This window comes from Struthio camelus, chromosome 6 (genome assembly GCF_040807025.1).
Source record: "Struthio camelus isolate bStrCam1 chromosome 6, bStrCam1.hap1, whole genome shotgun sequence".
Lineage (NCBI taxonomy): Eukaryota > Metazoa > Chordata > Aves > Struthioniformes > Struthionidae > Struthio > Struthio camelus.
The window spans coordinates 34,350,642-35,498,716 of record NC_090947.1 but is presented as its reverse complement, the minus strand read 5'-3'; the positions used below and the strand labels follow the sequence as shown (position 1 = coordinate 35,498,716).

The following is a 1,148,075-nucleotide window of genomic DNA, read 5'->3' as shown; positions in this document are numbered from 1 at the left end:
GTAATGTAGATAATTAAACAGTACTTGCAGAATTCACACTTGCACCCATTGTATTCAGAGAGGTAGATACTTTTGCTGAATTGCAGAAGACTGCGCAGGCTCCTTGGGCGTTAACTGGATGTGATGTGTAGCAGTTCTCTCTTAGATGGAAAACACTCCTTTCTCCAAAAAATAGTACAGGCCCTTAAAGCTGAAGGCTCCAGATATGGAGATTTGAATCCTGGACGGGGCCGGGCAGATTCTTTCATTAGTCAAGAAAACCAACTTGGTGGAAACTGGGTAGTTTGTAATTGTAGCGGTGATGCCTGGTGTGGCACTTGGCTTCTCCCCATGCTGGGAAAGGGCTGTGAGCTGCAGCACAGGCACGGTGCAGGCTCAGGGCCTCCTGCGAGTCCCCTGTGTCAATGTGAACCGTAATCAGTGCAATGTAGGCATTGCTTAAGGCCGTATTTCTTAAGGGAGGTGGTGTGACATAAAGTAAGAGTTTGAACCTGCTAATCTCTTAGCAGAACCATAAATGTGAGGCAGTTTATTAGTGCCCCACCTGACCACTCCCCCTGCGTTGGAGCTGGAATTGCTCGCTTTGGGCTTTCATTACCTTTGATTGAGGAAGTTAGTTTTCTAATCATGCTGAAAAATGCTGACAGAATTCCCTGTGCTCGAAAGTCTGGTATGTGCTAAATAAGGTATCGGTCAAGAATCTAAAATGAATAAACTTAATCGGGGAGCCCTGTTGTGAATGCATATGATCTGTTACCTGTACATGGATGAGAGGACTGAATTCTGACATCTGTCACGCTAGGGCATTTCAGCAAAGTTAAGAGGTTACTGGTACTGGTCTGAATTTCCAGAGTGTGATTAACTACTTTCTGTGAGAAGCTGCCTCCTCTCTCAGTTGCTCCATAACCATGAGAAGCTGTAGCCCCTTTGCAATGTGCAGAGTGCCCTGGTATTTATGTGCCCGTTCCTTTGTATTGCAAATACTTAGGAAAGCAAAGACGGAGCAGAAACCTGCAGTACCCGACTCTGTACAAGCAGTGAGCAAAAGATACTTTCTGGCCAAATGAGCAAAGGTCACAGGAAGAAGAGTAGGAAGGGACCCCACTCCATCAGCAGCCTAATGGTAGCCAAGGGTGTTTTGTTGATGACACAGGGATCTGAAAGAAAGTACTGAAGGTGCTTTGGAGGTTTTAGGCTATTCTGCCCGAGAGGGGAGCATGGCAGCGCCTATGCGTAACCGCAGTACAGGGAGCCGCTTCCCTGGTTGAGGCGGCGGCAGGACGCTCAGCAGCAGCGGCCACAGCGGGGACGTGCGCCGCGGGGCAGCGGCGGCCCTGCTGGCTGCGGGCGGCCGCGCCGGGGAAGCCCCGGGGCAGAGGCCACCCCGCCCCGCGCTGCGCCCCGGGAAACGAAAGCGAAAGGCGGCGGGGAGCCAGGGGCCGGGGCCGGAGGGCGGCGGAGCGGAGCGGCGCGGCCATGGCGGAGCAGCGGCCGGGCGCCTTGCCGCTGCTGGTGCGCGGCGACTGGGGCGCCGCCGAGCCGCCGGGCGCCCTGCGGAAGAAGCTGCTCTGCTACTTCCAGAGCCAGAAGCGCTCGGGCGGCGGCGAGTGCGAGCTGCGAGCGGGGCCGGCGCCCGGGCACCTCCTCGTCTGCTTCGCCCACCGCGACGGTGAGCGGCCGGGGGGCGCGGCGCCCCGGCCCGGCCGGGACCCGCCGGCACTTAAGTATAAGTTAATCTATATTAGGCTGTAACTTTTGTATTAGCTTTCTGCAAACTAAAATATATTAGCTTAGTTATACATAATGTAATACGTGTCAGACAGTATCGTATAGTATGTATGATATGCTGATACATACATCCTATACTATACAGCATAGAACACGTAGTATATATATTAACTTACATCTATATAAACTTAATTTCTATGCTCCGTACTGTTCTCTAGATTGAATTTTGAATAAGAAAATTCACAGGAACGTACATCAGTGTGTATAGTGTATTGTGTTTCGTGCATTGTCTATTAGCTTACATATATCAACTTAATTTCGAGGCTCAGAACTATTCTCTAGATTGAATTTTGAATGATACAACTTACCAGAACGTAAGGCAATGTATATTGTATATTAAGATGCATATTAATTTTGATGCACAGTAGTAGTCTCTGGATTGCACTTTGATAAAACGTATTAGAATGGAAGTTAAAATACGTATCCTGCACTGTATGTTACGTTGTATGTATCACATCATCTGTCATAATTATATACTAACTTGCAGAAAGGTAGAAAGCATTCAACTGCGATTGTTTTATAACTATATATGTTCTCTATATTATATGTATGCAATATATAAAGCATATGTTTACAGCATATTATGTATTTGTATTATGTATTTGCTTGTGTGTAAATATATATATTTTATATATACATATATATGTTCCCCTTCCACCCCCACCCCTTATCATGCCTTCCAGTCTCTGACCGCGCAGCTGGGCAGATAAGAAGTGCTGCCCCGAGCCTCTGCTGCGGCATTGCCTGGAAGAGGGCCTGCGAACTGGCGTCCTTTGCCCGGTCCTTCTCAGGAGGAAACCTTCGCGCACGTCACGTAGCATCACAAGTTTACAGCTCTTTCATTTCCTGGGACAAGTGCATGTGTCCTAATGTAATGGAAGAAAAGTGCTGAGTGGTTTAAAACTAGTATTTCTCTTTAGACTGTTCCTGTTTTCTTTGTTTCTATTTAGTGAGGCAGCGAGTTCTTCAGAGACAGACTCATGAGCTGGATTTGGGAGAAAAGAGGAAATTGAAGTTGCTTGTCACAGAGCCTGAAACAGCAGTGGCCACTGAAAAGGAGGCATCTGAGGAAAAATTAGTTCCTACAAAGGTGAACAGAAAATGTAATCCTAACCAGAGCTTTGAAATATTGGTGAGAGTGTCGAATCATTCACGGATGTTTTTCTTTAAATTTATTTTAGGATCTTGGTGCCGCGAGCAAACTTCAAAAACAAGGTGAAGTGTTACCCGTCACTCTGTGTATAAGAGACCAGAACAATTTGTCATAAAATGAAAGCGTTGGTGCTCTTTTTCTGCACAGTTCTCCATTTCTGTAGGGAGTTGTGCTGAAAATGTCTCTCTGAGTTTGGCAACCCGACTTAGTGTTACATGGAAAGATAACCAGCCGTGAACACTTCAGATGTCATCACCAAGGATGGAGCTCATCTTGCCTTAGACCACACACCTGGTTTTAGCTTCTAATGTAGCTGTTTTAAGGAGAGGAGTATCTCCAGAGAGGGATTTATTTTCCTTATCCTGGATACCTATTCTAAAATGAGATATACGTATAAACACGTGTACTGAAATTCTTAATCCTAGGCTGAGTGTCTTTTGTATTCCCTACGGTTAGGAGATTCTGCGAAGAATGGGGATGCATCTCCCTAATTCATTAATGAGTTTGGTTAGATCCTCTTTCAGCAATATTCTAGTAAGGTTTATGAGTCAAAATGCAATCTGGAAAATAGTATTGCATGTAGAAATCTGCATTGGTGAAAAGTAAATACTCAGTCCTCAAGACTGAGTCAAGAAAGACCAGTTAATCAGGAAGTTCTTCAAGGATTACTCCCATATATTTTTCTTTCTGTTTGAAATCCTGTTTAATGATATGTTTGGTATGTTTTTCCTCCTTTTAAAATTAGGTACTCAAAGTTATCATATACTTTTTTAGTTTATACTAGAGAGGAACCTGAAAGTAATGCTAATTATCGCAAAACATCTCCAGATGCTACTTCTAATACTTTTGTTGCATCGACCTAGTTTCCATTTTTGTTGCACCAACCCAGTTTTTCCATTTCCATGTCTTACTGGACATGGTGGAGCAGCTGATCCCTGCAAGTGAACTAGAAGCTAACAAAAACACAGTAGCATATGTAGAGCAATCCTCTGCAATTCTTTCTTTTTTTCCTCTGTAGAAGGAAAGGAGAGAAATACCTGGAGAGATAGAGACAAGACGAACATTCAGAAAATAAAAAGAGACTGGAAAGTAAAATATGTTTATTCCAGGAAATGTGTGTCGTTACATAACATAGCTTATCTGTGTTGACGATGATGCAGGGGAAGCCTTGCAGGCGACAGGGAGTTTTGTGGCAAATACTGAACTGCGGGAGAAGTCGTGCTCCATGGAGAACATTGCAGAGCGCTGCGTAGGGATCTCGCCTTCGGTGGCCCTCGAAAACGTACAGCACTTCAATGCAAAATGCTTATGTATGCTGCTGGAGAATGTCAGTGGCTTAATAGCTCATGATGACTTCCGTGTGGAAATGATACCTGAAATAAATGCTGCTGTGGCCACCTTCACAGAAAGTACTGGTAAGACAGAATGAGCACGGTCAGTTATTGCCATGTATGTGTATGAATAACAGTTTTCAGAGCTCGAGTCTGCTCCCGTTAGAGATTCGAACAGTAAAAAAAAAAAAAAAAAAAAAATTCAGTGTACCTGGACTGTAGTCTCTCAGTAAAAATGCAAGTCTTATTTTATACCGTTTCCTGAAAACGTCTGTCTGACCCAAACGTTACAGTGAAAAAAAGATAATTGTGCCATCTTCATGACTGAAATTGGACAACAATGTTTCATTGCCTTTACCTTATTTTGGGATCAATAAAGAAGAATTAGAAGCAGGCTGAGTATGGAAATGGACTGTGCGAATCCCTAAAGCAAATGAGGTCTCCATTTGACAAGACAGAAAAATGACAAGAAGTACTTGTTTATACCAGAGTGGAACGGGGCAGGGGACCAGGCAGAGGCATAGAGGTGGTGAACAGCACAGAGGAACGTGGCTGCTCCCATTTTCCCCTCTTTTATTATAACACAGAGGAAAATTTACTCGGCAGCAAAGACAGTTTAGCTCCAAATACAGAGAGAAGCAGACTCAGCTCATGTCTATGCCATAAGCCATAGCCAGGACTGATAATCATGCAGAAAACATACTCAGTTACTACTGCTTTTCTGTTTGCAGATGCTGAAGAATTTGTCAAAAAATGTGCAGAAAACAAGAGAATTAAGAAATTTAAAATTACCGCCAGGCTTCTTGAAGTGACCCACAGCATCAAGGCTGAAAACATACCAGCTAGCGTTTCTATGGACTATATCACTGTTTATTTTGAGAGCACGCGCAATGGAGGTGGGCCCGTGTCGGACATCCAGCTCCTGCCTGAGGAGCACTCGGCCATCATTACTTTCTGTGATCCCAAAGGTAATGCTGCCTCGCTCTGTTGCCTGACCTGAACAGGCTGCTCCCAGGCAGAGGGCCTGGAAGAAAATGACGGAAATGCCCAGCGTGCACCGCCCTGTGCCTGAGAAGGGCTCTGCCCTTCTGCAGCTTCTGCTCAGCACCTGGCCTTCAGCATCACCTGCTGGTTCGAGCATCTTTCTGAGCTTGTCCCAGTGGACAAGTTTTGACTAAGCGTTAAGTAGGCTCTGACTAAGATCTTAGGATTTAGAGGTATTGCTATGTGTCTAGGATTTCAGCACCTCTCCGTCTAGGGCATGCAGTTCTCTGCTACCAATGGTTCATTTTAAGACCTGCTTTACAAGTGGGTTGTTGCTGCTGATGGTGTTCCCCCTTCACAGAAGTTTTTATCTGTGATCTGATGTTACAGCTTAGTTGTATTTGGGGGCAGAGGTAGCAGGATCTGTTAATGGCTTTGGCTTTGATAGCTAGCTTCCAAAAACTAACTGAGGTCAAATTTCTTCAGTATCTGGGAGGGATACAGCTAAATAACAATCTTATTATTATTGTAAGTTTGGAGTCTCTGCCCCGTTTTGAAGTCAGGACAACCTCCAGCAAATATCTCTTGTATTTGGAGACTCATGGCTTAATAAATTCCATTACTTTTAATTAAAGATATCTGCCAGGTGACTGTTTCTCTTCTCCTAACACACCCGTCTTATTTGCTTAAGAATATTTTGGGTATTAAGTTCTTACATAATTTGGCTCATTGTAATGTGTTTTTAAGTGCCTGTCAACTGTATTATTACTTTCCTTTGCCCATCCCAGTTGAAATGGCACAGAAAACATTTAAAAGAATGCACTAGAACCTCAAGTTCTGCTTTAAGTTGAGAATAAGAAACATTTCATACTTAAAAACTTCATATGGCCCTGCACTAGGCCAGTGTTTCCTTAGGAAATGAGAGCAAGCTAAAGCTGTACAGGTAAATACGGCTACAAGCACACTTACCAAACTAGCTGGAGTCAAGCCTCCCATCTTGTCCCCCACAGAGTGGCTGGGAAACGACAAGGACATAAAAATAGCTCTTTCAAATGTAAAACCAAGTTATTTTATTCAATGTAATAATTCTAAGAACAAATGCATTTGCTTGATTTGAAGCTAATGATACGTGTGTGTGTGTGTGTGTATACATATATACATGTGTGTATATATATATATATATGTAGATATCTATGTTTTAAATTTTAGATATAAGCACTATCTTGGAAAAGCAGCATTTACTTGAACGGACGCCAATTTCTGTGCATCCATATTACCATTCCCTGGGAACAGCTCTCTATGGAGAGGAAAGACCAACTGTCAAGATGCCGGACCCCATTGGGGTGCCACTAGATCCATATATCTGGCGGTTTTTACAAAGGCGGGATAAACTGATCCAAGAAATAAACCAGGAAATGGCAGTTTGCCATTGTGATCTGAAATGGCCGCAGACCGATTGTGCACAACCGGAGATTATGTTGTGTCCCTCATCCTCCCTCTCTGAGCAGAAAAAGCTGATGACTCAGTTGATCAAAACATGGAAGCAAGATGCTTCTGCAGAGCTCTCACGCATCATGTCCCGGTACACAGCCATCAAGTGTCAAGTAAATTCAGCGGATTGGGAAGATGTGAAAGCCAGACTGGTGAAAGATGTTGCTTTGATTGTAATGGATGCCTCTGAGGAGATGGTGGTGATAGCTGGCAACAGAGCAGCTGTGGACAGTGCAGAGAAAGAAGTGAGGGAATGCATGGAAAAAGCCATGAAAAAAAGTGAAAGGCAAAAACAGAGTATAGAAATTTCTGTATCAGTGATGTCAGGGAAGTATGCAGTTTTGCACAATGCTGGGCTGGAAGAGAATATTTACAAAGAATATCCATGCTTAAAGATCTTTTATGATGATACAAAAAAAACTATTCAGTTGTGTGGATTACCTGCAGAAGTGTATAAAGTCAAAGCTGACTTACTGGAAAAGGTACTGAACATGCCATACAAATCAGTTAACGTTGCTCCCCATGTTTTCCATTATCTACAACGTGTAGATAATAAAACAATGTCAGAGAGATTATTTACTTTGAAAAAAATTAAGGCTTTTTATGAGCTTGAGGATGATACTGTAGTGCTGTTTGGAGACTCTCCTAAAGATCTTCTAGATGCAGAAAAGCAAATAAAGACAGATTTAGACTACAAGTGCATTGATCTGGAGGACTCTGAAGTCATTAAAAAGCAAGATTGGAGAAGTCTCGTTGTCTTCTCGTGTAAGAAGTACAATTTTTCCCAGAAAACTGTAGTAATTGATGAACCTGCTGGAAAAGAAAATAAAGTGATCATTACCGGCTTTTCTAAAGCCGTAGCAGAAGTTTATCAGAACATGTTTGATTTTATAGATAGAAACACTCACATGGAAAAAGTAATCCCAGCTAAGTCAGTGGCAGTAGTGCAGTTCGTAGAGGAGGAAAAATCCAGTGTTTGTCTTGAACTGGGGAAGAAAGGTGTGACAGTATGTTTTGGCACCAAGGCACCATCTATTTCTCTGAGCGGACCAAGAGCAGAAGTGTCAAAGGCAGTCACCATATTTGAGCAAATTCTCTCCTCGCTGCACTGTGAAAATAGGGTAATTGATAAACCAGGAGCCAAAGAGTTTTTCACAGAGAGGAAAGATCTGTATGTTTTGGAGGCAAAGCAGAAATACAACTGTTTGATTAGGCTAGAAGTAGAACAAGAACAAACGAGTGAAAAAGTCGATAATAAAGAGAAAAGAGAGCTCCACTACAAGGAAACCCTGAAAGGTGGAGTTGTAATAGCGGTTTATAAAGGTGACTTGTATAATTATCCAGTGGATGTTGTGGTAAACATATTGAATGAAGATTCAAAACCTGTTGGTGGCCTTGCTGGGGCACTTCTACAAGCGGCTGGTCCAGACCTGCAAAGAGAGTATGAGCAGCTTCTGGAGAAGCACAAGTGCTTGAAGCCTGGATGTGCCATCATCACCGGCGCGGGGAAGCTCCCCTGCAAGCACGTGATTCATGCTGTTGGGCCCAGGTGGAGGAAAAAAGAGATAGGAAAATGTTTGCTCTTGGTAAGAAAGACAGTGAATAAATGTCTGCAGCTCGCCAAAACGTATAATCATCGCTCCATAGCTCTTCCCTGTATAAACCCTGGGATTTTTGGCTTCCCGCTGCAACTGTGTGCACATTCAATTGTATCGTCCATCAAGAAAACCTTGGCAGAATCCACAGGGGACAGCAGCTTGAAGGAAGTTCATCTTGTGGACAATGCAGACAAAACAGTTCAAGTTCTGAGTGAGACAGTAAAACAAGTGTTTACTGCTAAATCATCCTCCCAGACATCGCTGTCCCAGCCCTCTGAAAGCCAGAGCCCAAAGGAAACCCAGAAAGCCAAGAGAAAAGAGGATCTGCAGATGGTTACAACAAATGAAGGACTGTGCATCAGACTGGAGAAAAGAAATATCCAGGATGCCACGGTAGGCCTTCAACTTTCCAGGTCCTCTCTAACTTCATGTGATTGAAATTTAAGTAGACAATGAAGGATAGTAGGTTAAACTGTTTTACAAGATGGTTGCAACATAAAGAAACATAGGTTCTGTGCTAGCTAAGCAAGGAAGCAAAACTGAAAGGCTGATATCCAGATGGCATATTGGGATCTGTCATTCTGGAGTCCTTTCTAGTGGACAGCCATGAATCAAGTCAAGCTCTTTAGTTCCTACTTGTATTTTATTTGTCCCGGTCGAGGGTAAATGTGTAAAACATTTTCCTTTTTTTTTTTTTGTTTTAAGCGATGTATTTATGTGATCTAGGTATCTAGGTTGGATATGGAGGGAAATCGGAACCCACCTGGGCCATTGAGAGTCATGCTAATGGAGGATATAGCATATTTTTTACCTTCCTTCTCTTTGGATGGGTTATTGACATCATTGTTGTAGATATTACTGGGCTTTAGAAAAGCAACTCCACAGAAGAGGGCATGCCTAGCTTACTTTGATGAAGTCTAGACCTGATTCTGCTTTGATTTTTTTTTCTTTTTCTTTTTTCATTCTTTTTGCTAATGAAGTATTTTGCTGCTCCATCAAGACTCAGTTTACACCTCCAATTTTGTTTGTTTCTGTCACGATGTTTTCTTTACTGTAGTGATATGAAATGTATCGTGATAATTCTCTCTCTTTCAATTGATTTTTATAGTTGGGGAATTTAAAATCTTCTCCGTATCTCATCGCAGCTCCTTCCTGAAGTTGTTATTATTGTCCTGTTGTTTCAATATTAGTTGCTTTTCTTGTCATTTTGGTGTTTGTAAAGGCCTATTCCAACAGAAGAGCAATTTTCAGATGGAGGAAAGCTCAGCGTGACACTTGTCTTTAAAACAGCTCCCTATTTAGTGCGATAGTGGAACTGCAAAGCAAACAGTAGACTTGGGAGCTTTGCCCATTTTACTGCATGAAAGCACAGCAATCTTCACCTCTGTTTGCTGTGCAAGATGCTGCATTTCTGGTAAGGTGTATACAGCCCCACTTCAGTAAAAGGGAGGAAGGGAGCATTATACTTTATACATTACATGTACCTTATACGGTGCATATATTTTATACATATCCACCATTATCTCATGATGATGCTAGAGAAGACGGAGCAATACAACAGCAGTCCTTCACAGGGAAACGTAGACAAGGCTCGGGTGTGGGAAGCGAGGACAAAGCGGACTGCAGAGGCTGCATTCATTTCAACAGCTCCGTGTTTGCCGGGCACGGGCGACCTGCTCGAGTGCAGGACCTGCGTTGTGGATACGGCGGATGCGATGCCTCCTTCTGTGGGCTTCTGGCAAGTCCAGGAATTCTCAGTGTGCAGAATCTGTGCTGAAAACTGGGTCATTTCTCCATTGGCATCCTGTTGTTCTTACTGCATTTTGCTTTGATAGTCCTGGTGCATATTTTTACTTAAAATCTGGCTATAGATATTTTTCTTGTAATTTTGTTTCAGACGGATGTTATTGTCAACAGCGTTGGCCTGGATCTGCAGCTTGGCGTGGGACCTCTTTGCAAAGCCTTGCTGGAAAAGGCTGGACCGGGACTCCAGTTAGAGTTTGACAGGGAAAAGCAAGGACAGGTAGCTGGTCAAGGGACCGTGCTCTGCACTGGTGGATGTAATCTGTCCTGCAAGTCCGTGCTTCATGCTGTTCTTCCTGGGTGGGACAGAGGAAAAGGACAGGCTCTGAAGGTAGATTTTAATTATTTGAAAAGTCTTTGATTTTGAAAACTGATTTACTCTGAAGTTTCAGATTTAAAAATAGTAAATTTAGATGACTCAGCTCCATTTGCTCCTGTTTGAGTGACTTTCAAGATGTCTTGATGTGTGGGTGCCGCTGAGGGCTTTTCTCATACCAGTGTAGTCTCTATGGAATTAATAATAAATAATATAATATTCAAAAAGAAAACAAGGCACCTTTGCTGTCTTTTACAGACCCTAGAAGACATAGTCAATTGCTGCCTGCAGAAGACTGAAGCACTTGCACTGAATTCGATCACTTTCCCAGCAATTGGAACTGGAGGATTTGGATTTCCGAAATCCACCGTCGCTAAATTAATGTTCGATGTAGTGTTCAAGTTCAGTAGCAGTCACGCTCCGAAGACCCTTCGGGAAGTTCACTTTCTCTTGCACCCGAATGATACCGATAACATTCAGGTAGTTCTTCTCAGGGTAAAGCCATCCATGTGAAGTGCTATTTCAGTTATGCCTTACCAATATATTTTAGTTATATTGCTTTCTTAAGGAATACTTTAGCGCTTTCATACTGCGTTAGGTCAGTGAAAGCAGGCTGTCTCTCCAGTGTTTCATTGCCTCACCTGGGCACCTTTTTTCTCATCCTAGGCATTTACCAGTGAACTAGACTATAGGGTAGCTGAGAATCGCAGTGTTGCAGCACCACAGCAAAGTAAGTTTTCCAGGGGTGGGAGGGGGGACCCGGGGGAAAAGGTAAATATTTTAAAGCAATTTTATGCACACGCAGGTGACAGATGAAACGTCACCAAGACACGTTTTTTTTTTTCCTCCCAATGGACTGACATTCTTAAAAAAAATCTTAAAGGAGAAATTACATTATTGAGGGCATGCTCACCTCTTAGTGAGGCCAGTCATATTAGGCAGAAGAGGATAGATATCCTGATGGGATACCTTACAAAGCGGTGGCAGGGGGGAGGAATCTCCATTACTGATATTACTTAAATTGAAGTTGGATATTCTGTTTCATGTGGAGGTTAATTCAGGAAAGGCTGTTAACGCAGATGGTCCGATTGGATAACCACAACAGTCCTGTCTGAATTTGTAATACTTGAATCTACAGGAATAGAAATGGTTTCACTTTCACAGTACTTAAACAGGACGGAGTACTTGCCTGCTTTCAGCGATGGTGTAAAGAGAAGTAGGCAGAGGCTCTCTAGATGCTGTCAAGTTGGTTTCCCATTCCTCAAAAGGATTTGTTAAATTTAGCTGGCCGCTATTTATCTAATGTATAAAGTTTCCATAAATGGAAGAGAATAATAGCCAAAACTAGAACAGGACTGTTTTAAGGTATTTGTTCTTTTCCTTGCAGCTTTCATTGGGCCTGTTAGGACTAACGTGTTGGGAGTTCATGAAATGCAGATTGGTTCTATTACACTCCAAGTAATTATTGGAGATATTACTAAGGAAGACACAGATGTTATTGTAAACATATCAAATCCAACATTTCATGCCACATCAGGTATTGCATTGAATATATAGTTCTTTAATGGTAAATTTGTGCTAGCTTTTAGAAAGGAGAAGGGAAAGAATTGTCTGTATATGCAACTTTTTATGAAGTATTTTTCAGATAAGAGAGTGAGTGGGAGTGGTGATTTGTGAGATAATAGACCTCAAGCCATCTAGGGTTTTATATATGCCCTGAATATTCCATTTCATTAACCAAACTACTCAAACAGAAGACACCTGACCAGATTTTTGTTGCTTAAAAATAAAAACTCTTAACTAAAAGGGAACTTTTAGATCAAATATAACGCCATAAAAATGCTGTGGCCCTAAGGTATCCCTCTGTTAGCCAAAGCCCCGATTAAGAAAATTGACCCGTAAGAAGCTGAAAATTCTTCGGCGACAGTGTGAATTGTAAGAATGAAGGACAGCAAATGATACAACTGCAAGCAACCAGAGAGTTTGGTGAGGAGCATGCTCTTGCTGGTGGAGTGATGCAATTGGAGTTATTCTTCGTGATTTCTGATCAATAATGAAGGCAGTGCTCTCCTCGCAGCTCGTACAGTCCGTCACGGAGGGCATGTAGCTGGCAAGGTTTTATACTCTGCAGGAATTTGGGGTGTTCATAGACTATAGAATTTGGATAAAGTTTTGAGTAGAGATAGCTAAGGTGACTTATTAAATGTGTATGCTTTTCCTTGTCTCATTTAAGGGGTTTTCAAAGCAATTATGGATGCTGCTGGTTCCCAGGTAGAAGGAGAATGTGCTCAGTATGGTACGTCACAGCATCCTATTTAATTTGATTAGATTTTTCTGAAGATTAAACCTAATGTTGTTATTATGATTCTCTACTCTGATAGTATAATTACTGTATCAGAAAAAATAGCTTTCACTTTAAGGAATTTCGAAAAATCCTGTTGTCATGACACCCACTTTGAGAATTTCTACTCTCACAACTGAGTAGAAGTTGGGTACAGTTTTCTGATGCTAATGAGTGCTTGGAAATTATTGTAATTTTAGGTCTTGACCCCTGAGATTACTCAAGCATGTGCCTGACAGAAGTAGTCCAATTGACTTTAGCATAATTTTTCAGCTTACCTATTGTCAGCTATGGGGCAACTGAAGTTTTAAGACTAATGCCAATACTGAGGAAAAGTGGGATGTTTTCTGTTGGCCTGTGCATGACTTCCTAAGTTTCTTAAGAGCTAATAGGCAGTCCGGTCTTGTATTCACAGAGGCACAATTATTTTTAATTGAAATAACATAATTTTATTACCCTGATGAGTTTTTTCTGTAGTCTCTGCATTTGGCCAGACTACTACAGTAGTTAAATCATTGCTCATTGTGGGTGACCCCCAGGAGCACAAGGAGGAGGAGGAGGTTCTGGTCTGCAAAAACAAAATGTTGCTCCTCTGCGTCCAGGAATTAGCTTTCAAGAAGGAGTTTCTTGGGCATTTTTCTCCACTTTGGCTCTGCAATCTCTCCCTTCTTATAGCCTGGTCTCAGCACATACAGAGCATCCCTCAGTCAGTCATTACTTTTGTGACCAGTGAAGTGATTTCTATATTCATGAGTCCATCTGTCCTCACAAAATGACTCAATTTTTAGTTGCTTATAATCAAACACAAGTGCTCTGAAAAATGCAAAAGTCTTTTTAAAGATTCCTTGCCACAGTTCTTAGGTGAGTTGGTCATTATCTTAATGACATTATTTTAACTGTTCAGCTCTTCTGCAGAATAATCATTTGAGGCTTTAAGGTACAGGTGGCACAAGAAAGTATTTCTCCTATAAATGAATTGTCCATGTTCCATTGGCATGCTTTTAAATAACTGAGCTCGACAAAGTAAAAGTGTTTCAATTGAGCATAAATTGATATGTTGTACTCAAAAGGAACCTATTTCTTAACAGAGGTCCCAGATGTGTTTACCCTAACACAGAAAATTACAGTCAAGCAGAAAATACAGGCACTTGAGTTACTGTCTCAAAGAAATTCTGAAATCAAAAGATTTGCAGAGGAAACCTGAATCAACTAAAACCAAGATAACAGAGCACACAGTGGCTTTCTCTTCACTTTTTTCACCCATCCACTCTGTATTACTCCAGTGCACGCTAGTATCAATATAAGCAGCTGTGTTATCAGAAGGGGTGGCCACTTTGAAAAGGTTGTGTCTCCTTCTTATCTTCTCTCTTCCAGCTGGGCAGCTTCAAAGTGGCTTTGTTACTACACAAGGTGGAAAGCTGCTGTGCAGTAAAATCATCCACTTGATTCACAGTGCGGATGTGAAGAATCAGGTCGCCAAAGTGCTTCAGGAGTGTGAGCTTCGGATGTACACGTCCGTGGCCTTCCCAGCAATTGGAACAGGTTTGCATTTTCCTGGGAGAACGATTAGGGTTGTGATGGGGGTATTTCAGAAACTGAGACAATATTAACGCCTGCAATAGGGATAACAGATTTGTAGAAGAAACTGCATAAACTGTGACTTGTGAAAGTTCACTGGGATCAGTTCAAACACTACCAGCGCAGTGATACCAGTCTGTGTGAACTGGGATGTGCTGTTTTCTGGATGTTGCCTCGATTCAAATATTGTTCACTGACAGATGCGTGCTTTGTATTTTTGTTTAGGTCAGGCAGGACAGAGTCCAGCAAAGGTAGCTGATAATATGCTGGACGCTATAGTTGAGTTTGCAAGCAAAAAAGCAGTACAGCATTTGAAAACGATTAAAATAGTCATCTTCCAGACAAAGATGATCAGTGATTTTTATGCAAGCATGAAGAAAAGACAAGAGTTAGATGTCCATGATTCTGATACGGATGACTCTAAGTTCACATGTAAGTAGGTGAGCTTTCCATGTGCATGGGCACATAAAACTCAAAATTAGTTTTAAATAAAACTAATTATTACCATGTACTTTGTTACAGCATTTTTGTTGAGCAAAAATCAGTCCACTGAGAAGAAACAACCCTTGGTTTTGGAGAAGAAAGTTGAGTTAGTCACATTCCAGATTTGTGGAGAAAGTCAAAAAAATGTGGATGATGCTGCAACCTGGATAATGAATTTGATTTTAAAGGAACAGTGTGAAAACGTTATTTCAGATGAGCTAATTGAAAGTTTTGATCAGAGACAGATGAAGACTCTGGCAGATCTTCAGAGAACAAAACACGTTACCATTCAGCTTGAAATCAACCAGTCTTCCCCGCACATTAAAATTTCTGGTATTAGCCGCGATGTCTATTCTGTTTCTGTGGAAGTTCAAAATATGATCCAAAAACTCAAGGATACTCAGGAAGAACAATCTAAGGCAGAACTTGTTTATAACCTAGTCGAATGGAGGTATCCAGGAAGCAATGATACTTTTGTAGCTTTTGATAAGCTGACAAATATGCAGCTGGAAGATGCCAAAATAGCTAAAAAAACACATGTTACTGTCAAAATTAAGAATAAGGATTACAAAGTGGATCTGAACACTCTACACGCTAATGATGATCAAGGAACAACTATAAGGATTCAACGTGTGCCAAAGAATGAAGGTAAATTATGGCTTTGTTAATCAAAAAATGTGATGATGATTAGCGAATGATAATTCCGATAAATACAAACTTAGGTATTCCAAAGAAGTAAAGCTATTCCACAACTTTTTTTACTGTTTCTTTTTCTTTTTGCCAAGCATGCCACAGCCAGCAGTCTTTAGTTTCATAATTAGGGGCACGTATGACCAAACCCAGAACTTCATTTTTAAATACAAAACTCATCCATGCCTATGTGACTCGTGAGCACAGATTTCATGCGTAAGTCTGACAAAGGAAGGAAGCGGGGTAGCAAATAATGAGCACAATTCTTCTGTGGTTCTAAAACTTGTTTTAGCTGAGTTTTAGTACTGGGATGATCAGACGAGTGGCAAAATGTAAAATCTTATCAGTGCATGACAGAATTTGTGATTTATTGAAGTGAGAAAATATTATCGGAAAAAAATTATTGCATAAGGTATTGTCCCCTTAGCACTCTGTATCCAGTCCGTTGGGAAGAGCTGTGCCTGTAAAACCAAGCTAGCTGTCTGGAAGAATAATCCCACCCTTGTGTTGCAGAGAAGGAGTCGATAGAGCTGCCCACCAAGTGGGAAGACATGAAGGAGGAGCGGGTCAGGGTGGTGAACCTCCCGCCGGCGAGTCAGGAGTATCTGGATGTTAAGAAGGCGTTTCAGAAAACCTGTCCCAGCCACACCATAGAGAAGGTGAAGTCATACGACAAAAGTGAACTCTTTGGCTGAAAATGTCGACAGACGCTCTGCGTACTTGTTTGTAAAGTGTCTGCAACCTAATATACCTTCCACGTGGCAACCTCCCCAGCACTGCACAGTGCGGGTATAAACCAAATCGAATTTTCTACGGCTTGCATTGGCGTTTCTTCCTTGCCAGTAATGCAAAGCCAGTGGCTGCCAGGCTTCAGGCCGAGTTTGCGTTCAACGCATTCGGTACTCAGGATTTCCACTTAGGAAGTTCTGTACTGAAAAGGATTTAGAGATGGAAGCAGTGGTCAGGTCCGCTCCCTGCTGGGAGCTCTCTGCAGCCCTGGCCTCACAGGCTGGCCGTGAAGCTCTTTTACTGTTTCAGCACAGTGTTTCCAGGCTAGGTGTCGGTTTTAACCAAAATGTTGGCAGTTGCTTCTGTTTGTTGAAAAGTCTGCAAAGCGCTGTACAGAAAGATAATTGCCAAGGAGAACGTGGAATTATTTAGAAGCAAGGAGGGGCAATAAATATGTGAAAATAAGGTAGAAATAAGAGTGGAAACGTATTTGGAAAATTTTCTCCTATGATGAGACTCGCTGAGTGTGGTCACTAAGACATGAATAGAGGAAAATACTAGTGCAGAACGGGAAAGATCACGTAATGACATAATGTCTTTTCCGTTGAAAATGGAAAGCTCTGAGTCCTTTTTCTGCTGAAAATGGAAAGCTATTACAGCAATGCCTTTAAGATTATACTTTGATGCAAATATACTGTATTTCCCCCAAGCTATATTCAGATTGTTCGCATAAGGAGCCAGCAGCATCTGTCCTCCTACCAATTTATTTTTATATAGCAGTTTCTCACGGGCTGCTAAGCTACACAGTGAAGGGGTAATTTTGACTTTCAAGCTAAGATCTAGAAGAGAAACATTAAACATAATGCTACAGTCTAGCCTTTAGTGGGAAAGTCATCAGTAAAGATGATTAGGCTGCACAGAATAGCCATAGGGCAACAGCATTTTTGCAAAAACACCGGTGCATAGCTGCCATAATTGCCTATGTACCTGGTATATTAGGTAAGGCAGATGTATGACAAAAATTACCAAGGTCGAAAACATTTTTGTAAGCTAATACTTTGGTGTCTAATTTTGAAGAGGCTCAAATGCCCATTTTCACAACCCGAACCCCATGCTAACAGGGCAGAGTGGTAACTACTCTCATTCATTAAGCTTGGTTTTGTTTTAATGGTTTGCTGTCCTGATAAATACAGGTCCCTACCAGTATAAATACAGCTCTACTTTCTAACTTTGCAGATTGAAAGAATACAAAATCCCTTCCTCTGGCAGACCTACCAACTCAAAAAGAGATCTCTGGACATAAAGAACAAAAATCAGAATAATGAGAAGTTGCTGTTTCACGGGACAGCAGGATCCTCATTGAGCACCATCAATTACAATGGATTTAATCGTGGCTTTGCTGGAAAAAATGGTGAGTCGTGACCCAACGCAGGTAACTTCTCAAACACGTGTCTGATATTTAAGGGGATAACAGCATTGTAGTACTCTAGACACAACATGAGGGTTGAATAAAGTTGGAGAACAAAATAAGAGGCAACTCTAGAGCGTAACCTGCATGGACAGAGGCATTAACCTGATCCATGGCCTCTTTTTTATGAACCCGATCATCGAGAAGGTCTCGGAGAAAGCTCGTCTGCTCTGAAAGCAAACCCGAGTGGCCTTCAAGAAATGCTTGCTGGTACCTGCAAACAGAAGGGCACCAGGGCTGCTGCTCTGCATCCTCCTGTCTTGGGCAAAGCCAGCTGATGAGGTAGCAGTGCAGAGACTTCTCCTTCTGCCTCCAAAGATAAGGACAACACGAGCAATCGGAAGATCCCATTCCACTCACTTTTTTTTTTTTTTTACAGATTAAATCCATTTAAATTAATTAATTATTCCTTCCCCTTTAATAGTTGTGGGGGACAACTGTTAAACATTTAGCAGAAAGACTTTTTGTGTTAGTTCAAAGATTGTTTTTTTGGCTTTGTGTTTTTTTCCCCCCAGTTCCTCTAGCACGGTCATGCAATGGTTGAGTGTGAGGTCACATTCAACGTTGAGGAACAGGATCCAAACAGGTGGAATTTGTCCAGAATTTAGGTGCTGGTTGCTCTTGGAAGTCCTGCCACCTTACCCCAAAAGCACTTGCTTTTTGTCCGTAAGGGTTTCTGCCTTCAGGTATCTTTGTACACGCGTAGGACTGACTTCATCGTGAGAGAGCGGACAGCTTAATTCAAATCTAATGGACACTTTAGCCTGAGCTAGATCCAATCTGTCTCAAAGAACCGTGACTCCTCCAACTTATGACTGTGAAGTGTAACTGGAAAACTGTAATTACAATTACGTAGCCATTTTAAGATGAAAAGACTGCTGAAAATTTGCGGTTTAGTCGGTAGAAAATTGCACGAGGCTAAACAGAGAGAAGAGCCTTTTTCTCTGTAGGAAAGAAAACCTGGGCGATGACAGCTCAGCTCGTCTGTACCTGACACCCAAGTAGATTGAGGCTGGATTCTGGTCCAAACGATTATTTCTGGTCCAAAAGATTATTGAAAAAAAAAAAGGGGGGGGGGTGAGGGAGGAGCTTTAGGGATGCTTCAGCGAATGCGAACGCTAACTCTGTTTGGAAATGTTGTCTTTCCAAACAGCTGCCGCGATTGGAAACGGAACCTACTTTGCCGTTGGGGCGAATTATTCTGCTCAGGATACTTATTCCAGACCAGATACGAATGGCAAAAAACACATGTACTTGGCTCGGGTCCTCACCGGGCAATACTGCGCTGGGAGCGCAGGACTGATTACTCCCCCACCAAAAAACGCAGCAGATCCCACCGACCTGTACGACAGCGTGGTCGATAATGTGAATCTTCCAACAATGTTTGTCATATTCAACGACATTCAGGCCTACCCAGAGTACCTGATTACTTTCAGGACCTAGAATATTTTTAATATAAAGTGCCAAGGGGCTGCCTGCGAGGGCTTACTTAAAACACTTGCTCTCCGAGGCAGTAACCTTGCTCTCCGGGGCAGTTTTCTCAGGGCTCCACGGACCTTTGTAGCCGGCAGGAGTCCCAAAGGGCCTCTGCGAGCGTTGTCTCAGCCCTGCCCCGTGCCGTCGGGGCGCGCGCGGTGAGCTCCGGGGTACAAATTCCTCAATTTAGAGCCGTTCCTTAGGGGCGTTTGGCGCAGTTCCCTGCCTCACGGGAATCAGATCTTCTGCCTGCGGGATCTGGGCTTCTGGAATTTTAAATTTAAGATTAAAAAAAAAAACAAAAAACCACCACAACCTCTGCTTTCTTCCAGACGGCATTGCAGCATTAACCATTAAATCGGGTGGAACTGCCCAGAGGAGCCTATGGGCCGTTCTGGGTTAGCAAGCTCAGTTAAACACTGCGAATGTTGTAAGTTCTGTGAAAAACCAGCATCTACCCGGCTGAAACGTATCTTTACAAGCGGGCCGCACCACCACAGCCATAACTTCTTGCCCCGCCAACTGAAAGCCGTTTGGATTCGGTTTTAATTTAAAAAAAAAAAAAAAAAGTAATTTCAAAGAGCCGCGTTGCGCTCCGGAGTCGCTGTCGATAGGAACGAAGGCCAGAGCGCGCCCCCCCGCCGCCCCCGGCGGCAGCGCCCGCACTGCCTGCGCTGCGGGCAGCCGCTGCCCCCGGCACCCCGCCACGCTGCACCCTGCACCCTGCCGCAGGCAGCCGCTGCCCCCTGGCGCCTCGCACTGCAAACGCTGCCCCGCCCAATCCGGAGCGCCGACAGCCTCCGCCCCGCCTCCTCCCCCCCGCCCTCCGCGCTCCTCGCCTGCCTATTGGTGGCGGCCGCTGCCAGCCGCGCTGCCTCCATGGAGACGCGGCGGAAGGGCAGCCCAAGATGGCTGCCGAGCCGGGCGGCGGGCGCCGCTGTCTCCGGCCCCGGCCGCTCGCCGCCCTCACCGCCGCGCTGCTGCTGTTGCTGGGCTGCGGCCGCGCCGCCGCCTTCCCGCCCTCCTGCCAGCATCGCGTGCCCCGCGGCGGCGAGGTGCGGGTGGCGGCGGGTCTGCTCAGGGGGCCGGGGCCGGGCCGCGTCCCGCTGCCTCCCGGGTGCGGGGCCGTGGGGGGCGCCCGGCCGGCCGGGGCGGTGCGTGAGGCGGCTGCGGGCGAGAGCAGGCGGGCTAGAGGGGCTTTGGCGGCGGCGGAGGGAGCCGGGGGCCGGGGCTGGCGCCTCCCGCGGCCCGCCCGGGCGAGCGGCCTCACGCCGGCGTTTGTCCCTGTCTCGCTCAGGTTGTCTATCAAGTTCCGCTTCGGGAGAATCACGTCTGGAAGAGAAACGTGGACCAACAGCTAAGAATTAAGATTATGTATGACAGAAGCGTTGAGCAGTAAGTATGGTGTTACGGTCACTTCTTTTTTCCCTGTCTAAGAACACAACTCCTTTTGATTAAAACTTTTTTTTTTTAATATAGTTTGCTACCTGAGAAAAGACACCTTATAAAGGTATGTTATGTTTGCTTTGGTTTTTTGTTTGTGTGTGTTTTGTTACATGCGTGGCGTTAAGGTGTTGGCAGTTTAATTACAGGCTGTGAGCACCAGCTATTTCATATCCCTTTAATCGGGGAGACCAGGACTTTGTGTAGGGGTTACTCCTCTCTCCCCAAATACTGTTCTGTCAGTGCTGCATAACAGCTGCCTCCTCTCACCTGACATGCAAAGGTTTCAGTGAGCAATGTGTTTTTTTAATTTTTTTTAACCTTAGGAATAATTTGAGCATCTCTCCTTGCTCCTCTGAGATATTTGTGTCAGTAAAGCGTAAAAGAAAGTTCATCAGCCAAACTGTGGGCTGCAAAGAGGTAGGAGCTCCAGGGAGATTTGCGATGGACAGTTCCCAGTGACTAGTAAGTTCAGAAGGGAAATAGATTAAATATCTTTGAAGCTGTATATCCAAATCATGACTGGCTTCATTCTCATTCTGTCATTCCAGTAACAAAATATGGGAGCACTGAAAAAAACTTTTCTTATGTAAGTTGATAATAATTGAATTTCTTAAGAAGTCATTAGGAAGTCTAGATCTCTGCTGTTCTGCCATACTATGGCATCTAGGCAACTTCATGGAACTTGACTTACCTTACAAGCACTAACTGTTATGTTTGCGCTGGTACTAGGTGACCTTTATTTTTGTTCTGTTTAGAACAAACTTTTTCCACAAGCTATTTCTTATTTGGAGAAGACTTTTCAAGTGCGCAAATCTACGGGTACTATACTGCTAAGCAGGTATGTGAAAGTTTGAAAATCATTTTCTATATTTGATACTTAAGATTGTATTGCGTAGACTTTAAGAATAGAATAAGAGCATAAGAAATTCTTTCAGGGATCAGACCCATGGTCCGTCTGGCCCAGTATTCTCTTTCAGATACTGGCAGTAGGATATGCTGTTTAGGAAGAATGCACAAACCTGACCACCTTCTGTGGTCAGCAGCTATATTTGTTATGTCAGAGTTTTAAAAGGGTATGCACCCTGCCTCTTTCCTTTTGTATGTACTTCCATTTATGAACCTGTTCCTAATCTCTATTTGAACTGGTGGATACTCCTGTAACAACTGGAAACGTTGTGTCTTCTGGTACACCATGACTAAATGTTTCTCCCCCATGAAACTTACAATGCTACTGTATTAAATGTCTGTAGTACAGTGTTACCGGGTGCTGTAAAACTATTTTATGGTTCATTTTGAATTCAGAAATAACGCTGACTGTCTTTCGTGCTTGATTGAAGGCAGTGTGCAACAAACCAGTATTTAAGGAAGAAAGCTGACCCTCACAGATACTGCCGAGGAGCCTGTGCAGACCAAACAAGATGTGGGCCAGTTATAGTTCCTGAGAAACATCTCCAGGTAAGCTAAGCCATCTCAATGCTTTTTAACATTTGAAGAAGAATGGCTTGTGGGAATTACTGAAAAAGTTAATTCGCCAACTGTGCATGCCTCATTCATGGGAGATTACTAGGTTTGAGTGGCAGAACAGAACAACTTGATTTAGTGGGAGGTTCTTAGTTTGTGCTACTGACTCAAAAGTCAAATAAAACTTGACTGTTTACTGTCCTTTAAGCTTGCAGTATGACAAACTGTACAGAGATTATGAGATTCCAAACTGTTGTTGTTAAATATCATATCCACTTTTAAAGTATGACCAGCTACTTCATTATTCTCTTTGGTCAATGAGTCGTATTTTCATGGAACCAATCATAAGTTTAGGTTTTGAAACCTCAGGTAGAGAGATTATCCACTGAACCAGGAGCACAGCACAAGAAATACTTCTAACTAGTTTTCTGATACAAATTTTTGATTCAATAGAGCGTGCGACTACCAGTTCTCTAGCTTTCTCTTAGCTTGAAGTTTCAGTTTAAGTATTAAAAAAGTATCACGTTACAGGGTATATACGAGTTGCAATTGCATTTTATGTGTCTGCCAACCAAAATTTTTAGATTGATAAGAAACAGTTCCAATTTTGGGATAGCCAGCTTGACAAGCCCTTTTTTCAAAAGCTGCCCCCTTCCTAGCTTCTAATTTTTAGATCACCTGGGGACAGTAAGCTAACAACTTTCAAATGACTAGCTGTCTTGATTTGTTCTTTGGCTCTGGCTTTGTTTATTGTGCCCATAGGGAGTTCTCTCATCTTCAGGTGTCTTAAGATGGGATTTATTCTTGACTTTGAGCTAGAAATGTTGTATGACAAAATTCAGCTATCATAGCTAATATGTTTTAATTCTTCTGTGTGAATATTGTCAAAGCAATGCAGGGTATGCAATGAGAATGAATGGCACTGTGGACCCATTGGCTTACCTGACCAAGAAGGTGTTCGAGATGCTGACTTTGTGCTTTATGTTAGTGCTCTCACTACTGAAAGGTGTGGCCATGAAAATATCATTGCATATGCAGCCTATTGCCAACTGGAAGCTGAAATGGACAGGCAAGTATTCACTATACGCTTTTTTTTTAAAGACTTTTGAAGTTTTTTAGGTGTTCACATGTGTGTATTCTTTGCCTGTATTGTGTATAGCATACTAAAGTAAAGGTGTTACGAATGAAGTAAAACAATTTCTTCTTTGATGGTTAATTATGTAGTATATTTGAACTAAAGAAAAGCACTTTATTCTTGTAAACCCACAGAACAAATAAGGATGATCTTGCAAAGCTATGGCGTATACATAAGGCTAACACGCCCCTGTTTTTATCTAAACTTTGTGTCAAGATGCTGTTTCTGTTGAATGTCATATTTTCACAATTTAAAGAATGGAAATGGGCCCTACTTACCTGGCTTATGTTTCTAATTCAGTTGTAGTCATTGAAACAGACATCTTGTAACTGTATGATGTCCAACCTAAAATTCAGTTCTATACTGTTATCGCTAACTTTTGTGTGGAATATTGGAGATCTACAGCTAACGGGCATGTACTTATACATATATTGGGAGGTTCTCTTCCCCCCGCCCCCCAATCTCAGCAGTAAACTAGCAACAGTACTGTTAAATGATTTATAAATGATGGAGGAAACTCCTTTGGAAGGACTTGTTCCTACATCAGCCTTTTGTCTCCATTTTCTTTTAAATCGGGTAGGAGGGTTAAGTGTTGCTTTCTTCTTATTCAGATGAATAGGATTTGAATTGGGTAGTGTTTTACTGAAAATAATTTAACTCAAAAACTGTCTTCCAGGCCAATAGCAGGGTATGCTAACTTGTGTCCAAATATGATTTCAACTCAAGCTCAGGAATTTGTTGGCATGTTGTCTACAGTGAAACATGAGATTATCCATGCACTGGTAAGGCTTGATGTTATAAAATGCATTTGTGGAAATTTGTGTTCACTTCCTACGTTCCTCCAGCTCACTGCAATAAAGAAATGATGCAGGGGGTGGGGGGAAACTCTTGCTTACCTCCTTCAACTCATATGCTAATGGTCTTGAGGTGCACCTTTATAACTTATCAAAGGTTTCTGTTTGCTTGATTTTTAACTTCAAGGGTTTCTCTGCTGGGCTGTTTGCATTTTATCGTGATGATGATGGAAAACCTTTAACAGCAAGATCCATGGATGGACTCCCTCCTTTTAATGAAAGGTATCTTATTTATATATTTATTTATTGGACCCTCTCAATTCTCCCATTGTATTGAAGGATATTTTTCAACATGCTTTTTTAGAAGTATTTTTGCTGTCAGCGTGTTGAAAATCCCACCTGATTCCTTTATTGGAATGCTCTGCATTTGTTATGTTCAGTGTTGTTTTTATTTTCTTTTTAGTCTTTCACTGCATTAGTGTTAAGCATTTGTAATACCCACACATTAAAAAGTAAGGGAGGAATTTATTTATTAGGAGGCTAAATTAAGAATTAGAATAACCCACGCTCAAATTTCAGTGCTCCCCGGACACCTTAGTAAACTGAGGTGTTTTTTTTTTTTTTGTCGTCCATCTAATGTTAGTGTATTTGATTTTATTTAAGACATATATCATTGAAGCACTATGGAGAAGTGACAACATGTGTAGTCTGCTGCATGTTTTTTTTGACTTGTTATTCTGTAAACAAATTGCAGTGTTGGGGTTTTTGGTTTTTTGGTTTGGAGCTCCCCCCCCACACACACACTTAGCTGATACTGTTGCAAGGTTGTAGAAATGTTCGTTTAGGCTTTTTGAAGATGGACAGATACAGAGATTTTTGCTGTTTTCTTTTGTTCAGATTATTTTTTTCGTAAGAGGAATTTTCAGGGCTTTTTGATTCCTTCCTTACAGGTCTAATAACTGTAGCAAAGTCTTGAGTCTGCAGACTTTTTTGAGTAATTTTACTTGGTTTGGCTTATTGAATCAGAGCTGAGTATATAGGAAATGCGTATATTACGAAGGAGAAATGTTGCCTAATAAACTTCATGAAGAATGAGAAATACAAAGATTAAACTTGATTCTGTTTGGTTATGGAGATAAATTTCTGGCTCATTAGCCTATGTTTATAGGAAATAACTAAAACCAGTTACTAGTCTGCAACTAAAACATTCTTCTTACAGTCTAGGTTTGTATGAGTGGAGCAATAAGGTTATGCTTAAAGCTGTGAGGTTATGGGATATACGTGGTGGCAAAATGCTGCGCCATGCTGTGTATCTTCTGATAACACCTCGTGTAGTTGTAAGTATGGATTAACTTTTATACTTTGTGTGCTAAGATTACTGTAGCATTCTTAAGTCATAAATATTTCTTACTCTTTAAGAAGTAGTAACCTAACACTGGATACCTTTTTCTTAAAATATGACCCGAAGAACTTGCAATTAAGATGGTATGATTAGTTGAGAGGAGTACCTGAAGTAAGATGGAAAATGGTTGAAGGATGTTATAAGATAGATAAATTGACATAATACGAGACAAGGATAGGATTGGGAAGCAAACTGTAAGAGGTTAAGCAAAACTGATGTTAATGAACACATTCCTTAATCCTACCGTTCAGATGTTTTCCTACAGACTTGTTTGGAAACCTTAGGCACCTAGTACTCCTGTTGCCTTTACAGATAGTGTTGATACATTTCTGGTAAAACGTTAATCCTCTTTTTTCTTTTCTCATGCAAAAACACTATTTTCATATTCCTGTAACTTTATCCATTACAAAATAATGCAGTTAACATTTTGTCCCATCTAAAAGAAATGTCTCAAGTATGTCTTTCCTCCTACGTTTTTTAACACAAAAAACAACACCCACCCTTTAAGTATAGTAAGCTAGGACTGGAAATGATTTATAATACTAGTCATATTTGGTGACAAATAATCCTTTTTGGTTTAAAACTAACACTGTATATAGAGCAAACTTTGGTTAATTACCTGTATTTTTTGAAATATTGGTCATGCTGGCCAAACTGTTCAGAGTATTAAGGGTGCCCCTACATAGGGGCTACACTATGCTTTGGGCTCCCGGCCATAAAAGGAGAGCAATGCTGTGATGCCTCTTAAGATTTTCAAGTGCTCTGCGGAAAACGTTTTCCCATGCAAAACGGTAGTTGGCACATACTGCTTCCTAGCAGAAAAGTATTTGTCTCAAAATGTTCCATAGAAGCAGGGTTGTAAGTGTTCGTACACTGTTACTTTTTGATAATACTATTTAGTGTCTATGTTCTTTTTTTCAGATAATAAAGCAGCAACAGAATTATTTCCAGGAGACAAGTAGACGAATTGTCAGGCTTGCTGTTGTTGTGGGATTTGCTAGCTTAGTAGACCTGTCAGTAAAAGAAGTGTTTTTTTCATTCAGAGGAAAATAAAGCAGTTAAAAAGGAAATGCTGAAATACTTTTAAAAGATAACTCTTTAAGATGAGAAGTGTATACGTGAGTGTCTTTCCGTATTTTGAGAGATGTATTGAAATGTCTCCTTTGTAGGAGGAAGCTCGGAAACACTTTAATTGTCCAATCCTGGAGGGAATGGAGCTTGAAAATCAAGGTGGTATGGGTACTGAGCTCAATCACTGGGAGAAGAGATTGTTAGAGGTTAGTGCTAATATAAGAAATATGGGGGGATGTTGAAATACGCTCCACCACCCTTTATTTTTAGTTTTATAGTGGTTCCTATAGGAGCCTTGAAACCTGAGGTGTATCAAACCCCACTGAAATAAGTCATAAACCATACTAACTTACTAATACGCAAATCTCCAGTTCCTAGATAAATCTATTATTTTACCTCATTATTAATTCTCAGGATATGAGTTTGAAGTGAGTTGACTATTAAAAAGCTAAATATCTCTTAGTTTTTTCTGCTGTTTGCCCTTTTGAGAAGGTGTACCCCTTTTTTAGGGGAAAGGGGATATTCCTTTGAGTCAATTCAAATTTGTCATCCTCTTTCTCTTACACACTGAATCTTTGAACATTCTGTCTGTCCATTACCTTGACTTCATCTCTGTTCGTGTGCCCTCTTCCTGGTTAGTTATTGCCGTTGCCACTAGATCCTCATCTGATCAAGGAACTAATCATTTTCCTCCTGGTATTGAAATTTATTTTTACTTATAACTTTTGTTTCTTATTGCAGAACTGTGATATTTTTGGCTGAGGTACACTTTCTAATTATTGTGTACAGTGACCTAAACCATAAAGAAAATGCATCAAGCTAGAACTTTTCATGGAAATGAATTAGAAAAAATATGTATTTCTTGACCAAAACTGTTGATTTTTTTTTTCCTAATTTTTATTAAATTTTGGTGTGGAACTGAAGTTCATAGCCAACTGCCGTTAGAATGGGAATAATTTTAAGAACTGAAAATGGGGATAGTTTTAAGAACTGAAAAGGATTAGCTAAAGGGAGACTGGAAAGATGGAAAGGAGACTAGTAATAAAGAAAGCTCTTGTCTGGAAAGTTACCTACAGGATTTGGGTTTGGTCTTGAATGAACTCTCGGTAGATATTTCCATGATAGTGCCAAATTTGCTAATGAATTCTGCTGGTGATAACTCCTCACCACCACACTAGTGCAGAGGGAAGGCTGGAAGACTACATGGTGTGAAGAAATAACAGAAATGAGACAAAATTCAGTGACTGAAGTCTCAGAGTTACATAATTGGGAGTGGATGCCTTTGCTGTAAGCCTGAAGCTTATAAAGTGGAAATGACTGAGCAGGAGAAAGATGTGGTGTTAACAATTGTCAATTACAAGAAGGCTATGAAACTCCAAGGTGTTCAGAGTTGCTGTTTGAAGATGTCATGAGCATGCTTATTTTTAATAGAGATGGAGAATACTGTCACACTAATGAAGCCTCCTCTGGAGTGCTGTGTTTCTTTAATTGTGTTCTGTGCACCCCTTTCCTGAAAAGGGCTACTAGATATACTAGGAAAATTAAAATACAGTTTTACAAGAGGGAGCTAAATGAGCTTGACTTTCAGCCTGCCAAAAAAGAACTGGAAGGGTATATGGTTGCTACTGACAAATATGCCAGAGGAAGGCAGAGTTTTATTTTAACCCTAAATTAAAAAAGGGTACCAGTTGGTCATGAATAAAGTTAAGCTGGAATGTGGAATAAGGCTTTTGACTGTTGGGATACTGAAGCTTTGTATGGGTGGGATGGGGAAGGGAGTTGCAGTTTTGATTCCTTTATGAAAGATGTTGGGATTTGGTCATCTATGATAAGAGCCTGGAACTTCTTATTCCATGCCCTCCGAATGTCTGGCTCTGAAATAAAATGCTTTTTCAGAACAAGCGTTTTCTTACAGTAATGTTAACCATTTTTCAGGGGCTTACTAATAGTAATTGGTAACTTTCAGAATGAAGCGATGACTGGATCCCACACGCAGAATAGAGTCTTTTCCAGGATCACCTTAGCATTAATGGAAGACACTGGGTAAGAGCTAAGAAAAAGAATAATGTTTTTTTGTTTCAAGTATGTTTGTGTTTTTTATTGTACTTGATGTTATTTGGAACTTGTGTACCTGCAACATAGTAATAATTCGTATAATTAGCATTACATTAGACAAGAAGTTATACCAAGTATTTTTTTCACGTGTTTCAAAAACCATCCGTGCTTAATCTATCTATAAAGAACGTGCATTGCAATACTTAGTTCTCTTTGTGTGTTTACTTTTTTTCTTAATATAAATCTTTCTCAGTTCCGTGTGGCTCATACTGACTACTTATTCAGCTTTTCCTGCAGATAGAAAGCATTCATGGAAGAAAAGCAAGCCTGTCTAGCCTAAGATTTCATCTTTGTCTGAGTACAGAATTACTGTATTTATGTAAGCCCATTAGAAAAAAATATTTTTTGGTATGCTCTGCTCCTTTGCAGATGCGTTGCTGTTGAACAGATGAGCGGTAAGCTTTTCTTTTAGTTCATTGTGACTTGAAAAATAGTGCAATTATAAAGTAATTAATTATGGACTTAGAGAGCAACTGTCCTGTTTCTTCAACTGAAGACCTTATGGCATAGCATGAAGTTCTTTGACCTGCTGTCTTATTAATTAAAACACTTGTTTCTATGTAACTATCTTCTCATTTCAAAATACCTTTACAGCTGGTATAAAGCAAATTACAGCATGGCAGAGAAATTAGATTGGGGACGTAACAAAGGCTGTGATTTTGTAATGAAGAGCTGCAAATTCTGGATCGACCAAAAGAGACAAAAGTAAGAATTGTCTTTTTTTGTTTAAGAGAGAAAAAATTCTGATGCTTGCTTACGTTGGCCTTTTTTCCAAATGCAATTGAGTAAAAAGAAATCAAGGTAGATACAGATTAACAAGGAACGCTCTCACAAATACTTTCGGAATGCAGGCAAGAAGGACGCACACCAAATATGTTAAAAATAAAAATGTTCTACCCAATAACTACAAAACTAAACATCTTAGGACGTAGGACTTATTTACTCTGTGAGAGGACTCTGCTGAGGGAGGAGGGAAGTGCAGCTGTAGCGTGCTGCACTGCTGGATTGTACTTAAAGCAACAGTAGTAGATGATACCCATCTTCAAAATAAAGCCTGGCTTGTTTTTTTGTTACAATATTTGTAGACTTAAAGGACACGACTGCATAGCAGACACATCTTGTTGGGTTTGTAGATATTTTTTCTTTTTTTACCCTGAACTTTGTAAAGCAATATCATTAAAACAAAATGTGCAAGTCCGTTGTGATTTTTTTTTTCTGACTTGATATTCTTTCATACAGAAAGTCCATAACCAGGCAAATACTATTAATGAGCTTCCAGACAAGAAAGTAATGCTTTTTGTGACTGTCGACTCCCATTCTCCCACACGTTTGATCAGTCTTGACAAACTGTTTAGTTAAATTATGAAAAGCACTTAATGTGATCTAATGTGACTTTGTTTGCCTTTTAATGAAGGAGGCAATTAATCAGTCCATACTGTGACACTTTGAGGAGTAATCCTCTGCAGTTAACCTGCAGACAGGACCAAAGAGCAGTAGCAGTGTGCAACTTACAGAAGTTTCCAAAGCCATTACCTCAGGAATATCAGGTATAATGGATCTTGCTTTACCAAATAACTAAGTATTTGTGTTGTTGTGTTTTGCAGCCATGTGATTATATTTGGATGTTTTTTATTTTTTTCTTTTTTCTTCTGAACTGGTAGATGAATAGATTTTTGTGGAAAAATCTCCTCTTTTGAAAGAGAAGCACTAAGTTTATTGTAAGAAGTCTGGAGGCTTAAAAAAATTTCTACATGATCTTAATGAAACAGTAACAGTGTTGCTTGGATCTTTGACCAAATTCCTGATGAAGCAATTGCTTTTTTTTTTTTTTCTTTAGTCAAAGTCTCCCTGAAACGTTTTGTTTGAGGTGCCTCTTTACCTGATCTGCCACTTTGTGTTGCTGCGTACTAAGAAATTTGTAGGGTGTGGGGAATATTCAGATGTGAATCTATACATAGTTTCTTAAATACTTCGAGCTCATCTGGTTCATAGGTGTTGTAAGTTGCTGTTAATAGCATTCTTATAGTTATCACTGAGGTTACTGCAGCTGTAATGATTGATTTCTATAAAAACCAGCCGTATTCTTGTCTCTGCATAAACTGCTTCACTGCCTGTTTTATTTTGCAGTATTTTGACAATCTAAATGGAGTGCCAGCAGAAGACTTGCCCTACTATGGTGGCTCAGTAGAAATTGCTGATTATTGTCCTTTTAGTCAAGAATTTAGTTGGCACTTAAGTGGTGAATTTCAGCGCAGCTCAGACTGTAGAATACTGGAAAACCAACCAGGTCAGTTTTTAGAACTTCGGTATGGTATTTGAGAGACTACCCTTTTTTAAGTGTGAGGTTCAGAAAACAAGTTCTCTGTGCTCTTTAGTGCATTTGTTCTTTTGTGGTTGATCTGATCACTTTTATTTTGACTTCTCAGTGTCAACACTTTCTGTTAGCCTCCATTTTTCTTAATGTACGAAATCAAGTAGACTGAACTGGATCTTTTTTGATTCTCTTGTTGTATATGCAACTAATTGGATGTCAAATTAGTTTTAAACTACCAGCTGTGCAAAGGCTCTGCTGGGAGGAGAAGCACAGCACAACTATCTTGTGAGTGTTTGATTCTTAGATATACCTTTGACACAAGAATCACTTAAGAGCCAAACAGAAATTAACCCTAATTGACCCTGATGCAAGGCAGAAATGTGTTTTTTTTACTTGTTTTTTTTTTTAAATACACACACACACACACACACACACACACACACACATATATATATATATATATATATATATATATATATATATATATATATATATATATATATATTTTAATGTGGCTAGGAGGGGGGAGTGGTTTGCTTGCCGCCTTTTTTTTTTTTTTTTTAAATCTCTAAGAATAATTCCACTTTGCATCTTTGTAGGTTTTTGTTCAAGGCAAGGAGCTTGGGGAATTGCCAGAGCAGAAGCCTGTCTCCCAGGACAGTGCATTAACTTTCAATATTGCAGAGCTCCAGAATGCTGTTGGATATTAACAGTCTTTTAAAAAAACAACAAAGAAAGTCCACCAAAAAGACCTTGCAGCAACAACACAACCAGCCCTTCCCCCCTTCCCCCCCCCCCCCCAGCCATCTGGGCTGGCGTTTCCTGGGGGCAAATATAACCACATAGTCCTGATGGGTAGTGGCCCCTCCCTCGCCCTTCCCCCCCTGCCCGAGTTCCTTCTGACTTAATATATTTACTACAGTATGATTCTCAGATAGGACAATGTTCACAAGGTATGCAGATCTGATGAACAGTCTGAAGGGTCCCAGAAGTAAACCTGGAATTGCCTGTGAGACCATTCACTAATTATGATAAATTAAATTAATTTAGACTTTCTGTTCACTTAATAAATTGCAATTCAGTGTATTCTTTCTACCTTAGATCCTACCAAAAACTATGGTGCAGAGAAATATGGACCAAACTCTGTATGTCTTATTCAGAAATCTGCTTTTGTCATGGAACAGTGCAGGAGGAAACTCAGTTACCCTGACTGGGGTAGTGGATGTTATCAAGTAAGTATGTTACTACTGTTTTTGTTTGGTTGTGTTTTTTATTATTAAATAGCATAAAAGGAAAAAAAATCTGGTTTGAAATATAGCCTATGACTATTAGAACTTTGTATTTGGACGCCGTACATGATCTTCTCTGTCTTAAATCACTAGATTATATGACATGCTTTGGAAATAAATATTTTCCAATCATAAGCCTGTAATTTAGATCATGCATCAAATTAAGCACACGGCCACTGAAAAGATTTGTGTGTTACTTGACATGTTTTATCCCTGTGATACTTTCTCCATAGCTAAATGGAAATACTTGTACTGGAATCTTTTGCTGTTGAAATTTAACATTAATTAGTCATGCTATTTTGGGAGGGGATTTTCTGTTTTTTGTTTCCTTTTTCTTCCAGAGGAGAAAGCACTGCACGCACAGCATTTATTTTTTCGTTATCCTCTTCCTCTGGGCAACCTCACTTAGAGATATCACTCTTGAAGACAGCGCAGCTCTAAAAACATACATAGTCATTAGCAGAAACAGAATTTTATTTGTTCTCAAGTGGTTGTTACCATAATTGCATGAAAAAAGCACGGTCTGTGCGTTAAGCATCCTTGAGACAAATAGTTGATTTGAGTTCTTTTAATGTACTTCTAGTTAACCTGTGCTGTATGCAGGCTGTTTACTGAATGTAATATTTACTAATAGAAAGAACTCTAAAACTCTATATAATGTATTTTTGATAAATCTCAAAGCAGACCTGATCTTGTTTCTCTGTTTTTAAGGTGTCTTGTTCTCTGCAAGGGCTGCATGTTTGGGTCAAGGACACTGCATACTTGTGCAGTCACTCGGGTCAAGTATTAAGTGTTAGCATTCAGATGAATGGCTGGGTACATGTGGGGAACCTAATCTGTCCAGCCTGCTGGGACTTTTGTGATTTCTGTCCCCCTGAACGGGATCCTCCTGCTTCCAACTTAACAAGAGTTGCACCAATTGGTAGGTTGCCTTATGATTTGCAGAAGTGAAACTTAAGATAAAAAGTTTGAAAACACTGAAGGCTTGTGTAAGGGGTTGGAAAGTACTAAATAGTCCAGGAGCTTGCTAGTGGACTGCTGGGAATCACTAATAGTGTTACTTGTTAGTGATTCAGTGAATTAAGTTGCAAATGTATATATTGAGGGGGGGGGAGGAGACAATATATAAATTACTATTTATTTACTTATAAATCTTGGTATGAATCTCTGAGAATGGTGGGACAGCTCTGGCCGTCAAGGGAAGGAAAGGAGAGCCCTGGCCTTGCTATTCCAAGGTCCTGAAGATGTAGGAGTTAAATGAGGATGGGTGAATGTACCCTATTTTTTACTGTGTAGTTATACTTTTGTTTCTGGGATTAAGCAAGTGGCTTATTTACGAGAAACGTGTCTGAAATAAAACTACTTTTCTCTCATATTTTTCTCTGGTGATCCTAGAGATCTAGCTTTAGCCTGTGACCTTGCCAGCAAATCGGGTGTGTGTTTTGAAGGCTGTATGACTTTTATAACATCTAAATCCATCATCTCAGTGGAAAATTAGTGCTTGCTTGTATAATTTCCCATTGATAATATTAATGCAGGGATCCAAAGCATGAGTGTTGGGTGTCAGTTTGCTTTTTAACAGTGGGAGAGGGAAACTTAATTCACTGAGTACTAGTTAATATTTTATCAGAAACAGATCACCTCCTAAAATGACAATTCATAAGAGAACAGTCTTTACAGTATTTCACACTAGCGGGTTTTTTAAGCCTTTAAACAATTCTTTAATTGTTGAATGTGCTGTCTCAGTGCAGTTTTCTAGAGAAAATAAATGTGCTTAGTTTAGCGATATTTACGATTCTCTTTCAACCTCATATGCTTTGGTTTTCGTATACCATTTCATGTAGTTTTATTTTTGTCTCAGAAATGGTAGTATTTCAGTGGTTGGTGAAATGACTCCTATAGATTAGTTTTTAGCATGAAAAATCCATACAAACTAGGAGATATGAATTCAAACAGATGCTAGCACTCAGGTTCACACCTGGTGTAGTCTTTTTGGTTTTGTTTTTTTTCCCATATCTCTTTATCAATGCAGGTTTACATTTGTATCTGTCATTTTCTTAAGCCTTGCGGCTATGTAATTACCTACCGTGGGGACAAACTGTGTTTCATGTGTTGGTTTGTTCTTCCTTTTTTTTTTTTTTCCCCTCCTCCTCTCTATTCATCTTAGTGTTCTGTGGATTGAGTTTTTATGATTTACAGTCATACAGATCAAAAATATTCATAAAATGATCTTTCAAGAGTTTGATTTTGAAATGCAGCTTCTCCCCAATCATGCCATAGTAAAGTTCCCACTCTCTTCTTGCAATCGGGATGTTTTCTCATTTGTTTTCCTGTTTGTTCCTGAAGGAGCACAGAAATTTATTTAATTATAAGGGAATAATCATGTTGTTTGGTTATATTGAATTTCTAGCCTTGAAAGCTAGAACAAATCAGTGCAGATTATTACAAGTATGCTTTTTTCCTTTGTTTTTTTTTTTTTGTTAGTGTTCTATATGCTATTCTTTCTTGCCTCTACCTGTAAAATGTATTGCTTATATGCTGTTTTGTTTTTTGTTTAGATTTATGCTCATGCTCATCCGGTCTGGTGGTTACCCTCTGGCTATTGATGGCTAATTTAATTCCCCTGCTAACAGGATTTTTTCTCTGCGTGTGGAGCTAAGCATGGGGAAAGAAGGTGTTCCGAGATGGTACCATCATGCTGCACTTCTTAATGTGAAGCACTGCAAGAGCTTTTTGTCTCTACAGGCAGCTGTATTCTGCTGAACCTCTTCTCTCCTGGCAAGTAGCAGTGCTGATAGCTGCCAGAGTGGTACTGACGACAGCAGCCAGAGTTTGAGAGGAGGAAAACTTACATTGTCATCTCAATAAGTGCCAGTATTTTCCTGAATTACGACCTTTCATTTTGACACAGTAACCAGATCCACTGTGCTGACTGTGTTAGACTACCTGGCAACTCGGTAAAGGTTTGAAATGGGAACTTTTCTGTTACAAAACTTGGGTTTTTTTTTTTTTATTTGTATGTCCTCTGTGTGACTGGTAGCAAAGCATCCTCAAACTGGAAATATACCTCAGTGCTTTAGTCAAAAGCCATGTGAAAATCAGCTGTCATCACTGCTAATAACCCAGGCCAAAATTGGTGTGGTTGGTTTGTTTGTTTTTGTCAATTTTTAAAATTCATGGGGGGGGGGGGGGGGGAATGTAATGGGGTAGTAGACCAGTTGTTCAGAATTGCTTCCACAACTGGATTCCGAAGCCTAGCCTAGACTTCAGAAATCATAGTATTATATGGTTAAAATTTCTAATTCTTGGGGTTTATTTAAAACTTAATACATGCACAAAGTTGAATTTTATCCTAGTAACCAAGACAACTATCTACAAATCCCATTTTCATTTAGTATGTGCCAGTTGTGAAATTTAGTACATCTAATATTTGAATATTCTCCCACTAATTTGCCAGGCAAATGCATTTTAATCTTGATACAGTCTGTAAAATTGGGATAGGTTTTCTGATTTTGGTGTGTGTGGGTTCCCCCCCCCCGCCGATAGAGTGACCATAAATACAGCCATTTTCACTTTCTGTTGAGGGGGCAAACCAGTAGTTATGGCTGCTATAATCTTACAGGTACCTGTATTGATTTCTTTAGGTCAAAAGTAGATTGAATGTGTAAAGAAAACTCAGTAATCTGTTTTTTTTTTTCCCTCCCTTTCTTGAACATACAGTTGATAATCTGAATGATAGGGATTATCTGAGGCTTATAGTATGTTAGAGAATAATCAGATGTTTTAAACAAGGCACACCTTGCTACAACATTCATTGTTTAATGGACAAAATCTACTAGATTAAAGAAATGAGGAAAATCTGTCCTCCTTAAGGACAGATAGTCTTTAGGACAATTAAAAGGGTGATTTCCTTTGTTTCTGACCTTGTGTAAAGCATGACAAACAATTCTGTTCAGAGTATAAAATAGGCTCTTAAGTGGTGCAATCGATTGTCCTACTGGAATAGTTTTTGTTCTTGGGAAGGTGTTAAGCTTGAGAGAGCGGATGTGCCCAGTGCACTACAAAACGCAGGGATGGGAATAAAGATGATGTTTCTCTCCTCTGTAAACGTGCTGCAATGTTAGAATTGTGGGTGACTCGATCCCTCTCTAAAATGAAAGGTAGACAGAAGGGGCAGGAAATAAAATGTCTTTGGCTGCAATTAAACAACTAAAGTTAAATACAGTTAAATAATAGAACTTTCATTGTAGTTATAAGGACAGTGAAGAAAATCTCTGTGCCTGCTAGTTTGTTTTTGTAGAGAAACTCTTGTGACACTACTGAGGTGAGTAGACTTCAACCTATAACTGCCTGGAAGCATCACGACCGAGAGTACCTTGCACTGGGCTAGTCCCCTTCTTACTGCGGGTTATGCACACTTTGCTTTGAGTTATACAAGGCCTAGGTTAGCCTTAAGTAGGTGTTTCTGAGAAGCAATATGAATTGGGGATCAAATGCTTTAAACGTGCATAAGTTTGAATTAAGAAACACTCAGATTCATCAGCGAACACTGATTATTTTAATATATGCACAATCAACAGTTGGTATAAAGTGATTCCTTGAAAACTCAGAAAGGTTTGAGAATACATCGTAGGTCCCAGAGTATTGTATCTTTTTGTTTGTTGTGCAATAATACAATTTAAATGGTATCACTCAAAAATGATGCTTTTTATACTTGAAAGAAATCATTGGTTATTTTTTCTTACTGTGAAATATTTGCACTGTCTGAACTTTCTGGTTAACTTTATAACTGTTAAACTTTTTTACTGGTGTTTATTTATTGTGCTTGGTATTTGATGTGCTAGTCTCCTGTCTGTGTAAGTGTGAGATTTGTCGTATTTAAGTGAATGTTTTTATCTTCTACACGGTTGTTTATCTTGAGGGCTCTTTGCTTTCTTCTCTCTTCCTGAGAATTAACTGAAACCTGAAAGATGGCTTAAAAAGTCAATGCTTACCTACTTCTGAATTGTATACCATAATTAAGGAAAGAGGCTGCAGTGCATTGTACCTATAAGGAAAAGCTGCCTGCTCGTCAAAGCTTTTCTGGGCAGATTTAGCAGTACCTGCTGAGTAGCTGCATTAGTGAATCCAGTAAAGTAAAACGGTAACTGCCTTAATAATCTGAGATTTCAGTTGCAATTTCTCTGAAATGCAGCTTTAAAAACTGGCTGTAAATTGCAGAATTGGAAGTGTCTTTTGGGAGTCGGGAGGGAAAGTACTTTAGCAGGCAGAATCACACAGGGTGCACTCTGCTGGAGAGTTGGCAGTTGCAGCCTTTGCAGCTGCGGAGAAGTGTGTCTGGCACACTTTAAAGTGAGAATGAATTATCAGAAAGAATATTTAAGTAAAACTGACTACCTCAGTTCTGTTTGTCTTTGAGTTAAGCTTTTAGCCTCTTGTTAACTTCCAAGTCTTAAGATGACTTAAGTAAAAACATGTCTCAGGTTTTTAAGAGCAAAATCAATTCAGAAGGAAGCATAAGCCATTTCTGAGTGTAAAACATAAAGCTAAAAAGTGTAGCTTAGAACAATCACTTATGTAGCCTTAAGTAGAGTTTTCCCCAACAAAAGTCAGTGTTGGTTTTAAACAAATACAAAGTTTGCAGGCAGCTACTTTAGGTTTGGTGAACGTACTGTGGCAAGTCCATCATGCTGCATCTCTGACACGTAGGGGCTTTCAAATGTGGCTCAAATAAATCTCTGTGTTCACTAGACTAGATAGCATTATTTCCAGGGTTTTTGCTGCCCTGAAGGTAAATGAATTAGCTTCTCGTTAGCCAAAATATTTTGTGTGTATAATAGCCACAGTTTTAAGTTTTGTGAAAGCATTTCATGTTTGGTTATAGAAGTAAATTAGTCTTGCAGTGTCTTTTTAACCCAGCTGTTTAAATCTGTAACACTTTAATTAGAACCTGAGGCAAGTCATACTTTAGGAACACATTTTTTTTAGTGCTGTTTCAAAGATTTAAGAGGAAGAAGGATATCTTTTGGCTGGTTTAGTTTGTATGCAGTGAATAAAATTGCATAGGAGAGCAGGCGGTTCATGCCTCTTGAAAGGGCTGAGGTTTGGGGAGACTATCCTAGCTTAGATATAGGTTAGCTTACCGAAAGAGAATTTTGACCCCTGTTATTTGACTGTAGGTACAATGTAGCTCATTCTTTTCATTGTGCACTAGTAAACTGGGAAGACTGATATAATTTAAAAGCAGACATAGCAACAATCCCTTACTTACAAGGGACGGTTGCTTTAAAATCTTCCTGTCCTGCAAATTTCTCTGGCTGAATATATCTCAGTGGAGAGAGAGAGGCGTACGTCCTCTCTTTCTCATACTTCCTACTAATGACTTTTAGCTGAGCGGCTTTCCCTTGCAGAGTTCAACAGCCAGCTTTTGCTTGGTTAAAGGGGTGAGTGCTTGGGTGTTTCGCTCTTCAGGATTTGGGTCTATATTGTATATCAAATGATGTGATCTTACGGTATCAGACTTCCAAAGTGCAAATATTGCCTTTTTAAGCATAAAGCTTACCCTGGAGATAAGAACAATAGTTTTGAGAGAACTGGCTGACCTTGAACATGTTTCCTGTTTTGATATGGAATGTAAATATAGAACAAACTATTTTACGTAGATTTTGACTGGAATTGAGATATAAGGGCTAATTTTTGTTATTTATGGAGTAAAATTTCCTTATTTTACTGTGTAAAAGTTTGTCATCCAGAAGAAGAAATAGTTCTGTTCATCAATAAAAATGTCTGTAGAAAACTGACTCTTCTTGTCCTTTTCTCTGAGAACTGACGTTATCAATTGGAAGAATAAGCACAATAAAGGAGCATTATTACAACAGTCATTTATTTTATGAGAACTTGGAAAAATGAAATTACATCATGTCCCATTTATTGATCACTTGATTATTAAACTGATACTTGATACACTTTGAATGCAAAATGTTCTGTATTATTATTAGATCATAAATGACTTTTCAGAAGTTCAGCCTGATTGTGAACTAGAGAGGTTCCCAAATTCTCTTTCCCACCCTTGCGTTTTTAATATTTAACATTATCCAAATTTTTTCCACTTGAAATGGAAGATGCTACATGGGTGACTTTTTTGTTTTCCAGTGCTGTATAAAAAGATCTAACCACATGATTCCCATTCCAGCTGAAGGAACATCTACATTGCACCGTAGAGTCCTGATTTGTTGTCTGCAATCTGGCACAGGTAGGAGAGCCGTTCTCCTCCTCCAGCTTCGAGTCTTCACGTGGGCAACTTCTTTGCTGTTTCGGAGAGCTTGGTGATGCTATGAACATGTTTTCTGGTACCTGAGCTAGCTTTGTTAGCTCTAAGACTAAGATTTTAAAATATACATTCATATATATTACTCTGATAAATGTGAAAGATGTAACATTCCTCTAAAATGCAGAGTGGAAAAGATTCTATAAGCTACCTTTATTATTACTTTTCTTAAAATTTTTTTTTAATGTCAGTAAATGCATGGAGACTAAAAGAACTCGTGCCTTCCCCACTGGTGTTCTGGAAAATAGGGTAGGAGCAAAGCAAAAAACAGACTACTCTTACTTTTTGTTCCCTTCCTCTCTAAATATGAATCTTTCAAATGGGTATTAGAGCATACAAAATGTGCCATTGTTTTTCATAAATGGCTTTTAACTCTGAAAAACATCAGGTATGTAAAGTTACCCAAGTACAGGTATCAGATTTAAAAAGTTTTGTTTCTAAAATTAGTGCCATCAGTAGCAAAATTGAAAACTGGTATGTTAATCAGTTTGTGTCTAAAATTCAGAAGTAGACAGAGACCTCTCACTTCCGGAGTGTAGTGTGTGTGTGGTGCTTTGCTTCATCTACAGCAGGATCAAGGCATTAGTCTCTTGCAGTCCATGGAAAGATGGACTGGTTGCACTGGTTTCTGTCCAGTGGTTTTCTGGAGGAGTTTTAAAAAAAAAAAAAAAAAAAAAAGGCAGCCTAGTTTTGAATATAATTTTATAGGAGTTCTGTGTGTCTATAGCAGTCATTTTTGTGCATTTATAAAAAGTTAAGTATCACAGAGGCCTTTTCATTCACTTTTCACGTCCTCAAAATAACAGCGTTGCACAGGATGCAAGTCAAGTTGTGCCATAAATCCTCAGTTCTCCTGCCATTCAGTTCTCCTCTCTCAGCTAGTACTAATTAATGAATGCTACTTGCTAAGAAATTCATGCAGCAAGATAATGTATTTTGTTAGTCCAAAAAATTATCTGTGCTTCAAGGGAATAAATTATTTACATTTTATATATATATGTGTGTGTATATATATAAATATAAATGCAAATCAAATTACCACTGAAGATCCTAAGTGTCCTCTTAAAAAAAAAAAAAAAAAAGTCTTTCTTTCCCTTCCCCCCCCCCCCAAAATTGTTTCATTTTACTTCTGTTGAACATTTGTGTATGTCTGAGCACAATAACAATACCTCTTCTTTTCCAAAGAGGCTTACACTGGGAAACAAAATCGAGGGAGGACTAAATGTCACAAAATGCAAAATCTTATGCTGTTTGTGTCGGGGGAATTACAGAAACTCATGTTTGCCCACATACTTGCATCTTTTGCAGATTTTTTTAAACTAATTTTGATTTTTGTTTTGAGAAGTTCTTCAAACTTTCTGCATCTTGTGCTGTTTTTATAACAGTAATATTAGCAGGCAAAATGCTGAGCCTCGTGTGAGCAATATTGAACTTTGTTATGGGAAATAACATGGGGAACTGTTTTTAATCAACAAGACAGTAATTCTTGGCTAATGCCCAAATTACTAACCCAAATCAAATACAGTCAAATTCTCCATTCATTTCCTCTTCCTTGGATATAATGTTGAAATTCAAGGCAGGGTGTGTGTTTTTTTTTTTTTTTTTTTAAAAACCCCAGAATGAGGATACTGAAATACAGTCTATGTTGCTTTCACAGCAAGCATTGCCGCACAACCTGTTTGTCTACTTTATTTGCTGTGGAGTGGGTAGAAGTCCTGAAAAGATGAGTATACGACCAGATGAGTAGAGTATATTTCTAAATGTGTTGTGGGTGATTTTGCAGACACGAGATGAAATCCTGGACTGCTCTACCCTCGTAGCAGATCTGGTAGATGCTCCTGAATAATGGAAACCTAAAAGAAGCATGTAACAATAAAAATGCTTTTGAAAATTTACATCAATATTTCCAATACCTATATAATGGGGAAAAAAATATCTTTTTTTGTTACATTAAAAGGAAAGTTACATTATTTCTCCTTACAATGTAATTTAAACTTGGATATACTTTACCAGACATTCATAGCCTTCCAGTATAAGGAGGAAACAAAGTAGAAATGAAATTAGGGCAATTAGGAAGAATTAAGGCCAATTTGTTTTGGATGACAGCAGAGAAGAGCTGTTTTGGAGAGAAAATGACTATGCACAGTTTTCAATAACTGAACATTTGAATTTCATATCCTCCTTTTCTTCCTGTGTGCAAAATACATATTATTTGTATTCATTGCTGATATCTAAATGACTAAAAAGAACCAAAACTTCTAATGATTTTATTTTCATATAATTATGAAATATTATTTTCAAATAATATATATGATATTTTATCATATATATATGATTTAAAGGTTTATTTTTTACTTTTTTTTTTTAAGCACTTGTGTCAGCTCTGTTAATCTTCGTATGGTTTATAAATGAGATCACTGAATGACTTGGAACTGAGCGCACAACTAAGTGTAAATACAGGCATGCTTATTAGGTCAAGTTATGATTCAAGGTTCCAGTCCTGTCAAAATGAAGGAGGTTTTGTTTTTATTTTAAATATAATACCACCAGAAGCTTCTGTATTTGTTAAAATTCTAATAGAAAGTTTTTTTTAGAGAGTATTCATTTAGCAGCATGTGAACTCCAAGTACTGCTAACATAAGAGAGGAGATTTTTTTGTTTTTTTTTTTTTCTCTTATATAAGCTGGGACAAAGGCTTCAAACTATTAGTCTTAAATTACCCCAAACAAAGCACTAGCCCATTTTGTGGCACTAAAACACCGATATCGGTGCTTTATACCTATTCAGTGGGTATAAATTGTTTTGGTTGGGAGTATACTGAGTTTTGTACTGAGATAGTCCAGTTAATGTTCACACTGAAAGCAGTACTGATGCGAGCTGTGATGGCGATTTGGTAACAAGAAACGCCTTCACCCTTGGGTCGCCTTCACGGGCTGCTTCTGTGTATGCCCCCCAACCTTGCATAGGGGGAACTGGTAAGGTCTGGGTAGCCACTGCGGCGTTTTTTCATCTCGTGTATGTCTGCGGCTTGCTGCTTTTAACGATCTCTGGCCTTTGTCCCATTGTACTGATCATGGCAATGAGGAGTCTGGCCGAGCTGAGCTGCGGTGGTGTCTCAGCACGTAGAAAGCAGCTGATGCAGAAGTGAGCAGGACAGATGAACACAAGTACCATTAAGGATGTTATGAATCACTCATAATTTGTGGTCATGCCTGTCAATTCAGGTTTTTAAAATCAAAGCACTTACTTATCAAGCACGTTTTTCTGTTTCAGGATCTTGTAGACCTCTGCTGAAGTTTGAGGACCCTGTAGTTTTTGCCCATTCAGCATCTCATTTTCCAGTTGCTCAATGGACTAGAAGAAAGGAGATCGATTACTTGGATCAGAGGGAATGCTGCTGCGACACCAGCAGTTATCGAGAAGGTACACAGCTAACGATGCCTGTGTGAAACACAGAAGGATTTCTTTATGCTTTGGTTTAAAATATTTCAAAATCCTGCTTACTTTTCCGGTGCGAGCAAAGGCTTCAGCTACTTTTCTGTTGCGTCCCCCGTAGCAGGTAGTGATTAGATCAGCAATGCCACAGCTTTCCAGAAAAGTGGCTATTGATACTGGTCCCTTGCAGAACATCTTTGCAAAGGCCACCATTTCCATAAGGCCTAACCGTATAACTGCTGCCTTGGTATTATCGCCAAAATCCAGTCCATCGCAGAACCCAGCTCCTACTGCTACTATGTTCTAAAAAACAGTTTATTACAAAAATGCAGATAAGGAGATCATCAGATAAGACATGCAGTTCATCAACGCACACTGCTATTCAAGAAAAGTCCACAAATCTGTCTTTACCCAGTTCATCTGAACCATGTCCTAGGTTCAATTTCCAATAGGTGGGAGTTTATGTTAAAGAAGCTAAACGTCTAGCTGTGGTTAAACAACAGTAACTGGATTCCTAGAAGATTTTGTAAAAGCATCCATTATTATTGCTAGGGCAAAAATCAAAGCACCTTGTTTAATATTATAATCATGTAGCTTGCATGAAATTAATGTTTTGCTTTTCTGCCGCTTCCAAGTTGGGATGCGCTGACCTTTTTCTTTGAACTACGTTTGCATCCTGACCTGAGCCATGCCTTTCTCGGTCTTCTCTGCCTGTCTGTAATTTAAGCAGACATTGTTCTATATACTGATGCTGCAACAGATCGATTTTTCCCTGCATAATCGGTACTATTACTACTTTGCCTACTGAATAATCAGTGGATTTGGCCTTCTCTAGGATCCCTCGACACTTGTTTGGAACTTTAAACTTCTTCACAACTCCTCACCATCCTCCTGCTTGCCTCCCTCCCAGTTTTCAGGCCCTGAAGAAGCCGACCCTTCCGCCACAGAAATCCCATTTTGATGTAGAGGTGTTGTAGTTTACTTTATTTCAGTAATGTGTTACCTAACACTTCAACGGCAGTATTTCCCTCCAGACATGCACGCACCTCGGTGCTCTTTTTTAGCAAAGGCAATGCCAAAGAAATGGTTTTAAGGACAGCCAACATTTTCCACAAAACCCACCCCCCCACCCCCCCCCCCCACACAGTTTCAGTCTGTCTGGAAAAAAAAATCTTTGGATCTTTCTTTCTGTGTATAAATAAACTGCCTCTAGGTTAAACAGGGCCAATTTTTTCTAGGCAGTAACCCCCTCTTTCTCCAAGGAAAGGTGAATTGTGGAAGTACAACTGAACTGTAGCCTGGGGTCACCTTTGGTAGGTTTAAAAGCAAACTTTTAATCTCGTGGAAGTATCCCCTCAACGCAAACTTGACGGTTTTGGTGTTGCTTCTGATTCAGCTTGGCGGCTCTACGTGGGCACTGCTGAACGCTGAACAAAGGTGCTTGCAACAGGAGGAGACACAGACTGTCACCTCTGACACACGCTCTCTAGTGGGTTGCTACTTGAATGCTGGAAACAAGTTGCTAGTGATAGCTGCTGTACGCAACAAGAGTCTTTGTGCCATGCGCTTACAGTGTACGGACAAGATAATGTTGCGGACTAAGTTCTGCCCTCAAAAGCAGGGATGCCTCTGGTGAAACAGAAGTTAAATACGTTCATTTTGGAACCCTTTACCAGCAGTTTTGTTTTTAAGTACACTTTCCCATTTTTACAGATTGGAAAACTGGCGTATGCGTTGTCCAAGCTCACTCAGTCGCACAGTGGCAGGACTAAGATCAGACCGTGTCACTTCCAGATGACTCAGGTGAGGGCAGAATTTGGTCCTCATAAAAACAATTTGGCTTGAAATCACTAACTTTTAAGGCTCCACAGATCTCCACTGTATCACAGTCATCCACCACGGTAATCCTGAAATTGGGGGTCTGCAATAACTCTTTAAATATCTGCCCTTGTTTTTCATTTTTGCACCCTGTGGGAAGGAAAGGTGAAAGTTATACTGTTTTTGCAGATGTTTCAGGGTGAAAGTAATACGTACAGTCAACTGAAACTTGGAAGTAAGGGGCCAGGGACCACTTTAGGTTTGCGATCTGCATAGCTGGGCGTTAAAGACGACGTTTCTTACTTGACAGCAGATTATGCGGCTGGAAGCCAATGTAACCATATGCAAGTCCCAGTGCATTAACTAAGCACGGCCTAATAACGCTTTAAAGCACTTAAAGGTAGATGCGTGCCCCTCGCACAGATTTCTACCTGAGAAAGCTTGTATAACCACAAACCTTGTACGAGATTAAACTGAGACCAACCTAATTAAAAATGAGACTCCCCAGGGTATTTGCTCAAGCGTGCCTTCCCCTCGCGCAGCCCTGCCTTACAGCTGCGGTCCACTGAGCGCTGGGCGCGCGAAGCTCCCGCTGACTCACGCCTCAAGCGTGAGCAGGTCCGGTCAATCCGAGCACCACCCTGCTGCGAGGTTAACTGGGTAATATTTACAGATCGCTTTGTAGAGCGCAACAGTATAATTGCCGCTTTAAAAACGCGTAGTGGTATAATTGCTAAGTATTCATGCAGGGCGCAAATGCTTAATGGCAAATTAGTTTCTGGTTAGAGGGAGACCCACAGATAATGAAGTTCAACGTTTGCACTGCTGGAACGGTTTTGTTGCCAGTTCCCCCAAGCTCATGCATCGTGTCATTGCAACGCTATGCCCTAGGTATTGAGAAGAAGGGTAGAGTGCCCCGAGTGATAACGGGCCTGAGGTTTGCCTCTATCCAAAGGGTGCTTGACCAGTGGGGCAATGGCTTTTGAGTGGAGTTTCAGTTAGTTTTTATACAAGGTGGCTTTGGTTCCTTCAGCGCTCGGTAGCTGTAGCCGTTTCCAGTTGTTGCTCCTGGAGTGGTTCTGGCTCTTGGCATTTTGGGCAGTTACTCCTGGTCTACGTAAAGAGTTTTGCTAGCCTGGGCAGCAGCACCCTGGGAGCCATGGGGTTTCTGCCCTGTCTCACCAGAAACTCCATGTTTGCTCCTCTTCCTTTGCACGGGTCGATGTTTGGGGATACCCTGTCTCTCTGAGGTGATTGTTTCTGGGCTATGTGGCTTCCCTTATGGGAAACTCCTCTGAGGCACCCAAACCAAGGGGAAAACCTCTTTGCAGATTTATTATCACAGCATGGCTAAAAACTGCGTCAGCAGAGGTTAAACTCACCCCCAGGCAATGCCTATTGCCTAACTTTCCTAATCATGTCTAGTCCTGTTCAGGTCCGATCACTCTGCCAGCACCATCTGCCCAGCTGGTACGGTTTCACTATTATTATAACCTTTGCGTGGCAATGGAACAGCATTGCAACACGGATTCATTATGTCTTCACTGGCTATTGAGCGTAACTCAATTTCTGCTGATTTTTAAAATCGATGGGTTTTGTAAGCTACTGGATGAACTTTCTAAGTGAGGTCAGGCCCAGTTCTGGGACGGTCTGGGGCTGTGTCTTGGCAGCAGTCTGAAAGCGAGGGAAGAACAGAAAGTTTGTTTCTTTTACAGAGAAATCTGAAGATAAAGTGCAATCAGAAGCTTGCATGTGCTCGCCCTCCCCAAGGTGGATTTCTCCATCTGTCTAAACGGTCTGCTGTATCAGCTGCCCAAGAAGTCAGAACTGAGCTTTACGCACATTAGCAAATGTCTCTTGCTAAATCCTACAGGAATAGGATTACGCTGTAATTTTTTAATGGATGGACTTAGCTAACAGCTCTCAGCACTGGAATGTGCTGTCGTTTTGGATCTGATCATGCCAGTACTGAACTGCCCTGAAAGTTGTGCTGCCTCCCTGAACGAGTTCAGCACGTGCTGTACACACCATACCAATCAGCAGCCTCTCGGGACTTGCCACATCTAGGTAGCAGGTTGCATGCCACTGCTGTGTTTCCCACTATCCTGTTTCCCAGTCATAGGTGAGGTTAAATCACAGCTGGTGACTGTAATTTGCAATAATTACCGATGGTGGTTTCACAGAACTTCTCATCAGCCACTTCTTTGGCGATGTTGGCTCCCATAAGCACACTAATTTCTATTTTCAGTTTCTCTCGAATGATGTTAGAGATGAGCTTCAGGCCTTCAGGACCTTCATCAATCCCCTGAATAAGAGACGATCATCAAAATGAAGTTATTAGAATAGGAAAACAGCAACAGAGCCCTGGTAAAAACAGAACCTGTCCTATTGCCTGCAGCTCTCTGTTTCTAGTTGAAAGGATTTGCAGCTCCTATTCACTAGCGTTACCCACAGGTATGATGCAAGTGTAACCCTTAAATCAGCTCCCAGGCTTACTCTACGATGACACTACCAACAGAAGCACAACTGTGCTGCTGCATGCTATTAATACAAATACTCTGATTTTTTTACTTTGTTAACTACAAATCCAAGGCAAATTCAGGGAGAAGATAGCTACAATTGAGTTAATCCTGCAGTAGTGAAACAGGCCTAATTGAGTTAATCCTGCAGTAGTGAAACAGGCCTTATGTCCAGTGCTGCTGTCCTAGGATTCACTTTTATGCTGTATTTTTCCTTTGTGTTAAACTCCTGTAGTATGGAACCGTAATTATGAAATTAAGCCTAGAAGCAGTGGCTTTTTTTGCAAGATCTAAATATTAATCTATGTGCTTCCTTGCTATTAAAGAGCATACTGAACTGCTGCAGTTTTCCTGGAGCTGAAGAAAAGTCAATTTGCAGGAAACTCCTTCCTCCTCTCCCCCCCCCCTCCCACCACTGCTCTCAGTGTTCTGCTGCTCACAAGGTAATGTCTACAGAAAAAGAGGGAAGAGCGGGGGTACTGCAGTCTGAAAACTTGAATTAAATTTGTTTTACTTCAAGTTTTAATTGGATATTTCCTGTAATGCAATCAACGGAAGGAGCAGTAGACTATATGCTTGCACTTTGCCTCTAGCTTTTAGCTTGAGAGTCTCCTGAAATATTAATTCCTTTTAAGATTATGATAATCTAACCTGCAAAAAGAGATTACCCAATTCATTCTGAATGGAAATTGCTTTGGTTCTGCAAAATTATTAGTGCTGGCAGCTTGAATGCTGCCAGGAACAGCTTTCGAAGGAGCGTGCGCTTGGACTAGGCACCGAGAGCCAGAGCTTTTCCTGGACAGGAGCTAATGGAGGCTCTAGTCTGATGAATGTTTCTTCTGGTGGCAGCACCAGCTTATGAAGCCCTTTCTCTGCCCATTTTCACCTCTATCCTAGTCCAAATGGGAATGGATCCAGGCTAAAGATGGCTAAGGAAGATGGTTACTCCTAGCCCCTTTCACGGCATGGCCACAGGAGCAGCAGCAGGACAGGCAGAGGCGTCGTACGGCTTCGCAGCTGCAGAAAGAAATGCTCGTGTCTCTGCAGAGCACGCAGCTGAGAGCTGGAGTCCTACCCAGGCGCTGAACGTATGTATTTACTCCTTACAGACCGAGCCTTGTAGAGATGACAACTTACTTTGATCAGCGAAATCCCGAATGCTCCGGGTTTTATCCGACCTGCGATCTGGTCGCAGATTCGTCCAATGAATTGATGAGGTAAAACAAATACAAAAATGTCCGCCCCTTTCATTGCTTCAACCACATCCGGTACAGCCACCTAGACAAGAGCGACAATGGCAATGAGCCCTCTCACACCGGCTAAGAGCTCTCATGCCTTGCAAAATAACAGCATACCTAAGCCGTTGCAGATGGCACGGCAAATATACTTAATTTTAATTGAGGCTGTGACGTAACTGTTAGCCCTTCTCCTGAAATGGCCAAAGCAACCTAGCTTTTGGGGGGGTTTTGTTGTTTTTGTTTTGTTTTTTGAAGCTTGCTTCCCATAACCTGGGAGGATAATACGCTTTTTAAACTTGCACTATTCTCCAGGCAAGCCCCTTTGCTGGTACAGCTTTTAAGGCAGTGCTGGAAGATACTTAATGGATGGGAGCGCCAGGGAGCGAAGGACCAAAGCAGCGCGCTCAAACACAGCCTTTTCTTGAAGCCTTTATTCTCCACAGGTAACCTGCTGACAGTTACTGAGCAATAAATTGTATCAAAAGGCAGAGTTGATTGTTTATTGTCTGTCTTGTTCCCCCCCTCAAACATAGGGGGGAACAATATAGTGCCTCAATATAGTGACTTGACCAACAGTTACAAAAGCTCATGCCGCGTGCTTAGTAGATAGCAAGCTGTATCTTCCTCCAAATGCTAGTGTCACTGAGAAGAACAGTTAAACCTATGTTACAGGAAAAACAGCAGCTGCATTTAAGTCAGCTATCACTCTCGGTTCATAATCAGAGAAAATACTGCCTTTGGACGTGACCTTAGAGCACCTGTGATTCCTGGCAGCAGAATGAGACCTGCTACCAGCAAAGCTGTTTCTCCAGGAAAACAGCAAAACAGGACCAGAGCCGAGGGCTGCACTGACAGCACTGCACAGACAGAGCTGCTGTCTCGCCAGAACGGGGAGGAACAATGAGAAACTGTGAGGAAAAAAGGATTTTTTTTTTTCCTCAGTGGGAGGTGAAGATGTGGGAAGATGAGGGACCTCTCCAGGCTTTGCTGCAACTAGCTGAGTTTTGCTGGTAAAGTCTCAGATCCTTTGCTACAGATAGGATGAGGCCGCTCTAAAAAGAGCACGAGCTTGTTGACCTGTTAAAGCACTGTGAAAATAACAATGGCAATTCAGCTCTAACCCGGGAGAACTGCGTGCCAAGTTCAGACCGTGGGAGCGCAGCTATGCGATTGCAGCACTAAATGTAGGGCTAAATACAACCGCTCACCAAGCAAGACCACCGTCACGTGCAGCGTCTTAACTTCCTTTTGCAACTACAACTATTTGAGAAACGCAGTGCTGCTTTCTTTAATGCATAAACCGCTGCCAGCTGGCAAAAACTCGAGCAGAAGAAAAACTCACCTTCGTTGCTTCAGTAGCTGTAAATTATCTAAGCTGATTTAGGCAGTGATAAATAATATAGTATTTTAAATAGCTATGAAAATTAAATAGCTCTTATTGTTGGTGGAGGTTACAGCATTATTAATGATAGCAACATGTTGCTATCCTGAATCACCCACGAACCAGGAGCAATGCTGTTCACCTTGTTGTAAGCCAGGGCTGTTAGCTGTCCTGCGGGTTTCTCTCCTAGAAGAAGGGAGAGCAGTAGCTTGCTTCCCCCCCCCCCCCCAATAGATTCTCTGGGTTTGAAATATCTCAGCTCTGTCTAGACAGAGCTCTAGAAATGGCAGACAGACGTGCTGAGGTATGCCAGAAAATGGAGATGGTGTATTGTGTTACCAGTTGGATGTTTGAAGTTATAAGCTTGATATGAGACAAGTAAAAGTCATAGAAGTGAGTTATGTTCCAGCATACTTCAAAAAACTGGAGTGACTTAGGTGGCAAATCAGATGCAATGGATTGCTTCCTACTTAAATAATTAAGTACCTGGTATTAACAGGTAATAAGAGAGAGTATTTGTAATTCAAGCAGAGTTCAAGTAATCTGGAGTTCATAATCGAATCGTCAGAGAGAGCTGATACTCCCTCCACTCACAGTTTCTGCTGCTGGATTCACCTGAAATGTTCTTTTACAAAACAGGTAAATCAGTTTGTCAGAGGTTGCCTCCCCTATTAACTGTAAAAAAACAATAAACAATATTTCAGTGATTTAGTCAACTTACCACATTTTCAGGTATCTTGTAACCAGGAAGATATTTCACATTTGTGTGTTCACTGTTGATTATTTCCGAGAGTTTTCTTCCATTGATGATCTCTTCAAATACCCACATCTTGACGATGGGATCAAATCTGTTGGACTTCTGGACATTGTTGCCAATGATTTTTGCTATGGCTGATCCCCTTTAGAAAAAGGTGAAATAACTGATAGGAAACAAATGGCTTTATTGCCAGTTGGAAACACAAATTATTTTAAACATAGTAACTCAAAAAGGCCTGTGGTATAAAGCTGTTCATATGCTTGCTGAGTTTCTCAGAAACCTTTATCCACTACCCTCTATCAAGAAAATACTCAGTTTAACAGCACAGAAATGGAATCAGAGGAGACATAATTGTAATAAGGAATGTGAAGTTATATGAAAGATTATAGAGCAAAAGTGTGATGGAGCATCAACAGTGCTGAAAATACAGTATCCGGAACTAATGAAATGTCTCTTGCTCCTCAGATAAGTTTTTTTGGTCTTCAAAAAAAGCTAAAATGATCCAGGTAGCAAAGTACTGCTGAGTGATCTTGCTGTGACAAAGTCTTTATGTAGCTCATATAGAAGAGGTGCATCCCACTTTTCTACCAATAAGCCAACGGTTGCAGTAAGCGTTTTATGTGAGACACACATCCTAAGAGATTGTTCTTTTTTTAAAAAAAAAGGGTGTTCAAAAAGATGTTGTGACAGTTTCTCTTTATATATTGTTCTAAATTTCACTGCAGCGGGATCTGGAATGGCTGCAGCCTGGAAAAATTGTAGCCATGCAGTTCCTTTTTCTTCAGTCATGTTGTATGTTTGTTATCTCAGTTTAGACAATCTTATTTCCTCATCCACTACTGCAACCTTGCAAACTTCTTTTATTCTCCTGGCAGAAGATAATTAAAAATCTGCCTGACCTGCCGAAAGTATTGAAAGTATTGCTCAATGCACTTTAAATTATTTGTAGGGAGGGAATATTTTTACTCCTCTTTTCCCTCTTCAGTCTTTAAGGTACTAGCCTTCTTACTAAGGTGACTGAAGGAGAGAATCTAGTTGCACTGTTCTTGTCCTCTGACCCACTTGTCACACGCCTGCAGTTGTTTGGCTGTGGTATGTTTTCTGTAACTGATAAAAGTCTTAAGTGTATCCAAGATTAAGTCCAGATAGGTCTGCACTGGGAATGGTTCACAGGGAAACCATGTCATAACTGGCTTTCCTTAACTAATTTTTGATGTAACACATTTGCACAAGGATAATTGCTCAATAAGTAATAAAAGAATAAGGGCTTCGTCTTAATCTTTAACCGCAAAGAAATCCCACTGAGACCAAATTTCATTTTGCCAGAGCTGCTCTAATGCTTTCTTTCAAAAAAAAGTGATGATTTATTTTGATCCTTTACAAACGTGTAAAACATGTAGGTAACTGTTTTAGGGGAACATCTTCACTGTAAAGATAAGAGTTCTGCTTTTTCTGAAGGAAAGGCATATAGTCGTACCATACATTCATATCACCTGCAAAGTTATTTCCATTCCGGTTTTCTTCCCCTGCTGTCTAACAGAGAGCACAGGCAAGGTCTGGGCTGAGGATGAATTGTGGCCGAGTGCAGTAAGCGTGTATTAATAAGAAGATATTTTTGAGAAGATATTAGAAGATGTTTTTGTAGGTAAGCACTGGACTAGGACTTGAGATATAAATTCATTTTCCAGATTTTGCTACAGCCTTCCCTAATGACAAGTGATTTTCACCTATTTCTCATCTATAGAAGGATAATAACATTCCCCGCTTGCACCTACCATCATTTATGCACCTTTCTTTTTCCCTTGGGCTAAAACTTTTTGAAAGCAGACACTTCTTTTTACTATGTGTTTACAAGGCATTTAGTACAGGGGGAAAAAAGGGGGAGGGCTTCAGTCTCAGCAGGACCCCAAGGCTCTCTGTTATTCCAAAAAGATGAGGACAACCCTAAGGTGACTGCGATATAGAAACATTCCAGTGGCACTGATAACGTGCGTCAAGAGGGTTTTTTTTTTTTTTCCGGTAAGATTTGACCATACCAAGTTCATTTTATCTTTCTGTTGAAAGACACAGACTCCAGCCCTAACCTCTGAAATCCTGAACGGGACTGGCAATTCTCAATCAATAAATTTGATCTTCCAGCAGAGCTCTCATAATGGACGTGCTTGGATGTTGCCACCCAAGCGTTTTCCCATTGGCAAGATATCAATGAAGGCATCTCATGCATAAAGGTAGCTTCACAAAGCACAGTATTTTTGTTTGATTTCTCTTCCGGAGAACGGAAATTGTTGGGAGAAAGGGGTTAATTGTTTAAAAGACTTTTGATAGTCATCAGGGAAAATATCTCTCCGTGGAACAAACAGTCAAACGGTTCAAAACCTGATGCTCTGTTTTACTTAATCCATTTAAAATTCACAGTCACTACTAATCAGCCTTGGAAAGAAGAATTGCTTTGTCTGTGAAGCCAGTGTTCGGTAGACTACACAGGCTTAGCAGGGAAGGTCTGCTTATGCAAACAAAACCAAGGACGCTAGCACATAATGACTTTACCATGGTTTTTTTTCTCCAAAACTCAAATTAGTGATGATCAATAGAAGGCTGAGAACTCTGCCTAGATAATTTTTAAAGTCAGTAAGTGAAAACTGCCAATCTTTTTGCCAATCTTCCACCCCCCCACACCCAATTAGGTTAAATTGTGTTGGAAGTGATTTACATAAAGCTAAGAAAAAAATTTTTCTTTTTTGGAGATTTCCTATCAGTATCATTGGAAAACTTTTCCATGTAGAATAAGACCCATTATTTTACACACATGAATATGAAAAGGTTTGTGGCATACATCAGAACTGGAGAAAAATTGAGCTGAAAGGACCCCATGAAATCAGCTAGTCCTCTTCCCTGTCCAAGGGACAGTTGGCTGTACTTACACCATTTGTAACGGGGGTTTTTCAAAGGAGGTCTTTAAGTTTAAAGACCTCAGCTGTTGCAGGCATCTTCTGTTCCCTAAGCAGTCGATACCAGGGCTCTGCTATCCTTCACATTAGAAAGATTTTCCTCACATCTAACCTAAGTTTTTCTTTCTGCAATTTAAGCGCACCTCTCTTGTAGGAGAGCAGAATATTATTTTTCTCCTTTAGACACTTGCAGGCGAACATGGCTTCCTCCAGTTTCCTCCTTAGCCAACCACCCCAAATTCTTTAAGTTACAGAATCTCTCGGGTTGGAAGGGATCCTGGGAGGTCTCCGCTCCAGCCTCCTGCTCAAAGTGGGAACAGCACTGAGTTTGCATCAGATTGCACAGGGCTTTGTCCAGTCAAGTCTTGAAAAACCTCTAAGGCCAGAAATTCCACCTCCTCTCTGGGCTTTGTTATCCTCATAGGGATTTTTTTTTCTCTTTATATCCAGTTGGAGCCTTCAATTTATCACCTCTGTCACTTGTTCTCCTGCCATGCACCTCAGTGAAATGCCTGCCCATCTTTCCATGCTGGTCATTGCAGATAAGTACACCTAATTCAAGCTAAGTCTTCACTGGAGTCTGAATGAATCTAATAAGACGGGAAGAGCTTTCAGATTCTGAAGGTTCAGGTAGCAAAATAAGCCTATATTTTTTAAAATGGATAACTGAACCGTGATCAGCATAAACACAAACCCTCACGCACCTGGCTGGCAAAAACAAAATGCGGTGTAGCACTTATTTTACTTAACCGCATCAGCCATAAGGCTTCTGGCAATGTTGACTTAAGTCATTGTGACCTACTGACCTTCTGCAGCTAGCATGAGCTATTGCAACATGCTGCGCCACGTGTTAACTGTGTTTCTGAGCTGCAGAGAAGACTCACGTGCAGTTATCTGAACTGTCACCCAAATATTCAGGAGGGATATAAGAAAACACTGTTTGCCAAAGATAAACGTTATATTTCTATGTTGTGTTAAGATTATCTGTGCTGCCATAGAGGCTGTGAAGAGAGGTGATTTAAACACTCAGCACAAAATGTATCCCTTGCCAGAGATTTTACAGTCTACATATAAGGTAAGGAGCAACAGGCGGGCACGGGCAGAGAAGAAGTACAAGGAAGCAGATAGTACTGAGTGATCTGGCAGCCTGAGGTCGCAGTATCCACGGAGCATAACTCTTTCCAAGTGGCGTTGTGGGAAAAAAAAACTCTGACGTAGAGTGGAAGGAAGACAGTGCAGTGGCATTTTGAGGATGTTTATGGCAAGTGAACAGCCTGGGAAGAAGCATGATAGTTATTTGAAGATGCAGCCGGAGAAGTCTGTCATTGTGGGCTGATCAGGGGTAAAAGCTGACTCCTAGACACCCAGGAGTGTAACATGGTCAAAGCAACAGGGCAGGGAAACACTAGTTCAGAAAGCTGAGCAGAAACAGCCGAGGCAAGGCTGCCCCAGGCCAGACAAAAGGGTGCAGCAGTAATCAGGATGTGTGGTGATGAGTTCCTGGAGAAGACTTTTAGCTGTATGGATGCACATGAAAGACTGGGTATTAGAGATGCACAAAGAACATGCGATCCGGAAACATAGCATGAATATGAGGATGTAGACAGCAGTGAGCTGGTTTTGCAGGACAGGAAGACAAAGAGCCTTGTCCTGCCCTGTGCAACTTGCAAACAACCGCTCCCTCACGTACTGATTTTTTGGCATTAGTTTCCACTTAGCTGTCAAATATTTCAAAAATCTTAAGGAACCCATCCTCCTTCTACAAAAGCAATCAGAAGAATTACTTAGAGGCTGGGTTCACTGATCACAAACGCATGCACATACATGCTGTTCTGTTTGTTTATGTTCAGGTTACATAAACCGTGAGAAATGTAAGATGCATGGTCCAGGTAAAAAGGGTTTATTGATTTCAGTGGTGTCTCGGTCAAACCCAAAGAGCTTTGGAGAGCAGTGCTTTTCTCTGGACTAGAAAGGTCTGAGCAGTAACAGACGTATGCTTATGAATGGGGACTTTAATTAAAGCCCCCAGATAAACTGGGGACTTTAATACAGTGCTTGTACAAGGCCGCATCTGCACTAAGGTCCAAAACTACCTCCTGAGGATGATGGAAAATGAAAGGTACAAATAAGTCATGGCTTTAAACGAAGCCTGTGCTAGCACGTGTCCTGGTGCCTTCAAAGGAATACAAACAGGAGCTCTGCTCTCCTCGCTGCTTAATGTCAGGTCACCAAGAAACACCACAAAAGGTCCTCAGGATCCCCGAGGAACTCCCCTGGGTGCTTTATTTAGTACTTAAGGCATTTTCATTCAATAATGTTAAAGAACTATGCAAAGGTGAGTGAATATCTTTCCTCCTACTTGGGAAACTACAGGCACAGAAAAGCAAAGGGATTTGGCTGAAGGCTGGAATAAGTAGTAGCAGGACTGTGTCCCTGGGAGCTGCCACAGACAGGCACACAGCTAGAGGCAGAGGTCTAGCGCTCTCTGGGATCTCACTGTCCTGTCAGCGGGGGACCCGCTGCTGAGTCCTCGCTCCCACCATCCAGGTGTTGGCAAGGCCAGGAGCGAAGGAGCTGATGAGATGCCTGCTTTCTAATTCCACCCTTGACCGCTGGTGCTGTGTGAGAGCATGCTCCTGCCATTGCTGTACTTCCCTCCTGCTGTGATTTACTTTTGTATTAAATAGATTTAAAGATGATACCTGCCAGCCATGCAGAGCTCTGAAAGGTACACATGCTTAAAGGACATAGGAGCTCCAAGTTTTTCAAATTCTTATTGGCTCATGCGTCTTTTTCTGCTGTTCTTAGATGGGTTATTTGCCGGTCAGGAAAATTCTGACAATTCCCACTTAGATTACAAGGCAAAGGGACCACAGAGGTAAAGGTAAGAGGAACTTCTTGTCCTGGTTCCCGATTTTGCTACCATTCTCCATAGAGCAGTACGCTAACAGAGCAGGGAGGCTTTACAAACATGGAGTAAATGACCGTTCCTGCCCAAAGGGTTTACAGCGTGAGACAGGACAAAAAGAAATAGAAAAAAGAAGAGAGAGGTGAGGACTGGGGGCAACGGGCCCGGCCGCAGAACGAGCGCGATGCACGCCGCGCTCCGCCAGCCGAGGGCTGCGACTCCTCGCTCCTGCCGGGGAAGCTTTCAGGACCATGGAGATCTTTTTTTTTTAATTAAAAAAAAAAATAATAGCATCACCACCACCACCACCACTATGGCTTCCTACGGCGTTTATCCCCCCGCCCAGCTCCGCAGCCCGGGCCGGGGGTGCGCAGAACCTGTTGCGAGGCCCCCGCGGCGCTGCGGGCTGGCGGAGCGGGGCGCGGAGCGGGGCGGGGGGCGCGGAGCGGCCGCCCCTGCCCTCGGCCCGGCGGGCGGCAGCGGGCGGCGGCGCTGCAGGTGCGCCGGGGCAGGGAAGAGAGAAAACGGGGGAAGGGAGAATGAGAAAGGGAAAACGGGAATGGGAGGCAGGGACGGGCTCTGCCCTGCGCGGCATCCCCCCCTTCTCCCCCCACCTCCGGCACTCACCAGTTCCCCGAGCCGACGATGCAGACCCGGAGCGGCGACATGCTGCTGCCGTGCCCTCCCGCAGGGCGCTGCTGCCGGCGGCTCGGCTCGGCTCGGCTCGGCCCGGCCCGGCCCGGCCCGGCCCGCCTGCGAGCGCCGCCCCCGCCGGCCCGGCCCCCGGCGCCTGCGGGAGAGACGGGCGTGAGCGGGCGGCGGCGGCGCCGGGCCGGGGGGCGGGTGCCCCCTGCTCGGTTTGCGGCCCCGGCGGCTTCTCCCTGCCTCTGTCGCTGCCTGCAGGGGCTTGGCCCCGGCAGGCTGCCCCCGCCCCCGGCCGCTTGGTTTGGGCCGGGGGTGTTTTGCCTGCTCCTGGCTTGGCTCAGCCCCTTCTGCAAGGGAGCAAAGTCGGGAGAAGTTTTCCTTCAGCTGGCACAGGACCTCCTTTCCCCGAGGTGCTCTCTGCGGGGACGGCCCGCGGGGACAGGTCTGCCACCCACGCTGAGCGCTAGCTCCGTTTCCTCTCTGGTGGGAGCCTTGGCAGAGGCTGGCAGGACTCGGTGCCCTGCAGGGGGAAATGAGAAAATGATCCGCTCTGGTATTAAGGAGGGTGAGGACCTGCACGGAGAACCTGGGGCAGCCAGGTGCTTCTCGCTCCCTGCGCCTTCCTGCGTATTGAACTGCGTATCGGCAGTGATATGCGTGGTTTCTGTACGGCGCTGGCTGCATAAGGTGACAGAGTTTGCAAGAACCCTAGGGTCAATGATAAACATCTCTAGGTCCCACCTGTCCTGCCAGACAGATGGATAATGGCTTCAGTTCTGCCAAGAGAAGAGGATCTCACATACCAGAGAAAGGCTACGTGTGCATTTGCAAAGCCAAATTCAGCTGATAAATCATCAGTAAAGGACCCTATCACAGTTCTCAATGTGGGGGATGTCGAATCAAAGTCATCTGCAGGAATAAATGGGGCATCTTCTTTCTCTGTGTATGGTCTAACCATCTATGACTCCCTAAAAATGACCACATTTTATCACTCAGCCCATCTCTACCCTCTGTTTCCTCTTTCAAACACCTTTTCAGGCTTCCCTCTCAATTTTGGACCCACAGAGCAGCACTCGCTACCTTCTCAGGGCTGGCACTTGCACCTCCCTGCGTCCTGCTCGCTTCCTCAGCGGGGGGCTACAGGCGCAGCGTGTGACCACATATGCTGCCTTTGCACCAGGACCTGAGTCAGGGAGTTTCTGGCTCCATGTGACGAGGAGGCCTGACACAATGATTCATAGAAGGAGGCTGGCTGCCAACATTCGGCAAGCCTGTGGGTGTTTTTAGAAGTACGCATATGCTCAGCCCGCCTGCTGTCAGCTTCTTCATCAGCTCAGCTATCTGGTGTGTCCTGCAGACGATGAGGGCGGTTGGGGCCTCACACAAACTAGGGCAAAATGCCACACAATACCACCTTGCAAAATGGAGCAGGACAGGTCCCTGAAAACAGAGGCAGAGCAGGAACACGGACGTGTGTGAAGGCTGATGGGGAGCTCTGTGAGAAGAGACACTACCCATGGGCACAGTACGAGTACAGTCAAGGCACGCAGCCTTTCTCTTGTTCTAGGTGCATTTCTTCCTTTCTTCTCCTGCTTCTTCACCATAATTTGCTCTTCCCCTGCCTGTACAGCTCCTCTGTTCCTCTTAGCCTGCTTCCTTCCCCTTTATTTCCCTCTAACTTAACCCCTTCCTGTGAAAAAGATCTTCTGTGGAGGTGATGTTTGCAGCCAGCATCCTTCCTGCCCTATTCTCCCCCATTCTCCTCTATTTAGGCTGCAAGCTTTTCAGGCCTGCTGAGTCCCCAAGCCCTTGGCTGAGGACACAGTCACTGTAGCTCTGGCTTCTGGGTCTGGATTTGTGCAACAGAAGATGTCCCTGGTCAACGTAGCACTTAAGTATTGCAAACTGTAATGGATTCCTGTAAATTAATGTGGCAGTTTTTAATTACATTTGAAAATGGATACTGTATCAGTTCAGTAGCCTCCGGCTTGATTGATTTGTGTGGCCTCCGCGTTCAGTTTGCCATGCACTGGCCGTGTGGTTGCACGTAGAAGCTGGCAGGGGAGAGCTGGAGACACCGGCAAAGGCTGAGGAGGCAGATGGATATGGCAGCGCCTGGGATTGTGACCAGAGGCAGCAGCCTGGGATTGTGAGTACATGCATTAGCTTATATGCCTGTGACACTAACTATGCTCATGAACTGTCCTCTGGATTTCTGCAGTCACGGCTCCATGGAGACGGAAAGCAGAGCGTACACCCAAAAACCAACTGTTCCAGGCTGTGTGCAGGCAAGTTTACATGGGAGGTTGGGAAGTTCAGATTTCAAGGCTATCTCAGCAGCACTTTGCTGTGAGGACACACGAGTGCCGTGAGAAATGGGTCCTTTATCAGATTCTAGAGCCCTGGAGCCACAGGACAGCGGCAGATGCTGGCAAGGTGCAGGATCTTTTCTTCATTGACTTCACAATGAAGCAATGATGTTTTTCACATAAGCACAGGAGAACTAACCCTCAAGCCTGCGTCCTTAGCGCATAACAGATATATAAAAACTCAGTCTGCTTAATAGGGAGCATAAAGACAACCTTCTCAAGGCCACCCCACCCAACCTCACCTGATCTACTTTGGCACCTAATAGGTTGTGCACATGTCAATAGCCAGACTTTACAAAACCAAAGAGATCTTATCAATTTAACAGGTGCTGTAAAACAAACAAAAACCCCAGGCTCACTGTCAAATGACACAAAGCCAGGGCTGCCAACAGGCATTTTCTTAGCCACTGCGTGCTTTGTTTTCTCAGCCCCTGGTGGGTGACGTTTGGGCACCCTTTTGTATTGGGTGCACAGGGTAAACCCGGATAGAGCAGCCCTCTGCTCTGCTCCCCAGGGCAAGTCGGATTAAAGCCTGGAAGGACACTCCTAGGCCAGCTCTTGCTGCCAGTTCACAGGCTTATTAAGCTCTATCTTAAGCTCCAGTTTTTTGCCCCCTCTTCTCCTCCTGGGAAGCTGTTCTAGACCTTTACTCCTCTCACAGTTGGACCTCTTTCCTGAATTTCATATCAAGTTTATGCCCATTTTTTCTTGCACCAACATTGTCTTTAAGTTTGAACAACTCCTTTTCCCTGGAGCCTGTTCTCCCTCTCTGCCCCCCTTAAACCCCAAATGTTTTTACAGAGAGAAATCACATCCCTTCTCAGTGCTCATTTTGCCAAGCTCAGCAAGACATGCTCTGTAATCCCCTCCTGTGTGATAGCTTTTCCATCCCTCTGATGATCTGTGTGGCACTTCTTTGCACCTGTACCAGCATGAATTCAGGCTTTCTGAACACTGATAACCAAATTGGTACCATAAAATCTCAGTGGAATTTTACCTACTGTCTTGTTTGTATTTATGTATTGTTCCTGGAAATATTTGGCCTGCTACATGTAAGATTGCATTTATATTTTTAATAACTACAGCAGACATGTGGTTCTTCCTTTTTTTGGTTGCTCATAGCTGATGAATTTTAATTTACAGCAGAAACGTTATCAGTCTTTCAGTGCCTATCCTTGCATGTTATGCTGTTACATTTTATCCCATGTCTGTTACTAGGCCATAACAATCGTCTAATTCTTCCCGTAAGATTTTCTCTGTATAGAAAATGTCTCCCAACTTTGTCATTAGTCATTTGTTATTTTTTGCACCAAGATGACTAATGAAATTATTCAGTAAGACTGATTCCTCCAATCCCATAATTTTGCTAGCAGTACCATCAGTAGTTTTCATCTCCATACCAGATTCCTTCAGCATTGTATAGTGCTTACATTAATCCTTATCTTCTCCAGTTTAACTAATAATTTTCCACGTAATACCGAATCAAATGCTTTACCAAAGTCCAGGTTGATAAGATTTACTGGTTTTCCTTTGTCTGCAAATGCAATTATCTTATCGAAGAAAGATACTGGGTTAGTCTTTCATGATCTACATATAAAAAGCCTATCTTGCACTTTAACCCATTTTCTGTTTCCTTCCACGTCTTTTGTTACTCATTGCGAATATTTACTCGAGGGCCTGTGTGCTGTAAAGCCTATAGATTTTGGTGATGGAGAGTATTCAGTCTCAGAAGTGAAGGGCAGAGAGCTCTTGAATTTGCTGCCGTGTTGCATGGGGTAATTTCCATGTCCATGCCCTTAAGTCCATTAACCGTGCTGCCTCTGCCCTCTGGGGTTACTTTATCTTCCTTACCCAAACTGAAGCAAAATGAGATCCTTTAGCTTTTAAATATCTCCCCTACTCATTGATTACTGATCCTTTCCTTTGTAAACACGAAGCTGAAAACCTTTTGTTCCTGTTTCCCTTTCTTGTGCAGGGTCTAATTTGTTTTGATTTTGGGCAGTTGTGAGGCTATGCCTTTAGTTCTTGATGTTTGACGGACAGTTTCCTCTGCGTATCACTCCCTTCTGCCTTTTCTGCTAGGCTTTCTGTACTCCTAAGAGTACACAGTATTACAGTTCACATCCCATGTGGGCATATGCAGCTATGGCAATATTCTCCTTTATTTTGTGCAATCTCTCTGGAGAGAAATAAGAGTCAGGGAGCCTTTTCTGTCTTGTGACTACTTGGAAGCCAAGCACAATATGAATTTTGCACTCCCTTGGGTGGTCCGGGAGCATAATTGCTTGGCATCTCCATTAATACAGACTTCAGACTTCAGGGGAAGAAGAGTAGAAAACATATCTTTTTTGCAGGACCTTGTGGGCTTATGTCAGCAGGATTCAACAGTTAACATTTACTTTTGGTACCTGTGGTCCCATGGATAGGGTTACAACTGGGTAGGTTTGGAGGAAAGAATAGGGGTTTCCTACTTCAGTCTGGGTTTGTGAGAGCGGCCCTTCTGCTGTCAGTGTCCACAGAAATCCACCCTGGCCTAGGTCTGCGGACCGTATCACAATCGTTAATAAACCGAGCCCTTCGTCTCTACCCAAACTGTGAACACCACAGCTGACCCCCACCTCAGATTAAGCAACAGTCTGGTGGATACCATTAGCATCAAAATTACCTATCTATCATGGACCTATTTGTTTTTCAGAGGAAAATTTTTGCACTCCTTGAATTATAATTCTAAATGCAAGGTTTGCAGGGCTTTTAAATGCGTGTACATAAACTAGAAATGCATATACATAACCTAGATTGCTGTACACTTAATTACTTTTAATTATAGATATTTTAATTATAGGTATTAAATAGTAACCATTTATACTGAGTTAGCTTGTAATATCTCAAAGCAGCTCCTCCAGGATGTTGGGTACAACTACATAATGTCAGTTTGTATCTGTAAGAGCTCACAATCCAAACTACTCACAACTTTACAGCTTCCACGCTGATTTTTTGCTGTCTGATTTTATTGACTCATGGGATCTAGAAAGCAAATCAACAATGAAATTTTTATTCCACTGATTTTATTTAGACGAGTTCTCTGCTGCGGTTTCTGATCGGAATATATAGGAAAAATATTTTTTCACACTTAAATAAATTCTACAGAAAGGTAGTGAGGGGATAATGAGAACAGATTTTAGTCCTATAGAAGACTAGGCATATTTCCAGTAATTTTAAGGATTCCAGCAGAATGGACCTAGAGTTCAATTGTAAACAGTCTATGCTATTTAGCGCTTGTTGTAATCTAACGAAGAAGGTTTTCAGGAGAAGTAAAAATATTGCAGGACTACAGCAGAACTGAACAATGCATTTGCTGGGAGAAAGACTGTACTGGTAATTTACAGTCCTCAAAATAAATGCCAATCCCAAACAAAGGAAATCTGTTATCTCAGAAGATCTGTTCAGTTTGTATGTAAGTTATTTGACACGAGTAAACAACACGCAGGCAAACTCTGCTTTACTTAAAACAGACCTACAACGACTTCCCACATTCCAAACATATCTACCGTGTAGACAGCACAGGTTGCAATCAGAAGGAAAAATGTAAGCTGGAAATTATGAAGTGGATGCAGAACCGATTACAGCACGCAGATACAAGTAGGACATCTGGTAAGGAGAAGAGATCAATATCAGTCTCCTACAAGTAGAGTTTATACAGCAACAAAGCAGTCAAATTATGAAGGACAGGTTTGCCTACAAAAATTACTAAAGTGCTTTGGCTTGGTTTCCAAACTGATGGTGTTGTCATGATGCACCTGGAAACTGCATTTGGCTGAGATAACAAGGAGCTAAACACAATAATGGGGATCTACAGCAGATGGAGAGATACTCATGTTGCCATAGAAACCATGCAGCAAAAGTGTGTGGGAGTAAAGCAAGGCACAAAAAAGCTTCTGAAAGAAGGAGCTGGTAACTGAATCGAATTCACTCAGCAACTGTTAAGTTTAATCGGTATATTAATAAAAACACATTAGTTTTCAAGAGGATTGAGAAGCAGGGCAGAAAGGAGAACTAAGGGTGAGCTGCAGAACAGCAGAAGGCAGCAATGCTCTTTGTGCTTCCTCTGTGACTTGGGAAGACAATCCTGTAAAGCATGTTTGCCATAAGGGCAGGGCAGAAAAGGTCTTTAGAGAAAGGCTGCAGGTGGCCTTGACGTAGATGACAAAGCTGGGAAGCCCCTCAACCACAACACGTGCTCCCTGTCCGTGACCATGCACCATACCCACATGGTAATGAGGAGAAGATGTGCTCTTGGCCCCCTTTTCTCTGTCCATATGTGCTCAAGAGGTTACTCAGTCCTGCTCATTTGGTACCTGCTCACTTCCCCCGTGCAGAGAACCCACTGGCTGCTCCCTCAGTGCCAAAGGGATGATTTCTCATTGAAAGGCTCATGTATGGCTAGCTTTTCTGAAAGGAGAGTCAGGTCCTAAGCAGATGAACATGTGTTTTTGAAGGTACCTTCCTCACACAAAGGGCTTGAATATGCAACTGTTTTGTGAGGTTTTCTGTTACACTCTCTGATGGGGGGAACAACATGCAGGAAAAGATCCTCTGAACTCAGGGAGCACAATCATCCAGGAGCTATTGAGTGAAAGGCAGAAGGTAAGTTCTTCCATGGTGCAAAAGGACCAAATAAAAGTGATGTGCTTCAGCCGCGTTCACCCTTTGTGCTAGAACAGCTTGATGTCTGCCACAAAGGCGGATGAGGCAACGTCCTGATCTATCTGCTCACAAGTTGGAGAGAAAAGAGCAGAAGGGTGTCCATGTGTTAATTGAGCAAACAGAGGGCTGAAGAAAGAGGAAGAACTGTCATCCAGCTGTAAGCAGCAACTCCAGCAAACTGCCAATTCAAACTAGGCCTGCTTCCAGAAATCCTTCTGCTCCATGCTGAGCAACTTTGCTAGTACAGCAGAATGGATCAAGCTGAGGTTCTCCACTGTACTATGGCTCTGAAAATGTCTCGACCTCTGGTCACACCAGCTCAGATGTGAACTTGCCAGGAGCTGCAATGCAGGAGGTCCCTGAGTCTCCATAACCACTTTGTAGCTGTAGTTTCGCGGGAGCCTGAACTCCCTGCACATTCGGTGTCAGCTCTGTGGGACACAATAGGGTGGGGAGGTTCTTCTGGGCTGGGCAGAGGCAGAGAGCTGGCAGATAGTGTCCAGCTTGGTGAGTGCTGTGCACCCACTAGCTCTGCTGATGAGCTGTCCCTCTAACAGAGCGTCTAGGAGAGGCTTTAGTCTGTGCAAGGACTTGGATGTCTGTCAAGACTACGTGCAAGTGCTTTAACCATTTCCAGGCCACCGGGCTGAGTGGTGGGCAGAACTGTACACTGCAGAGGTCTAAAAGATAAAATGCAGCATGAGTGCGCTAATCACAATACCTTGATGTGGAAAGAGATGGGGGTTACTGAAGTCTCCGATCTGTAGTGACTGTAGAGCAACTTCACTCCTGCTACTTTTGCAACCCTGTGGCTACATGAAGAGGATGACTTTGTTTGACAGTAGCTCCATACAGAAGCACAGAAGAAAAAGAGCCCTAGCTGGGCTATGACTCTGAAGAAGCTGCTCTGGAGAGGAGCCCTTCAATACCGCCCTCGGTGAGCTCCCAGGGAGCAGTCCTTTTCCTCAGATAGTGCCTTACTCTGGGGAAAGCTGCTAGGATTGCGGAGTAGGCTGGCCTGGATTCCTGGCTTCCAGCTGGATGGAGCCTCCGTGGCTGGCACAGCTGGCCCCATTTACATTTTGGTGTCCGGATTGCGTTTGGGTGATGTAACGCTGGAGCCCAGAGAATGACTCTATGCAAAGTCACACTGACCAGAACTGGAAACGCTGCCAAGTGAGACTATGAAAGACGTGAATGGGTCTGTGGAAAGGGGAGGGAACTTTGTCAGCAGCATCAGCTGCTACTGTCTATGAATCTAATGGTTTCAGCTGTACATTTGAGAGTCAGTGGAGCTACTCTGGATTTGCATTACTGCAGAACATGATAGGGAAGAGTGAGGAAACTATGAGAAGATTGAACAACCCAAATGAAAGGCATTTTGACTTACTAAGACTATAGAAGGAATCAGGTAGAAGTAGTAAGTATTTATCTTCTGTGGACCAGCTACCAGAGGACACAAGTTTAACTGTATGTTAACCTTGATCTCATCCAAAGGTATTTTTTTAGGTCAGGGAAAAAAATCCCGTTCGACTGATAGGAAACTCATATCATACTTATTAAAAAAAATACAATTTTTTGGCACACAAGTAATGAAAAATACGCTAGATTTTAGATCTTTAGTCTTTGAACATGGGTGGGTCTTGGTGAAGTACAGCTGTTCTTGCGGATACTGATCTGAAGAAATGCTAAGCCTGTATGGAAAGAATAAGCTTTGGAGGAAATCAGCAAGAGGTACGTGTTTTTGATCAGATCCTGGACAATTTCCTAAATTTAACAGGATGATAAATTACAGGAAATTTGGCAAGTTTGCTTTAACATAGGTTATAATAAAATATGATCCACTTTAGCTTGTAGCCAGATTCAGGTCTACAAGGATTTGATTTGACAAATGTTGATACATGTGTTTGCTTCATGCTTTCCTGTAACTGAAGAGCTTTCTTTCCTGAAGAGCTGTAACTATCCCTGATTTTTTTTCACTGGACCTAGAGATTACAACAGTGGGTAAGGCTCAGCCACACTCGAGTTGGATTACTCCACTGCGGGCCTTCCAGCACTCCCCCTCTTCTGCTCTTGCTAGGTCCAGGGTGTGATTTTGGTCATTTTGAGTCACTCCATTGTAAGTGGAAGGTTCTGGGGCAGGAGACAGAGAGCTGTGAACTTGTCCAGAAGTTATAATTAGCAGCAAATATAAACCAAAGATAAAAGTCAGTTTTAACAGGAAATTCTTAGCAAAACTGGTTATGCTCTTGTTAGCCTTTCTATGATGTTAAGTATTTTTTCAATGCCACCTTACGACAGTTGCTGGTAGTGCGAGTGCAAGATTTAAAAAAAAAAAAGTATAGGGAAGCAAATCTGTATTTACCATCCTGTATTCTAGAGCCAGATCCTGAGAGGTTCTAGAAATATATGGGAAGAAACACTAGCCTGCGTATTGTGTCGGACAAGTTGCAGGTGATTGTCTGTGACGCTTACAAAAGGTCTAGTGGAAGCCCAAGAAAAATTATGTTTCTTTTGGAATCAGTTGTCATCAGATGGGTGAAATGAAAACAGGCAAATGGGCTTCTTGCCCTAGTTCCCTTTGCTTCAAGTTTTCCCACGAAAATTTTAGTGGGGTCAGCATCTGTTACTATGTAATACATTTACCTTTAACTCATAGTCAATTAAGCTTTGGCTTTGCAAAAGCCATGCCTGACCTGCAAGATTGTAAAAAAACATACTAACTTTTCCCAGCTAGCCCTGCTGTCATTCTGGGTAGGAAAAAAATGCTTAGCTGTTGTCCATATGCTGTAATCAGTGACAAAAGAAAAAATAAAGAAAAACATATTTTTCCTCTCAAGGTCTGGATAAGCTACGGTTTTGCTCTATGCATAAGGCTCTGGGGATTTCTGAATTAGGCCCTATGTTATGGGTCTCTGTTGAAGATGAATTTTTTGGAGATGCTGCTCTATTTGTATAGATTATCTGAGCTGCGGTGAACAGATGTGGGTGCTTGGACTACTTGATATCAGACTTGGAATCAAGACAAGTGTTTGATTTGAAATGAAATATTCTTCCATGAGGATTGTTCAGATTATTCACTAGAGGGCATCAGTCAGCCAAGAGTCCAGAGAAAACCTCTCTCCAGAAAAGTTTCCCAGTGTCTAAGACAGGTATTTTTACAAAAGCCCGCAGTTTGATGAGTCTTTGAGAGAAAACAATTTGGAAAGGGAGACCCTGAAAGAGACAACAGTAATGATATCCTGAGAGAGACACCCATCCTTTAAACTGAGACCTCTAAAAAAGCCCTGCCAGCTCTAAGTAATAACCACAACCAGTAAATAGATTGTTTTGGTGTCATTAAAAGCTCAGAGGTTTCTTTCTGATTCTTCTTTCCAGTTACAATGTGCTAAACCACACAGAGAAAGGCTGCTTTTCTCATAACTAATATTGGTAAACCTAAAAGAGCAATAACGCACAGCAAGACACCAGCTAACGGTTTTCACGTCGGTGCTTCTAACAGTCTGTATACAACATAGCTCGGATTCCTCCCTCTTCCTACCTCTCGGTTTTATGGGAAAACAATTTAATGCTTGTTGCCATAAATTTTAACTTATTGTAAAGGTTTGCTGTTCTTTTGAGGCTAAACGTTACTTCCTTGTAGTTGGAAGCAGCTTTGCACTTGCACTATTTTTGGTACCGCAGCCGTGTGCGCGTACAGCCCCCTCTCTAGCGGAGGTCAGGGCTCCACCGCGCAGTCGCTTTAGGGCTGCGTACTCCTACCGCAACACGGTGCCTGCCTGCGGGTTCACTCCGCCAGCGTTAAAAAAGTATATGCAAGGGTCGGGGCTTGTAAGTTGGAAAAACACAGGCTTGAGAACGTTTTTTAAGGCGCTGTACGGAAAGGGTAACTGTTGGGAATTTTTTCTTTCGTTATGGAAGTATAATTAAAATAACGTGCCAGGCCCGTGGCCGCGCAGGACTGTCGCCACACCACGCGGACGAGCCATCGGGGAGGGAGGCGAGCGGTGACAGGGTCTAGACCCGCCGCAGACGGACGCCGGGCCGTAGCCACCTCGACCGTCCAGTTGGGCACCCATCTCTTCGCCTGCGGCAGCCCGCTCGCCTCCGCCCTTACGGCGGAAACGGCTCCTGTGGTGCAACAGGCAGGCCGGAGGTGCTTCGCCCCCGCTGTCCCCAGGCCGCGGCGGGAGCAGCCAGCCAGCCGCCGGGCGCTCGCCTCGGCGCCACCGGAGCGTCACCCGCCGCTGCGGGCTGCGTGCGGCTTGTTATGTACGGGCGCTGCGGCATCACACGCTACAACAGGCGCTGCGCATGCACCCCTCCCGAAAAACAAGCTTCTGCTTGAAGCAGACCTCTCTTTAAGGAGGAGGAGGAGGAGGAGGAGGAGAACAGCGGCGGTTGTTGGGCTGCAACGCTGTCCTGCGCGCAGGTGACTGCGGCTGGCCAAGGTGGTTACACTGGTCACAGCCACGGGGGTTACGCTCTCCCTTCCCGCTGTGAGAGGCCTGTGTCCCGCCAGCCCGCTACTGGCCCGCCACCGCCGCCACCTCCTCCCGGAGGAGGCGCCCAACGCCCTGAGGTGGCGGCGGCGGCAGTGAGCGGGAAATGGCCGCCGCCCCCCGCCCCCTCCCCCCCCCCGCGCCCTTAACAAAGATGGCGGCGGCGACGCCTCCGGCGGGAGCTGGGCGGTGCTGACCCGGAAGGGGCGCGGAGGGCGGTGTTTCCCGCCGCCGCCGGGGTGTGAGGCGCGGAGCGGAGCGGAGAAGATAAGAGCGGGGGGCGCCGGCAGCTGCCGCCATCGCAGCCGGCATGGGGCGGGCGCGGCCGGGCCCCGGCACTGCCTGAGCGGGCCCCCGCGCTCGGCGTCGCCCTGCGGCGGGGTCGCCTGGGGCCGGGGGCGTCCCGAGGTGCCGCCGCCGCCATGCAGTGCGGGGAGCCGGTGGCCGCCATGAGGGGGCCGGAGGGCGAGGGCAGGCCCGAGCCGCTGCTGCCGGGGCAGAGCGGCGCCAGGAGCGGCGGCGGCCGCGGCGCCAAGGGCTGGCAGTACAGGTGGGCGCGGCGGCGGCGGTGGGGGGGCTCGGCCTTCCACCTCTGGGTGCTGCCAGAGGAATGTGCCTTTTCCCTCTTTTTTTTTTTTTTTTGTTGTTGTAACTTAAGGTGAGAGTCGCTTGAAGGAGGCGTTCTTCCTCTCTTCAGCCTTGTCAAAAGCCTGCGCCTTGCGCCCAGGCTCAGCTCTGCCCTCAGAACTTGTTCGAAGCGATCCGCTCCTGCCGGCGGCGCAGGTCTCCCTTGCCGGCGACCCGCTCGGTTTCCCATCTTGCCCAGCTTATTTTTTCAAGGCCGGTGGCGCTCAGCGTGAGCCCGAGCGGTTCGTCGGGCGCAGCAGAGGGATGGGAGAGCGGGCGAAGCCGAATCCTTGGTTGGAAGCGTGCGAAGGCCGCGTGCGAGCGACGGGGTCTCTGGTGCGCTCTCTGTGGTCGAAAGCGCTGTGGCTCGCGTAGGGTTAGCAGGGCTCCCTGAGGCCTGCTTTGAGGGCTTGCTTTCGGGGCTTCCCTCTCTTTGCCTGGAGTTCTGCCGTGTTTGCTCTCGATAATAATGCCGTTAGGCGAAGTTTGCACGCTTCGCCTTCAAACGGAGGCTCTCCAGAGTAGTCACCTGCCCGCCCAGATGGACTGGCTTCCTGCGCCTGGGGACCGAAAAAGCTAGCGCGGAGTACGTGTGCGTGCGAATGGCAGGAGAGCGGGTGGTTTAGAGGAAGGTACGCCTAGACTGGGCTGTGAACGTATTTAATGCCTGATGGTTTTAATAGGGTGTAAACAGCTCAGTAATCTTTGAGAATCTGGGTCATAACCAATTTACCTTTATGGTTGCTTGTACCATAAAGAAAATGAAAGACTTAAGAGCCAATTTTTCAAGCTGTTAAACAAAGGAAGTTTCCTGTCCGAACCAGCAGTAACTGGTTGTCTTAGCCATTGTTTCTTGTTGGTCACCTTTAAACTTTTTTTTCTTGAGTTCTGAACTATGGGTTTTTTTTAATGATATTGGGTGTTATTATTGTGATCAAGCACATGCTGTCCATATATTTCACATTAGTGAATTAGAAGGGTTAGTTTATCTAATTTGTACCTTTATTTAAGAATACTTTTTCATCAGAAGGTTTTGTTCTCCTTTTACAGAACATGAATCAGTATGACTGTTATAACTTGCTTATTTTGAATATTTTCTACAGTACGTCACCAATCAAAAGGAAAATATTTTGTATTTTTATGTGAAATTAGATTCAAGTATCTAATTGCTTTCACCTCCTTGTCTGAACCTCTTCTTTTTGTTATGCTGCGTTTGAGGTAGTGGTCACAGTTCAGTATTACACAATGAAATTCTGCTCTTTAAAGTTATTCATCCAACTGTTTTGTTTCTTCTTTCAGTGTTGTGGCTTGTAGGGCAGGAGTTGTATTGACCTTTTAAGTGTGTTCATGCCTGGATGGCTCTGTCACTAATTCAGAGCCCAGCAGTAAGTGGGAATTTACCTTGTTATTTCTGGCAACAATCAATTTTCAGTTAAATTTGCTTTAGGATTCCAGTGCAAATTGTTCTATTCACTTTTTTCCTAGATCACTGGGAGAAATTTAGTATAGTAATTACATTCTTGTGAATGCTTGAGGTGCCTCCCAGTTGCTCTCTGCTGTGTTGGGAATGAATTCTTTACTCCTATGTTTGTCTCTAGCTCTGTATCTAACTACTCACAAGACATCACCTTTCCTCCAGTCCCCCCCCCCCCCCCATCATTACTGGTGTGCTTTGTGGTCTCCTGGACAGGGTTCTATACCTTAGTTTTTTGCTTATTTGACTATTTTAGTCTGAAATATTTGACAGAAGACAGGCCCTTCTAATAGTAAATGGATGACTGTCTAAAATCCTGGGTTTAGAAATAGATTTGCTGAGCTTCCTTTGGTAGGATTTTCTAGTGTAAGTGGTGTCGTTAATGTGCATAGCGCAGAGCGTGAGCAATAAGCTGCATAGCCGCACGACAGGAGAAGGCTCCTGAAGCACGCTGTCCAGATAGACTATGTATCTGGCGCAGAAGTATAACTCCGCGGTGAAGCATCTTGTCAAAACAACTGTTGTGTAGTCATAAGACAAATGGGCCAGCAGGTACTTTATACTTCAGTGCTTCAGATGGGAAATGATGACCATGAAAACAAAATCTGAGTCATTGCTGGAACCTGAAGCAATGAAAACGGAACCTCTCTCAAAGAGGGGGGGAAGTCATGCATCCCCAGTGAAAACTGCATGCCTAGAAAATAAAAACTGAAGGAGAAAGTCTAGCTTTATATTTTTATAGGGGAATAATAGGGAGTGGGAGGTTTTTTTAAATAGCTATGATAAAGAGTTAGACCAGACATTCTTCATGGTGGAGAAGAGGAGACACCAGAGCCTGCCAGACCCTTCAAGTTATGTAGTAATACGGCTAAATCTTTTTGTGAACTTAGTACTTGTAGACTATATATGATGAGGGTAGACAGCCATTCCACGGTGCCCCCTTTGAAATCTCCAGGGGCTCAGATTCTTTAGAGTGAAGTAAGATACTCTTTGACCCTATAGTAGTTAAGAGTACTTGGGAAACTGCTGTTCTAGACATCTGGCATACTTATGTGAGTATATGATCAGGGTCAGAGTGTGCCTGAGAGCAACCAGTGCTGAGCTACCTTTTCCTGGTTAATGTCAGTAATAGTGTGGCTGTTACCTTGCAATGAAGTAGGGAAAAGGAGAGGCTGAGAGGGTGTGCTGCATGCTAAACTCTTCCCCTTCCCCCCCATATTGCCATTTAGAAAAGCAGTTAACGTGAGATGAGAATTCTGAATATCCTTAAACTATTAAAAGATTACTTATTTAGAAAATGTTATAGTTTTAAGGTAAAATACTTTACCAACTTATTTATTTACATCAGTAATCAAGTGAGGAAATAAGTATGGTACTGCCTTTATAAAGAATTATTTGAATTCAACAATTCTACTTTTAGCCTTAAGCATCCTCATTGACTCTTGCCTTGCTCTAGGTTACATGAACAGAGTGGTTTAGTAGTGGTGAGAGAATGGAGACAACCTTGACAGGTACTTCATTCAACTAGCATAAACATTTCAGAATCAGAAAGCAGAATCTGTATCCATGAGCTAAATAAAGAGTGGGTCCAAATGTGTGCCAGAGAAGCATAGGAAGTCCTCTCAGCCTGGCTTGAAGGGCTTTCAGATATTTTTGAGAGAAACTACTTACAATAACAGGTTCTCATTTCTCTACAAAATTAAAAGTTCAAAGCACTGTGATTGACTAGAGAAATGAGATTGTCCTCCCAGTTGGCGACATGCTAATGTGCCAGCCTCCTACATTCTTAGTGGCTCTGTTCTCAACTACATCAATCAATTCATGTTATTAAAAAGATTCCCAGCATTGTTTCCCTTGTCGATTTTAAAATATACGCAAAGTGTTCTTCAATTTGCGGATAATAGTTAATCTTAGGCTTTTAAATTCCATTGCAAAAACAATTTGCTTTTCTGTTCTTTGTGTGTTTTTACATGAAACTGCCTGTGTTTCTTGTTTCTTGTTTTTGTTATCTGTTCAGTGTGGATTTTGCCACACGTATTTGTAAAATGCTACAGATTTTTAAAATGCTAGTCTTTTGCTCTGTCTTTAAGGAAGCACGTTATCTTTTAGTTAGCTGTTCCTGTAAGTTTCTGTTACTCAGTGCTGCAGGGTTAGTCACAGTTGTGAATTATCACAGAAAAACATTTGGATGAAAGTAGTTTCTAAGGTAAGGAGTAAATTTCCTAGACCAATGATACTCTTTTTGTGTCAAGGGTGACAGTGGCAGATAAGAGTTCCTCATGCTGGGTAGATTGTACTTGGGATTGGGCTATCTGCATGGAAATTTGCTTGCAGTATTACTCTTGTGTACCTTTGGGCTGGAATAGGAGAAGCTGAGAGTAAGCAAATATAAACAGGTACAAAACCTTGTAGCTAGCAGAGGAGGATTTTGGTCAAAAAAGTAACAGTATAGCACTATAATTTGTCCTTTGTATCACATGGAAAAGATGAGAAAATTTTAAAACAAGTTAGATGGTTACCAGTTGTCTTTTAAAGGCTTTGGTTTTTTTGGAGTTGACATTGACACTATGTAACCAGTCTTCATAAAGGCAAAGAAAAAAGTGGGAGGGAGTAAGCAAGTACTGACCTTAATTTGGAGTCTTCTGTGTTTGAGCAGATCAGCATGCCATAAGGTAAGAGAAGAACTTGTAGCTGAAACACATGAGTATAGTTTAATTCTGCAGTTTGAAATGATCGTGGACTCTCCTTCATAAATTGATACTGTATGAAGTGTATTTTAAAGGAAATGCTTATTGCAGTTAAGAGTTGGATCCCAGTTAACTTAGTGACTGAAAATCCTTTGCGCTTCAAACAAGCGGAAGCAAAGTGTGCGAGACTGAGCTAGACTGTGGAAGGTATTTAATGATTTTTATTTATGCTATCTCGAAAACCAAATCTGGCTAGCAATAATAAAGGAAGAGTCTTGAAACTGATACAGTCCTTTTAAGCGGATGTTGATAAAATTCCTTTTTATTGAAGGTGGACTTTGTCGCAATTTTTGCTGCAAGAAGATAGATCGTATTTGGCCAATTTATCTCAGTCTTTGCTGCAAGAGGACATATGGGATTTGTGTAGTTTCTATGCGTTTTTGTTCATGTTCCAAAAATGTTTGATCCTGGAGGATAAATTGCATCTGACTGGCCTTTAAAGCTACAGGCTGACTCAGTAAACCCAGATTAATTAGGTAAAGGAAACGCGTTGTTTCCCAACGCTTCATATGGGGAGCCTCTCCCTTGCTGATCCTTCATTCTTGCCTCTGAACATCCATTTCTCATTAGAGTATTAATGTAAGCATCTAGATCTTGCTGAGCCTGCCGTGCAGTGTATTAGCTGACCTAATTAACTTTGGATTCCTGAGAGCAAGCTGGAATTTACATTAAAGTCCCTAGCATTTGATAAGTAGAAAAAAGAACCCCCCAAAACCTTAACATACGTGTTAGTGTAATCCTAGGGCAGTGCTTTATAATTCGCATTATCCTGTTACTTCCGCTTTTTTTTTCCCCTCCCCTCCCTTCCCCTTCTCCCTCTGTGATCTGTGTTTTCTCTCTGGTTAAAATAAGCAAACCAAACGTTCTTTGGGCTCCTACCTGGAAGTTTTGTACGATCACTTTAATGACTCTAAAACCCTTCGACTTTGCACACAACTACGGAAAGAGAGAGCGAGTGAGCCCCCATGCTGGTCTTTACCTGAGCAGTCTGGCAATGGCTGGAGCTGTTGTTACCAGCTGCTGCTGTTATGACATAGAAGCACGGCCACCAATGGCAGTCAGGTTCCCCCTTCCTCTGCTATTGCACCTCCTCTGATGTCATCGTAAGCTGCTTTCGGGTTGGCTGACGGCTCTGGCGCTCAGCTTTGGTCAAAGGGAGCAGTGATCCTGTGAAGATACCTTCCCGTTGCCTGACCCTCAGAAAGTCCTGGCTGCTTGCTTTCTGATTGATTGGTGGCCTTTAGGGCATGTTGAGTTCAGTACTGAAAAGATGAGTTTCTCAAAACGGTTGCTGTAAAACTCAGAACTTAATTTTTTGTGATTGTGTGTTGTAGTCCTTTTTATTATTAAAATCAAATAAGGGTGGCTGTCATGCATTCATGTGATCTGTAGAGGAAAATGGCTGAAAAACTTTATTTATCCTCGTTGAAGTCTTTACTCAAAGAATATACTGTGTTCATAAAACCAATTTAGAAATACTGCGCTTAACGTAATTTACTGGTTAGAATAGGCAGGGCTTCCACATTTACAGTGGTCAGCTGGTTGTATCAACCTCAGGATCTATTCTGTGCTGTTGAAATATTAAGGTTACTGTTCATCAAAGGTATTGACTTAGCACTTGCTGAAGCCCCAAGTCTTTTCCAAAAGGCACGTAAGCCTCTCATGTTCACACCTCTCTATACATTGGAGGAGAAGAGTTGGAGCGAATGGAAGCTTGCAGTGGGTTGTAAATTAAGAGAAGTAAATCTATGGCGGAGGGGGATAAGTGGACAGAATTGGGGAAACAGGTTTGGGTAATTTAAATAGGAGCTTCATCATGGCTGATGTTCTAGCAGGGAACCTGAACCCAGTTGCTTATTTAGGTCAGCAAGGTTAGGGTTCCCTTCTTGACCCCCGTGGCTGCTCTGAGAGTGGTTGTGAAGACTGTGGTCCCTCTCGGCTTCCCAGAGCATCACCGCATCGAACGAGTAGGCTGTAAAACTCGCTGGGTCGGGGGGACAAATGTGAATGTTGGTTCTGACATCACAGAATGTTTTTCTTAATGCCAACTCTAAATGGATATCCCAGTATTAAACTAAATGGAGGGGGCAGAGACTTTTAAGTGGCTTGTAAATATCAAATAATTTCTTTTCTCTCCATGGAATGGACTTCTGTAGGAGCTCATAGTCATTGCAAACGTCTGCATTTTTCGAAGTGCAAACCATGTTCTTTCAATATTTACTTGTTGTAATATAATCATGTAGTAGCGTGTTAATTAAAATTGCCTGCAATACTAACATTCTGCTCTGCCACATGTGTTCGCTCCTCAGAGAGAAGATGAAAAATAAACTGCATGTGGCTGACCTAATCACATTGCTTAATGCACTACCAGAAAGTGCCCAGCTGCTGCTGTTATGTTATTCTAGGCAGGTTCTTATAATGTACTCAAAATCCCGTGAAAATGAAGGCATGTGTGCAAGGACTCCTATTTACTTAAGGACATTGCCTTGACACCTTTTCCAATCCTCTGCCAGTGCTGATTAGTTTTCACTGGAGGGGCTCACTGCTCATAGTTAACACCATTGGACAGCTTTCTTTTTAGGATGCTTGCAAAGCTTGCACTGTTTCACATCTTTGTGTTCTGTGTCTGACAATGAAATGGGAGGGGAGGACGGGCTGAAGTAGGATAGGAAAAATGATGCTATGTTTTATGCATTAAACTGGAGAACTGATATTTGACAAGCTATAGTGCCTCTGTGCTTTGCAGCAGGAACTTCGATGTCATGGGGAAGACTTTTTGCCACAAATGTGCTTTTTTTTTTTTTTTGCTTTTTTCCTTCCCTGTGTAAATTCAGAAGAGTTTTTGATGAGGCTGAAAATCTTTAAAAACTTGACTAGTGTTTAGACATTGGCAATTAAGTTTCCTAAAGAGCTCAATTTGCATAGTGAAGTTAGTTGAGTTTGTTGCCATGGAAGTGCAATGAATGGTCTGCAACAGAAAAAAAAGTTTTATGGGTAAAACTGCAGGATGCTGTTTTAAGAAGCTATTTTCTGACCCTGACTCTGACTTTCTGTGCGGTAACAGTTGTGGTGCTTAAACTGTTTTCCCCCTGTAATCACTGTTCCTCTTTTTTTTTTTTTTTTTTTTTCTTGCCTCTGCCTCTCTGGATTTTGCAGGGGTATTACAGGGTCACGGTTGCAGCTGAAATCAGCAGAAACTGTGATTTGAACATATGAACTGCTATAATATGCTAGAAACTTAAAAATTGTGTCACAGTTGTCTTAAAGTTAGAGAAGCTGAAGAATCTGCTTTGCCTCAGTTCCCTATCTGTGAAATGGGATAATAATATCCTCTTCCTTTATTGTTCAGTACTAAATCCTTCATAAATATTAATGGCAAACACCAGAGAAGAAATCCGTTGGAAAACTTTGTTAGAGTGTGAGTGCCAAAGCAGTAAGACCTTTTGTTGTCCACTGCACAGTGAAGCAGAACAGTGTTGTAAGTCCTTGTCTCTGGGCATTACTGTCCACCTAAAGCACTGAATGAGAAAGTCATCCTGTTATTTTTACGTAGTGTTGTAATCATAGTTGGTTAAACTAAAATATGTGCAGTCTTCATTAGGGTGATTTATAACTTCTGAGTGCCTTATGTCTCAATTTCAGTGTAGGAATATTTATGTTCAGTTTTTGTGTTTAGTGGAATTACAGAATAATTTAAGTTGGAAGGGACCTCTGGAGGTCTCTAGTCCAAACCCCTTTCAAGGCAAAGATAATTGCAAAGTGAAGTCAGGTCACTGAGAGCCTTCTCCAGTGTAGTTTTGTGCATCCACAAGGATGGAGATCCCACAGCCTCTCTGGGCTCCTGTCCCAGTCCTTAACCCCTCTCCCTGTGAAGAATTTTTCCTTAGGTCCGACAAGGAATTTTTCTTGCTGCAACTTGCGACCATCAAGGCTTGATCTTTTCCGGGGTGCCTCTGAGAAGAGCCTCTCGACTCTCATTTGTTCTGTGACTGCTAATTAGACAGTGGAAGACAGCAGTTAGATCCCCTCAAACCTTCCCTTCTCCTGAAGGAGGTTAAAAATACCCAGCTCCCTCAGCCTTTTCTTGGATGTCGTGACACACCTGGCTTATACGGTGCATGGGTTACCCTGTCCCAGATAGATGACTTTGCACTGCCTTTGCTGAAGTTCAGGAGGTGCCTGTCAATCTGTTCTTCCAGGCAGGTGGGTTCCCCCGGGTGGCAGCCCACCCTCCTATGTCCTGCCTGCTCCCCTCAGTTTGGTGAGCTTTCTGAGGGTGCAGAGGGCATGTCCCATTGGCCACTTTATTAAAGGCATTAAATGCTATTGACCCCTGAAGAGCGCCACTTGTATCTGGCTGCCAGCTAGACTTCAAACCATTGGCGGCTGCCCTTGAGGCTGGTGGCCAAGAAAGTTTTTCACCTGTGTTGTAGTACTCTGGGCTTACGGTATTTCTTAATATTTAAAGACTGTAGTCTATTCAATGTGGCTTTTGCTTGCATGCAGGATGGTGATCACTTTTATCCTCTGCATTTAACCTGAAAGGTCTCAGAAATGGTTCAAAAATTAAAAAAAAAAAAGTGAGGGAGATTTGGAGTAGATGATCAGTGTATTTGCCTACATATAACTGCCACTCGCTTACTGAGGCAAAGTCCAGGATGGCAATGTGTAACTGTCTATATAACTTTTTGTTTCAGTCATAATCACACATTACTCCTACAATTAGAAGAGCTTATCTTTATATTTCTGGTAGGTCAAGAGCTACTAGCTTAGGAACAGACCAAAATGCCTCAGGAAGAAAAGTGTAGTAGTTGTTAAGCTAAAACATGTTGGGCTTTGCATAGAGTAACTGCATGATGCGGAAGTTTGGTCCACAGGTTTCTGTGGATAGTAATTATAGGGATCCACTACTTCAGAAGTGTTAGATTTCAGATGTTGCAGAATTTCAAAGATCGTTATCCATCGTGTGTTTGTCTGGATTACGTTGTGCCAGCAGCAGTTGCTGAGCAGAGCAGCTTAACTTATGTAGTGAACTTTCTGAAACTAGCCTTTGAAGGGAAGTTTTGTTTATTGGTAACAATAACTAGTACGTGAAGTTGTGTGTTGTGGTGCATTGCCAGACTTGCTGGTAATATATTAAAAGTGGTAAAGGAGCTGCAGGAACGCAGGCAACAGCAGTTGTGCTCCACACACATCAAGTGGAAAGCTCGTACCTTTTGAGTTGCTTGTTCTCGTATACCCCAGCTCTAAAACGTTGCTGTTAGCTGGATCTACAGTTACGTTACCAGTGATAGTTTGAACAGTAGTTGCTGTCACAGAATATTCAGCTGCAGGATTGGCTACTGACTGTTGGTCCAGCTTCCGTTCTAGTATATGGATGCAAATCCACAAATAAATTGTATGCGGGAAGAGTTCTTGCCAACCTGAGCTGTTTATATACACAGAAGAGACATTGCTCAACTGCAACGCTCTGCAGTTATTTTCCAGGCAGATATATTCTGAGAGCTAAAGAGCTCTTTTAATGATAAAGTAGTTAATCAGTTTTGCAGTAGTCCTATGAGAGTAGTATTTTGCTACTTATTCATTAAATACTGACTCTTCTCTTTTTTCTTCTGTTGCTGCCTTGCAACAGAGTTACAGTACAGTTTCATTTGTGTATAATTGACCTGTAGCATTAATTGCACAAAAGAGGAGAATCGGATGCAAGTTTAATTAGTGTGATATTAAAAAAACAAACCCTTTTAAGCTTGATTTGTCATTCTCCTTGAGAACTTAGTCTCAGGAAACATTTTAGGCGTAAATGCAAGTGCAGTGTTGATCCCGGAAGGGTCGTGGTGTTGTACAGCAGGACAGCCTCTGGCTGCCAGGGTAGGAAGCCTGCGTGGCATCACGAAGTGCTCGTGGACAGGTGGTGGATCACTTCAGCTTTGCTGTACGCTTCCTTTGTGGCAAATCTGCACTTCTCTTCCAGTGCGTACTTGTGCTCTCAAGGGTTTAGACGGATATGTTAAAGAAGTTCATACATCAGGCGAGGATTTGTTTGTTGCGAGCATGTTTGTATGCTTGCACCCTAGCAGTATTCTGAAGTGTTCCCGGGGTTTCCTGTCCGTGTTCTTGTTGTGTTGTTGGATCTTTCTTTCCTTATGGTTGTTTGTTGGTTTCTAAATTCATAACCAAATACAGAGTTCTGAGTTGAGGAACAGGATCTTCTGCTACCACTTTGCAGTTGACTATATGGCAGTATTGGTGAATTGCACAATGAGGTTCCTTTTTTTTTCTTTCTTCTTTTCTTCCTTCAAAAGCCGTTTAGAAGAACAAAGCTGATTTATTGATATAGATACCCTGTAAGCAATATGGGAACTTCTGCCTGCTTGGTATATTGGGTAGCCCACTGTTGTTCCAGCGTGTTGTGGAACTGGAGAAGGCCTAACGTGGTGGCAGTTTCTTGGGACCAAGTGATCTTTTTGGTTGCAAGCTTTCTCTGCTAGCATGGTGATGTAGGATTTTTTTTTTCCTTCCCTTTTCCCTCCCTGCCCCCTTCCCTTGTAAAGAAAAGGGGAATTAGTGCTTTGTAGATGAGCACTTTGCAGTGGTCTATGAGGAATAAGCAAGCTTTTACAGCCCGTGAGCCTGTGGTCAGTCGGAGATGAACAAGTTCAATGAAAACAGTTACTACTTTTCTTGAGCTAGAACTGCACAGCCAGAACCATTCACTGGTTTGGACTGACAGTCCTGATTTCTTTTTTTCTCTCCCCTTCTTTCCTTTGTTGCTTGCTTTTAGTCTGAAGGTAGTCCCTTTCAGTAGGATTTTGTACCTTTCTGTGAGCCCCATAGAACAGAGCTCTTTTTTCCTGGCAGGGGCCTGAAGGCTTTAGCACACCGTGGAGGCTGATCCCAGCTCAGGAGCCCTCCTCGACAGCTGCGTGGACTGCCGGCTCCTGATAGTACTTTTCTGCCGAAGCAAATCCATATATATTGAGCAGCTGCTTGAAGCAGGCCTCGCACAGACCCGTGGGGAAGTACTTGGCTGTGGTGTTTGCTGTTCAAACAGCTGCTTGGTCTTCAGAGAACTGGCTGCCTAAAGTATCCCGGGCGGTGCTGTTTGCGCCCGTTGAAATTATAATCACCAGAAGGGTGGTCTTGGAAGTTTTCCTTAAGCGCTTTTCAGATAGGTGAAATTTTATGTCACTGTTAGCAGTGATTTTGTGTGGGGCTTTCAGGGAGAGCTGCAATTTAAAGACGGGGGGGGAACAGAAAGTGGGGAGGCCTTCTGTGTGGTGTCTCCTTCATGGAGAACATGTTGGCCCAGCGCTGATCAGGTGTGGGCCTTGGCTGAAACTCCTGAAAGACGTCATTCTGGGATTGCTGTTCCCATGCATCCCTGCTCAAGGCTTGGGTGTTGCATGTAAACAGGATACAGAAGAAACTTGGCCCGATTATCACTGATTCTTATTCCTCCCCTGAAACAGGAAGTCAGGCTGCAAGGCTGTGACATCTGCTCCCAGTTAAGAGGCACAGTAGAAAAGGACAAACAAACTAACAGTAGTCAGTAGTGGATATTTTATTTATTTTGTCTTTTAGTAGTGCTTGGATATATGAAATCATGTGGCTTGTGGAAAGCTACTTTGAAGCTGGGGAGGAGTTGTTTTTTGAAGAGAATGCAAATTTTTTTTGTAACTTTTCATAGGCTTCTACTGTGGTCCTTTGCTTATAGGGACAGCTTCAGTCTACCTCGCTCTACTAATAACCTAATTATTAAACTGTGAAATGTGGGCAACCATGTTTAGTGGTATTCAACCTCTGAAGAATAGATTTTTTTTTTTTTCCTTGTTAATGTGCTGGGGTTAAGATGTTCTGCCACAAGTACCTGAGTAATATTTTCCTGGACGGCTATTGTGATTTGCAAGGTGTCCTTATTTCAGAGGTAAAGTGCTCTAGGAAAAGTCAAAATGAGATTATTTTACTTGTTCAAGGCAGTGACAGGTCTGTTGCAATGCTTGGGCTCATTTTTTTGTCCTCCTTTCAAAGGAGGACAAGTGAATTTATACCTGAATATGGACTTTACGGGTTGTTGACTGAGCTATTGTTATTCCTTTGACAATCTGGGGTTTCTGTGAGCAATTTAAATAGCAGCAACAGCATATTACTTGTGAAAAGATAGATGAAAATTTTAGATAAAAGTTTTCCTTTTGCCTCACTCATAAGTGTGTGTACATGCATGTAACTAGCAATCTTAGTGCAAAGATTTTTTTTTTACCCTGAAGTGAATGAAAGGCGTCACTGCAGCCAGGCCTCCTTGTGAGTGCTCTGCTAAGCTGCGCAGTGCTTTGACTCAAATTCACTTCTGAAATCTTTTTTTTTCCCCCCTAAAAACCCCAAACCCCAATGTATAAATGTGCTGCCATAGTGGGGAACCGTGGGGACTTGTGAAATATACAGGTTACTCTAAAACAGGTTTTAGTGTTGTTTCGTAGGAAACAATGGTGGTAAAGGCTTTAAGGAAGATCTCATTCAAATTTTGGTAACTGCATCCCACCGCTACGGTTATCTGTGAGCAGAGCCAGTGCCTGAACTTCTTGTCTCAGACCTGCCCTCTAAAAGCTTCCTGCAGCTCTCTGAAGTGAGCTGCACTGAATTCCCTACTGGGGAAATATGCCTGTTTCTTACAGTGCTCTTAGCTGCCTTACAGCACTGCTTTAGCTGATTTAACAACAGCGTTTTAGTTTTTTAACTCTTGCTGTGGAAGCCCTGATGTTAGAACTAGAGTATTTTTTTAAACATATCTTTAATTCCATTGATTGTTACTTATTTAAAAACAAGCCTTAGCTAAATTGTTGAACTAAGCGCAATTAATGCCTGTAAGGTCTGTGCTTTTTACTCTTTTTATTTGTGTATTTGTTTGCGCCTAGGCCCTTATATGTCAAGGAAATATTTTTAAAATCAGGCAGGTTTTTCTTGCTCTTCAAGCAGACTAATCCCCGGCTGGCATAGGTGCTAAAAATTTGCCCCATCTTTGTCAGGACGAAACCTAAATATAGTGGTTTTGGTTTTCACAGTTTCATTGCAAATGCCTGGAGTCAATTAAGCCTGAAAATGGTTTAGTCGATGCTGTCCAGCGTAGGTGAAAAGCAAAAGGGAAGAAAAAGCTGGTTTAGCAGGGACCTGTGGGATTTTTGGAGCGGAAACATTTGGAGCAGCTGCTGTTCAGTTGTGAGACTGGTCCGACGGAAATCGGAGCGCAGAGGAACACGCGGACAGAGGGCAGGCGGGACTTTTGAGAAAGGGGCCTGAGGCAGAGAGATGTAGCCAGGCGTGGAAGTACATTGCGTACAGAATTGAACTCCCTTCTGCAGCTCTTCTAAAGACAAGATCACTTGCCTCATCAGTCATACTTAAACGAAGCTATCTAATCCAAGAATGCTTCATTTCCCTTTGTTGTCAGACGAATGGACTTCCAAGGCCTTATGTGCATGCCTGATGTCTTCCTACTGACTTTCCTCAGTCTGAAGTTACTGTTCTGACTTTCTGGGCTTGTACTGTTAAATGTGCCTGTGATTTAGGCAGGGAGGCAATGGGAGAGTGCAGCAGCTCTAGTCTGAGTGTGCAGGGTTTTGTAGGGATGCACAGCTGAAAAGCAAGGATGAAGAATCAATAAACTAAATGAAAAACAACTAACTGACTAGAAACAGCTTTCAGATTATTAAAAAAACCAAACCTTATGCATTCTTATGAATATGCAATGTTGCAATTTTCAGCAAATTTCTGACAGCAAGTAAGCGTAAACTCTGTTTCCCTTTTACGCCCCTAGTAGCGAATGAGAGGTATCTGCAGAGGATGTGTGTGGTTCTGTCTCCTCAGCGGTTTTGTGCATTTAAAACATGATAGCCTGAATCCCCTCTATTCTCTTGGGTGTTATTTTTATCTGTGTAGTGCTGCTTAATGAACTATTACAGATTAAATTCCTAGGTAGCTCCTCTGATTGCACTTTGTTGCAACATACTACCCCAATACTGGCTGCTACAGGGTCCTTCTGCTTAATAATAACCAGAATATTTATTTTTTTAATGTTACATTTCAAAACAGAAAAGTAGCAGCTGCTACTTGTTTTTCTTCAAAAATAAGTTTTTTTTACATCTATCTGTAAGACAGTATTACTGCACATAAACTTCCCCTTATGGCAGTGATTTACTCTGAGGTTGTCTTCATTAGTGGCATCCTAAATAGCTTTGTTTAGGATGGAGCTTAGTCTAACGTTCAATTCAATTGAATTTTCAGATATCCATTTTATTCAGTGATACTAAGTGACACCATTTTAACTGAAATTTGCACTAATTTTTAGTCTAACAGCTGAAGCTGCTGTGAACACTTCATTTATGTTTGCAGCCAAAATCTGTAAATAAAGTTGATCCCTTGACTCTTGTAATTCTGTTTTTCCCAGCCTTTCCGCTCTTGCTAAAGTAGAAGTAATTCTACTCCTTAGTGACCAAGACTGCTCCTCCAATGGACTTGAATAAATTTTCACTTAATCTTCAAAATATTACAAGCTACTGGCATTTAAAATCTATTTTAAATGACTTAAAAATAGCTTTCTCTTGAATAGGAAATAGTTAGTCTCTGATACTTGGGTCCTGGTGTTTCAGTTCCTCATTGGAATAGTAGGAAACTTTCTCATGTAGAGCCTGAGTAGCTGTCTGAAAGCATATATTCTTCAAAGTGTGCGTGCTCCTCTAAGAGTAGAGGGATTATGGGATGTGCTCTATAAAATAGATCTTTAAACTGGGTTTATAAGATTAGTTTGTAGCCATTAAACTTGTAAGCCTTATTTTGAACAATTAATTTCCAGAAACGATAATATATTTTGTCTGTAGCGATGTTAAGCCTCGGTGCTAAATGCCTTACGCAGGTTCTTTTTTTGGTGTACGTTGCAAGTTTGGGCTTTGAAAGCAAGACTACTGGATTTTCCTGCCAAGCCTGAGAAGGAGATGTTTTGGCACTTGTTTTATATTTCTGAATATCTTGGTGTGACGTGCTCCTACACGTTGTGCTCTATAGAACGTCTTTGGGAGAGTATTTGGTGTAGTTAGGAATGATCCTGGAGTTAAGGATGAGTAGAAGAATCATATTAGTCTAGGAATACCTAGTCCTTGTTTTTGGTTAGTGACCCTGATCAAGATTGCTAAGAGTAAGATGGTGAATTCAGGAGTCCAAAAATACAAAGCTTGCCTAGAGGGAGAAGGAAGCAGAAGTATGGATACTAAGTCTGTAATTACTTAAAATTGTATAAATGTGTCCAGAAGTATCTGTTGCATAAATTTCAAGTACTGGTAAAACTAATTATGCTTGGAAATAGTCCAGTAAGTCTGGTTAAATTGCCTGTTTTATGAAATAGCTGTAGAGATGGGGCTGAAAAATCTGTTAACTGTTGGTAATTTTATGCAAATGGTAGCATCGTTCTAAAAAATGAAGTTTGAACAGTTTACTGAAATGAATTTGCAGAGAATAGAAAACGATGACCAAAAGCTGTGAAGATCTGCAGTATATTTGATATCGGCTGACTGTTTTTCTTCTTCATTTTTCTTCTTTGTAATAGTGATCACATGGAAAATATTTATGGCTATTTAATGAAATACACCAATCTCGTCACTGGTTGGCAGTATCGGTAAGTTTTTGGTTTTTTGTTTTGTTTTAACAAGGTTGATTATTGGCAACATCTAAACGAGCGTGCCTCAGACTGTTTGGTATTTAATGCAGTGATTTTTTTTTTTTTTCATTTCCTGTTAGATAAACTTTAAGCTGTATTTCAGAAAGCATAAGAAACTTTCTTAAACTAGTATGAAGATGAATAACAAGCCAGGGTTAGTAAAACAAATGTTCTGGAGCATGATTAAGAAGTTAGACGCTAGTTCCTCCTTAAAAAGGAAAATAACGAGCTGTTTTGTTTTGTGTGTTTGCTTTGTTACCATTGCAGGTTTTTCGTTTTAAACAATGACGCTGGCCTACTGGAGTACTTTGTGAATGAACAGTCTAGGCATCTAAAGCCCAGGGGTACCCTGCAGCTAGCTGGGGCTGTGATTTCACCCAGCGATGAAGACTCTCACACCTTCACAGTTAATGCTGCCAGTGGGGAGCAGTATAAACTAAGAGGTAGGACTTCAGTTACCAGACAGAGTGCTCCTCCACTAGAGGACGCTCCTGTCTGTCACCTGTGGCTTCAGTTCTGGGTTTGGTTGCGTGTCCATCTCTTATCCAAAGCAAAAGAGCTTGTTTGGCAGACTGCCACAATGAGAGCGCTATGCATGAAACTGTCATCCCACCCTTAGTTACGAGCCATCCTTTTCTTTGGATGGTTCTATAATCTTTGGGTTTGATTTTTTTCAGAAGACCGTGAACTTAATATGAATAGGATGGGGGGTTTACCTTCATATACAGTTGTCCTTAAATTGTACTGATTCAGAATTTTTCAAATTACTTTACATAACAGTACTGTGTTGATGCTTGTAGAGGGCTACACTAGTCCTAATGTTAACATACTAGCTTTTTCTTGTTGGTTGTAGAAGCCTGTTCTTTAGTTTCTTAGGACTACAGAAATCTAGGATGATATTTTTAGCATGTGTTCCCCTGAAGGCTTGCTGTCCTATTTTTCCTGTTCACGGTCCCTTATTTGTCTCCCAGGAAAAAATACATATCATGTAGTTGGGTTAAAAACTTGGTGGTGGTGGTGGTGGGGGGGGGGGGTTGAAGTTTTTGTGCCACAAAATGAATAAAATACATACCGTTTATGTTGAACTTGATTAAATGTTGTAGCTAATTACAGCTTATTTGAACAAGCTTTAGATAAGATATTCTGTAATTTTGAAGTCCTTTGTCTGTCTTAAAGAATGAAGCAGTCTTTTGTTCATATTGTGTCGTCTTTTACATAATCCTTTTGGTTTGCTTTTATTAGCCACTGATGCTAAAGAGCGGCAACACTGGGTTAGCAGGCTACAGATATGCACGCAACATCACACGGAAGCTATTGGCAAGGTATCATGTGACTGATATTTTCTTGGGCAAAAATTATTTAGGCTGGTGGTAAAAGCAGATCTAGGACAAGTACTGCCAAAGGAGAGTAGCTGGGCTTGAAATTCATGGCAAGAAACATCCCTCTGAGTAATCACCAAATTGTAATAAAATATGATTTAGTAATGAAACAAAGTGAAATCACTGTCGCTTCTGAAGAGCTGAATGGTTCTCCTGGATCAGGTACTCTTGAGGTGGTGTATAAAAAGCAGGCAGACCGAAAAAGATCAGAGTGCTAGTCTAGTGTGTTCCAGTGGTTTTGCATTTTCTTAACGGATAATGAAATAGTCTTTAGTGCTATTGAAGCCCTTCCTTTGGGCTGGGAACTTTACTTTTCTTTCACTAGACGTTAAAGCCATTCAAAAGCCTGCCAGTGCATTTAGGATGAATTCAGTTTTTAGTACTATTGCATCAAGGGCTAATCTTCAAATCAGATGAAGTGTTACATATTGGTCTGTCACGTTTCGCAGATTGCTTATAATCAAACTGTAAAGCAGGGCAACTGTCAACAGCTAGTGCAAAATATTTATTTAGCAGTTGCTAACAGTACATTCTGCTATATGGTTCAAATTAGAATATTTGTTGGGTATTAGGAGTTAATTGTAAATATTTCTTAATATGCTTATTTATTCACTAGAACAACCCTCCTCTGAAATCTCGCAGCTTCTCTCTTGCATCCCAAGGAAGTGGCAACTCTCCTGGTGTGCAAAGAAGACCCAGCCAAAATGCAATTTCATTTTTTAATGTTGGACATCACAGATGGTCAGCTGGTCAGCACAGACTGTCAAGAGTTCCTATCCTGCAGCCAGATCACCTTGTGGATGTTAGAGAGGTTTGTATGCCTTAAATGATCTTTTGAAAGAACTGTCGTATTGTTTTAGTATGGTGGAGAAACCTGCTACTCCTAGATGGTTTTACTGTTGTACACATCCTTCCACAGCTCTGCAATAATAATTTAGTACAAGTAACCTGCCCTAATTTGCTGTTAGAAGCATGCAGAGTATGTTCTTTGACTTTATGCTCTGCAATAATATCCTGACACTTGAGGCAGAATTTCGCATGTTTTGATCCTTGCAAGTCCTAGCACAGCTAACAACGGTATACCTTGTAGCAAAGTATAATCCTGTGTACTGTGATACTGTTATGTCATGTGCTACTCCCTCCCCATATCAAATAATAGAAAAATTGGCTAAGATCCTCTTGTACCCCATATGGCTAAGGGGATCTTGGTCATGGTTGATCCTGAAGAATATTAATATTACTTTCTGGTATGCTAATTCACGTGGCCAAGTTGTCAAGGGATGGATGTGATTGAGAAGAAAGGAAAATAAAATGAGCAATTCAGAAGCATATTTTCATTGACTATTCATTCAGATTTAGTGTCTTTTTGCAAAAGACAGAAATAATAACCTGCTCATCTTGATTGACGGTAATTGACTGACTGCTGATTGATTTTTAACTCGTGAATATTTACTCTGTAGATCATATAAATCTAAAGCTCCTACCAAAGTGTAACTTTTAAGTCACTGCTTTAAATAGTCATGCTGTGTCACCAAACTGAGTAACAATCAAAAGAGAACATGAATATTATTTTCTGCACTTCTTGCAATGCTAAGAAAAATCATTCCTCCTTACTTTGAAAAAACCCAAACAGTAAGAAACCTAATTACAGGACTCAAGGAATCCTCGGTAAAGGTAGCTTTTCCAAATTTTGAAGTTACTATGCTTAGCTTTTTGAAGCATATTTTTGCTTGTCATGTACAATGCCTTCAATTTTTTGGTTTTAATATACAATTAAAATATTTAAAATAACAAAGGGCAGGTGTATGACTGCTACACTTGAGCATTATACAGCTTGAATAAATGCAAACCTGGTTTGATTAGCTATGGAAAGAACCCTTCTCTTCCTAAGTGCCTGCTATGTGTTGATTCTCTTTTAATTTGCCCATGAATGCACTGTAGTTGGCTCTTTTGTCAGTCCCTTTCCCTTCTACTTCTTCCCCTTGTTCTTGACCACATATGTCTTGCTGCTGACTTGGAATTCTTGCAAAACAAGAGATCTAGGAGGATCTTTATGCCGACTTGCACTAATTACAGGCATGTACGTTTGCAAAACAGGAACTATGACCAGCGTACTCCAGACAGATTCAGAGTTTTCAGTTAGTTCTATTGGGGGAGGCCTCTCTCTCTCTTGTTTACAAGTCTGAGCACATACGAGGGGAAAAAGTGTGCCCTTTGGAAGGGGAGATATACCTATTTGAAACTGAATGTTGAATATAGCATTGCTGGTTCTATTGCCTTAAGAAAAGGGCATTGTTTGTGATGTGGTAACGTATCTTGTCACACTCTTCTGTACATCTGTGCAGTTGGACTTTATTTTCCCTTTTTGTAGGGATGCACCCAACTAGTCTCTGAGGCTAGACGCGGAGTTCCCCGTTACATTACATTAGTGTCATAATCTTTAGGGAGGCATTGTTGCTTTCCATGACTCTGCAGTGTCCTGTGAAGTGGTATCGATGCCGGAACGAGGTGCTTGGGTGCTACCACAGCATAAATACTAATAGCGAAGATCACCAGAAGAGCTGTGATGATTTGTCAACTAATCTTCTGTGGCATGCTTGCTTGCTTTTTTTTTTTTTGTTTCCCCCTTCATGCAGCAGAACTGCTCAAAGTATTGGAAAAAACTTTTACACAAGGATTTAAGTAATACATTCATGATTGGAAGAAGATATGACATATGTTCTGCTATTTACTGGTGTGTTTGCATAAGCGAGCCTATATAACAAAGTATTTTACTACCTTTCTGCATTGTCACCCTTAGGACATGCTAAAGGCTGACTGTGCCTGTTCGCTCCACTTTCAAAGAGCCACGTGCTCTGCAAATTCACACTTTAGCATGCTATTTAGCCAAGCCCTAAAATGTTCCAAATGCTGCATACTGTGAGGTTGAATGACTGTGTATTGTTTGAGTATTTATTGTATAAAACCTTAAAAGCAATTCCTGAAAGAGATTGCAGGCCAGGATGCTGAAGGAAAATAGACACTGCCAGAACTGGTAAATTAACAAACTGACCAGTATTGTAGCAGACGTGCATGTATGCATCCTGGATTCTTTTAAGACGTTCTCCTGCTCTGCTTCTTTGATCTGTTCTTAGGTTTAACTTAACTGCCAGAATGTATAATGATTGCAGAGCAGTGATACCCAGTTACGATAACACTGTTATATCTTCTCAGAAAAGTAGCTAGCAAGTATAGAAGCCTGTGCTCATCCCCATGATCCGAAGAAAATCGGGCAGTATTTTGCTTCTGTGAGTTCGAAGGAAAAAGCGTTTAGTTTTTTCAAAGACCTCAGTGTGCTTCTTGATGGCCAAGATGCTTTGGCACTGTATTTCTCAGGCAAGAAATTGTATTTCTCAGGCAAGAAATCTGTGCTGTTGCAAGTTCCATGATGTAGGCTTGAATAGCCTGGTTTGGAAGGAAGGAGAGAAGCAGCTTGGGGGAGAGCAGGAGGGAAAAATGACTGTCAGAAAGCTTTGATTTCAATACATCACAAAGGCAAAAATCCTGTGGTTTCTCTCTGCATGGTATACAGTGAAACAATCATCCTAAGCATGGTGGTAGTGCAGACAGTAAACAAGAATCCTGTATAGTTTGAACCAAACTGTGTGATACAGGTCTTGTCTGTTAAAGCACTGAATCCATCTTGTAAAGAGTGACAAGTTCTTGACACCTGTAGAAAGATCCTCATAGATTATCTCCTTCCAGGCTGTGCAGAGCACAGAGCTTAATTGGTCTTCATACACTCTTGTCTCTTTTTTTTATCTCCCCTCTTGTCCCTATCAGCCAAGCATGGAAGGTGCTTGATGTTTACTGCAGCATGTGCCGTGTTTGAATCCCTCTTCACCTTTTTTTGAAGGCGTCTTGATGCTCCTTGGCTTGTTAATATACTAGTGCCGTGTACTGCAGTGGGAATTTCATCATGCATTTCATGGAATTTTAGTGGCTGCATTAAGCACAATAACGTATGGTTAACTTTACCTGTGAAGTTAGCACATCTTATTACCTTGTTTTATTAATATTGTAACATCTCTTTCCGGACCCTTTGTGTTCACAACTCGACATCCATCACAACAGATTTCCATCGTCTTCTGATTAAAACTGTTTTGTTTGATAGATGATGTCTCAGGCCGAGGGCCAGCAGAGAGACTTGATCAGGAGCATAGAAAGCCTTCCTGCCTCCGGTCACCTTACATCCTTGGATCAAGACCTGTTAATGCTCAAAGCAACTTCCATGGCAACCATGAACTGCTTAAATGACTGCTTCCATATTCTCCAGTTACAACATGCTTCACAACAGAAGGGATCTTTGCCAGCAGGTGGGTATCAATGCTCACAAAGACCTGAATCTTGTAACAGCTATGAAGCCTGTACTACTTCACTTATGAAAATGCTTATTTTGCTAAATCCAATTTCTCATGGGCAGAGCAAACAGCTTAGTTTCTTGTTAGCTTTTTCAGAGTGGGACTTCCTGGTGGTCAGTTGAACTGCTGAACTTACAATTTTTCCTCATTTTCTCTATTTCCTCCCCCCACCCCACTTTAATACTTATGAAAAGCATTTACATATGTGTCGTTTTGATTTCTAGTTGAAACATTAGAATACAAAGCTCTAAATCTGCACAGGTTATTAGAAATGTTGTTTATACATCAGTATTTTTATTTTGGGTTAACATCCTGGTCTAAAATGTAGACTAAGGTGAGCTGTATTCCCTTCTGAGGCTGGAACAGCCTTGCAGGCAAATGCACAAATGCAAACTGACTGAAGGTAAACCTCTTTCTTTTTCCCTCTTTTATTTAAAAAAAAAAAAAGAAAGGAAAAAAAAAAAGAAAAGCTAGTTGAGTGAGATGCAATAAAGGACAAAAGTAATGATGATGATGAACAACGGACCTGTATAATAGGGCATACTTTTTCTCCCTTCATTTTAAAAGTTTTGTGGGTCTGGTAAAATTTCATTCAGAATGTGTTGGGTAAGTGCTTGTCGGGCTTAAAATGCAATGATTAAAAAAAAAAATACAAGATTGCAAATTTGCTATAAGTTATTAGAACGAAAAGTGGAAAAGTATAAAATACCCTAACTACATCAAGGTGTAACATAAATGGGACTTAGAGATGATTTGGATATTTGCAGCAGCTGACTTGAATTTAGGAAAGTTAGAAGCGAAACCATGTAATTGATTAGAAAGTACTTCGTCATCAAAAAGGCGGATTGTGATAGTAATTTGCAACTCTTGAAGAAGAAAAAAAGTTGAAAGTGAAGGCAGCTATAAACTGAGATAAAGAAGTCTGTTGTAGCACAGCAGCAGTGCTGGCAGCTGAGCAAAGAAATATGGAGTGAAGACTTTTAGAGGAAGAGAAGATCACAAATAAAGAAAATAGCTTTTTGCTACCCAAAATAGTCAAGAGCAGATTTGAATATGGTCTTCCTGTTGAGAGAGAAACATCCTGTCCATTCACAAAATTAAAACACAATTTGTACCTCGAATCACTTTTTAAAACCTCTCTGAATTTAGCAAGGAAAATTAAATGGAACTTAATAATAAAGAAAGCTATTTTAAAAGTGGCTGAAAGGAGGGAGGACTTGTCAAATTAATCAAATGTATAGCCAGCCAGCATGGATTAAATGCAGTCTAGGTTGTGTAATTGGAGACTATGTTGAAAGTTATACTTGAAAAAAACATATAGCATTTATGAAGAGATTTTAAAGGTGATAGCCTTCTAGAAAGGTAGGAGTGACAGTGAGATTCTGAACATGTTTCCTGATTTCTTTGGAACTCTTATTTAAACAGCTAAAAAAAAAAAATTAAACTACTGAGATATTCTGTATGATTCTGAGGTATTCACTGTGTTAATGGTTTAATGATTAACGGACTTTAAGGAAATAGTTTATCTTACTAGGGGAAGAAAGTTGCCTAGTTCTGTTAATAAAGCTGTACTTTTTTCTTTTTCCTCCCTCCCCCTGCTTTCCTCAGTAATTTCCTGCTGATAATGCTACTGTTTTCTCAATTAAGCTTACTCTGCCTGCTGTAACTGAGGATGTGACCTGGTTCCAGGTAACAGAGATCTGGAAGTACAGGATTGTATACAATATAGGAAAATTGAGTAGCCTTCTTGGTTCTTAAGTTCAGGAAACTGCAATACTGCACTAGAAATTACAACTTCCTAATTGATGTTTGCAGCCTTAGAAAGAAGCTTTGTCACAGTCTGTGTGTGTATTTTTCAGTAAAAACTTGCTGGAGTCACCTGCAATTTATTAACCTTTGAAAAAGAACGGAACATTTGTATTATTAATGAGGAACTCTATCCATCATGATAAATAGCTGGGAGTAACTAGAGACGCTGGAATCATTGAGTGGGTGACAGCTTTCCAAATGCAGCAGCTTTTTTTTTTAAAGTGATTATTATTTATTCAAGAGAGCATACTTGCCTTGCTTTCAGATGAGAAAAGACAACTGCCCTTTCCAGAGCAAGCATTGGCCAAATAACTTTTTCTGCCTTAGCTGTTTCTATTCTACAACTGACTTGGGTTTGAGAAGGTAGCAGGGCAGCACTTTTTTTGGATACCCGTTAAAGAAAATTATAAGGTTTACTTAACGTTCCCATGATATCGGGTTCTTGCTGTGGTGTCTGATTACACCTTGCATGACACCAGCTAGCTTCTCTGGTACAAGTTGCATGTATTACAGCTCACCAATCGCAGGGTTCGTGCTAATGATCACCGAAGGTGGTGTCTCATTGCACCACCTTTGTTTCGTGGCTGCTGAAGGGATTGGCTGCTGCAAGACTTAGCTGCTTTCAGCTTTTTCTTGGAAAAGCTGTTTTGTGGAAAGTACCTGTTACTGACCTTCTGGAGGATGAGTAAGCTTCAGCGTAAACTTTCTTTTGCTTCAGGAACAACGATCAGTTGGCTGGAACCGAAGATCTCTCTGTCAAACCACTTCAAAAATGGAGCAGCGCAGAATTTCTCAGCAGAGATAAACAAGCCGGCATCTGTCAGAGAAGAGCAGTCCGTTTCGGAGCCCGGCCAGCTAACAAGGGTAAGGTAATGTGAAAATCCCCTTTCTGTAGGGAGTGGTTTTGTGGAATATCTGTAACTGCTTTTATCAAATGATGTAGAAATAATGTAATTAGAATTCTTCTCGCACTTTTCTCCTCAATTAGCTGTGTTGGAGGAAGAGTGAGTACAGTTGCAATAAACAAACTTTTCTACTTTACTTTTTCAATGAACTTTGCTTCTTCCTATAACTAGCTGTCAAAAGGAGGGAGAAAACTGGGACAGTAGTGCAAGGTATTAAAATGGGCTGTGTTCCATTGCATTTTGATCTAAAACAACTGGAAATTGAAGTGCAGAAAAACTAATTGGAATTTATGACACTCTCAAAATAAGCCCCAGAAAAGCTGCCTAAGTAGGTGAGAAACCAAACTGCCAGTTTCCAGTTATTAAGACTATCTGTATTTCTTTTCCAGCTCTTATTGCATTTTTTTCTTAAATTAAGCAATTCTCATCACTGACTTTAGGATGGCTTAATGTATTTGAATTACAGCAGCAGTCTATATCATTATAATATTATTATGTCAAAATTAATTAGAAGTGCAAAATATTAAAATAAAAGAGCAGAGATTATGGAAGGAGAACTTATTTTCCTAACTAAGCTAGAAAATTGTGATTACATTCTTTTTATACTAGTTGCTCTCTCACAGTTTGAGACTATATACTTCTGAAAAGATTGTATGTGGTTGTATATCTCCACAACAGCATCTTGTTTGACTTTGCTATCTTACAGCAAAATAGCAAGTGCAGAGACTTTTCAGTGGCCATTGTGTATGGATTCTTTTTTTCTTAATAAATCTGTCTAGCTGCCACAAAGTCAAGAAACAGAACCTTCAAAATAAATGAATTTAAAACTCCTTCCTTCTAATAACTAAGCAAGTTAAGAGTTCAAGTGCTTGACGTATGGCCTTGTCTTGTAGCTGGGCTATGACCAGTCTTATCATTCCCCTTGGATGTTTTCTGCTATCTTATTTATGATTGCGGAACAATATAGCATCTGTGGAAAGGAGCGACCTGTGTGATACTGCAGTTTTAATCAGGTTGCAGGCTCTCGGCATGAGGACTCAGACCCCTGTGCTTTCCTTGGTGGTTGGGTGTTCGCAGTTTTGCCTTGATTCGATGGCTGCAGGTCCAGAGGAACAGGCTTTGTTTAGGCAGATGCATATTGCTGCCCTTTTGCAGTGTTCATTGCATCTGCCCTCTACATCTGCCTTCCTCCGACTCTGAGCGCGAGGAAAACGCTGCTTTTGAGGGCTGAGGAGTGCCTCGGCTGCCTGCAGCATTCAGCTTTCTGCTTGCGAGGTGGCGGTTGTTGCAACAGCGCTGATGATGTTTCTGCTAGTCTGTCTGGATGCATTAAACTAATAGACATCCTACCCTGACTGTGCTGCTTGCTTATTTTTGTTTTGTTTTTTCACCGCAAATCTCCACTTTTACTATGAGGATTGGCACTAGCAGCAGCACTGATAGTGCTAGTGAAGACTAACTACCCTGTAGGTGTGTTAATTGCTTGTAAGCATGTGTAGCTAGGAACTACCAGACCCTTGTCATGCAAACCGTAGCTGGATCATTGCTGCAACCTCGGGAGTAATGATACCAGCCTGATGGCAGCACTGGAAAGCTTGCGGTAGTGGTGGGTGGACTCAGGACTGTTGGGATTTCTGCTAGCTTTTGTTTCACTGTGTGTGTGTGTACTAGATGCCTGTAACTCTTCTCTGGGGTCACAAAACTTGCAGAAAAGATGTCATATTTGCTTCTAAGCTTTTTTTTCTTTCCTTTTTTTTTTTTTTTTCTGCTGACCGGGGTAAGAGACAGTCATAAATCTTAGCCTGAGTCCTCTAGATGAAATCTGCACTTAGTTGTTTTAAACAACTGTCGAAGAATTTAAAAGGACATTATCTTGGGAGTAGATCCTATTGTGTAGCTCTCTGAAGGGTTTTGTTTAGTCTTTTTTAATACATGGACAATTGTATTCAATATGAAGTCTTCTTGGATATAGTCTCGACAATCATATATTTGGGTTGATATTTATGGCTCTTATCCCAGGAACCTGAAGAAGTAAATCCAGATGAGGAGCTGGAGGATATCTGTGATGATAAAGAAGATGATCTAGGAGCAGTGGAAGAGCAGCGCAGTGTTATCTTGCATCTCTTATCTCAGCTGAAACTTGGCATGGACTTAACAAGAGTAAGTAACTGCAGTGTGAAGACCAGTTGCAGTAGAAGTGCTGTTTTAAACTCAATTCCTGTACTGAATTATTGAGTTTCATGTGAAAGTGAGGCCTGTAGCAACCTCAGGTCCTAAGGTCTGATATTCCAGTTTGATATGTAAGTTTTAAGTTAAAACGTACTGAGGGAGGTGATTTGTTTTAATGCAACTGGCTATGTCTCTTCTGTCACAGTCTTTTTCTGTTTTTTTCCTACCTTTTTTGGCCTTCCTATAACGGGCTCAATTTTCTTTTGTGGTATACTTTATTCTTTCCATATTGTGTTTTTTACTTTTTTCATATTCTTATCTTTCTACTTTTCTTCAGTGATCTTTCTTCTTATTACTAGTGCTTTCACGTGCAACTTGCATAACCCTGCACCTGCATTCGTGCTGCTAGAAGTTTTCTTCTGGTTCCCTGGCACCCACCCTCAGGTGTCTGTTTACCCCTTCCTCTGTCCTAGTCTCACTCCTGTTTTTGCTCATAGCTGTAGGAATCAGGAGCAAAGTTTTATGGGAGAGAAGTGGTTTTCACACTCTTGTGCAGATTTCAAAAGCAAGCAGCTTTGAAAAATTAAAGCTCGGCTGCTACTACACAACTTGGGCAGCAAATCTGAAAGAGCTGGGCTGCTACCAGCTTATATTCATTTCACTCCTGTAAAGACATCTCTTACCATAAGCAGTAGATATTTTTAAAAGAAAAATTAGATTCTACAGGTAATGGCATTAAACCAGGAAGTCATTCTTTTTCTTTCTTGGAATTATGTGTGTGTTTTTTTTTCTTTTTTTCAGACTTTTTGAGCAGTAGCTACTTGGCCACTAGGGACACTTGTATTGTGGAGCTTGCATTTCTCAATTTAGAAAAAAGGCCGTATGAACAGGTCCTGCTGCCTGTGGGCTGAACTTAAACCTCTGCTGCATAATCAGGAATTCATTACAGTCATTCTTCCTCTTTAGGTCATTATTCCATTTATATGGAAATTGGTTTTGTTCTGTTTTTCTTAGAACAAATTATTAGGTCTATCTTCCTCCTATTATTGGCATTTGGCTGTGTTTGTAGGATTGTCTTTAGTAGGGAGCAGACAAAGCATTGAAGTGTAACAAGTCTGACTTCAAAACTAGATAAAGAAGTTGTTGAAATCATGTTTAAGTTAAATCTCAGGGTTGTGAAGTGAAAAGCATCTTTTAACATTCCAGGCTGGTGTTATAACAATATAGTCAAAGTATTCAGCATAACTAGTGCCTCCATTAAAAGTGTCTGTCTGTGCCCTACTTCTTGGAAAGCAGCTGGTCTAAACGGACTGTATTGGTCTCAAGGCTGCAATACCCTCTCTTGCTCATGTCAATAGAGTTAGTTACTAGAGGCTCTCACTACCACTGCAGGGAAGAAAAAGACTGATACCCACAGCCTCTCACTCCTTCAATATTATTACTCATGGCCCAGCAAAGATGGGACTGCTATTTTTATAGTGGTGATTGTAACTGGAAAAGTATAAAATCCTCTGCTCTGAGGTACAGGATCAACTCATACTATGTTATTTCTGATGGATGCTTGTCCAGGCTGCTCTCTAACAGCTCTGAGAGAGACTCTGCCAGCTTTCTGGTGCACTTGCATAACTTGCGTGCTGTTCTCTCTGTTAGACAAAACCTTTCCTAACCTCTGCTGAGTCGTCTTTGCTGTAGTTTGAGCTCCTTCCTGCTTGTTTTCTCCTCTACAGACCTGGTGAATGCACTATTCCCTTTTTTCTAGCTGTCTTATGTTTTTGAAGGATGTCAGTCCTTTTTAGTATCTGTAGCCTGAATAGTCCCTTTTGTTTGTCTCCCCTTGTAAATTGCTTTTTCAGGACCTATGTCTCTATTTTGCTCATAGTTTAGAAGAGGAACAAGGAACTTCAGTCTGAAAGTGTGGTGCCCATAGCAGGACAGAATAACCTCCTGAGGCCTTCTCTTAAACAAACAAAAAAACCAAAACCAAAAACCCCTAGTCTCTTTGTTGTACTTACTGGAGCTTTTTGGGTTTTCTTTTATTTCAGGTGGTTCTTCCCACTTTCATTTTAGAGAAACGATCGTTGTTGGAGATGTATGCAGACTTCATGTCCCATCCGGATCTCTTCATTGCAATCACAAATGGCACTACCCCAGAGGACCGGATGATTCGCTTTGTTGAATATTATCTCACTTCATTTCATGAAGGTCGCAAAGGAGCTATTGCGAAGAAACCGTACAATCCCATCATTGGAGAAACGTTTCACTGCTCTTGGAGGATGCCGAAGAGTGAAGTAGCCACTGATGCAGGCAGTAACTTATCTGCTTCTTCCCTGTCAGAGCAAGTAACTCTATCAAAAGATCTGGAAGGCCAAACAGAGCTGGGCTATTATACAGTAAAATTTGTAGCTGAGCAAGTGTCCCACCATCCTCCCGTCTCAGGGTTTTATGCTGAATGTGTAGAGAGAAAGATGTGTGTCAATGCTCATGTCTGGACAAAAAGTAAATTCTTAGGAATGTCAATAGGAGTGACAATGGTTGGTGAAGGTAAGTGTAAGGTTTTTGTTTGTTTGTTTTGTTGGGTTTTTTTCTTTATTCATTTTAGAAGGCTAAAATATTTATTTTAAGAGACAAATTTGATGTTATATGCCCCAGGCAGAAAAACAGATGGATGTTTCTCGGTAATTTTGTTGCAAAGACTTTTCGGAAAAATCCATTTGCAGAGATGTTAATTACTATTGTGGATTTTCAGTTTTTGGTTTTTTTTTAAATACTTCTCAGATAATAAATGTTAGAGGAAAACCAGGACTTTAATGTACCTCATTCACTGATTTTGTACTTCATTTTTACTGTTTACAAAATAAAGAAGCTATTACAGGTCCTCATTATAAATAGCAAGTTTTCGTATGAATAAAAGCTTTAGGTAGGCTTATGTTTTGCCAAAAATCAGAATTATATTCAGAAATAAAATTTTGGGTTTTGAAGAAGAAGGATAGTTACAGTAATGTAAACTAGTTACTTTGGACATTTCCAAACCACTGAACAAATTAGTTTGTGTGTCACACTCATTAAATAGAAATGCTATTCTGTTTGGACACGTTACATTCCTTACTGTTCAAGCTTTTTCTTTAACTATGGAAATTAGGTCCCTTAAGTACTAATACCCTTCTCTATCCCTAGAACTATATTTTCTCTTTAATGCTAGTATTTTCTGGTTCTGAAAGGGAGATGCTTTCCCATCTCTTCAGTGTTTCGTGTGTATATTGACCAGCAACTGGGGATTTCACATGCATGAATATAAGCTGCAAGCATGGCAAGGGATGTGGAAGGCACATCTCGATGCTTTGCCTGTACCAGGTAATTCCTGAGCTAATGTCTTCTCTAGGGAGTTTCTCAAATCATGAAATGAATCCGAGTAAGATGAGAAATTCTGAAAATGCGGCTTTCAAAACACATGGTGATAGTATGCTCTGGAGGCATGGGTTGATGCAAACAGCAGTCAGCTGCCATACTATGTTTTTTGTAATGCTCAGAAGTAGATTTTGTGTATATGGATATTTTTATATACAAGTGCATGTATATATACACACACAAGTAAAACCCCACATCCTAAAACCCAAAGAAAATTTTGAGTTTTCTATGAGACTATGGTTGATACTTACTGCAAAAACCGCTGTCAGGAAAGAGCTATATTTATCTTGGCAGAGAGCTGCAGTAAGGAGGATTGTCTCTGCTTCCAGCCTTCGAAAAGGATAGGATGCCTTAAAGGGGAAAGGAAACAGAGCAGGAATGTTAGCCCTACTCAGGATCTGCAGTTCAGGGTATTCGTTCCTTATTTCCTTTTGGCGGCATAAGTCTTGTATCGCTGGGCTCCAGGAACATCAGTAAGACAGCAGCAAACACTTGTACCTATTACTAAAAAAGTATGTTGCACAGTGCATTATACCTGATGGATCAATATTACTAGGATAGATGTCTTTCCCAAAAGAAACATGAATGCATGTTACTCAGGTTAGTATTTTCAGCAAAATGTTTGTATCTAGAATCTGTAATAAATGTCGTTTTTGAGTTTACTTTTTTCTTTTGGTGTAAGGGGACTATGAGGAAAAATAGTCAGAAGTAGTCTTGGATGTATATTTCAATAACTTGTTTGGCTGTGTCTAAAACAGTGCTGATTTAAGGACTCTTGTATTTCTTCACGCAGGTCTCTTAAGTCTCTTGGAGCATGGGGAAGAATACACATTTTCTCTGCCTTGTGCATATGCACGATCAATTTTAACTGTTCCTTGGGTAGAACTAGGAGGAAAAGTCAACATTAATTGTGCAAAAACTGGATATTCTGCAAGTATTAACTTTCACACCAAACCCTTCTATGGTGGCAAATTGCATCGGTGAGAACGCTTCTTTATATTTTTCTATGTAGTATGTCCTGTAACTCCTGTAGCCATATAACTACCCTGTTCTGTGTGTGCTGAATAATACTGATTTGACAGTCTGAGGAAAATACTGTTTTTCCTGTTCTTGAACACTTGAGATGTTACTGTTCTTAAACAATACCTTAGCTAGACAAGTCTAACTCATGGTCCTCATGGAAAAATTAAATTGCATTTAAAGACAGTAAGGGAATTCCATATTATTTTCTGAATCTTGGTACAAGCCACTGGGGTGACAGGACTCCTGACTCTTATTCCTGACTGCCACAGATTTCTCTTGTTACTGACAGAAGTTGCTCAGTATTTCTTATCTCTTGTTTTGCTGCTTGTTTGGAATGAGGTTGATCATGCTGTCTTAAAGGGTTGCTGCTTGTTTGCAAAGTGCATTATAATTGTATTGCCTTGAAGTTTCTCATTGAAATAACTCAGCAGTATTGCTGTTATATGGCAGGAGCCCCCAGCTTGCATTTACACAGAAGGTGAAAAATACTGTAGGGAATTTCAGTAAGTAGTGGACTATAACTTATGAAGTAATGCAGAGGTTCTGTCAAGTTTAAGCAACTTCTGGAGAATCTCTAGGTAAAAATCCTCCTTTAAGATAGGAATGGTGATTTTTCCTGGGGCAGCTGTACTTCTGTGCATGTTGCAAGACTAGTAGGTAAAGAAAGGAAGGCCCAGGGAAAGTCTTGAGTGTGGCTGTTTCCAGCAAATTTCAGGAAGCGTTTACACACCTGATATCTTTTGTACTGCACTTTTGAAGTGAACTGAATGGAAAAGCAGAAGATGAAAGCTTTTGGAACTCATTAACATTGATAGTCTTCAATTTTGTAGTAAGGGTGCTTGCTGTAGATTAGCCTTGTACTAATATGGGGACAATTAATTGAGGAAGGAGCCAATTAAGTGGTAGTCATGCAAAAAATATCTGATTCCAGAGCACTTAGTGGTCAAGCCTTCACTGGACAGTGCTTGTTCAAAATCCTTAACAATTTCATTATGATCTCTTCTAGGTTTAAGCTAGCAGAGCAGAACATTAGAGGCTCTTAAATGAGGGTTGCTTTCACAGATCACCAAAAATCAGCAGTCTTCGGTAAATCCCTTTTGCTGAAGCAGCAGGGTTAGGCTGTGTTTATTGTTTAAAAGGTTTAAAAAAAAAAAACAAAAAACAACAAAAAACCCCACTGAAGCGTCCCTTTTGAAGCACTTTGCCTCATTAATTCCCATACACGCTTTGAATTTAAGTTGCAACCAGATCTCCAATGGCATTTGGAGAGTCGAAGCTTACCTGTAGGCCTGCTTGACTTCCCATGCTGCTGAAGTGAGACATCGTTTGGTTTTCTTATTCCTCTTGCTTGGAGTGCATCTTTGGCCTTGCAGTCGTTCCTGTTACGCCATCCAAACTGTAGCCTGTGGCTTATTAAATAACTTAATTTTGGAGAAGGCTTTGTTATCCATGTCTGGAAAGTTAGTCACGGATATGGAGTCTTTCAGACAGATCTGTTCAAGGCACTGTTAACGACTGAAAAATTGAAATAGTGATGATTGGACATTGCCAAAAGACTCTCTGGATGGGGAAAAGTGGTGTTGCCATGGTTACCCGGTGCGCAAGTGAGTTGCTATAGCGATGTTATAGATTTTTGTATAGTGACCCCTGTTGTCAGAGCTCAGCTAGGTATCGGCCCCTTGGTCCTGTACCTCTTTAGCACAATGAAATATTGAGGGTAATAAACAGAGAGGCATATATCAGTCGTACCATGCTTAGAAACAAACGCTAGCAGGTTTTTTGTTACTAACAGTGATTCAGACTGGTATCACGATCTACAGTGCTGGGAATAGCTGTGTGTCACAAAGTAGCGCTGATGGGAAGAAATACAGGTCGCAACGGAGTTGACTATAGCAACACCATCCTGCACCTTAGCAGTGAGCGATTGAACCTTGTTTACTTCAAGGTGTGCAGAGACGGTAGTTTGTGACTGATATTCAAACCCTGGATGCCAGTACTGTGTTGTAACCACACAGCACTTGGAACAAATAAGCTCTTAAATGCATGAAGAGGTAACTGCAAAAGTCCGACCTCGCGAGCCTCGGGCATGCTAGGCGTTCAGGCTCTTCAGAAATCTCTTGGGAGGAGGACGGGGACTTCACAGTGCATAATACTTTCAGTGAGGTGCGAAAGCCACAGGGTGGAAAAGCATCATGAAACGATGGCTGCTTGCTTCTTGCCTACTCTTTTAGTTGTTGTCAGGAGCTGTTAGCCATTTGTTAACTCCCTGCCAAAAAAAAAAAAGTTTACATCTGTTCTTATTGCTCATGTTACTCCAACTCTGACCGGTTTTCTTGATTAAACCTTAAATTTTTGTAATAGAAAACTGTGTGCCTAAGAAGGTTATTCTTTGCAGCCTGTTTTGAAAGAACTTTTCTGAGTAAAGTTAAATTCTGTTTGTAAGAGTTTACCAAAGTTCAGATACTTTTTAATAAATGACAAAGGATTTTATTTTCTTTCTCTGTTGGATGTGCTCAAGGAGGAGTTTTGTTTTTGTTGTTTTTCAGTTTTTTTGGAAGATCAGTGTTTTCCCTGAACATCTCCAATCACAGCGCTGAAACAGGTTGCCCAGAGAGGTTGTGGAGTCTCCTTCCCTGGAGATATTCCAAACCTGCCTGGTCACAATCCTGGGAAATATGCTCTAGAGGTCCCTGCTTGAGGTGGGTGGGGGGGGGGGGGGTTGGACTAGATGATCTCCAGAGGTGCCTGCCAACCTCAACCATTCTGAGATTCTGTATGGAGTGAAGCATCCTGTCATCTCGGTCCCCTGGCGCAGCCCTCCAGCCTGTGCCTTCGCTGCTTGCGAGCTGCTGGGTCACGAGGTTGCTCCAGCTGCCTCCAATGTGGGCAAGATGCAGCAGAAGCCCTGGCTGCTGCGCCTCGTTCTGAGCCAGCTGAGCTCTTCCCCGCCTTGCCCTGGCGTTTCCCACCAAGTCAGATTCAGACTGGCATCCAGTGTCTCTGTGCTGAAAGGTCTGGCCCCTGATTGCTCATTTCCTTGCCTGAAAAATCATTTCCTTTCTTGTGCTGCCAGGCTCAGAAGGGGCAGATGTATGCACAGGGACCTCTGGGTGGGAGCACAGGTGAGCTGCTGTCTTGAGGTCTTTTGCTGTGTATGCAGTTGTTCAAAGCAAATGAAACCAACCCGATGATGTGCAAGTTAAATGTCCTTAGCTATGCATCATGCAAGTGTGAAAGAGAATGCGAGTTCTGCGAGCGCGCGAAGGAGCTGCTGCAGGAAGGGGAAGCTGGAGGGTAACACGCTGTAGAGTGTTTGTTCACAGGTAACTGGAGTTTAACTGAAGCTGGAGATAGTGTTCTTTGTGCAAACCTGCAGCACATGGCAAGTAAGATCATATCTTAAGTCTAGTTTGCATAGCTAGCAAAGCCTTGTTCCTTTTTTTCCAAAAAAAAAGAAAAGAAAGAATTGCAAGCTCTGATTTAGCTTTGTAATTTTAACTACTGAACAAAAAAGGTGGCTTAATTTGCTTGCCCAGTTAAGTTTGGTTTCCTCTCTTCAATTCATAATGAAATGAGTGTCATGGGGTCTTTGAACAGGTCTTGATGTTGAAAAGAGAAATATGTATCAGTGTGCAGTTATGGGGATGTTCAAATGTCTGTGCAAAATTTTGAGATTTTAAAATGTTGCATTTTAGAGGAACACTTTTAATATCAGCAGCAGAGGTTTCTGTGGCAGGCAGGAAAGAAAAACAGTTCTCCTAATTCCTGATTTGTCTTACATAGCAGGATTTCCTACCTTGCATTCTGTCCTTGTGAATCTAATACTTATGTGAGCAACATACAAATATAAAGACAATTTATGTATGGAGAGCGTTCAGTGGTAAAGCCTATGAGATCAGATGCCAACAGGATAGTGAGATATAGTCTTGGTTTAAAAATAAATAAATAAATTTGAAGGCAAGTTTTTGATCTGGACTACATATCTGATGCAGTATTTCAAGTAGATGATGTCAGCTGCTAGTAACATCTGATAAGTCTTGTGTTATTTTGTTCTTCATTTTTAATTCTGTTAAAAGAGAAATTTTGAAACAAGCTGAAGCTGAAACAAGCTAAAACTGAGTTTCCTGGGTAATATGAGGAGAACTAGAGCAATGAGGGAAGGTCACTTCCCCCTTTCAGCTTCTCCACGCAAATGCAATTTAAGTAACATTTTTAAAGACAGTATGAGAAACGCTTTCAGAATGCAATTGAATGACTATGCAGTGAATAGGCCCAAGATGTCTTCGGTCATGATCTGTTCAAAATTAAAAATATTTTTCTAGAGTCACCGGTGAAGTAAAGCAGAACGCGACAAACACAGTGGTATGCCGAGTGCAAGGGGAATGGAACAGCGTGCTTGAATTCACCTACAACAACGGGGAGACTAAATACGTGGACTTGACAAAACTGTCTGTGACAAGAAAACGAGTACGGCCCCTTGAGAAACAAGGACCATTTGAATCTAGGTAAAATACACGTTCACCATTGTTTGGCTGGTTTCTAAAAGTGTGCAGTTTTTTTCCTGAGCAGTCTGGTGAATACCTTGAAAAACTTGCAAATGCACTCCATTATCCTTTGTGCATAATACTTAAATACTTTTTTAAAAAATGCATAGTAGTGATGAGAGTTAAGCACATGCAGGTGAGTGTGTGTTCACCAATGTCTTTTATCAGTGGAGAAGATTGTCTTATGAGTTGGTAAAGCTCCTGCTAGACCCTCACTATTTGCTTTGTTTTTAACCTCCAGCTACACAGCTGGGTATCTCGTGACAAGGGAGGTCCTCGCAAGAGACTGCTTTTTGAGTAACACTTACATGGCAACTTTAAATTTTATCAAATGGACATTAGATTGGCACAGCCCAAGCCTCAAAACCATGTTAATCTGTTCCTAATTGCTAGCAGAGATGCAAGGCTCATCCATGAGCTCTTCCAGCTGTGTTGCACCATCGGGAGCTGTCTTTGTGGTTTTTTTTTTTTTTGGTCACGCAAGAAACACAAGAGAATTAAGAGATGGAGAGATTTACTGTCTTTAAAGAATTGCACACAGTGATCCTGCTCTGTAGTTCAAGTTGACAGGTTGAGAAAAATGTTGAAAATTAAAGTCAAGAATTTGGTTTGTAGGAGACTGTGGCAACATGTAACGGAGTCTCTGCGGGATGGAGACATTGATAAGGCGACAGAGCACAAGCGAGCCCTTGAAGAACGACAGAGGAACGAAGAGAGGCTTCGTGCGGAGACAGAAACACCTTGGTGTACCAAATACTTCCTTAAAGAAGTAAGTTTCCAAGTAGTTAACAGTTGATAAGGGAGAGAGGAGATAAAGGCAGAGGCAGAACTACAATGAAAATAGGTGTAAATACCCTGTCAGAATAGAGTGTTTGGCCTTAGGCCTTATGGGATCCATAGCAGGAAGGTGTCATCAGAACTCCCACGTGTGTAAATGACCTTGCCCTGTACTTCCCAAGCACTCTTGTTTTGCAGTTCCCCTACAACAAAATGTTCTGTGGCTCAATTTTCTTTTTCTACGTGTTTGTCTGTGATGTGTGAGGAAAATGGCTTTACATGTATATGGTCTGCAAGTAGACTGAACCAGTAAACATCAGAAGAAAATAATAACTGTGCTAAGCTCTGCTTTTGTTGTGGGCATGTAAAGCTAAAACACCGTTATTGTTAGGAAGGGGGAGCATGAGTTCCCTCTCAACTTTGGGCTTTTTGCGTTCTTGTACCTTATGTTTTAAATGAACTCTTTCATTCAATGGCTTAACCTATACTGCAGTAATAATAACAGTAAGACTGTTAAGAAGGTAAACTGCACACTGCTCAGGAAGACCGGAGGCCGCTGATATGATGCGGGCTTTAAAATAGGTTTTCCTGGTGATCCAGATGAGAACCTGCTTGGGTTGAGAGCCTTACTGAGCCCCATGCAAGAGAGGGGGACTCCCCACTCTGATTTATGCTGCAGTGATATAGATCGTTGTTCATTGAAAGCTTTACTTGTTAAACTCCAGTAATGAAACTCCCTCTTCTTCCTCTTACTGTATCTTTGCAAGCATTTGAAATACTGGTTAAAGAGGTTTTTTGTTTGTTTTGGCTCAAGACTATGTGTTAGCTCCAGTAAACTGTCATTCTCTAAAGCTGCGTTAGTGGTATTAGCTCATATTTAGATATTTCACCTCATCTAGGTCTAGATATTATATTGCTAATCTGAAAACAATTTAAGATACAGATCTACTCAGAAAATGTTTAAATGTAATCCAGAACTACTTCATTTCCGGATAAGAAGTTGGGCTTTATTAGAGCTGATAATGCTCAGTTTGATAGCTGTCGCTCTGCTGGCTTCTTGTTTGGCTTTCTAAAGTAATCTGGATCATGGAGTTGAGGGCAGTGGCTTTCTCTGGGTTAATTACGAGTGCAGTCAGTTCCCGTAGAGAGCTGTGGCTCGGCAAGAACCTGTGCTTGTTCTCGAGTAGTCTAAGAAGCCTGCAGTGCTAATTTCTGTGGTGTATCTTAACCTGTGGGAGTTAAAGGTATAAACTATGTTCTCCTTGTTTCTGCAGCGATCAGGTCGTGAGCAGAGAATGCTCCCAGGGCAGCGTCTTTATTGTAACTATATTTTCTCTACTTGGATTGCAGGGAGACGGCTGGGTTTATCATAAACCACTTTGGAAAACTGTCTCTGCCGTGCAAACTCAGCAAATGGACAGTAACTAGAGAAGCTGCTTTGAGATGAGTTTTCTGTTTCTGATGTTCTCTTTCTGTCTCTCTCAGAACACAGTAATCGCACTGAGTGTCCCCTTTTTTATGTAATTGTGGAAGTTTAAATGAGCATAAAGAAATAAATATACTAGGGCACTTTAAAGTTATATTAAACAAAAAAAAAAACACACAAAGTTGTAGAGACAAACTTGTCAGGTACGTTCAGCCAACTTTTTTTGTATGATCCAAGAGATTTTATCTGAATTGTGTAACATTCTTCTAATTAGGTCTGGTTGCAAAAGCTGCCTAGGAGAGGAACTGTTTGACTTGGGAGTGACATGGGAACTTTTTTTCGCATCTTCGACAAGCTCTGTTTGGTAACTGAAATATGCTCAGTATCCCTGTAAACAACAGCCACAAAAAATAGCTGCTTCTATGCCCAGTGATTAACCTTTTTGGCAAAAACTGGAGGGGTGTTCGGAAGATGTGCCTGAAATCAGTGTTATGGAACAACTGGATCATGACAACTCTTTTCTTCAGAGAGAATGCATGCATGCCTCGGAGGAATATGGAATATATGTAGAGACTACCTTTCTTTTTTATGGATTTATAAAAGCTATTAGAATTATAACCATGGAGAAATTTTTCCTCTGAAACGTTTTAATATACTTGAAATAATTGACTTGAATTGGAAAAGTAATTTGAACACTTTTCAACTCCTAATTTTATTAAATCTCTTTGAGTGACTTTGATTTTGCTCATGTTATAATGTAATGAAGTTTGGCCCTTTTTTTTTTTCCTCCTCCACCTTCCCTTCCCAAGGACTAAGGCTTTCAAACTGAACAGAAAACGTAAAATTTTCTATTTAAATTTCTCTACCCATCTAACCATCTCAGAGGTGAAGTATCAGTGTTACAAACTGTCCTTTGGATTGTTTTGGTTTTTCTCCTGTGGTGTTATTTGGAACAAAGCAGTGAAATGTGACCTGTGAATACATGGACTGTAGGCTCTGTTTTTTCATCTTACCATAAAAAAACTGAAGCTGATTACGCTGAAGAGTGGGTATTGATTTTTAAAACACAATCAGATATCAGGAAACTGTATTCAGGTACAAACATCCTTTGTTTTTTATAAGTATTTTACTGAAGTCTAAGAATTGCTGGCAATTAAGAATAGTACTTATGGCTTTCGTTATTGTTGTAACTACAAGCTACCTTAATTTTTCCAACAGTGGTGCCTTACTCTGTTTTTTCTTCTGATGTAGTCTTCCAATCAGTGTATATAACATTGTCTGCCACTTTCCAGCCATGGCAATGGCTGCACCTGATCCATCATCATGAGAACTCACAGCTGTGTGATCTGGTAAGATGTTTTTGTGGAGGAGATACAAATGTAAGAACGCATCAGAAAGTTGAAATAACCATGTTAACTTTCAACACAAACTGCAAATTGTGCAAAAAGGTTGGATTTGTGCACAACTATTTTGATTCTCTTGTACATTTTTGCTGTGAAATGCACTGAGATCTCAATGCGAGTCATAGTCCGTTTGTGAGAAGTGGGGGTGGGGATAATAAAACTACAAAATGATTCATTTGTTCTGTTTGCTTTCCTGGAGACCAGGTGGTCAGGAGGAGGAGGTCAATATCTTTTCTTTTATGCTGTAGATCTGTCTGTCTGGGCTTTCATTGACCCTTCATTGGCAGGATATTTTTGCACTATGCACTTCAGGAGTAACTGTGTTCTCCTGCAGAGAAATGGGTTTTAGGCCCTGCTGACTTGTTTGTGATATTCTGTACTACTGCCCTGTCATCTTACTTCTGGATATCTATTGGGTGTTTTCATGTTCAGCCAGGAATAAGGATGAAAACTGTGGGATTAGTTCCTCCTTGTTTCTGGGTCTGCAGCACACCTCGGGTGTGCTCCGTAGCCAGTTGAGGATTTGGGGGTAGCAGTCATGATGGCAGCCTGTGAGCCTCCTCTGTCTAGGAGTTCAGGAGTACCTGTACCGAACTGGGAGCAGCAGAAGGAAAGAAATACACTGACCTGTTTTTGAATGTTGTAAATATTTCAGAGTTGTTTTATCTGTGTCGCATGGCAGGTATTCTTTAAATAAAAAGCTAGAGCTCTGGAGCAAGGTCCAGGTTTTAACGCTGCAGTGATCGTAGGAGGTAGCAAAGCTCATTCCCTGAAGTATGCTCTGCTGATAAGCATGTGCTTACTAAACTATAGATCCGTGACTCAGTCACTGACCTCTGCTTAAAATTGTGATCTGGGGACTTGTCAAGGTGATGGCTGTAAAACAGACTGAAAAGCTCCCAGGTTGACCATAAACCCATTTGTGTTTCTTATATAATGTTATTAGTCAAGTTATTTCTCTTACCACCCTCATCTGGTATGCTTGTGGTTTCATACTGAGAAAGCTGTTACTAATTTTGTTGTGTAAAAATAGACTAACACCAAAGAAGTAGTCTTTTAAAATATATGAGGCAATTCCTTTTAACATGAGGGTGCTAGCGGATGGGGGAGACGGGGTAAAATCTTCCCTTGCTCAGATCGTCACAAGAACTGGAAGGGCTTCAGGATGTGAATTTAACGTTGTTACAAATTTCTAGTTCCTTTTGGAAACAGGATATAGCTGAAAGTAGTTTTTAAAAAAGAACTCTTGCCACGGAAAATGCAGCTTACATTATATGGCATTTATTCTTCTATGAATTGCAAGTAACCTACAGCCTAATGAATGTATTTTTAACTTTCACTATTTTTGATTCTCTTGCGTAACTGCTGTTGTTTCCATCTCGTACTTTCTGGAGTGAAGGGAGGTGAGGTTCAGTGCTGCTTTCTACATAACTATGTTCCAGGACCACAGTGTGTTCAACAGGGAGCATGGCAAATTGTAGGATTTAGGTTTATGTTCCCCTCTCTTTTTGGCTTGATTACACTCCATTGAAGTTAAGAGCAAAATTCTTAATGAATGATCTCAGTGGTTTTAGGCTCCCTGATATATAAACAGATTGTGGAGCTTAAAATAAGTGGCTCTCTTCAGAGATGCTGGGTACCCTGCTGGTCATGGAAAAACGTAAGAGCTTGGCAAGTCACTTCCAGCTAATGCAGACATTCAAGCGTAATTCATTTTTTTTTTTTTTGGACTTGGTTTTCACAGGAAAAAATGCAGTATATAAATTGGAGAGTTTGATTTTTCAAGCATGGGGAAAGGAATAGATTGAGAAGATCTTCAGTATATTTACAGTATAAACTGTCAAGCCTAGGCCAAAGTCTGTCTCCCTAGGAGAACTTGGAGTCCAACTTTAGAATTGGAGACACAAGCTTGAACTTCTAGTTGGCATGTTCTGGTTCCCGCTGTGTTCCAGGCACTGTGTGGAAGAGGAGACCAGAGTGCCTTTAAAACCGTGTTACACTGAACTTGGAAATACCTGAATCAGTGTTAAATCCAAGCAACTTGCCACAAAACTTGCTGCGGAAATTTTGCACCAAATGTTAAAGACAGAGAAGATTTGACAGCCTTGGGGAATTCTGTGTGTTCTCACAGTTTATCATCTCCATGTTAGAGAAGCTGCCTTGTGCTCTCTGTTACTCTTGGGCATACATACGGTAGAGCAGTGGTTAATATATGAAGAAAAGAGATTGAAGTCAGGTGGGCGGAAAGGCTCGTGTTTATGGTGAACTGAGGAGAAAGTTCAAGAGAAAAGGGTTAACTTGAGAATTATAAGATGACAGAAGGTAGCAGCTAGCTGAAGGGAGGGATGGGTAAGGGTGAAAGGTATGGCCACAGTTGCAGCGTGGAGGCTTACACATGGTAGTTGAGGTAACTTTTTATTAAGACTTGATTTAGACTTGATGCAGCCTAACTCCTTTCTCTGGAGAAGGATGGAAGAGAAGGAATTGGAAATAACTTTGCTCTGGGCTTTTATTTTAGAAACAGTGGAAAAAACCTGAACAAGGTGGAAAAAATAACGGAAGAAGAAATGCTTTTTGGGTGGGCTGGTGCTCTCATAGCTGCGCATGTGTTAAAAACAAAACAGAAAACCCTTCAGATCTGCTTCCCCGTTCCACATCAGGGAGCTCAGGCTGCAGAAACCTCGTGGCTGTTGTGCTGTGCTTTTTTCCCTTCCTCTCTCTTGCAGTAGAGGTGATCGTGCAGCCGCGTGCTGGCAGATGGAGTAAGCCTCTCCAGTGCTATCCCATGAGATACTTCTGTGTAGGTGAGTGTCATGTATGGGCTTGTAGGGCTTCTTAGTAACAGCTAAGGGTTTTTATTACCTTTTGCTCCCAAGGGCGGAGGGATCCAGATCTACACAATGCCGGAGTTCAGAGTCAAGCCTGACTTACCTTTCTCATTCAGTTCATTGCCTTTTCCACTGCGGAGGAAGCCCGGCTTGGTCTAGTGGTTACTGGAAGTAAATGTCTCAGTTCTGTCTCATCATGTTTCTTCAGGTTGAATAACACAGGAGAGAGCAAAAGAGTTGCAAAAAGAGTTAGGTAACACTTCTGTGTTAACAATACTATGGCACAAATCTGGGGTTTAGAGATGGCTGGAAATTGTCCTGTGACAAGGAGAAGGTCTTATCTAGATATCCTATATGAAGACCTTTTGCAGTGAAACAGCAGTGCCTGTATTGGTGACTTCCTTTTTTATTGAAGAAACTTCCCAGGCTTGCTTGAACTATGAAGTATACCCAGGAATTCACCACAAGAGAAAACAGGTGTGTTGAAGCTGCAGCAAATCAGGCTTTTGCAGATTGGATTATCAGGTACCTCTTTACAGTGTATTAGGGTCTGGCTGCTCCATGAATAATTTCCTTGGGAGCCAGTGTTTGCTCCACTAATGGTGTCTAACATCTCAAGTAGTTACCTAGTTTCTACTACTGCTACAACAGATAGATTTTTTTTTTTTTTTTTAGCGTAGGCTGTTTAAAAAAACCAAAATGTGTCTTGACCCCTGCAGAATAAGCAGTTAGGGGAGAAACTCATGATGACAACATTGACAGCATTGAAAGAATTCAAAAGATAGGCATGGAATTCAGGTGCTTATTAATAAAAGATTAAACATTATTATTTTAAAAAATAATAAAAGAAATGCTTTGCATCATTATATATTTAAAGAAAGTACAAAATCAGTTCATATACACTGCTACACTTTAGCCAAAGTATTGGTTCCACAGTTTTCTGCACTGTATCTGTGGGATGAAACAGGTCTTATAAATAAGTTACGTGCTAGATCTTAGTTCCACTTGGAAAAATGAAGCGAGGGTTTTTTTACCACAAGCTAAACACTTGTTGCTTATCCCCTCGTTTCTTACGATGAGACTCTTTGCCTGCTGTGTCACTGCAGGTTTCTGCTCCCGTCACTGCCTTGGTGTTCGCCACTGGGACAGGCGGTTTTGCTGGCGTCGTTGTCTGTGTTGTTGTTGAGGATGTCGTCGCAGTCCATCTGTGCCATCAGGTTGAAGCGCTCAGCCACGCAGTGGGCTGTGAGGCGAGCCTCGGGGTCGTGGTCCCAGCACTCCGTGATGGTGTCGCACAGAAAACGCATTCCCTGAAATTGGAAGGGAATTAAACTGGAAAGCAGGAGGAAGGGGAGCTGGATGGAAGCTGGTCTAAAGCAATCACAGCGTTTTACAGAGCTTTTGGTAGTTTCCTGCAGAAACGGTTTTTTTGCCAAGCTAAGCCCAGGAGGAAACTGCATTGATGAGTTGGTGCAAACAGCAGAGTTTGCACCATTGCTACCACTGCTCCCATTATGGCAGCAGCCTCAGTTGTTGTGGGATCTGTTCCCAAGTGTTTCCCACAGTACCAGGAAACCTTCCCCAAAAGATAGTTTGCAGTCACTGTGGGACTGCAAAGGAGCTTAAGGGAACTGGGCCCTCCACCTCCTGTTCGCAGCCTTGTCCATTCCGATCGAGCATCCTATATTTGGGAGGGAAAAGACAGTTGCAGACAGGGAAAAGACAGTTGCAGACAGTGACCTGCAGGCTGGTCACGTGGCTCAGAGCTGAGCCTAGGTTTCTTGGTTTCCAGCCTATGCCTTGGCTGCTACGCCTGGATGGGCAGGGAGGGTAAAAGGCAAGTTTATCGAAATTAACCTTATTAAATATGTCTTGTTGTTTTTGCAGCTTTCCGAAAGGATGAGCAATGCCAAATATTCATTGCAGGGCACAGTGGAACTGTTTGTTTTCTCACCATAAAATGGCATCTTGTCTTCATGTGAGATTAGGTCCTTTTCAGTGTGCTTCAGAACACATTAAATTCCTCTCAATTGCAATGGTTGCAGTTCCCAGTAATAGATTTGTTTTCAGTTGCGTAGTGCTCTGAAAAGGGTCCTAACATTTTGGACTTAGAAATAAAATGGCGGTGTTCAGCTGTATGGTTTTTTTCTCCCCTTTTAAGCTAGTAACCCGGACAGCACAAGGAGCTATATTGAACCTTTCTTTGACTATATAATTCCTATCATCTGCTATTTTCTTTTACATCATTGTCACAAAAGGTTGCAACGCACTGGACAAATCATTATTCTAAATAAAGCTTCATGTTTTTTCAGGTGGTTTTTGTGTGAATTTTCTTAGTTTGCAAGTAAGAGAGCCCAAAAAGCTTGCATGTGTCAATACAAAAGAAAAATGCAAGTCCTATGGAGATGTACTGTTGGTCTCTGTCTTCTTGCACCTTTCTGAGGAGTCCCTGTTCTGCGCTGAGGTTTATTATATTAAATCTTCCGTAATGGCCACAGACTATAGAGAGAACGGGATTATGCAGTAAAACTGACAGATGGTACGTTCAGTACTTATTCATTTATTAGCCTAGTTGAAAGGATTTGAGGACAACTCATTAACATGTAAAAATGAGCTAGCTTAGCTGAAACTTTTAAAATAAGCCTGTTCTCAAATAGAACCTTGCACTGTTGTGCAGTTTGGCCATTAGATTGCCCTGAAATCACGACATTTATTTACCTTTGCCTTGTAAATAAATATGATGCTCTTTTGAATGGTACCATTGGAGCGTCTTATTTTCTTACACTCACAAAATGGACTTTGGGTTTTATACTTGATATCCCAGATTTCCAAAGGGAGCTGGATGCTGTGTCTAGCCATAGTTTTACCAGTATGTTTTTGGCAGCAGTGTTGAGTGAAGCTCCCACTGCTCTTTCCCATCCTGTACCAGCCCTTCGCCTTGTGCCAGTATAACAATCTGTTCAGCTTCTTCGTGAACCAGATCAGGGGGATTTATCTGGCCTAAATAACCACACTTTTTTTTTTTTCTCCTTAATAATGGAAGGAAAAGTAAGGAAGAAACAGGGGTTTAGCATATTTAAGTTTATCAGGGAGATGTTCGGGATTAACTTCAACTGTGCAGCCTTGCAAACAGTTGCCCTGGGACTGCTGATGGGCAGCATGCTAGGTAGGGGCCCTGCTTGAATCACCTCCCTCAGGGGAAACTAGTGCATGTGAACCCATGGTCTTAGATGCCTTAGCAACAGTTTTAAAATTTTCCAAACAGTTTAGGCCCTCATCTGATGAGAGGGGAACCCCATGGCTGAAATACAGAAGCAGCGTTTTGAGCGCTGCATTGAACTTATTTCTGTTGGTGGAAATATCTATGGGTGCTTCTCATTCAGATGAACAGTTTGCCTCTCTTTCTTGGTGTTGCCCAATGCTTTCTCCCAAAGGAAGCAGTTGAGAGCAGAGGCAGCATGTGGCACAAAGAGGTGGATTTCTGTTATTTTCCAGCAGATGGTGCTGCCCTATGCTGCGTGCTAGGGGGACTCGTAAAATGCCAGGAAAATAATGTAAAGCCAGGCTTGTAAGGAGATGTTTATTAGATCAGCTAATATTAGCCAGAGGAAAACTTTCAGGAACACAAGATGGCTTTTCTGTTCCTCTTCCCCAGTGAATATTAGGTGGTCTAATAAAAGTTACTGCTTTATAAACCTTGCTTTGTTTACATGTTAGACCAACCCAACTACAGCAACATTATTTCTCGGTGGTAATTACAGTCAGCCCTTCTTCAGTACAGTAACCATCAGTGCAGTTATACTTAGGCTCTATCAGAGTGTGATTTTTGACAACCCAAGCTTCTGTATATTTTTCCTGTGGTTTCAAAGTTGATCAGTGAACCTGGGAGGTGACTATCTGGGATGAATACTCAAAGGCTTCAAATATGTAGCAGGTCGGATTGAAGTTCCAGTATTTTACTTCATCTCCATAAAGGAAAAAGTCTGGGTGAATTTAAGAAATGAACTTGCTGACTGAAACTCAGTGATGGTCTAGGAGAAACCAGAGATTCATTTGATGCTGTTTGTAGCCTCAGTTGCTCAGGTACCATGAGTCTTTGGATGAACACAGTTCTGGGAGGAGATGTTTCAGGGAACATCTGGCCTTCTGAGGTGGTGAAGTTATGTGCTTGCCCTTAAACTCTGGCTATAAACGACATCCACTCAGAGTGGAAGCAATAGCAATGTGTTTTTATGGGCAGATATTGCAAAATGATCTGCAATGACCAAGCAATAAACCCTGCAAGGCTCTGTGACCCAGCAGGCCCAATGCTTTAGGTTGTTTTTCAGATGATCTGAACTGCTGCTGAATGGGTGGTGTTTTCCATGAGATACATGGAAATTTAAGAAATGCCTAAGTCGGGCAAGATTTTGAAAATCCCAGTCGGCGTGTGTTACCCCTTGTGTGCTCAATTCATAGAAGAAAGTCCTGGAGCTGGGGGAAGAGATGTCTGTGTCAGGTTCAGGGAGTAGCCGCTCGGGAGAAATGTTTCTAGAGCTGGTTGGACTGGGAGTGTTTGTGGATGGTTTAAACAAAGTATGTTTCATTATTACTGAAGTGTTTCTGTTCTAGAGTGATGGGTTATACTTTCTGAGCTGAAACGTTGTGCTTTCAGACCCTCTGAGCCTGAAGGGTGGTAACAGACTTCTCTCACAGACTTGAGCGTAGTGTTTTCCCTCCTCTCAGCTTCATGCATGTTAGACTCCAATGACTTACTATTTCATAAGACTAGCGTGCGCAGAAGTGCTCCACATGGCTGTGTTACAGTATCCACAGATTAAATGAATACCGTTACTTGTTACTCATAACGCTTTCTGTTCGTGGTACTTTATTCATTAACAAATTTTGCTGCACCCTTGGCCTGGTGGCTTTTATAGACTGGGGAAGTAGGTCTAGTGGGGCTTATCTGAGCTCAGCCAGCCAAGATGAACTGGAAGTAGGACCCAGGAGTTCTGCCTGCTTTTGTTTCGATTACAGCTTTCATAAGTTTTCATGAGGTAGATGTTTTGAACTGCGTTTGTATTGAAAATGCAATTTTCAAGTTGGGTCAGTGAAGTTGGACAATGCGGGTCGCGCTTTTTTTTCCAGCTATCTATTTATTCCTGGCTTACCTGGTGCACCAGCCAGTTGCTAGGGATCTCGGGGCGCCCTCTGCCATGCAGCACGATGTCTCTCATGGTATCCACACAGGGCTGCTCCTGGACTTTTGACCCGAAAGGTAGCTCATAATTCTTTACTTCTGCAAGGAAGTGACAGGAGCATTATAGGATGTTTTTCATGCATTCGCTGCTCAGGTTTAGTAAAGTCCATTGGATGAGAATAAATTTGTATTAATCAGTCTACAAAAATAAACTTATTTGGAAACCTTTTAGAATTTGAACATACAAATAATGATAAAGTGCTGGGTGATAAAGAGCAGGTTTTCACATAAAGGTTGTTTTCAGAAACAGGACCAATGGACCATCTTACCAATGGGCAGGACCATCCCTGTACTCAAAAGACATTACTTGGACACAGTCTTTAAATGAAACATATTTCTAGCAGGTGAAACATATGCAGGTGGAAGATGGGAGAGGCAATTATGCTACCAACACCCAGATTCCTGGTGCGGGCAAGAATTGGTTTAAGGAATGACCGTTATAGAAGAGCAACCCCAGGCTGTGGGACACCAACAAGAAGCTTCATGTTGCAGAAGTGAGAGGCCACTGTGATTTCTGCCAGTTGCATTTTCCCCACCCCAAATACTGTGATAAATACAATTGTGGTCATAAGTGGAGGTGGTACATTGTGGGCCAGGGTAAGACACTCAATTGCTAGCAGGTCACTGGCTTGATTTGAGGGTCTGTGTGCAGAAAAGGCTGTATTTTGGACTTTAAGGAAGATAGCAGTCAAAGTCTGTGTCGGGGTGTTTCTGATGCCCCAAGTAAAATCCACAAGATTGGTAGTCTCTTATTGCACAGCTCCAAGTACTGGTAGCATTTAGAGTCAGGCCCCCTCACATGCGCTGAACTACAACTCCTCGAAGCACAGCAGTGGCCTTTGTGACTCAGGCAGCTGAATTCGTGTGTGAAGATCCCCGGTGAAGGGATAGTCAAGGAAAAGAAGGGACAGGACAGTGAACAAGCATTTTCCATTTAAACATGTCAAGACCTTTCCAAGGGGAGGGATTTTGGCTTCTGGCTCCCAGTCTCTCTGCCCACTCACAGCAGCAACTTTGGTAAATGCATTCAGCGCACGATCCCCAGGCCTTGCGTGTGTTTCCACATGTGAATTTGTGAGAGTGAGAGGCAGAGCATGTCTGTAATGGAGTCTCCAGGACTGCAGAAATAGCTCCCTCTTGTCACTGCTGAGCTACTTGGGGACCTGGAAGAGTTTTTATCCTACCAGAAGGAAGAACTGGTAGCCCACGTGGAGGCCTGTGCTATTGCAACCAGATTGTTTCCTGGACGTAAGTCCTGTGGTATCTGTCTGGAAAGGCTATGGGCAGGTGAAACACCAAAAACAGACCAGGGGAGGGTCAGCACCAGGACATGAGGGGTCTGGAGCCGTTGCGAAGGGTATGTGAGATCGTCTGAGCTAGGCAAGGCTCTTGTGCAAGGGGAAGACTTGAGGCAGCTTTCTTGCCAAGGATCAGCGTTTCTTGCAACTCCTTGGGCATAGGAAGTAGATAGGGGAAAGAAAAAAGGAAGGGGGGGAAAAAAAAAAGCAAAAACCAACCCGGGAGAGCTAAAAAGAGAAGAGAGGGGCTCAGGCAGAATGATGGGCAGAGGATAACACCAAGGTGGTTAATTAAATGTTTTGTTACACAAAAATTCTGATGCCAGGATGCGACTACGGGAATGTGACATTGCTGGAGGCTGGAGTTTGTGTGTCCCTGTTGCAACAGAAACTCTCTGGCATTGCCTGAAAAGAGTCTGCGTGGCTGAGGAAAGGGGGGAGGTAGGAAGGAAGGAGCCAACTTTGGCTCTTCCTGTTTGCTTTTGTTTGCATCATCAGCAGTTACTTGGATTTAGCTTCGGGGTTGGCCCCGCTTTGAGTGGGGGCTGGACCAGATGACCCCCCTGGGGTCCCTTCCAACCTCAATTACTCTACAACTAATGTTGGAATTTGGATCGTTTTATTGCTGCGGGTGCCAGATTGCAATTGCGTGTGCAATGCCAAGTGATTGGTGCCTTTCTATGTTTCACTAGGTAAACAAACAAAGCTCTTACCTTCAGTGAGTCTTTGTATCAGGTATTAGTATGTGTGCCCCCCTTGGAGAGACCTTATGTCTGAAATTTTGAAAAGCAGGGTACTTCCCTGGCTATTCTCGCTGTTGAGGACTAGGGTCTTGGGCCTCCCAGTGGACTTTCTGGTCTAAATCATGTCACTTTTGGAACAGAGTTCTGGATCTGCATTTGCTGAATTGGATGTAGATCTGCCTGGAAACATGGGATAAAATCCTGGCTTCACAGAGCCCAATGGGGAAAATCCCTGCAGGCTTCAGAAAAGTTGTGATTTTGCCTGTGAGCTGTTTTCAGATGCATGTTTTTCCCTCTTGTTCCCATACTCTGCTTTGTAATGTTTTGTTACCAGGAAATGCTGAGCCCTGGGACAACAACCCCCCTCATCCCACAACGGCGAGTCAAAGAGACCTCTCTGAACTATCCACACGAGGCTGTCTCACAGGTCTGCAGAAGACCAAGGCTTGGAGGGCCTCTAATTTCTGCAATTGCAGAGCATGAGGTTCCTCTTGGTCTTGTCACATGCGGTAGGAAATTTGAGGGACTGTCTGCTCTTGTGGCAGGAGAGAGGCCTTTCCACAGGGTACAGAATGAGCTGTTGCCTTTGAGTGGGGCTTCCTGCAGCACGAGGCCTCCTTCCATGGCGTTTCTCCAGCTGCAGCCAAAAGCAGTGGGGTCCCCTTCCTTGCTCCTGAACCATGGTGCCGGCTCCCCTCATGCTGTGACACCCAAGGCCAGTGGGTGTGTGAGTGGCCCTTGGGGGAATCTGCCACCCACCCTTAGCAGCCCTCTAGAGATAAGTCATCCGAAATGAAGTCCTGCACAAGATGAGCCCCAGCATCCCACAGCGAGGCAGAGCGGAGTCATCGCTCTTCAGGGGACGAGTGTGTGTACCATGGAGGATCACGAAGGTTATTCCCTGTACACAAAGGGAGGGAGGAAAAATGTGCAAAAGAAATACAGTGCAATGTTCTTACCTCCTACCACTTCGCATCTGGAGGCCATTTCCCATAAAACCAGGGCCATGGAGTAGACGTCCATTTGCTTGAAAGACTCCAGATCTTCCAGATTCACTCTGGACTCCAGAACCTCTGGAGCCATGTACCTGGCAGTGCCCACCTACCCGCAAAGAGGAGAGATATTAGCATAAACACCAGGACGTGGGACCACATGGGCAAGGACTTTCGCAAGTTGCTGCAGCTGATCAGATGTGAAAAACACTGCTCTATCTGCATCGGTGCGCTCTGCCTGTGGGACTATTGCTGGGATTAGATGAATGCTTCCTGGGCTCTAAAGGTGAGATCCCCCATGGTCTTCACCAACTGCTTGACTCTTGTCCTGAGCAGCTCCCAGCAGCACTGCCTACTGCTCCCATTTGTGGCCATGGCTCTGAAAGCCATGCTGCTCCTATCCCGTCTCTTGTAGACAGCTAAGCCAAGCAGATCTGTGTCCTTTCTGCCACCTCAAGCGTGCCATGGCATGCAGGCTGGAAGGCTTGGTAGGATGCTGCTCAGGGACTGCACAAGGCATCCATGTGTCACTTTAAAGGAAACGTCACACTTGCTGTTGCTGCTTAACTGCCCTGCAAGGGTTAGTGTTTCTCAAACGGGCCAGTCTCACTTGTTAGGTTTCAGCTTTGCAAGCTGGCTTAGCACATTGGTAGAGTCATGCAACAAAACCCCCTGCTTAATAGTGACCCCCCAGCTCCAAAGGGATGCAGCTTCCACGAGATGTCCTGCGTTTGACAGCGCAAGGGTGCGTGTGTTGTTAGTGAAGTGCTACCTATGGCGTGCGATGGATTTGTAGCCTGTGATGAAGGGATGTGGATTGGGTCATACTTGCCTGCCCACTATTTGCAAAGTCATCAACCGTCAGGGAAGGGTCGAGGCGTATCGCAATGCCGAAGTCGCAGAGCACGCACTCCTGCTCGTTCTTAACCAGGATGTTGGTACTTTTGATATCCCGGTGGGCGATAGGGATTTTTGGCCTGCCACAGGTTGTGTAGTCGCTGTGGAGGTGAGCCACCCCGTTGACGAGGGACCCTGCCATTTTTTGTAAGTCCATCCAGCTCAGGATGTGCCTGGACAGGTAGTCCTTGAGATTTCCCCGGCTGTGGTAGGCGGTGATGAGCCAGTACTCCTTCCGGGGCCCCGATCCCCTGTCCTCGGCTGTGAGGAACTGCAGGACACTGTCGTGCTTGAGGCTGGCGTCCGTGAAGATCTGGCTTTCGTTTTTCCAGGAGGAGTACTCCTCGCAGGGGAAGATCTTCACAGCCACCGTCTCGTATTGCCCTGAGCTGCTGTGGTTTAACTTGGCCTTCCAGACCTCGGCAAACTGGCCTTTCCCCACCATTTCGTCCAGTTCGATGGGGAGCAGCTCGGTGTTGTGGTTGATGCTGTTGGCACAGGTAGAGCTCATGCTGGCCTGATTGTCGTCCGTCATCACCGACAATTTCTCATCGCGCTCGGCAGCCTTCCCTGGGTCGGGCAGAGCCGGGTGCTGTGCGTGCTTCTGGCTCCACGCCTTGGCTCTCTTCCTCTGCTTCTGCGTGCGGCAGAAGTAAAATATCACCGTGATCATCACGGCCACGAGCAGTGGTGGCAGGAGGCTGATGGCAGCCACCGGGATGACCTCTTTGCTCTGCAGCATGGAGTATCCTGCAGGAAAGGAAGCAAATGTGAATGTGCCGCTGCAAAGGATCTGCAACATCTTGTTTTGATCATGCGTAGGAGGAAAATATGTGAAGCAGTTAATAAAGTACAGCCATTTGCAGGGACGTAATGCATACTGCACACAAATCCCATCTGAGCAAAGGGTAAGAACTCAGATGTGTGCAATTATTTAGAGGGCTGTTCATTTTAGGTCTCCGAACTAGGTCCATTTATCAAGTGAGGATTCAAGACGTTGTCCCATATTAATTGGGCTGGACGGTGTGTGAAAGCCTGCTGGTTGCAGCCCAAACTGCTCAGCCGCCGTTCACAGGCTCTGTACGGCCAGCAAGCGCTGTTTGTACTCGTGCGGGATAAGCTGGAGCGGAAATAAAGGCGATAAAGGTAAAGAAAAGCTAGAGAGTCTGTTTTGAATATATCACAGATCGGAGATTGTTTGGGGCTGGGGCTTTGTCACTCTCCTAAACACGGAGCGCGAGAGGGGACAACGAAGGGCTGGAAGAGACGGGGGCTCACGGCAGCGTGGAGGACCAGGGAGGTCTCCTGCGCGTGGCCGGCTGCTAGCCCCTTCCCTTGTGCGCGTCTCGTCCGAGGGCCCGTCCAGGGAGCTACGCTGAGCACGGAGGTGCCTGAATGCAAACGCCAGAGAAAGCGGGATGCCTCGCACAATAACTAGTGCAAAGGAGTATAGCTTCAGCCCGTTGCCAGTGTTTTTGTTTAGTTTTACATCGCGCTGCAACACTGGCACCCGCCTATTGCGCAGGAATGGTTGCTTTTGCTTTATTTCTTTTAAGCCCCTATCAGCCTTCAGATCATCGGAGGGGGAAAAAACCCAACAAGCCTCGCACAACATATAATTGTCTGATCCTTTGATGTTTGCAATTCCTGGAATAAACATGCTGACTTCAGTAGAGATATTCAAGTAAAATCTTACTCAGAGGTTTTTCTGCCAAGTATAATAACCCAGGGGAAGAGGGATAAGAATCATTCCATAAGCAAAACTCTTGCTGTTTGACCTCAGTGTGTGCAGATCATAATTCAGGTTCTGGAAAAACAGAGCATTTAGCTATTTTACTTGGCAAATTTCAAAAAATCTGCTGCAGCTAATTTCTGCAAGGCTGTGAAAGCGTTTCTAAAATAGGCATCAAGTTCAAACCACAAGATCAACCTAAACTGATATAAATCAATAACTAACTCAGGAATATGTTTATTTTGGAAAGCATTAGGCCTGGATATCACCTACTGCTTTAATGGATTTACCCGATGCTTAGGATCACATCTCTGAAACTCCAAAGAAAGAGAGAAAGAGACTTTTTTTTTTTTTAAGGGAGTTATGTGCACGTGTCCTGCAAACAGTAAGTTAACACAACTTCAGCAAATTCCTTGGTGAGGATGCCCCTTCCCGATGCAAAACCTTTGATACGGTGGGGTTGCGGAAGGGCTTAGGTCTCTCCCACGGAAAACGAATCGGGCTGCTCTGTTTTCTCTGAAAATAACTGCAGACCTCTAACCGCAAATATTGTCGAGCGCTGCTGCATGGGTCCTTCCTTCCCTGCCCGCGGTCAGGTAGACCTCCGAGGCCAAGCTGGGTTGGCCTGGAGAAGACTCTGCATCGCTCACGGTAGCCAGCGTCTCCTGGGTGCAGCGCGCACCTTCCTCGCATCCCCTCCGCTTCCAGGGCGCGCGCGCCAGGGCTGGGGGCAATGATGCTTCTGCGCGTTTAGCAGGATCACCTGCGAGCACTGGAGAGGGTCCCCTGCAGACCTGGTGCGTCTGTGTAACTGATTCAGAGCAACCGCAATTTAAAAACAGGCCTTGAGGCGCCTAAATTAATGTAAAAATTCTGCCTACCTCATCCGTCAGAGAAATGCTTGCTTGTGTTAGTTATTTCTTTGCTCAAAGTTGGTCTATAACATCGAGGTCACCGTAAGTTAACGTTTAAAGTAAAATGCAAAAGATCCCTTAGAGGGGTAGAAAAGGATGTGAACGGTTGGTTCAGAGAGGCATTGAGTGGGGGGATCTTCCAAAGTTTTTGGCTTTGTTAGCACAGTGAGGCACCGGTTTACCCAGTAAGTCAAAGTGGCAGCGATGTTGCTTAAGGCCTGTAATACCCGTAGTCTCATTTGCCGGCATTTTCTGTGCTGGTTGGCAACAGGAGCCTGTTTGTGAAAGTATGTGGTGGGGGCGGCCTTTCCAATGCGCCAGTTGTCGTTTTTGTGTGAAATTATATATCCCAGTATCGGCTTTGGGATTTGACTATCTCTCCCTAGAAGTGCGTGTGCCTGTTATGTTTGGCTCTGGAAGCAGCACGGAGCTGCCAAACGTAGCATCGTTTACCTTTATTGAAAGTGGCTTGTTTGTTCTGCGAATTTGCATTTTGTGCCATTTCCCCCTCTCCCCCCGTGTTGTGGGAGAAGTTATGCTGCCAACTTGCAGGTTACACTTAGCCTCGTTTTCAGCATTTTGTTGCTCTGTAATTATGGAAAATCAGAGGGATTTTGTTTTGCTTTTCTTATGGGTCAGATTCTGCAAGGCCTGCTGGACCGGCACTTGGATAAGCCTGGTCCCCTGTGAGTTGCAGAGGTTTAAACAAGACCCCAAAGGCTCAGGATCGAACTAGAAGCTTTTCCAAAGTATACGACCCTCCTGAGGTGCAGAAATCAGCCGCCTCTTAGTTTTCCCTAATGTGGATTTACAGCTCTTGTTGGATCCCAGGCCATCTGCAGAAGCATCTACATGCGTGCCAAGCTCTGCTCACGTTTACTTAGGTCTACAGCGCCGATGGGGCTTTGGTCTTCCCTGCCAAAGAAAAACGTTGCTGTAGAAATGTGCTGAAAAGTGCTGGCGGAGACAATCCGCCGTGGTGCCCGGTGCCCCTGGGACCACCACCTTGGTGTGCTGCAGCCTTGCCCGGACACCGGCGGTTCCCGTGGAGGAGCAGGATTTGCCCCAGCACCGTTTATTTAAAGCTTTCAGAGCATTGGCTCATTCTGGGGTTACATGAGCTTTTGGGTTCCCCGCTCAATTCGCTGTGTGCCAAAGGGCTCGGCCTACTGAAAGATATGGTGGATTTTCCATCTCCTGATGTTTTCAAAGCGAGACGGAAGGCATTTCTGGCAGGAGGGTTTTAGCCACAGACGATACTAGGCTCAGTGCAGTTGTAGCTGGGTAAAAATTTTAGCTAGTGTTTATACAGGAGGTCAAAGAAGATGTTGAAACAGTTCTGGCATGGCATCGGCTGCTCTGTTTCTTGGAAGTGCAAAGCCCTGCAGCTCCCAGGACAAGAGCTATTTGTCATTAGCGCCGGGCGCTTCTCCCCGCTTTAAGTAATGTTAATAAAAATACTCACCGTTGGTGTGGTTTTCGAAGATAAGTTTGTCATTGCATTCCTGCTCGTCCACGCAGCCACAGATGTAGATGATCCCGTCTTCGCTGGGCTGATGGGTCATGATGCAGCGTGACGTGTTGTAGTTTGGGACCATGAGGTTTTCTATCGGGTGGTGGGGGTTGTGGCAGAGCGTGCTGATCCTGATGCTCTCGTTGTCTTGTCGCCTGTAAATGCCAAAAGAATCCAGAAAGAGTTAGAGTTTCAGCATTCGGAAAGCTGGCAGCCCTGGGACTGCCATCCCAGCGTCACCTGGATGTCATCTTAAACCTGTGCCGATCGTTAGTTTTTAAGCCATGTAGTGAATGACTCGTTTGCAGTGGCTCTGGTATAATTCTAATTGTACGTGCTTAGAAGGGACTTTGTTAAATCCGTTTATCGCTTCCAAACAGTGAAATTTCTAGCACGTGATCTGAGCCAAAGAATCCAGTTGTTTCCAGTAGATATTTCACAGGTTGATAATCGCCCGCTGGATCTTATAATGCCAACGCTAAGGCCGAGCGCCCTGCATGGGATCTGGAGCAAAATCACTCTTCTGTCAGCACCAGCCATTAGGCCAGGTTAGATATGCATGAAATTACTTCCATAGTATTGTTGCTGTTCCCGATGTGCCGTTATCCACCTGTGGGCCTAAGCGAAGCCTGCAAAGCAAGGATTGCCTCTTTCAGCCTAGTGCAATACCTCCACTGTGACACAAGTCTTCACCAATAGCATCTCTGCCTCAGCAGATGCTGAGATCTCTGCTGCCCAAAACCTATTGTCTGCTCGCGAGAGAGCCTGAGGACGCGTTGATAGAAAAGTTTGCTTGCAGACTATGTGGCTTGGCCACGTGCTGTCGCTCAGCTCCTCTGGGCTAGCGTTGTTGAGATGGAGCCGATGAGCGTGCTGTGGTTTTCTGGGCTCTCGCAGCCCGGTGGCCAAGTTCCCGGGTTAATTGCTAGGTTTCGCATCCTGTCCTTGGATGACCGCTTGCGCCTGCCTTTATAACCTGAGAGACCAGGGCACTTGTGGAGCTAGTCGGGACTATTTCTAGAAATGTCTTGACCTTTAGAGTTGCAAAATTGTGCCATGAAGTTAATATGACTTCTGAAGGTGCCATGGGCTGTGTCTGTGTTTATACAGTTTATACAGCTTCAGTTACTGAGCAGCTACTGCATGAAACCTGCCTCGCTTTACCTGGTGATGTCTCTCTCGGTGGAGCTAAAGGTGGATACCAAGGCGGACAAACCAGAAACCTCTCGGTGGGCTGGGACGGAGGAGAGGGGACATGGGGAGGGGGCGGCTGCAGCCGTGACGTGTTGCTGTGTTTTGCTGGAGGAGGAAGCCGCAGGGGCGGTGCCCGTCAGCGGCTCTCCAGCAGTGGGCCACGTCGGAGCTCGCGTGGTGCTGGGTCCACCCTGGGACCAGGGCAGAGGCTGAGCCCTGAGCAGTGCCCGTGGCCTCTGGGCACAGAGCAGAGGATCTCCCTGCACGGGGGGAATTGCCCGAGAGCTGGGGATGCAAAGGCGATAAGCCCTAGTTTCTCCTTATTTCTGTCTAGATAATTAAGAAGAAAGGAAAAAGCTTAATTACTTGAAGTTTCTAGGGAATTCATTCTTTGCTTCAAAAAGAAAAAAAAAAAGATCTGGCCTTTTTTTCGTCATTTTGTATTTCTTTAGCTCAGTGCAAGACCCCTCACCTTCAAGACCGGTCACAACATGAGCTCATGGAGACCTAGACATCTCTCCCAATGGCTGAAAGATGGGAACTGTGGTGGGGTGATGATTTTGCAAGAGCTTTTTTCCCTTTCTGGAGTTGAGATGCGAAACGTTTGAAAGCTCACGGACGCTCGGGTAGCGCAATGGGAATGGAAAAAGCCTTCCAAGACCTAATCCTGAAAAGCCACGTTCATGAAACTCCAATTACTCACAAAAGCAAGGCTTGTAGCGCTGGGTCTAAACCCGTAATGCCAATGTCTTGGCGAGGTTTTCCTAACCACCAGCGTTCAGCAGTCTGTGGGCTCGGGTCCTTTTCACACGCCACGGATTGCACTCAGATAGGTAGGGCTCCCCTGGAAGCCGTGGAAAGCTGTCCAAACGGCCACCGTCAGCCAACGGGTTGGCTGGGAGGTGCAAATCCAACCCGAGCCGGTCCCGACCGCTGCAATCGCGGGTCGCGGTCCCCAGCAGAAACGAGCCGTGACCAGGGTCGGGGTCGGCAGCGGGTCCCCCAGCAGCGGGGGCCGCGCTCGTGCCTGGGAGGGTTTGAGGCCAGGTATCCTGGGCGTCCCAGGGGAGGAAACTGCAAAGCTCATCGCTTTGCCGGCCACGCGCGGTGCTCGGACCTGAACGTTGCAACGTGGGGGAACGTGGCTGTGTGTGCTTTTTTTGTTGTTGTTTGGTTTTTGGCCCATAACGCGGCAATTATGTTGGGGCAGGACAGCTTTCACCCTAATGAGTGGGCTGAGATAAAGCCTGGAGATGAGCGCCTAGCTGGTTTTCACTTCCGCAGCCAAATTAAAAGGGGAAAAAATCCCTTTGGGTAGACCCCAAATGGAGTTTCTTTGTTTTTTTTTTTTTTTTTTGAGTTTCACTCCTGGGGAGCAAAAAGCAAGGAGAGGGGCTTCTTCTGAGACGCCGTACGTGTGAGCCGAGGCGCAGGAGGGTGCTGCGGCGGAGCGTCCGCGCGCGCGCCGACCTGTCTGCCCGCACGCCCGCTGGCAGCGGCTCGCTGAGATTTAACCGCCCGCTGCCCCCGGCCGGCTCAGCGCGAGCTCGCGGCACTTTGCGTCGGCCGTTTAAATCCGATTTCTTTAGAGTGGGGGGGGGGAGAAAAAAACCCAACGTATTGATGATAGGCAAGAGCAAACCATTTTTGTGGCAAACTGTAATTACAAGGGAGCCAACGAGGGGCGCAGGGAGAGGAAGGGGAAGCGCCGGGCGATACGCGGCGGCGGTGGCAGCTTACCAGATGGCCACGCAGATCTCGTAGGGGCTCTCGCAGTAGGAGTTGAGGTTGCAGTTGCTGTAGCAGACCCGCTCCTCGCAGGCCGGCGCCGTCGAGTCGCACCATTTGCACAGGTTGGTCTTCAGGCTGCGGCGTGCCCCGGCGCGCCAGGCTGCGGGCAGAAGGGACGGAAAGAGGGTGACCGCGCTCCTTCCTCCTCCTCCTCCTCCTCCTCCTCGCGCGCCCGGCCGGCAGGAAAGAGCGACCCACCGTTTTGAGGGCTTTGCGACGCAGGCGGGAAAAGGAGCCCGAGCCGGCGCGGCGGTTCATCCGAGCGTGCTTTCCACTCCGCGGCGCCAGGGCTCGCTCCTCGCCGCGGGCAGCGGCCGATGCCGGGGAGGGCGCCTGCTCCCGCCGCCCCGGCCCGCCTGCGCGGCGTGGGTCTCACGAGTACCCGGTTAGGTCTGTTTTTATCCCGAGGGTGAATGAACTGTTCTAGGTTAAGGACTAAATCCCGGCTAAATTTAAACTTCCTGTTGTAAGGCTGCTGTTTTGCCTTTTTTTCTATTAAAAAAAAAAAAAAGACAAAACAGCTAAGTGGCACATACATATATAAATTTTCCACCTATTTTAACAGATATACCTAGGAGCGTGCACGGAGAGACGTGAATTACAGCAGGTGACTCCTCGACGGCGCGGGTCACCGTTAAACCCCACCGGCTCTACGGCCTGCTGGCGCCTGGCGGCCGTGGTGGCCACCGCGCTCCTCTTCCTCCCCGGCCGCCGCGTTGAACGAGAACCAAAAGCGCCCGATCCCCAGCGGCGGCCCAGGGGGTTTCCGCCTCCGAAAGCAGGGCCGGGCGCGGGCGGGAGCCCAGCGCAGGCGCCGGTGCCACCCGTGTAGCGAGTTCCTCCGTCCTCTGCCCGCCTCCTCCGGGGGAAGCGGGCCGAGAGCCGGTTCCTCGCTCCTCAACGTTTGTCACCTGCGGGGAACGGTCAAACGGCAGGTTTGCACCCCAAACAGTGGTTTAAAAACAGCCATTCCTATCGAAAGCCTGCTCAGCTGCGGTTGCTTGCTTTGCCGGCAAAGCACGATGGTAAAGTACCCAGGGGAAAAAAGTATTTTGGGGCTAGAAAGCTCACTTTTGGGTGTCGGAGCGCAGGGAGCAGAGATGCAATGTGCTCTGGAGCCTCTTCTTTCCAAGCACCGCAGCGGGCTACAGGGCGCTGGCCGTGGGCTGTGGGGTCCCAGCAACGCGCCCGCTGGAGGCAAGGCGTTTTTGGTGGCCGCCTCGGTTAATGCTGGAGCGGGAGACCCTGAATGCTGAGGCTTTATTTTGGACATCTGACCCGACAGTGGGGCTGCCGGGACGTCTGAGGAGGTGGAGTCTCTTCCTCCGCTATCTTTAATATATATGTTAATATATATAATTAATTCAATATAACATTTATGTTAATATGCTAATATATTGATATTTATATTTGTTATTCATATAGTAACATAATATAATATATGTTATAGTACGTGTTGGCCAAGGCCTGTCAGGTTCAACGTTTCCTGGCGCTGGCCGTGTCGTGTTTGGCCTCACAAGGCGCAGGGGTGCAACTACGGTGAAGATTCACGCGTCCGCCTCTCCCCCGCTGCCTTCTCCGGATCTGCGGGCAAGCCTCAGGGTCTCTGCCGCTCCTGGCGCTCCGGAGGCGTTAACTTCCCTGGGATTTTAACTTCTCCGCTTCCCAAAGCCGGGGCCCGTGGTCGGCTCTGGTGGCATGTCGCGCGGGGCCGCGCGCCCCTCGCCGACCCAACGCCTCCGGGCGGCAGCCGAAGGAGCTGCGCAGGAGCAAACGCGTGACGAGCCCCCGCGGCCGCGCGCGGGGCCAGTGCCAGCAGCGGGGAGGAAGCCCGGCTGCAGAAGAAAAGCCCATCGACTCTGAATGCTTGGAAAGAGGAAATAAATTTGTTTAAATCACTCCTATGAGACTTAAAACCACCCAGCCGGGAACTCGCTGTGGTGTGCTGGGTGCAGGGGATGAGGGATCTGCCATGGGTGAGGATGGTGCTGAGCATCCCACGGCCGCCCCCAAAACGGTGCCTGGGTCAGGGGGCTGCTCTGGCCCGGCTGAAGCCCACGGGGACCTTGGAGGTCCAGCAGCCCAGCTGGCTCCAGCAGGCCCAGCCACCCGGCTCGCTCCAAGGGTAGCACCCGAAACTGTGCCTGCCGCTGGGATTTGAGGTTCCCGCGCCCGAAGCGCGGCGTCCCCACGGCACTGTCCCAGGGCAGGACTCATGCACTTCAACCTTCCAAAAAAAAAAATATATATATATATATGTATATACGTATAAAGTAATGTCACGGTGGTGCTGGTGCGCGGGAAGGAGGTTCAGCTCGGCGGTCGTGCGCTGCAGCGCGAAGGAGTCGGCGCAGACTAAAGAGTTAAATACGGAAACGCGATCCAGAAATACAGCGGTAACCGGACGAAACTCTTTGGAGACAAATTGTTCTGAACTAGTTCAGACTGCGAGTCTCTTATCTGCTCTGGAGGAAAGGTCAGAGCGGGAATATCTATTTTTCTTTCCCCTTCTTCTTCTCCCAGTAAGCTAAAAAGGAGTGTGCGAAGCCCGCGGAGAGCTCCCTCAGAACTGTGTGTCCTTGAACCGTTAGCTCGTAGGTACGATTTAACTGCCACATCACTCATCTTGGCCCTGATTAGACCCAGATGATCACTTGCAATATTAATACTCAGATGATTTAATAAAGCTGCCCGAGCAGTAAAAGTAACAATACGCTTCCATAAAGGGCTTCCAGATGTTGCCAAGGCAAACGCTAAACATCAAAATACAAACTTCAAAAAAAAAAAAAAAAAAAAGAGCTGGATAAGCAAAACTTGGAACAAACTATAAACTAATTAAATGTGGGCTGAGTAGTCCAAAAATAAATTGAAGCCATAAGGATGTGATGTGAGCCAATAAAGAGTACACTTGGTCAAAGTTATTGTGAAACGACGGTCAGAAAGACGGTTTGAAGTCACCGATAGGTGGGTTCGCGTTGAACTTGGCGTCTTATCAATAGGAAGGCTTGTTCTCCTGCGCCTGAAAAATGGGAATGGTTTTTCTGGTATCTGTAACCGTGACCCCAGGGAGGTTACAGAGCCAATGCGAGCTGCTTTTAAAGCAGAGGAGTGAAGGAAAAAACTACCCCCAAGCGCCTGAGGATGTCCTGCCGGAGCAGCAGGACCGAGAGCACCACCGAGGACGTCAGGGTGTTCGAGGTTTCCCTCCAGCCCGGCGTTGCCCCAGGGCTCCCGCGCTCCCCGGCCTGGGCCCCCTTTGCCGTGCCTGCGCCCTCTCCCCCCTGCCTCGGAAGCGGCTTTCCGAGGAGATCGTGTGCCAGTCCCACCACCGAAGCAGGCAGCTCCCAGCCGACGCGCTCCTCGCGCCCGTGCCAGGCGCTCGGCGGCCAGCGCTGCAGGAGCCCCGCGGGGTAAACGGGGCTCCCGGGGGGCTTGGCTGTCACGTAGCCGCTGCACCGGGTTTCCCCGCTTTGCGTTACTGCGTCGCCTTCCTCGCGCCGGTCGGCCAGCCCGCCGTCCCCGGGCTCGGCGCGCGGCGCGGCCGAGGCCGGGAGAGCTCAGCCGCCCCTGCCGCCACCGCCCAGAAGCCACTCGTAAAATTATTACGAGGGCAAGCAACTTCCTTCCCGCTGCTACGCGGGGCTCGTCTGTAAGGATCACGCGCCGGGGATTGTCTCGGCCGGCAGATCCCTTGCGGGCGGACGGGGCAGGTAGCGGTGGTTCCCGCCGCCCTCGTCTCCGGCGGGAGGTCTCCAGTTGCCGGCGTGCCCTGCTCAGGAGAGGCCCCAGCTTTCCCGCAGGCCCTTTCCTGCCTGACCCAGATCCTATCTGCTGGAAAACATCCGGCCTTGCCGCTGCACCTCGCCGCGCCGCGGGACCCCCCCAGGACCGGACGCAGAGCGATTGTCCTGCTCTTTCCGACGGGATTTTGACAACTCGGCTCCGGCCTCCGGTTGCAGGCTCTTGGCGATACCCTCCTCTGCTGAGGAGCTGCCGGGCTGCTCTTCTCCCTTCCTCTGCTTTACAAACACCCTGTCTTTGTACTCAGCGCAGGAGAAGGCAAGCCCAAATTGAGCCAAAAAGACTCGTTATCTTGTCCCGTCCCCCCCAAGACGCCGGCTCCTCCGGGAAACGCGGCGGGCGCGCTGCGCCGGGTTCAGGGGACGGGGCTCTGCCCGGGGCACGCGGCCCCGCGCCGCCAACGCCGCGCGCGGCACGGCCCAAGCAACCGGCCAGTAATGTTTCCTGGCGAATAAAGTGGGGCTGATTTTGATCGCGTTAGACATCGGCGCTTCCCGAGGCCAAAAAGACCCGTTGCGGTATCCGTTGCCGCTCCGTCTGGACCGTCTTCAAACAGGCTGGTGACTGACTTATTCTGCCGCTTCTCTTTTTTTTTTTTTTTTTTCCCCCTCTCTCTCCTTTGTGAAAACATCCCTTTAAATTAAGTGTTTAGCAAATAACGCTCAGTCCTATTACGAAATAAATTGGGCATGGACTGTACCAGCAGACGTCTCAAATCTCTCGCAGATGCTCGGATGACATCACGCTCCCACCTCAGCCCCGGGCAGGGCCGAGCCCCGCGCAGCGCCGGCGCTTGGGGAAGCCGGGGTATGTCTCGGGTGCCGTTTGCCTTTCTGCCTATAGCCGGGGGCGAACGGCTCGGCCCCGTAGTTACCCGCCTGCTCTTGGAGCCGCGGCGGGCGCTGGCCCGGGCTGGGCGCCGGGGCTGTCGCAGAGCCGCGCGGCCCAGCGCCCGCCGTTATCGCCCGCGCCCTGCTCTCGCCTGGCGTCTAGAGACAGCAGCAGCTCCACTGACTCATAGAGCCGGCGGCCTCTGAGTCATTTTTTTTTTTTCTTTTTTTTCTTTTTTGTGTAATTTCTGCGTGTCGCTGCTCTGCCCTTCGGCAGGGAGCGAGCGGCCTGCGCGCGTCCCCGCGCCGCACGCTCACCTTCGCCTTTTCCCCCTGCGAAGAGCAAAACGATTTCCATACCGTTAACGAGACAGAAACGCTTTGCCTCCGCGAACCCTGGCTTTTGTTTTCCACTGCGTAAACTCTGCAGACGGAGCAAGGCCGGCTGTAAAGTAAACCTCCTTTCTATCCTCCCCCCCCCCCAATCCCCGGCCCCCCTTTCCAGGCAGCCTTTCTTCAAAAATCGCCATAGGGAGTCACTTACAGCCTTGGCTGGAGCGCCGAGCGCGGCGCGATTAACCCCTTCGTCCCCCACTTCGCTGCCCTGCTCCCCGGGAGCAGCGAGGCGGAGGTGGCGCCAGCCCCCCGCGGGCCTGGGCGGCCGGTCTGCCGGGGACGGGGACGGGGATGGGGGGGAGGAGAAGCGAAACGGGGAGAAAAGGAGGAAACGCGAGAGAAACGCAAGAAACGAGGAGAACCAGGAGAAAGTGAAGCGTCGGCCCACGCCAGGACGCCCTGGAAGGAGGTGAGCCGGCTGGGCTGGCGGCTGAGGCCAAGCAGGGGGGTCCGGCGGACCTGAAGGTCCCTGCGTACAAGTCCGTAGGTCCTTTGCCTGTAGGTCCCTGCCTACAGGTCCCTCGCGTGCCCCAGAGCAGCGTCTCCGGGCCCCGCGTGCTCCTCCAGGCCGGGAGCAGGCGAAGGGCCCGCGGCGTTACGCGGCCCCGGGCTCTGCATTTTTCCACGCCAACCCCGTTTTCTTTTTTTTGCGCAGGCACCGACATCTCGGCGAAACGCCGTCTCTCCCACTGCGGAAACGGCCCACAGCGAATAATTTAATCGGCAAATCTCACTCTTTCGGTTTACGGGGCCGTTATGGTTTTCCAAAGTGCCCCGAGGAAAAGTAGGGTGAAGTAATACTTCATACGAGAGCCAGAGCCAGAGCCGGACCCGGGAGCCCGGACACTTCCAGGCGGGCCGGTGGGTTGCCCTGGCGGCCGGAGCGGCGCCGGAGCCCTTAGGGTACGTCTCTGCTTTCAGATATACCCGTGCAGGAGGTCCGTCCAGCCAGTCTGCAACCTCACCGGCCTCGAAGCCTATAAACTGGCCCAACTGGGTGGGCCGGTTGGTGCCACGAGCTGTGACACCGTCCCTCTTCCCCGCCCGGATGATGCATTTTGTGTTATTTCTCTTGGATTTACTGAGCATCACGTCACTGGCTTGACCCATCCCGCAGGCTACGAAGCCGCTGCTGATCTCACGCCGGCGGAAAGTCAACCAAAAACCCTTCTGAAGGGGCCCGAAGTGAAATTCATTTCCAAGCGCAAAGCGATTCTGGCCGGCTTTTTCCCCACCTCCCCGCGGGCGGTTTGCATTTGGGCTCGAACGCAACTCGTTAGAAAAGAGTTATGGAAACGCTGCAAGCTGGATGCTTCAGGACCTCATAAACAAACCCTCTCTGTTTACTCTCCGCGTGAAACGATTAAGGTAATAAAGTTTATTTTACTTAAGTATTTTTAAACATCTTCGTGGATTGCGGATAATCCTTGAAACGTGTTATGCTGAAGGACTGTTTCTCTTTCAGCTGGAGAATGCTATTAAATATAAAAATTACCGGACAAATCAAGTCTGACATGAAAGTTTCAAAAAACAAACAAAGCCCTCGCGACCTGAGGTCCGTTAAGTCCTGACCCGACGCTACGGGGAGAACGGTCTTCACCGGCCGCGCTTGGGAAGGATTTTCAACGCCGTTTTTCGCTGCCTCTTTGAAACGTTGGAAAACGTCTGAAAATATTTGGCGCGTTTCGGCTCCGTTTTGTCAACGCGCTTAACCCTTCACTTCAACGCCAGCGCAGTTGAGGGCTGGGAGGACGCCCTGCTGCGTGCTCCTAACCCTCCTTTCCCTGTAGTCCCCCAACGCGCCTAAGCGCCTGCTTCACTTCACGCTCCCCTCTTTGGCCGACAGCAAGTCCAAGTTCAGCGCTGAACGAGGCCTTTCTGAGCTCGCACGCCATGTAACCGCCTCAGCGCTTGTGGTTTGAACGCGAGCATGGCGGCCTGAGACGGGGAGCCCACCGGCCGTAGATGGGTCATGATGGGTCAGGACAAAAGGGCCAGAAAGACCTTGGTCGTGGGCACATTCACATCTCGGCATGGGCGTTACAGCCGCTTGTAAGGTTGTACGGACCCACGCCGTGAGCAAAGCCGCCCTAAAACCAGCAGGGTTTGGGGGTTTGCTGGTAATTCTGGGGGCTCGCTCGTACCCTCGGGAGGTCAGCAGAAACACGGTCCGCAGGAGCTTTCGATGCCTCAGAGCCTCGTTGGAAACGTGGCCCTAGCGAGGGCTGAACGCTAGTGCAGGGGTCCCTCAAGTCACACCAGATGATAACTTAATTCTACTTTTTTCTGCCCCCTAAGCGCGGAGCGCGTGCTGGCTTTCGCAGCGCACCGCGTGTTTGCGGCCGGTGCCTCCCGAGCTGCTGCCGCGCCGCGGAAAACCGCCTTGGCAGACAGAAGCGGTCACGAGTTTGCCCTGCAATAACGCTCCTTATCCCACTGAACACTCAGCGGCTGGTGGTTAATTCCCGGGGTCTGAAAGTCCAATGTGAAGAGCTGCACCGTAAACCAAGGTTTCTGAAGGCTGTCCAGGGCCGGGACAGGCCTGGACCTTGTTGGATGGCTTGCTGCCGCCTGTTACCTGGGGACACCATGCAGCTGGCAGCGAGGTCCTCTTACTGCAACTACTGCCATTAATCTCTTCTTCTCCTTTCACCTCCCCAGCTGTCCTTCTGACCCATGCGCAACACCAGGAAAACCCTGGGAAAACAAGCCAAGCCAGCAACCTGGCATCCATTGCAAGTCGCTGCAGAAACTGCGAGGGTTTGACAGCACTTCCAGGGTTGGAGGCAGGCAGGCAACCAACCACTCATGCTCTTGCCGTTGTTTCTGTTTTTCTCATTTCTCTGGAGCTACCAACAATTGTGTCCTATCTGATTTATTTAACTGCAGCTTCTGTCCCTTATTTGCACCTCAATCGCAGGAAAACATGCCACAGGTGAGACTCTGCTCGACGCAGAAAGAGATAAAAAAGCACCATGAAGCCAACAACAAAAGAAAGTGAGCTGCAAGCTGGCTGCAGATGCTGCTCTGGCTTGACTATTTCACCATGAGTAGTGTTTTTTTTTTTAATCATTAATGTTGTTATCATATTATGCTCTGGAATTTAGTTTTGTGTAAGCTTTTCAGGCTCTGCAGGCCTCCTGGACCCTCGTGAGTAGATGGAAGTGAAACTTAAAAGTTATCATCCAAATAGGTAAGCAATAGCAACGTTATGGGGGTCACGTTTGGGCAACAGGGTTCACTCTGTTTTAAGTAGAAGTGGCTCGCTGATGATTTAGATGAACTTCCTGAGGAGCGTTTGAAATTCCTGGCACCCGTTTGAGTTACCATCTGTTAGAGGGGCTGTGATGAGCCAACACAGAGACATTAGGCTGGAGCTGCTCTTCATATCTCGCATGGAGCTTTTTGACTGACTAGTCTGTATTTTTTTGTGTTTACAGTATTTTGGTTACCTGAGGCAAGCAGGGCTTACAAGAGACTGCGTGACGAGCTCCAGGGCAGAGACGTGCTGTTAATTCTCCACCCGTGTGCTATCATCAAGTTGTTCCAGTCCTGCCTGTTGTTTTCGGCTGCTAAAATTATTATGTATAGTTGAGGTCTGCCCTCATTTAGACCGGATCTAACAATAATTAAGCAATTAGTGCTGTCAGAGTGAACTCGAGCTTGAGGCTAGCCTGGGTGCAGATGCTACAGCTTTCTCGCTTTCCCTAAGGCACAGCGCACTTAGCATGCGGCTAGATAAGCTGGTATGTTCTTACCTTTCATTTCTTTCTTGATTGCTTCTAAAAATTCTCTTTTAGGAAGCTTAGGAACGCGTTGTAATCTACATAAAGGCACTGTACATTGCGGTTCGGTTCAACCTGACTATTTCTCCGTTTTCCTAAAACAGAAGGGACCTATTGCAGACCTACTGCTGGGGGGATGTAGTGCTGTCTGAAAGCAGACCGTAAGGGTTTGTGCGGGAGTGGGGCTATCGCTTTGCGCGGGTGCTGCTGACAGCGCCTGAACTGCTTGTTCCTCACCCATGAATGCAGAGGGAGCTTGTGCAGGTGTGAGATGCCCCGCAAGAGACCTTCCCGGCGCGAGGACGGGAGCGATGGCACAGGACAGACTTGCAGCGCAGCTCGAGGGAGCTGTGGTGGCCGCAGGGCTGAGCCAGACTGCTCCTCCAGCATGGAGGAACTGGCACACTGGGACAAATCAGTTCTCAGTTTGCTGTCCTGTGCTCTGAGATCTTCTAATTTTGGACTCGTGTGCTGCCTTTTTTTTAACCCAGCTTCCTGCCCTGGGATGCTGCCTGAAATGTGCCACAGTCTGAATGCCACCAAGCAATAATTTTGTCCAGCAGCTTCCTTCCATGCTGCAGCCTGCTGCGGGTGACAGAAAACCTTGCGTCGCTCGTGGTGCTATTTTGCACCCAGGTGAGCGCAGAGCAAATGCCCCAAACCAGAGTCGATGTGTGCTGGGATGAACTCGCCCCAAAGCGAATGCTCTGTGCAGCTGGTGGGAACGCCTGGGACGCTTTCTGCCACTGTCCCGGGTGCCTTTTGACATACTAAAGACACAGCAGGAACTGAGCTCCCAGGGGATCCACTGGTCTCATTTCTGTGGCTGCTTGTACCCTCGGTCTATTTGAAGGAGGATGATTAATTCAGCTGCTCATTGCTTATGGCTCTGTGTGTCACTTCCCACTGTAAGAAGGACCTTGTTTGTGATTGTGCACTGGTCGGGGCTAATTTGGGGATAGACCTACCATGGAAAAAATGCTTTATGTGGCAAGATGGCAGCTGGTCCCTTTTCTTCCACCTGGCTGTTCAGATTCTCCCAGGCAGAAAGTTATCGAGCAACATTGGACAGATCTCTCTCATGCTTGTCAGCTGCATCAGCTGGTGACCTACTGTCACCCACTTGTCCGAGGGCGCAAAGCAACTCATTCTCCATATGGGCCAAAAGGCACAGTTACACATTACTAAATGGGCCAAGGAGCTTTTTTAAAGCAATACCTGTACCGCTCTTGGTCGTAAAGACCGTGGGAACACCTGTAGTAATGCGACATGCAGAGACCCTTCACAGGAGGGGGTCTGAGCTCCTCATTTTGGCAAAGTTGGGTGCCTTCCCCAGATGCACGTAGAAGTGCGCAGCTCGCAGCAGAATTGGTGCCTGTGTGCTGCTCTGACACAGGAGGGTACAGTGAGCTGGGAGAGAGAGGAAACAGGCCCTGGATATCTGGGGACAGACCGTACGAATTCGCATCAGCCATATCGCCTCCCTGACAAGGTGCAGGGTGCTTGCACGGGGGCAGTGCAAGACACAGTCACGCCATCTCCTTTGGGAATGGCCAAAGTGAGAAGGGATCGGGATCAAAATCTCGGTGTTTTCCACTGTTGCTCTTGAGAGGGAGGGACCAAAAAAGTCCTCCCCCCCCAAAAAAAACAAAAAACAACCCCCCCCCCCCAAAACCTTAACAGCGTAGTAACCAGCAGGGCAGGAACTTCAAATGTCCTCAGGCCTCCCAGAAGCGGAGACCTAGGAAAAGTCTGTTGATCCCGGAGGGGAGCATCTTCACAGGGCTTTTGGGGGAGCTGGAAAGGCTAGGAGATGCTCACGCACTGGGGCAAGGAGGTGCCTTCTTAGTGATCAGATGAAGCGACCATGTCAGTCGGTGTCACCTGGAGTTTGGGACTGGGCTAGAGCTAACGCCGCAGAGCTGGGAGAACGTCGCCGCGTGGTGAGGAGCGTTGCCGCAGGCCCGGGGAGAGCATGTCTGGTGCAAGGCTGCTTGCACTGTTCTGCGAGTCCCATTTGGGGAGAGCACAGGACTCCAAAGTGAAACACAGCAGCTGACACCGCTGGAGCTGCGGATCAGCTCCTCAGTACCTCTTGTTTTTGCAAACGGCTACAAAGGTCTCTATTTTATTTTTAATCCTGAATCCAGCTGTAAATAATCCTGTTTAGCCAAAGGTAACGCTTTGGTTAAGGTACGTTTTCAGAACTGCTAGAATCCATGTGGGCAATAGCCCTCAGCTCACTGTAAACTGGCAGATTGCAACATACAGCTGGATACATTAATTGCCCCAAAGACAAGACGCATTTGCTCTAGTATAAATCAGCTGTCCTCTGTCAGGCGTGTTCCTGGCTTATCAATGGGAAGCAAAACATTGCAGTGTAACAGCTCCATGAAAGGGTATGTCCTGAACCGGCGTAACTGGGGGGAGCGCGGGCTGCAGAGGGGATACAAGATAAGCAGGCTCTCCCACATCTCCTAAAATGCTGACAGCTACCAGCAGCTGGCAGGAAAATTTCAGCCCTACATGGACTGTAATAAAAAGAGAAACCAAAGAACAGGAAATATGGTGCTGATGGACCTTGCAGATCCTTTCTGGAGGCACAATCACAACGGTCTTCCCCGAATTAGGGGCTGTGCGTCTGAGTGGAGCCAAGAGAGCTCAGAGCCACCTCTCTGCTTCCCTCATGCATCTCTGAAGATCCCTAAGCAAATATGATCTCCTGGTTGGGGTGCTGGTCCTTCCAACACTATGATAATATAGCGCTAATCCACAGGTCTGATAAGCCGGCCAGCCATCAGTGGCGTTATCTCCCTTGTAAACGGAGGCCTCTTCCAGGATTTCACTTGGCACACAGTGCTAAACATTAGCTTTGAACAGAGCAAAGTGTGTGGGAGCTGCTCATTTTGTCTCATTGGTGGGACTGCTTTTTTTTTTAAGATCAGATGTTGTGCTTCCCCAAAAACATGACAATCCATGGGAGAGTTCATTAGTTTATGGTAAGCTGCAACACCGTGGCACCCGACCGAAAGCAAATGTTATTGCAGAGAGAGTTATCACTAAGACAGGAAAACATATCCTGAGGAAATAAATGGGATGGAGCAAAACAAGGAACAATATAAAGCTGTGGGGAATAGGCAATAGAGTTGAATACTTCCTTAGAATAAAAGCCCCCTGTCATCTTCTTCTAACACCACTGATTGCTTTCTTCATACTCAGTGAATATGCTGGATACAGCTGTTAAGGTCTCCACCTTTAACAGAACTAACAAATGGTGTGACTGCAGCTGGCTGAACTATTTTACTGCTCTTTTTTTTTTTTTCACAAAAATATTTTTGTGATTGTCATCAAATATTGATAGCAGTAGCAGGAAAAGTCAGCTTTGACTTTTTTTAATGGTCCTTTTCAATTTTCAGTTCCATGGAATTATTTTTTAGAAAAGATTTTCCCCTCAAAGCCCCCCACCGAGATACAGATTTGACCAGCTCTAGTGATGATCAGCCTGCCTCAAATCTGATCACAGTTTTAAGATGTAAAGAGAGAGGGAATGCCCACTTTCATAAATTGGACATAGCTGTACACCGCTGGCTGTCTTAGCCTTGAAATTGAAATTGTGTCAGCTTTGGAGATGCATAAAGATGAATTTAAAATCATTCATCGCTTTCCTTGCTGGCTTTGATGCCAGGTGCAGCATAGCAGAGGTCTCTGATCTTGCATTGCCAAGATTTTTCTTGCCCTTTTCTCTGTCTGTCTGAAGGGCGATAACTTCTTCCTTGGCATTTTGGCTTTTAAAAGAAAGGCAAAGCAAAACATGGTGCTTCCCAAGGAGGTTGGCCATGAGCAGCCCTGCTGCCTGGCTTTGTGGCGCCTGCACACATGCACCAAGTGGTTTGGGAGCAGAAGTCTCTGCTTCACTGCTCCGGCTCAGCCTCACACCTGCAGGTCCCCTTGCCGCGAAAGGATAAACCTGCCTGTGAAATGGAGGGCGACACTGCCATTTCTCCCTCTTGTCAGCTCGTTTTTGACCTCGGGGTTCACACCCCTGAATTGCGCTAGTGCCGGGGCACAGTTCCGGTTAGCTCCGTGGCCCGTGGGGTTTCGGTGGTAGCACAGCCCATGGTTTGAGCTCTGCTGACCTTAGAAATATGAGGCCAACGTCTTGAACTAGCTGCCTGAGGAGCCTGGGATAGGTCAGGGATTTCTCGAGCAGATCAAAAGCCGGAGATGTTTTGCTGACAGCCCTGGAGCTCCCCGTTGTGATTTATGAATTATATACACTCTATATGTTTAGCCAAAGAGGCTCACTGGAGGAAGAGGGGCTGGTTTGTATAAGCAAGGAGGAGCACGTGGCCTCAGATAGCCACTGTCCACCAAGAGATGGCCCATGAGAGGCACCAAGTGGTGGGACAGCAGCTGAGAGCGGATGGGCTAAAATCTCCCAAGGGTGAGCGGCTGTGAGGCTAGTGTTCCCATCCAGCGCTGGGCGGAGGCCACGTAAAAGGTGATGGAGAGCTGGGAATGAAATGGGATACGTTCATGTGAGGATAATGCTGACTCCTTCAGTGCCTCACCCCTCACTGGTTAGGGAGAGCCATGGACCAAATGGCAGTGATTTTTTTTTTTTTTTTAAATATCCACCATTTATATTTAAATACCCTAGTGTGTACCTTCACAGACACTGCTCTGGGGACACAAATGTGAGGTAAGGCTCCAAAATATGAGCACATGCACTTGCTGGACTCTCTGGGCAGACTCTTCCTTTGGAGTTTCAGCATGTCCTGTGGTGTACAACCTTCTCCTGATGAGCACAATGTGCCCTGCTGGATTTTGAGTTTCATGGGCATCCTAGCTGCAAAAGAGGACAACCGCATCCTGCTGGGCTCCTTGGGTTCTTCAGGCCCCCAGAGCTGTCGTCACACCAGGGACACTTTGCTTGTATTTCTGAGGTTGTCCCAACAGCTGCGAGACATGGGGAGCTTTTTCCTCCTCTCCTACAAGATTAGATACAGCTCACTCCCATGCTTGTATGGCCAACCCTGAGCCCTATTTCTGATAGATAGAAATATGAGGGAGACGCTTGAGATTCTAACTCAAAACAGGGGAGAAAAATTCATAATTATAAACTTTAAGGCCAGAGTGTTGCTGTATGTACAATACAGTAATCCCTATACCGAGCCCCTAACTTCTGAATGGGTCACAGGACTCCTGGCAGATAGATAGTCTTCCAGTCATTGAAGGCTTCAAGCAACAAAAAAATCACCACGTCCTGAGTTTGGGAACTACCTGCTGGAACAATTTTACTGTGTCGTGTTCTGATACAAAAATGCCTTGTTTCAGCTTCCAGCAGGTAAGTCTTGCTTTGCCTTTGTCCAGGAAGCCCTCTGCCAGAAAGCATCTCTGGGAGCTCTTCATAAATGACACCTGGGTCACCTCCCAAGTCTCTCTTGGATAAACTAAGGACACTGAAAGTCTTTAGGCTCCCCTGTAACCTCCGCAGCGCCAGGGTGAGCCCTGAGCACCAGTACAACGCTATAATCCAGCGGCAGCTCCTGGGTTAGGACGTGGTGGGGAATTCTCCTGTCTTTCCATTCTGCCGAGAAAGGAACGTAGAAACGCTGCCCTCCAGCAGCCACTGCCACGGGGGAGAATTTAAGGATAATAGATATTTTGAGGCAACACCAGTATGCCTTTCGTGAGCTGACCAGGGAGAATTACGGAAATCCAGTAGTTGCATTTTTAGCTCTCTTGTCAGATGGCAGTCTGTCCTTCCATCACAGATAAACGGTCAGATGGGCTGTTGGATGACCGTGGTGGTGGTTACAGAGATAGAGACAGGCCATATGGAGCCTGAATTCAGGTCTCGGCTGCCCTGGTGCGAACTCTTTGGGAAAACAGTAAAGCCGCTGAAGATGATCAGCTGGTGTTGACAGAGCTATTCTGGGAGAACCAAGAGGAAATCGAGGCCATTTTCTTTTTGGTAATACTTAAATCTCTGTGCTAAGAGGAGCGACTTTGCCGCTGTCACCACACTGCTGCTATTGCTCTTTAAAGCCGGGCTGGATGAGTGATGGAATTTGTTGTTTTCAGAATAATTGAATGCATACTGTCTGTCATTTTGGGGAACTTGCTGTTCCCTTCTCATTTCATACCAGTGCAAAGCGGGCACCCCGGGTACTTACAATGTCTCAGGGTTGCTGCAGGGTTGATCTCTAACACCAGGCACAAGGGAGCCAGATGTAGCCCATGTAAATATGACTCTGGGGAACTGGCTTAGTGAGAGACTGCCTGGTATAGGTTTTGTTTTGTTTTATTTTTCCCCAAATCGAGACAAATTTTGTCATCGCAACGTTCACGTAACCTTTCAGATGAACTTAGTAATCATGATATGTTTTGGTTTGGCTTCTTTCAGATTAAAACCCTGCCTTTTAGAAAAAGGAAACCATAAGTTAAATAACTCCAAAATTAGGTATTTCTGAAGGATAATTAGTGGTCATCTTTCTTACCAAAAACAACCTAACACTGTGCTTTAAATAATGGCTTGTAGTATTTCCTTCAGTTTTGCTCCAAATGTGATTAATGTAGCAGGACGGTGTTATCAGTATAGCATCCTACGTTTCAAATGTTCTTCGGGGTTTTGTCTACAATAGTGAATGCCACATTTTTCTGCAACTTTTTTTTGAAAATCAGCCTGACCTTATGTTCCCGATCCTCTCGTCTGGGGCTCTCTGCTTCAGTGGTTGCACTAAAGGTCGTATTTGCCTACACACAAATTGCTGACCGATCATCTACTTTCATTCCCTGTTTCTGTAGATAGGGGGACCTATGGAAGGCGAACATAGATACAGATCCCTATCCCCAGTCATTTCATCTGGGTGCAAAAATCCTGGAATTATTATCCTAATACTTCCTTGCTTTGAGCAAAAAGCAATTTTGCTAGCATTGACATTTCTATGTCGAGTGGAACGGGTCTGTGTTTGTAAGAGATTTCACTGTACAAAGTCCCATTGTCCATGCAAATATATAAATATATCCTAAATAGGGATATATGTGTGTATACACATACGTAGGTACTGTATATACAGACAGACACGCACACATACTTAGGAGATGTGTATATAACACTCACTTATATACAAATCTATCCCCTGTTATGAAACAATCATCAAGATATAAACAAGAGAATTTAAACCATGGATGGGCACGTTTTCAAGTGCTGCTGGAGGGTTTTATCTACAGTATTGAAGAAGTGCTATCAAAACCTAAACAGAGCACTTATTACAAAGAAATCTTTACGTAAGTGCTGGAAAGGTTTGCTGAATAACCAGATGTTGCTGCAAAGACAGCTCTCCTCCCCCTCTCCCCACTTCTTTCCTTCTATAATAGCTTGATTAATTCAGCACATAAACCGAGGCTGATAAAAGCTCTGAGCTGCAAACTTCACCACATCTGGACACCGTTGAAGCCAGATCGTTCAGCGGCGCACTTCAGTTGCTTTTATCTCCCCCTCCCCATCCTTAAAATAAAAATTTCCAACAAGTATTGCTTATCTATCTATCTATCTATATATATATTTTTTTTTTTTTTGCGCTGTAAACACTGACATCTGCCAGCGCGCAGCCTCTTCCACCCAGTCCAACGCTCGCCCTTTGCTGGGGGAGAAGTGCGCAGCCGGAGCAGCGCTGCCACGAGCGCTCTCCCTGAAATCCTCAGCTATTTCGAACCCTCCGGCTAAATACTATCGGGGGAGAAATCAAAGATTAGCTATTTTGCCGGCGGAAGGGAAAATAAACGCCCTCTCCGAGCCCGTTGCTTCAAGCCGAAACGTTTTCCTACTCACAGAAGGACAGCAGCAGCAAGGAAAGCAGAGCCGCTCTCTTCCCGCAGCCCATCTTGCGGCTCCCGCGGGCGCCCGGCTTCACGGCTGCCACCGCTGCATGTCCCCCCGGCGCGGGCGGCTGTCAAGCCCGGAGCGGCGGGATGGCCGGGCTGCCGGCCGCCAAGGCGACTCTGAGCCCGGCTGCGCGTGGGGTCCGCCCAGGAACTTGTGCAGCTTATGCACAAACTCTCTCCTCCCGAAATATATACAAATATGGGAGCGGGGGGGGGAGCCGGGGGAAGAGCCCTGGCTCCGAGGAACGCGTTTGGTTGTGTGTGGGGGTTTTTTTTTTTGGTATATGTTTTCTTTCTTCCCCCCCCCCCCCGATGACAACGCTGAGCTGCTCCCAGCTCCGGACGGCCCAAGGATCTTTGGAGGGGACCTAATATCTGCTGTGTGCAGCTAATGAAGAAGTCACGGGCGCTGCCGCGTGATCTTTCGTCTGAATGAAACACGGGAGGTAACGCTTTGATGTGCTGGGCTGCTGTTAATTCACCCCCTTTTAGAAATTATCTCTACTTTTTAAGTACATTTCAGTAGGCTGCATTTTAACAGGCATAACTGGAAGATTTGGGGCAGCGTTTTCCGAAAGACCACATCAATATGAGCTTAGCCTAAAGGAAGCGCTTTCATCCCTCCAAATCATCACAATTTAGACATATACATATATACGTTTTCCTGAATCGGGGCCTAAAATAATAACGCTGAGCCTTTAAATAGCTGCTTTCTCCCCAAGATCTCAAGCTGCTTTACAAAAACTTGTAAGAAATATTATCCCCACTTACAAAGGGGAAACTGTGAAACATAGCAGAAATCCGACTTGCCTCGGCTGTTAACACTATCCATCAGTGGCAAAAATAGGAGTAAAATCTTCAAACTCTTGCCCTATGATCTCTCCCAATCCTTCAGAGTGTGTTAAAATAATGATCAATATAATTGAGTGTGGCAGAAAAAGAGATGATGTTATTAAGTTTTTTGCAGCCAAAAGCCTGCCTTAAGGTGAAGTTAATTTTTTTTATAGTTACTGATAAATGCATCTATCAATTTTTTGATGTATGCATAGCGTTCTAAGTCAGAGAGTCTCCAGTCTCCATTTTATAATTCATTTTATGGTTCATCAATCAGTGTGTGATGTGTTTATATATGTATATAAAAATATATGTGTGTGCATGCATGATCAGTGAGTGTTTTGCTCAGTTGGACTTGAGGGGCCAGGTTCTTGCTTTGTTTGGAAGCTTTCTCATAAACGGCAACTGCTTGTTTTTTATTTATTTGTATTAATTATGGTGTTAAGGACTTAAAAACAGTGTGACTTCTGCATTTAAAAAGGGAAAAAGGGGGGCGTTAGATGAGCTGGAGAGACAAACATAAAATGGCTCTCCTACGATACGTCAACACCAACGTGCCTCTGCGGAGAGGTGCTCGGTCTGCTCCCCTTTCGCTTGAGACTACGCAGGAACAAGCCAGCTTAAGCCCACGTCCTCCTCGGAGAACTGGCATTATGTGCCTGGGATAATGGAGCAGGAAGCTATGTGGATGCATTAAGAGAAGAGGCCACCTGGGGTGAGCAGAGAATGTATCTGGAACGACGAGCCTATCGTGGCGCCTCTGACCAGGGGAACTGCCTCCTGCATGTAGCCTCTAGTCCTAGGAAAGGCGTAAAATTGTTCTCCGTCACTTGGCTGCCTTTAAATCAAAGTAGGCATCTTTCTACATGTTGTGCACTATGAATGTAGAAGAGATGGGCCAGGTAGAGCAACCAGCCGGTGACCTTCTGCTGCTCTGCAGCCCTTGGCCATCAGCTATAAAATAGAAGAAAGAGCTTTGCGTTGGATGCTGAAATAAGTTTTGCTGGAACTGGAGTGAAATGTAGGTGTCACCTAACTACCTAGAGGTGGTAAAACGTTCATCTGCTGACCAAAAAAGACTCAATGGAAAAAAAAAAAAAAAGTGCCCAGCTGAGAATAAATTGAGTGAGATCTGTGACTTGAAGGGAAATAGGTGAACACATCTGAACAGTCTTGTGATACAACAGCTGAGGTATGGCTTTTTAGGAATAAGGTCAAGCAAACATTCAGTAAACTTTTAGAAAGACCTTGTTTTCCAGTTTGTGCATTGAACTTGCAATTTGCACAGTGGTGTCCATGGGTGACTTGCCACCTCTCTCTTTCTCCTGCGTGTTAGAGCATTTCAAAACACTCGCGGGTCGCTCAGAAGGACTGTTGGATTTTCAAATATGAATATTTCTGTGTAAAAAGCAAGCGGAATAAGGCCTTTGTTAGGAATGCTGCAGATTATGCATGATAGATGTGAGCCCTCCTTAAAATCAGGAAACGTCCCCTGTTGTGCAGCAAAACTTGGAGAGAAATAATGTCCCCAGCAGGAGCCCAGAGGGGCTTTCAACAGCGGTGGACATTGACAAAACACACCGCACAATTTGGAAGCGTGAGGTCAGAGAGGCTGAAGTGACAGATACTACTTTTTTTTTTAGCCTCAGATTGTGGGAAGCCTGCAAAGCCTGCCTGCAGCCAGGCGCCTCGAGCCACGGGCAGGCGCGACTGTGCCGAGGGAGGCACGTATGCCAAATACCCAGGTAATCCCAAATAGCTGCTGGGCCAAACCAAACCCTGTAAGATGCTTCTGCCTTGTGGAGTACGTGAAATCAGGCTCTGGGGGTTGTAGTTTATGTTCCTTTCTCTGGCAAACAAGCGAGGTAGACGGCGACAGGCAACAGATGGGAGGACTCCAAATTGAAGTGATTGATTTATGGAGCATAATCTTAGGGAAGGATGCGTGGCCTGAGTTCACTGAAACGAGAGGAAAGGCAGTTGCTGTCCCATGCAATGGCATCTTTAAGAGCCAGCTGGGCTCCTGCAGAAAGCTTTGCGAGGGGAGGCTATCAGGGAAGAGATGTTTGTCCTGATGTTCCTAAGAGCCATACCTATTTCTAGACTGTTAACGAGGCCTTCCCTGCAGCTTGGTAAAACATGGTGTCGTGGTGACTTGGGCTATTGTTTGCATTCATAAACTGGCCTGGGACCTGCAGCCAGCTTCTTGCAGCATGGGGAACTGGTCCATTTGGGTCTTGCTGCGTGTAGGACTGCACAGAGCTAGCTCTAGCATAGAGCTAGATGTGTCCTCCCATAACCTGCATTTTAGGTGTGCTGATGTGAGACACTTGTAACCAAACAAATCTCCTTTGCAAAAGAGGACGAGTGAGGCAGGGAGTTTGCTGCTTTACTAATGAGTCCCCCCATGGTTGACCGGGCAGCCATGCACGCGCCCCTTCCTTGCACCTCATAAACTGGGCCCTTCTCTCACCGAGAGCTCCGTTCTGAGGCCCCTGCTTATTTCTCAGACCTTCTCCAAGGGAAAAATGCAAACTAAAAATCCACCAAAGTTACTCTGAGTAAAGTGAGTAAGAACTCTGGGATTGAGCCCAAAGTGTCAAAACTCACATTATAGAGCTCTGCTTCAATGAGAGAACACAGCGACCTTTGGAGTATGACACTGGGGAGAAAGGAGAGATAAATGGTTATTTTTATTGTTGACTTGTTTATGCCTTTTGGTGTAAATTCTGCTGTTCCTCTAATAGTGGTCTGGACAACCTCATAACTCAAGACATACTGAAGGCTGGATTTAGGCTGAGGAACATAAGGTTTCTGCAGGATGGCTTTTAAACTGCATTTTGGGAGCAGTTTTCCCTAAGTTCTCATTTAGGAGCTGGAAGATATTTACTAGAGAAGCAAAATAAAACTTTGGCCACCTGAAACAATATAGTGGATATTTAAAGGAAGGGTTCAAACAACCCAGGTTTCCACTGGGGGAGGCAAAGGTCTGCAATCAATCAGTATGTTTGGAGCTCCCCGCATATGCACGAAGCGCCCATGTGCAGGGTCACATAGCAATGGACGTGGGCCAGACCCTGCGCACGAGGCTCCAGTGAGTCAAGTCTCTTGTTATTCTCTGAGGCAAAGCCCACCTTAACGTGACAGGGGATGTGAAGGGGAAGAAGGGACCCATATAGCCATGGCTGATGATGTAAACGTGTGTATTGCATTGGCCAGTCTAATGCAAGGGCCAAAGTGATGCTTTGACTGAACCTGTGGTTTTGGGCAAGGTCCATAAGCAGACCTTATGGTTTATTTTATCCATATTTATCCATAAAATTTCAAAGAGGATTTGTTTTATACTTCAAAGTTTCAAATGACAACACCTATCTGACCGGATGAGGGATTTAGCATCCTAAAAACAGTATTAGTAAACATAAATATATGCAGATACTCTAACATACATACGTGCATTGTGTGATTTTATGGAGACATCACAGCTACCCCAAGTCATTCTAGCAGTTAATTAAACTGCAGAAATTCCAGTATCATCACTTCCGCATCTTACAAACATGGCCTCGATCTTACAGGGCCACCAGCAAGGGTCACCCGAGAAGGACGTGCACCCTGAACCAGCGACCTGTGGCTCAGGTCCAGCAGGCATCTCCATCCTGTGTTCACGGGGGCGTTGGCTCCAATCCTGGTCTGAAGATAGTCAAATTGTGTCAGCTGGTGGGATTTGAAGGCACTCGTAGTTCCCTAGGAAAAGCTCCCATTGCCTTCCCACTGCTGCAGCTTCATCATGTTTCAGTGTTTATTTGAGCTGTGTAAATGGTTCTGTGACTTGTGTGTCACCTAAGGAAAAACACCACGGCTTCCCCTTTGGCATTTTTCATTCTTTGCTGCAGCTCGTCCTAGCCCTGTGGCGGTAACCTTCAGCTGATCAAGTTGCACGTGGAGTGCGAGGGCACACGGCCTTTTCCTGCGATGTCTCCCGAGGGACGCGGAGGCACCTCTCCTCGGGCACGGGTGCTCCTGTCTGCATCGCCACAACTGCTGGCTTTTGCATGCTCCTGAACCTCGACGAATGCTCGTTTTGATAGCCGCACAGAATAAATGCACTTTCTAAGTGACACCTGACAGTTACTGCAGTCTTTCTGCAGTCTAGAAACGCTGGACTAACTTCTACTTTCCCTTTGAGCACACGCAAGTTTTGTTCTTTGACCAAAGAGGCATCTAGTTTAGGTAAAGACCTAATTCGCCCGTTTCTGCTGTTACTGTTAACGATGTTACTGTTTTTTTCTGTTCCTTTCTCTCCCAAATCTTCTTGCTTTCTGCCTTTGAAGTTCTGAGGTTGTCTCACTGCTTTCTTTTTGCTGCTTTTGGAGCCATTTTCAGTAAATTTTTGTTCATAGTATTGATGTTCTTGTCCAACTTCTTTCGAAAGTGTGGATTAATTTTGGCTTTCTAGTTTGTATGAGCAGATCCAGCTCTGCTGTTGCCCAAACAAATGGCGAACACTGTTAATAATTGCAGTCTGAGTGGGGCTTGGTGCTTTTTTTCTCCCAAAAGACACCCAGAACTGTTTTCCACTCCCTGCTTTTCAGGAGTTTTTCTTTCTGTGAGTAATATTAACTAAGTGTTGCTTTTCCTGCTATTTAATGGCAATGTCACAGCATCATTTAGTTGATACGCAAATACCTCTGTGAGGCTCTTGGACTCATATGAGGGAAGGATTTCCCTTTTTATTCTTGTTGAACCTACTTTTCCTCCTCCTCCTTGCACTCATTCATGCTATAGCCACTCAACGTTTTTTACCGGCAGTTCCCTGACATTCATTCCTCTGCTCTGTTTTCTTAAGGAGCCTGAGCAAGCGCAGTTTGCTGCTCTGTTCATCATACCCGTGACGTCGCATGCAGACTGACGCCAGGGTCTTCAGCAAGGATCAAACCTTTCAAGACCAAAAGCACGGGCCGACACCACTTCTGCTGCCGGCCGCCTCCAGCTGGCGAGCCCCCCGGGGTCTGCGGGACTTGGCCGGCAGAGGGAGGCACGAGCAGTTTGACAGCCCGGGTACTGACTCATGATCCTTGCGTTATTATTATTACTGGTAGTCAAATTATGACAGGATCCAGGAGTCTGAACCACAGGCCAGGAATGAGCTGTGGAAGGGGAACTCCCGGCCGTCCCGCTTTACCCTGCCTTGGTTTGAGTTGCGAAAGCAGTCTCAGAGCAGGCACAAACTGGATTTTTTTTTCTTCAGCAGGAGCTAACGGGAAGGTGTGCACTGAATGCTGAGGATGGTTAGTCCTTTGGAGCAGGTACTCTAAATAAGATCCCCGAAAATACACGTGGTGTGGATCGGGTCCCCAGCTCCAGCTGCGTCGCTCCAGAAACCGGCTCCTCCTGCACCTTGGTCCTCGCTTAGCCCAGACAGGGCCAGACGCTGCCCAGGCTCACGGAGACACGCTCCTCTCGGCAGGAGCAATACCAGCCAGGTAACGCTGTCTTCCTGGGGTTACCGACAGAGCCGAGGCGTTAGGGGGAGACACAGAAAACATACCCACTGCTTAAGGTTTTTTTTTCCTATAAGTTCTCAGTAATAAACTGATAGATGTTGTTGTTTGGGTTATGGTTTAATTCAAACTACTCAGAGGTTGAAGGTACTGAATGAAGGTACTGAAACTTAGTGTCGGGATAAAAGGGAAATTATCTGAATTATCTCCCGTGAGTACAGTATATATTTCTGGTCTGAGATGCGCTATTTGCTAGAACAAAAGGGGCTGTCAAAAGAATCGGGCAGGAAAGGTAGAATAACAGCACAAGAAAGAACCTTTCCAAAAGCGTCAAGGGGCTAATTACAAGGTAAATATACCTTGCTTAGCTCGGCCCAGTCAAAAAGCAGCTTGTCCAGGCAGGGAGTAGGATGGCCCTGAAGGAAAAGGTGGGGACCCTGCTTGCCAGCGCCTGTGCCAGGAGCCAGCGAGAGCTGAGAGGAAGGCGAGGGGGCAGCCTGCTGCTGCCCACGCGGTGACACGGGAAAGGGCCGTGGACGGGGCTTAGCAAAGCTTGCAGGAAAGAGCATCTCCGTTTGGTGAACTTGGGGTATTTTTTTTTTTCTCTCTCTTTTGTAGGATTTATAACTCTCTGGTAAGGAAATCAACAGTGTTTTGATTTGAAAAGGCTGTTTTTAACAAAATCGACCTCTCCAATGACAGGTTCAGAGCCTGAGGAGGCTTACAGGGAAGAAGCTGAGCGGAGCTCGTGTTGTCGTGGCTGAAGAACAAGGGACGGCGGGCGCCCGGCGGAGATGCTGACGAGCCTTCTCTGCAGGCTGTGCGATGGTGAAACGTGGCACGTAGCTCGGGAGGAGCGCGCGGGGCGGCTGCGGTGCCCTCGGTGCCTACCGAGGAGCTGCTCGCTGCAGGCCGGTGTGACAGCAGGACGTCCCGCGCTCTGCTCCGGTGCGCCCCAGGCTGTGGTCTACGTGAGGGCTGCCCAGGTCATCGGTCATCTGCATTTGTACGCTTCTATCGTTAAGCTTCTCCCACGTGCACAGTAGTTTAATTCTTCTCTACATGTCTACTGTACCTTTTCTTTTTTTTAGAAGTATTAAGAAAACTCTAAGCTGTAAAGACTTTTTAAAAAAATAACTGGATGCTATAACTGCAAAGTATTGCTGTATTTTATTGATAATGTTGTATCACTAATAAAAATATTTAACACAAAGTATAATATCCTGTATGAGTTTCATATAAATATTTCCATAATATTGCTGATACGGATCAGAAAAATTTCAGTACGCACATCCTGCAAATGCAAATGTAATTGATACAAGGTATGTATCTTAACGTCCATCTTGAGTAAACATAAGGAAGATCATACCCTAATGGAAAACAGGCACTGTGGTACAATGTGCAATCATGCTTTTACATCTGAATTGGACTTTAGGTTTAGAAAACAAATCTTAAATCAACCCTATTCAACAGGCAAATCAAGTTCACATATTTGTGTAAAAAAAAAAACTTTTGTTCTAGGACACTCTTTTGTGAAAAAGCTTGGGAAAGTCCATGCAGCTACAGTGGTGGAGGGGTGGGAAAGGAGGGATCGAGGTATCAGTTCAAACAATCTGGGGAAAAAAGTTGAATAAACATTGAAGACAACAGAATAGAAACCAGACGCCAAATATTCATGCACAGGGTCTTCAAAGAGGGCTTTGAGATTTATTTTAATTGTCACTGAAAGAAGAAGATTAATTTTTGGATGAAGACCGTATGCAAATTCAGCTGTGGTCAATACTGACAGTTTCCTTCCCAAAGCAAAGAGCGAAGAAGCCCATATCAACTCCTCGATCCACTGCGCTGGCCTTCCACCTGGGTTTGGAAAAGGACAGGTTGGGGGGGGAGGAAAAAAAAAAAAAGCTCCATGAGTGTAAAATAATGTTGTGCTGGAACTGAAGGACTTGAACCTGGTGGGGAAAAATGGGAAGTTTCGAGGGAGCGATGGGACGTGCAAGAGAAGGATGGGGCGTCCGAAATGGGGCACGGGGAACAAAGAAGGTGGCCTTTCCCACCCAGGGGACGATGACGGCAAAGGAGCAGAGACACAAGGGGCGGTGGGATAAAGGGGGGGGGGAAAAAAAGCAAACCGAAGAAGCAAACGTTAACAAACCCAGATCTCGTGGGCGAGTTAACAGCGGCTGAAGAAGCATCAATAAAGCAAAGCGGCCGGTTGTACCCGCTACGGGCGAAAGACAAGAGGCGGCACGAAAAACCCATCTGGCTGCAAGAGAAACTCTTTTAACGAGCGGAAAACTTGGAAAGAAGTGAAAGGGGGTTGGGGGGGGAACCCTCTCCTATTCACACACACACACGCACACACACACATCTCTTTCTAGGCAGCGGCCGACGCGTGAGGGCCGAGCGCAGCGGGCTGCCGGGCCCGGCCCAGGCCGCGCTCCCCGCCAGCCGTCCGGGCACCGCAGGGCCTCACGGCACCGGCGGGGGGGGCCGGGGCGGGAAACCCGCCGCCGCCGGCGCCGCCCGGGGAGGGTCCAGCCCTTACTGCGCACCCCCGGGGCCGGCCGCTCTCTCTAGGACCTGCGATGAGTTTGCCCGCCGGAGCCGGCCTCAGCGCGTGCGCGGAGGGAGGCGGCCGAGCCCCTTATCCCCATGGAGAGCGCCGAGGCCGAGCCGAGCGGCAGCCGCCCGGAGGAGGAGGAGGGCGACGAGGAGGACGGCAGCGACCCCCCGCCCGCCGAGCAGCCCCCGGCGCCAGCGGCCACGGTGAGGGGCGTTGGGCGGCGCCGCCGCCGCCGCCGCCTTCCCCCCTCCCCCGCGGGCTGCCCGCTCGTCCGCCTGCCTCGCTGGGGCCTAGTCGGCCGCGGCCGAGCACCGGCCTTGCGTGCGTGCGTGCCTGCGCCGGCCGGGCGGGCCGGGGAGGAGATGGCGGCGGCCGCCCGGCCCGGCCCGCGCTCCTGCCGCCGGCGGCAACAGGTGGGGGGCGGCGGCGAGCTGCCGCCTGCCCTGCTGCCCTCCCCGGAGCGCCGGCTCCTGCCCTTTTCAGCCTCTTTTGAGCGCTGCCTGCCTCGGTCGGTAGTGCCGCCTTGTTGTCGTTTTGGTTTTTATCTCTTTAGTTGTTTATTTTACTTCTTATTCTGTGTGCTCTCCCCCCCCCGGTAATAATAGCGTGTTATAACTCGCTCTGCCTGCTTGAATTCCTGTGAAAGGCTCCCCTGGTGCTGGGGTGCTGCCCTCGCAGGGGGGCGCCGGGGGTCGGGTGGGCTTCTGGCAGCCACTGTGTCTCTCACATATATATATTTTTAATGTGTGTGTGTGTGTATATATATTATATATGTGTGTGTGTGTATATACACATATACACACACCTATATAAAATGTGTGTGTGTGCGTAATTTGCCTCTTGGAGATAAAGGGTCTCCCTCTAGGTAACGGTGTCTTTGGGCTGTGTTCCCTTTGCTTTAAAAAGGAAATAGTGGTTACAGGCTTCCTGGGTGTTTTGAGGGTGAGTTCACTGATAGCTGAGAAGCGGCTGGGCAGAAAACACTTGAAAAAAAAAAAAAAAGTTAGTTAGTTTGATACCTGTAAAGAGAACTGTCTCTTTCCTTTTATTGCTTTCTTTTTCTCACCTAATGGCAGTCTCTGGTAAGAGAAAATGCTTGTTTGTTGATATTTCCTTTTTTTTTTTTTTTTTGCCCCCCAAAGCAGGGTTTTCTGTTTTCATTTTCAAATGTAATACAGAACACAGGTGTGAAGTTAAGATTTGTGAAAGCCTTTACCTGTCTTACTTGAATGTTAGAGTGGGGAGGGAGAAGGGGTGGCAGAGTTGGTAGCTTTTGCCTTGCCTGAGTAACATCACACAAATCTTTATTTTCCTCTTTTAACAAGATGGACGACTGTTTATCAAAAAAAATAGAAATCACCGTTTCGGAAGCGGAAAAACGGACTGGGAGAAATGCCATGAACATGCAAGAAACCTACACTGCTTACCTCATTGAGACAAGGTGGGTGACAAGAACTCACTCTGGTAGGCTTGGATATGCTTTTCCAAACACATTCTCGCTCCTCCCCTCATAAAAACATTCAGGTACCATTGCTGAGAGGATTTGGTTGGATTATGACTTGTAATGTGATATCAGTCTACACTGGAGGATCTTTTCTTGTGAAAGCTTTGCATCTGGTCTCTCTTCTGTTAACAAAATTAGTATTACAAGAACAGCAAACACACTTCCTGCTCCAGAGACAACTTGCAATTTTAATTGTCGAGTCGTGAACAAAACTTTAAAATCTGTCTCGCAAGGAGGCTTTTTAAATCTGATGGTGTGAAATCCTGCTGTGTTACTCTTACTCCAGTTACATAGGACCATGATATTCAGCTGAAGCAAGAAGTTCCTAATCAGCCTTTATTAGGAGTTTTGTTTCTCCTGTCTCTACATCAGCAGTTCTAACTCCTGGGCCTTGCCTCAGGGATGGTGGGCTTTACAGATGAAACTCTGAAACAAAGCAGTTGCTCCGTTGCCTTTTTTTTTTTTTTTTTAAATGTAATTAACACTTTGCAAATGCTCTGAAGAGTTTAAATTATAAAGCTATCACGTGTCTTCTAGTTACTAGTTAAAGGCTTCCTAACTTGTTTAATCAATTAAGTGATGCACCAGTAATCACTTCACACTGCCTGTGCTGCAGACCTGCAGGGATGTTTACTGTATGTTGTTAACCTTTAAGAGTAAAATCCATTATAAGTTCAGTGAGGTTTTTTTTCCAAATACTGCAACTCCTGGGCAGTTGCTGAGATGTCTTTTAAAAAAATTCTTTTACAATTTATTGATATTAAAGATCACATCTTCTCACATAAAAGTAATACTACTTTTTTCCCGTATCGGTGTTTCTCAATGAGAAGAGAAGAAAATCGGAGTAGCTTGTGTCTAGCTGTGATGTGAAGTATACGCTGGGGACATCTTTACACAGCCCCAAAGCATGCTGTTTGCATCTCCTCTCTCAATCATCCTTATATTACTTTAAACTCACTCCTGCTGATCTTTCCCAGTGGTTCTCTCATAGTGGCATAGTATTTCGCTGCCCAGATTTCCTTCTTTCATTAAGATTTATTTAATTCTGTGGTCAGTGAATACCAAGACCAATTACATGTGTGTCACAGAATTACTGAAAATGGGGTTTGTCACATCTCTAGTAAAATAGGTTCTGTATACCTTTTGCTGAGAAGGCAAAATTTCTTGTGTAAGCATAATTGCTGGTTATTAAATGTGCTTCCCGCTGAGCCTGTAGCTGTAGGTGGGCTTCACAGCAATTTGTCTGTGGGTAATAGGATATGTTGTAGCTAAAGAATACAACTCAACTTATGGAGACATAAAAGGAAGACCACTTAATAATAGTTGCAGTACGCTTACATGAGCTGGGGTTCCCCTGTTACTGCTGTCTAGGGTTTCGTTACAATTTGAGTTGAAGAATTGCATGCAACTTAGTGAATAAAAGACACAAGATGGATGCAATTACAACCACCATATATTTGTTACAGAACAGGAGCTGAGCGCCTGATTTTTTAACGTGTTGGTTTCAACAGCTCTGAAGTTGTGCTTTCAAAATGCAAGCAATGGTGTTACTTCCTTCCTTTCCAAATCTAAAAGATTTTTTTGAGTGTTCTATCGTTTCCACGCAGTTTCTTTGAACTCTTACTTTTCATCATCTCTTTTTTTTTTTTTGTGATCGTTGCACCTCGACATAGATTTCTTTCTTTGAGACAAAACAAACTTCACTGCTGTGGACCGCAGGGCTTCAGCAAATTCCAGGGTCATGCTTCCTGAAAGCATCTCCTTTATTCTTGGTTTACACCTTTCTGCGTTAGTTTAGTACGTTTTCTTCTGGAGAGCTATTTCCTTTCAATTAGTCTTGAAGTCGGTTTGTTTCACAGTTTCTGTTAAACTGTGCTGATGTTTAAAAATAACTTAGTCGGCTCTTTCGTTCTTCTTGTGAGAACAGATGAATGTTTCCACCTCTTTGTGTGAAATGGCATTAAGGCAAATACTTTAATTTTAAAACTTTAATGCAACTAAATATTCCTTCTTGAGATATGGGTGCTCAGCAGACCGCTCTCGTATAAGGGAAAATGCAGATATCTAGCACCTCACTTAAATTCGGAGTTGCTCGCTTTTTAGAAATTTAGGCAGCTGTGTCTCATACAAGACTTGTCTTGAAACTGTACGAAGAACTGAGATAGTATAAAACGCAGAGTTTGGCTCCTGGTCTTGCACCCTTAATTTTTCATGACAGGGATGAAAACTAATCAGTGCAGAGCACTTCTAGAGTTCCACACTGACAAACTGCAATTGCTTTTAACTGTAGGCAGTACAGGGATGCCTTCCTTTCTTCCCTGTTCTCCTTTAAAGTAAACAGTTCTTCATCGCACTAGGGCACTTCCACTGAGTTAACTCTGATTTGGTCCTTGCTGGCTTTCAGATCTTTAGTCTAGACTTCCTCATCACATACATAGGCTAAAAAATCTTTGTGAGTGTTTTGTCCTTTTTCTTGTTGTTGTTCTATTTTACTTTTTAATGTGGCTTTAGGAAAAAATAACACAACTCTGCGCTGCATGATAGTAGACTATTTAATAGCAAGATCCCTGGTTTCCAGTCTTACTAGTGTGTACTTTCTTTAGCAGTGATTTCACAGGGTGGCTAATGACACTTTGCTTGTCAGTCTCCCAGGATGGCTAGGGAAGCTGCTAATTTCACTTCTGCTTTCAGTGTTTGGGAAGTTTTTCCATTAGTTGCGTTGCGACATGAGGAAATGATACCTGCTTCTCCTTGAACACCTTGAACTGCCCTTCCAAACTGCAAGGAGCTCTCAGGAAAGTTTCTGTGAGCGAAATGAACCTGGAGTCGGCAGCCTGCCAGCTCTCAGTTCAGTGATACTAATGCTGCGTAATGGTATTTCAAGAGCAATTCTGAAAACCTTTGCTAAGTTTTCTTCATGTTTCTCTTCCAAGTCTCCTGTTCCATGTTAAGCTCTTAGCCTAGGTGTGCATCTCCCAGGAGAAGCACAGGATGAGTGCCTATGGAGGTGCGTAGTGTTCTAATAACAGAGCAAAATGCAGTTTGTAGTCATTGAGAGTTGGGTAACCCTATCTGCCAAAGGAGATACCGGGGAAAAGGGGAAGAAGGTCCGTGAATTTGGTATAAGCTATAAATGGGGGAGAGGCAGAAGATGAAAGAAGAGGGAAGACTGTAAAGCTTACTTTACTGCTGATTTTTACTTAATTTATATTTTATTATGAATCATCAGCCTGCTCAGTATATTTTAGTTAAAAATAGCCAACTCTTTAGCTGACACAGTATCCAAAAAAAAGTCTATCTGTGGAAAATCTTCTGACAAGAAAGCTGCCTCTTTGTCATACAGCTTGCCAGGTAACTTCTGGTAATTTATAAGGAACAGCGATTATACACTTTTTATTCTTCTGTTTGTTCAGAGCCTAAATAGAAAGACCTTTTTCTAGATAGCTAATAGAAAAAGTTGCCCAGCACCCTTAAACTCTATTACTCTGCATAGAGAGTGAACCTTGTCTGCTTTAGGGGAATGGGTGTCACTTGTCATACGCCGGAAGGTCAAAGGCTGAAAGCTAACTTATTGCTTCTGCAATTGCAGAAGTGATTGCTTTAATAAGGAAATAATGTACTTCCTTTCCTCCTCCTTTAATATTTTGCAGCCATTCTTCTTCTTATTGCATTAAGAATTGTTTAATGGCTCATTTAAGATAATTGGTTTTAAATGGCAAATGGGAAGAGGTTAAGTAGATGGACTAAAGTTTTCACATTGGCACTTTGAATTAAGGTAAATGAATGGTGGCTTTTGGAGTAATGTAATCTTCTAATCAGTTATGATAACATCGGTTATGAAGGTAAAAGCTGAAGGCTTCAATTTTGTCTTCTAATTTTTTTCAGGCAGGTTGGTTCATTCAATGAATAACGTGCATTGTTAAAACTGTACTTAGAGGGGAAACGCATGGTTTTCCTGTCTGAAGACTGCACAAGTATTATATTGTGTTTTTAAAACCAAAACAAATTGAGAAGTTTGACTGAATGTCAACAGGTGATTATAATCTTAATTGAAATTGGTCTCCAGTACTTGCATTTAATGGTGGAGTTTAGAATGTGGTCTAAAAAATTAGATGGTAATGAAGGTATTAAGTGTAATGAGTACCTTGGTGGATTTCTACTTCCCTTCTGGAATGGGGTTCCTGGGGAGAAATGCTCTTGTAACTGGTGATATTTTATGATCTCATAATGTAACCAGGTGGAGATGTTTTTTTGTGAGATTAAAAAAAAATAATTTCTCATCATACTTGCCTGTCCCAAATCCATCCATGCGGTTGCGGCCTCCTATTACTGTGTTTAAAAGGCAGTCACGTGGATGCTGGCTCGTAGCTGAGAGCAGTACAGCACTTTCCCACCATGACATTGCGGAGGACTTGGTGTTCTCTTCCTTTACCCAGCTCTGTGGCGTACGCAGTCTAGAATGCAGAATCGAATTGTTTTTACTTTACCAAAGCCTGGGTGGGAGGGGGAGAGAAGAAGTAAGTACACTTTCAGAGTAGCAAAGAATTTTAAACTAGGATTAATAATTTTAAAATGTCTTAAGCAATTTATTCAAATGAGTTAACTTGAGTATAAAAAGCACGACTTCTTTATTGAACATTATGCAGCTGCACTCCCGATACGTTTTCTTTTTCCCCCTCTGATTGCTAAAACCGAAGTTTCATGGCCTGTTGAAAAAAAATGAGTAGAGCGGGTGCTGCCGGTGGCAGAGGCAGTGGGGAATTTTCAGCATGCGACGAAGGAGCAGAGTGCAGTGATTGCGTGGGAGGCTCTCGCTCAGGTGCAGCTGTCTGGCTACAGCTCTCTGCAGTGGGAGAGTTAGGCTAAGAACCACCACAAAACTTCGTCCAGAGAAATCTCTGGATGAGTGTCTGTAGTTTGCTGTCACTCTCTTTAAACCTTTACTTGTCTGTTTCTTTTAACTGCTTTTCACCCAAAACAAGACCTATGTTATACAACGGTAAAAACTAAAAAGGCAACACATACACTTTTAAGGCAGTGAGAGTAAATATATATTAGAATAAAGGAAATATAACTCGAGAAAAGAAAAAATGGTTGGGTTAATACAAGGTGTTGAGGGGGTTGTATCAGGTGCTGTCTATTTTTTTTTTTTTTTTTTTAAAACCAAAACACCAGACTACCCATTCAGGTTTAGTCTTCAGGGTTCTCTAGTAGTAATTTAAGTTGCAACTTTCTCTTCAGGTTGTAAGATGAAGTTTGTATTTTCCACATGAGAGTTTTAAAGCTCAATTAATTTAGGATTAGGGCAGCCTAACCTACAGTCCCCAGATCTGCCTGGTTGGAACAAATTGACAGTAGGTCTTTAGCCTGAGTCAAGTTTCTTAGCAGTTTCTTCACTGTGGGTAGTAGGGAAGATGTGATGAGAGCGCTGGCGCTCTGCTCCTTTCCCTCTCAAGTTCTTGAAGCCTCTCCTGGACGTTACATCTTCAAGTAACAGAATGCCGATGTTTTTGTTGTGTGATGAAAGTAGTTGGTTCTGACATATGGTTAGGCACCCTCAGAAAACTGGTCCTTCCCTGCTTAAGCACCATGCTCCTAGATGACCTTTTTAAAATTCTGGTTCCTGGTTAGTTTTCTACTTGTTCCCCTCCTCCTCCTCCCATGTGAGCGGAGAGAGATATTATTGGTCTCTTGTGTTTTTTGTTTTTGGTTTGAGTGACATGTTCCCGTTAACTCTTGCAAATACACAGTTAAATGCACAATTAAGGCTCCAGATGAGCTTTCTTTGCTGCTTCTAGTTCATAGTGAACTCTGCCACGAAGCGTTAAGAGCCTAACTTACTGTAGAATAGCCTTCTGTCAGGAGGCTGTGGTCTCTTAAAATGGCAGCTTACTGATACTGTGCTGGCCTGAACCATTGCTGCCTAAACTATTAAAATATGCAGTGAGCCTGTTGGTGTCTTGACCTTCCTTCAATATTTGTAGGATGCAATGGGAACCTGGAAAACAGGTGCAGTCTATGCTACAGAAGTAGAGGGTGCATGGTTTATCAAACAGACCTCAATCCATAAAGTCACTTCGAAATATATTCTTTGTGGTTTCATTTTTATTTTTTCCTGTTACTTTGTAGCAGAGTAATATTTGTTAGGTCTTTCCCCACACTTATGGTATTAGAAATGGTGACACTATTTTTAAATGATAATGTGACTCTCTTGACTGCAGGAATTCAAGTCTTATGAAAAATACTGATGAACTTCTACCCAATAAAGCTGACTTGGCAAAAATGGGTATGGGCAGGAATGTCAAGGCAGAGCAGGATGGATTAAGGTAGATCAAACTATGGAAGACAAACCCCTTAACTTTGTGCTACTTATTTATATTACTGTTATACTATTTGGTATGAGTGTGTTATATTGGGGCCACTTACAAAGGCATGCTACCAAAATTCTGGATAGTTCTTTTCTGAGTAAGTGCCTTGAAAAGGGAGTAGGAATGTCTGGACCAGAAACTTCCTTGAAAGATAAATTTCTGTGCGATCTTCTCCATGATGACCTCATTCGTATCATGGGGGCTCGCAGGATTGTTCGAAAAGTGATAGATGTAAAATCAGACTTGCACTGCATTGGGAATGATGGAGTTACAGTCAGAAGAGAGAATTCATACTGGAAGTGCATACACAGTTGGAATGAAACAGCCAAATGAACTTTTCTAAATAGCTTGTATTATGGAGGCGGAAAGCTGCCTATGACAGTATAAACATGTAGAATAAGTTAGTGGAGATGAAAAATAATTGCAGTCAGCAGTATCTCTTCCATAAGGGAAACAAAAACAAGAATGATTTTTTGAAGAATAAAGTGAACTTTCCTGCTTGGAGTTTATCTTTGACGGTAACTTCCTAAGCTGCTGCAACTCGACAGCATATCTGGGACGCGTTAGCCTGCCATAAATGATCAGTGGTGTATGTACACTTAGCCTATCCCTTCATTATGAGGTAATGCAGAGTCTTAAACTTCAGTTAAAACTTTAAAACTAAAACAAAACAACCCTCCCCCCCCACCTGCTTATACAGAAAACTCTAAACTAGAGAGAAGAGGTGCGTAAACACAGCACCTATACCAATCCCAGCACTGCATTTGCGATCGCTAGGAGATGTTATGCATAGGAATAACAGAGCTGTTTAATAGTAGTGGACCAAATGCATCCCACAGACTTTTACTTCCTTTCTTCCTTATCTAATAAAATGTCCATTATATTACAGAGAACTCTTATTTCGAAGGCGGCAGCATTAGAGATCTAGAACAAAGGGTGGCTGCAGCCTGCTTCATTTTGGGCAATGTGTCCACCTAGCTCTGGGTGAGTCTCCAGGGTCTTCTTGCTGGGGCAGCAGCACCTGTGTCTGCCCCACAGCTGAGTCCCCATAGGATGTGACTGGGTTCTCATGGGGGCTCAGGACCATGTTTTGCTTTCTCCATATTCACATTTGCTTGTGTAGTATGCCCTCAGAGAGGGTCCACATGGATGCATGGCAGTCTTGCTTAAGTGTCCGTAATAACCCATGCAGAAGTAGTACTCTTGAAACTCACGTTGCAAGTCAGTTGAACTGATTGATAGGTGCTGAGGTTGAAGATAGAAGTATTTCAGAATTAGAGATCCATTTGATGACAGAGATTGTCCTGAATGGCCAGATTATTTAACAGATCCTGCTGGGAGTTTCTCCTTTAGGAGAGTCAGGTGTATGCCTTTAGCTTTCAACAAAGCAACTGATCTTCTGGGCGTAGTAGCTTAGTTCTTTATATCTGTATTAAATTTACCTCCAACTCAGTGGTAATGTGATCACAAGATACACACTTTTAACTGAAGTGTTCTTGAAATGTTTAAATTATGCAGCATTCGTGCAAAGTGGAATGCTGTGCTGCCTGTCAGAACAGGGCTAAGCTAAGTGTACCCTCTTCAAAACAAACGGTGCTTGCAGCTGCACCTTTACGGAGTCTAAACACACTATAGCAGAGATGAGTTCTTGGAATAAATTTGCAGTGTGACTTAATGACTGTGAGCGGTTTGCTGGCTTCTTTTTCTTAAGTCAGTCTCAAGCAGTTTTGATCTGCAGCAGTTTGTGTTGACTCTTTATGAATATGTCCTTTTTCTCTTCTCTTTCTCCTTGTGAAATTTTCTTCTACAAGTTCAGTCACCTGGAATAAATGTCATTTGCTCAAAGCAGCTGTAGATATCCAGGAAAAGCTGTGCATTAATCATTTTAAAAGATTCTGAGGTAATTCTGTGTTATGTTATTTCAACCTCAAGATATAACCACACTTTTTTTTAATTTAAACAAGAGGATACAGCAAGGTTGTTCCTTTCTAATGACAGCTCAGATATGGATGGCATGGACGACAAAGCCTTCTTGTATTTTCTTTAAATGTATCAAAGACATGGGGATGCTCAATGGCAGGGTTGTTTGTTTGACATTTTAAGCTGTTTGCATGACAAGGTTGGATTTCTAATAACTGAAAAACAATGTCTGTCATATCACTTAGATGTCCTGAGCACTTTACTCCAGAAAGTTATGAATGCAAGAACTATGTCGCCTTAATCCTACTGAAAGAAATAACCTGGTATACTATGCTGCTGAGTATTGTATAAGTGTGTGTAGTTCATAATGGACTGTGTCCAGTCCTGGTGTCCTCAGGACAAGAAGGACATGGACATGCTGGAGCAAGCCCAGCAAAGGGCCTTGGAGATGATTGAGGCATTGGAGCATCTGTCATAAGAGGAGAAGCTGAGAGAGCTGGAGCTGTTTAGCCTGGAGAAGAGAAGGCTCAGGGAGGATCTTACCAGTGCACATAAACACCTGATGGGTGGGAGTAGAGAAGACTGAGTCAGACTTTCCCAGTGATCCCAGAAATGGATGAGAGGCAACAAACACAAATTGAAATAAAGGAAACCCAATGTAAACAAACTTTTTTTTTTTTTTATGGTCACGATAGTCAAGCACTGGAGCAGGCTGCCCGCAGAGGTTGTAGAGTCTCCGTCTTTGGAGATATTCAAAACCCAACTGGACACAGCTCTGAGCACCCTGCTCTAGTTGGCTGCCCTTTGAGCAGGGGATGGACTAGAGACCTCCAGAGGTCCCTTCCAAACTCAACTACTGCTTAGATAATCTCATAACATAGTTAATGCTATTCCACGTAGATTTCGGCCAGTGCTTCCTGCATTAAGTGATCACTTAACGTGAGAGCTAAGGTAGATTTAGATATCGGTGGTTTCTTTTAAGTGCCTCATCTCAAGTCTCTCTCTATGTGTATATTCTGGTATATACCAACTGCCAAAAAGTATTATTGACCTGATGCCCATGTTAGGATATTGCAAAGTACTTTATGTTGCTCTAAATGTCTTGTATGAAGACTGTGGTTTTTTTCCCCCTCAAGTGTTTTATCAGTTACTTTTGATGCTAGAACATTTCCCAATTTCTCCTTTTTATAGTAACATGAGTTCTTTTAATCCCTTGATAGAAGATATTTGACTTAGCGATGCATCTGAACAGTTTGTTGAATACTACTGTTGTACTTGCTTATCCTATCTTTAGTTATTTTGTTAGACTACACATCCTTAGTCCTTGAACTTAAAAAGATACCATTTCGAACAAAAGACTGGAAGTGCTTTGAAATTCACTATGCTTTCTTAAATTTCCTTTAAAAACTCTAATACTTCTAAGTTATGTTTTTAATTGTTCTAGTTGTTGCATGCAGTATAGTAAGTTTTGTGTCTAGACTGTTTTTATTGAAGAGTAAGTTCCTTCCTGTAATACTCTGACTCCTTCAGCTGTTCGTGAAGTCATGCTGGCTTGCAGCCTAACACTGTTCCAAGAGTAATATGTCTGATTCTGTGGTGATGTGAACTAAACCACTTGTGTAACTATTTACTTGGCTGTGACCTAACGCTTGCTTGTAGTGGGATGAAAATGCATTTACTTTTTCTGTTCCTTGTGCATGCAGAAATTTTGAGTGTTATCAGGCAAAAATTTTAAGGATTTTCTTGTAATGAAGTATGTAGAAGAAGATTAAGATATGAAATTATTTAGGTTTAGTTCAGATGATGGGTAAGTTATGCAGTAACCATTACTCGGTAACTATTTTTAGACTGGTTATTATGATTGTACTGATGGTATGAGGGAGAAGAAGGTAGTTTGTAATGCTCAAACTTGATGTTTTATCTTTCAGAGCTGTTGAGTCCCAGAATGAGGGACAGTGCTCCCCAGTGGACTCCTTGTGGCGGCGTTACAGTGAATTTGAGTTGTTGAGGAACTATTTGTTAGTAACCTATCCCCATATTGTCGTTCCACCTTTGCCAGAAAAAAGGGTAAGGAAGCTGAAGCTGTGGCTTGCTTTGTATTGTGTTTGTTATTTAGTTACTATTAACAGTCTTCTGTTTAAATAGGCTGACTTTGTTTGGCATAAGCTATCAGCAGATAATATGGATCCAGACTTTGTGGAAAGACGAAGAATTGGTTTGGAAAACTTCCTGTTACGTGTGGCTTCACATCCTTTTCTCTGCCGGGATAACATCTTTTATTCGTTTTTAACACAGGTAAAGTGGCACGCTTTCTAAAGAAATAATCACTAAGAAGAGTGTATTTAAAATAAGTCTCTTCACCTTTTTTCCTCGCAGTGACCTGTAGCTTGTTGTATGTCCAGGAGAAGAATGGACAACACTAGTAAACCCAAGGTGGCAAAGGTTGCTCTGTCTAAATGCGTCTAATAGCCCACTCCAGTTACGGAGTTGGCTTTCCAGTGTAGCTTTGAGTGTGTGGGGCGGTTTGTTTGTTTGTTTTTTTTTTTCTACAGCCTAGTTGTAAGGCTCCTAAGAGGGAATTTCTGCCTCTCTGAAACAGCATTTTGAGAAATTTAATGTGAATTGGTTGCGAATGCTTTCCTAGTGCTAAACTCGAATGAGTTAGCATGCTGTCCTGCTGGCTGCAGAGAGAGTACTGGCTTCCAGTTTGCTTTTGGGATACACAAGGCTTCTTTAGCTTTGTGATTTGAATCACGATCCATTCATACCTTATCCCAGAAGTTGTGATCCAGTTGTCAGCCAAAGTATTGCCTTCTGCAGGTATCAGCTGTGGAAGATGTTGGGCATTTCTTTGTGCTCTGGGCTTTTACCAGAGATTCCCAAATAGCTAAGTGAGCAGATATGTTTATACCGGTGCAGAACAGTATGTGGATGGGCCACTATGGGTCCTGAAAGCCATGGAGAAATGGTTACTGTGTGTGAACAGGGTGAATGTTTGTGCACTGTAAACTGAACACATCAGAGTCATTGCCCTTATGTTGTTGCTCCTTTTCTAAGTGTAAAGGTGGGAGTCATAATCTTCTCACTGCTTGAGTGAAACTGAACTTTTCTTGTTGCTTTATGCCTGCAGCAGAATGCCTGTTGTTAGCCCGAGGAATTTTCTTTCAGAAGGGATGGCTAACAGGATAAACTTGTTTCCTTCTAGACTAATAGCTAGGTTTGTCTGTGCATTCTTAAAGTTGCTGTACAAAACTTTTAACGCCCCCCCCTCACCCCCCCCCCCAAAAAAAAAAAAAAAGTTCACGGCCTATTAACTTACAGCATGCTGGACTAACTTGTGAAAAATAATTTGCTTCTGACTATTCAAAAGTTCTAAATCGTTCTTTTATAAATATATAATAGGAAGAAGTTGTTTCCAAGTGGTCAAGGTAAGTAAACTAAGGCATTAGAAAATTCTCCCTTGAGCTGCAAATGTCCTTGGAGCTGCTGATAATCTAATAGTCAATAGATGACAATTGCCTCTCTTTCTGGAGAGTAGTACTGGTTCTTTAGGCAAAGCTGTGACCTTCTGGACTGATAGAATGAGGCAATCGAGCCTGCTGGCACATGCTAAAGAGGACAAAGTTTCTGGGGGAGGCTAATGCATAAGCGGAGCTTCATGATGTGTTATTGTGAGCCCAGATTCTTCAAAAGAGATGGGGAGGGTGAGTGAGATTGAACCCAAGTTTAGTGGAGAATCTGTTTTTCTTCCAGCTCTGGTGTCGCTCTGATAGGATGACTTGCAAAAGCTGTTGTACTCTTTGGTTGCTCTAACAGTACCTTCTTTTCCTGTATTTTTAGGAAGGTGGATGGAAAGAAATGGTGAATGAGACTGGATTTCAGTTAAAGGTAATTACCATAAGTGTTTGTCTGGTGACTGCTGTGACACAGAAATAGTCTGAAATGTGTTTGAGGCTACTTACAAAAGGCTATTTGCCCTTAGAATGAGTAAAAGGCATTAGATACGTAGGCTTAATAACTACAAAACCCGTGGTATTGTTAGCATGTCGTAGGTAAGACTTCAGTTCTGTAGCAGGTTTGTTAATCTGTGTGTATGTTGGATGCTCAGCCTTGTAATTCTGCTGGTAATGTAGAATTCTGATCTTCATAAGCTTTAAAGCTTAATGACCTTGAGATTATAGCTATGCTTTCATATACTGTCAGTTTAGGTGATTACCACTCTAAATTTAGACTAACGCCAAACTCAACATGGGAAGAGATAAGAGATGCCAAAAAAGAAGCAAAGGTGCTTGAATTGTAGAACTTTCCTACTAGGAGAGGTTACTGCAAGGGACTAAGTGGGAGTTGGTGCCCCTTAACTGTTCAATGGGAATATATCTTGAAGTAGTACTATCCATAGTGACATCAGGGAGTTGGGGACAAGGTGAGCAGGTAGAAGACTTGCAGGCGTAGGTGATCAAAGGTTACATTTCTATGCAAACCAAGAATCTGAGAAGCTGATGGACTGTTGGGCTGTGTTTGGAAATATTACTGTATGGGGACAAATTGTTGTGCATTGGCTTGAGCTTTTGTTTCACTGTAACCTGATCAACTCTTATGAAATCACAACTGAAAACTAGTTGGATTATAAAGAAAGCCCATTGTTCTCAATAGTGAGAGCTGAAAAAAATCACTGGTGCCCTTATGCTCAGTGTCCAAGGAAGGGGCTTTGTTACTGACCTTTAGTGTTGATAACTTAAATTGACGCTGGATCTCTAATCATGGTAGGGGATGTCTTGCTAATATCTATAACGCAAAAATATGAAGCTATCAAGCTGACTGTTTTCCTAGGCTTCATATCTTTATTTCGGCTACACTTAACACGAGTTCAAAATGTTTGTATTGTCAATGAATGTTCAGGAGTGCACGCTGTGTGAGTGAGAGAAGACTCAGCAAAATGCTGAGAGTAATTGACCACCTGAAACCATACTGCAGGTCAAACGTAAGATGAGCTAAGTCCTTTTTTCCTTCTGGATTTGATTGTGTGTACCATTTCCCTTTTACAGTTACTGTTTCCCTAAAGGAAAATAACTTTTTGTGAAGTCCTGGGGAAAAGCATCTTTCCTTTATTCAATGTCTGAAGTATAAAACCCTCAGATTGTCCGGTTATTTAGCATTACACTGGAGGGCAGACCTATATAAATGGTTCATTTCATGACTAAGACTAGAATCAGACCACTGGCTTATGAAGTGCTACTGCTACTTCTGCTGCTGATGCATTAAAACAGGATGTGTCTTTTGTCCCAAAGGGCTTGAACCAGGCTAACTTAACTTTGTACTAGGCATGAATGTGGTATAGTTAAGCACGTTGCAATTGAATGTTGATGTTGGAAGCTTTGTTTACTCTGCCAGCTGTATCGTTAAATCACACCTTTCCTCCTCTACCCCAACACTTAATTTTATTCTTTACGCAATGTAATGGTTTGTCTCTTGAACCTTTCGTTTAGGAAGCAGAAATTAGTGGTAACTATTTTCCCCCCCACGCACCTGGCAAATGCCGTATTAGGCTTCAGTGGTGGAACTACACCTTGAGAGGTGTAGTCTCTATCTTATAAGCCTTTACCCTGCTACTGAGCATGGAGCCAGTTTCATTTAGTTTATTTAAATGATTACGGGACTGCACTAAGGATTAACTGTCTGAAAGCTCCTTGATTGTATTTCATTTGGGGAATTCAACTCTAAAATGTTTGTACATGTTAGTCTTAAATCAAGTTTAAGGCTGGGCAGACGTTTTGCTAACTTCATAACTCTGGTGTAAATGCTCAAGTGTGATGCGTGGGAGTTACTGTGCCACTAGTGGCAAGAAGGTAATAACCCTTCTTAGACTATTGTACACTGGCAAAATCTTGATTGCTGCCTGACAGTGCTTTTAAACTTGCTGAAATCTTCCTTCAGACCGTTCCATGTGTGTGTGGCTTTTTTTTTTTTTTTTTTAAAAAGGCAGAAATGTGCCCTGTAATTGTAATGTAGGTAGTGATCCTTTTCATTTCTGAGCCTGTAGAATTTGTCCCAAAGAACTTAAAAGGCTTTGATGGCTGCCACTTGAATATATGGAGTCTTGTAAAATAACTACCTGGGGGGTAGGAGGACTCTGATAATGTCAGTGTGACTATGTGGCGTTTGTTCTGCAAGAGAAAACGTGAGGCGTACAGAGAAGTGCATCTGAAGTAGCTGTTGTCTAATTTGCAAGTAATATAATAATGTGTGAAGACAGAGCAGTAAAGGTGTAAGTGTAGGCTAGGCAACACAGAGCCTGAGTTGGGAGTTGGAGTTACTACAGCGTTTTGTTCTTGTGCTATCCTGCACGTGTTTTCCCCATGTTGCATCAGTTTTCCCTTTGCAAGATATTCTTGGAGAGCTATGCTTAGCTGTGACGCAGCCTGTTTCCTTCCAATTATCAGTTAGCTTTAGTCTTCCAGGTTTTATTTGCTTACCTATCAGTTTGTGGGTTGTTTTTTGTCTTGGTTGCTGGAAGGAGGACAGCTATAGTTAGCAAGCTGCTGTTTTGGTACAGGACCGTGTTGGTGCAGAAAAATTCCATCAGTAGCTGTCATGCTAGTTGCAAGGATGAAACTGCTCTTCCCTGAACTTATTTGCAGGGCATATGGGACAGTATCCAGGGAGGTGGTTCCAGGTGGAAGGAACTTGCGTTGGTATTCAAATACAGATGTTTTCCGCTCCATCCCAGTGCGGTGGGAGGTGGAACAGCCTCAGACAGTGCCCGTCTCTTCAGTAGAAGCGACTGAGAGGGCCCTGAAGGAAAGACTCCATTCTTGCTCTGGGAGGACACTGTGTTCACTGTAAAATTCAAAATAGCCAACTCAGGTTGAAGAGCTATAATGCTGTCCAAAATATTCCTGTGTCATACATATACCAGCACTAACACGTACTATTGAACTACCTTGCTGCGAACAGTTATGGCACAGAAGTCATGCACAGTCCATTAGCTAAAACAGGGCACTGTAGCAGAGTTTGAACACCTCACAAAATGTATTCTTTATTGCTCTTTCACTGCAAAGAAGGATGCTTTGAGCAAAAGTAAACTCTAGTCATTTGACCTCCGAGTTGGAGTTTTCACGCAGCATAGAGGAGCTCGGAGTAGCTTTGGGGGAAGGATGCTATGTATAAAATGCCAGAAGGAAAAAGCTGTGATAATCTGGGGCTACTGTGGAATAGTGCAGGTTATCTTATTGGCATAGGTGAGCTCTTAAGAGTGAGTACCTGTCGCTGAATTTCAGATGTTAAGTTAAACTGAAAGGGATCCATACTGCTGTTGCAGACATTGGTAAACCAACATCTCAATCAGTAAAGTAGCTAATACCCTTTTTAATTAGGTATTTAACTTTCTTCTGTAAAGATTTAATATATGCTATATTTTTAGAAAAGAACATCACATTAAAAACAGCTCAGTTCTGATATACAAATTATATTTCTCTAAAGCAACTCATAAAATAAGAGAACTCCATATACGAGAGTTTGATTTCACTGGGGAACTGTTCCTGGTAATAAAGACCATGTAGAGGTCACTCTACCACGGGTTTTATTTGGTTTGAAAAATATAAAATAGTTTGTCCATATGGTCTTACGTTACCTAATTGCATCATCTCAAAAGAATGTAGGGTTGTGAATCTTAACTCTGTGATTTGTGTAATGTTTTAGGAAGAGACTCTTTCTGTGCGCTTCAGGATTATACCAGCTTAGCATTAGTAGATACTGTTTACATCCTAGTTCACAAAAACAGCGTGATTTTCTACTTTTTATTAAAAGATCTGACATGCAGGGCAGGTAGTGTCAGACTTCTTCAATGTTTGAAGACTTAAATATGCCAAGAAGGCAGGAGACTTTTCTAATGGTGCTGCAAGAAGGCTGAGATTTTTGTCACTGGAATTTAATTGCATTAAATTAACAAAGCTTTTTTTCCCCTTTTTCAGGCAGATTCCAGATTAAAAGCTCTTAATGCAACATTCAGAGTGAAAAACCCAGACAAGTAAGATTCCACATCCTTCCTCCCTCCCTTTCCCCTTTTCAGTTAGAGTATTCTGTCCTCTGATGTTACATTTGTATCTCCTTAGACTAAATTCAGAAAAGAAAAATGATCTTTCTGCACTTTAAATCTCAATAGAAGCCCAATAAGGAGATAGTATGAAAAGGCTTGAATCCTGTTTCTTGGGGGAGCAGGAAAGCTTCAGAAAAATGCCATCACTTAATGCAAAATGAGTCTTTCCTTTTAGCTAGATGAAAAGAGGGGGAGAAAAACCAATAGAAAAATAACCTCTTAACAGTTGTTTGCAAAGAAGCCTTTGCAAACGTGAACAGAATGCAGATTGATAGTAGGTCTTTCCAAAAATCTGCTAGTGTACAATTCTGGATGCACGCACCCTGGTGTTGCAGTTCATAGTTCTCTTCAGGCTGCCAAGTTTCACAGATGCTTTTGGAAATCCTGAGGTCAGTTCAGCTCTGTTACAACTTGGGAAGCTCTGAGAGGAGCACTAGAGTAATCTGCTGGATTGAAAAACTGGTAGAAGTATAAGGGTGTGCAGCAGGAGGTTCATCACACTGTTGGTGATGTGAGGAGGGTAAAAGAGCAGACAGCTTCTGCTTTTGCAATAGTTAGAAACATTAGTATGCAGGAATGGCATCGAGAGACGTTGCTGTGCCCCATGTATAGCAACAGAAACATGTGAGTGCTCTATTGGGTTCATCAGCTGTCCGACAGTGGCAGTAGGAGATGCTACTTAGGGAGAGCACATGTGTGACTGCTTTCTGTTGTTCATTCTCTGGTACTTCCCCAGCATCCCTGGGTGTTATATTAAGGATGTTAGAGGGCACACATGTTCCTGATCTTTTAGTATCTCTTTATAGACTTATCTGTGAAATGGTCTGATCTTTTTTTTTTTTTTTTTTGAACCTGCTGATAATGTCTGCTTTTGCAGCCTTCTGTGGCGGCAAGGGGGTTTGTTGCTGGAGAGTAATGCAAAAGATAACGTCAGTGAATGAGATCCAAAGACAGCAATTCTTTTGGTATCTACAGGTGAAACTGCTCCCTTGTTTGGATGCTTCATTGCCTATCTTCTCCCTAGTCTGTGACTAGTAGGAGTTAGCTTTTCTTGCTTTCAAGGCAGGGAAACTCTGCCAGCTGCCTGCATATAGGCATGGATGGGACAGACCAGTTAAGGCTGAGATACCGCTATCTTTTGAGGCAATGAGGTAACTTAATGTTTGGGAAGAGAAAGCTGTTGTGATAAGTGGCGTGGTAAAAAGCACAGAAAGATTTAATACAAGGAAGATAGAAGGAAGGAGTACTAACAAAAACAATCTCCGAGTAATTAACTCAGACTTCACAATACTTAAGAGATATGGCACATCTTCCTATTGTATCCTGCCAGCTACAGAGCTTTTAAATTGAACTTTTGGTTACAGTGGCAAGCCGTGTTTTGTAAGTTGTTTAATAACTGCTGAGCATAACTTGCATTTATGTTGGGGAGAGCATTTTGGTATAGTGTGTGTGGGTCTGATGGGAGGAAGAGAGCTTTGCTCTGCCTAGCACGCTCGTGCTTGGGTGGGCTGCCTTGAATCTAACGTCTTTCCCTCTGCATCACCTTGGGCGCTCGTATGAGTGAGTGGTAAGTGGGTTTACCAGGCTAGCCTTGCCAAACCCAAACGAATTTAAAAAAAAAAAAAAAAAAAGAGCATGGAGTATGGACTTTTGGGTAAATTCAGTTCCCTGAACCAGGAGAGGTTGAGGTGAAGGATTGCTTTAAACTAAAAGGTGTGGCCGCACACGAGTGCAGCTCAGTCTGGAGTGAGAATTGCAGCCACCTTAGGAACTTCAAGCAGCAGAAACAGTGCTACTCTAGTAGCTCAAATTTAGCCTGGAAACTAAGTGTCTTCCTTTGGGATACAATTAGTATCTCTTCTGATGGAATTATATGGTAACAAAATTGTTGTGTTCTGGTACTCAGAGGTAAATTTGTAGTCGTGCACAGTGGGGTTTTGAATCCAAACAATAGCCTTCTTCCTGGTGAAAGGTTCCTTTAGAAAACACTAAACCATTTCCCATAAGGCAGAAGTAAAAACAAAACTCTCCTTTTCTGTCTGGTTGCTCCCAGAAGTGGCTTGTTCTTTTTGGAGCAGTTCTATTCTTATGATCTCTTCTCCCAGAAAACAGGGAAGTGGTACTGTCTTCTCCGACTGTAGGGCTGAGTAAAACGAACAGAGTCACTTCTTTTGAAATGCTGTCTTCTGCAAATGAAATCTTCTTCTTTGCCATTGTCATAGAAGATATTTTCCAGAAGAAACCTGGCAGTGTCCCTACAGAAATTGCACTTGATCTGCTCTTCATTTGCCTTTGAAGTTCTACTTAATAGCTCGAACTTCTTAAATATCTAGACTGCTGGTAATGTTGCAGAACCAGCGCAACTAAGGGAGGAGAACTGGGCTTGTTTCAGTTATTCCGAGTGCCAAAACTGTCTTGCATCACAACTTCTAATTTGTGGTGCAGTGGAAAGTGCCTCTCCAAACTCCACTTAGAAACTTTTTCATAATTATATGGGTTGTTTGTTTGTTTTTGTTTTTTTTTAAACATGAGCATTCAATAGGACTTGAGCAGATACTTGAAATAAGCCTTTGACCTGCGACACCACCAGTCTTGCAGTACGTTTTTTAGAAAAACTTCCTTTTCAAAAATTCTCAGCCGCCTTCTTCACCAAAGATTACGAAAAGAAGTGGCGTTTTTGTTTATGCTTTTCTGAGACAGTAGAATGAGGACAACTTGGTTCTAAGGTGATCTCTGGAGGAGGAATCAGCATGGATAAAGAGTGTCCTGGACTAGAGCAGCAGTATCAAGGTTCTGGGCTTCTGATGCTTGCCTTCGGGGATTAAGGCATTCCTAAAAGCTTTCTTGCCACAAAACAGGATAAATAAAACTTTTCATTATAAATTTCTGGAGTGGAAAGGGGAGGCTGCCTGAACTGAAGGCAGGCTTTTTAATCTTTTGTTTTAAGTTCAATTATTTCAAGTATCTTGACTGTTTGTGTCTGCAGCTGCCTGACATGCTGCCCTTGTGCATATTTTATAAAGTGTAAACTGAAAAGATTGTTCTCTAAACCCCACTGTGCAGATCAATGTCTATATTTTTCCCATACACTTTCTCTGCTGACTTTTTTTTTTTAATATGCTTTAACCCTGCGTGTGTCACACTTTTCTAGAAGATGCTCCTTGGAGATCAGAAATATTAGCAATGGCAATAAAGTTTCTACTTCCTGAGTACAGGCAAGAGAATGTTTTAGAGGAAGCCTTCCTGGTGGAGGACGAAGTGTTAAATGAAAAAACTCCTGGAATTTCATACTCGGTCACCCAAAACAAGTGACTTGAGTTACTTCAGGAAGACCTCTGGGTATAAACTAGAAATACAAAGTCTGTGTGTGGGGTGGGAGGAAGAAGAAAGCTTGGCTTTCTTCCTCCCCCTGCTCCCTTTTTCTTTTTTGTTTGACTATCAATGTGGAAGACTAATTTTAGTCTTCCATTCCTTAATTCCAGTTGTATTCTTCTATTTTTTCAGATCATTGTTTGGTCATTTGGAAGGCCAGAAACAAAATAGCTTTACCTTTCTAAGTGAAACATGCTCTTGTGTACCTCATGCCTCCCAGGTTGGTCATGAGTTAGGTGTTTGTGTAATAGATGGTATTTGTGTATGAGAGTGGCTGTGGTTTAATCAGTTACCTGTCACTAGCAAAGCTGTGGTAGCCGACTTGGCTTCATAATTAGGTTGAGCTAAATGCATTAACTTAAACTACCACCAAGGCTTAGCTGGGGTGGCTCTTAAAATACCTTTTTCCTTTGGCTGTGGCAGGTCACCAGTATATGTGTGATCACTTGCAACAGATTACCTGGCTGGTACCTTGTTAAGCAGTAGTGACTTGATCGCTTTTAGTGATGTGCTGACTTGCCCGTACAGATAGGGGTCTTAGTAGGATTTCATACACAGCTAGGTACAGTGACTATCCACTAACTCTTGCTTTTTTTTTATCTCATTTTTAAAAAAGTAATAATTTGACTTAAAAACACACAAAAACGTTATTTCATAAAATTATAGCTCTTAAATTGCTTGGAACCTTCAGCATTTGCATATAGAAGGCTAGTAGTCCTGCTAGTAGTCTTGCAAGTGTTGGGTTATTTGTTTTAGGGGAATTAAACTCTGCAGTCGCTTCTTTAGGAATCTTCAGCTAATTCCACTTCAACATAATTCAGGCTCGGTCTCGTTGGCTGTAGCGTCGTGGCTCTATCTTGCGTTCTGTGAAAGCTTGCTTTCATGATAGCTAATGATGTACTATCTGTTTCCTGCTCCCAGGAGATTTACTGAGCTAAAACACTATAGCGATGAACTGCAGTCCGTCATATCACACCTTCTGCGAGTCAGAGCTGTAAGTATTTCCCATGTGTGTCGTGACAAATAGTATAATTTATTTACAAGGCAACGTTTCTTGTTTAGTCAAGGGAACTGGTACGTATGTCCTAGAATAAGGACAGCTTTTCCCCCAAAATGATCTGATTTTGGACTTTGGGGGCAGGGGGTGTTAACCTCGTGCAGATTTGGGGGGGGAAAGAGTTCCAGATATGACAGCGTAGTTTTACAGTCATTGGAGGAGCAAAAGTGTGTGTAGCTAATCTGCCTGCTCCCCTAATGGCCACATATCAGAGGGAGGTGTTTTAAAGAGGACCGAGGTGTCCAGTTCTCTCTACTCAGCAGGGAAGTTGCTTTTTGCTGGATGTCTGGGTTGGGAAGGGGCCCAACATATAATACTGACATATAATATGCTATTTTCCAGAGCTTGTAGTATGACTTGTGCGTGTGTCCCAGCACACTTTTTTTCTTTTGGCTTGTACTTCAATCTGTAGTGAATAATGTTCTTTTTAATGATGATAACAATTGTCATGCAATCAAGATATTCTATGGCTTTAGAACGAAGATATAAAAAAGGCACAAAAAGGAAATAGGAAATTACAGTTCAGTAATGAGGAGCATGATACTATTCTTTAGCATGTTCAACAGGGATTTCATTTTTGATGAAACTGTGCTGCAGGGGAGGATGGTAATTGAGCTGAGGTACTTGAGAGGATTAATCACTGGTGTTCTAGTAACAGTGGCTTTTTCCTCAGTGCTCTGTGTATGTGACCTGTGGGGTGATTTGCTTACACTTCCTTTTTGCTGCTTTGACAAACCAATAACTAACTCTTGCACAACTTCAGTTGAATTCATTGGTGCATCCCAATTACACGGGCATCATCAGAATTACAAGTCACACTTCAGAGTACATGTACGGTCTTTTCTTCTGATGATGTTGCCAGCGTTGTTGTACTGACTGCAGCAGGTACTGACTCTCCAAACAGCTGAAATGGCATATCTAAGCTTTAGCAGTAAGTCCTGCAACGGATAGCTCATTTCCTTTCCTTCGTTGCGATGGATGGAAAAATCGGGTCACTTGTTAGAAGTTTAGTGAAGCTTTCCCTACAGTTCTTGATGACAGGATGGATTTTTGTCTTGCCATCTTTATGTTAAAAAAGCAAGAGTGTATATAGATTTGACCTTATTCAGGTGAAGGAGACTATGCCTTACATCTGGCTGTCAGAAACTGAGTTGATCAGTGACTGATTATTTGTAGCTTCTGTAGACATATACATGAGCACTTGCAAAGAAATACTTTAAATGTTATTTTTCTATATAGCTTTACCACAGTTCTGATGTCAGTCTTTAAAGGTTTTATGCTGGTGATTTTGTTGTTGTTGTTCTTGTTTAAGACTAATGCCTACTTTTGTTAACCTATGTTAAAACATAAGGCTTTAGCTTGGAGTTTGTATTTGGGGTTTTTATAAATCAATTGCCGTTAATATTGTTGAGCAAAAGTTAACTCCTCTGCAATCTTTTAGAGGGTAGCAGACCGGCTATATGGTGTCTATAAAGTCCATGGAAACTATGGAAGAGTGTTCAGGTAAGAGTTCATTAGTTTGTTAAGAATACATACACAGTGAGAGTAGTGAATTTTTGTCCGTTATGTTTTCGAAAGCATAACAGCATGTCTGAAATGCACTTAAACATTTGCCCTGAAAAACTTTTGTATTGCGGTACTAACGAGCTTCCTACACTGGATGTAATGACCTCTGAATCTGCTGAGCTTAGTCTCAATTGGAAGAATTTAGGGTTTTTTTTTTTTTTTTTATCCCAGAACTTTGGGGCTTCTCTTGTGGTAGTGGCATTTTTAACTGTTTCTTCAGAGTGCAACTTGCTGCCTCTTTTCATACAGTGGTCAGTTAAGCATCCAGGTCCTTTTGTGAGTAAAAATAAAAAACCTAAAAACTGAAGATATAGTTGATTTCAAGTGAATTTGCCAATCGTTTTGATTTATATGAGCGAATTGCGTGCTCAAGTTTTCCATCTCACTGGAGAATTAAAGAATCTAAACTTCTGGTTAAGGGAAACCTCCTGCTTCTACACTCTGTTCAAGTGCTAAATTTAATTCTCTGGGTTAATGGATTGCAGATGTCTCTCTCATTGGGGGTTTTAAAGTGAAATTAGGTGTAGTTCTGTAATAACACAAAGACAAACAAATGTCCACATTAGCAGAGTGGAATGTTTATGAGAAAGTGAAGGACAGAATAGATGCATTAGACGTAAATTATGTGAAATATAAGGGGGAAGAAACGCTTTTTTTTTTCCTTGTCTAAAGAACTGATGTAATTCTTATAACTAATAAATCTCAGCAGGTTTCACGGAGCTGAGGACGCAATTAAAATTGCTGTGTACATACTTAACTATCCAGAGCAAGTCTCTTGCTGTCTTTATTGTAGCTGTGTTTTCTACTTTATCAAAACGATCTCCCTAACGTGCATAGGGTGATACAGTAATGAGGCGGTGATAACTTTATATTTTTTCTAATGAATGAACTGAACAGCAATCTACTGTGAAAATAGAAAGCATGCAGCAAACAGTTGCAGAGGAGTTAAAATTCTTGGAAATGTCAAATCTCAACTTCTGGTTTTTGAAGTGAGAGGTTTCTATGTGAAGTGTTGTGAGTCTGAAAAGCTCAGTTTCTTCCTGGTAGACAAGTAGGATGAAATTCTGTTGTAGAGGTCGTCGTCTTTGTTTTTTTTCCTTCTTTTTTAGATTTAATTTTAGATACCAATACCTCCCCCACCCGGTGGACTTCTTAAAACCTAGTTTTTAGCTATTTAAACAAGATTCTCCCCGCTCAAAAACCCCCCAGAGCGCGTGTGTGTGCGCGGGTGTGTTTAGATGGCGCTCTGGCAGACAACTGCCCCCACCTTGGTATTAACTGGTGAGTGCTGCTGCTCCGAGGTGGGGAGACGGTTTGGCTGAGCCCGACTTTGAGGCAGTTTCCATTCAGGTGTCACCTGGAAAGAAACTGTATACAGGATGCAGCTTATTGACTTCCCTTACCCTTCATGTGTGATGTTGGTTCTCGTTTGTTTTTCCTACAGCGAGTGGAGCGCAATAGAGAAGGAGATGGGGGACGGGCTGCAGAGTGCTGGCCACCACATGGATGTGTAAGTAGTGACTGAATATCTGATAGTTTGATGTAAGCCAGATGCAGAGCTCTCCCTCCTTCCTCTCTTCTCCCCCAGCCCCAAGGTACGTACGAGAAGCGTACTGAGAAACTTGGGGGTGCGTTGTTTCGAGGTATACAGCGTTTCTGTGACTTGGATGCAGGCGCGCTTTTAGCATCCATGTACTGCATTAAGTAGCTCGGAAGGTCTCAGGAGAACCAGAAGGGTTTCTTTTTTATTATTATTTTGAAACCGTAGAAGTGTTTGGAATTCTTCCAGCTTTTCTTTTAAGCTACTATGCCAGAAACTGGTGGAATAGAGCTTTAATGTACTGCAGTCCTGATGAGATCCATTTGTTTTTGATAGCAATGTTTTGTACCACGCAGTAGATGGTACACAGATTTGGACTTAATTACGGAAAGTTAGAATTTTAATTATTATTAAACCAAAACTTTAATGGATTCTTGAATCAAATACTGACTGGATGTAATAAAGCTGAGAATCCTCCCTCTCTGCATCTTTGGAGTCAGTTGGCAGAGTATGTGAAATGCAGCCTTCAAAATAAGAGTCTAGCGCTTAAGAGAGCTCACAAAAGTGCTGTTGTAGGCTCCTGCTTTTTGTTTTTCAGGTAGTAGTATACAGTAGATGGAATCAGTGTGATGAGAAATTATATTGTTCTTTTAATCAGGCACTGCAGGAAAAAGTAACAACTCATGTAAGAGACAAACTGTTTGATGTTTCATCATGTACCATTTTTACTGAAAGTGTAATTCATGTAGAAATAGTTACCAGTTTCAGTTTACAAAGACGCTTTACATATGCTATACTGTTGGTCAGTTGTAATTGGTGTTGTGCCTTGTAAAATGAAAGCTTTTGGAGAGCTTTGCCAAACTCTGCCTTCAGTTTCTTCAAGAGAATTTTGATTTTTATCACATCTTTAAGAATTTGAACCCTTCTGAATAATGTATTCACACCTCTGTGAATGGCTTACACAATGGCTTATATAATGGTTTACACCCAAAAAAGCTATTGTGCTTTCTAAGTAAAAGGCTCCGGAGAGAATAAAAAAATAGATAATAACGTTTTACTTTCAGGGAAAAAAAGAGAGATGGAGAGCAGTGTAAAGCATATACCTCTAATACGCAAAAATTGAACATACTAGAAATCAGTTTAGTTATGTGAAAACATGCTATAATATGAATGAGGTAGGGAGATGTAAGTAGGTTTTTGGAGATTCAAATACACCACACTAGAGTGTCAAACATCCAGAGATGCTTAATCAAATAAAAGAAACAGGAGTGACCCCTCGGTAAGGAGGCTGAACGTTCTGCGCCTATCAGAGGTTTACTGTTTCTGCCCTTAACACAGCTGGAGTTAAAGATCCAGAGTAACAATAGTGAGTTTTTTTGGGTAACATTAACCATTCCATGAAGTCTGAGGTAGCTTTCACTGTCGGTCACGTCTTCTGCTCTGACATGCTCATCGAGAAATAACCTCATAGTGAGAACTAAGCAAGTGAGAGTGGCTGTGAGATTCAGGAACTCATTCAGTGACCCATGCAGACTCCTGCCAGTAAGGTTCATGTCCATGGTCTCTTGAAAGTGTAACTTGCCAGCCCAGTTAGCGTTCCCATAACATTAGGCTGTGAGGAGGTTGTCGCAACAGCGAGCTCCTTTGAGAAGGGTTCCTAATATAGATGTTAAACTTTAAAACAAACTTAATTATTCTCTATCTGCCCCATATGCTGTAGTCTTTACTAGATGTTTATTTAAACTTTTGAGTTGTTATCATTTAGAATGATGTAAAACTGCTTAATATTTGGAGAAGACATCCCCAAGCACCTTGGGGGCGGGCAAGATGAGGCTTGCTAAGTGATAGAATACAAGTATGCTGAGAAAGCTGAAGTGAATGGCTATAATTCTAGCATATAAAAGATCAAAGAAAGAAATGTCAGACCTTTGACTTCTGTCTCTTATGCTATTAATGAGCAACCCTTTATCTCTGTGTCAACTAGCCTGTCATTACAGATGGAACCAGTCTGAACTAGAACTGGGTTTTAGCTGAAGGTTCCCATGAAGAGTGAAAATATATTAGATATCTTTAAGACTTATTACAGTATTTCTTTTCAAGGTTTTCCATGGTTTCTCTACCTTTTTAGGAAGAAGTGTTTAAACTATATTTGACTGCTTATATTTGACTGAGCTATAGTTTGTCTTACTTTTTTTTTTTTCCTCTTATAATCCAACTTAAGTATCACTTTGAAAATCCTGCCTAGATAAGTTTTTGTTTTGTTTTGGTTGAGGTCTTCTGGGTGTGTGGAGGTGGATTTTTTTTGTTTTGTTTTATTTTTTGCGTCTTGTTCTGCCCCAAATGAGCTCTAGCACTGTGCTAAACTTGGTTGAAACTGAGATGTGGTCCATCTGCTGCCCTGAGAAATCTAACCACTATACTAAATAAATTATTGTACTTCAGAACTTAAAAATGGAGAGAGTAAGCCACGTATGACCTGTGTGGCTGGAAGGGGCTATGTGTGTGTGTTAATGGGTTGTGTGTGTTGGGTGTGGTGGTTTTTTAACCTGTATTTTTCAACAGTGCAGTCTTCTTCCTTACTTTGATTCATAATGTGAATTCTTGTTCTGTTCCTTCATCCCTTCTACTTAACTGACTTCTTGTTGCTGGCTGCTTTGTTATGTTATGCTTACTTATCATGCCTAGCCTTGGTAGGGCCTGGGTGTGCCCAGGATGACTTTTTGATTTCACACAACATCAAAACAACTCATCTTACTTGCAAATTAAATATATATATATTTGAATAGATGAGCGCATATCTATACCTTTCCCTTGGGCTTCACGTTCCTCCAGCTACTTGGCAAGTAGCTGACTCTTGTTTGAGGAGCCTTAGTTCACATTCCCCACGTCAGTGGGCCTGGTGATAACTTTCAGCCATAGTATCTCTCTTGGATACCTCCCATCTAGAGAAGGAGCCTAGCAGGGCCATAGCTGTTTCTTTGAGCTTTCAGTGGAGGGGTTTCCTGTCGTCTTCCAAGCCACATTACTGCTTCCTTGTGAGCTTGAGGCTCTGCTGCTGCTTCTTCAGAGCCAGTTACTGGAGAGGGATAGGATGAACCTGAAGAACTCAAAGGCCTAGTGAAAACTTTAAAGCCAGGAGGTGCCATAGTTAGCGTTTCTGTGGCAGTGCGCTGGTCACCAGACAAGCGTGGGACGCATGCTCGCTTCAAAGAGCCAGCAACAGCCTATGTATAATTTCCTATTCCTCCATTTTGGGGGTTGCCACAGACTCTAGTGTCCAAAGGGAACTGGCAGACTAGATGAAGGCGTCTGAGATGGAATCTCATTCATCCTGTTCATCAGCCCTGCGTTGCTGACTAAAGTAGCATCTTATTTTTGTCACGGTACCAAGTGCAGTGTGCAGTTACCTTTTTAGAGGTAGGCCTGTCCTGGCAAATATATCCAAGCACAGTCACCTTGGTTAATGAGAACCTATGGCATACTGTCCCATAAGCAATATAAGCTAGAAAAAAAGGCTTTTTGTTGTGTTTCGTAGATCTCCTAGTCCGCCTAAGTGGTGAAACTCTCACTGAGTGCAGAAGCTGTGGAGTTAATCCAAGCTCTTGTGCTTCGTAAGATTTCTCCCTAAAAGGCAGTTGCTCTGCTGTGCAAGTCGGGCATATCATTTCAGATGAAGCAACACACAAACTTAAGGACTTAATGCTGGAGCGCTCAGAGCACTGCCAAAAGTTTGGTTGATCTCAAGCTTATGTGCTGGCTGAATAGTGAACAAGGAAAACCACTGTGTAATGCTGCCCCTTTGCTTTTCAGAAGGTGTGATGTTCACGTTCCTGAGGCGTAATGCTCTCAGTCTTGCAGCATTTCTTCTGCACTGTATCTTTTTTGCCTTGGTGCTGCCTGTTGACAATGCAGTGAAGAAAAGGAATAAATTATTTTCTCTTTTCCTGTAATAAGAGCTGCCCCATCTTCAGCAGGAAACTTATGATAAATCTGGTACTTGTCAAAAGATTTATTGTAGTAACAACCTAAGAAAGGCTTGCGGGAGTGTTTATATTAGCCAACTCAGAGTTTAATTAAAAACAAAAGAGGGGAAAAAACCTTTTTAGAAGTGCTTTTTCACTGTTGTACTTAGTAACTTGTGATTCTGTCTAAAAAGTGTCCTCCCTTGTTGTTATATGTATAGTTTTTAAAGGTTAAACAAAGGAATTTCATACTTAACTGGAGGCTGTGTTGTCACCAGGTATGCAGCATCTATCGATGACATACTAGAAGAAGAGGAGCATTATGCAGATCAGCTGAAAGAGTATCTCTTCTATGCAGAAGCACTACGGTACGTGCAGAAACGTAACGTGGAGTTCAAATGAAAACTATAATCCCTTACTTTAACATAGCGTTGGTATTGAGTTTAGTTTGGTATCTGGTTCTCTTCAGAAATAAAAATGTTAACGTAGGAATCGTCAAATTCTCACCTCTGTTTTGCTTACTCATCTTTGACTGCCTTAAGGGGCAATAACAGCTAGAACTGAGCTGCTCAATAGTAAAATGACAGATCTAGAAATCTAGATATGATGGGAGATAATGCTGCCTGTTCCCTTGGTTCCCTTGCTTTCTTTGGCTTTTGGTGTAATAGGTGCCCCAGTGTGCTGTAGGGAAGCTTCAGCTTTCAAATGGGATATAACCTCTGTTTGGCCTGACCACTTACAGCTGGTACAAATTCCTGCAAGTTCTGAAGTGCTCTGTATGCTTTCATCTGCTGTACGGTATTGTTCAGCTAAATAATTATTTTTAGATTAGCCTTTAATATAATTTTGGATTAACCTTTTAAAGACGGTCCTTCCTTCAGAAGCATAGATAGAAAACCGCGATTCTGTATGTTGTGCAGTTATGCCTAATGCTATTACATTCCCCCGGCTGGTGCTGAACCTCTTGGAGAGGGCCCGTAGTGCTGTAGTGAAACAGGTTGTACTGGCTGCTCTCCGAGACCCCAGAGCACAAGTCGCACCTCCTGGGAGGGGAACGTCCATCTGGCAGCGGAGTACAGGTGTAGCGTCGCCAGCCCGCGCAGGACTGGAACTTACTGCAGATGGTCAGAAGAACCTCTCCTCTTCTGATGAAAGGCACGATATGAATCTAGGGACACAGTTTCTTGTTGCATTTCTTAACAAATAAAATAGGAAGAATTTTATTGACTGATTCAGTCATTGTTGCTGTGACAGGTACCATATGCGCATACCCCTTGTCATAGTTTCGATTTTACTCTGATGGATTTTTTTGAAGAGTTATTTTAAAGTTATGTCCTTAAGTAGGTGGTAGGGTTTGTATTGCCTGAGTGTCTCGGAATAAGTCTAAAAAGAGAAACAGAAAAGCAGAATGCTGCTATATTAGTAACTCTTTATACTTTGATCCAAGCTTACCTAACTACAGCATTCGCAGAGTTAAGCGTTCTGCGATAAGGCTGCTGAACTCAGGTTAGATAAATAACTGAATGTGTTGCCTGCCAAAAAAATACTTGTACCATTTGTAAAGCTTAAATGGAGGGAAATGTAGCAAAACAAACTATTATGTAATGGATCTTTTGTTGCTTATTTTTCAGGGCGGTTTGCAGGAAACATGAACTAATGCAGTATGATTTGGAAATGGCTGCGCAGGACCTAACGTCGAAGAAACAGCAGTGTGAGGAGCTGGCAACAGGAGTGAGTCTTTTTCCACTTTCTTCTCCAAGATGGTGTATGTGGGGGTTTTGGGGTTTTTTTTTGGGGGGGGGGGGGGGGGGGGAGTGTGTGGTGGTTCTGCCCCCCCAAGTTACTTAGAATGAGTCTAAATGGCACTAATACATAGAAGGCTGGTTGTTGGTTATGAGAAGCAATATTGTATGGCTGTAGGCCTTCAAGGGTTAAAATAACTTTGTTCATGGTGACATATGCTGTTTGTGCTTTATTGAATAACAAGCAAATGAAGGGTTGCAGGAAATACTGCCTGAGTAGAATAACTCAAACAGCTGTATCCCAAAGATCAAAATATTGGGACTTCTGAAAGTCGTCTTCTGTCTTTTGAAAGCTTCTCATTATTGATATGTGGTATTAGCCCCTTTTATACAGAAAATACTGGCTAAGAAAGCTACCGGTCTGAATATATATGTAGAATTCTTAATATTGCTCTATTTTTTTACATATATATTTATATATATATATTGCTACAGCTTATTCATATTCTGTACAGAATTCACTTCTGGTTTTTTAACATGGAAAAAGAAAAGACAGACTCAGACTCAGTTTTGCCTCAGACTGAAGTAGGAAAGAACCTATCTGAAAGTTCACTAGTGTCAGTGGAATGACTCACCTAAGGCGGGTCTGTGGGTTGCACTGTAAGAGTTTGAACATCAGATTACTTAACGGTTGTTTCTGAGGGGCCCGGAGTTCCTGGGAATAGAAGCTGCAATACAGGAGGCTCTTTCGTTCTTCTTCCCTGCTCTTCTGTTCGGTCTGATGTGAACCACCTCACCTCTTACAGCAACCGAACAATGGGACATCCACATAAGGGAAGGGCCAATGCAGTTGCTTTTTCTGATAGTTAAAGCCAAAACTAGGTTGAGGAACAAGAGTAAGACCTAATGCCAGTAAAGATCACAAAAACCTGTTTTCAAGTGGCTGTGCTTGAGAATCCCAAACCTTGTGTCTCTTGCAGACTGTGAGAACGTTCTCCCTGAAAGGAATGACCAGCAAGCTCTTCGGGCAGGAGACCCCTGAGCAGAGGGAAGCCAAGATAAAGGTCCTAGAAGAACAAATTCAGGAAGGAGAAGAACAGCTTAAGTCTAAAAATCTGGAGGGCAGGTAAAAGGCCTTGACTTTTGCTAAAACCAGCCCTGTTTTCTTTGACAAGAGTCATTGACTGGATGCACTTGAAGGCGTTTGTATTTTATAAGTGTTTTTAATATATTCTTGGTGTTTATGAGCTGTCTATAAAAGCTCCTGTCAGTTGCAGGTTGTGAAATAAAGTACAGTACATGCAGTTAGCTTCTGGTCTGAGAGGATGGCTTATATAAAACCTGATGACTTTCCCAGGTGCAGAGCCTACTCTAATGGCTGACTTGCTTGCTTTTATGTTCAACTAGTAATATGTTTAGCAGGTGAGCTTGTAGGTCTGCAGCTGAATAGCCGAAGACTCGAATCCTGATTTGCTTCAAATACAGTATTTGATTTGGTTTATATGTATGGGTCCTAAGCTAATATTCTCCAGCCTCTCATGTGAGGGACAATTGACGCCTGTCTGAAAGAGATTAGAAGTTCTGGAAAGCTGTGTTTGAATAACTGCTTCTCAGTAGTCTAGTGAAATTTTCTTCAGGAATGCAAACATGAAAAATAGGAGCAAACATTCCTAGAGCAACGTGTTTGTGTCAGAACATGTTTGTTGTATAATAAAAGGGGTAAATGTGGTATCTCCTGATAAGTAAGGATTAGAGCTGAAAAGATAAGACTAGTTCATGAATAGTTCATAACAGCAAAACAGTCAGTAAATGCAATTTCTTAATCATTTTGACAGAAGTACTGGACATCTGCTTTTGTAGCTCTGGAAGTAATTTTCAAGTGAATACTTGCCTTGTGTGCATAATCCAGCACAAATGAAGACTATGTCTTGCAGAAATCTGCCTCCATTTTGGTTAAAAAGACTTGGAGACACATCGCCAAACCAGAGAAATTAATTCCTGAAGTGAATTGTCAGAGTAAAATTCGTGTTGCAAACGTTTGTTATACTTTCCTGTCTCAAATCCGGATGACAAATGTGTTTTTGGATGGGAAAGCCCAAGATTCTGACTCGATGATTAAAAAGAAAAAGAAACATGCAGTGCTGTGTGCTGAATGTTGGCATAAAGACATTTAGTCACCCCAAAAGAATCCAAGGCGAAAAATATGTTCTGAATATTGCTGATTCTGTGGTAGTCATGCTTACTGTCAGATCCCCATCATATGAAATGGGTTCTCTAGTTTAAAAGTCGCTTAAGTAGTGGATGGAGAGTTAAGAAGTAGCACCACAATACTGTGATAAGTATAAAGTGAGGACACCATGACGTCTGTAATAATTATATGACTTGGTTCACTGACCGCAAGGTGGAGCGATTTGTTATACATAGCTTCACGGCTGTGGGTTCAAAGGAAGGAAGATGGGATGAGAACATAACATGCAAAACACTAAGAGCATTTACTAACAGACATACTGCTTTGAATTCCAGAGACTTTGTGAAAAGTGCCTGGGCTGATATTGAACGGTTTAAGGAGCAGAAGAATCATGATTTGAAGGAGGCACTTATAAGCTATGCTGTTATGCAGATTAGCATGTGCAAAAAGGTATGTTTAGCTTCTGAAGGACCAGGCTTATATACGTATCATATCAGCAGGGGATCAGATGCAAACTTTCCGTAACTAGGAAGACTGCAGTTACGGAAGGTTGGAAGTCAGTAGCGTAAAACCTCCCACATATTCCGCCCCACTCTAACTCAGTGACATGTTAATGTTGAAATATAAAAGGTGATGTGGTCCAATTCCAGTGTGAAGTTCTGTGGGGCTTCTTGTGGAGTCTTCCATGGAAAAAAGTCTGATTGTAAACGGTGTATATTTCTACCTCTTTATTTCCAATCTTCTTTATTTGTTTATTTTAAGGGAATTCAAGTCTGGACAAACGCAAAGGAATGCTTCAGCAAGATGTGATTATCTGGAAATTAATTCTTCCTCCAAGTGCCAGAGAATGGAAGCACAAACGTATAACACCAATGTTAGGTTGCTATATGACTTGCATATAAATCATGAAATAAATGAGTTGAGTGAATAGTTTTTCTTTCTGCTGATTGTAATTGTTAATAAAGGACAAAAAGGACATGTTCTTAAATGTTTAGCCCTTGACTGCCACATATGTGGCATGTTTTATATGTGGTAGCAAATAATTCAGGGGTAAAAAGTTAATGAAAACTACAGCTCTGTGTTGGGGCAAAGGTATAGGGAAGGTTATCCCAGAAAGTATGAACTGAACTGTTCTGTCTGAGACTTCTGAAATACCGTGCTCTGTATTGTGTAGATCACTTCCAGATGCCCTTCTTTTCAGCCCTTGCTGTTTAGAATTTGTAATGCTCCAGGGTGTTTGGGTTTTTTAATGGGACACACAGTTGTGTTCTTGAGGTTTACACCATAAGAGGAGAAAAAATGAAATACTGTAATGCCTAGGGTTCATATTTAAATGCCTTTGCATGTCCATAGAGAAATGTGCTTTTCCAAAGTTCAGGTTAAGCAGTCTCAAGCTCCTGAGATGTTTGAAACTCTCTACAGTAGAGGTGTTGTATAATGGTTTAATACAATATTCTGCATTTACTGGTTCCCACTTAAGTTTTTGTACAGGCACTGATTTCTTATCAGATTTCCTTCTGCAAGTAAAGGAAACTGATCCAGCTGAGCAGCAAAACCAAAGTCAAAGCTGGTAAGCAGCAGATGCAACTTCCCGCTTGGTCGTTTGGAACTTGTTTACACTAGATGTGAATCTGGCTTGTGGTGACGCTTCTCATAACTGAAGCAGTTTGGTTCTTAGAAGAACAGTCCTTACTGAAGATGCTGAAACACAAAACCAGGTGGGATTTCTGTAGTACTTAAGAGCAGTGATATGCAGAATCCACAATGAGCCAAGGTGTCTGTTTGGATCTCGTAATGATGTTTCATTGTGTGTATGTGTGTGTGTATATGTGTGTGTGTGTATATATATATATATGCACACCAGTATAACATGATTTGCGATTACAGGTACTCGCATTAAGCGTTTCCAATTATTCCAGACATTTACTATTGTCTAACGTTAGGCTTTTTCCACGTACTTAAGTTCTTAGTCTTGTGGGATTTATCAGACTTGCTAATCCTGAAGAAATCTCTGTAATATTCTGTTGAAAAGTGTATTTAATTATTCCAGATTATAACACTATCTCAGATTTTGATTTTTAAGGGATACTCCAGAAAGTCCTGAACAGTTAGTCTGATAAATTATCAATAAGATAGTTACTGACATGTCCCATATTGCTTTTGACTCTGCAGCATTTCTCTTCTGTAAAACCATTATAAAGAATTCAAGAATTCATAGACCTGGTGTACGCTACAACTCAAAGTTCTGAAGCAAAATGTTGGTCACTGATAACGTATGTTAGCTTTTTTCAAAGCATATGACAATGACATTTCTGTCTGCTGAGAGCTGATGTTGGGCAGAAAGAGGTCTTTCCATTTAATATCTACAAAGAGAAATGTTCTGTTCTGAGAACTGCAGTATCCAGTTCTGATACAGGTTAAAGGACTCTTACATTCCAAAACCAAGAAGTTGCACACTTGAAGTGTTCAGTAAACCTTCTAAAGGGGTGGTGCCTTAATACAATACCATGAGGCGCTCAGAGTAGGTATTTTTTCATGCACTTTGATTTTTTTGGTAGATCTTTCTGGTGCCTCTTTCCACATTTCACTTGCTGTACAGCTCATTAAATGTATTAGTATGCCTTTTTTTTTCCTTGCTAGTTGTACTGAATTTGAGAAGGGAACAAAACAGCTCTTGTAAGTTTTGTGCCAAATAAGCTAAATAAAATTGCTCTTTGATATTTTTGTTATGTTGTTTCTGTAAAAATGCTCCATAAGTCTTTCTGGTTCTGACAACTGTTGTTCAATTTCTTGAGTTCAGTTCCTGTCCATCTTAGCTCTCAGACTATGAAACTTGGGTTTAACATTTAAGTAGTAAACTGCAACAATTAACTGATTTGCCTCTCATGTGAGGGATGTAGTGTCCAAGTCTGAGACTGAATCCTTGTTACAAGCCAGTTTTGACCCCTGCTCTCTTTTTTCTCAAACAACGAGTGATCAGAATTTCATGTGTATCTTCACCTAGGTAAGAGAAAATGCATTTTAAAAAGGTTTGCATGGTTTGGCAGAACTTGGATGAAAGCTGAGTTAGGGATGATTTGCAAAAATTTTATTCTTTTGTTTCTTCTGTTTCCAGATCGTCACTGCATACAGTCTCTGTACTTGTGAGTCTTGGTGAACAGTGACAGTTTCTCCCCCACTTTCTTAATTTCCCCTTTAAAAAGTGAAAAAGCCATCTAGTTAATGGCAGTTGCTGTGTGGTTAAGAGTCCACGTGACAAATGGACACTTTGTGAAGCATGCATTTTTCCAGTCACAGTGTGGATTTAGCTTCTGTAGCCCAAGGCGCTCTGCCTTGGACTCCTTCCTTCAATTATCCAGTGGCTGAAAGACAATAGGATTGTTTAAACCAGAGAACATCAAAAATTGGCCAAAGGCCTTTGAGAATAATAGCAGTTGAGTAAACTAGTTTAACGTAATTTCACCAAAATGCTCATTGGAGCAATAAAACAGTTTGCGTACATGGGTCATCTGTGTGTGAGTGGGTGGTTTTTTTGTTTTTGTTTTTTTTTTCCTGTTTGTTAGGGCTGATAGGGGCTATCTGTCATAGATAGCTTTGCATGGTCATTTGCCGAAGTGTTTTGTGGCATTCCTGACCTTCCCCATTACTAGTGGGACCTTGACTCATCATTACGTTTTATTTACTACTGTGTGCTCCTGAACTGTGCTAGAGTAAGGGAATCAGTGGAGATTGAAAGATAAACTCAAGACGTTTTGCTAAACTTGTTCTTCCTGCCTCTTAATTTTTTTCTTACAAATGTTGTTTTATGTAAATATTTGGCATATCAGCCAAGGCATAGTTAACCTAGCAGTTCTGTGATTGGACTAGTCTGGCAAGCATAGAGCAAATTTTGGAGCTTGAGTCTTTACAGTAAAGCTTGCCTCACGCAGGCAAGCCAGAGGGAAAATGACAGTGCTGCAGCCAAATATGCTGCAGAGCCAACGTAGCAGAGCCAAGGTCCCAGGGCGGCTGGCTGGGCTGTGGGCGCTGCTCTCTTCTCCCAGCTCCCGAATCCTAAGCTCCCTGCAGCCTAAGAGAAGCCATTTTTTCTCCTGTACGACTCTACCTGCCACTTGACTCTTTCGTGCGTTTTGGTTGAAGAAATGAGCAACGTTTTAATATCCTCCGAAGGAACGCAGGGAAGGAAGTCGTCTTAATTTCTTCCCGTTCTCGCGCTTGCCTTGCAAGAGCAAGATGGTGATCCACATTGTTTGTTTCCTTGTGGTCTCCTGCTCTCTGGGTGCCCTGTACTGCTGTCTTGTGTTAGTGCCTCCCCGTAGAGCTTTAGGAGCAATCTGCTTAATGAAAGCCTCATATGGGACTGCTGCAGCAGAAATAATATGAGTAAGGGAAAGCAAGCAGCATGAGAGCTAGTAAAATGGGAGGATGGACTTCAGTGCCAAATTGAAGTACAGCATAGTTGTATATCTCTAGCAAACCCCAACCTCTGTAAGCCGTGGCTGTGCCGCTGCCACGGAGTGCGAGTCGGCTCCAGCCCTGGGAGAGGCCCCTGCTCCCTTACCCAGGAGGGTTTGATTTCTCAGGGCGGGAGGCATCTTGCCTGGATTCCTGCTCTTGCTCTAGCTCCAGGAGAGCAATTCGTGTGAGCTGCTTCCCTCTAGTGGATGGCCACGAGGAAGGGTAAGTTGGAGAAATGCCTCTCGCTTTTTTTTTTCCACCCCCCCCCCCCCCCCCCCCCCAGTTCCCACCCCCGAGCTGAAACGCTGAGGTTTTTCCATACCCTTCCCTCGCAGCTAGGCAGCGGCCGATAGGGCTGCGGTGGTGAATACCTTAGTGCTGGTTTTGGCAGTCCAGAAAATGCCAAGTTCCTGCTTAAGCAAAAGGTTACAGTTCTTCTCTGGCTACTGTCTGTTTCTGATGTCTGTAGGCAAGATAGGGTGTTATCGGAAGAATTTTGCAATCCCGACTTCTGCTGTGCTGTCAGACACAGAGGAGAAACGTTTCTTTGTTGGCTTTTAGTTACTTTTGAATGACTTACACAAACCAGCCTTCCTGATGTTTTATTTTCTTTCCAGAATATTTTTTTTTATTTTTGTTTGTTTTAAACCACCCAAGCCAAAAGGTAGCTACATACATTTAACTGAAGTCTCTTTTCTTGTTGGACAGTGAATGGCTCACGGGTGATGTGTTTTGAGCACGCTTGTGAACTGAAGGGTCCTTGTGAACTTCTTCCTGGTGAAGCCTCTGGGCGAGCCTCCTCTTGCCCCTCAATCAGGACTTGGAAAAACGTGAACTGTATTACCATTCAGAAAAGGCTAAGCTGTAATGACAGTGGCAGGCGCTGTCCTAGAAGTAGCGCAAAGATATAAAGCAAAGAGTTAGCTTGTGCCCCAGGTAGCAGCAACTGATGTGCAGTACGAGGGGCAAGAGACTGAGCGAGCAGGAACGGGAGGCACGGTGGAGGGGTTCAGAAAAAAGGAGTGGTGCGATCAAACGCGTTGTTGCTGAAGATGCCAGCTGCAGCAGCGTCCTGGACGAATGTGGACGGGGAAGGTGGCAGGGAAGATGCCGTGTGACATGCTGACGTGCTGTGCTGGGGTGAAGGGATGGGGTAGTGGGAGGCTGGACGAGTTGCAAGGCTGTGGTAGGTTAGGCTGTGCCACTGATGCCCTGTAAAAGATCTGTGAGCTCTTGGGAACCTAAGAGTATGAGAGTGGGCAAAGCCAGTGGTGTTGAAGTTGCAGGCTGAGCAACAGGGAGCTGATGATATCCAAGATGACTGAGAGAAGAAAGGAGCTGAGCAGTCTGGAGCTGAAGAATAAGGGAAGGATTATCTGGGGGGAGTCTGCTTTAGCTATGCTGAGCATCGGTTCATAGCTGGGAGAAAAAATTTAGAGAGAAATTAAGATTATAGTTTGGGCAGGAAGGGAGAGGCTTCTGGCAGATCCATAGACTATATGTATGGAAACTGCAGAGTTTGGGATGATAAGATTACTTGGAGGCAAAGGGTAAATGGAGGAATAAAGGGGAACGAGGAGAGAGAGCGAGCGTATCATGGCATACAGTACGTGCCAGGCATGTGATGAAATCTCCGCAGGAAGCTCGTGGGGCTTGGGGACGCGCTTCAGAAGCGGTTGGTGGTCTGGAAGGGAGCGGAGCCCAGGTGTCAGCGGGAGGCAGGGTTTCGAGGGGAGTCACGCCGAGGGTGAGGGGTAAGGAGAAGAGGAGTGGGTGTGACCAAGCAGGAGGGGGACCGGAGATGGGATCGAGGGAGGAAGTGGAGAGAAGAGATGGAGAGCTGTGATGAGAGAGCGTGTGTACAGGAGGAGAAGGCAGCATTGTGGTGGCCTTGTTGGGGGGGGGGGAGGGGAGAGTGAGATCTTGTGCAGAGAGATGGAGACAGGAGATGAGGAAACCTGAGCTGTCAGAGACAGCAGAGTGGACGGTATTTAATGCTAATCATAGTACCTGGGTCTGAATGAATCCTGTGGGGGCTGACAGTGGGCTTGAAGTTCAGCACTGATAGTGGTGTAACCTTTCTCTTGCAGCTGCGAAGGGGAGAGAGAATTTTCAGACCTCCGTTTTATAGCTGTTTTTAATATGATCTCTTCGAACTTTTCTGGTTAAACCAAAGAGGAGAAGACGCTTCAGTCTCCAAAGCTTGGCACAAATCCGTAGAGAGCCTGATCCTACAAACACCAGCCCGGTTAGATGTGTCATCCGGGGGCCTACTTGCGTGACTAACGCTAACGCTCGGGCAGCCTGTCCCATGTACCACAAACAGCCTGTGAACGGATGAATAAATAGTTTATTTGCAGTACCTGGTTTCCGTTATCTGCCTATACCTTGGCACGCGATAAAACCAGTCGTGTGCTCTCTAGAAAGCAGCGGCGTATAGGCGGCCGCAGATGAGCGAGAGCTGCTCAGTAGGGTGAGCCTCGGGAAGGAGGTAGCCGAAAGCAAAACGCAACGCCGGTCGCCCTCTGGTGGGTCTCGAGCTCTGCTTGGCGCCGACCGCGAGGACACGGCGCGCTGGGCGGCGAATGTCCTGCAGCTCGGGTGTCCCATTGCTGTTGTGACTGTTAGAGGCGGCGGTTGTCTAAATATGAGGTGTTTTAGCTGATGCTTGTAAAGGAACGGATTTTCGCGCTGGAGTTGATGACATATTCCTGTGTTATGGTGCGTTTCAGTGTGGTTCGCAGAAGCTTGCGCGCAGGGTCCCCAGGCTGCTGCCACGTGGGGCAAATGCTGCCATGAGCTGGACTTTCAACACTGGTTTCTAAGTTAGTAGTATTTTTTTTATTATTATCATTTTTAATGACCACTTGGAAGTGGTGTAGGCTGTACGGTCAGCAGGAACGATCTGTGACTGTTTATTTAATCTGCACTCCTGTGCAAGAGATGGGAAAGCTGCCCTTACCGAATGCTGCTTTCAATTAGGGTTTCCTGAAACATGTGCACTATGATCCTGGCTTTGAAAATATCTGCTGACCCAGAGGCTAAACCTTCTGGTGGTCAGTTGTTCCAGAGGCTAAAAGGATGCACCTTGTTTCCAGGCTAACGGCTGCTTTATCTTCCCAGCTAAGCTTAGGCTTTTGTCTGCTCGTCAGGGAGCCGTCTCCGATGAGAGCAGGAGCAATGCAGGCACTGGTTGAGCAGGGGGCACTTGCCGTGTTGCAGCGCCATCCTCGTGGGCTGGGTAGCGGAGCTGCAGGGCTGTTTGCCCCCTTCGTCTTGAGCAAGGCCTCAACCGTCCCTGCCTGGGGGTGTTGTGAGCAAGCTCCTCTTGCCCCTGTTGCTGGGAAGCTCAAAAGAGCAGGTTTCCGGGATTTTTGCATTGTCCGGGTTTCCCCCCTCTTGCTTTTGGGCAGTCTCACGGCTCCTCCCTGGGCTCCTCTGCAGCTTGGACGTCTCTCTTGACTCACGTTTGCCAAACTGGAGTTGGTGTTGCAATAGGAATGAGTCGTGCCATTGCGTTCCTCGCTCACGTGCAATATTGCTGCAGGCCCATTGACAGATCGCCATGGCCCGTTGGTCCTTCAGTGCTTGTTTCGGGCTGTTTCTGGGGCTCGAGCCATCTCTCAGAGCTGCTCTTTCCCTGGCTGGGTTCCCCGTGCTGTACGGGTGGCCTGATGTCGCGGGGTCTGCATGAATCCATACTGAAAACCTACTACTCAAAACTCATTACTTTCTCTCAGCAGCCCAACCTCCTCTTTTAATGATTCCTTAAGCTTTTTGTCTTTAAACTTTATCAGTCTTTAAACTTTATCAGTAATGCTCTCAGTGATGGCCTTGTTATTATCCAGGTCGCTGGTAAAAACACTAAACACTCAATAGGCCACAGCCAATATCAGATCCAGTAGGGCCCCGCTACCTCGAAGGGTTCCCTTTTCCAGTTTTGGGCAGCTTTTAATTTATTTTAAGGCTGACTCTGCGCTTTCTTTCTCGGAATAGGGCTGGTCTGAGCTGAGCGAGAGAAGCCTAGGTCTGATGGATTGTTGCGGCAATGCTATTGCTCTCCCAAGAAAACTGTAATCTATTTTTAAAAAGTCAGTTTGACAAGATCTGTTTTTTGTGAACATGTTGATTGGCATTAATCTCTTTTAATTCTGTATCAACTCTATTATTTTTCCAGGGGTTGCTTTCAGGCTGACAGGCCTATAATAATCCAATCTCCCTAATTATATATTTTATAACTAGGCAAAATATTAGCCTTTTTCCAGTCTTGTGGAATTTTCCCTGAAATTCAAGACTTGTTGAAAATCAGCATCAGTGTGTCAGAGATCTCTTATGCTAGCACTGCTAAAAGGCTTGAGAAAAAGCTATATGGATCTACAGGTGTATAATTTAAGAAGCTGCTCTCTAGTGCTGCACCCTAGATATAATTAAGGAGAAATTATCTCCATGTGATAAAGCCAATGCACAGTTATGGTTGGCAAAGACTATGCACATAGTATGATTAATTTTTAGTGTGCTCACGGAATGAAATGAAAAGAATATCCTTATATAGTTTACATGTTATTACATTATAACTCTATACTAGTGCTAAAGTTTGACCAAACTCTCTGGAAATAGGACGGAGAACTGAAGGGCTTAATTAACCTTTGAACTGTATAAAGTGTCAGGATTATTCACTGGGTGGGGGGGAACTCATGGGCTGGGATACCATTTAGTCTAGGAAGCCAAATTGTAGGAGGAGTTAAAGAATCCTCCCTTCAGAATCTGAAATGCTTCTCGGAGTTAAATCTTGCCTAAATGACTACTTGCAATGATTGCCAAAATAGAGCAAGATTGGTTTGAAGGGTTTCTAGAATAGAAGCTTCTCCAACCTTGTGATGTACTCCCTAGACCTGTGAAAACTGGGTCCCCAAAAACTCCTGCTGGGTAAAGATTTGGAAGAAAACTCCAGACATGACACCGCCGTGCTGCTTTGCTTCATATTTCTCCAAGTCCTTCCTGATGATGTGCTGACCAAGTCCCACGGAGGTAAAGAGGGGTTGTCCAAATATCTTCCCAAGCCTTTCGTGTTTAATGAAGGAATGAGTCTAGGCAAGTAACAGCTAAATTAACTGACTGTTAATCAGATTGATGTCTGCTCCTTACCTGCTTTTTGTGTGGTTGGTTTTGTTCTTGGAGACAGAAGAGAAATATTTCTGAATGCATTTGACTTCTCTGCATTTTTATCAGCAACTCTTCTATTTCTGGCATTCAGTGGCCCCATGCCAGGAAGGCTTTTGTTCTTCCTATTCTTTAAGAAGTTCTTTCTTATTGTTAATTCTGCTGGCTGTTGATTTCTCTTTGCTTCCTTATCGATAATTGATGGTTCCTAACCTCTAAGTCAGATTTATCGTTCTTCCCTTTTCTATAATACTTTACCTGTTTCTATTTCTCCTCTAAGCCAGGATGGGTTTTAACACATGTTGCCTCTTCCAATTTCAGGGCACTTACTTAAAATATTCTGAAATAATTGCTGGTGATCAGTCACATTCTGTTCAAATTCTTTCTCCTTGCTTATTTGGTCATTGCTATTTTTAGCTTCAAAATGCTAAATACATGTTGCACTTAGCTGGGTCTTTTTCTTTTTCCTTCTAACAAATATAATGATTGCGATAACAAGGCAATTTAGTGGTTGCTCAGTTTCACGTCGCTTTTTATTTTTGAAAATATTTCCTTTTTCTCTTCCGTGTTGAGGTCAAATATAGAACTTCCTGTGCTGGATGTAACTTGAGATTGAATAAAAATTATTCTCTGCAGCTTTCAAAAGTGCAAAGGATTTATTTAGGAGTTATCTCTATGATCAGCATCAGACGTGGCAGCGCTTTCCTGTGACGCGTAGATGGGGAGTTAAATCACTCAACTCCTATGGTTGAGATCGTGATCTGCAGGACCCTTCCATTAACCAGAATCATTTGAGCATTTCTGAGTTTCCCCATGAAAAACGCAACTCTTGCGTTTCCTCTCTCTTAGGAGCATGCTAAATTGGCCTCCGAACCCTTAAGCTTACCAAGGGGAAAGCCAGCATGAATAGCCGGCAGTTTAGTATTGCCAGCAAACGCATGAGTAAACCTTGTGCGGAGCCCCACCGAGCAAGGCTGTCTATCCAGCGGCGGGAGAGACGTCTGTCTGCACGCAGTGCTGGAGAATTGCTGACTCCATTCATGTGAAATCGTTCCTTCTCCCAACCCCTTCTTACCAGAATTGAATTGTTTTATACTGCATTATCGGACATCCCTGGCAAAGAGGCAGGGATAAGGGCGCCGCGTCCAACGGAGCGGTTTGCGAGGCACTGGTTGGGGTTGGTAGAGGGATTTGTCCGGTCTGCTGTGAACAGCGGCCAGCTCCCAGCTGTTTCAGCAGCTGTGGGAGTTTTCATGCGTGGGGAGGAGGCTCTGGGAGCTGATAACCTCTGTGCTGCAAGATCCCACTTTGAGTAGGTAGATAAGAATATAGAGGAGAAATTAGTTGTTAATAGATGTAGGGTGGAGATAAGCGTACAGAGAAGAAACCACAGAGCTCTGCAAGCTGAACTGAAAGTTTAGGTAAGGCTGGGTTTGGCAAACAGAGGCCCAGCAGGTAAAAGAGTTTGTTTGTAAATTTACATGTAAATTTTAACTTTCATGTCGTCCTGTGGTGATTAGGAGATGGCCCTGCCCAGGATTTGAGCTGAGGTTATTTTTTGTGTCCCAGGAGCATGCTGTGGGATGCCAAGGAGCCCTGGCTCCACAGGGAAGCACTGCAGGTTGGCACCTTGGATTGGAAGTGGCCCGTGCAGGGTGGAAAGGCACGTTTTGGAGGCCCCAGCAGATTAAGTCTGCCTGGATAGATGCAACTGTTGGTTCAAGATCCTGCCATATTTGCCAGAGGGTGCCACTTTGCTTCCTCTCCTGCGACCTACATCTCTGCCTTCTATTGATTTTAATGTTTTGGCACATGACTCTTTCCTCTAGGTGCTGATAATACCAGTGCACCAAGTCTGTGCCAAGTTAATGCTTGCAAATGTGTCGTTACAGTTCCTCCTGTGCGTAACCCACTCTGCGGCATTGCTCTGTAGGCATCCTTCCCTTTTCCTTCGATGACTTTTTTTTCTGAATGTCCTGGCTTAGTGATGATACTGTGGCTGTTTCCTTTCATCCTCCCTTTGTGCTAGTTCAATGCATCCTGACTTGTGTAGGTAGTCTGCTGCTTACAAAATTAGGAGTACTCTTCTGAAACAGTGGCCACCCACAGCATGCAGCTGCCCTTCCCTCCCAAAGTGGAGCAACGCTCCACGAAACCTTAAGCTCATGCTTTTTGCTGTTACTGCGTTCATGATTTGTTTCTGTTCTCCTTATCCATTGATTAAGGATGTGGAAGGATCTCAAGAAATGCTGCCAAGGCATTTTCTTCTTTTAGTGTCATGCCGAGCTTTCTAAAGCCATCACCAACATGCCCGGTCTCCTGGGATGTATGTGGGCACTAATGAAACTACTTCTTTACAGGTAGCTCCATACCAGTTGCCTTGAGAAATTTAAGCTTAATTCCATTGTATGTATTGCCTCCCTTGAAGAATGCTCTTGTGACATCTAAAAAATAAGTGTTTTTTGCAGCTGATTGATTGAAGAACTCTCTGTCGACAGTATGAACTGCCTCTCCAGTTGGGTTGAGCAGGTAGGTTCAACAGTGCTTGGTCTTCTCTGCATTTGCCTTTCTGCCATTTCTTCTTCCATCTCTGGCCAAAGGTGCTTTGTCCTTTTGTTTCGTATTTAAAAACTGCTGGAACTCCTGCTTAGCTTTGATATGAACTATTTCACTAGCAAACACTTCTTTTTTCCTAGCTTTCTTAAATAGTAAGTGGTAAGCCTTCTCCAACTTGATTGTCCAAGAACTCTTCAGCTCCTCTTTGGCAATATTCATCTTCCAAGCCACTAATTTTCTTCTAGCGCAGTGACTAGTGGTCACTTCTGGAGGAAAACTCCCCTCCCTCAGGTAAGAGATGTGGCACACGGCAGCAAGGTAGGAAGCGTGTTTCCATGCCTGGCCATATGACTGTGTAATATTCCATTTATATCTGAGCATCTGTCACTGAGCAAAGGACGTTTCTAGAGCCAATGAATGGGAAAGCAAATAGTTGCGTGGCTATATCTGAATTTAAGTCCAGTTATTAGAAGACTGCCAGAACGAATACTGGGGGAAGAAGAAGAAAACACAGCACAAGTCATGAAACTGCCTCCTCTCTGACCAATCTCGTCGTCGCTGTTAGCCCCTTGGGTCAATGTACATCAAAGAATTTCCTTCACCTTGAAGAGTTCAAAGTGCCTAATCTTCAGAAGTACAAGCTCTTCTACAAAATGCATCTGATCCATACTCCACAGAAGATGGGATCTGCGGTTATTTCTGTGTAGTCTTCCAGTGTCTGTACAAGCGTGTTGGATGTGAGACTAAGTTAGTCACGTTCCAAGGTAAGTGTTCAAGGCAGGTTGAGCGAATTGCTCTCAGGAGATTCCTCTCTCTGTCTGCATCAACTGTACAGGGAATTGTAGAGATAATTAGATTTCAGATGTAGTCTACCCTAAATAAGGAACAAAAGCTGCAGTCATCTGTAGCGGATAGTTGTGGTTTTGTTGTTGAAGATTTTTTGCCCCTTTTGTCCCTGAACTGGGACTTTTACAGAACGTTCCTGGAACTGGTCCAGAAACATCAGCATAATGCTTTGCTGCTCCCTAGGAAAGGGTGCAGCACCCCCATCTTGGGGATGTTTCTTTCTCAAAAACAAATAAAGATTGTGCAACAGCATGCCTCTGGCACTGAGATTTCTGTGTTTGAAGCATAGGACATCAATCATAGGGAAACAAGGTAGTGGCTGGAGAAACTCAGTGCTCTGTTTCTGCCTTGGCGTCGCTGCGTTTTGCCTAACGGTAAAATTTCTGTCAGAGGCTCGCGGAGCCCGTTGGAAAAGAGGAGTTAACTGCTGGTATCTAGACTCTGTGTACCGAGCCGCCGCTAATCTGCAAATGAATGTGTTCCAACAGGAAAAATAAATCTTGTTGGTACCTGTGTTCGTTAGCTGCTGCTGTAGCCAAATTGCAGCGCTGCGCGTCAGCCTCGCCCGGGGCCGGCTCGTGGGCTCCTGGCACCCCCGCACCAGCTGCTTCTCCTACCTGCCTCTAAGTCAATAGTTACTCTCTGATTAGGAGGATCCTGTGCAAACGGAGCTGCAGTTTAAGGAGGTCAGTGCATGTACGGGAAGTACATGAAAGGTGTTGGCATAAAGTGACAGCGCACACGCGGTTTTGCAGTGGGGTCTCTCATGGCGCCGCAGTCGGGTATTTGCTGCTTTCGCGAACCAGCCAGTGCGGTTCGCTACCGTTCACGGAGCCACGCTGTTATTTCTTCAGCTTCCAGGCGTTCGCAAAAACGTTTGCGGGTACTGCCAGGTCTCAGCATTTTAGGGCAAAATGCTTCGTGACGTCGTGCTCTTGCACGCTCTCCAATGGTGAGTCAGTCTGCCAGGAGTCGGGCAACGTGTGGGAGAGATCAGACGAAGCAAACCCGTACCGCAGGCCGTATTCAAACAAGTGTATTTTAATTCAGCAGTTTTCAGGGGAGAAAATCAAAACTCAACTGAACGTGACAAAAGAGAGAGATTTAAGGTATGCTTTCTAAAAGGTGAATAGCTGTTTCTGGGTTTCTCCTTTTTTAAACTTTTCTCTGAAAATCAGGTCACTTGCCCTGAATTTCAAGAGTCAAAATAAACACTCCGGAAACCTTTGCCCACTGTGGAGTAGTCACCGCTAAGATATCTATAAGCGCCAGTCGTTACTGGGAGATCTTCGGAGTGTCTGCTGGTTTAGGCGTGCAGGGGAACGAAGACGAGTTTTGCTGAGGGGCCCTCAGGTGCTTGCAAAGGGCGGCCGCCCTCGCGGGGGGCGCAGCGGGCAGAGGGTCCCTCTCCTGACACCTGACAGCCTCCACAGCAAAGTGACATCTCGCGAGACGCACGGTTTTTTTGAAAGAAATGTGAAACAACCAAAAATCGTCTAATACACTCGTTGTTATCCACACTTTGCAAGTCGGTATTTCGTCTTTGCTAGAACCCTAAAAACAGAAACCTTCAGCTGAACTGCTCCGTTTCAGCGTCTTTGCGAGAGTACCCGATTCCCATTTATGGCCCAGAGAATTAAAATAATAGAAGTAACTTTTTTTTTGCTTATGGTTAACCTGTCAGAGAAGAGATGGATCTTGGCCACACCGTTTATATCTTAATCCAAACTTCCTCAGTGTTTGGAGCAGACAGATTTGAGTTTTTCTCTCGGTTTTATATGGCTCCAGATGCAAATCTTTGTTCCAGCTGCTTTGAGAGGTTTTTTGGATCTCGCGTTTGGCTGGGGACCATCTCTGACAGGAACTCCATGAGCAGAGCCTGAACTTGTACCTTATGTTTAGAAGAAAACAAACAAAATACCCCAAGGCAGAGGATTTGCAGTCAAGGTACTCCTCTCTGCTGCAGCGCTTTTCTGTGCTGTTTAGAGATGCTGCTTTCACTCCTTTTCTTGCCTAAAGTCAACAGCAATCAAGGCCTGTTTTTCTTCATTTTTGTAATGTTTTTCCTCCAGTTATTTGATAATTTACATCTCCTTGGTGCTCGTGACATGCTCCTTGCCTCATTCCTATTATTTCTCCCAGTCTTTTGGAGCCATTAAAGGAGCTAAGCTGCAGGCACGCTCCTGGCTGTGGCACTGGTGTTATGACCGTCCCCGTAAAACCTGATATTCATACGGCACTTGGCCAACGATGATGGCCGTGCATCCATGTGGCTGCTAGATACAAATAATAATTTATGACATGTCATTAGGTTGGGCTGCCAAGATGCATGTTAAGGGTGGATGAATCAGAAGTTGTTGTAGAAAAAAGATGACGTGCTATTTGGCCACCTCGGTTGTTCGCTTTGGGCGCTCGGGTGCATTCACCCGGCTGCTCGGTCACGCGTTGTCCCTCCGCTGTGGGTTTCTGACGCTTGTCAGAAAATCATGGAGATGTTCAGGTCATGGAGGGAGTGGGGCAAACGGCCAGGGGAGCCACCGCTTATCTCGCTTCCCTGCTCGTGCTTTTTGCTTCTTCAGCTGCTTGCGTGGCTCTGCCTTGACTGAAATAATAACAATCAGTTTTTAATCCCTTCCTCCTGCCATCGGTTGTTGCTTGTACTTTTGAGGCAAAATTAAGCAGCCTGCCTGCTGGGGAGGTCTGACAAGTTGTCCAGCAGTTTGTCCTCTTGCAGGCTGCCCTGCTCTCTGCACATCTTCAGTGTTTGGGGCATGAAGGCGTCGGTGGCTCTTTGCAGGCCCAGCAGAAAATGAGTTGCTGGTGTGACTGCCAGCAGAAACGCAGATGCTGGGACACTCTACATACCTATAGGGCCGGTGCCATGCATCCTGTTGTCAATCTATAAAAAGTTAAGGTTTTGTTTTTGTGTGGTTTTTTTTTTTAAGAACACAAGCTAGAAGCAGAATTACATTCCTTTGGCTGCAGCTGGATGGACGTGTGATGGCTCTGAAAGGTTTGTGGCGGCCCTCAATCATCACAGTGAGATAACTGTGGCCTAATCACTGTGCGAAACTCAGACCCAGCTCGAAGTGTAATGATGCTGCTCTTCCCTTTTCTTGTCCTCTCGAGAGAGTTTTACTCTACCCAACACAGAAGTTTGTTGGGGGCTGCTGTTGCCCAGGCTCTTCAGACCTTTGTAAGTTGTGCTGAGGGCCGTGGAGCTGATGTGCGACTCAGGTGTCTCTGTGCAGCTCCTCCTCGCTCTTCCTGCCCTAGAGCACTTCGCCTGCACAGACCTGCCTGAACTTGCTCGATGGTTTCAGAAGTTGCAGGAGGAGGAAGGGGAAATGGAAAGATGAAGTGACAGGCAGTGGGGCCACCACAACCTCCTGTCTTGAGGAAACAAGCTGAAGGCAAGTTCCCTGTTCGCACCGTGGTCCTCTGCGTTTGCATTTTGTATCTGGCCGCTGCGTTACGCCTGATGTTGTGAATCAGGAGGAATACACCCTGCTATGTGATTGCATGGGGGATTCTACTTCAGGTAGTGCCACTAAGTGTGCTCATAGCTTACAATTAATGAGACGATAAGGCTCTTCTGGGCTGAGACGGTCTGTATTTTGTTCTGTGTTGATTGCCCTGGTCTATGACTTCTGCTGTGCTACAGATAGCAGCTATTTGTAACATCTTCCGTCAGCGATGTAACCAGTGCTCCCAAGTAATAGATATGATATTGCCCAGAGTAAGCATGTGTCCGATCATAAAACGGTCCAGCTGCTGCTCGGGCCTCCCTTCCTACCAGCGTGATAAAACTCATATCACCTCCCCTCAGTGGTCTCCTTTCCTTACTCATCTGTTGCTCTCCCTGCACTTGCCATCGGCCCCTGGAGCTGCTGTGGGGCTGGGGAGATGGTCAGCAACTGCTGGCGAGGGCGGTGCTGCGAGGATGTTGTGCCAGGCTGGGGCTCGAGTGGGGCTGCTTCATGGAGGTGAGGCATCTCCTGGAAGGTGTCTGCTTGCTGTGCCCTCACTTTGCTCTTCTTCTTTTCCTCTGCTTTTGTTACTGCATCTTCTTGCTCCCCCAAAAGCTGCTGATCCCTGCACTGCATGCTTTGCTCTTCCTGGAACACCTGCTAGCTAAAAGCTTCCCTAAGCTCTCTCAAGAGCTTGGCTTTGGAAATCAAGTCCTGCTTCTACCACCTTGCTTCCTATTTCACAATGTCTTGTGCTGCATTGGCTCTTTCCAGTAATCACAGAGGTTCCTGCTTTGTGATTCCTGTTATCATGCAATAAATACTTGTCTTCCTTATTTCACACCATGAAAAGGGCTTTGCAACCTGTGTGGCCTCTATGTCCCCAATGCCACGTTTAACAGTATTCTAGCTATTTGTATTCTTTGCTAATTGTAAAGAGTAAAGGGGTCTTATAAAGGGGTCTAGAATGAAATCCAGCTAAAATCTAATGTACTTAGTGGTGTTACATCAAGTATCATCTTATCTGATCTTCCTCAGGGTCCAGGACAGAAAAGGTCCCTAGGGAATAACATGCTTCGCCATTAATTCTGGGACGCGAGCAGCGCCTGGCAGGCTGTGATGAGGCCTGAAATGCCCATGTGGGACAGTTGAAGGAGTGAGAGGGGTTTTAAGGTGTTTGGGGGGGGGGGGGAGAGCTGGGGGCAACCAGAACCTGTAGCCATTTGAATAAGGGTGCCTATGTCTGTGTGGAGACTCTAGGGAAGTGAAGCATCATATGGAATCGGTTCTCATGTGTTGGGATTGCTAATGAATTGGTGGGGGGTGGGTGGGTGTGTGAGACGCACACAAAATGGGGGAGGAGGGGGAATTCCCTGGGGAATGCACAGTCTGTGTAACCTAGGCACAGAGGAGCCACTATATGTGGGAAGAATAGTTATATTTGGTGCTTCAAAGGCCACTTCAGGAGCACCAGTCCTCGAGCAGGATTTGGGAATGCATTTCAAGTCCTGGTTGCTGCTTCAATGTTTCTGCTACTATTTGTTTCCGGGATTAAATTGGTGCACGTTGTGTATTTTGAGTATTTTGTGAACAATTAAACAGCAATTTGTGTTGGCAAGACTGCTCTTGCTCACAGTGTGATGATAATTAGAGCGCAATGTTTAGTGACCAGTACCTCATTTTTCTGGAGGTGATTATGATTTTTTTTCATACTAGGAGGCAAATTTTTGAAGAGAGGAGGATTCATTTAAGACAAATCATAAAAACTTGCTAATTCACTGACACGTGCACACCCTGTTTTGCTGCTATCAGAGGTTTACCGTAGGCCTGAAGGAACTTCACCATGGCAAGGAAGTTTTCTTCTAAGATAATTTCACCCTGACACTCACTAGAACCAGCGCAGACCTCTAAGTGGTGGGGCAAAATGCCACTTTTAACAGCAGCTGAGTGATCAGGGATAGGCACATCACAGAGTGGATCACAGCAGTCCACTTCTCTCTCTCCTGTCCAAATTTTCTAGTTGCAGCAGATGATTTAAGGGTAACATTGCTTTATTCATAATTTTGTTGGAGTTGTATGAAAGACAGAACTTACAGGGACAGGTAAGCAGTAGTGCAAATTCAGCAACAAGAGGCAGAGAAGGTCACGCTCCTGCTGCTGTTTGGGTCTTTACGTCGTATGTCCATGAGGACCACAGGGTGTCTCTTCGTCCTGGTGGGTCCAGCACAAGTGGTTCTTCAGTTCCAGGTGGGCCTCTTGAGTAGTATCACAAGGTCACTCTTTAATACTGATTTGATATATTATGAGATTTGAGAAGTTTAGGCTATTAACCATTTCCAGCGGCAAACAGCGTCATCGTTCTCTGGTTTCCTCTCGAAGGACTGTACCACCCCTGAGCTGTTATCCGTAAGAACTACTCCTTTGCAGCCTGATGCGACTGTGAGAGGCCGGTGTCAGTCACCGGCTTCCGAACACCGTTCCCTGCAAGGTCAAGCGCAATTCTGATGTTTGCCTTAGCCTATTTTAGCTTCAAAGTATGCATTCTTACCGCTCCAGAATTATTATGAAAAACAGCTTTCCACTAGATAAAACTCTGAAACTGCAACATTAACCATTTTATATGCATATGATTAGTGTTTCTGTGGTAGAGATACAGCAACATCCTCTTTCTGTTTTGACCCAGGCCGTTAGCTATTTTTGCATTCATTATTTTTGGTGCTTTAACACAGTCCCACACTTTGCTACCCCCTAATCTTGTATTTCTTTTCTTTTCTTTTCTTTATTTGTGATTCAGATAACTTTTGTATTACCAAAATAATTCAATAAAATATTCTACTCAAGAGAAAAGCGATGCTTTGAACTCGCTTTGTGTTTTTTGCACCCTCCTGCCCCCCCCCAGTCCCCCAAATGCTGTTATTTCCCTATGACGTTTTGGCACGAAATAAGACCTGTATTCATTGCTTTTTAAGGACATCATTGACGAACTGATTTCTACATGAAAAATTCACCAGCATTAAGACCGCTTATTAGTATGCATAGCTATAGAACAGGATGTTTTATTTTTTGACAGCTCCAGCTTTGTAAACTTCTTTGTAAACTGTGGGGGGGGGGAAGGGAAGCAGCCATTTTAGTACATAAGTGGGCTGTACTACAAACAGATATGTTCCCTAAGCAGGAACTGATGTGCAAAATATTACCACTTTGCATGCAAGTAGAAATAAGATCTACTATTATGTATTTACTTAAATATGCTAAGTGAGTTGATCAAAAATTTGCTAAGCTGATAAAATGAAAGTATCCTTGATCTAAATCTAAATATACATTTTTCAAAGGAAGTTCTATCTTTTTACCATGCCTTCATATTCTGACAGTTGGCATTCATTTCATTCTGTCAGCTTGCATCTATTGGTGTTGTTAAGGAGTCTTTGATCATATGTTGATTTTTAATAAAGCTGTTCTTTCACCCAGAGATATATGGATTTCGGGCCACCTTCATGAGTTTGCCCTTTTGTGTTCAATCAGTGGTTCAGAATTCCCCCCCCCCCCTTTTTTTTTTTTTTTTTTAATTTTGCCATATGGCAATGTTAACTGCTAGATGTTTTATCCGGGAATATTTCCTGAGAGCCTCTGACTTACGAACATTGAGAATTAACCTAGTGTCACAGTTAGGAACAACTGCACAACAACCAACAGCTCTGCAACGCCTGCCAGCTCTCCGGAGGGGCTGGGAGAAAGGGAAAATGCCTCTTACCTTGGGACAAGACTTCTCCTACAGTGTTGTCCCAGATTAGAAAAAATCAAATGCTTAACCTCATAGTCTACTGGCAGCATTTGTCCTTTCCAGATTATGTGGAATAACGCTTTGCTTTCATCCCCTTACTGACCCCTTTTTTTTAATCTGTCCCTTGAAGCATTGATGGGATGTTTTCTGCCACTCCTTACTGCAGCTCCTCTCAAGCTGGGCAAGACTCCCTTCTTCTAACCAGGGAGTGGTTTTTCTTCATCTGCTTGTCCTGCTTGGTGTGCAAACATCCAGCCAGCAAATGAGGCCAGTTCACTTCACAAGGAAACGTGGTTTTATTTATTATAAGCCATTTTTAATCATACATTTGACTGTTAAATTATCCTCAGCACTGAATCCTCATCTGCTTTGCAGATGGAAAGCAGCACTTAGTAAACAGTCTGTATTGTCTGAGATATCCCCAGCTCCCTGGCAAAAACTGTTTTGAGGTCTTTCTGACCACTTTGACTTTGCGTTGTCCCTAGGGCTCAGTCAGGCTGCCTGGATTTCCCAAGCAGGTAGTAATTGGTATTTTGGAGGCTTTCTGAGCTGGTACTCTTTGGGATATCTGACCTCCCAACTGGGCTAGCTTTCTGAGACTGCCTGGGCAGGACACATGAGGGTGTGTTGTCCTCCTGGGTCTCACCTGGAGAATGCAGTCCTCCTTATCGTCTGATGGAGCCTTTTAGATGTGGTTCACAATGGTTATACCAGCGTGAAATGGACTTCATAAACACCTTGCTAGATTGTGTATAGCCTGATCTGTATACAGTGCTAGCAGAGAGTGTCCTTGTCCTCAGCAGGCTATGAAGAAGAGAGGTGGTGCTCTTCAGTTGAGCTAGTCGGAGGTAATGTACAGTTTGAAAACTGCATCAGTGCTATTAGCTGAAAATAAGCTGTTGTTTCTACATTACTAGTGCTAATATTAAAAAAAAAAAAAGAAAAGAAAAGAAAAAAAAACCCACTGCTGCCACGAATTAGCTCATCTATGGAGAGACTGTATCATGTCCTGCATCCCTCCCTTACCAAACTGGAGCCATGGAGAGAAATTGAGCAGGGACCTCTCTCCAGCTATAAAATATTTTGGTGGATCAGCAATTACAAAGGTCAGATTTTTCTTAATGCCCACATGCAGTACTACATTCCTTCCCAGAAATCACTGGTCTCTTGCCATTTGTTTTGTATTTTAAACAAATTTCTGACAAATTGCTGGCATGTCTCCAACATGTGTCTGTAGAACTGTTAGCTCTTGTTCTAGGAGGCTCCTTCAAGTTCAGTTCTTCATAGGCACTTGCTGAAATGTATGAATAATTGAAAATTTAATGATTGAAGTTATTTAGTAATAGATTTGTTTGTTAAGTTAACTTTGGATAAGACTTTGCAAAGAAGACCTTTGCTCTTCTGTTTATACAGACTGTCAATATTGTCATCAAGGTTGGAGATCATTTGTCACTGTTTGTTATTGGATAAACTAGACACACAAACCAAGTTAGATACACCTCCTTGACACACACACATTCAATTTTCTTAGGTGATTAGGATGATAACAAGGACATGATTTTGCAAAGACTGTTCAAGTTACTGCTTGGTGGCAAACCAGTCTTTTTGGCTCAGGATACAATACATAGCTTAGAAAGAAAGTGGTTGGATGAGACATGTCCTTCATTCTACCAGCAATGAATAAGTATGGCCAGACAGACCTCAGCCTACCGGAATTAATAATGTCGTCTTAAAAACAAGAATTCCTTCTTTTTAACTCTTTTGCTGTCATTTAAAGGATCAACATCTGAAACTTAAGCTTTTTGTCTGACTCTCCCATTGCTCTCTTGCTGCGAGCAGCTGGGTTTGGAGTTCACCTTGCCCATCATTTAGAGGAACAGTGGTGGAGATGTGTTTGCTGGCTCTCAGTCTTTGCCTTCACAGGAGCACAGTGACTTGCCAAACAACGGCTGCAGAAGGCAGTGCAGGCTTTCTTCAGTGACTTACATTTGTTAGCCAGGGAACAGCTCCGGCAGGATGGAGCACAGTTGCAAAGGGCTCACGACGGCAGAAAAGTGCAGTGCAAGGGGCTGAGAGCAGACAACCTGAAATGGATATAGAATCATAGATGCTAAGGTGTTTCACATACCTACCTATGTTGGTAGCCCTTTTTTTTTTTCTGAATCCTTTTGTTTTTGGCATCAATGCTTTTGATGTACCATAGCAGAGAAGTTCCATGTTTTAATTTTGTGTTGTATATTTCCTTTTCTTCTTTAGTTTTGAATATCCTACCTTTAGTTTCACAGTTCAAAGAATGTCCCTTTGTTCTACAGTATGAGACAGGAAGAACAGCAGTTCCTGATCAGTCTGTACCAGACATTACTTCATACACTTTTATTCCGTCTCCCTTGTTTTTCTCTGCAGATAGTAATCCCAACCTTTCCAATCTTTTGTGAATTGCCATGCCCTTGATCCTGCTTATTGCTCTTCTTTGAATCCTCTGAAGTTCTCAGTCTCTTTGAGACGGCTGGACCACAGCGGTCTGCTTGAGGTTGTATCACAGATCTATGTCAAGATATTCTATCTTCTTATTGTTCGTCATCCTGTTTTATCTGCTTGCAATAGATGACGCTGCACACTGAGAGGATAGATGTTAAGCTTTTTGTGGAACGACAGAAAATAGGGCTGTGTGGTACTTCAAGGAGTTACTCAGTTCACTGTCTTTACCCTAAAACATTTCTTACATATTTGCCCAATCTGTTCCTAAAGACCTCTGGTCACTCCGCTGCCCTGTAGGCCGTCTACCCCAGTGTTCTGTGATCTTTGACATTAGAAAGATGGTAATTAAAAATACCTAACCTAAAGCTTCCTTGCTGCAATTTACATCCTTTACTTCCTGTATACCTCCTATGGGCATGGCAAACAGCTTTTTCCACTTGCCTGTGCAACAACCTTTTACATATTTGAAGACTGTTATCATGTTTCCCCTTTAGCATTCTCCTCTGGATAAATAAGTGCAGTTCATTTAGTCTTTTCTTTTTGGTCATGTTTTCTAGATCTCTGATTGCTCTCATTGCTCTCTCCAATTGGGCCATATCTTTCCTGAGCTTCGTGCCCCAAACCAGCCGCAATACTCTAGCTGAAGTCTTAACAATGCTATGTAGACTGAACGGAAATAGTTTATTTTGTGTGTCTTAGAAGGAATAGGCCTGTTTACACATACCAGCATGACGCGCACTTTTTTTGTGCCTGTGTGACATCAATATATCTCTAGCTTGTGACCTGCCCTACTAAACCATCTCCTGAAAAACTGCTCCCATGCCTGTTGTGTCCTGTAGCTGAGCAGCTGACTCAGTCTAAGCCCTCTTCTCTGTCCTTACTGAGCTGTGATCCATTTTCTCCAGCCTGTTCCTCTAGTTTGTCAAGGGGTATCTGAATCTGAACCCTGTCTTCAGCTATTCTTGCAGCCACTTCCAGCTTGGTGCAGTCTGAAAATTTAACACTTTTTATCATTTAGTGTGTTGATGAAGCACTGAATAGTCCGGTACAAGTCTTGAGCATTGTCGTTTAATGCACTGATGCATTAAAACAAAACAAAAACCTGTGATAACTACTTTCTGAAAAGGTTTACCTATTAGCTTTGCATTGGCATTAAGAAATTCCACCTAGCCCATTTTTCAAATTTTATGAGAAAGTCATGTGAGAAAAATCACATATCAACAGCTTAACCTGCTTGGCTTTCCCTCTCAACATGAACCCTTCACCTGAAATTGTACCTTAGCCATTTCTGATTTGTAAGGCGTGTTAGCAGTTTGCCTTTTCTCCTAAATGCATAAACTTTATGCAGATACAATGAACTTCATTGGTTATTATGTTCCCTAGTCATCTAAGATCTCTGAAGTTTCCTAGTGTCTGCTCTGAAGCCTAGTTAACTTAATGTTTTATCTCTATTTTTTCTATTTATATCTATCATATTCCAGCTTACCAGTCATCTTTTTCCAAGCTGTACTATAACAAACAGCGTGAAATGGATATAGGAGGGAAGCCTTAGGTTACTGCTCTTAGCCCTGATGAAAAGGGCCCATCTACACCTCCTCTCCACTTTCTGTCTCCTGGACAGTTTCTAGCATCCAAAACTGTCAAATAAGTTTTGGAAGACTAAATACATTTATATTTTCCCTTATTTCTTAGTTTATTGATATAACCAATAATTTTAAGAGACTAGTGAGATCTGATTTTCATTTATAAAACTTTACTTGCCATATCATGATCTTCTAAATGTTTTGAAAAGATCATTTTTGACCAATTTGCCAGCTAGAGATGTGTGGCTGCACATTTTTGCTAGCAGCACAGCTGTTTCAGCTTCCAATAGTCATAGACACATTCTATGCGGTTTGGAAATCGTTAATAACCTATTTTTTCCAACATTTCTTTATTATTCTAATGCAATTTTCTGAGAGTACCTCAGCTGCACTACTACAGACGACCGGTCCAGGGAGGAGAACTCTATAATGTTTTTGATTATGAGACTGCAAAACTTCAAAACCCTCAATGTTTTTTTTCAGCCCCCAACTAATTGCTTGGTTGAGCAGTTACTTGATATAGCAAATGTACCAATTCTTTTTAAGGCTTTTTACTTCTTCACTTCAAGAATCTCTCCACCTGTTTGGTCTTCAAGACTTCGTTTGGGCCCTTTTCATTTTCATCTTCTTCACTGCAAACTGAAGTTATGAAATTTGCCTGTTTACTGGCTTTCATAGATTCAGATTTCCAAACTCTGCTGGTTTTCCCTTTGGCTGAAATAATGCATTGAAACTTCCCATTGAACACAATGGCTTCATCCCTGTCTCCCTAGAAATGCACATCCTCTTGGACCTTACTGTTTTCAGTAGTATTCACGTCACCTCCAAAAGGCTTTATCTTTTCTGTGTTCAACTTCTCAACTTTTGGCTTTTTCTACTAAAATATTCCATCCTCACTGCATCACATTCTGCTGTCTTACCTGCTCTTTGAATCTTTGCTGAGTCGTGTTTGTAATCTGGTCAATGTTAGACTCATGGAGAGGTGTAGTTTGTGAATCTGAATTTAAAATACAGTAGTTGCTTTGTGCAAACTCTCAGTGCATGCTATGGTGTGATACAGCCTCCTTACTTTAATGTCAAATAAGGGCACGGACACAAAATAGGCACAAAGTACCTGGCATATTGTGTCTTACTCTAGGATGAGTAACTTCCCCATAGGGACAACCCTTCAGCTAACGGTTCAGCTAATGCTATCTTTTGAATTAGAGCCACTATGATATTTCCAACTGAAGAGCTCAGCTGCAGTGGGATACCAGGAAAGATTAAGATGAATTAAGTAAAGGTGTGACAATGAATTCTATTAGTTAAAGCCCACTAAATCCCTAGGTGGATGCTCTTTGATAAAATATCCCTAGTTTCTTTTACATTTCACTCGGAAAGGCTTAATCCCAAAACGTTCACACTGGGGTTTAAAGCACTCTTAATTTCCTATCTTTAGTTAATTCAATTTAAATGTCTACAGTAGACAGCCAACCTAAGTTAAGAGTGAATGTTTTTCTGCTCTGCTTATAACTTAACGTCTTAAGGTGGAGAAATCAGTTCTCTAAATTCTGTCTCATTGTGTTATCCAACAATTTATGTAGGTAGAGTACTACATTATCATCATTTTTGTTGCTTTTTCTGCCTATTAGCCAGCTCAGCAGCAGACATTAAACATCCTATTTTCTTTTAATCTGGAGATTTATAATGCTAACTTTATAGGAATGCCATGTGGGACTAAGTCCAACATATTACAGATATCTGAATATCTTATGGCTAAACAAAATCATCTTGACTGGCACTCGTTTGCTTCCCCCCCCCCCCCCCCCAAAAGAAGGTATATTTTAAATCAAAGCATCGCTTTTGGGTTTTCTCCTCTGTTTTTTTATTTTTTTTTGCAATGTCTTCAAACCAAGTTTTGAAATACTTGAAGCTGATTTAATATTGTGAAATAAATGAATGATTGAAGTCAAGTGTGTCTGTGGCAGCATATACTAATCTGATATGAAAATTTCTTCAGGGTTCAGGTGGAAGTGGGACTGTTCTCCCCTAAATAGACTTGGGAGCAGAAAAGATTTTGGAACGAAAGAAAAGAGCTGGGTGACTTTCATACACCCTCTGCTGACTCTGCGTTAACGTGAGGATGAGCATACCGTGCAACTGTGTGACTGATAGCATTATGATTGATTCCTCATCTACTAGTAATATAGGGCAATTCAGACTCAATTGAGTTGAGCCTACACAGGATCATGAGTTGAAAATCTGCTATAAAAATAATTAAAACAAATTCAATCAGGGATGTTGAAATAAAGAGGAACAATTTACAAAAAACTTGAGCCAATATTCAGACAATGGACACACCATCTAATTTTCATTGAATACTTGCGCTGGTTAAAGCCCTGGTGAAATATTTGAATTGAAAAATGGATGGAAGGAGATTTTCTAGCTTTTAATAGGAATCATTCCCTGATTATATCTGCTGTTGAAATGTCAAGCAATCATCTAGGCTTTTCTGAAGCACCATTCATTGTATCGCTGGCACAAACTAATATTAACTCGGGCTACAGCAGCCTTAGTGGTACAAGGAAGAGGAGGAGGAAGGACACTGAAGAAAGCATTTAGTCTCTGGTCTAATAGCTCCATTCAATTCAATGGGATATTTGCATTCTTGAAGCCTGACACGTGCTTGGCTACTTTGCTGAATGGGGCCCAAGGAATAAATCCCTGATGAGGACTGAGTAGCGTTTATCTCCACTTTTGTGGTGACCAGCCATTTACATTAAACCAGCTTAAATTTACTCCTCTCTTTCTCCTCTCTGGGTTTAGTCCTAATGATGACTAATGTTCCTTTACGCAGTCATGATCCTGTACTCATTTTTGTCAAAGGGTTTTTCAGGCAAAACTGCAGGTCAGGCCCAGCATGTAAACTGGTAAGACACACCGACGCTAAAGCTAGAAATAGTTTTTATATTAAAAGAACAACCCAAGGCAGGGGTGAAGAGAACACATCTGTTATCTCTGAAAGTCAGGCCATTCTTATCTTGCACCAAAGTTATTAACATCAATTGTTTGATGGTTGCACAAGCACACAAAAGGTAGGTTTAACAATGGGAAGATGAATTGTGCATTTCCATTCCGTAACACATCAAACTTTCTCTTGGATTTACCTTGGTTTTGAACTTCTTGTTTGCAAATACCTTGTTTGGAGAACATAAATATTTTTCAGGTCATGCTCTCCATCTGTAAATTATTGATATGAACTCTTTAATAATAATCTTAAAACCTGTTTGAAACTAAACATGGTTAGAAAATACTCAAGAATAATACTGATACTTACTATGCACGTTGTTTTTCACGTTTCCTTTGGCCCTAATCCTGTAATCACTTATACACATGAATAGTTCAACAGAATTTTTTACTTGAGAGAAGTCAAGTGTGTGTGCTGGAAGGAATTAGACCATCAACTGTGAATTGCGACTTTTGCATGGGGAAGGGCAGAAGGCAGACAAGTTTTATCTACCTTTTACACGAGTAAGGACAGAAAGGAATCAAAGTAACTCCACCCTGAGCAGAGTCAATAGGACAAGCCACATCGCTAGACTTTGCACATCACTGCAAAGCTACAGCTAAAACGTTGTATGGATATTTGGCATAAGAGAAAGTAAACTGACATCGAGTGTAATTTCATCCCTGTCTGTGGGCTAAATAGTAGGTCCACACTAACAATCACATTTACAAACAAACAAACAAAAAAAATCTCTTGAAAAAATGGGAAGGGTTTTAAAAAGAGCTACAAGGATAAAACACAACCTGGAAAACAGATTAAAGAATTCTGAGAGACAGTCCTGAAATCCAGTCGCTGAGACTAGATGAATTCAGATAAGTACGAAGGCATAACTTTAACAGTTAGGCTAAGAAGGCATCTGGAAAACCTGTAACTGCTGAATTTCTTTCTCTTGAATTCCAAGACTGGATCTGTGTAGGTCGGCTGTTGCTTTACTAGAAGCTACTGGCTTGATGCAGAAACTCCTGAATGGAATCCTTCAGTTTGTCATGAAGGAAGTAAAATTGGATGGTTCTGCTTGTTCTACAGACTTATGTCTAAAGACATTTCCTCTTTAAGACCCTTTAAAACACACATATTTCCTCCAAAGATTCCCTATAGCCTCTCTTTTTAAAATATAACTTACTTAGGCTTCCTGTTTTTCTCATCTCTGGGCTTATACAGAAAAGGGGGAGAAAAAAGTACCTCCTACTTTCCTATACATTATATAGCCCTCCTAAAAAAAACCAAACTGAAATGTATTTTGTTCCATGCTGCATTGCCTGTTAGAAGGTTTCTCATGGGTGGGCAACTTCTAGAACTCAGAAGGGAGAGGTAAGACTATATTAAAGACTATAGTATTTTTTCCTTAGGGAAAAGCAGTTTGTCTGTCATTTACAGACAAGTATAAGAAAAAATACAGGTTGAAAAGTGAGCGCTCTCTCAAGCTTCTCGAGCTACTTATTTTTGGTTTTGCATATTATTTAATATTTTCTTATGTTAAAACACTAATATTAAATAATTAAACATTGTAATGTTAATTATCTATGTCAAAACACTAATGTTAACAACTTCGGTGTCATAATTGCGCAACTCAGTGAGGAATTATCATTCTCACTTGAAAAATATGGGTGGCAAAGAGGTAAAGGTGCAAGTTCTGAAGTACCCTGTCACTACATTTGCCTCAACATGGGGGTATTCATCTTGCTAGACTGTTGGATGAACAAAGCGGTATAAGATGCTCACTGAACTGGATAATTTTTAGGTTCCTCTTAAGAACAGTTCATATTAAAAACAACAACAAAACCCACCACCCGAACCCAAACTGGCATTTGAAAACTGGAGCATGTCTTGATTAAGGTCACAGAAGAGTAATGAACAGAACCCAAATATGCTGAGTCTTACTTCTTTGCTTTAAATACAAGACTGCCTTTCTTCTTCATATTATACTGTTAATTGGCAAACAAAATTTTGAAAAGCACGTCCCAATTGATGTGTCCTTGGAGAAAGAGTTGTGCTCACCCTGCAGAAAGCTTTAATTCCTCCGTGTATTTTAAAATAAGGTTTTAGTGCCGAGCTTCCTGACTCAGACTTAATGAAATTCAAAAGATTTTTTGACAGGTAAAAATGAATAGAGTCACCAAATTAATTGTCTTTGAAAGAAAAAAAAAAAAATCAAAGCTGCATAAATGTTCATCTTCCCTCAGTTTCCAAAACTCTATTTTTGGAAATTAAAGTTTCCCATTTTGTTCAGCAAGCAGGTTAACGACACTTCTTGTATTTATGTAAAACTGTACATGACTGCATGAAAGGCAGGCACATTTTATTAACTCCTTCCTCTGTTCATGCAGATTGAGTACTCAATGCAATTATTTTGAAATATGCTTATTGCATAAAGTCAGAGCAGAACTTCAAACTGGGTCTTAATGTCATTAATATTTTGTTCTTAATGCAATTTACTACGCTGTAACTAGATGGCACAATTTATGACCCGCATAAGGATGCAGAACCTTATTAATGCATCCTGTTAAAAGGAACAAGAAACCCTACATGAAGTTATTTAGTGCTGCTGACTCACCAGGCAGATGCATCTTAATTCTAACAGGACCTGAATGAAGGGCATAAGCCTTGTTGTAGAGACAGGGTGATCCTGTAGGACAACTTGGGAACAACTAAGCTTGTGGCAAAAAGCTTTGGGCTGCTGCTGAGTGAATGACTCACAAAGCTAAGCCCTATAAAGCTGGTAAATTTTACCCAACGGAGCTTATGGAGATTTTGGCTTCGATCCAGCAGAGCACTTAAGCACATGCTTAATTATAAGCAAGTGACATAAAGCAATTTAGTTAAGCATGTGTTTAAGTGCGTTGCCGGGCTAAAGACTTTATTTAGAGAAACATGGAAATGTTCGTCAGCCCTAAAAGAGATGAAGTTGAGGGATGCAAGAGAAACCAAGGTGCAACGTGGTAAAGGTGCAGATAATTTGGGCACAGAGCTATTCTAAGGAATGTGCACGTTTTGGGAAGATCCCGTCTGTACAAATTACGTACGGCGTGGGGTCTGAGCAGACATCGCAGAGCTTACAGCACAGAAAACTCATCTCAGGCCTTCGCGACGGGTTTCGAGGCCCGGCGAGTCCCACAGTCGCTACCTCGCCGTCGCGCACACCGCTGGCCTGGGACTTGCCCAGGCCTCTGGTGCGGGACGAGCACCCCCGTGCTCCGGCCAGCGCAGGAGGCGGCGGTGTCGGGGTGCCGGGCCCTGCGGGAGAGACCGAAGCGTGGTTTACGCGGCAGCCCGGTTTACTTGGCGTAACCCCCTCGCCACCACCCGTGGCCGCCACGGCCCTGCCGGCCTCTCTCCCCTCCTTCGCTGTGAAGCCAAGCGCCGCGGAGGAGAGCAGGGCTACCCGCGGCCCTCCGCCGCCGGGCTGAGGCCGCGCCAGCTCATTACCGAAGGAAGGTGCGGCCGCGGCACCGCGGGCCCTTCCCGGGCCGGGGACGGCGGCGCAGGGAGCCCGGGCGCCGGCCCCGGCCCCCAGGCCGCGCCGCCCTCCCGACCGGCGCACAGCGCGGCCGCGGGGAGGCCGTTGGGGGCCCGGCCCGACCCGGCCCGCGCTACCGGCCCGAGCGCCCGCCGGTCCTCCGGGCGGGTTTCCCAGCCTGCACCGCGGCGCGGCGGCGCTCTGGCCGGCCTGTCGCTGTCACCGCCAGGAGGAGGCTGAGGGAAGGCGCTGCTCGCGCTCCCGGAGCAGGAAGGAGCCGGAGCCGCCGCCGCCGCCGCCGACTTCCCCTCGGCCTCCCCTCCCCTCCCCCGCCGCCGCCGCCGCCGCCGCCCTCCCTCCCTGCCGGCCTCCCCTCCCCTCCCCCGCGCGCGCTCGCACCTCGGGCCCCGCCATGCCCGGGGCAGCGGCCCGGGCACTCTGAGGAGCCGCCGCTGCTGCCGCCGCCGCCGCCGCCGCGCCCCGGCCCGCCTTCTCCTCGCAGCTCCGCGGCCGGTAAGTGCCGGCGAGCGGGAGGTGGCCGGGCCCGGCCGGGCCCGGCGCGGCGGGAGGGGCGCGCAGGGAGCGGGGAGGGGGCCGCGGCCGGGTTGGGCCGGGCTGGGCTGGGCCGGGCCCGGCGCGTCCCGTCCCGTCCGCGTGGGCCGCGCGCGGGGAGGCCGGCGAGCGGGGCGGCGCGGAGCGGGGCGGCGGGCGCCCTTCCTGCCGCTTTGTCGCCGCGCGGGGGAGGGCGGCGGCGGCGGCGGGGGGCCCGGGGAGCTCCCTCCGCCCCCTGCCCGCCGCCGGGGCTGCCCCCGCCCGCCGCGCCGGCCCGCAGGCCGCGCCGGGGGGCGGGATGGGGCGAAGCCGCCCCGAGCGGGCCGGTGACAGGCGGGCAGACAAAGAGCCGGGGGAGCCGCGGACAGACGGACGGACGGACGGACGGGCCGCGGTGTCCCCCCCCTCCCGCCGCCCGCCCCACTATTGTTCTTGGTGGGAGATCGGTGGAGTGCGCGGACTTCCGAAGATTTTTTTTTTTTTTTTTGTGTCAATAACCTCCTCTGTGCCTCCTCGCAACTGCTTGGAGGGAGCTTTTGCAAGTGGCCTTTCTGCAGTGTCGGGAGCTGCTAACAAGTGCCAGGCTGGGAGGGCAGGGGGAGAACAGTAGGAGTTGAGCAGAAATTACTTGGGCTTTAAACGCTTCCCCTCTGCTTCGCCTTTGCTCCCCCGATTCCTGCCAGACCTCAGTTGGGATGAGTGCGGCAAAAGTCTCTGCTAAGCTGGCTCATAAAAAAGGAAGACATTTATGTTGCAAATGTAAATCATCTCTCCGATCACTTAATTTCCATAAACCGTTCAGAGCAGCTGTGGGGGATTTTGCACAATGATTAAAAAGTAAATATGTGGAAGCCAGTGATTGCAGTTTTAGTTTTGCTTTGCAAGCCTACCTGGAATGTGACCTACCTGCCTGTGTTCATATAGACTTTACGTTCTGATCCAAGAAGTTTTAGTTGGGAGAGATGTTTTGTTTCTGTTCAGCAGACTGTTCATCTTTGATACAAAAAGGACAAATTGCAGAAGACTACAGTTTTCTCTTAAACAGGATCACGATTGCTTTGCTTATTTGTTGTGCTTACTCATATACTTCAGTAATGCTTTTCGACCTTGCTAGGAATATGTACCTGGGCCTGTTATGCTTAAACATTTTGGAATGCCCATATTGGGTTTCTTCCATGTAGTTTTTGCATGTAGTTTTTGCAGCAGTGCTCCGTGAATTTTCTGATGCATGCCTTGTGAAGAACAGAGGTGGAAAAGTAGTGCTAACCTGTTATCAGTTTTTGCAGGTATTGTTACATTGTATGCAAAATCAGACTGGATTAACTGACAGTCCAGTCTAGACTTAAACTCTATCCTGCTGTGTAAGAAGTTGACGTACCTACAGGCAGTGTTAGTTTTTCTGTGTTCCACTTCCACTGTTTGGGACTCATGCATGCTTCCAGTGACAGCTGTCATCTGCGGAAGCCTTGGCTGTGCTAGGAAGCTCCAGAGCTCGTGAGGCCTGGTTTCCTGTGGATCCAAAGGGATCTGCAGGCTCTTGGTGCAGGGTGCAGGCGGTTTTGTGGCGGAGGCAAGCACTGATGTTGCTGCAGTGAATAAGGAAAACTCTGCAAAATTAACTTTTCAATTGTGTTGTTTCCCTGAAAACCATTCTCATGGCCTTTCCTGATGAATATGCAGCTTAGTGTGTGCGTGTGTTCGGTTTTCAAAAGTGTTTTCTTCATAGTTGTTTCTGGATATCTGCACACCACTTTCCCCCAAATATACATGCAGTTAGTCAGTTAGCTCATATAACCGAATAAAGCTAAAAAAGAAGAGGTTGACGTCTAGTTAACGCTTAGGTGTACATGTACTTTTTCTGTCTTCTCTCCTCAGGCTAAGGCCTGAGATAACAGATATATAGGTAATCTGTATTTCTGTCGTTGTTCTTCTTGCTCATGTGTGTTTAATTTCTGCTGTATTCCAAACATATTCTGTTTATGGAAAATCCCTAACATAATGGATTAGGAAATAAAATCATAAATAGGTAAGTAGCTACTTGAAGAGCACAGTGGTTAAAAAAAATTCCATTGGCTGGAAGAAAAAATTACTTGGAACACAAAAAGTTATATTGCGGGCTAAACTATTCACTAAATGAACACTTGCTTCTGTAATATTATTAGGTAGCTTCTCAAAAGATGATTTTCACTCTCAGTTCGGTATATATAACTTTATTAGTATTAGTATTTAAAGCTCTGCAGAACATGCGTATATTCTGGAAAAGGAGTTGGCATTGTAAAACCACTGAGGTTGGAAATTCTTGCTTCCAGTTGAGAAGTTCTGCATACCAGTAATGTTAGAGTTGAATTAAGAGAATTTTAAGAACATATTACTGTGGTGAAATATGGTAACACTGCATCTAAAAGAGCTTAGCCCACTTCCAGATGGGTTCTTTGTGCTACAGGTTTGACAATGCGAATTTGGAAATAGTGAAGTTCAGGTTGTTGGTTGTTAGCGTATTGATTTAGGTAAAACATTTTAAAACTGGCTAATGAGGAGGAAAGGATTGTTGTGTTCTAGTGTTTTGGGAAAAGCAGAGTGGGATTGCCTTTTTTATCTGCTACTAGACATTAGTGATGTCTTTGGTTGTGAGGATCTTTGTGAAGTTTGGTGTTGTCCCATGGTAAATATTACAAATGGAGGCCTGTCTGTAGGGAGCAGCTTGATGGAATCGGGCTTTAATCTATCTAAAAACACTTTACTTTTTTAAACTAACTTGCAGTTAAGTTTTATTTAATTTTATCTCTAATATAAAAGAAAAATTCTTGTGTGAAGTAGCAAAAGTTAAGTAATAAACAGTAATGTTGGTACAACATCTTTGATGTGTAAACATACTGGTATTGTTCTGCGGAGCCTAAACGTGAAACTGAGGTGTCTAATTTTGTTGTCTGAACTGAAAAATGCATTTCATATTAAATGAATGGGACAAAGAATGAAAAGTAAATGCCACTGGAAATATTGTTATTTTGAAGACTCTTAAGTGGATGTAACAGAGAATAGAAATGTTTCATGTAAAGATCGCTATTTTTTTCTGCATTTGGCTAGCATTTTAATGATGGCTGCCTTTCAAACCACCATTATTTATGATGAGATAGATTCAAGTCCTTAGCTTGCAGTCTGATCTGCCTAACTGAATGTGTGAAGGCAAATGAAGTTCCACAAAGTCTCCATAGGTGTAGGTAGACGTGGGTGCCTGCCTGTTTTTATCAGGTTGTGGGGCTAAATAAAGGATCAGTACTTTGACTGAGTTGTATTTTAATTTGTTTTTGACAGAAGTGCTCTTTGTTGAAAAATAGTATTTCCTGAGGACTGTGATTCATGAGATTGATGATTTTTTTTTCCACTTATGTATATTGGAATGTATGCAGAAACCCTTGAACTAGTATTGAGCTAATATGTTCAAATTAACTTGCTGTCTTTTAAGAGCTGAGACATGACTATTGACAGGACATGGCATATCAGCAAAAACACAGGCACTGGCTATAACATATTGTTGTTTGCCAAACTTCTCTCTAACAAAAGAAAACCCGTTCAGATTTTCACAGGATATATTTTCAGTTACACAGTTGCTGTTAATTACTTTATTTCGGTACTTTTCAGTGAAGTTAAAAAGACAACTCCATCTGTTTAGCTCATTAGTACTCTATATACATTCTAAATATATAATTGCTTTGTTTTTTCATCTTCTTACGTAGAGCAGAATATTTTATACATTAGCAATAATGCCATAAACTATACAAATGACATAGGTTGAATTTATTTAACTTACAAATTATCATGCAAATTAAAATACAGTAACATATATGAGTATTTCAATGTTACTTCTGGTTGAAGTGTCTGCCACTGATTACATATAGAGATTTTTCTTATATATTATTCAGATAGTCAGCATTTTAGATAATGTCTGTGAAAAAATCCCAAGTATGTTCTCCTAGAACTTAGTGCATGTCTTGAATATAAGTGTATCCTAAGGGGAAATGGAGTGTCTTTGGAAACACTGTGTAAAGTACAACATGCAGAAGGGTTAGAATCTCCTGATAAACTCATCCGTACTATCAGAATTTTGTAATAAAACAGAAACTGATGTTACTGTTGCTCGGGAATAACTTTTTAGTGTATGCTTATGAGATTATCAGTTTGTTAATGTATTCAAGGCGATATCAAGAAGCAACAGTTTGTAATAATAATGTAATAAAGTTAATGTATTACTAATTTATATTGCTTCACAATTTCATTGCACTTTGGAGAACTGAGAGAAATTGCTTTTTCGCAGTGCTTGGTGTATATGTTGGCCTGATCTTGCAATTGAGATACTCTACTGACATATTACTATTACAGCATCTGAGTCTTGTCACAGTTGGTGCAGAAAACTTTAAGATAGTACAGTCTAATTCTTCCTTTATGACTAGGATGACATTTTTATAAGTGCAGGATTAAACAGTCTGATGGTAAAATGAAATCTGTGTAGGAAGAAGTTCCAACCTGCAAACAGCAGTGGGATATAATTTGTGAACAGCCTATCAAATATAAACTGTCTAGATCTCTAGCACTGAAGAAAAAAAAAAACAAGGTGCCTGTAAAATGTCTGTAAAACAAAATAATTTATTTGTGTAACACATGATATTAATAATGCATAAAGTTGTTGTGATATCTCTGTAAATAAGCTCAGGAGGCTGAAAAAGTTTTAGAGCAGAAGGCTTCAAATAGAGGCTTTATCAATAAAGTAAAAAGATGCCCATTTGTAAAAATTTCAGCAAGTACTACATGTCTTTGTAATAGTATTCTGTTATGTTTCTGTTAACTTTTACCACTTACGTACCCCAAAATAGGATATAAAAGACATTGTTAGAAGGGTTTACAGTGCCAGTAACGTCACGATCAGGTCATGTTACCTTAGTGCAAGAGTTGGAATGAGAAAGATTGATGCTGGTAGCTTTGACATAGCTGTATGTTCACTACCAGTATTTAAGAAAGGGGAGACAATTGCGTTTCTACACTGTCTGAATTTTGACCTCTACGTCATTGCCCTGAAAATTTCTCAAGTGTGTGTTTGTTCTTTTGCTGAGATTAGATTTGAAAAAAGAATGGGGTGGTAATGCTTCTAAAAAGTGTATGTGCATATTTATGTATAAAATGCTTTTATCCTGTCTGTGATGATTTCTGACCTAAAGCTTTGCGTAGGACAAATGTTTAGCATAAACTGAAATTTATTTTAGCAAGCCATAAGCAGCATATTGTACGGCGTAGCTGCCCGGGAAGTAGATGTAATCTGTAGTTTACTGGGAAGGGGCAAAGTAAGTAAGCAACTTCTACATTCTGCAGTTTTCTGCAAGTTTGGTAGGGAAAAATATTTAGTCTTCAACAAATTAATCTGCAATTATTACGTTGGAAGCATGTTTCAGTTTTGTAAAGGTGGGGGGATGGAGCAAAATTAATATTAAAGCCAAGAAATGAGTACATTTCACAGGATCTAATATTCCTGGAGGATGAAGTTTTAGTCTGTAAGTATTGTAACAGTCAGTATTTCCAGATGCAGTTAATTATTTCAGAGTTTTTCAAGGAAGAGTACTCTAAAGCAAGTTATCTTCTCTATTGCTGATCTCCTGAAATATGATTCTCCCCTGGTTTTAACCACTTACAGAATGGTTCCTAACATAGGTCACTGTTACATTTTATCTGTCAGAGACTCACATATATGAGATGGATGACAACTGTCAAGCTTTTAATTTGTTCATTTATAGCACTGAGTATTTCTAGATACAACAGTGACTATATAAATAAAAATAATATTCTCATTTTATGCCCTTAAAGTTTCTTTTAACAGAGGAGTTCTTCATGAAAGATTGATAAACTCAAGCTACATTTTTTTGCTAAAGTAATCTTAACTGTTCTTACTGTGCAGAAAATTTTTGTAATGACCACAGTAGATCAACTTTAGAGGAAGTTGGTCAATTCTCAGAGTGCCAAGATGTGATGTAATTATTTTAGGCCACGATCACTTGCGTATTTTCTAGATGTCTGTGGAACATTGATTTTCAACTTGTATTTTGACCTTATACCCACTTTTTTGGTAAAATCTATTGTGAAGGTGTCTGCGTGAATATTGCTTTTAACAACATCAAACAAAAATGAATCTTTCATATGGGAGAAAGACTGCTTTCATCCCTCAAGGAAGAAAGCTTTATTAGGCTGCTGTTCTCAGGAACTTCCTGTGTCCGTGCTGAACCTGACAGTTGTACTCCATGATGAATTTTTGCTTGGATCAGAAAAAGGATGTGAAAGTTGTATGATTGTCTTCTAGGGATCTGGAAAGCTTATATTGTTAAGGGGCATGAAGGAGTAAGGGGAAGTTGTTTGGCTTTAAAGTTGCTTTTTCCTTTTAGAGATTACAAAGTTTGCCTGTAACATATTTTAAAATAATTCATAGACAGTAATTTTTATCTACTAAAATATGTATGTTTTTATGATCTTAATGAACTTGTTATGAACTTAAAGGAAGTTTTGGTTGGGAAAAAATGGTGTTTATATGAAAGGAGTGTGCAGAGGATGTTCGTCCAGTCTCATCATATATTGATTGAATATGTAGAATAGCTGGCAATTTATAGACAAAACCAGTGTGCTTGTTGTCTTAATCTGACCTTTAAAAGTGGATCATGCAAACCACGTTTGTTCAGGCGATTTTCTGGCGTGTCTTAGGAACCTATAGTCTATCAGACCAAAAACAAGGCAGCTTTAAGTGTGAAGTTACTGTCGCTCTTCAAGGAACAACAATATAAAAGAACAAATTCATATTAAAAATTAATCTCTCAATCTCTTACTTGACCATGCATTTTATTATCTAGGGAGTCTTTGTGCTATCCCCTGCTTACCTTCCTCATAGGTCACAGGACAGGCATGGAGCTTTCCTCTGTTGCAGTGGAATGAGCAGTAAGGCTGCATACGCAAAAAGGATGGGATTTGTTGTAATTGCACGTGTTAAATGGCTGAAATTTGCTATAAGATTGAACAGCTCTTCATTTTCAGTCTTTATTTAGGCACAAGTGTAGCGCAGCAGGCTTGGCTGAGGTGCTTACATCTTCAGCTTCTCCCCAAATTGTCACTCTCTTGCTTATGAGATCTTTGCATTGTGCATTGTGGGAACCGGAGTTAGCGCAGCTACACTTGATGGTCTGGGGTTTGAGGACTTGAGACTCTTCATGAGGTCAGATGATAAAATGGTGTCTGGAAAATAGTCTGTAAACACAGGACATGGTGAATTTTTACTTATCCAAAATCCTGTAAGTTACATTTTCTTACTCTACAGGTTCGTTTCCTGCTTGCTTAGTAGTATCGATTGTATTGAATGTGTTTCATTAAGACTTGGCTTCATCATGAAGTTACTTGACTATGGGCTCTAAGAAATTTCAGACCTGTTTGGGATGATAGCTCTTAATTGTTGGCCTGAGAATTAATGGCATCAAGAACCTTCAAGATTTTTGTTCCTAATTTATAGGAATTATTTTAAAGATAAATCAGATCTTTTGATCAGTCTGAATTCCTGTTTTAGAGTATCCTAGTATTTAATTAGTGAGAATTAGCTTCAGGGTACCAGTGTCATTGCCAATTTCCGCAGTCTTTTCCTACAAGAGGGCACAGTCCTGAGAAATCTGAGTTTCATATTTGGATCGTTTTCAATATTAGTTAATGGGCCAGGATGTCTATATTATTATTTAATGGCTTCTAGACATTTCAAGTTTGACTTACCTTAATCTAAAATGGGGTTGCGCTTTAAAATTATTTGAGGTATGTAAAATACTGATGAGGAGTATCATACCTTGGTTATGTGATAAAAGTTAACAGGATTTCTTTCTCATAAAGTTCTTGGAGTACTAAGGTGAAAAATCACCTGGAAGTTCTAGCTGGGGTTGTTGATAATCTTGTGAAGACGATATACTGCAGAAGCGCAATGGATTTAGTAGTTACTTGACTTCACAGTTTTTTTTTTTCCTTTGGAGTGAGGATTAACTAAATTGGAAAAAAAAAAGGTTGATTTACAATTCTAGTATTTTATGCAAGTAGGACAGGAATAGCTCTTAGTTGATTTAGTATGACCACAGATGTTGATTATCAATAGGATGGTGATGGACTTGTTGCTACAACAGGAAGAAAAAAACCTAATTGTACAGGAGTGTACTGCTTAAAATGCCTATGTTGTCTTGGCAAATTCATCTGGTCTATAATATGTTTATGTTCTAACGGTATTCTTTGAGAAAGTGACCTAGTTGCTCAGTTTTGTCAGTTCAGAGTTTATTTCCACTCCTCCCCACTCTGGCTTATTTCACACTGTCTTTTAATACTAACGTATGTCCATTTATGTGCTGACTCTTCCACTTACTCTTGATGAAGATGTTTGATACCGTCCTAATGCTCTTGTAGTTGCTTAGGCTGCAATCCCTGATTCTTGTGAGGAAAATTGCTCCTTAGTGCCCAGTTCATAACTAGTTGAACACTTTGAAGAACAGCGGTAGGCTGTTGTTTGCTGTTGGTCGGTGGTGTCCCCAGTGGAGCATCGCAAGATCCTTTACTCCTTGTTTTTCTTCATGCATGAAAAGACAGGGAGGGCTACCCAGTGCCTACTTCTGAGGCACTGCTTGTGCCTGAGTATGTTACTGTTTTCATATTCTTACACAGCTGTCATCGCTGAAGGGTCCAAAAGCCTTACAGAAATGTCTTGTGTGTTATGATTAGTAACTGTCACCTGTGCTTCTCTCTTCCTTCTCTCAGGGGGTTGTTACATGGGCGTATATTTTCCATTGGCTGCATTGTGTGTGTTGCTGTGTACTTATGTTAGCAAAAGCGAGGCAGATAAACTTATTTTAGTTTTCAAAGTAGTTTATTTTCTACAGTTTTAAACATTTTTTAACGCTAAGTGAGTTAGTCTTATTTAAGAGGTCTCTGAAAGGGCTTTATTTTTATTGTAGACAGAGTAGTACTGTTAAGTTTGAGGAGTGGAGCAGTCAACTGTGATCTGCATCTTTGAGCTTTAGAGGGGCTCTTTCAGGTATTCTGGCCCAGACCACTCATGGCTTTGAAAGGTGGCCGCTGAAGGTGGCACTGTGGTGTCTGAAAAACAAAGTAGGAAGCGGAGAACTTGTTTGAACTGTCTGCAGTGAATCTTTTACTAAAGAGGTATTCTACTGTGTTTTGAGCTAATTGGATTTTCTGAGGTTACAGTTTCGTGTGCAGGTGAAAGATAAGGTTGAAACATGGCTGAAATACAGTAAATACGTATAAAAATAAAGCTGTGTTAGGATAAGACGCAGCCTCCTTGGCAGATTTAAATGAGAAAACGTTTCTTGCCTGTACCACCATGTGAAAAGTTAGGCTACAGAGAGCCAACGATCGCCCTTGGAACTTTTTTCTAGATGTTACACAGAATGTAACCTTACCTTTGAATAAGGTTACCATAATGAAGTCGGAAATAAATGTGTAGTTAGTGCACATCTGCCTCCCGCAGTTGAAATTGCTACTTATGAGAATGATTCCTATATTCTAAGACGTTTGTATTGTCCTCACAGGCTGAGAGACCATGTTGAGATAATACTTTCAGATACTTAAATAAGTTCTAGAAATATTGTCTGTGCTCTTTAAGATTTGTTTTGTCTCAGTTACTCATGTCTTTTTCACCTATGGACCAGATCAGTGCTAATATTTTTGCCTAAAAGTTTTCCTCATGGTGTCATTTGTAGAAATGAGGGATGTCTTCCAGAATCTCTGAAACAGCTTCTGCTGGTAACGTAAAGGTTCTTGGATCCAAATCTTCTTCATTATACTTTTAGTGTATTGCTCAATGTTATTTAGTTTACCTGAAGTTATGAAGTTTGAATTTTTCTTTAATTATTATTTTAATTTTTAATGCCTATAGGTGGCCTTTTAGAAAACAATTAAGCTGAAATAAAGAAATTGCAGTCAATAAAAGCATGTCTTAGAAGAACCCTTTTAGGTGCAAGTCAGGCACTTAAACATTAAAATTGCAGCATGGAGCTTACCTATGCCACCGTAATGTTAACATCTTATATGTATCCTTATACATATTTTAACATCTTATATGTAATCCTGCACTTTATTGAGTGTGCAGGATACGTGGTGCTTGTTGAATCAGCAGCTGCTCAGTATTTTGCTTTCTTCTCATTGCGTAGTACGTGTTCTTTTACTGTGCTCTTTTTAATCTTGCTCTGAAGACAGAATGGCTATATTTCTTTGTGGACTTCCTGTAATGGTTATCACCAGGTTTGTGAGGCCCTCATAAATAGTTCCTACTGGTCTCTTCAGACCTAAGGACTAGGTGGGTCATTGCCCCCATTTTAGAGATGAGGAAATGGAAATACAGGGAGGGGAAATGCCAAGATAACAGATTTACTCAACAGCAATGGCAAAACTGAGAAAAGAAGCCAAATCTCTTACTGTTTTATTACATCATTATGATTGTAGCCAGTGTTTTTTCTTTAGTCACACACTATCCTGCTTATTTTTTCCTGATGACAGTCTTATGTCCGTGATGCCAAATTCCTCTGGTGATTCTCCACGGAACTAGCTACTCTGCATTGGCTGAAAACATGCTAGTATGCTTTCTGATCAGTGGTTAGATCCCAAGAGAGGCTGGACCCCACTTGTCTGGCTTTTGCAGTATTTGCCAAAGTGACTGATGCAGGCTTACCTTGTTGTCTTGTGTATGCCACCTTCTCCCCTCATGAACTGTGTTTGCTGCAGGAACACGAATACTATAAACTGATTAGTTCACCCTGGTGACCTGAATATTGCTTATTGTTACAAGTATTTCACTATGCCTCAGAGAAATGAAATGGATACTTTTGTTTGTGTTTATGGTTGGAGAACTGATGCTTGGGAGTTGGATCAAAATTTGAGTTTGGTCTGGATGCTCATAGAGATCTTTAAAAACTGGATTTTTTTTTCTTTATAAGACGTACAGCATTGCATCCCTCTTTATATTTTAAAAGGATTGCTGTCATTGATTTAATTGCAGCCTTGAATGTTCAGCATTTACTGTAAATCTGACCTAAATGTGTCAGGCACCCAGAAAATGAGAGAAGTGTAATTATTGATCACCTATTTAGAAAACAAAAAAGTAAAATTACATATCTCTCTGACAAGATCAAGGATAGAGTCCTGTTTTGCAAGAGAACATTCAACTGCTTAAATAGTCATGACTATCCTTTCTTTTCCTGCTGTCCCTGTCTCATTTACACACATTTCAGCCTTCACAACAAACGGAATAAGTATATTATAATCTCCCTAACTACATAGTCTCACTGGTCTCACCTTCTTCTATGGAGCAGATCTATCCGGTGTGTCGAAGGAAACAATGCTTTATAGAAAAAATACATACAAATATTTTAATTAAAAAGTGTTGTTACAGTGCCAATAGGCTAGAGGGGCAAATTATGGTAAAATAAGGAACCGTAATGCTGGCAGTCCCTGACTTTTTTTTTATGTATGCATGCAATTTCTTGTATTCTTTTAGGATTTTGTGTGTAGTGTTTTAGAGGTTTTTAAAAAGCAATCTGGAAAAGCCACCAGAAATTCTCTTGTATGTACATATATATAGACCTTTGCCATTTGAGCCAGTAGGGTAAATGATAGCAACAGTAGGTTGTCATCTTCTGTAAAACAGCACAGCATGGTGCTAGCGATGGGAAAAAATGCTTCACAGATTTGCTAATAGTAGTGGAGTAGTGAGACTCAGGAATTTATCCAAGAAATTTAAGGGCTTATCAGAAAAAGTTACCACAGTATTTTTAAAGCAACATATTTTTCTTTTCCATTTATTTTCAAGGTGCAATTCCGTAAGATGGGCTGAGCCAGTTACCCTGTGATTGCTGAATTGGAAAGGGCCCAGACTCTCTTTGCTTCTGATACACTGTCTTTATGGTAGATCAACTCAGTGAGTTAACCTGGCAGAAAATTTAACTAATAAATAAATAAACATTTTTTTTTTTTTTTTGCTAGACTGGTGAACTATGTGCAATCATATGAGCATCAGAGTAGGCACAAAAGGTAGGGTGGAATCTCAGAGATGAGAGAAGGGAGCAGGACTGTCTCTTTCAATGACAATTAGCTGTTAGATTGTCTTAGCTATGACAAATAACTATGTCATAAAAAAAATTGATATATTTTATCTGAAATATTTTTCCAAAAATTGAACTTGAGGCATGCCCATGATATATGAAATTTCATCAGATATTAACCAACTGGACTGAAGTTTTAAAACCATTAAAAGCATTTAGAAAATGGTGGGTAGCCAGAGTTATGTGTAGTGCTGTCTTTCCTACGTATAAAAATCATCTGAAATCTCCAGAGTGAGCGCTTTTGAACATCTGTGTTTCATAGTGTAAGGCCAGAGATCCTGCTTTGTTCTTTTGGTGTTAACTGTACAGTGATAGAAATTCTAATAGAAATTCTCAAAATTAACTGTTTTGTAGTAGTTGATCATGTAGTACCACAAAATCGATGAGCTTTTTCCAGATAAAAAATAATATTGCCTATGATTTTTTTTTAGTACTTTAAGTATGTTTGCTCTACATATGTTTCTGGGTTTTAACAAGTAACTGTGGCTTTGTTGATATAATATCGAAAGCTTTCTGAGATGCATATTTTGGATGTTACACTGTGGTAATGCTGGTGATGATCTAATACTGAATTTAAAATAAGCAAGGTGGCAAAGATTTTCACGCATGGATAATTTTATGCACAATAAGTAGATTTTCTGTGAGTAATCCTGTTGATTGTAATAGGACTATTCACAGCTCAGTATGACTGTAAATCTTTGTGGGATCAGGTCCCATACTGACATGTGTTCAGCAACACAGGGCATTTAGAAATAACTGTGCAACAAGTCTTAAGAGTGCTTGTATCTTATGTTGCATTTTAGGATGTGTTAGTTTTATGATTTGAGAACATTTTCACAATGATTTATGTTCGATTAATTTCTATTTTGCAAGTCAACACACTTTAATTCATTCTTACAAATGATACTTTACACTTACATGTTAATTTCAGTATTTTTCACTCGTATCTTGTTTTCCAAGTGGGGAGTACAGCTAATAAATATCTTTACTATTCTTCATTTAGAAGCATTAACTAGGGTATTTTTTACTTCCACAGAATGTTTAAATTTCAGCTTTTGATATTGTGAAAGTTAGCTTTTTTTCCCTTTTATGTTGGAATAGATCCATATTTTTAATAATAAAACTAAATATCTTTTCTGATGTGAAAATACTCAACATGTCTTTGGGATCTGATAGAGTTTTTAAATGGGCGTTAGGAAGGAGTCAAGTTTGAATTTTTTCTTTCTTCTGGAGAGGGTTGTGTTGATGGCAGTTTTATTGGTGGTAATGCTAAATTTAAAACACAAATTAGGCATTTGTAGTTTTTAATATGGTATCAGGCCATGTTGCTATCTCTTTCTTCCTTAGCTTTAGGAGTTGCAGAATTTATAGTTCCTTTTATGAAGAAAGCTTTGAGAATGTAGATATGCATTTTTCTCCTGATTTAAATTTGGCATGACTTTTAGGTATGTCTGCGTGGCAGCTGTAACTCTTCTGCTTGTGTGTGTATGTTGCTCTTGTGGAGCAGTTTCACAAGCTGCTTTAGTCTAATCTAACCACTGGCTGCTGCTGAAAGCAGCAGTCTTTCTCTCTCTTCCCTGCTTCTTCACTTGCTTGTCTCCTGCACCCTCTGCCTGCATAGTCCCACTGATCCAAATGAAAGCTAATCGCTTTTCTGGTGGGCATGTTTTTGTCCAGCTGCCTTCATCGTTGCACGTTGCTATGACCAGCACAATGAAGGTAACAAGAAGGCTGAACTGGAGGCGATAGGCAAGGAGCTACCCCTTTGGGCAGATAGCCCATATATCACATTGTTTCTTGCAGCTGCACCATTAAGAATTGGGTTGACTTCTTCTAAATAAGAAAATGTGCCAAATGTCTCATTGGAATGGGTTTTGTTTGTATCTCTATCTGAATTTCACAGTCTATTTGGTTTAATTTTCCCCTTTTGAGAGAAGAAAGTGAACTTCTCTTGGCGCAGTAGCTCACTAGTAGCGTCTCCATTGTAGTTGCTGTTTATGGGAGTTTGCCTACATAGAAAGGTTTTACTAGCAGTGCCAGTAAAAACGCTCTGATTATATAATAGCTTGCTTCTTTTATTTAGCTTAAACCTTTCCAAAGTGAGTTATTCTAAATAGGGAAGGGGAAAAAAATCAATACTGGAATAAGAGTGTTCCCTTGCAGAGCTCAATAGATTTATCTATTTCATATTCATTTACGTTTACAGTTTAGCCCAAATCGTTGTAGTATTACCATAGAGATGGGCCCTAAGAGATAATAATATGCTTAGGAGTTTCCATATATTGCCTTTTTTAAGCTTTCTTTATGTACGTTATACTACATAAAGTACTAGTTTACTAGTAGCCTTTATATAGTTTGTTGTTTGGTTCCAGCATGCACTCATTCTTCTAAAGGCTGCTGTAGAAGACAGGACGTGGTAGGAATGTACCCAGATGCGTATTGTGTAGCTTCAGGTATTTACTTATTAGGAAGTCAGCCTTGCCTGAACTGAACTAAAACATACTTCCCAAATGTGGAGCTAAATTAAAAAATGTCATTGGATGACTTCCAATGTGAGATTACCTTGAAGACATCTAATACCTTGAATTGAACTCTGTCTCGATTTTTGTGAAAGGAATCCTGGAGGTAGATGTTTTTGTCAGAATGGTATCTAGTTGCTAAAGGCATGTTAGAATTTCCATTTTGCTTCCTGGTTTTTGTGTTTGGGATGTTGAATCATAGAAAATACAGTCAAAGGAAGTTTGTGATTGTATGTGGTAGTACTATTTCTATCTCAAGTCTTTGGTAGAACTCTTCAGAAGGAAACATGGTTTTTCCAAGAAAAAGAGTTGAATTTCAACAAACTTTCAATTGCCTTCTTTCATTCTATTTTGCCTTTGAAAACCAGGGAAAAGATAATATAGGAAAGAAATGGAGTGGGATATGGTTATAGAACGTAGCAACTTCTGCTTTTTAATGCTTAAAAGAAAGCAGAAGACTTAGAACACCAAAACCTTTTGCAGGAAATTGTTTACAGTTAGATCTTTATCTTTCTTTAAAAACAAAGCAAAAATATTAAAATAGTTCTGTTCTGCAAACAGATATTAAAATGCAGATGGTCTTGATACTTAGTCTCTCAGTTGTTAATCCTTCAAAGTATTTTCTTTCTTCATCTTTCATAAGTAATCTTTTAAATCTAATCTAGAGACTCAGCCTAGTACTGCACGTATTTATGTTATGAGTAAACCCACTTGGTACCTCTGGGTGCTTGCTCATTATTAAACAAAGCTTTTCTACTCGTTCAAGAAAAGAAGGGAGAAGACAATACCTCCTACCGGCCATCAGTCAGGGTGGAGAAAAAAGCTGGCTCATGCACTGTATCTGATGACAAACAAATTTTGATTCTTTCCTTCAGCATGTCACCATCACTGCATAACAGACAGCATCCTGGCAGCATTTTTTTTATCCAGTGATGTTTTCTGTTGATTGTGTTTTAATTTTTTGTTCTGAATTGGAAGGGTGGTTGCACTTTTCATTTAATCTGTTTTTGCTTAAATTGCTGTTACTTTAATTAAAAATATTGTCTTTACTGTTTAGCTCTCCAACATATACCGCACCAGTAATCTTTGGAAAAACAGATGTCGGGGTTACTGAAATGAGTAGTTTTAAGTACTGCTGTAGGGTTTGCCATGGTAGCAGCTTTTGAAGCAAAGGAACATGGTTTACTGGCTGCAGATGTTCTGCAAGCAGCTGTTGAGCAGTGTGTCAAAAGAGAAGGTGCTGGGATGCTCTGAGACTATTTCTGTGCAGTCCCGCCCCTTCCCCTCTCTCCTCCCCCAAAACAGGAGTGTATCCGTGAAGTTCAGCCTGAAGAAGTCTCTTGTGAAATGCTTTGCCTAAGGCAAAGGTTGGGAGAACCTCTACCAGGCAAAATGGATACTTTAATACAGCTCTTTTAATTGGCTTTCTTTTCTTCTCAGCACATTGAGAAACTGTATTTTCAAAGAAAATGCCAAGATCTTATGATTATTTGCTAAAGCTTAAAAAAAAAGTTCTGAAATTCCGTGGAAAATACTTCTGCAATAAGAATAACAGTCTTTTATGCCAAGAAATGTACTTACCTATGCTATTATATGGTTTATATTATTGTAGCTTCACTCAAGATAATCTCCGAATAAGTTGATCTTTATTTCACAGATGCATCTTGCACTTAAAATATTTAATCTATTTCAGGCTTGGTAAAGTGAATCTGTTTGAAGAAACTTAAGTTAAAAGCATTCATCAAATTGTCCTTCCTCCAAGAACACTTTTTTTTTCTCCTCCTCTTCAACTGAAATGATAGGATTCTTCTTTTGTGAGCTCTTCTTTTGTCAGCTGACAAATGACACTTATTTTTGCTGAGATGATTGCAATTGAGATACTTCTCTTTTGGATTAATTGCTTATTTTTATTTGTGGTTCTTCAGATAGTACCTGGACTTCATGTAATTTGCATTGTGTTTCATCACCTAGACCATGCAGCCTAACGCTGTGAGTTCTCATTATTTTTGTATGAAAAGGCAGATGTTTGAAAGCCTGATTTAATAACCAGTACGCTCCCCGTACCAGCATCTGATATGACTCAAGATCATGGTTGGAAAACAGCTAAATGCTTTCAGTTGCATGACTGTACTAAGCCTACTAGTCAGAGTGAGGAAAAAAAATTTCCATTTCCTCGACAATTCAGAGAAATAACAGTACCAATAAATACTGTATATAGCTATTTTGCCTTCTGGACAGCTGCTGTATCTTGTCAGCTGTCCTAAGATTCTGCATGCTACAAGTCTGTCCGCCTCTGCTGGTGAGGCTAGTTGGCTCTTGAGCGTTCTGCAACACTCGATGTCCCCATTTTTATTTGTCTGCTTACCTTCCTGTCAGGATATCGCTTTAAATCCAGGATTTCCTCAATTTATGCCTAATTTCAGAGTGATGTGGCGGTATCTTGCATTTGGAACAACCTTCTGAGCTGTTTTTGTCAGTGGCTTGAGCAGGCAGATTAGGGTCACCGTGTTTTCACACTTGATACTGTTTTTTGTTTCCTAGAATGTGTTTCAGCATCTTGAGTTCCTGTATTCTAGTACCTGTCCATCTTATTCCTGTAAAGAATCTGCAGCGAGCTTATGCTGTTGCATATCTGTAGCATGGAACGATATCGCAGTGAATGATGATCAATATAAGATGTGTCCTGAATATGGATAAATTTGGGATAAAGGCTGAAATGAATAAATAGTAGGTATCTGCTTGTTGTTCATTTCCTTGGAGTCTGGATCTTTCACGTTAACGTTTCTGAAAGGACTGCCCTAATAAACCGGCCTCCACCTGAGCTCCTTTATCAAATGACGACTCTGTGGGAGAGAGATTCTTAAGACCTTCAGTTCCTTCTCACATTTCTTACTTGACTCAAGATTCTCCACACAGAAGATGATAACTTCATCCTTGTTTCCTTCTGTTAGGATGACTAAGATCTGTTGTTGCAAGATCTCTCTAGGAGACCTGCACTAGTGAAAGAAACAACCTTCATGCTATACCAAGGTTTGTTTTTTTTTTTTTAATTTGTATTTTTGCTAAGAAACCATCAATAGGGTTTCCCAGTTTCCTCCAAAAAATACTGCATGGTTTATTAAATGCCTGTAGGGGGCTGTGTGGCATACCAGACACACACCTTCCCTTTAAGATGTGTGAAATTTCATTCTCTTTTTATAGCGTGGATTAACTGGAAGTAAGTTTGTCGCGTAGTACCACCTGACCCCATTTAAGACATTACAGAATTGTCTTCCTCATTTGAAGATGGTAGCTGTGAAGATGAAGAGTAAGAGTTCAAACTTCCTCTTATTAAAATTGCAGAGAAGAACAATGAAAAAAATGCAAGTCCAAATGTTCTGAGCAGTAGTTTTCCCTTCCTCTCTGCCTGTCACAGGCTTTTTTTGGTCCTTAAGATGTGTTTATTGCATCTATAGCAACAGTCTGATATAAATACCTGCTTTTGGCTGCAGGTGCACTGGAAAAGCCTCCCCAAAACCTTCTGAGGTGGTGCTTTGTGAAGGTTTGTTAGAGAATACTCTTTAAAAAAAAATGGTGAAGTTTGTTCAGATATGATATAGAAAAAACTATTTTGGGCAACAGCTGTTTCAGCCGTTGTGCTTGCTGGTCAGTACTTCCCAAGGTTTTATCTCTTTCTTCCCAATATTTTATGCAGAATGAGGTCAGCCGCTGGATTACTGACCAATATGAAGAAAAGTTGCTAAAAGAACTAGACTGAAATGGGAATCTTGTCTCATTGTCAATGTACGGTATCTACAGAGCCTTAACTAGGCAAGAGGTAGGGAGAGTTGGAAGAAGCTGTCCTCCGAGAATTGAAAACTTAGTTTACTAGAATCAGCAGCGTCTCTTTCCACAATCCTTCCCCCCCCCCCCCCCCCCCAAAAACTTCAGAGTTCTGAGCTTCTAAACACTGGCAATAGCAAAACTAGAAAACTGCTGCCTGTTTCACAGGCTGGCCTGCAGGACTCTTGCCCAGAACGCGAGGTTTGTTGGCTGCTATCGCTTCTGCTGGCCTTCCAGACTGTGGGTCCCTGCTTCTGGCAATATGCTTCGGAACCACTGAAACTCGCTTTTGTGGAGTTTTCTCTCGTAAGACCTTGTAATGTTGTTAGTAGTTTTAATAAAATCTTGGAGGATAGCTATTCTGAAAGGTGCTATTTGTATGATATCCCAGGCTATTTGTTCAGTGAAAATGTTCATCGCTAGTTTGCTATCTAAAAGGTTTAGACTGTTGATGTAGAGAGTATCAGCCAGCACTTTTTTGTCTCAAATATTTCTGTCTCGTATTTCCCGTTTTAAAAACCAGTTAGCTTCTCTTATTAATAATTCAGATTTTTTTCTTTGCTCTCTTGCGTTCCAGAACTTGGGCTACGGTTGCACAGGAATGAAAATTAGTAAAATTTTTGATGACGTTGTTGTGTATAAACAAACAGATCTTGCTTGGTGACCGCATCGTTCTGACTTCCAGCAGAGAAAGGCTTACTAAAAGAAAATCTGTAGCTGACTGAAAAGCTTCTTTCTTTGGCATACCTTTTATTTATGTGAAACTCAGAAATGTACTTATCAGAACATCCTGTCAGTCAGTCTTTCTGTGATACGTACAGAAATTCACAAAGTCATGACAGAGAATAGAGACAAACATTCTTTCACTTTTGACTTATACTGCATGAATTACTACTAGAAGATGTTAAAGCTGTTTTTTTTTCTTTTTATGTTTGGGTTTTTTTGGAGAAATTGAATTTTACTTGCAGAAGATAAGAACTAATAGTAGTATTTGAAACAAAGTCTAATGTAGAAGAACTGTGAGATCTTCATCAGCGAGTTCTGCTAGTGGATTGCAGAGACTCCAGAATCTCGCCTGAGGAAGGGCTGCTATTTATTTTGTAAACTCACCATAGTTTGGTATACACTAATCTTCACAACGGATTAAGATATATCTAGAATTTTCAGAAGATTTTTCAGATAAAGAAGATGCTTTGGAAGGTGGTTTCTGTGATGAAACTAAAAATTGGAATTTAAACATTACATCTATATTTGTTTGATCCAGTCATTTTGCAAGTCGGCAGGGTGTTAAATTGAAACTGGGTTTTCGTGTAGAATTTCTGCAAGGTGATGTCCCTGCTGTATTCTAGGCAGAGAGAGATTTTAACTTCTTTGGTTACTAGTTGTCATCTGGAGCTGTAGGGAGAGAAAAGTAGCCTCTGATTAAGGCTTGAATTGAGATGGAGCCGCTGATTTGTTTCCTGTTCCCATGCTGCGCTGTTAGGGAGGAAGAATATGTAGCTGGTAATTGGTAATAGACCAACATCACATGTATATCATAATTCTGAATGCATCTGTGATTTTAAAGGTGCTGATGCTATAATAATGCTCCCTGCGATATCTGTCGTGTATTTTGGCTAGGCCTGTTCTGTATTGTTCAGCTCTGCTGTGCCTCTGCCCCTATTGCTATGATGGAGGCAGTGGTGTTTGTGTAGCCTCTCCACTCCAGCTTGGGGAAAACGGAGGGGTGGAGGAAGGGAGTCTGAAGGAGTGAGCAGAGCCGACGTGTGTGGCGTGGGTAGGAATCTGGGGGCCTGGGGAGGAGCGTGAAGGAGGATGATGCTGTGGTGACTGGACATCCAGTATGCCGAGGAGAAGAGTCGTCTTAGGACTACCTTGCAGTGAAGCCTAGAGGGCCGTGTCCCGGCCTTCTAGCAAGATCAGGTCAACTGGGAAAAAGCAAGGTGAATAAGTAGAAGCTACCACTTTCAGCTTCACCGAACCCTACTGCCTCCTGTTAAAATGGTTTGATAATGCCATGAGGCTGTTTGGAGTATTATGATTTTTTTTTTTTTAACCTACATGTGGATCATCAATCAATGCAATGGTATTGCTGTGCACTACTGGAATTCATATTTTCTGACTAATGCTCCAGTGGCTTAGTTGGTATGGAAATGAATACCCTTTTTATAAACAAATTTGACTTCTCCCTAGTCCTTCTTAACATATACCTTTAGCTAAAATGTTGCCCTTTCTCTTTTTTGCTGTTCCAGCAGCTAGAGTATGCCCCCGGGGCAGTGATGGTAAAAGAGCCCTTAAAGGATAAGAAAGTAGGGAGAGCAGGATAAAAATGGAAGAGGCATCTCTAGAAGATAAATCAAAACAGGAGAGGAAAACAGAATAAAAGGGACACGAAAAAGAAGCCATTTTCTAAGGCATCAGGAGGAGAATTAAATTCATTCTAGCTGTCATTTAGTAATAACTTTTCCAGTAATCAAAAAGCACTTAGTTATAAACTTTTGATTTGAAAGTGTATGTTTGTGTATATATGCCTGAGGGTGAGAGAATTATGATGCTGACTCAAGATATCCAGCATTTCAGTTTTATGTGGGTATCAGTTTTAGGAGTATGTGCATGTGTGTTGAGTACCGACTGAGTTCTTGCGAAATGTTTTTAAATAAAAATTTTAAGTAAGAGCACCAATTTTAGATGTTTACTATTAAAACTTTCTTTGTAGGTTATTGCACTTAAGAATGAACATTGAAGACAAGCTGGGAGGATTATTTCTTAAATGTGGTGGCATAGACCAAATGCAGTCATCCAGGGCTATGGTAGGGATGGGTGCAGTATCCGACCAGTCTGGAGTGTCGGGAGAACGGCAAGAGGCAGTGCTTCAAGATCGGACTATGGCGCACCAAGAAATTCTTGCAACAGATGAAGTGTTACAGGAAAGTGAACTTCGACAGCAAGAGATGATTTCACATGATGAACTCATGGTCCATGAGGAGACGGTAAAAAATGATGATGACATGGATACCCAAGACAGACTTCCTCAAGGGCTGCAGTATGCTGTGAATGTCCCTGTAAGCACTTTCTTTGTGAAATATGGAGAAATTACTAGGAAGCATGATTTGGTAGTCTTATTCTACTCTGGCAAGAATTTATTAACTGCTTGTTTGGATTTTGATTATCAAAATATTTATGAATAGATGCTATTTATGAAAATGTCATTTGCCTCTGGCTGTGGATAAAATTTGCTAATTAAATATAATCTTTTAGTATCTGTTTTATAAATATTTTATAATCAGGCTGTTACCATATGAATTGATGAGTTAAAATATGCTCTTTTAAAGATATTTAATGTCAAGGGTAACTACAAACCAGAATAAATAGCAGTATTAAAAGGTGCATACCATTTATGCTGTTCATGGTACAATTTAGTGTCTCTTGCCTATAGGAAGCATTTTCTTATATATATTTTCAGAGTATGTGGACGCTTAGCAATTGCATTCACACTGCAGGTTGGACTGTGACACTTCATACATGACCATAAATATGCCCCTCCTTGATACCTGATAGAAGGTGTACCTCATCTATCCCAGAGAGAATGTAGATGACTTCCTTTGAAAAAAGAGTGTCTATCTGTAATACAGCACATCATCACTGTTACCCTTCAAACATAAAGGATAATTACAAGGACTTAAAAAGTAGATAGCCTTATATATGAAGAATAATCTTTATAAAGGTAGCATTGTTAAAACATTAGGCTGTTAGCTGTAGATCAGATGGTTCAGGTGTTAGAAAAATGTAAGAATATCCTGCTCTTCATTAAAGCTTACATTAGATCAAGAAATATTTTTTGGAAAAAAACTTCATTAGCACTATTCTTGTTTTCTTAAAAAAATACTCTTTGTTTTAAATATCTATAATAAACTATTCCGTTAAATCTTGCATTGACAATACACGGACTAAAGTAAAATAGGTATGAAAAACTGAATGGTTGTACAGATGGAAGTGATTTTAATATAACAACTGATCTCAAAATCACCACAGGTCAGAAGGAAAAAAGACATTCGGAGATGAATGAAAGGATACATCAAAATGTCACTGTAGAAATTAACTATGCCCTTTTTATTTAAGATACTTATTATTCCTTTCACTCAAATTTCTGAAAGAATGAAACCACAAGATAATTCCCTTAGAAAAAGGTTTTCTGTTTCAGCAGTTTGTCATCTTCTAAAATTGAAAGATTGCTTTTCTGTAGTGAGAACCTTACCTGAAACTGGCACTTGGTATCTTAACAGATCAGTGTAAAGCAAGAAATTACCTTTACTGATGCATCTGAACAACAGAAACGAGACAAAAAACAAATACGAGAGCCAGTAGATTTGCAGAAAAAGAAGAAAAGAAAACAGCGTTCACCAGCAAAAGTAAGACATTGATTTGGCAAAACCAAGATTAAAAGAACCTGAAGATTTGGTTGACTATGACTAATTTCATTAGCACTTGAAGTAGTTAGGCTGGAAATTGTTTGTTTGCTCAGTAAAGATGCAGTTTGGAAGTTTACCAGAGACCCAAAACAAAACCTGATTATAACACTGTTTTTCTTTGAACTCTTTTTAGCAACATGAACCCTTGACACATTTTAACATCTATCTCTCCAGGCAGTTCTCTTTCCAAACATTGCTTTTTAAATTATGAGTCGGTAGTTTTGTAGACGACTTATAAATCATTACTCTGTATATATCTAATAATAGTTGTGCTTTCATGTGAGCCTGATAATTATATATGCTTTATGCATAGTGAAAAGTTCTTAAAAAGAAACCTAAAATGGTAGTTTTGAAAATTTTAAAAAGTTCACTAATGTATATAAAATAACCTACTGGTAGGGAATATTCCTGTGATCATAATCATCTTCATATATGTATTTATTGATATCAAAAGAACCTTATGATAGCTGCTGGTTTGTTAATTCAAAAATTGTTTTGAAGATCCATTCATGAAGAATATGTACCTCTGTATGTCTGAAAAGCTTAGATTTTCTTCTGTTGAGACTCACTTCAGATAAAAACAGCACCAAATGAGGTGAGGGCCGAGCACTGCAGCAGTGTTATATTGTCTAGTAATTCTCCAAATCAATATTAATCTTCAGATGTAAAATAGAACGTATACAGGATGCTCTGACAGGCAAAAATGAGTTTTATATATATATATATACACACACACACACACACACACACACACACACACACATATATATATAAATATACACATACACACACACACACATATAATCACACAGCAGCATTAAAATAAGCCTGCTCAGAAATCAGCCCAGACTGCATATACATTGAAGGAAAACCCACTCTAACATCAGCAAAAAATCCAAAGCCTATTTGCAGTTTTCCCAAGGTTAGGTACCTTTCAGTCCTCCCTGAACCACTGTCAAGTTAGGTAGCGTTTGTAGTATTCTTGGAAAGTTGACAGATTGTTTCAGATTGGGTGTGGCAGCAAGTTCCAAATCTTTTGCATTGAGATACTTCTCCCTTCGGTTAAAAAAAGGAGCTCTAGTTCGAATACCCTCCACAGATCACTTCCATGGAAACTTTGCAAGGTAGGAGAGGCGTGTAGCCCTCTTCTAACAGACATGTACTTGCATGCTTCCTTTATATCTCCCAATCTGTCAGTGTCATTCTTTTGCGATAACAAAAGATTGAAAAATGATCAGGAGGATCATTAAACAGGTTCTTCTTCAGACTTTCCCCCTACTTTTTAAAAGATTTATAAGAATACAATGGCAGAAAGAAGCTAAAGGACTAATACAGGTGAGAGCCGACTCCAGTTTAAGTTAGTGTTCCCAGAGTACTTGGGTTGATTTTTCCATCCAAACAGCCCCTGTGGCTTTTACATATGGAAGTCAATTAATATACTGAAATACTTTAAATTTTATTTTATTTTAACTTGCTCATCATACACATAAATGTCAATAGCTTTGATGAATCCTGTCTACTTCCCCCCACGCACGCACACGCGTGCACACATACGTACACAAACATACATACACTTTTTGTTGCTTTTAATAGGAAAGCTGCACTGACAAAACTAATTTTCTTAATTTAAGAGGCAGTGAATAGATACAGTAGTAGAACCCAGATCTGGGCTGTCTATGAAATTAAGTATATTTTCTGCACAGTTATTAAAAAATTTCAATATAATATATGAAAAACATTTCATAACATGTATTTAAATTTAAGTAACCAGTCAGTGCTTCATTAGTACTCTTATCAATACAGAACAGAATTTTTATAATTGTCTGTATCTGTGACTTATTGGAGCTATAATGTACCAATCTGATAAACGTATGAATGTGCTTGTCCTTCAGAGTGAATGCACAAGATTTTGTTGGCTCAAGATTTCACCCTTGCTGAGTTTTGATGCAGCAGAATAAAACACTGTTTAAGTAAATCCTACAGTATTTGCTCCTTTTACAGATAAATTGTTATTTCGATTATTCTGACTCTCCCTTTCTCGTCACTATCATTATCATAAACTCCTCAAACTTCCTAGTTAATCAAAATGCAGATGTGTTTTCCCCAGCAGCCTTTTTTTTTTTCTCATGACAAGGGATTTAACTGTTTTATTTAAGGTTACTTAAGCTCTTCTTTATAGTTCTGTTTCCAGTTAAGTTAAACTTTTGGAAATGTAACTTGCCAACTTTCTTATTCTCTTGCCAGAGATAGTAGGGGTTTTGTTGCTGGGTTTGGGGGTTTGGGTTTTTTTTTATTTTTATATTTTATTTATTTATTTTTTATTTTTGTCAAATAGACAAAACCTGTGATGAGCTTTATTGAATGAGATAGATATAGTGGAAATCTTGTTCGTTTAAGTTTTTTCAAATTCATATGAAAATAGCTGCTTTGATACCAAAGCTTGCATGTGGAAAGTTGAATTTGTCAAGGAACTGCTCCAACATGTGTATTGTGTGAGCAATATTCTGTTGAGTGAAAAATTTGAACAGGGAGAAGAATAATACTGTTCTTCTGGTTGTATGGCTTTGAGAGTTTGTTTTTTAAAAACAATTTGTCTCTGAGACTATTGAGATTATGCAGACGTAGATAATTTGTATGACTATCTGGGATAAGTTTTAATGCACTTTAACAAACATTTAAAATCGTGATTGAAACAAGAATATAACATTTCACTTCTCCTTTGAAATGTAATTAAGCATGGTTCTGTGCCCAGAAGGAGGTTTGGTTACTTTACCTCCTTTCCACCAGACGGACAAAGTAAACAGTAGCATATACAGCGACTCAGCTATGAATAGGGAAGCTCTAAGCTGGTTTTCCATGACCTGCTTTTGTCTCTGTCCTGTTGAAATATCTTTTAATACAATGAGACACAAGTTGGATTGGGCTGCGTTTGGCAATGTAAACTAAAAGCCTATCGGATAGTTTTGTGGAAATTAGCATGGTTTACCTGAAATATTTACATTTTCTGCATTAAACAGATTAATGTTTTTTTTTTTGTAGTGAATAAGTCGTCTTTAGAGGGTAGTGTGAGAACAAATTTTACTCTTTTTAAAATAGATCCTTACAATAAATGAGGATGGATCACTTGGTCTGAAAACCCACAAATCTCATGTTTGTGAGCATTGCAATGCTGCCTTTAGAACCAACTACCATTTACAGAGACATGTCTTCATTCATACAGGTACTGCTTGACTTCAAATTGTCTTTTCTACTATATAAAGATTTGTTTACTTATGTTAAAAATGTTTTCAGCTCTATGCGAATTTCCGTTTTAAGAGTGTAGCTAACGTGGCATCTAAGCTTAGAGATTCCATGCACCAAAGTGTCAAAAGAATACCAGAAAAAAAAAATCGACATATGTTTAATAAACTGAAGACCTAACTGTTTACAAGGTTTCTTTTCTTTCTTTATCAGAAAGTAATGGGTTGACTTGTAGCCTAAGTGCCAAAATTGACCCCTTTGTAAAATGTGCTCCGGCTGCTTATTTGTCTACCTGATGAGGTATCTCTCTGGTTCGGAGAAGTGAAAAAGGTACTTACCATTATAATAGCTTGCCAGTGTCCTGAATACAGTTTTATGCCAGCATCGTGATTGATCTTGTTCATGAGGAAATTACAGCCATTTCAGATCGCTCTTCCATGCTAGTATTAATGTGACTGATAGGGTCATGGAAAGAATTCTGGAGTTCATTTATTTAGTAAGACTAATGTTTTTTGGTATTAGAATATTTTTGGAATTCGCTCAGATGCTGGGTTTTTTATAGGCATTTTTTGTATCCTCAAAAGTAGTTATCAGAAACAACAGTGTGTAGTTATTAACTTATGGATGTGGAATTATATTGTTCAAGGTGAAAAACCATTTCAGTGCAGTCAGTGCGACATGCGTTTCATTCAGAAGTACCTGCTACAGAGGCATGAGAAGATTCATACTGGTGAGTATAGTGCCTTGAGTATCTTTACTGGCGTGCTTAAGAACTGTTTCCCCACTCAGGCAAGGTTTCCGATAACAAGTATGCAGCCTAAAATCCTGCTGTAGTTTGTTTTGACTTAACATATGTTACAAAACTTTTAAAATTAAATAGCTCTGTGCTTTTGACTTGTTCCACTTTTCTTTGGCCGTAAAGTGAGTATAAACTCTAGTAAGCAAATTTGAAAATAGTATTCTAAAAATAACCCAAGTAGCGAATCCTGCAGTTTGTGTATTCATAAAAGTCCAGGTGTGTTAAACAGGTGTGTCTTTTGTTTTATCAAATTAATTTGGACAATTGGGACTTCCAAATCACATCTCAGTAGATTTTTTTTATTTCTTTTGGAATTTGATGGAAAAGTGCCAGGACTAAAATGGCCAAAATGCCTAACCCCAAAGGTATTAGTATCAGCATTACTCTTCAAGCTTTTTTGAAAGGTTTAATTCAGAACTGTTCTAAAAATAAGAGCCTTAGTTTGAAAATATGCAATATAGGTCAAATAAGACCCGAAGTTTTAAGTCAAAGAGAGTTAAAGTTTATACATACTTGTTTATTTTTTTTATCTTGTTGCACTGCACAAAACCACATTCTTTAACAGGCTTGGCTTCATTGGGTTTTTGGCATTTTGGTGCATGGCCTTTCAATCCCTCTGTAAATATTTTGTAAGATGGTCCTTTTGGACTAGATGCCAATTTCTCAGCCTGTTTTACAGAAAGGCAGAGCTGGTGAATGTGCACAGTGTTTCTTGGCTGTAGCATTTAAATAGATACGAAAGCTACTAACACGCAGTGCAGTGTGTGCATGTGTAAGAGTTGAGAGGGAAAGAAACCTCAGCAAAATGAATTTTCAGAGCAGTGTACAGAGAGTTGCATGCACAAATGCCCTGTTGTTTATGGGATTTTTGTATCCTAGGTTGCCATGACTAAGTAGGTTTCCTTCAGCCAGCCAGCCACAGAAGAGTCCTCCATTCTTCTGTCCCACGTCTTTGTTCTGTTCCTAGTCTTTCCTCTGGCTCTGAATTGGTGAACCATGCTGCCTTCACTTTGTGTAGATATTATTCTTGAAAAGAATGCTCACTTGCTCTCTTTCTTCCATCTCCTCCCTCCCCTGCCCCCCAAAAAAGAAAAGGCAAAAATTTAAGCATGGTTGTTTTTTTTTTTTTCTTTTCACTTTTTTCAGAGGAATTTTTTCTGAGGATTATTCCCTGTACGTGGCTTTGAAAATGAGAGTCTGGGCGATGTATTTAATTAACGCTTGACTGCAAATTTTATATACATTTATCTGTTCAATCTTTTAAAATTCAACCTCTAGCTCTAAAGAGAATTCTGCTATGTTGATTGTAAGCTTTGGAGGGAAGGTTTCGTGATGGTGGGGAAGCTGAGATTTTTTTCTATCAGCTTTTACCTATACTACTCTTCGTTTAGCAGAGGAGAAGCTGCCATTTAACAAATTAACCATACTGTTATCTGTTTTAGATAACTATCTTTTCCTCCTTTCCTCAGCATCCTGCTGGTTTAGTATAGTTTGATTGAGCCTTAGAAAATTGAAAATGGTGATTATGTTTAAATTGTTGAGTTATGGGTGTTTCCTAGATAACAACTATACAAATGCTTAGGAGAAAGCATGTAAGACCCAACTTCCAATTCTCACTTTACTGAGCTAGTTTCCGTCTTGCACTTTTAGTGAAGTTGTGCTTATTGTGTGTGTGTGTGTATATATATATATATATATATATATATATATATATATATATATATATGTATATAGGACTTGTTCTGAAAAAAACTAAAAGCATTAATCTTTAAAAAGGTTTTTTTTGAAGTTCATTTAGTAAGTAAGTATTTGACTAGCGCTGATTTGATTTCTTGTCACAGTTGCAGTATAGTTAATTGGCATTCTACTTACCCTTCGGTACTTTCACTTCTATATGGTAGTATTCACGAGCCTTTATTGGCTGTGTAGTGTTACTCTGTTGTTCGGAGTTGCATAACTGAACCCATCCAAAAAAGCTGAAATTCCAATTTACTTCTCTAACCGGAAGGTGAGCAGTGGATCTGTGTTTCTCCCTCTGGTGAGAAGGAAGGAGAGCTCTCTTCAGAGTCTTCCTACCCTGAGAAATTTTCCTTTTTTTTTTTTTTTTTTTGCTTTTTTATCTCTCTACCAACATTTGGCACCAACATTTTTTTACAATGTTCAAAACATTGATGAAGAACAGGATGTTTCCTCCTCTTTTTAAGATCTTTATCAATTTTTCAACTTTAGTATTTTAAAGACCATCGAAGACAGTGGTAGCAGTCAGAAGCCATATTTTATGCCTGTGACAAGCCCTGATCTTATGGGTGCTGTAGCTCGTTCCAGTATGATTTGAATTCTATTCTCTGAACCACTCCCACAAATGAAATGTTATGAGGGAAGTAGGAAGCCATCAATGAACTGCCTTATCCTATGTAAATAATGAAATGGTTGCATCTAAAAGCAGACATTGCATTAATACAAAATTTACTTACTAGAAACAATTGTGTGTACAGGGCGGGTAGCAGTGATAGGACCATGCTGCTAAATTTGTCATTAACGATACAGAAAATTGCCATTTCAGTTCAGAGGAAGAGTCATCGGTAGATTAATATTTTCATATTTTGAGTTCACTAGGCTCCTGAAAAGAATACCAAAAGTGTTTTTCAAAAATGTCTGCTTCCTTTTTGTTGACGGATGTTTCTGAACTCCTTCCCTACTCATACATTCATGTGTCATCTCCTAATTCTGTAACCTACCCCATTTTGCATTTTAAACACAAAAAATTAAAACAAATAAAAAAAAAAAAAGAAACATTAAAAAAAATAACGCAACATTGGGGCTAACAATTCAAATGCCTTATTATTCAGTCATACTGCTTTTTTATTGCCTTCTTTCGTATTTTATCATTTATATTTGTCTGTTTAGATTTTAAACTCTCCCAGAGGTTTACTTTTGTAATTGTTTTTTGTACACATTGTATTTGTAGCTATAAATAGGACTTTTGCTAAGTTTTAATAGATTTCCTATATAGACACAAAACATACTCAAAGCATCTTAAGAATATTCTCCTTTAGGCGATTTTGATAAATAATGCTTATAATTACTGTATTTTTAAGTGTTGCCTTTTTTTTTTTACATCTGATTCTTTCCCACTCACAAACTTATTTCAGAACGATGTGTCTTGGACACTTCCTACATTAATAAAAGATTATTATTAAAGATCTCCTCCAATTGCAATATGTCTGGTTTTAAGTGTACAACAAAATTTCAGAAAGCATCTGAAGTTTCAGGCTTCTGCTAGGGAGCAGGCATTATGGGAAGTATATCTTCACATTCATTTTTAATTTTTTCCTAATATTATCTTCCTTATGAAGATTAAAGCAAGAATTAAGTATAGTATCCGTTTCACAAAGTGTTTCTTAATCTTACTTGCAGAATATCGTGGAATTCTACTGAAAAGTATCATTTTCCATGTTGTACTGATTAATTTGAGGGCATTGTCCCCAAACAGATTATTTTTTCTTCCTATTGAGACATGGCTAGCAATGCTTTCATGTGTACCCTCAAAGTCTCCAAAATACCTGTCACAGTCTAATGCTTTTCCACACTGTATGGAAGCCATTTCAAAGTGGTGCGTGATCTGGCACAGACACATAAGCTGCTGCTGCCAGAGGTATGTATCTGCTATCTTTATCATTGCTGGTGGTAATACTCTACAAAGAAAAAAATGAAAACCTCTACTTGACCCTGCTGAAGCTGTGAAAAGAGAAATAGGTAGATAGTAGGATCTTCTGCCAGTAAATAACTAGCTTAAGTAGAACGATACTGAGGCCTCTATGACCGTATGACAAAAACGGGTATAAGGCTGAAGGTAAGTGTATCTTTGAATCATTCTGTATTCTAGCCTTCCTGGGATAGCTGGGGGGCTCCTTTGGAGGGCTGTTCAAAGCTAGGATAAGACTGAGCTCTCTTTCTTGCTTCTCTGACCTGGTGTGGGTTCTGGTAAGACTCAGAGTAGTCTTCATCCCAAGCTACTGTGTGTTTCTCTAAGAAAGGTTTTAGAGAGTGGGAAAGCAACTTGCAGACAACATAAGGAAAATTCTTTGAAGGGGCAGTATAAAGGACGCACAAAGTGGAAGAGTGGAACAAAGGAAAAGAAAGGACTAAGTGGAAAGGAGTAAAAAGTAGTCTTTGGGAGTGGAATGGTTCGGTGTATAAGACTAGAACAAAGATGACCTGAAACAGTTACCTCATCTTCTTTACAAGTGAAGATAGGGATTTGAATTTGATTCAGAAAGTCTCAGCAGGCTTGGTATAAATAAAACACTGTACTAGTAAGTGTGTCTGATGAATAAAGAGAACATGAAAAGAAGAATGAAACTGGAGTTAGACAGGTAGGAAATAGGCCTACCTAAAATTCTCCAAGAGGAGAATTTTATTACAGTCAGTACAAGAGATAATGAAATGGTAGTTAAGTGTTATAATATATATATAGAGGGTGCAAAAAACCCCAAGATTTTATGGTGGTTGTTAATAAGAAATGGCCGAGGTTAGTCCTGGACTAAATGTGAAGGAAGAATTAGGATACTGGTGTCACAACACCAGTAGAAACCTGTAGAAAAAAAACTACTGATGGATCTCAGAGATCTTAGGAGAGAAGATCATTGGCTTTAGGAGAGGATAACTTGGAGATGGCCACAGGTCATCCAGGAAGGGATTAATTGAGAAGCCATACGGAACGGTAAGAATTAATAATTGGAAACAGGGCATTGGCTTAGAAAGAGGGAGATTTAGAAGTTGCCTGGAGTTAAGAAGGTCAAAACTTTGGGTGTTAATGATCTGTCTAGGGGCAAATGTGCAGACAGATATTCTCCACTGTAGTTTCTATAGATACTAACACCTTACTTGAAGGTGTAGTCATATCAACTGTATTTCTACTTGGAGAGGATATGGCTAAATATCACTATTCTAAATAGAGAATATACGTGTTCATAATAGTAAATTAAATAATTTGAAAAATAAAAGAATATTATGTCTTATTACCTCAGAAAAATTGAGAAAAATAATCTGCATATTTCTGGAAACAAAAGATAGATGTTTTCTATGCCAAAAATCAGAGCAATACAGCGTCCGGAACAAAGAGGATGTTGGCAGATGCTATCAGGAGAATTCATAATCTCTACATCAACTCAAAAGATTCTATAATAATATTAAGAGGTAGGATTACTGTTATTCAGGATGAGTTCTGTTGAATAACAGTGAATTTCTGTAAGAGCAAAACTAACTTTTCAGATGTTTAGAATTTTTAGAGTTCATCAGAGAAACCTAGAAAGTAAAAATATCAGATGGAAAAATAATTCAATTACCCTGGATCAATTTAGCTGCAGAGATTTGTTGTTTTCAGCTCCCTTTTCCTAATAAGAACAACTCAGGATTTCCAGCCAAAATAATAAGACTTTTCTGGAGCAATTACTTCAGTTCTGCATGCAGATATCAGGAAAGAAAAAAGTAAAGTACAGAGAACCCTGCAAGTATCTTAAATTGAAAGCTTGCAAATACATAATTATTTTCTACAAAAAAATGGGACTGTGTTATCTAAGTTGATGAGAGAATGAAGGTGTTTTATATCATCTTCTGTCGTAAAAGGATATGTAGCAACAGTGTAGGAAGGATATCTGTCTGTCTTTGTAGTTCTTCATTTGTTAGGTTAAAGAGACATGTCTGTAACCATATTAGAAAGAGAGGGAGAGAATTTAGTTTCTTAAAGCTTTTTTGGTCTAAATGCCTTTTTTCTGCTTTTATGATTATTTTGAATCATCAGACCATACTGAGTCCTAAGAAAACTGTGACATGAGCAAGCCCTAAGTTGTTTTTTCAATAGACTAAATCCTTTTCTTTATTACTTCCAATAGAAACTAATATTTTACCTGAAAATTGTATGGAAAAACTTTTTTTTGAGAATTTATTTTGTTTAGATTAATATTGATACGTGTTTTTTATCAGGTGAGAAGCCATTTCGTTGTGATGAATGTGGTATGAGGTTTATTCAGAAGTATCACATGGAAAGGCACAAAAGAACGCACAGTGGAGAGAAGCCTTACCAGTGTGAATATTGTTTGCAGGTAAGAAGATTTAGTGAAACTTTTCATATAGAACACCTTTCAGTTCTTCAGTAGTACACATGGGAATTTATCCAGATGTTGCAGTTATGTGCATACATATAAACTTTCAAAAGAATGTGTTTTTTCTGTTATGGTAGGCTATCTTGGTGTGCAGGTGGAGCAGAGTTACAACTGTCTCTACTTGATTTTATAGTTTTTGTTTGATGCTTCAGACAACGCTGTGTTGTGTGACGGTTCATTAGAAGTTGGTAAAGTGAACGAACTGTGAAGTAAAGTTGTTAGAATCAAGGATTTCTTTTTCTATTGCTAATATATTTATTTTTCTCTAATTAAAAAAATCTGCTGCAGTATTTCTCCAGGACTGATCGTGTGCTGAAACATAAACGTATGTGCCATGAGAACCGTGACAAGAAACCGAACAGAAGTGCCACCAAAGTTGGCTTTTTGCCATCAGAGGAAGATTCTGGTTTCTCTACACCTATGAAAGACAGCTCCTTGCCAAAGAAGAAGAGGCAGAAAACAGAGAAAACAAAATCTGTGGATAAGGAAAGTACAGATAAGTCAGAACAGAAGAAGGACAAAAATGACTATTTGCCTTTGTACTCTGCTAGTACTAAAGTGAAAGATGAATATATGGTAGCGGAGTATGCCGTTGAGATGCCACATTCTTCTGTCGGTGGGACGCACTTAGAAGAAGCAAATTCTGGAGAAATACACCCACCTAAGCTGGTTCTCAAGAAAGTTAACAGCAAGAGGAGTCTGAAACAGCCACTTGAGCAAAGTCAAACCATTTCACCTTTATCTACATATGAAGACAACAAGGTTTCAAAATATGCCTTTGATCTTGTGGATAAACAAGGTTTACTGGACTCTGAGGGTAATGCTGACATCGATCAAGTGGATACATTACAAGAAGGGCCCAGTAAACCAGTACACAGCAGCACTAATTATGATGATGCAATGCAGTTTTTAAAGAAAAAGAGGTATCTACAAGCAGCTAGTAATAACAGTAGAGAATATGCCTTGAATGTAAGTACCATAGCATCTCAGCCTTCGGTAACACAGGCAGCTGTGGCAAGCGTCATTGATGAAGCTGCTACAGCATCAATATTAGACACACAGGCGTTGAATGTTGAAATTAAAGGTAACCATGACAAAAATGTCATTCCAGATGAGGTACTGCAAACCCTGTTAGATCATTACTCGCACAAGGCTAATGGACAACATGAAATATCTTTCAGTGTGGCTGACACTGAGGTGACCTCCAGTATATCAATCAATTCTTCTGAAGTATCTGAGGTAACCCCATCTGAGACAGTTGGAACAAGCTCTCAGGCTTCCTCATCAGATAAAGCTAGTATGTTACAGGAATATTCAAAGTTTTTACAACAAGCTTTGGACAGAACTAGCCAAAATGATGCCTATTTGAACAACCCAAGCCTTAATTTTGTGACTGATAACCAGACTCTTACAACCCAGCCAGCATTTCCTTCCATAGAAAAACAGGTCTACACGTCTATACCGGTCAATAGCTTTCGATCGGGAATGAACTCCCCGTTAAGAACAACTCCAGACAAGTCTCATTTTGGACTAATGGTTGGTGAATCGCAGCACCCTTTTCCCTTTTCAGGTGATGAGGCAAATCATTCTTCCTCATCCTCTACACAGGACTTTTTGGATCAAGTAACTTCTCAGAAGAAGGCAGAGGCACAGCCTGTTCATCAAGCGTATCAAATTAGCTCCTTCGAGCAACCCTTCAGAGCTCAGTACCATGGGGCAAGAGCTGGCATATCATCTCAGTTTAGCACTGCCAATGGACAGGTGAACCTTCGGGGACCAGGGACAAGTGCTGAATTCCCAGAATTTCCATTGGTGAATGTAAATGACAGTAGAGCTGGGATGACTTCTTCACCTGATGCCACAACGGGCCAGACTTTTGGCTAAGAAATCTTTGTAAATAATACTGGCACTTTAGAACACATTTGTCGAAACGGGGTTGCTCTGTATAAGACGGAGTTCTGTACAGCTTTTAAGAGCGATATGTTAAAACAAAAGTAAGCTGATATTAGCAAGACCAATAACTGCTTTTATTTTTTTTTTTGGTTAGTCACCAGTCATTGAACTGCCTGATGTTGTTGCCCCTATCAAAGGCAGTTTATTATTCACTTGTTTGAATACAGAAACTATTTTACCTTCTATGAAATTTAAAATAAACAAAATCCCCAGGTAAGACTTTCCCCCATGATTATTTCCTAACTGGTTTCCTTGTATGCTTTGGGAGGACAGTTATTGTCTGATATTATTCATATTGTCATTTCTAAGCTTGTCAGCATACTCATTGCTCTTCAGCAGGGAATCAACACATACTAAACCGACAGAATAAACTATAAGTTTCAAGGTCAAGCAATTATGGCTTTAAAAGATGGCATTTTCTAGAAGAAGATCCTTTCTTCCATCTTCGTCAGAAATAATTTTAGACCATTTGCCCTTTATTTTTGCTTTGCATTACGTTGAGTTGTTTGTGGAGGAGAAAATAAATTCTGATAGACTAACTCTACTATTTAAAAGCCTAATTAATTTAAAATATTTTAAACACTTTTTTTTAGCCAAATACCTAACTGCTAATGCCTTTACTTCATTCCTGAAGTAATGTGTATTTCTTTGTACAGCTGAATCTAGATGTAACTTTTTAATGACTTTTTCATATGCAGATATCAAGATTTTGAAGTTTTAGTTGAAATACTCCGTAGATGACATTCCCAATTACATAATGCTTACACAAACTGTGTATTCCAAGATTTAAAAGCTTAATTGTACCTTACCCTACATATTCATAATGATTAACATAGAGCACTTAGTCTATTTGATAGTTTTTGATTTCTCAAAAAATAAAGCTATTTTAGATTTTTAGGTTTGATATGATTGCATCATTGTCATCTCATACAGCTCCAATTATTTTAATACAAATTGAGATTGGATATTCTTAGCTTCTGTAAAAACTATTTTAATTCTGTGTCTAGAATTTTGACAATTCAGATAATTAAATTTGCTGAATTATCCCAAAAAGTTGAAGAAGTGGGCATTCAAATTGCGTATCTTTTTAGTGTTTTCATAGTGAAATTCATTACAATTTTACCAACTGAAACTGTTGAATAATGCTAGTGGACAGAATTTCTTTTTGAGCATAGATGAGTGATCAGAAGCTTTCATTGCATTTCACAATATAAATAAACTACAAACTTTATCCCTGTACCATGAATATGTTTTTTTGACTAGTACTTTGTCTTGAAGTATACAGTATGGTACGATAAGTAGTTCTGTGTGCATTTTTAAGGTTGTAAGATTTGAGTAGCTTAACTATTGTGTAGTTTAAGTTAACAATTTACAGATTTTTGAACAGTATGTTCATTCTATTGCACCTTCCCTAAAGGGACACTGTCTGGTAGTTTAAGGCAGTTTAAGCCTAGCAAAGGCTGATTAACCAGGGAAACCCATGCACGCACACACACACATATATGTGTATATATATATATATATTATTATTTTTTTTTAATAGGGATGCATACATCCTTTCACAGCACTATCACTACCTGGTGTCTCTCAAGTAAAGCCATCAGCTAGTAGAAAAATCTGCATCCCAAGAGGCTAAAATATATTCTGTCTTTTAAAAGGACTTGAGTCGGACACACAACACTCCCCACCTCTTCCCAAAGTAGTAGCAATATTTTTTCTTAAGTTTTATTGTTAGGAACCTGATCTCTGTGAACCTTCTCTCTTTTCCAATGTGGTATGGCTAATAGTGCACTAATTTCACTTGGTACAGTTGAGGAAGAAAGTGCATTTGTAATCTGTGGCTTGTTTCCTGCATTGTCAAGAAACCTAACTTACCTAACTTCTTTCTTAATACTTTTCTATAAGAAAACAGATACTATTTGATTCATTGACATTGTATACCTGGTGTATAACATAGGAAGGTGTTCCTGCATGCTATCGCTTACCAGTTATTTGGTTTGCAGATTTGTCCCTGAGTTAAGAAGAATGAACATCAAGGGAGAATAGTAAATCCCATATGGATTTGTAATGATTCGTGTAAGGAAATTTCTTTGAAAGAATATTTTTCATCTGATTCATGTCTATTTGTTTTTCTTCCTTTATGATCAGTTTGTTTTTTTTTTTGATCTTGCATCCTTCCTTGCACAGGCGTAATAAATATGGCCCCTGTATCCCAGGAAGCCACCTCTTGTAAAGCATGTTTCCTTGTCATCGTTCATCTCCAGGAGATTTTGGCTTTTGCTGCCTGAATAATGCTGTGTTGATGTCTTCGTTCTAGTGTCCTGTCCTTGCAAATAGCTGGTCATTAATGGCACTATTTGTTAAATACGACAAGCAACAAAAGCCGAAAAAAAAAAAGAAATAAAGTAAGTTGGGGCTAGGTTACCACTGCACTCATCTGGCCCCATAGGGAAATAGGAGGGAATGAAGCCTGCTTGCAGATTGATTCAGCTTTATTTTTAAAAGTTATTGCTTTGCTACTCTGATGTGAGAAAGTGCTAGAGGAATAGGAAGGAGTAGCTCTCCGTCCATGCCCTCTTCACACTGAAAACTGCAGCTTGGGTGCCTGAGCAAGTTACTGTACAGAGTGAAAGAACTTGCTCTTCCCCAGAGCAAAATGGGAATCATCTGAAGAACCGTTATTCCTCATGTCACAGTTTGTTTTCTAGTCTGCTGCTGAGCCATTACACCTATCCTCTGTGCCTTAGGACAGGTTGTGAAGTCCCCGTCTAGCCCACAGCGGCTCTCTCGTAGGGTTCTTTCACACGTATGATTACAGTGGTGGTGTGCATAGTTAATCTATTGATGCTTGAAGCTTTCTGTATGGAGGAGTTAACCAAATATACTGCTATAATTTCCTGAGTACATACCCTTTTATTCTGGGATGAGCGTGTATGTCATTTTGGGAGGTTTCTCTGTGTAAAAAGCTCTTGCTTTTTTAACGATGACATTATTTTCAAACGTTTTCCGCTGCTCGTGTTTTGCTGCTTTTATCCTGCTACGGTTGCACACTCTTCGTGCTGATCTGGTCAATGTTCATTTTCGTTCGTTTTCCATTTAAGCTGAAAGAGGTGGAAAGAAAGTGGCTTTGGTTTTCTGTTCACGTACTGATATTCAGTCACCATAAGTTTGGGCATAGCGTTTGTATTCTACAGAGCTAAGAGTAGAAGGTTATAGGTCATGCAAGCGCTGAATGTGTGTGTGTAAGGTGACTCTTTTTTTGTGGGTATCTCCTACTGATAGTGAAAGGTTGATTTAAAAAATAGGAAATTGATAGCATCTGTTAACAAACTCCCTCTCTATATACGTATGTATGTGTGTGCGTGTATATGTATATATGCATACACACAAACATATATGAATAGGCCACATTTTGAACCTAAATTACTTGACAGTGTCCCTTTTAGCATGAGTCCTTTTATATGTTTTACCGTTGATATAACAGGCAATGAAGGAATTGGCTTGTAATGGTATACTAATAAGCATTTACATTTTCTTCATTTGATTTGAGAGTGGTGAATTAATCATAAACTACAAGCTTTGGGGAGAAGGATAACAATATGCATCACTGTATGTTGAATTATGAGTAACCACATAAAAATTTTAAATTGAGTGATAAAAGAACTATGTTTATGATCTTGTGTCTTCTAGTGTTGTCTTAAGGAAAACTGTGGTTCCAGAAGAAAATAGGACAACAAAATATTCATGTGGATTAACACTTCCCTTACTTTTATATTGTACTTGTCAATTTTGGGGATGAAGGTAGCTTTTAATTGTTAAATGAGAGATACAGTAAAATCTTGCTAATTCGCTGACTGTTAATCAGAGCATCCAGTAAGTTTTGCACATCCATGATGGTCTCTCCCCACCTCTCTGCAAAGTTCTAAAAAATACTGTAGTGAGGTCTCGTATTAGGGATCCTGTATTGCTTCACCCAAGTATACTACAGAATCTATATTAGTATACTGGGAGGTACAAGAAACATCAAAAACTAAATTACAATTGTCAAAATAAACGAAGAAAGTATGTTTTGTGATGTGACATCCTTGCTTTTCTTGCCTGCTTCTTCACTATTTTCAAAATTGTGATTTGTGAAGGGTTTCTAAGTCATTGCTGCGAATTATTGGGGTTCTACTGTAACTTTTGGAGTTTATTCTGAAGAATTTGTGTTCTCCTATGAAAACTTTCCACCTGGACATATACAATATATTCCATGCTTGTTCAAAGTATTTTTATAGTATTTGTATCATATGTAGTAACTATTTGAAATGAACCAGAATATTTGGATGAATCCTCCCTAAATTTTGCAGCATTGGATTTCTTTACGTATGTATATTTGCTAACTAAATTTTGTTTATAAGGATTTTGATTTTTATTCTTGTTCGTTTGCTTGTTTAAATACGATTGCAAATTGCAGGGAAAATCCTAATTTTCCTGGGAAACCATTTGGAAATTTTAACAGGCAGAAATATGCTTATGCAGTTGGTACCAGTACACATGGGAACTTTCAAATTACATGTTTGGTACTGAAGCAGTGAATAATGTTACACTTTCCTAGTTTTAAATGTTTTGCTAAAATGAAGCCTTGTAACTTTGAAAGTTCATTCAACTTATGGTAATGCATGTTTATGTTAGGCATGTAATGCATTTAGCTAAAGCTCACGTTGCAAAGGACAAGTACTAAGAAAGTATTACTGCTAATGAAAAGGAACGTCTTTAAGTTAAAATTTAAACTTTTGTTCCATTTTAAATTGCTTTGTGTCAGGGAAATAAATTTATAGTTGCTTTTGCTAAAACTCTGCATATAAAACCTTATGTTTCCTTTTTAAAATCGTATCTTTTGGTAGGAAACAAACTGAGGCAAGCAAACGTTTCTAAGAGTTGTTTCTTGCTTTCCTTAATCCAATGGATGGAAAGGTAATATTGTGTAAACAACATTATTTTATTTTTTTATGCAATATCATGCTGTAAATATGATTTATCAAATAAGGATGTACCTATGATTGAATCTTTGATTCTGCACAGTTAGAGTTTATATATAAATATAAATGTGTCTTGACAATCAAGGACTTATGTCAGTCTTCCTTTATGATGTTTATTATTGTTATGCATTCCATTTGTTTGAATTAAGTACAAATGTGGAAATTTGTATTGTCTGTAAAGTATGTAATGTTTTTATAGCTTGTTTAAAAAACAAACAAATCCTGTAAATACATACGAACTGATCACAGTACCGCTCTGTTAGAAGGCATATGATGTTGTACTGTTTGTAAGCAATAATACAGGACAGTGCTAACTTTACAAGTAGCATAAGGATAGTTCCAAAAATACTTTTGGAGTTAATAGCCTTGTTTGAGTTAATGAATACTCTTAATCATTTTTTTATAAATAAATTCAAATGTCCTCCTGCTGGAGTATATAACGTTGTTTACACAGCACAATTTCAGTCGCAGAGGGGACAGTCTTTAGATCTATGGCTTCATCCGTACACACTTTGAGTAAGAAATGAATGGCTTGGCTGCACTTCTGCAAGATGAGGAAGACTGCAAAAGTTGAATAGCTCTGTCTCTAAAGGATGAGAGATACTATTCTGCTTCTGTGCTGATTCCTGACAATTCCTCTACTTAAATTTGGAGTCTTTAAGTCCCGATACTGAACTCATGAGACTTGGGCCTCCAGTAGAAAGGAGTAGTTCTCGTCTTATTTCATGTGCAGATAAACAGTGAAACTTACAAGTCACATTTCATTTGGGTTGCTTATTTTTCAAATTATGAGTTACGAGATGATGAGATGGTTTTATTTGATTACTAAAACATCAAACTTACCGTTTGAATTGAGTAGGTATTAGACTGTACAGAGCAGCATAACTATTTGAACACAGTCATCACTGCTTTAGAACCTCCCCACCCCCAATTTATAAATGTATATGACCTACGTTTTATAGAAAAAAATGTTTTTAAATGCTAGTCATTTATATAATATGTGCTTTGAAGGATTTGCTAGTCCACTTCTGTCACTTTTAGTACACTGGTATCTTTTATATGTAATGTATGCTTTTTATTATTGTAGTAAAGCATTTCAGTAGGAGGAATTTTGCAACAGTATGAGGGGTTGGAATTTTCATTGTCAGAAATGAATTATACTGGACTTTGTCTGTGTAGTCTTGTCTTTCTTTTAATGCTGTCTGGAAGGGAACTTGGTATGCAATAAAGCAAGTGACCTCCTTTTATTTTGAAGGCATACTATGTAGTGCTGAATTGAATATGGAAATATGATGAATCTGAAGAGAGAGAAATTAGTACAAAATCTAGTGTACAGGAGAAAATAAATGTGTTATGAAAAACCTGATGATATATATAGTGGAAAACTGTTACAGTGGAATTTCTGATATAGTGTTATTTTCCTTAAGTCCATATGCCGCCTTTGTATTTCAGCTAATAAAAAAAAAATCCTTATAGATAATTTTTTGGCAGGATTATAGGTTTATTTCAATGATTATCCAGTATTTCTTTATTCTACAATATCAATTCCGTCCCTTTATTGTCAGTGTAAAAATTAAAATGACAAAAAAGATCATAACGTGAATTCCATCAGTAAAACTCTGTATATAGGCAACAGATGGCTTTGTAGGAACCTGAGAAGTATGAATTTGTATATTCCTTATGTTTCTGACAGAGAGCAGTAGGTGAGTCTTTCTTTATTCCTGTGAAATGAGGAATTTCCTGATACAAAGTGTGGGGGTGTGCGTGCGTGCGTGCGTGTATGTATGTATATGAAGGATATTTGGGTCTCATGGCAAAACCGATTCAAATACAAAAGGATTTGCTGTAGTTCAAGACGTGGCTTACATGTAATATGTAAAAAAACAAAAACCATATAAATTTCGTAATCAATTCAAAAAGACAAAAATAGTTTTGCAGGAAACAAAACTATTTGGATAGCAGGCTTGACCAAATGAACTTTTTGGTTGAACTTGATATATTTTAAATGATTCTATTTCAGCCTTTATTTCTGCCCTAAAAGCAACTTAAAATATTTCGGAAGTTAATCTTCCTTTTCATTTGACTGTGAGTGTAATTTATATCATGGTTTACAAAATATGGCATGAAGGATTGGATTGTTTTATCTGTATAATACAATGAAAGATTGCGTTTTACATGATCATGGTGAATGGTATTGTATTCTTAGAATTGATTTATTCATTACGTGACTTAAATGAGTTTCAGCGCTTTTGACATTACTGTTTTCTTATGGTTAACTTAGTCATTTTGGGTTTATAATACCCTTCTATGTATCATGATACTAAGGGAAGTTATGTTTTTGCTTTATTTTTAATTAAACTAATAGTTTGATAATTTATATTTGCAAATGATGCATTTTAAATGTGGTCACTTGCTGTTTGAAAAATAAAAATACAGAATACTGTTTTATGAATAGACTTAGCAGTATTTTTCATGTTAGATACTTTCAGACAAAATCTACTTTCTTAATGAGAAGGACGAAGGCATGTGTGCAAGAACTAAAGTGGATAATTTCAATAATTAAATATCTAAATATTTGTTTTGAGACATAGCAAACTGATTTGGTTTTTCTTCCCCTTTGCTTCTCCTCCCTGTTTTCTTTGATTATAGAAAACAAAATTACCTTACGACTTTAACTTTCATCCTGGATTTCTAAGATTGCGTTATTGTAGTAGTGGAATCACTTTAATAGAAACATGTAGTATCAGACCCACTTTCCTTTTGTGATTCTCATTTACACTAGAGAACCTTTATACAGCGCCAGCAACTCTTCATGCAAATGAGAATCAGGAATCATGTTTTAATCTCAGTTGTAAGAAGGGTGACCTTTATTACTGAAGTTTGTAATGCATTGAGTAAAAATATGCCATGTGTACAATACATAATTTCATAGTGTGCATAGCATGTGGAGTATTTAATGTGTAAGACGGATTTTTCCTGCCTTGAGGAAGGAAAGAATAAGAAATATTGACGATCGAAACATTTATGCACTTAAAAAAGCAGAAACGTGTGGATCAGAAATAAAAGCAGCCCCTTAGCATCACTTACTGATAATTTAGTTTTCCTTGCCTTTATGTACTCATGCTTTAAAGGCATTGTTTTCCTGAAATCTTTCTGATAAACACTTGTTTTTCGTGAAATAGGTGGCTCTGCTGATTTTTCTTTGCATAAGAACAGTTTTATATAAGTAAATGTTAAAGTCACAAAATGCCTTTTAAAGAGAGAAAATCTAGTAAGTTCTGAGTTAAAACTTGAGCCATGATCAGATGGTCACTGCAGAAAGAGCTGGGCAGGTGCAGATGTTAGTGGCTCCCTGGCTGCTTGTTGCAGCCCCAGGCCTGGAGTCAGCAGGATCAGGACATGGGTTTTGTCACCCGCGACCTCAGGGAGCCTCCTGTGAGCGGCAGGGCCTGCACAAGAGACATGTTTTTTGTTTGACCTCAACTTAAACCTTTTCTGAATGTTGTTTAAACCCAGTTGACCAAATTTGTGTAGCAGTAGAGGAAGAGCACTCATGGGAGTTGCTCTGGTGACTTAGCCAGGGGCACAGTAGCCTTAGCAGAGACCTAGCTGCACAAAGTTGCAGGACAGTGATGTATTAAATCAGCTCAGTCATTTCTGCAGGAACTATCTGAAATTGGCCTTAGTAAGGCTGCCCTTACTCCAGTCCCTTTTAGCTGTGTAAGACCATAGCCATTGCTGTCTTTTAGTGCCTTTACGTTCTTCTGAAATACACAATGAATACAGCAGTATGACTTGATATGACTTCTGTTTCAGTATTGCTCCACTGTGCATGTTGTGGTGGTGTTTTAAAAATAGCTATATATAAAGAATTTAACATGGTATGTTAACCTCCGTCTAGTATAGTAACTACTTCTAATTGTTTTATATTTAATAGTCTTAAACTGTGGGTGTACTCTCCAGTATGCCTGAGGAAGTGGTATCTGCTTACTCAGCCACCCTGCTTGTCTTTGTTTCTGTTACGTGTGCTTACATTAGTTATACAGATTTTTGTTTGAATTACATGCTGGAAAGAAGAAATCAGAACTGATAATTTCTACATATTGACTTTCATGATGAAAATAGTCAAATAGTAAAGTGATATTTAAAAAGGACATTTTGGCAACATTTTCTTGCCAAAAAAATTGCCAGAAACTAAATTTTGTGTTGAGTGAGAAAAATAATCCATTAAACTTGTTCTATTTTTTGTTAGGAGAAGGAAATAATTTTCTGTTAAAATGGTTGCTTGTTTATTTAGAAGGTTTTAAAAAAATCTCCATTAACTTAAAATTGTTCCTGGACTGCACAAAATAAACCTTTTAATAGCTCCTAGGTAGTGAGCAATTTGTGAAAGTAGAGAGATTTGGAGGCAGGTTGGTTTAGGAGGTAGTCTGGGAGAGTGTCCTTGTCGTTGGTCATCTTGTGCACTGCACTTGCCAAATCAACAGAAGATCATTTCCTATAGAATATTGTTTGCTCTTTTGTCTGCTTCAGTTGTCAAGATATGGACTTTAAGGAGGAGTATTTTCCACTGGAACCATGTTCTATCATGGGGGCTTAAAACCGAGCCCGTGCCTGCAGTTGTCCTTTCTGAAGCAAGCAACTCTGCACTGGTCTCTCAGGTAAGTCGCCTCCTAGGCAGCATCTTTCTCCTTTCACATCAGGGCTGATCTTCCCTAATGCAGCACCTGCTCTAGCTTTTGAGTTTCAAAGGCAGGCAAACGCATATGTGTATCAGTGGCAGAGTTTAAATACGATGATTTGGTGAGGTCCCATCTTAAAAGGGGAGAGGGGGTGGTTATTTTTTGCACTCTATCCACCTAAATTGCTATTGCATGTGTCAGGAGCCACAGACATCCAGCAAAAAGGCATGGGATCCAGTTCTTCCTCCTTTATATGCACTTTATATGCACTTATTTCTGGACATTTGCTGGATGTACAAAACAGCCATGCGCTCTGAACGTGTTGTTTTCCCACTTGGAGTCTATCTCGGTGGGCCAGAGCCAAAGTGTGATTCTGTGTAAGAGCTGTATGCTGCTGCCTTCGAGCAAAGTGACGTGACTTTTGTTGTGCCAGCAGCTGCGCCTTTCAAGCCTCTCAGCTCTCAACGTGGGTGCTCAGTACCAAACCAAACTGTGCAAATATCTGTTGTCCTAGTTCCATGCATCGCTATTACGTCGTACGCAGGTGCCTTCATTCAGAGGAGGTAATGCTTTCTCTGCCGCATAGCCTGTGGAGCTGTTATCTCAGAGAGGTAAGCTGGCACTGCTACAGAAGTACAAGCTGCACCACTGAACCCATGTGAGTTTTCACAGTTGCTTGCATATAATCATTATTTTCTCATGTTCAGAAGTGATGATTAGTGCCATTTTAGAGAGGTAGAAGTGAGATCAAAGGCACTAGGCTATTCTAAATGAAGCCCAGGGGATTTCATTATTTTAGCAGCGTAGTTCATAAAACATTTCGGTGTTGTAATATGAATAATGGCTGTTCAAAATGTGTAATTTTTATACTCTAAAAGCTCTTCAGGGGCAGTAGTTCCTTATTTGGTCCATCCTGTCAAATCAAGAGAGATGATGAAGTAACGACTGCGAGTGCTGGGAATATTTTCAGGATAATCACAAGGTAATCTTGATCGTGGAGTAATGTGTAAGAACAACGCAGAGAACATCATCAGGAGCGCAAAGGGATGACTTACTTGTTTTCTCTCAAGTCCAGTATTTTCTTCCATTTGCTTTGCCAGTTCCTGGAAGCTTGTTATAAAGCCGTCCAATTCTAGACAGATCAGCACAGCCTAAGAAAGTTACAATTCCAAAAGAAGGAGAAGAAAATGCAAGGAGACCGATATACCAGACCAGTTTGTCTCTTTTTCCTCAGAACAGTAGTCAGTAAGGAGTATTTTCTTCAAGGCTATATTTATTAGCTTAAAGGAAAATGTCAAATTAAAATAATGTTCAAAATTAAACTTTGAACAACAAAATGCTCAAGCACCTAGTTAAACGTGTGACTAGAATGGTGGATGCTGCAGCTCTTTGAAGGTGAGCCATAATGACAGCATGTGTCCACCTGATGTCAGGTATGGAAAACACTTAACTCGGTAACTCGCTCCGTCGTCGTTGTGTTGCCTGGAACTCTTAAAGAATTGAAACAAGAATGTTGTTTGTGGTGATGCTCAGATACTGTACTGATAACCGCTGTATACATGTGCTTAAAGGAATGCAGTAAAATGCATTTGAAAAGCACACGTTTTACAGTTTAGAACCATGAGTGACCTCAAATAGAAAAACGCTGGCTCTTCATCCACGGTACTCTATTTTGGGAGTATATTCTTTACATTTCGGCAGGCTGTTTTACTATGGATCTAGGGCTCTTCTGTAGGTCGGTAAGTGATGTGACTAGCGTGTAGGTTGTGTGGTTTATTCACAGTTCTGTCCTTGTGAAAAGTGAGCACATGGGTGCGTACCTGTGAAATCAGCTTGCGCGTTGCTGTTAGAAAAGACAGTGGTGCCTAGCAGCTGAAGAAGACCACGGTGAGGAATGTGATGAGTAACACCCATTCTAGCAACAGTCAGTCCTGCCTACATCTCAAGTGCTGAGTCAGGCCTGTGGACATTTTAAATATAATCTTTTCTTGCTGATTAACCTATGCTCTGCTGCTTTCCCTAGTTCTGGGGGCTGCTTGCTCCAGTCATATCTTTGGCATCCCCTTATTTTTCCCTTATCTTTTAGTCTTACATAACCTCTTGTCACCTCCTTGACTTTATCCCAAGTCCACCTCTGGATTCCTTGCCCTGGCCACCCAGTGACACAATATGGCCTCTCAAAAGTCCAATCAAATCACAATGCAAGATGTGCAATATTCAGGCCTGCCAGATTTAAGGTGTTTCATCTGTCAATCCATGGGAAAAACGTAACTGGAGAGAAAAGATTCTTGCTGTCCGCTGGAACTTGCAGCCTTTACTAGCCCTGAAAGGACCCAAGCGTGGGACTTTGATGCTCTTACAAAACAATCTTAACCTATAGTTGCATTTTCCTCATTTTCTCCCAGTAGAACAAAAGTACTTGGCATAGTAAGTGGAAGGAGAGAATTTTTTCAGGCCTTTTTAAAAACGTTCTTAAATGGTTTGAGTTTTCCTGTAACAGGACATAGACCTTGCAGTGGTACGGTAGACTGCTCGTTGAGGATGAACTGCATAAATTCACTGATGGCTCAGCCAACTGTGAGTCACGCAGCCATCCCAAATTTGTGCTGGGGGAATTTATACCATTCCACATCATCACATATTTGTTATGAGTAATGTAAGTTAGAACGTCTTCTATCGCATTCAGGTTACCTCTTATTTTCAAAGCCCTTTCTTTAAAAAAAAAAATAAACCACTTTGCCCGTGATTGGGACTTGTTGACTACACTTGGAAAAAATGACAGTGCAAGTCAGGCTACATTTTTGCTAATGTGCTAAGTATGAAAAATCAGCATGCTCATCAGAAATGCGCACAGTTCTGCTAAGTGAATAATGTGGATTTGATTCTGTTGCCAGTAAGGAAAATGTTGAAAATTGCCATGGCTTCAAATAGGAGCAGGCTGAGACCAACACTGAGCAATTTGAAAGTGCTTCTTAATATCAGTGCTAGGTGATTTAGCTTTTAAGTGTGGTCCTTGAAAATACCTTTTGTTGCACTTCAGTAATTAGTTTCCAGCGTATTCAGCAGTGGGGGATGAAAGTGGTGACTGCCTCAAGAAACTTCTTTAGCTCTTGCTGAGAGTGTGCATATGTATGTCCAGGCGTAAGTGCCTGCAGGCAAGCCACAGGACTCAGTCACTGTGAATTAGTGATTCTTCACCAATTTTACAACAAATTGAACATCCTTACTTCAGATGTTGCACTGGTGCACAAGACCAGAGAATCAGGCCAAACCTGTTTCCTGGCAGCTGTAAAGACTGTCCTCTTTAAAGGGAACCGAGGAGACCTTCAGAAATATTCCAAGAATGGGATATCTCCGAGAGAAATCTGCTGATTTTCTCTGTCAGGCTTCATCCTCCTTTGAGAAGAGTTGTCTCCTGTCTGTGAACGCTTGCTCTCCCGCTTCTGCCGCTCGCTCAGTCTTTGCTGCTTTGTCCAAGCGAAGAGTTAAGGCTTGTTTGGGCTTTGTCTCTGTGGGGCGCTCCGGAGAATTAAAGTGAGTTAGTGAGATTAGGTTGAACCCTGATATCAATACTTTACTCAAAATCAAAGCAGCCCTAACTCGTTTCAGCCTACTTCAGTCTGCAAGTTAACTGAGTCAGTGAACGCTGCTTCACCTCTGAAGAAGAGTGCCTAATTTAGATTGAATGCTGTTCAAGTCGAAGCTATTCAAAAGTCATGTCTGTAATTGAGGCGGAGCGGGGTCACCTGGGAGCGCTGAACAAGGAAGTTCACCGGCACAGGTGACACCGAGCAGCTGCGGGTTGGGTTTTTTTGTTTTGTTTGTTTGTTTGTTTTCCGCCCTTCCCCCCGAGTCAGACTCCGAGGAGCTCGGGCTCGGTGCAGGCTGCTGCTAACGCCACAACTCCCGTGCAGGGACCCGACCCGACCCGACCCGACCGTCCCCTCGGCGGCGCGGCGGGGTGCCGCTGCCCGCCCACGTGGCAGCCGGCCCGGGGCCAGCGCGGCCGGGGCGGCGCCCGGCACCGGCGGCGGCGGCGGCAGCGCGGAGCAGGTGAGAGCGGCGGCGGCGGCGGCGGCGGCTCCGGGCGCCCCGCTGCGCCCTGCGCGGACGGCGCCTGCGGAAGCTCGCTCAGAGCGGGAAGGGGGGGACAAGAAACGGGGAGGAAAAAGGAAAACAAGCACAACATCAAAAAGAACAGCCGGGTGCGGAGCGCGGGGCAGCGCCGCGCTCGGCCTCAGCCTGGCGTGCGCTGCAGGGATGTTTGCAGCGCGTCCGTGTTTCTTTCCTTTTCGGTAGAGCAGTTGTCCTGACTCTCACTGGGAAGGAGCAACGCGGTGGCCTTGAGCTGGGTCAAGCCCTCCTGCGTGTGGCGTTACCCTCCTTGCGCTGGCGGCTACTTTATTTTCCTTTAATTCTTATCTTGCTCAGGGTTCCCTAAATTAGGTGTTTTTAAGAAGTTGACCAGGAGAGGAGGTTAGGGGATTTATTAAAAACAAAGTGCTGCAAGCTGCTGGGTATCTTGACGGAGCAAGGCTTGGAAGTTCCTCCTGGGTCAGGGACGGAGGCCTTCTGAGGCCGTGGGACCACACGCAGTTGTGTTTGGAAAGGCGTTAACCTCTCGTCTTTAAATCAGCCATCTGCTGAGTAGCTCCGAGCGGTGCCGTTTGGCTCAGAAATGTCTTTAATGTGACTATTAATAAAATATTGTTCCTTTGAAAAGATGTAAAGGCCACAGATATTTCATCTGCAGGCATAAGCTTTTGTAATTAAGTATAAAAGTCTCGCAATAAAGGCGACGAGCTTTTGTAACGTCTTTCCTAAAACTGTGAGGAGGTGTTCTAGCGCTCTTGTGCTCTTCTTAATGCTGAACGCTGCAGAAAGAGTAAAACAGCCATTCTTGTTTAATTTGTAGACTGGCTGGTGTCTTTGGCAGAAACTTTAGGAAAAGTAGTATCAATTAGGTTTTGAATTAGATCCTTTTTTATATTAAAGGAAAATAATTACTGTTTGGTTTTCTTGGCAGACTAGTCCGTATAGTGCACACAGCTTCCGCTCAGTGAGTGACCTAGATGAATGATAATACCACCACAAAATATTTGTGTGTTTTGCAGTAGCTTAGAAACCGCACTGTGCTATTAGTGTGCTACATATAATGAGAGAGAGGCTCCTGCCCTAAAGAATTTCCAAGTTTAGCCCCTGACCTTGCAAAAATATGTGCACATATTTGCATACTATGAATAATTACTGCAGCTTTGTCAGAGCTGTTCAAGTACAAAGTTTGTCCTGGAATGTTTGTTTAGCTTCTATCTCTGCCTTTTGTGCCACGTCCTATGTGAAATGTTTACTTCAATGACTTTGTGGGGCTAAATGGACACATGCATTTGTGATTTATGTAAAGAATTGCAGAAGTTCTTGTAGCAACACGAGTGGGAGCGTGTTAAGCAGAAAGAGCAGCAGGAGCTCTGTGCCACGCAGTCAGGAGGGCTACAGAGGAGGGAGCTGCATAGAAGAGGGGAGAGGGGATTTAACATTGAGAAAAAGGAAAGAAATTGCAGGATGTGGGGTTTTAAAAAACCAGGAGGGTAACATTTCCTACAAGATCAGCTTCAGGCCTGAAGAAATCCATGAACGGAGCCCTTCTCTCTGCGTTTTAGAAATTTCAGATTCATCATACTGGTGCATCAGACTTCCCTGTACTGTTGTACACGGGATATGCTGGATGAACGACTTCTGGCCATCCCAACTTGCTGCAAAGCATAGGGCCAGCTAGCTCTGGGCTCTGTATTGGAGTATTTTAGAGGAGGCAGGGATTGCAGGGCTGCAGCCTGACTTTTTTTTTTTTTTTTTTTTAACATGCAGCTGGAGCTGCTGTGAAAACATGAGTTTGCATGATGACAGCGAATCATTTAGTGAGTAAAATCTCTTGCTAGGAAGAGCTACACTGGGGAATCTTAGGAGAATATTTCTATTCAGTTGTAATCTTGTTTCATGTTGTGTGTTTTCTTCTCTTCCTTTTTTATTACTATGCCTATTTGCATAAAAACATTAGCTTTGTTTCTTAAGAGTTCATCTGCTCCTGCTGCCTTTGCCCTGCTTGAAGCCCCAATCTCTCCATAACAGCAGCCATTTGTGATATTGTAAAGGATTATTTGCTTCAAAAAGAGGGGAGCAAGCAGCAGGGAATCAATGAACTCTTATTGGCTTTGGTGCTGCTTAACAGGCCACATGCAAAGGGCTAAGGAAAACCTCCTGTGCTGTCCATTGTACCGGGTTCAGCAGGAAACCACCTACTGCCGAAACACCGTGGTGGAGCAGTGGCAGTTTTGGTTATTTACTATTTTATATTTTAAACTAAAAGTAGAGTAACAGAGGCCAGGTGGTAGAAGTGCTAATCGGGCTACTGGGGATTTAGACCCTGATGCAGAAAACCTGGGTGACCCAAGGTAGTTTTCATTCTGTTTCTTTTTGTCTCTGTCCTTGTGAAATAGGAAAAACACATTTCCTTGTCTGTCTTGTCTCTTTAGCTTGTAAGCTTGAGGAGTCGGCGATTCCCACGCTGTGTTTATCGTAAGTTGGGTCTCTGGTCTCAGGTGAGGAGTCCAGCCTCAAGTACAATACAAATCAAGAACTGTGTGATCGTAGCTGGTTCTTCTTGTAAGCACGTGAGCTAAACCAGCCAAGACGCTAAGCCAACCCTAGGAGAGCCAAAGAACCAGATAAACTGCTCTCTCTGAGTGCGTTGTCTTAGTGTCCTGCTCTTACTTATCTCTGGCTGCAGCCCTTTCAGTTTTCTAGGTACAGTGCAGCTGTGTTGAGAAACAGCCAGAAAGGCTCTGTTTGCTATTTGGCCTGGGCAACTGGTTGATGGCCATCACAAGATCATTTGGGGAAAGTTAGACTCGCTGCCAGCTGGAAGAAGATGTATAAAAGCAACTCCCCACAGTCAGAGGGAGAGCTTCGTATAAGAAACAAGCCCAACAAGGAGAGGAACTAGCAGTTTCAAGGTAGAGAAATGCTTGTGCTAGATTTCCCCTTCTGTAAGGATGTTTCAAGCTATCCTTGAAGTAAAGCCAGGCACTACTCTTTTAGAACAGGCATGATGTTTAATTAAGCCTGATCCACTGCTGGAGTCTGCTCTGTGGCAGGTACAAATTTGAAGTCAGGCTACTGCAGACAAGAAAATGTGCCGTGTCTGTCCGTGTGTAGGTGTAACCATGAGGAAGGACGTCTGTATGTCACTGCAAAGTATGTGGCTGGTTCACTGGAAACAGCTGCTTAATGCTCAGTGGCAGTGAAAAAGGTGAAGAGGAGAGCATGGGAATGCAGTGCGTAAATCTGTGGTGAACGCCTTGAACTGCTCCAATTCCATCTCTGTATCATACAGAAGAGGTACAGAGAGAGGTGACAAGGGTGCCTGTTAGGGGGGACATTGAACAGGACTCTAAGATGCAACTGAGGGGATATGATCAGGGCTGTGAGATGATTAGTGGTTCTGAGAAGGTGAAGAGGAAGTCAGTACTCCATATTTCTCATGTCACAGGTTTTGACAGCATGAAATTAAATTGCTGGGCGCCAGATTTAAAATCAATGAAAGGAAATACTTTTCCCAGACAGCATATAATGAAGCTCTGGAGCTAGTGCTGCAGGATGCTGGGGGCGCCAGGAGTATGAATAGATGCAGAAAAGCACATCTAGAACCATTAAACATAGGGCTGATGATATGGTCCCTGCCTTAGGCAGGCTCCGAGAGGGTGCTAAGGGGGTATTGCTGACTGCTCTGTTCCTGCACCGTGTGGTTGTGCGTCTGCTACTAGTCGCTGTCGGCTAGCTAAGCCTTTTATGTAGATAACAGCCTTGTGCTTTGCAGACTAAGAAAGCAATGGGAGTGCCTTCTGTCCTTCTTTCACGGTAGATGCAATAAAACCATGAGTTCTCTACAACGGAGAATCCAGCACCGCAGGATTTTAATGAAGGAAAAGAGCTGACCGTTCTGCTGCTGTGACCAGCCTTGTCCTATCGTTAGCGTTATGGCTGTACACTGGACAGGCAGAGGTAGCACGAAGGACACGATGCTCAGCCTGAACGGTATGCGGAGCGAGGGATATGTGCAAGATCTGTTCCATGAAGAAGCACAGCAGGTACGTTGGGGGGCTGGTTCCTCCTGCAGCCCACGTTTCCACCCGTGGTTGTCTCAGGAGCCCCCCCTGTTCACCTTGCAGTAGTTGTGATTGCCAGTTGCATCACTTCTGCAGCCTGCTAAGGAAACGAGAGATAAAACAAAGGGCTTTGCTTTCTTCTAGGTGCCTCAGACACAGACGAAGCCTTGGTGGAAGATCCAGTTGTTTGTATGGGAGCCAGTGCTTTTTGGGACGTGGGATGGGGTCTTCACATCCTGCATGATAAACATTTTTGGAGTGGTTCTTTTTCTGAGGACTGGATGGCTTGTGGTGAGTGAGTGCTGATTTGGTTGAACGTGTGAATTAGGTGGTTGGTAATTTCCTCTTCACCTCCTCATCTCTCCTCTCCGTCCCCACCCAAGCATTTTCGATTCTGCACTTTTCATTCTAGGAAGTGACTTGGTTAAATCCTCTGGTATTTCTTTTTAGCATTTCAGGACGTTGCACTAAAATGGAAGGCTAAAATGGTCTTTGTAACTGCTTTCCTAATTTAGCCTTCAGAAAGACAAAAAAAAATCCACCAAAAACTGAAACCCACCAACCTAGCAAATAAATAGGGACGCCCTTGTGTCGTACTGTTGTGTCAAAATACTGCTTTTCAGGTAAAATAGTTACACCTGTTCTGCTGTCCTCCAAACACCACTGACATTGGCCTGTTTCATACATGTTAGTTTGAACTGGCGTCTCTGCTGTCTTGAATGGAGAGCCCTCAATCATGTGAAATTGTCCTTGCCACCAAAAGGACTTCCACCTGTGGATCCAGGACAGTATCTCAGCCTGGAAAAGTGTCTCTGCTGTATTGCAGTATAGGACTCTTCATGACGCAATACCTTGTACAGTCCCTTAAAAATTCCCCTTAGGAAAAGGAAAACTTCTTCAGGGAATGGTGGAATTTGAGCTTCGAGCAGCGTTCATGTCACAAGCGCAAGTTTGTGCCACAGGCACAGGAGACATCTTCCTGGTCCTTTGAGAAGAAATTTGTGCTGTACGTTTGAAATCAATTTACTGAAGGCAAGGAAATTAGAAGGAATATTTGGACCCACGCTGAAGCAAGCTCCCCAGAGAAGAGTGAATCCATGGCACAACGAAGATGAAATGGGGCTGCTCCTGAGTTTGCAGCAGGATGCAAACTGGAGCACAGTGTCCAGCCCAATTCCCTGGTGGATGCAGATCAGTGTGCTAAGTGCCCCCTTGCCTCGTGTGGCACTCGCTTTGCCTTTGCTAGTGGAAACTTGGCTTGTGAATTTTGGGGGGAACTGCTGTCTGTTTTTGTGAAGGAGTCAGAGTGATTTTTTCCTAGCTCCCTTTTCTTCTTGGTCCTGTTTCTTCCATGTCTCCTTTGAAAGTTACTGCTGGAGCAAACACAAATAAAAATTAAGTAAGTAAATAAAAGAAAAATGAAGCAGCTGGAAGCTAGCGTAAAAGGGAAGGGAGGAGATGTCAAGGTTGGCAGAGAGTTCACATGGCAGAGGACTGTCATATGTTGATCCAGTTGCAGAGTTGGGCTTTTGCTGTTGATTTCCAGGGCAGGGCTTGGTTAAGCTTGCAATCCCAGGGGACGCTGATCTTACAGGAATGTTGAGCGACTATTTTAATGCTACGCTAACCACTCGCACTCGATTGTAACACCTTCCAGCACACATGCATAAATAAGTATCAGCATTTAATCTGGGCTTTTTCCTCCCACTTTCTCTGCGCGCTATTGTTGTGAACTCAGCCTTCCTCCTTCCGGTGATCTGTAAAAATGAGTTAGGGTTCTTCTGGTTTTACTGTTAACCCTTTCTTCTGTGGGAACCATTGGATTGCCTGTTAACTGGCTATGGCGATAGCCCAGTACCTCTGACAGTTTATGGAAAAGCCCAAGGCTATGTGGAAGCGTTTCTTTTCGTTTTTTTTTTCCTTCCCCCTCTCTCACTGAAGCGTGTCGTTCTTATTAACTCCTTTAACCTAAAGGTAAGCAACTGAAGAAAAAGAGCAATTGTCCTGTTGAAAAGGAGTGTCAGGTTCTAGCGGGACTGTGTGGTGTTGACCCAGTCAGCAGCTGCGTTTATAACAAACCTTGGCCCCGTTCCCTGCTGACCAGATAAAGCCCCTGTCAGAGACAGCGGGATACTGAACCAAAATAGGATTTTATGATGATAGCAACTTCCTGGATATGTTTCTGTTGTTTCACAAAAAGGAGGAAAAAAAAAATATCTGGGACTTCAACCAGCCCCAGTGCTGGAGAAGCAGCCTTTTAGTGCTGATAAAAAACAAACTTGTATCAAGGCTAGCCTGACCTCAGAAACGAGCACTACTGGAGCGGGAAGAGAAGGAGCAAGGTTAGAAGTGGATGATGTGGACGTGGCCTGTAATATGAGTAAAGGCACAGGAAAGGAAGCCAAGCGTTAATGGTGCCCTGGGCACTGGGGGAGATTTCGGATAATACTGTTGGAATCGCTCTGCACTGGACTAAGCAGTATGTCAGCGGGAGAAGATGGACTGGAGCACGAGGAAAGATTTTTGGCCCTGGAAGATGAATTGCAGCCATGTGAGAGAGGACTGGAAGGTGCTGGTGACAGAAGCGCTTGTTTGCTTCTGGAGGTACTAATCAGCCTCCTCTTTAATTTTTGGAAGGCGCGATTCCATTGAAGTTAGAAAAGCCAACCGCAAATGGCAAACAACCCAAAAGGATGCAGGTGATGCCGGCCCTTACAGGTGCAAACGAGGACCTGCACCTGGTTTTGCTCAGACCCTCTGCCCTTCACCCTGCAATGAGTGTCCTTGGGTACCGCACACCCTCCTCTGGCGCTTCCTCTGCTCCACATCAGGAAATTTTTCCAGCAGGGCCAAATCCTCTGAAGAAAACTACGTAAGAGTAAATTGAGAGCCAGAGCCACCTGCTACTTTGCCTATTGTGTGCAGATAACACCCAGCGTGCAATGGTTTGAGTGCATTATCTTCCACACAGTGTTTCCTTTTGGGTTTTGTTCTTTGTTATCTCATTTTTTTTGGAGGGTTAGATCTTTTAAAGGTGAATGTTCTGAAAATTTGTAATGCTGGTTTAATGCTTAAAAAAAAAAGTCAGCTGTCACAAACCCCAAATGTTTAATTTTTGAAACTCCTTTTTATTTTGAGAAGTATTTTATATTTCATTCTAACTGTTAGTGAAACATGCAAACAGAGGGTGGTCCCCTCCCCATAGCAGTCGAATCATTCAGTTTGATTTTTTTTTTTTTTTAACTATAGGACAAAAATAGCGATTCATGCAGGAACCCAGTGACAAAGAACCTTGTCATGTAAAGATCTGTCGGGCCACAGAACAAGACAGGTCTTCCTCAGACAGGTTAATCGGAAACGTAAATTTGGCAATCAGTTATGTTAATTATACAAAGTAGGGTGGGTGTGCACGCATGTGTGAGCTTTCTCTTTTTCCCTTTTACTCTGTAATGACTCCAGATTCGTTGATCACTAGTAACTAGAAGTATTTTTTTTTTCTTTTGTCCTGAGTAATCTTCCTTGTGTGTGTTGATCTTGTTTTGTTTTTCCATTACAGGGGAACACTGGAATTTTAATGGGCATGTTTCTGGTGTCCTTTGTCATCTTGGTTGCCCTGGTAACAGTCTTATCTGGAATTGGGGTCTGTGAGAGGTGCAGCATCGGAAGTGGAGGAGTCTACTCCATGGTTTCTACTGTCCTGGGAGGTCAAGTAGGGGGGACCATTGGCCTCCTTTATATTTTTGGCCAGGTAAAAAAGAAAAAAGAAGAAAAGTCATACAAACGTTAAGAAACATTGCATTACGCGTATTAGTCTTGTGCTCTCCTGCTCCAGGAAATAACGCTTCAACACGATGGATTGCGTGAGAGAGCACCGGGCCGCGTACAGCTTGGTGCCTCCCGGTAGGAGCAGGCCTGTGCATGGCAACATGCCACACTGCAGGGGCCAAAAGGGTGGGGGACCTGGGTGTCTGAACAAGCCAACTGTGCAAGTAGTGCTTCCTGATCCCAAATTACCCCTGTTGGCAAGAGGGGAAGGCCAGTGTGACCACCTAAAGCAAATACATCAGCCCACAGCTGCTCCATGTGTTGGCGTTGCAACACTTGCCATGCGCTTGGAGAGGTGGTGAGGTGCTTGGACCAGACGCTCCTGAGCTGCTTCTCCTCAGGAGCTAGAGTGAGCAGAAGTGGAGCTCACGTGGAAGAGGAGAGCTGGGCAAGATAAGGGCTGTGGCTAATTGACTTGTCGAGATCAGAGAGTTACAGCTCTGTGTTTTCTGAAAGGCCCGGAGGAGCTGTGCTGGGGAAGCACTGAAATGCGCATGTAGTAAACATGAAGAATGGAAAGTAATCTCTTAAATCTGTAGTGACTTAAGCCCCCTCCCCCCATAAAGATATTATGAACAGTATAAAATGCAGTGAGCGGGGAAGAATTTTTATTGAGGTTTGTTTTTTAAATGGCTGGCTTGCAGCAATCTCTGAAAACCCTTAAGAGCACACAAACCCAAAATAATCCCCTCTTCTCCCTTCTCTCCAGATTAAAAGCAAGTGTCCATAAAATACAAATTGAATGCAGTTACAAGCCAAGATATGGAAAAGGGCCACACATGAGAATTCTTCCTGTAATATTTTCCACTCCAGCTCTCTGGTCGGACCCTGTCTGGGAAAGCAATCAGGTTGCAGCCTGTCCTGAGGGTCATAAAAGCTGGGCTCCAGCAGCCCAAGCACTTACCTAGGAATTCGATGTAGTTTGGGGGGCTGTGGGGTGGGAAATTGCCAGCTCGCTTAGAAATGCTTTGCCTGCTTCCAAAAGCTGATGCATTTCCCTTCTCTTCGGCTATGCTCAGAAGACTTTTTCTGCCCACGTGCTTCATACCAGCTATAGCCTGCTCCCTTGCTGCAAGCTAGATACAGAGCACTTAGCCAGTAGCCGAATGAGCCCGGCCAGAAATAGGTGAAATCCTGCTCTGACTGGGGAAAGTAGGGAATAAATAGCCCTGTAGGTACTGAAGCCTTGTGTGATGAGAGATTGCTCACTGCCTTGATGCTAATGGAGGGACAGGCTGGCACTCGCATGGCCAAGCCGTGCTGGAAAACCCAATTAGTTTCTCTGTGCAGGTATTTCTGGCTGGTTTTGCTTTCCTCATGTGATGCTCCAGAGGAGAGGCCTGATGAGATTGCCCTGAACGGCTCCACCACACGTAGAAATACTGACTCCCGCCAGGACCAACAATGTGCGTTTAGTTGCCGCAACTCTAAGCGCAAGCCTGGAGTTTGCAGCCTCCTTGTCCAGAGCAGTTCGCAGTAAGAATTATTTGTGCAAGTGAAGATTTTCCAGGGTCCAGCCCTAAAATCGCTTTGTTCTAAAAGCACAGATAGAGGCAGCACTTATCTGGGTGTTGAAAATCAATTATGTTCTTCAGCCAGCAAAGTCTGTGGCTTACAAAGGCTCTTAAGAGACTAATTTCTACAAATGTTCAGCCTAGAAATTCAATTCTGATTTCAAGAAAAGTAGTTCAAAATATTAAAAAGAAGCCCTTTCCGCAGTGCCTGTGTGAGGTGATTGCCGTTGCTGCGTGAAGCGTAGCAGCGCCTTTGTAGGCACCCGACTCCTTCGTTCTCCTGGCTCAGCACGTGGTTTATCAAAGGAAAGCCTTCAAGGACATTTGTAGTGCTGAGACTATCAGAGACTCTCCCTCTCTCTGCTCTCCTCAGAGTGTCCTTCTAACAAGGGGAAGTGACACATTTCAAACCTTGTCGTGAAAGTAAAGCAATCTTATTCAACTCCTTCAAAAAATAGCATTAGTCAGATACGAAGAATTGGGAGTGACGTGATGCTTCTTTCTCTCTGCAGGGCTTTTTCTGTGAGAGATGCAAAAACTGCATTTTGTTTTAGTACGTTTATTAGAGTAAGATTCTGGGTTTTTTTTTTTTTTTCTCCTTAAAATCTCAAGTGCAGTTTTGGTGAGAGTCCCGCAGAGGTGCTGTGCTGCCTCTGGGGCTCGTCCACAGCTAGTTTAAGAAAAGGTCCGTTTTCAGAGCGAAGCGCTGTTGCGTTGTACGTTCAGCCAGTGGTGGCGTAGGCTGCGCTAGAGGCAAGTGAACAAGAGTAAATCCACTTCTTGCTTGGGGACCCCTGCTCTGTGGACGGGGATAGCTGGGTTCTCAAACAGCTTCTGGTTGTGTTGTGGCAGAAAACAGCAGTCCACAAATCTGAGCGTAAAACCGGCTGTGACTGAACTTCGTTCCGGCTTTGCGACGCAGCTTCTATCTGCCGCGGCATCTCGTTGGGAAACGGCTGCTGGTGTTGCCTAAGCGAGAAGACCGGCCCGACTGGTCCGGAGGGGCTGGAAGCGGCGCAGACGGCTGAAGGCGCTTTGCTTGCCCGAGGGAGACGGCTCGTCTAACCGCTAGAGGGGGAGCGGGAACTGCAGCCTGTGGCCCTGAGGCTGCGTGTTTGCAGCCTGGCGTGGAGACTCGTCCCGAGCCTCTGAGGTCGTTCACGGTTCGTTTCTGCAACCGGCCCCTCGCCTTGCCTGCCCTTGCTGGGGTCTGGTGCCTGCCAATGCAGCTGCGTACCCCGACTTTGTTTAGTGGAGCGAGAGCCATGCCCTGAAAAGCGTTGTTGCTGAAACACGGGAACCTCTAGGGAGAAATGTCCTGGCGTTTAGGATTGCTTCCCTGCAGCGTGGTTTGAAGCCTGAATCTGCACAGGCTTTTCCCTGCTTTAGCAATCCCTTCCTGCAGGCTTGCAGCCATCCAGAGAAGAATGCGTATCCCACTCCGCATCAAGAAAAATAAACAGCTCTCCCAAGAGCTTCGGGGACCGGAGTTGCACGATGCGCTCTGCGCCGAAGGGCAGCCTCTGTTCCACTAACGAGACGGGGAGCCAGCAAAACATCGAACTTTACATCCAAACTAAATACTGAGTTAAAAATAAACCCTGGGAGGCGATAAAGGGGGAAGCGTACTATCATTCTTCAGACAGGTGTTTAGCTAGGACCCTGACTCTCAGAGGAACAAAAGAAAGGGAAAGCTTACAGAGGTTGACTCATCTTTTTCTTCCTTGGGTAAGCCAGTGTGGTTTATCTTGGAACATTGATTGAGGGTAAATTTTGAAGCCAGTGAAAAGCGCCTGGATCGCTAGTCCTAGAGCCCAGCCTTCTCTGTTTACCCAGGCAATACGTGCACTGGCTTCCCCACGTTGCCCAAACAAAGTACTTTATTACAGTTGTAAGGCTGAGTCCCTGTGGGCCAGGGTAAACGTAAAGATTTTGTTGTAACAGCCGTTCCTATCCGCTCACGAGTAGCCGCCCTGGTTCGCTGGCGGGGTGCTCACAGCCCTGTGTCCTTCAGTGCGTTGCAGGTGCCATGTACATCACCGGGTTTGCCGAGTCCATCGCTGATGTTGTGGGGCTGAGCAATATCTGGGCAGTAAGAGGAATTTCCCTGGCTGTCCTGCTGGGCCTGCTTGGCATCAACCTGGCGGGCGTGAAGTGGATCATCCGGCTCCAGCTCCTGCTGCTCTTCCTGCTGGCTGTTTCTACGCTGGACTTTGTCATTGGCTCCTTTACGCATCTCAATCCAGGTAAAACGTAATGCCTCTTTCATGTTGGCACATGCATCTGGCTTTAACAGGTATTAATCCTCTGGGTTTTCTCCCTGGGTGTCTCTTTGTGAAAGTACACGTCCGTACAGAGGTAGAGTTCAAAACTTCCAGATGTGGCTTCTGTACTTGAGTACCAAGTCTGTAGCGGCAACCCCTGATTTTGCAAAGAGTATTTCCAGAGCGCGACTGAAGGTACCCCGTCAATGTGGGTGTTTAACTTCATCATCTGGCTCTAAATGTGTGTATTTATTATACTTGTAGTGCATTTGAAGGTTTTCTAACAACAGAGAGCTGCCTGCATTTGTGGTTGCTATTTGTAGCCTTCTGCTGTTAACTCTGTGCCAGTGAAAATGAAGGATTATGAGGGTGCATTAAGGAGATTTTCCTACCAGAGGCCCATGACCTCACTTAAACCCTGCCTGTGTGGTGAACTGTGCAACCTGGGTTGGCTCCAGGCTTCTCAGCTGAGTAAGCAAAATTGAGTTTTGCTCTCCAAGGATGAGAGGCAAGGAGGAAAGCTTCTTCAAGGAGGAAGCCTGGGGGAAATATTGTTAGGATTTTGGAGAGCAAGGTCTCTGAAATGCAGGTGTCCCCCATTAACGCTCCCCAGCAAGTGTGATCTTTGTGGAGCCCAGTGCGATTTCAACTGTGGCCCCAAGCTGGGGCAGGCAGTCGGGGCAGAGCTGGCCACGGTCTTGTGGGCACAGCAGAGGCCCAGAGCTCCCACCTGCAGCCCCACGTTCACCTGGAGACCGGTTCCCCTCCCTCCGCCTCTCACCATATCCTCATCCCAGAGCGGGTTTTGCAGGGAAACATGTTGCAAGATGCAGTGCGTTGCAGTGGACAGAGTTCCTGAGCGCCACAGCGACTTTCAGTAATAGCAAAGTGCAATTAGCTAAGTAAACAGAAGGTGTCACCTTTTTCTTGGTTTCCCCTCTGTCCAGAAACACCTTAGGGGGAATTGCAAGAAATCGATACAGTGGCTCTAAAGGAAAGATCTTCTGTTCTGATTTGTGCATTACAGTTAAAATTCAGCTGCTGAATCAGGGGATGGGAGGTGAGTCATGTTATAGGTATTCATAGCGCAGATGGTGTGGCTGTGTTTTCGCACTGCCGTATTTTGTGCTGCAAAGGCAGTGATGTCAGGGGCAGAGGACGCACCAGCAGCTCCTCACCTCTCAGAGTGAGCTTTTCAGATGTTTTGTGGAAAGGCTACTCAGGAAAAAGGCTTTTGTATTTTATATTTAGCAGATAAAATTGCCCCCGAGTGAAACTCGAAATTCTTAGCAGGCACTTGCAACCAAGAACACAACGAGGACGGTTGTGCTCAGTGTGAAAAATGCGGTTGGCATGTTTTGCAAAGACAGCAACCGAGCTGCTCCCGACAGCTGCATTTCATAGGAAGTTGTTTGCTAAAGGAAACAGTGGGGGGTTACATTTCAGCCTTGCTCAGAGGAGATCTTTAATGTAGACCTAGAGACCTTTGTGCTGGTAGAGAGAAAATGAACGCTCAGGATGAGAGATGATGGGAGGAAAGTGAACGTGGGACCAGGAGGGGAGAATTAGAGGAATACAAGAGTCAGCAGGAAACATGCCCAAGCTGAGGTCAAAATATTCTTAGATTTCCTCTGCTGTTGAGCACTATGTCATTTTCTTCTGACAGAAAATAGAGAAAGGAAAGGAAATGAAATGGTTGAGCATCACAGATCCTGCTGTTTAGCCGTGGCTGGTTAAAGAGAAGAGGGTTTCCGGAGCGTGGAAGAATGCCAGGCCAACTGCGGCGGGATCTAAGCCCCTCAGGCCTAGAGCGACGCTGGCTGTATGCTTGGGTCTGTAGCCGTAAGGCATGTTGTAAAGAGCCGTGGTTTCTCTGCTTTTGCGAACAGCTTTTGTGCGAGAGAAAGCATTTTCAGTGCAGGCTGAGCGCTTGATGCCTCACAGAGCCCTGCGTTTCCTCAGAAGGCCTCTGCGTGGTGTGTCAGCACCAATGGTGAGCACTGGGCTTTGAGAAGTGAGCCCTGCCTGTATTTCGCAGGCTTTCTGTATGGTGCCATGGATAGGCACTTGTCTCCGGGGCAGCTGCACTCATTAGCAGACAGTTTTTTTCTGCAGGGCAGCACCAGACCCACTGCGGATGGGACATGCTCCCAGTTCAGTCATGCAATCTTTTATGGGCTGATGAGAATAGCAGGATGCCGTGCATCTGGATCCAGCATTAGGAGAAGCAATTGAAACCATGCTGATTTGGGGCCGAGAGCTGCTGGCAGGCTTAGAGAAATTAATCATCTTTGGCCTTGGACAAAACACTGCACCATCAAGGAGATCTTTCAGTCTTCCTCCTGGAGCGTGTGTAGCCAGCCTTCTGCAGTCCTCGCATGTCTGCAGTTGTTTCAGGTGTGCTTATTTGGCCACACTGGCGACCTAGGTACAAAGGGTAGCAAGCAGAGGGAGACACTAGAGGGGTAATTTTTGAGGGTGAGCCATGACTGTGAGTTGGAAAGACCTCAGTTAACATCTTGCCTTGACTGCTTACTTGTTTTATGGCATGTTTATGGAGTATTAACCTCAGGTCTCGGTTTCCTAACCTGTAAAATGGGCCTAGTGCAATCCTTCTTCCTTTTCTTATGGCTACTGTGGCAGTGTTTTCCCTCGTTTATATTTCCCAAGTGCTATGCAAATACCGAAGAACTACATATCTGCCAAGTAGCATTTATTTGGATTTAAATAATCTACAAGAATGCCTGTCCGTCTTGAAGATCTTAAACTAATGTCTTTGTGTGGTTATATTGGGTGGAGTCCCTCTGCTCTTCTCCCCCATTCCCCAAACTCACACCCAGGCACACACAAAGTCGGATATTGTCCAAGCACTCACTCCCTTCCTGTGGTTTGCCTTTATTTTTAGCTTGAGGTCGGACTGTATTTACACAAAAGGGGGGCTTCTCAGCAGGACTTCCTGGTTCTTTTTTCCTTTCTTTCTCTCTCTCGCTGCGGCTTGCTCCTCCTCCGACGGTCCACCAGGCTTTCACAGTCCTGAGCTGGAGTAGAGGAAAGCTCACCTGATCCGTTCGCTGAGGTGAACCAGCGAAATAGCTCTGCCTCGCAGTTGGCAAGAGGGATGGGAACCGAAGCCCGAGCGCTTTTCACCCATGCTGGAGCGAGGACGAGATGTTTGCAGACTGGGAAAGCTCGGGCTTAGCGGTTGCTCAGCCAGATGCTGCCCTCCGTGCCAGGAGAGCGGGGTTTGGTGTCAGGGAGGAACCGGGAGACTGAAGAGGTGGTAGTGAGTTACAGAGACCCCGTTCTGCCCACTGCCACAGCGGAGGAGCCTCGTCCTCTCTGAGCGGCTGGCCGAGGCTCTGCCCTGGGAGGCAGCAAGCCAGCGCAGTGGTAGCTGCTCGCACCAGGCAGCTCTGCCCAGCTTCCCCGTGCGCGTAGGGCCGGCGGGGCAGAGCGGGCCTGCGGGCTCCTGGGGAGCTCTGGGACGCAGCAGGGAAACGTTTTAGGTGCCCCTGGGGTCCGGCCGCCTGCCAAGCAGGGACCGGTTATACTGCGATTTTGGAGTTCATCCTGAATCCTCTCCTGGATCTGGTTAGCGTTTCCACTGCTAACGGGTCATGGGTCCCAGGCTGAGAGCTCTTAAATGAGCAGCTTTCCTAGCCCGATCGGAAACGCGGGCTCGCCTTAGCTGTCTCCAGCCGGTCACCTTAAGATTCAGTCTCACCTGCAGAAATGGAGACTCCCCTGTTCCCGCTTCTGTAAAGCAGGGGCCGTTCTCACGGTGGGGAGACCCACTGTCGCAAAGAAGGGGAAACATCCGTATCATCTTTCCATCCAGGCGCCGCTTGTTGTTTCTACCAAACGCAGCAGCTGTGACGGGAAATCAGGCAGCGCTCCACTTCTTGACACCTAGCTAAGACCTAGCGCTTGCTGCGCTCCTGAGTAATGGTTTTCAGGCAAAATAATAACGCTGTTTTCTTTTGGCCTGCGTACCTTTGCACTGTAATTCTGTCGGTCCGTATTGTAATATCGGCCTTATTTATTCTGGGGGGAGCAGTGAAGGTGAAAGGGAGACTACCGTACGTGGTCCGCTCCTCAGAACAACGTGTGAAGCTCTTTGGCCTCTTCACGTACAGAACATTAGAGTCATGGAAAAAGAAGATAAGACTGCTGTTAATGCCCGCACTTTTATTTTCCTAGCATATCTCTGCTAATTTTTGTGTAGGGTGACTCCCAAATACTCCCTTCAATTAGGCGCCTGCTTTCCTGTTTTGGCAGTTGCTTTCAGGTGCCCTGTTAAAACAGGGCGACTGTGGGAGTGAACGACAAGAGGGGGGTTATCTGGGGGAAGATCTGGTGCTAGGTTGGTCGTGCTTTGTTCTGTTGGTGAGACGAAGGGAATCGCCGCGTAGGCCAAGGTGGCCCAAGAGCAGCCTCTTAAAAGCCTGGAACGTTCTTGGAAAAAAAAAAAAATAACCGTTTTGTTGCGGCAGGGGATGAAATGATGGGAGGGTGCAGGTCCGGCGGGGCGAGCCGGACCTCTCTGGGTTCGGGTCGCGGTCCCGCAGCTGGCGTTGCCCCGCGCCGTGGGCAGGTCGCCTGGGTCCGATCCCCTTGCCTGGCGAGCGCGCAGCCTCTTCACCCAGCTGAAAAGCCAGGATAATTCGTTTCGCAGAGAAGTGGGGAGGCTTTAAAGTGCGCTGAGGCCTTTAGCATAATCCCGGCGTGAATCCCGTCCATTAGGGTCGTTAAGAGCGTTGCTGTCCGAGTACTTCTGTTTGGAATTACTCTTTGTATAACCACATCCTCGAGGTCATTCGCTTTGGTTTTAGCTTTCCGAAGCTGCTCTCCCAAACCGTTTAGCCTTGCTTTTTCATCTAAGGGTGATTTGTTCGAAGGATTTCTCCTCCTTGGGCTTCCCCAGCTGGGATAGCCGATGCTCGTTTGCTGACGAGCTGCGCGGGGGGTGGCTTCAGCGGAGAGGCAACCTGCCATTGTTAGAGTGATTCACGTGTATAAACGCTCCGGTGTTGTAAAGAGCTTGACGTGGGGTCTCAAGGGCTTTGATGGATTGAATTTATTAAATAAATTTGCACATGGATATACTTGATATGAAAATGATCGCAGCATAATTGGAGGCTTTCGCTTGGCTTAGGTTGTTTTATTTTATTTTTGGGCAGGAGGGGTGTGCCCTAGTTTTATAAGAGAGGGTGCAGGAAGGATGTGTGTGTCAGAAGATGAACTGCGGCTAATCCCACCGGCTTTATCCAGCCTGATTGCCGACTTCCTGGCTTGAAGCACATCTGGAAATTGGCATCAAATTCCAAGCAGAAACCACTGAGCGCGCGGCGGCAGAAAATCCCACTTTGCTACTGAACAAGGTAGACAACATGGTGAATAAAAGCGGGAGGCTGCTAATGCGCTCTTTATTTATTAAAAAGCACGCAATTGGTTTCCCCAGGTTTTTCCAATTATAGTGCATTGAATGGAGGTGACATCACTCCTGAGCGGAGGCCAGCCTATTCAACCGTCTGGCGAAGAAATTTATTAACTGGTTACCTGCCAATTGTCTGGGCTAGGGACTGCTGTACAGATGTGTTTTGAAAAGTGATAACATTGTTAGGGGCCTTGTCTGGATACGGGCAGGAAAGCTGCGCAGGTCTCTCCAGTCTCTCTGAAGTAGGTATTTAAAGCAGTTTGCTTTAAAACAACAACAAAAAAAAAACAACAAAAAAGAGAGAGAGAGAGAGAGAGATTGACCCATAACTTTTTTTGGGCGATTCATTTATGGTGTGACCCTCCTGTTCCTAGGTAGCTTTCCTCCTTCCTCACCCCGGTGGACGCCCAGCGGCAGGACTTCGTTGAGCAGCGGCAGCAAGAAGCTGCCGTCTCACCTGTCGGCTGCTGCACCGTGTTTTTTGCTTATTGTTTTATTGGCTGCTTTTGCCGAGGCTGGTTTGTGAGAGTCTCTCTGTGCCCTCCTGGCCGGTCGGCACTGAGGGATTTCTTTGCCAGGCCCTGACCCTTGCAGCATCTTCCATAAAGTCGGCAAGAAAAAGCGGACAAGAGCAGGTCCCCTTGGGCCATTGACACCCCTTGCACCCACGGGGCCGCACTGAGGATGCTCGAAGCATCGCATGGTGCCGGGTGTCCTGGTTGATGAGTGTGGTGCCGCTTCCCGAGCCGGAGGAGTTTATGCTGAAGCCTTTCCCTACAGAAGAAAGTGAGTTTGGCTCTTGCTTTGCTGCAAAGCAAGTTTTTTTTCATAGAACGGGTAGGACCTTAATATTTTGGCGGTTCCTCCCAAATTTGGCCCAAACTGGCCAAAGTTCAAAATTTGTCAAGAAGAATAGGCTGTCGAGGTGTGATTGCATGTCTCATTTCCTAAGGCAGTCTGGCTAGAAAGAGGGCTACAAAGGAATTCAGGAGATCATTTACTCCATCCCCACCCTGTTATCACTCCTGATGCGTGTGTCTAACCTGCTCTGAAAAATTTCCGGCAGCAGAGCCTCTGCTGCATCCCTGGGGAGCCTGTTCCAGGCACAGCCATCCCAAACGAAATCCTCCCTTCCTGCCACCGAAACCCACTACTTCTGGCCCTCTCTCTAGAGCACTTGGGGCACAGCTTATATCCTTCCTCTCCACATTAAACTTTTTTGCTTTTGAAGACTTGTTATGCTTCCCCTCAGTCTTCTCCTCTTTAGCTTATGCTATCAGAGAGGCCACGTGGAGTTTGGGAGGGAATTTCAGGCTCAGAGAGCACATTTCCTCGTTCCTGGTCACCTTCTTGCATTTGAGCCGGGGAGGTCAGCAGAAGGATGTCCTCCTTGGAGAGCCCTCCGGCCAGTGCAGGAGCGCATCTCTCCTGCTGGGTGGTGGGTGTTGTTGCTGTCCTCTGCACCAGCTCCTGCCACAAGCACCTGCAGAGTTTGCTTTTATCTTCCAGATGTTGCAGATTTAAACTTCTTCAAAATAAACTATGGTAGAAGTTAGCTTGTTGATTCACATCTTGATAGTAACGCTGTGGTAAAACACAGTTGTCTTGGCCCATTAGCGCAGGATAGGTGATATTCCTCCTGATTTTGAAAAGAAGTGGTTTTGTACTTGGTTGGTTGAACCTTTTACTTTTTTTTTTTTTTTTTAAACTCTTTCCCTGCAAGGTGACTCTTAAGCTTGTCTTCTTCCTATAAATTGTAAATAAATCCTAAAGTATGTAAATAAGTCCTAAAGTACCATGGTAGCTAAGGTGATAGCTCACACAATCTGTTCTGCCTACTGGAAAATGCTGCCAAGTCCAACTCAAAAGCGGAAGGTGCGTCTGTGTTTGCATGCACCAGTGTGTGAGCCTGTGGAGACGGGGAGGAGGCTTGGATTCGGCAAGGCCTGCCTCTTGCTGTACTGTGTGGTCAGCCCATGATGTCCCTCCTGCCTCAGTTTCCCCATGTGTAAAATGGGGTAGTCCTGTGCTACCTCTGTAAAATGTTTTGTGGCTCACCAGTGATATTGCTCTTTAAGAGGAAAACAAATCACTTCACGGAAATACTAACACAGCTTATAACCAGGGAAGATTTAAAGAGAAAAGCAGTCAGTTTTGTCCCGTGTTAGACCCTGCTTTAACTTGTGCTTTCCCCGCCTGTTCCCCTGATAAAACTTCCCGTATAGACTCTCCGTTTTAGCAGCAACGCTAGAAACCTAACAAGACCAACTAGCTCGAGGAAAGTATATGTCATCCCATAATCTCTGCATCTCTCCCCATTGCTGTGTTTAAACTGGACAGCTTTATTTAATTGCATTGGGTTTTTTTTTGTGCCTCTATTTAATTGTTTTCCAATGACAGAGATATTTTACCCCCTGTTATTTCATTCCCTCAGTGTTTAATTCCAGTCACAATTCAGCTGTCTCCTGAATCAGCTTTCGTTATTAAGGAATTCAACTTTTGAAGATAATTTCTGCATATTAGATTATTTCTCCAACCGTTTCACTTCTCATTTGCATTCCTGTCCCAGCTTAAAGAGAAAACTTGCATGGGACGTGGGTTCTTATCTGCAGCTCATCGTGTTCTCTGCTGTCTTGCATTAACCATTCTGGGCCTTTTTTGGCTGCAGATAAGAGATTTTAGCGTTACTGTATTTTCGCTGGCCTGGGAGATAGTGTGATGGTTCCTTTTGTTTTTCTTTTCTACTTGTGGGTAAGTGTATTCACTGGAAAAAAAGCGGTTTTGGTAGTTTAAATGTGTTCTCTGATTTAGACTGAATTCAAGTAGTAGTTTCAAACAAGCAAAAAAATCTGTTGGTGCAAATGTTGCGTTCAGGCTTTTCAAAATGAAATAGTGTGTTTTTCAGTTCTGAAACAAAAGTTAGAGCTGAAGTTGTGTGTGTTGTATAAAGGCTAATGAAAACCACCTAAAAATAAAATCAGACCCTTATTTTGGCCACAGAATGAAAGAAATCAGTGAACTGAGTAGCTGTCGCTTTAAATACCATTGTCATCTGGATAATATCCAGATCCATAAGTGGGAAGTGTGGGATACCATAGTCACGAGTGTGGCAGAAGACTGTATAGACTATGGCAGACTACGGTTGATTATATTACGTTTTGGTTAACTGCTGACTTTTGAAAGATGGGGATTCCACTGACACAGGTTGGGCTTTGTCCCAAGCCGTACATGGAGTAGTTCTCAGTTAGAAACGAGGTCACTCCTACTAGTCCAAAGGATATTTGTCATTGTCTCTGGGGCTCAAATGCCATTCATTTTCCTTCGATTGTTGTGCCTTGACTCAGCCGAAATTCTGATTTCTTAAAGCTGGGATTTTTCATCTGAGAAGTTCTGTAGAACCTCCCATGGCAGGGGACTCTGGGCATGGCTTCCAAGACGTGCTACTTCATAATTAATAATAATATCCCATTTATGCAAAATATTTTCCTAGAAAAAGGGTGAAGCAAGGGACATGTACTTAGTGCACTCACTGCGGTGAATAAAGCGCTTCCACCAACTAGTTACAATACTGCTGAACAAGCCAGGTAGCAGATATCAGATTGAAATAAAATATATAGTAATAAAAGTATTTTATGCATTATGACAAGATTGATGATTAGTACTAAATAATATAAAGTAAAAGTGGACTTTATAAAATTGAAACACCTTTGTTAACACCCTGTACAGGAAATCCCTTTCCTTTTTCTTTTTTTTTTTCCCCAGCCAAACTTTCAGATTTTTTACCTGCAGAACATTTCAATTTTTTGCTTTTTTTTCCAAAAAATAATTTAAAAATATCAACCGCCAGTGCAGGCAGAGTAGCTGCCAAACAGCTCAACTAACTGCTTTTACAGGCACGTTCCGAGTTTGCTCTCGTTGAACAGCAGTGAGCCTTTGGCTTTTGGGATGAGGAGCTGCCCGTGTGGGGTACTTTGCTCTCTGATTATTATTATTATATATATTATATATATATATTGTTATTTGTTTATTCGGTTGGTTTTGCACCACTTGGATCCCACCACACCTCAAGAGGCCAAGGAAGAGCTAAAATGCTCAGAAGTTGCTGTTAACCACTGGGGTTAGTCTTTCGCCCGCTTCAAGGGAGGGAAATTAGGGGGAAATTAGCATTTCCTCTCTTCCGTCCAGGCGTCATGGTAAGTGCATCTTGGCTGTCAAGGGCTCTAGGTGGGAAGCCTGGACCTGTGCTCGCTGCCCGGGCAGCTTGGGAGATGTGACAGAATTTTGAGAAAATCAAAGCGCCCGGTTAGCTTAGTGCAAACACTGGAGCCCGACTGAAGCAGTTTATTCTGTCTTTTGTTTGTCCTGTCTTTTGTTTTATTTTTAACTTGTGGCCAGACCCCATTATTGCAGCTCTGCCAGCTTTAACCTTCCTTGCAGCGGAGATGCCGGCAACCGGATACCTCTTGGAGGAGGCGGCCTTGCCTCGAGAAGGTCAGGTCTAGGACCTGTGGTGTGTTTGGCGGCTCCGCTGAGTGCTTCGCCCGTGGGGTCAGACACCCAAGGTGCCCATGTCCCCCTCCTCAGGGTCTCCGAGCCCAGTGAACCCCCAGACGGAGCCTGGTAGGTGGGAAGGAGGCGAATACTTGGATTTATCAAGCGTAGAAAGGGCTGGTCATCCCCGAGTGGTTCTTCACAGCAGGTTGCCTCAAACCGGCTGCCCCGTGACACTTCTGGACTTTCTTGTTTGTTCAGGGGGTTTCAGCCAGCCCACGAGCCCCGTGCTGCTCCGACCCTCGGCCACGTGGGAGGAGGCTGCCCCGTCCAAGATTCGGCTGCTTTTTGCAGGTGCCCCCTGGCAGGCAGCGGGGATGGGTGAGATTTTAACCGCCGAGAAAGGGTCAGCGAGGTCTTCCCTTGGAAAGCCCTCCAGGCCTCGGCGCTCGTTGACTCGCCTGCCCGACGCAAAGGTACGTTCGCGCGGGCTGATTCACCGTCCTGCAGCGCCTTGGCTGGCAGCGGCCGCAGCCCTCGCTGCCTCTGCTCGACGCCTCCCGGCTGCGGCGCTGCCGAAAGGCCGCGCTTTCGCCCCCGCCGGCGGTGGGCAGGGGCGGCAGGTGCCGCGCGAGCGGCGCCTCCGGGGCCGGCTCGAGGCGGGCTGCCTGGGCGCCGGGGCCGGCAGGAAGCCGTATTGTGCGTTGCCCTGAAACGGGAGGTTTGGGAGCTCAGCGCCGGGTCGGAAAACAGGGACTTGGAAGGAACAAACACTCACCGCTGCAGAAGGGCGGTGATTTCCTTTCGGGTAAACACGTCATTAATCTAAGGGAGCACATTCTTTTCCAAGGAAAGATAAGGGACTCGAGTTGCCTTTTCTCAGGGCTGGGGCTTTGGAGATTGTTTTAACTGCGGCTTTCGCTCCGTTAATTACAGACTTTATGTAATCTCTCATTTGGGGCTTGCCGTGCTTATTACAGGGGCAGAAGTCGTCTTGGACGAGGAAACTCCTTTCTTTCTTGCTTTAAAAATGTCCTGATCGTTCTTCCCCGCCTCTCGCCAGATTTTTTTTTTTTTTTCAGGAAAATCTTTTTTTTTTTTTTTTTTTTTTACTACTTGCAACTCTCCTGCATTTGCATCTTAAGTATACTGTTTGCCCTGATTTATGAAACTGGGGAACTGGCTCTCTAAGAAACTAATAATACTGATCAAATAGAAGGAGCTCTACTTGTGCACTATGAGTGGAAAAATAGCAATCAGCTCCCCCCGCCCCCTTCCCTCCTGCTTCTCAGTTTTATTTTGGTATTTTTGAGCCTCCTGTGGTCTGAAGATGCCTGTTGGCTTGGCCAGCAAGGCTCTGGGAGAGGCCAGATATGGCACTGAGCTCTTAATTTTCAGCTGACACCGTGAGCTGGTGAGACAGCATGGTGAGACAGCAGCAGGAGAGTGGCTTTCTGCGCTTGGCTTGTCTGTGACTTGGTATCCAGTTGCTTTGAACGGGGATTTTGTTACGTGCCCACTGGCAGTGAACCGATTTTTCGTAGGAGCACTGACCAGCAGGTCTAAGGAAACCGTTTTGATAGTAAATGTGTTAAGCTGGAAGTTAGGGATTAAATTTTAGAGAGGAAATCTGATCCCGTCCTGTTCTCGTCTTCTCTTTCCAGTTTTTTCCTTTGAGGAAAGAAGCCGCGTAGGACTCCTAGCAGCGCGTGTCCCACAGCATTGGCTGGAGTCAGCATAGCGGACCCTGTCCTGGAGGTGTCGGGTAGATCCTGTGAGGTCTCGAGCTATGCATTTCTCCCATTTCTCTCAAATACCCTTGCAGTTTGAGCACTTGCTCTACAGTCTCTTTGTACTAACCTGCCAGTATGTCTGTGACCACATGCCATCGTTTTAGTTGCGTAGTAGCTGTGATTTTATCACTGTGTCATCATTGATCTGCAGGTATTCCTCTGTTTTTTCCCATTTTAAGCCTCCCAGAGCAGAAATGCTGACATTATGGGAGCTGTCAGCAGGTAGCACATTGCCCTGCGGTCTGTGAGCTGAACGCAAAGCATGACTTCGTTTGTGACAGCTGTCCCTGCAGATTTGCCCTCCATATATCAGAAGTCTCGTGTTTCTCTCTGTCTTTGGCTAGGTTGAACATGCACCGTCTCCAACTAGGGAGCTGCGTTGCTGCCCAGAAGTCCAGCATGCAGCTATGTGTGTCTGTGCTCCTGGTTCACACGCAGCGTGCGCTGATTCGGCTAGTATGTCTGAGCCTGCAGCATTATGCTCAACTGGGTGTATGAAGATCCAGCAAAAATCAGGGACCCAGGACCAGGTGGCAGGATCCAGCTTGTTCAGCCTGGGAATAACAGTGCATGCTTAGCCCAGCATCTTCCACCTGTATGTGCACTGTGGGAGCTGGGCCATGTGTTGTGTTTGCTTTGTAAAACCTGCTGGCATTTTGAATCTCAAGGGATCAAGCTGCATTTGGCTTGAGGTCTCATGGGACTGTGCTGCCTGAATTGCAAAAGTTTGGGGGAGCGAAGCCCGGTGGTTAGAGAAGAGGCAGGCAGAGCAATAAGCTGTGCTCACGAGAAGGGGAGAGGGTGGCTCTTGGTGGCAGCTGCTCTGGTGTGCTCTAGGAAGGACAGATATCCCCACTGTCAGCCCTGCGGTTCCAGCCATGGCGTGACCCATGGGTGTCCCTGCTTCACAGGCATGTGCAGCCCGCTGGCTGTTGCATGGGGGCTGCAGAAAAGGGCAACCAGAGTTCAGTGAATTTGGTCCCCTGGGTAGATCAGTCCACCAGTACCGGTCAGGAGATGGGGTTATATAGAGATTTCATCTCTTTTCAGTCCGTTGCATCCATCTCCAGGTTGGCCTCCCTGTGGCTTTGCTCCTTCCCTTCTGTTTCTTCCTAGTCTGGCAGCCAAATCTTGTATTTCCAAGGGCGAAGGAGATTTTCTGAAAAATATCAAAACATTTTTGAATCTTTGCACTAGTTTGGCAAAGATTATGTTTATTCCCTGGACCTGGCAGCTCAGCTCTACCTTTTAAATTGCTGCAGGGAACCGATTGCAGGGAGAAACACCAGATTCTCCTCTATCCGTCTCAGCTCTGCCTCCCTCTTGCTGTTTTCCTTCCCAACCTTTCTGCATTTTTATCATGTATCTTCCTCCCTGGCTTTCCTGTACCAGGCTGGCAGCATTACAGGAGTATAGGTGGTAGTGTTTGACTTTCCTGAGAAAAAAGATTTTGTGGTTTCTGCCAAGCTGCCATTTTACGTGCTACCTGCATGCACGTGAGGTGGGAGAACCTCAGGAGCTAGAAAGCAGCAAGCTAAGCAGTTGCAAAGTAATGGGTGCAGCAGCCTAGGAAGAAAGTTTGAAATTTGATGGTTACTGTAGTTTAGAAAGTCCAAACACAGGAAATCAAGTGTGTGCACAGAAGGATGTGGAGGGGTGGGGTTTGGTACTGCATGGCTCTGATTTTTTAATTCTACTGGAAAAGGTAATTAAAATGTTATTCATGACCCCATGCTCTCTTCATGCCTTTTTGATGATAACAATCTGCTGGAGATGTGCACCATTATAAATGACCTTCTTTGGACGTGCTGCATCGTATTGCTCAGCTGTGATTGAGGTTAGCTGGGAGTGTGCTGTTCTCTGTTGCACGTGTCAAAGTGCGGTGTCATTGAATAACTGAGAAAATCAGAGCTGTCAAGAGTGCAGTTGTGTTGGTGCGCAGCGTGTGTCAGTGAAGCATTCAGAGCCGTTACAGCTGAGGATCCTGTGCTGCTTATTACCTCAGACAAATTCAATTGAAGTATTTACATAGCGTGGGAGAAAGCAAGGATAGAAATGCCGTGGGATTTGGACAACGTTTATGGCTTTGCATCTGTTGCTTCGCATCCACGGTTTCTATGTGTCAGGCTAATCCCGTGTATCTGGGATTGCGCTCAGAGATATTGAAAAACCTATTATTAGTGGTGGTTTGGTGTCAAAATGTTGTTTCACTTAAGACAGGCACGCCTGATGTTCCCTTGGTGAAGGAAGATGTTTCTCTTTTGTTACTGGCTGTGGGTTGTAAGTGCCTTTTAGTGAGTTTATGTCTGGTGACCAAGAGACCATCCAAGGACAAGCTTCTTCCACAAGCAGTAGAAGACTTAGTATTGCGAGGGGTTTTGGAAAGAGAAGTTCCATTTTTTCATGCTGTAGAGCACTTTCACTTAGAGGCCCACATAGAAATTAATTTGATTTAGGCCGTCCAACAATCACAAGAGAGACCACAACTCCTGAGAGTTCCCAACCTGACGGGGCTTGTCTTGATCCCTGGGAAGTTAACATCTCCTTAATCTTGGGTTTGTACATTGCCCTCCAGTAAGAGTTTGGAGGAAAAATATGAGCATTTTGCTGGCAAGAAGGAATGCCAGGAAGCTTTATTTTATAGTGAAGGTCTGTGTTCAGGTGAGGATTGCAGCTGTTGTACTAAGCTGGGAGCGTAGTTTCTGTTTCTTCCATGCTGGCCGTGCCTGGGGTACATCCAGTGTCTGCGCTGACATCTTGCTTCATGAGAGCTGTGTACTTGGACTGAGTGGAAACTGAGTGGAATGATTGGATTTTGCAGCTTTTACCAGAATGATTTAGAGATGGAAGAAGAAGGGGGAGGGAGAGAGAGGAAATAATTATGCCAGGGATATATAATTACTCTTTGGCTCTCCACATCTTACATCACACAGGATCCTGAAAATGCTGGGGTCAGACTTGGGAAATGTGCTGCAAGACAAACATTTCCAGCTGTTCTACTGAAAGCAAATCTCAGCAAGTGCCTCTCTGTGGCCTTCCAAGTGGGAACATTGGGGGCTTACTTATTTAGTCAAACAAAAAGCGTCACCGCTTTAAGCCTTCAGCATCCACCTTTGTAGTTAAAAAGACTAATCACAAGCAGAGCGCAACGTGTGGCAGTCTTCTGGGAGCTGTTTCTTAAGGTGGTTTTCCATTTTTTTATTATTTAGCTCCATGATCAGGCCTACCTCAGTGCCAGGGTTTACTTAACCTTAATCTTGTGAACAGGCTTATTGAATTTGGCCAAGACCTGACTAATCTGTAACGAGCTCCAGGTTGCATGAAACTTGGCAGAATGGTTATCCTCCGTGCAGTTGCATAATGGCCTGACCCCACATAACCACTGCTTGTGCTGGCAGCGTCTTCAAATCACAGTCCTTTTCCAAGTTATTGAAGTCCTGGTCCGAAACCTCAGGCTTCGCGGAGAGGCCACCCGTTAAGGTGTGCCCTGAGTGCTGAAACCCTGTGGCCTAAAATTGACTTGGGCACTTTTATCCTCTTCCACTGGGGGAGAGGAGGCGGGGAGGGAAAAAGCGGCGAGAAAATGCCAAACGTTAAAATCAGCCAGGGGTGAGGAAAAACAAAGGCGCCTCCATCAGCGGTTGGATCTCAGAGAGGAAACTTCTCCCTGGAGCAACTGAGTGAAGGGCGGAGGGTTGTGCCCGCTTCACTTCCGCTTGTAAGGCCGTGCGGGTGATGGGAAAAGGAGTCCAGTGCGAGCCAAATCCTGCTCTCCAGGGAGACCGTGGGAGGAAGAAGAGGGTGTTAGGGCTATGGTGGTGGCACTGACGGGGGAAAAGGGCTAGTACCCTACTCTGGTTCCCTAAATAACGTGCACGGTTTCCTGAGGAGTTGTGGGGCTGCAGGCCATGTCGTTCCTGCCAGGTTTGGGATGAGACAGGGTAAGACAAATCAAAGATATCTTGCATTTTGCATCAAGGTGAGCAGTGGAATTGCATTTCAGACATTTCCTGCAGTCAGGAACGGGGCTCGGGGGCCATCTCTGCTGCCATGCAGGGATGCAGGGTCACGGGGACAGAAGTGGTTAGTACCAGTTTTGTTACCAGTTCTGTTACAGTAGGGGAACGTGAAGCCAGCGCTGTATGTAGCCATAAATTGGTCATCTCGGGAAGGTGGGCAGGCTATGCAATAACCAACGGCACTGAGGAGGGTTGCCTCAGTCTGAAACCAGGGTCCTGGAAACTCTACCCCTTTGAAAACTTCCAGGTATTTTTGTTATCAAACATGTCATTTTTATAAGGGCAACTGGAAGGACTGTTGGTGAGGCTTTTACTACAAATCAATAAAATGTGCCAGAAAGAGCAAACATGCTCTTCAAGTATACTGTAAGGAGATCTGAACAAAATGTGTAGATTTGCAGTGAGTTGGCTGGAAAGGGGCATTTCAAGTGAATGTGCACATTTTGCTGCACTCAACAAAGATTTTTGGCTAATGATATGAGAGGAAAAAACCCAGAGAATGTTGAAACCTTTAACTTTGACACTGAAATGAAATAGTGTGCCTTGGAAATGCTGAGATGTTTCACCTATATTCAAAATCTGATCTTTTTTTTTTTTTTTTTTTTACGTGAGGTGATATTTTTCATTTGAAGTTGGCCTGAAATCTTCTTTAAAAAATAATCAAAAAGAAAAATGAGCACCAATCCTGCAATGCAAATAAAAATTCTTTTTGGGATTGAACAAAATAATTTGCCTTGAAACAAAACGCAACCTTTGTCTTTTAATTTGTCAGAAGTCACAGAAATAATTCAGATGTTGGTTGGATTTGAGTCAATTTTTTTCCCCTCATTTATTTCAGTTCAGCCACTTACTTGAGAAATCCATTATTTGCCTGCTTCTTACTGAGTATCTAATGATGAAAATAAATTGTTACTGCACTTTATTGTTCTTTTCCCATAAGGCTGACACAGCAAAGAAAAGGAACCGGATACTTTTCCTTACTAGCATGACACTGGGCAGATTGTTTATAGCATTTCAGCTACAGTCCCCTGCAAGCCAACAGAAATCAGGACCGTTAAAGAGAGAACTACGAGATTGTGGGGCTGCATAAACTGATTGAGGGCAGAACTTGTCAGACAAAAATTTTGTGACGACTGATGCACAAGACGGAAAGGATCTGTCTCGGATCTCATGTAGCCAGTAGTTAGCTGGAGGAAACGATCCTTTTACAAGAATTAAAAAATAATCATGCCTTGTTTGGAGAACATAGAGCCAAATATAGACCCTATCGCATTTCCTTCCCTCCTTCTTCTGAAGCTCGTCCTTTTGAAGTGTGTTTAAATGGGATGTGGATAATTGAGTGTGTGAACGACCAAATGAGTGCTCTGTTGGTTTAACCAATTGGTCTCAGTTGCTGATTCCTGTTTTGTTTTGGATGATTTTCAGCCCAATTACCCTGTCAGTTACAATTAAGGCCATTAATATGACAGCTTAAAGGTCACAAATGACTTTCCCCAGTCACATGCACAATGACAGCCAGGAGATATTCACAACATATTGTTTTCAGCTCTCTGTTGTTCTGTGTCGATAGTTTGCTTAAATTGATGGCAATTGCAAATCATTGTGTAAAACTGATCAAAAGGGACCGGCGACTTGTTTTATAGGAGAATGATTGACTGAGAAATGAAGTTGCCATAACAAGTAACATTTGGATGAACTTTTCTTAATTAGGCAAGAAGGCTCCTGATTCTGTATAAAGGGGAAATTTTAAATGGTTAGACTTCCTCTGGCATGCCAACGCTGCAAAAAAAGGAAATAGAAGTACGTTAGAATAGTATGTGTACTCTGACTTTTTCAACAAATCTATTGCTGTTATTTTACATGGTTAGACAGTTGCCATTGTTTTCGGCTGGGTGCGTATATATGGATAGTCTCTTCCATCCAAGATTTATGCTTGTGGGGATAAAATAGGAAAGGGAACAATGCAAAAATAAAAGGAGCACATTTGGCTGCTTAAGATTAGTAGAGGCGAGGTCCACAAGGGCTGCCTGGCAGTTGTGCTGATCACAACTGCTAAGACATTTGGCCACGCACATCTCTCATTTTAAGCTATCTGCTCAGGTTAACCCGTTCTGGTCATCTCCGAGGATGACACTGAAAAACATAGGAGAGAGGCCTGATAATGTTCTACCTATTGCTATAAGCTGGGCCTGGGTGCAAGATCTTCCTTTTTTTCACTCCTCAGAAAACTTAAATTTTAGAACAATGTTGAAAGTACTGGATGGCAATTGCATTTCAGACATTTCCTGCTCTTTTTCCACTGTGTGGGTGAGACGTCAAACTCTTGGGTCTCACAGTCTCTTTACAAGTGGGAATTTTTTTGGCCGTGGTATGGCCAAAATGGTGCCAAAGAAATGGGGGACCTACACTGGATAAACGACCTGCGGCACTGCTCTATAGAGGAGGTGTGGTAGGTCACAAGCTGACCATGAGTCAGTGACATCGTGATTTTTGCAGAAGAGGCAAGTGTCACGTCTAGATGTATAAATAGGACCACAACCCACAAGATGTGTCAAGTAATCCTTCCACTCTACTCAGTATTGGAAAGACTGTGGTTGAAGTACTGAATACAGACTTGGCCACTGCACTTTGAGAAAGATGTAGGTCAACTGGAGAAGCTCTAGAAGAGAAGAGAGCAGTAAGAATGATCAGAAGTTGAGGAAATAGTGACTGTAAGGAGAACTTGAAAGAACTCAGGTGAGAAATCCGGGAAAGGGCCCATTTTGAACTGTTTTCAAGTAGGTAAAAGGATGCTATAAGGCAGGACAAATAATCTGTGGCTCAGGCAAGAAACAGAGTATGAACTTCAACATGAACGTAAATGGTAAAGGTAGGAAAATACATGAATAAACTGCCAACAGAGGCTAGAGTCCACCTCATAGGAGATTTTTCAGAAGTGATTGGATAAACTTTTGTCAAGAATAACATAGATATATTTGATGCTGCTGCGAAGCACGAATTGGAGAAGGTCTCCATGTTTTCCTGCTTTTTAAGGGAGAGATGAATATTTCCCTGCCCCCGTTTTGTTTCAATAATGCAACATCGACGTCTACCTGAGGTGCAGATACTTTGTGAAGAATTGCTTAGTCAAAGACAGAAATTTTCATCAAGCAGTTGCTAGAAGATTTGCAGCCAGCTGACGTGCTGTTGGGCACAACTTCCAGTTAAATTTGTAGGAGTTCTGTCTGAAAAAAGGAGTTCAGGCCTTGTTTTGCTGGAGTGTACACTATACACAAATTCCCCATTTATTTCTACAGAAGCAGACATCCACAAGGTCCACAGGTCAGTGGTTGCATAGAGTTTATTCCCTTTAAATCTTGTCTGTAGCTTGTTCCTAGTGGAGATAGCTGGTGCTTTTCAAAAGCTGAGCAAGAGGAGACCTTTTTCTATCAGTATGTTTCCATCCATGTTTGGGCAGCGCAATGAATACAGATGTAGTAGGAAACTTTTGATTATCTATAAGATTTTTCTGGGACGACTTCAAAGCTCTGTGGTTAATTATATTCTCAGACTTAAAATGGGTACGTCTTGTGTTCAGAACTATTACTTAATTTTCCGGTTTAATCTATTGGCCCAAAATCATTAATGTTGTCTTCGGGGCATGGGGCAGCTTTGATGGAGTCTTTTTTTAATTTACTCCAAACGCTAACCATCACCCTGTGCAGTCATAAACAACATCCTGTCTGCTAATGAGAAAATTCAAGTTATTGTAGTCACATGTCTTGTGGAAATACATTGTAGTGACTGGAATAAAAAAATAGCAACTTTGCTTGCCTCCCATCCCCAGTTAGCACAGGTGTCTGGATTACCGACAGCGAGGAAAAGTTTCCACAAATTAAGATAATTCAGTGAAAAGTCAGCAATGCCTGGTGAAAGGGAAATAATTCATTTCATAGGTGTGTAATTTATTTCTTAGCCTGCTTTCCTGAGTTATCTTTTCTACCTATAAGCATTTTAAAACTTTTACTCTAAATGCCCTGCTGGTTCATCAGCTGTTAGGCTCAAGTATTCCTAACAAATTCAGGTTTGTAGAAGAATCTGACCTGTTGGAGTGTGAAGTGAGGGGTGAGGATACTTCATTAGATACCCGATAAACCAGTCACATAATGTTGTGCGTGTATGTGATCACAAAAAGCTTGGCAAAAGGTCAGTACAAGGAACGTGACCAGTCCAGCACAGCAGAAGATAGCCTGGCTTGGCGTTTTTTTCCTGTTGCACTATGTGCTTAGGCACAAGTTTAAACAAATCTGCAGAAGATCTGGGTGGAGCTTCTTGGTCGGGAGGCACAGCCCTCTGTTTCGTCCTGTGTTTGGGATGATGATACAGCAATGGGATAGCCCTGGCACCAGGAGGGTAAATGCACAGGTGCATATCAGAGCAGTCTGCAGTTTTAGAGCTCCTTATTTCTTTTCCATCGGGAACCTGTCTTGTAGGGGAACCTGTCTCACAGGGGAGCATCCATGCTGCAATGAGTGGACTTTCTTGGCTCCGAGCTGGTTGATAACCAATTTATAAACACTGTATGTGTTGATAGCAGCTTAAACAGCGTAGGCATGCCTGAGGACTTGTCCGTGTGGGAGCGCTGACTGGCAGAAACACGCAATAGGGATACAGTGTGTTCAAGGACACGATTGTCTTTATGCCCTCCCTTCTTCCCCCCACCAAATAAATTGACGTTAATCATTTCGAACTACCATTTGAAACACCTGGTGTTATCCTATATATGTAGACAGCAGTTTGTTTCTGAGAGTAGGATGGAGGGACTGTGAACAAGGATGTCGGTCCCTTGCCGTCCACGCTGGTTTCCGAGGTTTCACTCTCAACCTCTGTGTGTTCGCAGAGCATGGCTTTGTTGGCTACTCCGAAGAACTGATGTTTAACAACACGCTGCCAGACTACAGCCAGGGGGAGTCCTTCTTCACTGTTTTTGGAGTGTTTTTCCCAGCTGCCACAGGTACCGTAAGTTTTATTCTACCCCCTTTTCCTCCACAGTTGCATCTCAGAGATGAGCAGAAAGAGTCCGAGTTTCTCTGGGACGCTTAGTGGGGCAAACGAGATCAGCTTTGCTGAGCACTCATACCCAACCATCGCAGACTCATGCAGTCTAGTCAAAATGCACTAGCTTTCCTGCAGTGTCTCAGATTTTACATACTCTTATCCCGTTCACTTAAATGTGCTCTTTTTTCTCTCCGTGATTAGAAATTCCTCATCAAAGCTATTGGCGCTGAGCTGCCATTGACTCGATTGTATGGTTCTCTCGTGACCAAAGACAGGGATTAGGCACTGATCTTGGCTGATGTTATTTGGCCGCAAGATATCAAGCCTTTTTAAAAGTGCTGATTGTGATTTATGTCCTAAGCTTTGGACAGCAGCTCTTACTAGGTAAACTTTATGATTTGATTTTACGGAAAGGGTAGGAAGGGTGCAAGAGGGCTTCACCTTCAGCCTTATGGGTGGCAGAGCCAGGCTGGTCCCCTGTCACTGAAGACACTACCCCACCGCTCTCCGTGCTTCCTTCCCCTCGGTGTTATAGAAGACGTTTCTTTGTACGAGTGTGACAGCAGAGCTTGGCTGCTGGTGTCTCCCTGTGCTGATTGCACCAGCTTTCCTGACGTGATGGTTTGCACACAATGCAGGCTGGTGGCCTGGGAAATGTGGTGCCATTGCTTAGCTTTCCTGCTGACATGTTTGTTAAATGTTATCGGATGTTTTAATATTATTCAGTCCCTTAAATTAACAGGAAGATTAATATCCCCTTTCCAAAACCAGCAATCTCTAGCGGGAATGAAATAACTGTCAATTTGGGTTACAGTAGCTTTTGTTGATTCTGTTTTTTAAGCTATAAAAAGTACCGATTATAAGCAGTTTCCATAGCGATGAATTCTTGGATTATAGAATGAATTTGCAGAGGATTAGCTCTAAGCAACTAGCTGAAAGTTGTTTGCGGAATTGCTGCAGTACAGGGAGGCAAACTAAAAGGCTTCATGAAACACATGAAATAAAGGAGTGTTCTGCTGACATAAAAAGTGACTTTGTCCTAGTGCAGGCTCAATGGATATGAAGAACTGACCTTTGCTGGTCTTCCTCTTTGTTGCAGCCCAGCTGCAGCACCAGGGCTACACAAACTTCCTGGAGAGACCAGCTGGAGGAGGTTTGTTTCAGTGGCTGGCATGGCGTTTCACAAAAAGGCATCGCTCCCTTTTCCTGGAAATCCCAGCAGCTCTAGGGATGCTGATGCCAGAGCGTATTGGTGTACGTAGTGGAATAGCAGCGGGAGTGGGTGGGAGGATTTGCTGTGCCCAGCACAGCACCAGACTGCAGTCAGCACCCTTTGTGCATTACCTTACAACCTTTCTCTGTTTTCTGCCTCTTTCCAGGTAGCCAGGATAGTTATCTGGTGTACTTGAGAAGCTCTTGAATCCTCTTCCATCCTGTTGCACTCACAGTTGTAGCTTGGTCCTGCAATGTCCCAAGCCCTGTGTTCCCTTTGGCCCATGGTCCTCCCTGACCATTCTTGGTCCTACTAAGGTGTTTGGACCAATTGCCTTGTGTACGTTGCGTATTTTTCATAGTCTACCTCTAACTTGCTTGGCCGGGGACAAATGGTTTCTGTACATGCCTAGAGAAAGTTTATTTTCCTTTGAAACGCTCTCTCCTGGTTTGCCGGACTGGCTGCTACCATGTAGATTTTGTCCTGGAAGACTTGCATGCCCAAACTATCAGCACCATGGAGAAGTTGGCCTCTGCCCTCTTTCTTTGTCATTTCTGCCTGGTCCAAGTGAGTCCTCCAGCCAAAAAGACCTTCCTCATCAGTCGTGCCTGTGATGTTGGACAGCAGCTTTTTCCAGCTCTCTGATTATAAAAAAAAGGAATATTTATGACAAAGCTGTGTAGAAAGTTAGCATGAGTGTTATTAAACGGTTCTTCATCACTGTTAATGCTTGGCTGCTAGGAATAAGGCCAAAGCTAATAGATATAATTTATTTAAAGCCCTGGCAGCCTGTTGCTTTGTTAGTTAGCAGCAGTAATACCAGTAGCAGCATTAAATAGTCTCTGAAAATACAGTTTGGGCTTATGAATAATTACTTCAGTTACTGCACAGTGTTTACATGTGTTCTTTTTAATTGCTTGGTTATTTACCGGATTTAAATTGTTCCTTTGTAGTAGCAGTGCCAGTAGTACTATATAACTCAGCTGTCGTTCCTGTTATTACTGTTCATAGCACTGTAGGTTTTAGGAGCCTCCTGCAGGAAAATGTAGTGCTATGTTAGGTGCTCTACATGAAAGAACTTGTGATCTAATTAAGAAAAGTTAAGAAGGCAAGAGATGAGAGTAAAGACAAATGGGGAATCCAGTGTAATTTCAGAAGTGCTGGGAATAAAGCACACATCTGCTAGGAACTGGTGCAGTGCCTATATATAAATACAGGCTGCAGTTCCCCCATCTGCTGCCTGGTTCCCAGAACTGGTTCCCACCGCATTGCAGGCGAGAGGATCCTCCTCTCCAGGCTCCTGGTTGGAAGCAGTCTCAGCCTGCCAGCAGGGGAGGCAGGCTTTGAGACTAAAGGTGACATCTCAGTGATAGTTTTGGCAGTGGCATTAATAGCAGACCGGAGAGATGCGATGCAATTGCCAGCGCTCCTCGTGGAGGGCAGCTGGCGTAGTGCTGGAGCGCTTCGCGAGGCTGGTCCGCCAGTGCACGGCGATCTCACTGGGACATCTGTGTGGGAAGGAGCAGGAGGTGCTCATGGACAGCGCTCAGCCGTCCGTGCTGTCCAAACCTCCAGTTTGGCCTCCTGCACTATGCCCAGCCCAGTACCATTCCCAAAGTCGTTATCGGGAAATTCACCTGTTATGCATGAATGGTGCTGAGCTTACAGATCTGCAGACGTTTCTGGGTTTTTTCCCCCCCTGTTTCTGCAATGACCAACCTGGAGCACTGGAAATGAATTATTTTGTGTTGAATCAGATGCGACAGAAATATGGGGAGAATTTCACTGAAAGAATATGTTGTTCAGTTCTGAGTGGTTACTTTGAGCCAGTTTGAAACGTTACTTTGACCCAAAGCAAAATGTTCTGTTTAGCTTTTACTTAAATATTTTGTTTACTCTTTTTAATTTTTAGCATATGCTAGTTTTGAATCTTGGATGCTGTTTGGATAATAGGAAATTTAAAACAAAAAAGGCTTAGGAAATCATGAAAGATGATGTTTGGGTCTTTCTGGAATGAAGTGTTCCTTTTTGAAGTGAGATGATTTTGATATCTTCAGGATAAATTCTTTATTCTCCTTCTGAAATTGTTATCTGAATTCAGCTTATTTAAGTTTGGTCTCTGGGATTCAGTGAAAGGTATTTTAGTTGTCTATTTCTACCAGAAATGGCACTAAAATGGAAGAAGCACAAGGTAGTAGCTCTAAAAGCTAATCCCACAGAGGCAGAGGGCTCCTTGGGAGACCCAGTGGGGAGCCCAGCCTTGGGCTGGGGACCCAGCAGGGTTGGAGCCTGCTTGGCCCCAGGATCGTTTCAGGTGGAGAGGTTCAGTCTAGCAGAAAGATCGTTCCCATCGCCAGGCTTTTATTACTTGGGAGCTAATACTAGAAGGCTCTGTGTGGTAGGGACAAGGGATGCAGCACGTTGTAGGAACGTATGCCACACTCCCTAATGACGCGTGAGCCCAGACGCGTCATCCCCACTCCACCGAGTAGTTCATCCTGGTGTGACAGAAGGCAATTCCTGCTCTGTCCCTTCTCCCAGTGAAGGGCCAGCAGCTTCCACATCAGTCCGAGGCCTGGAAATTATCTCCCTGGGTAAGAGTCCATTGGCAGTACCAGCTTGGCCACCGCCCTGACCCAGTGCTGAAAGCAGGAGGCGGCCTGTCTCACAACATCCTCCTTAGATTGTTTTTGTCAGATGGTTTTCTCCGTTTCTTTCCATTTTATTGGTACAACTCCAGCAATGTGGATGAAGTTATCTCAGTTTTACAGTTGAGCAGTGGTAAGCAGGGACTGGGCCATTTGCTTCCTGGGTAATAGCTGTTTAAACCATTTCAGCTGGATGTTTAGTGCAGCTGGCTTTATTCCCCAAAGTTTGTCATTTAATAACAGAGAAGAAGCTAAGTGATCCAAAACATGCATACAGAGCTGGCCTGAATGTGAATACATGGGCATGGAAGACGCAGATTTGCTGGTTAAAATGAAAAAGACAAAAATGTTTGCTATGGAAGATGTGGACGTATCTGACTACATATCTAGAAATTGTAAGCGTTAATCAGCGGATATTTTTCTGAATCTTTGCAAGTACCTTCTTAACGTGCATGTTTTGCTGCTGTGAAGTGACAGGCAAACGCTCAGCTTTCCAGCTCGCCAGGGTTGTGCGTGTGGAAGGAGTCTCAGGAGCTGCCTGCCCACATTCAACTCAGCATTGCACAGTGACAGTAGCAGCAGCCCCGAACTGTCAATGCAGCTTTAAAATGAAGTTAAACATTTCTGTTGTGCAGAGAATGGCCTTCTTTCCTACTAAATCCCAGAGGTTTTCTGTTTAATGAAAGACGTGTGTTGTCGTGTGACACAAGAAAGTGAGAGGATGGTTGAAGCGGTCGGTGTTAGTGGAAAATATCATCGTACTGAAACCCCTTCTGAAGTAGACCATGTCTTGCACTTGCAAAATGACAGCAAATAGATTTAGAAGTTTTGGGCTAAGTTATCAAACGATGTAAACTGGCACAACTCCATTGAAGTCTGTGGAGAGGTGCCAGCTTACATCAGTGGAGAATTTGGCCCTTTTTAAAAATTAGCTACAGTTCTTATCTAAGATTTTCCATTCCTCATCTCTCGGGTGAAGGAAAAAACCTTTTACACTTTGTAGTAAATTTGCTGGAAAATTCAGCGGGTGTTTGCAGGCAGTCATATCTACGGCTATAAACCTGAGTTGGTGGAGTTATAAGCCAAAGCTGGTAGAGCTGATGATTGTGTCTAACTGACAATGTAGGTGGTCCCCTCATGCACGTATCTACTGCCTGGATGACTCCCAGGACAGGATTACGCTGGGAATAGCTGCAATGTACAGACTGTCTCAGCCATAATTTCCTGGCTGAGTTGACCGTGTTTTCATGCTTCCTTGTCCAGAAGCTTTGTCATTATCTGCTGCTCTGTGAGATAATGGCCAGTGTGGAAAATCCAGCCTGCTATCTCGTTGAAACAGAGAGGTGGATAATTTTCTCTCTGGACAATCTGCAGATATCGTTGCTTGAGTTCAGAAGGGATTGGCCACTTCCTTAGGGGACAGGTCTGTGTCTGGAGGAAGGCATGTCCCAACTTCTCTTCTTAGTAGAATTTTATATGTGTAAGTGTAAGTTTTTTCTTCTGATGAGTAGCTAGAGTTAATGGGAAGGCTATTTCTGGCAATTTGCAAATCAGGCCAGTTGTCTGTTTGGTGGGAAGTGACAGAGTCCATTGATGGTAGAGTTTGTTCAGTTTTTTTTTTCCTTTTTTTTTTTAAAAGGAAGCAGGCTGTCCTTTCATCAAAAAGTGTGGTAGTCAGTCTGTTGCTCACAAAAGACCTTCTCAGTACTGATCTTTGGTAGCTGTTATCCTGTCTGGAAAATAAGTTTTTGGGAGGTAGTGAAGAGGTGGCTTTGGCATTGTCCATACTTCTGTACCAGCAAATCCCCATCCTGTCAGATCTAAGGCTTAATTATGGCATGGAGGAGAAAGCATAGATACATGTGGCTGAGAATATCCATGTTGATTCTTTCTGTGATGGCCTCAGCCTTTGGCAGTGAAAACTGTGAGACTCTGGTGGCCTCCCAGGGATCCTGAGAGAAGCTCTTGGTGGAGACTAGTTCTGGTCTGAGCCCTAGTCACTGCAGGACAGGAGGTCACCCATCTCAGGATGCCATTTATGTAGGTGGCAGTAAGTCTTCGTCTGGCTGCTCCTCTCTATGTGTGGGTCTGTGGGAGTGAGATAATGGGTTGATCTGGGCTGTGCAGTTGTCACTGCACAGATGACTCATGTCTTCAACTTTTTTCTGTGTTCCGTCCAGAAAACGCCATTTTGGTGTTTCCCCAGTGCTTTGCTGAGGTAAGAGCTTGGATGAGGAAGAGGTGAGTCAAGCTCAAGCTGGAGGATTTAGAGATGGTGCCAGAAAACTGGAAAACTTGGGAAACATGGCCAAGAGGCACATTAGATTAACAGCTGTCCTTCTGACAATAGCTTGCTCCCTTTGAAAGAAAGATTCAGAGTTCTCTACGTTTTCTGCTTTGCCCCTGAATTGCAAAGTAACATGTCAACAGAGAGTGCTTTATAGATACTTCATTTGGCCTGGTGTTTGTGACCATTTCCATGGTCTTCTGCCTTCTGGTCTTCCACTTTTCTCATCTCCAGCTAAGCCTGTTGTATTACTGTTGAAGAGGAGCAGTGCTTGAACAGCACTTGGAAGCTATAGCTGGGGAAATGTGCACCAGCTGATTGGCTTTTAGCAGTGCTAATTTGGAGCTGTGTCCATACAATAGTCTTCCAAGAGAAAATTGACAATTGATTTTGTTTTTTAAAGTTTTTGGTATGGTTTAAAGGATTCATGACTAGTCTGAATCAGAAAGACACCCTACTGGTTGCTGCAAAATGGCGGAAGCGCACAGGGAGAGAGGAGCAGTTGCTGGAGTTTGGCCCTGTGGTGGAGAACAGGATGGCTGCTGGGTGGGCCCAAAATGCTTAAGGAAAAAAAAGAAAACAAAGCCCTCCATCATGAGCTGATGTGTTTGGCAACATGTGAGTGACTTGTGTTTATTAATGTACTGTCTTCGTTGTGACACAGTGAAGAGAGGAAATATGATTCCCATTTAACACACAAGGAAATGGAGCTATGAAAATGCATGATAAACTTGGGACAGAGCAGGGAGTTGAGCCCATATTCCAGGATTAGCAGCCTAACCATGTCAGTAGCTGATCTGTAACCATGCAGAGCCTTTAGAGAAGGCACCCATTGGGATGAATTCTGTTGGAAAGGGAACAAGTTCCCTCTACGGTGGGGTTCAAGCTTTAAAGTGCAATAGCTTCTTGCTGAACTAGAGCTGCAGTCACTCATTTGCAGCCTCAGAGACTGACTTCATCACTCTTGTACAGTATTAAAATGATGAATTGCTGCTGAACTTGGCAGTTGAATGGCAGAACAGCGTTCAGTCCCTTGCGCTCCAGGCTGGCGGATGCTACGAGAGCTGTGGAGTTGGCGTGTTCCTCCTCATTGTTGTTCTCAAGTGATCTCACCCTCGTTCCCAGCAACTATCCCATGAGCACTGTTGACTGGCATCTGGCCCACAAGTCCCTCTCAAGAAGTTAGTATGATGTAGGAGGAATGAGGTAGTAATGGCCAGAAATTAATGTCTTAAAGGGACTCTTCTATCCTGCCTTCAAACTGTCCAGATTCTCATCGGGATCCTAAATCACAGATTTTTTTTTTTTTTTAAGCTGATATCGGAAGTGTTTTAGGAAAAGTCTTAGCGTAATTTGACCAGAAAAGACGGGTTTTCTTGTCAAATCTGCCATGACTCCCTCTTCAACTGTGGGCAAAGACTCTTGACCCTTCTGTACATTGGGGTCCTAGCTTCAAAATGGAGAGTGTAATCCTTTGCTCCATCCTTTGCTCCATCTTTATTCCCTCTCTTGCCTCTTCAGATGGCAATTTTTTAGGATAAGGACTGTCCCTAGTTGTACAATACCCTGTACTCTGGCCTAAAATAACAGTTCAGTACTTTGTTCTTAGTTCTGCCATGTGTTTTCTGTGTGACGTTGGGAAAATCACTTACCCTCTCAGTGCTTCTGTTTTCCTATCTGCAAAGCAGAGATAATGCCTACTTCACAGGGCTGTAAGTAATGCCTGCAACGGCAATCTTTGGATGGAAGGTGCCATGTACGTGCAGGGCAGTGCTATTCCATCTGCTAAATGTGCGTGTGATAATCATTAAACACGGACAGTGCAAGTCATTCTGTAATAGCAGTTGTCCCTCCTGAATGTAGGGACATATAATAGATTTGGGTCTAACTGGCTGTGTCTGGGCTGGGTAATATGCCCTGCTGAATGCGCTGCTGTGATGAACGGTAGCATTTTTCTTTCAACAATTGGGCAGCACTGTCTTCTGTGATGTTTGCGTTACGATAAGATGGGCTTTGTTCAGATTGCTGCTCCCCCGCCCCCCCCGGTATTGTCCACACTGGACAAAGGGTTCTCTATAGACGTGTTAGTGGTAACTTGTTTCCATTACAGGCATGAACAGTTACTTACCAAGCAATAGATGGGAGCCAATATTCCAGTTTGTGGCAGTGGAAAGAAATTATATAGCTACCATTCTGGAGCAATCGATTGAGTGATTAAGTCTAAATTGTATTCTATGTTATAATATTCTATAATTCAAATTAATTCTAAATTACAGAATAACTCTAAATTATATTATGTTATAATATATATTCTATAATTTAGATTGACTCTAAATTATATTTATGCCTATGAAATATAGGTGTGATGGCTGGGTTCAATATGAGTGGAGATCTCCAGAAGCCTGCCACCAACATCCCCCTGGGTTCTCTGGCAGCTATAGGCACCTCGTAAGTAATAGATTGGGAAGAATTTACCGTTCGGAGCCTGCCTGGGATGTGACCAGTCCTTTTCATGTTCCCACCAACCTTTTATTACTCAGCCATCTGGAACACTGAAGTCTGGCTCGCGTTCAAATTATCATCCATTACCACCACCTACTCTGGATGGGTTAGAGAAGAGATTCATTAATGCGGATATAATCAATTTTTCCTTGCCCTTCACCCTCCCTTTGCTGGGCGGGAGGTGTGTTAACTCTAGGCCGGCTGCACCATTGCAGTCAGGCTGTCCCAGAGCAGAACATAAGGTTCATGAAGGCCTGGGAGCATGGTGTTTCGTCACCCATCATGCTGTCCCACTCCCGGCACTTTTTGCTATTGATCTCAAAGTACTTTCTGTGCAAAAAAGGAAAATATAATTTTTATTACTTGGGAAAATGGGGTCAAGGGAGGTCAAATGACCTACCTACCCGAGAGGCCAGTGGAACCCAGGTGGCCAGCAGCCCAGAGCAGCGTGCTCTCCCCTGGGAAATGCTAGGTATTAAAAAAAACCTCAGTAGGTTTCTGCCTCTTTCCATTCCTACCTAAACTACTTTTGAAAATACCACCTTTAATTATGTGCCTGAGTTCAGACAGAAAGGAAGGCCCTTCTTAACTGAGTGGGGTTCCTGCTGAAATTGGTGCTTGTTTTTGTTTGAGTTAAGGGATTTCAGAAAACATAGAAGTATCACAGACTAATTGACTGTGGTTGTTCACATCTCTGCTGTCTGGACTTTGCCGACAGACAAAGTCTTTATTCCTCCAGCTGAATCCTGGAAAAAACAGAGTCATCACAGGAGCGATCATGATTGGCAAAAGGTGGAGGTTGTAAACGAGGCTGGCTGGGGTCTTTAATGTTGCCACAAGACCAGGGGACCTGTGCACGCACAGGACTGAGTTATTCCCCCCACGCACATGCCAAGAGCATGCTCTAGACTGCAGGTTTCTGTGTTCAAGAGTAGCATGTGGGTCACTGTAGCTGTCCCTGGTGCACTGCAGGGGTAAGTAATGTGCATGGGTCTTAAATTTAGGCTGCTGGGCAAGAACAGCCTGCAAAGAGTGATCAAAGGCCCAGCTTATAGGTACTTAACCTTCTTTGGGCTCTGCTAGTGGGTGAAATTCTCTATGGTTTTGTCTTGCTGGAAACAAATTGTTTATCTTCGTTATTTGCAGATGGTTTCTGTATATGGTCTTTGTCTTTTTGCTGGGAGCTGTTTGTACCCGTCAGTCACTCCGCTATGACTTTATGATAGCAGAGAAGGTAATGTGTTCAAACAATTTAGTGTGGTTTTATATAATGATGCTTTCAGATCTCCACCTGCGTTATTGAATGCTCAAACTTTTCCAAAAGCCTGGGGAATTTGGGTACCTATCTCTCATGGAAATGCAGGGGGATTTTCCCATTGCAAATCCCAGTGTACAATTGATTAGAAAAGCTTTCCGTTCACCAGCATATCCGGTAACGCTGAATGTTGGCATAATCACCCAGCAATAGCTTTAAGAGCTAAAATATGCTAATGTGGTCTAATGATGAATGCTGTGTTATATTCAATGTATCCTGTTTCATTAGTGAAAGCTTGGACCAAATTGAAATCTCTAAAGAACCACACTGCTTATCTTAGTTACTGAGTCAAGCGAAGCTTACATTTTCATATCTCATGTATTGTAATTGCAGGGTGAGCGATAGGATTATTAAACTCTGGACAGTCCACAGTGGTGTATATATATGAAGGAAGTTTGTCTTGTTATAGGCAGGGAACCTTATCATTGCAGGCCCTTAAAAAGAGAGCAAAGGATTTTGGTGTGTGTCACTGTCTTGCCTTAAATGGAATATGGAATGGATAATTTTCAGTTTTTCAACATTATCCAAAATGCTATGCTCATGATATTTGACACTGTTTTTGTGGTTAAATTAATTAGAGATTTCTTCCCCTTACTTAATTTATAACGTGGTTCCGATCTAAAATATCAATTTGTAGCTCTGGCTTCATTTTCTCCCTAAGGAGCGAAGCCCTAGACTTTCTCCAGTCCCCTGAGTAAACTCTTCAGTATTCAGGGGGTTCCTGCCGCTTTTTGCTAAGGTGAAAAGTTATCTCTATTGCAGGGAGAAAAGAATTAGTTTACCTTCTTTAAGGCAATGTCTTTGTTATGTAAATGTGACAGGCTTAGTGGGTGAAAAGTACAGGAACTAAAAGGTACCTTTAAATGAATCAGCTGAAGAGAAAGAGAATTTGTAAGCTTTATTTTAACTTCCAAACCCTCTGAGGGGAAAAAAAAATGGAAAAACCTTCCAGAAAAGGAGCTTGAAGATATTGAAGTATTAAATATTAAAAACAAGAAAGACAAACTCAGTTTTCTTTTCCCCTGTACAGTACAAAAGAGTGTACATGCAATCCATGTATTCATGCTGCTTCTTTGAGTAACTTATAAGCTTTTTTTATATTTTAATGACTTTGGACAGAGAGAGAGAAGTTCATTAGAAATCGAGCACGCAAACTCTCCATTTCTGTCAGTCACAGGTGAATGAGTGTTTGGCTTGTTTTCTGCCTTACAAAACCTGTTTTCTTTTTTAAACATACAAAATAAGACACAGGAATTTCAATTCTAATAGGCTAGAAGTGCCAATCGCTAACAAAGTATTCATACTCTCTATGCTTAAAACCGACAACAAAACCTTTCGTCAGCCCCAGTGAAAAGGACTTGTCTCCTGATTGGAGTCCTGATTGGAATGTCAAGTGCTACATTTAAATACAAGTGTTTTTTGGCAACTAAAATAATACACGAAGCCTGGCACAGTAGATTCTTTCAAGTATTTCTCAAACAGGGCTGGTATTTTAGGAGAGGGGCAGGAAGTTATAAGATTCCCGGATCGAGTGTCTATCCGTTTCTCTAATGGAAATTGGTATCTGCTAATTCGTTCCTCTCCGGTTTCGTCTGTCCCACAAGATAAAACCCACAAGACAAGTGGGGTTTCATGGGAAAAAGACATGTGCATGTATTTGAGTGGTGGGAGGTTTGTACAGTTCTGAAACACAACTTTAATTGTACATGCCTTCTCAAAACAGCAAGCATCTTATAGCTGTTTACCCAGTTTCCTCTTTGCTGCTCACTGATTTCACAAATAGGAAAAAGGCTGCTGTGTCTTGAATCATCTTTAGACATGTAAATTTTTGTAATTGCTGCTAATAAAGCATACACGGCCTGACTTCAACAGCCACAGAAACTGAAAGGCCCCAGGAAGCTGCAGCATGCTCGTTCAGATCTTATTTCCCGTGAGAGGAGGGGTGGAAGTGAAGGACACACTGGACTGGGGAGACCTGCCTGCGGTGCTGTCCTCTGCCACTGGCTGTTCCTGTTCACCACGTCACTCTACTGCAATTTAGGCATGATGGATCTGGACCAAAATTCTGTTATTTTTTCCCCTGCCTAGCCTTTGTTTTCTTCTGTTACCTGTGCCTTGAGTTTCTTCGCAACTAGCTTCCAGCCTCGAGACAGCTGCTCTTTGTTTGCCAGTCTTGGGTGCATGAATCTAGGCCTTAGTCTCCTTGGCCCTGTCTACTCAGATCTGTACAAAGTGGTCCCAGCAGCGCTCTGATGTCAGAGCTCGCTCACACGTAGTGTTCGCATCGTGTGGTTTTTCAGTAGCCTGCACACAACCCAAGATGCAGCTGCCTAGAGATCCCGCCTGGGCATGCAGCAGATGACAGTGGGGACCTACTGGGGGGGGCCCAGGCCTCATTCCTGTTTGATAGACATTCAAAGCACTTCCATGTCCCAAGGAGAAGAGTGACACTTTAAACTCTATCTACACTCAAGTTTTCCCCTCCAGTCTACCTCAGCACGCTCTTCTTATAGCTGGCCCCCAGGCGTTCCTGCAGGCGAGCAATATTTTAGGTGTTTCGATCAGTTCCTACACTTTCTGCCAAGCAAACTGGCCACTTGTGTCTCCTCCAGGAGTCAGTAGAAACAGGAAAAGCTTCTGTTTGGGACAGCAGCTCACACGTGATTCCTGCAAGTTCCCCTCATCTTCTCTTTGCCAGAAAATTGTTCTGCAAAGCACTTCAGCTGCCCTGTCTCTGCTCCAGCAGCTCTGACCCAGTTCATCGAGAATATCACGGCCCAACTGTCTCATCCTCTGTAGCTGCTCAGGAAATCATAAGCATTTTTCTGAAACTACCCTTCTTTTAGAAGCTGTGAGTGATGCAGAAGGAAGGGGCAGGTGGGTCTAAGATTTCTGCAGCAGAGCCAGATGCTAACCAAACACTCACTCTGCCTGTTTCCTGCCATTTTGCCTAAAGCGAGGTTGAGGAGGTGGACAGAGAGCGTTTCTGTCCTCCAGTTGGCATGGAGGATGTGAACAGCGGAGCAGCTGGGTGTGCAAAGAGTCGGAGAGATGAAGCAGAAGCAGTGACAGTGCCAGCAAATTAGGAAGTGGCAGTGATTTATTCAGCAGGGCCCATTTCACAGTGGGAAGGATGGTGACCAAAAAATGCAGGGTCAGGAGGACTGTGGAAAGTGGAAATCAAAAGAGAGATGGTTAGTTCTGGTCTTCAGAGTGCTTTCTCCATGACTTTGTTCCTGTGCTGACACTGTGCCACTTGTGCAGAGCAAGACTCTTCTCCATGTTGGCACGTGGGTCCCCATGTAAAAGCAGCCAGCACCTGATGTGACCTCCTTGCTTTCATGGGGTGGAGCATTGTGCAGTGCCCCGAGTATGCCAGTGCAGCTGCAAAAGGTGTCCAGTGAGCCTAGGAGGTAACAGGATTTGGCGGAGGCGGCTGAATAAAACAGCAAGTAGTTTGGTGAGCGGCCGTGCTGAGGAAGCCTGGCTCCCCCAGCCTTTCCCGCGCAGGTCCTCCAGAGTCTCTGATAAATGGCTGCTCGGGGTTTGCCCAGGGGATGGCTTCACTGCTTCAACAGACACTTTGAAAACAGGCCTTGTTTCCGTAGAAAATTCCGTGAAAAACCTGTTACTAGTAAAGAAAAGAAAGGTCCTAATATCTCTTAGACTTCAGCCGAGTTTTGTCTACAGAGTATCTGTATGACATCTCAGGTCATGCCTTGCTTCCACCAAGCTGTTGCAGCCCCACAAGGTTTCTACCCCGTGTTCAGTGAGCAGCTTTCCTTTCCCTCCTTTCCTGCGGGAAAAACTGGCCATTTGCACTGGCAGCTTGAACGGGTGCTAGCCAGAAACTGCTAATCAGACAGCCGTGTTAGCGCTGGGGCTTTAAAGATTTTTAAGTTTCATGTTCACTTAAGGAAATTCCTTACTCGTTGAAGACAGGAAAATAAGGTCATTGTATTATATCCTTTGGAGCGTATTTTTTGAGATGTCACAAAGTGGTGAATTGGATTTGGTTTTACTGTGGATTTTCTTTCATGATTGGTTTTCCCCTCTGGGACACAGGGGTTTGTCTTCCTGTTTTGGATGGCTGGATCCCTGGGTAGCCTTTCCTGTACGATGCTCTTGTATATAAGTGTTCTCTCCTGAAATAAACTCACTTCCAGTTACTTAAGGGGAATCTACTAGCTGCTGCTTTGCTGCGTTTGCTCCAAGCGACAAAAAATTTCTTGGATATGAGCTTGTCAAATAGTTCTGTCGATACAGGCTGTTCAGTGTTAAATTACTTTTATGGGATAATTTTCCTGTTTTAATTACTTGCACTTTTTACCCTAGACCAGTTACATTGCTGCTTTTCCATGGCTCACTCTGTTCATTTTGTAATGTTATAAATATATGAATCTCTAAATATATAAATACATATATACACACACACACACATACATATATATACATATATATGTATTTAAAACTGCTCAGGGGTTTTAACGAACAGCATAGTCAACTTTAAATTCTCTCTGCTTTTTCCAGGTGTCCTTGGTGGGTTTCTTGTTTTTGCTGGGGTTGTATATCTCCTCCTTAGCCTCCTGCATGGGAGGGCTCTATGGGGCACCCAGAATCCTGCAGTGCATCGCCCAGGAGAAAGTCATTCCTATGCTCGCCTTTCTTGGACGTGGGGTTAGTAATCCTTTCTACAGTTAGTGTCAAACCTTAACCGGAAGAAAAACTGATGATTCAAGCAGCCGGTACTGCTATGTATCTAACGCGTGAGATAGCGGATACGTGAAATTCAAGGAGAGACCGGTCGCCGGCTCCTTCTGTTCTTAGCTCTCCCTTGCCCTCCCATTCAGGGCAAAGGGCTTCAGCTTTTATCTGAACACTTGGTGAATTGGGTTGTAACTGCCTCTTTTTTTTTTTTTTTCTTCTCCTTCCTTCCTAAACTTCCTGAACTTTTTCCTTGGGATCTTCCCATCTTCTCTGGTAGCCTCATAGCTGAGTATATGACTAGTCCCAGTGCAGGGAATTGAGTCTGTGCGCACTGGAGAAGAGGATGCTTCTTTGTAACGTGAGTTTAGATACTATAATAATAATAGAGAAAGAATAGGTTTGAAAGGTTAATTTGCGGGGCTGCTAAGCTTTAGATATTCTTTGAAACAAAGCCCTGCTTTGAATATGACAAGAAGCTTTTTCCTTGTCCTATTAAGTAATCCTCATTCACATGAGCTGTTCCACTGAGATCAGTCAAAATACCAATCAGTAAGGACTGTAGACCTGGGCTATACATTCAAAGCAAACTATTTTTTACAGATTGTTTTTTTTAAATAGGGAAAAAAGAATCCCTTCCCTCTAAATAACCTACAGCACCTAGCTGTCTGTACTGAGCAGCTGGGAAAAATCTTAAGATGTTTTGCTCCTTCAGAGTAGCTTATAAATAGAGAAAAATATTTGTAATATTGGTACTTTTGAATGTTATAACGTATTTGAATGTTTTATAAGTATACTTATTGTCTAAACTTTATTTTATTTTTTTTTCAAAGTAATTTTCTAAAACTAAAGGAATAATAATAGAAGCAGGAGTAGTAACAACCCCCCCCCCCCCCCCCCGCCTTCCCCAGCTACTGAGAATATTTATCAGGCTATCCCAGAACAGGCTGTTCTCCACTTGGCAACCCTTGTCAAATTCTCACTGATTTAGCCAAAAGACTGCAAAGTTGATTCCTCCCCTTCTCCGATAGCTTTCTGTCTTTCCATAAAAGAAAGACAGAAACTCTCAACTCTGTTGTCAGGACAGAGTGCCCCAATGGGCAGTGCTCTAAAAAGAGGAATTAAGGCAGATCACCTTTCTCTTTGCTTCTCTCTGCCACCCTGAATATTGACTTGATTTGATTCACGGTGAGTTGACAAATTTAGTTTGTCCTTAACAATCTGTTCCACAGCAGTTCTTCTCGTCAATGTTTTTAAGTGTTGTAGTCAACATAATCCTAGCTAATATGAAGGGCACTATTGTTTTCTGTAGTGTTAGACCTAAGCCAGAGGCATCCTGAGATTGCACCATCTGTTCCCTGTCTCAGTAAGTCTTTCTAATGCCTAAGATGCTTTCTGAGAACCCTGTTCGTTTATCCCTGGGACATATTTCTCATTTTGTTGTGAAAATGTATAAGGTCCAAAACTAGTCCCCTTTTCTATTAATAAATAAGCTTGGAGGAAATAGAAATAGTTTCCATTTGAGCTGTGTGTTTATTAAAAAAAGCACATACAGTAAATGAAAATGCAGAATGGAAAATGTTCCCTGTCTTGTGCTATTGCTGGTATAACTGGGCTGTGGCAGAGACCCCTCCCAGCCCTGTGTCTGCAACGCCTTTATACAGTCCATATCATTTGTGGATACCATGCTATTGGCAAAACCCTTAATTGTGCCAACATATTTTAAAACATTGTCTGTTTATCCTTTCTAGGATCAAAGCTTGTTCTAAAGGGGCATTGCTGTGGTTTCAGTTTTTCTTAGTAAAAAGTCCTAGGTGATGAGGGTTATACAAGCAGTGCCCATAAAACTCAGCGGAAGGTCAGCACCTGCCTGCTGTACAGGAAAATATCTCTCCTTAGATTGTTGAAAGTCTAAGAATTTTATAAATGTAACTTATTTTTCTGGCATTAGCACTTTTCTCTCATTTGCATGCTCTGTTAAGTCAGGTTGTCTGTCCAGCAGCTGGTCAGGGCAACACTCGGTAGCCAACACCATGTTCAACTGAGGCTTAAACCTTGCGGCAGGGCGTTCCTTCCTTCTGGGTAAATGTCTATCTTTAGCTGTTCCAAAGAGTGGGTTTTCTATCACTTTCCTTCAGGATGTTCCACTTCCTAAAGGATTTAAGTTGTGATCCTGCAACTGTGGCTTGCTCCTGTTTTCCAAATGGCATGTGGGGACTCTTCTCTTTAACTGAGATTATGCTGACAAAATTTTTTCCTCCTCCTAAATGTGTTGCCCCATTCCCCCTCCTCTTAGCATTTGAAGTCATTCCTTTCCCTCTTTGATGCTTGCACCCGTCCTAGTTTTAGGTACGTCTGTCATGTTCCCTTAGTGTTTGCTGTAGTCAGGGTGATGTTCTGGGCATTAACATACCTGATCTGAGTGGGAAGGAAAGGGCTCATTTTTTCTCCAGGGTAAATGAGACCGTCCTGCTTTGTCTGGAGCCTCCATGCTGTGTTGATGTATGTGGAGCGGGGTTACACAGGAGAGCTGATGCCATGACTTGGACCTGCACCGTAGGCTGGTAGTAGGTCTCCAGTGACTGAAAACCAGGAGAGCCAGCAGTGAGGTGGCACTTAGGAAGGTGCTACCTGGCATGGGCTTCAGCCGCTAGGCACTGATGGGGAGAGACAGGCTGTGATTTTAGCGTGGACAGAAGAAGGGATTTGGAGTGGAGAAGGAGATGGCTCCTATGTCACAGAGTAGAAGATGGAGGATAGCTGAGCGCTCACGTAGAGCTCTTCAGCGCCTCAAGTATAAATTGCTTGCATTTCCCATCCCTTGCAGCAGGAGCAGCGGTGAGGCTGCTCCACTGATGTGGAGCCAAATCACTGCTGAGGCCAACGTTAGGGGGTCACCATAGGATCCATCTGCCCACCTCACCCACAACTGGAACAGGAGATCCCAGGGACTCATGTTGCTTTCCTCTGCAGTCTGCACTCACATGTTCCCCCTCCTCCTCTCCTGGGTCTCTATGACTTTGTCATTCCTGGCCATGGAGGGAGGAATCTCTATGCCACCGCTGGCATAGAGAGAGAAGGGAGAAGAAAGGGACCAAGGACCGAATGTTGTGTATTTCTCAAAGAACAAATTTCCTGCAGGCAATAACCTGCTAGAGAGGGAGTAAGAGGACAGGACAATGCTAGAGAAGAAGGGAAGAGCAAGAGTGGTGGAGAGCATGATCAATTGTGTTGGGGAGGGAACTGTCCTGTCGTCAACTGACTGGGTTGAGGAGGGAACTGTCCTGAGATTTTTAAGAGGTTTGATCAAAATAGTTCTTCACAGAGTGTCAGGATAGTTCCAGCTGATATCGTGGCAGTGGTAGGGCTTCTGGCTTTTGGTTGGCTGGTTGGTTTTTTGACTGCCAGTTCTGAAGCCTGCCCAGTGCGGCAAGGACTTGCCCTCCTCAAGGCACTTTTGGTGGAAATGTTTGATTTCTAACCCAGTGCAGCTGCATGAGGTTGATTCAACAGTGTGGACAAGGACCTGTTCTCAGTCAGCTACCAGAGGCAGACTCTGATCCCAAAGGGAGCTTGGCACAGTTTCTGATGAGCACTTAGCATCACAATTGTGTTTGGAAGGAGGCAAGGTCTGAGACTGGGGATGCTTCATATTTCATTCGTTATCCCTTGTAAGAAATTTTCCAGCTGGGCCTTTAAGAGGCCTGCACAGGCATTTCAGATACAGAATCAGTGAGAGAGTGGCTGGTCAAAGGAAGGGCATATTAGACTTGGGATTAAAGTTCATGAGCTGATAGTTCAGTCTTCCTGCTGCGTGTCCTGCCAGCCTGACACATTTTGCTCTGTCTCTGTCTTTCTCATCCTCTCTCTACCTTAACCCCCCTCCCAAAGGAGAAGAGTAAACAGTATACCTCCTGGTTGTCTGCCTTCCGGACTGCAGCGTGGCATCATCTCTTGCTCTTCCTGGCATGCGGCCTTCAGCATCCTTGGCCTCTTAACCTTTCTGCAGCTTTCCTCCTGGTGTTGGGCAGATGCAGCTTTGGTGGAAGAAAGGAGAGAAATGCCAAACGCAGAGTCCCAGAAGACCGTGGATGTAGCTTAGCCTCATGGCAGGGCATGGCCAGAAGTGTCTAATGCAAAAATGGCACTCCTCTATGCAGACAGATCTTTCTTTACTGACCTGGTAGTAAAAACCTCTCCAACGGCATCATACAGGAGTAGACAGCAATGTGGAGACTCATAGAGAAATTAGAAATGAACAGTTAACTCTAATTACTGCATTTTATTGCCAGAACACAGCCCAGACTTCCCATAAGCCCCACAAATCACTCTGAAGGGTTATTGCTGCTTTAATGGCATTGTTTTACCGTGGAGATGCAGAATGAGACTTAATGAATTTTCCAAAGGCAAACATTGAGTGAGAGGTGAGGTGGGAGCTCAGCAGCTTTTGGCTTCCAGTCCAATGTTTAATTCACTAGGCCAACGAGCCTCTGATGATGTGTGTGTTTGTGAGTATTTCATGGCTAAGTGGGTGCCTACAGACTGCCCAGGTAATTGAGGGAGAGGGGGAATCTGCACGGCAAGGCTAATGGGTATGTGAGTATTAATTTCAATATAAGTTTGTTTTGTTTATGAGCTAGAAGGGACCAAACAAGACTCCGGTGGCTGCAATTTGCTTAACCAGTCTCATCACCGTGGCTTTTGTCTTCATTGGACAAGTGAATGTTCTTGCTCCTATAGTCACCATCAACTTCATGTTGACATACATTGCTGTAGACTATTCCTATTTCTCTGTCTCTATGAGCTACAACGTTCAGCAAAAGGCTGAAAAGACACAGATGGAAAATTCGAGGCCTGCCCACCCTTCCCAGCCTTTAATTTTGAACAAGCCTTCCGCCTATGGATCAGATGGAATAATTCAAAGCAGATCAAATGGCACCTTGCTGGAGTTCACGAGAGACATGGACCAGCTTTTCAAACCATTTCATAATGAGCTCCATACTTGTGAAAAAAAAGAGGCAGCCAAGAATCTAAACCAAAAGGTCAAACAGAAAAAGATGAAGAAGCCAGCCAAACAAACGTTACAGGACAGCTTTCTCTTGGATCTCGAGCATAACGCTCACCCGGCTCATTCCGACTGCGCTGAAACGCTGCAGCCCAGCAGAGAAAGTCGGCAGTGCCCCGCTGAGCAGAGCCGCCCGTGTGAAAGGGGTCTGTGTTCGCCACCCGCGGCGGGCTCTGAGCTGAAACGGGACGGGGAGCTATCGGAGCGAGGCGAACAGGGCGAACAGCTCCGTAATGAGATGCAGGTTCTCCCCGGCCAGAGGGTAGAAGGTAAAGGCTAAGAGATGGACGTCTCTGTTTTCATGTGAGACCGCTTTGTCACTTGGGTTCTCCTGATGCTTTTCTGGAGGCAGGCAAGAAACTAGCTTTAGACGGGGCTGTCGTTCAATGAATCATAGCAATAATGTCTTTTATTGCAGGTAAGGGGAGAGTTCATCGTAATGAATCGCAGGAGAAGTTCCAATGTAATTTGCCTATGAGAGATTAATTACAGGAAAGCAGGCAGGACTATATTTAGTCTAGGGTTTTATACTCATTATTCTATGAATGCATTCGTTAACGCTGTACATTAAAAAGATTTTGAGTATGTCTAGGGGTTTATTTCATTTTGATGCAGGGTAGGAAGAAAAGAGCCATGTGAATTTAAAACTGGCTGTCAAAATGAAATGATCCCCATGGTGCAAATGGAGCCTGTAATTCATCATCCACAGCTAAGAGTCTGAATTTGTTTTTTAGGTAATATGGGTATTTAATACTTCATGTTCATATGGAGTTTGTAATCTCAGATCTTTACTGTTTTGTCATCGTTAGTCAGATTCACAAACCATTCTGAGGGAGAAAAGCATTATTTCTCTGCTTCTACAAATACGGAAACCGAGGCCCAGGTAGGCAGTGACTTGCACGTGGTCTTAGAACGGACTCAGCGCCAGAGTTGGAAATGCCTTTTCTTGGCACTTCCTTATTGCCTTCCTTTTAGAAGTTTTGGTTAAACTTTGGGATAGCTAGTTGTCAGCTAGAATTTGTCTTTTGCTTTTCTGTAACTGGATAACGTAAAAAAAGGAGAGAAAAAAAACACTTTGGTTCCTTTTTAACACCTCTGTTTTTGTTTTTTGTTTTGAATAGATTTATCTGTAAAGCAACAAAATCCGGAGCTGGGAATTCAGCAAATACCAGTATCCTTCTACTCCAGATTCTGCAATCACTGGGTTTCCTTTGCTGGTGTAAGTACTTTTATTTTCAGCACTACTTTGTGGTTGTAGAAGATGGAAGGAAATTCACCACTTAGTGCAGTGTAAATACACTCCAGTGCTTAAAAATAGCTTTTGTTTCTAGTATTCCAGGTCACCTGAACTAAGTAGTCAAGGTACTATACATCCACCAGTTCAAAACTTGGAGGTAACCTATTATTTAAAAAAAAAAAAAAAAAAAAAAGTACAAGTTCCAAGTCCCGCAGCATCTTAGGACTTTTCTGGAGCTAGAGGTGCATGGCTGGCTCAGAAACTTGGGGTCCTTCTTCTCACTGTGTTCAAGCCCACTTTTTCTTGCCTTGGGATGGAGTGACACCTCAGCTTCAAACCAGTGTTGTTTTTAATCTATAAAGTAGTTTCCACAATCTCAGGGTTGCATTTTATTAGTCCTGAACCCCTGATCAAACACCCTGGGCGCAAAATTCCACATTTTGAAGAAGGAAAGCTCCTCCAGCACATTATTTTAAAGGATAAATAACTTTTAAATGACACGTACCTGAAGCCACTGAGGAGTTTAGGACATTTAAATTCATCTCAGGAAGATGGATTAATGGGGATGACAGAAAAGGGGTCAGTTATGCATAATGAATGAACCATATGGCTTTGCTGCATGGATGGGGATTTCATAGCTGTGTGTAAAATATAATAAACACTCTGAACAACACACTGAACCCTATTAATTTAATCCTCAGATTGAGTTTGACACCTACTTTTCAAATCATGCTGCTCAAGCTGCTCATTGCTGTTGCTGCCAGCAACCAACTAGTGGAGAAATGTCCTGCTGATTGCAGAGCGATGGGTGGGTGGGATGAATATCACTTATCTAGTCACTTATCTAGCGACAACCTTTAAGAGGTTGCACGCCAACGCCCGGTCTTTGGGCTGAGTAACTAACGTGACTCCCAAACGTCGTCACAGGGTTCAGAGCGGTCAGCTCTGTGCAGTCACAGGGGAATTTTTGTAAAGAGATGACTGACATGTTCATTAAAGCAGATTTGGTTTCCTGTCAGTATTCAGACTTGGGAGGAGAGTGCAACAGAGTTAAGAAGGAATCAGCAATCCAAAAAAAAAATCATAGAAGCAAAAATCGGGTACACTTATTCATCCTGATTCCTTTCCTCTCTGCCCTCGCTCTTCGAGCTTCATCAGTCGTGACAGTTTTGACTCATTTGGCTCTTTCTTTCCGTACTGTCCATTTGCATGTGGGCAGCTTGTTACATTGCTAATGGGAAGCTGTTCCTAATTTGATCCATGGAGATGAGACTTATGCCCCCATTCATATGCCCCTTAAAAGTCAATTTTAATCATGGTGGCAAGTCAAACCTGCCTTATGAGCTGGTGAGGCTCTGTATGTGCCTTCACGCTCCCAAACTAAGATCTGTGAGGCTGCTGCAGCTTGGAGCTCCCCACAGTCTAACTGACCTCACCACACACTACAACCTGCAGTAGTCTGGGGTGGCCCGAGCTACCCTACCTCTGGGACTCCAGGCAGCTCACTGAAAGCTACCTCCATGCAGCTGAAGATGATGATGTAAATTGTGTGGTCTCTCGTTCACAAGTGAGAGCAAACAAGGCTCCCTATAGTGCAGGAGGCTCATTACTGAGAAGCTTCAGCCGCACCATACCCAATTCGTTTCTGATACTGGGTGGAAATGCTCTGTGTGGTCAAAAGCCATGCACCGTGGAGCGTTTTGCAGGCAGGAGATGACATGCTTCCCCAGGCATCCAGCTGCACCAACAACTGAACCAGGAACATCTAATCTACCTGAGCAGTAGCTGTTGGCATCATTCCTCCCACAGGCAGGCTCCAATGGTGCAGCAGGTCTTGCGCAAGGAGAACCTCACTTCTATATCCCTATCTTGGGGCTTTATTAGGAGGAAGACACCTAAAAGGAAATTGTTGCCATGATAATGCAGAGCAGCTGCATCCCAGGTCCATGACATCTCCTACACAGCGCTCCAGAGAAGGCCCTGAGAAGGATAGTGGTGCAGAGATACCATCCAAACACTGGTTTTGGATGAATTTAAAACACAAGGTTCAGCATTTCTGGCCAAAAAAAAAAAAAAAAAAAAAGCAGTTACTGATGCTCTCATAATATGAAAAATCCCAGTGCTGTTCCCGTTTTCCCGTTATTAAACAGGTTTTGCATGAACCTGTGTTCACCTCGCAAGGTTCAAAAATAAATTGCTGAACCTCCGTGAGGCTGTGTCTGGATGTGAACATTCCTTCACTGTCATTGAACTGCCAGCTCTCTCACAAGACCAAAGCAAAAGCAGAATGTACCCTCTGGATTTTGCAGGAAAAAAAGATTGTTAGTGCAGCAACTTGCTGTCTCATATACTCTGTAGTAACCCTAAAACTTGCATTTTCAACAGGCAATTGTGTCTCTCATAATAATGTTTGTCATTCAGTGGATCTACACTCTTGTTAGCCTCGGTGCAGCAGTTTTACTGTATTTTTACATTGGCCAAGTGAGTCCAGGACTTCCCCTTGGTGAGTATTTTTTTTTTCTACACTATTAAATCTACTTAAAAATTCATCAAGCTTTAGTTTAAGTTAAGTAGGAATTGAGATTCTTGTGTTTAATATGCAGGTGGCACATAGCAAATGGTAGGTTTTGTTTCATTGCTAGTTGTAATACGTTTTTAAATCTGACTCTTTAATTTTATATATTACTACTGTAACTACTACTGTAACTAGCATTACTTTGATGGCTGTAACAGCGTTTATTGTTTTATTGTATTATACTGTAAAATGCAAAAAGAGGTACTGATACTAAGAATTAATAGGGATGACAGATTGTAAATATATCACAGCAATGAGAACAATCTCTTGTAAATACATTTTAATAAACTTAATTAATCAGTCTAAACCCACCTGAGAAAAGTTTAATGAAAATGGGAATTATGACGAGTATCTTATTAAATCTCAGCATTCATAATTGCAAAACAAGAAAGCCTTTTGATTCCAGAAATAAACAGGTTGAATATGTTAGGAACGTAATCTGGGAAAATACTCTTAGGCAAAGGGCATTAAAAAGGTCTGTGCATGCGATCGGCTTAAATAAGTTCAAAATTAAATAGCAAAGCACATTCAGAAAGCCACTCATTAGAGTCTGCACCTCCTTGGCAGAGGCGCAGAAGTGGTTTGTGCTGGTGTATGGCTCTGACCGGAGAGGGCCATGCACACAGTGCGTGTGTACACACGTACACATGCCTACATACGTACATAGGTACCTACAAGCAATTTTATGTCCTGCACCCAAGAAAGCCTAGATGAGAAAAGTCAAAGGAACCTGAGTTCATACATCCTTTAAACAAGTTAGAAAAAGCCACCTGTGTTTATTTAGATGAAAGATTATTAGACACTAAGTTATTAGATACTACTTTTCAGAAACCCAAACTGTGAGAAACTGAAAAGTAGTTGTCGTTCAGGAACCATCAGTATATCACTCACCACTGTCACTCTTTCAACTACGGTTGGTTTCTATTTATCTGTATGTGATAGTGGAATAGAGCTGAGATTGTGGATGGTACTTTTTGCTTGCCGTTTTTTATCTTTTGGAAGTATTATACGTAAGTTTCATTTTAACAACTTTTTTGACAGCCCCATATATAAGAAAAACTAATAACGTTTTCAAGCTTTTGAATTTTCTTTGCCTTGATATATTCACTACATTATATCTCTGCAGTCTGCTTTTAAAGTATCTAACAAAAATGACCTTAAAAAGAAATTCTCAGTGAGCCTGTAGAGGATACTGGAAGGTGATCTGAAAAACAGCTGCAAATGAAGACATTTTTTTCTTGTCTTTTCTTGCATGTGCATTTGCGTGCATACAGTAAAGCAACGCAGGGCAAACAAAATGTGAGAAAGGAACATTCAAAGCTCGGCCTGATTTTCACTTGGTTGTGAGTGAAAGTCATTTTGTGGCCGCTCTGGATCAAACAATCCATAAATTTGTTCTCCAAAAGACAGAATGACCCTTCTGTTTAGAAAGGTTGAGAGATACTGACTTGAGAGACACTCTAGATGGACCATGAGCTGAGGACCTTAGGAGTGCTGGCTCTGCTGCAGAAATGCTCCAGGATCTTCAGCAAGTCTCTTCACCTCTCTCTTTCTCCGCAACAGCTTAAGCCAAGTTAAGCAGGCGCTGCCGTGTCTCCATCTCTTCCCTGTCCCTAGCCACATACTTCTGCTGCTACCTTTGCTACCAGCTTGGGCACTTTTCTGGCCCTGCAGTGAGCCAGTTCAAATAACTCTACTGAAGAAAGCAGAAAAAATTTGTGTTGATGTAATAAGCTAAGCCAGCTTCCCATGGGGTCAGACGAGAGCTAGTGCTGGCACAGAGAATGGTGAGACCACAGCTACCCCAGGTCAGGTCTGCTGGACAGCTCTGTCAATCTCCTCCTCTCTAAAGTGGGAACGATCTTTGCAGTCTAGTGAGGAAAAGGTGCTGCAACTGTTATCTTTACTTTGGTCACTGTTTTACTGGTATTTTAATAAGTTGTCAATCTATTTTCCATGGGAACTTTCTTAACAATCTTTTAAAAACCTCTGTGTGTGGGAACGCTTCAGAAGTATTCTTGCAGTCGCAAAATCTTTGTGTACTGAAGGCTAATAACGAACGTGCTGGTTTGAGATTTCATGCAAAACTTCAATGGCATAATGCTATTATGGGAGAATTAGCAGCATACTGACTTTTCCTGTCTCTTCTCTGCAGGAGCAGCAGCTAATTTCAGTTTCTTCAGCTGGATTAAGTTGGTGTTGGTCACCTCATGCAGGTCGGTACCAGTCACTTGGCAGCGATCGAGGCAGTGTTCATTGTTCCCATGACCCATTAATGTGCACAGAGAGGTGGGGGGGGGGGGGAAGTTGACTTGTTTAGTACCTTAAGCAGTCCCTCTGCCACTTCTCGGGTACTCAAAGTTATTCTTATTTAAAGGCAAAAATAACTGCTTACTTCTTTTAGCCATGCACATGGTGAGTCAAGGCAGGGAGAGGGAGCTGGAGCCTCTTCTGCCTTGTTTGTTGGCACTTTGGGTGCTAACTGTGTCCCAGGGGATGAAGTTTATCTTGCTGTCCAGCTGCAAAGCTCTGTGCATGGTTTTGGTGGCTCAGGTAGAGTTTGCAAACCTGGTAGTAAATGGGGAATCAGAGACTCCATCTCTTCCACATGCCCTCCATTGAAAGCAAATTACTATAGGAGTGGTGGAATAGGCATGCATGTGCCAGCTGTGCTCTAGTTTTGAGAGAAAATTTGGGGGAAGCAGCAATAGCTATGTGGACAAATACAGTAAAGTGTTCAATGAAAGAGTCATTCAGTACTGAGTTTGTATACGAGCATAAGTAGCAAATGTCTTGGACTTTTCCATCCTAGAATACCTCAGGGTTTTTATGTATTAGGGTATTCATTGGCTTTATTAATTCATTTTGCTCCTATTAATAACTAATTCCATCATGTTTGGGTTTCCCATAAGGGGTAGGGACCGTCTCAGCCCCTGTATAATGCAGCAGGATTTGAGGTTGCTTGCTTTTCTGGTTGAGCTGGAGGAACGCTGTAGTGAAGACTGCAGAACGCAGGCTGCCCTGCATTACGTGTGCGGATTTGGTGGCTCCTTCTGATGAAAGGACGCTCCAGCTGCTTAAGCCCATTGGTATGTGCCTGTGTGTGCACTAACGCCTGCCTCTGCCCATGGTACCTGTAACTGGGCCTTTGGAAGCAGAGGTGGATCTAGCAGAGACGACCAGACGTCTCTGAGGTCCCCAACACAGGTCCAGGGCACAGCATAACTCAAGTCTCTTGCAACACCATCCATGGAGGTCTCTACCAGACTGGTTGGATTTCTGTGTGTATAGGATGTCCTGTCCTGACGAGCCACCTGTGCTGCAGACCTGCTGTGCCGGGGGTAGCTTTGTTCGTGTAGCTATGGCAGTAAAGTTGCATCCTTGTCTAAATGTTACCGGGATGAGAGCCCGAGTTAGATGAACTACAGAGAAAAGGAGTGGGGGGGTGTAGAGTGGGTGCATAATGCTCTGCACATCTCTCTCATGGAAATGTACCCTCCCTGCCTTTTTCTTTTTTCCTTTTCATGGTATCTACTGGGATCATAATGTGAGCCAAGGCCAGGGGTGAGGAGGTGAGGTGGAGAGCAGGGTGCTCTGGGCTGTGCAGGAAGCCCTGCCAGAATTACTCACTGCACGGTGAGTCAGGCCGGCTGCTTGGTACCCCGTGCGTTTGTCCGTCCCGTTCCACCGCAGTGCACAGGCAGATTCATTGCTTGTAACTTTAGCTGGCTGCAAGCCTGACGATAGAGCAGAATGTTCCTCTCGGCCGTCCCTCGTGGAGAGCTGCAGCCCGCGGCCGGGAATATGAAAGGAGGAGCGAACGCCTGGGAGAGGCAGCCCTGCTTCCCGTGGGTAGAGGTGTCGTCGTTGCAGGGGGGTCTAACGCGGCACGTTCACTCGCTGGTGCCGGCCTTAGCGCCTGTGATCAGTGCGATCGATTCGTACAGGCTGTGCCGAGGAGGACTGAGTGGGGAGCTGGCGACAGTCCAGGTGAGAGGCTGAGCTTATTTATCTCTTGTCAAAGAGTGAAGTCTCTCCAAGTTAGACAGCCAGCTTAGCAGCCTTATCCTAATGCCAGGGTTGCTGCTCACGCTGGCACAAGGCAATTTCAGCTTGGCTTGAGGGCTGTGTGGGTTTTTTTGAAGCTCACCGTTGCTGTGCTGCGAGGAATTTCATGGGAGTGATTTGCAGACTTTTCCCAAGATCTGTCCTCTCGAAATCCAAGCGAGACACCTGAATGAACTGGAGGTAAAGGAGAAGTCCCATGAGAGTGCAGGAGAAGTGGGAGGCCGCGAAGGATCCTCGGCACCTCTGACACTCTCTGAGCGTCCAGAGAGGTCTGTGTCAGTGCTGTAAGCTCTGGCAGCTTGGGTTTGCAGGTGTGCAGCAGGGCTCTCTTAAAATTGGCCCCTGGAAAGGAAAGATTGCAGGAAAATCTCAACTTTTGTTTAAAAAAGGAAGATGAAGTTTCCAGCCTACGATTGCTAAATAAATAAATAAATAGAAACACACACCAGAGCTTAGGAAGCTATAAGAAAGATATTTATCACTACAAATGGCTCGTGCTCCTTCTCTCCTTGCGTGGTGTGGAAGACGTTTGGCATAGCCAGTGCTATGTTTGTTCTCACTATAACGTGCAACCACACCTGAAACAACGTGGAAGAGTTCCAAAGGCGAAGCACATTCGTTAAGAAAAATGTATATTTGCCAGTGTCTGGTTGGGGGGGGCGGCAGAGGGAAATATATTTTTTGCGTGCCTTTTAGGAAAAATCTTTTCTGATTAGCTACACGCCTTCCAAGGGCGCTGAGGACAATTTTGCCTACTTTCGCCGCGTCCTGCCTGGGTGGCGCAGCTTGGCCGGGCTTCGTGTGCCGGGTTCAAAGCGCGGCTGCTGATGGCTGGCAAACAACGGGTGACGCGAGCTCCTGCGCTCCTCTGTTTGCAGGAGAAGGCCATCTCCCGAGGAGCACATCGTGGTGACACCGTCCTTTGCAACAGTTGGCATGGAGACCACGCAGCTCACCGAGGAGAACGCAGACTTCGCCGCCCGCGGCCGCTATCACCGTTCCTCCGTTATCAGCAGAGCGGAGTTTGTGAATCAGTTTTAGTAAGGGGTGGGGGAGGAGAAAATCAAGTTGTTGCTTCAAAGAGCGTGTCTAAATGCTGATCACTGCCACGGTGCCTTGGAAAATACTTGAACACGTGGAAAGGGTGTGAATGGTTATTTACATCCTCGAGGCTTGTTTGTGGATTTCTGTTTAGCTTTTTGGTTTATGCAGACTGCGACATTTCCAGGTTTCAAATCTTATCCAAAAGAGAAAAAAAAAAAAAAAAAGAGCAAATGGAAGGGCCAGTCCAGTGAAGTGATGAGTTATTGAGGACACTCTAATCCTTTTACAGAATTCAATTATAAGCGCTATTGAGCTCTAAATTCTGTCGCTGCTATAAAAGCTTGCAGCACCCAATTTCAAATGTCCTCTGGGTGAATACGACGGCAACGTGCTCTGTGTCCCAGAGCAGTGGCCTCGGCATCAGCGCTGCCAGTCGCAGGCGCAGCCGTGCCACTGGCCGATGTGACCTTCTGGGGCAAGTCGCTTCTCCTCTCTCGGCATGAATTTGCCTGCTCGTGATACAGTAATTTTCTACCTCAGCGTTTCAGTTACCGAGGTCTTAGAAAGTACTTTAAGGCATTAGACAAAAGGCCAGAATCAGTGGTAAGCGCGTGAGAATTATGAAATATAGTCACAGCTGGAATCAAACCTGTCCGTTTAAATGCAGTAATGCAGTTTAGTGAACTCCTCTGTACTGTGAAACTGCAAAGTGATGTCTGAGGAGCTTTTCATAGCCATTTCCCCCATCTCTTCTGAAATGAGAGCTGGGAGTTGAAAACATAACTGTTCCGGCTAAAAGGACAGATGATTCAAAAGTGGTTGACAAAATACATTGAGCCTCATCTCGGCTAATTCTGCTTAAAGCCCATCCTGTGCTGAGCTCCCCCGAGCAGCTGTTTCCCCCGCGGAGATGACCTGCAGCACATGAGGTTGGGCCCGGGGCACTGCTGGGTTTCTCACCTCCGACCCCAGGAACAGAGGTGAGGCCTCGGGCCAACGGCCCGCGTCGGGGTCACTTCTGCTCACTCGGGGAAAAGCGCCTCCGTGCCGCGTTGTCCGGCCCTGCAGAGCACCTGCCCGGGTGGGAGCGAAGGCGCAGGGTTCAGGGCTCACGCTAAGCTGGTGCTGAGCCTCAGCGACACAAATCTGTTCTGACACTTTTTACAGACACGTATATGTATATGCACACACATATATACACATATATATATGTGTATATATATAAAAGAAGGAGGGAACCACTGCCTTTCATTTTCTTTAATCCCTGATCATTTCTGCCCTGACATTATTTCTTTCTTGTTCTGTGAAATAAAAGCTTGAGAAACCAGGAACTCCTCTCCGTGCTTGCTGTAGGACAGCTCTTCAAATGCCTTGGAGTTTGATGGCCGTTCAGCTCCCCGGTGCTCACTGCCCTTGGCTCTTACTGACCATGATGGGTCCCTCGGTCACGTCTTGCAATCTGGCCTGCTTGAGGTTTGGTTCTCCTAGTTCTCTTTTAGAGGGAAGCAAATGATCTTTCCTGCTGAAATGAAGACGAGAGCAATCCAGGGGCACTGCAGAAAGCATATTCATTTTTCTAGGCTTCCGGTTTTTTACGTATAAATATTTTTAACCTTGTCTTAAGCATCTATCCTGATAGACACAAGCGGGAAGTTGTAATGTTTGTGTGGCCAACCTCTGAGTCACCTCGAGTTGTTCTGTGTTGGAAATACCCCCTTCAGGAGTATTTCCCTTTGTATGTGTCTGCCCTGGCTCCAAACAGTTTGGATCTGTTGTTTGGATGTTTTTCTGCGCTGAAACTTCCCCAGGGCTGCCTGGGACTCTGACCCAGGGGAGACACGTGCGCTCCAGTGCAGGTAGCTGCGCTTGTAACGTCGGGACTGATCCTGCGCTGCTGAACTCAGAGCATAAGTAAATAACAAAGGCACAGGACTGACTTGTGAATGTCTGTGGTGGTACGTGATGAATAAAATTATGAGCAATACAGGTTCTTCTGTGAAGACCAGTCTGAGGAATTTTGCTGGTACTTTGCTGTTATCAATTCAGAGCATGGTAAGATCCCCTGATGAGGGTCAATTTTTATTATCAGCTAGTAAGATCAAATTCACTCATCTGCGACCTTTGCAGTTAATGCAATAGTGCAAGCTGCAAACTTTCCTCGGTGCTGATCTGACTCTCTGACAAGCTGCATCATGATGTATTGTTGCCTTTTGCAGTTTGATACACAGCCATAATGACACTACTGCAAACTTTTGTATTGCTTAAAGCACTGTTGCATCTAAATATTGTGTAGCACGTTCCCTCCTGAGATATGGACTTGCCCGGCCCTGCATTTCTCTGTAACAAAGAGCTCAAACAAAAGAAAACCCCGGAGCACAGCATGCAGTGATTAATGGGCAGAAATTCCTGGGTTAACTTTGTCTTTGTTAGGTCCTAAACAATTTACTTCCCTTCTTGAAAGGAGGCAGGGATCAGGAGATCATGCGAGGGAGGAGGAGGAGCATCCCTTGACCGACACCATCTCATGGTGAATGCGGGCTCCTTAAAGCCAGGCGACTAGTTGGTGGGGACCATCTGCGTCCCTGACACCGTGATTCCTTCTCTTCTGCCAAACCTGCGATGTGATGGGCCAGAAATACAAACAACTTTTCCCTTTCACTAGGAAAGTATTTTGGCTACGAGTATTTTGAAGGGGGCCTGCTCCTTTTGGCCAACTAAGTCTGCAGGTGCTCTCCCCCTCCTATGCCACAGCCATTACTGCTTTAGCTTTTGTGACCCATCGCATCCGAACGTCCTCTGCAACAATTTCTCTCTTGCTAGCCTGCTGGCAAAGCCTTGACTGTGCTTTACTGGGCTGCAGGAGGAAGCCACCCTGCTGTGCAAAGGCCAGTTAACGGCTGTTTGGAGGGCTCGGAGGTTGGGCTCAGCAGCGCACTGGGTTGGCTCTGTACAGCGATGGGTCATGCTTTGTTGTTACTGGGAAAAGGCAGTGGACAGACAGGCATCTGCGTAGGATGGAAGCAGTTGCTACTGAGGTCTGGCAGGGAGAGATGATCAATGCACCATGGGACAGAGTAGGATCCGTTTTTCACGTGTCATTTTGAATTGACCCATGTAGCTCGTGTGTGAGCACCAGGCTGTTGGAGCGTGGCAAAATGCCTGGCTGCGTCCCGTGCGAGTGCTGGAGACAGCAAACCACGATGGTAGTGAGACAGCAGAAGGCTGCCTTGGTTGCTGGTATAGTGAGACAGCAAATCTCTCTCACTCCTCAAAGCTTAAATATCCAAAGCTGATCATTGTTTTCGTGCCTAGAAAAGTGCATTTACACTTTTGTGTAAATGGGAACCATTGTGTAAATGGTTGTTGGGAACACTTCTGAGCAGAGTTCCCAACAACCAGTATGGTTCAGAGAGAATTATTCAGTGGTGGTTGGGTCAGCTGTCCCGTGTCCAGGTTCTCTCCTTGGGGAGGTCCTGAGGAAGCCAGAGAGGTACCTGCAGGAGATGTAGAGCTCTGGAGGGTGTGTGAACGTAGCCGTTGCTCCTGCCTACTGCTGTGTGTGCAGAGCACTTCACGCCTGTGGTTTCTCATCTTTGGGCTCAACGTGCTGCTCGTGGAGAAGCTTTCCCCAAAGTTTCTGCCTCCTCCGTTGGAATAACCAGCACAGCAGATACTAGATCCTTTCACCACACTGTAAGTATCAGCACTTGGTGTTTTCCTCCCATCATATTGGCAAGAGAGGAGTGTACGGCATAGGACTGGTATGGTTGCTGCCATTACACATTCTGAGTAAATCGGCTTTGCTATTTTATACTGGAAAAGAGATGTGTTGATCTTTCTTGGAGCGTTTGCTTTTGACATAATTAACAATAACTGTTGAGGGAAGCCTTGTAGAAGCTACTACCTCTGAAGCAACAGGGACAAATGGTGTCAGGGACACCGGTAAAAGGATTGGTTCTTTTCCGCCAATAATTCTGTTTCCACTTTTTTCCAGTATAAATCGAGAGCGTACCAGTTAGTGAGGTTGTACTTTTGAAAAGCCAGCGTCAGCAGAAAATCGAGGCTGTATTTTCTTTCCCCGGGCCACTGGCTTTGTGCAGATAAGGCCAAATAGTTGCGGTGATTTGGGGTACCCCAACCACATGATCAGAGCAGCCTTTTTTGAAATTTGTAGATGGTTTCTAATCCAATAACCCAACAGACTTGGTAACGTTTGAGACTAGATGAGTTAAGGCCACACTGGTATGCAGGCCTTTGCATAACAAATAAGTTTTTCCAAGGAAAAGAAAGAAAAGTAGTATTGCAGGAGAAGACCAGGGTGCATTGTTAAAAACAGCAGCAGGACTTGTTCTCAGTGGTAAAAACCTTCATTTTTATGTGCATCGAATTAGGTAAGAGGCATGCTCTCTTCACGTACTAAACAGTGCTGTAAATCAATGAAATAAAAAGTCTATAGCTTTTGTAGTACTCTCTTAAAAACGTGTGAAATCAGGGGTAGGAGTTTATCAGCTTAACATTTTATGGGTGAAAGGAAGGAAAGTGGGTGGGAATTCCCACTGTGGATGGCAATGTGTTACTTTTTCCCATCCTGGAGCCACACTGTGACTCTGGACCCTGTGGATTTCATGAAGATTCGATTTCCCTGAAGGTCTGTTTGGGACCCAGCTCTGAGCGTTATCTGTCCAGTACAAGTTGCAGTTTGGTTTTTACCATTATGAAAAGGGCCTCCTATCTTTTAAGCCATATAAGCTTTGTTATCATCCAAAATTATCTTCCTTTGGGTTCATGGGGTTTTTTTTTGAGAAATGAGAATGTTTTGTAGTGGGTCCAGGGTGTGAAAACATTTGTTTTTGAGAGATATGTGAACATAAAAGTTCTGTTTTGTTTTTTGAAGACTCTCAACTGTAAATTGGTGGATCTAGTTTTGACAGCTTCGTTTGTAGAAGATAAAAGCACAGAAGGTAGTGAAGTTTAAATATGTTATTACTCATGTTGCAGTAGTGCCCGGAAGCTTGCGCTGAGTTTGCGATCCCACAAGGCTGGCAAGTGTCTTGAACTCAAAATCTTCTGCCTCAGAAAAACTTGCAGTATGAATAGTCAAGACAGAAAATGGGCAGGAGAAAAGTGGTTTTGCTGCGATACTGGGATTAAGAGCTTCTTAGTTGGTATATATTGAAATCACCACACTGGATCAGGGTGTGTGTCATTAGGAGACTGCACGGGGAGAACCAAGCTCCTTAAATCCGTAGCTTAATTCAAACCCACCTTTTTTCTCCCTTCTTGCCTATCTCTCGGTCAACTTTGAGTTGCCTTGCATGTACTTTGCTGTGTTCAGTGGCCAAAAAGTCACACACTGGTGACATTCACATGTGCAGGTAGTCGTGATCCATAGAGCTGGAGGAAGAAGCAAAGGACCGTAACAAAATACATTAAAGAATTGAATCTGTAAATCCTACTGCTTAATTTAGTAACTGGGACAGTCTATGGCCAGTGAGACAGTATGTTTCACCAAGGTACTTCTGGGTCAGACGGACAGTTTTTTAAATGGTATCATACTTATACCTGCAATGTTAGAAGAGGAGATTTGCTGAACTGCAGTAGTCAAACCAGGATTATCATTTAAATTAGTGGGACACTAAGGCTACCTCAGTTATTGGGCTTGCCTGGTGAATTCTAGAAAGAGCAATTCCTGGGATAAAAGAGAGAAAATTAAAGGATTAGAGTCAACCTATAAATTTGGAAACTCCATGTAAAACAGGCGTGTAATGGATTTGCTTATGTTCCTGATATAACAGTGGCATATTGCTGAGGCCCAGATTTGGCGCAACAGCTTTGAGACCTGGGTCAAGGTGAGAGCTCAGTGCTTTTATGGAGGAGAGACTCTACCAGCAAACTTCTGAAATATATAGCTTTAAAGCAAAACTGCACGATACATCCGTTCCTACCTTCTGTTGCCTCTGGTGATGTTTTTCAAGTTATTTTTATGTACCTAATTCCCAAGCGTCTGGGTTGCCCGGGACTGAACTGACTTTTTTTTGCCGAAAGGCTGATGGAAACCGAGGTGCTCCGGGCTGGCAGCCAGGCGAACGGGAGCAGCCCGGGCACTTGGGCTCGGCAGCAGGATGCGGCCCCCGGGAGCCGCGGCAGGGCCTGGCGCTCTCGCCCATCTGGGCTTTGCCTCCCGCGTGCGACGGCGGAGTTTCAGCCGCAAATGGGAGCAGCTTGGTGCCGCGCGGACGGCTGCGGCGACGCTTTGAGAAACGAGACGGTAAAGAAGTGCACCTGTAACTTTATTGGATCCAAATGTTGCTCGTAAACGTTGGCAGGAGCTTCTCTGGGATGGAGGGGGGTTAGCGGTGCTGCTGTGCAGTGTTTTGCTCAGCTCTGAAATGGCTGGGTTTTTCTTAAGGCTATCCAAGCCAGAGCTTGGCTGAATAGGGTCTTGAAATAAAGAAATCAGAAATTTTAGGATTGCTTCTCACAAGATGGATTGAAACGGATGAATTTTTCCAGAAAATACAGGCTTTGTTTCCATTGACAGGATTCAAAAGGCGACATTTTTGACCGACAGATGTCTGATCGTTTTAATTTGTTGTGCGTTTTTTCCGTGAGGGATGAAAAGAGATCACAAGATCCGTATCCATCCCGACCTCCAAATGTCAAGTATCTGGAAGAAGCTGCTCCTAGGGGAGCTGCAAGCCAAGCATGACTTGTAAAAAATGAATCAGTAAAACAGCCCCTCCCTCCCCCAGTTTCAAGAAAAATGTTCAGGTGCTAAGTGCCTTTTGGATGATTGGGATCCATTAACGGGTAGCTTGCAACATAAAGAGGACGTGGTGAAGGTAATTAATTACTCAGTTAGGAACTATCTGTCCACTTTGGAAACTCAGGACTTTTAATAACAAATTCCGGGAGTAGAAAATATTCACTTTGTACCTTAATTCATCATCAGCCGAAAACTCGTCTGAGGTTTATGAGCCTGATCCAAGTTTTGGACAGATCTGGGCTGAGTTTCAAGTGAACTGTAGGAGTTTTGTGATATTGGCTGGAACTGTGAAAGGTTCCTATATAACTGAAGAAAAAGTGACCAATAAATTTAATCCGCTCAAAGTGTTGCAGAGATGCCTCTTCTGCAGAAACTCCTTTGTTTTTCAGTGATTTCAGACCGAAACAATGCAAAGCCTGGCAATTTCAGGCGCAGTTCTCCAGTCCCTCTGATGGGAACATGGAAATGAAGGTGAAATAAAAACAAACTGCATTTTTCTTCCCCCCAAACAGGGTGATGGATGGGAATCAATTAATTAGCATATAATATCATATACTATTATATTAGACACAGAGGCTTCCTGTGTTGCTGGGATTTTTTTTTTTAACTCTTTCCTGTGTTGAACGTGCTGATTGCTTTCAAATGAAAGCACTAAATGTAGTTGATACATAATTCTGGGAGACTTTTTAGGCCACAGCCACTTTCAGCAGGATGTTGTGACATTATTTTACGTCAGGGTGTACCTGGTGCGTTTGACTCCCCGGTCACATGGTACCATTTCATGCATTTAAACCTTCAGTTAGTTGCACGTTCTTAAAAACCAGGGGGCAGCACCCTCGGCCTTCAGCTCTCTGCTGCCTTATAACGATTATTTCGGGGCGCGCTAGCGAAGCGCGCAGTGAAGCAGAGATGCCACAGGGATAAACAACTCCAGAGCCGCGCGGCAAAAACCCGGGCGCCTGGTGGCCTATGCTGAGCTTTCATGCTCACAGGAGCATCTAACAGCCACCTTCACCCTTGCAGGAAACGGTCTCTATTAATTTTCCTCTGTCTTTTAAGCCTTCGAATGACGCTTGCTTGGTGCTTCCAAACTTTTCTCTGCAACCCCAGGAGACAGAAATGTATCCCTTCAAAAAAAAAAAAAAAAAGAGCAAGGTTTTTCCGTGTTTTCATGGGACTGCTGGAGGTGAGGCTTAAAAATATCAAAGCTCATCATAAATTGACTTCTTCAGTGCAGGAATATTCCTTACTGAAGTGGTTAGGGCAGACAGAAAATAACATGGTAGAAAAACATAGCAGCTTTTGAATTTACAGCCCCGGAAACTGGACAGATGAGGCAGCTGGTGGAGGAAGGGGCTGCATCTGGGAAGTATGAAACTGCCTAAATATTGGTGTTTCCTTTCCAGGTGCCTGTGAAGAAAATGCTGTTCAGGACTGGTACCACGATGGAGAGGGGAGAAGAAGTTTTTCTTACGGTAAATCCTTGTTTAAATGTAGTCACTCACCTTGCAGCACTTTTGTCCCAGCTAGTGAGCACCACGGCCGCGGCGCTGCTGCTTTTACTGCCCTGCAGGCTGCCAAAGACAAATCCTGGAGCCCCGCTCGGAGCCCCAGTCACATCCCAGGACACAGCCCGTCCTCGGCGTTTCCACCTATATTAAGCTTAACCAGCGTATGGCCGGTTCAAGGATAGCGTGGTCCCCGTAGCGCGTTTCTGAACGTTTGGTTCAGCAGCGCAGCGTTACAGCAGCTCTTGCAGTTTGTTCATGCTTTTAATGGGAATCTTGGGAGGGGGGTTTAGCCGCCCCCCCGGCAAGGTTTGGATCAGGTCTGCCGCCGTCACTGCTTTTAAAGTCAGCAGCAAAGCCCAGTGGGTCACGGTAAGCACGGCGGACGCACGGGGGGGACGGAGACATTCGATACCGCCACAGCGCTCCTCAGGGTTATTCTTTCAGTAACATTTATTTTGCATGCGCGTGCTTCTGATTTTGTTCTCCATGTGCCTGTTGAGTAAAACAGTAGGAACAATTTATTGAGACTTTTTGGAAAAGCATTTGGTATCGTGCTTCCTGCTTGTTGGATTTACAGCCTCGGAGGATGCAGTAAGAGTGGCAAGCGGCTGCATGGCTTATAAATGAGGGGAAAGTCCCTCGGAAAAGGGAAGGACCAGCGCTCCCGACTCAGCGCTATGACCCTATGGTCGAGTTCAGTTTGAGAATAAGTGGACGCAAGAGCACAGCTTTGAGCTACACCTATTTTATGTCGGGGCTGGTTTTAGCTTTTATTTGCGTCAAGCTGTTCTGCCGACATACTGTAGACCTTGGACAAGATTTTTTTGCCCCTACTTCCTCACCTGTATAATATAGTTAAGATATGTAATAAAGTGTGGCGTTTGTTTGTTAGTAATGACTTCCATTCCAGGGACTGACAAAAACTTTCTGGAGAATCATAATTAATGCTAGCATTATTTACTACCTTAAGGATGAGAAACGTGGAGTCCAATGTTTTGTGTATCAAGACACCGTCAAGCATTTGAGTTGCTGCTCTATCTCCCTATGCCATCTCCCAAAACATCAAAATACTTTGCAGCTCTTAACACGAGCTTTAACTCAATCCCATGATGGCACATTACTTAGCTGAATTTCGGTATTTCTATCTTATTGATGAGAATGCTTTCTTTTACACATCCTATTCCATAAAGAATGAAAAAGTGAATTGGCATAGGTTGAAGGAGCCAGAAGATATACCCTGTGCAGATCCTGCATGGGTAGCAACCCTTCTGCTTGATGGTAAGTGGCTGCAGCCTCTTGCTCACTCAGATATCCCCAGTGGCCGAGACCGGGACGTTTCCTTGTGTAATTAGAAGTGTCATTGTGATTTGTTTGTGCTTCCGCTCCCTAACACGCGTAGTACTTGCAGAACTGTCAATAGCTTGAATCGTTCCTCGCGTTTAACCAAATTTTATGCAAGAAGATACCAAAAGCTGTAGGGAAGAGAATGGAGTTATAGAGGGATTCCTCGAAGGCTGCATTTTCCAGTATTATTATGCAAGCCACAGAGGGCAGATTTCTGTGTGCTACCCTGCAGAGCCGTGGGCTTGGCTGAGGTGTATGGAAAGGAGCAGAGCCCATGGGCATGTTCGAAGAAAAGCGTAATAGCAGGGGAGACTAAGTCTCCGAGTCTCGGGGGGGGATCAAGACAACTTGCTTGTGTGTGCTCATCAGTGCCATCTTTTGGGTGGAAAGAGGCCTTCTGGAGTGTTTGTCAGCGTTCGTCAGGCTATCGACTACTGGCTTTTGCTTTTCGTTAAGTGAACCTCAGAAATAAGGGGGGGGGGGGTGGACCAAATCAGTGTCTTGTCCAAAGCTGCAGCCACAGATATCTAGATGGTCCTGGATTTCGTGCATTGCAAAGCACCGTTACAGTCACCTCTGCTGGGAAACACTGGATTCTGCTTGGGTGCCTTCAGCTTGTGGAAATTAAACCTGATTGGGAAATAGCTCGAGGGAAAAGCAAAGGGCGCACCAGTGGCACATAGGCAGAGAGGCTGCCGATGCGCGGAGGTTGGTTTGCTCGGAAAGCCGGAGCTCAGCAGGGACTGCGAGCCTGGTGCGGGGCTGCCCGCAGCCTGGGTGAGACCTGCTCCTTTGTGCGCTCGCTCCCAACGCGAGGGTGAAGTTGTGAGCGGTAATTTTAGAACAATAAAGGGAAATGCTCTACCTCGCATACAACTGGCCTGTGAAATTTGCCACTGCGAGAAGCTGCAGCCTGAAATGCTGCTGCTGGAATTTAAAACAGAGAGCAGGTTAGCTTTATAAGCAATAAAAGATTTGAAGTGATTTGGCAAGGGCTTGATCTTGCCAGAAGGCAGCCTCAATGGGGATTAAGTCTGGGGCTATCTAATGCTCGCCATGTTCCTCTGTAAAGAAACTTTTCAGGCTTGCAGAGCGTTGCACAACCGGGCAGGTTTTCATCCGCTTCAGAAGCTGTTTGGTCGCAGCCAGACGCATGGGATTGGGCTCGATAGATCGCTGGCTTCCTGCAGCATGCGACCGCCTCCGTCGCGCTGTAACTCAAATGCAGCCCCAGAAGCATAACAGGGCTGGCTTGCGTTTAGAAACCAGTGGGACCGGGGAAGGGCAGGGGGGTACGGTGGCGTGCAGGAGCGAGTTATTGCAGCATTGCTCTTTTGGCCCGGTCCCAGCGCGATCCAATGTGTATATTGCCTGGAAACTTAAACAGGATAACGCTACCCTTTCTAGCAAAAGGCGCCTATCTTGCAGCTGGGCTTCTATTCCGGGAGCGGAATAAATCCCGTTGCAGTAGATCACTACTAGGTGGCCACGTTATGTGTAACCTCCGCGGATCGCTTCCTTGGCCGGCGAGCGGCCGGGCACGGAGGAAAGGCTGTGGCGTTATTGTGCCTGCGAGGAGCAGGGGGGAGCCGCTTTGGTTTCCTGCCTTGAAACTTTGCTGGTCGCGTTGGGGCAGGGTGTCACCTCTTTCTGGGCCCTGGGGTGATGTTTGGGCTCGGGGGGGGGGGGCGGGGGGGAGTGCCTGGTGGCACGCGGGGTCCACTTGAAACATAAAGCAGTTACTGCGGGAGGGGGGGAAAAAAAGGGGGGGGGGAGCAGCGAACAGCGCGCGCCGCCTTAGGGCGCTGCGGGGCGCGGAGCGGCGGGCGCGGAGCGGCGCGGAGCGGGGCGGGGGGGCGGCCGAGCCCCCGGGCAGGGCAGCGCCGCGCCGCGCCGGGCCGGGCCGTGCGGGCCGCGGCTCCGGTGATGTCAGGCTCGAGGAGGAGCCTGGGCCGCCTCTGCCCTTTTACTTTCGGGCGCCGGCACTTGGCCGCAGGCTGCTGCCGCCGCCGCCGCCGCCGCCGCCGCCGCTATGGGCACCCGGCGCTCCTAGGGCCGGGGCGGCCGCTCCGGCTCCTCCGGCTCCTGCCCCGCCGCCGCCCCGGGGAGGGGAGGGTGGGGGGGGGCCGTGGTGAATTCCCGACCCCACCGCCGCCCGCCGGCTCGCTGATCGCCCCCGCGCCGGGGGCATGTGAAGCCGCCCCGCGCCATGCCGGCAGCCTGCAGCCGCCTCCTGCTGCTGCTGCTGCTGCTGCTGCTGTTGGCGCTGGCCCCGCCGGCGGGGTCGCTGCCCCTCGCCTCCCCCCGCCGCCTTCCTCCTTCTCCTCCTCCTCCTGCTGCTGCTGCTGCTGCTCCGCCGCCTGCCCGCAGCCGGCCCTGCTCGCCGCCCGCCGCGGGACGCGCCGGTGAGTGCCCCGAGGGGGCCGGGGCGGGCGGGGGGCGGCGGAGGAGGCTGCCGGGGCCGCGGGGTCCCTGCGCCGAGAGCGCTGTGCAGCGCGGGGTGGCCGAGGGCTTGAGCGTGATGGATCCAGAGCGGGGACGGGGACGGGGACATCCTTGCAAAGACGTTGCTTGTTTTGCAGCCGCGCAGGCTGAGCCGCAGCAACTTCGGCAGAGGAGGGGGGAGCAGCCCCGGGCCGGAGCGGCCGCCCGCCCGAGGTGGGCGCAAGGCGCCCGCGGTGCCAGCTCCGCGCCGGAGCCGCCTCTTTTCCCTCGCCCCGGCCGGCGCTAACCCGCGCCCGGCGGTGGGGGCAGGTGCCTTCGGGAGGCTAAAAATACCCTCTCGGCTCCTCACATCGGTCCCTTAGCAAATCGCGTTGTCGCCGTGCCGTCATGAGGAGCAGTGACTGGGTCGGGGCTTTATCGATAGCTCGGAATTTGGTTTCGGCGCAGGCAGAGAGAGAGAGGATAGACCAGCCCGTGTTTTTCACAGAACAAACGGAGCTAGTTTTAATTGCCACCCAGTAAATGGATTTACTTGTTTTCCAAAGAAGACGCATCGCTCTGAGGATGACTGATTCTTCTGCCTTTGAAAAGCTGGTGCCAGATTTCTGTAGGTGTGGTAAAGAAATCCAGTACGTCAAAACGTGGCTTCGTAGGTTAGAAGTCCAGAAGGGGTGACTTGTACACCTGCCCTCCCGCCTGAAAGGGACCACAGAATTTCGCCTCTTAGTTTCTGATGTAAAGAGAATTTCATACATTGCTTGTCAGGGTTCAAATTACTTTCATACAGCTATATGATTTCAGGAAACATGACCAAACTACTTTTATAACATGTTAGTTTTCTTCACCTACGCAAAGTATGCCTTCGTAGGGTGTATCCACGTGAAACAAAATGTGTTTTTGGGTACCTCATTAGGACGTACCCTGCAGTGGATGAGAAAGCGCCTGGCAGCGTTTGCGTGGGAATAGCCTGGTGACTAGGATACTGCCCTGAAATTAGAGAGGTTTGGGTCTGTTCCCAGCTCAGCCACAGAGCTCTTTGTGTCACTTCAAGTGTCAGTTTGCCCTCCGAAACGGGTGAGAGTAATGCTACCTTACCTGCCATGAACATTGTAAAGATAAAATCTGCCACTGACTGCCCAGTCCTCAGCTATTATTTGATGAGAGCTGTGTAAATTCCTCGGTGGCTAGAAAAAAATATTTAATTTCATCTCAGATTTCTATCAGGCATCTTTTCCTGTGACCTTGATGACTCCTGAGCGCCAGCGGAGGAATGCGTTTCCTTTGTTCGAGCCTGAAAAGCTCGGACTCTCTGTCCGCACGCAGGAAAATAAATTTGTCTGGATGCGAGTGTCTGCCGGCCCCGCTCGGCCCGTTAAGCGTTTGCCCCAGCGTGTCTGTGCCTGGCACCTGCGGGTGCTCGTGAATCATGTCGCTCCTAATCCGGGAGGAAGAGGGGACACCGTGGCCAAGAAGTGATAAATAGCACGGTGGCGGCTGGATCCCTCGCAAACGACGTAATAAATTACGTTATGTCCTGACAGCTGCAGCTCGCTCGGTGTTAGCTACAGCTCTGTGCGTGTCAGTCAGCTAAACGGCGGGGTGTAGGGGCAGCAGGCCGGTGCGAACTCCTGAATCGCTGTCGGCCTGCGCTCGGGAAACCCGCCTCTGTCTGCCTCACCTACCCCTTCCCCTTTCCGATGAGCCCTTGGCCTCCGAGAGCGTCTGTTTGCAGGCGGGGAGGGGAAGCGTTTCTTGTAAACCCGTCGCCCCGTACGTGGAACCGAAGATAACATCGCGGCCGCGCTTGAAACGCCTGCGAGGTTCGACCGCGGCGTTCGGAGCGCAGACGGTATCGCGGGGCGAGGGAGCGCGGAGCAGGCTGGGGCCCGGAGCGCTGGGGACCGCGCTGGGGAGCCCGGCTGCGCCCAAAGCACACGGTCGTTTCGTCTTGGGGAAGAGCTGGGGAAGAGCGCTGGGGCTTGTCGTTTCAGACACGGGCTGAATGCAGGCAGGGAGGCGCAGGAAGCAAATAGGTGAGCGAGGAAGCAAGGAAGCCGGTGAAAGGGAGGAAGCAAGGAAAGCGGTGAAAGGAGTGGCTGGAACTGCAGCGCTGCCAAAGCCCCCCGCGCCGTTTGGCTTGGCGTCTGTCTTAACGTCGGAGACGGGCGATTGGGAGGGCGCAGTGTGTGGCCAGGCCGTCGTTGGGACGTGGGCTGTCTGGTTACAAGGCCTGTCCTCTAGCAGGTCTCAGTGTTTCAGGCTTGCCATCTGTGAAGTGGGAGTGAAACCTCTCCGTTTCCCTTGCTCCGTTGGCCACACCAGAGCTACGGCGTGGAGGCTGCCTCTTTGTCCGCGTTTTAAAATTACGCCGCCGCTCCGCGCTGGGACCAGCGCAGGCTCCTACAGCAGCACGCAAACTGGTAGCCGAGGTAGCACCAAGCCCTGCGAGCTTCACTGGGGATGAAAACTTATTATGCAAATTTCCCCCTCCCTCCTCTTTTTTATTTTTTTTGTAATTTCCTTTTCCCTTTGCCTCCCTCCTGGCCCTCCGATCCGCGTAAGACGCCTGGCCGCGTCGGGCTGGGGACGGCACGGGAACGCTAGCAATGTGGTTGCCTAGATAAGTCAATTCATGTTTCTGCCATCTGCGTCTGTCCTTCCGCCCTTTCTCCCTCCTCTCCGTGCCAGCTGCTGCCCTGCCTTTCTGCGAGTCCCAGAAACGAGGTGTGAAATCAGCCGAGAAGAAATCAGCTTAACTTGCAGCCAAGGAGACTGAGGTTGGCTTTTAGGAGAAACTTTCCAGCTCGGTGAGAGTGGCAGGACGGTGGAGCAGGCGGCCTAAGGACGGGAAGAGATCCCGCTCGTTGGCAGATTTTAGGTGTCTCAGAGAAGGATCTGTGTGGGATGATCTAGGAGCACTTGGTTCGGCCGCGGCACGGAGCGGTCAGAGGGTCTCTTGTCCATCTCAGTATTGTCATTATCTTTTTTAAGCCCTCCATCTCTGAAACATTTTGTGCGCAGAAGCAGCAAGCTTAGGAGCAAGGGGCGAAGTTCAGGAGGATGCCCGTATCGCAGAGTACACCGTGTACACCGTCGTGCCTTCAAATCTGCCTCACGTTTAACCGCCTGTGTTTCAGGGCTTCTCGGGGGGCAGAAGCCTGGCTCTCCGTGCAGTAACGCCAATGCGGGAAAGGTGCAAAATGCTGCCGTTTTGCTGTGACAGGGTTTCATGGGCGCTCCTGTGGGGTAGGAGGGCTTCCTCCTCGCCCCGCAGGGCAAGGAGAGGAAAAAACCTGCACACTGAAACGTTTTGCTCTCCCAGGCGGCTTCAGTGTTCAGCCTTTTGTGAGACAGAAGTTAATTTGTTTTGTTTGTTGCAAACGTGAAGTCCCTGGAGTTGGGTAGATTTAGCTCTGCTCCTTCAGGGTACATAATTAAAAGCAAAAAAGAAATGAAAAGAAAAAAGAGACTGTTTCAGAAGAAGGAAACAAAGAGAAAAAAAAAAAAAGATCAGTTTCCCAGTCCTTTCCTGATCCAAAGTCTCTAAAGGTAATGAGGGTTTTTCACTGGCCAGGTGGTTTAGCACCAGTCTGTAGAAGCAGTTTGCGTGATATTTAAATGGTAAATGAATGCAATTTGAGATATAATTGTGAAACCCAACAGCCAGGGAACACAGAGCGATACGTATTGATTTACACCTTGATGTGTGGTGAATGAACGTAAGGACTAAGCTCTGAACACAGCACAAACGGGTAATGAGATAGCGGTAGTTAAAGCCTATTATGGACTCTCCTGAAAAGTTTCGTTTTCCTGTAGCAGATTGCCAGAGCCAGTAGCACATGCCTCTCCCGAGCGCGGCGCTTCACCAGGCTTTCTAAGATCATTCTTTTCAAGCAGTAATGGCCGCTTAAGATGGATAGTTTAATTTGCTTTAATTTTTCTGTGTGGTTGGGAGGACAAGGGGGATGATCGCCTGTTGCAAAGCCTGGGTCGATGGGGGCTGCGGCAAGGTCAGCGCTGGTTTCCCACTTCCTTGGCCGCAGTGGGTGCCTTCCTCTTTGAAAATTATTCTTAGCATCCAAAGGAGTTACCGACACCGATCAGAGCGCAGGGGTTCTCCCAGCCATACTCGCTATCTGGAGCGATTTGCTTCCTCCATCAGGTGTTACGGACCCCAGTTATGGGGCTGGCAGGCAGCAGCTCTCTCCGTTTGAGCTCCCGAGCTGTTTTGTGTGCCGCCTCCGTCCCCCTTGTCCAGTGCATTTGCAGCCCGTGTAATACCCGCCGTGCCACGACAGCTGGGCGCCCCGCAGCGATTAGTGGCTTCACCTTCAAAACATCTCCAGGAGGTGGTAGAGGATTATTCTCGCTTAGCAGGGAGAGAAGCGAGGCATGGAGAGATTACGTGGCTTGACACCAGACTAGAATTTCTGGCATCTATGATTTAACCACGGGAGCAGTGTGACTTGCAACATCATTGTATGGCCAGGGGTTTTAAAGGGTTGGCAGGGGTTTTAAGACAGTTGCCTGAGTGGCCTGGTAAAAAAAAGGAGAAGAGAAATTGTTCTGAATCAGATTAGAAATAGTGCGAATAGAAAAATCACCTTGGACTCTCTGAGGGGGTATTAATGCGTGGTGGAAATGCTGGCTTTCCTGCCTTACAAAGAAGCAGGTGAAGCGTGAGCTCGTCCCTTTCTTTGCGCCGTGCTGGGACCGCTCTCGGACAGATGACTCCTTTTGGGGAGCAATCTCGGTCCACGGATGTGAGTGAAGCAGCCGTGAGCGCGATGCCCGAGCGGAGCCGAGCGGGGCCGTTGCGATTTGCTTGCCGCCGCCGCTCCGGGCACCGCAGCAAGCTGCTTGGTGAGGTGCAGCTTTGGGCTCGCCGTGGGTTCACGGTGACAGTTCGACGTCAGCTGTCCGGCCGTCGTGGCTGTGGCTCACCGATGGAGGTGCGCGCGTGGTCCTGGCGCGTGAAGCCACGTCTTCCAAACGGCGGAGTTTCAAGTCATCCTGCCAAAGGGATTTCTTGAGACTGCTGAGAAGGGAGAGCAGCGGATTGCTCTGTCCTGTTAGCTCCCGAACCAGGCACTGAGGCGCCCTGTGGGTAAAAGCCTGAAGACCACACTTTTCCTGGCCCAGCAGACCCAGAACAGCTAACCGCACTTACTGCGTCGAATAAAAGCAGCAGGACTGAGGCCTTAACAGCATTTAATCTGGTTGTGATAGTTTTATTTCTGAAGCATTTGTCCAAGCTAATAAAAAAAGGGAGAATGAAACAGAATAAAGAACTATTTCCATTAAAAAGTCAAACAAACAAATAAAACCTGTCAGTGTAGCCATAATCTTTCTACACTGTGGAAAGTGTGTTTCCTTCTAAGGCGCTGCTAGACTCTCCAGGTCCTCTGAAGTCTCTGCTCAAAGGGCACGTTGGCCAGCGCTGTAAACTCTTCATCAGTGTTAGATACATACTGTTTCCAAAATAAGGACAGATTTGAACCAATAAGGCTGGAACAGCTCATCCATTTGTCAGATAAAAAATTGTATCTGACCTGTCTACACTGGGCACTTCAGCTTTTTTTTTATTTTTTGCTTTTCAGGATACATTGCTCTTTGTGATCAGAAGGCTAAAGCTGAGCCTGCTGCTTTTTTTATTTTTATTTTTTTAATTATGAACATGTCATCTTTCTGGGGCTGCGCGTAGCTGCGCTGTTGAGGAGAGATGGGGTAGAGGGAGACGGTGTGCTTTGTGCGGTCTCCTGCCTTTGCAAGATGCGATGTACGTGCAATACGGTGCATTGAGCTACAGCCTCCCAAATACTCAGAGCGAACTACCCTGTGTTGACCCCTGGGCTGGATGGATCATAGATTCCCCCGCGTAAACCCTCTAGGTTTCTGGCTTTGTTTTTCCCCTGTACTTTCAAAAGACAGTTTGTAGGGTTTGAGGTTGGTGCAGGAGGGTCTTGCTGTGCTGGATGAGCCCCGGTCTCTTTGCAGCTGCGTGTCTGCGTGCAGGCGTTGGAGCTGTGTCCGTGCACACCTGGGATAGCCCGCACTGACCCACACGGAGCTGCTCTGCAAAGAGGTACGGCCAGATCCTGGCACCTGTTACGGTGTCTTCCTGCTCTTCTAATGGTGCGAAAAAGCTTTCAGGACAATTTGACCAGCTATCGCAAGATGTTCCAAGCAAATTAAAGGTTGGTTGTTCATAATATTCTCTTGATAGCGTCCTGCACATAATGCACAGTCCGTAGTTCGTGTGCAAGCCTGTCGTGAACCTTCGATACCCCAAATACAGGGCCCGTTATTTACATTCAGCTGAAGATGCGCGTCATGTGTTTTTCTGTTTCCTGATCAGCTGAACATAAAAGGCAGAATCCAATTTCCAGTGGAAATAGACCTGATTGCAAATTCAAATTTTGATTTCTGTGAGCAGCTTTGCAACATTTGCATTATAATTTGCAGTAGCCATAAATACTGCTGCGTTCATTTGCTGGCATATTCATGCAGGGCAGATGCAAGAGGGTGACAAGTGCAGGCACAGGGGAAGAGTGAAGTCTTTGCATGCGTACGGGTAGAAAATGATTTTGTTGCATCTGGCCACCCTTCCCTCTCACCCCTTTCTGCGTGCACGCAGCTGGCGTGAGGACAGCCGTAGCCGTACGTTTTTTAGGCCCACGTGTTGTTCCATGACATCCCACGGCTTCAGCAAGAGGCACGGTTCGCTCACGGTGCTTTGGTTATGCTGAGAGTCTGCATTCATCCTTGCAGGCTGAAATCATTCGAGTCAGAGGACAAGGAGAGAACTTTCCCACCCAAAAGGGAAATGATGTTGCATTACTGAGCGACCAGCCCAAGTAATAATATAATCTTAGAAAAATGCGGTTCCCTTGAGTAAAGGAAGCTCAGTAAACTTCAGCTCCAAGCTGTTAACATAGCTGTTGCCTGCCTTATAGTAACACCGTTGTCAAACCTGGTCTGCTGAAGTGCCCAGGAGATCACAGGGGAGCCCGTTCCTATGTCAAATGAAGACCTCTTTTAGGATCAGAACACCATGAAATTTTATAAAGCGGATTTCTAGGACCTTGGGGCACATCCCTCCTGTGTCATTGATTGTTTTTTTTATCCCAGTAGCCCTGTGGTCCCAGCTGGATGCTGAGTGCTGAATGTGATGACGGTCAGCCCTGGTCCTCCAGAGCTCAGGAAGGGGCAGGCGAAGCAAGGGAGAGCGGCAGGATCAGCGGCGGGAAGGCAGCAAACTTCCCGGTGCCGGGGCCAAAAGTCTGGCTGTGTAAAATTGAGGGAGAAAGTGGCTCATTTTTAGAGCTTTGGGAGCGTTTGGGCAAACCCGTGCTGGGGAAAGGCATACGGTGAAGTTATTTTGTTAACAATGGGACTGACTAAGGAAGCCTGATTTCCTGTGAATTCATGTCCTGCGTGAATTCATATCCCGGCTACCTTGCGCAGCACCTTGGTTTGCTCCCTTTGGTGCACCCGTGGGTGGGTCGGCACTGCCGTGGGCCGTGGCTGCGGCCGTTTCCCGTAAACGGGGGTGCGCTGGGGCATCCGCGTCTGATTCCACCGTCGCGGCTCATCCGTCCCTGCTGTGGTTTTGGCAGAGAAAGGTATCCTCCGCTGCCTGTCCTCCGTTCGGAGTCGTAACTCCTCCTGCATCCTCTGTGCCCTTGCCTCTGAGTCATCTGATAAACCGTGGTGCACTTGGTCACTGCAGCATCTCCCCGGGCCGGGCAGCCCCTCCGCTGCGGGTGATGGAGCTCTGTCCCTGGAAGTCTTGATCTGTATTTTGAGCCTCCTAATATTTGGCTTTATTTCCTTAAAACCCCAGCCCCGGGAGCTGTCGTTCCAGGAGAATCGCGCAGAGGGGGAGGAAGAACGGCTCGCGGCTGCCGCGGTGCCAACGCGAAGCGCAGCAGCGGCTGGGCCGTTCTGACAGTCGTGCTCTGCTGGGCAGAGGGAAGGTGTGCAGAGAAGGACGGGCTTGTGTTTGAGCTGCTGGGCGCAGCAGGAGGAAAACCGGGTGCAAAACCAGTTGTTTTCTCTTAGGCTTTCTGAGGAGCCTGTGCAAGTGCCTTAACCTTGGCAAGCTGACTCTCTGCTGGGAGGAGCAAGCTCCGTCTGCCTTTCTGTTCGTTGCAAAGGACGTGAAGCTTAGAGGACTTTACAAACTGCTTTTGCACCATGCATGCTGTGGTCTGGATGTGGGGCGAGCCAGCTTAAGCTGTTTGAGGGGGACAGCATTGCTCGTAATGCGCAATACGGTCGAACGCTGCAGTTATTCCCTGTCGCCCTTTTGCACGAACACCCCGTGCTGGGCTCCCAAATCAGCGCTTGGGAAAAGTCCTCTGGAAACGCCACGGCCTTTGCAGCTCTCTCACCAGGACAGCTATGGTGATGTAGGTTTGAGGAACTTTTTGTACAGTGATCAGAACGGCAACAAGGATCTTGCAGCGGAAGTTTGGGGGAAAATACCCTTTCCTTTTTAACCCTAAGCTATTTTAGCCCTGATAAAAAATTAGCTGGGAAATGCCTGAGGAGGAGATGTAAATGCTCACATAGAAACGTGTGCAAACTGTACGATGATACCAGCTGACTTATTGCTTTTATTCAGTTTTAACTCAGTAGGGTTAGCCGCTGTCCCAGGGGTGCAGCCCAGGCTGCATCTCCCAGAGGACATCGTGTTGCTGTTGTGACACCCCCGCCACGAACACATGCACGTTTAGTGCAGATGTTTTACTTCTCTGCATTTTTCAGCATGCTGTGATGGCAGAGGCTTTAAAGGCAGAAAGACTATTACAATAATCAGTCTGACCTCTTGCCTAAAGCAAGCTGGACATTGGTTTCATTTCTGCTAGCAGAGCTACCCGGAGAGTCCTTCAGGGGCCTCTAGACTGTGAGGAAAGTGGTCCACTTCACCAGGCTGGTGGGCTCCTTTGGATGGATGGGTAGCAAGGATGCTCTTTATCTTGCTGCTGCTTCCACATATTTTTAGTGGAATTCCCTGAGAAGTTTTAACAACTTTACTCCTAGCTTTGATGCCTAAAACAGTCTGCACAATTTAGGGGGAAAAAAAAATCACAGACACACGAAAGCCTTTGCAGAGCACAGACTTTCTCACAAAAAGTGAAGGTTTGGTCAAACAGAGCAAAGCTGCCAGGTCAATCTGCAGTAGTTGTGGTGGCTGATGCTTGCAAAGTGCAGGACTCGCTGTGTCTTGAATTGCCGTTGTCTGAGATGGGCTGCACAGCAGCAGGTTAGATTGAGGGGAGCCTTTTCATTTGATGTTATTCCAAAGAACTTTGCCCTTAACTACTGCGCGGACACCTCTGGATTTGCAGCTTCCCAGAGTAGCTTTCAGACGAGCATGTTGAGAGGAACTTCTGCATCTGGAACGACAAGAGGAATTTGGATCTATAGAGTACAATTATCCACGTCACCATTTGTTAGGACACTGGCGTTAACACCCTTCCTCTTGTGGAAAATCTCCGGAGCCCCGAGGACCGGACTGAAACGTCATGCTCTGCTGAACCGCACTGAGGCTGGGATGAATCACACGCGTTGAAGAGCTGGCATCAATATTCAGGACCTTTGCATTATCAGAGAGATACCTCCTCTGATAGCCTAGTGCCAGGGTGCTGCAGCCCCCCGTGGTCTGTAGTAACTCTGCTGGGGGGAGAACAGCCTGTTTTGGAGTACGTGTAAGTTGGGGCTGGGGTTGGGGGGGTGCTGAAGTTTGGATATTTGAAGGTTTTTTGGTTTTGTTTTGCTTTTGAGCTCTCTAAAAACAGGCAGATCTGGAAGAGATCTCAAGACAGCTCCCCTTGCAGGATCACCCCAAAAGATGTTTATCTAGCATACTTTTAAAAATTTTCTCCAGAGAAGTGCCGTTATAGGTAAGAAAAAACTTCCTTATCAGGGAAACTGTAGCAGCTGCTAGCTAGAACTTCTGCAAGGAAAGGTACTCTGTACCAGTGCTGACCGGGCTCGCCACTGCGTGACTTGCAACATCTTCCGAACTCACGATTTGAGGTACTTGAGCAATCTCATGAGGTAATACAGACAGGAAGGATGCTAACGTGGCGTACCGAACTGATTTCTGCTGCTGTTATCTTAAATGAATTTCTCTAAATGGAGCATCAACATGCTAACCGCACAGGAGTTGCTTTCGTTGCAAATTAGCAGTAAAGGCCCTGCTTGTGAAGCATAATACTGCTCTTGTAATGTAGCATTTATCTTTGTTTCGGAGCTGGGCATAATTGTATCTGTGTCTCGAAAGACAAGGAGAAGGGTTTCAGTAGCTGTTTTTCACAAAGGCATCTTTAGAAAGCTTCTTACCCTGCTTGGTACGGGCTTGAAAGAGCTCAAAGGAAAATACCCCTGAGTAGCTTTGGGCATCTGAACATTCAGCATTGTTTGATTCGGATTCAGTTACAGGACTAACATCTAAATGCTAATTCTTTTCAGAACATGATCAGCTCTTTCAACAGATACAGAATGGGGCTGTAGTGTTGACCTGGCAGGCAAGCCTGCAAAGAAAAGCCCTTTGAGGGAACGTTTCTTAGGGGGGAAACTTGATCAGAGAGTGCAGAATAATCATGAAGGCGACCTTTTCTGGGGGCCGCAGAGGGAGCGAACATGTTGCGTGAAGAAATCGAAATGGAGATTGGGAAGGTTCTGCCCTGGAACGGGAGGACGGACAGCGTCAGGGCTGCTGGCTCGGGCTCAGACACACTCCAGATCACGCTGCCTCCCAGAACAGCCCATGTCGTGCAGAAAATATCTTCATAATGCTGTCCTGTAGATTGCTCGTGGGACTGGAGGTGGTGGGACCGGACGGGCCGCGTGGCGTGCTGGGTTGAACGCTGAGGTTGGTTGTCACTGGATGGCAGGAGAGCACCAAGGCACTGGTTTGAGGTGGCTCCCAGACGTGCCGTGTGGGTAAATGAACGGGCAGCTGGGCTTTCTGAGCAGATTTCTGGTCTCTTTTCCTCTCCACTGCCCTGTTACGTGCAAAGTGCCCGTTTGTACAAAGGTATCCTGTGACCTGACCTACTCTTTCCGTTTTTCTCACCTGACTCCTCGTTAACCCAGAAGGACAGCTCGGAGAGTGGCAACCCAAGCCTGCCTTTCTCCATCACCCCCAGCTTTCTGCTGCCAGCTGCAGGGCTCACATGCTAAGCTGAGTATGAAGACCTTGGGAGAGCCCCTTCGGCACGTGCTTCACCTCGGAAGGAAGATTGCTGCACATTTTGTCCCCAACGAGAGACTCGCATGGGGCCTAAAGACCCATGTTTTGTTTTCAGCCTCTTTAGAGCAGTCACAGAAAGGCACTGGCAATGGTAAATCCCGTCCCCGCCTCCCGTTCTCAGGAAGGAAGTGGGTAGCTATAGATGTAGCGTGAAGGTAGGGTGAAGCAGGGGCGCCTGCTTGGATCCCTCTCCGGCCGCCGCAGGAGCCTGGCCGGTGGGTGCCAGTCGGAGAAGGGACCTGGCTCGGCCCCGGGACGAACAATATCCCGCGCCCTCCTGGCCGCTGCCGTTGCCGCTTCCGGCGGCAGAGCGGTGCGCTGTCATCTAGGAAATGCAATTTAGATCATCATCCTTTTGCAGGATGGGGGAAGGGATGTGGGGGCCCCTGTCTCTTCGTGGGGATTAATTTCTCTTGGAGATGCTTTTTTGCTTATTTGCCTTTTTCTCCATTCTTTCCCAAGGCTTGCAGTCCCTTGCTGGAAAAATGAGAACGAGGACGGGATCTGTGGGTCCTACCGCTAAGATGGCATACCATGTGCCACTCGTTTGGCTGGTGGGCAAGACTCATGGGTAAGGGTTGGGGTTGCTCTCAGCCCCCCGCTGAGGTGGTTTTGGGTTTTGCTAGCGCAGATGGAGGGAAGTATCTCGGCGTGCCTTGTATCTATGGCTGAAACGCATCCACCTCCAGGAGGAGGAGATAGGGCAGCTCTTGAACAGGTGGACAGCGTGAGTTGAAGGTTGAGTGTCTGAGGAGGATTTGCACTGGTGGGATACTGGTACCGGCTTTTGACACCGGGGCTACGCAAACGGTGGATCCCTTTTAAGCCCTAACTTGGCACCATAACGTTAAACGCCCTTTAGTGTTGTCATCCACCTTCCTGGATGTTGCTGCGTCGTATGGATGATGTTGGCATGACACACACGTGCAGCGGAGAGCTGCTTTAGCAGCGTGCGTGCTGTGGCTTTCGCTCGGCCTCGCCGGGCGCTGGCTGTGCCCACGCGGGCAGCCTTGTCCTGCTGCGTGGGCTCTGCGGGGAGGCCCCGGTGGCTCCTGCGCTCTTTCTGACCCTCCTCTCTGCTTGCAGAGGGCGCTTGGGCACTGGGGGAGGCTGCCGCAGAGGGTGCAGGGCTGTAGATTTGACCCGCGCTTGATCTCGACACCCTTCGTCGTCTTCTCCTGACAAGCTGCCCTGCCGTCTGCTGCGCAGAGAGCCGCCGTGCCGCGACGGCTTTTCCCTCTCTGCTCCAAGCAGGACAAGCGCCGCTTCGACTCGGCTCCGAGCCCCCGGGTAGGGGCGGCGGATGCCAGCGCGCCAAATATCCTCCGTGCTCCGTCGTCTGCTGCGCTCATCCCCCAGAAAGCTGCAGGAGCAGGGGAACGGTTGCCTTGCAGTGAGATCCCGGGTCTCGGTGCCTTTTCCCGCGCGCCCTCGCGCTCGCCTCCCGGCGCCTCCCCTGCGCAGACCACCGTCCAGCAAAGCTCTTAAGCGTGCGCTTAACGTTAAGCGCGTAAAACAGTTCCCTGGGGAGCTATTCGTGTGCTGAAGCGCGTTGCCGGATCGCGTTTGCTGCCGGGATGCTCCCGACCAAAGCCCACCCCGTCGCTGCGGCAGCGGCTCCCGGCCCCCGGGTGTTTGGCCGTGTCCGAGCCCGTGAACGGCTGCTCCAAGCGATGCTCGTTCAAGGGGGCACCGCCGGTTTTCCTGTCTTGTCCTCTGTGTTCCCCTCTGTGCTCCTTGTTGTGGAAAGCATCTCTCGGGCTCCAACCTCTCAGAGCGGGGGCCTGTGATTTTGCTTCCAGATCCTGACATAAAAGTGCCGCGTTGTTGTTGTTTTTTTTTTTTTTCTGAGTCCCTGCCAATTGATATAGTCGGCAGGTCCTGGAGCAGAGGGCTCTTGCCTCCGTACTCGTGTGCCGAGGTTCTTCGTGTTTAAAGTGTGTTGAACATATGCGTAGAACGGCTTAAACTTGTGCTGCCTCGCGCACGGCCTGGCAGGGCTCGTTGGGTGGCTGCGACGCGCTCCCGGGGGGGAAGCGGCAGCAGCGGCAGCAGCGATGGGGGCCGCGTGCTGCGCGCTCGGGTCGGCCGGCTTTGCCCAGCGCTTTGGAGGGTTGTTACTGGAAGGGGTTGGGTCGGGGCCGCCTTTTAGGGCTTGTTGTTGTTCCGAGGGGGGTTTCTGCTTTGCGTTTTGCAGGCTCAGGAGTTCTGGCTGTCCTAAGCCGAGTCTGAAATCGCGCCGCTTTTCGCTGCAGTGGTTTCAATCAGGCTTTTCCAGCTGCTGCCCTCTGCTCTCACGTGGGCGCAGCTTATATCCCTGTAAAAGGGACTGACTTCGCTCTCATCCCCCTCCTGCCCCTCACAGGGCAAAACAGATAACGTCTCTAATCAGCTAGTTTTCCTGGTGTCCAGACTAGGCCACAATTACCAGTAGTTTGTTTTTCCCGCAAGGTATGTTTGAGTCAAATACGAGTCACTGAGCTTGTATCAGAGGTAAATAAGCTACGTTTAACGACTTGTGTTGTACGTGAGGTCAGGCACAATGAGCTAATGCTCCCTTCTGGCCTTAAAATAAATGAAACTTTCAGAAAGCAAAGTTTAGCCCTGAAACTTTTAAGCTGCTATCACCCTTGCTTATGGAAGAGCCTGCACCTTGGGGCTGCGGATCATTCAGCACCTTGTGAGATGGGTCATCCCGTTGTTTCCCAAATATACTGCTGCTTGGAGGCGGTTTTCTTGTGTTACCCAATGTGAATGAATGCAGGCAGCTGCTGGGAAGTGTGTAATGGTGCAAGGAAGCCCTACAGTGAAGTGTGATACATTCAGAGGGTAATTAATCTCTACGCACCAGCAGCAGGCTAGCTTCCTCTGAAAAATTGTTCCAGCAAGCCACATGGAAGATTTTTAACAATTGCAAACCTTGCAGACAAATTACGGGTTTCTATTATTTCCTTATTTGCATGAGAGTCTATTTGCAGAAAGGTCTATGTTATAAATGAACTCCTGTGCTAATAAAACTGCGTGGCGGCACCGTCCTGCTCTCTGCGGCCCTGTTGCATTCGTTTAACCTGCACTGCACACGCTCGTGGAGCTGCCACGGCTTTTTTTTTTCCCCTTTCTTTCTTTCTTTCTTTTTTTTTTTTGTTAATTTTCTTTTTTGCAGCCAGGATGTTTTTTCTTGCCTTTTTATTGTTCCAGTGACCTAGCAACTCCGCTTTGGTGGAGCCCTGCCAGTAGACTTCCTCCCCGAGCCGTCTGACAGTCTCCAGCAGCACTGCCCTCAGATGGGAGCAAAAGTTAAAACGACAACAGGCTGGGGCTGCGGGCCGCCGGGCTCTGCCCTTGCGGCCGCCACGCTGCCTCCCCGCCGAGAAAAAGCTTCCCAGGGACTTTAAAACCCTGGAAGGAGGAAGGCGAAATATTGCATGGGGGGACTTTTTTTCTTGTTATACTTCTGTAGGACGTAACAGCCAAAGCCGGGGCGGTGGGGAAGGGGGCTTTGAAGGTAAATCAGGCGTCGCTTGGACTTTTAGCGCTAGAAATTGGTGGTGTGCCCTGGCCAACTCGGGAGCGCCTGGCGGGCGGAGAGGGGCCGGAGAGGAGGTGCGGGCATCTTAAAAAGCCGTGCCGTTCGGCAGGTTTCATTTCACTCGTTTTTATTAACGTTCCCTTAAACGGATGAGCAAGGAAGCCTTGCCTCTTGCTTAGCGCTCCTCAGCCCCGCGCAGCCAGCCGGCGACGGGGCAGGGCTCCCTTTCCACGCGCCCTGCGGCTGGGAGAAGCCCCCAGGACCCAAGCGACCGCCTGGTCGCGGGAAGGAGGGTGGGAACGTGAGCGGGGCTGGGGCGGGGGGGTCCCGGGATGCTCCGTGGGAGCAAGTCTCACGCTTTTGGAAACGGCCACGGGTTCGGGCGCGCTCTCTTCCTTTTCCAGGAGCTGTTTTCAGGCTCCTGGAAGATCAAAGCGGCCCCCCCCTTTTTTATTTTTATTTTATTTAATATTTTATTTTCTGTTTCTCAGGCGCCGCGCGAATCGCGCCCGGCTGCCCTCAGCGAGCAGCCGTTTCTGAAAATTTGGCTTTTGGAGTTCTGGGTGGCGAAAATGAAAACAGGGGCAGGGGGCTGTTGAACGTTGCCGTCGTTCGCATCCCGTCCGTGCGCCGAGCCCCCCCCCCGGGCTCGGGTGCCCCCGGGCCGGGCTGAGATTCGGGCTTTTTGGCCGTCGTCAACACAGATCCCGTTTTCGCTCCTGGGTTGAGGCGTGCGGTTGCCCTCCAAAACCGGGCGAGCCGGGCAGGGGGTCGGGGCTGCCCCCTCGCCTAGGTGTTCGCTGCGTCCCTAAAGCCCGCGCCTGCTTTCCTTAATACCGCAAGCATTAGCAAGAGGGGTTAAACGCGTGCGGCTGAAACCCTCTTACATTCTTCCCGTGCTTAGTGCACACGAGGGACCTTCTCCAAGGGATATTATCAGCCTGTTTACACCGAACTGACCAGTCTCAAGTATTTTATTTTATTTATTTTTATTTTTTTCAAGTTTCATTCCCCCCCCCCACCCCCGCCCTGCCCAAGCTGCTTCTTTCAGGGCAAGAACAAGGAAGGAAACTGAAAATCCCAGAGAGCCCTGGACAAGTCCAGATTTAGGGCTGTAGCTTTTGTTCGCACAAACTCGCTTGGCTCCGAAGCGGCCTCCGCCCATAATCATTACATCCGCAGCCGCGTTTCAAAACACGGCCCGGAGCCGCTCTCCCGCCGCCGCAGCCCCGGCCGCCCAGCGCGGCCCCCGGCTCGCTCCCCTCTTCGCGCTCCTTCCGAGCCGAAAGTTGCTCCTTAATGTTTTCCTGCAAGGGGTTGTCCAAGTTTAGACCTTTTTTTTTTTTTTTTTTTTTGCCCCCCCCCAGCCCCCCGAGCCTCAGATGATGGTCCGATTATGCAATTTAGCAGATGTGAGCGTTACAATTACAGCTACGTTTTCCTCCCGAGGAATCTGCCTTAGGTCCGAGCGCACTGGGCTCGGCGCGGGACAGCCCCGCCGCGGCCCTCACGCCGGCAAAATACAGTTTTCTCGGTGATGCCCCGCCGGGGGACGGTCCCCGCGGCCGGGGAGGGGGGTGGCCACTGACCCCCAAGCTCGGGGGGCCCGGAGCCGAGCCCCGGAGCCGAGCGGCTTGCCGACGTGCTTCTGGCGGTCGTAAACGCGGACGGTGTCGCTCCGCTTTTTTTCGGTGGGGCGCCGTGTTTTGGGGTGTGCCCCTGCCGAACGCGGGGAGTCTGCTCCGCTGGAGATATTCAAAAGCCGTCTGGACGCGATCCTGGGCAATATGCTCTAGGTGACCCTGCTGGAGCAGGGAGGTTGGACTAGATGATCTCCAGAGGTCCCTGCCAACCTCAACCGTTCTGTGACTCTGCGGTGGCCTGGTGGGACGGGAGCGGCGGGGCTTCGCCGGCAGATGCCCAAAGTTGGGGGGAAAACCCACGGGCGCGGAGGGTGTCTTGGTGGGCAGCTGCGCCCCTCAGTCGGCGGCGTACTGATTGCAGCTGCGCTAGCAAAGGTTTCCCGAGCACCACCGTGGGGAAGGAGCATCTTCTGGGTGGCCCAGAGCTATACGGGGGGCTGGCTGCCGCCTCGCTTAGCAGCCAGCAGTTTCACAAGGTAACGAGACACGCAGGCTGCCCACGGCCTGAAAAACCTGATCTGTTTTTCCCGGACGTGTTATAACTCCACTCCAAGAAGCAGCCTGCGCCGATGCGGCAGGTGGCGGTGGCAGTTTCGCGTTAGAATTGAAATATTTCCCTTGACAGCTGTGGTCGTGCGGAGTTAAAACGTAGAAACCCGCTCGGCAGCTTCGGGTGTGACAAAATTGTTAGTGACAAATCTGTACCTGAGCTAAAGGGCTGCAATGGTTTAAGCCTTTAATACATCAGAGGAGGCCAGATGGTGCCTTGTTTATTTTTTCGGAAGAAGTTTGCATCTGGTCCATCTGCTCCCAACGGAGGGTCATCTTTGAAGACTAATTTCTGCAGGCATGTCAACAAAAAACGAGATTGCGGTTGTCTCACATCTCCAGCAGACTTGAGGGCTGCGTGAGGAGCTGGGAGTTCGCCTGTGTTTTGCTGTCGATGGAGCGCTCACGTAACTGATTCTTTCAGGTTTCCTTATTGCGTACCGTGGGCCAGATTTTCCAACGCAGCTAGGTGAGCTGTACCCACTAACTGTATGTTGGCATGTGGTTTTCCTCCTTTGATCGGGGACCAGCCTGCCTTGCCAAGGTATAGTTAAAAGTGCCAGATCACTCTAAAAAGCATGCGTAAATAATACCTTCTCATTCAGCACATCTGCTCCCTGGCTGCGTTCAAAGCCAGATTTGCTGACTCCCATGATAAACCTAAGTGTTTTGCTGCTTTTTATTCCCAGTAGCTCGGCAGAGCCAAACAAGGCTGGAGAAAACAAGCCAAATTACGCTCCGGGATGCAAACTAGGCTCTCCTCCGCCTTTCGTGGCCCCGATCTGGTTGTGTCCTCGGGGCAGGTCAGACCTTGGCCTTGCTGAGGCCAGTGGCAAGAGGAGTTAGCGATTGCCCAACTTGTGCAGCCGGCTTGCAACTGGTTACAGTGTGCAAGCAGGAAAATATCAATGAATCCTTTACGGCCAGACTCCGGGGTGAAGTTACTGGGCTAACAACAGCTAGGCAAACAAGCAGCAGCATTTTACTTTCAAACTGGCTATGTTTGATCAAGGGTCCTAGATTAAGGTACTCCTTGCTGTCGTTTTCCCAGAGTTATTTTTAAGAAGTGGAAATTTCACTGGGGACTCTCACGCTTGGCGTGCATGCGTCGGCCCTCCGGGCAGCCTGCTGCAACGCCTCGCCGTATATCTGAGCGTGCCTTGCTTGGTCGCTTGTTGACAAATTACTTGGCAACCTGGGAAGGCAAGTTTCACCCTGTCTGTACTCATCCCCGGAGGGTTTCTTTAAGCGTCTGCTGCCTTGCCTTTCTTTTGTGCAGCAAAGCCGGACGCGGTGGCACAGCAAGCATGGGTTGTACATCTGAAAGCTTTTACAGAGCGGGGGAACGGAGAGAAATTCAGTGCACCGCCCTCCAGCATGCCCAAATTTGTCAGCTGCTATAAATGCCCAAATTTGTCACTGCTGCTATAAATAGACTTGCGGGCTACAATTACAGGCTGGGTATTGACTTGCAAATGAACGTAGCAAGCAGCCCCACTGCCATGTCGGGTCCCCACATCCAAATGGCTGCAACAAGCGGCTTGTTAAATGGGACGAGAGTTGGCTCGTAACGGGCTTTAAACGGCCCCAGGATGCTTGGGGCGCTCAGCTCCGGGGGCATCGCAGCTGGGCACAAGGTCTGTCATTAAAGGCACCTAGAAGACTCTGCTCAGCGGCTGCTCTGGTTTCCTGGTGCCCCACGTTGTTCAGACTCCTGGGATGACGTGCAGGCTGGGCTACACACATCTCTCAACTTGTTTTTTCTTGGTAATTTCCCACTGAAGCTATTGTAGACAGAAAAAGAAGAGACCAGCCCTGAAAGGGAGCAGTGACTTAGCTGATGCATCAGGTCTTTTGGGCAGAGGCTGAATGGTGCCATTAGCAGCTGTGCTGATCTCATCCACACCTTTGTTTTGGGGCACCGTGTGCCCAATGGCTGGGAGTGGATCAGCGAGGGCAGGACCTGTCCTGGAGCTTGGTGGGTCTCAGAGCTGCTATGTAGCAAAATGGGCAGAGTTCCCCTCCCTATGAGACTCCTCGCAATTTACTGAGAGGCTTCAGGCCCCGACACCCTAAATTGATGTCTGCATAGCAAGGTTTCCGTCCTGTCCACTTGGCAAGTGGGGAGTGCTTTGGACTCCTCCAGCCTAGAAATTGCATTATGTTCATAAAGAACATGGACCTTAACTTCCAGTTTCGGAGGACACAGCTGTGATTTGGACTTACTCTGACTTGCTGTAGGCTGAAGAACATCTGACTCTGAAATGCCAGCCAAGCCTCAGGGTTGTGAACATGGGTCAATCAAGCTCACTGCTGTTCTGCACGTGACCAATGTGAATGGAAATCCTCATGCCTTGCACACAGTCCTGGCTGGTACAGCTAGCTGGAAACCTGAATTCCACCCGTAAATCTCATTTAAACTGCTCACAGCAGCTGTCATTAAATGCTGTGCTCAAAATGATGTCAGGCTATATGGCACATAAGGCTAAAGCTGTGTAGCTGCAACATTAAATCCTACTGCTGCTGCCAGCAGTCAGTGTTAATAATTGAACCAGGAAGTTAACTGCTGAGTAACATCTTCAGTCCTTGTCTAGGGCCTGATTTGGAAATGCATTTAGATTTTAAAGATGCAGGTGGCCATCTGCGTGTTTCTGAAGATCCTTTAATACCTAGTGACTTCCTTGGGGGGCAATTTTTGGGTCCAGGAGATAGAGCAGGCGGTAGGTTCAGCATCAGTGTGCTAGGAAGGCTCAGGCGTGAGTAAGAAGTGAACAACAAACTTATTCAAAGAGAGGATGGGGCTGCTCTTGTTAATACATAGGCCAGGTGGGGAGCAAGCACAGGGAAGGGAAAAACCCTCTAAGCTCACGGGTCTTGGGAGCAAATACATATTCAATAAATGCGTTAACTCGTTTCCCAAGGAAATAGGAAAATGATCCTGGGTGACTGGAGAAGTGAGAGTTTGGAGCAGCCTTCCTGCAGGAGCAGGGGGACAGAAGACCCAAATGCTTTTAGGTTGGAGCATGGCCGGGGCTCCAGGCTGTGGTGGTCACAGGGAAAGGACCTGAAGATGTACAAACTTCTTCCCTATCCTGTTTCTCTTATTGTGATAGGCCTTAAGGCCCAGATGTGGGCCTTAAGTTTGGGAATCCAAAATGGCCATCTCTCACCTCTCATCTGGGGTGACCTTCAGTACCTGGGTGCCCTTCAGTACCCAGAAGGCTGATTTAATCCACGCCATAAATTCCTGTCTTTTGGCCTGATGTCTCTGGCTTCAGAATTTGGCACCACAGAGCAATCTAATTTCCACTGATGTGAATCCAAAAATAGACTTCATGTCTTTGTTTTGATTGTGTGAGGTTTATTTCTAGAGTAAACGAGACCCGAGCTCAGCCTCGATGTTACCGTCACAAGCCGAGCCTGCGCGTTCAAAACTGGTCGCATTTTAATTATTTTTTTTTTTCTGCCGCCTTCTTTTCCCTCCCAGTCATCGAAAGCGGCCAGCAGGGGAGAGGGAGCGCCGACCCCGAAATAAGGACTTCCCGTTCTCGCGTGGACGTTGCGCCGATGTCCCCCGGGAGCGGAGAGCGGACGCCGTGGCCCGCCGCGGGGGTGACCGCGGGGAGCCAGGCCCCTCGCACCGAGCCGGGCGGCCTCGCGGCGGACGCGCGGCACGCGGCACCCCTGGGGCAGCGCCGAGGCGGCGGCACCCTGCGCGCCGGCGCCGGGCGTTTTCCACGCCATGCAGCGGTGCCTTTCGTCAGCCAGGCTGCCGAGAGGCCGACTCTCCCGCCCTCGCAAAGCGCTCGTCCCGGTGAGTGTTATAGATGCAAAAATGGTTTATGAAATATTCCAACCCCACTGCTAGTAATTCAGTTTTTTGACCGTCTTTCCCAGGAAAACTGTGGTTTTTCTTTTTCAAATGTTGCAATGAAAGCGATTCTCCTGAGCGGAGACTCAGCAGCGCCATGAGAGAGTCCTTTCTGCATACCTCACCTTCCCTGTACACCTATATCAAAGCGCAGTTTCCTCCCCTGAACATGACCGGACGGCTTTGGCCATGCTTATCCAGGCCCCTTTTTCCGCCGTAACGGGGTTTAATCAGCTCAGGCTCGCTTCGATCCCCGGACGGCGTTACCGTGCCCCTTCTCCGCTTGTGCCAGGGGAATCGAACCCCGTCAGGAAACTCAGCTAGATTAAAAGTGCCCACGCTAAAGAGCAGCTAAGTCACGGTCTGTAGCTGAGACCCTCACACTGAAAACATGCAGTTCAATGCCTGTCTTTGTGCTCATTTGTCATCTTCTCCAGATTCAGCAGGGCTACGGTCATGGATAAACTAAGGGGCTTTCTTAACAGTTCGCTGAATGTAAGCCCAGTTCCCCCAGTGACAGTACGAGTCCGTGCTGATTGCACCGTTCCCGTTTCAAAGTTTTTCTTAACACCCCTACATGAAGTAAGTGTCTCACTGGGATAGGAACTTAGATAGTGTCTTTATTTTTTTAATTAGTCGTTTTTTTCCCGTTTGAGGGCTTGAACCGGGAGCCGTCGTGTCCTCGGCAGATGCCCAGCCTGCCAGCTGGTGGCTGTCGTGGCGTAAGCTTCTCACCACTTTGTGCGTTTTCACATTTTTAAAGAAATGTCTGGATTTTCTTGCTGCGCAGAAATGAAAACAGATTTTGAAATACTGAGATTTTTCAGTAATGGGTGCTTTCTTTGCCCAGCAGTCCCTCTTGCAGCATGCTTTGTGTTAAGCAGAGGAAATACGGGGAATATTGCTGTAACCTCACTTGCATCACGTAGCGCTGGGTGCGCTGGGTGCCACTGTGTGTGACGCTGCTGTAAGCCCAGCCAGGACGGTTTAAGTTGTTCAGCAGAAATATTAATTTTCTTGCCCTGTGTCCCAGCTGCTGGAAGCAGTCGCCCCCCGGCCACTAGTTCGGAGAGAGGGAAAACAGCTCTGGCGTCTCCCAGTGACTCTACGAGCACGCCGGTGCTGCTCAACCGCGCTGCGGAGAGGACACCACCAGTTTTGGGAACTACCAGCACCTCGGCCGATGTGGTCGATGGGGAAACGCTCCTGCCAACCGGCCAGAGCCGCGGGGTTTGGGACATCGCCACGTCGGAGCATGCAGCGGGGACGCTGCCTCTGCATCCGTCCTCGGATACTGATCCTCCAGGTGAGCGCTGCAGCCCCTGACCTTCTGCTGTCCCGGTGAAATGCTTCCCTTTGCGCTGCAATATCGGTAGAGGCCATGGTGACTCCTGAAGGGCCGCTTTTGTGGGAGCGGTGCTTTGTACGTCTATGTCTATGTGTTTTCATTTGCTTTCCCCTCTTGCTTTGCAACCGGCGGTGGCCCTTCTCCTCCAGCGAGCAGCTCGGCGAGGAGGGAGCAGCCGTCCGGTCCTCGCGCTGGTGGCGCGGGCGTTTCACCCACCGCCTTGAGGAGCAGCGGGGGGACGCTGCCACCTCTGCCCAGCAGCTCTATCTCAAGCTCGGGGGCACCCAGCTCTCCAGAACAGCCCCAGTCCTCACCTAGCGCACCCAGTGCCCGGACTGGTGGGAGTAGCCGCGTGCCAGACCCCAGGCACTTCATAGAGGACTCCACGAGCCCTTTGCTGATGGCATCTCCTGGCTCAGAAACTACTTTCAGAGGTGAGCTTTGCTGGCCTGCAGGTTTATTTTGTAGCTTTAAAAATATCTTTAAAAGTCTTTAGATAGCTTTTGTTTTCTTGAAAAGAAAGAAATTGTAGAAAAATCTTTTTTTGCTTGCTCTAGGTGGGTGCAAGTGGGCAGCTGCTGGGGATGGTGGGCAGGGGGTGGTGATGAACCATAGGTGCATCTCACCAGGGACACTGGGGTTTGGGACGGGGTGGCCCCCTTCCTGCTCTCGCCAGGCCGCTACTGGTGAGCACCACTTGCCCAGGGGCCACCTCCCATGCTCCTTGGTGTGGCTCCTGCCTTGCCTCCTCCTTGGCTTCCCGGCATGGAGCAAGGGCAACCCAGGTCAATGCTGCTCATGTGGCTGAGAAGCCTTGAGCCAGCTCAGCCTCTGCTAGCTACAGGAGTAGGGATGTATATGTTTTTTATTGCCTTTTAAAAACGGATGTGGAGTATTTTGTGGAAAATCTGAACTTTTCATTGAAACGCTACTTTTTCTTTTTTTTGGCATTCATTTTTGTTTCAACAGTTCGCTGAAATTCCCTGCAGAAACCGGGAAAATGTTATAGAAAAAATCATTTAGTCAAAAAACTCCAGCGTTTTCCATTAAAAAAAAAAAAGAAAGAAAAAGGTCAAAACTTTGGACCTTATCTTATCACCGTGTTTTTTGCCGGGTGGGAAAGTCGCAGTTGGCCGGTTGGCTGCTGGTGGCAGAGTGAAGCTGCAGGCTGAGCTCGGGCCTCGGCGTGCCTGCCCTGAACAGCTCCCAGTTCAGCTCCCAGTGGGACTGCACTGCTCCGCATCGCAGGGTGCTGGGGCTGGTGATGCTGCATTGTCGCTGCGCTTTTTGTGGCTTTATGACATCCTTTGCAAGCAATGATTTTGGGAGATTCCAAACTGGAGAATTTGCCTTGCTCTGAATCAAGTCTCCCCGTATTGAAAACCTCCGTATTTATTGGATCCATATCTGGTGTTTGGGTATTACCGGGAGTAAACGCAGCCGTTACAGGGCTTTCCCGTTAACGCTTCCCTTCGCTGCATCGCAGCCACTGGGAGCAGCCTTCAACCGGTTGGCGACTGGGCAGCAGAAAGCCGCACTTGGGATTTCCAAACGGGAACATCCAGCCCTGCAGCCCGGCCCCAGGCCTCGTCCCCGGGGACGTGGGGCAGCAGCGTCTCTCCAGGAGGCACGCTTCTCGCCGGGGCCTCCGTGGACCGCCTGCCGCCACCTCTTCCACCGGCTTGGGGAAGCACTGACCCAGGTGAGCCCCGTCAGCCTGCAGGTTCGCTCCCGGCTCCCGTGGGTCTGGCAGCCGGCGGGCTTGTGAATGCTGCGAGGATGTGGCCACGGTCAGGTTTCTGCATGTCTTCAGCCGTTTGCTCTTTGATCCCATGTTCTCCCTGCGAGAAAAGTGAGAGAGGCTGGGCTGGTTGCACCAGTCTTACAGCAAAGGGGAGATTTAAAGTCAAATCCCCACAGTCCTTGTCCAGTGAATCTGGCCATGGTTCTCCCCAGCCTTACTTGCATAGGTTTGCCGTTCCCGAAAGTGCCGGGAGCGCAGAGCACAAAGCCCCCGAGTGGGTGGCCAGCGCTTTCTGCGCTGCACTTCCATGGCATCAAGCCACTATTCTTTGCAAGCAGTAACTCAGGTCTTCCTGAACAGAAGGGATTCGTGCCTCTCCAAAACAGCACTTTGTCTAGATTGAAAACTTCCTCTGCTTAATATCCATACGTGCACTGTAAGCATCTGGGAAGAAACTGGGTCCATCTGGTTATAATTTCGTACATATATATCCAATTCTTTTCTTGTGTCTTAGCCATTGGAAGCAGCTACCAGCCATCCAACTTCGCAGCAGCAGAGGAGGGAATGTCTCATTTTCCTACCACCAGTACGTACGTTCCAACACCATCCACCAGAGGCGGAGGAAGGACGTTTAGGTCGCTACCAAGCAGCACCAGCCTGACCGATGCAACAGAGATTTCCACCTCCAGTAGCGAAACGATCCGCCCTTTGGATCAGACCCAGTCCTCTGGGACGTCTTTGGCAGCAGAGGCTGGTGGAGGCACAGGTGCCACCGCACCGTTCATGGACCCGTTGCTGACGGACTCTGCATCGACTTTGGAAAGCGCTTCCAAAAGTGAGTTTTGATAGCTAGCGCTATAACTTGGAACATTATTTAAAAACTCTTTATAAACAAAATACGTCCTTTTTATTTTAAGGAAAGGAGGAATAATATTGTAGTTGGCACGTTCCGTACGTTTAAAAACATTTCACAGAAATGAAAGTATGGATAAATATTATTCTTGTTGGAAAGGAGGAGAGATTTTTGTTGAAAACTTTCAGTATTTTGCAAGCAATAGCTTCAGGAGTTCCTATGTAGAGTCCTTTTTTGTTTCACTCTTAATGATTTCTCAGTAGTAAATATTTCGGTATTGAATATTCGTGCATATGTTATCTACATTAACTGATACCGGGATGAAGCTTACTCAGCTGTTTTAGTTTACATACAGCAGCTTTATTTCTCCCTTTTTTATTTCTCCTTTTTTTGTATCCTTTTTTAGCCTTTGGAAGCACTTATGAAGCAAAGAGCATCTCGACTGCAGAAGAGGGGACTTTGCACTCTGCCACCAGCACCGCTGCTGTGCCTCTGGCGCCACGCACCAGCGCCGCGGAGAAGACAGTGGGGTCTCTGGCCAGCAGCAGCTTCCCCAGATCCACCTCCAGCGCCGATGCGCCGGGCTCCTCAGGCAAGCCCTTGTCCTCCGCTGCAGCTCGGACGCCTGGTGTGGGTGGCTTGCAGGGTGCCATGAGTGCCACAGAGCCTGCCACAGACCCAGTGCTCACAAGGTCACCCTCTGCCTCGGAAGGTGCTTTCACAGGTAAATTTGTTAGGCTAAAAGGAAGCCCTTCTGGGGTTGAGCTGGATTTTGCATTCCCACAGTGCTGTTGTAAATATGGGTATTGTTATTAATGATTGCATCTAGCTGGCGTGGGGATTCGAGGAGAAGGGTTGGAGGGGATTTCAACCTTTGGTTGAAAAACTGAAATATACTGGTGTTCTAGCTCACTAATGAAATTTCCCATGGCGAGAAAAGCAGCCATTGATTTGTGCCCCGCCACTCACACTTAATTCACAATTAAGTCCTCACAGGTGAATCACAGTGCAGCACTCGCTCCAGGCGAGCGAGTCAGAGCTCAGCATCCTCAGCGCTGCATGGCCCTTGGGTTCTCCCCTAACTTGACAAACTTGCCTGGCTATAAATGGGATAAATTGGGGAAAAATACCATCCTAGTGTGCCAGGGACGTCTCTGAGCATGTGAGGCTGCTATCTGGCCCATGTGCATCGTGTCCCTGTGGGCAGCAGCTGGGATTTGCTGCCTCCTGGGATGTCGTAGGCCTGCGTGGTCGGGCCAAGCTGAGCACTTTGAGGTTTCAAAAGAACCTAAAGATCCCTTTTTTGGATCGTCCTCTGGTGCCCTGAACTGAAAGGGATAGGCTCCTAATTTAAACAGGCTCTAAGACAGCTTAAATGCATAAATAAGGTATTGTGCACATCTTCACTGTAAATTATTTCCACTTTTCTTTTTTTTAGCTGTGATTTTCATAGCTTTTTATAAAGCATATGTGCCTAAGCAGAAAGGATTCACACCTTCCCAAAGCAGCACCTCCTCCAGGTTGAAAACTTCCTCGATTCAATATCTGAACAAACCATGTCCCAAATTGTGCATTGTTTAAAAGAGACCATCCATCATCGTATGACTTTACATGCATAAATCTAATCTGGTTTTATTATATCTTAGGCATCAGAAGCAGCTACCGACCAACTAACAGCTCAGCTACAGAGAAAAGAGCTGCCGATTCCTCTACCACCAGCGCATACGTTTCAGCCACAGCCACCGGCACGGGAGGAAGGACACTGAGGTCCGTAGCAAACAGCAGCAGATGGGCAGCAGAAGACTCTACTTCTGGCAGTGGCGTGTCCAGGGCCGTAGGTACCAGCCGATCCTCACCTGTGTCTTCCATAAGAGAGACCTACGGAGTTAACAGGTTGAGAGAAATCACAGATGTCACTGAACCTTTGGCAGACCCTTCGCTAACACATTCTTACTCTTCTTCAGAAATGCCTTCCACAGGTGAGCTCAAGTTACAAATGAGATACCACTTTTATTGTAAATAAGAGGAGGACTGTTATTTTATTTTCCACTTACCTGACTCTTCTCCGTAGATCTCAAAACATGTTACTGCTGTTTGGTATAAGCTGTTAGGAAAATGTGATGTGATTTTTGTGTCTGAAATATTTCAGCTGTTTCTTGAGGAAAATGTTTGGATTGGGTTTTACAGAAAGGGCACATCTTCTATGAAAAGTCTCATTAAGCCAAGAAAAATAATTTACTTTCAAATCACAAATCTTTTTTTACTATCTCAAATTGCTATCTGTATTTATAGACAAGGGAAATAAGCAAGTGAGGATTAAATCATGTCCCTGCACTGACGGGGACTTGACTTCAGTTCCTTTAAGTTCCTGCCCTGTGTTGAACCCCTCAGACCATGCTGCTTCCCGTAAATTTAGTCAGATCAACAAATTTAAGACAACTTTGAATGTATTGTCTGAGATTCTCCATGCAGAGCTTGTGGTCCTTGTGGTGCTGGGGGAGTCTGATCCCCACTAATCCCATTTCTTCAAATTTGATATGTTTTCTAAGACCTCTGCACCGCTCAGCGTTGCACCTCAGCTGAACAGAATTCCAGGCTTTTCTGAAGTGCTGCAATATTTATTTGTTCTAGCAGCATGGAGCGCAGTCAGCCACATAACAGTGAAATTAAGTGCGCAGCAAAGTAGTTCCATAGATTTTTATATAATTACACTTTTCTTGGCATCAAACCATGCATTTTACAAGACAATTTTCTGTAGAAAGGATCACATCTTTGCAAATTTCCTATTTTCTCTGGATTGACATCTTCTCATATTTCCTATCTGTATACATATGCTCTGCCTCTGGATGTTGCTGAAGAAAGCTCATCTGTTTATTTATAGTTTCACATGTATAAATTTTTCTTTATCATGTAGCTACTAGAAGCAGCCATGTGTCATTTAGCGTCCTATCAACAGAGAAAAGAACTGATTTTCCTACCACCAATACGTACGTTTCGACACCATCCACCAGAGGCGGAGGAAGGACGTTTAGGTCGCTACCAAGCAGCACCAGCCTGACCGATGCAACAGAGATTTCCACCTCCAGTAGCGAAACGATCCGCCCTTTGGATCAGACCCAGTCCTCTGGGACGTCTTTGGCAGCAGAGGCTGGTGGAGGCACAGGTGCCACCGCACCGTTCATGGACCCGTTGCTGACGGACTCTGAGCCTTCTTCAGAAAGCACTTTCCCAGGTGAGCTCTGATGGTCCCCGTAGGGCTCATGCCCATGGATCTCACATATCAGCTCTATGTGGAGGGACAAGCAGGATGTTAGAAGATGCTAGACAATGATATTGAACGACATGGAATGAAATCAGCCTTCAGTGAAAAATATCCCTATAGATTAGTTGGCTTTTGCCTTTGTTCACCAAAGAAAACCAGTTTTACTGCAAGAGCAGTCTGGCCTTGAGATCTGTTGTTTTCCAAGATAGCCAAGAGGACTGTCTTGAAATCGTGCTGTGTTTATAAGAGCGGGAAGGCAACGCTAGTCGTTCCTGACTCCCACCCTGGAAAACAAATGCAGAACCCAGGCATGCTTTGTTTAAATCTCTCTAAGTTACTCACCACTGTAACCCCACCTAGTTTAATTCCAGGCATTTCTATAGTTGTTCTGGTGTTTGCGAGTGCCAGCAGTCTGGAATGCAGAGCCGGGGAGTGCAGCAATGAAGGGAAGCAAACAAGACATCGGTTCCACGTTTTGTTTTTAGTGCCCTCTTCAGGGTATCACTCTGTGAGCAATAATTCGTATGTTCTTGAATGGAAAAGGGTTGCGTCTTCACAATTAGCATTTTCTCCAGATTTAAATCTTCTCATGCGTTATATCTGTACACATACTGTTTGCCTACGGGTGGTGTTGGAGGAGAATGTACCCATGTGTTTATAGTTTAATATGTATAAATCTGTTTTGCTTTATCCTTTCTCAGCCAAAGGAACTATTATCTCACCTACAGAAAAAAACAAGTCTGACCCTCCTTTCACCAGCGCGCCCAGCGCAGTGACAGCTACCAGAGGTGTGGAAAGGACCATGGAGCCTGTAGCCAACATCAGCGCAGTAGCGACCGGTGCTGCTGAAAGCAGCACATCCTTGGATCCGATCCATCTGTCGTCTTCTGTAACGGAGGCTGGAAGGCAGCATAGTATTTCACAGAGTGATGATGAATTCAGTGAGCTTTCAACGCAGCCACTGCCTATATTTTCTTCCAGTGCTTCAATGTCTTCATCTTCACCAGATACTTCTGGTAGGTTGTGACTCCCCGCTTTGCTGCTGCTGCAAAGGGCACCCCTCCTCCTTCTTTCCCCACCTTTGAAATGCTACCTTTTTCCCTCTCTGTCCGAGTAAGCCACGCCACGCGTATCCTGCATTCCCTGCCCTTCATCTAGTCCCTTTGCAGTGAATGGGACAGCCCCTGGAGAAAGCTGTAACCTGGTGGGACTCACAGGTGGATGCCAAGGCCCTCGGTGACAAGACTGGGGATGGCTCGTGCCAAGGCTACTTATATTTCACCTCTTTCTCTAGCCCCACCTGCTGTTTCTCTGGGATTCCAGTTCCTGACTCTTACCGAATTACAAAATTTCACCCAAAGAGATCTGCAATCTCATTTTTACAACAGGTTGCTAGCATGTCTAATGGTCCTAAATAAAGTGGCTGTGATGTTTTTCTAGCACTGAGAAGAGCTCGGCATGAGAAGTGGCAAGAGATAGGTAGACTTTGCACTGCTTCTTTTATCCTGGTTGTTCCGTGTTTGCCAAACCAGCAAAAATCAGAGCAGCTATACCTCTGGTGTGGCTTGCCCCAGCCCATCCTCAGCCGAGGCACTGGTACCCATCGGAGGAGGTGCTGATCGGTTCCCTGCTGCATCCGTGGTCCTGGCTGTGCTTTCAGGATCCCACCCTCCGGATCCATGTCCACAAAAGTTAGTGTGAAAGCCTACTGATACGTCCAAGGCAATTTTCTGCTGGATATTCAAGACCAAGTACTACCTCCCAGCCACCGTTCTCCTTCAGAAAAGTTGTGTGCCCCAATCCGTTTTATTTTACAAGTCTAAGAATACAGGTATCCTGAGCACTCCAGTTAACAAATAAGTGGTGTCACTAACCAAGCTCCGCCTCCAGTTGCGTGAATTGAAACGTTCAGATTTTAGTCCCTACTAGGGCCTCAAAGGTGTTACTAGCATATAAAAATACGTATGTATGTATATCTCTGCTCTGCACTTCCAGAGAGAGAAGAAAGGGTTTCCAGCTTTCCCACCGAGAGCCCGTACATCTCAACTGCCTTCTCCAGGCACGGAGAGGGGACCTCTCAGGCTCCAATTAACCACAGCACGTGGAGTGAGGTGACAGAAAGCTCCACTTTCAACCCAGACATCAGGGAGTCACGCTCCAGACCCTTCCCATCCGCAACAGCATGGCCTGGAGGAGGACCCGTCCCGTCAAGCGATGCAGGTTATACCGAGCCCGGAGTCGAGGTCACACTTTCATCCAGGGCCTCCACCTACTTCTCTGCCCCACGTGAACCTTCCAGTGAGTTTTTCTGAACTCCAGAACCTTATTTGATTTAGAAAAAAACATTCACTCCCCTTCTTCCATGGGCTTGATGTTACCAGCAGCACGTTTTAGAGCTGTTGCCAGGCAGCATTCATAAATTGTGATGATTCTGCTCATTGATATTGTATATTTGCAGCTATTGGTGTTTTGTATTGATTCCTAAAGTCTCAGGAATATGAGCTGTGTTTCCTTGCTATAGGAGATGTCTGCTACTTGACTGGATGGGGTAATAATCATAAATAAAATGTGTCATTATGACTCTGATGATACTCATTGTCCCTGTACACGTACATAGGCCTGTTTCTAAAGTTTTCAGTGGAAAAGGCTTTGTGTGTTAAGTCTATGTTTAAGATGATAGGTTTGTGAAATCTATTTAATCTGTATTTGTCTGTGCAATTTTATTAATCTATATTTCAAAATAGAATCATTGTAGAGCTCACAAGTACACCAGGACCGGAGATGATAAAACTGAGCGCCCACTTTTCTGATCCCTTTTCAGCCACTGGAAGTAGCCATCACTCACGGAGCAGCTCAAGTACAGAAAAAAGGATTTCTAGTGCTTATACTGACCCTATGAACAGTTCGGCCACAGTAACTGGAGGTGGAGAGAGGATGTTGCGATCTGTGACAAATGACACGCTGACCCGTGGCACAGAGAGCTCCACATCGCACGCGGAAATTGCTCATTCCTCTGAAGTGATTCGCTCAGTGTCCATGGAGCAGAGCAGGACTGCTAATACCTCAGCGAGCAGCATGGGCGTCACTGGCTTTGCGACTGAGGCACTGTTTACGCATTCTTCCAAGATACCGACTTATTCTTCTTTCCAAAACGATCTCTCAAGTAAGTTAGTAGGTTTGGGTGCATGTAGTTTGGGGGAAAGAGAGAAAGTCCACGTTATCCTGCATTTATGTATGTTATATGCAAACCGGCATTCACTAGTATGTGAAGTATCATCTGTGGGTGCACTCGGGGGGATGCTTTCATATATCTGAGTGCTGTTGCAAATAGCAGAAGCAAAGCCAGACTCCATCTGTCAGGGTAATCGTTCCAGAAGTGAAACCACGATCCTAAACACTGAAGCAGGTTCTTGATTCACTAGCGAGGAAGTTGTCTTGCTTTCTTGGTCACAGTGTTTGTCTGCATCCTAGCTAATTTGTTGTCGGAGACATTTTCAGAAGTGTTTCATGCTGACCTAAGTCAGTTGTAGAATTAAATCAAATTTTGAATTGTGAAGATCCTATTCTGTATTTTTGAGATTCCTGAAGTTATCCATAAATCCTGAAATTCATCTCATAAGATTGACTGCACCTTTAATGCTGAATAATCTGAATATTTGCAAAGTTATGGGCTATTCATTTAAGATTTCCTGCCGGCAAAGCTTTTGATCAATGAGTTCATGATAAGCTACACGTTAACATAATAATTTCATCCTACAGAGGCCTGCAGTTTACTGTGTCTAGAAACAAATTGACATAAGAAGATGAATATTCTTTAGTATGGAATGGAGACTGAGAGGTAGAGGATATGAGTTTTCTAAATCATGACAGATAAAGAGAACAGATGGGTTTTCCTGCTTAGCCTGCCACAAAATTTCACAGAACAGCAAGTGCTCAAAAAAAGCAAGACTGGAAGAAGAGTTTTTTAGAAACCTTTCCTCCCGCTTTCCACGGGAATCACACGTCTGTAACCTCATGTCTGTAAGATTTCAACATTTTAGAATGAATTAAGGAACGCAGAAGACTCCTGATTCGATCGGCACGCTTGGACGGTGCTCGAAATTCTAGTTTTGGGTCACTGCATTACTGGTTGGTGAGGAGTGTGGGCCAGTTCACAGACAAGAACATTTTATGTATTTAGCAAGTAACTTTAATAGGAAGTCAAAATAGTTTCATATTATGCTGTCTTTCTAATGTATGTTGTCCTTTTACTCCAGGCTTTCCAAGTAGCCATCAGCCAGTCAGTAGCGTTGATACTGAGAAAAGGACCTCTGTTTCTCACACAGACGGCACATACATTTCAACCACGTACACCAGAGGCGGAGAAAGGACTCTCCTGTCTATATCAAATAGTAGCACCTCTGCTGACTCCTCGGAAAGTTCCACTTTTTTTTCAGAAATTTCCAGCCCTTCTGATTCATCTCAATCTTCTTCTGTGACCCAGGACAGAAGAAGCAATGTCTCCAGCGACGGCAGTTTTATTGAACCGTCTACTGAGCCTTTGCTAGTACATTCTTCCAAACCATTGACCTCTGCTTCCACAGGCAGCGTACAAAATACGACCATCTTCGATACTGACTCTGAGTTGTTGCCTACTGGCAGATCATCTCTATCTGCATCAGCATTTCCGTCCTCTTCCTCAGTGTCGTCGCTGCATCGCTCACTGTCGTCAACACCGTCACCAACTTATCTGTTTGCATCATCAGAGTCTTCCAAGCTGCTGTCTTCCTCTGCGATGCCATCGTCGCCCCCTCTACAGGCTTTGTCAACCGCTGTACCCACTTCCTCATTGCTTTCCTCATCTTATTCGTTAACATCTTTATTACCTCTGTTTTCTTCATCATCTTCCGTGTCACAGTCCAACGACAGTGGTCAAGCAAGCACCTCTGTAGCCACCACTGAAGTCAGACAGGAACCCTCTACAGCTGCCATCGTTGGGAGCTCACCCAGAGAGACCAGCAAGTCCAGCGGAACGCACCAGCCCCAAAACAGCACTGTCTTTGTCTCTGCAGGGTCTCCTCCTCTTCCCACAGAGCCCATGGAGCAGCTCAGCAGCCGCGCTGTATCCGTATCTGCTTCTGTGCAGGTAACTGAGAGCCCTTCACCAAGGGTTACTTCTCCCAAGGGGGGCAGCTTTGGAAACACAACGCCGCTGCACACCACAGCTGGCGATACCCCGCGTCCTGGGACAACAGAAGCACCCCACGGTGCCTTACCGAGCACAACAAACCAAAGCGCTGTCCCCCCTGTGGTGGCACTGACTACAGAGAAACCTGCTGTGCTGACAACACCTGCAGTTGGCAGACCAACCCTGGCTCATCCTAGCACTACAAAAGCCCACAGACCCCAAACGCCTGCTGCCACTAAAACAGTTTATGCCACTGGTGAAAGTACAGAAGCTGTGGCTCCTAGCACTTCAAATACTGGTAAAGTCACCGAGGAAAACATCCCGGTTACAAGTCCTCCTGAGGCACCTCCATCCACCAAGACCACTGTAAGCGTTGCAACTACTTTGGCCGCTGCTACCAAACCAACGACTGTCCCTCTGTTGAGTAGCACAGCAGTGCTGAGGACGTCATCGCCTGTAGCAGGTACCATTTCTAGTGGCACTCATCAGCATTGGGACTGGGACGTGGGGGCCGGGAGCAGGTGGATCCCACCTGAATGGTCTTTGGAAGGTTATGTAGCAAACAAGTCTGTTGTCAGCAGGATTGAAGGACAAGAACTTGGTCTTTGTTCTTGGTATTTTTACGATAAGGATTTAGTAATTATGCAGAACTGCTTGAAAAAGCCCAAGTTTTGGTGGGCATTTTTGATGAAAGCAAAGCTGAAATTTGGGAAAATGAAAATAAAAGCTGAACAGCTTTCAGGTAAGCTTAGGATGCACAATCTTTACATTTATCTTGAAAAACAGATCAATAAGTATTTCTTCATGAGAAAAGGCGGTTGGCCAGTGCTTGGTATTTGCGTTGGAACTTCTTCTGTTATTACGACCTATGATCGTTTTCTCCCCGTCTCACTAAATAATCTCCTTGTAAAGGCCTCATCACTTCTTCTATTAGGTTACATACCACAGTCTTGCTGAGTATATTGGTGCAACCACAGCTATGGAAGAAAAGCTGAGAAATGTGCTAAGCAAGTGTTTCAGATTTGCTTTTTTGATTACTTTGTAGTTCAAGAGCATTCCTTGAATCTGTACTGATATTAGAAACTGGAATGGTTATACTTGGGCAAATTCTTCACCCTGTAAAACCGGAACGCATAGCTTTGCAAAAGCAGATGTCTTCACGCTTGGCCAAGGGGGAATTCCCTTGAGGGGTGAGCTGGGATGGTGACTCGCATCCTTCGGAGCAGAGAGGAGCTTAGAAAAAGGTAGTTGTGGTTAACTGCAGTATATTGGAAGGAGTGTAGATGGCAAAAAGCCCTGTGGACGAATAAAGGGTTTCATTTATTACTGCTACCAGGCTCCTTATCTTCTCGAGTAAATACATTAAGCTACATTTTATATGAATGGAAATTGATTCTGTACTTAAAGTTCAGAAACCTGACCCTAATGCCACTGTAGGATATTGTGTGTACTAATTGCATTACTGTCATGAAATACTGATAAAAGTGTATGCTGCATGCAATAACTAAGTATTTAAAAGGTTATTTCTCAGGTTGATTGGTTTTAATTACAGCTGTGGCTTCATACAAACAATTCACTATAGGTGAATGGGTTTTTTAATCAAAAAATAATGGAGTATAGCCTTTTTACTGTCTGAGTCACGCTTTTGCCAAGTTACGCTTTCTTTCAAATATCAGGTTTTGCCACTTACCATAAAGAAAAAGATCTGTCTGCTCTCTTGGATGTAAGGCTTTGTATTTGGGGTTTAATAAGGTTTCGCAGCTCTGCAACCTCTTCCAGATCGCCTTACAGATGCTGATGAAACGATTACCCTGGCTGGTTTGCCTTTCTCGTGCTGTAGTCCCACTGTCAGAGCAGTAGAATAAATATGAGCTGTAGAATAGTCCCGTGCTGACATCACGGTTGTGAAAGCCGGGGAAGAGACTGCTGCCAGACTTCCAGATTCTGGGGGAGAAAAGCAAAGAATATTTGTTAACATTTTTACCATTCCCCCTGTGCCTGACTTAGTGAAGTATAAAGCTCTAACTGCTGTAAGGGAGGAGGCTGCTGGTGTCCCAGCTGTAAAAAAACAACAAACTGAAGCATGAAGAAGGGCAAGCCAACATTTTAAAATATGCCCACTCATTTCTCGCTGCTTAGATCAGAGACATCAAATTGTCTTCTTGCTGGTTGCCCTGCCAGACCGCTCAAAACATGGAGATTACCTCAAATTGGGAACCCTAAAGCAGAGATCAGCTTGGGTCTGTATGGCCTGCCTCATGCCACAGGCTGTTGTAGCATCGTCAGAAATAGCACGCTCTCGTGTTTTGTGCTTTAACCACAAAACCCGTCCTTCCTGCCTCCATCAGAGTCCCCAGCAGAAGCAGCAAAACAGATCTGAGTGGCATGCAAGGTGGCTTGTGTGCCATGTAGTGCCTTGTCCCGGACAAGCCCACAAAGCTGACCTTACAGGCATGCGTGCTGTGAGTCATATGCACAGCAGGAGAGGCATTTTCGACCAGGACAGGATCATTTGTTTATTTTTTAAGGGGAAGTACTAGATATCTTCTGCAGGAGATTTTGTAGTTTGAGTTGTCTAATACATGGAGCATCTGAAATCACCATCATTAATCCCCTGAAATACCTGATTTCACAGTTACTGTTTGCTCCCCAAACCCCCATTCACACGATGGAAAGCGCATTACTAGCAGTGTCACAGGCTCAGGGAAAGGAGGCGATAGCAGCCAGGGCTGCCTACACCTCACCTAGGGAATCTACAGACTGCATCAGATGGCTCGATCCATCGATAGCTTTAGTTCATGGCAAAAAAGGGCTTGGACCAAAAGGGCAGAACTTGGGACTAGGAGCATTAGGAGCCCTGGCTGTGTGTCAGGCTCTGGCTGTCAAGGTCACTTCATCTGTCCCTTCCTGCATAACTGTAATGTTGTTTATCTTTGAAAAGCACTTTGAGATCTGCAGATGAGCAATGCTGTAGATGAGCTGGGTGTTAATATTAACATGGGTCCCAAGAGCTTTGGAATGAATATTCAGGAGAAAGTGTTTTATATTTATTCTTTCAGCTCCAACAAAATAATTAAGAACAGGATAAACAGTAAGTGCAAATGATGCAATGAATCATCTGATAATGCTCAGAGGGTCACAGAAGAGGAGCCAGGTTGATTTTTTTTTAGCCCAGCAGTTGGTGATTTTTGTGGCTCTGTAACTACAGGCCGTGACCTTTTTTTTCCCCTTCTGTAGATGTGGATGAATGTCTTTCCAATCCTTGTCCTGCGCTGGCCACATGCAACAACACCCATGGCTCCTACATCTGTCAGTGTCCTCTTGGGTATGAGCTGGAAAAAGGAAAGTGCAATTTAGGTAAGAGAGCAAAAGTGAAAAGGCGGGGTGGGGAAGATGGAAATAATTATATATAATCTTCTGAAATAAATTAACCAGGGCTCAAACTAGTTCTTCAGGAGTTTAATGTACCTTACAGCTACCACTTTGAACAAGAACCCTTTATTGTTTATACAAGTGCAGTGTCTAATACCTGTCGCATTAGGATGCCCCAGGGAGCAAAGGCAATGATAGTTAAGGGTTTCTTAGCTTGCCTTAAAAATACAGAAACAGAGCAGTGGGCTCAGGCTTGTTAGTAAGGACAGATGTGCCAGTTCTCCTTTTAGGATGTTTTACAACCCCAAAAAAGAATTCTGCCGATTGTCGTAGGACCCAGGCCTGTAGAACTGGGAGACGATGCTTGACTTCACGGAAGTGAGTAGGGCTATTGTGGAACTTGACTTCAGTGGGATCAACCATGTGCATAAAACTAAGCAGCCGTGAAAGTCTTTGTAAGATCAAGGTCTAGTTTCATACCTTTAATGTTTTTTATGCAGCATACTTATTATTTGGGACTCAGGTTCTAACTCCTTCCTTTATATTAAAGGACTCCAAATCTCAATGACTTACAGTGTCCCATTGTGAGGGGGAATTTGTCTTGGTAGCGTTTATTCTGACCCTTAATCAGAGAAGATTAGTGTCATGGAAATTTTGCTAAGGGAACATAACTGAGGTGTCCCTGAAGGGCATTTTGAAACATTTCCTCGTGGTGAAATGTGTCAGCTTCTACCTTAGAGAGTTGTTTTGATTATATCTCAGACTGGGATGTGGACAGATCATATACATACCGTGAAGGTGATTCTTGTCCCATTTTTAACAGGAGTTGTTATACTGCAGCTGTCTGATATGCGATTTGTGGTGAAGATAGGCTCTGTGGATGGGAAAAAATGGGAAGGAATTAGAAGCTTTATAATGTTATCTGCAATTATATTTGTTTTTCTGGTAGAACCTAAAACTGGAGCTCCGAGTTCTCATTTCCACTGAGCATCTCATGACATTTAATAGAAGATTTAGGCATATTATCTCTCCAAGTCTGGACAACTTAGATTATTGCATTCTGCTGCCATGAATCAAATATGAATCTAAACATGGAAAAATACATCTTTTGGACCTCCTTTCAAAAGTTGTTGCTCATTCTGTCCAGCAGTTTAGAAATGAAAATGTCCTTTTTATAGTGCTTTATTCCGACTTGCTGATTTGCTTTTCTTCCACCTGAGGGAGGGGGAAAACATTTGGCACATTTACCTAAAAGTATTATGTGTAGCTTTAGTACCAGAAACTGTCTTGTTAATAAATTTATCCAGCTCTCTCTGCTGGTTCTTCCCCGTAAATTAGTCTGTGTTGCTGAGATAGCTCTGGTTCATAGAAACGTATGAACTCTGTGGTGAAATGCTGATCATTTAGCAGCATCGAGCTCTGGAATTTGACTGGCGTTGTGGGAATAACGCAGAAACTCTTGGGAAAAATTCCACAGAGTCTTTGCTTTATGGGTACGATAGCTTTCGGACTTGAGCTTTCTGTCTACTGCCTGCAGGAGTTTTCCGTTCAGACAGTGTCTTATATGAGACTTAAAAAATCTCAGCTAGGCGTGGTAGGGAGGCGCATGTTCCAACTAACTCGTCTTACTCTCTCTTTTTAGTAAGAATATTTATTGGCCAGGTTCCCCTGAAACCGAATATCACTCATGGGAAGTATGCAGAACTCGTCCAGGTCGAGGGCGAAATCCTCGCAATGGTGAGTGTCACTGCCAGGGTGTCAGCAAATGCTGCGTCGTACAGGTTCCCTCCAGAGCTCTTACGGCTGCTGCAGGAAGCCACGAGACCCTGGTTTGTGGGATTTAGCTTTTTTACTCATTGAACCTTCCTGGTCGAGTATAAGTAGGACCGATGAGAAAGAGTGTCTGGTAGGAGAGAAGAAACCGAAGCCGCTCTTTGAGGTGGGGACCACCGTTTTGTCACCTGTTTACTCAGCACCAGCACGCTGGGATGCGTTTTCCTGAGTCTCGCTGTGATACTGGAAACGCTAGTGATATTCCCTCTGCCGAAAAGCACCCGTATCAGTCACAGGGGGTGGTCCTCACATCACGGAGTGAAACTCAGTACTATTATTTGGGATTGGAACTTAGTTTTTTCTTTTCCTTCTAGTCTAAAGGATGGGTTTTTCTGGTCATAGATAGTGCTAAGTAATTATGTATACTTTTAAATCTTAGTACACTTCTCTTCCCCTGCCCTCCCCAGGCTGTCAAGCCAGCGGTGGAGAGCTTGTTCCTAGGGGGCTGAGCGTTATAGGAAAATCTCGCAGCCCTTTTGGTGAAGCGATGGAGCTGGGGGCATGCTCCGCTAGCCTCCCTTCAAAGTCTCCTTGTTGCGCTGCGTTTTCCAGGGCAGGCTTCTAAAAGAGTATTAATGCTTCTCCGAGGGCAAACGTTGAAAGAGTAACTCCGGGGCTCCCCGTGTGCGGCAGTAAACCTTGCATGTGCCAGCCTGGCACAGGACAGCTTGCCAGTTTGCTCTTAGCCGAACCCCGTGGCAACAGCAGAGCCCAACGCAATGCATCTGCCTGGTGGCAGTGTCCCAGCCGTGCCGTTGCCATCACCCGGCCCTTGCTCAGTTCGGAGCAAGCGCCGGGTGACCTGGGACTGCCACACTTTACTGCGCCCTCGGTTGCTTCCGAAAGACCCCTGGGGCGGGGGGGTTGCACCTCTGCGAGTTACTCAGCCAGATCGCCGCAGGAATAAGTTCATCCTGTTAGCAGCGCCTGGGTTGGCTGCGGTTCGTCCCAGCGCTTTCCGGAGGTAGGTGGTTTGTCTGGCGATGCAGCGAGGGCGGCGGGGAGCCGGCGCTACGGTCGCCTTGGCGTTGCCTGAGCGGCTTGTTCTGCGCAAGGCAAACAAATGACTGCACCTGGGACGGCGTCCTAGCGCGCGGGATGCGGCGGGAGGGGGCTCTTTGAAGATGTGCCCTCTCCGAGGGAGCCGCTTTGAGCTCAGCCTAGCGCGGGCTCTTTCCCCGCTGGTTTCTGGCTCGTCCTCGGCCTTCGTGGTCGTTGCTCAGCGGGGCCCGAGGCAGATGCTGATTTCAAAAGCCCCAGGTCTTCCTCCGGGCCTGAGGCAGCGCAACGGGCTCTTCAGCCCACCCTTGCAAGCAACAGGCCGGCGCTGCTTTCTTGTTGCAAAATTAACTGCTGCCAAGTTGAGAGGCCCCTCGGCGAAAGCCGGGGATGGAGGGGGCGACCCCGGAGCGCCGTCCTCGCCGCGCCGCGTGCCCCCCGCCACCCCCAGCGCGCCGCCCCGGGGCCGTAACAGGCTGCTCTGCTCTTCCTTTCAGCTCGACGCGTCCCTGGCCGGGTTACCGGGGTACCACCACTCGGTGGTTAAAGCCACAAGGTAAGGGGCTGCCGCAAAACGCCGCGGGTGGGGAACGGCACCTGGCGCCGGAACGAACTCGGGCTTTGGGGGCGCTCAACTGCGGATCCCGGGTCCCGGTCTGCTCTGCCGGTCGCTCGCCTGGTGCCCGGGCGCCTTAGGCACAGGCTTTTCTCAGGGCTGCCTCCGATCGACCTGGGGCTGGTTTCAAAGCGCGTAACTAGCCTGCCGTCCAGCCCCAAATTTACCTCTGCCCGCCTAAGCCTGTGCCGTCCTTAAAGGGAGGCAGAGGTTCGGTAGAGCGCACCGCTTTTTCGCTGCGGGTGCGCGTTGCGCATCGCTTGCGCTAGTGAGTCCTGCGTATCGATAGCAGCAAGGGAATCGGACCGAGCGGTGGCGCTCAGAGCTGCTTGGGTTTGTTTCCCGCTAGGGAGGCCCACGTTGTCCACGTTTCGGTGCGATCCACCTTCTCTTTAGCCTCCAACGTGACGTTCTACGACGTCGTCAGCAGCGTGAAGAGCTACGTCCGAGCGTGCGCGTCCCCCCCGGAGACCTGCCAGTTCATCGCCAGCCTGAAAGCGCTCCACAGAGGTGAATAGCGTCCGGATTGGTTGTGGCGGGAGCAGAAAGCCAGGGACGTTATAGTTGGCTCCTTTTTTTTGCAAGGAGGAGAAAGGTTTTTGACCTTCAAGGAGAGGGGAAAAAAAAAAAAAAAACCTTTGGAAACTTCGATCCCATTTGAATGGGAGTCGTCACAATAACCCCGCGGTATAAAAGCGAACGCAGATTTCAGGTCTCGTCCTAGCCGCGTTGCGGGTGAAATCCGCTCCCCGAGCGGAGCGGCGCTGCCCTGCCGCTCGCCGGGAGCTGCCGTTTCCCGGCTGCCGGTTTGCGTCGGTGAACGCGCGGGGTGGAAAAATCGTTCACAGTTAAGTGTTTTCAGGCCGCGAAACGTTTCTATGCCTAATCCTGAACATAAAAAGGATAAATATACTGCACGCGATGTTTTTTTTTCTTTTAACATGAGAGATTTTAAAGCCGCGCTGCACTGTTGTGGATCAAATTGATTTAAAGGATTTTGGTAGAACAGCTCAAATTATACGCAGCAGTTACCTCACATACCTTATCTTTGGTAGAGTTTAGTTTCTAACATAACGATAAACAGAATTACTAAGAAACAAATTCTCTTCTTACGTAAGTGTTTAAAGAGAAGATGTCGGATTAAAAAAAGGGATGGAGAATCTGTCGGAGATGAGTTTATAAAAGTTTTGAGTTCCGCGTGGATGACACATTTTTCTTAAAAATAGTATGAATATTTTTTCATTTGCTCATCCCATTTAGTCCAGCTTCCCAGTGAAAAATGCAAATTTGATGACACAGTTTCCATAATTTATGCACACTGAGTTTTGCTGAATGCTCATTTTAAAAAATCTGACTTTTTACAGTAAAGACATTGCTTCAAGGTTAGATAAATGAAAGGGCGATTTCTTTGTGCTAAAAGTGAAAAAATACCATGCTTAAAAACAAAATGGAAGAATCTGTTTGGGGCTGAGCAGAATGTTTTGCTTGACATAAACTTAAAAGTAAAACTTGATTTGTTCAACCGTCTCGGGGGAAATGTGTTTTAGCTTGAGTCAAAACAAATTTTTCTTTTTAATTTCCCATTCTGCCTGCAAGCTAAAGTATTTATTATTCACCTACTCTGTTTGCCTGTACGAACGATGGTAGATGCGTGAGAAATTGTGACGTGCGGTAGTGTCGACTATCTCGTAATGGAACCAATATTATTAAGAAAAAGAAGATGAAAGCAATGCATGACCTGAATGTGATGCCTGGGGAAAGCAAACGTGCCTAATGGCGTGTTTAGGGAGAAACGCGCTGATGTTGTCTGTGTCTTTCTGCTAGTTGGCAGCTTGTGCAAACAGAAAGACCCCGAATGTGACAAGGAAACCTCCGAATGCACCGACTTCGATGGCGTTGCGCTCTGCCAGTGCAAAAGTGGTTATTTCAAATACAACAAGATGGACCATTCCTGCAGAGGTATTGTTCTTTACGTGATATATTGTGCCTGGATTCTGCTTAATCTTTCAGTGCCAATTGAAATGACTACGTGAGTGTGTGTGTCGGCGTGCATTATGTATTGCCGTGTGTCCTAAGAAGCTCAATATTATGAATAAATATTAGCAGCTGAGGTTTCTTTTCTTTAGTTAGGGGACTTTTCAGTAGATGCCGAAGATAAGTCTCTCTCTAGGAATAATATTATCTCTTTCTGGAGCACGCTGTGAGTCAGAATGATCGAGAAACGGGAGAAAGGGGGCCCGAACGCTCTGGGCTCCAGTTCAGTGGCACGGAGCAGAGATGACGTGCAGCTCTGCCTGTTTTGATTTTGTCTGAACTCTCAGCGAACTTAAGATAATTGCTTTAAACTCGCAAGCTATATTAATGCATCATCAATATTTTTTAAATAAGCAAGTATCTGAGAATGACTGTGGATTTATTTTTCAACTGGGTTCCTAACAGAAATTTTAAGCTCAAGGGTTATATTATTTTTTAACTACTCAGATCGTGAAATCTGTTTTGCTACATCTTAAACAGGCTCTGTGTCACTGCGCCAGTGGTCAAAATGACTTTTGTAGGATCAGCGTGTCCATTCCCTCGGTCATTGCTGTGGGGGTCCTTAAGAAATCAAGTTTTCTGATGACATATCAGTAACAGTTTTAAAAGTGGTTACATATTGTTTCTGGCAGTGTCTGCAGGGTAGGCTGTTCAAATAGGAAACGCTTGGTCGGCTTCAAATATAGTCAGAGAGTGGGAGAAATGTGACTGGAAATAACTCATGCATTGCAAGCTCTGGAACAGGCATCTGTGAAACGGGCACCTCTGGGTCCTGCGCTCTGCTCCTGCCTCTTGTCTGCTGTGTGGCTTGAGGCAAAACGTTTCTCCTTTATGGTTTTCCTCCCTAGTTTCATCTCTATACGTTGTGGAAAGGACTTTTAATAAGAAATACTGACTGTTTCCACCTACCTTTGAGAGGTCAAGAAGGGGCCATCCAGCAAGTAGGGAGCTGAGATGGCTCCTGGGATGCCCTTGCCCAATTCCTGCTCCACCTCTGGCAGTGGGGCCCCGGGGCAAGTTACTCCATTTTTCTTGTCCGTGTCTCTTGCTGAGTGATAGTACAAAGATAAATACCTGAAAGGCCATGCAGCACTCAGATACGATGTTTATAGAGAGCCAAGAGATGTAGCGTTTCGTAGCCAAGTAGATGTGATGACTCCCTATTTATGGGTCTTGCTGGCTCTGCAGACTAAAGAAACCACCAGAACACCGTCAGGCCTAAACTCCACCTTCAGGTCTGTGCTGTCAGTAGGAGACATCTTAATGACCAGCTTTACACTATCAGAGCTGAAGTAGATTTAGGCCAAAGGAACCTGGGGTTTTGTTGATCATAGGGGACGCAGCACAGCGGCACAAGGACTAAGTGCCTGGTGCCATGCTCTCTCAAGAGACCAGGTTTTCAGCAGCGCTCTGTTCTCATCTCGGTACACTGGGTGATCTAGATTTTTGAAGGGAGTCAACACTCCCATCAAAAGCCATACTGCAGCCCCCAGCTTGATATTTAGGTTCATCCACTCTGATAAATATAGCATACAATATACCAGGTTCTTTTAAAACTTCCACCCTCCCAGTGACTAAACAGGAACCGAGGTCTCCTGAGCGCCTGACCCTGATTGTGGGTTGTGCAAACGTGGTCCGCAGCCCACTGAACGCTCGGGAGCAGTAACACCATTTATAGCGTTTGCGAGGAGGGAAGCAGCTATTGTGCGGCCCCGTCCGGTCTCCCGAATGGGAAGCTGGGTGCGGCTCGGGGAGCTGACGGGATGAGGGGGTCGGCAGCCCAGCCCTCCAGGTTTTGTTCTCTCCTGCCTGCAGCCTTAGTGTCTCTCACCTGGGGCATGCTCAAAGCCCTGTCTGAGGAGCAAGGAAAGGTTTGGCGTCTGAGCCAGAGGGAGTTTTGACATGTTGGCCGAGGCACCGCTCGGAGTGCAGTTCGGTTGGCTCCGTGTAACTGCTGGGTTTCAACCTTCCTGGTAGAAGATGCCCCATCACATGTTATTTTTAACAGTCCAGAGCGTTTCCAGTGCAAAGCAAGGAACAGCTCTCCAGCTTTCCTCTCATCAGGAAGGTTTCCAAAGAGACCTCTGAATCTCCTTCTGGAAGATGGTGGTAAAGGAATCCCGAGTAGAAAAGCAAAACCTGATAGCTTTGCTTGGCCCCTGCTACTTAAACCTTTCTTCTGTTCCTTGTTCGTCTTTGAGAGCTTGCCAAGTGAATGTGACAGCGTGAGCTCCCCTGGGAGGATGTTCAAAGGAGCAGGAAAGATGCCAGAGGGGAAAGCAAAATGGCAGGAGAAGGGGGGTGAGAAGAGAAAAAGAAATAAGCACCAAGAGTTATGCAGTGCTGCATTGCTTTAAGTGAAATAAGACCTGCAGATGCACATTCAGGATCCTGCTTGCCCTCTTTACAGCCCGTAGAGCTCCTAGCCAGCCAGAGCTGGGAAATTTCCTACCCAAGACAGAGTCGCAATTTGGAGAGACTGCTCAAGGTGTACGTGCCCTACACAGGTGGAAGTGGTGAACTGAGGCTGGGCTCCAGCATCTGCTTATAGGTCCCTCCCATCCTTCCTCACGTGGCAACCAGCAGGCTGGGCTGGGGTGATCAGGGCTGCTGTACTCCATAGACTGGAGCTGTCTTCATGGCAAAGACAACTCCAGTGAGCTGTGGAGGGAGGTGATTCCTGCCTTCCCCTCTCTGAAGATTTCTTTGTTGTCTGATCCTGTGAGTAAATTTGGTAGATGTGCTCCATAATGTTTTCAGTCTACTTTTATTAGTGAGTGACATGAGCAACCCATCCGATCCTTGTGCCTTCGCTGATGCCTTGGTGTAATGAATGAGCCAGGCAAGTATCCTTTGGTATTTGCTACCTCTTGCCCTGGCTGTGTGTTGCCTGAGACTTTTAACTCTTGTCCTGTTACCTCTGGCCTCTTTCTCACCTTTACAGAAATCATATTAGAAAGTTAAAAATAAATCCAGTGCAAAAAATATCATAAAGAGGTGTAGCAAAGAGGCCATGCAAAGAGCATCTCCTGGAAAGCAGGGACCCGGACAGAGCTTAAAGGGGCCTGGCAGCTAAAGGAAAGGTCTCCGAGCTCTCGCTCAGAAGGCTAATGTGCTCCTTGGATGCATTAAGGGGGCATGTGCAGGCAGAAGAAGAGGGGAAGTTTTGTTACCCCTGTGCTTGTGGCATCTGTTTCTGAGAACCAGAAGTCAAAAAGGTCAAAGAGAACTGGTGAGCGTTCAGCAAAAACATGCAATAACCAGGGAGTCTCAAGGATCTCAGTGTACTTGGCTTTTTTAACAAGAAGGCTAAGGAGTGATTTGACAGTGAAGAAGAGAAATGTGATCATCTAACCTTTTCCAATCCAGCAAGAAAACATTCAAAGGGCTGGAATTTGACACTAAGATAATTCAGACCAGAAATAAGGTGAATGTTTTTAATGGCAGGGAAAATTAACTTTTTGAGCGTCTGACCCAGGGTTGCAGTTGACTGTCCATCACTGGAAATACTAAAATCCAGCTTGGATGGTTCTCTTAAAATATAGTTCCAGTTCAGCTATTTGATTTGAAACTGGAATTAATTTAGGGAAGTTCTGTGACCTGTGTTTTGACAGGGAGGTCAAAGTCACATTGATCCCTGCTGGCCTTCAGTATCACTTAATATTGGTGCTATAACAGCCGCAAACTTCTAAATCCAACAGGAAAACTAGTGGTCTCTCCTGGTTTGTTACGATCTTGCCAGCCCATCGTAATGGGTAGTGTTACATGTTCATTCGTCCGTCCTTCCTTCCTTCCTTCCTATGCTAAGTGTCCCTAGACAGGCCTCCAAAAATACACGCTCCAGTTGTGCGAGAGAGGGAAATGCATTTCGTGTGTTGGGAGCAGTACGCAGAGGCCGTGAGAGGAGAGGAGAGCTTTGCTGCGGGTTAGCTGTGACCTCTGCTGGACAGCCCCGATCCCCTCCCAGCAGGTTTCCCTGCACTCAGCAGGGTTAAAGAGCACCTGCACTTTAGGCTGGAAGTTGTCCCTATGGCTAGAGAACAAGGCAGGTGAAAGAGAGCTTGACAACTGCTTCTTGACCGTCATTTTAAAGCCAAAATCACCTGTGGTCTTTGAGAGGGGGGAAAAAATCCACGAGCATTTTTATTTTTCTTTACAATCAATTTTTATTCCCTCTGTCCTTTGCTCGCATGTGTGGAGGGTGTTTGGGGAGTTTTGTTTTACTTGCTTTGCTCCCAGACCCCTGTCTAATGTCTTGCAGACCTCCGTGGGTCACTGGATATACTGGCCTTGTCGCTTTGCCCAAAGTGACTCTGTCCGTGTCCGTCCTATCTAGCTCTGTCTTTGCTAGGCTGTCTTTGAAGACCCCACAGCCTCCTTCGGCTGCCTGTACTTCCCAGTCCTTATTCTTAGAAAATTGTTCTCCCTTCATATCCATTCTGAGACTTAAGTCCTGTGCTAGACCTCAGCTGCGCCATGGGGTTGACTGTAGTACAGCTAAAGAATACGGCTAAACAGTTTGGTCAGCCCGTGACAAGGGATAGACCCAGAGGAGGGCTCCTGATTATTTCTCACGGCCAGCCTTTATGCTCGTTAGTCCTGGCTGGAGACGTTTGTCAGCCTGCTGACGAGGGCGAAACTCCAAGCTACCGCTGTGAAAGGCGGCAGGTCGAGGAGAGCTGGGCTGGATAAGAGAGCCCGTGTCCCAGTGCCGCAAAGGGAGTTTCTTCCCCCAGGGTGTTACAAACAGCTCCAGGGTGTTTGCATGGACGTGCGGGGCACCAGGCATGAGTGACGAGCAGGTTGGGAGCTAATTGCTTTTTTTTGGTGCTTTTCTGCGCAGGGCAAAAGAACCTTCAGATATTGCCATGAACCAGTGAGATATTGTCATTTTTTTAGTGGAATTTCTGCATATCTTGCTTCTTTGAAGGACCAAAGGGCTAAACATAACATAACTGCTTTTCAAAACTCACTGAAAGACTATTGCTGAGAAAAAAGCAGTGATCTTGTCACTAATCTGAGGCTTATAGTTTTATATCTGATATATCATCCCCTTTGCTGTTCATCACAAGTGTAGTGTAATTTGCTCAGATAATCCAGATGGTTAGCTATCTGTCCGTTAAGCACAGCAGTTATTGTATTTTGGAAGTTTTGACTAGTTTTCAGTGACTAGTTTTCAGTTTTTTTAACCAATAGTGTGCACATAGTGGCTTCTGGGTTATTTAGATCTAGTCAAAAATTTAATTTTCTATTTCGTAGTAAATTTTGATATCTCAAAATTTGATTTAGCTGCAGATTTGAAAGAAATAAAGAAGCAGGTGACTCTTTCCACGAGGGAAAATGTAACATACCATTTTGGGTTAACCGCAGCTATGCTTGGATAACGTTTTATTGCAGTTCTAACATTTAAAAATAGTGAATAATGTGCATCAGTGTTAAACTAACGTTGTTTATATGAGGTTTCAGAATGAAAACCCAAAACACGTGCGGGTTTTTTACACTGATATTTTGCGGGAAACAGTACAAATGTTCAGTGAGTTTTCATTTGGGCAGGAAGGGATTCTCCTAGGAATTATCAGCTGCCTACACCATGCCAGGCTCCAGGTTAGCGATATGGGTAAAGCCTAAAGTAGTCCCAGCAAAGCTAGTGGGAGCTGAGTCTAAGTGCACAGTGTCTTGTCCAAAACAGAGAGCAATTGCAAGGGGCAGCTGAGACCCCCCTGAGTCCTCTCTAACTGGAGGCATTTACGCTAGCAGACAAGGCGGAGATGACATTAGACGGGTCACCCTATGGATATACAGACAGCAAAGAGCGTGTGCCCCTCTTTTTGACAACGTGAGCGTTTTTGACAACTCTGCTCTGCCAGCGTCAGAGAGAGGCTTCGCAGTCCCAAAGGCTGTTAGGGGCGAAGCTGACGCGGGAAGCGGCCGTGGTAAATACCTCCTGTGCACCACTACGCGGTGCTCATGGCCCTTCTCTGTTTTTTCAGCCTGCGAAGATGGATATAAGCTGGAAAATGAGACCTGCGTGAGGTACGGTGACCTTTCTGCCTTCCTCCTCCCCCCAGCATCCTTCTTAATGTTACTCTGGTGACCTCTTGCCACAGCCAAACCTCTGAAACTCCCTGTTGTTTGTGTTATCAGCTGCCCATTCGGCTTAGGCGGCTTCAACTGTGGAAACCGTAAGTACTGCATTTCTTTTCCTTTCGTTTCCACTGCCTCAGAAAAGGGAAATTTGAAGCAATTACAAATAACTACGTCTAGAATGTAGCAGATACGGACTTACTCCTGTCAGTGGTTTTATTTTCTTCATTTTCTGTTGAAAATTGTTTTGTTGACCTTTGAAAAAGTTGACTTAACATTATCTCCTAACAAGGTCAGTATTTTCTTGGAGATCTGCTTTCTCCGGGTGCTCCGTTGTGAGAGCACATAGAGTAGCAGGCACTCTTTAAGGGAGATATTTGGAGGTGAATCAGTGAAATGTTGTTTGTTTTATTTTGATCTATCAGTAAGGAGAATCTGTCCCCTAGGGAAACAGCAGCTTGTTCTTCCTTCAACAGTAGATCCCCAACTCCATCCATTTTACTTGCAAGCATGACTGGCAGAGGGAGGGAATAAGGGGAGTAAACAGCTAAGCCCTTTGCGTAACGATAGTGGCTAAGCTTATGATAATATTTACAATTACATTGCTGTTTCTCTGTGAGACTGTCTGTCTTTCCTGTCCGTAGCATACCAACTCATCACTGTGGTGATTGCGGCTGCAGGAGGGGGACTTCTGCTCATCCTGGGCATAGCGCTGATAATAACCTGCTGCCGGTAGGTACCACTGCCAGCCCCAGACCACGTGGCATCGTCTCAGTGCATTACACAGCACGTAGTGCTAAACACGTGAACCTCCAGGGACCAAAACATAGGTGACAAAGGCATAGCTAAGCAAATAGTGTAGTGATGGACTTAAGCATTATGTTGTGCTTTCATTCAGGGGCATGTGTTTTTTTTTTTTCCCCGCCCCAGCAGCCAGGCTAAAAAAATCAGTGTCTCTTGAGGGTATGTCTGGCAATCACATCTCCTAAGGATGGGGAGACAAAAGGTCCTTCCCTTTTGGAGGGAGCAGTCTCCAAAAACCCAAGCTGAGTAAAAAGGAGGAGTTTAGGCCACAGGAAGCGTTGCTGGGCTGCTGCTCAAGGCTGTGCTCCATTTTCCTCTAAGCACAAGTCCTGCACGTGTTCTCACTCTCTGTCTCTCTCTCTCTCCCCCTCAGACACACACACACACACACACACACACACACATATGCCCACGCGCACCCGCACATACATGCGCAAAGTTCCCATTACCAGCAGGTAGCTTTGGACTAGAGGCAAGATGTGCTGCTGGGCTAATTATGCTTCATGATTTTATATAGCATGAACAAGGGCTGTCTTGCAGGAATGCCCTCTCCCCCCAGTTCCAGCCTCCAAATCTAGGATTTCAAAGCTATCCAGACCAAAGTCTGTAGCTGGATTTATCAGTAGCATAGTGTTGACAGTGGTTTGGTTGGCACAGTCTTTCTGCGGTGTGCATTTGTTCTCCCTATTTTTTGAGCCAAGGTACGCCTGCTAGTGCCTGAAGGTGTGCCGCTAGTGGCAGAAGGTGTGGTGACCAATACAGTAGCAACCACAGCACGTCCAGGTCTCAGAGTGCAGGAAATGGGTGGATGTTCTTGCAAGTCCTGACTCCTCATCTTCTGAAATAGCCACTTGTTAAATTTCTTCTTTTGGCAAGATACTTGCCTTCCTGGAAGGTACACTGTTTGAACTGGGAATTTTTCCAAAGTTGATCCTCATATGATATGGTAGTAACGTAGGGCTATTAGGTGTCATTCCAACTGGCAGCTTGTAAATCTTCTATCTTAGGAATCAATATGTTACCTGGAGGTACTATAGTCAAGTATTCAAAGGCTTGAATAGCTTGGGAGTTTTTTTTTTCGCTTGGGAGTTTTCCTTGGCTCTTATATTGACTCAGGTGAACACGCACATTTTTAGGCCCAAAAGGGGCCATGATAACTATTTTTGATCATCTTCCCATAACACTGAGCATGACATCTCATGAAGCCTCAAATCCATAATTTCTGCTTGAGCCCGAGCATATTCTCTAAAGTCACAGGCAGTCTTGACTTGGAGACTTCAGATATGAAAATCCACAGTCTTCCTGGATATGTCATTCCTGTAGTTAATTTCCTGTACCTGAATTTATCTAACTGCTAGTTGTAATGTTCTGTGGTGTTCCTGGATTTCCGCACTGCGGATGAGGAAATCTGTGATTTTTAGACTAGGGCATTTTACTGTGATTTCAAGAAAGGATGGGTAGTTTAAGAAAAAAACATTCAAGATGAGAGGACCAGTAGATAACACCTGAGGGCAAAGATGCTATTCAAAGGGACCTAGACAGGCTGGAGGAATGGGCTGATAGGAATCTTAAGAAATTCAAGCATGAGAAATGCAAAGTCTTGTGCCCAGCAAGGAAGAAACCCCTGCAATGATACAGGCTGGGGACTGACTGGCTGAGGAGCAGCTCTGAGGAAGGAGACCTGGGGGTCTTGGTGGGCACAAGCAACATGAGCCTGTGTGCCCAGGTAGCAGAGAAGGCCAACAGCATGAACAGGAGCACAGCCAGTAGATAGAGGGATCATCCCCCTCTGCCTAGCCCATGTGAGTCTGCATCTAGAATACTGTGTCCAGTTTTGGGCCTCCTCCAGTACAGAAAAGACATTCATAAATTGGAGCGAGTTCAGTGAAGGGTCATCAGAAAGATCGGTGAGGCTTGTTGAACCTGGAGAAGAGAAGGCTTCAGGAGAAACCTGATACATACAGGGAGGTCTTCAAGAAGATGGAGCCAGGCTTTTTACAGTATATGATGGATGAGCGAGAGACAACAGGCATGTGTTGAAACAGGAGAGGTGCAGACTGAATGTAAGGAAAAACTTTTGTCAAGAAGACAGTAAGGCAGTGGAACAGCTTGCTCAAAGTATTTGTGCCATCTCCATCCTTGGAGTTTTCAAATCCCAACCAGATAAAAAGCACTGAGAAACCTGGTCTTGCCTCATATCTTACCTTGCTTGGAGCCCGAGGTTGGACTAAAACCCTCCTGACGTCTCTTTCAACCTGAGTTATCCTGAGACTCCTGTTCCCAGTCAGGGTTTACAACACATGGTAAATCTTCTGCGGTCATATCACAAATGCATATAGGATAAAAGGAGAAGTTGTACCTGCTTAATTTCCTTCATTCTTTTCTAAACAGGAAGAATAAAAATGACATAAGTAAACTCATTTTCAAGAGTGGGGATTTCCAGATGTCACCATATGCTGAGTATCCAAAGAACCCGAGAGCGCAGGAGTGGGGCAGAGAGACCATCGAGATGCAGGAGAATGGAAGCACTAAGAACCTGTTGCAGATGACAGATGTATATTATTCGGTACCTATTCTTAGGTTAACTGTTGTTCCTTTGTGCCTGATGTAGCAAAGATACATTTTTATTATTGGAAGCACAGATCTATCTTGTGCAAAAGAAAAGAGCAAAGCAATTGGCTTTGATAGAGAGCAAGGCGTTAGGAGTTATGTGGATGCTGGATACAATATGTTAGTTATTACATAGGTGGTGAATATCATGAAGAGTTATGATTAGGAAGGGTGCTAGGGAAGTGTGTAGGAACATTTTGGTAGATACCTAGAAAGCCCAATCCTGGAGTACAGAGGGAGAGTTAAGGGTTTTGGACACTCTTTTAGGGGTCCCCATGGGTAGTTCTCTCCTTTCCTCCCTCACTGATGCTGGAAGGTTGAGACTTTTGCCTGGGGGGCTTCACCCCAAATGGGAAGATGCTGCTTACTGAGCACCCCTGTCTTTTTCGATTCCTCTCCTTTCCAGGGGACAGACCCCTTCCTGTAGTGGAAAGGCCATGTAAGGAGGATCCCTCCAGCTCTGGGGGAACAAGTGGCGGGGAAGGAATAATGGAGGAATAATGGGCTATGTAGGGCAGAGAAAGGCGCACAAGACCTGGCATCATGGACACTGTAATACCTGCATGGTTAGTACCAGTTGCTAATGTCTATATCCAGAGCTGTGATGTTCATATATCACCCATCACTAAGCTGTATCAACACACTGGGTGTCCCCAAGGTGTGGGGGGTTGCTCATGTGAGTGAAGGCTTCAGGATTTCACCCATATCACCCACTCTGGAATCCTGCTTTCTAGAGCAGAACGATACTTTTTTTTTTTTTCCTGATTTGTATTTCAAGTTTCCGCAAAGCAAGTTTACTGGGTTACACAATATGAAGGGAAATAATCCTCCTTGCTGCTTTCAGTAAGAGATTTGGAAATGACAATGTGTTTCCTAAACTTTTCTGAAGACTGTTACTATGCTGACAGCTAGAAGGGGGAGCTTTTTAGCAAGGAGTAGATGATGAGGGCTTTGCATTGGATCTGCTCTGTAACAGATCAAACCAGGTGGCTTAATGCTTCTTACTGGGTGAAAGGATTGTACAGTCTTGGCCTTAGGCAGCAAAGTTCCTCAGTCAGGTGTCCCCAGGAGATTTGCTTGAGTAAAAGAAGGGAAAAAATGGAGAGTCAGACCACCTTGTTTTTGACGTGTAATTCAGGTTCCTGTGTTGGGAGGGTGGGTACCTATGGTTAGTGGAGAGAGAAGTGCTTCCAAATAATATTCAAAGCGGGAAACTTTGATTTTATGGAAGAGTTTCCTTTAAGGATAACTCTTGGACAATGTCCTTCTTGTGAGAGTTATTTCAGTGCTTGAGCTCATCAGCACAGCTCTCATGGGATTAAAAATTAACCATGCATTCAGACTGTACATAGACTCAGGTAAAATTCAAATCTGCTGATAGCCAGTATGTTAAAGCTAGATTAGATCAGAATAATCCCCTCTAGGCAATGCATAACTCCCACAGTAGAAATCATTCAAGATTGTAGAGACCATTAGTGATCATGTTGTTCTTTCTGCCTACTGAAATGGCTGCTAGGAAAGGTGGAAAGACCGTGCTTGAAAGCGTGAGACTAAGACCCTGTTTATGTAATTATTTTGCTGTACAGCCAACTGGACTGAGAAATCCTGAACTGGAAAGAAATGGACTTTATCCTCCCTACACTGGTTTGCCTGGATCTCGACATTCATGCATCTACCCTGGACAGTACAATCCATCCTTCATTAGCGACGAAACCAGAAGAAGAGACTATTTTTAGCGAGACAGAGAGGGAGTGGAAGATTGACACAGTTTTGTGGCCCTTGAGCACCAGGTGCTTGCCCGCTGTCTCCTGGCAGTTCAGCCCACATCAGTCTTGCTCTTCCCATCTAACAACAGGAAGGACTTTGAACTCAATGCAGGGCATTGCTGCCCCTTGAAACTGTTAGGCTTGTTGAGCAGCCAAGAGAAGATGGAGGAGGGAACGGTTCAAGGTGCAGACCAGTGAAAGACGCAGGTGGAAGCTAACGTGTGCCCTGTTTTCGCACCGTGCTGCTTCTTCACTCCACGCTACGGGGCAAGCATAGATGAGCGCAGGCAGACGAGCGGTGCCCAGCACTCTGAATCGAATACCACTAGGGAGTGTGTTGTTTACAGATCTTGTTCACTGTCAGGCCGATGACTGTGCTTGTCGTCTTAGTCAGCCTTCGTGCAAAGAGTCACCGTGTGACTGCTTTTGGTAGCAGAAGTGTGTCAGCAACCATTTCTCCTGCCACGTTGCCTTCTGCTTCCTGCACGGGAGGGGAGCTGGCTTGTCCTCTAGCCCTTACGTTCTTGCTGGTAGAAGTTCTCCAAAAGGCTCAGTCCTTACTGAAGCCTGGCAATGTTGGCTGAATTGGTGGGTTGGTTATCTCCAACAGAAAAGTTAGTCATACCACTGCAATGCAAACTGAAAAAGAGATGTAGCTGATCCCGTGCACTACTCCTGTATGCAGGGAAAAGTCTCGGTGAGTCATCCTTTTGTCACGCAGCATTGTTCAGAAGTGATACCTCTATAGGTCGTCATAGCACTTCCGTGTAGGATTTTAAGGGGCTCTGCTTCCCTGCAGGGTTTTACATGCCTGTAAAACAGTAATATAACTTAAAATAGTTGCTAACAGGAAAATTTACTACAAGGAAGAAAAATATGAGCTGGGAATTCACCATGCTCCTTGCATGGAATTTGAGTGAGAGTGATAATGCTGTAGCCCTTGTTGGGCAGGCAGAACGTGAATGCTGGACACCGCAGGTGGGACACAGCTTTCAGGCCTTCACAGCCCACCCTGACTTCAGTAGGAGCCGTGGAGGAGGACTCAGTACATCTGCAAATGCGGCTCGCCGCAGTCGGTTGCATTTGACAAGAGAAAAACGGGATGCTTTGAATCCTGGCAGAGCAAAGATCACACATTTCAAATTGTTTTGCCTTCATCCATCCTAGTTTTGATTGATTCGGATTGGGCAGGTTTCCTCACATAGCTGTGTTAATTTACATTAATCGGCTTGGCATAAACTGCAGAATATAAGTCAGTATATGCCTCACCAAAGAGCAGATATAAAGCTTATTGACTTTATTCCTCCCTGAGCTGGGCGTTGAAAGAGATGTTTATTATGAAGTATTTTTACACTTACCTTAAAGGCAAAGATAAACTGAATCATCCAAGACCTGTCCAAATGCACTAATCCTTACTTTAAATATTGTTGTTCTTTTCATTCAAGCTGGCTGCTTGCATGAGGACAGCAAATAATAGTGTTATTTCCTTAGCTATTAACCTGCCATCTCTGTAACGTGACATAAGCTAACTTCAGCGAAAGGAGTGTACTTCCCGGTACTCCCTTCTCCCCCTCAGTGCTCAGAGAGACAAAGTGCCAACGACGAGTTCATAAGGTAGCTCAGCTGATGGGAGCGTTGAGGACCATGGGACGTGCCCCCCAAAGTGCCTACCCCCAAGTGAGAGCAGCAGGGTGAATGGCGAAGTGCTGCACAGCTGCTCCCCTGCAGCAGTCCCCCTGCGGTGAGGGGGTGCCCTCGGTCAGGGAGCAGTCACAGTACTCGTGTCCTGCAGGCGCTGGGAGCCTCCAGATCCTTTCCCAGCACTCCGAAGGCTGTTGTGTTCCCTACCCAAAGTGAGAACTACCTAGAGGAGGACAAGCGAGTACAAGCCGTTCATCAGCTGCATGGACTAAGGGGTTTCTGGTCCCTGCTCACATCTGCTTCTGTGTTCTCCAGCTTGCAAGGTGGCAGAAGCACCGCAAACGTGCCTGGGAAGACACAGTTTGGTGCCCCATCTGTAGCATACACGCGCAGTGTCACTTCAAGCCTCACCCGTTACCTGCTGTGTAGAAACGGCTGTGTGGTCCTGCAGAGAAACTTTGTGGATGTCCAGGGGCAGTGTGCTTCACTCTTGTTACGTGATATTATGGCAACGATGCAGCCGACTTCACATCTGCCTGATCCGCAGTTGGACTCGCAGGTAGCACACGGCTTGTCTCAGACTGAGGAGGAAGTGATTAGCTTCTCGTGGGAAGTACAGCTGCCTAAGGGGCTCTATTTAATGGAAAACTCTAGTTACAGTGTGCGAAATAGCTTAGCAGGTAAAGCACAAAAAGTAACTGCCCTCTGCCACTCTTCTCAGTGTTTCCACCTAGTAAATGATGTTCTCCTCCAATTCATTAGTAGCCAATACCCTAATTATACAGGGTCCATTGGATGATGTGAACTAAGGGCTTGGCCCTACCGTGCTCTGGGGGCTCCCAGTGAGGACATTGGCGAGGTTCACAGTCTCTCTGAGGGTGAGTTGCTTCTTTTGCATGGCACCAGCTCTGTTTTTGCTGAGTGCCTGGGTTGGAAAGGGCCACCTTTCCCACAGCACAGAGGAGGGTTTTGTCTCTGTTATGTGTGAAAGGGGGAAGCTGGGACTTGCTGCTGACTCTGAATCCAAAGCACTTAGACAAGCACTGGGATCTATTCCTGTACATTTAGAGAAGCTTAGCAAAAAGTGAGCATGTCCCAGCAATGACAGTAGGATTTAACCATGTGCCTGCATTTCATCAGGCAGTGAAATGTTTAGGCATGTGCTTATTGGCAAATGTGTTTAATTGCTTGGTTAGTTCAAAGATTGTGTATGGGGAAGTGTGCCTGTATGTGCGAAGTGGGTACTGCGAAGGACAGACGTTGAACTATCAACTCAGTATTTCTATAGAACGAGTAACGTTTGGGTTCTATTAACCAAACTCCTGGCCGATATGTCTCACGGCGAATTGCAAGAACTTTGAGTAGAAAACGTGATAGAATTATTTCTAATTCACATTGCACAGGAGTTTGCAAGTAGTTCATTTTCATTTCTTAAAAACGTTAACCTTAATAACCTTAATTCTCCTTAGTGCTGTAACTGGAGTGAAAGGGTCTCAATAAACCCAGCAGGATTTTCTGAGTGAGGAGTGCAAAACTTGGCCTTTTCCAAAAGAGATACCTGAGCTTTATAGCACTGAAATGTTATCCCTGTCAGAGGAGGTAAACACTGGAAAATTGACTGTGTGCATTTGTCCTTTGCAACCTCACCTTCCTTTTAGTTTTGGTGACAAAGGAGTCATGGAGCAGTTGTGTAGTCCACAGGCAGGAGGAGAGGGGTCTCTCCTGACCTGGCAGCATCTTCTCCGGGTGTCCTAGGAGTCCCCGTTGAGCTGGGAGGAGAAGATTTAAGCAGCAGCCAGCACCGGCTTTAACAGGGCTGCTTTCCCGTGCAGTGAGTTTCAGGAAGTCTTTGCGGAGCTGGCGCTCGGCAGCGAGCACTTAGTGAGCGCAGCGCTCGGCCAGCCCAGCCGTTTCCCGTGCGGCAGCGCTGCCGTCCTCGCCCAGACCCCGCCGGCCCTCGGCTCCGCTGCCGCCCCAGTGCAGGGCATTTTCCTACAATTTGTGGCAGTTCATTTACCGCAGTTAAGTAACGCCGCGGCTCACCAGCAAGGCGGCTCTCCCAGCCAGGCAGGGCTGGAACCTGTTTCTGTGCAGCTCGCAGCTAGTAAAACTGTCACCAGGATGCTGTTTGTCTGCTTCTGCCCGTGACGGCCCCGTTTCTAGCTAGCCACCACCGCCAGCCGAAGCACCCTCTGGCAGAGGTGCGGGGCTCGTTACTCCTCTCCCAGGGCAGAAGGGTCTCGTGGCCTGTCCCTCCCTCAAGCCCCACTTTCATATGCAGATGCCTCTGTGTTACGTACTTTACTCCTTAGGACGCCTCAATAAAGGTAGCCTGATTTCTCAGTGGATTTAGGTTAATTTTAGCTACCCTAGAATGCAAGTTTTGACCACCGGGGATGCTTTTGCTGAGGGAAGCACTCTCCGTTATCCAAGCCAAGAGGATGAGGTAGAAGATGCATGTGTCTTGCTAGGAGGCTGCAAGTGGCTCGCCAGTTAGAGGCAACGGAAGAAAAACCACCCCAACACCTAACAGAAGTCTGTTCTCGCTCCTGGCTCGTGTGCAAAGCTAGGGAGGCAGTCAGCGAGGGCCCACGGGCAGCTGTGTGGGAGCCTCTCTGATTAACTTTGGAAAAATGCTAATTCTGTTACTTGCCAGGAGTAGGTGCAGTGCTCTGCCGGCTGTGTTGGCAAAAGGCCCTCAGCCCCAGATTAGGGGCATCGTTCCAAAGGCAGGCTAGTACGAGCGGCCGTCCCACCTGTCTGTCATGCCCGGCCACCCCTCCCATGCGGCGCTGGGAAAAATCCCGCTGCTTTTGCATGCCATTGAAACCTCAAAGCACTAAATTTGGCTACATCAGGAATGCACGGGACAGGGGTGTTTCGATGCCCTTTTGCCTCCAGGTTTAGCACGTTAAGTAACATGGCAGCAGGAAGTCCCTTTGCTGCAGCAGCCTTTCCCATACAGTCCTGGCATCGCAGTCGTCTACTGATGCTCTCCCTGTGGCCAGCCCTCTAAAAGTGATTTGCAATAGGAAAAGACCTTTAGGAAACAGCAATAAATTGCATTTAGTGAGAAGCGTTTGTCACTGTGAAACTGTTTGTCCCAGTGACTTGTAAAGCCTGTCCTCTAGGGGCCTTACAGACCAGTAAAGTGGGTTTGGACATCGCTGTAGACGCGTGAAGTACTTCGCCAGGACTCGTCTCTGATTCTGGTCAATGGCAATATCCGTGCCAAATCCAGCTGGACTTCTCATTCCCTCATATCAAAGTTTAATCTTCAGTTTTCTTCCTTAGATTAAACAAGAACGGATGCATTTTACTTAAACGTTCTTCCTATGCTCCCTGTTGTTTTTTCATCTTTACACGGAAAGGACCTAATCCAGCATCCATTATACTGACCGGGATAACGCTCCTGTGGATTGTAACAGAGTTTTTCCTAGGCCTGAATCATTGCACCTTCAGGGTGACTTGGGTGTACAACATGCATTGCTTTGGCTCTCTGTTCTGCCCCTTTCTGTGGTGTTGATGCTGCCTTTTAATGTATTTATTTTTCAGAAGTATACTTTTCACTGTATGTGAAACAAACACCTTTTCTGTGTAACAAAACCTACGTTATGTGAGATTGAAAAAAGAGGTTTTTATTCAAGATCTGAAACATTTTCCTGAGAAGAGAATGGATGCGAATTCTGTAAAATTGTTTTGGACGGATAATCCTTTACTAATCAACCGACCTGTTTCCTATAGTGTAAGATCTTCTAGGGAAATAGAGATGCTTTTGGTATTCAGAGAAATACTCCGAGGAGAGTTCTCTGAATGCAGGAGCTGCTGATTCACACTTGCCTGTGCCTTCGGAAGTGAAACAAGATCTCCACGCGTGGAAAGGGGTATGCACTGTGTGCCTGTAGGATTTCGGGAGTCTTGCAGTGTGTATTTAATTCTTCATTTCCCTGAAGCTGAAGCTGAAAAGCAGGACAGAAATCCATTAAGGGGTAAGAGAATCAGTTGACCAAAGGAAAGAATATACTTAATTATTTTCCAGAACTAGATGTCTAAAGTCAATGTAATACTACGACTTTTGTACTGTAAGATGTGGGATGGGACCTGCTCAGTGTGTGGCTTTCGTTCCATGTGGGTAACATCCCTGTTGAGGGAAAACCTAGAGTGGGTGCCCTAACGTTCTTCAAAAGTAAGATGTAAATGCTAAGCGATGGGAGTCTTGCATGAATCATTACTGCAGCAAGCAGCCCGCAAATCTGCAAAATGCTATGGCCTGAAACAGAAAGCCCTGTGGAGTACAGCAAGAAGTGTCACTTTTCCTTGGACGGTGCCGTAGAATTTGCTTGATACAAAACGCTTGTTTTAAAATCTGGTGGGATGGTTTACTTTAAGGAAAAAAATTACAGAATAAATACTCGTTGTTTCCTTTTTTAAGGAAATTCGGATAAACTCAGTCATTTGTTTTAAGCCCTGTTAAAATTCTGCAGGGCTTTTTCGTAACAGAAAGCAAAATCTTCTGTGTAAAATCATAATGGTTTCCTTGAGCAGCTTTCAGAATTGCAGTAGTAAAGCTCACCTTTAGTGAAGTCTATTTCAAATGGTAAAGTTTCAGCATTTTTTGTGCTTCTGTTATTAACCTGAATACCTGAAAAGTGGACCTGCTTTATGTCCTTGACATTGTCCAGGTTTTCCTTCCCGTATCTCTGAATGTTAGCTTCCAAGTTGCTGGGTTTTTAAGGACTTGTTCCAAACCAGTATTATTTAAAGTTGTATCATATTTTCAGTCTCCACTAATTACACAGTACTGTAGTAGCAAAATATAATTTTTAAGGATTGGATTATTTTTATACCTGCATCCAATATTATTAAATCTGGCGTTCTAGTCAGTATTATAAAAGGATACAATAAAACTATGAATATTAGTACGTCTCAGCTTGTTTATTGTCTAAAGCTTTCCATGTGAAGAGAAGCATATACTACTTTTAGATTGTTTTAACTATAATTAGAAATCTATAACCTAAGAAATGTTATAGTTCTGTTGAGCTTTCAGCGATGTTTGTTGACCAAAGAGAAAAACTAAAATGCAAAGCAAAGAGGAAATGGACTTGTTCTATTGGTTATGCTAAACGTTTGCTCAGCTGACATATAGGTGCCATGCTGATATATTTATTTCAATAGCATTAAGCAAACCACAGTTTCATTTTAAGGTTTTCCTCAGTTGAATTTTTCATCCTGCTGCAAACACAGGTGAACTGGTGAAAGTGTGTGCATGTGGGTGCGTGCGCGTGTTGGCGGGAAGGAAAACCTCTGGAAAAGTTGGTACAGTGGGGCTCTTTGCATGGGCAGGGGACTGGACTTGACCACAGTGAGATCAGTCCCCTTCGTTACTAATTGCCGCTGGGGACTGTGAAGGACACAGAGCTGAATGCCTCTCAGAAGAGGAAGGCTGATACCTTGAATATGGAAGAAAGCACCATCCAGCCCAGGCTGCTAGGAAGAGGGATGCTGTGGGAGAGCACCCTGAATAACTGGAAGAATATTTCAGCATTTTGTCCCCAAAAGGTACAACACTCAGCTGGAATAGCAATCAGATGGGACTAAGGTGGGATTCATCTGCTCTGCCAAAAGTTAGGTTGGCTGAATGAACCATCTAGCTCCTTCTGTAGCCATGGAAAGAGAGAAGCATCTGCAGAAGATAATTCATTGTAAAGTAGGTTCCTCTGGTCCTATCCCTCTCCCGTGACAATAGTGTCATAAGAACCCAGCATTTAGACAGCTGACAGCAGATGAAGTGAATGCCAGTTGCAGAGAAACGGTGAGTCTACAATATATTTCTCGCTACATCCTGAAACTTCAGTGTCCTTTCGGTGGTGATATAGCACAGAATTGTGTTAACGTGCCTCGTCCTTGTATGGTAAGACTCTGCTGGAAAAATAAAATAAAATGGAAGGAGTGAATAACCTGACTAATTCTTTCAAATAAGCTTCTGTTCACTTGCAAGAGAAGGCTTGCTATCAAGCCTCTATTTCATTACTAATAATAATGCAAATTTTTCTATTTTCAGTATGACAGCTTGGTATCTTTTAAGTAAATTGGCAGTGCAGAAGAACTGGTTGCAACAATACCGTAAGACTAGGTAGGAGATGTTTGGCTTTATGGGCAAGCACATGGTACAGCAGGCCAGCCCCTTTCGGATTTGTGCACCAGTGCCTCTGCGACCATGGAACGTGTTCAGACCGTGTGACCTGAACCAGTTTTGAACCACCTGAAGAGAAGTCAAAAGTAGCATCCGCTCCCTCTGATGGTGGTGAATCTGTATGTATGTATGTAGCTTTGATTTAGATTTTCTGCAGGTTTGTTTGAATTGGGTTAATTTAGCTAATTAGAAGAGATATATGTTGATGGATGTGTATAATAATAGAGCTGATGAACCAAATTTACAGGAGACAGCAAAATCTATATAAATCTAGTAAGGAACAGAATTGGAAAATATGCAGGAGGAACAGCATTCAGCTGAGGTGCATGAAGAGCTGTAAAAGGCGATTTCTCCTACTTTAATGTATGTCTTCTGGCAGCACGATTACCCCTTTGTCATATGCAGCTTATCATGGTTAAATAATGGAGCCCTGTGTGACTATGCACCTTACTGTAGTTAAATGCAGCCTTTTACCTTTGAACTCTTTTTGGGCTGTCATAAACAAGGAATAAGAAAAGTGAACATTGGCTATGTTTGTTACTAAATATAGTTCATTTTTATTTCATAATAATCATCTATCAGTGTTCTTGTTTGCCATATCTGAGCTTTGACGCACATCGGTTTTTACTGTTTTACTGGTTTTATTACTGGTGGGAAGTAATTAATGTTTCTGAAGGGAAAGACATCTTTGTAATCCTTTACAGCATGTCACACTGTGGTTATCCAAGTTTGTCTGGAGTAGGAGTTAACTATCCATTGTCTAAGTTAATGTGCTTAATAAGCTCATTAATAATTGTATTAGAGCTAGTGATGTTTCCATGACATCTTTTCTCCTGTTCTGATAGTTCTAGCTGTCCTCCTAAACCATCATATCTCTCTTATGAAATCACCCCACAAAATTTCACCTCTCTCCAGGGATAGCTTGTGACCCCAGCTTGTCAAGAAGCAGACAGGAAAGTGCAAGCAGAGACAAAAACATCTAGTACATGTACATGTATGTCTGTGCTCAGTGTGTTATTTCCTAGAGGAACTACTGCCTTTTGCATAGCAAATACTTCCTACTGCCCACAGATGTGATCATGTTAAACAGGAACAGCCAAATGAGGTAAAGAGTTCACTCTAAACATATGTCATCAACCTTTTTATGTGCATTCACCGTGGACAACAGTTTTAATCTGCAGGACTATGCACTCAACCTACTGGTCTGACCAGCAAAGCTGTATCACTTAAACCTACTGAAGATGTGGCCCTCATTTTCAATAGTGTTCTGTGAAGTTCCCTCGTTTCTACACTCTCGATTCCCAGGAAACAAAGATTTCAAAACATAGTTTAGTTGTCTAATTGCATTCTGAGGTAGCATTAGAAAATTGGGATGTATCAGGATGACTCAGGATGGCAGGGAGGAATAACCCCATGCACCAGTACAGGTTGGGGGCTGACCTGCTGGAAAGCAGCTTTGCAGAGAAGGACCTGGGAGTCCTGGTGGACAAGTTAACCCTGAGCCAGCAATGTGGCCTTGTAGCCAAGAAGGCCAATGGTCTCCTGGGGTGCATTAGGAAGAGTGTTGCCAGCAGGTCGAGGGAGGGGATCCCCCCCGCCTCTACTCAGCCCTGATGAGGCCACATCTGGAGTAGTGTGTCCAATTCTGGGCTCCCCAGTACAAGAGAGACATGGCCCTACTGGCCATGTAGCTTCATAGCAGAGGGCTACAAAGATGAGGGGACTGGAGCATCTCTCCTATGAAGAAAAGCTGAGAGAGCTGGGCCTGTTTAGTCTGGAGAAGAGAAGACTGAGAGGGGATCTCATCAATGTGTATAAATATCTAAAGGGAGGGTGTCAAGAGGATGAGGCCAGCCTCTTCTCCGTGGTGCCCAGCGACAGGACAAGAGGCAACGGGCACAAACTGAAACACAGGAAGTTCCATCTGAATATGAGGAAAAACTTCTTGACTGTGAGGGTGACAGAGCACTGGACCAGGTTGCCCAGAGAGGTGGTGGAGTCTCCTTCCCTGGAGATATTCAAAACCCGTCTGGATGTGATCCTGGGCAATATGCTCTAGAGGACCCTGCTTGAGCAGGGGGGTTGGACTACATGATCTCCAGAGGTCCCTTCCAACCTCAACCATTCTGTGATTCTGTGACTCAAGAGTCCAGATAAGGGAGGGAAGCTGTTAGAAAACTGCATACAGCTCTCCTGAATGCTCTCCACAGCCAGATTTGTCTTGCTGTACATGCATATTTCCAGCTGAAATAGATGCTGTTTAGCTAGGAACTGTATCTCACCAAATGACCAGTTTTCAGAGGCATTGAGTCTCCCTGGAGGCTCCTAGCATAGTCTGCCGAGGGCTGAAACGCTTTATTGTAACAGGACTTCGGGTGTCACATGCAACCTGTGAGGCAAAGTTGGAAGATCTCCTGAGGTCTGGAGGCCATGAGTTTTATGGAAGTGGACAGCTTGTTGTGCTGGACACTGCAGTAACACATAATAAAATGATGGGCAATTCCTCAACTAGAAACTAGGTACAATACGAAAGGTAGATGCAGGCTCTGGGAATCAACAAGGAAACAATCCTGGCAGTGCTGGCAGACTATTAACAACATTTCCAGGGATTCCTGCTTCAGGACGTGGGCTGGCCAGGGGGAGGGGCAACTCGTTTTGAGCATGGGGGACATGAGCAACAAGAGCAGTGAGGAGTGGTGGTTACTGGAGGCATCTAAGGGGTTAGCTCTGATTTTAATAACCAGCTCTGGTGGATCGTATTCACAGCCAGAAGCACAGGCTGGGAAATGAAGATATGATGCTATCTTGACAAGGGGGCACAGCGCTCTGGTAGCAAACACCTTTCATGAGTTTCCTTTGCTCTTTCTGTCCCTATGAGGGCACAAGGAGAGTTTTCAGTAGGGGCCTGAAGAAGTTGACGATGGAGCAAGCAGCGCCAGGGGCTGAGCTGCAGCAGGGGTCGAGGCAGGGGAGCAGTGCAGTCACGGTGAGAGCAAATCCCCTTTGCAGGAACTTTCTTAGCAGGACAGGGCAGGACAGGATAGGTCCCATCAAGGCCAGGGGGCAGTGAGGGAGATGCAAAGCAGAAAGAGCCTGCCCAGGGCTGTAGCAGTGCCACCCGCAAAGGAAAACTGCGGCTCAGCCGCACAGGGCAGGCAGAAGCTGGAAGGATTTAGCATGGCCCAGAGGAGAGGCCCAAGAGAGGGGGGCGGCCGGGGCCCTGAGCATGTTATCCCCCCACAGGGTCTCAAGGCCAGCTTAGAGGCGGCATGACCCCGGTCCGTGGGCCTCTGCCCATCCCTTGACCCAAGGAACCACTGGCCCCAGCATGCCTGGACAGGGATGTCCATGTTGGAGACATGGACGTGGTCAGGGAGCGAAGGGGGCCACCACTGTCTTTCCTTGCTCAGCGTGGCAGGCCGCAACGAGACGTGGCCTCCCCTTCCTGGACCATCCCAAGCTCCAGAGTGACTTGAGTGATGTGTCTGGTCTCTCCCACCCCGTTGCAGAGGCAGAGAGCCACCCTTGGAATACATTGTATCTGCACACAGGACTGTATGTTGCCCACCTGACATGGCAGGTCGAACAGCAGCAGGCGAAGGACAGGGAGAGGCATTTAACATGCAGTGCTTCTACTCCCATTCAGAAATGTGTCCAGGACCTGCCTGCATTGGTCACGATGGTATTTGCCAGAGGACACTTGCTCCCAGGCCTCTGGATGTGGCTTCGCAGAGAACACACAGAGGAGTTTGCTCATGCTTCCTGCCCATGCCCGGTAATGACAGGACGATCTGTATTCATTTCACAGAAAGGCTTTACGGGTGACTCTGGTGGGACCTGAGGTCAGCTAGACCTTCAAAGTGGGAGACATGACACCTTTGCCTTAAAAGGAGGAACTGCAAACCACCATGGGCCTGCTGAGCGCTACTGCTCTCCAGCAGAGCCTTTTACTGGAGCGTGAGCACCCTGTTCAGCTGGGGAGCTCAGGAAAACGAGACAGCTACAAATAGGAGGGTTTGGGAAAACTAGATTCTGTTCACAGAGGCACTTTTTCCCCATCTTGGTCTCTGTCTAGCCATTTTCAGTGGCTTCCTGGGATGCAATTTCAAAAAGTTACTGTTTCCAGTCTATTTCTCTTGTGTTGTGACTGTGTTACCTGCTTCATGCCCTCTGGGCTATTTCCCACATCTAGACCTGCTATGGGCTCCCTGCTCCAGCCTGATCATCCCTGCTCTCCACGTTTCTCCCAGGCACAAACATGATTGCTTTCAAGGAAGGAAGGCCGCCACCCAGATAAGGTCAAACACCTGCTGGCTGTCCTTCATGCTCCCCCTTCCCCTGCCACACTGCTTTAACAAGCCCAACGCACATAAGATTTAGGCAAACAAAGCTATTGTAATTGCTGCCACAAGGTCCAAGGCCAAATCCATTTCTTTGATGTCAAAGATGCAGGTGTTTTCTGTTGCTTTTTACCCTGCTGAGCAGTAGGAAATGCTTTGGCATAAAATTTGTATTTCCTTGCACATTTTGAAAGAGCTGTTTGCCTATAAGCCTAGTTGCGGTCTGAGGCATAGGGCTTGCCTGTACTGGCAATTTATTGCAAAGGAAGGGAGTGGGTACACACCAGGTACTCTGGTCTAAGTGTGTACCTAGCATGCCTTGCAGTGGGATAGCTTCTTCCACTTTAAGAACAGACTGTACAGCACCCTCTCCTTTTAACTTGCACTGTATGGAGAGCGGGCAGGGGCTAGTACTGTTTTGCTGTACTGAATTGCTGTACTGAATTGCTGTACTATCAATTCATATCTCTCTCAGCTTATTTAGCAGTAACTTCCTGGTTTCAACAGGTCTTGAGTACCTACCACTTAAAGGAAGAGCACTGCAGGTCCAGAAATCTCCTCCCAAACTGAGGAATAAGGAAAAAAACAGCTTGGAACTATCATTCGTCACTTGCCACCATGACGTCAGCTCAGGGCTGAACTCTACCTGTGGCAGGGACCTTAAATGAGCTGACACTAGAAGAGAATAGCACTTCCTGGTGGGTTTAGCAGCAAGTAGCAGCAGCAGCAATGAGAGGCTGTGTGTTCCTCACTGTGTTGCTCACCCTGGGCTTGAGCCTTGACAAAGGTAAGAAAGACCTGGGTAAGAAATCTCCTGTTCTGGGATTTATCGGGGCAGCTATTCTGTGGCAGTGAATGGATTACTTAGTACGTTTAGCAGCCACTGAGAGACTGAAGGTCAGTGGTCATACACAGTTCAGCACATCTAGATTTTGATTAGTTAATGATGAAAATTTTCACTGCAAGCCAGGATTTTTCTTGTTGGCAGAACAATGCAAAAGCACTGGTGCTTGTGCTTAACCTAATTTAGCCTATGCCATGAGCAGTTTTCAGGGTTTTCACGCTAAACTTGGGCAATTCAAGCTGTATTACAGTCACATCACAAAGGGTATAACTGTTCCACTCCAGCACCCAGGGAAAGGAGTGCTGCAGCTGGCCTTCTGGCCAGAGACTCCTTGAGCAATCAGCCTGTCAAGCAGCGCGAGCTGAGCCAGTGCACAGAGTGTGCATTCCTCTCCTATTAAAATTAATTAATGGGAACTTCACCAGCAGCTTTGATGGCAGAGGATTGCACCATGGTCTATTCAAACTGATGGCCAGAAATCATTTTTTGTGCCACTTGCTTCTTCATCTGGCATTGTGACAAATTTGGTAGCTGTGGGACACAGTGTCGACCTGAACTCTCCTGTCCCTGGTGTTTCAGTGTCAGATATAGGGGAGCAGAGAAAAGCTAGTAGAAGTGGAGTTAAGGCAGTTATATGAAGAGTTTAGTGGAAACTTGAAGCTGTGAGAGGACAGGAACTCCTAAATACTACAAGGGTAAAGTTAGAATGTGACAGAGATATGAGGCAAATTAAAACATCCACTGATGTTGCTAAGCTTGCAGTGAAGCAGCCAGCGATAGACAGTGGTAGGTCTCTGTCAGCTACGGCAAGTAAGCATATATTCTGTATTTCCAGCAACATCTACGAGATGCTACAGACTGATGTTTATCTATAAATTGTAATCATAGAAGTCTTCAAGATTTTCCGTTGGTTGGTTTTTCATTTGGGCTCTTCTGGATAACAGCAAGACTAGAAATATTTTGACCTAATAACTACTGAAAGCAACGGGAGTCTTTCACTGACTTGAGCAGATTTTACATCAGGATGGCCCTGTCCAGAAACTTTTTTCATCCTAAGCACTTTCAAAGCCTTGCATAATGTTTCCATTTGTAGAGTACTGACACAGACCCTGCTTTGCTCAGCAGCCAGATGTCTCTGTTCCTCCATACCTAGGTCTAAACATCCTTGTTCTTAATTTCCATAATAAACTTGTAAGGTTATTCCACATCCTGTTTCCTTACACAGAAGGCTGTGCCTAGGCAGATAGAGATATTAAATAGCCATCTTTGTTCAGGTTACCTTTAACAATCCCATCAGCCAGGTCCAGTTGCTGCTTGTGCTCAGCAGTCACCACAAACGCAGTTCTTCTAGAATCCAAAGGGTGGTTGTATGCAGTGACACATCCTGAGCTGCCATGAGGGTATGGCTGCTTTCTCCAGGATGGGCTTTCAGTGAAAGCCTTCTCCAGTGCAGTTAGCTGCACTTTATATAGTGCAGCTAACAACTGCAGATTAAGAACTTGCTCTTTAAGAGATGATTGCCCCAACGTTGATACTGAGAGTCTAGAACAATGATCCCAATGAACCCACGGCCTCTGGCATACATAGACTCAGAGATATCACCATGGTTATGGTAAAAATGTACATTTCTTCAGGTTGGCAGGGGAACGAATAACGCTGCCCACAGGACTGCCCAAAGCTGCCTAGTGGAAGCAGAATCCCAGGCTGACAAGAAGGTGTGCAGATACAAGCAATTGTTTTCCTCTTCATCTGGAGGAGACTAATGGAGTATTTTAGGCCTTGTCTTTTAGTATGAATTTTTTCATATGCCTTTTCCATGTCAGATTTATTGATCAGAAGAAGAAACTTTATTAAATTTGCCTCTCTTTGGGATATTTGAAGCTTGCAAAGCTCTTGAAGAGTGGGTTCAATTTTTTAAATGTCTGTTGAGATTTTAATGTATCATTTACAAAAAAATTTGAATATATCAGCTGTAAGAGTGCATTAGTGCCGAGGATGTTGGCCATTAGTCTTCTGGCTGCTTGATGTTAAAGATTTAGATGAGGTTTTGACCACAGTGGCATTAACTCAAATTAAATATGTTTATTCCTAGTTTATTCAATTTGGAATTGGATCATCTCCATAAATGAGCCATAATAGCTCTCCATAGAGGTCCCTTCCAATCTCTCTGTGATTCTGTGATCATATGATCCAAACTGGCCATTTGTCAATATCATGCATTAATTAGCAAGGCTGTTTTATTATTTGTTTTCCTTATTTCTAGACCCCCCAGAAGCTGTTCTCATTCCTTAAATTCAAGAATTAAGAATAATACAGATTAAATGTAAAGTAAGCATCCTGAAAAGCACACACAAAATAGTCAGGAAACGTAAACACACTAACAGGTGATAAAGTAACACAAAGGGGCAATGGGAGGAAATATTTCTTCCTTAACTGTGACCTGGAATTGGCTCGGATTCCTTTTGGTCAGAAAAGATTATAACAAGGAAGGAAAAGGATGATAAAAATAATGTATACTGCCATTACTGAATCATAGCGTACTCCTGGAAAGAGGACCTTGATGTCATTAATGATAACATAGCAGAATTTCCACTCCTAGAACAGAAATTCTTTGCTCTCAATGTCCTCCTGTATTTGTTTTGGCATAGGGGAAGGTGCTCTTTCCTATGCAAAAGCAGTCATTCTTCCATCCCTGCACTGAAATCCATATAGAAATCCATATAGAATTTTTAATGATGCTTCTCCTAAAAGCATCTTCAGCATTCCAAAATATCTACATATATCTTGCAGTTTATGTATTTATTATAAATTTTGGTCAGGTCTAGATTGAATTCTGGAGAGTAACTATGTACATATTAACTGCAGAGTGCCATGTCACATAGCTCTCATTTAAAATGAGCCAACTATTGCAGAATCACCATGCTGAAAGCAGCACTTGCTTAAGGGATGAGATAAGCACGTAAAGATAAAAAGACAAGGAAGAAAAGCTTGCACTGAGTCAAACCAGCGTTAGCCAATGTGATGCCTTCAATGCTGCTCTGGCAGCCAGCACTGGGCATGCTGTGCTGCCTTGGGCAGGCGGAGGGAGATCTGCTGCCAAGAGACCCACGTGTGCTGGTGACTGACCATGCCCTGGCCAAGGCGAGGCGCTGTGGAGGGGGGACACAAACTGTCCTTCTAGGGCAAGAGCTGAAGGCCCAGATTTCAGAGTTGGGGCATGATGGAGACAGCAGCCCACAGAGGCAGTGGGTCTGGAGTCAGGCAAAAGGCAGGGCAAGGAGGCCCAGGGCTATGGTCACTCACCTCCACTAAGATCCCCTACTTACCTGCTCAGCAGCAGTCCTGCACACACAGTGCTCCCCCAAGACATTTTGTCTATACAACCCTGAGCGGGGCTACCATGTCTCTTCTTTGCCTTTCAACAAGAACTGCAAAAACCTCACCTGAAACAACAATCACTCCTCCATCTACAACCACAACTCTCGGTAGGGGGAAAAGTGCCCAGTGGCAGCCCCTTGGGGGAATGGTTTGGGGTCGCCCGACCCTACGGAGGTCTTGAGCCCTCGGAGGCCGGGAGCACGACCCTGAGCGGGGCTACCATGTCTCCTCTTTGCCTTTCAACAGGAAACACAACCACCCCATCTGGAACAACCACCCCATCTGCAACAACCACCACTCCTCCATCTACCACAACAACGAGTCCCGGTAGGGAGAAAAGTGCCCAGCGGCGGTCCCTTGGGGGAATGGTTTGGGGTTGCCCGACCCTACGGAGGTCTTGAGCCCTCGGAGGCCGGGAGCACGACCCTGAGCGGGGCTACCATGTCTCCTCTTTGCCTTTCAACAGGAAACACAACCACCCCATCTGGAACAACCACCCCATCTGCAACAACCACCACTCCTCCATCTACCACAACAACGAGTCCCGGTAGGGAGAAAAGTGCCCAGCGGCGGTCCCTTGGGGGAATGGTTTGGGGTTGCCCGACCCTACGGAGGTCTTGAGCCCTCGGAGGCCAGGAGCACGACCCTGAGCGGGGCTACCACGTCTCCTCTTTGCCTTTCAACAGGAAACACAACCACCCCATCTGGAACAACCACCCCATCTGCAACAACCACCCCATCTGCAACAACCACCCCATCTGCAACAACCACCACTCCTCCATCTACCACAACAACGAGTCCAGGTAGGGAGAAAAGTGCCCAGCGGCAGCCCCTTGGGGGAATGGTTTGGGGTTCGCCCGACCCTACGGAGGTCTTGAGCCCTCGGAGGCCGGGAGCACGACCCTGAGCGGGGCTACCATGTCTCCTCTTTGCCTTTCAACAGGAAACACAACCACCCCATCTGGAACAACCACCCCATCTGCAACAACCACCACTCCTCCATCTACCACAACAACGAGTCCCGGTAGGGAGAAAAGTGCCCAGCGGCGGTCCCTTGGGGGAATGGTTTGGGGTTGCCCGACCCTACGGAGGTCTTGAGCCCTCGGAGGCCAGGAGCACGACCCTGAGCGGGGCTACCACGTCTCCTCTTTGCCTTTCAACAGGAAACACAACCACCCCATCTGGAACAACCACCCCATCTGCAACAACCACCCCATCTGCAACAACCACCCCATCTGCAACAACCACCACTCCTCCATCCACAACAACGAGTCCCGGTAGGGAGAAAAGTGCCCAGCGGCGGTCCCTTGGGGGAATGGTTTGGGGTTGCCCGACCCTACGGAGGTCTTGAGTCCTCGGAGGCCGGGAGCACGACCCTGAGCGGGGCTACCATGTCTCCTCTTTGCCTTTCAACAGGAAACACAACCACCCCATCTGGAACAACCACCCCATCTGCAACAACCACCACTCCTCCATCTACCACAACAACGAGTCCAGGTAGGGAGAAAAGTGCTCAGCGGCAGCCCCTTGGGGGAATGGTTTGGGGCCGCCTGACCCTACGGAGGTCTTGAGCCCTCGGAGGCCGGGAGCACGACCCTGAGCGGGGCTACCATGTCTCCTCTTTGCCTTTCAACAGGAAACACAACCACCCCATCTGGAACAACCACCCCATCTGCAACAACCACCACTCCTCCATCTACCACAACAACGAGTCCTGGTAGGGAGAAAAGTGCCCAGCGGCAGCCCCTTGGGGGAATGGTTTGGGGCCGCCCGACCCTACGGAAGTCTTGAGCCCTCGGAGGCCAGGAGCACGACCCTGAGCGGGGCTACCATGTCTCCTCTTTGCCTTTCAACAGGAAACACAACCACCCCATCTGGAACAACCACCCCATCTGCAACAACCACCACTCCTCCATCTACCACAACAACGAGTCCCGGTAGGGAGAAAAGTGCCCAGCGGGAATGGTTTGGGGTTGCCCGACCCTACGGAGGTCTTGAGTCCTCGGAGGCCGGGAGCACGACCCTGAGCGGGGCTACCATGTCTCCTCTTTGCCTTTCAACAGGAAACACAACCACCCCATCTGGAACAACCACCCCATCTGCAACAACCACCACTCCTCCATCTACCACAACAACGAGTCCCGGTAGGGAGAAAAGTGCCCAGCGGCGGTCCCTTGGGGGAATGGTTTGGGGTTGCCCGACCCTACGGAGGTCTTGAGCCCTCGGAGGCCGGGAGCACGACCCTGAGCGGGGCTACTACGTCTCCTCTTTGCCTTTCAACAGGAAACACAACCACCCCATCTGGAACAACCACCCCATCTGCAACAACCACCACTCCTCCATCTACCACAACAACGAGTCCTGGTAGGGAGAAAAGTGCCCAGCGGCAGCCCCTTGGGGGAATGGTTTGGGGTTCGCCCGACCCTACGGAGGTCTTGAGCCCTCGGAGGCCGGGAGCACGACCCTGAGCGGGGCTACCATGTCTCCTCTTTGCCTTTCAACAGGAAACACAACCACCCCATCTGGAACAACCACCCCATCTGCAACAACCACCACTCCTCCATCTACCACAACAACGAGTCCCGGTAGGGAGAAAAGTGCCCAGCGGCGGTCCCTTGGGGGAATGGTTTGGGGTTCGCCCGACCCTACGGAGGTCTTGAGCCCTCGGAGGCCAGGAGCACGACCCTGAGCGGGGCTACCATGTCTCCTCTTTGCCTTTCAACAGGAAACACAACCACCCCATCTGGAACAACCACCCCATCTGCAACAACCACCACTCCTCCATCTACCACAACAACGAGTCCCGGTAGGGAGAAAAGTGCCCAGCGGCGGTCCCTTGGGGGAATGGTTTGGGGTTGCCCGACCCTACGGAGGTCTTGAGCCCTCGGAGGCCGGGAGCACGACCCTGAGCGGGGCTACCATGTCTCCTCTTTGCCTTTCAACAGGAAACACAACCACCCCATCTGCAACAACCACCCCATCTGCAACAACCACCACTCCTCCATCTACCACAACAACGAGTCCAGGTAGGGAGAAAAGTGCTCAGCGGCAGCCCCTTGGGGGAATGGTTTGGGTTCGCCCAACCCTACAGAGGTCTTGAGCCCTCGGAGGTAGGCACCATTCACTTGCTCCGGCTTTCCCAAGTTTGTCTGCCAGTGCAGTTGAGGAGCCCTTGAGTGAGGCTGCATTCCCCTCTCCTGTCTTCCCTCTCTCTCTCCTCTGGCCTTTGCAGCCAGGCGAAAGTGTTGGGCAAGATTTCACCAGCTGGTCCCTTCCTGGTGCGTTATACCTCTAGGAATCAAAATCCAGTATCTGGACAAAATTCTGTTAGCCCTTTGTACTTCCTTAATTATTTTTCCATTGAAAGTATGTAGGACTGCTGTCTCTTCCTTCAGCATGTTAAGATTGTCTTACACTTTTTCAGGAACTCTCTTTTTCACTGTATCTCATGCTTTTCTTCTTTATAAATTAACAAGAACCTATTCAGGAAGTATATTCTGGGAATGGACACTCTGAACATTCCTTGTGCAGATATGTTCTTACTTTAGGGGAATTGTTTCAATATGGTTTATGTATTTTACAGTGGACCTGGCAATTTTCTCTAATGGATACATGCAGTGTACAATTTTAACATATGTAATGGAAAATTCCAACATTTTTCTGAATTTTGTGCTCTCTTCTGCTTATTTAATAAGTAGCTGTCCTAAAAACCCATTCTCTTTGGGATGAAAAAGGTTTACTATTTTTTTTCCCATTGCACAAAAGATCTCTTCCCCATTTGTGAGAACGTACCTGGAGAGTTAAGTGAAAGAAACCAGGCAGGGTGAAATGCTAAATTTCAAGCCTTGGAAAGAGAGCTATAATTACCATCCCATGTTTAATATATACAAATATAAGTTATAATTACTTTTAAACTAATTAAATTATAGATCTTACATAAATACATACAATTAGTTATAGTTATATATCTTGCAGTTACTTAGAAAAAAAATACACCAACAACCATTTAAAGCACACAGTATACACTATAAAAATTAAATCTATTTACAATATGGTTGGGATTATTCTAGTATTCTGCTGCTCCCTACATTTTCTTTTTTCTCCTTTTGGATTTGGTAGCACATATGTCTAAGTTTTCTCTTGCTTATTGCTACGCATCTTTTGAGGCTAGCTGCCTCACAGAATCTATTTTTGGGGGGAAGGTTTAGCAGCAAGTTTTCCTTTAGAGCTGTTAGTATTTCAAGTGTTTAAATATGTTGGAGGAGAAGTGAAGCTCTTTTAGTTCAAGGCAGGGACATAAGCTACAGGATACACCGAAGATGCTCTGAGGGCAGAAATAGGAACCTCATCCTATCCTTGGGATAACAACGGCCAACTTGACTTTTGGGGAGAGGGAGAGAAGTGAGGCACCTGCAGAGCCTTCTAACAGAGAAATTTTGAAGGGAAAGGGCAAATCAAGGGGAAAGGAAGACTACAAGATAAGAGATACCACAGACAAGCACGCAGCCTAAGTCATACTGAGCAGCAGGTTGCAGGGAATAAGGGCAAGGCACTGTCTAGAGGACAGAGCAAGGTAGAAGCAGGACTGAGAAGGAAGGTTTTGTGACCTTACACCACTGCCTCAGCATACCCCATGACACTAAGCAGGGCTGCCGTTTTAAGTCATTTTCCCTTTTCAACGAAGGAGCATGACCTCACCTTCATCAGCAACTCCAGCGGGTAAGTAGAAGGCACCAGTTGGCTCAAACCTGCACAGCACAACGTTACGCTGATATAGAAACATGGCCGTAGCTGCCAGTTAATAGTCCTATTACAGTGACAGTTGTAAGCAAAATTTCTCAGCAGCAGAAGTTGTGCTCTGACACATACTGAGGCACATACTCAATGATAATTAGCTTGGGAGCCTTCATTTTATCAATATTTCCGCAGTAAAGTACCCTACCATGACACTGTAAGGCAGGGATGTAGCAGTGCAGGATTGAAGATGCACGGGCTATTGTAGTTTGCCGTTTTCTAACTCTATCAGATACTGATTTTAGCAACCCTCAATACACAGTTTTTGTTTTGGTTTTAGCTGTATTAAGTAGACCTAGATTGTGAGTTGGTCAGTATGATAGAAAATTAATTTCAACCTTATTCTGCATGCTCACTGTGGTAGCTTGCTGGATTGTGTAGGGAAAACAGTTACTATATAGGACGAACAAGACATATAATGCAATGTTTAATTGTATCTGTACTCTACAAAACGTATTTGGTAGTTTCCTTTGAAAAAGATATATCGACTATATAATAAACTACATCTGCTAACCAGTGCAATTTCATATAAATCCTGATGTCAATATCTTTCATCTTTGTATCAGGGGGCATCTGTGGTTCAAAACCATGTGGAAATAATGTGGCTAAATGTATTGCTCTAAATAGCAATTTCACTTGCCTGTGCCCATATGGATTCTACTATAAAAACATGGATTGTCACAAAGGTGAGTTGCAAAAGAGTGATCTCTGTTACCTCACATAACTGCTCAGGAGAGCTTTTCCTCCCATATCCCTTGTTCTCACATTATAGCTGAAAACGTAACCAGTCTAGGGAAGTGACTGCGTGTTCTGCAGCTTGCCGCTGCTACAGCGACCTAGATTGTTATCTCGCAAAACAGTGTTGCAGCCAAAGAGGTTAATGTGCTAGAAAAAGAAGGTGTATTCCCTGGAGATTAAAGTATGTGAAGAGGAAGAAGAAATCGTAGTGTAAACCTGACATCAATAGTTTACGGGCAAGAGTTTACAAAACCCAAACCTCTGTAGACCTCTGAACAACTGGCTTGATTTTCCCTGCTGCCACACACTCATCACAGGGCTGTTGAAATGCATTTCTGAGGAGCTGCTGAGGGGCGAGAGTGCATGGAAACGGGGCCCCTTTTTAAGTGCTAGCAGGCACGATTCTCAAATTCACTTCCGAACCTAAAGAAGGAGGTAGACACTGAATTGCTTCCTCAGAAATGGTAAACCGTGTCAGCTGATTAAATGGCTGTGGCCTTAATATAGATATCTGTCGCACTAAATGCTGTAACACCGTAGATGAGTGAAGTCTTTTGTTAGCTTCAGACCATGCTTACAGTTTAGCATTATTCAAGCTGCATAACCAGGCCGGTTTAGTTGGGCCCAGAATCCTGCCTGCTTCCCAGGTGGCAGGCAAGAATGTATGTGCTACTCCGCCAGTATATGAAAACTAGCAAAGGTTGATCTCTGTGATGTATCTTCTAATCTCTGAAGCCTGGAGAACCCCAAGGTGAAACCCTTCTTACTTAAATGCTTCCTGATTACTTCTTAATATCCTTTGTTCTCATTGCAGGGCTAATATTCCCAGGGCTCATTACACTGAATCAGACCTACAATTCTAGCATTGAACTGGTAAATTCCACGGTGTTTGAACAGGTCTTCCTCCTCGTAACAGCATTTGTGAGTGGCTTTGTTTTTTAAACATTTCATGTATATTTAATGCTTTCCTGAATGTGATGCAGACAGAAGGGATACATGCTGCCTTTAAAGTGGAGCCTAAGATAGTTTCACTTGAGGCAGCTACTTCCTTCAAAGAATGCTTCACACTAGTTTAAACCTATTCACACAAGAGCTGAATTTTGCCCTCAGATGAGTACATGCATGGCTCTTCCTGAAGTAAAGGGATGTATCTGAGATCAGATAATATCTACATTTGTAGTGTCACTTCTGTTCTGGGAGGATCTCGCAAATATTGCTTCCCATCTTTCACCGTTCCCTCTCCAGCAACCATGAGGCTGAACAGTTTTCTAGCCCGTTTAGTTTCTGATCTTGCTGTTTGCCAAGGGCTACATAATGCTCAGTGGTATAAGTAAAAAAAAAAAAAACAATTTTTTTTTTAGAGAAAGCTATTGTTTCCATACAGCACAAGCTTTTCAGAATGGCTGTCCGGCTGTATTTAAATACCTAAATAATAAGCCTCTTCCATAAGCATGCTAGTATTAGTATTTTAATTTTAATAAATGAAAAGGATATTATACACCTTGAGCGTGCTGTGATTATAGATGAAGTTTTGGAATGGATTTCCTGAGAAGTAAGACTAATTAATAAATTTATACTGCCATGCTGAGACTGTGGATTTTCTTATGCAATTTTCTGGAAGTGAGGAAGGAGAGATATTTCCCTTGGCCAGAGAACTGGTTAGAAAATTTAAAAAAAAAAGTATTAATCAAAGTCATCAAAACAGTTATCAAATTCTTCATGTTATTATATTGCTTTCTACGGATTTTTTTTTTGAAAAGTAGCCAAAAAATGTCCCTCCAGAATGTCTGTTAAAAAAGGTTTTCCCCAGTTTTTTGTCTTACATTGTTTCATGACATAGCTACAGAAGTAAACGATCTGCAGTACTAACTCACTGCCCTCCTCCTGAGAGGCAAGTCAGTGAGCGAGGACCTGTAGCTCGCCAGCCCCTCAACCATCATGCACCGCCTGACATTTGTTCAACTCATGCCTCCCCTTTCCCTCCACTGCCATATTTCTGTTTTACAGCACAATCCCACAGCTCCTCTGCTGCCGTAGCGTCTCCCACAGCAGATGTGACCGGTCACCTCGCTTTATTTGTGCGAGGTAGCATGGTCTAGGTCTTTCCCCTAGGATTGAAGCCTCAGTGTTTCATGTGATTTCAGTCTATGTTTCTGCCTACCCATAATTCCAATTCATTTATCTTTTATAGTTTAAGGAAGCTTTCAGAAAGGAGGGAAGCTTCAAACAGACCGTAATCGTGGAAATTCAGTAAGTTTGCCAGCTGGGTTTTTTGCACAATGTGTGAAGCTACTGTGTGTCCTTCCTGCACACCCCATGTTAATGCATTTCCCGTGGAGTACTCTGCTCAAGAAAGGATATGGGATGAGCTCAATTCAAAGTGGCTCCTGTTAAATGAGGCATTTTTTGGTATTTTTAAAGTTTCGGTGATGCAGGCCCCATTTTTATCCCATAGATTTCCAGTGTGCCTGCGAGGAGCAGTGGCTGAGGCAGCTCCGCAGTGGATCTCTCACTTTTAATATCGTGTAGGATACAGCACTGCACTAATAACTAAACAGTTTTGTCCCTGTGATGTCTGACATGTTTCTGAAATTTTAACAGTTAACTCTGAAGTTCTTGTGAGGAGAAATCAGCAAGGTTCAGTTTGGAGTCTCAGTTTAATTTAAGAAAGGCCCTCATCACAGAAGCCTCCTACATCTTATTTTGCATTTACTGGTCTGTCCTGATGGCAGGCTGAGCAAAGAGGCTATTGAATGGACTGTGGTGACCGTGGCTGTGGGCATAGACCCTTTGCTGATGTAAGTGGACGCTGTAAGACGTCCTTCTCTTAAGATGTCCTTCTCTTCCCATCCCCATTTATTGGAGTTTACTGCCTCAGAGCTCTGCTGCCTGCTCTCTCGAGAGCACTCCCTAATCCGCAGGAAGCAAAACCAGGCATGCTAACACACACAGCAGTCTAAACCCTTGCAGCCAACCTGGTAGATAAAGCAGTTGAGCAGACTGTTGTACGAGCAGGGTTGTGAGGGCGGTAACTTCCAGCACAGGGGTTATGATAAGCACGTAGGGGCATAGTAACAGCTTAAGGCATTGCAGCAATCTACCACTTAAAGGCGTTTGTGTGCATATCCCAGCAGCACAGAGTTCAGCTGAGGAGCGAGGTAGCCCCCGCTGTGCTCCTTGTCGTCACCGGGAGGTCGCTGTCAGCGGATCCATCTAGCTTGAAGTTAACATAGGTACCTGTACAGGGCAAACAGACCCGTTGACTTCACTGCAGTCATACCCTGAATTAGCATCACCACGCTTCAGGATAGGCTCTCCAAGTCAGGCCTGGGAGACACCGCAGCCTGGTGTGAGCATGAGGTTAGGGTCTAACAGATGAGGTGCTCCTCACAGCAGCTGGCCTGAGGCTGGCCCAGTAAAAACGCACCAGTTTCATGCCAACGGCACACAAAGGAATGATACTGGTACCATCAAACCCAGCAGCCTTTACCTACCAGCTGTCCATTTACACCAGCATTCGACCAGGAAGATAGCCACTAATGGATTTCTGAGCTTGAACTCATTTTCAGGTGTCTTTCTTAGTAACTACCTCCATCACGGGATGAAAGAAGTTAGGGGAGAGGGGGAGATTTGGCAGAAATCTTCTGTTGTCTTTGCACCTAGCTTGCTACCATATGAGACTTTAAAATGACATTATCTGTACTTTTCAGACGATTACAACAAAGCAGATCAACGAATATTCCAGTAAACATAATAGTGATGAACCTCTTTGCGGAGGACTCAAATGTAACAAATGAAACAGTTACTTCACTAATAAATGAAACAGCAAAAGGTTCAGACTACATCATTGCATACAGAGGTATGTAATTCCTCACTGTAAAAGTAAGTCATTACTAGGAGCAGAGGTTCCTACCTTCAAAGCTGGTTAGGACATTTCTGTGTGCAGCAAAGCCCTTAAAAGCATAAGCCCTGTTGATTTTGATGATCAGAGTGTTCAATCTTAGGCAATTTTGAAAATTTAGCTGTTCATTGCTGAAGTTTTATGGTCTGATTAAGGCTTTCTAGTTCCTGTGTAGAGAAAAGATGGAAAATGCTTATTCCCAAATATGTAATGGTGCGTTGGTTTTAACCTGCTGAGTGTTAAGTGACTGGGGAAACAGATAGGCCAAAATGTATACAGGGATATATTGTGCTTCTGAGAATAAGCCAGTGTTTTACTGGCAAAGCTGGATTAAACTTTCTTTAGACTTTGCTTCTTCCATAATTGACCAAGATAATTCTTTCTCATGCTTTATCAACTATCAGAGATAGGCTATATCTAGGTGTTCTTACGGAGGAAAATAGAGAGTATGTGCTCCAGTGCTTTCTTCAGTTAGCCCGAGGGAGGTACACATATAAATTCTTTCCAGAAATGAGGCCTCAATGATTAGGTACTGAACTAAGTGACTCATTGGTCTAAGCCAGTATTGTGTGGCGTTATGAAAAAGTGCAATATTTAGAGAATGTTTTGTAAATAAAATAAGGATTTTTTTTCTCACTTTTTGTTTTAAGTGTTCCTGTTTTGTATTTAGCTTTAGAAAAATACATAGCTAATAATTAAAGAATTCCAGCTCATGGCTTTTAGGCTGAGTTTGGCCTCTGAGGTGACTGTATCCGCCTCAGGCCATCCTCCTAAATGTGAGGGGGAAACAGAAGAAAAAATGACACCTCACAAAGGACCAGAGCAATCATATCTCTGCCCTGTACACCATCTGCCCCTCTCTGTAAACCGTTGCCACGTCCGCATGGGAAGCAGATGTTACTGGCTCATATATCTGTGATGAGCAACCTGCTCGGCAAACAGCGTGTTACTGTTTCTCATGCAACAAGCTGCCTGCCCATAACCTTGCATATCTGTGCAGAACTTGGTGAGATCCAGGTCTCACAGTTCAGTTGTGCAAAATGCTAAGGGGATAGTGGAGTTTGTGTGTGTGTGTGTGTGTGTGTGTGTGTGTGTGTGTGTGTGTTTTTTTTTTAAGGTGAGTCAGAAAATTAGTGTTCAGAATATGAACTTATGGGTAGAGCTTCCCTCTTCCTGGACTGGGGCACCTGGGTGGTTTGGAGGCAGTTATAGGAGGCTGAGAAACATAAGGTCAGAAGGTGTGATGGAAACAGAAACTTAACTGGGAAAGAGCAAGGAAAAAGAAAGAGTTGCTCAAAGTGCCTGAAATATTGATGTCCAAAAAAGGGCTTTAAAGTTTTTTTTTTTTTGAATTATTAAATAATTGTTTTCTGATTTGCTGGCCAATTGACCTGCCTTCTATGAAAGGATATTATTGGTACTAAGGTTTGCTTCATGGTTGTTTCTCTTTTAAAGCTACAACCTATTGTGCTGTTTTTCAATGCGATCTCAAAACCACATACTGTGTGGAAGATAACTATCCAGAATGCATATGCAAAAGTGGTTTCTCAAAGACGGCTTGGGATGTCCGTTCTTGTTCAGGTAAGAAAGACCTTTGCTACCTTACCTGTTCCTGGAAGGCTGACCTAATTATGCCTCGTCTCAGTCCCATTTTGGAAAGGGGGCTTCTCAGATGTGCTGAGTTCAAGTAAATCTGAAAATCAGGGAATATTTGTCTTACTGAGCAAGCCATAGAAACATATACTTGCCTTTCACTTTCAACACATCCAAAATTCTATTCCAGTAGGATAAATTACTAAAGCCTGTGAAAATTAACCACTGAAATCAGTAGGAAACTATTTAAATGCATTGTTAAACTCTGGGTAAGAACTGAAACCTAAATAGGTAAAGAGTGGAACCAGCTGAGTCCTATAGCTGCTAGGGCATATTTTGGGAATAAGCTCCACATGTCACCTGGAGACAGGGGTGGAGGTCTGGGTGCAGCACAGTGATCTATTAAACAAAGCACTGTCCATTGCTGGAGCTTCTGGGACTGTTGCATTACCTGTATTTTGACAGATTTTTGTGGGGTATATGAATTATGTGATTTTTTCGGTTGGTTTTAAATCTTTTAGAGAGCACGTTGTTTATATTTTTCTAGCTGTCCTCCACAATCCTGAGATACGCCTTATTTTCTTGCTATGAAAACTATAACTCTCACACCATAGAATAAGCCTAAGATAATGAGATTTCAAGAAAAAAATGACAAATACTGCAAACACTCAGGATAAAATCATGAGAGCTGGTTACAGTAAAGGCTAGTGAGATGTGAGGTGCAGGCCTTCGTGGCACCTAACCTGTCTAAATCTGATCCAGTTTCAGATCATTTGCAGTACAGATCATCTGCTGTGGTAACAAACTGTAGGCCATTGGGTTGCCCACTCTAAGAAGCAGCCTTCCTAGATTTACATTTCAAGCTATGAAACTGAGTCATTTGAACAAGGGCTGTTTACTTCTGATTTTGTGCTCTGATAGTTTAATTTCTGTTCTACATAGGTATAACCCTGAAAAGGCTATTTTGTCACTTTTAAGCATGCAAAAGTTGTGTGTGTTTACACTGCAATGAAAAAAAAGTGAATTGTCCCAGGTTTTATAGCATCATTAGGAAATACAAATACTCCCAAGACAGTGTTCTCCACTGTTGATTTTTTCCGCGTTACCTTTAACTCACTGCATATTTCTTCCCTCTGAAAATGCAGATTGCAGTAGTGACTGTTCTGTAAACAACAACAAGTACTGTGCAAAAGAAAGCACGATTCCAACATGCAAGTGTTTGCCCAATTTTGAATCAAAGGATGATACATGTGTGCCGTGAGTATTCAGCTTCTTCTTGTTATAGGCAAAGGTAGGAGAGAACATCTAAAACAGGCTGAATCTCTAGAAGAACAGCCTGAAGTTATGCCAGTCAGAAGGGGTAGCTAAGGTGGTCAGCAGGTGGAAAAATTCCCGTGGTGTCACAAGTTATGGCATTTCAACTGCTTGCCGTTAGCTCTTGCTGTGCAGTCGTGACACCTCAGAGGAAAATCAAGATGATCCAAGCTCACCTGTGAGTCACTGAAAAGGATAAACCACCTCACACTCATGTTGTGTGTTGCCCGCATGAACATAAATTATTGCCTCAGAGTAACTGACCCATGGGAACTTGGATGCTGAAGCCTTTCATAACTAACAAGCACTAGAGCAAAAAATGCCTGAAATCCACGGAAGGTTTCCCATTGATATCTATGGGACGCTGTTCCCTGATGAATGTCAGACCTACGTTATTTCATCCTGGTTTTCCCTCTGCAGGTGCTTTTGTCAGCTCAGGCTCAGAACAGAGTGGTGTTTTTTGTTGGTGGAGCCGAGTGGGTCACCAGCTGTGCTGCAGTCCGATGGATCGAGAGAGGGACTTTACTCCCCAGATCTGTCAATTCAGCTCCTTTTGTTGTTGTTGCTGCTACATGCAGAACAGAATCACTTTTACTGTAAAATCAGTATAATGTAAATGTAAGAAACTAGTATGGGAGGAAAATGAAGAGATGTCAGCCCTGCCTGGTCTTCTGTTGAGGCTGTTGACAAAGACAGAGCTTTTCACCAGTGGGTAGCAATTCCAAGCAGCTCAGAGCTGTAGAGCTTAGTTCTTTTGGAGAAATTAGGTGTTTTAAAACGTATTTCAGGCTGAGAACCTGAAACTTTGAGTGCCCAGCTTACCAGTCATTCCAAAAATCTCAGAAATTTCTGCTCCTCAGTTGTTTCCCTCTAACAAAGAAACAAAACAATTTGGTCTTAAGATAGCATCAAAGAGGAAACCCATGATGAGCTCACTTGCAGAGAAATTGTTGGTAAAGGGTGGAAATGGTCTATTACTTTGTGATCATCTGCTGAATGACATTAAGTGTCTTTCTTTTCTTTCTTTCCCTCTCTTTTTTAACTCTCATGTAGTTGTGCAGTGGGCTACTCTGGAGAGAACTGTACAAACAGTAAGTACAAGAATTTCTGATGTTTAGTTATTGCATAGAAAAAATCTCAGTAAAGTTTATCCTACTGAGCAGAGTCTGAGATAACAAAGTAGCCTTTAGGAGTGCCTCCATCCTGTACTGATGACAGGAAAAAGTTAGACAAGGATGAGTGCTATTTCACTGCTGCCTGGAAGGAAAAATCCTACTTGAATCCCATGTTCAAGCAGACAGTAGCATTTCATCTAATGACTGCTGCATTAAAACCAATAGCTTTTAGTCATATACAGGTGGTTTGACAGAAAAGCATTTAGTCCTCATCTGAAGAGATCATGCAGTGCTGAACCTTGCACTACCGAAAGATTAGTTACTCCTGTCTATTAAAACATCAGTAAAATACTCTCATTTGAAATATTCCTGCTTTAATGCCCAACCATCTGTTCTTGTTGGTACTTTACCTTGCAAGTACTGCATAATATCTAATATTCTCTTCTGGTGAAGAAATGATGGCCATAATTGTGTCATCTCATAATCGTATTAGTTTAGAGAAGTTAATGAGACTGGCCTTCCAAAATTTTTTCCCCTTTTCTGAGTCAGTTTTACAGCTGATATCTGCACCTGTTCCACTTTCCACTATCGTCCGGATTAGGAAAGGGCATCCATCCTCGCCTTGTGTTTGCATGTGCCTAAACTGAGAACATCCAGTGCAGACAAAAGCAGACTGAAAAACAACCACTTGTGGTTCTTCACTTCTCACAACTCCTTTGGCTTTATTTGAGCAAAAGATGTAACTTTATGTGGCTCTTCAAATTTTCACGCTGCTGCAGTCTTTAACTGCTATGTGTTTAACAGCCCCATGACTGCGGCTCTGAGATCTCAAAGGAGGTGGGTTTTTTTGTTTGTTTGTTTGTTTGTTTGCCTGAAGAGTTTGGAGATTGGCGAATGGTAGTTGTAGTGCAGCACAGAGAAGCTTTCCAGGTGTAAATGTTTCACAGGAAAGATATTTTTCATCGCATGGAACATGTTTTTCTTGAGAGAGTTTTGGGAATCTTAATGCCCTGTAACTTGTTCTTAACCACAAAGTTACGCTGTCTTCCCTTTGTGGCATGTCCAGCGTCGACCTGGTTCAAAATTCACACACACGCGAGCTCATGCACAAAAAGTGGAAGAAATTCATTTTTGTCTACCTTGTTCTGGGATGATTTTATTTTCCCTTAATACTTTGTAGGGGGAAATCGAGGAAGGCTGTGCATTTATTTTTCTGTTTCCGTCATCAAAAACATAGAAATAGCTTGATCAGGTGCAAAGTTTGATTTCTTCTCAACTAGCTATTTTCCTCCTTCATGAATGAAGTTTTCTTCATGCAGCCCAAGAGGAGACATGAGGTAGCAAAAAGGGAAGAACCATGGAAGGAGGTGTTTGCAGGGAATATCCAGCCGAGGTATTCTGTGATAGCAGGCCTTGGTCCTATGTTGAAACGTGTAGCTGCTTCTCTGAAAAACTGCATACATAAGGAGCTCATAGGGTAGGGTCAGGCTTTTGCTGGTTATAAACAGTGTCCTGGCAGTTTCTTCACAAAGCAAATAAGCATTTTCACTTCCTCCCTCTTTTCTTTTTTTCTTTTTTTTTTTTTTTAATAGCAAGAGGAGAGACAGGCCTTGGTTTTCAATATTTGCCATGAATTTTCAATCACTGTTTCTTTGTTTTTTCCAGATAGTGAACTCATTCTTATAATAGTGGGTACAGTGTTTGGAGCCATTATCTTGAGTTTTGCGATAGCAATCACTATCATTTCAACAAGGTAAGAGTATTTCTGACAATTGAATAAAAGTGGCATTGCTGCATTTTCCTAGAGAACGAAGCAGAGATGTAGAGAAAGGGGCAGGATTGTAAATGTCCTCGCATGCCTGCTTGGCACACAAGTTCATTAAGTCATGTAGCCATCAGTATTTGTTTTCACCCATGTGCTCTGCACAGAAGTATTTACTCTTGCTGTGAATCAGACCTTGAATGCTTTAAGCAAGGCTTTCCAAATACACACCTGACCCATCGATCCTAATCCTGGCCTAGTCGGTACTGATATTGCGTCTGATGAGACTAAACAAGGGTGCTGATATCAGAAAACTGTGTGGCCCAAATTCAGACCTCTGCAGCTTTGCTGTGCTAGCACTTCAGGCCAAGGCCCTCTCAGCTCATTACAGGTGGCATTTCCAGCCAGGGATCTCTTTACAGCTCACTATTCCCAGTGTACTGGCTAATTCCCAGTTGCCATTACACCTCCTCCCTTCTCCCTGTATAAGAAAGACAGAAACATTCAAGCAGCCCCTCTGCCTTTGCTCGCCGCGCTGCTCAGGTGAAGACTCCCGCAGCGGGCAGAGCTCACCAGCGGGTGCACAAGCCAGCGCTGAGTGTGTGTGAGTCATGGGCTTGTGATCAGCGCAGGCAATTCACGCACATCGTCTGAGTGCCAAGCTCTGGCTGCAGGCAAGAGGGCAACTGGGCCTGACGAGTGCCTCATTTCTTCCTCTGAATCATCAGTGACAGCTAGTGCTGGTCAAGGAAACTCCTTCACTCTAGGAACTAGTTGGAAGAGGTTAAAGTCCCGCTTTGTCTCTCCTAGCAGCTTAGCCCCGTAGGAGATGCCAAACTTTACCCTCTGTTGCTGATAACAAGGGGTTTTGCAATAGGTATGCTAGAAAAATATCTGTTGCATAGTTCAGAACAGGACTGGGCATTGAAAATAAGTAGGAGGGAACAACTGAATGTGGAAGGCACTCTAACAGGTCTTTTGAAACCTCCTTTCTTCTTTCATTTCCTCTGAAGATCCAAACACAAAAAAGATCCAGAGATGAAGAGTCTGATACCTTCAAAAGGCTCTGACAAAACACAGACCAGAATGTTCCCCAGAGTCCAGACTACTTCTGGCCATGAGAACCCAGGATATCAATCAAAAAACCCTTATGAGATGGAGCACTCGCCCAGGAGTAACGCTTTGGAGAGGGCTTACGATGACGAGGTAAGTGATCACAGAGGACTAAGGGAAATGTGTTCACGAACTGTAGCGTGGGGGGCTAGAGCCATTGCTGGATCCTAAATTCCACTCCATTCATCTTCCTTTGATCTCAAAGGCCAAAGTGGTATAAAGGCAAACAGACAGCTGTAGCTGCAGCTGAAAAGAAATCCCTAATACAAAGACCAGAAATCATATCATGAAGACTTTGAGGCATAGGAGGGATGTGCAAAGGTTGAAGCAACAGTCTGGCTGCCCAGAGGTCTTCTGTGCTGTGGGACATTCATCCACGCTGACTGAAGACGCCCTTTGGCACAGGCACACACGCAAACAGGGGGCCCTCTTGACACCACAGGCGGTTGAAACCAGTGCTGGTTTTTAACCAGTTTGTAGTGCCAACAGGCACTGCCAGTGGCACCTCCGAATGGCAGCTTCATGCTAAGGTTCACAGTCAATTTAAGCTAGCACAGCTGCCCAAAGAGCTGGTGTCTTCTGACATGCTCTGTCCACCGTCTCTCACGGCTGTCCAGCACACAGCAAGGGCCTCTGCAGTTGCAAAGTGCCATGAAGAAGCACAGCTATTGCATTGCTAGAACACAGGGGAGCCTGTTCAGCAGAGCCATGCCATCAGCTGGAAGGTGCCTTCAGAAAAAGTGTCTATGTTTTATCCCTGTACTCTGCAAGGGGGCTGTGGAAGGAGCAGGGGTCTTGAGAACTGACACACTGTGGCATGAGTGATTCCCTGGGTTCTGCATGCAGTCAGAAAACAGGACATACATTGCCCATTCAAAGCTTGTTTAAAAGATACGTTAACTCCACCTCTGCAGTGCAAGAAACCATCCCTGTTTAGTGAAGAACATCTATTTAATTGCAACACACTTAAGTGTTTTGCAGAATTGAGGCCTTAACCCTGAATACGAGCAATACAATAAACACAAGGTTTAAAAAAAAAGCTTTTTAAAAAGCTGCCACTTAAAAGAGGAAAAGCATCTGTATACTCTTGGTATCAATTGCTTAATCAGAGTCATATGGATTTTGGCTTTTCTAACTTTTCAAAGATGTCAACTTTTCACTGATGAAAATCTGTCTTTAAAATACATGTGGTTTTCCATTAAGGCTGATGTCACTTGGAGGTAGGGCCACCGTGTTCATGGTGTTACATACTGAGCTACTCTGAGAATGAGGCGTTCTGATCCAGAGCTACTCCTTGTTTCTTTTCCTCTCCAAATTCTGTCTAGTATGAAATTGCACAGGAGCCTAATGGCTTTAGGATGCAGCGCAGATACTAAGTGACGAGAGCTGTAGAGGGATGGACGACCACTGCAACAACAGATCGGACCAAAGGGTTTCACAGCCTCTCACTAATGCGGTTACTTCAGCAGCAGAGACAACCAAGTCCGTAACACCACAGTCTCTGGAGATTTTTGAAATGAAGACCACTTCTTGAAGGTGATAATGGACAATAACTCCCTGAAATAAGTGAAAACAAAAATGAAGCAGAGGAGAAGGGGATTCTAAAAAAAACTAATGTGCCTCTGTAAACGTTAGACTTCCTTCAGGAGGCCTAGTCATTGGTGAGAGAGTGGGTGCAGGCAGGATACCAGGATTTTAACCCTGTTGTTTTTCAGTTCTTCCCAAAGAAGGTCCAGGCAAAATATGATGCCAATATATGCCAATGTATGATGCCAATATATGATGCCCCAGAGCTTTGTCTATACTCCATGTCAGCCACAGGTAACCTGCACAGCTTTGAGCCATTAGGACACTGCCAAAAAAGCCCACAAGATCAAATTTGATCTTTATGAGAACCTAACCTCCTTCTCTTTACTGTATCAATTACCATGTTTTTCCCCTCGTCAACCCCCTGATATTTCCTATCCAAAAGCATTCAGTTCAGATCTTTGCTGGCATTTGTTGTCTGAGGCAAAGGTTCTGTCTGACCTTGTGTAAAACCTTCCTGCCCAATACGATGACAAGGAACAATATTTGCAAACACTATTCTTCTCCATCTTGCATGACTAGATTGCTTTTACATTCTCAGATGCTGTGAAAAGCATTAATTTTTTTTTCTTTTGCCCTCTTTAAGTTGTGATGGGGTCATCTCAGCTCTTTTTATTCATCATTTATTATATACACTCAATTCTTCTGGAAAAGGATCCATATTTCATTGTATAATTGAGTGCACTTTTACATTACTGACTAGCATTAGCATTTCTTGTATATATAATATATATATATGCCCACATATGTACATATATTTATAGGTTAAGTTCAGAAATATTATTAAACCTTAATAAAACTAAAATGCTTACTGTTGTAGGGCTGGCACCCATTTTCTGTGATAATTTTCAGTGGGAACCGGGTGGTTAATGCAGTACGGTCGCCTTTGAAAATGCTGGCCAAGCCACTCTCTGTGATGCCAGCTTTGTGCATATCAGTCTGTTCATGTCACACAGCTGAAAAACAAATAAACAAATGCCTTTTAGCTTAACTGCTAATAGCTTAAATGACAAAAGTTTGGGGGTCTATGGCAGAGATGACTGCATTTGGTTGTAAAGGTTACCAAGGTGGTTATGTAAACATCATCTTCCAGTGCTCTCAGTGATCGAAAATAGCTCCCATCTGCTATGCAGATATGAGGATAAAAATGAGGAATGATTTATGAGGATAAAAATGAGGGACTAAACAGTCCTGATCTTTCTCATGTGGCATCTCTAGTAAAAGAGAGAGCCACTGCTTTCTGAGACCTGTCAGCACTGAGTCGTATTTTAGAAGTAGACTGGTAAGAGAAGGTTTCTCTCTGTTGTATTTCTGGTTTTTTCAATGTTAACTGGCAAAATTTATTTCTTCCTGTTTACTTCTGTCACCTTCACTGCTGTCACCTGGCTGAACAGCGCCTGCTGTTTGTAGATGTCCGCAGGAGCCCAGGTTCTGGTGGCCTTGGCCACCCTGAGCCAGCTAGGTGCATTTCAACATGTACAATGTGACATTTACTCCATGCAAGTAGGGCTAGCAGGATTTAGCCACTTAGGATAGATTATTCAAAGAATGGTACAGATTTGGTCATATTTTGTTGACTTTTCCTCTGACTGTACAGTGTTGGGGCAGGACTGTGCCTTTGAAGCACACAGGTATCTTTGGGTCTTTTCTTCTGTTTTTCACCATCAGGAAAAGGGTTCTGTTGCCAGTGCTCAGAGCACTCTGGGGAGTTTGCAAGGGTGTGAGGGATTAAAAAACCGATGGGATATAGAGACGACAAAGGGCAAAAAGCCCTTAAGCTCATATAGACTTTTACTTTGTTCAGTCAACTTCTCGTTCCTTTTTAAGGCAGCCCAAAACTTGTGGTTATCTTGAGTCTAATAAAAAGATTTATCTATATGAAGACTAACCACCTCCACGCTTTCTTTGAGGTAAATTGCCTCATTCCACCAGCCTAGTGCAAAGGATCCCTTAAAATACATGTAACTGCAGCCTGTTACAGAGGTACATGAAAAAGCTTTGAAATGTTATCTCTTTCTTTTGCAAAGCAATAGGGTTTGGAAAGAGTGCTGAAAGCTCAGCGATGAATGAAACTTCAACGCAATAAAACTTTAATGAGGGTGTGATATCTAGGAACTGAGTGTCAATGATAATAAAACAAGCAGCAAGAACAGTCAGGTGTCTGTGTTATTTAACTCCAGAGGAATTTTCATTGCTCTAGTTCAAAGCTTATTTCTGCAGCTGCACCCATATCTCTTTTAGTCTGACCTGCGGAGGGGCTCTCAGATACCACTGTAAACTTATGATTCTTCAGCATTTCAAAGGCTGCTGCAGCTATTTTATCCGGACTGAAGTTCCGCGGCCGAAGGGCAAACTGGGAGAGAGTTTACCTCTTTCTGGCTGTTTACAAAGCATGGTTGTGTGTGGGAATAGGGCCGTGGAAAAGTGGTCTTTGTGGTGCTGCACGACTGCTATCCCTTGGCTCAAACATGATTTCGCTGCCCAGCCTTCAAAATCAAAGCGGGCGCTGGAAGCCAAGCTGAGTGCGACCCTCACCCGTCGGCATGAGAAAGGAAGCTCTTACAGGCAGGTTGAAACGTTTAGAGAAACTGCCGGCACGCCTCCCCATCCCGGGCTCTCCCATCCGTCGGCGGCCCTGAGGTGCGGGGTGTCTGGGTGCCACGTCGCACAGAGGAGGAGGAGGAGGAGGAAAGATGGTGCCAGTTCAGCCTGCCACCTGCTTCTGACTCAGCCTGACAATTACACCAGGGACGTTTCTTGGCACGGTTGTACAGGGTGTGCTAAGTTGAGCTAACGGAGTTGGGGGGGCAGAAGTCTGCATGGTTATAACATGTGCTGGCATAGAGGTCTTGGGATTGCTTAAAGCATAGGCAGTTCTTAATTTATTTGGATGCCCCTGGGCATATCTGAGTGATGCGGCACTTCTCCACATGAAAGCCCAATATCCAGCCTCGCGTGTGAAAGGCAGCACCTTCCAGGCCTAAAAGCAGGAAGTGTTTTGCATTTTTCTAGCTACTTGCTGGTGAACAAATACCCCTTGTTTCTTGTGTGGGACTGTTTTTACATAAACCTTGCATGTGATGTTCCAGAGCGGAGTCAGTAGCAAGTTAGAGCAAGTAATTTGGGTAAGATGACTCTCTCCTTTGGAGGCACTACAGACCCAAGGACTGGACTGGTCACTGCTCGTATACTTTCTTTCACTTGGACGGTTTGTTGTTTTAAAAGTAAACTATAACACTCCTTCCAAAAGAAGGAAGAGACTGCAGTGACTTTGACCTAACATGCAATAGAGTAGTCTCTTTAGGCTCAAAGCACTCTGCAGACATCTCTGCAGAAAGTACTAGTGAGTGCACAGCCAAAAATCACTGCTCCTGCTGTTTTTCATCACCTGACCTGCAGAAAACAAAAACAAAAACAAAACAAAACACAGAAATCTGTGCTCGCTTGCCTTTAACTCTGAAGGTGACCAGATTTCCTAGAAACCTCGCTCCCAAAAATTCAGTCCTGTCTCTAGGCTGGCCCAGCAGGCTGGTTCCCCTCGGCGAGGCCGCACCGGGGAGGAATGGCTCTGCCGGCGGCTCCCCGGCTCCAACTGTGCCCAGCTGATGGGCATCCGTGGGGAGATGCACCACCAGCCACCTTTTTTTCCTTCAAAACTATGATCTGAAGGTAAGATCTTCCCAGTTTTATACAACAGCTTCATGGTCAGGGTGTCTGGACAACGGAGTTTGGCTCCTGCCCCGTCTGAGGGCAAAGTGGGCAAGCAAAGATGAGCCTCCCCTAGTGTCTAGGAGCAGCTTCCCCAGCCTTTTCATGGACGCTCCAGAGAGGCCTCATGTGGTTCAGGCCGATGCCCCAGAAAGCAGTTCTTTCCCTGCGTGGTTTCAGCCAGATTTCCACTTTTTTAGTCCAATAATGCGCTCTTTGTTTTAAAAGCTTATGCTCCTGGTGTTTGCAGGCAGAGTAGCTTTGCCTCTTAGAGGTTGCCAGGAGGAGTTAACTGAGTTTTCCCAATTTTGGGGCCGGGGGGTGGTGAAGATACTGATTTTTACAGCAATTAGTTCCCCCCCCCTCAAAAAAAATCCCCAAACCAAATCCTAAAAAGCTGTGAGCCAGAAATCAAAAAGTCCACAAGCAGTTTGGATGCCGTTAGAAAATTCTGCATTAAGAGTCCGGGTAAAATGTGTGTCACAATTCAGAAAGAAAACAGAACGGTTCAAAATAACCCAAAGAAAAACCCCACGTGGCTCATTGGAAAAGTTAGGCGGATATAATGGGGAAGAGGTCAGCAGTTAAAAATGGATCACTTGCCGAAGAACAGGAAAGTCCACAAAACATGGCAGGTCACAAGAAATAAAGAGGGCTGAAAAAAGAATCTATAAAGCATCTTGCAAAGGATGCTCTAACCACTGGTAAAAGGTTCTTTAAATACATAAAAACAGGAAGCCAGCTAGGAAATTGGTGGGACTGCTGGCTGACACAGAGGGGACAGTAAAGCTAGAGCAGAGAAACTCAGCGAATTCTTTGCATCTGACTTTATTGTGGAAATTGCTGGGGAGATTTCCATACCCGTTGCCCTTTCTGTAACAGCTCAGCCAGAGGAGCCAGATCGAAATAAAGAGGTAAATAGATAACAGGAACTACATAGGTAGCAGGAGTGAGCAATTTAAGTGACGCAAGTAGGAAACAGGAGGTATGAAGTAAAATAGGTGAGGTGGCTGTTAGTAATCACCAGGACAGGGTGGCACCGACCCAAGGAGCAGTGTAACCCACCAGAGCGGAGAGCCTCCGTGCCAAGGGCTGTGAGTGCCTGCCCTGGGAAGCTCAGACTGAAGGGGTCTCACTTCCATCCCCGTCACAACGAACCCCTCACAAAGAATGAACTCATTGGGGCTCGCTGAGCCGTCATTGACAGGTCGCTGAAATCATCGGGTTTGGGAAAGCCAGCAAAATGTTGGGTGTTGGCAGAGAAATGCTGGGCACTGTCAGAAAGACTTCTTTATAAGACCAGGTGGTGAACAGGAGATGTGGGCACTGTATCTGCAGGTTCAGAGAAGGATGAGGCAAATCAAGGACACAGATCCATTACATCTAACAGTACGATAAAGAAGTGGGGATGTTGGAAGAACACACAAGAGAGGGAGTGCCCAGGCTCACATGCACTCCCTAACTAGCATGTGCTATTACCGCTCCTGGAGCAGAACCGGGGCTGCATGGACAACCTGGTCCAAGGGGACATTCCTCATATTCTTAACACATTGAACTGCCTTTCCCACTGCTGGCACCAGCTGAAAGTTTATGCCTGGGAAGTGTGTATGCTGTGTGTCTCAAATGCCCGAATTATGCAAAGGTTGTTCATAAACCGTGAAGAGGCTGGGTAATGTGCTCTACACCAGGCTGTTGGAAGTTTATGCAAAAACAGCCTCATAAAACAAATGAGGTGTTTTTCACAAACAGAAAGCTCTAGAAACACAAAATGCTTCCTGCTTTCAGGCCTGAAAGGTGCTGCTTTTCGCATGCAGGCCACCAAAACCAACCTAACCAAGTTTCTTCTGTATCTTTCCTGCAGAAGAGCAAAGTTAATTAATCAACAAGACACTGACTCCAACCTACCACCTCCTGGTGGAAGCGAACCAGCTTGCAAAGAGCCTGAGCTTCACGTGCTCCTCACCATCTGCATCTCTTCGCCTTAGAGCAGTCTTGGGGCAGTGTCCTCATCCTGCAGTGCAGGGACCTGCAGTGCTCTCTGAGGTGGGTGGACGTTGCGGGGAGCAGGAGCAATGGGGGCCCCAGAGAGAGGTTACCTGCTGCGCTCTCAGCCTGTGCCGAGGGACGGGAGAGGGGCTTTCCACAGTGGAGTTTTCCCTGGGGGAGTGGTGAGAATTGCAGGGCCAGATGGGGGGGGGGGGGGGGGAAGAGGAAGGGGAAAATACACCTCTGAGGGGAATCAGAAATTTTGCCCACGACTCAAGAGAAGGCAGTGCAGGGGCTGACCCTGACTTTGACGAGCAGTGGACACAGCTATGCCAGCTGAGTGTTTTCTCTGCTTTTTGTCTTGCCTGAAACACTCTGGTAGCAGCTTGAGGGCTATTTACCCCAACTGTTTTCCCACTTTGGTCATTGCTTTGTCATCTGCTGTCTGCAGACCATTTTCTACAGCAACATTAGTAGTAATGTTGGTCCCGTCTTGGTGGGGTGAGGAGGAGATGGAGGAGGAAGAGAAGAGCTCCCCAGCTTTCTATGACAGCTCCTCCCTCCTTGCCTCAAGGCATCTTCTTCCTCCATACCCTTTCTGGGTGTCATTTCTGCTCTCCTCATGCCCTCTGAAATGAGGTTAAATGTTAGAGAACTTCTGCCAATCCTTTAGCCATCAACCCTTGGGTGTAGCTGGGAGGAAGAGACTGCTGCACGAATGAGACTTCAGAAGATGTTGGACTTCTCAGAAGAAGTCTTTAATCTGTATCGTTCATTTTATGGGGTAGATTGACCAAAATACACAGTTGCATGTGACAGAAGTCCTAGCAGGAAACTCCTACATCTGGGACTCTCCTTTTCTTTTTCTTCTCAGTGGTTCATACTTGGGACAAATTTAAGACAATATTATAGCGACGGGGATTAATTCCCTCTCAAGTAGTGGAATGCTGAACATGGTGGGAACTAGGGGTCAAATCCAGGCAGGTATTTCAGTGCCTAACTTGTTCTGAAATTAATAGGAGTAAAGGTCCCTACAGAGAGATTTGTGGATCTGGGCCTATATATCATTCCTATAAAACATGTAGGGCTTGTGTTGCACATATGTAACAGTAAGTTATTCTTTTCAAAGCAAGGCCTTTCCTTTTAGAATTTAGCTGCAAGCTAAATATGCTATCCTAGGCAAAAACTCTTTTCCAGAAAAATAAGCAAAAAGGAAAAAAAAGAAAAGGGTTCAGTGATTTACTTTGGATAGTAATTAAACATCCAACTTTCAGCTGAGATTTTTAAAAGCTGCCTAGGGCATTAGGAGGCCCAAACCACATTGATTCTGGGTGATTTTTCCTTTGGAAAGCCTAGCTTTGGTACCACCAAGGCACTTTGTTTGCTTGGGACCTGGGACTTTGCTGTAGTTGGTGGGAATTTTGCCAGAGATTTCAGCCAAGACTAACTGGCTCTAGCTGTTGACATATTAAATCATATTTAATGATGCTTCCCCCACATACAAAGGAAATCTCTTTGGGGTTTCCATCCCACTTGCATTTCATGACAAGACCTCTGCTACAACTGCACAATAAACGGTCACGGCTTTTGGTGGCTCTCCTGTAGGGCTACTCAAAATGGTTCCAGTTTATCTGAAGCAAGGCACGCAGGAAGAGAGAAGATTTTTTTCATGCACCAAGCAAGGTAGCAGGGACAGACAAGCCTTCAGGCTAGCAAGCCCTTCTCCACTGCTCTCGTCCTCCTTTTCAGCCAAGCCTCTGGCCGCAAGATGGTGCTGGCACTTTGCAGTTGGAGGAGAGGCCGGGAGAAATGCATAAACCTTTCAATGAACACATTTTAGCTGAAGCTAACCATTAACGGAGACCACGGGCAGTTTTCCACTGCGCCGTTAAAATTTCACCCCCTCCTGCGTCCCAGCTTTACGCACCGTGCTGCCCGTCTCTTTGAGGGCCAACAGCCCCTCTGAAAATAGCAATTTGGGCAGCCAGGAGCAGCTTTCCAGCCCGCCCCTCTTCCAAAAGGTGACACCTGGAGCCGTCTGGGTGACAGAGCGTGCCAGGTTTGGGCTGGATCCATGGTCACTGCCCACAGAAGGACTCGTGTTTATAAACCTTGTTCTCTTAGGGGCAGGAGGAATATCCTCCCTACTAGCTCCCTCGCTTTCCAGCCCTGTAACCCCAGGCATGGACGTGCCCATGAAGCTAACAGCCTTTAGGCCACAAATTTTTCTCTCCTGCCCCGAAGGTAGCAGGTCCAGCAAGCCCAGCACTCCTGGGCTAATGCCTGTCATCCTCCTCCTTCAGTGGCCAAATTCACCTTTCCGGGTGCGGCAGAGGCACCTGGAGCTTGCCCTGCTCCTGGACAGAGCAGCTGAGCTGGGTGTGATCCCAGCCTGCAGCAAACGCAAGGGGAGCTGGTGCTGGGTGGGGAACGCTCCCAGCCAAAGTATGGCTTGCATAAGGGCTTTAGAAAGAGAAGGAAAACAGGAATTGCCATTATTGCAGTTTAAGTGACCTGCTGAGCACCTGTCTCTAGCTCTGATGACCACCCAGCATTTATGAAAGGCGAATCAACTGTTCCACTGCACACACAACCTGTTGAGAGTTTGCTTGTGCAAGGAGTGGAGGGAAAGTGAATTTTTACTGATCAAAGGATGCTTTAAGGACCCAGAGATTTATTCTGAACTCTCCTTTGTTTCATGCAGGACAGGAACAAAATTTGACAAGAAGATTTTTGAGTGCCATTCTCTGCTCACCAGCACAATTTCTCTTAGCGGGTAGAGAGTGGCAGCGTTGCTCTTGAGTAGCTGGGACAGAGCTTGGTCCTCAGATGGTAAAAATAGATTTTTTTACAACAGGAAGCAACAAAGTGAGCTGCATCTTTAGCTGGAGGACAGCATATACTGTTTAAGAAAGAACGAAAATAATCACTGTCTTTTTTCAGCATGCAATTGCTGCCTATCACTGCCCACTGCCATGGGAAAAAAAAAAAAAAAACCAGGAGACAAACTTTTTCCATCTCTCCATCTCTGCAAAACCCCAGCAACGGGGCTGTGTTGTGGGGGAAGGCAATATTGGGAAGGCAAAGCCACATGGTGCCCAAGTTCTGCTTCTCTACGCTCCCACTTTCAATCACAGGCAAACATCATGGTGAAGAACTGGAAAGAGAAGGAGAGAGTTTTCTTAATACAAATAATTATTCATAACAAGTCCCCGAGGTGCAGACCTTTGCCTTTTGTTCCTTTGCTTTTTATTGCATTTCATTACCCTCCAGCCCGACTCTAGCTCCCCCCAAAATTCCAAGCAAATTTACCTCGTTTTTAAGCATAAAGCAGCCCAGCTTGATCAACATCTAGGCTCAAGTTTCTCTGGTCTTTCAGTTTACGGGGAGCTGCCTCGTCCAAAGGACTGAGGGACACTGAGGATCTGGAAGAGTCACTGCTGTGTCTGCGCGTTGCCCATGGGGAGACTGAATTTTGTGGTCCTGTTCCACCGGTTGACTCCAGTGTGAAATCTGGAAATGGGTGACTTATAGCTGTTTCAAAGGTCCTGCTGGTATGTTGGAAAGCTGTGCCTGAGATCTTGCAGCTTCTGAATTTACTGCAGATACAAAGTTTCAATGGGTTCATATCCAGTAATGAGTTTATAATGAGTTACATCCAATAGAAATGTAACTGTAGTAATGTTAATAAGTAACAACCCCAACCTTAGACCACGAGAAAGAGATGTCGTTGTTTCACAACGAGGATATTACTGCAGGATCAAGGCTACAGTTTGTGGAAGTTTGCAGTGGACGGAGAGAGCCACCCTTGAACTAGGCTGTGGCCGTGCCTTGGGGCTGTGGGACCAGCATTTTGCTTTGGCTGATGCAGAGAGAGGAGTCATCACTGAAAATCTAGACCCTAGCCAGTGACGTGCCACATATCTAGAGATGACGCAGGTGTGTTTAACCCATCCTGCCGTCCACATTGGAGATGAGAAGGTTTAGACAGTGCAAACCGATCTTTAAAACACCTGAAGTATCTCTTGATAATGTATTTGTTTTGACTGATAACAAGGAAGCCAAAGGACTGAGTTGAAGTTACATCACTTCAAATGCCTGCTAGGTCAGATACGCTGGGTTAATTATGTCTTACTTTGACCATGGCTTTAAAATGCAAGTGATAAGAGGGCAAGCCCAAAGATCAGTCCATTTCAGCCCCAGGGTTTTCCAGTCTCTGTTCCAGCAGAATGATGCAATCATACTCAAAAAACAAGTCCAAGGGCCTCTGTGGGACCTGAGTTATTGAAGGCGACAGGGCTTTCAGGCCCATGGAAAGGCTGTGACTAAGTGATCCTCAAGAATGGTGTTTTGTAGGCAGGAAACATAATAGTTAAGGGATATAAGGCACAGGTAGCACAGCTTGCTTTCTCTGCCCCTTATTTAGCACAAGGGAATCCCAAGAGGAAGATGAAGAGTTCATCTGGTTGTGTCGCATGGAGGCACGCAAGGGGCAATCTTCATTTCCAGCATCTGCTGTCACCCCATCCCTGCCTCCTTTGGAAAAGCAGCAGCACATCCAGCGCAGGGCCCCTCGCCGCTGGCAATTAGGAAGGATTTATACAACCCTCACTGCAGGGGCCTCATTTCAGGCCACGCATTACCTCCGCTAATACTTCATTTCTTGGATAGGCAGCTAACCTCAGAGACTCAAGGCTGTCTTCACTCTGCTGAGCTGAATTGCCGGCTGCACGGGGGATGAATTCCTCGTGCTTAAAGGCAACGGCGAAGTCCCTGTCTGGCTGCCAGAGCCGCTCCGCTGGACTTCAGCGCAATGACATCCCCTTTCACTTGTCTGCAGCAGCCAGAGCGAAGGGCCTGGCTTGGGCCAGCAGGGGACGAACGTTGCCATCTGGGAGCCCGCAGCGCTTCTTCCACTACCGCTCCGCGAGGTTTTCCCCCTGGTGTCGTCTCTGGTGTCGTCTGCGGGCCAGGCGCGGTCTCCTGGGGCAAGACCTGTGGCTTATAAATCCGTGTGACCTTTACAGCGCTTTCACCTAAAAAAAAATCTCATAATAAGGGTGCATGGCTGCTGGTAAATATTGAGCACTGATAGCAACCCAAAAGCTCAAAAAAGCCGAGTAGCCACCCCAAAACTTTTCCCTTCCCTCCGAGGCTTCTGGCCAGGGCTGCGCGCAGGCTGCCTGCCGCGGCACCTCTCCCAACGTGGGAGCCCGCACAGCGCGGGAGGTGCGCGTGGCGGGCACCTACCGGGGTGCTGCCTCGCCACGGCACGGGCACCCACCGGCAGCGAGCGCAGGGTGCTCGACCTCCGCTGAGCTGAGCTAAATATAAACCGGTGCCTTATGAGCGCCAACGCCTCGCCAAGCGCGAGCCCCGCCGCAGCAAGTTCCTTCTGAAAGTCACCTCCCGTCTTTCTCGAGTCCTCTTTTTCCTCTTCTCCGTAAGCAGCTCTCACAAGGGTGCTTTTTTTCCTCCACCAAGCAGACTTCTCTCCCATCTCTGCCTTGCCTTTCTCCCTGTTATTCATTTACCACTTGACCTTTGTGCGTTTGCTCCTTACCCTCAGCGTTTTGCTCGCTGCGCAGAGGAGAGCGCGAGCCGTCGGCGTGACAGATGAGAGCGGTCTGGGTACCGGGCCAGCAGTGCCGCGTGGAGACCACTCACTATGTTCCTGTTCTACAAACAGGACGATTAAAGCTCTCTCGCACACCAGGATATGTATGTTTGCATGTGTATGTATATGTGTGCATGTTAATGGAAAGGGCTGGCTTCTACCCAGGAGCCCAGGACATTTCAGAAAAAATGAACATCCAGAACTGGTTTTCACAAATTTAGGAGCTGTAGCTCCTCATCGTGTTATATCTCAGGGTACTTGGGCATGGCAAGAAGCGCTGAGGACGGACTTCTAGGTCTGCACCAGGCTCCTCTAGGCATTAAGGCTTTGCATCAGATGTTTTACCTCATGTAAACTGTACCTCATTTCCTTTCTCTTCACAGAAGCAGTAGTTCTTCTGATTTTAGGCTAGGAGTGCAGTTGAAATGATACAACTTTTGTAGACGGGTGTTTCCCGAGATAACAAATAGTCACTTTGTTTAAATCCAACCCTGGTGCTGGATTTAAGCATAGGTATGGAGACACTGAAAAGCAGCAGTCTATGAAAACTATATTGAAAATTATTGCAAATTAGAAGAAATTGTTGCAAGTGGCATTGCAGTTAATATCTTATTTCTGAGACCAGGAATACATGCATACAGCACCGAGTGCCTGTGTTTTATGCAAAATCCAATGGTTAGAGCAAGGAGACATTATGTTAAAGTGGCATGAAGGTTTGCAGGCCGCAGGCCTCTAGCTATTACTAGAAATCTCCCTTAAAATCAGCCAGCAGCTACCTGGTTGATTTATGATTTAAAAAAAAAAAAGGAAGAAGACAAAATAAAGCCCCCCAGCAACCCAAACACAATCATAAATCCACCAATTGCTTTAGATTGGCAGTATGGTGTCTCATCCTGCTAGGGACAGGCAGTAGGTGGGGAGTGACTCCCCGTGCGGGCGGTGTAAGGGCTGCGAGCCAGGGCAGAGCAGCGCCGCTCGGACGCCCTTGCTCAGGGATTTATTTAACAGATGGACATGGTGCCTGTTTGTTTGTACGCTGAAAATCCCTGAAGCAGGAAAAAGCCACATAACAGCAGCCACTGACCCGTGGGGGAACGTGCGCAAGCCCTGGTGAGGGCTGGTCTGCGTGAGCCCGGGGAGGAGGGCGTTCGGTATTTGTGTGCCTCGTGCGTGCGTGGGCTGTGCGTGGTGGCCTGCGTGCGTGTGTCTGTGCATGCAGCTGTGAGCGTGCGTGTTGTGTGTGTGAGCGTACGTGTGCAGCCACGTGTCTATTGTGTGCGTCTGGGTGCACAAGCATGCATGTCTCTCTGTGCATGTGCATATGTCTGTGCAAGCTCCACATTTGTGCCTGTGTGCATGCGCATGGGTCTGTGCATGTGTACACACGTGTGTGTGTGCACGTGCCCGTGCAAGCTGTGCACATGTGTGTCTGTATGTGCATGCACAGGAATGCATGTGTGTACGCATGACGTGTGTGTGTGTGTGTGCATGTATGTGCCCACCTGTTTGTGCACGCATCCTGTTTGTGCCTCTGCATCCGTTCCTACGTGCACGCATTCCTGGGTGTTCCTATGCGTGTACCTGTGCATGTATGCATGTGTGGGCCTGTGTGTGCATGCATGTGCCTGTGCCTGTATGTGCATGCACGCGTGCACTTCTGTGTGCATGTGCAGGCCTGCGTGTGGATGCATACACGTGCCGGTGTGCACACGCATGTGTCTGTGCCTGCCTGCACACGCATGTGCGTACGCGTGTACCCGTGCGTGCCTGCGTGCGAGTGCACGTGCCTGTGCATGCACGGACGTGCATACACGCGTGTGCATGTGCGCGCCCGCGCCTGTGCCCACTCCGCGCCCCCCCGCCCTCCGCGCCGTGCCAGGGGCGGCCCGCTCGGGGCGCCCCCGCCGCTCCGCCCCGTCCCGTCCCGTCCCGTCCCGCCCCGTCCCGCCCCGCGGCGCCGCGGGCCCGGGCGGCCGCAGCGGGCGCGGCACGGGGCGCGGAGCGGCGCGGAGCGGAGCGCGGCGCTGCCGGCGCCCGCCGCCCCCCGGGGCAGCGCCGCCCCCGCCTCCTCCTCCGCCGCCGCGGCCGCACAAAAGGCGGCGGGGCGGGCCCGGCGGGGAAGGGCTGCCCGGCCGCCCCCGGCCGCCCGCACCATGCCCCGCCGACGGGGGCTGCCGGCCCCCTCCGCCTGCCTCTGCCTCCTCCTCCTCCGCCTCCTCCTCCTCGCCGCCCTGCTGCCGCCCGGCGGAGGTAAGGGCCGCCCCGCGCCGCGCTGCCTCCGCGCGCCGCGCAGGTACCGCCGCGAGCGGCTCTGCCCCGGCAAGCGGCGGCGCCGCCTCGCATGCTCTTAAGGGGGGGGGAAATAAAAAAATATAACTAATATATAACTAATATATATGTATGCAAATTTTATATAGAGTGTGTGTGTATATATATATATATAAAATATATATATATATCTCGGCGCGTTTGTCGGAGCAGCGCGTGTCCCGCGCGCGGGTGGCGAGCAGCAGCGCTCGCTCCGCTCCTGCGCCGGTTCCTCCCGGCTCTGCCGGTGCGCTGCGCCGCCGCGCTCCGCTCGTACCGCGCAGGGGCATTTTGCCCTGCGAGCGCTCGGAGCCCTCTCATCAGGGGAGCCGGCAGCATCCCTTCGAGCGCGCCGTTCCGCTGCTTGCTCCCTGTGCTTAATGCTTCCTTAGTTGCCTTAACAGGAGGCTCCTCTTACGGCGGGAGCGCTGCGGCATGCGGCTGTGGAAACTCTGAAGAAGTTTTCATAGTTCTCTTCCCCCTCCCCGATTTTGTGGGGCTGATGCTTAGAGCTGATGACTGAGAAGGGTGGCTGACCTTGGGGAAGAGGTTGCTAGAACCCTTGTTGCAAGCACAGATAAAATGATCTTTTTCTTTTTCTTTTTTTTTTTTTTCACGCTTAGGTGGATAAAGAATAAAGTATATCGTTTTTTTTTCCCCCAAGCAAGCTAGTACATTCATCTCAATGTGAGGAGCTGCCCAAGCTAAGATTTCTTGTAGAACTGGTTTAAAATGAGGTCTGATTGCCCGGAGCATCTCTATGAATAACTTTGAGTATCTTTCATAAGAGGCTCCTGTCTTGCTCTGCATTGTTAGTTTTATGTACTAATCTCAGCTAGCCACATGAATGCAGTATTTTGCTTTGCTTTCTTGGGCTCTCCTGCATTTCTCCTGGGAAAGGACATAGTTTGGAGATGCCATTTATACCTGCTGGATGATGTTACACAAAGTGAAGTTAGGTGCAGGGTTTAGGAGTTAGTGGTGTGAACGTGGAGCCTGCCTCTAGCAGGGGTGGGTGTAAAACTGTCGCGGCTTCAGTACAAGGACCGTATGTGAGGCGTGGGGCTCAGTGGTCTAAGAGGGATGGATTATTTTCCCCCATGGTGATCCCAGCTATATCCTGGAAGGAATTTTTCCTGCTAAGTGAAGCTTAGTTGAAAGGAGTGTTTTTGTTTAAACACATCAGAATCAAGAGACAGACTGAGTTTCTTCCAGTCTTCCCTGGTTACTGGCCCCAGGATCTGGGAGCCTCTGGACTAGCATAGAGATCTTCAGGACTTTCCTTTGCCCGATTCAGTGTGATCTGGCGTGAAAGACTGCTCTGAATCAAGCACAGCATAAGACTCTCATCTGGAAAACCCTGTGTGTTTCTACTCCAACTCAAAAAGCTCAGGTTTCAGTATAAAATCGGACGGCTTAACAAAGCTCCATTTTCACAACAATGCTGGAAAAGTTTTGGTTGTGTTTCAGAGTGGAAAGAAAAGCCTACTTTGAAGCTTCAGAAGCTGCCACTCGCTGGAATGTGGCCCTATGGGCAGCTACTCGAGCGTGGGCCGCCGCGAGGGGTTAGTCATGGTACCCGCCGGAAACGACCCTGTTGCGAGGAGACCTTGCTTTTCGTTCAGATGCTACCATTATTAAGTAAACTCTCAAAAATCCGCCAGTCAGGAGAGGAGGTAAATATTACCCTGTTCCCAGACAGAAGGGCGAGTGAAGCCTGTTGGATAGCCAGGGTAGGAACGCAAGCGTTCGCTTTATAAAATCAGTGGTGCGACTGCTTCCGAGGCCTGTTTTATCCCAAACTTGGGGAGGTTGTGGCCAGTGGTTCCTCTCACCTTTGAGGCGGCAAGGCTCGCTTGTGTTTGTTTCCCTCCTACTTCCCTCGCAGCCTCCAGATTTCACATGAAGAAGACATAAAGCGTGTGTTTTGCTGTGTTGCAAAGCGCAGTTACAAGAGCAGTGGCTGCTGAGGAAAGGCTTTTATCTGTGCGGGAAGCCACTGCTCTTGAAGGGTCTGCAAATGCACAGCTAACATCCTTGCAAATTGTAATTCAGTTGGTCAAGTTAACATTTTACTTTATATTACATATTTATATTTTGAGCTCTTGCAATGCCCAGGGATTGGAGTATAACTTCAGAATGTGACCAAGGAATGAAATGCGTGGCTATATGGTAACAGGCAGTGAAAAAAAATTAATAAGCCTCTTGTTTACTGTGAATGAGAGCATGCAGCCTTTTTGAATGAAAGGCATAGAGAAAGGAGGCGGCTTAGAGTTAACCACCTTGTGGCTAACAGAAAATCATCAGTGTAGGACTTTGACATAGTCATGCCACAATGATGACTTAGAAATAGTGACAGGATAACTTGTCCTTTATTTGCTTTTAGCCTAGGGCATAATAACCTTTCATACAGCTGTCTAGCTTGATTCATTGCTTCCTGTGCAGTATAGCCCAGCCTCACACTGGAGTGACTGAGGCAACCAGAGCCACCATTTCTCATTTTTCATTAAAATATTCTCAAGGAGTATCCTCAAAAGCTCTTGCAACAGAAGGTTCTTGCTATGGGACGAAACTTTGTAGTTCTTTTCCAGACGTCAGCAAGTCTACACAATCTCCAAATTATATCTAGCAGTAGTGTAGTGCCATGGTATCCATAGATATAAATGTCTGAAAAATAGATGAACTGTAGCATGAGGCCTGACAATGCCTTTATTGACATTTTGGATGGAAAAAAGTAGCAGGCTCAGAGTTCAAGCCCAAGGCATTTTCTGAAGAGTGTGCAGCCTCTGTGCTGAATCCTCAGCTGAAAATGTGTTTAATTAGTTATTGACAGCTGATGTTAATAGCTGTGCACTGGAGAATCGGGGCATCGGTGGCGTTGAATGGCACATTCATAGCTACAGGCATGATTAAACAAGCTGTTGCAGTCAAAGCAGATATGACTGATGTTTGGTTCTGTTTAACCTGGGTTATTCCACTTTATTTTTAAGTCTTCTCAAAGCTCAAGTACTAGCTTTTTGCAAGTGGAACTTTTTCAGTACTCGTTGTGCTGCTCGATGTTAATAATTTAGGAGGGAATAACATCACTGTCCATCTGTTTATGTCTTAGCATGAGTCTTTGCTGGCATCCCAGTGTTTATGTCTTAGCATGAGTCTTTGCTGGCATCCCAGTGTAGGAAGAGCTTTCAGCTGCGGCGCCGAGCAGCATGTTCCATCCTGGCCAGCCTTGGACGCTTCCCAGTGTAAACAGACTGCCCAGCTTAACCTGGATATCCTGTGGAAATGACTCCCATAATAAATTAAAGTAATTTGCTGTAGCATGAGTTAATTATGGAAATCACCATCGTAGGAAGGGGGGAGGTGAATATTTTTCAAGGCTGATTTAAGACGAAAATTCGAGAGGGCGGGAAGGCCCATGTATTCAGGTGGAAAAATTCAGATCATCTGCCTACTGTAACTTTAAAAGTCGGCGTTCTCCATGGTGTTTGGAAAGCCACCTTCGTATTTCAGACTAGGCTAACAGCTATTGCATTCTGTCAGAAGTCACGGAAATACTTCATTCGAAAGATGAGCTGAACTCTTTGATTAACCAAAGACCATTGAAAAAGAGAAAAAGAATCACCAGTCATATTTTAGAGGTTCTCAGCACCCTGATCCCAGTTTCTGTCCTGTTCATTTTTCTTGGGAAAGGAAAAGAAAGCAAGACTTCCTTTGAGGTGAAGAAGAAAGGCTTATTCCTCCTCAAGCCTTTTAAGCTCTGGGAAGGTTCTTTGCTCTTGAAACTGTACTGAATTGCACTTACAGTAAGTTTAAGATTAAGAATATAGCTAGAAACTCCTGAGTACTGTTTTCAAAATAAGTAACCACTTAGCCCATCTCATTCTCTGTCATTCTCTGTTACTGAAGGTCTCAATCTGTGCACGAGCGGAAGTGCCACGTCCTGTGAAGAGTGTCTCCTCATCCATCCAAAATGTGCTTGGTGCTCCAAAGAGGTATGTGGGCAGACTAGGTTTTTTTTTCTGGTTGTTTCAGAAGTTGTAGTTGGTTGATAAATGCTTTTCGTAATGCGAAAAGGAAGGAAGTTATTTTTTCCCCTGCAGCCTTTCCCTGATGCTCTGTGGTGCCTTAAGTGGTTGGTGAAGGCAGCAGATGCTTGCAAGCTGAGCATGGTTTGTACGTGCGCAACCCGTGAACTCTGTGACACAGTAAGAAATGGGTCTTCTACCCACCCTGCCCACTGTGCATCCTAAATAGAGCCGCACTGCTTGTTTCTCCAGTTGCCACCTTCTTTCCAATGGGTTTTGTGTCACCAAGTGGGCTGTGTGTTGCAGGCAGCCTTGCTTGTAAGTGCTCTCCCTAAAATCACCTGCCACCCCGCACCATCTTGCGTCCCGACCTGAGATGGCGCTGACTTGGGCAGCTGAGCGTGGGTCGGAGGTGACAGGACGCCCGCTCTCGCCTCCAGCACTGTGTCCGAGTGGGTGCTAGGGAAGCAGTTGAAGAGCAAGGCGAGTCGGTTCTGACGCACTCTCCCTGTTCCTCGCAAAACCTGGCTGTGGGATGCCCTGATGCCAAAGGCATCTTTGCTCCTAACAGAGTTCTCCTATGTGAATTTATTGCCTCCGTCAGGGAGACCACATATGCTTCTGGCATCTGCAGCATCCTGTGGCAGTGAGTTCCCCAGCTTAATGGCGTGCTTTGTGGTGAAAATACTTCCCTATGTTTGTTCTGAAATCTCTTTCCAGTAATTTGAGTCCTCCTTGGTTTCTGAGAAATTGCAAATATATTTCCCTGCTTACCATCTAGGTGCTGTTCATGACTTTTATATATTTATATTTTATATATATATATATATATATATATAAAATATAAATATAAAAATCTTAAGAAATACACATCTTATCGAGTACACTTAAGATCTCTAGAGTTAAAGGTGTTTAAAGATGTGATAACATAGCATACAGTTAGCTGCTGTCTACTTACTGCCTGCATCTCTCAAGTATTTAAGAGAAATGAGGACGCTTACAATTTGCGTGCAAAGATCCTGCCTCCGTGCAGAAATACCCCCCAACACAGACATAGCTGTTGTGTCACAAATGGGCTTTGGGCTCTGCAGAGCAGTGGATAACCTTGAAGCTAAAACGTGCGTCCTGTATGTGGAAGCAGAGGGATCGGTGTTGTGTGGTCTTGGCAGTACTGTTTCTGGGCAGGTTCCCCATCCTGAAGCTGCCTGCGTTACTCAGTACAGCAGTGAAAGGCATTTTGCATGCTTGATTTTAGGTCAGAGCGGTGGCCTTGGGACCTGTGCCCACACCTCTCAGGTTCAGTAGTGGCCTAAGGTGACTTTGCTGCTGTGGGCTGTTCCCAGCAGACCCCAGTTTTTCTAAATACATCTGATGCACTGTGACCGAAGAGCCATGCCCAGGGAGACAGTGCGCTCCGCAGGGGACTGGGAGCAGACCCACCACGCTGGAGAAGGGAGGAGAGGAGGCTATTTGTGCTTTGAGCTAGCTTAAAGGACTTTATCGTAATCATGCACCTGCGAAATTAGGTGCTGAGCAGTTCATTCCCCTCGGTTTCCTTCCTCCCCAGCCCACGCGTGGTAGGAATGTGCCTTTTCCCTTCGCGAGGGCTTGAGGGTAGAGGGAAGGAGTCTGGGGAGTGCTATTCATAACCTCTTTACGAGTGTGCTAAGAGCCTGAGCAGCAGTCGTCGTACAGGGAACAAAACCCAGCGGTAATTAATATGGCCCTTTTATTGCAGACCGATAGACTGGTGCTGTCAGGGGCTGGCTGCTTTGGTGGGCGTTGACTCGCTTGGCCAGGAGTGATGCTCTCCTCTTCTCTGCTGCTCCTTATTCTTGTAGTGCAGCTGTTTCTTTCCTGATCCCATTTTGGGGGAGGTGAGCTGTGAGCTTAAATGTGCCCTTAACCTTTCTGCTATTTGTCAGGGCCCCTGAGGCCCCTCTCCTGCTCCACCTTCTGCGGGCTTGTCCCTCCTTATTCGCGCCGGTGGCCTGGGCGGCTGCAGGTGAAAAGGGGTGGACGAGACTCGTGAAGGAGGCCTGGAGACGGCGGAGAAAAGGGCTTGGGGGTGTAAAAGGGCCCCTTGTTGTGCCCGGGCTCAGGGGAAGTACCCCAGTGTCCTCGCTGACTGCTGCCCTGCAGGTCTAACTTGGTGGGTTTTCACTTACTCATAGGCGCAACGGCAGCTTTCCAAGGAAAACTTCTTAACGTTACTAATACCATTTTACCTGACAGTGTAATGGTTTTCACGATTTTTTTCCAGCAGAGTGAGTGATATGTAGGACGGAAAGGGTAAAGCAATAGATCCTGCTTTTGAGACATCTTGTAAACAGCTGTAAGAGCTCTTCTTCCAGCCAGCTAATCTGTGGTGGTGACACTGGAATCCAAGAATGCTGGCTATTAAGTTATGGGTACCCAATAGTTTTCTTTTTTCTTCTTGGCATCAAAAGGCAATTTCTGCAAAATACTGCCAATGGAAATGTTTATCTGGTGGTCGCTGTGACCACTAATTGTGTGTCAACCCATGGGACTGGCAGCTCGACTCTTATCTTGCAAACAGAGTTATAAAAAAATATTTCTAAATGGAATGGAGGGGCCAAATGAAGGAAGAGGTCTGTTTACAAGGAAGTACTATAATACTTCCTGACCTTTAGCCTGGAGCAGCTATTTAAAAATACATTTCACAGTATTTTTTTTTGCCTAGAACTATGTGTTAAAAAGCTGCTGTTATACGCTACATGTTGAAACTTAGCAAGCTCTTATTCTAATTCTATAATTTTTTTTCTATAATTTAATTTTTGCAACTGTAATTATTTCTCTTTACTTATGAGATCATCAGTTGGAATAGTGGAGTTGCAAAAGTAAGTATCTGGAGGTTTTCAACTTCAAAAGGTTTAAAATAATATAAGCTTTAAGATCTGCTTTCTTTGCATTGTCATTTCACCCTCTTATTTCCCCCTTCCCTCTGCCACAGCCTAATCAGTTATGCTTCCTAAATTGTTGGGTTTTAGTCTGTTTACTTTTGTACTTCTATTAACTGTCATTTGCAGCAGTATGTTGCCCAGAGAGTATGTGCTTGTCAAACTCTGTAGTTCTGCTGATGTTTAAATACCATGTCTAAGACGTCGAGTGGTTTCCACAGATGCTAATTATGTTGTGGCTGAAACGTGATCAGCCGATCAGTATGTATTTTCTGCTCACTTTGCATTTAACTAACAGATTTGGGACCAAATTTGACCAGCTGTCGTCATCTTTATAGACGACGATTAATAACTTTGTCAGGGCTTGCTATGCCTTCTTCAGCAAAACCGGTCTAGTGAACCTCCAGACTGAAAGGTTTCAGAAATAGCATCTTTTGCTGTCAGTCGTTCAGCCGTTGCCTGCCAGTGCAGCACGTTCCCGGCAGGAGTGGGAGAGACGTGCCCGTGGAAGCGCATGGCTGCATCCACTGGGCCAAGAGCAGGTTAAAGCACGCTGAGTCCCAGGTGTCGAGCGTTTTTTCTTGGCATATCCAGCTGTGAGCTTCGTGCGACGTGCCCCTCGTGCTTGGGGACAGATGGATGCTTAGAGGAAGGGCTGGTGGCCAGGGCCAGGGTTTGCTCCCGACTCATCTGCCGGCATGAGCTGTAGCTTGGGCTGTGCTGAGGAGCTACGAGTGCTCGGGTCCCTGGTCCGTCCCTGACCAGGATGCTGTGTGGCTTGGTCCGAGCCAGCCTGTAGGGCAGGCTGGAGTTTTGGGTAGTGGCAGGTCTGGTTTCTGGTGAGCTTGGACCTCCTGACCTGAGATGGGAACTGAGCTGAGCGGTGCCGTGTCCGCACTTGCCTTGTGGGCCGGTGCTGCCCAGAGGGGTGTCCGTCTGACGGCAGACCGGACACCAGTTGCACTGCCAAACCTGTTTGTCTAGGGAGAGACGGAGGCCTCTCGTGATGGGATAATTGAGGGGTTCCAATAATAACTTCTTATCTCCCTTCTCCTGTGACAAGATGAAACAAGTAACTCCCTTGAAGTGTGGTGAAGAGTTTCTATCCTACCTGCTCTGATCAAGGCAAACCCTCTTTCCAGAAGTTCGTGCCTGTTTGGAGGGTCTCACACCTGGCAGCTCCAGATCAAACTTGCGTAGGAGAGACATGTCTGCTAGCGCTGTGTGATCTTAGTGCTCTCTCGTAAAACCCAGAGTGGCAGCAGAGTCCCTGTGTGCTCCATGCTCTTGGGGTAATAGCATCACTTGGCACAGGGCCATGCTCGTCGTATCTTTTTGCTCATTCTTTGTTCCTTTGGGTGCCTGGCAGTGCTGATGCTGTGAAATGACACTCCTGCTGTGATAGAAGAGCTTTATGAAGAGGGAGATGATGATGTTTTCCAGAGAAAATACAACCTGGCTTCACACAACCGCCTGCGTTGCTGCATCTTCCTCCGTGAGGGTACTCGGTCCTTGGCTTTCACATTCTTCACTCCAGGTTTTAGGCTGTGTGTGATTGCAGAGAAGCAGGCTGTCTTGAGCATTTGTGGGGAGCAAACAGGGGTTATGAGCACCCAGGTGGGTCTGTGAGGGTGGAAAAGGTATGGACTGGTGATGCTGCAGCTCTTCAGCTGTAACTCTGTAGGCATGCTCTTATCCTGTGGCAAAGGCAAGGAGTACTCCTCTGCTCTCTTCGAAGGTGGGATAAGATTCCTTGTATTTACATTGCTTTGCATTGGTAGGGTAAGAGCATGCACATAGAGAGTTTCGGCAGAATAGTCAGCACGCTATAAATCTAAAAGTTTAGCGCCTAGTAACACGTTAGTATAGGGTGCATCACACCCCCGTCAGTTGAGTCGGCCACTGTTCTCGTCTGCTCGCGTTCAGCATCTTTGCTCCCATCGGAGAGGATGATGATGGATGACTTGATGATAACAGCTTCTGGTATCCATTCAGCCCTGGTGTTCCCGGGGGATGGTGAGCTAACCGCAAGTCTTTGGGCTGTTAGAAAGTTGGAAGCAAACATTGACTCTGTTGGCTCATGGAAGAATACCTTGAAAGGCAGGACTTGCATGGGATGACCTCCTTAAATTACACTTAAAGGAGAAGGTATAAATGTGTGGTGTTAACTGCCTCTTGAGTCTGCCTTAAAACAGAGCTTTATGGGGGGAAATATTGGACTCTTCAGTGATTTCGACTGCTGCAGCCTTTCCAACCTTGCTGGAATCTGAGGAAATTTCTCAGCTTTTTCTGCAAGTTCCAGAAGACTTTCATATTCTATTGGAAATTGCTGACACGCATGCTGATGAAAGAGTCTGGCTGGAAATAGCACATTGGCTGGTATTGTTCCTGTGATCTCCAGCACAGCCTGGCTTTTGTGGGGGGAAGAAGAGGAAGCTTGTTGTTGTTTTTTTGTTTGTTTGTTTTTTTGCAGTGGCATCAGGTTTCTCAGGATTACTGGGGTTCTTCAGGCACGCTGGAGGAAGCAGAGGGCTCCAGAAGGAGCTTTACTTCCATGCTCTGAGCTGCCATTGTGTTTTTTAGGCTCTGCCAAAGTCGGTATGATAGACGGGTAGATTTTGCGTTCATTACATATCTACTTAGAGTGATTGCAGTGGGAAAAGAAGTAGATGCTCTCCAAAAGAGCAGTGAGGAGTACCAGCGTGTGCGTGTGAATTATATTATGCTACTGTTATGTTCTGTTTCCTGTTTGTGAGAAATAGCTTCATATCTATTTGAAATGCCAATAATGCACCGATGTATAGAGGCTCCTTTCGTTCATTAGGTGTGCATGTGTGTACATAGTGTGTTTGTATGTTCACTTTTGTATTCTTTATGTGGATACATTTGTGAGTACATGCAGAATACATATTCACATGAACACATTAATTAAACTGAAATTTCCCCAGGAGAACTCTCTGCTTTCCGACAGGTTGCATGCATGTACTCCATCCTCTTTTTATCTCAGGAATTTGTGCCTGCAGGATGAGGAAGGAAAATCGAGGATGTTCCCAGGGAGAACATGCCCAATTTTTTAAATGAAAAAAGAAAGCATAGTTCAGGCTGAATTAATGCAGAATCAGACTGATGAAAGCAAACATGATACGTCATAACCTAGGACATGTCTAGTCAGGAGTTAGATATACCATCAGTGCTATTCTTCCTTTTTATTACATGAACCAAGCAATTTGTCTTAAAATGTCTTAAAACTGTCAAACTGATGGGCATATAATTTTTCACATTGCTCTGATTTCTATTAACTTCTGTCTACTTGTCTGCATTTTATTTTGTTAGTTTGGTGGTGTGGAGGCCCTATCTGCAAAGCACCTAGGAGGCTTTGGGTAGAATTAATAAGGATTAATAGGCATGATCTTTCTGAACGGATGCTTTTTTGTAGCACAAAACAATATTTAATTTGCTTCCTAATTGCTATGGAGTACTTATTGCATTTCTCTGGAGAACAGGCATGCAGACAGGCTATCGGCAAGTAGGCATGTGTTCCATTATGCATACTGATTATCTAACTAATTGTAATGCTTCTGGTACGAACAGGACCAGGTTGCAAAGTCTGGCTCTGCATCTCTGTTTACCTAGAAATTGTGAATGTTTGAGTCAGTGTGCCTTGACAGAGCCCATTGTTGGGATGCATTTTGGTTTGGATGCTTGTAAATCATTTGGACCTGTGTAGTATCCTTTGCTCCTCAAAACATCTCATCCTTTTTCTTTTCATTTAATCTCTGGAAGCCTTGATTTTTTCTCTATCACAGAAAACTTTATTTGCATTTGATCGTGCACGGAAGCAAAAGTCGTAAGCTAGAGTCAATTTGGAGCCACTTTGCTCTCTCTCTCACTCTCTTTTTTAATGTCACAATAAAAACTTTTGCTTTGTCATCGCTGCTCTAAGGTGTTTAATTGATCATACAGGCTAGAGCAGATTTGGGAAGCTAAGGGGACAAATGCAATTTGCTGCATTTCAGCTCTTGACCTGCTGTCAGGCAGGAAGAGGTGAACTGCAGACCCGTGGTGCGTGCTTCGTGTCTTCCCTCCTTTCCCTCCCACGTGAAGGGGCAGAAACAGAAGGAGAGGAAGTTGCTGGGTAGTGTCCTGTAGGTCTCCATAGAGAAGCCCAAGCAGAAGAAATGAATAAAATTTCAGGAACTACTGAATGGGGGAGCATTTGCTTCTCCCCACAAGTGTCTGCCAGTGAAGGGGGGGAGGGCATGTGTTCTGTGGTCGATGTCACGCTGCCTTTGGCCAAATGCTGAAATGCTGCACAAACACGTGCAGAAGTGACTGACTGAATTGGTGCGAGCTTTAGGGGCAGAAGCCAAGGACATGTCTTCCAGCGCCTTGGGAAGTGAGTTACGCCACATCCCCCTGCCCTTCCCCGGGGCATTTGAACCTCGGAGTGAGTTTTATTTTCTTTCACCCCTGGTAATGTAGCATTTCAGCAAACAAGAAAGGGCCTGGATTTGTGCTGGGCAACAGCTGAAACATTGCCACACTGTGGCAATTCTTCTGGGCCCATTTTAGAAGGTTTAACAGTAAATTAGTCAAGAATGGAAGGCTGTGGGAACTGAAGAAGTTCAGAGGTGTGGCTGAAAGGAGAGATTTTTGCGGTTAACTTTAGTAAGAGTTGTGTACAAGGTTTACCCTTGACCTCGTTTGGCTCCTTTGGATAATGAGTAATTTTGCCACAATGGTTGTGGAAAAACACATTACAGCAGTAGCTGTTTTTTGCCACTGTGCCAGTAAACAGGCTTGCACATGCACGCACACTCAGTGCTGCAAGCAAAACTCCAGGAGGGTCCCACAAGGGTATCCTCCAGCAAAGGAGGACTCTGTACGCTCAGGATTATAGCCAGGGAAACACAGCTTTCATTTTGGGCTAGAGAAAGAGGAAATGGGACTTCTAAGTTGCATTAAGTGTGAGAGCTTCTGCTGAGTATATGCATCTGTTTTACAGCCCTTTAGGGTTTGGTGGTCCCAAGCAGCAGCGCGTATGCTGCTGTGGTGTACTCTTCCTCTTTACTTTCTGCCTCTGCACAGGGGCATTCTCCTGCCTGAAACTTGGGCTGAACTGGTCCATAACCTGCTTAGTCAGAAATAGCGGTAGGCAGGTAGAAATCCCCAAGAGAGCTAAGTCCATCTTGTTTCTGGCAGCTTTACTCTCTACAGCTTTGCAAGAATTATCGCAGCTCGGCAGCTTGTACCGTCTTTTGCTCTGCATGCAAATGCAGCTCTGTTCTTGCTTCATCCCCCTCTCTCTGCTTTCTTATATACCCCTTGCTGAGCAGCTGAACATCCATATAAGCAATACCATACCCAGAGACGGTTCTCATGGCGGTGTGAGATGCAGACTGCTAAAGACTAGCAGCTGGGTGAGAAAGCAAAATTTCCCCTTCCCTGGGCTGCTCACCATCATGTCTGTTGTTGTGATACCCCATCCCCAGCCAGAAAATGAAGTCCTAATTCAAAGCCCTCTGAAGTCAAGGGATTCTTTCTGTTAACATCCAGGGCTTTGGGGCAGAACCTGGGAACGACTGGAAATGCTTGATAATGCTTCAGTTGCATGAGCAGCACTAAGCATCAGCTGATTTGGACCTTTTTTTTCCCCAGTGTTAATTCCTAGAGAACAAAGAAGGGTTCCTGGCCACGCTCACAGTTCGGTTCGTGTCGCTTTTTGGCACAAAGAGTGCTCTCTTTAATAAGCGGCCAATGGAAATCAGTCTGCAGAGTTGCTCGCTTGAAGCTGTAGCTCGGGCCACCAGGACGGTAGGAGCGTGTCCCCTCGCAGAGAGCCCTGCAGCAGTGCAGTTTCACGTCCTTGCTGCGTGGATGCCTGGACCAAAACGCCCAGCTGCTAGAGGGAGGAAAAACAACCCCAGAGAGCTCCCAGTGTGCGAGGCAAGCCTGCACCGAGCTCCGTCTCCCCTCGCGGACTTAACGGATGGCCTAGCTGAGTTGTGTGCGTGTAGAGGTGGTATTTATACCGTCTGAGTTTGGTCTGTAAGTTCGTCACCAAGGCTGCCGCTTTGGTCAGCGATGGAGTCTTAATTTAGACTCTTAACTCCCACTCTCTGCATTGACTGTTAACGGAGTCTGGGTTTCTAATGTGAACGCTTTAAATAACTGCCTCAAGTCAGTCCCTGCTGCCCCGTTCCCAGGCTTGGGCGTTCGTCGCCGGCTCCTGCCCCTCTGAGGACGCCCCTCGACTTCCCTGAGCTCCGCCGCTCTGCCTGTGCGGAAAGCTGACCCTGGAGAGCTGCTTCACCTCCGCTGACTTTTGTCTTTACATTTACGTGAGGTTAAGTCAGATCCTAGACAAACATTTTAAAACGCTTCCCTAAATCTGCTGCTCTAAAATACTGGGCATTGTCTTCAGTTGTGAGGGATTTTTTTTTTTTCAGTTTTTGTTTTTGGTCATGCCATAAATGATTTAAGTAGTCCCAATCCCCCTATTTGGGAATTCATCTGTTTACGTGACACGTTCCAAGAAATGTATGTAAACATCAGTCTGACGTGCCATCTCCTTGGCAGGACGTTGCCTTTGGAATATGGAATGTAAATGCAGCATTTTTCAAATAGCATTCGGACCTCGTAGTGAGAAAACGCAGCTGAGATTCACCCTGGCGGCCCAGCAGCCAGGCGCTGCCTCTGGGGACTCGCGAGCTCGCCCGGAGCAGGCTGGAGGTGAGGGACCGAGCGTGAGGAGGGTGTGCAGCCCCGCCACGGCACGGGTGGGAAAACCGTACAGCCGCAACCCCGCTGCAGGGCTCAGGAACGTGCGTCTCGCTAGGAGGGGCAAGGACAAGATCTGCAGCCCCTCGTTAATTCCTCCTTTCCCCCCCTCGACATCTCCCCCGTAACTGCGCGCCTGAGGATCAGGAGAAAGTGCATTTCATTCTGGGTTTTGGCACTGAGTTGCAGGGAGACCTGTGGCCAAGTCTTCCCACTTTCTAAGACTCTACTTCTGCGTTTATTTTTTTTTAATGGGGAAACGTACGGGTATTTTGAGGAGCACGATTTCAGTGTGTGTGAAACGCTTTGAGCGCCCCATTGAAAGGAGTTGTATGTATCTCCCTGAGCTGGGGAGGTGGTTTTCTTCCCCTTCCCCAGCCCTCCTCCAGCTGTTGGCTGAATGGCTGAAGGAAGGGTTGGTGTGGTTGGGAGCATCTTCTCTGCATTGTTTCATGTAATTTTAGTACATCAGCCCCGGAGCAGAAGATGGTGCAGAATTTTATTGTTATGGTGCAGAAATAAGAAGAAATCGGCTGTTCAGAATTCAATAAGTTTTGGGGATGTAACTAGTTCCCGTGGGCCTTTTTGGAGAGAAAAAAAAAAAAAAAAGAAATCACATTCTAACAAATGGACACTCTCTGCGAAAGGCTTCATTGTGCAGCTGGGTTGTTACAGAGTGTTCCCCCACACAATGCTTTATTGTGTGCTGTGGATGAGATTTGGGATGAGGGCTGAAGGATATCTCAGGACAGCCAGTGGGAGACTCCCTCCAATGGTATATCTTCCTCCGGGCAGCGAACAGCTGTCTTCAGCTACAGCTGACGCCCAAGTACTTGTCTCGCCACTTGCAGCAGACATAGGCTGCACTGCGACCCGCTATCGAATGTGGGACGTGTGCGATGGGAGGCATTGAGTCCATTTATCAGTCAAGTGATAGGTTATCGTTCCCCTTCCCTTGTGCGCTCTTCCTTCCCACCGACATCTCCCCGGTCTGCTCTGGCTCTCTCCTCGCCCTCCCAGATTCATTCCCTATTGTTTCTTTCCCAGCCTGCAGCTATGGCCTCTCTTCTTTCATACTAACACCTCCCATGAATATTCTTCCAGGTCCCTTATTCTCCTTCAGCGCTTTCCTGCACAGCCTGTCAGCATCAGCCCGTTCTTTTTGTGGTTCAGCTTAGGGACCCTTTGCTGTGGTGACGTTTTTACCATATCATAGTGTCATGCAAATGCTGGCTGTGCAAAGATTTGAGGGAGGGGGAACACCATGCTTGCGGTGAGACATGCTACTCCTCACGTAGGGGAGAGGACACAGGTCCTTGGAGCCACTCAGCCTCAGTCTCCAACTTCAGGTCCTGACTTCACCTCTCTGGGTTGGTTGGTTGGTTTGCCCTGCTTCTGTCAGTAGCATCTCCGTGTCCTCTCTCTTCTGTCTTTCTCTTGCAAATCTCCTTCAGGATGATATGCACCTTCACTTGCAAAAAATTCAGCTTCTCGTCTTTTCCCCTAAAAGAGTTGGGAATTGGCTATTCAGGCAGCAAACCAAACGCTTTGTCATGCTTTCACGTGGCCCAACATGGAGCTGGGAGAAAGTGCTGCTGCTGTTTCTGGCGTAAGAAAACATGGCTATCTGTCTGTTACAGTGGTCTCTAAGCAAGTTCAGTTTGCAGATGATCTGGATGCTGAAATGCTGAGGGTTTGGGAGCACAATGCATAAACCCTCACAATATTTCCTTTTTGGTAATTCCTCTGTATGAGATCCCTTTGAAAGTCTCAAGGCTCAGTGCTAGCAGCTTTTGAGGTATAGCCAACAGAAATGACACCAGCTGTTCCTTGTCATCTCCTTTTTGATACAGATACCAGCACATCAAAACAAAGCTCCTGTTGTGGGACTGATATTTCTCCCTCCCCTTTTGTTCATTCTTCACCTCCTAGGAATTTGGCAGCACAAAATCCATCACATCGAGGTGCGACTTCCTACAGAATCTTATTGCAAATGGTTGTGCAGGAGCAATCGAAAATCCTAAAAGCAGCATTAACGTAGTGAAGAACGTTCCTCTGAGCACCAAGGGCTCTGGCTTGACCCATTCGGATGTTACACAAATAATGCCTCAGAAGATCTCCTTGAATCTTCGGCCTGGTGAGTCCCCAGCGGCTCTGAGCCGCGTTCTGGCGTAGAAGAGGTCTGGCGCGGGGGAGGAAATGCTGAGAGCATATTATAGCCTGTGATCATAGAGACAGCTAAAACAGGTGGCTGCTGGCCCCTTCCAGAGCCCATGAACTTCAGTGTTGCACCATGAACAGAACTGGGTCTGAGGTATGTTTTTAGTTTGAGAGGACTCTGCTCTTATGCTTGTGATCCAGGTCAACCAAATCCTATATAAAACTCTTATAGATGCTTGTCTTAACCCTTTCATATATTCATAAAGAACCTGCTCAAGTTAAAAATGCAGTGAGTGGATGGAAAGAGTAAAAACAACTGTGGATCCTACATTGACCTGACAGTGCTTGAAGCTTGAGTCTGAGATGGTTCTTTGTATAAATTAAGAAAAAGAAAAGCATATCTGTTTTCTGTTGGTATGTTAAAAAAAAAAAAAAAACAAAACATGGGATCAAGGCTTATAATGGAGAATTGAACTTGTGACTCAGAACTGGGACTGTATCCATATCGCTGTTTCATTCCCCTGAGCCATCACTTTTCTATAAATCTTTTTCTTTTAATTAAAAATTAAAAGTGAAAGGCTAGACTGAGCCATGCAAGTATGCTTGTTATCAAAAGTTTTTGCATGGTGGGGGGAGGCTTTAATGTGGGTTCAGAATTCTTGAAAAAATTTGGCATCTCATGTTTCTGAAGAAAAAAAGCTCTTTATGGCAAAGTTAAGAAGCAAATATAAAAGCTCGATTCATTATAAGCAATTGGTGTGGGTTTTTGAGACTTACTTTGTGACAGCTCTCATGAGCATACAAAAAATGAAATAACAATGTTTTGTCCAGGAAAAGCAGTTCTGTGAGCTGGTGCTCAGTAGCATGCTACCAGCACTCTTTCAGGGCCTAGGAGTTTCTGCAGAATTTCAAAGAATCATTGAATAGTTGAGGTCAGCAGGGACCTCTTGAGATCAGCTGGTCCAACACCTCTGCTCAAGCAGGGTAAGCTAGAGCAGGTTACCCAGGGCCATGTCTGGTCTAATTTTGAGTATCTGCAAGGGTGGAGACTCTACAACCTCTTTGGGCAACCTGTGCCAGTGTTTGACCACCTCACAGTGAAGAAGTGCTTTCTTGCATTCAAGTGGAATTTCCTGTGTTTCAGTTTGCCTGTTGCCTCTTGTCCTGTCATTGAGCACCACGAAGAGGAGTCTGGCCCCTCTTCTTTACAACCTCCTATTTGTATTTTATATGCATAGGTTGAACAACAGTGATGGCTCTTAAAACAGGTCTTTCTAAGCATTATTACTGGTATCATCATTCAGACCCTCACTTGTAGAGGAATTTGCTTCAAAATCCTTAAAGCAGATACCTGCTTAAAGTTAGCCATCATTGTATCCCTGTCTAGATGAGTCTTCCTAAAGAGTGTGGTGGTAAGCCCAGAGCTGGTGCCCCGGATCAGGGAGCATGGTAATGCCAGAGGTTGCTCCCTGGCCAGGGTGTGCAGGTTGGGGCCTGCTGGGAGGCACATTGTTGGAGAATGTTTCTGCAATTTAGTGTTGCTTATGAAATAGGTTCACTCCTGTGAAAGAGGAGTTATTTACTCCTGTTTCTTGAGGCAATTACTGGCACAAAAGGCTGATTCAGCAAGGCTCAGCTTTGAAATCTCACCCCCTTCACATGCAGCAGCCAGTGCCTGGCAAATGCCACAGCTGCTTCCAGAGACAGCTTTGCACCATTGGCAGCGTATACACTCGGCCCTTTGGTACTTAGGCTTTTGGTGAGGGGGTGATGAGGGTTTTGTCTCTGACTTTCTTGGGGCCAGGTTGCTGGCTGCTGGAGCTGTTATGGGCTGTGCTCAGCAAGCATGTGTGGGACAGACGTGCATTATCCTCCTGCCTGGCCTGACCTCACGGGGGACCAGATTTGTGGCCTTTCGATTTGCTCCGTGGCCACCAGCAAATTCGCCAGGTGCTTGCTAACAGCATGGTATTGTGCAGAATGAGGGCTGCCCTTCGGTTCTGATTAGACGGGGGAGAAGCCCCTGTATTGGGCTTGGAGCGTCAGTCTCAGGGCCCTTTCAAACTCCCTTATAGGAGGAGGAGAGGCAGGGATGGGTGCCACCACATCTCTGGGGTACCGCTGTTGCTTCCCAGCCTGCTGCAGGTTGTAATAGCCTGGCAGAACAGCAGCAAGCTGCATGGAGAATTAAGCTGAGACTACGCTGCTTCTCAGGGGGGTCCAGCAAATTCAGGAACAGCCAAAGGAAGAAGAGGGGATGAGACTCCCAACAGGCTTTTCACCCTCTCAGCCCTGGGCTGACAGGGCAGCTCCTCCTGTAACTGGGTTATACTGCCCTGCGTGGGCAGCTTGAAAGTTTACTGGAAAGTGCCCAGTGCTGAGGAATTGCCCCGAGGGCTCACATAGCACTACTCATGCCGTGGAGCTCCCCTCCTGCCACTCTCTCTATGCTCCTGCTGCACAGTATTGGAGTCATTGCAGGAGGAGGAGTGTTTTAAAAGTGTCTTCCATTTTTTTCTCTTTTGATGTTGAGCAGCTTTCCATCTTACTTAGGGCTAATGACTTCCTAAATCCTTGAATTAGGATCCCCTGGTGAAATTATCCATTAATTTTTGAGCTTAATCACAGAATGGTTGAGGTTGGAAGGGACCTCTGGAGATCATCTAGTCCAACCTCCCTGCTCAAGCAGGGTCACCTAGAGCACGTTGCCCAGGATTGTGTCCGGACGGGTTTTGAATATCTCCAGGGAAGGAGACTCCACAACCTCTCCGGGCAGCTTGTTCCAGTGCTCAGTCACCCTCACAGTCGAGAAGTTTATTCCTCCCCAGGTGCAGGACCCAGCCAGTTGTCCCATCATAGAAGGCTATCAGGTTGGTAAGCATGATTTCCCTTTAGTGAATGAAGAATGAGTCTTGATTGCTTCGCCCAATAGATCCAAGACAAAAAGGAGACAATATTGATTTGATTTTGTGCATAATACCAATTTTGTGTTCCGTCAGAAAATTTTAGGCATCGGTTGTTTCAAAGCTGAATTCATATAGCTATTTGTGATGATTGTGATCTTTTATTCTTAGACTACTAAGCAGAAGCAGAACAGAGTGGCTAGCTGTGAATTGTTACTGTTCCCACCTAGGGAGTTTGATCTACTCATCCTGTGGCATAAGTCATATCTCCACACTCCCAGAGTTGATCTCCGAAAGCTTTAAATTGATGTCTTCGTTAGAGTAGCTTTCAGATCAAGCATTTAGTTTTTACTAAATTGTGTTTTAAGCTTGGGTCCAGCTATAAAGCAGAAGTGTCCTGCTTTAATAGAAGAAATATGAGTAGTCCAAAAGGAATTTAAAAAAATTAATAAATTCACATTGTATTGTCTGTTAAGCCTTAAGCCTCACCAAGCAGAAACAAGAGCTTTTCCTGGATAATCATAATTGCCGAGTTTGCATTCTTAAATTGGCCAAAAGCATTTTCTCCAGTTCCTGCCCTGCCTCTGTGCCTCCAACAACAGTATCCAAGAAATGTTTTTGTACTTATTTTTGAAATAAAAACACTTCAGTAAAAGCTCTAAGCAGAGGATGGGGTGGTTGTGTGTAGGGAAGGAGAGCGTTGGCTTTTTTTCTAGACGTGTCAGAGCAATATAGTGCATGGAGAATAACGAATTCTTTTGTTCTTATCACCAGTGCTTTCTGTGAGATAATCAATTTATTCAGTTAGGAATGAAAGAAAAAACAGGCCCAGAATCCTATTATTTTCAGTGCTTTTTCATAGACTACTACATATGTAAACGTTAAGGACAAAAGGCTCCTTAGAATATCCCCAATATCCTCTCCAGCACAGCACAGGGTCTAGGGTTTAACCTAGCTATTCCCATTGTAGGACCTGTTCAGGAAGAGGAGTGCTTTGGGAACTGAAATGTCAGGGACACACAGTTCAAAAGGACACCTCAACCTCTTCTGAAGAGGTTGAGTAGCCCTATGGGATGTGTGTGTTAGGAATGAAAAAAAAAATACATAGGAAAAAACTTCTGCCTGAGTTAAACACATTCTTGCAGCATTGAATTCAGAAGGTCAGAATTACAATCACAGTTCCTGATTTCTTGCTACCAGGAATCATGTATAAATGATACGCCTCTTTGTCCTCCTCCCCATAAAATGCATCCAGATAAAACATCAGGCTGACCTGGTTTGGTTTAGTCAACTTTATAACTCTGCTTGTTGTAGGCCCCGTGCTAAACTACATCCTGGTGTGTTGCGTACCACTTCTCTGAACATTGCATTGAGAAAGTCCTATTCCTATTTGAAAAGAAATTTGGAGACAATAAGAAGGAATATTTATTGCAAGAGTTTACTGCTTCTTACATCCTTTATCTTGGAAGTGTCTGTGTAGCAGCTGGTCACCCATTGTATTGCCGTTATATAGAAGCTGCTTCTAGTACCTCTGCCTTTGTCAGGCAGGTTTATTGCTCACACCACAGGGGAGAGCGCTTACATGTCATAAAAGAGGCCCTGACTTGGAAGCAGCCCTTGATCTAAACTTGCAGGGAAGTCCTGAAATAGCTAAACCCAGATACCCCCTCTGACTCTTCTGGTACGTCAGCGTAGCCGCCTTGGATTAGCCGAGATGACCAGATAAACACTGATGGAGAAACAAGACGACTTGGCTCTGAGCTCCTCCACAGCTTTGTTTGCAGAGAGGTCGACTCTAACTCGTGCATTTCCCACGCGCCTCCTCTCCTGGGTGCCAGGACACCGAGCCTTCGCAGAGGCAGTGAAGGGTATTGGGGTCAAAGCAGCTGCAGCGTAGGTTGGGGGAGAGCTGGGGGGTGAAAAATGGAGCTACGGGGAGCAACCGCGGCTGCTTCTGCGCCAGAGAGCTGCTGTCCCTGCGTGTGCAGCGGGAGCGTCCGCAAGTTCTCTGCAAATGCAGGAAGACTGAGGGCTGGTTGCAGGGGATGGCGGCAGAGGGAAGGGGTGGATTTTGGTGCAAGTTGCTACAAAGCAAATCCTGGAGCCAGGGTGGGAAGCATTTGGCCTCGCTCGCTGCTCAGCGGAGCGTCGCCCCCAGGTATCTGTGCCTGGCTACCGCCTGCCAGGCTGTAAAGCTCCTCATGCGTTGTATAGCCAGCGCTGTAGTTTTGGGAGGCTGCTGCATGTTTTTAGGCTGAAAGTAACTGGGAGCAGCTGTGGTGCTGTGAACAATAAGGAGAACAATAAAACTTTTAGGGAAATGTTTTCACAACAGTAAAAAATGTGCATTTCATTTCTGGGGAAGAGGGAGGAAGCAAAAAGTGTTTTGCAGGACCTGCTGGTGCCCAAAGTTTAGCTGTGGCCATGAAAAGCTGGGAGAGGTGGAAAGGAAGGGTAGCTTTGATCTTAAAAAGATCCAAGTCTGAGCACCTGTTGAGTGTGAGAAGGGGGTGAGGTGGGAGCTAGGGAGGTGGGATTTCCTGATTGTCAGGCGTTCTGGGAGTGCTTGAGTCTGGGGTTTTCATTTAGACTACTTTCTCAGCTATTGGCAAAGTATAAGGCTCACATTTGCTATGCCCTCTCTGGCTCCACTAGGTCTGTCGGGCTTGAGCAGTGGCTTATTTTGAGGTCACTTCACCTGTTTCAAGGGGTGGACTACTGCCCCATACCATGGCCAGTGCTGGTGGTGGGCTCCCCACCAGGACACCCTTTCTGAAGAGCCTCTCTGCTGAAATCACTTTTGCAAACTGGCTGAAGCAGTCTGGGGGAGGCCAGGAGGAAAGCTTTTTTTTCAGCACTTTTTCCCAGTTCTGTAGCCTGTGAGTGTCCTGTCCGCTCCTTTCTTTGTGTTCATCTCTTCAGAAAGCTTCACCTGTACTTGGTGCTTCCCTTTATGATTAACAACTTGCTTCTTCCAATTCACTTCCCATTTGCCCTGCTTTCTCCAGAATCATGGTGGCATGACTCTCTTTCAGGGTAGAGGTGTCCTTTTAAAAGGTGTTGCTTTTATACCTACTTTGACTTGACTTCTCTGGACAGCTCAGAATCATCTTTCCCTTCTTGCGTTCATCTTGTGCTGTTTTTCTCCTTACCCTCTTTTTCTCCTACTCTGCTTCCTTTGTGTCTTTTGCACAAAAAGTCCTTCGACTGTTCCTCAGTTGCTTGGAGGATGTACTAAAGCAAGCTTGTCAAGGGCCCCTCTTTCAGTGGTCCACAAAACATCCCATTTGAGGTTCATGCTGCTTACTTTTCATTCTAGTTTTCTAGGATAATGCCCCTGGATCATAAACAGTTTGGGGCAGCAACGTTTTTTCATTTGTATGTCTTAGACGTTCTTTCAGCTAAAATGAAGGACCCTTGCTCCTGTCCCCAAAACAAAATGGGGACACACACTCAATAGATAAGTGTCTTTCCTCTTGCCAGGTGGTACACCACAGATGTTAAAATGACCCCACATCCTCCCCTGCTTTACAGATAGAGATAAGGAATGGATTTGAAAGTACAAATTTCCCTTGTTCTCTTTTTTTGCAAGCAATCTGTGAGCTCTTGGGGGCAGGGGGAAGCAAGCTGCCTGGATTTTACATGTGCTATCAGCTTTCTTACTGCAGGAAGCTTTTTTGCAGAGTGAGTCATACATTTTACAAGAGCCTATACACCTAACGCATTGGCATTATTTAGGCTGAGCTGTTAAAGCAGAGCATACATGGACGCATGTTCAGAAGGTGCATCTGTGGGGTGGGTGTGAGTGAGCCCTGCAGGAATTACCTTTCTAGGAGGTGTGCTCTTTTCATCGCCCTCAACTCTTCTGTGTGTACAGGTGACCAGACCTCCTTCAGAGTTCAAGTTCGGCAAGTGGAGGACTATCCCGTGGACCTCTACTATCTGATGGACCTCTCTCTGTCCATGAACGATGACCTAGATAACATTCGCAACCTGGGAACCAAGCTGGCTGAAGAGATGCGAAAGCTCACTAGCAATTTCCGGTTGGGGTTTGGCTCTTTTGTGGACAAAAACATTTCTCCTTTCTCCTACACAGCCCCAAGATACCAAAACAACCCCTGCATTGGGTAAGTGGTAGGTATACTCTGAAGGGAGAAGCCCGGTGTTTGCACAAATGGAGGAACTGAGAGCACAACCAGCAACTCGCTGCTTGACCGTGGATGCAGAGTCATTTCTTGCAATTCTTGCATTAAATAATGAACCACATCTATGCCCCATCTTTTCAAATGCTGATTAGCCACAGGTATTGCTGTGGTGCTCCAACGCTGTTCAAAATAGGACAGAGTCTAATTTTTCAATGGCTGTTTGGAGGCTGCACCTAGATATGTGAACCTGTTGTATCAGGACCCTAAAGATATTTGTAAGTACCTGAGGAAGATACAGACATAGCAGGCTTTTTTTACAGGCTGGGAGGAAAAAGGAGGGGAAAAAAAAAAAAAAAAAAAGCAAGAGCCATAGATTGCTGATTTCTGATCCTAGCTCTGAGTCATAGTTTGGCCTTGAGTACATCAATTAAGCGCTTTGTTTCCATTTTACAGATAAGGGAACTAAGCAATATAATAGACCTTCCTAACAGAAGTGTTGGGGGGAAGTGAGATATTTAAGGGCCTGTAAGACTGATTAATGAGTTCCTGTAAAGTGTTTTGAAGATTTCAAGCAGGTTTTTCCTTTAGAACTGTGCAAGGAGGGCAAACTCAAGTTGCAGACACACAAGTTCTGTGATTTGCTTTGCAGTATCACAGCCTTCCTTGTTGTGTTTTGTTTGTTTGTTTGTCTCTTTGTTCTCCTTGTATCAGCCAGAGTTTGGGATCAAGTCCATTGAAGCAGGGATTATGCCAAAGTGAGATTGGCTGAAGTGGAGGGTATCCAGGCTCAGACGGATTTGAACGTTGATACAAAAGGATGGATTCAGCAGCAGATTCCTTGCTGTGTGAATACCATCTTTGATGCTTACTTTCATGGCCCCTGTCCTGCCTTTTCACCTAATCTGTCTTTGGGGAGGGCATCTTGTAGTCAAGAGTGGTAAGGTTAGCACTTTCGTTTGAGCCATTCCTGGATACTTAAATGGAAAGATCACATCACTGACTGGTGTCAAGACGTGTGAGCATGCATCCTTTAAGTTTTCCACGTGAGTGACACATTAAAGAGTGCTTGCATCGTCTGTGAGCTTCTAAGCCATTGACCAAGCATTTGGCATCTAATTGGACATTGACCGTTCACCAGACAAATAATCCGCGTTCTGTTTTCACCCACATTGTCTGGAGAGGAAAATCAAATGGTGATTTTAATGTGAAAAAAATCTTGCTTTGGCCATGAAGCGTAGCCAAAAGTGATCATGTGGACTGAACAGTTCCCAGTGATAACTTGCCTTGGGAATTCAGTGAGACGTGAGTGCTTTTACTCACGGCGGCATTTAATCCTCTGAACATGAAATGCCCAAGGAAAGCTTTCGTAGAGAAACTAGAGCTGTTTAGGGAAGCCCTTCGTTAGTGCAAACCTTTCATTAATAGACATGCTTTTACAAGCATAATTTCCAAGTTGTTTCTGATAGGTCCAGAATGTACTGTTAGCATCTGGAGTATCTCTTTCAGGCCAGGATGTAACAGCGCTGAAAATACGTGAGCTGTTCTCCTGAGATTCTGCCATGTTGGCCTAAGGAACCATAAATTTTCTAACAAGTTTTCAGCAGTATCCAACCCTTTATTGGAAAATAGGCTACTCCAGCCTGGTTTGCCTTTGAACACAAACTGGTCAAACTGTCTTCTCAACTCTGATTTTTTTTTTTGAAAGCATCCCTATATTCAGTGGTTCGGATGAGGTGTTTTGTCTGGCTCTCCACTCATTGGGCTTAGTTTCAAATCTGTACAAAGGAAGCTGCGCTAGGTAGTTGTTGAGGACGTGTGAAATAGTCTGGATCCTTACAGCCCAGGCAGCATTGTGACTCCTTTGAATTCTGTGCCAGGGAAGAGTGCCACTTCACACCACATCTGTGGTGGGGTTAAAGTTAGGTAAATTAGAAGGCTATACAGAGAAAATAATTGAGCTTATTCTGCTGGAATAGATTCAGTTTCTGAGTGTGGGGCATAAAGATTCCTTAAATGCACAGATGAAAGCCCTAACCAGTAAAGAAACACTTAAAACTATTCCTCCTTCTTCAACTACTCCCTCTTTCTCTGAACAGACAGGGTTACACAGTATTTTCCGTTCTGTATCGCCTGCACTTCTAACTTTGGGATGCTGCTGTAATGAAAACCACCCTGGCTGAATAAAACTGGCAGAGAATGAATGATTGGCTCTGCAGAGAACTATTTCCACCCCCCCAGACCGTCCCATGTCAGAGCCCATTCTTCCCCGCGTGCCGCGTTCACCTGCTGCAGCCAGACGTGGCTTCAGAGATGGCTCTCTGCCACGGCGACACCGTATGCCATGTTCTTTGAATCTCTTCCCCACCTGAAATCTAGCGTGGCCTCAGACGAATGCACTCAGTCCTCTCCATTGTCCTCAGCTCATGTTGCTTGCAGGCTGGGGACAGGGTTTCACTTCAGCCTGCAAAATCTTCTTGGAAACCTTATTTGGCCAGTATGTGATTTAATTGAAATGACATGTCTTTTACTGAGCAAAATAGGGTGAAACGTGCAGGATGGGGAGGGCATGGCTGAAAGAGGAGAGGACAGAGTTGGACACCTTTGCAGCGAGGCCTGCCTGAAACTGCTGATGTCTTTTAAATAAAGCAGTGCAGCGGTGTCTCTTCTCCCATAGTGATTAGACTATCTTTACCTCCTTTTGGTTTTAGCCAGGTGATTGTCTTTCTGTTTATGGGGTATGTTAAGCAAGCCTGGGCTTGGGAAACCATTTAGGACGGATTGCCAAAGGCAGCTCATGTGGTGGGCGTTCCCTTCCAGGCACCATCCATCTTCTATTCAGTCAGCTCTTGGGCGCTAGCACCCCATTGTATTCTCATGGCATTATCTTCCCTTCCCTGCTCTACAAGTGGGTTTTTATTGCTGCGTTGACTTGCACAAGCCAGGTTGCTTGCTTATTTGGCAGTTGGGTGGGTTGCGTGTAGGGTTTTTTTTTCGTCCATAGTTACTTCTAGTGTAAAAGTAGTCTTTGGCCAGTGGCTTGCTTGCATCTAAAAAAAGCTGCAAGCAAGCACGCACTGTGGGTTTTTTTGTCTTGCCCCCAGTGCAGGCTCTGTTGGCCTCGGTGCAGCGAGAGCCTTCCTGCTGTGCTGGTCCTGGGGGGGCTGCACCGCGTTTCTGTGCTGGGATCTGGCTGGGATCCCTTCCGCCTCCTCCCTCCTCCTTCCTCGCTCACTGCTGCCTCACATTCCTGGATCCGTGTTGCAGGCGCGACCTCCTGGGCTAGTCTGGGGCTTCTACCATGTCTAATTTGTGCTTCCTGTTGTTGGGTTACATCTATGGAGCTGGGATTTGGGCTCTCATCTTACCCACAAGGAGCATTTGGAGTAGTTCAAGGAAGATAATATGAAGAAAATGCAAGATAACAAAGGTCAAGGAAGGCAGAGGGGTGAATTGAATACCCAGTCATGTAGCTGTGATATTTCTTGTAGAGGTTACAGCCAGAGATAACCTGCCCTGCCGTTGCCCCATAGTTAGTTGCTGAGATGGCTGTAGTCAGTTCTGCTGCTGCCTACAACTTCTGGCACCAAACCCGCCAGCCTCTGGGGCATAAAAATGGGAAGCTGGTAGGGATTAAATGATCAGTACTCATGGGATTGTAGAGAGGAGAGCAAGGTGTGAGACCCTGAAAGGTGAGACCCTGTAATACATAAATGTTTTCTTTCTGGACTGGGACTCTGGCAAACGGAGCAGGCAGGTGTGTCGTATCCTACAAATCCGCCTGGGGAGACCTCCGTTATAACGGAGGGCTTTTAAACTGTGCAATCTCCCGGCCCGGCCCTGGGAGTGAGCAGAGCGCAAGGCTGAACCCAGGGCTGATCCCGAGCCATATGGTCGATTGCCAGCAGACCCATTTGTTGCTGTCTACCTGCGGTGAATAAACTCTGTTGCCATGCCCAAGACAGTCATACCTGACGTATGGGGAGGTAGGCGCCTTGCTGCGTGGTTGAGCATGCAGATGACAATCAGCATGTCCCTGACTCTGGGAACGGTGCTGTGTTCACAGAGCGCATGTGGCAGAAAGGCTGTGGCTTGTAAGGAATTTAAGGTTTCGGTGGTGGTAAATCTTAAATATTCCTTTGTATAAAAAGCCTCTTACAGCTTTACCATAGTGGGTCAAATGTCAGCAGAGGCCTTTAATTGTTTTCTGCGTTTTATCTTGCAAGATAAGAATGAATTAGTGCAAGTCCAGCTCCTTGGTAAACACATTTTCTTCTTAACCCTTCTCTTCCCTCGCCGCTGCACACATTCACTGGTTTTCCGTGCGGGAGGAGCGGCTGTACTGAGGACTCTCACCCACGCTGTGACCACTGACGCGGCCCACAGTCTCCTGAGGGGAGGAAGAGTTTCTGTAACCTGCTGAGTCACTTCCCTGCCTTTGGGTGCCACTCCTACCTTTCCACTTCAGCAGCGGTCTGGAAAGCAGGGGTGGTATTTGCTCACCTAGCTCACAGAGAGGGTGGGAGGGCACGTTAATTAACGTTAGTTACTAACGCACGTCATGCCGCATAAATGCAAAATGCCTGCTGATTTGCAGTAGGCACGGAGCGGCGAGTACTGTGAGCACATCAGACGACGGAGTGAAAATCCTCGCCAAAAAGTGGTGGGAAGTAGCTCGCAGCAGTTACGCTCGTGTCTGGTGCCTGGCTGTGCTGGTTGACTGTGTGGAGCGGTTCGGGCAAGGCTCACAGTGCCGTCCTGGGGGAGTCGCCGAACTGTAGGGAAGGGTGGGTCTGGGCTGCTGAAACTTGCCCGTTGCATCACTGCAGTTTGCATCTTGCACTGTGGCCTCCCGGTGTAAAAACTAGCTTTGCTTTATGGGTGCTGAAACTCCAGAGTTACATTGCCCGCAGTGGTCAGATATTTGGTGTCTTCACCCTTGACTTTCTGCAGAGAGAAACATTCAGCCCTGGTGAGATCTCTGGTAACTTCAGTTGGTCAAAGCCCCTGGCGGGGAGCGGGGAAAAAATAGGTTTTACTACAGATTTTTGTAGATGAATAGCCAGTAGTCAAAGCACCCAAAACACAAAGCTGTGTGGAGATATTTCATCCCTCTGAACAAAAGCCAACCTATTAGAGCTGGGAACTTCAGCAGCTCTTGGCTCCTGGTGTGATTCTCTTCAGTTAACCGCTTCTCTTGTGTTCCTGTTTCAGTTACAAGCTGTTCTCAAACTGTGTCCCATCCTTTGGCTTCCGCCATCTCTTGTCCTTAACGGATAAAGTTGACCGTTTCAATGAAGAAGTTCAGAAACAGAAGGTTTCCCGAAACAGAGATGCTCCAGAAGGTGGTTTTGATGCAATTCTGCAGGCTGCTGTGTGCAAGGTGAGTCACTCTGATTTCTGGATTTTAAAGTAAAAAAGGAGGTTTCTTCAACTATGTTCTTGGATTACGATAATAAGGCTTTAGTGTGTCAATTCTTGGAAATAACTACTAAGCTTTTTTGCCGAAAACAAGACCAAGTGCACTAAACAATAAAGGCTGGGATGTAAATACGGTAAAGGATCTGCCCCTGTTCAGCTTGTGGAGCCTTATTCCACCTCCTTGTGTAAAACAGCGTGCTGCCCTGCATTCGGGACATGGCATTAGATGTGAAACCTCTGCTGCATGGCATGTCCTTTGTGAGAGACTCACTGTTGTGTTTCATGTTAGAATAGCATGCTGCATGTCTTCGTGGGCAGGATGAGCAACAGTCTGTAGTTAGAGTATGTTAGCTTGGCTTTGGTGCTCTTAGCTGTGTCCTTGGGGTCTTCCAGTGTGTCGCACACCAGAGCGAGATTGCCCAGGCACATCCTAAATGAAGCAAAATGCGTTACATGCATCAGGAATTGCTCTTCAGACTGGGATGCTCCCCTCTCCCAGGGTGCCTGGTGTGGCCTGTTTGCCATTTGCTGCGGCCCAGCCCATGAGCTGGTGGGGGATGCCTTGAGGAGGCACAGACCTCTGCTCGCTATTGTTTCGGCCTCAGCAAGGGGGAACGTATCTCCTCTGGTGTGACCTTCCTGCTGCCGAGGTTGGACAAGCCCTTTTCCCGCAGTGAATGGCTGGGTTTGCTGTGCCATTTTTCTAGTTCATGTGAAGTTTGGGAGGTGTTTGCTCGAAGATCTTTCTGAAGCAAATAGGTGGGTTGCTCTTTATCCCTTTGAGTCAGGGAAGAAAATTAGTGCTCCTTGAAACTGTCTGCTCTTCTCCTCCAGTTTGGCCAACTGCCCCTGCTCTCCAGTGATGGCTGTGTTTTTTTTTCCCCCTCCAACATACAATTTGGTTTTGGTTTTTGCTTTCTCCAACCTTTGTGCGGCCCTTTTGATAAAGCGCGTTTTCTTCTGGGCCAGCTGTAGGAGCTGGGAGGTAGGCCTCATCTGCAGAAGTGGTTTCATGCTGGCTTGTGCAACCCAGTTGTGCCCCATCTGTGAGTGGGAAAACAGATCTTCCCTTGCCTTGGTTGGCTTCATTTTACACTTCATGCTCTTGGCAGGACTAAACCTGCGCTGTTGGATCTGATGTCTCTAAACAGTCGTCTCCCAGCCTGGCACAAATATTGTTATTGGCACAACTGCAGTGCTGCTCTCACCATTAATCTAGACATAAACTGCTTCACATCTTGAGAGGTGGCATTAATGGTTAGAGCAGAGCAATCTCAGGACAGTGCCTCAGTTATGCCACCCATCTTTTTTTTTTTTTTTCCTTTTCCTTTGACTTCCCCACCTCATTTTTGCAAAAAAAAAAAAAAAAAAAAAAAGGACAGTACTTTCTTAATGCACAGACAGGCTGCAGTTTGTATCATGAAGGCTTATTTTGGTGCTGTTTCTTGAAGTCAGGTGGCCTTCAAGATACTTCCAGGCACCTGGACATTTGCGTCAGTCTTAAATTGTTCATAAAGAACAAAATCTTTGAGCTCTTTAACACACAGGTGGCTTTTGATTCCTTTGTAGATGATGTCTAAAGTCAGGCCTGGGCATAAACGGTCAGCAGTAGTGAGAAAAAGAGCGTGTGCACTTCTGTGACTCTTGGCATGATGTGGAAGGTCATAACTGAAGAATTTCTGCAGCCATGAGGATGAATTAACTACTGGAGCTCAGAGAGCAGGAAAGAAAGTTAAAGAATTGATGTGTGAGGAAGAAGTACTGACTGCAGGATAACTCATGCTCTCTTGGCAGCGTATTTGCTGTGGGTGGAGTAGCTGCCTATTGATTACAGTCATGGGCAGCAAAGTGTCTGGGTGTGCAAACTTAGAAATCCCAAAATTTCAGGCCAGCTGGTTGACCTCCTAAGCCTTGTAGCCAAAACAGGAGCTTAGTGATTAATTTTCCTTGCAGCAGCAGAATGCTGGCCCGCATCCGTTAATGGTGGTGTGTTGTAGCTGCATGCACCGCGGTCAAGGCAGGTGGAAGCTAATGGACGTCTAGGGTACACAGTGAAATACTGCTTTCTTATGAGTTTGCTAGAAGGTGATATTGTCTGCAGTAAATGTTGCTTTGCATCTAGGAGTGACAATAATGTAGCATCACTAGGACTAAACCCTGCACAGACCCTGGTAATTTGGGAGCTAGTTTTCCACAGTGCAACGAGAGCAGTGTACAAATCCTTTTGTACATTCTGGGATGGATTTCCTCATTACTGTGTCACTGTTGCACCCTGTTGCATCTCTCTAGCATACTGAATTTTTTTTCCCCCACTTTTCACCCTCTACCGTATGTGAAACCTAAGACTTAGGGCAGTTACAAGCATGAGGAAAATCCCCCATCTTTGTGACGATGCAGCATGCTGATCATGAATGTTTTTTGCCCATTAACAGAGTTTATGGCATAGAGGGCAACATTGGCGTGAGAACATCGGTGTTTCCAAACCACAACATATGAGTGTGGTATTTTCCTCCTCTTTGAGCAGTAAGGCAGAAGAAGCAAGACTTGAAGTGCCCCTGTGACTAGTTCCTTTAACACTTCTTCAGTTGTAATCCCCCTTTCCTCAGTGTCACATTACACCCCAGGCTCAAATTTGAGTCAGGTCTGTGGTCTCATCTTGGTGAGCCAAGGTGAAAGAAACGCGCTGCTTCTAGGTAGTCACAAAAGGAGGAATTTTCTCTTTTAGCACAAAAAAAGCCCTGTATTTTCTCTGATCAAGAAACTAATACATGAGTGTCTCTCTAAGATGGAAAGGCTTGTAGTTTGCCTCCTGTAGATCTTCTGAAATTAGGGGAATAAAAACAATGTTGTCTTCTGCAGGAGAGCATGGGTCTACTACTTTGACGACCCTTCCTGGTCCTGGCAGCAGATTAGACTTGGAGACTGTGGCTTTGGTACGCACCGTGAGGCGTGAGAACGTCACAAGCCTTGGCCTCAAAGCTGTGGGGCCATGATCAAGCTCACACGTTTCCCTGAAATCTCCAAAAGACTTTCCTGGAAGCCCGCAAATCTTCCCTGCCTGTGTAAGCATCAGAAATAGCCTTCATTTCTGAAGCTGGTGCAGGACATCTTATCTTGTGCCTGGCCATGTTTAATTCCCCTCACTCTGTTAATAGGACTGAGCATTCAACATGTGGAGACAGAATGGTCCCTTTTTTGGGTATTCAAATTAAGGCATTTTTCAGAGCTGTAACTTTTCCTATGGCATATTTGAAAATCGGAAGCTACTTCTGAGGTGTCCTATGCTAGACATACGGTGTGTCTGTGTCTATCTGTTGACTAGGTATTTTTATGCTGTATTTCATCCTAGGCATTTCTTCTGCATGAGCTGTCTAAGAGCTGTGTAACGCTCAAATCATTTTTGGCCTGATTTTAAATCCAGAAGTGGGAAAAGTTTGTACAGCTAACATAGACTGATAATCAGGCTCAATGTTTGGCTCCTTTTTGAAAGATGAGGATATGGTAAATGTTTTTCTGTAGGCAGTGAAAGAGCCAGAGACAGTAAGCCTTTGTACTGATGCTAAAATGGTTAGCCAGGAATATTAACCAACCTTCTGTAATTAAATTTTCTGTTTGTAATATTTTGATTTTCTGCCATTCTTTAAGTGCAAACTTCATATGGGTTGGTAGTGTATATATAAGTTTCTGATCTTACATACTAAGCTGCAACAAGGAGATAATGACGACTGAATAGAAAATAAAGCATCTTTTGAAGTGTATTTAAGTGGACATTGGTACATGGACACGACCAAGGCATTTAGGAGACGCTTAAGTGCCTTTCAGAGCAGTGCAAGACTATGGAGGTTTTATAGAATGAATATTTTGCTTTTAATGACTTAAGACTTAGTTCTCTTGTGCATATATCTGTTTCTTCTGAAAAGATCATCCTCTGAGGAACTGGTGTTGTTTTATGTATATTGATGAGTCCAATGAGATCTCTTAGCAGTTGATGCCCTTGGATATTGAACTCTTTTATTTGGAGGCTGAAGTATAAATTTAGAAATTTATTTATCAGGCTTGGAAATACTGATACAGTGGTTTGCAGGTACTTCAATAGGATTTGGAGAGCTGGGATTTGTTGAGGCAGTTGCTGCTGTTTTGGCATTCACTGTTGGCTATAAGGAATGAAAAGGTGATCTTTCGGGGTAGAGGAGGCAACCATCGCTGGTTGTAGGAGCAGAGGCAGGACCCATGGCATGCTGAGCCCTGTGGAAACACGTCTTTTGACTTCACTCTGTTTTGGATCAGGGCCCACCCCTCTCTTAAAGTTCCTTTATAACCTATGCGTATTAAAAAAAACAGATGAGGGGGTGGATGTAGGTGCAGTTTTTTGCTCAGAAATCTCAGTCTAGTAAAAATGCATTAAAGCCTCTTTGGTTATTTGTTTTAAATAGGGCAGAGTGTTCTGTGTTTCACAGTGGAAACTGAGCGCTGCAGAGCTCCCGACTGTGTTTCCCAGTGGTTTGATGCCACTGCTGGAGGAGGCGCGAGACGCAGCGGCTCCGAGCTCGGTGCCCTGGCCCACGAGGTGGTGGTGGCGGCACCCGCTCCTGCCGAACGTGCCCCAGCAGCTGCCACGACTCCGGTTTGCAAGACGGCCTCTTCACGTGCCTCCTTCTCTCTGAAGAAGGCTTCTTCCCTCTCTATGTGTGCCTCTGATCTTAGTTGGAGAGTGGTGTCAAAAAACAGTTGTTATTTATGGGTAGTGTGTATGCATTGTGCTTGTGGGGCTTCCAACTTTACCCTTGTTCTAGGGCTTCAGGCACCCATACTTCTTCTAGGTCCCTCTAAACCACAGAGCTTCATCAGTCCCATGTCGACTTTTGGCCTTTCTGGAGTGCTTTTCCCATAGGTCTCCAAAACCCACAGTTTTTGCAGCCCCTCTGTTAGCTCGAACAGCTTTCTCTAGCCTGCTAGCGTTCAGGAAGGGATCGGGTGCCCCTTCTGAGGCACATCAGGTGTTAAATGCTTTGGGTATAATTATCTGCACAAAAACTGTGGGTCCTCATTGCCCTGGGGAATTGAGCTCCTGACCTGGGCAACTAAAGCATTTTTGATCTTGTTTACTGCCTCAATGGGGATGTGTGGCTCAGAAGTGAAGGCAGAAGCACAAAGGAGGTAGGCAAGTGGTTCAGTGCCAGTGCTTCGCTCGCTTGCGAGAACAGGGGAGAATTTGTCTGTAAAGGGATGGCTATCCCTTGATTTTAAGGTGGTATTAGCAGGCAGATGCATCCTCCTTCAAGTGGGTTCTTAACTGCTGTTCGAATGCAGCTTGTTTTCTTTGTGCAGCACCACATTTCTCAGCAAATGAAACTCGGGTTAATACTTCTAATCTCTTTAGGAGTTTCCTGGCCTCATTTTTTTTTTTAAATTAAAAAAATAATAATAGTAATAAAGAAAAATTTGGATACCCAAAGAAAAGTGGCCTGGGTCGCAGCTGTATAGGCTCCTGTGTGGTGGATAAAGAGACCAAAAAACTGCTTCTTGCATTATTAAAGCCATTGTCACTTTTGGGTCCTTGTGTGTAAGAAGTTCCATTTTGGCATGAAGACTTTTCCTTTCTTCCAGTGGGATCACTGCAGCTGAATGACTCTTGCTTCCCAGACCAAAAGAAGTCCACTTTGCAAAATGAGCAGGAATGTAATGTGCTGGCACATGACAGAGGATGCGTGTAGCCAAAGATTTGTTCCTATGGACTTACTTGCATTGCATGGCTCTTTACAACGCAGTTAAAGAAAAATCTCTTCTGCATTGAGGGAGGGGAAAGACATGTAAACTGGAATAGTTGCCCTTAGTAAGGTGAAGTAAGAGTTATATTTATTGGATCAGAAGGCTTTGGGCTGTGACTCACATTTGCAGGCAAGTAGCGCAGTGGCAGTAGTGATTATACATCTCTCTGCCTGCTCTGCCTTCTTACCATGACCATAACAGGGTTTTCAATCAGAAGTGTGTTTGCAGCCAAGCGGCAGTAGTTGGTAGGCTAGCATATTAATGTGAACCACGGTAGATTTGGATTGCTAAGCAGTAAAATGTGGGGGAGTTCAGTGTATTAATCTTCACTGCTTTTCTGCTTTTATGAGCTTTTCTGCGAGACCTTCCCAAGGAATCTGTGCTGTATTGCTCTGGCCATGTGGCTGGAGCAAGGAGACACCAGATGCGTGTGGGGGTGGAAGGAGTTAGGCTGTGCCTTTGCTGCCGGTGGGTAGGGTGACCAAGAGAAGGTTTTGTGAGATGGTGCTTTCTGGCTCACTTCTGCACCCTGACTGCGTTGTCATGTTGTGGAGGCAAAGTGCTTTGTTCCTCTCCGTGCGGTGCGCGCTCTAGTCTCTGCTGTGGCAGGATCTCTCGATCGCGTTTAACAGACAGGAGCTCAGCCAGCCCAGCTTGGCATAAGCTGGCGGTCAGAGCAGTCAGCTAATGTAGGAGGAATGTGTTGTAGCGTTATGGTTTCAAAACATTTCCTTTTGGCTTCTATGTGTTCCATCCACTTCCATTGCAATGAACAGCTTGAACGTGCTTTCTTAAGCACAGATCTGCTTTTAGGGCTGATGCAAAGCTGGAAACCTGCAGAAGCTGCATGGCAGGGAAACATTTATCGTATAAATCTTATCCCTTTATTTGAAGGGGAAAAAAAAATCCATCCCTGTACATCTGTCCATGCAAAGATGGTCATACTGTCTGTTCCTTGCACAGACAGACCAAGAAGGGTTGAAGGGATACTTCTTGTACTATTCCTGACATCATATTGCTTTCACAGGGACCAGTAGAGTAAGGCTTGGAATTAGCTTTTTTTTTTCCAAAGATGCAGGTATTGCTCACTACAGAGCTGTGCTGGGCAGTTGTGCATGGATTAGTGCAAGCAGCCACTGTGAAAGCTCCACCTGGCCTACTCTGTGCCAGCTGTGTGAGTCCCTGATATTCCTGGGGGAGTTGTGCAGAAGTGGTCTGAGCATCCGTATGAGAGGTGGGAAAAGAGAGCTGTCCTGGGCATTCGTGGTGGTACACACAGAGATAGCAGTAGCCCAGCTTGGAAGTGCCATCACTTCCAGACGAGAGGGGTTTATGTGTGGAGGAGGGAGATCCAAGGCAGCCGTTACATAAACTCGTTAGACAGCAGAATAGGGTACCTTGTGCATATATATAGTGTGCACCAAACCCAGCCCTCTTGGGCAGAGAGCTCACTTCATGTGTTACAGCTCAGAAACTGTTTTTATGACTGGGCTATAATGAAAAATGCTGACTGGGGATATTACAGCTCTTGCTGTTGCTCCGTGCTGCGTGCAGCAGCACGGCAATTCCATGGAGCTGAGGAAACAAGGTCAGATTAAATGTATGTGGAGGAATTTGGCAGGTCTCCTTTGTCTATAAAAGCAGTTGAAATTCTTATTCTTGGATCTGGGTAGAGAAGGACTGGTGGACAGTCCACATACCTCCTCATGCCTTTTTAAATAACTGCACTGGAAAGAAATACTGGGAAGTGCCAGATGGGCCCTTGACATTTTGTTTGTCACGGATGGGTGGAGACATGCATAGTGTTCTTTTGATTAATGATAACAGAGATCCTCCGGCTAGAAGGATGTTTGGCTGGGACCATGCACAGGACCATAAGAGGAGGAGATGGGCTGTCTCATGAGTTTTGTTTTCACCCAGGAGAAGATCGGCTGGCGTAAGGAGGCATCTCACTTGCTGGTCTTCACGACAGATGATGTGCCCCACATAGCCCTGGACGGGAAGCTGGGTGGGCTGGTCCAGCCGCACGACGGCCAGTGCCACTTGAACGAAGCAAACGAGTACAGTGCGTCCAGCCAGCTGGTGAGGACAGCCCCAGTGTTTGCTGGGGCACACGGTGGGCTGGGTGCTCGGAGGCCTCCAGGTCTCAGAAAATCGATCCGCTTGCCTCTCCAGAGACCACCAACACCATACTCCAGCAGCTTTTGACAAATGTCCTCATGCCCTTATGAGCATGATTTCACCTGGTCCTTCAGTTTGGAGTTAAAATTCGCTGATCCTCTCGGCCATCCCGCCTTCAGTGAATGTTCTTGTGATGCTCAAAAATGAGTTCAGAGCAAGTTTCTTCTGGATTCGTTTTCGTGAGGGAAAAATAACTTGGCATCCTGAAGTGCATTAGATTGGCATGCAAAGTGCAGAGAAAACATAAAATACGTCACCCTTTTTTAATATGTCCAATAGATTATCAGCTTCTCAGTGGGGAGGTGGAGTCTACCTTGATGTGGCTGCAGTAACAACTACAATAGGATGCTGATTTTATTCTCAGCCTTTGAGCACAATACTAACATATATCTTAGTAATAAATAGACAAACTGACCCTTTTTTATTTAAACTCAGTGAAGGAAACTTCTGAGGTGAATGAGCACTTGTCTGCTGCTTAATTATCAAATAATTCTGCAGCATGGTGCTTTATTCAGCAGATCACAAGGCCTAATTATGATTTTTTTGTTCCTGAACGTACATCACCCCATAATGGGAGGTGTTCCTGGATGGCTGCCTTAACGGCAGCACGCTAGACTCCTTGGAGAAACTTCTAATGGGCTGTTGAATTGTAACAAACCTATTCACAGCCCACGTACTGACTTGGTGGTGTCCTTTGGAACGTGTATGGGGATACCGCCTTGGCCTTTCCATGTTTGCTTCTTGGAGGCTCTAAATCAGCCTTTCAGTGTGCAAGTAAACTAAGCTTTTTTTTTTTTTTTTTCCCTGAGGACAGCATTTCAAAACAAGCTTTGGGTTTAAAACCTCCAGCTGGTCTCTTGAGAAGTGAGCCCTGGTTCTTTTTGTTGCTTGTGAGTAGTTAGAACAACATATTCCCACCATCCTTCCTCTTTACGAATTCTGCAAAATTAAAGTGCTTATCATAATCTCTTTATGGCTTTAGTGAAAGATCAGACAATGGATCTTTCTACTTTTGGAGAAAAACGGTATATTTCTACTTACTGTAGTTCTAGCTAATGGTCTTATCTTGCATCCCTGAAGATAGCAGCTTACACATGCATTTGCTGATGGCCAAGTAGAAAGAAAAGAGAAAGAAATTCAGTTTTGGTTGCTGCTGTAGCTAACTGTGGTGTCACTCATATGTTCCGGTAGATAGGTGCAGCTAGAAGGATGACAGAGGTACAGAAATGTTTCTACCGTTTCAGTTCTGATTGTACTGGTATGTTAGGGACTTTGTATTGCAGTGAAACATGACATGTTTCTAGAATGAAATTTGCTGTTGAGAGTAGAAGAGAAATGAAATTGGTCTTTGTGTTACTCATCAGTCTTCTGGCCTGTTTTTGCCCCTAGGATTATCCTTCCCTGGCGCTTCTTGGGGAGAAACTAGCTGAAAACAACATCCACCTTATTTTTGCTGTTACAAAAAGTCATTATGTCCTGTATAAGGTGAGTGGTGCTGAGCCACCCAGGCTGGAAAGAGATTTAAATGCGTCTTGAAAGCATCTTCCTTCTAGCACTGGTGGAATGGAAACAGTCTTAAGTGTACATGAGCAAGGCCACAGGCTGCAGTAGGAGCTGTCAAAGAAAGAAGTTTTTCCCAGGCTAACCTCACCAGTTGTCTCTCCCTGCTAACTTGCAGAGCGTTGTTATTTCAGTGAAAAGCACTAAAGCTTCTTAAAGTAAATAGATACATGTTAGTGAGCATGTTAATACCTAAAATAGACTCTAGTTTAATCTTGATTTTAGGAGAGCTGCCAGCCATGCAGCATATGAGAGAGCAGAAACCTGTTCAACCCGTTCTGCTGTGACTTAATCCCATTACCTAAGTGTGTGTGCAGTGTTTCTGCCCAGCTGTGTTTTTCCATCACTGCGTCCAGAGCCCAGACGCGCCAAACAGTTTGAACTCCCTCACCATCCTCAGTCTCCTCTCCAAAAGGAAAAGATTACCTGAGCCAGAAGCAGTCGAACTATTTCTGGGTTTACTTCTCTGCCTTTGTTACTTCTGCAGAAGTGGATTTTGTGAAAACAAAGTGGAGAGGGGAGATGTTTCAAACGAGAGAGCTTTCAGAAATGTCTGCTTCCAGCTTTCAAAGCTCTATACTGCACAACTTGAGCAAAACAAGCAGAAACGTTGCTAAGGTCGAAATCCTAATGCTAACCCACAGAGAGCTGAAAGGTTTAGGTCATTCTCCACACCCTCTTCTGCGGAAGCTAATATGTCAATGAGAGCGAGATTGATGAAAGCCCAGCCTCGCTTCCCAAGTTGCCAGCTGCCCTGAACGCGTGCAAATTGCACCAATGCAAATTTACTGGATCTTGCCCCATCTGGCAGGGGAACTCGGCTGATGGGAACCACAATGGTCGTCATTAGTCCAGTTCCCTTGGCTATGAGTTTTGTTTAGCGTTAGACGTTGTTTAGCATTAGAAATGCTTTGCTTTCAAAAGCTCCACATTAAAATGAACAAAGTTGTGTCATGTACATTGATAGATAGATAATGAGGCACAACTTGTGTCCTGTGTCCCTGGCAGGCAGGCAGTGAGGTCAGTGCTGCAAGGGTGGATCTGAAAATACACTTCATCCTTATGCTCTCTGTACTCCTATGTGAATCTCAGTGTGTTTTCTATTTGTTTTCTTTTTAAGAATTTTACAGCATTGATTCCTGGAACAACAGTAGAGATTTTACATAAAGACTCCAAGAATATCATCGAGCTGATAGTCAAGGCCTACAATGTAAGTTGCTCTTTAATATTACAGCTGCTGCGTTATAAAATGCCAAGAGCTTAGCTAGCTCAGCTCTCCCTTGCGCACTCCACCCAGGTTTGGCTGCCTCTCTCCTCTGGTCCTCTGTATTGCAGGTCACCGTCAGAGTTGTTGCATCCACCCTGGGGAGGGAAAGGAGTTGCTTGTCGTATTTAGGATGACGCTGGTGTTTGGGCTGATTTTGTACTCTGTCTGCCTCAAGTGCTCACTTGGGCCCTTGCTGGTGTGGCAGTTGAGTGCTTCACAGGTCCTTCCTGCGTTAACCACTTCAGTAGCTGTGTGAGGTGGAAAAGGAGAAGAGATGCCCAAGGAGGTCTGCAGCAAAGCAGGGATTTAACCACACCTCTCTCATATGCAAGATTGCCCTCTAAATGCAATCCTGATGTAAAACATAACTCCCACAGAGTGTGCTAATGTCTTCTTTGCTATTCAAAGTCCAAAGGCCTCCCAGGGGCCTGGCTGAGCTCCAGCTAAGGTAGCTTCCCTGCGTTGGTCTCAGCGCAGTATGAATCAATTCAGAGCACTCTGTGACAGTTGATATTAGCATGTGCCTTGGCATCCCAAAAAGTCACTGACTACACAGAGTTGTCAGCATAATCTGTTGTTGGGACTCTGAGGTATAGGGCAGAAGTGAAAGGATCTGCAGTTGTACTGCTAACCTGATATTATCACCTCTCTCTCTGTGAAGACCAAGGAAGCAGGCCGATTAAAAGCAGCGAAAAAAGCAAATTAATTGGCTAGTTGCCAACACTTCTGTTGTCTTTTCACTGGATTCCTATGGCTCAGCTCTTCATGCCCCTGAAAGGTATTGCTGTTTGATTGTTGGTATGTGACTTCCAATGAGCACGCGTGGAAATTTATCTTGGAAATAGTTGCTTCTGCTTGTGGTTCTTTGGCTAAATTGAAATGCTGCACTTTAATCAGTCATCAAGTAGCGTTTTCTTACATGCAACTTATAAACACAACTTTGCAGCCACACTTTTAGTGGCTGCAAACCCTGCTTCTTGGAAGTATGATGGTTAGCGCAAGGGAGTGAGGAACGACTTCTTTGGAGGAGTTTATAAATCCAAAGGCCATCTAGGATTGTGCTGTGCTTTACATGACATGTAACGTTCATCTTTCCTTTCCCCGCAGTTCCCCACATTTAACGCAGCGTTTGGTTATGCCCTTGAGAAGATCACTTCCAAAACCTCTGCCCTGAGGAAAGGCAATGACCAGCTAATGCTGCTAATGAGGTGCTGAGGATGCCATAACACAAAAGGCCTGTTGTCCCAGCTTGTCCTCTTGAGGAAAGGTGGTCTTATAGCTAAAATACTTGGCTGGGGAGGAAGAAATGAATGTTCACTACACATTGATTTTTGCATATGGTCTTAGTGACATCACATGAAAAACCTCCTTTTGTCTCCATATCCTGCCCATAACATGCATCTGTGCCTTCATTTCATTACTCTCCAAACTTTCTCAAACAGGTATAACCTGACAAAATCTGCTGGGGATCTGATGCCCCCATTCCTGCTCCGTCCCCCTCTTTGCTTCTGAGTTTTCCAGTACAGCTAGTTGGAAGCCATCATCTGAAGAAGTTATGCGGGATGAACTTTTAGGGGTTGGCTTTCTGCCTCTTCAGCCAGTGGGCAAGCAGGGCCCAGGGGCAGCCTGCCAGGGCTGGGACCCTAAGACCTCCTGCTGGAGCCTGGCAGCCGTGGGCTGTGTGGCAGGGATCCTGGAAACCTGGCACGTGCTATTTCATGTCCTTTTGGTAGCTTTGTTTTTTCCTGAAATTGAGGAAGTTCTCTTTGAGGGAAAAGGCTGAAATTTTCATTTCCCAAGTTGGAAGGAAGCCTTTCTTCTTTCTCATAGAGTGGAAAATTTGAGCTTGGAATAACTCGGTTCTTCTGTGACAGGGACCGTCTTCTCCTGTGGGGTGACAGTGGCTCATGCTGTGTGGCCCAGGCTCAGCCTCTCTCTCCTTGAGGGCTTTAGCAGTCTCTCTCATCCTCTCTTGTCTACTTTCCTCCACTGATGGAGGATGTAAAGCCATGGATTTAGCCTGATGTCTAATATGAGCATATATGCTGTAAAACGGATACCCTCCTGTGAAGGTCTGCAGGGCTAGTTCTCTCTCCACCTCCCTAGGCTGGCACAGGCTCCAGCAGGATTTCTGCACAAACAGGCAGGGTGGATTTGGACCGAAGGGAGCAAACAGAAGGCAGTTTATAAACTCACTTTCCTAAACCTAATCCAGAAAGGTCTCAAATATGCTTCTTCTGTTATACCACCAGTAAGTTTCCCTTGGCAGCCGGCCTTCACATCAGGTATCCCTGGAGCCACTGTTGGTTGAGGATTTCCTTGTTTTTACACTGAAATGTTCCATTCTTTGATTTCCCATGTGCTATAATGGACAGGTTTACTTCAGGGAGGCCAGTTGCTCTATCAGAGGGCTGGCTGCTTCCTCTCGGTAACTCCAGTGTCCTTTGCTCATCCCAAGAACGAATGCAGCTATTCTCCCTTGTCTCTGGTATTCCCGAGAGAGTGAAAACCACTGCTGCCGTCAGGCTCCAAAGCCTGCCCGCAGCGGGTAGTGGGGCTCAGCCCCAGCACAGACAGCAGGATTTTGTCTTCTAGTAACCAGCAGAAATGGGAGCTGGCAGGATGGGCAGAAAGGGACACTTATGGGTGAAGGTGGCATAGAGAGAGGAGTTTTTTCCCATTTTGGTTGCAGAAGTCTGCCATAATTAGAGGCCTGATTGTATTTAAAGCTTTTGTCGGAGCCTGTGAAAACCAGTCTTGAGTGAAGTACTGTAAAATTAAAGGGACTGTGTCTTGCTCATGGCTCTTCCCTGGTTCCAGAAACCACATGAGAGCTTGTCCTAAGCAATTTTGGGAATTACTTAGTCTCTGTAGATTACAGGTAGATGAACACTTTCAGAAATGTTTGTTGGTAGATATCTGGGGAAACTGAGGCATGGAGTGGTTGTACTGATGTACCCAAAGTGGCATTTGATATCAGAGCTGACAATAAAATCAGGCTCTAACGCAGAGCCTCAGCCTAGTGTCAGCCTGGTTATGTCTTCTGTACTACTGCCAGATGTAGGAGGTTCCCAAAGATGTACCCAAGAGGTTTTGCTGATCTGTGTTTGCAGGAAGACAGGTGCAGGGCATGCTTCAACTTTCCAGAGACCAGAGACTGGACAGTCCAAGTGGTTTTCTGTATTTTGAAAACAGTACAGAATTTTTCTCAACAATTGCATATTTGGTTCTCAGTTGAATCTGGCTTTAAATTCTGTAGAAATTCTGAAGTTTTCTTTACCGTTAGTAGTGGCTGGGTGCTGCGAGAAGAACAATTGCTGTGTAATGGTGCCAAGCGGCTAATAATAATAGCATTACTAAGGCTAATAAGGAATCCTGGCATCCATATAAGAACCTAAGAACGACCCATGCAAGGTCATACTGAAGTCGAGCTAGACTAGTGTATTGTCTTCAATAGTGCCCCAAATCAGATGCTCTGGAGAACAATGTAAGAAATGTGGCCAGCAAAAAAATGTTCCTTTCCTACTATGCCTCTGCTGCTTCAAGCGACTGCTTATAATGCTGATAGATAAATATTGCAAGAATGCTTCTCCAGTCTGTTTAATAGACTCGGGCTTGATAAAGTGATAAGCCAGTGTATTTCCCTTACAGATAATTAATCTTCCTTTTAGATTACACATGGCTGATGAAGTTTGTCCAGATCAAGAAGAAGAGACAGTGCATCATTGTGACAGCTCTATGCTAATTTCTGTGTGATAAATACTAGGCAGAGCTGTGGGTGTACGTGCAGTGTGTTCAACCTTACTGGCATGTGCTGCATTCAGCCTGCACGCAGCAGACGCTCCATGTATATGGCCTGAAATACGAACCCGTGAACCTGCAGTCCAGACCCCAGGCAGGAAAGGCTTTCCTGAATTCCAGCATAAATATGGGAAATTATTTCTTTTCCTCCAGGGTTGTATAGATTTGCCTGGTTAAAACACATTCTCCGCTTCTTTCCAAAAGCATTAGCTCTTTGCTAGCATCAGTTCTCATCGTGAACAGTGGCTTTGTCAACACACTGACTGACAAGAGGTCTGAATTAGCACTTTTTCTCACTCTGGCCACTTCAGTGAGGGAAGAGACAAGGGAGAAAGGGATGGAGCAGCAAGCTAGGTTGGAAAAAAATGTGTTTATGCAACCCCCTCCCCCCCTTTTGGAAACTTTTGTCTTTTGTGGACACCACTTCCAAAATATCAATACCAGCCATTGGTAGAATTAAACAAAACCACTTCATTCTAAATTAATGTTTATAAGCAAAGTTTTCCCTTTGTTTTCTTTTGTTTTGACTTAAACTCTGGGTTTTGCAGAGTTGGAAAACTCTCTAGGTTGGAGAGATGAGAAGCAGAAGGAAGGGGGTAGAGCTTCTCAAAACCTAACTGGTGAAAATAAAAAGGTTGGGGAAAGCTGGTTTTCACCTTGGAATGTTTCACAATCCGAGTCGTTCCCCCCCCCCCCCCCCACCCCCGCCATTTCCATGGCAAACCTGATGTTTGCAGTTGAGACATCTGAAAAGGGATACTTTCTGTCCGGCATTTTCTGTTGAGAGGGAAAATGTTTTTCTGACTAGTTCTGCTGTGTCAAGAAGAAAATGGAATAGAATTACTGAACAAGTCATTCAGCCTTAGTGAAGTTCTACACCTTCGTTATGCAGCATGAAAGACATCACAGGCTGGACACCAGTAGAGAATCAGGCTTTGCATTTCTCTAACAAGACAGTTTTACATGGAAGAGGTGCGGGTATTCACGCAAGGTTCAGACATTCGATACGGAGATAAAGCAAATGCTCCATCTGCAGTCGAGAATCTTTTTTCTTCCTTGCGCGTATATATGCTTTCAGATCTGGCTGTACTGGTCACCACGACTGTCAGAGTGCATAAACTATCCATGGGTATTTCAGCCCAATTCTGTGGCTTACTATGCAACAGTAGGGACATGGTATTACTCTATACACACTCAAAAGTGTTCTCAGAAGGGAGAGCTACGTGAGGGTGATTGTTCTGCTGAGATGAACGTGTGGGTCAGGTGTTTGAATAGGCAGCTGCCCATAATTGTAGTTATGTTGGTCAGAAGTATCCTGAGCTGCTGGAATCAAAAACAAATGTCGGTTTGTGTGCACAGGTGATTTTTTTTTTTCCCCCTATAGGTGCAAAGATGTCCTAACCACCTGCAAATATCAGAGAGGAGACCTGAAACAGAATGACATACAAAAGAAATCTGCCTGCTCTTAGTAATCTAATGGGTTTCTTCTCCATTGTGTTTCTAGAGTATTCGGTCTAAAGTAGAACTTACTGTTTGGGACAGTCCTGAGGACGTTGGCTTGACCTTCACTGCCACGTGTCAAGATGGTTTGTCATATCCTGGGCTCAGGAAGTGTGGGGATCTCAAAATAGGAGATACGGTGAGTCTGGGTTTCTGTATGTCCCTCAGAGAGGCTGTAGTAAGACTCTGTGTGATCTTGGAGGAGTGACTTCCCCTGTCAGTGAAAGTTCCCTGGTGATAAAATAGAGCAGTGTTGATCTTCCTCTACTAGCCTGAAAATCGTGCTACATTAACATACCACACTGAAACAAACCCACTGAACACAACTCTACTAAAAGTGGCTCTGCATGAGATAGATCAATCCAAGGTCAGTTGTTAGCCCAGAAAGAGGGAATACGAATGTCTTGGTTTAGAGTACCATGAACCAAATGCTTTTGAGCAATTAGTAGAATGTAATAATCAAGAACGGATTTTTTCCGTAATCTCAGTAATTCACATGTGAACTTTTGTTGCCATGGTCTCTTGGTCTTTTCCTGGTCCACTAAATTGTCCAGATTTTCTTCTTATTGTTTGAGGATTTAAGTGAACAGTTTATGGTTAACTTCTGAGCTATTGCAAAAAAAAAAAAAAAAAGGGCATTCAGAAATATAGTAACTGTTCTCTCACTTAGAGTTATTAGATGGCAACACAGAATCAAACATAGTTTGCCCCTTAATGTTAACAGTATACATGACATAATCTGTCTTGTGTTTTTTATTAAAAAAAAAAAAAGGCAAGTTAAGCTTTGCTTGTTCAAATGGAATAGTGATACAGATAAACGAGTTGCTGGACCCCGCTCCAGCATTTCTTTTTTTTTTTCAGGTCATTTAGGGAGATGCTGCAGTATGATCTACTATGGGAAAGGGTAAAAAGAATGGAAATTCTGGGTCAAATTTATGGCTGGCACCGGAGGGTTGGTTAGTGGGTGCTTCTCTAGGTGGCAGCAGGTTCTGCAGCTCAGCGTCTCCTGGGGGGAGGATTGCCCTTTCCCACTAGGAAGGACCCGACTCGGTCCCTGTCTAGTCTTACCTTAATCTAAAGAGAAAAGCAGCCCCTCACAGATAAATTGTCATGATTTAGTTGCTTTGAACTGGGTGTGAGTCTGTCTTGCCAGCAAAACAGGAGGGTGCGTTTCAGATGGTCACATTGTCCTCTGGTGTAAATCAGCACCGAGCACCGACCCACTGAGGTCGGCAGAGCCTGGCCAGTTGAGGCTAGCTGGGAGTCCCGGCCCCTGTCTCCAGGACTCTTGCTATTTGCAAGAACGTGCACGTGAGTTCATTGGCAGCGTGACTTCCTTGTTTTAAAAAAATGGATTCTTCCTGAGTTTAAAAACAGAGTCTATGGTCTAAGCACTTAAGTGTATAAAAATAAGTTTGAAAGAGGAAACAAACAGGAGCTGAATTCTTACCTCTCTGCATAAGGACTCTCACAATATGAAGCGTTAAAAACGGAGGTGGCGTTTTTAGCTGACTTTATTGGCTTGGTTGGTAAAATCAATTCCTGAAGCTTTGCCACGGTAGTCATGTGCCCTCCTTGTTTCCACAGCAAAGCCAGAGCCCCCAAGGTATCAGAATTAATCTGTTTGTTGACCTTGGGCTCTCAGGTTTGGCATAAGCGCAAAGGTCGCTCCAGCTGCTGTAGCTTGTGCTGTAGAAGGGGTTTGACACTGGCTACGTGTGTGCCCGTAGCAGCGCTCCGCTCGGAGGCCGGCTGGGTGAGGAGCACAGGCCCCAGGGACAGAGGGAAGAAGCAGGGTCCCGCAGGGTGGGCTCGACTTCTTGGCTGTGTAGAAGGATCCTGCATGTTGTCAGAGTTTCAGAAACTTGATCTTCTTTGTGGAGTGATGAAGTAGGGTGGAGAGCGGTCCGCATTCATCAGGGAGAGTTGGAAAGGTCTACTCTTTTCATCCTGACGCCCTCCAAACACCTCATTGGGCCTTTTTTCCCCGTGTTCTTTTGCTGCTGCTTCTCTCACCTCCTGTGTTCGTTCCTGGCTTTCCTGGCTGTGCTTTCTCTCCTGCTGCCTCTGTCCCACAGACTTCTCCTGTCTCCGTTTCTCTCCTGGCTCCTCACCACCGCTGCTTCTATACAGCCCAGTCCTTGAAGCACTCTGCTGCCTGCAGGATCACTCCCACACTCCCGACAGCCTCCTTGCATCACGCATCAGGTCTGTTCTGTGTTGCTAGTAGAGGAAACACAGTATATCAAAGAAATCCTTTGCCCCATATACTGGGAGAGGTGGTTACGTGCTGTAGTTTCTTCACGATTAAGTGTAGACATCCCTCCTGCAAGATGTTGACTAATAGAGGGGCTAGGTTAAGTAATTTTGTCATTAATTCTATAAAGAGGTAGTGGCACCTGCTTTCTGGATGAATTGGGGTATCTTTAGGACAGGTAGTTGATGCCGCTGCATGCTTTAGGATGCAGACAGTGTGCTCGGACTAGGTACCTATCACGTTTTAGGTGTCTGCAGACGACTGGCAGACATGACACAGGATCACAGGCATCCTGGTCCTCTGGAGCAGTAGCAGGAGGCCTCCCGCTCCAGTCAGCTGCTCACGGCTCACCGATTCCACAAGGATCAAGATTTGACTCCTGGGAACTGTTAAGAAAGTGTCCCCAAAGAGGATAACACTGGCTCCAGATCCTAATCTGCCATGGTTTAGTCCTAGAGGTGTGGGTGGCAATGCATGAAAGGGAGCAGGATTGCACTGATCCCCTTAGCTTGCTTTCTGATCTCATTATCCTTGGTAATTTGAGGGTAATTTTTGTCTAATTGCTTCAGGTCTCAGAAACTGAAGGGAATCAGGGGAGCTGTGATGTCAGCGCAGCTTCTGCTGGGCGGAGGTGGCCGCTGAGCTGCCATCTGCACGCTGCCTTTTGGCACGCAGAAGCAGAGCAGGCTGCGAGGGAGCTCAAGGTGACCCCCAAGTGTCTTCAAATAAAAATCACTTCATCTTGACGCTTAAGAGAGGGGCTTATTTAGAGGTCTGGAATAAGGCTAATCTTCTTTCCTGTAACAAAACGGTTTGCACTCATGGTCTTAGAGCGTTTTCTGCCTACCTGTTTGCAGAGGATGTAGAGGTGCGCTTGGTGTTTATCTGTGACAGTTCTGTTTTCAGCAACACAAGGCCGCTTTAGCCAGCCTGGGGAGCCACACCAAAAAGCAAGGTTAAATGAGGGGCCAGGCGAATGGCTGTCAGATGTTTTTGATTTTCCCAGGGAGAAAATCGCTAGCACTGAGTAGCAGCATCAGAAAAGGGATAGGGGAGAGATGTATAAGCAAAACCAGAGGATGCGCTAAGCAAAATCCTTGTGAAGCCCATCTTAACAAAAGTGCCCATCAGAGTATCAAAAATGGAGTGTGGAAAGTTTAAGACTGTATGAATAATGCACATTTCCATATGCAGATCAGGTTTCCCATGAAACCTTCGGATTTCTTGATCTTTTAGGCACAGGAAGTCATTATGTTCCATTCATTTGACCTGTGATTGTGCTTGGTTTCAACAAAAATTTTTGTTCTTGATGCCATGAAATCCTGACTACTTGCTAGATATTTGCCCCGATTCTCTCATTAGAATAGACAGGGTGCTCCAGTTCCTGCAGCTCCTTCCCGCTTCAGAAACCAGTGATCCGTGATGGAGAAAATTGCTGCTAATGGCTGGTGACTGTAAGAAGTTGTAAAACTTCTCTGGAATGCTTGTGGTGTCTTTTAAAATAAACCATCCACAAAAGAATAAACATCTTGGTTAGCGGTTGAGGATTTTTGCGCTGTGGGAGATCAACAGGTGAAATTTGTTAGCATCAGTTTTGATTTTAAAAAGCTTCGTTGCAAGTAACATTGCAGCATGTTGTTCAAACATCTTAACGGGAAGCCGAGGCATTTTATAATTAGTACAGGGTACACAGCCTCCAGTAAAACACAAAGTGAAGCAACACAGCTCTGTGTCTTCTTCGGCTGATTTTGGACAGAGATCAAGTCATAGAAGCCTACAGTTTCAGGTCTGGAGCTCCATCCCTGCATCCGTTTCTATTGGAAAAGAGAGGAAATTAGGATTTTTCAGAAAAGTGTCAACCAAACATTCTCTGTGGGAATTTTTAGTTTGCTGGGGGAGGAACGGAAGACTAAAGTAAAGGGTGTAGGTTAGTGAATCTCACATATGGATGCAGTAAATGAGCTGGGATTTGGGCATGAAGGAAGCCACAGGCGAGGGTGCCAGTGGCGAGGCATATGGGGGAAGGAGAAAAGGGACACAGACCACTGTGAGTCCTCTGAAAGCTGGAAGAGGGACTGGCCATTGAAGGACACCTGTCAGCGAGGGGGGAGCCGGTCCAGGAGAAGGCACAGTTTTGGAAGCCAGTGCAAGCCAGTTTTACAAAGGCCATGGTTGACAGGTGACAGACTAAGGCTTTTTGCTGCAGGTGTTTGCTGAAAAGACTTAACCAGGAGGAGTTTTGGTGTGAGGTTCCTAAGGAGGGTTAAAGAAGTTAAGAATGACTTTTTAGGCAATAGCTGGAAATGACAAACTCATGAAGCTTTGAGAGCAAAGAAGGAGCAGTGGAGCTGACAGAAGGGACTAAAACATGCTTATACTTGGAGAAGAGGTGAGAAATGAGAGGAGGAAGCGAGAGGCTAAGGGGCAGGATAAAAGTGACCCCAAGGAAATCAGAGTGGGACAGGATGGCGTCTCCAGGGTAAGCAGAAAAGAGGTGGAAAAGAAGGAAGAGAAAGTTGCAGGAGGGAAAGGCAGAAGAGGAAGTAAAGCCAACAGAAAAGAGAAGTGTCAGCATTTTATCAATACCCCCTCAAAAGGAACTGGAAAGGTCCAGTAGGCAGTTTGCAGGGAGGAATTGAAGGGGAGGTCAGAGGTGTCCAGGGGACAAAAGAGCCTCTTTGGTGGATAATGCAGAGCCCATCTGATCTAGCGAAAACCTTCCCCTCAGACTGAAGTGGACTCTTGTGACTACACTTACTTAACAGAAAGCAAAAAACCCAGATGGCTGGCTGTTCTTCCTTAACATTTTCCTGTTTATGGCTTTTTTTTTTCTTTTTTTTTTTCCCTCCCTCCCCTCTGTATCTGTTATGTAGTTTGCTGAGATGAAACATCTGGCTTGTTCCTGTGCTCTTTCCATTTGGGTCATGTGGTGTTCTGGTTTCTGTTGTTAAACTATAAGGGGACAGGAACGGATTTAAGGATGCCTAAACCTCATGCGATGGGTAGTTTTCAGTATATTGAACTGCAGATATCTTTGTTAGGCCCCAAATTGTTTTGGGTATTTTTTCCACACCTGGGAATGAAACTTGGCATACTCAGGGTGGCACTGCTCAGCAAAGTCACTGCATGGTTTTTCATCAGTACATTTGCCATTTCCTCCTTCTTTCACTTACCAGCCTTGCTCATTTGCTGCTGCTGAGCCCATGGCCCCACTGAGGACTAGCTCTGTAGGCCCTCGGTTGCCCATGTGCTGTCTCGTGTGAGGGCAGTGGCCCTGAGAGGCGAGGTCAGCCTTGCCTGATGAGATGCTCTAGTGCAGGTGAACAGCCTAGAAGAACCTCTGCTGGGCTTTCAGGTGGTATTTTCTGGGATGGAGAGAAAGGTTTGAACTTCAAACCCCCAAAGCTCCTGTGGGCTTTCATCTCTTATGCATGATTGTGTCATGGCAGCGGCTGAGACAATAACCGTAAACCATCAGGATTCACCAGCCATCCGCTGGAGGAAAAGCAAGGAGGTGTGTTGCCGCTGCAGATAAGTGGCAGAGCTCAGGACAGTCAGGTGCATCCTCCTCTCGATGGCCTTCTCTGCAAGGCTCTGCTGTTCCTTGAACCCCAGCGAGGCAACCTGAGTGACGTGTTCGTTTCTCTTTGCCTCAACTTTCCTCCTCAGGTTTCCTTTGAGGTGTCAGTGGAAGCCCGAAGCTGTCCTGCCGAGGACACCTCCCACATGTTCACTATCAAGCCTGCTGGGTTTCGGGACACACTGGAGGTCGTAGTGACTTACAACTGCATTTGTGGGTGCACTGGCCGCGCCGAGCAGGAGAGCAGCAAGTGCAGCGGAAACGGGACCTACGCCTGCGGGCTGTGCGAGTGCGATCCGGGCTACCTGGGCGCCAAGTGCGAATGCGAGGAGGGTGCCAACGGGAACATGTACCACAACATGTGCCGGGAGGCGGAAGGCAAACCCATCTGCAGCGGGAGAGGGGAGTGCAGCTGCAACCAGTGCGTCTGCTACGAGAGCGAGTTCGGAAACATCTATGGGTCCTTCTGCGAGTGCGATGACTTCTCGTGTGCCCGGTACAAGGGTGTCCTCTGCTCAGGTAGGCAGCCTTTGCCCCTTTCCGCGCTTCTCTTTGCTCATACTGAGAAACCGCCTCAAGTTTGCGAAACCCTTTGCTGGCGTGGGTGGGGAGCACTCGTGGCCCTGGTATGTGCCCTTTGTGAGGTGCAACGAGGGGCTGCTTTCAAGGGGCAGCCCTTTTTTTTGTTCCCCTCTTTTTTTTTCCTCCTGGGAGAAAGAAGAGAGGGAGGTTTTAAGAGGAACTAATAAGCAAAAAGTGTTTTATCCCTATCAGAACTGGGTTTCCAACAACAGGATAAAAGGATCTGTCCTTCCAAGCTTGTCTGTTGCCCAAGATGCAAGGAGATGAGCAGAATGAGAAGTCTTAACTCTGGTGTGATTATTTTGAACTCAGTATGGATAACCATGCTCGTTTCTTCTGTGCTGAAGTCTATCCTTAAGAAAGAGGAAGCCACCACAAGCTTGAATTTGCTGAAGCTTTTTGGTGACTTGTTTGGTTGGATTTGTTCTACGTGTACCATCCATCCCTGCGTAGATAGAAACAATCTTTATTAGGTTAAGTGCTTGAAGTAATCCACTGGTACAACGCAAGTGAAAGGAAAGGGGGTGTTCATCTGTCGCTTAGTAGAGAAAATTTGTGCTGAAGCGTCCTGAAGATCTCTCATATATAGATTTTTCTTCCCACTGGTAGAGATGTTGCTGGTCAGTTTTGCTTAGGCTAAGGTAAAGAATATTTAGTCATGTTTACTAATACAGCTTTACTTCCTCGACAGTCTGAGGTCACATCATTTACCTTGCACGTATGGCCTGGATTAGCCCTTGGGCATAATTCCTTCAGTTGGAGCTGGGGAAAATGTTATTCTTTAAAATTTGCCTGTTTTCAAGCAAATGAAATACTTCATAAACTGAAAATCTCGGATGAAATTTCCAAGATCCCGTACAGTTTTTGTGGAAGCTCTCTTGCTGTTAGGATAAGCTTGGAAAATAGCTATTTTTCACTTGTTCTCTGGGGAAGTGGAGGTTTTTTTTCCCCTATTCATTTTGTTCTGCAGTTTTTGGAGTTGGGTGATAAGTGGTGGGCCAAGTTTTGGTTGTAAATTTCTGGCTGTTTGAGACTATTAGTCGAGTAGAAGACCTTTTTGCTCATTTTCCTCAAGAGTGGCTAGTAGTGTTTTTGTGCTGTCTGCGAGTGAGGCAGGCATCCCCACACAAACTTTTGGCAGCAATTGGAAACAGAGTCCTGGGGCTCCCCGCTGCAAAGCAGTGAGAAGGCCATATATCAGCTCCCGCGATGGCTCTCCAAGACCTGGAGGACTAGTAGCTGTCTCTAAAGATGCAGGAACGGAAAGAGGGGTTCGTAAGCAGGAAAAAAGCTATTTTAAGGTACCTGGGGGGAAAATAAAGCCAGCTGTGGATGTAATTGAGAGCGGTATTGCCTGGGAATTCTCTATCCGACTATATTGTTTTCATAGCATCATTCCACCAAACAGTTGTGTTGGCTCCTTTTGTTAGCAAACCAGGCAGTGATGCTAAACAGAGGTTGGAAGCTACTGGTGTGGCGGTTGGTACCACAAGAGAAGGACGCAGCTTTCACTCGAGTTTCCCATCAAAAGAGCCAGATTTCTGCCGATCCACAGGAAAATAAGTTTTGTAGCTGCTGTTGTACCTGCTTGCTTCTTTCCCTGTGGAGGACTTCTGATTGTGGGAAGACTAGAATAGCTAGTTTGGGATTGGACAGAGTTTTAAAGTCATTTAAAAGTCCTTTTTGTAGCCTGCAAGAGTAGGCTGAGCCCCGTCTTTTCTTCAGGGTAGGATGAAGTCTGGCAGGTCTGCATGGGGTGGTGTTATTCTCACTCTGCTTCCTGATATTTCTTTTGTTGTTGTTGTTGTTTTTTAAACTCCAGCAAGTTCAATGCTAAATCTGAGCTGTAGCAAGCACTGTGCCAGTGACGTAACATTTTAAGCCCGTTTTGTTCAGTCTGCAAGGCTTTGGTGCTTCTCCAGCCCACAGAGTGCGTCTGAGGGCCTGATTTTTGTGAGCGGGGCTATGTCATGCTGCACGCAAAGAGGTCCAAGCACGGAGGGCCCTGCACTGCCACAACAAACGGCAATCTCTTATACAAGCCCTTCTGTTTTCTTCCGGTAAAAGTATGTTCTCTCCTCCCTACAAAACGGTGCCTTGTCAAAGAAGACTGTGCATTTAACTAGGCCCTGGGTTTCTCAGTCTACCAGCATGTATAGATACTTCAGAGGCAGTGGAGTTTGAATCGCATGTTGTGTTCAGGAGCTCCTCTGGGGCCATTGCATGGGGTAGCTTTTCCATTTGCTACTTTTGTTCATGCAACGGGAAGAAAGGACTTCCCATATGCCCCTTCTGTGATCCTCTTTGCGCAACTTCTGTCTCTGAAATGCTCTGTCTTCCTGACACACACCCAAGCGAGTGCAGCTCTTGTAGACTCAATCCCATGGTGAGGAGAGACTCAGCTAGGTTTTGCCAAATGCAGAACTGAAAGAGCAGCTGGGAAGGAACCGTTATTTTGCTGGCAGACCGCTTTTCTCTCGTTCTGGAATTGCTTGGTGTAGGTCAGTAAGAGGAAACTCGTCAGGGTTGTCAAGGATTTTATTTATGCTCTGCGAATCTAGAAGATGCTTCAGGCCTCTCAGTGAATTCCCAGTGACCACATTTCAAACAACATTTTCAGCCCCAAAGAACCCAGCCTGAATTTAAGCACACTGGGTATGTGTCCCCTCTTAAGTGCCTTTACATCTGCCCGCGCAGCTGAACAAGACAACACTATGAACCATTTAGTGCACATCCCGGACAGAGCAGATGAGAGAGTAACCAGTCCAAACTGACCAGAGCTGTAGGGAGCGATGGAGGGAAGAAAACCTTATTCTCCAAGCTGAGAAGTGGAAAGCCACACACGCACGCAAATGACTTTTCACGTACGTGGTCAAGCCTTTTGCATGCCTCATCTCAGAGGCACTTTGAGCCCCTCGTTCCAAAGAACCATCCTTGGCGTTTCTTCCTTGGAGCCGGAACGAAGCTTGTCCCCGTTGAGTCACTAGCACAACATAGAGCTCGGAGGCAAGTTGTTCTCAGACATTACATATTCCCAAGTTCTTGCCAATGGCTGCAGCTTCTTTGATTTATTGCAACTGTAAATCCAGACCTGCTTTGCTAAACTTGACTGGTTTTGTTTGTTTGTTTTTCTTTCCTCCTGAGGCTCCAGCTTAAAGGCAGTTGGTTGGGTTGTAGTTCCCTCATCAGCCGTCTCAGACAGGAGCATGAATGCTGGCTTGGGACACTAGAGGAACAAATCCTGCTTTTCCCAGGGCTAGGATACAGTGCTATTGGCAAGCTTCAAATCACCGAAGCGAGCAGCTGATGCTCTGGTTTACAAAAACATTTGTTGCCTCAGAATAAATCTATTATATAGATCAGAATAAATGCCTCAGAATAAATCTATTTTATATAGTCTTAGACTCTGAGGCACTTTGATGGGTTGAGTGCGCCTCTGCTTCTCAGTGCTAATGCTGTTAATATGATAACTCCCAATAAAGCAAACAGCCAAAATCACAGAGGGTTTTTGTAGTCTGAAATAAACTTTGAACTTCTTGTCTGTTGGTACTCAGTCCTTTGGCCAGCAAGGAAGTTTTCATTCCCAGCTTCGTTTCTAAATACTGGCACCTCATTTTGTCAGTGTTTCAGAGAAGAGATGACTGCAGGCGTTGCTGCCTAAGGTTTTTTTGTCTTTCGTGGCCCACACGAAGTAGAGAAGCAGATTTTAAGTGGGAGCTTAGAGGCAAGAATTTTATTATTCCGGGTCAGAAGTGGACCCAGAGAATTTCAGCTCTCTTGTAGGGATGGCTGTAGGCCTGCATCCGTTATTTGCTTTGTTAATGTGAGATTTAATGTGCATTCTGCATCTGTGAGAAAGGGATGGGAAAAAAAGTCATTTATAATACCTTGTAAATGTTGATTAAAGCGGCATCCAGCTACTAATAAATCAGCGGCGTTTGTTTTTTTGCTCCCTAAATCCAGTAATAGCTCCAGAATAGCTATTTCAACCCATAGTTCAATGTCTTTTGGAAGGGACATACAGAACAGCTTGCTTAAGTGCTCTGTCCCCTAGCCGCTCCAAAAGAGACAGGTTTGTGCCTATTTTTCCTTTGAGGAATGAATGGGTAATACATTGCAATATGCGTTTTGGCAAAACAGGAAGTCACTTTCCAAACTCTTGAATGCTTTACTCAGAGTTTTTCTCCAGAAAGAGCATCGGATTGCCCGCATGGATTCAGACTGGCTGCTGTCGCTGCATGGGAAGACAGAAAAGTTTTTGAATACTGCGCATAGTTGCACTCCGTGTTGGGAGCTTCAGCACATTACTCTGGCTTTTGCTCTGTAAAATGTGAATGGCTCTTAGAGAGGGAAAAATTCCTCCTGCTTTGAGCCTGCAAGACTGATGTCATTTGCAGGTTGCTGTGTCCCAGTAACTTCTGAACCGCTTGACTGGCTTCCAGTGTATTTGACAAAGCAGGAAACATCTCAGTGCTAATTGCATTCCTAAAGGTCGCATAAAACTAGGTAGCTAGAGAGAAAGAGGCCCTGGTGAGAGCATCACACACACATTTGCCTCTAATGAAGAGAGAGGCTGATCTGCTGGAGGCCAAGCTTCATTAGTTTTTGGGGGGGAGGGGTGTTTTTTTGCTGTGGGTTTTTTTTTTTTTTTTGGAAGTGCGGCATCTTCTGTGTTTTGGTCGGTCTAGTGAAGCTTCTGTTAATCATCGTTGCTGTTAGCCTGGCTGCGCATGTGGGTATAATTTGTGAGTTCTTCAGCCCAGGACTGTTTCTTTGTTTTGACTGCAAAGCAAGATTGCAACCTCTGAGCGCTATCATGGTGTACATAAAGAACAAGTACCATGTTCTGAACTGTTTCCTCTCCTTTAAAAATCTTATCCTGACAGTCTGTGCTTAATGAGCAACAAAGCAGATGATTGCTGATTTCAGTGCAGCTTGGTGGGATCAGGTCTTTTGTAGTTTCTCTTGCCCTTTTTTTTTAATCGGACAACAAATCAGATTTATAAACACTTTGCAAATTAAACTCTTCAACTTCTCTCTGGTTAAGGTAACTAAAGATTGTAGCTGGCTGGCTAAAGCAGAGAGGAATCATGATACATGGGAGTCCTGCCTTGCTTGTCTGTACGGTATTTCCTGTGATACAAAAAACTAGCGTCAACAATAAAGTGTCAGATGTTAAAATTTGCAGATAAGTGCAAGTGCCAAAATCACTTGTGAAATGAGATTTAGGAATTCACAGCTTATTGGAAATCCATGGCTTATGTCACAGAGGCTCTGTACGCTTAGACTAGCCAACGCGCAATGCAGCTCAAGCTGCCCTGCAGAAAGACCGCTTCACAAACTGCTGAGGATGCGCAAGTCCTTCAAAACTTGCTACTATTTCTGAGCGCTTCCCTTTTCCCCTTTTATTAAATGGGGAAGAACTGTAAGTTTTTAGCTGATACTGATGCCCAGTGACATAGATCTCTTTTTTTTTTTTTTTTTGAACTCAACCACAAATTAGGAATCTCAGTCCTGTTTTTGCAATTTGCTTTTGCAATTCCCGGTCCTAGGCAACATACAGATACCTAGTAACTGTCTTTGCAGTGGGTGTCATGGGATGATGCTTTCCAGTGCTAGTGCTGCAATTTCTGATTATGCAATAGAGTTGCAAACGTGTTATCCTAACGTTTTAAGAGGAACGCCTACATTTGATGGTACAGCTGATATCTCCACCCTGTGACTCGGAGCGAGGCCTGTTACCAGTGCACCAATTACTGTGGGCTTGGGCAATTCTTATGGGAAACGGACCTTTTTCCACACTTACTTTTGTAGTCATGATTCATCTGCCCTGTGGTAGTGCCTAGTATCAGATCAGGATGCTAGCGTGCCAGGGAAGGCTCAGATGCAAGGATAAAGGTGATCCTAGTTTAAATACTGTTTTTGTCTTAATTGTCCTCATTCCCAGCATGTAAGCCTTTCCCAGAAGCTGCTGTGTTTGATTAAGAAAGAAATTGGTGGTATTTGATCTGATGATCTCTGAGGTATGGGTGATGGGCTGCGTGTGGTTTAGGGGAGGGGAAGGGGACTTGTTTGTGTCTGCTGACTCGGATCCTTTGCAGCGGTTCCAAAGAATGATTCAGTGTAAAGCAAATTTAGCACATATCAGAAGGGAACACTGCGGCCTGTGGAAGAAAGAGGCATTCATATAGGGAACGGAGGAATGGAGCCTAAACCACATTGGCAGTGTTTTTTTTTTTTTTTTCCTGTCATGTCGAGTCTTGTTATCTTTGGTTTCTTTGGGTTTTTTTTTTTTTTTTAGTTTGTATGAAAGGATGGACTCTGGACGCTGATGAGGTTGCTGCGTAGGGAAGCTGGAAATGAACGGGAGAGGCGAAAGGACCATATAAGCCATGGAAGTTAAAAATAATTCTTTGGTTATTGCTAAGTGTTTGTGCAGGGGCTGTTGTAACAATGATTCATGCAGCTGCGGAGGGAAAAGGGCACTTGGCTGCTCTGACGCTTTCCTGTAGCTCAGCGTACGACTCTGCAGGGATAACTAGCTGGAGGAGGACAGGGGACACAACTACTAAGAGAGTCTGGGGGCTTATTTGGTGACCAAAGTCGTGTCCCAGTCCTCTCAGCTTGGGACACCACTGCGCAATCGGCTGGCACCGGTTGCTTCATTAGAGGTCACAGTCCAACTCATTAGCAGCAGATCAGGAGCTGCTGGACGCCAGACAGCAGGGGCTGCCGGGGACTGGAGGGCAGTCTGGGGCCAGCTGAACCCAATAAAATGCACTGGACTAAAGACTGTCTTTTTAGCTATTCAGGGAGACTTATAAGACTGTGCGTATCTCTCTTCCCTCTCTCTCTGCATCCTCACTACTCCGGGCAAAGAGGCAAAGAGTAGAATTTGGGGCTGCAAGCTGGATGAGGTTGGGCTAGAAAAAAAATATATATATAAAAATATATACACACGCAATATATACACACACACATACACATATGTTATGCTGTGTGGGGTGCTGGGTGCCCGTAGCTCCTCCTTATCGATCAGCAAACCTGCTTTCACACATCTTCAGACCTTCTCCCTGCAGAGCCTCTGGCTGGTCCAGAGGGATGTCACGGGCAGAATAAGTAACAAGGAGGCGGGACGGCAGTATCGTCTGTCTTTTAAGATGTGGACCCATGAAGAGGCTCAAGAGTCACTCAGGCTGCAAGTTTTCTTGGAGCTTCCTAGAAACCTTTTTTTCCTTGCTGCATTTCCCTTCTGCCTTGGCTTTTATTGCAAGCAAAAGCCCTTACCTGGAGAAGTCTGTACACCTGAGAAGCAGCAGATCAAAAAATATCCCACTGAATGAGGAAGAGGGAAAAAAATAAAACTATGACTGGTTGTGTTCCCTTCTGATCCTAGCTCATAAACGTCACCGCAGCAGCTACGGGCTGAGGCCGAAGCGCCCCTGCCTTGGTTAAGAGGGGTTTTGGAGGAGGCCCTCAGTGCCCTGCTGGGTAGGTATCGCTTCTCTGGGAGCTCAAGCTGTATATCCTGCCTCGACTAATGAAATGTTTTGGCTCCAGTGGGGATTCATAAAGACTCTGCAAAAATTTAATAAGAAACCCAAATGTGGGGCCTCCCCTGTTGTCTTCCTTTTTCTGCGTTAAAGTGTTAAGCTGGGCTTGTTGGATTTACTCTCCTCACATGGATTAACATAAAGAAGGGTAAGGTTTAGGTCAGCTCCATTTACTCCTGTCATGTGGCTTACTATAAAGAAATGTAAGGTTGAGGTCAGCCCCATTTACTTTTGTCCTGTGGTTTAGCATAAAGAAATGTAGGGTTGGGGTCAGCTGGGGCAGGCGGGTCTTGAGGATGTAATGAGGATTAATTGGAACGGCAGTAAACCGAATTCACCTTAGTGCTGCTCAGGCTAACGTCGCACAAGGATCCCTTGCAGGTCCTGCTTAGCCGTGCAGCTAATACGATTCGACTGCCTGGGCTCAACCGAGCCCCAAATCAGGAAAAGCACCGCTGCTTTTCTGCATAAAGCAGATTTTTTTTTTTCCTGATGCAAGATGTTGCTATTCCTGCGTTCCTCTTTAAAGTCCCGCAAGGCAGCGGCATTAGAGAGGGCAGCCCATCCGCCCTCGGAGGCTTCGTGCGCTCTGTCGCCCAAATGCAGCTGCTGCCGGGGCAAGAGCTGGCAGCGGTCGCTGCCCGCGCTGGCGCGCCGTTAGCACGTTTTGGGGAGGCAGAACCTCATTGCCAAAGTGGAGCTTTGGGGAAATGATTCCAGATGCGGGCAAGGAACCTGGCACCAGGACGTTGCTCCCCGCGGCGCCGTCCTTAGAGGTCAGCCCCGCTCGGGGGAAGTGGCTCGAGCCGCCTCGGCGCCGAGAGCAACGCCCTTGCACAAACCTCTCGGCTTGCCGTGGCGAATGCCTTTGAGGAACTCTTTGCTCTTCACACGGCGCGAAGCCCACGAGAAACCGCAGCGGGTCCAGCGGCCGCGTTGACCCGCTGCCAGCGAGCACGGGCAGCCGGCGTCGCTCCCTGCGCGCGTGCGCTGGAAGGACGCTCTCCACTAGCCTCCATCCCTCCATCCACCTCAGTGTCCCCGTCCCCCCACGCAAGGAGGCTGCTGCCTCCATCCTTTCTCCCCAGGGCTTTTTTGTGCATCTACGAGCCAACAAGCCGGGCTGGTATCTTATCAGCGCTGGGTGCGGTTATCTTATCAGCGCTGGGTGGTCACTGCGTTTGCTGCAGCAGCTTCTTTTCAAGGGGAGTGAAAGCCTTGGTGCTGGCCTTCCTTCGATGTTATGCCGTTCGTTTGGTTAATGCATGCGGTCCTTCGGGTTTCTTTCAGCATCAACAAATACATGCCTAGGTATCACACCGCTCGGCCTTACCGTCGCGTCACGTCACGGTGTGTCAAAATGTTACTCATCTTTGCATGGGTTTCTCGCAGGAATGGTGTTTCTGTTCTTCAGTCTGTTCAGGGCTGTTTTTATTCTTGCTACTCCTTGGGGTTTTTAGGCAGCGGGTACATCATGCCCTGCCATGCCTTGCTCACGCCAAGGTTTTGTTTTTGTTGCTCACGCTGAAACAGTAATTGATTTGGTCTTTTTTTTTTTCCCCCCCGCCCCGAGTGGATTGAGTGCTGCTTTGCCAGAGTTTCCATTCCCTGCACGAAAGGGAAATACCATCATATTTTTTTTTACCCCTTCTTTCACCCTACCGAGGCCCTCGTTGCTGTCAAGGTCTCTTGCAGCCCTCCCAGAATCTGGCAGCGAGTCCCTGGAAAAGCCTGGCCACACAGCGCGCGGCTGTCTCTGCCTCTTTTCACTGGTGTTTCTGCTTGTCCTTGAGCAGACCTTTTGCAACCATTAGCGCATGCTAATGAGGCATTAAACACCACGGCAGAATTCAAGAATAAAGAAGTGACGTCTTCACATCTTTACGGGGAGCCAGAGGTCCGGTCTGTGGGTCTCTGTTCTTAAAGTGGCACAGCGCGTGTCCCGCCGGGACACAGCTCGGTGCGGACGCACGTCCGCAGAGCCGCAGGAGCTGCTGCAGCCATCCCCTCGCAGAGCTGGTCACGTCCTACCTTCTGAGACCCGGTGGAAAGCGCCAAAAGAAAGAGAAGCCGAACTCTGAAAACAAGATGCCTCAGGTACTTGCTCCCCAAAGATGGAAGACGATCTTAAAATGTTCTCATTTAAATATTCTGGGTTTATGGCAAGCTTCCCGCTCAGTTTGGCATTTGCGTTTGTTCCTTCTGATTATAGTAATTAACAGGAAGAAACATTTGGAAATGAACGCTGTCTTTTGGGTTTAGAGGCAAACGAAGGCCTCAGACAAGCAGGTGAGAGAAATTCTGGGTCTCTTCGTTTCGTGTTAGTGTGCACTGGCAGCCCCTAAATTTTGCTTGCTTTGGTTTAAAAGTCAAACATGAGAACTGAAAGCGAAGTGCAGCATAAGCTGTGAGATTGTTTTTTTTTTCTTTTTTCTTTTCATTTCGAATGAAATTGTGACTGCTTCCAACATCTTCGGGAAGGGAAAAATCCAGTCCAGGACTCACGAACCTTTGGTGAACTTGTGCCAGATTATGTGCTTGCATCCCAACACGAAACTAGGCAAGCTCCTGCGGCACAGGATTTTGCAGAGAAAGAATGTCTCTCTGCTCTGGAGACCGCTCCTCTTAATGAGGTCCAGCTGAAAGGACATTAAGACCATACGTGCTTTGGTAGGTGGGAATTATCCTGCTTTTCATTTTAAGGACAGGCCTGAACCATAGAGTTTGGCCCTGGAGTTCAGGGATTGGGGATCCTGGGTCTTTGTTTCGGAGCCAAGTTTTATTCTGAGAACCAGTCTATTTTTTTGGCGCATGCCTGAGTGAGCTCCATCGCTGCTGGCCTGCCTGGCTGCATGCGCGCGGCGCCGGCGTCTGCTGGTGCCAGGCCTCGCCGGTTCGCGTCCGCGCCAACGCCGGACCGGGAGAAGCGACTCATCCTTCCTTCTCCCACACATCAGGGAGAGGGTTACGGCGCTCTCGTTTTTCTGCAAGCCCTTTTGCCTGTGTCGCGTCTAACCGAGTGTTCACCATACGTCCCCAGCTCCTCATGTTTCTGAGTCTTCCAGGGCCTTCATCATGGCAAGAGCTCAAGGCTAAACGGGTAGTTAGTGTAAGCAGACCTGGGCAAAGAGATAGGACCAAGAAGTAGGTAAGTGGGGGAGAAGCTCCTGGTTGTGGCCCCATGGGTGTTTGGCGGTATTTGGCAGGGTTGGCAGAGCCACGTGAAAGCCGCGTTTGGCCCAGCTGTTTTCTTTGTCAGACCTTTTGGGGCGAAGGAACAAAAAAAAAGAGGAGGGATTTGGTGCGCTGTAAGAGCGGGCCGAGTTCGTTAGGTGTCGGCAGATGAAAGTCCTTAGCGCTCCTGCGGGGCTGGAGAGTTGGCTTTTGTCAGCGTTTGGCAATAACGGTGCGAGCGCTGGAGTGGCAGGTAGCCGTGCCGTCCGCCCAGCGCTCCTTCCCCGTGGGCCCTCTGACCTCCCCTCCGCGCCGAGACGGGCGCCTCAGTAACCAGCGCCTTTTGGACTTCAGAGTTGCAACTGGGCCTGTCCCGGGGGCAGCTGCGGGCGCCGGCAGCGTGACGGGCTGCTGGTTGGATGCCTCTGCCCGTGGCCTATGTGCGTTTCCCAAAATTTCTGCCTAGCCGTCACCCTCTTGCGGCAAGTCTCGGGTGAAGGCAGGGTAGCGCCTGGCCGGAGGGGGCCGGTGCCGAGCGGGACCGCGGCGGCAGGCCCGTCTCCTCGGCCGTTTCCCCGCTCCGGTTTTGAAACGCGGAGCTGGGGAGGCGGCGGGATGGGGTGAGCGGCGGCGGGGAGCGCGGCCGCGGCTCCGGCGGGGGGCAGACCTCCTGCAAACCTGCCGCAGAGGGTTCGGCGGTGGGCGCGGAAGGGGCAGGCGTGGTGGGGGGTGAGGAGGAGGGAAGGGAGGGCACAGAGGGCTCCCCCCGCCTTCCTGTCTGCCTTACGGAAGAGGATAAATTATTAGCAGTTTCCGCAGCGCCTCCCGTGTAAGGCGCTTGGGGCTCTTCCAGGTGGTGGTGGTGGTGAAGCCACGGCGCTCAGGGTGCGCGCGTGCCCAGGGTCTGTTCGGTGCCGTTTAGGCCCACACCTAAAGAAGGGGAGCGGGGCACCCCTCCCAACGGCCTTCCCCTGGGATCAAGCGCTCGCTGTCCGGGAGGCTCTGGCAGCGGCAGCCGCCCGGTGGCACTCGGCGCATCAGTAGCCGAGTCGGCAGTAGGACCTGCAAGCTCTAATTCCCAGCTCTGCGCCTCTGTCCAAAAGGCCACGTGTAGACGGCTCGGCTGAGACACTAATGTAAGCAGAAGTCGAGAGATTTGTGGAGTGTTGAACTTGTTTAAAATAAAAAAAAAAAAAAAAGAAGAAGGCTTTATTTTAAGAAATGCAGCTTTAGATCCGCTTCAGGAAATGACTCCTAGCTGCCCATTTTGGCTTTCTGATGTATCATCAGCCCTATCTCATGATTACATTTCAGCTCCACTTCTACAGCAGGGAGACCGAAAATGAGAAAAGGCTGGCTAGTCCTGTGGCAGGAAATCCATTCTGCCCCGAGATAAGTTTCAGCTGCCTTCGTGAGACAGCACTTTCTAAAGCTGGTTTTTTTCCTGCATAGTTTTCGTGTAACCTAAAAGCTCCCAAGTGACTGAGAAACTGGGGGTGGGGGGGGGAGGTAGGTTTGGGGTTGTTTTTGAAATTGCACTGCTGCAACTTGTGGGACCCTGACACTAATGTGTGATTAGTGACGTGGCTTGGGGTACCCAAGGCTGAGTTCACAGCTCGAGCCGGGATCACCTTCAGCTTCATTAGTCTGCATCTCTGGTGTAATTTATTTTCCATGATAGAATTGGTGAACTCAACTAATATTGGAATCGAAATAAAGGTTTATTTAAAACCTCATCTGTTCTTGGCCAAACCCATATGCTTTGTGGTACAGCAATCCACTGAAATCAATGCAATGGCAAGATGCACAGATCTATGGACTCCAGTGTAATTAACGTGTATAAAAGTGGCGTTTACTTATTACTAACCCTTTAGTGTTTCGTTGTTTCGGTATTGTTTTGTGGATAAATGAATTTGGGCAAGTTCCCCTCTCGTGTAAACGGAGACAGTCTGTGGATATGTTTCAGTTTACACAGAAAACTTGGACCTTTGACGTTTGTCTTTTTTTTTGTTTATATAGTAACCTTCTTTTAACAAAGAAGTTGTCAGGCTCTTCAACTCCTCAGGAGTCGGCTGCGATGCTCCTTCCAGCCTGCCTTCCTCCTTTTCAGTGCCAGACCCGCGCGATCAGAGGAATGAATGCTAACGCCAGGCCCACTTTTTCAAATTCCCCGTGCTCTCCCTAACTCTCTGTCAGTGCCGAAGGGTCCGGCAGCGCCGGCCCGCCGTTGAGCTGAGACAAACCACGTGCTGACGGAGCTGCGCCGCGTGGCGCGTTTCTGTGCACCGCTGCAAGGCAAGCTGAAGCTCGTGGCTTGTTTGAGTCATGGAAAGAGACTAGTGGGAAACGAGATGATTTATTTGCCTGAGCAGGCACTGTTTCTAACCGTAGCCCTTTTCCAAACGGAAAGGTCTGAGTTTTCCAAGTCTTCAAAGCTTCTTCCGCTGCCCTTCTTCCTCCCACTCAAACCCCGCAGTTCCCGGAGCCTCAGAGGAGTATGTACTGCTGCGCCGCAGACCAAGGATTGGGCTCCAGTGTAGACATCGGCTACACTGAAAAATGGGCCAGTGAGATACCAAAACAGTGCTTGAGCAGTGCCCCACATCGGTAGGTTTTGAGTGCTCTCTCTTTTATAAGCAGATATTTTTGGTATGTTCATCCCTAGAGAATGCAAAACAACATGTGGCTGCTGTTTTGGGTCTCTCTGGGTAGCAGCACCGTTCAGGGACTGGCAGACTATGCTTAAAGGCATGGGAAGGAGGAGTCTGTTAGCTACTTGCCATCACTTAACTTCTCTTAATCACTTAAGTTCCCCTTTTTTGCTGTGTTTTGTTGTGGCTTTTTCAAACTAGTCATTCAAGTAACCAAAAATGACAAAAGCAAACATACAGAATTTCGAAGGGCCTAACCCAAGCAACGCCTGGATGTGAGCCTTAGGGCAGTGGCACAAAAATAGGTCGCTTGATTTAATGGAAACAAAATGGAATATGACCCTCCCTCCCCTTGACTCCTCTGTACTGCTAGTGCCTCAGAAGCTACAAAACTGGCTTAAAAAATCACGAGGGCTTTTTGTCTTGTATCTTAATTACATCCATTTTATTTTTCTGCTAGTCCTGGAGACTTGCAAAGGGTGGGAGAAAATGGATTGTGTGTGTGTGCGTGGAGGGGGGAGGTATCAAAGTTTTTCTCCTCATCCCTATTTATTTCAAAAGAGAACTGGTATTTTTGCATGACTGTGTGGTCCCAAAAGTAGGGTGCTTTTGGAAAAAACATTTACTGTCATAAGAGCTGTGGTAAAAGCCCGGGAACTGGCGGCAACACTTATTTATTCTGGCTGTCTGAAAGATAAAAAGTCTGAAGGGGAAAAAAAAAAAAAAAAAAAAGGATGGGAAGAGCCAGTTCAGTGCATGGCTTGGGAGAAAGGGTGAAGACCTGTGTCCGTCTCCGCTCGCAAGGGATCACGACAGTCTGCTGTTCGAATGTGGCCTTCCACCCCTTCCCGCCTTGCAGCGACGGAGGCTCTGCGCCTCGGCTAAGTCAGGTTCGCTCGCGGCCGCTTTCCTCTGCCGGGGTTGCAGCGGGTGGGGGAGTCCCAGGGGCAGGATGTTTCCGAGTTGTCAGGAGCAGCGAGGGAGCTTTTGGTGCGTGACTTGCATTTCGACCCTCTCGGGGCAATAATGGCCAGTGCGATTCTTAAAAGGCGAACGAAGTGCTCGCTGAAAGAAAATGGGCTTCCAGGCAGAGCGGGCTGCCCAGCCTCTGCGCGTTCAGCAGCAGCACCACCATCCCACGTCGGCGCCTGCTGTCTCTCCACGCGCGCGCTCCGTAACCCGGGACGTCTGCTTAAGCCCCAGCTCCAGCCCGGGTGCCTGCGGGGTCTGGGCTGGCTGGGCAGAGGAGCAGCACGTGCTCCCGCGAACAAGCCCCTCGCAGCCGCGCGCCACGCCGGCTCTCGTTTGCACGGTGCGATCGCTGCCGGCCGCGGGAGGAGCAGGGATCTGGCCTCCCAGCTGCTGCCGGCAGAGGCGGCGGGGGGTGAAACGAGGACAAAGGGACGTCCTGCCAAAAAAACGCTCGAGTGACAGCGGGCCGGGACAGCGCAAGGCAAAGCAGGGCATGGCCGCCCGGAGCCGGACGGGGCTGCGTTTTGGTGCGCATCAGGAGCGAGCACCTCGCAGCCCCTCTGAGGTGGCTCTGGCAAGGCAGGGCGCGATCTAGTTTGGGGACTTCTGCTCTCCGCACCCAGAAGCATCACTTCTCTGTGCTCCACCCTCCCTGGGTGTTTCTGTAGCCTCCCTTATGTGCGCTTTGTGTTATTTGTAACAACATACTTTCCAGCCAACTCCTGATTATCAAATGCAGAGGGAGCGTTTCCTTTCCCAATTTGATCTGTATCCTTCAAGCATCTCGGATCGTTTCATTGCAAGGATGGGAACAGAAGAAAACATATCTCGTTATGTTTGGAGAACATAATTAATGTGTTTTGGCTTGCCACACCAGCTTTAACAGACAACACGCGCACTCAAATGAATTGGGGGGGGATGAGGGTTGTAATCCATGCTATTATCCTGCATCATGAGACTTCTATTGGTGTAGAGGTGTCTTGAAATACACCCCCCCCCCCATCACCCTGAGGTTTCATTCTCATCTTGGACATGAGGCCAGGGTACACCTCAGTTCCTTATTGGTGTTGTGGTGGAAGGAGTCCCACAGGCATAATTTCACATACCGTAAAGACTGCTCGACAACATCAGCTTTGTAAGTGTCGGTAGGGTAGATAAGACTTGCAGTGCATTTTGCTGCGAAATACAAATACTGTGCAGCACTCTCCATACTGCAAACTTCAGCTCTAGGTCACAGTCGTCAAAAGATTCGCTGTGACTGGCAAGCTGAATATCCTGTCACGTTATGTCGGCAACAGTGTCCTGAACAAGGGGACGGCGTGAATTCCCATCTCTGGTGTTCCAGGTTGGCAATGAGAAGTGGGTCAACTCTTCTAATGCCCGTCCGAGAAATAAGCATATCCCATTCAGCCACGTTTCTCCAGTCATCGGGCTGCAGAGAAGATGGACGGAGAGCACCAGAAATGGAGCTCACTGTACTTGCAAGAATGGCCCCTCTTTCAAGACAATGTAGGCAGTAAAGTTTGTAACATCTCTCTCTGCTGAATTGCCTCTAAAGGTCAACCTGGAAATTCCCACTCGTGGCATGTCCCCGGTGATGAGCTTCAGCCAGTGACTTATTGCCTCTGCAGCCAGTTTGGCCGAGGCAGAGTACACGTTTGGGCATGTTTTTAAATTTCACCTCAGATTTAGTCGCCGTCATATATTACAGCTTTTTCTTCATCCCTTCCTTAATAAACAAAAGCATTTGGTTTAAGCTGCTGGTTTTTAAATTTTCCAGTTGCAATGTTTTAATAGCGTGCATTATTTGGAAATTGTTGTTTCCCTTCCCCAGGACAGTTGTTCCAAGCTCTCTCCACCGAACCCTAGCGTGCCAGTGGCTGGAACATATGCGCCGACTTTCTAGCCTAGTACACTGGCCTGGTACCAACTGCTTTAAAAACTGAACCATTTCATGTGCAATAAAACTTCCAGACATGGATTTCCCGTGGATTCGTATCTTATGCTGGGTTTTCTGGTGTCCAAGGGGGATCGAAATGGATGCTCGCCTTCTGCCCTCATGCAGTGCCCCAGAAGAGAGGGAATTGGCTCACACTCAAGTCCTGACCGCAGAGGTGGTATGAATACAGTTGGCTCAAGTCCCTTGGCCCTCAGAGCTCCAATTCAAGCGTGAGCACGCTTGCTAAATGTCATATACATGGAATCACAATGCCAGTTGCAATGGACTCGTTGAAATAGCGCCCATTTAAGAAAACCATGACCTATGCCTTTGATTTACAGCTGATTTGGACTCTTGCATTGCCATGGAGGCACCAAACCAGCTGTGTGCGAGAGCCAGCTCGCATGAATAAATTATGAATAAATGCCATGCACCTCGCTCCGTTTGCTTGTGAGGCGGATGCGTGCGTGGAATAGCTGCGCTCGGAGCAGCAGAGAGCGCGGATGCCTTCACTGTAGTGCAGAGGCTCAAAACTCGGGTTTTATAGAGGCAGTGCAAAGCAAGCCTGCATGTATATTCGTGAGGGCGCTGTCTGGGTCAAGGGCAACAACATTGCCATTGTGCAAGCAAACAGGGACTGATTTTTAATCTACATCAGATGTAGGCAAGGAAGGAGGTCACCTTTAGCGATCTTGTAAACATAACCTCCTCTGTCTCATGCTGTTTGAGTTTGCAAGCTGGATCCAAAGCAAACGCTGGGAACACAAAGGCGGCTGTAGGAGGGCATCTGGTGATGTGCTGGGACAAATGAGATGCTTAGTAAAACAGAAGGTGTTCCCATGACTTTTGGCAAGGGGTATAGCTTGACAGTCCACAGCTTCTCTGGTAGTCTTGAAGCTATGGGAGAGCCAGAGATATCAGAGGTTTTGTGTCGATGAAAGGAACATGTATATAATTTATCTTGTCTGAGGAGCTTGAGGCTGCTTCCAGTGGGAAAGCTGAGCTGTAATTAGGTTGCTGATGAGCCTTGTATACAAACTGTTCAGCTCTATAAACTACGTGTTCAAAAGCATCCCTTCTCCTAGGGACTAACCAAGGAAGAATTCTAGCATTATTTCCAGGGAGTTGATTGATGCCTTTCTGAAACCAGATGCTCGGCAGCCAGCCACTGCACTTACAGTAACTGAAAGCCTTTAGGCCTGTTAGCTTTTTTAGACTGTCACTAAACCCCCTGGCTGCAAGGGGATGCTTTGATAGAGGAATACCCTTACTGAATTGGTTTCTTCATGCATTTGTAGCTATTGGAGTGCTTATTTACAGACCTGTGGGCTCATAGCCAGACCACCTGCATTGCTCAGGGGCTGAGGTGCTGTGACCTGCCCTGAGACGCTCCCTGGAGAAGGTTCAGCTGGACCTGGGAACATTAATGGTGCTGGTTAGGATGCAGAGGTCTCACATGGACGCAGGAGACGATGGTGCTTGTTGATTTATTTATTTTTTTATTACGCTGACTTGGAAGTACTGTTTAAGTAAAACTGATAGAGAAGCAGGATAGGAAGGACCTTATGGAATAGTCCATCTGGTAGCCTTTTTTGCTGCCAAGCCGTAGGTTCAAACCAGACAGGTGACATGAGGCGCCTCCCCGCCCCAGTCCCCACTGGAACTTGTCACTATGGGGCTGTAACTGTGTGCAGGAGGACGCATGCATCTCTTGCATGCTCTGAGCTTTGCTGTTGTCCATCTCTCACATATGGTAGTCCTAATTCCCCAAAGTGGGACTGTGGAGGTTTTCTTTGTTTGTAATAGCCTGAATGAATCTGTCTGTCTCGGTTAAGTGATGTGGCTCCCAGTGCTGTACCCGGACCATCACATGGCCTGATGTGTTTACTTTCACAGTCCCATCTTAATTTTTCTCTATATAGATAGAGAAAGAAGAGAATGATTTTTATGAAACACCACCCAGCCCAGTAAACACAGAAGCACTATCAAGAGCCCCCTCTTTTACAGCATTTGAGGGCGCAGCAGTAATACTGATCTTCAAAGCTGGGGGTCTGCAGTGGGCAGGGAAGCACAAGGAAGACAACGTTTTGCTGAGCGATGTGGACTGGAGGAGGCGAGGCAGGAAGCACGGCTTCAGCTGCTCCGTTTATTGACGCAGCGGCTCTGCTAGGAAAATCTGATGCCATAATAAGCCATAGTAGAAAACTGACCACAGTCTGGTTGTTCTGTCTCCTGTCCAGCTCACGCTGGCTACATGCAGTGAGTAGTCAGATCGCATCGGCTCTGCCACAGTCCTTGGGTGCCCTGAAGTATTTGTCCGCCGAGTGCTGCACCCCTGAGACATACCCATCTGGTTTGCAAAGCAGTATTGCAAAAGCTGTTGCCGTAAACCCTTTGTCAGCATTCGGCGGGCATAGAGAATCAGAAGGTCAGCTGCTGTGCTGCCCCTTCTCCGTCCCTTCTGTTTTAAATGGTTTGGCAAGGCAGTTTTTTCTCTATTTATTTCCTTTTGTGGTAAACGGGGGGAGTGGACGTGCACTGTTATTCTGAGGCTGTGTGCAGAGCCTGCTCAGCTGCGTTAACAACTGCCTCCTTTATTAGCCGTGAAGCAAAGTGGTGAAGCTGGTTACTTTACCAGCCTGGAGCAAAGAATGAAACTAAATGCTGAAGGAACAATACAATTTCTTGTCTAGCTGTTCACAACTTTAAATTGTCTGAATATTTTGCTACTCCACTAACAGTGGAAACAGTACTAATCTGGGCGTAACTCCCTCCTAGCTTGGCCAAGCCTTCGTGTTGGCACACGAGTGAACCTGAGGCAGCGTTTGTGAAGCTGCACTGAGCGACAGAAACGCTGGTAGCGCTCTGCAGAGGTGTAAACTGCAGCGCGCTGAACAGCTGACTTAGAGAGTGCTGCGCACAAGGACGCAGGCGTACTGAATATTTACTCTGTGGTTAAGAACGTCTCATAACAACGTGCTACTGAAATATGCTCTCAGGAGCTGGTGTAAACGTTTGCTTGTTAGTGTTACGCACTGAATCAGTGCAAACCAGAAGGGTGCAAAACGGCACACTGAGAAGACGCGACTACTAGGGAACCATCATCTGGAGAGAGGAAAATCAGAGGGTAACATATTTCAGCCAAATTCTGATATGCCGGCTGGAGCGTGCAGTCTCTTACCAGCTAATCAGAGTTGGGGCAGAGTAGGGCTTTTTAATAGCAAACAATTATTCCTCACTTACAACAGATCATTTTGCTGTACTCCATGTGCGGAAGGACGATGGTGCTATAGCGAGCAGAGGCAGTTGCATTGCTGCCCAGCACCTTTGGTGCAGGCTGTTGCCCGATGCCTTTCTCTCCACTCTGTCTTTCAGGCCATGGAGAATGTCACTGCGGGGAGTGCAAGTGCCATGCTGGTTACATCGGGGACAACTGCAACTGCTCCACCAAGACCGACAGCTGTGTTTCCAATGACGGTCAGATGTGCAGCGGCAGAGGCAACTGCATCTGTGGGAAATGTCAGTGCACCGAACCTGGGGCTTTTGGAGAGACGTGTGAGAAATGTCCCACCTGTCCAGGTGTCTGTAGCACTAAAAGGTACTCATAGCGGTTTTCAGGAGGGACTTGTCACTGGTAGCAAGGGAAACTCTGGTTTCTGGAAGCCTTTTCAGCTACTCCGACTCCATTGAACTGGAATGGTTAGCCCCCTGCAAGCCTACCACAGTGTGGGCCCTTGCTAGGCTCCCCTGCAGCCTGAGAGTTGAAGAAAAGAGGTTGCCTGAGGGATTGGCCTGCCAGAGGCATACGTCTTGCATTTGGCTGTGTTGTAGGCACCGTGTGGACACTACAAAGCAGCAAGCATTGCTGCCCAAGTCCTCATGATGGTTCATGTCCCATCTCGTTTCCAGTGTTCTCCCATTCTGTAGGGGAGGAAGGTGACCCAAGTTCTGCCGCACCCTGAATCGCACATTTCTGGGCCCAGAGAGCTCTGTGCTGCAGATCAGGGGGATGACTCCTGTTCTGCAGCGATGGAGGTCTCCTGGACATTACTCCGAGACTGGAAGAAAGCGATTGCTTTCCATGCTGTCCACCTTGATCTGAAGCAGGATGAATTTTGCAATATCTGACAGGCAGCTCCTGACATCCAAAGGGCAAACAGTCCAAAACCTGCCAGCAAATCTGCAGCTTCATTGAATCCACCCCCAAAATGAAGTTGAGTTGGATCCTTGAGTTGGATATGGTTGGCCATAATGTTTCTCTCATTTGTGATGCAAAAGTGCAACAAACACACAACTAACACATCAAGATTCCCTTTCAGAAATGGTGTAGGTGGCAGGCTAAAGAGTTTGTGTGGTTTTTGAAGGATGCTAAATCTTTCCCTCTGTGTATCTTTTTGAAGGGACTGCATTGAATGCAAGCTGTTTAACTCAGGAAGACTGGCTGATAACCAAACCTGCCAAAAACACTGCAAGGATGAGATCATCACACCTGTGGATGTTCTCAGTAAGTACGCAGCAGCAGAACTGCAGAAGGCGGTAGCCAGTGACTGCTGCACTGAGCGCTTCCTAACCAGATCAAGATGCGTTTTTAAAGAAAGCCTCAGGTAGCTCCCTGTATTTAGAAAGCATAATGGGTGAGCCTGTCTCCAGCCTGTGATCTATACTGATTTGAATATTCATGCTAGCAATTCTCTCTTGCTTTTATGTTATTATTTCCATTTTAACTGCATGTTAGAGCTGCAGTTTCGATGCTAAGTAAAAATAATTTGCTTTTAAATTACATATTAAATTCTGGATCCAAGCAGTGGTACATGATGGTAATACAACGACCTTGTTCCCTTTTAGAAGGAAACTCATCAGTTTTGTTTAATGAAGTCATTTAGAAGGAATAATTATTCTTACTAATTGGACATGCTGGTTTGTTATAGATGTAATACAACCTATTCCCTCTTTTGTAAGGATATTCATATGTAAGTCCTGGATGTGCATTTGCTCTTAATGTTCTGCTTGAGAGCAACTGTGACTCTAATTTTCTGAAGGAACGCCTTAGTGGTTCATGTCCTGTTACACGCTACTTCCTTGTTGGCCAAGTAAGTGCCTGCACTCTTACCTTCCTCCAGAGGTGCAAATTTCCCTTTGTTTGAGAGATGGATATAATGAAGTTTATAAAGAGGAGGGCAGTATGAAATTGGCTTCCACGGTGATGACTTGGAGATCCTTGCAACTCTCTATTGAGGAGGAAACTGCTGTGGTTAAGTAACACCCCTTAGTGCTCCTCACAGACCGGGCTGGTTTGAGGGAAGTGACCTCAATAACGTTTGCATATATAACATGCCAACAATTCCCTCTATAGATTATCAAAACCACTGCTTTGAGGAGCTTAAAAATCGGAGGAATCTCTGTACTGAAAAAATTCTCAACTTCTAAAAGGACTTTCCCTAAGAGACATCATATTACTAAGATTTTTGTTTGCCTGCATGGCTGAAATATGGATACTATAACTGAGGAAAGATGGGCCAGATTCTTCAGCTGGCACAAACCAACATATCTCCATTTAAGCAAGCTGAGGCTCTGAAACCAGGCTAGACCCCAGTTATAACCTAAATCCTTATTGCAGCTTCCAGCACACCTTCCCAAGCAAGAGAAAAATGACGCAGCTGGCTAGATCATGCTGTGTTTAAAGAAGTTATTTGGAGGCTTCTAAGCAATGGCCTTCATTCTTTGCAGCACTGCAGCCACATGGACGATGCCTAGGCCCAGTTCCAAGATTTGCTTACCTGCCTCACTGAACATCCCAGTCCGCGCTTCTTAACCCAGTGGCGACACGTTGTGCCCTTGCACCGGGATGGTTGCCTGTGCAAGGAGCAAAGAGAATGGGATGAGAGCAGATGAAAGGAAAGATTAGACAAACCATGAGAGAATATGAAAAAGCAAAATATCCCCATAAAAACATGCTCTGCAAACTTTCTGAGAATGCATCTAGGCTTCTTGGAAGAAGAGAGCTTGTAAGAGAAAGCAAAACTGTTTTGGAGATAATTAGTTTGGCGCTGGCTGTTAAAAATCATCCTCAGCAAGCTCCTCACCTGCCTGTTGTGTCCTCTTCTAGAGGTCACCCCCACACGTGCCTGCCCCAGCGGACAACTTCTCTTTCTCCTCCTCCCTCCCAAGCTTCATTCGGGGAGTTCCTGCACGCTCTTTGAAGGAGTAGAGGGGACCAAACTGTGACAGCTCTAATCCCAGTCCTGCCCCCAGCCTTGGCAATCCACCTTGCAGGGAGGGATAGAGAGGTGGGTGGTTTTGGATCAAGCAAGGATGAATTGTCATTTGTAATCGTCCACGTTTGACATTTTTTCCTCCCTTTTTCGCATAGTTCATAGAGGCAGGGGAGCTATACATTGCATGTCCTCTCTCTCCCTTCCTCCCAGGCTGCCTGCAGGTGATGTTTTTCCCATTGACTCTTCTCATATACCATATCTAACTTTTAAATTACATGACCGGTGGGGTTTCCTACCTTTTCCCGTGGAGGGAGGTCACTCTTGTTCTTTCCACCCTCCTGCAGTTTGCCAAGGAGTGAACCTGTATCAGCTCACTGCAGGAGGTTAAAAGACCATTTTATATACTGCCAAACCACAGGACACTCCTTTCTGATGACTGGACTGGCCTATGTGTGTTAGAAGCCAGCAAATACTGGGAATTAGAGCTCAACGCTCACGCCTGGGTATTGCACCATGGCAAAGCCAGCTTTGTGCTGACTGCACCCTGGGAGGTTAGGCTGGCCTGTGCTTTGCCAGCTCCTCCATTGCTTTCAGAGAAAAACACAGCCAAATTTCTGGTTTAAGACTTTTGGGGAAATTAATTACACTTATTCTTCTTTTGAACCACTGCAGTCAGGTTCTGGGAAGTGCTGAGCTCTTGGAGGCTCAGAGCACTCAGCATCTTGACGATCTGGGCTGCTAAAGACAGCACTAAAACAAATATTCCTAGCGAAAGTGCTCAGGGACTGCAGGCTTCTTCACAGGCAGACTCAGCCAAAGCACTTTTATATTATGTAACGTGTTAAAAATTCCTGCTGAAAGGTAGAACACTGATATTTGCCACCTGTAGCCAGGAGACTTAGGTCTGTGTCCATCCAGCAGTGGATGACGGGACCCTTTTAGGTATCATGCTGCAAGGAACATACCCTGGAAGTTCCCAGGCTCTGTTTTCACTCTGGGTATGGAGCAGCCAGTCCTTCAGAGCTTTATGAAGCAGAGGCATCCGATGTTGGGCTCGTGAGCCAGAGCTATGCCTTTTGGGAGGTTTGTATGACGTGCATTATATTCTGCAGGATCTCCTTCACTTTTGCAATATTAAATTTCCAGTCTTACTGGCTCCAGAGAGTGCCCTTTAACATGAAAGGAGCGTGACAAGTCCAGTGCTGGCCTGAGCCTGCCCAGAGCACGTATTTCACAGGGCCTGAAAGCTCAGTGGATCCATCACTCCTCTCTCTGGGGATGTGTGATCTCTGAAACCTAGCAAACGGAAATCATTACTATTGAGCCTTTAATCACCATATGTATTAGCAGAATAATGGTGAAAGTATGGGATTGAAAGTAGTTGGGCTTGGAGGAACTAAGATTCACTGCTGAAAAGTACAGGAGAGTGCTGGGCAAGAAACACGGCAGTTTCGTCTGCTTTAATCAAATTAGTACTTTGCTTTGCAAGAGCCCTCAGCAGTTCTCCAGCCTCCAGCAGTTCTCCATACCACTGGTGCAGACAGAGCAGGTTTTACGAGCACGGGGTAGAAACAGCTGAGGTTTGTCTACACCAGGAGTCCCTTGTCAGAGGTGCCTTGGCAGCTGGGCTCAGCGCTGTTGAAGTGGAGGGTATTCATCTTCCAAATGGAAGCAGGACAAAGACATTGAGAGGAAGGACAAACAGAAGGGAGAGAGATAAGGGGCTGAAATAGCAGTGGTGATTAATGCAATCATTTTTCAACATGATGGACATGCGCAGATACTGCTGGCAAGGAAAGCTGTGGGAAGTGTTTTTCCAGGTGCCTAAACCAAGGTCACTTCTTTGTCAGCCAATAGGACCTGTGTGCCCAAATCTCTTATTCTTATTTGAAAATCCCAGCCCACAAACCCAGGCCGTAAAGAGATGTGCTCTTGCAGAACTGCTTGGCGTGGCTTCAAGATGCTGCCCCATCTGTTTCTTCCCTTCTCCCTTCACCGTGAGAGTGCCCTGGTGCTGTGTCAGTGTAAGGAAGCAACTTTGCTGAAATCATCACTGAAGTTATAGCTCTATCAGCAAACCTCAAATTACCACTTTACTGAAAGTTCTTGGTGACTTCTGTGAGACAGCATTTCTACAGAAGCACCTTTTAGTGATCAGAGCAGCAACAGCATCTGCTTGATGCTAAGATAGTGTTAAAAAATCAGCCAAGCAAACAGCACCCATATTTCTACAGAAATCAAATATTCTCCTTTCTTGCAACTCCCCCATCTCCACATCCTCTCCTTCCACTAACTCCTCCCTTCCTCCTATTTCCTCCCCTCCCTCTCCCCCTTTTTCCTCTTCTATCTTATCCTTTAAAAATAAACTTCGTAGCTATTTCCGGAGCTGAAGCAATTCAGCTCAGCTGGAATGCAAGCGGAGATGGACTGCGTTTCTGATAATATCCCTGCTTGTGTTACATTCACGGCTCTCCTCAGAGAACGAATCAGTGCCCATCGCTTTTCTTCAGCTTTGAAACCTTAAGCAGTTTAGCATATTAAGAAGAAAGTGGCGTCTATTTCCAGAGTAGACTTGTGTGACGGAAACGTGTATACGTGTATGAGATCGCTTCTCTTTGCCCTGCATCTTCCGTTAAGTGCAAAGTTGTCTTGAAAAGCAAGTCTGGACACTACTCTCTATTTTTATTTGTACTGTAAAGACTGTGCAGTCTTTGCCTGCCTCAGCATCCCTGTATGCTCAGCACTGTAGGAGCGTCTGAGCTTAGAAAGGGGCTACTAAAACGCTTACTTCAGGCATCGCTGGTGATCGGTCTAGAGGACCAATTACCCACCTCAGCACGGCCAGCAAAACCTGAGGTTTTTTTTGCTCAGCGCTGCTTCCTGCAGCGGGGAGGCAGCTGGCAGTGGCCGCAGGGCAGGCGAGCCGGGGCTCCGGGCACTCCAGCGACCGCCTCGGCCGTGGCCTTAGCGCAGGGTGGCCTTAGCGCGCAGGGGTGGCGGTTCTGCACGGTCGCAGCCCTTCAGCTCTGGCCTGCCCTCGCTCGTTGCGGCAGTTCTGGTGAGAAGGCAGATTGTCACACAAATCTTGATCTCACTGTGCTAAATTTCCGAGGTCTCTTTTTGGTCCATATTCCTCCATTCCCTGGCATCTGTGGAAAGCATGGCTCAGCTTGCAGAGAGTGCTTCAAAGCTCCTCTTGGGCACTTGTGTTAATTCCTGGGGTTTTTTTCCCTCTAAAAGTAACTAAATCCATCCAGGCTTGTTCTCCGACAAGTATTCCTGGAGAGGCATCAGGTGTACATGCAAAGCTAAGGCACCATGGTGGCGGGCTTTATGTTTTTCCCTCCTCCCCCCTCCCTTGCTTTCCCCCTTCCCCCATGTTGTGCTAATGGCTCCGTCTCTTCCAGCCATTGGAACTGGGCCGTAATGTGCACCATATGTACAACAGGAAGCCCCTCATATTTAAAGGAATTCACAGTCCCCAGAGTTACAGAGCTCCAGAAAACACGGCCAGCTCTAAGGCCGGGCCTTTGGACGGGGCCGGGCTTTTCGTTCCGCGCAAAGACAACAGCTGAGCAGCAAACGGCCAAGCGTGACGTCGCGCGCCGAGGTCTTTTAGCCTGAAAGGCTGCATCCGGGATGGCTGCCCCGTGTCGCGTTTCCCCAGGTGTCCTGGTGTCTGTTGGGGCTAATGCCGAGGCGGGGGCTCAGCAACGCTCTTCATTTCCTTCCAGAAACAGATGACCAGAATTCGGTCCTGTGCGCCTACCCGGTCAACGACTGCGTCATGAAGTTCACCTACTCGGAGCTCGCCAGTGGGAAATCCAACCTCACCGTCCTCAGAGAGCCAGGTTGGCCCTCCTTTGGTTTTCATTTTAATAGCGCAGGCTGCCTCCCAGGAGGTGACAGGCTACCGCTGAATGTGACTGGCTGGCAGAAAGGCACGTGGGAGGAAAAGAATCTGAATGATGTAAAAAATGAGGTGTTTTACAATGCTGCGACCCTGATCCAAATGCTCCCAACTTAGTAGGAAAAAAGGATTTTGACTGAGAGTGAAATTTGCATCTGAGCCTCCAGCATTGCTACCAAATGGCTGAAGAGCTTTATGCCAGATCAGGAGAATGAAATTCAAACCAGCTATTGAGGTGCAAAAAACTTGTCTTATACTGATTTTTTAAATACATCCACTCTCAGCAAAAAGGGGCGCACAGGACACCTGGTGCTATCGTTCTTTAAGTCAGGAAGTTAGGAAAACCCGGGAACACCTCTGGATCTTTTTGTATTTCCAAGAACTAGCTCTGCTCCAAGCAGCGTAATGTAGCTGTGTTCCTGCTCCTCTCCCCCGAGGCTGCCCAAGACAGCTGTGTTTCCCAGCATGTGTTGTGCATATCATTTTAATCACGTGCAATGCAGTTTCTCAAAGAAAGGCCCTTGTGGTATCGCAAGATGAGCTGGCCAGCACCCAGCAAGTAGCTTTAGCAGTCCGCTCTGGTCCTCTGAGAAACAGGCCGGTATGGGAAAAGTCTTAAGAGACTGCGCATTTTATTTTTTGCTGCAGTGTACACTTAATTGAAAGAGCAGTTGATTAGCTGACAGTTAACATGCTTATTTAAAGTGTCTAGTAAGCACCCGTCTCCGTGTCAGTGTGGACCAGAAGCTGAAATACATTTTGCTGCAGGCAAAGTGCTGAATTCAGGCCTTAACCATCTGTGTCTGCAGAGGAGTTACCCTGCATTAAAAACAGGCTTCAGGTGGGGCTAGGGCAAGGCTCTTTTACCAAAGCGCTGTGTGAAAGCCTGGTCCTACTGACGTCAGTGAGAACTTTGCCTTTGACCTCCATCTGGCTGGGAATATTTGCTCTTGGATTTCAAAAGTTGCTTCAGTTTCAGAGAGGGCTTTTTTTCTTTTTTTTTTTTTTTTTTTAGTCACTATTACTTGCACTGCCCTGAGGTCACTTGATCAGTGGCTGTGATCCAGGGCTGTGAGGTGCATCCGTGTGAGAGCTGGTTTATTTCTCCTCCTCCTCCTCCTCCCCAGAGTGCGGCTCAGCACCCAACGTCCTGACCATCTTGCTGGTCGTGGGGGGCAGCATCTTGCTGATCGGCATCGTGCTGCTGGCGATCTGGAAGCTGCTCGTCACCATTCACGACAGGCGGGAGTTCGCCAGGTTCCAAAGCGAGCGCTCCCGAGCCAGATACGAAATGGTGAGTGCCGCGGGGGGAGCCGGCCTGCGCGGGCGGCTCGGCAGCGACGGTGAACGGTGGTGGGCGCGGGGGATGCGTGCGCCCAACCCGCCCCCTCGCTGGGGCAGAGACTGCCCATCGCTTCCCTGCAGCGTCGGTTGGATTCAGGCGTGTCGCACTGTCTTCAGCAGGGCACGCTGCAAATAGTCTGCAAACTTGTTTCTGACCTTCTGGCTTTGTTAATTCGTTTTCCAGCAGTGCTGGAGGGTTGAAGGAAGGTGGTGGTGGTGGTGAGAGGGAATGGGACAAACTCAGACTGCTGCTGTACTGTGAGAGCCAGGTTTTGTCCTCAGGTTTGTGAGGAAACAGCATGTAGAAAACGTCGGTGCTCGTCGTATGCCATCTGTTAGAAGTGGTCAGTCGGTCAGGTCTGCGGGGAAGCATGTTCTCTGAGGCGTCCTGTTTAGCTAGGGTTGCTCAGCATTTGAGAGCATCACTTAGCGTATGCAGGCAGGATGCAAGATGTGCTAGACTGGGTCTGACCTGGTGCCGCAGCTCCGGTGGCGTCACGACGCTGTTTCCGCGCCTGAATGGGACGTTTCAGTCAAAGCCGGACGGCGTTATCTCCAAACTGATGGCAGTGGTGGGGGGTAAGAGGGGAGACATTGCACATATTTCAGTCAGCACGCAATTTTTGTCCTTATCTCTGTTCTTTTTGTCTGTTTTTATTTCTCCAAAGGCATCCAATCCTCTCTACCGAAAGCCTATTTCCACACATAGCTTAGATTTCACATTCAACAAGCTCAGCAAGTCTTATAATGGTACAGTTGACTGATCAGGCCTCAGCACGTGGGACTGCTGTGGACAGTTGCTTGACTGTGTTGCTGCTTCCTGACTTGAAGATGAAATCCTCTTCGGAGGAGAGGATACCTTGAAACAGGGCTGATCAGTGACAGAAGCCTGTTGTTTGCACAGTAAGGAGAAACGGCTGAGTAGCGTGCGCGCTGTATAATCCTGGACACACGGACGCGAAGGTGGGCTCGCTGCCTGCGCTCATGGACTCCGAGCAGGGTGAGACTTCATACCCCAGCTTTCTGGATATATTAAACCTGCCAACTAAGTGAACCAAGTGCCATATTGCAGCTTTAGACATATCCCATTAGAAAGGGTGACTAGGCCAGAATCAGGGGAACCCATGCCATTGCAAGTTGTTAGGGGGAAATTAGCTTAAAAAAAAAAAAAAGGTGTTGGAAGCGTTTGTGTAAGAAAATAGGATACAGGAATTCTGCACTCGTTAGGATTTTTTTTATATAAAAACAAAATAAAACTATTGTGCATATATGATGCTGTGAGTAGAGTCCATGGTGTCTTTGCTGAGCCCCACGTTCCCGTAAGCACGAGTGATGCTGCCCTATTTACTTATGAACAGAGTCTTATCAGTGGAACTGTGAATGCAGAAATAGGAACTGGAGCCACGGTGGCTCCAGCAGCAGAAGGTAGGATGTTGATTTAAGGCAGTGGTGTTGACCAAGGGTGGGGCTCGCCACAAAGAGCTCACAGCCTGCTGCTCCCATTTTCTTAAAGCAGAAGGGGAATTTTGAGGGGAAACCCAAGGGAAACAGGAGTTGTACTGTGAGGAAATGTTGAAGACTGAGTCCCTGGTGTTCGCGAGTAGGCTTGCAGCCTCAGTTACTGCAGGAGGGCAGTTGTTTGCAGGAATACAGCTGTAGGGTCAAGTGGAGCCTGTCTATAAAAACAGAGTCCCTGAGCTCTTGGCTGGAAAGGGAACTGGCTGAAACGCAGGGTTGTGGACGTACTGTGAGTTGCTTCACAACCTGTGTTTTGCACTCGTTTTTTTACCCCAAACTGTTCTCCCTGGCCAGTCTGCTTCCCCCTGCAGCTGGGGCTGAAGTTACCCAGATGACAGCTGCAGCTTTAAACCCCCACAAACACTGCAGCGGGACTTCAGCAGAAGGTAGGAGAGAGAAGCCAGTGCAATTGCTACTGCCTGTTTTGTTTTTTTTTTCTCTTTGCCCTGAGCAGATCATGTACTAGTCAACTGAAGGAAGCTTGCCAGGGAAAAGCAAAAACAAATAGCGTTCATTGTTTTGACTTGCTCTTCTCGTTGGAAAATGGCCACGGGCCCATCCTTCCGGATTTTTTTTTAATTTATTTTTGCCTCTATAAACAGGAGCTTCTATTTGCTCAGCATAAACAGCTCTCCTTCAAGATGTTTCTGACCCCCCCCCCCCCAATCACCAGCAGTGCTGAAGGAACACAAGACTGTACTAAAAATAGCTAGGAACAAGGCTTTTTAATAGTGTAGCAATCTGTACGCTCAGCATCAGAATTGATTAGTTGGTTTATAAAAAGACTAAATAAGTGAAATATTGTCTTGGCTTGGTTTTCTAATTCAGAATTTACAGAACTTTTGGATGACTACCAAACTTGTGGTTGTGGGGGTGAGGGGGATGGTACAAACATCTTGAAATCAAGTGCAAGAGGAGTCTCTTAAGTGCTCGTACTCCATTCACCTGCTCATCTTTTAGGACTACACCCAGGTCATCTGTGCCTGGGATTGCACAGCTGCCCTGGCAGTGAGTAAGGCAGGCCTCAGGCTGCAGGGAGGGGTTGTTTTGAGCAGCACAAATGCTCAAGTCAAGTATGGAGGGATGCTGAGGTTGGCACAACAGCTGGATGAGCATAGCTGCCCAAGAGGCACCGAGGCTGGACACGATAGGGGAAAGGCCACCACGAGCTATGCTTCAGTGCCAAAAGAGCTGGGGCACAGCAGGGGCATCTGCCCCTTCCCAGTTTCACAAGGAAGGGGAAGGTCTGAGCCCTGCAGAGGGGCAGGTTTCCTCTGGGGCAGCACTGCCTCCAGCAGCTGCTGTGGCCAGCTGGCTCCAGTGACCGGACAGCTTCTCCCAGAAGCGCGGTGGCTCTTCAGCAGAAGCCAACCCACGCTGCATGTTTCCTACACGATGCTGAAGTGCAGGTCAAAGTTTGCAGCGTATGACGATTCTTTGTTATGCACTGAATACCTAGGAATAATGCTTCCATGACACCAGGTAGTGACCGTCCATGAGGCAAATCCTGCTTTCAGTAGCATCCCCTTGCCTAGCGCTGTTTCAGCAAGAAACGTTTCATTGCTTTCATAAGTGAAAAAATATAAAACATTCAGAAATAATCATCATAAAGAGGCCAGGTAGTTTTGTAACAGGGTGAGCTGTAGCTCAATTCATTTCACTGCCATGCACAGAGCAGTACTGTGCCAGGCAAGGAAAGGAAGGGGGGAGGGGGAAGAAAGGGCTGGAACCAGCTTTGCCACCCAAAACAGCAAACTGTGTCACTACAGTGCTGCCTTTCCAAAGAAAATATGAAGGGGTTGTATGGGACCAAGCAGTTTAAAAACAAAATAAAGCCATTTGTTTTCTTCCTGTGTGTTCAGAAAGGAAAGGCAGAGCTGGTGCCCCCCTCTTCCACTCTTTCTTTTACAGATTACCTTTAAGCTGTGGCATTTCCCAGCACATTAGTTTACTGCTGAAAGAACAGTCACTAAAAGCAGCTCATGGAAGCTAAAATTTGACTCTCTGCTAAGGGGTTGTTTTGGTAGGAAGAATGAAGAGAAGGACAGCAAGAGGTCAAAAGATATAAATGTAAAGATGTAATTTTAAACCCCCCCCCCCCCACCACCCTACACAGAAGGGGATAAAGAGGCCTTCAACCAGAAGAGCAATGTGAAAAAAAAAAATTGTAAAACAAACTGTTCTTCCATGTAGCTGGGTAATAATGTGGCGAGCAATTAGAAGAGCGACGGGTTGCCCACAGGGCAGACTCCCAAGAAAGAGCAGGGTAACTCCGGCAAAAAAAGGAAATGGGGATAGCTACCGTGAGTGAAGAGCAACCTGCTGCCAGTGCCCACAACCAGGGCAACATCAGAAGGTGTGGAGTAAAGGACCTTTACAGGCAGAGTACAGAGGCCCAAGACTGCTCTCCTCCAGCAATGTGGTAGCTTCCTGCTCCCTGGCTTGCACCAAAGGCAGGGCAGGGTGATGGGGTAGCTGCAGGGTGCCTGGGCTGCACGAGGGAGGGAGCTGCAACCAGCTCATAAGGTACTTAGGCTGGACCTGGCTCTTCTACAATGTTTGGGGAGAGGAAGGATTCAGCCTGTAGGCTTCCTTTATATCATTTCTAATACCAGGAAGTACCACAGAAACTTTCATACAAAACACCCAGAGAATCAACTGTTTCTGATTTGTATAGGTCCTGTCCTCGAGTTTAGCTTTTTCTTTTAGATGAAAACATGGAAAAAAAGGAAGCGATGCTGAGTGTAAGAAGTCTTTACTGTGTAAGTAAACCTGGCTTTACGCTTGGCAATGTTAGCATCAAGCTCAGTCATGCGAATGGTGCGTTTCAGTCAGTTTATTTGTGTCTCTCAGTGCACGCAGTCTGACCACAGCTAGCATTCCTGAATGAAAACTATAACAGAAAGCATCAACAGGTCACATGTGACGGAAAAATGTCAGCGCTTGTCTGGCCAAATTGGAATCCGGATGCCATTGCAACATCAGCCCTTTGTGTTTCCGCAGCACAGCTGGAGGCTGCTGCTGCAGAGCTGCTGGGGCTGGGGGCTCACCTGCCGCTTCATCAGCACGTTTTCAAGTGCCGTTGGTGTTCTGCGGAAGAGGGTGCTGTATCATGCCTTGAGTAAAGTTAATAGCAATCACAGCATTAATTGCTTTGTTAATTGTGCGGAGTCATTGTAACCCTTAGCTGTAACACGAGCCTGTAGCATCCTCTTTGCTCTGTATGATGAAGTCAGAAGGTGCTTAATAGCTAAAAGCTGAACCCAAGCTCCAGAAGCTGAATGCCTCACACTATTTTATGCCTCACACAGCCTATTTAACCTTGCACTTCTCCAGTCGTGTGGAAAGCAAGGAAGCTGGTGTATTCAGGAGAGAGAGTCACTAAAATACCTGGCAGGAAAGACCATGGCAAGATAACTAACTACATGTGCAGCCCAGCACCATCTCCTGGCCCATATATTCTAGCATCATCTCCATAGCTGAACATATTTTAAGTTGGCATGAAGTTCAGTGTTGTTCCTCTACCTCATCTTCACTGCCAGCTCACAAAAAAAAAAAAAAAAAAACAAAAAACAATACAACTCTGATTTCATCCCATCCCTTTCTCCCTGCCCATTAGTTAGTGCTGGTGTTCTCTGGACACAGCGCAGCGTAAAGTTCTCCATTCAGCTCTAAAACGTTACCTCTCAGCAAAGCAGAAACAATCAGCTGCAGGCAACAGAGCAGAAGTTCCCCATCCAAATAGTCTTATTTGTGCAAGCATCTTTTGTATAGCTACTATTGCTTCTTCACTAGAAACAAAACAAAAATGACCGCACTAGCTCATCCTCTACTATGACAGTCCCTCTTCGGCCTAAACATAACCAGGCCCATACAATCATACTTGAGCTGAGGTTATACTTTCCACCACTGTTCAGAAGACTCTTCCCTAAGCAAGCACTTCACAGTATTACAAGCCGTGCACGAGTTTCCCCTCTTGGCCAACCTCCACATGCAACCCTGCATTTTCACATCCTGTCTCCAAAGAGTTCAGAGTGGGATACAAGTCATGCAGCAATGGAAAACCAAGAACGAGGACAAAGTCAACCCAGGCACATAGGCAGGGTCATTGTTCCCAGTCTGTGAAAACCTGCCAAAAGAGTTCGAGGAAAACCTGAAGCTTCAGCAGGCACCAAACAGAGTCTCAATTTGTTGCAAAGTTAGAACACGAGGCTGCGCTTGTCACTGTGGCACAGAGGACCAAAAGGTGACGCAGCGATTACAAAGAAAGCATCCAGCTCTGTCTAGTCTCCAGTTCATGTACAAGACTTCCAAAGCAGAACGCGTTCCTGAGTCAGTGATCTCTGAAACTCAGAACTGGAAAAAAACCTTCTTCCCCTGGGTATTTCACATTCCTCTGGTCCAAACTGTTTCCTAAACACAATGTTTATGTTGCTTGCTAGATAACTCGCAGTAAGGAGCTTTGCAAGGATGCAATTCAGTTATTTTCCTGGAATTAGGGCATGGACAACTTTTCATAGAAAAGGCTGCAGGAACACTAATATAACCTACCAATTACTGGCTAATAAAACAACGTTGATGCTGTGATGTACAAATCATTTATAAGGATAAAAATTTTAACTTAGATAAAAGTTTTAATTCAGTGATGGCTTTATCAAGACAACTGTTTCTGCAAGAATTTTAAGCCTGAATAGAGCACAGGGCTTATGCAGTTAAACTGATTAAAGTGCCCAAGCACTTCACACAGAGTACTCTGTGTGCCACACAGACATACCCACCGATCTAGTGAGCTTCACATACGCATGACAAGAGCTCCAAAACAATCCCTTTATACTTCCTGCTTGTGCAGATCTTCCATGCATTCTCCACTAGGACTTGCGCAGAAATAGCAGCAAGTCAGCCCTCTTTCTGTTGCAAGCACTGACAACACTTGATCACAATTTCACTATAAAAAGTGTGATTTCCTTTCATTCCATTACAAATGGTACTGCAGAGTGGATTAAGGATAGCAATTTCATTTAGCTAGCTAGTTGCCAGATAATACAGGTCACACGGCAACCAGCAAATTTAAATATAGCCATATGCCTCTATGCCAGACTCCAATTTGATCAGAGAATGAACTGCAGGACTTTTCCAGATTCATATATTATGATGCAAATGAGTTTTGTAAGTTGTGACCTAGTTCCCATGTTAGAAACAGGACCGACAGCAGGGACCATGCTATGAATGTGAGCAGCAGGGGCGAGCAAGGAAACTAACGTTTGTTCTTAATTTGAAATGAATTTTTCTCACTTTCAGGTGCCTCAAAGAAAGTGCACACATTTGTTTACCTTAATCATTCTGACACAAGAGTACACATAAGAGGTGACATGCTTTTGTTTTACTGTCTGATGTTTGTGACATCAGTGTCAACTGAAACACCAGAAAACAACTCACTCTGTATGATTTACTGGAGAACAGAGTGAAGAATTGTGAAATCAAGTTTCTGAATCTGTTCCTCAGAACTTGTTTCATAAACAAAAAGAAAGCATTGCAAAGGTTTTCTAAAAGGAGCTGGATATTAGATCGTATCAACCTCTCCAAAAAAGTTGCCAGAGATGCAATCTTTTCAGATAGAGGCCTGATAAATCAGCTCTCAGAAGATTCTGCTCAGGGTTTTAGTTGTGTAGATCTCAGTCACAAACGTAATGAAATTTAGCATCATTAGCGGAAAATACTGAATTCAAAGAACTCTGTAATAGGGTCGCTACTGTTACAGCACAAACAACAGACCTTACTGGACCCCAACCCCAGGCAGCTATCTGGTAAACTCTACTGCTTTAAGTTAGGGGTGTCAGGGGTGTTTTTTTTGTTGAAAACTAGGCAGATGTTCAACTTAAGCATATTTAGCATTGGTATCATCACTGGAAACTATTAGCTGTAGAAGAGCTATGGCATCAGTTATTCTGAATAGAGTCTCAGCTCCCTCTGCTGGAGAAAGCAGTTTTCTGCAGAGCAGTTTAAGTGAGAAAGTCTTGTGTTTGCTACAGGCCTCAAGGCAATCAGATAATTAAGATGAGACAATAAACAAATTCCAAATCCTCTGATCATTTTGAGGGAGAGGAACATCTTAGTCGCTGATGTGAAATATCGTGACTCAGAGCACTGTAGTTCAGCTGCACAAGCTGCCCAATGCATTCATCAAGTTCCAGCGGGGAAAGATGCCCAAGAGAGCCTTCATCTTTCCTAGAATGAGCTCCCTGGAAGTAAAAACTATGGTGTATAAGAAGATTCCTGAAGCAAAACTTACCCCCAAGGAAAAGAAGACACACACAATAAATCCCAATATTCTCTCCATACTAACTTCTCAGCGCTACAGAAGACGTTCATCAAGAAACACTTCTGGAGAACATGAAATAGGAAAGGATTATAAAATCGTTACCTGCAATGTGCCCAGACAGCTAGGAGGTTTTTCAGTCCTGTTTCTGAAGTCTGACAGCCAACAGAGCTAGTCACAAATACAAGAAGCATAAGGCAGAGCCCTCAAATTCAAGTCTGTTTCTCTTCTCTTAGATATGCTGCATAGATTAATCCAACTGACAACCAACAAAAATCCTTTCAAACTTCAGCATAACAGCTTAATTTCTTCTTCAGAAAGACTGAGCGGAGTCCATTACTAAAGGCAGGAGACACCTCACTGAATGTAGCTGGTCCTAGTCAACAGGTAAATGTATTTAAAAAGGGATTCAGCTTTGTGTACTACTTTGCATCAGCACAGAAAAAACAATAGTCTAGAACTGCATCACCATTTCTTTGTATTCTTTACATTTCTTGTGGTAGCAATGAAAATTCAAGCTGATTTCCATCATAAACATACCGGATATACTTAAGGTGATTCCACCCCTTTTAATCAAAACTCATCATGCATGACATTTCTACTTCCCCTTTCTGCACAATCCAAGAGAGTATGAATAATTCTAGGAGGTATTCCAGTTATTTGAAAATAGGGTCAAGCAACAAAAAGTACATTTTTGTTTCTCATTAGCTGAATCTGTCAACAGCTGCACTGTAGGTTAAGTGAACATTAACTAAGAACTGCAAAAACTTTTGTCAGAACAGACTTTAAGAAGAATCATGAGTAATTCCTGCAGTCACAAACACACAGAATGACTTATTTTTTAGTGCCCTGGTTCTGAAAATTAATAGTATTTCACACTGGCACACAAAGATGACTTACATATTCAACTAGTGGAAAACAGTAGCAAACGTGTTTATTAAACAACACATTATTCAACTTCACAGCGCGGGATTCAGATTGATACTTGCTCCTTGGAAATGGCAGAGCCAAGTAGTCCTGTGATAGTGGAACAGAAGGTCAACACTGCAGGTCAAGTTTACTGAGAACAGTAAAATATTGTTTCCACAGCCAGAAGGAATGTGAGGGTGGAAAGAAGAAACAAAGAGCAGTAACAGTCAGGCAAGCACCCTTCAGAGTGTTTTCGTTCAACATTTTTTAGCAGAGAAAAGCAATTAAGCTAAAAATTGGCAACAAGTTTTGGTTTCATCTACTCAAATACTACAAAACAGTCATGGCAAGTACAGTTTTGTCTGTGTGTGCGCTCGCAATTAAAAATAACCGAGTCAGCAAGAGATTTCCCCAGAAGGGCATGGTTTTCTACTGACTTAACACTAAGTGTTCACGTATTTAATTGGGAGAAAGTCTCGTGATGATTTCAGCTCCATCTTGACTGCTGCATGAGCTTTGCTTATTCACTAGAAAAAATGACCTTAATTCAATCTGACACATGAACACCAAGTCTGCATAAGTAGCTCTCCCATGCTGCCTTCCTGTACTTCTCTGCTTCTTGAAGACGGTCTGAGGCAGATAAGATGCCACGTCCCACAATAATGATGTCTGAACCTTTTTCGTTAATAACTTCTTTTGGGCTTAGGTACTTCTGTCCAAGGTTATCACCTGAAACAGACATACCATTTTTCTAAATTGTACAGAATTTTATCTACTAAAAACTTTTAACGAGAGGTTTGAACAGAGAACAGGTATGCTGTTTCAGCTCTCACCCTAACATTTATCCACAGACATAACTAGAAACTGTCTCCAACTAAAAGAAGTTTAAATAGATACAATTCGACATAGGAAGCCTTTCTTCTTCATGATTTACAGGTAACAATATATGGAACAGTTACTCAAAGAAGCAGTGATCAGGATTACTAATATAAGCTTTAGCCTTCTTAAAACAAGCACAAAACCAAACATTCAAGTAAAAGCTTGTGATTTCATTTCTGTTTTCGTAAGAATAAAGTACTGGGGGGAGATGCGTCTCCCCCACCTGGTTCAGTGAGATGCTGTTTATTTAATACAAGACTTTCAGTCCTATGATACTGAATCTATGTCAAAATCAACAGGTAGACTTCTGCATTCGTCAAATCATTTTTTTTTTCCTACTCCTCCTCAATAGTTGTACATCTAACCTAACGTCCATTCGAACACATTTTGTATGTTTAAGGACGGTACTCTGTGGTGCATACGGACCTCGGCACAGACAGTTCTAACAAAGAAGCTGCTAAGTCTGCTGGTTCCCTTTCAGAAATCCCAGGAAAGGGATCAGTACATCCAGAAACATAAAGGCAAGCTAATATACGGGAAATGGCAGACAGACTCCTCCTGCTGGAGAAAGGACAACCCTGTCTTCTTCAGAAGTCACCTTTTCACTGAGGGCTACATTGTTTACATCACTCACAATCAGACTATATATAAATGTTTCAGAGAAAGTTACCTCCAGCTTGCATCTGTACCCCTGGAGTTAAGTGAAGAAATTCTGGTCTATTACTAACTCTCGATCCAGATATGAATCCGAAAACAAAATCTGAGTTTTCTTCAGCCATCTGTACCTAAAGATGATAAGTAAACAGTTACAAATCACATACCTAAAACTAAGTTTGACCTACAATCTGCTCCTGGTCCAGTCTTTTACACATTAAGCTGTGCAAGACAGGAATGAAACACTTTGGTAAAGCGAGAACTTGCTAGCCAATGTGAGCCAGAACTGACTGATCCCTAATCGATCTCGCTGTGCTTGCAGACAGGAACGGAAATAGGCTTGTTTCTGTGTTATAGATAAGACACTGGATGAACTTTAACACTAATGACAATTTACTGCCAAAGAACAAGGCCAACGGCAAACTTAGCCTGTTTACTAGAATTCGTGGTGTAAACCCCAATCCTTCTACATCATTAGCCTACAGCTGTAACCTTTAAGCACCACACTTTGAGATTCTTGAGTCTCCACACAAAGAAAAACTACAATAGTTAGAGCTGAAGAAACTTCTGAAAGTGCAAGTTTTAGAAGCACACAGAACTTCCCCTGTCAGAGCACTGTACAAGATTTAATCTCAAATAAAACTCTCCACTTACTGCAGCTTTTGTGTAGTCACCAGTGGCAAGCGACCCTCGGGAACTCATCTCAGCAATCAGAAGACAGCCTCGCTGTAAAGGAAGACCTGCTTCCTTCAGACCTTTCACAACTCCAGAGCCTGGAACCACATGAGCATTAACTACATCTGACCAGGATGCTATTTTGAATATACCACCTGAGAAAAAACACAGGAAGATCTGGGCTAAATTAAAAGGCAAACATGAGTTAAGTAAGCAAAACAAGCAGCACGCTGAATCTGGCACATTGTAAAAGACATGTTTACCACTGAAGCTTGACAGTGAAAAGTTCAGTCTCATCAAACAATCCTGATAGCTCCCTAACCACAAAGGATAATCTTTCAGTTTTACTTTTCATAAACACATGAATATTTGGCCTTGAGGCATTTATATGGACCTAAAAATTCACTGCTACAGGTGCTTCCTTTCAAGACCACATATGGATCTCACAGAGCATATGGATCGGAAAAAAGGTTCTACAGCTGCAAATGCCATATTGAATGAAAGCTATAGTAAGCACACCAGCATACAGTAGCAGACTGCCTTAAAGAGTAACACTGCATTCGTCACAGCAAACAACTGTTCAGAAGTACTTACTGAGCACAATCACAGATTCATAAAAAGATTTAGGTTCGAAGGGACCTCTGGAAGTCATCCCCTCACAGCAGGGTCAACTTCAAAGCTAGGTCAGGTTGCTCAAGGCCTTGTCCCCTTGAGTGTCCTCCAAGGATGGAGATGCCACAATCCCTCCTGGCAACCTGTTCCAGAGCTGCAGTTACACAGCCTGGCAACAAAGTTACAGTAAATCACGGTTGACGATAATCACCTTCATATTGATGTTTCACTGTGTTTCCAATGTCTGCAAATTTCCTGTCTTCAAAAATCAAGAATTCATGCTGGTCTGCAAGTGCTCTCAACTCCTTTATTACCTCTTGCGTAAAATCATTCAGGATATCTATATGAGTCTTTAGGATACAAATACTGGGGCCCAGGCTAGCAGCTAACTGCAGCAGCTCTTTGGAGTTGGTGACGTCAGCAGAAAGGCACAAGTTAGTTTGCTTCTTTTCCATAAGCGTGAGAAGTCTGGCTGCGACAGGATGTATCCCAGGTAGCTCAGCACGAGCGCTGAAGCTCAGTTCTTTACATAGTCTTTTCATGGGAGCAGGACCATTTTGAGTCACTGGCTCAAACACGCTTTCCTGAATGAATTTCTTCACCTTTCCAACCATCTCAGCGGCCACTTTTCCCTGCTCTTGGAGAATCTCTAACATCTCGGACAACGTGCATACAGAGTGCAGGCGAATTCCACGTTCTTCTAGCCTGGCCTTCCCACCCTGCTCCCTGTCCAACAGCACTATGGCATCAGTGACTTTTATTCCTTCTTTCTGAAGAACTTCGACAGTTTCCAGTACACTAGATCCACTTGTTACCACATCTTCAATGATCAAGCAGGTTTCTCCTGGATTAATGGTGCCTTCTACCAGCCGCTTTGTACCTTTAAAATAAAAGGCACACGCTGCACTAAATCAAGAAAGTTTAAGAGAACCCTAAAACCTAAAGCACCACAAGAAATCTTCATGTTGCCACACTAGCTTAAAGATCAGATCTGTTCCGCACACAAGCATACACTGTAGTAAATAATGGAATTGGGCTTCATGGTATAGGAATTCCACATTCACTGTGGAATTTCCATTCCATTATGGAAAGGTAATTTGTTTAGTTATTAGCTGATACCAAGTCTCATAGTTCTAATTATAGCTCAGTCATGATTGTAATGAAATTCATGAAGACTGTTACTTCTCCAACAGGATGAAGTTCTTTGTATTTCCAAAATGACGTTCTACTAACAAAACTGACAGATAATTAATTGCACACGTTTAAGTAATCTTTGAATGAGGCGCCTACAGAAAGTCAAGTTTTTATTGCTATGAATCCAATGCTCAAAATCCTTAAAATATTATCTCCAGTCATTTACAGTGTATTTAAAGTAGCAAAGTTATTAGTGCTCTTCAGTTTGACATTTATTTTCCACAAGTTTTACTCTATACTTCATACGTCTGTTAGAACAGTTAGAAACGGAAGAGCCCCTAATGTCTCCGCCTTAGCTAACAATAGGCACAAGTCCACGAATGGCCTCCCAGGGGACAACAACAAAAGATGCCCATCTTCCCAGGGAGCAGTGAGCAGCAGGCAAAGAGCAAGCCACAAGTGTGGTGCTTAGCCGTATTAGACTGTGACAGACTGGAGAATTTGTGTAAATACAGCTTTACAATATATGCCATACTGGAAACCTCACGTGCCAGAGTGCCATACTGGAAACCTCACACCAGGCAGCTAATTGCTGCCATTAACTTGTCTTTCACAAGAAGCAACAGCAAAAATTCTCATGCCTGGCACAGGAGTACCTGAGGAGTACCATTTAGTTTTGACAAACATCCAAAAGTATTCAGTTTGAACGGAGGAGAAGAATGGCACTCATCACAGGAGGAAATCTCCAGCTGCTCAAGTAGGTTAGTATGTCAGTCTTCTCCACCCCTCCCCATCCCAAAATCAAAGGAACAGTTAATTCGGTAGAGGACTGATCGCTTCTCATTTGTTCCACCTTGTCCACAGATTCCTCTTGGAATAGAAATGCACAAAGTTCTGTTTGGGTTTAAAACGAAGTCGTGGTCCACACCACGTCAGAGTAACTGAGCTATACGTCCCTGTTTCTGGGAGAGTTTTATCAGGCTGACATGCTTTAGGAAGTAGGTTTTAGGGGGAAAGGGACTTTTTTTTCAATTGGAGTGGTAGCATTAAACTGAAATAAAGATGCTGCACATCACAGAAGAACAGCAAATATATAAAGTCATTTCACAAGCAAGACTGTCAACAAGAAGAGAAATTCACAATTTGAAGGTTTTTACCGTAGTCTTTTGCTTCCTTCCTCCGTATAAGCATCGGAATCTGATGTGTCGAACAGATGATCGTGGCCAAGGGCAGCGCTGTGTAAGGAACACCGCATACGGAATCGAACTTGAGACCAGCATCTTTTGCTGTTTGAAACAGGAGATCTGCTACCTGAAAAAAACATTTTTTTAAGAATTAGACTGGATTGACTGTTACTCATGAAAGCAATGCCAATACATGTAAAAACTTCTTTTATGTTATTTGATAGCAGCTGTCTTCACACAAAGTGAAGATTCTAAGCAGCATCCAGTAGTTTTGCCATTGGCAAATCACTACTATTAACGCTAAGAATGAATCTGTGCAAGTCCCCCGGAATTCTCTTATACCTTTTTTTTCTCCTTTAGCTACAGAGAGTTTCTTCATCCTGTGATATGCAGTGTGGGGGGAAATTGATACCTGAGATCATGTGAGCACTGTCACACATAAACAGGCCCTAGAAGTCCTCTGAGAAATTTAGGGTTTTCTTTTTTGCTTTGAAGTAAATATTATAATAAACATTATGCATTTCCCACTGAAAGTAAGAAGTGGAGTGCCCTCCTGCTATGACAAACAGCAGCCCAAGCAAAGATTTCCCCCCCCACACACACACTCAAAGTTGTAATAAATTTCCAACTATCTGCATGAGATGATAAAGATAACACACATTTCTCTGGCTAGCTGCGTCACTTGTCACACGATTTACGTTTTGAACCCAGGGTACTTTCTCGACTCGTGTTTCTAAAAGTGCGAACCAAAACTCTGGAATAACCGTTTGCTTCAGGCCACTGAACCGCCAGCGTAACCTACCGACCAGCCCCCGCCCCGGGCCGCCCCCGGGGGCTCCCCCCGGCCCCGGCCCCGAAGGCCCCCGCAGGCCCCTCGCACCTGCGTGAGGAGGAGCGGGTGGGAGACGATGACGCGCAGGTCGACGTAGACAGGGGAGGCGAGGCCGCTCTTAAGCACGAAGTCGCCGAAGCGCAGGGCCCGCGCCCCGTGCAGCTCCGCCGCCAGCCCCGCCACACCACCCGCCATCTTCCCACCGCCGCCGCCGCCGCCGCCGGCGCCAGGCGATGACGCGCGCGGCGCCCGCAGCGCGCCCCGTGCGCGTGCGCAGCGGGGGGGGGGCGCGCGCGGGAAGATGGCGGCGGCGGGCTGGGCTGCCCAGGGTCCGGGCCCCTGATCCACACAGCACAGCTCACGGCCCTGCTCCCCTGGGCGTGGGGCCCAGCTTCCCGTGATGAGGGGCACCAGCTCCCCATGGTGTGGGGTGACAGCTCCCTGTGGCATGGAGCCCAGCTCCCCATGATATGGGCCAACACCTCCCCTTGGCATGGGGCTACAGCTCCCCATGGTGTGGGTTGACACCTCCTCATGGCATATAGAGCCGCAGCTCCCCATAGCGTGAGGTGACAGCACCCCATGGCATGGAGCCACAGCTCCCTATGGCATGGGGTGGCAGGTCCCCATAGCATGAGGTGACAGCACCCCATGGCGTGGGGTGACAGCTCCCCATGGCATGGGGTGACAGCTCCCCATGATATGGGGTGACAGTTCCCCATGGCATGGAGCCACAGCTCCCCATGGCATGGGGTGACAGCTCCCCATGGCATGGGGTGACAGCTCCCCGTGGTGTGGGGCGACAGCACCCCATGGCATGGAGCCGCACCTCCCCATGGCATGGGATGACAGGTCCCCATGGTATGGGGCGACAGCTCCCCATGGCGTGGGGCGACACCTCCCCATGGCATGGAGCCCAGCTCCCCATTGTGTGGGGTGACAGCTCCCCATAGTGTGAGGTGACAGCTCCCCATGGCATGGGGTGACAGCGCCCCGTGGTGTGGGGCAACAGCTCCGCATGGCATGGAGCCACAGCTCCCCATGGCATGGGGTGACAGCTCCCCATGGCGTGGGGCGGCACATCCCCATGGTGTGGAGCCCAGCTCCCCATGGCGTGGGGTGACAGCTCCCTGTGGCATGGAGCCCAGCTCCCCATGATATGGGCCAACACCTCCCCTTGGCATGGGGCTACAGCTCCCCATGGTGTGGAGCCCAGCTCCCCATGGCATGGGGCACTACCTCCCCATGGTGCAGCCCCCCAGCTCCCCATGATATGGGGTGACAGCTCCCCAGAGCGTGGGGCCCAGCTCTGCACAACGTGGGGTACATCTGCAGGTGAGAGAGGGGCCTACTCCACGCCCTGTGGGTCCAGCTCCCCATGTGCGGGGCGCAGCCCACAGGGGAAGCATTGCAGGGTCCCTCTCTCCATGGGACCACGCAGCTCGGCGAGCACCCATGCTTTCCAAAGCGAAGCAAACAGGCTTCCCCAGCAGCAGATCGGGTTTGCTGTGACCGGATTTTTCTCTGTTCTTCCAATCTCCTGGTGACTGCAGAAAAGGCTGCTCAGTTTCCAGGTTCACATGTGCAAAACTAAGCGTTGTCTGAAGTGACAGTTCATCAGTCTAGTTTCCTGTGAATGTCTCTCGGAAAGAGATGTGCTTTATTAAAGTGATCAGCGGCCTCTGAGGCCTCCAAAAAATTGCAGTATATGTGAAATAAGACTGAGCCATTCTTCTCTGAACAATTGCATTTAATCAAAAAAGCCCAGAAACTGCATCGTTAGTATACTCTATTTATAGGAATGCAAAGACAGAAGATGTACGGTTTGAAGCTACATCTGTAAATGATCATATATATACTGCAGTATAATAATAACAACATGTGACAGCAAGTAATCACCTCACAACAGTACACATGAGTGATTAGACTTACAAAGAAAATATTTACAAACTGACCTTAACAAAACAACGTTGTGTGCATACAAAACGAAATTTGCAATAAAACTGAAGATACATTTAAGGCAGACCAGCAATACACTGAAATAATTAAGGCTGTGGAATTACTTTGCACCTTGAAAATGCTGAGCTGTTAGCAATACTGTTTCTTTTTTCCTCCTTCAACTGATTGTTGCAAAGATTGAAAAGCATCAATATATTCCGACTGCTTGCTCTTATCTCAGGAAATAAGTCCGAGATTTAATTTTTTTTGCACTTCCTATTGCATTTGCCTTCCAAAAGTTATCAGCAAATTGATTTCAGTGGCAGAGCAATGCTAAACAGTTTGTTAGGAAGAGAAGTAAAAGCACCAGCATCAGAAGTTGGACATGTAGGTGAAATATGGCTTGAGTAGAGATGCTCTTTATTCACTAGCTTCATAATATAGAATACAGTTACAGCAAATATTCAGCATCCTGACGCTATGGTAACACTCACCACTATACAGATCCCAAAACAGGAATTCATCACTTGATGGCAGTGTGCAATCAGCCTAGTAAAGTGGGATTTGATTTTGTTTCCTTGGGAAAGCACCATTTTCTGATGGAACGTGAAAGAATGAGCTGGAAAATCAATGCACGCCCTGTGCTACAGAAGAATCTAGCTCTGCAGGGAAAAGAACAGAAACAAGCCCAGGTGGTTATCCTGGGTGCACGTTAATTATTTGTTAGACCTTTGTATATACACACTAGCCTTTACATTGTCTCTGAAGTTTATATTAGCTGAGGTCACTTGATACAGCTCTCATTGCCAGGGCATTAAAGTATGGTTCTATATAGTCAAGCCATACTGTGCGGTTCTGCATTTAGTCTTTAAAGCCTTTATTCATGATGTACGTAGCAAAGGCCTAATATTATCTTCAGAAATGCTAATGAACTCCACTGAAACCACAGGATTTGTAAAGGTCAGCTGAGGGCACCAATTTTGTCTCAGCATTAACTTAGTTTAAAAGGAAAATGCTTTTAGAGATAAACGTCACTGAGAAAAATTAAAGTTATTTAAAATTAAAAGAAGGCAGTAAGACCAAGCAAGACTCATTGGTAAGAGTAGGAAGAGGTAAGTTTTATACATGAAAAGCCTGCATTGCTTTAAAGTATTAAAATCTAAAACTCCTGGTTGGATGCTTTTCCTCCTGACTGCTTACTCCGGATGGTAACGTGTTTAATGGGTTTGCTGTGGGGACATGGGAATTTGCCCATGTGGCAACACTCGGTTGGATGGCTGATGAGACCTGACACGCTTGCACGGACAATCACATTTCCTATTTGATGGATAAGAGCGAAACTGCCTGTCCTGGCCGCTCCAAGTAGAGAGGAGAGAAAGGCAAGTTCGTTTCTGGTTGCCACGTGCGCTCTCCAAATGCAGAGAGCACCGTACGGTCCCACGTGCTCCAGGCTCTGTTTTGCTAACTTTGTCGCTGCCTGCTTTCCTGTAGGCCTGCCACGAAGCCAGATGCCAGGGTGACGGCGCGAATAAGCGTACTTTGACTCCGCTAGCAAGGCAAGGCGCAGAGCGAAGATGCCTGGAGGCCGCAGCCGTGCACGCAGAGAGCGCGTCTGCCCCGAGCCTGTGCTGCTGCCCCGCTGATACTACTGTCAGCCCTTCTAGCTGGCCTGAAACGGCTGCAGAAGCTGCAAGGTACCGCTACCATCACACCTTCGCTTTGCCGGACTAGGAATACCCTGAGTGTTAAAGCTGCAGGCTGAAAGCTTCCCCTCAGAGTCAGCTGCTCTCTGGGGGGCTTTTTAATGGCCTAGCGGAGTTTCATGAGAAATTGTATTTCCCTGTGTTTGTTACAGGCAATACTCCACGCACAGAAAAGCCGGTAGTTGCAGAATACTGCAAAGGGGGCTGGCGGCGGTGCTTCTCACTCACTGGTCCCGCTCCAGTCCCGTTCACTGAGCTTCTGTAATCTCTTTGGAACAGAGTCACAGTGTCCAGGACCTGCTAGATCTGCAAAGAGGCCACGGCTTGGCTAAAAATGACCTTAGGAGGGCAAGGTCAGAATACTCCCACTGTATTTATCATATGGCAGCATTTTATGTCAACTTGATATTTTTTATTCAAGCAAAACTGTTAGTAAAATCATTGAGATAAATGCAAGAATGGTTCATAATCATGAACAGATCTGGAAATATTAACAGCTTCAAGTTTTCCTGAATGTACTGGAAAAAGAGCAGTGCCCAGGAATTTTTTTGTTTTCTGATATGAATATGGAAAAAGCAAAGGCATAAAGGGAAACAACCCCATAGCACTCAAAAGCTTCAAGAGTTCAGCACCTCCAAGGCTCCCTTGAAGAGGAACCTCTTTCTTTGACTCTAGGCACCACAAACTAAAAACGTACCTGCTTTCAGCCTTTTGTTTTCCCTCTATTATGTCATAGCAACTGGATGCTCAAACTGTCCCTTCATCAGTCCAGCTTTTTCCTCCTACATGGCCAAAGTGTCTGTTGTAGCAGTTTGAGATGTGAATGCAGGAAGAAAGAAAATAAAATGATAAATAACTCCAGATTTCATGTGATGCATGATAATTTGTTTGTATTAATGCCAAGCAGAAAGACTGTGGCTTAAACTGTACCCACAGGCCTAATAAAAGCTGTGGGTTTTATAAACCACACTTCCGTAAACATTTTTTTAAGGGCAGCACAATCACAGCGCAAAGAGCCAATTTTGACAAATAGGAAGGAAAGTACAAACAGTCCTGTAGTGAGAAAGTACCTGAGGCTGGTGCTAATTAAAGAGACCCCTTGATGACTGCTGTCTGAAGACGTTTCGATTGCAAAGAAATCGCATACATTGCACTCCTGCTCAGGATGAGAGTCTGTTCTTCATCTAAGAGGCGCTGCTGAATTGCTTGGAAAATTAGCTGTGGCGCTACAGAGGGAAACTGAAATAGGTCCTAGTTGATCTAAGGATTTTCAGCGCTCTGTGAACACCCTCTCTTCCAAGCCTTTCCATGACTTTCCCCTGTATTAAATTTCTGTCGTTCACGCAGAACGTTGTGCTGCCTTTGACTCTGCTCAGAGACCCTGGCTCACCCTTCTGGCTGTGGCTCCCGGATCTCAAAGGTCTGTTGGTGCATCGCGTACATCTAGCGCTGAATGTTTTAGTTTGCTGTGCCTCCTTCCTCGTCCAGTAACATACTATACTGACTGCCCCAGCATACTGGTAGAGCAAGCACAAAGCGAAGGTTCAGGTCTCCTGAAACTGAGCTTGGAGGTGGATCACAAAAAGGGTGAGCAGAGCCCGGAGAATTTAACAGTTCTTGCAGAGTATCTCCACCACCTGCTGGCAGAGCCCATTTTTGCTGCTGCAAATATATTCCAAGTTCACAGTGCAATTATTTGGATGGTGTACTGCATCTGACTCTTGCCCTTACAAGATATCTCAGGAGAGTCTATACTGAGTACATATGGTCAGATCAAGCCCTGTTCCCTAGGAAAACCTTTGGTAACAACTGACATTCCCTATTGCAGGCACAGCAACGGCACTCAGCGCTGAGGCAATGCACTCACATGCTGGGGAAAAATCTTTTGGATCTTCAGCCTACAAGACTGTAGGGCTTTATGGTGTGAAGCAGGAAGGGGAAGCACCAGCCAGGGAGGCGTTTCCCCTTCCAATACCACTGCTAAATAGTGGAAGATTTGGCCAGCCTGTGAACTGCTGACTTGTCACTGCAGACTCCCTATGTTGGTTATACTTAAGGCTGGTGCCGACACCGTAACATCAACACGATGATGTTGCAACTTGGCTTGTGAGAGAGAACTATTTTAATTGTGACTGTTTTCTCCTTTATCACAAATTAGGCTTTGGACATAAAAATATGCTTACGAATGCTTTGGTGATGAGGTGCTAACGGCAGCTGGAGAGATATTTACAAGTCTGGAAATGAAATGACACTTTACACATTGAAAACGATTTTCAAGCTGTAAGCACAAGGATGAACTCACCACTCCTACTGCACTTTGAAAGGCTTTAGATGGACTTTGGGCCAAGCAATTCTGAAGCTAGAAATGGAACAGGATCCCTTATATATATATATTTTTATATATGATACAATATATGTATACTGAAAACCTGTGATAGAAAAAATTGTCTTCATCATCATCATCATCTAGTTTACAGATACTGCAAAAATTGGACACGGCCTTTTCTCAATGCACAGGTTTTGCAAAAGATTTCTGTACAGTGTTTATAAAATGCTTTAAAAAAAAACCCATCATAGTCCCATTGTGCTTAGTCAAAAACAGCTGTATGCTCCAATTAATTCACTACCTTAATTGTAGTTCCAACAGGTACTGCATGTTGACCTGACATAGCCGAAAGCCCAAGGATTAACATGGGATTTTTGTCTATTCGACAACAACGAAAGCGTTTCTAAGCCACGCCACCACAAAAGCTGATCCAACAGTGAGTAGGGTCTGATCGTTCATGTCCTATGCAGGCAGAGTCTCCACAGAAATCAAGGGAGATCTGGGCATACAGGGCTTGCAAAATCCATCCGTTCACCTGGAGCAGGCTTACAGCGACTTCAGCAAGAACTCAATTCAGTCCAGTTCTGCAGTACACACTAAGGTCAGCCTAGTCTTATTCCTCCACACACTATTCTACTCCTAATCAGTCATGTATCTTGAAATCAGTTCGGCAAGATCAAGAGGATTTTTTCAGAAGGCTGCATCTCAAACAATAAGGCAACTGCAATTTTGGCTCTCGTTTCCAGTTGGTGTTTGTTTCTGACAGCCCCATTTTATGGCGGACATGGCAATAGCAAGCTTCCCAAGAAGAGCCTGCCAAGGGGAGGGAAGCCAGTACCTGCCGCCGTCATCCCCCTTCGCTTTGGTTCTGAGTACCTGGGCAGATACTGCGACCTCTGGAATGATTTGTACCCCTCCGTTAGGGAAACTGCGTGAAATGCAACGCTGCATACAGAACTATATACAGACAGATCTGCTATGTGCCTACTCGCTCCCTGCATCTTGCCTCAGGACCAGCAGCGTAGCATTGCAGGGATCGATTGCATTACGTTCCCGGATTCAGCCTGCTCATTAGGAAACTCTTGACGCTGGGGACTGGGTGCACATCATACTGGTGTCCGCGGCGCTCAATGAAGGAAGCTAAGCGAGAGGTATCCAGTGGGATTTTGGAATAGCTGCCATTGTGTGGCTGCAGCCAGGGATGCTGTAAACAAGTGGCTGCTGTCGGCCTTCTCCGGAAGTCTTCCTGGAGGATAACATTGATGAAATCCCTAGCAGCGTGGCTCACGTCAGAGAAGTACTCAGGTGGGAAGCTGAAATCTACTCTGCACACGTTGATACAAGTCTCCTCTTTGCTTTCATCCAGGAATGGAGAGACACCACTTAACATGACATAGGTGAGAACCCCAATGCTCCAGATATCCGTGCTCAGGGAGACAGGAAGGCCTTGGATAACTTCAGGCGCTGCAAACTCTGGGTTTCCGAGGAGATGGTGGACATGGTAATGACCTGTGATTTGCACTGCATCTTCCAAATCTATGAGCTTGACACGAGGTACTGGGATTCTTAAGTCAATGAGCAGATTTTCTGGCTGTTAAAAGGATAATAATGACAACTTAATTATATTTTGTTTTTGTAAATGTAACGTGTAAGCTCCTAACATAAGCCCCTATCCAAGTCTTTAGCTTTGCTTTTTAGGTTTAATAATCAAAGCTCACATTTGATCAGATGTGTAAAGTACAACACAGAAGAGACTAGGAACCAGCTCAGCTCCTATTTACATGGCTAAAAATTCAAATCAACACTTAAGTTGCAATGAAGACATCCTGATTTTACGCTACTGCAACATAATGGGATTTTTCACTTTGTCTGGAACACTGCAAAGCAGTGTATTTTCCCAAATTAATCTCTACAGCTCAAGCACACTGACAGATTTTTTTTTTAAATTTTGACACAAGACCTTTGTATCTCTGACCAGTTTTTTTAGATGCCATTTGTTTACATGACAAGTGGACGACATATATGTGCATAACTTGAAGCAGGAATGTTCTTTAGAAAGTAAACGTTAAAGTTTGCTCCCACAACAACATAACAATGTAAGTTTGAATGGAGCTCCAGTGCAAACCATTGCTGTTGCTGTCAACTGACTGGATGTAGCTGCCAGTCCTCCCATATATACTATACACAGCTATACTAGCTGTGTATACGCTAGTATACACAGCTTCCAAGCCAGAGTGCCGTTACATTTCATCCCAGCTTTTTCCCCCCCGTTCCACTAACTCTTCCAATATTTAAGATGTATCTCTCTCTCTCAGTGGGAGACTGAGCATTCCCTGTACGTTCTGCTCTGGGGGCTTAGCATGGATTGTGCTTCCTTTGTTGGCGCTCTGAAGATTTCTAAATTTACTTCTTGCATCTTCTCTAGACTCACATCTCCATGCATCCGTCCTATAGCCTCTTATCCTCATGCATATTTTACTGCTACCTCATGTCTACATATATAAAGCAAACCTCATTACACTGCTGTTCAAATGTCTCCACTTGCTCTTCTCTTGTACAGTCTCTACCAACAAAATCAACATGCTTTTGACCAGGATCCTGGGTCAAGACTTGGTTCATGGCTAAGTCTCCTGTCACTACCGCTGTCTCTTGCTTCCCACTTAGCAACAGAAGATACTTTATTTAGCATGCTTCGGTCACGAGAACTGTAAATAGGTCACAGAAAATAGACTTCCCACTTGTTTTTGGAAAGTATCTTATGATCAAATAGAGAATTCAGTGCAATTTCTTACCTATAAATAATAACTACTTTTTGACAGGTCCTATAAATACAACAGAAAATACAAACAATCTCACTGAAAGAAACCTGGATAATGTAGCCTTTTGGGACTAATTTTCACAAAAGATATTCTACAAAAAAACTCTTCTTTTTTTGTAGTAGGCAGCGGAAGAATGAAAACTCCACCTCATCTGACATGCCTGGGGATTGCAGAGTTTAGAAGTGACCTCCAAGGTGCGGCAACATCCACTATACGAGAAAGTTATGTTCGTCGCTCAGTCTCTGTTTTTAATTGACATTTAAGTCTGCACAAGCATCTAATAAAGTAAATTATAAATTATCTGATACCCATGGTGACCTGAATCAAAGCTGTGGACCACAAAACTCTAAACATTTGATCATAACTTCAGTCACTGATTCTCTGTCAGCCAAGAACACGAGGCTGTGGGTGAGGACAGCGTTATGATACCGAATCCAGGACAGCACGGTGCCTCCTGCCAGGTTTGCTGACAAAAGAAAGTATGAGCTGTGCTCATCTGACTGACTGTGACCCTGGAGACTGCCTGCATTTATCCTCCAAATTACAGCCTGTTTTTCCTCTGAACCTCTCACTGGGTTTGCTTCCCACCCTACTCCCCTCCGAGGCTCAGCAGTACGATGCAGCTTGCTGCTTTCCTTTGCTGCTGCCAGCCCTCTCCCCCGCCGCTCGCCTTCCCCCTCATCTGCCCTTGCTTTGGGCTCTCCATGGCCTCGCTGAACATGCCAGGGAGACATGCATTTCTCCTGGTCTGCTCTGAGCACAAGCCGGCTTGGTAGCTAAGAGGGTACAGCTCTGAGCCCAAACCATACCTGTGGACTTATTTTATACCTCCCCTTCACTCAGGAGCTGCTGACATCTCACTCCTGTGTCAGACACACCTCTCCTTCATTGAATCCCTCTTCCAGAAAGCCCTGGAGAACAAACCAATGAATCAAGGAAACAGTGCGTCTCTTACTCAAAGGAAGAAAGAGGCCTCACGCTGCACGTCAGTAAGTCCCTTCTCTGGTCACCTAGCGCACAAGAGGTCTGAAGGAGAGTGCTTGTCCCTTTAGGTGATCATCTCTTTGGGGCACAGACTGCACCTCCTCACTGTCTGTACAGCAGGGAACTGTCTGTACTAGGCCACTGAATAATAGCTTCATTCTCTTTTCTTCTTACCTTTATGTCTAAATGGGCCACTCTGCAATTGTGAAGATACTGCAAGGCTTCCATTGTGTCTCTTATGTAGAAAGCTACCTTTTCCTCCATAAGTTCATCATGGTTCATTAGATAATCTAAGAGACGACCATCATCCATCCTGCAAACAAATCGCACCCCGCACACGAAAGATCACATGACATCTCCAGGAACGGTTAATATTTGGAAAAAAAACTGCAATGGAAACTTTGTGACATGAAAATGGAGGAAGCTAAAATGAAAGATCTGATGAGTATTTAATGATATCTCAAGATACTGCGGGCTATGGAAGTGGTAGAATGATTAATCCTCAATTGTTATCCCCAATTCTTGAAAAATTTAGCAGCACTCTCAAAGTACACTAATTTGCTCAAGGATGTATTCAATAGATGGAGGCAGTTCCTTTGAAAAACAGATCCATTTAATTACTTGGATTTGTCTATTTATTTATAGAGCTGGTTGCATAATGCAGAAAAAAAATCACTGACATTTTCAGCTGGTAATATGTTCTGTGGGAAAACTAACCCAATAAAAGTTTTCCACCTAGTTTCACTTATCTATAGAAGTAAATAAGCAAATAGCCCAAATATGCTTTGCTGGTTATACTGTAACAAAGACGTGTTTTGGATTTCAGCTGCTATTATTTCCTTACAGGGGGCAAGCATAGTTGCTATACAACTTTCATCACCGAAAAGCATTAGAATGACATAGGTTTAAATCTGGCTGATGCACATTTACTCAGATACAAAAAGTGGACAAAACTGCCCCAATAAATCTGATGCTATTCAGTGGGCTAAATTAGCTGCTGATACAATTACCCAAGCTTCACTGGAGCAGATTCATTTCTCAGCCTGGATCTTATTTACTGCAAGGAAATGGCAGTGGAAAGTCAGCAGAAGATGGCTATGTCACCAGATGTCACAAACAAGAAAAAACAGGTGACAAAATCTTTGCCCTGCTGAAGTCAGGGTGAATTTTATCCTTAACTTGAATAGGGCTGTGATTTCCACCCAGAAACTTGAGTAAGCCCTGCACATACTTACAGTTCCAAAACTAAGATGTAAGAAGTAGGAGACTCGTAGGTATCATGGATAGTGATGTACTGAGGATGCTGTAAGTGCTGTAACAAAGCTGCTTCATGCGCGGCCTGCTCTTTCTTCTTCATTTTTTTGCTAATGAATTTTACAGCAACGTCCTTCCGAGTGGCTTTGTGAACACATTTCTTTACTATGGAGAATCGTCCCCTGAAAAAGACAGAATAATGAAGGAGACCCATGAATAAATCATGCCTATTTTTCAGTACAATAACAGACTGATTTTCAAAGTGTTATTTGATTCAGTGCATTAATATTTCACAACGAATCAGATTTATCTAGTTGTTCATAGCCTTTTCCAACAAAGAACTTCTGTCTCTTGCCCTGGGACTATAGATTCTTTGGGGATTAGCAAACATCGAGAGCAAACAAAGTCACTTTGCTTTGTGCAGCCACAGTGATGCCCTCTAACAATCTCCCTTGGGATCAGTTTATGCCGCTACTTTTACAGGTTCATCTTTTTTTTTTTTTTTTTTTGCTCTAGCTCTCCCCTCCCCAGCTGCTTTACTGAAGAGCCCAAACTTTCTCTGATGGCTGCAAGAAAAACCTTGTTAAATAATCACTAGCCAATCATTTTGTGTCACTGTTTCGGGCATACGGTAAGTAATTAAGAGCAAAGAAGCTGACATGAAAGCATTTAGGAAATTTATAGTAGACTAGTGCCCAGTACCAATCCTGAAGGTAAAAGTACTTAACAAAACCATGTGTTGAATTTGGCCTATTATTAATATATCACTCTTCTTTCTACTGAACAGACTCCTAGTCCTTCAGCCCTTGAATTGCTTGCTCTGATCTTTGAGATAAAGAACCAAGTGCATTAATCTGTATTGCTTTTATGTCCCTTATCTACTGCCTGCACAAAGCACCAAGGGCTGACAACATATTTGGACTCCTGTTTAACTGACCATCCCATTCAGCAAAGCACTTAAGCATGTGATTTAAGTCAGTCACACGCCCAAGTGTTTGGACAAACTCAGTCTTTGAGGTTTAAGCACATCCAGAACTGGCAAATTATCATGACTTCAAAAGCTCACATCAAATCAGAGATGTCAGAGAAGATAACAGCAATAGCCGGCAGTGGCTGACAAAGTCTGAGCTGCCTAATCATTTAGAGGTTTGCATTTTGTCACTCATTTCCAAGTTACAAACCTGAGATCACAATTGGTCTTGAAAAACAAGATTTAGTCAGTATTTTAACCAGTTTGTATTTTAGCCAAAACTTAATGTGCAATGCTCTTTGAAACAAGGAGCAGTTTTTGAGCCAACTGCAAAAAGCATTCTAAACCTTTTTCCAAGGAAGAAGCCTTAAGCCGTTGTTTTGATGTTTTATTGCAGTGATAAGCAGGGTTAGTATTACCTCCCAATCTCATGCAGCTCTGCATAAGCGAGGTCAAAGTTTTCCTTCCACGAAATAGTGGCACCATCAGCAGCAGAGTCTTCGGGAGAAGAAAGCACATTCAAGAAAGTGTAACATTACAGAGAGTTTCTCCTGTGGACTACAGACTACATATTTTAAATGTATGCAAGAATATTTTACTTAAAACAGCAAACATTACTGCTAAGAGCCCAATATCATACCTTTCAGGCACAACTCCAGTGTGTAGACCACTAAATCTAGAGGAGGGTGTCTGTAGGGTGAATTCAAATCTGTCCTTGCAATTCGAGGCCGTTCCAGAGGGCCACAGTACAACACAGGCAGGCTAAAGGCACATCTGCATGTACCGGGATGGCAGGGCTAGGCACGTGGGCACGAGTCCAGCCTGCGCAGGCATCAGCAGCAAAGATGTGAGAAGCTCTTGTTTCATCCAGCCCAGGCTATCCAGGTCGGTCAGAGACCTAGTTACGCACTGCAGCTACTAAAACGCGGGGAAGTCTGTCTGTGGCACCTCTTGGGTCAGCTCTGCCCTGAACTCCCGCAGCTCTGTGCGCTGCGGACTTGCCTCTAGCACAGCCTCCCTACGGCAGGGCTGCTGCTGGGAGGGTTACTTTTTGCAAACTGATTTGCAGACTCCAGTTAAAGTACCCAGCAAGAGGAGCCCCCGGCATTGCAGGCCTTGCTCTGGGGCTGGGAAGGTGGCGCTTTGCACCTTTGCTACGCAGGCAGCTCACTGGGCAGGATGCAGAAGTCAAGCACAGCCCCAAGCCTCTCTGCAGGTACCTAAAGAGTAAAGTACATGACGGCAGCGGCCTTTAACCCAAGCCATGCCAGCGCGGGTGGGGTGGGGCTGCTCTTCTCATGCTGCAGCCAGGGAGCGCAGGTCTAGGGGCAGGAATCAGGGAGAAGATGGGACCTGCTGGGAAATTGCAAGAGCTTCTGTCACAGAGGTGGGGTTCAGGAGACCTAGTATGGAGGAACAGACGTGAGGAGTCCTTCCAGAGGCAGGAACTGGCTCTAAGCATCTCCCTCTCTTTCTCTCAGATTCATGCCAGCTTCAGGATCGACACTTTTACTGGGACTCATCAAAGCACAAGCCCAGCTCGCTGCACTGACCTCACGCATCAGGTGTCCTGCTCACTCTGAAGCATCACCCCTCCTCGCTGTGCCCACTTACCGTACTCGGGGAGCCTCACAAACTCGGATGGGTCACTAGGCAAGCTGATCCCCCAGGGGTTGCTGGCACTCACTCGAAACTGGTACTGGCAGCCCGGGGTCAGGTCTTCAATGACGAGGTAAGTGTCCAAAGTTGAGGCTACTGACTGCTGCCAGACCTGTGAGCCTGCGTTTTACGGGGGTAGGGGAGGGAGAAGGAAGAAGAGAAGGAGAGCTGAGGAAACACAGTCTCACTATGTGAACCCAGAGCCTGTCCTTGCTTCCCGAGAGGGGGTATACAGGAGAATGCTAGAGGCCTCTTCAAAAACCGATAACAGCGCAAGAACAACGCATGCACAGAGACTTGCTCTGCCCAACTCATGCAAGGGAGAGTGCCCTGGGGGGTTAAAATCCACCAGCTTTTTAAAAGACAAAGCTAAGACAGACTGATTTATTGTGGCTAAACCAGACCTGGACAATAGGGAGCTATTTTGTGTTGCAGCCACCTTCCAGTCTGGCTAAATGAGATGTCCCTCACTTGACTGACAGTCAAGCCCAAGAACAAGATGATGAATGCAGAAGTCTGGCAGTGGCTGCATACTACAGGTGATTTCTCTGGGCGGGCGATAAGACAGACAAGAACAGAGGACTGATTTAATGACAACTCTGCTATGAGAAAAACAGTAGCAGAAATACTGCAAGAAAAACACAGAGGAGGTGGGAAGGAAGTCCCCGGTGAAGCTGAGAAAGCGCTTCAGTGCAGTCAAAGCGCTTTCACAGACCAAGTGTTTTCAGAGAAAGCGGTGGCAAGAGGGAAGCCTGGAGCTGCAGGAGGAGAAACGGCTTCCTGAGGCTTAGCATGGGCCCTTTGCAGATAAACAGGACTGCACTGATGTGCAACTCTATCACGTGTTCCTCCTCCTAACGGAAATAAAACCCAAACGTTGCCTAACCCTTGGCCTCAAAAGGAGCAATGCTTTGTCCATCTCACAGGAATATATAGGGTCACAGAACAGAAAAGGATCCCTGTCACATCCTATAATTTCTTTCATGAATATATCAAACTTTATCTTAAAACTGGTAAGTTCACGGCTTTTTAGCTGTACGTTATTTATCATGACCCATTTATTTCATGTATAATACTGGAAAATTCAGATTGCCAAGTCCCACCTACAAGATCAAGGTTGCTTGTGCAAGGAAAAGTCAGTGATTTCTTTAGAGTGGGAGAAATATTGAAAACACTTATGCGTTATACTATTTGTTTTGATGACTGTTGTTAATAGAAGAGCTTTTACTCTTTCTTAAACGTGCCAGCCATACTGATGACAACAGTGAGGGTTAAGGCAGAGTATTTGCTAAGTAGAGGGATTAATACGATGGTGTGATTAAGCTGGCACGTTTACTAATACGGGATAGGGCTTTTTGAAGGCTGAAGGGAAAAAATAGGTGGCCACATACCTAAGGTAAGGTTTACACCCAGGTAGCATCACACCTTTGCAGGAAGAATGCAGAAAGGGACTCATTTCAAATCCCTTGGCAAGCGAACATGCCTGTGCATACAGGAACAACAGTGCATTTATTATCCATTTATTTTTGCAGGGGGGAAAGCACGTTTGGAGTTAAGAACAAATGGATATCAGAGCTGAGCTTGAAAAGTATGCAGGAATCTGCAACACTATCCAGACCAAAAAATAATGAGGCTGCTTGTTTTTGCAGTCCCAGAAAAAAATACACCAGAATGGCTGGATTGATACCACAACGGTAGAATGCAAACGAGGAAAGGATGCCTTACCGCTGGATGCGTTTTAGCCTAACACACTTACTGGCTTTAAGTGACCGGAGGAAAGAGAAAGGTCTGTGATGCACTAAAAGCTGGACTGTGCGACAGAAGGGTTTCTTCTGGCTTTGTCATCTATGAGCAACAGAGAGTGGCACCAGGGGTACCAGTGGTGGCAAGGATGGTTTTGGGGATCTGTTAGTCCATCAGGACAAACTACTTCATTCTCGTTTTCTCAGCTCATGAGCGCAGCCCAAACCCCTTACCTTCTTCTCTGTACTCCACAGTGTAGCCTGAAATGGTACAATTTCCTGTACTGGATGGGGGTAGCCAGCGTAGGATCACAGAGGTACAGCTTCTCTCCTGAGCAATGGGGCGATTTGGAGCAGCTGGGACACCTTGGCAACAGAAAACAAGCACACAATCCAGCCACATGTCAAAAAGCGCTAGTGCTTTATTGTGAAGATCTAGTACATGGTTCGGGTCACTAAGCAGTGGCTGCCCCTTGCAGAGGGAACATCCTGGTTTACTGTGGGTCAAGAGCGAAATCACAGGAAAGGCAACGCCACGGTCCTGTTCACCTACCACCTTGGGTCTGACACCTCCGTACCAGCAGCTACAAAAAAATAGTGGCTCTTGCAAGCCTTGCTGCCTGGACAAGGTTACACAATATTACAGCGCAGTGGGAATTTCTTTCTGCTCTCAGCTGGTGACAAACTTCAGTGTGACTCCCAAGTGCCCATTTTCATAGTAGCATTTAGGGAGCAAAGGGAAGCAACTGCAGTTATTGATCGTCACCATCACTGAGGCCAGCTTGCTAATGTGCACGCCTTCCACGCTGGCCTGCGAGAACGGCTGGGTGAATCGCTCCTCGGGTGCTGAGGAGCTGCCGTTTCGAGCTCAGCTGCTCTAAATGCAGAGCCTCTCGCAATTTCTGCTGCTAATTTTTGCTCCAGCTCAAGACCCGATGCAAAGCCCATGGTATCAAGGAACACACCGAGCAGCAGGTGAGCTTCTGGAGGAAGAGAAGTAGTTACCCTTGAAGTGTCCACAAAATGACACAAGAAAGCCATTCAAAGTGCTCCCGCGTGTATGGCACCTGATACGTTTGGCAGTAGATCGACAAATGACCACTATTACCCCTGCGTTTTGCTCAGGGCTCCCTTCAGCACAGCAGCAGTTAATGCAGCCGCTAACTTGTTTTGATGAATTGGGGAAATTATATTTCTAGGGCAAACTGTGAGAACAAACAAATCAACTCCTAAACACTTGTGACACTCCTGCATCCCTAAGTCACCACTTAGACATCCATCTCTATGCCATCCCCTTTAACGTGGCAGGCACCTCTCATTTCTCATGCTAGCATATCCTTTTCCAGAGCTGGAGGTCATGAGCAATCAGCTCATCATTTCGTATTTGTTACAATTAGATGGGTCACTAATTATGGTGCTGAGAATTCAGGCTTGGAGGACATTTTTCAGAGTTGAGTCCCTGCAGAACAGTTGCCCTGGGTCAAATTTTCACCCTCATCTCCTCTGTCCCCCACAAAGAGAGGGAGGCTGAAAGTGAGCATCACTAGATCCCGGTCCCCTGCTTCAGGCAGGCTCTAAGGAGCAAAGCGCCCTTGGGGCAGGACCAGCAGCAAAGGCGATTCCCCATGGCACTTGCAGCCCGAGGAGCTCCGCTTCCCCCAGCCCCTGGGAAGCTGCACTGTGAGCAGGACGCAGGAGCTCGACTAAGGCTGACGCATTTTAGATCCCCAAATGTGATGCTTATCATCAGATGACTTAAGAGCAAAGAAGCTGCAATGCCTGCCAATATCAGTGGGAGCCGTGGCCAAGGAAAGGCTGTATGGTTTTAACTTTTCAGTTAACTTTCCAGCTCTGCATCTGGCTGCCTTTACACCACATTTCTGGGTGTTCCCAGCCACCGCAAAGGGACCCCGCAAAGAAGAAATACTCAGTGTTAAGGTGAGATACGCTACCTTGGACTTTGATCGTTGCAGAGGTTGATGCTGTTCCATGCTCATTAGTTGCCACACATGTGTAAATGCCGCTGTCCTGAGGCATCAGGTTACAGATCTTCAGGGTGAGCTCCCCGGAGTCGCTATGGATGTAGGAAGCCCAGATTATAAAATGCTGCTTCACTCGCTAACGCTTTTTACACTGATTTCTCTCCTACTCCATTACAAACACATGTGCATGCAAATCCTTTTGACTCCTTTGCAGGATCACCCCCCCAGCAAGTCTAGTACCCAAAGACAACGATGTTGTGTCAGGATTAGGCCTTTAATGAAACTTCAAGTAGAATTATCCAAATGGGGGCCTGCAGGGTAAATCTATTTGTCTGCTGTGGCCTGAAAGGAGATGGGCAATGATCACTAAGCCAGCAAGCCAAGTCCAATATTTGCTGCGCTTGTCCAGAGCTGGGTGCTTAGACCCCACACACCCAGAAAGGCTTCCCCAGGCACCTTTTTTTTTTTAGCTGAGGAAGTGCTGAGCTCCTGTGCGTTTGCAGCGAGTCCAAAACACACAGGACACATTGGGCTTCCTGCAGATACACCAGTCAGTCACGCAGCACGGGGCGCCTAACGTTTCTGGAAAGCTTCAGCCCTGCGGAGCATGCGTTGGGAGTCGATCTAAGGCGGCTGCCAGCCCCCATCAGTCAGAAGACCGGACTATCCAACAATGGCAAGGGATAAGGAACATGAGTGCCAAGTTCTTGAGCACGGGGGTGGGCCAATCTGAGCAAACAAACAGCTCTGCTAAACCCAGTGAATTTATAGCAGGGCTGTACATAGTCAGCTAGCTTTGCACACTGCAATCTGCAATCTGCAGTTTAAGGAACTTGGCTTGAATTAAAGGATTTTGCTTGTGTAACTGCTCTAGCTGTACAGGAGCTCTAGCTTACAGCTAACAATAAACTCCTTTGGTGGCAAAACTAGACTACTTTGTGAAGGTATAATCTATCAGAAACTGCAAAAAGACACATTTGCTGGTATAACTGCAATGGACACTGGGACTTTTGCTGGTCTGCCTATGCTCGTTTAGAAACAGGACAGAAATATCCCCTTCCCCCCCAGTCCAGACACTCATGCCAGCAAGATTTGTAAGACAGACACTGATCTGTTGGGCCTCTCTTTGGCAGGCAGTGTCTTCACTGAAAAACAAGTAAGAATAACAAGACAATACAAGTGCTGATAGTGCACAGAGAGTGAATGCACAGGCGTGATGTAAAACAGAGCCCCACATGGAAATATCCCCCCGTCCAAATCCCAGCTAGAAGCCTGAAGCTATGGGCACTAGCAATCTACTGGGTAACGGCCAAAAATACAGTTGTGAGTGCCCTGGGGTGGCCTCAGACACCAACCATCTCTGAGGGAATCTCTTGATCAGGCCCAATTTTTTTTTGTTGAACATATAAAACCCCTTCTTTCTTAGTACTCGTTTTTCACTTTCACTGACTTCGTACTCCCTGGATTCATCTCAGCCTGAGCCAGAAGTGCTGAAAAGTTCACATGAAAGATTGCCTCCTGGAGATTTCCACTTCAATTTTGTTGGCCCAAATAGCTTATATAAGCTGCAGATGAGCATCCAGCAGCAGGCTGTTACCTGACCTGAATTCAACTCCCAGTCTTTTCAGATTTTCCCAGTGTTTATTATAAAGATGGTTTTCCTCCTCCCTAGCTGGGCTGGCCACATCATGACAAGCATCTTTATGGCTAAGCACAGCCAGCTGTTGCTTTCCCAGGAGCACATGCAGGCAGTTTTTAGAACAGCAGCTTTGGAAAGCTGCATGAGTTACCACCACTGCCCAGGAGACGAGAAAATTCGCAGTGATATGAGTATGCAAACAAAGAATATTGTAAGCTGATGAGGGCTCACAAAGGCAAGCAGGGCAACCAAATCAAAGCAGCTAAGCCCCACCAAAGGAGAGGCAATATTAGACAAAGCTTGAAAAACATACTAATTGCTTCTGGATCGAAGCTGGCTCATTAAGTCATGGCCTACTGGTCAGAGCACCATCAGAGCAAGCTCACTCCACCAGCAACGTACCATGTGGATATACCTCTGCGTCAGCTTGCGAAACTGTAGCGCTACCTGAGCCCCAAACTTTGACCCCTTCTAGCTGGCGTGTGGTGCAGCGACGTGCTGAAACATCAGGCCAGCCTTAATTAACTGCATTTCTAATGAGTCTTGTGGCCTGCTTGGTGCCGTATTCCAATTTGAGGGCAACGCAACCATCGTGACCAGATACTTTGGGATTCAAAGGCAGGACCTTACCAGGATGATAAGGTGTAAGTGGCTGTGCTGTTGTCATTGTCAAGGATGTTTTGATCAGGTCCTTTCCAGGTTATAGTTGGTTTGGGCCGTCCACAGACTTTGCACTGCAGCATCACTGTGTCGCCAAGCAAACAGGTGATATCCACTAACGGCACAAGAAACTCTGGAGCCACTGGAGCAAAACACAGGGGCGACACCTTCTCTTAATGCACATTCCCCATCCAAGCCTAGAGGGCACATTATAGGACCACTTGTGGGGACTTTTTACAGAAGGGACTGTGTCAGAGTTAAGCCTTTAAGATCTGGGACCCAAAAGGCTGAGGGTCCTAGGGCCTGGAAGGCCTGAAACTCCACCTTCACTAAAGACCAGATGTTCAGCTCAGCAAAGGAGGTAACAGCGACTGTCCATCCCCCAGCCTCTGCGTGGCCTTCCAGGGGCCCCTTAACACAGCAGCACCTTTGGCTGGCAAGACTAGGCTTGGTGCTTGCTCCTCCCTAGGCACCAGATGATTGCTTTCAAGAATCACTGCCACAGGGACCTCAGGGATCATAGTGCCACCACCTCAGCCCAGCACCCTTGGATACTGCCAGTATCCGAGTTTTAAGGGTCCTGAACAAAGGCACAGATCCAAATTGCGTACGGATAACTGCTACTGCTGGGTCATTTTGCCTGCAATTGGCCTTTCCCCCATGGTCTGGGATGCCTGGTCCTTGCCCTGGTGCTTTCTGCTGAAAGCATGTCTGTGTGCTGGCAGGAAGGTGAGACTTTTTTTGTGGAAGGAGAGTGTGGTGGAGGGCAGGTTTGGAGAACTCAGCCTTGTGTGTATTGCAGGCTCTTTGAGCCAGGGAGCTGCAGAAGGACTGCTTTCCCAGGCTAGCCCACCAGCCCCAGCCAAGGGAGGGCAGGGAGACCTGGCTTTGCTCTAAAAGATAATGCCTATGAAATAACGCTGCCTCATGTGAATAAATCACAGCTGCTGACTTGCTGGTCAATACAAGTCAATGCACAGCTGTCTTCAACTCACCTTCTTGAATGAAATTTGGGTTGATTATCTGAAAAATACAAAGAAATAAAACCATTAATTTTCCTGCAGAGTTACAAGGAGACACCGCTTGGTGGGTACAAGCAATCTCTAACAACCAGCATACACAGCAAGCTTTAGTGACAACTGAACAGCCAGTGCACAGCTGAAAAACTAAATGAAAGGTGCAGCTTCTTAAACTCTGACAAAGCATACATTAGATCTAGTGCCAGCTGCATCACTGGAAACAGGCACAGAACTAACGCTGAGCAAGGTGGACCATGCTCTCTCTTTTTTAGATGATAATGGTCAAGCCATGAAATCCTTTCTTTCTGGACCAGGTTGTGCCCCGTGTGTCCAGCTCCAAATCCACACGACACATCACGCACATTCGTTGCGTGCTCTGGAGCATCTCACCTGCGCTCTGGCCACTAACACAGCTTTGGGGAGACAGTTTTTAACTTGTGCTCCGCTTCCGCAGAAAAGGAGAAACACTGTGACAAAAACACCAGCTTCTTTTCACCTCCTGACAAACATCAGTCCTGCAACAGCCCACAGTCTATCACAACTAGTAAAATTTCACTCATTTCATTGCATTCCTGAAAAGCTCCACTTTCTAACTCGAACTTGGCCTGGATGACTGTGAGTCATTTTATCTAACTAGCAAAGAAATCTACTGTCTCGTTGTGGCCTATATAAGTCAGTTACATCATCTTAACCCTGGAAGCAGAAGGTGGGGAATACTAAAGAAAATGCCAGTAAGTTTTCAAATGCTACATCAACTCTCTACTATTGATTTCAGAGCCTTTTTGGAAGATGCAACGAAGCAGCGATCTAATCCACAGCATCCCAAAGCTGATGTGAGTTTTCGCAGTGGCTCAGAGACCAGGCCATGAAGCAGAAGCAAGAAGCCTTCAAAAAAGTAGATAATCTTCAAGATTTCAATTTATTTTTTGGATTTATAAATAATTTTCCCTAGTGAGTGGCTCAGGGTGCCATTCTAGGAGAAAAGCACTGAAGTATATTTAGCTTCATAACCCTCATCCATAACCTCAGGCAAAACTTAGTACCAGCACTGAGCCTCAGGGTCTTTTTTCCCCAATCACCACCAATTCAACAGCTGAATCAACCAGGCACAATGAGGACTCGCCGCTCACAAAGATGTATGTTTTTCTACAGAAAGATACCTTCCATAAATTCCTCATCACCTGAGGCTGAGACTATCCTTTTTCCTAGCAATAGGAGGAGCTTGATCCTTCAGGGCACATCTACAGAGAACGCAAGATTTATTGCGCTGGCTGAAACAAGCAATCAGTGCAAGTACTTTACAGTCCGTGCTCCAGAAATGGGCAAGGGCTGCTCTGCGTGGGCAAAGCCTGGTTACAGGCTTACACAGCCCCTGACGGCATGGCCAGTGAGTCCATCAGGTCTGCACCTGGAGGGAAAAGCACGACTATTTGGACTCCCAGATGCTCCCAGGAGTGTTGAGATGACAAACATTTAATTCCCAGAATCCTGGAAAGAGCAAACCTCAGTCTATAACCCCACAGAAAAAGACTCTTTTAGGACTATTTCTATATTTATTTAGTTTTTTTTAAAAAGACCAAGTGCTGACTTCCCAGGGAGAAGGCTTAAAGCCCTAATGTGCTCAGCACAGGCTCTGCGCAGGACCTGTGCATGCCGCCGTCTGAGTGGAGAGCTCTGCCAGCCTGTCTGCCCGTAATCCCCGTCAGCTGGGGGATGCGTGTGCCAGCCCACAGCGCCTGGCTCGGCGTCCCAGTCTGCTGCCAGCAGCTAGATGCTTGAACGCAAGTGCTTTGTCTTCATACCTCTAAGAGCAAAGCAGTCAGAAAAATCGAGGGTCAGAAAAACCCTCAGAGGGTTGGGAGTTTCTGCTTGGTAAGAGCCATCGGAAGAGCAGCAGAGCACTTGGTGGTGGCTAAAACAGGGCGGCAGGGTGCGAGACGCTTGCTGCAGGACGTTTGGGGCAATGAGCAAAATAAGAGCCCCCCGGCCCCACAGGGCAGGGAGAGCTGCACAAAAGAAAAATAAGGGCATAAGATGGCAGAAAACACCTTCTCTCCCACCTCTGTGCATGGAAAAGGGGAGACAGAGCTTTTTGATGAAGTTGTGTCATTCACGTGAAACAGAAAAGGAAGTAACAGTTGTTACATGGAGAGAGATTTCAATCCAGGTAATCATCCCTTGCCACTTTTCACTCAATGAGACCATCTATTTATCAGATTAGTACCTCTGGACATTAGCTCGTTTGCACATTTATCTTCATTTTGGTATTTTTTGACTTAACTGGAATACACGTATTTCCTTGGTGGATCTCCCCTTCCTTCCCTGCAGCAGACACTAAATTCCTTTATTATTCACTGATTTCTGTCCTTGTAGCATTAGAGATCAGGAGAAAGAAATGCTCCTAACACTTCAAATTTATTTTATAACTCTAAAGGCATCACTGCAAGATACAGCTACAATGATAAATGTAATAGGTGTATCTATAAATAAATAAAGTTACACTTTTAATAATTTCCAAGGCATGATCATTTGTAATAATTGCCTTACCAAAGATTTTTTTATTGGACTACTAGAAAGAAAACTGCTTCTGCTAGATAATATTGGAAGAGTCTGTGGGTAAAATTTACATTTCTTTTGATAAAACTTCAGTTGTTAATTAGTAGCATGTTACCTAACACCCGCACATCTGTGTCTAAGCTTTTGCCTGCTGTAAGTTTAGCCCAAAATAAAAGCCTTTTCGCAAGATAATTTTTAAGTGCTACCAAAATGATTTAATACATCACTTAATTAAGAAAAAGGCCTTACTTCGGTCTCCTTTGAAAGAGTGTGAGGGGGGATCACCTGACAGGTTGACAAGTGCAGAAATAGTGAATCAGAGAGAAAGACTCACTCACAAATCTTCCAGCAGAAGCCAGATCTCCCAGCTCCCTATTCCCAGAGTATTTTGCTGTCGCTGTCTACAAACTGTCCAGGTTTCCAGAGCAGGAGCTGACAGACTCTTCTGAGTCCTTCTTGGCTAAGTGGAAGACCTTTGGAGACGATTTCTTCATTTGCCCAACAAGCCTCTCTGGTTTTAGACTTATCAGGGCCACAGCTTTGCGTGGCTTGGGTAGCTCCTTCGGCTTCGAAGCTGTGTCAGAAAATAAAAGGCTTCCGGATTCAGCGTGCCCCTTCGTTTCGTCGGCATCCTGGAGACCCCCTTCGCCCTTAAGCCACGTGTTAGGAGCAGAGGGATCCCCTGAGCTGGCAGCAGGCAGGCAACAGCGAAGGGCAGCTTACAAGGAGGGGCAGCGCATCTCCCGAGCCCGGCTCTCCGTGAAGAGCATGGTCAGAGCCCGCGTGGGGCTGCAGGTCTATAGGGGCTGGGCAGCATACGGCAGCTCTTCAGCAAGCCATTGAGGACACAGCAGCGCAATTCAGCCTGCGCCTGATCCAGGCCCGTGGCTGCCGTCCAGCACCGGTCGCTCCCACTGGGTGGTCTGCAGTCCCGGCGCGAAGGGACCCAAGCGGGGCCGGACTTTGCAAGGGCAGAGGCTGCCGGCACTAAACGGAGACCTGAAATCAGGGCAAGACGCTCAGCCGGCCGAGCGCCTGCGTCAAGCCCCCACTTTTCAAACGCACCCAACGTCCCCCACACGAGACTAGCGGGGGGGGGGGGTGTCCCACGGATACAAACGACAGCCTGTTCCTGCAATAACAAGCGTCAGCTCAGGACTTTTGCTAAGCGCTGCTTGCAGGCAGGCCCAGCTTTGTACCGGGCGACACAAGCGCTAGGCAGCCCCGGCAGGCTGCGAGCGGTCCGGCGCGGGCTGCTGAGGAGACGGGTGAGGCGAGAGCGCTGCTCAGCAGCTGCTTCGCGCTGGCGCTGGGTTTCTGCACCGGAGCCCTTCGGGTCCCGGAGCCACCAGCCCTCGGGGCCCGATAAACCAGCGGGCAAACGACACCGCGGCCCGATGCCGCTGGGGGATAAAGACATCACCGAGCGACGGGAGGGCGCACAGCACCACAGACCGTCGCCTCGAGAGGTTCGGCCGGCGAAGGGGAGCGACGCCAGCGAGCGCGCGCGGGCCGTGGGGCGACCGGCAGAGGCAGGCTGAGCGTGGCCGAGCCGGCCGTGCGCTGCCACAGGCGACGCGCACAGGGAGATGCAGCCCCCGACGCTCGTGGGCGACCGAGGCTGCGCCCGCCGCACACAGCCATCGCTGAAGACGCTCACGCCGATGGCAGCCCGGCTCCAAACCCTAGGGACTTTTTCTGCCGAAAAAAGGAGAGGCCGAGACGCTCCTCTGTAGCACGTTTTCTCAAAGCCCCTGCTCACCTCGGGAAGGTCCCGCGCAAACGGAAAGGCGGCAGGGATGCTGTGGAGGGTGACGCAGGCGGCCTGGCTTCTGCTCGGTTATTCCTTCGGTGACCGCTGCACAGCGCTTTGAGCTCACCGGGTGAAGGAAAAAACCAACCCTGCTGGGGATGTAGCTTTTGTAGCGTTTTTCTCTTGTCTTCTCTCAAAAAAGCACCGTGAGGCTCAGCCCTGCAACCCCGCTCAGTTCGCGGCTGTTTGAGGAAGGATCTCGCTGTCAGGCCTTTCGCCAAATGTTTCTGGCCATGGCAGCACTGTGAAAGGGAAGACAACGGAGGACTTTCCACCGCCGAGCGCTTCCAGAGCAAATCCTCAGCAAACACGACCTCCGCACTCTCCGCGGCTGTTGCGCTCTGCTTCGTCACAGCCCAGCCGGGCTTGGGAGCAAAAAAAGTCGACAAGGAAGGAATCACCCAAAACCTGAACTTCTCACACCTTACTCAGGCTCACTCAGCACTAGGCAAACACGAAGCTTAAAGGAGCAAACTTGTTAGGCAACACGTTCGTTCCTCAGGTAAGAAATTTAGAGCGAGTTGGACTTGCTTGTTTTTTTCGTTGGCTGAAATACCTGTAGCCGAGTCCCAGAGTGGGTGGAAAATTCTGATGCTCCCTCTACAGCCAAATGAGTTTCTGCTTCTAACACAGTAACAGCTAAAAACAGAAACCCCATACAAAATGACAAAGGCAGAGCACAAAACAAAGGGTCTCTCCTCTCGTGATGGGGGGTCTAAAGCTGATGAGACCAAAAAAAGGGTGCTGGGGAAGAAAGAGAGCAGAGAAGTGAAAGGACATGTCCTGATTATTCAATCAAAAAAAGCCAGAAATAGAGCCTGACTCTTCCTTCTCAACCCTCTGCTGTTTCAGGGCTCAAATCAAGAAATGGAAATGGGGTAGTGGAATACCTTTACGGACCTGCAAGGAGCTAAGTGACTTAGGATCTAAACGACTTTGTTGTTCGCAATCACAGGGCTTGGATGTTATCGCCAAATTCACCCACGGTCCCTAAGCCTGCCCCCAAAGGGCCCAATTGCCAGGCCTCTGGGCTTCTAGCAGGGTTGGGCTGTGATTTTGGTTCGTTTGTTTAAATGAGTAGCACATCTTTAGAGAAAAAAGGAGTAACTTAGGAAATGTGACCGTCAGACTCTAGAAAAGCAGCGTATATGCTGCATACAGTAACGCATTGTTTCGGAGTGCTGGGCAATGTGTTTTCTGGTTTGCTAAGCTCACGTTACAGACAGACGGCAACTAGCCCTTGGAGGTATGTTGGCTTCAGTAGCAGCAAAACTGTCCACCTGCAAAGTGACTCTGCACACCCCAACTTCTTAACGACAGCGTGTCTTTGTACACATACTCTGTGTCTGGGGGCAAGTGGGAAACCACTCTGCAGCGTGAATTCCCAGCGCTGACATGCTCCTTTTTGTAACCACAAGCCTGGCTGCCTGAGAGGGGCTCCTCCGCTTCGCGAGGATTGGCTTCTCTGTCACAAAGACACCGTCACCATGCTGCCAGCCACCCTCCCTGGAAGAGGGTTGAGGGCCTGCCAGGCAGCGCAGACCAACGTGATGGACAGAAGGGCCCGTCACACATCCAGATTTTTCCAAGGCCACGTTTCAGACCTACATTAAGGGACTGCATCAAAGCAGGAGAAAGAATATTTTTCCTTGCTCTTCCCAAATCAAACAAAGCATAGCATCCTGTAATAAGATCCCTGCTTTATCTAAACGGTAGAGGGCATGTTTCCTCCAAGACAAGCAGCTCGACATTTTGTCAACACTCCATGGTATTTCTTGTTCACCAGGTTAAAATAAAATACTGGCGCATTTGTACCTGCCGGTAGTAGAGAGAGCAGCATGTTCCTTGTTCCTTCACTTAGGGAAAAATATCAATGACTGTCAGAAAATAAACTAGGCTACAGAGGAATTAAACCAACTCTAACCAGCAGAAAAATTAATTCCTCCCTAATAGGCTAACTTTAACTTTGAGAATTTTGGAGGGGCAAGTTCACTGTGTCCCCCCACCACCATACAAGGAACCCAACAAACTAACACAAGAAATTTCCTGAGGTGAATAAGGATCCGGCTACAGAGGGAGAGGTGCTGCCAAACGGAAAATATAATTTACAATAAGAGAATGGTAGATGATGAAACATCCCATAGCATCAGCCTTTCGGGGCGGGGGGATGTGGGGTGCCTCCCAGCCCCCAGCATGGATGGGATCAGCTGCCTTTGAGACGGACAGGGAAGCCACAGGAGATGTTTACTGCTTTACACGCACCCGTGCAAAGCAGAAGGCCCCTCTCTGTGCTTCTTCTTGCCAATGTCACGCTCTCTCTGCCAGGCCCTGGGGGCTGGTGTATTTGAACAGGTATAGCTGTTGGATTTGCTTCTGGTTTTGAAGGCTACCACATATATTGGGAAATGTGTTGTAGCTCTATTCCCTCCTTACCTATCAAGCAGGTCACTTCTTCCTCTTCCAGCAGCTAAAGCAAAGCGCCTGTGCTGCCAGCTCCGGAAACTTCATATCTGATCAGCCAACTTCCCGGCTCTGTATCAGGAATCACTGTCCACTTGGGGACTGCATGAAAGTGGCTTTGCACATGGCAGCTGCCAGAGGGAAATGTTCGAGGCTATCAGGATCTTACTCATTCATACTGTAGCTGTGATAAGAGGCCTCTACCAAGAGTGAGGCTCTTTTGTGCTAAACACATAGACAAACATGTGATGGAAAAACAAACTGTATGTTAAAAGCCTTTCTTATCAGTTGTACAAGAGCAAAGACAGTATGTTAGATCTGTTTTGGAGATCGAAAAATCAAGGCAGAGAAGTCAAGGCATTTGCTTAAAGTACTTGGGAACTCTTGGCCTGAGCTGAACGCTGATTTGGAGCCAGTGCTGGATGCACGAAGCCATTACTTACTCAACCACTTGGACTGTGAGGGTGCTAACACAATATTCCTCCTTGGAGAATATTTCCTAGTGCTTATCTTGCCCTGAGTGTCTCAGAGTAGTTCTTAACATGCTAGACTGTCATAAACGAAAAAAACAGATGATGAAGTCCAACCTGTGCACCTTGGCAATACCCCAGCTCACTAATCTAATGATGGCACTTCCACTGACTCAGGGTGGGCCTGGATTACATCTCTCCTTTACACAGCTAAGAAACATGAGCAAACGCTAGACACTCCGCGTCTGTTGCGTGTCGATCAGGATTACTTTTAATGCACCACAACTGGAGCAGTGCTGTGCAAATCAGCAGAAAACAAGATGTCTGGAGCCATGTGAGAGCGCTACATGTGAGGTCCAACCCAAAGCTGGAAGCGCTCCCACTGAATTAGCGAGCTTCAGGTCAATCAGGTCTTCAGACTGCTGGAAGGGCATTAATTTACACGAGAGAGGTAGCTCACTGGGATGTGCACAGTTGACTTATGACCCCTTCAGTGATCTCAAAACCCTGTGACGTTACAACAATCCAAATTCTAAGACAATTAGTTGTGTCACTGTCCTGCACCCAAGACTCGGGTGTGGATGATGTTCACTGACTCACAAGGGAACCCACCTTCCTCCCAGGAGCTGAGCCTGCCTGTCCCTGTGCAATTAGCTACAGACATACAGAAAGGGAGTCTCCAATCTTTCATAAATATAGGTTACTCCTATCCCTCCCGTGGCTACGCTTGCTCCTTAAGTGCCTGCTCCTACACCTCACATGCCTAACAGGTGAGTCTGCACCTTGTGGTTTCTGAAACAATAGCACAAAGCAGAAAACAAAACAAAACAAAAAACCCCCACATATTTCTCTTCAGTCCTTACCCACTCTCATTGTATACTGATAAACAAAGAGAAAAGAAACAGTCACCAAGAGATACAATTTCTATTCAAAGTTCTGTCAGCAAAGTTACAATGAATAGAAAGTTCTTCAGGGCCAGCATGTCCCCGGCAGGCAAAAAAACCCAGTAATGACATTTTAACTGTTTAAAAGGGTAACTCAGAATTTCAGTTTACTGCTGTCACCATGTATGTTCTCCACATGTCTGTCTTTCTGTGTATCTCCCCTGAAACAAAACAAAGTCCAAGTGCTTGAATAATCTGAATTCCACCATACAGATATTCAATATTTTATAAGCAGCAAGCAAAGCTAGACCCGAAAACCACAGCAACCAGGGGACCCCATGGATATTGTGACCAGCTCACCAACTTCTTGTGCAGGGAATAGGCTGGAGATAAAAGGCACCAGCATTTCCAAATAATTAGCATGGCTGCTTTGCATTTAGCGACTGCTTTCCCTGTTCCAGCACTGACTGCACATTCGCAGGCATGACGGGAGGAAGAGGGATGTCAGCATGTTATGGGTGACAGTCCTATAAGAGAAGCAAATTGACTTGCCCAAGGTTGTAATAATAGCTGCAGACAACTCCTCCTAAATGATACTTGGAGGGCCTCATGCAACTTTTAAGTGCTGGTGGTTGGGCCAGCTCTTCCACCAGCACTCCCATAGCCTATAAAATCAGTCACGAGCTGAGCCAGGTGTAAGCCTAAGGTCTTCTCCATTGCTCGCTGTCCAGTCACGCTGCCTCCAGCTAACCCAGGAGCATGCCAACAGCCCCGCTCTGACGTACTCTGCTAAGTGGAGAAAGATGAGCCAGACGAGATACCGATTTTCACTATAAACACAGGTTGGGGGAAGCAGCTTTTAAATAATTATTTAAGGCTAGGATGCTCCTCTAGGAAAAGCCTAAAAGCTGTTTATTTTTCTGCAAGATATGATAAGAACAAGCACCGGTTACCCCACTCACCTTGTATACCGGGAGACTGAAATCGCACTGGCTTACAGAGGGTCTGACAGTCCTATGCAGATACCGCCACACGCACCTATTTTTACATAGGATAATACATGGCATTTCTGTAAACACAGATGACGAACACAAGCGCCAGAAAGAGCAGGGTTTTAAAAGCTGCCCTTATGGGCAGCATCTTTCCAGAAGTCTTTCACCATGCCAGAGTGAGCCTGCTGAAAGAAAGGGGGTGGTGGTGGTGATAAATGCTTTTAAAGGACTTGCTTATGTTCCTTTCCTCTCGGGGACAACGCCTTAAAATCGGGACCACCACTAGAGGAGAGAAATTAAGACTTGCATGAGCCTGGGGAGCCCCCAGCTGTGGGAGCTGATCACTATGCAGCTGTGCAGTTAATTCATCGTGCTGCCGAAAGGAGTTTTGCAGGAGTTTTGCAGCTGGCACAGATCTGTGCTGCTCAGGTATGGTAGCCAGCTCTTTTAAAGGTAGTTTAGGCACCTGCACACCAACTTTCTGATACTCTGCCACCAGCACCATATAACTTCCTCCATCGATTAAGCAAGGCAAGCTCCATCTTGTCCTGATGAACCCCTGATCCAGGCTCTGGCAGTGGAAGAAGTTTGCCTTGCTTCTGTTTCAAAGAGAAAAGACTTTAGCTCCTGCGACCTTAATCGAGTTCATTTTCATAACTCAGGAATGCTTGATAAGGAGATCAAAACTTTCATCGTAAAGGAAAAGGGAGAACAGCTGCGGCTTCCAGGAGAGAAAACCCCAGAGCTTTACAGACTGGACTTCCGCATGACAACTTCTAGGACTGTTTCCCTCATGAGCATTTCAGCAGACTGCCCCAGCTCTGCTCCCTCTGAATTGTTTTTGTTCAGTTTTATTGTGGGTATTAGCAATCCTTCCCCGCCAGTAGCTCTTGGCCGGATCAGTGAGCTGATTACACTCACTCTGGGCTGCTGAAGTACTAATATCAGCATAAGAGAGGGCTGTCCTACCCCTTGCAAGGCAGTGTGACTTTAGATTGGCCAAAGTCACCCAAAAAACTGCGTTCTCACTTCTGTCCTTCTGCCATTTTATACACTTGCCCAGCGCCAAAGAGTTTTGTTGAGACTTGAGCTTTACAAGCCATTAAGGAACACGGTGGCTTCCGGAAACTACAGGACAGCAATGACACTTATACCTCTACTAAGTGATTTGGGAGATGCAAAGTCAGGTTTCTAAGTGTAAAACAGGTCACACATCAGGCAAGTATTTACTGTCCTATTAGCAGAGTCATACCAGAGCTAAAACTTCAACTTAGTGTCTTCCTCTTTAAATAGAAGGGCTCTCTTATCTCCTGCACTTCACAAGGCAAAGCAAGAATAGTAGACTCTTATCTACACCACAGTAACCCCCCACCCCGCCCCGAGGAGTATATCAGAGATGACTAGAAATGTAGACAGTTTATGGACTTGGATACCTTTCACTGACAATTTTAAAACATCTGAGTTTTTGCTCCTACGGAGCAAAGTCTATTAGCAAAATTCAGAAATCCTCTGCAAAAAGAATTGTGATATCACCTGCTCTGTACGTTAGACATATCTCAGCCACCTTTTACTCCGCAAGCCAATTTCCAAAGATCTAAAGTTTGCATAGGTTTATGTGCAATAATTGGACACTATCTTGTAGCAAATACATATATCTGTTACCTAAGATGAGCAGTAAGCCCTTTGAAAATGCAAACACACCACTGAGAACAATGCAGCTTTGGTGGTAAGCACCAGTCAACCTCAGGATGTCAGCGAGGTCACAGGCTTTATTTTAGTACCTATCCCTTTTTCAAAGATGTATTTGTAGATGCCAACACACCTGGAATACAAGAGAGCCTTCCGGTTAATAGCTGAGGTGGTGGATATCCTTGTAGCCCTGCATCTCAATACACTTTCTTCTCTCTTTCTTTTTTCCAGGAGGAAGACCGGCTTTCTTTTGTGGCATTTGTAGAATACAGTCTAGCTAACAGCACCCTGGAGATCTAACGTACAGAGATTTCCCTGTTCTCCAACAAACTGCCCTACAATCTTTGTAAAATCACTTACGTTTCTCTGAACCTTTCCCCCTGCCTGTTCCAACAGAAAGCTCTTTCAGCCTTGGTACAACGTACACAGATGCTTCATGTGGTCACTATACACAGATAAGTAAGCCCTGCAAGATATTAATAGAGGAGAACCAGGTGGCGACTCTAACGTTGATTTTAAGCTCTGTTCTTTACCAGGCATGTCTGGGTCACTGCACTCGTCAGCTCACACAGGAAAAACAGTAGTGTAACGCATTGCATCCATTTATCTGCATTAGCCCTGCCTATGATAAGTATACCTTTATGCAACTAATTTCACCATTTTATTTCAGTACCTTTATATAAGTGTAATTTTCCACGATTTAAGAGACACCAACTGTTAAGAGAAAAAAGAAGCTTTGTCTTTTTTCACCTCCTAGATAATTTAAAACGCTAGCTGTGGTGCAACAACATTTACTACAGTGATTTATAACACAGGACTGACTAGCACCTCAGCATGTACTGCCAGGATGGTAGGCCTTTTCAACATAGAAAGCTGCTACATTTCCTGGCAGTTGACAGGTATGCATGATCATTTCATTGCATGAGGTCCCAGATGGAAAACGGTGGTTTAGAGGTGGCCAATTAAGCCTTCAGCTCAACAATAATTTGTTTTCCAACTTCCTTCAGTGCTCCTATCACAAAGGCCGCCCAAACTTCAATTTGCTGCTTGGCAAAACCAGAACTGGAACTTTGTGTGATTTATACTTAATTGACATACATGTTCATCTGCAAAACAGACCTGCCAGCTCCCCTTTCAGCAAAGCCATTTCAAAATGGATACATGTTCTCTGGAAAAAAAAAAATCACAAGGATGATTGTCTCTACCTCCATGCTAGTATTGGGGTCAAGGTCATCACACTCTGATTCCTCTGAGCTGTTTGTCTCCTTGTTTGGCAGCATGAAGAGGAAGAAAGAGAACAAGAGATTAGAAGAGAGCTTGGTTAGACAGCACAGAGCAGCACAGGAGTTTGAGCAGCATGGAAATGGGTAATAGTACAGAAAACGTTCTTAAAAACTGAACAGAAACCAACCAACAAGAAAACAAGAGAAGCAAAGGCAAAGACATGCTTTTGTCAAAGAAGAGGCAGTGATTCTGCAAGTCGTTCAGGTAGTAAAAACAGCAAAGGGAGCAACAGAAGGAAGAATTGTGACCACCATGCTGGAGCAACTATTTCCTTCAGGCCCAGTTACTTCACCAACTTGACTGCAGAGGCGCAGGATGCCTGCAAAGTGGGTGCAAGGTGCATCCAGGCTGCAGTGGCAGGGTTCCTCCCTTTGCACATGCCATCTCTATTTCACTAGGGTTATAATGTGGAAAGCCTCCACAGAGGAAAACACTTAATCCTGGGCTCTCCTGGAGAAGGGTGGGTCCAAAGTACATGCTCAAGTGCTTTCCTGAATCAAGGCTAGGCTTTGGTTGTGTCAAAATCACAAGTGTTTGCTTGCCTCTGTTGTAAGGGATTGCCCCAGATTAGTGCTGAGCAGGCCTCACGGTCGATTTATAGGGATGGCTCCTCTGAACTGGAGAACAGTAGTCAGGTATGCAGAGCAGAAGATGGATCTTAACCCCACAGCTCTCAACCTTTTCCATACTGGGAAATCTCAGAGAGAGAGAGAGACAAACACAGACACACACAGACACACACAGACAAACACACACAGACACACACACACACACAACCCTCTCCTGGCAAGACCTAATCAGAATCTCCTTCCCTGTTTGATCATATGGAAAGGAAAAGGTCATTGAGACCATTTCCCCAGCCTGAAGTGCTTGAGCACCTCAAGTTTAGGAATCCATTATCTTAAGATGTGGGTGAAATATTGGCCCAAAGACAACTCATCATTTCCAATGGGGCCATCATTTCAGCCAGTGGCTTTCTCACCGCTGCAGCTGCTCTGACAGAGCTACATATTGAGCTAGATCAGAGGTCAGTAAATCACTGTTTTCAAAATTTTTAAGAACACTTACTTAACCTCATATATAGTTTTTTAAGGAAGGTTACTTACTTGCATGTGGGATGCCAGGAAAAAGAAAACGAAAAACAAAGGCTGCATTTTATCTTGCATGCAAAAATCCTGCTAAAATGGATACTACAAAAAAAGAAAAAAAAAGATAACTGAAGTGGAAAAAACAAAACAAAAACCTGCCGCCCCCTCCCTCTCTCAGGAGAGGATGTTCTAGGGGGTGAAAAGGATGGGAAGCAGGAGAGCAGCACACAGCTTTCAGATGGCCTTACTCACTTTAACAGAGACTTTGTTCCCCAGAATATCCTTGGATTTACGTGGCCCATTGGCTTCATTTTTGCCACTGCTCTCCTTTTCCGCCCGCTTTCTCATGCGCAGGGTATGCCATGAACATGACTTCCTGTTGTACCAAAAAACGCAGCAATCAAATGGCATATCATAGCAGGAAGGAAGGATTTGGAAAGAGGAACCAGCATCCACATTTGCGATTACTGCAATACCCCTAGAAGGTGAAAGCCACTGGCAATATGCCTTATCTCAGTTTAAGCAATGAGAGTTGAATTAAAAAACCAAATCAAACAGTTCTACAAAGCAGATGTTGTGCCACACTTGCTGTTTAAATGCATGGAGCAGGAAAAAATTCCCATGACGGAAGCAGGCAAGTAGAACTTGCTCATCTGGCTTCAAGGACTTTATCTTATCTTGCATTTGTCACAAACAGATTTTTTTTTTGGCTAGAGTTAAAAGGTCAACTCAATTTTCTGTCTTGTTGATTAAAAGCAGTGAAACAAATGTAAGTAAATGAGAACAGTCTTAATGGAGTACTCAGTAGAGCAAATAAACAAATTTAAGAAATTCAAGGTGTTGCTCTCTACATGTTGCTCAGAATATGAAAAGCTCAAAAATAGGGGCTAATACCATTAACTTTCCAAGAGATAAGTCACTTCCTAGAACAACAAGTTCTGCTATGCCTCCTGAGATCAATAATTTCCCATTAGTAAAATATTTCATTTTGCCAATCTGGTTAGTGAGGACATCATTCAGTCCACGTTTTTTGGCTAGCATCACAGTAGATATGATTTCCGGTATATGTTTAACCCCTCATTATTGCTCCTATGACCTTACCCTTGGGGAAAAAAAAAAAAAGACCATGTCACCCTTTGTAAGAGCAATGCTATGTTGACAACAGAAATTGCATGTCAAAGCAGACATAAAAAATTAGGAAAAAAGAAAACAGTTCTCAATATGGATTTCATTTGGTTTAAAGAGTGGACAGGTTGGGGGGGGCGGGTGGGGGAAGGGGAATGTTGTCTAAAGCAGAAAGCTCTCAAAACAGCAGTGTGATGAGCTGGGATCCAGGTTCAAAGCATCTGCCCACCTTTAAGTCATGCAAATTTGATTTGCATGTTTTAAGCCCAATGTTTGGCACATTTCATGTCTACAGTACCTTGAAACATTTTACAAAGCAAGTTGCATGTAATCCAACGATAACCTGCGATGCCAATAAAACGCAGTATGTTAGCAAGGTAGGACTCAAAGGATGCCCCGCACAGCCGACGCTCCCCCATGAACACTGCTTCCCATTCATAAGCATTTTTTCGTTACACTTCTGCACCTTATTGGAACTGAACAGCAGCTCAAGTTAAAAAAAGTAAAACTAATGGCCTCCCAACAGCTGGCCACACTAACACACTGAAAACACCTGAACTGGTTTCTATCAAGTGTTTTTGCAACCGGTGTTAGCGTCTGCACTAGAGCAACACAGTCAAAGTCACAGTCGTGTGTTGGTAACGTTTGGCAATGGGCAGTCACATTCAGGCGAAAGGAGCACCAGAGCATCCTGCACATCTCAGCAGGCCAGTAGGTCTGTTGTGATACTTGGGCGTTTCTGGAGGAGGTCCAAATTAGATATGCAGAGCAGGGGAAGTTATCCAGCACTTCAGAACTGTTACGTTTTCTTTTAAGAGTCAAGGTAAGAGTCAAGGATGTGGTTGATGGACTCCCCCGCTCTGACCTATCAGCAAGAACATGGTGCCAAAACTACTGGATTGACCACATATTTTGTGCACAGAATTTGTGAACAGAAGAAACTGGTTTATTACTTGCACTAACAAGTCAGCATGATCTGGCACACCAGACAGGGCTAAAGATAGCATCTGCACTAGGTCAGTTTTTACCCATAGGACTCAGATTAGAAAGTCCCTTCAAGCATCTCACTACTGGTTTCGGGACTGGCTTAGCTGTTTGAGTCTGAAGACATGAATTAAGACTTTAAATCTCACTGGAATGAGAATGAAAGAAGGAAGTGCAATGCATGTATCTTTTCATTCTGGTGCACCTTCCTGGCCACAACCCATATGACTACAATGCAGAATAGGACGGCACAGCTGCCATGAAATCAAAGTTTTACTGGGAGTCTGGTGCTGTGCATGAATGCAAAGACACGTGTTTCCATGCGATGGCTCGGGAGGAACATGGGAATATCCATGGCCTGTGTGCAAGAGATGCTAAGCAGTTCCTTTGGTTTAATATAAAATTCACGGTAGGATTCACCAGATTACTGGCTGACGGGTAAAGTCATCATTTTTTACAACTGAAACTTCAGCAGATACCAAATTATTTTTTTAGTGAATCTGTAACAATATTTCGTCATTTTCAAATCTATGCTTCAAGGCACTCACGTAAGATAATTTGTAGCATACATCATGCATTATGATCTAGTCTTTGTAGATATTAAAAGAAATCAACAGATATTACTATAAAGAGGGTTGTACCTTCTGTATTTAATACCAAAAAACACTTTCTTGATTTAGTCATTTCAAACTGACAAATTTCTAAAGATCAGAAAAGGAAAATATATATCCACACATTTGTTAAATAAGCAACAAAATGTTATAAACAAAACAAAAACAAAAAAGGGTCAAACTAGTTCTTTTACCTCATTAAAACATGCTCAGGGTGAAAATTTATTTTACATATTTAAAATAGTACATTTAAAATTAGTTACATTACAGGTACAATGATGAACATTGCGACTATCCATTATATTGCACAACCTGACTTCATCAATATGAGTTTGTTTCTTTTCCTTTTTTTAAATAGTGCAAAATACTTTATACAGGAATGTACTTGGATGGGGGTCTTGCAAACAAAAAAATATTTTACAAAAGTTACTACAAACAGAAAAAAAAACAAACAAAACAAAATGAAAAAAAGATACAAGATGTACAAAGAAATTGCCATAGACAACAAAATCTCTCCTCCTTGAGAAGTGAACCCCAGTCCAACACAGGGCCTGATTTTTTTCTGCTAGATGCTGTTGTTATAACCAATATATAGATTAGTAACTTAATACAACATAAATATAAGTCCAGTCCAAGCAGGTCCATGTTGGTGTAAAATGGTGTAATGTAAAACATGCCTTTAACTGTCTATGGTTTTATTTCTTTCCAAAGTATAAACAAAACCCCACAAAATGAAAATAACCCAAGCCCGAGCTATCCAACATGGCTGCCCGATGCTGCCGACTGACCGCTCAGTTTGTTCCAATGGCACTGTAGATAAAAAATCAGTAGGATTTCCCTACCATTTGGGTTTGTTTATTTTTATTTATTTATTTTTCCTCAGAAAATCCGTATAGCGCTCCCAGCGAAGCCAACACGGCACTTACTTGATGCTTCCGTCGCTATTATCTGTAGTGGATTTAGTGAGGGGAGCCAAGATATTGCCGGGGATCCATCCTTCAGCAGCCGGAGAGTGGTCATTTGCAGGCTGGTACACCAGGAACATGTTCTGCTGGTTGATGGCAAGGATCTGAACCACCTCTCCTTGATTCACACAGATCTCATCCTCCTTCAGTGCATAGTAATCTTTAATCACCACCATGGAAGAGGTCCCATTGCACCCTTCCAACTCAGTCTGCGAAAACAGACACAACAGAAACCTGGTGAGCAGGCGGAGCCGAGGAGCCTACCCTTTTCCGTAGCCATCACGACATTTCACCTCCAGCTTAACTTTACGAGGGAAAAGGATACGAATCACTAAGGTAAGCTCATATTGGCAGAAAAGATTTTAAAGACTGAAAGGCTTGGGTAATCTGACACAAACCAGCATCCTACTTCATATGAGGACTTGCATCTGTTTCAATAGCGATAGTGCCCTAAGAATGCACTCATGTGCATTGTATTACAGATTAACTACCTGTACGAAGTTGAATGGAAGGAAAGACCAGTGAAGGCTGCAGCATCGGGCAGCCTACATTAGAGGCTGAATTAATACTCATGCATTTCATGATACTAAATACAGGTCAGGCTTTGATCAGCTGCAGCCAGCAGCCGGGTCCAAATGCCAGTGACAGTTCCTGACTCTTGGGTGGCCTATGTGAACTGGGTCTGGTACATCACACATGCATCCAAATTATAACCTACAATTGGCACCCTCTGAGATGTTAGACATGAGAAGGTCTAAACTCCTCTAAACCAGCAGAGTAGACCTCTTCAGAGTTGGGTGATTAAGGGATATTAGAGAAACCAGAATATTATTGGTGCCAATACTGCAAATGGACACTCAGTTCACCAGGCCTGCAAACACAGCACCCCTGAAAAAGCTCATGTCAGCACTGTACGCTCTAATGTGAGGCTCTTGGTTTCCCTGAGGACACACTACCCATCAGGATGCCAGAGCTTTTGTGGACTCCATTTAATTTCAAATCATAGTCACTCGAGCTGGTCGGCTGATAATCAAAGGCAACTTCACCGATTATCTATTAAGTGGGCTATGAGACAACGCTTTATCACATAAGCTCAGTACCTGGCTCTGTTCGTACTTGTCTCCGGGTTGTGAGTGTTCATACCCTGTGCTGCCATTGGAGGTAGATATCTTCAGGGGTGGGAGAGATGTGTTACGGCTTGTAGCCTTCAAAGGCTTCTCAGACCCTACTGGAACAGAAGAATAGGGTCTGCTGTTGGGCTGAGGGACCCTACCGGTCTGGGGCCTCAGCACTGCAGAGCTACTTTCTTTGCGTTGGTACTCTATGGGAGACTGTAGTGCTGCAAAAGAGGGAGAGAATTAGCTACGTGCTCTCGATGACACTGCAAAGGGATGTACACCGTGTGAGGTGTGTTTCAGTCAGAACAGATACTTTGGTTGCAAAACAAGCAGGAGACAGAAGATGCCACCTCTGGACACACACAGCTGTGTTCACACGGAGATAGAAAGCAAGCACGTTACGCTGTACTGCGCATGACTGCGCATGAACTGAACGCAGCACTCCATGCTGCTGCAAAGATCGCTTCTCTCATCGACAGAGTGGGCTAAAATTTTTGTCATTCATAGCATACATAAGTGCTTTCATTTTCTTTGAAACTGCACAAATGAAGCATCATAAAAGTCATTCTGTAATAAAAATAAATGAAAGCCTGAATAAAAAGAGTCACACCTCATTTACAATTAATTTTGCTATCCTCAGAAGGAACAGATTAAGACCCATAAATCTCATTTGTGTTTTCTCAAGAGAGCATGACTAGTAAATTCTTTTCAAACATGATGTATCGGAACTTGGCTCTCTATGTACTTTCCATGTTAACTACTTTGGTTCAGGGAGAGTGCTGGACCAGCAAGAGAGGAAGCGTAGATGGCACAAAAGACATTAATCCAACAGCCCAGACCTCTCCAAAAACCACCGTGTTCCAAATGAACATCACAAGCAACATCAGATGGCTTAACAAGCCTTAAAAAAAGAGCCTGCTTAGGGAGAGAGAAGATTTCTTAGTTATGGAGAGAGCGAGCTTATACTGGGAAAAGGAAGGATAAAAATGCCAGAGGCTGAAGAAATAAAGAACTTTGGTATGTCTGGAGGGGAAGTGACGAGGGCTGGGACTCCTGGTGAATGGGAGAGGAATAGATTTGCCAGGATCAGACTAGCATCCCCAGATCTATGGGTTGTTCTTTGCATGTCATGTGGCTTTAATGGATGATTTACAGCAACTAATACTGTGTACATGCACCAGACTCAACCAAATGGAATGCAGAGAGACTAGTCTAGCAACAGGTAGATGGAGGACATAATGTCACAGCATCGGCCCAACCAAGGAACCACAAGAGAAGGAATGTCTTTCCCAACAAGAAGAAAAGGAAAGCAAACAAAAAGGCTCAGCATCACACAACAGACTTTCTAGCATCCCCCTTCCCGGGAAAGGGAGGTCACTCTAACAGGAAATCACTTAGTACCATGACACAAGAGACCAAACGAATCAAGGAGGATCCCAGAGCACCATTTTCTTCAAAAGCACCCATGTTTTAACAAAGACCTGTAGCAATCTGGACTATTACTTGGCTCAAAAACCTAAGCAGAGATCATTGTTCCCTCCTATATCACAGAAGTCATTTGTATTTATTACAAAACGACTTCCCATTTCACCCGCTTACCTCAACTGCACTGAACATGGTTTGCTTATGTGGCAGATCATCCACTGTGGAGAAGGAAGGTTGGGGAAATCTTTGACAGAGTGACCCATTTTTATAGTATACACAGCATATTAGGCTGCAAAGTCTTTAGCATCAAGTCCAAATAAATATTTATCTATCTCAAAACAAGCTATCCTATTCAGCACTTTCCAAGGGCCTTTAGCTGAGTGTCCACTTTTGACTACTAATTCCACAGTTAACTCTTACAGTGGTGCCTAGCTCCCATCTTCCTATTGAACACCTGTTAGTATTCTTAAAGGCTTCTGGCAAAAATCAGTGTCCACATACTTTGTCTCTCTCAAATCCACACCCTGAAAACGAACCCCACTCCCAAACCCCAGCAAAACATGATAAAAAAAAGTTACAGACCAAATGCATTATTCATACAAAATAGACCCATCAGGGACATATTTCCTTTACAGTTTGCTTCTTAGAAAAAAGAGGACAGTCACTCTAGCCAATCACTTGGAGCACAGTTTGTTTCTCAAACATAGCAGCCTTTGTTTTTTCAAGGAAAAATATGAAAATATTGCAACAAGTTTTCGAACACTTATGAAGTGCACATGCAGTTGCTATGTTTTGTACACAGAGCCTTACTCTTTAGAGCTTCCACGTTGAAGACATAACATCAGAGACAGCTTGGGCAAGAACTCAGAGGGCATATTTTGTTACTAAGTTTACACAGCATTGGCTCAGTGTGGATTTAATACGATTTTAAAGACAGAAAACATCCGCTTTAATGAAATGCAAAGCTAAAGAACATATTTGAAGATTAGTCAGCCTCAATGAGATTACATCCTAAAAGCCACTTAAATTGTTCTGGACTGGACAGGCTCTACTGGATATAATAGCATTTTCTTGGATCTTATTTATAGGTTTAAAGTAAATCCTTAAGCCTATGTTTTAATATAAATCTATTTTTACTTCTAGCTTTAGAGATACTGAAGATTATGTTCCTAACCCATCAAATTCCATGCTGGCCTCGCAAAAGGACAGGTTAAATAGAGGCTGTGAAGAGACATCAGTAGGAAAAGGGATTCACAGGGCAGTAAGTACCGGGAAGACAGGAAGCCATATATTAAAAATAAAACAATGACTAAGATGGAGAAGGGACACAAAACCACCACAGTAGCGTCTATGGAATTCTCACTAGGTTTAACAAATCTTCTGCAGCTAACCTTTCCAGGAACCTGCTTTTATTCCAACAAACCAGCATTCAAAGCCATCTGTACCGACACAAATTGGGTGAGTTGTGATATCCTGACTGGATTTTTGCTTGTTAGAGAACTCAGGCTGCTCATCTCACCAATCTCTTTGGGGAATTCTTGCATAGTGACTTTATGAGCACCTTTCAATTCCAAGTCATGAAAATTTTGGATCCTGTGTGCAGAAGAACTTCCCTTCTCAGCTCAGCTGCAGTTTTTGAACTGTTACAAACAGAGTCTTTTGCCTCATAATACTTTCTCATGTACCTTTTAAAAGTAAAGCTAAGCTAAATTAAAATGTTGATAAGACTGTGAAAAACCCCACTTAGAAGAAAAGAGAACCTGTTTCCATGTGACGTGAAGGAGACTCTTTTCAGATTTTCCAGCCAAAAAAACCCACAAAACAAAAAAGTAAACACTCAAAAAAGCTAACATGTTGTGCAAACATATTTCATTATAGAGGATGCATTAAGTTTTTAAATAAAGAACTCCTTCTAACATAAGCTCAATTTTTTTTTACAAAAAGAAGCTGTTTTGAAATGAATGGGACGAAACAATTTTGGAAGCTTCCAAAGAAATCATTCCTACCGCACTGCTTCCAAACAAACAAAAAAGATACCATTTTTAATTTTTTTCCTTTAGTCCTCGTTCCTCCTCTTTCCTTCACCCAATGAGTGACAACAAGCTAAAATTAACTGAATTTGAGCCATCTGTATTTTCAAAATCCACACTTTTAATGAACATACAATTCACTTCTTCTTAAACAAACACAGCTTTATTTTGAAATGTTACTTCAAATCAACCCTAAACTAGTCCTACAGCAAAGCTGAAAATTTGAAAAGAAACCTATTCATTCACAACTCTTACATTTACTAGGAAAAAAAAGCCCAGACATCTCCTTGTCCCCTCTCTTATTTTTTGTTGAAAGCAGCTGCTGCCCAGAGGAGTCTGGACTTGTAAAGGGGTGGATGGCTGGGCGGCCTTCATCCCACCTCATGTTCTCAGGTGTAGCACACTGTGACATTAAATAGGAGGCTGCTGGCGATAAGGCTTGTTCTGACCAAGTGGCAGATATAGTATACATGCAATGGTAACCTGCCTTCAGCACGCTCTTGGAAAGGGATTAGATTTAAAATCTTGTAGAACGGAAAGCATCAGGTGATATAGCCTGCAAAGCCTGGCATTTTTAAAGGATCTTGCACAAGAAGACTACCATAAAATGCTGTCAAATGGAGGGACTTGAGACCCGAACATGAACCTGGCTGATCTACAAGGCCAAACACACAGCAACCTGTTTAAGCCTATTTAAGCAGGGAGCTGCAAAAAGTTGCGACGTGATTTTTCCCAGAGAGGGACCAAAGATGCAAAGGCTCTAGAATCTGTTGGTGTCACAGTTTGGGATCCAGTGCAATGACCATGTACATACATACCATTTAGGAAATCTCTTTGTGTGTCCAGGACCTGGTTGATGTCCTGTACCCAAGCTTGTTGAATTTCTGGATTAGCAGCCTGTAAAATGACTCTCTCTGATGTTTCCCGGCTCATTAGAGCAAACTTGCAGGGATCATTGTCCACATTTTCTTCAATGATTAAGTAGTTCATCTGCAACAAGCCAAATTAAGCATGTGTTACTCAGCATTACTCAAGAATCAGAATAAAACTGTTGCACAAAGTTCCTGAAAACAACTAATTGAATCCAATACCAGACTGTCATACCGTAATCAGAAGAACTTGCCTTATCTAGATTTAGGCTGATAAATTTTAAGCCTAAATATGATGCTTAATAAAGCTGTGACAGATGTACCAGATATCCATCTGCCTTGTCTTGAATTACAACTTCTATTTTAAGGTAACATAGACCTGACTGGTGTGCTGAAAAATTACTGTAAGCCATAAACAGAGTTAAACTATTCCTATTAAATAAAATCTATCATTCCTCCAGTTTCTATTAGTGTTTACATTTCTCATCCTCCACGGGAAAGAAATTCTCAGTGATCAGAGTATTTTAAAAATGGAATGGACAGCATACAAAGATATACCGAAAAAAAAAAAGGCCCCTGATGCTTCCCCACTGATGCTCTAACAGATCTTTTTATTTCTAGCAGATTACACTGTCATCTGCGTACAATCACTTCACTTGAATGTAGTCAGATACTCTTCCTGGAAATGTCATGAATAGCGATTTCAGCTACTGTCCTGTAGGATACCTTGTCCTTGTGAGGCTTCTGCTTAAGAGTACTCATAACTAACTTCTCCTGAGCTATTCACATTTATGATGGTAAAAAAAAAATAGCTTGGCATAGCTGAGCAAATGTCTTAATCTTCCACTTTTCTGCTTTAGCAGGCACTTTAGTATACCCAACAAGGAGGAGTTATCTTACAGGCTAGCAACTGAAATTCCCATCTATGAGACCTCCAGAAAGAGTTAGTAGCATGCAGGCAAAATAAAAAGTGCGGTGGGGAAGATGGACAAGGAGAGGGTTCTTCATGTCACAGGTAGACAGCTCCAAAGATTAAGGTGTTTTGAAAGCCTGACAGATGTCCAGCTGAGATGTACCCAAGAAGGAACGTGCTGTTTCTGAGTGCTAACTACCTCACTGCATAAAGAAGAGTTCTTTGTTAATACAGGACATTACAATAAAGCTTCTGTCAGTCTGAGTGTGACAGTCCTTGGAGAAAAATATCTGTGAACCTTATCTCCTTGACAGACCAGAATGGCTGTATTTGAATTTCAGTCATATGCACCTCTGACTGTAACAGAGAGGCCTCAGACCTCAGCCATGACTCTTGACACAGAGGAAACAAATGTGACCTAAGGCGCTGGCTAGGTCCTTCTATTATGTGGGAGGATGTGACCAGCAGCGAAACATCCTTCGTATCTCAGGGAGTGTCTCCCAGGGACCTGGACAAGCATGGATGCATATGATATCAAAGAGCTGCCACAAAGTAGCTAGGTAGGTCCTGATTATTGCTGCAATGATGCTTTTAACTCGCCCGGCAGGATCTTGTCAGGGCTCAAACCAAGGTCAAAGAAACGTAGTCCAAGCTGACAAGTCAAGCTGCCTCAACCTCCAGTTCATGAACTTAGACCAGATGAGATTTCCGCATGGTTAGTTTTAGGCCTAGGATATGAAAGGACTGGTGATGGGGCAGCCTGTTTACGTGACATCTCCGAAAAACTGCCTCTCGCCAGGCAGTGACTACCCAGCTAAAGATGAGGCTCCATGGCAAGGTGATGATTCCCACAATGGCTGAGAGGCCAGCAGGTAAGAGTTGATATAGAGGAATGGTCCTACTCCACTGTTAAGCAGATTTCATCTCTGTGGGAGGGCATGATCAAAATGCAAAAGCAGACAGAAGCTCAATAGCTGGGATGGGAGGAAGAGTTCAAGTGCTGTTGGCAGACCACTCTGAACACCAGTGGGGGAGATGTACATGGACCCACAGGCGATCCCACAATTGGCGTAGGCACTCAAAAGGAGAGCCAGCAGCTTGCCAAATTGAAGAAAGGAGGGACTGCAAAACTATCACCAAAAGAATGTTAAAGTAACTCAGGCAGTGGGAAAGGCATTGCTTTCATATACTGTTTAACTAAAAAAGCAACTCGTACCCTCGAGGCAAGCTAATTTTATTGACATTAGAAGAGATTTATTTTTCTCTGTCTACAATATACAATTCAGGAATTGTTTCCTGCAGATAAAAGACTCATTGTTATACATACAATAAACTGAAGTAAAAATGATTCAAGTCATTTTCATCTCCAAATTTAATCATTATTTAAATCAGTAATAAGATAAAATCAAAGCTGATCATCTAAATCAAGGTTATTTTTTATCTGTACACTTTAGGTTTTTCCCTTGGTTGGAAACTGTTAAGCATCCTCACTTGCAACTGGATATAGGCTTTGCAGTAAATGCTGGCGTTTCTGCTAGCCAGTTAACATATCACTTATTTAGTCACTTATATATGGTACAGGTGCATTACTTCACCTGATATTTTTCTCCTCTATTTTGTACTACTATCTCATTTAAAATTCAGAGCAAATACAATGCATTCTCTCACACCTCTTTCTAACCTCTATCTTTAAAAAGAAAAAAAAGCTTCTTCAATCCCTGAATGGTTTCTCAGCTTTGAAAGATCAAGGCATTCAAATGAACCAGTGATTTTGTTCTTTCTGCAGCTGCAGCAAAAGCTGTTCTACCAAAAGAGGTTTAGCATTCAGTCACCCTCAATACTATTTCAGAGGTTATCTTTGCAGTTGTTAAACCAAGCTATTTCCAGTCCCATTCCCCCTCCCTGGAAAGATTATTTTAAACAGAATTAATTTTTAAAACTTTCTTTATAGTTTATCTGGTTGTATAATTCCTCTTATCTACACTTTTATTACTATGTGTGTTTTTGTTTGTTTTTTTTGGAAATAGTTATGTCTTTTTACAACATTCACATTTGCACTAGGAGCCCTCCTCCCACTACAGAGAGTATTTCCAGTAGTGTCACGTACAGGCTCGGTACTGACTTACAGGGAGGCCTAAGGTAAGTGTTTTGGATGTTACACCTTCCTCCAACTTTCATGATCAGGCTTAAAAGCAGCTAGCATACTCTTACTTCGACTATTCCAAGCGTTTTAACAACATCTATTCACTCAGAGCGACAAGTGGTAGAGGACCTGCCCTGGCTGTCCTTCCTGTAAAGATCACCCAGCAAATTTAGATACGGAGCGGTTTATTTATAGACACTGCTCTTAAATGGCTCCTGATCCACTGAATGGTAAATACAAATGCTCTTGGCAGATTATTGCCCACCTATGGCAAGAATGACCAGTCTCACAGCACAGAAAACGGATAAGATTGCCTTACCTGACCATCAAACAAGATTGGCCTCTAACATTCTATTTCTTACCTTTATGCTTTTCTTAAACATGTATCCTGGTGTTAAAGAGCCTTTCCTAAGCAGTTCGCTGAAGATAACTATTTGCTCAAAGAGAAAAACCCTGCGCTCCTTCGGTCGGGACTGAACTCCAGAATCCTGCTCTGTTACATAGAAGGTATCTTGCTGCAGCAGCTTTCCTTGAGCTGTCAGCTTGCCCTGAAAAGTAGACAAGACACCAACTTCAGAAACCCTGACCCAGCATGGTCGTACAAGACAATCCGCTCAGTTTCACTCATTTCAAGTTTTGCAAGCAGCGCTGAATTCACATGCAACATATTCCCTCTAATTTATCAGAGTAAAAATCTTTTAACTCAAGAGCACAGTTTAAGAGAAATAACATAGGTGTACTTTACTCTCATTGCCACCAGACATGCATACAAACCCAAAAGCATCAGATCTCAACTAGAGTGTTTTTATACTTAACTTCAAACGCTGTTCCCATTAGGTAATTTATGTTATTATAGTGCCTTGAATTTCCTCGCTACTCATATGCCGTCTATACCTCCCCTCCGTCAATGGCACAACACCTTTGACTATGCAAAACAGGACCTACTTGTTTCCAGGAATGCTATGATGCATAGGGCGGTAAGACACACTTTACTTCCTTTTGGAGATACGGCAGGACTGCCAAAGTCTACGTTGGCTTGGTTATAAACCACAGATTATAACTGGTGGGGCTGCAGCTCAGAAGTCCCCTCCTAGACGTTGCCAAACTCGGCGCGAACTGTTCACACATTAATGCTAGGTGATCTTTCTAACAGGCAGAGCAGTCTGGTTCAAGGTTTATTTTGCTCTGGCAGGAGACATTAATAGTCTAATTCAAGCTTGCAGAAGCTTTTACAGGCCTCACATTTTGAAGAAACAATACACGAATTGTTGCAACTTTACAATGATAGGTACATCTTCCCCCCACCTTAAATACCTCACCAAAGCATGCAGGTCACCACTGGAGAAGAACAAAGCACTAGACAAACTGCCTGGAGTAGGACAGATTGCAGAGATGATCACAGAAAGATAAAACACCTTTCCTAGCCTTCAAACCTTATCGGAAGCTAGTTGTTATTATAAGCAGAACGCAAATGCATACCTCAAAGCCTTGGAGACGGCCCAGGTTCATCATGTCATTGCAGCGTTTTGGTACAAGGCACATCAATTCAACTGCTTTCTGTTAAGTAAGAAGAATGTTGGATTGTTACAAGAAAATCAGTGTGTCTCTAAAAGCAAACTATCAAATGATAAATTTCAACAGCGTGATCACTATTCATGGGGTGGCCCTCATGCACTGAAGATTTACAGTTATGTCCAGAAGAAGAATTGGTGTCTGGGCCCCAGCTATTTTGCTTCTGTCTTAAGCTAAAGAGAGATATGAAATTTAGAGTATCAGCAGGATTTTCAATTCTTGTCAAAGAATAATGGGGCTCTGACTTCTCCATATAAAATTCCTTTAGATTATGTAGCATTATTGTCCAGGACATGAAAACTTACCTCTATATCGGAGCACTCCAGACCAGCTTTTTCACTGTACCTCAGGAAGTCCTAGAGAAAATAGAAAAGTTTGCAGAAAGAGAAGACAAAAGATGCCAGTTTAAAAAAGAAAAAGTATATTTAGCACGTTATTTTGCGGGAAGGAACTTGCTAATGTTAATAAATTCATCTTTAGAGGTTGCTGAATGTTATAAACATTTCATAGATATGGAAAAGGGGTGTGGAAGGTTGCTGAAAACACCCCAGAAAAAGACAAAGCTGGGCTTAGCCCTTGTGAATGCTGACTAGGTCCCTGTTTTAAGCCACAAGACCACACATACACTTGCAGATATTTTCCTTTTCCTTTTGGCATTTCAAGGAACATGCCACTGTCTCTTTGCAGGCATGCAGTTACCAAACTGGCCTGATGGCAGCCTGCTTGAGTTCAAACAAGGGAAGAAACCAGCTCAGACCCCAGTGCTGCTGGAGATTACAGGTTATGTTTCAGATATGCCTAATTTCAGATATTAGCTTGAGATCCCTAGGGCTGAAATTTCAGAAATGATGGGCATTTGGCATTGTGAATGAAGTCAGCAGAACCCAGAGCGATCAGATTCCTTGGGAAAAAAAATTACCATGGACTCCCCAAATTTTCAGACATCAGAAGAATCTGGATATAAGTTTCTCATGATAATTTGAAAGATATGAAGGATATTCAGAAACTGAGGCCACAGTGCTTATTAGAAGCATATGCCTCCATCCAGTACCAAAGAATCGCTTTATTAACACTCTTGTCTATCTTTATTGCAATTTTAAAAAATTGAACAGAAGTTTGCTCTGGAATTCCAGTGGAGGAAAAAATCCTATTTGAATTTTATGCTACTATTAAAAAAATCCAATAGAAAATCACACAAAAAATCTTTTGAATATCATCAATTACAAACTGCTCGTACAGATATGGCCTCTCTGCTCTCCTTTCGTCAGACTCTACCACTGTAGACCAACGTATGAACAGACTCCTCTTTCCTCTTAATTTGATGAAGTCCTTCTTCAATTAAAACTAAGATTGATTTAAAATAATAGTATCTAAAGCAAAATGCAGACTATAGCTTACTCCAAATTGCATCTTTCCACTCACCTTGAGAAGAAGTTGATATTTAGTTATTCTTTGAATGGGTTTGATCAGAAAGTCACTAATGGTTAGCCGTTGGTTTATTTCCTGTTGAACCTCCTAAAAACATTGAGGATTAAAAAACAATTTCAAATAATCACAGAGCAAGTCAGAAAACATGATAAAATATCTTAGCAGATGCTTATTTCTACAGAAAGTTGGTCTGTTCTTAATCTTCTGTTTGTGAGACGGAATTTTAGAGGATTTAAAAATCTGGCATATCCTATTTAGGCAAAGACTGGATAAAAGTCACGACCGAGCTGGAAGATGTTCTAAAGCATAGGATTCTTTCCCCTCTTCGAGCTGACCAAGCAGGACTGCAAGATCTGGAGACCGCTCTTCCCACTACAGTGGGGATTCACTCACAAACAAGTCCTGCAGAGCATGCCTCATGCCCTTGGGTGAAATGAAACATCTTTCCCTTGTTAAACGAGCTTCTTTCTCAGTTATAGCTAAATGTGTCTAGTCCCAAAAATCTCTTGCAACAGAAGAAGTTATTGGGAATTTACGGGAGGTGCCACGCAGCTCCACCAACTTTTCCCTCCTCCCCTGCTTAGAGACTACAGATTAAAAAGTCTGTTTTATTTTGGACAGAAATCAGTGCAGTTGTGGCATTCGAAGGGCCAGGGAGTACTAAGTACTAATTAGAAATTAACGACATGAGAATTTGAGACAAATAGAAGAACTTTTTTTCCCCACAGGAGAGCCTTCAGCAGCATGTGCAGCATCAAAACCTTCCAGAGTTTATTTTTGACAAACAGCACAGGTTAGGTTACATCTACTTGTCTAGGACTCACAGCTGTACATAGCAATAATGTATAACGAGCCATGCTTACCTCAAAATATGCCTCATACTCAGCTACTATATATTCAGACCGTGGCTTGTTCTGGCAGTATACCACATACATGTGTAATCGTCGCTCCTGTGAAAGCAAGATGCACAGTGGCCTGGTGAGCTATTGGCTACCATTCTGTTCTGCTATGAAAAGCTGGCAGAAAGAGGCTAAGATGGTCTGCTTGATCTTCTTCATTTTTGGTTTAATCAGAGATTTAGCTTGCTGAAGTAGAAAAACAGATTGATCACTGGTTCTGTTCTCCGCTCTTGCACCTTATGAAACAGGAGGACTCCACAGGGGCAGGCAGTTAATCAAAAAATGTCCTTCCCACACTGGTAGGTCTTAAACGTGCTATAGGGTTGGGCTCTGGCTAACATCACAAGACTGTGTCAGTCATAGCAGTTGGCAAGCACTTGCCATAATCATATTTTTGCAGCAGATGTGCACGGCCATGTGCATCTCTCCCTTCCACCCTCCCCAAAAAAGTCGTCTGCAAGAAGACAATGATGCTTTAGGGAAATCCAGCTGCTCACTGAACATATATAACTATAAGGCTACTTTGTGTTTAAATTAAGTTGTAGAAGTAGCAAGTTAATATAAGCAGGTACTTTCAGGAAGGAGTCATCACAGTACTACTACTACAGTAGAGATTGGTAACAAAGTAAAACTTACATGCTTAATAAAAAGCTGGGCTAAACGGTCATGTTCTTGAAGACATTTTTCCAGTTCCGCCAGGAAAAAGCTGAAAGAAAGAATATCTACATTTCAGAAAACTTCTTCAGGTCATCCCAGCAGCAAGCCAGTCATCCCTCCATAATATACGGATGCAATTTTAGTGTTAGAATTCAAAAATAAATGAAACGGATGAAATGGCAAACTTGGCTTCAGCCCTTAACGGCAGCATTTCTAAAACACAAGGTGAGAGCTGCAAAATGTGGAGATCTCATCTTGATCACTATCTGCCCTTCTTTGCTACTACTCCGATGGTGGTTTCAATTTTTTGAAAGTGACAATTATTATCTATTCGCAAGAGCTGCATTCCCTCGCTGAAAACCCCTAAAGCGAAACTTTTCCATATACCAAAATACTTGTGAGAACTCAACTGAAGCTTTACCAGGAGTTCTCAGTTACATGAGCAGATGTGGAGGACTGGTCAACATGAAAGAGCCACCTAAGATTCCACTTGAAGAAGCAATTCAGAACACTTTTTGAAGGTGGAGTTTCGGCACATTTGTTTTTTCACTATTTCTCTCTACATTACTGTTATTTACATTCATAAATGCAGTCTTTATCTTGACCTGCAGCTTGGTGAATTCTGGCTTGAATGCCCTTTCCACGAATACAAAGAGATGCCTGAAACTGAAGTAGAAGCATCTAAAGTAAAATTTAGAAATGCTGGCAGTTTTTTCTAACTGTTAAATCCTGACAATTTCCCTTTCCATGATCTTCTTCTGTACTGCAGAATTTCTGTCTCAAATGCCTCCATGGATTTGCTATAGTGGCCAGATCTGGGGAGAGGACATGCCAGGAACGGTCTGGTCCCAAGAAAACCCAGGATCTGAAGGGAAGATACATGCTGGGTAGCTGTCTCAACTAAACAGCCCTATCGCTATCATCAGCTATAGCTACTTCCATAACTCTGTCCTGTATAAATGTTTAAACCCATTTGTTTTTAAAGAGACTTCCTGACCCAGCTACACAGACCTAACTAAAAATAGTGAATCCCTACCTATATGTTAGCGAAAACTCCTATCATCATACTTAAACAATGAATGGCATCAGTAAGAACACTCTGTTGCTGCCACAAACTTAATATACAGTGAGAATTCTTCTGCAATTTTTGCTTTGGGCTCCCAGAAGTTGCTGTCAGAACATCAGCAGGCCTAGGCTATGAGATAAGCACCGGTAAGACGCTTGATAGGAAGGACACCGTATTTCGTAGGAAAGGGAGAAGTACAGGGCAGAAGGAAGATCTAGCCCATTGTCCATTTCTCAAGTTTGCACACGCATGTTCAAGTTCTAGGTAACCCAAACTGCAGAGTATTTCTGAATGGCAGAGTTGAAATGATGAGCCTTATGGTTCATAACCAGGACCGTGCTGTTCGTAAGGTTACAGCGTAAATGACCCAGGGCATTGAAATAAGCCTCTTATTTCCAGCAGCTTTTCAAAAGTTACTTCTATTTGGACAGAGGGAGATTTTAAAGGATGAGAGTTCTGAACTCAAGAGCCAAAAGCACTAACGAGGCCGAGCCTGTCAGAGTCTCTGCGTGAGAAATATCTTGAAGGTATTTGCATCTTATCAACTATTAGCCAAACACTACTGGTGTGGTCAGCCTTCTTGACCCTATCAGCTGCATGCCAAGATCTTCATGCAACAGAGAACCACAAGACACATGCCACAAACCTCAGCAAGCCAAGCAGAAGAGGGTGACATAGAAGTAGTAGTTCATACATGGGAGGGAAATCATGACCGTCCAGAATTGCTACTGCTCAGTGGTGGGATGGACTGAGCCCACAGTTGTGACCCAAGCAACGCAGTTATGGCAGCATCAGCAGCTTTTCCGGGGATCCAGAAAGTACTCCACAAACAGCACCTCTCCAGGAGCTACATTGGGACCACTTATAAGCAGTAACTCAGGAGCCACAGCTTGGCCATACTGACACGTCTCCCATGGAGCATCTTGTTGTGGCTCCCCAGAAAGGAATGGAAATGCCACTGGAGATCAGACTCTTGGGTATATAATCACTTTTCTGTTCACTGACCAGCACTCCTACTGTGGAGCTTGAGCCAGCATAAAGCTATATCACAGACAGCACCACAGATGCTCTTGCATGAGGCTAGGGAATACAAAGCTAGCCCATCAAAACTTTTTGACTGGGAACAAGGAGTTTATGTAGGACCAATGCTTTGCATCAAGCAGCCATGCCATTTTTGACGATGCAGACATAGCCCTTTGGCAGGATCTATGGTGTTGTGAAACTGTGGCTAAAAGCGTAAGAATTAGAACCTCTTCTCAGGATTCAAGGCAGCCATGATATTGGGGCTATCAAGCAGCACTTAAAAACCAAGACAGACTATTTTGTGTGAAGCAACATTCTTCCAAAGTTCAGCCTTAATGACCTGCTGATGTTCAATTCAAAACAACTTAGATGTACGGACTTCATAGACACCAATCCTTTAGGCATGTGCGGTTAGCAAGGCTCTTAAAAAGAGAAGAAATATAAAACTTACTCTTTATGCCAGTCATAGATCTGGTGAATATTGCCAAATACTATCTTGTCTTTCCCTTTCATATCTTCAGAAACTCCTTTTTCTTCTATCCTCTTCATGAAGCCCTTTAGGATAAAGGATCAGTGATTAGCAACGTGACCCCTTGAAGGGGGAGAATAATTACTTTCTTTTTTTTTTTTTTGAAAAGGTAAGACTTTAATGTCAGGATTTTTTGCTTTGAAAACGCTTAAAATACCTTTTGTGCAATTTAAAATCAGAAACCCATCTAGATGCTTTAAATTATATGGTTTGCTTAAAAGAATTCTCTAAAGGATTTATTCTGAATATCTACAATAGTTATACAAACCTTTATCAGATGTCATTGAAGTGACAAGTGCAATTAGAAGATAAAAGTTAAACAAAAGTAGTTTATCAAGCTCTTGGCTTCTCTGGTAAGTCGAAAAAGCCAGACTCTGTACAGATAAAGTTCTTCCATTCATCAACAGGAGTATTTTGTGGGAGCACAAAGCCATGTGTTAAGTTTAAAGAGTCAAAGAGATAGGATTTCTCACATCTCCAGAGAGTTTCTTTATGAGCTTTCGGAGTGCTGCAGCCCTGTCAGCTTAGTCAGTGGAGCATGATGTAAACAGAAGATAACACCAAGGCCTTCCAGTTTGGAAGCTCTTGAAAATCACTATTAGAGGGGCAGATAATTCTCCCTGGACTAGTGGATGCCATAAGCACTCCTGAAAGCCCACTTCATTCAGGTGCCCCCAGTTCTGAGGCCTTGCTGAGAAACAAACTGGAACCATGTGTGTGTGGTGTCTCTGACAAGTCATCCTGAGGGATCGGCCAGGCCTTCATAAGTTCAAGCTTCCAAAACTATGACTCTTCTCGAAAAAGTGGACAAAATAAGTAAATAAATTGCAAATAACCCATTGGCCATACATGCACCTCAGCACAGATCCAAAAACCAGCCTCTGGGAAGGTTTTCCAATACAGGACTTCAGTCTGGGTGCAATTTCAGGTATAAGTGTGTGCTACCATTACTCAGTATTGGTTTGAAGCAGGATTGCTGCATGACAGCAAGAAAAAAAACAAAGTAAGTTTAAGGAGCAGAAATTATTCTCCACCCCTCCAGGCCTCAAGTCTGCGCTACAGCAGAAAGTCTTTGTCACAAGCAGGGCAGCCAAGAAAAATCTTTGCACACTTGACTTGAAACCTAAAACACAACATTTGTTAGATGGAAACAAAAATGCTTTCCAAAGGCATTTATTTTTGTTTCTATCAACATGAGGAGGAGACCATGGAAGCAGCGTGCAAAATAAAGCAGTTTCTTTTTCATGTTGCAGTTTTTTTTGTGTTGCCACTTTTCTGCATGGTGTTTTCAGTGGGAAAACATTTAACTTTGCAGGGTTTATTTCAGCTTACCTCCACAACAGTTCCCAAGTCTTTGACATAGTCTTTTTCAGTCTGTACCAGCTCATTTAAGACAAACCTAAGACAAAACAGAATACACACAGATTTTGAGCAAACTGATGTTCCTATTTGCTCCTCTTACCACGTATTAGCTATCAAGTATCATCGAAAAACCACCATTGTTCCAGGTCACGTAATGCTACTCATTCTTCACTGACTTAGAGCCCAGTGGAATGAAAATGACAAAAACATAGCATGTCAGGTCAGAGTAGTTTTAATTCTCTTAACCAGTCTCTCTTTTTCTTCCCTTCTTTTCCCCTCACCCCGCAGCAGGATGGGGGTAGAGCAGCAACACAATCAATCTTGAACTGTCCCTCCCTGTCCTCCTCTCCTCGGCTCCCCCAACATGCAGCCCCACTCATAGCTACAAAGACATCTTCCTGATCCATCGTGCAGCAAATAAGAGGGATTTTCGCCCCTCTTGGAGTCTCAGAGCGTACTTCTTGCTCCAGACTCTCTGGCTTTGCCCAGGATCCAGCAGTGCAGTTTTAATTTGGCAGTGTTAAGCACCAGGAAGACAAACCTCCCCTCCTCTTTTTAACAAAGAACATAATCTTTCAGACTAGGTAATCTACGTGTGGGAGGCAAACGCTTGACACTCGGGTGTCAATAATCCCGGGTAGGAGAGTCATCTGATGCACACAGAAAACAGCGAGCTAAAAAAAGCCCCTCCTTTGCAAGTCCGACTGACTAATCATATAATGTTCTTTTGAGGACAATCTCAAAAAGTTACAGCTTGCTGCAGACAGTTTTCCTCTCAATTACGCCAACATACGGATTTGGCACATGAAAAATAAACTCCGTCTGTGCTCAAGTTCACCGAGGCAGTCGCAAGGCTAACAAGATAGAGGGCTGCTTTCTTGCCTAGTACCGCTCTGCTCACATCAGTCAGCAAACTGACCCACTTGAAACGATAGGGCTGACAGCAAACAGTGCTAAGATAAAAGCCTGGGCAAAAATATGTATGGGGTGAAAAAAAAAATAAAGAGACTGGCATTATAGGGAGAGACTCAGTTATGAGAAGCTACCGAGAAAATAAACCTTACTCTGAGTTACGCTGCAGACCAGGCTCAGCTGGGAGAGGAAGGCATGCCGTGCTTCACTAGTACGGCTCCCAGCTGAGGACACAGTTAGAGCAGCCCCATGTCCTCCCACGGAAACCACCTCGCTTTCTACGGGCGCCTCGCGAGCCAGCAGAAAACCCCCCTGGGCCGTTCTCAGGGGTGACCTTGTGCAATCGCTGGGGCAGAGGAGGAAGAGGGCGCCTCGGCCAAGCAGGCAGGCTTTCGGCTGCGACGCGACAGCAGCCTCTGCGCTCCCAACGCCTCCCTTGCTCAGGCAGGGCAGGGGAGGCACTTAGACAGGCGGGCAGCAAGAGGTCAAACAGCTTCTTCTTCATTTAAGAGTGAAATCTGGCCCCCATGGCAGAAGCCACGGCTGGCAGTGGCGATGCCGGACGCTCGTGCTCTCAGAAGCACCCTGCCAAGTTGTGCACCTGAGGAGTAAACACACACCGGGCAGAAGGCTTCTCTTCTACATAGCGGCAGCGCGTCCTGACCAAGCACGTGTGGTACAGCCCTCTCCTGCTGGCTGACCGAACCCCTTGCAATGGGCTGCCACATCTCCCTGCGCGGGCACAGGCCGCAGCTGGCGTGCCAGGAAGGCGCCTTTTCGGCCCACGCCGCCAGATCGGACCGGCCGTGTCGCTCCCCGTGACGACGCGGAGCTGTTGAGAGGGCGGGGAGGACCTGCCCCATCTGCCTGCAGTCACTCCTAGCAGCTCCGTTCGTTTCAGTTAGTGCCAGGGTGCTTCAGGCCAAATCCTGCTCTAAAAATTAAGCAGCAGGTATGTAGAGTACTTAATGCTGCAGGACATGGAGGCAGGTGGCTGTGAATTCAAAATCAGCACAGCAATCAGGGATCTGGCAGGTGAAGCGCTGCAGAGAAATGAACCAAAACGACAAATTTATGCCTTTTTCAGGAACCAGGGCCTGCAGCTCCACTACTTAAAATAAACTCAGCATAAGTGCTTCCACCAGCTACCCTCTTCCCGGAAAGCAGAAAAATCAGTCTTCCCCCTCTCTGACGCCTATGTGACATAGGACCCTAAAAGTACTCCCAAATCCTAGGCTGCTAAGATGCATGCTGCCAAAAATTCAAGTCTACTCACCTCTTTGTCTGATAAAAGAGTATGGGCGGGCAGGAGGTAGCTTAGAAAGTGCCTGCACTAATCACCACGGTGGACTGAGTACCCAGTTGCATTTAAAACAGCATCAAGGAAAGAGCCTTCTCACCTCTGAATGCCAGGATTCCTGTGGCACCAGGATAACTTGGTAACTCCACATTAAATCTTATGCTGAAAAATGCTACTCAATGAGAATATTCCCTTACTGCTCACAGAAATGCAGCAATAAAGCCTGATGGAGTAGGGGTTTCCTAACACAGCGGCTCAGTGCTGCCATGCACATGTTGCCAGACGCACAGGAAATTACTGCCCACGCCTGTGCAAGGCTCCAACTGCTGTTTTGTGGGAAATGGGGGTCACAGCTCGAGTTTGGAGTGCAGCTGCCTAATATGGTTATGGAATTAAACAGAGCGAGTCGCACAGATACAGAACGCAGACACGAAGGAGCTGGAGAGGAGACAGATGTCTTGTGCTGAAAGCCACTAGCAGGTGCTCCTAAACATCCTGGCGTTTAGGAAATGTGGACGGAGGCAGCCACTAATTACGTGCAACACGCTGCCAGTCCCCCTGCCAGAAGCCTTGCAAGTTACAAAGTGTTACTGTATTTAGCTGCGTTTACAGTGGCAAAGGTCTCTGCACTCACACTGCAACCTGCAGTCGCTTGACAGTTATCTAATTAATAAACTGCCACCAGAGAAACCCAAGAACTTGTGGCATGGAGGAGCTTTCAGGGGACAGACACGAGCAGAGATGCTCCCTAGGAAAGGCTGACAGCTGCCTAGCAGAACAACTTCTCCCATTCAGAAACGCAAGTGTCATGCCCCTGCCTGTTGCTGTGAGCATGTCCAGTCCCGCACTTTATTGCTTCTCTGGCTTCCTACAACAAACTGCAGGAGCAAACGATGGTTTTCACAGTCCTGTGACACTTTGCTCCTGCTTTCTCTTCTACTCTTAACTATTTCCTTTTCCTCCACTCACTTAGTTTCCTTCCCCTGCCTGGAGTTTCCTTCCCCTGCCTGGCATCTTTCCCAAATGGGCTGCTCTTCTTCCACCTCTCGCCTTACCACACTCCGCTGAGACCTACAATGAACTGTTACTTTTCCCATCAATGTACCATTTAGTTAGATGATTTAATGCTATCATTGTTAGTTTAACGGGCTTTATAAAGAAAATAGCTACTCGACCTTTCTTTTTTATAATTCTTGATTCTGTTCCTTCAATTCTGTGTCCTTCAGGCTGACCATGCATTTAAAACATGCCTTAACATCGACAACATTTCAAGGCATGAGTGTTCTTTTGGTTATATTTAGGGAACTGTATAGATCATTTTTAAAAAACTTCCCTCCTCTACTTCTCTCCTCCCCCATTACCATGTACGTGAAGATTTCTCGGACAAGTTACTCTTCAGTGGTATGTTTACACTACAAACACTTCTGAACTCTGCCCCCTCCTTTACATGTAGCTAAGGCAAAACATCTTCATCTCCTTCAAAAAATTCTAATGGGATTCTCTGCCCTTTTCCTTGAAGGCAGGTGACTAGGTCAGCAATATGTCCCCCCTTTAAGAGTTGATTTCACCTCTGGCAACTCAGTAATTACCAAGGTAAACCCCTCAGTAGTACTGTGTATAACCACTCGGAGGCTTTTACAGCAACACATATTTGCTATCTGGGGTAAAAGCTGTGGGTTTTAAGGAGGAAGATCAACTTCCTGGGTGTGAAACTGCTTTCATAAAGTATTTTTACAGGTTAAAAAAAAAACAAACAAACAGAAGCAAGCAGAATGCAGAGCTTTACTATCAGTTCTGTGCTCACTCATTGACTACAAAGTAAGCTTTCAGTACAGCTATGTGTTCTCCTCGGGTGCTTTTTTCAGAAATAAGAACCAACAAGAAAACTTACATCCTGCCTCTCATTGCTTTGGCTTTTTGTTCCTCTTCAAGGTTTCTTGGGGGAGTTGAAGGCGTCATTCCTTCATTTAAGCAGCCAGTGGCATCTTTTAAGCTTCCTCGGTAAGATCCTCCTTCAAGGGTCTAAAAAAACCCCAAAAGAATGATAGAATAAGCATTATCCTTGAACTCCAGCATGACAGTTACCTTCTGTTTCCAGTCAGCTCTGTAATCAACAGCGATCTAAAACCAAGCAGAGTATTCAACCGTACTTTCCCACAGGACTTAGTGAAAGACAACCAAAAACCAAACTGATTTTACATTGATATAAGACCAAAAAAAAAAAAAAGGCAGTAAAACTGAGAATATGATATTCGTCAGAAGGGATAAAAAGATGTTCCTGTAGCCCCAGGATGAGAAAGCTCTTCCAAATGATTTCAAAACAATGTTAAAATGTCATTATGTCACAATCAGAACCAGTGTCAGGCTACACGTGGTGGGTATGTCTCTATGTCAAAGACTAAATCTGGATTCTTGCTAGTAAAGTAAAATACAAAAGGAAATAGAAGTAGATGGATACATAGTAACATTCCATGATAATTACTGTTGCCTCCAAATTCCTGGAAAGTAATTGCACTTGACCTAACAGCATGCATGCCGCGGAGAGAAAATAAATATCCTCTGAAAATACATCTAACTGGGTTAATGAAATACTTTTCAATTTTTTAGTCCCTCAGTGGAATTGAACTATTCTGAGTAAAATTTCTGGGAATGTCCTTCTCAGTTTCCCATGCTACAAAGAGCTCCTTCATCACTTGCTCCTCACCAACCATCTACGAACGGAGACCATCTGCATGGGCCAGCTTCTCAAACTCAGAAAATACCAAAACCCTTTGAAATCATTTGCAAGATAAAACTGCTTGCACAGACTCCCAGTAATTCACACAGTAATAACACTGGGGGTTTTTTGTTTCATTTTTACTCTCTTCATCCTTACAATATATTTAAGGAAATGAACCTTTGCAGGCTCATCATAAATCTGCTTTAATCCTGACTTGTTCACCAAGTAAAACTTGCTTAAAGCAAACATTTACCTAAGTTTAGAGGTCCTGTCACACGTAGAAAAAGGCTTAGCTTATGTATTAACATTTTGAATTGTTTCAGGGAACAATTAAGAGAAGCCAATGTTTAAAGCAACATTTACTCCTTGTGCAACAGACATGGGGTCACAAATGCATGAGAGTGCATTATACTGAAAATTTTGAACGAATTAAAATCAGAGCATTTATAATGCTTATTCCAGTCCCCGTCACATATGGTTGACAAGGCAGATTAAAAACAACACATGAATCTTTGTAAAATTAAAGCACAGCTGGGATATTTCAAGTAGTTTTACTCTTTAGAGGGTCCTCTCGGAGAAGCTGGAACACCAAACAACTTCATGTGCTGGGTAGTAAAACTCCTGTGCCTCAAAACAAGCTTTAAAAAAAAAAAAAAACAATGTCTAAATTATTTGAAAAAATGCCAATAAGACTCCAGAAAGAATACAGGAGATTATATAGCTCATACTCTGCACAGCCCTTCCAGAAGTGCCTTTCAGAGTTTGCAGTGCATGACAACCTGAGAGGTAAGTTTCATCTCACACGTGGAGCAGGAACTATTAGTTACTTTACTGAGAAGCAGAGCATGTAGGGTTAATAACAGCACAGCAGATGAAGGTGGAAAACAAGGAAACCAAAAACAGAGGTAGACTTTAAAGTCCATCCCTAGAGTCACACTGAGCCTGTGGTGTTCACGGTTTTCACAACACTAGACTTACCAGCTTACTTTTGACCAACTTTTCTATTGCACTGACAAGATCCGCAGCAGTTGGGACATCGGAGGAGCTCTGTCGAGCAGCTAGCAAAGAAGAGGACTGCAAGACACCAGTTTGCAAAGGAAAAGCAAGTTAGCAGGATGAGAAGGGATGAGGAAACCAGCAATCAGTGAAGCAGCTTCCGAGACGGGAAAGGAACGAACATGGAAGGGGAGTGGAAGGGTTGGAGGATCACACGCTGGGTCAGGTGGCTGCTCACTACCGAATCAGAGAAGCACAGAACTGTCGTCGAATTCTGGCTACACATCCCTTTGCCACAGTTCCCACGTTGGGAACCAGCCAGCAGCAGGAGAGAACTGAAGTTCCTTTACAACTAGGTTACAATGCTCTTAACATCTGTTGGGTATTCCTTCTAAGGATTTCTGCAGCCTTACAGGCACTAAAAAGTTGATCTTCCCACTGCAGATGTAAGAAATTACCTCCTCCTCCATACACGCACATTTCACAAGTGCAGTAAGCAAAGGCACACATGGAGTTAAAAGTAATTAGATGGAGGAGAGAGAAGTTTTTCTTCCTGCCCTTCCCAAAGATGAATGGTAACTCCAAATGAAGTCAGATGGTGCCTCTGAATAGCATTCATGTAACTTTAGTCATCTAAAATTTGTCTTTTCTCCCTCTGTGGCTTTCTGCAATCAGTGGAGAGAAAATGCTCTAATGCATCTCTCATCTATCCTGTGCATCCAGCACAGGAAGGGAAGAAACACTCTTTGCAGATGCTCACCTCTACCTATTTACATTGTTTAAAATATTTTCAGTCTTACTTCTATATGCCTGCCTGTTGGTCATAGGTATTTGATTTTGGGTGCCTGATATCACATAATGTATTTGAGTATCTCCACATTCAGGTAGCTATAGTTAGTAGATGCTGGTTGTTAGGAATCTCCCGAATTAGCCCAAACATCACCCCCGGCACTGTGAAGGCTGGCCTATACATGAAATGTTCAGTGTTAGCTTAAGGTTTTTGCTCAAAGCTGGGCTGCCCTCTTCACACCGTCGCCTTTGCTCTAAGAAACCTCAGTTTGCAAACCAAAACTCAGGCAACAGCTGTGGGAATTGGTATTTACTAGCTCATCTGTAAATACATTTCTTCTGAACTAAACGCAAATGCTGACTACAACTATGAGCCCTTAAATAAGCTGCTCTTGGCACACTCTGTTGCAGACACAGTGTGGCTAAATTTTTATAGACACTGCATTCAAATGATGAAAAAGCTTATTCATCTCTCAGACACATATTAAAGGTCGTTTGGAGAGTACCTATGTCAGAGAAGCCACCACGCAAGTGCCAACAAACCCACACCGGTGATTAAATAGTGCTGGGGAATGAGATGTGGAAAAGGGACAGTAGGAATTAGGCAGCTCTTTAAACAGCCCTTTGGGGCAGTTGCTGATGTTGAGTGACAGCCCCGGGGCAGAGGGGAGAGAGAGAGAGACTAATCCTATCCAGAAGTTTTTTGACAGAGAAGACGCGTGAACACTCTGCCACTTGTAGTCTCATCTTTCACTCAAATAATACATCTAATCAACACTTCTAATTACAACAACAACAAAAATTACAGGTAATCAGGCTGGTAATTGAGGAATTAGGCTGGTAAAGCAGGAATCTCATAAAAATGTAAGAGATCAGACGGCCTGCTTCACCTGCAATGCGGATGGATGTGTCTAGAAAAAAAAAAAAAGGCTGAAAATAGGGATCTTGAAGAGATACTGGGCAAATGCTTCGACGATAACTGTCCAACATAAGCATTCTAGCAGGAGGAATCCAATTTTTGGAGGCACTGAACAGCTGTTGCTCTCACTTCTTTTAACTGATATTGCTCAATATCTCTGAAGAGTAAATAACTGCAGATTTTTAAAGGGAGCACGGAAACATTTGCTGCACACGAGTCTTTCAGAGCCAAATAAAACTCTTCTGTGACTGAAGGGCGAATCTGGTTCGTGTGGGGGAAATAGAAAAAATGGTTGCTTCCGTTTCCCAATAAGTAAATTATGAATTCCTAACAAAAAAATCTCTTGCAGTTTGTCTTTAAAACAGCCTCCAGAAGCAGCGAAGCCCAATTATTGCTATCCTGCAAATGGGCAGCCTGTTGCCAGGGAGGGAGGGTGTATCCGCACGGTGCTGCAGCCTTCTCCCACCTAGCACTGCCGCTTCCCCGTGGTGCCACGCTGTTGCTATTCAAACACAAGCCAGGACCTATAGAGCAGTATTAGGACACAAGCAGGGAGCTGTGCCCAAATTAACACCGTTAAAGAGCTCTTGGCTCCAGCATGACTCAAACATTGCTAGCACAGTGTTTCCGTGCCAGGGAATGCAGGAGCCATGTTTGGGAGCTAAGGGTTTTTTTTTTTTTTCCCCTGGGACAAAAAGGCAGTAGGGGAAGAAGAGGAGAGACCAAAAGGGTTTCAAGAGGCCTCTTGGTCTATTTAATCTTCTCTTGTAGGATCGGGCAAATAAGCAGGATACTAAAAGGCTCTATAATGCTCAGACGTCTGGAGGAAAAAAAAAAAAAATTCAGTTCCTCAACGTTGCCGCTGTCAGAAAATTATTATTTTAATAAATCCTGAAATCACATAGCCTGTTAAAAATCAAAAGTAGTGACCAGAGCTAAAGCAGCTTTGTTTTGCTATAAATAAATAAATAAAAATTAAACAAATCTAACCCCAAAGCACTTAGCTAAACACTATGGGAAACTTGCCACGAGCAACTGCTATTGTGCTGGGCATGGATCCACCAGAGCTCTGCTTCCCTGACCCTTCCCCTCTGCCCCTCACCAGACAGCCAGCAGCACATGCGACACTCCAAGGGCAAGAGTCCACGGCTCCAGCTGCCTCCTTCTGCTCTTGCTGCCACCACAATGTCATAACAGTCCCTGAAAGATTAGCAGGTAGCCCCGAATCCTCTCTTCCACCACTCTGCTCCGAGTCCCAGAAGCGCTTGCTCCCTTCTGTCTGTATTTGCAAACTGCTGCCTGAACCTTGCCCAAGACCCCTCTGGACAATTTATTAATCTCTCCTGTTCTTGCTTCTTTGCATGCACTAATTACAGTCACGGGACAGAGGTACAGAAGTGGCAGGGCTAAAAAGAGGTATCAGCAGGAAAGCAGGAAACAGCTAAACAGGCAGATGTATTTCCACAAGGGGGATGACAGCACGAGGAAAGGCTGGGGGAAGACACGTGCAGACAGGACAGGTGCTAACTGTGAACGTAAACCACTTGCATAGCCGTATGCGCAGATTCTCACCCCAAGTCAGATAGAGGAATGGAAGGATTCACTCTGAAAGCAACTGCACCATCTACCACTGCAAAACCCTGACTTAACATTCGACAAACCCTAGCTAACAACAGAGAGCTATGGCCACCAACAGTGCCCAAGGATGGGCCGACCAAAGCCCTTCCCACCTTCCTGAGCGGCACCTGAGAGCCCTTGTGAACTTCTGAACAAACGGGAGCTGATGGGCCTTTCGGTGAGGCTGAGCCACATACCTCAGAAACGCCAAATGAGAGCTCAGTGACTTCCAATAGGTTTTTTTCATCTGTAAGGTTTAAAGAACTACGGAGTGGTGGGCAGACGTTGGGACACAGATTGACAAAGCAATCAGACCCCAATCATCCAGAAAGCAGCGGCAAGCCTGGGTAGAGAGCCCAAGTTATCTAACTTTTGGTAGAGGTGGTACTTCTGGATTCAAGCAGATTCCAGCATTTGACCTACTCCCTGGGCCCAAGCTGGCCCCAAGTAACGTTTCTGCTGCTACTGCCAGATACCAACGGCACTTTTAAAACACCTGGAGAACGAGCATTACCAGCCTGAATGGAATTTCTCACTACACAAAACACAGTATCTGTCATGAAATAGGACACCAAGGCTAAACTGCTTCTTAGGCAGTATTTGTAAATCTAGTTGGTGCAAGATATTAGATTAGAATCCCCACACTGGTGTCTATTATCACCACATGTCTAGTCACTGGACGCTAGATGACCACCATTAAACCAAATTAGATGGCTCTGTGGCAAATGGACTTAAATAGCAAACTGATACAGTAGGGGAGGTCTTACCATCTCATCTTGGGTTGGATCGTTGTCAAAAATCTTCATAGGAGGAGGAAGGGGTGTGTGGGATTCCTCATCTGGTTCATCTTCCCCCCAGCCCTTCTTGCTCTTCTAGAGAAAAGTTAAATATAATTAGAGACAGAAAGAGGTTTCTTTCCTCTTTTCGGATATTTGAGCCCTACCATCGGACCTTCAGTCTGGTAGAAATACTAATGCTGGTTCAGTATTTGGTTGGGGTGGAGAGAACTGCAGGTAATACTAAGGTAATCATGGAAGAGAAGCCAAAGAAGGCACAACGTTTTGCCTGTTTATCCTGGTGAATTCTAAGAGTTACAGAAATATCTTTTTCCAATACAGACATCAAAAGACACTTAACACACAGTTAAAAGGTCACCCAACCAGTTAAGGCAGTTAAGGCTTTCTATGTGCTGATGGAAAAGCATTTTCTAATGTGAAATGGTACAGGTCAATGTACAGTTTTAAAGACATGTTGCTCCAGTTGTGCTCAGTTAGTCTCCTCTCCATTTTCTGCTTGTAATTCCTCGTGCGCTTTATCAGGAAAGAGCCATTCTAGCAAGGAACATGCCTGCAGAGAAAGTGAGGCTACAAATACTTAGCAGATTTAACAGAAATACCATTATTCCTCTGAGCGTTTTCTTTCAATAAGCAATTACACTGCCACGTCAGGATAAAGGTGATATGAACCGCAGCAAAAACTGATAACAGCTGCTCAAGAATAACTTCATTCCTATTCTTGGCAGATTTCTAATAGACTACTAAAAAGAACCTAATCAAAGGATGGCAACATATGCAGACTCTGAAATGCTGCTCCCTATATGTTTCATTGCTCTTCAGATGACAGAACACTATTTACAATACAGCTTTAATCAATTTAATTTTACATATGATTCGCTGCTCCCTCTGGTCCCTACGGGAACTCCGTTTACTGAAGCCTGAATCACACACCCCAGGACACACTATCAGAGATACGGGCTTTCCTGCAACAAGCACCAGCACACACCTCATCTGCGCTGTCTCCTTGAGGCGTGGTTTCATCTCCGGTCTTTGGTGAGCCAAGGTCAAAGCTCTTCCTGCCATCTCGCACTTTCTTTTGTTTCTTTATGTTACTCTCGGCCTTCCCGCTGTTCAGCCGGCGCACGGGACTAGTCAACCATTTTTTTAGCGTGTTGGTTGAGCGCTTGGGGCCGGGAGAGCTCTGGATGGAGTTGAGGGATGGCTGAGGTTGCAAGTTGGCCACGGAATCAGACTTGCCCCCGTTGTCATTGGAAGAGACTGAATATGCGTCTGGAAGAAAATGATGCACGTAAGAGATTATACTGGCACCTGCTTTATTTCCTAGTGCACATCAAACGTTTGTCATTCGTAAGCATTAAAATATAAGATGCCTCAATTAAAAGTTTTGTGACCTATCAACGTTGTATAAACTTTATTGCCCACCAGAGAGAGGAATACACTATGCTACAGACATTTTTCACAATCTTATGCACCTTCCTCATTTCCTATGACACTATCTGTCCTTATGAAACATCACAGACAGCAAAGTTATCTAGTTTGTGATGAAAAGCCTGAATTGGAGGTTAAGTGCTAAATTTCTCAGCTTCTTCCCACAGATTTCATTGTGAATTGCCAGGAAGAAAATAAGCACAAAAAGATTACTACAGGAGACCTGACAGTCACCAACACTTTGTCAGGTTCTGATTCCTTAAGTGTTTCTCAGCAGTTTTCAGATCCCAATAGCATTACTTTCAGTTAAAATACTTATTAACTCTTGAAGGTTATTTGAAGTACCTTAAAATTATCTCCTTTGCCCCTGAAAGCAATTTGTCAGAAAACTTCATACCTTCTCTAGAACCAAAAAATTGGGATGAACAATTACAAAAGATGACAAACTGTTAGAACCAAAGGAAACTTCCAAGAAGGGGATACAAGGCAGGCTTAAAATTAAAGAGACTTCTTTTAAGTCCAAGCACAAGTTTCTACTGAATCGTATCCAACTGCAATCATCAATACACATGTTCAGACTAGCACCTTAGAAATGGGTGCAACCCCCTCCAAAAGCAACATGTGCCAATATCAGTAAGTCTTTAAAAACAAAGCAAACAAGTTGCTGGAAGATTTCTCAATTGCCCCTTAGGAACAAGTGACCTGCTGTCACCTTTCTGAAACTGTAGCAAAGGCAACTCCCTCCCCAGGAATGACCAGGGACTGAAATGTTCAATCCCACACAGTTGAAGAGGGAATCGATTTTTACAGATTTCAGAAGTCCTGTCACACTCTTTTAAGACATGTCTCACTCCGTACATCAGAAAGCAGTCACCTGATGTCATTACTCATTTCTGTTGGGGCGGGCAAGAGATTCAGAGATAAACATCTCCAAAAACAAAAACGCAAATTACAACACAAGAGAGTAGCTTGGTACATCCAGATATTCTCAGCTCAACAACAAATGTCATTACAAATATTGTGTAATACACATGCTGAGGGATAGCTATTCTCCCTGAGAACAGTTAAAACTATTTTATCATTTTAGAAACCAATTTCTGCTACCTGCATCCAAACCTCCTACTTCTGCTGGGCAGAGAGCTCTGTTGATCACAGCTGGGTATTTACTGAGCAGAGATTGCAGTCTACCTTGTCTGTCAGCTTGTAAAATGCAGACCGTTAGAGCTGTAAGATTTCACTACTAGAGACAGCCACAGTCAGAAGCTGAACTGGTAATTTATTACATACCTGGAATCAAAAGTTAGGTTTTTAGAACATATGGAAACACTTGTAACAAGCTAGAGGAAGTCAGAGTTCATTTCCTAGACGGGAAGCAAATCCAAATCATCTGTCTTCCAACAAAAAGAAAAATTAGTTTGAGAGTGGCTGGGAAGAAGACAGATCCTAGGCGGAGTTGGTTGCGTTTTTCCAGCCCATTGGTTTCAGACACTCTTCCAGAGGGGCAAAGCAGCCATCTTACCGTGAAAAGACCCAGTTCTAGCCAGCTACTGCTGATGTTATTTCATGCACACCAAGTAGTGTTAAATCAACTAGTACAAGATAATATTTTTGCAGTGGCCAGCTTATCTTCCATTCAACAGACTTTAGATACTCTCCTCTCACAGGCTCCACATGATCCTTTGGGAGTCAGAGCTTATCAGCATACCTTGCGTCAGCAAAATTCAGGGTTTCAGGATGGCAATTTTGAATGCTTGAGCAATCGGCAGGTTGCAAGTGCCCTCTCTCCTCTCTCCCCCCAGTAGCACTTAAATCCCTGCACGTGGCTGGGGAACACGAGCGCTTCAGTGACTCACGGCCTGGCAGGGCCTCCTCCTTGCCAAAAGGCTCCTCTGAGCTGGATGTGCGCGTTGAGGTGGCAACGCTCCGACTCCGAAAATGTTGGTGCAAACAGAACTTGTCTGTAGTCACGGAAGGAGAACTGCTGGAAGAATTCACTCTTTCAGGGCTGCAGTTTTTCAGGGATGCTATAGGGAAAACAGTCACATCACAGACTCCCTCTACTTGCTGGGGACAAGACTCAGGGGAGAGGTTGAGGAAAAATAGGGACAAGCTAATCTCCCAGATCGCTGTTGATTAAGGTGCAAAGAGGTTTTTACTGCAGCTTGAAAGTAACATAATCCAAATACACAACTCCAACGAAAGGTGCCTTGCCAGTTTAACTTTTAGTAAGGGAGAGGATCTGACAGGTGCCTAAATGGCGCCTTCAATAGTCCCGCACCTGTAGGATCCATCATGGTCACACTGAGCCATGGGAGCCCACCTCAGCCAGGTGGGCTTGGGGTAGGTGCAAACCTGAGGAACCTGACAAGGTCAGAACTGGAAGGAGCAGGGACCTCCCTTCCCACCAGAAAATGTCTTGTTTGGTTAGCAGGGCCAGATCTCAGGTTTGCGCCTTCCCTCCCCATTCTCCAAGCAACACAGCCACAGTGCAGGACACGGCCAGACACACAGTTTCTCTCACACCACAGCAGCTCCTACATCTAGGCAATTCACAGGAAGCAACAGTCAATTTTCATCCAGGGAAAAGCAGCAGCCTGGACAGAAACATCCTGAGTCCTGGAGGCGGCCCACAGGCCACCATGCTCATTTACAGGAATTGCCTCTGATGTTTAACCTACAACCAGGAAACCTCTCCAGACAGAATATTAGGTCTCCCGAACAGCAAATTTTGATGAAAGAAAAAGCAAAGGTTTACACAGAGAAAGCTCTGGGTAGGGAGGTGTATTATGCTGTGCAATGATCCTACCTGAATCAGGCTCTGGTTTTCTCCATTTCCCACAGCAAGCCTCACCCCCAGGACCCTCCAAAGCAGCAGGCAGCACAGCTCTCCAGGCCTGTCGCATCCCCCAAGCCACGGCAGCGAGGAGAGTGCTACGAAGTGGTACCAAACAAGGTAATGGCTTTTGTGCTGAAAAAGGCTATTTACCAGGGAGACCACGTTTCCCATACCCTAGGGAACAGCCAGGGGTTACTAAATCTCAGTTCTACCATGCTAGACTTGAGCCTGACAGGTATAAAGTCTCCATCCTTCTCCTTATCCACTGAAGTGCTCCCACTGACCGCTCTAACACAATCTGGGACAGAGCCACAGGGTTAGCTAGGTCTATGCAACAAAAAGACTGGAAGTGCGCATTGCCCTGGCCTTATCTCCCTTTTATATGGTTATTTACACTGTTTGGAGGATAGGCAAGGAAGCAGAATAGAAAGGATGGCCTGATCTCCCTAGCTGCCACAAGAGCCTCTGCAGATGGAGTGAGTTTCCTCTACCTGGTACCCTAAGCATGCATAAAGCACTCCCATCCCATCGTCCTATTTCCCACCATCCCCAAACTTGCACTATCCAAAAAAAAAACACACCTAGAGTCTACATACCATATTCCTAACCTTTTTTCCTCTTCTAAAAAAAAAAAAAAAAGGAAATTGCAAATGCAGCAATAATTTTGAGCGAGTGACTCTTGCTGTCTGACAGACCCTAGATAGCAGTCCAGCTGAGAGTCATTTACTTTGCACCAAGTGTGTCACCCTTGAGAGGGCCACAGGCTCGAATACGAGCACAGCTCACTAAGCAAGAGACAGAAACAATCTGCCAGGAAAGACTTTTGAGACAATCTCCTAAGCTGTGCTTCTGTGAGCCACGCTGCTTCGTTGGCACGATAGGCTACGAACCTATTAATCCTGACATTCGGAGATCCAGACATGGAGAGGAACAAGCAGAAGAGAGAGGGGGTATGTTATGTTCTCCTGTTGCAAAGCCCTAGCACATACATGCTCTGCAAACTGTGTTGCTAGAGCAGTTAAGAAAGACGGTTTGGTTAAGAAAACCCAGAGAGCAGTTTGGAAAAGCATACAGAGTCATATTTCTTGGTAATTCAGGCAGTTCTCATTACCCACAAAGATCAGCAAACCAACTGCTGCCCTTGCGCCACCGTCTGTAGAAATGCCAAGCCCTCTGCAAACAGCTACAGCGAGGGGCCATAATGTCACTCCTGTCCTGGGACATGAACAGCTAAAAAAAGGTATTTGGTGAAGCAAAATGGGTGTAGGGAGGTCAGCAGACTAGTGTGGCTGGCTTGACTTCCTGGCCAAACTATTCATTCAGGCAGAAGAAATGACAGTTTCCAAAACACCCCTAAGCAAACCTCCAAGAAACTTCTGGCAATACAACTGTGAGAGATTCTCAGCCAGACTAGAGAGCTTTAACATTCAGAGCTTTTGCACCGCCAGCGTCATGAAATCTTTGTTGTTGTTGCTGAAATTAACAGACGTCCATAAAAGCAGAGCTCTTTTACTTGAAAAAATGTAAGGATCCAGTTATGTGCAACCTTGGGCAAAAGGGAAAGAAAGAAAAATCTTGCAAGCCCGTTTTAGAAGCACTGTTGTGTATTCCCACTTGAGCCTGTAGAAATTGCTGTTGAAACTAAAATACAAGACGTTTTATTTTTACCTCCGTATTCCCTAGAGCATGCATGGGAAGGGAGGTCTGATCAGACTCAAGTAGCATCTAATTCATCTACAGGAACTCAAATCTCTAACAAGAAAGAGGAAGACTTCTCAGAACAATTTTAAAGAAAACATCAGGCTCCTTCTTCTGATCCATACTAACCACAGGCCATATGTACTAGAAGGGAAATGTGCTGCAGTAGCCAGATGTTAATCAGAATATAGCTCTGAAAATGCGTGACTATGGCAAGACGCAGTCATGCTTTAGGTGAGAAGAGCTGAATTATTACACCTCAATTTTATGTACAGCTGCCTTTCTCACCCCAGAAAAACATCCTGAGAGAGAAGGATTTTTCCACAGAAGCCAAAGATGATGAGCCAGAAGGGGAACTCCGTAATCCTAATAGCATGTGCATTTAAATCAGCATTTTTTTCCACAGAAATAATTCCACTCATGAAGGAAAGCCAATAATGACAATCTGACCAATGAGCACATATATTAACTCTGCTGTGCTTCATTTTCCATATTTAGTGACTACCGTAAAATAACATTTCTGACAAAGATAGAATTGAATCAGATGTGGGTGAAAGACTAATTTCATTTTTATTCAAGCTACTATTCCCTTAAGCACAGAAAGCTTTACACTAGAAAATCTTGGAAAGCAGGAGTCATCCAGACTTGTCCTATGCACAAACAAAGCCTCTGTGCTAGTATTTCACGCTAAACAAACAGGTGTCACCTAAACCACCCGACTGCACCCTCTCTTGCCCCTTCCAAGAGCATCTCCTCCACAGGATGGGCCACAGGCTCCAACGCACAACTCAAAGCTCTTGAGGCTCTATATTCCCACTGAAGAAACTCTGCTGTTCGAGCCACTCTGCAGCATCAGCCAGGCCACTACAGAGGTAAAGCTTTACTCAGCAAATTTGCGGATGACAGAACAAGCGATGAAAATGTGGTCTGCTCTATACTTTCGCATTAAGTGTCCAAAATACACTCAGTGAAATACAGTTTTATTGGCACAAATGAGAGTTACAAAACTTTGTGGCTTAGGCAGACGACAGCAGAGAGCCGTGTTTTAGGGTCAGAGCTTATTTGGCACAGAACACCTGGCCTGGATTTACAAAAATATAGAAGGTAAGAACATTTGGACAATACAGCGCCGGTTTACGAGTATTCCTCAAGTGAAAATAGCTAGTTAATAACAATGTAAATAATGAATCTGACAAATTTTTGTCTCAACAGATAAACTCTCTCTTCAGGTAATGCCTCCGCAACAGGTTCCAATGAAGAACGCACACGAACGTGAGGAAATTTTCAGTGCCCACGTTGGAAAAGGTAAAAGACAATTGGCATGAGAAGCTTTTTAAACTAGACCTACGTTAAACTTTTGCATTGGAATTGCAAAACTTGCCCTGGAGCCCTCCAAGGCTTCCCATCCTTTGACCAGTCTCATTCAGCTAAACGTGGCTGACTGCAGATATGCCACTGAACTTCAGCTCTAGGAAAAAATGAGAGGAGACCACAGAACATCTGGTTTCACATCGCCGAGTACAGATGCGCTTCAACTATGCTGTCGAAACCTAAATGTGAGCTTGGCTCCAGGGTTCAAATACGCTCCCTAACTTTCTAATCCTGGAAATGAGCAGAATTTAGAAGTTCCAACTGAATTTTCTCCTTGTATTTTGGAGCACCATTTGAAGCCTTGATTTGGAAGTAATGTCAAAAGGCAACAAGGTCAATCTGCCGGGATTCTTATATTTCCTTTTACATGGATGAAATTATTTCTGTCTAAACTCAAAAAGAGTGATGTGGCATTAAATACCTTATGCAAGTGTTTCTAGTCCAATTGAGAGTGGCCTACGCCGCTAAAAACAAACACGCTTGACAAACTTTCTAATCAGTGTAACTTAAAAATTGACTTTTCAGTTCACTGCCAAACATGCAAACAAGACTAACTTCCAGAATTCATAGAAAAAAAATCTGACTAAAAAATAAATAAATTATAATATTCAGACTGGGACTGCTTCTTTAATGAAGGGCTGATATTTCTTGGAATGGGCAAGAATGAGAACTGCTTTGAGACAGAGGATGTTCTGCAGAGATCACTGTAGTTACACTGCAAAATCAAAAGAAAGAAGGGACGCAAAAGAAAGAAGGGGGGTTGCATATTACTTAAAGCCTTTAGGAAAGGATCACTGATCTGTTGGACAGAAACGTTCACCTTCCTGATTGCTACTTTTGGGCAGAAAACTAAGCTCAGGAAAGAAAAGCACTCAGCAAGCTGGGGAAGGAAAACGGTTGCACTTGGCGAAGTTAATTTTTGCGCAAGGCAGATCATCACCCCCGGCTTCGGCAGTCAGAGAGCAGAGCTCTCTTCCACCAGAGGGGTGATGTAGAGTGGGAATCACCCCCCCATAGGAGCCTCTCTCTTTCCATTAACTACAGAGGGAGTCCGGGGAAATTACACCCTTGCCTAAATTTAGCTATTGTGAATCCCCTTCCCACATTTCACTATATTTCATACCAGGCCGATCTCACAGCAGGAAATGATTAGCTGAAGTTAAGCATCTGACAATTCACTTTAATGAGCAATAACTCATGGCAACCTGCCATTAGCTCCAGTTGAATAGCTTTTATTTTTAGCTGGTGTTGCTCAGATGAGGCTTTCATCCAGCATGTGCTGGGAAAGCTGACATCCCAGAGCAGCCCCTAGGTCTTGGTGGTGCCAGTCAGAGTGTCAGGGCTCAAGAGCTCCAGTTCCTGGAGGTCAGAGAAAAGTCACTGCAGTTCTGGGAAAGTTTCAAAGAGCGAGATAAAACCTAACGTCGGGAGAAACAGCACAGAGGCACACAGTCCCAAGAGGCCTTGGGAGAAAAGTTACTAAAATCCTGAGAGTGCTGAACGAGCGAGCGCGGGGCTCTCCAGGGAAAGCCATGGCATGAGGGTGAGAGACAGTGGCAGAGCTGGCTGCAGTAAAATATAAGCCTGTTGCTGGTCAAGAGGGCTCGGTAAGAGGAACAGCGAGCACTGTCAGCCTCCGTTACATTTGCTGCTTCATACAGAACTAAAGCTCTTGTCAGAGGTGACTTTAGGGGGCGCGAGGAGAAGAGGAAAAGGCATCTTCAGATGATTATGGGATAAAATCTCGTTTCCTATGGACGAGCGTTTAAACAAGGAGCCACAGCACACGAAGGCAGAATGCTTCCCTGCGCCTCGGAGCAGATGCGCAGCAAAGCCTGGGGCTTAACCTGGCAGCACCAACCACTGGAAACGGCAGCTGAAATAGCCGTGGTCCAGCTCTCTGTCCCCTTCGGAAATGTGTTTGCGCACAACGGTTTACAGCTCTGACAACTTCTCTAGTGGAGAGAAGTGGAGGTTCAAGCCCTTTCCTCTCCATCTATCAGCCTTCCAGACAAAATTCATTCTTCTTTAGTCCTGCATAACCCCTCGTATGAGCTGCTCCAAGATCGTGACAGACACCGTAAAAAAAACAAACACACCCACAGAGTGAATCCATGAATCCCTTAGTAAGCGAGACCATCCTAGCCAGCTCCTGTCCCCAGATCCTGTGAGATAGATACACTATCGGCTTACCATGAGTTCTCCAAGGGAACCTCACTTATCTCACCAGGTGCCCCCAGGGCACTACACAGACAAGCTCAGCCCCTACTGAAGGACAGGGCGCGAAAGAGCTCAGAAGAAGAGCAGCTGCTCCACACAGCAGTTTGTGAGGACAACTGCGCTCTTTCTGGGCACTCGCTTTCATTTGCCCATTCTCTTGCCTCGGCTCTTCACCCATCACACGTTCCGACGCAGCCCAGGCGCAGCAAGAGCAAGCATAACACATCTGGCGAGAAGGCAGATAGGAAGAGTTTTCTGATAATGCCTCACAGCTGGGCGAGTCGATTTCTGAAGTCAAGAGGCATGCATTTGGCTTTAGGAAAACCAGGGGGAAAAAAAAAAAAGTAGAGACTAACAAGATCCAGAAAGGGCATGTGTTTTGGGGTTGGTTTTTTTTTTTTTTTGAATAAATCAACATTTATTTCAATTTGGTCAAACAACTTGTTGAAGCACTTCTCTAAGTTCTTCTGCTTTACATTTCATATTTACACTGTCTTCTTTCTGTGACAAAAATATAGTAATCCCCAACCTTGAAGTTTCCAGAATAAGTGTCACTGGCAGCAAAAACAGAACAAAGCCCACAAACACAAAGCACAAAAATCCCCTTTCATTTTGATATATTTTGACAAGAGTTTTATGCATGTTCAGTAAAAAAGAAAGCTTAATAAGTTTAACCCTGAACCTCTACGGAAACCTATCTGGGATGATGAAGGGGGAAACGTCACGTTTGAAGCTGAGCAAGGAGAGCAGCATTTGCTGGCCATTTGCAAGTACACTGGTACTTTTAGCTTAAGGAACTGTGAAATGCTTAGACACCCACATAGAAGCAGACTTTTAAACTTTGATCTAAGCAATTCTGCTCTGCTGCTGCGAGTGTAAGGGTACCCAAGTCGGCGGAATACCATCTTTTATCCTCCTGGTGGGCACAAAAACAAAATTTATTACACATGGTTTCCAAGTAGCTGTTAATACAACACAAGCCTTATTCTTTTAGCAAAGTGTCAAGGGTCAGCTTCATTCAGCAGCTCCCAAATTGAGCTACTGTAAGAACTTTTCCACATCTAATGAAGTAATTTCTCAGTTGAATGACATCATTGCTAAGGTCAACTCTGCCTTATGCTTAAAGCTGGCAAGCTCTATGACAAGGTGGACCGCTCTGCTGAAATTCTGGGGTGGGTGGGAGGGGCCATTTGAACAGCTTTTCTCATGTCTCCCTGCCTCAAAGGAAGCTGCAGCTACGTCCCAAACAATTCCTAGTGGAAACAACAGAAGCGTATCGGTGACAAAAATAAATCAGAATTGAAAAAAGCTTTTTGGGAGAGCTTGATATCCCAAGCTTTTCTGGGATAGGAGGAAAAACGGCATATTGAGAAAGAAGGAATTGGTCATTAAACTTTCCAGGCACACACAGGGCTCAGAAAGCACAGAAAACAAGCAGAACAAACAAACAAAACTGTGTGCATCTTAGCGGCAGCTTCTTTTGCCAGATGCAGTAGCTTCCAACATTCAGCAGCTGTATCTTGCTTTCTAGTGGTGTGGCGTTCTCTTTGGTACTTGGAGGCTGTCAGGAGCTCCGGGCAAAGAGAAAGGCTTTGTCCATTTACCAACCAATTCCAAAGGCGCTGATCTTGAATAACTTTACTAAGCAAGAGTGACACAGATGTCTAGGAAAGGGGGGCTTTTCTCTTAGTAAAGTTGTGGTAGGTGCAGTAGAAACCCAAGGCAATCTACATGCTTGTCAAATTGTGCCTAGGTAAGAAGAGAGTCCTCCATGAACGTCTCTCATTTGTTCACTCTTAAATTATTCAGGCTCTGACAGCCCCTGAAAAGAAAAGAACGGAAGAAGAATAAGTTGCGAGTGGTGCAGGGCTAGAGCGGACACCACGTAACCACCAGGAACAACGAGGTTAGGGGTGTTTGACGACAGACACACTGCAGGCCTCCAGAGCCTCCAGGGCTGGTGCTCAAAAGCAGCTTCCTCCACGCCCTTGGCCTTCAGAAATACTAGAGGAAAATACAAGCTCACAGCAAAGGTACTAATTAGGATGAATTAAAAGAAGTAATGAATGAAAGAAATGTAAACAGTGGTTGGTAAATAAAACACACAGATAAGAACTGCTGGTGTTTGTGATGTTTTGCTCTTTGAACATGGCACAGGGAAATGGCGAAGCAGCTTGGAGAGTTTTAACTGCACACGTAAGACTATCAGTTAGACTTGTGGGAAGCTTTGATTCATTCGGCTTAAGTAGGAAACTGAGAACGTCACTTGCTGCCCCATATAACAGGCTCATAGGATCTGCGTCTTGGTTTTTATTTGACACCTCTCCAGGGCAGGGAGCAGTTCTGTAAGGAACCTCCTCGGCGGTGCCAGTCAACAAGTTCATCATATTTCAGGTGATGAAATAACTACTATAGTGTATTTGCGTCAGCAAGAAAGATGGGACGGGAACTTGAAGTCTCAGAAAGCATCTGCTGCATGGGAATAGGAGAGCTCCCTGCAGCACCCTGCTGAGTCTTGGCCTTCTGCGGCTGGGTAAGCGCCTTGATCCAACCATGAGCCTTCCTAATATGGCTAATCCAGAGATCCTCGTTGATTTTGATTTCTGGAGGGCCACACAGGGCCTGCCACAGCTTTCGCCATGCCCACACCATTGCTCCTTACCAGCAACTGCCTCCTGGGAAGAAATTCTAAATCCAGTTTAGCAGAGACTGTGAGAGCTGCACTGTGTAAACCGCATTGCTAAGTTCCCTACTGCACCACAGCTTCTCCTCTTCATGGGTAGCTGCAAAAATGCTCTACCAAGCAATGTGTTTAGTAAGACACATTATTATTACAAACCTCATCTTCACCTGACTAGTTACCATCTTTACCCGGAGCTTTCAAAATAGCTAAGAAAAGGAGCCCTTCTATTTGAAAACAACAGCAAGGGTGGACTGGTCTAGCAGCAGAGGCTCTTTGAATCTGGAAAGACTTTGTCAGGCAGCACTAGTCTCTCACTGCACCGCGTTATGCCAGATCACAGATAAACTCTCTGGAGGGTGGGTATCTCCAGGATAAGTGCCTGTAGTGAACACTCGGGAGAGCACGAGCCTTTAAACGTCTGTTTGGAGCAGCGTTTGCTCAAGGCTCAGATATACTGCTTGACTGACTGGACAGTATGGCAGCACAGCTCTTGGCAGTTACAGCCCTCCCCGAGCAGCCCAGGATGTTCAAGATTGAATAAACTCTGTGATATACAGACAAGGGCAACCAAGGTGCTGTTGTCTGCTCAGCACCTCTGTCCTGGCAGAAGCGCTGCTCTGCTATTGCAGAGCTGAGGTTACTCCTGTAACGTTCACAGTCTCTTCCTCCTTCTTGCCTATAGCTACAATTTCACTTCTGCTGCTCCAGCAAGGATTCCTGTTGATTAATACTTATCCCATTTCCTAAAGAAATCAATTCAGCCTCCACATACTTCAACTGAGAGCAATGTCTGAATACCATGTTAATCCTCAAGGTTGAAACTACACAGTATATATAAAGAACACTAGACTGGAAGCATTTCAGTTGTATCAGCTGTGAATCATCTTTTTACATTGCACCACTCAGACGCATTTGGATCTAAAATACATTTGCATTTCTAATTAAAACAGATTACCATTAGTAACTAAAGAACATATTTTATCAGAATCCTTAGGCCATAAAAGCTAATTGCAGGATGCTAAAACTAGGTTTCAGAAATATACATATTATACCCCCTACAGGATTAATTAGGCAACATCTCTTCAAAAGTGTTCTCAAAAGTGTATTTATTCAGCATGTGGTTAAATTATGCTGGGTTGTGCAACACTTTTCATAGCCTGCCTGAGCGCATGCTTCTGCGGCAGGAGACAGCCGGGGTCTTGCTCCTCTGGGGGGCTCAACATGTGCAAATCGTATTCAAGACTGAAGGGATCCCCCGCTGAGGAGAAGGAACACACATGCTGTTTGGCGCGCTCTGCCTCGCAACTACCTAGATATCGCCTTTACCCCTAACACAATCCTACTGCTCTCTGCTGTGCAGCGTGGGGTTTTTTTGTTTGTTGTTGTTTCAAGATACAATCAACTTTGGCACTGCTGAACAGGAAGATCTTAGGTACCCATGCAATGTACTTTGTAGGACACGCCGGCCTGTAAAAATGCTGCAATCGACAAGTAGATAAAAGTCTGAAAGCTGTAATTGCTAATTTTGAGGCCCATTTTGCTACCAATTTCCTACAGGACCTCAAGGAAGTTTGAGAGCAATCACTGAACAGTAATGTGTTTTAAGACAGGTTAAGGCTTTACTGCACATCTTGGGGACATATAAAACTTCTATTCACTAAAGCTGCATGTGCCTTATGAAGGGAGGAGAAAAACCGCAGCGTATCAGGGCACACACTCAGCTGCTACGCTCTGCAGCTGTAATTGTTCGCAAGCTTCAACCGCACGAAAAAGCCCCTCGAGTGGATTTAGCTGGAGCTCGGGATGTGCCCCTCCCCGTTCCCTTTGCACGCTCTGAGCTGCAAGCTCCACGTGAAATCTGAACGTGGAAAATGCCCAGATAGTAACAGTGGAGATACCTCCAGGGTCACTAAATCCAGTCCCTTCTTATCACAGGCAAATGAGTCCATCCCTTTCGCAAACGTTTAATTCAACGCTTTCTCCTGCTAGCAAACAAGGGATCTTTGCTCAAAACTGAAATACAAACTGTACTTGTGCTTTCCTTTAAAAAGGGACACCAAATCTCCATGTTTAATTTACATCCTCTTCTGATATCAATGGTAAAAATCTCTACTTAGAAATCACCTACTGCCTCCTCAGGATTGCATTTGCTAATGAGTTATCTGCAGGTCTGGCTCCCAGACCTCAACCGCTTGACGCAAATTTTCAGTCTTGCACATCCTAGGAAATAATTTTTACAGGGATCCAAGATTTCAAAGTTGTTGAGCTGCACCAGGGCTAACGAGGGCTGACCACACCGAACAGCCAAGTGCAGTGGGGTTCAGTTTGGGCAACAGAACAGTAATTGCCAAGTCCTTACGCGATAACACATAAGATAGAGCTATAATATTTGTGCCACGTTCCAAAAGCCCTGAGCTACCACAATTCCCATAAAATGGAGGAGCATCCATAAGCATCTGGAACTGCTGGAGGTGAGGCAGTGAGAAACGAGCTACAGCTGTACTGCGCTTTCTGCAGTGTGGTACTATGCATGTTACATTACAGAAAATCAAATAATAAGTACAATAATTGAAGTCTATTTAATGGCTCTCTCACCATCAAAGAGGAAAACATGACTGTTCTGTTATTAACCGCCACAATACAGTTTGCAGTTCTACTTTTCAAGTCATTAGGACTTCACCAGTGACATTTTCATGCTTTATCCTAATTATCTGAAAGGAGCCTGGACGACATGGGTGTACCTTGCCCATTCTCAAGCTGCCGGGGAGAGGATCACGGGGTCGGTCCAGGCAGAGCAGGACAGAGACTGACAGACTGAGGGGCAGGCCACACTGGACAGAAGGACACAGCTGATGGGAAGGACTACCTTTACTCCAAGGAACGGGCTGCGTTTCAGCAAAATCAGCCACAGCAAACTAAACGCAACCAGGTTACTTTCTGGTTTGTGGTTTTCTAATGGCAAAAAATATTGGCCAGGAGAGATGTCTTCATACTTGGTAAGTATTTTCTAATATGTCTTTATACCTTCCGAAGTACTCCTTAAGATTCACAGAACATCTTTTTTTTTTTTTTTGTTTTAAAGAAAGTGGTCAGATGTGATTCTGTAGTTATCGTTAAAAGTATTTTTATATCACATTAACCTGTGTGATGCAATATTAGCAATTTAACTCTTCTGCAGTAATAACGGACATATACTGGCTAAGCTGGCACCTTAATAAATTGAAAACCACTTCTGTAGATTCCTGTCTTATTTACTAACTGCCCAACCAATTCTTCTCTTTTGAGAAGAAATTGCAACTTTTGTCAACAGCCCAATTATTTTCACAAAGCATGTTAACAGACACTTGCAATTACACTTGTATTTTCAAGTATTTTGATGATTTTTTGGAATGAAACGTTTTAGGACTTCTTTTTCTTCAAAATGACAAATTAGTTTTCTTAGTACATGCAAAAGTTTTAACAAGGGGTATGCTGAAACATCACGGTTTGCAAAAAAAACCAAAATCCCATTGGGGTCATGTGAAATAACTGCCCTTTTGGTTTTGTTTCAAAATGGACAGATTTCATTTCAGCATCCGCACACTGAATTCCTGAACAACACAGCTACCTGGCAATCACTTTATAGGAAAGCAGCACACACAGTTAGTTACCCCACGTGCTTTACACTGAACAGGAAGTCACCCAAGCTATATTTTTTCACAATTATCTGGGTTTTTTCCCCCCTTGAAGTCTCCCTTCTTTAGACTGGGGACAAGATGAATAAAGCCTTGCGAATTCTTAGATGCTTCTGGAGCAAATGGAAAGTTTGGAAGCTTTGCCTGCATAAAAGCAAACCCATGTTTCTCTAAAGCCAGATGAATTTGCGAAAGTTGAAAACAATGCAGCAATCTGAACAACAAGAATCCACACCACACGTTCACTCTCAGACTAGTAATCAAAAGCTGATCTTCATAAAGCTGTCGTTATCTATTTCACACTTAGGAATCAAGAACTGCAAGTTTATTTTCTGTATAACCTCTTTGCCACTTTCTGAATATAACTGCATCTCAATAGATAAGGCTGCGAGACCAGTCTCAAAAGGGAGACGCCAAGCCGGAGGACGAGACGCTAGCTTGCATTAAGAGAGTTAGAGTTATCTAGCAGTGCGTACAACTGCTTCAAAAAACAAACCAAAAAAAAAAAAGAAAAAAGCACTTGTGTTACTTGGATCTTGGGAGTCAAAGAAAATTTGCCAAAGCATCCAGAACACTCGTACTGATGCAACGAACATCAGACTTATAAAAAGTAGCTGATGGAAGCTGAGAACGGTGAGCAAGGGAGCCTTACGCAGCGACCGGCACTTAGAGCAAGTCAAGCCTCTGTACTCCTAGCTGCTAAATATTTTACAGTAACACTGATCCGCTCAAAACTTGACCTGCCGTATCCACGTACAGCATTTCTATTCCCAAAAGCTCTCTTAGGAACAGGTAATGTTCAACAACACTTAACACTGAATAATCTTAAAAAGAGCTTATCGTTACCCTAGCCTGCTAGAGCAAATCACAGAGCAGAAGTGAGCAGCCAGGCTTCTCCTTCTGCTATTTGCATTCAGAGACTACTTATCAATTTCACAACTTCTCCAGCTGAAATCCTTGCAGGTCTCTTTGCCTCCTTCAAGGAGGACACGTACGTGCACACAAATTTTAACAGGTTTGCACCAGTGAGTCATTATTTACCGCGTCTGAGAAGAATGGCATGGGGACTGCCAGGCACCCTTTTGGGACCGTGCTTATCTTGGTGCTTCTGTAAGCAGGGTATAAAGCAGGTGGAGGAAAGCATGACTCCACGGTAGCAGAAAGAGCCATTTTTTTGCTAACAAAATTCACCCTGTCATGCTAATCCTGCTCGCTCAACTGAGCAGAGTTTTCCTCAGCCCTTGTGTCCCTTCCGACAACTTTATCTACCAGGGCCTACTCTGACTCCGACTCAGCTTGTGGAGGTGGGAAAATGTAGCACTTGGAAGAGATGTTCCTGCCACAGGCTTACCAGTTTTCTCTTAAGAGAGCCAGGAGAAAACATTAACAACTCTCTCAAACCTCACCACAGCCATTTTCTGGTGAGTGCAGGGAGAACCTGAGCCAAGCACGAGAGAAAGGCTGCCCACAGAAGGCCAGTACAGTTGATCCTCTTGACTTTACTGAGATGCAGCTGATGAGCAACAGCTGGACTTTACCAAGGGAGTGCATTTGGAGAAGGTAAGAGTTTCCTCCTGTTTGTCATTGCGGGAGCACCAGGAAACTCGGCAAGCTTTGGTTGACACCCTTCGTTTTACTATTGTTTTCTCCTCTGTCTCATTTTTGACAGAACTGCTTTGGCCATGCATTCCTCTACGCTTTACACAGCGTAACCATGGCTCAGTCTGAAACACTAAATAAAATATGTTCAAATTAGGAAATGTTATGGGCTTGAATATATTACTGCAGATCATTCTCTTGCTACCACACAGCACAAAGGTACCCGTTTCCTTCGGAAAGCTCTGCAGCTCACTGTAACACAATGTCAGCACCTTCTATAAAAAGTACCATCAGATCTCGCTTTTTACCTAATGAAGAAATAACTTTTATTAACGTGCCGTTGACAGCCCTTGTAATTATGCCAGTTTTCCCAACTTCCAGTTAAGGCTCTGCATTTCTGACCAGCTAGCAAAGACCTACAAGGTGGCTGGCTGAGCTCCCTTTACTGCACATCAGTCACTACCACTCTGTCAAGAAAAGCTTACTGTGTTAGGCTTGCAGCAAAGAGGTTCATCAGACTGAGCCAATAGCAAACCAAAGACTCATGAAAGGATAGCAGGAAGAGGAAAAGAAAGAAAGAAAGCAAAAAAAAGGCAGAAGAAAGAGCAAAACTGTAGACAGGAGAGGGGAGAAGAGGAGAAGCCAGAGGGGCAGGAACTTTGAGCAACAGCCTCGCTAGGAGCTTAGAAGAGACACAAATCCACCCCATCTCTCATTTTTAACTTACTCAGATTAAAGGTCTGACATTTGGAGTAAGCTTTTTTGGTTCTGGAATGAAAACTTTGGATACGACCAGCTGCCTGCTCTGAACAGCAACTGTTTAAGAAGGCAAAGGGGACATGTTCTTTATTGAAGCCAATAAACTGCATCTATTTAAATCAGTCTTTCCTATATCTAACTACCCTCTGGTAAAAATGTGTTATATTCTCACCTGAAGCCACCCTGCAGCCACAGAACATTATCTAGAACAGGGTGTAAGGTATTGTACTGTGAAGTAATGTTGACACTAAACTATTATTAACCATGGACCCTTTAGTTTAGGCTGTACATAGCTGCATTCATGTCTAGACGATCAAGTCCAGCAGCCAGGAACGTCTCTCCTTGCACCCAAAGAAAAGGATTTCCTACACCTTGCTAGTGTTTTCCATCCCCTTATCGCCTCTTAATGCGGTGAGACCCCACTATGCTGTAGGGAGGTCTAGAACTGCATGAGCTGAGCCACTGCAACAAATGTTGGCAGTGCCCTAGGTACAGTATGGCACCTCCAGATTAACTTGCAGGTTAAATCTGAGTCACTGGATATTCTTTATAAAGCCCGGTGCTGTAGACTCTCAAATCCAGTCTCCCTCTGACTCAAGCTACATGCATTCAGTGACAGGCTCGAGAGCTGTAAGTTGAAGGTAGTGCAGAGTAATGGCACTAAACCTCTGGACTTTGCTCCTTGTTTAAAGGCAACAAAGTTTTCACTTTGTCACATTCAAGCCAGGCAGCTTATCATCTGCTTTAGAAAAGACATTTCACAAAGTAGGAATCCCTCCAATTTTTTTTTAATCTTTTCCTCATCAAGACCATTTAAAAGAGGCCTCTAATCTGAACCACACAGACAACTGAGGAGACTCTGCTAATATGTGCTTTAAAAAAGTCATTTTCAATCACAAATCCTGGGCTGATCTGTAAGGAGAGTTGAATTCTGCTTATCGGACCACTATTAGAATTTGAACCCTCTTATCACTCCGCCTTCATAGTCAGTTTTGCACTGCTAACAAGCATCTTATTGCACTAGGTCACTTTGCGTTTGTGCATTTAAGCAGCCCTGCAAAAAGCCTTGCTTGTCAGCTCTTGGCTGATTAAGGCTATTGGCCTGAAGGCTGTACAAGCCTACTGCTCTTAACTACCCCTTTTTATGGCTGAAAGTAAGTGATAACACTCTTGCTCTGAGGCACTCCTATATTAGGATTCATTTCTCTCTATATTTGAGGACAGACAAGTAATCCTTATTTAGTTCAGGCAGAGGACTATATGGGTCAGAGCAAAACTGCAAATGGTACTAAGTGTCAGTCGCTTTTCTTGGATGGATCCCAAAAGCTTTGTACATGGGCAGAGCCGACAAGATCGGGAACTCACCAAGAGAAACAAGTCAAAACAGCACCAAGGTCTCAACTGCTGCAAAAGGCAGGATGAGATTTATGCAAAAGAGTATTTTGAGCTAACTGTCAGGATCCTTCAGAGAAATGCCCAATTACACAAAATTTACACATTTCCTGCTATACTTGGGAACTAGGGTTTAGGTTTTTCATCTCTGTGTTATCGTTGCTACTTGAGAGATCGAGTATCTGCATCACTTCCAACCTCCACAGCAGGAAAATCACTGACACAGGTTGTACGGACATAACCTCTGCTTGAGAGTGGACTGCACACTTATCTTCTCAATTTCTCCAACCAAAAGATGCTTTATTGGCATGACAAAACCTACTCAGCTGCTGCCAAGATCAAGAGACATCAGGCATCTGTCACCAGGAAAAAGCTAAGCCAGACTTATATAGGTGAAGGGAAGGTCATCTACAGGGCAGCAGCAAGAACAACTCCAAGTTGCTTCATATCCATCCTACAAACAGTGTCGTAGTCACGTATTTTTACTGTGAGTCTACGATCAGAGAGAAGCCCTGGGAAAGAAGAGTAGAGAAATGATCCCCCAAACGGAAAGATGATCATAGACAATGCTGAATACATGAAGTTAAAGCGTCGAAAGTCAGGTCACAATACTAAAGTGTCTCCGAGCTTAACGGCATAAGCTGCCAGCAACCACACACTGTTGCCATAGTCTGGAGCACCAAACATATCTCCTCCGATGCATGCTTTGGTACCTGCTTGTATTTAGGGGTTATTTCCATCATCTGACTGCCTCTGTTTTTCTTTAATAAACACAGCACAACAGTTAGCCTCTTCCAACTTTCTGCTCAAAGTTTACTTCAGTCCTTTCTTGTCCTTGGTAGTAATCAGTATCACAAAACACCTTTTGTTACAAAAGGGGTAAACTAGAACTGCAAACACAGTTAACATTTCAAAAGAAGAGAGGAGAGCCAGCTGCTTCCCCTTCCCCCTTCTGGAGCCATTTGCAGACTGAGGGCAAGCAGCAGAGAGATTTTAATCTGTTACAATCAACATTTGAAAGTCCAGAGCCATGTCAGAGCTTGAAGCCTGCTCCCTGCTGCATGGGCCAACAGATTAAAGCACGACCTGTCCTTGAAACTTGGCTCTCACATAAATGTAGTCCTACAACCTTTCTGTTAGCAGCCCTAGCACCACGTTATATGCCCATTTTTAAACCCTGCAAAATGGGGATTTTGTGCACTGAGTTCAAGAGTCGCTTATTTGGCGTGCAGTAGCATGTTGACAAAGGCCAACGTCTTATGAAGCCATGGCGAGCTCAGTGCACTGCTAGTTCTGGTGTTGCTGCTGCCGCTTACGGGTGTCTTTAGTCCAGGGACCAGAGAACACGGCCCCTGAACGGCGAATGTGTGCATCTGCCCTAGAGCCATCTTCATTTGGGGATGTGCAGATGAATTCCAAGCAAGAACCAACAACTAGCTAAAAACTGTTTTTAAGGACTTTGCCTTTTCATGGGAAAAAAGTAAGTTTTGGTTGGGACATTTTTGCTTGCCAGTTCAGAGAACGGGAACACTGAAACCACACAGACTCTTCTTCAAAAAACTCACTCTGTCCAAAACAAGCTCAAGAACGATACAGCAGAGCAAAGGCTGCAGGCAGGGAATTCCTCAGCCATACATTTTAGCTGCACTGTTCCTTGTAAAAGCCAGATTTATTTTATTTTATTTTTTTTACAAGACACTCTAGCTGCTCTAGCTTTCCCACATCTCTGCTAAAAGTAATCACAGTTTCAGTTCAGCAAGCTTCCCCAGACCTTCCCACATCACCATTCAAAGACTTGTGAACTGTGAGAAACAGATGTTCCCAAAGCATTTTGCTCCTATCCAAGCCCAAGCCATACTGGAAGGGGGGGGGGGGAAATCTCTCATTTAAGCAAATATTTCTCCCCGCCCTATTGACCTTACAGTCCCAGGGTGCTTCCTACCAGCACGATAAAATGTATCCTGTCAACTCGAGCCCTCTGCCTCTCGGTGCGGCGTCCCGCGGCACGCCGGCCCCACCGCTCTCCGCCGGGGGGACGCCCGAGGGGGCGGCGGCCGCTCTCCCCTCCGCTCGGCCCGGGGAGGCCGCGGGGCTGCCCCGCCGCCGCCGGGGAGCCGGCTGCGCCGCCCGCGGCCCCGGCCCCCCGCGCCTGCCCGCGGCCCCGGCCCCCCCCCCGGGGGGGGGAGCCGCCCCCGACGCCCACCGACCTTTGCAGCAACAGCAGCAGCACTTCGCCAGGAGCCAACCTGCACCGGAGCGGGCGGGACAGCCGCGCCTGCCCGCTTTCATACTGCCTTCGGGCTGCTCATGGCAAGGAGCCACCAGCCCGTTTAAGGCGGGGGGGAAAAATAATTACCCTCCTCAAAAGAAAAAAAAAAATCTAACACTCCCAAAAGGAAAAAAAAAAAACACAGGGATGAACCGGCCGAGCCTCTCCCGGACGGTGTGCCCACCAGCCGCTGTCCCCGCGCACCTCCGGGGGCGGAGCGGGGCGGAGCGCGGCCCGCGGCCGCCGCGCCGCCTTATGCAATGGGGCGGCGGCGGGCGGAGCGCCCTGCGCGGCCGCGGAGCGCCGCGGGCCCGCGCGGCTTCGGCCTGCGGCGAGACGAAGCTCCCCGCCTCCGCCTCGGAGGGAAGGCTGCGGTTGCGCTAAGGCAGGCTGCAGCCGATGCAGGGGGCAGCAAAATTCGGGAGCTCGAAAATTACGCTGCCCGGGAGGAAGTCTGCTAAAGCTCTGATATGCTGTGGAGAAGGTTTTTCCTCCAAAGTTTTTAAAAGGCAAAACTTGTTTTAATGTTTTTTTAATTAAGTTCAAAACTTTTTTTTTGGCAGTACTGTTTTTTAGCTTGTGCATGCAACAGCTAAAACTTTTTACAACTAGTTGAAAACATTAACTAGCCAGTCATCCTAACTCCTCTTCCGGTCAGGTTTTCTGCAGAAGCAGACCTGCTTGAGGTACCACAACCTTTTTGCTAAGGGTAAGCTAAATGCTCCCCTCGTGAAACATGGACCAATACACCAGGCATCAAAAAGCACTGATAGCTTTGGAAAGTGCCGGGCTGTTTTGTTAGGATTCTTGTCTAAAAAATGGAAAACTGGAGGCACTAAAAGTGCCTAGACCTTGCCAGAGGCAGCTGGTAGGAGAGGTTGGGCAGGATTCCCAAGCAGCAACCTCATAGCTGAGCACTCCTGTATCGAAAGGCTAACAAACCTAACAAACTGCTTCTTCCAGGCATGAATAGGTCCTGACAGGAAAGAGCAGCAAATAAAGTTGTGCTGTGTCTTGCACCAGTGTTTGCCTGAAGTCTCAGCGCTCAAGTGGCTGTATCGATGCCACATACTGGTGATCGGGACTAAGGCTTTTGGTTAGCCGCCTAACTACTTTGGAGTGGGTAACACTTCCCCAGCGCCAAGGGCTGTTTTTGGACAGGAGAGGGCCTGTGTTGGGTGACCGAGTTTAGCTGCCAGGCAGGATCCTGTGGACTCTAGATCTTCGAGGCAGAGGCAATCCACATGGTTCGATACCTGAAACTAGGAAGGTGGCAGAAAGACCCTTCCTGAGAGACTCCTTCCATGGCAACTGCAAATATCAAACCTTTGCGCTCTGCTTCAGGCTACGCCACAGGAATCACTCTTCGACTGCAGACTCACTGGAAGCACTGGCAACCTCATCACAAGTCTGGAGAGCAGAGTATTTTCCTGCAAACGCCCTTGAGCTCGAGGGTGCTCTTCAATACAAAAGAATGAAGTGAACCTTAACTCTGTTTCCACTTCCCTGCATGTTGTGTCTTTCTTTGACTTGGTACTTTGTCTATCTGGGAGCCACAAGGGTATGCCTCTGCGGTATGGCTGCAGCTCTTGTGCATGCATCAAGAAGATAACATGTCTTACTGAAAGCAGAAACCACAGCTGCAGGCCTGGTAAGGAAGAGGTGAACTGGGAAGGGGCTTAGACAACCCTACCCTTCTGTGCCTCTCCCTTTCCCCACAGACCCTTTGCCCCTGCCAAATTTCCTTGTGAAGCAGCTCTTCAGGCAGCTGTTTCAGATACCTCAAGAGTCAGGCAGTAAGAGCAGAAAGCACAAGCTTAGGACCTCCAAATGAGCCAGGAAACTTGTAGCAGAGGTCTTCTGAGATGACCAGCTGTCTACTTCTCATCTGCTCTGCCGTATACCCCATCTGCCTCATTTCTACTCTGCTTCCTCACACCATGTCCGTCTCCTGCCCTCTGAGCTGGTTGCCTCCCACTCAAACTCAGCCTGCTTCAAACAAACCCCCCAAAAGAGAGATAAAATGAATATGCTCTTCATTGCCATCTTCCTGTTCACTTGACTTCTGCCGTGTCTGTCTAGGCAGGCGATACGGTCTTTGAGGCAGGAGGAATCTCTTGCTGAGTGTTTGTACAGGGCCTAGCATACCTTCTTCTTCGGTGGGCTTTAGAAATTATCGTAAGAAAACCATCAAGAGTCCTCATTTACAAAGCTAGGAAGTACCCCAGAGATGTAGCATTTCACACTGAATTCCCATGACTCTCAGAGAAGCTGACTGCTACAAGCATCTCTGGAGCAGCTCAGCTGAGAATTTTGCAGGTGCAGCGTCCGCAGCAGCCCTGTCTTTTCACCGATGCTGCCTGACCTGCCTCCTGTGAAACCCTACTGATCTGTGAGTTTTGAGGGGTTCGCAGAGACATCTAGTGGCAAACCCTAACATCTCAGAGAATAAATCCTAGGGTTGCTTTGGGGGCAAAAAGGTTCATTTCTGATTACAGTCGAGGAATGTTTGAGCTATTGGGCCAAGAAAGAGCATCTTACAAATATGTTGCATGTTACACCAAAGACACACTGCAATAAAACAGTGCTTAGAGTTGAAGTTTGAGACTCTTAGGAGGGATTTGACACAGGTTTGTAGCACTCATAATTGCAGCCAAACTTCAAATAATTAAGGTGCAATCTCAGTTCTGAAAACTTGTTTAATTAAAACAGAACTGAAGTTATTATTCTGGGGGCAAACAGGCTCATTTTTTTCCAAATCTACAATGTTGGCAATGTTGCGAAGGTTATATCCAAAAAGTTACTGTTTAAAATATATATGCCCATTGATAAACTATTCATGCAATAAATATATCATAAAACAAGATACAATGACTGAGAGATATATGTCTTAATAATCACATCATATCAATTAGCTGCTATAAAGCAGAAGAGGAGATGTGCTGTGGACACATCTCCTCTTCATCCTGGATGTAGCTCACCTTTCATCCTGGATAAGGAAGCCTGCTATCATCAGCTTCAGTGGGAACTTACGCTATCAGCTACAGGAGTTCATCCTTTACCCTCAGAGACGAAGTTCAGCCTTTGGGATATGGGAGTGCTGCAGGATCATGTAGGAAAAAAAATCCACACGATGGACTCTGCCAGGGGTTCCTGCGAGGCCTGTTTGGCCCTTGGCAAGGCAAACACATCCGCCCTTGCTCTGAACTATGCCTCAGCGCCACGAGATCTTCAAGGAAACACCTATCGGCACCACACTCGCACCACATTGCCGTTACTTGCTGTGGTGCAGCTGAGAACATCTTATGGGTCCTGTCTTGCTCCATCTTAAACCAAGACCATTATCAGCACGCATTTGCATGGCGGGGCGAATGCGCTGCTCTGTGCAACGCAGAGCTGACAGCATGGAAGTCACTGGAGCCTAATATCAGGGTGACGGGGAAATTAGTGCTGTCTGCTCTTAAATATGCCTTTAGAGATTCCCCAGGCATATTGGTTGCTTTCCTATGAAATCGGAGAGAGTCTGTAGAATTGATTCTTGCTGTTGAGGGGAAGTAAGTTCTCCTACTACTTTTACCCAGTTCTCTGGGAGAAATTTGGGAGTGAAAGATGGAACATATTAATCTTTACACTGTTTTCAGTGCTCCCTCATACCTACAGCAGCTGTTTAATTTCCTTCAGTTATAAATTGTTTCCTGCCCAACACTTGTAGGGGAAACACAGGGCTAAACAAGAAATGGATGTAAACTGGCATGGCTTTGTTTGGGTCAGCAGAAATATGCTGAAATCTGCCTGGCCCAAATTGTCCTAGCAGTCTGTGATGCACAACTGCAGTGGCACCATCTCTCCCTCAGTAACAGGTGCTCTTCCCTTCCCCCCTTTTACATATCCATAGAGATGAATAATGTAATGGCTGTCAAGAGCATCTGTTCATTACTTAGGCAAGTCAATCAAACAGTGCGCTTCAGGCTGTAAAGTGATCTGCACAGCAAATCCATCCCTATGGGCACCACTATCAGGGAGTAAGATGTATTACGGCTGTTTTTTTTTTTTTTAAATCCAATGACGCTTACGTATTAGACAGTCATTTCTTATGAGAGAATAGGGAAACTACTAATAGAAATAACTCAAAGATGGCAAAAGGAAGGTAGATTCATACAGTTTTCAATACATTATTTCAAATATGTGATGACTTACAGAGCAAGATGCAGATAGTGCAAGAACATGCACGAGTTAAGCGTGGTTACTAGAGAAAGCTAAGTGCCTCTGCAGGGCGCTTCAGCTGGTGCCAGCAGGGCAGCTAACACGGACGTGCCTAGAACCAAGCAGTGGGAAACACCAGGAACAAGGACTTAAGCAAAATTTGTTTTCTGACAATGTCACCGTTCACGGAGAAGTCCAGAGTTACGCAACAGCTTAAGAAGCCCAGCAGACACTGGGTGACTGGTTTAAATACTTTCTCTCCCACTTACTTTCTGGGTGACTTTGGGGGGGAAAAATCACCATTTCATGCCTTAGCCTTCTGTGTGTGCAATAAAAGAATACTGGCTTTCTGCGCTCCCTGTAGAGCGGTCTGCAACTGAGAGGTTACGCTGAACCACAAGAAGAGTTGTTAATTGTTCGGGGTGTCTTAAAATGAGTGTGGCAAAATATGGCTGTGATGTTACTGGCCTTTACATTTTGTGTTAAAAAGCACCCCCGTCAGTATGTCTTGCTTGCAAATCCTACCCACAAAACCAGGTAAATCTGAACAATTGGAGGGAAGGCAGATTGGCAAAGCGAAGCAGTCCTTGCTCAACCAGGACATTTCAGTACATTATTCTTGGCTCTGGCTCCAGCTATTTTCAACAGTACTAAACATTCATTAGATTAAATCAAATGAACCACGTTCTTTAAAAATAGCCAGAGCCTTGTCGTGCCAGTTGGAAAAAACAACAACTTTATTGGGTATTAAAACAGATCAAATAAATTAAAAATAAATAAATAAATTGGGTCATATTCCCTCCTGGCTGAAGGGAGCACAACTCCAAGGAGAGGTCTTTGGCTCCTCAGTTCAGCACAGTGGTAGGTAAAAAAAGAACATTCTCAACTAGCTAAAGCAAACAAATTAAAAAGAAATACAGACAGCCCAGCACAAACTCCTCGCTGAACTGCAATGTAGGCATACATTCAACAAATGTTAGCGTGTAGCATTCCCAATCCTTCTGCTGTAGACATCGGCATGGGATGGGGTTTACGGCAACTTATAGCAGTGTCATGACCAAACAGCATCCTGGCCAACCGTTTCTACTGTAAAGCCTTAAAAGCCACAGCCAGCCCTATCTACTCTACAAAACCCTCAAATATAAGGCTGCCCTAACCTTTACTTGCTGCATAACCCACCTCCCGCCAGCCTCAGAAGTCTCCCACTGACAATGTCACGGTTCTCCTTCCTAACTTACAACCCATCTTTCTTCTTTCTCTGCACCCAGTAAATGAGAATGAGCCCAAAAGAAAAGTTGCTTAGAGACTGAGCCCTAAAAGGGGCCCATTCGGCAAACAAACAGCACCTGGGGATGGCTGTAGCCATAAGTGCATACCGTACAAGCACTTACTCTCATGTGAGGAGGCTTTTACTCACTTCTGTGGGCAGAACAGACCTGCTGAATGCACATACCCCTTTTTCCTGTATACTAATTTTGCCTCTTGGTATCTCAGGATACATTCTTACAGCATCCAGTTCCTCTGGTTTGCTGGTCACAGGCCTGATTCCACAAAATGTACTGCTACTTCCTTAACAGAGTAATCATTTTCCTACAGTAACTTGCTTAAGAAAACAGTTAGAAGCCAGGTCCGCGTACACTTCTGTCTCGCTACCTTCCTCCAACGTACCAGGGAACATCCATCACCTCAGAGCAGGCTCCTCTGCCTACAGCCTAGCTGTGACGCTTCGTCAAGGTAGCAGCATCATTTGGCAAATGCCTGCTCTCGGGTTGCCAGGGAGGATTTTCCCCATCTGCCCACAAGTACCACCAGATGCGTTATGCTCAGATAAGGCTGCAGCAAAGAGCCTCACCTCACCACCTAGGGCTGAGGCCCAAAAAGTGGAGCCATATACTGCATTGTGTTAGTAGCGTATCACCTGGTTTCTGGAGAACTATGTTGGATGGTGGACACATCCTGAATAAGCTCCTGGTCAGAGAACAAAAAAGCAAAAAAATCCTTCAGCTAGAAAGAGTGAAATAAAAATTTAAAGCAGGTTTTGTATTTATTTCCTGAAGCACTTATCTCCATTAGAGCAGAGATATATGGTTGGGAGCTACTGCAGTATCAAATGATGGAAGGCACAAAGCATTAAAGTGCTGCCTTTTGGACATGTTTTTGCTCCTCTCTTAGTGTGTTGGGCCTCACTGGGGAAATCATGAACCTATCTCAGCCCATCATGATCTGCTTTCCAAGACAAACAGGAGCCTCAACCGCTTGTGCATGACAAAGGTGAGTTGCTTTTTTAGCAACTATAGACTAATAGTCTTATCAAAAGTGTTCCTGCTGTGCCTGTCTCAACTTGCCCGAGGTTATTCTATTTGGATGGCAGAAACCACAGCTAATTTTCTCTTTAAATGGCATTTCTCTTTCCTTAGAGTAAGTTGTTCCCTGCTTTTTTGTCAGAAGACCATTCAATCCACTTTCCTGAGACACTGCAGAAACGTGCAAGTTCTGTTTATCATCTATCCCCTCACCCACTATCCAATACAATTATGGTTTTCATGGCATACTAAAAGAAAAAATAAAAAACTGGCACACAACACTTGCTAGTTAGAGAGGAAACTCTCTTGTTTGGCCTGTCTGCCTTCTGCTAGGGAGCAACTGGACTGGAATTAAAGTACGATTCAGTGTCAGTGCTGTAAAAGCCTTTATTTATTTGGGCCAAATTACTGCATTAAGTGTATTTTCCATTTTCCTTTTATTTTTTTTTCCTTTGGTAAAAAGAGAACACAGAGGAATTCTTACAAGGCAGTGTTTAGGATGGCAACACTTTCTGATTTACCGTTATCAGTTTTAAGACAAGCATAAAAGAATCTGTAAAGCTGTTATTAAAATGTACGGTGGGTATAAAAAACAAGGGCACACATAACAAGGCAGCCTGCTGTGGGGAGAATTACAAAAATTGTTTTTAAGCTATTTTCATCAGCTTGTGGAATGACTCTGGCTAAGAAACAACCCCTCTGCTTTTATCAGTGTGTGGCACCCCTGCCCACTGTCATTCTCAAGTCTCCGCAGACTTGCAATAATTGCATTTCTAGGATGCTAGATCTTGGGCAGGTAGCATTTCTGCTGCCGTGCAGGAATACAGGTACAGGAATGCTGCTCCAGGGAACGTTAGTGAGCGGCTGTTAGTTTAGCACCGTACACTCTAGAAATCCCCTTTCCTCCTGGCACTGTCAGCTGACAAAGGCTGAAATGCTACACACTGGAGCGCCCAGTCAGTGCAGGACAGAAAAACCTGTTGTCCTTCTATGAGAGGGACAAGTACATGTCATCTTGGCGTATTTCTTTTTTTTGTCTTCCGATATTCAACTGATTTCTCGGTAGATAACAGCTCCAAATTACATGATAGTACCATGAGCACTTAAAATTGTCATGAGCCAACAACCCTGCCAAAAAACGTTGTCTTTCCTCTCTCTCCCAGGTGCCTGCTCCTTCCTGCCAATTCCCTTGTGCCAACAGAAATGTTTGTGCAGCCTCACAGGGAATCTGATCCGCAAATGGATCCAGGTTAAAATTAACCTAGGGAGAAAAAAGTTTATTTTAACCTAGATCAGTTCTTTAATGTGCCTTGGCTCTCACATCATTTTTACCCGCAAGAGCCTCGAGGTATATGACGGGTGAGTCACCTGCACTGCTGTGCTATCTTTTGGTCTCAGTGATCCCATTCACTGCGGTAGATCCCAATTGCTTTGGTAAGCACAGTGCAAACCTGTGAGGCTCAAACACTTTCAGTCTCCCTGCGCGAGACAAAAACGAGTTCTTCTGTCTGGCCGGATATCTCTTGTTCAGCAGAAAGCAGCATCAGCCCCACTGTTACTGAGATCAGATCCATCTTTCGCGTGTCTGGACGTCCCATAGCATGTTTCGTGAGGGCAACAAGCAGGTTGCTGGTTAGTGGGACATGTATTTTTGCACCTTTAAATGCAGAATGACACATCATCTAACGTAAGGAAAGGCCGTAGCAGGCTGAACATTGCACAATGGATACAGCTCTCAGGTGAAGGCTATTTAGAAAGCAGCTGTCCCTAAGAATTCAGTACTGGCCTGTGGATCAGCACTGTGACTATATGGCATAACTAAGGCAGAGTCATTTGAATAGATGTGCAATGACCAAGCAGGCTGCTGAGGTGCATAGCCTGAACTGCCTTTCCCGGCCACCCATGCACAAAGCTATCTATACTAATGTTTTTCAGGGGTTAGAACAGCCTTCCTTTACAGCAGTAGGAATTGATTGCTGCATGAAATTTAATTTGTAATTTGTAACCCGTGGAAGGAAAAATGTACTTATTTCACTAGGTTCCGCAGTTAGTAAATTCTTCGGTGTTTTTCGGCAAAATGATGCTTGGCCCTTAAGGTCAAATTCTGTTCTCTGGCACCTAAATGCAATTCCCATAGATTTCCAGGGAAACTGGATATATATTCCTAGCAGCCATTAACTTAAAATTCTGAAGATATTTGTAATCTGTGGAGAAAACAAAGGGCCAGGTATAGTCTGGAAGGAGTAAAACAGAAATGTGTGAAGATCTATGTGCAGTAAGAATACTTTTTTGGGGAAAAAATATCTTGAGTAGAAAGATTTCAGTGTTCTTCCCTAACCTAGAAAACAGAATAATGCCCTTGAAATGTATAAACACTGGGTGCTGCTATTTAATTTTTAATCTCTTTGGCTTACAAAAGCAAAGGGCAATAAGAACTTGTAATTTAGCATCAGGCAGTCTAATACTGGTGAGAAACATGGAGCATTAGGTCCACTTCATGAAAACAGGAGTCACCAACGTATATGAGTTGCAAGTTACATTGCCAAAGAGAAAAAGTCAGGGCTATTTTATTATGTGAAGTGTTGAACAGTGCATTACTATTGCTCCGGTTTGATGACACACCTTTAGAGGGACTGGAGGCCATCCTAGCCGTTTACTGCAATATGTCAGCAAGTACCCCTTGATTTTTTTACATTGCAGGAAATTTAATTTGCATTTTGCAAATTGTAGAATGGAAAACGTACTTATTTCACTGCAACACAATTCTGTAGAGTCAAGAGTTCTTCAGTGCATTTGTGAAGAGTATGTGATACAACATGTGAAAATAGAGCCTTTTAATGAATGCTGAGGACAACCACAATCTAGGAAGCTTTAATCTCTTATAATAGCAAAGGGATCTGTTATTTAGCTGTTCTGAGCTGAGAGAGACTTATTTAAACAGATTTTAGGAAAATAGCCAAACATGCAATCTACCTTAAAGAAGAGAAAAATGAAATTCTGGAGTTAAAGCATGGTAACATTTGTAAGAAGAGGTTAATACCTCTTATTGTACCAGTTAGTGTGAATCAAATAAAATACGCTAGCATTTATGTGAATAATTTTCTACCCTAGACTTATAGACCATCGTAGTTAAGAAGAGCATTAACCCGCCTTTCTAGAGTTTGGTATTAATACGAACTAAGCGAAGCTGACACTGGTTCAGGCTCTTCTTGCAAGTAACCTGCACGTGTAACCTGGCAATAACTGCTCTGACAAAATGCTTGCATAAATGACAAGAAAATCAGACTTTTTGTGTCAGGATTAATATATCAAATCTGTGCAGTATGCTGAAGCAGATATACAGAAACATAATTTCAATTACTCGAAATATATTATTTAATAGACATGTGTTTTGCGTTTCAGTTTTCCTCTCTCTGTTTCAGACTGGTCAGGGAAATGGGATTTTCAGCAGAGCTAGCTCACTTCAAAACATACTCATAACATATTTGTTTAAGATTAGCAACGGCAGAACCAGCCCAACAGGGTACAGGCCTTGAGGGATGTAAATACTGTTTTAGGACTATTCCCTTTGCTGTCTGGAAGCTGGAAGAGTGAGAAGGCAACATTTCTGGGAAGCCTTAAGTAAGACGTGTCCTCCTCATTATTATTGGTATTGCTGCAATTCTTATGAGTACCAGCTATAGGCTGAGCCCTTGCTGTGATGATACGAGAAAAAGTACATCCACATGCTCACATGAAGTTAGTAGGGAAATCAGGCATGAACCCAGAACTAGTGGTCTTTATTTCTCCTTCATGCTTAAATTTCAAACAATTCAGGGCAAAAGATCGGGGAGTAAGTTATGGCACATCCAGTATGGCAGAAAACCACAAAGGACGTAATAATGAATGGTGGCTCACTGAAGCTGGTTACCCAGCAAAAAGCCTAGGCAAACAACCCAGATCCACTCTTCCCCCCACAGTCCCGGATAGTTTATGGTCAGACGTCCATCTGTGAATCTGCTAAATTTAGTTTGGCATTGGAGGAAACACAGGATACAAGCCATCGCATGCTCCTCTCACTCCTTCACCAAAGACTGCGATTAACCTTCTTGTTAGCCTGGTGGGCCAAGCACTGCAAAATAACTCCCCCTTTCCCACCACGCTACACGTACTTCGAGACGCAGGACTAAATACAGAGGAAACAGATTATACTCAGGGGCCTATTTTTATACCCTTCCTCCAGGCTGTTTGTTTTTCACTAGTCGGGCAGAGGCATGGAGAGATATTACGACTGCTGGCTTCAAGTCAGAGCTACTATAAAACCTCATACCAGAAACTGAAATCTTTACTCTGCCTCCTCGCTCCTGGAATGGACATAGGTACCACAGCTCAAAGGTGCAGAAGAAACAGAGAGTATCTGTAAGGTCCCCATACTGTTAATAGAAAGAAATAGGAATCATATGCTGACCATTTTCAATAGGTGCCTCCCCGGATGACTGTACAGAGGGCCTTGGATAACACCTCACCCAAATTGGTCTCTTGAACTTACATACCCACAGCAGGGAGCCCGAGTCCTTTTTTGGCAGAATGGCTATGGCTCAGACTCGGTCAGTGCTGCTCACGGAGTCCCTTCAAACACACCTCTGCTCTGAATGGGCTAACGCAAGGGGACACTGATCTCGGCCGTTTAATGAAAAGACACATCCTGGGATAACTGGCACAGCTGGGGAACGGGCGGGACAGGCCCATCCCATCCTAGGGTCCTTTCCACGGGAAATGCTTCTGGTCTTCCCCAGGCAATACAGGACATCACACAGCCCAGATCACTCTTGGAAAGCAGTCTCGCGTAATGCATTTGAAATGCAGTATTCACTTAGTGGAACTGTCTTTGGCCTCTCAGTTGTAACTAACAATATGTTAGTAATAAAAATTAAAGATATTTCCATCATATGTCTTTCGAGGAAAGTTGGGAAAATCTGACCAGTGCAGCTTTGTTTGTCCAGATGTGCAGAGCTGAGCAGCTAAACTCCTTCCTGAGTGCCCCCCCGGGGATGGCTCACAGCAGGGCAAGACTGTGGCCACCCACCCACCCCCACCCAAGCAGCTGGGACCTCCCCTTCATCCCTGAGCAAGCTGAAGGGCGGGGGCACAGCTGCTTCCCTGCAGAAACAGCATCAAGCAAAGGGTGCTCTGGGGCTTCTCCCCACCTGCACCGAGGAGCATGGCACCGTCCCATCGTGCCGATCCTTCAATACCCAGCTGGCCTTATCCTGCCCTTGGGAAAAGGGGGTGTGCCACCAGGCAGGAGAGCCATACGGGCATGCTGAATTTCTGGTCCTTTTCTTCCACAGAGGCTATGGGAGGAACTGTAGTCCCAAGCCCAACAGGGACTCTGCCTTACTTTTTTTCCTGTGAGGAGGACTGAAAATGCCTTCTATGAAGGACTTTGCAAGCCAACTTCAATGGGACTTAAGTGCAAGCCTTAAAGAAACGTGAAGAGTTGGGGGAGATGTGGGCATGCCTCGGTGACACCCTTCGCCTTTTTCTTCTCTGCCTCATGTTCATATGCTCAGCCACATCTACTTGAGGGCTGTTCTCACCACTTTATACACACAGAAATGAGGCAAATGAAGGGAGGAAACAGGTCCAGGGAGGCCACAAGAGAAGCCTCATAAGAGCTGCTATCCCTCCTTCCCTTCTCCTCACTCCCTGTGCCTCCAGTCCGCAATGGAGGGATCCAGCCTGCCCTCTGGCTAGCTGTGTGCTGAGCTCCATCATCTGAGCCTGGATTTGCAAGCCACCAAGTCTCCACAAAACAGAAGTGCTGTAGTAAGTTAGCTGTACTCTCTTCCAAAAACTGCCTCACTAGAACATATCTGCAACAAGCATATCTAAAGGAAACAAATGACCATTTATCTTGACAGAGAAGATTTTTCATTTTGGAAGTAGACATCTCATGAGCAGTTCTCGGCGTAGTGTTGACAGAAGCCTGTCCAGCAGCGATACACCGTGGCTCTTTCCTTCCACAGAGACCAGCATTTAACCCGTCTAAAACGTTAATGTTTCTGTCCACAGGGAGATCCACACAAACAGTTTAGAAACATCCTGCACCACATTGTTGCTCATGCTTTCCCATTCGATCACTGTAAGCGCTTCTCTGCAAGTTTTCCTCCTTTTTCACTATCTGGCCTTGACTAATTCGATGCCAAACCCAGAATAATTTATGATCTCAACAGGAAGCAATTCCATCCCATATTCAGTTGCAACCTGGGAAGCTGGTGCCAGTATGTTAATTAAGAGATATGGGTGATAAATACCATACCTATTACTAGGAAACACTACTCTCTGGAAGCCTCTTGGCCAACTTATGTGAAGGTCCCAAAGGTGCCGTAAGCTACACATAAGAAAACCAAGTATACACTGCAAAACAAAGCTGTCAGAGATTGTAATGCCATAGGGACCTTTAGATCAGGTGCCCTGACCTATATGCTGATATCAGCTAATGAATTTTGCCCAGTTTTATCCTGCACTCTATCCTATTTGCTGTACTCCCGAAGCTGCTCCTGGGATATGCATAGTGAGGGTGACCTATGGAAGATGGGGAAAGTAGCAAGAAAAGCATGCTGGATGAGCCCCACATTACCTTACACCTATTAACTGCTTTTCCAGCTGCATATTCCTTACTGGTCCCTTGATGCATAGGTTGTGCCTGTAGATCGATATTCTTTTCTCCTGTACACCACTGCATGCAGGGGAGTTGCTTCTTTTTCTCATTGATGTAAAGAAGGAGAAACCCAAGAAATGGTGATGCGTCCAAATGTTACAGTATCAATGTTCTAATCTGTCTAATCAGATCATCTGTCATCACAAAATGTGTGAATTACAGCACTGTTTGTAGCACTGCTGCATTTCCGCTGAGTTTCTGTACTGGGCCAGGTGCAGAATCCTTTGGTACTCTTCAAGAGCTCAGTTGGCCGCAGCATGTCAAAATATCTTTTTTACTTTTCTAGGGAAGCCCAAGGCACGGCCACTGCACGGTGGAACTCTAGGTTATGCTGACAGGGGACTAGGTGGATAAAGTTTTACCCCCTGTCAGAAGGGGAAGCAAAAGCAAAGTAAACAAGAAAATTTGCAGGCCTTCTCTTTTTTAAACAAAGACTCCTGTGTTTAAAATAATAAAAATCCACTGAACAAAAGCAAAGCAACTTCCCCCAAAATAGCCTTTCCTGTTTTATCAAAGCATTCATCAAAATTGTCTTTCTCCATAAAAATAAAGTCCCAGGTAGAGCATTGGAGGTTTTTTGCTTTGATTAGATCACAGAGCAGCTGAAGCAATAAGTATAATTGACTTCACTGGTACCTGATATGCCCTGAACAAATCCGCGTGGCTGACCATGACTTGAAATATCTAGTGATGCCACACCAGAACTAAAAAAAAAATAATGAAATAAAAACATTACATCTGAGAAGTATGGGTATTCACAAGCCATCAGAACATAACTCCAACAGTCTATATACAATCTGTCTCCATGATTTTTAATTGTGGAGACCCACTGTGGAGGACAGGTATTTGCCATCCTTGGTCAGGTTTTGCCTAGCTTATCTAGTCAATCAGGAGCTGCTTTCTGACGCTGCCTCTGGAGCTTTACTACACCAGGAATTTATCAGTATAGTTCTGTCTTCTTGACATACTGATGTATCTGCCAGGTAAAATCCCCAGTAGATCTACAGACATAAAGATATGAATATCCTTACATGAGTATAGCTCATTCTCTCAGGCTTGACTTTGCCTACATCTTAGAAACACAATAAAAAATCACATCTTATCACCTCTACTGCCAACTGTTGTTAAATATCTATGTCTTATTAATTTGGAGATAATGGAGTCCAGGAGAAGGTGGAGCACATCAGGGATGGACATTTCATGGGTATCTATCTACTATGAGTTATTCTACTGCATGAATATGAGGTAGGAGAAAGCACAGAGGTCCCCGATTGAATGCCATTAGAGGAGGGGGGAGGTAGGTGTCACCAACCACTGCACGACTGGAGCTGACATCTCCCACTGAGTGAGAAAGGGGCAATGTGGTGGAGAGAAGCCATGAAGGGCCATGGAAATAAAGAGAAGCAGCTATCATCATTTGATGAGACAGAGGAGGGAGACACAGCACAGAAATGCTATGGGAAAAGGTGACCCGACTGAAGTAGCAAAGTGGTTTTGAGTTCTCTCACCTTTCTATGGCCATTCCTAGCACCACTGCATGGAGCCAAGCTCATCTCTGCCTTAGCTTTCTACAGTTTTTCTACAGGTAGACTGGGGCACAGCAGCAGGCTCCGGCAGCCCTTGCTGGCCCCGGCAGCCCTTGCTGCCAATCTGCAGCGAGCTGCCTTGGTACACCATGCTGGTTAGCCGTCTTGTTTCCAGCTGCTCTGTCATAATTAAAAAAGGAGGGAAAATGCAGTAAAAACTTTCCTGATATGGTTTTTCTATGTAAATCATGTCCTGTGCTTATAATAAGGATACTATGAGGCACTAAATGCCAGCAGGAGGGGTCCATGTGACCTCTCCTGAAAGACAGTCTATACTACAGAATTTTGACTCTGAAGCCCCTTGTTAGGATGGTATTAGAAACAGAGGTGAGGACTTGTTTTTTTATTTAAATGCTGCGTATTTACATTGATAATGGGAGACTGAACATTATTTGCTTAATAGAAACCCCGTGACCTGTTCATGCGCCAGTGAAATCAACTGCGTTACCTAATAAAATGTTTCCCTTTAGTTTCAGAGCCTTATAAACATTTCAATCGACTGCTCTTAATCAAAACTTTCAAAAACAAAAACAATTTCTCAGCCTCTACAAGGACAACTGAAGGTTAAATGTAGCGCTCTAAACCTCCTGAATTGTCCTCGCACAGCTCCCTGGGGAAATCAGGAATCATTACCATCGAATGTTTCGCAACAGAAATTGTTTAAAACAGAACAGAGAAAGTACGTGAGCCAATGCAGATTGCAATTTAATACTAAACAGGAACAGGGACACAATAAAAGTAGCCTAGACCCTTCCCTTCCACACTAAAATTCAAGATGGTCTTACAAATGGAGACGTGAGAAGAAATACTTATGCCTTCCCCTACACAGATCGCTCTTCTGAGATCAGGAACAGGGGGAAAGAGAAATCCACCCCAACAAGAGCTGGAGTAGCCTCACCAGCTTTGCACACTAATCCATTAAATGAGCTGCTCTTTCCCACAAGGAGTGGTCACAAAACAAGCAGGTCTCAGAGTGACCTCTTTTTTCATTGATACTGTTCTTCTCACCAGCCTCTTTAAATCCTTTCTCTGTGTCCTTTTACAGCCCAGCCTGCAATCACACCTACCAGCAACACGCTCTCTCTGGCCACAGCTGTGGGCAGGGGACCCCCTAAATGTGAAAGCTGTCACCCGAGCTTGATGGAAAACCCTGGTTTCTCCTGCCTGCCCAAAGCACAGAGGCCTGGGCGACCCCGCTGGGGAGCGCAGTGGGGGTGCTCACCACACTAACTTACACCTTGCGAGCCCTGCGCTCTTCCCTCTTCCGCTGGCAGAGACCCAACTATTTCTCAATTTGCTCTGTTTCAAGGACCCACCGCTGCCACCAAAGCCCCGCTGTTAAGTGGCCATCTGCCTGCACAGCAAGAAGTTTGCATAGCATCTTAAAAAAATATATTCCTCATCTCCTCCAGGGATGAGGGCCAGACACAAGCATCCTTACAGGCAAGATCTGGTCTGGGGCCCTGAATGGGATCCCTCTGCATACCATCAGCTCAAACCAAGAGCCATAAAACTCTGGTGGGTTTTTTTAACACTTTTTTTTTGTCCTCTGGTGATGGAGGCTGCTTAAAATTACTGCAAGAATTAGCCTTTGTTGCTCTTCAAATTAAACTGCAACTCTCATGCTACAACAAAAATGCTGGGTGATAAAACCACAGTTGTAAGATCAAGAGTTCTTCTAAATGCTTCATGGGCCAAATTCAAATTTGGAATCGCTCCGTTGAAGCTAACAGGCTGACACCAGGAATATGCTTGTCCCAGAGTGTTTAATGAATATCGACTTGGTCATTATGTTGCTTTCTGTCCATGTAGATTTCTCTCTTAACTTGAAATTCATAGTTTAAAACTTTAGAGCACAACTGTAGAGTAAAAGAGACAAGAATAAAAGTCACTGTTTTCCTGTAACAAGTCATGTGGGATAGTTCAAATACAGCTTCATTCTTAGTGGGTCACAGGTCTTTCTTTTTCTTTCCTTAGGAATGTTCATCAGAAAAAAAAAAAAACCCAGACCCACAAAGTCTCGAGCACAGTAGCAGAGACTGCAGACCAGTTCCTTTTACTTGGTAACCCATAAATTAGTTGGGAATGGTGAATCCTAGAAAACTAGGTGCATTTTGTACAAAGCATGTTTGCAAACACTGCCAGAACACCGGAAAGGAAGGACACGGAGGGCTATGCTTGGGCTCTGAGCTGCAGTCAAGTCATGAAAAAAAATCAAATGTATATCCTCCAAAGGAACCCAGGAATAAGTCAGATGGAGGGCTGAGAGACTAAGTCTTAAAACCCCTTTACTTTTACTGATCAGTGACAAGAGAAATCTGGAAAAAAGTTTCATTAAAAAACATAAGGAGTGGTATATTAGGGGTTTTCCCGCTCATATTTGCACCACCTTTTTCCTTTTGTAGTCTTTTACTTAAACTCAATAACTATTTTTCAAGGAACAGCGTAAACAAATTAGGAAGAGCCAGAATGCACATTCAGTCGTGAAGTTTGATTTTGCATTTCCAGTGGCTTTCAGTGAGGCTTTTTTAAAAAGGCTGATTTTTCATCTGGTGAACACTTACACTGATGTTCTACAAATTCTTCTGGCAATCCTAGTGAACCTTCCAAGTCCTCATTGGCTCAGGTGTTGTCTGATACATGTTGTTTGCTTTAGTCTTTCATTTCAAGGATGATAAGTAGCTGGGCCACATGACTTATGTTAAAAGTCCACCATAATTTATAGAGGACGAGACACAACAATTTGCCATTTTCCACTAAGCAGATGCAACTATCTTTTAATATTTGACAAAACTTGTGTATGTGTATCACAGATGGCAAATTTTACTGTTAGGAGCACTAAATTTTAAATACAGAGGCTTTCTGTTCTTGAAATTATACTGCTTGTAAAAGCAAAGAACTACGTATCTGGATAATTTTAAGATATCAGCTACTATCCTGCTCTTTTGCACCTGTGTATGTTCACATATTCAAAATAGATAGGGGGAGACCATTTTACATTGATATGAGATGTGCCAGCCTTTGTCCTAGGTTGTAGAGAAGGGCCAGGAACTTTGGAAGCCTGGACCAAGGGAATCCTGGTCCAAACCATGCCTAAAGCAACTGGAAGTAGAGATGGACATTAATCTGAACAGTCAGAGCCATTTAGCAACCTACCCTTCGCAGCATCTCATGGACTGGCTTTTGCAGTGGCTAACGCATTTCCCCCTTTAAACTTAACCCCACTTCTTTATTCAAGCATCTGCTCCTCTGGTTTAAGCAATTTCCAGTTTTCCTAATGGAGGAAGAACTGATTAGATACAAAAGAACCTATTTGCTGTGCTCTGGCCAAAACTGTGGATTAGGTGGTTATTTTTATCATTTCTAGCAGCACTTCTGGAGATCCCATTAATACCGAGGCTCGCTGATATAGGTTTGGTATGTGCAGGAAGAAAAAGGAGGCTGTGGGGGAAAAGAGTTACAAGGAAATAAGGGCCTTGAGTACATGGCTGGAGCAAACACGCCCCAGGCTCACCCCGCACCCGCTCAGAGACGATGGGACAAGAGCCAGCGCCAACCTGGAAGCGGTCACAGCGTGTTAGCATGATGGCTGTGCTAAGATAACCTGCCCTGCAGCAAGGCAAAGCTTGCTAGCTCAGGCTCAGTGCTGTGCTAGCACAGCGGGATGGCTCCCAGACGACAGCCTGCTCTCGTCTGCCAACCACGGCCTACCACTGTGCCTGTCGCGCTATACCTGCGGTATAGTTATGCCCTGAAGCTCACACAATCGTGCCAGAAGCAGAGCCACCGTGTCCCCTGCCAGCCCTCAGCCCACTGACCACGCTAACTCCTTCCTCCTTGGGATTTCCTGTCTCCCTTTCCATAGCCTCCTCTTGCGATTTTTTATAAACAGATCGTAAGTACTCGAGGAAAAACTCTTGACTCTAGAGTGCTTGAATGAGGTTTGACTGGTGTTTCACAATGTCCTTCAGTAGTGGATCCATGCCCAACTGCTGTACCATGCACCCACCAAGCACATCTCTTGCTTCCAGTGAGTCATTGTAGGCAGTGACTGCTCTTACCCAGGCCAGGCTAATTTTCAACTTTACTTTTCTGTTTATTCACAGATATTAACCTGCGTGTAAGTACCTGCAGTGCTTCTCAGAGAACAACCCAGCAGTGCCCTCTAGAGAAGCAGAGGACCAGGCCAAGTTGCTGTGGCAGCAGATCCGAAAGCCATGAGAGGCCAGGAGGACTCCAGGCTTAGGGGACGGGAGGCAGCAGATCTGAGCTGAAGTGTGTGAGAAGCTTGAAGTCTGCAACGCAGACATCCTGCACAGCCAGCAGTGACTTCACCTCCTCCCTTTTGCAAAACAGGGCAAGGAGAAACACTGCTGAGAGGATCAACTCTGAGGGGAAAAGCCCAGCTCTCCTTCCTCCGTTTTGGTTCAGGCCGTGTTTTAATGGAAACGCTTATTCCAGGTCTTTAGCACAACAGAGGCCCAGGAAGCCTGGCCTTACTCTCTATTTTCCTTGGTGCGTGCACAGCTCCCATCAACAGCAGTGGGAGTTGCAGGCATGGAACAAAAACAGAACAGACCTCAGCTTAAATGCTTTTTCTCAAAACAAACAAACCCACCAAGCTTAATTTGTTCAAACAAGAAAGGATCAAATTCTATTTCCCCTACTGCAGAGGGAAAAAACAATTTTAAAAGGCTAGTTCAAGTTGTGGGTTTGAAGTCAGGAATAGGACGTTAGGAGCCTTTTCTCCCTGGGCCTTACAGGAGCTGTGTGTGGCCGAGCTGGGGTGCAGTGATTTGCTAAAAGGGACCTGCTCTGGCCACATCGAGTCAAACAGGTTCTGGTCTATCAATCTCGAGCATCTCCTACGTCTTGTTGCATGGGTGCTATGCGTGGGACACACATTACTCAAAACAGAACACTGAACTGAATAGGCCACAGACACCACCACAGAAATGAACAATATTTCATCACTCGTTGCAGGGGTTTGTATGAAAAGGCAAGTCATTTTTCGGCAAACTGACATAAATGCACAAGCTCTCAGGTTAATACCGGTGACTTGTTTGGTTGCATGCTAATTGTAAAGGACTCTTTCCCCATTGTATTGTACCATTACACACACAGTCTCCAATTCACTAGTCAATAAAGTGTACCAGGACTTGCTGGTGACTTTTTTGCAATAACAGGCAGACAGGCAGCAGGGAAATAGTAGAAGGCCATGCATTAGTGCACATTGTGGTATATATAAAACAACATATTCACGATATGGGGCATCCTGGATGTATATGCAATTCGACTTTCTCTCCTCTAGGCTTTTAGGCACTGAAACCAGTCCCTTTGTTGTTTAAAAGGTCTTATTTTTATCCCAGCATAGCACGACAATAACGACTGCCACACAGCAAGACACACACATACAAACATTGATTCATGGAGATGGAGCTAGGCTAGAGCAGTGCTGATTCACAGAGACCCATCAACAAAATTCACTAAAGACTAAATGGTCTTTTACTTATGCCGACTGCTTGAAGACAAAAACAGCCCTAGCAGCTTTGCACTTACGGGATACAAAGGGGGAAATCTGAAACAGTCTTGACACCTGCCAGACTGTTGCCTACCTTTTCCTGAAGGGAAGAAGCAGTCCATCTCCACGCTGCTCCGTGAGTGGGAAATGCAGAGAGCGCTGCTGGGGACCAGGCCTTCCTGAGGCGGGCTCCGCTCCGTGGTGCGGACCAGACACCAGCCGGGCCTTTCGCTCGGCCGCTCCAGCAGCTCCACGGTCTGCCCGACTTGAATGCTCAGCTCGCTGCTGTGGCCGGCTGTGAAGTCCTGGAGCACCACAGTTAGTTCACAGCCTCCAGACAACTGTCCAGGTTCGACAGAAAAGAAAAGAACGGGAATAGACGTTAGAGTGCGCAAAAGGAAGCCACATCATCTTTATATTATATTTACACTGGCAAAGATAGTTAATAATTTCTTTCGTCAAAGTTCAAAGTATTATGACTCTAGTTTGCTTTAGTTCTTATTGATACTGCTGGGCTGAACTGAGAAATCAAAAGCTACCCACCCAGTAATGTTTCAAATGCTGCCGTTTTCTACCTGTGGGTGGATATTTATTAGGACCCTTGCTTTTTTATTGCTTTAGCTTCTTAGGTGAGCTTCTAGAAGGGCATTAGCCCAGGTCTCCTCCATACTCTGCCTCATGGCAGGACAAATTCCAACTCGCCCCTTTACAGCATGAGCTAGACACGTTCCCAGATGCCACCAGCGCAGCAAGGAAAGAGCTGCAACTTTTTGCAAGACAAGAAACATGCCCTCATCTTCCCAAACTTGCTTTAGGGACCTCTTAGGAGACTAGGGGATCCTGAGAGGGCAGATCAGAAAAGCTCCTCCCATGCTCTCTGATGGAAAACAGAGGTGTAAATATATAAACGTGGAGTGACTGATTATATGCTGACTTCCAGGATTTGTATCTAAGAATAAATGTATTGTCTTACTTCCGTACGGGGTGCTGGCAACTCACTGCTTTCCTTCAGACTCACACCCTGCGCCTCTCAATGAACAATACTGTCTCTGTTTAACCAGAGTCTCTACACAAAAAGAGACCTGATATATAAGTGTTTGTGTATATAGCAGAATGTAAGAGAAAAAGCAATTCCACAAGCAGCAGAACTAATGAAGCTTGCTTTCTTACGGATTTGGATTTCATGGTTGCATTCTCTGATGCCTAGAAAGGTGTAAGCACAAATCTAAGCTTTTTCTGGTTCCTAACCTTTCCAATGGGGCTTCCTTAGTGTCTGCCTGTCATTAGAGGCCCTTGTTTGGGTTCTTCTCCTCCACTTGCTGCCTGTTTCCCTGAAACATGCAGGAATCTTTGAGATCCTTATTTCACTGTCAAATTTCATTGAAATTAGTCCACTGATTGAAAAGTTAATAAGATGAGAACGGTAAACAAGCTGTTTCAGAACAGTGTAATCCTATAAATATCACTTTCTCAGGATATCAAGCTAAAAATAAGCATATTAGAATGTTTTTTAAAGAAACTACTTGTAAATACAACTGAATTGGGACAAATCTCGTAAGATGCTAAGTATCCCTGTGACATCAGTGAGAACTGGGAACTGCTTATCAGCTTGAATGGATGAGCCCCTAAGGAGTGCACCTTCCTTACACTCCTCTCTACAGACTTTACTCTTTGTCTGGTACAATCTCACAGCCCCTTATCTTAGCCTGAGCAGCCCCAGATGCATACTCCCACGGGAACAGCCTCTCTCCCCACTTCAGTGACATTGCGGTTCCTGTGTCTAAAGCAGGCACGAAAGAAATCCCATTCACAGTTGTCATATTTACAATTACAGAAAGGGATCAGTGGACAAGGACTGGCTCTCACCTGTCCTGTGTCTCTGCCGTAGACGAAATGCTAGATTTGGGGAAGAAGAAGGAAACATTGCTCTGAAAGATTATTTGTAAATAAATAGAAAAAACAAACAAAACAAACCACGGCAGCTGTTTGAGACCATTCAAACAGTCAAGAGTGCTAGCATTAATTCTGGCAGAGAGGGCTCAGTTGGTTGATGAAAGTGTGCAAGAATTCAGTTTAGCACCTAGCTATGCAGTTTATCAACAAACCCATCATCTGTCACACTGATACAATCTCCACATAATTGGAATTCAAACATTCACAGGTATTGTAAGAATAAGAGATTGCTAAAATACTTGCTGAGATGTCTTTGCTATGGATTAATTGGAGAAGTAGAAAGTCTTTCTGATCTGATATGGTCTGTGAGATATTTAAGGCTCAAGAAAACCCTGATTACTTCTTGGCAAGTACATTGACAAATCTCCCCAAAGGTGATGAATCTCACTTAATTCTTTCACTGCTTCTTGCTAAATAAGTTTTATTTCCCCCATGTTACGTTATCTATTATATTTTCGCTGAAGATCATCAAACCTCTCCTTCTTTTAGGGGAAAATATGTGAACGAGTACTCTGCTGTATCTACCTCTCTGCCAGAGGTGTTTTAAAGTATCTCATGCCCTGCACTGAAGGGCCACTAGGTGTCCGTGTTTGCCATCACACAGTAAGCTAATTTGCTGTAAGGAATTAACTCTCTCTTGTCGCCAGACCCAGTGCTTATCTACGTACGGTTGCAGGTATGAGGTGTGCTGTCTGGGCACAACGGACCTGGTTGTCACGTTGTCCTGGGCTCCCTTCAAACAGGAGCCCAGGACCCATCGTTTTAAGTGGTATGGACAGAGGGTGTTCCAGAGTAGTCAAAGCCTTTATTCAGATGGTCAGTCTGATTTCTGAAAAATTAGTCCTTTTTATTGCTTAAGCAGGAAAGGTGAAATAGCCCTGAAACATCCCAGGGAAAGAGGCCGGGTGAATACACCGCTTTGGCAAGTTTGGGACTAGCAAAGCACTTCCCAGGGCATCAGCCTAGGAAGGACTGCCCAGAGCAGCTCCCCAGGCAGCGCCTGCGATGCTGCCCGGCGCACAGCAGCTCGGGGAGCAGCTAACATCCAGTCTGTCACAGGCGCCTTCTCAAACAACTAAACATCTGTGATAAAAACAAATGCTTCAATCAGGACAACACCCACAAATGTTATCCCAGAGAAGGCATATGTGCTCTATGACTCTCAAGTGCCGTATAGCCCCAAGCTCCTATTCTCTCTGACTCATTAGAAACAGCTACTTAATATAATGAGAACTGGAAGTAATCACCCCCCCAGGAGCTGCTTAGCACCTAGTGTGATCAAACTCTTCTTCAGCAGGAGAGATATTCACACCCCTCTGGCTATAGAAACCTATTTTTGATGTCTGAGTTAGGAAGCTAACCTCTCTTGGCTCCCTTTTATATGTCACTGGCTCCTCTGGCACCCTCTGGACCAAAACACGGACCAGGGCCTCCCCCCCCGCGCTCTGACTCGCTGCTGGAGGAGCCAGTGCTAGAAAAGCAGGTCCTGATTGGTGACCCCTGGAGGACTCCTGCCCAATTTGGCAGCAGCAGAGGGCACTCAGGTTTGAAGTTGAGAATACTTTCGCAGGGAAAGACCTCGCTTGGGCAGGAGGAAAGAAGCAGCTTCCTTTTCGCAGGTGCAGATGGTAGGTGCAAAAAGCTAACTCAGATGGGTGCCCGCAGATTAGTTTTAGGTGCTGACTGTGGTCATAAAGAACAGAAAGAGAAATTCCTCCTTTTGCAAGGTTCTTCTCATGCCTGTTCTGCAAGTGCCTTATATACCACCAAATCACGCAGAACGTTCACTTACCAAATTAACCCACAGCAAAGTAATCTCTCTAGAAAGAGTATGTTACACTAATATGTATAGAATTGGTAAGCCACTTAAGAATAATGCAAATACCTCTGATTCCCGATGACAGAAATCCTTTCACCTGTGAAGTGTTCCCTCAAGCTATTCCTGTTCAATTTGTTTTTAGAGGGGAACTTAACCAATCTCAGAGAAGTATGCAAACTGAGCATGCAAACTGGAATACAGAGGGGCTGCTGGTTTCTCAAACATGTTACACTTGGTTTGGAAAGAGAAAGAAAATAGAGGATGCCCTTGAGGTTTTACTTCACAGGTAAATGGTTTCATATTTTAGTCTGTGACAAGTTCACTTTTATTATTCCTGTGATAAAGCCCACCATTACAGCTGTTGACTGGATATATTTAAAACCCAGACACCAGCCTAATCTGTGTGTTGTACAGCAGGATCAGTGAGAGAGATTAAAATAAAAATAGCGATGCAACACACCTTGGCAAAGCACAAAACAACTGAAAGATCTGACGCAGGGACAAATCTAATGAATTACACGGAAAGGAACGTAATTTCTCATGACCTTAAAATAAGAAGAAAAGGGACTGGCAAAAGCAAATAGCAAAATGCAACAACGAAGCAGAAGGGCCCCAAACAGTCCAGGGTGAATGTGCCATATGTTCTGAAAGCAGCTAGTGAGAGCCTCGCTCTGCCTCCGTACTGCTTGACAAAAGCAGCTGCTGCAGCAACAGTTGCAGCCTGCCACCAGGAAACCATCTCCCACCCTCCGCTTTCACTTGCGCCTGGGCTGCAAAGCATAATTATGCATTCAATGAATAAATGTCCTCACCAGGATGTGCCAAAGCAGATTAAACCTGAGCTAGAATAGAGCCCTGCCCTATGCCACCAATGCCTGCAGGGACCCAGACCATGCAATGGTAGAAAGCTATCATCTCTACGGCTGGACTTTGCTCTCCAAACTCTGAGCACCAATCTGGGCAGTTAAATCAAGACACTGATTCTGATGAATGGATTTTGCCACGACTTACACGAGCCCTTGCAACCTCTTGCTTTGAAACACCCAACTGAGGTGCTCGCCCATCTCTGGAGGGTGCAATGCAAGCCAGCAAAATGATCCCAGATGTGGACATGCCCTGCTGTCAGGACATCCAAGCTGCTCCAAGCACAGGAGCCACCTAAGCTCCAGGGACCAGACGGTACCATTTAGTGCAGGATTACCACGCACTGATCTGTCCTGAATCACAGGACGTGCGTGTGGCCACTGCTGCATATGTTTGGTTCCCAGCTAGTGCCACAACCAGCAAAAGCAAGGCTGAACGCTAGCGGCTTATTTATCATTATACTCTGGATGGAAAAGACCTGTTAGGTCACAGGCTGTCCGCCTTTCTTGCTAGAATACAACTTAACTATTACTTAATCCACTCCAGTTTAAAGGGAAGCAGGAACGAATAGGTGTCTAACAGGGTGAGCAGGGATTTGGGAGAGATGGGTCTCTGGAGAAGGATTCCTCAGGCGCTTCTTTGCTGGGAAACGAAATAGTTTATCCTGAAAACTGCAGTGAATCTCACACTGGTTCTAAAAAACGAACCCAAGCTGTGAGAGGCAGAGAACTGGTGACAGTAATACTGTGGTTGTTGTTTTATCAGCATAAGTGAACAAATACATGATACCCCAACAACTGCAACAGCATTTCAACATGCTCTTTCTGCAGGGGTGCAAAACGGGGGTGTCCTTGGTTTCCCTCCTGTGGCACAGTACAGTAATTAAGGTTTTAGTCCTTCTATAACTAAGATCTTAAAGTTTGTTAGAGGGGCTCAGGAACCATGCTGTGGTCTGTGACATGCGAGGGCACATAACAGAGAGGACATGGTCACCCATGATGTCAGGGAACTGCACCTAATGCTCTTGGTAGTCCCTGAGAGCCAGACAGCAGCCAGGAGGTCGTGACGCTGCTGTCTCCTCTCAGCCGCATGGGGCAGACGCCGCATGTACCTGCATGGGTCCCCGTCCCCTGTATTTGAATTCCCAGGCTGAGTGCTGAGGAATAATTTCAGCTCAAGCAATCTCACTGCCAGCCTGTGAAGTCAGATAAACAAATCAGTCATATTTGGGGTTCCCCGTTTCCAAATATTTTGCTCAGATTCTTCTCCAAATTGAGTAGCAACAGACAGCAGAATAAGCGTCAGTGCATTATACCACTTCTCTCACACTTGCCTCAGCTCCATTTGAGTATCACGCTATCTAAAAGGCACAGTAAGCTGAAGCTGACATACCTTTGCCAAGGCCTAAAATTCAACAGTTGCTGCATGCAGCTATTAGACTGTCATTTGTCTGACCTAAATGCTTGCTACCGCCTAAGTTGCTTTGTCAGTAGGCAACACACAAGTATCTTTTTGTGCATTTTTAAGCTATTTAAAAATAGATTATAAGGTAAAGAACCATGCCCAGCCCGACTCATCATGCTAAATTATGCAGTGTTCTCCATTATTAAAAATGCTGTATCATTTGCTCATGTTTAGCTTCTTTTTCTTTTTCTGCTCCTAAAATGCTCCAACTTCCCATTGAATATATTTTTCAATCATAAAACCAAAACGTTCAGAAGCAGAAGCAACAACGAACAGCATCTACGGATGTAGGTAAAAATCAATGTATTTCAGGTAGGTAAGAAGTTGTTTACTCTGCACCACAAATCTCAAGCCAACATCTGATTTTCACTCAAAGAATTGACAATGGAGGATGAAATCTATCAGGCTTAGAAGAGCTACTTAGAGTATTTAAGTATTTAAAAATATGTCAACATCATTGCAGAAATCCACACTAAGTGCTTATTTACATATATTCAATAGGACACAGACCTCTGCTAGTTTAAACAAAGCTTTCTGTGCGGTGCTGTACTGTGTACTAACATAAATTGCTAGTTTTCTGTTGCTCTAAGGCTTTCTGCCCATCTGGTTTTGGATGACAGCCAGTTTTGGATAGAAGCATTTAGTCACCGTAAACAGCCTATTTCAAGAGGGTGAGAGAGGCAGTGAGAGAAAGAATGGGATTTGCCTTCTTATCAGGAGATTAAAGAAAGTGAATAAGATACTTAGATGTTGATTCTGCCTGCAGAGAAATAAATCCAAGAGCTGTCACTCTAGCTGGGGGACATCTAGAGTCCAGAAATCCTACCCCTTGCAGAGTTCTTTGTGAAAATTTCTGTAATTTCATAGAATTTTTCTTTTCACTAGGAGGTTAGAGAGAGAGTAAATCCAGAAGAAGCCTCTGAGGAATTTAAGAACTAGAGAATTGCTTTAGTTTTATTACTTTGTAACCGGCTCTCTCTGGAGTGCAGACAGTGAGTCATCCAGGGTGCTCCCTCTAAGCCCTCTGCAGCTGAGGGATGCTGAGCAGGTAGCTCTGGCAGTTCTGGGGATTGCTTTGCTACATCAGTATGGAGGTGGTTCTATGTGGAAAGATTGTATTTCAGGAGCAATTGGCTGAACCAGGAATACCATCATCATGCTCAGCAGAACTGCTCTGAATTCAATTTAGAATCAGAAACTCGCCGGAGAATACCTGGCTCAACTCTGACAGTCTTTCTTGGTCCTCAGGCCCCTATATTTTTGTCTTTCATTATTTCTGTTTTGTCTGACCAAATGAAGAGGATTGCTGCTTGAGCCCTTGCTCATAAGGATGTCTCTATATTTGAGCTATTACTAGTCAAATACTTGTCTGGGATCACGGTGACAGCCCTCTAACCCAAAGGTACCAGCTCTGCTCCTCTCAGTGAGGAAATAACAACAGAGGTATTTGGATGTGCAGCATTCTATAAATCAAGGTATACTATGTTATTCCACAGCAGGAAGAAGAGACAGTGATGGCACATGGGACATATAAATATGCTGACAGAAAGGAAATCTGGTATTATGGTCTCAGATAACATATACCTTTCTTGCCCAGCATCTCTTGGCAGAGTCCCTACTAAACAACCATATCCTGGCTGTGCTGGGTTTTGGACTCTGGGATATGCTAAGACATCTGCAGAACAGCTTGAACAGAGTTAGCTCAATTATTTCCAGAGGTTTTTTTTCCAGAAAATAACACTAGTAGATAAAGGTGACCAGACTTGCTTTGCCCAACAAGCTGAACAACATCAGCAGTCTGTGTTTGATCATACATGGTTCAAGGTTTTCTCATGGCATTTGGCTGGTTCCCGAATCCCTTTCCTTTCCTTGGAGAAGCATAAAATGGAGCAGATGTCGTCCACCTCCCCTCGGTGACACAGAGCAGCATGACTAGCTCCAAAACCATTTGCTACCAGTGTTGTAGAGGATAAGAAAGGGATATGGCCGAAACCTTCCAAAGTAAATACAGCTTTTGTCTCTCACATCCAGAAAAGCTTCTGAACTCACCCAGCGTTAATATAAGTACAAGAATAGCTTGAAAATCCGAGAGTAATGACTAGTTGCTTTCTTTCATATGTCTAGCACAGTCTGAGCAAAGCAGACAATCATGACCTAGGAGGTTAAGGGTTTCCTCAGTCAAAATATGACTCATCAGACATCATCTCCCAATACATTGCTAGCAAGTACGCTAGATCTGATTGTGTTTTCTGACCAGGGACTTTGTGAAACATCTTCGTGTACAAACAGCACAGGCAAAGTGTGCACAGTAAAAGGTTTACGCAGCTGATGAGTTTAAAATAGAAACAGAGTTGTCTGCATCACACACCTCGTACCATTTGAGGGGGAGAGTTCAATTCTAACAGCAACTTCAGGAAAAAAAGCACTTACAATGGGACAAGCACACATGCCTCTGCAAAAGGGAAGCACTGTGCTCATCTGCCTTTATCTAACTGGACAGTTCTGCCCTTGCCTGAGTTTTGAGAAAGAATCAAGTCACCTTCCAGCAGCCCTGTTCCTCCTCAAACATTGTTCCCAGTTGAGTATGACCCCCCACTATTCGCTTGTCAGAAGAGAACCTATTGATTCCCTGATGGTATATTAGCTATCTCTGCCTTTAAATTACACTGAAATAAAAATAGTTTCCTGAAGAACCAAGACCAGTGGTTTGGAACAGCCACCAGAGAGACCTCCGACTGATGCCCTCTTGGGAAGGAAGCAAATGATGTTCACAGGAAAAAGATAATAAGGTCACCCTAGGGATACTTTAGAACAGAGCAAATCTCAGTTTGTGCCACTGGATCAAGTTTGTTGGATACAGATATCCCCAGATTATATTTCCTTTAAAAACTGGATTTTTTTTTTTTAGATAGGTATGTTGCTGTCTGCACAGTTATACTTTTAATAGAGTTACAGAAAGTGATAGAATTTCTAATGATATCTGCAACACCTCCTCCTCCCCCGGTCAAATAAAAACCAGACATTTCCAAGACAAGTAGCTGTAGATGCCTTCATGGCTGGGGAGGGGGGGGATTTTTTTATTTTTATTTTTTCCTGTTACAGTCCTGCAGTAAAGAGTACATGAATGAAGGCAGAAAAAGGATAATCCTGTACTTTCATCTTTAACCCTGCTAGCATGCAAGGATCAGGATTTAGTGGCTAAGTACCACTGTGTTTTAGATACATATAAGCCTGATTATATTAGATAGCTACCCTCCCCAAGCAGACAGCTATGCTTTACTCCCAGCGTGGTTACAGACCTGGCTTCCTGCCTCTCACAACAGCCCAGCTCCAGCACTGGCCATTTAGGACAGACCCTCTGCTTCTCTTCACTGACTTCCCTCAATTGTTCTGGGGTCTCCTACAACAGACACTCCTTCGCAATGAAGGCTGGATATCTGAAGATAGTGTGGCTGGGGAGCTGGTGAAAATCAGAAATGCAAAAGCCTGCATCGATGCTTGGTAGCATCATAGGAAACCACACATACTCCTCCTTGAGGGATATTAGCTCCTCAAAACGGGTAAGAATCTGAACAGAGAAACCAAAAACATGATGAAGGATTTAAACTATCCCCTGATGTTTTTTTGCCCAAACTGCTGAATTCAGAGAACAGATGTTTTATATAACTCTGGCTTTATTTTTAATTGGAAGAGATTATTCAAACTATGTCTAAGCCATATGGTCCTGTAAGTCTGACTCCCCTCTGCCACTGCTGGAGAGGCTAGCTTGGCATCCTCCTCCTTTTCCAAGTTGTTTCCTTTCTACAGATTTAATAGCTGCTATTTTTCATTTTTATTGTGGGTTCCTAGGTCCCATTACTATAAATCAGGGCCTCAGGCCCAGAATTAACTCAAAGGTGGATTTAGATAAATTGCTCATAATGATTTTCAGTAGGCTCGTCTAATAGAACGTAAAGGCAAATTCAGATCCGAGATTACAGAAAACGCATCTGGAGGAATGAGTACAGCAAGTGGCACTTCTCTCAAAGCTGCAGCATTTCAGGTTTCAGAAGGAAGACCCGGTCCTGGCTGGTAGGCTTTCTTGTCCCTTCCCCCCTCAGAGGTGTTGCGCTGCAGAATGGGAACTCCCAAAGGGATTCATTACGTACTGAAGAAAACGGTGCACGTTATGATGCTGACTGTTGACAACACTGGCTACCAGGCAGGCCTCAGGCGGAACAAATGCATGCTGGCAGAGCGCGTCACGCAGTTCCCGGCACCCACACAATTCACACATCTCCAATATCGGGAGAAGCGGAGCCGTCTTTTGCAAACGCGGCATGACTCTGCACAGCCTGTCCATTTCGTGCCTATTTCTATCACATGCAAAACAGCCTGTGAATTTTCATCAGTTGGGAATAATAATGCTTCTGGTAAAACTAAAATACCCTTTAAGAGGCTTGGGCTGGAACATAAGCTCTGGACCCTGTCTGGCTCAGGCGGTTGCAGTTTGTCTGACAGCAGCTGGAGACAGCCAGGCAATCCCACGGACCTTTCTCCCTCTCCTCCAGCTCTTCTTTCCAATGCCTGTAGTTTACCGGTTGCTATACTAAAGTCTCATCATGATGACACGTTCCAGCTGAGTGTTCCCATTAATCACCACACGAGAACATGCTATTCCTGTTGAGAATAGGCTCCTTGTATGAACTCTGTGTGAAGCATGCCCCTTCCTAACTGGAGAGTTTGCGAAAATGTTGCATGCCCGTGCCCTCCATCACTGTTTGACACCACGGAAAGAGGGTCTCAAAGGAGATGATTACTTGTGCTTGAGTCCTCCCTGTTTGCTGCCCTGTCCATTGCCTCCACTGAGCATTTCCAGCATTGCTACATCCTTTTCAGCCATTGTGGCGGGTTGCAGTTTGACTCCTAACAGTTAAACCCCAGAGCTCTCATTCTCCTCTCCATAATACTGCTATTTAGTTGATGTGACCTCATTTGCCAAATGATGTAACAGGGTATGCGATCGAGCCTGGCACGTCTAAGCAGATGTATTCAGTGGACACAGACACCGCATTATGAAACGAAAAATATCGCTTAAAACCTGAGCAGCACAAGAGATTACAATGGCCTTCATGCAGATCAGCTTACCTAAAATAGCGCTGAAAGGACTTTGGCTGCAGTCATATGCTTCCCTTTTTAAAATTAAATGCTGTTGCTTGTACTACTGTAATATAACTCCCAAAGGAACCAGCAGCTGCAGGTTTTGAATTTTATCATTCTTGGCCTCTCTGATAGAATTGACTGGAGCATTCCCAGGGGACACTCCTCCCATAAAATTGTTCTCTTTGAACTACAATAACAAAAAATGGCTGCAGACCTTTTTTTGTTTTAGTTTCTAAGATGGTAATAAATTCTCTTGCAAACAAGAATATAAATCTAAAGAGTTTGATAATGGGATCTGACTTCCTTTGTTTCAGCTGATAGGAAATGCTCATTGACTTTGCCGTTTACGTTTGCTGTCATGTCACATTATAGGAGAGGGCTAAATAAGGATCAATGAAGTCCAGCACAAACAAGCGCTGGACAAGTAAAAGATTGAGGGGAGCCTAAAAGAACTGGCTACGGTCATTCATTAAAGGAGGAACAGAATAATAAGGGCTATTGATAAGCACATTCCCAGTTCCTGCTTCAGTTCTTTCACTGAAGACACTTCAGATAATATACTCTGTCCTGTGCAACTGCTGTTACATGAAAATGGTTCCCTGCTGAATTTGTTTCCTTCTGCTCTTGCTAGACTCAGTTCAATCAATAAAGAAGCCTCAATTTTCAAAGACAGATGTCTGTGTTTACCCACAACACTCACGCATGTGCTCATTTTGTTCCCCCAAACCACATTTCTCTTTTGCACACAACACAGGCAGAGAAAGGTGGTAAAAACTAAGCTTCAGATATCCCCAGGCTATTTAACAACGTAAAATGAAACAGTGCCCAAGGTAAACAAAAGATTTGGGTAGTCGACTGTACAATTTTCAGCAGAGGTCCAAGTATGTGAAACGGTTGACATTATCACACCCAGCATGTCTCTAAAACTATGTGGAGGACATGTTCAGGGCAGCTCAACTGAGAGCTGCTACTGGGGATTTCATGGGCACCTACGAGGGACAGAGCCTAAAGTCAGTGAAGTTCAGTGTGAATTGAACACTTGCTTCTTTGGGGTTTCTTTTGAAAATCCTAGACTAAATCTCTATTCAATCCTCAGCTGGTAGATATCAAGGATATGTACTCAGAGGTCACAAGGGTATATTTGTTTTTTTGACAGTAACTGATAAATAAAGATAAAGTGGATAATAACTATTGCAAACAAAAGAGGGAATCCACAGAGTCTGACAGTGCGTCTGACATGCATTGCTTCACCTGAGCTAGAGAGCATAGGGAGCAGACTCTGAAGAGGAAGGTGGTGTGGCCCAGGCCGGCATGGTGTCCTAGGTGCTGGTGACTGGCAAATCAGACACCGGGGGCCCGTGCACAGAGGGCTGGAGGCAAGGCAAAGGCATAGGGCTCTGGCAGAGCTGGGCTGGAGAGGTGGAGGACAAATGACAAAGCAGCGCCCTGGGGGTGGACAGAGGAAGATTTAGTACCAACAACAGTAGCTAGGCGCACCAATTAACAACCATCAGTGCTGATCAACACTGATAATGAAACTGAGAAATTCCCATACAAAACCTTGATTCACTCTGAAATAAGTTTCCCAAACTGCAGGTTGGAAATGCTACAACGAAGAAAGAAATAATTAACTTTTGTTGCACCTTCCTTAAACTCCACTTATTAGTTACTCTCAGCCTATCCAAAGCCTATCTTCCATTCATGTGTGTGTATGGTATTAACATTATATTACACTTACTTAAACTGAATAGCCAACAGGACACTTCCTTGGCTAACATCTCCTCTTCCAGTCATAGCATTCTGTTTTGCTAGCTGATTTATTTTTTTTTTCATCTATGCTATAAGGTTTTTGGCATAAGTATCTGTTTCCTTACATAAAACGCTAACACATTTTGTACAAGAATAATAATGATAAATAATAAGTAAGCAATTTCCCCTATCCCAAGCAATGCAGTAGCAGAACCGCCTGTCCAAGCCTTATTAACCCTCACTCAATCTACAGAAGCAACTACTGAAGTGCTCTGGTTTCCAGAATGGTTCCTAAATGAAGTGAAAACATGCTTGATCTAAAAAAGAATGAACTTAGCCTTTACCGCATGAAAAATGATTTTACTGTGGCATCACCAAGCACGACACCATAATTATGACCTAGTGGCTCTTTCAATGATGCACTTCTGCGAGCAAATGATGAAAACACAGAGTAAAATATCTTTCATTCTGAAGGCTAGTACACAAGGCTTTCACAGGTAGTGACCCTATTAAGAGTGTGTACATAATTTATCCGAGCCTGTACCGTTTCCTTCTCTTCTGTCTGATTGCCTTTTCTATCTTTCCAAAAAGAAAAAAAGGACTCTCTCTCCCATTGCTCTGTGTTGTACCATAACTAATGCTTGGATTGATCCAAGGTGCAGATAAATGAATCTACCTCTCTCCTAGATCAAAGGTATTTCAGCAGCAAGATGCACTATAGAGACATGGGGCGGGGGCGGGGGGAGGGAAGAGAATCTGAAAAGCCTCTCTATAAAAATAACAGAACTCAAGGGAAACCATACGCACAGGAAGGACTGCTCTTGGCAGACAGACAGACAGGTTTTGGCCCCCGCCGGTCCTGCCACCCAGCTGCAGCAGGGAGCCCTCTCCTCCTTCCTGTGCTGACAAGCCCCTGGGCTCCCCTGGCTCTGCCCTCAGCCCTGCACCCATGGGGCAGCCAGGGTGCTCCCTAGGGTGCAGGGGTGGCAAGGCAGAGCCAGGGATGCCTGGCCCCCCGCGTCAGGCTGCGGCTGCTAGGGCTAGGCAGCGGCAGACAGGGCAGTTGTCTGAGAGAGGAGCACCTTCGCTGGGGTTGCAGCTAACCTGCTTTAGATGCCTACATTGGATATGGTAAATACCAATCAAAATGGCCAAATCCTGAATGCTTTTCAAAACTCCTGGGGTTTTCTGGTTTTGAAAAGTGGAGTGCTCCGTCAGCTGTAGCAGTACAACCTTTCGAACCACTTTCCAGCAAAATGGCCTTGAAAGAGAAGGAAGTGATTGAGACAAAGATGAGGATAGTATTTTTTGTTAAAAGTTTTTCCTTTTTTTTTTAATCCCAAATTGCAGAATGTGAAGAGAGTTTGACACTGATAATAAAAGTTGAGGGGGAAATGGACATGTCAGTACATTCATTTCCTAAATGTCTCCTTCACGCTCTACCATGAATTCATTGCAGTTGATGTATCATGTACATCAACTGCAGGTCTGTACCAGGAGAGCACTTGCGCATATGTACATATATCCAAATGTGCATATGTTCCTCCAGTCAAAAAATCAGTGGAACTTAAACTGTAAATTATATTCTTTCTTGAGTCAGGACTGATGTGAGTATTTACAAACAGCACAAAACTAGAAGCAGTCCCTGAAAATGGAGAAGCCTTAATTACTTGGTCAGACCATTTGATCACACAATTCTGTAGCAGCTACATAGGGTGCTATCTTATGGCTGGAGAGAGGGATGGGGGTCACTGAGAAATAAAAGACTTGGTTCCATTACCCCATCTCTATTTAGTCCCTCTGTGTTAAACTGAGCATATAGCAACTTCACCATAGAGACCACACTCACCTCCTACTGCTATCAGTGGTGAAGTCAAAAGAAGCACTTTCAAAAATAGGTCATACATCTTTTCATGTCTTAGTATCCCTATCAGTGACAGTAAGAGCTCTCAGTCTTATTACAAGAATGTTTCCTAGCCACAAAGCCCCTAGAATAAAATTAAATGATAGTACAGAGATTGCAGATCACACAAAATAACTGTTTCTGTTAGGCTATTATATTTGAAATCACTGGTGAGGAGTTAAAAAAATGTAGAGGAGTGTACATTTTTCCAAACTGAAGACAAAAAAGATTATAGTTCCTGTAGTCATCGTTAGGGTATTTACACATACTCGTCACAATGGCAATAGTACTAATGTAGTTAACTTTCACATGAAGGACAATTTTCATCTTCTACAGAAAATAAAATGTTTATCACCGAGTTTCATTCTTCTACCTCCTCGAAACTTGGCAGTCACTTGTTATCATCTCTATTAGGATGGTATGGGTTATCAACTGAACACTCATCTTAATTCATTGGCTATTTGGGAAATCATAATCCCAGATGGTTCTCTCTCTCAAATGATTTCCACTGCTCTCTGGCTCTACTTCATACATTTGGCTTCTATTTGTACAGTAAATGTCATTTACACTGGCTGATTCCAGTTTCCTTTTCTGTTCACCTATGTCATTTTATGCAATTCTTTTTCTCAGTCTTAAATCCACTTGGTAACCCAACATAATCTGAATCATCGCTCATACCATTACTCACAGCATTAAACTATAGGCCTTTCTTCTTCTCTTTCAAACTGTATGACAGGAAATTCCCAGTTTCATTCATACTGTTTAGCAATGACAAGGGCACAGTTTAGTTTATTAGAATTATCATGTGCTAGCGCAGCCAAGAAACGCAGCTGATGTCAATTCATGTTTTAGCCATGGCAAGAGAAATTGCACCACCTGGCACAGTGGTGCCAAAGGAGTGGCACAGTGCAAATCCTTTACTGATTCAAAGTCTACTGCGAACACCTCATCCGTGTACATGATTTCACCGGCTCACACAAACAGCCCAGGAAAAATGGCCTGCTTTGTCCACTAGCACATTCTTCTTGTGAAAAGAAATAAGTTTATTTTTAATGAATTATTAATTACTAGAAATGGGAAGGTAGGTATGGAAAGCAACAGTGAATGAAGTGAAAAAGTGATCTATTCTCACTTTGCAAAAAGAAAACAGCCAGTCAACAGGAATAAACACGAAAGCATCAATTAAACAAAAAATTGTCAGGAAAACAATCATTCCAAATGGGCTACAGCTTTTATAGATGTGGCATGCTAAGTACAGGCAGCGCCTTCCCTCTTTATAGAAGTCTTTCTAGAAAGCTGCTTCAAGAGATGCCAGCGAAACCTCTACTCCTGAGCAAAGCAAATACGCTGAAGGGAGCTGGTGCTCTTTTGCACAAGCCTGCTCTCGCCACCTTCCACAAGGAAACCCCACATCGGAGGCTTTATAGGACAGTATCGACAGAGCAGTAACTCCCCTGGTCAAATGCCTCTTAACTGACTTTCCATGTGACTGAAAGATCCCCCTGCTCATGGTACGAGTCCACTACAACTCAGGAAAACTGCCCTGGCACTTGAGCTTTCTAAAGGTGCACCCAAAGTTGTTTATAAGCAGGGATGGAAAATGCAAAAACCAACATACCTTCCCCTCTGGCAGTTCAACAGGTGTGTGCTAAACTAGCTAACACTGTCTCTGTGCCACTGCCGCCTTGACGTCACTGTTACTGGGTTGACAACAGGTTTCCATGACAAAAGAGAAAGCTGATCCGTTATCTCCCCTTAGGAGGAAACTGAAATGCCCTCTCTCCCACACTGTGCTAGAACCACCCATCTTTTTTTTGGCACACAGCACAGAGGGAGCATTTTTTCCGACTGATTCCAATTTCTCTCTGCTCTGGAAAAGAGAAACCGAGTTGTTTGTTGTTTCTCTCCTCACTAAAATAAGAGGGTGTCAACCTCACCTCCCTGCGATTGCACCCAGCCTGCCCACGGCACCGGGTGCTTTTGCAGGCTGTTGACTACCATGCCGAAAGGAGAACAGACAACATGGAAAGAGGACAAACTTTGAAGCCATGAACAAAAACAGTATTAAGTCATTTGAGTCTCTTCTGGGCTATAAGTTATTACCTCCACTAGCAGGCATGGCCCGTAATAGTTAGCAGATGTCTAAAACATCTCGTTTTGAACTTTGCTGAAGATTAATAAGAGATTTCATACTGTTTAAATAGCAGCTGCAGAATGAAATAAGGTTTGCTTCCTAATGTGACAGAAATGTTCATCCTAGCCTTAAAAAAGGAGGACTGTTTTATATTCTGTAAATATGGAGGGAACTAAATTTCTGCGCACAGGCACCCACACATTATAAACTTTATATGCCTCTAATTTGCAGCAATTGACATGAAATAACTCTAGCGGAAAAGGCTGGACTGGCTGCCTGAATGCTCCATAGGTTTTTGTTACAGTTTACCCCAGGCTTACAGCTCACAGCCAGCAGGAGAAGGCTAGAATAGTCTGGCCATGAACAGCAGGTTAGCAGATACACAGGGCCAAATTTCACGATGATTATTACTGCTGTTACCATTGCACCAAGAGAGAACCCAGCAGTCCTCAAAGAGGCTCACGAGCTGGTTACGGAAACAAAACCGTAACATCTTCAAGGTGCAAAGGAAGATGCTTAATCACACCTGTGCGTCCCTGCTAGCTTTGCTGCCGTCCCCGCCCCGGCAGGGATTTTACCATGCACAGCAATGCACGTTCTCCCTTGTACTAAGCACTGGGGCCTGGTGCTAGTTTGGCCTCACTGTCACAGTCCCTGTGAACCCTCAATGCCTGCTGATTCACCTACCGCTTGTTCCTGCAAAGACTAAGCTTCAGCCAAAGGCTTACTAATTAACTGAAACAGGTGGCCAAGTTTCTGATTTGAGGAAGTTAACATACAAATAGCTAATTTAAAACCAGGTTTAGATCTCAAAACCAATTACCGTTCCTTTTCAGACTACACTTATTTCCTCTTTGCTTGGCAGAGCAGACAACTACTGAGCTTTTCATGGACTCCTCATACTTGCAGGCTTCCCATCAGGCACAAACAGGTATATTCTCTTATGCGGCACACAGTACCAATACGAAAAAGATTTTGTAGGATCTACCATAGTGAATAAAGATAGTCCTAACCTTTATGCATCTGGTTTGGATTTATATTTTTATCCTATTAGAATATACAAGATTTTTCCTAAGCTAGGCTTCTCCTATGTTTCTGTGTTTCTTCTGATTTGAGTAACATAAGGTTGTAATATACTGCTCTTGAACAGATGTGATGTTGGAGCCTGTCCCAAGGAGTACTGATCACCTTCAGAGGAAGGCAAACTCTAAACCAACTGTGTACTGTTGTCTTTGGGGAAGACAAAACATCTTTCTTCCGACTCCCGTTAAGATCGTTTTAAATCCTGCTGCATGACAGCTGGTTACCACTAATGTGGCATGAAATGTTAAAGATGTTATTACTAAATATGAAAATATCTAACACTTTTGAAAATACAATCAACATATTTTATTCATTGTCCCAGTGAGGTTCACAACTCTAAGACCTTCAAACCAGCACAGGACTTCAAAACATACGCTGAACCTCAAGCCGCTGCTAAGTCTACTCCTATTAAGCAAAGCACAGCATATGCTTAACATTAGGGGTATGTGCTTAATGGGCTCCTGAAACAAGGCCTGTTTTATGATTCAGCGCGAGCAATTTGCAGCTCTGTATTCATCTTCCTTACAACTAGCAACATACCCATGAAATTACAACAGATTGGTGGCAGGAAATGGAGCCCTGGTCTCACCAGTGGGGTCATTACGCTGAACAAACAGGGCAAGCAGCACCCACCCAGGGCAAGCCAACCCTCTCCAGCCCCAGTGACGAGCCCCTATCAATACGTTCAATTTATAATCACAGAACAGGCAAATAAAGAACAGCACAGCTAATTAAACACCATAGCTATTTAGCATAAATAGACTACACGCAGGAATAAGACCCGCAGATGTTTTTACTACAGATTCACAGTAACTTCACCACTCCCAGCAGGTATCAGCACTCCTGACTCTGAGAACACGTTGCCTGCATATATTTTTATTTAATTACCATAATTTTCAGAAATTTGCTCCAGGGTGCTCAGAGCGGAGTCATTAATCTTCAGTAATCTTTTTGAGCAACAATTCCAACTTTTATGAGCTTGGAAGCCCTCTCTAAAGCCGTGGCTGTATTGTCTGAGAGCTGTATTTTATGCAAGGCAGTTGTCATGGAAACATGACAGAGATGGGAGAACCCAAACAATAATTGAGCATCAAAGAATTTTAAGTGCACGGAAAATTCAGAACTAGATTCTATATGAGAGTCATAGGCTGTCCAAGCTGCAAATTTTAGAGCTTAGGAAGACTGGATATTATTATAAGCTCTCTTGGGGATGGCTGTATTCCAGTAATGCATTATCACTGATCTGTTCCCATTATAATCCATCTATTTCACTGAGAATGACATGTTTGTGGGGCAGCGGAAAAGCAATCTGAAAAGGAACAATTGCACATCTCCGCATTTGGGAGAGAAAAGAGAACGAGGGAGGGGGGAAAAAAGGTTATAAACAAAACTATATTTCAATAGCAAGCCCGTCTGTTGTAAAAATAATAATGGTCTTGGCTAGCTATTTGTTGTGAAATAATGAACCTTCTGCACCTTTATAATATTATTACACGCATTCTATAGAGCACCCTAATAAAAACGGATGGCTAACTAAATGAGAAAAGGCTGCTGCATGGTTTTACAAGGCAATAATCCAGTTCCAGAACACATAAACTATAAACCCCAAACAAAAGAGTTTATCCCAAGAATACAATACATCTTTATTGTTACTGTTACTCTGTTGCGCTTGTATATGTCTTCACAGATGTGTTTTCAAAATGATTAAAATCTTAAAGTTAGCAAGAGAGCAGAGCACAATTACGCCTCAAGCAGTGCCGAGTGCCCCAAACTGTTACAAACTTGCACAAAAGGAAGATCCTTTTCTTATATCCACGGGGATTGCTTTGCTGCTTAAAGATGGGATCATACAGTTACGAAAGGTAAAGTAACCTAGCAGAAGGCCACTGAACTCCAACTCTACCTCTTTTCCAGCGTTTAACTTAGACCATCTCTGACATACCTTCTGCATCTTGGAAACAGGGACTGTGGCAGTCCCTTCTTTTCATGAGACAGAGTATGAGCTTAGATTTGACCTTTTTTTTTTTCTTTTTTAAGTAATAAACATTTAGTTTGGATTAGCACTTTTCTAGCAATGCAATAGCCACAACAGCCTTTGGTGAAATCACCAATCTCCTCAACACCCTTTCTAACCCCTATGCCTAGAAGCAAGGCTGATGTTCCTTACTCCAAGATAGGTGAGATTTCAATGCATTAGAGCTTATCCTGTTCACCTACACCAAGCTTACAAGGCTACTCAGACCAGTCTGTACCAGTGGCCTGTTCTCATTGTTCCTGACTGCTCGCCCAGCTGCAGGCTTTAGCAGCGTGACTGTATTTTTTCAGCTTTGCCACTGATGATGAGTGGTCCTCATGGAGCAAAACCAGCAGAGCCCAGCTTACTGCAGGTCTGGGCAGCGTGGTCTGTTACCAACTGCAGTGGAAGTGTCTCTGCGGCTGAAGCATCTCTAAGTCTCAAAGCCATGCTGATTCTCTAGTAATGTCTGTGCCCAGAAATGCACCTGTTCGTGCTACAGCATTTCAGAACCACAGAATTTCTACTAATTAGAGGAGCTTTGGGGTCTCTTCTCTTACCCTTTTGAATATTTCCATGAAGCCCACAGAAATTATCTTTGCGATCAACAGATTTCACTGGAAATTTTCCCAGTAGGCTCAAAATTTATTAGAGGGCAGAGCACAAAGATGTGGACAATGTGAAAGGAAACCAAGTTAAAAAAAATCTTCACCTATCACAAGGTGAATCCCTTAAGGATTTCTCTACAAACTTGTCTGCCTTATAATTATTTTATTTCGAGCTACATCTGTCAACTAACCAGTTTTCATGCCATATTTATTTTCTATTGTTCTGCTTGGTTAATAAAAGTATCACGTGGCTCAGGTCAAATGACCACAGAAGTCTATCACTGAGAAACTATTTATAGTTTATAACTGTATTATGATCTCATTAAACAAATCAAGCTAGTTTAATTTTATTTTCTATGAACAGAATCTAAGTGGCATTACTTCAATGAATCTGATTTAACCTGTTGTTAACTCAAGATCTGTACTAGTAGTTTCATTGTTATTCCTGGAATCAATATACCAGGTTTGCAAGTCTGTTTTATGAACTAAAAATGAGATGTAGCAGGTTCTGAGAACTGTAATCTCTTCACCAAGCCACAGATAGAGTAAGGAGATTTGATGCTTAAGGGTTTTTTTACTGTTTTCATTTTTTGGTCAAATGCAGATCCTGACACCTTTTCAGGATCTTTTGCATTGTTTACATCTTGTGCAGGAATACAGATACCCATTACTATGTCATTAGAAGCCACATGAATTTTGACTACTGTAAGTTAGACAATTCTTCTAGTATAAGAGACTCTGCTGTGGAAACTTGCACAGAAATTGGAAAGCAGTCTCCCTAATGGACGTGATATGGAGCGTTTTTGTGAATGTAGATCCCTTGTCCCATTGCTACTGGACAGAACCAGATGGCCCCATTACATTAACACCTTTAAAAGTTGTCTGGGAAGAGAAGTCAAGGACTAACTGTGTCTGGCAGCTGAACTGTACTTTAATTTTAGGTGTGAATCCTAGAGACTGGAAATGACTCACAGTGGGTATAATCTGAAGTTACTCAGGACAAGCATATATGTGCATGCGCATGTGTGTGACTGCTTCCTTCTTCTGAGGCGTGTTAGAAACAACCTCCACAACCTATGGGATGGAACAGTACTATCAGTGAATGCTCAGCACGGATCAAGGGTGTTTTTTATAGCTTCAGGATATGTGACTTCCACTTACTCAGTAACGTAGCTCCCCCACTGCCTATAATGCAAGGCAGTCTATGATACAACAGCTTGTTTGATTGTATTAATCTCTGGTTCAGTGTCCTTCGGCTTTATTGCGCCTATTGCATGTGCATTAGGCTCTTCAGAGATGCTTCTTCCTCAGTCCACTCTTAGCTGCCTCTGCAGTAATAACAATGCATGATCTTGGACAGTTCGGCATGTGATTAATAGCTGCTCAGATTGCTTTGGCTGTTTCAGCATATGCTAATTGGGTTAACAAGGTACTAAGAGCTCCAAGGTGTTATGAATGTGTCGTAAAATCAAAAGCTCTATTGTCAAATGCATTCATTGCTCCTAGTCTGCAATTTGCTTGCAATGAGACTGCTCTATATGACAACATTACAATAATTTCTCCGCCTCTACTGTGAAAGATATTAGCACAAAAGCACAAAATGCATCCTTAAGTGATACCACCTCGTTTCTAGAGAAGGCATCTCAGTCAACAGACTCCCTGGTATCTTTGGAGAGTGTCATGCTCCTCTCCAGCTGCATCCGGACAGTCGGGTTGCGGTGGCCCCTCGCCATGGGCTCTCAGCAGGCTCCTCTTAGGCGAGCAAGGCACATTTGGCCACCTGGTCACAACCAGTCTCCCGGAGGACTGAGGGCCTGACAAGGCTTTGCCCATACATCTGCTCTGCAAGGGACCCCCGCCCACTGCTTAAAGCTGCCCCGCCTGCCCTGCAGCTGCAGCCTGCCCTTTTCCCAGCCTCAGTCTCTAGGCTTTACTGCTGTTTCCATCTCCTGCTAGATCTTGCTGCTCCCTGCCTTTTGCTCTTCAGTCATGAGTTCTCATCTCAATCTCTTGCTACCCTGTCACAGTGCCTGACAGCGTTTCTGATCTTAACAAAATAACAACCAGACCAAAAGTTTAACAGTAGCTAGTTGTGAGTGGCTAGGCAAGAACATGAAAACAGTGACCCACCACCCTGGGAAGAACTGGGAAAGGTCTCTAAGTCAAGTAAGGGCCACGTGGGAAAGAGCCCGTTGGGCTTTGCATTTCCCATGTGCTTTGCAGACAAGAGCCAACGAGCACAAGTGCCTTGCATCGCCCATTTTATAGATTGTCTCAGACAAAACAGTCAAGTGACTCTATACGAAAGCTTACAGAAGAGAGTCGAAAGTCACCGTATCACTTGTTCCTATCATCAGTTTTCCTGAAACGCTGATTTCTCCCATTGACGTTAAGAGACAGGCTCACCTGATACCTTCTCCTGTTTTACCAGCTCTCTCTTATTAAAATTCACAACTCTTGTCATCATTACCCTGGAACTGAGCAAATCATTCTCTTTTTTGCCCTCTTCCTGCCTGTTCCTTTTCCTTCCCCACTACTGCAAGAGTCTTATTCAACACCAAAACTTAAGTTAACATGATTTCTGCAGTATTTTAAGTCCATAAAATGAAATGAACCATATATCTTAGCCTGATTACATTTTGTGTCATAAAATTCTTGCCTGCAGGTACAACTGAGCTGTACCAACCAGAGTCACTAAGCGAGCCATTTATAGGGCATACTGAATGCACAGATACTCTTACATCCAGGACAGAAGGAATTACAGGGAGCTGGAGGAAAACCTATACACATTTGTATATGACTAAGAAGGATAATATATGCTAAGATACATAATCACAGCAGGCTATGCTCATCTGTCAGAGAAGATGGCTGGAATGAATTTGATTTGTATAATTATGGCCTTCCAGAAAGTTGCTCGATACGTTCTTACAGCCCAAATCACTACATACAGGGTGGCCTATTGACAGATTATGCTTGATTGCACCAGAACTGAATTAGGATTAAAGTGCTTCGATGAATAACCAGGTATGAGGAGCGTCAGTGAACAAAGTTCCTGGCAACAGAGAGGTCTAGCATTACATTCTAGATGTATGGGCATATAAGGACAGAAAAGGTCATTGTATTCTTAAAAAAATGAAGACGGAGTGAAAAAGCGCACAATATGCAGCAGACAGGAGAATAACACATGAATACCACAGACCAGGTGAGGAAATGCTCACCCAGTCAAGAATACACTCATAATCACCTAAGAATACATTTTAATGGAAACTCAGGATTAGTGTACAGACGATGACTTGGTTCCAAGGAACAGCTCTGACCGTAAATGGTAGCTTTTTCAAAATGCAATTAACATCCTTCCTTCAGTGGAAATAGGGGTGGTAGCAGGAAGGAAACGTTTAATCTTTGGATCTAAAAACATGACTCTCCCTTGCTTGACTAAAGTGTTGGCTCAAAGCCAACAACAGAATCATAAAACTCTCCAGGTTCAGGTGTGAAGGTTCAAAGCAATATCCTGCTTGGGGCGGGGGGCAAACTCAGGGCCCACTAAAGTCCTTAGAGGGGACAGGATTTGGCCTGGACACACAACGAAGTAGTTTCCAAAAGTGAGTGTGAGAAGGCACAGGTGTGACAGGCTGCTGAAACCCACGTAGCTCATGTTGTGCTTTTACACAACGCTTTTCCGTGAGCGAGTTCTGTCTTTGTTACGTTGCAACTGACTAGAAAAGAAAACATCAATTTTTCTGCACCAAAAGAGATAACCGCGATCAGTCAGATAATGGAAACACGCTGCCTCTCAAACAACTTCTGGAATAATCACTTGCTTTAACATGATCCACCAGTTCAAAATGCTGGCTTTAACCCGGCAAGGCAAAGTAAATACCTTGGCATAGAGACCACAGCCTAGCAAAGCACATCTGCAAATCCAGCCGGTTTAGCAGAGGTTCGAATTTTGGGTTTAACCCTCACTGATTTCAAAGGATGATGAACGCATGCCCAACACTGAGCCTATATTGCGCTGAATCAAGGCTACAGTTCCCTCTCTCTGGCTGCTGCTCATGAATTATACACACGACCAAACACTCTGGCTACCAACCTGCGTGGTGAGCAGAGGATGCTTGAGTCAGGTCTCACATTCAGCTGGTGCTTCTAGCAGCCTCTTCCCTCCTGCTCACTCACTACAACCCCTGTAATGCACAACCTGGCTGTGCGGTGCGAGTAGTTGCAGCTGGATAAGCTAACACCCCTAACCCTTTGGGCTCCAGCAGTTTAAAGAAACGCATAGAACTTATTTAAAAATCCATCTTACTGTAAGAGTTAACAGTCAGATAATACTGTACTATACATACCCAAACATGATGCTATTAATAAGAAAACATTTAAGTAAGAGCTCGCAACTAATATTCAAATCCAGTGACAAAATTCTCTTCATTAAAAAACAAACCAATATATTAATCTGCACTGCTATACGTTTTAACAATGTGAAAGACAGATTCAAAGAGTTGCTGAGCAGCCACAAGCTGCTTGTGCATTCTGAAGAATGCAATAATATTAAACAGGCTTTTTACAGGCTTGTCCTTCCTTTGCATGTTTTGATTCATGCAGCACATTTCATCTGTAACCTGGCATTCAGCCCCCGGAGACTTTACCTTTTTTTTTTTTTTTTTCCCCCCAACTCAGAAGTGCTCCCAGACACAAAACAAGATCCTTGCTACACTGTCAGACTGCTGGTTAAAACTACAAAGTATTGAACAAAGGCATGCTCAATGCTTTCTCGTGAACATAAACTACCCAGAGAAAAAGTAGAATATGGAAAGCGATTCTCCCTCAGGACCCCTCGGTGGCATGCAGGTGGCTGGCACTATCTACCAGGAGAAGTGATTTGCTATTCATGCAGGTAAATGCAGGTAAGGAGCTTGACTTCAGCTCTTCGTAAGAAATTCTATTTTGACGAAACAACTTCAACATGGATGTAAAAAAAAATCCCATAGTGAGGGGATGCATTATCAATCATTTACTAACTTAATCACAGACTAGTTCACTGCCCATTTCCCTTTAACAAAGCAATATAGAGAATCTATTTCTAAATATTCCTGCATAGGTCATGTACTGTGTCACTGGCATAGGATGCCAGGTTTCTCATCAATCACTCAAGATTCAACAGAAATGCTCTCTTCTGCTCCTCGCTAGCCTGTTTGTCTCTTCATTGTACTTTGCCCATAGCTGCTCAAGCCTCGTTACAGAACCCTGAACCATTTCTCAATAAAAATTGGGGTTTAAACTAAATTCAACTTATTCGCCACTAAAATAAGATCCCTAGCAAAACTGCTAAGTTGAAGTCCCAGCCTGGAACTCCTCTGACCTTGGGAAAATGCACATTTGGATCCAGAAATGGTTTTGCGGCTCTTCTTTAGCCTTTTAATGAACTGCTCTAAAAAAGTGATCCTAACATTCCTTGAACAGATATTTTGAATGGGTTTCCATGCGTGCCCCTTGTCTGATCCCTCCTGAAATGGGCCAAATTTCTCTCTCAAAACAGAAATGCACACCCTATCTGTGAAGGTTTGGCCCAACCTGAATTCAAATAATGAAAGCAGGTGAATGTGGACCATTAATTAAGAGTAAACTGAAGGCAGGGAAGACAAGATACACACAAATGACACTTTGAGCCGTAGCACCATAAAAACGTTAGGAAAATCTCTGACCAAATGCTATCCATTGATCTCCTAGGCTGCCCAATGGCAGGAAGTGGGACTAAGAACAGAAGTTCTCTCAGCCTTATAACCGGGACAGCAGCGTGAACACTAGCAAATCGCTTCACTTCTCTGTGACACAGTTTTCTCATCCATAAAATGATTCTGACTGCTTTGCAGTAGACTTTGAGATCTATGAATAAAGAATATGAGAAAGATGTGCCATGGAAGTAAAACCAGTTGTTCTTTTATAGCCTCTCTGCATATTTATTAAAGTAGGATCTACCATCTAAACAGAACCAACAGTCTGCTTTTACTGATGATAATATGATAAAGGTAAAAACTTCTTAATTTTGCTGTATTTCAGGACTCGTTTAATACTCACTTCATGGCCAAAGGCTGCCATGATTTTGTTGCATTTTCCTCATTCATACAGATGGTGCCTTGGGATGTTCAGAATTACTCCTTTACTGCCTCCCATCACGAGTTTAGCTGAAGAATTTAAAATCACTTTTCTTTGCTAGAATTATTTCCCCTTTTACAGCACAAAGAAATTTAGTAAAAGAGACCTGATCTGTTGTGAGCAAAGAGAGAAGGATTTGCAAGGATGGTGTTCTAGCCACTGGTGATGGTGTTTTATACTGTTTTACATGAGAGGAATTATTTCTATTAATGGCAATTGCAAATCCCTATGTACTGGGACATTAGCATCCCTCATGCTTGTTACTGAAATTAAAGCAGACAACTAAAATATTACAGAGCTGTTTTATCAAGAACTAATCCTATTAAGTCACTTACCTTTACTCTTTACGTAGGGGTAGGATGCCTGGAAGAATGCTTTTGGGAATGTATCGGATAAAACATGTAATGGTGCAGTGGAATGCAATGGAAAGCCCTGATTCAGTAGGCCCGGGGGGTACAGAGGCCAGCAGGGCAGGGCCTCACTGACGAGGACCCAGCCTCACGGGACGTGAGTAAGGGAGCAGGGCAGGCCCAGAGGAGATGGCCACGTCCAACGGCAGGTCCAGATCATAAGGTAATATCATGGCACTGAGGTGGGTCCGAGGCCACACTGGGAAGTCAATCCACAAGTCAGGGTTAGGATTAGGTCGAGCGACCATGGGGCAGGTTCGCAGTGACGAAGACGGCCAAGAGATGGGCATGGCTGTGGCTGAGCTGGAGACGAGCACTGCTCTGATCCAGTTGGGGAGGCACAAAGAGCCCTGGATTGAGCTTAAAGAGAGCCCTTGGTCCATGGGCAGGGGTGGGAAGAGGTCCCAAGTGAGGCTGGTCAGGACCAGTAAGGCCTGTTAGTGCCCCCAGGACCTAGGCAATTACTATATTACTCCTCTCAACACAAATGCCAGGTTCGTTGATGGACTATGCGAGTGGCCTTGTTTCAGATCTGCACCCTGCAGGCACATCCTGCCTCTCCTGAAACCTAGCAGTGCTGCTATTTCTCTCTCAAAAGACTTGAAACCAGCAAATGGAAAATGCTTTGTATATTTGTTTAAAAGACTTCCCTTTTGGCTCAGCTTTTACTGAACTATTTTTATTCGTTTATTTTTCCCCCAAAGGGGAGAGCATTTTGTTCAAAGGCTGGAGCAAAATCTTGCTAATAGTGAATCAACCCCCCGAACTGCTGCTGGATGCCTGGGGGGCTGGATATGGCATGGAGCTGCAACATGCTTGGGGCCAGGTGGGCACCCAGTGTACAGTGAGGTGACTCCCTCTAACCCAGTGAAACACAGCTGACTTACATCAGCTGGGTCATGCCTGTTCTCCCTCCCTTTCTTCAGACAGCTCATCCTTTCTGTCTTCCATCTCTGAACCGAGCAGCTGCCCTACCCAGGGCAACAACTCTCATCTATCTCCTTCCTGCTTCTTTGCAGCAGTGCACAACTAATTTCATTTCAGCTCCAACAGTGTTACCTTCTTTGTGAGGTCTGGAGAGGGTGGTCAAGTGCTCTTTAATAACACGTAGGCTTCACACGATGAGAGGGTCACAAATGAGCAACCCGATGAGCTTGAAAAAGGATACATTTTTAAAGGCCCTTCTCAGTCCTGACCTCTCTCTCCTAGACAGATTCAGGGGCAAAGGTTTCATAAAGGCAGTCAGTTGCTAGTGGGTAGCACAACTTCAGGATTGGAAGAGCGTTGCTGCAAAATGATCGTGAGTAGCACTGAGACCAGCACCTCTGGAAGAATATGAAACCTCAGAGACATAAAAAAAGATACCTTCCTCCCCCTGCCCCCGCCCCAAAACTAAATGCTTCTGTTCAGACTGCTGATAGATTTCAGTTGCAAAGGGAGGGAGGATGCAAGTGTTGCTTGTTCAACAACTAAATCCCGAAGCTGAATTACGAACCTCAGCCCTTAGTTCCCAGCCCATACATTGCAATTAGCAGTAGTCTAAGGCAGTACAAGGCTGGGGGAAGGTACTCAGTAGCTGAATCTATTACTGGGGAGGTATAGGGCAGCACACATGGGGTACAACCACCCTTCAAATTGCTCGAGCATGCTCGGGCAGCCTGCACATCAGAAGATCCACCACGATGCTTGGTGCCTTGTTGTGAAGACAAAGATCAGCCAGCTGAATGCCGCTTATCTCATTCTACATTTAGCAACAGATACAGAGCATCGTACTTCACCTTTCTAAAGAGAATCAGTTAAATTCATAGGAAGATTAGCTCTCACTGCATTATCTGCAGCAAGCTAGAAAGTTAAAGTTTCTCTGTGTATTTCAATTTACTTTCTTCTTTCTCTATAAACGTTGCACTTCTAACTGATGGTTTTTAACAACTCCAACTCCAGTTTTAAAGAAACACCACATGTTCTGGTTAGGGAAAGTGTTCTTTCCCTTGGGTAGATCCCCTCCTGTCCTTTTCTCTTGAATCTTCAACATCACACAGTAAGTATTGACACTGGAAAACTTCTAGAAGTAATACGGCCAACTGAGGTGTGAGACGACCTGTGGGGAACAGCTGGTTCCCACCCTCAATTCTTCTGGCAGCCTCTGCAAGCTGAGAAGACTCAGCACCTCAAGAGATTGTGCCCTAAAGACAAGACAATAAACCCAACTGCCTCTTGTGAAAATAAATAACAACCAGCCAACACACAGCTTTTCTCCACAAGGGTGGAAAATGTGCATGTGTGGTCCAGCCATGTTCTTTCAATAATTGTTTATTTGCAAGCACGATCAGGAAGTGATGCTGTAGTGTCAGGAAAAATGAACCCACAGAGAAAAGGAGCTGTGGAGTTGTGCCATACATTTCACACCCATCTGTTTCTCGCCCACACACACATTTGAGGAGGGTAATTTCGATTTTGATTGTTGGTGGTTTCAAAACTAATGTAAGATCCAAACAGAAAAATAAAGTTGGTCTGGATAGCAGCAGCATGTGGTTCTGGAAACCTAAGGCTTGGATGTCTCTCTCCTGGCTGCGTGTTGCTGTTAGCAAGACATGTGACAGGAGGCAGCACTTGCTTTACAAGGTGGCGAGAATGAGGACTCCAAGACAGGTAAGTGCCTCCTGTGGCATCCTGCAGCAAGAAGACTTGACTCCTGAATAAATACTGCCTCCGGTCACTGAAAAGACAGGGAGTTTGTGGACAGGAGAAGCAACCAGAATAGCTCTCCCCATAACTCAAAGACTCTTCTTCCCTACTCAAGCTGGGGGTGAGAGAATGCAAACCCTTGCCGGGACCCTTCATGCTCCCTGAGAGGGAGCATAAAACAAGATCACGGATACGCTGACTGGTGTGATCTCCTCCACAGGTCCTCTCACATCCAGCATCTCCATTTCTCACATAAGCTCTCACCATCCTTAGCTGTCTGCCCAGCTCTTTGTTTTCCTGTGGCTTGCCTTCCATGTTCCTCTGATTCCTTGTCTCTCCTCCCAGTCCAGCCCATACCTATGTTCTTGTGATGCTTCAAGGGCCTAGCCACGATCACAGCTGTATGCGATCAGGTAACATGCAAAGATCGAGATAGACACGGCCTTCCTCAAAGAGTTACGGTCAATTAGTTCACCATCTGCCTGCTCCCTTTTGACTATATTAGGCATTGCACTGTTTTTGAGACTAAGTATTCTCCCACCATGCCGCAAAGGCCCCTTCCACATGGCAATGTGGGAAGGGGTTTTACATACAGGTTTGGATGGAGAAACAGTTACCAGCAAACAGCAAACTGAAGTGAGGGAGGTGAGACAATAGGGTGTGAAATTTTCCCAAGAACCGATCAGCTCTGGAGACCAGCAGTCCTGTTGAATTCACAAGAACTGATGAATTCAGCACACCAATATCCAGCCAAATCCAGACAATAATAATAACAACTGGATACTATTAATAAAAACAACTTAATGAATTACAGATATTCTAAAAAATATTGCTTGTGATCTGTGACTTCCCCAATTCAATCCCCTATCCGGACAAAGGGAATTCATAACTCTCTCCTTTTCTCCTCCTTCTTACATACTTTTGTTTCCAACAGCAGTCCTTTTGCTAATACTAACTTTGAACTTGGAAGACCTCCAACGTGTCCCAATGTCCTTCATCAACGAACTGTAACCATGTTGTTCAAAGACCTGTCCTGAACACTAATTTCTGATCACACCTGGTCTTTTCTTCCTTTCTAGACAGTTATCCTTATAAACCCTTTATAGCTAGAAGTATGCCTTTCCAAGGCCTTCTAAGTTCCTTATACAAACCTGGCACTTTACAACTAATAAGTATTAACCACAGAAAAATGATGAATTCTAAAAAGAAAAAAATCTATGCCAACAAAAAAAAACGCATTGTTCCTCTAGAGGGATATATTTAATTCTGTACAGCCAAATCAAACAAACATGCTGTAATCACCAGACAGAAATCTCAGAAACAACTCAGAATAACAGTACAGGATAAACAAGTATAACTCAAATTCTTGGAAGAAAAGGAGACGAATGATCAGCTCTAGATGAGGAATAGCTTCTAGCTTAATGATAATGTGGACAGTAGACCTTAAAGAGAAGAAACAAAAACAAAAATACTCTTCAACATAAACCCTGAAGCCTGTTTGCTCCTTTCTTTCTACACCTAATACTTTATATGGTATAGTACATAAATCAAGAATGGCTATAGGCATGACTCCAAAGTATAAATGGACACTTTCTGTTCCATTAAGTCCTCATTTTGGGGAGGACCATATAACCTGTTCACTTTTTCTTAACCCTTTTGTCCCTTCTATCAATAGACAACTGGAAAAACAGCATGCCACTGAACTGGAAGTATCTATTCTGTGTCTTGTGCAAGCTTTTTCACAAAGTGGTACTTGGACCTCACAGACAGTAGTTCTCAGCAAGCGCCAGTTTACTCATTAGATGTGACAAAGCAAATAAGTTTGAGGGCAGTCTGAGGAATCATCTCACCTGTCCAGCGTCAGAGCCTAATATTGTCATTCTATACTGCAGAAGAGCAGAAGTGAAACAGAGTTATTTATGGGGAGGAAAGAAAGGAATTAGTGAATAATTTCCAGGTCATTGAACATTAATTTTGATAAACAACCAATCTTCTTCCAATGAAGAAATGTCCTTTAAAAACTTACAGTTCAGCTTGCACTCCCATTAGCGTATATTTAAAGGAAAAAGCAACTGAGTCGCTTGATATACAAATGCAATTTTGTTTCCCCATTAAGGCAGAACCTTGTTGGAAAAAGCACTGTGTCTGACTATTATGAAGCAATTTGAACTGCCCCCCATTTAGTCAAAGATCAGTTCAGACCTAGAAGCTCCTTGAGCATTTGAAGTCAAACTTGCTTTCTAACAATAGCATAAATAGAAACAAATCTTTGACGTCTTATTCTTTGAAAATCACAGAACATTTATATAAGTCAAACAACAGCTAGTCTCTCTTTAGAGCTAAAAAACAGAATATACTTTTATTCTTCTGTGCAAATCAATAACTTATTTGAATTCTTCCATTTTAAAACGTACTCAACTCTTGGGCCGGTGATGTTTTTGAAAGAAAGACAGAGATTTTACTGCACTTACTTTCTTCTTATTCTGTTTTGATTGCATCAAACTGATTCACTGAAATATCCTCATGACAAAGTCTGTCTTCCAAGCACGCATCAAAACATTTCTTGTTTGGTTTGATAATAAAGATTTATTGATTCGGAGCATGATTTATTTCCTGCTGTTTGACCACATAATGTAGTCCACAGCTGAGCCTTTCAACCATCTTCACAAAGGCAGCATTCTGCACCTTATTCCTGTACACCTTAAATATACAACCATCCTGTCCAAGGCAAGATCTCATGTTCTTCAGAAACATATTGTGACTGAGAGATCCTGCATTTGCAGTGAGCTTGGGATACTCCTTAGATCAACTAAGGTGACCATTAGCTGCATGCCATGTGCTTGCAAAAGGTTCATCAGCGTATTAGTAGAGAATCTGATTTTAGCACTGCTTGCAGAAATAGAAAGGATATATCAAGTGAGCTGCTGTGTAAATTATATTTAAATATCCTCACATATACATGTTGACCCTTGGCATTTATAACTGCATTGTTCTTGGGAGAGCATCGGTCCAAAGGAGTCCTGTAAACCTCTTTCATCATATGGAGGCTTATATTTTCAAACGTTATTGATTTACTTATTTTCCACCAAAAGATGCATTAGATTGAAATGATCGAAGAAGAAGATTGAAAGCAGACTGAATGCTGATCCTTATTTCCTAAATGAAAAAGTCAGGCTGCCTACAGTATTTTAAAGTCAATAATGACCTTCCTTTATGAGGTGGATAGCAACAGAAATTAAAATTTACGAAAGAATGTAAATTATAAAAGAAGTGGAACATATCTGCAACCAGGTATAAGTGCCAATTATGCACGAAAATACTGAAAAGAAATCTTTCCAGAATCTGTTTCCCTAAGACTGTATTTTCAAGGGCTTTCAGTCTGATCTCTTCTTAGCATCTAGTCTGGATTGGTATCTGCAGTTATTTACAGGTGCAAATAAAAAACTGGGAGCAGTGTTAAGAAATGAAGGCAAGAAAGTATCTGCTGCTTCTGCACTGAAGAAAATAAACCTATATTGCAGCTCAATTGCTCTTCATAGAGTGCCAGAGGAAAGGCTTTCCTTCAGGGACAGGATTGTGTCCAAGCAGCCTGAGAGCAGAGTCCTATTGAAGCTCACTGGCATTTCAGAAATGCCAGCTGAGATATTTAAGATTCATGGCAAATTTCCTGCATGCCTTTTACTAAGTTCTTTACTGGAAATATTAGCCAGTGAGGAATATAAACTCTATTACCCCAGACGCTGCAGATGTTCTAAGTTTCCAGATATTCATTCTTTTTTGTCCGCGGAATGAAACCACAGGCTGCTCTACAATGACCAAGCTCTCCATAGGCAGGAATAACTCAGCATTTTTTTTTTCTTTCAGAGCGCATTAGGCTTTTTAGAAACAATTACACTAGGATTTTTGTTTTTTTTTTTTTAATATCACTTACTTAAAAACCTGGCACTGTTTATCACACTTTAAATGTCTTTTGAGGGGAGAAAGAAAGAACTCCTTGCAAAGCTCGCACTTTCTTCTTTCCTGTCTTTTGTCTTTGCAATCTTTTCACAGGGATGAAGACAGGAGCGTGTGAAGGAAACGCTTAACTCTACCACCAGATAAAAAAGGGGGTGAAATTCATCCACCTTCATCATCCCTTGGGTGGCTGCAGGGGGAATTATCCTGCTACACGGAACAATAAGAAATAGATTAGGCTCCACTACATGGCTAGGACTTTAAAGTTCCCTGGGCAACCTCTATGAAGTTTGCACTGGCTCCCAACAAGTGCATGTTTTAATAGCAGTGTGTTCATGTTTTGCTTTGTTTTTCCTGAGAACATTTATACCTTTTCCAAGAAAGCCCTGTGAAACAAGATGGCCTGCCCCTGCTGCAACAAATACTTGCTGGCAACAACAGAAAATAAATGCCCCTACTCTCAGCAGCACTTGGACTCTTGACATGTCACTTCTCAGAGGCAAACTTCTTAATCGTCGGTTTGTTCTGTTTAGAAATGGATGACAGAAATGACAGATATCACATAATTCCAACCAGAATTAAATCTGGCTGAAAACCTTGGTTTGTAGGAAATATTTTGCCCTTGCTGTGAAATTTGAACCAATTCGAATAAAACCAAAGTCCATCTTTTCAAAGTTCAAAGAGAAATAGAAGGCCAAAGGCCCTGCATCAGTTCTGGGATGTTTGTGCTCTAAGCAGCATCAGTACTAATACCAACGCTGGGGGAGCTGGAGCTCTCCATCTGGAGATGCATACATCATTAATCCAACAAAGAACTGTCAAATGACTCCAATTGCAGATGACAGGCTGGTAAATTCTTATGGAGATGCAAGTTACAGTGATGAACATACAGACAAAAAGGTAATGTAAGACCTACCATTTAGGCCCCCAAAACAGAGATTAAATTATACCAAGGCAGAACATCAGTCTAGCTGTGACTCTCTGATCAAGGGAGGGTTTTAACTTTTTGGACCACATCTGCAACTGAGAGTCCTCCACCATGTGCATGAGAGTCCGTGCACCTATGTGCAAAAGGACAAACTAAGGTGCAGGTTGCACTTCAGCCTCGGGACAGCCTCAGTTGGAAATCTAAAGATGCAACCTAAATAACGCACCGGCCTTGCCTTGTCTGCTTGAGTATGTCATATTTCACTCCAAGAGAGCCTCAAGTTTTTCCTCCAAAAGACTGAAAACCTTGAATGGAGACAGGCAAAAACAGCCTTGCAATTCAGAAGGTGAAACATTTCATGATGTGGGCAGTGCTGCATTCCCAAAAGGTGTACAGGAAGCAAAGGGAAAATTCCTTATGCTTAGGAAAGAGAGAAAAATAAATCTGCTACAGTAATATTAATGGGCATGAATGGCTCGAAAGGCAAGCTTATATCACTGAAGGCATTGCCAGCAGGGATAAAACTTCTTCCTTTCTCAGATCCAAGCATCACTGTAGTGACTTTAGTTTCAGGGAACTGTTCACAGTAAAAAAGATACATACATTTATATATTTTCCCAGGAAAGGACTGAATTTACAGGGTTCCTAGGTAAGATTTAGAGCAAGAATTCAGAGGCAGTTCCCTAAAGCTAAAGAAATTTGAAGAAACTACCATTACCAAGGGAGGTATGTCAGCTTCTGGCTGGAGAATTTATTTACCTGATTAAGATAAACATTTTGCTCCTACATGACAGTATCTTGAAGAGAGTTAACAAGCTATAGCTAGTGAGCACTCAAGAAGGCTAATTAAAGTGCCAAATTGTTTTATGCTAGGATTTCCTTTCCTCGCTATCATGTTCTCCCTTTTCCACAGGTGAGGGCAGTAAGTGCTTGGTGTGATAACGGCACTAATGCCAGACAATGTCAATGTCAACGCAGTACAAGTATATCCTCGGAGGTCATAATCCACGCTCCTTTTCTCCATTGTGGCTTGACAGGAAGAATACACTTAACAGTAAGTAGTCATTTTCTATTACATAAATTTAATATTGCTTGTGATAATGTAATTCATTAGCCGCTACAAGGGAGCCGCACTCCAGACAACGCACTATTACATTCAGGCGTGTTACTTGCCTGGATAGGTTCAGCGCAGAACGACCACAAGGCTACTTATATAGATGAGACTAAATTAATGCCTTCCTTTCCCCTCCTGAAACTCACAGTAGCTAAATTTAATCTAACCTATTGAAAGTAAAATAAATACGTTGGAGAAAAAAATCTCTTCCGTCAATGCCCAGCTTCGCCTGGCAGACAGCTCTCTATATATTGCTTTTCACAGGGTTCCAGAAAACAGGAAGATTTTTAAACAAATGTCCCAGGTTCTGTATTTAAGCAACTCTCTGCTTTACCACCCCGTGATCAGGCTCTTCTCAGCAGCTGGAGTTTACACCACTCCTTCCCCTTTCCCTCATATCAGCTGCAATCCAGCAGGGCCTTGAACCACTGACAGAGTCACTGTCCCCTGAAAGGGGTTTTATATTCAGTCCAGCCCCCTGCTCACATACTGTAACAGCTCCAGGCCGTAGTGATAACATGTTTTGCACATACACAAGCACTGCCGAGGGTCAACAGCTCCTGCTGCCCCTTGAAATTCCTCCTACGCTGCAGCAGAAAGATGTCTCTTGCACAGGAATCTGGTACGATGCAACACAAAATTGCCTGGCAGGGATGGAAAAAGCCAAAACCGTGATCATGGGATGCACATACTCTACCAGTGTGTTGGAGGACTTGGATCATCAGTTGCGTAAATTTGGCAAGGGCCCGGAGACGATTAAAAAACACTCATACCAGGGGATTCAATGGAAGAAATTGCTTCAGGAAAGTAATGTCTATAAACTGAAAGCCTCATAACACTTTCATAGCGTAGCAGAGAGGAAGAGAGTTCTGCTATATAGTTTTCATTTCTGCTTGGTAAGATCTGTTCCCATGCTGAGAAACTAAGTGGAAATTAAATTGTCAGCTCAGTCCTAGTGAGAGCGCTCCTGTTAACAGATTGAGCGTCTGCCTTTGCCTTATGGTATTGTTTTCATTTCTCTGTACCTTTAATTCTCTCTTTGAAAACGTGGATATATTTTTATTCCAGGTCTGGATGTTCTATATTTGACAAAGTTATGTTTTATATTGACATCAGATTTTTTTTCCTGTTTTTTCCTTACATTGCTGTTCCTACTTCAAGATTTTAAGGGGATTTTCACTGACAGAGTATTGTTATTTCATTATTTTGTAGCGAATGCTTTCACTTATTTAGCTGAGATTTTCCAAGTCATATGACATTTGAGGAAGCCTTAGGTTTGCTCCTAAGCAAACCTGATACCAGGCCAGTCTGAGAGCACAGAAGAGAAGAATACTGTTAGCACCAAGAACAGATTTTGATCCATGCAGAACTGATGTGGAGTGCTGGCAGTGGCAGGGATCATGGTCACAGAGCTAGCATGCTCCAGCTTGGCTAGTTACAATTTTAAGTGGCTACAGACAGTAGCCCAAGAATAGGGGTAAACCATATGAGGGCCAAGGTCACACAACCAGCCCCTAAATCTAGGAGCTCTAGTTTGCTTTTTTGCAGCCCTTATCTGCTTAGAAACAGCCTGAGAGAACTCAGCACAGCTCAGAGTCAAGCTGAAAACAGGTTTTAAAAACACCTCTGTATGTTGCTGTGGGGATGCTGCACCGGAGTTTGATGAGCATTAAATCATCACCCGGGGGAAAAAAAAGGTCCAAAATACTGAGTGTAAGAATTGGGCTAAACCTGGCACCCTTGCCTCACGCGTAAATACAAATTTCCAACTAGCCCCTACTTTGAAGAGCCTGTGTGTTGGTGTCAATGCAAGCCCTGGGGAAACTCAGCTTCTACCTGCATCGAGCAGGATCCACATCCTGTGATGGGGAGAGCAGGGCACATGCTATACTGGGCAGTTACACCAGCTTTACACTGGTGTGTGAGAGAAAACCTTTGGCTCAGTGATATTTAGGGAATGGCTGTCAGCCATCAGCAACTATAGCTCCCTGCTTGTCATAGTCAGGTTTCCAGCATGCACCGCTGGAAGTGAGCAGCCGACCTCCAGCTGATGGGATCGACAGTTTAAAGAAAGAAGATATTCATAAACATCCCACTCACTTATGCATACTTCATTTCTTTATAAGCTGCCTGGTCAGAGCTGGATTTTTGTCATTTCAACTTTGGGTTTTGGCATGTTAATTTAAGCACTCGATTTCCAAATTCATCTCATGCTGGGAAGCAGTGATTGGCCGTTTTGTGTTGTATACGTTGAAGTTGGCATCTAATAAACGTAATGACTTTTCCTATGGAAAGATATGTAACAGAATAGGTTTGCTTTACTATTGTATGTTGTGGGCGTTTCTGTTTGGTAATTTTTTTTTTTTTTTTAAACAGCAAGCAGCTAACTCCAGGCAGCAGTTCAAGGAAGTATACCTATTTAGGAAAGCATGCTAGCATCCTAGTGCATCACGCTGGAGTTTCAGGACAAAATGATCAGTAGCATCAAGACCTAAGAAAGGAAGAGAGGGGCATCATGGCACTCCACCTATCTGTATTACTTGGAAAGGAAAATTCCAAGGAATTGAGAATTAATACTTCTATTCCAGTAAGTACTAGGACTCTTTGTAATGACAGATTTTAAGGAGAAAAGACAGCCTGAATACCAGCTGCTCTAGCTTCCTTCCTAACAAAAAATCTAAAGCAGTAATTCCTGCATTGGATCATAACTTCCGCTTGAGCAACAATATTAGAGAGAGAAAGCTATTTCCTATTGTCTTGATGTGAAGACTTAGAAGGTAAGAGAATTCACCCCTAGGTAAGTTGCTCCAACAAGCTGCCACTTTTCTCTTTTATACCAATCATTTTCAACTAGAAAAATGATAGTTCCCAGTTTTTATATAATACTACAGATGTGGAAGAGGTCAAGATCTCAGTCTCAAGGCTTCTGAAAGATGAGCTGAGTCTAGTATCTAATTGAAGAGATAAAAGTATATAGGGTATATTTATTTTTAGAGAGTAAAATCTTTTCAGTTCGCATTTCAGAGCTTTTCTCTACATCCAAAAACAACATGAGGAGATGAGACTTGCTCTCCTCAGCATTCTGCAAAAACCAACAAAAAAAGTCATTAGAAGACGGACCAATATCACCAGAAACAGACATCCTACAAGCCAGTAGATCAATGGCCTTAACAAATGAGAATGCCCTGTATGCCAGGGTTTTCTTTGTGTGATTCCCTATTGCCTTGAATCCACATATGAAGACTGAAATCCTGCCTGTTGTAAATTGAATAGGGCAAGGATTTCTCCCTAAGGAAAGATTTTAGATAGCTTGTTGAAGGGGGTTTACTGTATAGAACAAAAGCTGTATAGTTTGCCTATTGGAAGAGGATGAAGAAATTTTGCGTAGTAGGTTACCTAGAACCTGACTTGGACATTCAATGGGATTTATACTTACTATAACAGTATTCATTTTCTATTGGTTCTTTAACACTGAGTCCACTTCCATGAACCTACTTTTTCCCCTGATATATTAGTTTCCCAAATGACAACTGGAGTTATTCTTTGAGTGTGTGTGTGTGTGTGTGTGTGTACGCACATGTGAGAAATATTGTAGGTTATAGATTGCATATAAAAAAGTTACAGAATGCCTATAGAAAAATGAACGTTTGATATGTTCTCTCTTTCTTTCCTTTTATAAAGGTGCAGACCTACAGATCTTACATGAAGTTTAGATTTCTGCCACATAATACTTAATGAAAATGAAATGTTTGAGCCCAGGAATAATTGCTTTAAATATTTTGTGCTATAAACCTCCAAAAAAAAAAAAAAAAGATGTTAAGGACTAAGAGCCAGATTTAAGAAGCTACGTAATCAGCTGTTTAATTTAAAAGACTAGGGTGATATTTTGCTCTCTCTTTTTTAAATAGACTTGGACATTAGCTTTTTTTTTTTTTTTTTAAGCTGAGAGTCTCATATACTCACCTGACCCTGAATATTTAAAGACTCAGTAACCTTATTGGAGTTAGGCATATAATAAGGAATATTTTCAAAGCAGAGCCTGCTATTGTAATGATTGCTGTGAATTGTCTTCAACATACAAAACTACTCTGAATTCTCGTCTGTATACTGTACTGGACGTTGCACAAACACAATGTTTGCAAGAATCCCTACCTCCCAAAATTCTCAATCTGAACAGGAAAAAAAAGACAACGGCAATATGCCCTAATTTATATAATTATAATTTATAATTTATTTATAATGGCATCCACCATAGGAGTGACAAACTAAAACTAGGAGACTCAGCTCTTTTGGCCCCCAGTCAGGTGCTCTGTCCTCTCTACCAAATGACCCCCCTGCTAAACGTTACGGTTAGGTTCAGCTGTCTTGAGCGGAAGCAGAATTCTTGCTGAATTTACAGTAACGCTGTCATTCCCACTTAACAACAGAAAACCTCCTGCCTTTTTTAGGAGTTTGAAACGTAAAGGTAAAGCTTTGCTCTAGGACTGAACCCTGATGAGAGAGGAGAGAGAAACCACTACTCACAACCCGGGAGGAGCTGGCTCCCAAAATCTGAAAGAAACACATGTGTCTTGAGGCACAAGGAGCATTATTAAGCGGAAGCACTGGCTGAAATCAGGAATTTCTGAGGGTTGTTTTTTTTGTCCAAATGTTGTTTAGCATTGTCTTCTCCGAACATTCAGTTAAATGTTTTAGGCAATCTTTGGGCATAACAGCAAGATTTAGGGAAAGGATAAAAAGTGTCAGCTAAACCCTTGAATTCTTTTGCCTTCAGAGAGTAATATCAACACTTAAATGCTACTTCAGAATTGTTTCTGGCATTGAGTTAATACATAAATGTTCCCAGTGCAGGATTAATCTACTCCCAGCTCAGCACACTGATAGTACTGCAAAGCTCTTTACATATGTTTGTAAATGAGGCTGCTTTGAACAGCTGAGGGTTTTAAAGGTAGGAGCTCTCTCTTCCGGCTCCTCTGGATGGAGATCTCACTGGGACACACGGAGGGTTCACATATACAGAGGCTCCAGCTAGGACAAATCCCAGAGCCTGAATCTGGGAATAACTCTGCTGACAACACTTGAGTTCAACAAGCAGGGAAACTACTGTTTGCTGAGCGTACATTCATTATATTTCAGTGCTGTTATCAGCACCACATGAATTAAATACAGTGCATATGTTACAGTGTTTGCCAAGTGCTATCAACTGTGCCAAGAAACTTTGCCTAGGGGGGCACGATATAGTGCAGTCTTCCAGCTTTGATAGCTTAATATCAGTCTATGGGAGAAGGCAAATCCTCACAGTCCAACACAATTCACTCAGACCCTCCTAAAAGATACTCTCTTCCACATCAGAAGAAAAAAACTCTTTCAAAGCATGAGGACTGAAATACCTTGAAAGGGCAGTGAATTGTTCCAATACTGAAAAGTGTCATCACTAGGAGTCTTGTGCGCTCTTATGTCCGGGTACAGCTTTGAGATCCACTAACACAGAGTCTCCTCGCAGCAGATGCTGATACCTGCTAAGGGCCTAGTTCAAGCAGCTTAAGAAAATACTTATGTCTGAGCTGAGAATGAACATAAGGGTCTCTCCAGGCCATTTCAATGTGCAGAAAGACAAATCAACCTCACCTGTCATTAACTCAAGTTAACATCATGTAAAAAAACGGAGAGAGAACTATTAAGTGACATGGGGGTGGGGGTGTTCATTTTCCTCAGAGCAAAGACACTCCTAATGCAGCACTCTGGGAGCAAATTCTTAGCAATTTGCTGGCACTAGCATCAGTGACAGTAAGGAAACGGCTTTAGCAAGAACTGACCCTGTACCTAAGGAGGCTACGCTAGTTCCTCAGATTCAGTAAAGCACATATAGGTATATTTAAGATTTAAATGTACACTGAAATTTGTTTCTATTCAGTAAATGCTTGCAAGGACATACAAAAACACAGATAGCCTTAAGTCAGCAAGTGAGCCTATCCCACCTTAAAAAAGTGCGTCAAACAACAAAATCCAAGCCTAGAGCTGATTTAGCCCAATGGTGACAAATTTCTCCCTGGATGATTTGGTGCTCAATTTATCTCACATGCATTTGCCTTTCAGTCAGACAAGGTTCGTGGGTAGAAACGCCTACAGCCCTTGCCTTTCTTGCATCCTTAAAGCAACTGCCATGACGGGCCGTCTTTCAGGGCACAGCCTGACCATTTCTTGTGCTGTTTGCACTGCAGATTTTGTTTGTATGCAGCTGCAGCATACAATGTGGAGAGCCTTACCTTTCCATTCATGCAACGGAGTCAATGAGCTTGGGGCAAACCAGCAAAGCTTACATGAAAGCTTAACATTAAGCATGAGCTGAAGTACTCTGCTAAGTCAGGGCCCTTCTCAGGAATGATAAATGTGAAAAGCATGGAAAAACAGGGTGAGTCCATGTCAACTGGAGACATGAGAAAGTAAGTCTTCAGCATCGGGCAAAGTATTTGCATACATTACAGTGGCCACTGGACTCTGGAGATTCATACTTTTCTAATGTAGGAGAACATTCCTTTAGGGTAAACACAACGGGTGGGCTTACAAAGGTTATTTCTATACAATTAACTCCTATTTTGGAGTCCAGCTTTCAAAATAACCTCTTTACTGAAGCTTACTCATGAACAGGACAACCACAAATACGAATCCTGAATGTGCAAAGATACTCCTTGACCCTGCACAACTGGCAGTATAATTAAAGCCCTGACAAACAACAGATAAACCCATACCAATTCTGCAAATTTCACATGGTTTCAAAATCATACTGGAAGGAAAATATGGATATTTTCTTGGTGGATATGAAAAACCCCATCAGCTTGGCTGAAATACATTTTTATTAACAGCCTATTTACGCCTACCAGCAACTGCTAATTCAGCTGAAGATCACTGTTAGAGGAATCAGGGCGACAAACTTAAGTCAGGTGTCCTAATGGAGCTGGGAGCCTGGGCTCAGATCTTCTTATAAATAAAACAGCGAGTACATACGTGCCGACAGCGTGCAGCGTTCCAACAGAATCTAGTGCGTCACGGGGCCATCCATATGTTCCACCATATGTTCACGAGGAGTGGGGTCCAGAATCACAGTGTCTGGAAAGGGTAGGTCTCCCAGGCTCTCAAGATACCAGCCAGAATGCCAATTTTGCTGTATTAATTGGTGTGTAAGCACCTGTGTTCCCGCCAACACACTAGCGGTTTTAGTTCAGAGGGTAAATATGGAACATAACCAACTGTCTGCTGATTCAGAAGCTGGCTCACTCTAGGGAAGTTCTGCTAGGGAAGAAAAGGTTGCTCTGGGCTGTGTTTCTTCAGAGCCAATTCAATCTCTGGATATTAACCACAAAGAAGCTGCAGCAGAACAGATGTAACCATGTAAAACAGCAGTACTGATGAGCACCTAGAAGCAGACTGGATTTTTATAGCCTGGCAATTGGGGAATACGAGTTTAGACTAGATCTGGAAAAGACAGGTTGCTTCATCCTGTCTTCTATTCTGCTCTTCACTTACATTTTTCTGGGGGCAATTAGCTGCAGTGTATTTTCACATCTCAGTCCTACCTTATCACTGTCCACTGTGTTCTGTGATGTCCTGGACGCAATGGAAATGGTGTCAGGTTGACTGCTCCCATCTCCTTGGCTGTCTGCATCATCCACTCCGTCTCTGCAAAAGACATAACAGGGAAACAACAGCACTTGCTTAATGCACTACCTTGGAAAGTGCAAAACTTTATAGGTGGATTTGAGAAGTGCAGAGTCAGCAGGCCAGAGCTGGCTTTATGTTAAAATTACCTCACTGATACAGCCCCTGTTGCTATGTAGCATGTAATTTAAAATGATGTCACTCTCAGCCATAGGGTTGGGATTAGCACATAATCACAACGTTTGTCGCTGGAAACAGGATGGCCATTCCCTGCGTATTTACAGCAGAGAAAACTCTGGTGTTCAGAAATAGCTTTGTAATGAGAGTGTCAGGCAAAAATTTTCCTCAAATTAGATTTCGTCTTTAACCAAAACCAGTGCGCCTTGGCTACATGTGGCACTGAAGAAAAAGGGCATTTCTCCTGTCTCACAGGAGCCCACATTTTCTAGAGTTTAATACTAAGTCATAAAAATGATATCCAAATAAATAGAAATAGAGACAGTGTATACCTGTACCAGTCTGCTGGCAGAAGGTGTTTCTTTCCCTCCTGCACTTCTCCTGAAGTTTTATTGGTCTTTCAAAATACATATTTAAAGAATAAGAAAAACATGTTTAAGGGCAAAAAAAAAAAAAAAACTGAGATTCCAGTTCTGCACTAGAAACCTCTTGTATTGGTGCATGTCCTGGGGAAGAAAGGGCTGAATTTCTGCCTTACTACAAATCTCCTGGGTGACCTTGATCACTCACTCTCCGGATGCCTCAACAGTACAGCCTGAAGTCAGAGAATGGTTACCTGATAAAACTTAACGAGGAAGGGGAGATGCTCAAATTACAGGTGACTTTTCGGAATGGCAACATGGGAATCGAGTCTTAGGACAGCAAAAACGATCAATTTCATGTAATTTCTATTTAATCCTGGATTCAAAGAGGTTGACAAAGAATTTTTTAATATTCCCCAGGCTGTAAATCAGGTCATATTTGATGATGAAACGCAGATTCTCTAGTCTAGTAATATAGTGTCATGATCAGCTATGATTTTCATTGTCAAACAATTCAAAACATCAAACAGGAAAAAAAAGAATCTGCTAACACTCAAATGTGTAGAAGTAAATTCCACTTTGAGGGGGAAAAAAAGTGAAGAATTTTTAATGTTCATTTTCCTCCAGTACTTTGGAATACTATAAAAAAAGACATTCATATGGATCTCACAGAAAACCTTTCTGGCTACTTTTCCCCAGACAAGGCAGAAAAAGTAAAGATTAAGAAAATTGCTTTTCTTACTATAGTAAGAAAATGTAAACGAACCCAGTAAAAAGCCCACAGACACCACATTGCTGTTAGTCAACACAACTCCAGTGATTTCATGTTGTGTGGAACGACTGAGGTTACCTTCTGCTGTTGTTTCGCTGCTTTGCTGGTGTCTTGGGGAGCTGAATTGGCTCTTTCAGAGCTCCTTTCAGATGGATAATCCTTTCTTGAATGACTTCCCTGATATTTTTGATCCATTCTTGTTTTGTTTCAATACTGGATGCCTAAAGTTCCAGAAGGCAGAAAGACAGACACTTTGCTATATTTCCAACATGCCACCTCCTATGTAGAAGAATTGTGGATGGCTGATGAAAATGCATGATTAACTGTTTTGCCTCTCTGCTGTGTTGTTTTAGCTGCTGGAATACCTGGTGGCCTCAGGAGAACTGAGAGGGTGTTTTTACCAGACGTACTTGGCAAGCAACAGCAAAGCAGTTAAGTTCTGGATAAATACATTTAATGCTAGCAATACAGCATGCTCTGTGGAGGGGGAATAGGTTATCAGTGCACAGCTGGGATTTCCTCATACAAAATACTATAGCGTGACTTCTTCATTAGGAACTCAGTTGACAAAAATGGCTCTTAGCTTTGGAAGTTTGAGGAAGAGGTTGACTGCTGACAAGCCCAGTGGCAAAAGCCTAAGAGCAACTACAATTCCCAGCCCAAATACCCTCAGACATGCCCTGTGTTAAGAGTGTGCAGCTGCTCAGCCCAGATTGCAAAAGAAGATACAATTTTAGGAAGGCTGCACAACTGCGCTCTCTTAATTCATACTGTGGCCTTAAAGTTGAATTTACTCCTGATGGAGGCCTGATCCCCCTGGGAGGCATGGGAGCCATGTGAACACAAGAATGGAAGAAAACTGACCTTTCATTTAGCGCTCCCAAGGCCTCACCCAGAAGTTCTAAAGGCAAAGAAAGCAAGCAAAAGAGACTTACTTTCAGCACCGTTTTATTGTCCGAGGACGGTGTCCGGCCAGACCACAAAGCAAATTTACAGGGATCTCCTTCAACATGTTCAGTCACTCCCAGTTCTGAGGTCTAGTGAGGAGGAAAGATCATGAGAGATTTCATATGTATGAAGTCACTTGAGTCCAGAAAGCTTTACATATCTAGGGAGAAGTTGGGGAGGCAAGGAAGGATAAGGGAATGAGATCTTGTCTCTGCTTTGCTACACACGGACAAAAGAAACAGAAAACCAGCAGGGGGTGGCAGGGAAGAGTGAATGGTTTGAGTGATCCTCCTCGCATTTCCCACCCTCCCCTCATATCTTACTATCTTAAACCTCTCCAGACTCACTGTGAGCTTGGCTTCCAGGCACAGTCCTGCTCCATGAGCCCTGTGGAGCCCAGAGCCAGCCACTCCTGGTGGCACGGTATTCCCCACCCCACAGGGGGACATGAGTCATCCCCCAAACTCCACCTCTACCTACAAGAAAGACAACATCCAGAATATCTTCTCTGCAGCCACACCTACCAGTAACTTGTTCTTGTAAACGTATTTTGTGTGTCCTGAAGAGTCTTTGATCTCTTTGCTAAACACCAAAGAGATTTCAAAGAGAAACAAATGCCTCTCACGGCCCTTCCGAATGAGAGACTTGGGATCCCACACTTGGAAGGAATCCTGAAGGATCAGCTCTCCCTGGACGTCCAGGTTCTCATCAAACCCTAAATAAAGCACACAAAACACACTGGCTGGTATTTGTTCTTGGGTCCAGTATTGCCCATGAACAACAGGGCAGGAAGGACTTAGAATTAAGAGGGTCAGGCTTCTTCACTATGCAAATCCTGAAAGGACATTAATGGGCATCCACTGTCTTAGTGAAAATATTGCTTTCTTTTTCTATTGCCATGGTATAATTATCTCACCAGTGGCTAATACATCATATGTACTAAACGGGACTGGTACTGAGAGTAGTAGTATTTACTCAAATGTTATAAAGGGTTCAGTGGTGGTTACTGTATACACAGCTGCAACGCATGGAATCTTATGCACGTCACCATAATTTCAGAGAAGTATAATGTGCGGTGGCTAGAAGTGCCCTATCACACTATGATTCCTTTGAGAGTGCTAACCAAATCTCCAAGAGCCTTTCTGATCTCACAGCAGTGGAAGGCTGGAGCTATATTTATAAGTACTAATTGGTATGGTGTTTGAAACAAGGAGGAGCTCCTGACCCTCCAAGCTGCATGTCAAAAACATTCATAAGGCTGATGTCCGCAGTGCTCACCCCACATAACCTGCAGGACTGAGGGAAAAAGGGAACTGGCAAGTGCTCCCCACCATGGGCTGGGACCAGGTTGCCAGTGCAGCTGGATGCCAGGTGCCCTCAGGGCCCCTGTCTCAGCAGTTCACCCATCACACTTCTCTCCAAAGCTGCTCTTCCACCAGCACAGCCCTGCTACTGCTTGTGTCAGGTAGCCCTGGCAGAGCAGCGAGCAACCCTGGTCCCTTGTGTTGCCTACCCCTGCTCCAAATATTCAGAGAAAATGTTTTACTCAGAAGACAACTTTCCATGTCCTTGTCTACCCTAACCAAACCATCCCTGCTTCTTTATTATTGCATGGTGCTGCTGATCTCATGGGAGAAGGTTATCCAAGCACTATATTGGGAAGCCTGCTTTTCACCAGACACCGAAATGAAAACTATCTTCACTGTGTTCTTATCTACGTGAGGTCAATTTTCTCCCTGACAATTTTAGTCACCTGGTCCTAATGTGCTGCTTAGCTAGTGGTACCATGTCCTTTTCCCTGACTGTTTTACTACTCTTCTCTTTTCCTGGTTCTGACTCAAGCATGGCTGGAAATGATTTTCCCAATCCAAGAAGATGTCTGAGAAACAATAAAGCATCTCTGTCTAGACTAAAATTTTCAAATTTTAGAAATATGCCACGCATCAAAAAGCCAATAAATGACTTAACTCTGGGACAAGCAAAATATTTTTTTCTGTAGTTTTGAAATACTTTATTATTATTTTTGTATCTTTCAGCTAATTTTACTAATGTTTTGAAACACAAACTGTTTGGGCTCAGAAAGCCAGACCTTTTTCTTTTGAAATGCTGAAATAGAGTATTTAGAAATGTTTTTATCCACTAATCATTAGGGCTTGCAGGTAGCTAAACTAATAATGTTTCAGGAGTGTTTTTTTGTTTCAGTGAGTAGGAACATTTTCAGCAAACGTGTATGTGTGTGTGTGTATACACATATATATATATATATAGACATATGTGTATATGTACGTATACAATTCCAGAAATTCCTAGCCAGTTTTAATTTTTCCAAAACTTCTGAAGACTTTATAGAAGGAGCTAGCAAATACCTGAAAATATAAATCAGTCAGCTGTACTGCTGCAGTAAACCTGTAGCAACTTTTAAAACAAGATATAAGGCGGCTTCATTCATTCATGAATCCCTCCCCCGCCCCAGCCACCTGCCCCTCTGCTACCTTCCAGCATGCTGACATGCATTGCATCGTTGGCCTTCTTGGGGACGCTGAGCATCACTTCCAGACCATCTTTGAGTTCCCCCTTGCCCTCCTCGCAGCAGGTTAGCAGTTCCTAAGAAGCAATGCAGAACACCTGTGAAAAAAATTCTGACCAACATGCAGGCTCAAATTCAGATTGTGTTTCTTGCTTTATAGAGCACAAAGTTGCAACAGCTTTGCTAATAGCGACAGGATAAATCTGAACTGGATCAAACCCCGCTGTGGATGCTGAAAGATAGTGGGGATAAGGCAGGAATGACTATAAAGGATGACAGACAAGCTGCTCTCAAATGAGATTGCGCATTCAGAGGTTTCCTGGGGGTTTCTATCCATGCTGCAGACTTCAGTCAGTGCAGCTCTGTCAGCCAGGGTTGTGGGATCCCTGCCGGGGCCAGCAGTCTGGGTCACTCTCGCAATGTAGACAAGGCTGGTGGTATGCTGCACCCAGGCAGGTAGGAAAGATTCAGCTGAGAAGGAGGCCAAAGGGGTGATGACTGAAGGGGTGTTTTAGCCCTCCCATTAGCTCTGGTCTGTGCAGTGCAGGCTTACTGTCACACAGCACTGACAAGGCTGTGTGGTAAGCTCATCTGCTCCTTCAATAAACTGGTACAAAGCACAGATTTGCCAACGCATCAAATGTCCCCAGTAAGTGCCTTGCTAGTACAGTATATCACTGCTTTTATACATACACAGGAAGGTCTAAAGACTTGTAAGTGCAATCTACGGGCCAGGCTTTTCAATCAGAATCTGCTTCTTCCTTTATCCCTCAGGTATTTTTTCTTTTCTTTGTCAGTTTTGAAGTGGGGGGTGGCTGGTCAGGTTAGATCTAAAATTCAGCGATTCACAAGTAATTGCAAAAAGCTGTAATGAATTTATAACGAACCAACATGGGAATAACGTTTCACTCAAAAGTCTCTTGCTTTGTAGATGAATGTTTTCCCTTCTTTTCAAATACAAAAGTATCAGCTCCCAAACAGAATCTAATGCTAGTGAAGGAATCTCTGCCAAAAGTCAGTGAAATTCCCCAGAGTTCTTTACTGCTTGAAGCAGCTGAGCTGTCATTGAAGCCTCTAATCAAAATGTTGCACGTCCCAGACTTAGCAAGAAAGAAAGGAAAGAAAAACAATTTGGTCATCTCTTTTTCCTAGTTTTCTCTTTTTAGGGTTAAATCCACTTGGATACCCAAGAACAATTGAAGCACCTGATCATCTTTTGCTGTTTGTTTTCTCTTTCTGTGAGCCTTTTCCTTTACAATATTCAACCCAATTTCACACTTTGTTGCCACATTCAGGCCTGAGAAGCAGGAGTAGAAGCTCAGCAGTGCTGCTCACAGGTCATGAACAGTCTGATGAGGCAGCTACCTGAAGAATAAAAGGTAACTCATTAAACCTATGAACTGCTTTGCATGAGATGATTTGGCCAGGTCCCTAAGGTACCTTCAGTAGGAGCTGGTATTTCGTGATCCTCTGGACAGGCTTGATTAAGTAAGAAGAGATAGAGTTGGCGAGACCATGCCTTTGCTGAATTTCCTACAAGAGACAGAAACAGCAGTTAATCACGGGAAACCTTTAGCCCTGTGCCAGAAAGAGCTACTCATAACTAATTGTAGTTCTGGATCTCTGCATTTCTTTGTTTAGATTTTTAAACTCTCTTTAAGCTCACATGCAAATACCAATGTTGTTTCAAAGAGGTTGGTAATAAACTGCAGAGTCCCCCCATTGGCCATTTAAACTGCTGGAGCTCTGTGCAAGTCAAACTAAGGCTGTGGTAAGTAAACTACACAGGTTTTGACTTAAGTATGACTTTTCTGTCACGTCAACTGGTTTTTTTTTTTGGCTATGAAGGCTGCAAGCAGAGTCTCCACATTCAATTAAAGTAACATTCAATCAAATTGCAAAAATAGGGTGCAATTTAGCTGCCTACACATAAGCATCCAGTACCATTTGAGAGCTCTAGGGTAGCTGAAATGACCGCATGGGACGAACAGGTCTGACGCAGGGCTGATGGACCTGTGCTGTTCCGAGGTGCCAGCTGGGGACCAAGACAGATACCCTTATGATATCTATCACAGCACCGAATACCTCTGGTTTAGCAGAATCACATCCTAAATGCCTGTGCTGATCACTGTCATGTTCTCATGAACTGCTGGAGCCATCTCAGACAGGTGCCTGGTGGGGTCTGCAAAGGGCCCAGCTGCCTCCCTCCAGCTGGTTCCAGTGGCATTTGGGAGCTCCTGAAAATCCCTCAAGACCCTAACTTAGATATTAAGTGATCTAAAAGCCTTTCAAGATCTGATTCCTGCTGCCCTACAGGGGCAGATTATGTGCTTAAGTACAACAGGCTGGAATTCCTTCCATATGCACCCTGGGCAGACAGACCCTGGGCATGCCTCTCCCTTCTCCTCAGGTAGGGCAATCTCTGGCCATCAGGATATGCTCAGTTTCTAAGGGTACAGCTGGGGAAGGAGATCGTGAGGAATTCTTATTTGCAGCTACTGGAGGGTAAATATTAGGCTGTAAAGGGAAGAAGCCACAGGAGATGAAGGAGGAAGAGCTGCCAAGGACAGAGAGATTTTTTGTGTGTACATAATCGAATTTTCTGCCGAGTAGTAGAGACATTGCTAGGTTTTTTAGCTCCAGTGTTTATCTTTACACTGGGATGCAAAAAATAGCCACTCGTCACACAATGTGCCAAGAGATGTCTTTCTTTTTTTGGTACTAGGCAACTTTGTTTTTGAAACAACTCTCACTGGTGCCCTGAACAACACCCAAAAGGGAAGAGGCTCAGTTTAGGGGTTAATGGAGTCCGCATGAAGCTGAGTCACGGCTGGCTCTGAACAGGAACAGTGTCTGCACAGCACACAGCTGGAACTCAGCTAGTAACCACGGGAGCCAGCAAGACCTCAGCTGGCCAGGACTGTGAATCTCCTGGAGCTGGCTAAATGTACGTTTTCTTCTAGAACTTTTTGTAAGACCTAAGTTATGCATTTAGTGCTATTCCTTCCTCCCAGCTCTCTGAAGAGCAGGGCATGCCCCCAGCAGAATGGCTCCCTAGAGCATCCCCTGCGGTGCGAGGATCTTCCCAGAGCATCCTACTCATGGTCAGACTGTGGGGACAGACTGGGTTTGTGGAGTGGCCAGCTGTCCCCGCTGCAGGGAACCTGGAGCAGGAAAGCAATAGCAGTGCTACGTGGTAACCAGATAAATACACTGCTGGAAAGGGACATTTTCCCTGCAGGTCCTCCCTCTGATCCCTGAACTGAGGTAGTGGTATCATATGTTGGTAACCAAAAATAGAGCTAATTAGCCTGAAGTATATGGTATTACAAATATTAAGAATTGCTAAATATATTAGGCATCGCTTATCTTTGAAAGCACTGAACTGACGGTAGTTTTAAATATTGCAGTAAACACTCTTAGATGATGAACAGGACAGGTATAAAATGTTAAAACAAAAGTATGAGTCTACTGCAGTTATCAATAGAGTAAGCACACTGGTTCCTTTCCCTACACATTTTCTAGCTAAGATAACCGTATCAACAGCTTCTGAATTTCTTAAGCAAAGCAAGATCCATAGGGAGGGAAGAAAGTCATCTTAATCTTTTATTAGACTAACTAATACTACAGGATAAATTCAACAGGTATCTTCATGTTTTATTAGACTAATACTGCAGAATAAATTAGACAAGTTTGACAACTGAAAGCTTGCACATAATTTTCCACCTGTATCAGCTGGTCTAACACGAGATACTGCTTTTCTCTACAGCTATGCCTTCACTTATGTCCTTAGATCATTCCTGCTACAATAACATTGCTACTAATTCTTTTCATAGTTTCAGACAAGATATGTCACTTTTCTTTGCTCCTTCTCCTAATCAGTTAAGGCCTGTAAAGAGCCCTGAAACTGCAAATTTTCCATGGACTTGAAGGGTTCCGTTACGACAGCCAGGACAGCTTGTTCTCATCTCAAAGGTGGCATTTTGTGATGGTTCAAGCAATTACAGGAGGTTTATTACACTCGGAATCTTCAAGTAGGCTTCTTACGAAATGGTATCATTCTAGGCAATTCTCTCTCTCAGTAATGGCGTTTTGGGAACTTCCAGGTCTTGTTTGTAAGAAAAGAACCAGCCATGCCCTTTGTGTTACTCAGGAGCCAGGCTCTGCACTGTCCTGCCACTTGGGCAGCCATTTGCACAACAGCATTGCATCACCTCCAAAATCAAGAAAAGAAGGATTTACAGTTGCTCTGCACTAGCTTAGTCACTCAGACTGCAGGCCTAGAGAAGTTCTTGGGAATAGTCATCAACTTTCTCCTTTTGCACAGGTGTCATGGGGCAGACCAGCAAAATTCCCACCAATGGAAGAAAAACATCTCCTCTTGTAAAACAGCAGATGCTGACACATGAACTTTCACTACTGAGCAAGAAGGTTTCCATTCCAGATCCAGAGCTGGAGTGGAGAAGTTTAGCAGAGCAGACGCTTTCTGATCCGTGTGAACAATGCAGATAAACACCTAAGGCGGCCCAAAACCTCCTCCTCTCACCAACCAGTATAAATCATTCAACAGGCTCAAGCGCCACCTCCTGGAAAATCCCTTTGCTTCAAATCTACTTCTAGAGACAATTTGGTAACTGGACAAAGAGCAAAGCACTTAAAATAAGACAAAAACGTTCATCGCTTTTCTTCTGGCTCATGTGAGATCTCTGAATGATGAATTTAATTGAAAGACTGTCATCAGTGGCACACACTAAACCGAGGGGAATTGATTCATATCTGCTGCCAACTGTATCACAGGTTTATTCCTGCTGAGCAGTTACATTTGTAAAAAGATTTTTTGTGTTTTGGAAAAGAGATCTTAGTATGTTTTCAGAAAGGTAACTACGTAAGCCTGTGAGCTGTCAGAAAAGCATGGCAAAACAGATGAGGTACAAGCCAGGTTCCAAAAACCAGAGGGAAAGCTTAGTTTAAAAGTACCCAAAGCTTTGAAGATTTTTCTCAGTCTACAAAACTGGGTTTGGAACCTGCAAATATACCTATCACCAGGTATAGTGCTTGCATGGGAAATAGTCTTAATTGCACGCAATGGAGTTCTTACTAACACGAGGAGGCAAATGTTTAACAGGGTGGGTAAAATCTCTAGGACAGGATCTTGTTTTGGACTTAGGGATTTCAGGTCATAAAATGTAACAGGATCTGCTTTTCGTTTTATCACTAAAACCGGAAGAAGAGAGTACATCTGAACCAGATCTTTGGAAAGGTCTGGGTCTGAATAATGCACAAACGTTCCCATAAGAACGTCTGTCTCCATTACAAATGACTTGCTACACTGATGAAGATCACACACCACACCACAACGTATCAATTTTCACAGCACGTGGTAGCTGCAGTGGAATGAAAAACCCAAATGCCAAAGGATAAAAAGGAATCCGCTGCTCAGATGTAAAAAGGGAGTGTTTCAGCTGCAGTATGTGTGCTGAAGGAAAATGGCAATGGCGGCTTACATCAAAGAAAGTCCCTGCATGTTCCAGGATGAGCTGGCTGGAGTCAGGCTTGTTTTTGCAGTAGGTGACATACATCTGAAATTTATCTGCCTGTGAAAACAAACATCAAGGGAAAAGCAAGATAAGCTATTACTTTTCCCCCACAGTCTCTCATTAAGGCTCACTAGAATAAATACAGGTGATAAACCCCCACCTCTCACAGTAACAAAAGAATTGCAAATTAAAAAATGAACAATTACAGATAGCTAATACCTTACCTGAGCAGTTCTGAGGGGGATGAGGTGCACCACACAATGGCTACGGGAGGCTTTCTTTAACAAGTATAACAGAGGGAAGGCCTAATACTTTAAAGCAGCTGTAATGTAATTTCTAAGAGCTCTCATGAGGCTGCGCAAATTGTATCCAAAAGACAGAAGGCCTCCAATCTCACTCACAAAGTGCTGGCTCTATCTTCTACTTGCAGATAAAGTCACTGTGGAAACTCTAGGCAAGACACTTATCTAGTTCAAACTGGCTGGAGTCAACTTTTTTGACTTGAGGCTGGCTCAGATTTGTGAGGCCTGGCCCAAATTTGCCTTTCCTACCTTGGTTCACATTTTAATGGCTCAAACTTTATGTTGTGCTAAGAGTGTTTTGCATTTCTCTTTCTAATTTATTTATTTTTAAGAGGAAATTAAAAGCATCTGCGCACTCCTGCTTTAGAGCAGTTTCGTATTACTGAACTTGGGTCTCTGGGGAGGCAGGCAGACCAAAGAGGAGGACTGCCTCTGTTGATTCTTATTGGATCTTTGATATCAGACACCTAAATAACAGGATCTTGCAACTGGGAAGGCAGGCAGCTTTATGTTTATGAGCATAACCATACACACAGCTCTGGACATGTACTATTACTGATGTGATGTAGTACTACGTAGTACGAGAGCCATGAAGATTTTGCACAGAATGGTCTGTAAATATGTCCGTCTTTCTTTAAATATGGAACCTCTTTTTTGTAAACCATATTTTTGAATCCCTTTTATCAGTATTTGCATCACATTCTTGAATTAACAGCCTGATTGAAATGGTGCAAACATGTTCATTTTTTTGGTAAATGGAAACGTTCCGTTATGACTTTGAAGATACTAATTCTCAGCTTTAAAATACGAATAAAACCATCAGAAAAATCCTCAAGATGGCTGACTTTCCTGGTAAAGATTTTGAAAAGAGGACAATTTTCATAAATAAATTACCATAGCTAATTCCTGGAGACTTCTACGCCCTTAAGAATGTTAGCATCAAGATTTCAAAAGTTCTGTTGCAAATTTTTAAACAGCTGACACTGGGTAATGGAATGAGACAACCCAGTGGCTCAGCAATTTGACACTCATTTCTGAAGGAAAATTTGATATAAGATGATTTTGTGCCTTTGCAGAGGTCTCATGTATCACTGAAATTCTGTAAAGAGGGCACATCATGATTTCAAGTGCGCATCCTGCTAGAATCCTCTGCAAAGGAATGAATGTCAGCCCTATTAAACCGGCTGAAAGCTGTGCTGGTCAGTGTGGGTCAAGGACAGAGGCTCTAGAAAGCCTTCAAACTGTTGCTCAGGAGTTAAGGCAGGGAGCTTTCACTCTGGGAGAGGTGAGGGGGAAGCAATCCTACTTCCAGTTTAGCCCTGGTTCTCATTTATCACTACGGGCATAACCCTTGCACCAATTCCCAGCTTGTTTCTGTCTGTGCTGGAGGAATTAATGTGAATAAATAACGAAAAGAAGAAGCCTCATTACCCAGGTGACGAAGCAGTGGCCCACATCCTCAGGCAGCTGTTCGTATTTCTCTAGTTCTTTCAAAAAAATGCTGAAAAAAAGAAGACATCAACGTAATTAGTTATAGTCAAATGCCCGGGAGAGGCAGATGACCAATGAATTGATCGGTGTTAATGATCAATGCTTGTAATCTTGATTACAAGGCTAACCAAAAGTGTCCTGCCTGTGGAAAAAGTGCGTCCCTGCCAAGGGATGCTTCATTATTTGAGCACAACAGTGCCTGGCTCAGCTAGAAAGGAAAAGATAATAATCCTCAGGACGGGGTCAGTGTGCTCGAGAAGGCAAAGCAAGGCACAAGAACCAGACAGTGAATCTTCAAAAAGATCTTGTGAGCTGGTCAGAGCACGAGCTCTGAAGCTCTCAGCTTTCCATTACTAAACTCAGTGCGCTGGACCACACCGGGCAAAATGAGTCAAGGGTAGCAATTTAAAGCAAGCCTGACACTTTGTGGGCGAGTAGTAAACTCCCAAACTAGAGATTTTATAATCAACTCACTCCCAACACCTTGCACGACGACTGACATCTCTGTTTTTGGACAAAGGCCTGTACAGAGCTTGGGTGGAGAGAGGAGCATGAAACAGAAGCTGCAGAAGGAAAAGTAGCTGTATGTGCTGTTTCCCCAGCCCTGAATTCTGTCAGGGGATGCATTAACATCCCTGGCCAAGGAGGAGAAGGGAGCCAGTGAAGGGTAGAAACTTATTTTAGCACAGCTAGAAGTGGTGGTGGGAAGAGGATGATGCAGAAGCAGCAGCCTGGAGGAGGATGGATTAGAGAAAGGAGAAAAGGCAGCTGCAGGGAGCTGGGGCGCGTGACTGAAGGTTGAAGTGGTCAGTGGCTGGGAGCGAGGGAAAGTCAAACAGGAGCACCAAAAAGAAAATATAGCATCACAAAGAGGAGAGGGGGAGTGGAAAGATAACTGGGGAACCTCAGCACAGTTTTAAATGGGGGAAGAATATTTATAGATATGACTGGGCAATTCATGTGTAACTTGAAGACAGACTTTGAAATTCAGACTGAACTTACAGGATTCAGCATCCCTAAATGTTATGCATATAATTCCTATTGCACGCACATTAGAGCAGGGAAACATCATCAGGAACGATAAACTCCCAACGCTAGGTTCTAGTCCTTTAATTTTGATGACTATTTACATTAGTAAAAGCCATACAGATTTAAATCCATCAGTCTGAGGTATATCTCATGCAGGTATAATGGAGCCTGAGGTCTCCTCTTCTCACATTTTGATAAGTATACTGTTGTTAGTGCTACATACATGAAACACTATGCATTCATCAAGAAGACCTCATTCCCTCATCCGTAAAACTTAAGGAATATGCCTTACTATCTCAGTGCCCCATTCTTCCTCAAATGGATGAACTGTTACTTATCTTACAGATGTGTAGAGCATAAACACACTGCTGTGAGATGGAACGTGTACAGGACTACAAAGCTTTGAGACTACAAAGCTTTGGTGTAATATGACTTTAACATTTTTAATCAGCTGCAGGCAGTTTAAGCAAAAATGTAATTCAGATTTGTAAAAAAATGAAATAAGAAATCAAATATTATTTTGCAAATCTAGATCAATTACTTTACATTTCTGTATGTATTCTACTGCACATGTTCATTGCAGACACCGCATAGATGTATACGCATATACATGCTTTTTTTTTTTAAATCAGTAAACATCAGTAATTCATTAATAGAAATGTTAGGAAAACCTACTTGTTATGAAAGTCATATATCTCCTGGATGTTGCCAAAGATGATGTGCTCTTTATTAAGGATGCCAGGGGGGATTTCTTCCACTCCACTTGTCATTTCCCAAAGGTAGGTCTGGAAGACACCAGCAATTCTTAGTTTTGAGAGTAAATGCAGTACAAAAGAAAAGATCTCTCTGTTTCACTGCCAAAGGCACAGGCTGACAAGAGAACCATGCACTTTGAGATTAAATAAACAAGCTAAAAAAATAATGTTCCAGTGTCACAAAAAGCTCTCCTGAGAAATTCAGAGTGCTGGCGCCAAGAAGTCTGAGGGAAAAGCAAAAACATGCCAACAACACCTGTCTTTGCTGTCCAACTGATGGTGCCCGAGAACTGTAGGGAGAAATAGTTAAAAGTTGGATTTGCCCCTTCAGTAGTATCAGATACATAAAACTCACTTTCTAGCCTCAGGAACATGAGAGCTGATAGACCGCACTGAAACACACGCTGCTTTTTGCCCTGAGAATCACAGACCCTTCAGAAACACCCTTCAGCATAGCTAGGCAAACTATTTGACAGAGCAAATCCAGCTCTTTCTCTAGCTTAATATGATCCAAAGGAATGGGTGATAATTCTTAAGGAAATGCTCCATAATTCAAAAAAGATTGTAAACCAACAAATTTCACGTCAACTCACAAACATATTGCTCCTTGCTGAGTCCCAGGGAACTGCTTTTGCTCTCCAAGGGGATGAGCACAGCTTTGCAATATAGGATGCACTCAGGCGTCCCCAGGGCTGCAGACATTTACAGTCACATGTGGGGAGCACAGGGCTTGGTTCTGCCAGAGGGAGAAAAGCTCGCTCTGATGCCCACCCAGCTCCCACCACCAGGAGGACCTGGCTTGCCTGCTCTCTCCAGCCCTGGCTCTTTATCTTCCCTCAGGGCTCCTGCAGGGAAAGAACAATCCTGTAGTTAACCCAGGGACAGTGGCACTCCCACATAGACTCTTTTTCAGGCCAGCCCTGCACTGGCACTTTGTGGTGTAGTGAACAGCACCACTAGTACATGACAGGATGCCATGTCCTTCCTGAGAATACGGGAGATTCTCTAGGCTTTAACTTACCTCTAAACATTCATGTAAGTCCCTGACATAAGCTTTTTCAGTTTGAAGCAGCTCAGCCATGATGAATCTGGAAAAAGAAAGTATTTTAGGTGCTTTGGACATGATAGGTTTTTGTACAATGAACAGAAAACAAAACTTCTTTCTGTTGACTTCACAAATGGGTGTATTTCCACTCTAAACCTTCAGCTGCCCCACCCTGCACGTTCCAGCTCCATGGATGACATCTCGCTTCATACTTGTGAGGTTATTTTTAAAATATCTTTTCTGAATAAAATTCCAACAACTTGTATTTCTGCAGCCCTGTGGTGTGGTTTATTATCTACACGCTCAGCCTTAATGGGTAACTGATTCTCATCAACGTTACTGCTTTTTTGCATAAGTAAGGACTTGAGAGTGACCCACAATCCCTTATCTTCACAAATATTTAGCTGTAAGTCACACTGAAGCTTAACCTTACGTGGGAATATTGACGGAGTAGGGAGAGATCACTAGCCTGAAGAGCCTTCAATAGCTTGGTACCTAACTGGAGGCAATCCAGACTTCTGGAGAGACCAACAACGACTCTTCAGTGCCTCAAGCTGGGCATCTCAAAGTTGAAAGGCCCGGTGTTTGGAAAATGAGCCACAGGTGGACTAAGCGTACCCTCTGTCCTTAAAGTAGGAACAATTTCTTCTCATCAAGGTTATCCACTGCAGTGGATATTTCAGAGGACTGAGAAGGATCATCTGTGCAAATGCTTTCCTTAATATCAACACACAAAAACTAGGAAAAAATACTGTAAAATTAAATTGTTTCCAGATTTTAAAAGAGTACTCTCCCAATATTTACTCTAGCATGAAATACTTTCAATTCAGTTTTCAATTTCAGTTCTACATCCATTGAAATTTGAAATTGAACTTCCAGTGAAATCTGAGTTCATTGAAACGCACAGTCAACTCCTCTTGATGTCAATGGAGTTTAGATTGCAACTAGACATGTGCAGATGGTTTTCAATTCTTCTACCCATTCTACTTTTCCCATACAGCGGGAAAGACATCATGACAATGACTATCTCCATGACATCAAGGTCTAATCAAAATGCTTGACTCCCTCCCTTTTTCAAAAGTAACTTCTGATTAAACAGAAAAACAAAAAAACAAGCTCTATGTTCTGAAATCTTTCCCCAACCTACAGTCACAACTTCTGCTCTACCAATGCAAGCCTATCTCAAGAGTCCTACACCTGAAAGGAATTATAGTGCTGTCAGTGGGTTCTGGTCATGCAAATATCATAGAATCACTGTTAGATAACGTCTCATTGCAGACTGAGAGAGTTTTTGGACATACTCTTTCTTTCTGGCCGACTTTCTTTTTTCTTCATTGACTTCATGGTTTGCATCTCGCAGTTTTACCTCCCGGTCCGAAAGACTCGCTGGAATAATATCTAGTTCTAGGTCCTTGTTATCCTAGAAACAGTAACAGCGCAATTTTAAATTCAGTGTAATCCTACTGCTGTGTAAAAGGCAACATGCTCGTGAGGTTAAATGGATGAGAAGGGACAAAAGTAGGATAAAGCTACCAATGGCAGAAAGAAGGAAATTCAGAGAGATTCAGAAGAACTAAGGAGAGAAAGGGAGAGATTACCCTTCCCTTACCTTTACACTGGAGAGAATCTTAAAAAATACTGACTAGGAATTCAAAGAGCCTCCACTCTTACTTCTGTCTAGGAATAAGCATAGACCAAAGGTCTCAATTTTACCTTATTCCTTCACACCTAAATTAATTGCCTTGTGTCTAATTTCATAAATAGTCTGGTAAAGTAGGGCAATACTCAGTAAGAGTCCACCTGCAATCCCTGCTTCCAACAGCTTTCCGTCACGGAAATACCTTTCCAGAAAGCAATTAGCAGTGTTGTTTAAAACAGAGACCCTACAAAGAATAGCATTTTTAAAGGTATTTTGAAGGTGTAAGTGAGGGAATTTATTTATACTTCTTTGATACTTAATTTTGAAGGATGGCCAACTGAAAGCTATTTAAGAGTTTCTGCTTCTGACATGCTCCTTAATACTGCAGCCAGGGAATAGCAGGAGGATCATATTTTGTTTTACTCTGTTTCCCCTAAAAGAGCTCAGAGATGAGGTTGGGGGTCATTTTTTCATTTGCTTAAAGGATAAGAACGTGGAAACTTGCAGTCAAATCCTGGTTTTGACTGAAGATGATGGTGTGAGAACAGGATTATGGCTTACGCTAAAATTAATATAGACTTTTATTCAAATAATGTGCTTCCCACTCCTTCCCAGTACTGTATGGTCTTCCTGAAATAGTGCAAACATTTATTCAGAAAGTCTGATCTTCATCTGCCTCCTTCTTATTTTACTGATCTGTCATAATTAATAAAGCATTCTTCCTTCAGGAAGAACAATTCTGAGGTTAGCTGGGTTTTAAGTGTTTCCAATACATATATGATAACCTGTAGCACTCATTCTATAGTCTTCATTTCCCTCCGTGACTTTCAGCTTGGGTAAAAAAGCCAGCAGGACACAGACTTACAGTACCTCTGTATTGATTCCAAGAGCTTTTTCCAGGGAGTAGCGGTATTTCCCCATCCTGAGAGAGAAGTCACGGTAGCGTTTGTCAACAGTGGTGACCCACTTCCTAATTTCAGTGGCGTGTATATGTCCTTTTTCTACAAAGCTGTCAGCCAGCTGGATGAGGAGCTTCACTTTCTCTTTCGTTTGCTGCCCAAAATACAGTTTCGTTACATTATTACTTCCTTCGCATTTAATTCACATAGCAGTTAGAAGCAGCTCACAAGTTCAGGTACATCATTAAACAGAGTCCATACTTCATCTTATACAGAATTAGGTGCTTTAAACTTTCCCCAGCAAAATATGAAGGAATGACATTTTTATAAGGGAAAGTAGACGCATCTCCTTCCCATAAGCAAAAACTTATTTTTGCGTGCCTTGCACTAGCAGACAAGATTTAAAAATCACACATCATGATATGTACCCAGTTACTTTGAATCTGTATCTTGGTGGTTCTGCTGACCAGTGTAGGCAGGTCATTAGTACACCAGATATCAGCCAACAAAGTGGGTTTGAGTCACTGATCTTTGCTTTAGAAACAAATAAAATTTAAATCCAGGTTTCTGGTTGACTATAAAATTCCCAGTGAGCTCCAGCTGGAGCATTACAAACTAAAAAAGGCCTCAACTCTATAAAATGTACACCAAGCTCCCAAACCTTCCAGAGGTCTTTTCTATTCTATTTGGGTGCTGATTGTCCCTTAGTCACCATGGTATTCAACGTCAAGGAACATGCAAATCTGGCACAAAGGGGCCAATTATAAATTCTAAAGACAAATTTTGGTTTAGATTGCTAATCCCTCTCAGAAATTGAGGGTGCCTGGATCCTACGTCTGAGCCAACTCAAGCGCAAAACGCTTATAAAAACAGAGATATCAGCTATAGAAATTGAATTCCAGTTGTAATGCACGTTACTCCTCAAAAGCAGAAGAATCAGTTGTATCCCCATAGACACTGGAGAGCTGCTTTTCAGAGATGCAGAGAACTTTGCCTGAAGCGAGACATACTGACAGGTACATAACATTATCAGCAACCTGGTCACAAATGGACAAACGCATGGCAGACCAGAAAGCATCTAGCAGGTTTCAAACACTAAACTAAATTCAAGAAATGTCACCAGGAAAAATAATTGAACAGCAGAGTCCTGCATGTGGCACAGGAAATCTTCTAGGTCAGCTGCAGGAAAGTGATTTACTACAGCCAGGGTGGGCAGGACTAGATGTGTCAGCGGAAGGAACAGCTGGTAATGGTCAATAAGGAGCAAGGTATAAAATCCAATCCTGGGCTAAGTCACAAGTTGAAATAGCTTGGAAACTTCAGGATGAAGCAGGATTCTTCTGATCAAGGTTAAGTGATAAACTGGTACATGATCGGAAGTGGACTGATTATGGATGGTTAGAGTCCAGAAGTATTGTTAAAGGAATGCTGCATGGATCCTGCCTGATTAAATTCATGTTTATCCACTGCTGTTTATCCCCCATTTTCACAAACCTTCAAAATCAGGAGAAAAGAAGGGGATAAGAAAGAACACAAACTCTGTGAATCAAACCCATGCAAACATGGACAGCCTAATGAGGAATTTAAGGATTACAGAAGATCAATTTCAGGACAAGAGTGAGATGAAGCTATGTAATACCAAAGCCGTGTCCTGCTCCAGTCTGACTTCGCAATTTAGATCCTTATCAGTGAATGTTAATACCCCTGTGGATTCACTGTCTCTGAATTACCTATGGTTTGAATTAATTTGGCTGAAGCAGATCCAATCACTATTACTCTGCAAAAGCCCAGATTTCTCAGAATTGCTCCACATAAATTTATAATAGATTCTCAGTAATGCAGCTTTGTATTAACAAATGCTCACCCCAGAGTTTACGAAGTATCAAAGTATTTCACTGGGATCAGTAGAACATTTATAATGAGAGGAATGATCATCCGTGATCAGTCCAGCTGGAATTAATAAAAACAAATTGTGGTTGTAATGACAGAAGAAACAGACAGTGAATCCAAGATGACCTTGGATATGTTCAGAGGCAATGGATTAATTAGCCTGTATTATTCTGTATCATTCTCCTTGTATGATTGCTTGAGGATGGAGGTTGGGTATGTCTCAGTTCGGCATGAGGTTGCTGTGAACTCTACATGCAAATCAACTTTCCCTTCCTTCTGATTAGAGCAAAAATGCTTCATAACCAAAACAGACCAACAGACAGAAAGCCTCCTTTTTGTGCTCATGTCTTGCTACAAAGTAAATGTCACAATTCTCAAAAGAAATTTTTCTTCTGGGCTAGGAACGCCAGGAAGAAAATACAAAATCAAGAGAATATTATTGCAGAGATCTAAGGCATTGAAAGAGGACCATAAATAAAGGCTAAGGCAGATGCCATAATCAGATTCATGTCACCGTTTACCTTGGCAGGTACTCTGAATTCCCCATATTCCTTTAGCAGTTCCTGAGTTTCTTCTGCTGATTCCCCTGTGGAGTTGTGAGTAGAGAGGTAATATTCGCCTGTTTCTTGGATCCAGTCTAAGGCCTGTGAATGTCAAAAACAACCAAAGGAAAAACAAAACAAACAGTCTTTGTATTTCAGGAACTAATCTTCTGACAAAAGTCTGCCAAATGAAGGATACCAGATCCACTGGGACTTAATACTGTGTGTATTAAAACACTTTCTAGGAATATATAAAAAGAACACATTAATTAAAGTAGATGGGAGAGGGTACCCAAGGTACTGTATATTTCCTAGGAGAAAAGGGAAAGTAGCGAATTCTACCTATATACAGGCAAACCTGCACACGGAGAAAATAGTTTTCTCATTCAGCAGTAGCTCAGTAAAACAAGTTTGGTCTTGCATTTATTTTCAAAAAGATGAATAAAATTGGAAATGAAACTGTCCTGGCAAAAATACTGGGTTTTGGCTGTTGGGCTTTGTTTTTTCAGACTGCTTTAAAAATATATGCTTTTCTTGCTGCCAAAAGTTACAGTCTTTAAATACAACCCAGGGTTGCAACAGGAACTCCACACAGAGGCATCACACAGATACAGGGAGTATTTATACCCTGTCAAGACAGACAAAGTGGGTTTTTTACACTACCTGTTTGGCACTGCGTTCAAAGACAACGTACTGTTGGCACTGATCTAATCTCCGCTTCTTCAGGGTCCAGAAGTGAAGGACCCGGTTCTCCCTCTGCAGCAACTCACTCAGAATGGCTATAGGGCAAAGGAAAATGGCTGCATGATTAGTGATTCTGTGAATGCATGCAAAATAAGCCATAAAAGGCTGAATTTACTCACTCTGACTGGACCGAACTCCCAAGGGCAAAGCCCCTGAGACACTACTTCTTAAAAACAAGTATTGGATCAAAAAGGCTGTTTTAAAATAAAATGTAGTTCCAGGGTTATCTGGTAAAGGAAGAGATGCTAGAACAGAGCTTGGGATGCACCCCAGTCAATGCACTGGTGTAGGTTACTGCCAGCCCTTCCATTCTCTCCTGTTGCTTACTTAGGAGTCTGGTCCTGGCTGACCTAGGAGGAGAAGAGTCGGGATCTAGGAGAAGAGACTGGAGCCTCCAGTCTGCTATACCTGGTAAGGTCTCTTGTACAGCTGAGTGCTGCGTGGGGAGCCTCCGCATGCTCCCTGAATAGTAACTGCTGGGCCACAACGTTAGGTTGGGGCCTGCGTATTGGCCCCTTTACCTCTTCCCTGCGCAGGAGGTGCAGTGGACACACAGGATCAGAAAAGGCATGCAAGAGAGCTGCTACTCCTTGGGGTCTAAGAAATATGCTCTTCTTCAAAACCCAAGTGTACTCAGCCAGACCATATCAACTTCATAAAAGGGCCCGATTTAGCTCTAAAAAATGCACTGTGGGTTTAACTCAAAGATACACACAGAAGGACTGCAGAGAGTTGCATTATATTAGTGACAAACATTTTTGAATCTGGGTTTTCTAATTAAAGTGTACTAAGTCACGTGTAACTGGCAGCACCACGGCTCATCCCAGGGATTGCTGGGTACGGAGTTCAGTATCAGAGAGCTGGTAACTACCTCCACAGATAACGCTCCCTTATCCTCAAAGTGGAACATCCACTAGAGGGGGCTTAGACACATGCAGCCCAGGCAGCACCCACACGGATTACATTAAACAATCGGGTCCAGCTTCTCAACTAGTTACGCTGAGTTATGACCATTTACAGCACACTATAAATAATCGCTCTTACCACGGGCCCTTTTTGTAAATGTATTGATATTCATTGCTTATGTACCAACTCTGCTGGCAGCAAATGGATTTGGACACATCCCCCCCAGTTTGCAAGTCTGACAATTATTACTGTCAACAAGAATTGTAATTCTTGAGTGAATGGCAAAATTCAGAAGCCTGCATGGTGTTCCTGCTGGGGACATCAGGAATTTTTTCTGACTAGAAACATTAAATGAAAGCTTGTGATGGGCTTCCTTGATCAGGTCTCTGTGTAAACAGTTCATGCTAAGTAAAACTAATTTTTTTTTCCATATTGTTGACTTTGCTTTGGAAGTACAGCACTTTTATTCTGAACTAAAGTGCCCATTTCAAGGGTATTGCAAATATCTTTGTCTTCGATAGCTTTTCCAGTCATTTTCTGTGGGTAGATAAACCCATGACAGCGGCGGGGGGGAAGAGCAAAGATCAGATTAACACTGAGGAACTGGTATCAACAGAAAGGAAGAAAAATAGTATTTTCATTACAGCATCTTCACCCCCATGTACAACCACCCAAGCCTCCGTCCCTCCCACATATATAATGGTATCTTTCTGCAGCTTTCTAAGTAAGTCAATAGCAAGAAAAAAGCGGTTTAGTTCTGCAGATTTGCTTTGCTCATTTTTATCAGCACCTTGCAGCATTGCTAGGCACAGATTAACAACCATTCGATTAAGCAGACGAGTGGAAGCATTTCAAACATCTCAGATGTATCACTGTTTGATATGCTAGGGTTATTCTAGGGACAAAAACTAGAAGATCGATCCTAGGGACAAGCAAGTTTGGGGCATGTTTTCTCCTGTGCTCAGCAGCAACAGGAGGCATCCTGACCTTGTGTTTGATATGTGCCTATTTACTTATGCGTTCTGCAATACCAGGGAAAACTGTGTTTGACCATCTCACCTGACTGCCTGCATAATGGGGGATGGCACAATGCATCTGCACTTGCACAGAGTCACTTGACAAGGGAGGCTAGACAGGGCCCACGTTAGAACGCTCTTTCCTTTCTTTCCCCCCATCACTCACAATAGCAAGAGTTTTGTGTAAGGACTAAAGCCTAGAAGAAGAGGGATCACCTTCTGAGAGGCCTCACTACCACTGCTAAAAGTGGTAGTGCATAGTTGTCAGGCATACATGAGTGACAGCAGGCAGTAAAATCCTAGATGCCTTTTCAGCATGATCACAAACTTTAGGACAAAAATACAGCAGAGGAGGAAGCAAACAAAACACCTTCAATGCACCATCATCGCTTCGGTGCACCAACCTTTCACTTGCTGCTCAGGCCCCCTTGTATGGCTTGCTACTCCGGGCATGCTGACATTGTTCCTGTGGATGTACTTGAGGAACACCTCAGCGTTCCGACGTGCCAGCGTGCAGGCCTAAGGAAAACAACCCCACAAAGAAGAGTTAGTAAAGATGAGGAAAGAAAGCGAGGGTGACCCGAGGAAGCTCTCTGCTTGTTCTGCAGACTCCTGTCTGCTTTCATACGGGAACTAAAGAGCTTCAGCTAAGAGTCAACAAACTACAGTTCAGCTAATAAACTAACAGCCTCATAAATGTATTAAAATACATGAGTCATTTTGAATATAGTGGGTGATTCCATATCTTAAGGCAAATTAATGACAACAATAAAACTATGTGCAAAGAGCTAGTACCTCGCCTAGACTTTCAGCCTAGCCAAAGTTAACTCATCTCTCATGAAATGTACTCATTGCTTCCAAAAATGTACGCTCAATAGGTATCACTTCTTAAGGCTTGCCTGCCAGAGTAGTTTTAGGTTGTATATTATTTTTAGTGGAAGGTGGGAGGCTGGCTGCCAGTTGACTTGTCAGCCTGTCAGCTCTGCAGTTCTTACAAAGCAGCACCTGGAAGGCAGGAGGAAAGCTCAGACTCAATCCTGGGGCTGCCCTGCAGAGACATATTTGCTTCACTTGTTTCTAGTTCATTAGTTACCGGCTTGGAGGAAAGAATTTGAAATGCTGTGTGTTTTGTAAAAGCCAGCACAAAAATGCCATATAATATCTGTCATTTATAATGCTCATCATAAGCAATTTTGAGAATACTTAGAACCTGCACAGCTAACATCCTCCAAGTGCAATGCAAATACATAATTAGACCTGATGACCTCTCTCTCAATATGCCTTGATAACAATGCTTATCCACACCTACAACAAGAGTGGGAAACTGGTCTAGGTTTTATACAGCCAGCCAGTAGGTGAACTGGAATCATACCTCAGAGCATTCTCTCAAACTCACCAATGCTGCTCTAAATAGACTACTTAACGCTTTCAGAAGTTCTCCTGATTTATTAGAGAAGTGAAATGAGACCTTGAGAAAAGCCTCCTTCTGCTCCAGATGTTTGCTGATCAGAGGGATGACATGGTCTATCTCAGCTGCTGGTCCAAGTTTATCTCGGCCTCCACACCAGTCTTCATCCCGTCTGTATTCTTGCTCCAGGCTCTCCAATACGCTGCACACCTGAAGCAAGCCCAGAGCATAGCAGTTCAGCTATCCAGACTCATAAGCAGGAAGATGTCATTCAATCGAAGTCTGCCAACTAAAAATGTTTCAAACCGAAGCGTTTGGAACTGTGGGCCATGAGAGCCATCCTGCCATGACATAGAGGATAACTGAGCATAAACAGGCCCTGGACAGAATGATCTATCAGATTCTTTACCCCAGAGATTACTACTGTTTAAGATCCAGTTAATCTGTTTTAAGGGTGCTAAATCATTCTTCCTTTCCAATGGACAATGGGGAAAAAGCTCAAAACATTGTACCAGGGCAGGGGTCAGCCTGGCCCCAGTGGATCATTCAGGAAACAATCCCAGTTCCAGAAGGGTGCTTTAGACGTGTTTAAATCCCATTGAAGTCAAGGGACTTAGCATATATTTAAAGAAAAACACATGCTTAAATACTTTTCTGAAACAAGGTCTGAAGCTGGAACTAATTCATTTCAGCTGCACGTTAGTTGCCCCCAATACAGCCTTTGTAAAGGCTGATGGAAACCAACAGACATTAAATCCGCGCAACAACCTACGTGGATGCAGGTGTTTCACTGTACCGGGCTTACCTAAGTTTCTTTTATCTTGTTAGAACAATAGGAATGAGGTAAATAAACCAATATAGCCTGAAAACCGTGTGTGCAGCAGCCCTGGTTAAGACCAAGCCTTCTGTAGTGCAGAACCTGAGGGTGACTCTGAGTCCTGCGCAGACACTGAAGAAACCTGCAAAGAGTTTTCTAAAATGTTTGGAACTTTCCTCTTCTTTGCCAAAGGGCTCTGCCCACATCCTCCACTGCTGAGATCACTTAAGTGTCCAGTAACTTATTGCTGGAGGTCTAGCTAACCATGTTCACCCTTTTCTTACTCATTCCTTTAGCTGAATACAGTTATATTCAGAGGACACCACAGGCTTAAGAGCATAGGCCTGAAAGAGACACACTAGGATCACCTGGTCCCTCCCTGCTATCATAGGCTATCTGCTATATAATTTCATTCATGAATACCTCAAACTCCATTTAGAAACTGGGGAGGCGAGTTGATCAGCTAATCCTTTGCAAAGCTGTTCCAGGATCTTCACCTTTAACAACCTGAAATTAGCTTCTTGCTTCGATGCAAACCCACATTCACCCTCAAACCCTTACTGAAGGGCAAGTGCCCTAGTGTTATTTAGCACAAAAAAAAATGCATTTCCATTTTACTTCTTGTTTTTGAGAACTCTGATATACTTTGGGGCTTTGAAGACATCAAAAATTAATGAAAGCAGATGGACATCCTTTCAACTTTCCAACCAGGACTTCCCTTGCACATGTGAATATCATCAGTATTTTAAATGAATACAAAACAAGCTGTCAGTGTACTCAGAGCGAAACTAGACTACATGAAAGCCAGGGCTCCACCAGTGTACCAAGAACATAACGCTTTTGAGGAAGATAGGCATGAAAAGGTTTGGCTGGTTGTGTCTCTCTAGCCACCCTGAAAGGCTACTCCTTGTAGATAATCAGAGAAGTCAAGATCCAGCCAATCCATCGTCATCCAGTCAGGGAACAGACAGTTAAAGGCTGTAGATGAGTCACACAGCCCAAGAGAGGGAGACAGGCTACTTGCAGCAGATAGTTTATGAGCATTCAAAGACGGAATGATCTTTGCCCCAAATATCTGCTGAATAGACACAACTAACAAATGAACTGGTGGGCACTGTAATATGCTTGTCTGTGATTTGGAAACAGGAAGAGCAACTGAATTGATAAATTACAGGCTATGCATATTTTGGCCAGCATATCTGACTGTCTAAAGCAGTAATGAATCCCTTAATGGTTTTCATTTCTCACAATCCTCCACCAGCAGTAATTTTTTTCAATCCTGAGTGCATCAGGGACTGTAAATCTGTTTGAAACTCTTCACAGTGAAAGACATTCATTACAAGGAACGTATTCATCTTAAACATTCTTAAAAATGTATTAAACAAATGACACCAAAAAGTAGCCCAAGAATGATCTGCAGCCTGGATATTAAGGAAAAATAACCTCTGCCCATAATGACATATTTCACTGTGCTAAAACCTACCTGTGTCTAGTTCTCTAATTCAGAAACGAACTGTGTGATAACAACAATACAGATTTCAACGGGAATCACTGCTCCCCTTTGTAAAATCATAGGTTCCTGCACAGTCCACGCTTACATGAACTGTCTGGCTGCAGTAAATTAAACCATGCAAGGCTATTTGAGCATCTACAGTACAAGTTGCACCTGTTTATGCAAGGGATGAATAATCCAACTTTACCAGCAGCCAACTGGAATGTGCTTGCAATACACTGATGCCTGGAAGGAGGCAGAGTTGTGTCAACATATAACGGTTAATGCTGTAATCACCTGTGCTGCAGATGGATTTAAGAGAAATTACTCCATATCTTGTCATCTTTTTTGGCATGCTGATATTTAAACGCTATTGAAAACACTGGCTAGTGCTGCTCACAAAACAGCAAGTAATTAATTGCAAGCAGTTCTCCAAGGAAAAAGGAGATTTATTTTCCTCAAAATGAACCCTAGCAACATTAAGACTTTAAATTAAAATGACAGGATTTCAGAAAGTCTTCCATTTGGAAAGGAGTCAATGGAAAAAATGTCACAAATTATATTGTTTCCATATAATTTTAGTGAAAACTTTTAATATGAAAGCTTTTGTGTAATTCAAAATGCCTTTTTTTTATTGCAATACCTGCCAGAGAACCAATTCTGACCAGTTCAACCTCTGTTTTCCACCTGTGGCTGAGCTTTACTACACTGCTAGAGCAAATGTCCTTTCAATTAATTTTGTCAATACTGTGAGGTCTCTTATTGGTAAAGACCCTCTGCACTCAGGGTCAGAGTAGAAATCCCTCAGCTCTCAGCACTGCATATCACTGAGCGCATTCTCCCTGGTGTTTGCCAACTGGGGGTCACCTAAGAGCTCACACTGGTCATATTCAGGTGCTAGGAAGGTTGATTTGCATCTAATGTGGGGATGGAGACATGCAAACACAGGTCAGAAGACAAAGGGCAGCTTAGAAGGTAGAGCAGGGCTGACTTTGAAGGCACACTCCTCCTACCCTTGGGATCACTCAGTAAAAGGGAGACAAACTAGCACTGCTCCTTCTCAGGGAATCTAGCTCTCTGCTGAACATGGGACCCTCCCCCAACCCCGCAACAGTCTGAGTGGATATTTGCAACAGCTCAACACTCTGCAAGACTGGAGAGAGCGCACCGGTGATCTTGGCCAGAGGTAGGACCTCCCCAGTATATGCTGGGAGCTAAACCCTCTGCTATAGCAGTATGCTATGACACAGATACAGCACGGTTCAGCTCACCTGCTCAGAGGTTTTATAGAATGCCACTGAGGCATTGACCAGTTTGAGCCTGTCCTCCATCTTCAGCATCAACTGCTGCCAGTGCAAGGCCACCTTTTCGGCACACTCTCTGATGGCGTCGGCATCATAGTGCCCAGCCTGTAGCAGTACTTCGGCTTTCTGCTGGACCTGCAGGGCACTCTGGTGGGTCTTCTGTAAGGAAGTGGCATGAAAGAGGGACTGTGTATGAGGGGAGGAAAGAGAGGTTGTATAGATGCGCCAGACATGGTAGAAAGGTGAAGCGAGGTGTGAGCATGGAGATGCGAGAGAGTGAAACATTTTCAGAGTTTTCTGCAGTTAACAGTCACCTTCCGCGAAGCATGTTGGTTGTAATTATTCACATACATTTGCAACATGTTATTAAAGCTGAAGACTAGCAAGCACTGGCCAAGATGGGTTAACTGCACGGATCAGTTACTGCCCCTTGGACAACAACGAGGTATCCCAATGGATCCCTTTTGACAAACCCAATGCAGGCAACTGTTGTGTTGAACCCACACCCATCCTGTCCTCAGTGCTAACTGCATCCTACACAACCATGCAGATACAAAAGCAAACGCAAGGGCCTAATCACCCTAATATGACTTTTGCCAAGCAGTTTGCTGGCATCAGCAGTTTTACTCATGTGCCCAATTGTCCTGTCTGCAGAATACAACACATCAGCCCCAGAAAACATGAAGATGCCTTAGAGGGACCACTGTCCCACTAAAGAAATTAGAAATATTCAGAATAGTTTTCATTAGTAAATTTTGACAATGCAGTTTGGACCACATAGTTAAAGAAACCTCCTCCATTATTATTATTATTTTTTTTAACAGCATGAAATATCAGCCACAAGATAGGTTTCAGAAGGTAAATTCACTTATATTGGAGCTACACTGTGCCACCCTCAAGGGCAGAGTTAAGCAAGATGAACCTTTTTGCTTCTCCTCCACCTTCCCCTAAATAACTCACCAGCTACCTTATAGGCAGGGCTGAATTATCTGCCCCATTCCACAGCTTACTTCATCAGCGCCTCTCAGAGTAACCAAATGGTAGCTACACATTCCTCCGTAGGCTGCTTGGGGGAAAATAGCCCCTGACCCTTCCCAGACCCCTGAGTGGCTGTGTTCAGGCATAGTTTAGTCCAATATTTGATTTTAATCTTCCGAAAAGAAGCCCTAAAAGCCCCCAAAGACTCCTCTGTTCTGTGTCCCGTTTGTAACCACTGCTGACAAATTCTCATGTGATACTTTTATGATCTAATCCTTGAACCTGGAAAGAAGCTTGAAATCGTCTGGTATTACACTGATGAATAATGTAATGTAGAGAAAGCTATTAGCAAAAAAGGATTAATACTTGGCAGAAACATTTATAAAGATGTTCAAGAACAACTGGTTAAATTTAATATCCAGCTGCTTTACTGATGTTAGAGTCATAATGCTTGTTTTAAATAGACTTTAAAGGATTTTAAACGAAAATGAATTCAACATCTAGAATGCCTTTAGAGGCCGTACGCTCTGTGTGCTTTGTTGATCTCTTCCTCATGTTGAGCTTTAAACACGTTAAATATTTAATCTAGTGTTTTCTTCCTTTGCAAACTTATTTTCCCCTTACACTGGCATAACCCTCTTATGCCTCTGTGACTTGCATTTACCATCAAGTATAAGCACTTCCCCAAAAGCAGCAAGCTGTGGCAATACACACAGTGGGTGTCTTGCCCCCGCTGCTGTCTGGTGAAGGCTGCCAAGGTGCAGTCAGCATGGTTTGGTGCTAGTCAGCTGATACAGAATTGATAGCAAACTTCTTGCTTTCCCCTTAGGACCTGCAACAACAAAGAGCTGCTTCTTCCTTACTGTTAGTAGAGCTGGATCAAAACGGGTCATGTGTTGGGATTTAAACTCTATTCTTACTAGCAACACTATAATGTATATTGACTTCTTCAAACTTTACCAGAAGATATAAATACACTTCTTTTCCCTTAGCCTGGCATCTTTTCAAATCTCCATCTATGGGAATATTATTTTCATAGTTCAAAGTCGGGTTTAGTCTTGATTCTTTTTGGACATATACAAGCCAAAGAAAAGGTTCTACCAGTCTGTTCCTTTGCTTTGTAAAAAGGTAGCAATTGGCATAAAAATCTAGGGAAGGGTATATGTGAACAGAAGAAAGCAATATATCCCCTCACATGTAATCAGTGCAAGTCTAAAACACAGTCTACTGTGAGTCTATGGTGTGTTCATAATGACAAGGATGTAATAAGTACTGAGCCAAATTCTGAGTGTCACAGCGTCCTACTCAGGGGAGTTCATAGCCATCCACTACCTTCTCATCTAAAGGACCGTGGCCTTGGAGGAGGTGCTATTCCTTCCACCATGTCCTGGCCCTGTGAGTGGGAGGCAAGTGAGTTGACTCACAATTAGTGTTCAAAGGCTAGGTTACAGATCTCAACTGCCGGCAGGGGCAAGAGCTCAGTTCAGCTGGCAGTTCTTAAAATTTCCCCTCATCTCTTGCTCAAAGCAAAGTTATTTGAAAATGTGGGTTTAAATGAACTTCTCCTCTACTGTCAAACACAGAAGAGTTCAATCAAACAAAGACTGTATTGGAGAGTGCTATTTAAGATCCAGTGACAATTATACTCATAAATGAATGCTCTGAAAACGATCTGCAAATCTGGACTGGGGAAGAAACTGACTTCATGAACTTCTCCCATTTTCAGATTGCTTTATGAATTTTAATCTTATTATTTCTTACCAAAAGAATTATCAGGAGATGCGTGCATGTCATTTTCATGAATGCAAGTGCTGATATCTGACAGCAGAAGGATTAGCTGCTGATGATAAATAATTTATTTCACTATTAACCTCCGGCTGCATTATAAGTTTAATGATAAATTGCCTTTCTAAAGTTTTTCTTCCTTCCTCTCCTTCAACAAACAATGACTGATGCCCAAGAGATAACCCTCTGTATGCTGTCCACCATGGAAGAAGAAACAAAATTAACCCATTCATGTTACCTCTATGGCCAGCTGAAACTGTTCATGCTCTCGCTGAAGCTGCTCAGCTTCGGAAAGGGAGCTTGCGTTGACAAGGCTCGCATTCAGCATTGATTCGCCATTCCGGATCCAGCCAAGCACCTGTAAAGAAGGATGTGCTTATGGAAAAGTTACTTCCTTACAAAGCTCTATGCAGTCACCTATTGGAAAACACTTCAGCTTAACTAAAGAAAAGGCAGTTTGCTTAGTGTGGTCTCAGGCTGAATGGGCAGAAAGGAAATCCTAGGGTAAGAACTTAACGGTATAAATTGTCAGAGGGGCAAAGATCTTATTGTAGAAGCTATTGCTTGAAGAATTAAACTTCTAAAGTCATTCACATGGATATTCAGATGGCGAAAAGCTTTCATCTTCCAAGGTTTGATTACAAAAATGAATAATTCTCTATGCAAATATGCCAGGGCAAAAACACAATGAGTAAGGGGGAGATGTGAAAGTAAACATAAAGGTCTGCTGCTTTTTCAGATTTCTGACTGGGATCATAGACCTTGCTCGGTCATGCTGCAACTCCCTTTTGCTCCACTTGCCTGTGTTTCTTTCCCACAAAAGTCAGAGCTTGGGGGCCAGGAGAAGACACAGTTGGTCTCACCTGACACCGTTTCCACCTGCAATGAGGAGCTAAGAAGAATGTCTTGCATTCTCAGATTCTATTTGTAGACTAATGAATGCTTTAACCACTGCAGAATCAGATCCTAACTATGCATAATTAAATCTATCAAGACGTTTTTAACTTATTTTTAAACACAGCAACGTTCATGCTACTTTAAGACACATTTTTTGGAAAATTAGCACCCAGAACACATGTGCAAGTTCTTTGTTGTGTTAGCTAAAAGCCTATTTTCTACCTGTGTGGGTGTGAAACTATTCCAAGAAAGCAAGAGAGTTGCTGAATTCAATTCACAGAAGAACAAGAAATCCTGACCGTGCAATCACTTCCCTAAATTTAGCTCATGATTTACAAAGCTTTGAAATTGACTTTGCTTCCATATTCTGCATAGTAATTTCCCTTTCATGCCATCATTTTCACCAAGTGATCCATTAAATTCTCCAAAAGAAAATGGGATTTTCTGTTGTTTTGTTTTTCATCCCTGCTTCATATATCACCCTACTTCTAGCCATTCAGTTCCCTGGGTTAGGAAAATGAGCTTTCCTTAGGAGAAAGAAAGAGGAACCATCTACACATGTAGCTGACCATAATTTGAAGAAAATTGCATTCTGCTCAGTACCACAGTGCGGAAGGTTTCATTTGTCCACTTTCTCTCTTCCATCAGCAGGTGCTATTGCATTTGCAACAGAGATTCAAAGGAAAACAAATGGGATTATCATATGGCAATCTTTCGGCTGGGACTTTATATCATCCACCAGAGAAGTAAGCCATATATTAACTACAACACTGTACTGAAAGCTGAAGTTAACTAAAGGTTCATAATATCTGGGAAGGACTTGAAGTGACAGCATCATAAAGCAACCTGCCTTTTCCCATCTCCGATGTATCATAGTTTCAAAATTGTCAGAGTATCACTGGAAACCTCAATCTTAAAAAGCAACTTGACTTGTGAAAGGCTAGTAGGCAACAATCTTGAACGAGGAGGAAGAGGGATCATATAACTGAAAGAAGCCAGGTTTCCTCTAGTGTTAGTCGTGCACTTGTCTTCCTCTGTATAACTGTCTTGTTTGACTCGAACACATCAGTAATTTGCAGGGTAAAGGGCTCTAGGCCAGACTCTGATGGATTTCATCTTGGCAGTAATGCTTATGCCAATACTGCACCTCTGAAAATCTTTCTTACAACAATCGCAGCCTAGATTTAGCCCAATGCAATGTAGAAGCTTGAGAGTAAAAACCAACCCTCAGCTTTTCACGTTGCTCTCTGAAATCTGAGGAGTTTACTGCATAGGTGATAAAACAGAAAATGGATTTGGGTTTATGTTTTCACTTCATGGATCCCATGGCAGTTGTTCACCTTCCTATCCAATCCTTTAAGTTTCATTTAAGTCCTTCTCATAAAGAAGAGAGAGTTTAAAAGCTGCATCAGGTCAAGAATGCTACCTCTCCATTTAGGCATCCCTTGAAATCAAATCAGACTTTTTTTCCCATCAATCAGATTAACCCTGTGGCTTAGCTGACGTTACCCAATTCAGGGAAAGCACATGCAGCTACAGTCTGGATATTCACACAGTTTGCACGCATGGTGGCTATAAAAACTACAACCTACAGGATCATGACTCAGTCAAACACAACTGTTCATGAAAGTTGTGAGCAAGCTTGGAGGATTTTTTTAAAGAACATGAGTTTTCACAGATGATCTTTTCCCATTTTCATTCCTGACCAAGAGAAAACGGCCAGTGCAGTCTGCTATCTGCTCTTCCCTGAACACCCCTTAGACAGGAGACAGCGGGAAGTTTATCTGCATACAACCAACTGTACTCACCCTCAGATCTGAGGATTCTCATTCGTCTTAATGTTAAACACATATGGCTTTGCAAATGTGCTCTCTAGGCCAAGAAATACAAAGCCAGGGTCTGACTCTGCACACATTTACAGGTAATATGCTTAGACCTGTGAATAAATTGTTTGCAAGATCAGACTCTCAGGTCTCCCTACTTCTTTTCTCTTGATATTTTTATTTACATATACATGTGTATACATATATCTACCTATTCATTTATTTATATGCATATTCATATAGGTTATTTATGTATATGGCTAGATTGTATTATTTATATATAAAAGGCAAAAACAGGATGTAATATATATTTTTAGAGAAAGAGAGACAGAATAAATAAGATAACGACCAATCCCTTGGCCTTAAGTGACTATATTTAGCACAACTGATCACTACAATCAAACTAATTGTCAAAATGCTAAATGCTTTGAAATCAATGTAAATTTTATACTTCATCAGCCTTTATCAAATAAAGCTGTCTTCCATGCTACTGAATTAAGTACTCATCTGGAGTAAATAACTCAGTAATGATGATTGCAAGAAATTGTTCTAACAGCGTAACTTGGGCTATAAGTCAGAGTTCATTTTGTGATTCAATAAGTAGAAGTCACTGCGTGTTTGCTGTAACAGGATACAACTTGTGTGAAGCTTATCAGCAACATAGAACCTTCAACCCCCCTTCACTCTACTACCTTTTATTCTTCGTGCAAATGTTTACATCCTTATCAGTTTAATCAGGAAACAATTTCTGAGCCTGAAGATAATATAAACCTCATATTCACATCTCCTGATTCAAGATAGCATGGGAGGAATTGTAACATTCCTAGTACTTATTAAAGCTAAGAAGTCAAATAATATTTGTTGGTTTAAAGACAAGGTGGTTGGAGAAGGCGGCAGGAATTTTACGAACGAACCTGCTAACTCCCCTTAGCTTGGGGAAAGGGCAAAGTCTAAACTTTTTCTAAAGCAGCCAGTATCAACTACCATAGGCAACATATAAGGGTGACAGATACAGCAAATCTTTTTTTTTTTTTTTGAAGCTTCTACAGTAACAATATATATTTTTAGTGTTAATTATCTGTACCCACAAAAGAGCCTCACTTTTCTCCTTTGAAAAGTAACTGGAATTCTCTTCTGCAAAGATGTTTGTAAGCAGAATTCCCATGAATGTATAGTTACCACATTAGTCAGTACAGAAGCCACTCAAAGTGATATAGTAATCTTCTAAAAGGTAACTTAGAACTAGAAGAAGTGGAGATTAACCTTGCTATTATATTACTAACACTGCTTATTGTACTCTAACTGGTTTGGTTTCCTTTGGCAATCCTTCCAGATACCTTCTGCAGATACAGAAGCAACTCAGACCTAACACGTTCATACTCCAGCTGCAGATCTAGAAAACAAAGAGAGGCCCAGTCAAGCGCCCTTGATGGCTGTCTGCTTTATCTCCTCTGTCCTAATAGAGCATGTTAGTAGGTCTCAGACTACAAAGCTGGTGGGGTAGCCCGGTCCTGAGACCAGAACTACAATGGCATTGCTGGGACTGTCCCTTTTCATCCTCCTCACAATGACTCCATCCTCTGTCCACAGTGCTTGCATCCATAAGAAATGAAAATCCTCCTTCACAGAGACAGTGTGCTTACATCCTCCCTCCTGGCACGCGGCTTGGCCAAGGCTGCTGCCATGCCACAGATCGCTCCTTCCTGGAGCGTGTCCAGGTGCCCACGGCAGAGCTCCTTCCAGGCCCAGCGAACATCCATGCACTAGCGCATCACATTTGCTTGAAGCAACTTAAATGACCACATCCTTTTTCTAAAAGTCCATCACTTAAATGTCACGGTCTCATCTTGGCTTGCCTCATCTTCTTCTAAGGTAACACATTCCTGCTAGTTTTTTCTCTTCTTTTTGTGTGTGTGGTTTCTATGATATAAGAAAATAATTTCAGTTGCATACCCAAGGCTTTCTCAAATCTAAGTCCAAAATCCAGTCACTTGCAAAGCCTTTCACTGTGTCTCTGGTCTGGAATTAGGACTGTGAAATGATTGGAAGAGGTCATTTACACATTTGTATCTGGTTTACAAGACTTGCTCAGAAACTGACTCTCACTTACATGGCACTTAATATCTTGTCATTAAAATACGTATAGAAGCCGCTAACACAGCATCAAGACACTTCTCTGATCATTTCCTATATTAATAGATTCACTATTATCTGGGAATGTGCAAAAAGGCCGAAAGAAAGAGATAGCTTTAAACAGAGATCTCATATAAATTTCAGATTTTATCACCTTTGTAGAAGCAGTGGCTAAATACCTTCAAAGTTAAATAAAAAAAAGTAAAAATAAAAAGTGAATGACCTCTTGTGCACCCTTTCCACTCTTGTGAAACGAGATCTGCGTCCTGCAGTGATTCTGTCTGGTGGTTTAGTTTAGTCAGAACTCCTCCTGACTTGATGGTCAGGTTAGAATAGATTTTTAAGTTTGAATAGCGAAATAATGTAAGTCAATCTTTTATACCTCTGGTCCCTTTGCAGTTTCTCTAAAACTACACAGCCACTAGCAAGCACACCTTCTGGCAATCTTAGCCATGTTCAGAAATGTATTGAGGTTTCCAGGAACTTTGTGATATATTAGACCAGGATAAAAAATCCAAGCATATTCAGTGTCCCTAAAGTGACTGCTTCTCATCATCCTTTGGACATTTTAATCTGGGAGCAACTCTAATACCAAATAGGCATTAGGCAGATAGATAACAGGCACATGAAAATGAGTAAATATGCTTCAAAACAATCTAGGAAGGTAAGTGTAGTAGGGTACTGTGGGGATATCTGGGACTAAATTTGTTGAAGTTCAACGCTTAGGAAAAAATATAAAAGCTATAAGGACAGAGCAAGGGGATAGGAGAAGCTGCAAGCACAGCACTACAGAATTTGTTTTTTAAACTGATCTCCACAACTCTATTTTGCTTTTACTTTTAGGTGAGTGATCCAAGCCCTGTAGTTACCGTTGGAAATGAGTGGGATCCAAGTGAGGGGAACCATATGTTGGGAAGGCTCTTTCTTAATAACAAAGAGTTTGTGAATCATTGAACTATACTCTTTCCACGCTAAAACAGTTCACAGAACATCACACTTTGCATTGTTCTGCTTTAATGGCCCCAAACTTCGATTCATTGTCTTGGCATTCAAACCTTTGCCCATGTGATTTAAAGCAGAAATCCCTCCTAAATGGGACTTAAATAGATAGAGACAGTTAAAAGACTCTGGATTTCCATGAGCCATTATATCAAAATGCAAACATATGTACACTTTCCAGACTTGAATGATTTTACTGTGTCAGCAGAACTTAACCACAGCTACAGTAGGTGTCTTGTGGCAACCAAATCTCAACTGATTCACAAGAGTGAGTGCAATTTAGTAATGAGATCATCCATCGTCTCAAATGCACTAAAATGAAAGTGAAGAAAATCCGGACCAGACTGGAGATGAACTACAAGCCAAAATCAATATATTTCCCAAATTCATTGAATGGTTGTGAGTATGACTCATCTGCAAGGACGCCAAATAGATATGGCACAGATACACTTTAACTTGGCTTCTTCCAAAGGAAACTGTAGTTGCAGTAATTTACAGGTTAATAAGCAATGGAGTCCTAAGTATTCAGCTGAACAAATAAAATGATTCTTCACTATTGGTTTGCTGAAAGGTCACACACTGATGAAGGCTCTGATGGTCCCAAGCTCAGTTAAGGAAATACTAATTCAAAGCAGCTGTTCACTCTTCTCTCACAGCAAGTATTAGATAGTTCAGTCCTAAATCTATTTCCTTTGGCTATGTTTTGGTTTGCAAAATAGTTAAGGCCCAGCAAATACTTCATGGTGAGGTGAGTAATGTCAGGCACTTGCAGAGAGCGCGGCGCTGTCCCAGTTCAGCTCTGGGAGCAGCCCCAGGGCGGACTGGCTCCCCACTGCCCTGGTCAAGGGGGTTAGTAGGATTTGGCCAGCTAGAAATAACCTGTATTTTTAGCATTTCTGCTACACATACCACTATTCTCATCTTCTATCTTAATTTAAAACAGCTATACTCCATCATAGATCTGCCACACAAAGCATCAGGCTTAATTACTAAGCAGTGTGTGAGAGACTTTGCGAACCTATGGAAAAATGGATATGCTATACATTAAATGGTGATGATAAATAGGACAGTGAGCCTCTTTTTCAGAAGAATTCCAAAGTACTCTATAGAGCCCATACAGGAGGCCAGGGGAAGCTTCAATTATCACAAGTGCAAAACAACTACATTTTCAAAATCAAAGTTCACTGCAGTTCTGTGCTAGTCTCACTTAGGGTGGCAAAATATTCCTATCTAAGAAGACCTTGAAAGAAAATATATTCGTTGCTGATGGTGCTGCCAGCTTCTAGCTTTAGAGTTGTCCGACAGTGAAGATTTTTTGCCAGCAATGATAATCCGATTCAGATAAAGTATTGCTCAAAAATTCACTTTGGATAAAGAATAATTATAATCATGTCTGTTGCACACCCACCATACTGTATGATTTCTTTTTAGCAAACAACGAAGAAAATCCTTTTCACGAATACCTTGTAGTGATTGGAAAAATAAACACTTGTACTGGTAAAATGGAAACCTGAACAGTTCAGGTGTCTGGGAAAACATTCCTGATTTTCCTAACGAAACCAATACCATCCCAATAAAATCCAGACACAAGCACTTCACTGAAGTGTGAAGGCACCTCTGGAATAGGAAGCAGGAAACGCAGCATTATACTGTGAAGCACAGGAAAGCAATGTAATGTAAGGAATCCAACTAAAATATCAGGGGAAAACTAGGGAGGCAGAACATGACTGCCTGAGCTAGAATAAAATCTGGAAGAAAGGCAGTGTAACAATACTAAGATGGATAAACAAATCCTAGGATAAGGACCACAGATAGAGTTTTTTATCTCACCCACAAGATGATAAAGATTACTGGAGGTCAACAGAAGTGTAGCAAAAAATGAGAAGGCTAACCTACCACAATGCTTAGACCTCACAGCTCAATTATCCTTTGCTTTGGGCCAGTGCTTCACAACCGCTGCAGCCTGGACCCCAACTCATCATATTACCAGAACACATGGTACACATGGGGCATCCTCCAGTTGAGGAACTCTGGGGTCACTTCTGCACAGATCTCCCACAGCTATTCATGGAGTCATACATACGCACAAAACAGGGAATAGAGCCCTTCGCTATCTGTAAAGGTACAATGTTATTTGTAAAGGCTCATGCTGTAGCCTGTCACCAAACCAAGCGCTGTTAAGGAAAGGTTATTAAGACTGTCTGCCTAAAGGTGGGTCACTCGGCAGAAGCTGGTACAACTGCAGAAGCAGTTTGCATGTACCGTAACGGTTGAAAACCTGCTTGAAACTCTGCAACATGGTTAAAAACTCTCACCTGCTTGACTTCAGCCTGTAGGTGCCGGAGTTGTAGGCACTGCTCTAACCTCTTGTGAGTTTGGTCAGCATTAAGCTCCAGCTCGTGCTGCTTCTCATGAAGAAATTCCAGCAGCTCTTGAACCTGCGTCGCAAGATCAATGTCTTTTTCACAGATCAGCTCAATGCCTACAACAGAACAATATGCAGAGAGAGAGATCACTGCGTTTTTTTCCAATTCTAGATACCGCACGAGCATAAGCCTCAAAAAATGTTGCCACCTGACACATTGATGTGAAACTCTCTGAGTAAATCTTTCTCACTAAACTTTCTCACATATAACGTTTCGCTTGTCCAGTTTCCTATTCTGTATCACTATGTTTTTCAACAAAGCAGTGTTTCTCTGGTGACCACTGCTCATCTTACCCATCAGCATCTGGCTAGTAGGATGTCGTTTAGCAACAACTTGTCTCAAAAACTTACATGAATATCAAATAAAAAAACCAAGAAAAATACCTTTCTTATAGTAATTCATTAACTTATACTGTACACATGCATTTTGAAAAGAAGAAAAGTAAAAAAGAATGTAGAAGATGAGAAAAGAAGAGGAAGAAAATAGAAAAGTAGAAATAGAAAACAGATAAAAAATAGGTAAGTGAAATAAAGGAAGTAAAACTCTAGTTGTCTGATCTACAGTAGTACATGACATGGGTGCGTGGAATTTGGTAGGGCAAACTTCCTTTCTGTCCAGGTACGTTAGAGGATTACAGAATCACAGAATCGTTTAGGTTGGAAGGGACCTCTGGAGAGGATCATTAACACTAATTTAGCTTAAACTAATCTATAGCTAATTCAAAATTATTCCGTAGACTAAACTGACTTCCATCCAATCCTGACATATTAGAGAGAAAAGATAGCTTGGTACCATCTTCCCCATCCCTTGCATCCTGCATGAACTGGATAAACGCCTGAACAACCTGGTCTGATCGCACAGATGACTCTGCTTTGACCAGGAGGTTGGAACAGAGACTTCCTGAGATGCCTTCCAACCGGAACTTTCCTACGATCCCATGGTCCTCGTGTGTAGTGTAGTGGTTACATGAAATACAGTGCAGAGCTTCACGTAATCCCTCTTTATTACACTGGTATGATAGCATTGCCAGGTACCAGTGTAACTGCAAAAGGTTAGCCTGCAGTTGTTACGATATCACTCCATGTTACTGTAATCCATGCGATTATAAACTGAAAAAGATACGATTTTTTTTCTCACTGAGGTCTACTGGAATTTTGCCACTGGTCCCAATACAGGGAGGATCAGGAACCTAATATAAAAATAATCAGATTGCAGTAATGATGAGAAAACATTTCACTTTTCTCCAAAGCCATTTGATTCCACAAAATAAAAGGACATTTAAAAAGAAATGAGTTAATGAGAAGCTGCTGTACAAAGGGTTGGACTGTATTTTAAAACCCATTTAGAATGATGCCTGTTTTTCCTCCTTTATCCATCTCAGCGACTTGTGACTTTCATTCTCTTTCACAGCGATATCTGCAGAGGGCATGACACAAAATAAACATTACCTTATGATCAACCGTATCCTCTTTTCCCTGGTTTCTGGTTTTACCATAAACAGTACAGGGGAATGCAAGTGACTGGCTTACTCCCTTTCCCAGCCAAAACAAAACATTTTTTTCATTACCAAATAAGGTGGAATGGCCTCTGGCTTCCCATTTAAAGATCTGGAAATGCAATATACATTTCTATTCTTGGGAGTGAAATCTTGTTCAATTGCCAGACACCAGGCATTCTTTGTTACAATTAGCCTGCACAGGGCTCTGTATCCTCAGGACATGACGAGTTTTTTGTATGCTTGACTTCACCACACCTATTCAATACTAAATGCACAGTTTTCCTTCATGCACACTCAGCTGGTATGGTTTTGATTGTGGTAACTCATCAGCAGCAAGCAGTGAACTGCCTGGGATGCTACCCAAGGGCAGCCTGCGCTCCCCATGATGAATGATTTGCCCTTTCTTGTTTGTCACACGTCACACAGATTTATACTGTACAGCCAGCGCACGCTTATTCGTCTCAAAGGTTGGTATGCAAAATAGAAAGCCTTGTTTTCAGAATAATTTCACACACAAAATCTTTCCGTTGTATTTTGATAGCAAAGCACAACTGATTTGCTGATAAATTGACCTCAGCTGTCATTTTTTTCTAATGTCTCAACAAGTGAAGCAGGTAGCAAGCGAAGGATAGCGAATGGGAACGCTCTTTAAAAAATTACTAAAAAGAGTATCACCAGCAGCGACTGCCATCTTGCAAGACCTACACTGGCTACAGCTGAGCTACTCACAACGTGAGATACCATTCAGTATTTTACTATTCCTGTGTACGGAAGGGCATTGCTTTCTGGCCTGCACTAGAAACTAGAACTACTAGAAACCCGTGACAGAAAAGTTTAGCGTCCTCTTCCTTGCAACATCCATTTCCTCAACTATAAATGACATCACAACCAAAATGAAATAGATTTACATTTGCCTGTTTGGCAACGCCACGCCGGGAAAGAAAGTGAATGATGTTAGTCTGACAGCCAGTACAGTAAAAAGCTTTGCATTTTCCATGTATAAATATCCCCGACACTGTTTCTTCAGTGTATTTCAGGCTTAACTTGGACAAATTACTCCTAAAACACTAAAAGGGAGCTCTGTAAACCTTGAGCAATTCCTAACAGTGGTGCTAATTATGACAATGATACTGACAGTGGAAACGGACTTTAATAACCAAATAAATTTGTGTGGTCAATTAATCAGCTATCAGGTTGTAATTACTTTTAGTACCTAGAAGTAAAATGACTAAGGCATATGCTGATGAATTATATGAATGCATCGTCACTGCAGTTGGGGATGTCATATCACTGCTGAATTTTAACCCTAAACTCTTCACAGTAAGCTGATTTCTCAGAAACGTCTGGGCTGCCAATTTTGGAAACACCCTTTCATCGAGTCACACACCCGAAAAAACAGTATCCATTTCTGAGACTTTTTGCCCACACATTTAGCTTTAATCAGGCAGTCCTTTGATGTCAGTAGTAGAGTTGCAAGCATACTGGAAAAATAGAAGCCAGGTTCATTGAAATAACAGAGGTGGTTCATTAAAAAGTCCAGTCTTCCTGAGAATATTCTTATAATATTCTCTAAATACAAACCTATTTCCTGAAGTATACACACGTTTTAGTGAGACAGACAATTTGAAAGTACCACAAAATTTCAGAAAACATCACTTGACTTCTATAGCTTACATATTTCCTACTAAAAGCAAATATTCTTTTGAAGAACAAATATTCTGCTGGCGAAAACGGGCTATTCCAAACCAGGCGCTCACCCACGTGCGCTGCAGTACCACAAGGAATCACAGGACAGAACTCTGCGCTGTATAGTGCTCTGGAAATACTCCACTTACACAGCTGCAGCACACGCAAAGGCGCCCTGAATATCTGCACTGAGTCTGACATGGTACATCAGAGGGCCACTGGATTTACTGCACCCACATGACTGTGTTCACAGGGATTTCCAGACACTCCACAGCCTGGTAAGAATCAATGCTCCAAATCTGCATCGGACAGGCAAAAATCATGGGCGAATGTTTAAAACCTGCTATTTCTACCAGCACAAGATTTCCAAGTGAAAAAGTGAACATGCCTGGAAAAATCTGGATGTAATTTTATCTGACAGATTTACTAGCTTAAAGACCTCCAAGCCAAAAATACCCTAGAGGGATCAAAACTGAATTAATTTCCTGTGTGATGTGTTAAAAAGAATAAGGAAGAAAGAGAACTACGGACAAGGGAAGAAACCTTGTGCAGTTAAGAATGGCTGGATAAGTAGAATGTCCTTGAAAAATTAAAATTTTCTGGCTTTATCTACTATGCTACAGTCAAGTTTTGATTGTAGCACTGGTGACACGGTAAAATCGGAAGCAGCAATAGCAGTTGATTTTCACAGCACCCCTGCAAGTTTGCAGCTCTGGCTGTAAGAACAATCATCCCTTAACTTATTCATTGAGCAATTGTGATACAGGATTCAGCAAGAGGGAGTAAAATTAAATGAATTTTTTATAGAGTATAACTGTCCTTTATTGAAATAAGAAACAGTGGGCTCCCAGGAGCAATCTCTCTCCCTCACTTTGCCATTCTCCCAGCATTTAGTATTCTGTGCAACGCAGACACGAACATTACCTTTGATTAACTACAGTTACTCTGCATCCCCATGAGCCTTTGGCTTCCTTGCCTTTGGGAGCAATGGATTTTCTCAAGTAGGCTTCATACTAGCAGATCTTAGATAATCTTACAACAAGATTTTAAAATTCACCTCTTTTAATCTCTGATCTTTTGTCTGCAATCCAAAAGAAGTTGTTTTTAACTTCTTAACAAACATGGATTTTTTTTTTTCCTAAAATCAGTCACTGAGACTGCTGACTGTGCTTTGTTCTGGACCACATTCTGTACCTCCCACAGATTCCTACCCACATTAGGATACTTCCAGGATGGGGAAAAAAAAGTAGCATCTTAACTGACGTATTAGGACAAATTTGCTGCTCTAGAAAGCAGGGGAGCAGAAGCACAGGATCAGGCATAGTGTGGGCAGATCCTACACAAGCTCTGAAACATGGTTCACACAATGCACCAGCTTGTCTAGTTCACAGCATACTCTTACAGCAGTCCTTAAGCCTCTGTTGAATGCAGCGTGCCAAATCAGGCTGAATGCTGCCAGAATTTTTTAAAGGTGGGTGTCCACGGGTAAAATATTTGCCAAAGAATAAAACCATAAAAATCATGTTTACTTTGAAAGTGCATATATGGAGGGAAAGAATAGAAATTGCTCTTGCTTTGCATGCTTCCCAGACATTTAAGAAGGTTAAAATGCTTTGCAAGTAACATTCACTTCTGGTCTTTATGCAGTGATTAACCTGAATTACGATACTCTTTTTCCAAACGCAAAATGCAAGGATACAAAAATCCTGATTCATAGGAGGTCTTAGAAATAACATCCTACTAGCTAAGAAGCACAGTAGAAGTACCAGACTCCCTATCAACATGAATCATGTCTGTCATTTAAGAGCTTGTGCCAAAGGTTTTTTACATCCAAGCGGCTATCTTTAACTTTCAAATGCACACTGAAAAGGAAAAATTGAGTACGGTTTATCATATTCCCTTTTTATACGTAAAATAATTCCAATTATTGCTGGCTGGAAACAAGAATTCCATGTCATGAAAAATTTCAAGGCTCTCAGGTTTGGACTCTTTCCCAGAGGGCTGCTCGATAACTAGCTTCTCTCTCCCTCTCCCTCTCCCCCCGAGGCATGTCTGCACCGTGAAATGCAGCCCAGAGAACAGGCAATTGAGCCCGAGGAGAACCAAGCCAGCACATCTGGTCAGTTTGCCTCTGGATAAAGTCTAGTTGCAGAAAATTTAACAAGCTTGGGTTCTAGAAAGGCTAGACTGCATCTGGACCTGAGGTCTGACCAGCCTGCTCAAGTATCTACAACTTATGACTCCCTGTATTGCTTGTTTTGCATCTAATGCCAGGTTAAGGACCTACCAGCGTAACTTGGCTTGCCCTCTCCTCTCCCTCCACTTTGGTACTGATCATGCATTCCATCTTCTAGTTGAGAAACTTTCTGAATGAAACCTGAAAATTGGCTTTATTCCCACAATGAGTTTCTGTCTCAAAGAAACAGCATCTTCTGACATACGATCCTGAATCAAAGATCTCGGAAAACCTGGGGAACAGTCCTTCTTGTAAGGGAGAGAGAGCAATTCCCAGTAGTGACTTACGATAAAAGCCGAAGTTGGTGGTATATTCTTAGTGTACTTTTGTACTTTAGAGATCAAATAGAGATCAAATTGTCCTGCTTACCTGAAGCCTGGACCTCCATGATGTACTGATGTAAATCTTGTCCTTGCTGGATGACTTCAAAGGTCATGTTGTTCATGGCCAATTTCCGCTCGGTGTGACGCTGCAAACGCTGCTCAGCCAGAGTGAGGTCTTCGGTATTGAAATCGTTCATTTGTCTCAGCAGATCTTCATTCCAGGCATCTAACTCTGCTGTAACCTTCATGGGCAGAAGATAGACACTGTATTCACTCAAGGCCAATGAAAAATCTTACTCCAAAACTGTGTTTGGATCATCAAAGTACTTCACATTTTGAGTCTGATCCAGAAACTCCTAAGCTGCAAGCCTGATACAACCTGCCCACGTCAACGGTGGCACTTAACATTTTGCCCAGGCGAGAATCCATGACAAGATTATCAGTCCAATAAGAAGAATCTGATAGCTTCTTTATCCCTTACACGTTCCATAGGACATTGCAAGAGAAGATCAGCTCTGTTCCCATGCATGGTTGAGAAGTTTCTTCATAAAATCAAATTTAAATGAAGAAATAATGCTAACAGAATTGTAAAACAATTTGCAATACCTGTGACCGCATGATCCCCAGTCTGAATATTTCTAAAAACATTTTGCAGTGCACTGTACGCTGCATATTATAGACGGAAATATTTATTATTTTTATTTATTCCATTTTGATACAACTTAAACTATAAGGGAAGTGGGGTAAGGGGAATGGGAATCAAATCACACATACAGGCTAGTACTGTGCAGAATGCAACGGTTAAAATGATTCAAAAATTTTAAATAAATGCCATAATTCTGCTTCATAGGTCAGTTCCTCATAACTAGATACAGGAAGAGTTAAAACAAGGTATCTAAATGCATACGCTGAAATGTTATAGTGCAGTGAGAGCGTCTCTGTTTCTCACTAAAAGTGCTTTTCACTGCCTGCATGCAGTGAGGTACTTAACTTCCTAAGCAGCCAACTTTCAAAGTTTACCGTTCAGTTTTCCTTCCAAAAAAGCATTACATGCAAGGCAGACATAGAAACCAAAAGGACTAGCTTTCAGCCCTTCTTACATTAGCATAGTTGGGAACATAGAGCTTCAGAAATATAAGGACAGTTTTAGGCTCTTTTTGGAGAGAAGCAGAAAAGCGCATTTATTTACTCAACGAAGAACATGGGATCTCAGCTGGACGGTTAAAGGCAGACTGTGGACATCCTGAGAGGCTTCTGTTTTTCTCCAGCTTTTTCCTTTGTCCAGTCCACTCAATTACCTTTAAATAATAACTATTTCGACAGTATCTTTGGCCCCATTCCTGATTCCAGTGGACTCTGATTCATTCACATGTCGTAGCTGGAGTACTGGGAACGTGGTGGCTTCTTGGCAGATTTAACAAGTTACAGAGAAACAGTCAAAACAGATGCTGGAGAAGGGTTTTACTAGAAAAGAAAGGGTTTTAGAGAAAGAACTTCTGCTAAGACTAATCAGAAGTGAGGTGGTCTTGATGTCATTTCAAAAGACAAACAGAACAAATTTAGAATAAGCGCAGGTTTCTGCAGTCATGACAGTAATGCTTAAGGTTCAGTGCAGAGCCCCTTCTGTTTGTAGGAGTTAACAGAAAAGCATGCAACATGAGTGGATCAGAAAGAATTTTTATTTTTATGAGTTATTAAAAATATTGTCTGTTGGAGTTTGTTGCATTGATTGTCAGGCTGCTAAAAGAAACATTTGAAAATCTGCAAGGTGCTAATCAATGTACTTACCAATTTCCTGTAGACATCTTTAAATTCCTATGCATGTGCCCTCAGGAAGATGCCTAAATGCATTTATAAGTGACAGTAATAGAAAAGAATAAAACAATCAGAGAATGTGTCCCATCGGTTTGCTTGTACAGCCAGGACACTAGGATAGGGGGTAGCTAATCAAAACAACCTCTCTCCATCCTGTTTATGTCTGTTGACATCGTCTCCAAACAAATCTCTTGGAGGGCTAAACTGTCAGGTGGGCTGAGGATGGATATACGAAGGAATCGGCAGATGTTCCCAGATCTTCAAAGATGCTGGGATCCAGCACATCTACACAACTGCCTGTGTAACTCTCTGTCATGGTGCTCCTTCCCTTAGTAACTTTTCCAGTAGGCTATGGAAGGCACGCTGCGGCAGCATTGCTTTTACCATTAAATCTACAATAATTTCTGCTCGAGCACAGAAAAACAGCTGTTCCTGCCTGTACTGCTCTTTGCCCTTCGGCCCGGGTGTCTAAAACAAGTGCCCAGCAAAGAGGCATCCGCAAACATCCTAGAGGGGGATTGCCCCCCAGAGAGCCAGGGCTCTGGACTGCTCATGTCGGCAGCCAGCTTTTGCCAGACTCCCCATACAGGAGAAGCTGCATCTAAAAACGTACAGTTCCTACTACCTACTGCAAGGTACTGAAGGGTTTATGCTTTGTTATCCACATTCTCCAGTTGAAATTCATGGTTTCCAATTGAAAAGGAAAGGACATGACAGGCAGGCACAAGGAGATAAACTCCTCAGGATGCAAGGCCAGACCAGGGGGCTCCATGTCATGCTCCCAGGCCTGGGAACCAGGGCGAACATTGCACAAAAATACCCAGGTGGCTCTGGACACTCAGACCAGTCTGGCTGGGCTTGTTATCTCAGAGGCAGCTTTGCCAGGGCCAGGAGCACAGCCACCAATACAGAGCAGAAGGAAGGAGCGGCAGTTGTCTCAGAGCGAGCATTGAGGAATGAGGGATAATTGTCCCGGGTGCTGGTTAAGGAGAGGAAAGGAAGGAGTCAGGCACAGCAAGAGGTGGAACATCACCAAATTTCTCAAGCGAAGCGTGTGTACAGGAAGGCTGGGTACGTCGCTCTGAATAACTCAGACAAACAGATGGTCGAAAGGGAATCTAAAGCACACAAAGGCAAAGAAGCAATAGTAGAGCTGTGATAACAACCCAGGTTTCCTGAACCCCAATCTGCTGCCCTATCCCAGAGACCATGCTGCTTTGCACATCTCATTAATACACTTCCTTTCCTGTCTGTACAGCCAAAGCAACAGAGGCAATGCAGGGATCTGCATAAGGATATGTAACAAACTTATCCCAAAGTGCCCACGCTGTTCAAAGGAAAACTGCATGTGTGCCTTGTTGTCACAGTTAAGCAACACAGCCCTTCCTAAATGCTCCTGCTGCCATGATAATGGCAGGGGAACTGAGAGATGCAGGTAGTGATCCCAAGGTAGCGAGCTACCTGAGAGACCCGTAGCAGTGCAGCAGGGACAATCAAACCCAGCAAATGCTGGGTTTGCAGTGAGCTTCAGGCTACAACCACAAGGCTATAATAGATATATAGACTCTTCCACCTGGGTCTCTGCTTTGTGCAGTCACAGTGACCACATTCTAGACCCACACTCCTTAGGCAGGCATCCTCCAGCTTAGAAGCTGGAGCTGCAGCAACTCAATGCACCCGAATTCCCACGGCTGCGACACTGCTGCATTTGTTGCTTTCTGGATTTATCATTTTGCAACACCAGCAAATAATACGATTGAGGGGAGATGTTCATCTTCAGGCCAGCGGCCATGCAGAAGAGGCATGCAGGTCAAAATTACTCTCAGTAATAGTAACAGTAGTAATCCAGACACCTCCCTCCTACAGGCCAAGGAGCCTACCGAAGGTGCAGCAGCTGCTGTGCTGACAACTGTACATCTCTGCAATAATTTCATTGCTAAATCCTATCTATTTGCTGCTACTGCTGCTAAAGTTTTCCACAAAATACTGCTGCTGAGCCTTGAATGTTGCTTGCTTGGCCTGAATTCAGTGTTAAACAAAAGCCCTCTTGTTTAATGCCAAAATCAGAAAACTCAGTTTGCCAATTAAAGGAGGTGGAGAGAGAAAATGAGGAATCAAGCAAGATAAAATAAATATTACATGGTGAGTGAATCATATAGGAGCTGGTATTTTCAAGTATGGGCTGGGAAAGGGCATATGACGAGGAGGAGAAAGTTCTACCCTAGGAGCAGAAGCTACCAACACAAAGAAAGAGTGGGCTTGGAAGAGGGATCTGGAAAAGAGTAAAGATGCTTGGGAAGAACAAGCCAATGTAGGAGGCAGGTTGCAAGAGAAATGATGGTGAAAGTAGGAGGAGGAGCAAAGGTGAGAAGAGTGGGCAGAGCACGGGGATGAAGCAGGATAGGAAGAACACTCATACAAGCACCGGGGTAGAGCTGTGCAGCGCTCAGAACCAAGTAAAGGGAAAATCTACACCACTTCAAGAAAAAGTGGTGGGAGCCACACATCTGGGATGAACAGAGCAAGGGTGGATGATATGGGAGGTCAGATGTGAACTAGGGAGGAATAAGAAAAAGATAATTGTGACTCCTGGATGGTGAGGAAGTGTCTGTCAGTGCAGAAAGAAAGGGATTATTAAAGGACTGTGGGAGACCAGACCTCTGAGGCACATTTGATGGATCTGGCACTAAGGATGCCAGAGGCGACAGCACTCACCTCTGCTTTGGACTTCAGAGCAGGCTGGAAGAGCAGAGGACTGAATATGGCAGTATTAGTGCATCTACAAGCAGATTAATACTGTAGGTACATAGTGAAGGAGATGTTGGTAGGAAAGGTCAAATGAAACTGTCACTTTTACAAATCACACAAGCAGAAAGTTTGCTGTTCCTTCCTCGCCATCCTCATTTTGGGCTGACACTGCACAATATGAAAACACATTCATCCATTTCTTTTGATAATAGACAGGGATGCCACACTGGCTTAGTGGGGACCTGGGCCACTGAAGTGTGAAAAGGCTGTCACAGTGATGATTCTGCTCCAGTGATTTTGGCTTCTAAATCCCCAAAATATCTATATAAACAACGGAATTCAACTCTGAAAGACATGGTACCCAAAACTTTCCTTAAAATGAAGTGTTGAGCAGTTTGAAAAGTATGTAGGTACGTATAAAAAAGAAAGATAAAAAGCTCTTTAAATAGGAGGCATTACAAGCTTCCAATTTACGAACAGAAAAGCCCAAACTTTTTCCTGTCGTGCCCTTTCTTTCAAGTGTGTATCAAAATCTCTGCAACTCAGAAGCTCTGTAACTCTGAAGCTCACACCTGAGCGTCAGCTATAAGTCAATGAGGAGCTATAAAGCATCTCGCACCTCCAAGCAGGCAGCTAATTCACCGGAAAGATTCTGCCAATGTTATAAACCTGGAATGAGAAACTCAAGTGAGTTGTAAATACCAGTGAAGTAAACTACTGTCTGAAAGTCGGCTCTTATTCCCTTCTAAATTCATGCTCAGGGATGGATGGGAACAGCTAGAAGAGCCAGTAACTGAAATCAATTCTGAAAAATTTAATTAGTAGGTGAAATGGAGCCAAAGAGATGGAATTATACAAAATTAGATATCTAGCAGGTGAAAATTTTAGTGATCACTGGGCTTTTTGAAGGGTAGCAAAAAGCATACAAGATCAAATTTAAATTGTACAGAGGGACACTAATAATCCCTTCAAGGACTAAGTCATGGCCTAGAAACCAGGTTGCTCTAGGACTGCAGTGAATTGGCTCTGTCTAGCAGTGCACAGACCCACATGCACTGCATGAAACAAAACAATACACACAAGGGAAGGAGCTGGGCAGCTCCGGAAAGGTGAAAGAGAAGTCTCCTTGGGGGTAACTGTTGCCAGACACAGACACCAGCTGAGATCACTCCTGTTCTCAGTCACAGTGTTTCAGGAGAGACCCATAGGTGAATTTGACCATCTCTCTGCAGAAGATACAAATTAAAAATAGGCAGAAGGACTCTGAATGGAGGTCATTTTGTCAGGAGTCAGAGTTCAGTGCATTTTACCATTCATGTGCTGTGCATTTTCTCTGCATTTTACTGTATACTACCATTCATTTAAATAATGGTTAATAACTCTTTAAATGACTATTTCTGAAGCAAGAAACAAGTTACTTTTGATAAATTTTACTGAGGATATAACTCTGGGATACGACTGAGCTTCATACATACGATATGCTCAGTGGGGTGCCAGCACCGCTGCTAATGTCTGCCAGCTACAGTCCTTTGGGGCTTACACCCTACTTCCTCGTGGTGGGTCAGCTACCACATTCACATTGCATGAAATCTCCTGAGTTACTTGGTTGGCTGCACAAACGCAGCTGGAGTCTGTATCATACCGGAAGTCCAACTATATATTCCTAATGATCCTGTCCTGTCTTGAAATGCGCATTGACTTGGCAAAGGAATAAAACATATCAGGCATCACAACCAGACACATTTCCTAAACAAAAAAATGGGTTGTCATTTTACGGTTTTAAAACCTAAGGTAGATAACCTCCCACAGGGATAGCTAGGCTTTCTCATGTTTCTGTTATGTCTGTTCCCAGGTGCTGGAACAGTTTGGATTTCATATACTTCACTCTAAGAACACAGGGTGTAAATAACAGTCAATATAACGAGATTAAGGCAAGAAAGCAAAGGCAGCCCATGCTACGTGCCTGTGAGTTCATATCCAAATTAATATCTGCCAAACCCGCCTTGACTCAGATATGCAAAAGCTGCCTGTACAGCTTAGAAGTCCTTAGAAGTCCTAAATGAATGTAGCTGGTCTGTCCTACCAAAGGAAAAGGCAGGTGTTTTCTCTTTAGGTAAAATACTTTTCCTGAAGACAAAATGAAACAACAGTTGGCAGATTTCACTGAAGCACAGAGAAGGCCCAGTGATGCCTGAATAGATGGAAGCAAGTGTTGCTTGTGCAGTATCATTAATTCTGAACTCTGTCTGGACTCCAAACCTCTGGCAGGGAGAGGAGATTATACAAAAACTCAAAAAATAGAAGGCTACAAATCAGATGGGTACAGTGCAAGTTTAGGGAGGAGCACCAAAGGAAAAGGTTATGTGGTCCATGGATGTGGTATGGATTTCAGTATCTGGAGAGGATAGTAAAAGGAGTAAAGTTTCCAAAGGACAAATGACAGTCAGATACTTTCTGAAAGAAAAATAAAGGCCAGTCACCTAACTGCCATTTGTGCATTTGAAAAATCCCTAATACTTTCAAGGTTGCAGTATCGCTTAGAAAGGAGAGGGAGAAGGTGATATAGAAAATGAATGGGAAAAAAGACATTTGGCACCACAACTGAGTGGAAAGTAGTACCACTGGCTGTAACTATTCTCTGAGATGGAGGTCTAATGCACAACCTTCCCAAAAGCTGCTGGAAGCAGACAGGTTTCCACAGCTGCTTCTCTCCGGCTGCCACTAGAGAGATGCAAGCTTTTCCACTCACCAGAGCTCCCAGGGAAGGGTCCTCAGCATGAAGGCTCCCCAGAAATGCAAGAAATTGAGAAACCAAGGGGGAGAGCACAGACCAGAGGGAAAGGCAGGACAACACAGTGCTTGCCAAGACAGAAGAAGCACAGAGAAGCCTCAGGATTCCCAAGGAAACCTACTGAAACTCTGACTCTATACAACAAGACATGTCACCATTTTAAAGTGGGATCTACTTCAGCATCTCAATGCTGGCAGAGAGCCTGGGGCAACCCAGTCCCCTTGGAGCAAACCTGCTGCTGGAGCATGACCATTACCCACAGGCAGCTGGCTCTTTTTACTCCCTTCCTGCGTGGGGGAAGGATGGGCAAAAGGTGTTCAGCCAACCATACTGCAAGATCCCGGCTCAAAATCTAACTTCCTCAAATACTCTTTTCCAAACACACTGCTGATAGCTAAGCCTTTCAGCGTGCTGAAAAGAGCTTCCCCTTTCCAGTCTTCAGACAGCACTACTTCTCACAAACTGCAGTCTGGCTCCAGCAGCACTGTGCTTTGGGCCCACTTGTTGCAGATGGCTTGCGTGAGCGCAGGAAGGAGAAAGACTAACATGGCTTTAGTGGGTAGGGGGGTTTCATTGGGGGTATGCTCAAAAAGGCACTGCTCTTTGGACAGATGGAAGGGGGTTTATCTACACTAGAAAAGGAAGAATTCATTTGAGAATCATACTGATACACATTATTTCACTACTTTTAATCTACGCAGGATCTGGGCTATTATGGAAAATTAAAACCTAAATGTATTTCCACTTATAGCTCAAACTACTTATCTTTAGTAGAAAAGATATTTAATTTCCTGTCCTAATTTCACCCTCTTTTTCCCTTACAAGCTTAGAGTAATCAAGCATCAGAAATACTATATGGTTTTTAATTACGGTGATGAAAAAAATCTTTTTTGCTTCTCAACAATGGGGGTAAGATAATTCTGTTAATTTTGATAATAGTTTCCTTACTGACTTGCAACCTTTATTACTATGCTGAGGCAACTGGCTGCAATCTAGTTTCTAAGGATTGTTACTGTGTCAGTTTGAGCCAATTCAGCTGTTTGAAACACACTGTATAATTTAATATGTTATTTCAAATTGCCTTTCTTTTTATTTTATTATTATTTATTTATTTTATTATTAAGCTGTTTTTCTCGTTTGATCACTAAATGCATATATAAAATTTAAGATACCGACCTGTATACAAATATTTTGCACTCTGTGTTCAGTTAAAAATTAAATGTTACAATTATTTTAAAATAAGAAATATTTTATTGGAAAGAGAGCACTTCCTAAGCAAAATCATCTACCTATAGGCTCCCTATAAAACACGCTTTCAGATTTCCTTGTAACATTAATCTTGCAGAGGGAATTCAGATGTCTTCATGATAAAAAATAGCAAATCTACACCGACAACTAAGTGGTGATTTTCTTTAAAGTCCTTTCTAGGCAACTGATTTGAGAAGATGCTGAAGCACACGTCAGATTTTAAATATCTTAATAGATCAGAATGACTTCAACTGTGTCTGCAAATGGGATCCATGCAGGAACAAAACTGAGGGATCCACACACTCTGGCACCACATGTGGAAGGGCCTAGGACAAGCCACATCATCTCCTGATGCCTCAGTTTCCTCGTCAGTGAAACTATCCATGGTGGTAATGATCCTTGAGATCATTGATTGAAAGGAAACATACAAAGAGAAAAAATTAGAATACACTGAATTCTTTTAAATCTTTACTCAAAGTCAGCATAATACTAGATTCAGACCTAGAATTTGCTGTGAAATACAGAGAAGCTGAGATGTTAATGACCAGCCCTCATGAGTTCACTATATACTGTATATGCATACATATGCACGTTCCAGGATCCCTTGCAGCTTTTCATTTTATTAACTTCATTTTTAAAAACACAGGTGCCATTTATAAATATGTATGCATATATGCTTTCATGTATCTTTCATAATTTTAGAATAAAAGTCATCAGGTATTCAACATTTGCCACTTTACAGTATCAAAATACCTACTACTTTAAATATAGGAGATACTACAGTTTGGCAAGTTCCTGAATTGTGAATGTAGCATTCTTAAGGCAACCACTGTTCACAGAGCAAAGTACGTTACCTGATATGAAATACCTACATTTATACATAGACATATGCACACACTCACAAAAAAATACTGTCTCCCAATATCAGGGAGGCTGTATGTCACTGGTAGGTAAATAACAATTTTAATGAAACTATTCTAATTTACATTAATAACAAGCACTGTAGAACAGTCTTCAGTACAATACCTAAATGCACAGCAACAACAGAAAAGTTCAGCTATTCCTCACTGATCTCTGTCTCTGGCATCCAATTACAGATTAAGACGTCTAAATATCCCTGTTCCCAGCCCTTTATTGCACTTTAAGTTATCATGTCTTGTCTTAAAACAAACGCTTACAAAGTGCAACACAGCCCAGCAAGACTCCCATTAATTATCAGTACCCACCTTGAGATTACCTACACCTTTATAAACAACACCTTCAGGAATATATCATTATAAAACACAGAGTGCTTCATGAACTGAACAACCAGCAGTGGGACATCGTAGGAGGAATACACCTCAGAAGAGACATAAGCACTGACACATGGCTTTGGTGGATTCTGCACGCAAGCTAATTGCCATGTTGCTCTTTTTGCATCGTGGTCTATTAGGATTACAGCAAGTAATTAATGAAATTGGTTACAGACTCTTTAAAGTTCCTCTGTCCAAGAATACCTCAATTATTAATACTTTCATGAGTTTTCCATCCCGTGCTTTTGACTTTAGAACAGAAGTAGAAAACAGAGTTGAAAAACCTTTTTACACAGGGACATAAAAATACATTTTAAGGCCTCTCTTATTCTTCTCTTTTCCCCCTCCCTTTTTATGAATTACCTGTAATGCTCAAAGTCTATCTTTTAAATATCCTTTCCTTTGATACTTAAAATGTTTTTACTTGGTGCTTTAAAGCCACATTTGTATCTGTATATATTATGTCCGTATCTCAACGGACAAACCTCACCAGCAAGCTAATTTACAACTTTCAAATTCCTGAGCAACCAGAGTCAATGAAGAGTTGTATAAGGGCATCTTTTAAAGCTTCTCGCCAAAGCAGGCAGATATGTAGCATGCAGTCAGCTGAGAAGACGTGCATCTATTTCAGTGCACTCTAGTAGTCTATCCCAAAGCATACTTTTAGCTTGCACATGTCAAATTTAAAACCAGGTTTTAACTCTCTTGCCACCGGACAGCTGAGTGCAATCAAACAGCTCTGTACAAACGATACAGGTGTATCGTACAACAGTATGTTTGCATACACTCCCTCTCCCACAGCTCTACCTTTCTCAGGTCATGCAGCCAGCTCTTACCTCAATGGTGTACTGTTCAAAAATCCGAAGCTGAAGAAAAATGTCTAGCTTAATCTTCCTCTCATGGAAGAGCTCTTCCATCTGTACCTGGGCCTCGTCGAGCTGCTGAAGGACAGATTCAATGTGGCTGATGGAGCTATTGTGTGGAGTCTTGTTGTTGGAAACGGCTGAGTCCCTGTGGCAAGGCAGAGAGAATGGTTAAAGCTCAGCATTAAGGCAGGCGAAGGAGAAGGAACTACACATTTGTGATTCTGCGTGCCGCTGAGAAGCAAGCCCGGGCACAGAGGGCTGAGGGAAGGTGTATGCAACCCTCATTTCTTCTACTCGCTGAAATCCTGCAGTTCCTGAACTTGGCACAAAGTTCGAACAATGGGAACATCCTCTCTTGTGTCATGATACCGTGACCTTACACACTTGTGAGGGCTCAGAGGGGCGGAGTGGGGGAGAACGGCACCTCACTCTCAATGACTCTCTCGAGGAGTCTGGCTGGCAATGCAGTTTACTCCTGCAGAGTGCCTGCTCCGTCCTGTGCTCACACTGTCTCAACAGTGCAAAGCTCAGAGCTGCTACTTAGCCACCCGGACCTTTACAAGTTAATTTTGTGCAAACATTTGCTTTATTACTTGTGGATTAGTTGAATCAAAATTACTAGCATTTTCGACTAAGGGGATAGAGATCTCCCCTGATTTCTCTGGATTACTTAGTCCTGCAAAACACTCAGAAAGCAGTGCAAAAATCTCCACTGAAGGAAAATGCTTTTTCACGTTCCAAAAGACAGACTCTGACTTGTCCTTGCACTAGGGTAAGTGAAGTGCCATGTGCCACTGAGAGGTCAGATACTGCTCCTATGCACCCTACATACAGGAAGCAGAAGAGACCAAGCCCTTTAACTGGTGGCCTGGATACCTAGGGAAAGCCTGCTGTACCTGAAACAAATCTTAGCACAGATGCAGGGTAGCCCTGACAGTTTCTTTTCTGCTTGAGCTCTCACATATAACAACAGGGTCACCTACAGTCTGTTAGGTCTTCGGTAGATTTTTTTCTCAGTGGATGTTTTATGGACAAAAGAACCTTTGAGGACATAAAGAGCTAAAACTTATCCTTGAATGTGGCACGAAAGATCCCCCAACTGGAACAGAGACAGAAAGGAAAACTTGAAGCTACAATTTAGCGCTTAGTTTCGGTACTTCGGCTCAAACAAGTTTAGATGCAACAGTTTTCATTGTGCAGCCTGCTCAAGGGCTTGCGATAGCTACCGCATTGCTCGGAATATTTAAACCAAACCAACTGAAAGCTCTATAAAATACACTTTTGGAAAGCCATGTGCATTGGCAGGATAGCAGGATGGAGTGGGTCAGCCAGAAGGTCTTAGCATCAGTACCTCCTATCAGTCTGTAGTTTTGGCTTGGAGAAGGCGGGGAGGGGAGGCAATGAAAAATCCCACAGATTGTACTGGAATATCAGGGCACTGACAAGTTCCCATATGTAGAGGGAACCAGCTGACGATACTGGAGGACAAGCGAAATATCAGGTAACGCTGCCAGGTCACCACGTTGCTTCACGAGGAATGAACTGCGGCTGGGAGTCTTCCTCCTGGCCAGCTACGCTGGAGCTCCTGTTCTGGGCTGCTGAGCAGAGGTGCCTGCACAGTCTGCCCACTGTGCACCAGTAATGCTAGGCTCCCAATTTTTAGGTTTCCATTTCCCTTTTCAGGGCTGAATTTTCCCTCCACGAACATCTAACAAAGTGTAGATAGTTTTCCATGGAATTAGACAGAAATGCTTGTGCTTTGCTATTTGCAAATTACCATCACGTAGGGTCTGATCAAAACAACATACAGTCAACTTAAATGTTAACTGAAGACTGTCAGCAAGCATAACTGGAGTAAAAAAATCATACAACCTAATACAGGCGCCTTAAATTGCACACAGGCACTGACACACACAGTCATTTCAGGTAAGTTTAAACCCATACCTTTTGGGTTCTAAGGCAACAAAACGTACATATGTTATTTTGTTTTCATTGCGTGTCTTGGGGGAACAGTACAAGTATTTGGCTGAACATCTGAAGCCTAACAATTGCATTTCAAAATACAGAATACTGTTAACAGCACATTAATTGGCGCTTTGGATGTATTTCTCCTCTTTCTCCTCAGATATGTTCTTTCTGATACCCTGAACTTCAGACGCTCCAGTGTCATTCTGAAGCATGTACGACCAACCTCCTTTGCTTATAAGGCTGATAATACTCTCTCTTGCCAAGACAGTTTCTGTCTCGCTTTATCAGTCCTGTGGTTTCACCTTTCGGGTGATCATAAGGTCTTTCTCTGCCTTCGCATTCAAACTGTACAGAGAAAGGATGAATGAAGATAATTAGGCAAGATTTTGAAAATACAACTTAATCTTAGCCCACATTCAACCAAGTTCTGTTTCCTTCAGTCAGCACCTGTCTTCTATAAAAGGATAAGAAATATGTCTTCATTCAAATGCAGGAATATTACTATTCATATAATAGCTAAATGACTCCATGAATTATTCAAAACTGGTAGATCTTAGATCTCTCACGGGATCTAAAGACATGCTTGGTTTTAGAAATTCTTCTCCATTAAACATTCCACTCTTCAAAACAAGCCACGCTTGCATTTCAGTGGCTGATGCAATACAAAAATGCAAGTGTAATAATCCGGTATTTTCTCCACAGTCCCCTCAGACAAGGCCTCGAAAACCCCTATACAGTCGGGTCTCAGAAAGACTCTCCTTCCAAAAAAAAGAAGTTTCTGAGACTGGATGCTTCTACCACAAGGTCTCACGTTCTGTCAGGGGGTGAGAAGTGTTGGGAAAGAATTCATAAAACAGTCCTAGTAGTCTCTAAAAGGATATGAACTGGTGTTTAAAAGGCAGAGAAATTATTAAAACAACCCCTTCTCCTCTCACCAAAAACATGGGGAACACAAAATTTGAGTTTAGACTATTGCTGCTGAGTTTGTTCAGAATGAACTCTGTGCTTCTGAAATTGCTTTGAGTGCTTTAACTGGGAAAAAATCTATGTGAAATGTAACCATTAGCAAGAGCTCACACACTTAACTACTGTAAAGAAAGGAAGGAAGATCCAGGAATCTTCGCTGCCTTTTTTCCCCCTCCCAACATCCCTGTACTTCCCCATCTCACTGACGCAATCATTGTTTTGCTTCCCACAGATGTGCAGAAATACTGCCTCCAGCAGCTCTTCTGGAAGCAGAGCACTTTTCTAAAGGGTTTGCTTTGTGTTGACCAACATCTGAGAATGATCACCTCAGGACCAATAATGAAGAGTGGAAAAAGTGTTTCTGATGCCAACCATGATATGTGTGGTGCTGCAAGTCAGGTTTCTTATGTTCTTGACAGGTGTGATCTCCTGATTCCAACAGCCACTGAAAGCCCTGAAGATCTTCTGTGAAGAGCAGTCCCAGGCATTATATTTAACTAGTTCAAGCTGCTGAGTTTTTCCTAAGCTATCAGGAGATAGAGTGCTATTATGCAAGTGATCTTCTCTAAGCTAGTATCTGTGCTCTCAGAGATAAGGACAAGAAATGGAAACTTTCTCAAGGCCCCATTAATTTTATTGGCTTTAACCTATGCTGTATGACATGCTTGATAAGAACAGTGTATTTCTTTCTCTTCGTTGTTACAGAACTTGCAGTCTTCAGCTTCATGGCTGGTACAGGGTAATCCACACTGTGACATGTAATGCTGTGCTAAGGAAAGACTGCAGCAATTCTGATTTTTCTTCCTTTCTTTTATAACTGTGTTCTTTACTTCTGCCAGCAGCCATGAAAGCTATCACAGTGGGTGCACACTCAAGAGGTTTCATGTTTTTCTTATGTAGTTCTGCTTCACTTTTTTGCAACAGTCCAAAATCATGCTATAGGCTATGCAGTTAGACTAGTCAGAGTGGTTGAAACCAACACTTGAATTCAGGAGCATCTTGACAATTCAGCTCTGCGTATCTTTGCGTGCATCTAAGGCTTCTTTTCTTCAGACGACCGTTCTCTGTGTTTATCAGAACTTAACTTTATCAGAAGTAGGGGATCCTGCTTCACCCTGCTCCACCTTGCTCACTGCCCAAAATACAAGCCAGACCTCAGCAACCTGATTTCTTGGTTAAATACAGCCGCCACAAACCCAGCCTTGCCATTTTTCAAATATTTAGGTACAACACCAACCCCAAAATCAGTCTCAAACATAGGGTTACTCTTCCTTCTCAAAGACTGAAAATAAGAACTGATCAATTTACAGTAAAATAGATGAAAACCCACATGCTCTCTCCCAGTTCACCTCTTCCCCTCCATCCCCTCACAGCCACCTACACTGGCCTTCCTCCTACAACTGCTATGCAGAGCGATGCTCAAATGACTTCTCAGCCACAAATATTATTCTGGCCACTGCATGGCTCCACATGCCCCTTTTCCACAGATATAGGTGAAGGCAATAAGCCCCTAGCCTGATACCGCAGTCTGCACTGGGACTCCTCCAACACACACGCTTTCTGCAACCCCCCAGTCCAGCCCACAGTCCACTTGATGGGCTTACACAGGGTCCATTTCTGGCTCTTCTCCATGGGCGTTCATACTGGAATGATGTTGCGTCAATAAGTGAGATATGCGGGGTTTCTGGAACAAAAATATCTTCTGGTACAAAATTTCACTGCTATTCTTGTGATTTCCTAGAAAGGCCCTGAACTTTGCAAAAAAGTTTCTTCGTCCAGAGGGAAACTGCCCACCATCAGAGACAAGATAATGGGCCACGTGGACCTTTGGCCGACCTGGCATGGCCATACTTATCTAAAATCCCCTCCATCTGGCAGCATGCTTAGCAAACACAGCATGTTTCCTTCTACTTATCTCATCAGCTAAGATGAATGGACGGATGGAACCTGGCTCTTTCTACTCCCCGGCCTTCCTTGCCAACTTTGCTCTCAGCAGGCAATACCACAGTTTGCATCCCTCACTCACCCCCTGTGATGCAGGTAAACCACATAGAGCAAGACTAGACATTTGTACTCTCTCTCTCCTGTAATGGCTGCCTAGGGCTGAACGACGTTCAAAACTTAAAGGAGCCTCTTCAAATCTCTCAACCTTATTCTGACTCAATGGATAAGACTGCACATCCTGGCTGTGACAGGAAAAAGTACTGAGGAAAGCTCAGCACATAGCTACAGGAGAGGACTCAGGGCATCTTGCATAGCTCTTGATGACATAACCCTCTGGGTGAGCTTCAGGTGAAATGCATGAGATTTGGTAGATTTCCACATTATATATTTATACAGAATATACATACTATCTATGTGTAGAGAAGGGTAATCTGTAATAATACAAAGATCTCAAGAAAAATGTATGTACTGGTCTTGGTTCTGAGCTCAGTTACATCACTAAAAGGCAGGAAAACACCACTATCAACAAAGTTAAAGTAGTAGGAAACCACTGTAAATAAGAGCAAGTGAGACAGATTTCAGTACTACGAGTTTTGGGTAAGACCATTGTACTCTCTGCAAGCATTAGTTCTACTACACTCATAGACCGAGAAAGCATAAAAACTTTTTAGAGCCAATCACTCGGTGTATTTCAAACTAGATAAAATGAGCTGCTTTAATTCATAAGGCAAGTAGAACTGACAATACAAGACTCCACTTGACAGTATTAATAAACCTCATATGAACAAAGATAAATGGAAGGGTGCTGCATGCAAAATGAGTGAAGATTGCCAGACACGTGCATATTTTATTTGGAGGAATACAGTTTTCCTATACCAGGAGTAATCCTATAAATCACAAGGACTCTGCACAGGACCATTTCACAATCTTCTACAAGTACCCACTTAAAATATTCACCTGAAAATAATTTGTTTCAATTCACTTGTGTCTATAAATAATCTCCCTGTCAAACACAGCAGCCCCTGCTGCTCCACAGATTCTCATCAGTCCGTACAAATCACTCCTTGCAATTTCAATAAAATACTCTAAGAACTTAAACCATCATAAATATGCAAAGAGTAAATACACTCTCCCAATTAATCCTAAACTTACCTTTCCCCACTTACACACAGCCAAAACACAGTATACATCAGATTTCTTGACCCCTGTCCTCCAGGTGGATGCTTACCTGAGCTGTTGGATTAGATCTTCTCCTTCTTTAATAACATTGAGGGTAGCATCCAAGGTGGCTGTTTGTTGCTGCTGAAACTGCTTAATAAGCTCCTGAACCGCATCCACCGAGTCAGCACAGACATCCTCTAAGAGCTCCTTCTGCAGATCTTCCATCCATGTCCACAGCTGGGAAGGAGGGGAGGGAAATATAAATCAGAGAGGGATTGAGACTTAACCCTTTTGCTCTCTAATTCCAGATCAGAAAGCATTAACCAGAAGAGCACGTTTTACATGGAAACTGACCTCAGGTTTTTAAAAACAAAAGGATACACTGGATTCCGGGTTGGTGGAATTTCATTTTAAACAACCAAGTAAATTAAATACAATACCAAGCCTTTTTCCCCAAATTGACTTTCATTTCAGCCTATAATATGACAATAACTAAATTCACGGTATCCCTCCAATTAACTCTTTAGACAAGTAACAAATTACAATGCCATATAGCCGTGATAACCTAACTGTTTCAGGAGCTGAGTGACATCAACTTCCATTAATTTCACATGCAGCTGAATCCTATTGCAGAACTAAAATACTTGGTATGTATGTATGGTACTGACTGAAGTCCAGCTGTGCCTGCTCAGCTATGCCTTACACAGGCAGAGGGGGGTTGTTGTTATTATTGTTGTTTTTTCCAAAACGCACCTCAGGCTCTGCTTTTTGACTTTTACAAAATCTGGACATAGCGAGGAGGCAGCAGCTTCGCCAGTCAATTCCATGCAGATCCATTCATTTTAAACAGTCTTGACTACCAATTTCAAAACAACAACAAAAAATCATTTGGCTAAGTGCTTAGATGAAAACATCCAGCCAGCTGTTCATCAGAGATCTGAACAGAGGCAGGCAAGCCCCAGCTCCTCGTTGGCTGTAAAGCCTTAAAACGAACAGAGGTTTCCCCTTTAAGCCTGCTCTGAAAAGTGAGTGCAAAATTGCACCAACTGAGCTGGCAACCTGCCAGCAAATCCTAATGACTCCACCAGAGAGACTATTTTCTGTGCCATGCCTGCCCCATTAACCCACATTCTGCTGGTGTATTCTGCAAGGTAGTAGAGGAAGAGTGGGAAACAACCTGCCGTACCACTGCACTGCCAAATGCCAAAGGATGCAGAGCTGGCAGTAATGGGGCTGCATTTCTGCCTGCCATTCAAGGGAGCTGCAAAGCAATTTGTCTCAAAGGGAGCTAGAGGCACTTATGAAGGAGTAGACAGACGTTGTGTGGGGGTGTCGAAAGAACTGGTAAAAACACTTCTGCTCAGAACGAGACACACTGGACCCTCATCCTACAGGATTTCTTCTGACTTTGGGAACTCTGCATGTCCACGAGAAAAGAAAGGAGGAGAGAGAGATTTTAAGAGCCAGCTAGCTAGGCTGCTCACAAATAGGGTTCAAACCTAAGGCCTGCCTCTGAGTTTTACACTGCTGGCACTCTACTGGCTTCAAGGATATCACCCAGATCTAAAACAAAATAATCAAAAGCTGAACCTGTCTCAGCCCTGCTTAGTGATTACATCAGAAAATGGACAGCCCTGCTTCCTGTGCTCTGTTCCCACCTCACTAGCGACTCCTTGTTTGACAGATTATAAGCCACTTGGGAAAATATGCTTTAAAACTTTTGAATTTGAAGGCCTTTCACTAGGCTTACCTTTGAATATTTTGGGTGAACCCCTTACTCTCAGCTTATTCATAAACAGCATAATCATAATTGCCTAGTCTGTTACTGGCCTACAACGAAACCTCTTGCTCAGTTTATTTACGTATTTTTACATTCTCCGAGCAAAGGCGTGTTATAAAAAAGGCAAGTATTAATATAAGAAAAGAATATGATTAAGTAGCCAGGCCCATGAAATAGATGAAAGGACGGAAACATATTTGAATGACCAAAGAGAGCGCTTTTTCATTTGTGACCCGAGTTCCAGGTGCTGAACTTGGGCAAGCCAGTATAAAGGAAAATGCATTAATGTCTTTATGCGCATCAGTTACATTCAGCATCTTCCTGTTTTTATCCTGACACCTGCTCCCACTCAAGCAATAGGGACAGCTGGACTAAAGCAGGCTAGGATCAGGTTGTTTGGCAATATTATTTTCCCTGCTAATCGGATCTTCAAGTGATAGAGCACTTTGTAAGTACAGAAGAGAAAAATGGTCACGTGTATAAATCATCTTCCCCTTCCAATATGGGCAAGCTAGTAGTTCTATAATTTCTTGCTGCTTTTTTTCATATTTAATTTTTATATTTAAGATAACCACAAAAAGTTCAAGGAGTTTCTTTACAGAAAGAAAAGTGAGATAAAAGAACTTGCTTTATTGCTGGCTATCTGCCGGTTCCTTGAAATTATCATGTTAGCAAGGGCCAAGGAGAGTTTCCAATCCCCCAATGCAACTGAGGAGGAAAGCCCGGTTTTCAAAAGTGTCTCCAGAACCAACTTTCAGCAGCAGCCAAAAAGATTTCATTTTTTAAGATCCTAAGTCACTTTTTGAATATGCTCCTAAATCAAAGCAATTCTGAAACACTTATACAAAAACTGCACTGTACTCACCCGGAACTGACACATTGATTAATCTGAGATAACACTCAAGATACAGAAACTCATATTAACTTCAGATACTTCCATACCTGACCTCTGATTGTATGGATTTGCATAACAAAAGCTATCAGAACTTAGGTCATCCTTGACTCAGAGGGCTTTAATCCTTTAGACCCCACCAATCCCTGGGAAATCCTAATACAAAGAATCAGTCAATATTAATAAGATTAGGAAGATCTTTCAGGAACAATTTGCAATAGGAACCTGATTCACAGACCTCCTAGGTTATGTGCTGCAATTAGCAGCACCTGAAATAAATTGCTACCAAGTCCCTTTTCTGAATGCCACAGAAACGGAGAATAAATTCCATGTTGCCACACCAAAGTCAGTTGACCTTTTCATCTTGAAACAGAAATCATACCCTGCTTTGTTCCAGTTCAACACAACTCAGAAAATCAGTCTCTACTAGGGCTCAATGTTTAATTCCAATACAGCTACTCAACTGATTTTAAAAATCCTATTAAAACTCTAAATTATCAGACGCTTTGTGAATTTCCTAATTTAGGCTGTGACTTACTCCAAAGCAGAGAGCTTGCTGAGACTAAGTGTACAGTTCCAATTCTTCACTGAAATTTGCCTTATTACACAGGATGCTGTTTGGCATGCATTTGCACAAACTAACTTTTCCTCCTTCATTTTTAGCATGAGCAAAATTCATGGGCACCTGTCCCATCCCATGCACATTCCAAACTACTGCTGGTTTGTCATTTGGTCCTGCATAGGGAGAACGTGTAGGCGCACGTAGGCATTTCAAATACTGACACAGTATTTCTACATCCAGCTGTGACGACTTCTACTAAGCTTGTCAGTGATGCACATGTCCAGAAATTGAGATCGCCTCCACACCACAGTGCTTAACATGTACTAAACCAAAGATACAGAATCCTGGAAAACTCAGAAGAAATAAAACAAAAATATTTTTTAAGCTTCCTTCAAATTGATCTATGCTTTGGTGCAATCAATTGGATGTGGAAATACTAATGCCTGAGTGGTTAAACCTGAATTAAGCCCAGCAGAGAGACCCAGCCACAAATCTGACACATGCAAACTAAATTAGTTTACGAACCTGGTAGTTGTCAGCTACACAGAGGTTCAAGGTAAATATTTAACGTGCAATGTCCATGCGAAAGCTCCATAGAGGCTCCAAGATTCTGGCTTATTTATCAAGGTAACCATGGCTTCAAACAAGAAAAACAGTTCTCCTCTGATAACTAGACCAGTGGAAAAAAAAAAAAAATCCAAGCCCCCTCTTTTGAGGGAGCATCTGGCAGTTCTCTTACGCATTGTAACAACGTCTTTGTCTTGCTTGGCTGTAATACATAACCAGCTTCCCTCCATTGAAAGGACAATATAGTTCTTTATTCCCCACTATTTCATCTGATGCAATACCCTTCATTTTACTCAAGTACTTAATGAGACCACTTACTGGATGTTTGAAGGACATCTGTGCCTGTTTCCTAAAAATTTATGCTTCTCACTTAGAGCAAGGGACCACTTTAAACAAAATGTAACACCTATAGAAATTGCTAAGAAAGCCTTACCTCCATGTTTGGAATAAGCATTAAACAACTGGTGTTTGCACACTGCTATTGGCAAACGCCAGGACTGAGTTTCAGTCCTCCCCAAAACAGTTTAAAGACAGTAAGTATTGAGACCAATGAAAAGGAACGCGATGAACTGGTCTGTTCAATCCATGAGAACAACCACTGTACAACATTTTTGCTAGCCATTCAAAACAAGGACGTTAAAGGAAAGAAGCAACTATCCGGGGTATACGTTCTACTCCTCTACAATGTCAGAGGAGTGCCATGTATTGCAGAGCATGCTCCAAAAGGATGTTCATGCTAGCTTGGTAAATTAACGTCCACCACAGCAACCAAGCCTAGAATAGAACTGAGAGGAAATCAGGGAAATATGGGGGTCCTCTTCTCTGACCTGCACAGTTGACACTCCATGAGTTGTAATATAGGAGTCCAAAGAACCAGGGTCAGGTTGAGAGAAAGTAATAGAATCGCTCCAGAGAGATGTCCATTGACTCTGTTCTCCTCTCCTTCTAAGCGAGACTTATAAAAACCCATTCTGAACAGTAACATCTAGCTGTTTAATAATACGCAGAAAAAAGTCACATAGACCCTAGGAGAGGACAAGGGTTTCGGAAACAGACCTTGTTTCACTCCTTTCCAGGTCAGATTAATTTATGGCAGGACTTCAGCATATGCCTATGTTTAAGCACTATTCAGTGCTGTCATGAACATGGTTTTGCCGTGCAGCCTTCCAGAAATTGCTTTTTCTGCCTTGATTTCCCCCCACTGACATGGTGAAGATAATAACGCTTCTCTGAATAATTAACTTTCATCAGTCCATGTTTATTCACACTTAGAATGCATCCAGTGCTGTTTAAATTGAATGAACTGATGGTGGTTTTAACTCACAAGCATATTTCAACAATATTTTCAAAGTCCCAAGGGCACATTCAAGGTCTCATGGAAATGGCAACGGAAACATATAAAACAATGTATGTAATGATGAGCTGTAACATGATCGAATGCCACCAGTGAAGCGTCACATGATGACAGCATGCCTAATAAAACGTGGCACGATGTGATATGACCAGACGCTTTACATGAAATGCTACAATATGTAACTTCCATGGCAAGACGCAGCTGATGAGACACCCTGCTGCAAGATGTAATGTTGTCAGACATCACCAAACTGGCTGGGAAGAAACAACAAGTGGAAAGAAAGGGAACGTTCTGTGAAAAAAACCATCTGATCTCTTCCTAACCTCTTTTTTGCTTTTTTCCCCTCTTCCTTGCCAATTTCTTGACATTCATCCTTGGCTGGGTTGCATCTGGTGCTTCTGTATGCTGAAGCTTTTTAATTAGTAACCTTGCCTATGGCAAAAGGATTTGCAATGCCTAAACATCTGATGCTTTTTCCAAGTCCTGCATGGACCAGACTAATACTGCACAGAATAATCCCCTCTCAAGGGAAACGTGCTCAGAGCAGCTATGCTTACATCAGGGAGCGCGTAGACCCCCAGCCCGAGGTCATGTAAATGTAATTCAGGGCCTGTTCACTCCAGGAGAGGAAGCTGGCTTATAACTGAAGAATCAGATGTACATGTTCTGTGCTTCTCCTGCCACCACCATGAATCGCAAAAACATTTCTCTTAAAGCTTAATTTTAATACAAGTTACTGCAATTGTGAATCTGGATGTAATTAGCTGCAGAAATTGTACTAAGCAAACTGAATTCTTCATTTGCTCATACTGGTATAAGCTTGGAGAAGTACTTCCCACATCAAAAGATATATTCAGCTTTATACCAGTGCAATACAGTACAATCTGGTGCAGGAGGAGCTTCTCATAGCTGCAAAATATACACTACAAATCCAGCAATTTACTTAAATAAATGCATGAACCATTATATTTTCCTCTAACTGCTCCCTGGCTCTAAACATTTCATTACTTCTCAAATGGGAGTTGCACCAGCTCTTCCCTCTGTGCTTTTCCCAGTTTTTGCCATATCACTTGCAGTCTTACCTTGCTCTGTAGCTTTGAGCGCTTTGTGCAACTTCTACCTTCTACGCCCTAGGAATCTCAGAAATAAATCACTTGTGACAGTTCTGATCATTCTGGAACTTGCTGAGGGTTAAACAAACTGCGCGGCCTTTCTCTAACCACAGAGTACTACTGAATCCATCAACTTGAACCACTACACTGACATTAAACATTTTAAACTAGTTTTATAGACTCCATTGCACACATGCACTTAAAAGGCAACAGAATATGGTTTTTTCTGAATGATGGGTGAATTACAGAAGCATCACGGCATGGTTTTGAAAAAGAAAACTCAATACACAAATTGTCACAGGCACTGACTGCCCACTCTTGCCTTTGTATGCAACAGTAAAAGCCACAAGCCTAGGCACTGAGGCTAGGAAAAGCCCATCTTCCTCAATTTAAGGAAATCATGAAAACAGGGTATAGTTAATAAAGAGTACTTTAAATAGGATGGGCCAGCTCTCATTAATGCACTGGAAAAACCCACCTGTCTAAGTGCAGCACGAGGCACTGTTATCTGGAGGGCAAGGCATACAGGGTAGGGCCCTGCCTAGGAGCATCATGCAAAAAATACATGCAAGGGCCCTCTAAAGCTGCTGCTGATATTCCATCAGAATAAAGCAATTAGTCAAAATGCTAGTGAATGATTAGGAAAACGAAGATGGCGAAGTGTAAACTGAAATGCAGTCTATAGGAAACCTCTGGCAAGCACACGGCAGAACGATGGGAAAGAACTTCTCTTCCGTGCGTCTGCCTCTGCTCTGCTGTAGGTTGAATTTCTTGAGATTTAGTCTACGTGTTTGCAGTCAGTTAATTTTTGTTACCTTGATTTTGTTTCCTAAAGTTTTACTTTTGTTCTTTTAAAAGATCACAGATGGCAGAATTTTTATTCATTAGCACTCTGGCCATACTTCAAACTCTTCTGCCTGAGAGCAGGATGTGCTGCCAGGACACCACAGCTCTCTCCATTCCCAGCTCCTTAATCCTGCATGAAAGAACCTTGCTCCTGGACAACAGACAGGAAAGAGGGGCACCCTGCACCACCCCAGCTGTCCTCGTTCCTCAGTCTCAGAGCTTTGCTAGCATTACAGACCACATTTAACACTGCAAAGAACCCACTAACATGAATGCCTGGTGAATGTTTGTAGTTTGGTCAAAGCCACAGCCCGTGGTTGGGAGAAGTATTTGCTACTCCATAGTAATTGACTGGTAATTACCCAGAGTGCACTTTTATATAGCCGACACAAGAATAAAGCTTATTATACCAGCAGAGCCTTCCCTACAACCCCAGTTATCCAAAACATAACGGCAGGCTGGCAAGTAATGGAACGTATCTGTCTTCTCCAAGGAATCGGCAGTCCTGTCAAAGGACTGTGTGCACGCGTTACCTGTACGTGCAGCTCTTGCAGTTGCCTTCACCAATGTCCCTCCCTTGCTCTCTTCCCATAAATCCATCTCTGATAGGGATATCAGAACCTTTAGGAACTAAGCACTTGTTTTAAAAATCAGCATTTACTTAATTCCTCATAAAAGCATTTGCTTTGCACCCCCCTACCCTTGCCTCCTGAGCTCTCTGCTTATAATATTCCCCTCCAGTCAAACTATGCTGATCCAGCTCCCAGGAAAACCAACATTCAGACTTGTAGGAGGCATAAATTTAAGGTTTGATGCTTTGCAGCCCCACAGTGAGAGGACGGGCTGATATTTTCAAAGTCAGATTTTGTAAGCAGCTTTGGAAGTCTCAGGTGGGAACCTTATCCTGTTGAAGAAAGAAAATTTGCAGCTCTTCAACAAGACACATGGTGCGTCATTCTAACCCTGGAAAGTGCCATGACGTGAGATGCCAAATCAGTGAATATTTTATACACAGAGAGCCACTTTACGTCATTTCAGTGTTTTACGTTTACATTATTTTTTCAATCTGGCCACAGTGTGAGAGAAGGAACAAAAGCACTGATCAGACTGCAGTCCAGGAGTGAAGTGTATAAGACAAATGCTTTGCGGGAACTATTTACACAGAGCAAGACCTTTTCAGAGCTCCTAAAAGTTGCCAGCAAAGGGAGTCACTAAACTGATTACCCTCTCTATCCTAAGTCTGTATTATTTGATGGGTGATTGCTCCAAAATGTCAATATTAAGAGTTAAAGTCAAACAACAAATTATTAAGTACAGTAACATCAAATGTGAATCCCAGGTCAATTTACGGGAAATGACAGGATTATACAATACATCCCAGAAACACTGTCATGTTTGCTCCATGATTAACTTTGACTCATTCTGTCATCTCTTCTGACTGCTAGAGTCAACAGCAGCAGACCTCAGACAAGTGAGCGTTCTGCTCCCTGCTTCCCAGTAACTCTGCCACAACAGGAGAGCCAAGCCCTGCTCAAATTCATGTCCTGCGCTAAAATAATCTCCTAATCATGGTATTCAACTGAAGCAGAGAGAATGTAATGTAACAGCCTTTGGTTATCAAGCACAATTAAGTAAGGCAGCAGTATCTGCAGTAAAAAACTGTTACTGTTCCTAAATGATGGGGTAAATCTACTCCCATTACTCACTTGAGCAGCCCCACTGATATCCACGGGGTGAGCAAGGTGACCTTGCTACACAAGTAATTTAGATCTATATAGGACCTGACACTTAATGCTCCAGAACTTTTTTCACAGTTTCTCTTGGCTTTACCAGACAAACTGCTCATTTTGCATAACAGGTATCTGCCTAAGGCTGAACTTTTTGATGAAATTTGAGGTAAAAGGTCCAGAATGAGATGAAGGGGGAAAAAAGAGTTGCTTTATCTGTGCTGGAGAGGAGTCTTATTTCTGCTTGCATGAGATGCTCCAGATCCTCCTTGCTTCTAAGCAAGGGTTTGAAATTCTGCAGAGTTTAGCCTTGATGTCAAGAATATATATTACACCAATCCTGTGAAAATTTGCCCTAGTTTGGTCTTTCTAAAGGCCTCTGCCAAATTCCAGTTTGCACATGTTCAGTAAGAACCTGTTAAGAGTTTAGCAGCTCATTTTTTTTCAAGATTAAATATTTCCTGAGCATACTCATCTCCCAGGTCTGCGCACTAGTTAGACCTGGCAGGCTTCATATGGAACAGCAAGCACTAAGCAGCTCCTTGTATTGCTCTTCCAGCCTCTTGAGGGCCAACAGAGCGCAGGGCACACGGCCCGAAAAGCACACTGCTGCCTCTCCTGCTTTTGCTGCTCTCTTGCAAGATTCAAGGCAACCAAAAGGTGGCAATCTGGGAACCACTGAGAAATGAGAAATCTAGAGATGGTAACACATGCTTTTCATGCCCTAGAGAGCTAGGAGGTACCTGCAGAACTGCTTCGTGTTTCAGGCATGACCCATGTACTATATACGAATCTAAACCCAGTGAGGTTCCTCTCTGCTCTTATATCAGCAACTCCATTATAGGCCAATACAAACAGTAAAACAACCACAAAAATTCACTTCTATATGTAGGAGAGAATACAGTCAGGTACACACACTTGCTCTTCGACATTTACCCTAAAAGCTTAAAATCCTGCAGATGCAGCTAAGAATTTGTTTGTATGTAGATATCACACACACACATCTACATGTACCCTCATCTCAACCCTTGCTTGACAAAATTCATTCCCCAGTCCTTTCTATACTGCTGTTTAAACCTCCAACTTTGAAGCTGTATCAGTACTGATGCTAGCAGTATTCCCTTTTACTCTAAGCAAGGGAAAAATAAAACTGATTGCTAAAAAGAGAAGAAAATCAGTAGGGACAGTAAAGACATGTACAAGGTGCTGAACAATCATTTAAGTATGCCAAAGGATTTTAAAAGTTTTTAATGATACAGAGATGCTGACACCGTCCTTTTATGTGTACCTTTTTTATACCTGGAGTTCTAAAGTATACTCTTCAGAACCACTAGTATAAAAGTACAAGACCAATGCAAAATATTACCATTTAAGAAAGAAACAAAGGATGTTTTTGTTATTTGTCTTGAGGTTTTTGAGTCTTCAGAGCGAGAACTTATCATATCTGCAACCTCTTCGCTAGGAGACTCAAAAACTATTCTCTTTTAAACAGAATGAGACCCAAGAATCTCGTATCAACATTTGATCCCAGCAGCCAAGAGCTCACAAAAACCGTCAACTACCATGAGATTGTGAAAAAATTGTGAGATCTGGCAATCCTGCCAAAAATTGGTCCAGATCTGAAATAACCTGAATTCAGTCACGCTTAACCCTCAGAGAAACAATTCAGGTACAAGTCTGTTGAATGCATTTATCCCATTGACAGTAATTTGTAACTTTACCCTGCCATATAGGTAACTGGATTTGATTCCAAGGTAGCAGGTTTTGGCTCACGCCGTCAGGAATGCTCTGCCTAAAAGGGCATGAAAACATTTAACCATAAACTAAAAGAGCATAATGAATACTGTAGGACAGTGGGACACAACGCCTCTTTTATAACGCATAGCAATAGGACAACTGCATTACTCATGAGTTACGACACAATCACTTTGGGGACTGCTTTAAATTTATGCCTCTAAAACATTTTTGACTTACCAAAAAGCAATCACTTGACTCTACTGCATGTATTCTTATAATAAGGCCACTTAAAATCTAAATTATTGCAATCTTTTATTGCTAGTCTTCTCTATGTTCCTTCAACAGTGCTTTGCATAGAGAAATTTTGCCTAGTACTGTCACACAAAACGAGCAGTGACTGGAGCCTACTGTGGTATAAAAAAGCCACTCTTGACTTTCAAGGGTCCAGGATATCTGGACTTACATGACTCCCCAACTCAACACTAAATATTGTCCTGAGGAAATTCCGACAAAGAGGTTTACAAAAAGGAAATGTTTCTTTGACAAGATGACTTTTAAAAAACGGGAGCTGTTGGAAGTTTCTCAAATGCTGGGAATGTTAGTAGTCACGCGTAGATTTGAAGAGGTGGGCAGAGTACAGGTGAAGGGCTGAGAAGATGGCAGTACTCAGCTACATGGCTGGGATTTATCATATCAGAAAAACAATTCAGCTGTGCTAGTAGACTGTCAAAAGTGACACGTTCGTTGCAGGAAGACATTCAGAATATTTCAACAAAGAACGTGTCAGAAAGACTGATTCTTTCTACTTAACTCTTCCTTTCACCAATTCTGTCTCAGTAGACTCATATAGCAAGAGGAAAAAATAATCTAGACTATAGTTTTATTGTATTATTGCCAAGAAAACACTAAGCCAACTGTCTATTCATTTTTAAGGACATGAGAGAAACACTTAATAGTTTAACAAACAGTTTTAAGAATTACAAAGGCTGAATTGAATAATGATGGTTATTATTAAGTAATTAACAATCCCTTCTAGAATAACGCAAAACATGTCAAGCGTTAAACATGTGTTAACATGCCAGCCAAACAACTTGCTCCTTGCCCCAAGACACTCCCAGGTGAAAGGTTTAAATGGGCACTGTACAGTACAACATCAGGCACAGCTCTGCAGGCAGGAGAGGCGAAGTTAATCAGAGAGGGATGTGTTGGCACTGTAACTGGAATGCCTTCCGGAAAAACACCAGCAATGGATCTCAGATGTCCTTGTTTGTTACTGCTGCACCAAATGATTTTTTGCCTTGACATCTACTAGAATTTAAGATCTGACTCCAAACTCTTTCTTTTCCTCAACTAAAACTGCCATTGGCTTAAAGAGAATTTTACTTGATAAATCCTGACATTAAAATCGGAATCTTAATGTTATCTTTGCTGGACTGAAATCCCAGCTAATACAGGAACATGCCAAATGCAGATTGATTTTTCTCATAGTTTCAAAACATGAATATGGGTGGTGCAGGTCTAGAATGGACAGACGTGGACAAGTGCCTGGAGCAAGAACCCCCCTGAATTCGATCCGGTCCAGTTCTGCAAGCCTGGGTGTTCTCGCCATGGCTCAGTGCATTACCCATCTAGAGCCTGCAGAGTCTCCAAAGTCCCAGGAAGGAATCAGCTGAGACTAGTTGGTAAGAAACAGGGAAAGGACGTAAATAAAATCACAAGAAAGCTGAGAAAGGAAATAAATTTGTATTCCCTCATTTTTGAGGGGTTCAGCTAGCTGTTTTATATACATGTTGAAGAACGACAATTACACTGCTTAACTCTCCATTTTACAATATATTTCAAGGTCCAAGGAAGGCCAAGCAATGAGTCACTTCTACTTGGGTCAATCCATCGGTAGCATAAAAAAGCAAATGCACCTCCAAACACATGCTTAGACTCTCCTGTTTTAATGCTTTGCCCTTTGCACCAGGTTCCGCCCTGGCATTCTTCAGTTACTTCACTATCTCTGGGGGAATCCTTACAGCCGGCAGACAAATATTAGAACTGTAGCAGTTTTCTCACTTAATATTATTGCCAAAAAATGAGCTATTGGGGCTATGCAACTCACAGCAGTGCTTCCAAGATAACAGAAACACGTCACAGAACGAGGCAGGTCGTGACAGACAATGAAATTCAGAGTACCTGCAGAAAGCCAATGTTTGGCAGCCACGGGAATGAAGTAACAAAGTGCGGAAGTGAAAACTTCCCTTCTTTTGCACGGCTACTGCACATCCTCTGGCACTTGGTGGGGGGGTGGGGGTGCAGCTGCTGCAGATTGCAATAGCTTTTGCCGCCACTTTGCACCCATGCCAACAGCTGTCATTCATCCCGATGAACATGGATCTCTGGGTCCACCCTGGCTTTGCTGATGTTCCACTTTTTTGCCCCAGCTTTCTAGTCTGCTCATGCTGCTCACAGAGAGAGCAAACTTAAGCATCCAGATGAGTCTGTCCACTTTTGATCTCCCTAAAATTGACAGCAAGCACTTAACTGGGCTTTTGAAAGGCGCATCACAGCACCATTGTAAACAGGTAAATGCCAACGAGGCAGAAATTTAGGGTTTGCTCTCAATATCTAGCAAACAGCACTGATGCTGTTATAAAAGGCTGTTTTTTCTAATATGTTCCAAAAAATGGGCACGCTTGTACATCTGCCTTTCTATCCACCAAAATTGGTCTCACTTAAACAATCCAGGTGAGTGGAGCTTGTGAATTCCCTTCTTGTTGACAAAGGGTGGAGGTGAATATATTGCTCTGCAATCCAAACTCATTCATACTGAGGAGTTCTAGTTCCCAGACTCAAATTAGGCTACACAGTACTAGTAATCATCAGAGGAAATTTAGTGATAGAAAGCATATAATATTGGTAGCTTCCTGGAGTCATGTCTATCCTAGTGCTACTTGCCACCACCTGCAGAGGTGAAGCGAGGTTAATCGCAGTAGGAAACTGTTATGAAATAATTTTAATTGAGGAAATAACCAATTAAGTTTCCCCTGTGGCAAACCAACATAGTTGCAAGCATTTGAGCTATGCTGGAAACAATAGTACTACTCACAAGCTTAAAGCTGTTAGGTTTTGGTATATTGCAGAAGCAGGATTTAAGACGAGAACCCTCATTTATCAATAGCTATAATAGACACACTGTAATTCCAGTCATCTTCCACATACATATGGATGTGTGCATATACCTTCTACTTAAGGGGGCTACCACATACAGTGAGGCCTATTATAAACAACTTGTTTGTAACCTGTAAATGAACTAACACAGGCAAAGCCTTCAGCTTCTGAGAGCATCTTTCTGATCAAGAGGGCTTTGCAAACAGATGCTACAGAGCATGAAAACAACCATTCTGCCTATTTCCATCTCTCTCAGCATAAAGCCCATCTTTAATAAAAAGTCACTCATCACTGAATGGCCTTTGGTCTGCAGAAGAATGTGAAGTATGCTTTAATTATATCCCCAGTGGCCTGCTATTTGATGTCCTGTCCACTGTATCTCTGGCAAGACAACTCTATCTCTGGAAATTTTTTTGCAATTACACTAAACAGCATTTATTTGGGTCCTCACTGAATCACTATAAACAGCATGTGGCAGTTTGCTCTTTACTCATAATTTTGAAAAGTGAAGTCACCTCATCAAACAATGTAAGATTTCTAGCAACACTTAATAATAATGGCCACATTAATTAACACTACATTAAAATGGAATCCCTTTGAGAATACTTATCACACTCTAAGCAAGTCTGTATCTAACGCATTAATATCTACGGATGTTCTCACAAGAGAATTCAAACACCGGCTACTTTATAACAATATACTGTGAATTAAGCACCACTTGATCTGTTAGATATGCTGTTCTATCATTTTACCGTACCACAGCATTCACGTGTTTCATTCACATTTCAGTTCCTCTTTACAACAGCTGATCATATATATCAAATGAACTAGATATCAGGCCTGTGTGACGAAGATACCTCTTCTGCATCATCTGCATTTTCAGTCTGTGCCCAGCGTCAGCTTCTGTCAGCACTGTGCAATACAGAGAAATTCCATCATGCACATCTTACCTCTTTGGTGTGGGTATGGAAGGAGACTGACATGTCCAAGAGAAGTTTTCTCTGTTCCACTCTTCGGACGAAGTCCTGAATCCGTACTTCCAGATGCCGGGCTGCTTTATAAATCTCTTCAGGGTCACATTCCCCAGTCTGAGCCAACTGCTCTGCAGCCTCTAAAAGCTTGTCTGCATTGGTGTACGTATTCTACCAGCAAACAAAGCAAGGAACAGAGTATGAGTAATATAACTGTGGTAAGTAAATCCCCGAAACAAGCTGTTTACACTTTCAAGGGTATGAAAGCCAGTGATTACCGGAGTTTTAAAATAATAGTAATAATTCCTACTGATGCTGCCATCTGTGAAAGGAGAATGCATAAAGCCACACAGACTAATCCCTGAGTAGGTACAAAATAGTTTCTTATTTGAAACATACCACCCCAGCATAATCCTGCCAGGCACAGAAACAGGACTGTGCACTTGTTTATTTCCAAGTCCCCTGGAATTTCTCAAAGATAATGTAATGAAGCAAGTGGGACTAACCACCTCAGAAGCCAATGGTGTTTCACATGACACTTGGCTACAAGCTCATTGCAAAGGACTCCCAATGGCTATCATATTACAGCAGGTAATCTTATTAGCCAGAGATGTCTTAGCCTCAAGAAATATTTGCCTTTCAGTGGCTTTTGTGTGATAGCTTGAGAAAACTGTATCTTCACATTGCTTCTGTGCTTTTTCCTCTTGTCTACTGTTCTGCATTGTACTTCTAAAAGGAGTAAATCCATTGTTTAGCTGGCAGCTGCCAATATGAAATGCTCAAATTGCTTTGGAGGGCTACTGTTTCCAGTCTGTCTCAGGTATTTTCCTCTCCTCTACTGCATGAGAATTTCAGCACTTCACCATCCTGAATGGATTTACCCCACTAGCTATGATCTTTGAGACACAAGACATTTTACACCTGCTTTATAGAGGAGGGAACTGAAGAACGCAGAAGCTAAGTGATGTACCCAAGGCATGCTAGACTGTGGAAGAGCAGAGGTTGAATGTCATCCCAGCAAAGCTTAGTTTAACTTTCAAACTACCTGCCCATCCGTTCTCCCTCTCTTTTATGTCTGTGGAAAACACCACTGAACTAATCCACAAGAAAGCCTCAAAATAATAGTAGAAATGTAGAGGGAGTGCAGCTTATCTTCTCCATAGCCAGGACTTACGCATAGTCTTACAAGTTATTCACAACTGGTGATATTTGTGCAGAGCTAGAGTCAATAGCCCTTGTTGCCACAGATGAGCTTTCTTCACTCAAGTTGAGGCCAATAGCTCTGTAGTGCTCAACACTTAATGAGCAAATAAGAAGAGATAAGATATCAGCTTAAGGGAGCTTCCAGTACTGGGTTGGATCTTCAGAAATGCTCAGCAATGGCCTAAAACTGCTCCCGCTGGGAATTTTAATTACTCCATTAATAGAATCAGAATTATATATAGTACTTTCCTTTTGAAAATCCTACTGATAATCCTCCTCAGCTTAACTGCGCATTAACTTGATAAATATATACATATATACATATATATACACACACACACACACACACACACATATATATACTAAAATACATTTGAGAATTGTGGACACACATAAGACCTGAGCATTAAAGGACACAGTCAAACATAAAAGCCATGGATCAAGTCCTGTTGTTCTTATACAGATAATACCCTGCTGCAGTCAACAGTTTTTGCTTGAGAAAACACTGAATACAAAGAAGGAACGTCTGCCTCTAAGTGTTTAATGGGGAAAATATTAGCAGTTATAAAAAGCAAAAAGAAAACAGCTAATTCACTGTTCATTTTCCCAGTTTCTGAGGGCTAACTATAAATATATATTTGCATTTCTCCTTTTGGACTGTGAAGAACATATTCTAGAGTTTTGGGTTTTTTTTGTTTTTTTTTTTTTTTGTTTTTAACCAATAGTAAATCTTTATTCACTCACTTTCAGGTCACTGCTATGATGTTTAGGTTGTTAACAGCACCAAATTTAATGTTTTCATAATCATTTTTTGGAAACCACTTCAGCTGAGAATTTGTTTAAAAAAAAAAAAAAAGTGTTCCATTTAATATGATCTGAATTAGGGACCAGTCTCACTTAACAGCATCCCTTCTGAATGATCATCTTCCAAAAGTATTTGGAGCAAGCCACAAACCTAACAGTATTTTTCAGTCTACTCCACTCTCAAGTTTTTCACACTTTACCACTACAACAGCTCAGAAAACAGTGCCCAGCTCCCTGCAGAGGAAGTCGTTCTCTGTTTTTATTTACAATATTTACTATACTTTCAAATACAGTCACTCTCTACTTGTGGCACAGATTAGAGATATGAACACCTTTGAAGCGGAGTATGAACAAAGTTTTGCTGCATTTCTCTCTCATAAGCTTATATTCAATTCTGCTGAAAACCACTGGAGGTCTACTGCCTCCAACATGTGCTCTACCTAATTAAACCTAAATGACCTGGGTTCACCCATATGATCGTGTAAATGCACTAGATGGTGGAAAGGGTGTAGGCTGAGCCCTAGACTTTAGGGGAAAATGGAGTACCGATTAGCTTTAGTAGAGGCTCCCCCTGGCCACACTGAACAGACAGTAAAGGACGCAGTGTCCCTCTGCATTGCATGAGGTTCTCCAAAGAAGGGGATTTTTTCCGAAAAACTGACTGGGATGTGGACAGAAGTGCGTGCATTGCTTCCCCTGGGCTGTGCAAGGCAGTGTTAGCTTATGTTGGTTCTTCTGTGAAACATTCATCTCCTGTTTCAGACAAGACTGCTAAACCCTGCCATTAACATGCTGAGGACATAAAGCCTCAATAGGGGTGTATCGTGAGCTTGGCAACACTTTGTTCATTTTTTTTTCTATTTTTGTCCACTGAGTTCCTAGCTAAGTCTCTGCACTTTAAAAACAGGTGAAATTTATGATAGGAAAAAAAGCTAACGGCCTCATTCCTGCCATTCCAGAAGGAAGGCTAGATGCTGAGAGATTTCCAGCTGAATATTGCAGACTCAAGATGTTTAGATACATTTCAGATAGGCAGCCACATTTAGGAGTTAACTAGACTCGCCTTGAACTCCGCAGCTTAATGTATTCATGAAAGGATTGTCATCCACTGTCAGATGAGATATAAATACAGTACAGGCCAAATAAGCTAGGGCTTAGTTATTTGGTGAGTCTGCCCTATTTTTTGTTTGTTCTGCTCATTGGCTTTTTTAAGTGCACGCAAAACGTATCAGAAATTGTGATGTGTACAGAACGTTTTATACATCAATATTTCTCTACAAGTGCTTTGTCAAAGCTATGTTGAACCTGAGAGCTTCATCCTATGTTGGTACTATAATGCTGCACTGCTTTTCTGCTTCACACTTTCTCATTTTCCTCCTGAACTCCCTCTCTTGTTAGTAAGCTCTTCCAAGCAGAGACCCTTATTTACAGTTTTGAAGTGCCTTTTTTGGTGTAACATAGCCCATACTGCACCAGGGAGGGAGAGGAGGGAATTAAAGAGAGAATGAAGTCCCGTGATAAAAAGAAAACAAACCAACAACATATAATGGATCTTCCTGTACAAAGGCCTCCTCATCCTGCTACCTCCAGCCAGAAGAAGTTATCTTAGACTCCCAACTCTTCTGAGATGATGAAGGATCTACCAGGAGTACATGCTCCAGGTACAGCTCCATAGTGGCATCAAGATTCAAAACTTTCCGAAGAAGGTAAGAACTAATGCAACCCCTGAGGGAATATTTTGCTGCTAGAAGGGCAACTGCGGCTGTCCCCTTTTCCATTCTGCTAAACTCAATCCCATGGAAGGTTTTCTGTGGCATCCTGAGGAAAGCAACACCACAACCAGCTAGTCTGTCCCATGAGGAAAACCCACATGCAAAATCTTGCTTTGGTATGCCTATCTGTGGGAATTAGTTCCTGTTAAACAATAACAGTACCAGTTCCACAGAAAAAATTACGTTTGCATTATACTATGATATGCTCTCTGAAAGTTAAGGGCGTGTGGTATTTTTTTCTAATGTTGTATTAAGCCCTGAAAGAACTATCTGTCAAGTGCAAATCCTTGAAATTCTGTCTCAGTGATCTGCTAGCTGGCATTAGGCACTTCTTTTGCACCATTTCAAGCACAAAACCAATTTTCATTTCAAATCTCTTGGTAACTTTTCTATATTAATCTTTGCACAATCACCTATTTCACTCATGAAATCTGCAATTACAAGAAACTGAAAATGCACACTTCAGGTTTCAGAATGGAAACGGCTATAACATATGCTTTTGGAATTCATTTTAGACAGAACCTGGAAGCTTTTATCTCTCTCTTTTTTGTTATTTGCAAGAAACAGAAAACATGATTAGGGAGAAGACAAAGACTAACAAAACTCATACAACAATCCATCCTACAATTCAGAATCAGAAGTGCTTGTTATCTGATACCATGGTAATACTTCCTAATAGGATTCACATAACTCTGGTTCATTAATTATTAAGAGTTTGACATTCTGTAGCAGGTAAAAAAAAGTCTGTTTATGAAAAAGCTGATGTGAAATTTCCTTGTTACATTGTCTACTTTTCTACGCATTTCAGTCCAATAAATGTCAAAATGTCAAGATCCATTTTCATCTTTGAGCCTTGCCGCAGATCTCAACTGAGATTCTACAGTGTCTCCAGCTTAACATGTACAAAGACATCTCTGCATTGAAAGCACACTACCCAAATGCAGCTCTTTCAGCAAACTACGTAAGAGATTTCTTTAAAGTTGAAACAAACCTTACTTTGTCCTTAATCCTCGTGCTGTAGAAGTAAGCATTTTATCAACTGTTCTCTCCAAACATATTTTACTCAGAATAGCACTGGCTGCATGCAGTTCATGCTTGGCCCATCTGTTACAGAGAGGGAAAGTAGCATTGCAGTGCTCAGTATAAAGTCGCCAAAGAAGAGCAATTCTCGTTTGAAAGTAGTTGGTCTATTTTTCTTAATTAAAGACAAAAACAAACTAAAGACAAGTGATATGAATCCCATGTTACGCCCGCAAGTTGAAGCTGAGTAGAATTACTAGGTTTTCTCTGATACGATGTCTCCTTTCTGTTCAACAGAGTCATGATTTGACTCTTCAAAACCAAAGATGAATTTCCAATATTATTACTCCTGCCATAAAGATGGGATGTTGAGACAGGAAGTTGAAAGCCTGATCCATCTCTCACTGAAAACAGTGAAAAGGATCTTATTGACTTCAGTGAGAATTGGGTCAGCCTCCTAGTCATTTACTCAGGATCACAAAGGGAGATAAAAACGAGTAAGAGCTAAAAATAGAACTGCGAGGGCCTCAGACCCCGGCTCTGTGTAGACAGTCAGTAATGCCCCTCCCTACAGAAATTACAGCATGACTCACACTCACACAATGCTAATTATGGAGCTGATTCTGCTTTTCTTCTCAATCCTTATAATCTACTGTTATCCTTAATTATGAAGTTTGATTACTGCTATCAGATTCTTTGTTTAGGCCACTTTGTTAACAATAACTCTGGTCTTTTGTTTAGGTTAAATGCTCTCACACTCGGGCTTTTGTTTGAGAATTTTATCTTTAGTAATTCAATATTCTAAGCCTAAACCAAATGACCACAGTGAAGCACTTCTTCGATAAAATAAATCAGGGGCTTAAGGAAGTATCCATATTTGTCAAAATTCCTCCTCCCTTAAGAAAGGCAAAGGTTAAGTGCATATGATGATCTAATGTTAGATGTGATTTTATTCAGTTTGAGTTTTGCATAATCAAATCAAGATCTATATTCTTACTTGTGCTCTATTACTCTAATTCAAAACAGGCTTACCAGAAATTACAGAAGTTAAAGGCAGATAATCTCTCTGAGGTCAGGTAGTCAATTGCTCTGTTCGTACAGGATCGTTCCCTATTGCACCCTGAAGGGAAGGGAAACTTCTGCAGACCTTTTTAAAAAAATATCTAGAGTAACAAACTTTCCATCACCTTTAGCAGACTGTTCTTCCCTTAAACTATTGCAATTCATCTTAAATCTTTCTTGTCATAATTTTGTCCCAGTTTGCCTTATGCTGTCCTTCCTGAAGTTTCAGCTCTTAAGATACTAGAGTCTGTTATACTCATCTCTGAAGCCCCAGTTTGGAGAGAACATCTGAGAACAATCTACCCTTAAATGAGTAAATCATCATCATATCTGTTTAAGTAGTTTACCAAATGAGGGTCTCGGGTAAATCTGTGAGTGCAAGTAGGTCAAAATATCAACCTCTTGACAATCTCAACAAAATCACTACCGTTCTCAGAACTGCATCCTATTTGCCAGCGTAGTCTAGGAAACAGAGTGCCTGGAAAGGCATCTACTCTTCAGCACACCAGCGCTGCATAGGAAACACTTCTCCCCCAGCTTCTTGAAAAGTTACCTGTGCAGCTGGTACATGGGTTTGTAGAGTCCTCACACCGCTCATGTGAGGACACCAGATCTAATGCCATGCTGATGCTAATTAATGCTTTACTCCTCCAGTAATTCCATGATTTCAGTGAGTTATCTGAGCGTAAGGGACCTTTCAGCATGAATGAGAAATAGTCCCTAGGAAGTGACAACATGAATATCACACAGCATCCTCACGAACCATTGCCAAGAACAGGTATTTTTACATGAATCGTTATCTTTTATTTATGATCTTCCCTCAGCATTCACATACAAACTGACACAAATTTGTTGTTTGAATTTAAAAGAATAACAACGACACATTACATCAAATGCTGAGAAGCCAGACAAAGTACATAAAAGCCACTTTAGCCCTTCAAACTAAGCAAGAGTAGAATTAATATCTCGAAATGTGTTAGCTAACAGAAGCCTTTGTGCTATTTAATATTGAGTGCCTACTTCAGATTTCAAAAAAAAGTCACTTACAGTATACTTTATCACATCAGCCATCCATCTCCATCAGGTGTGCAGTCACACATCAAGTAGAGAATTCTGTTATCACAATCACACTAATTAATGCCAGTGTAATCACATCTCTTATCCAATGAAATGCCAGTGAAATGTGTAATGAAATAATGTTTTAAATGCCATCTATATCACTCATTATATCCAATATTTAGTAAGTACGCAAAGACTCACATATGCACGTGTGTGTGTACACACCACATACTCAGAGCAAGCTAACTTCTCAGCTCAGTATGATCAGCTAAACCATCGCTGATTTTTCCTATTACTACTGTAGTCTATGTATGCAAGGGCTTCACTTTGAATGCTTCCTAAGCTATTTTCTTCTTTCAAGTCAGAACACTCAAAAACATTTTTGACAAAGACCTAGGCTTTTCAAACCTCTGCTGGGAGATTTTAAGTGTTGCAAGATTACCTTGATTTTTGTTGCAAAGGAGAAGAGGAGGGATTCCTCATTCTTTTGTAGGCAAAAAAACTACACCCAGCAAAGATTTCACCTGGAGCCTGGCACACATCACCTTCTCTGACCTATTCTATTTTAATGAACATACATCTGCAGGCTCCTGTATTAAATAAATGCCTAAGCATATGCTTAACATGAGACGTGAAAATCGTCTGGCTCTTCCCAGGGAAACAACATGTACACTTCATGTTGCAATTGTCATTGCAGGATGTCACTGGAATCTGATCTGCATCCTCAAAGAAGCTGCAGTTTAAAGTAGCAGAAATACAAACTTCTTTTCACTTTGTGGGATGTGCTTTAAGAAGTTTTGATCTACAAAACTCCCCATAGGAACTGGAAGAACATCCTTTTAGCACAAGAATGTAGTTTTAATCCTACAAAGTCATTCAATCTCTGGCCACTTTCCTGAGACTAAGCAAGGCTGCCAGCTGAGACAGCAGTGTTGCCACAGGAAGGCTCATCCCCTGGGTCCAGTATACAGACAACTCTGCTTACAAGCAAAGAACCATCAGAGGAAACCATTTGCAGAGACTTTACTCAGGAGCTTGGCAGTTTTAACTGAGGAGATCTCGCAGGTCTAAAAAGCCAGTAATTATACTTCACTTTGGCACCTTAAGGCACCCTAAACAGGGAGGGTACCTACTTAATACATAGGCTCATTTTGTGCTTTTAGGGAAAGAATAGGAAATACAGTAGACATAATTATACAGGTAAAGATCAACTAATATTGTTAGGAAGATGCTCCTACCAGAAGAGCTATATGTTGATTAAAACAAGAGAAAAATATCTAAACAACATATTAAACGAGGTGATGAAATATCCTTTTATGGACTGAAGGATGTACAAGAGCTAGGAAAGATATCTCACACTGACGATCATTGGCCAAGTTTATCCTAGCGTTTGATCCTTAGCGTTTAGCCACAAAAAGATCTTGGTCCTTTCTCTTTGAGGACATCCTTGCACAGTAAGCCACATGCAAGCGAGCAACAGCCCAGACAACAGAGCAGGGAAGACAACGTGACAGCCTAAGATGTCATCATACATTAGTCCTTGGATCAGACATGAAACTGAACTGGTTTTAAGTCCAAAAAAAGCGCTTATAATATCAAATATATGTTGGTGCTACATGGCACAGTGAATGTACAAGAAAACCAGTATCATCACTGCGAAGAAGACTTGATAATTAGGTCATCAGTGGAGAGTATCTGTCAGAGTTGCCCAAGTGACTGTGAGGTAACTGAGCCACTAAAACAGGCTCAGCAGAGATGAAGAAAATGTTTTCTTTTGCAGGAATGACAAGGGAGCACAAAAAGGTCAAGGGGGCACAAGAAGGCCAACTGTCAGGAGTGAAATGCAGCACCCTGAAAGCATCTCAAATGATAAGTATCATCAACAAGCCCAAATAGTTCATAGCAAAGCCTCACAACTTTTTAATGATAGGAGGAAAAAGGGAAGTATAGTAGAGAAAATGTGTGGCAGCTCAGAAGTGAGCAGCAACCTGGGAGGGCACAGTCTCGTCTTCCATCCCAAAGGCTCAGCTCGCAGCTTTTCTGAGCCCTGCAGGCATGAATGGAATCACAACAGCTTTATCAAGTCCTGCTCGTGCCCTGAATTGAAATAACTTCAAGCTTCCTGGGTTTAACATCATGCTCGCAATTTGGAAATTTCAAAGACACAGTGACATGGCACTGCTGCCATGAAAAGAGAGGCAGAAATAAACCTAAGACGACATGAATTCTGTAGACTACCTGGCTTTATTTCTAGTATCTTGGCTTTTGTCAAACCTGCTTTAAATAAGACAGCAAAATTTCCCCTTCTTTGTCCCCTCCCTTGCCCCCATCTCAGCTGCACCGAAGCTGCTCCTGTACTTCTGTTAATGTGCAGCCAAGTTGTAACATCTTTCCTGACCACGTTTTAAGCTGAGCGAGACTTTTTATAGAATGAGATACTGTTTAACACAAGGAAAGGCAGCAAAACTGCGTTCTGCAATCGCCAAAGCTTTCAGCTTAAGCACTCCTACAAAACGAAATATAGAGACTACACTACAGTACTATACATGCACCAGGTAACAATAAGACTTTGTCTGGTAATAAGTGATAAAAACGTTACTATCTGCAACACAAGTAGATGCAAAAAGCCAAGTCTAACAAGAAAAGGACCTCAAGATTTGCAGGAAACTCTATTCTGTCATAAGTTAAAGGCCACCTCTGACCAGCGAAGTGATGTTTGTGAAGTATGTGGACAGAATAAATTCACAGTAAGATATTCCACTGCCTTTCAGAAGGGTCAGTGCAGTGCTGCTACCTCAGGAGGGACATGGAGGTTTTACGAAACTTCACCTGCTGCTCCTTTGTAACAGAGATTCCCTCCCCAACACACAGCGTTGCACCAGCTCCCATGAATGTGCCCAGGTAGTAGCGGCGGGGAAGATGCTCTCAGCAAACTGCCTGCCAAGGAGGGGCCGCAGGGCAACTGCAAGGGAAAGGCGGGTTTCTTCCATGTCTCTCCAAACCAGGAGAGACAACAACCCGGAGGTCTCACAAAGCAGGCCCTGATGATGTCAGACCTCTTCTTACCACCCCTTTTTCTGTCAACTCTAGCGGAACAGGATCAGGCCGACACAGAAATAAGATTAGAATTTAATTTGCTTTGGTATGTGTTAGTGGCTTATTCTCCTCTGGTGGCAGTGCTGAACCTGCCACAAGCATGTGCTTAGGAATCATGGACACCTTGCTGAAACAGTGACTCTGCGACTCAAGATTGAAGTATTTGTGTTAGGCATCACTTATTGCCCTGGGCTTCTGCGCAATTTCGCATAGCCAGCAGTGGCAAATGGAAACCTCACTGCCCTCATCACACCTTGTGCTGCAGCTGAGCTGGTGCCGCAGTGGCATTGTCTATGTTCCCCCTAGGACCAGAGGGAAACAGGGATTCCCTTAGCGCTCTCCTCGGGCCCTTCCACTTGCCCAGGCAAACTCAATTGGTAGCAAAGATGCACCTAAAAATTGGCCTTTCCATCCACAGGAAACCTCACATTTCAGTACAGGGCCTGCTGGAGACAAAATACATGATGAGAAGAAAATATCAACACTCTGCTTTGCTGACAATTTGGACATTTCCATTTTGCAGAATAAGTGGGTTTCTCAACATACTCTGTAAACAGAGTGGTAACACACCGCCCGCCCATCTCTTCAGTCCCCATCCCCCTATTCTCTGGACCTCAGGTAATTTGAAAGAAAATGCCCCTCCACCATCAACAAGTAAAAGGCACCTTTTCCAGCTTCAATTACTGTTGAAGTGACTTTTGATTTCATCTCATTCCGACACAGCGTCCTTAGGAGCAGCTCAGTGAAACAGTCCCTTTGGGTTCAGAATCTCTTCACTGTCAACAGTAATTCAGCTCTCCATCATGGTTTACAAGTTGGAATTTGTTTCAAATGAGTAGGAACCATTCTCTGAATCTTATTAGATTTATAAACCCATTTTTCACCACGGTTACTTCCATGACATGTGAATTGTCCATATAGCTTACCCAAACTAGTTCTGCAGAGGTGCCACCAAAGCAAAATGGACTAGAGGGCTTTGTCTTCCCTAAAACTTACAGAAGATTAAAATCATCTATAGCAGCTAGTGAGATGCACTTCATATTTATAATGAGGAAAAATAAAAGGAATCACTACTGCAGGAGAAGTAAACCACATTTTTATACCTGACTTATTCAAATACATTAAAAGGTTTCAGATAGGAACTAACATTTTTCATGCTGGTCAGAAAGCATTTATAAGGAGTGCGTTTTAAAAATGCATTCTACCGTGTGAAATTCGGTTCAGGTTATCCACAATCACAACAAAGATTTGGAAATATGACGTTTATTGATTTCTGGCTCTTATTAGAAGGCCACACACGATTTGTGCTAAATATATTCTAAAAATGACTTACAATGAGAAATCTGGTACAAAACTGTATTCCCACCAGAAATCCCAGTGCCATAAAATGTATTGATTTTTGGCATGTAGTAGATCTCCAAGAATACTGCAGCCATATGAGCTACTGCCTCTGTAGTCAGCATCTGCCAAATTTTCTACTATAAAAAATTGGGCCAAATCCTGAGAGCTTTCTTGTGCATTCCTTATTCAGACAACACTGCCAAACCTTCCTCTCTGCCTAGTCAATCCCTCTTCCTCCAAAAACCCCAAATCAGGCCCCCAAATGATAAGACTGGACATAATATAAAAGAAAACAATCAGAGAAATGCTCTTTGAGTTGTTTTCTGATCTCTCTTTGCCTGCTACCCTGGAATCCAGTTTTTGTGCCAAACCCCAAACAGTAAGCTTTGGGCATGTGCCCCCAAAGCTGAAGGCATGCCTACCAGGCCCAAGCACACCAATTCATGCTTCCCTCATCATCCCCACTCCAAAATAATCTCCTTATTTTGTGTCCCTGTCCTAGCACACACATCAGATTCTGCTGTGCTCTCAAGCATTTTCTTTTTTCTGTCCCACTTTTACATGGCACTGTAAGAAAACTAAATTTATAATGGCTAAATGACCTAGTGACCCAATTATCCATCCCAAAGGGGAGCACGCACTCTAGTGAGTTGACTGAAATTTCAGCAGCTGACACGGCTTCACAGCACTGTCTCTGCTGTGGGGCTGCTTTCTCTCCCATTTGGTTTTGAAGGCACGGTAGCAGAGTGTAGCGGCAGCCCATCACTCGGTGTGCACTGAAGAATTGTGATTTGGCCCGAATAAAACTATGAAAACTTTCAGAAAGGCGCTGACGGTCAATGGGACAGCTTGCCAGCCTTGAAATGAACCAGCAATTGTTACTTTTTACAATATCAGAATGGTGTGACTACATTCCTGGCTGGGCAGTGTTTCTTTGAGCTATTTTTGTGGTGGGTACAAACATCTAGTCCTTGATTTTAAAGGGGATTCAATTTGGTCCATCTTGAGCCTAAAACAAACCCCAGAAAACAACACTGAAATTGCACAAAACATCTTTTACCCTTGATTATCATCTACTTCAGAGTAAAACAGCTGCAGTGTGGAGCACTAAAGGTTCTGAGTCCTTCCTGCACTCCATTGTGATGTGTGGGCATTGACAAATCCAAGTTCTGGTTGTCAATATAAATCCTGGCCATAGGCAAAACAACAAAGAGCCAGGCACCAAAAACCAGCGCTCTCAGCCATCTCTCGTCTCCATGCAGAAACACCCTTCATTTCACCGAATTTTCAATTCGGTATTCACTGCAGCTCTCAGGTTGATGCATTTAAAGTGAAGGTTGCACTTTTGATTCCCTGTAATTAATGAATCAGAAACAGATTTTTATGCCATGTCATTTTCCAGCAAGGCCTAATATTACACCGAGGGAAGCAAAAACAAGTTCCCTTCTCCCTTTGCTGCATAGGTGGGGATTTCACTAATGTCAGCAAGAGGAGGTACCCTCAGTGGGTGGAAAAATCAGCTCTTATGCATTGAACAAAATGTCCTAATAGCGAAGGCTGCATGCTAATGGGGCACAGTGTGATTGTTCGGAAGCACATATTGGTTTCTGTTTATTTGCTGCATACTAATATAGGCAACGATGGTAGATAAACACATGCATACTTTCTCTGACAGTTCAGAAACACCTCCTGTCTCAGTTTCTGGCTTTTTGCAAATTCTGCAATTCCTTCCTCCCCAAACAAGCTTCATTTTAAATGCAGTGACATGACGAGTCTCATTCTGCTTGCTTTTCTCATGTCAATCTTAATGTTTCCCTCCCGAGTACAGCAGCAAAGGCAGTACAGGGAGAGGAACCTGTGCTTTTGCATGTAGTAGTGTGCTGAACCAGACGCTACACAAAGATGCCTAAATGCTGCAAACCATGTGCCATTTCCATAGTGACACAAACCAGTGCTTTCTTGGGGCTTGGTTACGCAAAACCAGACCTCACAGACCAAAGCTATGGAAAGCAATATTAATGGCTGGATTATACGCACTGAATCAACAAGTGAATTATGTTTATACATTAGGATTTTTGTCCCTGTTCACACGCATTTGTTTCCAGAAGAATTCCATAAATCCATTGATGTTGCCCTATTTCTACACAGGAGCAAATGAGATCTGAGCTCTATCCCAGGGCAACAGACTTTACCAACAGGTTTACGTGCAATAAAAAGTTGGTAGAATACTGATACAAAACATTTTTAACAGTCACATAACACAAGTGTTATTATTAAACAGCTCAAATGCCTGATGTGAGAACAAGAGCATAACGTCTCTCTAGCTAGGTTCCCCGGCTGCATCTGCGCTACGCAGCAGGGACCTGGTCCCAGCCCTGGTCCCTCATGCTGTTATCCCCTGTATGACCTGGTTTCCTTTGGAAGGAAACCAGATGCATGGGGGAGGAAGCCCTGAACTGGTCCCTTAATCTGGACAATTAGGGAACTGGGATACGAAAAGGAGGTGGGGGGGGGGGGAGGACGACAATCACGCTGCAAAGCATCCTCCTCTCAGTTTAGATAAAGCCACTGAATTGGATTCTCCACTCCTTAGCAAAGCTCATTAGAAGCAATTTCTCTGAAATTGTAAGTGTAATGTTTTAAATCTTGCGCAGAGTGATCTGTCAGACTGAGTTAGTTTATTTCCAGAATATTTGTACAATAATCATGAATACCTAAAACCTGCCCTTGAAAATTATTTTTCTTTGTTACTGAATTTTGGAGCTTGTACCTCTTTGAGGTATTGCCTCTGAAATTCCCATCAGATTGCCTTTACCAAACACCTGCAAAGCAGCATATTTATGATTCAGAGCTATTGTATACTAAAGGTGTTGTGGCCAACATCATGTAGTTCTCCCAAAGACACTCCTGGCTGTCCTGGAGGAAGCAGCACACTCGTGGGCTGCTGATTCTACTGCTCTATTACAAAGCAGAAAGCAAAAACTCAGGTCAAAAACTTGGATTCATACTGTCACCTTTTTCCTCTGAACCCTCCTGCTATCAGTAGCTTCAAGAAATTATATAGTACTAATCTACCATCATTACAAATGAGATTTGGACATTGCTGCAATTAATCTCCCTGAATCAATAGGTGCAGCTTGACAACTCCCTGGCCTGCCAATAGGGAAAGCAGAAAGAAAAATGATTAGAGGGAATCAAAATCTTTCAGATGACAATCATTTTCACCAACATATACCGTTCAGTCAAGATGATGATTCCATCTAAAAGTGAAAATTTCAGTGAAATTTCCAGTAGTAAAAATCTAAATTGACTTTAAATTATGTTTCACTTTTATAATGTTGAATTATCATTTTCACAAAATATCTTTTGTTTCACCTGTATGTTTATTCAACTGAGACAACAATAGAATAGTTAATACATTTATTAGTATGTATATTATGTCATGCATAAGTATTATAGATTTCCAGTGTTATCTCAAATAAATTTATGGTCCTGAAAAAACAAATCCCAGGAGTCTTCTTCTGCAGGAATTTTGGCTTTCTTTTCTCACTAAGAATGAAAACAAATTCAAAAACTCAGAATTCCCTACCCCATAGAAAGTCCATTTTCCAGAAACTCTGGAATTAAAAGCAGTTATTTCTTAAATAGCTGCATTGTTCCTCCAGTCTGTCATGGGAACAGCATTTTGCATTTATAGGCAAATCAAGTGCACATATTTTAAAGACACAAAAAAAAAACCCTACCCAAATAAACCAACTCTAGGAAGCTAACTCCTGGCAATTGTCAAAAACGTGTTGTACTGCCAAGACTTTGGATTTTATAGGGAGTATTTGGATTCTGAATCCTGCTGCAGGCAGTTTAATGAAAAGATCCAGCTGTCAGGTGATTTTGGAAGAAAAGGAATATGAAAAGAAACCACCTCTAGTTTGAGGAGAAATACACCAAAATGCAAGCTCAGAGACCAGGTTTCTAGGCACAGCTCTTCAAGTGACTGCTAGGAAGATCTCTGTGCCCTTACAGGGCCTCTCTATGCAAAGGTTCCCTGTTATCACTGTACTGTGGCATACCAACAGCCACCTATTCAGCAGGACAACTTGGAGCTAATAAATAGCTACCTACTGTGGAGCTGCAAATCAAGTCTTTATTACTTTGCTATCCAAACTTTCAGCAGATTTGCCTGTGAGTGCTTTCAGCAACCCAGGCTAACCAGGCATGTCTAGACCATGCAATAGAGCATGGGACTGATATCCACAGCCTTTTCCCAAGAGCATCATGCTTGACCACTGGAAACAAGTGTTACATGACCTACTTCTGGTTCAAGAATGCCCACAGGAAGTTTTGCTACCAGCTCTTTGGCTGCGTTGCTAGAAACTTTTATAGTCAGAAGTCCCAGGATAACCTTCACAGATAACCTATATACGGGCACTCTTTCGTTTCTCTCTGCTGTCTGTGAGCAACAGAACCAGCCAGCTGCCAGCCAGGAAGAAGAAACCAGAAGTTCTGGAGCCCAGAGTTCCTGCATCATTGCACAAACACCCACGTAACCTGCTGGTAACGAGCATTTTTCCCTCTTTGTATAGAAATGAATAAATTTACATAAATGTGTTCCTGTACAGGAAACTGCAGATTATAGCTTCAGAACTTGCTAATAATGACCATGCAACAGATGAAAACGAAGATACATGTACGGCTGACTTTTTGGTGCCTGTCTCATGATTTTTATTTTAGTTTAGTTTATCGTTACTGAAACAACAGTTATTACTGATAGCTTTAAACACAGTTCTTACCAAGTTCAAATGATTCCTTTTCTCCCTGTTTTGGCCTAATATTTCACCCCACACTGTACAGCAATCACCCTACTCAAAGGGAAAAATCCAGTATGGCTGGTATTGCCATACTGGCAATATTGTCAGTATGACATGCCAATGTGCCTGAGCTATCGCTTTAAACAGCCAGGTAGGTCACAAACTTAAAAAACAAAAACAAACAAACAAAAAAACCCCACACACCTTCAGACAAGGCTCCCTAAGTGCTCATTATCAACAAGGGCTCCTAATTTATGCGTCACTATTTTACATCAGTACTGAACCTCATGCCAAACTTCAGCACAATGACATCCAACAGAGCTGGAATTTGTATGAAAAAGCACTAGGTTTTCCTCCTGAAGGCCAAACAAGTAGCTGTTTGCAATTCAGTCTTGGCCTGACTATTCCATTACCTCACTTAGTTTTAAAGCAGCTCAAGCAAAACTATGTGGGTCTGAGAGATCACAGAATACATTTTTACCTGCAGGGCTCTTACTGACTGCACTGGATATTCCACATGGTAAACAATATAATCATATTTTTCAACATATTTATGCTTAAAGATCTTTTTGTCTTAAAGACCTTTTTGCAAAGTATGTACTGACAGTGCCTTAGGAACAGTATAACAGAGGAAGGGGATGTTCTAGATAGGACCACCAGAGCACAAATTGCTTCTTACATGAAGAATACCACCTGATCTTTGATTTCTAATAGCACGTACAGGCCCCTGCTTTCAAGGTCTCCTCTGAAAGCCTTCCCTTGCAGGAAATACATTTATTTCCCTGAGAAGAATAAAAGGAAGAGCTGAATCTTAAACGAACTATACTTACATGTAAAAGGTTAACTAAGACATTTCCAAGCCTGTGGAGTTTAATCTTCTCCCAAAAGTTTTATTGGAGGGAAGTGAGCAAGAATGGGAAAACTGAATCACTTCCCCAAAGGCATGCTGCAAAGCTCAGCATTTTTGCTTGCCTTTTTGCTCCCATTTTGCCAAACTCTCCTTCTCCATAATAATTCTCATAATAATTTGAGAATAGTCCACTGATTCACATGTGTATACCTTGGCTTAATGGAGTCTGTAAAACTTTCAGAGTCAGGAGCACAGGAGCCAGATATGCACCTAAACAAAAACGACTTCAGTCACAAGGGAGGCACCAAGAACTGTCTAGTTAGATAAAATGGCAAACTCCAGAAACTGTTATGGTCACAGTCTGGCCTCCAGTCAACCTTTCTTGCTACGTCTGACAACGAGAGATGGCACAGACTCTGAAGCAAGTGTATTCTGAACATGTGCTCTGTTGCACGCTAGAGTTGTGACATTTTACCTTGAAAACGTCAGTGTCCTTGGATTACTGTGCAAAATAACTACAGTGTGCAACATAAATACAGGTACTAAACACAAAAAATTCAGCCATAGGTGTGAGTATGACAAGGTCCAAGACCCTTGAAAGCAGCTCCACAAAGCCAAGAGCAGGTTATCATCACGCAAACACAGCTGGCAGGCACCATGTTGCATGGAAGCCTGGGCCGCCCTGGTCTGCATTTACAAAAACCAGGAGGGTTGTTTCTCTGGGTGACTTTGAACGACGCAGGGTTTGGCAGGGGCGGGAGAACACCAAGGGGACCACATGCGAGCCAGCTTCCACTTCTGCTTCATTTCAGTTCGAGACAATGTTTGGTTAGCTTGGATTAGAAACATCAGCTGTTTACCATTAAGAGAAGTACAAGGCTTTTAAAACGCATAGAGAGTGCCATCTGCAGGTTGAAACATGAACCAGTGGGTGTTCTCATGCCAAAATGCTGGATAAAGCTATGCGGTAGGAAATCTCATGGCACAGCCAGTAGAAAATCTCAGACACGCAGGAGAAGTACAGAAACGTTTGTTTCAGATCATTCAGATCACAAAGATACTAAGTCCCGAAGCTGTAAAGTTGAAGGGGACCCCAAGAGACTTGTTTCCCATTATCTTTCCTAATTCTCCGTCAGCCCAAATCCAGTGATGCTCATGGCGAGTAGATAAGGATGTTGAGAAGGCTACGTCCATCTCCAACTGCCAGGAACGCCAGCAGGAAGGAGAATGACCCACGGTCCCTCTCGTCATGTACAGGGAATGGGAGAAGGGTTTCCAAAAGGAGAAGCTCAACTCAGTTCTGGGAGCGTTGGGAGATTTTGGGAACATGATCCAGTTAACTGAATTTTCCAATTAAAAGGCATACTGGTTTTCAAAGCAAAATAAGCAAGTATTCCTGAATAAGGAAAAATTACCGAGTCTGAAATGAAAATATTTTTGGATTTATAATTGTTATTGGCTGAACTATGGTTATCCAATTCACATACAAAGCAATTCCAGACAAGCAAAGAGGCTGTCACTGCAGGAACAGCTCTACCCACAGAGTGCTATTTGTTTGGTAATATCTTGATATCAGCCTAATCAATAATGTCTGACTACTTAATTGCTCTATGTGATAGACACCGTGTCTAAGGATGGCATTTGCAGGGTGGCAAGCCCGTAAACTGTATCAAAACTGGAGAAGAAACAGTCACAGGTGTATATGAGATATAAACCTCTCTCCCAGGAGCTCAATGTTTAAATTCAAACTCAAACACTTGCCAACTGTGTTCCGTGCAGAATAAATACAGTGAGAAAAAATTGCCAGAGCATTGTCTAAACCACTGCTACGGGAGAAAGTGACCCCAAATTGTCTTTCCTATTGCCCACAATGCATCACTGTAAAATCACTGACATTTTCAGAGCACAGCTCTATGCAGGAAGGCGATTTAGATCATTATATCCAGATTTACAAATCTGTGAAGTTTCTAATCAGACAGAGAGGGAGCATGTTCCACCTCTCTATCTAGTGCCATGGCAGGTCAGTCAGTCAGAGCATTTCTCAGTACAGCAATCCCAGAAAACTACTATTCTTTACATGCAGTTAGACAGCATTCAAAAACATGAACTTTTTGCTCGCTGTTGAAAATATCACAAAAACTCATGAATACTGATTGCTTCTAGTGTGATCTTCGCAAATGCCGTGCTGAAACAGCAGAATATAAAAACAAATATATCGGAGCCAAAAGGAAGTAGATTTTGGAGAGTAAATTTATACTGTATGGCAGATGAAGAGTTATTTTCAGAGAACTGCCAGAAGCAAATGATATTGCTTATGCTGTCAATCTCACCAGGTATGTCAGCGCTCCACTTATTTTTTCATATGAGTCTCTTTATTCTCATTAATAGAAAGTAATTAACATCTTGATTAGGGGAATGAGGAAAATCTGTCAGTCCTTTGTTTCAGGATCTTATCACATGCCCTTTATTATAGGGCTATATGAGGAATAAATGATGCAAGTTGTTCCAATGAACACTGGCCATGACAGACATTCACTAACTTGAGAAAAATGGCAAATAATTAATCTTAACTTAAAATGATTCTAGCACAGACTAAGTCTGAAGAGTTAAGCATCAGGAAGAAGAGAATTGGAAACAGTAAAAATGGGTCATAAGCAGAACAGGGGTAAGATTTATTCCCCAACCTCAACATTGACCTCATTAGATGCTTCTTCAGAAGAACTCCAGGTGTGATAAATTTACAGCCTTCCCCCTTACCCCAGCTATTACTCTTTCCAAGCCAAATGGTATTATATTCTTAAGTCCTCGACCTCCAATAAAGCCTGGGATTCCTTTCACTTCCCCTCAGTGCATGTCCCCGTGTCCATTTGCCAGCACCACATTCCAGTCTTACAGTTCAGACAAGCCTCATAAATTAGCAGTGGTCTGGTGTGAATGAATCAGAGGAAGGGCCCAGGAACCCTTCCCATCACAGTCGGGGGAAAGGAGCTAGCTCCACTTGTGCCAGCTATTTCTAATTAGGAGGCATCGTAAAATTCATACTCAGAGGACAGGACTGATTGCTAGAATTCAGAATTGCCTAGGCAGAGGAAGACGACACACATCAGTACTATCTAAGTGAGTAGCAGCAAGAGGTTCGCGTATGAAATGAAGGAAGGAAATTTAGAGGAACAGCAAAGAGTTTCTGTGTCCATGTAATCTATACTTTTGTCTCTCCTCTCTACCCTTAATCCCAACACCTGGTTTCCTTTGAACTTATGTGACCCTACATCCATGTACCAGTGCACTAGTTAGTTACAACGTACCTTTCGTTTTACTCTGAAGTCGGCCCTGAGAAGTGAATGGAAATGTAACTGAAGCTATTCACAGCGAGATAGGCCGAAATAACATAGAAGAAGGAATAACAGGAGGGGTTAGAAAAGTCTAAGTGAAAAAATTTCCATTCTGAGTTATACTAGTCCCTACACATGCAAGCTGCACACCCGTATAGTTCCTGCACACTGGTAAGGGGATGTAAGTATCTCTAAATTGCATCATCCAGTGGAGCAAGCCTTAACTTAGCTACTGTTTCCATGTGAAGAGTTACACAGCTTGCTCTCATCTCTGTTCTCAAGACAACGTTATTCTGCTGTCTTTCCTCACCTGCTCTTAATTTGTTTCCTACATCTCCAATGAGGCACAACTCAAAAGAGGGGGAGGGCAGAAAAGAAAAAAAGCAAAATCTAATCAAGAAATGTGAGTTACAGCTTGAATTATGAAGCTAATATATGATAGGGAAGGAAAATTCAGAGAATATTAGGGCCACAAAGGATCATTAGGTCACCTATTTTCAGCTCCTGAATATTACAAGACTTCCATTTTCACTCAGATACCCAAGTATTTCATCCAATAATTGCTGTCCGACTCAAGAACATCTTCTGGAAAGGTACCTGATGTTGATTTGCTGATCAAACCTCCCACTAACTCAAGCGCTTGTGGATGAGGCCCCACAGGACCGTGGTTTGCAACCTCCAGCCTAAAGTCCATTTTAATAAATCTGCAGAAGGTAATTCTAGGAAATTCAAGCTTATTGTCAGGAGGCTTAAATCCACAGGAGTTACCACTAAATTTTAGAGACCCACAAATCTAGAACTGCTGCTCTCAGGCTGTGCAATTTGTCAATGGTACGCAAAGGCTTCCTATCACAGCTAAAACTGAAGTTCACTAGTGAGCTGAGCAATACAAGTATGCCATTCATAGCTAAACATTTAACTGAAGGAAAGATACTGACAAGCTGAATGGATTGAATGAAATAGGTAAAAAAGAGGTTGTAAGATTTAAGGGACTGGCTAATAAGAACACGCTAGCAGAGTCAAATATGTTTAATAGGGTTAAGAGGCACTTAGCTGAAGACATGCTCAAGTTCTACAGATATTTTAGAACTGCTAATTCATCTCCTACTTTGGCATTTATCTCCTTAGGGAAGATAAACAAGACTAAAGTGACAAACAAGAGAAAAAAAGAGAGAAAAATATAAACTGAATATCAAGGAGAAAAGCGTATCTAGCCAGTAGTTGCCGTCAGGCAGCGAAATACTCTCCCTTGGGGCCCAGTGAAAGAGATATGTCCCTATTGCCGGACCCATCTAAAACCTAGTTGAGCCAACACATGGAAAGGTACTACAGAAAAAATAAAAGTAAACAATCTAATACATTTTTTTCTTATGCCACAGTGAACTATTTGAGCAATAACCTGCCTTGGGTGCATCAGGAAGGCAAAGCGTTTAATCTGTGTAAAGCAGAAGGAATCAAGCTGGATTTTTGTCTAAAATACTCAAGGCAGAAGTACCTTCATAGGAGACCAGTTTCTGATAGATGATGCTTTAATCTAAAACAAGAAGTGTAACATGATCCAGCAGATAGAGCTGCGGCATATAGTGCCTATTATAGGGATAATATATAATACGTTATATATAAGAAGATAATTTCTGACCATAGGATACTTTTTTTTTTCTTTTTTAAGCTGATGCTAATCAGTCCCTGGAAGAAATTACCAATGGTCCTCTTTCACTTATATTCTATAAATCAAGATGGGATGTGTCTCTAAATAGCCACAATGATCGTGCTTCACAGAAAACCTATGTGCTTTTAGGCAGAAGCTTTTGGCTTCATACCAAAATTCCTGGGCAAATCTTTCTGATCTGTGCTATGGAGGGAGATCTGGCTACCTGTAATAATTGCCTCTCCTCCCAAAACAAACAAACGAAAACCAGAACAACCTCCCACTCCCAAAATCCCCTACTCTCAGAAGGAGTAGAAGGATAGTTCCCCTTACTGCAAACACACACTAGTGCTTCCTCTGATTCGTTACCAGCTCTTTCTTCCAGCTCATTCTGGAGGTCCGAAGCTTCCGCAGTAGGAGCTACAACTCACTCGTTTCTTCTATAGCTTTCGTTCTTGATGTCCTACTCAGCATTCCAACATTACATTACTGTCCTCTAAACTGCTACCTATTAATCACAGGCTATGAGACCTTCCACAGACCCACTGTAGTGAATTTCTAATTGTAACTCCTGCAGCTACCTTGCTCTCGTGTGCAAGGTGTGCATGCTAGATCTCAAACCTCTAAGACAAGATCCTGGTCAGCTCCAAACGTTTGAAGAAAGCATCATAAATTCACAAGCACCCCAAAATAACAGTAATTTGTTCTTACTATACACAAGGAATAACAAAATCAAGTCAGAAAGCAGAATTCTTATTCAGATTCTTACCTGTGCTACCTCTTCAAAATCATCATGTCTTTTCTGCAGTGCACGTGCTCTGTGCAGAGATTTCCCCACTCCAGTGTGTTTACTCAGAAAGGCTTCCCCATGATTTTCAATCCAGTCCAATACCTGCCAGAAAAGAACATCCAATTACCAATCCTGTCTCATCAGCACAGAGAAATTCTCAGTGTGGAGATAAAACAGCCGTAGAGATTGCTTTCTGTTTGCTATAGCAAAACACGGAGATCTATCAAAGTCCAATCCAGTTGGACAGAAGATAAATGCTTATAGATGTTACTGCTAAAGCAGGATTATTGGATTTTTACTATTCAATTTGTTTTGAGATGTACCTTAATTATTTAAGCTTAACAGATATTAAATATTTGCTTTCACGTAACTGAATCTGAGGGAACAGGAGTCAGAAATCTGGCATCTTTGACATCATATATCCTCCTCTTAAAAACTGTGTAAAATGAACGACAGTGATAACTCATTTCATAGACAGCAGATTTCAATGGGAAGCATCTTAAAAGAGTCCAAAAGCATGAGGGAGCAATCAGTTTAAATGGATTATGACGTGATAACGGCAGAAAGCATTATCACAGAACGTAGAATAAAAAGGTTAAGAATCCTTCACTGCAGGCGATAAACATTGATGGTATGCACCTCTGAAGTTTTACATTTGGAACAGAAAACATTGTAACTGAACTCTGTGGAAAGGCAAAGCAGCAAATCTGATATTCGAGAGTTATAAGAAGATTTTCTTCTCAAAACAGATAAATCGAATCAGATCAGTTGAACAGATCAATTGGGCAGGAGGGAGCAGATGTGTTGGCAACATAGCCACTATTCTTGCTTCATCTTCTCTGATCAGTTCAGTTCCCATTTGCCCTGGCTACAGGATCCCAAATACATTCCTTCAAACTTTTTGACAGTCATATACCAGCTAGTCTGCTAAAAGCCTTTCTACAATATATTCTTGATGAGAAATCTGGATATAATTGTTATAACAGTAATTATTAGAGGGTGGCCTGCTGGAATTCCTGTCATTAACAGTCTGTAAATACTTCCATTAACACCCTTTTTCCTCTTGCCAGGAGTTTTCAACTTATCTATTAAAAATGAATATAGACCAAAATTCAAATTTGAAAATATCTTCTGAGGAGGCCTCATTTTCTTTAAATACGCTTTTAAAGTTGCAAGCAGCTTTAATTTAAAGAACGCTCCATATGAAGCTAGTATGCAGTATGTCTGCTTTGTATCCGTTAATATTTGACAGCCATTCACTGTAACTCTGCAGCAAATTATTCTAAAAACTTGCTCATGTTTATAGCATTAAAATAGTCACCATATAATTAAAATTAAATCTTCATGCCATATTTATATATTGGGCTGCTTTCGTCACTTGACCTTGTGACCTGCTGACGGAGATCTCTGCTTTTTTTTAAGTAAGGGGATGTTTCACTACATGCAGCAGTTCAGCACAAGAAAGGCAGTATATAATGATATAATGCCCTTTAAACAGTGGGATGAAAGCATAAAGGCACTGAACCTGGACCAGAGTACTGGTGAAAATATGGATGCTTTACTCTCAAAAAACAAACACAACGTTAACCCCATAAAGAATAAATCTTTGTTTCCAGTCCAAAAGCTGGCAACTCCTGCAGCAGAGAGACTCTTCCTGCATTTAGGCAGCTAGTCTGTGCTGCTTGAGTGAGAAGGGCACCAGCTGCTGATTCACAAAACCCTTAACTTGAAAGCTTTCCTCTGAAGCCTTCTATGCAAGGGCTGATTTGGTTTCCAAATCCTTTAGTTTATGAAATTAGATATAAAATACCCCTTGAGGTGATAAATTTGCCTATCCACTTCATAAATCACAACAGGCAAGGTAAAAATCTATAAATCATCCACTAATGATGCTGGCTTTAATACTCCATTAATCCATCTCTATCTCTATCCTATGCCTTTTCTCTGCTCAGAGTACCCCGGCTCAATTTGTCAGGCCCTACCTGCTTTTTAAAAGGATCTAGTTCAAACTTTTCAATAAACTCTACTTATGCCATGATTCCCACAAGAAAAAGGTCAAACAACGTTAATTCTTTAAAGAATAATTTGTTTCACAGCATTTTCTGTAGCTCTGAAACCCACATTAGTAACATATTTGACCACTTCAGTCTCTCATGTATTTGTTTTCACAGCCATTTCATCAAACATGTAAATGCTGCCATTTCATTTCACACGGTTAAAAAAGAGAGAGAGAGAGAGAGAGAGAGAGAGAGAGAGAGAGAAAGAGAGAGAGAAAGAGAGAGAGAAAGAGAGAGAGAAAGAGAGAGAGAAAGAGAGAGAGAAAGAGAGAGAGAAAGAGAGAGAGAAAGAGAGAGAGAAAGAGAGAGAGAAAGAGAGAGAGAAAGAGAGAGAGAAAGAGAGAGAGAAAGAGAGAGAGAAAGAGAAAGAGATTAAGAGACTAACCGAATTTGCTGAGGTCTTGGCCGGAAGTCAGCAGAAGATAGGGCTATCAAATTATTAGATCTCACACTAGCATCCTAACTACCGAAACAATCCACAGCTTTTGTATGAATAATACTTCTTCCTTATATAAAACACTTGCCATCTATTAAGCTCACAATAATTTACAAAAAACATGAAACATCACATCTTTGTTTCCATCATGTGAGGATATGAGGTACAGGAAGTTTGCACAAAATGAGGAGCTGAGGTACCAAATAACCAAACAAGCAAAGCCACAGTAAGAACATAAATCTGGTGGGTACAAAACACATACTTCCTAGTGAAAATAATGAGAAACGTTGAGCAATTAGTCTACAGAAATCTCAGGAACAACTCTGAAAGGTCATAATTAAACTTGAAATCGTCAGCACTTTTAAACATTTACCTGTCAGTGATCTTGGAGACACCATTCCTCCTTATGCATAAGAAAGGAAATGTCTTTAGAGCTAGCATAACTGTGTGATAACTCAAGATAAACATTAGCATTTTAATTGAGAGTGTGGACTCTATAACTTACTCTACTGCTGAAAATTAATGGCAGAGATATAGTTAGCCATTGAAATTACAGTGACTTGGTTCAAATAATTATAATTACTCCTTAAAAATGTCAACAGCTTGAAGATGCTGTTAAAAGCACATGGTTAAAAGCATTTTCCAAAGTACATCTTCAAATGTTATAACTATCATTTATTGATAAGCTTTTTTTTCCCCTTAAAACAGCAAGAAAAAGGCAACAAGCCATGAACGCACCATGATGAAAATACTATGGTACAGACAGATCCAACATCTGAGGTGTTTCTTCAAACATAAAGCGTATCTTGCAACTCCAGTATATTTAAACTCTCTTTTGAGCAAGCATTTGCTACTGTTCTTCCACTTCCTTGGAAGCTGCTCAGGCCAAGGGCCAGGACCTCCCACCTGCACTGCAGCATCTAGCACGGTAATGCCTGATCATACATGATTGCATTCAAATAATGGCTAACAGGTGTACAGACATTTCCCATCTGGGATAGCACTTTCCAAAAGAGGCTGCTGTCTATTAGATAATACTACATTAACGAAAACATAGCTGAATTCTAACTTCAAGGCTCAACTCCAAGCATGGGTGAAATACAAGGGGCAGCTGCCACTGGAATCGCCTAGAAGACTTTATAACTTGCAGACATCTCCATAAAGGGCAGGAGTCTTGGTGCTCTTCCCCACACACAGCAAATTCCCATCCCGCACCTTACTGACCCAATTGCCCTTGGTGACTGGTTTGAGGTAGCTCTATTTTTGCTGTTCCTCACACAGACCACGAGCAATGCACACGGGAAGGAATAAATGAGTTACCCCATTTACTCTGATGAGCCTCAGTAGCTTGCCTGAGACTCCAGAAAGAGTGTGTGCAAGGGTGGGAGGCGAGAAGGAGGCTCCTTTTCTTTTCTGGTTGGAGAGTCATAATTCTGTGTTTAATTCCCAGCTAGTAAAAAGTTCATACACGATCAGGCACAAATGTATGAACTGCTTGCTAGGAGCCTGTTAACAGAAGGAGAACATAAACCAAATGCTCAAGAATCACATCTGAGGTCAGCAGCATTTATTGGAGAGAATGCTGCAGGATACACACATATGTTAAAAAGAAGATGCTAATCTCTCTCTTTTTTATTTCATTTAATTTAAGAAAAAAAGTGGTAGAGCACGTGTCCTGTCTGCCTTCCCTTTTCTCCACAGGGGCACCGCTTACGCACTCAACAAAATAAGCAGCAAACCCAGGTCACCAAGGAAATTAAGTAAAACTCCAGTGTCACTACAGCAGGTGGACTGTGCCAGCTATTATAGTCATTACATGGCTGGATAACAGCAGGATTCAAAATGCTGCCTGGGGGAAGAAAAATTGTAGCTCTACTTTTTGGAAAGATCTGTGTAACTGCAAAAAGATCAATAGCAGCAGTTCAAGCAGGTTTCATCTTCTGAGCGCAGCATCTGGAAGCACACGCTTAAGGAGAAACTTTTCCAGAGGCCTCTCCATACTCCTTTTTCCTGATGATCAAACTCACGTCTATGGGAAGTCTAGGATCCACGGCACACCCAAACTGACATGACAAGCACTCTCCAGGAGAGGACAGGACAAACATACTTGAGAGTCCAGTAGCAGGGAATGATGATAGTTTCTATAAGATAAGGTAGGAAAAGATGGGAAGCAAGAATCGGAAGAATGATTTTAAAAGGAAAAAGGTTGAAGAAGCAATCACGCAATAATTAAGCAACGTTCTGGAATGATAATTGCTCTTCCTCTAGGTTCATTTGTATGATGGGAGCATGGCAAGATGATTGCATTGGTGCAGTTCAGGTCAACCCTTTCAATAGCTTAAAAAGATAATTTGATTTTTAAATCAAAAAGGAGGTAGGCACTATTTCTAAAAGGTAAATTGTTCAATGCAGTTCTTTGAAAAGGTAATCTCTTTCCACGGGTACTTCTCCTTCAGTAAAAGTGGAAAATAAATAAGAAGCACCTCATAACTTTGAGTATAAATAAAAGTCCGCTTGGGCCCTGATTCTTTCCTAGCAAGCCCCCATGCTCTGCTGCTGTCTTACATCAATACAAAACATGAAAGAAGTGGCAAATCAATTGTTTTAAGGAATAATGTCTGTGTTAAAGTTTGCTGAAAAATTTCTGCGTTTTTTACATCTTCTTAAATTGTATTTCCTTTAGCACCAATGAATGAAGATGAAATTAGAAGGCCTCAGACAAGAACACAGAGGCTGCTCAAATATACCACAGTCACTGAACTCTGTCCTGGCCCTACACGAAGGGGACGAGAAGGGTAATCTGTTGCTTAAGCCAGCACGAGTAAGATGCAGTATGTTGTGCTAGCTCTGACAGGGCACCCTGACTCCTGCATTTGACCCAGACCCGTGTTGCCCAATGTTTCACTGCTCCTGAGCAAGACGACCCACCGAGGAAGTGCCTTGGCTGAGGCAATCATTAATCTTTGTTACAATAAGACCCCTTGCTGTTGCCATAGTGACTCTTAAACAGGGTTACTTTGAAAACTGAAAATAAATGATAACATTTTACACTTCAAGTGCTTAAGAGCAGATCTTGATCTCAGCGAAAATGGTATAAACCTTCATGAAGAAACTCTAAGGGTTAGATTAACTCTTTGGTAACTCAGGCAGGGTTGCAATAAATTCCAGAGTAATTCCAAAGAAGTACATCCAACTTATCCCGTTTTAAATGAGGCCTCCATTTCCAATGGGTGCATAAGCATTGCCTAACTTTAAACACATGGACAGAACCTCTGAAATCTACTAGGCTTATGCCTTAAGCATGCATGCCACTGACATGAAGCCAAACAGTATCAAGTTGCCACTATGTGCACTTTATTGCTTGCACTTAAGATACTGTAGGCTAACTACAGTTCTGGTGCGACACCAGGAATTCATACGGCACTTTAAAATACGGGTTTTTATGGTATCTTCACCATTTCCACCCTCAGGAATCAAACTTCATCTTGTAAATGACAGCCCTTTTCTGTAACTGCTGTTATGAATGGTCAGTAATTTCAAGGCCTTGCATGTCTGAAATCCCTATTCCAGAAATCCTGCCTTTGCAAACCGTGCTTTTTGTTACCAGGAAGTGTAGTTAAAAGGCTCAGATTTCAGATCACGCTTTCATGGATACTTTACATCCAATATTTATTGCAAATGTTTTGTTCTACTGCACAGCAACAAAACCTGATCTTTGCTGTCAAAACCTTTCAAAATTGTACAAGCCTAGTTAATAACACCTACTGGCTTAACTACAATTTACAGATAGAGCAGACAGAATCTTTTGGCAGAAGATAAATAATTCGCTTTCTTGTAATAGAAGGACTAGAAACTGCACAGCATGTCTGTGTTTATGAGCAATACAATTCAAAATACGTGCGTCCTCAGGATACCCACAAACCACTCCCTTCTTGGGAGGTAAAAGGAAAGGGCCTGTAAGTGATTAAACATGCAGATTTGCCAGAGAGACAACTGGATCTCTGGGTGGAGGGTGTAGCCACTGTGTGATTGTGCACTTCTAACCATTGCACTTGGATTTATGCTTTGTCCTGAGCAGGCTGGCACAGGCAGCCCAATTCCTGGCCTGCTACTAGGTCCTCCAGCAGGATTTGGTGCCAGCAGTAGCACCAGCAAAGAGAGAGCAAACACTGAGAATCAGAACAGGAGAAAAACAAACAAACACACACAAACAATTCAAGGAGACTTAAAAGATCCTAATTCTCCTTAATGACTAAAATGCACACAAAGTCTGATTTAAATTAAAATATAATTTCTTCGTTGTATTCTGAATCATTGCTTAAAATAGATTTCTTTTCCCTCCTATCCCTGGCCTTGTCACAGCAGGGTAATGTCAAGTAAAGGTCTGGCTGAGAAAATACATCAAAATACAAAGGAACTTATCCCCTGTCTTTTCCTGCTATTATTATTGGCTTATAATAGAATTCAAAACAAAATCCAGCCATTCGCATTTGTAGTTATTGCCTCCTAATAAAAAGAGGGCTGCCTCCCTTTTTCACTTCTTGCTCTGTAATACTTTACTATACCACCAACTTAAATTTATTTTTAAAAATAGTTTTTGCAAAGTATGAGCACACCTTATGTTTAATCCAAAGCCATCATCTTCACCTTCCATGGTATTATTTTTTAATTTCAAGGACATCTATATCTGACTCCAAAATTTGTTCTCATCAAAATCAGTAGCAAACTTCCTAATGACTTCAGTAAACCTGGATCAGGATCCCATGCTTGTAAAAGGTAATAGGCAGGGGCTAATTATGTTTCTAGCAGAATCTGAGCCTCTGGACACATACTTGAACATCACATTCTATTTTTCATTTAGCAACTTCTGAACAAACTTAGTTCTTATGACAGCATGTTACAAGCTGCATAGGCTAACGCAGGTAAGTGCACTTCTAACGTACACATAGAGCTGTGCTATTGCAATTCAGTGTTGCAATGCCTTATTCTATTCACACTCTTTGGCTAATCATGTCAAATTATGCAAAGTTTTTAAGAAATAAGCAAAAAACAACCAGGAATTCATATCAAAACTAGATTAGAATTCAAGTGATTTGGTTCAATGCCCAGCACTGCAGTTCAGCAAATGACTCAACTTCCCTGCCTCCATTCCTACTTGTAAAATGACATTAACTGCACTTTGTCAGCCTTGCTTGTTTTGACTGTGTTTGGAGTGAAAATTGCCTTTTATTTTGAGTTTTTACAGCCTCTAGCTATATTGGGTTTGAAATCTCGTTGGAGATTCTAAGAACTTGTTGCAATATATGTAAAAAATAAAATATAATAAATAATAAATAATGTAACGGCAGCTGTACACAAAGTGAGCAGGCAATCCATGGAAATTCAGGCCTTTAAAATCAGGAGAAAACTGCTCCAAATTTGCTCTGGTGTAAACGTCTACTGGCTGGAGATATATCTATATGATTCACCATAACTTCATGCGTCCATTACTTTAATTCAGCTTCAGAAAATAACCTGGCTAGTCAACCAGGTTCTTCTGCATGTAAATCAACTTAGACAGGAGTGAGCTATTTCATACTGGCAGGAGATCTAATGGGTATATTCCACCTCACAGACCTAGCAGTGTGGGGGGGGTGGGGGGGTGGGGAATGGTTTGTTTTTGTTTTAAGAGGTAGAATGGAGTCAACAGAGCTATATCAATTAACTCAGGCTGAGAAGTTGGACAACCAATACAATCTTTGACCTCAACCCTTTCTTACGGAAGGTATCTCATAAAATGCCACAGTAGACAACTCTCCCTGAAGTCACTCAAAAGTCTGACACTTCTATTTTGCCTTTTCCTTCAACTGCAGCTCCTCCACGTGGTATGTGTGCACTCAGCTATGCCTGTGTCTCTATTTTATAAACTAATGCAGCTGCTATTAAGTATGACTTTTTAATCACTCCCTGCTTTTTCCCTCTAATTGTAGTTATTCCAAATCCTACCACATAATTAAAGAGGTCTCTTTAAAAAGGAAAGACAAGTAGTCCCTTTTACCCTTGGAGGGAAAAGCAGCCTTATAGATCTATCAGTTTTCTTCTGCTCAGTGCAACTAAATTAACAAGGAGAACTAAATACAGAGCCAATTAAAACATTAAAAAAAACACCCTTCCTTTATTCTCTTGCCTACATTCAACCAGAAAAAGAAATCCCTGTGAAATAGATTGTAGCTGTTTTTATGAGCTTCCTGGACATTATGTTGAAGTTTCACCTCTACGCAATTTCTCATTTTAACAACAAAAAACTAACCCCTGTGGTTAATAAAAACTACTAGTTTGCCCAAAGCAGAGCATCCATGTTCTGTTCTTTAAAGTGGTGACAGCCTTGCCTAGCACAGCTGGTATTAGTGGGCACATCTGAGTAAATTATACAAATATTGAGACATGTGGGATCACAAATTCAGAGGGGAGAAAAAGGTGTCAGAAAAGTCCTCAATGTGCAAAGATATGTGCACGTAGTCTTCTTCATAGTCCCCATAGATACCTTATGTTTACAAGTCCATCTAGAAGCAGGATTGTAGCAGTTTCGCGAGATGTGGCTGTCCCTGCAGCAGGTTCCCTTGTTCGTCCAAAGCTTCTCCAGTGGAAATCGCTGTAGAATTACTCCCTCCCATTGCTCCTTCCTAGTTTCTATTCTAAAGTATGCACAATCACTTAGTTGTGAAAGTGCTCCAGAGTTAACAGTATGACTAAGTGAAGACAACCTAAAAATCTCCCATGGCAATAGTCTGAGCACCAACAAGACTGTCCTCAACTTTTCTAATAGAGCCTTAGAAGTGTTTGGTGATCTGCTGCTTCAGGCCTTAGCATGAAGTAACGTTGCTCTTCCATTTTCCCCCTCTCAGAGCTTCCAGATTACTGCAGCTACGAACACTAGCCACACATATCCTTACGTGCTGCCACACGTGTCACCCTCCTGTGGACAGTGTGGCTCTGCACTTCATGAGGTGAAGAGGTGTGCAGGGTCCCACATGCTGCTGCTCCGATTTAATTCCCTACCTTTTCACAGGCTTATATGGCAAAAATAGCCTTGTCACTGCTTTCCAAAGACAGCTGTTACGTACTTGTACAGTTCTTCTCTCAAGCCCTTCACATCTATAACAATACAGCTATGGTTTAAAACTGAAACGCATTTGGAAAAGAGCAAGGATGTGATGTGTTCTGGCCTCATCCACCTTCACTCCATATAAAGCAAAAAGCTGATCCCAGCCCTAGTAATTAGGGAGATGCTGGGTTTAGCCATGTCTCTCTCTTGGGAACGGCACATTCAATTCAGGGCTCTGGCAGAGCTAGCAGGGAGTTGGCTGGGCATTTTAAGAGCAGTACTTGCCCACTTCCTCTGGGTGGGCGTTTGCTGAACTCATTCAGCTCTCACCTGCTGTCCTGCTCCTTCACTAAATGCTATTATCTAGCCTGCAAGCTCTCCAAAAGAGACCGGGAACACGTATGCTTCTCTAAGAAAGAACTTCTTTCAACTTAGCACTGCTTTCTCTTGGTTAAGTTCCCATTCATGAAGTGCATCCCACGTATCTTTCATTTTCTTGATTAAATGTTTTACTTGATAAAATTTGGCAGCTGCCTCTCTAAAAACATTCCAAGAGAACAATAGACAGACAAATGAAGAACTAATGTTTCTTCCTTAATGCCCCAATTGTTACTAATGTTCCGAGAATACTGTTTTTAAGGAAACTTAAAAAAAAACCCAAAAAACTCCAGGTTAAAAAGAAACTGTGGGTATTCTTTAAACGCTGAACTTCTTATAGAGCAAAGCTGCGTGTGGGTGGAGAAGCTATAAATAACCACATTTGTGCATGTTCCTTCTGTGTAAGACACAGAAAATGTGTTCTGCATAAGCACGTAAAGATGCTGCTGTGCTCTGCACGAAGCTTCTCAAGGCTGGTGGGTAGAGTTTTTCTTTTGCAGTTATGCTGCTGGCGTTTCTGTTTGTGACTCTTTTCCCCAGCACTCAGGAATCATATCTGGTACCTAGCTGTAATGTTGGGAATTAGTAATACAACTAATCACATCTGTCAGTCTTCTGTCAAGGGTGGTATTTGCAGAGGTATTTTCTTACCTGAGGCAAGTAGAAGATTTTGGTTGGTGCTGTCCAAAACATCTGTTAGAACAATGATTTTGTTCCTCCTGGGCTTTTTCTGAGTGGCTAATACACCTTCCCCAGGTCTCCGTTTCTTGTCCCATGTTTGTCCCCTCAGACCACTTTTACAAGGTACTACTGCTAGGTCAATCAGGAGTGGGCTCAAGTGCAGTCTCAGGTCTGGCTCCCCTCATCTGGGGTGCTTTCCTGGATGTAGGGACAGTTTTCTGAAAGCATAACTTGGGACTCTCATAGTTTCAGAGGGTAGAAAGAGGAAAGTCCCAGGCAGAGTAGGAACAAAGGCAACCTGAAAAGCTCCTGATTATTTACTGGAGCAAGTCTCCCTTCCCTTTTTTTGCCACTCTTGTTTCTACCACTTAAGCACGTGCTCTGGAGCTCTCAGGAAGGGAAACACCCGAGCATGCTCAATGTCAGGCCCAACCCTGGGCTCTTCTTCACATAGGCTGGAGCAAGGATCAGCGCACCCTGTAAGCACATTAACTAAGCTCAATTATACCTGAAAGTGGAGATTCTTGGAGTCTAAGCAAGAACCAGCAACACAGACACAGAAATCACAGGTCTCATGACGATCACAAACCCTCACAGTGTAGACACAGCCCCAGAAGCTCAACTCCTCCTGTGCATCATGGCAAAGAGAGGCAGAGAGCTAGATAATCTGTAAGAGGAGAGAGGCTCTGAAGAGAGCACAGTGAGCACAGAGCACTTTACAAATTCTGGTTTTCACCCAGAGATTTTCCAAGTCCAAAACTACTACTAGACCAACTTATCTGACCTCCCAATACTCTCCATAATTCCTACCAACATCAGATGAAACTTAACATCCTGATGTTAGAAACCTCTTCTATGTTGAGTTAACAGTACTCCGAGCATGCTGTGACCAATTGTACCACAGGTTTTTTTTTCTTCCTCTAAAAGTTATCTAGCACCTTGTGGTCCGTCCTAGCTCTAGTAGCTCTGTATTTGACTGCTCTGGCATCAGATCAAAAGAAAAACAGCACTCACAGCTTTGACAATAAGTAAAGATACCTGCAGGGCTCAGATGATTTATGTTTGATTGGAAGCACTGATTTAGACCCATAAGGTGTTGACAGAACTTATTAACGACAACTATAATTGTTGCTAATTGCTCAGTGCTAGTTTTCATGTCTGTGAGGGAAGGTATCGGATATTCTAGAGAAACTTGTGCATTTGAAAGCGTGGTCCTGCGTAGCTTGTGAAGTAGTTTCCTTGCTTACGTTTGCTTTTTTTTTTCCTCCTGTTTTTCCTAAGTGGGACTGTACAAAGTGTAAAAGGTTCCTAAGATATATAGCAAGTACACAAGAGGGACCAAAGGAGCTATCTGAACTCTTTAGATAAGTACATTAACCTCAAGTACGTAACTAGAGCAATTGGTTTTAAGTTTCCTGGTTACAGATGTGCCTACAGGCTTCAAAAGAGGAAATATAGCAAAGCCAATACACCTGGATAAGGACTTAGGAAAAAGGACTCTTATTCTCAGTTCAAGCCCTGATCGCTTGATGGCCTCTTTCAGTGCCTCAGTTTCCCTGTCTGTGCAATGTAGAAAGAAATACCTACCTCTACAGCAATTTAAAATCCACTGATGGAAAATGTTTTGTCAGACTTAAATAATATTATGACTGCTACCACTGAACGTTCAGTGGTAGCCACTAAACACTCAGAAAAAACAAAACAAAACAAAACTGTGAACACATTTACTATAGATTTTTCAGCTCCAGCTGTAACTAGAGCATAATTGTGTTAGTGTAGGCAGAAGTATTAACGGTGAGTAGGATAGGCACTTTACTTTGGTAACAATTCCTCATCCACTCAGTGGGAAAAGTGCAACCTACAGACAGAAACCAACTGACTTCAGATATGCATTAATTTAGCTCCTAATTTCAGTGCTCTGGGTCACCTCCTGGAACAGCTACAACTGCAAAAAACTGTGAAATTGCCCTCCTAATTTAGACATAAATTAAGACTGTACCATCTCAACTTTCATGGTATCAACCCACCTAAACTGTTACTAGTTTAAATGAAATGTTAAAAGGTAATTAAAAAATAGAAAAGACTAACAAAGCAAGGATGTGTTTTACAACAAAGTCACCCTAAATGCCAGCGCTATGCTCCAGGCCCAGCATTGTCACTCCCCACTGCGCTGTTTGCTTCACCACGGAGAAAACCACTGGCTGACCAGAATATTAAATAATGTGCTGCTTTAGGTCGGCGTTGGAAGCAGATGATTTAATCATCTTGGTTTAACAAGACTTATAATCACAGCAGACAGCAAAGATGAGTTTAGTAAGAACATACCCCAGTTGGGAAAAATGGGCCTCAGTACGTAGTCTAGCACCAGTAACAGAAGAGCTCAACAGGATAGTACAGTGCTGCAGTAGCGTCAAACACTCCTGCCAGGGGCAGGGTCCCTCTGGGCCGAGCATCATATAACCACACAGGAAAACACACCCCTTTTCCCATAGGGCCGTGACCTGATTTGAGACCAGAGGCAAAGCATGAAAGTGAAAACAATGGGAAGAAGGAGAACGGGTGGAAGATGTGCCCTGAATGCCAGGAGCAGCTATTCTCCAGCTTGGCAGTTCCCAAGCATCACCCAGCTATGATCTACCTGTTAGTCTTTTAAATAAAGTATGACCTCTCAAGCGTTTTCCTCCCAGTTTGAGATGCTCTCTGTATCAAGCTGTGCCTAGTGAGCAGGGAATGGCACAAAAGGCTGTGTTTGGAGGTTGGTCTCCTGACAGGGCTCTCCTGCCACTGGGGCCCTGCCCAGGAACTCACAGCGGCACAGCATCTCTCCTGCTGTAAGGCTGCCAACCGCATCTCTTCTGCCTGCACTGGCTCTCAGTCAGTCACTGCTCAGGCAAAGCAGCTGCCTGACATGTGGTGTCCCAGAGCAGGGAAGTCACAGCTGAGTGCAATAAGTAAATGAGAAAAGAGCCAAGTTGTAGCAGTGTGTGAGCAGCTTTGCATGTGGCATGTAGGCCCCATGCTGAGCCACACAATCAGTATGCGAGACAGGACAGAGCTGCAATAAAAAGCTCAACGTGATTAGATTGCTGTGTAACCCGTAACTGTACGGCTGATTTCTTGTACATGTCACAGCAGAAACATATCTTGAGGGGGTCTCGATGGGTGAAAGGCCAATGACCCCAATGCCCTTATAGACTGACCAAAGCAGGCTGTGAACAGATGGCAACGAGGAGTTGTTTGTGAGGAGGCAGAGAAATGGACGCTAAGGCCTGAGCGCCACGGCACACCAGCACTGGTAGAGAAAATGTAAGAATAAATTAGGATATACATGCAGGCAGGACTGGACTTACGAAAAGGCCTCTCAGCAAGGAACAACCATGAGTTGTTCAGGAGGGAAAAGAAAAGCCACCTAAAGGACTCCAGGAGTGGGAGTCATGGGCAGAGTGAGGGGCAGAAGTGGTTGGGACTTCCCTTAAAAGCACCTTTCTTCATGAGAAGTTCAGTTTTCACAAAAGGTTTCTGGGAAAAACTCCTTCCTTCCTTCCTTTCTTCTAGCTTCATGGCTCCTCAAAACACAGTATCCCCTCATCCTGAGCTTCTTGCTGTTCCGGTTTCCTGACACTTTATGCAGCTGGAAAACCTGAGGAGGTAAGCAAGCAGGGAGCAATGCCCCAAAACACATTTTTCTAAAGTTATTTTTGCTACAGGGAGAGGGAAATTAAAAACAAAATCTTGTTAATTTTTTGTTTCCTGATTTGGGAAGGAAATTGTCTCAAGGTCAAAGTGTTTTGTATGTGGCTGAAGCCAAAAATAAAAGTAATTCTCTCCCTCCCGCTGCACACATCCCATCCAAAAAAATCCAAAAGGCATGAAAGAAGAAACAAGTAAAGAACTGGGGGAGCAAAGGGAGGAGAAACGTAAAAGACCAATAGACAGGCCTGAAATATGTTTGTTTTCCATATTACTACATTTGAAGGACATTTTTGTTAAAAGGGAGTCATAGCATAACATGAAAGCAAGTTTATAGCTGTAATAGTATACAGGAGTTTGGACCAACCAGCTCTGTCTACATGTGCCTGGGGGTCACCCCAGCATAGGCAATAGTTCCAGAACTGCAATCCAAAGATTATAGCTTTAAAAACAAGCAAAAGACTTTGTGCAAGAGTTTTCTATGAGGAATACAAAACAAAAGAAGTTGTTTAAAAGTCTCCCGTGAGCTGAAAAACCATATTCAGTTCTAAATAGCGCACAAACTCTTCCAAGGGCAAAAACACCAAAACTCATTAGCCAAGGTGGTTAGGTAGGGCAGCTGCTGAAACAAGGCATAGCTAAAGGGAGATGCTAACACAGAGAAGAACAGCCAAAGAGAGAGCACTTCGGGCCAGAGCTCATAGAAAGCAGTTAGTGGAGTGCAGTAAGGCAGAGCTTCTGGAGGGAGGTTCGAGAGCTAGTGGGAACGACTAGCAGCTCGCAAAAACAGGTCATGGTGCCAGATCAGCTCAGCCTAAATTGGGCCTTGCTACCCAGCAAGATAGAATCTCAAATTGTGAGTGCAGTTCACTGCCAGAGGGGGAAAGTAACCAGCTGGCTGAGCAGCTGCTCCATGGAGGAAAACATAGTGAAATTGTTACAGTTATACTTCAGGAACTAGCTATCCTTACCCTCTTTGTTTTCTGGCTATTTTTTTCTCACTTCAATGAAAATACCTTTTGTTAGCCATCTGTCAAAAGCAGTCTGAAAGAGGACTGATAACTCTGAGTGGCAGGCAGGATCATCAGAAAGCTGGCAGGCCATGTGAGGAGATAATTGGGAGGAAAGATCAAGGGAAAAGAATAGAGAAGAAAAGAATGATTACTTTGGACTCCTATACCAATGCCTAATATTTCTTAGCACAACAGACCCTTATTTATTTTTTACATAGTCCCAATATATCCTATAAGACCTTCTCATAAGGGGTGAAACTAAGTAGCAATGACTCTGAGGGCTTAGAGCAGGGATTTGTGAATCAGACATCCTTGCAGGAAGACTTCATGTCATGGAGCTTTCGCTGACCTTTGGCAAGTCACTTAACATCACCCTGTCAGAAAACACATAATCCGGAGATGAAAGAAACCACAATAAGCAAGAAGTACTATTGTTATTGTTGCTTCTTAAAGTTACAGAGGAGAAAGCCTTCTGGTATTCTAGACTACGTTTATTCAAAGACCTTATTTTTTTCCCTGTCTTCAGGGACAATTACTCATTCTAGCAATTGCTTTAAAATATATATATATATATGTTTCTGGAAAAAGCTCTACTTTATTTCTCTTCCTTCCCTACCGCAGCCCTCCTATTTTTGTAGGCCTAATCAGTAACAGACAAGCCTGACTCTTACTCCTCCTCTGCCATGACAACGAGAGCCAGAGAGATGCCTTTCGGAAACAATAAACTAAACATTATATTTTCGGGGATGTTGACATGCAAATAATCCTAGGATAGAAATAGACAACGAGGATATGCTATATAAGGAGAATGATTCTGCTCAAGCGTAACAGCAGCAAATTTTAGCAGTTTGCCTAGGACTGGCTTTCAAAGTTTGCTGCAAAGCAAATCCTGCATCAGAAAGGGACTGAGTGATCACCACCTGACATGATGGCTGGAAGTGCTCAGTACCTTACAGGACTGGGCTCTCAGATCCTGATGCATCTCGCCCAGCATTAGGTAATTAACTGAAGGACATGTCTGAAGAGCCTACCCCCTCACAGTTTCCCTTGACAGTCAACAGTAAGAGAACGAAATAGCCAGGGCGCAATTCAAATCTTAGACTGACTGACTCATTCTCTGAAGATGCCAGTGTCTCTCCATTGACTATAAAAGGAGACTATGCATTAAGCTCTTGACTTGGATGATTCAGTTACACTCTTAAAGTTAGGCAGAATAAATCCAAACCATGGATAGTTGCCTGTACCTACAGAGAACTAACTGTGTCTTCATATCAGCTTTTCCATTTTTCTCTACAATGAATTACATTCGCTTCACTCACTACGAGATAGATCCAAAGCCTGGAGGAGTTAATAGGATTTCAAAGGGCTTTCAAGGTTCCTAAACTCTCAGCAAGAATCTAAATGTTTCCAGTTCAGCAAACAGCAAAATAGACCATCAAAAGGACTAGGTCTTCAAGGACAGACAATGCCCTAAACAAGGAAAACACTTTTTTGGGTGGAAAGGATTTTTTTTTCAGTTCCTCTTCTTACTTCAATAAGTTCAGAGATCAAGCCGGCTGGTTCAGATTTCTTCAGATCCTATTTCTCAGGACAGCTGTGGAGATCATCAAAGCATTCTCGTGCTGCTCTTACATCAACACTAAGTAAACTTCAGTTAGTAACTGAAGCTGGCCCCTGAAGTTTGATATCCTTAGCACTGCTGCTCTGTGTGGAAATTAGAAAGTGATCATTATTATTTTTTAATCAGTGCCTCTTTAAAAGCACAAAGAACAATTGTCTGCTTGGATTAATAGCTACATAGAGGAAAAAAGATAGAAAGGTTGATTCCAGATAATTTCAAGTTACACTTTAAATCAAATTATGCAGAGGATAGAGTACTGTAAACCAATGTGCCTTAAGGAATTTCCTGAACAAATATCATTAAATGAAAATGTTCTTTGTGAAGAATTTGGCACAAAAAATACAAGCTAATACTGATCTATATTTGAAGAGCATTGTCAGAAGTTCAGAACAGAGCTCCCTCTCTCCCATATGAGTTTAAAGTATTTAAAGCAATTAACTTCTTAGGCTGACAGCCGTAGACATCTCTGACATGTTCTCACAGCAGACGCTGATAACTGGTCACCAGGTATAAGTGTGACTGCCTGGGCAGAAACACAAAGCCCAGGCCTTTCAACAACTATTATCTGAGCACGCTCAAATATCAACCTACTATCAAGTATTTACACTCCTCACTTGGGAAGCCATGCTATGGCCCTTCAAAGAGGCAGCCAGAGTCACTGGTAAAGTGAAAAAATGCATGTTATTTCTTTAAGCTCTGTTCTTTATCCAGGGACCCTGTCCTCTTTAGCCTGAACAACCCTGAACACACTGTCTATAAATTCTCTGTGCCTTTGCAGTCTGAAGTTTTGCCCTGGAACTAAAGAAACATCTCTATGAAATCACCAGAAACTGAAGAACTACGTGGGCAATATTCTCTCATCTAGCGTGGTTGCCTTGTGCTGCAAATCCGACACAAACTGGTCATCAAGCAACAGGGGCTGTATAGCAGCATGGAGCGCTCTTACTCTACCTCTCTCTCGCTCTCTGCTGCCACAACAGGAATACATATACAGCCAGAAGAAATCATCACCTGAAACTGCTGCGTAATCCCATGCCAGTGTGAATTCAACTTACAGAATGACAGTTCTTTTTTTGATAGTTCAAAGTAAATGAGTAAGTCACTCAACAACACTTGTCTTATTTAAATGGCCATGTGATTGTTAATTCAATTTCATAGTATCCGCAGGATACTAATCAGCCCAAAGGTACCATCCCTTTACTTTTTCAAATCAGTTTCAGTGTTAGTTACTTGTCAGTCCTCCTCAGAAGATGAGTGGGGCCACACATCTCTTCATTGCCTAACCTTACACTAACATTGGTTGAAAAGGTGCCAGTTTGTTTGGCAGGAACAAAAGGAATGGAATGCAAATTGCTTTTACCAAACAGTTGCCAAGACGTTTTATTTCATGGCCTGTGACAAAGAAGGGACGGAAACAAACAAAATAATCCTTTTATTACAGACTTACTGTCCTTTGCTGCATAAATAATAAAGCATGCTTATTTCACATCAGACAAGTACTAAGTAACAGGCTGCTAGGGACATAAAGTGGGTTTGGGAATGTGTGCACATCTTACTGAGTTAGCTCCTTAGAGCTATATAGGGAAAAGCTGCACTGTGATCTATCAGAACTGTGTGGTGCAATATATCAGATTATAAAGAAGGTGTTGACACTCAGGCCTCAACAATTGCTGGAAGGCCAGGGTTAGTGAACACAGAGGTACTGATCTCTCCGTCATGGATAACAAAAAGATTGTTTTCTCTCCTCTTACTTCCCACTGGGAGAAAGTTGCCAAGTAGCTTTACCAATACTGACTCCTGAATTTTTTTCATTCATTTTTAGGACAATACAAGTTAGAACCTCTATTCACTACCAAGTAAAACACTTCAGTCTTCAGGGTGGTCACAGAGTGGTCACTTCATGTATAACTTCTGAGATCTGAGAAGCAGCTCACAGAGGCATATAGCAGTAATACTTTGAAAAGTTAAACATATGAGAAACATTAAGCGTATCTCATTACTTGATAAGTTTACCAAAAGAGCTGTGAAAATTCTCTAGGATGCTTTGAATTTTAATGTTTCAGCTACAGATCTGTCAGTGGTAGCTATTTATGGGCTAAATCTGCTTAGATGACATATAGAGCACGGGATGCATTTTTGCAGGGTTCTATGGCTGAAGTCGGCAGTAAATATAATCTTTATTTGATTTTAACGTTCTTTTTCCTTAATTATTGTTTGCAAACAAATCTCGCTTGTTTTACAAGACCCAGCAAAAATAACTATTGTTAGTAAAGCATAAAAGGAGACATATACCTTAACTCCTTCTGTCTTTGAAACAAACTATGACCAAGATGGAAAAACTACAGAATTTTGGAGAACTCTTCATTGCCTTGTGATCAAAACAAGCGAGTGTATGTGTGCATGCGTGGGGGGATGTACAGACCTAATCCTCTAAAATCTTATGTGAAAGCTAAATGAATCATGAACTGCCTTAAATATCCGAGCATTCTTCTGCAAATGGACTACACAGATCTCATGCATCACATGAAGTGTTCAGTGCTCTCAGATACAGTATGGAGACAGATGGAAGTTGGCAGGATATTTTTCTCCATATAAGTGATGTCAGTACCAGGGCATGATCTGTTTTCTTGGCCAGAAAAGCCAGACACATTACAAGTTAAAGTGCTTGGTTATGAAGGGAGACAGCCTTTCTTCTGCAATACTTTGCAATCTCCGGCAACAATGGCAGCTGGTAAATGTAATGATATCAGCACAGCCACATGGCCTTTTTATCCATCACCAGAGGCAGATAACCATGCACAGAAACCAAAGCTATGTCCATTAATGTATCTGGGCATGAAGCCAACAGGACACAGATTCACAAATTTAGAGAAATCCAGGTAAACCCGACAATGGTCCAGCCTGACCTTTTTAATAACAAGGAGGATCTGAGACTACGCTACAGCTGGCATGACCACACTTCTGGTTTTCCTAGTAAGCGCTTACCCAGCTGCCGGCAAGTATTTATCACTGAGTGACATCTCACCCTTCACCACTAGTCTTCACCTGGCATGAGGGGCCTACTCCATTTTGCCAGGTAGAGCCACCCCAGCTAACACGAAGCTTTGTACAACACCAAGAAACTCCACCAGCACAGATAGTACCTCTATATCCACCTATCCTCTATTTTCCAGCTCTTCCTTTACAGGTAACTATCACAATTAAAATGAAGCAAGAGGGAAGGAGCACCGGCAGCGACCTCAGACAGAATCACATGAATCTGAGCAGAAAAAGGCTCTTTGTGTCAGACTGGGTGTTGGTATGTGCGTGTATACATGGATGGATGAAAAGACTGAGAATTTCCATGAGAAGGAATACAGCCTGCAGAACAAGAGCAGCAGTTTGACAATTCTGCCACCAAAGCGCTTTAAAATACCACATTCAAGGCTTGGTATTTTAAGATGCATTTCATAATGCATCTGATGTGTCTCCACTTTCCTTCTACTTTAATGGGTATGCTTCAGGCTTTACAGCTTCACTTGAACTAGTTTATGAAGTGAGAGAATTCAGATAAAATTATTGCCCACATGAAAAAAGGGGATGGGGGAGGCCATGCGGCGAAGAACAGTGTTATAAACTTATTTCAGCTATTTCTAAGGCTACTCGGTAACATCTGCTCATGGTATAACCCTTAATGGTACCCTTGCTGTTTCACAGTGTTGCTGTTCATGGGGGCAAAGGGAACACATTAAAGTGGGCAGATGCATGCAGAGGCAGACAGGGTAAATTAGGAAGTAGCTGGGAAACGTAGGCAAAATTGGAGACAGCAGAAGAACAATTTCAATTTTCAGTGGAAATTGATATCGGTTAAATTTGCTGATGGATAGTCTGCAGAGGGGAAAGACCCAGAGCAGAGAACGGCAAAAAGGGAAAGCTACCAAAACTGAATTAAAGTATCTGCAGCAATTACAAAATACCAGGAAGAACGTCAAAGGGATTTTTCTCTCCTTCGCAGGATAGAATTGCAGCACCTCCTCCCACAGCTGTGTTCTTAAGGGAGCAAGCAACACAGCTCACCCCCATCTAAAATGATGCAGAGAATTTCTAAAAGACAACTGAACCAAAGAAATATTTACATGCTCAGCAAACCAACATTTCTTATAATGATGCTAAATACTTTTAGTGTTAAAAGAATTGTCAATTTATGTATGTGCAACATGTCTGCATAGAGCCTCATAACAGCTCACAAAGGCCTCATAACAGCTCACAAATTGTCTTATCTTCTACCCCTACTGTGTGAACAGTGCTCCATTTCCTGTAAAGGCTGCAAATGCAATTTCACTCCATTTATTTTCTTTCCTTCTTTGACAAGCTATATATTCATTACTTATTGTCCTTTGCACACCATTATTTACCTCAGTTCACTTGTGCAAATTGATGTCACTGTATTAACATATGAGTTTAATAGTAAATAATCTTGGAAAATATCTAAAGGTGGTAGCTGGTGATTACATCTAGTGCCGTTTTATAGCATAACACTTCTGTTCCTATTATAACTTGCATAAATAAATGCTGTGGATTGCCTTTTTTTTTCTTTTTGTTTTTCCTACAGCACAACTTTTATTTTGGTTACGACATGACTGTAAGGATGTCTGACTTTCTATCTCAGGATATAAATTCATTTTGTTTCTTTTAATTCATCACTTTTGATGCTTTTAGGTTTTGTTCAGTTCAAACTGAAACCAAATTAGAATCAAAAGGATTTCCTTGACAGTGGGAAATTATCTCAGAGCATTGCCCTGACCTGCCACTAACACATCCATTATGCACTCTAGCCTCACAAATGGTGCAGAATACATCAGGAACGAAGTGAATAAGCTCTGTTTAACAAAACTTAACCCTTAAATCCAGTACAAGAGACGCACGCTTGGCCTACGGGAAACCTTCATCCAGCTACCCACTTTTGCAGGTCCTCCCTCTGAACACTTGACATTGCATGCCTAAATATTTGATCCCTTTATTGACTTACTACAGTATTTAAGTAGGCATAACTGATCTCTCAACATTCATACAAATCTCTTCTTAGATATGTATCTTCACCACACTTAACCAAAGCTACTATTGCAGTTAATGGCAGACTAAGAGGATGCAAAAGAATTCTGGAATCTGTATTAGAAACATGCAAAACAATAAAGCTGGTCCCTTTTCACAACTGCTTTTAAGATAAGATTGATATAGTATCACCCTATTAAATGTAATTAACAGCTGGCATCAAGAGAAAGGCATAGATGAACAGGTGAGGGAGTATAAGTTCTGACAGGGAGATCATCTTCCACCAGAATTTTTATCGCATTGGCTTAGAGCTGGAGAGCGTGAGCCATGGGACATCCTGATGGGGAAAGCACTATCTGTAAGAATTTGAGCTGTGTAGAAAGGGAAGAGAAGCATCTTCTGAAGAGAAACCACACCGTGTCAGTACTGGTCTAGAAGACAGCAAATTCTAAAAGACTTGGGGCTCTCCTACCAGGATTTGTTCTCCTACGCATTTTTCTTTTTAGATTCAGACCAGGAGATGGAAGTAGTTAATGGTTAATAAAACGTGACGGCAGAAAATGATAATAGCTAAATGTTACCTATGCTTAATGACAGCATATGGGTAGACAGCTTCACCTGCTAACTGATGTGCACTTAACAAAATAAGCATAATAGGAATTGCATGACAGATATATAGGAGGTGATTATTTTGCAAAAAACATACCCAAATACCTTCCTTCTCCCAATGGAATGTACACTTCATATTTCTATTCAGTCGGTAATTTCATTTCTGAGTTACAAGATATTTATCTTGAATAGTACAGATGTTTAGTGAACAGAATGACTCATCTCTTCCTCTCTACTTTCTAAGCAGGACAAAGATGCCACCAGTAAGCCTGTGCTGGGGCAGAAATGTGCCTATCATTAAGTTTTGCTTCCCAGATAATAACTACCCATGAAGAGAAAAATTTGGAAAGACTGCTGCCAACAAACTCACACCGAGAGTGATACTCTTTAAAGCAATTGACTCTTACTGTTTATACTTTTCTCTTGTCAAAAGTCTCAGCATACACGAAATACCAGTTCCCTTTGAAAACAGTGACACATGCTCATCACCCTGCATAAGTAGGAAGTAAAAGTATGAATGGGTTTCATGCATGACCCTCATAAGCACTCGTACTGATTTCAGAAAATGTAGGAGAGAAAGTTTTTGGACCAGAGGACTGAAAAAAGTGTAAAACAACCTCGGGGATGAAGAATGCCCAGAGTAATGTGGATTTCTATCAACATGACATACCACAATTGGAGAAAGTATAAAAACATCAGAATTTACAACCCTTGATTTTTGAAGTTTCAAATCCAAAATTGCGATAGTATAATACTTCAAAGTTCACATAGTTTGCAGAAAGTGTTCTAACTGCATTTCAAGTATGTACTCTGCTTAATGTATGGTTTATGAATTTGACTACCATGCAGTACATTTGCTGACATATAATGAAAGTGAAGTTGCTTAAATTAAGCATCTGTTATATATAATTAAAACAGGGATTGAATGTATGGCATGAACATTTGTGTGGTTTTACAGGAAAAACTTAGCAGGTAAATTTACGGCAAACTTTCCAAGTCTGTCAAAGAAACGGTCGCATTTATTTGCAAAGGAATTCTACAGCAGCAGTTCTGTCTGTGCTAGTGCGCTTCTACTATGGCCCTAACAGGAACACAAGTTTCCACGTTGCATACAAGTTGTCTGTCTCCTGTCATTGCTGGTTCATGTCTGTTTTGCATGGGACAGCTTTGTCGCTTAGCGTCCACCTTGTATTTAACAGAAGGGAAGGCAATGACCTAAAGAACCTCAAGTACATTAGAATGCTCCATAAACACGATTAGACCATGCAGCCTCTTCATTTAAAGCAAGTACCATATTGCTACCGACATCTGCTTTGGCCTGTAACTGTGCCCTTAAGCAAACACACCATCCTGACTGAGCAGAGCCCTATAACATCGTTGGTAAATGTAATGATTATATAACATGTTTACATATGTGGCAGCTACAAGCATGAAATCTCATACTCACTGGCAGTTACACTGTTGGAATGATATTCAACTGGATTCCTTTGAAGAGAAGGGTTATCACCTGCAGTCTGAATTCTCAGAGGTGAGCTGTACAGTGTGAACTGTATTTCTGTAAGGTGGGTTCTGCACATTGGGTTGTGCTGTTGATTTGAGCCAGCAAGCTCATATTTTACACTTGAAATCCTTCTTTTTCTATCAAACATCATTTTCCCAAGCACAGTAGAGTACTTACAGCTAATTCCTCATTTGCAAAAAACATACTACTAAAAATAGCATCACATCTCTGTGCTGACCTATGGATTGACTGATGACTTCCAGTGTGAAACTGAGAGGTATTGAAAGGCACATATTAGCATATTTCTAGCACAGACAGTGCTGAGTGTCTAATCTTGGTTATGCCAGTATACTCCAGATAAGTCACCAAATAAACTTAATGGCTCCAAAGACAGAGCTATTCATTTCCTCCTTCAGTAATGTTATTACCTGTTGAACATCCTGTTGGAAAACGCAGAGTTGCAGCCTTTGATGTAACCGGACCTTTCTGTGTTGCCAGATGCTCTCTAGGCGCCGCTGGTGATGCAGGACTTCGTGTACCACATCCAACACCTGGTGGACAGCCTTGGAGTAGTTTGCAGTAGCAGTGAGGGATTCAGAATTCCCAGGGCTCAAGGGACGCTGTAGGACATCCAGCAAAGCTTTTCCATCCTGGCTTACCTGAGTGAAGAAATACGTTTACTTCACTGTGCTGATACTTAAATATCCAAGAGCTGACAAAGAACAGTCTAGCTGATTCTTTTTCCTGTGTCTTTTCTTTATTTCAGTAAAAAAGGAAAATTTGTGAACAGATTTGTGAGCAGAGTCCTGTAACATCCGTTGATCATGCTTGATTTGTACTTACGCATTCATGACTTGCCTTAGCTTCCTAGTGGGCCTACTGCGTCACTCTGCAGGACCACGGATCCTACACTGTTGGACCCTAGACTACATTATGTTCTGACACTTGGGCACTGAAAAGTCTTGACATATACTGGTATGTGACAGGTGGCATTTGCAATAGCAGGTCTAGGTGGCATTTGCAATAGCAGGTCTATTTTTGTGGGGAGGTGGCATTTTAAGAAAACCACAGATGGCAGAATCATTCATATCCTGTATAATAAGGGAGAGCCCTTTCTTTGTAGGATTACTAAGTATGAATATATATTCAGAAGTCTGACATTCAGATTCTGTATTTCATTCAGCGATAGTGAAAAATAAATTGATACATGGTAGTGTCTCTTTTCCTCCCCAGGAACAGACCAGAGGGATCTATAGTTTCCACTTTCAATGGGCCTACAAAGTTTGTTTGCAAATGCAAAGCCATTTGCTTTTTTGCGCATATTAAAGCGCATTTGTAGATGCAAAGGTATTAGGCATTAAAAAAAAACAGAATGCTATTTTTTTTTCTGTAGTACTTTCATATTGCAGGGGAAAGATGAAAAATGAACCATAAAAACCAAGATGCTAACAAACACTAACAAGTGCCTGCATATACTCATCCTCTAAAAATGGCTTTGTGAAACATGTTGCAATTGCAAATTGAAAGTTAAAATACCTCTTTCAAGAGAAATCTTAAATGAGGACAGTATCGGAATCCCTCTCCTCTTCCCAGCCCACTTGCCTCCTTTCCCTCTCAAACAAAGTGCAGCAAGAACAAATTTTGTGAAAAGTGTTTCTACTTCTAGGCTATCAGAGACCTTGCTAGAGAATGGTTCACTGAATGTTTTTCATCCAATGTGAATATTGAACGTTATCAGTGAAACTAAAAACATGTCTCAAGGATCTCCATGTCTCAGTTATCTCTGTATCATAAATTGCTTGTTCAGATGAACCAAATACCTTTTAATCCCAAACCTGTGCCTTTTGGCAAACCATGCCACATCCCAATCTGTTATAGCAGCGTATATCTGGTGCAAGTCCAGAAAAATCAGCTGAACCTTTGAGATTTACACTGGCAAAACTGGGAGTCAAATTTGATCCTATTAGGTGACTATTAGGTGGGGTTAGGCAGATCCTTGGAGATTTTTTAAACATTCAGGACAATTTGGAATTAAATCAGGAAATGTCTGGAGAGCCTCTAGGGAATGGCTTTCCATACTCAAAATCAGTTGCTGCTGAAGACCAGCTGGAGCAATTTGCACATGCTGAAACCTGCTGGGGTCACAGAGGGAAAGGCTGCACTAACCAACAGCAGTGGCTAATGGTGATACAGAGGAGGATTTTCACAAATAACACTAGGGCACAGGTATTACCTTGGCAATATTATGGAGGTGGTAACAGCTGCTAGGCAGGGAAGAGGCAGCTCCTAGATAGAGGAGGCCACAAGGCACACCACATCCTATTTTAGGTGTGAGGAGATAATGAGCGCAGCGTAATCACTGGGAACAGGAAACTAAGGCCACGCACACACTTGGGATCAGCACATTAAACCAGAAACTCACTTTCCACTGGCTGAATTCACTCATATGCTCCTGTTACAGGCCTTTGGGTTTACAATTGGTCTAAACCTGTTGCTGGCTGGTGTAACAATGCCATTAGGATAGTCCCTGCTGATTTACACCTGTAGAAATGGGTGCAGAACCCAAGAATAAAAATAAAGGTTCAGAAGTCTACCAGTAAGAGATTTGTGATTGTTCAGACAACACAACAGATATGCTTTACCCAGGAGAACTTTCCTGCAAACCTTTTGCCATAATGTAGGCCTATTCGTACCTAAACTCCCTCCCAAGTGCAGGCCATGCTTATCAGTTTTTTGGTGGACTCTTGCAATTTTCCCATTTTGGGGTCACGCTCTCGGGTAAAATATTCCGTGTACCAATCATAAATGATCAAAACCCCAGACTGAATTTAACCACCTTAAAAAAAAGTTCTCTTTCAGAGCACACTAGTGGGAAATACAGCCAGAAGGACCTTTACAGTAAAAGTCTTAGCAGGACCAATGTAGATCAAAAAGTGTGTTTCAAACACAACAGCATATATGCACCTGTTTCACTGAAAGCTGAGACAGGACAACGTCCTCCCAGATTTGTGGGGTGAGGAGGAGGAGGGGAAGAGAGAAGAATTCACTCCTGCATTCTCTCTCACTCTTTTTCTTCTAAGGGAATTAGTTTTTATCTATTCCAAAAGGTATTTGTTCCTCTTGTCTAAGAGGCCCCAGAGGTTACACGTTATGATTTTTCCCTAATGGGCCTAACCTTCCAGTCATTCTCTGCACAGCCAGAGATAAACTCCAGACTTCAAGTGCCTGTGTCGTCCTACCAACAATCATTAACACAAATTAGAAGCTATTAGAAGTGCTCTCCCGCTCTCTGACTTACAAAGCCTGTCCTGTCACGCAGGAGTTAATCTATGTGAAACATGAAACAAGTAGCACAATGACAATCAGATAACCAGTGGTACTCAATATTCACAAAGATTATAGGCATCTTCCAGTCCTCTGTAACTTCTACGGCTCTGCAGTTCTTTGGTTCAAAAAAGTAGCTTTTCTGAAAGCATTTCTGTTGTGAGCGTTACTGCATTCCCAATCAACGGGTACAGAAGGTTTATGCACTCAGTCTTCACGGATGAATAGATTTCAGAAGGGAAGGGAACAGCTTCACAAATGGAGGAACTATCTCCTGTGCCCCTTCAGTCATTTCCATGTCTCTCCATGTCTCACTTAAGATATATTTGAAGATGTAAGTGTGGAAAAAGTTTTACACTGAATGGACCTGCACACAGCATGACTTGTAGCCCCCCGTGAGCTGTTAGTGACAGTGCTGCATTTATCGAAGTAAATTTGACCAGTTCTTGCTTACTTTGAAAACTACAGAACTGATGCTGTACTCTCTGGGAAGGCTTCACACCAGTGGAAGGGTGTGCAGCCTGTGGCCCCCCAGAACAATTTATCTGCACCACAGCCTCATCCCTCTTTCCCAAGAGTCCAAAGGGCCTTCATTTTCACATGCCTGGACATGACTGCAGCCAAAATGCAAGCATCTCCTCTCATTCTGTGTACACATATCTGATCAAAGGATAGGACATATACATATGATAGCTCACCACACGTTCCAACACATGTATACACTCCTATCACATGATGATATTCCTATGCTTTGGCTTCATGATGGGAGAAAGGTTGGGGTGGCCAGCATACGAGTGCCTCTGCAAGAAGTTATGTGACCTCGGATGAACTGAAAGATTAGATTTCATTGTGTTAGTGAAAAAATTTCCCTGAAGCTGTACACATAACTAAGGAATAAGTTGGAATCTGCAGCTATCCCTTACAGTGTCAGCCATACCTCAAAAGTCTTGGAAGTGATGAGACTAACGGTGTCATCTGTGAAACAGCTACAGTTCGGTAGATGTGGCTGTACTAAAAGAAATAGTCCTTTGAGAAGATTTAGCGTGCCTCTGGGAACACACAGTAAAGCGCAGTTAATCAAGTCACACTGAACAAGATGCTCTTATCATCCACAAGGCTCACACCTGACTCAAGAGAACCTTTGCTCTCTCTTCCCCCTTATCCTCACCAAATCAGTATAGTTGTCAGGTGGGACATCCCAAGTATGTCTCCTGCTGCTCATCCATTAGAAACCCTGGAAGAGCAATAGCTCGGTGGCTAAGCGGCTAGAGGCATCTAGAGAAGTTCCTCCTGTATGAGGGGAATCTCCGAAAGGCATGCATGTCTTGTGTGCAGCCTCTTCCCTCCAGCACTGCTTTACCTGAAGTAAAAAAAAAAAATAAATATATATATACACAAAAGAAAACCAAAAAAAAAAAAAAAACCCACACAACTTGATTCTCAGAAGATGGAAGAATGGAAGAAGGCCTGTTCTGCTAGCAGCCTATCTTAGTGCTACTGTGCAGGGCAGTAGAGGACTGCTTAGCTATGGATTGCACATTAGGCCTGCGATCTCTGCCTTCACTACTTCTGAGCTTCCCTCAAGTGCAATGAAGGAAGGAAGAAAATGATTATGGCTGTACCCATGGCAAGACGGAATCAAAGAGTAATCTCTAAGATCCTTTGGGCATCTTTTCTTACGTTCCTGAAGAGAATCTGAAATGCTTCATTATACTCTGTAACAGAACAGAATATGGCCATGTATACTGATTTAAATGTTCTTTCCAAGAACTGTCCATTCTATTCCGTATATACCTTGTATTTACAGAAACGTAAAAAGAGATTTTCAAAGACTCTGCAGGAAAAGAAAGGGAAGGAAAAGCTACAGTTTTCATCCCATCGCTGAGAGCTCTGAAGAAAGAAATATCATTATTTTCTATGTGCAAGAGTCAACGTCTAGATGGGAGAAATAGGCATGCACATAGGAGGCAGGACTCCTAAGTCTAATCCAAGCTTTTCAGCTCACTGTGTAGCTGTGGGCAAAGGGATTCAGAAATAAGAGACTGTAACCTTTCTGGCAATGGTTCACGCTGTTTAAAAATGTGCTTATTAGGGAAATAATATTGAAATGTTTTAAACATTTGCGACAAGTTATAACTTCCTGAGGAAGCATCAGCAAAACCAATATGCACGTTAAAGGCTGCTTTTGGTAATGAGTTTTAAATGAATTTTCATTTCACAAAGTCAAGGTCAGGGCTGATAAATAAAACGCCAGCTTCAAACACTACCGTGCTTTTATTTAATCCCAATTTGATTTAATCTTTGGAAATAAGTTTTAAACATAATCACAAAACCTTAGCTTCATGTGTCTAGGCAAAGGTATACAATTCATAGTTACAACTGGAAGTCAATAGGAGCGTTCTGTCTTTGCTTACATAGCCTGCTGCTCCTGAGAATCCTATCTGAGTGTAAAGTGAGGAATGACCCTTTCTGCCTTGCCGAGACTTGCTCCTCTTAATTGACTAACTCCAAAATGCACGTGGATGTTCAGAAAATGAGAGATTTCTGTCTAACTTCCCTTATATTCGTCATCATGGTATCTGCACGACATCATTGTGTGTGTGAGCACCTACCACCATATCTACAGTAGCAAATCCTTTTCTCCTACATTTTATTCTACAGGTTTTTCCAAGAATACAAACATCAGAGCAAGGGCTGCACAGAGAGGTGAGTTTTTATGCTCTATTCTGGAGTGTTCACTCGGTAACTTGCAGGTACTGCAAGTACGACCAAAGTACTCTTACTCAGCTTGGGAAACCCTGGAGGAAAAAAGTTTCTTGGTGCCGAAAAAGACAGTCAAGCACAGCACAGTACAGGGAAGTGAAAAATACAAATAAAACCAAACATTCAGGTGATCTGTAGGTTACCTTCCAACAGGCTACAGCCTTGGAGGTACGAATTACACAGTGGAACGGATAGGTGCACATGGCTTACCACTCCCAGGATAATTTGCAGGTTGGCCCATGCCTGGAATGAACATCCAGATTGGCCTCATTCGTAAGGGCTCCTCCCAGATGCCAGGGAGGGCCTGCAGCCCTCCTGCAAGGTAAAGTAGACTGAACACAGAGCCTGGTCTGCACAGAGTCAGCAGCACTGAATGTAGGCTGTTTATTGGTAGCTTTTATCTTGTGCTGCAGACTGGATAAGTTCTGAGGGGAAAAGCACGTGAAGAATCTTCACAGGTTTTTTGACAAAAAGTCACAGGGCAGCTTTTAGTCTTAGCATTCCTAATATCCACTTTTAAAGGAAAAGAACACACCTTCTTTAGGTGTGGGCTATCTGACAAAAGCATATACAAATAAATCTAAAGCAGCCTTTTACAGCCTTCACTGTAATGAGGACCTGACATCTCTGTGACTTCATACATTGAAGAAAAAAACCTTTTTCATCCTCTGTTCCCATTAGCATACCTGTGCCAGAGCCCAGATTCATTCACAGCAGGAAAGCAACATGATTAAAACCACCATCAGCTTAAAGGGGTTTCCTGTTCAGCAGAGGTAGTGAAACAGCTCTTCTTCAGAGTGCCAACACTAGTTCCAGGTTTCATTTCTGTATGGGGTTTATCCTCCAGTTTGTCCTGTTGTGCCCAAGCAAGAGGATGCCTGAGCACAGCCAAAATCCTACAGCCTGGGAATAGATCTGACGCCTTCTGTGACAAAGTTGCAGCAATGGAAAGCAAATCTATCTTATTTAGAAAAGCTAATCCCCCAAATGCAGTCAAGTATCTATTATCACTTAACAGCTGTTCACGTTCTCCTCCAGGTAACACATACCTCTGTGTAGGCCTGTGTTACTTGCTCATACAGAGACTGATGATGATGGATGGCCAGTTCCAGGTCTTGCATTTCTGAGGGGAGGCCTCCTTCACTGCACATTTTGCACCAGGCATCCACACCTGAAAGGAACTGAAACAATTCCAGAAACAATGAACAACACTGACACAGAGCAATGTCTCATCAACATCACCATTAGAAACCTTGCTTGTAGAGCATCGCAGATGATGGCAACTTGGACCAAAGAGAATAGTCACAAAAGGATCCAGTCACAAAGCCATCCTTCTGGGCATCCTCAAACAGGACATTCCTGTCACCTCCTCAGAGCCTCCACCGAGATCCAAAGGAATGCTTTCAGTTTCTTTTAGCTTAAGCAAACGTTCCTATAAGCAGGGTCAGAAAACACCCATTCTAAGAGTCTTTGCATACCAGGTAGGGAGACTACAATCTGTTTAGAAAAAAATATGAACACGAAGCACAAAAACACACAGCTACAGTGCCAGCTATATCTGGCATTGTCTCAGCTATCAGTCTTCCCTCAGTTGCTTACCTGTCCTTAACACCACTGATTTGAGCAACAGAAAACTCCCACTAAAATCAATGCTGACATTCATTTCAGGGAAAGGCAGACGTTCTGTACTGAAGCACTTCCCAACCCAGGGCCAGCTCAGCAGGATTGCTAATTGGATACCAAGACTTTAACCTCTGGGTCACCCATTTGATTCTGGCCCAAGTCAGCAGTGATCAGATACCATTACCATCTGATGGCTGCTGAGCAGCCAATGTGAAATGAGTTGTTGGTCTCAGGCCAGCTACTGGTAGGCAGACATCCATGAAAAAGGAGAAAAAAAATCATTGCCACTGCAATTGATATGGATTAGCACCTTGGTTGGAAGCCTTAACAGACAGCCAGAAAAGGAACAGGCTTGGGGAGCAGAGGGCTGGAAAGAAGTATCTTTCCACTCTTAAAGGCCTCCTGAGTAGGACTGATGCATTTTGGCAGAACACATTGGGGAAGCTCTCCCGTGCGCTGCCGGTTCTGTAAAAAGAAAAGAGGAATTTAGTCTCTAGGGTTCCCATCATGTTTTTCCTTCAAGCAGGGCTTGCTTCAATGACACAGTGCCTAACATACTCTCATTTTGTCCATACTTAACTGCCTAATGCCACCTCATTACTTCTCATTAGTATTTTCTCTTCCTCCACCTTTCTGTTAAACCAGCCTTCCCTACTTAAGGATGTTTGGAGCTATTTGTAAAAAAAAAAAAAAAAAAAAAAAAAAAAGAACAGCTAATTATACAACAGATGCACTGCCCATAGGGTGAATGTATAATGCTACAATACCACCCCCATGATCACAGCTTTATCCACTCCTGAAGTGTTCACCTGTGGCTTGTTAGTAAAGCACTTACTCAGAGCATGAAGGGCTGTGAGATTCAAAGCAAAGAATTTCAATTCAGCTCTGGCATTAGCATCTTTTTTTATTAGCACGGTAAAGCTATTTGCCATGCTGCTGTGTAATCAAGGCTATAAAGTGTTTGCATTGTAAACACTTCTTCTTAGTGCACAAAGATTCAGTGACAAAGATGAATTCCTAAGCATTCATGTCTACAAGGTGCCAATCTACCAGTGAAAACTGTGTTTCCTAGAAGACTAGCGGCCAGGATGGCAGGGGCTGATGTGTTGATCTGACTCCTGATCTGTTGAACCTCTCCAGATGGAATTCCCAAACACTCCTGCATAAAGCTGAAGTCATTGTATTTTGTTCTGAGCTAATGGAATTCACATTTCCTATTCATTTTTAACAGCATGGAGCTGAGACCAAAGCCTTCTGGGGCTGCTACATGAACTTCTTGGTTGAAACAGTGAGCAAAAGCCCTTAAGGACCGGTGTTTCTGCTGCTGGCATCAGAGTTATAGCTTGTATCTAAACCGCTCCATTCCATCAGTTTCAGTACAAGCTCTTGTAATCCTGTCATCCATATACTGTCATATCCCCGGAGTGAGATTTGCACAATAGGTGGGAGAAGTCACAAGAAGATCCTACGCACATAACTGCATTTCTACCATGTTGTCTCACATCTATTTTCCTTTCTCAGGGGAGTGTTATGAGGATTCCCCCATGTCCACAAAGAATTTAGAGGATTTTTTTTGCAATGCACTGGCTTTGTGCACGTGAGTAAATTTGTGTTGTTGACCCCAGGAACTTTACCAGCATGCTCCTTGGCTTACTTGACAAACGTCTGTGGTGTCTGGTCCTGAAAAGTCTCGGGGAATGATCCTTATCAAGAGGTTTTCACTGGCTTCAGCATCTTCGATCATGACTTAGAGAGACAAGATGCCATACAAGCATAGAATTTACCTATGATAGTTTGATCACACAGCCCCAGAAACGGTCATGCTCAGGATGCTAAGGAACCTCTGCAGAGATTGGTAATGTGGCTTGCATCTTACTGAATATAGACTACATCACTACATCAGTAACTTCACTGCTACCACCAGAAGGAGCAGTTGATGGCCTCTATTTTAAGAAATGCAGCCTGCCAGTGTTTTACTCTGACACTGTGTGCTGGTTTGAACTGTGTGCGCATATGCACATGGGGACAAAGGATTGTTTTTTAGGGATATTTGGAAAATATTATTTGGGTATTTTGGAAAATACAGCTATGTTAATTTTTATTACTGTGTCACACACTATAATGGACATAAGAAACTATTAAATGTAACCCTTCATGCTACACACATATTCACACAACAAAATCACCGTTTGACTGAGTTAAAAGAGATACACTTAAAATCGTAAATTGCTGTCAGGTTGGAACAGGAGCTGTTACTGTCTACTGGATACTCAGTACCAGTTAAATTAATTGCCTAAATTTCTATTTAGACCGTAGACTGGAATAGCTACTATTGGGAACATAAAAGCTGCTTAAATATGATCTGAAGTGACAGACTCCAATAATTGTACATGTTTTTCAAGATTTCAGGAAAGATTTAAGAAAAATCTCTCCTAAACAATACAAATGTCCCTAAGGTACCTAAGGAACTTTAAAGTAATGATCCACACGCACTCCCGGCTCACAACCTATTCACCTAAGTTGCAAATTCCATATTAGGTCAGATAATGGATTCTCATACCATTTCTTGCTAACTTTCCTCAGTGACTGCTATTCAGATCACATGGCTGCTCCAAAACACAGCTCAGATGTTTTCCAGTACCTATTTCTTCACATTTTTTGCACAGTCCTTGATTACTGCTTCCAAGGCATTTGCATGGGAGACAAAGGACAACTAGGGTGGTTCTCGTAGACCCCAGAGAAAATAACGGCTTGCTCTCGTCTACCTTCATCCCCTAGAGGTGACTCCATCAGAGAGAAGGCCATGAAACTGTTTTCCTCAGTGGCCTAAAATTTTTCTTGATGGGCCTGATTTTTTGCGTGAGGCTAACCGTATATATTCCAACCTTGTTTCTAGCATTTCCTTTTCCTTCCTAATCCAGAAGTTCTCTGTTCTTATCCCTGCAGCTCATGGGAGTCAACTGTATTTTCTTTTCCCTCTCTTTCCTCAAATTCTTCCTCTCTTTTCCTCTTTTTTCATTTCCTTTCCTCAAGTAGGGCACTGCAAGATGTGCTTGGAGGGATCCAAGCAGAGATCTGGTAAGAACAGTAGCCTTCCTGGTTGGGGAGTAAGGTAATATGAAAAGAATGGTCAGGTCAGTTTGCAGAGAATCAGCATGATTGTGTGTATGCACCTGACACCTACTACTTGAAAGAGTAATTCTGCTTGTGCACTTCTTTGGGTAGACTGTGACCCAGAATTAATTTGTTCAGATCTTCTGGCTGATGGAAGACGTTAATTTCTTCATTCTGACAGGATCTTTAGAGTGAACATCTTATGAATACTCAAGCACACTTTTAGAGATTGCTGCCAAGACAGGAAGGACACCTGGTATGTCTCCTTCCCCCAGCTGGTAGTGAGGCGGCTAGAATCTCATCTGGTGTAAATCAGCAAAGCTCTCTTGAAATCACAGCACGACAAGGCACATTCTCCTACTTTCTCCTGCAACTTTGAATAGCCTCGGTCATACCTAAAAATATAGAAACAGATTGTCTTTCACGCTAGAATATCTCCACATTGTCAAGAGGAAAAAAAAAAAAAAGATTTGTAGCTCACTCTTAATTAAGAGACATTTGGGAAACACCTCAATTGAATATCCCCAGAGCTGTATCTTGACCTGGAGATACTGGGGATTTGGGGCTTAGTTCACTGCCTTTCGATCAAACACATGTGTCGAAGAAAGCCTGGCTGGAAGCTAAGTTGGCAAGATTTGTCAGTTCTTCTCTTTTTCTTTTCTTTTTTTTTCCTCCCTTTCTTTGTTTTTTTTTTTTTTTGATGATGTCTTGGTATTTATAAATTGTGTTTAAAAAATTTAAGGAAGACACAGACATACACTTGCACGTGCATGTGCACCCACCCACAGACACCCACCCACCCACCCACACACACACACACCACAAAGAAGAAAAAGAAAGAAACAAAGCAATAAACAAGCTTTGATCCAGGAGCTCATTCAGCCAAGTTCAACTCAACATGCCACATGTATCTGCTGTAAGAGCCAAGAAAGCAACGTGATTCTGAGGCACATGAAGATAGATGTGAAGTTCAATTCCCAGCAGGCTTGACTCAGCCTTTCATCCTTCCAAGCCAGACAAATTGTGTCCTATGCAGTTTGCTGTGTGCGGTCTTTAGGAAAAAGACCTTGAAAAACAAGTTGTTTCCTGCTTAGCTTCCATATTATAGAGCTTGTAGTACTTCTCACAAATCTCTGTCCCAAGCCAACAACTTCCTCTCACGTCGTGGTGGGCCAAAGGCTGAAAGATTACAGTCCTACTAGACTTGCTTCCTGTTGGCATCACAGAGAACTTCTGTCAATAGGAAGGAATGAACAAAGAGACTGTAGCAGCTTGTCACATTGGAGAAGGAAAGACAATCTATGTATCAGGTTGGTATGAGGGAGGAGGGGCACACTGGGAGAAATGGCTGGATCCACCTCGAGACTATCATTACTTACAGAACAAAGGGAGCAAAAAAGACTTGATCCGGGGCAGAGGAAACAGTAGATTTATTTAGATCTTTGCTGATATGCACATCAGAGATCTGAACCTAAGTTACTGTAAAATAAGAAAGCCCAGATTTGAGTAAAAAACCCTGGGTGATGCCAAACAATAGAGAATCACATTTGGAATTAATGTTTGATAGACCACAGGCTCAGGTACAGACCAAATTCCAGGCATCTCACTTTTCATAGTATACCGAGGTGTCTATGACCAAATTATTAGTGTGCAAGTCATTGGTTTATCCTACCAGAGTTACCGAAGCAAGGCCAACATTTCAGTGTTGGCTGATGGACACAATGACTCCCACATTTTTTTCTTCCAGTAGTCTGAGTTTACAGGTTTCACGTTAGCACACGCAACTGTCTCTTATTGCAAGTGAGGAGCAACTGCTGTTCAGAATTAGCAAATTCTCTTTTGTGCGTAAAACTGAGAGACTGGCCTCTGTCAGGCAGCACAAAATTAAGTTCTTTTCAAAGAGCTGAAAAGAGAGGATCGAGTTTTCCAGATCCATTCATTCAATTGTAAAGAAAAAAGAACTGAAGTTGAAAGTGACATTTCTGTAGCTTTTTTCAAGTTAAGGCTGAGGCAAAATATCTACTTTCAGAGTGTACAAAGCGCAGGACAACAAAAAATTCACCTCTAACTGATAGACAACTAAATATGGCTTTCTGTTTTACTGGTTTTCATGTGATAAAAATCTCTTAGAAACTTCTCATAAATTGCAAACAAGACTGACAATTCAAAAAATAGGAGATCACTTGTAAAACCCCCCAAAAACCAAAAATGACTATGTCGTTAATAAATTTTAAGTCATTCTCATTGCAACTACGGAGTGGGTAGCAATTCTTTTTGATTTTTCATTATGAACATACAGTGATAGATGGTTATTAATATGAAGACTACACCTAAACTTACGGTGCCAATTGTACTGAGATGAAAGTACCTGTACTGGGCACCTCCTGGCATAACAGTCCCATCAGAGCCACTGAGTGCGCTTACATGAGCAAGCGCCCAGTAGGGTGAATAATTGTTCTTTGGTATGGCCTGCTGTCAATAGGAAAAACTAAATAAAGAAAAAATTATTACAAATCTGTTCAGAAACAAACAATAAAGAAAATCTTCATTGTTCTGGCTAGACTTTTCCGTACATATATTTTGCTTTATGAGACAAAGTTTCTGGCTCATCACTTATAATTTCTTCTTCAGCCACTTGAAGTGTGGGTTATAAACATAAAGCACACCCGCATAGTAGCTTTGACGTTAAATATTTGGAAAAAAAAGTGCACAACAGCAATGAAAAAAGAGCCTCAAAGCAGTTTTGTCAGTGGAAAATGAAAATGATCAACTTGTGTTCAGAGTTGAACCCTCACTTGTAAGACAGAGTTGGTTAAGGTGTAAAAAAGCAGAAGGTTCCTTCATTGACAGATTTCAAATCTTTTATAGCTATGAAATTACAAAAAGATTCTGGTAGTTGTTACAGACACAAACTAAAGTTCAGTGCCACAGAAAATTCTCCTGGATGTTCTTAGCCGTCTCTGAAGTCTGTACTTAGTGAGGCCTAGCAAAATTTGGGCCTATGGATAATATTGCAAAGGTAGATGGTGGAATTAATTCCTTAAGTTTCATTAACAATAATACGCTTTTGTTCCTAGAAATTGTCTGCTGGTATAGAACTATACGTGTATTCCCGTGCACATAGCACATACCACATATACGTATGAATGCCCAGATACACACTATTTTCGCACAGATACACACTATTTTCCTGACCATAACAATCCTGTATTTATCCACAGCACTGATGAAAGACGAGGCAACAGAAATAAGGCAACATGTTACTGCATCAGCACACTCTGGTTATGACCAGAGAGAAACACATGTGTAAGGAAGAGAGTTTCATTCTTTATCACTAAGGCCTAAACATATTTTCCTACTCACCCAGGTAACGAGTGCCAGTTCTAAGGGGGAAAGGCTGCTATTTGTGTTTGAGGGGCTGGTCCACTAGGAATAAGACTCTCAACCTCACTGCGTATAATCCAAGGGCCATCAGGTAATAATTGCAGTATCAGCATTACCAAAGTGGCAGCAGATCCTTTTGCCAGTCATTAGTGTAACTAACTCACCTGTTCAGCTTTCTGGTGAAAGACAGCAGACATGGCTAAGATGGTACTGCGCTCATCCAGAGCTGCAGCAAAACTCTTCCACTCTTGATCCAGTTGGGTAGAAATTTGTTTAATCTGCTGGGAAGCATAATGGCCTGCCTCAGAAAGCCTGGATGCAACCGACATGATTCGATTGATGTTGACATAGGCGTTCTGAAAATGAAAATGCACAAGTAAATAAAGAGAAAGAAGAACCGTGACCACCCTCTGCCTTCATTACACACTCCAAACACCAGCAGTTGGAGCAAAGCCAAGTAGTTTGGTGAGAGCGATCAACCACCTGTTTAAATATGCATGAATAGCAAGCATTCTACCTTCCACTTTAAAAATATATCCCCCCAGGAATCTCTTTGCACATCTACACCATTATCTACCACTCCACTATCTTCCCTCCTTGAATTTACTTATTTCTGAGTTTATTTAGGTAAAACCATTTTAGGTAATTTGCTATATTTTAGCTATTTACCTCCCTGCTAGGGTCTACTCATTGCTTCTATCTTATTTTTGATACTTCTGCTCCATTACTCCACATTTTATGGATATTACTTCCACATATTCATAAATGAAATATTTGTGTTCTGTCCTTCAGGAACTCTCTGACAGTCCTTAATAGATATGCAGCGTCAACAAATGCAAAACATAAAATTTAAGAGCGCTCACAAAGATATTCTACAGAAATAAGGGTTTCCATAGAAATGACTATTAAATTATATTCTTCATTGAAAATGTTATCTTTTCTGTAGGATATCATTTAACTCCATTCTGAACTTGGAGGAATTTAAAAAGACTACTAAAGGATGATATTTTTTCTTCTTTCAAAAGAATTTTCCATAATGGTTTATATTCAGCCTTGAAGCTGTGAAAGGATAGCTCTTTCTCAAGTTGAACTGTGGACAGCAGTATAACAGCATTGTAATACCCCAGTTCGGCATACAAACATAAGCCTCAAATAAATAGCCACCGTAACAATGTCATACAAAGATGCACAATGAAAAGACACATGACAGCTGTTTTGTGGATTTCTGGAACTTCATTTGATGTAAACACTTCTTTCTGTGCTCTCACTGCAAGGAGGAAAACTCCCAGCACTTGAGTTTTTTTTTTTTAGTGTTGACTCACTACTCTCTTGTCTCACTGAAGTATTTCAGAAGGGCTTTAGGAATTCCAGAGAGCAGAGTCTGTAAGAGCCTTATGCACGAGGACAGGCATAGCCCTGATGATTTTAACAGTACTATTCATGGGCAAATAATAAATCAGAGGTGGAAGTGTTTGCTGGAGCAGGAACTCATCACAGTTACTAGGAGCAAAATGTGGAAGGGTATCTGCCAATCCAAATATGAAACACAACAGAGTACTGCAGGGGCAGGCACAGCTCCAGACTAAGTTGTGAAGCAGGGCAAAGTATGTCTGCAAAGTGTACTGGACAACTACAAAGTATACTCACCATACCTGTAGGTGCTAAAGGAAAAAGGACTGGGCTACAACCCTTACAGCCATTCTGCTCTCCCTGGCAAAACCATGACTGGGCTAGCAGTCGCATAATTGGAATTTTGACTGCCAGACACTGTCAAACGCCTGTTTGAGTCCCTCCAAGTTAGAGACTGTAATTTAGACTAATAAATATTTAAGCTCGTCCCCCAGAAAATCTTCATGGCTGAGCCTCAGCCAAGATCAGTTTTCAACATTACAGCTCAGCTCTTCTCCTGGTGGCAAGCAGCATAGGATCACTACAGCTGCAAGAGTTTGGATGAGTTTCACCAACTGAAGACATGGAACTGTGTTTGAAGGAAATGCTGCTGAAGAAGTTTCAGTTTCACATAAATAATGGTCAGTTTCATCTTGGTTTTATTATTTTTCCTCTGCAGAATAATCTCAGCCATTGTAATGTAATGAGTATGATTCAATGAGAGGAAAACAACTGTGAATTCTCTGGTTCCTTGTTGCTAGAGTATATATCTGTATTAAATAGTATGAGGGTAAAGGTAAGTTTAGTTGAAATACAGCAGATGTTCCTAGAGTCTGTTTTTTGAGTTAGGGAGATTTATATATTGTTATGTCTGTTTGTTAAATTTTTATATAAAGAAGAGGATTTTCATGGATGAAATTTCATTTTACTAGCTGAGGATTTTTCATGGAAGGGCACCAATCTGTCCTGTAGCCAACCCACTTACTCCATAGCTCTTCCAACAAAAAGCAAGGAGCAGTTCTGGAGCCACCTGCTCATACCTCCTTTTGCAGTGCACCAAGTGAAACTGGCTCAGTAAAACAGAGTCTGCAGAGCTTCCTGCCTGACAAACGGCAAGCAAGGAGCAGGGAGCAACACGGATTCAAGTGCTGACTATCACTCGTGGGATGTCCTCTTCTGTACAGCTAGGGCCTAGGGCAACAGGGACACCTTCTACACCCAGCATGCATGCCCTTCACCTCAGCTTTATCTGTCACACATCAGTGAGGCAGAGACACTGAATTGAGGTGTGGACACACGAGACCCGTCCAGGGTCTCACAGAAAACTAAGACAGAGTTAAGGGCTTGGCTAAGTATCTGAAACTCCGAACAGCACATGGTCTAACTATCCTTTACCATATGAGATGTTAAACGTTTTATTGAATCAGGACCTTTATTCAATGTCACTTTTACTGGGAAAGATAGGGTCAGGGGGAACCCTATTTGGATCTCTATGGTGGGTTGAGGTAAAATGGCTTCAAAGCACTCCAGAATTTAGTTTTAGGAAGAAGAAAAAAATGTAATTGACCAGGATACATAAAAATGAGACATTTCTTTTTCACCTGTAAGTAGAATAAAGTTGTAAGACAGTTCCTTTCATCTTCTCATCTGTAACACTGAATAAAATGGAACAAAGATCTATGCTGCCAAAATTCAACTATCAACATTTTGCAGAGTTATACCTTCCTTTCCCTCTGGTTTTGTTCATCTCCAAAACAGAATGAATTGAGACTTCCCTATATTATTATTATATAGACTTTTTGATGCTAAAAGGAAGTAAATTAAAGAGAGCAACTAATGTGTGTGACTTTATTTTTCCTTTAGGCTGGAAAATACACTACCAGCAGGTCCATGCAGGGACTCCTTTTAAATAATACTAAAGGCTCCCATTTTTTTCAAACCAGAGGTCTCCCCAAAGAGGATTGCAAGGTCCCACTGATTTATGGCTAGGTAGGAGCACAACAGGTCAAACAACGAGAAAAACATTTATTAATGTCTAAAAGTAATGGCAAAAGCACTGCAGGGAAAACCCTGTATTTTACGTAGATTTGCAGACTTTCCAGAAGCAGTCCCTACGTTAACAGTTTATTCTTCATTGACTTTCTCTTTAAACTTTGGAATCTTCAGGCAAAAATAAGAGATTTTTTTTACCTCCTAGAGATCACTAGAAAAGCGGGACGGGGAGGTGGGGGGGGGAGGGGGTGGGAGCTGCGTGCATCATGATATGCAAGAATTTCTCTTCGCAATTTAGGAGAGACTTGTGTAATGCCATTCAAGTGCAGAATACCTAATTTTGTATGAGCACATCCACCAATTCAAAGCTTGCTTCTGTTGCACAAAGCCTCAATTCTGATCTTTGCTGTCAGTAACGTAGCTGCTCCTACCAGTATAAGTGATCACAGCTAAAGTTCCTAACGCTCGTTAGGGTAAGAGCCTTAAATCTCAGCAAAAAGCACTGACAGTAGTGGAGTTTCAACTATGGAATGATCTCCCACAGGGAAATACATGAATTCAACCCTGATCATCTAGCAGGCATGCTGTGAGATCTTCCCTCTTAATTAAACCTTCCCTCTCTAGCCGGAATGATACTTTCTTCTGATACACACATTAAAAGAATACCTTACACTCAAGAAAAGAAAAGTGAGCAGTAAAAAGCATTAAATCTGCAAGGAACTTGGCTGTGTGCATCATATTTCCTAGAGAACTAGTTGAGATATTGTGACGGCAAACAGTGAAGGTGGGCCACTAAAGTAGGGTTTCACAGATTAATGAATTAAAGGTGAAATTTGATTGTTTAGTCATTCTTCTTTAAAAAATAACAAGCTCCCACTGTTACTCAGAGAGTTTAGAAACCATCTGTGAAATGAACCAAGCATATAAATCCAAAGCAGAATGTTTCAGTGACAAAATATTCTCATGAGATATCTTTAAGACCTTTACGTTTCTATAACAAGGCCAATTACATGCAGCCTGTTGCAGAATAATACTGGATGGCATTTTAGCTCAGCCTACATACAGAAGAATAAAGTTCATTTAGGATAAACATTGGGAGTTTTAAAAAGACATCATTAGCCTTTACTGGATAACTGCAATGCATTTGAAATATTGGGACTCAAGTCTTAGGACAATACCCACCTCCATCTAGCGTCAGACAACTAACTCCCTGACAGCAGGATGGGCAGCAATACCAGCCCTGACCACTGCCCTAGATGTGTATGTGCCACAGAAAGCGACCGCTCATTCTTTAAGGAGGTTAACAAATCAAGACATAAAACAGTCCTGGCAAAGGAAATATGAATTGCTTCAGTTAGAATAAACAACATGTTATACCATCTACCTAAGTGCAGAGCTACAGTCAGCATATACCGATTTGTGTCATATTGACACATTGTGGTTTCTTTTAGCAAATTAACTAGATTAATGAGATTACTCACAAAATGGTGGAGCTAAATATTCATTTTAGTGAAATGTATTATTGCTTCAGTGTAAATAGTATACAGCTGTCATAAAAGCTAAATATAATTTCTTGTTTTGAAACTGAAGTAAAAACAAGTTCTGGCTTGAATCACACACAAAAATCCATGGTCATTATTTGAAAGAAAAATACCAGATTACAGTTTATTACCTGAAATATATATAATTTCTACCCATTTCACATCCCACATTGTTCATTTACATATATTGTTCATTTAAAACGAACAATTATTATTGTAAAAAACAGAGTAACAAATCGATTTTCCCGAGAATGAGCACACCTATAGGAATGTATAAGGAAGAGCATATCACAAAAGGCATGAGCCATTAAACATCTAGACAGTGTATTTTCCAGAAGAATTGAAAAGAATATTATAACTATTATTAGTAACTTGAGGCCTAAAGTATACTAGGCATGCCATAAAAAAAAAAAAATTGCTTAAACATCCAGGACCTGATCCAACTTCCATTGGAGTCTGCAGGGTTTTTCCTGCAAAACATGCAACCATACTGTGCTACATTTTCCTCCATATATTTGCTCAACACCTATTTTTAATGTATTGGGGAGGGGGGAACACACACAACCAGTAACAGTGCTTCCAGTTCTTATCATTTTATTACTCAGATCCATGAGAGCTGAACCGTTCTCAGTCCAACAGCTGCTGAGAATATACTGCATAAAAAAATCTAGCTAAACTATCATGCAAATTTTTAGTAAAAAACATAAAGCAAATTTCCAAATAAAAAGTTAACAGAGTGATCTAGCTGTGCACCCTAGAGACTCAGAAGTCAAAAGATATATTAAGAAAAATACAGCTAGGTTTTAAATGTCAGTATCCTAAAACCAATCTCTGTATCTTGAGCCTGATGCATGGTGGCTGAATATTTGAGTTTGATGATTAGGATGAGACAGCTTGAAGGCTCATCTGATAGGAGTGCTTATGTTTATCAAAATTCATCCAAATCTTAAGTTTTCAGGCTTGGGTGGGTCACAATACTCTATCTGGGATGGTAAACACATCTAAGGGTAACAATCCTCCATTCTCTTTTGTGGTAAAGAGACAGCAAAGGCTTCCTGACATTTTCCTTTCAAGCTCAGGGCATAACATGAAAAGGCTGAGAAACAGTGAGTTAGTAAATGCAAATTACAAGAAATACAAAGAAGTACGTGTCCAGTAGTAAATTCACTCCAGCTATAGTTTTCTGTCTTATACCTTCTGTGTTGCATTACTTAATCCTAATCTTTAATACTACAAACATTTTTCAGTAGGTAAGCTCAAGTCAAAAGTCTAAATGGGACTCCAGATGTGCAAAGGTAATTCACGCACATAAATACTCTAAGAGCAAAGCCTTTGACAACAGATTCTGCAAGGCAAAATATTTCTTCTTTTGAAAGTGTATTGCACCTAGCACAGTAACCTAGACATTACTACAGCCTCTCACTCTTACTGTGATGCAAGTATTATCAAACAACATGCATAGATCCATTAGTCTCCAGCAGAAATCAAATAGCGACATGAACAGCTGAACTAAGACACTTCCATAAAAATAAGGCAGTGGAGTAAAGATGCAGTCGTGCAGTAGCAATCTTGTGACTATGTGTTTGTAAATTCATTGACTATCATTTTTCTTAGATAATTATATCGGGTAAAAAAGGCAACTAAGCAGACTGTGCATCAGAAAACCTCACAAAACATGCAGACCGCAAGCCTTGTATGTCTTGCTTCAATAAACTAAAGCTAGCTGCGGTGGTATTCTCCACTAACTTCTGTGTCCGCAGTAAAACTTTCCTTCACTGAAGTGTTGTTACAGATAAAGCAGACCTGATCCATATTTCCAGCCTCACATCCCCAACAATCAAAGTATGGCTCAAATTGCTGTGCAGTCTTGGGGCAAGTAACATCCTGCCTCTGGGTTCAGAGCCACGACCATATGCTATCCAAACTTGTTTAGTTCAAGTAAGTCAGTTTGTCCCAAGGCTATTGCCAACCATCACTGGCTTTTGTTTTGAACAAATACAGGGACTTCAGCCTTACTATGCAGACTCTTCACATAGGCTCGCATAGAGTTCCAGTGTGCATCAAGACACAAAACCACCATCTACCACAGGAGCTCGGTCACAGGCAGGAAAGCATCATTTCAATTTCAATCTCTTGCTCCTGCTGCTGCTTTTCCTGCATGCTCTATGACAGCTGGAGTGACCGGTATGCAGCCCAACATGCTTATGCAGCAAACTGATGTCTCCTGCACGCTAACATCCATGCGTTTGTACTACAGACTTCTGGAGACACCAGGAAGCGCTCCATGTTCTCTAACAAAAATCTACTCCAGCTAAAAGAGATCATCACTGCTAACTACAGCACTATACAGATAAAAGCACAGCAGCTCCAAGGTAATTTAAATAGCCTGTAGTTTAAGACGGCCACCCATTTTCCACCAATTTCCAAATGTCCTTTCAGCTTGACACAGCCACCCCCATGTCTGCTATTCCAAAAGTAAGATGCCCAGCCTTTCTGGTCTCCTTTGCAAGGCAACAGTCCTGTTTAATCCCCCAGTGACATACCTCATGACCAACCTCACTAGGCTGCAACACTGACATCCACAGCCAGCTTGTGCAACCCTGGCATCAAAATCCCCCCTTGAAAGGTCTTTATGCAGAAGCACAATCCAAATAAAGGCCTTCAGCAATAAGGAGAGTTCTGAGAAACTTATCTGATCGTGATGAATTTCAAGCACTGCTGAAACTCTGATATTTCTGATAAATATCACTGAGATCTCACTTCGGGTAACAAGAGCACAGGCCTGAGTTGCATCTGTGTCCTGAAAAATTTCTGTAGTCTTCTCCCCTCCCCACTTGGATCTACTATCAATGGTGACATCTCAATTCTTTATGTAACCTCTGACAGTTGAAATCTGTTGAATTTTTTTTTCCTTCTGAGAGAGTATATTTTAAGAGAAATCTAAACTGCATAAACTGTGACTGTTTCCTGTATGAACTGATGTCGACCCAGAACCAAAAGGAAGACATCACACCATCATCAGATGGGATTCTGGGCTTAAAACCCAGCAGCAGGTCTAAGAGAACAGAAGTAGATGAAGAACAACATGCCGAGTGTAAGTGCATTATATATGCTCTCCGAGTTATACGCCTATAAAAAGGCATTATCTGAGAACGTACATTATCTGGCACTAAAGGGTTCCTCCACACAGTCATACCTTTGAGCCCAATTAATTAATGCAGAATTGAGTGCCATCTATCACCATACTCAGAGGTTGGAAGTTAGATGCCCACTAATCATGCCCATACACATAGCTAGATCCTCTGCACTAAAGAGACAGAGGAGACAATCTCCTTTGCTGTATCATTCATGCTAACCATATGGGCCTCCATATGACTATATGTGTGTAGGCTGTACCAGGGACAGAGCAAAATGGAGACACACCATCTGCCCCAGACTATCTCCCCTAGCAGAACACGGTTCTCTCCTGGGAAGCTCTACCAGATGGGAGTTTGGCAGCACGAAGATGGTGGGGTGGCCATGGCACAGCCACTGAGAGGTCCCTGCCTGCAGAAGTCCACCAGCTTCCTTGCAAACGTCTCATTTCTTGGCATTACTCATTCCCAAAAGTTCACTTGGGGACAGAGAGAGGAAGGGTGGAGGAAATTATTTTTTCTTCCATTAGGTGGCACCCTCCCCGCCACCCATTAATTCTCTATTAAAACAATTACCTCTTTCTAAGTTTAGTTCCCAGTTATTTTAACAAAATAATATCAGAGAGTACCACAGAAAGGATCTAGGGAGGTCCTTCAGTTTGACTCTTCCAACACTGTTTTCTAAAGGATTATGAGCGAGTTTGCATCTGTCATAATCCAAATAACTTTTAAGCATTAACCTCCAGGACACATTTATTTGGTAGGATTCTGCAAACAGCAGTAATACATGGGGGCTGTGCTACCCTGTATTCCGCTAGATAGTATTTTTTGATTGTAAACTTAACAATCAGTTGCCTAGAGCCTATTTTTCAATGCCCATTTCAATTAAAATCACAATAAATATATTAATTCACATTACAAACCTTTCTCAGCTTCCACTGTTATGTATTGCCCTAGTGAGCACGCAGAGCTTTACTAAGGAATAGCCAGGTAGGTTGAAACCGCAAGTGGAATTTAGGTCACAGAATTTAATTACCCGAGCTGGAATTTGGCCAGGATACCAGGGTTAACCCTTGTATTCTTATGAAAGTGGTGTGCAGTCTTTAATGACCTCAAGTGGTCAGGACTTCTTTTCCATATTTCATCAGACAGCCGCTCTGATGGACCTTGCCCCTTGGCAGCGTTGTAGGGTGTTGTTTCTGTAGTGACTTAACCCAAAACTTAAATGCCAACCTTTGAGGTCTCAGCTCCCCCCGCAAACATAGCCTGACCATGCACAGCATGAAGAGGTACATCTGCAGGAGTCAGTTGACTCCAGGCAATTTGTTGTGCAGCGGACGGCATTCAGAGAGGGCTGGTCTCCGTGTTGTGCAATTTCAGCATGCGTTTCTCTAACTGAGTGCAATATTCAAAACATCGATATGTTCTGTCCCAATTTCTGTGCTGAAAGGCCAGACACAAACACCTTCACCAGGAAAGAATAAGAAAGAGAGTAAAGCACTTATAAATGGATAACGATGCTTTTTTTTTTTTTCTTTTGCACCCAAGGTAAGTCGAGTTGCACTGAAAAGCACTGACCAATCAACTTTTGAAAAAGCCAAAACCCTACTGTGGCCACACCTGACAGCTTGATTACTGTCTCTTTTTTACAGTTTTGAAAAGTACCTCAGCCGTGCAGGGGAAAGAAGCATAAATTATTAAAGTGCCAGCTACAGCTCTCATTAATTCCATGTCAGAGAAATGTCAAAAACTTAAAAAATATTTGATTTGCTCTCCAAAATGAAAACAAACTCTATAGGACTATGCTGGTCTTAAACTAAGGAAATAATTGTCTATCAGTATCCGGGTGGACAGAGCAACACCCTCTGCTTCCCAGAAAGAGGGCTGCCACCACAGCCGGACCCTGCCTTCCTTACACCACCTCACGTGGCTCCACAGCTCCCTCTGAACTGGAGGTGGCCTCACGTGCCTCCCCCTTCCTCACTCACACACACACACACACACACACCCCCCAGCCAGTCACAGCATGCCCCAAACTCACCATGGAATTCATGGCAAAGTGATTGTGCTGCGTCTGTAGGTCAAGGGCATGTTGGTAGCTCACGCCAATCTCCGTGTGACTCTGCAGGAACAATTCTTTGTTGTGGCTGATCCAGTCAAACATCTTGAAGTATCCACGCAGGACAGAGAAAGAGAAACAGTGTTAGTGAAGGATGAAAAAAATCAGGGCCGGTGCAAAATAAGAGAGCCCACAGTTCTGAGACAGATTTATACGCGACACAGACAAAAAAACTAATCTGTGTTGCCTCAAAAATGTTCCTTATCAAAATACACTGTTGTGAAGCAGTGGCAGCATTTAAGTTATCAGCATGTTTTGTTATAAACAGAACAATCGGTCAGGAAACATAATTCATAAAGTATGTTTCTCAGTAAGCTGACACCACAGTCCTTTTCTATAAGTAACAGGAATTTCATATAAAGAAAGATGGCAGCAGAGGGACCTAAATCAGGGGTTACTTCATTGACTGAAGATCTAGTGGTTCATAAAGTACTCTTAATCCAGAAATGGACCAAAAAATCCATAAATATTATTGATGAGATTTTCTTCCCTCTCTTTTTCTTTTTAGTCTATATATAAAGTTTCCAAACGGTATATCCAAACAGCCAGTTGACTTCCTACACTTACATTTCCTAGATCTTTCCTACTCCAAAGCCAAAACCTAGTCTATCTTTCATTTATTATTTTTGGGATGAAGAAGAAAAAAAAGTGTATTTTATTAATATCTATAAATTGTACACATTTCAACTTCTCCCACTTCCAAATGTATTTCCAAGAAAAATGAATAGTTCAGTACTTCAGATACAGTTAGAAATACACTGAATAAACCCGATGTAACTCATTCCTTATTCTGTAGCACGATCATTTACTACAAACTGTCACAAGTGAGCTAGGAGATAGGTGTCTTTATGCTTTGGCTTGTTCTGTCTTGTGTTAGAGACTACACGCCTTCCAAATGGGCACCTTCCTTCTTTACTCCCCTCTACAGCTGTGCAAGAAAATGACAAGCTCAAGATTTCGTCCTTTCTGCAAACACTTTTGTTACAGAATCCCTTCAAACTTCCTTCGCTCATGTTGTCCATCCCTGGAGCAGAGCTGGGACCTCCTCACTGATCATAATAAAAATCAGTAAACTTATTACTTCATTAAAAGAAAAAAAGAGCTAATTATAGAGGCAGTGGAAGTCAGGTCAAAACAGTCCCTGCTGTTTAGAGGGAAAAGGCAAACGATGCAGCTTCTAAGAAGCCACCTCATTCCTGAGGGATCAGTCCAGTTCTTTGTTATAACACCGATACGTTCTTCGGTCCTTAGCAGTTTTGTTCCTCAGCGCTGAATAATAAAGTTTTTGGCCTATGACAGCTGAAGAATGGTCAGAGCCCAGTGTTCAAGCACTGTACGTCACAACTGACAAGAGTTTTGCAAGGATAAGGTTAGTGTTTTCAAATATTACCACCAGGTAAACAGGATGAAGCAACATACTATAATCCAAAGAGCAATCTAAAGCTCTCTCATTGGATTCCTTTTTTCTCACTTTATTAATAATTAATAAGCAACACAAGCACAAAATAATTTGCCACACTTGTGAGTTAAAGAAAAATAATTCCATAAAGCCAATAGAGAAAAAAATCTGTAACAGCAAAGTTCATATCTCAACAATAAGATTTTACATCTCCATTTAGAATCCAATACAGATTTGTCTTAAGTAGATATAAGTTCAATGTGAACTTTTTAAAATGCTTTAAACAAGCTAAAGACATTCAAGGAGAAGAAAACTGGCAGCAATCCGCAGAAAATAAATAGTAAATCTAGTATTTTATGATTGACAAGGCTGAATGAAAATTTGTTTAAAATGAGTAATTTAAACTAGTAGTCAACTGCCCTGTGAATAGGGAGTATTTCTTCCATCTTATCTATACCTGTATTATTGGATGAGAATCTACGTTAAGTCATGGTTATGCCTTTTAAAATACAATAACTGACCATTAAGAAAAAAATAAAGTTTAAAAGGCAAATATTTTTGTCTTATTTCATCAACTGAGATACACAAGAGCTGAAAGGGGGACCTTCAGTAATTCTGAGCAACACATGATGAGGCTCGTGATGAGACACAAGATGAGATGAAAACAGTATATTTTTAAACTTCTACTCATGGACAATAGCAGATTTAGGAAGAGACTATGACCTTCATTTTAGATGTTGAATATTTCTATTATATTCTTCATAACAAATTATTTTGGTTTCAGCTTGTCTATGCCTGTAGCAAATTATGTCCCATCATTATGGTCTGAAGGCTCTCCCTTTAGCTGCTGCAAACTTCTGTAACTTGAAAGCTCAGAGAAGGATAAGTCTTCAATTTCATGTGGTTTGGAGGAGGGAAAAAATGAAGCAAGATGCCCAGGAATGAGTGCAGAGAGGAGAGATGTAGTTTCACTACAGCCTGAAGTAGGGTTAATGATGCACTTTGCTCAGTAAAAATATTCATTGCATTTGGGTCTCAGTGAATAATAGGCAGCAATTACGCATCACTCTTGCTCTGTTACAGCAGCCATGGCTTTTGAAAACTGCAGGTATGCCAAGTTCATGCAATGTATCGCTATATCTGAATGACTCAAACAAGTTCCAGATGAATTGGTACCTCTACAGTATGGCGTAGTCCAGGGCTGCATGGATACACTAACCTGATCCTGAAAAGCAGCACAGCCTGGGCACAGTACTGCTTTGATTTGTCTACGTTGCTTTTGTTTCCACGGCTGGTTCATTCGCAGCCCTCTCAAGCACCTGAACTTAGTGCTTACTGACCTGTAAATATATCCCAGATGCCCTGGAGAGGAGATCATGTTTTCTTCATTGTACAACTCTGCCAATGTGGAGAACTTTGTACTTTCACCCCCCTAATCAAGGATGCACATGAATGATACCTATCACACAAGTCCCACAGATCACCAGATTTACTTAATAATCACAGGATTTCAAAAAGAACATGTGGGATCATTTTATTTGCTTCTGAGATCTAGTGGATTATTTTCAAACTTTTTTCTTCAACCACAAAGTCTACAAACGGACTTCTTAAAGTATTTTCTCATAATAACATGACTTTGGAAGCTGAGGTTCAATGAAAATACCAGATGTTGAGCAAGTTGTGATGATGCTGTGAGAGCTGGCAATGGGTAGCCAGGGGTTTCAATATGAAGGCCTGTCAACATTGTCTGGCCTGTCCCACATTACTAGCAATATTTTCTGAAAGCTTTCAAGTGAAACTTGTTTTCCACATGAGAACACTTGTTTTCCACATGATGCTTCCTGTGTTCCTGAAATGAGCACACTGCTTAGTTTGCTTAATTAAAAAACACCATTAAGGATGTGAGCATGGCAATGACCCAACCATTGCTATTTTACTTAGCCCCACAAGAAGAGCTCCAGTATCAAAGGGCTAACTTGGGCTCCGGGAAAAATGTTAAACATCCTTAATTAGTTATTTCCTCCATCAAAGGAGTGCGGTTCTTTTAATACAGTAAATAGCAGAGGCTCCCCTGCTAGAGGAGCTTAGATCAGATAAGGGGTCTAAGCTACCTGGTATTTCCCTGTTGTTATACAGCACTGTAACAACGGATCCCATTCCATTCATGAAAAATGCTGCCCTAACAGAACTAGCCCAGCGATCACCATAAAACTAATGGTTCTGTAATTTTCCTCTATCTTACTTTTTAATTTGAGTAGTTAGCGCTGGCTGCTGGTGTGTTAATTCTTCTCTTAAGTCTGCTAATCATTCCTGCAGTCATGAATTCACGCTAAACAGGAGTGCAGAATAACTAAGGCTGGACATTTTATAGCTTAAAACATACGAACCAACAAGCCTCAATGTCTCCCAGACTGGCACTTCTCCACTTTGCTCCAGATAATCTGGAGACCAATTACGCAGTTACGATTTTCCAGGGCCTGAGTAGGGCTGAGGGGGCAGTAAAGCCCACTTTAAACTTTCAAGGTGATTATCTCTTGTAGTCCGTGTCTCCAGCAATACATAAAGAAAAGCAAATTCAGAAGCTGAAGAACATTAAGTGCAACAACATTTACGTTTAATTAAGAGAATTAGTCCCTTACCAGAGAGTCAAGAGAGCCAAGAACAGTCCAAAGGGTCTCCTCCTAAAGCTTTGCTAAAGCATCTACCCTAACCATCATTAATGATATGCATGCACCAATAACAGTTACACAGACCTGAGGCCACTTCACTTGCACGTTAGGATACCAAATTGTCTCCTAGCAGCACTGGCAACAGTGAAGTTTACTTAACACTGTTCAAGGTGCTTCTAAAACCTCATGTTTTGTCATCACAGTCGATGAGTTACTAGAAAATCTGGGTTAAGCCTTAGACCAAACAGCAGGTCTCAAGGTGGTCATGAAAAAGACCTATGGAGGGAGAAAGGGGCTCCGTACTTTCTTTAGATGTGTAACATCTGGCAGACCAACGAGAACAATACAAGAACAACTGTTTGGAAACAGAGAAGAAACACACAGATCGGGAACAGCATGGATGCAGATTGTGCATGCAGTCCAGCCCTACCTCAGATAAAATGAGATTTACACTATCATTTCCAATAGTCATCTCTGCTCTCTGGCTTTCGTTGGAGCTTGCTGAGGAGTGTTAGCGCTAGATTCAGAAACAGTGGGACTAAGCACCACAGGATGACATTCCTGTCGCGTGGCTGTACCAAATGGCACTGATGGGAGGACTACAGCCTTTACGGTTAAAGCATTTCAGCAGCAAGTGAGCTGGATGTATTTATTAATGAAATTGTTCATGCATATTAACAAAAAAAATCCCAAATAATAATTCCCATAGCCCTCTAACAGTATACTAAGACTGGAACAAATTATGAACTTGCTTGTAGCTAATCGTCTTTTCTGTAATTTTGGTCCATGAATACCAAGCTCAGACTGGTAAGTAAGGGCAGAATGATAACAGTTATAACCACACAATCCTGAAGAACAATATAGGATGCATAACAAGAAAACGGGTCCCAAAGGGATGTTCAGGTTGAGTCCAGTCACTGCTATTGGCAGCCAACCACAGCGTTTAATTTGTTTCATAAAGTGATCAAGCTCCATCTGAAAACTAGTCAAGTATTGCAGCTCAGCTCCTCCTGTGAGAGAGTTCCAGAAACTTTTTGCTCTTATTGTTAAACTCTTCATATACTCTCTGCCCTAACTCGGATTCATGGCCAGTTTATACACATTTGCTCTTACGTTAACATTGTCCTTTAACTTAAGAACTCTCCTCCTTCCTAGGTCTTTAACCTTTTCTGCTGTGGATAGGGAGGAGCTCATATTCTCTCTTGCCGTTTTTTACTAGACTGAGCAAGCCCAGCTCTTTCAGCCTTTCCTCCTAACCCATAGCCACTCTCTGCTCTTTTTATAGTTCAAGGTCATCTTTCTATCCAAGCTAAGGTCCTAACAGGATATTGTGGAATGTTAATTCTTCACTGGAAATACTCCGGCTGATGCCATCTAGGATCACTTGTATGGCACTTCTGGTATCCGGTTTAAAAAAAAAAAAAAAGGAAAAGGATAAAAAATGGGAGAGTGACAACTATTGAATCAACATCTGTATTTCCTGTGATACCTGGCTATCTTTTTTCTTGGTAACCTCCTGCAAAAATAGTAACAAAGACCAATAGTGTTTACTGATTTGCTCTGACAACCACAACTCAAGTTATGTTCAGCAAATTCAAGAGTAAAAATATGAGGTAAGGTTTCACGGTAAACTGATTGATCTCACATACAATACACTAGGCACACTAGGCATAAATACACTCTCCCACTCTGCCTCCATATGCTAACAAAGAAACAAAATACTGTTAATCTAAAAGAATACCTTGCCTGTAGTTGAGTAGAGCACAGATAACTAATTATAGGCTGGATGAAAATTCGAGTAATATATCCTATTAGAGGAATGTTTTTCAATCTTTTTCAATCTGTAGACTCCACAAAGTTTTTTCAAGGCAAGTGCTATAGCAAATTATTGTCTATGGACAATAAATCTGCTCTGCTGATTACCTTTCAAGAAGCCCAAGGAACTCAGTATCCATGGTCTACAGGTTGGAAACCACTGTAGGTAAACGTGCACTGATGATTAAAGAAAAGTCCACATAAAAGTACATGCACGTCTGGATCGTCAGAACTATCCAACCCGCATTAAATTGATTAATGTACAACAGAAAGTGGAAAGTTCCACTCTGAGGCCATCTACAGTTAAGCAAGTTCTTCATATGTTTCCACAATATAAACAAAATAATAACATACACAGAGGAGTAACTGCCAGAGTCACTCTCCCAAGGTTCACAAAGTTTCCAACTACAAGGACTATTGCTATCTCATTAAGTGAATTTGAAATATTCCCAAAAACTCAATTAAAGATAAATCAAGCCATATTCCTTGCATCTCTTACAATTGAGCGTAGCCAATATTTCAACAAAAAGAGTACCACACAACATATTTGTGGTACATATGCAGTCTCTACTCAGATGTGAAAGGCCCTGATCCTGGAAAAATTTACATGACACAGTCACCTTTACAAAAGTCAATCAACTGAAAGTCTCCTAATGCCTCTAGACAAGAATCAACATTGCAGTTCAATTGGCATTGCTGGGGCAGGGACTGATGGCCCCAGGCTGGGCTGGGCTGGGCTGAAGTGGAGCCTTGGGCCATGGGCGGAGATTAGGAGAGACCCCAGGTGAGGCTGGTCAGGGCCATCAGTGCATAGTTAGTTAGTGCACCCAGGGCCCTGACACTGGGCTTGTTACATGAAGTACCCCTAGGCAAATGGCTGTTCTGAGACAGGACTATACTGGCCACAGAATAAATCTTGGATGTAAGGAAAACTTTGATAACACATTTCCCTTTTTCATGAATCAACAATATTAAAACTGCTTCAACATAAAAATCCCAATCCACTGTAATCCCTGTCACCATTCCATAAATAGACTCTTAATTAAATCAAAGTACTGTACTTGTAGGTTTAAACCAGAACTTGGTACACATTTAAATGCTTTGCTAACTCAGGGCCTTGTTTATTTGTCCTTTGTTTACAGATGGTGATGGACAAGTTGCTACTTCTGCCAGATCTTTCCCTTTCACATATGTTCAGCAGAGCCCACAGCCAGGGTAAACTGGTGTCGTTCCAATGAACCCAATTTACACCAGCTGAAGATTCAGGCCCACAGCTGTATTTGCGTAACCTCAGCACTGCATGAACACAGTTTTTCCATTATAAATATCTGTGCATATGATTCATAGAGTACAGTAAGTTTAAGCTATAGCACATTAAATTATTCCAGACAATGGGCTCAACTGCCAACCCACTAGAAAATTAGCTAGATGTGTGACGTGAAAAATGGCATTGTATTAATGTCAGAGCGCTGTTTCTAACATACTCATGTTGAATGTTCCTACTAAATGCCAGAGTAAGAGATCTGTGTTTTTATCCTGACAGATATCAAGCCACCGTCATGCACGAAGCAAGGCATAAGATTCCTATAACACTGAATAGAGAAGCAATAATTCTACTGTTGAAGGTGGGAGAGAATTACAGATACTGAACACATAAATATGACTAATGATATTTGGGCATATTTTATGCATCCACGTATTTGCTTCGCTTTTTTTGAAATATTGTACCTTTCCACCAGACTTAGTGACGACATCAAACACTCAGGCATTCTTGGAAAGGATCTGCTGTTCCTTAGAATGAAAACTGCCTTTTCCAAGCATATACTGTCTGCAGAAAACTGCTTGCTATCTAAGTGCAAATTAATTAATTGGCTGGATAGAAAATGTAATACTAAGACAGATAAATAGACAATAGCCTCACAAATGGAAAAAAAAATTATGAATTATGAAGAGATTGGACTGAGTTCCCCTAATGAGGAATTCTGCCCTCAGTTTTCAGAATCTGCGACTTTTATAATAAATTTCATTAAATTGAAAATACTGTATGAGTTCAGTGGCTTTATAGACTTTGATTCTATTCCCAGAGTAATGTGTGACATTCCAGTGACTCGAAATAGCTGCCATTAAAAACAAAACAGCCAGACAAATGTTGACTGCTTTATATGAGAAGTGTGGAATTTCCCCTACCAAAATTACATAGGTCTGAGGCCCAGAGATACAACTGTGGAATAATCATAGGTTTAAACCCTGTCATGTCATGACGCGTCAGGCCTAGAGCTGGGACGTCTGCACAGACAGAAAGCCAAGGGCATCGGCTTTCCTCGCGATTTCATGATGGCTCCGGCGGACCCCAACGCAGGGGACGGTCAACCATTTTCTAACCCGCGAGGTGATACCTTGAAGATGACAGCACAGGTTTCCAGGGACACTGTGCCCCAGCTATTTCCATATCCCATAAACCAGCCAGTGCAGTATTTTCCCTAAACGCTTCTCAGCGTCCCACGCGTGGTTAGCAGGGCTGGACACGCCGCGGGGCGCAGCAGGGCTTGCCGCCGCCCGCGGGACTCCCGCGTTGCTCCTGGCGCTGCCTCGGTGGCTACCTTAGTAAACAGCTGGGTCGAGAAAATGATTATAATCCAGCTTACCCTTCGCAGCAAATTCCGACTCTCCAGGGCTCCAAGATTTGTAAAAGCTAATTTGGCTGGATGTGAGGGTTTCAAACAACAGCACTTGCCCGGCACCGCTGACCAGGTTTGTGCTGTGGGGGCTGTGGCGTGGCAGGGCGGGGGGGGGCACGAACCAGCCTAAGCCGGTTCCAGCCAGTTCCAGCTGGTTCCAGCCGGTTCTAAAACCCGGGGTGGGGGGGTTGTTCGTTTGCATCTGTTTTTCTCAGTGCCCAAATCAGTGGGCAGAAGTTTGCGTTGACTGGCGATAAATTAATCCAAATCCCGCAAGCCCAGACCGTTTTGCCTGCGACACCTTTCCAACACCTGCCTAAGAAGGAAGGCAGCCAGCGTTTCGGTGCCAAGTACTGTGGAGCGGCCTTGCAATACGTGAAGGTCCAAGCAAACTTTTCTGAGTTAATTTTCGTAGCGTGCATAATGCGTAAGAAGAAAAGCCGGGGCGATCTGGCTTTTAAAAACTGAAAAATGACACCGATGCTTCCTGGAACGGTCCGCGGACCGTGCTCCCGGTTTCAACTCTTAAGCCATCGCAAACTCCTGGGGAGGCAACCTCTCGACCACACGCCCACCATCGTGTACTCCCTATGAACAGATATAAAGGCTAATTCAATATTTGCTTTTAAGGCCCCAAGTCCTGCCAAGTGTGGGTCATTTGAAGCGCTTCATCCAAGCCAGGAGGACATTCATTTAGGCAATAATCACATAGTTACATCTGAAAGATGCGGCACAATAAATCTGTAGGCCTCATGCGCGGTGTAACTGCACGATTTCCTGACAGCTAGGCTCTTATCACCTGACCTTCTCCGGGATCAAAGCGATAAATATAAAAAGCCACTTTTTTTTCTCTTTTTCTAAATGTGTGGGCTTCCTTGTCCTGTAGAGTATTTGGGCCTCCTTGTCTTCATTAGTTAAGGCAGAAACTTCTTGGTTGTAACATGCTATTTTCCTCCTTAAAAATAAGTTCTAAGTCTATATTCAGATGCCAAAATGCTTTCTTTTGCCACACTGATGAGGAGAGCGTTCCTGTGCCTCCCGGCAATGCCAAGTTGGAGAAGTCAAAACAGCCTTGAAACCCTATCAAAACTGGCAACAAAAAATAAAGAGGAAATTTGTGCAAATGCAAAAATATGCCATCAGAACATACTGCCTGAAATTATTTTTGGATCCATTCTAACGTGCATGGAGGAAGCAAGACGAATAGTAACTACGTATGCGATGTCGGCAGCAGGAAACTACAAATAGCACAGCACACGGCGTTCCAGTTTCGGCAGCGGCAGGCTTCGGGGCTGTTTCCTTACAGTTAGGGGAGGACAGGCTGCAACGCGACTGCTTGGAAACCTCAAGCAGGAACTACGCCATCATTTGGTTAATGTTCTGCCCTCTGGCGCTGCGAGGTCACAAGTGTGTTGGATGATCCAGTGCAAATCCGATAGAAAGCAGCCTCGGACGGCTGTAACTGTATCATAGCGTGCGCTGAGCACAAAGGAAATGCGCAAGCCTTCCTCACCCCTACTTGTAGCCATGGAGCAAGGAATTGTATTGTTTTTGCATTCCCATCATAAAGATCAGGTTCAATTCCACACCCTGTGGAGGCAGCATACTTAGCTGCCTGCAAAAAAGCAGATTTGGCAGCACCCAGCAGGATGGATGGATGAAGACTTAAGATGGAAAGCACATTATATTACACATCAAATCAGGACTCCTGCGTCAGGACAGGCTTCCCATGTGGCAGGAGGCACATTTTTAATTCCCCTTTTTTTCACTTTGAACCTTGCATCCTTTGTACTTTCATTTTGCTGCTCCAAAGCCAATCCAGCTCAAAAGCAATCAGTCTCTGGCAGATGATTACCCTTCCTGATGGATGGCTGTCCATATCTTAAAAATCAGCACCACAAATGCCGTCAGAGAGATTCTTATGTACTTTGCCCATGGGTCTGAACTCGGGTCCCAGTGTTAGGGGAGGAAGTTTGTACCCTCAGAGTTGTCACACCGCCAACAGACTCACTGCAGCAGCAACAGCAATGTCAATACTAGGCTCCAAAAGCAGTCCTGATCCCCCCTCCATAGTTATAGAAATGAGGGTTGCAACAAGGGTTGCAACATTCACTGCTAGAGTAATATCCACCAGGAAGATTTCTGATGTGTATCTATCCAATTCCTTCTACTACTCTGCTCAGCAGGCAAGGCAATCCCACACTTCCTCAAACCAGATGGCAAAACTGGGTTTGTAGCTGCTTTTGGTTGGAGGAGCAGTGCAAGCAGTTGGCGTGAACTTGTGAATTTGTCCTGTTGTTATAAGCTTTGTGCCCAAACTTTCTCCTGGAAAGGCAGATGGTGGATGGAAAGGCAGAAAAGCCAATGCTCAAAACGCTAATGGTACACTGGGGAAGACCCCCTGCTGCCTTGACTGATAAATAAGAAAATAGCAGGATACAAGGTTGACACTGTAAAAAAAGCTGGAAGCTCTTCTGGAACATTACTAATAAAGAAGACATTTTGATTTTACCGTCCAATTAGTAGAAATGAGCTCTGCTTGTGCTTTGAGAGAAGTTAAAAACTTCCATAATGATCTCCTGATCTTGCAAAATCTGTTCTTTCCTACAGCTACTGAAAACAAGATCTTATCAACTGTGACCAGCAGTGGTCAAAGTAATGAACAGTTCCCACAGAGCCCCCCATGATTACTTCCCATTCTGGCAACTCTTCACTTTAGATTGGGGGCAATAAATTGAAGATGGCATTAGCAACCTGCCAGAAGCCTACTTCATATTAAACAGAGCAGATATCAGCTATCTACATCTTTAATTCACAGCTATAGCCTGCCAAGACTTCAAGTCCCAGCCTGCAGGTTCCTGAACTGAAGCCTATAGACTATACAGGAGTCATCTTTCTATTCAGGATGATGGCATTTGCAAGTAACTTATCCTTATAGGTGCTGAAGAGGATTTACCCCATACTTCCCTAGGAATTCCTTCCATGGAATTCCTGTCCATGACTTGGTGGAGGAGACTGCAGATTTTAGCTACCACCCTCAGAGCCTTCCAAAGCAGAAGGTGCTGATCCCACTCTGAAATGTCTTCAGCACCCACCCCCTGTTATAGGCAGTTTTTCAGTTTCCAGGCCAACTTTGTTTCTTTCTGAAAAAGAAAGTCTGTGACCAGGTAAACCCAGTAATTTGAGGAATCTGTAACCTCTTAGTTCTGTTCTGCTGCCACTGATCTTCAGAAAAAATTCAGAAAAGATGAATTCAGAATATCATAATGTTTGTTCAGCTGCATCAGAACATCTAAAAGTGACTTATCCAGGAGCAAGAGCACTGATGTACTTCGAGACAAAGCAGTAGCACTACTGAGTAGCAAGAATTCAATTATTTTTAAATGCAAAAAAAAAACCCTGATAGATAGCACATTTGAATAAACACACTGAAAATTAATGAAAAACTGTGCTGTCACAATAGAGTTATTGCTACACGCTTTCATTTCTCACCTGCTTCATTACAGCCTTCTTTATTCTAAGATGTGTGAAGTAATTAAATAAAAAGTGATTAGAGTTTGCATATAGGTGCATTTTGGGAAATACACAGATTTTTTTAAGAATGGATATACAGTTTATCCCTTTGATATGATTTTCCTGTGTTGGTCCTTTGTCCCACACTGACTGATGCTGCTGCAAAGGTTTTTACACAAAACATCTTACATCAAGCAGAATAAGACTTTAGGACCTCACTGTGCTACTTGCCGTACAGAAGTGCAGTTAACCATCGTTCACGTTCCCAGATGAGTCTCAGGTTAAGTCTTCTTTCCATACCATCTGTGAAATCATCCTTCTAACATTTTAAGATCTGATGCAGTAAGACAGTGTTTATCAATGCAACAATTTAGGGAACCTGTATGCATCCACCTTCTGCGTTCTGTCTGGTATTAGCAGTTCTGCGTCAGAGCAAAAACTTCATTTTGAATGGGGCTTGTCTTCTCTGTGGTGTTTTTACTTCCAGAGTGGGCTTAAATCAAAGGATGGCACAAGAATGACTGTGGGTGATAGTCAGGCCTTGATGATCTTCTATTCAAATAGCAGCTTCTTTGGACTGATTGCTGACTTGCCTTCCCAGCACTGGTATCACAAGCCTGACTTTACAAAGGGTGAAGAACAGCCAACAGTGAGAACATCTATACCAAAAAAGGCACCATATGCCATGGGAGACTTCAGATTATAAAAAAGAATTTGTCACTGGCAGGATGAGAGAGTAGAGACCAGATATGGAAACAGGGTTTCAGAAGGGAATAGGCACTCTGTGCTCTGTGCAAGAATCCTTATGTGTGAGAGAAGGCAGAGAAAAAGAAGCTAAAACAACTTAAAATACTTTGACTAAATGTTATTCTTGAACAGTGACTATTCATATAGATATGTTTATTCCTTTTCAGATCCATAAATATGGAGATCTTTATATTTCTTCTATAGCTTAAAAATAAAGAGCAGTTGTGCCAAGAACATTTTCAAAGCCTGTTTTTCATGTACTTGGAGTCTTACAAGTCCTGGCAAATCAGGGTGCCCATAATGTTACCGATGCGTGTTGACATAACCGGAATATTGTGGAGGGCACCAACAGAGGTAGCTGGAACCAAGATCTCATTTCTGTAACAAGTGGCAAAGCCTCTGAACTCTCCATCAGTAAGGCTGGAGCCAGACATGGTGGCTACATAGCAGCCAGGGAACTTCAGAAGCATATGGGTCCTGCAGGTAGAGCTCTAACAGTGGCTTGCTGAATATCCATCAGGGGTAATTTTTACAGAAACTGTGAGCGTCTCCCACTAATTTATAGAGAAATTGAGTCTCTCACTGCTTGACAGGACCAGGCCTCCATCTTTTTGTAACAGATGCCTCTAGCAGCAAAATGCCACAGGGTCATGGGATCCAGTTAAAACTAGCATGAAACCGAATGATTTTGCTTCATGAAGAGAGAAGCAGCTGAACCAGGCTGGGAGGGGTAGGTGACAATGACAAATCGAGTCCCTGTGATCCCTAAGAACTTTTTTTCTAGGACTATGGCTAAGGAATACCATTCTTGCTTAGCAGTAAAATCTTGGTCACTCTTCTAATAAAGCTCTCTGCAAACACATGCACGCTCACACACAGAGGCCCAGGTCTGTACCTCTCCTGATCTGGAGTCAGTATCTGTACCCCGCTGCCACTGTCCCTCTGCTGCACAGGCGTTTGGGATGGGCTCAGAAGGAAAGTAACACACTCAAAGGAGCCTCACAGAGGCCCTCAGTCAAATGTCTCTGTAGAAAACCCTAAGCTTATTGGCTTTTTTTAACTGAGGAAGCCTTATGGAGCTTATCTCAGGTCTAACAGCACCCCATGTGTTTGAAAGCTCTGGGAAAGCTCCTTACTTACTCACTTACTGCACTGTTGTGATATCCATAGTGTAAGTACTTAGACTGAAAATCCAGGGCACCTTGAGTTCTGTATGACAATGTGGTGTTCATGTAACTTCAGTGAAATCTAAGTCCTATGCAAAAATCCATTTCTAATCCATGCTCATTATGCCTGCATGATTATTACTGTTAACAGTTTAACACCGAAATTCATTAACAAATCCTTCCCCAGTGAAACAGCACAGGAGGCATATATATTTCTCCTTGGTGTGAGACACTAAGGATACGCTCTCATTATTATCCTGATTCTGGTTCTTTCCCCTCCTAATATGCCTCCTACCTTCTCCCCAGTCCTAATTAACCACCTGACTCTCCCCAAAACTCAGTCACTTTTTACATTCATTTTATATATGACAGCTTTCCCCATCAGCTCCTCGGTACTCTTCTCATCCATTTCCCAGACTCATTGCTTGAGATACATCCCCCTTCCAGTAATTTCTAAGCCAAATTTTCACACAAAATCTGGGAGGCAAATGTATACATGGCATGTAGAACAAATCAAAGACAGTGAGCACTTCTAGCAGCAGTAAAATAATAGCGGGGAAATGGTCCTAAGCAGACTTTACCTCAGTCTGAGGAATCTGTCCAGTCAGCTTAGTTTATCAGGAAGTCACCCATTCCCAGATGCTATGCCTTTTGGCATTACACAAATCCTTAAAGTTAATAAGACAAGATGTAAATGGGAAAACTCTGCCATCTACTTAGGTATCACTTCCAGGATCTTTTGACATTGCTGCGAAAAGGAAAAGTAGACATGAACAGAAATGAAGAAGGAAGTGAACATATTGTTGATCTTTTCAATCTTTCTTATGCTGCTATTCCGGAAAGTCTGCTAAGACCCATTTCTAGGAAATGCTTCCCCACACAGCATCACTTGACTAAAGGAACAGTTACTATTGCTGTACTTAATGGACTGTAATAAAATAAACTGCCTCCTATTAGCAAGAAGGATCATATCATCAGATTTGTAATGCATTTTATTACAGTATATACAGCATCACAGTTTTTAAGTGCAGTGTAAAGGGAAGTAATGCTTGAAACAGCTGATGCGGATATGCATCATCATCTTGGTCATAAATGCACTGATACTCCCCCTTCTCTTAAACAGCAAAATACCAATGTTTTCTCTTCATTCCAATTTTTTTCCTAAAGCAAAGGGCAAATTTCCACACTTTGATTTCTACTATTACACCAAAGTTATTCTGCATGTTTTTGACAAAGGATGCACAGCATAAATTCCTTCTGAGGAACAAACCTTTGCCAGGTGTAATACTCCAACAAGAGTGTGGTGAGCATGGTTTAAAGACTCAGTTTACATACTTGTTGGACAGTCTCCTCTCCCATTGACTTGACTTGTAGAGTTAGAAGTTCTCTGTTATCTTTCTAGACTGTGTATGTTGTTAAGCTAGATTCTAGACCAGGGACTCCTAAGTTTCCTCTGGCACTTCAGAATAATTGCAAATGGGCATACTGGGCTCCTGCTGAAAATCAACGGGCATTTTCCCAGTGCTTTCATTGGGAAGAGGAGTAGGACACTGGACAGGAGTCCAGTATAGCTGGTTTATCTGTGAGTTTCCTCTTTCAGAGGCCAAAGGCTCCATTATTTATGTGACTAAATGGAGACTGATTCTCACAGAGCCTATCTAGTAAAATAACACTTACCCGTTCCTTATTTAAGGAGGCCAGACTAAGGAAAAGTCCTAAAGCAGGGCTGTGTGCAGGAAGGGAGGGGTGTAGAGGGATGCAAAGCCACAGCCTCACTGCCCACACCTGCACAGCAGCAGGATGCAGGAGGATTAGCGCACCCTGTCCCCCTCAGCCTTTTCGTCTTGCCTAGTCCTCCCCCTCTCCAAACTTGCCTTTTACCACAAGAACTTTGCATTACTATTGCATTCGGATCACTCATACGCTTGTCAAAAACTTCCTGTCATCCTGATCACATAGTCTGGGAAATGGGAGGAACAGCCATCGCAGGGTATGACCTAGAGGCCATCCCATGCTGTTCCCGGGTTCCCTGCTTCCTCCCTCAGCAGCCACCCCCTGAGCAGCAGTACCACGGCAGCCCCCAGGAGCCAGCACAGCTTCCTCCAGCCTGCTCCAAGGGAAAACCACAGGCAGAGGTATGTTTTTCAAAGGGAAGCATTTAAAGGCAGGAACTTCTGGCTGCAAATTAGCTACTTCACTGTCCCTTGCAAACTAAATGTGGCCTGTGGTTTGCCACTAGACTTTCCAAAGGGTTGGCCCAATGTGAACAAAAAGTTCCTCCCACCGCAACCTTCAAGTGAAATTCATTCACTGCATTTTATAACTGTGGTTGCCATTTTTTGGAGTTCATTTCTGCATTGTAATATGACTTTGGAAAAGTAGAAAGCAGAAGGGGGAGGTGGGGACAGAAAGAACAGGTCTCTCTCTCGTGTTAGTGGCTGACCCCCTGATATTATAGCAGCCTGCTCTTTCTTTGCTCTGGTGCTGCAAGTTCACAACAGAGATCCTTGGTTCAGTCCAGTTGATGACTATATTGTTCTATTTAATGTGGACAATGCTGATTACATCATGATAACTGTTTTTCATTCAGCTACACACAGGGGTAGTAAAACTGATATGGAATCAACCCAGAATGATGAGGAAATTCCTATAAAAATCAAGGTGGGTGCCAGCTGCAGATGATTTCCAGAAGGCCTAGAAAGTGCAGACTAGGATAATTTGTTGTCTTTTCTTGATATTTATTCAAGTGCAAAGCATGTGGACTCTTTCCTGAATTCTTCTCCCTGTCGAGATTTCAACCAACCAATTAACATTTCTCAGATAGTTCTAATAGTTGGATCTATGTTGACTGTGGTTTTTTGTTTTAAACAATATTCAATTTAAACCAAACTACATTCTTCATGTTACTGATGGCTAAAAATATTTTCCCTTTTATCCAGTAAAAACACAGTAAAGACTCAGTTCTGGTTTCAGAGTCATACACACACACACACACACACACACACACGTATATATAAAAATGTGTACTAGTTGGTGAGGAATGAATTTGCTGAACAGTGAAGGTCAAGGCTACACTGGAGGCTGAAATGTGTTATTTATCAGCAGATCATTACAGTCAGCACTGCACAGCATGTGAACTTCCTCACACCACTCTGCCAAAGCTCCCCACGTGGCCGACCTGCCTGAACACTGTCTGCTGACTTGAGCCCCATGAAGCTTCCAGTCTCCATCTGGCGATTCAATCTCACCGCACTGCTTGTGCCCATGCGATAGCCCAACTTTTGTTCTCCCTCTGTGGCAGTATGGGAAAATAAAACCCAAAAGGCCTGACAGGGAGATGAAGTTTCTCTACAGACAGCTGCGCTCTCTCCAACCGATTCCAGAGGGAGAAGCTCAGGGTGGGACAGGTACCCCCTCCTTTTCTTTTACCAAACGTGTGAGTTGCTCAGCAGACAACTTTTCAGACCGTCTGGTCCCGGCCTGGAGCCTCTAATCACTCAAAGAGACAAGGGGAGAACAAGAACCCACAGTCATATTTCTTATCAGTATCCAGTACACTTTAGCATAAACAGTGAAAAGAGTGCAATCTGGCTGACCTGGTCTCAATAGGATTAGTACCCTAGCCTAGAAGCTGTGGTTCAGTTGTTTGAAAGAGGACTTTTACTACTGTAAGATGTAAAGCAACATACCTTCTGCTATTAATAATTTAAGTGTCTGGCCAGCAACTGCCACTTATAAATTTTTTGATAGAGTGGATTTACAGGGAAAAAAAGTGTGAATTGCTTTGCTTTGAACACCTAGAATATTATAAGACCAAGGGGCTTAAACATAACCTACCTTAAAATACTGCATGTTTTTCCCTCTAGTGTCCCCTTTTTTTCTGTTCCATCTTTAACAATTTTTCAGGCAATGAGGACACTTGAAATTTTTAAAATCAGAGGTGTCCAGAAAATGCAAGGTCCTTGTCCATTTTCTCCTTATTAGAATGGTTTCCTAAAATATCGCCCAATGAGTATACAGAGATATTTTAAAAGGCCTTAAAACCTTATTTATAGTCAGAATTTTACGTTCATGTTTGACCTTTTACAAGGTATTATAGCTGTCATTTGATAAGAACTAAATGACATATCCAGGTTATGGAGAAAGAGCTGTTCATCTCCCCAGGAGAGGAAGACCATCCTGTCTCTGCTACTGCACCTAATGCTAGAGGGTAGAGTTCAACCGAGCAAACGGAGGTACTAGGAAACTTTAAAATTCAATATACAGACGTACTGTGGTGGATATTTATACATTAGAGACAGCACTCAGACTGGATTTAGCTCTGAACTTTTTATGAAACAAGTACTTTCCAGCATGAGATAGTTGGACTGTTTCAAAGAGACCTGCAAAAGGCAGCTAAGGAAAACAAACACATTTATATTTTACAGCAGTCTACATATTTGAAATGTTAAGTAAAAGGGCCTACAGCCTTCTCTGGAAGAGTTTTAGGGAGCCACAAACTGAAAAGAATAAAAAACACTGGCTTGAGAGTAGACAACAACATAATATTTTCTATTTTTAGAGAAAGTGTAGAAGTACCGTCCAAGAAAAGACAAGGAGAGCTACTCCGGGAAGGCAAAGCAAGACTGGGTGTTTAGTTAAGAGGCAGTGGTAGATGCATAAGAGATATCTAGAAGATTAAAATGCCTGCTTTGTCAATTGAAATTGCTCGAGTCAGACGGTGTTAAAAGGCAGAAATCACATTCTCCTCTCTCAATCACAAAAGCTGCATGTATCTACTGACTTGCCCAAACCTTATGCTTACCAGCCTCATAATACGTGCAAGCATCTTAGCTGTCACAACACTCAAACTTGCATCACACCATCCTTTTATGCTTGTTCAGGAGATAGAAAAGAGAAATATTTTGGAGACTTTCTTCAATACTACAGGTGGTGTTGGGCAACAAGAACTTCATGGACTCTGGCTTGATCTGAGAGCCCTTCAGCTGATAACATTAGCAATGTTACAAACATGATACTAACATTAGCAAATAATCATTGTAAGTAAAAATATACGTTTACATTACCAAGCACTTGTCATCTAAATAATTCCAAAGAAATTCATAATCCAAATTCAAGAAACATTAACTGAATGCAGCCACACTGGGAAGGACAGCTGTGATCTGCTGTGAGTGATCTGCTTATAGCATGTCACACACCAGGAAAATGGAGAAGAAGAAGAAATAGTAGCATTTGGAAGAAAAGCAATGCTCTTACAGATTCTTGACTGACTCTGCAGTGATTCTCATTCTAGACACTCATCTGAATTCATGGTTTTCCCAATAGGAAGATTGATTATACAATGATGGAGCCCTTTCAGTCCCAGTCCTCCTTAGAGATACTTAGTACATGCACTGAAAACCAATGTCTTATGTCTTACTTCACGCTACCAAAGATTGTATTTGTTTCTGCAATGTGCTTTTCCTCGACATTTTAAAAATAAGCATTAATCTGCAGCTGATAAAAAATACCACCTTCAATGGGTTCCCTCTTGAGATGAGGTCTGCATTTCTTCTTCTATCCCTCCTGGGCCCATGCAAACACATTAGTAAAAACACTATATTGTACATAAAGGGGAGAAGACTCAGAGATCAGGGCTTCTGATGGATATACACAAACCAGATAAGCATGAGTCCGAGAGCTCAGAGTCCTGCTTCTGTGGCCTAGAATTTTAAATGCGCAGTGAGGACTTTCCACAAAACCACCTAACCAGACTCCAAGCACTTCTGCATAAAGAGGGTGAGACTGCCAAGACTCTACCACAATACAGTTTTCTAACATAAAATCACCAAAATCAGTACCTGTCAATGCTTCCAGAGGCAGACAGCAGCAGAATGGCATAAGAAGCCTGCTTTATTGTGTATTACTGACATGTACAGGCATTGCTGTATATGAAACCTGGTTAGGGGACACCAATTGTTTTAGCTAGCCTTTTCAACTAACATGACAAGCTGCCATGCTTCACTTTCAAGGGACTTCCCTATCTACCACAGGTTCTTGAATGAGTATCTTCTGAAGAGGCTTGCAACAGGGATGTAACTGCAGCTATACTACACATTTTTTGCTATGTTATGGAATTGTAGCTTCATAAAACCATGCTACTTACCAATGCTTCTGTCGCCCTACATTCTTTTGTACGTTGCAGTTCATTTTAAGACATACTACATGTTTTTCAGGCTGAAATGCTACATTACAAATGCCTAAGAAATATGCAGTTGCAATGCAATCTTTCTATGGAACAATTTAATGTTAAATAGATCTCAAATATGATTTTATGTTACTGAATAGGAATCTTGGCCGCTGACTCAGTGTCAGGTATGAATTCAAATGCCATCCTTATGCGCTGTTTAATGCAAACCAGCCACAGTGAATTTTGCATACTGTCGTCATTTGAAAATACTTTCTCTTGGTCTATTTATATGTTCATTTAAGCTTGAACCTAAACACAATCTCAGATCTCATGCTGTGGGAACTAAGTGGCCATGTCCTTGGTATTCAGTTCCGTGACTAAAGATTTTACCTGTTGCCGATCCTGTTGCGATTCCTAGGAAAGGGAAACTGAAGATGTGGATTGGGATAACAATTAGGAGGAATTTAACTACAGAGTTCCCACAGACTCACAAAAAATGTAAACATTAATCATAGTAAATCAAACCCTAAAATTATTCTTCTTTAGGTGCTATGACATGCAGAAAAATATATTTATAAGCTTAGCAGAAGAGACTTGAAGAAAGCCTGATTCTTGTGATAATGTCTACCAAACGTACCCACTGTGACATGAAAAAGCAGATGAACTTTCATCAAAAGTGACACAAGCAGGCTATTCTGGATGTCATTATGCCTACTACATCCAACAACTAGTTTAGTGAATTTGGTTTATGAGCCACATAAAGTGCATCTGCTGGCATCATGAGATTTATACCTGAAATTAATACCTCATGTTGCTACTTACAGAAAGAAAAAAAGGTCAAAGTGCTCTTGTGATAATTTCTTGGTAAAAGTACAAAAGGAGGAAATTATTCCCTACCTTCTCAGCATCTTGTTCAAAAAGTCGGAGTTGAAAGCACTGGTCCAATTTCAACTTGCGGACATGCCACATCTGATGCAAGTGTTGCCGGGTGGAATGCAGTTTGTCTAAAAGGCTGGTGATCTTTGGCACAAGACTTTGAAAATCTGCACTTCCAGGAATGCAGTTCCTACCAGAAAAACCATCGCTGCATCTTATGCATTGTAATAACCTCTGACCCTCACGATCCAGTTCTTCCACCGGAGCTTTAATCACTTTTTTCTTAAGCTGCGTGTGCTCATCAATTAGCCTTCTTGAGCCCTCAACATCAACTGGAAATTCTTTCCTAGCCAACATTTCCTGGAGGTCCTCCAGCCTTGATAATAAATGGATAGCACTGTTGAAAAACTCTTCCAAGGAGACGCGCAACTCTATCCATTCATCATGGTTGTAATCCAAGGATCCTTCAAACTCATCCGTCAGTTGAGAAGGATCCACAAGTTTTGCCAGGCCTTCAACAGAGACCATACTTGTCTAAGGAAGGGAAAATGACAGCATTTGAATCAGTAACTGTCTAACCAGACGTAACAGTGCAATCCATAAATGGCATGAAGGGATTATTTTCCCCATCAGTACATAATTGAAGGAACATTGTAAAAGATGTTGAGGACTATATTTAACTTGGATGAATTAATCGTACTGAAAATATTCTATTAATGGCACTGATTTTATTTATTCATTTGAAGGCATGCTGTTTACTGGGATAATGTCTACCTTTTGACGCCAACTAGACTATCAAAAACATATCATGAGAACGCTTCTGCCGTGGATTACTTTAACCCAGTTGGACACTGAAGACTTCTTATAGAGTCTGTTGGTTGTGTGGACGTGATTGTTCACTAAATGGTATATGGTATTACAGGGATTCTGTTTCTTGCATTACATTCAGGCTAGTGGCTGTACAGAAGCAGAAGTTTTAAGCATATGAATGGAAGTGGGTATTCTGACCTGCCAAAATATACAACATGCCATTTTATTCTTTCAGATTAATCCCAGACAGAGCTCTTTCATATTAGTATTTTCTAATGTGATTAAGCCAAAATCAATGTAAAAAATGAAATGTCACTGGAGTATTAGCCATTAGAATTTATTGCTAATAGAAACAACTGTTCATGAATCATACACAATCAATGAAAGATGCTTTTAATTCATTCAGATTTTGCTAAAACAAGTAATCACTGAAAGAGAAATGCACTGAGTGCCTGGCAAGCAGCTTAAAGCTTAAGGACCCAACAACTGAAGGCTATTCCCGTTCATTTTAGATAAATTATTTTTACTGAAATATGAGCACCGGCTTCCAAATATTACTAGAGATTTTCAGTGGTCATGTTAATACCCAAGTTGGCAGCCCTTAAAGGCTTGTGATGTTCAGAAAGTGCCACACATCTATCCCCTAAAAATCAGGCTTCTAAAGAACGTCGGAGTTTGTGCTCTTCAAAAATGGAGGCACCCATAATCACAGCAATCTTGAAAAAGTCATCTATAAAGAAAAATACCTCAAGTCCCATCCACTATGCTGAATTATGTCCAAAAAGTAGGCTGCCCACTGGTTTAAAATTAATAATAGGCTTTTCTTCCAATTCTTTTTATCCACCTAAAAATATCAGGCATTCTGCAATGTATTAAAATGGGATTCCACTGAGCATATGCTCAGCAGAAAGATTATTTTAAAACTCTTTTGCAGGGTTCCTTCATGAAAAGGCTTCGGGGAAGGGGGAGAGCAGAGGGAAGAGCCAACAAACAATGGGAAGGTAAGTATGTGGCTTCAAAGAGGGATTTCAGATTCCTAAACCTCTTGACCTGGACACTGACCCCTTCAAGGCATTTAATAAGATAATTCAATTTAGAGTTTAACTGCCTGTCAAGAAAAGACTTCTCTTTATTGCTAATACCTGGGCATTCACCTTGCAGTACGTCAAGCTACTGCAAGTATTGCTCTTATGTTGAGAATTTGACACGATGATACAGCAGCAAGGCTTTTCATTTGAAGAATTCTGCAGCAAATCTCTTTCTTCAGATTTGTTCCTCTAGGAAGTTATATCAGATTGATATGAAAACAACCTTACTTGGGCAGGTATGTGGTAAGACAGTAATTGTTTCCCAGGCATCACTCTTCTTTCTTCTTAAAAAAAAAAAAAAATCACTCTAAAAAGTACTACCCACTATTTAAATCCTTTCAGCAGGAGAAAGAAAATAATTCTGAAGGCATCTCTGAATTCATACTAACTAAGCTTCTTAGTCCATCCCTCAAAGTGGCAGGAAGTTGTGGAGTCTGCATTAGTCAAACAAACCCTTTGTTCCTTTTTTCTTTACCTGACAAACTGACCCTAAACAAACCACAGCAAACCTCATGCTTCGGACTGTAACCCAGAAACCATTCTATTAGAGAGTCTCCTGATAAAAATCCAGATGCACTACACTGATGCCTGCACTAAGGGTCATATTCTGCCCGGGCATATCCATACTGCTTCCATTAAGCTCAGTAGCAGAATTTGGCCTTAAAACTGACACTGGTAACTAATAGGTTTGTAGATGGGTTAAATCAACATAGACTTCTACTGCCTTCCACTGCAGCCTATTCCTATGAGCATCTAGGGTTTAATTATAGCTGTGAGAAATCCCCATGATGGTTCAGCGCAGAGAGGACGCACAAGTGGTGCCCCCAGAAATCAAATAAATGCAAGTAGCATAGATCTGGGATGATTATTTGATATTTACAGTCCTTCTGATGAGAGGGCATGAGCTGCCCTAGCGTCTGAGCGTACCGATAAGGAGGAGCAACCACAAGAATCCTCTAAAATAGAGGTTCCTGGATTGTGGCCAGTATATCGCAGTGGGTCTACGGGACAACGGGCCATGGCCTGAGGAACCTCTTCAAAATCGTAAAATCAAAGGACTCATCAATTCTGTGTGCCTGCAGGGGGTCCAAGAGAGAGCCGACATTGCTCCTGTGGTCCAAAAGTTTGTGAACCATTACAGGCGCCCACCTGACAGCCTGACAGAGAGACTAAGGCTCAAAGGCACACATACAAAATGAAAATACCCTTGATGTGTAACAGTGTGTACAGAAATGAGTCAAGAGTTTCTAACACAATACAGACTCAGAGCTGAACTATGAAGAATAGCTTGACCACAGTTTACTCTTCCCTATCATCACACCAACTCCACACAATGAAAAAATATAAGTCAAGCCTCCAAAGCATATGTATTCATTTTAAAACAACCAAATGGTCTAAAAGAAACAAACAGATTTGAGGACTGATACTTTACTTCTAGGTTTTGAAGCTTTAGGGAGACATCAATTTTGTCTATTAAACCTCTGGAGGATTGAAATTCAGTCCTGGATAAACATGCATCAGCTGTCTTCGGCTGCTTAAGGACTGCCCCTTAGTGCCCCTATATACATGAACACCAGAGTGTCCTCCCCACAAGGAGCTATTCTATTGCTAGTCCCTGCGCAGGCTCCCTCCTGCTCTGTGTTCTTCTGTAGCCCCTATTTCTCCTTTCTTCCCCTTTCCTGCTGCCCTGATGCCTCTGTCCCCATATGCAGCACTGCCAATCTCATTGCACTGTAGTGGCAGCCACTTCTGCCAGGGCCTGGGATTTCAATAAGCTTGAGGAATCTGTGGAGGTGACACAGACCTATACCGAAGACAGTCTAGACCTATACCGAAGACAGTCTTGCGGGTAAAGGCTCATAGGGGATAGCAAACAGAAGTTATTTTGATGGCTGAATCCTCACAGCCCTTACAAGGAAGGCGAAGGCCCATTTAAACAAAGTAACTTTTTAGTTGACTGGTTTTAATCAAGATTTCATGAGACAGGCAGAAAAAAAATCTACAAATACTTAAGAAGAGGTCAAAAATAAGGACGTATTTACACCACACTACCTTCACTAAATCTGAAATACATACTTAAATATACTCTTCCATTACAGTCACCGTTAAGAACTGTAATAAATTCTATTCTGAGTTACAAAGGTGCAAATTCAGAGTATCTCTCTGAAATTAATGGACTGGTAAGTATGGGAACCAACTATAGAATAGTATCCCAGCAAAGAACAAGAATAAAAATCAAGACCAACTCATGTCTGAGCACATACTGATTGATACATAAGCACTTCCTGCACCTGAGCTTTGCTTCTATTTGGGCAAGAAGCTGAAATTCCCAGGAAGCTATGAAGCAATAAAAGAACATAGCTGGCTTGTCTTCGTCAATGACAATGCTAGTAAAATTCCCTTTAATTATGCAGTGCTGTATATTGGTTAGCACTCATAGAATTGCCCAAGGCACCTTATTGTTAACATGAATTGCCATTGTTAATTTTTAACAGTAAATTTCAACTAAATTAAAGCAGTGATAATATGTAGATAAATTTAGTCTAAATGCCTTTTACTAAAAAAAAGCCATTAGGTGAAGCTGGAGAGAAGACAACGCGTTAGCATCTAGAGAACTTTATCGTTAGTATTTTGATTGATTTGGTGACTTTTTTTCCCCTAAAAGAAATAGAAGAAAGACTGAATGCAACACCACCCCAAAAAAGAAAAAGCACACACACACACACACACACAAACTCAAAGCAAACCATGCACATGAACCTCTGAGATAAAACATGCATCCCCTTCCACAAGTTTTCTCAGAGAGCATCTGATGCCAGGGCACCAGCTCACCCTGGGAAACAATGCTCAAATGCCTTTTTCTGCCAGCACGAGGCTTAGGAATTTTTTCACCTGAAGAAAATTTCTTACCAGGGATAACGCATTACCAGACATTCTGATGTGGCTCTCACCTCGAAGATGAACTTGGAACTGCCAAAGTTTGTTTTCTGCTTCTGCCAGAAATTATCGGGCTTTATAATCAGGGCAACATGAATCTCGGCAGGAAAGGCTTCTTGAAGGGTCTTTAGAAGAGGCTTGATCAAATCCCACTTGGATCCGCGCATATCGATAATAACAGTGAATCCTCGTTTACAGACATCTTCACTGTAGGGATAAAAGCATGTCAGGATAATTAATATTGTCAATAGTCACATTGAGACTTAGCCTCTGTTGTTAACATTCAGTGCTTCAGAGCAAAGAAAGGACTGTTATACTTCAAAAAAAGGCAGAAGCATACAGGCTATATGAAATTTTAAGAGTTTTGCTGTGATCTAATTTACATGAATAGTCCAGTTTATGTGTTCCAGTTTAATCTCCTCTTTCCCAAACACATGCAATTTAAATTTTCACTGAAAACATCCATGCTTTCACACAACTGAAAACAGAATGAACCATATCTATATAGTAGTTATACATTTGTACATATAAAGAATTCTGCACAACCTATTCAAAAAGCCAGCACCAAAGCCAACAAGCGCAGTCCTCTGTCTTGACGCTGCTGGCAGCTAGCAGTTTTGGGTACCTTCGTTTCTAGAAGTCCCTTTAAGGGCTTTTTATAAGTCTAATTTCCAGAACAGCACCTGGCAATCATTCTCTGCAAAGAAAGTCCTTGTGACTCAGCATGTGCACTGCTAAAACGGAGGCCCTTCTCCCTCCTGATTGATCTTCCAAATGTTGCAGGGTCTTTTTAAGGCTGCAGTCTTACTTTTCTGCCAGCCTTCACACCTCCCTTCTCAAATGTTAAAGTCAGTGATCTGGCCTGGTCCTTAGTGATGCATGGAGGCCAAGAGCACTGCAAGCATTAGCTTGCAAACATGCCTCCCCTTTTTCCTCAAGAGAAGAGACGAGAAATGTTAAAAGGACATGTTGATTCAGTCTAATCTGGAGCAACTCAGGTCGCTACAGCGTCTGCTGCAGGCCTGAAGCACTTGCACAACAAGTGAAATTTCCTACCCCTAGTAGTACTATCGGTAGGGTAATGCTGAAAATTCATCAGTGATGCATTCAGAATATACAACATAAAAATTAAGGTGGTTAGTGACCTTAACAAGATCTATATCTGCACAGACAGACCCCCAAGGCAAAGGGGACTTCGCTATGTTCAGAGAGTTCCATAACTTGAACAGTCTCAACTTAATGCCAGCAAGGAGCGGTCAAAGCCAATGAGCATGGTCCTCTGCCTTGGCATTACTGGCGCATCCAGAGCACACTGCACAGTCAGTGCAATGAAAAACAAGAGAGACTGAGCACTTCCAAATACTGCCAGGAATATAGATCATTTTATTCTCTTTTTACCTACTGCTGAAAGGTCAGACATCTGAATCCTTCCGTAACTGATGCCAAAAAAGGCTGTAAAAGAAGCTTTGTTGGTGGTGCTACTGCCTCTTGCCCTTTGGTAGGAGAGCTGAGACGAAGAACCGAATCAGACAGGACTGAATAGAAGGGTTTTTGTTTTTCCTTTTTTCCCTTTTCTCGCAAAGTTTTATGGGGTCTTCAATAACTTCTGCCAAGACACTGTCCCCTGTTATACTGAACTGACTTTTCCAAGGATTGCTTTTGCTTCAAATGGTTGACAAAGAGATCTAGGAGCCATATAGGCACACAAAGTACCCCAAGAGCGAACATAGCAACAGGTAAGCACAGAGATCCTTTGTTATATAAATAACAAAAACACTGCAACCACAGCAAGACATAACCAATACTAATTTCATACCAACTCTCCATGGCTGCTGCCAGCCTGACAGCTCACCAAATCTGATCTAAAATCATAATAACTTAATATAATACTTACTGATGAACAACAGAAAAACCTGCTTCACTAAGCAGAACAGTAATGTCCTCAGGGACTGATGTCTTCTGCTTATGAGACTGAACTAAAGTCTTAGATCCAAACAGCCCTGAAATCAGACCCTGCCTGAGCTTTAAAGCACAGGTAGCATGATCTCATCCCGACACATGCGATCGGACACCACCGTGACAGCAAGTTCAGCTTGCAGTAAGTTGCATATCCCCAAAACGGAAGTGAGATAACTATGGGCTGGATCCTGCGTTTACTGAGGTCTCTCTATTAGCCGCCCCCAACCTTCAGGAGGCACCAGGAAGAAATGGGGAAACAGAAGGTACTACCAGCCATTCCCATCCACGCACCGCACCGAGCAGCCGCGCTGGTGAAAAATGTTCCACAACACACTAAATCCTTACTTTCAGGTTTTTGGAGACTTCAGAACGTGCCTTCAGTGGAAGAAGAGAGCGTAACAGTTCCCAAACTGTTTCTGGTGGACGCAGGATAACAGCCAGGGACGCCACGGGTCAGACCCATTAGTGCCCCCAAGGCCCTGATAGCAGCCTCCCCTCCCAGCAAGGTACCCCCACCCCTTACCGAGGCCTAGGCTCGGGAAGGACTTGCTGTGGAGGGATTTAATTGCTGTGGGGCATCAGTGGGCTATTTTGGGGGACACAGAGCCAAGGCGGAGCCAGGGAACTGGGAAAGGGATGCAGCATGGGAGCCTTGGGGCTGGATGGGCAGGTTCAGCCTGCCCATGGGGGGCCCTGGAGGCAGAGTGGGTTCGGGGAGGAAAGGAGATGTTGAAACCATCCTTGGGTGTCCTGGTGGCCAATGGCAGTGGGGGGTCGCTTGGGAGCCTGGGCTGGGCTACAGGGCAGCCCTGCGGGGGAGATCAAAGCCCAGGGCCAGGCTGGGCCCTCAGGAGGGCTTGTAGCAGAGAGGCCCCTGCTGTGCTGGGCAGGCCCTCCAGATATCGTGGTGAGAGCCCCATCAGGAAGGAGGACAAGTGCATGGCAGGGGAGCAGGTTCTTGCTGCTATGTAGCTTCATGAGGAGGGCCCCAGTTTTGGGAGCAGCGCCTGGGTTGGCACGGTAGGAGGTATCCTCGGAGTGATACGGGGTGCACATGCACAGTGCTTCCCACACCTGTAAATACAGTAAAGATATCTGGGAATAAGAATTAAGAAAACCGCAGTCAACAGCAAACGTCTAGGGAAGAGTACAAAACAAGCAAAGCTGCAGCAATGCTTTCACTCACTCCTCTGCAAACCTTGGACAATCCAAAGGGACTTCCTGAACCAGAGGCGTCATTCAGACATTTAACAGCACTCAATGGATTTTTCTTCCATTAGTTTATCTGATCCTTCCTGAAGCCCTGTCAGCTTGCAGTATCCGCCAGATCCGGTGGCAAGGAGTTCCACAGCTTCAACCCACCTTGTCTGCAGGACAACTACACAAGTTTGTCTGCAAGTTCGTTCCAAGCTTGTCTCCCACTTGCTCCATCTGATGCCTCCTGATACTTATATTGCAAGAGGCAATAGGTTGTCATTCCCTATCAGCACTATCCACACTCCTTATAATTAGACCAGATTTTCAACAAACTTGCTTATATTTTCAAGTATGAAAACTGATGGGATGGGGAATTGGAGAACAACAAAAGAATGGAGAAGAATACTCACAGATTTCATAGGGCTAACATATATCATATCAACAAGTAACAACTATTTCACTATTAGTACAAAATTTCTTACTTACAAAGCAAAGGGTCTCCCTACTTGATTCATCTTAAAGGCAGACAGGTTTCTTTATGTAATAAAATAAGTGAAAAGACAAGGCACCCCTTGCTCACAGGCTTGGAGAACTGGCTGTGCTTGCAACTTTTCCTCTAATGAGAAGAACGGTGCTAACCCGTAACCCCTGTGGGTCTGCTGTCTCATCTGAGGAGTTCCATCTCCCAGGCACAGTGATAATTCCACACTCCCTTCTCCGACTCTGTGTGCAAAATTAGCACCCAATTTCTAAACCTGCTTGTCAAAAACTATTATTTAACAGCATTTAAACTGCTGGAAGCCAGAAAGCTGTCTGCTCATTATTTCTACTTTCAGTTGCCGAGTGTGCTGTGGAGAGGGGCACCTTTGAGAGCACTCATACTAAGCAAGCAGGGAGCCAGATACTAATCAGCAGTGATATCTCAGAAAAAGAAGAGGGAGATGAAACAATTATTTATTTAGTTTGTGAGCTCTTCAGGGCAGTGACCATCTGCCATGCCGTTTTTGTCTAAGGAGCCTGCCTTGGTGGAGGTCTCCAGGTACTTACACTCATACTACAGCCTGGAATTTAATTCCAAAATTGACTCCTCAGGAACCTATAGAGGCAAAGTAAATGAATAAAAGCAGCCTGTAAGACGCAACTGAACAACATATGAGTGAAAATACAACAGGCCTAAACAAATGTGGAGACACCTCACAGGCAGTTTAGTTAAAAAATTTAAAAAGGCCAAAATTCAAGTGGCAGTGTTCAGTTACTGACAGCCATTGATGGGGTGAGAGAATGAGTAGCCTCATCTGTAGGCATAATGAAGCGCTCTCAAACTCTGGTGAGTCAGGGAAATCTGCAAACCTCTGTCATCTTTGACAATCAGTCATTTTTCTTCAGTTACCTCAATATCTATTGAGGAAATGACTCTAAGTTCCTTTTGAACAGCCTAGCCATGCTTATTAAATTTGTTGTTTAAAGGAAACAACTCAAGCCTTTCCCAGTTTAGAGACTGATCAGGAAAAGCATGGACAGTAGTAAGCAAACTTCCTCCACAGTGTCTGAGCAAAGCATGCTTTATCCCTGACTGCCATGAGGCCACATCAATCCACATATCTATTACGCACAACTAATCATTTTAGGATGGCAACTAACGTCGATTGTGGCGCTTAATTTTTTCCGGTATTGATATTTGACCAGAAATTGAACAAAACCCTCAAATTAAAGTATTTGGGCAATCTGTCAGACTTTGGCTCTGCTCATCTGGACTAGATTAGCAAGAGTGAGCACAAAATACTTGATAGTTGATATGTCATTGCAGTTGCCACATTGCCTTTAAGCAAAGACAGAGACTAGGTTCTAGGTTTTAAAAAAACATCCTAAAATATTTGTGAAAACAATGCTTTAGTTTCGGATTTTAAAAAAAGCATAAAATGGAAACTCTGAAGCAGATGTGATAATTTTGTCAAAATAAATCTCTCTATTTTGGTTTCTGGGGCACTTCCATAAGGTTATTTTCTCAAATTTCCTCCTTAACTCAGGCACATTCTCAACTGTATTTTCTTTGGCAAGAGCTGACTTGCTGGGTACCAAACAAGCTTAAGCACTCCATGCTTTCTGATTAATCTTTCAAATACCTATCATTGATTACACGTATTTTTCATCCTTATGGTTTGGCCAAAGCTTCTGGCGTTTAGAAGCTTCAGCACTTGATTAGTTGTAATAACATAATATTTCCATTCCCAGTTTGCAGTCATGAGTTAATGACAAAGGAGCACATTTAGCATGCCTGTTGGCCCACTAAGAGCACAGATCTGACATATATGGAGTCTCATTCAAAATATGACTCGTTAACAATGAAAGCAACATCTCCTTTAAGAAGGGTTAGTGTAACCTTGTCAGGAGACACTCTCAGCATAACAAGTAGCTCTACAAGCATCAATCTGGAAGCACAGAATCTGCAGGAACTTAATTATTTTTGAGCTCACCACTCCTCTGACAAATATGGCTGTAATCAGCCAATTGATTCACAAGCTGAGGGTGGATAACGGAGAGAAGGAGGAGAAAAACGGGCACGTGAAAGCCTCCAAGCACACAATGTTATCCCAAAGGCCTCATTTCTTTCTGGGAACAAACTCTCCTGTCTGGTTTCCGTATCACAATTTTCCAAGGATCACCTAAGTAACTTACGTGTTAATATTTTTTTATCTGCTGCAATTCTTTATTCATCTTGTCTATGGTTTGTTTATTCAGCTTGAAAATTAAGCTGGATGGGGAGGTTTAAAAGCAGCATCACTTCCTCGCCCTCATACTTTGCTGCTACATTACCACATTCAGCCCAAAGATCACCTTGTAAATAGAAACAGTTCATAATATACTTTCCAACACATTTGGGGGGACCAGACAAAGCCCTTTCTTAACAGACTTGTCAAGCACTCCTGAATCAGCATCATTTATTAAAATATTTGACTCCGTTTAATACTTCTCAGCAAAATGCACCTAACTCTATCCCAATTGGCAGGTGTGTTACTCAACTGTCACATGGTTAGTCTCAGTTTTCACCCACATGCCCCAGTGACTACGCTGCCATTCAGTGATGGGGCAGGCTTTCTTCTCAAAGATCCGATCTCAAAGATCTTCTCAGAGATCTCTGCCTCCTCATCCTCACAGCTCCCTCCTACATGCCGAGGAACTTAGTAGTGCACATGCAGGGTGCACCATCACTTTGGAAGACCAAACCACTGAAAGCTCCCACCAGAGAATGTCAGCTACCTAAAAGGCTGTACGTCGACAAATTTTATCCTAAATTTTCCCTCCTGCGTTTTCTAACTTTGTTTCACAATACATTTTTGCCGCATTTTTGTAACAGAAACAAGTCATTCAGCCTCCATTTCCAATTAATCCTTTATTCCTCACTGTGACCTAAATTTGTTACTTCTTTCCCAACACTGAAAAGGAGTCATTCATTCTCACTTTTCTTTTCCAAAAAGAGAAAGAAAGAAATCCAAGCCAGTTTCCCACTGGCTGGAGCTGGACATAAAGCAGTGATGTAGAGAAGTTTCAGTGACATGTTGTAAAAAGACTTGGAGCCAGCGAGGTCCTGTCAAGAGACAAACCTCTTGTCTCAGTTTCCAGCCATTGCTCTTTGGGGACATGAGGTGTGACTGTGAAAGGCACAAGAATGCAGATGCACAGCTGTACAATGTCCATATTCAGCTCCTGGCTCTGGCCACTTGTCAACGGGAGGGAAAACAAAGACAGAAAAAACAAAAAATTTGGCAGAAGCAAACTGGTGCCAGAATGGGTGCTCCTGCTAGTCTCAAGCAAGTAACTCATGTTGTTCTCCAAGTTTTCCTTTTAAGAAAACCATTCTAAAATCAATGCGATTATGCTGTAAAATGATGTGAGCTAGGAAGGACTCAGACACCTAGCCCCACATAAGAAAATCCATTCCCAATATGCAGCCATGACCCTGTGCAATCATGACAGCCCTTACAAGGGGGCAAGTCCTGCCCGGGATCTATGTCAGGAGAATCTGAAAGGGTTCAGCAGGGTTGTGTTCTGCTCTCTTCTGCCCAGGTGAAAATCCTCATCTGCATCATTACCCCAGAGCTGGGACCCACCTCTCCACAGGCATTCATCCTCTTATTTCATTGACCAAATAAACATTATTTGAGAAGCTTTCTGTCTTTATTCAAATAGCAAAGATATAAAACACAGCTGTGTCCAAGAATGCATGATTGCAGCTGTTAAAGCCAAATCCAGAGGATGAATATTATAATTTTTCACATTCCTATTAAGTTTCTGCTGGTAAATGATGCCTTCATACAAACCATTTACCCTCTTCTCCTTTTGTTATTGCACATTTGCTATATTTGGGTCAATATCTGGCAGGTCTTCCTTGAAACAGCTGCTGAGATAAATATGAAATTAATCAAGGCTTTGTTTTTGTTGAAGCAGGGCTACATTTAAAGACTCGTTACTACAACAAAGAAATATTTGAACAGTAAGTACCATTCAACTCTCTCTTGAGCATTTAGTGTCTTGTATTTGGGATGATTTAGCAGAAACAGAAAACAAAAACGCTTTACTAAATGAAAATGATATGTTATTGACATTTGCTAGCAAAAATAAATATTAGCGTTGTGTTGAAATATAAACACACCATTCTTGATAAAGTCTGGATGGGCAGAGACTATTTGAGAGTATTTTTTGAGATCCAAATCCATTGGAATTCTAGGTGCGAAATAAGTATGGTGGTGCTTGGCACAGCTAAACTAGTAAGACGACTGAAAAAATGTTTTTTGATCTGTTTGTCCTTATTTTAAGCATTTTTCATAGTTCAGGCAAGAAGGCCATGAAGTCCATTTCACATGCAGCCACAGCAAAGTTTAGGCTACATTCAACACTGCCAGATTTTCCCATTAGGAAAAGGATACTTCATCTGGGCAATGCCTGCTCAGGGCTCCTAGACCTGGAATCCTGATTTATCAGCTCAAGCCATCAACAGCACAACAAAGTGAGCGAATGGCAAGTGGCAAATGCCTCCAGAAATTCCTGTCCTCACACTAAATCACCAGTAACCCCAGAATGGAGTCTCTAGATTGCACATACATACAATTTGTTGAAATGCATTGTGGGAGGCAGAGTTACGCACAATGGAAAGACCTTTCATAGCATAAATAAGCCTGTAAGCATGTTATGCTCATGCATATTTTTTCAAAGAAAGTTTAATGTTAGTTTAAGCAAAAGACAGCAGCACCTGGTGAAATCCAATATATGGTCCGGAGACAGATGCTGTGCCGAATTCAGTCCTGCTGTAAGCAGGCAGGACCACTCAGGGAATAATGCACTTCATCCAGGGCTCAACTGGACTTGCAGATGAGGGAGATGTTTAAATCGCTGTTTCTAAGTAGTATTGACATTTCTTGCAGTAAGCACTCATCAGTTATCATAAGGTACTCCAAGCAGTACAGGAGAGCCATGTACATCCATATATATAAGAGCTGTAATTAAAGTACGGAACTAAGGAGAGAAAGTGAGAGAGTAGACGCTAATCCATAATAACATATTTCATGAAAAGTGCAGGTTATCATGAAAGTATTTGCTGAATTAAAACCTGAAAAAAAGGATTTTATACTGTCTAAACATTCCGTTTTGGCCGTTTTCAGATTAAATGTCTTTATTTTTTCATTTTGTTCCATTTATTTAATAGACAGCATAAAATAAACAGAAAAATTTAGAAAAATCTTCAAATTTTATCAAAACAAAAAGATTGATCAACAGTATTTTAGAGGTATTTGTGGTGAGAAATTCCAAGAGTTTTTGATTTTTTCCTCATTTAAGAATCTGCACTTCTAAATAGCAGGTTCTTCCACCAAAAAAAGTAACCTAGCTTCTGCCCGTTTCAAGCCCAGAGTGTTCAGCATACAAGTCGCCTTGCACTGTTTATCTCCTAAGCAGAAGTGATATAACCATTGTTTGAGGCTTACAAGATTTTGGCTAGAGTCCATACACTCGTGCTATTTAAGGGCCCATGCTGGATTCAAGTGCATCCCTTAGGAGGAAAGGCGAGCACTATATCCAAGAAACATTCTGCAGTCCCTACAATGAGTTTATTTTGCTAAGGCAGCCTGTGAGAATTTGAGTTCTCTGGAGAAATATATGATTTTAAAGCTGATGCCTCTGTTTTCTTCATGAGGACTAACCATGACTAATAAATCGAGTGGTACTCATTTTTTTGAGCTCCACCCATATGCAAACAAAGCAAGCCTTTGTAGTCACAATGATTTATCCAAAATAGTCCACTTATCAGATGTGTGCTTCCTGCCATGCCAGACTGGGTGAATTCAGCCTGTGGCGTTACATCCAGAAGGGTTTGCTCTCAAGCTGTAGAGACAGCCTATGTTCTAAGCCATACTTGTAAAATCAAATTTTGTGTATTCCTTTACATAGCAGACTTCACTCATTCCTTCAAATAACTACCGTAACAGCACTGAGAGGAGAAAAAGTCCTTTCTACTGAGTCCTCAAGAAACAGTGGATGCTGGTGTGCAATTCACAATGCAATTGCAAACTCTCCCGCTCAGGTCAGTAATACTTTTTTCTAAATACTGCTCCTAGCAAGGCCAGGGTCTCTTACTCCTCCGAGTAAGGGGAACTAAGCCTTGCTGATGAAACTACTTGTGTGAGGTAGCCCTCATTATTTGTATGGTGATATAAATGTGTAATAGATCAATATCACTGATGCTTACTGTGTATAAACAAGTTGATACCTCAGTATTTCAAAGGGCATAGAAGACCCAAAAGACAATATTGACTCCTAGACTGATAAATCTGCATCCCAAAAGCTTCTGGAGAGCAAAGAATAATCTGATAGCCCAATAACGAAATCAAAAATTGGCCAGAGGTTCCACAGAGGCTCTGAACAAGCGCTCTGCTTGTCCTACCAAGAGCACTCAAGATATTTCTTCCATTTCTCCTGCCTCAGCTGCTCTCATGTCTGTAGGACCTTGAGCTCCTTGGATGCCTGTGTGTGGTCCCTCCTATTTTCCAGTTTGTCTTGCTAAGGCTCTTTCCCACTCTGATGGGAACTCACATACTGCTGTTGCACAAACACAGTTCTAAGGTTGCTCCATGCAGGTTTCTAGAAAAATGTCCTTTATTATCCTGAAATTCTTCCACAACCGCTAGTCATTTCAGTTCTCCATCACTGTCATTTCCCACCAGTCACCACTGCTTGGAAGAACCCAGAACAAACTGTTCCATCAAGCAAAGCGGGTTCAGATAAATGCTCCACAGAAGTAATTGCTTGATTTCAAAAGCCTGTTCCTTTTCCCCTTTTTTCTTCTCTATCAAAAGGACAATAAAACTTCCTAGGCAAATCCACTTACACATACCACATGTGAACATGCATCATCCTATTTATATCAAGAACCTCATACCCAATGTGATGCTTTCCCCTGTTGCCAGACCTGAAAGTTATATTGAGAAATTTATGTATGCCAGGCTAGGAGTCATGGGAGTCTGTTGGCCTGAAAACTCTTAAATTTATGGTAGATACCAGCCAGGTTATGGTAAGAAAAATCACAGGGCAGAATCATGGAGCACTCACTGCACCTCGAGATTTTTGCCCTGATACTGAGTGGCTCATTTGATCAAGAAGAGACAACAAAGGTATGTCACAGACCACATCTAGTTGCTTGGACCAGTGAGTTTCCTACCTCTGAATTAAACTTATGCAATGTAACATGCTGTGTAGACACAGGCATATTGTAGCAGGTTTCTGCAGCAATTTGAAGTCACAGCTTCAAATAACATGCAAGAAACAACAGAAAGCTTTTCACTGTCTCTCCACAAACCTCTAGCTGATGCTCACACTGGACACAGCACCCAGTACAAGAAAGCCCTACTAAGTATAACTCCCTGACACGGAGATAACATAAATACTCTAAGTAGTTTCCTTTCAATTATACTGTCATAATTTATTGATTTTTTAAAATCTGGCTGAAGCACTGCAGTGCAGAGGATGAGACTGGAAGTCAGGGGATCCCAGTTCTTGAATTACTTGTCTCCCTCTTATGTTTCTATGTTATAGCTAAACTCTACCTCAATTTTCTTCATCTGTAAAATGGATGTTACAGTACTTTTCTTTATTGAGCCTAATGAATTTCTTCAGATGAATTTAGTATATTTAACACATTTTCAGACACAGGTATAATTTTAGGAAAATTATACATTGCAAATGGTCACGGCTGCTTCATGGTTAATTCACAAAGGCTTGAGAGAGACCACTTAATAATCTAAGCATGCGCTTATTTATCCATGCCTGGACTATATTCTGGGTTACACACGTGCTGATTTTATATAGGGAGCATTTATTGCTCAATACATATGCTTATCTAATTGTACTGAATGCACATGCTTTATTAAACTCATAAATGAGCACATTTATGGGTCTATGTGAAAGTAGAGCCCTTCATATTTTATTTATAAAGTGGGACAATAGAACTGCATTGACAGAGAACATCCATTTAATTCAGAGGATTTAGGGTCGTCCCACAGATTTTGCTGTTTTTGCCAGAATCAAAGCTTTTGGTTTTTTTAATTAGATTTCCAGCCCATCTGCTTGCAAAGATAGCCTTGACAATATAAACTAATGCACATTTGTCTTGCTGAGTCTGCAGCCAGTGGAAAGAAACAATGGGCCTAGGAGAATGGTCAACGTGCACCCTTCGTTTCAGTGGGGTGTTAACTAAAAAGCCAAATTCTGACTGCTTAAATACCAGGAGTCTTAACTATTTCACTCCTGTCCATTTTGCCACCAAACCTGCAGAAAAAATGTCTGTCAAAGATCTGAATTATTCCCATTCTATAACCAAGGATTTTGCTTCTTTCTTAAAGTGTGGAGTAAAAGCATTTATCACAGCATAATTCGACAACTAGTACAAGGACCCCATAGTGGAAAAGATTTTAAAACCGCAACTATTTTAGATTTGATACAGAATCCACAGGAGCACTAGCCTAATACATAATTTTTAAGGGCTTACGGTATAAGACCAAGGAAAACAGACTAGAATCTCTGTATGACTTGCTTTACAAATGACATACAAAACATAGCTCAAATGCACTCAGATTTATTGCCTAACACTTGCAAATAATAACTATACTGTACTGGTCACTTCAGAGAGTGATGCCATATCAATTCATATTTTTTTTAATATAATTGTTAACCATCCCTAACTAACATCTCCAAAGGGAACTGACTGTTCTTGTATTTTCTGTAATGCTGACTCTAAAGTTGAATATCTACTTCACCACTATGTGATGTAAACTCTCTTAAAACCACTACCTTTACTTCTTTGGGTTCATCAAACCAGCTCACATGGGTTGTTGATATCAGTAAATAAAGGTACGGATGACACTGAGCTTATGACAGTGGGTGCTGCCTAAATTATCATGTTATGAGGATGGTGCATGGATGCAGTCATATCCTAGTGTGTTTTTCAAGGACAGCAACGTTCAGTGGCCCTACTTCTTTCATCCTATGGACCATCTGGTAAAAAAAAAAAAAATCTTCCATCTGGTTCCTGTTTGTATAGTCATGCCTCATAATATACAGAGCTTGATTCAGCAATTAAGATGGTGCGTAAAGCACATGTTTACACTTGCTGGATATGGATGAACTTACACAAACGTTCTACTGCTTTGCTGAAGGAGAATCACAATTCTTAGATAACAATTAGAAAGGATATGGGAAGTAGAAGCCCCCAGGCCAGATAGGTCGTTTCCTGCCTTGGTGACCTCTTGCATCATTTTCCAAGTTTATTTTAGTAAATTGATGTGTTAATCTAACTAACTATTTATACCCTCCTTTATATCTGTAACTAGGAGCAGATATGGTGAATGCACATTTCCACCCTGATGATTTCCTTCCTATGTCCCTGGTGATTTGCATAATACAGTAAATGTCTTTGTTCTATAATGAGATGCTCTTTGAAGTGAGAGGGTTGTGTAGAAGTCCTAGGTATGGCCAATGGCTGCCTAGATAGATCCCCTATGTTCTACTGTTTTACACAGCTGGAGCCAGTTTGTTTAATTTTCTATGTATCTGATACAGGTTAAGGCAGAGACTACTTCTCAGGCAAGCTACAGTACAGCAATGCCTGCTTGTAGCTCAGCTTCAGTTTTCCAAGGTGAGGAAGAAACAGCACTGGTGTCTTAAACCAATCTGTACTGTGAAACGCTACCTGAACTTAGAGGAGGACTTGTATGAAGACTGGTATAATGCAGCGTTCCTCTCCAGCGTTGGGGGATTTGTGATCTGCTGCTGAAGACTGAGTGTATTCAACTTTACCTCTCCCTTGTCTCTTGTCTTATGTTTAGACTGGAAACTCTCCACAGAAGGTAGCTACATTTTTGTTCTGCATTTACACAGAACAATTGAGATGTTGGTTCATAACAAGTGCAGTGATAAAATAAATAAGAAGAAATATTCACAGCTAAAAATCAAGCAGTGACTGGATCCTTCTGTTTAGCTGACAGACTTGGTATCTAATGCAAAAAGTCAGAAGCAATGTATTACTATCAGTTAAACTTGGAAACCAGGAAAATTCTCCTCTAATGATTAAATTAACAGTTGTTTTATAGGTGTATCAGTGTTTCTTTGTTATGAGAACATGTTCAGCTCACAAGCAGATTCAAAATCTGTCATAAAATGTTGTACACATCCTGTATATAATCCCTAAGAAACTTTCTTTTTTTAATCATAGTTTCTAAAACATGCTCAAATATAGCAGTCAATTGGGTTATAAAAGTAAGGGGGAATGTTTTCAACTCACCCAAATCCCAGAACAACGTTTCCAAAATTATATTCCTTTTGTTCTTCTTCAGAATAGCAATCTGAAAACAGACTAGTAGGGTGACACTGATTTTTAAAACGCTTATGTAAAGCTATTTGGTGGAAAAGTTCACTCAGAAAAGGTGAATGTCTAATATATTCTCAAATATGATACAGGCCCATGTTTTAAGACTAGGGGACTATCATTTCTATTCAAGTTTGGATTGCTTATATCAGACTGAGATTTTTTTAAATCAGATATTAGGAGATACACTTCTTAACTGTTTTCAGAACAGACCTATATTTTTAACACATTTAGATTCCATTGAAGCCTTTTGTAGCTTGGAAGAACCAATTGATGAATCTGCCACTTTCATTGGAAGCACCTATCAAAGGTAGAAAGAAGTAATCATTTGATCAATCAAGCCAAATCCACTGATAAAATGACCTGATATATTAACTTCTTTCCAACTATTTTAAGAGCCACTAAAAAATCCTATTACATTATCTAGTGATAATTATTCCTCTACTCATCAGTCTGCTCCTTCTAATTAACATGGTTTATCATTGGCTTTGTTGGAACCTGACCAACGTTTGAATCTCTGTGATGCAAAACATAAAGTGCCACATATGTCACTTTCAGCACTGGAAGAACAAACCTACCTTAATAACAATACTGTCATAACCTCTTGCATCATCTTTCATCTTGAAAGATCTTAAAGAGCTTTGCCATGAGCAATTAGGTGTTAAATAAAACAGGGTCTAATATTATGCCTTAGAATATCTCACGCAACAAGAAAAGCAAAGGGAACCATCTTTTTATATTGGACAAAGACAAAGAATACAATACACCCCAGAATATCTTTGACAGTCGTCTTGGAAAAGAAACTTAATTCTTGCCCAAGAAAATGAGAAAAATTAAAAGAAAAGCAAAGACTTAAAAAGCTTCATGCTAAAAAAACGTTTGCAGGTGCAGGAATTAGACATTTAACAGAATCCCTAATTACACATCTGATTTTTGGCATCTTTTCAAGGCAGCACGAACAGTAAAAGCACTTTTGTGGATCTGTGTCCTCCCACAAAAAAAGGCAAAAATGTGTTTTCATTTGTAAAAACAATTATAAGTCAATTACCTCTAAATGGGCAAAGTGAGCATGATATTGCCAAGAGGCACTTCAGCTTCTAAAAAATACTAGTTTGTTATCAATTTTAAAAGTTCAAAAATGGAGAGCAGGACAACTTTGCACTGGTACTGCATCAGATACATTTATCTGGTTTACATTGCTCCACTTTCTATACCTTATTCAAATATGCCTGCCGTTATTTTCCAAGTGCCACTGGGAATGTACAAAATATACAACCTATATTTTAATATGGGGACAATTAGAATCTTATTCATTAAAAAAAGTATTTTTCAACGTGATGTTAAAGTTTAAGCACTTGGATCCTCCGTAGGTGGCTTGTTTTTTTCGAAGGCAACGAGTTGGCTTTACCTAATGAAAATTTGTGCCTTATTCATACAATTGGTAGTACCCAGAACTGAGATTTCTAGTATATCTGGCAAGAGTGGATTCATATAACAGTTGAATTTTGTCTTGTGAAGGGGTAAAAAAGAAACCCTACAGAAAAAGCTCATACTGTTTGTGCACTTAATTCCTAGACTAACAGCTCATTAACAAAGCACAGCTTCCAGACATTCCTCCTATGGGTAAGATTGGCCATTAGTTTCCTATGTACCTGATTTGTAATTAGATTTTGGATTAGAATCACAACTCCTTTCCACAAATCTCCAGTGGGAACCAAATCTAAACTAGTTTGTGATCCTAGTGATGTTTGCTTCTCCAGACGCAGTTTCTGAACTAAATTACAAACTTCGTAAAAATAGGAGAATGAAGAAATGAGGGGACATGGCCACAAAACGTCATGTGATTAATCCGGGTTGTAAGAGTTCAATTCTATCTTGAGAATGGAGTAAAAAGAGGTCTTGAAGAAAAAGTACATATCGCCTGTTCAATTAATTCTTAGACTAACAGTTTATTAACAGGGAAGCACATCCAGCCATTCTTCCTAGGCATAAGAACATTCATTAATTTAACAGGTACCTTCTATTTATTTAGAGTTTTTGGGAAATTAACAGTTCTTCCCCACTTCCCCACTCCCTCGACTTGCTGAATGACAAAATAGTATGTCTGTAACGGGGAGCTTTTATCAAGTGCATTTCCTAATGTCAGGAGATAACCCAGTACATGGCCAATTTCTTAAGCAGCGCTCCCAAGACAAGTGCAACTTTAAAGATCCTGCTTCCCAGAAATGAGAGGTCTAATCACTGCATGCTGTTAAAGGGACCTGTATGTCTGCTTCATGCAACATAACTGTATTAAAAATACTTAGAGGTTTCAAACTATATCTATAGATATATAGGTATATTCTATAACTATAGAAATATTAGCTGATTTAGTTTCACAAAACTCTGTGAGGTAGATAGCATTATATCCACTGTATGGCCTGGCAAAATAAGGTTATGCAGCTAAGCCAAGGGGCAAGAGAACTCAATGCTGAAGCCAGAACTAAAATTCAGGAAGTTCTGCCTGTGACTCTTCCCTGAAGTTCTGGGATGGCACCCAGATAAATGCAGATGTGACCTAAATGTGCGGCCTACATTAAATCTGAGGCTCCCATCTGATTATCATCTACAAAGATCACAAAAGACACAAGCAGAGCTGTTAATAAACACAGTTCTTGGCAGTGGTCTAAGCAGAGCTGCTATGGGCTGAGCAGGCTACTGAAAATGAACTACAATTTTAGTCTTAAATTAGGTCTGACATACAGCAGAAAAACAATGGGAGAAAAAAATTGGCATTACTGCAGTAACAGAGGACTTTGGTCTCTAGGGCTGTCAATTGCTGGATCACAGACAACTGAGCCAGAAGAAACCTAGTCAATCATCCTAGTCTAGGATGTTGGCACTTTGCCAAGAAAGAATACTAATCAGCAGCACAAACCTACCTTTCCTGGAGTTAACCTTTCCCTGGCATTAAATTCACATGCAAACAAAGGGGAAAGGTAAGAAATTAGTTTAGATCTACAGTTTACGCTAATATAATTTAAAGAATATTTCAAAATACGGAATGCAGAAGTCTCTCTTCACTATTTCTGATGGTAAGATACTGACTGCCTTTTTCATGTGACCTACAAAGTTTTAAATGCACAGCAGATGAAACACGTACGGTGAGCCCATCTGGGGTTCTCCAAGGGAAAACTCCTGCTCATAGTGGGATGTGATGTTTGCCTGTGGAGCCGTTTAATATCACAAGATGGAACTTGAGAGCATAGTGTTTACTCTAGAACTGAACAAAGCATTTTGCTGATCGTCCTTCCTGACCACAAAAGCCATTACCTTGCTTTGTAGAACGTTAACCCTATGTAGAAAGTTCAAAACTACTACTAGGGGTTCCAAAATATCACAGCCCCGTATATTTCCCAACAGCCAGGTTGTTCATTATGAATCTTGCTCAAGTATGAATCGCTCATCCAGTCACTGGCATATTTTACTATTTCACTGCAGGAATTATTGCCAATGAGTTGAATTTCATCCACTGAAATCAAATGGCATTGCTCTAGGATTAGTTTGGACCAGTGTGTATTTTAAATACCATGAAGTTCTTGCTGAGGATCACATCCATCTCCATATTAATGCTATACTGCCATCCATATTTATTTTTATTCCCTAAGTGGACAAATTTAATAACTGCGTGGATCCTTGACCCTGTTTTGGGACAGAGGGGAGGAAGAAAGGCTGAATTTTACCAAGCAAAGTGTCTTTTTTTCTTTCTAATGAGTAATTACTTGAAATTAAATTTCAAAAAGATGTATTTATTTGATCCTCAATGACAGCATCAATTGCACAAGCATCTGGGAAGCCAGACACACACATAAATAAATTTTAGAAAATCAAGCTTAACTCATTCTTCTATTAAAAGACTAAGTGCTAATATCACTGCCTACATATTGGATATTATGAATTCTTCTTGTTTTCCCATGGGGCGCAGAGTGATGGAGGAGAACTTCTGCATCATATGAACATCAAATAAACACACATAAGTAACACATAGCAAAAGCATAAGAAAGTAACTGGAACCTGGGTGGAGAGGAACTGCTGTTGTTGCTCTAATTTTCAAAGATATGCAATTGCTTTTATGAAGCCAGTGCTCCACTATGATCTTAACTCAATGACTTTAACCAAAAGGACCGTTCAGCAAAGATGTCCCTGGTAGATCTTACACTGAGCACACAATAGGTTCCTACTTTCTCTTGTTTGCACTGTAGTGGGGGGACAGGGGTAGGTGGAAGAGCAAGGAAGTTTGAGACATTGCCCTGAATGCAGTTGCAGGACAGTGAAAAGGTGTTTTGTTTGGGCTCTTGGTGGTTTAAGTTTTTTGGTGAAGTACTACAAAGGACCTTCTAAAATATTACATCACTAAAAAGTTCTCCAGATACTAAGGTTTCTTTATGATTAGACACAAAATAAAGCCCTGTGTGCATATGCAGGGAAACCAATGCTCCTTCATTAACAAAAAAAGAAAAGTATACCCTGGCAAATGTTACAGACCAGACAATACCTGCTGAGCCAACAGCAGATTCAAGTTACCTTTTTTCATCTTTTGGGAGGGAGGAGGAGTGATTCTGGAATTATTTTTCTTATTTATGATTTTATTTTGGGTTAAGACTTTTCCTTCTTTTCATCTTTTTTTTTGGTTTGTTTTTGATTTAAGTAGCCCAACAGCCTCACATCACGTAGCTACAATTATGCCTTGCTACATAGAGCGTTACAAAATCCCCAGGGAACTCCACAGCAGTGCTAGGATGCACTAGGAAAACACTGAACACCACAGACTGAGTTGGTTAGGAACACCTTGTGGAAAATGAGAAGAAATCACTGATGGGATTTTCAACTGCCTACCATATTTGGATACTGATTCCCTTTGGAAACAGCAGGAAATCGAGCATCCCACTCTTGGACAAATTTTGCCAGTCCCAATCCATACTTTCAGTGCTATTAGAACATCAGCCTGCTCAATACCATATGTTACCATGAATTGGTCATTGTTCTATTTTAGTATGATCCAATTTTCTAATACCATAAACTAGCACGCAGTTTCATGAGCCCTGGATCAGCTGAACCCTGGATTCCTAGAGTTGTACTTGTCACGTAGAGTCTCAAATGTCTAATAAAGTGTTTGCAGCTTTTGAGGTCTTACGTGCTTTGGAGATTCCCTCCTGCCTCCAGTCTCTAACAACAGGTGAGGTCAGACTGCCTTTCCTTCGGTGAGGGCACTAATTGGGTCTCTTTCCTTGACACAGCTGTCTAGTCTCATCAAACCTGTAGCAATTCAATATTCTTGAGACTCTTACTTCTCTGTCAGACTTGGTTTAAACAATGACTGACAGATGGCATGACTGCATAAGCTTTGTATCACCTGGAGACAAGGCTAAAAATACATTCCCGAAAACACATCTTCAGCTCTCCCCAAGCTGTGCACTTTGGGAAACCAAACTTTGGACTAGCATGCACGACACCTCTAGGCATGTGATGAGGATAAGGACAAGGCAGTCTGGACTGATGTGACTCTGCTTCTCTGCCTACTGTTATTTGCTGCATGTTGACACACAGTAAAGGTCTCATCCGTTGTCCATGGGAGATTATGAGAGCTTTTGCACTGATGTTAAGACACTTTTGACTCATTACAGCAGACTGCAAAGTACAGCAGTAGTTTTCCTGCTCCTAAAGACATCCATAAAGAGGGTGGCATAAAATGCTTCCAAATTACAATAATTTCTAAGAATGAAAAGGATCCATGCTGGAGTTACTGATGAGGAACGCAAGAACCCATGCTGAAAAAAAGACAAAACCATTTTATAGTCTTTGCAAAAGCTCTAGGGAAGAAATCATTGAAAAACAAAGGTAGGATAGGCTGAACTACTGCCTATTCTGCTGACAACTTCAGAAGGAAATGCATGCTGACAGTGCCTGTTGCCAGTGCGCCATTCCCACAAAAGCTTTCTGTCTGCTAATTTTAGCTCTTTTGAATTACTGCTCACATTAGAGCAAACCTGCCTTCTTCATGGAGGTCCCTAGGTCACTGCTACCTGGATCTTTCTGAGTACTGTGGAGCCACAAATCTGAAAGTTGAAAAGCCCATAAGAAATACGCAACAGTTTTAAATCAGCACTAGTACGGGAAAGGCCAGGGAGGGCAGCCCAGTGAAGTATGCTGCAGAGACTCGCAAGCCACTTGTCAGGGAGCCGCTGAAGAGGACGGAGAGCAAATGTTCTGTACAATATCTTATAACAGGCCGTGGTGCCCACTAGTTTCCTCTTACCAGCTGAAACAATCCAAAAAGCAGCAACAGGGCACAGGGTATATCCTCATTTAGGACGCATTTTCTCCCGTTTCTCCCTCACCTCGTCTCCTTCTTCCAGGCAGCGAAAGCCAGGATAATCAACATGCAAAAATCATTTAGCAAGAAGGAACAATACTGATCTAATCCCCAGATCGAGTGCTTGGATGGAGCTCAAAAAAGCAGAGCAAGGCAACACAGCTCTACGTGAGAGAGCACAAGGGATGGGATGAGGCCATCTCCCCCTGAGGCCCCCTGACGCCTCAGGCTGTCGCTCGGCCACGGCCTCTCCTGTGCCCCAATGGTGCCTCACCGGCAGCGCCTGCTGCGTTCAGCCACATGCAGCTGCACCCACCGCGCAAAAGAGCGTTAGGAAGCTGCAGAGCAACCCCTGAGCAGAGAAAAGGCAGCCCTGGCCACAGACAAGGCACGTGAAAAGCAAGGTCTACACCTGTTTCACGTTCCGAAAATTCAAACGAAACGCACTTCTACAGATCCGTTCTTTACAACGAGGTTTTCACTCATGCTTTTTTGGGTAGGGTGCGCGTAGTGAGGAGGTGTTTTTGCTGTTTGCTCCAGATTTCTTTGAAATCTGAGGTGGATACTTCCTAGCCCTAAGTCCCCTGTTAGAAATGAACCCAGTCATCACCTAAGATGCTGCTAAGAAACAGTGAAATGGAGAGCGTTTCCCGAAGCGCTGCACGGCAGAAGTCCACATTGTGCGCAAAAGCCAAGGAGCAACAGGCTCATGCCTGTGCCACAGAGCTGAGCAGTGTCTGAGGCTCCCACCAGAAGACAGCTGGGGTTTTCACCAAGCCTTGGCTTTGGCCAGATGCCTTTGCCAGATCAGACCCACTTGCTGTCAACTCCCCATGAAGCCACGAGGAGGTCTATCTGACACCTCCGAGTGTGGTCACCATCCTCACAGGGGGTTGCCATTGCCAGGTCGGCTCTCCTTGGCCCTGCTCACACAGGCATCTCGACTTCTGCTTGGGGGCTATGCCATTAGGTTTTAGGACCCTTTCAGTCCCTCCTTTCTCAGTGAGAAATGACCTCTTCCTGAGAAAGAGAGAAGCCAGGTGTGATGGTGCTGTAGAGCTATAACTCGGCAGTAGGTAGAGACACTTGCTTTGCTGCCTGGGAAATGGACAGAGTAAAAGGGTGACCTTTCGTTTCATCAGATGCTGCTCCACCTTTGAGTGATATCTGCTGATTTCACTGAAGAAGGCATGGCTGAACACCTACTGTGCCAGAAAAGCAGCCTGGCTCTGCAAAAAGGAACTTCTCCTCCAGACTTGTGCATTTTCTTTATATATTAAACGTAGCTTTCAGGGCCACCTATGCAATCATAAGTCTTCAAATCAGTAACCCCCTGGAGAATCTTTGTGTGGTAGATGTTACATGAACCAGAAAGACCCAGTATGACTTTGAAATCTCTGTATGAGTCTGCATGGTTGGCTATAAAAGAACACTGGATTTTTTTTTCCTTTAAAAAAAGAGCAATTGCCTTGGAAATAATTCAGACACAATAAATAAGGGATTACTTGATATTAAGTTTTTTTGATTACAGATTTATAGTCTAGAATTAAGCAGATGTTGAGTGTTGAATAGAGTGTTTAAAAATAAAAAGGCAAGTTGAAATCATAGTTTCTCTGCATGTGGCAATCGGTAATCTCATTTACTGGAGTAACAATTAATATGTAATGAAACAGAGCAAGCTACTATTTAAAAAATATAGAAGGACTGGAGAAGTTAGTGTGTAGTAATAGATTTGCAGATTTTCCAAAATGGTGTAAATATTTTTGGATATAAATTGGACAATTTACAAAGTGATTTTCTCTGTCTTTTAAGGAAGTTCTTTTAAATGAAGAATCAAGTTTTGAAATAATAGCAACGTTTTTTTCCTGAGTCTCCAAATTCATGTTCTGAAGCAAGACAATCAAATCTCTATGGGTTTGTCTCAATATTAATGTTATGTCACTCTCATTTGCCTCTTTATTTCACAAAATGTTGCCATCAGAAGGATGAGATGCTTCTGCTAGACCAAACAGAAGGATTTGATAATCTCTGATACAAGTGATACGCAGAGCCCAGGTGACCTCTCCATTTATCAGTCTTTAGAAGGAAAAGACTACATGAGCTGTGCAATTCACATGTGTCGTTCATGACAAAACAAATTTGAAAACTTATGCACCACTATTGAGCTGGAAGACAGAGCCAGGCTCAGCATCAAACAGAGCTAGAACAGTCCTACAGAGCTTTCTGTACCCTCAGCTGCCACGGAGGGCGGGAGGACATCTGCTTTAGGTCCCAAGCTTTAAAAGATCTGTCCCTACATTATCCAGGGAAAGAGTAACAGGCAATGAAAGCAGGAAGTAATTGGGAAATGGATATGGAAAGCCTCCATTTATCTTTGGGTCAGACTAATTTTCAAAAAAGTTAAAAATCAAAAATAACCAAACATAGGCAATGAAAATTTTAGCTATTTTAAAAATATAGAATTATAGAAAACACTGTTACAAGAGAGCTCAAGAGGCCATTGTTTTCATCTCTCTGCTCCAGGACAGGAGTGACAACACTTGGGTCATTCCTAAGAGGTATTTCCTGACCTGGTCTCCAAAGATGGAGACAACTGCAACAACCTGCTGCGTGCTTCACTTTGCAACTTTTTCTCATTTGAATCATCCTTTCTGTGATTTAAATCCACTGCTTTTTGTCCCATTCGCAATGGCCACTGCGACCAGATTGTTTCCTTCTCTCCTTCACCTAACCTTTGCATACTGGATTGTTACCACATTACTCTCTAGTCTCCTCCTCTTTAGGGAAAACAACCCCGGTACCCTCAATCTTTTCCCACAGTTCCTGCTCCCCAGGCCTCTGACTGCTGTCGTTGCTTTGCCTCACTCCTAGGAAGTCCCCATGCTCTTGTAGCTTTTGGTCACAGTGGACCATGCCAGACTGGCAGCTGTACAGAGGTACTGCAGAATTTTAACATGAATTTTAGAAATTGTCCACTTATCTAGAAATAAAGTGTCAGTCCTCTTCTGGACAGATCATTACCATAGCTGGAAGGAAATCTGGGCTCCTGTTTTGAAGAGCTCACTTCCAACAAGAACTGAACATGCAACTTGGTCCCCCTCTGGTCACTACAGGGACCACAGGACACAAAACAGTGACGCAGTCAGAAGCCCTTTAACAATGGAGCACAAGATGAGACCCCCCTCCAACCAGTTTCAAGGAGGTCCTCCATTCACCAACAGATGCCAATAAATAACGACATCATGTATCAATACCACGTAGGATGGAGGCTGGGGTTGAGCTGGCTACAGCGTGGTGAGACTCTTAACTGCACTAGCATTCCTGTCTGTTATATACTCCTAATTAGCTTCTTTCTCTAAAATACACTTACAAATAAATAAATAAAGTTATGTTTAAAGAAAATACTAAACCTTCATTAGTCTCATTAGTTTCACTTCATTTATTAACATTGTCTTTTGAGGCAAGTGTATGGTGGATTAATTATCTGACATGTGGCACCAGATATTTAGTTACTAAAATTAGCATGAAATCCCTGGTGTTATTTTTAAAATACGTGGATATTTTTGTAGATCTACAATAGCCTCCAGAAAAAAGATCCTAAAAAGCTTCTTTTGTGCTAAGATTATATAACAGAAAACTGAGCTCTAGGGTTTAATCCCTATCAATCAACAAGATGAGTTTCACACTACTCCTGGCTAGAGAAGCTAATATATACAGTACCGCAGGTCATCACAGAAAAGCTTAAAATAAAACCAAGAGAGTGGTGAGTATTGCTACCTCTTGCCAGGCCCTGCATTGTTCTTTTAATTTTAAAAATCCCCAATCACTGAACTAATTCTTTAAAGGCACTTAATTTGTTTTACTGATTCTAGCACCTTTAATCTTACTCAGACAGGCAGCTCGGACAAGCTGTTCAAACATACAGAGCTGTCCCTTGGAAACATTTTGCGACTGTTATGAGTCCTGGACGTCCCCCAGAACAGGGAAATATTTAAGCAGGTTTTTAAACAGAGGACAGATAAAAGTAGATGTCTTTAAAACATACAGGCCTCCAAGGCATCTCGGATTTCCCCCGCTGCCGAGAACGCAGAAGACTGCTTATCTTGGCTCCAAAACAGATTGATGTGTTCAGCCGGAAGATTCACTATAGCTGACAGAGAACATTTCCTTCATCATATTGCTTCACCATGCAGGCAGATAATAATAGCTAATAATATTCTGTCTCCTTGTTATCCTCCTATAGCCTATACATAGCTTAACTCTTAATTCTGAAGGGCTCACAGAAGAGATTGCCCTGGTGCTAGTTTCATTTACACACACATAAATCAAAACTTACTCTACTGGCATAGATGGCGCTACACTAGAGTTTAAAAATCAAATAAAATCCTCAGTGAAGCCAGCAAACTGCCCCCCCCCCCCCCCAGTGGATTAGCTCTACTCCCCTGATCACAAACCCTGTGTTTTCCTAGGTTTGGTCACACCCTCCACATTTCTAAACATCCCATCCCATTTAAATTTGCATGTAAATAGGAGACATCCTGATTTACAAGAAATACAGCCTCACCTATCAATAAAGCATTAGTGTAAATGTAAACCATGCAGAAAATGGCAGCGCAGTAGGAACGCGGCATCAGTGGCAATTATCTTTACTTCTAATGAACACCATCTTAGTTTTTTCGTAACTAATTATGGTGGAACCTTTTGGAGAAAAGCACCTCTCCATGTGTCTAAAAGAATAGGAGTATAGCATCAAACCAAACTGGCATTCTTCCACAGTGCTAGATACACCCTCCTAGTACTCAAGACTGCAGGATCAGACCTTGGCATCTCCCAGGACCCGTAAGTCACCTAGGACAGCATGAACAGGAAGTTTACCATTTTGGAATACAAAAAAACTACGTTCCCAGTGCTGAAGTCTTAACCGCCCAGAAGTAATCCTTACCCATGTAAGGAGCTCCACTGACTTCATGCACCTACCTGGCTGAGACTCCTAGCTGCATGAAAGTGCTTTCTGTTCTGCTAGAACTCAAACGCACATTGCTGCTTTCAGAAAACCCACATCAGATATTTTTCTGTTTCTGAAAAAGGAACTACCGAAAGCTGAATCAAAAACTTTGAAACCTGCTAGCAGGCCCTTGGTTTCACTTTCCCTAATCCATCATCATATTTCACTACCAATCTTACACCTGCTCAAAGCTCCCAGCAACATGCCACCACTGCCCCCTCTATTAAGATATAAAACCAGGGTTAAGTGACAGATAGTATCAATGTGGATAGCAATCTGTCTCACTCAGGAACCAGTGCAGTGGGAATAAGGAGAGAATTATTATACTGATATCAATATGACAAATTATAGAATTTTTCTTCTCTGAAGAAGAATTTCTAGTTTTTCCACTAGCACTGAAAACTCTCCCCCCTTCAACACTCCGAACATGAGCATGCTTTCTCCTGACATCTTATCCAAAGTCTATACTAATAAAACTGCTTATTTTGGTAGAATGCTGATGCACTTATTCATTGCAGCAGTCACCTTGGAAAAAGTATGAAGTGGGAGCCAATGATATGAATTCAAATTGTTCCTTCCATGTATTTGTTCCCAAAAAATAAATAATTGTGAAAGCTCCACTAGTTATTCTTGTTAAAATGAACAAAACGTTTAGGGAAAATGAGTTTTCAGTCTTCTCTCGAACTGAATAGGCTACACAATCCTGCATGCCACACTGAAGAAGTCCGTGATCACTTCTTCCTCCTACAGCAGTGAGTTCACAGCTGCAGGACAAGACAAAATAGGACTAGAAAGATGCTAGAGAAGGTACCTAGTTCATCCCCCTCTCCCCAACATTTACACCTGTGCCAGAGGTTTCCCTATAGAGCTGTGGAGGTTTTTAAGAACAGATTAGATGATTTACTCTAGTGCTTACTGTTCCCATTAGAAATCTTTTCCTTGTGTCCAATCTAAGCTTCCCTTGTTTCAGCATAACCCCTTTGTTTCTTGTCCTATCCCTATGGACACACAAATTACTCCCTTTCTTTTTGCAGCATTACAACAGGCTTTCAAAGACTCGTTTCATGCTCTCTTTTCTCTTTTCTAGGTTGAGCAACTTCTATCTCTCCAGTCCTTCCTGATACGCCATTTTCCCCAGATTTCTTATCGTTCTTGCTGTTTTCTACTCCATAACTCCCTTGAAGTGCAATATCCCAAAGAGGATACAGTACTCTGGTTAATATCTCCACAGTACCAATCTGTGTGTACTCCTGTGAAATTGGTGCAAGTCCTCCAATGAGGACCCCTCGCTGCTGAGCACATTTTCATGAGGGGATGTTGTACTGCAGAGGAATAAAAGTTCTCTTGTGTAACCAGAGACTGTTCCTTTGAAGGCTTCGGATATCGCGACAAAATAAGGCTTTGCAGTGAGGACCACTCAAGGGAACACTTTTTAAAATGTCTGTAGGTAGACAAGCTGCTGTGTTTTAATTAGCTCCTTCAGCATGTACCTTTGTTCCCCTGCTTTGGCATGACCAAAGGATAACCGTTGCTGGACCAATGGCAAGGCAACCAAAAGCAACACCAAAGATTGAGCTCATCTATTCAGTTGTGCGTGGGAGGAACAGAAGGGATGTACCTTGGTGTTAACGCCACCTCCACAAGGGAAGAGCTATAGTAATAAACATGTTAGAAGATGATTTTAGCTATGCAATTGCTTGCAATCCCAGTCTCTGACAGAAGAGAGGCTATGTCCTATCTTCATACTTGTGATCATGCAAGAGATGATAAGATGTAAGGGAGCAATTGTATTACTAGAGCAGCTGGAAGGGGATTGCCAAACCCTAGGACATGCCTGACATTGAGTAACCTACTCAGTGAGTTTCCCAACCCCACAGCACGTCCGTAATCTCTCAAACAATATGGTTGCAAATAGAGCTGGCTACAGGAAAAGAAAAAACAAAAAAAAAAAGAAGAAAAAAAGAGAGAAGACAACTCAAACCAATTCAGCTGATCAGTAAAAGCTTGATGAGCAAAAGTCCACTGCAACAAAAATTGCACTGCCCATGGCCTTGTGAAACACTGTCAACAGGAAACGAACACTGGCAGATGTGGCACACACAGCCGTGTTTGCCCATAACTCTCGGCAGCTGAGTGATGAGTCTCCAGCCTCCAACTGTCTTATATACGAAAGGCAGGAGCTTAGTTCTCTGCACATCATACGTTACCAGGAGCTCTGTGTGTGTTTGATACCCTTACCTCTCAACATCCTGATGCAGGCAATACTTCTGTCTTTCTGATGTTAGCTCTGCACTGTTTGCAATATTACGAACACTATTTTGTATCCCCTGTGAATATCCTTGGTTTAAAAAAGGAAGGCATTCCTGGATGGCACAAGGTGCATTATTACAACGCGATGACAGCCCTTTTCAGCACTTCACTTACCCTGCGATACCGGAACAGTCCCACAGGTAAAACAGCCAGAATGCCTTTCACCTCAATAACTGGTGTAACCGTTCATGAGAAAGACATTGGGGAAGCTTGAAAATAGGGAAAGGAACCCGAAGGAGGGTATATATAGCTTTATATTCTCTGAGGCACTGAACAGTGGCTTAGGAAAACCCAGGCACTGAGCCCTGTAAACCATCTACTAAAGCTCTCTAAGGAAAACAGCCTTGGGCAACAGCCACCAGGTGCAGACTTTTCCTCCCATGTCCCCCAGAAAGGGACAGGGACTTGCACGTCGGAGGAGGGACATAGGGACTAACGCAGGAAAAGCACTTTCTAACAGAGGTGGTTTGCATGCAGAACCATTTGCAGTACCTCTCCTTGAAAACTGGCCCCTTAGTCCACGCACTTTCCTTCCTGGGCCTACATAAAGTTGCAGGAAGTGCTGGAGCAGAAAGAGCTGCCTCTTCACCCAGGGCAGGCTTCTGGCTAGCAGGAATTACACTCCCCTGCCCCAGCTCTCCTGAAGCTCCCACCAGGCACTAAAAGGCAATGGCAGACAAAGAGCTCTCTCCATCTTGCTCAATTTAACTCTGTGGACCTCAGGAGTGCTCCATGCACTCTCCTCCCTTTTCACGCCTCTAGAACAGCCTTAACAGAAACATCGGAAATGGGAGCTGCTCTTCGCTGCTCTTTGTGAACTCGGTTCATGAGTCTGAAGCCCAGGTTTCAGAGCACAACCTCCTCCGCTCTCTCAGGCTTCCACATTGATGCTTGCTTGATAAACGCAATTAGAACATACACAGTAGGAGGAAGGGAACACTTTTGTTTCCCTGTCCCAAGAACCGAAGGTACTAAAGGTTAATACTTGGAAATCAGTAACTGCCAAGAATAAGTTCCCCACCCACCCATCCACCCAAAGCTTTGAAGTGTTTTCTTTCCAGCTTTACCTTGGCACGCTGGCCAAATAAGTCACAAGTTTCCGAAGGTCTTCCTGCCTTATTCTGTCGTGATTGCTGCGGGCTGGGAAGGTCAAGACAGGACCACCTCGTTTATCACGGCCACCTGCAGAAAATAAAGGATTGTCAGAAAATCAGGCAGGAAGCACACGTCAAAAAAACTATGTGCACTGAATTGATAAACAAAAACTACAGCACACTCAAGAGCCTGTGCTCCCTTTGTAGCTTTCAGGCTTGCCTAATTGAGGAAGACATGCTTGCATTTGCTGGAGCTCCAGCAAAAGAAAAAACACAAAGAAACTTGTCACTAACATTTCTTCTGTCTTTAACCTAATCCCATCAAATCTCCAATGTAATAGACAACGTAAGCAGGCAATGCTAATGAAATCCTATTGTGGGGAGAGTTTTACACTGGACAACATCAGGAAAGCAAAAGTATTTTTCACCGTTACTCAATATGCGTTGCATCTTTCATTGCCAAAGAGATTACAGTGACCCACTACTTAGATGCAATGCATCCCAGTAACGCTTATGCAGTAAGACATACTAATCTGAATGGCAATTCATTAGAAATTGAATTTTGTTTAAAAGTTCATGCCTCCTATGCTTTCTATTTAGAGAGTGTTGCTGGCAATTGGAATAATTTTTGGGTTGTTTTTTTTTCTGTAGCTTTCCCGCCTTAAAATTCACTCCTTTTGAACTGCCAGTGTCTGGTACTTCATGGTTTACAGCAGTTCTTAAAAGATTTAGTATAAAAAGAATGACTCTACCCTGAATTATACAATCATAAATATAGAGGTAAATACAACCTATTCTACAGCACTTTATTTTATTCTTTGCCATGAATAAAGTTTAATGAGCTTGAAACTGAAATCTAGTTCCTTACTCAATCTTTACTTCTTCCTCCATCTATTATCACAGGATTTCTCTGAAACAGTGTGTTGTCAAGCACGTGTTTGCATTGTTACCTAGGAAAAAAGTCATAGCAAAACTACAGTCCAAAAAGCTAGCACAGAACTACAAGGACCTTTGCAAATAAGCAGTAAAAAAAAAAAAGTAGATGAATTTTGAGCTTTTCAGTGGAAACTATAATCCCTTTAACAGAAGTATCGCTCCTGAGAAAGGAGAATCACATGCTTCTCTGAAGTAAATTACCTGGCCAACAAGAAGGAAAAACTGTTGGAGGACACTGGCACCTCAGCACCTATATGCCGCATTCTCTGTTGCGGAACACAGGACACCCCGACTCTGTGGGGTCATGATTTCTATAGGGGTCCTAACCACTATCGTTTAGTAGAATGAGTCCTAGAAGGCTTTGCTGTAAGAGTAGGATCAGCATGAGCACAAACGTGAGCTTGGAAAAGCAGTATCCTAGATCACCACAGGACAAAGAACTGCTTTGAACAGATCCAAGGAGGTATCTCATATGGCAGGAGTTCCTGGAGATGGATAAACCAGATACCATACTGATGAGATTACATGCACATACCCCGAGACACTGTTTTTCTAGCTGATGCTATTTACTAAACTCCACCTAAATCTCTGTGCCTAATGTTTGCCATCAGCTGTAGGCTGCTTCCTGGTCAGCACTTTATGAAGCCTTCTGAATGATTTCTCTGAGGCCCTTTGCTCCATCCATTTAGATTGCCTAAACATGACTCCATATGGCAGCCTAATAGCCAGTCCTCTGCGGCAATGAGCAAACTACAACGGCTAGGAAGATCGAAGGGATTTCAGCCTCACCTTGACTGATACAGCCCTCTGCCACATGGCATGAGCATGGGGACATACCATAACAAATGTTCCCAAGACTGAATTTAAAATAATAGGCTCATTTTTATTTTCAGGCCAATAAAAAAAAAAACCCACATTTTAAGGACATTACCCCTTTGTTGGGATCATTTCACACACCGTAAGAACGCCAAAACCATTATCTCATGCGTGGTGTATCCAACAGGAAAGCAAGCCAGCCTATTGAACGGCAAGTCGATACACTAACTAAAGTGAGGTGGGAAATATGTTTTCAACACAAGAAACTTGTCAAGGTTTTGAAAAATTTCCCATCATATCAGGATGTAACCAAGGCTTTCAAAAGTTTCCAGATATTGACTAAAGCAAAGGCTTGAACTTGAACTGCATCCCAAAAGAACACGCTACCCACTACTCAGTCAATCGCTCGCTCTCTCTCTCCCTTCTCCTCTCCTCCCACCCTCTCTCTCATTCCCAATTATTTAAATATTTCTATAAAGTGGAAAAACACTAAGAGAAGACATCAGGAGACATCCAAATCCACAGTCACGATCCTCTCCCAGGATACAAGCCATGAGCAGCCCAAGCAGCATGCCTCAACCAGTCTGACAGTCACCTCAATTTGGTTATGACCAGAAACGGTGTTTTGGGTCTGGGGTCCCTTTTCCCACTAAAGCAAGCTCTGCAAAAAATTAAAATTTTGGCAGACTGGGCTTTTCTAGTGGTAGGGGAAGAAAAGGTTAAATCAGAAAATTACTGAGACTTTTGCTAACAGTAACACAAGGATTGTGGGCTACAGAAAGGGAAACAGAGGCCAGAAGATTTCTGTCCTGTCTTTGCATCAGTATAAGAATTCTCCTTCAACAGTTCCTCTAACTGTCCTCAGGGAAGCAGGATAAATAAGGCTCTATCACAGGGTCAGAAACTACCAGGACAGACTGGAGAAAATGGGTTAATTCTCTTTGGAGGAGGCAGGTTACATGATGACCCAGTTGAAGTTTTTTAGATGATGGAAGGATAAATGAGTGTCTGGACCAATTCCTTCTACTCCTGTAGCACAGAAAAGCAAGGAGGCAGGAGGCAAACCTTGAGAAATCTGAGCCAAATAAATAAATGTTTCTCATTCGTGATAAAAAATACTGCTCTGCTCTTTGAGTAATAGAGTGAAATTGTTATTAGAAGTGCATCGTATGTATTAAAATCTGCTGCTCGTTTCCAAATTACTCACAAGGAATCCCTATTTTTTTTTATGAGTGTCTGCATTATTTACAATTTTATGAAGATTCTGTATGAAGAAATGTTAGGTTTCTTCCAGAACAAACCACAGCATATTTAATTCACCTTAGGACCTGCACAGTTCAGTAACTGTGGTTACTGTCTTAAGTACTAATAATGTATAGCTTTTCCATTGCACTTTATTACTGGAAATGGTAGCTCTACTAGGCAGACTAAATGGGATAGTCACACCACCTTAGTCACCTAATAGATGCCTATATTATGCCTATAGTGAAGTACCAAAAGGTGAAGAAATTTGCATAAGACTTCTTAGCAAGTCACTTGAAGAACCAGCAGTATAAACCAGGTTTTCTGACTCCTAGTCAGTGTTAGGCCTTTATAGCGCTTACGCTAAAAGTCAGTAACTAAAAATGTTATAGAAACTCTGTCCCTGCTTTCAACTAATCCACCCACGAAGGCTAATCTTGCCTCGAGTCAGCTTTGATCTGAACACTGATTTTCACATGCACCATCCCTTCAGAGATCTACCCAGGATATTGTTCTAAAAGAAGATAAAAAATGGAAGGGAGCAAAGAGCCTCAATTGCTCTAATCAATACGTCCCATTTCCTGCCTCCCACTGGGCTCACAGGCATGGGATGCAATAATCAAACATGTCATTAGGTCTGCTAATTACTGTTATTAAATGCTAAAACAAACAGCTGATAATTTCTAATTGTTTTCCAAGGTGGGCTTTCATGGGCTTGCTCTGATGTAGAGAGGCAAACAGATGGTCTAGCTATTAGTGCTCTGGAAGAAGGAGTTAGAAAAACACATGTTCTACAGGGCACAAAGTACACTGAAGACAAATATTTAGCCATGTATGTATTGCATTCCTCCCACAAAATCCGTTGTTGACTGCCTCGGCTGTCAGTGGCTTGCTTCTTCCCATCTTACTTTCTTCCAGCCTATACAAACACCACTGCTAAATTCAATATCCCTTCCCAAAGGCAAGACCACATCATTTTTCTCCACAAATTTTTCTTCTGCATCAAACTCAGCATATTCCTGTTTGCTCTCAGCACACTATTCAGCATTTTACAGAGCATAGCACCACAGCGCAAGCGTCAAATTGGGTGAAAATAGGTAACAGTGCTCTTTAAACCACTGCCCACCAGTAATGCAGGGCAATACTGCAGTGATGGCAGAAGGCATCATGATGTGCACCACCTCTACATGTTAAAAGAAAACCTCAAAAACTCTACATACAAGGGCAACATAAGCAGGCAGCAGACAACTTGAGCAATTTTCAGTGACCTCGTGATGACCATTTTTCTGGTTATGCCTTTGACCGAGCAGAAAGGGACTCCAGCCACAAAGTCTCTGCTCTGGCAGCTGCTGGGGAAGTGACTACCTGAACTGAGATTCCCCCAGTCGTGGGCCCAAACACTTCTGCCTAGCTTGGCTCCAACTGCCGAGAGGTAAGTGAAGATGTTGGTCAACCCAGAGTGTTAGCAATGTGAAGCACGGGTATGGACCTTCCCCAGTTCATGTCCTGAGGCATGTCTGTCTCTGATAAGGCACAAAAAGCTGGAATTTCACCTTTGTGGAATCCTGTCTGTTCAGGATAGGAATTTCTATCTGTTTCCTTTAATGTAGTCTTCTTGCATACAACACACTATGATTGTATCAAGCTCTGTTTTGAAGCTGCATCAGTTCAATCCTATCTTCCATTCTACCACGCTACTTTCCTGCCTGTGTTTATTTAAGTTACAGTGTATTCAAGCTCTCTGCTTCCTTCTGCACACTTTTTATAAGGAGGAATTCACAGGGATTAACTCTAGGCACAGGCAACTGTCCACACGAGTAAAGGCTCCTCTGTAATCCCAAGTACCTTGTCTAAGGTCCCACAACACCTCAGCAGCAGAGCCCGGATTAGTACACAGGGCCTTTGGCCTCCATTCAGCCGCCTACTGCAGTTCAAATGAACGCGCTGCTTCATCTGATCCCCACAGGTCATAAGCTGATCCATCGTGATGTTGCAGACTGTGCTGGGACCATAAGTGACTTTCCAGAGGAGCTGAAATACTCCTGAAAAGGTATTTCAGTCCAAAATATGGGAAAAAAAAGAATGATAATGAAGACAACTAGGAGACAGAACTAACTCAGTTGATGTCAAACGCCTCTATAAAATGACAAATAATATGCTCTGGATTTCTAAATCTAATTTACAGACTTCCTAGGAAAGCAAAGTATCAACAAATTAGTATCCAGAGTCTTAAAGAAAATAATGTTTCTTTTCCTTTCCCTGCCATAGGTGAGCTCTGTGCAAGTCTGCTTGCTACCACACCTACTGAGAACAGAGCTCAAAACTGAAAATCCCCTGGCTTCAGCAAGCACTAATCCACTGCAAGGATCACATATAGGATTATCTGTGTAATCACCCTCAATTTCTGTTGATTCTAAAGTAGGTGCAAATAGTGCAACGGTGAAGGAAATGTAACCTCCCACAACAAGCACACCTGCAAATTAACACAGCTGTAATACAGCAGGGTCTAATCAATCCTCCGGGGTGCTCCTCTTTGCAGAGTCCCGTATCCCATCACATGCTTGAATCAAAACCTAGTGGGAGACACTTGCAATATTATATTTAGGGTTAATTACTCCTAGGCACAAGGGAGCGAAGAACAAGTTTGCGTGTTCCCACGAGGAGATCCCTTGGTAGAGCAGACCAGAGCAGCAGCTGTGAATGGGATACTCGGCATGGCCACTGGATGATCCCATTTCCCACCTGATGGATTTGTTTCACAACCACCCAGAGGCATGGTCTAGCTGCAGTCTGCTTCATCCAGTACCCGATCAGCAGCACAGAAGAGGTCCTCTGGATAACACAGTAACTGATACGTGCCAAGACCCCCTAAAGATACAGCTCCTTCCCCCCAACCTTCCAGGAGTGTTGCATTAGTACACCCAGGTGTTGGGAAAAGAAGCTGGCATGGGACTTCCGCATGAATTTGAAGAGAGAATATTTTGTGGCTTGTAATATACCTTTGTTGACTTATGCAAGTATTTTGGGGTACTACTTTGATTTTGAATGTTTACTTGCCAACAGGCCACTGGGAAAACTGTCTCATTTCCCACTGGGAAAATTATTGTCCCAGCAAAGCAAAATTAAGGAAAATCCTTTGTGTGGAAGGCACAAAATTCAGAGAGAGTCCACAGGAGCCCTTTTCTTCCTCTGGAATAAGCTGATTTATTGTGAGGTATCAAGAGAGCACTAGGCACAAGCACAAAACTATCTTCTGCGATGTCTGTACCTTATTTACACCTATGCTAACCTCGCTGCCTTTTGCCGCAACTGCAAAGTAGTTTTCTTGATCTCTCCTCCTCTCTCAAAGATATATAGGAAAACCGGTACGTATTTAGAAAGCAATGCAGCAATTAGGCAAAACAAACCCAAACTCTCCTAAAAGAGAACACCCCTTCGCACACCTTCTTGCTCCTATGGAAAAGGGAAGAGAACAAAATAGCACGTGACAATATCAGTTATGCTGCTGATGGCAGATCTGGAAGGCTCATGTAAAATGAAGCAAAGAGAGGCTGTATTCACGCTGATCACAGACCGTTTGCCTTCCTGATTTGAAATGAGCACAAAGAAATGGCCATGGCGAAGTTTCTGACATTCATCAGCAAAGTGAAAAACGTGATTAACTGAACCAATATAACTGACTGCCCAGGTTTCCCACATCAACTGCACGTAAATTCTCCACAATTATAGCCAACTAGAGGATCCTGTAAATTAATGGAAGTCCAGGGAGAATTCAATTGATTGGACTTACATAATTGCTATTAGGAAGTCTTTTTTCCCTCTGGCTTTAAGAAGAAATTTGGCCCAGAGCTGGAAAACACTGTTAGAAGAAAATATCTCTGAAATAATTGCTTGTTCCAGTATACTATTTCCATTTCAACTAGCCTATATTTTCCCCACAAAAAAAACGCATTAAAAAAAAATAACCATCACCAGTACAGAGAGAATGTCCAGCTGCAGCGCTTCTAGCTAGTTAGAATGAGTTCCTGCAGACAAAAACCATGACCCAAAGCACTTTCACAGAAGTGAAGGGGCATTTCAGAGGTGATGAATCTCACTAGTAGGACACAAGTGAACACGCCACTGCAAAATGACAAAGACTTCTGGCTGTTATCAATTATCTCAGACTCTACATTCATCTCCCTACATCCTTATACTGCTATCTAAGTTCCCAGCCTTCACTTCTATATAAGGACAACTTTAGCCTTACTGTCCGTGTAAGCGAAAAAGAGATCCTTAGTGAGATACACATGGAGCTCACTGTATCTTTAAGGACAAGAAAAATGTGATAGCTGGAGCAGGATGGGATCTATACAGACCTTCTTGCTTCACAGACTCACTTTCCTTCCTCTTACTGTTATTTTGAAAGTCACCACCATTAATTTAAAAGCTATACATACAAGATAATGTAGGGACCCATCAACTTTTGTGCTTTGAAGGTTGTTCAAGAAGGCAGTCACTGTGTTTGAATTATGCACTTATGTTATTTACATCCCTACAAGTTCTTGCAAGCCCTATGGGATGGAAATTTTGGTTAGGTTGATTTTTTGCCCAGTTTTGTAAGGCACTTGAACCTTTCTGTGTCTCCGCGAGGCAGCACAGGTAGAATCATTAACCTCACACATGCTAATTACGGAAGCACATAAAGGAGAAATCTCACTACAGTGAGGAGATATTGGTAGATCTTTCTTGGCAAGCTGCTTATATCCAAGAGCCAGGACAGTAAGCACTGGCAGCAACTAGCTACTCTGCAGAAATTGTTTAATTTAGACCATGGCTACAGTTAAAACATATGGAAAGAAATGCAGCAACTGGTTCTGCAGGCTAGCAATGTTTTATCTGCAAATCTGAATGAACCATCACAACCTGTACATGAAATCAGAGCTCCCAGGGAACCTTCTGATTTCTATTCTAACAGTCCTGATGACGATATTTGAACAGCTCCTACAGGCAAAGGCTCTTCTATGTCCTTATGAAAGAATTACCATTCTTAAAAGGAAAAAAACGGAAAAAAAAAAAAACCCAAAACAGAAAAACCCACCAGCTCAGACCTCATCGGAAGACCTGGAAACTTTACAATCTAAACTTTGTCTTTTTCATCTTCACAGAAAAATCTGCAGCAATGTATCAGCAAATTCTAGATGGAAGCATGACGGGCCCAAACCACTAGGAAAATTCAATAGTCGAGCAATGCTACGTTACTCCTAATAGCAAGTTTCCTCTTTTTGGAATTTCTGCCGATTTCAAATTACATCAGAGAACAGTATGAAAAAGAAGGCATTTTTCTGTAATAAAACGTAGAATAATTGTTAAAGCTTCAGTTGAAATTTTCATTCCACAGGAAAAAGAGAATGGAAACTACTAATTTGAATCAAAACTTTTTGTCCAAATATAAGTTGTTTATATCATTCAAAAATAACTATTTTTGTTAGCTCTATTCCCAACGCAATACAAATTCCAGTGGCCACAAATCAATGCTACATACTTCCTGAAACCTGGATCTGAGTTCTTCCAAAGCCTGGAGGGGCTTGGGATCTCATTTCAACTCTTTCTCTGAAGACTGAAACGCATCCATTGCACAGAAAGATAAGACACCATTCTGCACACGTGATCCCATGTACCTGCAGTACTGTGTGACCCACGGTGTCTTCAGAGAAGTCTTCAGGAAGGCCTGTAGCAATCCTTACCTCAGAGCAAGTTTTTCCCAGACTCAGCACTAGTCTCAGAAACTAAATAGCCACTGAAGACTTCCTCTTTGACTCATTCCACCAGGCATAAATTTAGTGAAATGTAATTGCAAACTAGTCCTTTCATCTGATCTATTTACACTGAACTTCTTCCTCCAAAAGACCTTTCAGTAAAGCTCCTTCTGCTTTGTCTTCAAGCTCTCAGGCTTACTCCAGCCTATCCCTTACTTACTGGCCAGCCTCCTCCTTTCTGTTTGTGCCTTAAAAGCTCAGCACACAATACCTGGGTGAAATGTTGGAGCCGACATGTTGCAGTTTTTCTGATCTCTTTTCCCTCTAGGGAATGGAAAGTGCAGGAAAGGCTCCTGCAAAACTCATCTGGGTAGGCCACAGGAAAAGGATAAATGGCTTCAGCAAGGCCCATGGCATTAATCAGCTGATAAGCTTTTTATACCCGAAGTGTGAGGAGGTTGAAGAAGGGAAGAAGGGAAGAAGAAAAGAGGGCTTCCCACCAGTCCTGGGACAGTCCTACCTTGCTCCCTACAAGTTCCCACCAGGGTCCTCCTTCCCTCTGACCTGCCCAGCCTCCTCGCAGGGCTGCCTCCTCTGTCCTCCCTGCAGCAGCCGCCAGCTGGGCACCTCCGAAAGATACAGCTGCTGCGAGGTGAGACCTGCCTGGCACCTGAGCCACCTGCCTTCCATGCAGCGGCCATGCTCACAAACATCTTTAATTCCGTCTCCAAGCTGTTTGCCTTAGCACTGGATCTGTGCGCTGGGAGGGGGAAGAAATACAGCGACACAGTCCCCTCACTCTCCTGCAGCTCTCATATGCTGCCTGCTATATTTCCAATAGAAAATCTCTTATAAATATAATCAAGCAGATGAACAACATCCCAAGTTGAATTTGTTCTTCCAAAGCAGCATCTGTGTTGCCCAGGAAAGGCTGTAACCACAGCTTCCAAAATATCACTTTCACCACCTCTCATGGAAAAAAAAAAAAAAAACAAAATAATATACAACCTGTTTTATTTCCTTTTCTCTGTGCTCATCTCCCTCTCAGGATACAAAAATCACCCTCTGGCTTATAGCTTGCTCCTAAATGGTTCTGAAAGCCATTCCACTGCTGGAAACAGCACAGCAAACCAATCAGGCAAAGCCAAGATTTTATTAGGGTTTAGGCAACAAGCATGTGACCAAAGCCTCCACCCCACCCTCTGCTTCATCTGCTTCCATGAGGTCAATTATAGAAACAGTCAGACTGCGACGGCGGAGACATGTTATTGCTCACGACTGGTCAGACCATCTCTCTGCTCACGAGTCCTGCAATGGGATTTTCAGGCGCTGTTTAGACACACACATGAACCTCGCTCGGAATCGGTCCAGCTTATACACGAGGTCACTGGAAGAAGTAGAGAACCAGTTCCAGGAAAAAAAAAAAATCATTATCCGCTCCTCAGTCCTCCAGTGCTCATGGATGCTGATGCAGAGCCCTGCGCCTGCTGTTTGCTGCTGGCTAGAGCCAGCCAAGAGGAAGCTCTAGGCACAGAGCCCTAGACAGCATTTAGCCTGGATGAATCCGTGCCCAGCTAGTTAGAGCTGTATTTCAACTCTGAAATTAAGTGCACTTCTGAAAGCTTGAGTGCTCCTCTAAGATTACAAGGCTGTACAAGTAGGTCCTGTTGTGTCTGCTCTGGAGCAGGCAGCATCCGGTGTCACTCTCCTGCTAATGGCCTGTCTTATTGTTTTGCTTGGTCAAGGTGGAGCATCCACAGCATTGAAACGCAAAGCACAATACAGCCATTCCCTTAAGTAACATATTTGCTCCCTGCAGCTTCCTGTAGAATCATGGTCTAAATGACAAGCTGGTGAGCCACAGCAGTGAGAATTTTTTTGTGTGCTGATAAATTCTGCTGGTGTAAGCACAAGATGAACTCCCTTGACAACAATTTTACCTTACTGTTATTGTTAAAATTAACTGTAGTATAAAACTGTGAGGAAGACTCAATAAAATTCATCTTTTCGTTGAGGAAGCTTGATTACAAATGCAATGCGCTCACAGAGCCTGTTCTAACTATGGTATGACTACTTTTTTCTTGAAAGGTTCGGTAATTTGATTTTTTTTTTGGCAAACTTTTTTCTCTTTTGTGCTCCAAGTATGCTCTAGGAAGTCATTCCATTTTAATTAAATATAACCTAGCCATCAATTGAAGTATTCAGATCCTTTTCTTAATCTGTTTTATTACAACAACCCAGGGAAAGACTGAGCAATACTTAAACCCTGGGCTGGAGGATGACGGTGTCTTTTTCCAATAGGCCCAGTGCATTTCATCTTCAAAGGCCACTGACAATTATTGCCCCTGTTCATTGTGTTTGGAGTCCACGGAGAGGAAGTGTAAATCCTATGACTGCTAGCTAGCTAGCTAGCTAGCTGTGTCAGGAACAGTCACATTTTGAGCAGAGACAGCTTTGGAGGGTACCGAGGCTATGAGGAAAGAGCTGTGCCTTGCCTGCTGTGAATCACAGCAAGAAACTGCAGAGGAGCGTGTTGGCACAGCTCATTGAACCTCCCCCACCCCAGGCAAGCTTGGCCCAGGACAGCATCTAACGGCTTGATGATTTGGTGAGAGACCCTCTGGGTCAGAAGAGAGCTCAAGCACCGTCAGTGGAAGGGGCTATATAAACGATCCAGACTAGCTGTCATTATTAAATATTTCATGAATTGCCAAATGATCCTGTGGCCGTTCCCACATGAAGCAACGGCAGGAACCAAGAACTAAATTCCAGTATAGTCCCTGTATAAATTCCTTCCTTTCACTTCCCCAGAGCTCCTGGTTCAGCTTTCCTTTCTGTCCCAAACAAGCCTGCAGTTACACCACGTTTTTATGACTCTGTTCCACTCTTCAGAGGAGTGAAAGACAATAATGACATAAAACATTTCAAGATGTTCAGAATGAGGCTCCAGTGTAAGATAAAGTAGTTGTGCATGGCTGCACTATTGCCAATAGTCTTGGGTTTTCACGTGATGCATTTTGGTGTCTTAAAAACTTCCCTCAAAGTCCTGCTTTTTCATGGCATCAGTTAAAAAGTTTAGGGTTTATACAGCCACAAAATGTTTGCTCATCACTGTTTGCTCATGGTTCCCATATCGTTTCACTGCCACTACATGGGAATTCATTTCACACCAACCAGTATTCGAGGCCAAAGAGTTCACGACTTGTCAGACACCTCCACTGCCCTGCAGGCTAACGAGCCCTCATCAGCACAGTCCCTGCTCCAGCATCCTTGAGAGAGCTAAGGAGGAAGAGGCCAGGTAACAAATGGCCTGGCTGCTATTTTCCCTCATCTCTGCAGTCACTACTGCAGAGATAAGAAAGCAGAGCAAAGATTGCAAACAAGGGGCAGAGCAGTCTGGCTGCTTTTGATATAGGTTTTTTGATTGAAACAGGGAAGATCAAAAACAGCAGCTTGAATGGTTTGCAACCGTCAAAAACAGTGGCACTGGAAACATCTCATTTTTATGCTGCCAACTTAAGTGACTTCATGCAAGATTATGATCACTTCAGTCTTTCTCATCCCTCTCTCCCTAACAAGTTGCAATTCACCCCAGAAGCAACTAAACTCAAGCTATTCTCAAAGCATTTTACATACTACCTGGTCCTTATCCACTCCCAAGTCCCAGAGACACATCTCACGAACGAATATTGTAAATATTTGAACAGGATGGAGATTTCTGAGAATCTAAGTGATTATGTAAATGTAACATTGATGGTCACTGCAGGCTGATTGGGATTGCAAACCAAATACTGAAGCTAGCGCTCCTTATAAACTGTAACTAATGCTATTCACTGACCATGACCCAAAAGCAGGATCCCTGATTTGAGCCACCCAGAATGCTAAGACACGACAAATTAGGGCTGCAGCTGAGAAGCTGGATTTTCTCCCACCCGTGCTATCCATCTACCTGTTTTTCCGAATATGAAGAAAATCACCATGCATCAGGTTCCAAATCCTTCAATATTACTGGGTAGCCTGTTCCCCATACAGTCCTGTTCTTAGCAGAAGAGCTAAGCTAAGAACTACCAAATCCCAACATGAAACTGGTGCTTCGTGACTGTGTAGTGCCGTACAGACTGGCATGCAAGCTAGCAGTATCTGTGCTGGACTAGAGGGAACCAGGGAAGGGTGTGCTCACCTGACACGAAGGCCACTTTCTCCTTTAGTATAGGAAGGACATCAGCAGCTTTCAAGCCATCATTTCGAAAAGAACCTGCAAAACAGAGGAAAACAGGAAAGTCAAATTAGAAGAGAGTATGTCCTAGCTCTCAGTTTCATGGACACGCCACATTTCTCAATAATAGACTGCAAAAAGTTTAAAAGTAACATAAAAGCACCATGAGCCAGACTCTAATGGCTGGTACACAAATAGCATTAGCATCACTGGAGATGTGTTTATAAAAAGAAAACATAGAGAATCAACTTATCCTACTTTATCTTTCAGAAGTTCTTCCAGGTTAATAAATTTCCCACCAAGGAACCAGATTTATCCCCTCTGCTTTTTTACTGATCTTATTGTTGGGCTTGAGGAAATGCCCAGGTTGCACAGACTGGCAGGAGCCTTCTCCCTTCACCTTTTGAACATAGTCCAGGCAAAACTGCAGGGGGTATTATAGCACACACATTCATTTAGCATCGCCCCTTGAGACAGATTTGCACAAGGGTTGGTTGAAGAAGGGCTTTCCCCTCCTCTCTTCTGCTGTGCACAGCACAGCTCAAGATAGACCAATTCAAAGTGGGGAGCACACTAAAAGGGAGGATAAATTTCTTATGAGTCAGCCAAAGCTTTTCCCTGCGTGAGGAGTGGTTTGAAGCCACAATGCAGGCTCATGCAATTTATGCTGTTTGATTACACGGTAAATATACTTGGATAGGCCATTTGCCTTGCCCTGCAGTGCCAAATGATTTAATCCCTCCTGAAAGTTCACCAAAGAAATCCCTGATTTTTACTCTCTTGGAAGCCTACTGAAAAGAACTGCCTACTGTTTAAGCCACTAAAAGCATCCCTCTCTTTTACAAAAGACCAACAGTAATGGATCACTAGACTGCAGGCCAGACTGCTATTCCATCAGTGCTATCAAAAAACAAAAGGTGGGCTTGAAGGACATCTTTGTAGTTGCTCTGAAAAATAAAGCATCCTTCAGTGGGGAGTGAACATCCACCACGACAAGATAGCTTCAATATAGCCTTACAACCAGCACAGCTATAGGCTCATCAAAGATTACAGCACATTTGAAACCCTATATTTTTACTTTTCGCCTTTCGCAGGCAGGCAGCAACCACCATTTATCTGAGACAGTACAAGGGCAAGAGAGTCTTCTCACTCAGTCAGTTTTCGCAACCGGCTCGAAATGAGGCAGGCATTATCACTCCAGCCATCACGCCTTCCTTGCTGAACACAGCAGGTGAAGCCTCATTTTCTGCAATTGAAAGTGGGAGCGGGAGAAAAGCCCCACTATCCACTTTTCATGGATTTCTTCCATTGTGCAGCCTACAAAGGTATAAAGTCTTGATCCATGCAGACATATGGAAACTGCCAGGATGAAGACTGCAACAGCGATTTTCAGCTGCAGCTGAACCTGCATACTACAAGTATTATTATTATGGTTGAGCTGCTGTTAATGCTAAATGAGGTAACATTTTAAATTCACAGTCAGCCTGTGCAATAAGACTATCCTGTATGTGCAAATATGTCCCCCACCGGGCACAATGGCTGAATCTACAATACTCTGTCATGTTCTTGCCTTTAAAAAAGCTGCCCATCGTATCAAGTGCTTTGCCCAAGCATTAGGTGCAGTATGTTGGCTGTCTCTGTTAGCTGGAGATGGCAGCTTGGTCTGCCCTACCCTCGTTCTCCAGTTAGACTGGGTTGCCCCTCCAAGTTGCACTCTGACCTTGGGGCCACACTTTTAGAGCCACTTTCTGGGTCCATGTGCTCTCAGCGTTCACCTCAGCAATACGAGAAAGGTTACCAGCTGAGCCTACGCTCCTGAAAATCAGCGCACAAAGGAGTGAGCTAAGATAATGCAAGGCTGTGTTAACAAGATTATACATAGGGTTAGCGTTGTTGACATTGGTGGGGTTTATTTTTGAGAGGTGAACATATGCTGCTACCCAAAACAAAATCAAACACAAGTCGCTCATGAACCCACATGGTCTGGGCTTTGAACTCAGTGGAAAGGGGGTTTCAGCAGAGGTGGAGGGAGACATAGAGAAGAAACCAGCAAAACTGCAATTTAAACAGGCATTAGAGCATGGTTCTGAGAGATCCCTAAAGAGCACTTTTGTGTCGGAAAAGTGTTTTGGGACCAAGGAAACTAGTACCCTTGCTGAATTCTTTCTGTATTCAAGTAAGCTGGACTTAGTGCACTCTGCATTAAAGATTTATGACTTTGATATCAACCTGTTCTCTTAACCAGAATAATCTCTCAGATGCCAGAATTTGGCTAGCTCTCATACAGAAGGCAGGAACCGTTCAGCCACAAGCAACATTTTGAAATCCAAGCAGCTCTGCATATAACCATCTCATCCAACCGTGACGCAAACCAGAGCAGCCAACATGTTAGACACATCATGATGGCTCCAAGAGACTGAGAGTATTGGGCCAAATTCCCCCCAGCTGGGAGATCATCAGTGTCAACAGAAGTTGAGTTTTGGCCAACGGTTGTTAAATCCTTCAGGGAAACAGCAAAGTCAATTCTTAGGCATTTAACTATGCAGCAGGGATTACACCACTGAAGTCTTTATGAGATTTGTGCAGTATTTGGCTATCAACGTAAAACACGCAATAGAGACTTCTTAGCAAAAGGCATTCGTAGCCCACTATACTGAGGGCTCAGGGGCAACTTCAAACATTCTCCCCCAAGGATTGCATCTCACAGACCCCTGATGGAGCTATCCAAACTGTGCGCAGGAGAAACAAGGAAAGGCTGAGGACTGTACTGCCAGCAGGTATGTTTTCATCTTTCTGAATATCCCCCAGAAAAGGTCAGTTGTGCTCCAAAATAATGAAGAAACTTGAAAATCGTTGAGCCAGTTCTACAGCCAGGAAATCAATAAAAGCTCTCAAGAGCTGCAAAACTTCCCTCCCTGCCTTCAGCGTAATTTAAAGCATCGTGCCCTTTCCCAGCTCCTAAGACTTGTCTTATCCTTCAGAATTGACCTTCAGTGTCAAAAAGTGATGAGGGAGAAAGCTCCTAAAGGTAGGTAGGCGCCTAAAGGACTGCCCCCGGCTCTAGGTGATGCATGCGTTATTGCCACTCTCTGGCCTCAAGCTGATGGGATCTGGGATGCAGCTACTAGAGCTAAGCCCATCTGTCTTCAAGGACCAAATTAAACCCTACCGCCATGCTCCGAGGAGCCTTGTCAACAGCTCGGGAGACTCCAGGTGGTCCCTTGTGGATACCTCTCATTTATGAAATGCCACATCGTGATGCTTTGTGTGTTTCTGTTTGGCTCTGCATTTTCTGTTACATTTATGAATATTTGCCCTGGACTTTGTTGTTGTTGTTTTAGGAGGTTTTTTTGTTCTGTTATGGGAATCTCTGCACGGTGCCCATACCTTATGTTGTAATGATTGGGCTAGTCCCAATGAAGAAATTAAATTGGTCACCAGAGAGGCAGCTCACGAGCCACAGACCAGGCCATGCCCACTCCCTTCAGAGGTCAGTCTCACTTCTAATAAGACCCTTGTGTTAGCAGCTAAATTTCAGAGCATGCTGTCATGTTTTCCACTAAGCACTAGGCAAAGGGTTACATAGATATAAATGGGAAAAACAGTGGCTGTAAGAAGGGCTCCAAAAGTGACAGTAAACTAGGCTCCAGGAGGGCCCAGTGCAGCAACGATGCAGTACCCAGTTCATAAGTTATTATAAACATATTCCTAATAACCCTTGTTTTCATCCTAACCCCCAGCTGTTTCCAATACATTTGTTTCCTATGTTTGTTTGCGCTCTGGCTCCAAAGCCACATCTGCATAGCACCATCTCATTTTTGTTGCAGAGCGCTGGGTGTACAACTGCCTAGCAAGCTCGTTCTTAGACGATGACGATGGTCATACTTTGTGTCCTGCCCCCCAACTTTCTCTTACCCTCATAAGAACTGAGACCCTCTGTGGCAGACGAACAGAGAAGGACAGATGGACGAGTGAAGGGCAGGCTGAACGCAGAGCCATCCTGCACATCGTCCATGGCCTACTTTGCTGGTTCACCCATGCCGTAAGCACGGGACTACGCAACAGTACCCCTCTTCCTCTACCTGCGAGTCTCACCATGCCCTGCAAAGAAGCTTAAGCATATTTGTCCTCTTTTTACCGAAAGCCAAACAGGAGGCCAGAGAATGAAGTACCATGTCCCAGTCACCTCGCAACCCCTCACAGCGTTGCAATGCCCTGGTCAACACGCTGTTCATGTAGCAGGGATGGCATGATTCTGCACAAACCTTTACTACTCCAGTGACACCAGTAGAAAACACACCACGTCTGTAGGAGTAGCTGAAAGAAGAATGTATTCTTATTAACTTGGAAACACTGGAAAATTAAAAATGTGGATCCTCAGCATGGCTGAGTCACTGTTCAGGGCAAATGAGTACTGCAAAACAGAGCCCTTCTCTTCGCAGAGATTCCCTGCATAGCACAACTAACTCAGAGTTTTAGGTGAGGTGCTGTAATGAGAAGCCAGTGAGGTGAGATGGGAAGCTTAAGGCACGTTTCCAAACAAAATGCAGCAAACTTGAAATTAATCAAAGAGAATCCCTTTTTTCCACACAAATGCACACACTGACCTATGGAACTCTCTGCCGCAGCATACGGCCGCTAGCAGCTCCAGTGGGTTCCAGTAAGGGTTAGAGATTTATACAAACAATGAACATCTCCAGGGAACAGTAAAGATTAATAAAATAAACAAGAGTTTTGTAAAGAATATAAACCCACAGGCTTTGGAGTGAAAGCCAAACTCTAACTGTTGGAGAGAAAAATAAATTACCCCTGGAGACAGCCCTGCAGGCTTTAGGAACTCCTTTTTCTGAAGCAGAGGGAATGGCCTCAGTTGGAGACAGTGTTTTGGGCTAGATGGACCTGTGGTCTGATCCAGAGGGGCTGTTCCTAGAAATGCTTTAGCTCTAATCTCAACAATGCAGCATGCTCTTGGCTTCAAATAAAGATCAGCTGCTGAAAATATGGAAATACTTTCTATACTGAGAAAAGTATGCGTAGGCAAGAAGAAGGCCTCCTGTCAAAGCACTGCATGGGGCTTAATCACTTGGCTCCTGATGTCTTTAGCGAGAGTTGTTCATCTACAGTCCCATGCAATGTTTCAGGAAAGCTAGCCCACATTCTAATAGTTCTCAAAACAGATTTAACTATTTAAAAACTTTGTCATGAAGTTTCTTTAACCAAACAAAACTGAACCGCTTGGGCTAAACTGATCCCTGGAGTCCAGGAGGAACAGTAGGATTAATCTGGTCCATATTATTTCTCTTTCTTCTACCTTTAGTGAAGGCTTCCCCCAACCCCCCTGATTTTCAGAGTGGTTTTCTCCTGAGTTGATCATAACCTATTTGCCTTCCTACTTTTTTTTTTTTTTAAATCAAAGCCTCCTTTTTTTTTTTTTTTTTGCATTATGGTAGCATCTCAGCTTTCTACAAGGCACAAACAGAAGAGAAACCTGACATGAGCAAAGGCAGAACAAAGGACACTTTATTATTCCCATTGCACACTGCAAACTGAGACATATAGAGATTGACTTGTCCAGGATCAGACAGAAAGTTTGTGCAGAGCTAAAAAAGGAACCTTCATTTTCTGAACGCTTCACCAATGCATTTCTCACGTAGCCATCCCTTTGTTTGCCGGGAGAATATCACCTTCTTATTTTTTCTCTTAATACTTTTGGCTTCCCCTAGTCCTTCTCTTTCCATTATTCTTTCTTTCTGCATTTTTGTCTCAAACATTTACTTTCTGTGTGTGTTAAACTCCTTTTAACTCCTTCCTTTCTTTCTCGCCCTCTACTGTCTGTCCCCGCAGAGCCGTGAGCGCAGCACTCCTCGTTCAATTTCTCCCAGCTCTACAAGCCATGAAGGGGGGCTTAGAAAAGGCCTGCCGGGGCCTTTGCCACTGGGATTTTGCTGGCTAAGGCTCATTGGTTCAGAGGTAGAGAGATCACAGTATGGCACAAACATTTTGCTGAATAGAAGCAACATGTGCTCAGGACTAGGGTTTTAGCACCATCTGGCAGAGATAAATGGGCCGGGACACCCTCTGCATCTGCTGAGTGTTGCTCTGCAGACAAGAGGCTGATCCCTGATGCAAAGAAAGAGCATTGCTGTGCCCGGAGGTTTCCACAAGGCTCGCCTGCTGCCTTCACCACTGCAGGCGACAGAAGAGCAGGGTCTGACCTAGCAGAGGAAGGAAAGAATGACTGAACTGAACTGAAACTAAAGGCAGCACCAGCAAGAAAGAATACAAGATTAATCTGCAAAAATCACTACGAAGCCTTAATGAAGATTCACCTAGAGCTAAAAACTTCACTAGCAAAGGTTATCATCCTCCTTAATAACCAATAAAAAGTAATATCTGACCTCAGAGTAAGCATTTACGGTCCTGGGCCTGCAGGGTGGAGGAGGCAGAGGAGGAAAGGCAGATTAAATGAAAGCCATAGCCATGGGACAGTGACAGCGGCTGTCCCCCTCCTTCTCTGGTTTGCTTTCTCAAGCGAGAGCTTTCCATTTGGTGCTCCTGATGTGCCAGCCCTTAGTAAATGAGTGAGTGCAGCCAACAGGCTGCCTGGATTCAACCTACCTGGAGCAGTAAGAGCGGCCACAGCAAGCACCGCTCATCTGGGGAGAACAGCAAAAGCTAACATGGGTATTGCAGATATTTTCCATGCAAGCACAGCTGGCACTGGCTGTATTTCTCATCCCATGCAGAGCAAGGACTAGAGCTGGCTCTTAGCTGTGCAGTGGAAATGCAAATAATCCCAGGGACCTCAGCAGATTAGTGATGGCTTTCCTGCTATATAACTGAAGACCTGTACTGCATTTAAGCTTGTGGTTAAACTCCACTTATTTCAGCATATGTAAGTATACATAAGCACAGCATTACAGACAAATAGGTATGCAGATGATGTGTGTTCCAGGTACTTGATGGAGGATCCAACTCCAAATCTGCTATGAATCTGATCTCTAGTACTTCTGCTAGTCTTGCACAGAGTAGATGTTTTTATGTCACCAGGACTAGTTGTACAGATTGATGCACAGACCCTTGCCACAGCCTCACTTTCCAGGTAACCTCTTTAACAGTGGAAAGAACCATGGAAACCAAATAGATGGTCTGCACAAAAGACTAATACCACTGGACGACATGCCAAACACTTTATCTCAGCTGAGACAAAAGTTATATTCATTACATAGTTGCATCTATTCTCAAATAAAAAGATAAATGCCATTTTATGTGTAATACTTAGACTCATTCCAAGACTAATATTATTTTCTCCATGTTTCCTTATCCCATCCTTCCTTCTATTAATTATATCTCACTATTGCTTGCTGGAACATCCTTCTGGTCACAGCTTTTGGGTAACAATATTACCGGCTTCCTCAGCCTCAAAGTTTCGCCCGTGCTTGTCAGAGATCCAGCAGCTTTTTTTTATCCCCTCTATACTGGAAAGTCTGTCTCTCCCATTTCCTGCTGCTTGACTCCTTGCAAAGGGCCAGCCATGGTGAGCGCAGCCCCTGTCCCTCCCCTGCGCTCCCTGGTCTGTAACGCCGAGATCTGGCAGCGCCGGGGTTCGGGGGAACTTGCTAATTGCTGAGATTGTTATTCCTTCCACGAGGTACTTGGCAGCACCGAGCCTCACAGCACAGCCTTTGAATGTCCACACATTTAAACAGTAGCCTCAGCTTGAAAGTGAGCCAAAGAATAGGCAAGGCTTCAAAAAAGATACAACCGCTTGCATCGAACAGGCAAATTCATTAGCCTCTGTGCACATGTGGCCTCTAATAAGCTATGTTTAGCATCTGAAGTCTGAAACATCACCCCCCGTGCATCCCACCTCCGCCAGCAGCCAGGCTTTTGTCTTTTCATGCACGGTACGGAACTACGTAAAGCAGCAGAAGGATACCGAATTAATGCACAATCTGTAGTGAGGGCTGTGCTTCGTCTCCATCCATGGGGGATTTATTCATTTCATTTTAAACAAACACTAACAGAGATGCTAAGAGAATGCAATGACTGTGAGTCAATCTTTTATGAATTTCCCTTTTATTTTCATCAGGACTTAGGAATCAGGCTGAGATCTTTCAGTTCCTTCCCTTAGAGAAATAATTAGACATTATAGGTAGCCCTGTGGATAGCACATCTGACTGTTAGTTAAAAGACTTGGCTCCATTTGTGCTTCTGCATCTAAATTGCTTTGTGCTCCTGAACAAGCTGTTTTAACTGCTCCAGATCTTGGTTTTCCTCTCTACAGAAGGGGAATAATGACTGCCCACATGACTAAAACACATTCAGATCCGCAGACCTCAGAAGTACCTTGCAAACCTGAATTAATTTTGCCTAAAAAACCCTTTCTGAGGCAGGGAGCTGTTGCAGTCAGCTTTTACAGACCGGCAAAGTGAGGCTCCGACAGTGGGAAAGACTTGCTCCAGTGAACACAGAAAGAACTTTTCTAGGAGGAAAGGGTGACGTTAAGATATTTGGAAAAAAAGTAGGTCATCTGACACAAAATCTTGTGTTTTATTTCTCAAGTCTGCAAGGGATGCATCTGCTGCCCTAGAGAGAAATGAGCATATTCAGCACCTTGAGCTTTCAGTTGTTAAGTACCTTCCTCCTGTAGCTTGTGGCACACTTCAGTAACCACCCAGAGGCAACAGTCTTTTACAGTATTAATAAAGAGCTACAGGCCATTTGCAACCTGAAGTAGCATTTTAAGGATGGCCATGGTTTCTAGTGGGCATGAATATTTTCATTTCACTCCCCTCTCAATTACAATTAGATTCCTAATGGAAACATTCCTTAGAATTTTATAATCCCATAGTTTTAACCTGCTCATAGATTTCAGCAGGAAGGATGCAAGTCCTCTACGAAATCCTATAGGCCGGGCACACAGGATCTCATCCTCTATTAAATTCTGCAGGTTAGAATAGTTTCCTTAAACTGGCATCAGTTTGGTCAACAGGCTTTTTCCAAAAAACTGCAGCAGGGCGGGCATCAGGCGGCCCCTGTAACTTATCAGGTGGTGTGATTAAGGTACGCACCAGTCTCAGGTCCTAGAGGGCCCCAGCTGCCAATAACTTCTCTGGGACAATAGATAAGATAAGATAAGAGTCAATAAAATAAAATATTTAATTACGTACAACACTGAGGAGGCACTTTGCTGAAACGTCAGTCTTACAAAAGACCCATATGCCGGTGCCTCAAGCGTGCTTTGCAAACATCTGCCTCTCGGGGGGATTTCACACCAGACAGTAAGAAAGCAACTTTAATTAGAGGCCAATTGAGATCCTTGTCTCAAGGCCTGCGATTTCCCTAAAAACCAAAAAATCCCAAACAAACTGAGCAACTGTATTTGCCTCCACGTTTAAAAATAATCTGTACCTTTTCTCTTTCACTACATAATGCTTTTTTAAATTTTTCTGACGGGGTTTAAGGTGTCCTGTCCTAACACACGCACGTGCTGACAAAGCTCCCACTGCCTTCAATAGGATCACTGCCAATGAGGGAGGGTTGAGCCTAAGTGTGTCAGGGTGGATTTTAAGTTAGTCATCTTTGGTTTTGGTTCACGTAACGTTCACAAACTAATGTCTCACTATTAATTAGGCTTACTTTTCCCTTTGTCTCACCTCACCTCCTTTCAAATCCCTTCTGATCAGATACATCTCTTCCTTTGCTCATCCCCTTGGGTCCCTGTTTTCTTTCTGCTTGGGCTGATGATTTCAGCTTTCACCTATGGTGTCATTCTGCGGAGCCAATTTAAAAAAAAAAAAAATCTGAACAGAAAGTAAGCCCAAACGGGCAACTCAAGGGGGAAGAAGTCCTGGCTGAGAAGCCCAGTTCCCAGCCCCGTGAAGGAGTCTTCTCCTCCCAGGCAACTATTTGCATGAATTCCCCAGTTAAGGATAAATTAAGATCCGTGTCCTGAGCCCCGGAAACTGTGCAGGCAAGGAGAAACCATCCTCGAAGGGTACACGGATGAGCAGCTGGAGGGCTGCAGGGGCTCACAGGTGCGAGGGAGGTGGGACAGCCCGCGTGGCGCTCACAGCTCTGGGCCACGCAGCCCCCAACTCGCCGGCCAGCAGAACCGAGGCAGCACGAAAGGCGGAACGGACCACACCAGCTCAAGTCGGACGTGAGAAATGCTCAGCCAGGCACCAGGCGAGCGCCGCAGCACGGCACTGCTTCTTCTGCCCTTATTTCAATTATCCAGGGCCTACGTCTCTGCAAACCAACCTAAAAATGAGCACAGCCCACTGTCAGGGCCTCGGCATAACCCACTCGCAGCTGCTTCAGGTTGCCCAGTCCTCGCTAATTAAATGCCAAACGACAAAGCGGCAGCGGCTCCTCCAAAAGATCGCAAGGATAGGTTTACCAGCGATCAGCTTAACTTCCTGGACCGCGTCCTAAATCTAAACAGAACCAGGGCAAACACGTTACGTGCCGCAGCGGGAAGGAGAGGGTAAGACGCTCCCCGCGACTAAATAATTTATCCGCCCCTCTTACGTATTCTGACGTTTTTGACACGCGTTAAACATTAATGAAAATCGTTTTACGGATGGCTGAGTCACGCCAACCAATGCCTAATCTTGTGCCTCCCCACCTGCCCCTCGCGCCCGCATCTGGCCCCCCTCACGGCGCGCAGCCACTTGTAACGCTGCCTCCCGAAAGAGGCCCGGCTGCCCCGGGCGCCCCAGGGCGCCGCCGCAGCTCCGAGGGGGCTGCGGCGAGCTTAACAAACACACGGCCGAGAACAGGTCCCACCGAGGCCTCACCCCGCTGCTGTTAAACTCGCAAGCCCGCTGTTTTGTTAATTAGCTAACACGAGATGCTGTGAATCACTTCGGAAAGCAAATTACCCTCCCGCTTTCTAAGAGCGGCCTCGCCGCATTTTGTTCTGTTTTGGAGGGGTTTTTTTGTTTTTTTTTTTTTTGGTTTAACTTCTTATTGTTCTTTCCCTCAATATAAAAATGCCAATTAAACTACCGCCTGCCTCTGTTTAATCTAATGTTAGCCTCCTCGTTTTCCAGTCGGTCGCTAACGTCAGTGGGGCCCCCTCCTGCCCAAATCTCTTTAGCACGCGAGTATAAATGTTTATAGCCCTAGGACTTACTGCGGGAGGAAGCGTGACGTTTTTGTGGTAACAACCTGCAACGTTATTGTAAAGTTGGATAGAGAAGGATCACCAATGGGTTGAAAACGCAGCTTTCCTTAATTTTATTTCAACTAAGGACACATACAAAGAGATGACCAGGATTAAAACTAGCCTTGCTAACTGTCTGGATCTCTTCCTGGACAAGTAGCCCTTAAATTTACTGAAATTATTCTCAACAGAAGGTAGAGTTACACAAAGCCACCAGGCAGCCTTCAGAGACAGGGGATACGCATTTAATCTCATCTCACATATCCTATTAGGCTGTGAGACTGGATGCCAGAGTCACCAAAAACATGTTCTTCATCTCAGACATGCTTTTCTTCAGGGAAGAGGCTAAAATACGCCTAACCAGATTATCGCCTAAACTTGGCAAATTGGCTTCTCTTCGCTAAGGGGGAGCTCAGGGCTGCACAAATAACTGGCTACAGGTTAATGAAACCTGACTGCTCTCCAGAGTGTGCAAGCTGTTGCTGCAGAGATCCCTGACAGCTGGAGTCAAGCGACCATCTAACTCTCTCTAAAACACAAGAAATAATTTGGAGCCCCTCTTTGTAACCCACTGCTCTAATCAGCACTGCCAGGTTGCAAATGCAGAAGCCACAGACCTGACATCGTCTCCTTGTTTTTGCAACAGAGTTGATGGAAATGTTATCTATCAGGAATGATTTTTTTAACTTCTCCTCCGACTGCTTTATCAAATCCTTTTCCCACACACGTCTTCCCTTCTTATAAGAGGATTTTATTGGTTGGTGTTTCCCTCGATTTCAGTTTTACAAAGCAGCACGCTCTGCAAAAACTAGCAATTCCAGGCAGGAGGAAACTGTCACACACAAAGTGTTGGTATTAGTCCACAAAGTTCATTAGAAAGAAAGTGAAATTACGCTTTGATCACAGCTCTGACTTATTGCATCCTGCGATTTCTTACACCGGATCTTGCTGCAGGTGGCCACTGAGCCTTGCCTGAAAACAACGCAGAGCAGTAGGCCCCAATCTAAATGCAGCTAAGCCAACAAAAAGACCCTTGCTATCTTCAGTAAGTTGGAGAAGAGGGAAAAAGACAGCTGCTCCTTTCCTCCCCATCTCCTACTGCAGGTGAAATTTCACTCCTCCAACTGCACCAGTTTTAATAACCAATTTTTGTACTTTTGCCTAGCCAAGAATCCATCTTGTATTCAAATCATGTTAAGTGTCCCTGCTCTCCAGCACAAACATGCAGAAATATTCGTATTTTGGTTCTAACTTTGCTGATAAAAGGACAGACCTTCTCAACATTTCCGGCCTACGGCTCAGTCCCAAGCTTTCATGACCTTTTCCTGCAAACTCCAGCTCTGCTGCTGAAATGACTTGACCATTCTGTTAGTCTTTCAATAACTCTTAGGCCCTACCACGCTAATATGCCTTTGAATTAACGACAATTCACAGTCAGAAGTCAATAAAACGTTAGGAACAATTACAAAACAAAAGTGGCATATTAACCACACAACGGAAAAGAAAGAAGTACACTGATATTTTTCTGCCTGCTTCCAAAGCAAAGGCAGAATGAAATACAAGCTAGAGAGAACAGATTCATCACGCTTTGGCTTCTTTATTATAATAATTAATTTATATTAGCAGGTGCACATTAATGAGACGTGTTTCCATCCCTCTGCCACCACCAGCTGGTGCAACATGCACATGCCAGTCATAGGAAATCGGAGCTGTGCTCATGCCCCTCTTCATCCACACTGCATCTGCGTCTCGCCCTGATGGAGCTTTGTCTGGAGGGTCCAGCCAACATCGCTGGCACAGGCGCTGTGCAAACACGTCGCAGACAAAGCCTCCTGCCTGGCAGTCCTCAAAACGGCCAGAGCTAGCTGTGGTTGGATAGAGCCGAACAGGTTGCGGTGTGTCCTGTTTGCTGGTGGCTGCATGACGGCAGAGCGCAGGTCTCATGGCCCGTCCTGCCACAGACTGGGCCATCCTTGGCTAGGGGGCTGTTATTAGCGGTGTAGGGATGATGCGGGTTGATGGAGAAGGGCTAGCGCCAGAGGTAGAGGTTGCCCTCCTCTCCCAGCCCACCTTAGCCTGTGGGAAGGCCAGTCCCAGGCCCAACCCTTGCTGTCCCAGAGGTGGACAACTGCTGTCCCTCCAGCAGCTGAGGGCTTGCACCAGCCCCAAGAGACTAGAGAAAGGCAAGGAAAGAGCCCTGTCCCTTCTGCACAGCAAGAGGAGGACCTGACTCATCTCCCAAAGGGGCTGCGATGCCGGTTTGGGACCACTGCCCCTTCAACAGCAGTCAGCACCCAGGATGTGATAATACTTACTTCACCACCCTCCATCCCCTTGGTGCTGACACCTACACAGAGATTTACTGCAGAGACCAGTACACTCTCTCCCTTCCCTTCCCGTCCTGGTCTAGGGACACATACACTGGATTCACAGTGTTCCAGTCCCCCAGCGTAAGAAGCAGTAGGAGCGTAGCTGCAGAGACAGGCACCCATTCAAACACTGATTGCAGCTATTTATATAGCGCCTCACATCCAAGGATCCCTGGATGGACTTTCCAACCAGAACTCCCGTTCCTAAGGGAAGTGCCATGAGATCATTCATGAACACACCTACCTCTGTTTTTCATCTCATCCAGCAGGACCCACCACAGGAATCGGCCCAGTGCCCACTGGCAGGGTTCAGAGATATTGCCTGGACCTGAGCGGGCCGGAAGGAAGCACATTCGCAAGTCACTGGTGACGCTTCCTGAACCACCCAGATTTTTCTTGATCTTCTTGGCAACGCCTGCTTAAAATTTGTGATCTGATGAAAATGCAGCCCCTGAAAACATGTCTACCATCTCTACCAGTTTCTGGCAAGCCATATCAAATGTTGTAATATCCATTTATAGCAAGGCATATATTAACTCCAGAAAGTCAAGATGCATGAGACTGACTACTCATGAAAGCTACAGGATAAAGCAGTCATGACGGGCATGTGAAGAAATAATGCCTATTGAAACATTATGGAAAGAAATTCACCATGCTGGAGAATGAATACACCACATTTTCCACGTGGTGTATTTATTGGCTTTAATGATACAGACAAACAACTCTCTCATGGCCCTGAAACGTTTCTTTGGAAATGTTTTGTGAACCCATACACAAAGAAGGGGAAAAAAAAGAGATAAATAGTCTCTTCTTCCCCTGTACTAAAGAGCTACAGTACTAAGCACACTGCCTGCTATAAGACTACTGACAATTAAGAATGTGTCACCCTGAGCAGCATCTCTGTCTGCACATATCTAATCCATCCATTACCATCATTTTCAGCCCGCACAACACAGCCATGCACAGAAATCCTGCATTATGGGAATAAATATCCATTGAAACTAAAATGACAAGTCAGCTGAGCACATAAATTGCCCAGATTCTACCCTAGGACAAGAACAATTATCCTTCCAAATCCACTTTAAACCCCTCAGTAAAGAATACTTTCCTAAGAGGTCAAGCCCTGATAATAGCTAATACTTTTAAATGAACCTTTATTATTGCCCGAATACAAAGAGGTATTTTAATGCATCACATTAGAAGAATGCATTCTCCAGAACTGAACCTGCCTGCATTTGTATGGATCATCTCTTAAGTGTTCTGTAAGTCTCATGACTTTGTGGCTTTGAAAGACTACGCTTTGATGTCCAATGAACAGATGTCCACATAAAAAAAGGGGGGGAAAAAGTCCAAACTCTACTCAGCCAGAATTAATTGGCAAAACAGCAGTGAGCACGTGTGTGAAGACTAACTAAGCAATAGCAACTGAGCTACCTTCTCACCCCTACACTTCTAAACGTGTTTTAGTAATAGCGTAGCTGTAAACGTGCTGGTAAGTTGAGGAGTCCTAACTCGCAGCAGCCTGCTCAGAAATATGGCTATGCAACCACTTACACTACTGCTGGCTCAGAAGCATTTGCTACAGCTAGAAAAGAGTGGCAGAACAGCGTTACTGGAGGCTGTAACATCGGTTAGTTCCTTTGGTGTCGATTGTTTGAGGAACGGGTGTGTTGTAAGCTTATACTACCACTGTCACTGCTGTTCCAGGGATAAACAGAAGGCTTCTGTCATCAGTGTTTTCAATCCAGCACTTTTCACAAGCACTGCTATTCAATTATAATGATTGTTTTGTTAAGTGTGGTTCTACTCTGAAAACTGACTCCATAAAAATAGGATCATGGAGTTCATGTTTATTGCTGCTCAATGATTTCCAGATCAAATGCACTCAGTTTACAAGTAAAAAGATGTTTGGTTTGTTTTTCCAGCTACCAGGTCTAAAAACTCATGCTGGGATCCTGAAGTTAACTTATCCTCTTTCTAGCTTGTACAATTGCAAGAGGAACAAAAAGAATTCGGCTCGCCCACTCCCACAGCTGCAGTGGATTTCCAGCTTCCACAGAAGTTACAACAAATGAAAATGAAGACGATATTTTCAAACCCACTTATCTAATTCTACACTTCAGGGGTCCAAAAAGGTAATATGATTTTTAAAAGCTGCTCCAAAGGCAAGTTGAAGTGACAAGACTTAAGTACCACTTATAATTTTACTGCATATTTAGGTATCTAAATAGTAAGTGCCTAACTTTAGGTACCCATTTTTCAAAACTGTTCTCCTTAATTTAGTCAGCAAATTAATCAGATCTGCATATGATTACACATAGATAGCAGATCATTCCAGGAGGAAGGTGCTATTTTTATATAGACATTTCTCAGAGCAGAATTGCGTGTTAAACTAAAATTTATGAGTCCGCAAGCTGAGTCTATATCAACTATTTGAAAGCTGCAAGTTATTGCTTAGAGACAGAGCCAGCTTGCTGCACATAGACACACGTGAATATACGTAACTTAAGCATCCATCTAGCTGTCTGTCTGTAAAACCTCGGCATTGTAAAGATTAGCAAGTTTCTCTTATGATAACTCCTACAGGTCTTAATCGTGAATCCAAGCCCTACTGTTATGAATATGAAAGAAATAAGCTGTTCTAGGGGCAGAAAAACTCTTGAAACCTGTTTTGCTATTGATTAGCTTCCTAAACTGTTGACACAAGATCCTCCGAGTCTTTGTCATGTCCCCCATGATTTCACTTCCAAAAAACCTGCACTTTTTTGATGCCAGGGCCAGAGAGAACACTGATTTACCCTTCTCTACCCAGCAACGGATCTGCACGAAAGCTTTGGCAATGCCCAACTTGCAAAGCTGTACCCTCCTTTCAAATTGCATTGATGCTGGTCAACGGGTTCCCCTTTCCTGCAGGAGGGCCCACATTTGGACGGACGGATGGCCATTTAAGAATGGCTCCTTGCAAATAGTTTTTGGGTGTTACAGGACACATCAGCTAATGTGAGACAGAGAGAGCTCGCCCCACCGATATTTCTTTGGAGCACCTGAAAATTCAGCCCTGAAGAGAAAAACAAGATGCAGCAAGTAGAAGAAAAAGTTTGCACTGAGTAGAAAGAAAGGCAGTAACAGCAGTAGCTTATTGTGAGATCCACGTTTCTGGTTGCCACTAGTCAAGTGTATGCTCTACTCAGGTGCTGCTCCGCAGACCCCAGTATTATATTATTATGGCTGCCACGAGCCTCAGAAAGGATTTGAAGGAGCACTAGCTAACAGCTTCACATGACATATGGGTAAAGCTAGGGAATGCTTGCCCCTGTTAATCGCAAGTACCATGAAGCGTTCCCCCATGACACACGATACAAATATGTCAATGCTGACCACCCAGTCTAGACCTAAGCTCTGCCTCCTCCTGCCTTACACCTTTGGGAAATGATGTGAATATCTGATGGCAACCAAAGAGATAATACAGAAGAGCTTACAGGAAAAGTGGGCTGAGAATAAAGGCCGGGAACACTGCCAGCATTTGCAGATGTACAGAGTTAATCATTTTGGAGGAACTTTCCATACCGTTGGCCAGTTTTGCACACCCGGCCTTTCTGTGCTGGTTTCACAAGCTGGAGGTGCCTGTTTGCAAGGGCTGACCTCCCAGGCCAACTTACAGCAAGCCCTATACTGCTAGAGCAGGCCCTCCCCCTCCCTAGTTTCCCATCCCCTTCCAACGAGAACAAATAAGGGTGCTTAATTAAATCAAAATTTTATCATTTTTAGCTAAGTGTAAAATTGTTGATTTGGAAAGCGCACGTCTGGCTTCCACCATTAAAGAGCGTTAGGATCAGTGTAACATTAGGCCGATTACGGCTGTTATGGCAGTGAGAGATGTATTTCTGTTCTCTGGTTCTATTTATGTATTCAGGTGTAAAGAAAAGGAAAATGCAGCAGCACATGCTAATTGCGCTGCTTAGGACACGTTCACTCACAAGGAGCTCCTTTCAGGGCCCCTTCAATCACAGAGCTATTTAATGCCAGGCAATTGCCAATCCTTTCCGCTCCAACCCCAGTCAAGGTCTTGCCTGTGATGATGAAATCTGCCTGGAGATTTTAGAAATCTGTAGTCAAGCAAGGCAAGGCTGCTGGCTTGTCTTCCTAAGCCATCGTGGGAACTCTGAAACAAATACAGCAAGAAGGTATGACTGCTTGTGGCTCACTGTCTTCCAGCTAATATTTTTCCAGCATGTAATCACAGCTTGTGCTATCTGAGTCATCCTAATCTAAGGATGCAAATAAAAAAATGAAGAAAGAACGGAATACAGTATTTATACTTGCAGGCTTAGAGCTTGCTTTCTCTTAGAGTGCTTCAAGCAGAGGAGGTGCCTTGAGAGCCGGGGGCTGTGGCGCCAGGCAGCCTCTTCAAGGCCTAACGATGAAGGCAGATGCCGGCAGCAGAACCTGACGCAGGGGATGGACAGAGTCGGGAAGAGCTGCCCTTAGAGCAGGGGGGATGGTTTTGTCTGATGTGTAGGCAATGTTTCCCTGAAGAATAAATCTGCCCTGGAAAAGCTAATCCTTGTGCCCCTCTGTGGAAATGGTGTTGTTCCAAACCCGAGTCTCGTAGAAATGAAGTAGGTCTCAAACAACCCTAATTTTCATCCCAATTGCACTTGGTACTGGAAAGGCTGTATTTGAAAAAACTAGCTAAGTTCACAACCTGCTAAACAAGTCCTGTTACCTGAAGGACGATGTTAGGCAATAAAATGCTGTGGGTTGAAGGGAAAACAGAGCCCCCCTAACCACTATTAGGTTTAGACTCCAGATAAAACGCTGTTCTTGGTCATACCGGCGCTGCTGGGAGCAACCCTATGCAACGGGCAGAGAACTGTAGATTTATTCTACCAAAATCCTACTTTAGTTCCTCATTTCCATGTGACTTGCCTCAGTTTCTCTGTGAATTATTTTAACTCCTCATAGGAAGACATGGATCTGCATTGCCACTTACAGTGCAAGATGTTGCAGTGACCGATTCAGAACTTGAATGCTTAATACTGAATTCTGACAAAAAATAACATTAAATTGGAGTTTAGGTCGAGTACCCTTCAGATACCCGAAGGTAAAAATAGCATTTTTGTAGAAGTTGCAATTCTTCCAGACAACCAACAGAAATTCAGAAAATTCAGGGCTGAGTTAAATGTAAAATCAAACCAAGACAGTTAAGGTAGGAAATCAGTGTTAAGACAAACACACACAGTTGCAGAGAGGCTTCAGGAATACCAGGAAACAAATATACAGTTACAGCTATTGTGCAGAACTATTGGTAGCTGTAGATTAAATTGGTATTGAAAGCCCATTTCATTTTTTGTTCTTCTCTTATTACATTATTTTAGGATAAGAAAAAGGAGAATGCTTATCTGTCTGCTAACTGTAACATGCAGGCATACTATGTTAATCTTGCAATAAAGTCATCACAGCCAATTCCTTGGCTCAAAGCCTCGAGAAGTACATCTTCTGCAAAACTTGCTTATAAATTCGTTTAGCCCAGGATACAGTTACTGCCTCATGAACACAGAATGTTTCTAATCTTTCATTTTTCTGTTCTTCTACAAAAATGAAAGAAACATGGTAGAAAATCCCTAGACATCAGCAGAGGTCCCATCCCCTTTTTGTAGCCAGTATAAGATAGCTCTCCAGAAATTAACAGCGATCCCAACGCTTACATTTGATTCCTCAGAAGGAAATAGTCTTCTCTTTCTTTGCCTAGTCCTCTCCAAATGCCTGGGAATGAAGTAACCTGTGTCACAGTGAAGCTAATAAAAGCTGCAAGTGGCCCAACATATAAGACTCTCTCAGCACTGCCCAGCTCTGTGCAGGGTCTTGCTGTGCCAGTTCTGGTCTCCAGGAAGCTCTCACATTTTCCCTGATGGTCCCAAGATAAGGAACAACAATGGTTATGGGGGTTAGCCTGAAACCTTTGCTTTTGAATCCTGGCCACAGACTTAACACGTGATCAAACGCAAATCATTTGCTCTTCCTGTATCTCCTGTATTGGGGATAGCAGTGTTTCCTTACCTCCTGAGAGCAGGCTAAGAGCCTGGAAGCAGCAGTCTGTCTTTTCACTGGCCAAGAAAATTTATTATCATCAGTCATAAGTGGGTGTTTTCTCTGTACAGTGTGCTCAAAGGGAAATAAAAAGGCCAAAAGACAAGAGGTAAAGCCGTTCCTAAAAGAAAGCATGTCCATCTCTGGAAAACTGAGAAAATAGTGAAGTGCTGCTCATTTAGCACCGCTGCCAAGTAAAGTCTTGAGCAATTAGTCTGCTGACTGCTTGAACTTTGCTGGGTGTGAGCTAACTTACAATCAGGCCAAACGGTAGAACATTTCCAGCATACTGTGTTTGCAGAAGGCTATTCTGAGCCGGACTCCTGGCTCTTCCAGACCTAGTGAAAACCTTCAGGTGCACCCACCATCCAGTCAATTATTAATTGAGTCACTGCAAACTAAAAGGAGAGAATACTGGGTTCAGAGAGGGAATTAGCTTGTCTGAGTCATCCTTGAGCTTTCAACATGAACATCCCTGAATGGAAAAGCTCATTTCTCGGAGCAGCTGCTCCATGGAGAACGGCGCACTTTGTGCCGTCTTGGCCTGAGGCAAAGTGCCTTTATAGGGGCTGCCCTCAGAAGAAAGGCCTCAGAAGAGAGGCCAGTTAAGGAGCATGAAAATAGTAGCCTTTAAATAGAGAGCACAGCACTACTGTGACCCCTCATCTGGAGGGAAAAACGCCCATGACTAACTTGGAGTCCATAAGCCACAGCCAGGAGCGTTCAACACTGTGAAAATACATCCAAAAGGCAAATACAGCTTGCATTTGAGCTCTGCTCTTCCTTGATTGTGTGGGTGAAGGAACAGCGCAGAGGAAAGCAAAGTACCTCACAAAGGTCATGCATCAGGTTATCCCAGGATCAGGATAAGCCCCTGACTCCTCACACAGTGCCCTATGTGATGCACCAAGCTACCTCCCCTGACAAAAAGCAGAACTGAATCAGTCATCTGCTTATCCTCCACATTGCAGATGTTTACAGGCATTTTTACTAAACACTTAAAAAGACAGGCGTCCCCGGAGTCTATTTATATATTCCCAAAATTCTGAGCATTCAAACATTACATTAGATCTAAAATTCCCACATCAAGTATTGACCTTCTGAAAGTAAAGAGTAATACCACGAGTCATCTTGGTGGTGGAAACACAGAGTTTCCACACATTTAAACACAGAGTGGGTGTTAGCCCAGATCTCTTCCTCCTTAAGCCTTCCTTACATCTGACAACGACTGCGCCAAATTTCAAAGCAGTAATAGCTCTCGAAGTTGGCAGATTTGAAAATAAAACATGAAATCACATACTTAATCGCCTGGGTACTGGAGCATGTAATTTCTCTACCTACAAGCCTGAAAGCTGCCAACACACTTGTAAAAAGGAATTGTAGTCCGTGGCGGCAAATACGAATCTTTTATAAAATGTTTTACACAGGTGAAACAAGAACATTTGTTTACCAAGACCCTTATCTGCAACTTTTAAGATATATGCTGCAATTGGCTGCAGTTTTCAGTGAAATGAGTTTGAGGATATTGTCCTCAACAGGAAAAGCTACTCTCTGAAATCTGGCGTTGGTCTCTGCTCAGGTGAAACTCAGAGGTGATGCAGTATTGAAACCTAATTACCTCTTACATTTAAAGCACTTGTCCCATTAGGCTGCGTGTTAGGTGTTAAGTAGGGTATGGAGAGGAAGCTCCCAGCCAGCAGTGTTTGAAGTGTAGCTAAAAAACAAAGATTGCCTCAGAAAAGAAAGATTCCCATTGCCTCCAGTCAATTAGAATGAAAGGGTCACATCTAGACCAAAACAAATATTCCTGAAGAGTAGGCTCATTACTTGTACTAAAGTTTCCCACTCTGGAAATACTAAGCTTGACGAAATACAAGTTGGCAAGCCAGGTCAGTTAACCAACAATGCGTTTGCAGAAATTCAAAAGAAATTCCTACTGGAATTAGGAAAAAAATGGCAATGGGTGACAGAGAAATGCTATATGAAGATATTTATGACTAGATGATGTTCATTATTCATCCCACTTTCCTGTGAAGGAACACAGGCCTCAACACAGCGCTTGTTCTAGCTGTTAGTCAAATCTATTCTTCCAGGCAGGACAACTGGCCAAGATTTCAAATGCATCTCCACAATAGATCTTGGCCACATGCTCTTCTGGCACAAATGACTGAATTCCAAGCCCTCTTTTAAGCCAAGACCAGCATTTTATTGTGAGAGGACTCGTGTTGAAAGCCAGTCATTAAGCCATAAAAAGACTTGCTCATCTGTGAGCTCTCCAGTCTGGAGAACTATCTGTTCATAGGAGGTTCCTGTTAAAGAATTTGTGTCATCTGGCTGATGGTGCTTATCATTTATTCAGACTGCATACTTCTCTATTCAAGCCGCAGATAGTCAACATGGCTCCAAAACAGAGTAAACCAACTATCTCATCCTTTCACCAAAGTCGTATATTTAATCGAACATACTGGAATCTTCTAAAAGGACAAGACTGTGCGATACCTCAGCACTCTCAAGCCTTTCTAGCTGTAGCATATGTAAGTATAGCTGAGGTGAAAGCAGCCAGTGAATCTGTAAAAATGAGGCCAATGCGAAAAAGTGAGAAAAGTAACACACACACACTTTTTAATGAAAATACCGTGCTAAATTGCACAATTAAAAGTCAAAAGAAGAAAATATGTGCATTCCACAAACTAAAACTACATTTTTATACACTATTTATCCTATCTTCTCAAGAGTCAATCTGTTGCATACAAAACTGTAGGAAAGTAACTGGAAACAGACTCCAGTCTCATGACAGGAAAGCAACTCTTATCAATAGCTTTTGCAGATCTCAGTCAAACAGTACGGCAATTGGCAGGCCCAAGGCCATGATCTTAGAGAAGGATATAGTGAATGCATTTATCTGTAATGAGTCCGTACTAGGTTTTTACCATAAAGATAGTCCTTGACTGAGAAATCCAGCCGTTTCCTGGTTTGGACTTTGTCAGGATTCCTGGTAATAGTGTTGAGGAGAAAATCCACTAATCTGCTTGGCAAACTAAGACAGAATCCAGCTTCCACAGCGAATCCAGCAAAAACAAGAGATTTTCTTGCATCTCATGAGCTAAGCTAAAGACAATAACAGAACATTATATAACGTGACAGAAACCCATTTTCACCACAATCCATTATTGCAGCTGAATCACTCAGTTCCACCATTAATTGGGGCAAATTATGTTATAATTTATGACCTTTTCCTTCATAAGTACTTACAGAAGGAAATCACAAGGAACTAACAATGAAGATGATAGGCAAAGGCTTCAGAGTAATTTTTGAACAAGCGTCCATTCTTTCTCTTCCCCTTTCTCTGCTTATGAACAGAACAGTAAATTATCTGTCAGTTACTTGGGTCATCATTTACAGCTATGCAGCAGTCTTGAAATCATGGGAAACGGAAACGTCACAGCACTTTGCCTCAGCTGATGTAATTCCAGCCTTGGTATACAATGGCCATCCTTTCTCTAGATGCCTGAAAAGGACCTACACAGCGATCTGTATTAGAAATGTCCAGCAAGCCAATTGACCTCCTAGGAGGATACTGATTTCTGTAATGGAAAGCATCTAAAGCTTAAAAAAAAAAAAAAAAAAGGAAAAAAAAAAAGTAGAGCAATGAGACCAGAAAGCCAGTCCGAGGCCGATGCATCACTTCAGATTTACAGCACTATGCGCAGTATGACATGTGCACAGGGCCTGTCCTCTCTTTTTCCAGAAGGATGATTTGGACCCTTAATGAAATCCAGAAACTTTTTCAAACCAGAGCAATAACTGCTGCTTATTTTATATGCCCGGAAGAGAAAATTTAACTTAGGCTCAAAAGCAATTTACAAAGGAAGCGAAAACCTCCAGCAATATAACTTCATAACCAATTATTCCTTTCATAATCTATTATCCTTGTATATTGTTAGTTCTCTTCAGCTAAATTCCCCACGTTATTTTAAAGATTATAAGTCAGTGCCAGTTCAAATGACTGTTGTAAATTCATGCAAATGAGGAAGACATACACCCAAGCCATAATTCTTTATTGCCAGGATATTTTGCTCAAGTTATAAACTGCTTCTCCAGGCACAAAACAGGTCTGACTTATCCATCTTTCCATGGTGATCACAAGACAGGGAACAGATTTGATAAGAACTTACTGATATTTGGCAGTAAAACCTCATCAAACCTTTCCAGACATGATAATATTCAGACCCAGAATCTGGAGTAAAATCAGTATGTAATTTCTAACCCAAGCTAAAAATTCAGGATCACTTTGCACTTGTTTTTACTCCTGTCACACACAGTTTTCTTAAACGGGAGGTATTTTTTGAAGATAAAAGCTTAAGGGGTTGACAAGAATAAAAAAGGCTTTGGTTCTAACCCTGCCTTCCTGTTTACCAAGTAACAAATCTTCTCTGAATTTGTCTGCAGCACACAAAGATAACTGGAAGCTAAATAACATACTGCAAGCAAATATATCATTACAAGACCAAGTCCATATATAACCTATGCATGGAACGCCCTCTGAAAGAGACAGGAAATCTTGACATGGAGTGATTACAGACTCAGAACCAGGTAGTAGCATGGAGTGTTTAAATCAGTAAAGAATTTGGCCCTCCAGTTGTATTTTTGAAGATAATATGTCTTTAAATGAAAATGGAACAAGCTAGAGATTAGTGATAGGCTCTAATTACAGCTGTTGCTGAAGAAATAATATAAACCCACATTAGTACAAAGTGGAAAAATGCATTTCTACCTCTGTAGGTGTAAGTGGAGATGCAGAGGAGGATTTCAGGAACAACTCACAAGAGGATGTCTTCACTTCAAACAGCAGCAGAATATACAGATAATTAAGCCAGCTATAAGTGCGTTTCAGAAGTAAGAAACTCAGCAGAGCCCTTGCCCAGCTTCCAGGCAAGAGAAGGGAACCCCCCAGCCTGCCATGACTCTGGTTTCCAGGTTAGTCCCTCTAGAGCCATTAGGCAAATTGCCATTGGCAGCATCAGTGTAACCACAGGAACCCCTCTACCATCCAGAAATTAGTTCCTTGTGCCTCTCTGTTCACTGCAGGAGTTTGGCTTTAGAATGGAGATGCTGACCCGTTCAGCGTGCCTTGGCAGAGGGGTGAAAAAGCAGAACCTGAGCAGCAAAGGCTGGATACTGCCCATATTGTTGCCATACAGCTGGAATATGGGTGAATATACTCCTTGCTCTGTCCCTAGTATTAGGCACGTAGGCTTGGAACAGAGACTGGGGTGAAGTGAAGCTAGCTCTGTGTACACAGATGCATTTGCTTGGGTTAAGAGAGAGGCATCTGCTTCCTAGGCCCAACAACAATGAACAATCTTCCCTCCACCAAATATCTCAGTCAGGTGTCTGCAATTGGCTCTTGCCCATAGCAGCAGGCCAAAATTAACAAAAGGTGTAACTAAACATTTTGCAGCTGTTTTGAAATATCTCGGATACATTTGATTACAGACCAGGACTTTCAAAGAAGATGCCCTTGTTTCTTAGTGACTGTAGGAGACACCTTAAAGAGTACAGATTTCAGGAAGATGAGTGATGAGCACGCTCCAAAATTTTTAGGAGGCTCCAGTGAACTAACTCAGAAACGTAAGCACTCAAAACCTCTGCTTTCATCAGGAAAATCTTAGCTGCAGTGCTGAATGAGGCACAGCCTTCTGCATCTTATCCCTTTTTCATCTTGCTCCAGCTCTCATTAAAGCCAATAGGTGTTTTTGTCAGTGCTGCAAGCAGGTCCTGTTTCCATTAAAATCAATCTTTCAGCACACTTAGGAAGTTCAAAAAGCACTTGGCTGTAAATCTGAAGGTTTTATCCAGACAATGATGTTAGTTGTTACTGTGTGTAGGAAATGCTATAGAGTGACCTAACAGTTATTCCAAACAAGAGTTTTACTAGATCTCTTGTGTCAATCTCAAAAGTGATGTGCGGAAATAACGTCCATTGTTATTAAAAAGGAAAGTCAGTTCCCAAAACAAGATACATCACACTCCATCATTTCTCTGCCAAGCATTCCTCTGTACTTAATGACTCCACTAGGAAAAGAGATTAAAGAGAATTGTATAGATTGGATTATCGAATGACAAACTCTTTCAACTTGCAATTCTGAAAGCGTAACGTTCTGGCATCCATCTGACATTTCAGCAACCGGAACATCAAATACATCCAAGACTCATTGAATCTACCGTTGGTGAGATTCAGGCTTTACAGTGCAGTCTGAGCTTTCTCTTACTGTTGAGTAAATTGGAAGGGAGCTTCTCTATTAGGCTGAAACAGAAAATAGTACAGCTGAGCAGAACACAGGACAGTTGTGTCCTTTTCGTTTGTCCTGTTGAATGGACAGCAGCAGCTCAGTCTGCGTATCACGAATGCTGAAGTACTTGTTCACACTGGAGTCCTGTGTGGACTGTGGTGGTACCAGGCAGCCTCACAACTCTCACCACCGCAAGAGCAGCACAGCGTTACCCCCCCCCCCCCCAAAAAAAAAAAAAAAGAAATACACACCCAAAATCCACCCCTCTATTAAGAAAACTTCCTCCATATCTAAGAATATTTCTGCTCTCCATTTCCAGCTCTTCTTTCTGCATTGCTGAATATATATTTAACAAGTCTTTCTCCATCTGGAAGCTGATTAGTCCCGTTTCAGTGCTCTGCACTTTATCCCCGTCCTCCACTGGGAAAAAGGAATCACTTCAGGTGCCTCTTTAGGCAAATTTCTTCAGTGGCCTCTTATTCTGCCCTCCCTCACTGACTTTTGTGGGCATCTGAATAACCTGTTCACAAAGTACTGCTTCCTTTGCCATTAGAAGCCATACATCAAAACAGAAGCACTGTAAGATCTTACATTTTTGGAATCTATTACTTTTTAGTTCCTCTGGAAAAAAATCTAGGCTACAAGTACCAGAGACTCACACTTGCTCATTAACACAGGCTGACGGAAACTGAGTTTAACCCCAATTCGTGCTGAAAACAAGCATTTTCCCCCTATCTCTTTAAAAGCAGAAAAGCCTCCCAAACCTTCCCCTATTGGTTTGGGAAGGGCCCAGGCTTCCCCTGTCATGTTCGCTATTTGTCGCTACAGAGCAGTATGGTGGGTTGGTGCTATGGACAGGGAAATCACTATTATAGGCCTGGCTCTGGAGATCTTACAGTCGGCTTTAATATGGCAGGACAAAATTACCACAGGGTGGGAAAGTGCTGAACCAGGCAGCAGAAGGATTCCCTCCACGAGCTCCTTGCAAGAGAAATGTTTACTGTTCCCTAAGTTGTTTTTCCCACTCTTCTAGCCCAAACCCCCTTTTGCCATTACGCTACTCACACATGATCTTTATGCTGTCAAGTCCAGAGTAATGGCTGGGCCTCTTAAGCCAAAGATTAGAAATTCCTTTATCAGCTGTATTCAAGAAATATGAGTGCTGGTCAGCACATTTTTATCTGTTAATGGCTCTACCTGGATCATTTCCATGATCTTCCTTTGCAGAAAGCCTGCCTCTAAATCAAGGATAAGTGCTCACGCTTCATCACTGCACCTCACAGACCTTCCTATCTGTCTTCAGATCCTACCTAAAATCTGCAAGAATAAGTTCAAAGAAGTGACATGAATGCACAAAGGCTTGTTTAATTACTAACAGCCCTCAGAAGCTGTTTGATAATAGTGAGTGCTCTTCAGAGGGACCAACACCTTCTGTACAAGTCCCTGAAACATGTATTTTCACTCCCTGAAACTAGATCTAAGGACTAACGGTGATCATCTGAATCTTGCAAATAACCTCAGTGAAAATAAACATGCATGTACAATCGCATCCAAATATTACAGCAACTTAATTAAGCCACCTCAGCCAGCAAACTTGCTAGGTGAGGCCCTCATCCTTAAACTGGAAAAGTGCATCTTGCAGAATCAGATCCCTCAGCAGCAAGTTATTTTGGCTTTCTACATCCTGTATCTCTGAGATGAAAACAGCAAAGAGATGCAACTAACCCAAAATTTGTAAGTCACATTCTGGGTTGCTGCACAGATGTTAGAATTAATTACTACAGAATTTCCTTTCATTAAGGAAAGAATTGTTATGGCTTGATTTCACCAGCTGCAAATAACCGAGACATCATTTAAAGCACCAAGATAGCTTTTAAGGGCTTTCCCCACTTCAGAGCATTAGCTTTGTAACCGCTTCTACAAATCTGACGCATTTACTGCTAAAGAGTGTTTGCATAATGTGATCCCAGATTCCAAGAAACGGGATCCTAAATAATTCTAAGCTAAACAAGGACTAACACAAATGCTAAGCTGTGAGCTCCTGTTATGTCGTTTTAGAGGAGCTTCTGAGAATAAAGATAGTGCCATCTCAGTCAAGTTACCATCCAGCCATCTCTTCTCGAGAACTCACTGGTAGAAACTGCTAAGGTTTGTAGTCCCCATTAGAGGATTTCAGCATGGGTGAATGCCCTATAAATAATCTGTATGCCATTAATAAAGATTACATGCAAACTTCAAAAAGGCCGACAGCTATAGCAGCAACAGTTTCAGCTAAACTGTGAAAAATTGGGCAATTAGTGTAACTTTTATTAAGAGCTAGTGTCCTCAGTTAACAATTCATGACAGATCACTGAAAACAATTAGGGTTGTTAACATACAAGGCACTAATGAAATTTTCAGTGTGAAGTCATGTGGCACCCCTGTGTGATGTAGAGATTTTATGAGAAAATGCATACACTTCAGCATTTCATAAACCTGCTCGTTAGAGACTCCCAGAAATGTCATCTTCGAATCCCAGGTCCTTTGAATAAAAATTTAAAAGGAGTCATATATTTTCTTCTGAAGATGTGTATTATTACAGTTCACTGGAGTTGTCCATTTAAAACAAGAGAGAGGAGGTGGAGAGAGAGAGAGAGAGAGAGGAAAAAGTCAACCCCTTGTCCCCCCGGGACTTCTGCTGTCTGGAAAGGTCTTCCAAGAAGGTGCTTTTAGCGCCTGCTTAATTGGCACTCTGCTTGGAGCCCTGCTGTTCCCCAAGTTTGGCCCTGTCCCCATCTGCCACCTTTCTAGGGACGAATGGCAGACGAGAGAGCACGCCTTGTCGGAGACGGAAGCTAAATGTGACAGAGTAAAAATAACACATGGGCACACACCAGAGACTGATCTAAAATTCCTGTCTCCCGTGCAATCCCTATTCTTCCCGTGTCTTCTAGAAGGTAGCGGGAACTCTCTCCGTAATGACAAGAGCCAGTTTTTGACTCCCTTGGCCATCCTTAGCCCTCTGCTAATTTTAATTACGGTAGCAGGAGCAGTATTTCTCCTCTAGTGTTGCAAACTCTATTTCAAAGGAAAATTTTAACAAGGTTGTTTTTGTTTTAATTTTGAATGAAAATAAATCTGGTAATGTTGAAAACATCCATAAAACAGGAATTCCAAGCACTGACCAGCTGTCATCCTGATGCTTTACTGGGCATTTAAAAGAGCAAATTTGAAACAGCTGAAATACCTGCAAGAATTAAAAAGCAGCTGTTGATTTAGGAAAAATTTAAATTGATGGAGCAATGTGCATTAGATGCAAAATGAAAATACACGTGGGAAATGAACTGCAATACCATGCTCAGTTTTGTTTATTGTAGGTCATCAAGCTTAAATGAGAAAAAGCAAACTTACTGTGTTTTACTGACTTGAGTTACAGAATAGAAAGTGCTCTAGGATTGCTCCTATAGCAATTTGGAAAAATATGCATTTTTAAAAGGATTGATTCTTCTAGCAAATTCATAACAGTGTGGCAATGAACTATAAAGGCCAGACCACACACATACCTTCTGGACAATCAGCGACTGGACACAAGTCTTGCCTCTGACTTCATGATATAAACTTGATGGTTCCTAATATTTATGTAGTTTGTAAATAAAGGTCATGATTCAGTGATCTGCTGCTCTGCGAGGTTATTTAAGCATGTGCTTAAACAATGTGGAGAGCAACAGAATATGACGATCTTCTCCTTTTCTTAAATGGGAAAAGTCTCTTGTCACATATTAAAAGAGAAAATCCCAGCCCTGAGGAGCATAGAGAAAATGATCCTCGAAGAGCATGACATACCAAACTGTAGCTCAAACAGGAACACAAAGGAGTTTGTTGTCAAGGCCTGAAACCCCGCTTGCTCATGGTGACTTGGTGGCTTTGCCTGCAGAGGCCAAGGAGCACCAGCAAGCACAGCGTCCCTTCGCTCAGGTCAGAGCAGCAGGGTGAGCCATCGGAGCCCTCACTCCGTCAGGGAGGACGGTAACAAAAGCAGTGCCTGATTTCAGCTCCCTTGCGGACGCGAGCGCTGGAGCAGGGGAAAGGTGCTACAAGAGTAGCTACAAGACTGCTCTGCCCTTTCTCCTTCCCCGAAAGCAGCTCTCAGGATGCTAACGCCTGAGTTCTTGCCTCTGCTCCTACTTTCGGAGCAAGTCAACAGCATTCATACCTACAGGTACCACTACGTTAACACTACTGATGGGGAAACAAATTTGGAGAAACACAGCAATACCAAAGGGACAAAGTGCAGATGCAGCTACCCCAACACGTACTGAAATCTATCCACGGACTCGCACATAGCCTGGCGTTCTCTGAAGCTTTATACTGTAACAAAGCCTTTTACCTTTTAAAAACTCAAACACAGCCTTTTGCTTATGTATTTATTTTGATAGCAACAGTAAGAAAGAATTTGATACATCACCGCAGATGAACAATCCAGTTGTTAATGTTGCTGGAAATTCACACATCTAGGATAAAAGCAAGTTCCAGTCTGACAGCTGTTCAAAACATACAAGATATTCTCATTCTGTTGAGCAAAATCTCCTCAGTACAAATTTTAGACAACTCAGACAATTTTTTGTTCAACTTTACTAACTTATGACATGAGGCTTGCCAGTGAAAAAAACCCTGCAATTTAATTTTCAGAGACAAGAAGATCTCTGAAGATTTAAAGGCCTTCAAACAATACTCAATTAGAAGAACGGGTATCTCAGTTATGCGAGTGTAAATCCAGCATAACTCCCCTGAGCCCTCTGGGTTTGCATCTGCATAACACAGCAGAGGCGCGGGGCTGGTGCTTTCCTCACACCCACTACTCCACATACGCTAGAGCTTTAACAACTGCTTTCTGCAGATCCAAAAGGCAAAATTGACAAAACCTTCAGTCATTTGCTATTGCCATACCTTACCCCAGTATAAGCCATTAACAGCCAAAGGAGTTTTTTTTTACCTGTACATGGCAGTAGGTGTATCTACTTTGATATCCACGTCCTCAGCACTAGTAAGTAGCTGTGCTGTGTATAACCTGCTAGCCAAGAAAAACACTCGTGTGTTTTACAGTATGTACATCAAAGGAAAACACTGGAGGGACAAGAATTTCCTCCTCTTCCAGGAAGTGGCATTACTTCTCGTTCCTGCTTACTACCTGCACTGTCTGCCCAACATTTTCAGCATTGCACGGTTCAGCAGACAAGGAGGCTTGCCGTTCCCACTTACAAGCATCCCAATAAAATTTCTAGTGCTACAAACCCCTCTGCTTTGCCTACTAAACAACAGTAAAGAGAGACATCCCCAAAGCCTACAAGGTGCCCCACGAGCACAAATGAGGCCTTTCCACCAAGGCCTCCAAACAAGAAGGATAAATCAGATCAACCTCAGCCGTTTCAAGCAGAGGGGAAGCAGTGGGCAGGAGGCAAATGTGAAGGCACACGAGAAAAATACACACACGAGCAGTATTTGACTGCAGGGACCTACAATCTGGCAGCTGGAGACATCCAGTTTTTTTTAACCTTTTGTTCATTGTTTTAGTAATTTTATCTCTTGATGACAGATGAGGCGGATATTGCTAGGAAACTAAATGATTTCTTTGACTCAGTGTTCTGTGGGGAGAAAGAGGGAAACAGGCCAGAAACGCAGAGAAATTTCCCGGGGGCAGAAAATGAAAAATTAATGAAATGCTAGGCAACACCAGAATATGTCAAATTAAAAAAAAAAAAAAAGGGATAAGAACAATTAAAATCAAAAGATGCTCTGAAAAGGCCGGGATAATCAGCAGCACACAGGAGTGATATCCTGAAGAACTTCTCCCCGAGAACAAGTCCTTTAACTGGAACTGGAAGAGACTGGAAGAGTTCAGATCCAGGAGAGGTCTCTCCAGGAGAGACAACAAGGAGCACCAGGCTATCTAAGCTTGACCTTAACACTGGAAAAAGTTACTGGAAGTAACTTGAATAAAGAGTGACACAGATTTACAGAAGGGATGTAGAGGTGGATGTGTTTATTCTTCTTCCTGTGGGGAGGTGACACTAAAAGAGACATGGGATGAATAAGCCGTTCTCATTCACTTGGCTTTCAGCAGGCAAAGCAGGATCTCTAAAATCAATTACAGCAAGTGGAAAAGACAGTGTAGATATGTGGCAATTTATCAGGGAAGGGAAAAAGTAACATACATAGACTAATTTTCCTTATCGTATATAAGACTCTGGTCATGTCTGCCTGTGACATCCAGCTATTGACAGAGTGAGCGTGAGCACGAAGCCCAGATCTGCTGCTCCTGCCTTCCAGCCGCCCAGCTGCCTGTGAACTGTTTAGCAGAGTAGTTAACCGCTCCAAATCCCTGTCTCACTAACCTATTCACAGCTTAGGGCTGCCAAATCGACTATGCACACTGATCCTCAAGAAGCCCCCAGATGCCTCAGGTTTGCTCCCAGTTTGGAGACAGCTCGCTCGCAAGGGGGGGCAGCAGGAGAAGGCCATAAATTTAGGTCTAAACTCGAGAAGGCGCTTGGGCATACGGTTATGTCTCTTTGGGATAGGGCTGTTCTCCTAAGTCAGAGACTGACACTTCAGCTTGCTAATAACAACAGAGGGGAAGACTAGATGCAGAGACATGACGAAATAAGCAAATAGATCAATCACACTTCTGAGAATAAAAGAGAGAAGGGATAATAGATAATAAATAAATAGCTGAATGGAAAATAAATAGCTGAAAGGACTACATCCTGTTACCCTGAAGTAGCTGCTGGATGGTGACAAAGAAAGCGTTACTGGTAACAACAACAAAAAAAAGCCAATGGTGGGAGGACAGCACCTGGTTTACAAAAATTAGAAAGAGGCTTTCTATGGGCCATATCCCAGAGGCCAATATATCTTGCAGGGAACAGTGATAGCACCAAGTCTCCTCAATTCTCCTCTAAAAAGATGTTTCTGCTGTTAATTTTCAGGTGGGGATGCTGTGTGGACAGGTTGCACTGGTGAGCGCCGCATGTCTGTCGATATAAGGCAAGTTGTACTCTCACACCAAAGCAGCCAGAATTTTTGTTTTAAAGAAACAGGGAAAAGGAAGTTGTTAGATGAAGAGAGAGGTGCCAAGGCTTCCTTGATGAAAGTGGACAGACAGGTCTCACACTTCTACATCACTTCTACACCAAAGCCTGATTTTTCAATCACTTTTAATAATTTCTCTTGAATCCAAAATAAACGTGGACAGATGACACGATACCTAGACAAAATCTGACTCTCCCAGTGGGAGCAGGAACGTTCCTTAGGTTAGTATAGGAGCTCAACTTTTAAAGCCAAAGAAAGTAAAATTTTTCCAATATGCAGCCATTACATTTCCTTTCTGTGCATCTCCTCCTTCCTGTAAAAGCAAAACACTCACAACAAAGCAAGATCCTATATATATATAAAAATATGTATGTATGCATCTATAAAAACTGTAATGCTGAAAGAATCCTGCTGCCAGAAATGAAATGAATGAAACTGTGCCGAAATCTACTGCAGCAATTCCTTCATGACTCAGTGGGCATCCTCTAAAACTCTGAAATGAACTGTGCTGCAGAGTCTCTGCCCGGAGCTCCGAGACAACTCGTGCGGTTTGCAGCAGAAACGTCACAACATGAGAAACGGTCACGTTTCTCCCAAATTGATCGGCAGGCTTTTCCCACGCTTGAGCATTTCACCAGTTTGACAGGAACAAACATGTCATAACCGGCTGCCCACCTACAGCGCAAGGTTAAAGCCTTGTTCACCAGAACCTAATTAGATAAAAGGCAAGTGGCCAGGGTGAAGAGGCGGCTCTACTGCTGCCCTCGAGGAAGAACAGCGGAGAACTCGCTGCTTCCCAGCCAGTCCTGCCGAGACCCTCTTCAGGGACAGGGAGGGAAAAGCCTTGTGCTTCTTACAGTATGCAAACTGGAAATATCCCTTAGACAACTGTCCGTTATCCCCTCCCCAAATAGGCACATAAAAGCAGAGCAGAACCCAAGCCCAAATCTGAGCACGGGGCATTAAGAGGCCCTTGCATTGACAATGGCCCCAGAAATCTTTTCTTTTTGCCTCCAGGGCAGCAGAAGCATGGCTCCCTTAAACTCTGGCCGCTGTGTGGAGAAGCCAGCGCTGCGGTCTTCCTAAGAGGTCTTCTACAGGGTCACATATTTCATGCCCTAGTGTCAGCTAACACCAAAAAGTCTAGGCAGGCATCTTTCACACTAAGCCATTGGAGGCAGCAAAGCCACGGGGCAGAAAGACAAGGGCCAAATTCTGACTTCAGGTACATCTGCACAGACTTGTAGGGCCCTGTGCTTGCAAGGGGATCGCTGCAGGCATACTGAGCCCTTTTACTGCATCTATCACAACATCAGATTTTAAAACACGGGTACAATGGTGAGTAATAAAATCACAGCCTGATTTTACTCTTGGATCCACAGCTGTTTATCTGAATTTTTGGCAGTCGGCTCCATGAGCTAAGGTTTTCATTGGGCTCTTTGTTTGGTACAGGCCAGATCCTCAGGAGCTGGTGTCAGCGGCTGTAATTTCACATGGCTTCAGTGAAGCCGCAGGAGCTGTTCTGATTTCTCCCAGCTGAGGATCTGGCCCATAGTACGAGAAAGATCGCATCATAGTGGAAACTGCTCCACCAGGGAGTAAGGCAGTGGAGCCATCAAGTCTGCCATCTGGCTTTGCAGTAGGAGAGGTTGATACTCGAAAGGGAGATCAGAAAGAAAAATCTCCGCCATGCTGCTACCTGGCTGTGCAACCCCGCACAGCGTTTGCACAGCAGATAAACCCTTTCGTCCCTACTACATGTGATTATTTCCTCTTCCGAAGCAATAGATCTGATTGTGCTTGCACAGGCTAACGCTATCTGTTACAGCACCCAAAGAATATAAATCAGTTATCAAAAGTGGCATGACTGAGATGCTGTAATTCAGCCACTGGCAAAAATGAGACCTAAATGAAACTCAGAGCTCTACGGATTTGAATCTCCTAAGCAGAAAAAAAAGTTAAAAAAAAAAAAAAAAAGAAGAAGAAGGAAAAAAAAAAAAGCTTTTTCCTTCTGTGTTCTGGATAAAATCCAAGACAAGGTATTAACAGAGGAGGTTGTGGAGCCCTTCGCATGAGCAAGGATGAGAAGGTGCTGCTACGCAGGGCGCTCTGCAAAGGGAAAGCAGCGCGCAGAGGGGCGGTTTACCCTCGGGGTCTCTTTCTGCAGTTACACGTTGCAAATCATGTCACCTCATAATACATCCTGGCCCTGGGGCTTCCCGGTGCCTCTGTGCGGTCCTGTGCTCCCTAGCAGAATAACGTAACCCAGGCCTCCAAAAAGCCCCGGCCCGAGGCTGTCTCAGCAGCGGGCACATCCTCAAACAGGCCCTCGACTTGTCCCGAGTGGCTGGGCCACGCACAGGGCTGACACCACTCACCCGCGCCGTGCTCCCCACCAGCCCTCTGTGCCGAGGCTGCATCCGCTGCCCGCACTGAGGCTGCACTGTTTTCCCATTTTCAGATTTACTGAGTTTGATGGGTGACTACTACCAGCCACCTAACAGCACGGTCTTCAACCTTAACATATTACCATTCCCACTGAAGTCTTTCCAAACCCTTTCATATAGTTACAGAGAAAGCCAAAAGGGTCTATTTTTGATAAGCAGGCTTGTGTGGCAGATGATCACTAAAATAATATTTCAGCTTGTCAGAGCATCCCGTTGTAAGAAGATCTCGATATTATGAGGTTGAGAAAATCAGTATTTGAAGTTGAACTACATCATAAAAGCCACGCTATCTGTCAAAGTCATCAACAACCTTGTTGGTGGGATTTAACAGTAAAACTCCTAGTCCAGAGCCTGTCAGCTCCATCTTCCACAGCAGATAACGTTTTTAGCAGCAAAACTCTTTGACGTGATACAAAAAAAATTTGACCAATACAAGTGAACCTCAGATTTTAGATTCTTCTTTTCAATTGGCAACAAACATGTAATAAAGAGGAAAAAGGAAAGCTATAAAATGACTGAAAAAAGATTGACCTCTGTAAATATTTCTGAGTCAGACTGGAAGCTTTTCCTGCCAGAAGACTGTAAATACCTGATCTGCAGGACTTTCAGGATTGCACGTCTAAAATATTTCCTAATTTAACAGCTGGGTTTGAAACTTCCACAGAGTACTACCAGACCACTGATCAGAAAGCAATTTATTATGGAGAGATCCTCTTGTAGTCTATCTAGAAAAGCTTTTACACTGCTACCACCATTGCTGAAATGCCTACATGAAAAGGGCACCTCCGTTCAACCCAGAGTCTCCATATAACCCTAGAATAAATGACAGCAGAGCATATAATCAAAAATCTAGATTAACCAAGTACCCAATTTGACAATTTGCATGGGGGAAAAGCAAATATGTCTTTCTAGTGCAGACCTCCTTCCCAAACAGCTGTGTTCACTTGCCGGCTATGCGCCATGGGGCAGCCACTACCCGAGCGTGAGAGTGGGCAAGCGGCCAAGGAGTTTGCTCAAACAGTGGGTCAGCGATTGCTCTAATGGGAGATGACGCTGCATGACTAGTGCCAGGCTTGCCTTGTCACCTACTGTGTTTAACTGAGAGCATATGGTCACTTCCACCTGCAGAGAATCTAGCCTGAATTCCTCCCTCCCGTTACTGAGGTCAAAATAAACTCTTTGCCGTTCCCTGGAAAAACTAAGCTATACCTCATGTTATTTATAGTACAGATGCACATCAGTTTCTACAGGAACTGGCTTCCTGCATGCTCGCCCTGAGTGCCCATCGTACTGTGCGTAACAGAGCGAGGCTCCAGCAGCGTTGCTTGGAGGGTTTATCGAATCTCTGAGGTCTCACTTGATACGAACAAAGCAATATTTGACCTTTCTATAAGAAGGAGCTAGCATAAAAATTGCCCCTTGAAACCTGCATCAATTGGGCTACGTTAAAAGGGGCAGTCTTCATTCTTGACAGTAAATCTGTAATTCAGAGCTTTGCAATAGTAAAGTCAAAGTGCTGCACAGCAGGAAAAAGGAGGGCATGTGGTATGTAACAGATGTCAGACTTTATCATTATTTTCTTCTCCTCCAAGTCTAGACAGCAGGCCTTACGTGCTCCCACCTAGGGACATGGCCACTTGATCAGGTACGTGGAACAGATCGATGATGCGTTTTGAGCAGATTAAGCACTATTCTTCGGTGGAAGGTCCTATTTGTTGGTTGATGGCGATGAAACTCCACTGCTAGCAGAAGCAGAGTACCAAGGTATGGAAATAACTGGCCTGCTATGCCATTTATACTGAATGCCATCAAAACCAGTGGCAAAAACAAAACCATTAATCAGTGGAGGATGAACACTTGCCCTGATGTCATGTTATACCCTATCGAGCAGAACATATCCTGGACCAACTACCCAAGCAGGAAGCAGCTGGGAGCCTATTTATTAGGCTAGACAGAAAATGAAATAGATTCTGAAGTCACCTACATAATGAATTTCCTTTGTCTGCTCAAGCATTGTCCTAAAATTCTTTGTTCTTCAGTATTTGCAGGTCACCTCTTAGGTAAACTAGTTTCTAGCTAAACTTTTAATGAAGAACGAGACCAGGTGTCCCCAGGGCCCAGGGAGCCCCTGTGGGCTGTGCCTGGCCGCCGGGGGCTGCTGAAGGGTAGGCTGCTGGGTCAGCACTCCACGTCTCTGCATCGTGCCAGCAAGCGGCCCACTGCTCAGCAGAGCTGAGAGCACCAGCTTTACCTGCTCACACCAAATGGTAGCGAAGAAATTTAAGATGTTTAAGATAACTGGGTCAGCTACACAAGACCGCGTAGGGCTGTTTCCAGAAGCATGTTATTATTTATATGGCACCACAGGCGACTTTGGAGTTTCAAAGACAAATAAATCATGACAGTCCCTTCCTGAGGGGCTTTGTAATGTACAACTCAAACCCTCTGGGATGTTAAATGCCTCCTTTGAGGTGCTAAGTGCTATCAACTCCCATTGGCTTTAATGGGCATAAAGATGCTCAACACCTTGAAAGGTAGCACTTTCACATTGCTTTAATCTCCAGCAGTGTGTCCACTTACCCAGTTTTAACATAACGAGAAAGCAGATGATGAATATCTCAAGGAACAATACTCTGCAAGGGACAGAGAGGACAGGACCAAACACATTTTCATCTCTAGGTTTTTCAGTACAGCAATTTGCTGTGAGGAGACGGAAATCTCCAAGAGGTCGAGCAGAAAAATAACCTCGTGCGAGAGCACAGCAAGATATAAATGAAAATATCACATCCAAAGCTGGCATTCAGCAAGCTTGGGGAATGATAGCTCTCTGTCCTAAACTGTGTTGTTTTGGTTTGTTTGATCATTTTCATCACATTTGCTTTATGATTGTTAGCTATGTCTGTTGTAATAGTAAACCCTCTAAAGCACAAAAACACCTTTCCAAACAGGCAACTGATCCAAATCTAAGAAGCAGGGAAGGTCCTAGATCTTCACACTAGAAGTCTGATTCAGCTACCGCAAGCCCAATCTTTTAATTAAATTTCCTCTTTTTATAAAGGGATTTTTCCTCCAGAATCCTCTTGTTGCATTGGGTTTGAGTTTTCTTTCTTTTTTTTTTGGTCTTCTTTTTTTAATCTGTAAGTCTCTAGGTAATTTAAGCTGCTTCCCCCATGTAATCCTTACTCAAGGGACTGCTACAATTCCATAAAAATTTCAACACACAGAGAGACTAGTCAATCTTTATAACGAAACTTATATTGCTGCAGTTGTAACACTTAAAGACACATAAGTCAACATAATATTTATGTGCTTTATTTACTCACACCTTAGATGATTCACAGTGAAGGTTGTGTTTGTTGTTTTAACCTAAATTGTTTATATTTTCATATAGACAGGAACACATTATGATGCTCTTCCACCAAATAGTACAGAATCAACCCTTCTAATTACTAAGCAGAAAAACAAAGTCACCATACCATATGCAGGAGGGAAAACACTATTCACCTTTTTAGTTACTTTTCATTTGAAGACCTAGAAGCACTTTGAAGATATCAAAGAGGGTGAAGAGCCAACATCTATTAAAAATCACAGAAGTCATCGTATAGGTTTCAAAGGGCTTTGTATCTGTGCCTGATTCTTACAGGTAGAGAAAGAGAAGTGCTGTCACCTCTTCTATGGGGGAGGGGGCCCACTGGTAAAAAAAAAAAAAAAAAAAAAAAAAGGCAAAAAATACTACAAAACAGGTAAGCAGCTCCCTCCTTCTGTGAGTGAGGTTTGCACTTCCACAGTATCTGCTCCCTGCCAGGCGCTGCATGTGTTTACATTTCAAGATATATGGTTATATCCCAACCAGTCAGAGGAAGAGCAGCCAGAATTTATTTGAGAGTTACAAACAGCAGGGGGGACAGCGGGCTGAGCCTCCTCCCACGAGGCTGCCCTATGCAAAGGTAGAGGCTGGCCCCTGCGGGCGAGCAGGTTTGGCTCCCGCACTGCATCTGCCCTGCGAGCAGGATTCATGCTTCCCGGTCTGAGCTGCAAGGCTCCCCCCAGCACGCGCACACGCACATCACACACGTGCGTCACTCCGCTCTGCCTTCAGTCCCAAGTGTGAAGTACGCCGGGACGTTCACACCCGAGTAACTCTAAAAATGGACAGTGTAACTCTCCTTTAGGTCCACAGTTTTCAAAGATAGATCCTGTAAATAAAACAACTACTTCTAGTTCCAGAGACAGTAATATAAATATAGGTGGTGTCCTAAGAATAAACCTCTTCCCAGACGGATAGGCACAAACAGTCAGAAGAGAGATCCGAGCTTATTTACAGACCAGTGCAAAACACCAGAAGGCAATCTAGCCACGTCAGCCTCCCTTTCCCAAAAGGCTCCTTAAACACACTATTGCTTTCAGTGGGATTTCATTCCAATGGGGGAAAAATAAACCATCAAAGACCTGCACTTACTGCACTCTGAAAGGTTGGTTGGCTTTATGAGTTAATAATAAAAACATTCTTATAAAATTTTATTCCTGTGAAAGACAAACAGCAGCAGCACATACAGGAGCAAATGCCCTGACTTAAGTTCCACCTTTTTCAAATTCACTGGGAGGACCTTTCCAAACTAGCTTTCCTTTGCATCTTGCACTTCATGCAGGGCTAAATTTCACATGAGGACTGCCTTTTGCAGGTGCAAAAGTCAGGCCAAATACTTGCACTTCTTACTGCTTCCTCATGGCCACAAATTAAAGATGTAGCGAATATTCTGATTTGTACCCCAAATTCATTTAGAAGGTTCAAAACTGTAAGACAGACTCAGTGCCTAAAAAAACCGTAGCCCAGAGCGCTCTGCATTGACCATTACCTCTTCCATGCAACAACATCAGATTGCTCTGCTTACTTGCCACAGATCAGGTTCAGGTTGCTGTTCATAACCTATGTTAGTGAGCTCACAGTCACCAGCACAGCTCAGAGAAGGCAGCGAGAGCACCACTTAGAAACTCATCCAAGAAGAAAAAATATCATAACTTGTGTTACAACTGTAGCGTATAAGCTACTTGCAAAAGGCAAAAGAGTTCTGAAAGACAACCAGAGAAAACTGAGTATGTGTGTATATATACGCACGTGTGCGTGCACATAAACATTTGCGTATCCATGTTATGAAGATGTCCGGTTCTATACGTAGGAAGTGCAACACTGCTAGCAGTTAAGAAAGATAATTGTTGGTGAGAGTGTCTTCCATGAAAGAGACTTTTCCCCTTGGGCCTGATGAACAAGTCCTGGTTCAGTCATTGCCATATCTAGCTTTTTTCAAGACATGGACTCACTACATGCTGTCCTGGCTCCCCAGTGGAGTATAGCAGATGTCCACGCTCCAGCTGAAGGTCCCATTCATTGCATGACTTTCTTCAGCTACCTACTAATCAAAATGTGTTTGACAGAGCTGATTCCGGGGGCTGAGTGCCACTGTACTCCTACACAGAAATGAATTGCCCTTGCCATTTTAAAACCCGATAACTTCAATATCCCCAATGCACTTCTCTGCAGAGAATGAAAATATAATCCCAGTTTTACCATAGCTTTGCCCATGGTCTGTACCTGGGTATGAATCCCCATACCAGACTTGTTCCTCACTAACAGCCGTGAGGGTAGCAACTGAGCAACAAACAGCTTTTTGTCACCTGAACACCGCTGTCCGTCTAGACACTGGCTGTAGGGGCTGTTTCGTATCACCTGAACCAGGCAAAATGGCTATTGGTCTTGGAGGAACTGAGATTGTAAAGTTTATATCTAATGGCATTTGAATTTGTTTCTATTATATACAATAATAATGTGCCATAAGAGAGGGAGTTGGTTGCATGCTGTTTCCCTCTAAACAATCCAGTTTAAATTTCTATGAGGAGGCATAAAAAATCCCACGACCACCTCCACAGAATTCTTCCTGTGTCCTTAATACATTTTCTAGCAATTTTTATTGGGAAATAAAAACACTTGTCCAGCATCATCTCATTTAATTAAGCCCTGAGGAAGGCAGATATGGCTGAAACACTAGCTGATAGTCATTTGTCTTCCAAATAAAAACTACTTGCAGATAGAGGAAGGCTGTTCGAGTGGCTTTGGCAAGACACACGAGGTAATGGTTACACCTTTTTGTACACAGATTTGCCCTCAGACTTATTCAGGACATTTTTTCAAGTCTATTTATGAGTTCTGCTATTGATTTGTATACTCCAAGGGTCCTTCTATTATTTAGTATGCTTAACAAAGCACCCTAAAATACTACAGACCAAAAAATAAGACTGTGGGGGATGGAAATAGAAGGAGAATAAAAGTTGTGTTCCCACCAGAACAACTGTATTTGCCCAAGACCCTCCTGGATGATGCCACTCGGGTTCACGCCGACTGGGTGAAATTCCTCCCTGAGCAGAGAGCGCAAGCTCTCTCTAAGCACCTAAAGCGAGACTTCAAACTAGAGACAGAGGCCTCACGCAGCTGCTCTGAGGTGAAGTTCACCCTTCCCAAAAGGAGGCTTAGCTTCATACAGGTGAGCAGTCCCCACTGACATCAAAAAGCTTGCCCGAGGTTAAATGCATTAGTAAATCCTGACAGCTTCGAGGCCCCTGGGCTGGGCATTCGTTGAGGCAGAGGCTCGTTATCTGCCTGACGCAGCTCTCCCCTGGCCCAGCACAGCCTTGCTTGGAGAGCCAAAGTACATGAAACAGGGAGGTATTCGGTGTTGGTAGCAGGGGTGCCAAAGTCATTGAGCTGTGCTATACTATATTCTTCCTCATTATTTATGAGGTGACACTCTCATTAGCTCAGAGGTGTTCCCAAAAGCATTCATTTATAGGCAGTGAGCAGCAGAGATTTTCGTTAAACACACAAGGATACACACTCACAACCACAAAAGAGGCTGTGCCCAAGAGAACGTGTACTCTCTGGTTTGCTGTGAGACCCCTGCCCCAAGACTATGCCACAGTGTCACCATGGTCAGGATACCATTCTTATCATCTGCAACCAGCAGTGCTCCATTTGATGCGGAGGGCCATCCGCAGAAAGCAAGGTAGTGTCCCTCCTTAACTTAAAACCAATGTCGAGAGTGAAAGACATCAAACGATAACTCATTCTGACTGCAGACCTGTGTATATGGGGTGAAAATGCTAAGGAACTAAATAGTTCATATTTTCCTATCTTGCTGTTCAAATCTGGCAACAGAAAATGCTTTGAAGCACACTGGTAGCCTCCAACTAACAGCTACTCTTATTTCTCAAACTATATACTTCTACAATGGATTACGTCAGACAGGATTTTCCAAAAATGAAACAAATCAGAAAAAATAGAAAGATGCAAAGGTCAATAAAACCTCTTCTGAAGTATCCATCAAGTGATGGATACTGTCATCAAAAGGTTACATTCCTCTAAGAGCATTACAGACTGAAGCATTTAGTGCTGTGATGCACAAAAAGCAAGAAGGGGGGTGCGAACAACCCATAAACTGCAGAACAGTACTCCATCTCCAGCCACCCAGGCTGGGAGGACAATAAAACCTCCTTCAATCCCATTCACAAGTCTGTGCACATCAGACAGTCTGTCTGACGATGTTGCCAGCAGCACTATCTCATAAACCTCATCTGCTGTCCAGCTTTTCAACACCCGCAGCAGGAGAATCTGCACATCCACCTGAGCACTAACCAGAGACTCTCATTGTCCTAAATGATCCTTCAAATTTTGGTAGCTGAACTGTGTGTCAGGAAAAGCCGTAAGCCTCATGAATTAAATGGTGCAACTACAAATTCGTTAGGTCACTTAAGACATCCTCAGCAGAACAGGACCTCAATACATTGATTGGTCTACCTGCCACTCCCACTAGTAGATCTTTAAATAAACCTAACAGACAACTACTAAATTAATCTTGAAATCTGAATTGAAATAGCTCTAGCTTTAGAATGGAGCTGTCAAAAATAAGCAGCCCTATCCTTGCCATTTTCTTGTCTAAGCTAGAAGAAAAGTTTCCCTCAACTTCAACACAGGAAAGTTACATTAACATCACATGTTGTAGAAATCCTAAAGTTAACATTTAAGTAGTGTATCTGGTCAATCAGTAGGAAATAACTGTACAAAAACATCTCCAAGCACAACATATGAAAACCATAATAAGTAGGTTTAATGTGACTGTTCACCTAGAGAATCAGCTTTCAGTGATGTGTATGACTGTCCTTCCATCCAAACTTGCCTTGCTGCTGAGTCTTGATTCCTAAGAGATTTTATCTGGCTTTGGCTCGCTGCACTCTGGGAAAATATTGTTTCTGTTTAAACCATAATCGTGGAATTTTAAAGAAAAACTAAGGACGGTGTGCCTCGAGATCCTAATCCATACCACCCGTTCAGAGCTGCTTATGTTGTCATCAGGGCCCTCAGCCTCCCTTGGCTTCAGTCAATTGCAGGCATTCAGCATTTTGCTGGAAATGCTTTTTATCATGCGTAACTATTGCCCTGAATCCATAACTGTTTAAAGCTTCAGCGCTTTTGAAGAAGGCCTGGGTGTAGTTTGTCCGAACTGGCCTTACAAAGACATACAAGAACATCTCTTGGCCCCGGTAAACCATCACATGAAACCCAAATCTTATTGTACGTCATGTAGCACCTCCAGTATAGTTGTAGAAAGAAAAGAGAAGATACAGCAGGACAGGGAATAGCAGAATACCTGACTTTATCCCTCGAAAAGGGAGGAAGAGCAAGTCCCTCAGGCATATGAAGCTCCTGGATTCACGCAGCTACATGTATCCTCTTAGCAGGACAGGCTGTGGAAACACAGTCTAACTATAGTAAACATTATTTCCACAATCCCCAGAATCTGAGCCCAGGGCACAAGATGAAAATCCCTGCACTTAAATTAAGCATGAAAGTGCAAAAGTACAAATTTATTCTGCCATAATGCATGGGAGCACAATATATTTAAATGCTCATGCATCATTTAAAAAACAGACACTTCTAAGCATATCAACCAGGTGGAAAATATGCCTGGATTGTCTACGTTCCTCTGAAAAGAACACCCATCCACCCTTAAACAAGGTTCATTTATTCATTTAAAGAAATATAATCTTTAAAAATGTGCTCTAGCCTTTGATCTCCAGTCATCAGTACAAAAGGCATTTAGAGAAGTGCTCAGACTTAATTAGCTTGCTCCTTTTTTATACATGACCTCAGTCACACTCTAATTAATCCATTTATAGTTTAAAAAAAAAAATCTATCAGTCAAATCCCATACTTCATTCTTAATACAACTTCAGAAACGCATCTACTCCTCCTCCTAATTCACTGCATTACTAGCAACATCCACCCCTCTTTTAGATAGTTCCCTTTGCCAGCCAAGGAAAGAAAAAAATATATATATATATATATACATACATACATATATATATATATATATATACACACACACACCTCTAAAAAGTAATTGAGTTTGGATCACCCGGAAAATGAGCTCCTTGGTATACAGAACAAAAAAAAAAATTGAGCCTTATTTTGCAAACAAGGAGAACTACGAAAAGCTGAGCTCCGCCTCCAATATTGCATAGAGCCATTGCTGCACATAACGTAGAGAACTGCCAAGAGATTTAATTAGGGTACAAAATCCAGCGATTTAAGACTTCTCTCTCCTTAGAACATTCTTAGGGATTTGTTCAGAATTAGGGAGTGGTTTAAATATTAAAGAGATTTTTTCCCCCCCCCTTAATAAGATCTACTGCACAGTGGAAAATGAGACTTTATTTGAAGAACTGAATAATTTAATAACCTATCTCAACTAAATCCAACCCAATATATTTACACATTTTTATTTTGCATGTAAATTCCTTATTTTGTATTTGACTTCCAATATATAAACAAAATTTAGTTTTACACTCGTTAAAGGTAAATAATTAGAATTCTGTACTTAAAATTTACTGTTATCCTCGCTATCATAAAAAGGCTTTCAGTTTATACTTGTATTTAACATAGAAATCCTACTAAGGTTACTGGCTATATCTCCTAGCGAACATTTACAGATGTGGAAAGTGTGTTGGGTTTCTTTTTCTTTTCTTTTTAAACTTTTACCTCATACAAAAATCAATTCTTGCCTAATTCATACCAAAAATAGAACTGGCAATATTGTCAAATAACACCCCATTGATCATTAGTGGTCTAGGAGTTCTTGAACACGTATTCAGCTAAATATAGCCTCATGGAAAACTTTTAACATTTCAGTTTTTGGAAAGTAATCCTCAAGTATCTGACACCTAAAATACGATCGCATCCATTTCACCCAAAGTCAACCAGAAGGACACTGTGCTGTGAAACTAGATCAGGCTCTTGGACAGGATGTCAAAAAAAAATGACTCGTCCTTTAAAAAAGATTTAAAAATTAAATCATTGACCTGGAGGAAGTAACTAGACATATATCAACAATCAGAATTTGTTTAAGAAGTGAAGCAGGTTTTTACAGCAGTTTCTTCAGCAGAGAGACTTCATTTTAGAAGTCATCTAGTGAAACTTTTGCACTTTACTCTATTAGCTTACTCAGTTTAATTTAGTTCAATAAAAACCAGTCTAATTAGTTCATCCAGAATTAAGAAAACTTGAGTACTGAAAAACAACAGGAAATACTGTTTTCCCCTTCTAATATATGAAAAAGAAATGGGTGTGGAAAGCTGAGATCTAATCATTCTGAAGAACAGAGTGATCAAAAATAATCAGTCTAGTTCATTACCTGGAAATAATACTAAAAAAATCTACACATTTTTCAACAAAAATATGCCCGATCATTTTTAAAAAATCTGCACTGTATCCTACACAAATAAAGTAGCTTTATTTGATCAGTGTCAAAACAATCTTACAGTGCTGGTTTTCTGCGTTTTAACTGAATTCCAGTTTGCAGCTATAGCAAGTTTGATATAAATCACAAATAAAAAGTAAGCTGGTAAATACAAAAAAAGCTATCCACTTTTTTCTAAGTGATTAAAGTCTGAAAGAATATAGAAAAGGAAACATGAAGGTATATAATAACTTACGTTTGTGCATAGTGTATCCTTTTGATAGCAAAAAGTGCCAAATTTAGTGTAAAAGTTGTATGTTACGGCAAATCATCAGGTCCTAATGTTTACTAAATAATATCATATCCAACCAAACCTCACTTATAAAAATACCAAAAAGGAAAAATTATAAACAAGGACGCTAATGATAAAGACCAGAAGCATTCCTCGATCTGACTGCGTTAGGGATGCATTTGCCCATTTCAGAGGGTAGAGTCCTTACTGGAGACAACCTAAGCGCATTGGTGCTGGCGTATCTTCTCTCTGAACGTAATTCAGTAGCCACACATGATCACAACAAATGGGAAGGCTTAATTTGTGCAGAGCTGTCAGCGTACACACTCTGCTCACTCTTTCTTAACAGAAAAGCACATGCTTATATGAACATTTATTAAGGCCTTCTAGTGGCGTTGGCCTATCTGGGCACTTCCGCTTCAATCCACAGTTGCCTCACCAGAGCGCAACATGCAATAAATCAGCTCCCCATTTGCAGTATCTGCTCTACTGGTTGCAATATATGGCTGTGTTGCAGCAAAATGCACGTTGGAAGGTTTCCACCTCAAGTAGCTTCTCCTTTTCGATTGCAAATAGTCTACGGCAATGCATAGTGTACAAGAGCGCGGACTGCTGCTGTCTCTCATTGCTCCCTTCCAGCTAGGGTGGGGGTCCACCAAGTCAAAGAGACTCCTTGATCAAGTAAAGTAGGAGAAGAAAAAAAGAGTGAGGAAAATCTAGTAGGTTGTGAAGATACAGCGCACAGAAAAAAGAGTAAAGCCCTAAGGCACTCTTTGCAGTCTCTAGAATATATTCACTGTGGGTTTTAATCCCCATTTTTTCCAGTCATCACTAACACTCTGAAGCATCTTAACTCTTCATCTTTCACAGACCCTTTGCTTTGCATAGGGCTGCTGCTGGCACAAGCATCCCAGCATCTCAGCAGGATTCAGGAAGACATCTTGGCAGCAACCACAGGGGCCAACATTAAATGGTTTTTCCTTTGCTGGATGCAAATGGTTTACCAGAATCAAAGGAGTGAACAGAGAAATAGGGTCATCCAGGGAGTAAGTCATCTGATTTGAAGGAGATGTCCAAAAAAGTCAGATGAATCGCTCTCTAGAAGCGTCTATATCTCTTAATTAACAACAAAGAGCCTTCCTATTTGCCCAGATGTAGGTGTAAACGCTGTAAACTTCTGAAGTAGGAGCCATAACCACATCCTTAGCACCTTGAGAGAGCTGAGTTGCTTGGGTGTCTGAGTTCTTTGCCTGGAGATTTACCATTAACAGCACAACACCATGTTTAAGCTCAAGTGCACGACATGCCCTGATTTTTAGAGTGAACACTTCAGAAAACTGCATAGGTTTCTAACTATGGCATGAAGGAATATTTTCCACAGCTTAGGCAAAAGTAAATGATGCAACAACCATCCATATCTTTGAAACTTCTCAGATGGCTAAGCTAAGACTAAAGTTCGAACGTCTAATACCCAGTAGATGTTTGGCCTGAGAGGCCGAGCAGTCTCTCAGGCAGCAGTGAGCAGGCACACTCTGTTTCCAGCAATCTCACCCTTAACTTAGCCATCTCACAGTCAGCCAGTCACCTGCCCGCAAACCCCATATCCAGGGGTGCTTGGGAATGCGCTACGTCTACTGCACTTAGGTTGAGGATCCAGAAACACACCCAAGGAGACAGGCGAACCATGCTGAAGCCCTTGCTTAAGCAACCTCTGCTTGCGTGAGGCAAGAGTCTAAGAGTTAACGCTCTCCAAGGACAAGGCAATCTCTAAAGACAAGACTCACAGAGCAGGAGAAAGAAAGAAGCGAGATCCTATTTATACCAAAAGCAAACTGCAGTATCAGAGGGGTGAAAAGCTAGGAATGAAACCATTTCAATCCAGCGCAGTTGAATGTTCGAGTGAAAGATCATCCTTGCTTTCCAACAGGCAAAAAAAAAAAAAAAAGGAGAAAAATTAATAAATATTTTCTTCAAAAAGAAAATACTTGTATACAAAAGAAAGTATAAGTAGTGAGAACGCAGCCATCTCTAGTAATTAGCACAGAATTAGCATACAGACATTTAAAATGTGGATGTTCTCGAGACACTAGAAAGTAGCTGACCCTTTCCCAGTATTAGCATAGTACAGTCTCTGGCTAAACTGAAAAAGAGACCATGTTATCTGTAGTTCACCACTGATTCCAGGTTCTCGTAGCCTGCTTTTCATTTTCATCAAGCCTACTTCATTAGCCTGGTCTTGATACAAATTAAAATAAAGTCATCCATCTCTAGACAGATGTACAATTTTTGTTAGAAAGGCAATGAACCCTGTTCCTGTTCCTGCAAACAATTATGCAGTAAGCGGTCTAATTTCCTACAGATGGCTTAATGATGTTGCATATGTGTAAAAAGTTACCCATGGGCATATTTGCAATAGAAAGGCCATGGTTATCACTGAGCTGCAGGGTCTTCCAGAGACCCAAGTGATTACTGTTGCTGGCACAACAAAAGCAATACCACAAATTCATCATTAAGTATTTCATAGTAATTCTTTAATAGTTACACCTGTTGTTAATATTTTTGATGATGAAACAACATGCAAGAGGAAGAACTTCCTGCATTGAACAGTGGTAGAGATACCAGCACAGACACAGCCAATCTGGGGCTCTGTGCCTGTTGCAAGGTCTAAATAGAGCTCACATGCCAGGACAGCATCAAGCATGGCCAATTCTGAAGGAATAATTCCCCCAGGATGGTGGGATACCTCGCTGCATCCAGGCAAGGTACAGCTTTGAAGGGATATAGGACACCAGGCATGTCTTTGTGACAGGAGCGAGAGTAGTGCTCATGGGGGAAGCCCCAGCATCACATTAATCCTCCTGGCCTCCCAGCCCATGGCATGCACAAAAACATGCCAATGCCCAGTGAGGGCAGTCTCCTCCTGACAACCATTCAAGTCTTCCCATGACTATAGTGGGATGTTTCCAGGACCAAGCCCAGCATTACCCTTCCCATAATTCCTCAGGACACAAGTTCCCTGGCTGCTCTCAGCAGGTGTCTTTAGACCTTTTGAGGGCTGAGCACATTTGGTCTGCTGTAGCCCTTGGTTCTTTATGACTGGCCAGCTGTAATGCTTTCCATCTCTCATACATATTTTCTAGCCAAATCCCAATTGGGAATTGCATGGAAATGCAATTTTTATTTTCATTTTTATTTTTTTTTACCATCAACAAATGTCTCCCTTTGTTGCTCTTTAGCGTGAACGAGCATCTCACAGGGCAGGAGAAACAGGAATTTTTATCAATCAGATTGTCGAATATATGTTATGTTCTTCGACTACTGTGGGAGCAGGATGACTGAGTTATCAGAAGTTGGAGACAAGTCAGCCTCAGGTATCCTTAGGTGAGGCTGACAGACCGGTAACATTTCGCTTGAAGTTTGCATGGAGCATGGACCCTGCAGGAGCTGAATAAGGAGTGTGTGGCCCAGGGACTTTCAAAGAGATTTTGAAGGGAAAAAGCTGGTTTTTCAAACTTCCCTCCATGTTCCTAAAAAGCTGTATGAACCAGGGAAAAAGGGAAAAAAAAATCAAAAAAATACCCCAAAACAAACAAAAAACCCAGTAATTAAAATCTCTGAAGATGCGATGCTGTACGGGAAGGCAGGCAGGAGCAGTCCTTAGAACACACACAATCGGTTTCTCCCATTTAGGGGACTAATATTCCCAGGGCTACTGCATTATACCAGAAATCAGGTATAACGCTGTTTTGCTCAAATGCCAGCTGGAAGACCCTGGAAGGGCTCACAGGGCAGGAACTGTGACAAGTGTACAGTCAAAGATTAAAACAAAACAAAAAACATATGCAAAATCCAGGGAAACCCCATTTAGGAGACAGCAGAGGTGTGGGAAATGCTGTCACATTTGTATCTGCAATACAATTGTACTGCCAATACCTTGAGAAGCTGGAGCTGGAAGAGACTCACTGGATAAGTCTAAAATCAGCAAAAATAGGCAATAGGAAATATATACATAAATTAAAGGGACGCTCTCTTATGTAGAACTAATAGATCTCCTGGTAGCTTCGGACCCAGCACTGCTGTCAAAATAATTAGTAGTCAGAGAAGCAGAATCTATGGTATGTTATTGAGACTAGAAAGAACCGCTCAGGGACAATTACTACCCTAGGGTTGGATCTCGTTAACCCTAGTTAAGCCAAAGGGAATTGCATGCTACAAATCAGATCAGAAATTGGCTTCCGATTTATCATTTGTTTACACAGATTAAACAGAACCTGTTTCTGCTTCCAGATGCCCACACTGACCACTATGGGCTACGTGTGGGAAAATTCTAATAAAATCACGCTATTTTGTTTTGCACAGCACTTGTTAATCACAGGCAGGCTAGTCAAAGCTCAGATCAGATGAATCCCATTTGCCCAACTACCTCGCGGATGTCACAGAGTGCGTTTGGCCATCCAGTGCCTCCAGGAGCTGGGGAACAGCCAGTTCCCTCTTGCTTCCATGCGGAAACTGGAGTAGATGCTTTGCCCATGACAGGAGCATTTGGTTGAACTCAGACTCGCAGGTTACATTTGATGAGTAAATTAAAGACAGGCTGGAAGGCAATGCTCTTTGCTGTTAAATGAATGGTGCCTGGTACAATTTTGGCTTGGGCTCACTAGCGTTTTCCTAAACAATTTCCAAGCATGACAGTTCAGGCTAAGGTCCGCTCCCAAAGGGCAATGATCACGTACTCACCCTGGTCTGGAGGCTAAACCGGTTTATTGGCACAGACCTGGGCTGTCCCATGCCAGATGGCCTCATTGCTAGGGAACAGACTTGAGCACGTGCAATTTTGCCAGTACAGATGTACTACGGAGCCCAAGTTGAGTGGCTTTCTCAATAGGATGGTTATTAATTAGCTTTATGCTGAGGATGGGAATTAATTCTCCTTCCTACTGTGAGCGCGAGAGCACACGGGGCGGTGGTGGGTGTTCGCCGTCTGTTCTTCTTTCCTTGCCCCAAAGATCACACATGCAGGTGCTGGGCAGGCTGGGACGGGGAGGGAAGCTTTGCACAGCCCATCTGTGCCACAGGTGGGCAAATACAGTCCTTCACCCACCCACCCGCCCCCCAGGGTCTGACATGAAAAGCACAAACACTACAAACCTCTGAGTTAGCTGGGACAAGGCAGAGGCACAGAGTGGACAGGAAGGATAATGTGAATGGGGAAAGCTAAAGGTATAAACAGATCGAGGCTTAAATTTCCTATGCTTTCTCTTCCTAGGGAGCTCCAGCCGACTGCATTTTTAAGGTAAAGTGATATATATCCCTGTGTGCTATGCAAACAGTAAGTGCCTCGGAGGTGAGCAGAGTCGATCAATCTGCAACAGCTGAGCACTTCCAAGTCCGCTCTTGTCACCTGGGGATTCGTAACACTCATGCTTTGGGATGCAAAACAAACAGCAAGCACTTCTGTACACGCAGATCGAGGCAGCACACAAAAATAAGATCAGGCAAGAGCGGACTACTTGACCTGGAGGATTTCATTAGAAGCCTGAACTTACTGAAGGGTTTCAAGTTTTATTCTTGCTAACTTACAAATTTACTGCTTTTATTTGAATGGAAAATTCATGATCTCAAATATCAAGAAGTTATGTTCAATTTCCTCCTGGCATTTTGACCTTCTCAACATGAGGGAATTAACTCTGAAAGAGCCAGTTAAGTGGGGCTGCAAAGAATATATACATTAAAAGGCTCCTGTACTCCAGTGAGGACAAGGCTCCATCCTTGTGATCTCTAATCCATTTTAGACATAGGAGATACCTCCTTATCTCATTGGAGGAGCGCAGAACAAATACTGACCTTTTGCAAAAGCATTTGCAAAAACAGGGATAAATCTGGCCGAATTCAGTGTAAATTCACAATATGAAAAACTCAAAAAATCTCTTCTTTATCTTTTTAATTTGCCATATAAGAACAAGCACCTGGTGGCCCTCAGTTTCTCCCTGTTTAGTGAAACAGTACTCATGCAGCCAAATAGTGATTTCAGGTAAGATTCCCTGAAGTAAATCAGTCCCTGAATTTCATTTTGGGCACTGCTGAAAGTGTCATCTATCAAGCTGAAAGGAAGTTCATATTCATTAAAAGTTACTCCAGTCTTTAAAAAGCAAGGAAGTGGGGGTAGATGTCACCTTATTATTTGCAAAAAGAAAGCTAATAAAAGAACCACTGAAATTGTGAAAATCTCATCTGTCATTTCAGTTGTGAATACACCCAACCCCACTAAAAAGAATGAGGAGAATTCAGTGTGATTTCATTTAATAATCTATTTGCTAGGCTGCTGGAAGGCACTGACTGGTACAGCAGTCCCTCCACAGCAGTCTGGTTCAATTTCAGACTGGGAAAGTTATTATCAGCACATGATATCTGGCTTCCATGAAATTATTCCCATGCATCCGTTATCTTGAGAAGGGACAGATGCCCACATCTAAAAGCCACTGTTGCAAACGACATCTTTGTTGGCAGTCTCGACAGCAATGCCGAGGAAGCGAATGCTCATGGAGATCGAGCGCGTGTCTCCCTCCAGTTGCTCAGGACAGGCATGCCCAGAGCCTTTGCTGTGCCTCAGAGGAAGGTGATGCTGGAAAACTTGCCCCTACATCTTGAGGAACACCATGAAACTGCAGATGTTACAAGCCAAGAGCTTCCAGCAGCTCACTTCCAAGTCATTCGGGGATTTCTACACAAACCACATGAGCCTCCCTATTCACTGTTGTGCAAAGAGTTATTTCCCCATCTTTTCATGCTCACCCATACCAGCTTTTCAGATTTCTGGCTGGTACAGACATGTAGGATATCCTATACGGACACAGGATCTTAATGTTAAGCAGTGAAAGGGAAGTGACACTGAACTCCTTCAGGATATCAGTAGCATTGATTCATGTTGTTTTTCACCATCTGCAAGAGATCAATGAGGCATAAGAGTGAAAGAAAGATGGCCCTTCACTTGCGTCAAGTTTTACAAGCATTCTCCCACCCACTTCAGCCAGCTTGCACGTTTCAGAGCTTACAAAGTTTAAATACCATAGGACAGTTCTGCCTGGCAATAAATTAAGCCAAAGGCAATCTCTTAAAAAGTCATCATTATGTAAGGGTGTGCTTGCTCATTACGCTGCAGGATGGAAAATATAGCATGCACCACATCGTGTAATTCAAAATTGATTTCCTATTGTGACACATTTTACAGAGGCCCAGCTATTTCCCAGCATGGCTCTGGCATGTTCCAACCAGGGCTGTTTTCCGACTCCTCTCCTCTTTCATCTCCTCCTATTTGCCCAGTGTAGGAGAATATTTCAGTGTAATGGCTTCATCTTCCTGGCACATCAAAAGCAAAGCAAACAAGGAGTGCCGCTCCTCTGCTGGCAGCTCTCCATCACTTTTTAAAACTCTTGAACCAAAAAAAGCACATCACTCATTTCATTTTGCTACTCGCCAAAGAAGAGCTAGTTGCTAACAGCAAAAAGAGCCACTTGTGAAACCTGACAACTCCTGGTCTCATCCTGCCAGGCACTCCGTGCTCTCAGCACCCATGGATGCTCTGCTTCCTACAAGAATCTGGACCATGCAGGATAGGACCCTCTTAGAGACTTAGACGGTGCCAGAGTTGTCTATCTACTTCAAATACTTTATTGAAACCCTGCCACAACATTCTTAGCTTTTCAGTTCAGCTTTTTTGTGGGTTTTTTTGGATTTTACTCCTTCAGCTGCCTCAGAGTTGTAATCCTTCCATGTAGATGCCACTAAATAGGTGCCTATATCCCAAAAATCACTTTACTGCCAGCCCCGCCTGGTACCCTTATCTGCTAACTCAACTGACATGCCAAGGGCTAAGGATGAAAACTAAACCTCCCACTTTTGATCTTCTGCTGGACGGGTTCTCTGACATTGATTCTGTACCTGTACTACTCCACAGGCATATCAAGTTGATGCTACACACGCACTGCCATGTTCACACCTACTTAAGAAGTTATCTTCAGCCACTGCTTAAAAAAAAAAAAAAAAAAAAAAAGCGAGCAGCCCAGGAGACTGTAGTCCCTATGAAAATAAAATGCAACGTGCTACCTACAAAAAGCCGCTGCAGTAAGGTGACCTGCCTTACTACCAGTGAGCTAAGACCAGCCGCACAAAACAAATGGTCAACAGGACAGAGGAGCTGTGCGTGGCTCAAAGTCATCTTTGCTCACTCCAAATCCCAACTTCTCAGAGCTGGAAAGACCATGAGTATAATTCAGTGGCAATCTCTCAACATTACAGCACTTTCTCTAGCTTGGCCCACAGGCTTGCTGCCGTATGTCAAGTATATAGTTACGCTCTCCTTACTGAATGCCCATCCCTTTTACACTCCCTGCCTGCACTCCGAGGCAGAGCAGAGGAGCACGGTCACTTCCAGCGGGACCATCAGGGTCCACTCAGGGGAAGGTCTCCCCAGCTTGACCCTGAGGCTCAGGAAGCACCATGCCGCTCCATGCACCACCAACATGGCTGTCAGGGCAGACATGCGGATCTCCTGCAGACACTTGTTTAAGCTTCAGATGCTATGAAGAAGTTGCAATTCCCTATCTTCAAGCTTGCCAAAATCATTAAAAGATCAATAAACGCAGAGTCCGTGATAAGACTTACTATTCTGCGAGATGGGAAGCTCACAAACTCAGCGTCTGAGCCAGAGCAGCTCAAGCAAACAAAGGAGCCCGAGCACCGCACAAAGCGCCTCCGCGTTTGGAGCAAAGCGCTCGGCTCTTGAAACTCTGCCCTGCGCTTGAGCTACAGCACCACACTTGGTCCCTTTTGTCTTCCCAAAATAGCAGCTAGTCAGGCTGCAAAAGAATTGGTTCCCAAGTAAATCTCATGCAAATTGGAAGCACACAAAGGAGGCTGTTAGACTAGAATGGACAAGAGCAGCAGCACTTTCCAACCTGCATGACATGTTTCAAAAAAGGCTGATATTAATTAAAAATGGGACTCAATTTATTTATCTTTCCTTCCACTGTGCTTTGTTATTTTAATCACTGAAGTCCTGACACTCATGACCCATTCCATTGTACAATTTTATTCATAAGTAACACATGCACGCAATCTTCATTAAGTTACATAAAAAATAGTGAATTTTACCATCAATATAAAACACCCAATTAGGTTTTTGTCTGTTATTTCAATTTGTCCAGTAATGATACTTAAACATATCTGAAATTAAACAACACAGATGCTAATCAGACAGGAGTAGATCTGCAGTACCTTCGCATGAGTAATGCTACATGCAATAATTAAAATTTCACATTTATGTAACTTTCCATCTCTAAGGGATCCCAAAGCCTACTAACGAGTATAGCACAATAAACATATTTTGTAATATTTTGAATTCCTGCGACACCTTCCTTCCCTAGATTTCAAAGCGTTTCCCAAACCCTAAGCAAGCCTCGCAGCACCCTGCGAGCACCTCTCCTCTGGGTGACATGCTGAAGCTGACGTGCAACGAAGGAGAAGGGCTTCACCAAGGGCACGCAGTCCTGCCTCTGGGGCAACTCGTAGCAAAGCTGAATTCAGACCAAACTGGTACAGACTGCCCTGATTCAGCTAAAACAACTAGACATATGTTTCAATTGACTTTAATGGACTTCAGCATGACCTCAAATATCTTGCTGAATACACGTGTGTGGTGAACCAGGACCCAGCTAAAACGGTGCGCAGCACAGGAGAATGTGGTTACTGCTTCCCTGTGAAGCCAAATCCTCCCAGTCATCCATTTATCATAATTACTTCAGGTTAGATGCAAGATAACCTAATAAGTGATTTTATTCATGCTTTATGTGTGTGGTGAAAATAACTAAAGACTCTCTAATTCATCACCTTCTTTCTATTTCATTAATCAACACATCCTTAACATGTCTTACAACTCAGCTTTCCTCCCCTGCATACCTTCCAGTTTTCCAGCTGAAGTTTTCCAGTTGACATTTTCTAGAAGAGAATACACTTTAAATCAAGGATGGTTTTCCAAAATTTCATATGCTGAATGCTCTTACCCGATTAGCACTCAGTGTAACAGAGAGATACCATCAGCTTAAGCCGTGGGAAATCTGCTACCCACGGGCTCTCTAACGCACGCAACAGGTTGTCCCCAATCTAAATTGTTTTACTGCAGCAAGCTAAGCCTACTGAGGTTCACCAGTTTATATACAAAGCTTTCCCAATCTGCATTGCTCTCCATAAGGTGCCAAGGACAGCTGATGAAATGCACTTCACCTTAAGCTATGAAAACCTCCTGTGTCCATAATAATGATTTTTTTTAAAGACTATATTATTTTGTGATCATGGAAAAATGTGTATATGCACAAAAAGATTTTCACGTGAACTGCTCATTACAACACCAAAATATTTCCAAGCTCTGGAGCCTAAAAATCATATTGATTTGTGGAAAACAAAGTAGCCATTGAATTTCTCTTTCCGAGGCATTAATCTAACACTGGACTTTTTTCACCATCATATTGTAGGGGACACAGAGGATTCTGCGTAAGGCTTTAGCTGGAATATATTTCTTCCTCTAGATTAGTACTAACGGATCATATTAAGAGGTCTAGGAGATTGTAGCAGACTGAAATATGATTATCCTTGTATTTTAAGAAAAAGAGATCAGGGTCTGGGAATCAAGTCCATAAATGTCCATCATGCCCCAAGCTGAGAACCATAAAACCTTCCTCCTTCTCTCCAAGCTCCATAGCGACAGCTAACCAGGCCACAAACTGTAATGATTATTCCAGCTTAAGGTTTTCTTTGCTTTTACCCTGTCCTTAAGGAAATATGGGAGTTTGTGGTTAATTTTTCACCCACAACCAGACCTAACTGAATTCAGAGGAAAAGGAACAATGATATTCTGTATTTATACTGCCTATTATTAAGTGCTGTTTTCCAGGTTTGTTTAAATGCCAGTTATCAGGATTCAATTTACCCCCTCCGATGGGGACGTCTGGTATCATTCTGAGAGTAATAACTGCAATATATTATGTTAATTGAGCACTAATAAGCTGCACAGTGCTTCTGCTTCCAAACAAGAATGAAAATGTCATTTTTTTAAAAAAATACTGAGTGCAGTAATCACCTGTCTATACCTGTACCACCTCATTTCTAAATCCAACAAGATTAGGCACCAGTACAGATTGCTGAGGATTTCAGAGAGCATCAGGAAAACCCAAAAAGATTTAACTTCTATTAACATGCTCCTATTTAAACATCAAGCCCCATTTGGGAAACTAGGAAATCCCACATGAAGAGCGCATTTCATCAAGATGGCCTCCCCTGTCAGCAACCTCCGATGTAATGAAAGTCTGTCGTCCCACATATCATCAATCATAAAGACGAGGAGTCTCCAACAGTGAATTTCTCTTCTGATTAACTCTCCACAGAACTGTATTTCATGCAATTAATGTCAGATGCTGCTGGTGCATTTTGATCATTTTATTTATTTACAGCATAAGAAATGATTGCAACCACAAATACAAGGCACCTTTTGCACTCACTAAATTTGTGGCAGTAGCCTGCAAGGTCATACAGGCTTGAGAAGACTCTCAGGGATGAAGGATGATTATACTAGTTACTTTAATTATTATGTTATTAGTTAGACTATGGACAATGACCTCTAAACTTGAGCAAGAAGAATTCCCTCCTGTCTCCTAAAGAGATGAATACATGCAATTACATACATTTCTATCAGTATAGTTTTGAGTGTAAGATGTCTTGAGCTATCTTATATTTCTCACTTTGGAAAGACAAAAATAAAAAGAAAAGTTTTAATGCTGCTTCAGTGTGAACCGTATTTAAAAAAAGTTTGTTACTGAACCAAAACACACACACGAATACACCTTTATTATTTGCAGTTTTAATAAAGGCAGTGCTACCTGGAGGGGACGTCTTATTCCTTCTACCATTGACTTGAATTCTCAGTCCAAAGCAGATGACCCAGGATGGGCAATCTCAGCTCCTGTGTGCATGCCTGCCCTTTTCCTTAGCTAAACTCCCAACTTAAGGTCTATCACTAGTGTGCAATAGACAGCCTTCCCATGTCGCAGAGGGCACCGACAGCTCGAGCATCTCTTCATACTGGGAAGAGGCAGAAAGGGGTAGCAGGATGTCTCAAGAGGGATGTGACACTTCAATCTCCCACTCTTTCCCCACAAGTGGAAGGACAGGGTAGAAGATGGGCGTTGAGATGAGCAAGGAAGCAGGAAGACGAGGTGGTAAAATCCTACAGGGTCATTTCAAGCTGCTGAATGTCTGGGGGTGGGTGCACAGTTGGCCGCACCCATCTCACATCTCCCTGGGTACACATCCTTCAGCTGGTGAGGCTGGGAAGACCATGCCACAAGCTCCATATTGCTGACCCTTCCCAAACTCAAGGAGTTCCCATCAACAACCATCTTTCACCAGGCCAGCTTCCAGCAGGACATAACCACTCCACTGTTGTTCTTCATTGACACAGATCTTCGCCAAACCTACCTTCTTCCTTCCCCCACTGCCATTAAGTCTACATTCAACTCTTCCACAAAATCCTCTTTCTCTGCCATGGCAGAAACATCTGAAAGCTTCTCCAGAAAGCTGGCTAAGCACGACCTCCCCAGCCTGAGCTCATGCTGCTTGTCCACGGAAACTGCACTTCTCTAGGTTTTTTCTCACCACATCAGTACCATCAGATCTGTGGCAAGATGCCCAATAGAAGGGCTGGCTGCTTTACAGTGATATTTCTAACATTTGTTAAAGTCTACAAGGAATTTGGTTAGCTGTTTTCCTCAGTTGCATGAGGACTTACATAATAGTACGTGATTTTAATTAAAACTGCATCAGTCCTCGATGCAAATTTAACACGTTCACTGCCGATGACAAGTCTGCTGCAAATTCATACCTATCATCCAGCAATTAGACCAAAGTCTCCTTCCTCAGTCACTGACATAAATATTAAATAGTGCCTACCAGCAATGAGATCTAAGAAAACATGCTTTTTACCTCTCTCTTACAGGACCTACTGCCATTCACTTGGAGATGAGAAATGTTAGCAGTTCAGCTTTATGTATCTAACATTCCTGTGTAGGCTCTCTAGCACAGAAAACACTCTAATCCCATGCAGTACATGCACTACTACCAGGAAGTGTTGATGTGCTGAATTCACCGCGCAGTTGTGGAATTGGGGAGCAGATTAAGAGCGCATCCATCCTATGCTTCCCAAAAGCATCTGACCCATCAGGCATTCCCCACAGGGGCTGCAGCACATGGGCATTGCCTTGGATGCTTCCTGGAAACATCACGTTTAGTGCGCACCACTGTGCACATAAGGGAGCCCACTTCAGGTTATATGACTTTTTAAGGCTACCTGCCACCTGTAATTCACAGACAAATGTATAAAGCACTTAAAATTCCCATATGGACCTGACATATCTGAAGCATGGTAGCTCTATTTCTGCTTCAGCAATAGTCTTATCCCTGCTTCAAGACAGGGTGGCAGGTAGGATGGTGATTAACCCATAAGCAAGGCACTCATTGAATTCACACTGAAGCTAAGAATACACTTTAAAGCTTTGCTAAACCAAGTCTGTAACGATCAGCCCAACCTAAATATGGAAGCTGTACAGCTCATGCAATGGGTTAACTGGTGTTAACCGGGAGAAAAGTGTATACAAGATCTCCTCAAAATCCTCCATTGCTCCAGTACAGCTATGCTATAGGATGCTACGCATGAGCTATGTACTATAGCTCATGTGACATCCAAGCAAAGCCAGCGTGTTTCTTGCTGAGCTGGGATTGTATGGTAGCATCTTGTTTGCAGGAAGATACGTTACTTCTCAGTTGCATAAATCTAACTGCTCATTCATTATCAAAGTTATACGGAGCACCAGGGATGGTGCATCATGCCCAACAGTTAACACTTCTTATCTGGTAGCCAGATAATAGAAGTACAAGCTGCCAGGAAAATAATCTAATTTATGATATACCACAATCGTTTTGAGGATGCCACTGATTTGAAAAAACACAGGGGAAAGTAATTAGATTTAGCAGGTAGCATAGCTTCTAACTGACAAGGTAAAGTTATATAAGCTCTTCCTATACAGAAAGTTACAACGAAAACAAAAAACCAAAACTGTGTCCTCTCACCAGGCACAAAAATAAATACAAAAACTGAAGTTTCACCAAATGCCTGAAATTAAATATGTGCTTACTGGAACGCACTGTGAGGGCGTCACTCATGAGAGCATTTAAAATCTTGTGCTTGTATTTAATGAGTTACACACAAGACTTAGGAATAGCTTTAACATCAAGCGCCAGGCGCCTGGAGCTGGGCAGCAGGGACAGCTGAGCATGCCTCGCACCTTCAGAGCTGCTTGGCATTTTTCATGACTGATCCCCCCCCATCCAGCTGTAAGAAATGCACACATTTTTGCACTTTGGCCATTCTTGCCAAATACAGTCTACTGCTGCCACGCAGTCATTTCTCCTCCTGCTAGGAAGAGCAGCTCATGTCTTCTTGTCTCACAGTAATTCTTACCTTTTTAAATCAGGTTGACATATATACATAAATCCCCCTTTTTGGTCATGCCTGTGGACAGGTTAACAGATGTTTTCAACATCGAGGCTGAAACTATAAACAATGAGCCAGATTAGACTTGAACCTCCTGAGGAGCACGTGAGGCATGATACTGAAGAAAAGCTTTCCCAAGGCAGTTAACAGAGGCACTGGGCTGCTGGTCAGTCTGAACCCAGAAATAGCAGGAGGCAGCAGCTGCCAGAAAATCCCAAGAGGGTGAAGAGCTTCAAAGGACAACCCCGATTATTCCCCTCCACACTCAATCCTGACTTCTGCAGTCTCTGCGCTCTCTCCTTGGAAATTTATGGTTAGACAGAAGGGGAGGGGGGAAGCAACATCAGGTTCAGCTTTAAAATTAACTGAAAATTTGTACTTTTTAAAAGGATGATCAATGCAAGCTTAAAAAAAAAAACCAGAAACCACAAACACACCCTGAGTAAGTATTTCAGGCTTCTATCTAGTTCTAGTCAGCTTCTACTATGCTACCACACTCAGCATAAAGTGAAAACTTCACACTTTGGATCCCTCTAAATGAGCCTCCTGTTAGAGGTACTACTTTTTACTCGGGTCTATATAATAGGTGAATTTGTAGGATAACTGTAGTACTTCTTTAGAAGGTACTAGTGTAGCTGGAAGGAGAATTAGCAGAATTTAACTGAATTATTTGCAGAGCAGTTACACCTGGAGGCTCGTATCGAAATCGGGAGCCAGCATGCATGTTTACTGTGCAAACACACAACAAAAGCCTGACAAAGAGCTTGCAAAGCTGAACAGACATGGCCAGAGAAACGCAAGGATGGACGAAGCACGTGGCAGCGATGCCAAGCGCCCCGGCACAGAGAAGCAGAGGGCAGAACGAGACTGGGACATCTGCCTCCGGCTGCAAACATCCCCCCATCCCTCTTGATTTTGTCACAACAGTTATTTTTGCAAGTGAGTCCTCTGCTAGTAAAAGTTGTTCAACAAAGAGTCCTAGAGAAAGAAGCCCCCACAGAGCAACAGGGAGATGGGCCACATGTTCTGCCTTGCCCTTCGCCAGCTATTCCCCCCGCGGGGACCATGGGGACCGTCTTTGCAGCTGTTATTTACAGACAAGTGATGAAACTGGGGGAAGTTTTCTGCTCATTAAGCGGCAGAGGGAAAGGGATTGCTGCCGTACTCCTTCCACGCGAGGCAGTGGGCAGCTACTGAGCCCTCGTTAGAGGGCAGGCCTAGGTATGAGTCTCTCATCCTTCTGTTACTATTTCCAAATGAACTCAATTAAGTCAATTAAATTTTCAGTGCAACACAAACAGCAAGGCAAAGGCTGGAACAGTAAACGAGAACGGAAATAAAACATTGCTCCTTTTCTCCAACCCCAGTCTCAAGATTATTTGCTCTCAAATTATTTTCGTTTTTGAAAACATTAGCTTACTTGAAGAAAATCACTAAACATTTTCCTCTGTGGCTGTTTAGTTTGAAAAGTCTGGCCCACTTTTCTCACCGCAACCAGGCATGACTAATGCAAAGCAACTTACTTTCCTAAAAGGAACTGCGGTCATACTTTCGTAACTGCCATCAACTGTGGGCATTTTAAAAATACAATGCGCTTATAATTAATCATTATAAAAGTTTAAAGAAAAAGTTGTGTTGCATGCTTTGGATGTAAGAGGATAGGAGAATATAATTTTCATTTGGACTAAACCTTCTTTTGGGGAAATCTGACAGGTAATTTACATACAAAGACATGATTTCATAAGCAAAGACTTCTGTTTAGTCTCATGATGGGTTCCTTAAAATCAAATAAGATGCTAATTCACTAACAGTTTTGTGCAGGTGCCTGTATATTTTGCCTATTATGCAGATTTCTATATGATGGAGAAAGAAGAAAAGCTTTTAATTTTTCACAGTCTCCATAGATTACAGTTAGAAAAGAAAGAGATAAACAGTAATATTATGCTTATATTATCATCATTTTATTCTTTTTTTTTTTTTTAATTACACCAAGGAAAAAAAACAAACCCAAAGGGTTTTTTTTTTCTTTTGAAATGATGTCAGTATGAGTGAACATCAGTGCAGGAGAGATGTGTTCTCTAGAAAAATTTTAAAAATTATCAACTTTTAATGGTGCATTAAAAAAACACATAAGAGGATTTTTTTTTTAAACTGTAAATTGCTTTTAGTTCTCTTACCATCTAAATCACAGATACACCTGGAACGTCTACCTGAAGTTCCATCAAATACAAACCCCCAAGAAGGTTTAGCCAAGAAGCACTGCACATTACATGCATACACTTGCAAGATCAATTCCCAGATGAGGGTTACAGTGTGCCATGCCCTGTATGAAACTGAAGCTGAAATGATATGGCATGCTTCAAGAAACCTTTCAAGCCAGAAGCTGAATAAGATTTCATCTCTTAATGCAGAAACTGATCTACCTCACTGAGGGAGAATGCTTCAGTTCCACCTCTGCCCGCCTAAGGCGGGCGATCTTAACCATTAGGAAAAATCATCCTTTCTACTCTGCAGTTCATGTTCAAAGTCAACATCTTCATCACCTCTGATATTAATTTCACCTTGTCCTTTGCTCCCTCTACCAAAGTACCTAGGAGTCTAACTCTTCTCTTGCTGCAATAGTTAGCTGCAGCTCTCTTCCATCTGTGTGCAATACAGTCAGCTACAGTGAGAGTGAAGATGCTTGTTATCTTTTTGTCCTAGGTCCCTTATAAGGATTATTGAGCAAGTTCTCACAAGATTCCTACAATGCTGTTCAATAGCTTTATTGCATTGATTCAGAGTTAGAAAAAAAAGGGGTAAAAAATCATAATCTTTAAAAGTGACTTTGATTTTGATGCTTAGATGCTCTGAATTGCCTCTGCTACTAAGTCTATTCAGAGGACCTAAGCTCCTGATGAAGTACTCAGATCAAATGTTTAAAATTAGGATGCAAGTATTCCCTGTTGGAGACTGATTTTTCAAAGGTACTGCCTAGCATTGTAGCAGTTCATCCAGGTGACATAATCAAATAAATCAGGAACAGGCAGAGTTTACAAGAGCACATCTAAACTATGTTGTCTGGCAAATTTTCCCAGCTCCTACTCTCAATGTATACTCTGGCCACATCCCAACTTAACGTCAGGACAAGTGCTAAGTACCATCATCCCCCACCAGGGTCTAGTTTCAACTGGAGCAAAACCTTGGCAACTCGGGAAAACCTGAGTTACGGCATGCTTGAACATGTTGAGCGACCAGGACTGCAGGGCACAGCCAATGTGCTTAGGCCCCAATCAGATGATCTGGGACTTCAGTCAGAAAGTAAGTCTAAGAAACTCCAAACCCAAGAAGTTCATAAAGTTTTCTGATGACCAGCCACCTCTGTTCCATCAGTTTGAAACTCTATCCTCTAGAACGCACATTATTATTTTTAATGACTAACACCAGTCAGTCTTATTTAAGCATCAGACTTTTTAGATGTGGGGAAGGCCGCAGTTGCTTCTCTTTATACTCTGAAGCTACTGGGCAAACCCAGCAAGTTACCCTGTGCTGTGCTGGAAAGGAGCCCAGAGAGCAGCTTTAGTTCCCAGGCCATTTTGTTCCTAGCATCTGCTGATGACACAGCCAGTGCCAAGGCGCCTGACTTGCAGAGGAAGTGGTCCATGAGTCCATACTGCTGCCCATTACAAGGTCAGCCATTTGTCTCAATGGTCAATACCTTCCTGGCAACTGATGTGCCCATCCCCAGCGCATCAGTAATAAGCAAGCGTTCTGCTAGCAGCTCTTCTATGCTGTCTGCCTACATGCTCATTCACAAAAAAGCTTTCCTGTATCATAAGCTTAATGGATAAAGCAATCAATATAAATAAAATCAGATGCCGCCCAATTTCTTTCTAAAACCCAGCTAAGTAGGGTTTGAATCTTGTGCTTTTGGTCGACCTGCTCCCCAGATTCAGAATAACTAAAAGACAATACGGATATTTATGACCCATCATAATGCTTCTGACATAATTATGAAAAGTGGATAATTTCCTGAACCCAAGTTATTGCCTGGCAAAAAGAATCTCACTGGTGAAATCTGATACGATGCTTTAGTACTGTAGGCCAGAGGAACACAGGACAGGCTTTGAAACCAGGTTCTTAGGTGTGTTCTCACTTTTTACCAAATCAGTGAAACATAGATCAAGAATTAAGAGTTTTAGCAGAAATACCTTTCACAGTATCTGTGAAGAAAAAAAATCATATGAAGAGCTACATTCATCTCTCTTCTATAGAGGTTCTCATAAGGCTTTCATAACAGCAGTAAAATCAGAAAAGGAACTTAAAGCCAGACTGACTTTGTTGGAGTTTTTGGGTTGTTTTAATCAACCTGTCACAGAGAGATAGAGGATGTTTACAGTTATTCATGTTTTAATGTACTGCCTCCCCATTAGTGCCTTATTTCACTGTGAACACACTCCACACAAAGGAAAAAAAGATGAAAAGATGAGATGAGGTAGAGAAGCTCAGGAATATCAGGTTCCCAAACACCTGTAGGAGCACTACCTCAGGTGCATGTGACCAGAGACTGGTATTTTTCCACATTGCTCTGTAAGCACCCAGGAGATCATACAGCCTCAGCTAGTCATCACAGAAATTCGGGACCAATAAACCACACGTATATTTTTCACTCAAAAGATTCTTACTCCAGCTTTTTCAGCCTGCTTCCTGCAACATACATCAATGTTACAATCACCATAAGATGCCGAGCAGCGCAATTTTCTGTCTCATGCAAAAACATAATGAACATTTACAAAATCCTGCGCCAAGGATAAAACCAGGGGACGCACCACCATCAGATAGCCAGACCCCTCAGCTCCCTCTTGCTCCCAGCTCAGCCACGGCACTGCTCCATGCATTTTGGCAAGCTATTTTACCCCTCCATGTCTGTCTCTACCGTTAAAGCTTTTGTCGTCTTCATTTAGGCTGGAAGCTTTTCAAGATAGAAACCGTTCATGACAGAATGGTGCACCAGTCTCAAGCACAACCACAACACCAAAAATAACCAACACATGTTTACCAGTTATGAGATGTGCTTGTCTGCGCTTTGAAGCTCTTCCTTGCTAGGACTTAGACACTGGCTACACACAATATGTTGAATAGACCCCAAAAATTGCAGAAAATTGCTATTGCAATGGGAGATTGCTCTCTCAGCAGCATTATCCCCAACACAAATGTACAAGCACAGCAGGGCAACCAAGAGATAGGAGTTGTATTATGCAGAGAGAGCGAGAATTATAATCTTACTGATTTATGAGACACTAACTGCCTTGCAAGGCAGTAATGACTTCCCATGGAGGTCATCACAGACATTGTTTATCAGTCTGCTTTGAACAAGTCCCATTAATAAATAGGCAGCTGCAATGTCTATTAAGAAAATCATGAGCCATATGACAGAGTCATAACACTACAAGTTTGGTTCTCCTGCGTGGCTTAAGGAAAAAAGGAACTCTGTGAAGGAGGTATTCCCAAGAGAGAAATATTAATTATATAAAATAGAGATACACAAATAGACCTGCACAGTTTGTGTGCTCTGCATTGCTTAAATTACTTACTATGTGACCACGTTTTATACTTATTTATCTTTCTGTACAATCATCTTTGAATCTAGATTTTACCTCTTCATCTTCTCTTTGTCCATCTAACCTATAAGAAAGATTCAAAGCATGTTACAAATGGTAAGCCTGTGAAAAAGGAGTTACTATGACAACCCAGTATTTCTTTGCTATATAAACTTGAAGAACTGAAGCAGAGGAAGGCCAGAACACCAAGCCAGCTTCCAAGTTGCTCTTTGTTCCTATTACAATGTTCTAAAATAATCACAATATTTTACTACCAAACAAATACATTAAAAACGTTTTTAAAAACCATTTAAGAACACCCAGCCCTCACGGTCAAGCACTGTGAAGCACCTGAGGCACACCACAGAAGCGGTTTGCCACATCTCAAACACATACTGGAGAAAAAGTACCTCCAGAGATGCCCTGACCGCGCACACCAAGGAAGAAGCATGTGAAAGCGCGACAGGTCACTGCACACCATCTCAGGAGGTCAGTGTTACAGTTCAGTATTACAATATTAAGACACTTCACAGGCAGACTCTTACACATTCCCCTACTGGATCATGAAGCTTGACTCACAACGATGAACCGTAGTTGTATTTTCTAAACGTATAAAAGCTGAGGCTCCAGTTTCAGCAACCCAGCAGTATCCCTTTGCCCTGCCATTTATCAGAGATTACTTCATGTTCACATACGCAGGCTCCACTGACCCCTCTGCACTGCTCCTAAGTTAATCGCTCCCCAGCAAATTGCATCTTAATTCCAGGCGCCCTCCTCTTTGCACTAACATGAGGCAGTTTTATTGCAGCAGTGCCCAGCAGCTCCCTTGGGATCAGGCTGTTTCCTATAAGCACTCAGGTCCCTTCATGCCTGTACACTTAACCATGGGCTATGCACAGGGAAAAGCTGGGCGGAACTGAGGTCCCTATTGCACCGTAGGACAGAGGTTGCTCTCGGTAAGCGACGTATTTCTGCCGAGGGTGTGCAGTTATCTATGGCCCACACTGCACGGTCAGCCCACAAGGTCCAACACAAATGAACATTTGCGCACCAAGGAGGTGGCCTCAGCATCTGCTGGGACCATCTGTCCAGACCTTTCTGATACGAAGCATTTCTTGAAAAAAATCCAGGAGAAAAAAGAGCATGTTTCCAGGGAAAACTAGATAAATGGTCAGGCCCACAGAGAGTGAAACAGCACACTCAATTCTCTCTCTCTCTGTCTCTTTTTTGGTATGGGAAACACTGAAATAAAAAGTTTGGTCTCCAGAATACGTCACTCAGCAGGGTATGTGGAGACCCAAAAATATAAATTTTGGCTGGGTAACTTATCAGCTAGTAGAACAGACCTAGCCATTCCGACTGCTTCATATCCAGATGTTGCTTTTCCTTTTTCCTGTTGTGGTACATTTTCCACGCATCGGAGGCTCTTACCAATGACCACTGCTACCTAGCTCATGCATCCTCACATGCCCGAGTGGGACACCCAACCAGCTCCTCCAGTGCTCTGCACTTGTCCTGAACTCCCTTCCAAGTGAAATCACTAAGTCTTTTTTTATTATTAGCAAGGGCTAAATTTCCTGTGGAGCTTGTAGTGTAGAAACAGTCTCTGTTTCACAATATTAAAAACACATTTTCCAATCAGAATGGGGTAGAAAGAGAGGGGGAGCAGTACTGGGACATACATGCATCTCAAAGACAACTGAGCCTCAGAAAGTCACAGATAAACATGGCTGCACTGCCAGATTAGGAAAAAAAAAAAAAAAAAAAAAGCAGCTCAATGCTTTTTTGGGCTGCTATATAAATAAGATGAATATACCACACACTTTTTGTTATATAAACTGAGAGGTGACTGTCTTTTTTCACCTACTCAAGTGCTCCTGGCTCAGATGCACTATAACATTTTGTATATAGTTGGGAACAAAAATTCAGGCACTTGCTTCTCCAGTTATCCAGAGAAACTGATGCTGTTCTCAATGAATCTGGAGCAATGCTGTTTTATTAACGGAAGGCCCACTGCTGATCTCACTAAGACTGGTATCAAAGTAGAGCCATTCCTTTTTATTGTGAAACTCCATTTCAATTTTATTTAGGAAGGCAGTATGATCTCATAGGCAAGGCATCAGGAGGTCTGGGTTGTGTTCCCTGCCATGCCATGGGATCACAGAGAAAACATGCAAGTGCTCTGTGCCTTTTTTTTTTTTTTTTTTTTTTAAATCATCATCTGTTGTATGCTGGAAATGATCATTATTTACTGTCACAAAGCGCTCTCAGATCAATGAATGATAAACCCTAAATGCTAAGTGTTACCAATGAAGGGTGTGATTTTTATAGAGCAGAATGATCTAAATCGGGAATAACCCCAGTGCCATTGATGTAATGTAAAATCAAGCCTCAAGTTAATCTGAATTAGTAGTAAAGTCTCTGGGAACAATATATGACCTAGTGAAAGTAAAGCGTAGTAGGGTGAACAGTCAGCACATGAATGATGTAATGGTACAGACTGACATGGAAGATAAAGTGCCATAGGAAAAAAAGTGAGTTCATCTTGTTCATACTGTGTCAATTTTCCTTTCTTTATCTTACTATTGCATTCTCTCCCAGACATATTCTACTCCTCCTTGTTCAAACTAAGCTTTGCCTTGACCTTACAGAATCTTCCTTTCCTCCCCTTTCTAAATTCATGCTTTATGTAAAATTGTAGGTCTACATGTCTCACTCATCTGGAACAAGACTGACTTTTTGACTTGTTGCTCTGCTCCACTGGAGGTTCGAAAACAATGAGATTCAGAATGAGCCTCACAAAATATTTCAGCTCTTAGTTCATGTTTTTATTCTTCTCTATTTAATTCATTTTTCCTTTTTTATGGAATTCTACACCATAGAATTGGTACCTGGGCTCTAAAAACTGATGATTCAAACAATGTTGCTACCCCATCGTGCTCAAAATAGACCTACAAACAGTAACCCTCTGTCAGCTTTCTTCCTCTTTAGTGTGAATTATATAAGAAAGCCAGGAATTGAATGAGTACCGTTGACTACACCTGGAATCTAATTTCATCCTCAGAGTGCCATCACAATACCTATTATTAGTATCAAAACTGCCAGCATCGAAGCACATTGGTGCTCTGAACACTTAACAGATGAAGGAAGACAGGTAGAAATATTTCCGTATCAACATCAGCAGATCCTGGACATCCTAGCAGAGTCTATCATGATAAATGCCTACTGCAAGGAATAAACCTCGCAACTCTACAGGAGATCAGTTTGAAAAAGTAAGAAAAAGTCACTGCTTAGAACATATGTTCATAAGATGGGAGACAAGGTAATATGAGGTGGCTCTTGGAGAATCTGGTCACTAGTATGTACCAAGTGTCTCCTCAGCAGACAAAGAACTTGAAGTGGAGGGAAAATTAGGACATCGCTGCAGTTCTGACTAATTACAATTTTGTCTGATAAACTCAAACTTGTTAATCCACAGCTATTCAATGACTTCCAGCCATGCAAATTCACCATTACTCTGTTATCACTATAAACTGGCTAGTCTTTGAGCTACCAGCTCAAAGTCATTCAACTAAAATCAGTGCTGGTTCAAAACGAAACAGTCAAGATTGTCAGTCATACACAGACCAAAAGCTTTTGAGATAGCTGCCTTATGGGATACGTAGCATAATCCAACACTGAAGCTGGTAGAATTATAGGATCACAATCAATCAGTTGTTTAGGTTTTTTAAACACATACTTGAAAATTAGAACACAAAACATGCTTCTGCATATATTTTCAGAAATGAATGGTCTACTTTGTGGGATTTCTTAATGTTCCTGTATGCAAATCTATACTGCAATCATTTCCAAATCACTCGATGGAATACCATACGTATAACAAATTTATACGCTATCCTTGAGTTGACATTACAGGTTGAACACTTTTACACTCCACATTATTAGAGCCATGAACAGTAGGGAATGATCTGAAATGGTTATATCTGATCATTCTTGACCATAGCTGCTGCAAGGGTAAATTTGCCAATGGAAAGTGAAAGAACAACAACACAAAAAGAGCCTCAGAAATGTGTTTATTTGCCATTATGTGACAGCAGAGTCATCTCTCCTACCTAGGAAGAGAAAGCTTCCAACAGACTTCAGAAAACTTTTCTGTGGTCTCAAAGCAAGTAAGCAGAGAAGCCTGGGAACTGGATGAGACAGACATTCGAATATTTTTTCATCACCAGCAACCTCAAGAAAATTAATTAGGCCAGAGCATATCACAGGGCAACAGCAGAGTAATCATACCCTCATCCAGTGAATTCCCACTGGTATTCACCATCTGGGAGCTCGGAGCAGGTGAGAAAAGCCTAGCCCTGCAGGCAGAGGTGCAAGACCTCTGCATGGCGGGCATCTCTTCCGGTGAACACCCGGCGGGGGGCTGCTTCTCCCAGGGTGCAGAAATCCTGCCCCTCTGAGGGAAGGGCTTGGAGCAAAGGGCTCACCCCAGGGACTTCACACAAGCTTCCCAGCTCCCAGCCCTGCTAGCAGGACCTAGGCCTGGCTGAAAAGCCGAGACGCCGACTCCATCGTGAATCACTTGCAGCCATGCCGCCGCTCCGCCACCCACCCTCTGTAACCATAGTAGCAAGCAGCTCATTTCTCCTCCAGCTCTCTTCAGGCCAGAGAGTCAGAGCTGCGCTCATAGTGATTTTTCCATCATTGTTAATTTGTAGATTATCCAACTGCATTTGCTCAAGACAGAGAGGGGAAACTAATGATACAGCATAGCACTTAGGAACACTAATTGCAAATTACTCTTAAATAATACATCAGCCCTCTCTTAATTATGGCATCTTTCACTCTCCTTGGGAAAGTGCAGCATCTGCTAATGTGTTTTTCCAGTTATTAGTATGAAGGCCCAGGGAAAGGTTAGAGCAGTGCCTCTTTTGTATCCTGACCTGCTCTCAGCCTAAATTTCCCCAAATGTCCATAAAGCTTTTCTTCATTTCTGACTTAAGAATTCATTCTTAAGATGCGTTTCTTGAACTAAGGCTTCCTCTCTGTCATCAGCCCAGCCACTAACGCTCCTTTCTGAAGGGAAGACTACACTGGGAACCCTGTTTCCCCCCAAAAAGTGACTAAATCTTGTATCTCCCATTCATTTCCAAAGGAGTTTCTTTCAGCTTTGAAGACCTTAATGTGTGAAAATCTCATCTTTCTAGTTGCTTTACTATACCAACATCCTTGCTGCCATATACTCTGTAATCTGCCATTTTCTTTAGTACTTGTACAATAGACTGAAGGACTTTGAGGGATACTTCACAGCACCCCTAAGCCATATCCTGAGCCCAGCTCTTCTTGGGTTTAATCCACTAGGCACTACTGCTCCCGAGGAGCAGGGCAGTCTAGGATCTCTAATTCGAATTAAATAACTCAGGGAATTGGCAACCAGATCTGTTATTCTATTGTCTAGTTTTTCCCATCATGCTCCAAATAAGTCAAGCTTAGTGCATAGCCTGACGTATAAATAAAAATCTAGCATGGCTTTCAGACCTACTGCTAACCAGATCTGTTATTCTATTGTCTAGGTTTTCCATCATGCTCCAAATAAGTCAAGCTTAGTGCATAGCCTGACATACAAATAAAAATCTAGCACGGCTTTCAGACCTACTGCTACCTATGAGCAGCACAGTCCTGCTCCAGCCCCCAGGATCTGCCAGCAGCTGTAATTAGCAGATCAGCTTTCTCACCTGTAACCCCACGACAACATCACTAGATTAATAATCTAAATGAGAAAACCACTTCCACTCCAGCTGATTAATCACACACATCTCTATCTAACAGGTGCAGGCTTGAGATTATTGCTCTGAGGGACCAGTTTTCCTCAGCTCAGAGGAAACTAACAGCTGATAATCAAAAGAAAAGAAAAAAACCCCTCAGCTTTAATGAAAATCAGTATGAGTCTTTAGAGAGATTTTTCGGTCTAGACTTCACAGAACACGTAGCCTCTGAGAGGCAAAAACAAAGACTTGCTTTTAGGTTTTCAGATGTTTTGGTCTGTGAATCTCTCGGCCATAACGTAATCTAGAGTTGCATAAAGGATAATTTCAGTTTGCAAGAAAACTGAGGTTCTCGCAGTTCTCTGTTGGACTCAAAATCATTTCAAATTTTACAGGAAAACCAGCAGGGTCAAAATACCTATTTCAAAGTAGAAAGGGTGAGGTTTTGTTTGGAAACTTGCTTTCTCCTCCTTTTCAGAAAGGAACAGGGTCTACATTGGTTGCCAAATCCTTCCTTTAGAGAACATCTCTGAAATCAATATGTCACCACAAAACATTTCAGCTTCAACGCACATTGTCTGCTGAAAAGAGACTTTCAAAAGTCTCTTGACCAGCATGATGGAGTTGCACCCTCAAAGGCCCCTTTTCCTTGTCATCCCCAAATTTTCCTGTCATTTGCAAAGGGAGCCAGTTTGTGCATTTCCTCTAAGAATGCAAAATAGGAAACAGCCCTACTGGTGCAAACCTCATCGATAATTAAACAGAAAATCTGGCAGATTTTCAGCCCTTCTGCTACCTGCCTGCAAATACAAAGCAATTTTCCTTGACAGGACAAGAGACTGGCTAAAGCACTGGGACCACTGCCTGGGTGTGGGTTAGTTGCCTGGAAGCCTTTAAACAAATGTTTATGATAGATCATCATTGCACTGCTCAGTCTCATCTAACAGAGATGACACCCATATCAGCCTTTGATGATTCACATAAAAATCCCACCACTTCTCCCAGCAGCACCATACAGGCTCCTTCCAGGTTTTTCCTCTAAGCGACACCCAGCGCCCAGCACATTTCTGGGTATTTTCACTGCTGATCCCACAGGTCCAGTGGCTCTCAGTAGGGTATTAACAGTCAGGCTGCAGGATAGTTCTGCTCAGCTGCATTCGTAGCCATTTCCACAGGACTTCCACTTGTTCCAGACAAGGCTTTTAACTCCGACAGATCTAGTGTGGGGTCTCTTAACCTCAGAGTCTCCAGGCAGGTAAAAATTAACAACCTGCCTCTCTTCCCAGCAGCCATAACAGCTGAAGTGTTAAGAGCATACTGAGGGCAATGCTCTTTTTAAGAGCATTTGGCACAATTATGTTTTATTAATTCAGAGCTGTTATTTTATAGCTTCGTTTACTTGTGCCAATTTTATGTTTTGAAAGATAGAGAAAGCATGAAGGAATAACAATTTAAGTGGAGCTCAGCAGATGGAGAACAAGTACCTCTTACTCTCTCCATCACTGCTGCAAACAGGCATTCCTGCCGATAGGGACTTTTTGCCAAAAAGAGGAAAAAAGAAATATCCCTGTAGTGGCTAGGCCACTTGAACCACCATAGAAAAGCATAGGTTTTTTGCTATATTGCACTAGGAGAAACTTAAGGCCCAAGCCTGAATCTACAGAAGTAACCAGGAATGAGAACGAGCATCTCAACAATCCCATGAAGGGTGGGTAGTCGGCTTAGCGAATTGCTCCCAAGACCTGAGCATTAAACCAAACGGAAGCTTTTCAGCAGCTCCTTTTTCCCTGACACGCTGGCTACAACAGGAACATGTCCCTGGCATGCCAGGTTGCCCCCAAGTATGTGAGAGCTGAGTGTTTCCACTTTCCTGTGCATGGGTCTCCACCGCTCCACACGGCTGGCCACAATACACCTTCACATCAAGGGACAGGATAAAGCCTGCTTTCCCCCAGGTGCTAAACACTTGAAGCAAATGCACACTCACTTGTGACTAAACTCACACAGGACAGGCCAACAGCACAGTGATTAAAGGATCACATTAGCTCATGAGAGCAAAAAGATAAGAGACATGTTTGCAAGAGAAGTGTCACAGGAGGTTAGGTTGCTGGCCGAACTCTAAAACAAGGGCAAATCAGCAGTTGAAGCAAAAGAGATTAAAACACATGTTGCTTTGAAACAGTGCAAAGGAAGAAACATACGCCCCCTAATCTGGCATAACCTTGGTCCTCAGGTCAAGGGTCCTGTTCTCATTTTGGCTCAGCTGGAGTAGCCACAGTACAGTCAATGCCATTATGGCACATTAGATCTAAAGCCTACCATGGGGGGTTTCTACCAGAGCAAGTCCTCCCAGCCGGGGGGACAAGACAAACAGAAAGCAATAAGCACCCCAGGGCCACCCTCTGGAAAAGATGCAGAAAGGGGATGGCAAACTCAGTCCACAGTCCTCTACCCACAACTTCTCTAAAAACACATAAGAAATAAGTGGAACACAGTGCAAGATTTTGACCTCAGTTTTTCAGGGTTTTTTTCCCCTCTTTGTTCTTCCGCTCACTGCGCAAAACGTTCACGTACCACAGTAAAGAGCATCCTCAGAGGACAGGTGTCATCCTAAGTATTTCTTTGAAGTCATCCACTTCAGACAGGCCATGGCCAGGATGCCAGGTCAGCTCACTACAACCCTCTATTTCTGAGGACAACTTCTACTTTTTCTTGCAGAAGGTGGACTTTCCACCAGTTTCCAGTACCACAATGCAGCGCAGGCTTGGTAAGTTTAACACCGAGCTCATTATACCACATTTTTAAAACGTGGCATACCTTTCCTGTACCCTTTCCTGCGCTACCGCTTTAGTGTTTCTTAGGAAGCTTTCCTTTCAGTTGAGGCTGGGGAAGGGCAAAAAAACTGGATTATTCCTCTTCAGACAAATTGTAGCAAACATTTTTTCCTATCTACGTAAGAGGACAAGAAAATCAATGTTACAAATAATACACTCTTTCATGGGACCAGAGTAATCAGTAGTAAATGTCTGCACTGCAAAATAATACTTGGCAAACCCACAGTGCTTTAGGGTCAGCAGAGAGATGTCATTCCTTCCTACACAAAATCATTAACGTTGACGCCACAGATATGCTACTCGTAATGCTAGGTAAATATCTCAGAAAGATTAATAACATTTTCATTGAACTCTCTATTTAAAGGAACAGAGAAGCACCATTTCATCCCTAAGCTGATAATATGGTCCACGTGTGAAAACAATAAAATAATAAAAGAAACATGAATAAGCTTTCAATGGAAAAAGCTTTACCCGAGGAAAAGTTTCTACATCAAAGCAGGAAGATAATCTGACAATATTTTCTTCTCCAAATTTTGATAAAGTTACTTAACAATTTAAACAAGATATAGCATTATAATTTTTATTAGTCCCTAAGGAGCTATAACTAAGCTACAGGGGAAAATTACCTGTATCTGTAATATGTGTAATAAGCAGCTCAATAGCAGTTGAGTGAGAAGTATTCCCTGCAGCTCTGCTGGACAGTAGGAGTTTATCTCTACCACCTCTGACGCTTTTATGCCAGTAGCAGAGGTGTCACAGTGGTACAGATTTTGTCACTTTAATAATGGCAAACTATGCAATAATTTGGTCACGAGTGAAGAAACCACTTCCAGACTAACCATAAATCTGTTACCATTCTGGTAAACTTCTCAGCAAGTTTTCTTCTCTCCCCCCTTTTCACTCTCTCAGTCCTTGTGTAGATTAGGTCATGGTCAATATATCGTCCAGCAAGGTACCAGCGCACGTGACACCTAGGACAACCTGGCCTGGGAATTTAGCCCTTTCCCCGTCTCCTGAGTTTTCCAAGCCCCTGGACAATGTAACTAATGCTGTCCAGGTTAAACATCTTCAGTCAAGAAGAGAAGAAAGATGTCAGTAACTCAACAGGACCAGAGATTGGCCTATTAGGACTACAAAAAACATTTGCAAAAGGAACATGCTGTCATGTAATCCCTACAGAACTGAAAAGATCCAGCTGGTTCTTTAAGCATATATGTTACCACTTTCCGTTGGCTCTTTGTATACATGCAATCCTTGTCATAATTACATGCATATGTTAGATATTATTTATAATTCAATGCAAAGTAATAGATTTCATTTTTGTTTGGTCACTGCTGCTCACTATGTTTGCATTGCCTGAAGGACAGATATATTTTGCCAATTAAAATCTAATATCTGAGATCCCTATGGTGAAAAACACTTTTTTTTTTTTTTAAATCCTTCAAAAGCATTCCTTCTTCTACTTCTTTTTCTTCTCTGTCTAATCTCTTGATCCAAATGCTTATGCTGTGCTTATCACTGAAGTAGCTGACTAGCAAGGGAGTTGGAATGGCTTGCAGACAAGCTCAGCAGCTCCACTTAGGAACTCAAACGTGCACAGAAGACCGGATCACTTAGGGGACCTCTAGACAAAGTTCAGTCTCTCACACCAATAAGCAGGTTCCACCCTTTCCCCTGTAACAGTATGGTGACAGCAACGGACAGCAAGTGCAAGGAAGCTTCAGGAATCAGTCTAGAAGCAGCATTTAATGCTTATATGTGAGCAGCACATCAGGAAAGCAAAATCTACTTTCTTATCAGGTAGTAAAAAAGACAGAGCAATGAATTAAGGCTGGGTTTGAGGTTGATTTCCCTTTTCTTGTTGAGCAAACTATTGACACTGTCTATACTTTTAATTTTACCCCCTGCAAGTTTACAATCCGAAAGTCAAAAATATTGGGAGACTTATTATTTCATTTGTTCCTGAAGAGAAGACAAGAAAGGAGGCACGTTCACAGGTGGATTGCTGATTAAATGACAAAAGCAGAGTACATATTACTCTGGGAATCACCTCAGAAATCCAGCTAGACAAAGTGATTTACTGAACCTTACTCAATAAATACTGTGTTGAAATTGAGAACAAGAAATAGAAAGTTTATATATGAGAATTGTTTCACACTCATTCATATAATAATTGGTTTGGTTAAATATTTATTTTAATGTCCACTTGGGTTAAGAATTACACCAATCTATCTTTAGGTATCTATGCAGAAGCCCTTAGGAAATCTTATTAATGCACCAGAAATGCATCAGCCACCTTCTGGTTCTATTTTAACAGGCATTTTTTTTGTTCCAGCTAAAAAAAACTGCCAAAATATTTTATTTCTTGTCATTAGCAGGCTGTAGATCTTCACAGTTTTTGCTCATGCACTAAATCAAGAGAGGCTTCCACACAGAGAGAATGTGATACTCTTCTCAGACTTCTCAAATACCTTCAAAAGCAGTTTGGTAAAATGAACATTAAGGAAAGTCTTTGAGAAGGTTATAGGTAAGCTCTGCTGATTCACAGTGTTCTTGGATATATGTAAGGTTTAGACTAAATTCTTTGAAAAACCAAACTTCATCCCTTTTATAGTTCAGTTAGCCGCAACATATTCTTCCTGCAACAGGGAATAATTATAATAGCTTGGCTTTTCTCATATTGAAATCAACCAAACAGTGGATGTTATTTTTCCAGGAAGATGAAGATACCAACAACATCTGCATGAAAACAGGCCTAAATTTTTTAAATGGCATGTGATTTGGACAGACATCTTAAATAGTCTTGCTCTTACAACTGTTTATAGCTCTGACTCTGAAAATCAACTCAAGTTGTGCATTCCACTGTCATTAGTCACATTATAAAACAGGAGCCACGAGCCATGACTGAATGGGTTGCTTATTGTGACACGCCAACCGTGTGCTAGTGGGCCGTTGGCTGAGAAGAACTCGAGGAGTTCTTTTGTCAGCTCTAGCACTGTTCAATTCACCGAGTTACTTGGTGCTCACCTTTATTTTTCTCCCTCTGTATGAATTAAGGCGGCTTACCTACCTTAAGCGTTGTGAAGCTGAGGGACAGAAGACACTGTATATTCCCAATGCGTTGCTGTTAATTAGTGTCATATAAAGGCATGATTGCACATGGTTTTGTTTAGGAACACAGCGGACAGCTTGTGAAAGAGCTTCAAACCTCACCTACCCCCTTTGGATAGAGGAAATAACATTGTTAAATACAAAAAAGTGACAAGCATGTCACGATTCTGTTGGTCTACCGTTGCCAAGAAAGCATCGGTAGACCTGCACAGCTGCTGAGAAGGTAACAAAAATAAGTTGTATGTAGTGAAATATTGTCAATAATTTCCCATCTGCTTTTACTATGGCTCCTGTCAAGTTTCTTTCAGCAAGCCAGCTAAGGTATCAGCTAACAGTGATTCGAATTCACAAGCTAAAGCCTTCTGTGAGCTCAGCAATGGACTGTAAAATGAATAAGGCCTGTCTTGCTTTTTTCCCCTCTCTCTCTTTTTTTTTTTTTTTTTTAAAGCAATGGGCAGGCAACCCTAATCCTCTAGATTAGATATTATTAACACCAATCTAACTTAACTGCAGAGAATGTATCAGTACAAGTGCTATGGGCTCTCCCCAGTGCTGAAGAATTGAGATGGGGTCCCACATCCTAGTCCAGGTCACAGTGACTTCCTGTGCGACCTGAAGAAAGGCAGCTTATCTCCCCATGCCTTACCTTTTCAACAGGAACATAAGTATAATAAATGTGCCTGGGTCAAAAAGTGTTTTGAAACTCCCCAAGAGAATTCTCTGGGTCTAAAAGTACGAAGTCCAGGAATCAGTGTCAATCTGACACTGCCTTATGCCTTATCAATCCCTCTAGTTTTTAAAGTGAGTCACAGAAATAATCGAAGCACCACAGGTATCTAAGTGCTGAAACAAGAAGAGATCATCACAGCCACCGGAAGCTAGACCTGCTACTTCAGACAAGCTGCAGAATCTACTCTGTACTTTTAAAGGAGTGAGACCACATATTGTGGCCAGATTAGATCACGTATTTTAGAAAGATATATAATCCTTACGGAAATATTCTAAGCAATTAAGAACTTCCCACGTTCCCTAGTAAGCTGCTGCAATTGCTAATAATCCTGATGGATAAAGCGTCATCCATCTTTCCCATTTAGGCTTATCCAGCTTCAGCTTCCAGACAGCAGAAGTGCCTGTTTGCACTAGTTAAAAGAACTCTCCAATACATTTTCTCCAGGTACACAGGAGCGCTTTCTGAACCTTGTCTTCACCGAAGACCCTTAAGACCCTCCCTGTAGAGCAGGCTTCCCAGACCTTAAGTCATCGGAGAGTCCATCTCTGCCAGTGCTTCCACATTCCCATTTCTCTGTGCTGCCTATAACGGACACTACAGTAGTGGTCTCAGTGGTGGCGTTGTACCTCACACCACTTCTTGCATGTTTATACGCACAAAGACATTTCTGCTTTTGTCTGGCAAGCCAGAGTATTGGCAGTGAAACACAGGAGATACAACTCCACTGTGTTACTGATACAGCACGAATTGTCTATAACCTACCCACCAGCACTTGATGCCATCCGTGTCCTTGTCAAGACAAAATTTTCTACCAGCAAACCTGGACTATGTGGTTCTAACCCCTGTTCCCAAACAGGGGGTGGCTTTTATAGGAGAAGTCAGGGTGGCTCACCACCCTGCTTCAGGTGGCTGGCCATTAGGATCTATTATTCAAAGAGAATCTGGCTATATAATCCGGATACCCTTTCTCCCCTACATCTCCGGTTCAGTGTTTTACGAAGCAAAGGAGCTATAAAAATAATAGAAGATTAATTTATAGATAACAGACCCAGACACCCCTCTCTGCTCATCATGCCAGACCCTCTCTCAAACTTGACTGCTCCTGAAAGCTGCCAAAACTGTAATTACTCACCTCTGTGCTCAATAGCTCAGCCCATCAATACCTGCAACGTACAGCTTCTTTACCTTACGTTAATTAAAAGTAAGATTGAGTGGAGGACAGCACTGCACAAGAATGCTCTCCCTGAACTCTTCTGCAGCAAGGTGTGGTGATCAGGCACAAATCCCACATGGCAAGCTGCCTGTGTTGTCAGGTGCGGACAGGACAGCCAGAACATTACACATGTATTCAGGTAAGCACTAATGATTGCCCATATTGGGGTTATAAAAACAGCCATCTAATCAAGTGCTGCCAAGCCAGCGTTCCCTCTCCAACAAGGAATAGAGATGACAAACTGCCCCAAAATGTTAAGAGCTTTAAGATCTACCACTGTGTTCCCTTGAGCGCCTTTCTTTACTGTGAATCATGCAAGAGAGTGCAGGGTAGTATGGTTTCTGTATTGCTATGGGAACGCAGTACTCTGCAGCTACTGAAATATTCAGCCCACCTCCGTACAATACCAGTAGTTGCCAATGCCAGCCAAATACCTGAGGAAAAAAAAGGTTTTCAAAAGCCAACATGGTATTAGCATTTAATAAGGAGAAAGGAAGGTTATTCTCTTGGACCTGCTTGACAATACTCCCGACTATGGAATTACTGCTGACCTTTGGCACTCAGCAGCTCTCCCTCCCACTCGCTGGAGAAGTTCACGAAAAGGCAAAGCCCTGGCAATAGAAAAAGACAAAGAGAAACACCTACTTCCAGAAAAACACAAAGATCGGTCGTCCAAATGCGGCTGAATATTTGTGGTCAGTATCGAGCTATCTGGCGCCCAGTGTTTGGATCGTTTCTACCCTAAAATTATCCTCCCTCAGACCTCCAGGATAGGCATACAGACAACATCCAGACAGCTGGCTTCTACCTCAGGGTTGGGGTTAGATGGTATTCCTGTTCAAAGAGCTGAATATTTCCTCTTTTCTTTTACACACAAACTCAAATATCAGAAGCAAAATAACAGTTTATTTCCCATAACTAGCTGCCACAAATTTTATGTAATCTGGAACAATAAACAAGGACACTTGCATGGGATTTGGCTTTTGTTAGACAAGGATATTACTGAGATTCAATAGGTTTACTTCTGGTTTACTGGGCTATCCCATTTTAATAAGCCAGTTCTTACACAAACATATTTGTCTGTCAAGTGGTAAGATGAGGCATAAAAACTAAGTTGCAACAGTACTGAATTCAGCAGGGGGGGAATTAATTATTTCTTTGAATAAGATAGAACAAAAGACAAAAAAGACTTCCAAGCCTATTTTCCAGGATCATCCTGAATCTATCAGATTACCGTTCAGTAAGAAAACATTCTTAGGGAGAAGGCAAATGATCAACTGGATGACGATTAAAAGCACTGCAAGGCTGTACTCACTAAAAGTTTTGTGCTGGGTTTTTCCGTGTTCCTGGTCACCACAGGAGCAGTAGAAAATTAAAGGCACAGGAGGGCCAGCCATAACTACAGCCTTCGGTGAATAATGCCAAAAACACTCCCTGAGGAATGAGCTGTTGGGCCACAAAGATCAGTGGTGTAGGAAGGAGAGGATCGGTGATGACAGAGTGGCCACAGTCCAAGATTTGCTTCTCATTTAGGTAACCACCACTCCTGGTTCCCATAGTCTCCCACCTTTACATACACTGATCAAAAAAGTCATTTCTGTGCACCATTTAGGCCTTATGGCATACGTATCAAGTACTTGGTGGGTCTCAGGACCCTCCATCTTCACCCTTTGTCCATCATTAACAGTAGTTACAGGATGCTTGCAAGCCATAGGAAAGTAAGATGCCTCATCCTGCCCATCAGCTGCTGGTCATGATTTGGGAGGATCTGTCAGGACCTTTGAAGAAATCCACACTGAACAGACCAGTTCTCACAAACTATGACCTGAGTTAAAGCTTCCTGTTTCTTAGAAAACTCACAGAAAAGGTTGAAGACCAGCTACAAACCCATCTAATTTAACCTGATGTTCTGGGATGATCTGGATTAGACTGGAACATGGAATTCAATCTTCTTTAGCAGCAGAATAATGGATCATCTCCTCCTGACAATGGAAATAGGGAAAACACAGACGCATCTTCATGGACTGTTGCTAACCTTAGGACACTGCTGTTTTATCTGAGACACAGCTCAGGTGAGAACATGTGCTATAACTGTCCTTTTCTGAAATCTCACTCCATTACAGCGGTAAGACATAGCCTAAATACATCAAGTATACGACTGATGCTGGTGCAATATTGGTTTTTTAGTATATATAGTTTTGTCTTCCCTAGTAATTCCCTCTTGTATACTCACAGAAAAACAAATATTCTCTCCCCTTAGTCTTCATTCTTCTAGGTGAAGAAGCCATCTCTTTTAGTATCTTCTCATGAGAGCCCCCATAAATATCCTTTCAAGTTTTCTGCTAATCCTAGCAGCCCTTCTTGGCACCTTTCTTGAATATAGATGTCCAGGTTTATAAATATATTTCTTTAATAACTTCTTACATTGAGTTTGGAAGCAATGTGTTTTCCTTCATATCTGTGATAGTCAGTTACTCATTAAACCACAGTAATTCTTTAAGCTGTGGTAATGCTCTCATGTTTTTGAGCTCTTCATTAGACTGCCTAGTACACCACGGGAAGATATTCAGGTATGGATATGATGATCACAGTACATGAATGTTGCATAGGACAGGAAGAAAGAATTATTGACCATGCTATTACAGATCACGCCAACATTAAAGACTAAAAGTTCAAACAGTAAAAAAACAAATAACAATACAAGTCACATAATATAGATCTTTGTAACAAACAAGTGGATAGGTTCAGCCTGTGCCATGCACAAGGACACGAAATGATAGGGAATTATGTTTTCAAACCAAGAGAATAGGTATTTTAATTAGGTTTGTGGGGGAGGGAATATGTGGCTTTACATTCAAAGCCTCATTGTAACGAGGGAAAATTACTGACTACCGCACAAGGCAGCATTCAGCTTCTTTCCTTCTCAGGAGCAGAGCTCCTGGCTTGCTTCAGGAATCCAAAACTCTGCAGGACGCCTTTCCGACATCTACCTCCTGACTAACTGTGGGTGTACCTACTGACATTAAGCAGCATGACATCTTCTCAAGGAAGTAAAGCCCTACATGAAAAGGTTTCACTGCAAAAGGAGAGAAAGTCTTTAAGGGAAAACTACCCAGCACATACCTCTAGGCATCAAGCTGAACTTTGGTTTTAGGTATGAATGTTCTTTAAGAGCGGAGCACTCATCTACTTCACACAGCAAATACTTCTTCCTCAGCAATACTTCTGTACACTTTAAATTACTATAAACTCCTACAGAAAAAATAAATCCTGGCAATTATGTAGGCCTTTTGCTAGACCAAAGTTGAACTGTTACCAGTGAAAAAAGCACTATGTCCTAAAAGAAGTAGGACAATGAATTCCGGTCATGTGAAGATGAGGAACTCCTTTTCAGGTAATAAATAACTGAAAGCAATGTCAGATACCATCTATGAGGAAAGAAAAAAAAAATTAAAGTAGCAAGACTCAAAGGTCTTAGAGCCTAGCTAAGAAGTTTGGCCTGCGGATTATGCTAGGGAAAAATCTTTAGAAGAGAATTAATGCTATGCCAACACTCAGAAAGGACAAGCAGCTAGTAAGCACTACAAACGATCTAGCCTGACACCCATCTTAGGCGTACTAATGAAAACGTTAATACAGAAGGCAATTGATAAAGAATTAAGGTCAATAGCTCACAGCATAATTTTGTGGCTGAAAGTTCTTGTCAAACAAACTCGACTTAATTTTCTAATGAGACCACAAATTTGATTGCGGAAGTCTGGTTCTATTGATACAACACACATTTCTTTTAACAAAATGTTTGATTTAGTATGGTACAACACTGATTAAAAATTAGCATGATAGAGTATCAATAAAGCATGTATTAAATGAATTCAGAACTGGCTAACTGACAGATCTCAAAAACATCTGTCAGTGAGGATTCATACATGAGTGATGGGGTTTTTGCAGAAGTTTCTTCAGGGATTCTCATTATACTTGAAACCACCGAATATTTTCATCAGAGTTGAGGAGGTAAAAGCAACTTCGCTGCTAATATAATGCATGATTGATACAGAGCCTGACAAAGTCATAAGTGGTGATGAAGGCAGGATAGTCGTATTCAGCAGTCTGGTTTACTTGGAAATCCGTTCCAATATAATGTGTTTTTAAAAAGCCAGATGAAAAGCAATACAAGAAACAAGGAGCGCAGGAAAGCAGGGCTTTTCCCTGGAAGACAGCAGCTCTGAAGAAATTTAGGTTAAGGAGCTACTGTAGCTAATCTATGTCCTTTAGCCAGGGATCTGTAAAACACAGAACTGCTAAAGGAAAGGGAAGAACTGGAAATCTGCTTCAGATTCTGGCATCTTATTGTTAAAGGGAGGTTAAAATACTGGAAGTGATGCAGAAAATGGCTATCAACAAAAAATGAAGAATAGAAATCAGCTTCTACAGTTTATCAGAAAAGACATGACCACATTACAAGGTTTAACTATAGCCACACAGAAGAAAACTTCAGATGGGAAGGGCAAGAAACAAAACAAAAGAAAAACCAAGGAGCATGACTGGCCATAGGATTGACTGTAGGGAGAAATAAGTGAGTTCTCCAGTTCTCGATGTCTTTGCATCAAATGGGATTCTGTTACAGGAAAAAAAAAAAAAAACCCAAAAAACCCACCATTTTAGCCAAGCACAGACATGAAATACTGATTTCAACAAAGGATTAAGTCAGGCAGTTTAAAGGCCTGTGATACGCAGGAGGACATACACAGTGGTCTGATTACCCTTCCTGTCTTCAGCCATTTGCAACTTTTAAACAAACTATGACGCTCTCTTCATCCTTAAGGTTTCTGACAAACTGTCATTCTTCTCCTGCAGATAGGTAAATGGATTTGCTGAGGCTCAGATCTTTAATGACCCTGGCTTTATTCTGCATTATAATACATTCTTTTCACAACTCGCATAGTCAGTGGGAAAGTCAATACATGAATCCTGATCCACAGTCCCTTAATCCAAGGCATGCAGCAGTAAAGCCGAGCAGTGCGATCCTCAGCATTGTTACACAGACTCCTCAGATTTACTGGGAACTTGATGCATGAATAATTCAGGTTTGGGCCCCTTACCGAGGCAGCACATTGCTACCCTTTGGATAGTCAAGGGATTTGAACCATTCAATTCAAAAGACAAAAAGAAAAAAAGGGAGAAAGTAGCAGAAAATGCAGACAAGGATGCTTACAGTGAAAGGCTAAAGAAGAGGAAAGTCTCCAAACTAATAATACTTTCTGCCTAGATTGAGTGTCCATGGTCTTCACGAAATTAAGAATTAGTATCTCTACTTTGGACAAATGGGCCCCAGAGGAGTTATGACATGCTCTTCCCTGACCATCCCGTTAGGTGCCTTAACTATTTGTCACAACTATGATAGGTTATAAAACCTAGAAATACATTAGGATGCATGAATACTAGACCACGGCTTGTCAGACAGACCATGCAAACAGTTCACGGGTCTGGTCCATGTTATCTTCACTTAATTTCACATGTAGCTTAACAGCATTTTTGTGCAGATGTATAACAGAGGGAAACCTGCCTGCATGCTCAGTATCATACAAACGCCAAGAAGCCTGCAGACGAACTCCGAGAGGCCTGACAAAGTTTTCTCCGAGTCTCATCCCGGGGAGCGCAGCACCTCACCTGCCGCTGCTGGCCTCCGTCGCACCAAAAGCGGCCTTGGCCAGGCGCCGCCAGCTACGCAGCCCGACACAACCGCCCCCGGACAGCACCGCTGTCAAAACCAGGCCTCCTGGCTTCTATCCCGAGCTTCTCTCAACCAGTCCCAAATGACACTTTGTATATATACGCAGTTGAAAAATCTGCACCCATTTAAGCTGCTAAGTACTCTATATGTTCTTACAGCAAATATTCTGTGACCTCTTGCCGAATGCATTTTAATTGAAGTAATTATTCACTCGACTCCAGCTGTTAAAACTCCATCCTGATACGTCTGAAAGCAAATGGCTTTTCAAATTGGTACCTCAGAAGGCAGGAATGTATCTGCAGATCGATACGCAGCTGGGGAGTGTCTTCCCAGGCTTGCTAGTTTTTCAGGTCCACCCTCCCTCATCAATTTATCAATAGTTTTTTTTTTTTTTTTAATGTTCTTATCAATGAGTTCCTATTAGGTTAACAGCCTGAAGTACGGATGAAAAGCACAGTCAGGGTGAGGCTTACAAGTTGTTGATTTCCAGTGGGGAATTCCAAACCTTTTAACCTTCTCTTGTTTTCATCAAAGTGCAAATTGAGTTTGAACTTCCAAGCTAACACATGTGTTTCTCGAGTTTCCTTGTGAGGATTGTCTCTCATTAATGTATCAGCATGTTCAAAGCTCGGGTTTACCAAAGCAATTGGCAAAGCTTCCACTGACTTGGATATGGGAAGATTTCATCCTAAGCATTCACGACCTTAATACTGGTTTAGTATTCCTTCTTAGCTAGAAATCATATGTTGTTACAAAAGAGCACATTTTGGCCCTTCCAAGCTCTGAAAGGGCCCGTTCTATGCTAGATCAAGCTTCCCTGAGGGGCAAATTAAGTTTTAAGAATCCAAGTTCAAGTAATAACTGTCCTCCTCATTTCGCTGAGCAGGACAGTTTCCAGGAACAGCCCAGCTAAATATCAAAATCTTTGTATTGAAAGAGGGGGTCCTGGTGACCCAAGGGCTACATGCCATTTCTGTAGATTGAGCATAATGCTATCCCTGTGAGTAGGACTGAGAGGGAAACTTTTCCTCAGTTTAAGGGTTATCCAAAGATGGTTTAAAAAAAAAAAAACGAAAAAAGAAACTGACACACACACAAACACCACCACCACAAACCACACAACTGCCCAAGCTGTTGAAGCAAGTCAAGGTCAAAGTCAGGGGTGTAAAAAAAAAAAAAAAAAAACAGATTTACTGTTTCCAAGCCCCACACCCTAATTAAACACAGTCAACACTGGAATTAACAATGCCCCATTGCTTATCGGTTTGTGTCCTGCGGAAGGCTTCTCTGCGGCATAGACACGTTTTGGTTCAAAGCTCTCTCATCATTTTTGAGGGATCTGACAGTGTCTCTCAAGCAGCACAATCACACGGTTCCTTGGGAAACGGGGCTAAGGAACAAGGTGGCTTTGTTCAGTTCCTAATCAATACGTTTTGCAAAGGCTTTTCTACATTTTCTGCCCTGTATAGGGACGTCAGAGTTTGCACAGCCCAGGTATTTGTAAACATCAGCATGTTCACAAAGGTTCATCTGAGCTGATTATGCTCTTTGTGAATAGCTAACTAGGACCAAATAAACAACTGAAAATTTAGGTTTTAAGATTTTTTTTCCTTTAGCAATTTATATCACATCCATCACTACAGATAATGGTGTTAAAATTCTTGACAGAGTTTGATAATGAAGTAACAGATAAAAGATCTTTTTAGGCATTCTGTCAGGACTCCTACTGTTTTTCAACTTTAAAAATTTAAACCTTTGGCATTATAAGAAAGATTATAAAGTAACTGACCAAGGCAACAAGATCGCTAAGGAGAGGGCAGACAAATTAATTACAAAGACTTATGCAGTTAATAACGGCCTTGCATGTAATGCTATCACGGTTATTTTGATACGTTAAAGCCGGAAATGGACTGTAATTATTAGGGAGGTCTCAGCTCTGCTGATTTTGTTAGACCTCTGGCAATTACGCTTCTACAGGTTTAACAAAAGGAGCAAGTTACTGAGTTTCACATCATAAATAAAGATCTGACACTTTTTAAGGCACAGTGAGTCCCTCTACCAGAGCCTGTGGCACTAAGAAATCTCTCTTATTAAGAGGACACCCCAAAATAGCTCTGTGCATAGAGAGTACCTGTTGACTCCACCTTGGGTAAGCAATCACTTTTTATTAGCAGTTAAAACAGCAACTTCTGAATTGTCTCTATAGGTACTGGGAATATTTTTAAAGATTATTTCTCCTTTAGAGTCAAAGACTAGTAATGACTCATGTAAGAAAATGGAAGCTTGAAGTAAGCTTTAAGAGGGGCAGCATATATAAACTCAATTAAATAAACATAACTAGCATCACTTGGATTTTGCAGATTGCAGGAAACTGTACAATAGAGGGAGTTTATGTATCACTAGTATAAACAATAACAGAAAGTCATCATCAAAATAACCACTTTCTGCTTTAAGACCCTCCCAAATACAGCTTTTCTCCATTTAGAAGACAAGGCCACTTGCTAAAAGTGCAAGGCCACAAATCCTCAGAGAACCTTTGAGCGCATTTGAAACCAAAAATAGAGACTTTGGAGCCCTTGGGAAGAGATGGTGAGTCTGTAAGCCACCACATACGATGGCTAAAACATTACCCAAAGCAGACAGCCCAGGCGGACCATGGCAGCCACATCGCCCTCGCGCCCAGCTGGGGCCTCTCCTTCACCCAGCGTCTCAAGGCAAGGGCTCGCCCCTTGGCTGGGAAGCAGGTACCTCCCCAGTCCCCTGCATGGCCGGTGGCTCTCCCACCACAGGCACCGTTGCAACTATACTGGCTTCATCTGACCTCTCCCGGTTCAGTTCTTCTTCCTGCCTTCTCTCCTGCAGCCTACTACGTTACAAGAAAAAAAAAAAAAAAGGGAAAGAAAAACAAACAAAAAAATCCTGCTGTCCTCTCACCCAAACACTAGCACAGAGATTTCATCTTCCCTGTTTATTCCAACCTTTCCCGAAAGGTTCATTTGTTTTCCAAAATCGGAATATGCATTTCAGGTACACATGATGCAAGTTCTCTATGTGCCTTAGCCTGCTCCATCCCCTTGAGCCAGCCTGGGCATCTGACCTCCGTAACCGCCCTGGGTGCACGTTCTGGTTTTCCTTTTTACAGGCTGTAATTTCCCTGAGCCAGGGCCTGTTTTGACGTTTGCATCTCATATAGTGCTCTAAATATTACCGGTACTTAACAGAGCAATACCCAGCAATACATCAAACAGCCTGAACAAAAGAACCAACGTGGAAATGCCGCTCCTAATAAGCAAGCGCGAAAGAGCAGAGCGTTGGATTTCTCGTGCTCTATCCCCTGTCCATCTCCAAGCGTACTTTGGCAGAGAAGTGCTACTTTGCAGGGGTTCTTTGCTGGCACTGGCTGGTTTTAAATGAATGAGTGAAAAATATTCCGCATTGAAATAACACGTGGCACTGAGACACCAAATTTTAAGAGCTATCTTGTCATCAATATTAGATATAAATCTGAAAGTACCTCATCTCAGAGACAGTACGGTATTTCCACAGAGCAAGAATTAAAACATGTATAAATCCATTCCAAACATTCAGTTCACCCTTTTGATTCTGAGAGTCCAGATTTCCCAAAACAAAGAAATGCTGCAAGATCTGTTTTGTGTACATCAGTGGAAGTAACACATCTGTTAATGCCAAGAGGTTTAGTTAAGCACATTCAAAACAGATTTGCTGCACAATGTTAGTGGCGCTGAACCTGAAAGCAATCGCTGGAAAAGGAATTTATTCTTGTGCTAACCTCAAGCAAGAGTCACCATCCAGCCAATTTAATATCAACAGCAGTAATTTCAACAATATGATATTTAACCACAGCCCAAAAAGGCTCAGCCTGGAAGCGACGCAGTATCAGCATTTGAAAGAATGCTTCCCCAGCAACATCTGAAGAGGGAGGAAAGATTCAAGGCCACCGTGGCTTTTGCCTGGCGTTGCATACGCAGCTTTTGCTTGAACTTTCTTAATTGAGGTTGCAAAAAAGCATGCCCAGGAAGGAGCCCAAACACCATTTCAGCTAGCAGCGAGTTCTTCAGAGGACAGTAACGAATCTGCTCTGGGGAGCTTACTGACACAGTGCTCACTGCAACCTGCGCACACCAGCAAATGCTTGGGTACCCACCAGCCCTTTACTAATACTTTTACAGTGGCAAACCCCTAAACACTTCAAAGGGGATCACAAGGTCCCCAGATTAACTCTGTCTTCTCCTGTAATTCCTCCATTCTCTTCTCCCTCTGCTCCAGCAAATTCTCCCCTCCCCAGAGGGAAATCCCTTTCTGCTCCTGCTAGCTCCTGCTTCCCTGAAAGCATGCAGCGATGGGGAATATTTTCTTTTGCTGTTGTCACATCCTAAGCGCCCTCGGGTCAGGGAAGCCCAGGCTTCCTTGGTCAGATGCAGTTTTTCCAGGACAAGTCTTTTGACGTAGAAAACTTCTTCATGGCTTTTCGGAAAGAAGCTGGGCAGCAGCAGGCTGCAGTATGATTTGTTTGGCTTTTTTTCGCAGCTTGTTCCCAGCCTCCCTTTTTGGAAAGCTCTGGTGGTGCAATGCCACTGGGAAACGGCCACCTACCCTCCAGACCACCTTTCCCAGGTGGATCTGAAAGCCGATCGGGACTGCCCGGAGCTGACAGGCTGTCCAGGACAACTCCAGGACGTACTACCGCTACGTCAACCAGATCCGTCCCGCCGAAACGGCTCCCCACCATGAAATATGTATGCTCACGGGGCCAAAAAGGGCGGGCAGCTCTGAGTTATGGTTACTGGCACCTTCCTACCTCACCTGAATCCATGAGAGGAGTCCAACGCACCCATCCCTGCTATCCCAGGGGAGCAAGAAAATACCACCTGACAGTGCAGAACACATTTATTATTCTGTTAAATTGATCTATTAGTGCTCATTGTTTTAAGAGTTCAAATTGTTCCAGTGCTGACCCAAATCTGCAATGTCTTTAGAGGACTTCTTGTATGATCCTTAACTTTTTGCCAGCGTATTTATTTTGCGTTATCAGGCTACATGATTAAGTTTTTGTGCGCGCACACACACGTCAGGTGAAATCCTGTTTCCAATAAAATTAAAGCTAGTTTTCCAATGAATTTCAACAACAGAAGACTGCGACCATTATGGAAAAGTACACATATGCAAGCTGGCAGAAACCTCTGTTTCTTGATAACCATTGTCAATTAAACATGATATGAAACTGTTCCAATAATAGATTGATAATATGACAAATGTAATACCCTGAAGTAAAATATTGCTATGGATTTTGTAACATTTTACAGTTTCTCCTTTCTCAAGGAGAGATGAAATAAAGAAGATCTAGAGGGGAAAAAAACAAAGAAAATTAAAAGCACAGAAAAACATTAGTAATAGAGACACTAAGATTCAGGAGACTGGTTTAAAAAAGAACAGACCTGATGATTTAAAAATATATAGGAATTAACAGAAACTGTAGAGAAATGACTCCCATTAAGGGTTTTGTTTTGTCTTTTATAATGTAGGATTGAGGGTTAAAAAAGTTGAAAGGCAATAATATTTACGCAGAGCATCATTAATCTGTGAAACTCACAACTGACGGATTGTGACTTTAATGAGACAAAAGAAATCCAGCATTAAACACTTTCAAGGAGGGGATCACAGTGCACATGCTAGTAGGATACACAGGTGTAAGAAATACCAGCCCTGTCAGTTCAGGGCATAGACTAATCACTATGTAAATGGTAGAAGGAAAATTGCTGCACGAAGGTTAATGCAAAAATGCCTATTAGAGGGATCTGCCATTTCTTCTGAGGAATACTTGTTCCTGTCAAAGACAGAAGTTTGCACTAAGGGGATTATTGGTCTGGCCTGGTGTTGCAGTCCCCATGCTCTTACATGCTCTGATATTCCCTTCACCATAACACTGAAGAAAGTGTATTTCATGCCTGGAATTTTGCTTTCATGTTCTTTCCCTCCTGAAGTTTATTGTACTTTGGGAAAGGATATTCTCAAGATGCCACAGACAACAGAAACGTTGGAATTCCTGCTGATAGCCCCTGGACTAATTGCCATGAACACATCTGGCATACCAGCAGGGTTTTCTCAGTGTCAGCATCTATTTCTCCTCCACGCCACAGTAAAATAAGAAAGTTTTGCTGAGGAGAAAGACACTTATATCAGCTTTTTATCAGTTGCCTCTGCACTACCTGTGGATAACTTGAACAGTATGAAGTATTACATTAAATTAAACAGGACAAGTATACACAAGTTCTTATGAAGGCTCAGTTTAAGTTTAAGGGGTTAGTGAAGAAAATAATGCCTAACCAATGGCTTCCGTCGACGCTCTCTTGTTCCCTTATCATTTGTAAGGAAACAAACGTACGGATAGATGGTAGACTTAGAGCCTCCAGGAGCACCTTGTTGCGACACTGAGCATTCCCACATGTTAGCACAGTTGCCTTGATTTAGCATTATCTAAACTCTGATTAAACAAATTAACCATCCCTATTTCTTATCCAAACAACAAGCAAAGTTATCATAAAACTCTTTCTAAGCAAACGGATCTCAGGAAGTGCATCACAACGAACACAGTTACACACTTGCTGCATGTTTTCAGTAATTTCAGTCTATTCATCCTTAACCAGCCACGCCACCCTTATCAGCGCCACCACTTCACGTCTGAAGCAAAAGGCTTACTGTACTGTATCGAACACAGCTCCTAGCACTCCACTCATGACGTCCTTCTCTTAAAAACGTTCTTCTTTCATTATCTTACGCACACAGGCGCATACTGTTGAAGTTTATAACTTCAACATAAATAATCCCATGTGAAGAAAAGAGTCTTCATTTTTAATGCAGGTTATAGCCGAAATGCACCAAGTAAGCTTGTTCCTCTGGCAGATGGCTTTCCCTCCAAGTGCTTCAGCGTACTTTCAGCTCAGGAAGGTTACAAACATCTGGTGAGATTACAAGAAGCATCTTCTAATTTGGATAACACCACATTTCTTACTATACTTAAAGGAACGTTTAGGGGCCATATTCTATTATAGTCATGATGGATGTCTCATGGACAGCTTACCCACTACTTCTTTTTGTCAGCATCTGTAATGGCAAGTTTTGTGAGTAAAAGAGAGAACTGATAACCAAGTACTAATTCCTACTGTCACAGAGGCATGTTTCAAACTTTGCAGCAAATCTTGTCTTCATTTCTTTGCAGTTGCCAGCAAGACACACACATTTGGAGTGAACAACTCCAAGCTGAGGAGTGAACAAGTGCTAATTTCTACTGTCACAGAGGCATGTTTTAAACTTTGCAGCAAATCTTGTCTTCATTTCTTTGCAGTTGCCAGCAAGAGACACACATTTGGAGTGAACAACTCCAAGCTGAGGAGTGAACAACTTTAAATATATTTGATTATAGGACAATTTCAACGCTATGAACTGTAGATCAGAGGGAATTTCAACATAGTAGTGAATAGTTTAGATCAAATCAGTCATGACTCATACACTCCACAACAGAAAATGATGAAACAAGTGACTACCCAAAGCAGATCTAAATGGTTATTTATACGTACGCTAGCTGTGTTTCATCAGGATTGTATTTTCCTCTGCGTGCTTGTATCCAGCCTAAAGTCACAGAATATTTCCACAGTGCAAACAAGATAGCCTTAGTCCCAAATTCACTGAATCCTGGGCTGTCCTAGCTTTAGTGCTAGCTACGTTTTTCTGAGAAGCAGCAGCATAAAAAGGCCTGCTGGGAACTCCAGCCTGCTGCAGCTATGCCACTTTGGTAGCCATGCTAGCTCAGATTTCTCTAACAACTCAGTGTGGGCAGACCAAGGGCCTTCCAGTCATGAAAAAGCCTAGGAGTGGACCTAAAATAGGATGTCATGTCTGTATAAAGACTATGGTACCCAAATGCCCTGCAAACTCACCTTTCCCTGTTTCTTCTAGTTTTGGAAACAACAGGGATAGATATATTGCCTGGTTTGGACGGAATTCTAAGCTCACTTTTGATAGACATCTGGGAGGCCTCCTTGCGATACATGCATATAAAAGACTGGAAAGGAGCCCTGATATTAAAACTTCATAGCTCTCCCACTCACCTATAAATGGAATGGAAAGAATGAGGATACTGGTTGCAAAGTTTGTCCCAAAAGTCTCAAATTGAATTATGGTCCCAGGAAGGCGCATGCTTGTTTAAGTATTTTGAAAGTCTTTTCAGGAGGAAGAAACTGAATATTTTTAAAATAGAACTTGTGATCTCGTTGGGGGGCCTGCCGCCTTTAGCACTGGCAAGTCCAAAAATTTTTTGTTCTAAACTTTCGATAGAGACAGAAGATATCAAGGAGCCAAACTGAAATCCTTCCTATTTGGCCAGGCGTGTATTTTAGGAGAGTCTCTCCTGCTGTTCGCAAGGATGTCTTGGATAATTATAGGAACTCCCCCTTCCAAAGGGCCACTGAACAACCCCTTGAGGAGGAGGCGGCTGCAGAACCTTGCCCTAATTCTGAGGGACTAAATCCAGGGCAAAGAGCAAGGTTATAAGAGACTGTAGAGTCCAAAGGTTGAAGAACCAAAAAGTTCTTTGCTGACATGGAAGATAAGATAAAGATAGGAAGATTTTGTGAACAGATCAGTTTTAGCTGGATCCCCAGACCTTGAGTTTGGGTCATCTGTGCTGTGCTCCCCACTCCTGAGCAGATGTGTTTGATGGGAACCAAGGAGAGATTAATTCACCCATTTGATAATGGGACACAAAGAGGATATGCATTAATATATCTTGTTTGGTAAATATAATCTTCAACCGGCTCCAAATACACTGCTCAAGAGTCTGGCATGCTGAACTACACACATGCGAGGTGGTGTGGATCCCAGCCAACCTTGGCAAGATCCGACTACTGCGACTGTGTGAACTTGTCAAGTGTTTCACAGGTTTCAGAGGGGACTAAAATTCCTCTTGAGGAGCTAGCTGGCAGGTGATGCAAGGTCAGCACAGACTCAGTGACATCAGTATTTTGCATGGTAGTACCAATTTTTCTTTGTTTTGCGACATACCTGAGCAAGGAGGAACTGGTCCAAAGAGTTTCCTGCCTTTATATCTTAAATTAATTGGTGCTCTCACATATCAGAAGCAATAAATTGAGACGAAGCTTGGAGCAATCCCATGCGTTACACCATTGGTAGTAGGCACATACAGGAGCTTTCACTGGATGCAAATACAGGTGAACACATGTCTCTAAGCGTTTCCTTTTCTTGTAACCCCAGCTAGTTCAGCATTCAGGGCTCTGAGTTTTCCCATGACAGGGCCAGTCACAACTGGCTCCTCTCCACTCACAGATGCAGAAAAGCATGCAAGACAATCAGCAACAGCCCTGTTCCCTCCCCTGCACAGGCCAGCCTTGGATGCTTACAGATGTGCTCTGTCATGTCAACAAGTGCTCTTAGGGTCAAGATGAACTTCATGTGCATTCACACAGACACAGAGATAAAGCCCACATCTCATTTCCCATTTACTCATACAGGCAACAACTCTGAAGTGTAACCCGTTACCTGCCCTCCCACCCCAACTGTGCCTTAATCTGTTCCCCTTTGGCTCATCAGCACTTGCTCTCTGCTCATACATTTGATGTTGTAGGTTTGGGCTGAGGACTGAGCAGCTGGCTCATCCCAAGTTTTCTTTTCCTGCAGGCAACCTAACTTTAAAAGGTTATTTACGATTTTAGGCCACCAAAGACTGTAAAAGAGATATATGGATTAAGGACTAACCAATAATAAAAAGAATGTCATTGCTCACTTCTTTAAACAGGCTACATAAAGTAAATTAGTTCTTTTTTCCTTTTTGAAACTTTTAGGCATTAAAAACAATGATCTCATGCTTTTAAAAACAAAGAGAAGCATTGATAAATTTATTCTAAAAGGACAAAGAAAAAGCAGATACACTGCAAACAGATTTAGAGAAAACACACACACAGGCGGAAGGTACTGGATGTAGAACTTTAAATGACTTCAGTGGGAGTCATAAATGTCCTAAACTGCTCAGAGTCCGGCTTCACTGAACGCTTGGCATGGTGACCTTGCAATGTTTGCTTATGGTGCTTGGCTTTCACCAACATTGTTATGCACCTCCGCAAGCCCTAAGTACACCAAAACAAAAACTAAGTAACTTGAAGTAAGGGAATACAAGACAAAACTGTTCCTACTACAAATTAACAAGGCGGGTTGAATAAGATAAAATCGACAGAGTTTTATAGCATTTTTAAAGTATGGTAAGTTTTGAATTTTTGAAATTCAAAAGCAAACAGAAAATTGTTAACCTTCCCCTCTTGTTTTCTTCATGCTGTAATCTGCTTTCGTTTCTTTTGTTTTTCTCCAATCAACTCTAAATCAAACCATAATTACTGTTGGAAAAGCTTTAGTTTTTCCCTTCTGTGGATTTCATTAGCACGTTCCTCTGTGCTTCCTGGTTCAGGGACAGAGTGGAAGCAGAGGTGCCAAAGTAGTGAAATAGAAGAGTTGAGCTCAAGTGATGGAAAGTCCTGCAGAAAGCTTACAAATCTCTCCCTAATCTATCATATTACCTATGTCAGCATTGTTATAGATAGGCCTAGAATCATTGACAGGAATTCTTTAGCGCTCAGAGGAACATTTTTGAAATGGTTCTTTCCACACCAAAAGTACTTTGATGCGATACGTGATAAAACTCGAGGCCAGCAAGTCTCTCATGACAGACAGCGTCATAAATCCTCAGCACAAAGCAGTGCTCATCTCTCTCTGCTGTTTCTCATACTTCCATATTTGTATATTTAGCTCCTGCATGGTGAATGCAGATTTTTAATTTGGGAAGTGACTACATGGTAGAGGTTAAAGGAAGGCCAACATTTGATGCTGCTTCAAAAGTACTGTCCCTTACCATTCAGACTGAGGAAGAGCCCTCCTGTCCAATTACCAGGATGGGGCTTTAAATAACAAAATGAGTAGGACTCATTGGATTAAATGTGTGAAGCTTATCTAATCCATTTTAGTCATCTACAGCTAAAGTACTTGCTCGAGGCTCCTTTTTTTTTTTTAACCCAGCAATGGACAGTAATGTGCACAGATATCATAGGGCATATTGTATTATAAAGACATGTACTATCCATCCAAAGTTATATACACATAGGTTCTTTCCTTGTACAGGCAGAGTACTTTCTGGAACGTGCCAGCAGAGCACTGAAGGTATCGGATATCCAGACACTGCTCCCATCCTACCCAGCTCTACATAGATAAGTAGATTCCCAATGGAGCTGAAGGTAAACGCCAGACAGAAAAAGCTATGTCCCTTCCTGGCATGTCGTTGGGTGAGCCCGGAGTCTTACCACCACCAACCAGCACAATAACTCTTCTGGCTCAGAGCAGCCTCATTTTCTTTCCTTTACTAAACAGAATAGTTTAAACTGCCCTCCACTTATTACAATTTTTTTTTTTTTCTAATCCACCTCCTCATGCATAAGTTTCAAGTTCATCTGCAGTTCTTGCCCTGGTCCCAAAGGACAGGACCAGACCAGTTCCCCTGTTACATGGCAGTACATTGCAACTACGACCTAACTCAGTTGTTTCAATGCTTTGCTTGCTTTGGGAGTAGCAGTCTGGGTGCAGCAGTCTACTGCCCAGAGCTTTAAAGAGCACCTAAATCTAGAGAATAAGCTCACAGTCAGCTCCCTGCAAAGATGGCTTTCAGAGTTGACGATAGCTTCCCCAACCTACCTTCAGTGGCAGGAGCGCTGCTGCTTAGTTTGAGCATATTTCCCACACCCACTGGGACAGCAAGGAGTGGGTAGACTGAGCATTTTTTTTGCCCCGTGGGTAAGAAGCAGAAGGATTCCTTTTTTTCCTTTGAGATTCTTTTTTCTTTCCCTCTCTTAGCACAGGGAGGGGAAAACCCCCTCCTGAGTAAGGGAGGAGGGCAGTCCTCGCAAAAATCCTGCTCCGCCCGTGGTGAGCATGCTCCAGCACCAGGAAGAACAAACCACTGGTCCTGGAGGCACTGTTCACAGGTATGGAGCCCAACAAAAACTTCAGCCTTGGACTTATAAAGAAATAAGATGAACTTAACACTCCCTAAAGTAAATAATCAAAGAAGATACATTGCTGCAGATATCATTCAAGAGCTTTAGCATCCACCAATACTTAAAGCATTTTTCTTCACAGTTAATACTGTAATTGCACTTCAAACGGGCAGGGTCCGATCCTACTCGGCTTTCACGCATAAGACTTCTGCAGCCAGAAGAGTTCAGGGCTGGGAGGCTTATCAGATCCAGCCCATATAATCTAAAACTCTTGAAACCAGCCCCTGCTGATTTTTCCCCAAACCACCCTCAACAATTCTGCTCACAGCAAGAGAAATAGCTCTGTTTGTGCCCTTATGGCAATCAAGTTCCCAGTTCAAACGTTCAAGCTCTAGTGAGCTGGTTAAGGCAATGTTTATAGTTCAGTGGTACAGATGAAAACTTACACAATGCTTTATGCTGTCAAAGCAAAATGTGACCGTTCCAGACTGTGCACTGACATTAGTCAAATATCAATTAAGGCCAAAAAGTGCACTTTTACACTGAGCTGCTTGGATTAGATTGTAACTAACTACAGGATAAGAAATACTGTTTGTTTATCTTAATCACATTCAAAAATCCAGGCCTTTGTATTATCCTCCCACACAACAGTCATTTCAAGGGATAGTAGGAATTCTTCAGTGGCTTCAAGTGGATTTTTCTGCCAACACATTCTCTCTTCAGTTTTAAATTTCTCCATCTCCTGCTTTTATAGTTTTTAAGCTATTAAAATAAATATTACAAACTCATGATTTCCCCTCAAAAAACAAAGAAACAAAGCAGGAAGAATAACGTTCCCAATTTACAACAAAAAAATTGCAGAACCCAATACCGAATAACACTGATTCGCCCTCACTGGAGATCAGTGGAGGCAAATCAGTGGGAACTATTTGTAACTGCAGGTTGGCGAAATACAATTGTGGTAGCTGCATGGTCTTTTAATGATGTATTTTGCTCTAATTTGGTCTTGGAGAACTCACAAGAAATAGAACACAGAGCACTGCAGGTTTCCCACAGTGTCTATTTGAATGTGCTCAAATAAGCCAGTAAATAATGTTTTTAACAAGTTTAACTGTTTTAACAGTTTCCAAACTCCAAAATCTTATATCAGTAAAATCTGTGAAATACTGGTTCACACAATTAAATTATTTCGATCAGTGTGTTGTGCCAGATGAACACCAATATATCCTATTTGTGTCTCATCTGGAAGTCCATCTACTACACAGAAGAGAAGACAAAGCAAAAATTCAGTCCTGTACTACTGTTCATAGAGTACTTAACAGACAACAAAACGGATGTCGTATTGCTCCTGATTTTATCACCAGCCTCCCAATACTTTGTGTTTTTCCTGAAACCTGACTATCAGTGTAAACTTTAAAAGGGCAGACCCTCAGGGTTTAAAATATGGTATACAAATAAAAAGAGCAAAAACAAACATATGCTGTTTATACATCTCATTACTTTTAATGGTGTCTTCTAGTGTTAGTGAGCCCAACCCACAATTTTTGAAAGCCGGAGGTTCACAGCACCGTACAAGGCTTCCAGCTAACTACACTTCAGTGATCCCTATCACATGACATAAACGTGAACCCTTGCACACCTAAACAAAGCTTTTTGTCAGGTTATATCTTTTTCCTGATATGCATAGGACAACCAAAGGTAGATATGTTCATATGAGCAGAGAACATACACACACACATTAAAGTTTTCCATTACTGAACACCTTATTCTGTTATTACTATTATTACCAAGATACTATTGGCTTATCTAGCTTCTTCTTAACCAGACTTACTATTTGAAGGCCACTTGAAACACTCCTCTGAGAAGAGGCTTCACTAGTGAAGAGTTCAAATTGCCAAACTAAGATTTAGATTTTGAATTCCTGTAAAGTTCAGTTTTTCTTTAGAGGTCTTAAAGGCACAACTGCCCCATACATTATATTCCTGTGTTTCGAAACATTCACCTCCACATTTCCCAAATTTCAGATGAATGAATTTTGTTCCTCTTACGCAATACTGACCAAAGGAATTTTTGTTCCTTATTCTCGTTTCCGAAAGATGTCTTTTTAGGCCTGTTTAGGAATTTTGAGGAGAATGATTAACAAAACCAGGAGAGAAGAACGTGACAGTATTTTAAAATATCTGCTTCTATGATAGAAGGAAATTAGGACTTATCTGTGCTATCAGAGAGAAAAAAATTATAACAATATTGTACATCTTATAAAATATTGCCTTCTAACATAGAGAAGGCAACGCTAGCATGCTGGAATTAACTGTTAGCACCAGAGCACCCACGTACAGAAAGGAAACCGCAAACTTCAGTTTCCTCTCTCTGCCTGACTTCTCACACCAAATAACTCCCTGCAATGGGTACTGCCAGGGGGATTTTAGAGTGGGACAGGGAAATGGAAAGCATGATTTCTATGTCTTTTTAATAACAGTTCTGCGGCCACAGCAACAGTCTCTATGTACATATATTCCTACCTACTCAAGTTCTTGGCAGACATAATCTGGTTAAGTGGCTGTGCATGTGGCTACTGCCAGCAAGAACACAGCTCTGCAGCGATAACTCCATGAAGATCTAACGTTATTTTTACTGCACACTAAATTTTAATTTTAATAATTACGCACGTTTCTGAGGTTTCCTTTTCGCATGCAGGACACACAAAAAACACAAACACTTAAGCATCCCACAGTTTTAAATCCCCCTGACGTGGGCCATACAGGCTTTTATGACACCCTGGACAAGATCCATTGCGTAACAGAGATGCTATCTGAGAATGACGGACACTTCTCCTGCAGGCCTGGTGAGACTGTCCGACTCATGGATATGTAACAGACAGGACATTAAAACAAAACAACACACAACACCACCACCACCTACATTCCCTTTAATTCCTTCCTCTATTTTGCTCCCAATCTGCTTCCATAAAGTTTCTTTATGAAATGAAGCTATAGCTATAGCCAAGGAAAGGTTAGCTAGTGAGCGTTTAACAGTCAAAAAGGGGGAAGATTTCCCATGAAGATACGGATTAGTTTAAATCTACACATCTGCATTCACTTAGATCCAGGCCATGCTGGTAGAGTTTCCTCCTCAAACCAGTTTTTCTCCTGAACGAGATTCTTTGCATACATTATATGTCAAAAAATTCTCTAATTAAAAATATAAATTAAAATAGAAGAACAATAAATTCAAAGAAAATGTATTACAAATAAAACAATCACTTAATTTTGTAATCAAATAAGCTTTAAATCAGGAATCCTCTGAAATAGGGAAGATAAGAGAATTGTGAGGAGTGGCCAGCATCATCTCCAGCCATCATGCTGGAATCTCAATGCCTCTCAAAACCATTTTCTTAGAGGCTTAATTTGGTCTTGTAGCAACTCACTATTTGTGCTAAATATCCAGCTGAAAATGCGGTCTACGCTACAGTATTGCAAAGAGGGTCTTTTAAAAGGCTTTGTGATCATTACAGTTAAAAAGTCTGATGAGCAATGCTGTTCTGAAGTATATGTTGTTCCCTTTGCCTCCTTCTTGCTTTATTTTGAGACAAATATACTTTAAATAGTTTAAAAGTATGGAGATTATTATCCAACCTAAGAGATTTAATTTAGCATTTATATGGGTCTTTAATGCATGCCAACGCTTTCCTTCATTTCAGCATTTGGCAAGTGTTCACCATTCACAATTCAAAAGGCTGCAGACACATGTCTGATCATTTTAGGATATTTACAGTTGTAGCCAATAAAGAGAGTGCTGATTTTAATTAAATTTCTAATTGCTTTCTGAGACAACAACAAGAAGCCACGATTGCATGAAATTGTGAGCGACTCCTTTAAATAATAGCGGGTACGGATTGCCAGAAGCATCCCCTGTCCATCACTTCCTAACTGGCAGGTATAAAGAAAAGCTAAATCATCACTCCTGACAACATCAGTGCCAGTTTAGTAATCCAGCTCAAACGTAAACGACTTTGTTTCCAATGAGTCTCATGCCACCAAAACTAAGCAGCAGGATATGGGCAGCATGAAGAAAAAATTAACCAACTGTTCTTCAGCCCAGCACTGCCTTAAGCACTGGTCTGCAGCTACAGCAAGTACCAACACATGTTATAGCAATTCCTCAGGAGGAGCGGGATAATCTGGGGCACTGGGAGCAACGTACTGCCTTTCATTTCTAGGTCACCAGCTCAAGTATAACGCAGGTCTCTTGGGAGTTAGTCCTCTGCCACTTGAAGGTTGTTGGGTTACGTTAGTCTTTTCCAGACATTTCCAAATCACCTTCCGTCCTGCTCATATCTGGGGGAGAGAACACCTCCGTGCTGTTCGTAGAGGTGCACCCACGCCAGTTACTGCTTACAGGGAAAACCCGAGCATTTCTGCAGCTGTCCCACGCGCGCTTTGGCAGCAGGAGACCCAGCAGTAGTTCCTGGCCACACAAGGCACCGGCTCCCACGGGGCCACCAGGAAGCGCCCTCGGAGCCTGCCGCAGGACCCCCTGAGGGACACGAGAAGCGTTAGTGGCCTCAGGCCAGCGCTTGCTGGGCACACATCCACGGCAGGAAGTCACCAGCACTTCCAGGGCTGATGAGTCCTCCTGCCTGCAGCCTCAGGGACTATCTCCTGGGGCCGAGAGGCCCCTGCCGGGCCAGACACCGACTGCACTGGCATGTGGGGTACTGCGCTGCGCATAAATAAATGACTTCAGCCTTCAGGGATCTCATGAGCACTAAACTGCCTTTTAACAAAATTCACCCGCTCAGCAAGGCTCAGTCAGCCTGTAGCTCATGGACGTTCAAGCAGGCAGCTGGCAAGTTCTCCACCTCAGCTTAACCTTCCAAAAAATTGAGAGATTAGTACTCATTTCCCTAGTCGAGGATGCCTCACGGGCACTAGCGACAGCCCACACAGCACCGCGAGCACACAGACGCCGGGCAGGACGCTTACTGAACGAGGCAAGCAAGCTAACATATGATTTCTTTTTGCAGACTTCCCTTCAAACTATATGAAGGGCCATTTATACAGTTTACATATTTACACGCATTAGATCATTCTGCAAGATTCTTGGGAGATTTGATTCCTTACTAGCGCTTACTACTGTATTGTGGAAAACAACAGCAACTTGAATATATCATTAGTATTTTGTGACAATTAGACAAAACATTACCAAGACCCTAGATACAAAACATTTTCAGGTTCCTCAAACATAACTGTGTGGGCCGTGTCAAGAGACGGCCTTTTCATGTGGTTCTTTACGGCATGGGAACTGTTAGCCTATCTATAGCTGCCTACCAAACGATCCCAATATAATTCGCCTCTGCGCTGAAATGTAAATACATTGTCTAGTCTGTGGACACGCAGCACAAGATATAAGCTCTTAACCATCAGCTAATAATAAATAATGTTTCTCTATTGGGAGCTTTTCCTCCCAAAGATACTTACGCAGTTATAACCAAAAGCTTCTTTGTGAAATGACCTGCCAGACATTATGCACTGGTGGGACATTTTAGGTGTGATTATACAATTACTTCAGACAAGGAAAGCCCTGACTGACTAAAAGTTGCAGGAATGGGCTTTTATGGTCCGTTGTGAGTGGTGAGGACAGTGCCACCCATATTTCGAAATGATTAAAACTTCCCCACCCCTTCACTCACTGAAACCCTCCTTCGTTCCCCTAAAGCACCTCTAAGCTGTTTGGCTGCACTTCCCACAGACTGGTGCATTATTCAACATTCAGAGTTTGCTCAGGCATTCCTATATCTTATTTCATATAGATCATGCAAAGTTTCACACTAAGCCTACTGAACTTGCTACAGTCTACTCTGAGCACTCCTATGCATGCTACCAGGGAGCACAAAACAGTGCTTACAAAGATCTGCAGGTTTTCAAAACAACTCTCCATGAATGGAAATGCTGAAAATCCCACTGTATTGATATAAACAGCTCAAGTTAATAAAAGCCATTCCAGTAATGATATTTCCTCAAGAACTGCAGGCTTCCCATAAAGTAAAAGATACAAATGATTATGTACCCTTTCACAGAAATAGAGAGACCCCTTTCACTGCCTGGTCCATTTAGTCACTTCAGTCAACATTTATCATATTGGTCCCAGAGGCGTTAAAGCAAGTCTAACTACAGGCAACCTTTTGCATCTCACTACTGATACTATGCAGGATGCAAAAATGCAAAAGAAGGATCTGTAAACACCTGGTCAAAGAACTGCTTGTTCAAGCCAGTTCTGCATTATAGATGGACTTTTTTGCTTTAATTATACCTGTGCAATTGTGCTAGTATCGGAACGCATCTCTATCAGTGAGCATCCCCACTACATAAAGTTCAGGAGCAAGTACTATTCAAAACCTGTTTGCGAGCCGAGTTTATTCAGGCGCTTGGGTAAAGCTGCAATGCTACAAAACAGGCTCTGTATTAGGCTTCAGGTTTTAAAAAGATGTCATGGTATGTGCCAGCAAGCAGGCTGCCTCATACAGAGCGCAACGGTGCTAGTTCTACCCCTCTTTCACACAAAAAACCTTTATAACAGGCTTTGGTTTTTTTTTTTTTTTTTGGGGGGGGGGGGAAGGGGGAAAAGGAGACAGATGAAGGAAGAAATCCTTTGAGCCAAAAAACTCTTCATTACCAAGCTTTAAAAGAGGAGAAAAGTAGGTTGATGAATAAAAAAAAGTCCATCTAGTGTTCACAAGGACCAATCAGTTATTCCTAAGCCCAAAACTTATTGCTTTCCATACAATTTTTCCATTTTTGCCAAGTTCTGCCTGCAGTTAAATTCCCCCCTGCAGTTAAAACCCCCTTAGCCCTAGTGATATCAATGAGTTTCCACAAGTTTAACTCAGAACAGGATCTCCCCCCCCCCCCCCCCCCCCACTGATGTCCCTACTCAAATAACAAAATGAAACACCATTCTGCCTAAAGCCAGGAGAGCCTTGGGGAGTAGCGCTGCACGCTCTGTGCTTGTTCTGCCCATGAAACTTTATTGATCTAAATGGTCACTTCATGGGTAGAACATACCAGGAGTTGGCCACAAGAATCTAAGCAAAAGACCACAGAGGAGAATGTTGCTCTCAATCTTCAAATCAAATATATATTAAATTGATATTGCATTGTTACATTCCAGAGGATTTAACATTAGTATACTTCAAATGCTCTTCAGGTGCATACAGAATGAAATAAAATCCAAGCTGACTGATAATCTGTCATGAAAATCTCAAATTTTGAAACATTACATTGAAAACACCTTTAATTACATTTCACCTACAACCATCTCTAAACTCTCATCACTAACAAAGGAGGAGAAAAAAAAACACACACTATGGACAGAAGTGGATCCCCTGAATTTGTTTATGAGTTTTTTTACACTGTTTGCTGTGTCTTCTCATGCAGTTTTGACAATTATTCATATTCTATGCTCCTAAAACACTGGTGTACAGTAGTACTCCAATGCAAGTCTTAGGTAATCCAATGAGAATCCTTCTATCAAGTTCAAAAGACTTGCAGACAAACCTTGAACACCTGCAAGTTTCAAGTCATACTAGACACCTGCTTTATTCCTGTATTTTCATAGAATATTGTCAGGTATCTTTTTACACCTGCAGCTTTTTCCGGAGAGATCATTTAGATGTCTTTGTAACTGAATGAACTTACGAATTAGGTTATTTACATGTCTCGGATTAATATACAGGCACAAAAGCAGAGTCTAACTTTTCCAGTTCTATCTGCAAACCACACTTCTGGTTCTGCATTAATTCAGCTGCATCCGGCTGGCCGAATAACTACAGTCCCAACATTACAACCCCTGGAAATATGCTCACTTATCTCTTTGCTGAGAAATAGCGATCCTGTGCTTCAACAGATGTTCAAGAGTTTACTGATGCGGAGCTTTATGCACCATGTAAAATGTCCCATTTTTGTGTATTCCCAGGGATGAAAATACATTCATGACCCAATAGCAATGGGCTCACGTATAGGCTGGATTATACAAGATGGAAAGGAAGCATTGCGAGTTCTTTGTTGGTCAAGTTTCCTCATAGAAATCACTGGTAAAACTTGGTTGAAGCAGGCCAACAATGAAAACATTGGAAAATTCTTTCTCTATACCTTAGAAATGTTTAATAGAACTGCTTGAAGAGCAGTATAAGATTCACAGTTGATTTCAATACTTCTTGCCATAAAGAGATGTCTTGAATAGTGTGGGTCAGTTCCATGACTGTTTTTCCAGACACAAGAGACATGTCCATCTATCACAGTTTCTGACTACCAGTGATGGGTAGCAGTTATTTTATTTATACTGTGAAGATTTTTCTCCTTGCCTTAAATGATTTTTTTTTTATATATAGTTCCTGCAGGTTTCTTTCACTTAACCTTAGTAAGGCCATGTCACAGTGTCAAAAATGCAAACAACTTTGGCAGATCATAAAACGTCTAACTCCACCATAAAAAACTACTGGAAATGGGGATATTTAAGTGATCCAGACAGATTTCTACTGCAATTCAAATTGCTAGACGAATTCTACCCAGTGAGTAAAATTTTCCATACTTCCTAGCTGGTTTGGAAGCTATATCACGTTGAAATTGAAACCCTGTGTGATAAAGATGAACTTTTAAATATATCTGCATGTTCTCAGCATTACTTTACAACAGTATTATGTCAGCAGCAATGCCAAGCTAACAAACAATCTTACTATTATATTACAAAAATATTTAAAGGATATGAAGGGCATTAACTCTTTAACCTTTTCATCTGAAATTATGCCATGGAGGATCTGAAGTGTTTGGGATTCTTTAGTTCCATAGGCTAGGTATCCTTCAAACAAACCAGTTTGACAGAGAAAACGGAGATGATGGGTAATCTTACAAATCAAAGGGCCATATTTTTCTTTTCATTTCAAGGCAAGACCAAACAGCTACACCAGTGCAATCCTGCTATGCAGGGCCTGGGAAGACAGCGTGCAAGTGAGATGTTCTACAGAACTTCAGTGCCATTGGTTCTTAGAGCTGTAGGTTTGGCTGAGTCCGAAGAATTTTGCTCACTGCTTCTGTTATTTCCATATCCCCAGATCTAAGCATGTATTTTCCATCTAAAAAGGCTTATTTTAGATATAAGGACTCAGGAATGTGGAAAAGCCAACTCTCTATAGCAGACATGCTGTGAAAGCTTTTGCTGCTATAGACCACCATGAGTCCTATGAACAAATGTCTGCCATCCAGGTAGACCTCTTAGAGATTTGAAGATGTTGTTCATCGCATGCACAACAGAAAAATCATCTCGTTTTCACAGCTCCTCACACAACAGTAGTTACTTCTGCCACATAATATTCATCTTAAACAGCAGCAGTACTGAATGCTTTTAAAGCCTCCAGTAGTTTGAATGAGACAAAGTGGCATAACAACCACACCAAATACTGTAAAACAAAGCACTCAGTTTGGACTGCATTCTGAATCGGGCTCAGAGGGAGTTAAAAACCAAGCACTGAGCCAGAGACCACGGACCAGAGTGCTGAGAGTGCAGGTCACCTAGAGCAGCAACAGGGAGGAACTGAGAGAATTTCAGCACGTCTTTGGGGAACAATATCGCTGCTTGTATTAGGACATTATCACAAAAGAAATGAGGGCAGGCCTATCATTTTGAAAATAAATCCTCCCCCCCCCCCCAAACAAGTGAGAATGACAAAACATTGTAGCTTATGTTATTTTATGGTCTGAATATTGTAAATTGCATGTTAACATTTCTATTTCAGAAACACCCACACATATGAATCAGATGTAGGGTTCATCATGCTAAAATTGTATATGCACATTGGACTCTGTTCTGGAAAGTCTAAAATCTGAATAATGCAACAAAAGGATAAATGAAACATGAAGCAGAAGATAGAGAGCTGAGACACAAAGTTTAAGAGATTGGCCCACTGTCCAACAAGACATTTATAGCAAGGACAATAACTGAATACAGATTTTCTGACACATATTATAAACACATTACCACTCTTCCTCCAAAATCTTACATCTCTACTCTAACTGACAAATTAACTTAAAGTTTATGCCAAGTTGCAACAGCTGGAGAAAAAATACTGGTCCCTAGTCACTACAAAATTTGTGAGACAAATCTGACAGGAATAAGTGGTTTATTTTTCAACATGTCACTAGCTCTCTTGTTTACTCCCTCTTCTTCCTGATCTTTAACACCTCCTAAATTGTATGCAAGGGCTGGTTCAGTTCTTTAACATTGTTTACATTCAGTAGTGCTTATCCAAACAGTATTTTTGGTTAACATGCAATTTGGATTAGACTAGCATTCCAAATCAAACATTTATCTTGGTTATTTTAAGCTAAGTGTACCCACAGGCTCTAAAATACCAGTTTGGAAACTTCTCTGGGCACAAAATGATATGAGATCACTGATTAATTAGGAAGTTTTAAAAGATGATCCAATTTAGGCCCTGATTCAGCAAACAAATAATATTAAGCATGAGTAACCTTATGGAAAACATGCAAAGTAGTTATATAAATCACACAACATTGAGTGCACGCTGAGAGTACGTTGCTGAAACAGGGCCTAATTTAAAAGTCTCATGTTCCCTTTAATGGAGTGTACTGCAAATGCCTAGCATGTTGTGGTTTTCTTTTCTCTGTTAGGGTAAACGGTCTGAACACAAGGCCAAGAGCCAGGAATTCCTGCTTTCTTAATCTCATTTTGAAACTATCTTTCTGTGTTTTGGACGAGTCAACTAACATGACTGTATCCCAGATTATCACTTGAAAAATGCGTAAAAAAGCTTCTACTCAGCAACCTCATCCACAGAACTACCGTTAGGATCAGTTATTTATTGAAAAATCCTGGTAGCTCTCTAATAAAGTTTCCTAATATGGTTATAACAGATCACTTTCTACTATTCTTAATCTTTTGGAATATTTTTACAGTCATCCGGAATTGATCTCTTTATATGATGCATATTTTTTCCAAAGTTATACCTAGTCTATGTACAGCCATGACTTTTACATCTGTGGAGCTTTTTTTTTTTTTACTTTCTTTTTCTTTTAATGAAAGTCATGTAAGGATCTTTTTAGCATCGACATCAGAGGAAAAATAACTTAGAAGATTCTTTCCCATTGCAAAGATTTGGCGCAGTTCTCCCAGACTTTAAACTGAGTGAGCATTGCCAACGAGACACAGGCTTGTGTGCTGGTGGTCCTCGCGGGTAGACCTTGGTGCATACCTCGCAGCAGTTCCAGCACATCACCTCCCTGTTCTGCTGTCATACACCAAAAATTCAGCACTCAGGCTGGCTTGCAAAGGCTAGCCCCTCACTTCATCTCCTTAATATCACTAACAGCTATTCTACCTGACAAAATAAAGAAAATAAAAGCCAATAGGTCCCTAAGGAGATTTAACATACAGTTTCAGAGTATAATGCTGTAGTTCTTTCTCAGGTGAGCAGTTCTTCTGGCACTACTTATTTCACCAATTTTAATGGAGAGTCTTGGAACAATGGCTTAACTGGACCCTACAAGATATGCGGTATAGTGGAAAATAGCAAGAAAAGGGGAAAGAAGGAGAACAGCTAAAGATCGTATGTGCTTTTTGCTATTTACGTACACTGGTTCTGCCTTGGATGTAGTATTTCTGTAACTAAATGGTCACTTTCCGATTCCGTTCCCTCGTGTTATAATCATCAGTAACAGGCAGCAGAAACTCATGAGGTAGTGAGATTTCTGAAGAAGGATCTGATGTGAAGGATAAAGATTAGACAAAATAGAATACCATCATCATTTTTCTCTTAAGCAAATGAAGAGGGACCTTATTGTTCACAGGAGACCATGCACTGGACTACATGCTAAAAGCAAGGAAACTTTGGGCAAAGTGAGTGCCAAAATGGAAAAGCAAGTAGAGCTCATACTAAACGGAGACATTTCTCTCTTAAGTACAGCCCTATTCTTCCCTGGTGTCTCATGTTCTACAGACAACAACATACTGAAATCGTTCAACTGCTCCTGATTATAGATACAAACATTCCTTACATGACCCACCACTACACCGTATCCGATAACAAAAACGTTAAGAAAAGGAAAGAACACAATCGCAGGCTTTGCGATAAGACATTGCTTTCTTACTAACCATGGCTTAGACACTTCCAAACAGTATTTTTCACAGAAATAGAGTTGAGCATTTGTTTCTTATATATTCTCCCCTTGGCAATAAAGGATGGTTTCTGAGCAGGGTCAAGAATGATAACCATTAATACTTTTATTACCAGAAAACACATTCCCACCACTACAGGTGGAGGAAAGGTTTTTAAAGATCCCAGAAGAATAGTTTGCAAAAGGACCAAGAGACCTTACACCAAATATGTCCTGTCTCTTATACGTTACCTTGGAAGTTTACCAGGACCCAACACTCACATAAGGGGGGAGAGAGAAAGAGAGAGAGGGGGGCAGGCTCCCCGGTGTCACTGCCTGCGAGGCTGACTTGCAATTATTTTCAGTTCTACAATCTGTCAGCGCACTGTCTCACGCTAAGCCGCTGGGAGCAGCGGCTTGCGTGAGCTCCTCTGTGTGAAGTCAGTCGGGTGAATACCTTTCGCCTGATCGCCGTATTTAGGGTCTGTCGCTTTCCCTGAACCAGCTACAATTTCATTCGTGACTGAAGCAAGCAGGTACAAGCCAGGCAAACATAAGCAGCTACATAATGGCTGCATCTGCTTTTAGTTTGTAGTGGCTTGTCAAATAGTGATTGTTATTAAAACAAAGAATATTTTGTCACAGGAGCTTGGAACAAAAATTAATTGGCTGCATAATTACTGGGCTCTGGCTGAACATGCAGCGAGGCAGAAAGCACAGCCGTGGAGCTGGATCTTCCAGCCCGCCAACTCACCCCGTCAGCAGGCCCTGCTCACGCCAAGCTGAGCTGGGGAAAGTCCACAGGCCACGATGGGCTTAGTTTAACCATTCCCCCCCACCCCAAACAGAAAATCACCTTGCATAGTTAGTTATCAGCATCACCGGGGGGGAAATGCTGTGATTCCGCTTATTTCTAGGTTTAGATCTTAAGCTTTAAGAGCATGACAGAAGAAACTCTCCAAGAAGTTTCGTGAACAAATATGATGCCAGAAGAGGTTTGCCTTGTGATCTCCCACTATACACAGCCCCACAAAGCAACCAAAAGCAGGAACTGCCACAGCTCACTTCCCCTTGATCCTAAGGGGAAAAAAGAACCAAACTGTGACCCTCCAAGTCGTTTTCAGTCCCAGATCTCCTGGGCCCAAGACAGAGGTTTTTATCTGAGCAAAGCTTCCTCTGCTTTTCTGACTTCTAAGTAATGATAGCAAGACCTATTCTGCAGTGAAAGGTCTCATCTGCTCAGGTTGCGAGTAGTCTACATAACCAGAAGCCAGTATTTTTTTTTTTTTTTTAAGACAACATTAATCTCAAAGTCTTGCTTTACTTCATTGAATCAAACCCAAAAGCAATACTTTTTGAAAAAGTGAGCGCTTAACAAGAAATTTTTCGTATTTTTAATTCAGCATGGCTTATCCTCCTTTACAGGCAATTTTAATTACACTTAGGTTTTGAATTTATTTCCACAAGATGCATAAAATATTACAGTTCATTTAGACTGTGCCACTGGAAGCATTTCATTACGTGATAAAATCCCCACAAGTCTGTCTGGCCTCAGGGTAGAAGTGACTGGAATGACATCTCTGTACTTTTAAGTTGGAAAATTAAATGTGTATGGGCTGCAGTTCCAGTCCCTTGTGGCAAGCACCCTCCAGGAGAAGATGACACAGCAGGCATTCAGGATGAAGGAGAGGGAAGGGAAGTTGGTGATTGGAGGCAGGCAAGAGACTAATGACAGCCCAAGTTGCTCTGAATTGCATAGCTGCATGGCAAAGCCTGAACTAGAACCCCTCTGAGCCTAAAAAGAAAAGGAAGAGCGACCATCTGGTATGTCTGATGAAACTGTATACCAAGTCAATAATTCATAAGAATATATAGCATCAGATAAATTGCTAAGCATTTCGGTAACATAGCCAGCTGCAGAAAAAACAGTTGAGGCAATTGCACTAAAACATCTCGACTCTGACTGTGGGTGCACAGGAAACAGTGTATTAACAAGCTTTCCCCCTGGGCGCTTCACACACTGCTCCTGGAAGTGACTGTGTTATCACCACCTAAGCCAGATCTGCCAAGCTGTATTCTCTCCTTTTAGATATACATATCCCAGCATGCAAAAACACCTCCCTCACTCTGCGCTGATACTGCATTTGAGTGGGATTATTCAGCATCCAAATTATACGCTCAGCAAGATCACCTCCATTTTGATAATTGCCTTATGAATGCATAACATGGCAGCGTGGGGATTTGTATTCCCAGGAACGTCTGCTATCAGGCATCAGTCGTTAGTCTGCTGCGTACGTGGCACACCAGTTGATAAAGCAGAGGCACAACACGTGCTTGGAAGGTAATCAGCTAGAACCAAATTTTCCTTGTGCCAGTACCAAGATTTCACTGAGCCCTTGTTCCATGGATCCTGACCCAGCTGCACCTTTTTGGCACAACCTTGTGTTGCATGTGATACAAAGATAGCCCTTCCCAGAGGCAATGCAGGAAAGGTCATGTCTCAGCACAATTGTCACTAATCTGGTAGGGAGCACACCCCTGAACCCTTCCAGGAGACAGTGCAGCACGCAGCCCTCTCTGCCCTTGCTAACACCATTGGTCAAAGCAAATGGACGTTTTAGAGGGATACCATTACCCTGACCGAGAAAACCTATGATGAAAACCTTACTTAAGCCTTGCAAATTACTTCCACTCCATAGGGTGCATAAGGAGCCAGGATCTGGCATCCCTGAAGTGAAAAAGAGCAATTGCTCATCCCTCTCTTAACCTCAGATACCAGAGTAATTGCAGTGACTCAGCGAGGCACTTACAGTAAACTGTCTACATAGGGGCTGATATCCTCTCTCCTCTTTTCCAAACATAGAAACCACTTGAGTGGGAGCCATGCTGATGTGCGCATGGATGTCCCTGTGAGAGATGGAGGTGGAAAGACCGAACGGGGGATGATCAGCACCTGCTCTTTTCCTCGCTGCGGAGGCAGAGCATAGCCCACCCTGTGGCTGTCAGCGGGCTGCACGGTGATGGGAAGCGTTACAGATTAAGCCAGAGACAAACACGTTACATCTAGAGGAACATGAAGAGGGACCTTCAGAAGGGCATTCGTCCTTCAGAGCCACAGTAACAACTATCACTGGCTAGAGGAATAGAAGTGGTAAACTGGGCAAGCAGGCACTAGTGTGCAAATAGGTGCATCTACTTTAGTGTTACAGCACAAGCTAGGAATGCCCTTTTGAAGAAATCTCCCAGTTGTCCCCGCTCACTGTCCTTTGAATTGCGCTGCACAGGGGTCTTGGGACACCCAAAATAAATCCTTTTAGATGAAACTCAAATGGCAGACACACCCCTACAACAAATGGTGGATCTGGACATCTGTGGAGCCAGTCCAAAGTAAAACAGCTGAAATGCACAGCATGCAGACATCTGGTCCTCCACACTGACTGGTTTGCAACACAGAGCCACTACCTCCTGCGCAACATTTTGCTACTGTGGATGCAGCAGCATGTATCAGCGGGAACTCCTCATCATTTCTAAACATCCTGAGCTCCAAAAGTAGAATTAGAATGAGGCCCCTTCCACACGGCTCATTTTTCAAGGCTGAAAGTCTGATCTAACTAACCTCTATCACTTCATCATCTGTGGATCAGAAAGCGCTGGACATAACTGGAAAGTGAACACCACAATTGGACAAATAGATGGTGTTCTCCACCTACATAAAGAGGAAATTCAGATTCTTTATCTGGTATTCTAGCCATGAAAAATACTGTAAAAAATATAGGGCCAGCCAGGAAATGTATTGTCACCACATTGCATCCTATGGCAACTAAGCATGCAGAAGAGAGAACAGTCAATGCACAAGTCTCCATAATCCAGTTCATAAGCCCAAAACATCACTGAGATTTGGGAAAGTGCAGTCCTCCCACACCTCCCAATAAGTTATCACAGAAGTTTATTCTGCAGTATTAGATTACTTAGGATTTATCTCACACGTTGCTACTACTGAACAAGGTATGCAGCCATCCCACGGGTTGCAATAGTTGGAGTCTTACATAGCTGCAAGGGTATCTTGATTCCCCTGCATTTTGCTGCCTCTCTCTCATACAGGCCTGCACTCTGAGTTGCTTTTCTCATGGTCTCATTGCCAACTTAGGCAAGAGCCATCCTTCTAGATGATCTCAACCTTACTGCAACTGGAACCTTTCCACTGCAGGACTGATCTTTCACCTTCTGTGAGGCTCAGTCCTATTCTGCTCATTCCACCCAACAGAACCTGACATTCAATCCATACTCATGCAAATCTTAAGTCTCTACACGTGAGCCTAATTGATAGCCTTTCTGCAACTCCACTTCTGAATCTGGCCCATTTGCTCAGTAGGAACGGCCAAGGTTATTACCGTAGGTATCCACAGCTCAGAGTTGCAAATCAGCAAAAAAAATGATAAGCCAGTAGAAGCAGTAACAGTCAAGAACCAGATATAGATCCCATAAAACCAGTACTTTGCCAAACTCCTCAGGCCAAAAATCCTTCAGCAAATGCCTGATGAGTAACTTTTTAGAAATCATAATTTGAAAACCATTGTTCAGACCAGCAACCAAAAGATAACATCACTGAAAGCCCAAAGTATGCATTGTTTTTTCTTCTACATAAAAGGATGACCATATTCTGTTCTCAGTTATAGCCATAAGGAACACTGCTCTCAGGAAACAGCCAGCCAAGATTCACATTCACAAAATAGGGAAAAGTCAAGTTCATTTTATTTTTGTGGCTGAAACTTTTGTTCTTGGACCCAAAGAGCTATGATACTACCCCAGCTGCCTTAGGATAGCAAGGAAACAAAAGGAGTTTTCTTATTTCCCAGACTACTGCAAAAATAGCAGGGAGGACTGAATCAGAGTTAGAGAGCAGAGAGGGCAGCTGGCTTGCAGATGAAGATAAATCACTCTATAAGTGGGAAGGAGTAGAGCATCCAGTAAATTTCTACTTTCTTGTGCTGTATCTCCTCATTCCATTCTTGGTTACTCAAAAACTCCATCTAAAAATTAGCAGCAAGTAAATATTATAGATTAGAGTGGGAAGAAATAAAAAGAGAATAAGTGAATTACAATGCTAAGGAGATGAAGGCATCCCGATCACTCGCATCAGATTAACATGAACTTCATTGAATTGGCACCAAGCCACCTGGAACAAGCTCAGGGAATTAGTTGAATAACGAAATGTTAATCCTACAATTTTACCTTCTATTTGATCCAGTCAACTGTTTGCAAACAGGTTTTAACTTCCCCACTCACAAAAGAGATATGGACATACGGGAGGGAGGCCAGAAGAGAACAGTGCGAATATGCAGAGGTCCAGAACACAGGAGCTGTTAGGGGATGTTGAAAGAACCAGGGTTATCTCAGAGCCGACTACAAAAGGACACATTAATTGTTTTCAAACAAATAGTTGAAAGGACAGCTTCAAAACTGCAAGTTCCTGCTTAAGTTGCTGCAAAAGAGATAAGACATTGGGTAAAATGTTTAAAGACTGAGCATAGCAAAGCACCAGAATACATTTCACTGCAAGGGCTGTGGAAGCTCTTTGCTGGAGCTTTTTAGAAACAGGTTAAGCAGACATCTGCCAGATACAACAGAAGTGTCATTGTTCCCATCCTGAAGTAGGGAATAGACTAGGTGACCTATGAGTTGCCTTGGAAACAACCTGCCAACAGCTTTTGTAAGCAACTTTTCAAAGTGTGCTATGTCAAAGCTGAACAACATGCCACACTAGTGTCCTGTGCGAGGGGCACTGGGGAGCTTTCCTATACCTCTGGATGACATAAAAGGCCATTCTTCCCCTATGTAATATTCACTTTTGAAACATCAAACCCCTGACAGCATCGAGTGTCGTGACAAATCTGAATCACAACTGAAGGATCTCAGGAGTCTTTTAATCAACACACAAGTTTCCCTTGAAATATCTTTATAATTCATTCTGCAGTCGTGGTAGCAAATGGTTTAAACATGGAAAGGGTCATTTTAGGTAACTCTCCAAAGGGTAGCCTCTATTACCTGCAAGTCTGAGAAATATCCATTACAGATATCCTTTAAACTTGGTAATGAGTCATATTTAATAGGTTTTTTCCCCCTTGTAAGTAAATTTGAAACAGATTCTCCAAGTAATGAAATAAAGTTGGTGAGCTAGAATTTCACCATGTGGCTGAGCACAGGCATCACAAATACATGCGGGTGTTTAGGACCCTGGTTCTGTCCCAGGCTTTTGGCAAAAAGACACTACTATTCTGTTTCTACTGCCACATGATGCTTTTATGTTCACAGGATTGAAATGTTTCCTGTTCCTGCCCATCTCTATCATTTTCTGATTGAAGATTTGATGAAGATTTTAACAAGGAAGCAGTTGCTTTAGGCACCTCACTTTTACGCACCAGCCAGAAACAACGGATATAAGAACCTGGATTATATGTTACTCATTCTAACACTTGAATCTCAAATTAAATCTGTCTAACTGAAAGCTGTTTAACTACAGACTTGAATAAAAGCATCAGGGGATAATTTTGGACAGAACAGAATACCATTGTCTCTAGTATGATATATCTATAATCTGCTTTTCCCCTAGGTATCCCTTGGGCACAGTAAAGGCCTAATAGTATTTTACTGAGTTTTGCTGCTCAGATTATCCTATGCTTAATCAACCTTTGCTCTTCTAGATTTCCCAGTTTTCAAAACTAATTATAATGAATTGGCCAGCATGTATAAGCACTATTGCCCTTCACGATATTGAAAATGACTGCACAAATACGTACTACAGATCAGCTACAGGCGAATAAAATAATGAATTTGCGGTAGATTTTGGTAGAAGTCAGTCTGTGCTTTTGGAACAGGAGGATAATGCTCCACTCTCGCTGCCTTTTTTGGAATCCGAGTTACCTTCTATTGCAGCCTAGGGACTGATTTTTTGTTTTGGGTTCTTTTTTTTTTCCCCCGTTTTGTTGTTTTTTTCCTACACCTGATGTATCTATTGTATTTATTCACATTATGGTTGCAGGAATATAGACAGATATTCCTAAGTATGCACAAAATTATATACCTTCCATCATCTGGTTAGTAGGAAGCAGACTACAGCTAGTTTTAAAATAAACGTGCATTAAGTTTATAGACTGATCCTAAAAGGCAAATTTGAAGGCAAAAATCTATGATGAAAAATAATGCTGTCGTATGAGTAAGTGCAGTACCGTAAAGCAGTAGAGTGAAAGAGACTAGCATTCAGCCTTGCAGCAACACTTAAAATTATTTCTCTGAAGAGCCAGAATGTATTTCCCAAAGCATTTTTGGGTCCTTCACCTAGATTATAACTCTTGTAGAAAAAATCCGTAACTGTCAATATAAAAAGATCCCTGATTGCTGATCTGATTTTTTCTGTCCCCCAGAAAACAACTGTTTGAAGCTCGGATTAAACAGAACACACAGGAACCTACTTGCTTTTCCCCAGCGGTGACAAAAATAGCCTTTCTGAGCAAGCACATCAAGAATAAACACAAGCTGCTTCAGTAAAAGAGAAAGTTGCATTTCATAATAACTCTTTATGCAAGGAAGTATTTTAAAGAGACTATTACACGAGGCAGAACTAAAGACAAAGCAGGGGAAGTCCCATGGCAGCCACACAATAAATGGCAGCACTATTAACATTAGGTCATAACCTTCATGTCACAGCTCTTTTGTGTGCTTTCAGCCTGGTGTGCTCAGAGTTGCCAACAGCTGTTCTAGGGCAACACATGGTAAAGACAAAAGCAGCAGCCACTGAGGGGTTACATTTGGGTGGGGGGAACTGCAAGCAGCACCTCCTTGCACTTGTTATTATCTTGCACCATCTCCTCTAGACCTGGCCAAAAACACACAGAAGGTTGATGTAAGCCACCAAAATGAGTGTAAACGTGCCAGCTTGTATCCATTTTCAGTATAAAATAGCTGCCCCTATCTTGCATTTCTTTTAAAATCGTCACTAGTTTCCAGCATTTTGGGGTCAAAAACCCGACAATCAGACTTATTCAAAGACATCAACACCATCAGCTTAGCACCCACAGTAACTGCTAGTGTATTCTTCTCACTTCTATAAACTCTCTTTTTCAATAAAGAGAATGCATTTGCAAGCCCCAGAACTTCAAATTCCTTCATTCAAAACAGCAAGTAAACCAGCGTGCTACTTCACACCCGAATAACAAGTTTTTCTGAAACATAAGATGTGTCATAAACTTTATCCTTACAATCTTTAAGGAACAAAAACTAACATTCTTTAGTCTCATGGCTTTTCTCAAGGCACTGGCAATATATTATTTCCAAAGATAAACCATTCCCAAAGTCCAAACATCCTATATAATAAAAGATGCAGCTTTTTGGACCATCGTTTGGCTTATTGCCAAAACCCATAAAACTCTCTTCCTATCAGGAGTTCATATTTATTCCTGAGGAGCAACATGTACTGGATGGCGTCGATAAATAATTCAAAAGGGAAATCCTCTTGTACTATGAATAGGAAAGTACTCACTCAGTTTTCCTCCATGTGTAACTGGGCTGGTCAGGGATGTGATTTTATAACAATACAGCTATATCGTACCACTGTAAGCCCTACTGTGGGCATAGCTGTGCGATTGCAAGGCTCGCTTCTAGCCATGCACGTAGACCTTCCTGCAAGGAACAACTTTCTCTGTACAAACAAACTACCTTTAACTACCCAAACTGTGGCTACGTTAGGGAGCAACGTATTGCTTTAGTAGTACCAGCGGCATTACTAGCGATACAACTTCCCAACAGGCAAGGCCTTAGCAAACTACGGTGGGTATCTGGCAAACTCCGGAGCTGCGCATCCAGCTCCATGAAGCAGTTTGCAATAGTAATTTGCTGCTGAAATGCTACAGACCAAGGTCCTCATTGCGCTGCAGAGCATAACGTCAACAGCAAACACAGCCAGCAAAGAGATTTCTGAGGGCTTGAGACAAAACAGAGACGACAAAAAGAAAAAAAGAACCAAGAAAAAGAAATTCCTATCACCCTTGCGCTCAACAGATACAAAAACGGTTTTGTTTTCTATTAAAATCTTGTCTTATTCTGGTAAAATCAGACCCTCTGCTTTATAAAACAGCCCTGGCACTAGCCTTCCCTCGCCCTCCCACACACGTACAGGACACGACAAGGTTCAAGACCTTGTAGTTCTTCAGTCATTCACAGCTTTCCAAATAAGCTTGCCATTAATTCTCCCATTCTCTCCCTTGAGTCATACATAAAAGCTGCGCACCCATTAGTAACTATTAACCGGGCCTAATCAAATACTCTAGCTGAGTTTGAATGTTGCGATTCAGTTTGGGATGTTTAAATGTAATTACAGGCAGCAAGACTTTTTGACATGACAAATATTTTTTAATAACATTACCAGAATTGTTAGTTCTGTTTTCACTGTGAAAGCAAACAGAGCAATTCCAGCTGGAAAGTTCACATTTATCCTGCAGTAGGCTAAAAAAAGACAGACTCTGGCAGCCACACAGCCAAGAAAACTGCTTCCACTAACCAAGGAGTGATGGTGCTTCCAGGGAGACTCCTCTAAAGCCAACTTTTCTGTAGTTTAGAATAGTGAACCATTATAAAAACTTCATGCACTAATAGCTCGTTCTCTTCTTCCACCGTTTTCTCCGATCCCTTCCTAATATCCCTCTTCTCACACGCACCCTGGATCAGCTGATTTGCACCATGTTGAGCCTTAATGAAAATTGTTTCTTCAAAAAGGTAAACGGTGCAAGTTACTCGAAAAGGGAAATCTTCCAACAATGCACCAATATCTTCCAAAATCTGCCTAATGCAGAGTGCAGAGGGGTCGGAAGGGGGAAGGTGCACACTAAAAACCTCTGCTATCAGGGCTGACAACAATAGATTTTTGTTCACTTACGCTCATTGTTTAAATTGTGTTGTACTGCAAGGAGCCTGGGCGCCTTTCAAATGTAAATATTTTACAAGAGAATACCATATGGGAGACACAGCTGTTTGTTTTTATTAGGAAAAAATGAATCCTTTCATTTTGGAAAGTTTTTTTTTTTTTTTAAAGCCCAACTCAGTTATATGCCAACACTTGAATTATCTTAATTCAAATTAATCTTTAAGTAGTTGCAGGAAGTGTTTGAAGTTGGACTTTTGCAGTTGTTATGCGCTTAAAGGGGTTGTAAAGGAAATCAAGATTGCAAAATGTTTATATATCAGTATTTTCCCATGCTTCATAAAAACCAAGATGTAGCGACTCCTTACTCATTACTGTAGGCGACATGTATTGCTTAATAAGGCACGACCACATTTAAGTGCATAAGATAGCAGTCACAAAAAATGGCCTAAAACTCCTACCTGACCTAAAATCAGAGACCAGCAAGTGATTCAGAGCAACTAATTCACCTTACAAATTTAGCCTCCATTTTTGTTTGTGGATTAACTGAAAAAAAAAAATTGCAGATTTTCTTAAAGGTGTTGCCACTGAACATTATTTGGCCAAAATACCCTTACAGGGAGCTACTGCACACGCAGTGCTTCCAAGGTATCTTTAAAGCTCAAAATTTAAAGTTTGCAGAATACAAAGGAGGAATCATTGACAGGAAAAAGAGCATCCAGATCTGTATGAGACAAGTGTATGAATGGGTACCGAGAAATTGTTATTCTCTTTACACCAGAGAAAACACACACGTGCACGTCTCTCTCCTTTATCGCACTAATTTTTTTTTTCTTTTTACCCTTACACTTCATCTAGCAACAAAAATAATTTTTAAATTCCTGATAAACGAGCATCGCAGTGCAGCAGACCAAGCCTGAACTCCTACACCTGCTCAGTCCCCAGCCCTGGGCAAGCTCGGACTGACGCGAGTGAAATAACCCCACAGAGGGAGCATCAGACCCGGGCGTACAACAAGCGGCCCTGCCCCAAGCAGCGGCGGTTTAAGTATTTCCTCAGGAATGGACTGTAACCAAATTTTCTGTGAAAACCCACCACCGCTGGCCTTTTCCATCAACTTCTCTAATCCCCTTTTTAAATCCATTTATAATTTTCATCCCGACAACCTCCTGTGACCACGACTTTCGTGGCTGAATTTGGCGCCGCAGGAAAAACGGTTTCCTTTGCTTGGACGCCGCCGTACGACGCAGGGCTCCCTCAGAGGCGGGCAGCGCCCCGCGCCGCTGGTCAGCCGTACCGGTTTGAAGGCAAGGACCGAAAATTTCCACCTCCGCAGCTTGGCGAGCGGACTGCTGCTGGGGCCCGACGGCGGAGACCGAGGGGGATAGGAAGCATGTTTCTGGGAAAATATGCTTTAGTTAAGAAGTACAGTTGAGAAAACATTCATCGGGGTTTTTTACTTTTATTTTTTATTAGCTAGATGGGCCAGGTGAGCAGATCTGAATGTCAAAACAAACCAGTTGCTGATTCGCAACCTAACCCGGCAGCCCTGCAGCACCCAAGCCCCTCCGTTCTGCTGCGGCCCTGCGCTGCCGAAGGCGGCCTAAACCCTCTCCCCTCCTCGCTCACCGGCCGAGCGCCTCCCGCTCCTCCGTGCGCTCCCCCTGCTCCTCTCTCCCCGCCGCCAGGGGGTCGCGTCGCCCTCGAGGGCGGGGAGGCCGACGCGGCAGGCAGGGCTGCTCGCCTCGAGGCGCGCGCCGCGGCCGGGAGCCCCCGGCCCGTGCGGGGAGCGAGGCCGTGGCTTTCACCCCCTCCCCTCCTCTTCTAAGCAGCAGCTTAGTGTCCCTCGGTGCCGCAACCTGCCCTCGTGCGGGCGCGAAATGGCAGCGAGGTGCAGAGGTGCGCACCCCACCTGGGCTGCCCGGACAGACTGCCACCCGCCATGGCCTTCGAGGGAACAGCGAGGCGCTCCCAGGGTTTGCCATCAGGAGGGACCTACGCGCGCAGCCTGCCGCGTCGGCCTCCCCGTCCTCGAGGGAGACGCGAAACCCTGGCAGCGGTTTACACCCATTTGGCACACCCAAAGTCAGAGGCTCCGCACTGGCCTGGAGATAAGATATGGCATGGACCGGCCACACACTTAAAATTAATTATATCCTTCAGTATAGTTGGGGCTCACGGGTCACGTCTGAAGCGCCCAGAAGTCCTTCTCCGCAGTTAAACAGGCTTTGGGCTAGCCCCTGAACGACGAGACAAAGGACAGGGCGCTGACGGTTTGTTTGGCCAGCGTACATTTACATAAGGCAAACCTTAATGAGGCAAGTTTGTCACCACACGATTCTGCCTGAGAAGTTAAGGACTGCTGTATTTATACCTCCACATGGTCTCTGGGATTGTATTTTTTCCCCCCTCTGACAGCATCACAAAGCACTGTTGCATCACACGTTGCCCAAAGTAAACCAAAAAGGCTTCCCGAAGAGCGCCCGCAAGCTTTTTCTGAGCAAGCGGCAGTGACTAAGATTTTCAGTCACGCTGAAAAAAACACCTCATGCTAATCATGCTAAAATATTGATACCTAGTATTAATTTAAACTAACAGGAAGCAATTCACATACGCTGCAGTCTACCCAGTTACACCACTGAAAAGCCAGTGCACGTGAGGTCATTTCCCTTTTACGGGGCTTAGTATTTAAAATTTGGTAGTAGCATTTGGCACAGAGAAAGAAAAAGTTAAGGATAAGGAAGCAGGATTTCTTGGGGCCGTTTGCGACAAAGGTTACTGATGTTTAAATGCATCCTCCAGGCAACGGCTGACTTTCTGACACTGTGCCCCAAACCACGTTGTTCTTTAATAATAGAGTCATTCAGGCATCAGTGGTAAGGTAGAAAATTACACTGAAATAGTACTCCCAACACAGTATCTTTCATTTGCAACATTTACTGCTGGGTATCTGAAAAGAAAGGGTGGCTTATGTAATAGCCTTACCCACGCCTAGCAATGTTCTTCATCTCTCCTTCAACACAAAAATCTTCCTTCTGTAAAGGAAATCCAGTGTTTCTCAAAGCTGGACTGTACAACTTCAGAGATTTCCTCTCTCTGGCCAAAGCATCTTTGTAAGCGTAAGGGCAGTTATCAGTTTGGTCCCATCTTCAGACTGAGAAGCAAAAACAGTCTCACTGGTATTAGTGAAAGACTCACATCTGTGGAGAGCAGAGGTCCCCAAAATAACCTCTTCTGTCCAGGAACCACAGGTTAGTCTGCAAAGATGCAGGGACTCCCTAAATATAGGGCTTGCAAGAGTGACACAGGACCTTGTAATCCTCTTTTCTCCTGCTGGCATGAAGGTGTTTCACATTTTAAGGCTGTGTTTGAAGAGGCTTTTCCAAACAGCCCACCATGGACTTAGGAATCACAGTTTCACTGTGATGGCATAAAAAATAGCAGAGGCATCTAAACACGCAGGATCCTAAATGAGAGCCAACCCTGATGAATTTATGCCTCAGAGCACAGGACAGATTCAGTAGACAAACAGTACTCCTCAACCACAGGAACCAACTACATTTGGGTATCAACCTACTTCAGTGAGCATATTTGGTTATTGTTTCCCTTTAAAGGTGTAAGGCTGAATGCTACCGCTCCATCTCAGTGTGTTCCTCTGGTAGCTTGAGAGATTATATTAAAAGTGTGTTTACTGGGATCGAAAATGGCATAAAACACTGGTGGAGAATAGGGAGATTTGCTAAGGTTTCTCAACTCAATTTTTACCTCAGCCCTCCATGTCAATATGAAACATCAGTTTCACGTAGAGGATTTATGAGAGCAAGTACAGTTCCCCCACTCTGCTCAGGGAGGAGTTAGCCTGAGATTTTTCAAGAGAACCAGGGAAAAGCAGAAATAGCAATCAGACCTTATTGAAAATAAGGGGAGATAGATATGTTGGTGCCTTAAACAGCTTTTGCAAATTCCAGCGAGAATCTGCTCCTTGTAACGTGCCTCGCAGGGCCTTTATGAAGCCTGACGGAGAGGAGCTGCTCCCCATGGCGTGCTGGTATCTGGCACCCGGTTGGCACAGTAGCCCCCGATGAGCAAGTAGCGTGACACGTTACGCTGCCTAGGCTCTTTTGTCAGAGACAATCGGGTCCAGCAGCTCCAGGACCGTGGCAAGACTAATTTAACAGAATAGACTCAAGTAGGGACAGAGGGATACCATATGTTCCCTTCTTAAATAAAAAGCTGCTGAGAAACAGCATGCAGACGTACAGCACAATAAATATTTTGTCCTTCAAGGTCTCTTCTCTCCAAGGTTAGCCTGTGCCCAAAATGTCCTGAGCCTGTCCCAGACTCAGTAGTAGCCTTAGCCAAAATGTCTCAGAGCAAGGTATAGGCAGCAGAAATCACCTGCCAGCTTTTAGCACTTTATAATACTATTTCTCCTCCCCACACTTGGTATGCCTTTTATATTAAGGCATGAAGTATCTTCCTAGCAGGTGAGGATTACCTCTTATCTCAGCATGAATGAGCAGCAGCTAACATGAGACCCTGAACTTGGCTGTTGCCGTAACATCAGCAAGAGTTTTGTTTAACAACACGTCTGTCTCACTGCTGTTGGTTTTGGATAGGACCCCCTCCCTGCCAAAATACAGGTATTTGTTACAGTACTTATGAGATCCGTTTGGGGAATAACTAGAAGTAACAGTTCAGATTTACATTAATAACAATGACAAAATGAACCCAGTAAGTTTCCAGTGTAATTGGTTCAAAGTCAACTGAGAAACAGAGAGGAAATTGTCCCATGAATCCAAGGTTTTACATAGGCCATTGCCCATTTATCAATCAGCTTGCAGCAAGCAATCAAAGAAGATATTCAGAAAAAAGAAAAATACATTGTGCATTAGTGATTAATTCACTACAGAAGATTTGCAGTAAGTCATTAATAACAGTATACTCCCCACCTAGGACTCAAGTGTCATCAAATAAAAATAAGCTGCTGTTGCCAACAGTAAAACAAGCTCCATATGTGCCTGTTACAGTTATAACTGAACTAGCATCCAGGTGTAGTGGCTGTTAGTCTGACCAGGAAAAATCCATCACTTACAGAGGTACCTAAACGACATTCATGCAGCTTAATGCACTGTTCCCCCTGCTGTAAGGCCACTTTGAGACCATGTATCTCAGCTATAGGAGTTAATACAGCAAAACACATATTTCAAGGACATTTTCACATACAACTCATTATTTTAAGAGTCTGGCACCTACTGACAGATTACCACCAAAATACTTATGAGGATATGGTGCTTTCTCCTTAACCTGTGTGAGCACAAACTTCATATTGACTCCTCAACTTGCTAAGTTTTGATGCTACAGCCACTGAAACTGATGGAAATTAAAAGACTAACTATTCTGAAGACTCTGGATTCTAAATTCCTATTCATTTCAATAATGACCTAGGAGCCTAAAATAAAAGTTAGGAGCTTAAATTCTTTCTCCAATCTGAGCCTCACGCAGCAGTCACCTTTGCATACATACAAGACCTGGGAAAGACCTCAGACACTGCTTGAGGCTTTTGGTGCAAGTAAATAGTAAAAAAGTAAAACGATCAGAATTCTAACTTTTCGTGCTATCATTGACACATATGGGATCGATCTGAAATGCTAGGAATGTTACAGCACTGAAACCATCAAAGAGGAGGAAAAAAGATCAAGTCAATGCTTCAGAATATAGCAAAAACATGGGGAGTATATTATGCTAACACATGACACATTTTTGTCAGAGACACAGCATTATTCATGCGTATGACAGAAAGAAGTTAGGCTGGAAAGAACAGCTCCCCAGTGTGCAATACTTTTTTGGTTAGTTCAGGCTACAGTTAAGATAAATAACTTTTGTTCCACAGAAATAGAGAGGCTAAGAAGCTAGTCTCTGATGATCTGGTAGATAACCAAATTTTCCCTTACTGATAACTAAAGGGATGATAAAGACTTTCTTTCAAATCCCCAAAGAAAAAATAAATAAATAATAAATCACAGGCTTATGGATCCTCTCTAGCTAATCACTGTAAATGTCACCCAAATATCAGACAAGATATCTACACAAGAAGGTGGAATCAATTTAGCCTTTCTCCAGACACTTAGGTTATCATTTTCACATGTCACAACGCTTGGCCAGATGTTAACCCTTTCCTGCCTAGATCATTCTGTTATGGTGAAACGCCCCGTGATCCAGACACCCTGGGGATGTAATGCTGTCTCTCCTTCCCATCCAGCATCTCACAGGACTGTGGCAGCCAGTCCAGGTAATGGGGCAGGACGTGGCTTAGCATGGAAGTCTAGCAGAGGCACAGGCCAGGCACCTTCCTTGCCACACAACTAGATGCGCGCACATCACTTCACAAAACAGCCACTTGATCAGACAAGGCAATGGTAATGAGCGGGATACAGTTTGGTTCAGGGCTTAATGCCACTGTCATTATGCTGTGAATATGCTCTGCTTGAAGGAGACCATGATTTGGGTACTGCAGCTATAATGATGCCAATTTATAATATTTCCCTGCCACTGACAGTTGATGATTAAGTTCTTGAGAAAAGTTTCCTTAACATATAAGATCTGCAAAGATATTATTTTGCTTTTAATAATATGTCCTTTGACAGTTTCAGTTTACTAGCAATAGCTTCAGATTCCACATTTTGATTGATACTTTGTCATGTTTTTATCCTCACAAGGTGTAAGACAACATATAATATAATTCAGATCTGGCAGTTACAGATAGTCATTCAGCAAATCATGCTGCTAGCCAAGAACAAACACAGAACGCTGTCAGTGAATCTAATCCATTACAAGAAAGCAGCAACGGTCTGTTATACTGAAGAGTTTTTACAACAGACTTGCAATGGTGGAAATAAAGACTTAAGACTACCATTGAGAGGTACCTCTGATAAAGAACTGAAACCTCCAAAAAAATTGCCATACCTATGTACATAGCTCTATCAAAATAATATAGATTGTTTATCAGAAATGCAAATTTTACCCATTCATTGAGGCACATCCCAAACTGAGTACCATTACTGATAAAATGAACAAACATTGGACTTGTCATTTCTAAAAGAGATGAAAGGGACTTCATCTTCAGATGAACCTCTTTTTATCCACAATTTAAAAAACAGCACAACAAAAAAAAAATTCTGAGCATTGCAGCACTAGGTATAATCAACGCATCAGACAGCATTAAGTTAAAACAATGGCTCAGATATCACTAAGCCTCTTACAGGAATTCGGTCAAATCCAGACTTATTTGGATTACATGGCGGTTTGGGAAATCCAGTTGTAGGGGATAATTTTCCTTTCACTCAAGCTCAAAGAATCAAAAATTTTCCTTCTCTTACAAGCAAAAAAGAAAAAATAATTACATTGGCCTTGTATATGTAAAATTGCTCAACTGAACCTACTTGTAGCCAGCCTGGAAGCTCAGTGAATGCGTCTCTGTGCCAAGCTAAGTTTGAATAATGGTCTCTGTCTGCTACTCCCAAGGCTGAAAGCACTCAAGAGGCAACACAGTTTATTCAGAAGAGGGTTTGTCTCATGTTGTTCAGTAGTATTCCACTTTGGTCCTGACCCTATAGTCTGACAGTTAGGCACTAGATGATATGGAAAGCACTAACAAGATTTGAAGAAAGCCTTATTTTGATCCTCTGTGCTTTCTATATGACATATTTGCCTGCAACTTTTGAGGACTGGCACAGCAAGCCCATCAAAAAGGAAGAGATGCAAGGTATGCTGTGCTCCTTGGTCTGGTAGGGGAAAATACTGCATTCTACTACTTCTGAAAATGAACCAAACCTCCTTTGCTCCAAGGCTGGAATACCCCCACAACCAAGCTCAAAGAGACACTTTTTCAAGTGATGTAAGTCAGCAAAAGTTTGCCGACTGCAATGCATCTACGCTTATTTTGGAGAGCTGAGCATCTAGCTGAAAGGACCAGATGCTCCAGTACTGGGCACGCACATGTGTAAAGCAAATGTAAAGATTTACATAAGCGTTAAGCAACAAGCAACTGTAACTTCCATTTATGTCTTTGGCAGCTGCATAGATTCAGTATGGCTGAAAGTAGGCATGTGTTAACATGTCTATATATGGAATTTAAATGCCTATCTTTTTAGGTTGCTACATTGAAAATATTGACCTTTTCTCCTCATAACTGTTAGCAGCTGATAACTCTTTAGATTGAAGGAAGAGATTTCTCTATTATAATAAATTCATTTGAGGCCAGTTATGCTACATTGTCATAAAAATGAAATAAAAGAAGTGTTAACGGTGAAAATTAAGGCCCTAAAAATCACATTCAGTAACCAAACAATGCTGAAGTAAATAAACCAGAAGACTCGACTATAAGAGCAACTCAACAAGCGCTGGCCGTGTCTCTGGCTATAAAGGAGAACTTGCGGATGATGCAATAAAACTCAGCTTGAAACTATTAATTTTTCAAACAATGACATACCCTAGTGTTAATCTGAAAGTTGTAAATTAGGAGATGGAAAGAATTCCTGGTTTTCAGATTCCATCACATATTTTCATGGTCAAAAAAATGTACTGTTTTCTTCATCAGGCAACTGTTACACCTCTATGAATAGCATTCTTTTTGCTCAGTATTGCCATCTTCCTCCGAAGTGTCATTCAGCCCTACACCGTGCCTGTGCGCAACAGGCCTGTAGGGGTAGTATGCCTATTAAGAAATGCTACAGCAAGATGCTCAGCTTAAAAGCAAAACGCTGCTGCAAGCTTCAACTTGGACTGGAAGGGTTTTTTTTCCCAGCTCATACATCATCATAAATAATAAAAAATTTTCCTGTATAAATCTATTGCCCTAGAATTATGTCTCCTGTATCCATTGGCCAACCCTACTGCCTTCTTTGGGGTTGAAGAAGTGTCACTGGGAGCATAATTTGAAGACAATGAGCTTATGCAGGTGGCCTTGCAAGACAAGTACAGGTAACAGCAGTTTTGATAGTGTATAGATTAGAAAAGACTTCAGGGTTTCTCAGAGCTGTGGTGGCTCCGTAGAGCTGAAAGTAACAAACTCCAAAGATCTGACTTTCTTTGCATACAGCAAGATCTGTGGAGCAAGACTTGTTTACCTCATTTCCTTATAAAGAACTCTTTCAGTCACTGAAGATGTCACGATCTGTAGAAAAGGAAACAGGAAAACGAAGACTAGAACTAGCACAAAGCAGGTGTTTAAACTCAGATATTTTTGCCCGCACAGCATGTCAGACAGAGGTACTGAGTTGTTGCCTATGAACGACAGAGCTATACCAGCACAAGATTTGCACGCTGACGCAATTTAACTAGTACAGCTGTGCTGATGAAGCTGTGGACGCAGCATTTATAAGTAAAATGTTGAACTTAGTCTTCTCCAGGGCAGAATGAAGACCGTTGCATAGGTGAAGGTGCACCTGTGCAAGGCCTTTAACCAGAAGAGCTGTATTGCATGTAGGAAGTCAGTAGTGGCAGAAAGGCCACGTTTGCTCTGGCAAATGATTGAAAATGGTACACCCAGAATTAGAGATCTCTCCCTACTGGTCTTCTGAGCAATGAACTGACACCTCCAAGATGAGTGTGTCTTGTGTGTCTTGTCAGGCTCTGGTAAGTGAGAGCAATAGCACTAAAAGTACATGTGAACAGCCTAGACCTGCTCCTAAGGAAATCTGTGACAAAGCTCCCAGGGATCTTGGTGGAATCAGAAGCTGGCACAAAATAATGTAAGTCACTGCAGGATCTTACTATGACAGTACTCTGTACAAATCAATACTTAAGCTGAATTACATTTTGCAAATTAAATCAAGGATTCAATTCCTTTGTCTTGCAGGAAACGTCTTTGCCTTACAAGATACCACAAGGAGGAGAAGAAGAAATAAGAAGAAATAACTCAGATGTGCCTTACAATCAGTTTCATCTATTCCTGGACCACAATCACTAAAATGTCTTAATGATATTTTTAGCCTTAGCGAAGGCATTAGTGTAAAACAGATTGGCTGACTTAATTTTGCACTTTCTTACTATATTATACAGATATATTTTAAAAGTATCCTCAACTCCAAGTTCCCTGTGTATGCAGTGCTTAGATCTGGGGAAATTACAATTATTTTGTTATTACGATTAAGCTGCTGGTACGATACTCTCCACCCCTCACCCAACCCACAAGGGGAGGAGGACCTGTCTGGGATTATATAAACTTAAATGGTACTTTGGCTGTTTACATCAGCAGACAATTTGGCCCAAAGTATGTTATAAAGCTCAGGATGGGAGAGAGAAAGGAACAGCATGTTCCAGTCTAGAAAGCAGGCCTGAAGGACATCAGACCCCTCCTTAGTCATACTTAGATTAAAACAGCTGATATTGGGAGTGTCCTAAACTCATATTCAGTCTGCTGCTGCTAGAAAATAACATGCAGCATTGAGGTGGAATGCTAATTTAAAATCATTGCACATTTTTAGAAAGATGATGCTGAACAGGTTGGAGTCAGGACTGTTGAAATACACCAGCTCCGAGATGGTAGCACTGCCCCAGCGCTGCCTTCCTCTGCAGCCCGGGGAAGTCATGTACCCTCTCTCACCCCTCATGTTCAAAAGGGCAACAAGATTTACTGAGCTTGGTAGCAGAGATGAATTAATTACAGACCTGATTCTTCCCTCAGTTATCTTGCAAGTCTGATTTCATAATCAATCATGACTATGAACACCATTTCTTCCACTGTTCAATCAACTAGGCCTCAGGAAGTTAAAATACTTTCTCCAACATTAGAAGAAACACTGGCATAATATTAAAAACAACCTGGACCCTATTTACTATTTAATTTACAGCTAGTTCTATCTTCTTCCTTCCCACCCCTGCCTCTAATAAAAGTCACATCATCCATTTTTCTTTCTGTGAGCTCTCCCTGTACATCATGGGTGCTTGTTTCTCAGGTTTTGATCTCCAAGACAATTTGCTAGGTACATTCTGAGATGATTCAGTGGACTTTGCTATTCTTCGCTATTCTGACTTATTAGAAATTGATGAAGGTTAAACTTGTGCTATTAAAAGCACAGCCAAAAAAAGAGAACATTTTACTTTGGAGAAAATCCATTTGGATGCACTCAATTCCTGCTAGAAGCCCTAAACAGCTTGATCCAAGAGATCTGCTAAAAAGAAACATGATTTCTACTTATAGCAGGCTGAAGCAACTTTTCCCTTGGAGATTACATCACTTTGATTGGATGTTATGTTTTCCACCCTGATCTCTCTAGTAAAGTGAAACTGTAGGAGAAACAGTGCTCATTGGAAAGCCGCATACAGAACTACTGCAAAACTGAGAGAAATACCAAAGGAAATAGAAATCACTTGAGCCAAATTCTTTCCTGATTTACTCCTGTACAATCAGGTTCAATTGAAAAGGGCTGCCTTTAGTACGTGAATGACAAAGTTGATAACATTTTCCTTTGAATACTCAACTATTAAAAATATTCAAAAACAAAACCAGAAGACAAATCAACTCCAGCATGAACCAAAGAACAAATAACTAGCTGAAATGCAACACTAACATTACAAAACTTTTAGTTCAGTTTATACCAAGTGCATATTAATAGAACACAGTGCAAGAACCACTCTGAGGCAATGAGAAGGTTGCACAAAATAGATTCAAAAAAATCAGGAAATGCCAGAATTAAGGTTGCCTGGACAACCTTAATTTTACCCCCTGTGCATATGCACGTTACAACATGGCCTTTAAATACACCATAGCATTCCATTTCTCATATACTATCACATACAGAAGTAAGCTCCAAAACAGCAACACCAACTTGGCATGTTGTACATATTGTTGATTTTTTTCTACAGGGAGGAGGACAACTGGTTTACAATTTTTCTTCCTTTCATAGTGACTTAAAAGAATTACACTAAAAATTTAGGACAAAAGCAGCGTTCCCCAACATCAACTCTGAAAGCGATTTTTCAGGCATTTCTAAACCTTTGAAAGCAGGGGATTATAATAGAAGGTGGTTTTCTTCCCGGGATAACGTCTTGTACCAACATATTTAAAACATACATACATGTGCAGACAACAGTCTTTGCTCTGTGTTGTAACTTCTTGTTCTGCTGTGCTAAATAGACACCAGTTTCATCTATAGTTAGAAAAAGCCTGGGATAGTGCCCTGAAGAGACTGGATGAGGTAGGTAGAGCAAATCCAGAACTCTAGGCTTGTTAATTCATTTCTCCCACAGGTGAAAGACTAGTTCCGATAACAAACTAGCCCCTGTGAAACAGAAAAGAAAACCCCTTTTCTGAAGGAGCTAGGAGATCTTTCAAGCCATAGAACTGTAGACAAATAGATGGAATGAGTACAGAAATGGCAGTCATAAGCTTTAAGGTAGCTTGATGAAATTAAGGAAGTTATAACAACAAACCAAATCAAAATATACATTGCCTCCTCTCTAAAACATGTCAGAGACTAATTATAATGATAAATTTATTTTCTCAGAGTCTTGCTTCCCTCCTATTTTAACAAGGATCTTCTTTCTGAAAAGCCAAGAGGAAGAACTACAATTTATCTGTGTTGATTTTACTGGCGCTCCACCACACAGCATGCTAAGCCATTGAGCATTGGGACAACTTTCCTGAGAAGACAGACGGTGACTCAAAGGACCAGATAAGCCAAAGACAAATGGCATAAATAACTCCTTTTCACCTTGATAACACATGCTGTAACTCTCCATTAGCCAGGCATCTGGCCTTCTCCTGCTACCCTCAGACAGCAAAGGGCAAATAGTCCTCCAGCTGAAATCAGCCTGGAAATCCCCTCAATTCAACAGGAATAGGTCCAAAATTAGCACAGCACAAGAGGAGTAGCGCACTTCAGAGCACTCAACTTGGACTGACTGGACTTGAGTTTGCTGCTCACCCCTGCCCGTCACTCAAAGCCAGCCATATCCCCCCCCCCCACCCCGTTTGTCCCACTCCCCTGCCATCTTTTGCTTACCGTCCTATCTGGGTTACAAGCTTTTGGGGGCAAGTTTTGCCTCCAAGGACCTGTGTGTACAGCGCATAGTGCAGTAAAGCTCTTCTCTCAGTCAGAGTCTCTAGGTACCCCCTTCTAGGTAGAATACAAATAACAACAAGAATAGCAACTAACACAAAGACCTCAATTTGTACAAAATAATCCATGGCTTGGATAGACACTGCTTGTGACAGATTCTTTCCTACTTCCATTAAGTTGATGGCAAAGCTCCCATTAGCCTCAAAGGGAGCAGCATCAGACCTGGCCTGTGTATTCAAAAGGCCAAAAATGTCTAGTTTGAATGAGATACAGCACTTCTATTCCTAAGGAAATTTCAGATTCCCATCAAGTGTGTGATGTAGTCAATCCTGAGCCACGAGTTACCTCTGTTTCCTAGAACAACAGCTCCTTAGGGGCACAGGCACCTCAGAATCACTGGATGCTTTATGGGAAACCTCAGTGACCCAGCCAATAACACATACAAAAATAATATTTTCCACTCTCACATTTTGCTAAGTTGTAAACTGTTCCTTAGATACCTGGACATGGAGTTTATGAGAAACATATGTAAAATCCTGACAAGCAAGCCTTGTTTATACCTTTACACAAAATAACTACCAAAAGGACCAATTTTCAGAAGATGCCTATTGGGACCTGTCAAGCATATCACATGCCAAAGACATCTTCAAGCAAAGCACTTGAGGCACCAGTCTGTTCTCTCTGTGATGTCTGCCACCCCCTGAAACTTTCCTTGTTTTTTCCCAGGGCAGATATCACCCTGATGGTTGCCTTCAAATGTGACCAGCAACTCGATAAGAGCTTGCTGAGCTTTCACAGTAAAAGGAGGAAAACACGCTGTCTAGAGAATCCCTCAGAGGAACATACTGTCTGGTTTAAATCATTGGACAAACACTGCATCTTTGAGATGTTCACTGGGATGCGATAAAGACCTTTCTGCTCCCCTCGAAAGAAGATATGAGATCTGATACACAGTGCTACATCTGCAAATCAGCCAGATGGCTCTGTCCTGTCCTTGTCATGCTTTTATGTTTCTATTTTCAGTAGGGAAAAATTGACACATTAAGGATTTTCTATTCCTAAAAACGTTCGTTCCTAGACACTTTATACAAACGGATCTGCTTAAACCAGCTGCAGGGGGTGGTTGGTTTGTTGGGGTTTTTCCTCTTCTGCCTGCTTCAACATGATAGCGTATGGAAAGATGTTATTCTCAACCATAGTGAGTATGCACAAATGACATTACTCTGGCTCTCTTACCACTTACAGAGAACAGGAGCAAGTAGTTGGTACTCGCTTTCAATTTTTTTTTTCCCCCCTTCTTTACTTTCTCTGTATCATCTTATGACTCCCTTTGGTTAACTTGACCTTTACATTTTCCACGAGGGCAAATGAAAAAGCACATTACAAATTGTTTTTGTACTGCTTGTACCAATACCACAATATGATTAAACTGTTTTATAGGAATTCTAAGATGACAAAGTTGTTTTGCCCTATTTAGATACACACACCCATTGAAAGTACATTAAGCAAATACTTCTTTGAGCTGTGCAGTTTTAATCCCAGGAGCAGTAGATTTGGCTCTAATATACCACTCAGTACCTTAACTGATAAAACCAGATTCACACTACACGAGCAGTGATGTAACAGAGGAAAATCTCGTGCTAGAGCGCCTGGGTTTACTCAGCAAGTAATCTCCATCTTCTGAAGCTCCACAAAACACGTCCCTTTAGATAAAGGGACCAGAATCCAAGAGTTTTCTTTCCAGACTTCATTTTTGTCTTTCTTTTAGCTACAGCTCACTTTAAAAAAAGCATGTCACAGACAAAAGCAGCCTTTTAAGAAGAGCTATAAAATTTACATTCTGAGCAACCTGGTCACTTCAAAATTATAATAGCTTTGTTTTATGCCATTATAGAGATCTGATACACCACTGTTTAATCCTCTGTGCCACCTGGTATTGCTGTATAGCCCACGCACAAGCTGGCTTGGCATTCCCTGTATTTTTAGGGAAACTATTTCTCAGTCCATTTTATAAGTTTTTTTTTTCGCCCCCCACATGCAGGTAGGAAATATCCTGAAAACAGCTCTATTCTGTAAGAAGCAATAGATATGCAAACTGAGAGTGTCTCTTCTGGTTGAAGACAAGATGAAACCAGTAGCCTAACGTCCATACTGTATTTAGGATACAATTAAGAGGACTTTGTTGTCTTGGACCTTTTGTAAGTATTCTTTGAAGATTTCAGAGGCCCTTTGCAAGTTGAATGTTTGAATCGGCAGTTGCAAGTGTAAACACTTAATGAAGGTGCTGAACAAACTTACTTTGACTAAATTATACAATTGAAAATAGGAGCTGACATCTATAGTCAGGAGTTTAACTATATCAAGAATGTAGAAAAAGAAGCTGGTACCTCCCTAGCCTTGCTTTTAAAATTACGTACCAGAGCAATAGTGAACAAGAAAGCTAATGCATGGCTGTTGGTCTAACAGAAACTAGAACGTGGGGAATTCCAGCCCTGCTCAAATACTTTGAAAAAACTCTTAATCCACTAGCACTTTAGAAACCAGATGTTTTTTGACTATTAAAAATCCCCTTCTCAACTCTTCAGTGGCAGAAAGGACAGATGCACTCAGAGTACAGAAACTCACCTACAAGGCAACAGAAAAAGACAAAAGAAGAGAATCTCAACAGCCCTGCTCAGTAAGACTAACAATTTAAACACCTGAGAGGATAGGATATTCTCTTCCCATTGCTAAGGGATTGACACAAAGGTATGAAGTGGAATTTCATCCCCTTCATCTTTACCGATAGATGCTGAATGCTCCCATCAGCCAAGCTCAGAGGGACATTCCATGCGTTAATCCCTACCCTAAACGCTCACTTATTATTTTCTAATACTAGCACTTAGCTGTCTTGAGACCACTGCCTCTTATTTATACAACTGTTTAGCTCCACACGTTGTTAATGCCAGCACACAGGAAGACAAATATACTACCAGAAGAGTTTGTGCTTTACAAAAAGATGCCACCACAAAGTTCACAGAATCACAGAATCACAGAATCACAGAATCACAGAATCACAGAATCACAGAATCACAGAATCACAGAATCACAGAATCACAGAATCACAGAATCACAGAATCACAGAATCACAGAATCACAGAATCACAGAATCACAGAATCACAGAATCACAGAATCACAGAATCACAGAATCACAGAATCACAGAATCACAGAATCACAGAATCACAGAATCACAGAATCACAGAATCACAGAATCACAGAATCACAGAATCACAGAATCACAGAATCACAGAATCACAGAATCACAGAATCACAGAATCACAGAATCACAGAATCACAGAATCACAGAATCACAGAATCACAGAATCACAGAATCACAGAATCACAGAATCACAGAATCACAGAATCACAGAATCACAGAATCACAGAATCACAGAATCACAGAATCACAGAATCACAGAATCGTTTAGGTTGGAAGGGACCTCTGGAGATCATCTAGTCCAACCTCCCTGCTCAAGCAGGGTCACCTAGAGCATATTGCCCAGGAACATATCATCATAGTAATGACAGACAGTCACTCAAGCTAATGCAGTGAACAAAGAGTCCATCTCCAGAGATGGAGTCTTAAAATTATTTATAAATTGCCATTCATTTAGACCACCACTGTATACACCATATCATGGATCCACTGTTATTCTCAACTTGTCCTCCCTCTGTTCCCTTGATGAACTGTTCACCTTCATCTGTTCCACCTTGTGCATTCAGTGAGCTAAACACTTGGTGGTGGAGACTGTCACATACCACCTGGATGCACAATGAAGCCTCAGTCAGATTGGCTGCAAGTTATTTGCCATAAATAAATAAATAAATCCAGCTATCTCTGCTTGCCATCAGAACATTTGCACGTAAGTAAGGGTCTCAAGGAGTGCTGACTACTTTAGAGCGAGAAGAGGTGAATAAGCTCATGGAGTACTTTGTACAGTTTACTTATGTTACTGGGGCAGCGTGAAGGCTTACTGCAGAAGATCTAGTTTTCTTGACTGCTAGGACATGCTCCTAAGGGTAGCTACTATTACTCTAGTGTTTCTGTTCTTGGAAATCCAAGAAAGTAGGCTCAGGTTGTTATGAGCTACATCAATATATCATGTACAAGACAGCATTTGCTATTGGAAATACTCATGTTAGGCTGCCAAGGGAACCAGATACATCCACTTTAGATCTCATCTCAATCAAATGGAGAGAGCTTTTCTGACCATTGCTTTTCCAGAGTTTGCCTGAGGTTATTACATAGGTTACAAAGTGGTTGGTTGTTCCATCTAACACAGGCAGAAGCTTTCTGCTTGCTTGGGGCAACAGAAGGAAGCAGTTTAAGTGTCCCAGGTCTACCAGCTTCTCATTGATGAGTTGAATTACAACCAAGAAACCAACGTAGCTAGCAATCCTTCTGAGGCTCAGGTCCCAGCTCTGGGAAAGCCTTTCCCTGTCCTCCTTTACTAACTTGACTAGTAAACACTCAAGCAAGTTTTGGACCATGTCAGAGTCAGGTTCTACCTCCAACTACAAGAGGCTACAATGGGAGAAAAGAGATCTTGCAATTAAGCATCAGAAAACTGGATCCATTTCCATTTCCCTAACACTGTCAAACCCATTTCTGCTCCCCCCAATGCTGTCAAATTCTAGCATTTCATCGGCCTCTCCATGCTTCAGTGCCATCTGTAAAACAGAGATGCAAATAATCCCTTACTTCTCACAGCTGTTCTATCAATTAACTCACCAGGGTTCAGCAATGCTGAAAATGCCAGTGATAGGAGCTAACAGAGCACACACAACATCACCTCTTTTCTTTGTCAGCTTATTAGTTCCTGCAAATATTAAGGTGTTTGCAAGCAAGTGTATGTTAACTGCCGAAATAAAGAGATAAATGAGAGCACAGAATAACCTTTCCCTGCCGATTAATCAATGTGTCACATTTCTTGGCTATGATAAAACTTCTGATCGATACATAATTTAGTGAGTGTTGCTGTAGTACAGGCTACCTACTGCTGCTCTATCTCCTGCTATGGCTATATCTCCTGTTGGGCTAGTATTAAGTAGTGCTGTGTTAAGAGATGATGCCAGCCCAAAGCCTTCATCCTTCAGTTTTATTGGATAAGCCTGCATGCTTAGAGCAAATGTTTGTTTCACATATTTCACTCAGCTTCCGAAACAGAAGACAGCAACATTTTTATAACCATAGCAGATCTTAAAAATCAAAGTAAGCATGGTAGGTTTTGTGGAACTTTTTAATGGAATAACCAAGGAGGTTTTCATGTATTTTCTTTCAGACTAAGTGAACTTGTCTCACATTATCTGGGCTGCATCTCCTTGCACTGGGATTTAAGGAGCACATTAAACAAAACTTAGATGGGAAACATCCAAGTAATAGTTAACTGTTGAGAGAAGTGGATTTAGGATGTTCTCTTCCTTCTGGGTCAGGAAGAGAGCTAGAAGAGAAAGCAGAGAGCTGTGAAGAGAAAGGCTGTTCTGCCTAACGCAGGATTTCAGTATCTAACCACCTGGTTTTCTTCCACAAAAAAGATGGGGCCCTAGCGACATGGCAGCCTGCTCCTGAGCCACAGATCCTGCAAATCCCTGCACCCCACAGCACAGTGCTCACCCTACTGCCCTGGCACCAGGTACCCCCACAGACTGCAACCTCTAGCCCCCGAGCAGTTTGCATAGCTGGTTGCCTCTGCTCTAGGGACCCTGGAAAAGGTTCAGTGCTACCACTTCAGCGAAATTAAACCATCTCAGCAAAAATATATTGGATTTCATGCTTTGAAAAGAACCATAAGATAAACTTATCTTATCAGCTTTAATACAAATCTGAGTATGGCATGGGGCTCAGTATGGTGTGGGGTAAAGTCAGATTTCAAGTGATCTCAAGTAAGATCAGGTTTGGGACCACATCTGGTTTCTTGCAACTTTTGCACAAATAACCTTTGCAGTCCAGTATGGGTCACACTCTACTTCACAGAAACAGTGACTGGAGAGAGTCAGTATAGATAGAAAAAAAGATTTTTTTTTTGGATAGAAAAAAAGAAAAGCCTTAGCCAACAAGCAAGCAACACCTATAAATATGACAATGAGTCCACCTTCCATGTTTCCATATCATCTCATAAGAATATGATTTAAAGTTTAAATTCTAACTTTCATACAGCAGCCTCCCAATACAGCAGCAAAAATTGAAGATTAAACCCAGAATAACAGTTTCCTAAACCGATGCAATTGAAGACAGAGGTCCAAAAAACATACTAACAGCAAGCAGCAGAAGAGAGAATCAGTCACAGGACAAGAGACTTTTTCAGCCATGGTCTTCACAAGGATGGGTATTACAGAGAATACGATGAGACAAGCAGCCCCTCATTTTACACACTGAGAACAGCCCCTTGTAACATCTGGTTCCATTTTTTGGTCTTGGATTGGTTTAAAAAGCACTATGTGAATTGGTATGAGGGAAAAACAACAGACAAGCAAATCCTCGCTAGTATAGTCATAGTTCCATCAGGTGATTTTATAGAGGGATGACTGAATAAATTGCAATGGGTGGAGCTGAAGGAAAAATAGTAGATCTAGGCTCACCAGAGCACAAAACACCAATAAAAAGTTCTTCTATTTCAGCTTCCCTTCTAAAAGCACCCGAACTGTTTATACCACATCCTCAAGGTGGGGAAGCCTCGAGTCTGGAGGGCAGCTCTGAGCGGGACGAGACTCATGTTAGTCCTAGACAGAGCTGAATCACGCAGGCATGCGCTGAGCCTTCGCTTTCCTGGCAAAGCCACGGTGCTTACAGTCTGTGACTCACAGCACCCTGCTTATTTTGTGTGCACAGAAGCAGAGTTCGTATGCTCTAGGACGGCACAGCAGTACGAGTGAGGGACAGTGAACCCAGAGACTTGGGTTTCATCCCAGATTATACCCTGACTCACTGTGTAACTGCAAGTGAGACGCTTCTCCCGAGGCCTCATGTGCAGGAGGTAAAGCTCCCTCGGTCCCACACCAAGGCATGTTTTCAATGGTTTTCATTCAGGCAAAAAATAAAAAGAGATCATGAGCTCCAGTGCTTCCATAGGAGGATGCAAAAGCCACTTCTTTCACCAGGCTACCCACAAGGACACCACATAAAATCCCCCACAACACACAGATAAACAAAGCCCAGATGGCATTGGGGAGAGAAAGAGCAAAAGTCTCACTCTGTCTGCACGCTTTATAAGTTGGGGAAACATTCAGATACCAGGGTGCAGAGCTTTGATACATCAGCAGACAGATGAGCATTTGAGCAAGCCTCCGATACTGCTGCTACACTACTGCTTTTAACCTCTGCTAGAGCAACAGTGGAAAAAAAGAAAAAAGGATCAAGCAAGTACAGGAAAGGAAATTTGTTTGGTGGCTGGAACAGCCACCTGGCTGGCTTAATAGAACAGTGCTCTTTCTATCCCTTTCTGCTGTAGGATGATCTAACCTGTCTGGAGTGAATGGCAAAACTCCCACTGACTTCACTGGAAGCAGGATCAGGCCATTACTGAAAACCTCTGCACTTCCCGCATGCTAGAGATGTCAGAAGCCCAGACTAACATCTTAATAACTACAAAAGCCTTGCTTCCTTAAGGAGTATTAACCCCTTACAATATTTGAGTTTCACCAGTTATGAATTCACCCCATGAAGCAGAAACTGGAACAGAGAAGGGGTTGGGACACGCCATAACACTTGCAGAGCTGCATTTGTCTTTTATATTCCTAATCACATTGTTTAGAGAAAATGTTTTCCCTTCTTAAAACTTCTCTGCAATAGGCTATAGGCAGTGCGTCTGAGAAACAGTCAACTGCTCTATCACAGCACCTGATCAAATTAAGCAGTAACAGCAACCGTGGATGGCTAAAGTCACAGAAAATTGACCTTTTGTTACTACCACAACCTTATTTGGTGTGGAAGCTCAAACATGCCATTATTAGTGAATCAGACTAGAAGTATTTGTGCCTCCGCTTGTTCAGAATAGACAAAACTGCTGCTCCACTTATGCTGCACCAGCACTCAGCAGAACGTTGTCGATGGCTGGTCCCAAGTTCAGCTTAAGTGGTAGGCTGAGGGATGGTCCGTCTATTCACCCATATAACTTACTGTGCATCCCTCATTCTGAGGGCTCAGGCCAATATCTTGGCTATTTACATTGCACACCTATATCATATTCTTGATTAACTCATGAATCCATTTGCAGAAACCAGAAAGCGTTGTGCTATTGCTCTTTTCCAAATGCAGTTTCTTTTCACAGGTCCAAAATGCATTTGTATGTCTCATGCAAGGAATTGCAGTCCAAATCTTTTCGGCTAAACATCCATAAGGCTTCTGGTATGAAAACTCATTTTCACCGTGACAGAGTAGAAGTGACTTTTATTCGTTGCTTACAAATCACAATGTTCTGTGTTTATAACAATTGGGTTATTTGGATCCTCAATAGATTGAGGGGGGGAGGGGAGGAGGACTGTTAGGGGGAGGACTTTTAATGAACTGGAAAAATAGTATATTCGTTACTAAAGACTCACGGTAACATGGCAAAGTTGCCAGCATACATGCATTTCAGCAGCATAATGAATGAAGCAGAAAGGTTTGATATCTTGCTTAAAGGTGTTCTTACACCAAGAATTGCTGTTGGTCTAAAAGCAAAAGGATAAGTAATGATAAAGTGCTGTGATGGCTGAGGGAATACTCTGACTAAAGTGGAAATTAACCTTCCGAAAGCTAAGAACAAAATGCCTCACACAAAGCAGAGACCTGATCTGGATTCGCAACCAAAAGGCGCCAGTAGTTGTTCAGCACGTTAGGATCAGATTTTAAACAGAGCTGGATAACTTCAGAGATGAGCAGGAGGAGAAAAAACACAAAACAAAAAACAAAACCCACAATTCACAGGCTTTTTTCCAAACCCAGAATTTCTTCTTGAAGTACCAATAATAAAAAAGCAAATGCTGCAAACATTCAATTTCTGGCTCCTCTATAGGCAAAGACATCTGCTAAGAAATTCATTCAAGAATAAATGAAAGAAAGTCAAGATTTTCTGAAGTGATCATGAATGTTTTATTGTTTCCTTTTTGGAACCTCTATCTTGAACCAAAATAAGAGAGTCATTTCCAGAAGGCTGAGCATCCGTATCAGAAAAGCACTATTATTTAAGATCTACCTTATGCACAGATAGAGCAGCTTGTCTGTTCTTCTGTTGGGATGCAGAGATGCATAGCAAAAGAAAGGAAAAGAAGAAAAATATCATATTCGATAGCAGAAGTCCTGTAACGTGAAGTTAAATGTTGCAAAAGGCAACTCCTAGCAACACATAGTGCCACCCTGACAATCTGGTAAATGCAGAGCCTGCTATAATACCAAGTCACTCCAGTGTTTACACAAACATCATGTCTGGGTGGATAGGGCTATAAGACCTCTTCTGAGCAATCCCAGGCAAATTATCTCAGCCTGGAAACTAAAGCACAGTTTTCTGGCACTTTAAACCATGGCCAGTTCAACGTTCACCCTACAGCTCTAGTCACACCACTGACCAGAATTTTGAAATTTTATTTTTTTTTAAAATGCAAAACTAAAACTCCTAGAACAAGTAAGATTCATACAATATCCTGTGCAAATCATGTAAATAAGCATATTGCTACTCTCCTACTCCAGACTGCTGCCTTTGCAGAGTGCCCCATCCACCGTTTGTCTTAATTCTTTCTGTTCCTCTTGTGCAAAGTGCACCCTCCCGGGGCAAGGCTTGCGACTGCCTGCATTTTTATGATGTGCTATTTGGACCTGCCCTGCTGTGCAAGTACCAAAACTCATGAAGCACTGAGCATAACAGTCTGCACACAGGAAAAAAGGGGACATGAAGACAAGTTTACAAGTTGGAACTACGCAAAGAGGGGCGAGTGATATCCAACCAGGAGCAAATAAACCGAGCCTTCCTGGAGTCATTTGTTTTCCTTAAAGAACAGGACAATGAACTAGACAAGAAAGTGCAACCATGAAGTGTTAAAAAATATGGATCATATTTTTTTCAAAAGAAACACAGTAAGTGGGAGAGGAAATTACATAATGAATGGATTTTAACTCCTCACATTTTACTTCAGAGAAAAAAATCCTCTGAATTTGCAAGCAAATATCCTTTTCTTCTTAGACACTCTAGATCACGTACAGAGAACAGGTTATGGGCATATAGATCTACTGCACAAGGTACAGTAGAGGAGAAATCAACTCTGACCTTAATTTCACTATATAGTTTGCTAAAAGCAAGAATTTGATATGACTAGTTGTATTTATGGCCTCAGAAAATAAATACCAGCTAGAAACAACCACAAATGCTCTTGGATGCTACAGTCCAGGCTAGCCCTGCTTCCTAACCATCAGAGCCTCTTAAGAACTGTATTGGTGGGCCCTAGCAAATTTAGAAAGTCAGCAACAACTACTCAAAACCTTGGCTTAAAACATAATTTTCAGATTTCCTCTTAATTGCTTTATTTTAATGCAGGGTAGCACATCTTTCCTTGTGATCAGCCAGATGTAAGGAAATCCCAGGGGGCTGCAGTGGCCTTGTGCAGCAGGATCAGATCACTTTAAGGTATTATCAAAGACAGGATTTTGACAGCTTCTGGAAGGAAGTCTACAAATTCACAGGTGAAAACAACATTTAAACGAAGCTTCAATAACCCTATAGATAGCTGCCTGTCAGGCACAGTGCCGCCCAAGCAGCCGTTGTACTGGAGCCCACCACAGCTCCTGATGGACCTTCCCACACCCTCCCCAGTACGCTGCAGCCAAGTCCCTGGGCACCTCCTCTTGCAGGTCCTGCAACCTTCCCCTACTGGGGAGCCAATTTCCCTTTTCAGTCAAAATACAAGAGAAACAGGGCATTCAGCCTTAGCTCCATCCACCAAGCCAGCCCAGGTAGTCAATTCCTCATACTGTAAAAACATACTTTAAATAAAGCAAAACAGAGCCTATGGCCTCTGATACCCACATGTAACTAGCAGGCCATGAAGATAAAGCAGACTATTTGACTACAGGAGGCTGTGTTTATCACTGCTTTGCATCTCTTTCCTCTGGGTCATTTAGGTTAGCTTGAATTTTTTTTAAATCATCTTCAATCAGTGGGAAAATTCCAGATTTCCCACCAGGAGGAAAATTAACCCTTACTTGTTAAACGATCCTTATTCCTGCCTAAGTGTTAACTATAATTTTCATGTTCCATGATAAAGTGAAAAAAGGAGGAGGGAGAGGGACAAAGAAAACCCACAGCTTTATCTCCCCTAAACTGCTATGAGACATGACAGCAAATCTGTCAGTCTCATAACCTAACACCACATGTATCTGTCTTTCCTTGCCATAAATTTCTGCTCGAGCAGCAGGAATATGACAGCTGTGCCACGCACTGGCATATTTGCAATACTAAACCTCTCCAGAGTAGTTGATAAAGAGATGAGAGCTCCATATCTGTTTGGAAAACAAAGTAACCAGTGGATAAATCCCAAGCTGCCTTGGCTGCTAACAGCCCCTTCCACAATTCTGTGGATCAATAAGGCAGGAGAGCAGGGAGGAACAGATTTTGTAAACTGTATCCTCAGTTGTTCTTCTGAAATTGTGTTACTTTATGACTTCCAAACAGCCAGAAAACTGACTGCAGGTATGTGGTAAACTGCTGCCTTTTCTCCATTATATTCTTGCTATATTCTGCAATATTATTCAATGGGAGCAGATCTTTCCTAATTTCAAGACATATCTTTGAAGTAAACAAGCAAATGAGAGAAGGAGAAGAATCACTATTTCAAAAGAATTACCCAGAGCCCCCCAAAAAAACTAAACCTGAAACACCGACTAAAATAGAGTTGGTTACTTGCATTTATCAGTAACACCCTTGCTTTTGTTTCTACTGCTAACATACTAATCTGACCTATTTCAATCATACAGGCAGATGATACAGATATCTTAAGGTCTTCCTCCAGTTCTTGAAACTATCCTATATTCTTCTGATGGCATGTTCCTGAAACCCCCTTCCTCCCCTACTGTCAAATCTTTACCCACTTCATACGTGCTGCTTGGGGTACGAGTTCCCCGCATGCTTTAGCTGCTTAAATTGCTATAGCTAACGCAGGACCTCTAAAACACCTTTGCCTTTTAAAATATTTACTCCTACAGAAGATATAACAAAGGATTTGTAAATTTATTTTATGGTAGGGCCAGCTCAATGTGTTATTAATCATTTCAAAGACAGCAATGTCAGGCAAGACAAACAGGGGGCTTATTGCATCAGGTAGACTATCTGCCCCCATGCTACAGAGCAGTGAATAAACAGGGATCTGGAGCATCTCTATTACAAAGAAAAGCTTCTGGCTGCTCAAAAGGGTATTACTAACATTTAACATGTGGTCGTTAACCATAACCACAAAAAGAAACTTTGCTCCTGAAGGTTTACCTAAGCTTTGGATAGCCATGCATGAAGTGTAAGAGCCAAGGGTATCCATGAGAAAATCAGGTATAACTCCACTAGTTATGTCCACACCAGTGTTCAGAAGCAGGCTTCAGAAGGGCTTAGGAGTAGACAAGAATACGACATGGTCCAAAGTCTGCTCTTTACTTGGGGGTTTCCCCCACAAGCTGCCTTGGAAAACTCCTGCAAGCAGTCTGCAAACCATCTGGTAGCGTCTAACCTAAGTTTCTGTTGCACCAAGACCACACTGACACATCCAGCCCCAGTACCAAACTTGCAGGTACAAAGGCTGGGCAGACACTGGAGCCAAAGACCACCCCTTGAAACACAATTTGCTCCTTCTGACTAGTTTCACTAGTTCGTGCTCCCTTAAGCCAAAGGGACATTTGTCTCCAGATAAAACTCTCCCTCCATTATTCTCTGCAACCAGAAGCATGCTAGGTGCCTCAGAGAAACCTAAGTGTAACCCCTGCCTGCCAGGACACAGAAACAAAAATAATACAAATCTCTATTACAGTGAATCATTATTCAGCGAGTGGAGGTATTAACATGCAGACTAGACAGAGACAGAAGAGACAACTCCATCAGGGCACATATCTATCACTGGAGCATGAAGATGCCTGACAGTTCCATCAACTCTGGAATGTGCAAGTTGCAGACCTGCACATTCAGTTTTAAATATTTATCAGTCTCATTGTGAACGTAAATAATGTGTCGTGGTAATTTACTAGTGACAGAAGCCGAACGCATTTTAAGAGATGCTTGACAAACTAGTTGGAGGAGTGGGGCTGAACAAAAAAGCTTCCAGCAAAACTTTCTTCTTACTGAGAAGTATGGCTTTGACTCAGCCAAATAAAAGGGAAGCATCACTTTTCCTCCAAAAATCTAAATACTTCTGTTGGAAAATGCAAGCCATTTACAAACTGACAGTTTCTATTCTAATTTTCTAGGAAGTCTGCAAACAAAATTTTTCAGTTGTTAGTTTTTGTCTGAATATGTCAAATGATCTGTTTTTCTTTCTTCAGCAAAAAGCAGAAGAGGTTTCTCCTGAAACCATCAGACATGAATGTTTTTATTGTTGTTACCACCAAAATTTTCAGGATGAGATGTGGAGACCACTGCACTACTAGGATGCAGAGACAGCATAGAAAAAGCATGAGAACTGGTAAGTGAAGCAGCCTTAATACCATGAAATTCAACTGAGATTCTACAAATAAGACATGTTGCAGAAAATGAGCATTTAAGGTTGAAGGTAGCCAGTCGTGAGCTCATGGCTTGAGCTCAGAGTCCAGTCCAGATGCATGCTTTGAAGGAGACCAGAAAGTGCCAAGTACTCCCAGAAAATCATAGAAAAGCATTTGGGATGCAGCCTTTCCTGTGTTTTTGTGTCAATCAAGCTCTTTTGTAGAAATGCAGATAAATCGTTCATGCACACAGGTTTCCAAAATACTTAAGACTGCCTGTAGGCTGCGTATAGACTTGTCTCCCTGTATAGATACACACGTCAAGCAGGAGGACCTGGACAGGAGCACACATTCATAACTCAAGAAATTACTATTTGCCAAACGAAACTAGTTGAGGCCAGACTTTGCTCCACCTGGCACCTCAGTACCACTTACTTCTAAGCACAGCAAAAGTATTTTGCATCCCATGTCCACAGATGTAAATGACCCCATAGGATGCAAAGCAGAGTTGGTACATTTGTCAGTTGCCTCATGATACAACCCTGTGCGAGTTTGTGTGCATAAGGGAGCGTGCTTCAAGTATGAATCAATTTATTTCTCCCCATATGAATAATGCTTATTGACAAAATCACTGGGTTTAAACAAGTGCAACAAAATTAAAAAACAATAAAAACAAACTGATGGGCTTAGATGAAAGACACTATTTCTTCTGTGAAGGACAAGTATATAATGCATTTGGTGACCCAAAAAAATATCCTGCAGCATCTAGGTCTGTTCATACAAGTATACGTCAAGTGAGCTGAAAGAAGAAGAGAAAGGTCGAGCTTTTGCCTCAGTCAGCCAGAGCCAGGGAAGCACAAAGTTGCCTTGTGAATGCATTTGGAAGTAAATACCAACAAGGGAAAGCCATTTCTTTTCAGTTGTCATCAACTTTGGGGCTAGACAGCATGAAGCTGTCATACTCTATCAAACATACCTGCAGCAGGTACTAGATGGACCCGCTGCAGACAGCGAGATGGGCATCAGCTTTCTAGGGACACCCCATCCAATTGCTCCATGAGCTTTTCTATCAGTGCAGCCAGGCCACCTCATCCTTAGCGCAGTTCATCTCATTTGTTTGCATCACATCAGCTGAAACAACCTATGTATCAACATACCATTCTCCTCCTGACAGCTCCGCCACTGACTGCAAAGAGGTAGCACATTGGCCAGAACAGATGATCCCAATGAGGAGTTGTATTGCAGCACCCTGTGTATGTGCTAGCACAGGAAAAAAAAAAAAAAAAAAAAAAAGGTGAGAGCTCCTTGGGAGTGGAGCTTCCAGTGGAGATCAAGTGAAAAGATGCTCTCCTACAGCTGAGTCTTCTGGAAATCTCTGCTAGCAGGTGACAGTGTCATGGCTTGTCATATGGACAGGTCAGCACGTAGATGTGGCCTGTATAACCAGGGTGAACAGGTTCCCAGAGTAAAAAGAAAACGTATCCATCCTTTCAGTGGGCCTAATTCTGCTCTCATGCATATTTGCGTTAAATTAGAATAAGTGAGTCTTGGCACAGCAAAAGAAATCAATGAGTTCACTGTCAAGTCTAATGTTAAGCGCATTTACAAACTCTCCCAAAGCAGAATTAGGAGAAATTTTATATTGTCATTTGTGAATTAAAATCTTGAATGCTTTCACTCAGCTTTTGCTGAGAGCCTCGTTATATCTGCCTCCCGTCAGCACATACAGAAGGCAGGGAAAATACACAGCACATCTCTCACATCAGGACCACATAAGGGTCAGTGGTGCGCACAAACACCTGGAAGTCACTGCTGTTATCCAGCAAATCTTGGCTAGGTAACAGCTTCCTGATGGCCCATGAAAGCCACTGCAGTTTAGGGGAACCTTGAGGCTGCTCTAAATTTTCTGCAGGGGAAAATATAGCCACTACCAGGCCCTGCTGCACCAATGCACCTACAAGTACATACACTATATACAGCTTCAGACTTTGGACTCTGACAATCAGATACGAAGCCTGGGAAATACCAACCATTTCAGCCCTTCGAATATTTCATTATTTCCCATTAAAAACAGGTACTGCCCATTAAAAATAGTTACTGTGGAAGACAAAATCAGGGAGGTTAACAGACTCACCCCCAATTAACATTGCGAAGCCTGTGGTCAAATGCACAGTGAGGCTGCAACAGAGCTGGGTCACCACCCCCTCCAATCTGTCACTATGCCTGCACAGTCGCTCCCTAACCCGGTTGTGTCAAAATGATCCAGGTTGGCTTACTATTTAAAAGCAAGGAGGTTTGTCTTTAACCTAGATCATTTTGACTGATTTGGGTTAAGGAAAGGCTGGATGTGCATCTACGCCTGCAGATACAGGCCCTGCAGCAGCAGGGATGGTGCCCAGCCGCAGGGCAGCAGCAGCAGCCTTTGAACCTACAGCTACAAAGCAAACAGCACATCTGTCCACAGCTGTAGATACTGTTCAGGAAAAAAGTGACATATGAGAGAGTTCAGCTGTGACACTGAATGCAACATGTACTGTAAAACATTAGGGCATGATTCAAGGGAAACATCACTCTGCTACGGATTCCATTAGTTCAAATGGAAATATGCATATATAGGTACTGCTGGGCCTCATTTTTAAACCAAATTCTTTATTTAAGGATAACTATGAATGTCCTGTTAATACTACCTAGCCATACACACAGACAGGCATCTCAGTACACAGCATGTCCTTGATCACCTCCCAAACCTGAGCTTGACACATTCGTTTCAGTCAACCCAAAACCAGACAGATGAATTTTAAAATAGAAACACCTTGAAAGAGCTGGGAAGCTTCTCTCCAATACAGAAAGTGGGAACAGGCAATTTGGATGGGATTTGTTGGCCCAACAAAGCAGAAAAACACAAAAGCGACTCTTGAAAAAAGAAGAAAAAAATGTAAACACACAGTAAGCCTAAACTGTGACTTTCCAGTCCCCTGTTCTGGAAGCAAACATGGCTTCCTCCGCAAAGGGGAGGGGAATGTCCCCAGATCAGAAAGCTAAAACACAACACAGATCAGTTGGCCATGCTAGGGAAACCCACATAGCCATGCCGACCTCAAAACAGCAGGCACAGCACTGAATAAGGGGCACCAGCCCACAGCATAAGAGGGACATGGCTACAGACTGGGGACACAGACCTGTGAAATGAAAATTGAATGCAAGATCTTTTCTGCCCTATTAAAATGGCTTGGCTTATGCAAATATAATCTGCAGCTCCCAGAATGGGAGGGAAACAGCCTTGCAGCCTCCTTTTGCTCACCTGCCAGAGGCAGTCACCCCCCTGGCCAGGGATACATCCAAATCAGCATCAAAAGTAGCAAAAGACTCCAAGAATCTTTCCTCCCAGTTTCCTACTTCAAACACATCTTCATCCCATATCATGTTCCAGCAGTTCCATGCTACCAGCCCAATGTGTGATCCAGATCATGTCCTCCTGTTGGCTAACACAGTTGTTAAATGGATAATGGTATTTTCTTGTTTCACATAAGTTTGGTTAGACTGAATACATTTGACTTCGTAAAACGTATCAAGATCCAAAAATGAAAGATGCTCCTTCAATGTAAAATTAAGACAATCACTTAGTATTTAAGGACACAGGATCTAGTAATCCAGAATTTGTTTGAAGATATTTTGAAGGATTAGACTCTTTGGATTCTTTCAAAAAGAAAACTGGTTGCACATATGCTTCAGCATAGAAGTATTTATCTGACATCCAGCCAAAACCATTTTATCTCTGTAAACAATCCTTAAATATTGCAGAATGCATTCACTGCTTTGATTATTAAATCTTTAAAAAAAAAAAAAAAAGAGTTCAGCAGGTAATGGAAGTTCCAAAACTCAAACTGGTTTGGCAACACTGATATTTCTTAATGGACTTGCTATCTAAGAACTCGGGGGGGTTGGGTGAGGGGGGAATGATCAGCTGGATACCAAATACATACCCTAAAATAAGATGGATTCAAATTACACTAAGAAGCTGGCTTTTAAAGACGGAGAACATTTCAAATGAGAACTAAAGATCTGCCCAAAGGAGGTTCCATGACAACGAAGCTTCAGCTCATATTCAAAACCACAGGGCAAAGAGTCCTGCGAATTTTTCAAAGACACTGTGTTGGCCTAAATCTGCTCCTATTGAACTTAATAGACTTACTTTGGACAGAAAACTAATTAGGACAATGTTGCCCCATATATTTTGTACTATTAACACCTTCTTTTTAGAAACGGAAGACTCTAAAACCTCTTTCCTAGATAAATGTTGTTTTGTTTATTACTTTCCCAATTCACTCAGCACGAACACCGAAAGGAACGAGCCTAAATCTGTTCCACAAAAGTCCTCTGTGTTTAGCAGAGCTGCAGTTATTGAGGCCAGAGAGAGGGCGATCACCAGCGCACAGCCCCAGGCTGGCCTGGCCACCAGCAGTTCCCCAAGTCTAACGAGGGCTCTTGCCTTGACCACATCAATAGCTTTTGGCAAGCCATTTTCTGCCTCAGTTCCTCACACTTCTAAAATGGAGATGACAGCGTTCTGCGTTAATAATTATATGCACTGCTTTAAGTGTTATTATATAGTGCTTTTCATCTGCAGCCAATTACCCAATTCTCAGAGGGAAACCGAGGCACAGAGCAATGCTAATTGGGTAACGTCATCCAGTAGGCCACAGCAGAGGTAGGACCTGCATCTTCTGTTCTCTGTAAACTTATCTACAACCTCAGTCCTACAAAGTGAAAATTAGGTTAATGTTCATCCACAACTTTCAGAAGACAGGATACTTGCTTACTTGTACTAACACTGCTGTTCACGTTCTATCTTTTTGTTGTTGTTGCTCCTGCAGAGAGAGCACAACGTTACATTTGTAAAATCATGTTCTATAGGAAGACACTGATGGCAAACACATGATTACGGTCCAGCAGCAGGGAAAGCTGGTGATGACATGGCCTGCTCACTGTCTAACACTGCTGAGAGCTTTAATGATGACAAGAGCAGCACAGAACAACTGGACCAAGGGCTTTGCTGTCCAGGGAAACAGTCTCTTCTTAGGATTACTCCAGTGCAAAAAACCTTTCAGCTCAATGGCTCAGTTATTCTTCACCTCAGATACCAGTTATTCCCATAACTGAGGAACCCACATCTCTGATGTGGGCCAGAAAAGGCAAGATACCTAGAATAAAAAAACCTTATAGAAGATGCTGCTTTCCCACATAAGAGTCTTTTACCCAAACTGTGGTTCCCATCTAAAAAGGCACAACTGTTTCGCCTTAATGTTCCTTCAGCATAGTCTTGCTGCTGAGGCATTTCCATTGCAATACTGCCACTTGTTAAAGTTACAGGTATCCCAGAGCTACTTTTGAGCAAAAGTTGCTGGCTGCACCTACATGAGCAGACACCAGACTAAGCCATTAAAAGCGTCCAAGTTGTGCAGCAGAGAAAACAGGCCAGACTTTACTTACGGGAGCCTCAAAAGTTATGGATGATGAAGCTCCTGTCAGAAAAGCTTATTTGCCCTGTACAAGAACCACAGATCAAAGAACAGATGAGGGCTGAGATACTGGGAAAACTTGATGTGCTAAGACTCAGCTCCAGCCAGCACCAGACCAGGAACCCATTGATTTGGGACACTGGAAGCCCTTCTTCACACACAGTAGGTGCTCACTACAAGCCCCTTATCAAGTAAGGAAAACAGGAAAGCTTTGCCTGGCCAGCATGTGGTGTTCAACAGCTTATAAACTTCTTCAATTACAGTATCATCTTACATTTTATGGCCCCTTTCATGCTGCAGGATCCCAGAGCACTTTGCCATCTTAAACAATGAGCTGTGACATGCTGGACCCATGTGGATAGGAAAAGCTCAAGATACAAGGAGGTTCCCTTCAGACTCACATGCCAGGGCCTGACACAACTGAAGTCCTTGTATTCCTACCTGCTTCAGTAGCAGCCAGGAAGGACAGCATGCCTAGGCATGGAGTTTGCATGCACCATTCCCAATAAGCAGCTGGTAAAAGCAGTGTTTATTTTACCTTCTCTAAAGCTAAGGAGGTGTTGCAAAGACACTGGAGGTGCTAAGAAAGAAGCATCTTCACCCTGGAGCCTGGTAGAATAGTTACAGTTATGAATTACCTTTCAACACTAAAATGTAACAATCTGTATGGTCAAAGTCATACATGCCAGTGTGACATAGCATAATTTTAGAATGGGAATGCAGGGACGCAAGAAGAGAATACAGCTATTCAAATAGGATTGTGGCCAGGACATTAGGAATACAGCCTTCCTTTCCAAAAATTGCCGGTTGGGGCTGGGGGGAAGGACGTCTTTAGCTACACCAACAGCTTCAGAACTGTGAACCTCAGTTTTAACTTCAAAAGTATATTTTCAACATCAAAGTGCCTCTTATGGGCTCAAATGGATGTGTGCCAGCTAGAGAACCATCAGCACCCATACATCCCTCAAGATGTCCCACCTAAAGATTCTGTCCATCTTCACAGTCCCGGTAAGACTGCAGTATAACAAACCACCTTCATAACAAGTCTTCCACTTGGAAGCATCCAAACATATTCATTTACTCATCTGTGTGTAAGAGGGCATCACTGAAAAGTTTTTCTTGACAAAACATAGCCAATCCAAAGCAATCCATAAGTTCACCCATTTGTTTTTGTTCAAGAATAAACTCAAGTTACTCCAGCACAATAGAAATATTGTGTAAAAATACACAATAGAAGTATTGAGACAGTTCACAGAAACCAAATATGCTATGTCCACTCCTACATACTGAATGCTTCATATAAGGAGGCAGAAAGTCCAATCCAGTGCCCAGCACTTCGCTGTAAAGCTCCTGACCCACTGATGTTAAGAACAACTGAGCAAAGATGTGTCCAACCCCCTAGGATACTCCACAAGCACATATTGCAGCATCAATCCCCTATGTGTACTAGCCTGTGCCTTTCCACATCAATGTTGCTCAAGCTTCATTTAATGTAGCTGTGAGATAGAAGCGTGTGCAACTCTAGTGCCTTGGGGTCTTAAATAGTAAGAATATCCGTAACTTTGTGGCAGTTAGGGATGAAACTTAAACTACTGCCTAAACTCTTTGGTCATGGAGGATTTTTAAGTCACTTTTTTCAAATAATCAACATTTTAAATAATACAATAGCATTTTAGAAAACAAATAGCTGCAACTGCAGACTCATGCCTCTTGAAGAAAAACAGGGCAACCAAGAAGCTGGAACATGATAAACATTTTTACTTTCTTCAGCAGAAGATCTGCTATTCTCCATTGTTAACACACACGACAAGTAGGATTGAGGAGGGAGAGAATAATTTGTTACTGTCTGATAATTGGTTGGTATGTTATTCATGCCCAGCCAGGTAAAGTCAGAACCTCAAAGCTGCACGTGTTCAGAAAGCAGCTAAAATTGCAACAGTGAAATGGTGAAAAGTGACACTCCCGTGGACTCAGGCTGCAGCAGCACAACACACGTGCCCAAGACCAGTTCAAATCAGGTCATAAAATCCAATTCTTGAAAATAACCTTTTAAAAATAGATTGCTACAATTGGCTTCCTCTGAAACACAACTGCTCCAGGCTGTCTGAGCCACTGTTTGCAGGGTGTCCACACACCAAAAGGAAAAGTAATGACTAGGGAGGCTTTAACTCAGTTCCTGGAACAGTTCTCATCTCAGGGAAAATATACATAGACTGTGAGAGCCGAGAGGCAGCCAAGAGAGGAGATCCCTTTAGAAGTCATTAGCTGCAGCTGTGAACATAGCTGCATGTTAGATAAAAAAGGAGCTTAGTCCTGCTTTGTTTGTGCGCAACCTTAGCATGCCTGCTAGTTAGGCACACTAAGTCTGCCCTCTGCACTATCTGCCCTCTGCACTATTAGTTTCAGGATTTTCTGTTTAAGCTGTATAAAGTTTCTACGTCTCGTCTGAAATTCAGCCTTCTATTTCACATGCAGACAAGAGCCAATCTGTGTGCCCCAGGGGCAAGAAAAGGAGGACAAGGAACCAGCATCTCCCCCATAACAGCTGGGCAAGCACAACAGGACTGAGGCCCATCCACATTCAGGACAGTCAGAAAACAGAGGCAGGGAACAGATGTGCTCCTTCCTTACTCTTCCAGGTATACAAGGGCCTGGGCACTCACTAGGGTTCAGATGAGCTCCCTCTTCTTATACATTGGATGCAGTGGATGAAGGAACTAAGCAAAAGCCCTGAGGTCTGACCCCAAGGCAGCCAGGGAAGTCACGCTGGCTGGGGAACAACGGTAGAGCAATGCAGGGCAACAACATCTACAAACCGGGAGAGAGTTCTGCCATAAATCTCTGCAGTTCAGATCGGTGATCTCTACCTGCTCAGAAGCTTTAGAAACAGCTTCTGTTTCTAAAGAAAAAAATAAAAGGTAGCTTTGAAAGAGGAAACTTTTCTTTCTGTAATACATTCACATAAGAAATATAGTCATATAATATCTTCCTATCAGTGTGATAACTACTACTTGGTGTAGTGCTTAAACACGACCCTATGTAATTCTCTCATTGACATACTACACAAAGAATATTGCTAGCAAATAAAGGTGCTAAATGGAAGCATTTCAAGTGCTCTGCAGAGGGGCAGGGATATTTACTCTACCCTGGACAATGCCACACTAACTGAACAGCTCCACCCAGAATAGGAACACCCAGATCTTACATTTGCTAGAAATATACCAAAAGAAAAAGCGTGAGGAAAAATTAGACCAAGAAAAGGAAGTCATATACTATGTTTATAGCTTTGTTAAACTATGCAGCATGGAACCAGTCAGAAGGTACCTTCCAATGCCCCGGAGTAACTAACGCACTCGCAGGAGACATCCACATCAAAATCTCACAGCAGAGTGGTTGGATCTGCCACAAAAGGGAATTTGGCACTCACAAACAACAACAACAAGCAGCAGGATCAGAGCTGTAAATGGTTTCTGACAGCATTCTCTTCATGAAGAAATCTCTGTAAAATATGGAATATATTATGAAACTTGGGCTGGAAAGCAATGCATTTTTAGGTAGGTGGAACTTTTTAATAGCATGTCATTAAAGCTCTCTTACATTTAGCATTTAATAGATGTAACTTTCACAGTGGCACACTCATTACCAAGAAGGCTCAAGGGGACTGTACCTAACAGTGAGCAGAGTGGACTCTGAGCCCAAGTGCTTCATTTTGTGAGCGTTCAGATACCATGGTGATGAGCAAAATCATTCGGATGTCTTAACACATTAAATTAGAAATATCCTTACTCTGCTACAAGTCCTCTTTGGCCCCATCCCCACACAAGTTTGTCAGCTGAACACAAGCCAGAATTTCAGTCTGTGTAAATTACTGTAGTTCCTCTGCTGTCACTGGCAGTAGGCCATTTTTTTTATACCAGATGTGGTCTGACCTACGTGTATTTAAAAATAGGGTCAGCGTAATAAAACCTTAAGACAGTCTGACTGGTTAGTGTGGACACAAGAAAGTTGTGTTAATCCCATTTCCAGGACTAAGGCCAAAATGTACAACCTGCCTGTCTGAAGTAGGTCACCTGCATCCATATATAGGCACCCATATCAAGTGGTTTAAGAGCAGCTGAGTGTTTGCACATCTCTGATTTCACCTGTCACTTTAGCCATGACTTTTGACAATTCTTCTGTAAAAAGGGATTGGTGTGCTTTTTCTGGCTCATGCTCTTTGGCAACAGAAGTTAAAACCATGAAGAGCTTTGTAAGGGTACTTTCCATGATCGAGAGCACTGTTTTTACAACAGAAGACATAAAGCCTATATAACCTCAAGAAAACCACCTACTTACTCTACATATTATTGCTAATTACTATCATCTTCCTCACAACTCCACACCAAGGAGAGCTGAGGACCACTGAGCCAGGCAAAGCAATTATTGTTTACTATGCACATCTTGAGCACAACTGCATTTTTCAGGTGGAAGCTGTAGAAACCTGTTATTTGACTGCCTGGGTAAGAACCTATTATCCTTTGTTTTTGAACTACTACATAGGACCCACACCGTAAGGCTCCCAGGCACAAACATTATGATTGAGCTGAAGCTAGACCAAGCGCTGAAATCAATTCCAATCACAGCAACCAAATCTGAGCTGCTGGTTAAACCTTAGTGCATACTTCAATAGTATAGACAAGCAGCTTCTTCATCTTTTTCCATGGCAGCGGTTTACATACTAAGAAGTGCTTTTTTGTTTTTTGTTTCCTTTAATACAAACTCTCATTGTGGCAAAGAACAGTTTTAACTGATCTAAACTCATCTAACCAATAGCATTTTCCCTCTGTCTGGTTTTAGTAGAGGTGCTTTAAACTAAGCCGGTTTTTAGCAATTTACTCCTGGCCCCAAAGGAATAATTCTTCAAGATCATCTCATCAGGAAATTGAAGAAATTAGGAACCTGAAGAAGCAGATAGACTAACAGGGATCTGTAATAGATGGCTGACCTATTAAACACCCCAGCTAACTTCTGAATAGAATTGAGTTGAATTGGAGCAAGCTGTTAAGTGGAGAATTGCATGCCGTAGATCTACGCCCATGAAGCTCACGAGATCATTACTATTTACCCGTTAGGCTTGACTTGCTCCTTCGGACTGAATTTATCTGAATGCTTCAGACTGCTTCTATTAGCATCACTGCCTGGAACTCTCTGCTCTGCTTCTCTGTGTGGAAGTAGGCAGTTTAAATTGCTACGAACACAGTGGCAGTCAGTCCCAAGGAGGCTGGCTCTTCATGACATTTTTCTGAACAAGAGGCATTAACCATGAAACAGAACACCCAAGGATTTTGACTATGTCTTTACTTCATAAGGAAATGCCTCATCTCTGCAGCATCAAAGCAGACCAAGTATCTGGTGTAGTCACCATTAAAAGACTACAGTGTGATGATAGTAGTCTTAGATGTTGAGGGGCATCTCAAAGAAGAGAAAACCTTACTATTTTTCCTGTAGCACTTTGCAGTGCCTCCTATGTCTCACTTTCGCGTTCTGAGCGCAGCATGTGTATAAGCTGTGCCTGTCCTCTCCTTTAACTACATATCCAAAGTCTTCCAATATTTTCCTCTAATGTGGAGGAAAATCTATGTTTTGCTTTCCATCCCAAAAGCTACAATTCTAACCAAACCTCTTACTATTGTGCCATTCCTGCGATTTCCTTTGGCTTCTGACCTTTCCACCACTAACATCATTCGTTTCCTTTCAGAGGAGGATGCATGTGCGTAGGGGAGGATCTCTTTCCCAGCAAAGAGCCTCTGAAGTACTTTGCTAGATAACTTTGCTGCATTCTTCCACGTTTTCAGGTTTCCCTACAATTCTTATCACTCCTTCCCCATTTTTCGACTTAGAACTTATTGCATTGTTCTCAACCATTCCCTCTGCTTCACACCCAGTATTAGGCTCCATAATGCCATTGGCTTGTCCTTCAGACGTGTTTAAAAGGAAAGCAAAAATCCTTGATTAAAGGAATTCACAATCCAATGACTTCTTTTATCATAAGCACTTCATGGCAGGGACCGTCTTTTTGTCCAGTGCTGAAACAGGATCTAAGTCAGAAGGAACTAACAGCGATGGAAACAATGCAAGTCAAATTCTAGTAGAGAATCATAACATAACAATATTATATTGTATAAGAGGATACACATCCCTGATATAGGTTTGTTTTTTTTTTTTTTTTAAATTTAAACACATCCAATTGCAATCCTTCAAATGGTCTCTACCAGTTTCTCCCACACCTAAGCTTCAAAGGCTATTCAGATAGATACAAAACCCAGAAGGTCTGCTGAAACCAACAGCAACCAGTTGAAACTTTTCATCTGGAATTTCCACTAGATTTGTCCTGTGGGAAAAAGATAGTAGTAAACAATGGGAGAGAAACACAGTTCAGATACTTCCACAGAAAGTAAATCTGCTTCCCTAGAGTACTGCATATTTCTTGTTAGCTGTTATTTTTAACATCTCAGATTTATTTTTACTACAATCTAATCTTACATGTTATATGCCATAACATTATTGTTAGAAGAAACACTAAAATAGCAGAGTATCCTAGACATCTGACATCATTTTACAAAACGGGGAATTAAATGCAGCTCCAGCGACAGCCATGTAGATTATTGCAGCAGCCACCAACACACGAGCCCTACTTACAGCCTTGCTTCTTCAAGCATCTTTATGGAGAGAGGGGAGAGGAATGAAAATTTGGTGGGTTTTATCTTGCAGTTAAACTAGGAATGAGCAAAAAACTATTTTAAAATGCATCTAAAGGGATGAATTTGTGTCTGCTGCTACTAGGTAACTATAAGACAGGTTGTCATTACACACGTCAGCATGGCCTTGAGCTCAGTCTGCTAGCCAAGAGCCAAGCAAGTCACAAGCCAAGCTTGCAGATCTCATACTAAAAGCATACCACACATTAAAACTAGCTGAGATTGATACATATCTTGAGGCTCTCATTCCTTTTTTTTCCTTAAACTAAACTGTTTTAAATAAGTGAAAGTTTGTCTGAATAAGAGCCTCAGCTCTTGGCTCCACAGCATATACGCCATTGAATTTAATAAAAAACATTTAAAGAAATAAATTCTATCTCTTGCTAATCACCTTAGCTTTTCAGCAACATAACACTGATGTCCATCTATTCATACCAAGACAAACTATGGCAAAGGGACTTTCCACTCCTTCCAAAAGCATTGCCACAAAGCTTTGTTTTCAGCTTGGATGCTCTTTGGTACAACAGTTTGACATTGACTTACAAGACTGGTGAAAAATATGCACTGCTAATTTTACTAAGTGCCATGCCAGTGTCTCTGGGGGCTAGGTGTTTTCCTACCTTCCCATACAGTAATATAATTTGCTCCCAGCTCATGAAGTGTCCTTCACATTAGGAAGGGCGGAGAGTTTAGTCAGGGTGTTCCGCTTCTTTCTTGAACGATATAGTCACAGCAAAAGAGTTAAAGTTGAGAAAAAGTATCTTTAACACACATACTTTTTAAACATGGTGGATATAAGCTGATAATCCCTACAGATCTCTTCTTTCTTCCCCATCACCCTTGTGGTTTATCATGTCCAATTAGCCATCTGCCATGCCTGCACTGCCATACAAAGGGGACGGGCTCTCCTCCACCACAACTCATCAGCAGCCCTATTGTCCAAGCTTGACAAACAAGAATCAGACACTATTGTTTCCCACTGCTGATGCCGCTCGGCATAGAGGCTGCCAGTTGCGATTAAAACAGCAGGAGTGCCAGGGTACACTCCAGGAATTGGGAACCGTGCCAGGAGCTCCAGTATTCCTAAAGAACCATCAAAAAGCTCTTTCTGCCACACATACTTTATTTCCAGGTAATAAACCAACCGGGCCAACTAGGACTCTTAACGCTCTGGTTGCACCAGAGCATGTCTAACCTGCTGCCTCTGCTGTTTTACTAAGCACCCACCTGTAACAAACACTCACCACCTCTAAAGAGGCCAAGCTCTTCGAGTCAGTTGTTTCCTTTTAGTAATTCTTATTTTAAAGATAAGGCACACCTTCTGCCATTTAAGCACAGCTTGTTAAACACACATGCGCACACACATACAAAAGAAGTAAACACTTAAAATTCAACTGACTAAGCCTACATGGGTACTACCAGATATGTGAGGAGGTTAATTTAATTTTTTTCCACAAACACTCACTCCCCTCTTCCCAAGGCCACTTCAGTAACTGAAATGACCAGAGCAGCTGGTCTGCCAGTTGCCGAGATGTTAAATTGAAGATCATTTCCTCCTATTATTCTCCACAAAGCACTATGTGACCTTACACTAAAAACTACAGTCTGCCTAATTACGGTTAGTTTTGCTCCATCAGTGAAACTGAAATAGTGTTTCAGATAATTAAGGCTAGAAAAAAAGGAATTTCATTTTTAGTGTTAAAGGTAATTTTTCTCTTTGAAGTGGAAGTGCAACAAATTAGGGCTATGTACCTATACATTGTCTGTCATTATATTGAAGAAGCAGAAGATACTCCTAGATTCTAGTCAAAGCCATACATGTAGATCAGGGAGAAAGAATCCCAATAAAATACAATTTATTCTAAGCAGTAGTTAATTAAAATGAGCAAACAACATGAGCAATTTATATTTAAAAGTAGAAACAGAATTATCGCTTAGGTCCTTGATTAGGAAACAAATTGTTTAAACTTCTACAGATTTTTGAACATGGTATTTCACACTGCAGCATTGAACATACATAGCTAATAATTTACTTTCAATCTTTATTGATTTGTTGAAAACAAAATAAATGAAGAAAAGATAGACGTTAACATTATTCTGTCAATACTCGCAGAGACTTTTGCGGTGCTCTGTGACAGAGAAGTCTGTCCTGTGTTCAAACACTGGGCTCATTCTGAACCAAAACTGAAATATGACATGAAAACTGAAATATTTCACTGAGATATCAGTTCCCTCTTAACATGAAACACACTAAATCCTATTCCAACCTGCTGCAGTCCACATATTGCCCAGGTAACTGACTCAAACTTAGATTTATGATCGCTGTTGCGGTGGCTGGCCAAGTTCTGTTCTCAGTTACGTTAGTGAAACTTCTCAAACAATTCCTCTAGAGTTGGTTGAATTACTCTGGATTTGTATGACAGTAACAATTGGCCCTAGAACTGGGTGGAAAAAAAATTTAATTCAAAAATACTATGACTTCTTGTTTGGAGCCCTCTCTGTTCTAGAGTTCATTCAGACAATCTTATTTGACTTCTCTGTTAGCCACCTTTTCTCATACCTAGGGTTCCCCCTCCTCTCCCAAAAATGTATACCGTAATATGCTCTGCTATTCTTGCCAAATTTGCTAGGCAAAACTTCCCCAGCAGCAGAGGCCCTTTAGTTAAAACACAGGGCATGTGTGCCATACAAGCCTGTAAAACAGGAGTTGTTTATCCAGAGAAATATTAAAAGCAGGACACCAATCCAAATCAAACAAAAGCATAAATACTTCTAAGTTGTTTCATGACTTACTTTAAGTTCCAGTCATAAAATGCACAGCACTATGGGTTTATAAGGCCTAATACTCCATAAGTATTTTCTTTGATATAACTATGAAGGACTTATAAATACCACTGGGTACTGTACGGTACATGTCACCACGGAGCAATAAAGCTGCTATACATCCACAATCAAACTTCCTAGGGACCATAAGGTCACAGCAGCTGAAACAACAAAATACTTCATCCCAAATCTTCAAGGGGCCCAGAACACCTGTCCGGCCAGAGAACTCCCCAACGGGTTCTTAACATTGAGGGTGTATGCTCAACAGGAAAGAGGAGGGGAAAAAAAAAAAAAATACACACATGCCCAAAGTTCCTTTAGCTGTTCTAAAACCTCATGTTTCCCCAGCAGTTTATAGGGGATTTGATACAGTATGAGAAGAGTGATAGTTACATCTGCCAAACCAAGCTGGATGCTCACTTTTATCCATGCAGCCCATCACCCCTCTCAGGTGCAGAGCTGAGATGGGCACATGGCCGTTTAAACTCTGCTGCAAAATGGTCTCCACAAGCCCTAGAGCATTGTTTAGGGATCCTTTGATGGAAAAATTTGGGGACAGCACTTTTCTTTCCCAGCCTCACTGTAAAACCCAGCAAAGGCAACAGAATTTTTCCAGTAGCTTCAACAAGTGCTGTATCAAGCCTTATTGCATCACCTATGAACTTTGCTAATGCCCGTGCTATAGTCTTGTTTTCCCTTTTCTGCGCTGTCTGGAAATCAGACTGGATCATCAGGAAAGGATTGTTAACTTCAGTAAATATCAGCTCTGAACAGAAGCTGGGTGTTAAAGGTCTCTCCCTCTGGAAGTAATTCTGTTCAGCATTAATTGAATTAATATCAAAGAGAATAAATGTCTTCTTACTGTCCTATAATGCAATGCAATCTCATCCAGAAGAAATAAATTATAAATAACTATCAGATGTCACTCCCATTGTCCTTTCAAAAGGGGAAGAAGAAAGGATGGGAAAGAAATGCTTTGGAGACACAGGGTACACACCTCTCCTGAACCAAATCACTAATTTAAGATCACATCCTTCCAGGATCAGATAATAGAGATTCTTTCCCTTTTGTCACAAGATCCCACAAACCCACAGGTTCCCACCCATTTCAGAGTAGTGCCTGCAGGGCTGAAGGGAGAAGATGATAGCTATTCCTACCAAGACCTCCCAATTCACCTGTTGTGTGTCACTATGCCATATCAACAGGCCAACTCCCCACCAGCAGACGAGAACAGCAAAGCTCCCTCCAGAGCGTCCCAGGGAGGGGATGGGACAAGGACAAGGGCATGGGCAGAGCCTTACAACCTTCCTCATGCAGTGGGGGTACTGAGTGACAGAGGTTTGGGAAGATCTGGTTCTTCATGTATAGCAGAATAACCATTCCCCTCTCCCACTTGTCAGTTACATGAAAAACCACCTACCTCCGATAATAAGGAAAGGAGCAAAACTCATATCCCTGACAGGATCAGGGGTCAGAGTCTCCAGAGAGCAGTACTTTTTTTTTAATTAACAGCATCACCTTAAAGGCCACAGGAGCTTTCCAAATGGTACGCACCACCTGTCTTCTCCACCACAGAGCCTCCTTTATCAGCGAGCATTACCAGGCTGGACCTTATAAATTATAAAGTCTCAAGGTGAGGAAGTCTGGCATCATGCAAACACCTCACCACCACTGACATCTAAATTGAATCAATTTATCTGCTCTACTAGGAGACACTTGATTCCATCAACCTCAAGGAGCACTTCTCTGCAGACATAATTTCAAGCACATCTATTGATCAAACAGCCTGTGCACTGCCAATCATTTTCGAGTTATTTAGTTGCAAAGCTGCCAGTCACTCACGCACAATGAACAACACTGAAAGCCTAACTTACTGATGGAAAGCAAAAAACAGAATAATTCATTGTAGTCAAAGGCAACAGAACAACACCAATTTTGAACTCGCCCACAGGAAGTATCAATGACAAATTCTACATCTTTACCAAACAGAAAGACTGTTATACTGAAGTGATAGAAATATAATTTAGAAAAGAAAACAATGCCCGATAATAGATAAGAAATATCAATGATTATCATTTCTAGTAATCAATACTTTATGAAGTTGTTCTGTCACTGACCTCTATAAATATTTAAAATTTTGGTAAAAGATTTTCTTATGTTTCACCTCTGCTTCCAAAACACCCTACAGAAATTCTTGTAGCTGAGACACAAAGACAAAGCTCTCCCTCTATGTATATATCCAAGGGATGGCTGTCGTTTGTATGCTTTACAAAGCAACTTCCTTTATGTTCATCCTGTTTGAAAGAGGTATTTGGATCCAGCTCCGCACAACGTAAGAAACTTGATGCAAATTTAATATAGAGTTAAGAATTCTTCTAGAGAACTTGCTCATGTTTTATTACATCACCAAAATCACAAGAAACTTGTGTATCTAGGTGTATCTAGGCACAGATTTGGTTTCTTGCTCAAGCAGAAGCGATAGAGTTAATGCAGATTACTGCCTCAGCTTAACAGTCTGTTATCCCAGAAATCAGAGTAGGAGACTGCAATAGTCATTTGTGCCCTTGAAGTCCCTCTATCTGTTAATTTTGATCCCAGTTACATGAGCGTGATCCTCTGGAAGGAGACGGAATTACTACTCTCTGCATATATCTGGCTGTGAAAGTTAAGAGTAGTCCCAATCCTACATTTCCCTAGGGACACTTAACTGAATTCCAATACCAACCACACAGGTGAAAATCCACCCATTTCTGAAAAGTTATTCCTAGTTCTCATCAGCACAAGCTCAAGAACAGGCCCTCCTTCACTACCTCGTGTTAATTCATTTGGTTTGGTTTTCCACACACAGATTAGAGACCTACTATCATAATTGGTATTACCAATAGCAGGCCCCTACGCCTGCACGTTTGGGTGCTAGTGTGGGAGCTGTGGCGCCATCCTCAGCATTAGCCTCCACGGCTGCTCCCAGAGAGCAGCCTATCGATCCTCAAGGCTCCACGCAAAGCCCATCTGCTCGCTAAAAGCCTCCGAGTGAGATGTGAGTTGTTCGGACTCCATTTTTTTTCACTGGGAATAACAAAGCACAAGTTTATGCTTTTCCGTGCGGCAGCTACAAACTCGGAAAGAGTTTAGGTGGTTTAGTGTGCACTTGCACTACAGAAACAGCTAACATTTCAGCCACATAGATTCATTTTTATTTGCTGTGCTGTTCAATATACAAAAGCATGTAAGCAGCAATGGTGATATTTTAGAAACCCAGAATACAAGTCAAGACAGAAGGAATAAGAGAGTATCTGGATGCTAAAAAGTTTATTCAGGTCTCTGCAGCTATTATAGACTAGACCCAGTCTCATACTCCTTTCTCAGGCAGGCCTGCCACTGATTCCTGAGGAAAAGCGGGCTGGAAGTGTCAGCTGCATTTGCTGAACATCTTAGCTACAGTTTCTCTCTTAAGCACCACATCAGCTGTTCTGTCCATTAAAACCAATAGCAGCTTCAGGCAGTCACAACATGAGCATGCAACTCCCAGACACAAACAGGGCACACAAGAACCACAGAAGCCACCTCACACCAATAAATACATTGCAATTTCATAGGAGTCAAGCCTGCTATCACTCCTTTTTCCCTATTTCTCAGTGATATTTGCCTGGTAATTACAACTCACAAAAATAAAGATGAATTATTAACAGATTTTTTTTTTTCATGTCAGCATTTTGTGCCCGGAAAGGTATGTAATGGTGCAGAAACAAGAATTTTGCAGTCATCTTCAATGAAGCTTTTTAAAGTAGATTTGACAGCCATCAGGTATGGACTTAACGTAGTTACTCTTGCCTCAGTGTAAGGATGTGGCCTAGACATCCCTTCCAGGCCTATGTTTCTATGACTGTGTTTCCCTTAGAAGCAGAAATAAAGACTTTCTGGAAACTCCTGGTTAAATGCATGGGGCAGGTAACAAGTGTATTTGTGATTCTGTAGGTACAGTTTCTGGTGAAGACAGAATGCAAAGAGTGTCTAATCATACGATTCTTTGTGCTCTGTCCTTATTTAGGAATACTTTTTTCTCAGAAGTGACACAGACCTCACTCTCTCCAAGTTCAGTTCTGCCAACCTGCTTACACTGAGAAGGCAGTGTCACTGGAAAACGATTCAGCTTTGGGGGAAATAGGGAAAAGATAGGAATTGGGGAGGAACCTTAATTAAGAGAGTGTGTTCAAAAGGAAAACTGGTGATTTTTTTTTCTTCTACAAATTTTCAGGAGCCCACAAATAATGATACTGCTGAAACTTGGGAAATCTGCTTGTAAACAGGTAGGCAATCAACATACAAATATTCCTCGGTTTAATGGATTATGGATTACAAGATCTACACAGCCGATCCCTATTACAGTTATTCTCTAGATCAAAGGGTTTTCACATAAATGGGGTGTAGTCTACCATAGCGCGGAGCCACAGAGCTGCTGCAGGCCTGCAGGAATGAACTTCTTTAAAGTTTCAGTGATTACATAATTGTTTTTTGTAATTGGAGCTCCAAGCACTCCGCACAGCAAACCATCAGGTAGGAGAAAAACAGCTGAAAAGCAGAGTCTTGACAAACAGCTGTGGCAGTTAAGTGTCATTCCTAGCCTAAAAGGGTCAATCCCCTTATGAAACAAGGAGTTAATCCTTTACAGTTTTTAATTAAAAATCTACCAAGAAACCTGTAATGCTTTCTTAAGATTCTAGCTGCAGAACAGGGGGAGAAAAATACCACAGGTCGTTTCACGTGAGATTTTCGTCCTGCGCAAAGCCGGGTTTCAGAGGGCCACCGGGCACGCCACACCTTCACGAACAGGTAGCGCAGCCCTGGCGCGCACCCACCGCCCACAGGATTTAACTAACCGCTGCGCGGGTAACGAAGGCCCCGCTCCACGCAGCCTAACCGCACTTCTGCTCCACCTGAGCACCCGCTCAGCGCGGAGCCCCGAAACGCTCGGCGGGTCCCCCCGGGCGGGAGCCGGGCTGCCCCGAAAGGCCGCGTCCCGCCGGGCCAGCGGGGTCCGGCCGCCCGGGGCCGTGCCCTAGCGGGGGTGAGGGTGGGCAGCTGGCTCCGCTCCCCTAAAAAGCGTCCCGCGCCCGAGCCCGCCCGCTCCCGCCCTCCGCGGGCGCGGATGCCCCCTCTCTCCGCGCGGCTTTTGTGCCTCCCCGGCGCAAGGCGAGGGGGCGGCGGCGCTGCCAGCCCTCCCTGCCTCCCGTCGGCGATCGCCCCGTCGCTGCGCCGCCCGCGGAAGGCAGCCCCGCGGCGGCGCATCCTCCCGGCCGCCGCGGGCAAGGGGCGCCCCCCGGCAGCCGCGCCGGGGGGGCGGGCGGGCGGGCGGACAGACAAAGCGAGGCCGGCGGGGACACCCTCCTCCCTCCCCCCCCCCCAAACCCCGCCGCCGCTTTCTCGCCCGGTGCCAGGGCGAGCTCCGCATCCCGCGGCGGAGCCCTCCGCGGCCGCCGCGCCGCGCCCCCGCCGCTGCCGTACCTGTGCGGAAGAAGGCATCCACCTCGGAGTCGGGGACAGCGCCGTCCTCCGCTGCCCCTTCGGCGGGATTCATGGCTGGGGGAGAGGCGGCGGCGAGGCCGGCGGCTGCTAATATCCAGTGAGTTAGGGAGGAGGAGAGCCGAGAGAGAGAGAAAAAAAAGAGGGAGGGAGCGAAGGAGGGAGGGAGGGAGAAAGGGAGGGAGGGAGGGATGGATGGAGGCGCTTTTAGCGGCGAGCCCAGCCGAGCGCCTCCCGACTCATCCCTCCGGCGGAGCTTGCGGGGCGGCTGCCCCGGGGCTGGGCTGCGGCTGCCGGCCGGCTGCGCTGCGGCTGCCGAGCCCCGCCGCCGCCGCCGGCTCCGCGCCTGCCGCCTCCCCTCCCCTCCCTCCGCCGCTATTGTTCCCACCGCCCGGCTCCCCCCGCCGCCGCCGCCGCCCCGCTGCCGACAATGCCCCTCGCCGCCGTGACGGCCCGGCCCGGCCCCGCCGCTCCCTGCCGACCGGCGGGGGCTGGCTCAGCGCGGCCGGGACGCCCGCGGCGCAGGCTGCCCCCGCCGCCGCCTGCCCTCCGCCGCGGTTCAGCCCGCGCCGCCGGGCGGAGGCGCCCCGCGGCCGCGCACAGGTGCGGGCACGGCCGCCCCGGCGGGGCTCCCTGCTCTCCCCCCCGCTGCCATCCCCCCTCTGAGGATTAACCGCGGGGCTTAGCGGGCAGGTAGTCGGGGACTGAAAGTACAGGTCAGTGTGGCTACAAGAAAAAAAAATCCCCCATTTCTTTTTTTCTTCATGGGCTGTGGGGCATGATTGTTTTGGAAAAGATAAGTAAAATCGCATGTTAGTGCAGGTACCTTCACCTAGTCTATATTCTTCGCAGTCCTAAGGGGCTTTGGGGTAGAGAGCTTGGTTTCAAACTCCTTCTCAGGTGCTCGTCCCAGCTCACACATTGGCTCAACTGTTTAAGTGATGTTATTTCTCTGTCATCAGGCTGATATTTGTGATTTCAGACAAAAATTGCCATCTCAAGGGAGCCCTGTGAGGAATACTTGTTTGTGCTTTGTTAGTGGCTGTGTTAACTATTATTCCCTGAGCCTAGCTATCAAGATTTGAAGCACAAAGACAGACAGACAGACATTTGCCATTTGGGCACCTTCCTTTTTCATGTTCAGCTGTTTGAAGCCTCACCAGCTCCTCATTCCACTAAAGTCACAAACAGCTCTACAGCTAACAGCCTTCTTAAGGAGAAGCATTACCATTCCCCCATCCAGAACATCACCAATGTATACGGGAGTGTTTGTCACACCTCACAGTTGTCTCTGCTACCTGGACCACTAGAAAGCTAAAACAACCATCACAATACCCACATCTGCAGCTGCATCACCCCTGCATAATCCATTTGCACCATGCATGCATCTCCTTCTCTCAGGACTGGAGCCTCAACCAGCAGGTTCCCATGCCCCTGTCAGGAAAATATCCCATCATCTCTCCTTTGCCATTGGAAACACGTGATGCTTAAGGGGCTCTATAGGTGCAGGGGTGGAAGTCAGCTGGAGAAAACGCAAGGACAAAACATCTCCTGGAGCCTGGTCACCACAGGGGGACTCACTGAAGCACTTGGAAAGAGCTAAGCAGCAGTCTAGTGCACCTCAGGAAACAGTCCAAAAGAGCAGAAATCTCAGAGCCAACTGGTTGCAAGTGGCACCTTTCACATCAGATCTCAATCTGGAAGGCAGGTTAGCAGCCAAGTCTGGCAGAACCTTTCCTATTTTACCCAAGAATATTTTAGGCAGAGGAACATGAGTTTTCTACATCTGATTCCTACTCAATAATACACCAGGAATGTGAATTTTCTACATCTGAACTCCACTTAATACACCAGCCGTGGGGCAGAGAAAGCTGGATTTGGATGTGTGCCCACTGACTAGATATATTGCACTTGATAAAAGGGCTGAATCCTTCCCTGTGGAAGCTTGAGTATCCCGATGACATTGAACAAACAGGAACAGCACCGAGATCCCGGTCACATCTTGTCTGACCTTACTGTTTACTACAGGAATTGAAGAGGAATTGAAAAGCAAAGCATATGTCAGGGCTGGGGACCACAAAAATAGAAGTACACATCCAGAGGTTTAGCATTTAGTTTCCCTCTGGTTGCCTTATTGCCTCCCTTCTGATTTCTGATCTGCTGCCCATTTCCAAAGCCTAATGCCAGCTGTTTTTAACTGCAGCAGTTTATCTTTTTATGCTTACAGATAAAAAGGGTCATTTCACACCTCTCTGCAGATAACATCAACACAAAAGCCATTTCCAAGCTCCCCAGCCTCACTGGGGACATCAGCGTAGCCTTTCCTAACGCACCCAGCATCTGGGAATCAGCCCCACCTCCATCACCAGGGCATTATCACAGTACAAATACTAGGTTACAGCCATCCTTTCCAGACCCAGTCTTCCTTCTATAGTACCATTCATCCTTTCTTCCATGCTCTCTAAGTTGCTGTATGACAATGGAGAGGTGGCCTTCAGTGTTCAGGGCCTAGGCAAACCCCATCATTTCAAAACCCATCTTAAGGTCCTGTCTCCTAATATTGTCCACACACAATCTTGGTTCACTCCCCAACCCTCATTCTCCCTGACACTCTTATGTGCAGATTGATTTTAAACTGTGGGCTAAAGCCTCGGTAGCTGGGAAAACAGGGGCCTCCTAGTGAAACACTTTGCGTACACTCAGTATTTAGTACAATCTAGTCAAAACATTTCTCCTTCAGGAGCATCCTCAGAAGCCAGGCAGAAGTTGCCTGTAAGCAGGGAGGGTTTGGCATCACCCAGGAAAGGGGGTTAATGTTGTCAATGACAAGCATTTATATTCCCCTTTCCTTATGAATTCTGCAGGCTCAACCTATATCATCGATACTAGAACTCATACAGCCTACAGAGAGCATCCATGTCTGTATAGTCTGCAGTCAGACGTGCAGCATTCAAAATGCTGAGGGAAGGAGAGCAGTTTCCTTATCTGACCTACCATCCTGCTAACGACCTGGATTCTTTGCTAATAATTTAACCATAAGATACTGCTAGTTTCTGAAAACAAGCTATATTTCTTCCTCATGGGACAACTTCATAGAATAAGAAGTGGTCCCAGACCTCTCTGGTACTTCAAAACAAAAGGGAATTTCCATTTTATTAAAGGCTAAAGAGTTGGGTTTTTTTTTATCTAGGTCCATTACAAAGTTCATCAAGACATAGCCATGTATTTTGTTGTCCATCTCTGCTGCACTGGGCACAGCACGTTTATACTTCTGTGCTTGCTGCTCCACTGGCCAGGAAAGCCCTGCACTGTGTACTCACTATTTTCATGGGACAATTGCTCAAGCAATGGTCACACTCGTCACACACCTTATATAGGCACAGCCCACGGCAATGCAGGATCAAGACAACCGTATTCAGGTATCAGCAGATTTTAGTGCAACCCAGACATTAAGGGAGTTACTATTCTCATTATCTCTGCGAGTAGGATAGGGCTCTCACTAAAAATACCATTAACAACTAGGAACCATCATTTCCTCAGTTCAAGTCTCACCAACAAGTTTACAATGGTTGTTGCTCAAAGAAAAGCAGTTAAATATGAAGTGAAAAGTTTTCCACTATATAATTCACTGTTTAGATCTAATGCTGAAGGCACCTACAGTTTCCCTGCAATACAAAACACTAAAAACCCCTGTAGGATTACATAAGCCAAAGCACACTAGTTTCACTGACAGAAACCTCTTTAATCTTGTGCACGGCTCTACTTGACAAATATATCAATCAGTACCAAACAGCTGGTTCGGTACAAACAACTAGGTACGAATGCTCTTATTTGTGATGGCCCCTGAAGCTGCTCAAAGATCAGAAACTATCACACAGGCTTTTGATTCAAGGCCTCTACTACACTCAGGTTTTCCAATAAGATCGCAATAAGAAGCATCAGCAACAAAAACCATTTTTTAGTTGGATGCCACAAGCATGAGAGCTATAGGATGGGAGGAGGAGGAAGCATTTGAACAGAAGGTCAGTAAAATTCATCTCTCCAAGACAGCAAATCCTCTATAGGAAAAAGTATTTTAAGGCTCTAGGACAGTTGCAGGACTGGAAACAATACAGCACTTACAGAAAGCACTCGCAAACTGGATACCCAGCACAAAGGATCATGAGTCAAATGCTGCAAAACCCAATACATGGGCTAAGGGCTCTGACTCCAGAAGCCACAGGCACAATAAGAAAAGCCATCCTGCTGGTTCAGCAGACAAGCTTCAGCCTGCAAGGTGTCACAAAGACCATTACTTGTGCGGAAAGTCCACCCCTTCCAGTGTCACAGCGGCCTCTAAACACAGAGCATTAACAGAGAGGATCAAAGAGAAAACCTAAAGACTTATCTTCCTGCTCTGCTGTTAACAAGGCAGCCTTGGGTGCTTTTAATAAGTTATTTGCAGCTACATTCTGGGATAGGTGAGAAAAATTTTTCACACCCAGAGACCTGCTCAGACCTATATGTCTAGGTATTAGGGTTGAAATTACTAAACTCTTAAACTGAAATGGGTACATATGGTGGAAGTTTTAGGCATATTCTAGATTATCTGGAACGTTGCAAGGGAAAAATCTGCATGTGCCCTGAGACATGGTCCGTGGAGAAGCCCCAAGGGCAGGATGTGGGAGGCAGAAGGCATATTTCATATGCTTAGGCTCAAACTCCCACATATATGCCACAGATTGTTTCTGCTCTTAGTAGACAGAACGCGCACCTCAAGGTTGGCTTGGCAGCACTCGCATATGTATATTTCCACATGTAGGTTAGCTCTACCCTTTGTTTGGACCTGTGACAGATGTATAAGCAGGCACAGAGCTAGCTCTAATCCCATGCAGAAGCCCTTGTCCCAGCATCTTCCCTGCTGTTGTGATCCTCCCTGTCTGGAGGAAAGCCAAAGGGGGAATGTCTGTTCCAGTTGCCATCTAATCACCTGCTTCCAGAGTCGACATCAGCTCCAATTTCCCAGAGCTCAGCCAGAAAGCCAGCCAATGATCAGCCCTCTTCTCCAGAAGCACCAGTCTAGCCAGCAGGTGGTATAATACAGTTATAACATTATCTTGCAAATTGTTTTTAGTTTGATCACTGTGGCAATCCGAAGGCTTGCTTACATTGGAAAACAAATGCACTTTCTTCCATAAAAATCCAGAAAAACTGCATTTGCCACTCTGGACACCCAGGCTTAAACCAAGTTAGCAGCGAGCGGAACAACAGATACATCTGAGAACAACATACAGGTCTTTCTCTAACATTACAAACATGAGACTGGAAAAAGTCAGTAGTGACTGAGAATCTTTATTCTCTAGCAGCTGTTTGATGACATTTGCTAAATAAGTTGGTAGTGCTAATGCATCACAGTTTGTCAACCAATGCAAAATAACCCACTGATGGCAAAAGGTGGTTTCCTTCAGCCAGACTGTTTGCTACAACAGGGTAGAAGACAGAAGCTTGTGTTGGCCAAATCTGTGCTGTACTTTTAAGATTGAAGTTCTTTATGAAGGCAAGCACTCTTAAGTTGGTACATTTTATTCTAACGAAATTTCCTGCTAAAATTTAAACCTCATTCTGTAAGTTTGCCACATTCTTAGTGATACTGAGCAGTGTTTATTTACAAGGAGCTCCTAAAACCCATGGAAGCTCCCTGGCAGGTTCTGCCTAGTGCAGTAAGAGTTACAGAACTGGACCTGAAAAAGGAAGTATTAAGTATTAAAGCGTTTGGGGCAGCATTTTGTAAGCGTATGTAGTAGCTATTCAGAAAACCATTTTTAAAGATGAAGCACACATTAAAATTAAACACTACTACTTTATTGCCATATGCATTCGTCTCAGGGCACTTGTAGGATACTAATTTCACACATGGTTGCACATAAATACCAACCTGTTTTCCATTTCATCATTATAAATTTGTATAACAAAAAAGCTTTTCCCTGGGATACAAAAGGTAGTGTAGTTGTATGTGTAAAAATAAAAACAATGGGAGCTCAGTTTTTTTTTTTAAACAGAAAGTGATTGGATCTTGCAAGAAATTTGCAAGAGTATTTAGGCTTTGGGTTGTCTTAAGAAGCTCTAATAAAACTCAAACTGATTGGCTAAAAACACTACAAGTACCCTCAAAATGTAAAATGATTCATACGTTCTTATTGGATCAGGGGGTGCCATCTTTCACATCCTTTCAAAAAATCCCCTGGACTTCCTTACTACAAACTGCACTATAAAGCCCTCATAAATGCTGCCAGCAGTCTGTATGCCAGCAGTATTTAGCCTGCTCAGTGCTTCACAGTATCTACAGCACTGAAGATGTATGATGTATGTCACATCACCAGACTCCAACCAGTGAGTCGAATGTCTTTTCCTAAATTACCCAAATATGAATAAGGCTAATCAAATGAGGAGGTTGTTCCTTTTGAGGAGTTTTTTTTTTTTTATATGCAAATGCCACTATCGTACACGTAACAAATCTGGATGAGTCTTGTAACATGTGAAGTGTTACAAAAGCACCCTTCAATTTTTTACTTCTAAAAAAAAAAATTGGTATTATTGAAGGCCACGACCAGTAAATCACTGAGGCCATGTCAGATGCACTGGAGTTGTTCAGTGACTTTGAGTTTTTACCCCGACTCCAACAAAGACATGCAGCCATTCTTTTCACTGGGTCTCAAGGGAAGTCATAACTCTTGCTGTCACCAGGAGCAGGGTGTCGATTATTCAGTGTCTCCCTGCCTACTAGTAACTGCTTCTCTCCGGAGAGCCTTAAGAGCCTTGCTAAGCAGATCTTCTGCCACTTTTCACCCCGATCTTTTCGGCCCAGCTTAGAACAATGGCTGGAGAGTTTCCAGATGTTCTCCCTCATTCATTGTCCTTTCACCCTTTTCTTTCCCACCTATAAGTAGGTGTCCTTTCTCTGCTCCTTTTAAACAGACATTCACAAGGACAGCTCCACCTTCCTCTTGAGTATTGCTTGCCCCAAGTAAGTGTGGAGGAGGAAAAATTCTGGGATATTTGGCCTGTGAAAACAAGTGACATGTGATTGCAACCAAACTCATTACTAGCCAAAGACAATGACTTGTCCACCAGACACACCTTCCTGGCTTTCTGGCTCCCTGAGATAAGGGCCAGCCTTCCACCTCACTCCATAACAATTACAGACCTGGCACTCAGCTGATTGCAGTGGTACCTGAGATCCTACACAACTCAAAGCCCAGCTTAGCTCTGGGCTCTAAAAGCTTTTGTTACCACTAAATCTTGCTGGGGTTCTCTTATTCTTCCTACATATACAAAAAGAGAGACTGGTTCACAAGCAGGGATGATACATGCTTATAGTATATTGGAGATTCCCAATAAAGTCTGGGCCAGTTCAGAAAGCTACAGATAACAAATGCATTTGTATACTATGAGAGATGCTTCAGTGGCATAACATTCTAAAAGGATTTTCAATGGCACAAAGAGGCCCCAAGCGCCTGTACATTTTGTATTTTCAATACAAATTGCTACTTGGATATTTTGCACTGGTGTTTTGGGTGCCAGCGTTGATGGGACCAAAAGCCAGAAGTACAGTTCTGGTGTACCAAGAGCTTTGGAGGAGAAGGATGGCTGTAAGACTGGAGAAGAAAATAAGGACCTAGATGGGAAGTCCCAGATGATACTGTTCAGCAGAAGTAAGAGTATCTGATAGTACCACTGTGATGCTTGCTCCATGAGGGAGGTCAGTTATACGACAGAAGGCAAGACTGACATATGCCTTCTGCAACAGAAGAGCTGCCTTCAACATAGGTATTCCTACAGCCTGGTCTGTCAACCTGACAGAGGCTGGTATCAAAGTTACCTCTAGGAAAGCTGCACTATAAATTCTTAAGGACCACACATGATCTTGAATATCCTTGAAAACGTAATGCCTTACAGCTGCTGGAGCTGAATTATTCCATTCCTCCAAAGGGTAAACCTTCAGCAGTCATCTGGATCTGTTTAGAAACACTGATATTCACTAAAAGGAAGCTCTCCATATCATCACAGCTGATATCACAAATCTAGCAACTCCAACCACTATACACAAGTATCAGCCATTTTACCTTCTTCGGCTGTATTGCGTCAGCTATTCCCTGTACTCTGGTGAAGATCTGGAAAAGGCTGAACCCACACTATGACACATTAGGAAAATTTCACAGACAGCCTGTGATCCAGAACTGCAAGGCTGAGCTACAGGTCATCCAGCTACAGAGATTCAGCAACTTTTGACCTGGATCCTTGGTCCCAGTATAGGGGCTTCTTCCTTGCTAAGGAACCACCAGACCTGGTGTATAACAAGGACAGAAATCTACATAGCCCTTCACGCATTTTATCTTCTCAGAGTAGGGAAAGCACAAGTGGTTTCATCAGGCCTCCATTTCTTGGGTAGAGCCACTTGGTTCAGCAGTAGGGAGACCAAGATACCAAGCAAATAGCCAGAAAGGGAAGCCTGGGTGACCTCTCTTCTTTTAGTGCAAGGCAGAGCTGGGCCAATATCAGTTGTTAAAAATATATGCTCTAGCATGCCGTTTTGGCAAAACTGACTGAAGCACTATTCTATGAAAAAACAGGGAGAAAGAATTCAGTGTTTTGCTTTCAAAATTTAACATGTTGACCCTCCATCTGAAAGTCATTTTTTTTGCTTCAAAGACAAACTTCTTCTAAATGATGGGTGTTTAAAGATAAGCCAAGTATCCCAACGAGTGAAACAAATACAGAGTACCTGTGTAGCTCTAGCAGTTATGGCTACTGGAAATGCTCTGAACAAGTTCATACATGTAGTACAAGCACAGGAATATTCACTTTGGTATATCCCTAAAGAACACTTTTACTCTAGTACCAAAACCAGAACAACAAATATACATTAGGTAGAAAATTAGGTAGAAAGAAATATTGGGAGTAAAGATTCTTGAATTCCTTTCTTTTTGCTATGAATTGTGACCTTTCAGAGAACAATTACTCCTCTAAGTAATAATTTACCTATCTGCAACAGAGTGAAAGTATTTTCTTACCTTCAGGGAAAGGCTTAATTCATTATGGTTTAGTGAAATACTCTTAGATCTTCAGCTGAATGGTGCACTACTTTAGGGGAATTTTACTCCTAAGAAAAGTCTTGGCTGATCCTTTGCACAGAGGCAAAGTCCACATTCACGTTTAAGCAGCATGGATAGAGCTATAGCAAGATATTTCAGTGCCCAGGACACACGTTTCCCTTCTAGCTTCCATTTACTACTTCTAGGCACAGCAGGTGCTCCTGGGCCAGACACATTCGCTCCCAAAAGTAACACCCAAAAAGGAGCTGCCCCTGCCCCAATTCAGATGTTCTGTAAGCGCTAAAGAGTATCAGATAGTGATGTTTTGCCAGCAGAAGCTTTTATCTCAAAGATATATCTTTTCATCAGTTATAAAATGGAACAGCATGACATGACAAATGAATTTAAGATTCAAATGTTGATGTTATAAACATACAAGGCTTTCCTAGGCAACAGAAGTAAACACTGCATTCATTATCATCCACACAGTCAAATATCATTTATTTGAAACCCATGAATTCATATTTGTTTATATCTAATAGCATTTTAATCCTTTGATTTTAATCTTTTGCCAATGCCATCCCTCCTGCTCTCTATGGATATATATGTGTGCTCATACACATATATATATTTTAATATGAGGAACCAAATTAAAACTAATTTTGGCAATGAAGATACATTCTCTACTAAATATTCTTTTGGATTTTCCAATGGCTATTATCTTGTCTAACTTACTAGACTAAAGAGGTTTTCAACAGGGATTGTATCTTCCTTTGTGTCTGGTATCTGCAACCCCGCATAACATCAGTACTTAAAAAATAAACAAAATAAAGCGTAAACAACATAAAGAAGGTAGAAATCTTTACACTCTTTAGTCAGTAATGTACATAAGTGTCAGGAATTACTATTTAGTTTAACTGTGAAACTGGAGTAAAAACCTCGACCTGCTGAAATTAAAGGCAAAAGTCCCTTTAACACCAAGGAGACCAGATTTCATCTGGATGCTTTTAGCCTGATCAGTACAAGATTGTGTTCTGATGCTGACAGTCCCAAGTTCAGGAACTGTGATCAGCACAACACACCAGCCACTTAGACTGTGAAACTGAAACTACTTTTAGGGCAGTTAGTCAGGACACCTTCTCTCACTTGGATTAAATCAACATTTATCTTATTCCAATGTTTTCGGTAAACCATATTGTTCAGTAACGCAGTCCTCCACCCTGTGCTAGAGTAGTCCAGAATCCCTCACTAATCCCTTCTGCCTTGGTATTAGACATTGCACTACCCGTGATAACACCAGAATCTTGCACTTGAGAAATTGCAGCTAATTCAGAATTCATCAGTGTATATGAGCAGCTTAAGTTATTTCCCTTCAATGTATTATCTAGAATTTATCCTCACTGAACTTCATTTGTCATCATAGTGCCTGATCCAGTTTTATTAAATCCTTCTGGACATCCTCCCAGACCTCCTCTACAGTTTCTTGTTTAATTTCACTACAACATTATTCAATTCACCTTCTAGATCATTAAAGGGTATTGAAAGGTATCTTCTCTGCACTACAAAGTGATTATACTTAAAACTGAATTGACTTCTTCTGCAATATATTTGACAGTGCAAAGCGTGCAAGCCTGAAAGCATCAAAAGGAGGAAGATACTCCAACATGCATTGCTAAAGAAGAAGAAAGGTAGGTGGCTTAGCCTTGCCGGGGTAGAATGGTTTGCCGTTTCAGGGCTTATAACGCTTTCTTTAGTTCATGGTGTGCTAGCAAAACAGCAAACAAAATATAGCCTGATGCTTCCAGCTGCTCCTCCAACAGTTCCTACTCTTTACTCCGGTCAGGAGTCAAATATCCCAGCTGCATCAGCAGCGCATGCATTTGTTTCAGTTCTCCTTATATCTGGAGGACGTACTACAAGCCTGACACTGTGCTCAACACTTGACATCTCCTGCAAACTAAGGCTAAGACATAGCAAGAAGGCAAAGAGGAGGAAAAGCAAACATCACCAAGCTGGGGTTACGAACAGAGCCCAGCGGAGTTAGGCGCACCCCCTCCCCATTACAATTTAGTAGAAGTTAAGCTCCAAGGCTCCTGCAAATCATTTGAAAACTTCCAAAGATATGATTATATCTGAAGCATTTTGCCTGGGCGTGGAGCTACCTCCTTGCTGTGCTGTAGTTCTGTCCATAACGGTGTGGGTGGACAACATTTTCAGACACTAACATCAGGGAGAGGAGCTACTGACTCAGAATTTGCTGTGAACTTTCAGTGAACGGGATTAAACTCCAGAGTCTCCCTCTGGAAAAAGAATTTTCCACAGCCTCTGTGAAATTTACCCATGAAAAGGTTTCAAAAGCCTCCAGCTGAGCCTACCCAACAGACATCGCTCTGTCCTTCCCTCTGCCCACAGAGACACCCTCTTCTTTAGGGCCCAATATAATTTTTATAGCAGAAAGACAGTTCAAGCCCTAAAGCAGTCGATTCCTTATTCGGTTTGGGAAATATCCTTAGCTAAACAGGATTGTCATTGACTTTCTTCCAAATTTCAAGTGGAAAAGCACTGCAGGGTTTGACTTCTTTTGTAGTTTCTTTAGGGCAATGTTTCCTGTGTCTCTGTGATTGGCAGTTTTCTACCCATGTTTTAGAAACATCATTTTCCCATAAGCACTGTGCATCTTCTCTTCCAGTAGTCCCCTGACTCCTATTACTTACGGGTTATATACATACATACGTATTTATGTATCAGGACTTGTTTTCAAGGAATGGGATTTCTAAAGGGCTAGTGATTACACAGGTAAAAATACCACCTATGAGCTCAGCTGTAACAGTGACTGAGTGGGACAGAGACTCTCAGCACCCGAAGTGAAAAAGGAGGCAGGAATCTCTGGTTCTTGCAATAGTTCTGCTACGGAGCTGCAAAATGACCTTGAGCAATTCAGTTCTGTGCCTCTTTTTTGTACTTCTGCAAAACGGCTCTACTGATACCTGTCTTCCTCACAGAAACAGCAAGGAGGTCTCATTTCAGTTTATAAAGTGCTCCAAGAGGCACAAGGAGTACTAAAGAAGAGTAGAGTTAATTGATTCATAAATTGTCAACCCTGTGGGGTCATCGTCTTAGGTTAAGAATAGCTTTAATAAGTCAATTTTTTGAGTTTACACAGAAACAGGTAGTGTTTTGTTTTGTTTTTTAACTACAGGGCATGAAGTACTTTTTTTGCTGAAACATACCTAAACACTAATTAGTGTATGTAAATGTTTATCAGGAGGCTCCACTCTTTGGAGACCTTCAAAGTTTGGTACAGTCTGAACACAAAAGCTATAGCACAGGCCACTATGTACTACGCATCATACGTACTTTCAGTCAACCTATTAATGTAATAATTGCTTGAAGACTTTATGATGTAATTATGACATCGTTATGGAGATAGAAGTAAGTTCCCATGGTTCTATCAAGATGATATCACGATACCAGGATGAAACAATGTCGGCATGCATGTGTGGAAGCAATGCTGGTTTATCAAAGTCAAACAAAAGGGTGTTGCTGTAATTTGCTGATGAGCAACCTTTAACAGGAAAATGGAAACGACATCAGTATGACTCTACAAAGATAGCATGATGTCCAAATTAAATAAAACAAAACAGTGACATTCCATTTAAAATGTGCTATGAATAAGAACCATTTATGCATTTGTGATTCAGCTTTTTAAATGAGTCAGTTACAATAAATGACAACGTTTTGACAGTTCCATCTTGAACTGCAAGATGATCATCTGAGGGTGTTTTGTTTTTGTTTTTAATCTCTGTCCAAAGAGATTATAAAGTGCATTTCTGGTAAGAAAAGTAGTTTCACAAAGACAGCACTCTGGAGATCAGTATTTACTCTGGAGCTCACTGACAATGAATAAAACTCTAATCCTACATTTTTTGCCCATCATGTCTCATTTTTATTCTAATCTCTGCAGACTGAATTTATTTTGCCATGCATTATCTAAACCGTACTGGCGAGAGTCCCTGTTTGGAAGAGTTCACAGCCTGAACAGTGAAGCTCATTAGAATTTTCTTTTCTTTAAGGAGTAATACTTGGATAAATACAGTCTCTGCAAAAATCAAAATTTTCCAATAGAAAAAATTTTTGGACTTGCCTGCCTTTCTTTTCAATTTTATGACAGGAAAGTCTAAACTAATTCTTTGGTTTCTGTCAGGCCAACATTAATCTGCATCCACCAATTGTACCACAGTGCCTCATAAACTCGTTACTCTACTTCCTCGCCCCTCCACTTTCACCTAAGATCTTGTCTCCCAGCCCAAACTACTTGCCACGGGGCATCACATCTCTACCCTAAATAAAGGGCCACAGCCTGTTCAAACCCAATAGGAGAATTATCCTTCCTGTAATTCCACTGGATTAAGGAGGGTGCAGAAAAGGCATCTCAGAGCAGCATTTAGGTGTAATCTCTGCTCTCAGCTGCATCCTCTGGACCGCATGTGGGGATACTCAAACCCTGTGTCTGAACACAACTGCGAGAGCATCCTTCCTAAACCGGCAGTTCCCATATAAAAACCAAACGCATCCTCCTCCTTTTCAGGGGACTTCTTCATGTAAGGGAATATATTCAACTATACTGAAATCTTTCTCCAGTGACCACTCAGAGGATTAGTAAAAATGAGTTGCCTAGTAATAGCATTGGACTTAAAATGCAGGTTCAAAAACCATATACATACACACACCTATACAAATACAAATCTAGGAAAGTGGATGTCTGCTACCAATAGCCTGTGAAATATGCCTTCCATCCTGAATTAAGATACCATTTTCCAAATTATTCTCCTAATTTTTCTGACTGCCTCCCACTAAAAACTCATGTGGCTGAACAAAGAGATCGTGAACTGCTATCACCCCTTACTCCCTTTTAAGGGTGTAGAGGGTTCATCTTGCACATATTGTAACACCACAATCGCCATAGCAACACCAGAACAGTCTTTTTAACCACAGGTAGCACAGACACTAACAAGGGTTTTTAAACTGTTCTGAAATCCTTGAAAGGAAGGTGCAAGATATGCCAATTATGAATTAAAATTGGTTATGAAACCATTGCTTTAAGGCAACCATTAAAAGAGAAAATGCCAGGTAAAACCAGTATTGTTCTTTAGCTCATCCAGCTGTGTTACAAGACAACTCCCTTCACAAAAATTTCTGCTTCACGTAAAACTAAGCATTATTTTAATAGTTAATACAAATCATTATGAAAATTTACTACATAAGAGACCACATCATTTCATCTAGCTAATTGTTGTTTTTTTTTAAAATACCTGCTATATAAAGCTACAACAGCTGAGAGATAACCAGAGAAACGTAACAGCAATGGTGCTATTGCTCCCTCTACTGTAAATATCCATTATTTCTCACTACAACTAATACGTTGAGTCAGTAAAAATAATCAAACTAATTACAAAAAAAGTCATGTTTTCAGAATAATATAACTGAATTATTGTTCCCTAGCAACAAAGTGGAAAAAAGATTCAATGAAATAAGATTAAAAAAACGCAAGTTATCCCTAAAATTTTAATTCTACCAGTAGTCATAGATAAGCATTAAATAGATAATTGTAGCCATATTTAAAAAAAAAAAAAAGGAAGACAGACATGAGCAAGCCTTTCCGCAGCTGATCACACTCTTGCTTGCCAGCAGCAAAGGGTGGGAAACAGGTGAAATGTTGTTACTAAGGAAAACAGGGAATTAATCAAGGAGAGGAGAAAATAAACAAGTAGGTGATTCATGAGGAGATTTACAGGGCTGAACTCTGTGTGCCTGGGAAAGGAGATTATTCAATAACGCACAGCTTCAGTTACTAGAGTTGCCTTATTTCCCAGCCAGCCATACCCAGCAGAGAAGCTAGATGTACACTCATTGCTGCAGTGCTAGGCTCATACAGAAAGTCTAAAACAAACTCTGATACTGTATCAGGAGGCTGAACACAACTTTATCCAAACTGTCTAAAAATAGTTTGCTATTTGAGTGGAGGACAAAAGTTGCTTCAGCACCAAACTGCTCTCTTCAGAGGCTCTTCTCCTTTGCAGATAGAGATTTGTAATTTAAAAAAAAAAAAACACACACACACAACACACACTCTTCCACCTTTTCTGCAATAACACAGAAACGCAGAATGAGAATTCATCTGCTAAATTTTTAGTGCAAAGTTCCTAGTGGCAGGCAATTCAAAGTGACATTCACTCTTTCCTAGGCCCTTCTGTGGCACGAAGCAATCAGCAGCAAATGAATCCACTGAGAAAGCACCAAAGTCGGGCACTCACATCCTCTCTGTGGAAAATCCTCAAGATCCTTAGAACAGATGAGATCCACACACCTCCACATTTCCCTCTTTTATAGAGTGGTTTGAGAGTTAATTGTCCTTTTATCCTTTCTCCAAATTATTTCTTTACCAGAAGGAGTAAGATAATTTCATTTTCTACTAACATTAGTTACACAGGATACAGCTGTGCAACCGATTTGTTTTAGCACACTCCCTGTGCTTCTGTCAGGGGCTTGGACAAACCTGTGCTTCTGGCTTTAAGAGTATTGAAATCAGTGGAAAAAGCCCTCACTGATTTCACTGAGCTCTGGATCAGATCTTTGTGCTCTGCTGCCTTCAAGGATCTGAAATTGCAATGGTATTTTAACATAGAGAAGTTTTCTTTTGTGCCAGGCAGCACACATCAGGCACTTTGTGCTGCTGTGTTTCAATCGTCTTATTCACTCCATGCTCAGCTGCTCCAGGAAGCGTATGGCTCATTGTGTTTGAAGTCCCATAAGTCTGCATTACTTTAAAATATATGAATGTGAATCATCAGCCTAAGATTTCAGAGCTAGTAAAAGAGCACACAAGTTCAAGTTGCCTTCTAAGCTTTCCCAAGTTTGACATTATCACGACTGAGAATATAAAATACTGTAGCTGCACATTTGAAATGTATTGCTGACTGCTTTTAGGGCAGCTTTTTCTTAGGGATAAAGAATTCTTCTAAAGTTTAAACACTTTTTTGTCTTATGAACCATCACAGACAAATAGCTTGTGAAGATTAGATCCCCAAAATAGCAGCACCATCACTTGAATCTAATTAAAACCATTACTTGGAAATATATTTTAAAATTCAATGAGACCTGTAAAGCCTGCCTTAGTTCAAATTACAATTATCTTGCCCCAGGTATAATTAGAATCACAGGGATTAATGAGCACATACAATTACACATTTTTTTCCTCCACTCAAGTTTTTCATTTTAAGGGAAGAAGGTAAATATGCCATTGAGGAAGAAGGTGAAAAAGTAAAATAAAAAGAACTGCATTCTTCAGGCTACACTAAAGTGAAAAGAGTCCACAAAGAATAAAGTTCTGTTAGCATGAAAGAAAGATGTGGTAAAGTCTGGAAATATTTTTTAAAACAGTATTTCTAAACTGTTTTCACAGTAGTTGGTCAGAGAGATGTGGGACTCAGATATGCTTGTTTTGAGAAACACAGATTATTTTCTTAAATTAGCTACAAACACTTGAGATGTTTAACCACAGGCTGAACTAACAACAGCCATTTAATCAGAGCAAAGAGAAAACACACCTTAAAATACAAGGAGGGAAGATAAACTTCCCTCTTTACATACACCTCCTTTTCACTCTGCTTATTCCTTATCAAAACACAAGGGGAAAAAAAAGTAAGAGAGATATGTATTGACAAGGTCACTTTTCATTACCTTGACACTCCTTCCATTTCAGGCTTTCACAGAAACCTCAGCTGCTGCTGCTGCTGCTGCTGCTGCTGCTGCTCCACTTCAGGCCACAGGACACAAAGCACCTGGAAATCAACAAGCTCCTACTGAACCTGCCCTCTCCCACTACAATTTATTAACTCACCTGACACTTCTCCCATGGCAGATTGAAGGGGGAGAGGAAAAGGGCTGCTCCAGCTGTTCCACATCACAGAGGATGAGCAGAACTAATTATGATAAAATGCAAACTTCCCAAATCTTAAAGCTCACTGCTATCCCAAAAAGAGATAAGGTCTGCAAAGTGAAGGAAAATCTTTTATTAGCCCAACAGATAAAACTGGGAGACAACAGACATGCTTTTGGTTGCATAAACCCTCCTTTGGGCTTCTGCAAAGCTTTTCCCTAAAAAGAGATTTACATTCCCCAGAATATGTCTCTTTTTTCCCAGTGATATAATCTGGCCTACTAAAGTACAGTGGCCTTTCCCTACATCATTTGCCTTGCTTATATTCTTAGCTTGGATCATCACAACTACAATATTACTACTACTATGGCGAGGTTAAATTTTACAGCACTTTCTGTTAGCTTAGCAGCAGGTCAGCAGGCATGGAAACTGGCACCTTTACATCATTCAGAATTGGCTCCTGAATAGTAATCCTAAAAGATTTCCAAACACCAAGAAGTTTAAGGTGATAAGAAAAGAAATGTCTGTGTCAGGCATATGCCCAGAACTCTGGATTCTGATTTAGCCATCAAAATTGCAATTTTAATTCACAGATGCTATACCTTACCATGAATATGTATTATCTGGACTTTAGCACTCTTAACTCAGTCTAAAATTGGCCTTCTCATTAGCTTTTCATAGATTTTGGGTACAACTAAAATTAACTAGTCTGATTCAGTCCATATAAAATTTCCCTGTCTTTGGCATCGTGCATCTTGGTTCACTCACTTTCCTCCTAAGGGGGTGCTCCTTTATAGGCTATGATGAAGATTGAACCCACAGTACATGAAGAAGGGATCTGAGGAGTCCTTATGTTTTCTTAGCTTTCCCCCATATAGATAATATAGATAATATTTTATATATATAAAACATATAATATAGATAATGTTTGCATGGTGTGGTCAGATCTATCCTGCTGACAGCTTGTCTTTACAACAAATAGCTGCACTTGCTGCAAGAAATCCAACCAGTTTTTGCGAAGCAAAAAGAAGGAAAAAAGTAGTCTCTGGTTGCAGCTAGACTAGATACTTCTAACAGCAGCGGTGGTTTTTTTTAATTCTAACAACAGTCATTTCCTTCCAATTTTCTCTGCCAAGTTATTTCCTTCCATGGCCATTATGTTGTTGTTTGTACAGTGATAGTTGCTTTTCAGGCCAAGTAAAAGACGCTGTATCTTCTGCCAGTGTCCATAGGTGATGTGAGGACCACATCCTGGGCCGACAAGGACAGAGCCACGTGCAGGGGCTTTGCACAGGCATGTTGCATTGCCTTCGCAGAGCCAGAAGAGCTCTCATTTTCAAATGGCCCAAAAGAGAAAAGTGACAAATAGCACAGAGCAGAGAAAAGCAGGGCTGAGCTCTGTAACAGCATGATTACCTGATTCTGTAGCTTCAATTTGTGTTCATATATATCAGACTTTTTCCTAAATTAAAGCTGTGATTTAGAAGCCTTCCTAACTAGCAAACAACTGTTATACAGCAAGAGTTTTCTAAGAATCAGTATTAGACCTGATCCTTTTCCCATGCTAGCAATCAACGGCAATTGCTAAAAAGTCTGGCTCCTCTCCCAGGGCCATCTCCATCTCCCTCCCCAGCTGCAACCTCAGAACTGCCCTGGTCTGCGTCTTCCCTTGCACCTCATTTCAAGCCCTTGTCTTTCTTCCCAGTACCTGTAATTTAGTTTAATACCAAAATTAAAAAAGAACCTGATGTGATTTCTTCCTGTTTTAGGCAAAGACAGGAGAGAGGCTTTCTGAACTCAAGGGATTTGTTATCTAGAGTACCTGAGCTGGTAAAGAATTACATTAAAATATTCTCAAAGGTCATGAAAAGGCATTTTTGTTTTATTTTCACTACAAAATTTGCAGTCATCTTGCATTTCTTCTGGTTTATCTAAGACAAGCTCCAGAGGTTTTCTGAACTTTAATTACATTAAAATAGCATACTAAGAATGAAGTCATTCTAATTGTATCATTTACAACACCATTTATTGAAATGAGTTCTTTGGCTAATTTGGGAAATAAAGTGGCACTTCTACCCCAGTTTTCTCTGGGCAGATGAGAACTCACTATTTGTTTAAAAGATGTTATCACTCAAGATAAGATTTTTTCTTGTTTCCCTGACCATTCAGGTGCTGAAAGAAAGACAAAATTTTAGGACAGGGTTAACCACCCCCAAATCACTATCTCAGAGTATGGTTACTCCAAGCTTGCAGACAGCCTAGAAGTGCAGTTTAGCTCTACACTTGCACCTCCGTATCTACTAGGATGTCCCATTCTCCCAAGCAGCCTGAGCAAGCAATGTCACTGCCCAGAAAATATTTATTGCGGGTGACTCTGGGAGTGTTTCCCCAAATCATTATCAAGTGTAAATGTGATTTAAACAAATTATTTACTAATTAACAGCAGGGTAAAAATTAACACATTGCAGAGACAATGATGAGGGAAGGTTCCTTCTCCACCATCCCAGAATGTTTTTCCTTTCCCAGTCAGGTAGAGCAGAAAACTCCTGTCTCGCTGCAGAACTCCAGCGATTTTGAAATCAGGCAAGAAAAAGTGATACTGGGCAAAGTATGGGACACTGGGGACACCTAAATTCAGAAAACAAATGGAAGAGACAACATCCCTGCTTACAGGGTCCTTGCTTCCAGATTGCTGGCTAAAGAAATATAAAGAGGACATAATAACAAAGACCATCATATTGAAGAAGCAGGGAGTTGAAAACATACTACTTACAGGCTGTCACGTAAAGTATATAAAAAGTATACAAAGCATACAAAATCAGTGCAGAAAGCTCCAGACTTAAGCCCTGATCACAAGAAGATGACCGTGCGAAAGGCATCATTAATGCCTAAAAGCAGCAGGATTGAACCACAATTTACTCTTAAAGAGCACTTCCATGCGGCTGCCAGAAAAGCCAAATGGCATGTGGCCAAAAGAGCGGACACTTAGCACCAAACTGGAGTTAACTTGCATTTTTTCTGAAACTCCAATGAACCCACTGCAGAGAATACGTCACTCTCACCCCGCAAAACCTCCTGGGAAGTCCTTGCTGAACTCTCCAGCTACTGCTCTCTCTGGAGCAGAAGATTTTTAGGAGCCTTGGGATTTTCATGCTCAGCCTCAGTTGCACATGCCCATCTCTACAAGCTATGGAAACTTGCTACAGCATGCAATAACTCATTACAACATATAAGCATTTTTCATAGTTATATACCTTTGTTCTAATGTTAAACACATTCCACAGTTCTTGTACATTCATGCACCTGCAGAGCAGACCTCAGGATTTGAGACAGGCATGTGACAACTGGAGCTGAGCACAAGAAGGAGTCAACAGGAGAAAATCATAAGGTCCTTTGCAAGGTGATGGCCATTTTTTCCATTCTGGCAAAGTATATCAGTTAAATATTTTTGTCTGGTTAGTCTTTTTCGGACAATGACTAACCAATACTGTTTTTGTTTTGTATAATATTGTTTTCTTCAACTTCCTTTGTGTTACATGCATGCACACACACATACAAGTCTACTACAAAATACTGAGGAGATGCCCACCAGCTATAAGTCATTAGAGTCATCGCTGGATGGGAATATCACACACTGCACATATACATCAAATTTTTCCCCTTTCACTGCCCATATTCACCATTAGAATAATATGAGCACTTTTAGCATACAAGGAGTCAGACTATTATTTTCATCTCCCTTTCAGGACGCATGAATCTCCACCAGCTTTTTCTGCTTTAATCAGTTTTAACCTTCTCAAGCTAGGTTTCCCATTTTTCTGACATTTCATTACATTGGGTTATGTTCAAAACTGAGCCGCATCCATACAAGAGAGTCCTGTGGAAATGCTAAAGGATCTGGTTCAAAATTTAGCAATACCACCAACATTTGGTGGCAAGTCCTTTCTGCAGACTGCATGCCAGATGATTGCTTCCATCAAAATCTCAGTATTTAGAGAATGAAGCTAATTTCAGTGTTTCTCCACCAATACACCATTTCTTACACTTTTCCCCTGAGAGTGGACAAAATGCTGGGGGTGGGGGACAATTAAAGGGAGGTCTCCTGCCATTTACATTAATGGCACTAGAACTGCAACTATTAATACTGTTATTCAGTTCATTGAAAACAGGCTGGATCTCATCAGTAATTATGATTTAATGAAAAGAGCTCATTTAAAAAAAAACCACTACTGTCAGAAAATGAGAATACTCATTCCGATTCTCTCCCAATCCCTTACCTGATGACCTAAAGGTCATCAGTCAGCCCCTGCTCCTGGGCCCAAGTCCTTTAAAGCAGGATCATATTTACCAGTAATTTCTCGTGTATTTCGTGACTTGTAACTTGGCAGTTTGAAAGAAATGGAGTGGCTATGTATCATATTTTAGGCAGAAAGAGGTCCAGCAGACTGGTGTTCAGAGAATGCTAGACCAGACAGCTATGCCAGTTGCTTTGGACCCATTCGCTGGAGACCCTTAATTGAATAGAGCAGTGAGAGGAAGGCTATTGCTCTTCATGTTGCTGTGAAAGGATTTCCAGCATCTTTCACAGAATAGCTGAAGCCAAAGCTATACTGTTTTTATGCTTTCGTGCCACCATCCCTTAATATAAATGGCAGCATGCTCCTCCATTTATTAGCCACCTTGGTTTGCTTTCTTCTGCTGTTTCCCCTACAAGTTCTGTTTTACCGTCGCTTTTTGATTTAGTTCTTTTCAGTTTCCCTTTCCAACTGTGCACCGTTAGGACTCCTCTATTCTTGCCTTCTCCCCAGCTGCTGAAAATTATAATTCTTTCTTCTAGTACTTGGCTTCCTCCTCTTTGATCCTTTTTTTGCCTTCCTAGTAAGCCACCTGACCCTTTCATACCTCCCCCCCCCCCCTTTTCCCTCACTCACCTCCTCTACTTCTTTCTCAGCTGCTTTCATCTTTCTTCATCTCTGTGCTTTGGCTTCCCAGTTTCTCTTCTCTTCAGCTAAAAACGTACAGTTTTTCCTAGTGCCCGAGAAAGCCTAGAAGCCAAAAAACGTCATCTTTAATCTTATCTTCCGATTTTCAGTATGGATTCTATTAAAATGGAGTGTTGGGGTTTTCCACTTTATATTATACCTATGCAGCATTATCTGGGTTCCAATTACAAAGTAAAGGATACAAGGGTTTAAAAGCAAAAGAAAAATATAGCTAATTCAGATTTTTTGTTGCACTGTGATTAGCTAAAATTATGTGTCTTGATGCACACAGGTACATGTAGCATCTCCATCTTTCATTACCTACTGCTCTTCATAGCTCTCCAGTCTCTGCTCATTAACAATGCCCAGAACAATTAAAGTAGACTGAAATGGGAGACATTTATCAAAGCTGGCCATTTTCTGTTGGCGACCACGTTGGAGAAGAGGGCAATAATAGGGCCAGGGAATTTAGCTTACTTCGGTGGCCTTCCTCATGCAGTGCGTGCATGGGTGAGCCATGCACTCAGCTCATACGTTTGGTGGTGTGGGCTACCCACCTGCTCCCAATTTGCCCAGTTAAAACACAAGAAATCATGGCTAGACCAGGTAAGCTAGCTTTATGAAAGCCACAACAGGTGAGGAGAAAAACTCTTAGCAAAGAAAATGCAGCTCTGTTTCCATCCTCCCCTCCTCAGTTTTTACCTTTGCAAAAACTCTAACTCGCTGGAATTGCATCAAGACATATGCCTGTGCAAGGTTACTGGCTCAGCGCAGCAGCTTTGCTGGGCCGGTTTCAAGGAGCACATCACAGCAAGGTCTCCACGTGAGGCAGCAAGCCAACGTCCAACCCCTTGGCAGGTCACCAGTTGCACACTTGGAGCTCATGAGGCTTACATAAAGGCTCCATCACACAAGACACACATCTTGCTTTCCATCAAGTCCCTCTGAGGTAGTGACAGCAGCACCTCCAACCTGCTGGGGAGCCTTGGTGAGGTGTCGCAGAAGCCCTCAGTTGAGTTGAGGCTGCGTTGAGGGAGCACCTCAAGGGTCTGCAGGCTCCACCCTCCTCACCATCAGAGTGCTCTCTGAGCATCGCCTCCACAGCCTCTCTGGCTCATACTGTGCCTATGAAGTCAAGAGACTGGTCTCAGAAAGATTATGCACTCAGCAACAGTTAAAACAGCCTTTTCTTCTTCTTCTTCCCTTTTTTTTTTTTAAGGAGTGGAAGTTTTGCTGGCTAGCTCTTATTGTTCTTATTGTTATCGTTATATATGATATTGTCATTAGCTGATTGCTCTAAAACCTAGTGTCACCACCAATTGGATGTAAATCACCACTGACCTTAAGATACACGACTCAATTGCTGTGATTTAATGAGTTACTGCACAACAACGACATCAAAGTAATTCTTCATGTTTGCTCTTAACCTGTGGAAAATATGAGAGAAATGGCTTTAATGGCATAAATCTATGTGAAAAAGAAAAGGCAGATACATGTCTGAGTTACTTGTAACACTGGGGCCTTCTCTAGTGAACTTGCTGAGCTTCTGACACTAGAGGATCAGCATTCCCTTACAGCTACTATAATATAGTCGGCAAATAATGATCTCCTGATGCAAGCTGTGGCTAGAGGAAGAGGCCTGTGGGTGGGGCAACCAAAGCAAACACGTGAGGACTGATACTATATGGGCACACAGCTGGGTTTGGTAGGCAGGCATGTGTTCACCTTCCACAGTAGTGCTCCTACCAGTTGTAAGTGACAGGAGTTGTGGAGGCTCCACTGCCGTCTGGTTTGAGCTCTTCCCTGACACCTCTGGATCATTTGCCAAGTAGTCTTAAGAAGGCAAAGTAGAAACTTCAGCAGCTAAAGCCCTGCAGACTCCTCTGAGGGGATAATACATGGTCCATGGAAGTCCTCAAAGTGAATCTCTCCCAGGCATGTGCTCTCCTAGCAGCCGTATAATCCTGTAGCTCTGCAGAGTAACACCTTCCCCAGCAAGAAGAGCTGCAGTACCTTTACATGTGGCGGTGACCCCAAATATATATCACCACTCAGTGGACTCATGACACAGACCCTTCAGCAGAAAATGTGCTGGTCAATGGCTACCAGGAAGACAAGGACACTGCTAAACAGTGCACTGTTCAGCTCCCCAGAGGGCAGGACAGCAGCAGCGAGTGTGAGTGACTGCACAGGACTGGTGTGAAGATGCGGAACATCATCTTTTCTTCACACCTCACCTACTGAATCTTTTTTCTCTATTTCCTAATGATCTCCAGTCATTGATCCTAGATTCAGGAAGGAAATGTGTGTATTTGCACACCTGCAAAGCAGAGGTGCTACACCTTTCACCTTGCTGCTGGCTTGTAGTCCCTGAGGTGCCAATTTACCTTAAGAAAAACTGCTTCTATTTGATGACAAGTTGAAAACATGGAAGCTTTCAATGGAATCAGTCTTATTGCTGTAGCTGGGAACCACTCTTACAGTAACCCTTCTGTCTTCACTTCCACTAGCTTGCCCACGACATATGGAAAACCCGAGGCAGCCTGAGCCAGGGTCCTTGTCAGCTACAGGGGCATAGCAGCTTCCCTGTTGGATGCTGGCTGGCTCAGGGAGAAGGGAGAGAGTGAAACAGTCGCTCTGGCTGCTTTATTACCTGTTTCTCATTGAAGCACAGAGTTTTCAGGAGAACTGAAGGGGAGGAAAGACTGATTGGATCCAAATTAACTGTGACAAAATAAAGAAAAGGATGGCTCCCTTGTGGGCCATTTGGGACCAGTCAGAGCACACTATACCTCAGCCGTGCCCACACTCCATCCCTGTCAGCACCACTTCCACCGGCAAGTTAGGCAAAGAAACGTCTGCAGCCTAGAGGAGAAGCTCTAGTGAACTTTGTTGCCCTTGGATTGTCAAACTGCATGGCAAAAAACGGAGATCAAGCAGGGAATTTACACTAAATAATTGATTTAGACCTGTCAGGCTTGCTGAAAGATGTATCCTTGGAATGAAGATGGGCAACATCTGAGTTTCAGAAATGTATTCAGTATTCAAAACCCTCCACCTAGATACAGCTTTCACCCTGGCAAGGCTAGAGAGCAGACAATATATGCATGGACGTAAATGCAAGGCTGCTGTTTCTCTCAGCTATGGCTACAAGTAGGGAAATAAGAAGCATTCAAGTCTCCCCCCTATTTAAGGTGAGATAAAAACAGCAAGCTCCTCTTCATTGTCTTTCTGCCATATGGCTCACAGACTATTTGCACTTTCTGAAAACATCTCTCTCACAGACTATTTGCACTTTCTGAAAGACAGGACACAAACACAGCATGCTTCTGCAGCAGGGTAGTTTGTTTTTATTTTGTTTCTGTCCAATGATCCTGCTGCTCCAATCCATGAAGGAGTCATTAGCCCCTTTTCTCTGCTCACCTTCTTGTTAGAATATGGATTAAAGAAAGGCAGATGTCTAGCAGCAAACTAGGGGAGGAAGCAGCACAAGCACAGTCTTCATAACATTAACAGCTCGCGTGCATGTCCATAGCAACGTACTGCCTACTTACTTCTATTAGCAGTAATGTGGTTACCACACAGCAGCACGCCTTCTGATAGACGGTTCCTTTGCACACCTTGCCCCACACTCATCGTTATTAAGCTTTTGTTTATATCAATATTGGTGTGCTATGTTACATCAAGAATTCAGATTTCTCTGTAAATCAATTAAATGCATAACTATCGAATCACATTTATGAACTATTCTGAATAATGAGCATTTAAGACCAAGGATAAAATATAAATATGAAGGGTAGCAAAAATCATGTAGGTTGTTTGATCAAACCACAAAAAAAAAATTGTTTAACAGAGTATTCTCAAGGAATAAGTGTCTCTGTTTCCAGTTTCTTGGATTGATTAATTTATTCTCCATAAACAGCTGAGCTTTGTTTCTGCATTTAGCAATCAGCAGAAAAAGGTTACTGTGCCCATGTTCTATTGCATTTGCACCCCTTCAGCAGTGATATGAATGCTGTTAAGCTCCCTTGAAAGTTTGTCCGATACCTACAGATTATTGCTGGTTTTTTAACCCTGGTGCAAATGCTGTATCAGAAAATGTCTTAATGGGAAAACGGAATGAAACATTAAGGTTTTTGTCACATTATTCTGCTTTATTAGAGCATATAAAACATGACTTAAAATTATATGCCTATTAAAACCAGCTTAAATAGCAGTACCTTTAAAAATAAATATGTACACCTTGTACAAAGAAATATGTGTATGTAGCTGGGATGACATTAACCTTGTATTTTCCAGTGACTCTCAAATGGTTTCTGAGATTCCTGAAGGAAGGGGTGGAAGTCTGGAGACAGCTGTTCATTCCCCAGGTCCCAGGGGAGCCTACAAAGAAGATAAAACCTACCTTCTGTTTTCAATTTATACCAGCCCCTACGCCCTATAAGCAATGCTGTCACCAACCTGGAGAGAACAGAGTCCATCTGATATTGAGGCCAGTGCCTCTTGCACACTCTTTACAAGTGCTAGAGAGAGGATTCCCTGCTTCTTTTGTGCAGGGGGAAGGAGAAGCATTACACCAGTCTTCCTGATGGAGTAAGCGGGGGCAGTCCAGAGACGAGTCACTTGACTGAATCTCACTCTCTTTTGGGTTCCTCCCACCGATTTTCCTACAAAGGCCTTTAGTAATGAAGAGGCCAGTCCTATTCCTATCACATTCAAGTATTAAAGCCTACTCTGACATCAACAGAAAAGGGAAATATTATTAGTGCTAATTGGTTAGCAACAAATCTCACTGGGACATATAAAGCCTTATCGCAACTTGAAAAAGTAACCTATAAGAACATATATTTGCATGTGAGAACTCTGTCAAGAATCCTCTGCAACCAGTTTGGCGCATTCTTCAGCTTGCTAAATGCAGAAAATCAGCACACTTTGGTGAATGACAATTTAGCAACATTATTTAGCTTCTTACATCTGTGAAAGAATAGAACCTGTTTGAAAGAGGAGAGATGTATATTCATGTTGTATCACTTCCATACGTGGCGTGTTATCTCCCCAGCACTCTCTGGCCTTTGAAGTTATGTCAAGATGAGACTTCAAACAGAGGCATCAGGAAGAGAAAAAAACTTTTGTCTATACAAATAAAATAACCATTTCTATTTAATTTGTAGACTAAAGCCACAAAAAGAAATACTGCCAGCTTCCTGTGGCAGTTATTTAGGATTCACTGCTGGACAAACTTTATTGCAGATTACCTAAACCATAGCTCCTATCACCTGAACATAAGGCACCAGTCTCTCATCAACTTGAAGGAAGGTTGCAGAAATGATAATACTCTGCTATAAAAGCTTTAGAGATTTTTTACTGTAATAATTATCAGAATGTATAATTTCTAGTGGATTTCTGTTAACATTTCTGCATTGCCCCTTTTCATAATAGCACAATATTATTATTTTCAGCACTCACTGTCTTTTGCCAGATGCCTACTTTAGTTTATATCTATATCTGATGGCACATAATGATGGTACATAATTCTGGAGATATGTTCTGTATGTCTTGACACTAACCCTTTGTCCTTTAAGGTTTTTTTCCATTTGAAGGTCCTTGACTGAAGCATACAAAGGCGGTATGCAGTCCATAGGAATTACTTATAGCATACTTGTTTGTTGGTTTTGGGCTAAGATTATGTATCATTGCAGCCTTAATGAATAGGAACCAGGCCTTACCATGACCCTGCCTTCCCTTGGAAAGCTTTCACATTTCAGAGTTCACACGACCTCCTGGAGCTATCGCTTTTAGGCTGCCTGCCTAAAATAATTCCACTTGAATCATATTCTCAAACAGGGGATTTGGGGAATACAAAAAGATTAGGAATATATATTTTAACATAAAACAGGCTCTAATTTAAATATACAATTCTAAAAGCTGATACCTTCAAATTATACCACACTGCTGTCCCCTCAAACTGTCACACACACATGTGCGTGTTTGCTGAGAAACAAACTTGCAGGCTGTTCTTGTTTTTTTTTTTTTTATTTTCCCTGTCCCCCTTTGCCCTGGTGGAGCCCTTGTCTCCCAGGCGCACAGTCCCTTGAACCGAGGGCCTGAACCCTGAACTCTAACTTGCCCTGCATGTACAAATCTGTTCGTTCAGTCCCTTAACTGCATGCAGTGCACCTGTCACCCCACTACGTTTATGTACCTCAGTTGCTAGATTTAGGCATTCCTTATTGTAGGCTGCATACAACTAGTACTTTTTCCTCAGACAACTCCTTCCCTTAGGAATTTGGACCGTTCCACTTCCTGACTACCCTGTCTGTTCCCCAAGCACCTTCTATATTAGTTTCAAACCACACCTCCTTCTCAAGCAAAATGAAATTTAAGTCCTCTCTTCCTCGCCTTCCCCCAGCATCACAACACTTTTTCGAGGTGCCCACTCTTCTCTACTGATCTCTAGCACTACTGCAAAAAACCTCTCTCTGGAGCCCCCTATGACCCATCCAAGTTCCCTGTCCTCCCCCCTCTTTCAGGTGAAACACAGCTGATGGCGTCAGAGCACTTGTGATGTGGACTGTGGTTGCCAGGTCACCCAGAGATACAGGGAAAAGCCTGGCCCTGCATGTGTCCAGACTGCAGCTGAGATGCCAGGGGCACGGAGCTGCTCATACAGCTGGGTCTGACGGTCCTCACCCGAAGACCGGCCAAGCTCCCCAGGGAGAACCTCGGCCTCTGGTAACGGTGGAAAACGGGAAGAGCTCGGAAACGGGGAGAGAGAAACAGCGGGTGGGTGAGCAGGTTCAGGAGGGAGACAACTGGAGTGAGGATGAGCACGGAGGAGGAACGATGGTACGCAGTGGAGTACAGTGGAGCAGGTACTGGTAAGGTGGAAAGTTATGAAGGGTTGGGATCTTTGTGTGGAAGTCAGTCATGGAATGGAGGGAATTAACTGCTACAGGATAGTTTGGTGGGGAAGTATATCTTTAAGAGTCCAAGGAAGTATTTCAGGATGAAAATTTGCTAATCGTTTTTAAGTGAAACATGAATAGAACCTGGCCTGGGAAGGAATCTTCCAAGAAAAGGAGCTAAGTGACTCAAGAACAGTAACGTGGGAATTCTCAGACATATTCTAGAAAACTTCCATTAAGCAGAGCAAAGAATAAAGGTAGTAATGTCATGCAGTGGTGGGAATTTTTCAGGTGTAGGAATATAGGTGTTCAGTGTCTGGGGGGGCTCAAGCCATTGGAAAGTTAGTTTGTTGTTTTCCAATGTGACTAACAAATCTTTTGGAAGTTAATATAATTTTCTTGGCATCATTTGTTGATACACTAATTTGATTAGCATTCTGTGCAGTAGGAATTCATCTCCAAAACTGCTTTTTTTTTACCTACTTAATGCTTTCCAAATCCGCTTTTGTCTATTACTAATCAGTTGGTAGATTATTATAACAAGAATTTTTTGTTCATCTACTTTTACTGTTAATCATATTGAACAGCAAAAATAGATGAAACAGTTTCAAGATTGTGAACAGTTGTTTTCAGTTTCATCCTCCGGTTCTCATGCAGAATCACAGAATCACAGAATCGTTTAGGTTGGAAGGGACCTCTGGAGATCATCTAGTCCAACCTCCCTGCTCAAGCAGGGACCTCTAGAGCATATTTCCCAGGATCACATCCAGACGGGTTTTGAATACCTCCAGGGAAGGAGAAACATCATCCAAACACCAAACAAAATATTTAAAATCTGATCTGCCTTCCTGACTTTCTTGTTAAAGCAATAAGACATTTCTTCAATACCAGGATCTGTAAACCTTTAAAAAAAAATGCCAAGCCTGCATTTTGAGCCTAAGCTGCCTAATAGCAACTCAAGCACTTTTAGAAGCCAGTCCTTTCCAAGCCCAGATCGAAAGGCCTTTCTCCTATGCACTGAAGTTCCCACTAAGCTCAGAACATGGTAACAGACGCAAAAGGAAAAGACCAAATGGGACAAGAAGCAAGAACCCTGTAAGGTTATGTCCACTGTAACAAAAGGGTTGACCCTTCTGGTGCAAGAAAGGGGTAAACAACTATTGGAATCAGAAATGAAAATTAGAGTTGTGAATCCAAATGAGAGATTCAGAGTGAGACAGCACAGAAAGAGCTTATCATCAGTTTTCTTTCATGTGACCTGACATGAGTGCTAAGACTGAGGCGACTGCTTCTCCTTGTATGAATCTAGGAATAAATTATAGCTCTGGAAATCATACCGAAGAGAAAGAAAGGGAGAAAATCCAGCATCTTGACTGAAGTCCAATAGAAAAAAAACCCTGCAAGTTTTACTGAAAAGTCAGGACAGTCTTTGTATTTCAAGACCTCTGCACAACCAGGCTGTCATGTCACCTTAGCCCTGAGAAGCAGGCCTTTAGATTGTCCAACTGAGGAAGGGTTCGCAGAGCTCACAAGACAGCCAATTCCATGACACCACAAACACTACAACAGGTCTGAGCTGAAAGTCAACAGGGGCAATTAAGTTGTCATAGAAGGACACAGAACATAGCAGTTATCTTAGAGAAGTTCTCCTATATAACTCTATTTGCTTCTCTGTACGGAAAGGCACAGACACCAAGAGTTCAAGCTTCCCTGGCCTAAGCCAGTAATGTCCCCTAGCAGTAATCTGAGGCGATGACTCATATTAGAAAAAGAAAATCTGTCTTCAAGTCTTTATATTTCCAGCCGTTTCTGCTGTGGGAGTCATAAATTAGGCTAACAGAGTCACTAGAAAGTAGAGTGAGATCACTAAATTCATTTCCCATAAGACAACAAACAGCTTTCAGATAGGAAAAGATCCTCAGTCAGTCTCAGTACCAGGCTGGGCAAAATTCAGTGATTTGTAGACAATCTTTTTTTTTTCATGAAAGAGATATGACATAGATCCTGAGAAAGATTTTGCAAGTAGTTGCCTTAAAATTTAAGGAAATATGATGACAAGGATATCACTAAAGGTTTAAAATGTCTGCTATTTAAGTGGAAGTAAAAAAAAATTGCTTGAGAATTTTAGTTGAGAAATATTGCAAGTGAAAAGAAGATAGACATTCAAAGTAGACATTCAAAGTAAAGACTGTTTTGGAGCTAGAATATAAAAAGAGAAGCATGGCTCTCCTCATACAAAACAGAGGTTAGGAGAATCCTATTTTAGAGAATAAATGGTTTTCTGTGGCTAGAGAATTCTTCAAATCAATTTTTTCTGCAGAGAAGATAATTAAGGTGAAGGTGACCATATTGATGATTTAATGCTCTTTACTCCTACTGAATAATTTAAGATGAAGGGAAGCTTTTTCCTTCAAGTTGTTTCTTGCATCCTTTGATGCAGTCTGAGGCATAAGGAGACATATCTGAGACTCGCTTATGTTCGGTCAGCTCCTGTATCATTTTGAGGAGCTGCAACAGACAGTTATTCAAATGCTTTAAGATAAGCTCTAAGACAAGTAAAAAATACTTAGATCTCTGATAAGATCTGATTCAGAGATTTCCCAGTAACTAAACTGGGAATTCAGGCCAGCTTCCCGGCTAGGGTAAATGGAGTTGTGCTGATTTAACTCCAGTTGCATATCTGGCCCAGCTGAGACTGTAGTTTAAAAAAAGATGGTAGCATTAGGCTCATGTTTTACATAATTCACAAAGAAGATAAAAAATGCCAATGAAGCAATGCTCATAATTTTCACAGGCAGAAGATACAGGTATTTTTTCACTAGCAGGAGATTTCTCAAGTTTTTGGCAGGTATATGTTGGACTAATTTTGTATTTTTGAAGAAATATTAGAACTTTTATCCAGGAGAACACTAAGGATGTGTTTCATCTTACTTACTTGATGCATCTGTTTACAAGAGCAATGTTGAATAATAATATGATATAATTACATAAGCATGTGTGCATAATTAACTACATGGTTTGTTAAGAACCTGTTTCTCCATCACCCCATTATCAGGTTTTCAAAAAGTTCTGAAGCCAATCCTTTGCATTAACAGCCCTAAACTGGAATAACTAAGCGGTATACCAGACGTAATATATTTAATTTTCCTTATAACAACAATATACACAACATAAGGAATAACTAGAAAGCTCAAAGCTTTGCAGAAAAATATTTGAGGGCTATTGTGAAATACAGGATCATCATAACACTGTGCTGTTGCAAAACAAAAGAAAAAGAAAAAGGGAAAAAAATTATACTGGGGAATATAAATATAGGTATCATTTAGAGCCAGATGAAGTAATCCTTCTGCTAATCTTAGCATTAATAAGGTCTCAGCTGGAGTGTTTTGTCTAGTTTTGGGCATCATATTTCAAGAAAGATGTGGATCAGTTGAAGACTCCAGATGAGAGTCACTAAAATTTTATGAAATACAACATGCAAGGCAGGATGGAGTAATTTCAGGTTGCCTACTATAGAACAGAGAGTACAAAAAGTAACATGATAATAGTCCTCAAATCTTTAAAATATTATTGCGAAGAGGTAAGGGAAGAGATGCTCTCCAAGTTAATGGATAATAGAAGATAAAATGGTCAGTTCAAAATGTAGCAAGGTAAGTTAGAGAGCAGGACAAGCTCTCTCGCAGAGAAGCACTGAACAGATCGCTCCGGGAAACAGAAGGACTTGCTTCTCCCTAAGGGACAGGGAACTGGGCATGATCCCATGGGGGGATCATCAGTAATCCCAGGGCCTCATCAGCCAGCCCCCATGCCACTGCCCTGAGTGAGCTCAGACAGGTGGTCCAGCCAAGGGTCCAGACCATCAGGCAAGTTCGCAGTGATGAGGCAGGTCTGAGGTCAAGCTAGGAATTCAATCTGCAGGTCTAGATCAGGCCTGATGAGGGTAACTGGGGTCAGACACAGCCCCGTGATCACTGGGCAGGTCCCTCATGACAAGATAGGTCTGAGGTCAAGCCAGGCAGTCAGCCTGCAGGTCCGAGTCTGGATCAGCAGGGCCATGGCCGGGCCAGGCAAGGCTGTAGACTAGCATTGCTTCAGCATCACTGAGGCAGCTTTGGGCTGAGCTTAGATGTGGTCCTGGGCCACGGGCAAAGGGTTTGGGGGAAGCTCCAGGTGAGGCTGGTCAGGGTCATGAAGGCCTGTGGATGGCCTTAGGGCCCTGGCAGGCAGAATGCCAGAAAGCCCACACGTAGAAAGTCTAGAGGTCTTCAAGAGCAGGTTAGAGAAACTCCTGTCTGGAAGGGCACGAACATCACTGATTCAGCCTCTGGGCAGAAGGAGAGACCAGATGACCCTCTAGGCTTACCTTCTAACACTTTGTTCTCAGATTCTTTGTAGTCAATTCAAATTAAAGCTGGGCACGTTGCTCTCACTTCAGCGTTGGTGAAAAACTGATATTTGCTTCCTGAATTCATGAGCCACTGAGGTTCTTCGTTCTTCTTTAGAACTGGATTTTTGGGGGTAAAGGGAAGAAGGGAAAGGGAGATGAGGTCCTACGCATCACTACCACCCGACATGATCCTTTCCAGGCAGTTTGGTATTAGAGCACTCTAGCTTTTCAATTGATTTTCATATGAAAGCAACGAGCTCTGGGAATTAGTTCTGGTAAGCCCTGCTAGAATTCTGAAATAACTTACTATTTGCTTTCAGCTTTCTCTTTCCTTTCCTCTTCCTCTTTGGCTTTTTTTAGTTCTTCCCTTTAGCTTTTCAGTCAGCTCTCTCCTAAGCTAACCGGGGCTTGGGGTGCAAACACACTAGGCTGCCGTTTGGCCCAGGTGGAAGCTGCTGCACAGGACCTGACCTTCCTTACAACAGGTCATGTGAACAGAGGATTCCCCTATGGGGTTCCTGAGACATCCTTGCAAGGACCCTGTAGCACATCACCACTCCTCCCACCCTTTGGAGGTGTCTTCTCATCACACAGGGTCACCTAGATCATCCAAACCCTTTTCCCCCATTCCCAGTTTACCACAGCCTCTTATGTCTCCAAGATACCTGCACAGTACAAACATTGCTAATAATTATATCTTCACTTGTGAGAACAGACAATTCTAGTTATTTTGCTGTCATCAATAGGGTGTAGACATTAGACAGGTCTATCGGTTATTGGCAGGGGCACAGTCATTATGTGCTTGCAGCCCATACACAAATCAGTGGAATAGTTTATCTATTTTGACTGTTCCCTTCAAATGTCTGGATAATTTACAGCCTTTTGTGACTTCTGGGAGCCTTTTGTGCTTTCTGACATTACTGTCTTCTCTTTGATTTTCAAAGGAGGCTGTAAAAGACTCCCACGTTTTCTGGGAGTTTAATGGACAATGACCACCCAAGTCCTTAGGATAAGTAAGCACTAGTTTTCAGGGATGCATGCCTCATGGAAAGTCAAAATTGTGCTGTTGTTTAGAGGTCCTAGCATCTGTTTTGCAATGGTAGACAAATTTTCTTGTATAACATCAACTATTAATCTAACTGCTTCTGACCTCATTTCCCAAGAGGAATTCAGTTCCTCCATCTTACCTGGAAATCTGTTTGATTTGTTATTCCTATATATACTGTAATGGGTGTATACTTTTCCTCCTTCTCCTTATGCCTTATCTATCATTTGAATACTGTGATTGTGAAAAACTTAAATTTAAAGCAATGGCTCTAATATTAATTGTAATTGATTTAGCTTACATTAACTACCACTAACACTGAGAAGTTCTGCCTTAGAGAATGGCACCTGTATGGTTTCTTTTGGAATGCAGCTAATTTAAGATTTGAGTTTATGTGTCCTAATGGAAGTGGAAATTTCCATTTCAGTTTAAGTTTAAGCTTGTTGGGCTTTATAGGTTTTTTCAGTAGGAGAATTCTGAACTGTATGAAGATCTTATTAATTCATATTCATACATTCCATTATAGACAAAATATGTTACAAAATTGTTATTTTTCCTCATAGGTGCTGAAATTATGATGTCGTGTGCAAATAAACAAACATGCAGTCTTTCAAAACTGCGAGAAGTGCTTAAGCAGTATGCAAAAGCTGCTATCCAAACCCAGCCTCCAGATTTGCTACAATGGTCTGCAGAGTATGTTAACCTTTTTTTTTTTCCCCCCTAACAAAATACCAGTTATTCTTGGTCACAAATGATTTGTGCCTGTAACCATAGAAATCTTGGTAACTTCAGTGTTCTGTCCCTTGACATTAACAGAACTACCTGCTTTACCCCTCCTGGGAACTGAGCTTCTAGCAGCAGTAAGCTACTAGCCCTATACAGAATTGCATATACATTAAGTGGCAGATGGCAAAAGCAAAATATTGACTTGTATTTGTAGTAGGCTGCCTCTTATTTTTCATCTTTCTCAGTATAGGTGAAGAGTTAGTGGAGGCAAATATCTGTGCTTAAGTAGTTCAGTCTGGTCAAAGACTGGTTGTGATCACTGCATGATCTGAGTTTAAACTCACTACAAGAATAAACTTACGTCTAAGTTTGGAGTAGGTCAACACTATGCCACTGCCCTGACTGCAGTCTGTTTAGACATACTGGAACTAACTTTAATGCAGCTAAATTGCACACTGATAACAATCCAGGTGCAGAGCCCCAGAGTAGAGTGTAAAAACTCTATGGAGGAACAGAGTAAATAGACATACCACAATGAATCTTGCTCCTGTGGCAGGATTAATGAAATAGTAGCACTGATATCGGTTTAGATATATACATAGACACTTTCGAAACATTGCTTTATGACATCCCAAACTCCTTGACATCTAGAGGTAAACAGAGGTAGTGTATTTGTGAATTTCCAAATGTGTAAGCCTGTGTCAGATTGATTTACTGGACCAGGTCCTGAACTTGTCTCAGTCAACCTTCCTTTACTGCAGTTTCCATGAAATACACCTGTTTGCACAGTCTCAGGATAAAACCTTACAGATGCATGAGCCTACCCTCACCCTTACTGGGAAGAAACTTACTGCAGACACCTTTGTGACATTAGTGAATTCACAGGTGGCATAATCAGAAGTGTCACAAATAAAGCATTCAAGATTAACTGTTCATTTGGTAGATGACAATGTTTTGGGTTACTTAGTTCTTTAGTGGAGTGTATATCCCTGCAACTATCTCATAGAATATGCTAGAGTTTATTTTGACGTGTTAAGTTTGATGCCACAGGTCTTATTTATTGTACAATGTGTTTTTTCCCAAGGTAATTTATGGTATGAAGTAGATTAATGTTTAAATCAAGAAATTAAATGTAGAAGTTGTTTAAAGATCATTTTTTTTCTAAAAAATTTGTCTGTTCTGAAATGCTACCTCCCTCTGTTAGTTTTGACAGTAGTGGGAAAAAGATAAAGACGTACTTGTGGTAGGTAGAAAAGATCATACTGCACCACCATTAATATTTTTGTTAAAAAGTTCTGAGATCTCATCGCCAGCTTCCTTCTGTTTTATACCACAGATATACTGAAGTTTGCAAGTTATGCAAACATTCTTTTAAAGACTAATTTTCATATAAAGGCTCAGATTTGGGAAAGCGACGTTCTTCATGAAGAGTTCTTGAATATGGGCTCAAGTACTTTACTGAATCAGGGCCAAAAAGGCAATCTCTGAAGTTAAGAGCACTCTAGTCCTGCAATAAAGCTCTCTAGAGCTAATGGAAAGACTCCATATTGATTACAGTGTGTGTTGGATCAGTCCTGAAGGCACTAACCGAAATACAGTTTGGGCATGAACAACGAAGATTCCATTGACAGCACAGAACAAAGCAGTGCTATTTAAAATTTAAACAGTTAACAGATACATCAGACATTGAAAACCAATCATCTTTTGTCTAGTCAGCATAACTTGCTTGAACATCTGTGCTAAAGATCTGCTTTGATTAAAGGCGTTTAGAAAGAAAGCACCTCTTTATCTTTTCATCTAGGTACTTTACTGCTGTGGCCCGTGGTGATATTCCTCCAATAAAACAAGGACAAGAAAGGGGGCCTTGGTCAAAATGGAAAGACCTCACACCAGAGCTCTTAAAAGTCCTACATCAAAGAGTAAGAAACATCTTCCTTCCTTTTGGAGGCAAGAAACAGACTGATAAGTTAGACATATAGGCTTTTTATTTTTTTTATTATTCCAGTAACATCGTTATGGTGAGCACATTTTCAGTTTGGACAGCCTGCTTTCAATTTTATGCCTGTAAATATTCTATTAATACAAATATAATGTATATGGAAAATACTAATGTATTAGCTGTTTCCACATAGTAGAAAGTAGATTATTTCTTCAGCTGTGCTTCCTTTGGCCCTGACTATTCATGGTTTTCACACTCAGATCACTTGCTCACACACGTCATACCACTGCAGTCAAAGGGAGAAGTTGCATGATTAAATGTCCACTAACAAATTTAAAATTACAGTCAGGCCACATTTCTGTAAAATTAACATCCTCCCAGATGTTGCAGAAATAATTATTTCCTGTACTCACACTGCTAATTTTACCTGTATAACCTGTAATCATTTTTCTCTTCTACTTTTTTCCTCCCATTTTCCTTATGGATTAATTTTGCCATAATCTTCCTTAGCTATATCAGCAAAATGTGAACTGTAGGCATCCAGTTATTCTCTGGTATCACTGATGCTCCCCTTGAGTCTAGGCCCCAATTATCACAGCTTACTTCAAAAGCAAAAGCCTAGGCTAAGCCTTAGTCAAGTATTCTGGGGCTGATTTTGGATTAAGTAAGAGAAAATTTTCTTACTCCAAATGAAGACAAAATAGCATTCATTTTCCTGGGATGCATTTTTATTTACATTTATTTTCAGGTGGGAGGGAGACTCATAATCAGTGCAGACGAACTGGCTCACATGTGGAAGTCACTGAATCTCCCAAAAGACTTATTTGCAAGTGTAATGAATGTTGGACGTTTTACTGAAGAAATTGAGTGGCTGAAGTTTTTAGCCCTGGCATGTAGTCCGATCGGAGTGGTAAGTTTCTTTATGCTTTTATGTCACACTGTATGAATATTTTTTTATATTGTGATTTAGAGTTAATGTTTAGGTTGAAATAGGAGACTGAGTAAACACGCATTTTAACTGTATCAGTGACTAACACAGCTATTGTTTTTTAAGTAAGTCAGGAGGAAATCTCTTTCTGTATTCTTTCAGGGATCAAGGGAGCGAGAATATTTATAGTACGCTCTTTCCAAGCTTTTTTCCTTCCAGACAATTTGCAACAGATTAAACATAGGGGAAGGCAGCTAGAGAGACAGTGACAGAGGCTTCATCTAATCCTTTCATAAAGACATTTCTGCAGTGCTATGCCACAGCTGTGAGGCCTAGAACAAAAGAGTTTCTTTGTCTCCAGCATCGCTCAGCAGACATGACTGAAGAGAAGATAGTATCCTACCTCTGTCTTCCTGTTCCTCACTCACTCTGATTTTGTGCAGGTAATTTGGATGACTATAGCAAATTTCTTGTGTCAAGGGAAACAACTTTTCACCACTACCTAATATTCAGACAATGTCTGTCAAAAAAATCCAAGAATACTAGGGAAACTTGGTGCCATAACACATTTTCCTGTTCCTGTTCTTCTGACTGTAAAAACCAAAGGGGAGGTAGTGCATTTGGGTCTAACGGCAATTGATAGTCATGCCTTATGGTAAACAGGTTGCAGGCTTCTCTTGTAACCTCTAGAAACTGGAATGTAAAAAGTTATCAGTGAGTATTGACAACTTAACAAATACAGTCACAGACTTCACTGTGGGTTCAGAAAAGCACCTAGATACTTCTCACAGTACTTACATGCATTGCTTCTTTGATTCTCTCAGCCATTTTATAAAGGAAAATGGAGTTGTGATTTTCTACTAGTAGTGGAAGACAAGTTACTGAGCTGATACGACTAGATGTATTGATGTGACTGATTCACCTGCATATCTCAGGAGAGGCCCTTTCTCATCCCATATACATGCATTGGGCAAATATTTGCATATTAGAGACCGCATAGTTCCCTAATTTGCACATGAGGCCATTTGGAGAATTAGCAGAGCACTAGTTATGGCACCTTTATTATATTGGTACAACCAACTTCATCTTACAGTTCAAAGCTTTCATTCAGATGAGATTAGGCCATGGATGTAAGCATGCATAGAGGTGATGATTAGTGGACTTGGGAATAAAAGAAAAAGTGCTGAATGATCTGTTACAACTCAAACAGAAGTTAAAGCATAAAGCAGAAATTAGTGGATGAAGCTCTATGGGCTGTTTGCAGTAGCAGTAGATTATTTTAAAGGTCTCTCAGACATTATAATTTATTCATCTATGTATCTACTTCTAAAACAACAAGATTTACAAGATTTAACCTTGGTGGGAGATATTTCCATGATTCTTTCTTCAAAACTATTTCTGCCAGTATTAGTTTCAACATCTGCCTCATGGGAAAATTAGAAAACCACTCTAACTAGAGTCAATTCTCTTTAGAGATTGTATTTGCTGTTGTTGTTCTGGTGCTTCTGTTCTTTTTCCGACTTGTCATGAAAATGAGAAATGTTTTTAGAAATTCATCTGTTCATATAGTTTGTGCTTTTGTTAAAGTCGTCAGATTCTAGTTGAGATATCAAACTTATGTGCTGCGGAAATAGCCTACGTGTTTGTAAAGATCATTTTGATGTCATAGAAGATATTGAAAGTAGTTGAGGAACAAAAAAATAGTGTAATGAAGTTTTAGTAAAACATGAGTAAAACGTAACTGTTTTCATACATAGCCCTTCACTAATAAAACATCATTCCTCTCAGCAGAATTGCCTGTAAAGACAAGTTGTGACAACGATTCTATGAAATGCTAGCGACCTTTTTCCTAATTTTACCTAAACTAAAATGTTGTGCATTGATTTTTCTTAAGGAAACGATGAGTCATTTTTTGGTTTAACTAGTGTATCTCTTTGTTACATAATCACCTGGCACCATCTTGTGGGATTCAAAAGTAATGCACAAGTATTTCATGCAATATAATATCAGTTTCCTGAAAAATCTGGATTGTTATTTAAACCATCATCAGCTCATAAAGCTTAAAACATTGTGAATCTTTATGTTTCCTACAAGTCATAATTTGATATCCTTACGATACTGGCTGTGTGAGAACTTCTTAAGGTAAAGAGCATTTAATGTGCTTCACATAAGACATTTACTTAAATAAGGACAGACAAGCCAAACCTAAGTTCTTTTGATTTTGCCATTCTATTTACACTTTGGGATGAACAAATTTATGGCTTGTATGCCCATTCCATATTGTCCAGCTTTATCATCTCATCCTTATCTATGAAATAGAAAAGTTTGCTACTAAACTCCTGCTTTCTCTAACCGTATTTTTAGTGTGACCAAAGATATCCCCTAAACTTGTCTTTGACAATTAAGTATCACTTTTCTGCAGGTTCTGTTCTTAACTATATATTCATTGCTGTTAATCTCCCTTTTCCTGTTAGTTTTACATAAACTGAAGGATGGGTGGATAGACAGAAAAGATGTCCATTTCCATTAGCCAGGTCGTAGCTTTATTCCTCAAATGTAAATATGGCTTTTGGGGCACCTACCAACTTATCAATTTAAACTGTAAATTATTTAGGACACGGATCATCTTATTGTGATTTTCAATGATGCCTCATGCAACATGGAAGGCACCTGATGTATTAAGATGGTAAATACAACCAAAGACAGTTTTTAATTATACATAATTCAGCCAGCTTTCCCCTGGTTTATGTTTTGAGACTTTTCTCACACATCCATTTTTTCCTGTGTTACGTTGGCCCTGTCACTATTTTCTAAATTATCTCCAGTTTGTCAACCGCCTTCTAGCAGGAAGAACACAGTCTATCACAATAGAATTAATATTCAGCTGTCTGATTTCTCTGAGTCGATGGTCCACTGCACAATGAGCTTTATTAAGCTATCATATTCCACTTCACCCCTTTTTCTGTTTGTAGTTCATCATCACTACTTGGACATTACTGCGTTTTATGTTCTTTTTCCTAATGAATAGCTGAGCTGTTTCTGCAAGATGTATCTGATGACATTTTTACCCTAGATAAATTCCAAATTGAAGTTTTCTTCTAGGCCTACATTGTTTTATAGTCTGTTCCTTATTTATTTGCCTCTAATAAAAATGGGATTTTGTGAATTATACTCCAGGTTTTCAGCACCACCAAATTTTGTAATAAGTTGTAGCTTCAATAATATATACATGTAAAAAGTCTGGAAAACACTGTACAACTGTACAGACTACTGAGACATTAAGTGTACAGGAACAGATTTAAGATATGCAACTAATGACTTCCTTCCTGGAGCAGACAGTCATGGAAAGACTGAGAACTGGCAAAGGCCCAACTCATCTTCTTATTATGAGAGGATGCACATTAAAACTGTCACAGAGTAAGTCAAAATTTTCTGCAGATCTAGGTCAAAATTACCATCCATACTTAGAAATGAGATAGCAGGGAAAAAAGGTAACCTTTAAAAGCTCAGTGACTTTCAAGAAATGGAATATCTACACTCTCACCCTTGTCCAGGGTAGGCAGGGGCAGAAGTTCTTTAGCCTCCCTCTAAAAAGGAATTATATTATTTAAAACACAACGAATAGCAATTCATCACATATTCATACTAATGATAGTATTTGTAAAAATATTTTATTATTCTTCCTCACTAATAATAATATAGTCCCTATATCTTCACATAAACTAATTCTTCAGATGTGACATAAAATCAAATTTGAGATAAATCACAGAAATCCAAGAAGTTCCCTTCATTTATTCAGGACATTACTAATATCATTATACTTTTTATTTATATCACTTTTGCTAACACATTGTTATTGCCTTTCGCATTATTTCCACACCAAATGGTATTGGCTACTGGTCGCTCCATGGACAATGCCAAATTGAAACTTTGTTGTTGTTTGTTCTCTTTTCCAATAGACTGTTGCAAAAACACTGAAAATCATATGTGAGGTTTTATCTGGTGATCATGATGAGGGACCCCCACGTATTCCTTTTAGCACTTTCCAGTTTCTCTATACTTACATTGCTGAAATGGATGGCGAGATTTCAGCATCCCATGTCAGCCGAATGCTAAATTACATTGAACAGGAGATGTAAGTATGATCATTCATTTTCGGAATGTTGCCATACTTTAGATACGAAAATGTAGAAGGATGGATAAATATAGCAGGAGATGAGTGAAGAAGGTTCAAGGTACAAAATAATCTATAGTAATAGTAATATTACTAACTAAGTAATAACTAATAATATTGCCATTAATTTTAATATTACTGATAGCAATATTACTAACAGCAATAGTGTTATTAACTAAGTAATAACTAATACAAAGTAAAAACAATGAAGTGAAAAAGCATAAAGAATGGCTAAATCCAAGGAGTAAACAGTAATTATGGGACATTAATAAAGTCTAAAAGGACAGAAGAGTAATCATAGCTGTTTATTTTATTTCATAGCATCAAAGATGCTTCAAAACTGAGAAAGACAATGTCCCTGATTCAAAACTTCACAGTATAAATAACACTTTCTCATTTGGATGCTAAGGAGCATTGCTTTCTGATGTATTATGTAATACATTTGTTCACAATTGTCTTTTCGCTGTACTACACACATAATAAATCCTTGTGCCAGGTAGCTTAGTTTAGTCTCTAGAAAGTTGGTAGTGTAGTTGGTGCAAATTTTTATAGTCTTCTGGAAGTCAGATGCTGAACAGGTACGATACAAAAGAAAAGAGACACGTTTTGGATGCTGACCAACCTTTACAATGTTATTGCAGGATAATATTTTTTTTAATCTCATAGATTTCAGTTGGTTAGTTTAACTAGTTAGAGTTTAGTTGCTTTGGGAAGAGGAAGGTGTTTATGCAAATAAACGAAGAGCCTATTCTATGTACAGAATACGTCAAGAGAAGAGTCGTGATGAAGCGTGCACAAGGTCCAAACCATCTCTTCCCTCTGTAATACCAAGGGAAGAGTATCCATCAAGTGTTGGAACAGGACCAAAGAACAAAGTTTGAAGAGCCATTTCAATAGAGTTTAGGAGAAAAAATCCAGTCAAAGTGGGGAAACTTACAATCAGTATTATTTGATAATACATTATATTGAAAGTGTAATTTTAATTCATTAACAGATGCAAATTTTATTCTTCATACAGCATTGGACCAGATGGCCTAATTAAAGTGAATGATTTTACACAGAACCCTCGGGTCAGGCTGGAATAAGTGCACAACTTTTCCAAGACTCTAATGACAAAGGACGAAGAAACACATACCAGAGATACCCCTTACCAGCAGAGTTCTCAATGTCTTTTTTTTTTTTTTTGTCTCTGTGAATAAATGTAGTCAAGAAGTCAACCAAAAAGCATATGTGTGAATTAAGAGAATCCTTTGGTGAAGCAGAACATTTCACTGGATCGTTGTTCAGAAAGGGTCATACTTTTTACATAAAATAATATTCCAATGCTATTACTGTTGTGTCAAGGAGACTGTAAGGTTAGTGGCTATTCGTGTCTTCTGCACAAACTGTCATACTTTGTATGAAATTCGTCTGACAGAGAGAATGACAAAATTCTGCAGTCAAGCTATTACTTCACTTACCTGGAAGCAGAGCTATATCAAACCATATCATAAAGCCATATCAAGTGAACATTTTTTCTCTCAGTACCTTCCAGCCACTGCAGACACACAGACCTTCTTCCCAAGGACTGCATGTATGTTCTCTTCAAAAAAGAACCCAGGACATGCACCCCTCTCATCCTGTGCTTGTGACAGCTCCGTGCAGGCTCTGTTCAATGAACAGTTATGTACTTTCATTAAAAATTGTCTTTTGGTCAGCTGACAGGATTTTCTGCTATGGAGGCTTCTGCATTTCCTACTTTGCAGCATCCACCTCTCCATGTATTGCATAGTGAACCTGGTGCCTAGCTGGCGATTCCACTGTGTAGAAGACTCCCCAAAAGCTGGGTTTTACAGTTCTGAGTCTAAGGCTGCTTTATGGACTTATCCCTCAGTGACTTGCCCTGAACGACTTTGGAACAAGTATCTCAAGTCCTCAGTTAGTGCTGCAATGAATAGGCAATCCTTTCTTTCCTAAAAAGATGGAGATGCAAGGTGACTTCTCCCTCCCAAATGGATTTCATGTATACTCTCTTCCTCAGAAAGTACACAACATGGAAGCTACTCAATAGAAATTACTTACTGAACCTTTCAGCAGAGCCCCAGAATCAATTCTGGCAATATAGGCAGAATAGTGCATACATGACATCTTGGGCCAACATGCTCTCCCAGACATCCTCTAAGTGGGAGTCCCTTAGATGTTCAAGGCAATCAGCAAGAACTTATTTTTCACACCAGTAAAGCATGATGCAGTTCAGTGCACTCCTCTTAGTCTTTGCCGTTTACCCCTAAACCTGCCAAGAAGCCTCCCACGGGAAAGGGGGTAACTAACAACCCCTAATGCACAGGTATGGCAAATCTGTGCATAATCTGTACTCTGATCCTGTGGTTACAACTGAAACCATGTCCTTGATAGTAATGCCATTATTAATCAAGACCTCCTTAGAGCTACCAATCTTCTCATTTGCTTCCCTGTAAAAACCAAATTAGAAGAACAAATCAGAACAGGCCATAGGAAAAGCAGACTCCCTATCTATACAAGGGAATTTGAGGCAACCTTGATTATGAGAAAAATAACATGTTGGGAACCTGGAAGATTGTGACAGAGTTTGCTTTTGCACTCCCATCATATGGGAAACAAAACACAGCCTCAGCCATATCCCAAATTGTGCCACCGCAAAAGCCTGGGAACGTTAACCCTCTAGCAAACAGGAAGAAAACATACAGTTTGTTTAATGCAATGGAATGGAATTTAATTTTCTCTCTGAAACCGAGTTTAATCATGAGCATGAATAAACAATATGATATTATGTATGAATACAGCACATGACATTTTTATCATAGTTTTACAATAACAGCCGGACAGGACCTTAATCGCGTCAATGAAGGAAGTCAATGACAGAAATATTTATGTCTTCCATACCCAAATCTATGCTCAGCACATATTTCTGCTAACTCCTGTAGTCTTATCACAAGTCTCATGACAGTTGCATTTTTCTTTAAGGAATGACCATTTGGAGGTCTGTGATTTCATAAGAATTTTAACTTTTTAAAGCAATTACCACATCTTCATGGTTGCATTAAAAAAAATTTTGTTATTATTTATAAGCCAGTTTTACGATTTCATTTATAATTCCAAAATGATTCAGTTGACAAGAATGCACCTTACTAGCCTTCTCTATTAATTTTCCTTTTGATGAAAAAAATGAAGTATGGTTCTATGTGTCGTCAAATAATATGTCAAAGAAAAAAATGGAACTGCGGTTTGGGTAACATTTTTTTGTATCTGTTAGTTGTTGTTAAACAACTTAAGATAATTCTTACTTAATTATTAAAATTGTTGCATTCATGTCTCAGTTCAATGAGAATTCATCCATAAAGATACATAAGCCCCCTTAAGAAAAAAAAGTGTACCAGTGGTTCTGGACACTGGGTCAGTAATTGCCACACATCATCTTTTAACCTTTTTTTCATTTTTCTAGTTTATACTCCTCTCTTCAGCACACAAAAAAGGGGAATTCCGCTGTTTTCCTATTACAGTGATCTTTTTGTTTTTAATTTTGCAAAGAACAGAAAAATTGGACCAGACTCCAGATTCCTTCCAGAAAACATTTTTATGTTTTTGACAAGATGTTAAATATCTTCACCACATGGTTTTAGTGCAAGTTCAGCATAGTTTCAGTATAAATGTTAATGTAGCGATACATAATAATGACACAATTTACACACTGGGAGACTACAGAAGATGTTGAATATTTATATGCACTTCTGCTATTGCACTCTTAATAACATAGCAATGTAACTACATTTTCAGCCTGAGTAAATATAATTGCTTTCAATGCTAAGCCTTCAGAAGGTCTGTTTAATCAGCTAATAAAAGCAAACTTATGTAGAATACTAATACGCTAGTCAGTGTGTGTGAAACACAGCTAGAATACCCACCTGGCATTTGGAAAATAATTTACTCTTGACTGCCTAGTACAGTTCATTAACAAAGTGTACAGTCGTTAGTCTCACAAATGTGGCGGGATGAAAAACATTCATCACATTACTCACCTGAACACAGAGATGCTCTTGGTCTTGCCCCTGTTTTATGGTTAGTCTTCTCATTTTCCCAGGTATATTCTCCTTTCCTAAAAAGAAATTTTAGCAGGTGGATTTTGAGGATTTTTTACATTTGTCCAAGCACCGTGGACATACAGACTACTGGTAAACTAAGTAGGGCAAAAAGAATTCAACATCCATACAGAAGCATCAAAATAACTGTATACACACATACCATATTGCAGCAAACGAATATAATTGGTATGAAACACTCATCTCCAGGAAACACTCCAGGAAAGCACCACTTGTTTTGATTCACCTCAGTTCTGAACATTTCCTGACCTGTCTCCTATTGCCTATATTTACTTGTCACCTCTGTCCAATTGCAATAAATGCCCAATCTCACCAACCTTATCAACCACGCCCCCCCAAAAAAATTCTGTTTATAATGAGTATGTATTATTCAAAGTGCGTGTGATGATTGTTAGAAGTGGCTTTCTCTGTTTTAAATACACAAAATCGTATATATTTTAAAACCAAACAACAATTTCCTCAACTCCCCCCCCCAAAGAGAAGAGACCAAGTCCAAAGAAAAATGTGATTATATAATTAAAAACATTATCTAAGGTGTAGGCACAAGGAGTAGAAATTAGATTATCTATATTACTAATTCTGCCATTTCCTCTTCTGAGCATTTGACTGTGCATCATTAGAATTCTTTAGATGCAATTTACTGTCTCTTCGATTTTCTAATGCCAGGAACCTAGCCTCAAAATTTCTTGTCAGTACCAAGTACAGCTCGTGTGCTGTCCTACCTTTTCCATTTCCCAGTTTGTTTAAATTCATGTATTGCAATACAGTGAAAATATCCTACAAAAAGGCACATGCTGCCTATACAAAGAGAGGAGGTTTTTGGTTGGGCTGTATCAATAACGAAATGACTCATTTTTATGTCAAATATGCTGGGTTTTGTGCCGTATTTTTCTCTTTTGTACAGATGCACACCATTTGATGTCCTGCACTGAGTACACAGCTTCTCACCCTTTACATGATGTCGATCCCTGATTTACACCAAAAGCACCACCACTGCCAGCGTTTCAAAAATGAGCAATACCAGTTTGCACTGGTAAGTACATTGACATGCTGATGCGCTTGGCATCCTTTATGTTCCATGTGGACGAGCGCTTTAAGGGATTGCCAGAGATTTTACACTAGCTCAGGGAAAGACAATGCAGGGAGCAAACAGCTGCTGGTTTGACCAAAACATCAGTGCTTCACTTTGCTTTGCCACCACTCTGCTTACCATTCATGTCCCTGAGGCTTTGCAGGACACGGACTGCGCAGCCAGGCAGAGGCTGTATAGCAGTTTTGTGAACCGTTCCCTGTCCAGACATCTCAAACTTTTCCTTGAGGGTGGCTCACCCATCCACAGGGCCCGTTTTTCAGCGTAACTGATGAGAGCACAGAAGCCCCTGCCCCGCAGGACTTGCTGCTCCTCAAGGGTCCACAACGGCTCACACAGCATTCCGTGGCTTGACTGTGATGGGAGGATCTAGTTTTACTCCATGTTTTTTTTTTGTTCTTGTTGAGCTGGGAGGCAAGCGCCGGGGCTGCACACGGCGGGGCATGCGGAGGGGAGCCCCGGCGGGGAAGCGGGAACCGAGCCCTGAGAGGGCGAGAGGCGGCAGCGCGAGCACCAACGGTCACAACGGCACGCGTGCCCTCCCCCCCCCGCCCAAACCCCACACTAGCCCCTCCCCTCCCCATTCTCTCCTTCGATTGGTTCTTGGGCCCTCCCCCTCCGCCAATCTCTGACCGTGTTCCGTAGCACCGCCCCTCCACCGTCCCGCGCGGGCTGCCGCCGGCGCCTAGCGAGGCCGTTGCGGGGGGGGCGAGGTAGGCCGGCCGTTAGCCCCGCCCCTTCCCTAACGGCCGCCGCGTCTGTCAGCCAGGCCGGCTCGCGATTGGTCGGCGCGGGGCGCGTGCCCCCGCCTCGGGCGGGGACAGAGCGGGCCGGCGCGCGGCCCCTCCCCCTACCCCACCGTTCCAGTGCCGGGGCCATGGCGAGGTCGGGGGCTCCGCGGCCTTGCAAGGTGCGAGGGGCGCGGGGAGAGGGGCACCGGGTAGGGCTCCCGCCGCCGGAGGGGGTGGGGGGAGAGTCATTTACAGCCCCTTTTGTTATGTAGCCGGGCCTCAGCTCTCTCTTCGGATAGTTTTTTAGGCGACTGATTTTGTGACTGGGGTTTTGTGTTGCCGTCGCCGAGTGCGCGCGTCGGGGGCCTTACTTCTGCCGTGGGCGTTAGTCCTGTTGGGCACGATACGTCTTTTGTTTCCCTGGGTTTGATCCAGCAGCCCTTCCTCAGTGCTCGGTGGGCTTATTTATGTCAGTAAGAGGCATCACATCGTGCTTTTTCCTTCGGGTATTCTTGCACCTCGGTATATCAGTAATTTGTAAGTATTTGAGCTGTGACAGTAGCTTAAAAATGAAATCTTCAAAGTTGAGGTGTGTATTTTCATTTGGAATGGAAATAGAGAACTCCAGACGTGATTTCAGTCTGGAAAGTATGTTGGTATGTCCGCTCTTGTGCGTGACCGTGTCATTTCCATTAAGTGGATTGCTGCATTTGTAGAATGGCACTGAAGTTAATAAAGCTTTGTGCGGTAGAGGACCTGCTCTGTGAAATGAAAACTGCGAGGTTCAGGCCCTAATGGTAGTGGTGGGCTCCCTCCCTGCTCTCAGAACTGTGAATTAGCTTGAACTGACCTGGTTCAGAAGTAGTTCTTGAAATTAGTGATGATTAGGTATTCTTCAATTATCCTGTGAAAATACTTCATAAAAGTGAAAGTTATTTCTATAATCAGCAGGTGCTGTCTTCTGGAAGACTTGCAGGAGCGGCTAGATTAACAAATGGAAGAAAAGAGTAAGACCTTAATCTTGAATACTATCTAAGATTGAGTGTACGTGTGAGCATTTGGGAGCCACGTACCTGTCACACCTCACAACTAGCAAAAAATTCTTTGCATGCACTAGAAAAGGTCCTTAGCAGAAAGGTGGTACAGCGGGTCCTAAGCAGCCCGTTGAATAGACAAGACTCAAACTGAACAGGAGTTTAACTTATATAAATACAGGGTTGACTATCACTGCTGTATGTTTATTTATAAAATTTATATAGTTACTAGCCTGATGTGAGGTTGTTGAGTAAAGACTGAATTCTTCTTTGACGTAAACTGTTAATACTGCTACGTACTTTTGATGCAGCGATACAGATGGAGTCTGCAAAAAGGGAAGGATATTTTATTTTTTGATAGAGCACAATTCTTGATTTTTCTAGTTTGCTGTTACTGAACAAAAGTTCAGTAATAGCAAACAGTGAATTTCATTTTTTTTTTCTTATCTTCTCCAGGTTTGGCTTAAGAAAAGGCTATCATTCTGATGCGGAGTCTGGATACTCTCTCTATTCGACTGACTCTGAAGATCAGGCAATTAACTTACTTTTTAATACCATCATCTCTGTTAATCTAGAGAGACAGGAAACTGGAATACCTTGAAAAATAGGATAATCTAGACAGTACTGCATCTGTACTAGAACTAGCATTTGCAAAGCCAGCTAAAGTTTCTAAACTACATGGTGCAGATACATTTAGGTTGGTTTTGTGTGGAATGAATTTGGCTCTGAGAGAGCTTATTAAGGATCTATTTTATGAACACAGGTGTGTTGTTTACGAAATAGATCTGGCCATGGCAGAAGTACAGCCATATTTGTGAGGTGTTGTGCCGAAAAGAATTAAGTGATATAGGGTCCATGCTGCTGTTCTTGTGCAGCACTGGGTCAGTTTATCTCCAAACTAATATCCTGTGGATAATAGTTTAGCTTCATGCAAATAACAATAAATACCACATATATGCAATTACAAAACAAAATCCACCAAATGGACATGTATGCAACACACAATTTAAGTTTTTTTTCCCCAAAAATCACACGTTTGCAAAATTTGCAAACTTTCATGAAATTGCAAAGTAATGTATGAGAAAAATCACATTTTTGCTCATTATCACAGTTAGTTTTTTTAGATTACAGAGTAAGAAACAGTCCCTTCTAAAATAATATCTTGGTTTACTGAAAGAAAACAGTGATACCTATTTTCTGACTGCAGTATTCTTTGTGCAGGTTGATACTATTCATAATGGACTTGACCGTTGTGCAGCTTTACTGCAGAATATTTTACAAAATGAGGCTACAGGTTGTACCTACTAAAAAATTGAGTTATATTTTTAGTTCCTGTAGGACTATTTTAATTTGTTTTGTTGACTGGCTTTTTGTTTCAAATAATATTAGGCAGGGAGACTATCCATAAACAACCTGGGAAAACCAGTTCTGTTAAAATTACTTCCAAGTCTGTGATAACCAAAGGAAATACCTGCAAGAAGAAAGGGTTGAAAAAAACCATTGCCGCTACCCACGTGCGAAAAGAAATCAGTAAGCAGGTTTTCATGTGTTTGCTTTTTTCTCAGTATTAATTTATACTATGTAATTTTTTGATTAAATGTGTATTGATTACTACCTTGCCCACACAGTTGGTCACATCATAATGTTATATATTTTACCTTGTTTTCACTTTTAGCTAATAAAAACGACTGGGGGTTCATTTTTTGTAATTTAAATTAATGAATCCAGATGGACTTAAATTCTGGTGTATATGGTGCTTAACTTATTGAGAAGATCTAGCATAGTTTCAGATAATCGTTGTCTTTTGTTATAGGTGGGTCCAGGGCTAGATCGACAAAGGAAACTTTTTCCCTCTGGAAACCTGAAGTACTTTAACAATTAACTAGAATTTACAGCTGTTTGAGCTTTACGTGCAGCAAAGAAAATTGGATGCGTTTTCAAACACCAACATCATCAGGTTCAGCCAGTAGGAGAATGATAATACCACACCCCATTTCTCCTGGGGAGTTAAGTACCGCAGTACTTAATCTCTTTAGCATACACAGCTATAAACTGTCCTAGAGATAGGCGTCCAGTTAAGCTTTTCTCACATATAACACTTTCTGGAAATAGGAAAGTGTTAAAATATATAGTAACAAGAACTCATGAGATTTAGTGGCTAGAGCACTTGAACAGAAAACAAGATGAAGTATTGTAGCTGGAGTGGCTCTCAGCTGAAAATATTCCACTTTTTATTTGCGTTTGTCTCCCTCTCTACCCCACTTCCTTTCTGTGATGTCTAATATGGCAAGCATAATGTGGAAATGCTTACAGGCAGGACTTGTAGACTAGCTACATAGCAGAATGCCTGTTGTGGGAATTACAGAAGGTGGACATACAGCTAATGTCCTTCTAGCTCTGTAAAAATATGGTAGTTTTGATTATAAGAAACTTAGGTTTGGAGAGTGCTTTAGCATGGGTTATTCCCAATGGCCTAAAAGATTAGGGAGCAACTAAGCAGAGGCTAAGAATTGTATTTTAGAATTGGCCTTCCGTGGGTTTAAATCTCTGTGCTTCCTTCAAGGAAGTCTGTCCAGCTTGTGTGGGTTGCTGTATCGGGAGGGGAAAAAAATTAGATTAGTTTGCTGCTGGATAAAAGTCTGATTGGAATCTTAGGTGGTGGGGGCTTGGCTTGTTTCGTTTTGTTTTTATTGTTTTTCAAAGGAATATTCCTGCCCGAGTCTGCCTGATAACACTCTGGGTTGATGTAGATCAAGAAGATGGACAGCCTCAGCTGTTTTGTTTTTCTTCTCTCTATAGTGCCTATATCAAATAGGAAACATGCCTCATCTACCACACCTTCTACTGGGAAAGAACTTACCAGTGCAGCACAGAATCAGCTGGTTCAACCAATTAATGTGCCTTGCAGTCAGTACTCTCCTGTGATGCATCAAAAATTTTGTGAGCATGTGCAAACTCAGATGGCTCTAGTAACTAGCCAACCGCTGCAGAGCAGTAATGAAATTCCTACTGTAACTCCTTATTCTGCTTCAAATCTTGGCTAGTGAAAATATTACTTCAGAGCTTTCTGTCTTTCACTGTGTGGGTTTAGCCCAGAATTCCCCTGATCTGTGACAACATTACTTTCTTTCATTTCAGGTTGTCAAAATGTTACAGCTCTTAATTATCGGCTGTCTACATCCACACCAACTCTGTCCCTGCAGCATTCAGCTAATCCTTTATCTACTCAGTCTGTAAGTAACAAACAAAAAACCCGCAACTCTTTTTTTTCCTTGCAGAACAACTGCATGTGAACTGTGTTTTAATGTTGCCAATAACTTTTATGGTAAAGGTGATCAAAACCAGATTTACCTCTGAATTAGTAAATTGGAAAATCGTGCAATTAAGCCAGAAAGAATTCTAGAGTGTTTTTTTTAAATATATTGCAAAGAATGATCAAGACTACATTGAATGAGACAAGTTTCTTTAGCACTTCAATTCCTTGCTAATTTTTTGCTTAATATGAATATTGTTTATCCAGGGTGTCTCTGCAGACAGTAGCAATGAATGTGTGCCCCAGATAGGAAGAACTGTGGTTTGCCCAGTAGTTTCTGCTCCTGCTACCACTACTGCACAAATACAGCCTGACACTGCTCTTTCTGGTATGATGCCTTGTATAGTATCAGGTGCGTCAAGTAACTCTACAGTGCCTACATTCAACCCATCATCTTCTGGCAAAGAGACCACCCCAAACCAAGAGCAGCGGATAAAAGAAGCAGATTTGATAAGATGTATACAAGCTCACCTGGCCTTGTTACAACCACATGAAACAAACAGCAGGACTGAACAGAAGCATCATCGATGTCCAGCACAACATAATGTCTCAAGCAATAAGGAGGAGGATGCTTCTGAAGAACACAGTGAAGACGCGATCAGTGAAGTAGAGGAACTGAATGTACTTGACATTGCTCCAGTGAGAGATACAAGCTGTCAGACAAGTTTTGTCAAGAAAGTTCTAAAATCTAAAAGAGAAAGTCCAGAAAAAACAGCCCATAAAGTTAGAACAGTAAAATATCTTTTGGGAGAGCTCAGAGCACTGGTAGTAGACCAAGGTAAAGACATTTTCACTGTGCGGTAGATTGATTGCATATAAATAACATGAGCTATGTTAAAGGAATGAGCACTCTTCAATATCTGGAAGTTGTATGTGTCAGATGATATGTGACATCTTAGAGTGGTTTTCCACAACTTTGTTTTTAAGAACTTCATATTTCACTGTGAAGTATTAAATGATCATAACTGCTAGGACAAAGCTTGTTCTCGTTTCATATGCAGTGGCGTCCCCTGAGAGTTGATCAGGAAGCAGTTTAGGCAGATTGCAACAGCAATCCCACCAAGTTTGATTGGAGGGATGATCGGTGATAATTTATCAAGCACCTAACACATAGTCTTCATGGTCAAACTTATAAGTTTTGAATAAGTAAAGATAGGCAGTCAAAATAAAGACAAGTTTTGTTTAAAAGAAGAATAAATACTATTAACATCACTTTGTAAATTGCTATCTTATTACAGTCTTTTTTTCTTTCTTTTTTTTCTTCATCTCTTGCAGATGATTCAGAGATGTTAAGGTTGATGACTGAAATAGAAGACTGTGTATCACTGCTGCCAGCTGTAGTGGGAAGTACAAATATACAAGCTGAAATAGCGCTAGCTATACAGCCTCTTAGAAGTGAAAATGCCCAGTTGCGTAGGTTAGTAACTGTTCAGTGATTCTGTATTTACTCCAAAAATGCCTAAAACATCTTTACTGAAGTGTTCTAAATTGCATATTCTAGCATTGTTATAATGTAAATTTTAGGTCCATTCCATTCTTGTCTGTGCAGTGTTTATATGTTACCAGCGGTGTTGGTATGGCTGTATAGTTTAAAAAAAAACTTAACGTACAAACACTGAAACAAGATTTCAATTAATACTGAAGTTCTAGTAACATCAGTTTTTGCCAAATAGTGGTCTTTTGCTTGAGAAACGGATAACCAAGTGAGATGGAGCAAGTTATAAGGCAGCTGCAAAACTTGCGTATGTCTAGTTGCATCCTTCTGTAGGATGGCAGTAATACTTACTATTTTACAAAAGTACTTCAAAGTTTAATGCATTCTTGTAAAGTGTTTTGAGAGTTTATTTAAAACAAACTGCCATATCTTCCATGATTGGGTGTTTTTCTAGGTGGGATGTTCTGGATGAAAACCTCAGTATTAAGATAGCTAGTCTGCTTATATTCTGTATATACTCTATTCTTAAATACAGAAATGGAGCTCATTTCAGGAGCGGTCTCAAATATATAGCTGGATAGCACTGTACTCCAGAGGAGAGGGCAATGTAGCTACCAGAACTTGCAAAGGGTCTGTTGTATTGAAGAAAGATAGGAATGCAGGAAAATGCATTATTAAAACTCCTTAGTACTTCTAAATATTTCTATTTTTGTATTCCTAAAATATTTCCCACTTCTAATTTATATTTCTAAAACTTCCATATATTTCTGTATTTTTAAAACATTTTTATGTTTCTAAAATAAATAGCCACTTCTTCCAAACTAAAACAAAATGTTAGTGGGTTTGAACTTATCCTGAGCTTTCTGAATATGGGCTTTTTCATAATTCACGTTTAGGAGGCTAAGAATATTAAACCAGCAACTCAGGGAACGAGAGAGAAATGAGAAGACATCTGGACAGAACTGCAACTATGAATGTAAAGTATTAACAGAGAATGATGCTTGTAGGGGCAATTTGTGTTGAGGTTTTGTTTAAATAGATACAGATATATAAAGATATAGCTACATCTGTCTTAAATGTTTAATTAAGTAATAATGTGCATTCATAGTGGCACTGCCCTTTAGTGGCAGCTGAAATAAGTGATGTGGGTCTAATTGTGCAACTGCATCTAAAGGCATGGATGTTGTGCCTGTTTAGAACTCCATATAGACACTGAGAATCGGATGTTCAGCTCCAGAGCAGACCAGTTTTGCCTATATCCTCTTACAATGATATGCTAGACAACTAAGAAGGAAGCTTGTGTTTTATCTACCTGTCTTTTTAAAAAAAAAAAAGAAAAAAAAAAAGAAAAAAGAAAAAATCCTTCCAGCTGTAAGCCAAAGTCATATTATGAAGTTTAAAAAAAAAAAAAAAACCTTAGTTCAATGTAGAAATCCAAACATTGTAGACAAAACACTTAGACTTCCTATGTTTTTCTCCTGGTAGTAGTTTCTCTGCAGTCACTGAATATGATGCTCCAGAGTCAATTGAAAGAATCACTGAAAGGTCTTGAGTCACTGCAGACTAAAAATGAAGAACTACTTAAAATAATAGAAAGTCAGAAAGAAGAAAATAAACATGTTGCAAAAAGTATCCAAGACAAAGATAAAGAATTGCTTGAAAACAAACAGCAATATGACATTCATGCCACCAAGCTCAGGATTGGTATGTGCTTTGAATGCGTTTATTATTCATTCAATATTTTTAACCCTAATAGAAATTATTAGCTAAATTCTGCTTGGCATTTTAGAAGTGGAAGAGGCATTAGCAAATGTGAAGAGCCTTCAGTTTAAGCTGGAAGCTTCAGAGAAAGAAAATCAGATTTTGGGCATAACATTACGTCAGCGTGATGCAGAAGTGAACAGACTGCGTGAGTTAACGAGGTACTGTTGGCTAAGTTTTGTTGCCTCTCGATAACACTTTTCTTTTATTTGGATTACTGTAATCTTCATACTACACCAGCATCGTGTATGCCAAAGCCTCTCTTTGTATTTTGTATTTTTATTACAACAGTACTCTCATTTTGTTAAAATAGAACTCCAGTGCTCCAAATAGAGTTTTGTTGTGAAGCCTTTTGGTACCTGACATAATTTATGCAAAGTTTTAGCTTGCACAGCAGACCTGCCAATAAGGAGCTCCAAGAGAAGTGAACAGACCTTGAAATCTACTGATACGTGAAGCTGCATTGTTTGGAGACTAGCTCTTAACCTTAATTAAGGAGGGATTTCACTTTTTCCTTATATTAGCTTAGAAATCACTCCCTATGAAAAGAGCTTGCAGAACAGTCTGCCTTCAGGATCCACAGGGAGCTCTTCCTATAGGAATGAGCAGTTCAGTCCTTAACTGCACATACCTTTGAAGTAGATTATGCCTAGATACAATTTATGGGTGTAGGTGGGAGCCTTTGGATCACTGAATTAAGGTGATGTTGCACATTTTGGAGAACTATTCTATATAGTTTTTTGTGTGTATTGGTGGCAAGGCTTACAGGGCCTTTTGGATATGCAAAGTGGTATGTCCATAAAATTTGTTTGTTCACTGTGCACAGGAAGTTAAGTGGTTACCTGTTCAGTTGTTTATAGTTAATACTGATTTGAATGGGACAATATTTGTAATCAGCACTTCATATTTTTTAGTAGAAGTTTATACTCGTTACACGTTTCTGAGACTGTTAAATACTGACCACCAGATGGTGGTATAATGATATCTTATTATGTGTATGTTTGTATATGCTGTATACCTAAGCATTAAATGTTCCTTTTTTTTGCTACAGAAAGTAAAAAATACATATAAATGATTTTATTAAATTTCTTCTTTTTAATATGTTGCTTAGATGCAGTGGGAATTAAAATTTGGAGAAGTTTTCTCATTGATCTTTCGAAAGCTGTTTCTATATGCTTTGTAACAGCTTCTTGCTGCCAAATTAATTTTGTTTTGGAGTACTCAGAGCAGGTAAATCCAGAATAATTTCAAGAACTTTGCTGTGTTGTGCTCTCTTAGTTATTTTATAGGCATGTTTCTCTGAGTTGAAAACTGAAACTCAAGAAACTTGGAACTGATTCACATTTATATTAGTATTTTGCACCATTGTGCATACTTATGTGGATTATAACTTCACTGTGATCTAATTAAATCTAATGTTTTGGGTTTATATTGAAGTTTTTGAAAAAACAATTGCTAAATAAAGTAATTAACCTGATGAATTGATCTTAACAGAACCTTGCAGGGCAGTATGGCCAAGCTTCTGTCTGACCTCACAGTGGACAATATCAGAGCCAAACCTGAAAAAGGTCTCTCGAAGTCTCTTTTGGAACACCATGAGAAACAGATGCAGTCTGATCCATTTCCTGTGAGTACTTCGGTAATGACTTATCTTAGAAAATTAGACACTGATCATATTTTGACAGATGCAGAACGTCAGTTCTCAAACAAAAGCAGGGAATTAGAAATGCTAAATCTAGCCTATGGAAAGTTTGCTGCTGAAGGAACTAAAATAAACAGTACATTCTCAGAAGAAGAAACCACGGCTCCAGAAATTGTACCAACCTTACAGAAGCAAGACAGAGAAGCAGCTAGTGATTCTGAGACTTTACTAGATGACCAAAACAAACTGGATGAGACTATTTATATTCCATTGACTAGCAGTGCCTCTAAAAATCAGCTGCCAGTGTCTGAGAGAACTGGTATGCAACCCCAGATCAGAGGGGCTTGTAAGATGTTGGACTTCAACTATGAACTCTCAAACTCCGAGCAGCGGAACGGATGTGAGGTGTCAGAGGACCCCGCTATTTTGGATAAATTAAGTGCTGGATACAGTTTGAAAAAGACCATAGAAAACACACTTGAAGCTACAGAGGATACAGCGAAGCTGGAAGGAGACAGAGTCCAAACGAGGCCAAAAGATTTTACAGACAAACCAGACCAACCTCAACTTAGTACATACCCGCATGTTCCAGTGCTCTTTCACAAAGAGAATTCTCAGAAAAAAGGCAGTGAAATATCTGATGTTAGTTCTGTTTCATTTGATGACATTTCAGGGAAGTCTGAATGGAGTGCATCCTCTTTCTCAACGTTTACTTCTCGAGATGAAGAGGACTTTAAGAATGGCTTAGCAGCTTTGGATGCCAACATAGCTAAGTTACAAAAAACTCTGCAAAATAGCATTATGAAACAATGAATATGAAGAAACAAACTGGTGTGTACTTGTTTAGATAACTTAGGTTTTTCTGAAGTATACGAATAAGTATGGTACTGATCTTAACTTTTTTTTTTTCCTGTATGAAGTGGCTAGCTCCTAGGTGTTTAAATTATGAATGGAATTTGTTCCTCATTAAGTTATGGTGCTGCTTCCTTTGATGTATACAGCTTCAAATGACTGGTAAAAATGCCTTTATCTAAATTACTTCGCTTTATACTCTTAGTTGCAGAAATAATTCTTAGCACAGCGTTTGATAACTTTTTAAGAAATGGGTGTGCTGTTGGCGATACAGTTTTTCTATTAAATGATGAGTATCCTTATTTGTTTTCTTCTGTGTGCTTTTCCAAGTAGTAAGAGCTTTAAAGCTTAATGCTTTAAGGGACATGCATTTGAAGTCAGTTACAGATGTGATAAACTCTTGAGAAACTTTGGTTTCATTATAATCTGGGTCATATCAGACTGGATGTATAGTTATTTCCTTTATTTTTGACCAGGTATGTTTTCAGACATTAGGTCCTTGTGCTGGTTCATCATGAAGGTGCACAAAAAGTAGTGTCAACATCAAAGAAATGGGTGGGCAGGACTCCTTATTCAGTGGCATTGCTTCTTGATCCAAGTTGGGCTTAATCAAGAAGTGGGAATTTAAATGATAAAAGTGGGGCTGGATGGAATTTAAACAGTCTTCTGCTTTCTTCATTTTTTTTTAAAAGAGGAATTCAGGTGCAGAAGGCTTAATTAAACTTCCTCTTTTATTAATTTTTTTTTTCTTTTGTAAAGAACAATTGCAAAGTACCATACATGGGCAGGAAGTTCCACAAATAAAGGCCAGGGACGAGCTAGCTGCTAGGGAGCAGCTCCGCAGGAAAGCGGAGAGCCATAATGGATCGCTGGCTGAGCATAAGTCAGTGTTATGCTGTTGACAACGATGTAGCCATCACAACCGAATTTGCAGGAACTGGTAGAACTTGTAAAACACATGAAGTAGTCATTTTCTACTCATCACTGGTAAGACTCATTTTTCAGTTGTGAGCGCTGTTGCAGAAAGAAGTTGATTTAAGTGGAGAGTCCAGGTGAGGGCAAGAAGAGAACCATCAGAGTTGTATTGTTCTGTGATCCTGTTTTAGGTCATAGGTTTCTTTACAGATGTTTAATTTTCTCTAAAGTAGAATACAATACCCTTGGTAAACACTGGACGGGCTGATGCTGAGGAAACAAAAGCAATAACAGACTTCAGCTGACACAGAGGATACAGGTTAGGCATCAGCCAGAAATTGGCAAAGCAGTACAACTAGTGAAGCACTAGAATAGACAATCTAGGGAAGTCATGGAAATTCCACAATTGTTAGGTGTCAGACTTTTCTCTTGGGCATAAATACAGGGAGTCTGGAATGAATCACCAAAATTGGCTCACACAGGAACTGTTTTGGGGAGGCAAGGGGATGATTTCAATTTCATGTACTTCTTGATCTATGTTTCCAGATTGCAATGTCAAGAATTCAGACCAAGTAAGTTTTTAAGTTACAGGTAGGAAAAGGTTGTGTTATTCCTACCGTTCTGTTTCTGTTACACCTCTTAGCAGCACTTGACTATTTAAACTCATGTTTTTCAAGTAAAGTATCTTTGAAAAGAGAACAGCAGTATAAGGGCCTGAATTTAAGACTGCTCTTGCAAAGTTGTGTGTGTGTTTGTTTTGGGGTTTGTCTTTGTTTTTGGTTTTTTCTTTTTTTCCCCTCTCCTCTCTGAAAGACACTAGTGTACTTCTGGTGCTGGCCTTTTCCCTTATATTTCCTTGTAGGTCAAAGGTCTTAAGTCTTACCAGTTTGAAGATCTTCCCCTGGTTAGATTTACTTGAAGGAGCAAACTTTAAAGTTAGGGCACTATCCATACACTGTGCAGTGCAGCAGCTCTGTGATTATTTTAGTTATTGGTAACTGAGCAATAAAAGGGTATGAAGGCAACATATACTACAGAAGATGCCAATTGACACTCCAGCTTTGAGAAAGAGAAGTTAGACTAAATAGTGACTTCAGGGATTTAGAATGCTTTTAAGGCTTGGCCTGGGTTTCTTATTATTTTCCACACTATGCATGCTCAGATTTCAAAGTAAGGTTGACAGTATGAGATTGAACACATTTTTAATTAAATATTTACAAGCAATTTCACTGCACAAGCAAAGCAAGATTTAAATTGTGACTATGGCATGAGTTAAAGAAAAGCTACAACTAGTTCTAGCCTTTCAGACTGTTGCAAGGAAGTGATGACAAATAGCCATGCAAAGAAAGAGAGGGTTGACAAAAAGATTGTGTTCAATAAATTATTGCAGAAATATTTGTTAGTAGACAGACTAATTCAGTTTTCTTCTTGCAGTTAGGACCATTATTCCATTTGAAGTGGGATATTTAACCTTGCCAAAGCTAATTCCAAGCTGCCTAAAGCAGCTGTGGTGCCAAGATGCCTAAGTGTGTTATCGTCACATTGAGAGCATTTTCCTTCAGGTGTAGGTCAGAAGGGAAGATGTTACACCATCTTATTTGTATTCTACTCAATGTTACAAAGTTATTTCTAAACATGAGATTATTACTGCAGAATTTTTGAATCACGAGAGATAATATGCAGTTTTCTAATCAGGTGTCTCATCCTCCTTGGAAGGAAGAGAAGCTAAGAAACCGGAAGTCGTCTTTAATATAGTTCTTTGTTTTGTACTTAGATATGTCAGTCAGAGCTATTACAACTTTAAATGAATAACAAAATATTTATGAGTGTGCACTGTTATGGATGCAGAAACCAGCAAGATCAAGGAGATCCATCAGAGAGACTTTGGAAGGCCGGAAGTACTTCCAGGGATAAAAATAAAAGACAAAAAGAAATAAAAAAAAACCTGGACGTCAGCATAGCTCTAGTATTCTGGTAGGCTCAGTAGAAGACATACTGATAACATCTCTTGACAAGTCATTATTTTAATGAGCGTTGTATGTAGTCAAGTAATATCAACAGCAAATGAAAGAAATCCTAGAATTTTTGTCACGTAAGCGTTTTGACCACTCCGGTTTGCATAGTCTTTCCTAAGTACTCTCAGCAGCATGTAGCCAAATAAGATCCCAGCTAACCAAGAAGAAAGAGGTATTCATTTTTGCTGTCTCAACCAGCTTAAAAGTGATTTCTTCTCACTCCCATAATAACAAGGTGGAAGGAGACTTTTTGGATGAAGGGCATCCTCTTTCTCACCACCTGTACTTCAAACATCAGAGTAGCTGTATTCATTGGAGTATGTATGTATTGCTGCTCTGGATATGACAAGGATATGACAAGTGCTGGTTACTGCATAAACTGGGAGTTCCTAGGACTCACCCCTGTTGCAAGGAAGTAGAGTTTAGGTCTGTATCTTTCATGGATCTGGACACGTTCCTCTCCACGCTCTTTAGGAACTTCTGAGCATGATCCAGTTGATTGAACTACCTGGCTTCCCTAGGGAAGAGAGAATATTTATTAGCTATTGCATCCAGCTGCCTAAGATAATTATATATCAGTACAACACCCCCTCAAAAAGAGTAGAGTCATGACAGAGGAGTCAAAGTGTATTTATGATGCAGAATTCAAGTTCTATTTCTCTTCAGATTTTTCAGGGATACTTAAAGATGGTGCTGCAGTGTCAACTCTACAGGTTATTTCTGTGTAGCACATGGAATTTTACTGCTGTTACTGAAAGGAGGGAAAAAAAGGCATTTAAATGCGGTCAAATTTATTGCCTAGTTTAAAAAAGTATGGACCTCACTCAAAGCTGAAGAATGAGACAAAGGACAACCAGCTGTTGTGCTTTAGTTTCTGTAGTCAGGAGGCCGTGTTTGAATTAGCAAGGCTAACTGTAGCATAAACAGCCATGCCGGATCTCTGGGCATATTCCAGGACAGAAACAAGGAGATAGCAGAGGCAGTTCAAACAAGAACCATCTCATGTCTGAAGGCTTATTCTTCCATACCTACTGTTTTATTGTGGTCATGGAAAAGCCAGCCTCAGATTTCCTTCCGCCATGTTGTATGTATTTATAAAATAAACAGTTTTACAGTACATTTTCATTAGTTATAAAGAATTGCAATTGAAACTTAGATGCCAAGCTGAGGAAAGCTCAAGTGGTTGGGCTGAGCAGTTTTAATCATGTGTAGCTGATCATAAAGCGAAACAAGTATTCAGCAGAACTTTCCAGCTTGGCCAGCGTAGCTGGTTACAAGTTACGTCTATCCATATTTCAGCCTCCAAGCGTAAGGGATGTACGCAATTTGTATATGCAATATTAAATCGTTGTTCTGTTTTATGGTCAGTAATTGCTGCTGTGAAACACCTCTCCTATTCCAAGGAGTAACTTTCAAGGAGAGGCTCAGCAGCTGCAAATTTAGTGATCTTCTCTGACTTTTTCTTGTAGCCAAAAAGAGAGAAGTTAGAGAAGTTTTTTTTTTTTTTTTCCCCAGAGCATTTTCTGAAGTTGAAATCTGCATTTCCAAAGACAGGAAAGGCACTCTGAACAAAGCTTTCATTAGGCTCTTAACAGTCATTTTCCTTTTATGGACCTTTTCCCTTATGGACAAGTGCCAGGGTTGAGCAGTACTCCAGAATCTAGGATACCTGTGTTTAACCCATACATAATTCCCTGCTCTGACTTCTTGAGCAATGAGTGTCTATAATCCAGTGTCTTACTCAGAGAAGAGGGAAATGATAGCTCCCTGCAAATGCAGAGGAGTAGTTCTACCTTACCATTGTGTCCAAGTGTCTCAATGTCTTCTAAGGAAGAAAAATGCCTTACTTGCTGATGTGAAGCCAGTGCTACACCTGCACGTGTAAATAAGCAGCCTATATGAGGATATGAGTTGTGGTCAAGCTGCAACAGCATACAGCTCTGTATGGGTGGGAGGCTTTACACTTCACAGCGCGTTTTGTGAAGTTATGGTGATTGCTACTAGTGTCTCAACTGTCTTGCTTAAGGTCTTAACTTATGTAGGCATCCTTAATCAGAGTGGGTTTAGTTTTTCCTAATAAGGGAGAAAAATAGTTTTCTGTTTACAATCTGACTGATTTAAGACAGGAACAAAATATTCATAGATGTAGTCACTTCAACAGTCTCTCCAGATAAGACAGAGGAATATTCAAGTCTGAATGGTCTTGATGACATGCGCTGACTTGCTGAGCTCTCTCTTGCTATAGTCTGAACAGTCAAAATACCTGTTGGTTAATATTGGAAGCATTTTTGCTCAGCTTCATTCGACAGCTTACTACTATCGTCTCGCAGCAACTACTTGGAACTGCTCGAATGGAGATACTCGAAGGCAGTGCTGAGCCAATTAGTGCAGGTCTGCACACCACTGCACTGGAACCACAATATGCAAGAACAGTTAAGAAAGAATGTCAAGTCAGCTCTGGATTGTTCAAGTGAGTTTTACAGAAACTTCAGTCCAAGCACAGACTTAGCTCTTACCTGTCCTATGTAGATCAGACTGCCCACATTAGTGATCTCCTTCCAGTTAAACTCAGGCAGTTCATCTCAAATTGTTCTTGAGCAAGGCTATTTCTAACAGTGCTGGAGAGTAGTGTCTGCCTTCCCCAAAGGTGAGTGTATTCTTTCAGTAGTTTCGATGCACAGTAAAGTCCTAGAGTCACACTTTCTTTCAGCCAGATTTGGGGATTTCAGTAGTTTCTGGTTAAATGGGCAAGTCAGGGATTTTGCCTGCAGAGGCATATGTACAGGCAGAATCAAACAAATAGCAGATGAACTATTGCTGAGCTAGTTCTTCAGACTATCTGCTTTTAAGGTGAGATCAAGAGTGCCAGTTACTTCCAAGAGTATTCTTATGATCTGAGCTGTGGCAAATAGGAGTGCCCAATAGGAGCCCTAACAGCACACTCTATCCCATGTCAGGTCTTTCTCAATAAGTTCAAAAAAAATAAAAGTGCACATATATACACACACAATGCATAAGCTGAGAAATCTTTTTGGTAGAGAAGAATGATTTCTCAGTTTTTAGTCTCCGGCTTTATTTTCATCTGTGAAAATTGAGTCTGTTTCTTTAACCTCTAACATTCTTCACAGGAGTATTCACTGCAGCTCTTTTCATCTGTTACTGCAGTATAGGTAACAGGAAGACATCTTTGTAAGTTGTCCACACCTTCAATTATTGGCAATTCTCTATTATAGTTGTCAGGAGTCTTCAGAAAGCTACTCAGTAAGCTATGGTGCAGCTGCAAGGAGAACAGTATTCATCACGTTATGCTTGTGCAGATATGGGTTAGTCAATCCAAATGGTCATGCACTGTTTTCCCTCCCAAAGCTCAACAGGAGCACCACAATTACATGCTGAAAATGATCTTTTTCAGGAATGGAATCATATATAAATGAGATGGTGTCAACAAGATCTACAGAGATACTGCATTCGTACTTAAATGCATCTTCAGTGAGTAATTGCACATGCTGTTTGAATGGCAAACTAAAAGCCTGTACCTTTGGAGACATGTTTTCTTTATGAGGACACAGAGTCAAGCAGAGAGAACATTATCCCATAGGTTCTCCAGTCATACTCTGTCCTGGCCGCACACAAGGCCTCAGTCATAGTGCAAAGCCATATAACAACCTCCAGTCATAAGGTGGCACCAGTAGTATGACAAGTTCATCAACAACGAGGCATGCTGAAAATTTCCATTTCACACCCATGTGCAAAACATCCATTATAAAGCTTCCTACACTGTGCTGCAAAGACATGTAAAAATTGGTACTTTACTGGCAGGAAAAAGCTGTTCAAGCTAGCTAAAGTATAGCAGCCATCTGTGCTACAGTTCAGATGTGTGGTTTATAGGCCCTTAAAACATTTGCATGTCCAAAGATTAGTTAAAAGCACTATTTCTCTTAAGTCTCTTGGTTTTGTTCAAGGCCCTGATGAATTCTGGCTACTTCTCTGCTGCGATAATACAGCCAAAACATATATTTTCTTACTGCCTCCTCCCAGATTCTATTCTGTATATAGAAGCTAACAGTGATAGTTTTGGACTTTCAATTACGATATTAAGCTAAGTGTAAGATATTTGTCTTGGCATAAGATAGACTATAAATAGCTTTAACATCAGTTTCAGGTTCTATTTATCCCACCAAGGAATGCCAGTTCTCCTTCATACTGGATCTCAAACTAAGATCATCCCAACATCACCCTTATCCTAGTACCCTCTTTCCAAGAAACGCAAGCAAAGCAGAGCTAAAGACTCTATTCTACCCTCCAAGACTTCAGACAGACAATGCCGAATTATTGCTCTGTGCGGTTGTTCCCATACATTCCCTCAAAATTCATCCCCCCCACCTAATCTGCAGAGGTGTAGCAGTATGCTGTGGTATTGGACTATCTCCAGCACTAGTGCTATCCCCAACCTAACTCTGCAGTTCTGTTCAAAGAAATTTTCACCACAGCATTTTATAATTTTATATCTTCCACTGGGCAAAGGCTTGCAATTCGAGGGCTACTGATTTCCACCTTCCCTTTGTAACACCGGACACACATGAATGCTGCCACCCAGTCCAGCTAGAGCTTCAAACAGATTTTAAGCAATGAACCTCTGTGAGAGGGCAGTGGAGCATCCCTGTAAGCAGTGAAGCTAGAGTGACTACTTGCATGGCTGGCAGCCGTTGATTAAGGAATGATAAACTCTGACCAGATTTTGAAGTGAGTTCTTTCAAGAGCACTTACTTTTATACTTAAAAAAAAAAAAAAAAAAGACTATCCGCTATCAGTTCAGTTTGCTTAGTGTATCATATACTAGGAAAATATAAGCAGCTGCCTGTTCAAGATACCTAGTTAAATTCTTCCCAGGAACGTTCTTGAAGAGGGTCCTGAGCCACTGTTAAGTTGTTTAGAAGCCTTTGAAATTACCCACCTCAAGGAGTCACAGACACCTACCTTACCTCTCTGTAAGTGCAGGCAGCAATGCTGACCATGATCTCAATCAAGACGATAGCCAGCAGCATCCCTGTGAACTGAAGAGTCGCAGCCCTGTCGTACTTGTTCACTGCATTCAGTTAATGCATGCTTTGGAGTTAAGCTCACTCCCTCACGGGCCCTCATTGTCTTTCACTTTTGTGTCTGCCATCCCATAGCCTCACTCTAGCAAGGGTTAAAATCTTCCCCTGAGAAGCATTACTTCAAGAGCCAGGCTCTGAGTGCATTCGCTATGGCAAAGCCCGCTCTCCTAGCAGCTGGCTGTGGAAATAGGAGAAGGAATCATCACCACAAACCCAGCTGAGAAGACTCAGACACCATTCATGCAGACTGTCTCAGGCCATGTACGGAAGAGCTGCTATTGTTAGTGCCACTCAGGAAATATTCTAGGGAGTGTGTAATTGTTTACAGTCAGATTCTTTTATCAACACTTAATTAACTGCAGTTACAACACATGTTCACCATTAATATTTTGAATTACTGAGATTTTAAACCTATTCTGTGGGCATTCTTAGAAACTTCCACCAGAGGTTCCAAAAGTGATAAGCTGTAGTCCCACGCTCAAAGTAATAGACCCTTCTTATTTAAGGGTCCTCAAGTATGGTCTTGTGTGATCTCTGCATTTTATGTCCATGACAATTCGAATGGAATCGTTTCTAGAAGTTATCTGATGCTAATTTAGTTTTCTTCCTTTGTAAACAGCTCTGGGCATTTCTGAAAAACTAATTTACCCAGCTACAACAAAAGCTGTTGTCATCCATCCCAACTGCAGAAAGCAGTTACTTGGTATTTGGCTGCATCTTCCAAATATACTGTTTCATCAGTCATTTGACAAAGAAGCCACAATGAGAAATGTTTTGCTTCTAAAATCCAAACACCACTTCTAAAACTGCAGCATTTTTCCCTCTAGTCAACTTTTTCAGTTGGATCTCCTTCACTGAAGTAACAGAGCAGTAGCTTCTTCACCTTTTATTAGGATTAAACTTAGTCTAACTAAAATATACTGAAGGATTACGTCTCATTTTACAAAGTCCTGGAAGACCTGCATATGAAAGTCATTCTTCAGTGCCTGGGTTTTGTTGAACAATCAGTCAGTGCTCTAAAAATTATGAAAAAAACCCCAACTCATCCTTTTGACGATGTCCTGTAAAGTTACAGGCTTGCAGGAAGATTCATTGCTTGGATCACAAGGCTTAAAGCTGATAATTCTCAGCCTATTCTCTAGACAGTCTGGCTATGTAGTGTGCCTAATCATTCAAGATTTCATGTTTGTGGTTTTGCAGAATTTTAGTTTCTAAAGTAGTTATTCTGACAGTTTAAGGGAACATTGACTAGTCTGGTTCTTCCCACCCACCTCTTACAAATATTGACAATTAAGTCAGGATTATAAGTAATGCATTCCTTCTGTGCATTGTTGCGCTTATTGTTGATCAAATCTGCCAACGTGTCAGTCCATTAACATTTAGAAGACTGTGCATTTTTTCTGGAGGACTTGGGCATTTCTTGGTCTAAGCTGTGTGGCTTTATGCTTAGGTAATAAAGCCTCTCCCTTTCCTTCCTGCCCTAACTTCTCTCCTTGCTAATATCACATCAAGCATAGTTCTGCTCCTTTCCAAAGCAACTCATACTGGGATGAGAGTCTTCCTTGGTTACCCACTGGAGGAAACAAATTCTTACCATAATGGCATCTGGAAGTCTGTGGCTAGTTTATTATAAATCACTCCTCTGGCTTCCAGGGACACTGTATTTCTAAGCCAAGTTCCCCAAAGAATGCTTATAAAAGCTAGTGTGCTTGCAATCAGTTGAAGTATCTGGGATCCAAGCCTGTGAAGGCACTCTGTGTCTCAGTTTTAGAATAAGGAACTGTCTTTTTCAGCTTACTCAGTGCTTACACTATTTAACAGAGAAACAAGTACCTGAAGGTATGCTTTGTCTATTCATGTTCTTCCTACTCCATCCATAATCAATTGCAACATTCTCATGCTTCAGTCAGGTATTTAGCTGAGACTACCATTGATCTTGGGAATTTTAGAACTACTAGTAGAGGGGATTTGAATGGAACGTATTTTTTCCACAGATAGGAAAGGACTTAAAGGTCATCCCAGAGCAAGCAAGGAGAAAGATTTAATCCCATACTCTTTAGCCTCCTTTTCAAAGACAGCAAATATTTTATCTAAAGATAGAGTACCACCAAAGACAATCACCACACCGAAGTCTGTGCAGCCCTTACATGTGTGTTCTATTGGTTAATTCAGAATTGCTGTGTTGTTTTTCTACCATCACTTCCTCTGAGGTGTCAGTGCCAAGATAACGTTTCCTGAGAGCTTTCCCACATACTAAGAACGTTAACCTAAATAAGCAAAGCTTGAAGACTTTGTGCTAAATGTGTAGCTTTTTGCGTCTGGTGCTTCTGGAAAAGGACATAGTTTGCTAGTAAGAAATGTACTCCAATCGGTCATTTCCTATAACATTAAAGGGCCGCCCTTGCACAGCCATTCTGAAACTGCCTTGAGTCAGATCAAGAACTGATACTTGTTAATTAAGCGACTCACAGTTCAAAAAGTCATGAAACTGAGGCATGATCTTTAAATTAAAAAAAAAAAAAACCCTCTCATACTTTGGAATTATGCACTAGCTACAAGCTATATCTAGTAATTGAAAACAAATATTGAGGAAATACTGTGAAATCATCAAAGCAGCATGGCATCATCACTATTACAAGCTAGAGTGCTTCATTTTGGGTTTTTTGCAAATGAAAGCTTTGCTTTCCTGGTCACTCATTCTATTGCTACATAAAGACAGCAACAAATCACTACCTTGACTCTGATGACAGAGATGCACTCTGTACAAAGCTAAATACATTTTAACAATGAGAACAAAATGAGCAGTTTCCTAATTCCCATTTCAAAACTAAGCCATCAGAATAGAAACACACCTCTAAATAGGTTTTGTATATATTTATTTCACTAGAGTTATCATTACAGTTTATTTTTTCAAAGTAGCAAAGGTTTTCAGATTAAACTGGGACCATAATAATAGAGAACAAGTAAGTCAAAGAATGTTAAAATTCTAAGCAAGTTTACATAAGCAAGCTGTAATTAGCAGCAACTCATTTTTGGACCCTATTAGGTTCATCTATCTACTAAACCATTTAACCATCCCTCCTGAATGAGGCCTGGAGTACTGACTTTATTTGTTTTAATTTGTTGAGATCAGCGTAAATCAAAACACTTCCACTCTACCATATTCTGTCTTTACTGGCAAATGCCAACATAGCTATAAGGTCCCAGGAGTCAGCGTTCAGGAACAGCTCCTCATAACACACTGAGGAGTTTCTTGAATATTCCCACTGATTCTAATTAGGCTGGGCAGGGAAGTAATGTTAAACTTTAACATAAACATTATCATTATCTCCTCTTATATATTATCTACACGTGAAAGTATACTGACTTTTAAGTAACAGAAGCCTTTGCACTTGCAAGTGCAATAGCAAGTAGTTTAAGTGTCTCCTTTAGTATTCAGACACAGTGGGTCCCACCTAGTGCAGGAAGCTGTATTGCATGACCTCCTTGGGGTTCTTGCAAGCGCCCTAATTTATAAGTTCTGTGATTCTGGATGGTGCCTTCTATAAACTTTAAAAAAATGGCTATTTTCTTAGCAAGTTGTCCTGTGATCTCCCTCTAAGCAAAGTATCCTGCACGTGGTTTCATGTGCATAAGCATTAAGTGTATGTGCAATTTTAGCATTATCAGGGCTCAAGCAGTTTAGCTTTTTTCAGTATTCCCTACAAAATGGCATAATGATACTTATATGGATCTGAAAAACTGTCTAGACTTGACAAATGAGTGATGAGACTGTCAAAAATATTCTGCTTCACCTTATTCTGTCCTATGCTGTATGTATTCATATACATTGTTCAGGGTACAAACTGAATTGTTTGAACGTGGCACTCAGCAGCCTGACAAAACAAGACATAGTAGATTTGCAGGAGAATTTTTCATAAGGGATTTTTCTTCAGTGTGTGGTCTGTTTGACAGTGGGACTCTGCCAGGAACTTTTGACCCACTGACCAATTTCAATAGAGATAAGTTTCAAAGATAATTAAGTTACCATCTATTTTGTAAGCGGCAATGGCTGGGTGAACAGCAGCAATACTTACTGGTGTTCCCCAGGGAGGGGAAGGCAGAAGAAACTGCGCCTTACCTTTTCTTTTCGGTGGTAACAGTCAGCTGAGGTTGTCCTGTCAGTCAATACACACACAGGTTTGGATGAGCCATGATGTAGGGTGGTTCTCTATCCACCCAAAGGCCAAAATGAGCAGGCAGAGATCACAGAAGGATGTTGGGGGTACGATAGAGCTGGGTACTGAATACTGTTGGGGAGTACTGTGGTGGCTGGAGAGCTCTGTGAGAGCAAGGGAAAGGACCAAAAGTGTGTGTGTGATAGGGAACATGGAGGTGAGCTGAGGTCACTGTTGCAGACCTGGGTGTTGGGCATACCAAGCAAATTTGTAGGAAATGTGTTTTGTTAGTTCTACTACTCACAGAGCTACTTGAGTTTCTGTCCATTTGCTTGCTTTTTAAAAAAAAATGTATATATTGTGAGGAAAGGCAAACTTCTTGAAATACGCCCTAGACAACTGGAGAAAGTGGGAGTTGGTGACTGCGATGGTCCTGGTCTCTCAGGAGAAACTGCCGCCCAGAGCTGGACCTGCCCTGGGAAGGGCCTTTCTCTGACAGTGCTGAGTTCTAATGCCAGATCTGCTCCCCACATCACTGGGTTTCATATGTGATTTTCATGAAGAGCTCAAAGCAAAGTGAAGACCATAAGTTCTTTCTGTAATACGTACACACAGTAAATACTTCTTATGTTATATGACTTTCGAAGTTTTGTAGCTGTCCTGGCATCATTATAATCACTTGGAAGGTCATTTGAGCATGAATGGATGTTCTAACAATTGTAAAATAAGATAGAAATACCTATATTATTAGGTATACCTATCTAGGAATACCATCTCCTCCCTCACTGCTCAAGGAAAGGACATGGGTCCAACATATTACAGTTAGAGTGAATGGCAGTTAAAGTCAGGCTGAGACTGAAAACAGATGAGAGAGAGGAAAAATGCAGAGAGAAAGAAAGAAAGAGGGGCAGAGGGAGAGACAGACGATTCCTGTCACAGATAAAGTAGGAAAAGACATTCTGAGCAATCAACAGTAGCGGAGGGCTGGCTGATTAGATAACCTGTCTTTCCATTTCCAGGATATTTGAGTCACTGAAACACCTAAGGGACAACTTCATGGTTAGATATCATCAAATTTTATGTTATATTACTTTTAGGCTTCTTCTTTGTAAATTTATTTTCAAAGAATTGTTACTAGAATGCATTTGTTTTCTGTTTGAGCATGTCCGGTCCCATGAAGGATTCCAATTAGTTCTAGCAGGCATGAAGTATGTTCTTCCTTTGGAAAAATCAAATCTAATTAAAATGGTACTGCAGATAAAATGCCCTTGGGTGCCTGCAAACAAAGGCACATCTGGGATGCTGAGAGCTCGGGTAATTTCCCATCAGTCTGTAAAGGTCAGTTTGGGGACTAGTAGCATCACTTTCCAGGACACAGAGAAACCAGATGTTTTAATAGTGCCCTCTGGCAAGGGACAGAAAGTGGAGAGATAACCAGTGACATCAGGAGACCCTAGACTGTCATCATCTAACACTATTTAAATGTTAAGTATTATTTGTGAATGACTGTTAGACAGCTTTAGGAAGCAGAATTTATCCAAACTGTTGAACAACTGACTCTCTTTCCTCGTGTATCAGGTTTTAGCCCCTACATGGTTTCCTCTGATATGCTTTCAAGATGTCAGTCTTATAGTGGTGGATGAAGTAGCCAGAGCTGAACACAGTGCTCTACTTACTTACAGTCATCCCAGAGTCATATAAAGAACTAGCACTTCCTTTGCAGTGACACCCTACCGCATGGTAACTGCTCCAAACTGCTCCTTTTTAAGTTGAATTTGTATTTTTTGTTGCCAGGTCACATTCATTAAATCATTCATTTAAATTTTTAAGCTTTTTTTGCTAGTTGGATTTTTCAAGCACCTTTCTACCTCTAGACAAGATTATTTTCTCTTACATATATTCCTAAACTACGCTTTCCTCCTTTTACTGTTTTCTAGACCTGCTTCTAATCACTTTGCGTTATTGTCACTCTTCTTTGCAACAGTTCCTAATGTACTGTAAATTTAGAATTTCATTAATTTTCAGTTTTCTCTCCTTCCAAATATTTAACAAAGAAGTCATATTTGGCCTCTGCATCATAGCGTCTTCATTTATTGTCCATTACAGAACATTCAGCATATAAACTATAGTATTCCTATGCAACTAGTGGTAAATCCTGAACTATGAGTTTATATCCTACGTGCACTAATGCATCATATAATGGAACTAGAGAAGTTCTTAATATCCAAACAGGTAGTAAATTCTTCCTGGAATTCCTTTAACTTTTTGGCCTCAATGATATGAGACGGTGCAGTCTGGAAGTTATTTATATTCTCTGATCATAAGTGGTATTTCATTTAGTTGTAAATATATTGCCTTGAAGTTTCATTTGATATTCCCCTAGTCTTATAATGGCAGTATAAACGGGACAGCTTGATGTGCTTTCTTCTGTACCAGACATAATTTCACAATCCTTGTGTCCCTTCTCATTTGTGTTCTCTATAAACTACACCCATGTACAGCCACATTAAAAGCAAATGATGTTAACTGCATAAAAATGCTAATATTTGTCATTCAGCTTTATTGAAGCCAAATGACTTTTGAACAAAGCTGATGCCTCAGATAAAGATTGTGCATAAAGAGGAAAAGGGCTTTCCAGTAACAGCTGTAGAGCCAAAAGCCTTAGGTAAAGGTATGTTAACCACAGTTAATCTATTAATAGTTCACCAGTTTTCCATATATAATGAAAGCAGGCAGTTTTTGTGTAGCACGTGTTTGTAGATCTATTTATCAATTGTTATTTTTAATCTATTGTTCAATTTGCTTTAATTAGATTGACTTATTAAAAGCCACAGTTCCATGAATAAACTAATTAATCTGCATGTTCAGTTTTTAGACATTTAGCAAATTATTTTGAAATGTACTCAGAAAAAAAGCGAGTGCACTGGAATAACAGTTAAGGCTTTTGTTACAAGATTCATTGCAAAGCATTTAGTATTTGAATAACTACTGATGAACAGGAGTCTGATCTGACTCCTGAGTCAGAGGCTCCGAGCTGTTAATTAATTAAGGTCGTGTTGCTGTGAAGTCAACATAACTATTCATATTGTTACGATGCTAAAAGACTGCAACCTAGATTCTGTTTTAGAAGGTGAGGAACACATGTTGAGAAAAAGACAGTGTCAATGTTGCAGACCTCAAAATCTAATACAAGAGGCAAAGAACATGTGCAGTGAAATATTATTAGAACCTCCATTTTATAGTTGAGAAGCTGAGATATAGAGAGCTGCCCAAATCAAATTACATTGTAAGTCTGTGGTAAAGAAATTTAAATGTTTCTTGAGCTGCGTAGATGTGGTGAAAACATTTCACTTTGATGTGACTAGGCTACCTCCAATTTCCAATTTCCAGCTAACAAGAGATGCATTTATGTTGCTAATGAACTCATGCTCCAGGATAAAAGCAGTATGTGCAACTATAAAGACGTCAAACTGTTCCAATCCAAAAGGAAACTCTGGCAGCAAAACATATAGGCTGATTTTTTTCTGGGGTTTATTTGGGGGTTTGATTTTGGAGTCTCTTTTGATTTGATTTTGTTTCAAACACCAGTCTTTTTGATGTTTTAGGGTAGAACGGCTGCAGTGTGTGAACCAAAGTGAATATGTTTCAAACTGTTATATATTCACAGAAAGACAGCTAGTAGGAAACCTCTCTCTTTTTCATTAAAGGGTAAAAGTGTAATTGATTTTTTTAGTGCCACAAAAGCATTTGTAATTGACAAGTCTGGAGACTGAGACTGTCTATTCAGATATGGATGTGTACATTCTTCTGTATTCCTCACCCCTATATAGAAATTATAGGTGGCCCAGATGTTTGTTCTTTCTATTAAAACACTTGCTGTCTCTGAGAAAGTGGCCTGTGAGGGTGCTACTAGTGAGTAAGCTGAACAGTAATCTGATTTAACAGTAAATAAGAGGCACCAAAAATGCTTATAGATCTTTAAAATAAAACCACACAATTTCCTAAAAATATCAAGAAACATGGATAAACTTTACTTCTTAAAAGTAGGTTATTGAGTGTGGGAGAAACACTGAAGTTCATTGGTTCCACCAAACATACTGATAAGCAGGCATATATTACAATCATTCATCTGGATCTCACACCTTTAATATTGTCTCATTTGGGGCCTGTTTTTATTTCTTCATTTCTATGGTGGAACGCTCCAGCAGAAACATCCCATACTGATGGCATGACATCGGAGGCCTAGGGATGTAAACAGCCTGTGGTTAATAGATACCTGAAACTTTGGAAAAAGCTTGAAAATAGCATTTGTTTGAAGAAGTTGCCAGTTAGGAAATTTCTACAGTTCAATCAAAATGTATTCCGCCTTCTGAGTTGTCGCAGGCACCAATCTTCAAATACTTTAAGATCATTCAGAACAATTGTTTTTGGAAATAATAATCAGAGTTGACATCTGCATTGCAGTGACATCTTTGTTCTAGAGTCAGAGACTCTGACTTTGTCAGAGAGGCAAAGTAACCGCCATTTACCAGATTAACGTTTGGAAAGATCTCAGTCCTTCACTTAATGAATAAATATTGCCTTAGTGCTAAAGACAGTCACGCTCTCAGGCATACTCACACACACAGAGATGTATTTATATATGTATGCATCTATAGGCAACCCCAGAGAGCTCAACATTATTCTTAAAAGACTCTAGTATTTTATTCATCCTTACAGAGGAACAATGGAGTACTAGTCAGAGTTTTCTGTCTCAGAAGCACTTCCAGAAAAGAAATCCACAAAGTACACACTTCCACCAAAGTCAAATTCCAGCTCCTCCAGCAGGGATATATACTGGATACCTTAATGAATGCCAGGTACAAAATACCTACCCACAGCCACCTTCCTATCTCTGCTAACAGCTTGTTTTGGAGCAGCGTCAAAGCTGGCTACAAGCATAGCAAACATATGCACCTGCACAGAGTAACTACTGAAGCTCATGCCAGTATGCATTAGCTTCAGTGCTCTTGTGAAAAAAGCATGGATTAACTCACAGCATTCAGCTTATCATAGCTGTCTCACAGCACATCCAGATTTTTATGGACACTTACAAAGTAATATCCACCTATACTCCTTTCTTATTTCTGATGATGGAGTCCTTCAGTCCTTAGTTGGAGTGTGCTCCAAAGCTACTCGTTAGGCTGCTTCTGTCTCTGTTTCTGTCTCTCTCCTTTTTTTTGTTGTTTTGTTTTGTTTTGTTTTTCCACTTTAAACTTAGCACTGTTCTGCAAGTCACTGTTTATGTCCTACCACTCTGCATACCCCTATTGATCTATTTATAACTTTCATATAATACTTACTTTTGAATGACTGAGTGAGTACTGGTTTCTCCCTCATCATCTGATGTTTTGGGGGAACCAGTGAGAAGGTTGATTAGTCCCGAAAGACAGTTCAGAGACCTCTTCTAAGAATCAAAATGAAGTTGACAATCAGTGCTGTCTGCGGTGGACACTCATCTAACAAGAAATGAATTTAGACGCTCCTGACTTTTGGCCAGTATTGGCTGGAATAAATTTGGAGACATGGAAATGAAAAGCTGCTAATTCTGTAGTCGTTCTCCTGAACTGTCCCCTAATCCACTGACATTTTTTTTTATTGTGAAGTTATGATTTATTTTCTGTGAAAAGGGAGTGAAGATAAAAATAAACATGAGCTCTAATACCCTGCCTGCTCTATATATGCCTGTTTTGTCTAGACTGTGAGCAATGAGAAACAGACACCATCCAAAATGTTAACTTAGCTTTTTAAGGAAATGAGGCTTAAATGATTCTGGTATCTGTTTTTTGAGCTCATTGTCTGCTTTCGAGCTAAGGTGACAGAAGGAGGAACAAGATAATTAAGCTCCCACAAGTTTCATGAAAATTAGAAGCTCCGTAGAAGAGAGAGAGCATATAAATACCCTGAAAGGAAGTTGGCTGCAAGAATGCACATATAGTTTGATATCAAAGAATCCATATAGTCAGTATCTCTTACAAATTTCCACTCTGCAGGAAGAAAAATGGAATATGAGACTGTAATTGGTTAAGAGAGACAAAGAAACAGCAAGCCAAGCTTTGTTAGTCTGGTGTCCAGGGAATTAGTTTGCTTATCTGCTAAACAACGACAGTGCATCCTGCAATGCACAGGAGGAACTAACACCACAGCTCAACGGTGTTCAGTTCCTCCTGATGCTGGGCTAAGGATCAGGGGGAGAAGCTGGGGCTGGCAACCTGCAGAGTTGGCACAGCTCACAGCAGGCACAAAGCTGCATAAATACTGTCTGAAAACATAGTGCTTACTATAACTGAAATAATTTGTATTTGGCTGCCAAAAGTTTAGGAACTACAAGGGCATAAAGCAGCCCTGACAAAAGCAACTCTTTTGATCAGAAGTGACCCGAATGCCCAGAGCTTCACCACAGGGTTGCACAGAAGAGAGATGCTCACTTTGATGTCTGCAGATTCTACACTGCAGAGGATTAAGATATTTTTAAAAGCCCCTTTTCCTAGCTTAGATAAAAGAAAAGAGCCATAGTGGTATTGAGAAGCTGCCTCTGGAATCGTAATTCATAGCCACACTGGACTAGAAGAGCAGCACAATGCAAGCAGGTACGGTATATTTTACACAGAGCACATGGAGTGGAACCAGGAAGACCAACAATGAAGGAATGAGTAGATGAAAAGAAATCAGCTGCATTTCTTTCTTGGCACTGTGTGCTTCTCTGGGCTGTTACTCATCTTTGTGCTCATTCTCCCCCCATTTTTAGCTCAAAAGTCCAGGGACACTCTGAAGTCATCCTGTGCTTAGCTTAAGGCTGAACACATGACAAAGCTGCTTCTCATGTTCTTTCCTTCTCCTTGAGGAATCCTGCTCTGGGTCTAGCAGAGAAGGGAACCCTGCCTCTGAAGATGGAGGAGAAGGTCTCTGCTCTGGAAATGAGAATTCAGCTATGCCTTTGGTAATGATGATGTGCCAGGCACATGAAGTAGCTCATTACCCCCAAAAAAGATGTTTCCCAGGTGTCACATTAAAAATGTAAATGTCTCCTCTGCAGCTACTAGCATTACAATAATAATTGTCATGCAGCAAACTCTGATCATGGTGACTTTTTCTGGTAGATGGAACTTCTTAATCTTTTCTGTCAGCCAGCTGCTGCTTTGCAAGTTGCCTAGACAGGGAGTTATTTTACTTAGGGTATGGAGTATAATTAATTCATTTTCTATCTGTAATGAAAACTATGCTCACCTGCATGTTGCCTTATATCATCTTCTTCAAAGCACTCTGCCAGTGTAACAAACTGCATCTACTAGGCCACCCGGCTTGTAATTTGGGCTTTTTATTCTCACAGTCACGAGAGGGCAGTGTTAAACATGGTCTACCTATCCTTTACATAAGGGGCTGCTTGTAGTTTGCAGGAATGGGATAGTTATTAATGCTGTAGAGCTTTGGAGCCATGGCGGAGCATAAGAAAGTTTACTCTCTGCTTTAGTTTTAATAAATGGTTATTGGGGCAGCACTACTTTCTGGTAACTGGGTATTCCTGTTTGGGTGGAGTTTCCTGAAATAGGAATGTGCCCATTCTTGCTGAAAAGAAGTGTACCAGTGGTAGAAATCTAGTAAATTATATTTCAAACTTGTCTCCTTTAGTGGGTGTAAGATTCTGACAGCAGGAGGAGGTATCAACTGCATATTTACTAATAAGGACCTAAGCTGGCATTCCCTACCTGGCTCTTCATAGTGCCATGTAAACAAACCTTACATCCTACAATGACCCTGCATTAAAGCTCATGCCTGGAGCATGACCCCAGAGGCTGCATGGGTAAGAAACATTAATTTGGTACACTCAGTTACTAAGAAATCATAGATTGGTTTCCTAATTGGTAACATTTCCCTTATACTTAAATAAACTTATGTCATGCTAAGTGAGATGAAGCAAATCCTAGATATTGAGCGAAAAGAAGCAAGGACAAGGATGTTCTGCATTGCTCTTAAGATTTACTATTATTCCTCATTCTAAGCAACTGAAACGTTGTTTATATCACTGCCCATATGCCAAAATTCTTAAATAGATTCTCATTTTTCCTGTGAGCAAATGGAGGCCTCATGCTTTGCTGTGAAGTGCTTTGTCCTCCCTCAATGCCAGTAAGTTAAAACATGTATGAATAAAATACACAAAATACGTTTGAGAAGGTTGTATTTTGTAAAGCAAATGGCCTGACTTCGGCAATTGATTATTCATACTGCAGGAGGCCTGTGAAGTCCCACTGGGTGAGGTATGTTTGGAAGTCTGTAACAGAAAAATCTCTGCCATGGAAGGAGATGGGGTTGCACTCTATGTTGCAGCCTAGAAGTGGAGCTTGAGCATGAATTCTCTCTTTAATCTGCAGTCAATGAGCTAGGACAGCTCACCAGGCTGGTGCTTTCTTTGAGCTCCCCAAACTTTCCCGCAGTTATTTCTGTGCTTAATTTCTCTGCAGACTATATTGGCACTCAGGAATAGGATGAATTCCTGGCTTCTACCGATTGCTGGTAGCACTGCATATACTGTCGTCAGAGGTACTACAATGGTGTTATTCCTACTAAAGAGTACTAGTTACATAGTCTATGAATGATGTTGCTGACTGTGTTTGGATGGATGAGTGCCCTCACTGTATGAGGAAAGTTTTGGTCTGATCCTCAGTAAGAAGATAGATCCTAATAAGTTGGCTTAAAATAAATGAAGTTTCTCTTTTGGTTATAAGCAGAAAAGCAAGGAATCTTTTAAAGATTTGTTAAGGAAAAGAAAAACTGGATTCTGCAAAAGAAAGCTGAGGTCCAAAATAAAAAGTCAGTGGGAATTTTGCTTGAGGAGGAGTCTCCAGATGGGTTGTAAAATTCCAGCCTGCGCCTTGGGTTTGAGATTTTATTGTGTCTATCATAAGTACTTGCTTATTAGCTACGTGCTTTTAAATGCTATAGTGGGAGGATAAGTGGATTTGAAGCAAACATATAAAATGTTCACGGTCTTGTGTAATTTTTGGTATGTTGACAGAGCAGTAATGAAAGGCTGTTTTGGCTGACCAGTTGGAATACAGATAGAGAATGTGCATGTGGCTAGGAGATCTGCATTCAATTACTACCTTACCACAGACTTGCTGTACATAAGACAAGCCTCAGTCTGTGCCTCAGTTTCCTAATTCTAAAACAATGATATTCCTTTGTCTGGCTTGCCTGCTTGATGAGATGCTCCTTAGGGCAGCAATTATCTCTTAAAATGTTTTTTGTTTTATCAGCTAATATAAAGCAGCTCTGCAAATCTCAGTGCTACTGCAGTTCTATTGCTACTAATCAGAATAAGTGGTTAATTAGTCATTTGTTATCTCTAGGTTTCATTTTTTTGTTTTCTTTATCTAATCTCAGCAAAACCACTTTACTCTTGGATAATAAAATCATATGGTACTTTTGGAAAATAATCTTGCATGATGTCTTTATTTCTATTTAAAACCTTTGCATTGAAATCCAAGAATGTCAGCTATTGTAGTCCAAATTCCCATATTAGACCATGCAGACAACTTTTTTCTTAGGTTAAAAGAATTTTTTTAGAAGCAAACACATTTGGTTACCATTGCAGAGTTATTTCATTGCCAGTTAAACTCCCTGTGAATAAAGATGGAGTTGTTTGCTAATGCTTTCAGATTCAAATTTGAGACACCAAAATGTCATTAGCCTAGCTGAATTTTAAGTCTCTTGTATATGTGTGTTATCCACACTACAAATACCACTTCGGTACAGAAGCTGCATGAGCTGACTTAAAAATGTTTGACCAGATAACAAGGAGACATAACAGTCCCTGGAAGTGTTTCCAACAGAGAGCACTTGGGATATTTAATGAGACCTTATGACTGAAAATTCTTACGATCATCAGATGATCCACATTCCAACATATTTCTGCTTATGTTATTATTACATATTCCCTTTTTTGGTCCTAAGTGTGAATGTTTGAAAAAATGTTAAAAGTTAATACAACCTACTTGACTTCACTGGCACATTTACAAAAGAAAGGGAAAAAAACTGTGGAAGCCACTGAAAACTAAAGGGTTCTTGCTTTGGAGAAAAACAAACTTCAAGCCAATGCTAGAG

The 1,148,075-nt window shown here is 43.3% G+C and overlaps 16 protein-coding genes and 3 long non-coding RNA genes across 47 annotated transcripts; 12 read left to right on the top strand and 7 right to left on the bottom strand.

Moving 5' to 3' along the window:
- Positions 1–1,443: 1,443 nt before the first annotated feature.
- LOC104145609 (protein mono-ADP-ribosyltransferase PARP14) lies at positions 1,444–19,538 on the top strand. 2 transcript variants are annotated; one of them, XM_068949127.1, is made up of 17 exons: positions 1,444–1,669; positions 2,739–2,878; positions 2,970–3,003; positions 4,102–4,356; positions 5,004–5,240; positions 6,466–8,738; positions 10,243–10,479; positions 10,723–10,944; positions 11,131–11,194; positions 11,852–12,001; positions 12,698–12,760; positions 14,180–14,347; positions 14,609–14,815; positions 14,906–15,514; positions 16,070–16,215; positions 17,522–17,696; positions 18,907–19,538. In XM_068949127.1, the coding sequence occupies exons 1-17, from the start codon at positions 1,477–1,479 to the stop codon at positions 19,194–19,196; spliced, it is 5,463 nt and encodes a 1,820-aa protein (XP_068805228.1). In that variant the 5' UTR covers positions 1,444–1,476; the 3' UTR covers positions 19,197–19,538. The 2 variants fall into 2 exon arrangements, with proteins under 2 accessions (XP_068805228.1, XP_068805229.1); XM_068949128.1 differs by lacking the exon at positions 14,609–14,815.
- Positions 19,539–20,115: 577 nt separating this feature from the next.
- LMLN (leishmanolysin like peptidase) lies at positions 20,116–39,129 on the top strand. The gene is made up of 17 exons (XM_068949130.1): positions 20,116–20,284; positions 20,527–20,624; positions 20,709–20,739; positions 21,431–21,513; positions 22,013–22,130; positions 23,027–23,205; positions 23,948–24,053; positions 24,253–24,347; positions 25,285–25,402; positions 26,637–26,744; positions 28,505–28,581; positions 29,248–29,358; positions 30,068–30,200; positions 30,781–30,940; positions 32,069–32,199; positions 32,968–33,178; positions 34,815–39,129. The coding sequence occupies exons 1-17, from the start codon at positions 20,138–20,140 to the stop codon at positions 34,913–34,915; spliced, it is 2,007 nt and encodes a 668-aa protein (XP_068805231.1). The 5' UTR covers positions 20,116–20,137; the 3' UTR covers positions 34,916–39,129.
- On the bottom strand, positions 39,121–57,348 carry LOC104145610 (glycerol-3-phosphate dehydrogenase 1-like protein). Its single transcript, XM_068949131.1, has 8 exons — positions 57,215–57,348; positions 50,696–50,873; positions 48,493–48,633; positions 47,003–47,141; positions 44,874–44,986; positions 43,088–43,321; positions 42,831–42,937; positions 39,121–41,436 (listed from the first exon to the last, which is right to left on the bottom strand). Exons 1-8 carry the CDS (start codon positions 57,253–57,255, stop codon positions 41,340–41,342), a joined length of 1,050 nt encoding a protein of 349 aa, XP_068805232.1. The 5' UTR covers positions 57,256–57,348; the 3' UTR covers positions 39,121–41,339.
- Positions 57,349–69,073: 11,725 nt separating this feature from the next.
- On the top strand, positions 69,074–108,767 carry OSBPL11 (oxysterol binding protein like 11). 3 transcript variants are annotated; one of them, XM_068949124.1, is made up of 14 exons: positions 69,074–69,126; positions 69,283–69,357; positions 85,246–85,314; positions 85,624–85,799; positions 86,599–86,678; positions 87,352–87,546; positions 90,889–91,090; positions 93,663–93,808; positions 95,869–96,009; positions 98,061–98,559; positions 100,217–100,403; positions 104,769–104,951; positions 105,606–105,759; positions 107,118–108,767. In XM_068949124.1, the coding sequence occupies exons 3-14, from the start codon at positions 85,253–85,255 to the stop codon at positions 107,193–107,195; spliced, it is 2,103 nt and encodes a 700-aa protein (XP_068805225.1). In that variant the 5' UTR covers positions 69,074–69,126; positions 69,283–69,357; positions 85,246–85,252; the 3' UTR covers positions 107,196–108,767. The 3 variants fall into 3 exon arrangements, 2 of the variants coding, with proteins under 2 accessions (XP_068805225.1, XP_068805224.1); XR_011141969.1 differs by lacking the exon at positions 69,074–69,126 and having other exon boundaries at positions 69,207–69,357; positions 107,118–108,288; positions 108,445–108,581; XM_068949123.1 differs by lacking the exon at positions 69,074–69,126 and having other exon boundaries at positions 69,207–69,357.
- Positions 108,768–112,226: 3,459 nt separating this feature from the next.
- LOC104145645 (TGF-beta receptor type-2-like) lies at positions 112,227–144,750 on the bottom strand. Its single transcript, XM_068949125.1, has 7 exons — positions 144,387–144,750; positions 127,687–127,837; positions 124,705–124,907; positions 120,529–121,343; positions 119,664–119,805; positions 116,575–116,702; positions 112,227–112,734 (listed from the first exon to the last, which is right to left on the bottom strand). The coding sequence occupies exons 1-7, from the start codon at positions 144,436–144,438 to the stop codon at positions 112,522–112,524; spliced, it is 1,704 nt and encodes a 567-aa protein (XP_068805226.1). The 5' UTR covers positions 144,439–144,750; the 3' UTR covers positions 112,227–112,521.
- A 5,366-nt stretch (positions 144,751–150,116) lies between these two features.
- LOC104145612 (uncharacterized) lies at positions 150,117–151,990 on the top strand. The gene is made up of 3 exons (XR_011141970.1): positions 150,117–150,328; positions 150,519–150,753; positions 151,474–151,990. It is a non-coding gene; the product is annotated as an uncharacterized lncRNA (long non-coding RNA).
- A 1,263-nt stretch (positions 151,991–153,253) lies between these two features.
- Positions 153,254–189,369, top strand: SNX4 (sorting nexin 4). The gene is given in 15 exon segments (XM_068949126.1): positions 153,254–153,407; positions 153,409–153,540; positions 154,663–154,778; positions 165,058–165,196; positions 165,275–165,424; positions 166,970–167,017; positions 171,100–171,155; positions 175,518–175,590; positions 177,095–177,156; positions 178,664–178,729; positions 183,000–183,089; positions 184,353–184,452; positions 185,444–185,589; positions 186,987–187,101; positions 187,414–189,369. Coding segments are annotated over 15 exon segments (1,389 nt in total). The 5' UTR covers positions 153,254–153,359; the 3' UTR covers positions 187,462–189,369.
- Positions 189,370–191,657: 2,288 nt separating this feature from the next.
- Positions 191,658–219,493, bottom strand: LOC138067693 (collagen alpha-2(I) chain-like). Its single transcript, XM_068949565.1, has 5 exons — positions 219,306–219,493; positions 217,886–218,106; positions 217,053–217,263; positions 193,120–193,199; positions 191,658–191,997 (listed from the first exon to the last, which is right to left on the bottom strand). The coding sequence occupies exons 1-5, from the start codon at positions 219,491–219,493 to the stop codon at positions 191,957–191,959; spliced, it is 741 nt and encodes a 246-aa protein (XP_068805666.1). The 3' UTR covers positions 191,658–191,956.
- On the top strand, positions 217,881–254,399 carry ZNF148 (zinc finger protein 148). 3 transcript variants are annotated; one of them, XM_068949119.1, is made up of 7 exons: positions 217,881–217,999; positions 239,260–239,605; positions 240,827–240,952; positions 244,109–244,232; positions 244,899–244,982; positions 251,037–251,155; positions 251,504–254,399. In XM_068949119.1, the coding sequence occupies exons 2-7, from the start codon at positions 239,276–239,278 to the stop codon at positions 253,097–253,099; spliced, it is 2,379 nt and encodes a 792-aa protein (XP_068805220.1). In that variant the 5' UTR covers positions 217,881–217,999; positions 239,260–239,275; the 3' UTR covers positions 253,100–254,399. The 3 variants fall into 3 exon arrangements, with proteins under 3 accessions (XP_068805220.1, XP_068805222.1, XP_068805221.1); XM_068949120.1 differs by lacking the exon at positions 217,881–217,999 and adding an exon at positions 237,580–238,486; XM_068949121.1 differs by lacking the exon at positions 240,827–240,952.
- Positions 254,400–262,754: 8,355 nt separating this feature from the next.
- SLC12A8 (solute carrier family 12 member 8) lies at positions 262,755–330,043 on the top strand. 3 transcript variants are annotated; one of them, XM_068949117.1, is made up of 15 exons: positions 262,755–262,850; positions 263,308–263,482; positions 270,787–271,012; positions 271,175–271,321; positions 274,587–274,778; positions 278,384–278,615; positions 299,253–299,366; positions 307,919–308,006; positions 309,207–309,294; positions 313,906–314,052; positions 318,720–319,413; positions 320,266–320,363; positions 322,767–322,884; positions 325,112–325,172; positions 327,903–330,043. In XM_068949117.1, the coding sequence occupies exons 3-15, from the start codon at positions 270,902–270,904 to the stop codon at positions 328,063–328,065; spliced, it is 2,253 nt and encodes a 750-aa protein (XP_068805218.1). In that variant the 5' UTR covers positions 262,755–262,850; positions 263,308–263,482; positions 270,787–270,901; the 3' UTR covers positions 328,066–330,043. The 3 variants fall into 3 exon arrangements, with proteins under 3 accessions (XP_068805218.1, XP_068805217.1, XP_068805219.1); XM_068949116.1 differs by lacking the exons at positions 262,755–262,850; positions 263,308–263,482 and adding an exon at positions 266,840–266,924; XM_068949118.1 differs by lacking the exons at positions 262,755–262,850; positions 263,308–263,482; positions 313,906–314,052 and adding an exon at positions 266,840–266,924.
- A 3,069-nt stretch (positions 330,044–333,112) lies between these two features.
- On the top strand, positions 333,113–400,044 carry HEG1 (heart development protein with EGF like domains 1). Of its 5 annotated transcripts, none has more exons than XM_068949114.1 (23): positions 333,113–336,309; positions 360,609–360,935; positions 362,026–362,298; positions 362,490–362,774; positions 363,827–364,042; positions 364,599–364,919; positions 365,344–365,661; positions 366,584–366,916; positions 367,852–368,169; positions 368,901–369,215; positions 370,195–370,497; positions 371,021–371,362; positions 372,456–373,829; positions 376,604–376,723; positions 378,381–378,475; positions 380,068–380,126; positions 380,536–380,696; positions 382,011–382,145; positions 388,211–388,253; positions 388,365–388,402; positions 388,949–389,036; positions 391,500–391,674; positions 393,305–400,044. In XM_068949114.1, exons 2-23 carry the CDS (start codon positions 360,689–360,691, stop codon positions 393,452–393,454), a joined length of 5,709 nt encoding a protein of 1,902 aa, XP_068805215.1. In that variant the 5' UTR covers positions 333,113–336,309; positions 360,609–360,688; the 3' UTR covers positions 393,455–400,044. The 5 variants fall into 5 exon arrangements, 4 of the variants coding, with proteins under 4 accessions (XP_068805215.1, XP_068805216.1, XP_068805212.1 ...); XR_011141967.1 differs by lacking the exons at positions 333,113–336,309; positions 391,500–391,674 and adding exons at positions 339,790–340,094; positions 392,125–392,284 and having other exon boundaries at positions 393,305–393,427; XM_068949111.1 differs by lacking the exon at positions 333,113–336,309 and adding an exon at positions 339,792–340,094 and having other exon boundaries at positions 368,928–369,215.
- Positions 368,542–375,635, bottom strand: LOC138067667 (uncharacterized). The gene is made up of 3 exons (XR_011141968.1): positions 375,571–375,635; positions 375,057–375,310; positions 368,542–374,662 (listed from the first exon to the last, which is right to left on the bottom strand). It is a non-coding gene; the product is annotated as an uncharacterized lncRNA (long non-coding RNA).
- A 6,266-nt stretch (positions 400,045–406,310) lies between the features above and the next one.
- On the top strand, positions 406,311–429,942 carry MUC13 (mucin 13, cell surface associated). Of its 3 annotated transcripts, XM_068949107.1 has the most exons (24): positions 406,311–406,445; positions 410,127–410,207; positions 410,347–410,427; positions 410,567–410,683; positions 410,824–410,904; positions 411,044–411,157; positions 411,297–411,377; positions 411,517–411,597; positions 411,737–411,817; positions 411,944–412,024; positions 412,164–412,244; positions 412,385–412,465; positions 412,606–412,686; positions 412,826–412,906; positions 415,241–415,360; positions 416,227–416,333; positions 417,604–417,662; positions 419,123–419,271; positions 420,769–420,894; positions 422,052–422,163; positions 423,274–423,311; positions 425,001–425,088; positions 426,111–426,303; positions 427,536–429,942. In XM_068949107.1, exons 1-24 carry the CDS (start codon positions 406,388–406,390, stop codon positions 427,584–427,586), a joined length of 2,223 nt encoding a protein of 740 aa, XP_068805208.1. In that variant the 5' UTR covers positions 406,311–406,387; the 3' UTR covers positions 427,587–429,942. The 3 variants fall into 3 exon arrangements, with proteins under 3 accessions (XP_068805208.1, XP_068805209.1, XP_068805210.1); XM_068949108.1 differs by lacking the exon at positions 411,044–411,157; XM_068949109.1 differs by lacking the exons at positions 411,297–411,377; positions 411,517–411,597.
- A 6,203-nt stretch (positions 429,943–436,145) lies between these two features.
- LOC104145616 (uncharacterized) lies at positions 436,146–439,030 on the bottom strand. Of its 2 annotated transcripts, none has more exons than XR_694384.2 (3): positions 438,898–439,030; positions 436,804–438,527; positions 436,146–436,648 (listed from the first exon to the last, which is right to left on the bottom strand). It is a non-coding gene; the product is annotated as an uncharacterized lncRNA (long non-coding RNA). The 2 variants fall into 2 exon arrangements; XR_011141966.1 differs by having other exon boundaries at positions 438,776–438,928.
- Positions 439,031–441,200: 2,170 nt separating this feature from the next.
- Positions 441,201–521,295, top strand: ITGB5 (integrin subunit beta 5). 2 transcript variants are annotated; one of them, XR_011141965.1, is made up of 15 exons: positions 441,201–441,358; positions 445,322–445,407; positions 457,074–457,278; positions 464,082–464,331; positions 469,561–469,729; positions 477,457–477,618; positions 479,107–479,202; positions 480,398–480,487; positions 485,850–485,984; positions 491,772–492,201; positions 511,929–512,151; positions 512,954–513,057; positions 518,503–518,619; positions 519,694–519,972; positions 520,691–521,295. XR_011141965.1 is itself a non-coding variant. In XM_068949104.1 (15 exons), exons 1-15 carry the CDS (start codon positions 441,262–441,264, stop codon positions 520,784–520,786), a joined length of 2,427 nt encoding a protein of 808 aa, XP_068805205.1. In that variant the 5' UTR covers positions 441,202–441,261; the 3' UTR covers positions 520,787–521,295. The 2 variants fall into 2 exon arrangements, 1 of the variants encoding a protein (XP_068805205.1); XM_068949104.1 differs by having other exon boundaries at positions 441,202–441,358; positions 519,806–519,972.
- A 7,473-nt stretch (positions 521,296–528,768) lies between these two features.
- Positions 528,769–534,998, bottom strand: UMPS (uridine monophosphate synthetase). The gene is made up of 6 exons (XM_068949106.1): positions 534,784–534,998; positions 533,877–534,030; positions 531,797–532,465; positions 530,953–531,128; positions 530,315–530,429; positions 528,769–529,494 (listed from the first exon to the last, which is right to left on the bottom strand). Exons 1-6 carry the CDS (start codon positions 534,928–534,930, stop codon positions 529,313–529,315), a joined length of 1,443 nt encoding a protein of 480 aa, XP_068805207.1. The 5' UTR covers positions 534,931–534,998; the 3' UTR covers positions 528,769–529,312.
- A 3,935-nt stretch (positions 534,999–538,933) lies between these two features.
- On the bottom strand, positions 538,934–1,067,818 carry KALRN (kalirin RhoGEF kinase). Of its 8 annotated transcripts, XM_068949099.1 has the most exons (62): positions 1,067,663–1,067,818; positions 900,073–900,147; positions 887,134–887,248; positions 858,349–858,541; positions 853,521–854,033; positions 832,390–832,512; positions 822,457–822,648; positions 815,221–815,352; positions 808,513–808,743; positions 783,963–784,085; positions 761,181–761,372; positions 746,565–746,734; positions 740,429–740,603; positions 729,745–729,940; positions 723,845–724,011; positions 715,916–716,035; positions 712,882–713,100; positions 709,362–709,511; positions 708,298–708,412; positions 705,891–706,006; positions 705,207–705,329; positions 702,767–702,949; positions 701,559–701,677; positions 700,234–700,300; positions 699,133–699,242; positions 697,369–697,438; positions 695,603–695,692; positions 691,539–691,631; positions 690,064–690,175; positions 688,096–688,286; positions 687,559–687,660; positions 686,702–686,844; positions 685,231–685,333; positions 643,546–643,575; positions 641,774–642,020; positions 602,716–602,886; positions 600,420–600,703; positions 599,405–599,509; positions 595,295–595,390; positions 593,489–593,619; positions 589,356–589,422; positions 587,946–588,049; positions 585,385–585,454; positions 584,713–584,799; positions 583,844–583,936; positions 582,727–582,777; positions 582,329–582,406; positions 581,212–581,397; positions 577,743–577,914; positions 573,452–573,690; positions 572,313–572,560; positions 568,919–569,042; positions 567,500–567,559; positions 555,407–555,434; positions 554,382–554,553; positions 552,083–552,204; positions 550,365–550,496; positions 548,344–548,508; positions 547,149–547,227; positions 545,741–545,941; positions 544,680–544,818; positions 538,934–542,293 (listed from the first exon to the last, which is right to left on the bottom strand). In XM_068949099.1, exons 1-62 carry the CDS (start codon positions 1,067,733–1,067,735, stop codon positions 541,748–541,750), a joined length of 9,123 nt encoding a protein of 3,040 aa, XP_068805200.1. In that variant the 5' UTR covers positions 1,067,736–1,067,818; the 3' UTR covers positions 538,934–541,747. The 8 variants fall into 8 exon arrangements, with proteins under 8 accessions (XP_068805200.1, XP_068805201.1, XP_068805198.1 ...); XM_068949100.1 differs by lacking the exon at positions 602,716–602,886 and having other exon boundaries at positions 1,067,663–1,067,817; XM_068949097.1 differs by lacking the exons at positions 602,716–602,886; positions 643,546–643,575 and having other exon boundaries at positions 599,405–599,506; positions 1,067,663–1,067,814.
- A 34,768-nt stretch (positions 1,067,819–1,102,586) lies between these two features.
- LOC104151123 (ropporin-1) lies at positions 1,102,587–1,110,861 on the top strand. The gene is made up of 5 exons (XM_009685723.2): positions 1,102,587–1,102,702; positions 1,104,537–1,104,654; positions 1,105,423–1,105,584; positions 1,109,562–1,109,737; positions 1,110,795–1,110,861. The coding sequence occupies exons 1-5, from the start codon at positions 1,102,587–1,102,589 to the stop codon at positions 1,110,859–1,110,861; spliced, it is 639 nt and encodes a 212-aa protein (XP_009684018.1).
- A 4,858-nt stretch (positions 1,110,862–1,115,719) lies between these two features.
- Positions 1,115,720–1,126,051, top strand: CCDC14 (coiled-coil domain containing 14). 7 transcript variants are annotated; one of them, XM_009685727.2, is made up of 13 exons: positions 1,115,789–1,115,891; positions 1,116,661–1,116,719; positions 1,117,203–1,117,278; positions 1,117,968–1,118,040; positions 1,118,136–1,118,276; positions 1,119,546–1,119,686; positions 1,119,885–1,119,979; positions 1,120,267–1,120,837; positions 1,121,335–1,121,476; positions 1,122,391–1,122,470; positions 1,122,983–1,123,198; positions 1,123,284–1,123,416; positions 1,124,750–1,126,051. In XM_009685727.2, exons 1-13 carry the CDS (start codon positions 1,115,859–1,115,861, stop codon positions 1,125,708–1,125,710), a joined length of 2,721 nt encoding a protein of 906 aa, XP_009684022.1. In that variant the 5' UTR covers positions 1,115,789–1,115,858; the 3' UTR covers positions 1,125,711–1,126,051. The 7 variants fall into 7 exon arrangements, with proteins under 7 accessions (XP_068805195.1, XP_009684022.1, XP_009684020.1 ...); XM_009685725.2 differs by having other exon boundaries at positions 1,122,980–1,123,198; XM_009685726.2 differs by having other exon boundaries at positions 1,115,824–1,115,891; positions 1,116,664–1,116,719; positions 1,122,980–1,123,198.
- The last annotated feature ends 22,024 nt before the right edge of the window (positions 1,126,052–1,148,075 follow it).

Excerpts from the sequence above, each read along its gene's own strand:
- LOC104145609 (XM_068949127.1), top strand. The coding sequence starts at position 1,477 with ATGGCGGAGCAGCGGCCGGGCGCCTTGCCGCTGCTGGTGCGCGGCGAC. Across the intron at positions 8,739-10,242 it reads GAAATATCCAGGATGCCACG|ACGGATGTTATTGTCAACAG; the intron begins GTAGGCCTTCAA and ends ATTTTGTTTCAG. Across the intron at positions 14,348-14,608 it reads CTTCCCAGCAATTGGAACAG|GTCAGGCAGGACAGAGTCCA; the intron begins GTTTGCATTTTC and ends ATTTTTGTTTAG.
- LOC138067693 (XM_068949565.1), bottom strand. The coding sequence starts at position 219,493 with ATGACAGCTGTCACTGGAAGCATGCATGAGTCCCAAACAGTGGAAGTG. Across the intron at positions 217,264-217,885 it reads CGGGCATGGCGGGGCCCGAG|GGCCCGGCACCCCGACACCG; the intron begins GTGCGAGCGCGC and ends TCTCTCCCGCAG. Across the intron at positions 193,200-217,052 it reads GTCTGCTCAGACCCCACGCC|CTGCAAGAGAAAGGTTACAC; the intron begins GTACGTAATTTG and ends TCCCCTTCGCAG.
- HEG1 (XM_068949110.1), top strand. The coding sequence starts at position 339,899 with ATGCCGGCAGCCTGCAGCCGCCTCCTGCTGCTGCTGCTGCTGCTGCTG. Across the intron at positions 365,662-366,583 it reads CTCGGAAGGTGCTTTCACAG|GCATCAGAAGCAGCTACCGA; the intron begins GTAAATTTGTTA and ends ATTATATCTTAG. Across the intron at positions 388,254-388,364 it reads GAAAATGAGACCTGCGTGAG|CTGCCCATTCGGCTTAGGCG; the intron begins GTACGGTGACCT and ends TTGTGTTATCAG.
- LMLN (XM_068949130.1), top strand. The coding sequence starts at position 20,138 with ATGGCTGCCGAGCCGGGCGGCGGGCGCCGCTGTCTCCGGCCCCGGCCG. Across the intron at positions 20,740-21,430 it reads AGAAAAGACACCTTATAAAG|AACAAACTTTTTCCACAAGC; the intron begins GTATGTTATGTT and ends TGTTCTGTTTAG. Across the intron at positions 22,131-23,026 it reads TTCCTGAGAAACATCTCCAG|CAATGCAGGGTATGCAATGA; the intron begins GTAAGCTAAGCC and ends ATATTGTCAAAG.
- KALRN (XM_068949099.1), bottom strand. The coding sequence starts at position 1,067,735 with ATGAATCCCGCCGAAGGGGCAGCGGAGGACGGCGCTGTCCCCGACTCC. Across the intron at positions 713,101-715,915 it reads AGTTTCAGCTGGCCATAGAG|TCCCTCTTTCATGCCACTTC; the intron begins GTAACATGAATG and ends CCTCATACACAG. Across the intron at positions 697,439-699,132 it reads ATATATGACTTTCATAACAA|CATTTTTTTGAAAGAACTAG; the intron begins GTAGGTTTTCCT and ends TCTTTTTTTCAG.
- UMPS (XM_068949106.1), bottom strand. The coding sequence starts at position 534,930 with ATGGCGGGTGGTGTGGCGGGGCTGGCGGCGGAGCTGCACGGGGCGCGG. Across the intron at positions 534,031-534,783 it reads ACCCGCTCCTCCTCACGCAG|GTAGCAGATCTCCTGTTTCA; the intron begins GTGCGAGGGGCC and ends TGTTTTTTTCAG. Across the intron at positions 529,495-530,314 it reads GGTACAGATGCAAGCTGGAG|GTGATAACCTTGGACAGAAG; the intron begins GTAACTTTCTCT and ends TGTCTGTTTCAG.
- LOC104145610 (XM_068949131.1), bottom strand. The coding sequence starts at position 57,255 with ATGTCGCCGCTCCGGGTCTGCATCGTCGGCTCGGGGAACTG. Across the intron at positions 48,634-50,695 it reads ACAAGATACCTGAAAATGTG|GTGGCTGTACCGGATGTGGT; the intron begins GTAAGTTGACTA and ends GCTCTTGTCTAG. Across the intron at positions 43,322-44,873 it reads AGATCTGTGGAGCCTTAAAA|AACATAGTAGCAGTAGGAGC; the intron begins GTTAGTGATTTC and ends ACTGTTTTTTAG.
- SLC12A8 (XM_068949117.1), top strand. The coding sequence starts at position 270,902 with ATGGCTGTACACTGGACAGGCAGAGGTAGCACGAAGGACACGATGCTC. Across the intron at positions 271,322-274,586 it reads TGAGGACTGGATGGCTTGTG|GGGAACACTGGAATTTTAAT; the intron begins GTGAGTGAGTGC and ends TTTCCATTACAG. Across the intron at positions 325,173-327,902 it reads GTGTTGGTCACCTCATGCAG|GAGAAGGCCATCTCCCGAGG; the intron begins GTCGGTACCAGT and ends CTCTGTTTGCAG.
- LOC104151123 (XM_009685723.2), top strand. The coding sequence starts at position 1,102,587 with ATGTCGTGTGCAAATAAACAAACATGCAGTCTTTCAAAACTGCGAGAA. Across the intron at positions 1,102,703-1,104,536 it reads TTGCTACAATGGTCTGCAGA|GTACTTTACTGCTGTGGCCC; the intron begins GTATGTTAACCT and ends CTTTTCATCTAG. Across the intron at positions 1,109,738-1,110,794 it reads AATTACATTGAACAGGAGAT|CATTGGACCAGATGGCCTAA; the intron begins GTAAGTATGATC and ends TTCTTCATACAG.
- LOC104145645 (XM_068949125.1), bottom strand. The coding sequence starts at position 144,438 with ATGGGCTGCGGGAAGAGAGCGGCTCTGCTTTCCTTGCTGCTGCTGTCC. Across the intron at positions 119,806-120,528 it reads ACTTTGCAAATAGTGGGCAG|GTGGGCACTGCCAGGTACAT; the intron begins GCAAGTATGACC and ends CTTTGCGGGTAG. Across the intron at positions 112,735-116,574 it reads GCAACTGGCTGGTGCACCAG|GGAATGCGTTTTCTGTGCGA; the intron begins GTAAGCCAGGAA and ends TTCCAATTTCAG.
- ITGB5 (XM_068949104.1), top strand. The coding sequence starts at position 441,262 with ATGCCCCGCCGACGGGGGCTGCCGGCCCCCTCCGCCTGCCTCTGCCTC. Across the intron at positions 469,730-477,456 it reads TGCAGGCTGCTGTGTGCAAG|GAGAAGATCGGCTGGCGTAA; the intron begins GTGAGTCACTCT and ends GTTTTCACCCAG. Across the intron at positions 513,058-518,502 it reads CACACCTGTGGATGTTCTCA|AAACAGATGACCAGAATTCG; the intron begins GTAAGTACGCAG and ends ATTTCCTTCCAG.
- OSBPL11 (XM_068949123.1), top strand. The coding sequence starts at position 69,230 with ATGCAGTGCGGGGAGCCGGTGGCCGCCATGAGGGGGCCGGAGGGCGAG. Across the intron at positions 96,010-98,060 it reads TTGGCATGGACTTAACAAGA|GTGGTTCTTCCCACTTTCAT; the intron begins GTAAGTAACTGC and ends CTTTTATTTCAG. Across the intron at positions 104,952-105,605 it reads CAAGGACCATTTGAATCTAG|GAGACTGTGGCAACATGTAA; the intron begins GTAAAATACACG and ends TTTGGTTTGTAG.
- CCDC14 (XM_009685725.2), top strand. The coding sequence starts at position 1,115,859 with ATGGCGAGGTCGGGGGCTCCGCGGCCTTGCAAG. Across the intron at positions 1,118,277-1,119,545 it reads CCACGTGCGAAAAGAAATCA|TGCCTATATCAAATAGGAAA; the intron begins GTAAGCAGGTTT and ends TTCTCTCTATAG. Across the intron at positions 1,119,687-1,119,884 it reads TGTGATGCATCAAAAATTTT|GTTGTCAAAATGTTACAGCT; the intron begins GTGAGCATGTGC and ends CTTTCATTTCAG.
- ZNF148 (XM_068949119.1), top strand. The coding sequence starts at position 239,276 with ATGAACATTGAAGACAAGCTGGGAGGATTATTTCTTAAATGTGGTGGC. Across the intron at positions 239,606-240,826 it reads AGTATGCTGTGAATGTCCCT|ATCAGTGTAAAGCAAGAAAT; the intron begins GTAAGCACTTTC and ends GTATCTTAACAG. Across the intron at positions 244,983-251,036 it reads GCATGAGAAGATTCATACTG|GTGAGAAGCCATTTCGTTGT; the intron begins GTGAGTATAGTG and ends GTTTTTTATCAG.
- MUC13 (XM_068949107.1), top strand. The coding sequence starts at position 406,388 with ATGAGAGGCTGTGTGTTCCTCACTGTGTTGCTCACCCTGGGCTTGAGC. Across the intron at positions 410,208-410,346 it reads TACCACAACAACGAGTCCCG|GAAACACAACCACCCCATCT; the intron begins GTAGGGAGAAAA and ends GCCTTTCAACAG. Across the intron at positions 411,818-411,943 it reads TACCACAACAACGAGTCCCG|GAAACACAACCACCCCATCT; the intron begins GTAGGGAGAAAA and ends GCCTTTCAACAG.